This window comes from Prionailurus viverrinus, chromosome A3, assembly GCF_022837055.1.
Source record: "Prionailurus viverrinus isolate Anna chromosome A3, UM_Priviv_1.0, whole genome shotgun sequence".
In the NCBI taxonomy this organism is placed as follows: Eukaryota; Metazoa; Chordata; class Mammalia; order Carnivora; family Felidae; genus Prionailurus; species Prionailurus viverrinus.
Window position 1 is genome coordinate 105,515,922 of NC_062563.1, and position 1,153,433 is coordinate 106,669,354.

The following is a 1,153,433-nucleotide window of genomic DNA, read 5'->3' on the forward strand; positions in this document are numbered from 1 at the left end:
CTCCTGTCCACAACCCCAGTGGGGCCGAGGCCTGCAGGGAGGGAGGGGTTGAGTGAACAAATTTCCTGGGGTCACTGTTTTCTGCTCTGTTTTATCTTGGGCCCGAACTGGTACATGACCATGACCTCTTCAAGCTTATTTTCTCAACCATGAAACAGGAGAAATCCCTCTAACTGGGTCTTGTGAGGATGAAATGACTCGGTAACTATAAGGGCCTTGGCAAGTGCCACAGGATGATGATTGAAGAAGTCCTTTGAATTCTCCCCTTAACCCTAGCCCTAAAGGGAACTGGCCACAGGACACAATAAGGTGTATCTTCTCATGGGGTACCTGGGTGGCTTAGTCGGTTAAGCATCCGACTTCGGTTCAGGTCATGATCCCATAGCTCATGGGCTTGAGCCCTGCATCAGGCTCTGTGCTGACAGCTCAGAGTCTGGAGCCTGCTTTGGATTCCATTGTGTCCCTCTCTCTCTGACCCTCCCCTGCTGCTTGCACTGTCTCTTGAAAATAAATTAAAAAAATTTTTAAAAACCAAAACAATGTGTATCTTCTCTAGAGATGGTACCCATCTGGGGTCCCCAGGGGCAGGAGGGTCTCACGTGGTATGCATCACAGGGTGCATCTGGAACCAGATCATAGGTGATGGCCACTGGCACCAGCATAGCATCTGGGACAACGCCCAGCTGGACAGCCTCCACCACCAGTCCCAGCCAGGTTTGGCCCAGGGCTGACAGCCGAGGCCCCAGGACCCCAGGAGGCTCTTCCAGGAATATAAGCAAGGGCTGCTTGCTGACCAACAGCTGCTCTATAGCCTGGAAGAGAATTAGGGGAGGCAGATATCAAGGCCAGTGCAGCAACAAGTCCCTGTACTCTGGGCTGGCCCCACTGGAACCACTGGGGGCACTTACGGCATGGACCACGGCCCTTGCAAGGACTCCCTCAGAGCTGTCCAAGGTGAGGTTGGCCTCTGGGGGCAGGAAAAGGCCCCCAAGCTTCTTTAGCAGAGCTCTGTGGGGCACAAGGCAAAGCTTGATGAGAGAAGGGGCTCAGGAGATGGGACCAAGGCAGGATAAGCTAGTGAGAGCTTTGGCCCACCACGGCCAGCCTGGATCCTGCCTGAATATCCTGAAGCCAGGCATGGCCTTAGGGCTAACCCTCCATCTGAGCCCCACTGGCGGAGATGGCAGACTTGGGAACAGAGAGACAATGAAGAAGGCTTCTGGGCAGCTGCAACACCCCCATACACATCCCCACACACCCCTGCCCTGGGCTGGGGACTTCTGCCTTGTATGTCTAGGGGCACAAAGCTTTTACCTGAGGGTGGGAGAGCAGGTGCGGGGGTCCCAAGCCACACGGAGCACACCCAGGCCTTGGGAGAGCAGCACAAAGGGCAGCAGGATCCCATCCAGGAGGGACTTGTGGGTAGAGAGGAGGACAAGCGGCAAGCCCTGCTTGGGGACAGCCAGAGAGAAGTGCCAATCTGCCCCCACCCTGAAGATGCAGGAAGCTGAAACCCAGCACCTCCGGACCCAGGGCAGCCCCAGAGGGAGGGAGGGTTCAGCTGAGCAGTTCTTCCTCTGAGCACATTTCCCAAAAGTAGAGGAGCTCTGTCAACAACTTTTAAGGTAATGCACTGACATAATGGTTAAGACCATGATGAAAAGACGTTAGAGGAAGCCCCGTGGGAGCAAGACCGTGAGACACGAAGAGAAGGTCGTCAAAGAGCAGTGGATTTTTCCCACCAGCTGATGGGGCTGGTCCCAACTTGGGGCTTGGCTAGCCTCTGCTCCTCTGTTCCCCGCCATCCCCATCCCAATGGAGGGCGGGCCTTACCGCCTGGGCGGCCTGGTGGACCATCTTCATCTGGCCCTTGTGGAGCTGCACGTTCAGGAAGACACATTTCAGGAACCGCAGCAGCGCCCAGCTAAATAGCCTGGAGAGGGACAGCCAGTCTGAGGTTGTGTCTGGGCCCCACAGGCCCTCAGAACGCTGCCCAGCACTCCTCTAAGGCAAGTACACTATTACTGTCCCCACTTTATGGAAGAAGGAAGTGAGCCTTGAGGAGGTTACAGAAGCTGAACAGTAGAGAAAGCTAAGTGGTGGTGCAGAGGCTGGAAGGCAGGCCTGACACCAAACTCCACGCCTGTGAGGTGCTGTTACTTTCCCAAGACTCCATGGTGCAACTGCCTCAAATCAGCTTCAGGGCATCTCCTGCCTCCATTTACCCCAAAGGAAATTAGAGTACCAAGACCCTCTCTAGGCATAACCTAGCCTGGTCTTTGAAAACTGCTGGGAAAGGTGAAATATAAAGGAAGGAGTTAGTGATACAAAAAGGGGAGAACTGAAAGGGCCAAGTCCCTGAGGCAGCATTCCCCAGAGGCCCAGTGGGGGGACTGGTGGGGAACAAGGACAGCAGCGTAGATGCAAGCAGCACAGAGACGTGGTGGACAGGCAGCATGCCCTCATCCAGTGGCTTCTATTTCTCTATGAAGCAGAAGATGGGGGCATCAGCTGACAGTGGGTAAACCTGAGGAGCAGTCTGGATCAGTCTGGGCGAATGCTATGTGCCTCTTTGAGAATCTCATAAAGGAAACAGAAAAGGCAGGTACAGAAAAGACAGGTAGCTGAGTCCAAACAGAACCAAGTGACTCCTTCACCAGGACATTATCACCATGAATTCCAATGCTCTGGAACTGAAGCAAGTCTAGGAGGGAAAAAAAGACAAGAGAGGGGCTGATGACTGGTATAAAGATGGTCAGGTCAAGGGACTAGAAGTCTCAGCAAAGTCAAACAACTGTCACATGGAAGGCTGGTCAAAGTTACTGACAACCTCTACTTCCTGTCCTAACCAAGCAGTTGACCACTGAGCACTTTCAAGACAGCTAAGCACCACGCACAGCCCTGTGCCTTCTTTCCCTCGGTGACTCATTCATCTCTCAGCTTTAAACATCATCCGTATGCTAAAGCTTTGCAAATCTATGCTCCTGGCCCCAATCTCTTCTGAGCTCCAGACTAAGCAACTACCTCTTCAGTGTCTCCAACAAGTCAGGTATCTGAAACTCTTTATGTCCAAAACATCCTTTGTGGGCCAAACTCACTCCTCCCCAAGCCTGTCCCCTCCATCCACAACACCAGGTGCTCTGCCAAAAACCTGGCTGTCCCGTGATTGAGATCTCTTCTCCTCATTGCCCCCACCCTCAATCCATCAGGGAGACCTGTTAATTTCACACTGGTCTCTCAATCCATTTTTCCAACCCCTATTGTCACCACCCCATGCCCCATGGATGGCACCTCACCTGGACTAACAAAGCTTCCCAAATAGTCTTCTGTTCTCTACTCTTGATTCCAATTAATCTTGTCAGTTCCTGCCTAAAACCTTTCCATTGGTTTTCACTGCACTTAAAAATCAAATTGAAACAACTTGAATGGCCCTGCATATCTTGTCCCTTCTCTCAATTTCGTCTCCAACGGCTCTCTCTCTCCCTCACTCACCAGCTTCCAACCCCATCAGCTTCTTGAGCAAACCTGGCCCTTTCCTATGGCCACAGCTCATGCTATTCCCTCCAGGACTGTTCCCTCCATCCTTGCCCCCTCGACGTTGGCTCCTTTCCCCTTTTTGTCCCTGGCTTACAAGTCTCTTTCTCCCCTGCAGGTATTCTCAATCCTAGCCCTTGTTTTGTCCTTGCAGCCATGTGTTACTCTGTCCCAAGCGTCCCTCCACTCTCCAGGAACAGTGCCCTGCATCTCAGAAGAGCTCAGACCTGTGTTACAGGAGTGTGGGAGAGAGCATGGGAGCCTGTAAGATGGAGGAAACCAACCACCTCACCTCCTCCACAGGAACCTGATCTGGGGAGAGAAAGAAGAACAGAAAAGGAGCTGAAGTCTGGACCACAACCAAGGCTTCCTGGGGTGACCCCCAACCCCCTATCCTCAGGACAGAGAGACAACGCCAGGCCAGCAATGGTAAGAACCCGGGCTGGAAGCTGACTCAGGTCAAAGCCTCACCCCATACCTGACTGGCCTCACCAAGGAGCCAGCTGTCCTCAAAAGGTCTCACAGCGTCTTCAGGCATTCCCTCAGGCTCTCTGGTAAACACACCATCCAACTTCCCGGGAGGGGAGTCTAGTCTTTCCCCAAACTTAACCAACACTCACTTTCCAGAAGGGCAGAGGCCCCAGCCCAGAAAAAAATGCCCCTCAGCACAGAGTTACCTGAGTAGGAAGGGGCAGGGTGGAGCCTGGATATGGCCCAGGATGCGCTGTACCTCTTTCTTCACAAGGCCTGACACCTGGCCTTCTCCAGCCCCTCCTGGGTCCCTCCCTGAGATGACATTCTGCACCCTGTGGTGTGAGGAGGAGTGGTGTTAGGCTGGGGCAAGACTAAGATCTCTCAGGTAACTTCCCTCAGCACCACAGCATGCCGACGAGCACAGATTCCAGTATTTATCCTACATCTTTAAGGAAGGGCGCCAGGCAAAGCTAATGCTCTAGAAGCCAGCCCTCTCAACCACCCCTGCCTAGAGCATTTGTCATCCCTTCAAGGGTCTCAGAAGTGCCATCCAGACCCCAGTCCATGCCTCCTCACCCAGTTCTTTCCATGATCTTCTCTGGGGCATCCCGACAAGGTGGTATGTGTTGCTCCAGTGACCACAGAAAACAGCAGAGCCTCCGAACCAGCCAGCCCCGAAACCTGAGCACAGCCCCCAGAGCAGGGGGAAGATGTTTCAGAGGGCCCACGCTGCACTAGGGTCTACAGAGCATGCTCCATCAGAAAGGGATCACACCTGAGTCCCACGGCCTGAGAACACCTGAGCTTGGCTTATGATGGAGCAGGAAGAAGCAGCACCTGCCCCTCTGTGCCCCCATCCCTCCCCTCTCCCTGCTAAGTGGGGTACGGGTTTAGGGCCTGACACACTGTGGGCAATCCATAAATGCTCACAGAACAATCTGCAGGAGAGTTCCAAGCTGCCTCTCCCCACCTGCGGGTATGGAACAGAGGACGGGGGCCCTTCTTTTTCCACCAAAGGGAAAAACACCGCAAAGCAGGGCCCCAGCAGCCCTGCACCCAAGGGCCCTGCCCACCACCCTCCACCCATCCCCCAGCTCTAGACTACCTGGTGTTCTCCTCCTTCACCAGAATCACGTCGCAGAAGCCTAGATCCATTATGCTTCTGTGAAAGAGGGACTCCTGCACGAGAGGGGCCAGGGACAGCATGTCCTTGGGGGTCGGTGGGGGGGGGCCTTCACAAACCAACAAAGGAAAGCTCCTGCTCTATCTTCTGTAGTCTCTGCCTGATGAACTATTGAGTATACCAGGAGACAATTACACCACAGTATTTCATTTCTCATCTGGAGACTTCCTCAGGAAGAAGAGTTCCATGGTCAAAACAGAAGTGTTGCACTCTCTACAGAATCAGCCTCTTGGAGTGTAGCATATAAAGTCTCTGAGAAGTTCTCTTATCAACGTCAGAGAACATGTAGCCTGGATCTCTGCCAGGACCCTGGGGCTCATCAGCACCAGCACATGGCATGGACACAAGGTCTTCAAGCATGTGTTGCATGTTATGTGACTTTAGTGTCCCCAGAACAGTAAGACTCACGCAGGCATGGCCAGACCCCAGCCCTCTGGCCACACCCTAGCTCCTCTCTCTGCACTTCTCCACCCAACTCTCCCAGGCCTGGAAGCCAGCCCCAGGCTGACAATACAACCAACACGGGTGCATCCATCCCCTGGAGAGAAGAGCAGAGGCATGGGCAGGAGAGGGCTGAACTCAGAAAGACATAAAGGAAGCTGCTTCCCAAAGCCATGGCATCCAAGCTTCCTGGATGGGGCCCAGCCCCAACATCACTCACCCAGCTCTTAGGAGTGCAGGTCTGGCAGCAGCGACCCACAAAGGGGCGATATTTCCCCAGGAATGGGGTAACAGCCTCCAGTTTCATCCCAAAGCCTGAGGACCACAAGCTGGTCTGGAAAAGGGCCACAGGAAGAAATGAGAGGTCTCAAAGTCCTTAGCAGGGGGAAGGAAGTTCCAGAAGTGAGGGGACATGGGAGGGGAGGGGAGAGGACAGAGGGTACTGGGGGAATGGGAAGGGCCACACTACCTCCCGGCTGTTCTGGGTGTTCCTCTGCTTGGTCTGGAGTCTGGCTTCCAACATGGTATCCATTGGGGGCCTATAAAATCTGGGAACTAGCCACTTCTGCGCCTCTCTCTCCCCCCACAGGAACCTTACCTGGGGAGAGGAAGAAGGATGGAGGGGAAACTGTAGTTTGGGCCACAACCAGAAGTTCCTGGAGTGACTGTTCCTCAGCCCCCACCTCCAGAACGGACGGACAATACCTGGACCAGGAGGAGTGAGAAGCTGGGATGGAAGATGGAGGGAGACTGGCTCAGATCAAAGCCCCACCCTATACCTGACAAGTCCTACAAAGGAAGCCAGCTGGCCTCAAAAGATACCACAACATCCAGATCAGGGGCTCCCTCAGGCTAACATGAAAGGGATCGGCTGCCTTGCCATCAACGGCCACCCTGCCATCTCGTAGTACAGACGGGGTGACAATGGAAACTGAGACCCCTTCTGTGCACAGGGAAAGAAGGCTGGATTGGCAGGAAGGAGGCATCCGACTGCTAAAGAGGAACAGGACCATCATCACAAGGCTACCAGGTGCTGCTCAGCTGCTCTTCCCTTTGCACCAGAAGACAGAAATTTATCCATCCAATCATGGGTACTAGGTGGGGGACAGTTGGGGGCCAGAACACAGACCTGTTCCCAAAGAATGCTCATCTGGTTGGGAGCAAGACAGACTTTTCCATAGTGGATCCCCTCGTAATAGTACTCTCCACAAACGCCCCCACCTGGTATCTCCTCAGCACCCTCTTTCCCACCATAATACTCCCCTGAACTAACAAACATCTTTCTTCCCCAAAACGACTCTGAACTCCTCCGGGCCTAGAAACTGGACGCTAAAAACCCCTCTGACCAGATTTCTCACAATGTCGCTGATGGGTAGGCTGAGCCAATTATTTACGTACCCCATCACACAATGAACAGAATAACCATGCGGAAGCACCTTCTCCCTTCCCTGTCATCCCACCAAATTCTGTCCATGGCTCTCCATCCTTGATGCCTCTGGATCACCCTCTAATTGTTGCCTCTGTTCATTGATTCCCCCAGCCCAAGCTTGCTGGGCAAGAAGCCTCCTGCAGGGCCAAGGTTTCACTTCCCCACATCATCTGAAAGTCTCCTGGGGGCAACAGCTGCACAGAGGAGGGACCCAGGAAGTGCTGGATGGCAGACTGGAACTTCCTCTCCCAGAATTCCCCTGGGTCTCTCCTCTTCCCACTTAGCACAATTTAGAACCATGAAGCCAAGAGGCAGGAGGATGGAAATTCCTTCAGTGCACAAGCTCTGGTAGACTCCCTCCAAATGTACTTCCTACTTTGAAAAACGTTCTCACAGCCCCATTCACAGACACTTGGCACAGGGAGCTCCCAAGCCAAGGCTGCAATGTGAGGAGTTCTGCCTACTCTGCAAGGAGGATGTCTTCTCCCCAGCCTCAGACCACCCCCACTCTTAAAATCTAGCCCCATTAGATCCGTGCCAACCCTAAAGGGGCAGCGTAAAACACGGGCAAGGGGTAACTCCCATTCACCCCGAGTCAACTACTCAGCTCATTAAGATCCAGAGGTCAGTTCTGGGGTAGATCTTTCTAGTGCTCAAGTCCCCAAAATAGGGGCTTCTGTCACTCTGTAGCTCCTGCCTGGACATCTATAGCAGAGGTGGCAAACTGGCATCCCAAGGGCCAAATGTAGTTCATATACGTATTTTACATTGGCCACATAATGTTCTAAAACTTGATTAATTAACTTCAACGTTTAAAGCTAGTGAGCTTGCTCTATTAAAAACAACAGGTTTCCAACTACTGCTGTTATATTAAAAAAAAAAACCACTCCCCGACCTGAGAGTGGGCGTCTCTGGCTTGTACCCCAGACGGCCTGGGCTGGCTGGAGCCCGGAAGCACTGCCTTACCATTTGCCACATCAATCACACCTGATACCCAGCCCGTGTGCACAGCTGAGTTTGCAGCCCCTGGTCAAGGGATAACATCCAAACCCGCTCTCCTGTGTGGAATGTCTGTTCCCCACAAAGAGCCGCAGCTTGAACATGGCATGCCCAGGGAACGGAGGGAGGAGCGGGCTCGGAACTCGGGCCTCTCACCAGACCCCTCGCAAAGCGTTCCCCGAGCTGTCCCAAGATAAAGAAAAAGCGACTGCGCCAGTGGCGGGGTCGAACGTCTGACCTGGACGCGTCTAGGCTGCCGGGAAGCCACAGGACTCATCTGCGCGGCAGGCCCTGCAAAGTCCGCACTCCGTCCAACCCTCGCCAACCCCCCCCAGAAAAGTCGCCCGAGCCGAGCTGGCTCCCAAGATGGGAAGGCCCCGGAACTATCCTAGACCTGGTCTGACCTGCCCCAGCGCGGGAGCAAACCCACGGTTCTCACCTCACACCCGCCGCGAACTCCCGCCAAAACAGCAACCCGTGAAGACGCCGGAAGGCAAGGGCTGGCGGCCTCTGCGTAGCCGGCTAAAAGGGAGCCCTGTTCACCAATTGGAACGCGCACCAGGCTCGGAGGCCCGCCCCCGCGGCGCCCCGCCACGCCCCGCCACGCCCCACGTCACGCCGCGCCACGCGACGCCGCGTCACGCCACGCCCCACGCCACGCCACGCGTGCGCTGCTCGGCCACGTGATCCTTCCTGGGGGCAGGGGCCGAGCTGACTGTAGGCGGGGCGGCTGCGTTCTGATGGCCTGGAAGTCGCGTGCAGGGCACAGGCTCCTGGGGGCACCCCTGTTTTTGTGCTGCGCCCGGTTCGCCCTTCCAGGCAGGTCCTGTGGGGACGTGGAGACCCCTGGAGACGTCCTTGAGACTCGAGGATACCCGAAGGTTGAACAAGGACTCCAGGGCAGCCAGTTTCTAATAAATGAGTTTCTCTCCCGGGGTATATATGGCCTCCCAAGCTGGAGTTCAGCATCTAGCAAAATTCCAAGTTGGGAACGTTTAGAAAAGAGAATCACCAGAAGCCAGTTATGGATCATGGAAAAACAAGTCAGTCCTCCCCAGTGTCATTTCCCTCCTTGGTTAGAACTCTAGACCATAGTCAGGGACGAGCTGCAGTCACCAGCTACCTGGGTTTCAGGTGGTCCTGTGACCCGTTTATTTATTCGTGCGGTTATTGGATTGATACCCAACTCATGTCTCGGCCCTAAGCTTCAGGTGAATGAAGACTGCATTAACTCATTCACCTTTTGACTGTCCCCAACACACATCAGGGGACCCGCAAGTAGCAGGCAAACCATATAGAATAAATGCGGGAAGGAACAATGACGGCTGTGTTCCCCCACTGCTCCCCTGTAATGAACGCACTTGATGCACACGAGAAACCCAGTTTCAGAATATTGTTGTCACAGCATGAGCAAAACCACATGGAGGCCTGGCTGTGAGAGAGAGAAAAGGTGGTTCACATCCCTTCCTCCTCGACTCACTGCCCTTGATGTGACTGCCCCCAACCTACCCCTCCAGGGTGTAGCCATCTCTCTGCCTCCTTTGTGCCACTTTGCGTAATATCTACCCAGGCTGTATGTTTGTGTCCATTGACTTTAACCCGGGTTTGCGGTGCCCTTTCGGCACTTGCAAAATCCATGTTTTCCATGGTACCTTTCTTTTCTGGGTGCACTGGCCACAACTAGATCCTGCGATCCTGAGGCTGAAACAAAACAAAAACAAAACCACCCTTATTTAGAAGTTGTGGGTTGACTCCTAAGAGAACAGATTTGAGTTTACCTGACACCCCCTTTGTTCTGGGAACACTATCTGTATAGGCCGTTGAATTTCACAGTTATCTGAGGTAGGTTCCCACCTCTCCTCCTGAGGGAGATTCAATGTTGAGACGTAGCCCCAAGCATTCCTAAGATGCCTCAGACTGGAGAGTTGCCCGGATTGTGACAGCAGAAACCAAGTCTGTCAGTGAGCAGAGTTATGTTCTCAGTCATGTTGCTTCTTTGGGGGAAAAAATGTGTTTTCCTTTTGTTGTCTGCTGTAATTTGGACATTTGAAAAGAAACCTCACCTCTCAGACGTGGATCTGAGTCGGGGAATTGAAGATTCAAGAAGGTGCAGAAAATGTGGAGCTGCCATGCAGCCAGACCTGCAGGCCAGCTGCTGCGGAGAATGACTGTGACTGACCTGACCTTGGGAGAAACAGAGCAGCTCATTTGGGCTTGGACCCACCCAACCTGGACGGCAACTCAGGAGCCCCAGACAGAGAAAGACACTCACCAGGGGGTGTCAGAGAAAGAGTCCCTTTCTCAGATTACCACCTCCCTTTCCAGGTCTAGGGGCTCAGCCCAGTTACCTTCGGAGGTAACCATTGGGTTGTGCTCTGTGTTGCACTTCCCTTCCACTGTTCCAGAACCTTCCATAAAGTCTTGTTAAATTTTGCAATAAACTGCACAGTTGAGAATGGAGGAGTGGAATCCGGGTGCTGGAGGCTGGAAAGTGGGAAGACGAAAGCTGCAAAGAGATGCTCGCCATCTCACTCCCTGGCCGAGGTTGGCAGATCTGTGGAAGAACACTTGAGCCAAGAAGCTGGGGTGGGGGATGGGGAATGAGGAGTGGGAATATGAAGTCCTTGTATAATAATTGGAATTCGGGGTTCTAGGAATGTCAGAAACAGTGTGAAAAGTTAAAGGCTGGATGGCCCGAAGAAGGAGGGTGTTTTGTGTTACAGGGCTCGGCCCTTCACCCCAACATCTTTATCCACGACTTGAATATTGACCCAGAAGGTGGGTTTAGCATTCTAGAAGATGCCATGAAACAATAAGGAATAAAAGGTATTTGCTGGCAGAATTAGGGTTCAAAGAGATTCTGCGAAATGGGAAATTAGAACCAAAACCAGCCTCGACCTAAAAGTGGTGATCCTGAGGAATGACAGTCGAGCGGAGTGGGCATAAAGCTGGACTTGTTGTTGTGGTCTCTGTCCAGGGGCACTCTTTTCCTCTCCACCGATCATAACTCAAATAAACCCAAGCCAAAAGATAATGGGTTGGCTCACATAACTAGAAAGTGTAGGTGTGCTAACTTCAGGCATAACTGGATCCAGGGATCAAACGACGTTGTCAGTCTCTGATTCTCTCCTGTGTGTCTACACTACTTGTCTCTAATTGGTTTTATTCTTCTTGACACTTCTCTCCTATACCAAGATGATTGCCAGCAACCTGAGACCCATCTGCTTTAGCAACCTTAGAAAGAAATGTCTGTCCCCCAACATCCATATGAAAACCCCGGGGAAGACTCTGATTGGTCCTGCTAGGATCGTCTGCCCACCCTCTGCCCAATCACTGTGTCTAGGGAGTATGGTGCCATATTGGTTCCGCCCAGACCACTGCCCTCTCTCCCTAACTATGCAAAATGAGAGGGGAACACCTTGATTGACCACCACAACAGGAATGGGATGTGGAGAGGTTGATTCCCTCACGGAAGGGGTGCTGGCTGAAAAAGCAACATGCCCGTCATGGTTTCTGCTGCTGACTTATTACCAACGCTAGGCTGGGACCATTTGTTTGGTCTCTGCTACGTCCCAGGGCCAGCACTATGGACTCTTGATAAATGTTTGTTGAGTGATGAGTGAACTTTCTTCTCTGTGGACCTTAGTTCTCTTCTTCTATTGAATAAAGATAATAATCTGTCTACTTACTTCGCATGGTTAGAATGTGGCTCAGGAAGACTGTGGAGGGGATGGGTTTGGAAAAGCATGATCAATCCTCCAAACAACATTGATGATGGTGAACCAGCCAGTGCCACCATGTGATGCTGGCCAGGAGGGTTGGACAACCCTGGGGAAAGCCAGGAATCGTTCTGTTGTTCTGTGATCCCCTTGCCCCTTGCTCTCACTTCAGGGGAATCCAACCCTTCTGGGTGGGAAGCTCAACTTCCCACTATATGCTTTTTATCCATCATACTTGGATTTCGTCTACCCAGAAAACATAGGTTCTATAACAGGATGTTTCCCTTCCTATTGCCCAACTTGCCTGGGATCGGAGGAAGTGGTGCTGAGTAACATTCTAGAGCCACTCTTTCTTCCTTTTTGGAGATCAACTCCTAGCATTGATTTAGCAAACTCCATCCATTGCCTGCTAATTGTTAGGTGGGAGCCAAGTGTGGGTGTAGACACTCCCCAAGTAGAGTCATCTCATGCTCTTGGGAGGGGTGGTCTAATATACGACGATGTTACCTCTCCCTAAATTAATCTGTAACATCGCTGTAATCCCAATAAAAATTCCAGCTATGAAAGCTTACTCTGAAATGTGTGAGGAGGAATAAATTTCTACAGATGCCTACATAAAAGGGGAATGGACAGGAATCTCTCTCTCCCAAATATTTAGGCATACTACAATGACGTTGTTTAAAAACAAACAAAAGAACAGTCTGATGTTAGTGAAAGAACAGACAACCCATGGGGACATGGTGGAGAGTTTAGAAATGGATCCCTAGTTCTAAGGAAGCTTAATACACAATAAAAGGTGCATCAAAGCCTGCTGGTCTTACTGGGAAAATTCTGACTCACTTTATAGGGAAAAATGATGTTATCCCATTACAAGGAGAGTGCTCAGATGGTCAAAGAGTCCATGTGAATGGCCGAATGATAACATTGATAGGAAAAAAAAAAAAAACACATGGAGGGGAATATCTATGAAACCCAGAGCGAGGAAAGGATTTAATAGACAAAATTTCAAAGCACAATCCATAAAGCAAAAAAAAAAGGGGGGGGGGGGGGAAGAGGGGTACTTTACTATATCATAATGAAAGATATCTGTCCCAAATGACACATGACAAAATGAGAGAAGATATGTGCAAAGTCTAAAATTTACAAGATTAGTACAGCCTTAGTGTACAAGGAACTCCTGCAAATCAGCAAGAAAAATGAATGAACAAAGGATATGAGCAGGCACTTGTGGGAAGAGGAAGCCCCCCCAAAATCTAAGAAACCTATGTGGATATGGTCAAAATCACTAGCAGTGAAATTCAGATGATAACAATAAGACATCCAAACAGACTTTTCCCTAAAGAAGACATACAAATGGCCAAGAAGCACATGAAAAGATGCTCAACATTGCTAATCATTAGGGAAATGCAAATCAAAACCACAATGAGATGCCACCTTGCACCCATTAGGATGGCTACTAAGAAAACAGAAAACAACAAGTGTTGGTGAGGATATGGAGAAATTGGAACGCTTTGCAGCTGTTGGTAGGAGGATAAAATGGAAACATGGGTAAACAGTGTAAAATAGGAAAAACGATGCGGTAGTTCCTCAAGAAATTAAGACTAGAACTTCCGTGTGATCCAACAATCCTTTTTTTTTTTTTAACGTTTATTTATTTTGAGAGAGAGAGAGCAGAGGAGGGGCAGAGAGAGAGGGAGAGAGAGAATCCCAAGCAGGTGCAATGCTCTCAGTGCAGAGCCTGGCACGGGGCTCGATCCCACAAACTGGGAGATCACGACCTGAGCCAAAACCAAGAGTTGGAAGCTTGACCATCTGAGCTACCCAGGAGCTCCAAGATGTGGCAATTCTAATTCTGGGTACATACCCTAGAGAATTGAAAGCAGAATCTCCAAGAGATATTTGTGCACACATGTTCATAAGCAGCATTATTCACAGTAGCCAAACAAATGGAAGCAACCCAAGTGTCCATCAACAGATGAATAAACAAGCTGTGGTACATACATACGATGGAATATCATTCAGCCTTAAGAAGGAAGGAATTTCTGACACATGCTACAACACGGATGAACCTCGAGGCTGAGTGAAATAAGCCAGGCAGAAAGAGACTGGCGTAAGTGTATGATTCCACTTATATGAGGTACCTAGAGCATTCAAATGCATAGAGATAGAAAGCAGAATGGTGGTTGCCAGGGGCAGAGGCAAGAAGGAAATAGTAACTCGGTGTTTAATGGGTACAGAGTTTCTGTTTTACAAGATGAAAAGCATTCCTGAGATGGACGGTGGTGACAGCTACACAGCGGTGTGAATGCAATTAACAACGCTGAGCTGTATACTTAAAGTGGTTAAGATGGAAAGATTAATGATGTGGATTCTTCACCATAATTTACAAACCACCACCACCCAAAATATCATGCTACACCTACGTGGTAGGCAGAATTCTAGGATGAGCCCCACTGCCCCAGCCCTGTATAATTCTCTGCCCTTGACTACAGGCAGAACTTATAAGCTTGCCTCTAACCCGTGAAATGTAACAAAGGTGATGGGATGTCAACCCCTGATTAGGTTATGGATTATGGAAAAGGTGAAGAGAATTTGCTGATGTAATGAAAGCCCCTGGTCAGTTGACTTTAATTTACTCAGAAGGGAGATTAGCCTAGGTGAGTCAAACCTAATCATGCAAGTTGTTTTTTAAAAAGGATGTAGAGGGGTGCTGGGTGGCTCAGTTGGTTAAGCATCTGACTCTTTTTTTTTTATTTTTTTTTTAACGTTTATTTCTTTTTGAGACAGAGAGAGACAGAGCATGAATGGGGAAGGGTCAGAGAGAGAGGGAGACACAGAATCTGAAACAGGCTCCAGGCTCTGAGCAGTCAGCACAGAGCCCGATGCGGGGCTTGAACCCACAGACCGCGAGATCATGACCTGAGCCGAAGTCAGACGCTTAACCGACTGAGCCACCCAGGCGCCCCAGCATCTGACTCTTGATATCAGCTCAGGTTGTGATCTCGAGGTCATAGGATCGAGCCCCCAGGTGGGCTTTGGTGTTGTGGAGCCTGCTTGGGATTCTCTCTCTCTCTCTCTCTCTCTGCCCTCCCCCCACTCTCCCTCATTCTCTTTCTCTTTCTCAAAATAAATATTTTTTTTTTTAAAAGGATATAGAGATCAGAGACTCTCCTGCTGACCCCGAAAGAAGCAAGCCACCTTGAGTTCTACAACCACAAGGAGATGAGTTCTGCCAACAGCTTGAGGCAGCTTGGAGGCAGTTCTCTGTCTCTTTGAGCCGCCGATGAGAATGCAGCCTGCCCAATACCTTGATTGCGGGCCGAGCAGGACACCCGGCTGAGCCAGACCCAGACTCCTGGTCCACAGAAAATAGGAGGTAAAAAAACGCATATTATTCCAAGCCACGCCGTTTGTGGTAACTTGCTGCACAGCAGCAGAGAACTAAGGCAATCTTGCAGACAGGCCAGACTTAGCTGAATAAAGCCCAGTGTCACTGTCAGGTGGAAATGTGGGGATGTCGGCGAGGGTATTGTGGTGGAGGACAGACCAGGGCAGCCGTGGTGGAGATACTGCTGTGAAGAGCACACAGCCCTACAACCCCGTGACTCCATTCCCAGGTAGAGATGCAAAAGAAGTGGGCGCAGCTCCATAGGACGTGTACAGCATGATGTTCTGGGGACAAGGGTTGTCAGAGAGAACCTAGGCGTCCATCCCGGGGAGAGTGGGAAGAAACATGGGAATGGCTCACGCCGCGAATTATGCAGCAGGCAGGAGAGGTTAAATGCACGCATAGCAACGTGGATGGGCCTTAATGCTGAGTGTAAAATGTGAGAAATGACACCAGAACCAAAACACTACCATTTGCAGCAAAAAGGGAAAAAAAAAAAAAAACCCATAAAGACACCTTGCAAAAGCACCTACAAGGGGGTGGAGGAACGAGTTCCATTAGCACGTTGCCTCTGCGGAGGAAGGGAATGGAAGTGGGGCAGAGATAAAAGAGAAGAAGGAAAACAAGAGAGGCGTTTTGTATTGACCAAAGATGATAACGCACCCGGGAACTTAACTCCACTTGAGAGTACAATGAACTGTACCTGAGGCCCCGCAGCAGCTGAGGCGTCAGTAAGGTCCACTCCCGCAGAAGGGGACAGCTGGGCAGGGAGAGAAAGGACAGGGGATGCTAATGAAGTGAGACGTTAATTCTGCCCCAGAGGGAGTCCTGCCTTTATATATGTAACGACTTGTAATGGGAATGACAGAGAGCCTAAAACTGTTCAATTTTGTTACTTTATTTATTTTTAATAGAGGGAATTTCGTGGCTGAAATGACCTAGAGGTAGGTTTCAGGTATAGACGGATTCGGGAACTGAGATAATGTCATCAGGATGTCCCCGGGTGCTCTTCCAATCGGCTTGCCTCTGGGTTGTCTTCCTTCTTAGGCTGACCCCATTGGATGACAAAGATGGTCCCTAGCAATGCCAGCTGTACAGTCTCCAGCCAACGAACCCAGAAGTGTGGGCGTCCCTCGTCCAGAGGTTCCCACAAAAGTCCCACAACTAACCCTGAGTCACGGAGTCACATGCCCACACCTGAACCAATCCCCAGGGCTCTGATGGCCACGCCGGGGTGGCATAATCACCTGGGACCGTTTGGGAATCCTGATAGAGAGAATGGCCCAAGCAAGAGCTTAGAAACATGAAGACGGAACAGCAGAATATGAGGTTCCTTGCTGCCTGGCTCAGGCCTGGCCGTCCCAGGGAGGCAGGCACCATTAGAGTCTCTGAGCAGAAGGATCAGATCTGCAATTTGCAGACCACTTGGCAGCTAGCGGTGGGTGGCCTGGGGGGGACCGGGCGACATTCAGGCCCTCTCGCATTTCCTCTGACAAAGAAAATGCCTCCAGAAGTGCCCCCCTCTAAGCCATTCTCCCTGCCAGAGTCTCTTTTCCCAGAAAGCAAAGAGGCCAGCAGGCTCAGAGTGTTTTCAACATAAATGGTTGGGGGAGGGCCCTCTTGGGGTCCTGGGTCATTGCAAGAGAGCTCATATGGAAGCAAATCTATATAATCAGTTGCCAGAAAAGTACTTAACTGGCCTGTATTCATCCTGCACCAGGAGAGCTGCAGAGACAGAATGGTCCCAATCCCTCAACAAAAACCCATTCTGGGCGAGCCCCAGGGTCTGGGGATTCTCCAGCACTTAACCACCAGCCTTTCTGCCCCACCCGGCCCACGAGCACCTGGTGGGTGGCTGCTGCATTCTCTCTTGAGGGCACTGGGGGCAATGCTGGGCTGCGCTGGGCAGGGCTATGGCGGGGGGAGGCATGGGGATCTGAAGACCTTTCTTTATGTGGCCCCCACAACACCTCCCCTCAAGCCACATCTCCCGCTGCCTGGGGTTTTGAACGCAGTTCTCAGGCTTTTTCATGGCTGTAGTGGGCAGCATGTTGCCTAATGAACAGCCAGCTACAAGAGGCTGAGCTCCAACTGTGGGCAAAGAACAGGTAGCACTGCTTTCCCCCAGGATGGGGAGGCTTGGTGCGGGTCTGCACCTGCCTCTGGAGCAGGAAATGCAACAGAGAGAGATGTACAGATTGATTAGAGTGCTTTCAGCTGAAAGAAATAGAAGGCCCAACTCAAAGGGCTTCAACATGAAAAGAGAGGTCTCCTGCACGAGGAAGCTCCGAGGGAGGACAGCTCAGGGCTGGTTAGTTCAGTGCTACAGTGACATCACTAGAGACCCAGGGCTTTGGATGCAGAGCATCAGAAGCTCCAGGAGGAATGAGATCAGCTGAAAAAAAAAATGGGTTTGATCTTATAGACAGCTTCCCGTGCTGTCGTCAATGGGCCAGCTCTGCTCTTGGGGCAGCTTCTCTCATGATCACAGCATGGCTGCCACAGCTCCAGGCATCGCATCCAGACATGACTGCACACAGCAGAGAGGCCACCTCTTCCTGGTTTACTCTTCTTCTTCTTCTTCTTCTTCTTCTTCTTCTTCTTTTTTTCTTCTCCTGGTTACATCTTGTTAAGAGTAAGGGAACTTTTCCCAGAATCCCCCTAGCAGCTTCTGTGTCTTATCTCACTGGCCAGAATTTCATCACGCACTCATTCTTGGCCAGTCTCTAGCAGAGGGCACTGGCTTACAGGGTGTGGACTACCCCAACAGTACCGGATTCTGACCCTCCAGCAGCATCTGTGACACCGAGACGCAGAGGTTCTTCCCTTCACAAGTCAGTGGAGAGGGGTTTGGGGTTCTAGCCCTGTTTTCTTCACCAATCAATGTCTGATCCTGGACAAGTGGGATCCCCTTGTCAGTCACCCACGTGGCAGGCATTCGCAACTTGCAAACACACCCCTGATTGGGCTGGGTGGCAATGCGCCCAGCCAGAGGAGAGATCACGACTGTGTAAGCAGTTGTGACAGTACCTCTGCCCTTTGTTAAATACGTGCCTGGGCAGCCTCCACTGCAACGAGGTGTAACCATGTGACCCGTTCCCCGGCGATGACACAGAAGGGGGACCCGGCTGCGGTATTTCTGGAAAAGATGGGGAAGGCCCTCACCTCTTTTCTTTCCCCTGCCTTTCTCCCTTCTTCCCAGTTTTGTTCACCGGTAAGCGAGGACGTGATTTTTGGAGCCGTGGCAGCCATTTTGCAATGAGGGAAATGCCAAGAAAATCTCAGACCTGCTAACCTCACATTGTCACGTTACTGGGCTGTGAGACAATCCTAAAACCACATGGATTTGTTACGTGGGTAAAATAAACTCCCATTCAACTAGGCCTCCATTGGTTGAGTCCTCTTTACCGGTAGCCAAAATACCTTAACTGACACGGAGCTCAGTTTCTTTACTAATAAAATGAAACGACTGACTCCCGTGGTGGCCATCTTCCTTTGGGTTCTCCTCTTTGATGAAGGAATCCTCCTAGAATTTCCCCTTTAGAGCACCAAGGAAGGCCAAGTTCCTGCCGATCTTCCGTCTGTCGTTGCAAACCTGATAGTGCCAAATGATGACAATAGAGAGTCCCTGAAGCCCTTTCCTTTCCTGCCGGGAAACTCCATCCGTGACCAAAAGGACACGGGTGAGAATCAGTCACAGGCTCATATAACAAAACCACAGAAGCCTGACAATAGCATCTTAAGCAAAAAGCTTTGGGGTTTTTTTTTTTTACCTCAAGTAATAAGAAGTCCAGAGGCCAGGAGGCCACTGGGGTTTGGGTGAGGTTATCAGGGACCGGGGTCCTTTCAGCTTCCTACCTTGTCATCCTCGGCAAGTGCCTTTGTCTTCATGGTCACAAGACGCCCGTTGCCTTTTCAGGCAGAACTTCATGGTCCAGAGAGGAATAAGGGGAAAGGGAAAGGCCAAAGGGAAGAGTCACCGAGTCTCACAAGAAATCCCTACTCAGAGGCCACCTGTCATTGGTCATTTGGGTTGTGTAACCATCCCTGGCTTTGAGGGAGAAGAAGAGGAGAATGGCTATTGGGTAGACAACTAACCACATGGGCCACCAGGTTTGGGGTCAGAAGAGCTGGGGTACAGTCCCACTACTTGCTGCTGCCTCTGTGACCCTGGCAGTTGGGTGACAGTCTTGAGTCTCAGGAGCCTCATCTGTCTGGCATCCGCACGAGGGTCCCCAAAAGGCTGGGGTGCTAGGTTGGGGACCCAGGGTTGGTGTGGGAATGGGAAGGGTGGCTTACTCGGGCTCTTTTGATTTTAAGTGATAGAAACTCACTCAACTTCTCTACAGAGAAAAAAAGAGGTGGGTGGGGATTTATTCTGAGGATGAGTGGCACATCTCAGACCCGCTGGGCCAGGGGAGCGGTCAGACCTCAGGCGGGACTGGACCACAAGCTGGAGAGCCCTTAGAGACAGGAGCCACCGCCCTCTCTGGCTCTCCTGGCCTCGGGCTTGCCTCCAAGCCCTCCTTGGCTTTTTCGCCCATGCCGTCTGCACCTTCTATCCCTCTGGACAGAGAGGCTTCCTCAGCCTACAGCTCCCACGTTCCCCTGGACAATGGACTGCCGGCGTGTCTGCATTCTTACTGCGGATTTGTGGGAGAGAAGGTCTGATGGTCCAGCTCATACTTGCATCCACCTCTTATCCCATCGGTCCAGCCGTAGGATTAGCTGAGGCTGACTAGCACACCCGAGACAAAGCACTGCCCACCAGGGGAGGGGTGACGCAGAGGCAGGAGAGTCCTCCTCGGGGTTACGGGAGGCAGGGTCCCGTGGGAAGGATGGCTGGTTGAAGGCCCACTTTATGCATTTTTTTTTTTTTTGAGAGCGTGCAGGGGAGGGGGAGAAAAGAGAGAGACAGAGAGAGGATTCAAAGCAGGCTCTGCCCTGACAGCGGAGAGCCCAACGCGGGGCTCCATCTCAGGAACTGAAGCGCGAGATCGTGACCTGAGCTGAAGTCGCTTTACCACTTGAGCCACCCAGGTGCCCCCGGACTTCACGTGTTCTTATGTGTCCAAAGCTTCATTCACTTCAGTCACGTCGGATGCTCCCTCTCCCCTCACCCCCTCTTCAAGATGGAATCCGTTTCCTTGGGACCATATGATCCCCAAACAGCTCCCAGGAGACCGTGGGGGAGGGAAACGGGGGAAATGAAACATGTCCCCACATCAGTCACCTCCAAGACCTTGCCAGTTTGAACAGGATAAGAAAGCAGATGGGAGGCGGAAGAATGAACCTGGATGAATGCACGTCCTGATCCCTGGAAACAGTTACACGGCACAGGTTATACGGTAAGGCGGAATTCTGGCTGCAGACGGAATGAAGAATACCGGGCAGCTGCCCTTAAAATAAGGAGATGACCCCGATTATCCAGGTGGGCCCAACGTCATCACAAGAGTCCTTTAAACATGGAGAGGGAGGCAGAAGAGACGTGATCTGAGACTCGAGCAGCAGTTGCTGGCTTTGGAGATGGAAAGGGGCCACAAGCCAAAGAGTGCGGGCAGCTCGCAGAAGCTGGAAGAGGCGGAAAATAAATTGTCCTGTAGAGCCTGGAGAAAGGAACACAGCCCTGGAGCCATCCTGATTTTAACCCAGCGATGCCTGGGTCAGGGTTCTGACTTCCAGAATTATGAGATAGTAAATTTGTATTGTGTTAAGCCACTGAGTTGGTGGTAAGTGCTTACCCTGCAGCAATGGGAAGTTAATACACAGCATTTCAAGAGCAGCCTTCCACATGGTGGGAGTGATGGAGAGGCATCCGGGGCGGGCGCTGCAAAACAGAAATAAAATATTAAAAATTTCTGCATTTCTACATTTCTAGCAGCCACATATGACACATAAGAAGAACAGGGGCACCTGGGTGGCTCAATGGGTTAAGCATCTGACTTTAGCTCAGGTCACGATCTCACAGTTCACCAGTTTGAGCCCCATGTGGGGCTCTGTGCTGACAGCTCAGAGCCTGGAGCCTGCTTCATGGATTCTGCGTCTCCCTCTCTCTCTGCCCCTCCCCTGCTCCTGCTCTCTCTCTCTCTCTCTCTCTCTCTCTCTCTCAAAAATAAATAAACATTAAAAAAAATTTTTTTAAGGGGCACCTGGGTCACTCAGTCGGTTATGCATCCGACTTCGGCTCAGGTCATGATCTCGCAGTCCGTGAGTTCGAGCCCCGCGTCGGGCTCTATGCTGACAGCTCAGAGCCTGGAGCCTGCTTCAGATTCTGTGTCTCCCTCTCTCTGCCCCTTCCCCGCTCGTGCTCTGTCTCTCTCTCTCTCAAAAATAAATAAACATTAAAAAAAAATTTTTTTTAATTTTTTTAAAGAACAGGCAAAATCAGTTTCAATAATGTTTTAAAGCAACGTGTTCTGAATACTGTCATTTCAACATATAATCGACACAAATAAATGAGACATTTATGGTATTAATTAGATAATCTATGTGTTAGATATTATTAATGAGATGTTCCACATTCTGTTTTCATCCTGTCTTCAGAATCCCGTGTGCATTTTACACTCACAGGACATCTCAATTTTTCCGGCCACACTTCAAGTGCTCATGAGCCACACATGGCCAGTGGCTACTGTGGTGGACTGCATAGTGGCCATACCTCTGATTGCTCGAGTGGCAACAGCTAGCAGTAGCCTGGACAGGGATTCATTTGTGAGAGACACAAGGGAAGCTGCCAACCCCTGCTGATCTGCGGCTCTGGGTAAGACATCTGAGAGCCAAGTTCTTTCCTAATCAGGATCCTCAGTGAACGTGGGGGCACCCCGATTGGGTTTGTGCATCTGAGAGTCCAGAGGGGTCAGTGGGCTCAATCATGGTGGACAGGAAGGCCCCAGAGAAGACAGGCGTGGCTACCGGCTTGGGGGAAACGACAGCTCCTTGGATCGAGGGTGGAGAGTCCCACGGGAACACGCACAGGCTAAGAAGGAAATTTTAAAAGCCTGTGCCTGGAACATTCTGCCTCTAAAGAATCAGGTGAGCTCGGAGCAGGGAGCCAACTACAGAGAGAGTGTGAGACGGCTTCATATTTGGAAAGTAGACAGAAACCGTTGCTTGGGCTTTGGATGCGGAGCATCAGAAACTCCAGGAGGAATGAGATCAGCTGAAAAAAAAAAAAATGGGTTTGATCTTATAGACCAAACAGGAACAGTGGGGAACAGGCCAAAACCAGAGTGGAGAACAGAAAGCCGCCTCCATGGCTGTAACTCTGTTCCTCGTCTTTGGGGGAAGGTGGGACCAGCCTGGGAACAGGCTGAAGGTGATGTCGGTGGTAGCCTTAAGGGGTGGCCAGGAGAGGGAGGAAAGCTTAGCTGCAGAAGAAGAGCAGAGGCAGGGCCTGGGGCAGGGGGCCACGCTGTGGACAGGTCACAGGAGTCACTTATAGCCCTGGGGCCTGAAAGAACCAAGGGAAGTCGGCTGGGGCCAGCAGCTCTGGACCGACTGGCCCAGCCAGCCCTCCCCAGGCGTGAATGATGGTAGCAGCCTTCAGCCCCTCTCCCCACACTGCAGACAGAAGAGAGCTGGAGAAGCCAGAAAGGGGGGGGGGGGAGCTGACCTGGCGTCCCCCCTCCCCAGGAGGGTGTAGCCCAGGCCTCCAGCATCCCATGGAGCTCAACCGTTAAAATCTGCTCAGCACTTAAAAGTTCCAGCCACCAGTTGGGGCCAAAAAACGTCCTTGGTCTTTGACCTTGGCCTGTGGCAACATTGCCGTTTTCTACAGGGGGTATGGGACCTAGGAGCTGAGAATACCCTTCAGCCAACTTACACATCATCTCCCTTACTCTCACCATAGTTATTCGAGGTGGGGATCATTCTTGCCCATTTCATGCCTGAGAAAACAGAGCCTCGGAGAGGTGGGGGGTGACTCCGTGGAATAGTCAGGACAGGGCTTGGTTTGCTGTTGTAACCAACATCTTTGAAATCTCATACCAACACAATAGTTCATTCTGGCTCCCACTATATGTCTCTAGGGGGCTGGCAGGAGCATCGTCTCCGCACAGGTCACTCAGGGATTCAGGCTGATTGAGGCTCTGCTCTCTGGAACAGTGGCCTTCCCAAACCCCCTGGCAGGGGAGGATACAGCTGGAGGCTTGCACACTGGCTCTTCTATGCTTTGGTGTGGCCCTGCCTACCTAGAAAGGAGCAGGGAAGTCTGAGAGAGCAGCGAGGATGTCCAATGAGGCACACGCAGTCAGGAAATGAGAGCAAGTTTTTAACTCAGGACTGTCTGATGTCACAGTCCTTGCTCTCTAGTCTATATTATACAGCTTTGCCCCCAATGACTTTGAATGCTTGTTGTGAGCTGTACGGCAATGCGCAAGTTCAAGGGATGTCAACACCATGACTCCCCGATAGTTTCATAAATCTCCTCCTCAGCGCCTCCCCAGGGAGAGAGGGCTCTGCAAACCAAGGGCCCTCTCCGGCCAGGAGGCAATCGGGCACTACCCCTGCCCTCTGGGCCTCTCCCCTGCATTCCAGCCTGCACACTATGTCCCTGTTTAGTCCAGTGCCCTCAGGTTCCTAAGCTGGAAGATTCCTTTTCATTCTTGTGGAACCTGGAGCCCCAGTTCTCCTCCACCGCTAGTGCCTGCCCCAATCCTTGCTACACCCGCCCTGCTAATCTGTTAATTATCCACTGCTAGCGGTGAAGCCTGTTAATTGAAAACTCAGCCCCCTCCTTTAATTGCCTGCCTGCCTTCTGGCTGTTTTGGTTTCCTCTCCATTCTCTGTAAGCTGTTGGGCCTTTGGTTCTCTGCCTTTGAGTTCTGGATTTCTTCCTGGCCATTTGTTACCGCCTTTTACAGAGCTGATCGCTGGGGCTGCTGAGACCCTGGTGTGAGAATGAGGGAGTCGCACCCACTCCTTCTTGATCTACTGTGGGGGGCAGGAAGGCAGATAAAGCAGTTTGCCCCAGGCACTAATGGAGAGGTACTGGGCCAGTGGGAGGACTCACAGGGGAAGCAGATTTTAACTTAAACGAAATGCCAAACTCCCCATCTTTGCAGAGCTGGCCAGAGGAGCTGGCTGCCTGGGAGGGTTGTCAGGGGCCTCAAAGCGGGCTGTGCAGGTGCCTGGAAGGTTCCCACTCTGAGTCTCCCCCTCACCCCCACACCCACTGCCTAGAGGGTTTTCTGACCTTCAGTCCTTTGAATCTGGCCCCTGGCCTCATCCACCCCTTCTCTCCCTGGCACATCACCAGATTGGCCAGGCACAGATAGAATTTGCAAGCGTCAACAATCTGATGAGTGAAAAAAAGCGAAGTTCAGAAAAATGGGGATAATATGATCCCATTTTTCTAATAAAACCGAGTGGGGTAAATATACATATATATATATGTTTGTAACACATTTTTTTTTTAATTTTTTTTAACGTTTATTTATTTTTGAGACAGAGAGAGACAGAGCATGAACGGGGGAGGGTCAGAGAGAGGGAGACACAGAATCTGAAACAGGCTCCAGGCTCTGAGCTGTCAGCACAGAGCCCGACGCGGGGCTCGAACTCACGGACTGCAAGATCATGACCTGAGCCGAGGTCGGCCGCTTAACCGACTGAGCCACCCAGGCGCCCCTGTAACACATTTTTTTAAAGTTCTAGTAAAATGCCCACCAAATTGATGAGCGGTAATTTTTGGAGGGTGGGTTGGGAGAAGGAGAGGTGAAGACTAACATTTTTATTGTTACCGTTTGAATTATTTCACCAAGAAAGGGAGCACGTGAACATTTGTCCTCAATGGCTATGACCTTGGACAAACCACTTGACCACCATGAGCCCCAGCGACCTCATCCGTAAAAGGGAGACTTGTCTTCAAATCCTCTTTCACTCTGTATTAGGGCTCTTGGTTGGAAGCAACCTAAACCAACCCAAGCTTGTATAATAAAAAGGGGAAGCCTTTCGGGGTGCCTGGATGGCTCTAAGTTAAGCATCCAATGCTTGATTTCGGCTCAGGTCATGATCTCACGGTTTGTGAGTTCAAGCCCCGTGTCAGGCTCCACGCACAGGCTCCACAGCATGGAACCTGCTTGGGATTCTCTCCCTCTCTCTCTGTCCCTCCTTGGTTTGTGCTCTCTCTCTCTCTCTCCCAATAAATAAATAAGCTTTTAAAAAAGGTGTGGGGAGAAGCCTTTCATAAAAGGACACAGGGATTTTTATGCATCCAGATGTTAGGCAAGAAGAATAATGCTAGGGATATCTCTCCATCTCTCCTTACCCGTGTTCCTGTTTTCTTCTCTCTCTTTAAAGAATGATTTCTCTGCTTCCACATCCCCATGGAAAAAAAACCAAAGCAATAAGGTTTACATATCATGGGTCTAGCCCACTAGAAAGGCCTAGGTCCTAATTCTAAAGTCTTAGGCAAGGTTCTTATTGGCCAACTTGGTGACTATCAGTCAGGACAGGTTCGGGTATGCTGTGGTAACAAACAGCCCCCAAATCTCAATGGCTTTAAAGCAGTACAATGTCTTACACATGCAACATGTCCACCGTGGATATCGTCACTCAATGACCCAGTATGATGGAGGCTGCATCTCAACAGGTGCATCCAGGACCTCACAAACACGGAAAGAGATGGGGGAGACTAACATGGGCTCTTAAAGCTTCCTCCTGGAAGTCACACGCACATCGCTTCCTGTGACGTTTGGTTGGTCAGAGCAATCAGATGCCGCAGGCCTGAACTGCAGTGGACGGAGAAGTCAACCACTATGAGCCTGGAATCGAAGAAACAGCCCCACTGACTACCAGAATGACCACTCTCCTTTCACTGGCCCATCCCTACAGGAAGTCCCACTATGCTAATAAAATGCTGCCAGCAAAGGAGGCGGAGATTCTTGGGGAGGCTTCAGTTTCCTGCCATTGTTAGCTTGCTCCTTTTCTGTGGTGTAAAACCAAAGACAAAAACACATCAAGGCTGGGAGCTAGAAGTCCGAAAGATTGCTGGAGACTCCCTGTGAATCCCAGGGTTGCCAAGGCCCCCACTCCCCACACTTCGGAACTTGGGGTCCCAGGAGGACAGCCTTCTCCTCAACCCAACCTTTTCCCCCTTCCAACATGAAAGACAATACTTCTGAAGGTCGAGTCTGGGGAGGGGGTGGGGGATGGGAGGGAACCTCTGAAAAATTCTACCTAAGGATCCACAACATAAGCTCCTTGCTCTGGTGGTCCCTCGCCGTCTTCATCTTCAGAAACCATGTGGACATTAAGGAGTGGGTGCCAGGCAGAGGTGAGCTTCAGGGTTCAGAGGCCTGGGTTCAAGCCCTGGCTCTATCACTAACTGGCTCTCTGACCTGGGCAAGTCAGTTAATACCCTGGAGCCTCAGTTTCCTCATCTGTAAGCTGAGTTAATTACAAGGTCTGGCTGCCCGATGGTCCTTCTGGGTTCTGGTGAGGACCGGCTGCTATGATGGGTGTCACGGCTCCTTGCAAGGGGTGATGCCCGGGCAAATATAAAAGGTTATCTTTGTCGTCATGGCCTGCCTGGGATCCTCACGAGGGACCGGCCCTGCCCTGCCTCACGCCTGCCCCTGGGAATGGCCCACCTTCTCTCGTGCCTCCCCACCCAGCCATGAAACAGTCACTCTGCCAGCTCTGGAGAAGAACTCATCTCTGAGATTTTAGACAGAATAATTTCTTCTCCCTCTCACGCCTGCCTGTCCGGGAAAATCACACAACCCACACGCTCCCCCCCCCCCCCACCGTGTGCACCCACACGCTCCCAAAGCCATTGTTTTCCTCATCAGCCAGCAAAAAGCTTCCCATCTCTGCGAAGCCGAGTGAGGCATGGGAAGAGGAGGGGAGGCTGAGGAAAGAGGGCTGGCACCCCTACCTAGAGGGGCTCCTAGCACCTGGCCAAGGGCTGACCTCAGGAGGCAGGGACCGGGCTCCTTCCAGGCTCCCACCCGTCTGGTTCCGGCCACGAAGCTAGCTCTGGATCAGGTCAGTCACCCTGCGAGGCCCACCCTGCTGAGGCCTTGACCCAAGCCACTGCAGAAACCACACAGGGCAGGAGTGAGTGTCAGTGCCCTGGCGTCAACGGCTGTTGACCCACCCGGGGAGCGTGGGTCACGCAGCCAGTTAGTGACAGGCAGGATGAGAAGTCCCATGCTCTTTCTGTACTCTTTCCCAGACCTTCTTGCCACCGGAGGCCTGGAAGCCAGAAGAGCCTGGGAGGAGTTTCAAGGAGAGCCAAGGGACACTGGGAGCCCCAACTCCTCCCTCCCCGTGCTGGGGGCACCCAGGTCTCTGCCACCCAGCACTGCGGGGTTGGTTCCGCCAGCTCTTGGAAACAGCAGCCCCTTTTCCCAGCACACCATTCATCACGAGGACCAGGCTCCATCAGGCATAAAGCCTGCAAGGTCCCCATCAAGTGCAGGCATCCAAGGAGCAGGCCGGCTTCACCAACTGTGACTGAGTCTCTTCGGGACTGGACAGGTACGCCTGGAGAGGGGCACACCCTGGCCACCCTCCCCTCCAGTAGAAGGCAGGTTCTAGATCAGGGTCCAGAAGGGGCTGATGTGGACCCTTCCCCCTCTTCCATCCAGGACCCTGGGTCTGGGGACTGATGATGGATTAAGGGAGCTCAGGGAGCAAGGAAGTGCGAGGCAGACGGAGCATTTGGGGGGAGACTGGAGATAGCGGACCCTTTCTCTACAGTAATGCCGACCTTTGCTCAAAACCTGTTTCCACGCCTCCTGTTTCTCCCCAGACACGGCCTTCCACCAAAGGGCCTTGAGGAGGGAAGCCAGAAATAGCTGAGGCACCAGGGTCTGCCCCTTCTTGCAGCTCCCAGGTGGATACTGCTCCCCTCTCAGAGACGGGGGTGGGTTCTCCAGGACGGGAGGGAGCTGATCCCACAGAAGGAAGGCGGTCTGAGAGAGGAAGTGGCCTTCCCAGGCTCCCAGAGCAGGGTTCCTGGCCCCGGGAACTGGGGGACACGCCCCATCTCTGCTGTTCCCACAGTCACCTCCTTCTGACCCCTCCACAAACTCCCTTGTCACTGCACCTGGCCCCACAGCCCATCAGGAGCCAGGGAGAGCACCTCTCCAGGCACCAAAGGGTTTTGTGGACGGCACTGAGAGACAAAGCTTAGGGCCATCCTGGGGACTGATCATCATCCAGTCCCACCATAACCAGGGCCATAAATATGCCATGTTCCTTGACCCGGTAATCCCACTGTTTGGAATTCCTCCCAAAGACATAATTGCAAGGGGAAAATAGCTATATGTGCACGGCTGTTTATAGCAACATTATTTATAATAGTACAAAACTGGAATCAGCCAAAAGGCTCTGCAAGTTGTGGAGCGGATGGATGACGTGTCAATAAGGCAGAATATTTATGACGCGGCCAGGAAAAATGGCAACCTTGGAAAATTCTTCGTGAAATAATGTTAAGGGAAAAGAGAACAAAAACGTGTACACGTTTATTCAGTCGGCAAATGGTAACTGAGTACTGGGTCTAGGCCAGGCTAGTACTGCTCTAGGCACTGGAGAGACTGCCATGCGTGGGACCAAGCCCTTACCCTCCTGGAAGGAACATTCCAGAAGTGATGCATATGGTAAACAAGGAATCATAACATCATCAGTTAAGTGCCTCCCTAAGACAGGCAGTGAACAGAGAGACTCTCCCAACCCCCACTCCCCTGCCCTAGCTGCTCTCTGATGCTCACTGTGGGGTCCATCTTGTCTGGGCAAGTGGGTCACCAGAACGTGGCCCAGCAGAGGACCACGGACTCCCAAGGGAAAAGCCTTTCATCAGCCAAGGGCTACACCCCGGAGTGAGGAAGACAGGGCCACCGTGCGACAATAACATACCAGACCAAGGGCAATGGAAACAACCAGCCTGAAGGGTCTTCAGGAGGGAAACCTGGCAGGGCACTTTTGGAAAGCCCATGAACGCTTGGGTTTGCGGGCGAGCCAGGGGGAGAAGCAGCCCCCCAGAGTGTGAGCTAGGTTGTCTACTAACCTGGCAAGTAGGGGCTCAGGATTGACTGTGCCTTGGGGACTAGGGGTCCAACCTGTCCTAGCAGGACCAGATCTATATGTGGGATGTGTCCCAGGGTGGCCCGTGGAGGTAAGCAGGTAGGAAGGAGGGGTCCAAGTGTAATCTAGAGGTGGGCCGGCCCCAGTCCTGCCCACTCTGTGAAGCCCACTCCATTCAGATGCAGAATCCTCCCTCACTAGGTCCTTCTGCATGGGGGCAAGAGATTCACAGAGCAGTGGGGCTTGGAGGGATGGAGAAGCCGGGTTTCCAAGAACAGGAGGCCTTTTCCATTTTCCCAGAGCCTGGAGGGATCTTCCTAGGGTGGGGCAGAGCCCAGGCATGGAATTGCGGGGCACCCCCACCAAGTCCAGGGTCCAAGTAGACTGCTGGCTGTGGTCAGGGCTGGGGAACACTCTCTGTCATCACTCTCCTAGCCCAAGCAGAAGCTAAGAGACTCCCAGCTCGGGGCCCGTGGGAGGCACCAGGCAAACAGAGGAGTCGCAAGCTAAACATGCTATTAGCAGCGACGGAGAAGTGACAATTATCTGCACAGCTGTCAGCAGCATCTCTCTGCCCCCTCGAACCTGCACTCGGGGAGGGGCCACCTCTCATCTGCCTTCCCAGAGATCCCAACCCAGGAGAGAAAGGTGAGGAGGAGGGCATTCTGGGCCACCATTCCCTCGTGCTATGCCCGGGCCTTTCCCTGGGGATCTGGCCTTTCATCTGGTGACAGGGGACAGAATGGCAAGGTCCATCTCTCCACCTGTTCCCCTAGAGCTGGGCCTTTGTTTCTCCAACTGCGAGCCGGCGGTGAAAGTAACACCGCCTCACGGGGTTGTTGGGAGGGTCCAATGAGATATTTTGTGTAAAAGCACCTTGCAAATGCTAGAGGGCCACGGGGTCACTGTTGTTACAATTCTTCCATCCCAAAGATCTAATCTCCAGGGGTTCTCATTGTCTATTTCACTCACATGGAATCAAAATGAGGCCTAGGAAGCGCAAGCAATGTGACCAAAGTCACACAGCTACAAACGGAAATAGGTGTCAGTTTCAACGTTGGAACCCGGAGGAAGCTCAAAGAACATCTACCCCCATTCTGTTAAAGGGGACCTGAGGTCCAGAAAAGTGACCACAGAGCAGAATGGAGGGCGGACAGCACTGAAGGCCAGCCCTGCCAGTTCCCGCCCGGTGCCTTCTCTGGCTTTGTCCCCAGCCGGGGCGGCTGGCCAGAGCAGCTGAGGAATGAACCAACCGTGGAGAATTGAAGCTCAACCCCAGCGGCCCTACTGGAGCTTGTGCCTCTCAGAGGGGCCCTCTTGGAGACGCAGTGCCATCACCTAGAGGAGTACACGCCTAGTGTTGGGCCTGTGGGCTCCACGGCCAGCTAATGAGAGTTGGGCCTTGACTGGAGGGGTAAGGAGCCTGTCCAGGTACCACAGCCGGTCACACTTTCTGAAAGCTCACTCTGTCAGCTCTTGGGAACTGAACACCTTCCCCCAACACTGCCCCTCCAACGGGGTCAGTCTCCACATCTGACAGAAGAGCGCCCTGCAGGGGGTAGGCTGGGAGGTGAGAGGCAGGGTGAGAGGCAGGGTGTGCTTGGGGCCCTGCCCACCTGCCCGCCCCCACCTCCAGTCAGCCTCAGGAAAGCGTTCAGGGGAAGAGCGGACTGGGGAGGCGGGGATGATGTGTCCCACTTGTGTGGGAGAGATGGTGAGGGGGGATGGGGGTGACTCACAGGACAGTGGGGGACATGACGTGTATCAAGGAACCAAATGGAAGAGAAGGGAGGTGGCAGCTCAGGGATGGTCGAGGAGGGGGTGCGTGGCGAAGGAACTCATTCCCAGAAGCCACTTGGCCACCTCGCAGGACTTTAAAAGGCGACGGCTCATGCCCCTTGGGATTCATTTCGGCTCTGAGTAACAGCGTGTGAACAAGAGGGAAGTTTATTTCTCTCTCACACCTGCCTGTGGGGAGCCTGGAGCCAACCTAATGGCACTGCTCTGTGAGGGAGGGGGGACCTCTAGCCCACCCACAGCCCTCTCACCCCCAGGCAGCACGTACAGAAGCCTTGCCTTTCTTCCCTCTGCTTACGCTCAGCTGTGTGCCAGGGCTCTCTGGGCCTCAGCTGCCTGGTCTGGAAAGAAGGCAGAATGCCAGTGCCTCTGCCATCGGGGAGCACTCAGGGAAGACTCTGCCCCCGGCCGCACTGTCCCCCCGACTGACCCACCCTCAGCCCGGGCCTCTGCGGCCACAACCATGACAGGCGTCATTGGCAGAGTGAGGGCTCTAAGAGGAAGTACTGGGAGCATCCAGAGACATCAGCGGAGATCATCTTGGGTGGCCCCTTCTTAGAGCCTCCTCCCCAGCAAGACGCCCTGGGCCCTTGGCCTTTCTGGACAGGCCTCCCACTGTGGCCTGAGTGTCTCTGCCTTGCTACTGGTGTTCACATTGTGAAACAGAGGAGGGTGATGCTTAATCCAAAGGAGCAAAGCTCTAATGGAGAGATTTCAGCCTTGAGGGGGAAGAGTTTGGCATGGTGTCCCCCACTCCGCCATGTGTCCTGAGCCTGTCCTGAGCTCCGGGTTCCCTGACTTTTCCACTGCCATCTGCACATTCCCCACAGAGACAGCCAGCCTTCAGGGAACCCTTGAGCAAGTTAGATCGCTGCTCTTCGGGGTGACCCCGTGCCAATTACCCTTCCTTCCTCCCTCTAGGGGATAATGTGAGAACTGGTGTGTGTGTGTGTGTGTGTGTGTGTGTGTGTGTATGTGTATGTGTGTGTGAAGGGACCTGGGGGGGAGTCTGCTGAGACTTCTGGGGAAACTCCCCATTTGCTGTCTTTGGATGTGTGAGGACATGTTGTCTAAGCAGTGGCAGCCATCTTGTGACCATGAGGAAATAAGCCCAAAGCGGGAAAAATGGTCCTTGACTACATCATTGAGCTGCTAAATTAGCCAGCCCTGGCAACGCCCTGCCTCTATTTGTTATGTGACATAATAAAAGCATCACGTGCATTATGGGCAAACTCCTTCAGTTGCAGCCAAAAGTATCTAACACAAAGGCCAAACACTATCTGGTGCCCACCTGCCTTTTCAGCCTCATCTTCCACCACAACCCTTCTAATGCATCTCTAGGTGAAACATGTTTTGCTTTCTTTGTTTTGCCTGCTGCCGATGGGCCTCCTCTGGTCTCTTCTAATTGGTGAACTCTTAGCCATCCCTCAAAGCCCAGATCAAAAACTCCCTCTTCTGCAAACTTCTAAGCTCCCCCAGGCAGAACTCAAGGCCCTGTTTGGTTACTTCAAATGCCTTCACGGTAGAATTCCCAGATAATTCTCTGTCCACTCGTCAGCTGCTCACCCCAATGCACTGTGAGCTCCTCGATGTTAAAGACCCCTTCTTCTTTATCAGAGTCTCCCCTAGCACTGCACCTGGCATGCTACAGGTTCTTAGTAAATGCTGAATGCTGAATAAATAAAAACCCTCCCTCCTCCAGCCCTCAACTCTCCTGATGTTCTTGTCCAGCTGGGCAGGAAGGTGGTATACCTCTCACTCCCCAGGGAAAAGAATGCCAAGGTCGCCAGACTGGTTGACGCAAAGTGAGGACTCCAAGCTGGGTTTCCTGGCTCCTGTCCAGGGCTCTTTCCAGAACTGAGTGGGGGAAACTGGGTGTGTTTCAGAGCTGGCATGACAGCTGTCCAAATTGACGTGACAGTGAGGGAGGCAGGAGCTGGGGGAGCAGAGGGAGCTGTCAGGTGCTGAACAATGCCGCCCCGCCAGCCACCGAAGAGCAGAGGGGGGTGGGGAGGGGGAAGGGAGTTTGGTGCCGGGAAGGGGCTTGGGACCTCTTCTCCCAAGCACACCCACTCCCCCAGCCCATGCTGAGTCAAGCCTCTCACCAGGCAAAGGTGTGGACCCTGCAGCCGGTGGGCTCAGGGTCAGCCAGGGCCCCTTTGGGAACTCAACGAGAGTGGCTTGGAGGGGCTTTGGAGACTGGAATGGTGCTTTGCCCGTGTGGGGAGGGAGCAGGGTCCAGTGGCAAGAGCACCAGCCATTTCTGGGGATGTGGACAAGGCTCCTGGGGCCGGCCCTGCTCCCCTGAAGCTAATGGCAGGATTGGATATATGCTGTGACTTCTGAGCCCCCCTCCTAGAGGCCCACGGAGCTGGGTTCCTGAGCGCCGAGCTGCCCTGGCCACAGCACACAGACACTCTGGTCCTAGCTCCTGCCTGAGTCCAGCCAGTGTGGCCTCTGCAGGCCTTCCTTCAGCTGCAGACCAAATCTGCCTTCCTGAGACCTGAGCCTCCCAGGCAGGGTGGCAGTGGAGGAGGGTTGTGTGTGGGGGGGGGGGGGGGGTGCAGTGCTCAGGAGCTGCAGCCAAGAGTTTTATTTTTTATTTATTTACTAGGTTTTCAAGATTTTTTTAAGTTGCTCAAGAACATCTTTTTGTAAGAAAAAAACCCAAAACCCCACACACTTGAATATTCTAGGCACTGCTAACGTGTCTTTTAACTACTTCCTGCTCCCCCAAACAAGTTTCTGTCCCTAGAGATAGTAACTTCAGCTGGTATTATTTTTTCATAAAAATACTCCATGCAAAAATATATACTTGCTCATGGTAAACAGGTACCAAATGTCTACGATGAAACGTTTCCTTCTCCCCAGTAATCATTATTAACAATTTTGGGGGGGGTCTTCCTCTGAACCTTCTAAAATTCAAATACGGGAGTAAGATATTCATCGTTTTCTCACAAAATACATAGTCCTTGTTTTCTACACAAATGGGGTCGTGTTCTGTACGCGGTCCTGCTTCTCAGAGGCTTCTCCTTGCACACCCAGAAAGACCACGAAGGTGGCTGCTGGGGCGTCCCTTCTCCCAACTGCTGAGCTATGACTAACCCGGCCCAGTCCCTGCAGTGGACCCCTCCCTGGGGTCTGCAGAGCTGGAGGAGGAGTCCGGGTGCGCGTAGTGGGATGGCGAGCATCCACGAGGGGCACTCAGAGGGTCCCGGACCAGCTGCTGGTGACCTCAAGCCCGCCACCCACCTTGAGTTTCTCCACGGGAGGTCGGAGTGAGAGTGATGGAGTCAGTCCAGTCCCTTCCTGCCTCCCCAAGAATTAGCAGGGGGTCACATCTTCCCCGTGCCTCTCCAGGAGATGGCCCCAGTTCAGCAGCATGAGCTTGCTGAAGGTGTTTGATCTGCACCAGCAACCCCCGGCCGGGATCCCAGGCTGGGCACCACTGTGCCTGCTCTCTACTTGTCCGTTTCTTCTTTTTTTTTAATTTTTTTTTAAGTTTATCTTGAGAGGAGAGAGAGAGAGAGAGAGAGAGCAGGGGAGCAGCAGAGAGAGAGGGAGAGAGAGAGAATCCCGGGGCTCCATCCCAGGACCATGAGATCACGACCTGAGCCGGAACCAAGAGTCAGACGCTCAACCGACCGAGCCACCCGACGTCCTATTTGTCCATTTGTTCTAATACCGGGAGTCCTGAAACAATCCCACAGACTGGGAGGCTGTGTGGCCAGTGAGGCCCGGCAAAAGGCCCCACGCCTCACCACCACCCCCCCGCCCCCAGCCAAGGCAAAAGGAGGCCTCAGCCTAGCTTGGCTGTTACCCCATGTCTACCTCGACTGCTGCTGTACTCATTCAAAAAATAAACGCCCTCTCTGCCAAAACAAAGAAAAAAAGGGGGGAGGAACCCCAACAAAAAACTTAATATTCCTGAGATGTAGGTCTTCTCAAACAGGAGGCAGCTACTGCTAGAGCAGAGTTTGGGAGAGGCAGGGGTGGGCTCTCTCTCTTTTTTTTTTTTTTTCTTATTAATGCTTTCCATTTTTGCCCAGGAGGTGCGTCTTGTCAAAATACTTTCCTGGAATGTGATCTCCATGTGCCTGGCTGGTAATTAAAGTTGCTGTCCGCTAGTGTTTTCTTTGCTTATTTGCTGTGTTTGTTTGTAATGATTGCCAGGCGGGGGTGGACGGGGGCGGCGAGGGCGGTTAGTGACAGGATGTTACAATGGAGGTCGAGAGAGGGACATGTGCACAAGGTCAGGGGGAGCTGCCCCAGCAGCAGCTGGGGGCCAAAAGGGTCAACCAGCCAGGGGGTCAAATCCTCCCTGGGGCCAGCCATCTGCTACAAGAACCTGGATGAATACATTGGCCCAACTACGCATCAAGCGTGACGATACGCTGAAGACATTTGCAGACATGGCTGCCTCGTCGGCCCCTTTTCTCGGGGAATTTTGGGAAGAGATATTCCCTCAAAACCAGGCAGGAGCTCCAAGCAGCACTGACAAGGACTTACGTGGGCTTTTGGAGGCCTGAGGGCTCAACGCAACCTCCTCGCCTGAGCAAGAGGAAACAGGGCTCTGAACGATGATGTTAAGGAACTGTCCGGGTCCCTCGGCCAGGCCCAAGTCACTGCTTTCCCCTGTGGACAACGGAGCTGAGAAAATGGATCCAGTCATGCAAGGGCTCGGGGCCACTCCGGATCTGGCCGCGGCTCTTCAGTTGTCCACTCGCCGGGCCTGGCAGTCTGGAGCGCAGATTTAGGAGAAACCCCAAGGCTCCTGCAGGTTCAGCAGGAACAGGTGCGTGATGGGCCCAGGAGTGGTTACACGTGGCCCAGGATCCGCCAAGCCTAGTGCGAATGTGCTCCAAGGTCCAGTCCTGGCACGGGTTCGTTGCTTCTCTGATCAGACAGCAAGTCCTGCCAACAGGCCTCAGGCTCCCCGAGACCACTGTAGGAGGCCAGACGAAGAAGATCCGGTGGCCCCAGGGGTCTGCTCTTGAGCCTTTTGCCTGGAATCCCATTTCCTGGAGTAGAATCTGCAGCCTAAGGGGAGGGGCCAGGAACGCATGTCCTCCGGGCTCTCCCCCCACCCTCCCATCCCCTCCCCCTGATCCCTTGGGGAGTGGCATCGATGATTCTTTGTCAGTCTGCACTGGTGGCTCTCAGTGTTATGCCTCATTCCCTTAGTCTTAGTCCCATGAAGTCTCCTTTTATTATTACATAACTACTGCCATTTGACGGGCTTTGCTCTCTTTATTTTGGAAATAAACAGTTTTGAATCCTGAAAGCAAGGAAACAGGATGCTGAGTGGCCCGGCCGGGGTCTGCCAGATGGTAATAGGAATATAAACTGTCATTAACCGAGCACTTTGCTCCATATACACTGTCTCGCTTACTTTCACTCAGCGTGGTCTGCAAAGGCCCCCCGCTAGTCCCCCATTTTATGGTGAGGCTCAGAGGCATGAGGCCAAGTGCCCCAGTTCACCTGCTCCTATGTTACGAGCTGGGATTTGAAACCAGAATCTTCTGCCTCTGTGGCTTCTCAGCCTGTCCCTTCCTCAGTCTCCCAAGGGGACTCAGCGACACTGTGCTGGGCCATCCCACTGAGGTGATCAGAACGCATGACCTGGACCCTGACTGGAAGCAGACACTGTGCATTGGGGAGTGGGTGGACAAGAGGGACGAGACATGGTCCTCCCCACGGGGGGAGGGGGGGTTTGCCGGGAGCAAGGGAACCCCCCAGTGAAGCTGGAAATGGCCGTCCATCCTCGATGGTGAACCGCACCCTGCCATGGGGAGCCACGGGGAGCCACTTCAGTGATAGAAGCAGCGTGAGCCGAGGTGGAGGGGGCTCCCGGGCAAAGGCCCAGAGGTGCGGCAGGGGAGGGGAATTTGGGAACTGGTGAAGACGTTGGAGGTGGCTGTGAGGCCCCATGTTGGGGAGAAGCTGAGAGAGAAGAGCCCCTCTGGCGGTGGTCCCCTACTTCCCTCTGGGGCCCCTGAGTGGGGCTGTCTCCCCACCCCCACTCCCATCCGGGGAGAGCACTGCTGCTGTTTCCCAGGGAAACAGTCGGGGTTCTGGTGTGCAAAGAAGGCCCCTCCAGCCCCTTTCAAGAGGCAGCCTGGGGGAAGGGGGAAACTCAAGAGTCCATCCCGCCGAGCGACCTTCCTTCTGGAGACCCCCCCACACCCAAGGCTCTAATCTCCTTCCAAAGTGATAAGAGCCAAAGATAGTAGCAAAACCACTCTTGTAAAGTGAGTGCTAGAAGGGTGTAAGTGAAAAGGGCCAGGATGTCAGAGGTGAAGGGCTTCTGAGCTGTTCTCGCGTCCAGCCTTCATTTCACAGAGGAAGAAACAGGCCCGGGGAGGTCATATAATGTGCCCGAGATGAGCCAGCGACTTGGAGACAGAACCTTGCCGTCTCTCCTACACCATGCTGCCCGCAGACTGACAACTCTTTTCTCACCTCCTTTACCTGCCCCTGACCCCAGATATTTCTCCTCAACCTGCCATACTGGATGGGATCACATCATTAAGACAGTTTCCTGGAGGTGGTTAATCCGCATGCCCTTTTTAGGAAGGCTTTAAATGGGTATCAGTCACTCACACCTTAGTATGAACTAGTTTTCTCAGCTGCTTTCCCCAGAGCTAACAAAGCATGGGCATTGGTGGAAGGGGAATTTTTTTTTTTTAAAGGGCAGAGAAAGGGATAACTGGATTCTCTGGCTTTGTTCAGGGAAGACAAGCTTAAATGGGCCCCAGGCAGCTGTTCTAGTGCAAAGAGGAGGTCTGCTTTCAAGTCCAATTTCTCAGATTTATTCTAAGCCCCACGTCCTATCTCTGCAAAACAGCAGCAGTGAATTGACTGAATCAGAAGTCCCCTCCAGGCTGACAATCTAGTTTTCCCCACCACAAGGAGAGGGTCCCAGAAAGGGTGTGAGCAGTCTTCCAGCTCCCCAGCTTCCCTACCCCCACCCCACAACCCCACCCCAGGTCCCAGAACAGGAAGGCAGACTTCAGGACCTTTCATCTCATGGGCCAAGTCCTGTTGGGGCTCCCATGAAGGCAGGAAGATGGGCTCCAGCAGGAGTCAATCACAGAGGGAAATTCCTGCGTTGTCAGCACAGCGGGAAGCAGACTGAACCTCTCAGCCCATCTCTACCTTCAGCCTGTAACAGCCTCTTCCGGGGAGCAGGACCTGACTCCCTCCCTGACAAACATAAACATCCGTTCTATTTGTGAGTTTTCCACAGCTTACAGAGCTCCATATATCCATTATTTCTCTCTTTTCATGCTAACAGTACTTTATTGCGGTACAGTATAATCAACATACAATGTAGTGTGCAAATCTTGAGTATACAGCTCAATGAATCTCTGAAATGGGTACACTCCTGCAGCCATCACTTACATCAGGATAATAAATGAGTCTTGCAATGGTGTAATTTATTTACCCCTCTCAGTCCTTTGTGCTAGTGTTACCGTATATTTTACTTCTGCATTCTTATTATTTTTGCTTTAAATGGCCAAAAGCCTTTTTAAAAACGGGGGGGGGGGGACTGATATGTTATATTTGTCCACATGTTTACAATTTCTAGAGTCTCCATTTCTTTCTGGTAGTCTGGGCTTCTTTCCCTTGGCCCGAAGAACTTCCTTTAATATTTCTTGTAGTATAAGTCTCCTAGCAATGATTCTCCAAGCTTTTATTTGCATCTATGTTCGTGAAAGATATTGGTCCATAGTTTTCTTTTTCTGATTTTGGTGTTAGGGTGATGTTGGCTTCACAAAATGAGTCAGGAAGTATTCCCTCTGCTTCTATCCTCCGCAAGCAATTGTAGAAAATTAGTATAAATTCTTCCTTAAATGCTGGGTAGAATTCACCAGTGAACCCATCTGGGCCTGGTGCTTTCTGTTTTAGAAGGTTATTAGTTATTGACTCGATTTCTTTAATAGATATAGGCCTATTCAGATTGTCTATTTCCCCGTGCATGAGTTGGCAGGTTGTATCTTTCAAGGAATTGGTCCGTTTTGCGTAGATTATCAAGTTTGTGGGCATAGATCAGCTCATAATATTGCCTTATTATCATTTTAATAAAGGAGCTGGAGTGATGAACCCTCCTTCATTTCTGATATTAGTAATTTGTGTCCTCTTTCTTTTTTTCTTAGTTTGATTGGCTAAAGGCTTAGCAATTGTATTGATCTTTTCAAAGAACCCACTCTTGTTTTCATTGATGTTCTCTTCGGATTTCCTGTCAGGTTGCTAGCCTGAGGGGTTTATCTCATTGGTCTTTATCAAGAGTAGAGCAAGATGGCAGCTGGGTTAGTTTCAGGTCACTGAGGTTTTAATATTTCAAGGGTGAGTTCAGGTCCCACCCCCCTCCATCAGGGCTTTGGATCTAAGCACCGTGAGATATCGGTGTGTGTGTGTGTGTGTGTGTGTGTGTGTGTGTATACCTATGTTTCTTTTTTTTTAATGTTTATTTATTTATTTTGAGAGAGAGAGAGCACGAGCAGGGGTGGGACAGAGAGAGAGAGAGAGAGAGAGAGAGAACACCAAGCAGGCTTCATGCTCTCAGCACAGAGCCCAACATGGGGCTCAAACTCACGAACCAAGAGATCACAACCTGAGCTGAAATCAAGAGTCGACTGCTTAACCGAATGGGCCACCAAGGTGCCCCTCTATCTATGTTTCTATCTGCTTATCTATCTATCTAATCTATCATGTATCTCATACTTTCCAGACCTGGCCCCGGCTGATGCTTATTCGGCCAAAGCTCCCTGGAGAAAAACTGGCAGGCCAGCTCGCAGAGGATAGCTCTATCTTTGGGGGCTCCTCTAGACTCTAATATACCAGACAAGTTCACCTGGTTGTTGAAAGTTTGGACATTGTCTCCTTTCCCAGGAAAGTCCCTCCACCTGTCAGGCCTGCTCCTCCATTACCCAGTTTAGGCAACCCGCCCCCCCACCCCCACCCCCCCAGGCAGTATGAAAGCAACTGCCAATCTCTTCTCTCCTGAAAGGCTTTGCCCTCTCTGTAATTTAGTTCACTTGGACTGTGTGTGTGTGTGTGTGTGTGTGTGTGTGTCCACAGCTATCCTATGGCTTTAAAGGAAACATTTAAAAATTTTTGTCTGCTGTGCTCTTCAGTTTGGATAATTTATTTCAATCTGCCTTTGAGTTCCCTGATCCTTGTTGCTATGGCAGGAACAATGGTCTTTCACAACCTTCCATACCCTACCAGAGCTGTGCCTATTATCTCCTTCTAGCCTCCCATCAGCTCTGTGAATTGGTCAGGTCAGGGATTAGCATCATCCTCCCTGTTTCGCAGCTGAGGGCACAAAGGACTAGAAGGGTCTGTGAACGCTCAGAAGACATAATGAAGCCCTAACTGGAACCCCAGCTCCCCAGCCCAGTGCCCTTCCCCGCACGACTCTGCCATGGGGCTCCTGCTCACGTGATCAGGCTCCTTGTCAACCCCGCTTCACGTGGGCCATGAGGCACCGCACAGAGCTGGACCCTAGGGTTCAGGTCTCCCTGGCCCTGTTCAGTCCCTGTGTCCACTCCTTCTCTCAGAGTGGAGGGAAGCTCGAGCAACCCCAGCAAGGCTTGGGGGCCCTCCAGACTGAAGGAGCCTATAGGACACCCCACCCCACCCCCAAAGCCCTAGGGACGGGCTGCCTGTGCGCTCTGTACTTTTGCCCTATTCATGCTCCAAGACACATGCACAACTTGTCCTCTGGTTCCATCCAGACTCCAAACAGCCCTGCGTTTTCATCCCTAGCCACTTGAATGAAACCCTCTAAACCCAGTTTCCCAGGGCCAGTGGCTCAGCTAACAGCTAATATCACAAAGGCATCATTGTTGGACCAGGGAACCCTCTGGGTCCCTCTGCTATACCTTTCCTTCCAAGAAATATTAACAGCCCACAGAAAATGGCTCTGTTTACGACGTGTACAATTTTGACCTTAAGTGTCTTATTTAGTGCCTGCTGCATGCCAGGCTTTGGGCAAGAATGCCATAATCCTTCATCTTCATAGGCAATCTGGCCAAACCCTGCAAACATCTGAAATGCCTGCACACATTCTTTCTCCCTGTCCCAGTCCCCTGGCCCTGCTACCTTCAAGGGCTGCTTGCCCTCTGGGGCACTTGAGAGGCTGTCTTTCTGGATGCGCAGTCGCTTTCCCAACATTAATTATTGTCACGGTTCAGGCCTGCCCTCCCAAATCCCACCTCCCCCTCACAAATTTAGAAGTAAATGGTGCCTCGAGATGCTCCCTGATTTGCAGGGTGGTGGTGACTGACAGCCTTGAAATCCGGTGAATAATCTCATCTGCCAGGACCAGGTCATCATCCCCACCCCTTCCCTGGAGCATGCTGAAATAGATCCTTCGGGCAAGCCCGTTGGGCTCACAGCGGACCCCAGTATCAGACACCCGGGCCTGCCATAACTCTAATGGGCTCACATCGTGGGCAGAAGGCATGAGCAGGGTGAGTTCACCCTCCACTCTTTGGAGTAGAGAGGCCTGGATTTAGATCCTGGTCGCCCACTTATTGACTGAGCTTGGCCATTTGCTTTCCACCTATCTGGCCTCCAGTGAGGACAGGCCAGGGCACTGCATCAGGTGTACCAGTAACGAAGAGAATGCTCACTTCCAAGGCCCATGTCCTCTGCTGACCTCCGTCAAGTGTGGGCTGGCCCAAACACTGCTCTCAGTGGTGGGAAAGCTTTCCTACGACTCCACTGGAACAGCTTCCCCCCAAAACAACACAGGTCTGAGGTTCACAACCAATGCTCAAGGCCAGCAAAGGGCTCTTCTGAGTCTGTAGGAGGAAGCTTTGAACCCATGCAAATCTTGTTCAGATACCAGCTCTGCCGTTTATCCCCCCTGTGACCTCGGGCAGTTATTTAGCCTCCGTGGGACCCAGTTTCCTCATCTGAAAGAAGAATGATGACACCTGAGAGGAGATGGCTTGTGTACGACATACACCTAGCTCACAAACAGGTATTCAGTAATGTCCATTGTCTGCCTCCTTCCTTTCCCTCCCCTCCCCAGGTAGGAACTACAGAAACCTGCAGACCCGGCCAAGCACTCACTGTCTTGACTACGTGACCTTTGAAAAATCAGGGAGGCACGAGGGGATTTTGCACCCATTTTCAAAGAAGAGATTAAAAGACCCGCATATGGTTAAGCTTGAATTTTATCTCCAGCAAGATTCGCAAATTATTCAATGGCTTGATTCACGAGCACCGGGAAATGGCGTCTGCAGGCTCTTCTGGAAGGCAGCAATAGTCGCCGCTATGCAGGGCCCCGCCGCTGGCCATGCCAACCCAAACCCCTGCCCCTCTTTGGTACCTGACTGGCATTAGGAAGAAGATGTTAGAAGCATAGCATTTCTCGATTTGACAAACTGTCTCACGGTCCCCTTGGCGGCGATGGGCACAGGTTATAGCTCGGTGGTGCATTTACACAGATGAAGAAGCAACTGATTATTCACAGACTGGGCCTCTGAGACTTAGCCACGGGACTCTATCCTAGCCCAAGAGCTTGACAATGAGTTGGATGGACCACAGTATATCTATTAACCAACGCCGAGGTCACACCGGCTAGAAAGGATGGCGAGCTCGTTGAATGAGGATCTAGATTCAGAATTAACCCAGGACTGTGGAGCAGTGGGTGTACTCTTAGACATTGCTGGTGGGAGTGAAGAGAATACAGGCACTTTGGGGGAAAAAAATCTGTCAGTGTCTTATAAAATTAAATATACATCTACATATGAGCCAGTGATTCCAGTATTAAATATTTACCCAAGAGAAATGAAGACATATGTCCACACAAAGGCTCAAACACAAACGTTCTTAGCAGGTTTGTTCATAACAGCCAACGATTGTAAATGGCCTAGCTGTCCATCAGTAGGATGGAACCTAAACACAGTGTGGCATAGTCATACAACAGAACACTACCCCGCAACAAAAAGGAACAAGCCACAGACATACGCAGCAAGGTCAGTGACTCTCAAGAACGTGTTGCTGATAAAAAAAAAAAAGTCTGACACTCTAAGAGTCCACTTATCTGAGTTTCTAGAATAGGCAAAACCCATCGAAACAGTGCTTGCCTCTAGAGGGTTGAGATGGACGTTACCAGGGAAAGGCTTGAAAGAGCTTTCTGGGGTGACGGTAATGTTCTCTATCTTGAGAGCGATTGGGACTACACAGGTGTTCGTGTCGGTCAAAACCTGGGACTCGTACATTTCGTTGTATATATCAAAAACACGTAAATCGATATTGATCTCTAGTCAACGTATGCCCGCTGGAATATTGGGGGGAGCGGCAGGAGAAGAGTACTGATGTCTGCAACTTACTTTGGAAGTTACCAAAAGGTACGATGGATATCCAGGTGGGTAGATATGTGGTACAAGTTACTAAAATATAAATTACAGAATCAAGGTGGTGAGTACACAGGTGTTTACCATCTGATTCATTCAACGTTTCTACAGGTTTGAAAATTTCATAGTAAGATGTTCAAAAAAATTAACCCACCAGGATAGGGAGATGGCCGAGAATCAGTAGGGTGAATCGAATGCCAGTGAAGGACAATGGTCTCTTCAGCTAGAGGTGCTTCTCTGCTTGAGCGAGGAGTGAGCACGTCTCGGTTCGCCAGCTGTTTACATTCATATTCACGTTCAGCTCATAAGTTTGTTACGAGCACATGTGCTGCTCCTGTAAAAGACGCTGAATTAATAGATGGTTCCACAATCCCTGCTCATAGAGAGCATCCATACTGCTCACATCCCCTTGATGCTGGAGATCCTGTTGGGAGAGACATTAGCAAATGACTGTGTATCGATCAGGATATGCTGCATTTCACTGCAGTAACAAAAGATCCCCAAATCTCAATGGCTTCTCGCTCATGGTCCACGTTTGTGGTGGCTCTGACCCATGTCATCTTAGCTCTGGAACCCAAGCTAACAAAGTAGCCTTTATGTGGGAAATTCTATCTGGTGACAGAGGGAAAAGAGACAGAGCAAACCACAGACTGGCTCTTACAGCTTTGGCCTGAAAGGGACATGTGACATTTCTGCTCACAGATCATCGGCCTAAACAAGGAACATGGCTCCTCCTTGGTTCAGCTGGACGCGGATGCCCCGTTCTCCTGTGGGGAGAGGTACAGTAGACCATGGCCAATAGTGATTTGCTTTACTCTGAGGATTCCATCAGGATGTGTGAAGTCTGGGAAGGGTGAGAGGACTACGAGAGAAGAGGTTGGGGGATGACATGATGCTTTTCTTTAGACACTTTGAAGGACACAGGACGAGACTTGCTCTGCACCACTCCAGATGGCAGCCTAAGGACGTTTCCAATGGCTGGGAGTGACTGGTCACCACAGGAAGCACTTTCTTTTTCTTTTTTTCAAAGTTTATCCATTTATCTTGAGAGAGAGAGAATGCATGCGCGTGAGCGGGGGAGGCGCAGAGAGAGAGCAGGAGAAAAAGAGAGAATCCCGAGCAGGCTCCATGCTGTCAGTGCTGACACAGGGCTCGAACCCATGTACCATGAGATCATGACCTGAGCTGAAACCAAGAGCCCGACATTCAACCAACAGAGCCCCCCAGGTGCCCCAGGAAGCACTTGCTAACAAAGACCACCCAACAGTTGGGAGCAAGGAGGGCACAAATTACCTGGGCACCTCCGTGGGCCCTGCATGGTGCCCAGCACTTAAAGATATTGTATTCCATCCTCCCTATCCGCCTGAAAATACCCAGCCCAGCTGCCCACAAAGCAGTGAGCTCCTTGTCCTCAGAAGGATGTAAGCAGAGCCCGGGTGGCCATGTGACAGTGCCGTGGATGCAACCCCTGCACGGGAAAGGTGAGGTCAGACCGGAGTGTACCCACCCCCCACCAAAGTACCCTTGGGAGGGGGCACCTGGAAGGGCCTCTATGCTCTCTCTTGGCATCACCTGCCCCTCACAGGACTGCCAACTGGGCTGCTTCATAACCAGGGTTCCAAACAAGCATGCTTTCTGGGAGGGGACCACGAGGGCAGAAACCTCCAGCCTTGGGCAGCTGCCCAGGGCTCTGAGACCTGGAATGCTGGCCAGGACTATTACTGAGCACCTATGACCTTGGCAAGGGTCTAGCTGCAGGGGAGGGGGCACTGACCTAGCGCGCTTGCGAGTAACTCAAGCAGATGGGCCTGGCTTGCGTCTCCGGGTCTCTGAGTGCATCCGCCAGAGCCACATGGAAAGAGCGTTGGCCAGCTGTCCAGTGTGGCTCCCACGACATACTCAGGGCTACAAGCAGGCAGTTCCGGTGAGCCGCACTCCCACGGGGCACCCGCCGTATGCAAAGAGACCGGCTGCTCTCTCGCAGATGATTTGCTTCTCAAAAATATCAGGCCCATCTTGCCATTGTGATAACCCTTTTCATGAGGATAGTACTTTCCAGCTGAAGCCTCTGCGGGCTCCACCCCTGTGTCCTGGCCAGGGCGGGGATCCGGTCCCAGGCTCACACATGCCCCAGCACAGGTGCTAGTTTGGGAGGGCAGGCAAAAGAGAAGGACCTAGCCTGCAGCCCAGACGCTTGCCTGCCCCCCGGGAACACTCCGTTTGCCTCGCTGAAGTCGCTGAATTGGGCTGCAAGGCCAGCCCTTCACTCCACCTCCCACTCGAGCGGCACCTGACAGCTACAAAGTTCCTCCACCTCCAGGAGTGTACCTGACCTCACAACATCCCTGGAGAGGAGGGAAGCAGCCTGCCCAAGGTCACACCACTGGTAAAGGACAGGCAGAGGCGGGGACCCACGTCTCCAGCTTCTCAGAGCCCCGTGCACGACTGCCCTCCTTCTTACCCACCCGTGGGCCAGCTCCTGGGCTGTGTCTATGCGAGTAGGAAGCCCGCCCCTCCCGCCTCTTCCCCCAGCCCTGGCAGGGCCTCCACATCCTGGAGTCAACGCACAGTGAACTTCTGCCCTAGGGGTCCCTCCCGCTCAAGCCTGGTGCGGAGCCATTGGCCTCCAGGGTGGTGGATACCAGAGAGGCAGAATACAGGCCTGGCTCAGGGCTGGCCAGCCTCAGGCCAGGAACTGCAGAGCTGCTCACGTCCGCACATTTCTGAGCATCCACATCCCTTGGCTCGTTTCCAGGGCCCAAGACTCCCACCCCTCCACTGGGGACAGCCGCCTTCTGCACTCAGCCAGAGGTGGCCCAAGAATTCTGGCTGGCTCAGCCTCCTACTCCGACCTCGGCAGAGAGGCACGCGGAAGGCCATGCCTCCCTGGCCCTCCCGTCCCTGCTCTCTCCCAGGGCTGCACACAAGCCCCACCCCTCGCAACTGCTTCACACCCCCTGGGGCGGCTCACCCTCTCCCTCCAGCCACGATGCCCTTCCCCACTCTTCCCTCTTTCTTCCCAGGCGCGTGAGCCAAGGCACAGGCCTCCACTCAGGCCCTGTGAGGTGCCCCGGGCAGACTTATTTCAGTGTCCTTCCTCCCCCCCTGCGCCCTCTAGCCTCCCATGGATGTCCTTCAATACCCAGGTATCCTTAGAACTATCTAGTATGATTCATGGATGCCGGTGCTCTCAGTTCACAGAAGTGTTTTCACGGTATAGCCCCTGCCCATCACATACCTCTTTACTCAGCACCATATTCTTAGAATCTCCCGGGGATGATGTGTCACCTTGCTCGTGGCTCCTGACGGCCACGTGGCTCACACCTATCTGTCCTCCTGACGCTGGACCGCTGATTTAATCCTACACTACCCTGCCATAAACAACACTTCGAGAACCATCCTCGTGAAGGCTCCTGTAGACCTGCGTGGGAGCTTCCTGTGGGACGCCACAGAGTTACGCATACTTCGTATCCTAGGTGCTGTCGGATTGTTCCCGAGCCACAGGACTGTCCCCGCTCCACTAGCTGGCATGATGAGACGAGAGAGGACGTGCTCGTTTGGAAAAGTCTTTGCTTCCTGACAAGGCAGGAGCTGATGTTTGAAAGAAGGCAAGCTTAGGGTTCAGGGGACACGTGTCTCCAAAGAGAAGGTGAGGAAGGAGGGAGGAGGAAGGAAGAAGCTGCGTGGCGGGGGCGGGGGGGGGGGGGGAGGCCAAGTGAGGAGTCCCACGGGCAGATTCGGAGCTGTCTAAAATGTCACCTTAGAGCTACTCGCTCTGCGGGATATGGTGAGACCCCCCCCCCCCCCAGAACTACCAGCTGCTCCGAGGCATCTGCTCTCTTCCCACAATGCTTCATATGAGGGGGCTTCTGAGGGGCCCGAGGAGGGGAGCAGTGGTATGGAGCAGACACCAGTGTGGGGGTCAAACGGGGAAGAATAGAGCCCCGGTGGTAACAGACCTCCTGCTAGAGGGCTTCAGGCCCCCCCGCCCCCGGAGCACGGAGTTTGGGGTTCTTGGCCATCTCGTCTAGATCCCAAGGGCGGGGAGGTGCTCCTGACACCCGGAGGATGCCGCCTGGCAGGTGTGGACGTTGTTGAGGACGTCACTTCCCACACCGCAGAGCGTGGCCGCTGAGGACCCTGGGGGGAAACGCCCTCTGCACAGTTACCTGCGCTGCGTCTGAGCCTGACTATGGGCGGAGCTAATGAACTGGGTACATCCATCCGTCTGTAATCAGGTTTCCCACTGAGGCCGCCGTTATCACCGGAGGGGGGGGGGGGGGGGGGGCGCCTGGGTGGCCACCTCTCCCTGGGTTCCCGGGTCATCTTTTCACTTTCCTGATGGTGTTCTTGGAAGCATGGGGGTTTTTTGTTTTGTTTTGTTTTTTCGAAAAAGTCCAGTTTATCTGTTTTTTTTTTCCTTCGGTTGCTTGTACTCTCGGTGTCACATCTAAGAAGCCACTGCCCAGTCCCATGCCGTGAGATCATGTCTGTTTTCTTGAAACAGTTTTGTCGTTGAGCTCTTCCATTTAAATCTTTGCTCCATTTTGAATTAATTTTTGTATATGCTGTGACACAGAGATCAAAATTCTTTCTTTGCCTGCGGCCATCCAGTGTCCCAACACCATTTGGTGGAAAACCTATTCTTGCCCCTACTGGGTTCTCTTGGTACCATGGTCAAAAATCAATTGGATGTAGGAGCGCCTGGGTGACTCAGTCAGTTGAGCGTCTGACACTTGGTTTTGGCTCAGGTCATGATCTCACAGTTCGTGGGATCAAGCCCTGCATCAGGCAGTGTGGAGCCTGCTTGGGATTCTCTCTCTCTCAGCCTCTCTCTCTCTTTCACATACACACACACACACACACACACACACACAAATAAATAAATTGAAAAAAAGTAATTTGGATGTAAATGCGAGGGTTTATTTCTAGATTCTGAGTTCTGCTCCATTGATGGGAATGTAACCTTGTGCCAGTTCCACACAGTCTTTAGCTAAAGTAACTTGGTAGTAAGTTTTGAAGTCAAAAATTCTCTATCTTTGTTCTCTTCCAATATTGTGTTGGCTATTCTGGGTTCCTTACATTTCCGTTTGAATAGCAGGGTCAACTTTTCCATTCTTTTGAGAAGCCAGCTGGAATTTTGATAGAGATTACATTGAGTCTATAGTTCAGTTGGGGGAATATCGCCATATTAACCGTATCAAGTCTTCTGATCTATGGACATCTATTTTCATTTCTTTAGATCTGCTTTGCTTTCTTTCAACAGTGTTCTGTGGTTTCCAGAGTATGTTTTTCACTTCTTTTGTTACATTTGTTGGTCAGCGTTCTGTTCTTTGATACCATTGTAAATGGGATTTTTTTTTTTTTAATCTTACAATGAAGTCAGATTATTCATTGTGACTATATAAATACCCAAGGAGAGACCAATATCCTCTTTCCCTCCTGTGGTTTGGTCTCCCTCCTGTCTGGGCCATGGCCAGGGTGCATGCCACCCTGGGTTCCAGCGGCATCACCCAGTGTCACCAGGGTTTGGCACTGGCCTCTGTCCCCACCGGACCATGGCTCTTGGAGGGCCTCATTCTGGCACAGGGCCCGGTATCAGGGCATGTTCATCCTGGGAAATGAATGAATGAGTGAGTGAGTGAATGAGTGAACAGATGGACAAATTAATCCATACTGGGTGCTGGATCCTGCATGTTATGGGGCAGCTGCCCCCAGATCACTGGCCTGAGGTCCTCCAGGTGAGTCCCGGACTGGTCCTGTACCTTTCCCGGAGGCACTTCCGCCCCCTGCCCTCCACCCACACTCCAGGGAAATGGACCCAGGAGGGCGGCTGGCTTTCTAGCACTTCCCTGCAGGCTGCGAGGGAAAGGTTCATTGGAGGTGGAGCTTCGTGAGCGGAGAGGGAAGTGGGCCAGCACTGGGGAGCGGAAGCCCTCCCCCAAGGGCCAGGCAGGCTCCAGGCCACCAAACGGTTGAAACAACCCAAATGTTCATCCACTGATGGGCCGATAAACAAATTGTACATTTATGCCAGCAAGGATCATTTGGCCATAAAGAGAAATGAAGCACGGATACATCCGACAACAGGAGGAACCCTGAAAACGCTACGCTAAGTGAAAGACGCCGGTCATAAAAGGCCACATATTGTACAATTCCATCTACATGAAATCCCTAGAATGGGAACATCCATAGAGACGGAAAAGCGACCGGTGGTTGCCAGGAACTGGGGGTAGGAAGCAGAGCCAAAGGTTGAGAGGTGATGGATAAAGGGTACAGGGTTTCTTTTGGGGGGTGACGGAAATGTTCTAATGTTGATGGTGGTGATGGCTGCATAGCCCATGCATATACTGAAAGCCACTGAAGTGTGTAGTTTAAACGGGTGGATTGTATGGTACATTATAAAGTCTATCTCAACAAAGAGGAAGAATTGTGTATGAACTATATCTCAGTAAAGATTCGTTTTAGATCTCCTTGGAGGGGCACCCGCAGTAGCTCAGTCCCCTTTTCCAGGAGAGGAAGGGGCAGAGGGTTCTGGGTCTAGTCCCCAGCAGCACCACGGATGTGCCGGTCACCTTAACCAGGCCATCTCCCCTCTCTGGAGCTTGTCTCCTCATCTCCAGAATGGGGGGACCAGGTGACATCTGAGCGCCTTTTCACCCCTGATGTGCAATGACTCAAAATGTGGCAGCCCTTTGAGCCAGCAGCCCCAGTTCTGGAAATCTCGCCTGGAGAGCCATCCTCGGGCAGGAGAAAGCACTATTGCTCAAAAATGTTCCGGGCAGCATTCTCTGTAGAGCTGAAAAACCAGAAGCCACCTAAGCTCCCAACCACAATAGAACAGTTACATAAACAGCAGTTGTGCCATTTAAAACGGGGCCTAAAAATCCCAACAAACATGGGAAAGGCTGCTGCTGTGACATTTGGTGCAAAGCGGGGACAGGGCTGAGTGAGGACAGGAGGCCAGGACCACGTAAACGTTCCCAGAGTGCCACAGGGACAGACTGGAGCTGGCGCATCAGGGAGAAGCCGTGAGACAGAGCACGTGTCCCACTTCTACTGAGAAACCCACCAAACGTCACCACCACGGTGCCTGTGTGACCTACGAGGTGGAAATCAGTTTCTCCGTGTGTAGTGTGTGCTGCACAGGTGACCCGTAGGCTGCAGTTACCTCATGGGGCAGGCGGACCCGGTGACAAGGAAGCCAAGCGGCCACTCCCCAGGCTGCCTCGAAGTCGGGGTCCCTGATGGGCAGGGGTCCCCCGGGGGGCAGCTGCCAGGGACCGTGGGGAGGTCCAGGAGGAGCATCCTCACTCGGCTGGATTAGCCCCCCAGGAGAAACTGGGGCTCCCTCTGGGGGGAATCATTGCCTCGTGCCAAATTGGAAATGTCTTCTGGACAAAGACTTTGGTGGCTCATCCCACATCTTGCCCCTGTGCTCCGGCACTATCTAGGGCCAAAGCATCAGTGGAGGAGTGAGGAGGAAATCTGGGAGGGAGATGTCCCCTCATGGTCCAGCCCATGCCCCACTGCCCGAGGCAGGGCTCTTCTTCTCTGAAAGCTGGGGCAGTGGTGGCAGGGGCTGGCTGGGCCTCTCCTCTGGCCGCACCAGGTCTGGCCCAGCGAGCTCGGCACAGCTCCCCTCCCGTTCTTCCGTGGGCCCAGTGGGCCCAGGCTTTCCTCACCTCAGTGCCTTCCCACCCCCTCCTCCCCTGCCCCATGCTTCCTGTGGGTGGCTCCCTGCAGGCCTTCGGGGCCCTTACCCCCGCATCCATGTCACAGGGACAAAGGAGGCTGGCCACACCACCTTACCTGAGCCAAAGAAAAACCCACACTCCTGACCCCCTGCACCTGGGAGGAAGGAAAGAGGAGATGAGGAAGTCAGGGAGGATCCAGCAGCTGGCATGGTTGACCGGGCTCTGGTCAAACTCAGCTGTCCTCAACCACCTCTGGCCAGCGGCCGTCAGGGTCTGGGGCGTGGCTCTTGTCCCAGGTACAGGTCTCACCTGAGCTCTGGTTGGGGCCAGCCACCTGGGCAACTGCTGTCCTCAGGTCTCAGAGACAGAGCGAGCCAAGGCAAACAGAGGAACGTCAGGGGATAGGGCTCCTGGGAGTGGGGCCAAGGCAAGAGACAGGGCGTGCTCTGGGCCCAGGAACCGACCCCCAAAAGTCCTGGACGGGCTTTTTCATTTTCCGAAGCAGTTTGCCACTCGGGGCCTCGTTCACCTTCCAGACTCAGCCCCTGGCCTGAGAGACGGGCAGGACAAGCCCCATCTTACAAACAAAAAAGCCATTTGTGGGCCTGCTTTGTGACAGGCTCTGCACAGGCTGCTGGCATGCCCAGTCTGGAGATGGACAGACAGAGAGACAACCAAGAATGGTGCGGTGGGGAAGGAGGCCAGCAGAATGTGTCCTCGGGCTGGCTGCCAAGCCCAGGCATGAGAGCCATCATGACGGGGGCTCAGAAAGCCTCCCAGAGCAGCGAGGCCCGGAGTGGCGAAGGCTGGGGAGCAAAGGCCAACAGGAATGGCACGTGCAAAGGCTTAGTGATGATGTCAAGTGGCTTCAATTCCTGAGACCTTACTAAGTGCCCGCCGCTATCTCAGTGCCTAATTTTGCAGGGTAGGTATTCTTGTGTCATTTCACAGATGAGAAAACCGAGTGGTATGCTAATGGCCCGCCCACAGTTACTCCTCTAAGATTTTTGTACGTTAGGGTAGGTGAACTGCCATAACAAAGAACCCCCAAATCTCTGTGGCTTAGCACAAATTGATTCCTTGCTCACCTCACAGTCCTGTGTGAGTCAGGCACCCGCCTCCAAGCTGTGACTCAGAGACCCAGGCTCCGTTCATCCTCTGGGACCACTAGGTTTAGGCCATTGGCCTTTGAGGTTGCTGCGGGGTGGAAACTGAGCTGGCGACTGCACAGGGGAGACTTTTCTGGGCCAAGTAGAAGCGGCATGTGTCACTTCTGCCCCCTTCCCATTGGCCCTATCCATGCCTGGGTGAAAGGGGGTAGGAAATGTGGTCTATTGGGTGCTCAGGAAGAAGAGAAACCCAAGGACATCAGGGATACTGAACGACTGATCCCTGAGCAATTGACCCTCAACCTGTGTCCTTAGCCATAGTCTGCTGCCTCCCACACATTCTGGAAGAACTGGGCACCTTGGCTCCAAGGTAAGGAACTGGCATGGCTCAAATGCAAGGGTGGGGAAGCACTAGCCCTCAGAGGGCTGCAGGCCAAATGTGAAGGTCTATAGCACCAGCCACGGTGTCTGGACTTCGTCCCCAGGCAGCGAGGAGCCACTGACAGGCTTTAGGCAGGAAAGTGCCATGGGTAAGTCTGGGTTCTAAAGAGATAAGACTGCCTGGGGAGGGGGGGAGGGGCAGGGGTGGAAGGTAAAGGAAACCAGTCCAAGAAGTCATGTGAACGGCCCAGGATCCATGGTGACCCACAGTTGAGTCTCTGGACCCCCACTCCAGTGTTCATCCTCCTCTATCCCAGCCCATTCTGGAAGCCCGGCCACAGGATCTCTGCAGGAGCCCTAAGCAGGACACCCTAGCCCCACCCCAAAGGACAGCTAAGGGAAGGCTGCCCTTGCTCTGGGAGGGCGGACATGTGGCTGTAATTCTATTGTGAGTGTCTGGGAGCTGGCAAGGACAGAGGGACCGATAACCACGTTTTGTTCATTGCAGGCGCCCGCACATCACTCAGGCCCAGGGAGGAGCCATTAACCTAGATCGAGTGTGCCCTGCAGGGAAACCATCTCCCAGAAGCCTCATTAGGACAGGGCCTTGCAGCGAGACCCAAGGGGGTGGGTACGGTGGGGCCGCCGGGGAGGCTGGGGGTGTCCCTCCCCAGGAGGAAGCGTTGGTGGGGCAGGTAAATCATCGGGCCCTGGATCTTGGCTCTTCGTTGCCTGAGGAGGACAGGTGTTTCCAGCCCCTGTAAACCTCCTCAGACCCCTTCTTGTCCCTACGCAGCCTGGTGACAACACCTCGCCTTTTTTGTCCCCTCTAGACCCTCTCCTCTCCACAGCCCCCACCCCAGGGTTCTCACAGAGTGGTGGAAGGCCGCCTGCCCCAGACCACAGCTACTGGCTCTTCCCCTCCCTTGTCCTCACCCCCCCTCACGGCCTCCCAGCTAACCACAGTGGCGGCCATAACCACCATCCCGGTTCCCCAGTGCTGGCCACGGGCAGGCCTGTTCTCACACTCCACTCACGTCACCTCACCTCACCATGAATCGGCTTGTGAGCACCGTCCTCCCCAGATCCACAGACGACGGGCTGCTGCCCAGAGAGGGCAGGGAGCTTGCCGGAGGTCACACAGCAGTAGGGGCCAGAGCCAGAAGTGCTACGTTTACCCCCCTCCTGGCCCTCCCTGTCCCATCCGTCCTGTGGACGCAAGCTGCCCCTCAGATCTGGGAGGGTGACATCAGCTGATGGGTGGCCTTAGGGCTCCATCCCAGTGGACAGAAGCAAAGGGAAGGCAGGAATAACTTCAAGGAAAACAGCCCCTAAAGGAGCTGCACGCAGTGGGCAGTTCCCCATGGAGCCAAGGATGTTATTACCTCCACGCCCACATGCCTCCTGGGTGGCCCAGGAACACCGGGAAACCAGATGTGTGTCTTCCACTGGCAGAAGCAGCCAGCGAGGACCTCAGATGGGAAGCAGGGGAAGCTGGCAGTGAGAGGCTCACCTATAGATGGGCCCTGAGTGCCCTCTGTCCCTGGAAGGGTGGAAGGGTTGGCTGGGTGGGACTTCAGAAGAGGACACGAAAGAAGTATAAAAAGGCCAAAGGGAGGCCCAGTGCTGTCTTACGGTCTCTACTCACCTCAGCCGCTTGGTATAAGGCGGTCTCGTCTTCAGGCCTGAGCCCAAATGAAAATTCCTCATACTCGAATTCCTTCACCGACAGCTACAGTTGCCTGAAGTTATGGCTCACCACCTCCTCCGTATCTGAGCCTCGTCCCACCTCATCTCTGCCTTTAGCTGACGCACCCGGGGAACAGAGGTCCAGGGCAATTCTCTGGAAGATGTAACCCCATAGCACTTGCCTTGCCGGGACAGGCAGCCTTTGGAATCAGAGACCTGGGTGTCTTTCTGGCCCCCTTATTGGATGCGGCGTGCCCCTGGGCAGGTGGCTTCACCTCTCTGAACGTTAGCTTCCTGTAATGTAAATGGACCAACGTAGCCTATCTTGCACGGTTGTGGGGACCCCATGCCTCCAGTACAGACCACACCAGAGCTCATGGTCCTCGAGGGCCAACTCTGTCACCTCCCACTTCGATTGCCCGCGACCCTGGCAACCTCCAGGAACGGTCTGTCCGCTTTGCCATGGCCTCCAAGTCAACTTCTGGAAAGCTGAACTCATTGTTGGTTTCCACACCAGGTCCCCCACTTAAGTTCCACATTTCTGACCTGAGAATGGTGATCATCCTAGACACTGGGGCCAAAAGCTCTGAAATCATCTTTGACTCTGCCTTTTGGCTTAAATTCTTCTACCCATGGTCACCAAGCTTGGGTAAGAGTCCCTCACCCAAATTTGCCTTCACTCCAGTCGTCTATACTCAGACCAGGGTCGAGACTAAGAGCCTGTCCGCAGCAAGGGCCCTCTATATGAGCTATGGGGTGTGGGTGGGGAGGCAGAGGTGAGGCCCTACCCTCAGGGAGCATCCCATCAATGCAGGAGACTGGTTTGTCCAACCTTCCCCATGACAAAGAGGCACCAACAGCACCATCAACAAAGGCAGTCTGGGAAAGCTACAGGTGGCACTTGGATGGGGTATTAAAAGATACGGAGCACTGAAATCAGGGCAGAGGTGGGGAAGGGCGTTCCAGGCTAGGGAGCATAAACTGTCCATTCAATAATATTTTAAGTGCCTGTTGTGTGCAGGCACCTTATGTCCCATACCTAGGAGAGAAGACTCTGTTCTCATGGAGTTTACAAATTCAAACACAATTAAGTACTATGAGGAAAATAAAACACAGCATGTGGTGAAGAGTGGCAAAGGGAAGCCTCTCTAAGGAAACATTTCCAGAAGATCTTCATGATAAAAAGGAGGCACATAACACTGAAGGGAAGAACATTCTAGGCAAAGGGAACAGCAAGTGCAAAGAAGACAAGCCTGTCTTCTTCAGGGAACAAAAGTACCTTTTGTTTTTAATGTTTATTTATTTTTGAGACAGAGAGAGACAGAGCATGAGCGAGGAAGGGACAGAGAGAGAGGGAGACACAGAATCCGAAGCAGGCTCCAGGCTCTGAGCCGTCAGCACAGAGCCCGACACGGGGCTCGAACTCTTCAAACGCGAGATCATGACCTGAGCTGAAGTTGGACACTCAACCGACTGAGCCACCCAGGTGCCCCCCCTTTTATATATATATATATATATTTTTTTTTTAATGTTTATTTATTTTTGAGACAGAGACAGAGCATGAGTGAGGAAGGGACAGAGAGAAAGGGAGACGGAACAAAAGTACTTTTACAGGGACTCCTGGGTGGCTCAGCCGATTAAGCATCCGGCTCTCAATTTCAGCTCGAGTCATGATCTCACGGTTGGTAGGTTTGAGCCCCGCATCGGGCTCTGCACTGGCAGTGCGGAGCCTGCTTGGGATTCCCTCTCTCTCCCCCTCTTTGCTTATGTGCATGCACTTTCTCTCTCAAAATAAATAAATAAACTTAAAAAAAATACTTTTTCTAATCCAGACAGTGTGGTACTGACATAAGGATAGACACATAGACTAATGGGGTAGAACTGAGAGTCCAGAAATAAATCCATATGTCTGCAGCTAATTGATCTGCAACAAGGGTGCCAAGATTGTTCCATGAGAAAAGCATAATCTCTTTGACAAATGGTCCTGGGGATAACTAGGTATCCACCTGCCAAAGAACGAAGGTGGTCCCCTACCTCACAGCATACACAAAAATGAACTCGAAATATGTAAATGTAAGGGCTAACCTTATAAAACTCTTGGAAGAAAATATTCATGACCTTGGGTTTGGCAATGAATTCTTAGACACGACACCGAAGGCACAAGCAACAAAAGGAACACGTAGAGACAAACGGGGCTCCATCAAAAAATTTTAAAAACTTGTGTGCATCAAGAAAAGGAAAAGAAATGGTATCTGTAAACCAGATCCTTACAGATTTCAAAAGAATCTAGTTTCCAGAATATATAAAGAGCCCTTACAAATCAATAATACAAAGATAAATAGTCCAACTAAAAAAACGGGCAAGAGATCTGAATAGATATGTCTCCAAAAAAGATACATAAATGGCCAACGAGCACACGTAAAGATGTTCAGCATCCCTAATCATCAGGGAAATGCAAATCAAAACCACAACGAGACACCACTTCACACCCATTACAGTGGTCAGAATTTTTAAAACAAACAGTAAATGTCTTGTTGAGGATATGGAGGAACCGGAACTCTCACACACTGCCGGTAGGAATGTAGCATGGGGAAGCTGCTTTAGAGAACAGTTGGGCAGTCCCTCAAAAATAGAAACACAGAATTACCATACGAATCAGCAACTCCACTCCTAGATATATACCCAGGAGAACTGAAAACAGGTACACAAGTGTTCATAAGAGTACTATTCACAACAGTCTAAAGGTGGAAACAACCCAAAAGTCTATCGCCTGCCGAGTGATTAAAAAATGTGATATGCTCCACACCATTCTTTGTCAGGGAAATACAAGTCAAAATCATGAGCTACCACCTCACACCTGTCAGAGTGGCTAAAATTAACAACACAAGAAACAAAAGATGTGGGCGAGGATGTGGACAAAGGGGAACCCTCTTGCACAGCTGGTGGGAACGCAAACTGGTACAGTCGCTCTGGAGAAGAGTATGGAGGTTCCCCAAGAAACTAAAAATAGAACTACCCTACGATCCAGCAGTCGCATTATGAACTATTTACCCAAAAGATACAAAAATACAGGTTCGAGGGGGTACGTGCACCCCAATGTTTATAGCAGCATTGTCAACAATAGTCAAACTATGGAGAGAGCCCAAAGGTCCATCGACTGGTGACTGAATAAAGAAGATGTGGCGTGTGGGTGGGTGTGTACGCGATGGAATATTACTCAGCCATCAGAAAGAATGAAATCTTGCCATTTGCAATGAGGGTAGTGGAGCTGGAATGCATTATGCTAAGCGAATTAAGTCAATCAGAGAAAGACAGATGCCATATGACTTCACTCATATGTGGAATTTAAGAAACAAAGCAGACGAACCCAGGGGAAGGAAGGAGGCAAGAGAAGAGAGGGGGGAAAAAAAACCCAAGAGACTTAATGATAGAGAACAAACTGTGGGTTGACAGAGGGACGTGGGTGGGAGATGGGCTAGATGGGTGATGGGTACTAAGGAGGGCACTTGTGATGAGCACTGGGGGTTGTAGGTAAGTGATGAATCACTGCATCCTGCTCCTGAAACCAATATTGCACCGTGTGGTAACTAAAATTTAAATTTTAAAAAAAGGAAAAAAAGGGAGTATATCCATTCAACGGGATAACAATCAGCCATGAAAAGGAATGAGTTCTGATACCTGCTACAGTTAAGGATGAACCTGGAAAAACCACACTAAGCAAAAGATGCCAGATGCAAAGGGTCACATACTGTACGATTCCCTATACAAGAAATATCCAGAATAGGTAAATCCATGGAGACAGAAAGTAGACTCATGGTTGCTAGGGGTGGCAGGAGGCATGGTCACACAACACTGCCAATGTATTAAACGCCACTAAATCATACACTTTCAGATGGTTAATCTTATGTTATGTGAGTTTTATCTCAATAAAAAAATACATTTTCTGGGGCGCCTGGGTGGCTCAGTCGGTTGGGCGGCCGACTTCGGCTCAGGTCATGATCTCACGGTCCATGAGTTCGAGCCCCGCGTCGGGCTCTGTGCTGACAGCTCAGAGCCTGGAGCCTGTTTCAGATTCTGTGTCTCCCTCTCTCTGCCCCTCCCCCGTTCATGCTCTGTCTCTCTCTGTCTCAAAAATAAATAAACGTTGGGGCGCCTGGGTGGCACAGTCAGTTAAGCGTCCGACTTCAGCCAGGTCACGATCTCGCGGTCCGTGAGTTCGAGCCCCGCGTCGGGCTCTGGGCTGATGGCTCAGAGCCTGGAGCCTGTTTCCGATTCTGTGTCTCCCTCTCTCTCTGCCCCTTCCCCGTTCATGCTCTGTCTCTCTCTGTCCCAAAAATAAATAAACGTTGAAAAAAAAAATTAAAAATAAATTTAAAATAAATAAATAAATAAATAAACGTTAAAAAAATTTTTTTTAAAAAATACATTTTCTGACAAAATCCTTACAGAGTACATAAAGAACCCTTATAAATCGATAAGAAAAAGACAAACAACCCCGTTTTTTAAATGAGCAAAAAGACTTGAACACACTCTTCACCAAAGAAGATATCCAGGGGCGCCTGGGTGGCTCAGTCGGTTGAGCGTCCGATTTCAGCTCAGGTCCTGGTGTTGCAGTTCGGGAGTTCGAGCCCCGCATTGGTCTCGGTGCTGACAGCTCAGAGCCTGGAGCCTGCTTCGGATTCTGTATCTCTCTCTCTCTCTCTCTCTCTCTCTCTTTCTCCCCCTCCCCTGCTCATCCTCTGTCTCTCAAAAATAAATAAATGTTAAAAAAATTTTTTTTAAACAAAAGAAGATATCCAAATAGCCAACAAGCACCTGAAAAGATGCTCAACATCATTAGTCAATAGGAAAATGCAAATTAAAACCACAAGGAGATACTACTACACACCCAACAGACTGGCCAAACGCGCTGGCGAGGACTCGGGGCAGCAGGAACTCTCTTCCGCGGCTGAGAGAAGTGGAATTGGTATACCTACTAACGCTAAATCCTTGCCTATCTTATGACCCAGTAGTTCTACTCTTAGGTGTTCACCCAAAAGAAATGCGTCTTTTGTGTCCACCAAAAACATGTCCGTGAGCATCTATATTGGCTTTGTTCGTAGTCGCCAAAAACTGGGAACCATCCACATGTCCAGCGGCAGGGAATGAGTCAATAAACTGTAGTATTAGACCAACACTGAGACAGCCTGGACAGCCCGCCCAGATGTTATACTGATCAAGAGAAGCCGGACACAAAAGAATACGTGTTTTGGTTACATGTCTACGAAAGTTCCGGGAGGCAAAACTCATCTCTGGTGATGTAAAGCAGAATGCTGTTCTCTCCTGGGGACCGCTGACTGGGAAGGGGGGACAAGAGACTTTCTGGGGTAAAGGGAATGCTCTGTACCTTGCTCTGGGTGGTATATACATACACAGAAAGGGCCCTTGAGCTGTACCCATGGTCCTTCTGAGTGCAGAGTGGAGAGGGGTTTGCAGGGGGCTAGGTCGGCAGTGGGGGTCTTGCTGTGACTGTCACAGTCGCCCAGCAAGCATCTCCTTGACCTGGCTGGTCGGGCCTGAACTCAGGGAGGACTCAGTCTGGGCGTCAGGTAAGGAGGGTCTTGAGGAGGTTTTCTCCCACGCCACCCTGGCCTAAGTGACAAGACTCAGGCCGAGACAGGAGGAGGGACTCATTCTGCCCGACAGGAGTGGTGGCAGAGCGGGGCAGAAGCCAAGTCCTGGCCCCCTGGCCTGGTGCTCACTCACTCCAGGCAGCAAGTTGCTCTCACATGATGCTCTGTGAGAAGTAATGGCGTGTCCTTTGAAAGTCCTAAAAGGACACCTGGAAGTAGGGACACAGGAGGGCGGGAGAGGGTCATTCTAAGAACTGAAAAGTTCAGCAGCCAGATGGGAGTGAGTAAGGCATTTCCACCCATCCTCAGCCGGATGAATGGTTCGCAGGGGAGAAGGAACCCAGGTCAGGTGTTCAACACACGCCTGGCTCCGTGTAGGACCCAATGAACGGGGTGTCAGGACCGGTAGGAGTGAGCTCTGAGATGTCTGAAGAAGTTGGGGACGCCGTGGGGCCCACACTCCATCATAGAGGGGTTCCAGCTCAAGCTGAGGAAAGCTGGGGGACTTTGAGAATGAGCTAAGTCCCTTGGGGGCACAGAAAGACAGGGGGTCCGGGACTGCTGGGATGAGGCAGGCCTGGCCTCCGGGTAGTGCCGGCTTAGCACCAGTTCCGACCAGCTCCCAGACCTGTGGTTTCCAGCGGTGGGGGGGGGGGGGGGGGCACCTCTGAGGCCCCACCGCCACCAGGCCCTCCCTCATGGTTGGCAGCCAGAGACTCGCAGGCCGGGGAGTGAGAGGAAAGAGAAGGGAGGGCCGGGAGAAGGCAGAAGCACCTGGCGTTTTGGTCCCCACCCTCCCTCGAGGTCTCTTCCCCCCCATGAGGAAGAGGCTCTGTCCGGGAGTGAGTCTCCGCTGTTAAAAATAACCTGCCTTTCCATCATCCCGACAGCCGCACTCTGGGACAGCATGTTCCAAGGCCCAAGACGCTCTCTAGGGACCGGAACAACAGGGCAAGAAGGGCTGTGCCCAGGCCAGGAGAGCATGCAGACGCCGGCGCCTCACAGGCCTGATTCAGGCTCCCGGCCACATCAGTCTTCCTGCGCCTCAAGGTCCTGGGGTATTGGGTCCAGTGGGGAGAGCCCCGGGGGTGCCTGTGGGGTGCTGTGGTCACCTGGGAGGCCCACGGGACCTATAGGATTTGTGGGCCTCTCCTGGTCATCTAGAACTCCCTCCCCCCCTTGCATGGAACCCAGCAAAAAAGAGGGTGCTGCCTCTTCCTACACGGCTTCCTCCTCTGCTTCCCCAAAACATCCCTGGCTGGGCCCGGAGGGAACTTTACAGGGGCTCAGGGGGAGGGGGAGAGGAGGGACTTGTATGCATGTGAAGCCCATGTCCTTGTCCTGCTCCTCTGCGGCCCCCTCCCCATAGGAGAGGAAGAGGGTAGCAACAGCGCTTGGGGTTAAGAGCCCAGGCTCGGCACAAAGACCTGGGGTCAAGTGCCGGCACACCTCTGACTACAGAGTGACCTTGAGAAAGTTACTTAGCCTCTCTGTGCCCTGATTCCCTCATTGGTAAAATAGACCCTCACGGTCCCAACTTACAGGGTTGCCGTGAGGGCTAAATGTGTTCCACATGTTACTAAATGCACAGCACCTGACATGTAATGAACATAAATAGTGTTACTGGAGCACCATGGTGAAGAGCACTGCTATGGAAAGGAATTTCAAGTCTAGCCTCCTCCATTGGCCGGCTGTGCGGCCTTGAGCAACTTCCTCGACTCCTCTGATCTTTCACTTCCCGGCCTGTACAACAGAATAGGACCACTTACCTCCTGGAGCTGTTGCCAGGTTTCTTATACAGACATTCCTCCAATGGTGCTGAGCGTGTAGGGGGCACTCAGTAAGTGTGCAAGTCCCCAGTCAGGAGAGCATTTGAACTGGGGTTCCAGAGAGGGACAGTCCAAAGGCAGGGGTTGGTGGAGGTCAGGGAGGAGTAAGGGCAGCCCCTTTGGCCCACACTTTTCCAGAAGTAGCTGGAAGCCTTCTGGCCACACACCTTATAGGCTGGGGGGTTCTTGGGACATGCCTAACCTGGGCTCACCTATGCCCAGGTGACACAGCCCCATAGGCTTCCCGAGGCCCCTGCAGACCCATCCAGCAGGCCCCCTGTCCCCCTCTTCATGCTATCCCTGCTGCTCTCAAGGCGGGGGAGGAGAAGGAGGGAGAGAGACACACAGACAAGCAGAGAGAGGGAGACAGACGGAAACCAAGAAAGAATCTCAGGATCCGGGAAAAGGAAAGAGAAGGGGAGGAGGAAGGAGAGATGAGACCCACAGTCACAAAGTGAGACCAAAAACAAAAGTAACAGGAAAATTCTGGAAATTTTGAAAACAGGAGTGACCTCTCTGAAAGGACAAAATGGGAGGGAGGGAGAGAGGGGGACAGCTGGGGAACCCTGAGGTGGGTGGGTTGGGGGGGGGCTGCAGGGACGATGATGGAGCCCAGGGAGCTGGAGATAGCCTGACTCCCCTGCAAATAGGGCTTTTACCTAAGGATGGGTAATATGTTGTCATGACAACAGATGTAGCATTTAGGGTAATTACTGGTGAATAACAGAGAAGAGGTAGCAGTCCTAGCTGGTGCAGCAGCCCAGAGAGGGAGGGGGTGGTCTTGGAGGCAGCCTGGGCCCCCGTCTGCCCCTGCCCCAGGCCACACCCTTACCTCTCGGCCTAGCCAGGAACTTTCCAGTCCAAAAGTCTGCCCCGGAGCTGACCTTCTGAACGACACCCACGTCCCCAGGTTACCTAGTCCTCCCGGCAAACACAGGCACCGTCTCTGTGACAAGCATTTCAACGTAACTTTCCCCACGACCCTCTGGGTGAGGTACAGCAGGGACGCCATATTGCAGATGACAATACAAGACTCGGACAAGTTGAGAAACTTTTATGAGGTCACATAGCAAATAAGCCAGGATCGGAATGCAGCATTGCTCCTCCGCGCAGCCGCTCCCCAGATGATTCCTGGGACCAAGGCCGGTCCTAGGTCGGCCTAGAGACAGGCTATTCCAGAGCATCTCACCCTCCGGCATCTGCCGGAAAGGGTCAGAGACAGCGTTTGTGGGCGAGACGGGGAGGGGGCATTACAGAAAATGTTCAGAAAATGCTCTCTACAGACATTCCGTTTTGTCTTGAGATCCTTCTATCTTGTAGCTGAGAAAACAGGCTCACAGAGAAGGGACTTACTTGCCCAAGAACCCCTTTTGGTCGGGAACAGATGCCCTGTTAACGAGCAGCTATCCCCCCTGGGGCTGCTCCAGGCCTGATCAAGCTGGATACCCCAGGATTGCGAGAATTTCGGGAGCTTGTTTGCCCGGTGAGTGCAGGGCCTGGGCTCTGTGTGTCGTGCTCCTGAGCCTGGGGGCTTGGGGAAGCTCAGAGGCCAAGGCTCCCAGGAGGCTCCCTGTGGCCCACAGCAGCCCCCACCAGGAAGCCGTGATGTCCACAGCTGCACTTTCTGTTCGCGTCCTCTGGGCCATTAGCCTCAAGTCCAGAGAGCCTCCAGACAGATGTCTACCTCAGGGCTACAAGGCTGAGGGGGGGTGGGACATCCCAGCTCCCAGAGCAGGGGAGGGAGTGGCCTGGCCCTAGCCAGGCAATCGTAGGGCAGCAGGAAGCGCATGCTTGGCCTCGGCAGGAGGGCATGTTTGTTAGTGATCCCAGTCTCTGGGAGGATGAGGCTCTGGCCTTTCACATGCCTTCAGGGCTCCATGCGGTGGGCCCAGAGCCCTCCCTGGCTGGCGGCAGGGTGACAGCAGGGGCCCTCTTAACACCCCCAGGCCCATCCCAAGGGAGCCTCCTCAAGGATGAGACCCAGATCAGGGCTTCCCTAAAATAACCCCCAGAATCTAGAAAGGCTAGCCAGGACTGGAGCATGACCCAGCTGGGAGGGGAGAGGGCCAAGGGGCTCCCGGCTTCCAGAGGCTCTGGGCTGCCTGCCACTAGGGAGTGGGGCTGTTGAGGGGGAAGGAGGGTGTGCTTGCACGTGCATATGAGTGAGAGAGGGGAAGGGGGGCGCTCATGGGATGGAGCTGTGGTCGGTGAGGCAAGACTGAGGATTCTGAGCCCTTCTAGAGAATGTATGAACAGACCTGGAGAAACAAAGGAAGAAGAGGAGGAGGAGAAATGAAGGCGAGGGAATAAAGGGGGCTGACAGCCTTGCACAGGGGTCCCTCCTGCAAGCTGCTTGGCAACCCCGGACCCTTTCCAACAGCCCCGGGATGCAGGCCTGTCCCTGCAGCCGCAGGTGGCACAGGACCTGAGCCCAGCCCCCTCCTGAGGACCTCGCTGCCCTCTCAGGCTGCCCGGGCCGACCGTGACCACAGGGACACAGGTGAAGCAACAGGCATTCGGCAGAGCAAGAGTGGCCCTGCACGGAGGCTCAAGGACAGCCAAGGGGACCATGACCTCCGGGTGGTCAGGGTTCGCCGCAACAGGGGCTCTTTGGCGTGAGGAGAGGAAGGAGGGGAGAGGGCCCTCCACATTTACCCTGGCATCTGAAAAGCCCTCCCAGCCCCCGGAGCGCAGGGTGGAGGGGAAGACACACCATGCCCCCAAGGTGTCAGCAAGCCTGGCAGGGGGGCTAAGGTGGGGGCCGTGTAAACCCTGAAGAATTGTGGGGCAGCCGGTGTCATACCCACAGGGCTGTTACCACACCTGCAGAGCGGCCTTTTTCATCGCAGACCCTCACATCGCCCCTCATTCTAAGAGCCGTGTGGGTGTTGGTGCCCTATCTGGGCTGAAGCCCCCTGCAGAAGCCCTCCCCCCACCCCACACCGCCGCAAGGAGACCTGGGCTCGGCTGTGGCTCCAGGCAAAGCCACCCAAGTGACTGAGACAAGAGCCTAAGCTACCTGGGCCTGGTTTCTGCATCTGCAGAATGAAAGGGTAGAAATGAAATTGGATGCACAGGGTTTGATGCACTCAAAGGAATGCATGGGAAACGGGGTCCTCTGCATGTAGCCAGGAGTCTGGGGAGGCCCGCAGGTCCATGGAGGCCAGTGCCCCTCACCCAAACCCAGGGAGCAGCCAGCTGAGAGACTTCAGGCCAGAGAGAAGAAAATAAACAAAAAAGTTTGTTGGCCGCCTTCAGCTGTGACTGTCTCCTCCCCTTTGCCTCCTCCTCCTCCTGACACTCATCATTCTTCCCCACTTCCTGGAGCCAGGAGACCCTGACATCTCGACTTATTTTTAGTCAGCTGCCTCTGGAGCAGGGCTGCTGGCCCTGGGCCTCACCCCGCCCTGTCCCCTGCCCCTGGGGTGCATCCTAGGGCCAGAAGGCACCTCAGATCGTGAGCAAACCCACACCCAAGCCATAGCGAGGACAGTATTCTGCCCCCCTGCTCCCCCTTCCGTCCCCCTCCTGCCTGAGACGCCAGCCATCAGTCCTCAGCAGAGCGCAGCCCTCCCGCAGGCCTCCTTCCTGGCTTCCTGCCCTCACCAAGGTCCCCCGCCCCGCCTTCCCTCCTAGAATACTGAGTGTCCTCTTCTGTACTGCCTCCCTCTGTGCTCTGTAACCTTGGTGCCGGGGGCCTCTTCCTTGCCCACTGGGTCCCCCCAGGAGCCCCCCACCTCACCCCTAGGGTGCAGTGTGGTGTTGTCTCTCTCTTAGACACAGGTCCTCGAAATTACTCATCCTGGACCAGCTGTCCAGCCTGTGACTACAGCCAAGATGGGCATAGGGCAGAGGGTGGGGGGTGGAGGGCATCACTGGGGGCAGCCTCTACCCACCTCCACAGGCCCCAGAAGTTCCCCCCCCCGGGCCCCAGACTTGTTCAATCCACCCAGCCAAACCAAAGCTATGCTGTGGGGGGACTCACAGCCCCCCTGGGCCCCAAAAGTGGCTCAGCCAACAACGAACACCCGTTACTGTTCGAGACCATCCCTCGAGGCTCTCACCTCCCATCCTCCTGCCCACTCTTCCTCCCTCCCTGGAAGGAATTCTCATAAATATGGTTTTCTTCCCCTCACCACATTTCCGAGGATATTTTAATAACCTTGGAGACTGCGTTAAGGGCAACCGGCCAACCAGGCCAGTCCTTACATTTTCACTGTTTGTCGGGCACAGTCAGGCCTAGGATCCACGGCGGACGGGAGAGTTAACCATCGCAGCCCACAGGGAGCTTACATTCCAGTAGGGGACAATGACAAGGAGCAGACAGGTAAGTGAAATATCCAGGATGCTAGCTGGTCATAAGTGCTGAGGAAACTTCCAGCAGGAAAACGGGATACATGTTAGGAGGGGCCGGGGAAGGCTCAGCACACGGCCACACGGATGCACACTGGGGGATGGGGGCTGCAGGGTGGCCTCGTGCTCTGCAGGTGGAGGAAATCGGGCCCAAAGTCTGGAACACAGGGAGCAACACCATCCGCTCCAACCAGGTGATTGAACTCACAAGCAGCAGAATAGGCCATTCAACTGCATGGGCTGGGTGACTCTTGAACCATCCTTGCCTTCCTTTACACACTCTCGAGAGAATAAGACCTCCTAGTGCCCCTGCACCCCTTTCCCACTCTTCCTGCCCATCTCTGGCCCAGGCCAAGGTGTGCTGGCCCAAGAAGCCCCCACTCTCACCCAACCTCTGCCATGTTGCCTGGCCCCATTCCCTCTGCTGGCAACTGTGTTTCCACGTGCGGTCTTCTCAGTCTCTGGGGTTCTCCCGGGCCCGGACATTCGACCCCTGGGTCCTGCTGCGGCGGCGGCTGCAGAAATCCTAGAGGTCTCCAGAAACGGCCCTCCTTCCCCCCCTCAATGGCTCCCCTGCCATCAGGCCGGGCAGCCCTTTCCCCCACGCCTGCCCACAACAAGGGTTCTCCCCACCCTGAGGGGCAAACGGGTTTCATCTTGCACAGCAGCTGCTGCTGTTGGAGGATGCCTGGCTGGCACTGCCTGTGGGCTTGTCTCAGTGCATAGGGAGTTCTGGGTTCCAAAGCTGACGTCTGCCATGCACACAGCAGTAGAGGGGTAGGTATACACATGCTACATTTAACACATTCACCTGAGAACCTTCCTTTCCCAGCTACACCCTGGAAAGAGCTTGGCAGAAGCTCTTGGTGGGAGAGACTTTTGGAGCCCAGGGAAGGAAGGGGTGAGGGAAGGTGGAAAAAGCAGACTCCCTATGCCAGAGGGGGCCATCTTCCAGGGCACAGAGCCCACCCTCCTTCCATCAGGCTGCTGAGCAGTGACTCAGGGGGCACCGGGGACCAAGGGTTCTACTAGCTTACCTTGAAAAGGACCTGGACTTTGAGAGGAATAATCAGACTGGCCCTGCCACTCCCGGGCACTCTTTCAGGACCTTTTCTACACACGTCTACACACTCTCAGCACACCTCTCCAATCCTAATGTAGTTAACCTACCATTTGAAATGGGGGGAAACTGAGGCTCAGAGAGGTTTGGCGGTTTGCCTGAGGCCACGTGGCCCACAGGCAACAAAGCCAGGTTTGACGACAAAGTCAGTACCCTTTTCACGCTGCCAGTGGGATGATCCAACCGGTGCGCTCTCTCTACCTGTCCTCTCTCTGACCGGCCGCGTCTAGGCTCCCACACTCCTGGACAGGTCCCTGCCACCACCTCCTGGGATGTCCTGGTGCTTCGCCCGCACCTCAGGACAGTTCTCCCGCGCCTAGCTCAGCCAAGACCAGCATGGAACCTTCCAACAGAATTTCTCTAGGAAACTCTGGAAAACAAAACAAAACAGAACGATTAAGCCCCCACATCAGAGATTCATTCCCAGAGCACAGGGGCCCCAGCCTTAGGTGACTAAGGCCAACGCTGCCCCAGTTTCCTGGGAAAACGCACGCAATCAGCAATGTTGCCCGGTGCGCTCTGTGCCGGGCTGTGAGGGGAGCACAGGCACCCCCTCTGCCCTCAGCTTCCGTCGTCCGAAGGCGGAAGGCACACGCACCGCAGCTGGGGTTAACGTGGGCTTCCTCTCTCTGTGTCATTCTGGTCCTGACCCTATGGCAGCATGGTTTCTCCAGGAGCCCTTCTCCCAGGGGACCTCACCCACGTCCCTTCCCCTTCCCCACCTTTTTTTAATGTTTATTTATTTTTTTTTTTAAATTTTTTTTTTTCAACGTTTATTTATTTTTGGGACAGAGAGAGATAGAGCATGAACGGGGGAGGGGCAGAGAGAGAGAGGGAGACACAGAATCGGAAACAGGCTCCAGGCTCTGAGCCATCAGCCCAGAGCCTGACGCGGGGCTCGAACTCCCGGACCGCGAGATCGTGACCTGGCTGAAGTTGGACGCTTAACCGACTGCGCCACCCAGGCGCCCCAATGTTTATTTATTTTTGAGAGAAAGGGAGAACTGGGGGAGGGGCAGAGACAGAGACACAGAGAGAGAGAGAGAGAGAGGAAGAGAGAGAGAATCCCAAGCAGCCTCCATGCTGTCAGCACAGAGCCCAACCTGGGGCTCAATCCCATGAACTGAATGGTGAGACCATGACCTGAGCCGAAGTCAGACACTCAACTGACTGAGCCACCCAGGCGCCCCTCCCTGCCTTTCTTTAGACCCAACATAAAACAAGGGCTGGCCTCTGCCACGCCACAGGCGCGTGTCCACCCCCGTGCCACCAGCTCCCAGCCTGCCATGGAGGAATGAATGTCTTCCGAGGCGGCCCTTCTGAAGTTCACGCCGGTGAGATTTTGCTGGGACATAGGTGTCAAGGGCAGGACAGGGAGGTGGCTGACGTGTGTTACGTGAGCCTGGGGTAGGAAGGGGATGGAGGTCATAGGCGCCCCCAGAGGAGGAAGCCTGGTGGGCGGGAAGGGGGAGTTGCTTCCTAAAAATGGATAGGTAGAAAAAAGCAGGGGTGAAGTGGGGACAGGAAGCCACTGACTGGGCCCCTTTCTCTCCCTGCCCCTGCTCCGCGGTTCTTAGAGCAGAACCCAGGACATGACTTGAACATGCTCCAATCCGACTCCTTTATCTGACAACGAGGAATTTGAAGCCCAGAGAAGGGAAGGGATTTGCCCAAGGTCACCGAGCAATTTGATGGCCCTCCTGGGACCATGACCCAAGCCGCTGGACCCTGGCCAATGCTTCGGAAACAGCTGAGGGAATCCTTCCGGCAGTCACCAGTCTTGCACCCACCATAACTCCAGCTGCCAGGCCAGCATGGGATGGAGAGGCCATAGCCTGTCCAAATTTGTAGCCAGGACAGCAGTGTCACAGCGGCACCTGACCAAGAGCACCGGGGACCTAGTGGAGCCTGGGAGGGAGGGCTGGGTTTAACCCTTGCCCCGCCCCCCCCCCTTCAGTGTCCAGGGACCCCAGCAGCAGGCTCAGACAGCCTCCCGTGCTCCCTGTCTCCCAGCTGCAGCCAGCCTGGGGTGGGAACGGGGATGACAGGGACACCGGGACTCCACACTGCCACCCACACTACCATGGTCCTGCCCTCTTCCCTCCTAAAGCAGCCCAGGGCCCCACAGGAGCAGAGGTAGTGGCATTCCATCTGAGCCTTGGCTGCCCTCAGGTTGGAGGGCCCACCCCCAGCTCCAGAAGGGGCCTGCCCCCTCCCCAGGGAAATCAAAGATTAAGACCATTGCATCCTGGGGCTGGGGCCCAGCACCTCCCCCCCAGCCACCAGAGCGCCAGGGACCCCAGAGGGCTACAGCGGGGCCAGAAATAGCCCCAAACTGCCAGGGAGGCAGGCTCTTTTTTAGTCTCTAGTATGTTCTGGTCCCCTTGCAACCACAATGGTCCATGGAGCCTGCAGGTCCCATGAAGAGCCAGGACCGTCCCCAAGGGGGAGGCAGAAGTCAGAGGTTCAGCAGGAGGCAGAGGGGACACTCAGGGAAGGGGGAGAAGCCTCTGAGGACCCGGAAGTGGGAAGGGCCAGGAGAGGAGGGGAGAGAGGAAGGAAGGGGGGGTAAAATCCCAGGGGGAGGCGGTGGGTATTAAGGGGGGAGGGCACTCTTCCTTTTAAATCACTGCTAATCGATAGATGGCCACAAGGCCACGCCAAGGGCAGGAGCCTTTGGCCAAAGGCCAGGCGAGGGTGTGAGAAGATCAGAGCCGGCAAGCCCTGGGGAGGGTGCAAGCTGACATCCAGGCTCCTTCCAGCCCTGGCGTGCTGACAACAGCCGTCCCCACGCCGGACGGAAGGACGGACGGATGCAGGAGCACGAAGAATCCCAGAATCTAATTTTAGCTGAGTGCTCCCGCCTCTCCTGCTAACAACCGTGAGCAGAGCTTCCCACCCCTGCCCAGCTCCCGCTCTCACGGAGGTACCCGCAGGCAGGGAGATCACCCCCCACAAAGCCGTGAGGTCTCTGCTGGGGGGAGATCCTCCAGCCAGCACAGGGCAGGGGCTCTGCCCGGCTGGGAAGGCCCGAGGCCTGCTTCCCCACCCTCGGAATGTGGGTTTTCCAGAAGGCTGGGGGCAGGGCAGAGATGGAGCCTCCAGCTAGGTCAACCCATGGTTGACCATGGAGTCAACCCCTCGTGGGCAGGCAGGGACACTGAAGCCCCAAGAAGAACCAAGCCCTGCTTGGGCAGCCCGACAAATGCAGACAAAGGCAGACAAAGGCAGAGCACGACCCCGGCCTCCCCAGCAACCCCCGACCCAGTGCGACTCTCACGAAGTCCCACACCAGCCCTGCCGCGCACAGCGACCAGGCCCTCCAGGCAGAACGCCTGGCCAGCAGCGGGGAAGCAGAAGATCGCCGAGTACCAGCTTCACCTGGACAGAGGGCTCTTCGGGCCCAGGCAGCAGCAACCCCATCTGCAGGAGGTAGCTGAGCGAGGTCTCACATCCCGTTCTCGGCACCGCCCCCCACACACAGAAAAGGGAGGTCACGCGGAGGATGGGAGTTGCAGGGGCCTAATGACCTCACAAACTCCCTCCCCCTTGAGCTCCACCTTGAGTCTTGGAGGCAGGTCAGTCGGCCCTAGGGGCACAGGTGCCTTTTGAGCAGGCGGATTGGGGGGGTCCCTCCCGCAGCAATGTTCCAAAGAGGAATTTCCAGCGGCCCTGAATTTCTCAGCAGCTGGCCCGAGGCAGAGGCTGAGATTGAACTCCCTTTCAAGGGTATCCCCTGCGATCCAGGGACCCAGATTCTTACACGCTGAGTGAAACTGGAGGGGAGATGTCTTCCGCCGCTTCTTTAACGGCCTTCTCGGTTGGTCCCTCCCTCTGTCAAGGTCGTCCTAAGACAGAAGCTAGAAAGGTCCGCAGAAGGTAGACGCGCCCTGGCGAGACAGCTCACATCCACCTGGTGAACTGCCAAGCCTCCCTGCTGCCTTCTGTCCCCCACCCTCACCTCCAAGGTGTTTGGGGGATTATTCCTGGGCGGAGGCGTGCTATACCGCCCCCGCCCCCATCTCTGCTGCTCTGAGCCCACCTCCTCAACAAACTACCCCTCAGATGGGCTCCAGGTGAAATCAAACGTAGGTGCTGTTCATACAGAACAGCAGGAATGGGAGGGGGGCGGCGGTGAGAGGAAGAGAAGGCAGCCTGGGAGCCGGGGGTCCTGGGATCGAGCTCCAGCTGCACCACCTGTTAACTGTGCGACCCAGGACTCTGATCCTCAGACTCTGAGGATCTGAGAACTGCATAAAGTAGCGTGACGGGGATGAGCCTAGCCCTGGCCCTGGCACGCAGCCGGCTGTCAGGGGACGTTTCCTGAACCCGTGCTGTCATTCCTTGAGTCTAGATGCTATCCCTTCAGTATGAAGGCTTGGAACGGCAGGCACGGTGACAGGGCAGCCACGTCTGCCGCCACGTGGCTGTGGGCGGTGGCGGGCGGCGGGGGGGGGGGGGGGGGGGGGGGGTGGTCCAAGGCAAGCCATCGCTCCCTGGGCCTCAGTCATTTCTTTACTAAAATTCGGGGTTTAGACTGAGCTGTCAGGAACGGAAAACCTGTGAAACACATACCATCACTCACATAGTCCACAGCAGTGACAGGCACGAGCGGCCCATCCAGCCGCCTGCCGATTCCAGCCAGGTGCAGTTGCGGAATCCCCGAACGGCCAGCGCCACCGAGAGAGAGCGGGAACCACAACTCTTCCGCACCTGCATTTTAACGCTTTGTGGTTTCGGGGGGCCCAGCCGGGTGACCTGGGGCCTCAGTTTCCTCCTTGCTGAAAACGGCCACACCCAGCAAGGTTGGGAGAATGAAGATAACGTGTTCAAACCGGACTGCCAAAAGGCCAGCTCCAGAAGGGCTCATTTTCCGCCACCAGCGCCAGAGACTGGGCAGGGAGCTCTTCCCCCAGCCACGGGGGCCTGCCTCCCACAGACCCTCAGGTAAAACAGTGTGGCCCAGTGGAAAGAGCTTGCAACTGGTGACCTCTGTCAAGCCGTCACAGCTTTCTGAGCCTCTGTTTCCCCCGAGTAAAATAGGCAGATCCTTCTTTCACACAGTGGGCATAAGGATTAAACAAGGTAATCGGACGAAGTGCCAGAAAACTGATTGGCTCGGTCAATGGAAACAAATGAACTTCTTTAATCTAACCCCATCAAGCCTCCCGGCTTTGGCGCTGGAAACGCAGACGGGTAGGAATTGCCGGGAGCTCCTCCCGGGCGAGTGTGGCTTGTTTGTTTGTTTGTTTGTTTATTTATTTATTTTTAATGTTTATTTATTATTGAGAGACAGAGAGGGACAGAGCATGAGCAGGGGAGGGGCAGAGAGAGGGGAGACACAGAATCGGAAGCAGGCTCCAGGCTCTGAGCTGTCCGCACAGAGCCCGACGCGGGGCTCGAACCCACAAACCGCGAGATCATGACCTGAGCCGAAGTCCACGCTTAACCGACTGAGCCACCCAGGCGCCCCACCGAGTGTGGCTTTCTTACCAAGTCCTCGATGAAGCCCACTGTCCCTCCCCCACGTTCACCAGTGATGGTAGATACGTAGGAGTCTCCATCCGTTGCCCATGGCGGAAGCCATGGCCCCAGGAAAGTGTGAATCCTGTTTATGGGAGATGGCCACCCACCACCAGACCCTGGGGCCTCACTGCTCCTCCCTCTGCCCTTCCCTCCCAGCCCTCGCGCCTCCCTGGGTCCTGCCCCTGCCCCCAGCCTGCTGGCCTCCCTGGCCCTCAGAACCGGGCCAAGCTGATACGGGCCCCAGAGGCTGCCCTCACGGAGGTGGGATGGGATCCCCGACTCAACTCCTTACCCAACTCACATGGTGGCTCTGGGGCCTCAGAGGCCTCCTCTGGGAAATGGGATTGATAGGAGTGACGTCCACAGGTCCTCCAGCTCTGATATTCGTAACTGAATCTTAGCGTCAAAGAGCCTGGAGCAGAGCGGTTCTATTCCACTCTTGCCCTCGCCGAAGACAGCAGCTGAAAACATTCTGCAGAGTGACCGTCCTGCCTTCCTCCCCGTGTTCCTCCCGCCCCCCGTGGGTGCTGTCCAACTACCTCCTCTGGCCCCCAGCTGCTGCACCTGACCGCAAGGCGGGGCTGGCTTTAGACTGACTCTCAAACTGTCACAAATCCCCCAAACGCACCCTTGGCGCGTGCTGTCCTCTGCCCGAAACACCTTTCCTGTCTTGTTTCTTGGTGTACCCTTGCTCTTCCCCCAAGACCCAGCCCCAAGGCGCCCTCCTCCGGGAAGCCCTCCTTTTCTTCCCTTGCCAGGCAGCCAGTCTCAGGCTTCTCTGGCCACTCTCGTCCCACTGACTGGCAATGATAAGGGACGCGGAATGGACAAAGCAGACAGGCAGGTGGATAGGTACCAGGTACCTAGGGGAGGAAAGGGCAAATGGCCCTGGGAGGGAGACCATGCTTACAGATGCTATTCAAGTAGCTGAGAAATAATTACTCCTGGCAGCCCTTGGGCAACAAGGACACAGCTTGCTTATTACAAAATATCCTTTATTGATAAAATAGCTCAGACTTAAAAAAAAAAAAAAAATACCTGCATATCACAACAAGGGGGCCACAGGCAATAATTGCAGGAGTCTCCCGGGACACACGCAAGACCAGTCAGCAGATGTCACAAGTCAGCCACTCCCCTGGGCCCAGCCTCCCCAGCCTCACCCCAAGGCAAGGCCCTGGCCTCACAATGAGACTGTAAGAAGGAGCTAGACAGCCCCTCTCCCCAGAAAGGACTCTCTTTGGTCTCCTCCATTCTCTCCACCCCAGAAAGCTCTCCAAATCCGGCCGGGCCCCTCAGAGTGCCAACAGTGCCTTGGCTGCTCAGCCCTACCCCCCATGCTAGATGCCCGCTGGCTTAATGCTGAAGCCAGGAGCTCCTTGGAGAAGACTGGAAAACATCCTTCCAATGCTCCCAAGTCTTCTGGGTGCTAGGTCCTGGGGTTGGGGAGAGAACCAGGAGAGGAGAGGCCCCTGGAGCCTCATCAGTGGGGTGAAGCAACATGGCTGGGTCAGAGATGGCCAGCCGGCCCCCACCCAAGGTAGGATCAGTTACACATCACAGGGACCCACGTGGGGCTTGGAGAACCGCCTGGGCCCTCTGGTGGAAGGCTCCTGAAGGAGTCCACAGGGCCCTCACTCACCCGTTCCAGCCCCAGCGCCTGCCTGGGGGCCCTGTCACCCACCACAGACTCTCATCTCAGATTGTTCTGATGGGGTGGGTATTTTTAGCCATCTCGGGGAAACAATTTGCCTGCCTGATGACAAAAGACTTGTCCCCCGTTGGGGGGGGGGGGGCCAGGCCACCGAAAACCCTCTCGGTGTCGCGGGTGAAATGTCGAGGAGCTGTCATGCAGCATAATAACTAAACCCTTGCAGGCACAAGAACGTGTTCTCGAAGAAATCCTTTAACTGAAGTAGTTGGTTCTCTCTACCACTCCCCACTTCCAGTTTGGGGTAAGAACTCCTGCACCCCAGGCGCAGAACAAAAAGTCTACAGGAAGACAGGCGGTGGTAAACACAGAGAAAGGGGATTTTTATATCTCCAAATAATCATATTTTCTGGTTCTCTAGTGCGTTCCCCCACGGAGCTCAAAGCTTTCCGCAAAGCCTTTCATCTCCCTGCAGCAAGTAGGCGGCAAGCCATTGTCGCCAGGTTTTTGCAGGGGGTGAATGCTAGTGATCAGGGATCTCCCGTCGAGGCGGAGGCCAGACCTCCAGACCACCCCACCAAGGCGAGGCCTCTGCTGGCACACACCCGCCTGCCAGAGGGGTGCCAGGTAAGGAAAACGATTCCAGAGAAGGTTCTGGCCTTTAAAGGAGCTACAAATCTAAAGGTAGGGGGAAAGGGAAGAAGGACCAGAAACAGTGCCAGGCCGTTAACTCCCCACCCAGTGCCTGATGGGGACCATGGGCGCCCAACGTGGATCCCTCGTTTCTGCCTCTTCCTCCTCAGCAGCGGGTCCTCCTGGGAAAAGTGGAAGGCTGGCTTCCTGCTCTTTACCCGGGGAAGATGAGAAACAAAAATGCCACAAGCAAGTGACCAGCCAGGGAACAAAGGGTCCTTAAGGAAGGAAAGCCCACCCGTGGGCTTGCAGGGGTCTGGGGCATTGGGAGAGAAGTGCTCTATCTGGCCCAGCCTTGGCTATGTTCAGGAAGGTCCAAGCCTCATCCGTGGGCCTGTGTTCACGGGGGTAGAGAAGATGTCCCCCCCACAGCCAAGCCAGCAATCGGAGGCCTCAGCTGGACCCCTGTGAACAGCACCCCTGCCCCTGCCCCTCCCAGGGGGCTCCCAAGATGAAGCCTGCAGGACCCAGGCAGGGACCAGAAAGCCCCAGGGAGGTGGCCACATAAAATAGGGCAAGAATCAGAGTGGCCCTGGTGCCGCCTGGCACCGACCCCACACGGGTGGCGGGCAGGTGGCTCACCATGCCGTCTGGGTCCACTGGCGGCAAAGGATCCTTCGGAAGGCACGGCGAAAGTCCTGGTTAAAGATGGTATAGATGACGGGGTTCAGCGAGCTGTTGCAGTAGCCGATCCAGAAGAAGAACTGGAAGAGGCCATGGGGCACCTTGCAGTGCTGTGGGCAGATGGCACCCAGGCTGTAGCTGAAGAAGAAGGGGAACCAGCAGAGCACAAAAACGCCGATGACCACGGCCAGCACAAAGGTGAACCGCTTCTCCCGAGTCAGCTGCGCCCGCCGCCGCCACCACTGCCCGCTCGAGGTGCCCACGCCCCTGCCCAGGAGCACCTGGCCACGTAGTGTTGCCAGCACCCGGGACCCCTGTGGCTGCTGCAGGGGTGGGCTACAGGCGGAGGCAGGAGATGCCGGCAAGGCCTGAGGCTCACACTCTTCCTCCTCCTCCTCAGCGTCTTCCTCTGGAGATGCCCCACAAACACCTTCCTTCCGACCCTGGCCTGAGTTGGGAAGGGCCGGCCAGCTGGGTGGCAAGGCAGGGGTCGCAGGATCTTCAGGGGTCTCCCCCTCCTCCTTCGCCCCAGTCGGCTTGGAGTGACCATTGGCCTCTCCAGGAGCAGCCAGAGAGGCCAGGGTTGGCATTTTGGTTGAAGTTCCAGTAGGGACGGGGCGGGGCTGCTTAGACTCACCCTCCCTAGGGCGGCCCTTGGCCCTGGGACCTCTGCGGTGGCTGCGCTTGGCGATCAGGTAGATGCGCAGGTAGACCAGGATCATGATGAGGCAGGGTGCAAAGAAAGATCCGATGCTAGAGGCCAGGATGTACCAGGCCTCTTGGTTAAGTTTGCACTGCGGGCGCCCACGAGGCTGGGGCCCCTGGTCGCCCTTGTAGATAAGCGGCGGCAGGGAGATGACAGCTGCGATGAGCCACACGGTGAGGATGATGCACTTGATGCGGCGTGGGGTGCGCTTGGAGTTGTACTCCAGGGCCCGACTCACGGCCCAGTACCTGTCCAGGCTGATGGCGCACAGGTGCACGATGGACGAGGTACAGAAGAGCACGTCGAGCGCCAAGTACACCTCACACCACGTGCGCCGGAAGTACCAGTAGCCCAGCAGCTCGTTGGCCAGCGAGAAAGGGATGATGAGCGTGGCCACCAGGATGTCGGCGGCGGCCAGCGACACTAGGAACAGGTTCTGCGGGGCGCGCAGCGAGCGACTCGTCAACACAGCCAAGATGACCAGCGCGTTGCCAAAGATGGTGAAAAGGATGAGGAACGTGATGACCGCCGCGATGGCCGCGGTGGCCTGCACCGAGTAGGGCTCCTGGTGGTCCATGACGGGGCGGGACGCGGCCAGAGGGGTCGCTGCTCGCCCAGGGCGTGCTCAGCCGGAGACGGTACTGTCCTACGCAGCTCGTCTAGAAGGGGGGATCGACCCCCTGGCGGCGCACAAGGCGCTGGAGCCCCATGGCCAGGCCGAACCCGGCCAAGGAGATGGAGGGATGCCTGGGGCCAGCCACCGCCCTCCTACATCCTCTTCCACCGACACCCGGCGTCCCTGCCGTCCTCTCCGGAGAAGTTTTCCAAGTTGTCCCGCTGCCGTCCCCGCCCCGCCCGGGACCGGGGGAAAGTTGCGCCCTCCCGCTGTGAAGCTGCTGGACGCACGCCGGGACCCGGGACCCGGCAGGCCCGGCGTTGGGGGGAAGGGGGGCGCGCCACCGGTTCTCGGAGGAGGCGCAGCAGCCGAGGCGCCCGTTCCGCTCGCTGGCTCTGGCCGGGAGCCGCGCCTGCAAGCAGTCCGCCGCGGCAGGGGAATGGGAGGAGAGCGAGCGCGCCGGAGGAGGGAGGAGACGGGAGGCGGGAGTAGGAGGAGGGGAGGGAGGCGGGGCGGGCGGCGGACCACGGGTGGGTGGAAGGTGCGCCTGGCGGGAGGACCGGCCGGCAGCAGCCCGCCCTCCTCGAGGGCCTCCGCCCTGGCGCTCCTACCCCTTTTCCTCCTGGCCTCCGCGCCACGGAAGGCCAGAGATCCGCGTCTGGGGTCTTCGGGACTCCGGGAAGGACATTTGCAGAAGTGGAAGGATGGGTGCGCACGGGGCGCTGGGACCCGGGAGGGACCTCTCTTCCTGCAGACCGGGTCCGAGCACCAGGATCCAGGACGGTGGGCGCCAGCTGATCTCTCCCCGCGCCGCCCAGGAGCCCCAAGGAGAGAGGGTGGGTCGGTGGGTGGATTGGGGCCACCGGAATATAGTGAACCACCCCCTCCTACCCGGTGCCCGCGAAGGAAGCCGAGTAGGAGTTGGGGGAGCGGGAAGACTGCCCTGGAACCCCTTCCCCAAATGCTCTCTCTCCCGGAGCGGATTCCGTCGGGCTTGCGGAGCCCAGGGAGGCGCGCGTGGCAGGTTGCGAGCGCCCCCTGCCGCCGCCCGCGTGTGGCGATAGTCCGCGGCCAGCCGGGAGACCCGCGTCCTCGCCCCGTTCTGGGGGGCGCACGGAAAAGGCTCCCAAGGTCGGTGGGGCAAGCCAGTGCTCCAAGATTTAGGACTTCAGGGTTTCTGTTTCCCCGCAGCTGCCTCGGTTTCCTCCACTAAAGGCAAAGAGGTAAGAGGAAAACTGGCTTGGACTCCACTCTCAGCAGCAGCAATGGAGACTCAGGCAAGGGTGGGGTCTTCTTAACACGGCTCAGAGAAAAAGTAGGTGTCAGGGGAAGCTATGAAGGGAGAAGCATCTCTTTGTGTTTTGTCACTACCCCCCTCCATTTCTGCACCCCCCACATATCTGCTGCACACCCTCTTGGGGTGGCTGTGGAAGGAGCCCCGTCTGGCACCCTCACCCTACTCACTCTCCCTGTGGCCGCTGCCACCAGCGTCAGGCCGGGCAGCCTCAAGGGCACATTTTTTCACCGCTTCTGGAGCCCCTGACGCTATAACCCCAGGCTAGAGCCAGGCCCCATATTTATAGCCCACAGCTCTGCATGACATCCTCTGTATAAATAAGCATCGAGCCACTGCTGAAAGTGGGCCTCCTCCAGAGGACCAGGCCTTGAGACAGCACGCATACTGCACCTCCCTTCCTGACTGTCCCATCTTCTCGGGACCAGGGAATGGCCGCTCAGTGCCCACAGACAATATCTCACCCCTACCCAGGCTCACACGGCAGGGGGTGTTGGGGTTCCTCGTACAAGTCCGCCCCTGCCTCCTGCCATTCCACTCAGCTGTTTTCTTAGGTGGATCGCCCGACAGCCTGATGGTGGGACAGGGCAGCCAGCCTGTCTCACCTCCTCCAGAGACAGGTTTTTATGGACACATCCCTCCCAAGGTTTTTATGGACACATCCCTCCCACCGGCTGGGCTGGGCTGGGCTGGGCTGGATGGGCCTGGGCCCTGAGGTTGCCAGGGATGGAGAAGTCTCGGTAGCCCCTTCCCTGAGGGAGGACTGAGGGGTGGCCACCGGAACTTGGAAAGCAGCCACTTAGGTAGTTTCCTGCCTTGTCTCCGAGACTCCCTGTCCCAGGGGCGGAGGGGGCTGAGGAGTCTGAGCGTTCTGGTGGCCCATAGGGACATTAAGAGGGACCACTTTTTCATTCTCTCCAACCATACTCAGACTGGGGGGGGTGGGGGGGCGGGCACTGGGTATCTCCCAACACTGCAATCAGCATCAGCCCTTTGTCTCCTGGCCCAAGTTTTCCTTGAAAGGTGAGGCTGCCAGGACCCCGAAGGAGCTGAGGCCAGGGCTGCTCAGACTCTCTCCCCTGCTCCTTCCTCCCCCACTGGGTCTTCACTGAAGGGGCAGCTTCACTGAATGGGCACAAGCCTGGGGCGGGGAGCAGGGGAGGGGCTACGGCATCTGTGAGACACAGCCCCAGGGTCTGTGTCACCTGCTGCCACCTCCCAGATGTGCAGCTGGCTCTTGGGGCAGTGGTGACCATCCCATGACTTGATTCCCCCTCTTCTCTGCAGCTTCCACGTCCCCGGCATGCACCTTCCAGTACTGCCTGCTCTGCCCAGCCCCGCATGAATCAGAGCCTCGGGGCCTTAGCGGGGCTTTCCTTCAGCTCTTCCCCAACTGGATCTGACCACTTCCACCAGGGCTGGCAGGACTCAATCCCGGACCCAGCCAGGAGCACCCAGCCACCTGTGGTGGGAGAGGAAGGCCATGATGGGCACTGGCCTGCCCTCCTGGCCCCACCAGGCTACCTGTTGGTCCCTGGGCAAGCCCTGAGCTCCCACATCTCCAGTCCTTCCCAGGGGCTGGCACCCCCCCCCCCCCCCCCGCCGCCGACTCTCCAAGGTCTACTCATCTTTCACCCACTGCCCTCGCAGAGAGAAAGAGACACCTTGCTTTCCAAGTTCTTTGATGCTACACAGTACTGCTTTCATGCTCAGAGAGGTACTGAGGTGGGGGTGGATGGGTTTGCTGCATCGCGCACCCCTCCCCCACCGTCCGCTGGAGCACACATCCCTTCTCTGTCCCCAGTACCCGGCCAAGATTGCTGAATGACGAGGGGGAGTGGCAGCCTGGCGTCCACGGATGACCTCCACAGGAGCCTTTCTGAAGGTAGGGCCAAATGAAGGCATCCCTGAGGGGTGCCCTTGGGAAGAGGGGCCGGGGGTGGGGGGGGAAGTTGACCTCGCACCACCTTTTCCAAAGAAAAGAGGGACAGCTGTCCCATCCCTAACTGTGAGAGCACAGCAAGAGACGTGCCACCTTAGTTGATCGCACTGGAGCCACTTCTCCGGGTCCGAGAGAGGACACCGGCCCCAGATTCTCCTGTGCCAGGGTTCCTCAGGGACGACGCCCAGCTGGGCTTCGCACCCCAGCTTTATCCAGCAGCCGCAGGCTTTCAAATCCCCCGAACCCCCACCCTGTGTGACCCAACCCCTTGACCTTCCCAGGCCCTTGAGCCACGCCCTCTATAATGTAAGACCACCACCCTCTCCTCCATCACACCTCACCCGACAAAACCCCAACCCTGGTCAGACCTAAATCACCGCCCCCCCCCCCCCCCCCCAGCTCTTACCCGAACAGCTGCTCTTTCCGGTGCAAGACATTCATTGCATCCACTAGCCTCGCTTTAAAGTCAGGACCACAGATCTCCAGACTTCCCTAGCGTGCTCACCTTTCCCACTCTTCAGAATCCGCATCCCTCTCCTCCTCCTCCTCGCCCCGCACGCCCTCCCCCACTCCAAGCTGTGCCTTTGCCTCGGACTTAGAAGATGAAAGCCATTAGGCAGGAAGTCACCCCCACAAGCGCCTGCATCCGAGCTCCATCTCTGCTCCGAGGACAAGTCCTGCGTGTGTGTCCCGAACCCTCTCCTATCCCCCAGGACTCTGCTCCTGCAATTATCACCCTCCACGGTCACTCCTCCCCTGCCACAGGGCCAGGCCCTGCCCTGGAAAGCCCTCTATGTCCTCTGTAGCTGCTGGCTTCTCAAACTCTTTGCTGCACGGTCTCTAACCCCTCACATTCTCTCCTTGACCCTCCATGGGGCACCTGCACCCTGTCCTCGGCTGAATCTACTGCTGCTGGGTCATTCAGGACTCTTGCCCGAGTGTGTCCTCTTAATTTTCTCAGCAACATTTTAGACGACAGACTCTTGCCCCCCCCCCCCCCGGGGACACTGCAGGCCTGACTCCCTCCTTACCTCTCACCGCTTCCTTCTCAGCCCCCTCTTCTCCCCCAAAACTCCCAATCACCGATTCTCATGGAGAGTGGTTTTTGCCCCTTCTCCTCCAGGGACATTTGGCAATCTGGCACTTGAAGAGATTTCTCGATTGTCACAAGAGGAAGGGGGCCCTACTGGCATCTCGTGGGTAGTGGCCAAGGGCCCTGCTAAACACCTAACAACGTACAGGACGGCCCCCACGACAACTATGACACAAAACACTAGTAACGCGGAGACGGAGAGACCCTGGCCTGAATGTCGCAGCATCCCTGTTCAGTCCTGGGGTCCCTTTTCTTCTGGCCCCAAACTCCTCTTGGTAGTTTCCTCTAGCTCCACAGCTCCCACCTAGAGGCTGAGGACTCCCCAAACTACATCTCCAGCCCTGAACTCCAGGCTCATTCAGCCCGCACACTCTCTCCTCTCCTGAGGTCTCGGTGCTGTATGTGGGGCCCTCACGCCTGCGTCAGTCACAAGTGTGGTTGCCTCAACCTCCAAAACATACTCCAGAAGCATCCACTTCTGCCCATTTCCACAGTCCCCATTACTCTGGTTTGTACAACCGTAGTTAGTTGAGCAGCTTCCAACTGTTCTCCCTGCTTCCGGTCTATTTTCCACGGAGCATCCAGAGTGATTTTTTTTAAATCTTGGATCTTGCCCCTCCCCTTAGAACCCTCCAGTGGCTGCTCCCTGTTGCTCCTGGAATAAAACCATCCCTCACTCACCTTGCTCTGCCAACATCCCCCATCCCACCTCATTTCACCCCTCCCATCACACCTTCCTTCTTCGTGGCTCAGGGCCTTTGCACTGGCTATTTCTTTGGATTTTTTTTTTTATAAGATAGTCCCTCCTATCGTTTGGGTCCCAGTTGAAATACCAACCTAAAGGAATGCCCCCCCCATTTGCCAATCTTAATCACGGTCCTTATTTATCTAATCACGGCCCATCCCTCTCCCACCCCCCAAATAACCTCCACAAGAATAGAAACCCTGCCTTGCCCACCATGTTACTCCTGGTGCCTATAGCCGAGCCAGCCTGGCACGTAATACAACCGATTCTGTCCAATGAGTGAACAAATTGATGAGTGAGCCCACATAGTTCTGTGCCTGGGGATTGGGGAATAGGCCACAGACCAGGGTAACAGCCCAGGGCCCCGGCCACAGCACACCCCTCATGCCAGGGCTCCAGGGGCTGGACCCCAGGGGCAGGGTGGCACCTGTGGAACAGGCCTGGAGAAGGGGAGCTGTAGTGATAGGTGGCTCCATGGGGGAACGACAAGGGCAGCCTCATCCCTGATCACCCCCAAAGAAGAGGGCAAAACACTCTTGCCCTTGAGCTGCCGGGCTCAGCCAGCCCCACCCTCTGGAGAGCCCAAATTCTGAGACCGAAAGCCATATCCTAATGGAGGCTCATCACAGGCAGCCTCTAAGAACGGGGAGGGCCTCCTCGTGGTCACCAAGCACTTCACCTGCTCTGACGTAGGGTGACCACCGAGAATCCTCAGCCCAGAACCAGAGGCCTGGCTCCACTACTTAGACCCAGAGATGCTAAGGCGGCCACACTCATTTCTCTGACACCCTCGATCTTTGCTTGGGAATCTCCCAGGGGAGCTGTCACCCTGCAAGGAGCACATCACCCACTTTAAACTCAGACACTCCTCCCCTCGTGTCCGGGGGGCAAGCAGAGGGACAGCGTTTCCCCCACCCGACGGTCCTTCCCTAAGGCTAATCCCTGAGACCCTGCCCTGTTCAGTCTGAGAAAATCCCCGAACTCAAGACTGAAACCCAAGAGAGACTGAGGGCAGAGGCTCCAGGCTCCTGCAAGGATGCCCCCCCTACCCCGACTCGGCCCAGGAGGCTGGCAAAGGCCACGATCTCCCCCAAACTCAAGCACAGCAAGCCCCAGCCCTGTGCTGCTGACCCTCTGCTTCCCCGCTCTCCACCCCAGGAAAGTGGGTGTAACCACCTGAGGGCCCCTCCCAGGTCAGTCGGCAAGGTTAAATGCACTCAGGCACAGCCCAGTACCTAGCGCTTGGAGCAAGTACCCAATTTTATTTTTGCCTTCCCCCAAAACATGTGAGGAACTTGGCCCCACGGGGCCAGGGCACAGGCCCCTACTTCCCTCCAGGCAGGGCTTCCTGGGGCTTCTGACAGTTCATAAGTATAGTGCCACTCCAGCTCTGGGGGCGGGGGGGGGGGGGTGCTCCTGGCCTGTCAGCCCATGTGGAGACCTTATTCATTCCTGGAACAGCCCTCACACAGGAAGCAGGAGCCAGGAATAGGGCTTTGCTGAAGGAAGATAAGCAGGGTGACCAGCCCCCTCCCCTACAGCCCCTTCACACCTTCCAGGGCCTCCTTTGGCCAAGTCCCTGTGTGGAAGGGAAGGGTTCTTGGAAAGCAAAACAGGCTGGGAAGGAGCTTTGAGTCCTATGTTCAGGGGCCTCACATTCTTGCTGAGTTTCCCCATTGTGCAGTGTTAGAGGGTGCCTCCAACCCTTCCTCGTCGCCCCATGTGGCATCCCTGCTGCTAGAACCTTCCTGCACTGCAGGGGAGCAAGCTGAAAGTCTCCTGGGGAATAGGGCTGCAGGTTACAGCCGCAGGACAACATTCCTAGCGCCCAGACATCAGGGATGGGAGACTTCTCTCACGAGCCATGGGCTCCCCTGCAAGTCCTGGCCCAAGGGAGAGACAGAGGCAGTACCTTAGCATGCTGGGAAGGCTGTGACTCACCTACAGAATGATTCCCAGGGGACTTCAGGGCTGGAACCTGCCTCTGCCCCCCTTTCCAGACCCCTGGCCCTGGAGCCCTAGAGAAGGTCACCTCCCCTTCCCAGCAGCCTCCAGGACTAGGGCAGAAGTTGAAAGTAGGCAGAACCAGGCAGCTCTTGACTGGCCTGCCTTCCCCGGATAAACCTAGAAGTCCCTTAGAAGCCCCTAGTCCCTAGAAGCCCTTAGGAGAACATATAGAGAAGAAAGGGGCAGAGGGAGAGTCCCAGGCCTCACACAGGGTAGCCAGATTGGGGCTGGAAGACAGGGTACTAGACGGAGGGGCCCAGGGGCTACTCTAGACGGAGGGGCCCAGGGGCTACTCTAGACGGAGGGGCCCAGGGGCTACTCTAGACGGAGGGGCCCAGGGGCTACTCTAGACGGAGGGGCCCAGGGGCTACTCTAGACGGAGGGGCCCAGGGGCTACTCTAGACGGAGGGGCCCAGGGGCTACTCTAGACGGAGGGGCCCAGGGGCTACTCTAGACGGAGGGGCCCAGGGGCTACTCTAGACGGAGGGGCCCAGGGGCTACTCTAGACGGAGGGGCCCAGGGGCTACTCTAGACGGAGGGGCCCAGGGGCTACTCTAGACGGAGGGGCCCAGGGGCTACTCTAGACGGAGGGGCCCAGGGGCTACTCTAGACGGAGGGGCCCAGGGGCTACTCTAGACGGAGGGGCCCAGGGGCTACTCTAGACGGAGGGGCCCAGGGGCTACTCTAGACGGAGGGGCCCAGGGGCTACTCTAGACGGAGGGGCCCAGGGGCTACTCTAGACGGAGGGGCCCAGGGGCTACTCTAGACGGAGGGGCCCAGGGGCTACTCTAGACGGAGGGGCCCAGGGGCTACTCTAGACGGAGGGGCCCAGGGGCTACTCTAGACGGAGGGGCCCAGGGGCTACTCTAGACGGAGGGGCCCAGGGGCTACTCTAGACGGAGGGGCCCAGGGGCTACTCTAGACGGAGGGGCCCAGGGGCTACTCTAGACGGAGGGGCCCAGGGGCTACTCTAGACGGAGGGGCCCAGGGGCTACTCTAGACGGAGGGGCCCAGGGGCTACTCTAGACGGAGGGGCCCAGGGGCTACTCTAGACGGAGGGGCCCAGGGGCTACTCTAGACGGAGGGGCCCAGGGGCTACTCTAGACGGAGGGGCCCAGGGGCTACTCTAGACGGAGGGGCCCAGGGGCTACTCTAGACGGAGGGGCCCAGGGGCTACTCTAGACGGAGGGGCCCAGGGGCTACTCTAGACGGAGGGGCCCAGGGGCTACTCTAGACGGAGATGCCCTTCGCACTTGGGGACAGAAGCCACAGGCTCGACTTCTGCACATCCCCCTGAAAGGACTTTCAGGTACATGTGCTCCTGGGAGAGCTGCTCCCCAAAGCCTCCTGGATGGGTCCTGGCTGGTCTTCTGCTTCCGGAGAAGCAGTGAGTGGTACAGAGGGCACTTGGGCCAGCCAGGACCTCTCTAGAGCCAAACCAGGAATGTCTGCTCCAGGCCTGGAGTTTAGGGAGGAAGCTGGGGTCTGAAGCAGCCTTGCAGAGGCCCCCACACCCAACTTTCTCAGCGCAGGGAGCTTCCAGCTACGTGGGCTCTCTCCAGGCCCTGCAACAATGCGCTGGGCTCTGGCCTTGGAGCCACTGGGGTCGGGGCGCCCAGATTCTGCCGACAATGCCTTCAGAAGCTGCTGCAGGTATGGTCTAGAGGCAGGAGTAGGGCTCCTACCATCGCTGTGGGGCTGGAACCCTGAAGCAGGAAAGACAGGAGGTTACGGCCCGGAAACACAGCAGGAAAACGTGTGGCCCAGCTGTAGAGAGCCAGAGTGACCTTCAGTTTCGTTCATACGGATAGCTCAGCTCATCGGAGATAACCTGCCTCGCCCCTGCTTAACGCTTTCAAGACCCAAGTTCTCAACCCACACTTAAAGACAAGGACCACAGAACTCCTCAGTCACCACCACAAAGGCCCTCGGGCTCTCTTCCATGGTCTCCCACTCATACCCCCGAGCTGCTGCTGGTCAAGCCACCAGATAGCTGAGGGCGGAAAACACTGCAGCCCTCGCCATTCCGACACCTCCTGGGGTCCTCTGTACCGAGGGACACCCTGCTCTCACCACCCCATGTCTGAAGCCTCCTACAGAACTTTTCCTGCATTTGCAACCACCTGCCAAACCCAGAGCATCAGGAGGACATTACTGAGCCCTGTCGGGCCCATGTCCTTAGTGAGACAGGCCCTCCTTGCTCTTCCCTGCCTCTCCTGGACCACCGCTGCCACCCACTGCTTTGTAAACCTCTTCATCTTAAGCCCAAGTTATCTGGCCAGGCCCCTCCACCCTCTCAGTGCTGCCTCTCACCCATCACCCCTGCCCAGGCGCTGAAGGCTTCATGATGAGCCCACCCTTCCATCAACAGACCCCGACGGGGGGTGGGGGGGGTGGGGGGGGGGGCAGGGGGCGCCTGCGTGGCTCAGTCGGTTGAGCATCCGACCTCGGCCCAGGTCATGATCTCACAGTCTGTGGGTTCGAGCCCTGCATCAGGCTCTGTGCTGACAGCTTGCTCAGAGCCTGCAGCCTGCTTCAGATTCTGTGTCTCCTTCTCTCTCTCTCTCTCTCTGCCCCTCCCCCACTCATGCTCGGTCTCTCAAAAATAAATAAATGTTAAAAAAATTAAAAAAAAAAAAAGATACTGACTAAATCAGAGCTGATCGGCTTCAAACGGCGACTCTTCTCCCCTCTGGTCCCATTGATCTCACAGTTCATTCCCTGCTCCCCATCAGACCTGGTCAGTACCAGAAACCACCACTGCAGAAGTCTCGGTTCCTGGCAGCCCACGCCTATATTTCCAGCTCGCTTGTTTAAATATCACAACGATCTAGCCCCTCGAGCGCAGGGACTCTGAGGTCTTCCTGCTTACAAGCTCCTCACTTCCAGACCGTTCTCCTCATCTGACTTGGGCTCCACACGCTTCACTGCAATTATGCCTCAAGCACCGTCCCCTCTGTCACACCTGCCCACAAAACCCGAGTCCTGGAGAACCAAGTCACCAACCTATGCCATGCCTCCACCTGGCTGCCCCAGCACCACCCACAGCCCTGCAGGGTATCTCTAGCTGCTTTCTTCTCCCGCAGCCCAGTCGGCAACATCACACCCTTTCCCTTCACATCCACCCCCTTCTCCCCAGGCTCGAGGCTGGTGACTTCATGTCATTCTCTGTGACCAAAGCCCTCAGAAGTGCATGAATCTGCACCTCAAGACCCACATGCAAATTTAGGTCTGCACCGGTCTTCCTTCTCATTAGGACCAACGAAGCTCAGACATATCCTTGGAGACCTATCCACCAAGGGCATCTCCTACCCAAATGTTCTAGATATGCATCCTTCTGCCCTCTGAATCCAACCTTTCTCTTTCTCCATTGGGTTATTTCAGCATCCAAGCATGCTTGAATGTCTACCATCATGGTAAACCTTCCCTAGACCCACAGCCCCTTCCAGCCACTTCCCAATTTCATTTCTCCTAATAGTCCAACCTCAACAATAGTTACCCACAAAGCTCTTGCCACATTATCTATACTTATTAACTTCAAAAAGTATGCAATATTTGATATTATGTATGGGAAAGAATAGTCTAAGAAATGGTGCTAGAGGGGCACCTGGGTGGCTCAGTTGGTTAAGCATCCAACTTCAGCTCAGGTCATGATCTCATGATTTGTGAGTTTGAGTCCCACATTGGACTCTCCATTCTCAGCACAGAGCCTACTTCTGTCTCCTTCTTCCCCCCCCCCCCCCCCACCGACTTGTGCATGCTCTCTAAAAAATAAATAAATGACAAAAAAATAGTGCGAGAACTGGGTAGCAAAAGTCACATGCAAAAGATTTAGGATTAAATCTTCATGAACTTGGCTGAGGCAAAGACTACTCAGATAGGACACCAAAACCACAGTAAAAGAACAGGTAAATCGGACCCCATCAAAATTAAAAATGTTTGCATTCAAAGGACACCATCAACCTAGAGAATGTGAGGAAATATTTGCAAATGATAGGTCTGATAAGGGACATGTATCTAGAATGCACAAAGAACACTTTCAACTCAGCAATAGAAAGATAACTCAAATGAAGAACAGGTAAAAAGATCAAAACCCACTTCTTTGAAGATATACAGATGGCCAATCATCTGTATGCAGTGCAAATCAAAATGCCAATGAGCTGCCATTTCGTACCCACTGAGGATAGAAATAAAAGGATAGATAATAGCTAGTGTTGGCAAGGGCATGGAGAAGTTGGAACCTTCGTACGCTGCTTGTGAGAGTGAAAAATGATACAACCAATTCGGAAAACAATTTAGCAATTCAATCTGGAGTTACCCTAGGACCCAGCAATCTACTCGTAAGCATATACCCAAAGGAAAAAGACATAGGTTCACATAAGTTCCTGTAAACAAACATTCGTGGTAACGTGAATCATAATAGTCAGAAAGTTGAAGTAACCCAAACGTCCTTCAACTGATGAACGGACAAAACGTAGCTCATCCATCCAAGTTGGAGTATCATTTGACAATAATGAAGTGCTTCTATAGGTTGCAATATGGATGAGCTTTGAAAACATGAAGTAAAAGAAGCCAGTCACAAAAGATCACGTATCCTATAATTCCATTTACGTAAGATTTCCAGACTAGGCAACCCTAGAGAGAGCATAGAGCCATGGTTACCTCGGGGGGTGCTCACGTGCCACTTACTGGTTATGGGACATTGGCCAAGTCAATTAAACCCTCTAAAAAATAAAAAAGAATTAAAAAAAAAAAAAAAAAAGAAGTCAAACTGTTTACCAAAGTGGCTGTAGCAATTTATACTCCTGTCCACAGGGTATGGACAGGACATTACTCCATTTTCTAATTAGTATCAGGTATTATCAAGTTTTTAGATTTCTGCCAATTTAAGGGGTAAAAAGTGGTAACATTGTGGTCTTCGCTTGCCATTTCCTCAATTATGAATAAGGTTGATGGTCTTGTGTTTATTTCCCATTTGGTTTTTTCCCCCATTAGGTCTCTTGCCCTTTTTCCTGCTTTGTATTTTGCTCAGCATGTGTTTATCTATATTATTATATATTAATATGTAATATATATCATGTATTTTAGATACAGTTATGGGTTGCAAGAGTTCTGATTTGTAACTTGTATTTTCACTTCGTCTTGATTAGTTATTAGGTCATTACAGAAGTAGTAGTTATATAGTATATTAGAGTAGTTACTAATGTAGTTGGATTTATGAATCTTTGCAGTTTTATGGCTTGCTTTGTGTCTCATTTAAGAGCCTGGGGGGCTCAGTCAGGTAAGCGTCCAACTTCGACTCAGGTCATGATCTCACGGTTCGTGAGTTCAAGCCCCACGTCAGGCTCTGTGCTGACAGCTCAGAGCCTGGAGCCTGCTTCGGATTCTGTGTCTCCCTCTCTCTCTGTCCCTCCCCCACTTGCACTCGCCATCTCAAAAATAAATAAACATTAAAAAAAAAAGAAATTCTGTTTCTATACATCTACCTTTTAACATCCTTTTGCTTCCAATAATTGAATAGGTTTGGTTGCTTTCAATGTAGATAATCATCGTCTGTGAATAGTGACAGTTTTGCCTCCTTCCCAATACTCAGATTTTTAATTTTTTTTTTCTTGCCATACTACAATGGCTAAGACCTTCACTACAGTATGGAATAGATGGGACAACAGTGAAAAAAACTTGTTTTGGCCCGGAGTTTAGTGCTTTAACATTAAAAATGATTTTTGCTCTGGGTTTTTGGAAGATACTCATGTTAGGGTTAAGAGAGGGACCTCTATTCCTAAGGGTTCTTAATCCTACGTGATCATTTTCACATATTTTGTTTGACATGTCTTGTGGTAACCCCAGTGATTTTTGTCCTGCAGCCTCAGTCCCCCACTTCACCCTCATTGACACCACCTCAATATAGGATCCTTCCAATTTCTCGAGTCACTCACCTCTCCCACGGGGACTTTGGCCACTCGGGCTGCAGTCATAAAGCCTGAGGACCCGCGTGATGTCCGAGGTGCTCAGGTTCCATCGCTGGCCAATGTGGACACTGGGAGCCCAGAGCGGTGTGATGGTGGGCAGCCCACGCCGGCTGAAGGCAAGCCTGAAACCCAGTAGGTGGGGACCTGAATCCAGATCACAGCGGGGGCTGGCTGGGCAGTGTAGAAGGAAGGAACGAAGAAAAGGAAAGGGGGTCCTCACCTCCCATAGTGCATCACTGATGAGTAGTCATAGGGCACCAGCATGTTGCTGCTCCGAGATTTGATGAAGTTGATTTCAAAGCCTGGGAAAAACGGAAGCCAAAACCAACAAAACTTGGTGATAAGGGAAGAAGGCAGGGAAGGGAGGGGTGGGGTGATAGCGGCCTTCGAGGTACTTGTACCCTACCTGAGCTGACAGATCTAATACTACAGCCAGATGTGCCCCCCTCCCAGTACCAACCAGTCCCTGGTCCCCATCTCCTTGGTGCTTTCACTGCCAACTCCTGTCCTCCCCGCGATGGGTCCAGACCAGCACTAGCTGATGTGGAAGCACAGGGACCTCACAGCTTCCTAGAGCTCACTCTGCTTCTGTCCCCTGTCAAGCTCACCAGTGTGCATCTACCTTTACAGAACAGCTTCCGCTAAGTCATAATGCTACGCAGGGTCTCTGACGCCCCCTACCCGTGAGATAGAGTACCTACCCTTCAACCCAGCTTTAGAGACCCGCTCGCCATCACCTGCTGTTGGGCTCCCACTCCCCAGCAGGTCACCTTGTTCTTCCTGCCTCAGGCTAGCAGCACCCATCCCCCAGGTTCAAGTGAAACACTCCCCCACTGGCTAGAGCACCATTTCCCCCATCAGTTGGGTCCCCCAGGCCCGAGAGGGACAAGATCCCCTCCCCCAGCCGCTGTCCTGCCCTTCACAGTGAGCCTCTGAAAAAACAGCCATACCCTGGGTATTTGCTCTCCCAACACCCCCCAGGCCCCGCCAGCCTCTTCCACAACCTGCCATACCAGCCTCTAGAGTACACTTACCTCTTCCTTTTAAAAACCCTTAAGATATTAAACAGTTTTGAACTGGCAATATATTCATCTGGTTTAAAAGTCAAAAAAACAAAAGTGACACAAAAACAGATACTCAGATCAATGGAACAGAAGAGAGAACCCAGAAATGCACCCACAACATATGGCCAACTCATCTTTGACAAAGCAGGAAAGAATATCTAACAGAATAAAGACAGTCTCTTCAGCAAGTGGTGCTGGGAAAACTGGACGGCGACATGCAGAAGAATGAACCTGAACAACTTTCTTACACCATACGCAAAAATAAACTGAAAATGGATGAAAGACCTCAATGTAAGACAGGAAGCCATCAAAATCCTCGAGGAGAAAGCAGGCAAAAACCCCTTTGACCTCGGCCGCAGCAACTTCTTACTCAACACGTCTCCGGAGGCAAGGGAAACAAACAAAAATGAACTATTGGGACCTTGTCAGAATAAAAAGCTTCTGCACAGCAAAGGAAACAATCAGCAAAACTAAAAGGTAACTAATGGAATGGTAGAACATATTTGCAAACGACATATCAGATAAAGGGTTAGTATCCAAAATCTACAGAGAACTTATCAAACACCCCAAAAAACAGATAATCCAGTGAAGAAATGGGCAAAAGACATGAATGGACACTTCTCCAAAAAAGACATCCAGATGTTCGACACATGAAAAAATGCTCGACATCACTCATCAGGGAAATACAAATCAAAACCCCGATGAGATACCACTTCACACCTGTGAGAATGGCTAACATTAACAACTCGGGTGACAACAGATGTTGGCGAGGATGCAGAGAAAGAGGATCTCTTTTGCATTGTTGGTGGGAATGCAAGCTGATGCAGCCACTCTGGAAAACACTATGGTGATTCCTCAAAAAACTAAAACTAGAACTACCCTACGACCCAGCAATTGCACTACTAGGTATTTATCCAAGGGATACAGGTGTGCTGTTTCGAAGGGACATATGCACCCCAATGTCTATAGCAGCACTATCAACAATAGCCAAAGTATGGAAAGAGCCCAAATGTCCATCGATGGATGAATGGATAAAGATGTGGTGTATATATACAATGGAGTATTACTCAGCAATCACAAAGAAGGAAATCTTGACATTTGCAGCTACATGAATGGAACTGGAGGGTATTATGCTAAGCGAAATTAGTCAGAGAAAGACAAATATAATACTTCACTCATATGAGGACTCTAAGATACAAAACAGACGGACATAAGGGAAGGGGAGCAAAAATATAAAAAGAGGGAGGGGGACAAAACAGAAGAGACTCATAAATATGGAGAACAAACTGAGGGTTGCTGGAGGGGTTTTGGGAGGGGGGATGGGCTAAATGGGGAAGGAGCACTAAGGAATCTACTCCTGAAATCATTGTTGCACCATGTGCTACCTTGGATGTAAATTATAAAAAAATAAAATGGATTAAAAAAATAAAAGTCAAAAAAAGATGTTGAGCTATGTGATAAACCTCCCCCCCTCTATCTTCCTTCCAAGTTCCCAGCTCCCCACCCCCAATTACAGTTATTAGTTTGTATATCTTAGTTTGTTCTACACATATCAACTAATACTAATGTATTCTCCTTTTTCTTCATCCTTTAGAATTTTTTTTTATTAATTGGGGGGCGGGGGCGAGAGAGGAATCTTAACCAGGCTCCACGCTCAGCACGGAGTCCTATATGGGGCACAATCTTACAACCCTGGGATCATGACCTGAGCTGAAATCAAGAGTCGAATGCTCAACTGCCTGAGCTACCCAGGCACCCCTCATTTCTCTTCATTCTTAAACAATTTTTCCCCACTAGAGTACCTGGTGTCTTAACCTGTTTTATGGTTAAGAAAACCACTGTTGAGTTTATGAGTGTCGTTGGTTTTCTAATTCATTAATTTCTGTCTTTAATTTCATTCCCTCCTGCTTTCCTTTATTTTTTAAATTGGATTTAAAGGCTTAATTTTTTTTTTTAAATTTTTTTATATTTTTATTGATAAGAATTTAAGTCTACACAATTTCCCTGAACATTGCGTTAGCTGTGAATGATTAGTTCTAGTGTGTTACGATTTTTTTTTTTTTAAAGAACTCCTGCAATTTAACCTTGGAACTAAAAGAGGATTATTGTTGTTTTTTTAGACTTGAACTTCCAAGTATAAGAAGTTTTCAGTTTTGATTTGTTATTTTCTACTTTGCATGTTACGTCACCAACAAAACACTTAAATTAACTTTTTCAAATTTGATATTTTTCTATCATATGGTAAGTTTTCGCAAGTACTCCATGAGCCCTTGGAAGGATTATAGTCTCTGTTTTCAGGGTACAGTCACTATCATCACCCCCCCTTCCTTAGACAAAGCTCTGATCTCAAGCTTCATCCCTCCTCTCATTATCAGGTGCTACCCAAGTCTCCCCCAGAACACCCTTTCTCTGGGGCTCCATGAATGCGGATCTCTTGAGCAGCAGCCCCCTCCCTACTTCACCTGGTTCCCTCCACAACAGCGGAAGTGCTCATGCCACAAGTTCTCCACTTACAGGAAGCCTTTGAACCCTTCCCCTTTTATCCCCATTCCTCTAGACCAAACCCCTTATCCTGTATCTCCTCTGCTTCCCTCTTTCATGAAGGGATTGTCTCTACTCTTCTCGTTCCCTGAATCAGGCTGTCCCCCCAACAAGGGTGGGATCCCACCATTACTGGGGTCGGATGCCCAGCACTCAGCACCACGGCCAGCACACAGCTCCTGCTCACCAGCATCCGACACAGTGGCCCACTCCCAGACCAGCCTTGGCTTTGCCCCTGCCACCTGTCAGGACATGGCCCCCCCTGTGCTTCCTCTGTCCCGCAGGCCCATTGGTGCCCATCTCACAAGGGCGGAGCCTCCTGCATCTGGGACTTGGCACACACAGTCCACTTCTTCCAGGCCTTCGGTCTCGGCTCAGCCCCTGCAGCGGGCACACAAGCCCTGCCCCCGCCCCACACAGCAGCATCCGGCACATGAAGGACTGCTAGTTGAGTGCACCATGAACAAGGGTCAAAGGATACCACCAACTCCATCCCCAGGTACCAGGTTGTGTTCATGAGAAAAAAAAAAAAAAATGAGACACAAACATAGTGATTCCCTAACTCAGGCATGACTCTGGGTGGGCAGATGGAAGGCTCGGGGCCCAGAGCAGCAGTATCTGGACCACCTCCAGGTCTCAAAGAGAAGCAGGAGCCCCACCTTCCCAATGGTGGACAAGCAGGAGGTAGGAAAAATGGATAACCTCTTCTAAAGTGGCAGGCAACTCTTCAGGCCCTGGCCAGTGCCTGCTGCCCTCTCGCCCCAAGACCCCCAGGTCCAGCGTGGGCTGTGCACGATTTGGCTTACCTGGAAGGATCTCATTCCAGTTGACACGGATATAGTGGTCCCGGTCAGCCCGTGAGTGTTCATGCCAGAAGCCCAGTACGTGCATGAGCTCATGCAGCACAATGCCTGGGCCCTTCTGGAGACATGTAGGTGCCAGGGATACCACCTGCATCCCTCCGCTGCGTCCCACGCTGGAGAAACACCTGCAGGGCCAGGAGAGGACACTGGGTAGACACCAGCCCAGAGATCCAGAGCAGACCCAGGCCCCCTCCCCCTCCTCCCATGTCCTGGGATGAATGACCGTCAACGGGTAGTCTCCATCCTGGATTCTAGTCCCAGGTTTGCAATTCCCAAGTCCCTTCACCACTTGGGCATCCGTGAAATGGGTACACTGGAACTCATTACCAACCCGAGGTACAAGGAAGATGTAGACATGAATAGGAGCACAGATACCGGAAGCGGCTCATTGAATGAGCATCCCCATCCAGGGTCCCCAAGTCAAAGTTTTCACACATGATCTCAGGTCTCTAACAAGCTAGGAAATGGGTATTGCCGTTATCCCTGCTTCCACAGAGAAGGCAGGAGAGCCTCGCAAGATAAGGCACTTGCCTGGTGTTGGGTGGTTCCTACACTCTGAAACCCGGATCCAAGGCCGGGTGTCTCCCATGAAAGCTGTCCCCATTCACCAGACCGTGAAGTCTCCCCAGAGGAGGGTTTTGTAAGGGACGTCAAGCACCTGACTCCCCTCCTTCTCCACCTTCTGCCTTGGGTATTTGTAGGTCTAACTCCCACAGGGCCAACCACTCAAGGGGGAGGGGGTGGGCTTTGGATCTGGGAGACAGGCCCCCAAATAGGTTTTAGACAATGGCCTAGTTAAAGCCAGGCTGAAGGCAGAAGAAAGCCGAGGAACTCCCCCTGCACATGCGCGCTTATGCGTGGATACGCACGCCCCCAGGAGTACTTACCCAGACATGGGGACGATGGAAATGAAGTCTCTCTGGCCCTGGTAGGCAACAAACCTGATGCATGTGAAGCGTTCAAACTCGGCAAATGCCTTTAGGAAGATGTCGCGGCTGGCTTTATCTGGGGAGGCAACACCCCGGCTGAACCTCCCACCAAGACCCCAGAGCCCCTGTGACCTGTTGGGAGCCCGCCTGCAGGGTGAGCACAGAGCTTCAAATCCCTCTTCCAAAATGGAAGGGTAGGGATGCCTAGGTGGCTCAGTCGGTTAAGCGTCCGACTTCGGCTCAGGTCATGATCTCTCAGTTTGCAAGTTCGAGCCCTGCGTCGGGCTCTGTGCCGACAGCTCAGAGCCTGGAGCCTGCTTCGGATTCTGTCTTCCCCCTCTCGCTCTCTCTCTGCCCCTCCCCCGCATAAATTTATGTTTTCTCAAAAATAAAAATTAAGAAAAAAAAGGGGGTAGCCTGGGGCTCAGGGAGGAGGTAGAGAAAGCTGGGTCCCAGACAGGCCCCAGCTCTGTGACCTTAGGTAGGTCCCTGTCCTCTGGACTGGTCTTGAAATAGGTCAGATAGTCCTTGGCTGTCCCCCCCATCAGCTCTTCTGGGGTTTTGGCCCTCCCAGCTCAGGAGGCTCTCGGGAATAAAAGGGCTTCTTGTGGAAAGGCTCTTTGATGGTATCCGTGAGGAGAGGCAGAGGGAAGAAACCCAGAGAGGAGCCCAGGCTGCACGGGGAGGAAGGGGCCGGGGCCGGAGGGAGGCCCACGGCTCCCAGGACCCAGAGCGCGTGCTTACTCACCGTATCTGCTGGAGATCAGGAAGGGGACCTCCACGACCTCCCCGTTCTTGGGCCACTTGTTGCTGGTAGTTGAGAACAGCCGCAAGGGACTCTGAAGAGAGAGGGCACTTCAGGGACCCCTGGGGAGTCCTGGGGTAGGACTAGACCCCTGGGGTAGGACTAGCCTAGCATCTTGCCCCCAGTGGTGCCAAATCTCAGGCCATAAGAACCCTAAAGATGTGAGAAGCAGGACACAGGTCCAGGAGGGTGAGGAGGACATCAGAAACAGGACAGAGCGGTGGGAGATGTGGGGGCCTGCTAGGTGAGCCGTGGTGACCACCACCACCCTTTGCTCCACACAACAGAACTTGTTACCGATTGTATCCAACAGAAAAACAAAACTACTTGTTCCCGACGAGGCTGACGAGGCGTCCCAGCTCCCCAGGGGGGCCTAGTTCCAAAGAGCTCAAAGGCCCACCAGCAGCCCCATCCTTCCAGAAACAGCAGTCAGCCGAACGTCCCTGAATGTTAGGGCTCATGCTAAGGCAACACCCCTGGCCTCAGCAGCTCCTCTTTCCACTCTTCCAGCAACCAAAACCGTTGGAGGCACGGGCTTCACAGAAGCCCAGCGGGTCCTGCCCCACTGGCTACCACAGGCTTCCCTGGATTCCGCTCTTACCCCGGCCTCACTGAATAACCGGAAACAGGGGCCTCACCCCACCCCCAGGGCTCCCGCCCAGCCCCAGCCTTTGACTCTGCAGCCCAGCCTCACGCTGTGCCCTCAAGTGGGCAGTCACCAAACCCCAGAAGGGTCTTGCTGTCACCAGGTCGCGGTTCTGGTCTGGGCACCTCTGCCTCCCAGTCTCCTGAAAACATGGCTCTGTTCCCCTGAACACCGGGCATTCTTGGCTCCCTGGCAAAGTCACCCCAGTTCCCACCCAGCCTTCTCTCTTTCTGACTCCACCCCTCACTTCCCACGGGGATGGGGTCCCTGCCTTACCTCCCCAAACCGTGGCCACCACCCCGGTGTGCACGACCACCACCGCCCTACAGCCCCACCAGCCCCTCTGCCGATCTGTGCTCATCTTTTCCTTTATTCCAGTACTTTCTGAGCACCTCCCCTGGGCACAGTACCAAGCTGGATCTTGAGGGCTCAAATGCCCTCCTTCAGGAAGCCCTCCGAGGCCGATTGCTGTTACCACTATAGAAGTTACCCTCCCTTCTTTTCCCTTCAGTCTGGCTAATTATGGAAATTCACTGACTTTAGCAAGAAGGGGGGCGGGGGGAGGGGGTGGTCTATCAAGCTACGAGCGACAGAGACAGGTCCTTCACACGTCACACCCCCATGACACCAGAGGCTGGGCTCAAAGGCCTCCAACAACATCGTGAAGTTATTTACACAGATGTGTATGCTTGCTCACCGGCCGGAGGATGTCCCCTTCGAGGAGGAAGCTGCTCTCTGGGGTTTCCTCTGGGATGAGCCCTGGGAAGGAAGGGAAGGAGTGTGTGAGCCCATGCCCCCCAGAATCCAGACTCTAAGGACAGGCCCCAGAAGCAACCCCAAAGTCTGTCCTTCCTGACTCTGAAGCTGGAGCTTCCCTGGGCCCCCGAGGCTGTGTGGCCTCAGGCTAGTCACACAGCCCCTCTGAGTCTCCCCTCTACATAATATATATGGCCCCTCAGCCCAGTCACATCTCTCCCTTGTTCAAACACGCCCCAGAGCGCCTGCCACCCACACGCCTCCCTCTGCGTTTGAACCTCTCTGCTAATCAGAAGCAGACTTTTTCTCCAGCTGTCTCCTTCACCCCCCTCTCCAGCACAGGCCATACTCTAGGAACATGCCCTGGACCCCCCTGTCCTACCTCGTCCCCCCTCTAATGCCCGCCGATTGGTAGGATATTCAGGACCCTTGCGGGGACAAGTGAAATTGCAGCTCACGCCACCACAGAAGGGAGGGAAGTCTGGATCCGGTTGAGTCTGGCTCCCCCCGCCCCCCCCCCCATCTCAGCTAGTCTCTGCTTCTGTCTCCAGCCTCTGTTTCTGCCACAGCCCCGTGAGGAGTCTTAGAGGAGGCTCTGGCACCCTGGCGGTACCTTAGGTCGGGTTCCCTAGAAGCAGAGCCTGGGCTGGGGTGGCACCTTGCAAGCGATTTACTGAGGGGTGCTGGGGAACACCCCGACTCTGCCGGGGTGCAGCCCCAGTCTGATCCCACAGGAGCTCTGGACCCCAAATGGCACCACAGACTTGTTCCACTTTGAGGCAGGGGACGGACCCGTGGCCCAAAGGAGTCACGGCGGGCCGCCTTGGGCAGGGGAGGGAGTGGCTTCCCAAGCATCCCTGGCAGAGGGCCTTCAGCTGCGAGGCCTTAGCGGCCCACATTCCCGGCAGCTGGGGCTGGGGTGTGCTTCCGGGTAAAGGGCCTCTCGGATAGCAGTTGGGCTCCAGCAGCCTGAGCTGAGAGAATCCATGGCAGCTCAAAATCAATGCCAGGGAAGCCTCAGATGGGTTCTGGCTACCTCCAGACCGGTCACAGTTACCAAAAGGTCGCGCACTGCCCTGAGGCTCCGTAGCTCCGGGGCTCCAAGTCGGTTCAGACCACAGGGTAGCCGCCACGTCCGAGAGATCCCCATCCCTCCAAAGTCACCCCCCGCCCCCCCGACACTTCGGCTCCAACACCCGAATTCCAGTATTGCCCCCACCCCCGCAGCTTCATTCCAGGTTATCTATACATTCTCTTTAATTTTTTTTTTTAACGTTCATTTATTTTTGAGAGAGACACACACATACAGAGTACAAGTGGGGGACAGTCCGAGAAAGAGGGAGACACAGAACCTGAGGCAGGCTCCGTGCTGACACGGGGCTCAAACTCACGAACCACGAGATCATGACCTGAGCTGAAGTCGGATGCTTAACCAACTGAGCCACCCAGGCACCCCTAGACGTTCCCTTTCTTCAGCGGGGATCCCCAGACAGGAAGGCCATGGGCCTCATGCCTCTTTGTGTCTATAGCCCAGCTCATACCCTCACACCTGTAGCCTATCCTGCACCAGGTGGCTGACATCTTTTCGAACATCCGCTGATGACTTAGTTTAACACCAGCCGGAGCAACTGAAGACCCACGTTTTTATCGGGCCATTTTTAAAAACGTAGGCTTTCCTCCCTTCTTATGAAAGCAACAATCTCATGGAAAAGGTACAGAAATACAGACTTTTCAAGAGTTGCCCATAGACCGAGGAACTGCTACTCACCCAGAGCCCAGTAAGCTGGCACAGTTCCAGCTCGTTCTGCTCATCCGCGTGTTCTGCGTGGTTTTTACCACACTACGTGGACAATTTCGTAGCCCCTCCACCCCACAAGAAGACACAGCGCCGTCACCTTGGTTAATCGCAGGGATGTCCTTGTCCCAGGATGTCTGGGTCCCCTCGGGGTTCAGGCCCTCCGAGAAGCTGGTTCCACAGGCTTCTGAGCAGCTGGAGGCTGAGGGTGCTCCTAGGATCAAACCTGGCCCAGACGGGCACATACCCATGATGCCCGAAGTGCCCTCATTGGCGAGAGAGGACAACAGGGCCTGGGGGGTGGGGGCTGGGTAGTATCAGACCACAACAGCCAGGCCCTTCGCAAAGGCAGACCCCCAGAAAGTAGTCCTGGGAGACTGCCTGGCCTCCCTTCAGTCCAAGCTGATGGCAAGGCCTAGACGACTTGGAGGAAGGAGCTTCTTTAAGGGGACCAACACTGGGTTCCAAAAAGCAGCCCCAGGCTCTGAATAGCTGTGTATATGAGATAGGGGGAGGAAGCAAAAGAGAGAGGCGGGACCAGACCTCAGGCTCTAACACTGAGGGTGAGCCCGGGCTAGCTGCCCCCGCCCCATGCCTCCCTTCTCAGCCCAGGCCTCTGGAAATCAGACTCAGATGGAGCAAGCCTGGCATAACCAGCAAAACAGGGATGCCTGAGGGCCACACCTGCTACCTCCTGCCAGGCAGGCCCTCTGCTTTCACGATGTTCAGGATGCCTCCCCTTGGTGCCCCCTAGGAACTGATTTCTGGGAACATCCCTGGAGAGCCCATTTTCTGCGATCCCTGCAGGCTCCAGCCACACCCTTCTCGCCTCTACTCAGCACTCTGCAGGCTAGCAGCCCACTTACCTGGCAAAGAGACCAGACCCAGCACCCAAGGCCAGAGGCCTCCCATATTCATGCTATGGTGGCCCCCCGCAAGCCCTGCAGCAAGCGAGAGCACAACTCCCAGGCAAGGACAAGCCAGCCACTCCCACCCCCACTCCCACGCTTAAATAGCAGCGTCTCCAGCCCCCACCTGCAGCCTTGCCCCAACCAACTCCACCTGCTGCCCTACCCACACCTGTGTTCCCCACCCCCAGCCCAGGCCGAGCCTTCTGGACCCTAGTCAACCCTTCCCAGCCTGGCTGAAGAGGGCAAGAAGGCAAGAATCCAGGCACAAAGCGCCCTGCAGGGAGGGAGGGTCCCACTTGGGAGTGTGCCTCTTCTGAGGTCCCCTCCCACCACCAGGGGGCAGCGGAACACCACAGAAGGGTGCTGAGGTGGGCGCCCTGGCGTGGACCTCATCCTCCAATATGTGGAGACCCGTTCCTGCCCCCGCCCTGTGCTCAGACATGGGGAAAGCTGCCTGAGACCCTGAGGCACCACAGTCTATCTGTGGGAGGAGGGAAAGGGCACTAATTTTTATAAGCGGACAATCACAAGCGTAGGGATCAGGAAAAGTTTACACGCTGAACGCCCGGCGTAACCAGCACCCCAGAGAAGCCTGCCATGTGGAAAGGGGGATCTCTTGCATACCTGGACCCTCGCAGGGACACTACCCCTGTCATCCCCCACAACAGCCTTGCAAGACTGGCATTTATCCCCATTTCACAGATCCAGAAACTAAGGCTCCTTACCCATCTCCCTCCTCCTCTCTGCTCCTTGGCCTCTGAAGAAGCCCATTCTCAGAGCTTGGTCGCCAAGGGTCCCACCTGGATTTAAATCCTGGAGGTGAGGGATTTGGGGACCTCCCCAGCCAGTGCCCAGCGAAAAGAAGCAACAGAGACGAGGCAAGGTCACCAGCCGCCATCCACAAGTGCCTCTCCGCATCCTGCCGTGCCTAGAATCCAGCATTTCTCAAAAGACAGGAGTCAGAATCACAGGGAGAACAGACAGTTGCCCCTGGTGCCCGGACACAGTATTCATGTGTGTAAAAATGCAATGAGCTGGCCGCTTCGGATGAGTGCTTTGTAAAATAATCGTAATAATAATCGCCCTGCTTGGGTAGAGCAACAGATTCTCAGTTGAGAGATACAGTTTGACTTGAGGACATTACGCTAAGCAAAATAAGCCATTCACCGCAGGGAAAATATGGTGTGATTCCGCTTATGAAGTATACAGTCAGGTTCAGAGACAGAAAGAATGGTGGCTGCCAGGGCCTGGGGGAAAAGAGAAAATGGGGAGTGGTTGTTTAATGGCTACAGAGTTTCAGCTTTGCAAGATGGGAAAGTTCTGGAGACCTTGAATATGCTCAACATTACCGTACACTTAAAAATGGTAAAGATGGGGCGCCTGGGTGGCTCAGTCGGTTAAGCGGCCGACTTCGGCTCAGGTCATGATCTCGCGGTCCGTGAGTTCAAGCCCCGCGTCGGGCTCTGTGCTGACAGCTCGGAGCCTGGAGCCTGTTTCAGATTCTGTGTCTCCCTCTTTCTGACCCTCCCTCGTTCATGCTCTGTCTCTCTCTGTCTCAAAAATAAATAAACGTTAAAAAAAATTGTTTTTAAATAGTAAAGATGATACATTTTATGTTATACATGAATGTATAATCTCTCTGCAGGGGATACATTCCAAGACCCCCAGTGGGTGCCTGAAACAGTGGATAATACAAACCCCTATACATAGTATTTTTTCCTATACAAACATACCTATGATAAACCCTTAAATTACAAATTAGGCATAGTAGGGGCGCCTGGGTGGCTCAGTTGGTTAAGCGTCTGACTCTTGACCTCAGCTCGGGTCTTGATCTCAGGGTCGTTTCAGGCCCTGTGTTGGGCGCCATACTGGATATAGTGCCTAGGAAGGAAGGAAGGAAGGAAGGAAGGAAGGAAGGAAGGATGGAAGGAAGAAAGGAAGGAAGGAAGGAAGGATGGAAGGAAGAAACGAAGGAAGGAAGGAAGGAAGGAAGGAAGGATGGAAGGAAGGAAGGAAAAAAGGAAGGAGGAAGGAAGAGAGAGAGGAAGGAAGGAAGGAAGGAAGGAAACAAGTTAGGCACAGTAAGAGATTAACAACAACTAATAAACACTGTAATTATTTTTTAAGTCTATTTATTTATTTTAGAGAGAGAGAGTGAGGAAGGAGCAGAGAGAGAGAGGGAGAGAGAGAATCCCAAGCAGGCTCCACACCGTGATCGCAAAGCCCGACGTGGGGCTCGAACTCATGAACTGTGAGATCACAACAAAATCAAGAGTCGCACGCCTAACTGACTGAGCCGCCCAGGCGCCCCAACAACTCGTTGAGGCTGTAATTAAAGCTGTGTGAATTTGGTCTCTCTCAAAATGTCATGCTGCACTGCATTTGCCCTTCCTTGTGCCGATGGGAGATAAAATGCCTGCGTGGTGAGATGAGGTGAGGCGCACGGTGTCGGCGCTGTGACACAGTGTTAGGTAGTATTGACCTTCCAATGAGAGGTCAGGGAGAGGATCGCCTGCTTCCGGATTGCGGTTGACCAGAGGCAACTAAAACCACAGAAAGCAAAACCTCGGATGAGGAGGGACGACTGTATATCTGCAGTGTTCTGTTTTGTTTTGTTTTTACACTTATCTTTGAGAGGTGGTCGAGGGGAGGGGAGGAGACACAAAATCTGAAGCAGGCTCCTGGATCTGAGGCGTCAGCATGGAGTCCGATGCGGGGCTTGAACCCACAGGCCGTGAGATCATGACCCGAGCTGAAGTTGGGTGCTGAAGTTGGGTGCTTAACCAACTGAGCCAAGGCGCCCCCTCCCCCCACCCCCGTATATTTTTAACCACAATTTAAAAGTTTGAAAGAAAGAAAGAAAGAAAGAAAGAAAGAAAGAAAGAAAGAAAGAAGGAAGGAAGGAAAGGGTGCCTGGGTGGTTCTGTCGATTAAGCATCCGACTCTTGATTTCAGCTCAGGTCATGTTCCAGGTTTGTGGGACTGAGCCCCCCCGCATCAGGCTATGCGCTGAGCGTGAAGCCTGCTTAAGATTCTTTCTCTCTCTCTCTCCCCCCTCCCCGCCTCCCTCCCTCTGCCCGTCTCCCCTGCTCATGTTCTCTCTCTCTAATTAAAAAAATATATATATTTAAAAAATAAGAAGGAAGGAGGGGGAGAGACAGAAATGCCGTTTGTTTGGAAAACAAACTTAAAAACACAGGCAAGGGAGGCTGGATGGGGAGGGTAGATGGAGGGATGGGGTAGCGGTGAGGGTGGGGTGGGCAGCCACCAGTCCTGCTGTTTGTGAGATGTGACCGTGTGGTGGGAAGGCTCCCGTGACTCAGGGCCCCCCATGCTCTCCCCGCCCCCCAACCCCAAGCTGAGCGGCTGGTGGCAGGTCCAAACAGAAGCCCCACTCAGGACCTAAGGAAGCCCGGATAGTAAGCCCGGCTCTGCCCAGCTCTCACCCACCCCTAGACGGCCGAGGGAGCAAGGCGCTGGGGGCGGGCTGTTCGTCCTTCACCCGGCCTTGTAGAACGAGTGCCCACCTGTGCCAGACCCCGGGCACAGAGGGCAGAGCAGACCACAGGCCCTGCCCTCATGAGCATCCAGCCCAGCGGAGACGCCTACCTTCACACCCGCACGCCTGAAAACCTTCACCGACCATCCGCTAACATGTCCTGAGCACCTACTAGGTGCAGGTGCTGGGCTAAGCCCCTTAAACGGATTGACTTGTGTCATTCTCAAGACCACCCTAACTGCCAGGGGCTCATAATAAAACCCCACTTTACAGATAAGGGAACTGAAATACAGCGAGCAAAGCTGGCTCCCTAACCGTCAAACTACACCCCTCAGGTGCACCCTGCCAGGCGCTCAGAATTTCCTAAGGAAGAGCCAGCACTCCGCGGGGATGACCCTTGAGCTGAGTTTGGAAAGGCAGAATTAGATGACACTCCAAGGGGCCAGGAGCATCAGAGCGGAGGCTGAATGACACAGGGTGAGCTGTCCCAGAGCTGTCCTCAAGGGCCTCAGCACCCCTGCCCTCTGGCAAATCACAGTACCCGTTTCCAGCCACCCCAGCATGCACCCCTCCACTTCTGGCTTGGCCTGGGCCCACGACTCATGCCTCCCCAGACAGCGTAGTCTCAAACCAGGCAAGTAACCAATATTCGGTCAAGGCATGCTACTTGAGTGGGTGGAAAGAACAACCAAGCCCATGCCTGGTGACGTGTTCTCCACACCAGACCCCGGGCCACATGACTCCTGGGGACAAGAAGGAACTCTGGAACAGGGGCTTCCGGGAGCCCCGGCGCAAACGGGCAGTCCGAGGCTTGGGGGCCCGGCCCGGGGTGTGAGAGAAGAGGTGAGAGGCTGTGCTGCCCTCCTGTAGGGAAAAGGGGGCCCGGCCTAGCACACACTCGTGCGTACGGCCACGGGAAGAGCCACACGCGTGGGCACACACACAGATACGTTCAAGTACACACGGCATGCAGGTGTGTGCGAGCCGAGCACAGACACCCACACCCGTGGCAGCAGCCACATACATAGACCCGCACACGTACATATGCACCCACGTTCCAAAAAGGAAGTGGGGCCCGAGCCATGGACACATGGCCTTTTCCCCACAGGGTCCAAAGCCAGGAACAGGAATAAGGTTGGAGACAGCCTCCCTGAAACTGCCTCCTTCAGCTCTGGAGACAGAGCTGGGCCAGGACACCCACACGGGGGTTGGCGGAGGTGGGGGGGCAGGACCGAGGGGCTCCTCCTGCAGGTGAGGCCCCCCCACCAGCACCTTCTTCCTTCCACTTCTTGGATACCGCCGGCACGAGGAAAGGCGAGGTCTGATGAAACAGCGTTCGAGCATTTTCCCAGGCACTGACTTGAGACCGACGCTTGAGAAGTTGTTTTTTAAACAAAACAATATTTTATTGACGCATCCTCAATGTTCTGTATAAATATAAAGTGCTAAGTTTCCAACCCCCGCCCACAGGGCCGGGAGGAAGTGGGGGAGGGAGTGTTAAATGTCAGCTGAACACAAATAACTTTCCAGCGCCTGGCCAATACAGGCGTGAAACACTCACACACATACACACGTGCGCACACGCAAGCACAGAGGTCCGGACGCCACAGACGCGTCACTTCCCCGACACCCAGCTCCCCAGGAGCTCAGGGCTCAGACTCCAGGCCTGTAGTGGAACCCCCCCCCTCCCCGCCCCTGCAAGCGGGGCTCCTGATTGTCACAGCTTGTTCCCTCAGAGCTCTCGGGCTGCCAAGGGCTTCAACACGGTGGTGGGACCAGTGGGAATCCATGGGTGTAGAGTCCAGTCAGTTTCTGCCAGGAGACAGAGGGGCGAGGGGAAGCAGACACGCCCTCCATTCTGGTCCCCCGGGATGAGGGCCAGCCCTCAAACCTAGCAGAAGAGCACCAGGTGAGAAAGTCCAGCATTCCCACATTCCCAGCACCACCAGCTGGGGGCTTTTGGAATTCCAGGGAAGGGGCAGCTTGCCCTGAACGGAGGGACCCGGTGGCCCTGGGGGAGCCAGCAAGGTGCGGCCCTGCCTCAGTGACATAGCACCTGCGTCTCAAACTGTAGCAGCTGCCCCATGAAACTGAAGTTGGGGGAGATGACTCCCCGGCGTTGCTTAACAAAGTCGAAGGCCTCGTCCAGCCTCACGCGGCGGCTCTGGATCAGGTAAGCCAGGCAGATGGTGGCGGAGCGTGAGATGCCCGCCTGGCAGTGTACGAGTACCCGGCCTCCAGCGTTCTTCACCGAGTCTGCAAAGGAGATGGGGAAGGGGAGGAGGGTCAGACAAGAAGGCAGGCAGGGGAGCTGACAGGTGCCCCTTCAGGTCCCTGGGCCGAGGGCCCCCCTCTTACCAATGAAGCTTATGGCCTCCTGGAACCAGGCACTGATCTCCACCATCTGGTTGTCCTCCACCGGGATGCTCTTGTAGCGGAAAAGGCCCTCAAAGTGGTTGGGGCAGCTGGCGGAGACGTTGAGGACAGCTGTGATGCCACAAGCCTGCAGCCCCTGCAGGTCGGAGGAGTGGCTGCAGCTGCCCAGGAACAGGTAGGGTAAGATCTCCACGGGGCCGCCCTGCATGGGGAGGAGGAAGGGGGTGATGGTGAGGTCTTCCCGGCCCAGGCCTGGAGAGCCTGAACACCAGTGAGGGAAGACAGGGCAGGCTGGCCTGGACAAGAGGAGCCCTCAGCCTATCCTGACCAGGATCACACTCAAGAATACGAGGACACAAGGGGACACACACAAACACACACCTCCCCCATCAAGGCCCCGAATACACTTCAGGCACACAGATTCACGTGAGCAGCCCATATCATACACACATAGATGTGCTCCCGTTTGCTGCGGACCCACACACACACACACACACACACACACACACACACACACACACGAATGCGGACATGGAGAGACTCCTGGCATCCACAAGTGGCGGCCTCTTTCCCCAGAGGTGCCTATCGGGCAAATACGGAGGTGGCGGGGAGAGCAGTGCACGGAGCCCTGATCTCAACTCACCTGGTCGTAAAAGGGAGCCCTGGCGTCAGAACGGCTGTTCTCGGCCCCAACAGGCGACATGGCCGGGGCGGGGGACTCGGAGCACAGATCGGGGCAGCAGGCCTGGAAGCCGTCGAAGCCGCCTGCAGGGAGGGAGAGGGCCGGTTAGCGGGGTGGGCCCGGCGGGGGCGGCGGGCTGGGAGCGTGGGCCGGGAGGGGGCCGGCGCGGGCGGCGCTCACCTCGCAGGAAGCAGACGGCCGTGGGCCCCGCGCGGGTCTCGGGCAGCAGCGCGGAGAGCAGCGCGTGTGCCGGGCCGTCGCGCGGGAGCGCGGCCACCGAGGCGCTGCCCTCGTCCAGCACCACGGCCCGCGCCAGCTCCCCGCGGGCCAGGCGCGCCCGCAGCGCACGGTCGGGCAGCAGGCAGGCGAGGGCGGCGGCGGGCGGGCCCCGCGCTCGGCGCCGCAGCAGCGCGTTCCAGGGCACGGGCCGCGCGTGGCGCACGTGGTGCCGACAGAAGGCCAGGAAGGGGCGGCAGTCGAGCAGCAGCGTGCGCTCGGCCTCCCGCGGCTCCCGCAGCAGCGCGCCCAGCGCCGCGCAGTCCAGCTCGCGCGCCGCCTCCAGCCCCATAGCGACGGCCGTGGCTCTTCGGGCCCCTCTAAGCGCGCTTCCTCTTCTTGTAACCCGGAGCGCTCCCGGACTCTCACGGCCTCCGCGCTGCCCGAAAGGAGGGTTCTGGGCGCCCTGGGCGGCGCCCCGGCTTAAGTACCCCCTGGGCCGGCCTCCCGGGTCACCATACAAGGGCAGCAGGAAGGCGCCGGCGCCCGCCCCCGCGGCCCGCAGCTGGCGCGAGCTGGGCGGGCCCGGGGACGGGGCGGGCGGAGGGTGGGGGAGGAAGCCGGGACCAGCTGGGGAGGGAAGGCGTTTGCCAGGATCAGTGGGGCGCGAATGCCACCCGCCACTTCTGCGCCCTAGCCTGGAAGAACGCTCCCACCCCTTGAGCTGCTCCACACCGCTCAGTGCTTGGGAACTGGCTTCTCAGGTGCACATCCCCGTGCCCGGAGACTTCGGCGCAGGCCGTGCCCCTTGCCAAGCTTCCTCTGCCTTCTGCCTTTCTCTTCCAGAATCTTCCCTCTAGGAATTTGTTACCCAAAAAAATTGACATTGTGATGATTTTTACACTGAAGACTGGGAAGCCATGCTGAGATGGCCCTTTTCTAGTTAGAAATCTCGCACAGGAGAAACTTTATTTCCCCTTCTCCCTCCTCTCCTGCACTGCATGGCTGAGATCAGCACTCTGGGTCTTACAGCAGGTTAGTGGCCAGGCTAGCCCGGACCATTATCCTCTGGGCCCCAGACCCTGGACATGGGCATGAGAAGGACCCCTGGACCTTCCAGGGGAAAGGCAGGGGCCTATGATGAGTTTCCAGTTATGAGTGGGGCAAGGCTTCCCCTGGGGCCCAGGGAAACCCCAGGGGCCCAGGGCGAAGCACTTCCCCAAGTCACAGGCCTACTCGGAAGGGGAACTCTGGCTGACGTTGCTGGGCTCTCCCTGGGGCCTTGTGGGAATTTCAAGAGCCTCACCGAGGGGAAGAGGGAGAAGAACTACCAGAATCTGCCTCCTCCACCCCCTTACCACGCCCCCTGTCAACCCTTCCTAGGCTGTAGCAGGCCCCCTGGACAGCAGGGACCTTGGACTGGCACCAGAGCGAGACAGCGAGCATTGAGAATGGGGAGCTCAGCGACTACATCCCTCTGCCCGCCCCCACCCCAGCCACAAGCCCAGGGACCGGATGTGGTGAGGCCCAGGTGTGGAGGGGTGGGGGGGGAGGATCTCGCCCCCCTGGGTTGGGGGCAAGAAATTTTGGCCGCTGAACTCCAAAGCAGAGATGTTTAGGAGCTGCCCCCATTCCTGCCCCTAGCTGTGTGGGATTTCAGATCCCAACCCTTAGGCCCCCACTACTCAGTGCCCTGTGTAAGATCCTTCCAGCTCCCTTGCTGTTCCCTGTGTCCAGACTGTCTTGGAGGGCTGCAGCTAGGACCCGTGTCAACCCCCAAGCCCTCTACTTGGCTTATAAACTCTAAACTCCTCAAGATGGTGGGCCTCCGTGTCTATGGATGTCGGAGCATGGTCTGTATGCACAGTGTTTGAGACCGTTTGTAGCTTATGTGTGCTGTGGGGAAGAGAGGATCCAGGGAACAGAAGCCCCATGGACTCCAGAGATTCTTGGGGCCGAGTCACTCTCTCATGCCTCAGTGTCCCCATCTGTAAGATGGCAGCTCATAGTTCACCAGCTGTTCACCCACACCGGTTCCAAGGCTATGAGGTGACACCAGCGCCTGGGCCCCTGCAGTGTCCTGTCCCTCCCTACAGGCCAGTCTGGAGGCTGAGGCGGCAAAGCCCACAACAGAGCCGGGGTGTCTGGGCCACAGATCCCAGAGGCTGATATGGGGCCCTTATCCTTGGCATCAGCCTGGCAAATGACTTAATGGCTGATTCCAGGGGCAAATTACAGAGCATGCAAAAGAATAGTCAGGTCCAGTCTTGCTAACCCGTGGGGCTGGCGTCACCTGCCATGCTGGGAGCCACGGCCTTCCAGCTCCTTGGGGAGGAGGAGAGAGAACTGGCCCGCTGAGATCCTGGCTCAGGAGTGAAAATCAGCTCGATGGTAGGGGCTGCAGATCGCGGACTCCCATGCTGGGCTGTTGCCCTCCTTGGGAAAAACGGACTCGAAGTTCCACTCGGGAGTGGGAGTACATTATCAAAGGTTTGCTCTGGCGACACAGTCCCCGGGGCCCTGCCCAGCGCTCTGCCTGAGGTGGCTGCATACGTGTTGTCACCCCCCTCGAAGCCACCTGCTGTGGGGCTGTCCCTTTTGCAGCTCTGGAACACAGACTCGAGGAGGCCTGACTTACCACTGAAAGAGGAGCTTCTCTTTTGCCTCCTTCCCCCTCTTCCCAAACTGGGGTAACCCCCACCCCCAACAACAGGGTGAAAGCCCAAGGCCGGGGTAAGAAGAAAGGGAGAAGAAGACGCAAACCCACGTCCCACCCCCACTTCTGCTCTGACTAAAGATTCCAGACCTTTGGTGAGTCATGGCAGGGGATGTCTTCCCTCCTCTGCCACCTCCTGAAGGAACACCGTCCCCCCTGGCAGAGGGGAGGCAGGGCTCCGGGCACACACGGGTGAAGACAGTGTGAGGAGGGGTCTCAGTTCGACTGGATGCCCCCCAGGCTGCAGGTTCTGGAGGGCGGACCCCGCTCGTCACGAGACCGTAAGGGACAACAGCAGGGGCGTGCCATATCAGTTACAGAGCGGGCACTGTGAAGTAGGTTTGGGACCCACCTTCATTTTTTTTCTTTTTGATTAAAATATCTAATTGGAACAAATGATGACGCTGTGTTCTTCTTTGTAACCACCTGCTCGGACAGTGAAGTGTCATTCACCTCCTGCCTTTGGGATTCCTGGTCTTTCCCTGCCCGCCACCCCCCCCAGCACATCTACCCAGCCCCCACGCCAAATGGTTTCCTTTCTACAATCGCGAAGCTCGAAGCTCTGTGCTGATGTGGGCTTGTGTGTCGTATTCCTTCCTCCTCCTTCCAAACCTACACCCCAAGCCTGTGCCCCAGGGAGGAAGGAAGAAATGAATGGCATGGTTACCATCCTCTATGCCAGGGAGGCACGAAGGGGAGAGTGACGAGTGATGGGCACCCTCAGCCTCATCTGAGGAGTGAGTCAGGGTGACGTCAGGTTTCCTGTGCCAGGCCTCTGCCTAGGAGGCACGGCGGCCACCCCCACAGGCTCCTGCCAGGCGGGCATGGTGACTGCATGCTCTTCGAAGATGGCCCTGTCCAGCACCACGGGGAGCATCCAGGGGTCAGAAAGCCCGACTCGGAAGAGGGTCCCCCTGTGGCCGAAGGGGCTGGCGTCTGTCCCCACGCACGTTGTCACATGTACTTGTGGGCAGGAGCACAGTCAGGCAGTCTGCTGGGAAAGCTCTCCTCCCCACAATAGATATGTCGAGAAGAAAGTCTCCACTTGAAGCCGGTGTGGCTTTGACACCTCTCGAACATTAGCGCCTTCCCCAAGCGTCCGTATCCAGATCACTCTTTCCTCTGTGCATTGGCTCATTTACCGGCCCCTCACTCAAAAAATATATTTTGAGGACCCGTGATGTGTCAGGTACTTTTCTGGGTGCTGGGAATACAGCAGTAAATCACAAACCACTGCCCTCAGGGTGCTGACCTCATTGTTTCAATAATATTTGTTTTTGTGATTATGTCGTATTCATGGCAAGTGAGACTAGTTATCCACCTAGAGTAATGATATAGTTGGATGGTACAGATGGGACCCAAAGATGTTAAAGAGTGTGACGCAGGTGGGAGAGTCAGGACTCACTGTCCAGGAGAGAATCCCCACAGCCCCTTCCAGCTTCTGTGTGGTTCTGGGGTCTGGTTCTCCCTCCTGCCATGGTCCCCCATCAAGAGAGGAGCATGAGGCATGGCGGACGGAGGCGAGAGCAGGCCACAGCCATGACGAAGGGCATCTGGGAGACCCGGTCCCATTGCCAAAGCCAGAGCCAGCTCCCCTGGGCGAGAGCCATGCTCCACGGGCGTATCCATCAAAAGGACCCGGGCTGCACCCCTGGATGTGCCCGGGCTCGGGGCTAGGGGAGGCCCTCCTCCCTTGGCAGGCACCCACCCCCAGCACACGCTGGGCCCCCAGCACTTGCCTCTTGCAGCCGTGAAACGGTCCCTTCCCACCCTGTTGGCCAGATGTGCCCTTGGCTTAGGATGAAGTGGCCGAGAAGGGAAGAAGAGGTTGCTAAGGAAGAACTCAGTCACCAGTGGGAACGGTTAGGCAAGAGGCGAGGGATTCTCAGAAATGTGACCACACTGCGGTCTCAGGGTGCGTGGCTCTGTGATAAGAGGACTCCCAGGGCTGCCTCACGGCCAGGGCTGGGGGCAGTGTGAGGGGTGGCAAGGGGGCTTGGAGGCCCAGAGGAGCCAGAGACTGTTCCTTCCCACCTGTCACCCCTGACACCTTTACCACCACCAAAGACCAGGCTGCTCCACTCCCCTGAAGACGAGTGATGCCACCAGCAGCAGGGCAATGGCCCCAGCATGTATCAGTGAGCCCTGGGGGCTCTGGAGCCACGTTGCCTTGGCTCAAACACAGCTGGGCTGCTTCTTTGCTGTGTGGCCTTGGACAAGTCACTTAACCTCTCTGTGCCCTCATGAAACAAGAGCAGTTACTAGCACTGCGTTGGGGGGTCTCCTAGGCATTCCTGCATCTAAGCTTCAGGGCTTGGGGGCCGACCTCATTACCCAGGCTTTGCAGACAGGGAAACCCAGGCCCAGAGGGGTCAGGTGGTGGAACCAAGGCCACACGGCCCGTAAATGCGAAAACTGGGAAGCCTGGCTCTGTCCTAAAACCTGTACAGGAATGGTCACATTCAAACCTCAGACAAGCCTAAGAGGTAGGAACGACTGGTACTTCAAATACAAATGGGGGAACCCAGGCACCAAGAGGCTAACTAAGTTACCCAAGCTGTCGTAGCTTGGTAGATCGTAGAGCCAGAGTTTGAGCTCACAATTTTGTGTCCCTCCCTCCAGCCCTCGGAATCCAGATCCCCACCCCACCCACCCAGGTTCCTCTTATCTGCTCCTACTCTTGCCCAAAGCCCTCCTCTCGGCTGGGCTCTGGGCACACAGGCGGCCATCCAGGAGGACCTTGCTACTTGCAGGGCATCAGCGCTATCTCCTGGCTCGGCCACAAAGCCCTTGAGGATGCGGGGTGCACAGGGCCCCGGACAGCCCGATGCTCAGCTCACGGCCACAGCCCGACACACCTCTGTAGATATGTTAACGTGTCTCAGTGCTAGCCCTGAAACGGGAAGGTGATTACATAGGAAGTCGAAAATCCACACTGTTGAGCAGAGGTCAGTGTCAGGATGGGGCCCGCTAGGCCCCTCACTCCGACCTTCTCCCGGCTCCAGAGCAGAAGAGGAGCCCTCAGGTCCCCACCGCGGGGAATGGTTCCGGAGAGGAAACAGGCCGGCATATGAGTAGAGAAGTCCTCGGAACCCGTGCAGGGAGCCGCCGGGGGCCGCTGCAGTGGCTCAGGGGAACTGGTTGGACCTGGGGTGGTAAAGAAGACGGAGAATGTGTCCAGATCAGGTGTGGGGAGAACGAGCAGGGACTGTGGACAGAGCCACTGGAGGAGGGCTCCCGGGTTTGGGCTGAGCAGAGGGCTGGACAGCTGTCTAAGGGAAGGATGAGGCCAGGCCTTCCTCTCCTCCTTCCCGACCCCGAGCTCTGCCCGGGCACCTGCTCCCCCAGCCAGGGGACCCAGAAGCCAGCCAGGGGACGCCAGCTGCTGTGTGTGCTCACCACGTCCCGGGACTCGGTTTTACAGTTTGGAAGAGGGCCGCTTACTCAGCACGTGTGAAGGAGAAGGGCAGAGAAGGGAGGCCACCCATGCCACAGCCAGAGAGGAGCTGGGGGGCTGGAGGACAGAGGGTGCCCAGGAGTGCCCTGGCTCTGAGGCTGGCTGTAGCAGCACAGATGGCTTGGGGGTTGAGAGAGGAAGTGTCTGGAGAGGATTAGGCGGATCAGGGCCACAGATCGGATTATGCTGCCCTTGAAGAAAAGCTGAAGCCCTCACCGTTCACGGAGTCGCCCCTGGACCTCTAGAGAGGGCCATGCGCACGTGCGTGCACGTGCACACACCCACACACACGTGCATGCACAATCACACGCGCACATGTTCTTTGGAGGGGAGATCCCCCTGGGAGATCTCGAGGCTAAACAAGATGGCCCGCGTTAGTGTTGGACTCTGCAAATACAGTGGCAAAGACTCCCCTGGGTGTCAGGCCCTGTGCTGGGTGCCCCAGGGACACTTCACGATGAGCTGGGCTTTGCTGTCATCCCCAGTGACACAATTCCTTATAGCCCATCCACTACCCCAAGTCAGGGAGACGGCGATACAGGCAGAAATGTCCAAGGAGCCAGGCCTGGCTGTATTCTCGGCAGGTCCTTTTTTGAGCATCCCAACCAAGGTGCCCTGCTTCTTCCCGGGGGGGAAGCTGCTGTCCCGTCTCCCCAGCCTGACTCATGCATAGCAAGTACTGGGCAAGGAGTGCCGGCCTCAGTTTCCCCAGGGGCAGGGGCAGGCCTCCGATTTAGTCTGACACAGGAAAGGGCCCTGGAGGCTAGGCCAGGCGGGCCACCGGTAGTTTCGCAGCCCCACCTTCCTGGAGCCTTCGGTGGCCAGGTAGGCACAGATGCCCAGTGTTCCTGCCATCATGGGGCTGGCTGGCTGAGGCTGCAAGATCACGCCGGCCTGAGCGCAAAAGAGCAGGAGGTTGGAACGAGGCCATGGGCCCCAGGGTGCAGCCCCAAAGACAAGAGTCATTAGGCTAGAAATCCAGGCGGTTAGACCTCCCCACTGCTGGTCTGGGTACTAAGGGTGAGGAAGGGACACCAGAGACACAGGAGGGCCAGAGGGTGTGCTGTCCTTGCCCAGAACCCATAGGAGGACCCACGGGAGGGCAGGAGAGCAGTGCCCTGGGAGGTGTCTGGTGCAGCAGCTGGAAAGACCTACATCTGGGAGGCCACCTGCCCCCAACCCCCCGCCATTGCTGAAGCCACCGTCTCCAGGAAAACTTGCTAGGCCCTAGTACAGCCCCGAAGATTTCCCCTCAGGGGCCGGTGTCTCTGGGAGCCCTCCTCCATCCTGCCCTGCAGCCCCACACCATCCCAGGCCCGGCACAGCTGCTGCTCCAGGGACACTCCCCTGCACGGTGCCAGAGCGGTGGACTGTCCCCACCTGAGGGTCAGTTCCATCCCCAGCCTGAGGCTCCTGTCCATCAAGGCCAAAGGAGTGAGAGGAAGCCGGCACTCTGAGGTCAGAATTGCAGAACTGTCCCCCCCAATAGAGCAGGTGCCCCAGAGCCTGGGGACATCTTCCCATCTGGGGACTGAAGCCCCTGCTGAGGCAGGGGGGTGGCAGACGTGAACTAGACAGCTCCTTCCAGCACAGGATGCTCACCAGGTAGAACAAGATTTTTGGTTGCTTCCCCACACACCAGAATTTCAGTTCCCTGCACCCTTCCCCCACCAGGCCCCTCTGCCCAGGCCGCAGACTCTAGCCCAGAACGTCTATGGCTAAGGGGCCTGGCCATGGGTCTCCCCCCATGCCGCCAACCTTCCCCAGCTCCTGGGGACCGGGGCCTGCCTTCTGCTGCCCCACTGGAGACCCCAGACCCTGCGGGCTTGCTCAGCTCTGTTCCAGGAGCCCCAGGCATCTGGGTGGTGCCTCACACTGGCTGAGAGCAAGAAACACTCAGCAATGTTTTCAAACACTTTTTGTGGACCTACCAGATGCTAGGTACACTCTATGGCATTTCTCATTCTTCGCTTTATGTCACTTGAAGAGATAGGAATTACTGGGGTGCCTGGGTGGCTTAGTCGTTACACATCGGCCTTCACCTTAGGTAATGATCTCACAGTTCGTGAGCTGGAGCCCTGCTTCGGCTGAGCACAAGTCCTGGGTGAGCCCCACTTCTCTCTCTCTCTCAGCCCCTTGTGGGATTCTCTCTCTCTCTGCCCCTTGCTCACTTGCACCCTCTCTCTTTAAAAAAAGAAAAGAAAAGATAGGAATTCCCTTAACTTTGACAGGAATTACTTTTTCTCCCCACTTTGCAGATGAAAAAACTGAGGTTCAGAGATTTTCCCTAGTGGTTCAAGGTTGAGCTGCGATGTCAACCCTTCTGCTCCCCGTGAGGTCCCTGTGCTTGGTGCATTGCTCCTGCCTCTCCAACGACAGGAAGCAAGTCTAAGGTGGACCTGGGCCCCAAACCCCCCACCCACCCACAGTAGCTACAAATTAGAGGGACTGGATCCCATCTTCCAGGGGCTAGGGAACCTCACCACCTTGACTGAGAGATAAGCTCGCTTTGCCTCCACCTCCAGGAAGCCTCCCTGGCGGCCCTGAGGGAGCATCGACTGTCTCTCGACTCTCTCTCGGGAGCACCACAGCACTGTTGAGCCCTCAGGAGCTTGCAGCTGTACCGGAGCCTCTGTGCACTCAGCTGCCGCCTGCCCCTCTCAGATGCCACTCTGTCTCTCTGTCTCTCGGTGCCAAGCAAAGGACTGGAGTCAAGGAGGTGGGTGCAGAGCGCTCTCGTGCATCCTTTCTTCCTTTCCCTGCTTTGCCTCACCCAGGCCTCACCCCCGGGGAATTTCATTAGCTCTAATCTACAGGTGACAAAAGAGGTCCAGAGAGGACCTGGAAGTGAGACCTGCGAGGCCAGGTCCAGAGCAGGGGGCTGGTGGAGGGGAGGACCTGTCTCGTCTAAGCTCCTAGAGACGCACTCCCTTCCTTCCACCCCTTTACAAAACTCTCCTGCCCCTGGGCCAACCGCAGTTGCCCGACTGTCACAAGAGGCCCTGTGCCAGAGCCACGCTGAGCAAGGAGGCCGTGGGCAGCTGACAGCCGCGGTTCCTGTGGGGGAAGGGTCAGGGGCACATCACAGAGGAGCCACTGGGCTTGTCCTCGGTGGTCTCCCGTTTCCCCATCCAGAGCCTCAGGGCTGGAAGAGAAGTTCACTGCATCCTGGCCAGGGAGGGAATAAGTTGCTGGAGACTCTGGAGCCGTGGGGTGGCCACGTGGGTCTGGGGGACACGGGGCAAGGCAGTGTCCAGCAGCCTGAAATCTTTGAGGTGAGGCCAGGCTGGGCTCCCCCATGCCCCCACCCCGCAGGGGGCCAGGGCAGCTCCCCCAGACTGGTGCTATGCCGTGACCGATCTCGACGGGGGAAGGGTATGGGGGAAGAGACCCCACAGCCCCAGTCGAATAAGGGAAACAGAAACTGCTTGCATACCAACAAGGAGGCACCTTCCCCTTCCCAGTGAGCCCTGCTGGGCAGCCCCCTCATGCTGTGCTGTGGCTGGTGAGTCAGCCTCAGACGCCTCCCGAGGAAGGGCCCAGAGCACCGCCACCTTGCCTGCCTGCCTGGCTTGTTGTGGGAACTGAATCAGCCGCCTTCCGGAAAGGCATTTTGGAAACTATGAAGGGCTGTGCATGTGTAAATAATGTAAAGGATTATGAAACAATAGGCTCGTGACCCAGCGGCCAGACCTGGGCCCACACCTAACTGCAAGGAAGACCCATTATCCTCGGCAGCCACGTCCCCAGCTAAAATCCCAGGCTCCACCACGCCAAGCAAGCTTGTCAAAAAACAGATTCCGTTTAACACTCATTCAAGATAACGGGAAAGCGGCATTCTTAGCAGACGAGGAATAGAAAAAAATAGAAGCCTTCTTAAGTCCAGCGAACATCATACTTAATAGCGAAGCTTCCGGATCATTCTCCTAGGAGGAAGAACAAGACAAGCTAGCCCACTAGAACAGCTGCCGGACAGAGGCCTGTGGGTCCTGGTCTTTCAACGGGACAAGAAAGAGATGTAGGAGGAGAACCTAAACCATTGTTATTTGTAGGAAATATGACTCCCTGTCAGAAGAATCTAAGAGAATCATCTGACAAATCTTAGCACTATGAAGGGAAATCAGCAAGGTAACCAGATACAAGATCATCACACAATAATCCTTGCTTCCCTACACACACACACACACACACACACACCCCAATGGGAAATTATAATAAAATGTTGCCGTTCAAAATATTAACAAAAACTATAAGATAACCAAGAAACAAGCCTAACAGGAAGGTGCAAGACCCGTGTGAAGACAGCTGTAAAATTTGGTTGAAAGGACGTGGTAAAGCTAAGTATACAGAGAACTATGTCAGGCCCCAAAATAAGAATATTTCACATGAAGATGTGCGGTCCTACCTGGCTTGATCTATAAATGCATTACAACCCAATCAGAATCGTGAGATGTTCTCTTTTTTTTTAATGTGTTTTTTTTTTAATGTTTTTTTTCAACGTTTATTTATTTTTGGGACAGAGAGAGACAGAGCTTGAACGGGGGAGGGGCAGAGAGAGGGAGACACAGAATCGGAAACAGGCTCCAGGCTCTGAGCCATCAGCCCAGAGCCCGACGCGGGGCTCGAACTCACGGACCGCGAGATCGTGACCTGGCTGAAGTCGGACGCTTAACCGACTGCGCCACCCAGGCGCCCCTAATGTTTATTTATTTTTGACAGAGAGAGAGAGAGAGACAGAGCATGAGTGGGGGAGGGGCAGAGAGAGAGGGAGACACAGAACCCAAAGCAGGCTCCAGGCTCTGAGCTCTCAGCACAGAGCCCGATGAGGGGCTCGAACTCACAGACCGTGAGATCATGACCTGAGCCAAACTCGGACACTCAACCAACTGAGCCACCCGGGCGCCCCAAACAGTGAGATGTTCTAATGGGATCTGACAAAACTTTTTTTACATTCATGTGAAAAGAGAAAATATTACAAAAACAGCAAAGGAATTTTTGAAAATTAAGAACACACAGGGAGGACTTGTCCCACTTATTCTAAAAATAAACTCCTGGCTCCGTCAGTTAAGTGTCCGACTGCTGATTTTAGCTCAGGTCCTGATCTCACAGTTCGTGAATTCGAGCTCTGAGTCGGGCTCTGTGTGGACGGTGTGGAAACCTGCTTGGTATTCTCTCTTTCTCCCTCTCTTTCTCTGCCCCTCTCCTGTTCATGTTCTCTCTCTCTCTCTCTCTCTCTCTCTCTCTCAAAATAAATGAACTTTAAAAGAATAAGCCACAAAACTCTAGTGATTTTTTTTATAAACCATTCAAAAAATGTTTTTAATGATTATTTATTTTTGAGAGAGAGAGAGAGAGAGAGAGAGAGAGCACGAGCCGGGGAGGGGCAGAGAGAGAAGAAGACACAGAATCGGAAGCAGGCTCAGGCTCTGAGCTGTCAGCACAGAGCCCCATGCGGGGCTTGAACTCACGGACTGAGATCATGACCTGAGCCAAAGTCAGACGCTTAACCGACTGATCCACCCAGGTGCCCCAAAAGTCTGGTCATTTTTCAAGTGTGGTTCTGTCCCAGAAATAGGCAGATGGAACAATGGAACTGATTAGAAGGTCCAAAAGCCCACTTAGTGACACAGGCGTTATTTCAAACCAACAGAGCAAAGACTGGACCCTTCCACATACAACAATAGGACAGCTGGCTATCCACTCCTTCAAAATTTTTGATCCATATCTCAAATTCACAAAAACACGTTGCATGGAGAATAAATCACTTAAAATAAGACCAAAATGGGGCGCCTGGGTGGCGCAGTCGGTTAAGCGCCCGACTTCAGCCAGGTCACGATCTCGCGGTCCGGGAGTTCGAGCCCCGCGTCGGGCTCTGGGCTGATGGCTCAGAGCCTGGAGCCTGTTTCCGATTCTGTGTCTCCCTCTCTCTCTGCCCCTCCCCCGTTCATGCTCTGTCTCTCTCTGTCCCAAATAAATAAATAAACGTTGAAAAAAAAATTAAAAAAAAAATAAGACCAAAATATGCAAGTATTAGAGAAAATATCCACCAGAATACGTTGGAAGCTTTGGAGTTAAAAAGCCATAAGCAAAATGCACAACACAAAGCCACATGTGGAAGAATTGATACATTTGAACTCCTGTAAATTGGGTGTCAGGTGGCGGTCAGAGAAAAAAATAAACAGGGAGGAGAAAGGGAGTGTGGGGAAGGAAAGCTAGAATAAAAAAAAGTCAAAGAACACAATAGAAAAAGGGGCAAAGAAGAATTCACGTAGAATTCACAGGTCAAGAAATGCAAATGTCCAGGGCGCCTGGGTGGCTCAGTCAGTGGAGCATCCGACTTCGGCTCAGGTCATGATCTTGCAGTTCGTGAGTTCAAGCTCCACGTTGGGCTCTATGCTGACAGCTCGGAGCCTGGAGCCTGCTTCAGATTCTGTGTCTCCCTCTCTCTGCCCCTTTCCTGCTCATGCCCTGTCTCTCTCTGTCACTCAAAAAATGAATAAACGTTTAAAAAAAATTTTTTTTAATGCAAATATCCAACAAACATACTCTGCCCACAGGAACAATGTGATGGGGTTATTTGCTCAGTACTGGGAGGGTCAGGTAAATGAGTAACCCCACGCCCCTTTGGTGGGAGTATAAATTGGTATCATTGGCGGGGGTGGTACGTGCAATTCAGCAAGGCCTATCCAAATGTTGAAAGCACATGCCCTTTGACCCCACAACCCCTCTTGTGGGTATCACTCTGGAAAGAGACTTGTACAAAGATTTCCCATGCAGCATTGTCTGTATCGGGGGGAAATGGAATACACAATTTTTACAGTTCTACCAAGCATCTGTAAAAGAATCATGACGCAAATCTACACGCACTGATCTAGAACAAGCTGCAAGAGAATATGAAAAAGGAGAGCTGCCCATAAGGTCGTATGGTATGATACTATTTTTATAAAAAAGAGAAAGCTCTGTATTCTACATAAACGTAAATATGTATCAAGACACTCTAGGAGGGGGGCACCTGGGTGGCTGAGTCGTTAAGCGTCGACTTCCGCTCAGGTCATGATCTCGCAGTTCATGGGTTCGAGCCCCACATGGGGCTCTGTGCGGACAGCTCAGAGCCTAAAGCCTGCTTCTGACTCTGTGTCTCCCTCTCTCTCTGCCCCTCCTCTGCCATGCTCTGCCTCTCTCTCTCTCCCAAAAATAAATTAGAACATTAAAACAAAGAAAGTTTTTTGAAGACGCTTTAGGAGAAAAAGTCTGGTTACAAACCAAGGACAAGCACTGAAGCACCCAGAGGTGGCTGCTGGTGTGGCAAGAGCTGCGGGGGCCACACCGTGGCTGGGCCAGGCCAGGAAGCGAATGTCTAGGATTCTCCCACAAGTGAACTGTCAGGGGAAGGGGCCCTGAGGTCGGCTGCGGGGGCGTGTGGCAGGGGTTGCTCTGACAAGGAAAGAGAGTGCCAGTGTTAGTGTTGGTGGGAGGCCAGGCCGGAGGGGAGACCGAAGGCCCTGAGCAGGCCAAGGGGGTCGGCTCTGGCCGGGTGCGCAAAGAGAGGCCCCCCCGTGACACTGACGCACACGCCTTAGGCCAGGTGTGCCCCAGCACCCTGTGCTGGCTGACCCCGCCTGGGATGCCTTTACCCACCCCTCACAGGCCCCTCCTTCAAGAGTTCCCTTACGCCTCACTTCCTCCAGGAAGCCTTCCCAGATCCTCAGGCTGAACCAAGGGCCTCTCCGAGGGTCTCCCAGAGCCCAGGCTCACCACTGCACTCCACCCCTCCCAATACTCAGGCCTCCCTGATGTCAGGGAATGGGCCTTGGCAGTTTCACGTTGCCTGCTCTTAGCTCAGGCCTGGCCTGAGCAGGTCCTCCATCGGGGTCTATGGGATGGACAAGTGACATTTTCGCCCTGTTCTTCCTTCAGGTTTGGTTTCGCCCTTGGATACCAGGCCTCCCTGGGGTAGCTGGGGAGATTTAATCCCCATCTCTCCAGAAGGCACCGTTCCTGACCTCTCACCCAGGGGTCCGCTTCTGCCCTGGCTGGGAGCCAGGCGGGGCGGGGGAGGCCTGTCAGGGAGCAGGATGTGACAACTCCCACGCAGCCCAGGGTCTTTTTCCGTGGCTCAGAACACAGCGCACCAGGTGGCTGCCTTTGCTGGGAGCCACCTTGCTTCTCACGGCCCGGCCCCTCTCTGCTCACATCCTGTTTCCACCCCTCTGACACCCTGGGCCCCAAGCCTTGGGCCCCCACCCCCGCCTGCTGGGTTTTCACACGGCCTTTCCTGGGTGTTCTAGGAGCACAAGCCTCTTGCTTTCAACACCTGGGGGCTTGAAGGAATTTGCACTTGATTTTGCCCTCCTGAAGGAACAGTCTTAATGTGTCAAATGTCTCATGGGGCAGGCTCAGCTTAGAACAGCAGCACCAAGGTGGAGGGGAAGGAGCAAGGGTCAGGTCAGGTCAGGTCAGGTCAGGCAGGGTCAGGAAGCTGGGCTCCAAGTCTGTTTCTCTCACCAACACACTACATGACCTTGGGCGAGATCCTTAAATGACCTGAGCCTCAGTTTCCTTGGCTACCAAATGGGAATCCAAAGCGGGTGGCCTCACCGGTGAAAGCCAGCAACAAAGACACCAACCGCATACCATTGAGACCCCAAGTTCTACCTCCCCCAGGACAGGCGCCTCATCTGCCACACCCCACCCTGCACTCAGTTACCACACAACAGTTGCTATGTTCCCTAGTTGTCCCAGAAATCTACCCCACTATAGAAAACTGAGAACAAACAGAAAAGAAAGGAGAAGACCGTGAAGCATTGGCCATAACCCACCTTGGTTCATTTTTGGAGTCACTGGCTCCCTAGGTGTGAGACCTTTGCACTTGGTGAGAAAGGGCAGGGAGGGAAGTTCATTACTGAAAGCAAGGCCGTTAGCCCCACAAGGCCTGGCAGGGAGCCCCTCCTCTGGCAGCACAGAGAGACCTTGCCCCTCACCCCCCGCCCCCATCTTCCTCACCCGCTGGTCCCACCAGCCGGGCAGCCCTCCAAGGACCCCTGTAGCCTCCCCTTTCATCAACATCTCCCCTTCCGGGGCAAGTCCAGCAGTGGGGCTGTAAGCCAGGCAGGCGGAGGAGGAGGCCAGTCCTGACCGGGAACACAGCATCACACCCCCTATGGTGGACACCACCGGTGGTGGCTGGTCTCCAGACCTCCCCTACCCGATGCACGGAGTCCCGCCCTTTTCAGCCATCCGGCAGCAGGGCAGAGCCACGTGACCCACTCCAGCCAATGAAATGTCACTTCCGGCCTGGGGCGCTGAAAAGGCCTGTGGGCTTTTCCAGTCTTGCGCTCTCCCTCCGGCTTTCCAACGGGGAGGGCGTCCTGTTCTGCGGGCAGTGCAACAACACGAGGGAGGTCTGTGAGCCAGCCCCGAACCTTTGTTAACGTGTCCGGTGGTAGGCATGGTAGGGCAGCAGTGTACCGTAACCCAGCTCTCCGGCTTCGCGCGGCAGTCTGCCTTGGCTGGAAAGCCCCACGTTTGTTTCTGCTGGGACAAACCCACTCTCTGCGGCCCTGCCCCTCCGCCCCCCAGCTCCCATGTCGCATCTGTTAAACCCCTCTGCTTCCTGTCACCCACCACCGTCTGGGGCCTGAGCTTCTCCTCAGCCTCCAGACGATTAGTCATGTACATCCTGTTCGCCCTCCTCCTGGGGATCCTCGACAGTGAGGGGTTCTCTCCTATCTGGCCTGAGGGCCAGCACCTTGGAGACAGCCCCACATGGAAGGGCAGCTGTTACCGGCCCTAACTCTGACTGCCGCCATCAGTCTACCCTGGTCTGTGCAAACTCCAACAAGGGTGGAGGGGGTGGAGGAAACCCCTCCGATCACATTTGGGCACTGTTACTGACCACACAATTGGCTTCCTGGTCGTTTTTTCATTTATTATAACCTAAGCATGTCCCCATGTCTCAAGCACCTACCCCCAAGAACCAAAGACACTTGCTTCTGTCCACTGCACTTCCTGGCTTACTGTATCAACTCTTCCTGCCCCTGCCAAGTCCTGAACTCCCTTCCTTTTTTGTCCTTCCAAACCTGATGCCTGGGAAAAAAAACCTAATGGCTCAGTCCAGCTCTCAGCTTTGGTAGCTAGCTAACCGCTGCTGGAGAAAACCACCATAATGGGTCCTTCTCTGCTCCTCTCTCCCACTCGTGGGTCCCCTGATCCTTGTGCCCCTCTCCCACTCCTTGGCAGCCTAGCTTCTGTGCTAGCTATGCTTAGAACATAAAACTGGTAAACCAGATGGACAAAGCAAGGTTTGATCCCTACCTCACACCACCTACATAATGGAGTAGATATCTAAATATACAAAGTTAAACTATAAAGCTAAGCGATAAGCATGTGGGAGGGCATCTTTTTTACCTTGAGGGAATAAAGATTTTAAAAGCACAGATTATAATTGAAAAAGTGGGTTTGACTACATAAAAAGTAAAGACCTCAGCTCAATAAACAACATCAAAGATAGTACTAGATGAGTGATAAATTGGAAGAAAATGTTTGCGGGGCGCCTGGGTGGCTCAGTCGGTTAAGCATCCGACTTCGGCTCAGGTCATGATCTCGCGGTCCGTGAGTTTGAGCCCCACGTCGGGCTCTGTGCTGACCGCTCAGAGCCTGGAGCCTGTTTCGGATTCTGTGTCTCCCTCTCTCTCTGACCCTCCCCCGTTCGTGCTCTGTCTCGCTCTGTCTCAAAAATAAATAAACGTTTAAAAAAATTAAAAAAAAAAAGAAAATGTTTGCAGTGTCTAAAACTGACAACAGTTATTGCATATATATTATCTTTTGTTTCATAAATAAACTATTAAAAATCCTAATTCGGGGCGACTGGGTGGCTCAGTTGGTTAAGCATCTGACTTCGGCTCAGGTCATGATCTCACGGTCCATGAGTTCGAGCCCCACGTCGGGCTCTGTGCTGACAGCTCATAGCCTGAAGCCTGTTTTGGATTCTGCGTCTCCCTCTCTCTCTGACCCTCCCCCGTTCATGCTCTGTCTCTCCCTGTCTCAAAAATAAATAAACGTTAAAAAAATTTTTTTTAATCCTAATTCAGCATATACAAGGAAATTTTGCAAATCAAGAAGAAAAATAGAGAATTTATAGAGAAACGGAGATAGCCATAATAGGCAATCCATATAAGGGAAATCTGTTTAATAAGTATATAGAGAAATCTTAAACTCCCTAGCAATTAGATAATTCAAAAATTATGAGATATCCCTTTACACCATCCAGATTAACAAAATTAAAATTAAAAATCAGAGGTGCCTGGGTGGCTCAGTTGGTTGAACATCAACTCTTGATTTCAGCTCAGGTCATGGAATTGAGCCCCATGTCAGTCTCCACACTGAGCATGGAGCCTGCTTAAGACTCTCTCTCTCTCTCTCTCTGCTCCTTTTCCCTTGCTTGCACACACACGCACACACACACACACACACACACACACTCTCTCTCTCCCTCTCTCTCTCAAAAAATAAAATAGATAAAATAATTAAAAATAAATAAAACAGATAATACCAAGTGCTGGCAAAGATGTAGGGAAAGAAACATGGCAGTATTTAGTCAAAACAGTATACTTCATTGGCAAAATCTCTGTATCCTCACTCTTAAAGAAAGAAAAGCACAAAAGACAAAAACCAAAAAACCTTCCCTGTAAGAAGTGTGGGAAAGGGTAGAATAGGGCAAGGAGGGAAAAAGGGAAGAAGAGGAATGACACTCCCATTCTGCCTCATATGAAATACAAAATAATCTGCAGTGAGGAGATATATGTAATAATATAGAACAAGGAATAACTGGAAATATCCTCAACGTTAAATGTGAATCTTACCTCATACCATATATAAAAATTAACTTGCACAGATCATGAACCTAAATGTAAAACCTAAAATTATAACGTGTCTAGAAGAAAACATAGGAGAAAATCTTTGCATCCTTGAGTTGGGCAAAGATTTCTTAGAACACAAAAGCACAAAATATAAAAGAAAAAAATTGATAAGTTGGACTTCATCAAAATTATAAACATGTGCTCTTTGAAAGATACCATGAAAAAAAAAAGGCAAGCCACAGTGAGAACATATTCCCAACACATGTATCAGACAAAGTACTTGTACCTAAAATATACAAATATGCAACTCAACAATAAAATGATAAATAATCCAATTTTTAAATTTTTTTTTTCCAACGTTTTTATTTATTTTTGGGACAGAGAGAGACAGAGCATGAACGGGGGAGGGGCAGAGAGAGAGGGAGACACAGAATCGGAAACAGGCTCCAGGCTCCGAGCCATCAGCCCAGAGCCTGACGCGGGGCTCGAACTCCCGGACCGCGAGATCGTGACCTGGCTGAAGTCGGACGCTTAACCGACTGCGCCACCCAGGCGCCCCAATAATCCAATTTTTAAGTGAGCAAAGGTATTGAATAGACATTCTTCTAAAAAAAGATAAAAAATGGCCAATAAACACATGAAAAGATGCCCAAACCATTACTCATTGGGGAAGTGCAAATCAAAACCACAGTAAAATACCAGTTTCCATCCACTGAGATGGCTAGAATGAAAAAAAAAAAACAGTAACAAGTGTTGAAGACATGCAGAAATTGCAATCCTTGTAAGTTGCTAGTGCGAATGTAAAAATTGCAGCTGCTTTGGAAAACAGTGTGATAGTAACTCAAAAGGCTAAACAGAGTTATCATATGACCCATCAATTCCAGTCCTAGGTACACAATCAAGAGAATTATTTAAACATATGTCCCTACAAAAACTTAAACATGAATGTTCGTAATGGAATTATTCATAACAGCCAAAAAAGTAGAAAAAAACTCAAACGTTAAGCAAATGATAAATGGATAAACAAAATGTGGTATATCCATGCCGTGGAATAGTATTCAATCATATAAAGGAATGAAGTACTGATTACATGCTACGGCATGGGTGAACCTTGAAAACATTATGCTAAGTGAAGGAAGCCAGTCAAAAGGACCACAAATAGGGCACCTGAGTGGCTCAGTCAGTTAAGCGTCTGACTCTTGCTTTCAGCTCAGGTTATGATCTCGTGGTTCATGGGTTTGAGCCCCATGTGGGGCTCTGCGCTGACAGCATGGAGCCTGCTTGCAATTCTTTCTCCCCTTCTCTCTCTGCCCTTCCCCTACTCACTCTCTCTCTCTCTGTTCTCACTCAAATAAACTTAAAAAAAAAAAAAGACCACATACTGTATGGCTCCATTTACATAAAATGTTCCATAGGGACAAAAAATAGATTAGGGGTAGCCAGGGACTAGGGAGAGGGATGGGCGATTGCTGATGGGTCTGGGGATTCGGTGGGGTGGGCAATAAAAGTGCTTGGAATTAGACAGTGATAATGGTTGCACAACTTTGTGAGTATGTTAGAAACCACTGACTGTACTCTTTGATGGGGTGAATTTTATGGTGTATGAATTGTATGCAACTCAATATTTTAAAAGAGAAAAAAATAAGATTCTTACACTGTAAAAACTCTTACAGTGTAATAAGAACACAAACAACCTAATAAAATTGAACAAAAGATTTCAAATGACACTTCATAGAAGATTTATGAATGCCAATAAACACACAAAAATGCTAAACATCATTAGTCATTAAGGACATGCAAATTAAAAGGCTAATGAGCAAGAACATGGATAGACTTAGAGGGTATTATGCTAAGTAAGTCAGATAGAGAAAGACAAATATCGAATGATTTTTATATGTAGAATCTAAAAACCAGCACAAATGAACAAACAAAACAAAACAGGAACAGACTCATAGACACAGGAAACAAACTGGTAGTTACCAGAATGAGGAGGTGTGGAAAGCAGGCAAAATAGTGATGGGTATTAAAAGTTACAGACTTTCAGGGGCACCTGGGTGGCGCAGTCGGTTAAGCGTCTGACTTCAGCCAGGTCACGATCTCGCGGTCCGGGACTTCGAGCCCCGCGTCAGGCTCTGGGCTGATGGCTGGGAGCCTGGAGCCTGTTTCCGATTCTGTGTGTCCCTCTCTGCCCCTCCCCCGTTCATGCTCTGTCTCTCTCTGTCCCAAAAATAAATAAACGTTTAAAAAAAAATTTTTTTTTTAAAAAGTTACAGACTTTCAGTTATAAAATTAGTAAGTCATGGGGATATAACGTAGAGCATAGGGAATATTGTCAATAATATTGTGATAACTTTATGTGGTCGGTAGACTGACTGTGGGGATCATTCTATAACATATAAAAATCATCAAATCACTATGACCTACACCTGAAACTCACAGGATGTATGTCAATTATACTTCAATTTTCAAAAAGTACGAGAAGACGCCATAACATGTCTTGGCCGTAAGACGGAGCAACTGAAACTCTCATTCACTGCTGGTGGGAATGCAAAATGTCACCACCACTTTGGAACACAGTTTGGCAGTTATTTAAAAATATTTGAACGCACAGCTACCACATGACTCAGCCATTCCATCCTAGGTATTACTTAAAACACAAAAGCTGGGGCGCCTGGGTGGCTCAGTCGGTTAAGCGTCCGACTTCAGCTCAGGTCACGATCTCGCGGTCCGTGAGTTCGAGCCCCGCATCAGGCTCTGGGCTGATGGCTCGGAGCCTGGAGCCTGTTTCAGATTCTGTGTCTCCCTCTCTCTGCCCCTCCCCTGTTCATGCTCTGTCTCTCTCTGTCTCAAAAATAAATAAACTTTAAAAAAAAAACAAAAAAACAAAAGCAAACCTCAAAAACATAGTCACACAAAGGCTTGTACATAAATGTTTATAGCAGCCCTATTTGTAGTAACCCAGAACTGGGAACAATCCAAATGTCTCTCAACAGGTGAGTGAATTAACAAACTGTGGTATATCCATGCTGTGGAATAACAATTAGCAATATAAAGCGAGGAACTATTAAAAAATGCAATGTAGAGGGGCGCCTGGGTGATTAAGTCGGTTAAGCAACTGACTTCGGCTCAGGTCATGATCTCGCGGTTCATGGGTTCAAGCCCCGCCCTGGGCCCTGTGCTGACAGCGCAGAGCCAGGAGCCTGCTTCGGATTGTGTTTCCCGCTCTCTCTGCCCCTCCCCTGCTCGCTCTCTGTCTCTCTCTCTCAGAAATAAACATTTAAAAATGTTTTTAAAGATGCAATGTGGACCACTCAAGGATCATTATGCCGAATGAAAGAAGCCATGGGAAAAAAATAGGACATACCGTACGACACCATTTATATAAAATCCTAGAATATGTGAGCTATTTGATGGAGAAAGCAGATTAGTGGTTACCTGGGGACAGGGCTAGAGGCACAAAGGAATTTTATAAACGATGGAATGATGATGAAATATTCATTATTTTACTTGTGATGATGGGATCACAGGTACACACACACACACACACACACACACATCAAAATTGATTAGATCATGCATTTTAAATACATGCCATTAGGGGTGCCTGGGTGGCTCAGTCGGTTAAGCGTCCGACTTCGGCTCAGGTCATGATCTCGCGGTCCGTGAGTTCGAGCCCCGTGTCAGGCTCTGTGCTGACCGCTCAGAGCCTGGAGCCTATTCCGGATTCTGTGTCTCCCTCTCTCTGACCCTCCCCCATTCATGCTCTGTCTCTCTCTGTCTCAAGAATAAATAAACATTAAAAAAAAATTTTTTTTAAATACATGCCATTAACTGTACTTTGATTACACATCAACAAGTTAGGAGAATAAACTACATAAAGAAACAAAAACAAACCCAGGTAGATGTCAGATTGAAAACGCCCGTTAACCTTTTGCGCCCACCTGAAACCCCACTTCAACAACAATTAAAGGAAGCAAAATTTAAGGCAAACCCCACACAGTCAAGGAGAAAGAGGAACAACAGGAAAAATGTTTTGGGAACTGGAAAGCAGGTGCACGAAATGGTACATGGCTTAGGGGAAACAAAAAATTGAATTCCTAGTCAGTAGTGGGGACAAGTGACAAACCCACTTACACAGCAGAATCCGCGAAAGGCTCAGAATAAGTGGGACACCAAGCGGAGCAAAGCGAGGGCCTAGAATAAGAAGCAGCTGAAGGTCCGTGTGAAACACAGCCAGCCCACCCCACAATGAAGTTCATAGCCAGCTGCCGACACTCACAGGCTCACAGCCCCCCAGACTGAGTTTCTTTTTTTTTAAATTTTTTTTTCAACGTTTATTTATTTTTGGGACAGAGAGAGACAGAGCATGAACGGGGGAGGGGCAGAGAGAGAAGGAGACACAGAATCGGAAACAGGCTCCAGGCTCCGAGCCATCAGCCCAGAGCCTGACGCGGGGCTCGAACTCACGGACCGCGAGATCGTGACCTGGCTGAAGTCGGACGCTTAACCGACTGCGCCACCCAGGCGCCCCCAGACTGAGTTTCTTAATATGAACTCAAACCAATGGCTTTTAGCTACTCAAGGAATGCCTCTATTATTCAGGAGAAGAATGTAATAGGAAAAAGCAACTTAAACAAAAGTAAGTATGTAGGAAGAAGAAAATATTAATAAAAATGTTAATAATAAAAAAAAAGTCCTCAGGGGCACCTGGGTGGTTCAGTCAGTTGGGCACCTGACTTCGGCTCAGGTCATGATCTCGCAGTCTGTGAGTTCAAGCCCCACGTCACACTCTGTGCTGACGGCTCAGAGCCTGGAGCCTGCTTCAGATTCTGTCTCCGTCTCTCTCTGCCCCTCCCCCGCTCTCACTGCGTCTCTCTCAAAAATAAAATAAAAACATAAAAAATTAAAAAACATCCTCAGAGGGGGAAGATACCGCACCCATAAAACAAGGACAGTTACTACAAAAAATAAACATTCCAAACACAGATCTCTTGGGTAGTAAAAGAAAGCAGAAATTAAAAACTCAGTATCAGGAGCCCCTGGGTGGCTCAGTTGGTTAAGCGTCCGACTGTTGATTTCGGCTCAGGACATGATCTCACGTTTTGTGAGTTTGAGCCCCACTTCAGGCTCTGTGCCGACAACACAGAACCTGCTTAGGATTCTCTCTCTCCCTCTGTCTCTCTGCCCCTTCCCTGCTCACTTGCTCGCTCTCTCTCAAAATAAATAAATAAACTTAAAAAAAAAATTTTTTTAACCCTCAATATCGGGGTTGAAAGATAAAGACGCAGGAAACTTTCCGTAGGTAGAGCAAGAAGACAAATGGTTGAAAAGCAGGAGAAAGAAAGAGAAGAAAATGAGAGGACATGCAAGGTAGGTGGTTGGCCACTTGAAGAGCAGAAGGGCCAAAAGAGAGAAGAGGGAAAATAAAATAATTCAAAAAAAATTCTCCATAACTGAACGATGTGAATTTGCAAATGAGGGCCCAATGATAGCACAACAGATAAAAACAAGTCAGGGAATACGAGGAACAATCCGATCTCATACACTTGGAGGCTGGAGGCAGTGGGGAGGCTACATATCACAGATGAAAGGTCAGGAATCCAAACATCTGGAGACTTCGCCAAAATTCTAAAGGAAGACTATTGCCAACTGGTCTTTCTGTAGTCAGCTGAATTATCTAGCCCATGAGGATCTGAAAACTTTTATGTCTTCTGTACCCTCTCTCCTTTGACAAGCCTGGAGGAAATAAACTAAGACCAAGGTCAAAATGGGAGGCACATAACAGGGGATGGACATTCCCAAGCGGAAGGAGAAGGAGATCTCTGGGAGATCTCTCCTGCCCAGCCGTCTCCTGGGAGGAGAAGCCGTTAATACCTGCTCTGGCTGAATATCAAGAGACCACAGTCAGCAGAGGGGGGGCGGGGGTGTGAATTTGTGATCAAAACACAACAAACAAAGCAAATGAGAAACCAAGTACTCACTCCAGGCAAAACTAAAAAGGTGTGCAAGAAAGAAGTGGTCATAATGTCTTGTCGCCTGTGAATACCATTTCCATGCTCAGAACAACATAAATGCTATTTAATACTGTAGCTAGGGGCGCCTGGGTGGCTCAGCCAGTTTTGCGTCCGACATCGGCTCAGGTCAGGATCTCGCAGTTTTTGAGTTCCAGCCCCGCTTCGGGCTCTGTGCTGATGGCTCAGAGCCTGGAGCCTGCTTCGGATTCTGTGTCTCCCTCTCTCTCGGCCCCTTCCCTGCTCATGCTCTGTCTCTCTCTATCTCAAAAATAAATAATAATAAAAAAAAAAACACTGTAGCTAAAATTCGATATAACTTCTTTGGGAGATGAAGGGATGGGAAGGGTGGAGGAGGGAAAAGGAAGAGAGGAGTTTTCATATCATATAATGCCTAAAATGAAAAGTCGGCATGTAGTAATAATAGTACATTATTCAGAGACGTGGAGTAAACGCCAATATAATCCCTGTGACAGATGATACTGGCTGTCCTGGGAGGGGAAATGCTAGTGTAGAGGGTTTCACAACAAGCTTAATAAGAATTATGTGACCTTTTTTTTTTTTTAATAGAGAGAGGGAGAGGGAGAGAGAGAATCTCAGGCAGACTCCACGCCTAGCCCCAGTGCAGAGCCAACTCGGGGCTTGATCTCATCACCATGATATCGCAACCTGAGCCAAAATCGAGAGTCGGATGCTTAACTGACTGAGCTACCCAGCTGCCCCAAGAATTATGACTTTTTAAATTATGTGCACAAATGCTTAGATAAAACTAAAAGAAAGAAAGAAAGAAAGAAAGAAAGAAAGCCAAAAATGTTACATACAGATATAAGTATAGAAAAAAGAGAAAAAGACACTGGGGGCGTCTTGTTGGCTCAGTTGGTTAAGTGTCTGACTTCAGCTCAGGTCATGATCTCAGGGTTCATGAGTTCGAGCCCTATGTCGGGCTCTGTGCTGACAGCTCAGAGCCTAGAGCCTGCTTTGGATTCTGTGTCTCCCTCTCTCTGCCCCACCCCTACTCATGCTCTCTCTCTCTCTCTCTCTCAAAAATAAATAAACATTAAAAAAAAAAAAGACACTGATTCTCTGGGATATGAGGATTACAAATAATTTTTCTTTATAGTTTTGTGAGTAAAATAAATGTTTTAACTTTTTCACCGCACAATTATTACTTCAGGAAACAAAAGAATATGAAGGCAAAATCAAGAATTTTCTCACTGGTGAATCAGCACGACACTGGAGCGTAGGTTCCAGACTGTGGGCGGGTCTCGGGAATGGAGTTTCCACTTCATCCCCACACAGAGCTGACACTCCTTTGGTCCTCCATGTTGGACTGCTTAATTCTGTCTAGTTCAATGTCGACTCCCCAGCTGCTTCATAAATCATTTGAAAGTCATCAGGCACATAGTGGGTCTTCAATAATTCCTTGCTACATATCACCACACCGTGCCTTCTTTCGCAGGCACAGAAATACAGCAAACAAAGAATTATAACAGGATGAAACTAATACAACATTGTATGTTAACTCACTGTAATTAAAAGAAAAACTATTTTTTTTAAGTTTATTTATTTTTGAGAGAGAGAGAGAGAGAGAGCACAAGTTGGGGAGGGGCTGAGAGAGAGGAGACAGAGAATCTCAAGCAGGCTCTGCCCTGTCAGCGTGGAGCCCGATGCCGGGCTCCAACTCACAAACGGTGAGCTCATGACCTGAGCCAAAGTCAAGAGTTAGACACTTAACTGACTGAGCCACCCAGGTGCCTCTAACATAAAAACTTAAGGAAAGGAAAGGAAAGGAAAGGAAAGAAGGAAAGGAAAGAAAAGGGGCGCCTGGGTGGCTCAGTCAGTTAAGCATCTGACTCTTGATCTCAGCTCAGGTCATGAGCTCAAGGTTTGTGAGTTCAAGCCCTGCATTGGGTTCTGTGCTGACAGCAAGGAGCCTGCTTGGGATTCTGTCTCTCCTTCTCTTTGCCCCTCCCCTAGTGTGCTCTCTCTCTCTCTCTCAAAATAAATAAATACACTAAAAAGAAATTTTTTTTTAAAGAAAAGAAAAGAATTATAACAGGAAATGCAGGAATTATAACAGGAGGACGGGGTCCTCTGCTTAGCCCATCGGTTCTGGCTGGCGCCCGAGGTCAGCACCTAACTCCTTAGAGCGGGGACTGGACTGGTCACAGGCTGTCAGGGAAGAAGCAGCAAATCAAAGCCACTGCCTCTTTATCCCCACCTCTCTCTCTTTCCCTTGCACAAACCCTTGGTCACTAGGCAGGGAGCCTATGAATCTCCCACTGGCCCTCAGCCTCGTCTTCCCAACTTATTATATACACCCACACAGGTTGTGGTCATCCGACCTACTTCCTCTCTCATTTATTCATAGGTCTTGATGTCCATCAAAGCTTTGAGGGAGGGGGAGTGGTGCCCAAATAGACCCACACTGAACTGTTGGCTTTTATGAGATGTAAAATCCTTCCAGCAGCCAAGGGCAAACAGAGAAGAGGCTCCCAGCAGGTGGTGCAGCCCTGCCCCCTGCTGCTGCCACACTGAAGCTGCAGGACAGGTGACCCTGCCCAGGCTGGGAAGTCTTTCTGGACTCCATACAGGGCCATTTCTTTTGAAAAGTCATTCTTACGTTGAGTTCTCTGTAATTTACCCTTGTTAGAGATTAAATTGTTTCCCCTCAGAATTCATATGTTGAAGTCCTAGCCCCCAGACCACAGAATGTGACCTTATATTTGAAAACAGTGCCATTGCAGATGTAATTAATTAGGTTAAGAGGTGGTTACACTAGGGGCACCTGGCCGGCTTAGTCGGTACAGCACGTGACTCTAGATCTCAGGGTGGTGAGTTTGAGCCCCGTGTTGGGGGTAGAGTTTACTTAAAAAGAAAAAGAAAAAAAAAAAAGGTTGGGGCTCCTGGGTGGCTCAGTCAGTTAAACGTCCAACTTCGGGTCAGGTCATGATCTTGTGGTTCCTGAGTTCAAGCCCCACGTCAGGCTCTATGCTGTCAGCATGGAACCTGTTCTGGATCCTCTGTCTCCCTCTCCTTGCCCCTCCCCCTATTGTGTGTTCGTTCACGCTTGTGCTCTCTCTCTCTCTCTCCCTCAAAAATAATAAACATTTAAAAAAAATTTTTTTTAATGTTTATTATTTTTGAGGGAGAGAGAGAGAGAGAGAGAGAGAGAGACGGGACGTGAGTGAGGGAGGGGCAGAGAGAGAGGGACACACAGAATCTAAAGCAGGCTCCAGGCTCTGAGCTGTCAGCCCAGAGCCCAGTCCGGGTCTCGAACCCACGAGCTGTGAGATCATGACCTGAGCTGAAGTCGGACGCTTAACCAACTGAGCCACCCAGGGGTCCCCTCAATAAACATTTTTTTTAAACAAGTTAAAAAAAGAGATGAGGTTTTACTTGAACAGAGAGGGCCTCTAATCCGATATGACTGGTTGCTTGCAAAAAGGGAAATTTGGCGGCTCCAAGGAGCGACTACTCCTCAACAGCTGGGTGTGGTCTTTTGATGAAGTTCTGGCTACTGGTCTATAAGCAGAAATGGTGTGGCATTCTGGGAAGTGTCCTCAAGGGAAGGGACATTCTCTTTCCCCCTCCCCTCCTTCCCACCAGCAAAACACAGACATGGCGGCTGGTGGGAGAGCAGGCCCCACCCAGGCAGTGACTCAACAGGTAATGAGCAGACACAGTCCCGGTCCTCAGGGTGCTCACCTGCCGGGGAACAGAGTCAGGTCCAGTCCTGGGCGCCACATTTTAGGGAAAACAGTCACACAAATATAACACAATGCTTGGGTCTCACCCTCAGAGATTCAGATGTTAACAGTGTACCATTCTCATGTTGAAGGTGGGACAAGACAGCAGGACCCTGGGTCTGGAACTACCAGCCCTGGACTATGTTCACAAGAGAACGTTGTTAGTTTGGTTTCAGCCATATTGTGGGTTTCTGTCCCTGAAGGCTTAACATAATCCTAACGCACACACATAGCAGAGTCTTAAAATCACGAAAAAATGCATAAACCGTAAAAACATCAATATTAGTACTTTCAAACACCCACCCTACCTTTTTAGGGGTGGTCGGGCTCCTTGAAAGTGGATGCTAAAGTTAGGTCATTTCTTTTTTTTTTTCAACGTTTATTTATTTTTGGGACAGAGAGAGACAGAGCATGAACGGGGGAGGGGCAGAGAGAGAGGGAGACACAGAATCGGAAACAGGCTCCAGGCTCCGAGCCATCAGCCCAGAGCCCGACGCGGGGCTCGAACTCACGGACCTCGAGATCGTGACCTGGCTGAAGTCGGACGCTCAACCGACTGCGCCACCCAGGCGCCCCAAGTTAGGTCATTTCTAAGTTATCTGAAAAAAATTTTAAGTGCACTTGCGGAACAGAATCAACCATGAGGTTATTAAAAGTAACTGACAGTGTGTGGCCTGGGGTTTCTTTTGGAATGATGCTCTGCAAGTATCCACTGAGGTCTGTAGGAACAAATACATTGTACACTAAGATCACTTCCAGGGGCACCTGGCTGGCTCAGTCAGTGGAGCCTGCAACTCTTCATCCTGGGGTTGTGACTTCGAGCCCCAGAGCCCACGCTGGGTGTAGAGATCAGTTTACATATAAAATCTTTAAAAAAAAAAAAATCCCTTCCATCCACGTGCCGTAATTTTTAACTCTTTCAAGTTTATGAGAAATCAGAATTCTCAGATTTTATGAAGTGTACTTTCATTGTTAAAGGAAAATTTCCAGACTCCTGTGCTCCCATGCTGAGCACAGAGATTGGTTACTTTGGAACTATTTTTAGAAAATGCTACCCTAAGATGCCCCCAAGAATACCACCCCTATCCCTTTATTAACCCATATGTCATTGTAGTGGTATATATTGTTAAGTTTCCAAGATAGAAATTTCATTTATGCTTCTTTTTGAGAGAGGGTGCGAGAGACAGCATGCAAACACACACGCGGGGGAAGGGCAGAGAGAGAAAGAATCCCAAGCAGGTTCCACACTCAGTGCAGAGCCCAAGGCGGGGCTCAAACCCATGAAACGAGAGATCATGACCTGAGGCGAAATCAAGTCAGACACTCCAATATTTATGCTTCTGATACTCCCAGAAAGAGCATCACCAAACAATTAGCAACTGGATGGTGGAACCAGTGGGTAAGGGGGAGGCTTAAGCCATGTAAAAGTTAACAAGAGTGGATAAAAAGAAAGCCTACGATCCATGTTCCAAAAGAAGTCAGCCACCCTGGGAAGGAATCAAGCACGACAGTATTTATGAGAAAGTAAGTGTGAAGACATGCTGCTGGAGGGGTCTTTGGAGAGGTCAAAGCTAGGTCTGCATCCTGGCTCTGTCACTTCCGGTGTAACCTTGAGCAAGAAGATTCCTTAACCTCTGATGCCATTTCCTTGCTTATACAACAAGGATAGCTACATACTCACAGGGCTGTGGTAGGATTAGAGATCTTGCATGAATGCATGAAGCATGGTATCCGGCGCCGTGAGTGCTCAGTAATGGTGGCTATTATTAGCTGATCCCAAGCCCAACCTAAGCCAACAGTGTGACAAGACTGGTGACAAGTTAATGACACCTTTGCCTGGATTAGAAGTGTGCAGATCAAGGGAGATTGCAGCCTATTTTTAATCCTTCCGATTGCTTTAACATTCCATACTTACACCCTCAGCAATTCTGATGTAATTGGTCTGGGGTGAGATCCTGGCACGGGGTTTTCAAAGCTCGAGTTTGAGAACCACTGCACTACATCTGAAGCACCCAGAAAGCTACATTACAAAGGGCAGGCTACCGTTGACTTAGCTACTTGGCTACTGACTAACACAACACTCGATATTTAACTGGATCCTGGATTCGGAGGAGGTACTGTTAAGTCACTGGGGGGGCGGGGGGACAACTGGGGAAATTTTAATATGGAGTGAGTTATTAGATATTACATTCTCTGTGCTACTGGTTAGTGTGGTTACAAAGAACATCACTGTAAAAAAAAAAGCATACTCAAGTGTTTAGGGGTGAAATATGATGTTTGAAACTTATTTTCAAATGGTCATGAAAACTTCTACTCAGACTACCAGAACAAAATACCATAGACCGGGTAGCTTAAACAACAGAACTTTATTTCTTACAGTTATGCAGGTTAAAAGTCCAAGCTCAAGATGCTGGCCAATCCTGTTCCTGGTGAGAACACTCTCCCCTAGCTTTCCAGGCTACCTTGTTGTCTGCACAACGGTGGAAGGGGAGAACAAGCAAACCTTTGGGGTCTCTTCTCCTAAGGGGACAGATCCGTTCATGGAGGGTTCCACCCTCATGACCTCATCTCATTCAAATAACCTCCCAAAGGCCCCATTTCCAATACTATCACATTGGGCATAAGGACTTTCAGCATGTGAATTTTAGGGAGACAGTTCAGTCCACAGCAAAGTGTATTTATATATAAAGACAAAGCACACACCATAATAAGTTAACAACCAGCAAAGGTAGGGGGAGGGCATACAAAGTTTTATTATTTTTCAATTTTTCTTTTTTTTTAAATTTTTTTTTTTCCAACGTTTATTTATTTTTGGGACAGAGAGAGACAGAGCATGAACGGGGGAGGGGCAGAGAGAGAGGGAGACACAGAATCGGAAACAGGCTCCAGGCTCTGAGCCATCAGCCCAGAGCCCGACGCGGGGCTCGAACTCCCGGACCGCGAGATCGTGACCTGGCTGAAGTCGGACGCTTAACCGACTGCGCCACCCAGGCGCCCCATCAATTTTTCAAACATTTTCATCATAAAGAGTTGGAAGGATTTTTGAAGCTGCTAGCAACAGAAAACCTGGGGAAGGGTAAAGGTCACAGGAGCACTGTCTTCAAGAATGTGAAGTACTATCCCATGGAAATGTTTTCCTTGTGTTGTTCCAAAGACAGGGCTTGACCCCGATTCTGGTAGACGCTGAGGTGGCACATTTAGTCTCAACATAAAGGACTTCCTGAAAGCTAGAACTGTCCAACAATGGAAATGTTGCTTTCTGTAAGAACTCAAATGCTTCTCAGTGGAAGTGTTAATGCAGAATCTGGAGAACGATGTCAAGGATGCCACGTGTAGGGGCCTCTGCAGCAGGGCGGAGGCCAGAGTCACCAACTCTCCAAACTGATTATAAAAACACATGTGCACCCATAAGCATACAACACCTAACAAGTAGTCTACAAGCAGGGATGGCTTTCCAGTGATTATCTCCGAACAATTTGGAGAAAAGAGCCTTAATGGTTCAGGTGTACATTTGTGTTCACGTAGTGTTTCCCACAGGCAGAATCACACATAAACTCAAAGTTCACGTTACGCTCTTAAGTGTCTCCGATCTATCCATCGCCTTGCAACAAATTTACACTCTAGCAGAACTGCTTGTGTGACCCTACTTCCCACCAGGCCAAGTGGGGTTTGAACTCACCACCCTCCCTCTCCAGCCAAAGTCCCGGTCTGCCTCCCGCACTAGACCTGGCTTCCTCAAATCCTTTCCTCCTTTCCTTGCTCCCTCCCAAGTTTCACTGCCAGCAAAGCTCAAACACTGTTTCCTCAAGTTGATCCTTCCTTAAAAGCAAAGGAGATGGTGAGTAGATCAAGACAACAAAGTGGAAATAGGTGGTTTGTTTTCATTTGCCAAACTGGCTACCTGGAAAGGGCTCATAATCAAGGCAAGGTGGTTAGCTCTGTGTTAGCCCCTACCCAGACCACACCTTGCTGCTTCCATGTGCCAACCCTAAGTAGAAACACTCCAACTTTCTGATCAGGAAGAAACCATAAGCCCAATATACAAGATTTCCCACCACCACATGTCCAAAGACAAACACTCTTGTACCAATCTTTATGTATTTATTCACACATTTGATAAAAATGTCACAGTTAGAAGTGAAATCATTACAATGACATAAGTAACTGTACAGACTGACCCCAAGTATAGGGTCAAGTTGCCAAAAATAGGAACATGAGCAACACGTAGCTCCTTAACACCTGTGCACTCACACACTCTTGCCCACACCACCATCCATGCCCCAACAATCACAGGTGCTAAGTTCAGACATAGCCCAGGGAGCTTTTCCCTGGCTTCTGTGAAGTCCTGGGGATGAGAAGAGAGAAATGATCAGCGAAAAGAAGCTGGAGATACTCAACACATCTCTCTGTTCTGCCAATGACTCAGAGAAGGCAAGACATGAAACACGGGGGCAGTTATTTCCTTGGCACAAAACTTAACAGGCAACAAAAATGTCCAGAGGTTTGAGTCAATCTGAGGCTTAGATCCCCTTTTCAACAACACAAAAGGGTAGCCAAGTAGGAAAAAAGGGGAAAATCCAGCCGTTTAAATTCTACGGAAAAAAGAGAAGGGAGTATTTAAAACTTGATCCCTATTCTGTCAGATTGCAGCCGGACCATAAGCAAAATCAGCCAGGCCAAACTGATACCATCTGATTGTGACTTTACCCAAACAGTGTAGTTTGCTTTCGTTTTAACTCTGAAAAGAGGAGGAAAAACTTTGCAGAGGAACAAAAGGGTCACATAAACCACATCCCCATTATATCAGTATTTGGGGCAAGATTACATCTATTTCTTCACACAGCTTGTCTACAGCTCTGAGAGCTCCAAGGGAGTGGCCCAACCCCCATTCCTCTGCCTTTAGCCTTCCAAGATGGACAAGTCCTCAGCATCCAGTCAAACCTGAAGTGTGAAAAATAATGCCTGAATCAAAATGGTGTTTTCTATACAGTAGGACTATGGAGAAATCCTACTCAAGTTCCCAATTCCTACATTTTGACACAAAGGTTAAAAAAAAAAAAACAAAAAAAAAAAACCCAAACCTAAAGTGTGAGATTTTGAGCATCACCATTGACCCTATCAAAACACTGATGACACAGAAAGCTACCATCTGAAAGGATTCATTTCCCAGTGTTCTTGATAAACGGACTAAGGAAGGAGGCGATGATCCAAATTAATATAGGGCATGAATAGAGAAGAACTGGTCAATGCAAAGGAAACTGCTTTGGGGGATGGTGAGTCAATGGGGTGGTATTTGGGAGGCAGAAATTCCTTGGTACAAACTTGATGTCCCTAAAGATAGAAGCAGGGTGAGGACAAGGCACTTACACTGCCAAGCAATAGTTCACATCCATTCAACACTAGGACTGTTACCAAGAGCACTCCCAATGACCCCTCACTGAAGACTCAACCGGCCAACTGTACTTTCCAGCTGGACCTTCAGAACTGAAGGAAATCCCAAGCGCTGCAGAACCGATGGTGAGAACTGGAATGTTGGCAGAGGAAACTACTCAGGAAGCGAAAAGAAGTTGTCCCCTTCTGGCCTGAGGTGAGAGGTTTGTTCCAGATTAGCTCAATGAAATACTGAATTTCAAAATGCTTGGCCTGAGAATATGACAACGCCCTCATGGATGATTCCTCCTGTTTTGATAAAGAGCAATAAGGGCTCTGAATGAAATCGGACACCAGTTATTGAGTCATCCTGCACTGGTGGTTACAGCAGACGCTTTCTAATACATGTCCCCATTCTGTAGCAGATAAGGAACCGAGACAGGGCTAAAAGCAGCCTGTCCCTTCTTATCCCAAAACCCTTCAAGCGTACTCGATCCGGGCAGGGCCACAACTACCCTCATTCTTCCGCTCTGAAGACGGGGTGGTAGCCTTGGCTTCGCTACCCGTTTCCAGAGGCTTAGATGAGATATAGTCCTTTACTTTGATCTCCATGTTCTTGGCTTTCAGAGTGGCCATGTGCAGCTTCTCCAGGAAATCTGGCATGCCTGGTGGGAGAGAGGAAAATCTGGGTAGGCTGAAATACAAACCGACAATAGGCTCAAAATTAGAAGGCCCTATTTCTTTCATGGTAGGGAGCCAATTCCTTTCTTATAGAGATCACAGCCTAATCAACAACCTGTGAGTGACAGCTGCCTCCTAAAACGTATAGAGTGAAAACAATCCATGACTTCGGAGATCCTTTGGAAAGGGGTACTGATCAAGCCGCATAAGGCTTTTAAGTGATTAAAACACCGCTTATCAGTAGCATAGCCTAATTATCTGCCAATTTTATTTAGACAAATATCAAACAGAAACACCTAATCTCTCCATTCTCCCCCTGAGGTATTAGAAGCTGCCTACAGAGAAGCAAAAGAAAGAAAATCACATGAGGATGCTTTTTAAAACAAGGAATTGGAAGAAAAAGGTACAGTTACAGCTGTGATATGTAGCCTTTGTCAAGATACATGGTAGCCCCTTTCGCAAGGTTACTGTCCTATAACTACCACATTTTTTCCACCAGATTGTATGGCCTCCAACACTATCTAAAAAGAAAAAAATTGTTAACACATTAACATACACAGTCCATATTTAAGGAATAAAAGCTAAGCAACTGTTCTTAAAACTCCCTTCTGGGCACATGTTGCTTTCAGGGACTCCCTAACTCTCATCCCTCTGAACCCCAGCTGGAGGCTTCAATGTCTTCATAGTATTCAAGAATGGACCAGAAAAGATATTTAATTTCTCCAACAGTGCTCCCACGAGACAAGCACTAATCTTGCTTGCCATTAAGAGCTAGAGAAAAACAAAATGCTCAGCCCAGGTTCCAGGCCCTGTATACAAGTGCCCACTCACCACTGGAAACCATCCAACTAACGCAGTAGCGAGGAAACACAGTCTGGGGATTGTCACTGTAGGTCAACAAGTAGTCAAAGCCATTCTGAAAAAGAAGTACAGCAAAAATAATGATACCTGAATTACCCACCACAGCTTCCGTATCCAGTACCCCAGAATGATCATGATTGGACTCTGGGGCAGACAGTGTCATTTTTTACCCTGCGCAGAAAAGCGTTAATACTGAAGACCTCAGAGGTTGCCATTCGTAGAAGGGCCACCCTACAAGGTTGGCCCTTGGGTGGTGTCCGGGAACTCGGCTCCCGGAGTATTCCCAGTCAACAGTTAAGTGTAAGGGTGACTCCCTGTGTGTCTTGTCTGTTTGTGCAAACAATCATACAGTTTGCGCTAAACACCTGTTTTCCTTCTGGGGACATCTGGAATTTTGGTATGTGCTATGCAGAGGATCCCTATGTGACCAGCCCTGAATAAAAATCTTGGGTGCTGAGTCTCTAATGGGCTTCTCTGGGCAGAAACATCACATACCTGTTGCTATGTTTTTGTTGCTGGAAGAATGTGCTCTCCTTCACGGGAGACAGCAAGAGGAAGCCTCCACATGGATTCCTTCAGACTCTGCCTGTCTCTTCCCTTATGATCCAGCTGCGTATCCTTACTACATGACTATATAATGAATCTTAGTCATGAGTACAATTACATGCTGAGTCCTAGGAGTCCTTCCTGTGAATTTTGGGAGTGGTCTGGAAAATCCCAACACATATCCCAAAATGTTTAAAGGTCCTAATCTTTATCAAAATGATACAAATTCTGGGGCGCCTGGGTGGCTCAGTTGGTGAAGTGTCCGACTTTGGCTCAGGTCATAATCTCGTGGTTCATGGGTTCTAGCCCTGCATCGGGCTTTGTGCTGACAGCTCGGATGCTGGATCCTGCTTCGGAGTCCACGTCTCCCTCTCTCTGCCCCTCCCCCACTTGTGCTCTGTCTCTCTCTCAAGAATAAACATTAAAAAAAAACTCCCGGGGGTGCTTGGGGGGCTCAGTTGGTTAAGCATCCAATTTCGGCTCAGGTCGTGATCTCACAGTTTTCGAGCCCCGTATCAGGCTCTGTGCTGACAGCTCAGAGCCTGGAGCCTGCTTTGGATTCTGTGTCTCCTCTCTCTGCCCCTCGCCCACTTGTGCTCTGTCTCTCAAAAATAAATACATGTAAAAAATTTTTTTTTAATTTTTAAAAATTATTTTTAAAATGATATAAACTCTGCCACACTGCTGCTGCTGCTGCTGCTACTACTACCAGCAAACCTTTATAGACCACTTAATGGTGTGCCAGGAACTATTTCAACTTATAATGTAGATACTGTTACCCCATTTTATAGGGGGGGAAACTGAGCAAAAAGGAGCTTTGCCCAAGGTTACCCACATACTCAATGACAGCCAAGATGAACCCAGAATTCTGACTGCAGGGCCCTTGCACCCACCACTCTTTTTGGCTCAGCACTCTCATTGCCTAACTCCAGTGAAGGACAGGAAATTAAGGAGATTTACAAGTGTCCTGATCCTAGGAGAAGTAACCGATCATACTCCATCCAAAGGGGTAAGAGATAACCACTCTTATGTCGCACTTTTTTTTAATGTTTATTTTTTAGAGAAAGAGTACATGCATGAGCAGGAGAGGGGCAGAGAGAGAGGCACAGAGAGGATCTGAAGCAGGCTTTGTGCCGACAGCAGAGAGCCTGACATGGGACTCCAACTCAGGAACCGTAAGATCATGACCTGACCTGAAATCAAATGCTTAACCACTGAGCCACCCAGGTGCTCCTATGTCTATACTTTTTAAAGCAGAGTGGCCACAACTCCAGGTGGTAGAACTACAACTTTAAATTCCCATGGTTTTTTTTTTTTTTAAACCAATTTTTTAAAATGTTTATGTATTTATTTTTGAGAGAGAGAGCGAGCGAGCACAAGCAGGGGAGGCGAAGAGAGAGACGGAGACAAAGGATCCCAAGCAGGCTCTGCTCCAACAGCAGAGAGCCCGATGCAGGGCTTGAACTCACAAACCATGAAATCATGACCTGAGCCAAAGTGGGATGCTCAGCTGACTAAACCACCCAGGTGCCCCTAAATTCCCATGCTTTTACACCAAAGTTCTTTTTTTTCCTGAATGGACTGTTTAATCTTTTATTCGTTTACTCAATACATATTTGAATGTCTGCTGTGATTGGCACTGTGCTGGGTATGACAGAGCAAACAAAAATGTGCTAGTCCCTGCCCTCAGGAGCTTTCAATTAACAGGATAGATGCCGTAACAGAGATACAGATGAATACTATGGAAGTAAAGAGAAGGGAAAGGTAAAACCTGTACGGTAGAAACAGTAACAGTACCCACCACAAAGTTGGCTAGAAGACTAAATTAGTTAATATATATAAAAGACTTTATTCTTCCCATAAAACACTTGGGCTGAGAAGTCAAGAGACCCAAGTTCTCATCCACCACTACTTGTGTTTTAAAAGGAAACCAAAAACAATGATTACCCATAAGAAGAAGGAAGGAACTGGGTGGAAGGTACAGGGATATAAGCAAAATCACTCTAGTTATTGATAAATTTCACTTTGGAAAAACAAATTTTTTTCATAATTTAATAAAACAAAATTAAGTTTAAAAAGCAGTATCTAAAAATCAAAAGTAAAGTAGACAACAGGGAACCCAACTACAAACTGAGTCAGTAAGAAAAATCACAAAGAGAACACCTATTTCAAATAACTTTAAGTGTTTATTTTTGGGGGCGCCTGGGTGGCTCAGTCGGTTGAATGACTGACTTTGGGTCAGGTCATGATCTCACGGTTCATGGGTTCGAGCCCCGCGTCAGGCTCTGGGCTGACAGCTCAGAGCCTGGAGCCTACTTTGAATTCTGTGTGTGTGTCTCTCTCTCTGCCCCTCCCCCACTCATGCCCTCTCTCTGCCTCTCAAAAATAAAGAAACGTAATGAAAAACTTTTTTTTAATGTTTATTTTTTGAGAGAGAGAGTGGGGGAGGGGCAGAGGGAGAAAGGGACAGAGGATCCAAATCGGGCTCACACTGACAGCAGAGAGATGACATGGGCTCAAACCCACAAACCACAAGATCATGACCCAAGCCGAATTTGGATGCTTAGCTGACTGAGCCACCCAGGTGCCTCTCAAGTAACTTTAAAACTCAATTATTTTGTACCCTGTGTACATACCCTAAGGATAAAAAAATATATATATACAAATTTTAAATCATCACATTATTGGTGATCTTTGCGGTATTACTCTGAAGCTGTTGTGTATATTTCAGGTTAAAGCAAATGAGTAGTTATGTTTGGAGTGATAAGAACTGAATTTCTCATCACGGGAAAAGATGACAGATGTAAGACACAAAATAATAAACAACTCTCCAGTCTGAAATTTGAATTAAAAGTATTGGCATGTATTTAAGATTTATCTTTAAAACAAACAAGTAAAATTTATTACTTAGTTCTTTCTTCTGAAAAGACCTAAAAACAATGAGCAAACCAATAGCTATTACTCCTAGAAACCAAATTCTGGTTATTTATTTTTAAAGATTTTATTTTCAAGTAATCCCTATACCAAACCTGGGGCTTGAACTTACAACCCTGAGATCAAGAATCACATGCTCTACTGACTGAGCCAGTCATCACCCCCAAAGCCTGGTATTTAAACGACATTTTCTTAAAAGGAACCAGGACTCCCTAAAGAAATGCTAATTTCAGGTTTACAGCTAAACCTATACAAGATGAACCTAGGATATCTTGTAACAGCAGAAAACAAAAGAACCCCTGAGGTCAAGTCAAAAGGATTCAAGCCAGGAAGATGAGGCCCCTAATGGCCAAAATTGGGACAAATTTGAGTATCAATAATTGTAGGGGCACCTGGTGGCTCAGTCAGTTAAGCATCCAACTCTTGATTTCCACTCCAGTCATGATCTTGCAGTTCATGGGTTCAAGCCCTACACTGGGTTCTGTGCTAAGAGCTTGGAGCCTGCTTCGGACTCTCTCTCTCCCGCTCTCTGCCCCTCCCCCCTGCTCGACCTCTCTCTCAAAAATAAACAAACTGAAAAACAGAAAAAGAATAACTGCAATAGGTTAAAACTAACCAAACATGTTTAAAAACTGAAATAGCTACTACCCTCAAGACAAAAAGCTTCTACACAGCGAAGGAAACAATCAGCAAAACTAAAAGGTAAACAATGGAATGGGAGAAGATATTTGCAGATAACAGATCAGATAAACAGTTAGTATTCAAAATCTATAAAGAACTTCTCAAACTCAACACCCAAAAAGCAAATAATCCAGTGAAGAAATGGGCAAAAGACATGAATAGACGCTTCTCCAAAGAAGACATCCAGATGGCTAACAGACACATGAAAAAATGCTCAACATTACTCATCATCAGGAAAATACAAATCAAAACCACAATGAGATACCACCTCACACCATTTAGAATGGCTAAAATAATTCAGGCAACAACAGATGCTGGCAAGGATGTGGAGAAAGGGGAACCCTTTTGCACTGCGGGTAGGAATGCAAACTGATGTAGTTACTCTGGAAAAGTGTGGAGGGTCCTCAAAAAATTTAAAATAGAACTACCCTACAACCCAGCAATTGCACTACTAGGTATTTACCCAAAAGATATGGGAGTGCTGATTTGAAGGGGGGCTATGCACCCCAATGTTTATAGCAGCACTATTAACAATAGCCAAAGTATGGAAAGAGCTCAAACGTCCATCAACTAATGAATAAAGAAGCTATGATACACACACACACACACACAATGGAATATTACCTGGCAATCAAAAAGAATGAAATCTTGCCATTTGCTACAATGTGGATGGAACTGGAATGTATTATGCTGTTTGAAATAAATCAGGCAGAGAAAGCCAAATAGCCTAGGATTTTACTCATATGTGGAATTTAAGATACTAAACAGATGAACATAAGGCAAGAGAAGCAAAAATAATACAAAAACAGAGAGGGACACAAACCATAAGAGACTCTTAAATACAGAGAACAAACTGGGGGTTATTGGTGGGGTGCTAGGTGGGAGGTATGGGCTAAATGAGCAAGGGGCATTAAGGTGGACACTTGCTGGGATGCGCCCTGGGTGTTATATGTAAGTGATGAATCATTAACTTCTATTCCTGAAATCATTATTACACTATATGTTAACTAACTTGGATTTAAATTAAAAAAAAAACAAAAAAAAAACTAAAATAGCATTAGAAGAAGTCTTCTATCAGTTCTTCCACAGCAAAGACTAATGGTATTTGTCTATAACAAAAAAATAAAAACTTTACCTTTGGAGGATCCCTGGTTGAAAGGACCAATGCATTATTTTGAAACTCATAAATAAAGGAACAAATCAACCATTTCTCTTACTTCCCTTTCCTATGTGCACTATAGAAAACCAAACAGTTGGTGAGGAAAATTACCTTAATGTACTTCAATTAATAACTGGAAATAAATGAAGAAAAATAAAGGAATTACAAAACCAGCAATTTGTTATACCCCTAATGAAATAACGGATCTGAGCCATAATCACCAATCATTTCTAAATTCACAAAGAAAGAAACAGTCATCAACTGGCCTTCTGATACTGTGGTCTTGCCCAAAACAACCAACCAACCTGAATCTGTTCAAGCCTGAGGTTTGAACAGTAACTACCAATACCCAGGAAATACAGGCAGGGGACAGGGACAGAGGAACACATTAAATGATACTATGGAGATACAATCATCAAGATCCAGGACAAAAAAACACTGCTTCTTCAACAAATATAATTGCAAAACAGCAACAACAAGAAGAAACAAAAAAAACAAAAAAAAAAACAAAAAAAAAGAGGGGAAACATATGGACTTCAAAAGACTCAAGAGATAATATGAACAAATTTCAAATGTCTAGAGTCTGAATTATATTTTTTTTCCTTCAAGAATTTTATCTTTTGGGGGGAGCCTGGGTGGCTCAGTCGGTTGAGTGTCCGACTTCAGCTCAGGTCATGATCTCACAGTCTGTGAGTTCAAGCCCCACGTCAGGCTCTGTGCTGACAGCTCAGAGCCTGGAGCCTGCTTCTGATTCCATGTCTCCCTCTCTCTCTGCCCCCTGCCCTGCTCACACTCTGTCTCTCAAAAAGCGAATAAACATTAAAAAAAAAAAAAATTATCTTTTGGCACACCTGGGTGGCTCAAGCATCGACTCTTGATTTCAGCTCAGGTCATGATCTCACGGTTCATGAGTTCAAGCCCTGTGCCAGGCTCCACACTGACAGCAAAGAGCCTGCTTGGGATCCTCTCTGACCCTCCCAGCTCGTGCTCTCTCAAAATAAATAAGAAAAAAAAAAAAAAGATATTTACTTTTTTTTTTATTTTTTTTTTATTTTGAGAGAGATAGAGACAGAAACCAAAGACTCAACCAAAACTAAAACCAAGACTCAACACTTAACCAACCGAGCCACCACCCAGGTGCCCAAACTTTTTTTTTTTTTTTTTTTTTTTTTTAAAGCAGGCTCCATGCCCAGCACGGAGTCTGACGCAGGGCTTCATTTCACAACTGGGAGATCATGACCTGAGCCACAATCAAGAGTAAGACGCTTAACCAACTGAGTCCTGATTCAAATAAACCAACTACAAAAAAATTCATGGACCATCAGGAAAATATGAACACTAACTAGATTATTTGATATTAGGGATTATTATGACACTGAGGTTATATTTTCAAAAATGTTTTTTCTTTTTGAGATAAATACTGAAATATCTATAGAAGAATTCTTCTATGGGTTCTTCTATAGTAAAGCAAGAAACTGTTTCAAAATAATCAGGAGAGCAGGAAAAGGGACAAGAAAGGATATAGATAAGTTTGTCCATGAGTTGATCACTGTTGGAGCTGGGAATGGATACAGAAGGTTCATCAACATGATTCTTTCTACTTCTTTATCTTTTAATTAGGGAAAATTTGAAATGTATATAAAAGTAAAACAAATAAAACACCATACCTTGGCTCAAGGATCTATTTTCCATCTGCCAAGTCCAAATGCAGCTGCCTGGTTTTCAAGTATTCTATCTACATGGTCAATGTTAACTTATCACTCCTCCCTAATCTCAACTTTCCTTTCTAAGTGGTGAGTCTCTGAACCTATTCATGGCTCATTTTTGTCTTTGTCTTTGATAAATCATGTCGTTTCCGCCCCCAGGGCGCTTCCTGTTTTCCTCTATCCAGTCTGCCTTTTCAAGAGACCCCACTCAAATCTTACCTTTTTCATAAGAGCTTGCCACCAATATAGTGGAAGAATTATATAGATAATCTCTATTGTTCCCCCACCCCAACTGAAAGAAATTATTTACTGGGCCCCTGCTAGATACAACACACTTGGCTAGGTGCTAAACGATGCCTTGGCTATTTCATGGTCATGGTTTCTAAAGGTAGCGATGCTGGAACTCAAGTCAGTTTTTTCCCAATAGGAAATATATGGGGGGCAAGGTTAAAATTTTAAAGGAAAAGAGTGAGACCTAAGTCTGTCTCCCACATGGTCTCCAGCCTGACCCAGGCTCCCCTTCCTAAAGGCAACTAGCCATGGACACTAAGTAGCCTTACTACTTCTTTTCTATTTTCTAAAGTTCTAAAGGACTTTTTAACTACAACACATTGTAAATAAACTTTTTACACTGCAACCAGTTCTCTCTCAACCTCATACACACACATTCATACATCCTTATGTACCTAAACAAGTCTCATGAAATATGCTTACACTCAGATGATTTCTACTCCGTATATTTTTTCTTTTCTTTTTTTTTTAGCTGGTCATAATGCACTAAAGTAATTTTGTCTTCCACTAATGGGTAGCAATCTGTTTGAAAAATACTGTTCTAAAAATAGTATACAAATAAACACACAGATCTCCCAGTTAAAAAGAGTCAATCACCACATTAACTGAAGTGAACCACCATTTCTGTCATATTTAAAGTCCCACGTCAGGCAGTATAAATAGAACAACTTGTTGAAAACAAAACCATACTAACACACAGTTCATCCAGCTCAAAAATAAAAGTAATGGAAAGAAACAAAGCCTTTAATTGTAAAGTGAAATACAACTAAAACCAGCAACCACTGGAATCAATACGTAGCAAACTCAATAGATTTGACAAAAAAAAAAAAAAAAAAAAAAAAAAGCAATTCCCTACGTTGAAAAAAAAATTCTTCTCAAAGAAAGGTCACAGATTTTAAAGAAAGCTGAGAACATTATTTTAACCCTCTCATTTTACAGATAAGGAAACAGAAATCCAGAAAGGTTTCAAATGTTTTGCCCACTGTGGTGAAATTTTGATGGAAAAGATGCTCCTTCAGTTCCCAAAGAATGCCGCTAACAGGCCGTCGTCTTCTCCTGTCTCTCATACAAACAGGAATCGTGGGTCATCAGAACTTTGTCCTGGAGGATCTTCCAGGTGTTATCACCCTACAGCAATGGTTCTCAAACCAGTAGTATCACATCGGGACCTCTTAAAAATGAGAATTCTTGGGCCATACCCCAGCACTGTATGTTAACAAGCTCCAGTGGACTCTGATGCACGCCAAGTTTGAGAACCACTGCCCTTCCCAGTTCAGACAAAAGGCATTCCTTGAGAAAATTCCATAGCAGCTACACATCATCTCTCGGATGATGTAAAACTCACCTCATCAAATGACTTGTGGGGACGGATAACCATCTGGGATTCATACGATCTGACCCTTACAAATTCTGGAGACTCGGGAACACTAGGGTGCTCCACAGCACTGGTAAGGAGAAAAGTTAAGGAAACTCAGTAATATTTACATACAAAACAGCGTAAGAGCTAAAGTTAAGGGGAAAATCTAAAAAGCTGACTCTAATTTTTAAAATAAAACAGAGAGTCACCAAGATGAATGAATACAAACTAAGTTCTAAAAACAAAGTAAATTTCCTTGGTGATTCCTAGGCTTTGTAACCTTTGTGTTGAAGAAAAAAGCACTTATTTTTCTAATTATCAATATTAAGGTTAAAGAAATGGTTTAATGAAAAGCTTACATCCCTTCTATCTTCCTAGACTGTCACCAGTCAAAGCCCACTCATGTTCTAGCTGGGATGGATGGGGTCCTAGCAGCACCCCTATTAACAAGACCATGCAAACTCCCACCAGACATCTATGAAGGACACAGCTAAAGGATCTCAGGAGGAGCCACAAGCAACCACACATACCGTGACACCAACACCATCACGTTGTTTTCCTGATCCACGCTATACCGTCGAACATAAACATAATCCCGGGAATACATTGGATACTAAAGGAAAGAACAGGCAGAATTAGTGTTCTGCCTCACATGGATGTGATAAAAGTAAAAATACTAACGAAAATACTCACAGGAAAATGGGTTACCCAGTGAAGAACCTCAGAACCACTAACCACATCCCTCTCAATCACTTCCAGCTTGATTACCAGGGCATCCCACTTTTTTCTATACTCTGTATCCAGCTGTAGAAAGAGAAGAGACTGTCAAGACCTAAGAAATTCAAAACAAAGCTGCAGAAGACTTCTCCAGATGCTTGGACCTCTGACCCAAGGATCTTATTCTGAAATGGAAACCTGACCTAAAAGTGGCAAAGTATGAAAAACACAGCTGTGTTTATTTTAGACAAGTCTTTCAAAATCCTTTCTTATAGGCCAATAGCATTATCTTGAAAGTGAATCTTACTAAAGAAAGGCAAAGCACAGGGGCGCCTGGGGGGCTCAGTCAGTTAAGCAACCAACTCTTGATTTTGGCTCAGGTCATGATCTCATAGTTCATGGGGTCGAGCCCCATGTTAGGCTCTGCACTGACTGCATGGAGCCTATTTCGGATCCTCTCTCTGCCCCTCCCCGCTCGCTCTCTCCCTCTCTCAAAAATAAATATTTTTTTAAAAAGGCAAAGCAAAGGAAAATATAAGAAACAAATATTGTGATAGACATGTTTAGGGAAAATTTAATAGGTAGTGACATACAAATGTACAAGGGTAAAACAATTTTTTAAAGATTGAAACAGACAAAAAGCCCAAAAGTATGAGCAACACTTCACAAAAAGAAATGCAGGCAGTGTATTTTTAAATTTCTAGCATCACTTGTAACTAGGGAATTTCAAAATAAGACATATCATACACATCCAAACTCAACAAAAACTCCATATAAATTAACAAAATTCAGTGTTTGGGGGGAAGTGTGCACTTGCATATTATTAGTGAGTGTTATAATCATTAATTAGTTACTGAAAGCCTGATAAAACAGTGAAAAATCTAAGAAGGAAAAAAAAATTTTTTATACAACTCTAGGTGATCCCACCTCCCCTTTTCATACATTTCCACCCAAGGAAGAAAGGAGTCTTTGAATACTCTTCATCTTTCCTAAATAAATAGCTTCACTGTGGCAATATTCCACATTACTAAATCCTGATTGGATCTGCACTCAAGAAGAAAATGCTGGGGGCGCCTGGGTGGCGCAGTCGGTTAAGCGTCCGACTTCAGCCAGGTCACGATCTCGCGGTCCGTGGGTTCGAGCCCCGCGTCAGGCTCTGGGCTGATGGCTCAGAGCCTGGAGCCTGTTTCCGATTCTGTGTCTCCCTCTCTCTCTGCCCCTCCCCCGTTCATGCTCTGTCTCTCTCTGTCCCAAAAATAAATAAACGTTGAAAAAAAAAAAATTTAAAAAAAAAAAAAAAAAAAAAAAAAAAAAGAAGAAAATGCTGTAAAGAACATTATCGGGTCAATAGATAAAAACTGGAATACAAACAAGAGTAGAAGAGTTGCAAAAAAAAAAAAAAAAAGAGTATAAGAGCTGCATCAATGTTAAATTTAGAGACTTTCATAATGGCACCACAGTTAGGAGAATATGTCTAGTTTTAGGAAATACACACTGAAGGATTTCGGAATAAAGGGACACGTATGTAACTTACCCTTAAATTGTTTAGGAAAAAATAACTGTAACGCCTTATAAAATACTAAAAACATTCAATTACATTCCTCTAATTGACCTTCCCAACAGCCCTGTAAGAGGATAGAATCAGTCTCATCCCCTTGGACAAAGAGTAAGTCCAATGTCTACCTAGATGCTATTTGACAGGAGAAGATACAAAAATAGACAGATGTACTGAAGCCAATGTCTTCGGAGTTAAAGAAATTATTCATGTGGACAGTTTGCAGTGGATTTCCAGGCTTAGAACCTCCAAATCTGGGAAGAAAAATTTACTCACCTGAACGTTGAAGAACTGCCGGGGTGTCACATCTGTGTAGGTTCCAAAAACTAGAATGACACAACAAAGAATAAGGGATTAATGCCACATCCCCATCACTTGCCTTATTCCTATCACTTAACTGCATTCCAATTATAGAGTACAGACAGATCTTAAAGGCAGATTCAGGAGCACCTGGGTGGCTCAGTCAGTTAGGCGACTCTTAATTTCAGCTCAGGTCATGACTCCAGGGTTCCTGAGATGGAGCCCCACATGGGGCTCTGTGCTGACACAGCGGAGCCTGCTTGGGATTCTCTCACTCCCTCTCTGCCCCTCCCCCCCCCATAAATAAACATCAACAACAACAACAAAAAAACATTTGCTATAGAAAAATAAAAGGCAGATTCAAAAACTAGATTATCATATTGGGACAGAAAAGACAGACAAAGACAACCTACAGTAAAGTATAGCAATGAAGACACTGAGATACTTGTCATCTGGGGGAGGCAAAACAAAAACAAGAAACCATGGTAAATTTTCTGATCAAGAATCAGAAAAGAACAGTTTAGAGAGGATGAGGAACAAAAGTCCTGCACACCTGGGCAACCATGGAACACACAAGGCAGCCAAGCTGGGCTCACCTCTGTACTGGTAAAGGTGAGTGCCTGTAATAGGGCGCCGCCACAGCTTAAAGTGTTTCTTATCCATCACCATTTCCCATGGCTGCTCTTTGCCCCCTAAATCTTCATTCCCTTCTGTCTGGGATTTTGGTTCTGAAGGGTGGCGTTCAACTCCAGAGCGCTGAAACACATGTGACATTTCCTCCAACCGCTTCATCTCATCAATGGATCTGCAAAGAAAAACAAAAGGAATGGTGCAGGTGGTTGTAATTAACCTGTGAAATGAAATGTCCACACAATGACTTGCATAAGAAAGGTGTGGGTTTAAAGCAGTATAAAATGAATAAAAACCTGACTTCCTGAGTTTGAATCCCAGTCCAACATTCATTCACCAAAACATTAAATTACTTGACCAGTCTGTATTCTTAATCTGTAAAATGGGGATAATAACAGCACCTACCTCAAAGGGTTGATTATAAAAACTTATATAATTACATATTTTTCCTCCTCTTTTATTTTTTTTTTTAATTTTTTTTTTCCCAACGTTTATTTATTTTTGGGACAGAGAGAAACAGAGCATGAACGGGGGAGGGGCAGAGAGAGAGGGAGACACAGAATCGGAAACAGGCTCCAGGCTCTGAGCCATCAGCCCAGAGCCCGACGCGGGGCTCGAACTCACGGACCGCGAGATCGTGACCTGGCTGAAGTCGGACGCTTAACCGACTGCGCCACCCAGGCGCCCCTTTCCTCCTCTTTTAAAAATATAATTCACATTCCAGAAGAATCATCATTTTATAGCATATAATTCAACGTTTTTTAGTATAGTCACAAGGTTGTGTAACCATTACCACTAATTCCAAAACATTTTCATCATCCCCCCAAAAAACTATACCCATTGGCAGTCACTCACTCCCATAACCTCTCACAATCACTCATCTATTTTCCATCTCTATGAACTTGTCTATTTTGGACAATTAATATAAAGACTATACAATATATAGTCCCTTGTGTCTTGCTTTTTCCACTCAGCATATTTTCTTATGAATTTTTTAATGTTTATTTTTGACAGAGAGAGAGGGAGAGAAAGAGGGATGGAGGGGCAGAGAGAGAGGGGAAACACAAAATCTGAAGCAGGCTCCAGGCTCTGAGCTGTCAGCATGGAGCCCGATGTGGGGCTCAAACCCACAAACCACGAGATCATGACCTGAGCTCAAGTAGGATGCTTAACCGACTGAGCCACCCAGGCGCCCCTCCACTCAGCATAATTTCAAGGTTCATTCATGGTGTACTTAGTTCCCCTCTTTTTTGGCTGAATACTTCTATTTCATTGAATGATACATCACATTTTGTTTATCCATTCATCAGGTGATGGGCACTTAAGTAAATTTCTACTTTTTGGCTGTTATAAATAATAATGCTATAAACAGTTGGGTCCAAGTTTTCATGTAGACACAGTTCCACACAGCTTTCAGTTCTCTTGGGTAGATTCCTAGGATCGAATTTGCTGGGTCATGGCAACTCTATGTTTAACCTTTTGAGAAACTGCCCAATTATTTTCCAAAGCAGCTGCACCATTTTTATATTCATACCAACAATGTATGAGGGTTCCAACTGCTTCACATCCTTGCCAACACTTGTTATTGTCTATCTTCATGGTTCTAGCAATCCTAGTGGGTGTGAGAAGCGTATCTCATTATGGTCTTTGATTTATATTTCCCCAGGGCCTAATGATGCTAAGCATATTTTCAAGTGCTTATTGGCCATTTGCGTATCTTCTTTGGAGAAACAGCTATGGAACTCTTCGCCTATTTTTAAATGTTTGAGAGAAAGAGCACATATGCACCGCATGTGGGGGCGGGGCAGAGAGAGAGAGAGAGAGAGAGAGAGAGAAAGAGAAAGAGAGAGAGTGTCCCAAGCAGACTCCGTACTGTCAGCCCAAAGCCCTACATAGGACTTGATCTCAAGAACCCGGGGATCATGATGTGACCCGAAATCAAGAGTCGGACATTTGGGGGCACCTGGGTGACTCAGTTGGTTAAGCGTCTGACTTTGGCTCAGGTCATGATCTCATAGTTCCTGAGTTCAAGGCTGCTTCGGGCTCTGTGCTGACAGCTCAGAGCTGGAGCTTGTTTCAGATTCCATGTCTCCCTCCCCCGCTCGCACTCAGTCTCTCAAAAATAAACGTTAAAAAAAAAAAAAAAAAGTCAGACACTTAACCAACTGAGCCACCCAGGCGCCCCTTTGCCTATTTTTAAACTGTTATTTTATTGCATTTTTTTATTGTTGAAATGTAAGAGTTCTTCTATATACTCTCAATAACAGTCCCTTATCAGATATAATTTCTATTTTGTCCATTGCTTTGGGTTATCTTTTCAGTTTTTTGATAGTGACCTTTGATGCACAAAAGTTTTTAATTTTGATGAAATCCAATTCACCTATTTTTTCTTTGATTGCCTGTGTTTTTGGAGTTACAGCTAAGAAACCATTACTGCCTAATCCAAAGTCATAAGGACTCATGCCTATATTTTCCTCTAAGAGTTTTAGTATTAAAAAAAAAGTTTTAGTATTAGTTTACACTTTGATCCATTTTGAGTTAATTTTTGTGTATGGTATGAGTGAGGCAGGGGGTCTAAATTCATTATTTAGAATGTGCCTCTCCAGTTGTCCCAGACCCATCTGAAGACTATTCTTTCCTCACTGAATTGTCTGGTACTTTTTTTGAAAATCAACTGGCCATAAATGTAAGGGTTTATTTCTAAAACTCTCCATTTTATTCCAACAATTTATTTATCCATCCTTATGCCAGTACCATATATGTTTTTTAATATTTATTTATTTAAGAGAGAGGGTAAATGGGTTCGAGGCAAAGGGAAAAGGAGAGTGAGAGAGAGAATCCCAAGTGGCTCCGCACGCAGTGTGGAGCCCAACACGGCGCTCATTCCCACAACTGTGAGATGGTGATCTGAGCTGAAATCAAGAGTCCAATGTTTTGTTTTAATTTTTTTTTTAACATTTATTCATTTTTGAGACGGAGACAGAGTGCGAGTGGGGGAGGGGCAGAGAGAGTGGGAGAATCCAAAGCGGGCTCCAGGCTCTGAGCTGTCAGCACAGGGCCCGACACGGGGTTCAAACTCACAAACTGTGAGATCCTGACCTGAGCCGAAGTCGGACACTTAACCAACTGAGCCACCCAGGCGCCCCGAGAGTCCAACGTTTAGCTGACTAAGCCACCCAAGCACCCCCCATATCATCTTAATTACTATAGCTTGGTAATAAGTTTTCAAATCAGGAAGAGAGAGTCCTCCAACTTTGTCCTCCTTTTTCAAAACTGTTTTGACCATTCTGGGTCTTTTTCATTTCCATATGAGTATCAGGATCAGCTTGTCAAATTGCACAAAATAGTGTACTAATTAAGACTTTGATGAGGATTGTATTGAATTTATAGATCAGTTTGACTAGTACTGCTATCTTCACAATCATCTTCGATTCCATGAACACAGCTTATCTGCCCATTTATATGTTTTAAAATTCTTGCAATGATCTTTCGCAATTAAAAAAAAATGTTGTTGAACAGTACAATGTTGAACAGAAGTGGTGAGAGCAGACGTACTTGTCTTATTCCTGATCTTAAGAGAAAACCTTTCAGTCCCTCACCATTAAACTATGCTGCTAGCTATGTCTTTTGTAGATGCCCTTAATCAAGTTGAGGAAGCCTTCTATTCCTAGTTGTTGAATGATTTTTTATCATGAGAGGAGGTTGGACTGTCAAAATGCTTTTCTGCCTGTACTGAGATGATCATGTGGTTTTTTAGCCTTTATTAATGTGATGTATTAAACTGATTTTTATTTGATGAACTAACCTTACTTTCCTGGAATAAAACCCACTACTTCATGTCCCTTTTTATATGTTGTTGGATTCAGTTTGTTAGTATTTTGTTCAGAACTACATGAAGCTTTAAAATATCCAAGATAATACCATATAACCTTCTATGTTCCATTATATATTATTTAGGAACATATGCCTATGTATAAAGACACAGATGGGAATGAAATACAACAAACTGAGATAGATAATCTGGAGGACAGGGGAGATTTCAACTGGACAGGAGTACAGAGAAGTCTTTAATGGCATCTTATTTTCTTTCTTAAATATAACTGTATTTGTAACATTCATGTTAAAGTCTTTTTATACATCTGAAACATTTTATAATAGTTTTTTAAAACATGGCTTATATTTTCGCCTTAACGTTTAAATAGCCCATGGAAAGAAAGATTGCTGGCTGTCTGCATCATATACAACTCTTCTGTTATTCAAGACTGAAGAAGACATCAACTACTGATAGACTGTCTGAAATGCCCACTCTTCTTCAACCTTCAAAAACACACACAGTTCAAGGTCAACTTCCAGGCAGAGTAACCATATTCTTTTACTTTTATTCCTCTACAGCCATATAGCATATTATAATTAATCTATCTTTATACATGCCTCCTCTTTACTAAACTATGAATTCCCCAATGTCCCCAAATCAGTCTTTCATGTCTGTGTTCCCAGCATCTAGAAGTACCTAGTAAACATCAAACACTCCAATGTTTACTGAATAAATGGAGTATATATGAAAGCAGGCCTCAATGATTCAAATACTTATTAAAAGATTATATTAACACATTACTTTAAAAGCCAAAAATTCAAAGTTATACTAGTGGCCCAAGATTAAAAGTTTAGAGCAACCCAAAGTGATGGTGACTGTAAACACCTGTGTTCCAGTCCTCACTCTGCCAACTATGTGATCTTATGCCAAGTCATTTTACCTGTAAATCCCTCCCTTTTTCTACCTGTAATGTTAGGACATTATTTCTTGAAGGTTTCTATTAGCTCTAAAATTCCATTTCTCTGGATTTTAAACTTTGGGCTTCGATGAGAATCCCAAAATAGGTGGGATATAGCCCTCTTTCAAGCCCTAGCAGTTGGAGTACAGCACCTAATTTAAAGGAGGTTAATTAGAGACTTCTGGTAGAGGATGTGAATCTTGAGGAAATAATACAAGGCATGGGATCTTTTGGAGATTATTCTCAGTGATCTTGAAGGAGTTGAGAGTCCAGCAGTGCAACCAACCTAGGGGAAACAAAATCAGCACTACTACCCTAAGGAGATTGATTATTCCTACGGCAAGCTTGGCTGTTCTCTTGGCCAACCTGTACTCTGGTCTTCTTGTCAATGCCCTGAGTGACCTAACATCTTTCTGGTTAATCCCTTTGGCTTAAGTTAACCAATATCACCTCTGTTTGCAACCAAGAACCCTAGCCAGTACAATTTATACTGATGTTCTGATGAAAAAAGTTTAACCATTTTTAAAAAGTTTTAATTTGAATTAAAAATTGCAAAACAGGATTCACTGCTACCACTACAAACACATACAGAAATAGGAAAGGAACTTTATACAGTAAGATCTTTCAGAGAAAAAAGCAAAAGCAAAACCAGAACCAGAATGGCTCAGAGAACAATTCAGGCATCACACAGCACCAATTATGACACTTTTCAGGACTAGTAAAGCATTCTTCAGTAAAAATTAAGCACCACCCTTGAATGTCATTCTTATCACATAATGAAGAAGGGGAGGAATGTCTTCTTAAAACTTCATCAGAGGCTCATAAAATTACATAGTAAGGTTTTAAGAAAATTATATGACTATAGGCAATACTTTTAATGGCCTTCTAAGGTGGTACAGAGCTTCTGACCCATTGCTTTATCAAACTCTCCTATATAATTAAAGGCCACTAGGTGACCTTGATTAAAATTATGAGACCAAGTCCCCAGAGGGGGAGAGAAATGTCTTGTGAAGGCCTGACATTCATACTTGAAATAGCACAATCTGAATGCTGGCACAAGACTGCGACATGAAAATGCAAATGATTCTTGTCCACAGATTCAACGATATGTGAAGGGTCTCAACTTCTTCTTTTTTTTTTTTTAATGTTTATTTATTTTTGAGAGAGAGAGGCAGACTGCAAGCAGAGGGAAGGGCAGAGAGAGAGGAAGACACAGAATCAGAAGCAGGCTACAGGCTCTGAGCCAGAGCTCGATGTGGGGCCCAAACCCACAAACTGTGAGATCATGACCTGAGCCAAAGTCAGTCGCTTAACGGACTGAGACACCTAGGCGCCCCTGAAGGGTCTCAACTTCTAAATGCTGACATGACAGACATCATTAGCAGCACACAGGTGTTCAAAGTCAGTCACTATCCTGTATGTGGAGGAAGGAAAACCTCTGGCCATACATCTCTTTAGCCTGCTGTGCCAAATCCTGTTCGGACAGGGTGAGTGCCTAAACCTTGTTATCTAAGAGACTTAAACAGGTAATAAGAAGAAAGGACAAAAGAGATTATTCCCAAAATAGTAACAGAACCAGCAGATTAGTAAAAGGATTAAGAAAAAGACAGCCAATGCTTACCTTTCTCCAAAACTAAAGTCATTTCAATATGGATTGAGAGGTATAGAAAGAAAATGAAGACATAAAACTATTAAAACAGAGTAAGTACAACCAGGTTTGGCCATGTAAGTCCTGCCCCAGTATAGGGTTTGATATAAGGGCCCAAAATGATTCAAATAAAGCCATCCCGAAATTAGCCATCCCGAAATCAGTAATTTCAGTAAAACAACTGCCTCAATTCACATAATCTCTTCCTTAAATTACAAATTACGGTCAAAGTTAGAACCTTTCAAGTACAACTGTTACGAGACAACACATCTACAAATAACAAAACATCAGCTAGCTCACTGCAATTCTGGGCCAACTGGTTAACGGTAAAATAATGAAGACAATGTAAAAAATTTCAAGTCAGGTTTAATGTAGTTCTGATGATCTAAGAAGGGTATGCCAGCAAAAAATCTTCAAGTGACAGTGGCAAAAAAGATGAAGGACCTTTCGTTGGTCATTTATCTAATTAATAATACACAAAACAATGTAACAGAAGTTACAATTATTCTAAATGCCCTGAGATACAAGCGGGAACCTAAACAATTTCTTTATGAAATTTTACTGGCACTTATTGACTCAAATTTCTGGAGCAATGGACTGTAACTTTTTTAACAGGAGGAGGGGTTAATAGAACATTTTCCCCTAGCCTTTCATATTTCTTAACTTCCTTCCTCCTTTTGTTCTTGTAATTTTTTTTTTAATGTTCCAAAGCAATAAAAAATTACTATTGTATTTTTCCATAAGATCTGTCCTGGGCTCACAGAATGCCAGCTAGTACCAAAAACAATGACTGAAAGTTATTTTGTTTGATTTGTTTAATTGAAGCCACTGGGTAAGAATACTAGGCCAAGCATTAAAAGACCTGATTTCTACACCTGGTGCCCATCAGTGTGCCAGAGTCACTTTGTACACGTTACTCCATTTCTCAAATTTTCTTGCTGTTGCTAAATAAATGAGATTCTATTTGTTAAGATGTTCTCAAGCATAGAAGAATTGAAAGCCAGGTTATTCCTTTTCATTCTGAACGGAGACTCAAGTAACATAAGAAAAAACACACGCCATGTTTAAAGCATACATTCAAAGAGTACCAGCACAAGTTGGTACAAAAACAGCACAGAAGAACCAAATGCTGTGATTTAGGGGCCATGGGACAATCATGCTCTTCTTCCATTAACAATGAAAAAAATGCACTTGTCCTGAGGCACATTCAACCGCGCTCCATTATGGAAGCCACCCAAAATCATTTCACTAGAACAAACAAAATCTCAGATGTTCCAAACTAGCTATAAGAACCTCAGCAGTGCCTCCTTTAAAGCAAATAAAATACTTAAACGACAAACAAAAAATGTTCACCTGAACCCAGAATATTTTATTAAATAAAATATATGACAAGATATTAGAAACATAAGAAACCTATAGAACCACCGTACAATCGGCATGTAGTTGAACAGCGTTACTATTCGTCTCCCTAGCAAGGTAACAAACGTTTTTTTTTAGTTCTCCAAATGGACACCTTCATCAAATTTTAGGTATATGACTGAATTCAAGCATGAACTAGAAAACAAATTGTTAAACGAAGGTCTTTACTAGAACAACTCTGGAGAATCAGAAAGGACCTTAAGTGTTCTGACTGGCCTTCATCTAAGCTTATGAAATTCGCGAGTGGGTTAACAGAGGGCAATACCTCTTCAGGAGCTGGATTAGAACCAAGAGTGTTTCAAATGCCCCCGGGTTTCACAGACAGCTCAAAGAGAAGGGAAATGGTACGAATACAGGGCCTGGCCATCAACTGGTCTCTTTCTGCTACAGTGGGTAGTGACTACGGACTCAAATGTTTACCACATGCATTTTTTATCTTGTTTTCCTCTCTAGCTCCTGCTAATGGGAGGCCTACTAAACAAAGGCTCCAGGACAGACTGTCCATAAAAACACACGAAATAAGCCAAAGAACGTCATCTACCACCCAGGCCCCCAATGCTATTCAATTCCCATCCCCAAACATCTCCCTCTCTTTTGCACCAGGTAGCCCCTTTTCTGGTTTTCTTGTCTTTCCTAAATAGATCCAACTGGGAATTTTCCTCTCAAACTTGACTACTGGGGAACATGGGTATTTCATCATCAAAAAGAAAACGAAAATTCAAACAGTTAATTGATAATTTCTTAATACAAAGGTTTTCCTCCCATAAGTCATTTTATTTCCCATACCTGAGACTGAGAAGTTGCACAAGAATACTAACAGAAACTAGGCAAGCAACCTATCATGCTTTGGTATCTTAACATTTTTGTGAATAAGATTAAGATTTTCAATTGCATTTATATCCTCAAGGTGGATATTTAGTAACTAGTAAGTTTTCTATATGTATATCATAGTAATGCAGGGATCAAAAACCATAGCCTAGGGCCAACCACCTAATTTTTTAAAGATTTACAGGGAAACAAAAATTTAGGGGGTGGAGGGAGAGAGGGGATATCTGTTAAAAGGAAAATACAGAGGGGCGCCTGCGTGGGTCAGTTGGTTAAGCATCTGGACTCTGATTTCGGCTCAGGTCATTATCTCACGGTTGTGGGCTCTGCGCTGACACTTCGGATCCTGCTTGGGATTCTCTCCCTCTCTCTCCCTTTTTCTGTTCCTCTCCCACTTATGCTCTCTCTCGAAATAAATAAACTTAAAAAAAAAAAGGTTACTAAAAAAAGAAAATACAAAGATACTGTAAAGCAAGAACGAAATCAAGGCTTCCCATGAAATTAGTTGAAAACTATAAGGATTAAGATTCAGAACCACAGATTAACAAATTCAACCAATGGTACTGCATTTTTCACCCAGAAATTTTGATGATGATGACAGCGTAACTTCAGAGTCTAATGAAACACTATTCCCTAAGTTGTAGTTAAAGCAGCAAAAAACTGGCCTAATTTTTGCAGGTTAAAATGGCTGGGCTACTGGTTTAAGAAGCCAAAAGCCTTTCCAGCCTCATAATTCTGTCACAGCAGCAAAAGAGCTCTCCTGGCATTTCTCACGAAATCCCATTTGGAATGCAGTAATTTTGTAAATTACACATACTTAGGTCAAATTTGAAGCCTGCGTTGAATTTGCACCTTTTTGGAAGAATTAAAGATTACGTGAACCAATGGGTTACATGCCTTCAAGACCTAATTTGTTTTTTACAACGTTATTTCTTCCGCGTGATGCTCCCTATTCAAAGTCTTCCCACCTACACCAATCTGCATTTCGTTATTTCTAGCCAGACAAATGAAATTAGCACAGAAAGACAATAAAAAAAACATGGTGTGCTAAAACAGGATCGAGTTACTGCATCGTCACTTCAAGTACCACCGGGTAAACCGGACACACTGACCGAAAAGGCAGGCCCCGAGGATCGACGTGCCGATCTCCCAATCTGACCCGCGCCAGCGAACCGGACCGAACGACCTCGTCTCCGGACTCACCTCTGCAACTCCTCCTCCTGGATCCTCTCCTCGTCCCACACGAACGCGCCAGCGAGCGCCGCCATCAAGGCAGAGGCATGGCCAGGGCGGCCGCGCAGCCGGCGCCAGAGGCGGCCGAGAAGGACGCGGCGCGAGGTCTCCGAGTAGAGGCGGCCGTACAGCTGCGCGATCTGCTGCGCGCGCCGCACACGCAGGCCCGTCACGAAGCGGCACTGATTGGCCAGCAGGGCTAGCAGGCCCCCGCCCCGCGCCCCCGCGCGTCCCGCCGCCGCCGCGCCCGCTAGCCAGGCGGCCAGGGCCCGCGGCCTCCGCAGGAACATGCCGCCGACGCGCGCCCCGCCCAGACCCTCTTGCCCCACCCCTCGGCGCCCGCTGCGCGCCCGGAGGCGAACTAGGCCTCCCTCTCAGGGCAAAAAGAACGGGTCCGGGAAGGCGCGGGCGGCCTGCCGCGAGTGCCCCTAATCGGTCGGCCCCGAGCTCGTCTCACGGTCTAACAGGCTTTTCATCTCTCTCTGCAGTAAACGTTGAGGAAGAGTCCCCTTTGCGGAGAGAGTCGGTCATGGCACAGTCGCGGGGGTGGCCCCGCAACCTCTGCAGGAGGCCTTCCTGGGCTCAGGCCGCGAACGCGGCAGGCCAACAGCCGATCAGCGTTGTTGGCTCCCTGCTTCCTTGGCGTCCTCAAGCCGGCACCGGGGCCCTGATGGGCAGCGCTCGGGAAGCAGCGAGGTGGGCGGCTCAGTCGCAGCAGCAGGTGAGGTCCCGGGCGTTCGGCGTCCGCCACATGCGCTGCTCGCCTGCAACCTACCCACTTCGTGGCCACCCGGCTCCTGATTGGGCGCGGTCCGGACTCGTCGGTGCTGATTGGCGCTGCCCAGTGCTCGTCAGCGCTCCTTCCCGCCCCTTCGTGGAGCGCGCCGGGCCCCTAGCTAGCAAGGTAGGTGGCGCGGCAGAGAGCGAGTCAAGGGCGCCTCGGAGAGTGACCCGTAGACCCCGCCGCCGCCGCCATATTCCGACCAAAAGACCCCACCCGGCGGGGGGGCGCGACCAGGTGTCAGTTAGAGTCCTGCGCAGTGCTCAATTGGTTTGAGAGGCGGGGGAGCGTCTCCTGTTTCACTACTTTGAATCTTGGGTGGAATGGGGTCTTGGTATTGCCTCTGCGGGACGCTGGGGGTGTGCAGGTTCGGGTGGGGAGAGGGCGGGACGGTGTAGACGCCTTTGGTGAATGGAGACCTTGCTGAGGCCTAGAAGCAGCTGCCATCAATACCTTCTTCGATCTCTCCGATCTCTCCAGAGGCTGGCCTCTCCCGGAAGCGCTTTTAATAACCAAAGGTACTGGGATGGTCTCCGAGGGTCGGAGTCGTAGCACTCATCTTCTCTCTGAACCCCACGTCGCTAGAGTGGGCCGATGTGGCATCCTTAGAGCCTAGGACACTTTCCAGAGAGCTACGTGGGCAGGTGGCCTGTCACAGTCTGGAAATTGAAAAACCTTTTGGTAAAAGGGCAGCAGATGCCCTAGTTCGCGTAGTAGCTGTCCCACTCTCTTTGACTCAAAGATGTTAGCGTGAGAAGGTAAACAGGTCTCCTAAAACCTACTTTGCACCACCCGTGAACACCCTGGCTAAACGATCTGGAAAGCCGTCAAATTACTAATCTGTACCGATCTCATTAATACAACTGTTGGATGTCCAGTAGGAAAACCTTACACTAAATTATTTCCTTTTTTTTTTTTTTTCTTACAGGTACCTTAGGGACGAGAAAAAATATGTAAAAGGACGTCTTGCTACAAAAGGGGTTGTGCTCATTCCAAGACAATGCATTTAGAAATTTTACTCTTACTGTAGCTATTTGAACCGTTGTAGAGATTAATAAAAAATGTTCCTCTAAAAAGAGAAAAAAAAATCAAACTTTACTGGAAGCTGAAGTTTAGATCTATCCTATCCAGACTGTCTGTTTTTACTCCGGGGATTGGTTATTGATATTTATTTTCCCCAGAAAGCAGGTAAGGAGAAATGGGTATATAACAGAAAATAGTATTTGAAACTTTGAGTCAGGATTTTCCCAGTGATGGCCAGGAGGGGGCTGTGTGGAGAGAGGTTGAACTCTCCTACTGTCTTGCTCCCTTGATTAAAAGCTTAGCACTTCTGCTTTTTTGGTTTTTTTTTTTTTTTCTTTTCTGTTTTTGTTTTGTTTATCAAAATGAGTTCTCAAGAACTTCAGCTGAGCCCCTCTAACCCTCAAATCTAGCCATTGTTCTCCATCGCTACTGCTTCTTCCTTCAGTACATAAACATAAGTCCATCTTCAAAAAAGCTTTGAGAAAAAGAGACCTTTAACTCATCCTCTTTTCAGAGACCACCTCTCTCCTTCCTTTCACAGCTGTGATTTTGTTTTTTAAAAGGATGGCATAGGGGCGCCTGGGTGGCGCAGTCGGTTAAGCGTCTGACTTCAGCCAGGTCACGATCTCGCGGTCCGTGAGTTCGAGCCCCGCGTCAGGCTCTGGGCTGATGGCTCAGAGCCTGGAGCCTGTTTCCGATTCTGGGTCTCCCTCTCTCTCTGCCCCTCCCCCGTTCATGCTCTGTCTCTCTCTGTCCCAAAAATAAATAAACGTTGAAAAAAAAAATTTAAAAGGATGGCATAAATATGCTTGCTGTCTCCATTTCTGTACCAACTTACCAATTCTTCCACTTTAGAATTTTATAGATCAATTTCTTCTACACCATTCTCTCTTCTACTTTTCTGTTGAGGCCCTAACAGTATTCTCTAGCCTGACCTCCCTTCCAATCCGTTATCCACAAACTTTTTGCTTGTGTATCCCCAGAACAAGTTGAAAAACTATTCCCTTTGTATACTTTTGTTGGCCCCAAATTCTTCATCATGAGCTATTCTTGTGTAAGTTAGGTTCTGCCCTTTAGACCTACTAAAACATAAATAGGCGCAGCAGTGATTCATAGCAGGACAGAAGTAGTACATCCAGAATTGGGTATGGACAGGATCAGGGGCACAAGTAAGCTCTACCAGCAGATGACCTAGACATTCATGTCACTTACCGTTTTTGCACCAGCGCCTCTGCCCTCAACTCATACCTATGGTTACATAGGAAGTGAGGTCCCTTTGATCAACTAACAAGGAGAAAAAGCAAAATTTAATTTGCTGATAGGTCTGAATGGTACGTGGATGCAAGTAGAAAATGAACTGTGTCTGTACTATAGCCCCACCCTGAGGTGATCCTGAAAGACAGTGGCCAGGAAAATTCTCCCAAAGGATAAATCCTCAGTGGTGCACCTGGCCATTCACTTTGTGTGGAAATGTAGCAGTAATTAAAATATATATGGACTCACAGCACTGGCAGTTGATTTGGCTGGTTGACTGGGGACCTGGGGACCTGGCAGGAGAAAGAAAGATGGACAAAAAGGGGCACCTGGGTGGCACAGTCAGCTGAGCATCCGATCATGATCTCACAGCTCATGAGTTTGAGCCCTGCATCAGGCTATGTGCTGACAGCTCAGAGTCTAGAGCCTGCCTCAGATTCTGTGTCGCCATCTTTTTCTACCCTCCCCCCCCCCCCACATGCGCTCACTTGCTCTCAAAAATAAGTGCACATGAAAAAAAAAACAGACAAGAAGGTCTGGGAGAAGGGTACCTGGGTGGCTCAGTCGATTACATGTCCGACTCTTGGTTTTTGTTCAGGTCATGATCTCACGATTTTGTGAGTCAAGCCCCGCATTGGGCCCTGCACTGGTAGCATGAAGCCTGCTTGGGATTCTCTGTCTCTGCTCTCTGCCCCTCCCCACTCATGCTGTCTTTGTCTCTGTCAAAAATAAACTTAAAAAAAACAAAAGGTCTGGGAGAGAGAGGAGTATATAGGTGGACTCTGAGTAGACAAGAAGTGTACAGATGCCCTGCAGAGAGTATCTACCCGGAAAGAGGCCCTAAAGAACAAGTAGGAAGAATAACTTACCAGTCGATGGCCCCCAGATGCTATCAGCCACCTCAGTACCAGCACAATGGGTATGTGAATGGAGCAGGAATGGGAGTAATACATGGATCCAAGAACATAGGCTCCACTCACAAAAGCTGAGGCCACTGTTGAATGCCCAAACTACCAGCAATTGAGCCAATGCTGAGCCCCCCAAATGGCAATATTCCTCAAGGAGAGCAACCAGGCTGGATGACAAGTTGACTGCGTTGGATACTCTCCATCCTGGAAAAGGCAACAATTTATTTTGACTGAAATTGCTACATTCTGGGTGTTTGCTTTTTTCTGCCTGCAGGGTCTCAGCCAGCACCAGTATCTTTTGAGTGTTACTGAATCTGACCTATTGACATAGGATCCCATATAACAGTGCATCAGACCAAAGGACCCATTGCACAGCAAAGGAGGCATGACCGTGGCACGTGACCATGGGATCCACTGGCCTTATCACATTCTATACCACCCAGATGCCAGCATGAACAGAAGGAGTAGACTGTAAAGGCATAGCTGAGGTCCCAGCACAGAGATGATACCAACTAAGGATAGGGTACCACCTTCCATGACACCATGTACACTCTGTCAACAGTCAGTATGATGCTATGTCCCAATAAGAACAGATAGGTCCAGAAGCAAGTGGTGGAAGTAGGAGTGGCTTCACGTACCATTAAGCCCAGTGATCCCATTGGGTATTTCTCACTGCACCTGTGAACTTTGAGGGTTTTGAGGCCCTGGTTCCCAAAATGGAAGTATTTTCATCAGGGGCTATAACAAAAATCCTATTGAACTTTAACCTTCAGGTGCCACCAGACACTTTGAGCTCCTTATGCCAAGGGACCAGCAGGCAAGGAGCAGGCGTCACCATCCTAGCAGCAGTAATTGACCCTGATTATCAGGAAGAGCCAGGGCTACAGTTACACAATGGGAGCAAAGAGGAAGATACTTTGTTAGCACCCAGACAGTCCAGCTGGCTGTGTCTTTGTTACACCATTGCTCAATGTTGAGAGTAAATAGAGAAGTGCAGCAACTATGGCCAGAAAAGAACACGGTGACTAGGCACTCAGCATAAGTGCTTCCTGAGGGTGAGAAGCATCGAAAATGCACAGAAGAGGAAGATGATGTTATCTAGTTGGGGCCTCAAGACCAGCTGTTGTGGGAAATGTGGCTTATCCCATGAGCCATCAGCTTCCTGCAGAAAAATCAAGCTGCTCCCAAAACTTATACAAAGAAGTGGATCTGAGTAGTAAACAGAAGGAATAGTGGACACCATGATGTGCCATTGCAGGTCCACCTTCATGACTGAAGAGCTGCTTGTTCCTAGGTACTTGGAGTGTTGTTGGCTGACAGCCCTCAGTTATCAGTCCTCTAGGAATTGCCCTCATGTGATGGAGCTTCCTCGCCCGAGGTAACACCTTCCTCTCTGGGGCATGCATCCAGTGACTTGCTGAAGCCAGCATATAAAGGCCTGGTCCCCCCACCCCAATTCAGGACAACTCAAAAGGCCATCATCCCAGCTTCAGAACTCTGTGGGGTCAGGCCTTTGTGGAGATGACTTTGCACCCCACTTTCTCCCTCTGACCAGGACTGCTTCCTTCCCTTCCTCCATAGGTGTTGAACCAGAGAACACCCCCAGTACCACATCACATGCTAATCTTTATCTCACAGTCTGCTGCCCAGGGAACCCAACTCTGTCCTCAAGATCAATAGTCTGTTTGTCCAGAGAACTGGTATTGGGAGTCGGCTCATGGACTCTCTTTGCCTAGAAAGTGCTAGGGGCCCTGAATACTCCCCTCTCCAGATGTCTTTCTCTGGTATCCCTTAGCAGATGCCCTTGCCCTCTGACCCATGCCTCCTTGTGGCAGGTTCCTTATGCAGGCTCCAGGTCCTAGACTAGACATAATCTCTCCCGGTTTGGGGATCTGGCAGTTAGGAAGCACCAACTTATTGGTTTAGCAGCATTTGTAAAAATCACTTCTCAGGCATTCCCCAGAGAGTTAAATGCGCCCACTCTAAATTAGTTAGGATTTGATGCCCATGCCTTGATCCCTTTTCCCCAGTACTTGGAAAGTAAGTTGTCTAAGACTGATGCAAACCCTGGGTTCCAACGGTCAGGCTAAGAGGCAGCAGTAATTGCCTTCTCCTTGCTTCAAAATGGTATGTAACCCAAAGCTCTATTCATCTATTATTTAGAACGGAAAGTATTTACAATATTTATCCACTTATTCATCCATCCGTATGTGAGATCTTTTCATAGCAGGCAGTTTCCCCTAATTCACAACCTAAAAACAATTCAGGAAAACATGTGTTCTTGTCATCAAGGATACAGCTTGAGCTGCCAGGCCAAAGCACTTCAGGTCAAGTCTTCCAGAACCAGATCAAAATCCCTTCAACAAAAGAGACATCCCGGTCCTTAAACAAGAGATTAGTAACAGCTTAGGGCTGCTTTGACCATCTTCACCACCTTTGGGGAGAAATTACCTGAGCCCATGAGAAGAACGGAGAGAGAGAGAGAGAAATAGTGTCTTGACATCATCATTTGAGTACTTGGATCCCGTCAAGTCACTGTTTCACTTATGCAAACCAATAAATTCCATTTAATTAAGATAGTTCTGTGTTAAGAGTTCTGTATCTTGGAGCTGTAAGTATTCTGACAAAACCTTTGCTTTCCAGGCCCTCACAGGCTGGGTCCCTCCACCTTATTACTCTCCTCCTGTGGGTTATCACCACTTCAAAACACTGACTCATTGCTCCCCCCCCACCAAAAGTCTGTCCCTTTCTTACCGTCACACCATTGATTACATTATTCTCATGAGAACCTGCCCATTCTTCAATGCCTGTATTAAGTCTCTCCTTCATGAAGCCTTCCGAGACCATTAGTCTCAAGGGGCATCAAACTGCTTTTGTCAGGTCTCTGCAGGTCTTGTAGATTTCCTCTTTCCTGACAGCTGGACTAGAAGGCCCTCAAGAACGAGGATTGTATGAATTCATATATTTGCATCCTTCACAAAGCACACTGTGTTCATTTGGTGAGTGAACACTGCATAAGAAAGCAAGTCTCCCTGCCCCTAAGTAATGTAAAAAAACAAGACATAAGGCCTGTGCAACCTAATAGTCTGTGTGTTCAAGTGAACATATGCACAAATTTCTCTCACCACTCTTACTAGAGCACAAAGAAGCAAACAGGTGGGAAAGCATGAATAAGGGACGGCCTTCCCTTTTGAAAACGAAACCCACCCACCACCCCAGTGTTATTCCACAAGGAACCTCTCTGCCAATAGTTGGGGCACCAGAAATCTGGGTGAGAGAACCCCAAGAGGAAGGTAACACCAAGGTGGAGGACCGAGTTACAGGGTCTTGTCAGACCTCGCCATTAAGGGAAGGTCCTTTACAAGGCTAGCTGCCATTTTTGCTACAGAGACCAAGAGAACTGGAAGCTTCCAAACAGGGCTGCCTGCAGGCCCGGTAACTCCAGCCCCATTCTCAGAGCCCTCCAAGCCCTTTTTTCTTTTTTTCTTTTTTTCAACGTTTATTTATTTTTGGGACAGAGAGAGACAGAGCATGAACGGGGGAGGGGCAGAGAGAGAGGGAGACACAGAATCGGAAACAGGCTCCAGGCTCTGAGCCATCAGCCCAGAGCCTGACGCGGGGCTCGAACTCACGGACCGCGAGATCATGACCTGGCTGAAGTCAGACGCTTAACCGACTGCGCCACCCAGGTGCCCCTCCAAGCCCTTAAGTAAGATGGAACCACAGATGTCTCTTTGAAAGTTTTACATCACCAAACTCTCCAGAGACATGGTTGTCCAAAGGGCTGAGGGGCCTCTATGTCTTCTTGAACTCATGTTACAAAGCCCCTCACCATTCACTGTGTTTTTTTTTTTTCCCCCCACTCAGCTGAGTGGGCAGACCAGGCCAACATAAATCTTTGAGCTTTAAGAAACCGCTGAAATCTCTTCTGAGGAAACTTCCCCTGCCCACAGCAGCAAAGCCAAGCGTTTTCCCCAAAGTGAGGAATTGTTACATTAATTCTCAAAGTGGGCACCTAATAGAGTGCCTTCACTTTAGGTACACCATTCAAAGAGTCATTTTCTCCATTCCACGTGCCTCCCAAACGTAACTAAAATGCCACTCCCAGAAAAAAATGCAGGGGAGATTTCGGGCTATTTGGAAACAAGGGCCAAAAAGTTTTTTAGTTCCTTTATCTCCCCACAGAACCTTGTGACCTATGAGTTTAGTGGCTGATGGTGTAGACATCTGTGGGTGAGATGTCAGCTGAAGATTCTCTAGTTATTTTAAGAAAACTGCTCTTCCCCAAGACCCAACCACCTCTTCCTCTGTTCTCCAAGGTTCTCTCCTTGCTTCCCTTCACATCCTGCATCTTCTCATCTGTGAGCCCTTCTAAGCCCACACTGCTGACTCTGCCTCCATGCCATGAGATTGCTCTCTTCCCCTTCCGCAAGCTTCCAGGCCCCCACACCACTTCCCATTTCCCACACCCTCAGGCTCTGACACTTAACAGGAGTTGGGCCTCCGTCACACTGTCACCAGTCATTAAAAGAAACCTGGATCCCTCCTGTCTCTTCTCAAAACCTTTCCAGGATTCCCCACTGCTTTTAGTGCCTTCAATGGGCCTCTCACCTTTCTAACCTCTTCTCTCACTACATCCGGGCCTCCAGTTGTGCTCCTGCTCGCCATTCCTTCAGTGGCAACTCCCCACACCCTACCTCCAAATTCTCACGGTAAGCCTGGTTCAAGCTGCCCTCCTCCGTGAAGCCTTTTGTAATCGCTCAAGTCATAACCAGCCTCCCCTCTTGAGACAGCACTTTCCCCAACTGTCCATTAGACCACTTACTTCACTGCCTGTTTGTGAACAAGACCATCTCCTCAACTAAGAATACAAAATTCTTGGAGACGGGGGCCACTGGTCATCTTGTTTCTTATGGTGCCTAAGGGCGCCTCATATACAACACGGGCCATTTGTAAAGATCTGAAATGAAAGGAGACAGAGCACATCCTAGCTTTCAGGAAAGATGTGTATTCTTCCAAAGGGAAAAAAAAAAAAAAAAAAAGAACACCTAAACAGGCTGCTCCTCAAAGGGAGCCCTAAACCCTTCTGCCATGATATACATTTGGCCTAGTGTGTTGTCGGCTGAACGAAGGGAAGATGGGTGGCCACGTGAGGCGTGGACACTAAAGGCAGGATCTTTCTACAAGTTACACTCCTGGAACTGTCTCCACTCGCATGCCTCTCCTTGTAAGTAAGTAATCATTCCCTGTGGTTTCAAAAGGAAGTGCAGCAACTTCTCCAAGTCCTAGCTCTAAAGAAGTCTATTCCTTTCCGCATCATGGCTGGGGTTCAGAAGCAGCTTTCTCTTCTGCAGCTAACCAACAGCTGCAGAGAAGAGCTCAGGGTCTGAAGACAGGGACCGGGCTGGAGGTGTCTATTGCTCCTACCCTTGGGACCCTGGTGTGGAAGGTCTCAGGATTGGGGGGGGGGGGGGGTCTTAGGGGTGAAAATGCCTTGCATGGAGTAAGCACATGCAAGTCCCTTCTTTTCTTTTTATTTGATTACACGCTTCATCAATTTCTCCTGCTTCTCTAAGAGGAAGGGAACAAACCAAATCAGGGAAACTGCAACAGAAAAATGACAGGGAGCCACTGGCATTTACATTCTTATTTGTAGTTTGTTTTGTTTTGCTTTTTAATTTTTTTTTTCTAGAAAAAAAAAAAAAAACACAACCAGGGGGATATATATGACAAACTATCAGTGTCAGGATGGCAGGGAAAAAGAGAAAGGCCAGAGGTATGGGGAACTAATAAAAAGTGGGTTCCAAATCACATGGAACGGTCCACAGGGTCATGTCTGGGTCCTCATGAGATGACTGGTCACTTTGGCATGCGTGTTTGGTGCCCGGTCTCTTGGTCTGCCTGCTTGGACACCCACGGTCTGAGAGAGCTGGCCACACCCTGGAGATCTGCCAAAGGCAAACTCGGACTTTACAGACAGACGTAAGACTTAATTTAGCTCCTTGGCTTTGTGCTCAGGTATCATACTGCGGTCTTTCTTGCCGAAAAGTCTGGAAGAGTGTGAGAGTCACCATGGGACACACGTTGGCACCACAGTGAACTCCAGGCAGCCGCTCACTCGTGCGCAGACATGGTCTTCACCTCCCACGCAGGCATCTGTCCAGATGTCCCCAGGACGACAGGCTGAAGAAGGACGAGACACAAGACAGTCCCTTTCTAGCCCCAACTCAACAGTGGTATCCATTCTCCGGTCTTGTTTGGTCTGTTGCCCGTGAAAGGAAATTGGGATCCAATCTGCTTTTCAGCTCGGCATTGGACACTGATTCCAAAGAAGCCCGGCCATCTGGATCCACGCTGAAGATCTCTCACGTTTCTCCCACTTGTGCCCCAGATCTCAGGGAAGAGTTTCCAGCCAGACCCAAAGCTATGTGTGGCAAACAGGATAGCCAGAGTGATGGCTGGGCAAGGAAGAGCCAGCGGCACACTCCTAGACCAGACAGAGTACATTCGAGAAGAGAAGAGGGGCATGCAGCAAGCCGTTGCCCCAATTCAGTCCAGGGGACACACTGAGCCTGAAGGACACAGCCAGGTCCGTTAGTCTGACAGGGTGGTGTTGACACCTCACGCGATGGGACCCCACTGGTGGCGGTTCCTATGTGGAGAGTGGCGGGTTTTCTGCCCTACTGTGGCCCCTGTTCCTGCACGGAGGCCAGGTTACATCTCAGTGCCACAGTCCTGAGGAGCACCACGCTGGCCGGCCAGCCAGGCCACAGTCCTCAGCCCCTCGGGGGCTGCCAGGGCTCTGGGTTCCACAGGAAGGGCCCAGGGAGCCGGGTCACTGCAGGGGAGGGAGCAAGGGAAGAGGCTGCATTCTGCTGGGAGAGGTTCAGGGAGGAACTACCTGGGAGGAGTGGTGGCCCCAAACACTGCGGAGCCGAAAGGAATGGGATACGTGTCTGAAAAAACGACAACAGTCTGGTCGCTAGTTTAAAAACAATATTGTTGCTGTTGGTTGGTTTTGCTTGATCCTTCTAAAACCACTCACGTTTTAAAAGGTGAAGGGGCTAGGGAGATTTGGCCCCCCTCACTCTGATCCTTTATGGGCACCAGGGGGGCCTCAGGCCCACGCCAGCTGCTGCTCTCTTTGCCTGGGCTCCAGTCACCCAAGCAAGGGCAGGGCGGGGAGAGCGCTGGCTCTGCTTCCCGACAGCAATTCCTTCTTCCCATAAAACCAGAACACACGTTATGGGAAGTCCAAAGACTAAAGTGCAGAGAATTCCGTGGAGTGGACAGCCCGGTACTGGGGCCCTCCAAGAAGGAATGGGGGGGTGGGGTCAGTCCAGGGTTACAACTGTGGGACAAACACGGACCGTTACGAAGTAAGCCTGCAGGGCATAGCCCCCTTTCCCTTTGCACCTGCTGACACTTCTATCTGGGACTGTCCACTGTCAGCAGCATCCCAAGGAAAGTCCCAGTTTCGAAGATACGGCCCATGAAGGGAGAAAAGTTGTATGACCATCCCTGGTTGGTAATGACTAGTGACCGCGAAGGGACAGGAAGGTGACAAAAGGGGAAACAGTGCATTATATAAAATCTGCGAATCCCAGGTTTCGAGAGCAGGGATACATGAACAACCTTAAAGGCAGAGTCTCTCCTGGGAAGGTTTGGTGAAATGGTCAGGATCCTACCAGTGAGGCCTGCTGGGGACAGGAGCTCCTCTGGGGGTGAGAAGCGCCGCAGAGTGGGGAGGGGCTGCTGTGGCAGAAAGCCCTCGGCCGGCATTAGGGTGTGTAGGCCGGGGGCGGCTGGAATTGGTTGATAACCTCATACTCTGCTGGGTAGGGCTCGTTCTCCTCCATCTCGGAGAGCAGCTCTAGGGCCTGCTCCTCCTCCTCTGTGGGGTAGTGGCGCAGGAGGTTGGCTGCTGTGGCCAGGATCGAGGCTCCACCGGCTCCTGCCACCAGGTAGAAACTAACAGCAAAGGTGACATAGACCTGGGAGCCATGGTACTTCTTATGTTGCTGCTGCTGGGCCAGGATGAGTTCAGAAGCCCAGTAGGAAAAGCCGATGACGGTGGCACACTGCAGGACTGGGGGACAGAGCGACAGCATGGGAATTAGTAGGCACCCTGCAGCCAGGATGCTCAAAGAACCAACTGCAGCCTCTCCGCCCAAACCTCATTTTCAGAGAACCTGCCCGGCTCCAGACACTGCCATGGGGAGCTCTCTTGGCCAGGAAAATTCTTGGGCTGGGGCTGGGCCCAGATGCCCGACCCCTTCTTGGCCAGTCAGTCTCTGCGTCTCAAGAATTTGGAATTGGGATATCAGGCTGCTATAAGTCACTGTGTGTTTGAAAGGGATAGACCAGCTCATGCAGTTTGGGGGTGGAATCGGCACCACCACAAGTCAAATCAACACAGCAGCCCAGTCATGAGGGAGGACAGAGGCTGCACCTAATAGAGAAAGGTGGCATGCAGGGAAGCAGGAAGAGAGAATGCGATGAGACCAGGTATTCCAGGGGAGATACAGTGAGACAACCCGGTTTCCTTCCCTGCTTGTGCCAGGCCCCGTGAACCCCAGCTGAGCTTCGACTCCAGTTCTTAGAGAGCACAGAGATTTCTTGTGGAATACGAACAATATTCCCTCTCCACAGCTGGGCCGAGTGGCTTTGTGGCCCTGGCAGGCATAAATGCGAATGAAAGAAACAAGCTGCTATTACAACTCCATGCTTTGTGAAAGGCTAAAGCTGAAATAAGAATCTGGAATGGTGTCTGCTCACAGAAGCCCCTAGGACCCCAACTGCAACTCCAGACGGGGTGCCTCCACCCTGTGGCAGTTCCTTCCCCACCGTGAGCAGGCCCAAGCGTACCTGTAAGGATGTGGGCGAAGGCATAGCGACGGGTGATCTTCAGAGCTGGATGCTTGGGCCCAAAGACATCTAGGAGGAACGCAGAGAGACTACACAGGATGCCCAGGAAGCAGAAGGCGGCGATGACCCGCAGGAGCAGTACTGTCTGGGGATTCATGCAGAAGTCTGTAGGGGAAGAACCAGATCTTCAGGGCCCCAAGAAACACCCTGGTGCAGAAAGCCTCCCGCTGGGAGGCGATTGTCCCCCTCTACCACAGTCCTGGGGAACCAGGGGAGTACTGGACCGAGCAGTCTTGGCTCCTGCTCCAGCTGGCCTCCACAGGAGATGGAACAGCAGACAGGAACCCTGGTCACTGCTCCCATGAGCCTCAGGTCCTTCTTCCCTTTCCAACAAAATCAGCCTGAGTGAAGGGCTCCACTTCCTCGTGCTTGCCACCCTCTGCTAACCATTTGTAAAGACCTTGACGATTAGCCTGACATGGTAACCCACTCTGCTGAAAGCGTGCTTTGGGCTGGCAGGAAAAGCCCACTGACTTCTGAGCTGGGACGGCCAAAGAGGCTAAGGCCAGAGGCCGATTAATGTTGACTGTCTATCTAGCCACTCATTCATTCCCTTGTTCAAAAAGAAGTTGAAGCAGTTTAGAAAAACAGAGAATTAAAAGAGTGCTAAATAAACCAGGAAAGATGGCAGACTAGTATGTCACATTTATTTTTGCTCCCTCCTTGCACGCTACTAAAACAAAAGAAAAAAAATTTAAGGCATAAACCCACACAAAGAGGAGAGGGGCAAAACAAAATTCTGGAAATTAAAAGGAGTTAGAACTACTCAGAATGGACTTAACGCACCAGATAAGCCCAAGTAGCCCACTAGATAAGCTTTTCCCAGATGGGGGAAAAGCTAAGAAGCAATTCGTTTACGCCACAAAAGCCTAACAGACTCAGAAACTGACAGCCCCCGACACCTTCTAAAATGAGGGCAAAGCCATTGAGGGGTGCATGCTCTACCCAAACGAGGGAGTGAACCAAGAAAAAGGAAGATGCTGAAACAAGAGCCCCAACACTCAGAGTCCCCAGGGTCATGGAGAAGGGAGGTCCCAGGATGACAACCATCACCAGACACAAACAGCAAACTTCTAGGACTTTAGAAACTTCTTTAAAAAAAAAAAATCATCTAGACAACACTGTTCCATTGTATATCTATGCAAACTACTAGAGCTCCCAGAATCACATAGAATAAAGGCCCATCCAAGAAGAAACCATTTTAGGCTTTGGTAGAAAGAAATGGGCCTTCACTAACTCTCCCCCTTCTATTCTAACCATGGGCAAATTCTTCTTTCATTTAGGCCATGGGTCACCAACTGATTTAGGGCAATTTGGAAAGGGCCGGCAGGACTTAGACTATAGGCTTCTTTCCTGAGTCTTGATCTGACGCTGAGGCTGACAGGCTGTGGGATGATGGTCATCAATCTAGTTCACATGAAAATCGCAAGGGTGCTGGCTCAGAGCATGTTCCCAGGCCCCAGAGATTCTGAGCTCTCAGCCTGAAGCAGGGCCTAGGGATCTGGATTTTAGCAAGCAGCCCAGGTAATTCCCAGGCAGGTGGGCCAGGCCTTACATTCCAAGAAAGACTGACCCCAGACCTATGACGGAAAGTGGACTGCTGAAGAATAGTCCAGGAACCTGGAGAGATGACCTGAACCCCACAAGGCAGGCTCAAACCAACAGACACTGGCATCACTGGATCTTGGGCAGAGGGTCTGGCCTCCCACCCTGAAGAACCAGACCAAGAGGCTCTGGGCCTTTGTGACAGCATGCATTCCCTGCCTCAGGCTCAGAATTCACCCGGCAGATGTTGGCTGAGCTCACACAGGACTCCTATGCCTCCATCTGGCTGCAGATCATTCATTAAGCCGCCCCAGAGCTATCTGCCGCTCTCTTGTCAGCTGACCATCTGTTTTGGGTCCAATCATCCAGCCTGGGAAACCGTCTGCTGCTAAGAGGCTTGCCCATGAGTGAGCTCTGCCAGCAACCAGGACCAGCCTTCGCTTAACCCAGCCCTGCATCGCCTAAGACAGCGCTATGGCCTGAAGGACTCTAGAAACCCACAGGCCTCACTGAAAGAAAAGCTCGTGGAGGCAGGAGGCTGTCTCCTGCCTTTGCTTGAATATTGTTAAAAGCTCTCTGAGACAGTTCTTCTTGGGCTCCACATGGCACATAGCAGGGACGGGACAGGACGGGACAAAAGTGTTCTTCTAGTGCTTCCAAGAATAACCTGAGAGCGGCGGGGTGTAAGGGCTGACATCACACTCTGCGCTGCAGCAGGCTGTGTTCTGATTTCAGCAGCATTACTTAATGTGGCCAGACACTCTGAGTGGTGCTTTAATTGTGGTTCTTAAAAATCAACTAGGGGCACCTGGGTGGCTCGGTTGATTAAGCATCTGACTTCTGCTCAGGTCACGATCTCATGGTTCCTGTGTTTGAGCCCCACATGGAGCTCCACACGGAGAGTATGGAGCCTGCTTGGGGTTCTCTCTCTCTCTCTCTCTCTCTCTCTCTCTCTCTCTCCCCCCCCCTCCCCCACTTGCACTTTCTATCAAAATAAATAAATAAATAAACAAACCAAATTTCGGAGTGCCTGGGTGGCTCAGTTGGTTGAACATCTGACTCTTGATCTAGGCTCAGGTCAAGGTCTTGAGGTTTCTGAGTTCAGGCCCCACATCAGGCTCTGTGCGAAAAGCACCCAGCCTGCCTGAGATTCTGTCTCCCTCTCTCTCTGCCCCTCCCCTACTCACACACACGCACGCACATGTGCACGCGTGCTCGCTCTCTCTCAAAAATAAACTTAAAAAAAAAAATCAACTACATTTTAACAATTAGTTTTAACTGAAAAAAGTAATACATCAGTGCTTCAGACACTTTCTTTGGCTGCATAGGGAGTACAGGATGTTCGTTTTATTACCATCCTTAAAAATGTACATTTATTATATATACTCCTATGTCTTATGTTTCATAATACACTTACTTCAATAATAACGAAGACTTGCACGTGATAAAAAGCTTCAGAGAGGACGTCCCTCCCCTTCCAAATGCCCAACTGCCCCACCCAAGAGACAAATATTATTGGTGGTTTCTTGTGTACCCCTCCAGGAATAGCCTGTATGCACAGATGGGTCATACATTATTTTAGTTGGGGCACCTGGCTGGCTTGATCAGTAGAGCATGTTACTCTTGATCTTGGGGTTGTGAATGCAAGCCCCACATTGGGTGTAGAGCCTACTTTAAAAAAAAAAAAAAAAGTGTTACTTTAGGTAAGCCTCACTCCACACTGGGGGACTCATCACACAGCTCAGATGAGGAATCGGAGGCTCCAGGAGGTCAAGGGACTTCCTCCAGGTCACACAGCAGAGTTAAGACTCCAAACCCGCATCAGCCTCCCTTGCATCATGAGGCTTGGAATCACAAAGCACCAGACTTAGCCGTTTCATTCTTTCCTAATGGAAGTAATCAATCAAATCCTAAAGAGCGGTATTTGAACGAAGGGTCAGAAGTTAATACGAATGCTGTCAGAGCCATCCTCAGAGCCAGTGGCTGCTGAGCTCACTAACGGAACAGCTGGAAGCATGAAAGCTCTTCTAGGCAAGAAAGGTTTGGGTCATTGAGCCATGAGAAGTGGGAATTACTGGGCAAAACCTGCTCGGTGTGGTCTGGGCTTCTGCAGCCATCGGTCTGGCTCTTGAAAGCAGTGGGGACGCCAGAAAGGCACCGAATCCTGGACCGACCACAGACTCTGTGTTACCTTGAGCAAGTCACTTAACTGCCCTGCTCTCTCATCTAGCAAATGAAAGCAGTACCACCTGCTCCCTCTATGAAGGGGTGTGCTGAAAGAGTCAACTCACACCGTGCCAGGAATGGGCCTGTACGGACTGCCGCTGGCCCACTCTCTCGGCACTGGGGCTGTTATGGCTGGGCCACAGCTGGGTCATCCCCGGCGTGCCTTTCCTCCTTCCACTGGTACGTCCTCCTCTGCACATGTCAGCCAGTGTGGGCCAGGGAAAGAGCCGACTAAAGCCAGACTGAGAATCTGCCCACAAGAGTGATAATGTGGTACAGAGAAAGAGCTTTTGACCCAAAATTCAAATGAGTTTTGTTTCAACATGACTGCCTGTGAGTAAACCCTCAGGCGTGGTGGGGAAGCGAAATATAAACTTCCCTTGTAGGAGCGCCTGGGTGGCTTAGTCGGTTGGGCGTCCGACTTTGGCTCAGGTCATGATCTCATGGTTTGTGGGTTCGAGCCCTGCGTTGGGCTCTGTGCTGACAGCTCAGAGCCTGGAGCCTGCTTTGGATTTGTGTATCTCCCTCGTTCTCTGCCCCTCCCCGGCTTGCACTCTGTGTGTGTCTCTCTCTCAAAAATAAATAAAGAAAGAAGTAAATAAACATTAAAAAGTGTTTTAAAAAATAAAATAAACTTCCCTTGGAGTGATGTTTACAGATACCCCAGGAGTCTGCCTCATATCCCAAGAAGTCTTTCATCAGAGAGTCTCCGAGCACACAGAAAAGCCAGGCAGAGTTATTGCAGACATGCTTAGAACTCAACTCAGACTCTCCCAGGGTCAGGATCTCAATGTCTGTTTCTCTCCAACCCTGCCAGACATCAGTATGGCAGGGAGGGCAACGAATATCCACTCCCTTGAGGGTTGCTAAAGGGAAAAAAAAAAATCCCCAAATGTTATGTATGTATTATTTTTTTTTAATTTTTTAACGTTTATTTATTTTTGAGAGAGAGAGAGAGACAGAGCATGAACGGGGGAGGGGCAGAGAGAGAGGGAGACACAGAACCGGAAGCAGGCTCCAGGCTCCGAGCCATCAGCCCAGAGCCCGATGCGGGGCTCGAACTCAAGGAACGTGAGATCGTGACCTGAGCTGAAGTCGGACGCTTAACCGACTGAGCCACCCAGGCGCCCCAAGTATTATTTTATTTGTGGAGAGAAATGGCATATGGGGCAGGGTCCTAATTTTAAATTCAAACCAGTGGTACAGTCTACTACACTCTAGTAAGTCAGAGAACACATCCTCTTCTCCAGTTGTGCTGTTTATTTTGGTAATTATTGCTGACTGTCCCCTCCAGTCACCAGGGAAGAAGGCAGCTGCTGTGTAATAGGATCCCAAGGAACTGACTTTGCCCAAGGTCACTGGTGAGTCACTGGGCTGGATTTGTTTTGAAGGCCCTGGCTCTTCCTGTCTACCTGCCCATTGCTCTCACCCCCTCCTCCTGCAGGCAGGAGGGCTAAAGTGGCTTCTGGACAGTTCCCTTCTTCTGTCTCATCCTCCATCCCTTCGCCCCTCACTGGAGTCCCAGCGAGTCAGAGGCACTTCCCCATTGCCCCATTCCTTCTCAGAGTTCATCTATCCCACCTGCACAGCTCACTGTGACTTTTTAGCTTCCAGACAGGCTTCTGACACAGGACTCCAACAGGGCCCTCTAGTGCCTGGCTGGGTATTACCACAGATACTAAAGGTTCTAGCTGAGCTGCCCCTGGGGACAGGCCCGGCAGGCATTGAAAGTGCCAGCTGCATTAGTCACCACTCAGCAGGCACACTGGCCCTCCCTGGAAGGGCCTTGATCTTCGTGGCTTGTTGTCAACTGTGATTCATTGACTTCAAATCCCAAACTTCCTCATTCTCCAAAGATGCTTCCTGAAGCTGTGAGCTGCCCTTTGCTGGCCACACTTGATAGCAGGGACCGGGGCTCAGAAGGAACAATTATCTGGGGCTCTGCTGCCTGGGGCCACTAGCAGTCTGAGCATATCTATGGACCTGGGCCCAGGGTGAAGAGCTGTGTGAGAAGCAGGCACCCCCTGGAGAGTGGAAGAATTCAGGACCAAATCTTTTGAGCCAGCCAGCATTTGCCAAAGCCTTCTGGGGCTCTGTGAGTGACAGCAAGAGGGTGAGTGGCTTTGCCTCAGGATCACCAACTTGAGCTGGAATGCTGAGGCCACGAGGGATAAGCAGCACAGCTTTGGCTGGGCTTGTGAGAAAAACTCTACTAGAATGGGGAGATAACAAGCCTTGGACAGCTCCAATAGAAGGAAAAAGAAACCTAGAGTGCGCAAAGTACGGTGCTAAGAGTGGAAGTCCACCACCACCTGAGCCTGAGACCTTTGTGAAGTGAGGTTAGGACGTTAGGACAGTACTTACCAAAGAAAGATATTCGGAAGAAACTAAAGGCAGACATGGAGTGCGCTTAGCACAACGCCTGGGACTCAAGAAGGGGGGCTGAGAAACAGGAAGGCACTGCTCCAAACAAAGCCTGCCGGCCCCATCTACTCCCCTTCACCTGCAGAGACCTGGTAGGGCCTGTTCTCCCTCTGGTAGCAACTATAGGCATCAGATCTGTGCCCCGCAGCTCTGCTCCCTCCGGAGATACGGAATATCCCAGGCTTTCATGCTAGGACGTGGGTTAGGCCCTAAGGATCAACATAATTGCACAGGAAAGCCCATGTCTAAAGGCCCACGGGGTACCAAAAACCCAACAGGTACAGAGAAAAGGAAGAAGAGAAGCCATCAGGGACCTCCTGATTCCTTGCCTTGTTCTCTGAGAGTTCATGAGGTACCACTGGCACCTTCCTTATTAATGGACGCCCACATGTTCCTAGCTTGCAATGGCCAACAAGGTGGCCACAGAAAAGTAGGTTGAAACTATCCATGGGGTAAGATCGCTAAATGCATGAGTAAATGTAATGTAAAGATTAAGGCAACGTGCTTTATAAAAGACCAAATCTGGCTTGAAAACTACTTAAAGAGGGTAAATATATACGTCAACAAAAGAGAACCTGCATCAAGAATTTGTTTTTATTTTTTAAATGCCTTTGACAAGGATGCATACCAACGTGGACCACTCATGAGATCATTCTCTATGACACGCAAGTAAAACAAAGGTGAAGAAACATAGGAGACAGCATCATTTTATACTGGACGCGATAGATGTCAGCAGCCTCAGCTCTGCCCCCAGTTGTGTGACCCTGGAGAGATCACTTCACTTCTCTCAGACACAGCTTGCTGGGCCTCTGAAATAAGGACATGGGACCAGAGTGCCTCTCCCTCCATCACACAGATTCTGTGAGCCTCTCCAGGAATGATTTGAAAGGGGGGAAGCACCATGAACTCTCTCCCAGTTTGCAGGGGGACAGGTTACACTGGAACAGCAGGTGATCAGTGGCAAAGATCTAGATGAAGTAATGGAAAGGCAGCAGCTGTGCTCCAAGGTAGGTAGTGTGCTGAGGGTAAAACCGTCCAGGCTCTACTCAAGCTGGATGGCTTTTCTGCCACCAGCTACACGCCAGAGAAAAAGCTGCACGTCACGAGGCCTCCATCATGTGTATAACGTGGGTCTCAGTGAGCCCAACCAGCAAATTTCATCACGGTGAAATGTAGAAGTAAACAAGAAACCCCCATCCTGTTCTCTACAAAACTATCCTAAAACATCGAAAACTCCAGAGAGATTCAAAACAGCAAGAGAGGGGCGCCTGGGTGGCGCAGTCGGTTAAGCGTCCGACTTCAGCCAGGTCACGATCTCGCGGTCCGGGAGTTCGAGCCCCGCGTCGGGCTCTGGGCTGATGGCTCGGAGCCTGGAGCCTGTTTCCGATTCTGTGTCTCCCTCTCTCTCTGCCCCTCCCCCGTTCATGCTCTGTCTCTCTCTGTCCCACAAATAATTAAACGTTGAAAAAAAAAAAAACAGCAAGAGAACTCTTAGAGAAAGACATTAGGCTCTAAGGATAGGGTTTTTCAGACTAGGCCTGCAGAAGTGGCATATAATCCAAAGCACAGGAGAGAATTTGACCTTTTCACTAAATCCCAGTGCCTGAATCCTTAAAGAGGCAAAGTGGAGATAGCTAATGCTTCCGATACATAGGGAAGTAAACATCTGGAATGCATCACAGATGGGGGTGGCCCAGGGAGAAAATATGAAGACCTTCATAAACGGTTCAAAAGACCTTGGAGGTAATGAACTGTGCTGTTACTAAGGGCTTTTGGGGATTCTCTGACCATTTTGGGGGTAGAAGCCAGGCAAGTGCAGTCCTGCTTCCCACCACACAGCCTTTACTTTCATTACTGGGAGACAGGGCTGGGCAGGATAACCTATGAGGCTCCCTGGGACAGCCCCCCACCCCCCCATGCCCACACCCACCTCCGGAAATTTTGGTCTCCCCTGTGCCCAAGTAAAGAGAACAGTCCCTTTCTCCTCTCCTGGCCACCGGGCTAGGAAGCATGATGAAGAACAAAGCAATCTTACTTCACTCGAGCCCACCCGCTTGTCAAGGTTCCAAGAGACAAATTCCGATTGTTTTACCGAGGGGGCAATGGAACTGACTTCTGGTTATCGAAAATGCCATAAACTCCCTTTTTCTCTAGCAAAAACCCAGTTGTGATAGAACTCTAAAATATCTATTGAAATCTGGCCACACTAAAAGTTCCTCTTCCTCCCTCCATCTGGCTGCCCCCAAAGAAACCTTCCTATATTCCGTAGGTTCCTCATAAAGGGGCAGCTAATTGTGATGCCTAGCACCCTTATCAGTTCTCGATATACAGCGCCCTTCCTTAGGCAGAATCCTAAAATAACAGCAGTCCAGATTAGCACGGCGTGAGAAGTAGGTGCCTGGCTGAATAACATCAGAATTAATGAGGGGCCAGACCCCAAACAGAGCCACCTGGTGGGCATGTACACCAGGCAAGAATGGGGGTGTTTTCTTAAAGCCAAGTGCCTGCCCCTGGCTATCTCTGCTCCAGCCCGCACCGCATTCTGTTCTCCACCAAGGAGGTCCCTATCGCTCAGAAAGAAGAGGGCCGGCGCGCAGCGCCCTCACCTTTCAGCAGGTCCGGGTGCACGTAGCCCAGCACGTCGGAGACCCCCAGCTCCTGACGAGAACAGGTGCCACCGTGGATGTGCAGCCAGGCAGGCTCCGCGAGGGCAGTGCACAGCGCCGTGATGGACAGGGCACCCGGCAGAGCCGAGGCCAGACTACGCTCCGGCTGCTTGGGCAGAGCGCTGCCTCCAGGGCTCCTCCGCCGGCGCCCGCCGGGCAGCCCTGCGCCTCCGGGGGCGTACATGCCCGGGACCGCCCGCCGTCGCTCCGCGGTCGCTGCTGTTCGCCGCGGACCTCCGCAGGGCGCGCTGAGCCTGCCTGTCCCGGGGAGGAGAGCAAGGCAGTGGGTTCACGGAAGGGGGGGCTGGCGCAGCGCTGTCAGGGCCCACACTCGAGAATAGGGGGTGGGACCTGGGGCCAAGCCTAGACAGGAGAGCTGCAGGGAGTCGGGGGGCGGGGACAGGGTCCTTGGAATGGGGCTGCGGAGGTGAGGAATAGGGACCCGGAGAGGGATGAGGGCCGGCCAGGTCTGGGCAGGCCAGAGTAGAGGCGCTAGTATCTGCTACTGATGAGAGAAAGATCCGGGGTCTCGGCCAGAGAGTGCCGAGGGGTCGAGGACCGGGCTGGGCCGCGGGGATCGGGGACCCGGGATCTGGAAACAGTCCTCTCGGGGTGCGACCTGTGGCCAGAAAGGAGCCTCCCCTACACCGACTCCTGTTCCTCACCGGTCAGCAGGCCTCAGGGCCGGTATGGCGCCGCTCAGTTCTGTCAGGGGCTCCGCAGCTGCCGGGGGCCGAGCGATCTCAGGCCCCAAACCCGCAACGCCCGGACCGACCCGGGCCCGATCCACTTCCGGCTTCCTCCACCTCTGCCTCCGCCTCCTCCGGCTCTCCGCCCCGTCCCCCGCGCGCGTCACAGCCCGGGCGCGCCGCCGGCTCCCTGCGCAGGGCCTCACGGGACTGGTAGTTCGAGACTGTCCCGCGGTGCTTTCCTCTTGGGGTGGGGGGAAATTGACTACAACTCCCAGAGGGCAGCACGGCCGCAGCAGCGGGCACTTCAGTTCCCAGGAAGACCCGGGCCTTCGGGCGGAAGTGGCGGGACCCGAAGGCCTTGGAAGGCCGGAGTGGGCGTCGCGGGGGTTTGCACCAACTGACTCGTAATCGGCGCTCCTGCATCTGCCCATCTCCTCCGCACCCTGCTCCGGGTCGTCATGAAGGACTCGCTGGTGCTGCTGGCCCGCGTCCCGGCACACCCGGACTCCCGCTGCTGGTTCTTGGCCTGGAACCCCGCGGGAACCTTGCTGGCGTCGTGCGGTGGTGACCGTAGAGTCCGCATTTGGGGAACAGAAGGTCTGTCCCGGCCTCGCTGCGCGACCCTTGCTGCCGTGGGTTCCGCGTGCGCGTAGTGTGGGTGCCGGGCTTAGGGAGTGCGCAGCCTTGGGGGCAAGCCGACCCTGAATGCGGTTACAGGCTAAAGAGGAGGAGGGAGAGGCCGCCTTCAAGTTGGCCACTCTGGGAAAGACTTTTTGGGCAAAGGAGTCGGCAAGTATTGGAAGCAAAGACGTCAGTAGGCTGGAACTGTCGAGGGGATTGTGATAATTGCTGAGGCCGGAAAGGGAGAAGAGAAGGGTGGTAGGAATGTATCGTGCAGAGTAATTTGCGACACAGGGGTGAAGTTTAAATTTTATCCTGAGAGCATTTGGGAGCCATTGACAGTTTTAAATCAGGAAGGTGACTCCTCAGGTTTGTTTTATAAGGATGCCTCCAAAGGAAGTAGAGGAAGTTACAGCTTTCTGAAAGCATGTTGTTAAATATGCCTGTTGAGCCCAGCATGGCTCCCGCACTAGCCCCTATTATCTAACGGCATTGATAGTGCTTCTGCACGTTCTAGTGCACCCAGCTCCAGAGACTGGCCTGTCCTCTGCTTTTAGGTGACAGCTGGATCTGCAAATCTGTCCTTTCCGAAGGCCACCAGCGCACTGTGCGGAAGGTGGCCTGGTCTCCCTGTGGCAATTACCTAGCCTCTGCCAGTTTCGATGCTACCACGTGCATTTGGAAAAAGAACCAGGATGACTTTGAGGTAACCAGGCTGGATGGGAGCAGGATTGTTGCCTTTTTGCTCCCTAGGGCTATTTCGGGAACCTGAGCCAACCTGGACTAGCTGGGCTATACCCATGTGAAGAACCCCAGGGGTCTCAGCTGTTTGATTCTTATCTCTCTTCCCTTTATCACAGTGTGTAACGACTCTGGAGGGCCATGAAAATGAGGTCAAGTCAGTGGCCTGGGCTCCTTCTGGCAACCTCCTTGCCACCTGCAGCCGAGATAAGAGTGTGTGGGTCTGGGAAGGTGAGTCTAGGTCCTTCCAGACGCAGTTGCAAGCCAGTGAACAGACTCTATATCCCTGACAGGGTCAGCTGGTGGGCTCCTTTTTTTTTCCCCTTCCCACAGTTGATGAAGAAGATGAGTATGAATGTGTCAGTGTCCTCAACTCTCATACACAGGATGTCAAGCATGTGGTTTGGCACCCAAGCCAAGAGGTAAGTGTGAGGTGAGCTGTCTCGTTGGGAAGAAATTTTGGTGTGGAGTGTTATGCCCAGCCTTCCTTTCCTCTTCAGCCTCAACCTGGCTTTTATGGGGGATCTCTATCTGTGGCTAAAAGTATTTTTAATCCCTTTATAGAGACAGATCCCTGGGACTGTCCTAGCTGGGAGAGATCTTGGAAATAGGCACTTCCTGAGCCACAGAGACAAGTGCTGTGTTCCCTCTCTCCCCCACACCCCCAGCTGTTAGCCTCTGCCAGCTATGATGACACAGTGAAGCTCTACCGGGAGGAAGAGGATGATTGGGTATGCTATGCCACCCTTGAAGGCCATGAATCCACGGTGTGGAGCTTAGCCTTTGACCCCAGTGGCCAGCGCCTGGCGTCTTGCAGTGATGACCGTACTGTGCGTATCTGGCGCCAGTATCTACCAAACAACGAGCAAGGTGAGGGGCCAGAGAGCTAAAGGAGACTCCTCTTTCGTGTGGTTTATAGTCTACTAAGGGTCTGAGACATATAGATGAGTCACAGCAAATTGGGGTAGAAAGGGCATGTGCCACGAGAGGGCTCCCAAGTGAGTACGGGCAGAATCAGGGAAGACTGTGGAAGAGGAGCCATTTCATCTGAATTTGAAAGTGTACAGGATTTTAACACGAGGAATTTAGCATGAGAATTCTGGGTGAATACAGAATAACATGAGCAAAGGCATTGAAGGCGTAAAAGCCTAGATTTATGTCAGGAACCCTGATTCCTTTAATTGGAGGATAGGGTGTAAAGGATTCTGGGAGAAATAAGGCGGGTTGGGTGGCTGGTTGGTGGCCTTAAAAGACAGGCCAACTAGTCAGACATAGTCTGTAGCAAAAAGTTTTTAAAAAACAGGACGTTTCCTTCTCAGCATTCTGGAAAAACCCCTGTCTGGCCACCGTATGTAAGGCAGATCAGTAAGGATGGGGACAGAGGAACGAAAATGAGGTCTCAGATTGAAGGTGGGGGTAAGGGAGGGCAGACTAGGATCTCCTCCCCTGAGATGCCCGGGACACAGACATGTCTTAGGCTCAAGAGAAGTCTGTTGTGCAGGGGTGGCATGCAGCGGCTCTGACCCCAGCTGGAAATGTATCTGCACTTTGTCAGGCTTCCACTCCAGGACCATTTACGACGTTGCTTGGTAAGACCTCCATCCCCACATCCGCCCATTTGGAGAGATTTTAGAGAAGTCAAGACCCCGTGCATCTCTCTACCACCTTTGAGAGTACATGGAAATGGAGAGCAGCCACTTTCATTTATTGAAATCGGGCAGACTATCTAGCTCAGAGCTGGCTGGCCTGAGGTTCACAGGAGCAGGGAACAGACTTACAAACCCAGGCCTGTACCTATGTTAACATCTAGGCTGTGAGGGCAGCACCAGCCTTGTGGTAGGGGTGGGTATGGGGGGTGGTCACGGCATCATACCGTCCAAAAATATTTATTCTTGAAATTGGGACTCATGGCTGGGGTTTTTATGGTTGGTAACACTGACTCTACCCTTATGGAGTCTAGAAAAGCCATACCATTCATCTAGGAGAGTCCGTCAGAGGGCCGTTCTGGCCATAACTATCTGTCTGTAGGAAAAAATCCTAAGCAATGAAAGAGTTGATGTGCATCTAAGCTTTATTTATATTAGCAAACGTTTGGGAATAACGAAAGTGACCTTAAATAAAGTATGGTGAAGTTCAGTGGCCTAGTACTGTTCAAAAAAATGGTTAAGAATAGCTCACGACAAGGGAAACTGCTTAGGCTAAGTGAAGAAAGTGCAGCTCAGAATCGTGGAGTTTTGGGGTTGACCGGGGAAACCCAACCTAGATGGCAGCACTTGAATTCAGGGGGGACAGATTTGTGGCTGTGGTTAGTTAGGGAAGCTTTTCAATAATAGGCATTTAGCTGAGGCCTGCAGTTTGGGAAGAGCTGGCCAAGGACTGTAGAACCAATCTCTTGTGCCTAATTTGCCAGGGTGGGGATGGAGGAGCCACTTGCATACTCACTGATGCACATGTTCCTCCCAGGTGTCAGCTGACAGGGGCCCTGGCCACAGCTTGTGGGGATGATGCCATCCGTGTGTTTGAGGAGGATCCCAGCTCAGATCCACAGCAGCCCACCTTCTCCCTGACAGCCCACTTGCCTCAGGCCCACTCCCAGGATGTCAATTGTGTGGCCTGGAACCCTAAGGAGCAGGGGCTCCTGGCCTCCTGCAGTGACGACGGGGAGGTGGCCTTCTGGAAGTATCAGCGACCAGAAGGCATCTGAGCTACCTTGACCTTGGAGAGCTACCTTGACCTTGGACAGAATCATGGCTTCCCAGAAAATGCCGTAAGACTTTCCCAGCCCCAAGAGGACCTAGAAAAGCATCCTTGACCTTCGCTTAACTTGGCTCTCTTCCATTCACACTTGGGTAGAAGTACAGAGTCAAAGAACTGCTCACTCTCCCCATCCTTTGACATGGGACCCTTGGTAAAGAACTACAGAACATCCGGTGCATTGTGGTCATGCCACAGATCTTGCTTGCTTGAGGGCAGTGTTAAGTTTTGGGGGATGAATATAGTATTTATAATCACCTTATTTCTATGTAGAAAGGATGCCTCTTAGGCCTTTCAGAAATTGGAAGCTTTGTAGAAATAGGTCATCTGAGTCCCAAGTCCAATTTTATAAGGACATTCACAATTTAAAAGAATTCCATGGTGAGTCCTTTTCTGAAATTGGTCCTGCCTTCCTGATTTCTGGGTAATCCTTACAGATAAGACGTTCAAATCAAGGTTGGAGGAAACTTTTTAACGTAGGCCGGTTTAGAGTAAGATACACTTCTGCTTTCCCTTAGAAACCCTCGTGTATCTTCTGTGCCATATGCTGTGGTGGCAACTGAAAATGCTGAAAAATAAACGAAGACATGAACACTAAAAGTTATTATTGGCTAGGCTGTACATTCTCAGTGGGGCTAAAAATTAGTTTCTGAAAATTTTAGCAAAAAAAATCTAAGAGACCGTTTGTGACTCTCTAAAGGGCCACCAGTTATTAAATGTTCATGGTGGGGGCAAGTAGGAAAAAGCTGGCTAATAAGGCTCATTAGAGGCATAATGAAAAAAGGTAGAGAATCACTCCATAGGCAATCAGTTCTTCAGTGTCACCCAAGTTGTCTTCTGCAAGTCACTTCCAAATGGGTTTTGACTTGAGGACCATCCTCAGAGCTATAGCCTTCGCCTGATTTTTTACACCACGAAAATTATGACCTTAGACTTTGAAAACACACCTGAGGCAACACCTAGCACAATAGCTCTCAGAGTGTGGTCCCAAGAGCCTTTCAGGAGATCTGAGAGGTCAGCTGTTGGCACCTTGGCAGGAATCAAGGCAGTGGCAGCCAATACCAGTGGTCATGGTCTTCAGTCGCCTTGCTCTCCTGGTAAAAAAAAATACTGGTAACCTCACTTAGAAATATCCTGGATAGAACCAGTAAAAAGTTTGTTAAATCTTGACCCCTAAGAATGAGCTAATATTCTGACAGTGGAAAGCATGATAAAGCCATTCTGTACACTGAAGGTGGTCTCGACAAAAAGTTGTACAGTTGAGTTACAAGCTGAATTAGGTCTTCATGGCATACCATTTTTACTTCAACTAGCAAATTGTTATTTAGAATTGGCTATTTGGCAGACATTTGCTGGGAAACAGATGGAATGAGACTTTCACTTCAAGGGAAACTGACAGTGTTGCCAGTGAAAAAATAGAGCTCTCAAGCAAAAATTAGACTTGTATTGCCACCATGAACTTGACATCTTCCCAACACTTAAGACTTTTCTGATGAGATTGGTGGTACTAACAGATGTGATTTGTATGATGAAATGGGTCATTTGGAAGATTTGCCTAAATCCATGAACCAACATTTTTCAAATGAGTAAGGCGTGATGTCACGAAATCATTCGTGGGTAAGAGATTCATTCAAAGCGGGTTTTAACAATAGAGGACAAAAAGTTTATTACCGATGAGGTTTCAGATTCCACATTGCCTTTAAAAAACTATCACTTGCCGGGGCGCCTGGGTGGCTCAGTCGGTTAAGCATCCGACTTCGGCTCAGGTCATGATCTCACGGTCTGTGAGTTCGAGCCCCGCGTCGGGCTCTGTGCTGACAGCTCAGAGCCTGGAGCTTGTTCCAGATTCTGTGTCTCCCTCTCTCTGACCCTCCCCTGTTCATGCTCTGTCTCCCTCTGTCTCAAAAATAAATAAAGGTTAAAAAAAAAAACTATCACTTGCAGAGTCTCGCCGTAGTATCTAGTAGCCAATCGCCTGAAAGGCTTGAAAAGCCCCTCCCTTTTCTGACTTTATGTCTGTATAAAATCAGCTTTACGTCATTTCGCTTCAACTCAAAACAATATACAAAATTGTAGAAACAGCTATGAGAATGTCTTCCATTAAACCAGACATTAAAGATCTGTAGGGGCGCCTCGGTGGCTGTCAGTTAAGCATCTGTCCAACTCTTGATTTTGGTTCAGGTCATGATTTCACAGTTCGTGGGATTGAGCACCCCCCACCCCCCACACACATTGCGCTCTGCACGGACACAGAGCCAGCTTGAGATTCCCTCTCTTCCTCTCTGTCCCTCTCCCACTTGCATTCTCTCAAAATAAAAAAAAATAAAAATAATTGTAGAAGTGTAAAATGCAGTCTTCTCCCTGGATTTGTTTTGGAAGGTATTTTTCATAAAAAATTACTTTTAAATGCATTAAGTTTTGTTTTAATCTTTAGTAAAGGTCGACAGATGATAACATTTCTTTGGGGTTCTTAATTTTTTGTAGTGTAAAAGGGGTCCTAAAGTCATATTATTTGAAAACTACTGGTTTAGAGAAACTGAAAATTATCTCTAATTTTATGCACATTTATTCCTAAAGAACGGAAGGCAAGAATTTGAAGAGGAAAATTTGTAAATCTAAGATCACAAAATTGCTTTACCAAGACTGGGCCCTACCGAGCTGGTGCATTTTAATCCCCTTTTTCTGCTACTGCCTCCTTAAGGGAGGGAAAACTGCAGATCGTGAGAGACTAACATTCAGTGTTAGTTCCCACAGTAGTGCTGATATCTGGGTAACAACTGAGGTAGTAGACAAGGGCATAAATCTGACCAAAGAGAAGCTATCTCACATTGATCCCTCCCTCACACTGACTAAAATGGCTGTGGGTGACAGCCCACCTAAGCAGTAGCCTTATCCTCTAGAGGTATTCATTATAAGCAAGTTCAATGGCTAAAAAAAAAAAACATCTTTTTGGCCAAGGGCCTTAGGTAGAAAAAGAAACATTTCTTTGGAAACACTGCAAAGACAAGTGGTTTCTCCAAGTTATTTTATTAGAATGTTTGACAAAAGGAACTACACAGAACATGGCTAAAAATGCTGTACAGTTACGGGACACCTGCAGACACTGGATCCCAAGTCTAGATGGCAAGGTAACAAGAGGGCAAAGTAGTGGAGGGGGGCCGGGACAGTACCTGCACTGACTGGCCAGACCTCACACGAACAGATCCGGTCCCCACAGGACTGTACATCTTCCTGATTCAGGTGCAACTCTTCTCTCCTCTTTGCAAGAGTTAAGTGCCTCTGGACTCAGTCTGAATCACTGTCTGTCTCCGCTTCTTTCACATCCACGCTGAATTTGTATTCCTGGTCACATCCCATGTAAGCGTCACTCATGAAATACAGAGTGTAGTTGTGGGCGCCAGTGGCTGGGGCCACAAAGTCAAGCTTCACCTACAGAGAGCAGAAGAAATCCAGGTGAGCATGAATGCAGTGGGGGAAGAATTCTCACCCTGACCCCAGCTCAGAACAAATGCCAGGGCCAGCACACACTCACCTTGGCCTTCTGCTGCAAGGTCAGCCTCTTGATGGAGATGAGGCTGTTGGACTTGGCATCGCCGATCACCACCCACCAGCCCTCTTCACGTTTCTGCAGGGACCAAAAGCCAAGAATTTCGACATGTAAAACTTGACGGCCATGAGACCATAGGAATGATTATAAAAGCAGGAAAAAAAAGCCCAGACAGAAAGCTTTCTAAAATTTCCTCAATTTGTTATAACTAAGATTTCAAAACTATCGAAAGGTATCTCAAATGAACTCCACTTTTAAGTAGCAAATGAACTCATTGTGGGTTCTGGCTCATTTCCTTATTTGTTCCAGAATGTCTTCTCCCATTCAGTCCTTGTCACTGAATCCAAGATTCCACTAATAGAGATCTAGCCTTTGTGGCCAGGCAGCTGAGTTCTCAGAGATCCTTTTTAAGTAAACACATATGCCAGATAAGCAAAACATGTTAACATGGAGATAAGCTGCCAACAGAGAGGATCCAAAGTAGGCCTTGCCTCTATCGAAAGCCTCTCTGCTGGCCATTCCTGTCAGAAAGCCCAGGTGTTCGTTTAAAGCACTTTCCCCAGAGCCTATTAAACAACTAGTTTGTAAAATAAAACATTACAACGTATCTGGTTTCTGCTTTCAGTCTTCAATTACTCTCTCATATAAGGAATCAGAGTTTTTTTTCTGGTGGTAAAGAACCAAGTAACTGGAAGCAGAGTGGGGGGTAGTGAGAGAGGAGAGAGAAGAAACACGGACTGGAAAAACCCAAGTATCCCAGAGCCTTTAAAAACAAATGCATCTTAACAGTCATAGAGAATGACAACATTATAGAAGTGATGTCTTTAACAATGATCAGTCACCTACTAAATTGTTTTTTTTTTTTTTAATTTTTTTTAATGTTTATTTAGTTTTTTGAGACAGAGAGAGACAGCATGAACGGGGGAGGGTCAGAGAGAGAGGGAGACACAGAATCTGAACAGGCTCCAGGCTCTGAGCTGTGGGCACAGAGCCCGACGCGGGGCTCGAACTCACAGACTGTGAGATCATGACCTGAGCCGAAGTCGGACGCTCAACCGACTGAGCCACCCAGGCGCCCCCTAAATTGTTTTAAAGCAAAAAACAATCAACAAAACCATCCATGGCCCCAAGATTAATTCTCAGCTTTGTGTCTTGTCATGACTCTAAATTTCCCTTCCCCAGTGACAATGCACCCTTGAACTCTGTACTCTAGCCAATGGCTAAGGCCTCCAGAAGACACCTCATACCACTACTTAAAAACGGAGTTGGAGATTCCTTTTGACCATTTAAAAATCTTAGTTATATCAAACTGTCTTTCACAGGGACATTTCAAAAAGCTTTCTATTGGGTTTTTGTTTTTGTCCAGCTATGAAAACACACCTGTGGAAAGAGAGGTGCTATCACAGGGCCCGTGACCTCCTCCTCTCGCTCCAGCTGCACCAGCACCACAACTGGCCCGCCACTGTGGGAGAAGAGCAGGGCAGCACATCAGCAACGTGGCAGTGGGGTCAGAGCGCACTGTCATGTTGTGCCCAGCAGGGACCCTGGGGCAGGGCACCTGGCTGACCATGGCTCACCTGCGGATGCTGTCCTTATCCACCACTTCATAAGACAGCTCAATGTTAGGGTAGCGGTTGCAGAAACGGGCCACGTCCGCGATCTGGCTGTCAGACAGCTGAAGCAACGCATTTCGTTCTTCATCTTCCATCTCCATGATGTCAAAAACACTCTCCACTCCCTGCAGTGCGTATTCAGAGGTCAGGGAAGGAGAACGCATACTAATGGCAAACGAAACCTGGCTCCAAACTGCTGGTTCAACTCCTATGCTATCAGATCATCTAAATACACGATTTCAGAAAGAACACAGCCCACAATTGTCCAATCGTCAGGCTCCCTAGTACCTCAATACGTAACACCCTCAGGGGAACCAGAACTGGAACCCCCCCTATACTGTGACTCCCCTCCCACAACCGCCACAAGTCCCCTCCTTCCCCTAGAAACTTGGCTCAGCCACCCAACAATCCGGGTCCAGACTCAGCTCACCTTGTCTGTACAACGTTTAATATGCTCTGAGGTGAAGTGTGGCAGCTGTTTCAGGTATGAGTCCTTGGACCACATGGCTTGGGTGACCATCTGGGCCAGCTCCATAGCTGCCAGAGCAGGGCTAAGCCACCCATTGCTGGAAAGGACATCCACACAGGCCTGGATGAGCCGGATTGCCTGAACCGAGACAGGAGTGCAGGACAAGGTAGGGTTGGAACCACTTCTTCACAGGCCACCACTGGCCCCTCCACTCCACACCCGCACCCGCACTATACCTTGCTAAGAATTTCCTCAGTATCCGACTGCAGCTCGGCACTCAGCTGCATGCGGGACAGGTGAGCTTGCAGAAGCAGGTTGGTCTTGACATGTGGGTCATTGAACTTAGGATTATTCAGCTTATGGGGGACCTTCTGAGCCAACTGGAGAGTGGAAGAAAAATAGCTGGTGATCAACAGGTGACCCTGCCTGAGAACAGCTCTCAGGCCCAAAGTACCACCTGCCCCAAGCTCACAACCCTTCAAAACAGAAGTGTGGGTGATGTGTTAGGATCTTCCTGTGGTGACAAGGACAACATGTGCTCTGGGCACACAGGCCAAGTTTCAACTCTAAAGATGTCCTCCTGAATCCAAGATGCCCTCACCTGCCGCAGGAGGTTATCTTCATGGTGCCGGATGGGAATGTTCTCGTACTCCGCCGCATTGGAGATGATTTCAATAAGCCCTCGCACCTTGGTCTTGGCATTCAGGGACATGCTGAAGAGCTCTGACAGCCAAAGAGGAGAAACGGGAGGAGTCAAACCCAAGTAGAAAAGGAGCAGGCAGGAGAGTTAACTGGGTTACTCCTCCCGACCCTATGATACATCCCTGGAATGTGCTTCCAGGACACTGGAAGCCCTGTGCTCTCATCCCAGTGGGCTGCAGACCCCTGCATAAAGCTTCTTTAGCTTGGGCTCCCCAGACACAGCCCCTGCCGGCCCCTCACCAATGGTGGTGTAGTTGATGTAATAGTAAGCAGCGATCATGCCCAGGTTCAGAGGTGCCACATCCATTTCATCCTCAATGCTGATGCACTTGGACTGCTCTAAGTCACTCAGGGTCTGCTCCACAAGCTCGGACAAGTGGTCAGACAGGTGACGGTGGGAGATCCCTGCAAAGGTGAGAGAGAAGTGGGGAGTCACAGGGAGACTGGCCGGCAAGGTCTATGAGCCACAAAAGGATACCGTGCTCCAAAGTCCACTGACCCTGCAGGTTGTAATAATTGGGGTTCTGTGTCATGCGGCGGTACAGAAAGGTCCAGGTGAGGTAGTCCACAGCATCCTGCTTGTTCTCAATGGTCTTGGTGACAATTTCAGCATTGAAATGGTCATGCATACAGTGGTCCAGGTGGGACTCTACTGGCAAGGGCTCATATAAGAACTTTTTGAAGAAATCCTACAGGTTGGAAAAGGACAGACAGTAATACTCAATGACAACATGGTTACAATGAAGGGCCAAGGGCAAATCAACAGGGAACGGCCCTTGTGTGACAGACATAGCTAATACAATAATGGAAGAAATCAGCTGCAGAGACAAGGTGAACTAGGTCTGGACCTGGAATGCTGGATGTGTGTGTCCGTTCCCACTGGCATCACTGGGTATTTTTATGGTGGGAACAGGGATACAGCAAGTCACACAGGCCTAACAGTACATGAGAAACCACCCAGAAGGTGAAAACCTTGACACATGGGAGTCCACAGCAGTAGCAAAAACAAAGGGCTACAAAATTCCACGTGGCTAAGAGGTTTATTACCAAAGCAATGTGGAAAATTAAAAAAAAAAAACAAATAAAAAACAGAAGTTGACAGAAAAACTGTAAACAATGAAAGGCATCTATTAAAGAATCTACTCTGAGGCCCAGGATCTCAAGAGGGTGCACAAGGCCAGGACTGACCTTTTTGGAGCCCTGGCACATGATAACACAGCGCCCCTCATCATCCTGCAAAGGGCGGTTGGCATGGCCCACCATCTGAAGCACGTCGTAGATAGGGTAATCCACATACCTGGTGACAGAGAGAAGAAGGCAGGTAAAAGGTCCATCACCACAGAGGCCATACTCAGGAGGCTAAGACTACCTCAGTGTCAAAGAATAAAATGTAAATATGGGACACAGTGGCAAATTACAGCAGACTTCTGTATTTACGGCTTCTTGTGCTCAGGTACTAGCTTCACTTGTTTAGAGATCATTACAGTTTTCAAGTTTAAGAGCTGGGACTCTGCTGCTCAGGGTCCTTGAACCAAAGCTACCAACCCATCGAGTGCCAAAAGCAAGTGACTCCCTGTTAAAGGATCAAATATGTAAGTCAAGCTCCCCAAAGAGGTGTATACTTCAAGAATTCTCAAGTCACCAGACTTAAATCCATACCTAGACGCAGTTTTAGGCATTAAAAATAAGCCCATAAATAACAGTCACTTAAAAAAAAGTCTACATTTTGAGAAAAAAATTAAGAGTTAAATCATTCAATTTTTTTCGGAGAAAAATGGATCCTTCTACATCTCGTCACCACAAAGGTATGTGACTTGGACCATATCACCTTCCCAGTCTATAAAATACACGAGTTAACTACCTAATCTCCAGCTCAAATTTCCTGGTTCTCTAACTTGCTGAAATGAGAGGAAGATCATAAAAGCAAATGTGAACCTAGGTCCTAAGACTAAAAGAACTCTCTGACACCTGGCTGTGGGGGAACCTCAGCGGACTGTTTAGTTCCCTAACACTTCTTTTTCGTAATAGCTAATTTCCAGATCTTCAGATGTTATGTTCATTTTAGGAGGAAGGTTCCCGTTAATGCACAGCACAGCTAGACTCACGCATGAATCTTGCCATTGTAGTACTGGGTGTCCATGATGATCACCAGGTGGGCGGCCACATTCATGCCCCAGCAGAGACTCCGGGAAGCTACCACCACCTGGATAGCCCCTGGATAGTAGAGAGAAGAAGACTGAGTGCAGGGCTCACTGGGAGCCTCCTTCTGTGCAGATAGGGGCTTATCCTGTGCTAAGCTTCAGAACTCAGAGCAAAGTGTGCTGGGAAATGAGCCCTAATAATGGCGAAGGGTTAACACAGTACTAGAAAAGGGAGCTCTATGCTGCTGTTGCCCTGCTTGGGGGCCTATCCTAGAGGAAACAAGGTAATCTTGGAACCGAATCCGAAGCCCAGAGAAAGCCAGGCTTCGCCATCTGCCTGACACACTGGCCTTGTTGACTGGAAAATGCTAACACCAACTCATTAATAGGCTGGCTCAGTACACGGCAGCAAAACTGAGCTGAGTGTACATCAAACCAAATAGATTCAAGGGCCAAAGAGTGCCAGTAAGTGGTTCTGGCAGGAGCAACTCCATTGCAGCTCCAACAAAGAACGTCAGAGTGACAATACTCTATGTGAAATGCCAGAGGTCAACAAGGGACAGTGGCACACAGGCCACCCAAGGGAGACTCTACCGTTTACTACATCTCTAAGGTCTAACAACCTTGGCGAATCTGGTACCCATAGAAAACCAGGTCTACTGGTCAAAGGTCTAGAAAACCAGGTTCTGAAGTAATACGACCGTATGTGCCTGTTTTCTCAGCTAGCCAGTAGGGATAATATCCTACCTATACCACAAGGTTACTGGGAAAATCAAATGAGATAATACGTAAAACAATCAGAAAAGTATTTTGAAGGTGGTTAAGTGTGCAGTAGGGAAGTATCACCCACATCCTAAAGTTTCGTTCCTACCACCTGTGACACTCCCAGATACAATCTCCCTCTAGGCCACATCACTTTTTTTCACCTGAGCTGAAGAGCTGTTCTACCAGGCGTCGCTCCATGGGGCTGAGCCCCTCGTGCAGGTAGCCCACTCCATTTAACAGTGTTTCCTTAAGCGTGCTGTCACTTAGTTTCTCCAGGTACGGGATCAGATCCTTCTCCGTGCAGTGCAAAAACCTAGGCAGCACGGGCACTGATTTAGCTCAGAGCAGTTCCAATCCCTTGCAAGACCCTTCCAACTGTGCGGTTGCCCAGCCCCTGGCCCCAATGGGGCTAACCCCCACCCTCATAAACAGAACACTCTTCAGGATCAGCCAACCTCACTGACCCAACTTCCCCCCCCTCCCCCGCCCCCGCCATCCCACCTCTGCCGCTGGATATCTGCTGCACATGTGGTGAGAATGTCAATTGCAGTGAGGCGGGTCTGCTTTCGAGACGGAACAAAAACAATGACAGGCTTCTTGGGAGAGTGTTTGGTGATAGCATGGTACACGGGCTTGGCCATGGAGAGCAGGCGAGTTTGTGTATGGCTAATGTTGAAGCCCTGGAGACCGAGGAAAACGAAAAGACAGAAGTTACAATACCTGGTACTTCAACAAGAGGCCACGCAGGAACGGGGAGAGCGGGCCCTACCTGGATGTGCAGCTCCAAGGGCACAGGGCGCACGTTAGGGTGGAAGTTGAAAGTCGAGGTGGCACTGCACCCCAGCCAGTGGGCCACATCCTTGGCATTCGAAAGCGAAGAGCTAAGTGCCACAATGCGAATGGGTCGCTCAATCTGGGAGGAGATGTAGCGCATCCGGGAGCAGATCACTTCTAAGACAGGCTGGGACAGAGGCGGGGAGTCACTAGGGGCCCAGGCTCTCTTTCCCCATCCTCCACCCTGACTTAGGCTTTCTGTCTAGTTCAACCACCTCAAAACCATCACCTAACTCTTCCTTCTAATTAAGGGCTCTCCAATCTTTGGTTCTACCTCCTCCATAGCAGCCAATCTTCACTAAACAATGCTATTTTCCAAGAGTACTACAAAAAAGGCTCACAACGTCCTTTTGGAATAGGGTGACAAGCAGAATCCTCCTGGGAGAAGCACCTAGTCTATGGCCTCAGACCCAAACCTAACTCCCCAAAGCTAAGGACATCAGCCAATCGCAGCCCCTCCAGTGTGCAAGGTTAAGCCATACCCCATTCTCGCCCCCGATAAGGTGGACTTCATCCACCACGAAGAGGTTGATGTTTTGGACATTCTTGCGCTGCTTCCACCGCCGAGAAAGAATGTCCCACTTCTCAGGGGTGCTGATGATGATATTGCCCTTGCCCAGAAGCTTCAGGTCTGTGCTAGTCTCCCCCGTCAGGAGCACCACCTTCTTGTTGAGCCTGTCCTGGAACTTCTCATACCAGTCCATGTAAACCTGGCACGCAGGGAGAGGAAGGGCAGCAAACATCAGGCCATGACAGGCATCGTTTCATTTGTAATGAAAATTGCCTGAGAAGCCAAATAGAGAGACCTGATGGTCTGTAGATCTCAAGCTACCTTATAATCCCACACTGACCTTTAAGAGTATTTTTCTTTAGGACACAAACTGGGGACATGAACAAAACAAAGCAAAGGGTCTCGCCCCAATTAACCCTGCAAATTTCAAGGGCTTAGAAAATCTTGATCGGGACTCAGATAAAAATAGCTTCCAGGAAAATTCACACGTGACACAGCAGCACGCCACATACCTGCTCTGCCAGAGCCTCCATGGGAGTGATATAGACACAGCGTCCCTCTGAGTTCTGCAGCAGCATCCGCAGGATGGCAAATTCCGCACAGATGGTCTTGCCGCTGCCCGTGGGGGCCCCCACGAACACATTGTCATCACTGTTGTAGACGGTGTTGAACACTGGAAGCCGGCAGAGCAGCAGTGGGAACATCAAAGAGAAAAGACACTCAGACCACTCCTCAGAACAGAGGACACCGGGAGAAACTCAGCCAGTCAACTGCCAAGTGCCGAAAACGAAGGGGGAGGCATTAGGGCCTCTAACTGCAGCCAGCCTACTACACTACACCTCTCCCCTCATGCTCTCCCTCTCACACACAAGCAACAGGCGAAGAGCCCAAGACCAAGAAGTCCAGTAGCAGGGAGATCTGCAAGATGGCAGAGAAAGTAGACCAAGTATCCGGTGCTTCTCTGCCAGTCTTCTCAGGGACCAGGATACGGAACAAAAAGGAACTGGCTACCATTCTCTGGCTACCCTCCGACACTCTCCTTGAAAGAAGGTAAAGCCTCAGTCCTGGCATCAAGACTGATTAAAGTCAGTTGGGGGGGCACCTGGGTTGTTCAGTCGGTTAAGTGTCCAACTTCGGCTCAGGTCATGATCTCACGGTTCGTGAGTTCAGGCCCCCGCATCAGGCTCTGGGCTGACAGCTCAGAGCCTGGAGTCTGCTTCATATTCTGCGTCTCCCTTTCTCTCTGTCCCTCCCCCGCTCAAGCTGTCTCTTAAAAATAAACATTAAAAAAAAAAAAAAAAAAAAGACTGGTTAAAGTCCAAGTTCTGTTTATTAAATGATTCAGTTGAGGTGCCTCTCTCTGCCTAGCTTCCTCATCTGTAAAGCAAGACACTAATAATAGTATCACAAGTAGTAAATCCCCCATAGGATCAGTGAGAGGAATAAAAGAGAAAATAACCAGATGTACTCAGCCAGAGTACTTAGGAAACAGGGCATGCCCTGTGAACATGCCTGTTATTTAAAACGACAGACAGGGGAGTGCCTGGGTGGCTCAGTCAGTTGAGCATTCGACTCTTTATCTCAGGTCATGATCTCTCAGTCTGTGGGTTCAAGCTCCATGTCAGGGTCTGCGCTGACAGTGCAGAGCCTAGTTAGGACTCTCTCACTCTCTCTCTCTCTCTCTCTCTCTCTCTCTCTCTCTCTCTCTCTCCCCCCTCTGCCCCTCCCCTGTGTGCGCTCTCCCAAAATAAAAATAAACTTAAATAATGCATTAAAAAAAAAATAAAGGGAAAGGAGGCTTCAGTCAACACTGCACATGCTGCACACACATGAGCAACAGGAGCACAGATCCAGCCTCCTGAGCCTGAGAAAGAACAATGCACCATAATACGACCTTGTTCTGACCCTCCTCAATGAGACAGGCAAATAAGCAAAGGAAATCTAAGAGTAACCAAGGACTGAGAAAGGAAGAAGTCCTAGTATGTTCCAACAGTTGCCACTGATGAGCTCCCACACCTACCTGAGCGTCCTACGTCCCTTCTTGCCACTGAATATATCTGTCTCTACGGAACCTTTAAGGTCCTCCAGAGGAATGAACCGTGTGGGGATGGAAACACCTACCTTGGGTCTGGATGGGGTTGAAGAAAGGAAATTTATCCTGGTAAAGGCTCTCAAAAGCACTGTTTCTCAGAGCAGACACAGGCAAAGGCTGCAGGTCCAGAAGCTCAGTTGGAGGTGGGTACTTCTCCGGTAGGATCAGGTGCCGGAAGGAGACAGGCAGCTGGGTCTCACAAGCTGCCAGAACAGAAACGGGAGAGGTCATAAGCACTCCTCTCTTTACCTAATGACCCCTCAGAGTCCCTCCATGCACACTGAAAACCCCAAAGCAGCAGCAGATAGTATCACTCTGACCCCACGAAGTCCAGTCCAGCACGAAGTGAAAGACACTCTTGATTCCCCCAGAAGACCTGTCCCTATGGGACCGTACAGAGACACACTCACAGAGCCAGCGGTCAGACACCACTCGGATGAAGTACTGAGGGGGCAGCGGTTCAAAGACAGGAACGAAAAACGTAATGAGGTGCTCATCCTGAGCATACTTGGCCTTGAGTAGAAAATACTCATGGTGGAGTATCACCTCACTGTCTACATCCTCCACCAGAATCCAGAATGCCTCTGACGAACCATGGACCTATCAACACAAGCACAAGTAAAAGGAACATGAGCCAGCGTGGACTTGCACCTCCAATCCAGCTCTCCTCAGGGGCATTCGCGAGTAGTCCCTCCGCCAAGCAAAGCCTCACCTTTTCATCCCACTGGAAATCCGGCGTGATGGTCAGCTCCACTTTTAGGGTGGAGCGTGTGATAGGTTGCAGGTGCACCGACAACTCCAACTTGGGGAAGAGGTGGACGTACTTGTGGATGGTCTTCCCCATTTTCGGCATGCGGATAAGCTCCCCTAGAAGGACAGGAGGGTACGGGGGCTGCAGCCCAGCCTTCCAAGCACAGCTGCAAACCGGGCCTTGAGGGCAAGTGGCAGAGTCCGCTCTGGCGGGCAGACTCCTCCTCCCTCCACTCTCAGTGCAGTCCAGAGGAGTCAAAGTCCCGAGACCAAGAACTAGCCACGTTACTTCAGCAGAATAGGAGAAGTGAACACAGGACAGTAGGGCACCAGGCCCCGGAGATAGAAAGCAAGAGGGCTTAGAAAGATTTCTGAGCAGTAAGGACAAGGAGGACAGCTCCCCACACACCTATCTCATTATGATTCAGGTCATACAGACGCTCGAAGGGGAAGTTTTTCTTCTCAATCTTCTTCACTACCTCTTCAGGGAGTTTCCGGAACTGGCGCAGAGGACACATGGACTGCCACCTAGCCAGGAAGGAAACATTAACTGTCAGTCCCCTGTGAAACAAACTGCCTTTGTCATGGCTTCCAATTAGCTGTGACCACACAAAACAGTCATTAAAGGAAGGCATCTGGAACTGTACCAGCAGTGAGACTTGAAAGCCATCACTCATCACCACTCTCCTCCCACCCCCAGGCTCCACCTCAAAGGGCCCTCCCTCTTCTCAACTTTTAGCCAAGTTCAAGTCCCATTTCATGAGTGAGGACCAGAGATAAGAGCACTCCCAGGCTTCCCCACGACATCCTCAGCCTGGGGACCTTAACTCATGGTGACCGGCTCCCAGCCCAGTAGGTCCTTACATGCGCTTGTCAATCATCTTGCAGAGGTTCAGTGTCTTGTCTGTAAGCTGCGCCCAACCTCGATTCAGGACAATTTCAAAGATGGCACGCATCAACCTGCCAGCCGACTAGGAAAGATAAAGCATTCCCTCTGTTAAGTCCCCACCATCCCCAACCTAATAAAGCCACTCGACACATGGCTTAATTACCTCAAGCTCTGACGCAGTCAGTCACACTACTCAAAAATAAAGTCCTCTGTAATTACTCCCCCACCCTTTTTAAAGACTTTTTTAAAGTTTATTTATTTATTTTGAGAAAGAGGGAGAGCAAGGGAGGGGCAGAGAGAGAGAAAGAATCCCCATCTGTACTGTCAGCACAGAGCCCAACACGGGGCTCAAACTCACGAACTCATGAGATCATGACCTAAGCCAAAATCAAGACTCAGATGCTTAACTGACTGGGCCACCCAGGCGCCCCTGCCTTTCCCCTTTTAGGTAGCAGATGTTTGCTAAATGCAGAATAGTTAGAAAAGGGCAGCTCGAGCTTACTGTACAACATCGATTTTAAAGTTCGGCTCATTTAGCACTCACGGTTCTAGCAAAAGCAAGGATGCCAATGACTTGCCCTCAAAGGTAAAGACGAAGCGTAGCTAGCTAATAGAACCTTTTGCCATTTCTGGATTTACACATGAGCCTAGCCATAGTGGAAAGTCACTCTCTGTAGAGAAGCAGACATTATGTCTTGTGGCTCTCCCTATGGAACCTGCCCAGCACTCTCTCTTAAGGCCCTACCTCTCCTCATGCTCAAGATCAGCGACACAGAGTGGCTATGCCATATCCACATAATCAACGAGCCAACTAGAACAAAACTTGGCCTTCTCCCCTCCTCACTAGCGTCAGCCCTGTTTTCTCCAAGACACACAACAGCACAAGGGACTGGAACTGTTTAGGCCTCTTCTCCTGGCAGCACAACTGCGCTCTCACCTGTGTAACATACACCATGTCTGCCATCAGCGCAAAGCCCTCCAATTTCAGCTGTGAGATGAAGGCTTGGAGAAGCACATTGATCTGGAAAAAAGCAAGGTCAGCAAGAAGATGGCCAGTCACTGAGGTGCAAGGTGAATCACACTTCTGCTCTGGGATCCATGGATCATGCCGAATCGGATCCACAGCTCCCGCTTTATAGGCATTAAATAACTGGTACTCCACATAAAGAACATGTGGAAAGGATGCAAAACCCAGGAAAACTGAGCAAGTCATCGAATATGAACGTAGATTCAAGGTTCACTTTTTACAAACCCATCCAATCCTTATGCCAAGCAGAGGAGTGAGCTCACCTTTGCGCTGGGTTCCTCAATGCTCTCCTTTACAGGGATGGGCACCCTCTCCAGCAATTTCTGCAGCTCCAGCTTCTCCTCCTGCCACAAGAAGGGAACCGGTCAAGGAAAAGCCAGGTGACTAAGGAGAGAACCCATCCAGTGACTCAGCAGTGAGTACCAACCACCCATCCCAACACGCTGTGTGGACTCACCTCTCTCACGGTGATGTTCTTGAACTCTGAAGACAACGAGAAGACTCTGAAAAGCTCAATTTCACTTAGGGTGGGCTTCAGCAGCTGGTTGTAGGTCTGTACTGTGTCATTGGTGATGTAGTAGTGGCTGGCTATACGACCCAGTTCTGTCACCTATGAAGGAGGAAGACTCAATCCAACGGCGATCGTTAACAAGTGGCAACCTCTCACTGTAGACAACAGGTACCCACTGGAGGAACTCACAGCAACAAGAGTTTCTGGCCCAAGCACATGAAGAAAGATGGCACAATAAACTGACCTATGGTGAATTGATGCCCATACAGACAAGACAGTTGAATGAGCTGCCTCGACTCAAGTGACAGAAGGCAGGCACCCTCAGGTTCTACTATACCCTTATAGAGGTTCCTAGATTCAAAGGGCACAGTCTAATCCCACCTGTTTTTCTACACAATGGGCAATTACACAGGCAGTGCTCAAATCAAGAAAACAATTTAAAAAATTGCCTGAGATCACCACTTTTACTGAGACCTGTGGCTCAATCCCTCAACCCACTCACCTGGAAGTTGCCTGTCTTCTTGTCATACTTGACCAGATTGTTCTTATCCAGCATCAAGGCAGCAGTATGAACCAGATCCAGTCGGCGCTGGTCCAGCAGGGGATCTCCCTTGAGGTCATCATGAGAGATGCCATAGAGGGTTGGGGATCGGAGCATTCGGATATACAGATAGGCATATCCAAGCCAGTTCACCGCATCCTACAAGAGAAAACTCGCTGGTCTGAGCATGGAGAAATTATGTCCAAATGAAAAGCTCCCAGAGATCACTTAGAAATTAATTCCAAGGACGCCTGAGTGACTCAGTCGGTTAAGTGTCTGACTCTTGATTTTGGCTCAGGTCATGATCTTACAGTTTGTGGGAAGGAGCCCTAAGTTGGGCTCCACGCTATCTCCACACAGTGCAGATTTTCTCTCTCCCTCTCTCTCGGCCCCTCCCCTGCTCGCATGCACATACTCTCTCAAAATATTTTTTAAAAAAAGAGAGAAATTAATTCCCAACTAGAAGAATGTATGTCTTCTGAAGGTTTCTAGTATCTTATTAGAACGACAGAATTCTTTCTGAGATCTTGGTAACAAGGGGAATTGTCAGCCACAGAGTTGACAAGCTTCAGAGAGACTGCTTACATTGAAGATGTGGGGCACAGGGTTGGAAGCCCCTACACGTTGGTGGTCCACAACACCACAATGGAGACCATCCCACCCTGGTATCTTGGCTTCTCTGGAGAAGGCAAGACGCGTGACGGGCAGAGCCCTTCCCTACCTTGGCATTCTGGACATTCCCCAGCACGATTTCCGCATTGAGCATGTCAGGCAACTTTGATACCATCTGGCTCTCGATAGGAAGTTGCTGATTGAGGAGGGACAGGTAGTACTGTAGCTCCCCATGAGACGTGATGAGTATGCCTTCGCCTTTGGTGTCATACTGGGGTCTTCCAGCACGTCCCAGCATCTAGGTCAGAAACAGGTTGCAAACCTTTTAAGAGAGTTATGGCCACAGAGCCTACGGTTTTGTTCCCAGACTTCTACTTTACAGAACCCCACCTTCCATCTGCCACCTTTTTGGCCTCTTTGCATAAATTTTATACACAGGATACCTTTCCCCACTGAAAATAACCTCAAAGGCTCTATACCTGCAGAATGTCCAGTGCCCCCAGTTCTGTCCACCGCCCCTTCTCTGGACTGTACACCTGGGTGCCTTTGATGATGACTGTATGTGCGGGGAGATTCACACCCCAAGCCAGAGTTGCTGTGGAAACTAAAACCTATAGAAGCAAAGCCAAGATAATAAAGAAAAGACGTTACCACCACAGGGTTAGTATCCCCAAGTTCTCTTAGAAACTGGCCTTAGAGCTTCTAGCAGGACTGAGGTGGGTCCCACACTTGTCAAGGTAACACTGGAATAAAGAGGAAAGGAGTCCCTTGGTTCCTTGTCTATTCAATAATTAACATTCCACAGTTCTCGAGATACTTAAGAGGTAAAACTGTAGACTAATATTAATCAACTTAAAGTTACCAGACAATTAACAATACACCCTGAGAGAGAGAACATACGAAGTCCTAACCTTACGACATCTGGAGTCACTGACACGCTTCCTTTGTTATGCTTCTCAAACGCTTTCCTAAAATCACTCATCTTCCCTGATGCAGTAGGTGAAGAGCTGGGAGAGGTGGCCGAAGTTCTATCTACCGTACCTCCCACAACCCTCTAACCTGGTTTACCATAAGGTACTGGGTGCAAACATGGCATCTGACACCTGAGGTCTTCTGATGCCTACACTTTGCCCACACTCACCTGAATGTGTTTATCAGCAAAAAGATCCTCTACCAGTGTCCGGTCAACTCTGGTCATGCCTGCATGATGAATAGCAAAGCCATATGGCAGAAGATCCTTCAGCTCCAGGTTCTGTGGAACAGAAAAAAAAACAGGTGAGGAGGTGAGCCTCGCTGTGGGAACTCCACAGAGACTAAGGAGATCTCTTCCCTCGAGACCCTGCCCCTTACCTATTCCACAGAACCAGACCCAGACAATCAACCTTCACCTGTGTGAAACAACAGCACCATGATGCAGTCGAGGACTGTCTGGACAACCTCGGATTGAACCAGTTACCAGGTAGGAAACAAGAGAACCGGGCCTGTCTCTCCTCACCTTGCACTGCTCAGCTTCCGTCCGAAGGACTTCTGTGGAGGCTGAGCCCTCTCTCAGAAACAGACCCAGAGTGTCCTTCTCTAGGCACATGTCCCGGATGGCCCTGGCCGTCTTCCCAGTCTCCTTCCGGGAGTGGACAAACACCAGCACCTAAGGAGAAACCACAGTTTGCCACAGTCAAGAGACGCAGCTACCACTGTCACTCCTCTGGCCCCATGGCGCCAGCACCAGGAAGCAGAGGCTACACTGTTATGAGGCCAGAAACCCCAAGAAGAGCAATGGCAGGAAGGTATACGGATTCAGAAGCACCTAAGACCCTGTGTGAATAGAGTACAAAGTACAGTGGCAGAGTCCTGTAGCTGGGAAACTAAGCTAACTCTTAGCATCCTATCTTTAAAAACACATGTAAGTAGAATATAGATGCAAATTCAGAACTCCCAGTAATAAATCTGTGTTCAGGCACCTGACAGGATTCTAAGTCACCTGAAGAATGTGCCTGCAAAGTAACAGCTCATATACTGTATTCAGTGATAGGCACTAGCCTTCGTAAAAGGACTTAGGAAGTCTCAGTATAGACTAGTACCATTTGGTAGGAAATAAAGTCCTCCAAGTATTTAGTGCCGAGAAAAGATTTGTCTTGGGGCGCCTAAGTGGCTTAGTCAGTTAAGCATCCAACTCAGTTTCATTTCAGCTCGGTCAAAAACTCAATTTTGTGAGTTCAAGCCCCATACTGGCAGCGCAGAGCCAGCTTGGGATCCTTTCTCTCTCCACTCTCTTAAAATAAACTCACTTAAAAAGAAAGAAAAGATTGGTCTCTTCATCTAGATTCATAGGCTTTTTTTAACAGATAAAAAAATATACACACCCTTCCACTTTCCCTTGGTTTTTGTCTTGGTTAACGTGACCAAATGGTGTTTAATTAAAAAAAAAAAGGATTTTCTAATAAAATGTCCTCTTTCACTAGTTTTTAGTTTTCAACTTTATTTTCACTGTAAGCCAGCCAAATCTTTTATGGAAGGACCCTTGATAATGTAGAGAGACAGACTGATTATCCACACCTGGGGATTTCTTTTTTCGGAGTTTTTAAATTACAAATTCAATTTCCTTAATGGCTATGAAACTATTCAGGTTATCTTCTTCATCAAGGCTGAGTTTTGGTAGTTAGTAATTTTTGAGGAACAGGCCCCTTATTTTTTCTAGGTTGTCAAATGTACATGTAAAGTTATTCATAACAATCCTTTATTATCCTTTCAATGGCTACAGGTTCTATGTTAATATCCAATTTCATTCCTAATACTGGTGATTTGTCTTGTGTCTTTTCTCTTTATAGAAGTCAAAAATGCAAAAGAACAGAGTTTAATAGGAAACCATAGATAGACCTGATTTTTTCCAGCATGTTCCATGATTTTCTCATAGACTATTTCATTCATGATCTGGAAACGCTTGATAGCTTTTTTCTCTGTGATACCCACATAAGTCTGTTCCAGAGGCACTGGGCGGAAGCTAGAAATTCAAATTAGATAAATGAGGTTTTTGGCACAAAATAGTGAGGAAACAGTTATTTTCAGTGGAAAGGACATTCTTTCCTGGATTCACACCACATCAAAACCCAAAATCCGTCTAATACCCAACCCAAAAGAGCTCCTTGAAAAAGGGGAAGGGCATCAGGAAGGTCACCCTAATCTTCTCCCAGTCTTTCTTGTACCTGTTGTCAAAGTAAAAGAGGCCCTTGGCAGGATCTACACGCAGAAAGGTAGCCACATCTTCATAGTTGGGGAGGGTGGCACTAAGACCGATGAGTCGGACATCCTCTTGGGTCATCTCAATGTTTCGGATGGCCCTGGCCACCAAAGCTTCCAAGACAGGACCTCTGTCATCATGGAGAAGATGGATCTCATCCTAAGGAATGAGGGGGTGGCCAATTACCTCTAGGGCTAGAAAAATGTAGTCCTCTTTCCTAACAGACCTATCCTGTAGTACATACCTACCATGCCAAATAAAGAAGAAAAGGGATCCCAAGCAAGAGAAACCCAAAGGGTGAGACAATACTCACTACGAAATACCCCAGAAAATAACATGCTCTGACCACCAAGCTGCTTTGCTAGTTTACTGAAACCTAATGCTTTATGGCAAGAAAATCTGATACTTCAGGTAAATGAGTTCATTATAACTTCACTCAAAGATTAATTTCTTTACTAAAAATGAAGCTTCTCAGCAAACTTTATTTGTATCAAATAAGGCTTCACCCCTGGGCAGTCATTCTTACTACTCTGTGCTTGCAAAAGATATGCATCAAATGATGAGTTCACATAGCCTAAGGCAGTGCTTCTTGAATGTCAGCATGTAGCAGAGAATCTTACTAAAATGTAGATTATGTTTCAGTAGATGTGGGATGAGGTCAGGGACTGCACTTCTAACAAGACTTTGAGTAGCACTAAAGCAGGGGCTGGCAAACTTCATAAAGGGCCAATCAGGATTTTAAGCTTGTGGGCCATACAGTCTCTGTTACAAACAGAGCTGACCCTTGTACAGTGCAGGGGTTATGGATGCTCCACACAGTTGAGAATCCACTTACAACTTTTGACTCCCCCAGAACTTAACTACTGAGAGCCTACTGTTTACCAGAAGCCTTACCAATAACATAAACAGTTGATTAACACATATCTTGTACATGTTTTCTATACTGTATTCTTACGATACTGTAAACTAAAGAAAATGTTATTAGAATCATAAAGAAAAAATACATTTATAGTCCAGTACTGTATTTACCGAAAAAAATCATCATAAAAGCGGACCTGCAGTTCAAGCCTGTGTTGTTCAAGAGCCAATTGTACTCAATTCTGTCACTGAAGCACAAAAGCAGCTGTAACAATATGTAAATAAATGGGTATGGCTGTACTCTGATAAAACAGAATCCAGTAGTCACAGCCTGCCAAGCCCTGCTCTAGAATGCTGAAAATCAACATGTGAGGTCTCCTTTCTGCTTTCCCAGACAACTTAAAGAAACTACAACCAGACTCAAGGTCATTCTTCTCTGGGTGCTCTCTGTACATTTGGAACACAATATCCTGATTCCTTCCTCATTCCCCTTGGGAATGGATTATTTATTTATAAAGCCCTCCTGGGAGGAGGACACAATTAGTTTGTCTGTTTACATTTATTCCAAAACATTTCGGACACAAAAAAACACATAAAGAACAACATGGCAAACACCATGCACCTCCTCAGAAATCTTTCACTTAGGGGCAGATTCTCATTTAACAGTAACAGCAGGGGCACCTGGGTGGCAGAGTCGGTTAAGCGTCCGACTTCAGCCAGGTCACGATCTCGCGATCCGGGAGTTCGAGCCCCGCATCGGGCTCTGGGCTGATAGCTCAGAGCCTGGAGCCTGTTTCCAATTCTGTGTCTCCCTCTCTCTCTGACCCTCCCCCGTTCATGCTCTGTCTCTCTCTGTCCCAAAAATAAATAAACGTTGAAAAAAAAATGTTTTTTTAAATAAATAAATAACAGTAACAGCAATACTAACAACAGCTGTCATTATAAAGGCTAGTGACTAGAGGAAAGCACTGAAGAAACAGCGTTAAAATTCAGCAAACCCTCCTCGACCAGGCCTGGTCTCTACGTGCTCAAGTACTCCCTGCTCACCAGAATGATGAGCCGCACGAGCTGTGTGTAGGTGCGCTCCCCACCCTTGCGGGTAATGATGTCCCACTTCTCGGGGGTGCAGACGATGATCTGAGTGGCGCTGATCTCCTCCTTGCACAGCTGGTGGTCGCCAGTCAGTTCTGCAACAGTGATGCCATAGGTCGCCAAGCGCTAGGTGGAGGAGAGGCACGTCAGGCAAGAATGCTTGAAGGGGGCCTTGCCACCACACTTTATCTGGGAAGTCTGAATGTAGGGTACTGGAAGGAGGTATCGACCCAACAGGGAAATATCATATGAACACAAACACGTATTTCTAAAATAAACCCAAGTTTACACTCAAGCAAATGAAGCAAAGAATTTCTGGGATGTCTGCACAAAGAGGAGGAAATGGAAACTTGTAGACAACAGGACCTGGAATAACACCGCTAGGTCTAATGTCAACCATATCCTATGAGCATTTCATAAATTCTTCAGTAATGTAAATGATAACAGCAGAAAACTGACTCAGAGACAATTAACAGAAAAATGCTAAATCCTCGCAAAAGTCCAAGACAGGCCCAGGTCGCTCTTGCTTCAGAAATACTCGGACCCTGGGTCAAGCTCCACCTTGAAGTGGAAGAAAAACACCATACAAGACATTCCAGAGATGCCCCAGTACAAGCAGTGATGCACTAGACCTGTTCCCAATACCTTTCTACCCCTTACCTTTCCGAAACTGCCCACCATCTCCTGCACCAGAGATCTCATAGGAGCAATGTAGATGATCTTGAAGTCATCCACGTTGATAGTGCCATCCATGTTAATGTGTTTCCCTATCTCTCGGAGCATACACATCAGGGCCACGTTGGTCTTACCCGCACCCTAAGACAGAGTCAAGGATGAGAAGGCCTGTTTACCTGTCCTCACTTCTACGGGCTTATCGGCAAAACAGACACCAGAGCACCTCCTAGGACATCTCTTCCATCAAAAAGAACTGGGAGAGGATTTGGGTGAAGATGAACCATCTTGCCACCAAAAACATACACCACTTCCCACAGGAACAAAGCAGCCAGGGCAGTGCTTACAGTAGGGGCGCACAGCAGCAGATTCTCATCTGTTTCCAGAGCAGCACGGTAGAGTTTACTCTGGATCCGATTCAGTGTTTTGAAGCCCTCAAATCCAGCCTGGGCATACTTCGGCAGCTTCTCCACTGGAAGCAGTTGCTAGAAGGAAGAAATGCCATGCATGTCACACACTGGCAGCACCCTTGAGCAGGCTGTTTTTGCGGGATGGCCAGGATTGTACTTCCTGGCGCCCTCCCTGAATAACTCTGCACTGAAGGCCAGATGAGAAATTCAATATTGTCCCCTGGACTCAAAATCAAAACGGGAAACTCTGAAGCAACTTCCATTTCTGGGATAAACTATCTATGACACAAGGCCACATTTTGGCCAGTGGGTTGAAATCCAAACTGGAAGGGGGATGAACTGAGCAGAAAACTGAGAAAAATAATTCACTCACTTCTTCTGAACCAAAGGGCTTGGGCTTCAGAGCAGGCACATGCACCTCTTCATAGCCCTTGCGCTGGCGACGGAAGGACCCATCAGGAAGCTGACAACGTTTATTGGCCATGAAGTGGCTCCCCTGGGTAAAAACCAGGTCCTCCAAGTCCAGAACCTGACGCGGAGCCAGTGCCTGGGAAGATGGGGGTAAAAAAACAAAAACAAAACACACAGTGAACAAAGTGAACAAATAAGTTTTCCATCCGGCATAGCCTTAGAAATGACCCGATACTTACCTCTCCACCCTGGTCCAGATCCATGGTTTCCAAGTCTGTGTCCATTCGGGACTGTCGTACTCGCTCTCTCCGAGACCTTTCCTCCTGTGACAGGGAAAGATGTAAAGTAACAATTATTCACCGTTGTAGGTTCTGGTCCCTTCCAACCCCTGCTTAGCGAAGCCTGACTCACAGGTGCTGACCAGTAAGTCTCCAAACAGAAAGATGGCCCTTTATGTTCAGACATTTGCCACAGGGACCACCAGAATGATGAAAGCAAACAGCTTTAAAGGGACAATGCACAGCGCAGGGATTTCAAAAGTAGACATTCAGCAATTCAGCATCAAGGGCTATCCCTAAAGGTAGAAGCGTGGGTTCTGTGTTCAGCCAACACATGTGTTCTGTCCCAGCATTTTCAGTAGATACCATGATTTATTGTGTAAACAACAAGTGAACCGTCCGTGGTGCTGGTGAAGACCACGGGAAGTCAACAGTCTCTTGACCACACCAATGTCAATGTGTAGATTTTAATCTACACCAGTGACAAACCTCAAAGAATTCAGAGAAATTACTTCTTCAATTCCCTTTTCTAATAGGAATTCAGCTCTACGCTACAATCTTCTAAATGAGGTCTCCTTTCCAAATCAAACAGTCTAGCTCCGGAATCAGACAGATAAACCAACCCGGCCCTTACCCGGATCAGATCCTCCTTCTCGGTCTCATGGAGCTGGTAGAGGAACTTGGAGAGCTCTGGATCAGCTTCCATCTTTCCCATGATCCTTTCCTTTTCCGCTTCACTCTGTGCACTGGCCAGTAAGGTGCAGTATAAAACTGCCAACAGCAAAAGGAAGAAAGGGAAGGTGAGAAGAAAGGGGTAAGGTAAAATCAACCTTCAACCTTGGGGGAGAAAGCAAACTAAATGAAAGAAGCACTGAAGCTACGAAAATTAACAAAGCCTCCATCACACATGCACACACACCACGTATATGCTCCAGAAGAGACCACTATATACTCACTCATCATCCTGTGCTGTCGCAACACTTTAATAAAATCAAAAGTGTTGAAACCAAGGAGCAGAACCAGCTGGTTCTCACATTCCCGATCATCACTGGCCGTCTGCAGAGAGAAGGTAACACCATGATTAAGGACGCAGCCATCTGCCTCCATCCACCGTCCCATCTGCTAAGATACATACAATGAACACAAAACAACGTCTTGGCTGTACCTTCAAAATCTCCAACACTTCATCTGCCTTCTTCTGTGACACAATGGCATCATCATAGAAGCGACTGAGCTGCCGCTGTAGCCAAAATGCATCAATATCCCGAGGATGCAAATCCTTCTTCTTAGAACTCATCAGTTCCCCCGACGCTACAAGCTACAAAGGTAACCAGGCACTTAGCTCACACCATGTCTGTCTGCACCAACGGCTTTCTCATCATCCTACAACAAAGTTCTACCTGCCACCCATAGCCTACGATCCTTTGAGGACTTTCCAGAAGGAAAAACAAACTCTGCTACATTGAGCTCAGGAGCATACCAAACTAAGATTTCACCAACACATGCCTTTGGAAAGGAGAATGAGTGACTGAAGTCTTAAGAAAATCAAGACACTGCATGTTTATTACGGCTCCTATAAAAGGGTAGCTTGGTAAGTAATATATAACAGGACCTACATATGAGAAACAAATGCTACACCCAGAAATCCCCTGACCTTGCAGCAATAGGCAAAAACAAACCGTACTTACATTAGCTGAAAGGGTGCAGCGCACCACGGCCTCATCCCCTTCCATGTCATCATCAGATGCCTCTTCTCGAACTTCCCCATACACATCTTCATCACCTTCCTACAGAAACAGCCCAACCCCAACTCATGATTTGGAAGTGACTCTGGCATCAGTACAGAACTTCTCCCCTGAATCACTTAAAATTGGATCCATGGTTGGAGCAATGGTTGGGGGAGGGGGGAGGTAACCAATAGCTTACTGGAGCCAGGGTCAGTCTTACTCCACAGTACATTTAATTGAATGACCTCATTACTCTTAAGTCCACTTGGCATGGATTCATTAGATGCTTCTACTCTCTCTTCTGCTTCTCCTCTTATTTTACTAAACTCCCTTAAATTTATTTTTTGCGAGACACAGAGGCAGAGAGAGGAAAAAAGAGAATCCCAAGCAGGCTCCACACCCACCAGTGAGAAGCCCAATGCAGGGCTCAAACTCACGAACCATGAGATCATGACCTGAGCCAAAGTCGGACGCTTAAATGACTGAGCCACCCAGGTGCCCCCAAGAAATTCTGATTAGGTGGTAAATCTCAGTGGCTGCTGCAATTGTTACTTTAACATGTACAAAATATGCCTGTGCTCTTGGGCAAAAGTGCATTCTTTTAAAACTGGCACAGGAGCACCAGGGTGGCTCAGTTGGTTGGGCGTCCAACTTCGGCTCAGGTCATGATCTCACAGCTCATGGATTCAGGCCCCATGTCAAGCTCTGTGCTGAGGCTCGAAGCCTGGAGCCTGCTTCAGATTCTGTGTCTCTCTCTTTCTCTGCCCCCCACCCCCATTCGTCTCTCTCTCTCTCTTAAAAATAAATAAGCATTAAAAAAAATTTTTTTTTTAATGGCAGGACACAGTACTGAAAATTGGAAAATTATCACAATAAATTAAAATGCATTAAAACATGGTGATGTATGCCCTCAATGGAGGTGCATGCTGTACTTTTTGTCTTTTTGCTAATCCACATAATTTACTTTAAATTATTATATGTTAAGGGCCACCTGGGTGGCTCAGTCAGTTGAGTGTCCGATTGCGGCTCAGGTCATGATCTCACAGTTTGTGAGTTCGAGCCCCGCGTCAGGCTCTATGCCGACAGCTCAGAGCCTGGAGCCTGCTTCGGATTCTGTGTCTCCCTCTCTCTCTCTCTCTGCCCCTCTCCCATTCACACCGTTTCTCTCTCTCAAAAATAAATAAACAGGGGCGCCTGGGTGGCTCAGTCGGTTAAGCGTCCGACTTCGGTTCAGGTCATGATCTCGCAGTTTGTGAGTTGAGCCCCACATCAGACTCTGTGCTGACAGCTCAGAGCCTGGAGCCTGCCTCCGATTCTGTGTCTCCCTCTCTCTCTGCCCCTCCCCTGCTCATGCTCTGTCTCTGTCTCAAAAATAAATAAAACGTTAAAAAAAATTTTATAAAACAAAAATTAAAAATTAAAAAACAAATTATTATATGCTTACATTTGTAAGTTCAAGTTTGCTTTACAAATCCCTAAAGACAACCGCAGCAAATTCTTAGCAACATAATATTTATGCCTGAGTTAGACACCCATAAAACAAACACCATAAAATTTATCTGGCTTCAGTTAGGAAGCTTCTTTACGCCAGAAGTGGTCCCCTCACCTTAACAATTTCAAAAAATAAAAACAGACTGCATCCATTTGCTTTATCACTCACCTCCTCATCAGACTCAAACTGAACATTCACACCATACGTCTCATCAATGTTGTCATCTGCAACGGTAAGAAGTAAGAAAAAGAATAGTGAATTAGTGTAATGAGGCACTTTGGAGCCAATTCCTCCCCAACTGCCTGCTAGTTCTGGATATGGCCCTGCATCGCCTGCTCAACCACCCGAACGTGCCACTCCTGCCCCCACACAGGCTCTGCCCAAGTTTTCCCCCAGGTTCTATACAAAAGGGTCTTAAGAGTAAGAAATGGCTGCTGTATCTAGGGATTCTGATTCACCAATCACAACTCTTCAAACATCACAACTCTTCAAACACCAAAGAGGTTACGAGAACTCACTGACACATGCAGAGGTTTTAATGACTAAGGCTAGAAAATCAAGTTTAGAAGTCAAAAGCAATCATTTAATAAGATAAGGACATAAAGAACTCAGTTACCCATATTCTGGATTTCCTTGTCTCCACCGTAGTCTGTGATCTTTTTGCCCAAGTTCACTAGCACATGGTATCTGGTATCATCTGTCTGACCCAACAGCAGGTCAATCTCCTTTCTCCTTTCCTTGTCCCGAAGCTTTTCATTCTTTAGAACAGCTAGAACTTCATCAGCTGCCCCACAAAGGATATCACGTGGCTAGAGGCAAAAAAAAAAAAAATTCAGAACAAGATCTAGAACATCACCGACCAGCTTCATGTGACAACAGGATGTGAACAGCCATGCCTCTTTAAACCTTGCCCACCAGATTGACTACTTTCATCACTACTGATAAAAAATGCCACAACCGAAGGAAGACTCATCTGTTTTTAAAAAGATTAGGTAGGTGGTCTTAAGAAGCAGGACCCAGGTTCCACAAGTCTGGCACATTTCTACAGATGGCAGAGGTGCTCCTCAATGCTCCTCTAGCCCACCAAACTTTTGGTAATTCTTTATCCTCACCAGAGCCTCTGAGATGCATAAAGACCCTTAAACTAATCACACATATATAATGCTCAAGAGCACAAATTTCAGATATAGAATATCCAGGCTCCTATGGTGGCCCTGCAAAAATACTACCTCTATCACGTAGGAAAATTACTTAACTATTCTTTGCCTCGTATCTCTCGCCTGTAAAATGAAAAATAAATATTAACAGGGCCTAGTCATAGAGCTGATGCCATAGAGGACTGAAAAAGAGAAAACACGTAAAGTGCTATTCCACACAAAGCCAAGTGCTCAGTAAGTATTAGCCACTTCCACAAACTGCTATCGTCCACAAAGAAAAATCCACAGTCAAGGTTCTTCTGATACTTCCCAGTTGCAATTCTCTCCCTCTCCAAAAACATGGTTTCACCCTCTGGCTTCCTCACCTGGTCCCCAAGGGCAGCTTGGATGAAGCTGAGTAGCACCTCATAGGTCTCCCGGGTCTCTTTAGTCTTGGGCTTATAGATGATGCCCACCATCTCATCGATGCCCTCCGAGAGCAGAGTATAACCCTTCATCTTGTTAATGTCATGTCGGTCCTCATCACGCTTTCTTCGCCTAATGAACACATGATATTGAAGAGGTAGAATCTCCCCACAAAGACAAAACTAAATCAAGCCTATCCTCCTCTCCTCAGCTTCATAGCACACAGGTAATGTTTAAAAATATGAATCTATACCTCAGCAAATGATTCCCACTTGGCCATGTTTATGCGGAAAAAGTAACAAGAAGGGAATCCTCTGTTATTCTCTCACTAAACACACTAAATGTTGCAATGAGACAGCCTCCTCACTCACTTGAAAAAGGACAACCCTTTTTGGGTTGTTGGCATAACACTACAATCGAATTTCAACTTGCCACACCTCAGACACATTTCTTTTTCTGGCCAGAGAAACTGAGGATCTAAAGGAATCTACTACCATTAATTCTCAACAAATTATAACAAATATGTAAAGGAAGCCATACTCTGCAAGGTAAAGAAACCATGATGTATTTATTCACTTCAAATGTAAATAATCAAGGGGTGCCTGGCTGGCTCAGTTGGTAGAGAGCATGCAACTCATGATCATGGGGTTGTGGGTTAGAGCCCCATGTTGGGTGTAAAGATTACTTAAAAATAAAATTGTTTTTTTAATTTTTTTTTTTTTTTAAAGAGAGCACACATGAGCAGGGGAGGGACAGAGAGAGAGAGAGAGAATCCCAAGCAGACTCCATGCCATCAGCATGGAGCCCAATGCGGGGCTCAAACTCACGAAACCTTGAGGTCATGACCTGAGCCGAAATCAAGAGTCAGAGGCTTAACTGACTGAGCCACCCAAGCACCCCAAAAATTAAATCTTAAAACAAACAAACAAACAAACATAACTAATCAAAACTGGGCCTCTGAATTACTGAGGTTTCATCATTGAAGAGGAAAAAGAGACAGAGATGATCAGAGATTTCAAAACACAAGGATGAGGGGCGCCTGGGCAGCTCAGTCGGTTGGGCGTCTGATTTTAGCTCAGGTCATGATCTTCCGGTTTGTGAGTTCGAGCCTTGTGTCTGGCTCTGTGCTGACAGCTCAGAGCCTGGAACCTGCCTCGGATTCTGTGTCTCCCTCTCTCTCTCTGCCCCTTACCTGCTCACTTTGTCTCTCTCTCTCTCCCTCTCTCTCAAAAATAAAAAAATAAACAAAAAAACCGTAAAGATGAGGTAAAGTTCAATGATTTTTAAGTTTTGAAATATATCCCCCAGGGTGCCCAGGTGACTCAGTGGGTGAATCACCCGACTTTGGCTCAGGCCATGATCTCGCAGTTTGTGAGTTTGAGCCCCACATTGGGCTCTATGCTATCAGTGTACAGCCCACTTCAGATCCTGTCTCCCATTCTCTCTGCTCTTCCCCTGCTTGCGCACACACATGCACATGCTCACTCTGTCTCTCTCTCTCTATATATATATCCCCTCAAAAGTTAAAAAAAAAAACAAAAAACAAAAAACAAAAACACACACAACAAAACCCAAAACGAAACAAAAAACCTGTCTTTCTTACTATGGATGCTTGAGCGTTAATCTATAACAACAAAAGTAGGAAGTGGTCAACAGCAAAAGAAAGAAGTAAGGGTGGGAAGTTCATAATGGAAGAAAAGGAGTTACTGAGACAGAGAACAGCAAGGGTCCTGAAAATATAGTGGAGAAAATTAAGATCCCTCTATGGACCAGAAACACATACGCTAGAAAAAGATCTAAAAGTTTTCTCACTTCAGGTATGCTTATTGAGGCCAAAGACCCTTTTAAGTCTCACATTCCATTTTTACCTTCACTGAGTTGTTTGATTGCCCCCGTGTCTCATCTTGCACCAAACATTTCAGCAAAAAAGTTGGTCAAATGCTCAAGCAAAGAGGGACTCTGGATCTGAAGAGAAATCATTTTCTCCCTGGTACTCACTTGGCTCTTCTTTCCTCCTGCATCTGTGGTTTGGTCCGTTGAGCTTTATCGCCCATCCGGGTGCCCTCCAGCTTCCCAACCAGGGACAGCACCTCTCCTGTGGGTTCATCCCGCCGGGTCCGGTCAATGAGCGAGCGGTCAGCTTGGAGGACAAGATTCGAGTTCTGAAAACATCAAAATACTATCAAAGCTCTGCCACCAGTAAGGCCACTTGTTGTATCACAGGAATACAATTTTGATGATATCAAAATTAGTAAGAACTGGAGCAACTGAGTGCCGACACGCACAGTGGGACTAAGAGGTTTTCCTTAAGACGAAAGAGCGCCATGTGACTGCGCGGGGGGAAAGAGCGATCAAATCAGTGGAACGACCCTTGTGCCTAACACTGCCCGTAATAATCCACCTCTGGGAAAAGCGTTGGGTTCGCTGGGTGGGGGAAATAAACGGGGGCGGGTATAGCGCTGAGGGGACAGGGAACAAACACTCCTAGCGGAATTCTTAGCCCATAACACCCGCCCTAGACCCTAGTGGGGCTATTCGTGTCATCCTGTACCCCCCACCTCAGCCCGGGTCTGATTTCCTCTCCGCTTTCGTGGTTCAACTGCAGGCCTTCTGACTTGCCTCCCGCTCCCCACTGGGCTCCCTAGCCCGGGCCCTCCCCCGAGCCCACACGCACCGCCTTGTACTCGTACTGCAGGCTACGGGCGGTCACATCCGCCATGGCCGCGGCTGCCGGGGGGTCTCAGGGCTCAGCTCCCCTCACCGCACTTAACGAAACGCAGTCGCTCTCCTCTCCCGCCCGGCCCCAGCGACGCAGGACTGACGCACAGAACAGGCACGGAGACGGGCTCCTTTCCGCTTCCGGGTCGCGCGCCGGAAGTATGGGTGGGGCGTGTCTCCGGAGAGAGTGTGTCGCTTACCCGCGCGGCTTTCTGGGCGTGGCCGGCGCAATCGGGGAGGCGAATCCCGGAACCCCTAGACTCCGGTTCCAGCCACCCCTTGGGACTTAAGACCCCCCACCCCCACCCCCCGTAGGCTTCCCGCCTCGGGCTGCGGCCTTCGGCCTCTTCACATCACCGCGAAACGTACGCCTGCCTAACCCAAGAATTTTCTACGCACTTCTTCCTGACTCTGGCCACTCTCTTGTAAGCTGTACTGGCAAGAAGGGCCTAATTAGCTCCTTTTCCGGTTGAGGAAACTGAAGCACCCAGCGAGCGGTTTAAGAGTGTGTGTGTGTGTGTGTGGCGTCTGGGTGTCTCAGTCGGTTAAGAGTCTGACTTCTGCTGAGGTCATGATCTCACAGCTCGTGAGTTCAAGCCCCGCGTCGGGCTCTGTGCTGACAGCTCAGAGCCTGGAGCCTGCTTCACATTCTGCGTCTCCCTCTCTCTCTGCTCCTCCCCTACTCACGCTCTGTCACTCAATAATAAACGTTTAAAAAAATTGTGTGTGCGCGCGTGTGAATTACTGGTATCTTCCCTTTGGGTTTCAATTACGTTTTTAACGATTGGAAGAATTGTCCCCCACCCATCCCACCTAAAACCCATGCTTGCCTACAAGACCCTCCTTCTGGATCTGCTGGGGCCTTCTATTTGCTCCTAAATGCTTGTCTCATTCTTTTGCAGAGCCCAAGGAACATTGTGAAGGTAGCTGCCCTTTTGGTAGGAACAGCTCCTTGAAGTCAGTGACTTAATTCCTTCCTCAAGGGCAAAGTTCCAGGGCCAGGAGGCACTCCTGCCTTCCTACCCACAATGAACCAGTTCTTGCCTGTGGAGTGGCAACTAATAACTGAATGGTTATCTCACTTAGAGTCTGTTTGCTTTTGAAAGAGAAATGAAAGGGAAGATGGGTATTAAGCAAAAGGCATTCATCCTCTGTAGCAGTCTCCTGGGCCAAATTTGCCCTGCAGGGGTATTTTGTTTGGCTCTCTGTTGGCTCCTTACTTAAAAATTGGGATAGTTCATGAAAAATCTGGGTTTTTAACATCTATGGAGAAATCAGAATACTGGCCACATGAGACCCACATTCCTACATGGCCTGCATGCCCATTGCTAGTCAGCAACTTGCTGTCCTTAGAGGATACGCATGCCCCCCACCCCCCTGCTCTGCATGTAGCTTGCAGCCCTGCCCACGTTTTTGTTTGTCTAACTTCCAGGGGACAGTCAAGTCCTTGCTGCAGCTCTGCTCCTCGGTGGCATTGTGACTTTGAGGCAGCTACCTGGTCTGTCTGGGTGAGCCTCATTTTGTCATCCTTAAAATTGAGGCAATTAAACTTTCCTCATATGAGTGTTGTGATTAAATCAGGTAGTGTGTTTAAAAGCACCAGTGAATGTATCAAGGTGAGGGCTTACTGAAGGTTATTTAAATCTGAATCCTAAAGACTGACTTTTGTTCTATGGCCACCCTGTGGGTCACCCACCTGACACAAAAGAAGCTGCTATTTCAAGGATTCTGCTTTGCATTTTTTAAGTTTTTATTTATTTTGAGAGACAGAGTGAGCAGGGGAGAGGCAGAGAGAGAGAAGGAGAGAGAGAATCCCAAGCAGGTTCCACACCATCCTCAAGAAGCCTGATGCGGGGCTTGAACTCATGAACCATGAGCCAAAACCAAGAGTTAGACGCTTAACGGACTGAGCCACCCAGGTGCCCCTCAGTGAAGGTGTCTGTCTGTTTGTTTTAACATTTATTTGAGTGTGTGTGTGTGTGTGTGTGTGTGTGTGTGTGTGAGTGAGGGAAGGGCAGAGAGAAAGAGAGACACAGAATCTGAAGCAAACTCCAGGCTCTGAGTTGTCAGCCCAGAGCCCAACGCAGGGCTCAAACTCACCTACTGCGAGATCATGACCTGAGCTGAAGTCAGACACTCAACCAGTTGAGCCACCCAGGCACCCCTCAGTGAAGGTGTTTTTTTAAAAAAAATTTTAACAGGATTATCCCCAGGAAGCTGAAGGACCCAGGAGCACCCTGACATGCACAGACCCTTGTGGGGGATGTTCGTTACCAAATTGGGCTCAGCTTTAACTGTCTTCCAGTCTATATGTGCCCCACCGTGCTGCCTCTCTGCAGAGATTCAGAATTCACTACTCCCTAGCGCCAGGCCTGGACACGGGGTTACCCAGGCTCCTGGGCCCTGCATTTCTGTACCTTAAGATCTGTTATTTCATTTAGTTAACCTCTCAAATATTACATGTGCGCTAAACTTTGTGAGCACTTTTAGGGACTCAGAGAAAAATGATGCACTTAGAACCTTTGAGAAGTTACATAGTCTTGCAGGACAAATGAAATGTACCAGTAACTGCAATTAAAAAGCCTAGCGTAAAGTACCAGAAAAGGAAAAGTCCATATGCCCCCATACCTCCTCACCTTTCCCCCTCGTAACTAAAGCCCCCTCAACACTGCCTCCTGGCCAACAGTCTCTCCTTTGCTCTCCTGCCCACTGCTCCCTTGCAGTGTATCCAATCAACTTCCATCTCAGAAGAAAAAAAGAAAAAAGAAAAAAAAAAAAAAAAAAAAGCTGACTGCAGTCAGTGTCACAAGGGGGCGTTGTGAGAAATCAGAGAAGTCCCTTCTGATCGGAGAGAATGAGCAGGAATTTGCAGCTGTAAAGGACGGCTAGGATTTCAGTAGCGGCAGGGAGTGGGGGAGATTTCAAGGGCATACAGAAGCAGCAAAAGTAGGAAGGTAGGAAGGCAGGGACATATTCTAGGAACTGTTAAGAACAATTCAGATGAATGAAGTCCAAATGTGAGGAACGAAACAGTGTAATAATTTGGATAGATATAATTCAGAATCTCTTGAAAAAAATAATGCCATTGTAAAGAGCTTTTTCTTTATTCTTGGAGACGATGGGAAGCCATACAGATTTCCGGTTTGGGAGGGTTATGTTTGTTTTTGCATCTGTATAGCAGGTGTTTGATTAGAGAGACTAACATTTAGATTAAGCAAAAAAAAAAAAAAAAGCAAAAAAACCCCTACCGTGTATCATGTGGCAAGCACTTATAAAGTGCCACTTTAGCATACGTGGTCTCATTTAATCCCCATACAGCCCTATTAGATATATTTATTTCCTCCATTTTACCAATGAAGAAATCGAGCCCCAGGGAAGATAACTGACTTGCCTGGCCTCACCTGCCTCAAAGCCAGCCTGTCTCATTCCAGACCCTCTGCACAGGGGCTTCCTCACAGAGCTGGGTATGAGGAAGGTCATTCTCACAGTACGAGGCAATGTGTAGGTGGGAGAGTGGGATGTAGGGGAGACCAGAGACAGGGAGTAGAGCTGGGAGGCCATTGAAGAAGGCAGAGCAAGAGGTTAGGTGTGCCTGATGGGGGTTCCACCAGCCGGGGTAATGAAATGTTAGAAATGCGAGTGAAATTCAAAGGCACTTGGTGATTGTCTTTGGTGTATCCAGGAGGCTGTTAGGTTGCCTGAACTCTTGGGTTGGGAAAGAGGAGTGCTGGGTTGCCCAAAAGCTCCCGGTAACTTGCGTATTAGGTAGCGAAATGCCTCCTGACCCAGGATTGAACATTCACATTATAGGGTTTGAGTGAGGCTAAAATTAAACGACTCCAGTAAACACAGTGTCCTATGTGGAGAAGGGATTCAGTAAATCCCATGTGCCTAGAACAGTAACCCAGTAACACACACTTTTGAACTACTCCATTCATTCACTTCTTCATTCAGCAAAATTTTATTGTGTCCTATGTGCCATTCACCACGCTAGGTTCCAGGGCCGTACCAGCAACAAGACAGATATTATATGCAGATGCACATAAGATTTAACCATGTAGTGACATAATTTATTTTCTAATTAATTTATCTGGTGTATGTTTCTCAACAGGATCAGCTGCCTTTCCAGGTCTTCACCTTAGGAAGCAATGCCCTGGCATTAACCAAGAGGCAGTTTGATGTGGTGATTAAAAGCATGGACTCTTGTGTCAGACTGCTGGGGTTCAAATCCCAGCATCCCCCCCTTACCAGCTGTGCAATCTTAGGCATCACTTGTGGAACGGAGATCGTCTTACCTACCGTAGGCTTGCTGGGCACCTAGAACTCCACCAGGAAGTAGAAAGGATCAAGTGTTGTCCACCATAGCTGCATTTCTCAAAAGCATTTATGAAGTACTTTGTGTTTGGAGGCAGTTTGTGACTCGAACACTGGCGGATGGTCTCATTTTTTTGTCATATCCTTGCTTTACTATAAATGGTCTTACCTGATGGCCCTGCCACACAGCAAACTTGGTTCCGAATGACTGTCGGCTCTTTCCTAGACTCTAGCCCCCCCACAAAGAAGATAACAGTTTGCCAGGATCAGGTGCATCCAGTAGCACGGTTGTAGGTTGGGTGGCTGTGCCAGAATGTTCTGTGTTTGGGGCCACATTGTCAGGCCAAGCGTGTGACCTCACCAGGTGACTTATTTGCAGGGCTTCCTGAGAACTCATGTGATGCGCAGGTTGCTTGTTCAGAAATGAAATGATGTCCTAACTATATATAAACACAGGCAGTCGTCATATGTCAAGGCGTGGCTCATACTGGTTCTGTGATGGATCCATTCCTAACGAGGCAGCTGGTGGCCTGCAGTTTTGAGGACTGGCTTCTGCCACAGATGGAGGACAGACTCGTGTAGCAAAGCTGACTCTCCTGCTTGTACTGGGCAGTACCTCGGCTAGGCTTTCCCTTCCCTACCATCCCATTCCCTCCAATTCCCATTGCAGAGCAGAAGTTTCTTTTAAAAGAAAGCACGGGGAGGCCTGGCTGGCTCAGTCAGAAGAGCATGCAGCTCTTGATCTCAGGGTTGTGAATCCAAGCCCCACGCTGGGTGTAGAGATTACTTACATAAACTTAAAAATGAATGAATGAAAAAAAATGAATGAATGAATGAATGAATGAGAGGGATAAAGGGAGACACAGAACATACCTGCACTGCGTGTTGCTGCATTCTTGCCCATCTTCCTCTCTGGGCCCTGATTTTCTTTCATCTTGGCAGCTCTAAGTCCGTGCCCATTCATCTCTCCAAGCCCCGGACTGCTGGTTGGGATGAAAGCCAGATCCCAAGCCCCAGTCACTTTTTCCTGAAGCACCGTGGCCTTCAGCACGGACGCAGTACTTGCCAGGCGCTTGTGACTGGGCCCAGGATGAGGAGGATCGCCAAGTGCAAGCTCTTCCCAGGGACAGACACCAGCAGCGGAGGGCAGGCTGAGTGAAGAAGGCTTGGAATGCTGATTCCTGCCAGAGACCCATGTGCCGAGGAGATGGGCAACGAAAGCATACCAGTGTGCCCCATCACACTGGTACCTCAGAAGCCGCTTGGGGCTCCTCTCCACGTGCTCCTCTCCCCCTCTCTCCACCAGAGGTAACCCCGTCCCTGACTTTTATATTAGCCATTCTCTTGCTTTTCTTCGTAGTCTTACTGGTTATGTAGGATCTCTCAACAACGTCTTGCTCAGTTTTAAGAAAATGAGTAGCAAACACCATACCCCACTGTGCAAAGAAAGGGCAATCTGGTCCCAATAGATGGAGGCATCAGAAGGTCAAAGCAGAATGTCTGCATCAGAGGCTGGCCTCGACTCCCCTGAGCATCTATGGGGCCACACCAGGCAGTGTGTGGGCGGGGCCACAAAGGAGGCCTGGAAGCACAGGGTTCAGGGCACTTGGGCACCTAGCAGGGTCTTGGTGTGGACCAGTATAGCTTCTTGGAAAGGGGTACGTGTGAGGGTTGTTCTGTTGTCTTTTAAACATCGCATGACCCATGGGGCGCCTGGGTGGCTCCGTCGGTTGGGCGACCGACTTTGGCTCAGGTCATGATCTCACCGTTCGTGAGTTCGAGCCCCGCGTCGGGCTCTGTGCTGACAGCTCAGAGCCTGGAGCCCGCTTCGGATTCTGTGTCTCCCTCTCTCTCTGCCCCTCCCCTGCTCATTCTCTGTCTCTCTCTGTCTGAAAAAAATAAAAATAAATTATAAAAAAAAAAAAGATTTCCTCTGTTCTTTCTGGGCCCCCGAATTGTCATACGTGGGACCTACCTGGTGACCCTCCCAAGTCCTCTCCATTCTTTTCCAGCCGTTGGCATTTTTACTCCAATTCGGGGACATTGCTTCTGTTTTATCCGTCAGTCTCAGTAGCACCTGCCACACCGCACACCCCTCGCTCCACATCCCTGCGTCCCTTGTCAGCCTGGAACACCTGGGGCAGGTCTCAACCCTTCAAGGCAGACGGCCGCCACCTCCTCCCTGGGCTTCACCTTCAGGGTCAGTTGAACATTCACCAGTATCTCACCGAAATAGGTGAACAAATATAAATAAAGCCTATTTCAAAGAGAAGCATGAAGGAAGGATTCCAGAATCCTTAGAGATGAGACCTACCCTGTGCCAGGTCTGAGGTAATCATCCTGATGAAGTCGGGGGGTCACAGTGGGGTGATCCGGAGCCGACGGCCAAGAAAGAATTCTCGAAGACATCCTTGGTGCAAAGAGGTGACTTTATTAAAGCACAGGGACAGGACCTATGGGCAGGAAGAGCTGCATGGGGTTGTGACGGATAACTCATTACATACCCTCAGGTTGGGAGGGGGTCAGGGATAGAGTAAGTCTCTAAGGTATTTGGGAAGCAAGGTTTCCAGGACCTTGAGGGGCTCGCTGTTGCTAGGGAAACACCATTTATTATTACCTTTTAGTAAAACCTCAGGCGTAAGACCCTTCAGATGTATATGGGGGGGCCATAAGCTTGGAGTATGATTGCCAGCATATATCTTGGGGCAGTTGAGATAAAGGAAGTAGACTTAACAGGATCCTCAAGGTTGGGATAATGTTAAGCCAAGGTTCTCTTTTGCCCCTAGCATAGTGTCCTCATCGAGGCAGCTGAGTTCCTAGAGGAGGTCAACCTGCTGGTCCCAAGGACTTGTCAATGGGCTACAGGCAGTAAGGGAATTTCATTTTACATTTGCCTTCATTTCCCACATCATCATGGCAAGCACTTAAACCCCTTTCCTTTGTTCTTGGGTAACCGGGCGTGTCCGAGGACTATCACACACATTCCACCTGTGACGGGGGTGCTGTTAGCTTGTATTTTGCCCTCAGCCTGCCCCCCACGCTCCCTCATCAATCCCTCAGCTCCAACCCACCCTCTATTCTGTGCCACTCTGCAAGCTCCATTTCTGCTTTGCGAGCCACTCCGAGCCAGGCTATGCCAACGGGAGGCACTTGAACGAGACTGCAGGGCTGGAGAAAAAAGGACTCACTCCTTCCTGTCCGCTTCCTGATCCTGTGAGCATCACCCAGCGGTGCTTCCTCATGTCAGTAGCGACCCACCGATCTTCCAGCACCCAGCACCAGCTTCGCCATGTCCCCCTTAGACACCATCGTTAGCCGGGCAGCACCCTTCCTCAGGGGCCAGTTTCTGCTCTGCAGAGCCCTCTTCGAAGTTTTCCTTTGGTCCTTTTGTCTTCCCAGCCCTGGGGCCGCTGGTTGCTTCTAGCAGTTGCTACTTTAGATGCCCTATATACCTAGCAAACAGGTCTTTATAGTAAGTTCTTTATTCATGTTCTAGGTTTCTGTCTCCTGACTAGATCCTGTTCCAACTCCCATCTTTATTTTACAGAAACTGTATTTTACAGGAGGTGACTGCAACCCAGAGGGACACTTTTAAGGCAATATCCTGAATTCAGTGTTCCTATTCATCTGTAAGAAGCGGGGATGGTTTCCCAAACGGGGCTTCCATTTTGGCAAAGGAGTAGTTCTCGCGTATTTTTGCCCAGGACACCCCCACTGGTGAGGCTGAGCATTTCAGCCTCGGTGGCTTCATCTGTCTTTTCCACACTGGCTGCATTTCCTCCTGCCACAGGGGGACTCTCCTCCATTGTTTTTGTGTCCTGATCGCACCTTCAGCAGGAAGAGGGAGGGCATTCTGATGTCTTAGTGTTTCCTTCCAGGGAATGGCCTCCTCCTCCTCCTCTGATTCTGCAGGATTTTTAATTCCTAAGGAACTGTGACCAGATCTCACTCTGGAAAACCCAGTTGTAAATGAACTCCACTCATCCTTATCCAGGAAAAACAATCTCTAATGTTAGGGAAACGATTTCTGTTATGAAAAAGTACTCTGCACTCGGACTCAGAAGATCTGGAACAGCTTGCTCCCAGAGCCTCCTGACAAGCAGGGAAAATTGGGAAACCGTTCTATTTCCTTCCTGGGGAAGTAAAAAAAAATATCTTGTTTAGCAGAGCTCCAGAAGGAAACTTTCCGTTCAGGCATCCCCAAAGGACAGAGGAAGTTTATCTTCATTGGAAATGCGACCACCCCCCCACCCCCCACCGCAGCTCCTCGTAATCTGAATTATTGCAGAGAGGGTGCAAGGACATCATAAGCAAGAAGAGACACTTAATCCAGAATGAACAGTGTTGAGATATCATCCCACTGAGAGAGGTACTACGTGGCCTATGACAGAGACACAAATGCAGCACTGTCCCATTTAACCTGACAAAGGTTTTTTTTCCCTCTGATTTGAGACTTTGTGCATATGGAAATCTTACAAAGATATGCAAATGAAATCGCCTTTTCCTTCAGATTTTTTTGTTTGTTTGTTTGTTTTGGGAGAGAGGCCCTATGAGTGAGGAAGGGGCAAGGAGAGAGGGAGACACAGAATCCAAAGCATCTCCAGGCTCCGAGCTGCCAGCACAGAGCCCAATGTGGGGCTTGAACCCATGAACCGCAAGACCATGACCTGAGCCAAAGTAGGACGCTGAGCCACCCAGGCACCCCATGTCATAAATCATTTTTATCAAAAAGAATAAAATGTGAACTCAGCACTGTTGGAAGAATCCGAGGCAGCTTGGTGACTGGAGCCCAGAGGAGCACTTTGCTTCTCTAGTCAGCTATGAGCAGTGCATGTGGTACACCTGATGTGCAGATGAACAAACACAGGCTCTTCCTTGCTTTACTGAACAGAATCATCCCTGGGAAACAGGACTAGAGAGGAGTGTACGGGCTTGGCTGGTTGCACTCCCAGAAGTAAGAGCAGAGCAGGAGAGGCAGCGCTCACCTGGCAGGGGAAAGGCGTGGGGGGCTTCAGCCCCAGCAGGACAGGGATCCTCACTCAGCATCACTGCCTTTTCCTCTAACGCATGTTCACAAGTCTACCCTCTCAATGTGGCAGAACAGGTAACATTTTTTGGACACGATTTGGGAAGCACGTTCTGGGGTGTGTTTTGTGTGGTTTTTGGCTTAGAAATAAGTTCTTTATTATCAAGAGCTATTGCCAATCAAATACCTCACTGCTTCTGATCTAACATCCAAGATCTCTATTTACCCAGTGAGTGGTGACAGGGTGCTCTGATAGACGGAGGACCTGCCAAGGAGAGAATTACTTGGATCAATGTCTACAGGCAGAGCCTGTGATCTGAGCAGCAGATAGTACCAGTGGCTAAGAACAGACTCTAAGAAGCACATTAGTTCAAGATCAGTCTCTGACAGCTGTCTGCCCTTAGGCAGGTTCCTTTACCTTCAAGTACCTATTTCTCCTCTGTAAGATGTGAGTGATGAAACTATGTTCCTCACAGAGATGCTAAGAAGGCTGAGTGAAGTAATCCACGGGAGGTAGCCGCTTAACAAAGGTTAGCAATTTTTACCACCATCACCCTCCAGCAGAATTCATAGGCCCAATGGACCCAATCTGGAAATCTGAACCTCCAGCCAGTGGTTTCTTTCTCCTCTACTGTTACAAGACCAATCTTCTCAGCCCTTAAGTGTTTCCTGCCTTTACTGACACACAGGTACCTCATCAAGCTAACAAGACTGCAACCCCCTTAAGGGAAAGCACCAGCTCTAAAACTTAACTAGAAGATAGTCAAATATTTTGTCAAGCATATGATTCAGAATGATTTTATTTAAGCAGACATAACATATATACATTTGTAAGTGCACAGACGATGTATTTTATGTACATGGCTTAGACAGCTGTTTAAAGACAACCAGTGCCTACTGGGAAATAATTTTCCAGAAAAGTGTGGAAAAAAACAAAGATCAACTGAGGAGGCAAAAACTAGACATGAATTCAAAACACGGATATAGGTTTTCATAATCAAGAACAGTGCCCTCACCATCTCCTCCCTGTGGTCACCACAGGGCAGGAAACTTTAATCAAAGAGCTTCAGGGTGCTGGTTCCCAGACCGTGAGGAAGAGAAGGGAAGAGCAACAGATAAAAAACCCGGCACTTTGGTAGTGGGCTACAGCCTTGCCACAGGCCTGCCGCACTTGCAGCACCCAGAGTGGGGACGTCCTGGTCACCGAAGAAGCGATGAGCCCCTTTCTGCCAACTCTTCTCGGGCAAACTCAATCCCCTTGCCTCACAAGAATGTCGGAAAGGTCCTCAGTTCCTTCCAGCTTTAGATTCTGAAGGAAGATCAAACACATGAACAGATTCTAATCAAGGTAACAGGGTGGTGACTACAAAGAATGAACTTAGTCCCATGATTGTAAGAAAATTATGTTATAGCAAATATCATTTGCATAATAAAGCTAATTGCAAATCCTTGCCAACTGCAGGGGGAAAAAAGGCAAAAAGAAAGACTTCCTGGTGCTGGTTCCTGCAACAACCTCTCTCTGTAACGGGCCCAAGAGCTAAGCTATTTGCTCTGGAAGGAACGAAAAGCGGATGGGAAGCCACCAGGAGACACAACACATGCTTGTTAACCCTGTCCATGTGTGGCCTTGTCCAGGCCCTCCCCCTCCCTGCCCCATAACCTCATCCCTGAGGACGGCCGTGACAGCCCCCTCGCTCCATCTGCTCAGGCCTTTCCCTACCTCTCAGCTCTTCTCCCACCTAACACCCCCACTCTCCCACCCCATGAATTCCCCACCAATCCCAGGCACTTGTTTCCTTTAGGACCAAACAATTGTCAGAGGCCTGTCTTGCCTAAGCTCACCATAAGCATACCTCCCCTCACTTGGCACTGGAGGCAGGCACGATGTGCTGGCACTCAGCAACCACACCACCCTTTCTGGTGCACCTTCCTGTACTGCTAACGATGGAAAGCTGAAATCATACCCCCCTGAAGTGTGACTTCTACGACTCAGGTTCCAGAAGCGGTTCAGGTTTGGCTAATCAGTCACACCATATTGGCACTCAGGCCCACAGAGGTAGAGGAGACCCAGCGTCCACCACTGCACCCCAAGCCCCGTCGCACTTCTCAGGGGAGCTCATTCCCAGAGTGGCTGATGAAGAGTCCAGATGGGAGTGAAAGACAGGGAGAAAGAAGGCCACAAGAGAGTCATGTTCTGGTATTAGGCGTTGTGAAATTTCTCTTGGTGGTTCTAAACTGAGTTACCACACACCCCTACAGACTATCATGGTAACTGACAGGGTCAATGTTACAGTCAAATCTTCTCAAACAGCCCAAAGCCAAGACCCAGCAATGGCCTCCCTCAGCGCTTAGCCCAAGGGTTTCTGGTCTGGTGCCATCTCCCCATCCTTTAAATGCTGAGCACTCTGGGCCCCTAAAGACACACTCGATCACAGCACAACAATCCCGGCCCTAGTGTTGGGGGAAGCAGCGCAGTGCTGGAGCCAGAGCATTATGTGCCTCAGTGAGGCCACAAAATCACCGATGCTTTTTAGCAGGGTTTCCTCGGCCCGGTCTATTTGGGAACCGAGTGTAGATCATACAGCCGCTCTCTCACTGGGAAGAGGCAGGCTTCTGCAGAGACACACAGCTCAGGGCACCACCGATTCTCAGACTGGCACAATTGAGTGAAATCAGTAACATTCTTCATTTGGACTCAAGATGAGGGTTTCTGAGCTTTGGAGGCACCCTGTGCTTTAGGAGCCTGTGTGTGCTAGGAGAACACACCCAGAGGGAGAGTTCACCAGCACCTACGTCCGTAAAGATGGTGTGAGGTTCCAGGCCTCCCCCAGAACAGCTTTACAGTCACACTTCTGAATGTCAGACAGATGGATGGCTTGTGTGCCCTCCTCTTCAGATGGGGAATCCTCCTCAGAGCCATTTGTGGATTTCTTGTCAGGATGATAATATCTTTTTGGTTTTTTTTTCCTCCTAGTTATTCTTTCTTCATGTAGTTTGCTTCTGACATTGGATAAGTTGGAACATGTCAAGAATCACACGGAGCCATTCTCACTGCCATCTCCCACAACCACGGATGGGGCTGTGTGTCCCCTAGCCTTGTCTTCAGGACTTCTGAACAGGGCACATGATCTCTCCAGTCAGCCACTGCTGCTTACTACCTTTCACCCAGCAGCCATGTGAGTTCAATGTTCCTGGGTCAACAATCAACCACGGTGGCTCTAATGTATAAGCTCTTCCCGTCAGAAGCTAAGCTGGGTTGCTCTGTTCATGCCTCAGTAGTGAACGCCCGGGCCCAACAGTCAGCACCGTAGGTGCACACGCGCAGCACCTATCCTGGCTCACTGGCTCTTCCACATCTCTTCCCCGCCCAGCCTCAAAACTAGCTTCTGCCAAATGGACACGTTCTTCTTCTTCAGTGAGGTCATGACCTTCGAAAGAGAAAAAGTGGTTGGTCCCTGACTCCCAGTGGGAGGTCCGCGTGGATAGGCTGAAGGCTATCCTACACGGGTCATCCTGCAAGGGAACCTCTCGCCTTCGGGCCCAGCAGTCGGTCCAAGCAAGCCCAGAGCCGCGAAACAGCCGATCATCATTGCGTCATTTTAATTACGAGGCCAGAGGTCAGGCACTGGCACACAGGAAATCCTGGGTGCTTCTGCAGCACCCCATTTTTGTTGGCATTCCAGTGCAATCTTATCAATCCTCTCAAACCACTCTTCAGTGTTCAGACAGGCGCCACACTCTCGGCTCTGGGGCAGGGTTCCGGTCTTGGAGGAGGTTAGAATCCACAGCTGTGGTGCACGGTAGCAGCGAGACATGCCCAGCCCTAGTGATGCTCTACTTCAAGAGCCAAAGTCTACGTGAGGGACCAGCTGCCTAAGGACACGAAAGGATACAAAGGGTACAAAGCCTCACGCAGTGCCACTTGTTGGGGCTTGTTGCTGGCTGCCTCACCGGGCTGCGTCCTGGGTAGCTGCCACCACACTCTTGGGAAGATGGGTCCCTGCCCGCTCTTCTGGTGACTGTGCCACAGCTGCTCAGTTCTGCTGGCTGCCGTGGCACACTGCGGAGCCTGGCATTGTTGGTGGTGCAGCCCTGCTGGCCATGGCCTCCATGTCTCACTATCCTCTCCCTGCATCAATTTTCCTTTCATCCTCACCTGGCCCTCCGTCCTCCACCACATCTCCATGTGTCTTGACTTTGGCACCGGCAGGATTTGCCCTTTAAAGCCTCCGACACCCAAAAATACAAAAGCACTTTATGTTTTAAAGTTGGGAACTGACAGATCACAATTCAGCACCTAAAAATTTCCCCAGTTGGGTCTTCCTCATTATTTTCATTGCTAATCACACCCAGTGGCCTTTTTCTAAGTTACTTCTAAGTGCATGGTTAATCCTCTGGGTTGGAAGTACTGCATAAGTCACTGTATTTAAGATGTCCTATGAGGTTGCCCGTGAGAGATCTAATTAAGAGCTCAAACAGGTTGCTATGAACAAAGAATACTCCCACGCTTACCAGATTTACCTACCTTTTCATTGGCTAAATGTAGGAGACAGGCAAAGGCCAGAGGTATAGAGAGGTTCTGAGCCATGAGGGGAGGCAAGCTATAAAACAAAGAGGCAAGTATTTAGCTGGGTCACTGCAGTTCTAGGAACAAAGGCTCTTTCATCAAGTATGAATACACATGTCCAGTGAACAAACTAAGAAGAAACAAAGAAATATTTCAGATGCATTTTATAAGCAGGTTCTTCTAGTTTCTCATTTGGAAATAAAATATCACTTGTCCCATTCCAGCCAATGGTGCAGAAAAATGCCTTTTTAAAAGTTGGTCTCTATTAACTCATTTCACAATGCAAAGAAGACACAGAAAAACTGCCCCAAGTATTAAAAGAGCAGAGCGTGTGCAAAGGGTCCGTCAGCCCTGCGGTCACTGGCACGCACCTCTTCTGCAGGTCCTTTGTGAGCCGGCTGAGCATCTTCTCATCAGCCACCTTTCCCATGTCCCCTTCTTTTCCAGTTTCACTGTGGTTTGTCTAACAGAAGAAGGATATTAACAACTCCGATATGTAGGACCAGTTCACTTTCGAGAAAGCAACATAAACCTAAAGATTGTATCTCCAAAAAGTCTACATCTGAATGAAACCACATTTTCTAAGTTACATCTTAAAGAAAAGGGACCCATAAGGGGACTCCATTCCTTAGCCCTGCACCAGGACACTGACTACCAAGTGATGGTAAATGTTGATGTCAATGTCAATGTAATCCCAGTAAAGGAAAAACTGCAAAAAGTCTTCTAGTTTTCTCTGAGGAAAAAAAATACAAACCAACAAAAGCCATGATCATTTATAGTTTCAACTGGCCTAACGCAGCCAAGGGCAGCACAGAATCCATAATCCATACGACAAGCAGTTATCAAAGGATGTCATGTCTCGTATTTGTGTTACAATAATTCAGAATGTGTACATGGTGGGTGGGATGGGGAGGCAGGACAGGATGGATGACAGTATACATAAAACAGTTATAGTTATCAGAAGTAGGTGTTCACTATACTATTCTCTCTCTACTAATATGTTTGAGTATTTTCGTGATAAAAGACTTTTTAAAAAAGAATAAATTCTTAGTTAACCATAATCCCTGGAGTAGAGGGTATTCTAAGTTGTTTAAATTCAAAGTTTGGGGTGCCTGAGTGGCGCAGTCAGTTGAGTGTCCAACTCAATTTTGGCTCAGGTCATGATCCCAGGGTTGTGGGATCAAGCGCCACATCGGGCTCTGTGCTGAGCATGGAGCCTGCTTAAGATATTCCCTCTCTCCCTCCCTCCCTCTCTCCTTCTCCCTCCTTCCCCCCACCCCCCGTCCCTGGTCACATGCTGTCTCTCTAAAAATAAAATAAATCTGGGGCGCCTGGGTGGCGCAGTCGGTTGAGCGTCCGACTTCAGCCAGGTCACGATCTCGCCATCTGTGAGTTCGAGCCCCGCGTCAGGCTCTGGGCTGATGGCTCGGAGCCTGGAGCCTGTTTCCGAGTCTGTGTCTCCCTCTCTCTCTGCCCCTCCCCCGTTCATGCTCTGTCTCTCTCTGTCCCAAAAATAAATAAAAACGTTGAAAAAAGAAAAATAAATAAAAATAAAATAAAATAAATCTTTAGGGGCTTCTGGGTGGCTCAATCAGTTAAGCATCCGACTTTGGCTCAGGTCATGATCTCTGTGAGTTCCAGCCCCGCAGCAGGCTCTGTGCTGACAGTTCACAGCCTGGAGCCTGCTTCTTGTGTGTGTCTCTCTCTGCCCCTTCCCAGCTTGTTCTCTGTCTCTCTCTTTCAAAAATAAATAAACGCTAAAAAAAAAACCAAAAAAAACCAAAAAAACAAACAAAAAAAAACTTTTAAAAAATAAACAAATCTTCAAAATAAATATATAAATAAACTCAAAGTTTACATAGAACCCCTTTGTTACTTTTTTTTTATTTTTAATTTTTTAAGATGTTTTATTATTTATTTTTGAGAGAGAGACAGAGACAGAGTGTGAGCGGGAGAGGGGCAGAGAAAGAGGGAGACACAGAATCCAAAGTAGGCTCTGGTCACTGAACTGTCATCACAGAGCCTGACGCGGGGCTCAAACTCATAAGCTGTGAGATCATAACCTGAGCCAAAGTCGGACACTTAACTGACTGAGCTACCCAGGCACCCCACCTCTTTTCTACTTTGTAAAAAGCGCATTTCCCTTACATTTGCATCCTATTCAGTTTTAGGCATATGATTGGAGCCTTAGCTGATATGTAGGACTACACAACTCAGCGTCCTCAGTCAAAGCCTGATTTTCACTTCTCAGCCAACAGGAGAAGGTATAGGAGAACGGGTTGGGTTTGGAAAGCTCAGAACATTGCCTGAGCATTAGCGGTCCAATAGAGAGGATGGAAGGATTCTGGTTAACTGAGAGTTCCATTTAGTTGGAAAGAGTCAGTCAAGGTTTCACCTTGTTCTGAAGGAGAAAGAGACAATTTGACAAAATTGTTTTTTACTATTTTCCTACTTTGATTATATTTCTCAAATTAAGAAGTATTAGATCAAAGGGCTTAAACATTTTATGGCATCTGAGATGTTAGAATTTGCTTTCCAAAAGGGTCATTTATCAACTTAAATTGCACCAGCAGTGAGTAAGTGCTCCAAGCTTTTCCTCAACTCTGTACTGAAAAAATTGTTTAACTGCTAAAGTTGCTATTTTAAAGGAGCCTAAAATGCTTTCATCTGTATTTTTTGATTACCAGCAAGGCTGAATAATGTCACGTGCACTAGTGTACCATCTGCATCGCCTTTCGTGTGACTTGCATGTTCATATACTTGGTTCATTTCTCTTTCAGAAGGTGTGAAGTTTCTTTGTATTTCTGAATGAATGCTTTCTGAATTCACGCCATTGATCTTAGAGCCTTAACCATGAGCTATTCCCCTCCCACATGCCGGGCACCTAGAGAGTAAGCAGAACATGTTACCTCCGCGTCTGCATGCTTGGAGAACTCTGTCAGCAAACTCCACATGCTTTGCTTCAATTTCTTCATGTCCATCTTTTTGGCAGTCTTGGCATAATGAATTTCAATTTTATTTACCTGCAATAGATATATAACCAAGTAAAACTAAGTAAAATAAAAAAAAAAACATTTACCATCAACCCATTGTAAAATCAAAAGTCTAGAGTTCAAATAAAGAATCTAGTTTGGTTTGGGGCGCCTGGGTGGCTCAGTCGGTTGGGCGACCGACTTCGGCTCAGGTCACGATCTCGCGGTCCGTGAGTTCGAGCCCCACGTCGGGCTCTGGGCTGACAGCTCAGAGCCTGGAGCCTGTTTCGGATTTTGTGTCTCCCTCTCTCTGACCCTCCCCCGTTCATGCTCTGTCTCTCTCTGTCCCAAAAATAAATAAACGTTAAAAAAAAAAAAAAAAATTAAAAAAAAAAAAAAAAAAGAATCTAGTTTGGTTTAATCCAAGGAGTTCTAGAACTTCCTTTGGATATACCAAAATAGAGTCCCTTCCTTTAATCTTATTTCTTGTTGATCAAGTATAATCTACATTAAGACTAACCTGGAAAGAGACATAGGTCAATCAAATATATATGAAATCACCAAGCCTGTCACTTGGTATGGGACAGATGCTTAATGCATGATAATTTAATACAAATTGAATCTGGCCAAGATTTTCCAGAGACAAATAGCTAGCCTCACGCAATCAGCACAGAAACCGATTTTCCCTGCCTGCAGCCTTCATTCACATACTTTACCACTTTGCTCCTAGTTATATGGTTTATCACAATCTCTGGAGAGATGACTAGTTCTACACATACTTAATTAGCATCAGCTCATTCCCAACACAGCCCTACTTAAGAGTCAGCCACTTAGAGAGCAACGACTTAAAATGGAGGGGAAAAAAAAAAATCAAGCCCAGACCAATATGACTCTCATATAGGAGGCAAATTAAACAGATCTCAGGCAAACAATATAATTCTCAGCTTTCACCTCTACCTTCTGAGGTTCAGCTACCAGATTCGACTCCCCATAAGTGGTGATGTCCAATCCTTGGACTTCAGGGATATCATCATTCTCTTGTGTTGTTTTAGGTGGATGGCAAGATGTAAGGTCAAAGGTCCCAACTGGTCCCACAAATAAATCATCCGACTCTTCATAATCACTGTCAGCAGCCTGGACAAGAAAACAGTTCTTCAAGTTTGGCAGAAGCTGAGAGGCTAAGTCTGAGACGCTTAGAAGTATCCTTGAAAAAGACTGTATTTACACATCAAGAGCAGAGCACCTGAGAGTTCATTGTGTGAGTCAAGCCTACGATGGACTTCTAGGTGCCTCTACTTATCTTCCTGTTATACATAAACCCTAAGAGGAAAGCTTCTGTTAACTAAGACTTCTAGAGCAAGTTAAAAGGAATTCAATAATCACAACTGCCAGTATCACCTTTGGCTTCAGGCCAACTTAAGATTTCATTTTATAGAAAGCATTCTTGAAACACTGGAGATCTGACCCACATCCCTCACCCAATGTGAGCACAAGAGTCGCCAGGGGTCTCCAGCCGGCCACAGGATTCCTGTCCGGGAGCCATGAAAAATTCATTCTTGGACCAAGGCTAGCAGGAATGGATCAGATCTCTGGGCTGGGACCCAGGACTTGTTTTTAGCAGTGATTCTTTTTTAGGGTGATTCTTAAACACCCGGAAAGTTTGAGAAGCACTCAAGAGGTCTGGATTTTCACTAAAATGTAACAACACAATTCTCCACGTAAGGTGGTAAGGTGAACAAACTATTCTGCAGTTCTTGTCCCTCTCCCTACAGGGACACAGATGAGGCTTAATATTTTCCCCCTTTCTGTTATTTACATTTGCTATCTCATTAGTGGACTCACAATAGGAATACTGAGATTATTTAGCCTAAACCTAGATCTAAATTTGGGGAGTAGCTTGTATAAGTTTGCAATGTAAGAACCAAAATCAGAGCTAGAAGCCTGGTCTCCTGAATCTACCCCATAGACTTTTTGCCTATCAGATCACACCATCTTCACATGTCTATGTGCTCTGTCTCCCTAGCCGAAATACTAGCTCCTCAGAGCAGGAAGAGTATTTTCCTTTGAAATCCCCAAATAGCCAAGATAAGTGCTTTGCACAGGCTAAAGATATTGACTGGTTTATTGGAGTATGATCATTCGTTTCCGCATGTAGGACTGGCGGCAAAGCAGGCCAAGGTGTTGGCTGTTTCCTCAGCTTTGCTCATTCCCTGATGCCTGGGGCAGGGCAGGCAGCCACAAACTCCCCACCTCATTTAGAATTTCCTGCAGCTTTCTACCATATAGGAAAGAAGGCTCTTCCGCTCAGAAGAGAGGACAGAGCTCTTCTCTCCTTTACCTGTAATCCAGGGCAAAAGTTGGAGGTGTCGTTAGGGTTGTTGTAATCATAGTCTCCAATTTCTTCATAATGTTCAGTTTCTGCCCTCTGGCCTTGGGCCATCTTAAGTAACTAGAATGAAGGAAAGAATAACAGTAGAAAGCAATTTCTAGGAAAGCATCTCTAAACTAAGATGGGCAATAACCTTAGTTCTTATGATCAATCTCCTAGAATTATAGAATTTTAGGGGTGCCTAGGTGGCTTAGCCAGTTAAGCGTCTGACTTCATCTCAGGTCATGATCTCACGGTTCGTGAGTTCGAGCCCCACGTCGGGCTCTGTGCTGACAGCCCAGAGCCTGGAACTTGCTTCAGATTCTGTGTCTCCCTCTCTCTCTGCCCCTTCCCTGCTCATACTCTGTCTCTCTCTGTCTCTCAACAATAAAAATGTAAAAAAAAAAAAAAAAAAAATATATATATATATATATATATATATAAAAATAGAATTATAGAATTTTAGAGTTCTAAGAGCCCTGAAAAGTCATCTTAATCCTGACAACTTCAACTGCACAGCTCCGTTCTAGAGCAAGCCCTGGGGTAGCAGGGCTTGGAGACTCCATCCAACCCAAATAAACCAGAGAGCTGGTGTGCAATTAGGTCTGTGCACAACTTTATTGGAAAGGGTTTCTTCATTAAAAACAAAACTGCCTAAAGCTATTTGAAAAGAAGTCAACTTGGTTGCCACTCGAGCAATTGAGAAAACCCATTCACAATTTTAATTCACAGGCAGCCTGTCTCATTTCTGGGACAATCATAAGAAGAAACATCCAGCTTTTTTCCCTGTTGTTACACACAGGGTCCTTGTTCTGCCTTCCAGAGAGAGCCTCAGAGAACAAGTCTGCCTCCTCCTTTGGGAATGCCTGTGACTACAGCCCTTCAGATATTTGCTGATCGTTAGACCAGTGATTTTTGCCTGAGGGGTTTCTCTGGGGAGAAGGACATGAGGCTGAAGGTATGTAGTTTACAAAGCATACTGAATATTTTAATACAACCCTATACCCAAAAGCAGCCAAAAAAAACCCTTCACAATGTTTTTATAATACAAATCCAAAAATGATATTCAACAATAGGCATTTATTGTCTACTTTCTTCCACTGTTCCTCCTATAACCCTATTTCTAAATCTCTCTCCATTTAGGATACTCTCCTCGAGGCACACTCTAAATTGTCCATAGTCTACAAAAAGTGTTTCAGGAAGGGAACATGACAGCGGTTGCTATTAGAATCCCCTTGCAAGATATTAAACTGGATGGGTGGTTGATCTGTATAGTCTCTAACCAAACAGTGCTTATTAATCCAGCATCTAATTTCCAGGGTTTCCAGAGCTTAACAGTCATTTTCCCAGTGTAGCTCTGCTGGGAAGGTCAGGGATCTCCAGCTCCTGCTGCCTGGCTGCCCTACCACACACAGTGAATTTGTTCCCATGGACAGTCAGAAGCAAAAGTTCTTTCTTCTATAAGAGACAATCATAAAACAAAAAACAAAAAACCACCCCCTGGAATGCAATGTCTCAATGACTTTGTTCTACCACCTTAACATCTGAATATGCAAATTCCCACCGAAGGCCACAATCTTCAAATGTTCACAATAAGGGCTTGAGGGAAAAGGGGGTGGCTTGTGGCCGCAGAGAGCAGCTCCAGGCTGGGCAAGGTTTGAGAAGGGTCCTACCATCCTGCTCTTCCGCCACAGGGTTCCACTTTCTGATCAGAACGAGGGGGCTAGCATCTTACCAATACTGACCATAGCCATACTTTCTTGTACTGCGGTTTTGTATCTCTTTCTGCAATTTTAAGAGTATTTCTATTAAATAAACAGTATTGATTAAAAAGGAAAATAAATTACTGTTGGTTTACAAAAAAACACAATGTGAGATATCAGTGATTTGGGGGAGCTGTATACATATCATTACGGTCTTGTACAGAAAGAGGCAAAATAAGGAAGAGGAAACTGAAGACAGTTTGTGTATATGATGCCACAAGACTAGAACCACCAGGAATGCAAATGAACGGGGTCTAGATAAATGAAACATAGCTTGAACCACTGACTGGTTACCCTGGCAACAGTGACACGCGCTTGCTACCAGCATCACCAGAAGAACCACAGGCAGATGAAGCGAACGGCGACTAGGTACAGCACCAAGTGGTCTGGAGTGCTCATCTTAACAGAGGAGCCAGGAAGGTTGCGCAGCACTGGAGAACTCCCTGAGGACTGCACAGTCAGACACTGGCACCTACATCACCCCTCATGTCACAGTCTACACCCCGTCCACACCCTGACCATGAGGAAGGCAACGTGGGCTGGGGACAGCATCTGCCTAGTGAATCCACCACCTCAACGAGAAAGTAGAGAATCAAGCAATAACTAACATCTTGTAAGAACCTCAACAAAAGATTGTTTATCGCCCTAGCATTTCAGCGTGTAGGGCTCAATGTCCATCCGGAGGTCTAACCAACTGATGTATTTCAAATCTTTGGTGTGTATCTATCCCATAAGCTTTCCCTTCAGCTCTGCTATACCCACTGCGTCTTCCAGTAACTGCCCTGGGCTAACACACATCTCTCCTCTCGCTCTCTCCTTTTCCTTAAAGGCACTGTCTGACAGTCACACTACCCATCATCCGATACCTCTGATGCTATCAGCAGGTTAGACAACAGCAGCAGCCTGAACGAACCAAGGAACAGTCTTATCCTGGTCTTACCCTGGTTCCTGGTTTGAGATGCAGCTGGACAAGATTATCAGTCTCATAGAGGAAATCCGTAGGAAGAGTGGTAGCTCTCCAATTCTGATTCTCCAAAGTGGATTTGGTCAGAATAGTAGCAGCCTATTAAAAAAAAAAAAAAAAAAAAGTTTTTAGGCATCTTTAATAAGAATGTTCAAAACATATATATATGTATTTTTTAAGGAGCTTGGAAAGGATTTGGGCAGCACTAGTCTACTGTCAGAATTCCCAGTTCCATGTGAAAGAGTGATTTTGCTAGACATTATTCATATTCTAAACCTGATTCTATCTGTCACTGAGTTCGGGGTTTTTTCTCAATTCCTCTAGAGACTGAGGGAGAATGAAACCATCTATTTACTCTAAAACTTATATTTGTAATTAATTGTTTAAAAAATCACATCTGTGGGGCATCTGGGTGGCTGTTGGTTAAGCGTCCAACTCTTGATTTCGGCTCAAGTCAGGATGTCGCCACTTGTGAGTGTGAGTGCTGCATTGGGCTTCATGCTGACAGCACAGAGCCTGCTTGGGATTCTCTCTCTCTCTCTCTCTCTCTCTCTCTCTGCCCTTCTCTTGCTCACATACACTCGTGCTCTCTCAAAATAATAAATAAACTTAAAACAAAAATCACATCTAGGGGTGCCTGGGTGGCTCAGTTGGTTGAGCATCTGACTTCGGCTCAGGCCATGATCTCACAGCCCATGAGTTCAAGCCCCACGTTGAGCTCCGTGGTGACAGTTTGGAGCTGGAGCCTGCTTTGGATTCTGTGTCTCCCTCTCTCTCTGCCCCTAACCCACTCGCGTTCTGTTTCTGTCTCTCTCAAAATAAATAAATACTAAAAAAAAAAAAAAAAAAAAAAAAATCACATCTGAAAAGAAAGAAGAGTAAAAAGCGTAATTTAAGAAAGCACATACGCTAGGGGCGCCTGGGTGGCTCAGTCGGTTAAGCGGCCGACTTTGGCTCAGGTCATGATCTCGCAGTCCGTAAGTTCAAGCCCCGTGTCAGACTCTGTGCTGACAGCTCAGAGCCTGGAGCCTGTTTCAGATTCTGTGTCTCCCTCTCTCTGACCCTCCCCTGTTCATGCTCTGTCTCTGTCTCAAAAATAAGTAAACGTTAAAAAAAAATTTTTTTTTAAATAAAAAAAAAAAAAAAAAGAAAGCACATATGCTAATAAATCTAGCACAAACCTTTGTTTTTCGAAAATGTATGTCAAAGTCAATATCATCATCAAAGTCAATTTCAAAATCTTTCTTTGTATTCTTCTTTTTGTTTTCTGATTTGGAGGCAGCATCATCTGCAGAAATGAACACAGACATCAATACTGTTCACCTCTGTGGACAATATTTACCCATTCTGCAAGATCCTTATCAATGGCAAAATACCAGTTTTATCTGAACAACATAATGGCATTAGGAAAGGCAAACCACATACCTATTTCATCAACTGGTAATTTGTGGTCTTGCTAACAAAACACAATAAAAAATATGCTGATTAATCCCTTCCATTCAAAGATAGAATGCAAAACATATAACGCTGGCAAGCCCTTCAGAGTTCTAGAGTCCTGCCTTGTAAGCTTGTGGTCATTCCCACATATGCTGGATGGTCACTGACACTATGTGTTCAAGTTCCATCTAGAAGTACATACGTTTGAGTCGGGGTCTAAAGCGCCAGTGATCCGGGCCAGCCCACATCGACATGGTACGGGGACTAAAATAGGAATATTCTCCAGGTTTCATGGACAGAAGGGGGCACATGGTCCTAATGTCTCCATCCCCAAGGGGAATCATTTCTTCCCTGTAACACACATGAAATCACATTTTTACATGTACAACCATGTACATGTCAATATATATAACACAATCATGCATTTACACGTAAAGCAGCATGTGAGGCAACTGAAGACTACCTACTCAGTTTTCACAGATGGGCAGGATTTCTAAGAGTTAGTTCAATATAAATACTTCATCGTTAAAAATCCTTTAGTTTTTACTTAGTCAAAGTGCTTTTGCTTCTCTTAATTTTATAACAATATGATCATAGCTATACAAAGAGGTTTTAAAGTGCTTCATAAAATGCAAGTTTACCCACTTGAGAGACAAGAAAAGTGGCAGAGAGAAAGTTGGACTGCACAGTTAATAAAATGCCAGAGCTGGGAGTTGGACACAATTCTCTGAATCAGCTTCAAGATCTTTCTATATGGAAGATTTCCCACCACACAAGATGATAATCTCTCATTCTTTCTTCACCATCCTTCCAAAAGTGAGGGCTCCAATAACACTAGTGTAATGTCTACCAAAAGTGAAAAGATGTTATTCTAATTTGTCCCCCAAATGATCGGGGTGGGGGAGGGGCACTTGTAATCCGTTAAGCCATTTTAGCTTTATTCTTTGCTGTGTGTGAAGTCTAACTGGCCAGTCCAGCATGGCAGTTTTGGGTTGATTTTTCAACCTTTCTACAAGGTATTAGAATGTGCGAGGTAGCTTTCTCCTAAAGGCCCCTGACACATCAGAAAGTATGTTAGCGCTGCTATACTGCCCTCTAAAGGTAAAGGTGACAAGGAAACTTCAGGCACCAAGGGGTTTTTCATCCATACTGTGCGATCCATATACACAAATCCTCTTTACATCAAACCTTATGGAATAAGGTTAAAAAGTTTTAACAGGGGACTTCACCTGTATCTACAGAATATTTATTTAAAAACTAGGAAACTGGATTTGTATAATTATTGTGCAATTAAAACCTAATTTTAAAAATAAGAATATGCTCAAAAAAATTCACATTTCCAGTCTGTAGAATGCCCATGTTACTGATAACAACTGTACTACATTGTGAGCTCCGGAGGGAGAAAGACGATGCCTTCAGTAGAATCTCTGCTCAATTCTCACAGATACTGTTCTGTTTTGGCAGTCATGCTGGGAATTTATTGGGAACTTATAGGCAAAGCTATAAAGAGCTTGGCCCCCATCTCCTGAGAATCTGTGGGCCAGGGCAGGGCTAAGGCCCTTGAGGCTTGAACTCTAGCCATTTTATCTTACGATACACAATACTATGTGGCAGGCACCCAACTGGTCCTAAGTCCCTGACTCAACAACCAACCTACTTCATGGTCTATCCAGTTTTCAAGGCCTACCCCCCACCCCCATCAAACTTCTCTAATCCCCTCTGGGGGAACTACTACTTCCTTTACCTGCTCCCCCACCACAGGGCTCCTCCTTCAATTCAACACCAGTTCAGCACATCACACTTTAACCCGCAGGGTAAAGGTCTCCTCCCAGTTGGTTTCTAGCGCATCACCCGGCACTTAGCAAAATGCTTCATTCTTACATGCGTGGAGCGGGCTGTGGTGGGCCCCGGACTATAGACTAGGTCTATAACCACAGCAAGCACCTGTACACAGAGAGATTGGCTAGAGCACACGTGGCCCACTGCTGCAGGAAGAGGGAATGCGCCCAAGATGCTGCTGGACATACAACACTTCTGTCAGTCCCGGCCTCGTTAACAGATGATGTGCACAGTTGTCCAAGTGTTGCCATCCAGGGACCAATAACATGGGGCATCCTACAGAACACTGGAATTTATAATTCAGCACTGCCATAACCCACCTTGAGCTAGAGTAGCCCTTAAAGACCTTTTAGTCCAGTACAGTGTCGTCATCACGGGTGCACAGCACAATCACCCAGGAAAAGTTTGGGAAACGTGACGAAGAGCCTGGCTTCAGGGACTCTCAGTGAAATGCTCTGGGGTGGAGCCTACTATCCAAAGTTCATTACATGCAGCCAGAATTGGCCAAAGGTGCTGAGTGATACCCAGCTCCATCCCAGTATTTAACTTCTCTGAGCCTGTTCCCCCATCTGTGAAGTGGGGATAATAGGACTTAATGATAAGGTTGTTGTAAGGCTTAAGAAATGACATTTTCTGCACTATGTAAATTATGTGAGCTAATGCAGGTAAGGCACCTGGCATGGGTCTGGCACAAAGCCAGAATAATATAGCACTCATGAGCTCAGACGTTATTATTATCTAGTCCAAACCCTTCATTTTATGGATGAGAACACAAGACCCTAAAAGGTGATGCCACTTGCCTCTGCCCCACATCTCACATCTATCAATGACAGAGTCAAGTCTGTGCAGTTTAAATATTGACTGAGCTCTCGGGAAAGAACAGCACCAGGCCAAGGATAGGGATTTCAAGACGGACAAAACCTTAGGCTAGAACCTAAGCCCCCTGGTCCTAATGCACTCAGTAGGATGGACTCTACGATTTCATTCTGTTTGAAACTGGAGAGAAATGGAGACGTTTATTCAAAATACCAAAATGGAAGTAACTAAAGCCCTTTGTTACCATCAATTCCTCAGATGCCAGGAAAAGTAACAGTTGTTCTCTGACATTTGAAAATGATATTAAAAGAGCTAATCCCACCAACCTGCCTACCATTTCTCACTTTGTAGAAGATAGGATGGGAACGGGGACAAGACTGCAAGTATAATAATAGTACAAATCAGGAGAAGAAAGGACGGTGCCAAAGGTCTTAGATGGTAGTTTTGCCTTGAGGTGCTAAATGTTTAGCCCATCACTATCTACTCCGATTTGAAGAGACATTATCAATCAAATCATTTCCCACATAAGCAGACAAATTATACAGAACAACTTCTAAGGTTTTACCCCATAGCAAACCAGCTTAGCTGTCCCCAGTCACAGGCACACAAAACTGCTGTAGGCACAGGGACTGTTCGTTTGTAGTCTTATGGAATCTCCCACATCCAAGCCTATTCATGACCTTTAGAGGCCCTTGGTACTACGTGATTATGATGCTTCCAAACCATATTCAAAATTAAAACAATACTAATCTCTTCAGTACGTATAAAAAGGCCCAGAAAGCTCTGATTTTCTTCTATGCCTACTAGAGTAATAAAAAATTTAAATTACTACAGGCTAATTCCTCCTGCCCAATATGCTCAGTTTTATTTGCTTATTTAGTTTCCCCTGCTTTGCTTATCCCTGGTCTGCCTATCTGGTAACTGAACACTGCCCAGCCCCCCTTCTTTGCTTGACCCTGAAGAGGCAGGGGCCACTGTTTCTGTAAGCAGCACATAAGCCTGTTTGTGTCTATAACTGACATGCAGTGATGTAGCCAAAAGCCAGACTATGCATCATGTGTAGAAAGCAAGCACACTCTGTGCTACCAAAACATGTAACAAGAGCCACCACTGAAGTAGCTCCTGTATCCAGGGTACTTTTTTCCAGCACTTTACATATTTTAGTTCTATCCTTACAAACTCCCACAGTGTCAGTTTTATAACCACTAAGTTGCTGAGCCAAATTCACAGGCAGGTGTGATTCCGTGAGTCAGAACGGCTCAGCCTGTGTGGACTACATGGCCAGCACGCCAGCCTAGCCAGTCTCAGAGATGAAATTCGACTGTCTCAGCAGGGAAAGAACAAATGGAAAACTCCACTGGGAACATCTGTGGCCCTGAGAGCCTTACGGGCAGCTATGAGTGTGGCAGGGTTCCTTCCAGCTCCTGAACTCAGCATTGTCCCCAGCCATGCTGTGCTCAGGCTCGTCGTTCGCATCAAAGTCGTCCTCCATGGGCCCATCAGGAAAATCCCCGCAGTCATCCTCCTCTACCTCGGCGTTGATGTCAAACACCTGTTCGTTTTTCTTGAACTTGTCTACCAGGGCAGACACGGACTGGAGAGGACAAAGAGAGGGTTCTCTAGTACTCCCCGTTCCCACGGCCACCCCAGCCACCGATGGAGGAACAGACTCCTTTCTCATCCCAAAATTCGAGCTTCTAGCCTCTCCTCCCACCTCCCCAGAGCCAACGTTCTCACGATAGTAAAGCGCTGAGGAAGTTTATATTGTGCAGCACAGGATGAAGCTGTATTGTCATCAGGCACATTTTGTAAAACATGAAACAGGAATCTGTATCCATTAACTACATGTTTAGAGAAAACTGTTTTCCATGGAGACCATTTATTCTGGAAGTGGTAGTATGTAGGCTAAAGGGGGCCATACTAAAAATATACAGAGGAAAGCTCTACACATGACAATTTCTCAGGAAACTCTGTGCCAAGGGACTCAACCCTGAAGAGCAGGAAATTCCTTGAGCCTGACAGCAGCCTGAGACCAGAGGACTGGAATTAACCATGTTAGAGGGTAAAGCTAATTAAAAAAATGCACACCCAGGAATGACAGGGCTGCCTCACCCTCCATTCCTAGCCCCCAGGTTTTAGTCCTTACAGAAGTGCCAAGGGAAATATTTTCTATACTCTTGGCCAAATAAAAATGATGCCACAGTTTTGGTTCTCACTGGGCAGGACTTGTCTTGGGCCATCTCACTGAAACCATGAGCAGTTGGACAAATGCCCAGAGCCCTTAGAAGTCTAAAAGTTGAACTCACCTCATTATGTGCCTCGCTGTCCCATTTAGTGAACTGGAACCCGGCCAGGGAAGGGCAGATCTGGCAATCTTCCACACACTGTTGCAAGGGCGCTGGAGAGAACAGAAGATGGCAAAGAGGGACGATGGCAAAGAATGTGGATGGAGCACACTCCTCCCTGCTCAGAACGACCAGAGCAGCACGATGGAGATGGGAGGCTCAGTTGCCTCTTGTTCTGTGGCAGAGGCTGGCTGGAGGCCAAGCTCCAGGTCACAGACTTCTGTCCAGGGAGAGGGTGGTGCTCCAAAGACATACCCACACTGGAAGCAGGCTCCACATTGGCATTCCAAGAATTACTGAAACATTAGGGCAGAAACCTGAAGCACAGACATTTGACTCTGAAATGGACTCTGTGCCCCTATGCTATAGCTGGGAAATAAAACCTTTCCTGAAAAGTGTACCAACTGGGTGGCTCAGTCAGTTGAGTGTCCAACTTCAGCACAGGCCATGACCTTGCAGCTCGGGAGTTTGAGCTCTATGTTGGGCTCTTTGCTGTCAGCACAGGGTCCACTTCCGATCTTCTGTCTCCCTCGCTCGCTCTGCCCCTCCCCTGCTTGTGCTCACTCTCTCTCTCTCTCTCAAAAAAAAAAAAAAAAAAAAAAAAAAGTGTACTAACTGCATAACCAATCATGCAATGCTACTTATTTTAGTCCCAAACTAAACTAGTTACCTCACAAGATTAAAGTCCCAGTTGGGAGCATAAACTTGGAAATAGATCATGAGCACAAAACAGCTGTACTTAGAAAACTTTAGATGAGAATCGGGGCGCCTGGGTGGCTCAGTCGGTTAAGTGTCTGACTCTTGATTTTGGCTCAGGTCATGATCTCACAGTTCATGAGATCAAGCCCTGCATCAGGCTCCACGCTGGGTGCGCAGCCTGCTTAAGTTTCTCTCCCTCTGCCCCTCCCCTGCTCACACATGTGCACGTGTGCACTCTCTCTCTCTCAAAGCAAAAAACAAAAATAAGAAAAAAAAAAACTTTATACAAGAATAGAAAGGATGAAAATGGGCACCGTAACATCTGTGTGGCCCTGGGGGCAGGGGGGTGGGGGGGAGGACCAATTTCATGCAACACATAAAAAAGACTGCACACAAGTGTAGCTACTACATTCCCGCACCTGCCATCCCCCCACTCACAGCTGTCACAATTTCTCAGAAGATTCAGAGAGGTATGGACGGTAGGATGGGAGGGGGGATAAAACCCTTTCCAAGCCAGTATTAGGAGTTAACAAAAGGACAGACCCATTCTCAGACCACCACAGTGGAGTCTGAAAATAATTCACAATGCCCTCTTCTCCTCAGGACCCCCTAAATTGGTAACAAAAGAACAAGGCCTCCCTGGCTCACCAAAAGCCTATTTTAAAGCTCCTTTCCCAAGTCCAAACTGTGACAGGCCAGGCTTAGCCCAGGGCTCTAAAACGTGACTGTGCAAGCTGGCTGCTGACAGGGGCACACGAGGGATGTGACACATATAGACCAGGTGGGCATCAGCTACTTACTACTCTTAGACTCCATGCTGCAGAGAGGAAGAGAAGTTAGTTTCTCCCAAAAGGATGCCTAATTTGGTATTCCAGAGGCACCTTCTGGTAATTTAGCCAAGCAACATAATGACAGGCTTATTATAGTCCAGGGCTGTACGGAAACTTTTCTGATGACTGAAATGCTCTGGTGAGATGCACTATGTGTACTCACCCTTTAAATCTGTCATTTCTACCCAACCTAAATCTGGCAACTCCAGGGGTTCTTCAGTGGAGAGAGTCTGGACATCGGAAGGAAACAGCAGCTCACTTCTGTAGTCATGGCAGTGGAGGGTCGAGAGAAATACCCCCGCTGTGCTGCACTCATCGAATGAGGCTGCTGTCTTCTGAAACATGGGATCGATCTGAACGTAAAAACAGAGGGAACCGAAGAATTATGGAATGCAGCCAAAGCAAATATAAAATCTCATTCACTGGACCCTGCTTATACACAACTGCATATGCTGGATTGAAGTATCTCTGCACATGATCCAAACAGGTCGAGGGCTTTCTGATAGGTAGAATCTCATCCTAGCAGATACCAATTGAAAAGGAAGCCTGGGGCGCCTGGGTGGCGCAGTCGGTTAAGCATCCGACTTCAGCCAGGTCACGATCTCCCGGTCCGGGAGTTTGAGCCCCGCATCAGGCTCTGGGCTGATGGCTCAGAGCCTGGAGCCTGTTTCCGATTCTGTGTCTCCCTCTCTCTCTGCCCCTCCCCCGTTCATGCTCTGTCTCTCTCTGTCCCAAAAATAAATAAAAAACGTTGGAAAAAAGAAAACCTGTATGAGGGATCTGTTCACAAGATCCCATTATTACTCTGAACAGAAATATTTTCACAGATTTGAAGGAACACACTAAGAGATTGAGGGGAAAGACAGGCAGAGTCAGCAGGACTAGATGGATGGGTAAAACATGGAAGAGGCTGTAAGGAAGGCTCCCAAGGTTGGGATAAGGAGTAGGAGTGGCACGGCCACATGACACCAGTCCCAAAGGCAGAACAGGGCACAGAGCACGAGAACAAGGACAGAGCAAGGCACACGCACGTGTGGCAAGAGGTTAGAAGTCACCTGATTGTACAGGTGGCCCTGCGACAGGAAACAGGTTGGGTACTGGATTCACAGGTTTTATGTCTCAGGATGTAGCTACTACGGAGAGAAGAGGCCTCAGGTGGGATGACAGATGTGACTCTCTGGCTCTTTCCTGGCCCCCTTAGCTCTTAGCCTGGCCCCACCAGAACCAAGACTCTCCTCTCACCTTCCCAATAAACCTGTCTCACCATCCTCCTAGCCCGAGTATCACATATATCACCTCCACATTCTTCCTGTCTCCCTACCACTCACCCAGTCACACAGCCTGGCAAGTTTTCCTCCCCGCACATCTCTACCATCTATCCCTTCCTTCTTCACCCCTATTGCCACCAATACAACCCACGCCTAAGTTAACCCTTGCCTCTGGTCTTTCTCATTTCCCATTCCAAAAATACTAGTGTTGCTATTCCCATTCCCTTCCTAAGATGCTACCCAGACCATTGGCTTCCCACCTGGAGCCCCACACCCTTTGAGGTCCTGTGTGGGTAGTTAATGAAACTCAGCATTTCAAAGAGTCAATGCAGAAACTGTAAATGCTAAAATAAAACTGAAAAACACTAGTTTTCCTCACTTTTGTCTAGAATTACATCATGCTAGTGTAGGAACAATGGTCTTGACTAACATCTTTGAGTAATTTGAGGGGAACATGAATTATTGCTAACTGCATAGTTTGGGTAGATAAAGCTTTTGTCTTTTATTTATGTATTTATTTATTTTTTAAGTAATCCCTACATCCACCATGGGGCTGAAACTCACAGCCCCAAGATCAAGAGTCACATGCTCTAAAGACTGAGATAGCCAGGTACCTTGGGTAGATCAACCTTTTGAAACAAGGGTCCACAGCAAGGAAAAGAGAGAATAAAAAGAGACCTTGGTAGACAACAAACTGCATGGTAAAGCCTAGGTGGTTTCAGCTGTGTGAGTAAATACTAGACAAACTCTAGTTTGGCTCTAGACAAACTTATAAACCACCCAGCTGCCTAGCTGCCTAGAATCACCTTCCTGGCAATCTCCATCTGAAAATACCTACCTTTCCTTTAAGGCCCAGTTTCAAATTTCACCTCTTCCATCAATTCTGACCTCCACCCACTCTGATTTCCTATACTATGTGCCTTGAACTTCCTTTCATTGTATCTATTTGTGCTCTCCTGGTTTAAAGAACTGGAGCATAATCAGGTTGGAATCTCTCATGACAGCAAACATTTTGCACACAGAGAGCTGTGTCCAAAACAGATCAGCTCATACACAAATAAGAGTTCTCAACTGGTCTAGACACACCCACAGAACATTTGCTTTCTCATCTCCATGCCATCTCCAAGAGAATGTGGGTTCAAGAAACCGCTGAAACTTCAAATTTTAGGTTTGTGACAATCTCTCCCTCTTGTTTATCTTCCAAATTGGGCTTTGGGCCATTACGGCAGATTACAGAGCAAAAAAAAATACTTTCTAGGATGGGGTACTTGGTGTTTCTTCAAGACTAATGATGGGGCTCCTGAGTGGCTCAGTCGGTTAGTCATCCAACTCAGCCTGGGTCATAATCCCACAGTTTGTGAGTTCGAGCCCCGCATTGGGCTCTCTCCTCTCAGCACAGAACCAGCTTCACATTCTTTCTCTCTCCTCTCTTTGCCTGTCCCCACCCTCAAAATAAATAAACTTTAAAAAAAAAAAAAAAAACCAACAACAAAAGACGAATGATTTCACTTGGCCTAGATGTAGCTGACCACCACAGGCTTAGAGGGAGCAGCACTGCTTGCTCTCTCATTCTCTCTTTAGAACAACGGGAAAGGGTAGTCAGTGCAAGCTTCCTCGGGCTCCCTGGAACTGGGTCTACCTGGTCAGAAAAAAGATGATTGGAAACAGAATTTTCTGTAAGAGCTGAAGTTGGATGTAAGAAGGGGGAAAATGGAGCACTGGGGAGGGGACAGGAAGGTGGGAAAGAATTATATGGCTTCTCTTCAGATGTATGCAACGTATTACTATGGATAAAAAGCAGTTTGCTAGGAACAGATTCACTACCACAAAACCCATATGTGGACGGGACTAATGTCACCTGTTCTCACAATTTAACAAAGTGAGATTCAGAGTCTTTTCCCAAACCACACAGCTAAGACAGTGGAACTAGGATCTGAACTTTACATCACCTGCCTAGAAATCTGGCACTACCCAAGGTCAATGCTGACACATCGATAAATACAACTCTCTCTCCCCAAAGCACCCGCCACCCTTGTTTTTCCCCCCTCCCTCTTTGGCCTTGGCCTCAGTGGATCCACCTTCCTCAGGCCCCATCCTGCCAATTCACACACAGTCCTCACACTAGCACAGGCTAGAGCCTCCAGGCAAGTCCAGAGAAGAACTGCCCCACCACTCAGAATAAGACTGGCAAGGCTCCTCTCTCCTAGCCCCCCGCATGCTCAGCCTCTACCACTACCATCTGCCATGAGGCCACCAGGACTAATTTCATTATTACCCTCTATTTAGTTTATTTATTAGTTACGTATAAAAGACCCAGGACCCCCCAGGACTCTACATTTCCCAGGCTCTATACAGCTGTGACATCTATACAGCTATACAGCATGTATACACCTATGCAGCTCTGACATCCCCTTTTTGGGCCCCACCCCCCTCTCTTAACAATTGATAATTTCTGCCAGGGCCCTCTAGACTCAGTCAGTCATCACCGAAATTCCCTACATTCCCCCACTTCTTTCTTCACCTACCAGCTGTAACTCATTCATTTTCAATGGGGGTGATATCATTCTAAAGGAAGTGAAAACTGGTTCTGGGAGAGGGTGAAAAAAAATCTGAGAAGTTATAATAACTTGTGGTTCTAAGCCTCAAACTTACCTGACAAAATCTTATTCCTTTATAATGCATTTCAGGGCAGGGGGTAGGAAGACAATATCTAAAAAGGCTCTGGAGGAGGAAGAGAATGACAAAACGCCGAGGGGCACTGCTCTAATGAAACCTGCTGTCTGCCCAAGGACACTGCTTCCCTGCAGGCTCACCAGTGCGGCTGCTTCCTCTTCCGCAGCTCTCCAACTGACTGCTGGCCTAGATGTGGGATAGGTGAAGTTCCTTGTTCCTCATCGCTGCTTCCAGATTATTCTCCTTCCCAAGTCCTAAAACCCTCAGCTTTGAACATAATATAGTCAGACCTCACCACCCTCTGCCCATATGTTTTTTAATCGCCTTCTAATCCCCAGGTCTACCCAATTCTTGGGAGATCTTAATATGCACTCTTGGCTCATTACTATTCTCCAATTTTACTGCTGTCATAGTTTTTGGTGGTTTCAATATCCATCTATGCATCCATCCATCCAGCACTCTGGCCTCTCAGTTCCTTGATATCCTCTCCTTCAATGGTCTTGAGCTTCATCCTGAAAACCCCAGGACTTCCAGAGATCCCAGCATGAACCCCACACCTCCTGTCTTTTACTCCCTTTCTTCTTCTCTGAATTGAATCCTAACCATGACTGCAGCCTCTCTGTTGCTCAACTCTAAGTGTCCCTGACAGTCACCTCACATCTTTCCAGCCACCACCTTCTTGTCTCTAACACCAAGAAGTCTTTGACCCACCAGGCCCTACAACCACTGATCATACGGCTTTATGCTGTCCCTCTTCTCCCCATCAAAGTTCCATAAACACCGATCGTAATCACCCCCTCACACATGATCTTCACTCCAGTGCTCCTTTCTAGCTGTGTCACATTGGTTCAGCTGAACACAATCCTGTATTAAATCCAGCTTTCTGCCCGCTTCACGCTCGCACCCACACAGCTAACCACTGTCGGAGAAACACACAAAGTCACGTTGACTGAACTTACTTTATATTCATCTGCCACGGCCTTCAAGTCAACCATGAGTATTGTCTGGCAAGCAAACTCTACTTCCCCGGTCCACTCGCTCACCCACCCTCCTACCTTTTTCTCTCCTCAAACCTTTACCTTTCCTCTTCCACACAGTCAGTTGATGGTCTGGCTTCCTATTTTCAATGGGGGGGGGGGAGGGGGGGGTGCTGGTGGGACACAACCAGAAGGGACTACCTGGAACACTCCCACACGTGCACACTTGCATGCCATCTCTCACCAGCCATGGGTGCTCCTTAGCCAAATTCTGTCGACACTGTCCATTCCCTTCCCTTCTCACGAGCTCAAAGACTCTACTTGAGCAAGTCTCCTCCATTCTCCACTAGACTGTTCCCATCAACAAGTAAACATGCTGTTAATTCTCCCATTAAAAAAAGCAAAAACCAAGAAAACCCTCTAGACCTTACTTTCTTCTCCACTTGCCACCCATTACTCTGTTCCAAATTATAGCAAAACTCTTCAAAAGAACAGCCTATAGGGGCGCCTGGGTGGCGCAGTCGGTTAAGCGTCCGACTTCAGCCAGGTCACAATCTCGCAGTCCGTGAGTTCCAGCCCCGCGTCGGGCTCTGGGCTGATGGCTCAGAGCCTGGAGCCTGTTTCCGATTCTGTGTCTCCCTCTCTCTCTGCCCCTCCCCTGTTCATGCTCTGTCTCTCTCTGTCCCAAAAATAAATAAACGTTGAAAAAAAAAAAATTAAAAAAAAAAAAAAAAAAAAGAACAGCCTATAGTGTCTTCATTCCTCTCTTGCCATTTGTTTGCCCCCATTTATTAAGAAAAATGTCAAGCCTACAAGAATGTTGAAATGGTAATAAGAACCTCTGTGTAACTTTTATGTAGATTCCCCATTGGGTAACATTTTGCATATCTGCTTTCTCTCCTTGCCACCCCCACCGAACCTTTTCGGAAGTAGATATTGTGACACTTTACCTCTCTGCCAGTTATTAAGGTATTGCTTCTCAGACCCAAACCAACTTTGTATTGTCCGCTCTGTGATGCTAGCTCTAGGACCACATTTGGGCTTTGCCAGCAGCTCCCTGTTCGGCTCCACCAGTAGGGGACACTAGAGGGAGCTTGCAAGGCTACAGAAGGGACTTGCTTCTTTCTGTAGGCTTCCTGTTGCTGTCACCCAGCAGGACTTCTTCACCCCAGATGCACCAGCTGAGTTCAATTTGCACTTTTACTCACACTCACAGAACCAGCCTCACTGTGTGCCCCTCACAGACACCAGCACCAACCAGAATGCCTTCCTCAGAGGTCTGGGTCCTGGGTCCCATAAGCCCCTCTTCCAAATTCAGGGACGCTGAGCCAAGCAGCACCCCTTCCTTGGTCTGAGTTTCAGCTCCATAGGCCCTTCCTTCTCCAAGAATACCAGTGGCCCCAGGTTGCCACTTTGGTAGAGCTGATCACTCCCTCCTCCCTGACACTTTCTCATTTGGGCGCCACACCCTCCTGGTCTTCCTCCTACCTACTGAATGTTTCTTCTTTGGCTCTTTGAATTCTTAAGATTGGGGTATCCCAGGGCTCAGTCCTCTTTCTACATATGCTCATTCTGGTGATCAATTCCAGTCTCTTGACCTTAACTGCCATTTACAAATGTCATGGAGGTAGGAGAATGTAATCTAGTCCACTGTTGGTGGCATAGTAGATTGGTACAACCCAATGGAAATTCTATGACTCAGAATTTTCTTAGAGATACATCCTCAGAAGAGCACAAATATGTACAAGAATGTTCACTGAGATACTGTTTTTAATAGCAAAATTTTTAAAAAGCTTGTACCAACACCTTTGCTTTAAATTAACTATGCTAAAGATAAATGAAGCCTCTGGCTGCCTATAAGCAGATTCCTTAGGATTTGCCAGATCGTAAGGCTGTTTACAGCAAGGACTCTGGAGCGAGGCCACTTAGTTTCAAATCCCAGCTTGCTTACTAGCTGTATCATTTTGGGCAAGTTACTTAACGCCCTGTACCTCAAGCGAGGTAACACAGCTCAGCTCACAGGCTTTGGGCAGTACAGGGTGCCCAGTAAATGCACACTAAAAGTTAGCCATCATTATCTTTGCTGAATGTACTAGGAAAGAAAATTAATGGTATGATCAATTAGAGTCCTTGGTAATTTGCCATCTCTTTCGACTCAATCATTCTGAAATATTGTGGGGAAAGCAGGGACTTATACCTGTCAGTCTTCACTATAAAGCTAAGGGATGATAATGCAGATGTCACTCATATATTTTACTCCCTTGAGGCCTAAGCAAACGCATACCGGGCAGGCTTGGCTCTGCCGAGTTTCAGCCACTGAGGCTCTGAATTAGTCAGAGACCACACTGCACACAGTTCCTCACCTCACACTTCCGATCTGCTTCAGAGACATTGAGGTTGCTTATATTCTGTTCGATGGTTTTGCAGGAGTGCTTCTTCTTTGGCTTTTGAGCCTTTTTGGTTGTTCCTGTCTCGGTAGCACTTCCATCTGAAAGAAGAAATAAGACTAGGTACTGCAAGGATTGCTCTGGAGCACGTAACTTAACTAATTAACTCATGTTCTTCAAACCTCTAAAGACCGATCATAATTGGAATGTGCCATTCTCTCAAAGCAACAGGCTCATCTAATCCGCAGCTTCAGCGATGCCTGGGTGGTTCAGTCAGTTAAGCATCTGACTTGGGCTCAGGTCATGATCTCATGGCTCGTGAGTTTGAGTCCCATGTCAGGCTCCATGCTGACAGCTCAGAGCCTGGAGCCCGCTTCGAATTCTGTCTCCCTCCCTCTCTACCCCTCCCCTGCTCATGCTCTGCCTCTCTCTCAAAAACTAATCCACAGCTTCGGGAGAAACCTTAAGTATTTGGCTTCTAATACAAGCCAATTTCTAAAGCTCCCCCCAAGTCAGAAGCTCCCCCACTTGGTGATGCTTACTCAATCTTGCCTAAATAAAAGCCAAAAGTTTTTTTTTTTATTTTTATTTTTTTCAAAGTTTATTCATTTTTGGGACAGAGAGAGACAGAGAATGAACGGGGGAGGGGCAGAGAGAGAGGGAGACACAGAATCGGAAACAGGCTCCAGGCTCCGAGCCATCAGCCCAGAGCCTGACGCGGGGCTCGAACTCACGGACCGCGAGATCGTGACCTGGCTGAAGTTGGACGCTTAACCGACTGCGCCACCCAGGTGCCCCAAGTTTTAATAAGGTTCTTCTCTTTTTTGAAGAAAAACAACTCTAGGGCTTAAGGATCTTCTCATATACAATTCTGAAAATGTTCATGTCTTCAGTCGAATGAGATTATTGATTTCCTACGACTTCATTCCAACATATTACTCAAATCACTACCTGCTACATCCTTAAGAAAGCCCCTTAAATCCAGATCCAAACCCACATACCTGCATCATGGTTCTCTACCTCTGGAGATGGCGCATCTTTGCCCAGCCCCCCGAGGACTCTGTATACATCGGCATGGACAGCGTCCACCCGCACAGCGTAGATCTTGGTGCTGGCATCCAGAGTGCCAGCGGCCACCTAGTCAAACAAGCAGAGCTATACTCACTGGAGGCATAAAAAGGAACTGCTGAACAAGCAAAAACACAGCAAGCTTTGTAAAATATTTACTTGCTCTTAAGAAAAAATGACAAAGATTACCCTAAGACTGACAGGGAATAAACAAAATATAACAGAAAGAGATCTCTATTTCATCAGTTTAGGAAAGAAAGTAAAGAAGCTAATAAAATGTCTTATACAAGGAAGGTTCTCATGTATTTGCAGAATTCAAGTACAGGGTTGTGCGAAATATCAGAAAGAATCATCATTAATTCACATCCAAGAGAAGGTGAACATCCTTCTTACTTTAAAGTTGGTCGGTTCGGTGTCTTTCTGTTTAAGAATCTCTGACATGAAATCAATCAAGTGCAAACCAAAAGCATTCTTGGTAGTAATTTTCTGAAAACAGAAAAACGTAGAAAGGTTTGTTATTTATAGCCTAGGCTCATGTAAATAATGCTACCCTAATAGAGGAAGCTACGCTTTTACAAAGTAACAGCCCACATCTCACCACAGGTATCAATTCCCACAAACACTTGATGACAGGGCTAAATCCATACACGTATCTCCCCATTCTCAAGGCCCAGAGAGTGACAGCACACTTCCTGAGTTTTCACTGTACGCAGACCCTGTTCTAAGCACTGCACACAAAGGGACTCGGTCACCCTCAGAACAACTCTAGGAGGCAGGTACTAGTCACATTCTCATTTTACAGCGGACAATGCAGCAGAGTGCTTAGGCGACTTGCCGATACTATACAGCTTGTGAATGGCAGGGGCTGGATTCCAACAGAGGCTAGCTCTAGAACTCACACTATTAACCCCTAAGCAATGCTGCCTCTCTAGATACACTGCAGGTGGCAGGCAACCTTATCAAAAAGAGCATCAAAGGCCCATAAAAACAGTAAAAGCATGCAGAAAATATTAGCATTAAGAAGAGTCGCTGGACAATGAAAGCACATAATTATCATCAATTGCGTGTTCTCCACAGAATCAAGGATAGATTTCCCTTGTGATCAAGTTGCAGTATCTTCACTGCTAATCCAGCAGATACTCACATTTTTCTTTTTTTTTAATAATTTTTTTAAAATTTATTTTGAGAAAGAGACAGCACAAGGGGAGGAGGGGCAGAGAGAGAGAGAGAGAGAGAGAGAGAGAGAGAGAGAGAGGGAGGGAGGGAGGGAGGGAGAATCCCAAGCAGGCTCCGTGCTGCCAGAGCAGAGTCTGACATAGGGCTCGAACTCATGAACCAGCAAGATCATGACCTGAGCCGAAACCAAGAGTCGGACACTCAACCAACTAAGCCACCCAGGCGCCCCAGATACTCACATTTTCAGTGGATAGTTTGATACAGGTGGAGTAATGTTCTGTAATCTGTGTATTTGTAAATTTAGGAATCGTGGCTGAAACATCAATATTCCTACACGAAAAACAAAAACAAAAAACTCTGGCAAGGATCCATGATACCGTAACTTTTCAAAATCTGGATCCAGAATCCCACATGGTATTGTGGAGATGCCAGACCCACGTAACCCACGTCAGAACAGCCACCCAATGGAGGCAGCCCCGAATGCACTCACCTGCTCGATGGGGAGGCTAGCAAATGAGGCGAGTCTGCGCTGAACTGCAGGTCCAGGACTCGGGAGCGCCTCCGCTGCAGTCGCTCCTTTTCGTCGTCATTCTGGGGAAAGTCTTCAAGGACGGGGGTGCCAGGAGTATTGAGAGGGGCCTTCCGAGGCAGGGGCATCGAGAACACCCGTTCTGAAGGTGAGGAGGTACTGTGGGGGTGTCCACGGATTTCTGAAGAAAAAGGTATTCATTGTGGCTGACGATGATGGAGCAAAACACTTGCTCAACAAACCTTCCACGGAACATTTCCTATTCTAAAGTGGACTTGGGGCCTCTCCTGGGGTGGAAGTTCACTGCACATTTGCCACCAAGATCTTTTCCAACTCGAATATTCCATGGCTAGAACCTCTATAGTTTACGTTTTTCTTGGCATGATGGCCTTCTGATGCTTCCTTGACAAATTAATGAGGTCTGAAAGGAGGTCAAATTCGAGAAGGGCTGAGAATCAATCAGTGGATTTAACCACCTGGAGGTTTATTGGTGACCTCGACAATAGCCGTTTTCCTAGGGTAGCAGCGGGAGGAGAAAGTCAAACAGGCATAGATTCCAGGGAAGATAGGAGAAGAGAAACTGGGAGACAGTAAATGGAGACAAGGTTTTCAAGGACTTATGTTGTAATAAGGAAGGACTAAAATGGGAGGGAAGCAGTTGAAAGGGAAGTGAGGTTGAGAAATTAATTTTAAGATGGGAAAACTCCAGCTTAGTAGAGAGAATGAAGCAAAGAAATTGTATTAGTTTCCTATTGCTGCTATTAACAAATTACTACAAACTTAGTGGTTTAAACCAATACAAACGTATTCTCTTGCAGTCCTGGAGTCAGAGTCTAAAATCAATGTGTTAGCAGGGCTGTGTTCTTTCTGGAGGCTTCAGGGAAGATTCTCCTTCCCTATCTTTTTCAACTTTTAGAGGCTGCCTACATTCGTCCCATCACTCCAACCTCTTGTTTCTGTCATCACATTGCCTTCTGACTGTGAACCTCCTGCATCCCTCTTATGAGGACCACTGAGATTACACTAGGCCCATCCAGATTATCTGGGATAATCTCCCCATCTCAAGACCCCTGACCTAATCATATCTGCAAAGTCCTTTTCAAATTATAATCTTGTGTGTGTGTGTGTGTGTGTGTGTGTGTATATATACATATATATATATATATATATATATATATATATATATACATATATAGTAGTCTCTACAACCAACATGGGGCTCCAATTCACAGCCCCAAATTCAAGAGTTGCATGCTCTTCCAACTGAGCCAGGCAGGTGCCCCAGCAAAGTCCGTTTTACCACATAAGGATACCATATTCAAAGGTTCCGGGTATCTGTGGGGGGGGGGGGGGGGGCACTATTCACAGCGATCATGCAGAATAAAGGGTAAAAGTCACTGAACAATGCATTCAAGGAACAATGCATTCAAGGAAGTAAGAGCATTGCTTTTCCTTACAGAAAGCCCATCCACAGCAAGAGAAAGGAAGCCAGACAACACAGACAGAGATACAGGTAAGGGAGCAAGCACAACGGTGCATTTGTGGATGTTCCTTTTGGACTGTTTTAATTTTCTTAGTAAAATAAGAAGCACATAAAAACCAAAACGCAGTAGCTAAGGGTGAGGGCCAGGGAGGAGGTACTGGAGATTTCAGGAGAGAAAGGAAGGCATGGAATAGCCATCTAGGAGAAGGAGAGTGGATGAACAAGGGAATACAGCATGACTGCTGGGCAGCTTTAGGGTCCTCTTGAGACCATCAAGTGAGCAGGGGCAAGGGGAGAGTAGGCAGAGTTGGAATTAATCAGGATTGTGATTTTATCAAGAAAGTATAGAGGCCAGAAGAGGGCAAAAGGCTAGAAGGGGTTAGAAGCGTATGAAACAGTGATTGACCAGGGAATGTAAGCTAAGTAAGGAGGGGAACAAGGACATGAGAGACATGAGGGACAGACAGTGAAAAGTAAAGAATATAGGGGCTCCTGGGTGACTCAGTCAGTTAAGCGTCCAACTTCAGCTCAGGTCATGATCTCGTGGTTCGTGGGTTCGAGCCCCGCATCGGGCTCTGTGCTGCCAGCTCGGAGCCTGGAGCCTACTTTGGATTCTGTGTCTCCCTCTCTCTCTCTCTCTCTGCCCCTCCCCTGCTCATGCTCTCTCTGTCTCAAAAAAAACCAAAAACAAACAAACAAAAAAAACCCAAACATTAAAAAAAAAAAAAAGTGATATACAATTAACACTAAGTGTTGCCCATGTAAGGGGAAGGGAACATAAGTGGCAAAGGGGGGGGTGGGCGCTAGGTGGCTCAGTCAGTTAAGCGTCCCACTCTTGATTTCAGCTCAGGTCATGATCTCACAGTTCCGTGAGTTACAGCCCTGAGTAAGGCTCTGCGCTGACAGCACAGAGACTGCTTGGGATTCTTCCTCTCTCTGCCCTTCCCCGGCTCACACTCTGTCTCTCCCAAAAGAAATAAACTTAAAAATAAAAACATTAATTGGGGCGCCTGGGTAGGCTCAGTTGGTTAAAGTGTCTGACTTCAGCTCAGGTCATGATCTCAACTGTTCGTGAGTTCAAGCCCCACATGGGGCTCTCTGCTGTCAGTGCGGAGCCCCTTCACATCCTCTCTCTCTCTCAAAAAAAACATTAATTTTTTCAAAAGTGATGCACAGGGATAAAGGGGAATAAATAAAATACAAGAAGAACTTCACATGTTCCCCTGATAGCTTCCCACAAGCTGAAGAGTATGTTTAACATGAACTCTGAGGTGAGGTCAAAACAAAGGAAGAAAGGCAAGAAAAGGAAGGAGGCAAGAGACATATTTAGGGAATGAATCAAGAGGACTTGTTACTATCTGGGTGAGGGCACTTCCAGAGAAGAAGGGGAGTTGGACCTTGAGACAAAAGACTTTAACAGAGATAGGAAGCACTGAAGGAGGAACCTAAGAGGGAAACTCAAGATGGGGATCAGAGGCACGCTTCAATTCTTGGAATACTCCTCAGATTTCTCTCGTTCAGATGATTACTGAGCTCAAAGACACTTTCTACATCTACTTCCTTACCTCCCATTCGTTTTTCAAACCTCTAGGTCTGGCTACCACCCCCACCACTTTATGAAAACTATCTTGTTACTATCACCTACAACTTCTGGCTACTCTTCAGGCTTCATCTCTCTGTAGGGTTTCAGCAGCATGTGAAACAGATGAAAACCCTTCAAGTGCTTCTTGAAACACTCCTGGTTTCTATGTCACCGCTCTCTTCTGACGGTTTTTCAAGCTCCCCCTTCTCTATCTAGCTTCTAAACGCTGGTCCTGAGTGTCTTTTCTTACAGGGTCTCCCTAGCGTTCTCACCTGTTCCCATGGTTTTATGATCTATATGATGATGATGTCCAAATTTGTTCCTGAGTCTGCGGGCCACTTCCCTGAGTGGCCCATATCACTCCCCGGAGTGTCCAACTCTTATCCCAATGTTTACTGACCCCTTCAACAGTCTCTCACGAGTCATTTACCACGTCCAAAACGTAACTCTAAATTTCCAAACCTTTTACCAAGACCTGCAAAGGCCCTGCCTACCTCAAGGGCCTCACTCACTGTTCAGGCATAATGTTGCTAGTCCTAGCGGAAGCCATTGCCCTTTTATCGCACCTGCTTCTTCTATCCAGAACCCGTTCCCCAGTCTCTGCTCTAAGACCTTCCTTGCATCCTCAAATGAAAGGGGCCCCTCCCCTTACTCTGCTATTCTCAATCACAGCACTCAGCCTCATGCGCAATTCTTTCGTTTGTTAACTGGCTCCCCAACTAGAATACAAGCTCCAAGAGGTTGGGATCTTATCTGTTTTGTTCTTTACTGTATCTCTGCACCTGACAGAGGGTTTGGCCCAAAGGGAGCGCTCAGCGCTTACTGAATGAATGCAAAAATACATGCACTCGTACGCGAAGCGTACGGCAGGCCCAGGGAAACCACCGTTTCAACGGAGAGACACCGCGCACGGCATAGAAGCCTACAGGAAAGGTCGCCCCACACCCAGCGACCGTACGGAGGAGTGGGGATCGGCCCACGCGCTCCGGACGCCGACCGAAGCCGCGTCCTGATTGGCGGGGCACACCCCTCCCCCACTCTTCCTTCCCGCCTCTTCCTCTCGGCGCCTGCCTCTCCCTCCACCAGCAGAGCCCAAGACCAACAACTAGGCCGAGAATATCCGCACCTCCCGCTCAGTCCGCCCGCCGACCCTGCCCGCCCGGGGCACCGCTTCACGCCGACCCCTTCCAGCGGCACCCCGCACCCGCTCAACCTCACCTGGGCAGGGAGGCCCCATCTCGCTCTCCCTGTCTGGAGCTGGTTTTAAATCGCGCGCCGAGACGCTTTAACGGCGTAACGGCCGCGGTGACGTTTGCCGTGGGCGGGGCCAGAAGCGGGCCTGCGCAGGCCGCCGCATCCTCCGCCCGTAAAGGGGGTGTGCCGGGCTGTGCGCTAGTGTGCTGCTTGGAATGGCTGGTTTCCTGCTCGGTTCCTGTGAGCGCACTGTAGAGGGTCCATGGACTCCCTGAAATAGCATGAAAACTCCCTCTTTTCGAGCTTAGACGCGGAACTGGGCACGAGCCCACTAGCTGGGCTCCAGCGCGGAGCAGGACGGGCGAAGACACTGCTTTCACGCAATTCACTTTCTAACGATGGGGGCAGATTACTAGGAAACAAGGTTAATTTCTCATAGTGACCTGTATTATGAGGGCAGCAAAACACTAAGGAGGTAGAAAGCGATGGATGGGGTATGGGACAGAGGTGAGAAGGAGACAACAACACAATGGACGGATCGGGCAGGCGAAGGACAGGTACGAAATGTCGTATATACAGTTTTGAATGAAGGCCATCATTTTTACTCACATTCTTGTGAAAAGCTTAATGGATATCTACACCTCCCCCCCCCCCCCAACACACACTCCTACCCCTGCCACACTAAAGAAAAGGTTAAGGTCAGAAATGAGATGGGTATAATTGGCACCTATCCGTTCTTCATCTGATCCCAAGAATCGTATTATGGGAGGAAAGGCCAGGGCAATTTCCCCAAATATCTCTAGAATATCCTATAATTTCTTTTTTGTTTTTTATTTATTTTGAGAGAGAGAAGGAGAATCCCAAACAGGATCTGCACTGTCAACACGGAGCCGGACCTGGGGCTTAATCCCATGAGCTCTGAGGTCATGACCTGAGCCAAAATCAAGAGCCTAACTGGCCGAGCCACTCAGGCACCACTCTGCCCCCATTATTTCTTACAACACACATCTGGCATTTTATGCAGTGTTTCCCCTCAAGGGTGTTATTGGTATTCAGGGTGAAACAATTCTTGACACGTGGGACTCTGTAGGACTGTTCAGCAACCTCCACACCATTTGTCCGCTGAATGCCATCAGTGCCCCTCCGTCATTAAAAGTACTACCCTTTGTTGAAAACCTCTTCATAAGCCTATTTGCTTTTGCACAAACAGTGACCACCTTCAAATCTTTAGCGCAAGGCAGTGTGGAATAGAGAGGAGAATGCAGGTTTACAGTGTCTTTCAGCGAATGATTCTACCAGCCACCCAGGGACCCAAATCAGCACCCAGGAGCCATCCTGGATGCCTTACTCTCTATACACAATCTATTGTTGAACTCTTTTTACTTCCTAAAAAGCTCTTCAGCCCTGCGTCTCTTTTTCATCCATATTACTTTCTTGCTGGTCTGCAGCAGCCCCACACCTGCTTGGACACCCTCCTCATTACACCCAGGGTGGTGGTTGCTAAGTACCTGTTGCTAAGTACCAACCTGTCACTTCCCAAAGTCTGAAACCATTCAAAAGTTCCATTGCTCTGGGAACTTCTAAAGTGGTCTAGAAGGCCCTACAGGGTCTGGTCCCTGCAGCCTCTCCAGCTTCATCTTGCACCTTGCCTCCGCTTACTTCCTGCCCTCCAGACACTTGGACCTTCCATCAGACTCTCCCTCATCATGCCCATTCCCACAAGGCCTCTGCACGTGCCATGTGCACATGTCCTCCACATAGGATCTCAACCCCATCTTCACCCAGTTGGCACCTGTCAAGTTTCCGCTCACATCACTGCCTCAGGGAAGCCTTCCTTGATACGCTCAAGTGTCCTTACTGGAAGTTTTAGTGGAACTTGTCACCTTTGAAATTTCACATCCGCTGGTGTGACTGTTTCATGTCTATCTCCTCCACAGGTTGTCAGTTCCATGAGGATGAAGCCATTGTTTTCCCAGGGCCCGGTGCTAGCCCCGGACACAGCAAGTGCTTGAATATGTATTGAATGTGTGAAGTGGGAAGACAAGCTTAAATCCTCGGTTGGGCATGTGAACCTCTCCGGGCCTCATTTTCTTCTGTTTATAAAACATTGAAGATAATACCCCTTCACTGGACTGCTTGGGGCTCCCTTTGCTGGGAGGGAGAGCCAGCTCCACCCCCTGCAGGCGGGTCATTCACCTCCGGATCTGAATGCCGTCTTTGTTTCTCGAGGGGTTAGTTGGGTGGAGAGTGCCAGAAGATTGAATGATTTATCAGTGGTTTGAGTGGTATGCAAAACTCAATTGCTCTGCACACACCCCAAGTAGTGCCTCCCGCCCCCACTCCTGGTCTGCCAGAAAAGCAGTACTGGGGCCATTCCCCTTCCCCATTTCACTCCTTACCAAGATCTACTTCCCCGAAATGAATGGCAAAAACCTTTAGGTGAGGAACGATACTGTTATCGGTTGGCGACCTGAACAATCTTTCGGCTTCAAATTGGCCCTGACCTTCCATCCTGCAGCTGGCTTGTATCATCATGTAGTTCATGATATAAACAAGTCACTGGGGCTCAACAGGCATGTAGTGCAAATGGCTTTACATTCATTTTGGCCTCTGAGCAAATGCCTTTAATTTTTGTATGTGATACGAAACTCCTGACCTAAAGACTGGGCTAAGGACCAACAATTTCTGTCTTCTAGAATTTCTAAACAACATACCACCCTTTATCTTAATGTAGTGCTTTTAGCTTTTCAAAGCATGTTAACTCCTACATCTTGATATTCCCAAGACCATGCTGGAAGGTTGCTAGGACATGCACTTTCCTCCAGGCTCTGCCTTTTACTAGCTATGTGACCTTGGGGAAGTTGTGTACCATTTCTTTTTCTTTTTTAAATTTATTTTGAGAGAGACAGAGACAGCGCGAGTTGGGGAGGGACAGAGAGAGAATCCCAAGCAAGCTCCCCACTCTCAGCACAGAGCCCAATGCAGAGTTCAAACCCAGGAACTGTGAGATCATGACCTGAACCGAAACCAAGAGTCGGACGCTTAACCGACTGAGCCACCCAGGCGCCCCAGTGTGTACCATTTCTGTGAAATGGAAGGGATAAAGCCCTCACTTCATGGTGTTGTAGTGTGAGGACTAAATGAGTTACCTCACTTAGAGGTAACTTAGCATTAAGAACAGTGCCTGGACCATTGGCAATGCTCAATGAACGTTAAGTATAACCATTACTAGAACTCCTGTTGTATCCTGGGTGCCGGCCAGGAATTGTTTTAGAATAAAGCTCAGCTTCCTAAATTATCTAGAGAAGTTTCCCCTTTCATTGTAAGAGTATTCCCAGAGCACAACAGCTCTGTTCTTTCCATTACTACTTGTTTTTTCTATACTCGTTCTTAACACCCTCTGCCCCACCCAAGCTTCGCTGACTGTTCCCTTTGTTGTCTTCTGTTCGCTCCTGTTTTCTTACCTCTTACTAGACTGGAAACCACAGAGCTCTAGAACATCATACTTTCAACTTGACAGATTTGTGCCTCCTACAGCTTCTGCATGTTGTTTGTAGTCTTTTAAATTGGCTGATATTCTGGTTTGGGCACCATGAAAATGAATAACATTCTGAATTATTCTTTCCTGGCTACTGGCCATGCCACTGGGAAACCTCAGGGCAGACTGGTTCAAGGTGCATTGAGAAATAGCAGGATGTGCTGGATGAAGCTATCAGGAGAACATGAACATCTTGGGAACAGGCATGTGAGAATACTGGTCTTCTGTGTGTGTTATTATGTAGATTCCAACTGACACACAAAATAACTTCCTTTATTGATTCAGAACTAAAACATCAACAAATTGTTTTCTAAACAAAAAGAATATGGATGTTTCTAAAACATCAAAATCCCAACGAGCATGGAACCAACCATCACTGCATCTTAGCTTGAAAGCAGTACCTGGCAGGTGTCAGCAGATAACATGGGAGCACAGCCATTAATGTGTGGTAGGAGCCTCAAATATTGACTCGCATCAGCTTCTGGGACATAAATTTGTAATTTAATTTTGCCATGGGAGGGGTGTGGATACAGCAAAAGCCCACAAGGCCAGCATCTAAACCCCCCTGTGATCGAGTTAAATGTGAGGCCAGGTTCTCCTCCCCAGATCTTCCTGGTATGCAGGGAAGGAACAGCATTGTTATTTCCAAAACAACCACACCCACAACTACAGTCACTTTTCTTAAGCCTCCTCATCAGGATGCCCAGGTTTTTGAAAGAAGGGAAAAATCCACCAATTGTATCTTCAGAATCACGACTTTGTTGGAGCTGGACTGCTCCACGGTCCCTTCCTGTCCGACCCTGGCAACGGGCCTGGATTGTGATGATCCTGCTTTGCAAAACCGCAAACATAGTTCAAAAAACTCCCTTTGTCATCTTTGAAAAGAGAATACAAAGGCATTAACAGACTGAGAAAAAGCACGGCTACACATGGGAGTTAAACCTTTTCATTTGACCAAACAAATGGCTCCCTTTAGAAACACTAATTGTTCATCTCAGAGCCACCCGCCCCCCACCCCGCCAAAAAAAAAAAAAAAAGACTGTCCTCTGTAAGGGTTTCATAACATTGGTTCCAGGCTTGAGAAGCTTGTTAGATGCTGGCTATGTCATTAATTTTAGTAAATACACTAAATTTACTAAATTTACACAATTATGAAATAGATCACCTTTGACTTAATATTTGTGAATCAGTGCTAATGAATTCTTTGGCTAGTAGTGGGAGTTTTCTTTCAGATTCATAAAAACAGCTGTATTATATTCTACTTCATATATTATATGAAAATAGGGCTAAATTAAGAAAAAGGAAAACAAACATCTTGGTTATATCTTCAAATAGAGAAGGTCGGAAAAATTAGATCCTAACATACGAGCAATTGCCTTCACAGGTATTTAGGATAAAATGATGCGCTGTCAGCTTGGATGTGAATTAAACTAACAGTTCAACCAGGAAACCAGGTTGCAAGGAATGTTGCTGGGAGTCATTCACAAAAAGGAATAAGCTGCGACGGAGGTATTCTCTGGTTCTCTTTCACTTCCAGTGTTGATACAAAACACAACTTCACAGGCCGCCTCTGGATTTCAACTCTAGCTGCAAGATCCTCCTATAACACCCGTTTCCCTGGGCCCTCTTTGGGTCATGCTAAAAGGCAGGAGAAGAAAACCTCAGAAGACACACTGTAGATCAGACCCTACAGGTTGGACCCCATCCTTATGAGCACTTCGGGTACCCCGTAAAGTGTCTTCATCTATCATAGCCCCCCCCCACTGGCAAGGTAAACATCACACATACCACTGACGTGTCCTGAAAAATAAACTCTTTGGCAGCCTGAGGAATCAGAAACACCTTCTCCCCTTTTTTAATGGCCTTTACATTAATGTGCCCCAGCCAATGGGGCACAGGGCAGCGTTTTCACTTGGGTCAGAAGGTTGTGGAATTCTTCCACTGCCTGTGAGTGTGCCATGGGGTTTAGCACTAGGTGTTGGAAGAGATTCACAGGCTCGGCATTCCGAAATGTCTTAGGGATCGGGATGGTCAGGGGCAGGAAGGTGTTACCAATGAGGAAATGATGGAGGGACCGTTGCTGGAGGCCACGGCCCAAGAACCAGAGGATGTCCTGGAGCCGCTGGGAGAGCATGCTGTGCTGCCAGTCTGTTAGGGGCAGCCGCAGCAACAGGTGCATGAGGGCCGTTTTGAAGTGGTAAGAGGTGAGGATAGGACGAGATGCTCCCCGGGGTAAGCTCTGAAGGTCCCGGAGACTTAAAATGATCTGGAGGCACTTGAGGTGGCAGGTGTTCTCCGGAGCAAAACGCCCTACCAGCTTCAGGAACAAGTGTTCACAGGCTGCAGAGGACTCAGGCCAGTCCACACTGGTGAGCTGTTCCTGGTCAGGAGCCTGACTCACCAAGTAGACCAACGTGTCTTCCCGTTGCACCCCCAGAACCAAGTGGATCGAGAGAAAGCGGCCTGAGCGGTAGTCCAGCCTGAGCTTGCAGGAGGTGGTAGACGGTGGGAGGCTGAGCTTAAAGTCATACTTGTGGGCCACAAGGGCCCAGGCATTGCCCATCATGTTCCGGAACCACTGTACTGTCTTGCACACGTCCAGGTGGGAGCCAGTGCAGAGAGCCACCTTGATGGTGCTGCTACACTTGCTTAGGAGAGCCGAGCGATCCCTGTGGTGGTGCACCAGGCACAGCACGTCCCCCAGAATCTTCTCACGCTTGCACACACATTCCGACTCCACCAGCACAGAGCCACAGCGGCGGCCTAGGGTCGGATCCCTCATCTCCAGCACAAACATAGTGCCCTGCGGAGGGACAATGGGCACCAGGATATCAAATTCCTGCGTCTCGTGAAGGGTTCCCCATTTCTCAAAGGCAGCCCCGATGCCCAGGCAGTCCTCCAGCTGTGGGTGAGCCTCCCGGCGGCTGAGCACCCGACAGGCCTCAATGAGGTCATCCACAAAGCTCTCTACGAATTCGCAGGTGCAGGACAGATCACGGGTGACATTCTGGACGTAGTGTTTGTAAAAGGATTCCAGGGCCTCCCTCGAGGGGAAGTCAGTAAGCCAGTTATAGGAGGTGACGGGCACAACACGGACTTCCTCCTCCTCCTCATCGCTGCTGGAATCAAAGGCCGGCTCATGCTGCATGTTCTGTCGCAGGAGCTCAAAGACGAGAAAAAGGCAGAAGAGGCCAGCATTCCACAGGTTTCCCAGCAGCCAGCCCAGTGGCCCCTCCTGGCCATCAGCCTGGAATGGCCACCCCATGTCTTGCTTCCCCAACACTAACTGGTCACTGGATGTGTCTCCTCTCCAGAAGTTCTCTGCCTTCTGCTTCTGCTCAGCTGCCCGCTTTCTCTCTTCAAACTCTAGCTCCAACTGGCGCATCTCCTCACTCATCCGCTTCTCCAGCTGCCGACTTCTGGCTAGTGTGTCCAGGTCCATCCGGTCGCTGACCATCAAGGGGTGGTGAACAACATACATCACTGCCAGGAACAGAAGGCTTATCACAGCCATGGAGGCCTCTGCATCTGGAGAAGTTAGGAGGGTGGGAGTCAGTGGTGATCTTCGGGGTTCATCTGCTCTCCAGTGCGTACTCCCCAGAGCCCTGGAACCCCAAATCCTGGAAGGTACTCAGGACAAACAGAAAGCTCACAGAGCTGGGCATGGACAGAGCAAGGGTCTGCCCAGGAGGTGGTCTGGGAGAAATGGGATCAGCAAGATGTGCCACTCAGTCTTTCTGCTTTCCTTCCACATGGTGTGGGTGGTATTTAGGCTTCCAGAGTATGGACCCAGGACTGTTTTCATTCCTGTGTAGAATAGGGAGGGGGACCCTTGTGGTAGGGTGGCCTCACCCGACTCATCAGTCCACCGTGGGCACCAGGAAGGCACCGTGCCCTGCTGATCCCAGAGGGCCTTCCACTGGCAGAAAGTACGGATCTTCCTGGGCAACACCTTTCCTCTTGCCAGGCAGCCAACCCCAGGCCCCCAGCTGTAGCATCCCACTTCTGTGACTTCACAATCCTCATTCTGCTCACCCTGTGTCATCAGACCACTCAGCCTCTCCTCCCTCGTGCCCAGTGGGGCAACTGCCAGTGGGCACCAGGGAGGCACAGTCCTGCCATCCTCCTCTCCACTGATTCCTGCTGTGCTCTCTCTCTGAGGTCCTAAGGCTTATTATGCTGCATGCCCCTTCTTCGATGGGCCAGACGCAGAGGCAGGGAAGGCTCCACCTCTCAGCCTAGGAAAGTTCATGAAGAACCAGCTGCCCAAAGCCACTTGACAGTCAGCAGTCATCGGATCCTCTGCCTCCCCACCCACCACGAGGCCGGAAGCTTCTTGCATTCACCCCCACAAATTACTGGGCTTACCGAGATTACGAGATTACGAAGGACTATGCCGTGTGGGCGCTGAAGCCAGGTGGAGGGACTCTCCTCCCTTTGGAACTTGGCCTTGCTTAGTCTCACTGCCCGCTCCAGGAGCTCTGTTAAAATTTACAACGTACGGGGCTGGGCTATGGTTCAAAGCAGGGTGCCCCCTCCCATTCATAACTTCCCCAAATTCCACGCCCAGAGATCTCTATTCCCACCCGCCTACCCTTCTGGGGGTTTCTCCCAGGACTTGGGGCCAGGTTACTCACCGTCGGTGTTAGCGGGAACACGGTCTTAAAGAGACAGTGCGGCCTGACCGCCCCCGCCTTTTTCCCGGCGGGGTGGGAGCTCCGTGTGCCTCGCCGGGGCCGCCCGGGGGAGTAGCCCCTCTCTCCTCTCCCGGGGAACGCACCATCTTGTCCGAGGGCCCGATTGCCAGTGCGCGGCCCGCCTGGGAGACCCCACCGCGCCGGGCACCGCTCCGTGGGCGCGGGCCCCGCACCGCGGATCCCGCCGTCCAGGCTCCGCCCCTCCCAAGCTCCTCCTACCCCAACCCCACCGCCCAGCGCGCAGCGGGAGCGCCGCCCTGGGGCCCCGGTGGCCCTGATCGTGTACGCGCGCCTTCCGTCCGCCGCTCCGACTCCCGCAGGGTCTTGTGCAGAGCGGAGGCGTTGCGGTCTCGGACTCACAGCCGAGGGGCGCGCACGCCCCTGGGGGTGGTGCCAGGGGCAACTGCAGTGCCGGTTGCCGGCTTCACGCAGCTCGGTTCGCCGAGGATATACTCACTGGGAATTTGGAACGCAGCGTACATGTACAGCGAAGAGGATCGTGGCATGACTAGGAATTGACGGGTGGGGGGGACAGTGCGCGTCATTCCCTCTTCGGGTTCGTCCTGCGCAAAACTGCACAGGAGCTGAGGTGTGTCGACAAGGTCCATAAGGTGCCTCTCACCCCCAGCCCACGCCCAGGCTCAGGTGTCTTTCCCCACCTCCTTTCTCCTATGGAGGTGGTTGTCATTAAAGGACCAGACAGAACGCAAAGACCTGGCTTGAGGCCTTACTTGTCACTCACTACGTAGGAGTAAGAATCCTAAACCTCCGGGGTAGCTCTGTTGATGAGATGGCGTATAAAGGAAAACTTCATGAAGTGTGGAAACTGGACAAGATTTATAATACACTAAGATATCCCAACAGAAGGGATTTCCCAGAGAGGCTGAAGAACCCCCAGCCTTCCTGTCCTGCGTCAGCTAACCAAGGAGAAAAGGAAGTGGTATCTTTCCATGCTTATTAACCAAAGTCCTTCTTCCGGAAGACAGTCAAGTTTCAGGCCTCCTTATCCAGTGGCAATGTAGAAGTGGCCCCAAACAACTTGGACAGTGCTTCCAAAAACACTTATTTCCCTGTGGAGGAGGAAAGACTGTCTTCTGGCTGACCATGACTGAAGTTCCAAAGTTAATTTTTATGAACTTGAGGGCTATTACCAGTAAGCATTAGTGCTATCAGGCAGTGACAATGAAATTTTCTATTATTTTTTTATGACAACGTTGGGATGAAAAAAATACATTTCAGGGTGTGCGAAACAATGGTGTTTAAAGCCACATGTTTAAAAATGTGTCATGATCAAATAAGGGTTTGTTTCAAAAGTGATTGGCATGTCAGAAGACATTTGCTCGTTCGTGCTCATGAAGTTGGTTGCTATAGCAGATAAACTCCAAGCTGGAGAAATATTCATCCATGTAAATATCACACTTAACGCAGCAAGAAGCCCTCTAGCAGTGAACATTTCTTGGCCTGTTTTTGGTGATTTTTCTTCTTCAGCATAATGGGAAGTGATTGCTGGCTTAGTGGGATTATCGAGTCACTTGGACACCTTGGCATTGATGCTAATTGGTGATTGTACACAAATGACATGAGGAAACTGGCACTGGCCACTCATTTTAACAATTGAATTCCCCTGTGGTGGGATTGACCCTTGTCAAGGAAGGAAACATGGTAGTTTCCCCTCCAAATAGTTTTATTTTTATCATTGGAAAATAAGACCTAGAACGTAAGTACCTTCATAACCTATGTACGATTCTGCCTCTTGGCCTGCAAAACCTAAAGTGTGTTTGAGACTATTAGTGTTTTTTGGGGCACCTGGCTGGCTCAGTTGGAGAAGTATGTGACTCTTGATCTCAGGGTCATGAGTTCGAGCCCCACATTGGGTGCAGGGATAACTTAAATAAACAAAAGTAAAAATAAAGACTATTAGTGTTTTGGTGAGAAGAGTTGCTCAAAGAATTGAGAATGTGGGTAGAAACATCAATAATCAATTTAGGGGCTCCTGGGTGGTTCAGTCAGTTAAGCGTCCAACTCGTGATCTCAGCTCAGGTCTTGATCCCAGGGTCATGAGTTTGAGCCCCGTGTTGGGCTCTGTGCTGGGCATGAAGCCTACTTTATTTTTTATTTATTTTTTTTTAATTTTTTTTCAATGTTTATTTATTTTTTTGGGACAGAGAGAGACGAGCATGAACGGGGGAGGGGCAGAGAGAGAGAGGGAGACACAGAATCGGAAACAGGCTCCAGGCTCTGAGCCATCAGCCCAGAGCCTGACGCGGGGCTCGAAGTCCCGGACTGCGAGATCGTGACCTGGCTGAAGTCAGACGCTTAACCGACTGCGCCACCCAGGCGCCCCTGAAGCCTACTTTAAAAAAAAAAAAAAAAAGAAATCAATTTAAAAAACAGGTCACATGATTCGGAGTGATTTTTGGTGCTGGGCATGAAGCCTACTTTAAAAAAAAAAGAAATCAATTTAAAAACAGGTCACATGATTCTGAGTGATTTTTCTTTGGCTTGATGAATCGGCAAATGTTACTAATACCGCTCAGTTATTGCTGTTTTTTGTTGTTGTTGTTGTTTGTTTGTTTTTGAGAGAGAGAGAGAGAATCCCAGCAGGGGCAGTCCCAAGATGGGCAGAGAGAGAAGTGGGGCTTAGCTGAAACGGGGCTCATGTTTTACCTGAAGGCGGACTCGTGTTCACCAGATGCAGGGCTTGAACTCACAAACCATGAGATCATGACTTGAACAGAAGTCAGATGCTCAACAGCTGAGGCACCCAGGCGCCTGAGTTGCTGCTGTTTATTCAGGAAGCCAATGCAGAGTTTGCAATTACTGAAGAATTAGACTTTATGAATAGTCTGCATGGGACAACTACAGGCAGGAATATTTATTTAAAAAAATTTTTTTAATCTGTATTTATTTTTGAGAGAGAGAGAGGAGAGACAGAGTGCGACTGGGGGAGGAATGGAGAAAGAGGGAGACACAGGATCTGGAGCAGGCTCCAGGCTCTGAGCTGTCAGCACAGAGCCCGATGTGGGGCTCAAACTCATGAACTGTGAGATCAGGACCTGAGCTGAAGTTGGACGCTTAACCAACTGAGCCACCCAGGTGCCCCAAGAATATTTCAAAGCTGAGAAAACACTAATTCAGTACAACCTGACGTGGAATCTGTTAATATATGTTACAACCGATGGTAATAAAAAAACATGCAACAGAAAAAGGCTTCGATAGGCAAATTTACAAAGCTTGTGAAAATGTCAGGTGTTTGAAGCCTATGGTTATTCGTCATATTATTCATTGGCAGGTACTTTGTGGAAAATATTTGAATCTGTCATGTATTTGTGAACCACTAGTGTCAATGGTAAACTTTGTTCATTCTCATGAACTTAAATATCGTCAGTTCTGGGAAGTTCCATCAGAAATAGATACTGAGTATCTTGACTTGCCCTACCATCATTATCAGTTTACAATCTTTTCGAGCTTGGGGATGAGATTAAAATTTTTCTAAACAAGGGGCACCTGGGTGGCTCAGTCGGCTTAAGCATCCGACTTTGGCTCAGGTCATGATCTCACAGTTGGTGGGTTCAAGCCCTGCATCAGGCTCCCCGCTGACAGTGCAGAGCCTGCTTAGGATTCTCTTTCTCCCTCTCTCTCTGCCTCTGCCCCTCCCCCACTCATGTTTTTTTTTTTTCCTCTCTCTCTCTCTCAAAATAAACTTAAAAAAATGTAAAACACATTTTTTTCTAAACAAGAACTGCCCTCAGCTAGTCTTACCAAACACTGAACGACTTTGGAAATGAGCTTTTTGTTGTAGATTTGAGACTGTTTCTTAATGAAGTCAACATAAATTTACAAGTCAAAATGGCATTTACATGTGAAATTTATTCTCGGACCAAATCATTTTAACAAACAGTCACAAGTAATACCAAGCTGCTTTTTACACTTCCAGCGCTGTCAAAAGATTAAACAAGAAGCAAGATGTCCATTCCTACCTAAATTTGTAGCAGATATATTTTCTGAGCTCAAACTACAGTTCCAGCAGAGTTAGTCAGACATCAGTGCAAGTGGAAAGAATACTTCTATATTTCAAAATCCATTTAACTTTGCAATTGAGGATCTTCCACACAATCTTCAATTAGAAGTCATTAATCTGGGGGGCACCTGGGTGGCTTAGTCGGTTAAGCTTCCAACTTCAGCTCAGGTCATGATCTTGCCATTCGTGAGTTCAACCCCGCCTCCGGCTCTGTGCTGACAGCTCAGAGCCTGGAGCCTGCTTCAGATTCTGTGTCTCCCTCTCTCTCTGCTCTTCACCCACTCACACACTGTCTCTCTCTCTCAAAAATAAGTAAACATTAAAAAAAATTTTTTTAAAGAAGTGATTAACTGGGGGGTGCCTGGGTGGCTCAGTGGTTAAGTGTCTGATTCTTGATCTTGGCTCAGGTCATGATCTCACAGTTCATGAGACTGAGCCCCGGATCCAGCTTTGCACTAACTGGAGACTGCTTGGGATTCTCACTCTCCCTCCTTCCCTCTTTCTCTCTTCCCTACCCCACTCATGCTCTCTCTCTCTCTCTCTCTCAAAATAAATAAACATTTAAGAAAAAGAATTGATTTGGGGCGCCTGGGTGGCGCAGTCGGTTGAGCGTCCGACTTCAGCCAGGTCACGATCTCGCCGTCTGTGAGTTCGAGCCCCGCGTCAGGCTCTGGGCTGATGGCTCAGAGCCTGGAGCCTGTTTCTGATTCTGTGTCTCCCTCTCTCTCTGCCCCTCCCCCGTTCATGCTCTGTCTCTCTCTGTCCCAAAAATAAATAAAAAACGTTGAAAAAAAATTAAAAAAAAAAAAAAAAGAAAAAGAATTGATTAATCTGTAGTGTAATGACATACTAAAAAGGCAAGTAAGAATCTAATATAAGAATGAATACTTTCAATTTAATATGAATACATTCATATTAATTCATAATATGAATATGTTTATGAATATGTTCAAATTAATATTTAATATGTTGTGGATTAATATATCAATTTTTGTTAGTAACTATTGAAAAACATTTTCAAAGAGGCAATATGTAATATCTCATTACATATCAGCATTAACAGATGAACATTTGCAATCAATGTGGATGATAGGAAACATACACTTTGAGCCCTAATTAAGTGACATGTTATTTCCAAAAAATAAAGGAATTCCATTCTTTTCATTAGTAGCCCCACATTACAAAAAAAAAATGCACTTAACAATTATTATTGTACTTTGAATTTTGTCAATAGAATTTTGTGGAAATGTATTTTCTCTCTTGTTATGTAAACGCCTACATAACATCCATGATTCTGCCTCTTGGCTGGTAAACACTAAAACATTTACTATCTAGATGGCCATTTACAGAAAAAGTCAAGTGTCCTTTACTCTTTTTTTTTTTAATTAAAAAAAAAAATTTTTTTTAACGTTTATTTATTTTTGAGACAGAGAGAGACAGAGCATGAACAGGGGAGGGTCAGAGAGAGAGAGAGAGACACAGAATCTGAAACAGGCTCCAGGCTCTGAGCTGTCAGCACAGAGCCCGACGCGGGGCTCGAACTCACGGACCGCGAGATCATGACCTGAGCTGAAGTCGGCCGCTTAACCGACCGAGCCACCCAGGCGCCCCCTTTACTCTTTTTTTTTAATGTTTATTGATTCATTTTGAGAGAGAGCGCACGAGCAGAGTGCAAGCAGGGGAGGGGCAGAGAGGGAGAGAGAGAATCCCAAGCAGGCTCCATGCTGTCAGCACAGAGCCTAATATGGGGCTCAAACCCACTACCTTGAGATCAAAACCTGAGCTGGAACCAAGAGTCGTGTGCTCTACCAACTGAGCCACCCAGGTACCCCTGTCCTTTGCTTTTAAGTAGCAAAATGTGCACATTTCCCCAAAAATTCATTTTTAAAGTTTTGTCTTTTTGTAAAAATGACACATGTTCATTGTAAACATGCATATTCTATAGGAGGAATAGGAAAAGAAGCTACTCTCATCCCACACTACTCAGAGATAAGTGTTACAGATTTGGGGAGTACCTTCTAGGCACGATTTGTGCCAGTATTTCCAAAAATTTGCCCCTTGAAACACTAGTGGCTCAAGTTGACCCTCATCAAAAAGATTTGTATGATGTTTCTTAGTATCATTTTAAAAACTCATAAACACACAAAAAAATTGTGAAAAATTTGGAAAATACAGAAAAGTTAAAAAAAAAAAAAACCAACATTAAAATAAAATCACCCTGAGCCTGGGTGGCTCAGTCGGTTAAGCATCTGACTTTGGCTCAGGTCACGATCTCAAGGTCAGTGAGTTCCAGCCTTGCATCGGGCTCTGTGCTGACAGCTCAGAGCCTGGAGCCTGCTTCGGATTCTTTGTCTCCCTCTCTCTCTGCCCCATCCCCGCTTGTGCTCTGTCTCTCTCTGGCTCTCAAAAATGAATAAATGTTAAAAAAAATTTTTTTTTTTAATCACCCTTCATCCTTTGGTATCAGTTAGGATCCCCAGCAGGATTTGATTGCATACTTATGCTGGGTAATTGAGGGGGGTTTAATCAGGGAACAAGAGTTTCAGGGTTTGGGGAAAACTGCAAAGGATGATTATGGTTCCTGGAGCCAGTCCAACAGGGAGCCTCTCTCTGGGTAAGGGTGACGCAGAGGGGGAGTGATTTGTTACCAAAACTTAAGAGGGTAACTATGTGGAGAGGATGTCTGATAAGAAAATGTGGTCTTCAGTTGAGAGGATGAAGTCAACCCTGTGGGGCACCACAGGAAGAGAGCTGAGTTCTCTCAAAACTCATTTCCTGCTGATGCCTCCCGTTGGCCAAAACCAATTGAACAGGGGAACAAGGGAGCCTTTTGATTCAATCCTTCTGGGTCAGTGCATGCCCTGGGGCACAGAGCAGGAATGAGAAAGAGGGGGGTCTGCAGGAGCAAAGAGAGAATATACACAATGTCACAGTCAAAGGTACCCAAACCCAATGAGCACCAGTCAGTGAGCTCAAACTCAGAGGTGAAGCTGCCTTAGCTACATACAAACACATTTGAATCCCACATTTAGATCCACTGCGCTGTTCTCTAAAAAGAAACAGAATTCCTTCGAGGGGGATGACACAACATGTCAAGACATCCAAAAAGTTAGGTGAGCCTATAACATCTTGCTGAGGTTAGAAAATGAGAAGCCCAGGGGCGCCTGGGTGGCTCAGTCGATTAAGCATCTGACTTTGGCTCAGGTCATGATCTCACGGTTTGTGAGTTCGAGCCCCGCGTCGGGCTCTGTGCTGACAGCTCAGAGCCTGGAACCTGCTTCTGATTCTGTGTCTCCCTCTCTCTCTGTCCCTCCCCTGCTCATGCTCTGTCTCTGTCTCAGAAATAAATATTAAAAAACAAGAAACTGAGAAGCCCATTCAGACCTGTCTCAGGTGATGTTAGAAAAGGTATGAAGAGGCCACACAGAGAGAACTCCCACTGCTAGTGTGAATGGCAGATGACACATGAAAAAAATGTTAATTATTGGCATAACTTGAGCCATGGATCTGGGAAAATACTTTTTTTTTTTTCAACGTTTATTTATTTTTGGGACAGAGAGAGACAGAGCATGAACGGGGGAGGGGCAGAGAGAGAGGGAGACACAGAATCGGAAACAGGCTCCAGGCTCCGAGCCATCAGCCTAGAGCCCGATGCGGGGCTCGAACTCACGGACCGCGAGATCGTGACCTGGCTGAAGTCGGACGCTTAACCGACTGCGCCACCCAGGTGCCCCGGGAAAATACTTTTTAAGTGATATAAAGTTTTTGGAAAAGATTGTTGTGATGCACCCATGTGTTTTCAATATTTTTACCAAAATTAAATCACTATATAAGTCTTAGACTCATGTTTTGGTCATTACACAATAAACCTATAAAAATTTAGGAATATACTGTATGTATAAAAAATAGAATGTGTAAGTCCACATTAAAGTGGGAAATAGACAAGGGGCGCCTGGGTGGCTCAGTCAGTTGAGCATCTGACTTTGGCCCAGGTCATGATCTCACATTCATGGGTCTGAGCCCAGCAATGTGCTCTGTGCTGACAGCTCGGAGCCTAGAGCCTGCTTCAGATTCTCTGTCTCCCTCTCTCTCTGCCCTTCCCCTACTCATTCTCTGTCTCTCTCTCTCTTAAAAATAAACATTAAGGGGCGCCTGGGTGGCGCAGTCGGTTAAGCGTCCGACTTCAGCCAGGTCACGATCTCGCGGTCCGTGAGTTCGAGCCCCGCATCAGGCTCTGGGATGATGGCTCGGAGCCTGGAGCCTGTTTCCGATTCTGTGTCTCCCTCTCTCTCTGCCCCTCCCCCATTCATGCTCTGTCTCTCTCTGTCCCAAAAATAAATAAAAACGTTGAAAAAAAAATTAAAAAAAAAAATAAACATTAAAAAAAATTTTTTTTTTTATAAAATGGGAAATAGACCATTGTCTGGTAAGTGAACAAAAAAGCAGGTTACAAAAGCATGCTATGGTTTAATCCCTTGCGTGTGTATTACATGCCTAAGAAAAAGTTTCAAAGGGTGGATTCCAAAATAACTTACAGTGATCCTCTGAGGATGGAGAAATTGATTACAAGTGACTTTTACCTCTCTCTATGCCTTTTTTGAACTATATAACAACGAACAGATAGTATTTTCACATTGTAAAAATTCCGTTCAGACAGTGCCCAGTTAATGAATGAATGGGATCTGTGCTCAAAGATCTAGCGTGTCTTAGTTGAATAGAGCTCAACTTGGAGTTTCTAAAGAAGCAGGCGCTCCCACGCTGGCGTGTTTAACCCAGGGATCCGATTTGTGCTCCGGCGGCGTCCTCGCGGTTCCGGAGACCCGGCAAGGGGCTTCCTCCGCCCGGTCAATTCACTGGGCGCCACGAGCGCCCTCCCCCAAACCGGGACAGCGCCGCAGCCACTGTAACTGTCCCCGCAGCCGCCTTGGCGCAGCCATGCTCCCGCCGCCTTTCCGCCCTCTCCAGGCTCTCAGCCCCACCCCCTGCCCCATCCAATCCCCCGCGACACATCGGTTAGAGCGAGCGACTTTGGGGGTCACAATGACGCGGGCGCATGGTTGCCAGACCCTGGAGAGCCTATGAACGAGGATCTGGGCCAGCACTTCGCTCCATGTCACATGCAGATGGGTGATAAGCGGGTAGATGCCATAGATGGAGACAAGGTATATTAGTTTCCTGGGGCTGCCACACATTTTTGGTGGCTTAATACAATAATACAATAAAAAAAATGATCCACTCTGGGGCACCTGGGTGGCTCAGTCGGTTACAACTTCGGCTCAGGTCATGATCTCACCGTTCCTGAGTCTGAGCCCCACACTGGGCTCAGCCCTGACAGCCTCCCTGAGCCTGCTTGGGATTCTGCCTCCCTCTCTCCCTGCCCATCCCCTCTTGCTCTCTCTCTTTTTCAAACATAAATGAACATTGGAAAAAAAAAATTATCCACTCACAGTTCTGGAGGCCAGAAGTCCAAACTGAAGGCACTGGCAGGGCCATGCTTCCTCTGAAGGGTCTAGAGAAGAAGCCTTCCTTGCCTCGGGGTTTCTTACTTTGTAGTGGGATCATTCTGATCTGCAACTCCACCTTCATATCTCCTTCCGTGTGCCCTTCTCTGTCTCCTACAAGGAGGGTGTCTTTGGATATAGGCACCAACCTAATGCAGTATGGTCTCATTTTTGTCTTTACCTTAATCACACCTGCAAAGATCCTATTTTCAAATAAGGTCTCATTCCTAGGTTCCGGGTGGACGTGAATCTTCTGGGCGGTGGGGACACTATTTAACTCAGTACAGACATGTACTATCTGTATAGGTCTACACAGATAGATGGATTAAAAGGCAGACCCCGGATGGGGGTGGTATGAGAGGCTGAATTGTGTCCCCCTAAAACTCTGTGTTGAAGACCTAACCCTCAGTATCTCAGAATGCAACTCTATTTGGAAATAGGATCTTTGCAGATCGACGATCATGTTAAGATGAGGTCATCAGGGTAGGTCCTAATCCAGTATGACTGGTGTCTTTATAAAAAGGGGACCACCTCACACCCTTAGGATGGCTACCATAAGAAGCGAGAGAGAGAGAGAGAGAGAGAGAGAGAGAGAATTACAAGTGTTGGTGAGGATGTGGAGAAACTGGAACCCCTCTACGCTGTTGGCAAGAATGTAAAAGGGTGCAACCACCGTGGAAAGCGATGGAAGTTCCTCAAAAAAATTAAAAATAGGACAACCAGATGGTCCAGCAATTCCACTTCCGGGTCGGTACCCCAAAGAAGCGAACGCAAGGTCTTGAAGGGATATTTGTATATCCATGGTCATTATAGCATCGTTCTCAATAGCCAAAGGGCAGAAGCAACCCATGTGTCCATATGGAACAGTCATACAAAATTATCTTGACCCAGAGTGGAGGGCTGAGAGATCCGTGGGCAAGCCCTGGCTCTGCCACCTGATTGTTCTGTAACGTGGGCAAGTCACTTCCTGTCACTCTGGTCCTGGGCTCCTGATGTGTCAACACTGGGCCTGAATGGACCTCTTCCAGCTGGCATAGTTTTCATCTATTGAAAACAATGGCCCCAGTGTACCAGCCAGGCAAGCGCATGCCTTTCGTGCCTCAGACTCATTCAGCCTCAAGAACTGCGGGGGCCAGTTCCCCCAGGGTGGGTCGGGGACACTGATGTCAGATCTGTGATGTCAGCACCACACACTGGCTAAAAGGACCCATGCCCCCAGTCTCTCTCAAGTTGTAACCAAATGGTTGCCTGAAAATACACCAGAGGCTGAGATGAGGGTCCCTTCTCTGCTTTCCTACATATGATGCAATCAACCTTGTGCCTGGCACCCACCAAGCAGGCCTTGCCCTCACCCCATCTGCCTCCCAGAGCACATGCGTTCCTCCTCACTCAGCCAACCCAGAGTCCCTGAGGCTCCTAGCTAGGCTGGAACTGGCCTCAATTTGGCCTCCCAGAGTACGGCCTCCTCCTGCTCTGTCTTCCTCTTGTTCTCAAGGATGGCCCCGCTTGTCAGAGCCCTCCTCTCCCTGGTTCCCAATCTGCCATTCTGCCCTGGACTGTGGACTGATGCCTGACTTGGCCCTGAATGTTAACACATGGCATTTGCAAGGACATTCCCTTACACCTAGGCACTAGCTAGATTCTAATTTCTCTCTACAAAGGGTATCTGCAAAAAAAAATTTTTTCCCATCTTGGGTTATTTCCTTGAAAAAAAAATATATATCTGGTTGGTGACATTTTCTCAGACTCTAAAATTGTAACACACATGTTATAGTAATTATATGAATCTTTATGGGACCACAGGAAGTGAATACTAAGGTTGGGCTGTCCTGGCAAATCCAGGTGAATGGTCAACGGGACTATGATCTCAACAGTGGAATTCCTTGCTGATCCCCAAACCCTGGACTTTGCCCCATCCCCTATTCACTTACTTCCCAAAAACTCCCTCTCCTGTCTCTGGGTCTAAGTGTCTCCTCGGTGAGTGTCTCCCAGCACCCAGCCCTTGAAACAAGCAGGTGTCACATTTTAGGGAATGAATCGATGGCTTTGGACAACCACTCTCCCCAATCCAGTCAGTGTCCCTTTCTTGTCTTTTTTACCCCATCAGACACTCCACTCCAGCGAGGCCTTTGGCTTCTGTCCTCAAAGTGCATTGTTATAGCACTCCTTGCTATGAAGGAGACACAAATTATCTGAGTTGGGAAAGAAAGAGGAGAGGGGGAAGAGGGACATAGAAAGGTTAGAGGCTAGGGTGAGTCCTGATGGAGGGGCCCATCATTGCTCTGCCTAAAACCCCCAGAGGGGGCCAAAGGGGAAAAAAATCATTTCCCCCCTACCCTTCTAAGTTCTCTGTGCGGGACCTTGTAATAAGATTAACAAGAGAAAGAATTACATAATTGTATTCACATGCATACTTCATGTATGCATTAGGAGACACCTAGGAAAAAATGAGTAACTCTCCAAGATGGCTTAGAACTCAGGCTTAGGGGCACCTGGGTGGCTCAGTCAGTTGAGCATCCAACTCTTAATTTCAGTTCGGGTCATGATCTTATAGTTCATGGGATCGAGCCCCACATCAGGCTCTGCAAGCTCTCTCTCTCTCACTCTCTGTTCCTCCCCCACTCACTCACTCTCTTAAAAATAAACATTAAAAAAAGAACAACAACTCAGGCTTAAATACCACTTATCAGACAAAAGAAAGAAGGGTGTGGGGGAGGCCAGTTATGAGAGATGACCAGGAAAAGTACAGAAAACAAGAGTGAGGTTTGTTCTGCATTTAAGTGCCTTCTTCATTAGTAAGAGTTTATTTTAATTAAAAGCAACTTTTAAAATTTTTATTCATTTTTGAGAGGGGAGAGGGGCAGAGAAAGGGGGGGGGGGACACAGAATCTGAAGCAGGCTCTGGGCTCCAAGCTGTCAGCACAGAGGCCAACGTGGGGCTCAAACCCATGAACCGTGAGATCATGACCTGAGCTGAAGTCGGACACTTAACTGAGCCACCCAGCCTCCTCAAAAGTATATTTTAAAGTCATTCTTCTCTTCCTGGTTCAGAGAGGGAGACGCCTTTATAAGTGGAGTTTTCTTTTATAAATATAGATTTCTCTTACAAAAGGGAAACTTCTACTCTATTTTCAGAGCTTCTCCTTTGCCTGCTACTTCTCAAAATTATCAGCTCAAAATTTTCCTAATGCCAAAGATATCCTAACGTATATTTTTGGGTGGTACTTTCTGGTCTTCTATGGAGTGAAGGGGATCCTGATAGTTTGAACATAAGAGAGATGGAGAGGGGCTGCACAAGATCTCTGCTGTGTGTAAAGAGACCTGGGGACTGCTCCAGCAAGCTTCCACGGGGCCTCAAAGGAGTGGAAGTGGCAGAGGGCATGCAAAAAGGTAGACCTCTGGAGCCCAGAGCTGTACTCGGGACCTGCATGAGCCAGCAGATGGGAGCAGAGGGCCAAGGAGTGAGTTTCTTCCAAGAACTTGGGTGCAGCCTTGGAGAAAGGGGTTGTGGGAAGTATAATAAAAAACAAAATCTTCTTCCAACCCAGAACACCTCTCCACAAAGGTATTAGGACAAAAAACAAAAACAAAAACAAAAACAAAACCAACCAGTTTTGTTATTAAATAAGCATTAAATCAGTGAAGGAAATCAGAATGTCACCCCAAAACATACTTTTAACATAAAAATTATGTTGAGCTGAAGGCAATTAAGAAGCAAAAAATGCAGTAAAATCTCTCTCTACACTTCCCCCTTTCTGACTAAAGGCAGGACATAAACTCCCCCCTTACTGAGGACAGACTTATCAGCCCAGAGACAGCACCAGAGGAACCTGCAAGCACACCTCACTTCATGAGTTTCCTCCTGTACATTTACCTTCCTACAGTTTGCTGCCCTTGGAAGCTTAAAAATGCTTTCCTTTGGGGGCGATTGGGTGGCTTAGCTGGTTAAGCATCTGACTCTTGATTTCAGCTCAAGTCATGATCTCACAGTTCATGAAATCAAGCCCCCATGTCAGGCTCTGCACTGACAGTGGAGATCCTGCTGGGTATTCTCTCTCTCTCTCTGCTTCTCTCTGTCTCTGAAAATAAAACAAAAACCTGCTTTCCTTTGTCCTGTCATTTCTCCACAAATTGATTGTTCTTTATTGAAGGTGCTTCATAAGCTAGAGTTCTAAGCCGCCACTTCGAGTTACTCTTTGTGTAGGTTTCTTCAACTATACAAATTAAGAAATTTTTTGTTTTGTTAGCGTCCCATTTGAAAAATCCAAGATGGGTAGAAGTAAAATTTTGCCTGCCCTACCCCAGAATGTGCACTACCTCCCTTGACGTTTGAATTTTTTTTTTTAATTTTTTTTTCAACGTTTATTTTTATTTTTGGGACAGAGAGAGACAGAGCATGAACGGGGGAGGGGCAGAGAGAGAGGGAGACACAGAATCCGAAACAGGCTCCAGGCTCTGAGCCATCAGCCCAGAGCCCGACGCGGGGCTCGAACTCACGGACCGCAAGATCGTGACCTGGCTGAAGTCGGATGCTTAACCGACTGCGCCACCCAGGCGCCCCTGAATTTTTTTTTTTAAAGTAGGCTCCATGCCCAGGGTAGGGCTTCAACTAGACAACTGCCCCGCACTCCCACCCCCCAATCAAGAATGCCAGTCAGGTGTCCCAATGTTTGCATTTCATAAAGATAGCTCCCAGGCCCCTGATGAAACATTCCTGAGCTGTGAGACTGGCCAGAGTGCTAGTGGCTTGGTCATTATAAAGATTTACGTACAGGGGTGCCTGGGTGGCTCATTCAGTTCAGTGTCCACCTTTGGCTCAGGTCATGATCTTGTGGTTCATGAGTTCAAGCCCAGCATCAGGCTCTCTGCTGTCAGCACAGAGCCCGCTTCAGATCCTCTGTACCCCCCCCCCCAACCCTGCTCTCTGCCCCTCCCCTGCTCATGCTCTCTCTCTCAAAAATAAACATTAAAAAAAAAGATTTACGTACACTGAAGAGGACAGAAAAAGACATTCTGAAAAGAAAGGTAGTGGGAGAAGTCTCTCATCAACAAGGAGAATTAAGCCTCTTATTTGTAATTTGTGTCTGGCCTTATGGGGTCCTGACTGAGCCAACCGACACTTGCCTGGGCTTGTCCTGAATTGACCAGGGTAATTTCTGCCACACAATGGGATGGAAACTTAAGCCAGGAATTCAATGTAAGTGGAGACATTTTTTTAAAGTGGATTTTATTTTTGCACCTCTGAATTCCTGCTGTACACCATTTAAAGCATTTGAAGCTAAATGAGGTTTAATTCTCACAAAAGTACATGGCTTCTGACTGGGAAGAGGTATGGGAGTACCTCTCAGGGAGATAAGTAGACACCTGCCTTCGCTCGGACACCTGGGCAGAGGACACGGCACAGCAAGTGGCAGTCACATTCCTGTCCCTGCAAACACCCGCCAGTCACACCTTGGGCAGGAGCCCTGCCTAATACCTTGGCTCCCACTGCCTCTTGGCTAAAGTCCAGGTGCCCACCCTGACTCAGGCCCCGGCGATGTATCCTAGTCCATCCTGACCCCTGGGCCACTCTGAGTTCCTTTTGGTTCCTTGAGAGCACCAGGCTGTTCCCTGTGGTGAAATCCTGCTTACCCACCAGGTGCAGCTGGAAGGACGTGGCCTCTGGGGGCCTTCTGTGACTCTCCCAGGACTGGGTTAGGTGCCCCCATCATGTGCCATCCCTCCCATTACCCCCTGAGAGAAGCTCTTTCTTTCCATCTCTGCTGCCTAACAAAATAGGCACCAATTAGAGCTGAACGGATGGATGGTGGGCAGGCGGGTGGCCAGGGCCTCTCTCACCCAGGGCAGCCCACACCTGGTCGTCTCTCATGCCCAGTAGCGTGCAGTGAGGTCTACCTGATGAGCAGGAGGGGCTAGGCAGGGTCCGGGAGCTGATCTGTGTATGTTGCATCCAGCACACTCTGCTTGGCCTCCTGGGCCAGTGCATTCTGCTTCCTGCCTGTCAGATGCAGAGCTGCTTCTTGGCTCATGTGGTGAAAAGGATGGATGGACAGACAAAAGGACAGAGGGACAAGTTGGGGGGGGTATGCATCAGGGCCACAACCTCCATCCCGGGGGCTCCCTGTATCTTTCTGCTCTTCTTATCTGCCCTGGCAGGGATGGTCAGGCCAGGCCAGTGACCGGAAGGGTGACTAGGAGAGTGCTTGACTCACCCTGGGCCTATCCAGCATGACAGAGCCCAGAACCTGGGCACAATTAAAAAAAAAAAAAATTTTTTAACATTTATTCATTTTTGAGAGGCAGAGCACAAACGGGGGAGGGGCAGAGAGAGAGGGAGACACAGAATCCGAAGCAGGCTCCAGGCTGCTGCGCTCCCTCCATTAATTACTTGTGGAGACACTGTTGTATTAGGCAGGACTTACTGTAGACAACTTGAGTTCGTCTCAGTAGGTGAAGGGGTAAGTAAGGCAGGGCTTACTCCATTAATTTTGACTAAAATGGTCCCTTTTGGATAGAATTAGCACTCTATAGGGAAGGAGAAACTTTTCCTTTTACACTCTTAGGTTCTGTACCCAAGCCCTGCAAATTAAACCAACAAAAGACAGATTAGTAGGAGAAAAGGTATATAAGTTTTATTGTATGTGCATGGGAGCTTCACAGAAAAGAAGTGAAAAACCCAAAGAAGCTGTTAGATTCTGGCACTTGATATACTATTTTAAAAAAGGGATAAGTTATGGGAAAGAGACAAGACAAAGGAAAGGGGGGATGGCTCCTAGGGGCTGTAAATTGTGGGGAAGTGACTAGGAAATAATTGTGGGCAGATCAGGGTTGTTTAGGAAGATCTGTTCTGCAGACTCCTCTCTGCAACCTCCAGTCTTGTTATGGGAGAGGGAACACTTTTACAAATGGAAATTTACGTTCTGCGTTTTGGCAGAAAGGGTTAGAGCAGAGAGTTCTTTTTTTTAATGTTTATTTATTTTTGAGACAGAGAGAGACAGAGCATGAGCAGGGAAGGGGCAGAGAGAGAGGGAGACACAGAATCGGAAGCAGGCTCCAGGCTCTGAGCTGTCAGCACAGAGCCCGATGCCGGGCTCGAACTCACGAACTGTGAGATCGTGACCTGAGCTGAAGTCGGACGCTCAACCGACGGAGCCACCCAGGCGCCCCTAGAGCAGAGAGTTCTACCTGTGTCCACTGTTTCTCAACTGCCTTCAGCTCTAAATAATCCTTATGCCAAACTGGCATATTTTGGGGTGGCATATTCTGGACCCCTTCAACCGCATTAGCTGAACAGAGCATCGCAAACCTACCTACTTTTGGCACTCTGTTTTTACATGGTATAGAGAAGCTAAGTACATTCAGGTCTGTTAACAAGCATGAAAAACTGTACTATAAGCAAACACGTTTCTTTTCTTTTTTTTTTTTTAATTTTTTTTTTCAACGTTTATTTATTTTTCGGACAGAGAGAGGCAGAGCATGAACAGGGGAGGGGCAGAGAGAGAGGGAGACACAGAATCGGAAACAGGCTCCAGGCTCCGAGCCATCAGCCCAGAGCCTGACGCGGGGCTCGAACTCCCGGACCGCGAGATCGTGACCTGAGCTGAAGTCGGACGCTTAACCGACTGCGCCACCCAGGCGCCCCTAAGCAAACACGTTTCTGTTCATAAAATTTGCTAGTCTACTCATACAGAATGCTGGCATGTGACAGTTCACTACTGTCTACTATTTTCTCTGTAAAGGAAAGGCTACAAACAGTTAAAAATCATAACTAGTATATATAGTTAAAACTACTAGAAATAATAAGGATGAAGAAAAAAGACCGCGCGTGAAGAGTATGCAAGAAAAGTAGGACATATTTATCGATAAGGAAAGGTATGAAGTATGAAGGATGTGTTTTTGTTCTGGGAAAAAGAGAGGCATTTTCTTTTCAAATAGAATGACTGGTTGCTCCAGAACGAAAAGAGGAAAATGTAGAAAAATAGACAAACACTTGAATGAATATAGGAAAACTGTAAAAGGTTTGCAGAAAATAGACCTTATCTCACGTAGTCAAGCTGAATAAGACTTGAATGGATTTGTTTCAAGGTCTTAAAAAAAAAAAAAAAAAAAGAGCCTTAACCACAAAAATACACTGGTGCAAATACATTTGGTTTTCTCTCTGTTAGAATGACGATGTTTCCTTAGAACATCATTCTGCTCTTAAGAGATTGTAAAAGCTTTCTTCTTAACCTTTTGAGTCATCTGCCTAGGACACCAAGATCTTAATCAGAATAATTTCAGGTGCTTTACGCTAACCTTTATCATATCTTTGACTAACCAAGAAGAACCAAGACTTCTCACATCGAAAAGGGCTAACGTGTTTTACATTTTTGACAATTTCATCTTCCCCAAATCAAGTCCTAAATGAAGTTTGTTTGACCTCAGACTAACTTTGGCATTTCCTAGAGAGTTCCTGGAAAATCTCAAAGGCTCTGTTCTTTCACTTTGTAGACAAACAGATGCTCGAGTAATTAGGTTTCTTTGATTTGTTACATTGCATAAAAGGGCGTTGTCAAATAGAAGTTTTAACCTTCCTAGATTTGCTTGGGTAAATATTAACGTAAATATTTTGGAAATTGTATAACATTTACAAAAATTTGTCAATACCTTTGCTAACCATGGTATGGCCTAATATAATGCCATTAGTCCAAATCCTGGTTATTTTTGTTATGTGTCACAGATGCAATGGCATGTTCTTATCAAATGAACTCTCATGATCTTTAGAAGTCAACAGGTTCATTGAACTCCTAACCCAGGGTCAAATGGAACAAGAATTGATTACATGGGGGGCACCTGGGTGGCTCAGTCGGTTAAGCATCGGACTCTTTTTTTTTTTTCCTTAAGGTTATTTATTTATTTATTTATTTTGAGAGAGAAGAAAGAGAGAAGGGGAAGCCCAAGCAGGGCTCTGTGCTGTCAGGGCGGAGCCCGATCTCACGAGCTGTGAGATCATGACCTGAGCCGGATGCTTAACCATCTGAGCCACTCAGGTGCCCCAAACATTTGACTTTTGATCTCAGCTCAGGTCTTGATCTCAGGGTCATGAGTTCAAGCCCCAAATTGGGCTCTTCGCTGGGTGTGAAGGCTACTTACAAAAAATAAATTGATTAAATGGAACTGAGTCAACAGATTAAAGGATGATTATGGCTATTTTTTAGAACACTGCTAATGCTTTAATGTTCTCTTTTCCAGACATAAGGAATCCCTTTCACTTAAACTGTCTATAACTTATACTAGTTAAGTAGATTACACTTTTGTGAGAGAAAGCACTTACCTTTTCTCCCTCTCTGATCCCTTGAGAATTTGGAAACTCTTATTGAATATTCTTATTTCTATGGCAATATAATTACTTGAATAAGTTCAATAAGAACCTGTTCTTGTAACAGGAAATAATTGGTTAGATTTGGATAACATTAAATATCAAAGGTTTTGAGAGACTGTCATATTTCAGAATGATGCAGAGAATCAGATAGGTAGGACCATACGGTTCTAAGAAGCCAGGTTTAACTTTATAGAGCCAATGCTTACAAGGTGTTCTGGGAAAAATCATCCTGATACCTGGCTTACAGGGTTCCCAGTCTTCAGGTGAGTAAGGAAGGTCACTTCTTGGCAGGCCCAGGAACCTTGGGTTATTTGGGGGATTTCAGAAGAGAGGGATTCATCCAAATAGGTACCACACGTGAATGCTTCTGGAGAATTCCTGATTTGGCTTCCTAGCCTTGAGAGAATTTTTTTTTAATTGTTTTTTCAACGTTTATTTATTTTTGGGACAGAGAGAGACAGAGCATGAACGGGGGAGGGGCAGAGAGAGAGGGAGACACAGAATCGGAAACAGGCTCCAGGCTCTGAGCCATCAGCCCAGAGCCTGACGCGGGGCTCGAACTCCCGGACCGCGAGATCGTGACCTGGCTGAAGTTGGACGCTTAACCGACTGTGCCACCCAGGCGCCCCGAGAGAATTTTAAAAGCCTAATCTAAGACTTCCTTATAAAGAGTTCCATCAAAGTGAACTCAAAACGGCCCATATGGTCAATTACCATTCTTGCTGCACTTCTGTGAATAATCAGGCCAAATCCAGGTTTATTTTGTAAACGAGAACCAAAAGCAGGTGACTGTAGAGAAAATTTTTGTTCTAACGGAAAACCAGAGCGCACCCTTGTGGGTTCCGTCTTGCACATTTTGCCACTCCTTATCAAAACTTCAGTTCTTCTAAGTTTCCCCCAATATCTAGCTACAAGTCTCCAAACTAATGCTTCCAAATTTTCTCCCATTCCCCTGACTTGGCATCACTGAAAGCTAAACCTGCCTTCTTCCAGAAGCCTGCAAGCTAAAGGTGGGGAATTTGACATAAACGTCAAAGAAATCACCATTGTGCCTGCTGCTGAGAAACTTCACCAGATCACCCCGTACCATCACCAAAGACATTCAAACTGAAGATCAGGGAATTTCTTGGATTGCCAGTCCTGTCCTCAAGCCCAACATCTGGAAAATCTCAACTGGCAGATCTCTGGACTCAGAAACTGGGTTTCCAACCATTAACTTTTTTTCCTTTTATTTTTATAGAAATTCCTCTCAGTAAATGCCTGAATGCACAACCCATCCAGCACATACCCTCTACCCCTAACTCCAAATAGATGGTACAGCCGATCCTTAATGAGCAAAAGGCAACCAAGTGAGAACACGGGCTTCTTTTCAGAGGAAAGAAGAATGTCACTCCTTTCCTTGGACAAGAGGGGGATTGATAAAGAGTCTCTCTCTGACCAAATTTGAATCAGGCTCCTCTGAGCTCTTTCCAACAAGGCCTTGACTTTTGGACTTCCGTGTTCATCTTTGCATTGTCTAATTTCATAAGCACTCTCCTAAGTCCGTTTAGCCAGAATCTCCAGCTTCCGTGTCTGGTCCATCTCAATAGCTGATCAGGTTTCTCAGCCTCCACCACCCCCAGATGATGTCTGATTATCTTGGCCTGCTGCCTTCAGCAAGAGTCCTGTTAGGTAGGTCAGCCAGGATCCCACTGACCCCTGCTGTTTCCTCTTAGTTATTTTCCATCCCCTGATCCCTACCCCGCTCCTTGGCTATAAATTCCCCTTTGCCCATGCTGCATTCAGAGTTGAATCCATTCTGTCTCCCCCAGTGCAAGACCCCATTACAGTGGTCCTGATACCCATTGCTCTGGTCCCCTCCCTTGAGTAAAGCTGGACTTACTGGTCTTTAACAAGTGTCATGAAGAATCTTCTCTTTAGCACACTCCGCCTTCCCTCTGAGGGAGAGAGCCTAGCCCCTATGGCTCTTCCTCCTCCATTCCTGGGAAGGACGTAGGTGCCCCTGCCTGAGGAATATGCTCCTGATCATCTCCTACTCAGGGTTCCCCTGTCTGCTATCTTATTCCCAGTGTGGATCCCTAGGGCTCCTTCTAGAGACACACCCAGTGTTTGGGCTCTGGCCCCAGGACATTGTGTCTCTCTGTGCCCTGGCCACATTTCTTTAGGCCCTGGGCCCCTCAGTCGGCTGTCCCCACGTGCTACATGCAGCCCCTGCCAGAGGCTGCTGTCTAGCACTGGCTGAGAGCCTGGCAGGACTGAGCACACCAGAGCCCAGGGGCTCAGAGACACTGGCCCGGCTTGACAGATGTCCATACTCTCAAGTCCTATCTCCTGTCCCTGAGTCCCTTCGGGCGGGTTAGAGCCGGCTGCTAGGTCCAGGTCATTGCTTGGTGTCTCCTGGGGCACTTGCCCTGGGGGCTTCTCCTATTTGCCCTGAGACTGCTTCCCTGGGAGTGGTCCCAGGCCTTCTGGAGGGTGAGAGTCATAGGTATGCCCTCCCCTCACTGACAGCAGTGAAGGCAGACCAGGGGCCATGTGTATACTTTTGTTGGTCATCCCATCTGCCTGTGGGAGGGGCATGTAGGCAGGGAGACAGGCTCCCTGGGGCAGGTGAGGGGCATCTGACTTCACATCTCCTGGTCTTTGCCCTCATGGACAAGTGGCCCGGAATGGGGATACGGTTGGCACTGCTCATAGAGTCTGACCAGGCCTGGAGCTGAAAGCGGGAGGCTCATGCTTGTGGCCTTTCTCACCCTGCAGGGTTGATGGACACTGACCAACTGATCCCCACAGAAAGATCAGTGCCTCTGCAGCCTCTTGATGTTGCAGGACCACTCTGGGTACATCCTCATGACCTCATGGCCATCAAGAGGCCCAGCTCACAGGGACAGATGGCCACCTCACCTACTGTAGGAAGTCGGAGGCCTGGCAGCCCACGACAGAATGGCTTCTGGCCTCTGTCTGCCAAGTGATGGCCGCCCAGGTCAAGCCCTGAGGTCAGCAAAGGGACACCAGGGCTGCCCTCCACACCACCCCCAGCAGGTTGGCCGACACTCTACAAAAGTCGCTGGCTTTCCCTCCCGCCCCGGCCGATGGGCTCAGTATTCACTTTCCTCCATCTTGGTGACCAAAGGCCCCCTACTGGCATCTTGTTCAAGAAGTGTCCTAGCTTTTGAGATGCTCTGTTCCTGGTGCAGGCCCACCCCAGATGTGCAGGGACACTCCAAGTTCCTTGTCTGGCTGGAAGGCTAAGGGGAAAAAACGGGAATCTGTTCTCTTTGGGGGACGTGCTTGTGGCCTCGGCACCTGCTGAGTGTTCAGAACTTTCTCTTTGTTACCCTTCATTAATCCTTCCCTCAGTCCTCCCCAGCGCCAGACAACAGGGAAGGAAACCTATTCCAACTCTAAGCCAGAGGCCTTAAATTCCAATGCAGGGAAAACAGCTAAGCATTAGTGAATGTCACAGCCTCAGGGAATACACTTGGACCTCTTGTTTTCTCACTTTGGATAGACACAAGGATATCTTGCTCTCTCGGCCCTGGGCTCTTCCTTCATGTTGTGCAAGGACAGAAAGCATGGCCTCCCGCTCCATGGCTGGTTCCTGGGAAGAACATCCAAGGTGTTTGCTCAAAGGCTGCAAACTAGCAACCCCCCAGATTCTGGCCCACGGGCATGGTTTAATAGGTCTGCACTAGCCCAAGCAGTAAATAAGTTTGCCATTAAAAAACTGGAAGGTTTCCCATATAAACCTGGATTTTCAGCTCTTAAAAAAAAAAACAAAAAACTTGGCAACATTGGGCCTTGATTCTGGCAACAAGTGTGTGGAGCTGAGTCATGACTGCTCCCCGTCTCCCCATGGTCCCCACCAAGCCTGGCTACCTACTTGGCATCACTGTCATCCTCGGATGCATCGCCCACCTGGTCCTTGTGGTATCTGAGTTTGCTGCGGCATCTGGGGCCCAGGTTGGGGCAACGGCATCCAAGGTCCTCGCGGAGGCATCTCCCTAGCGGGGGCTCTAGAGCCCCATGGCTGCTCGGTCAGGTGGCCCAGCACCGATGCCCTGCTCTGGCCACAAGGTGGCAGTGCAGCGCGTGGAAAGCATGCTGGCTTGCGGCACGAGACCAAGTGTTCTCCACCTCTGTCCCCGGCTGGAGGCTGCCCTGGTCAGGCCTAGGTTGCAGCTTCCCCTCAGGTGAGGAATCTATTGCTGGATTTTTAAAAAACAGCTCCGAGGTACTTAATATGCGACTCACTGCATATATTCAAATTGTACCATTTGCCAAATTTTGATACACACCTGTGAAACTTACTGCAATCACGATCATAAACACAGCCATTACTGCCCGAAGTTTCCTCCTGCTCCTCCTCATCCCTCACAGGCTCATTTGAATTTTCTAGAAATTTGGGTCTGTCTGCTTTCACTCACCATAAAGATTTTGAGATGCATCCATGTTGCTTTTATAATAGCCCATTCGATGTTACTGCAGTAACACTCTGACTTCCTACAGTAGGTGAGGTGGCCCTCTGTCACTGCCAGTGTTACTGCCTCCCGTGCATGGAGACACTGTCTTTGTCTACCTGGTCACTTGTTGGTGGGCTTTTTTATTCTCAGTGTGGGGCAATGACAAATAAACCTGCTATGAACATTCACGCGCAAGTCGTTGTGGGGGCACCTGCTCCCCTTCTCTCGAGTAAAGAGCCGGGAGCGGAGGCACGGCCTTATGGTAGGTGTACATCTGACTTTTAAAGAAAACGCCAGGGGCGCCTGGGTGGCTCAGTCAGTTGAGCGTCCGACTTCGGCTCAGGTCAAGATCTCGCGGTCCCTGAGTTCGAGCCCCGCGCTGGGCTCTGGGCTGACGGCTCAGAGCCTGGAGCCTGCTTCCGGTTCTGTGACTCCCTCTCTCTCTGACCCTCCCCTGTTCATGCTCTGTCTCAAAAATAAATAAACATTAAAAAAAAAAAATTAAAAAAAAAAACAAAACGCCAAGCTGGTTCTGGTTCAAGGTGATGAGGTAGGAAGATCCTGAACTCGTCTCCCACGGACACACTGAATCTACAGCTACCCATGGAACAGTTTCCTCTGAAAGAAACCCCAATCTAGGTGAGTAATTCCTATATATCAGAAGAATGAGGGGCACGTGGCTTAGTCAGATAACTCTTGATATCAGGATTGTGAGTTCAAGCCCCACACTGGGTGTAGAGATTTTTTTTTTTTTTAATGTTTATCTCTTAGAGAGAGAGAGAGAGAGAGAGAGACAGAGTTTGAGAGGGGGAGGCAAGGGGGGGCGGGGACACTGAATCGGAAGCAGGCTCCAGGCTCCGAGCTGTCAACACAGAGCCCGATGCGGGGTTCAAACTCACAGACTATGAGATCATGACCTGAGCTGAAGTCAGACACTTAATGGACTGAGCCACCCAGGTGCCCCTAGAGATTACTTAAAAAAAAAATAAAATAAAATCTGTTTTAAAAAATGAGAAAAAACACTTATGGGTAGGAGACGCTGAGACATAGATCTCGCTATAAACCCCACCCCCCAGGGTGACAACCCATAAGCAGGAGGGAACTCTAAACCCATAGTTCCCTGAGTGAAGGATTTGAGTCCGACATCTGGCACCCCAACTTTTAAGACCTACACCTGAGAGATGAGCCTCCAAAACCATCTAGCTCTGAAAGCCAATGGGGTTTACGTCCCTGAGGCCCACAAGGCCTTGGCAAACAAGCAACAGTTCTTATGGGGCCGGGGGATCGTGTGGACTCACCTGGCTGCCCTCAGGGCCAGCAGAGACATAGCCAACTGAAAAGCGACCAGTCTTTCTGTGAAAAAGGCCTCCAGCTTTGGCCCGAGGGGCAGGCATCTAACTTAACACACGTCTAGGGCCTACTGAATTAAGCCCCAAGATGGAGGCCAGCAGGGGTCATCTGTGTGGTCCACCTTCTCCCTCACTCCAGGTCAGCAGGGTCTCCAGAAAAGGAGCTTGAACCCTAGTCTGGCACCCTGGTTTTCCCGGTTACCACCCTTGCCCGCCTATCTCTGGTGGCCAGCAGGTCTTGTGCTCCCAGGTCCCCCCAGGGCCGTCACCAACGGAGTAGGAGTTCTTACCCAGCCACTACCCGCAACACAAGGCAGGGAGGTACAGCCTGAGGCGTCCGTCCCCACATGAAAGAGGCCTATTAGCTTATCTTCACAGCTGCAGCCGAGGGGCAGGCTTTTAATTAAACACTCATCTAAGGGCCTCTGGTAATTTCTCTCCAGAAACCTCAGAGGGCAGGTGCTAGCTTTGTGCTCTCCCTCTGCCTCGCTCCTCTCCACACGCGGCCAGTGTCTCCCCAAAAGGAGCTTGCGAACAAATCTTCTGCCCCAGTTTTTGTGGCTGCTGCTCAGGAGACACCCTTTGATCCCCTGGCTCTGGTGGCCAGCACGGCTTCCATTCATGGGTCCCCTAAGACTATAACAAATGGTCTTCACCTGGGAATTTGAGAAGATAGGAGCACCCCCGTGTTCATAGCAGCATTACTTACAATAGGCAAGACACAGAAGCAACCTAAGTATCCATCAATGGATGGATGGATGGATAGAGAAATGTGGTGTATGTCTACAATGGCATATTATTCAGCCATAAGAAAGAAAGAAATCCTGCCATTTGTGAGGACGTGGATGGAACTTGAGGGCATAATGCTAAGTGAACACGAGGCTGTGAGCACAGTACGCACTCAAGGAATGAAATCAGAATCACAGAAAGCACACGCCTCCCTTGAGCCTCTGGGGAAAGTTCTTAAGCAGTACCTGGGAGGCTCGTGAGTACCCCACTGATCCACGGGTGTTCCTGGTGACATCGCCAGGAGACAGGCCCTGGGCTGTCATGTTCTAGGAGGAGCTTGCTGAGGAGGAGTGCCACCATGAAAGGACCAACCGTCGTCCGACCCTGTGGTTAAGGCAGAGTGGCAGAGGGAGCCCAGTGTAAGAAAGGAAAATGCCATGCCCTGTCTGCCTCTTACCCAGGGGCTCATACTTCTCCCTTAGACTGCTTTAGGACCTCTGCCTTGACTCCCACCAGGAGCTGAGGCATTGGCGGTGGCTGCTCACCAGGGACACCAAAGGGAGCCAAGAATGAGAGGAGATGGGGTTTCACTTCTGCCCAAGCCTCCTGCTCAGCTCCCTTGAGTGGCAAATGCACTCCTCTCGGGGGCAAGCACCCACCCTTGGAGGTACGCACTGAAATGCTGGTGGCTGTGGGAGAGAACAGTCTCTCTGTGAAGGAGAAGGCTGTGCTGCTATCTGCCAGCTTCCCCCCGCCCCTTAACTGCGCAGACAGGGCGCTGGTCACACATTTAGTTTACCTGGGGCAGGTTTCTACGTGCAGGTTTGTTGTGTCAGGGAGGACCCCAGAGGTTCCCGGTAACATTGCACATCTTTAGCTATTGGTGAATTTGGAACTGTGACAACAAACAGAAAAGGAAGTGACACCTTTTTTTTTTAATGTTTATTTTTGAGAGAGAGAGCGCGCGCGCACATGCACACACACACACACACACCCACACACACACGAGCGGAGAAGAAGCAGAGAGAGAGGGAGACACAGAATCCGAAGCTGGCTCCAGGATCTGAGCTGTTAACAGACTGAGCCATCCAGAGGCCCCGGAAGGAACACTTTCTTATCCACTTGATAAGATTATTTTTACTTAGATTTCAAAGCAGGTGAGGACATTATGAAAATAGACAATTAGAGGTCTCACTCACTTGTGGACATAGACAGTAAGTCCTAACAATAAGTCCTTGAATAAAAGATAATAATCTGTTATCCAAGATTCTGAAATCTAAAAAGCTCTGAAACCAAAAGATTTTCTGTAAGTCATTTGGAGGCAGAACCTGAAGTGAAGTCCTTATTTATCCCACTTAATATTCACAGGTTTGTGGCAGGAGTTTTATCATGTTTGATTACAAAGCTCTTTCCCTGGATTTGGTGGGATGCAATTCTCACCAAATAGTGAATGGGTACATTCACTATTTTCCCTTTCTCAAATCCAAAAATTTCCAAATTCCAAAACACATCTTTACAAATTTTCAGAGTAGGAACTATGGGTCTATATTAGCAATCTGAATCTTATCTAGAAATCCTATGCAGAAAAAGCTTGGTTTGTGAGCATAATTCATCCTGGAAACATGCTTGTAATCCAAAGCCATTGTATATTAAAGCAAATTTCCTCCTAAGAAATAATGACAGATGATTCATTCCACAACCCAAAAGTATTCATATAAAAATGATTATAATACCGCAATATAATACAAAATAATAAAGAAAATACAAAATATAAAGAAAAACAAACAAATTAACCTGCCACTTACCTTTGAAAGCTTTTGTGGCTGGGAGACAAAAGAGAGGAGGGTTTTCGTGTAGGACAACTTTCACTAACACTAACAGAATCACTGCTGTCTCTTGGCTAATGGAATCTTTTTCTGCATGGGGGCCATTGTATACGCTTGCACGGATGTTGACGACAATACAGTATGAATACTCTCTTGTCATCTACTGTATTTAATGTGACTGGCAATAAGGCAGCAGAGGAAAGGGCCTATATCTGCAGGCGGCCTGACCTAGAATGAAGCATGGCATTGCTAAGCTTACTCTTGGATGGAAAAGCAAAGGCCTGTCCAGAGGTGCTTTGAAGTGACAAAAAATACACTGGTGCCAGCTGTGGGCACCTTCCAATGTTCTGAAAAATCACTGGTTTCTGCCAAACACTGTGGCCTGAGACCAAGCATATCAGCATGGGAGACAATCATCCACAATCCCGCAGAGAGAGAGACAGAGCGAGAGCAAGAGAGAGAGAGAGAGACAGAGAGAGAGGGAAACCATTGGCTCAGTTGTGATCATGTGATGTTCGACATTACATATTGCTTGTATTGCTAGACATCACTCATTTAACAGGTTAAAATTTGTTGGAAATGTTTGCTTGTCTTGCAGAACACTCGCTGAACAAGTTACTCGTAATCCAAGGTTTTACTGTAAATATATATTGCTATGTTCACCGTGTCCTGTGGAGGAGGCATTATCTCTACCCCCTTTATGAGATGAGGAAACTGTGGTGCAAAGAAGTGAGGTTTTCACCTGTTTTGTCATCTGTGAAAAGGAGCTGCTGATAGGTCCTCCTTTAGAATGTTGGTGTGAGTGGCAAATACGTAAGTTCCTGTGAAGTGCTTAGAGCTGCTAGCGGGCTGGGATTGATTTGAAGCATGCTTCTGCAACGCGCTTTTTCCGATCAACATTGTATTTTGGAGATCTGTCTGGGTGACGCTCATAGCCCTCGCTCATCCGTTGTGTGAGCACTTTGATTTCAACCGTTCTCCTGTTGATGGACACTGTGCTAGTTGGGTCCTTCCAGAAGCAGATGCCAAGAGACAATCACACATACAAGGCATTTATGGGGGGGGGGGGTGGTTACGTCCTGTGGAGGATAAAGGGGGACAAATGCAGAAAGAGGTGAGAGCGTTCAGATGTGATGTCAGGTGATGCCTGACACCTGTGGAGGGAGAAGGGAAGGAAGGAAGGTTGGAGGGGAAGAGCTGGGTCTGTGGGACAGCCCCCAGGAAGACTGGCTGGGCTGATGAGGCAATCATTGAGTGAACGGCACCATCACAGGAACCTCCACGCTACAGGGGTGGGCCTACCCTGGAGCTCCGCCATGTTAGTCAAAGGCCGGGAGCAGCCATGGGAAGCTGGGCTCTTGGTCCCTCACGGTCCCCATAGCAGAGGTCTGGGCAGGGCGTTTCTGTGGCAGCCATAGGCATTTGGGTCGTTTCACATTTATCCCAATGGGTTTTACCTATGGTGGTGACTGGGCCCACCCTGCTGAGGTGACCACATCCACTGGGAGCTGTCAGAATCAGATTTGTGGGCCTCATAAACTCACTGAGGTGAAAAGGCTTGCCTCAGGCCTCTCCAGGGTCAGTCCCCAATTCATCCCCCTAAGAGGACACATACTGTCTTGACATGTCCTTGTGGCTGGGAGAACACCTACTTGCTACACAGGTATGGGACCCTTGGGTCCCGTTCCTCACAAACATCAAAAAAGGATTCTACCTTAGGGTAACCCAAGGGTCTTTGTCCCCTTCCAGCCAAGGGTCGTGTCCTCTTCAGTGTCCATTTGGGGAAGGAAAAGGACAGTGTATTTTTTCCAGTATAGTATTTAGGTTCTTTCTTTTAGGAAGCTCGGGGCTCTTGGGGTAGTCCACCCCAGGACCACACACACTTTGAGGGGACAAGTGAAGAACTGAATGTATTTGATCCTCTTTTCAGCCAGCAGGACCCAGGAGGAGCACAGGGAGAGGGGAGAGGTCCTGGAGAGGAAGCCAGAAAGATGGTTTGGGCCCGGAAGGAAGATTGGTAAGCTGACCAATCTCCATCACTGTTTGTGTCCAAATTGACCCTTTGTTTTTGTTGGGAACTTTGGGGGGATGGGGAGGGGTGGTATCTCCCAGGTGATCTGTATTCGTGTCAAACCATAAATGACACAGCACGAGGCAGTGGCTGGGATCCAGGGGTTCGGGGTCTAGTCCTGACAACACTATGGACTGCTGAGTGGCCTTGGGCAAGTTGGACACAATGTCTAGGCCTCAGCTTTCCTGGCTGTAAAACGGAAATATTGCCATCTGCTGTGACCCACCTACTTCACGCAGACCAGAGGATCCCAGAGTCATCTAGGACTAGTCATCTAGTCACCTACCTCCTCCTCCTTCAAAGGAAGGCATGGGGGGGGGGAGTAGGACAGCTGGCAGACAGGACACTGATCTGGTGCAGGTCCACAGTGGGATGGACCCTGCCACTAGGCTCGGGAATTTTCCTCTGCCACCCTCCCCAGCCTTTGCTTGTGGACTTCTTCCAAGTGGAATTTCCTGAATAGCTTATCGGCAGGCAGGAGACCTCTGCACGCAGAGCAGGGGGTGGGGGATCCAGGGGATTAAGTAGGCTGTGTGTGTGTGTGTGTGTGTGTGTGTGTGTGTGTGTTGGACAGGGGACACAATGGACCTGGTCCCTAGGGGAGGGCTTGTTATTCCCCAGACTGAAGTCACACATTCCTTATCTGGAGTCAGGAGCCTTATCTGGAAGTCACCTGAACAAGGGAGTTTTTCTCCAGTCTCCAGGAAAACCCCATTGAAGCCCCATCGCAGGTCCCCGCACCCAGCCCGAGCTGGCTTTATGTTTATCGCAAACATTGATAATCCTTGGTTTGCACTTTCACTTTCCTTTCACTCTATATATTATCCTCGTGATGATGATTCATTATATACTCACTCTCTTTGCTTTGATCCAGTAGCGTCCTATCACTAAAAACTATAAATCTCGAACTTCCAGGAAAGTGAAACTTAGAAGCAGGCTGTTTCTCTCCTAAGTTTGTTTGTTTGTTTGTTTGTTTGTTTGTTTGTTTATAGAACTTGAGCAGGAGAGAGAAGAAGAGGGAGAGAGAAAGAGAGTCCCAAGCAGACTCCAAGCTCAGTGTAAAGGCCAACGTGGGGCTTGATCCCGTGACCCTGGGATCGTGACCTGAGCCCAAATCAAGAGTCGGATGCTCCACCAACTGAGCCACCCAGGTACCCCTCCCCTAAGTACCTTATAAGCAGAGCATTTTTTGGCTGTGGTGGGACAGGCCCAGTGACCTGTGGCCTCTACAGATTAGCTTCCCTGGGGTCAGCTCGGGCAGCAAGGGCTGCCCTCAGCCACCCACGGCCATCGGAGCACTCCATGGTCAGTTCCAGCCACCTTCCCCTTCCGGCTCCCTCTGCTTTGGCCAGTGTGACCTCCTCATTGTTCCTCTGACACAGCCTGCACTTTTCCACCTTGCCATGAGCTGTGCTCACCCTGTGGACCACCTGAATTTCTCCTCCTGTCCCCAAATAGCCATTTGCCCTGTAAGTACAGTTCAAGTGTCGTTTCCTCTTTGAAGCGTTTCCTGCTCCCAGGGTAATATTGCCTTCCTCTTCTTCTCCCACTTGCACTTCATTATTCATCTGTTTTAGTGTCTATTTGGGTGTGGGGTGGGGTTTTTTGGGGGGGGGCATCACTTAAAAAAATTTTTTTTTTTAAATTTTTTTTTTCAACGTTTATTTATTTTGGGACAGAGAGAGACAGAGCATGAACAGGGGAGGGGCAGAGAGAGAGGGAGACACAGAATCAGAAACAGGCTCCAGGCTCTGAGCCATCAGCCCAGAGCCCGACGCGGGGCTCGAAATCACGGACCGCGAGATCGTGACCTGGCTGAAGTCGGACACTTAACCGACTGCGCCACCCAGGCGCCCCCCCAAAAAATTTTTTTTTAATGTTTATTTTTTTGAGAGACAGAGAGTAAGTGGACAGGGGCAGAGAGAGAGGGAGACACAGAATCCAAAGCAGGCTCCAGGCTCTGAGCAGTCACCCCAGGGCCCGACACGGGGCTTGAATCATAAACTGTGAGATCATGACCTGAGCTGAAGTCGGACGCTTAACCCACTGAGCCACCCAGGTGCCCCAATTTTTTTGCAACATTTTTACGCTGAGGTATAATCCACATTCCATGCTATCCACACCTCTAAAGTGGGCAGCTCAGCTCAGTGGTTGTTAGTATATTCACAAAGGAGTGCAACCACCAGGACAATCAATTTTAGAACATTTTCCTCACCCCAAAAAGAAACCTTGTACCCCTTAGTTGTCACTCCCCATTCCTCCCTGTCCCCAGCCATGGCACCTGCTAATTTACTTTCTGTCTTTGTGGATTTGCCTATTCTGTCACACAATATGTGGCCTTTATGAGTGGCTTCCTGCTCTTAGTATGCTTTCAAGATTCATCATGTAGCATGCATCAGCATTTTATCTCTCTTTTTTTTTTTTTTAAGTTTTTTTATTTTGAGAGAGAGAGAGAGAATGCACAGGTGGGGTACAAGCAGAGAAAGAGGAGGAGAGACAATCCCAAGCAGGCTCTGCCTTTTCAGCCCAGAGCCCAACACAGGGCTTGAACCCACGAACCATGAGAACATAACCTGAGCCAAAGTTGGACGCTTAAGTGGAGGAGGCACCCAGGCGCCCCATCACTTCAGCCCTTTTTTATGGTGAAAAACTATCCCGTTGTATAGATATACCACATTTTGTTTACCCATTCATCAGCTGATGGACATTTGGGTTGTTTTCCACTTTGGGGCTACTATGAATAATCCTGCTATCAACATTTGTATCCAAGTTTTTGTGTGGACATATGATTTCAATTCTCTGGGGTGTACACCTACGAGTGAAATTGCTGAGTCGTATAACTATGTTTAACTTTTTGAGGAACTACCAGATTATTTACCAAAGCAACTATTTTTGTTTTTTTAACTGATAGGGAAACTCATTCTCATTGTTAAAAAAAAAAAAAAAAAAAGCTTCATATTGCAGTTAAATTAAAATTTTTCTCAGTCAAGTTTCCACTACCCCACTCCTTTCCTCAGGGTTACCTCTCTTATCCTTCTAGATCCTTTACTATGAATTTACTAATACACACACACACTTGATATATTTTTACATACATTAAACTGACTATATGTCACATTCCGTATGTCAGAAGTATCATGATAACTTGTCCTTTGTAACCATGGTACGATGTTCCCCAAGTCGATAAACCCTAATTAATATGAGCTCACCCACACACTCCTCCATTTGTTTTAATCCACTGACTTTCCATCTCACCAGTGTGAGTGATATTCTAGAATAAATAAAACTGGGGCAATAGGTTATGAATACTTTAAATTTCAGTAGACGATGTCACAAATTTTTTTGTTCAATTTCCATTCTGTTGGCATTTTGTTGCTGCCTTCATTTGCATTTCCCAGACCCTGGTGAACAAGATCGTCTATTGCATGTTCATCGGACGCTTGGATTGATTTCCCTGTATGTGACCTTAGGTACTTGCATGGAGAGCCATTTGTGATTTTCTTATAGATTGTAGGAGTGAATGCTGTATATATTTGGATATCAATCCATTCTGTTATATATGCTAAAATACCCTATTTCCTGATGGTTAACTTGCTTTCAGTTGTATTTATGGTATCTTTTGGCAAAGGAGAGCTTTTTAACAATCTGTATGTAATCAAACTTGCCAGTCTCCCCTTCATTGCCTTGGTTTTTTTTGTATCTTGTTTTAAAAGGCCACCACTGCTCTGAGGTCAAATATTTTCTCATGTTGTTCTTTAAAATACCTTGTGCACATCAAATGTGGTAAACATGCACGAGCACATAACATGATGGCAAAAAAATCAAGCTACCAATAAAATAAAATAAATTATGTCAAAAGACATATGTGAGACATTTGCTCAGCAAATGATATAAAAATAAATTACTTCAGATTTAAATATTGTCTATTAAATGGTAAAGTCATGTGCTGTGATTCTGCAAAGATATAAACTCCAAGGAAACACAAATTGCAGTAACAAATAAAGCCCATGATTTCAGTGGTTTGGCACAACGGAGGTTCCGTTTTCATCCACATTACGGTCCAATGCCGTGGTTCCTGGTTAGCTCGCCTTCTGTCTTATGTTTTGACCGTTCCCTAGAATCTCAAGTGTCCTCTGCACGCAAGAAGTACATTGGGGGAGCCTCAGACCAGATATAGCACCTACTGTGCTCTCTCACATTCCTTCGGTGAAGGTTCAGAATGTAGTCCCAGCCTGGGCAGCTGCTTCCCGGCAACAACCTTGTACTTGTACTTGCTTTGAGTCTTGCCAAAAACCCGTGGATTATGGGTCCAAGGGAGCTCGGTGCTCATGGGCATCAGGGAAGCTCTATTTGAATGGAGCAGCTGAGAATGACCACCAGGCATATTGTGCGTATCTCCTATGCTACTGCATGCTCCTTTGTGCTCTTAGACTTCACTGCGTTTGTATTCTTCCCTTATTCTTTCTTCCTTTCTCATGTTCCAAGATTCCTTCTTCTATAATTACTGATTTTTCTGTTTGGGGAACTTCCTTTTGTCATTCCTTTAGGTTTGCTGGTAACGAATTCTCTTAGTTTTCCTTCATCTGAGAAGATCTTGATTTCCTCTTCATTCCTGAAGGATCATTTCTCTGGACATAAAATTCTGAAATGATAGTTTTTCCCCCTGCCCTTGAAAAATGTGACACTTCCTTGTGGCCCCCATGGTTTCTGATGAGAAATCTATTGTCATTACAATTGCTTTTCCCCTAAATGTAAGGTACTATTTTTACTGGCTGACATTAATACCATATAAATACTTGTTACATGGGAATGCAAACTGGTGCAGCCACTCTGGAAAACAGTAAGGAATTTCCTCAAAAAACTAAAAATAGAACTACCTTACGACCCAGCAATTGCACTACTAGGCATTTATCCACGGGATACAGGTGTGCTGTTTCTTTTTTTTTTTTTTTTAACGTTTATTTATTTTTGAGACAGAGAGACACAGCATGAACGGGGGAGGGGCAGAGAGAGAGGTAGACACAGAATCGGAAGCAGGCTCCAGGCTCTGAGCCATCAGCCCAGAGCCCGACGCGGGGCTTGAACTCACGGACCGCAAGATCGTGACCTGAGCTGAAGTCGGACACTTAACCGACTGAGCCACCCAGGCGCCCCAGGTGTGCTGTTTCTAAGGGACACATGCACCCCCATGTTTATAGCAGCACTATCGACAATAGCCAAAGTATGGAAAGAGCCCAAATGTCCATCGATGGATGAATGCATAAAGAAGATGTGGTACATATATACAATGGAGTATTACTCGGCAATCAAAAAGAATGAAATCTTGCCATTTTGCAATTACATGGATGGAACTAGGGAATATTGTGCTAAGCGAAATTAGTCAGAGAAGGACAAATATCATATGACTTCACTCATATAAGATACAAAACAGATGAACATAAGTGAAGGGAAGCAAAAATAATATAAAAACAGGGAACGGGACAAAATATAAGAGATTCTTAAATATAGAGAACAAACAGAGGGTTGCTGGAGGGGTTGTGGGGCGGGGGGATGGGCTAAGGGGGGGTAAGGGGCATTAAGGAATCTACTCCTGAAATCATTGTTGCACTGTATGCTAACTTGGATGTAAATTTTTAAAATTAATTAATTAATTAATTAAAAAGAATTTCTATTTGGTTGGGTTTTTAAAAATTTTTTTATTACATTTATTTATTTTTGAGAGACAAAGTGAGACAGAGGGTGAGCGGGGGAGGGGCAGAGAGAGACGAGACACAGAATCTGGAACAGGCTCCAGGCTCTGAGCAAGCGGTCAGCACAGAGCCTGACGCGGGGTTCAAACCCATGAACAGTGAGATCATGACCTGAGCCGAAACCAGACACTTAACCGACTGAGCCACCCAGGCGCCCATGGTTGTTTTTTATAATTTCTATCTCCCTACTGAGGTTCTCTACCTGGTGAGACACTGATAGCACACTTTCCTTTAATTCTTTGGACAGTTTCCTTTAATACTTTGAACAGATTTATTTATGTATGTATGTATGTATGTATGTATTTTAACATTTTATTTATTTTTGAGACAGAGACAGAGCATGAACGGGGGAGGGGCAGAGAGAGAGGGAGACACAGAATTGGAAGCAGGCTCCAGGCTCTGAGCCATCAGCCCAGAGCCCGACGCGGGGCTCGAACTCACGGACCGCGAGATCGTGACCTGAGCTGAAGTCGGACGCTTAACCGACTGAGCCACCCAGGCGCCCCTTTCTGAACAGATTTATAATAGCTCATGTGAGTCTCTGTCTAATACAGGTGGCCAACAGACACATGATAAGATGCTCAACATCACTCATCATAAGGGGAATGCAAATCAAACCTATCATGAGATATTACCTCACACCTGTCAGAATGGCTAAAATCAAAACCATAAGAAACAACAAGTATTGGCAAGGATGTGGAGAAACAGGAACTCTTGTGCAGTGTTGGAGTGGGGAGTGCAAACTGGCACAGCCACTGCCATTGTGGGGCAGTAATGAAGATTCCTCAAAAAATTAAAAAGAGAACTACAGGGGCGCCTGGGTGGCTCAGTCGGTTAAGCGGCCGACTTTGGCTCAGGTCACGATCTCGCGGTCCGTGAGTTCGAGCCCTGCGTCGGGCTCTGTCCTGACAGCTCAGAGCCTGGAGCCTGTTTCAGATTCTGTGTCTCCCTCTCTCTGACCCTCCCCCATTCATGGTCTGTCTCTCTCTCTGTCTCAAAAATAAATAAACGTTAAAAAAAATTAAAAAAAAAAAAAGAGAACTACACCACAATCCAGCAATCACACTACTGAATATTTAACCAAGGAATACAAAAACACTGAATTCAAAAGGATATAGGCAACCCTATGTTTGTCACAGCAATATTTATAATAGGCAAATTATGGAAACAGCCCAAGTGTCCATTGATAGATGACCGGATAAAGAAGATGTGGTTTACATATACAATGGAATATTGTTCAGCCATAAAAAAGGATGAAGTCTTCCCATTTGCAATGACACAGATGCAGCTGGAGAGTATAATGCTAAGGGAAAAAAGTCAGGGAAAGACAAATACTATATGATTTCACTCATATGTGGAATTTAATCAACAAAGGAAAAACGAGGGCGAGAAAGACAAAGCGAGAAACAGACTCTTAACTACAGAGAACAAACAAACTGGTTACCAGAGGAGAGGTGGGTAGGGGGATGGCTGAAACAGGCGAAGGGGTGAAGAGCACATTTATCATGATGAGCACTGAGTAACGTATAGAATTGGTGAATCACTATATTGTACACCTGAAACAAATATAACACTGTGTGTTAAAAAAAAAGAAAGAAAGAAAGAAGAAAAAAAAGACAAAAATTAAACTAAGAAAAATAAATAAAATCTTTGTCTAGGAAGTTCAACATCTAGCCTTCTTCAGGGGCAGTTTCTAGTGACTGATTTTTTTCCTGTGTATGGGCCATACTTTCCTGTTTCTTTTCAGCTTATATATAGATAGAGAGAGAGAGATTTATTTTTCCTTTTGAAAACCAGATCCTCCTAGGGGCGCCTGGGTGGCTCAGTCGGTTAAGCGGCCAACTGCGGCTCAGGTCATGATCTCACGGTCCGTGAGTTCGAGCCCCGTGTCGGGCTCTGTGCTGACCACTCAGAGCCTGGAGCCTGTTTCGGATTCTGTGTCTCCCTCTTTCTCTGACCCTCCCCTGTTCATGCTCTCTCTCTGTCTCAAAAACAAATAAATGTTAAAAAAAATTTTTTTTTAAATTTATTTTGAAAACCAGATCCTCTAGATAATATCATCTGGCAACTCTGAATATGACACCACCACCACCACCACCCCTGCCGGGGTTCATTGCTACTGTTGTTTGTGTATCCATTTGTTTAATGACTTTCTGGGACTAGTTCTGTAAGGTCTTTTTTTTTTTTTTAATGTGTATTTATTTTTGAGACAGAATGAAACAGAGCATGAGTTGGGGTAGGGGCAGAGCGAGAGGGAGACACGGAATCTGAAGCAGGCTCCTGGCTCTGAGCTGTCATCACAGAGCCTGACGCGGGGCTTGAACCCACCAACCGTGAGATCGTGACCTGAGCCGAAGCCGGATGCTTAACCGACTGAGCCACCCCGGTGCTCCTGTAAGGTCTATATTTCTTGTAGCATGCAGCCACTGATGTCTCCACTCAGTTAGCTTAATAGTCAGCTAATGACTGGACAGAGATTCCCTTAAATGCCTTGAGCTATAAATCTTCCGCTCTTTGCCAAGGAGCTCTGTGGGTTGAGGCATGCCTTCAATGCTCAGGCAATTTACAACTCTGTCTTAGTGTTTACTTTCTGCTTGCACAGCACCTCAAGGGAAGCCAGAAGTGAGAGACTGGGGCCCTCTCAGGCCTTACCGGACCATGCACGCAGTCGTTCAGATCCCCAGAAATATACCAGAGTTTTTCAAAGTCCCCTGTGAACATCTATCTTCTCAGGTCTTCCTTTTAAATTTTTGGCCGGGCTCATGTTTGCCCCAACTGGTATCTCAGTCTTAGGTAGCTGTGATGTTAAGCAACTGAAGCTGATTATATTTGACAAATGCCCTGGGAATAGGGGTTTTCCTGAGTAGAGAGCTCCAAGTTGGATTAAGTAATGACAACACGCCATAAATGAAGCTTTTCCAATGAATTGCCATTCAGGTCAAATAGTGATGATGCTTGGGTGATAGAACTTTCTTGAGATGTTCCTAACCCAATCTGTCCCCTTAAGAGCTTCCAGGCTGCTGGTTTTTAAGGCTACTATGGAGCTGGGACTAGAGGGATGGCAGTAGGCCAAGTCAATACCCCACAAACCCCACTGTTCTTACCAAACCTGAGCAGTTTCTCTTGGATAACCCCCTCATCAGATTGTTGTTAGGCTTTGGTGAATAGCTAGAGTTCTAGAAAAAGTTGATTTTTTACAATCTTGCCAATATTTTTGTTGCTTTTATGGAGGAATGGATTTACAGAATTCCTTACTCCACCATTGCAGAAGTCTCCCTGCTCCGGTTACAGATCCGTTCTAAGACCAGGCTCGCTTAGGGGTTAACTACGAAGAAGGTATTCCCTGGAAATACGATTAAAGTAATGCCCCTGCCTTGGAGGTGTCTGGGTTTAACAACAAAAGGACACTTAAAAAGATGAAAAAAAGGATCTACAGGAATCATTCCAAAATAACCGGGGTGACATGGGGGCCCTTGGTAAAACTCAGTAGGCTATCAGGACTCACACCCAGATCCCTGACGCCTCGCCCACTGACCTCTTGGCTGCTTCTCCTGGGAGATGCCTTTTCCAGGAGAAGGGAGATGCTGTATTTTGAGTATTTCATCTAAGGTACAAGTTTCATACTCACTATTCTCAGACATGCCAGCAAACACAATGATCTTATTTCCACTTTACAGATGAAGAAACTGAGGCTCGCAGAAATCAAGGCACATGACCAAAATCAGACCACTCACGAGTGGTGGAGAGGGGATCCGACTCCAGAGTGTGAGCTACACCCTTCTCACCAAACCCAACGCACTGACCCACTGGCTGGCAATGGTGTGGGTAGGGAGGCGGTTGATGAAGCATCATTACAAGTCTGGGCACAATAGTCGGACCTGCCTTTTTAGTCCTCTCTCTTGGGAGATAGGACTCGATACCACTGGTCACGATACAAGAACAGCAGCAAAGTATCAGGTATGGCTTGCCCCCGCCACAAGCACCTGCTAAGGTGGGCTCTTGGGTCAACTCCTCCCTTCGTTCAGGAGTCAGAGCCTCCTGGAAGTCCCCCCAAAATCAAGGGTGGCAGGGGCAAAGCCCGGCTGTGACTTCAGGCCTGGGAGTGTAGGACCGTCCCCTTCACGTGCTCAGCAGAATAAAGTCCACAGACCTGAATGCCCAAGCCCCACCCAGTCCACCGCAAGCGTAGGGTGTATCCGGAGAGGACAGAGGGTTCCCCAATGCCCTAGGATCCCGACAGGCCACAGCTCCATCCACTCCCCCTGACTGTGGCAAAGAGGACATATTCATTGCAAATCATTCCCAAAAGACAAACTTTATTTTGACACCTCAGAATTTGGCAAGGAAAAAGGCATAGCAACGACAGTATAGTCTCATGTGCGGAAACCTCTTCAGAAACGCGATCTCACTGGAACCTCACAATCACCCTGCAAGGCAGGCAAGCAGGTCTCTCCTATCCACTTTATGGAGGATTTGTCAGGGGTCACCCAGCGTCCACACAGGACTGTAAACATTCCACCCAGATGCCTCTGTGTGTCTGGTCCAGGCTCCTCAATACCCAGGGGTGGGCTGGGATTTCACCAGATACATGCAGTTACCTGAACTTCCCCAGCTATGAAACTAGGGATCAGGCTGTCTCATCTCTATATAAAGGCCCTTCTCATGGATGTGACCTACGCGTACCACGATTGCTAGGTCTATGGTGGCTGGACCAGGTGGCCAGCCAAAAGCCTCGGCAAGCCCTGCGCACAAATGAACTTGGAGCCAAGCAGCGGGGGACCAGAAGCCTGCTGGCCCACTGCTGAGCCACTTTCTACAGGAACCCCACTAGGAAGGGAGTTCTGGTGTGGGCAGAAAAAGGGGCTCCTCCTTGCTCCACGGACCCCAACCTGTTGGGGAGGGGGAAAGAGCCTCCCTGCCCCCATCTCTTGTTGATGACCAGCTTTTCTGACTCTTCTCCAGAACGGAGGTGGGGCTGCACCTCCTCCCTCTGGCTCAGAGCTAGATTCAATTTGCTACCTGCTTCAGGAGGCCCTCCCCAGTCCTCAGAATGGGAGGGCCCCACGCTGGGACCACCGCCTTGATCTCCCAGCGACATACAGGGCATTTGGCCAAGTCCCTGAAGACCCGCAAGGCACAGTAGCTGCAGAAGTGTGTGTGGCCGCAGGGAACCAGGCAGGTGTTGGCAGCGTGGTGGAAACAGATGGCACATTCCTCTCCTGCTGTGGCTGGGAAAGGGGACAACACGAGTTGGGGCACATGGGGGCAAAGCGCGGGCAGCCTACTCATGCTATAACCACAGGACAGAGAACCACGCAGGCCTATTTTGACCATTAATGAGAAAATGCTCACAACATAACCAAATGAAAAGAAATGGGAAGAAAACCATACTGCACATACATATATATCATAAAATTCCAACGTGGAAAAAAAAGGAAAACGGCACAATTCCTCATAGATATAGGACTACAAAATAGTAGGAGGAAATCCCCCTAAGAGGCAGTGGTTATTATTATTTTTTTTTTTACTTCCTTATGTATCCTCTAATATTTATTTTCTTTCCGTTTGGCCAAACTTTTATTACGAACATGGACTGCTTTTTCAAGCGGGGACAAAACAACGTTATTTGTTCACGAATGTGCTCTTGTAACTTGAAAAGTTAGCCAATGTTCTAGAAGGCAAAGCTATTAAATTGCTTTTAGGTTTCTAGCAGGCAGAGCCAAAGCTTTTGGCCTAAAGCCCGTGGGAGACTTCGTGGGACTCCGAAGGATTTTAGCCAGTTCCCAGAGCTGGGGCCTCCCTGGGGTGGGGGTGGGGCCTCTGGTGCTAGAGTCCTGGGGAGCCTGTCCCTGGCTCGCTGGGCTCGGGGAAGCCACTCACCTTCCGGCTGCAGAGACTCATCGATGAGGGCCCGTGGCACGGTTGAGGGGAAGGCACTGGCTGTGGGATCTGAGGGAGAGAGGGAAACTCAGGACCCAGGAAAGCAAAGCCCAGGTGCTTCCACCCTACCAGGCCCTTGAAAGAGTTCCACCTGCTTGCTTGCAGTGCTGGAGCTCCCCGCTGATCTTATGGCCCCAGCCACCCCTTCCCCAGTTCACCCCAGCAGAGAATTTGTGAAGCTGTCGACGCCTTTTCCTAAAACCACCCTTCCTTTAAACATCTCCCCTTTGCCCAGGCGCCGCTGCCTGACTGGAGACCCTTAGCGTTACCCACCTTCCTAAACCCGGATGTGCATTAAAATCCCCCAGGAGGTGGGGAAAACAGGTGCTTGACTCTACACCAGACCTACCCAATCGGGCGTCCCAGGGGCGAGACTTCAGCCGCTGTGACAAGGGATTTTATAACCGGGAGGGGTGGGGGAAGAGGAAATGGACTGCTTGTGTAGGCCGGTGGACAACCAGCACAGGAATGCCAGTATTTCTTTCTATAGACGTTTCCTGTATCCACTCTCCCTCAAGTCCACTCTCCTTTCAGGTGGCTAGAGGGATGGTTACGGTTGACTGGACGGCTCACTCTGCCCCCACCGGCAGTCTTCCTGTGCACCTCTAACCAGTTACACTTCTGTTCCCTTTGCTTGCCACCCTTGACTCCCCTGAACTCCTACTAAGGCAGCAAAACCCAGCCCCCGACCTCTCCTTTTGTGAAACAGCCCTTTGACAGATGTTTGGAGTGCTAGTCATAGCTTCTTCGCATTCCCTAGGGACAAGGCTGCCCTCCCTTTGACTGGGGTCTTGTCCATCTGGCGTCTCCAGTGACGTAAAACTGACCGTATAGGAAAAGATGAAAGGCTCTCCCCACGGCTCTGGATGGGGACGCAGTACCACCCGAGCCACCCGAGGGGCGGTGCCCGGGTCCTCGCGGATTGTCTCACCCAGTAACTTGATGGCCTTGGTGGTCCCGTACACGTCCATCACGGCCCAGAGGGGGGCGCCCATGAGCACGCCCTTGCGCAGCAGCAGCCGGGGGCCCGAGTTGACCCTGACGAAGAGCCGGCCCCTGCGGTTCACCCAGAAGCAGACCACGTCCCCCGCCAGCGCGCAGCCCTCGGGCAGCATGGCCGCCCATGTCGGGCTCTGCAGCTCCAGGTCCGGGCACACGAAGGGTGGCAGGCTGGGCGCGGACACCCGCGCGGGGTCCAGGCGCGTGAAGCCCACGCGGAGCCCGCCGCACCAGCCGCCCTCGTGCCACACCACGCGGACCGCCACCCGCTCCCCGGGAAGCACCGGCCGCTGGCTGAACACGATGCCGTCGTGGAACGTGGCGTTCCTGCGCGCAGTGCACCGCTGGGCGTCTAGACGCACCTGCGCGCCCTTGGCCTCAGGGTGGAAGCGCAGTGTCTCCCGGGGCGCCTTGGTGTCTGCGGAGATGGGGGGGGGGGGGGGGTGGGGGGGGTGGGAGGATGGTGACGTCAGTGTGGTCTGGTTCCGGACTCATTTGTTCCCCAGAGCTATCTCCGCCCCCCACCCCCGCATCTCCCCGGGGCCATTGCCCCTGCCCTCCCAGGGAGCTCCCAGAGACCTGATGAGAGCCTGGTGAGGAACACACTTTGCATGTCTGGGATCTGAATTCCCACTGTGAATTCCCCCACCTCGGTTCCCCTCCTGGAGGGATGTTGTAAAATCACGCCTACATGTACCGGCTCTAAATACCTAGTCACAGTTATTGGCATTAAATAGAAAGAGCAGGTGTTACAAATAGTATACATAATATGATCCAGGTTTTGTTCGACACATATGTTTTATATACACACATATATTCTCCCTGTATCTAGAAACAACCTGAGAGGAGATGGGTCTGCTAATGGTGCTCCGCTCTGGCAGATGGGTCCTGGTATTGCAGCTGTTTTCCTCTCTGTTTGTCTGACTTTATGATTGTCCCACAGAAAACCTGCATCATTTGTGAAGGCCATGGCCCCCAGTGAGGGTGACTTCCTTTTCCTAGGAGAGAAAGGGGTCCAACAGCTCCCCCACAGAGCCAGGTGGGGCGGCACAGGCTAGAGAGGGAGTCCCAGGTTGTGGCGGGGGCGGGGTGTCAGAATGGTGGGCTGGGCCAGCCAAGGCCCAGGGCTGAGCTTTGAAATCCGGGGACTTCCCGACCCCACTCCACTTGGCAGTCGGGAGGGGAAGTTCCCTACTGGGCAGCCTTTCCTCTCAAGCCTCAGGCCTGAGCCTGGAGGAAGCTGGTGAGCTTCCTGAGCCAGAACTGCTCTCCTCCCTTACGCCCCTCTTGTCCTGTTCTTTCTTGGTTAGAGGAGGGAAGCTGAAAATAGCGAATTCAATCAGCAGGAGCCTGGGTGGCTAAGTCGGTTGAGCATCGGCTCAGGGCATGATCTCACAGTTTGTGAGTTTGAGCCCCACATTCGGCTCTGTGCTGATAGCTCGGATCCTGGAGCCTGCTTCAGATTCTCTGTCTCCCTCTCTCGCTGCCCCTCCTCTGCTTATGCTCTGTCTCTGTCTCTCTCTCAAAAATAAATAAACACTAAAAAAAAAAAAAAAAAAAAGGGGGGAATTCAATCCGGACTTGAGCCTGAACCCAACCCAAAAGAGCAAGGCCCCTCCCCTCCCAGATCTCATCAGCTTCTCCAGCTCTGCTCCTCTGATTACTCACAAGCCTGCAAGATTCCAACGGGTCACAAGGTGCAACACTCAATCTGGTCTGGCACAAGGGACACCCTTGAGGTCATAGTCAATCTGTTCCCGATGGATTCAGGCCAGAGGCAAGCATATCGTGGTTCCATGGTTCCCCTCGCTGAGGCATTAGGAACAAGCACTCACTCTGGCCTTGGGGACCTCTGAACCCGCTCACAGGGTCCTGCTATCCAAGCTCACCCCTCCCTCACCCACATCCCCTGCATGTCACCCCTTCCTGGAATACCCTAATCTCTCCCTCCCTTCCTGATAGCCTGCCCAGATGCCTTTCCCTGGAGGCTATGCACAAGCAAAGGGGAGTCCCCAAGTAGGCACGGACGGTGGGTGACCAGGAGTCAGAGCCGAGGGCCCTGACATCGGATGGACTTGTCTTTGGGCCTACTGCAGAGTCACTGCAGGAGCTCTGAGGAGGGCAGCCATGTCTGATACCCAGATTCTAGTCCCCGCTCTGTTGGTCACCTATGCAGGTCACTGCCCCACTGGGTATAGGTCTCCTTATCCACCAATGGGATCGATATGCATGGTCAGCCAAGACCTGCAGTCTCCAGGTACCTGCCTGGAGATCCTGAGTATGAGGAGCTGACTGCCCCCCTGGGTAGGCATCGTGACTTTTGCATGCCTCCCCTCCCCCCACCGCTCCCACCATACCCCCCAGGTAGATTCAAAGAAAATCTTGGCAGTAAGTCTCTTGGAATCTAAGTAACTGAGGGTCAGCCCCGTGCTCAGCAAGGACCTCCCCAGATCTCTATCACCTTCTTCATCACCACCCCTCCAGTCACCAAGCCTCTTGGGTGCCAGGCACCTGTTAACCCTTACAGCTTCTTTCACTCCTCCCACAACCTGCAGGGAAGCACCCAGAGGGAACTGAGTTGGGGTGGCTCTGCACATCTTCACAGCCAGGAGTGGAGGAGGTGGGGCCCCACTCCTGCCCCCCACACTCCTTGCTGCCTCCTCCATGGCACCACCATGACCTGGAATCCAGACACAGTTGCCACAGCAGCAGCAGCAGCAACAGAAGCTTGGCCCCCACCGTCCTTACCACCTCCCTGCCCCCCAAGCTCGGGGCAGTACCTGCTGCTGGTGTGTGAGCCTTTGGTGCCCTTAGGGAGCCAAGGGCTGAGACTCCAGGCTCTCTGCCTGGGAGGGAGCAGAGTTCTTAGATGCAGTCTGGATCTCTGGCAGTAAAAGCAGATTCTCTCTCTCCTGCCCCTGCACACCAAGGGAACGCTGTGGTCTCCGGTGAGACTCTCAGAGAACTACTGTGCCTGGCAACCTTTTGGTCTGTGCTTCTGACAGCCCTATAAGCTGTCAGGCAAGGTGAATCGCATTGGCCCCAGCCTGCAGATGAAGAAACTGAGGCCCTAGGGAAAACTGACTCGCCCAAGGTTCCACAGCCTCCCCTCTGCCTCTTGGATCCCTTGCAGACCAAACTTAGGGCTCCCACTTACCAGCCTGGGAGGAGAGCTGGGCCCCCATCAGCCTGGGATCCTCGGGCACGGATACCTGGATCTGGAAGGAATTGTCTGGAGAAGGCCAGTAGACAGGTTTCCAAAGGCTCAGCAGGTCCCTTCGTTATGGGTCAGGATCATGTTACATAGTTGATGATTAATTAGATGTTGCTGTCACGGGTTATGATATCCAGGGAATTTCCTGATGATTGCCTCTGGCTCACCACAGAACCGCTGCAGCTGGCTGACCTAAAAGGAAGCAGCGACTGGGGAGGTGGCCCGGGCAGGATTTAGGATAGACTGCTCCCTTACTTCTGACCAGTCGTTCTCCGCCAGGCTGTGCATTATCATGGCTTGAGGCACATTTAGAAGTACTCACGCGCAAACTGATCCCAGTGGCACAGGGTGGGGCCCAGCATCAAAAACACCCTGGATGATTCTAATGTACAGTCAAGGTGGAGATTCACTGCTACAGAGCCCGGCACACACACAAGGTGCTTAATCGATGTTGCTGAAGTGGATTGAATGGAATTGGCTGCATCCCAGGACCTGTGAAGTTGCCCCAGCCCTAGGTCTCAGGCAGAGAGGAGAGGGGTGAGTCAGACCGAACGGGAGAGGTGTTGATTGCTTCCCCAACCTTGCTGGAATCAGAATTCCACTTTCCACAATCCACTACAAAATGCATATAGTCCCACAGGAGAGGTCACGCCAGAGGCCTGGCTCCCAGTGTGTTAGCTGTGGCAAAGAAGTCAAAGATCTGGGATCCCTGGCTGGCTCAGTCGGTAGAGCAAGTGACTCCTGATCAGGGTGGTGAGTTCAAGCCCCATATTGGGCATGGAGTCTATTTAAAAAAAAGCAAAAAAAAGTCAGAGATCTTCTGCCCCCTCCATTCCTATAGGGAAACTGAGGCTGGTAGAGGGAAAATGGCTTGTTCTAACCTGGTGCTTCTCACATTGCAACAGGCACATGAACCTCCTGGAGATCATATTAAAATGCTGATTGGTTCAGAAGGTCTGGGGCTATGACTGAAATTTTACTTTTCTAACAAGGTGGTTCTGTGGAACCCACTTTAGGTGGCAAGGCTCTGGGTTAGTTTGGAGACTTATGAGTATCCTGGCCCTCCACCTCTAGGCTAGGACCTTCCCCAAGACCCCAGATCAAGGTCATGATCAGTGACTACTCTGAACTCAGCTATGAGGATAGATATCCCCATGCCTGTCCCAGGAGGAGCTGGGGACGGTGGTGCAGGTGACTGGGCTGGGGAGATTGTGGAAAAGGATGAAAGCGGGGCGCCTGGGTGGCTCAGTCGGTTGGACATCTGACTTCGGCTCAGGTCATGATCTCACAGCTCGTGAGTTCAAGCCCTGCGTTGGGCTCTGTGCTGACAGCTCAGAGCCTGGAGCCTGCTTCAGATTCTGTGTCTCCCTCTCTCTCTGCCCCTCCCCCACTCATGCTCTGTCTCTCTCTGTCTCAAAAATAAATAAACATTAAAAAAATAAATAAAAATAAAAAGAATAATTAAAAAAAAAAGAGGGGCGCCTGGGTGGCTCAGTCGGTTGAGCGTCTGGCTTCGGCTCAGGTCATGATCTCACAGCTTGTGAGTTCGAGCCCTGTGTCGGGCTCTGTGCTGACAGCTCAGAGCCAGGAGCCTGCTTCCGATTCTGTGTCTCCCTCTCTCTTTGCCCCAACCCACTCGCATTCTGTCTCTGTCTCTCTCAAAAATAAATAAACATTAAAAAAAATTAAAAAAAAAAAAAAGAAAGAAAAGGATGAAAGGTCTGGAGACCCAGGTTCTGCCTCCTGTGTTTTCTTCCCCTCCCCTGCCCTTCCTGGGCCCTGGTGTCCCCATGTGTAAAGCAGGAAGCCAAGGTGAGCTGGTCTATGGGCCCTTCTAGCACAGACATGCTGTGACTTTAGTCTCAGCAATGGAGAGGTGACAGCGGTCTGGCCCCAGTTCACCTCAGAAGATCTGCCTGGACCCTGGACCTTCTCTTGCATACCACACCCCAGGCCAGGCTCCCTCAGTTTCCCCCTCTATAAGCAGTGTTCTAAAGGCCAAAGGCAAACTGGTCAAGAGCAATCACAGTGAGTCCAAGGTTGGTTCCAGCTGGTCCAGTCTGAGGCAAGGGCCCCACGCTTTATGGTCCTGCGGGCCCAACCTGAGGCATCCAGGCTTAGGGCATCCCTTATCTCTTTTCAGTGCTGGGGCCCAGAGTTCCCTCCCCTCTCTCCGTGCCCTGGCTCCAGGCGTATCACTGGCTGCCTGGGGTGGTGACCAGATCGCTGGAGCCCAGAGCACCTTGTTGATAAGCCACATTCTTACAAAAGATGTGATTATGGAAGCTTATCAGGGAAATCAGGTCCTGAGCCTCAGGCCTGGTGGAAAATTAGCCGGCAAGTCGTAGACCTCAGAGTACCGATGCCGACAGGCTGAGGTGGTGTGGTTCCATCTTCAGGACCGTGGTGGGAGTAGGCCTTTCTGGGAACTGCAATCCCACCTCAGGCCTTGACACCCGGGGCGCGGGGGTGCCCAAGCAGCACCTCCATCACCCACGCCCATGTTTGTTCACTTAACGAACACCGCTGTTCTAAGCCCAGTACTGTATTAACTTGATAACCCTCGTGGCAACTTCTCAAAAATACCTATTTATTGTAATCATTCCCATTTTGCAAACTGGGAGAACAAGGCACAAATCCGCGAAGCAAATTGTTTACAGTCACAAGGCAGTGCCTCGGCCTTGGCCCTCTGGCTGGAGAGCAGGTGCCTTGACCACTGTGCTACTGTCACCGAACCAAGCCCATAAAAGCTGACAGAGCTTTTGCGGTGAAGAAAGATAGGCTATTTATTGGTGTGGCGCCGGCCGGGATAATGGGAGGGGGTGGGGTGGGGTGGCTGGCGCTCCCAGTCCCGAGCTCCCGATGGCTTACAAGCAGGGGGTTTTAAAGGATGAAAATCCAGGGTAAGGGTGTCAGGACCTTGGATCATGGCGAATGATTAGGGATGAGGTTGGCTATAATATTTCCTCTCTTGATCGTCTGGCATCTCCCGGACTAATGGCGGTAAGGCGATGGTTCCGCTTCGGGGGCCTGGAATTGGGACACATTCTCAGCAGATGGCAGACTGTTGTCCTCTCTAGAGCACAAGGGCAGAAATTCTCCATCCTGTGACTGTCACTAAGCTGCAAACGAGTATGGTTATTTTTTCTTGCCAACATGGCACATTATGTTTGGTATCTCAGAACGGCATCCCACAGGCTTTTCGGGAGGCAACTTTTTCTTGTTTCTCTGCAGATGTATAAAACAGTAACGGGGCTCTGGTCGGAGGCAGCTAGGAGCCTGTATGTCTGACTCGTGGGGTCTGTGGGGGCTTGCATCAGTGGTTTCACTATGCCCCTTCCATGCCTCCTCACTTACGCCACTGAGCAGCTTTCGGAGCGTTTATTGACCCTCCCTGTTCAACTGTGCTGACACACAGTAGGAGCTTTGTGGATTGTTGCTAACGGGTTGCCTGAGTGTGAGGCAGAGGCCGCCTCAAGATGATGGAGACAGCACCCTCCCCTCCCCTCCAGGCCACCTCCACGGCAAGGCAAGACTGCTGTGTACCTTTGCTCCAAGGGAGTGACTAGCCCTCTGGAGGAGGGCGGCCTCCGGACAGTCATTGAAGCGTCCCCTGGTGGCTGTAGTCAGTACTGCAGGATGTGCTGAGGCCCTCAAAGCTAGGAGGGCCAGGGAGGTCGGAGGGTGGAGCTTCTGAGGCCTCTGCGCCTCCTCTCCCGATCCCGAAGCTCCTCAGAGTCCCTCCGTCCCTCCCCAGGCTTCCCTCACTGGCAGTCAACCCTTAGTTTGCCCAGGGACCCATCATTTCAAAGGGCTTTCACAGAAGTCATTTCCTAAGTTGCCTCAAGCGCTCTGAGAAGCTGCTGGAAAACTGTTTCAATCCCCACCATACAGCTGAGGAAGCCTAGCACTTGCCTAGGGCTCATGACAACTGTGGTGGAACAGAAACGGAAAGCCAATGGCAGCCCAGCCCTTGTGTCTCCCACCACGGGCGCCCTGGGACCCCTACCTTACGACCCCTGCCTGTGTTCAGCTGCTCCCCACTGGGCCAAAATCCGGGAGGGCAAGGGGCTGCCATGCCTGGAAACCAGCCCCTGGAACAATCGGGGCTGGGTGCGCAGTAGGTGGTCAGCAAGGATTTGTCGATGCCAAACAGTGCAGCCTGGCAGTTTCTTCTAAAATTGCTGGTCCGCCTACCCAAGGACCCAGAGATGCCGCCCGTAGGTGAGTATCCAATGTACTTGGGTGCAGGTGTCCACGAAGACTGGTACATGAATCCTCAGAGCAGCGTGATTCATGACAGCCCCCGACTAGAAACCCATCAGTAATCTGTCTCAGGGGCTGCTCCCTGGGGAACCCAACCTCCCCCACCCACCAACAAGAGAGCGGAAAAATATTACCATGCAGTCATACCATGGAAGACTCGTGGCCACAAAAACGAACAAATTACTGTTATCCACAGCATGGTTAAACCTCGCTGATGTGACGCTGACCTCAGAGAAGATCCAGAAAGCCCCCACCGCATGCCTCCATTTATATGAAGTTCAAAAACTGGCTAAAGGAATGTATGGTGTTAGGAATCAGGATAGTGCTCACCTTTGGGACTAATGACTGAGAAGGGGCACAAGGGAGCCTCTGGGGTGCTGGAACTATCTTCTATCTTGTTTGGGTGATGTGTATACATGTGGAAAAATTCATCCAGGTGGATGCTCAACTTGCATGTTAATTGTACCTTAATTAAATATTGGTTAAATTCCCTTCCAGACCTAAAACTCGTATTCTGAGTGAGCTGATAAATGATGGATTATCCACACTCCCTTGGAAAATCTGCCCGAGGAGCCAGAGTGCTTGGCTAGCACTGCCGCCTGGTGGAGAGAAACGGAACTGACTGTGGGTCTGATAACCCTGGAGGGAAATGGTTGGGGACCACGCAGGCTCCCACCTGCATCCTTGGGTACTGGTTCTCCTTCCGTCCACTTGATTCCTGCCGATGAGCCATCTAACAACTCTGTTGGGGGGCTACCATATCCTTTGGGTTAATAGCTGGACCCCCACTCTGGGCCTTGGGGGCCAGAAGTCAGGAGACAGAGGCTAGGGTGTGCCGGTAAAGTAGTCAGCCCCTAGTTAGATCTGTGCCATTACATTACTTCCATCCTGCTGCCCTGTCCAGATATTCCTGGGCCCTGATTCTGCCGTGGGCCTCCACGGGCCCTGGGACCCCTGGCTCCTGCCCTACCAGCATCAGAGCACCCTCCATGGTGTTAGTGTGGAGCCTTTCAGCAAGGGGACCCAGAGGAGGCAGATACTGCTAGGGGGCCTACTGGCTGCTCAGAGGTAAGAGAAAGGGGAAGGGGAGGGGCTTAAGTTTGGTTTCCTGTCTTCCTTCTCCCTGTGTCCCCCTCTTCCCACAGCCATCTGTCAGAATGTCTGTCCTGGGAATCTGTGGCAGCTGCCTTGAAGATGTTGTGGGGGGGGGGGAGGGGGTGTTCAACAAAAATTTATTGATTACCTCCTATGTGCCAAGCACTGTACTAATTTCTGGGTAAGCAGAGATTGAAGAAAACCCAATTTCTTGTCCCCTGGTCAATTCAAGTAGCCCTGGTACTTAGGTAAGTGCTATAAGAAAACCAAACCGAGGGGGTGCCTGGGTGACTCAGTTGGTTAGGCATCCAACTTCGGCTTAGGTCATGATCTCATGGGTTTGTGAGTTCAAGCCCTCCTTCGGGCTCTGTGCTGATAGCTCAGAGCCTGGAGCCTGCTTCAGATTTTGCGTCTCCCTCTCTCTCTGCCCTCCCCCCACTTGTGCTCGCTCTCTCACTTTCTCTCTCTCAAAAATAAATCAACATTAACAAAAAAATTAAAAAAAAAAAAAAAAAGACCAAACTGAGGACTGGGAAAACCATGGCTACAGTAGGGGGTTGTCATGCCCAGAGAATGGATGAAGGTTTTGTGGAGTAATAGCTATTAAAATCGATACCTAAAACATGATTAGGCCTTCAACAGCAAGAAAGGAAAGAAAGGCATCCCGGGGAAGGAGGAACCGCATATGCAAAGGCATATAGAAATGTAATTGGCATATTGCCATCTGGCTGTATCAATCAAGATCAGGATTTACTTGTACATAACAGAATATCCAAAAGAATAGTGGCGGGGCGCCGGGGTGGCTCAGTTGGTTGGGCGGCCAACTTCGGCTCAGGTCATGATCTCGCAGTCTGTGAGTTCGAGCCCCGCGTCGGGCTCTGTGCTGACAGCTTGGAGCCTGAAGCCTGTTTCAGATTCTGTGTCTCCCTCTCTCTGACCCTCCCCCGTTCATGCTCTGTCTCTCTCTGTCTCAAAAATAAATAAACATTAAAAAAAAAAAACAATTCAAAAGAATAGTGGCTTAGAGGAGATCTGTTCATTTCTTTTTCACATAAAATTAGTTGAAAGGAGGCAGTCTAGGGTAACCATGACAGCTCTATGGCTGTAAGGAGCCCAGGTTCTCTCTAGTTTTCTGCTCCACCATTCTAGCACTGGCCTCCATACTCAAGAGCACTTTAGGGACCAAAAGGGCTACTGGAGCTCCAGCCAGCACATCAGCATTCCAGGCGGCAGGAAGGAGAAAGACCCAAAAAGGCATTCCTCTCAGCTAAGTTAACTCCCTATAAGCCAATTTACTGCAAGGCATACGTAACATTTTCATTAACATCTCATTGGCCTGAATTTTGTCGTGTGGCCACAACTAGCTGTAAGGGAAGCTGAGAAATGGTGGCTTTATTGGGGGAGCTGCTAAAAATCAGGGTTCTCTTGTGAACGAAGAAGGAGAAAACGCGCATTAGGTAGGCAGCAAGCCCTGTCTAGCTCAGTGGTAGAACACTGGTCCTCCAGAGTGTGGACAGAGGAGGCAGCAAGGAACTAGATCACAGGGGCCACTCTAAGGAGGGCTTGGACTTGACTCTGTAGAAAATAGGGAATTACTGAAGGATTCTGAGCAGGAGCCTTGGGTCAGGGGGCTTGGAACAATCTGCTTTGGGGAAGGATCCATCAGGCAGAACATAGCAGGGTGAGTGCAGATGCAGTGTCAGGAGTGATGAGTTGGGGCACGAGGAGGAGGCAATGCAGGGCTGAAGCGGACACAATAGGAGAGCTGAAGTCAAGCCCGGGTGACAGTGGGAGGTGATACCAGGTACCAGGGGAGGGGCACATACCTGCTGACAGCAAACCTGGGAGGAATACAAGTCTGGGAAGAGATCTTGGTCTGAGGTGGCTACAAGCCATCAAGTCAGAGGGCTCAATGGCACCTGAGAATCCAAACAGAAGCTTCGGCTAGAGGACAGCGCTGGGCATATAGATCTGGGAGTCAGGAGTCACAGTGAGGGGTGAAGTCAGTAGGCAAGGGTGTCCTGCTGTTGAACTAGAGGAATGTGATGGAGCCTCCAGAATTACTAAGGGAAGGAGGACAATGGAGCGGGCAAGTGCATAAGCTCTGGAGCCAGGCAGGGCAGGGTTCGAGTTCTGACTTCACCACTTAACAGCCAGAACCCTTAGGCCAGCTGATGGCCCTAAGCCTTAACCTTCTCATCTGCAAAAGGGAACAAAGGAGGGCGGCCTCCAGACAGTCATTGAAGCGTCCCCTGGTGGCTGTAGTCAGTACTGCAGGATGTGCTGAGGCCCTCAAAGCTAGGAGGGCCAGGGAGGTCGGAGGGTGGAACTTCTGAGGCCTCTGCGCCTCCTCTCCTCAGAGTCCCTCCGTCCCTCCTCAGGCTTCCCTCACTGGCAGTCAACCCTCAGTTTGCCCAGGGACCCATCATTTCAAAAGGCTTTTACAGAAGTCATTTCCTAAGTTGCCTCAAGCGCTCTGAGAAGCTGCTGCAAAATTGTTTCAATCCCCACCATACAGCTGAGAAAGCCTAGCACTTGCCTAGGGCTCATGACAACTGTGGTGGAACAGAAACGGAAAGCCAATGGCAGCCCAGCCCCTTGTGTCTCCCACCACGGGCGCCCTGGGACCCCTACCTTGAGGGCTGATAGGATTGAATGGATAAGTGTTTTGCAAAGGGAACTGCACTCATTAGTAAACACCAGTCCTTACCATAAAAGGGGCAGCGTTCCTCTTATTGGAGGGGACATCAGTGCCTTTCTTGGGGCCATAGGTGTGCCCTGTAGTCTTCCTGCTGGACGATGGGTCCCCTGGAGCACTTTGTGGGCTCACTGGGGAGTGAATCACGGGCACTGTGCATCTCCAGGGCCCCGAGGACCTCTGACCCAGTATGGCCAGGGTAGCCCCTGGCTCAATCAAATCTCTGGACAAGAACACCAGCAGCCCAAGCTAGTAGATTGGGAGAGGAGTTATGATTTTGCTCGGAGGCAGTCTAGCAGGAGGGCGAGGCCAGCCATAGACTCCACAGAGATGATTTTAAGTAGACCCAGCTCGGTTTTGGAAACTAAGGAAGACAACAGTTGCCGGGGCAGAGGGAAAGAGTCCAGCCAGCCATCAGGAGCGGACAAGTGGCACGTCCTCTGCACGAGCCCAGCCATGCAGGATGGGCAAGCAATATCCAGCCAGGGGGAAAGGCCCAGCTTGGAGTCTGGGAAGACACTCCCACCTCAGCCCAGAAACCTGGCTCATCTACTTTGCATCCAGAAGGACAGTCTAGCCCTTATCCCTAGAATGATCCCAGACAGAATTTTGGGGAAGCCAGCATGACAGGGACAAGCCCGGGAATAAGGGCTCTCCAGGACATGGAGAGCATCATGGAGAGGGGCATCAGAGACATGGGAGGTCCCAGAAGCATGGCATCCCAGAAACTAAGAATGGGCCAAACAGGAGGAGTGGGAGGTGGCCAGGTACTGCGTGGGATGAGAGCTGGGAAGAGGCCGTTGGGTTTTTCCAGGAGGAGGTCAGTGGTTGGAGGGGTGGTGGCAAAAGCCAGGGGGCAGCTCCTGGGGAAGTGAAGGTTGTATGAGCGACAGGACCCTATAGGCAGTGAGTATAGCTGCAGGTGACAGAGGTTCGAAGTGGCTCAGCATAGAGGTTCATTTCCTTCAAAGTACAAGTTTGGGGGTGGGGGCTCCACTCCGCAAAGCCAGCACGGGCCAGGGCACTCCAACTCTTGCTTACCCTCGCTAGGGTACTGGCGTCCTCTCTGTGGTCCAGAATGCTTGCCCCACAGCATCGTGCCGCCAGCAGGAGGAAGGGGGGGCCAAGGCAGCACATGGCGTGCCCCCTTCCCTTCAAGGGCACAGCCAGGAGGGTTCCCGGGACCCCTCAATTCAGCTGGAATCCCATTGGCCAAAGCTTAGTCACTTGGCCACACCCAGTGACAAGGACTAGGAAATGTCGCCTTTATTCTGGACAGTCCTCTGCTCAGCTAGAAACTGGGGCATGCCGTTGCTATGAGAAGGAGAGAATGGCTATAGGAGGAAAAGCGAGCAGTCACAGGGTGCAGGGAAAGAGGGAGGGGGTGGCAGCCAGAGGGCAGCGGGTGAAGGAAGGAAAGCTTTGAGCATGAAAAGGCCAGCACACGGGGGCAGGGCCACGTGTGTGCACCCTGCGGGAGCCTGGCCTGAGTGCCATGACGCCTGTACCCCATTGTGGAGGCGCTGCAGGTGGGTGGGGAGGGGAGCTATTGTTGCTGAGAACTGGCTAGGAAGACAAATCACCGACCTTTCCAGCAGAATTTTTCAAGATTCCCTGGAGGTCCTTCTGGCCCCAAACCAAAGCCAAAATAGCATAGAGAGAAAGAAAATATTTTCTTTCCACTCCTTTGAGCTTCTGGCCATTGTCACTGGGTCCAGTGCGGGGGCTACAGGCACAATCCTTGGGGGAGGAGTGACCACCCTCCCAGACCCCTCCGCCGTGGCAGAGCCGACACTACGAATATATGGCCAGAGCGGGCTCCAGACTATTCTGTCCCTCTAGGGGCCTCTCCTCTCTCCAGGTGAGCTTTAGGAAGCAGGATAAGAACAGACCCATCGCCTACGAATGAAGGGGATAGCAATAGGGTTGTCTCTGTCCTCACTGGGCTGTGCATCTATTGCCTTCTGCTGCCTCTCTCTGCTCCTCATTGTGTGTAGACAATATACGTCGGAGGGAAGGAAGACGGGGTCTTTGAATTCCGTCTCAGTAGGACGAAGTTGTCCGGAGGGTTGATTTCCCCCTGGGTCTTTTGGCAACGGGATGCAGGCGTGTGCTTCGGGCACCATGTTGTGAGTTTGCAAACGGTTTGCCCCTGTATGCTTCATTCTCTCCTTTTGTGAGGGGACACGTGTCTCATCCTTGGTGTGTGCCTTCACCGGGGACTTCATTAGCTCGATTCTTTCAGTCAGACAGTTGGCAAACATTCCCTGGGGCTCGTGTCAGCTAAGTACCACAGACTAGCTTTGTGTGGTGGCAGCCCAGAGTCAGGTCTCTGTCACCCACGGGCTCTGGGACTTGGGCATGTTACAGATGGGGAAACTGAGGCTCAAGGTTGCGTAGCTAGTATAGGTTAAACCAAGATTGATTCCAAAGTTCTTCATTCTTTTACTCATTCTAATGTTATTTATTTTTAAGAGAGATCGGGGCGGGGGGGGGGGAGGAGAGGGAGAGAGGGAAAGGGAAAGCAGGACCCGGGAAAGGGCGGAAAGAGAAAGAGGGAGAGAATCTCAAGCAGGTTCTGCACCACCAGCGCAGAGCCCGATGCGGGGCTCGAACTCACAAAACCGTGAGATCACGCCCTGAGCCGAAACCAAGATTCTGACGCTTAACCGACTGAGCCGCCCAGGCGCCCCCATTCTTTTACTAATTCTAAAACAAAGATAACTGGCTCCTGAGTGAAAGCACTAAAGGCATTTGAAAAGTGTGCAAAAGGTACTTACACATAGTTGGCAGCGTATGTTGTTTAAAACCCCATTTCCTTATTCTCAGGTGTGTTCCGGATAGATGAGGTGGCCAAACCCGGGGCTTCTGGATAAGTGAGCAGGTGCCTCTCTGGGTGAAATTGCACACGGGCCATGTGTCTGCGGGAGCCACACTGAGAGCAGGGCCCATGAGTGAGCTTCCAGCCCCCTTGCACAGTGGGGTGAGCCCTTCTTAGAGCTGAAATAACAGGCCTTAGCTGAGCCTTCTTTTTCAGGTCCAGAAGGGAGACCCCTGCCTCCCCTCAAAGTCTCCGGGAAGAGGTCAGCAGAGGCCCCCATGTTTCTTTAGGCTCCTCTTGGCCCTGTTTCTTCCTTCTGCTGAATTCTCCTTTCCTGTGGATGTTTTCTTCCCTGCAGGCAGCACACCCCGAGATGGGCTCTTCCTTGGTTTTACGCAACTACCACGGGCACAGGCACTGGTGTAGACCCCTGCTGCACGAGAGGAGGGAGGATTCACAGCAGCTGAACACAGAGAACAAAGTTAAATGAAGCTTCACCGCTATTTTCACGGGTCCCGGGATGTCTCCACCGCCAGGATTTCTTGCTGTTTGTTCTTTAGGAGCCAAGGCCCTTCCCTTATCCCCCCAGGTCCTGTGATCTTCCCGTGTCTCAGAACCAGCTGTCACCTCCTTACCCTCCAACTCCTGTTTATTTCCTATGCAGAGATGTTCAGCTCCCCACCCGCAACCCATGCTGTCTCCAGGCCTCACTTTGCAGGTCCCAAGACTCCCCGAGGTATTCTGCTGGCCATCCAGACCATCGCTTGCAGATTCTGGCAACATCCTGGACTCAACCGACACTGACACCCCTCCCCTTGAAAACACTGAGAAATGTAGAGTAAAATATTAACTGAAAGGTAATAGAACCGCAGTGGAACTTTGAAGAAAGGGTGGGGAAATGCCCAGGTGTCTGGTGGGCAGAACGAATCTGTAGTCAGAGTTGAACTCTGACCCTGGATACGTGGGCCCTAATGACAGGGGCCAGAAGAATCAATGCCCTCCACGGGTCAAGGGGCGTGGCCTTAAGAAAACGTGGAACAGAGACCCCTGTATAAGCTAGAACACCGGAAGGGCTGCCCCTCAGGAAAGAGTCTACCCACCAACCTAGAGAACTGACAGTGAATCTCGTCTTGGCTTAGGGCTCTGGGAGAAAAGATTCCCAGGAAAAACCAAAACTTAAAACCTGAACTGTTTGTCCAGGTAGCATCTAAATGTATGCTGTCCACGGGGCAAAGAATTCCCAAGTTCTGTGCCATTTAATTTCTTGTGAAAATTTAACACAAAAATATTCCCTGTGGGGCGCCTGGGTGGCTCAGTCAGTTAAACGTCCGGCTCTTGATCTCAGCTCAGGTCTTGGTCTCAGGGTCATGAGTTCGAGTCCTGCGTTGGACTCTGAGCGGGGCGTGAAGCCTGCTTAAAAAACAATAAAAAGGGGCACCTGGGTGGCTAGGTTGGTTAAGCATCCGACTCCTGATATTGGCTAGGGTCGTGATCTTGCAGTTGTGGGACTGAGCCCCGTGTTGGGCTCTGTGCTAAGTGTGGAGCCTGCTTGGGATTCTCTCTCTCCCCGTGCTCTCTCTCTCTGTCTCAAAAATAAATAAATAGGGGCGCCTGGGTGGCTTGGTCGGTTAAGCGTCCGACTTTGGCTCAGGTCATGATCTCACAGTTCGTGAGTTCGAGCCCCGCGTCGGGCTCTGTGCTGACAGCTCAGAGCCTGGAGCCTGTTTCGGATTCTGTGACTCCCTCTCCCTCTGCCCCTCCGCTGTTCGTGTTCTGTCTCTCTCTGTCTCAAAGATAAATAAACGTTAAAAAAAAAATTAAAAAAAAAAAAGAAAAAAAAAAACTTAAATTAAAAAAAAAATCTCCTGATGAGCCCTTGAGGCCATTGTAGAAGTAAATACCAAACAGATCTCTGAGGCCCATTTTTCCAACTCAGGACACACGACTCCCACAGAACAAACAGCCTCACTGAAGGTGAGCTCACAAACACCAGGGACAAATCACATGAAGAAACCATCTACTGTGAAGGAGGGTCAGCAAGTATAATAAATAGAAAAGTCATTATCTCCAAGGATTTGGGATGATAGAACAAGCTGAAAAAGATATCAAATCAGTATGTTAAACTAATTAAAAATATAAAGGAAGGAATAAAAAGGATAGTGAAAGAACAGCATACTTTGGAAAAAGAACAGATTGAATGGATGAAACTTTGCTCGAATGGAAAAAAGATACAGACCTTCAGACTGAAAAGGCACACTGGATCCTGGGTAGGATAAATAAAAATAAATCCACATGTAGACACGGCAGAGCACCAAAGATAATCTTAAAAGCAATCAGAGAGGAAACACGGCTTACTTGAAAAGGACCAATAATTACACTGATTGCAGACAACTTATCCACAGTAATAGAGGCCATGAGATAATCCGTGTATAAATCTAAACAGTCATTGATTTTAACATTGCTATGTTTATTGCAGCATTATTTACATTAGCCAAATGATGGAAGCAGCCCAAGTGTCCATCTATAGATGAATGGATAAGGAAGATGTGGTATTTATAGCCAATGGAATATTACTCAGCCATAAAAAGAATTAAATTTCACCATTTGCAACAACATGGATGGTTCTAGAGGGTGTAACGCTAAGCGAAATAAGTCAGCCAGAGAAAGACAAATACCATATGATTGCATTCACGTGTGGAATTTAAGAAACGAAACAAAGGAAAAAAAAAAAGAGACAAACAAAAAAACAGACTTTTTTTCCCCAAAAAAGTAGACTCTTAACTGTAGAGAACAAACGGGGGGTTACCAGAGGAGAGGTAGGTAGGGAGACAGGGGAAATAGGTGAAGGGGTTAAGAGGACACTTATCACGATGAGCAGTGAGCAATGTGTAGAATTGTTGAATCACTGTATTGTACACCTGACCCTAAAATAGCACTGTATGTTATGCTGGAATTAATATTTTTAAAATTAAAAATACAACAAAAATGTCACTGATTTATACCACCACCAACAATAATAAATAATTTGAGATGTTAAAAATAAGATGAAATAAAATATTAGATAACAATGCATGGAAAATGAGAGGTGGGTAATTGGAGTTGAAGCCTTTTTTTTTTAATTTTTAAAAAATGCTTATTTATTTTTGACAGAGAGAGAGAGACAGAGCATGAGCAGGGAGGGGCAGACACAGAATCCCAAGCAGGCTCCGAGCCTTTAGCACGGGGCTGGACGCGGGGCTCGAACTCACAGACCACAAGATCATGACCTGAGCGAAAGTCAGACGCTCAACCGACTGAGCCACCCAGGCGCCCCTGGAATTGAAGCTTTTAAGATCCTTGGCATTGTTATGGGAAGAGCATAAAGATACTGATTAATTTCATCCCTTGTTAAGTCAGATGTGCATAATAGAGATGTAAATTGACCACTTAAAAGAATAAAAACCCAGTATGCAATATCCAAACCAGTAGAGGGAAAAGGGATGAGCATGAAGAAAATTTGAAAATTTAATCAATCTAACAGAAGGTAGCAAAAGGAGAACAGAAGTAAAGCAAGAACATGGTAAATATAAGATAAATAAAAGAACAAGTTATGAAATATATCAATAATAACAAGATATGTAAAAGGACTAAAGTTGCCACTTACATAGCAGAAATTCTTGGACTATATTTTTACAGCTCTAGCTATATGCTGTTTATAGGACATATATCTAAAACATAATGATACAGAAATATTGGAAGTATTTTTGTACTAAGCAGATACGAATCAAAAGAATGATAAATGTAGCAATATTAATAGTAGACAAAAGTCACTAATAGGGAAAAAGGAGTCACTATACAATGATGAAAAGAATAAGTCACCAGTAGACTAAATCCTGAACCTGACTACACCTAATGTCTTCAGAACATACACAACAAAATGGGGTACCTGGGTGGCTCAGTTGGTTAAGTAGTTAAGTGGCTCAGGTCATGATCTCACGGTTCATGAGCCCCCATCGGACTCTGTGCTGACAGCTCAGCCTGGAGCCTGCTTTGGATTCTGTGTCTCCCTCTCTCTCTGTCCTTCCCCCACTCACACTCTGTCTCTCTCTCAAAAATAAATAAAAAAAAAAAAATTAGAATATACATTACAAAATATTTACAAAATTACAAGGAAACACTGGCAAAGCCACAATCATAGTGGCAGATTTTATTTTATTTATTATTATTTTTTTTTTTATGGTGCAACTTAATAAGTTTTTATAAGTAGCATGGGGACAGGACTCCTGGGCAGAAAGAGCTGTAATTTTTGCTGTGTGAGTCTGGTGGTTATATACTTATTTTTTTTCCTAAATATAATTTATTGTCAAGTTAGCTAACTGTGTTTATAGTATAGTCTTAGCTTCAGGAGTAGATTCCCATGATATATCACTTGCATACAACACCCAGTGCTCATCCCAACAAGTGCCCTCCTCAATGCCCATCACCCATTTTCCCCTCCCCCCCCACACACCCCCCTCCCGCCATCAGCCTTCAGTTTGTTTTCTGCATTTAAGAGTCTTTTATTGGGGGTGCCTAGGTGGCTCAGTTGGTTAAGCGACTGACTTTGGCTCAGGTCATGATCTTGCAGTTGTGGGTTCAAGCCCTGAGTTGGGCTCTGTGCTGACAGCTCAGAGCCTGGAGCCTCCTTCTGAATCTATGACTCTCTTTTTCTCTCTCTCTCTCAAAAATAAATAAACATTAAAAAAAAAAACAAACCACAAAACCCTTGGATGTTTGAAATACTAAAAAAAAAAAAAAAAAAGAAGAAAGTCTCTTATGGTTTGCCTCCCTCTCTGTTTAAGATTATTTTTTTCCTCACAGTGGCAGATCTTATTTATTTTTTTATTTAAAAAAAGTTTATTTATTTATTTTGAGAGAGAGAGAGAGCGAGCAGGGGAGGAGCAGAGAGCGAGGGAGACAGAATAGTGGCAGATTTTAAACAAAGTGCTATCGACCCCAGGTCTCCCATGCCCAAATCAGAGAAGCTTTAAGATTACAGTCTTTCTGGGGGCGCCTGGGTGGCTCAGTCGGTTGGGCGTCCGACTTCGGCTCAGGTCACGATCTCGCGGTCCGTGAGTTCGAGCCCCGCGTCGGGCTCTGGGCTGATGGCTCAGAGCCTGGAGCCTGCTTCCCATTCTGTGTCTCCCTCTCTCTCTGCCCCTCCCCTGTTCATGCTCTGTCTCTCTCTATCTCAAAAATAAACAAAACGTTAAAAAAAAAAAAAAAGATTACAGTCTTTCCTTTAACACAATCTAACTCTAGACATAATTCCTTCAACCGCCAGCATCTGTAAACTGAAGGAAGCGGTACATATTTTCCTCACCCTGTGTGAATAACTGCACACTTACTAGGCAGCAGAAATGTACATAGCCAGATGTTTTTATTCAAATAGTCATTTTTTTTCCCTCTTGCCACAAATGCGTGGACCTCAAGGGGCAGCAGTTGTTCCAGAATGTCCTTTAAACCTAGAGGAGCCCTTATTTTGGGGAGCCTGGGTGGCTCTGTCGGTTAAGCGTCTGACTTCGGCTCAGGTCATGATCTCGCGGTTTGCGAGTTCGAGCCGCTTGTGGGGCTCTGTGCTAACGGCTCAGAGCCTGGAGCCTGCTTCGGATTCTGTGTCTCCCTCTCCCTCTGCCCCTCCCCTGCTCATGCTCTGACTCTCTCTGACTTTCAATAATAAATAAACATTAAAAAAAATTTTTTTAACATAGAGGAGCACCTATTTTGCACTTAGGGTAGCTGTGCTCCTTAAGACACCGGGTTGCAGGGGTGCCTGGGTGGCTTAGTCGGGTGAGTGCCCGACTCTCGATTTCGACTCAAGTCAGGATCTCATCATGATTCTTGAGATGAAGCCACTGGGCTCTGCACTTTAGCGCGGAGCCTGCTTGGGATTCTCTCTCTCCCTCTCTTTCTACCTCTCTCTCTCTCTCTCTCTCTCTCTCAAAATAAACTTTAAAGAAACCCTTCATATTAAAAAAAAAAAAAGACACTAGGCTACAGTAATCTGAGTTTTTGTAAATTAAATCCTATTCCCCAGCACATAGATGGTTAGAGGTATATTGCATATTCACATATTATAAATGAGCAAAAGTGAGTACTTTAAAAAAACCTTCAATGTTATCTTATTCGACCTCTGGTTTACAGATAAGCAAATGAGACAGAGCAAAGGAGTTTCCCAGGGCCCTATAGCCAGTGTGGGGACGGAGGGGCGCCAGCACCTGCCTTCTGACTTCAGAATTGCATTGAATTTCATGTCACAAAAACCCAAGGATGGTGGCTTAACCACATGGGGGCTCATCTTGTTCAAAGGACAAGAAGCCCTGGAGTGGGAAGTCCAGTCTGTACAGCTGCTCAAGCAAATCATCAAGGATCCAGCACCCTTTCAGCCTCCTGTTCTGCTTCCTTGGCAAGTAACTTTCTTCCTTATGGTTTCAAGATAGCTGCCTTACCCCGCTGCACCTTCCAAGCAGGAAGAAAAAGGAAGTGACAAAGAGGAAGGGACAGAGACTAGAAGAGGAAAGTCAAACCCTCCTAGAAACCCCCAGCTGACTTCTTACATCTCATTGACCAGCACTAGGTCTCGAGGCCACCTCTAGCTGCAAGGGATGCTGGGAATTTATTTACTTATTTAATTTTGCCAGCTCCCCCCAAATCAGGGTTCCGCCATGTACTCCATTAACATTTGTTAATTGCCTACTGTTTCTAGGACTATAGCTCAAGCCCTCACCTCACCTCCAGCTACTCCAGGTACCTCCAGATTAGGACTTTTTTTCTCACTCGCATTGTCCTCACTGCATCATATTGTAGCTATCCTCAACTTGGCCCTGGAAACTAAATTGTCAGCTTTTTGAAATCAGGGACTACAGTCAGTATGAAAATGACCTCCTGGAGGAAAGCACTTGTGGTCTGCTGGGCCATACATACACAAAGTGGGATTTTTATTGTCGATATCGATATCAATACGTTTTGCACAATCCACCCCCCCTCCCCATAGTGGCTCTGTCTTTGCACACGTATGTGTTCAGCACATGGTTCCTCTATTGTTTAATACACCACATGGGCATTTCCCCTCCCTCCTCCTCCACCCCTCCAGTTTCTGCTGGGTGTGCAAGAGCTCAAGAATCATGGCCAGCCTCTAGGTATCCAGGGATGCCGTCTCCAGGGGAGAAAAGCAGCCCAAGCGGAGTGAGACTCCCCCCCCCCCCCCACCCCACGTCAGCACTTCCTGATGTCCACCACAGGCCCCAGTCCCAGCCTGGCAGGCCTCTGTATGAAGCCCGGGGATACGGGGTGTGCTATGGGAAGGGAGAGGGTGAAGTGGAGAGGCTACAGGACAGACTAAGCCGAGGGGCGACGGAAGCAGGACCAAGCACAGATGAGGACTAGAGAAGGCCTTTGTCCCCCCAGAAACCAAAGCCTACATTGCCCCCTCCTGGGGCTGGTGGTAAGGCCCCGCCCACCCCTGGGCCAGATGCAATTCTGTCCAGCCCTGAGAAGACAGCAGGATGCAGGTTGTAAGGCTAGTGAGCCACACAAGGCTGATTTTTCACACATTGATCTCACTGTCTTCACATCCGGACTAAGGTGTTTCCATTTTACAGATAAGAAGAGTGAGGCCCAGAGGCTAAGTAGCACGCTAGGGGCCCGCACAGTAAGTGGCAGGACTGGAAGCTGATTTGACTCGGAGCCCTGAAGATGGGCGCTGTGCCTCCAGCTTAAGGCACATCCCTGAGGTGGCAGGTGGCTGAGGCAGCAGGGGTCAGACCAGAGGGAAGAGGCCACCCTCCTGTCTATGGCTCCCTCCTGCCCCTCCACAGCCAGCAAGAGCAATTAATTCTATGGAGCGCTGGCTCCCGTGGGCTCCCCACTCCAGGGCAGGATCCTCAACTCCTCCATCTGGGGGCCATCAGAGAAAGCTCCCCAGAATGCAGCAGACTGAGAACTGCAGCCCCCCTCTCCCTCCCAGTCCCCCTGCGCTTGCTGGGAATCTGGAGCCTGCCCAGCTCTCTCTCTCCAGACCAGGGTGCCCCTCATCCCCAGGCCCTCCTGCCTTCTCGGTGGCCCCAGAGGCTCCCCCTTCCCTGTCTCTTTCCCCGCCAGTCCTCTGGCATGGTGGTTGCTCCTGAGTTGTGTGCAGGGAGGCTGACACGGTGGGGGAGGGGGGCGTGGATAGAATGCCAGGAAGCCTGAGCCCAAGCTCTATCCTTCATCTGCTGACCCCTTCCCAGAGGAGGCGTGACAAATTCAAATGAAGACAGCGTTTAGGCTCCCGACCAAGAGTCCTCGGGTCCTTGCAGGCAGCCCTGACTGCACAGACTTTTATGAGAAAGCAAATCATAAGAAGACCATCTCCTTGGGAGGACTTCGTGGGGACAGAAACTGCACATTGGTGCCAATTCTGGATGATCTCCATGTCAACATGGACAGAATGTACGACGGCATCCAATGCTAAATCCCAGCAAAGAGCCTCAGTCAACGGTGTGGTTCCTCCGATTGCAATGACAACAACACAGATAGTGGCTCCATTTCTAGAGCACACACGGCTCCTCTTTCTAGTGCCTGTCATGACCTAGAGAGGTATTGCTGTATGTATTTTACAGATAAGGAAACTGAGGTTACTGAGGTTAGGTAACTTGACCAAGGTCACATATTTAGAAAGTGGTGGAACTTTTCAAAATACTAAGTTGGGGAAATGCTCGCCATTTGTACAGAAGTTTTCGATAAAGCATAAGAACGCAGGTTTCCAGTTAACCCTCAGTTACCCAGAAAAGTCAATTCCCCAGAATGCCCCTACATATGTGTGCACGTTGTGCCTGCCAGCCCTTGGGTATTTTGATTAACAGAGCTCTTCACAGGGGCGCCTGGGTGGCTCAGTCGTTTGAATGTCCGACTTCGGCTCAGGTCATGATCTCGTGGCTTGTGAGTTCGGGCCCCGCGTCAGGTTCTGTGCCGACAGCTCAGAGCCTGGAGCCTGCTTCGGATTCTCTGTCTCCCTCTCTCTCCTCCCCTCCCTCTCCCTCCCTCTCTTTCTCTCTCAAAAATCAAAAAACATTAAAAAAAAAGAAAAAAACCAGCAAACAGAGCTCTTGATAAACAGGCCAGACCTGTTTATCAAACCAGTAACTGTATTCTTGTATCCTTGGAGACCCCCCCCAAGAAAAAGCAAAACATACTCCTTTGAGAGCAACCTCAGGGAAGGGGCCGGGTAGGAAGCATCCATCACCAATGGAGGCACAGGCATCCATTCGGGTCCCCTCTCCAACCCCTGACTCTCAAGAGCAGCTGACCCAGGGTTGACAGGCCACCTCCTTGTACTCGATGCAACGCTGAGGGAAAAGCAGGAGACTGGCAGGCACAGAATAGCGCTCAGCCACCAATCTGCAGCGTGGCGTTGAGCAAGTAGCTTCCTTTCTCTGGAGCTTTGTTTTTTTCACTTGTAAAATCAGGAGTCAGCAAACTTTTGTTTAAGGTCTCAGTCACGTATATATTTTTTTAGTTTTTTTTTTTTTTTAATTTAATTAATCTCTACACCCAACGTGGGGTTCAAACTCACCACCCCTGAGATCAAGAGCCCCGGGCTCTTCCAAATGAGGTGCCCCACATATTCTTTTTTTTTTTTTTAAGGATTTTTTTTTTTTTTAGTTTATTTATTGATTTTGAGAGAGAGACAGAGACAGTGAATGGGGGAGGGTCAGAGAGAGAAAGGGAGAGAGAGAATCCCAAGCAGGCTCCTTGCTGTCAGCACAGAGCCTGATGCAAGGCTCGAACTCATGAACCATGAGATCACGACCTGAGCTGAAACCAAGAGTCGGACCTTTAACCCACTGAGCCACCCAGGAGCTCACACATTCATTTTGTTTTGTTTTGTTTTTTTGTTTTGTTTTGTTTTATACAACCCTTCAGGGGCACTGGGGTGGCACAGTCCGTTGAGCATCTGACTTTTGATTGCGGCTCAGGTCATGATCTCATGGTTCGTGAGTTCAAGCCCCACATCGGGCTCTGGGCTGATGGTGTGGAGCCTGCTTGGGATTCTGTCTCTCCTTCTGTCTGCCTCTCCTCCACTTGTGCGCTCTCACTCTCTTTTTGCTCCCACCTTTCTCCCAGGAGCCAGGGTCTCCCTTCAGCCCTCAGAGTTAATAGTCACCCCCCTGCTCTAAGCCATTTATAATACGAACATATTTCAAGTCAGTGTTAGCGGCCACTCCAAGCCCCTAGAGTGGCCCCCTCCTTGGTGCCTTCCCCCTCCTCCGGACCTCCCTGGAACTTAGCAACTACAGGGGGATAATGCCAGGTGTTCTGGCACCAGTGGCCCAGCCCTGCCAGCCCCAACCAGCCCTGCCAATGGGCGTGTGTGTCTGTGCACCTGTGTGCTCCTCACTTGGTCAGCTGACCCCACATGTCCCTGACCTTGGCCATGTTCTGTGCTCGTCCTTGCGTGGTGTACATCAGCCAGGCCCTCCATGCCACTGCCGTCTCGTGTCTGTAGGCTCATCTGCTCGAGCAGCTGTGTTCCTGGCCCTTCCTGGGAGCTCCCGATGGTCCTGCTTACAGGGCGAATTTTGTGCTGAGGTGGTGAGCTGGGCTGAGGGGGCAGTGCAGCAGGCCCAGGCCAGGTGTTCTCGGTGGCCAGGAAGATGAACCATCAGCATCTCGTTTCCACACCTGTCCTAAGGTCAGAATGAACTTGAATCCAGCAAGGGCCCTGAACTAGAGAGTTTCTGTGACTGCAAAGGCTGGGCAGTTGAGTCGGGGTCCAGAGGGGTCAGAATCCACAAGCTGGATGAAGACAGCCCCCTAGGCACCCTGGCAGTCCAACCTGAAAAAAATGATGAACTACTACATATGAATCAGTGTTTCTCTCCCAGTTAATGACAATTCAAAAAAAAAAAAATATTGTTAATTTGGGCCTCACTGTGTCCACTAGGATGCTGGCCAGAGGGCTAGCACTGCTGACCTAAGGGGCCTGGAAGTGACATTGAGTGTAGGGGGCTGTGTCAAGGATGTTTAACCTACTTGAGTGATTCTTTTCAAATTGGTTTTAAGCTGGTCTCTACGGTGGGAAGACAGGCCTATTGGAAGAGGGGGTAGAGGCCCCCAGGAGTGAAACTTCCAGGGAAAATTCTGAAGAGCTTCATACCTCTATCCTCAGGAGGGTGTACAGGCATTTGCAAACTGCTGGCGAGGGAACAGCAGAGGGAACAGAGGATGCAAACACACAGAAGCATGAGGGACTTGTTGAATGACCTGAGAAGGATGGGCTCAGGGCAGGGCTTACTGGGGTGGGTAGATGGAGTTCTCCTTCATCTCTGCCAGAGCACCCCAATCATCTGGGCCTCAAGGAGGATCCCCAGAAGGCCCCAGACGCCCAACAGAGCCTATGGGACTGGAGGAAGCTCCATTTCCCCAACCAGCCCTTTCTGCCCTGAGCCCTTCCTGGCCCCTTTTCTGGGGAAAAGAACTATGTGGGGGCACGGGGCTTTCAGCGAAGCCCGAGGGGCCAGCGAGGCTCGGGCCCCGGAGCTCCCTGCCTGGCAGTAATTTGGGTCCCTGGGAAATATTGGCGGCCTTGGCTAACCGAATTATTCTTTCGGTTTGAACCAGCTCCCCCTTTTGACTCAGATCCGGCTGGGCAAGGAAAGCGCTTTCCGAAACTCCCGCCCCGTCCTGCCAGCCCAGACGGAGGGGGCGGGGGGCGCAGCCCCGCGGCTCCGAGTTGGGCTCCCGCCCCCAGTTGGGGGCCTGGGGTCCGCCCCGCCCCCACACCCAGGCCGCGCCCTCTGCCCCCCTCCCCTGCGCCGCCCTACCCCCTACGACTGGCCCCTCCTCCCCTGGGCGCCCGCTGGGGCACCGGAGGACGGGGGCGCGAGCCTGGTTCACCAAGCACGTGCTTAAGGCACCAAAATAGAAAAAGAAAATACTTGGAAAGAATTTGATATTTCCAAACGAGCGTCGAAATCGCCTTACGGGAAAAGTCGGTCTTGTGGGACTTCTTTACACCAACGTAACCGTTCAGAGTTGTTTTTCTTTCAAATTACGCCACGGGGTGGGCATCCTGATCTTTTTCAGGGTTTAATGTCTACCCCCGCCCCGTCCCCAGGGGCCCTCAGGCCTCGGGGCCTCTCCAGCAGCACCCCATGTCAAATATTTTCAAGTCCGCGGGTCAAATCCCTGGGGCCACAGGGCTGCCCAGCTGTTATTTTGCAGAATTTCTCTCGCGGCTGCCCACTAGCAGTTCTGCTTATTGCTCCTGCCACTGACTCACAAGTGGAGGAGGGGATTTCTGAGCTGTTTCAAAACTTAACCAGAATAGTAGGGGGTTCATGCAGCCCTTGTTTATTTTTTTCAGAAAAGCCCCCAGAGCCAACAAAATATGACACATAACAACAGAAGGGAAGGTGGGGTGGGCAGGGGCCTTCCAGGACCAAATGGCCTGCCTGCTTGTTAGAGCTAGACCTGGAGCCCAGGCTTCCTGTCTTTCTTCCCGGAGGCCTGGCTCATGCCACGCCTGCTGCTTTGCTCTGGGCTACGGAGAAGAGCTGGCATTTATGGAGACCTTCCTCCTGCCGTGCACGGTTCGAAGCTCCTTATAAGAAATAGCTCATCTAGAAGCTGTGCTGCCGTAGTTGCACTAGAAGGTGTGAGAGCTATTATTGTGCCATGCCCCTTTTACAGATGAGAAAACTGAGGGTGAAGAACTTCATTGACTTATGGAGAAAGATCCTGCTCAGCCACAGCAAGCCCCACGCTCACCAGAGTGGGGCTCCTGGGTGTCTGGAACTTCCCTATCGCAGAGGCCAGTGGGTTAGGAGCTTGGGGACTCTGAGATCCTGTAGGGACGTCCAGGATCCTGGATCCTGAGTGGCATCTAGGGCCCGAGATCTTGCTCACTGTCACCACCGAGGGTCCACCAGCAACAGGGATCCCCAGCGTAGGGGCTCGCATCTAAGCCGCCAGCCTGGGGCCAGAAGGATGGAGAGACCACCAGACCTGCAGAGTTACCCAGCCCTGGAACTCCAGGAAGAAGGGAATGTGTGTGACCTCAAGGTCAAAATATAGAGTATCTGCCCTTAAAAACTAGGAAGTGCTACCCTGGGGAAGGCCTAGATGGTACGTATGGTACGTGGTGATGGGGGAGGGTGGTAGGACGAGGTGGAAATGGACATCCTGCCCTTTCTCCCTTCCTTCCCTTCCTTCAGCCCCCTTCTGTGGATCTTCATTATGCACCAGCTATGTGCCCACCCTCAATGGCCTCTCACTTGCTCCTCTTCCTTCCCAATTCCCTTTTTCACCAACGGAGATCTCCTGAGCCAGTGTGGGACCTCAGACAAGTCCCTTCCATCTCTGAACATCAGTCTTTCTGGAGGAGCAGTGGCCTGGGCGCTGTGGCCCTGCCAGCAGCATGGTGCAGGCCGATGGGAAGAACCATTCTTAACCGGGGGATAGAGCCTCAGTGGATGCTGGACAGTCACACAATGACATGGGACTGACCACAAGAGCACCAGTGTGGCAAATGTCACAGCAGAGGTATATGATGGGAGCACCGGGACCCAGAGGGGATGTGGATTCCTGCTTCATGTGGAGCCTTGAAAGATGAGCAGAGGTTCCTGGGTGTGCATGGCGGGACCTACTGAGCCAGGGAAGGGCCCTCAGACACAGAGAGAACAGCAAGCACAAACACTTGGGGTCAGGAACAGAGCATACAGCACCGGAATACAGTCCTCTGGCTGTACTGCAACATTGGTCAGGGATGGGTGAATGTCAAGCTGCCACCATGCCCAAGAGCTGGGTGTACTGCAGGCCCAACACCCAGAGGAGCCACCTACGTGCAGCCTTGTGTCTTCAGCTGTGGCTAGTACCAGTAGTCGGGTCTGGAAGAGCCTGCTGAGGCCAAGGCAGGGAAGGAAGTCAGTTGCAACAGCAAAATCCCACAAGGCCAGCCCCATGGCTGAAGAAACCAAGGTACAGATGGACAGCTAGGGAGAGGCAGGAGGGCTGGACAACCATCTTTCCCTTCCAGAGGCCAAGGTAGGCCAACTTGGTGCCCCAGATGTGAAGAAGGAAGCCCCAGGGGTGTGGGCTCTAGTACAGGTGAGGGTGTACATATGTGTATGTGTTCCTATGTGTGAGTTAGGGGCTCCTCTGCATGCAGGATGCGTGTGCAAATGCACAGGTTTGTACACATGCTCTTGGGTACACAGAAGCAGGAAGGATGTACGGTGGGTGTAGGGAGAATTTGAGCTTCTGGTTGGCAGAGTGGGAAGGAAGGAGGGCCTGAGGTATAGGCAGGACCATATGGATCTGAGTTCCCCTTTGGTTCTCCCTGCCAGGCACTGCTTCAAACATTGTTGGGATGTCAGGAAGGGAGGACAGGCCTCACCAGTGGCATTTGCAGGGCAGGTAATACTGAGATGATGAATGCAGAGGCCTGGCCTTCAGGCATGGGATTAGATGTGAGGAGAGGCATAGAGAGAGCAGGAAACTTCTAACGGACATGAGTTCTGGGAGCCAGTGGGTCCCAGACAACTCCAAGCCTGGAAACTTTAGTTTTGACATTAGCAAGGTCCCATGCATTCCTTTGGGAATGCAGGAACTAAAGCAGCCTCTCCCACTCCTCCCAAAAGCCCAGGCTTGAAGTACTCAAGGGGTTGATGGAGCCTGCTCAGGTTGGTAATGACTCACTTACCTTGCCCATAATTCCTCCTGGCATCCTGGCTAGACCCTAAGACCCCACCAGAGACTTCAAGACTTTGAAGCTACTACCTGAAAACTCAGAAAACTTGACCAGGTAGGAAGTCTCAGGGCCCAGCCCAGATCACCAAGAACAAGGCTTGGGGGTGGGATGGGGGGAATTCAACCTAGGTCTCCCCTGGGGGGCACACAGGGCAGGGCTGTGCAGAAGGGCCTTTGGGGAAGATGCCTGTTGTGCTAAGAGGTAGTTGGGATTGGGGGGGAGGGGGTGGTTGGAGGCTATTTAAGTATTTACTTCTTTACTTTCTTCCACAGGCTCAGAAGCACACTGAATTTGCCCTGTCCAGAGGCTGTTTTCACAGACCACCACCAACACAACAGAATGATCATTCGTTGAAGGACTATTTTATTTCCACCCTCATGTTAATCTTGCAAGGTAAGTATTGCTAACCCTGTTTACATGTGGGGAAATTGAAGATTAAAGACAGTGAGTAAGTTGTGTAGCTCACCTGCAAAAGGGGGCACCAGGATGGCAAAACAGTCTGCCTGGCTTCAGAGCCTGGGTGGTTCCTGTTCCAGTAGCCTGGCTGAGACTGAATGCAGCCTCCTGGGAACTTGTGAACGTGTCTGTGCATCCCCTTGTCCTTTGGTTGAATGAATGAGTGAATGAATAAATAATAAAATACATACATAATAAAAGGGCTTAACTTACTGCCAAGAGTGAATGTGTGTAAGGAGCTTAGAGCTGGGCCTGGCCTGCCTCATACTTTCAGTCACTCTAAGCTTCAATTATTCTATGCTGCCTTGGGGGCCAGCTCGGAAAGCCAGTGGGCAGTCTCTGGGCCCCAGCAGCCTTACCTGGTAAGGATCCAGGTTAGGGCCACCGTGAGTGGGAGGATACCTGTGTCTGGCTCACAGCTGGCACGGAGTCTGGCACTCACCTCATGTTGTTGGCCCTGGAGGGGTCTCAGACAACAGGCTCTAGATGTGAAGAGGCAGCTTCTTGATCAGCTATCTCTCCCCAATTCATCATAATCCTGCCCTCAGGACTCCAGAAGCTACGCTGGTGGTCATCGCCACGCCCACGACTTTGCTGCAAGTTTAAGGGAACTCTCAGGAGATCGGGGACCCCCATTTTCCTCGCTCCGTATCCCCAAGTCAGTCCCAACCCTTCATTCCGACAGTAGGCCTGCAGCTGCCGGGATATGAATTCTGGAATCCGGGAGGAAGCGGGAGGCACTAAAGAAAAGAGAGCTCCTCTGGCCTAGTCCCCCCACCATTCACCTTGCAGGGCTGCCCCAACGAGGGACACCGATTCTTCCGACAGGGGGCAGCTCCAAACTTTCCCCGAAGCCCTTACCAACGTAGTAAACTGAGGCCTGGCGGGACGCGAACCCCCCCCCCTCCCACCCGCCGCCTTCCCCTCCTTCGCCCCCTAACCGCCCGCCCCCCCCTTCACCCCCCACCCATAACTGACTGGCTGCCCGAGCCCAGGGTCCAGCTGTCAAGGCCCTGGCATCCAGCCCCTCCCCGGGGCAGGGCAGAGCAGCAGAGGCGCGCCAGCCGCGCCCCCTCCTGGCTGGGCTCCCGGCCGGGCCTCGGGAGCCTGCCTCTCCCCCTCTGATGTAAACTGATATTTTAATTCTCTTACAAGGAATGGTGTTTAGAGAAATGACTTAACCGGATTACTCATCGTCTATAATGACTTGGCCTGGCTCCGAGGCTATTCCTAGACATGACGCTTGAGGCTTTGATTCTTTCTTTCTTTGCTTGTGCTACTTTTTTTTTTTTTTTTTTTTAATACCAAGAAATTACAGCCTTGTGCTCGCGGCGGCCCCACCCCTACACGCCCCACGCACAGCATCCTGGGAGACGTAGTTCTCTCCTAGCCCGTCTGCCGGGCCGCGCCCCAGCTTTCCGTGTCTTGGCCGGGGGCAGGCGTGCGGCGGCGTCCGTCCTGGGAACCTGCCTGTGATAGGGAACCCTACAGGAGAAACCCCTGTTGCGCGGCAACTGGGCAAGTCACTTAACCCGCATGTGCCTTGGTTTACTCTTCTGTCAAATGGGAGACAGTAGTAAACCATCGTGTCGAAGAGACAACTGAAATCTTATTTTAAGTAAAAGGGCTGGCTGCACAGACCCCACGTTTTAAGAAGTCTTTGTCCTGTACGTATGTACTGACCTCCAGTCTACTTACTACTTTGTATCACAAAGTGACACAAAGAACCAGGCTTCAGTTATTCGCGTCCCTGGGACTTAACCGGGACCTAGCGCACAGTGGGCCTTTCTTTACTCCTTACTGTTGGCAGATGACCCTCTGAACTTGTCCAGCACTTACTCTCTGCTCCTCAGCGCCCTCAACTGTCATAAGCGGCTAAATACAATGTCCACATCACAGGGTCGAGATGATACTAAATGACATAATTGACCTAAGATGCCTGGTATATCGTCTGATAAACATGGTCCAAGGCATTGCACCCTCCTAGGGCCAGGGTGTGGCTCAGTAACCGTGTGAAGAAGAAATTCTCTGCAGTCTATGAGGTTGGCAAGGCTACATCTTCTGATCCAAAAGATGAGGCTTTTGTTCTAGTTGTGGCTAGGCCCTGAGGGCCTAGCCCAGTGCTGGCACATAGTAGGACTAACAACAAATGTTGGATAAATGAGACAGTACCCCTACTTTGTGGATGAGGAACCTGAGGATCCAACAGGTCAAGTGACTTGGTCAAGGCCACATAGCTGAGCTGTCTGACTAGGGATGGAAACCCCAATTTTTTCTCTTCGTCATTCCCCTCCCCCATACACAGGGGAATTGGCTTTCACCCTTCAGGCTCAGGAAGGGCAGAATCTCAGGTTTCCACCCAGCTAGGACCATGGTGGGGTGGAGGAGCTCCCAGCCCAAGGCCTGGCCCAACAAAGGAAGTTGGTCCAGATTCAGCGAGGGCAGGGCTAAGGGGTGGGGGTGGGGTTAGAGGGAACAAGCAGTTGGGTGTAGACAGGGCTTCCAGTGTGGACAGAGCTTGGGGAAGCTAGTTTTCACGTGCCCTGGGGGAAAGTGACCAAAACTCTTCCAGCTGGAAGTTGGGCCCTGGGCGAACTCAATCTTGGCTGGATCCCTGCCCCAGCACCACACCTCCTCACTCCCTCACCCCCAGCAGGTCCCCAAAGGCTGAAAGCTATTCTTGGCTTTTTCTAAAAGAGGCATTTGAAGCCATGAGCCAATTTTTTCCATTCCTGAGCTTGGGTATCATCTATTTCGGGCGTTTGTTGTTTTCCATGCGTCGCAATGCCACTGTGAAGCCGGCCTTTCCTGGACAGCTAGCACGAGGGAGCAAGGCAGGAGCAAGGCGGGGCCAGCGGTTAAAAATACTTCCCGCTTCATTTCTCCTTTGAAAACAAAGCCCTGGGGGCCTTTTGCAACTGCTGAGCCTGGGAACCGAGCTTCCCAGGGCAAAAACTGGCTGTGTGTTGTTTCCTGAGTGAGCTGGATGGGCTTGTGTGGGTCCCAGAAGAAGCAACACTGACTTGCTGTGTGATCTTCTGCAACACACTTAACGTCTCTGGGCCTAGTAGCCTCCTTTCTAAAATGAGGCCAGGTGGACACATCTTGAATGGTCTCTCCAGCTCTGTGAGCTCCTAGAGAAGAACCACCCCCAGGGCCAGATTTTCTTCCTAGAACTGGGCCAGCAAGGGGTGCTGGGACACGGAGGTCGCAGTTAGGAGAAGGCAGCTTTTAGCTTTAGCTCAGGCTCTGGGAAGGCTTTGTGAGCTTCTGAGCCCTGAAGTGTTCTAAGGTGGTCCTGAATGTTCTCAGAGGATTCATGTAATCGAAAAAAGATGAAAGGCCATTAAAGAGGGAGTTATTTAAAGATACTGTGGTAGAGCCACACCAAGGCATGCAGCCCAGGAGTTATGAGACAAGCAGGTCTGTGTTCTGACATGGAGGGATCTCCAAAATCTATTGTTGGACAAAAAAGCAAGAACGGAACAATTAGAAATGTATCATTTGGGGTCTCTGGGTGGCTGGTTAAGCAATTGACTGTCGACTTCGGCTCAGGTCATGATCCTACAGTCCTGGGATCTTGGGAACGAGCCCCAAATCAGGCTTTCTGTGGGTTGTGGAACCTGCTTGGGATTCTCTCTCTCCCTCTGCCTCTCCCCTGCTCGCACACTGTCTCTCTCTTTCTCTCTCTCTCTCTCTCTCAAAAAAAAAAAAAAAGTTTTATTTGTTTAAAAACACATAAAACAAAGCTAAATAATTATTTATACCATGGATACATATATTTATGAACATGCATAGGGCACGTTCTGGAAGATTTTACCCTATCTGATAATAGTCCTTATCTCTGGGGCAAGGAGGGCACTGAATTTGGAGTGGTGTCAGAGAGTGCTGATTTGTTTGTAATGTTTTCCAGGAAGAATGCATTTACTAGTGGGGTTTATGTGTTTGCTTGTTTGTTTTTATTGAGACACACCGAAAGACACCAAGACATTGAGGGGCGAGGCGACTCCTCTCAGGCTGTCTTAGGCCGGGACCCCATGGACACAGGGTGAAGGGGCAGAGTGGCTGTGGGCAAGAGGTGGAGGTGTGTGAGATAGAGGCTTGAGCAATGGAAGTGTTTATGCTTTTAGGGAGGCAAATGGAGATGTTGTTCCCCTGCAAGATTTATTGGCCATTGTAAATTACGTTCTATTGCAAACAGTTAGTTGCCTCAGGAGGCAATTAAATTTAGATCATATTGTTCTCAGGTTGGCACAGGCAGGTGTTGACTTGCTGAGGCTTTGCACAACAGCCCCTGTCTGTAAGTGTGCATCGGCCTGGATGGCAGAATAACCCTATTCCCTGGGGGGATAAGCTGCTACTTTGTAAGGTAGTGAGTTCTTTGTCAGAGGGGCTAATCAATTCAGGAGGGAGGATCTGGCCTAGACTGTGACCCTGAGGGGAGCACGCAGGCTTCTGAACGGAAGCTCAGGCAATCAATCCTGATAGAATGGGTGAAAGTGGGACTAGAAAGGCCATTAAACTTCCTGATGGCATCCCATTGCAGGGCCACCACAGCCTCAGCTGTCCTGGAGAGTTTGTAAACTGGTAAGTGGGGCACATCATTACCATCACCATGATAACGACTGTTGTGGGCAGTTACTAAATACTGTCGGTGATGTGTCTGTTACCAACTCTCCAGGTGCTGGCTCTTAAGAACCAACCCACCATGAGGGAGAAGAGGGGGCTCACAGTGTTATCTGTGCTGGACTGAGCCTGCAGGAGATCTTGCCGCCAACCTGCAGCCCTGGTCCATTTGGGTAGGGGAGCAGTAATGGGTACCAAAAAGTTTGGTGGGTGCCTGGGTACGAGGGCTCCTCAACCACCTGTATTTCAAGTCTACACCTCACTCCTGGATTCCAGGACTCCGTTGAAGCTACTGGTGGGCATCTTGCTGGCCCACTACTTCCTCACCAGCGCTGTGTCTTTCCCTTCCGCTCTCTCCTCAGGCTGTTGTCCCTGATTCTGTTAACAGCACTGCTGAGAAATGGCTGAGGTGACTGATTAAGGAGGCGTGTTCTGGAGCCCCAGTGCCTGGGTTTCACTCAGCCTCTGCCATTTGCCAGTTGTATCACTTGAGGCGAGTAACCTCCTAGAGCCTCAGTTTTACCCTATAAAATGGGGACAGCGATTTGATGGGAAATATCTAGAGTTGTTGTACTAAAATAATCAACAGAAGAAACTGTGAGTGCCTACTATGTGTTAGGAACAGGGTTCAAGTCCTAGCTAGCCAAATGTTGAAACCTCAACCTCTTTTTTCAAACTGCCATAAAATATACATAATATAAAATTTACCATTGTAACCATTTTGAAGTGTGCATTTCAGCTGCGTTAAGGTTATTCAGGTTGTTGTGCATAGATCACCACCATCCTTTGCTCCTTTTTTCATCTTGCAAAAGGAAAACTCTGTACTTACTAAACACCAATTCCCCTTTCCTCCCTTCCCCCAGCCCTTGGCAACCACCGTTCTACTATTTCTCTATGAATTGGACTCTAAGTACCTCGTATAAGTGGAATATACTGTATTTCTCCTTACGTGACTGGCATATTTCACTGAGCATAATGTCTTTGAGATTCATCCATGTAGCATGTGTCAGAATTTCCTTTCTTTTTAAGGCTGAATGATGATACTCCATTATATGGACACACCACAGTTTATCCATTCATCTGTCCGTGGACACTGGCTTGTTCCCACCTTTTGGCTGTTGTGGATGATGCTGTGAGACGTTGGGCTCTCAAAGGTGAGCCTCGGTTTCCTCTTCTGTGCTGCGCACCTGGGCAAGTTACTCCTCCCTGCGGTGGAAGCTGCCTCGGCGGGCTCAGCAGCTCCTCGGGTGCCCATTCCACTCTAGCCTCACCCTCAGCTCCCCAAGCAGGGGTCATGCTCCCTTGTTGGAATGCTTTAGTAGCTGCCAGTCCCTGGCCTTGTGACATCTGCAGACATTGCCCCAAGAGTTTCTGGGACCCCACAGAATTTTGACCAAAGGACTTGCTAGTTTGGTCTGGGGTCCTTGTTTAGCTAACACCAACCGCCTCTACTTCTATGTTAGGCGGGGTGGGAGTTGGAAAATACCCAGGACTCAGTTCAAGTCAAAGTCAGATGCACTTTGCTCAACCCACTCAGCCCCAGGGTCCCGTTGACGAGCAACGAGGAATTTTCCAAGGTTAGTTTTGTCCCTAGAGGCACAGGCAGCAGCGATTCCTGCGTGTCCTGCCTATCTCAGGTACCTCGGTCTCTGAGCCTGGGGAGAGGGAAAAGCGCACTACAACTCCCAGAGGTCCTCGGGCTCAGGGGGCGGCCCCGACCCCCGCGCGGAAGAATTGGACCCACCAACCGGAGCCCAGAGCGGGGCGGGGGCGGTGCCCGGGAGGGGCGGGGCGGGGCTGTGGGGAGGAGGCAGGCTTGCTGCGCCAAGGGCCAGTTGCGCGGAGAGCGCGGGGTTGGAGAGCCGCGCGTGCGGAGGGCCTCGGGCGGGCGCCGAGGGACCTCTCCGGGCCATGGGTAAGCAGCTCCTTGGCCTGTCCCGGGACGGGGCTGGCGGCCTCGTGGGGAGGGCGAGGTTGCCCTGCCAGGTGCCCTCCGGGCCCTCGTGGCCATCCGGGCCCCCAGGAGGGGCGGAGCGGGGCCGGGGGTGGACTCCGGGGCGAAGGCGCGGGCACCCTAGCTCCGCTGGGGCGCCAGCGCCCTCCACCCTACGCGGGAGGGGTGAGGCTGGGTGTCGGCGCTCACTCTTCGAAAAAAGGAGAGACAAAAAGTTTTGGCGGCCAGGGGCTTCCCGGACGTTTATCTCGAAACTCTTTTCGTCGTCTCTTGGCTGAAATTTACCAAGTCCTGTACGGTTCTGTCATCCCACTTCCTGCTGTGGTTTCAATCTCGAGCTGGTCTCAGCTAATTTGTTGTGACAGGCTGTCCGCAGCAGTTTCTCTGCCTCCCAGCCCCCATTTGCCCCCCCCCCCCGCCCCGCCCCGTCACATCCCCGCGGTTCTCAGAACCCGCCGGCGCCGCCGAGAAGAGGCACCGGGGTCCCTGGGCGCGCGCGGGGCGCTTTCCACTGCGGCCGCCGTTTCCTGAAAGTGACTCTGCGCGGGTTTTGAAGAACTTGCTCAATGCACTTTGAAGAATCAACTGTTCCTCTTTCAGCAAAGGGGTGTTCTGATCCTTCGGCGGTTACCGGCTTCCCGCCCCCTACCCTTTCTCTTTCTCTTTTCTCTTCCCTTTTTCTCTTTTCTTCTCTGTTCTCTCATTCTTGTCTCCTGTCCACCTTCCTCTGCCCTCCCCCACCCGCCCGGGAGGAAAGAGCTATATCTTCCCTCTTTGCTATCGTCCTCTTTCTTGTGTCTTCTCTTTCCTCGGGTCTCCTGAAGGGACTAGGTGGCGGCCCCGGGAGTGATGGGGCGGGGGTGGGGTGGGGGCGGGGGTGGGGGGGAGCGAGAGAGTTGAAGCGCAGGCTGCGACCGTGCAAGGAGAGATGTTTGCCTTCGCGCTCAGCCGGAGCTGCGGAGTTTGGTGCATCTCGGTCCCTTCGCAGAGTGTCCGGGGGCGCCTTCAGGTGGGGTTCAGCCCCGCTGAAGTGGGTGGGGGGTGGCGGGGCTCTCTAAGCGCCGGACTCTGAGGGTTCAGGGTGCAAGTCCGGGGGCACTGTGCTGGCCGGGTCCAGCGTCCCTTTGTTTTCGGCCGGTCAGCTGTCAGGGAGGGGTCCGCGGGGCCGAGGGGATGATAACAGGTGCTTCTCGCCCCCCGCCGGAGCACCACTGTTGAGGGAGTCAGCGTCTCTGTGCCTACATGCCCCCTGGGGCAAAGGAGGGGTAGGAGATAGTGACTAGAGAGTCTAGCGCCCAGAGTAGAGTTCCATACTCCGCCGGAGCCCTGGGGACCCGCCTGGGGCGTGTGGAACATAGAGTGGCAGAGGTAGAAAGGACCTCAGGGGATCAGTCCCTCTTCCTTTGATTTACAGGTGGAGAAACTGAGGCTTAGAGTGAGGTCTGGCAGTGAGAGGGAGGCAGACCTCCCAAGACCTCTCCCCTCCCCCTTGCCCTCCTGTTACCTGATGGTAGGCCAGGGACTGCCCATACTCCCTCTTAGCCCCCTGGGGTCTCTACCAGGAGGGTGGAAACGCTGAAAGGCTATGGAGTGCCCCCTGGCAGGAGTTAGGCAGCCTTCCTCATGTCCTGGCTGTGTCTCTACTCGTGGGTCATGTCTTGGACAAGTCACTGAACCCAGTTTCTCCCTAGGTGGAATGGGAACACAAACTTAAAGTTCATGGGGACCTAGGAGACAGTCCTTACATGGAGCTGTTACTGTTATCAAATACCACCCAGACTTGGAGGGGGGGGGGGGGACAGTGGGTATTCAGCCTATCCTGGCATAGGGTCTTTTAGGACATACCAGAGCTGACTAAAGGGGGACAAGAGTCCTAGTGCGGTTAGGAGATGGTAGTCTCACATTTGGAGCCCCCATGCCACCTACCTTTCTATATTTCTCTCAAGACTGTCGTCTTGGCCCCAGCTGCTCTCAAACCCCGTTTTCCGGTGCCCCAGCTGAGACACTGAGGCAGGGCTGGGGCAGAAGCTGCACCCTTCGGGGGTCCCTTGTCCGGCTCATGCGTCCTCAGCCCTTGGCAGTCCTCCCTCCCCAAACTGCCCACTGGAGAAAGCTCCGCACCGACACTGCCAGGCAGCCGGCTCCTGGGCCACAGAGTGGACTGGCGGCCTCAAAGGCTGTCTTTGTTTCAGCTCCGGCTCAAACTAAGAGAAACTTAAGCCAACAACCTCAGGCGAGGTGGGGCTAGGCGAGGTGGGGCGGTTTCTGCTGGTTGTTATTGGGCTGCTGTTACCATTATTGTCGTAATTGACGCAATTGATGCAGTGCTCCCAGTGGGTGACTTTTCATGAAAGGAAGTGTTGCTTCCTTCCCATCACACCAAGGGTGAATGGGGCGGGGCGGGGCAGGGCAAAAGAAAGAGAGAGCAGAGGAGAGGAGAGAGATATAAGTGGTGCGGTCTGGCACTGGGTCTCTGACGGGCTCTATGGCTTTGAACTAGTCACAGCCCAAGCCCCTCTCTGGGGTATCAAGAGCATCTGAGATCACGTGGTCTTACTGCATCCATGTGGTTGTTTATGGAGCACTTGTTCCAGGCCTCACGCTGCTCTGGACAGTGAGATACAGTGGGGAGTGAGCAGCACAGGCAGACCTCGGATCCCACTGAGGGGTGTGGGTACACACACACACTTGGCTGTGGTTTGTGTCGGAAGCCTTGTTTCTTTGTCCTGCTTAGAACATCGGGCCCATGGGGGTCTAGCACACCCACCCATGAAAGGGATACCGTAGTACAGAAGCAGTGGCTGACTTGATAAAAGATGCAGCTCTGTGGAGCAGAGCCCCTTCCCACTCTTACCTGATTTCAGCTTGTCAGCAGAAGCCAGACTTTTTAGCAGATTAATAGGAGTGGTGTGATGGGAGATTGCTTCTTTCAGGGAGAGAAGCAAGCTTGCACCCTTTGAGCAGATAAGGAGCTTGGCGTCTCCCTGTTTCCATTAAAAAGTCCAGCTCTCAGAGCTCAGTTTTGGGACGGTCAGACTGCTCTGGTTCTGAATCCCAGCTTTGCCACTAGTAAGCTGGGTGACTTCAGGCAAGTGATGAACCTCTCGGATCCTCATGTATTGTATCTGTAAAAGGGGGGAGATAGAACCCACTGGGTGGCTGGGAAGATTCAGTGAAGCGGTGTACAAAAATGCCTAGTCCACGGCCCGGCAGAGCACTGAGCTGAGTTGGTGGAGTGTATGATTTGGAAAGGGAAGTAAGGAATCGCTTGAGAACGAGTAGACTCCAGGGAGCGTCCTCTTTTGGAGTTAGTGACTGAAACTAACCTCTTCACTGCTGTGGTTTCAGGAGCTGGGGTTTAAGCTTGGACTTTAACACAAACCATGGAGTTAAACAGATCAGATTCCTAATACCAGAAGGGCTTTGGGCAGCACGCCACCCCCAAGCACCCTGCCACCCCTGTTCACTCCCCAGTGAGGCACGGAGCCACAAGGGCCCAAGGGCTCAACTCCTGGCCCAACCAGCAGCCTCCTGTTCTCTTCCCAACAGTGAGAGGAGGAAACAACAGAGACTGTGGAGCCAAGTCCTGCTGTAGATTATCAAAGCTTTTCTCACAGTTATCTAGCTGCCCAAAACACAAGGAGTAAGCTCAACAGAAAGCACACAGGGCCTTTAAGAAGGAACGTCTGAGGACAGCAAAGGGAGACCTGAATCTGGGGAGACATATGGTCCTGAAAAAAGGAAGGTGCCATATCAGAAAGGTGTTCTCTTGGGGCGCCTGGGTGGTGCAGTCGGTTAAGCATCCGACTTCAGCCAGGTCACGATCTCGCGGTCCGTGAGTTCGAGCCCCGTGTCGGGCTCTGGGCTGATGGCTCAGAGCCTGGAGCCTGTTTCCGATTCTGTGTCTCCCTCTCTCTCTGCCCCTCCCCCGTTCATGCTCTGTCTCTCTCTGTCCCAAAAAATAAATAAACGTTGAAAAAAAAAAATTAAAAAAAAAAAAAGAAAGGTGTTCTCTTTCTTCAAAGTAATTTCTAAGTTTAAATGCAATTCAACCAAAACCCCAGTGGTTTTTTTTTTTTTTAAGGGAATGTGACAAATTATCCTGAAGTTCACATAATTATTTAAAAAGAGTAATGATGGGGGACTTGCCCTCTGGATAGTCAGTTTTACAGTTAAAACAGCATGCATGAGTACTGGCATTCCACAGTGAAGGAAACAGTAGAAAATTCCAGAAACGGTTTCAGGTGTGTTCCTTTCGTTGTTATTTGTTTTGAGAGAGAGAGAGAGAGAGAGAGAGAGAGAGAGAGAGAGAGAGCTTGAGCACACAAATCAGGGAGAGGCAGAGAGAGAGGGAGAGGGAATCCCAAGCAGGCTCTGTACTGTCAGCACAGAGCCCGATGTGGGGCTGGATCTCATGAACGGTGAGATCGTGACCTGAGCCAAAATCAAGAGTCTGACCGCTTAACTGACTGAACCACCCTGGCGCCCCTCCTATAAATTCCTTATAAACCTTTAGATTACGGGGAGAGTAGCATTTCAAATCACTGGGGGAAGGGCATCACTCAGTCAATATTGGGACACGTAACCGTTGGGGGGAAATGTGATTAGATCCCCATCTCATACCTTATAGATTCCAGCTGTGTTCACAGTAAACAATGAAATCATCATCATCATTATTGTCATTATTGCTTCCTGGATGGAAAAAGCCATGTCTGAACGACATTCCTTAGACCGGCAGTGGTTTTCTTCTTGCAAGTTGCATCCACCTTCCCGTTCCAGTGGGGCATCTGAGGCTTTGTGGCGATAGCAGGACAGTAACTCAGAGGTTGCTGGGCAGCAGCAGTCACTCAGGAGCAGGTGGGACTCTTCTGCCTCTGCAGGCTGGATGTGGTTGGGAGACTGGGATGGCCGGTCCCCGAGCCTCTTTCCTCCCCTGCAGAGCCGGGAGAGCAGCCCAGCCCTTCCTCAGAGCACTGGAAGGTATGGGAGCTGGGAACCTGGCAGGCAGGGGAACCCGCCTGTCACCTGTGGCAGGGGTTTCACACTTAGTTTTCCTAGCAGAACCCTCTTCCAAATGAAGATGATCTAGAACCCTGGGGTTCCATGACTTGGGGTAGCCAGGGACAGGACAGAGGGCACCCTGGAGAAGGAGGGAGAGGACTGTCCTCTCCCTCAGCTGAGGCTGTGGAAGTGGGGCCCAGAAGGCCCTGCCAGGCAGAGAGCATGCTAGCCTGGTTGGGAGAGAGTGGAGGCTGAGTTCATTTGGGGACTCAGCTGGACACAGAGATAAAGAGAGTGTTTCCCTTTGTGGCTCTAGGCAAGAGCTCTAATCCTTTTCCTGTCTGGGGTTAAACGGCTCAGATTGGTGACCTCCTTTCCAGGTAACTTGAGTGCCTGGCTCCAGGAGATTTTCCCCTCAGCGTGGCCCAGGCAGAGCTTACCAACTCTGGAACCAAGCAGAAGGGATAGAGGTCCTCTGGCCCAGTGGCTCTCAAATTGGCTGCCCCCTTTAAGATCTCTTGGGGAGCTTTAAACTGATGCCCCTGCAGAACCTTAAATCAGACTGGGGGTGGGGGCACAGTCACCAATGTCTTTAAAACGCTCCCTGGTGATTCTAATGGGTACTGATCCTACCACTTTATTTTTCTGCAGCTGAGGGCAGCCACTTATGAGGGTCACATACCAAGTTTGTAGGAAGGCTCCAGTGAGAAGCCCCAGGATCACCACATGTAGGGACTCAGGGTGGAGAGAGTCCTTTGATGCTGAGAAGCTGAGCAAGCAGGAAAGAAGGCAGAGAGGGTGTGAAGACAGGTGGAGAGGGGCGCCTGGGTGGCTCAGTTGGTTAAGGGCCCGACTTCGGCTCAGGTCACGATCTTGCGGTCTGTGAGTTCGAGCCCTGCATCGGGGCTCCGTTGACAGCTTGGAGCCTGGAGCCTACTTCAAATTCTGTGTCTCCCTCTCTCTCTGCCCCTTCCCCATTCGCACTCTGTCTCTGTCTTTCAAAAATGAATAAATGTTAAAAAGAAAAAAGGACAGGTGGAGAGGGCAGGAGGGCAGGGAGAAGAGCTGGGGGAAGTGGCTGTGCCCGTGACCTGGTGGACTTTAGGAATTCAGGAAGAGTGGCCAAGGGACTCCAGGGTCTTTCCCATTTCACAGAAGGGAAGACTGAGGCATAGAGTCATCAAGAACTTGGTTGGAAAGGCATCAGTTGGGGAGGTGGGGGCAGGTCAGTTGTTAACACCTGGTTATTTCTGGATATTGACCATGTCTTGATTGGTCAGAAGCCAGCCTGAGAAGAAGGCCTGAGTGCCTTTCTCTTTGACAAGCCTTAGGATTGGTTTCTCTTCCAGGCTTATTTGGACTTCTCATCAAGGCTTTTTAAATGCTGGTGATGACAACAGCAACCACGATGGTGGCAAGGCCAGGCCACTTGGATTGGTGGTCACACAGACCTTACTTTGAACCCTGGTCTCCCAGGGAGACAAGCAACTTAGCTTCTCTGGCTTCAGTTTCCCCTCTTTAAAAGGAGATCCCTGGGGCGCCTGGGTGGCTCAGTCGGTTAAGCGGCTGACTTCGGCTCAGGTCATGATCTCGCAGTCCGTGAGTTCGAGCCCCGCGTCGGGCTCTGTGCTGACAGCTCAGAGCCTGGAGCCTGTTTCGGATTCTGTGTCTCTCTCTCTGACCCTCCCCTGTTCATGCTCTGTCTCTCTCTGCCTCAAAAATAAATAAACGTTAAAAAAAAATTAAAACAAATAAAATAAAAGGAGATCCCTCCTGGAGGCCCCTCCGTGGCTCAGTCAGTTAAGCATCCAACTTCTGCTCAGGTCATGATCTTCGTTCACGAGTTTGAGCCCCGCATTGGGCTCTGTGCCAACAGCCTAGAGCCTGCTTTGGATTCTATGTCTCCCTGTCTCTGCCCTTCCTCTGTTCACACACACTCTCTCTCTCTCTCAAAAATAAATAAAAACATTAAAAAGAAATTAAAAAAAAAACTAAACGAGATCCCTCCTGAGGGCACCTGGGTGGCTCAGTCAGTTAAGTGCCTGACTCTTGATTTGGGCTCAGGTCGTGGTCTCACAGTGGTGAGATCAAGCCCCATGTCGGGATTCTCTCTCTCTTCCCCCTTCTCTGCCCCTTCCCCGCTCACGTGTGTGCATGCACACCGTCTCTCTGTCTCTCAAAATAAACGCTTTTTAAAAAAATGAGCTCCCTTCTGGGACTAAATAAGAGAACACACGTGGAAGAGCCAGGGACCCGTGCGGCACAAGCGAGTAGTTGCAAGCAGGGTGAAGCTTCCATGAGCGACCACCGAAGGGCACACCATCCCGTGGCCAAAGGTTCTGGCCTCGTGGGCCATGCTGGTGTGCGTTTGTTGTTGTCACGGCGATTCTTTTTCTCTCCAGGACAGAAAGGGGAGCTCGTAGGTGCCCAGTGGTAAGGATTTCCTGAGCTGGAGCAAACCAGGAAAATGGGAGCGTTCATACTAGGTTAACAAAAAGGAAGAGAAGGTTAGAAAGAAGGGGAGATCCAAAGCCCGGGGCTCCTGGTCTGGGGTGCACTGCCAGCTTGTCCGAGGGCTAGAGGCGGTTTCCAGTGTTTTTTGCAGGGACACGGGTGTTGTGCCCTTGCAGTTATCAGCTTGTGGCTGCCCTTGGTAAAGTCGAGCGCCTCCTGCCCTCCATGCATGTTGTTGTGAGACACGCTCCTTCTCACTGAAACCCGGCGCCTACTGTGTGGCTTCGCTGAGCCGTCAGGAAGCCACATGAGCAGTGGGCAATTCAGTCCGGATGGCTGTGAGTGGCCGAGGGTGCCCAGCGGAGCAAGATGGTTGTGCTAGGCTGGGGGCTGGGAAGGGCCACCCACAAGAAGTGGCTTGTCAGGTGAGACCCTTGCAGGTGACAGGAGCAAGTGGCCTAATGAGGGACAGTTAGCCCTCTGCCGGTGCTCATAGAAAGGTCAGATGTTTCATAAACAGGAGCTCCTAGCCTTCTCGATTATTCCTGGAGGACCGAAGCACCCGCTGTGGTGCTCTTGGGCTCACAAACATGGGAACCTCTGCAGCTTTCCCAGTTGGGCTGAGGTGCTGTGAAAACGCTCTGCCTGAATGTGGGGCAGGTTTTGGAGACAGGGTTTCCCTGAGCACCATGGCCCGACCTTACTCTCCTCTGACGTGACCCCAGGGTGGTTTAAATTTTCTTTCAAAGGATGTGGGGAGCTGGCTGGAACAGAGGAAGGAACAGCAGCAGGTGTGGGGCTCAGTCGGAGGTGAGCCTGGCAGAGAGGAGGGAGAGCAGAGTTGGCCAACCGGGGTGAGCCCACAGGTGTGTGTAAAGGGCCAGCCTGTGTGCAGCCAGGGACCAGGAGGCAGGGGACACTTTGCCGAAGGAAGGGGAGGACTCGCTCCACACCTGGTGGGTTCAGATGGGGGATGGGAGGACCTGCCATCTCTCCCAGAGGACCTCTCCTCGCTGCCTGTTCTTCTTGCCTGTGTCTCAAGTGCTCTCTCTCCCCCCTCCCCCACCCCTTCCCCTTCCCGTCTTTGCAGCACCTCCTGTCAAAGGGAAAAGGAAACAGTCAGAGGAGGGTGATCCCCTAGACCCATCTGTGTCCCCTCAACGCGATGGTGAACAGAGCAGGAGCCAGAGCCCCATCCATCTGGAGGTGAGTTGGGCGACCCCTGGGGGCCTCTTCCCTGCCCCTCCCCCCCTCACCTGTGCACAGCCTCCCAGGTGAACTTCGGGACTCCCCAAGCGTTCAGGAGGATGTGTTCCCCACGCTCCAGTCTGCTGAGCCGGGCCCAGCCCTCAGGTGTGGGGAGCTGGGAGCCAGGGACAGGAAGATCCTCCCGTGACCCATGGCAGGGGTTTCAGACTTAGTTTTCCTAGCAGAACCCTCTTATCAAATGAAGATCTGCCTGGAGCCCCGATGAATGAAACCGATAAAAGCACTGTTTTAAGATGTAAAACCACGTGTACATCTGTGCATCCCTCCAAGTTTACAGCGTGGGTATTAGAGTCCCTCAGCGAGATCACTAAGGCCATTTCGGTGAGCAGGGTCTGAGAGGGAGCCGTGGGCGACCCAGTGGAGCATTGGCCTGAACGTCCATTCGTCTTGGCCGTTTGCTTTGGTGGCACAGCCTGGAGTAAAAACCTGATTCACGTAGAAGAGTAGTTGCAAATGGTAACGGTTTTTCACAGCTTGCGCGGAAGAGCTGCCGAGGGAGTGCCTTCATTCTGAGGCCTGCACAAGACCAGCTGCCTTGGTCTCCAGTGCGTCACAGTTTCATAGGTGACGCGTGAGTTTGCGTGCCATTCGTTGTCGGAGGTCTTCGTTCAGTGTCAGAAACACTGAAACGGTACTTGAATAGAATGTTTTGGGAATGCACAGCTGTCTGTACTGTTCTAGGCCCTCATGGTTTACATCCTTCTGGTGTTTGGGGCCTTTCCATCCAGGACCTGGGAGCTGTCTGCTCTCCAAGCCCTGAGCCCCAGCTCAACCATACCCCACTGCCCTGAGCCACCAGCCAAATGAATACCATCAGCAGACACTGCCCCTCTGGAAGCAGGAACCGAACGTCCTGACAGAAGTGTGTCAGGAACCCAGCCTAAATTCAGCACGCAGACTGGCAGCTCAGAGAGGCAGGCCACCACAGCAATGGCTCAGTGGACACAGGACCGCGCAGTGCCAGAAAACACCAAGCACCTTTGCTCCTTCGGCTTGGGGACTCTGAGCCTGCCACCAGGAGCTCACAGTCTGGTAGAGGAGCTGAGACACAGATAGAACAAATCCAGAGCAAGATAGAGAAGTGCTCTGTGCCTGGAGAGAGGCCTGGGGAGCTGCAGGGCTGCTCCTATGGCTGTCTCTGGAGCTGGGCCTCTGGGGACCCTGACTTGGGGTCCTGGGTACTAACAGCTGACAACTGCGTCTTTCTGATGCCAAGAGACAGATCACTCCAGCCCAGAGCCGTAAGCTGGATGCTGGGAGCCTGCTCCCTCCTACGGGAGCCTGCGGTTGGGGACCACATGTTTCATTCCTCCCCAGCAGCCAGTGGCTCCGCCTGTCCCCAGCCACCCACCAACTGGGGGCTCATCCCATTGCCTCCTGTTCTTTCCCCAGGACTCCCCCGAGGCAGGCGGGGAGCGGGAGGAGGACCAGGAGCGGGAGGAGGAGCAGGCCTTCCTGGTCAGCCTCTACAAGTTCATGAAGGAGCGACACACGCCCATCGAGAGGGTGCCCCATCTCGGCTTCAAGCAGAGTGCGTCCCTGGGGTGCAGGCAGGGAGGGGGAGCCTGGCAGGGGATCCCATCCAGATAGGGTGTCAGGGCAGGCACCTCCACTCTGGACACCCCTGGGTGATGCCAGCCCACAGAAAGGGCACCCCCCTCCAGGCACAGGGCTGCAGTGGGTGGGGCCGGATCTCTGTCCTCCTTGGCCACTGGACTGCCAGTGCACAGGGCCTAGTCCACCCATCCATTGCAGTGGCCCTGTCTGGGTGTGTGCTGGTTCTGTGCCTGCCTGACAGGTCCACGGGAATGGGCTGCTGGTTGTGCCCTCCCCCTACAGAGGCTGACAGGGGCCCTGCCCTCTCTTTTCTCCAGTTAACCTGTGGAAGATCTACAAAGCAGTGGAGAAGCTGGGGGCCTATGAGATGGTAAGGAGGCACCTCTGGGTCCTTGCCATGCTGCATCTCCCAGGCCTTCCCCACTGCACCCTGTGGGGTCTGGGGAGGAAGGGCCCTGTCCCCACCTCCAGATAGGAGGCAGAGGCAGGGTCCCAAATCCCGCCCCTTCCCTAGCTCTCCTGCATGCTATGTGCTGTGGGGGAAGAGGGCCTGCCTTGCCGGCTTGTACTTTGCTGCTCAAAGCAAGTTTTCCTGTCTTCCCATCTGTTCTGTCTTCCTCGTGCTCCCTTTGCCTGGAAAGCTGCTGGGGCCAGCAGCCGGGCAGTGGCCCCTGGGAGGGAGGGCTGGCTAGCGGCCAGGCGATCCCCTTCCCAACTCCCCGCCGCCACTGCTGGGGGAGAAGCAGCTGCAAAACTGCAGTCCCTGTCCCTGTCCAGTGGGGACCTGGAGCTTCCAGGACTCCACCAGCAGGGGAGGGTGTGCCGGTCGTGCCCTCATGAGGTGCCCTTGCAGGTGACTGGCCGCCGCCTCTGGAAGAACGTGTACGACGAGCTGGGGGGCAGCCCGGGCAGCACCAGCGCGGCCACGTGCACACGCCGCCACTACGAGAGGTACGGGGGCCCGGGCCCGGGTGAGACTGCCTGCAGGACACCTCGGCCCTCACCTCGGGGCGGGGCGGGGCAGAGCAGGACCTGGGGGCAGGGGGCGGGGGGGGGGGGGGGGCGAGCAGGACGTCCACACCTCCCACTGGACGTACAAGCCTGAGCTGCCTGCACCGCATTCATCACCGCCCAGGCCCAGCTCAGCCACACCAAGCGCCTCCTGGGCCAGATGAGGGAGAGAGGTGGGAGGTGTGGCACGTGCCTGCCAGGCTGGCCTCCTGGTGGACACGCTGTGCTCCTGCTCAGGCTGGTGCTCCCATACGTGCGGCACCTGAAGGGGGAGGACGACAAGCCACTGCCCCCTTCCAAGCCCAGGAAGCAATACAAGATGGCCAAGGAGCCCCGCGGGGATGACGGGGCCCCTGAGAAGCCGAAGAAGGCCAAGGAGGAGAAGCGGTTAGACCAAGTAAGCTCTGAGCCTGCCTGGGCCACTAGCTGACCCCAGGCCTCCCTGTCCCCTGGTCCCCTGCCAAACACCTCCCTCTTACCACCCACGTCATGGCTGCAGAGCACCTTGCCCAGGATAGCCAGAACCTACTCTGACGGTAGATCCGTGGGGGGCTCCAGGGTCATGGTTGTGCCCGTTCAAATGAGAGGCCCTGTGGGGTCTGAACTCCAGCCCGCACCTCATTCACCAGGCCCTGTGTCCTGATACCATGCTGTGCCCGTTCAGAGGACAGGAGACCGTTTGAAAAATTTTCACAAAGGTGCTGAAAGAGTGAACAGAGGCTCTTGGGACCCCTCTGTGACTCTGCTCCATAGGGCCCCCAGGTCAGGGTATGTGGCTCACACCCAGCCCTGAGGCATGAACTTTTCTCATTCCAGATGATGCCAGGAAAGACCAAGACAGATGCTGCCACAGACCTGGCACAGCTTCCTAGCCAGGAGCCCCCCAGGGATGGCACAGAACAGCCAGGCCCAGCCCTGGGCACCTCTCTGCCCTTCGTGGGTGCCAGCAGCTGCCCTGAGGCCTACAAGCGGCTCCTGTCCAGCTTCTACTGCAAAGGAACGCATGGCATCATGTCACCACTGGCCAAAAAGAAGCTCCTGGCCCAGGTGAGCAAGGCGGAGGCCTTGCAGTGCCAGGAGGAGGGCTGTCGCCACGGGGCAAGCAGCCCTAATGGGGACCCCCAGGCATCCCCAGCTGTTCACCTCTCCGAAAGTCCTCAGAGCCCAGGAAAGCCAGCTGAGAACTCCAGGCACCGGCTGACCCCTCAGGAGGGTTTACAGGCACCTGGTGGCAGCCTCAGGGAGGAGGCTCTGGCCGGTCCTCGCCTGCCAGCGCCCATCTTCACTGGCTGTTTCCATGCGTACCCCACCGAGGTGCTGAAGCCCGTCAGCCAGCACCCCCGGGACTTCTTCCCCAGCCTTAAAGATGGGGCGCTATTAGGGCCCCCTGGCAAAGAGGAGGGCCTGCTGGTCAAAGAGCCCCAGTTGGTGTGGGGCGGGGATGCCAACCGCCCGTCTGCATTCCATAAAGGCAGCTCGAGAAAGGGCAGCCCCTACCCCAAGCCCAAAGCCTGCTGGGTGTCCCCCATGGCCAAGGTCTCTGCCGAGAGCCCTGCACCCCCACCTACCTTCCCTAGCATCCCAGGCCTGAGCAACAAGCGCAGCCTGGAAGAAGAGGGCTTTGCCCCTGGTGGCAAAAAACTGCGGGCAGTGTCTCCCTTTCTTAAGGAGGTGGACGCCAAGGAGTGTGGGGCCAAATCCGTGGGGTCCGGCTTGGCCGTGTCCTGCCTGCTGGGCCCAGCGCTGGGGCCCACCCTCCCCGAGGCCTACAGGGGCACCATGCTGCGTTGCCCGCTGAACTTTGCCGGCACCCCGGACCACTTAAAGGGCCAAGCCACACTCCCCTTCAGCCCCCTGGTCATCCCTACCTTCCCGGCCCACTTCCTAGCCACTACAGCGCCCTCCCCCATGGCCACCGGTCTGATGCACTTCCCCCCGGCATCCTTCGACAGTGCCCTTCGCCACAGACTTTGCCCAGCCTCGTCTGCATGGCACGTGCCACCTGCCACAACCTATGCAGCACCCCACTTCTTCCACCTCAACACCAAGCTTTAGGTCTGAGCCCACGGGGCTGTGCCGTGCTGTGCAGGGTCTGAAGTGGCCTGAGATGGGGAGGCACTGCCGGGGGTCTGGGCTGGAGCCTCTTCCCCGGGAGAGCTTGGCTGTGCCCAATGCAGGAACGTGCCCCCTGTCTGGGCAGCCTGGCACAGAGAGGGAGGCAGCGGGAAAACTGGGTTTGTCTCAAGGAAGCAGCCCAAGCCTGTGGGGCCGTGGGAGAAGACGGTGCTGGGCTGGCAGCTCCCAGCTAGGTCCCCAGAGCAGAAGCCAGGAACGTGGTGAAGGGCCAAGGAGCTGGGTAGCAGTTTGAGGTATGCAGGCTGCCCATGGAAAATCCAATAAAAGACCAATGCGAATCCACCCAGCCCTGAGGTGTGCATGGTTTGGACCTTCACAGGGGCAGGTGAGGCTGGGGCGTGTTCGTGGGTGGAGACGTTGGTGACAGGGCTGGGGGAGCCAAGGAGAGAGACCTACCTTGCATCCACTCAGATCCAAAATGCCTCCACCCCTGCCGAAGGGCAGGGGGTCAAGTCTCCTGTTCATAATTCAGCAGGCTGCAACATTCGTCCTGTGCTTTCTGTCCACTTTCATAGTAGAGTCTCAGGGCAACTGCCTGTCAGGTGGGGGTCTGAGGCTCTGAGAGGGCTGGTGACTTGCCCTGGTTCCCCCAGGTAGTGATTGAGCAGAGCTAGCCACTTGGGTGTGATTCGAGTACTCAGAGCTAAACCACAGGACCCCAAACCATGAACAGCAGGAAGAGCCCTGGGGGCCAAGGGTGTGAGCAGGGAATCTGATCGGTCTGTCCTGGTGGTGGACTTACAGAGCCTGCTGCTCAATCCTCCCAGTGAGCCCCCTCACCTGCCCAGGGGTGGCCCAGGAGGTTCCCGATTTGGGTAGGCACCTAGAGGGGAAGGGGAGTGAAGGGGGCAGAATCTTGGCCTGGGCATCTGTGTTCATTAGATACGGTTGTTCTGGGGGCTCAGACCCTGCAGCCTAAACAACCTCCTTGCTAAAGGCTCAGTTTGGGGAGCTGTCTCAGTAGGAGGGAGGGCAGGAGGGCCCCTTTCAGAGGCTTCCCGCTCCTCCCCAGGCTGCCTGGCCTCAGAGGCCGGCACAGTAACCTGCTGAGCTTCATGCGTTCCTGCAAAGGCAGTGCTGCTCCAGAATGCAGGGATGGTAGGGGTGGGGGCCAGGCCCCCAACTTCCAGCCTCCAGCCTCAGATTGGTCAACGGGGGCCTTTGACCTGCGCGGTTGGAACTTCCCTGCCTTCTGGGATACTCATGACCTGAGGTCATGGGAGGGGCAATCTAGCGTGACGACCCCGCCCCCACCCCCACACTTAGTTAACAGATGTGTAGGCTGAGGCCCCCCCATGGGTTCTGTTTGCCCAGTGCCACCGCTGAGTATGACAGAACCCAGACTGGGGCACACACAGCATTTCTGACACCAGGGGGTGGGCTACCAGGGCTGAAGCATCCCATCCAGCCTTGCCTCCAGCTTCCACCCCTGGAAGCTTCCTGTGGAGGGGGAGCTCAGATGGGCACAGGCCAGAGAGCTGCCCTCCTAGGGGTGGGGTAGCCAGAGGGTGGTAGTCACCGCTCCTGGCTCTGCTGGGGGTCCCTCGATTCCCCACCTCCTTCCTGGGCGATGGCCAGATACCAGCCTGAGTAGCGGCATGACCTCCAGTCCCGAGCCCCCTGTTCCCACATGCTGCCCATCTCTCTAGGCTCCTGGAATCTCTGGTGAACAAAGAGGGGCGGGAGGGCTGAATTCTGCCACCCTCCCTGCGAGTGCCCTGGGTGCTGGGCCACAGGCCACGGGGTCAGATCCCCTAGGTAAGGGGGAGGCGAGGGCCACCTATTGTGTGCAGGGTCCTGCCTGAGTTGGGGCACGGCCACTGAGGTCCTTGTTATCTGCAAAGCCACAGTGCCCCCCGTTCTGGCACAGAGGTGGGAGGTGCGCACCAGGCAGAACTTGGGCACAGGATGTTCAGAGCTGTGATGGTGGTGCCCTCTGCAGGCTGTTTGGGGGACTACGCCTTGTGGAGAGGCTGCGACCTGAAGTTGGCTCCTGAGAAGGAGGTTGTGGCCCTTGCTTGGGGGTCAGCAAATACCCAGGGCTCAATGTGGGCATGCTTGCTGGGAAACTTCTGCGCCCTGCATTTCCAGTGTGCCGCTTTACATGATTTTTCTCACTTGCCCCTCATGATTCTGGGGAAGGTACTGTCCTGATTTACAAATGAGGAAACAGCTCCGAGAGCTCTATTAGGTTCAGACGCTGCTGACAGGCAAGCCTGACTCACTGGAAGGACATCCTGCACGTGCTTCCTGGGCACCGCCACCCTACGTGCACAGGTGTGCTCCAGGTCCTGCTGTTTTCACCCTATTCCTTTGCATTCCTCCTGTGTCCTGACAGCCCTTACCTCTGCCCTGGGGACCCACAGGCCAGCAGGACTGGCCAGAATCTACCGTTGGGGCATAAGCCATGTCTCAGGACCATTTTAAAGACCACTTTCAAACCGTCTGTGGCATTCAAGCTGTTGAGGGTGGCAGTGAGGGCTTGCTGCGTGGCGATGAGTGGAGGCAACTCGGGAAGGAACATCCCTTTTCCTGGTGACCGTTGAAGCAGAAGGCCGTGTGTCAGGCATTCGACAGACAGTGAGCTTCCATTCCTAGCGGGTTCCAGGCACTGGTTTAGGTGTTGGGATGGACACATCAGTGGACAAAACACTCAAGCCCCCGCCCTCATGGAGAGGACATTCTATAGGCGAAGAGGGGGCAGAAAATAAGTGAATCAAATACAGAGCATGTCAGGAGGAGTTAAGCCCCAGGGAGAAAAATAGGGCTGGGGAGGGGAGTGTGCAGTTTGTTTTTGCGGTAAAGTGTAACTTAGCCTAACATTTACCTCATTCTGCCCATTATTAAGTGTGCGTTTGAGTGCACAGTGTACAATGTTGGGCTGCCATCACCACCATCCATGTCTAGGTTAAACAGGGTGGCCAGGAGTTCTCAGTAGAAGGTGGCATCTGAGCAGTGGCTGGAGGTGATAGGGGGAGCCGTGTGGCTCCTGAGGAGGGCAGAGGGAAGGGGGTGGGGACGAAAGCCCTGGGCAGGAGTGGGCACGTGCGTGAGGAACTAGAAGTCCTATGGAGTTGGAAGAGAGTGAGCTGGGGAAGAAACAGGGTTCCACAGATGGCTGAAGCTGGATGTGTAGAGCCTTCTGGGTTCCAGTGTGAGCCAGAGCAGAGGAGGGTCATGGTCTCCAGCTCTCACAAGAGGCTTGTGGTTTCTGGGTGGGACCAGGTGCTGGGGGGTGGGGGTGGCAGGAGCCCATCTACAGAGACACAGGCAGCAGGCTTGGGCGCACGTCCCCAGCGGGTGGGGGCTGTGCACACCTCTGGTGAGTGCTTTTGTTCTCCTAGGGAGCATGCAGGGAGGGGGGGCAGAATGGAGGTCTGAGGAGGGAGAAGGGCAACTAGAGATCTCCAAGAGAGGGGGCAAGGCTATACAGAGCAGGGTGCGGGGGCTTCTGGAAAGCCCCAAGTTCCCACCCCAAGAGGCTAGTGGCGGGAGTTTCCATGGGACTAGCAGCGGTGAGGTGGTCTCCCTGCCACTTGGGCCAGCTGGATGCAGAGCCAGGACTTGCAGAGGGGGCACTAGGTGCCACATGAGTGGGAGCTGCACCCGGAGCCGGCCGAGCAAGGGCGACCATGATGGGGGGCGGCAGAGGGGAGGCTGGGAGGATGCAGTGAAGGACCCAGGACGGGTGGGACCAAGGGATGGTAGGTCCTGGTGGCTTCAGAGGAAGGATGAGGAGATGAATGTGCTGAGGGAGGGCGAGGAGGCCCGGGTACAGGAAGCTCTGAAATCAGCACAATAGCATAGCAGTGGTTTGGGGCAAGGCCTACCTCTGAGTCTTTGAGGATCAAGAATGGAGGATGGGGAGGAGGGTGTACAGCAAGGACCCTTGTCAGGGTCTCCTGGCATGACCTTCAAAGGGGGGAGCACGGGGTCTGGAAGCAGGGCTTTGCTCAGCCACCTTCAGGGGTGTGTGAAGTGTCCCACACTGGAGGCGCGGCAGGGGAGCATCTAGAGGTGGGCACAGCGTTGGCTGGCAGAGGAAGCCCCACGGGTAAGAGATTTCCATTTAAACTCAAGACCAGAGCATGCAGAGAGTGGCCTGAAGATGTGTTTGGTTTGTTCGAGCCGATGTGATATAAAAAAGGTTTTTGTAACTAGCTGCCAGCGTTTAAAAATCAAGAGATTTCCCATAAAAGTTTGGATATCGGGCTTCTCTTTAAAAATCAGAACCTCTGGCCACATGAGACCACTTCCTGGAGCTCAGTAAGCGCTGCTGCCCCTGGGACAGGGATTCCTGCCCATTCAGTACAGTCTCCCCGACGCCCCTTGTCCTTAACCCCAAGGGACCCAGCTCCAGCCAGGCCACCTGGTCTCTCCTCTGTTCAAGCCCAAGTCCTGCTGTTGCGCGGCCACTAGGGGGCAGCTTTTGTTCTTTGTTGTCCACAAGATCAGTTTCCTAAGCAAGAGTGTCACTGCTGGGAAACTCAACAGGGCTTCCAGACCAGAGGGCAGAGCAGAGTCTGGTTGTTGCCAAGTCGTCTGTGCAGTGTCCCCTGGTGTACAGGGACAGGGGCAGGCAGTGGTGGGCTGGCCAGCGCATGGGCATGGGTCCCTATCCTGCCCGAATCCTGATGAATCAAAAGCCTTTGCCCCTCCCTGGGCCACATGTGTGTCTGTGAAAGGAGTATGGTCACTTCTAGGTTCTGCCTGTGACCCAGAATAAGATGCAGATAGTCTCGCGGTCCGTGAGTTCGAGCCCTGCGTCGGGCTCTGGGCTGATGGCTCAGAGCCTGGAGCCTGTTTCCGATTCTGTGTCTCCCTCTCCCTCTGCCCCTCCCCCGTTCATGCTCTGTCTCTCTCTGTCCCAAAAATGAATAAACGTTGAAAAAAAAAATTAAAAAAAAAAAAAAAAGAAAAGAAGATGCAGATAGGCTCTAGTGACTGATGAAGGACAGGTGACCTCTCCCCCCCAACCCCCCCAAATCCTGGTCCTGGAGGACCTTCCCAGCTTCTCTGGGTCCCTGGCCACTCCCGGAAAGCCACTTCTCATCTGTGCACAGCAAGTGGCAGCCACTGCCCAGCCTGTTTGTGAGGCCCCCACAGGGAGGGGAGGGGCTGCCGGAGGGAACAGGGAGAAGGGGCTCCAGGCAGGGGTCTTAGAAGGACGGCTGCACCACTACCACCACCCCCGCCAGGCTTCCAGCTGTCTTCAGGGTTCCTGCTTGACCTTGTCACCCCTCCCTTGAGGGAGCAACGGGGAAAAGATCAAAAAGCTGGAAACCAGAACACGGGCCATGAGATGACTCCCCCGCAGATTCAGTGAGGGTTCTTAGGCCCTTTACTTGCAAGCACAGCAAGGAACTCTCACCCAGGCAGGAAAGAGCCTGCGGGGCTCAGAGACCCCAGGGAGAACAGAACAACCACACACAGGGACCGTAGCCATGCATCTCTGGGGCACTGCCATCCGGGAGCTGGGGCCGCCTCCTTCTGGCTCATCTCTTCCCAACGATGCCACGCTGGTAGCTTGAACTAGGCCACAGTGAGAGCGTTCACACCCCCCAGGAACCAGCGTAGGTACGAGTCAGAGCATCCCCCTTCCTTGTTGCTCCGTGCCCCCCAAGCTTGGGGCTCCAGCATTTAACGGCACACGACCACCATCAGTGGCTAGGCCTCCTGGTGGGCCTTAGCTCAAGGATAAATTTTGAGGAGAGAGGATCTGGTCTTATGTCCTGTGCTCACCTGTGTTCCTGAGGCACCAGCCTGTCATTTCAGAAGTGTATCCTCCAGGTAGACCAGAACAGTAGCAGCCACTGGTGACGTCAGGGGAATACACTCCCCCTGGGCTTCCTTTTCCCCGTCTATAATATGGAAGTGAGTAATTTCTACCTCGAGAGTTGTGGGCAGTTAGCGAAAGTGCTTTGTAAACTAAAGTTCTGGATGCATGTGAATCATCACCTCCTTCTCTGCAGTTCTGTCTGGCCCAGCCTGACCACCCCCTGCCTGCCCTGTATCTCAGGGCTTTTTTTTTTTTTTTAAATAATTTATCGTCAAGTTAGCTAACATACAGTGTATACAGTGTAGTCTTGGCTTCAGGAGCAGATTCCTGTGATTCATGACTTACATACAACACCCAGTGCTCATCCCAACAAATGCCCTCCTCAATGCCCGTCATATCGCTCATCGTCAGGGAAACACAAATCAAAACCACACTGAGATACCACCTCACACTGGTCAGAGTGGCTAAAATGAACAAATCAGGAAACTACAGATGCTGGCGAGGATGTGGAGAAACAAGAATCCTCTTGCACTGTTGGTGGGAATGCAAACTGGTGCAGCCGCTCTGGAAAACAGTGTGGAGGTTCCTCAAAAATTTAAAATAAGAGCTTCCCTATGACTCAGCAATAGCACTACTAGGAATTTATCCAAAGGATACATGAGTGCTGATCATAGGGGCACATGTACCTCAGGGCTTTTGAAATTTGGGCTTATTGCCGACTGCTCTCCTGCCTGGCTTCTGACTTAGAGCCATCCTGACCTTTGTGTCTCGTCTGGGTCTGGGACAAGAATGGTGAATCTGGGGTGCCTGGTTGGCTCAGTCGGTTAAGCATCCAACTCTTGACTTTGGCTCAGGTCATGATCTCAAAGTTCATGGGATTGAGCTCTGAGTGGGGCTCCACACTGACAGCATGGAGCCTGCTTGGGATTCTCTCTCACTCTCTCTCTGACCCTCTCCCCACTCAAAATGAATAAACATTGGGAAAAAATGATAAATCTGCTTCACCCCAGGTACCAACTCTCATTGTTCCTGGTTGCCTGCAGTTTTGGGTTGACTCAGTCTGAGAGTGATGCATTGATTAGTAATGTCTGCCAAGGACCTGGGAAGTGGAAGATACTTACCTGCCACAGAGTTGCCGTCCTCATCTCTCTCTCTCTCTCTCTCTCTCTCTCTCTCTCTCTCTCTCTCTCTTCATGCATGATCATGGGCCAACTTAGTGCCACGTCTCAGCTGCAGGTCCTGTGCTCACGAGCGAGGGTTGTGGGACAGAAGAGCTTGGGCCAGGGATCCTAATCCTAGAAGCCTGAGTTGGACATCACTTGCTTGGGTAGTAATCAGGGAGGCAACTTCTTAGGAGAAATCCAGATAGGTTACTCCCTCCCCTCCCAAAAGAGGTCTCCCCCCCCCCCCCCCCCCGCCCCATCCCCATGAGCTGTGTGGAGAGAGGTAATTGATGATGAAATCCAAGAGTAGAGTAGAACAATTTTAGTGTCATTGTGGAGTGACTGCAGTGCTTTGGAGGTTTGTGGCAGAAATTAGTAGATGATCCATTAAAAGAATTCCAAATTCCAACTCTGGTCGGCTCACCTCTTCCATAAACTTGGCCCATGGCCCTCTGCCCTCAGGTTAAACCCCAAATGTCTTAGTTTAGAAGGCTCTTCCCTCAGTCTCCTGGCTCCATGGTCCTCCCGGCCTCTGTCTGGGTTAAGCCCTGAGCTACTACCTCAGCTCTGGAAGCACAGAAAACATCTACCTGAAAAACTTTTCTCTGCTGCTCCTGCTACTCCAGCCTCACCCAGAAGTTTTCCTCCCAGAGCCTTACTGGGTTAGGTGCCCATCCCCTGTGCCCCCATAGCACCTAGTACTGCTCACATACTGCCACTGCTGGACCTATTAGAGTCTGCACCCTCCTGCCACACCATAGGCTCCCTGAGGGAAGTCCGCGTTTCCCCCCCATCACCACCAATCCCCAGTTCTACCTAGCCCATAGGACAGGTGTCCTGGTCCCACCCTATTTTTTAGCCCAATTATTCTCAGAAACACTCCCCTTCAGAGTGTTCCCCAGCTGCCTCTGAGTGGTTCCCAAACGACTTGCTCAGGAGTCATCCCCAGGTTATTTCTAGAGAACTCTTCCTCACTCCATCAGCCTGAAATGCTGGTGGCCCTGGAGAGGAGCAGCTCTTCCCAAGTGACCTCAGCCAATTCCTTGCCTGGCTTTGGAGAAGGGGTAGAACCCATCCTTGACTATTGCTTCAGAAATATGGGCCAAGCCCCTTCTCATCCCCCCTACATACACATACACACACACAGACACACAGACACACAGACACAGACACACACACACACACACACACACACACACACACACACACACGACTAGGCAAGAATAGTAGCAAGATTTCATTAAACTTTCAGGAAAAACAGCAGGGAGGCACAACCCATAACTGCTTCCTGAAATTGCTACTCAACCTAACCCAGATGGTGCCACACCCAGTTCCAAAGTTACCCTTAATAGGAACCTTATGAGGATATCTATCCAGTACTTTTTTTTTGAAGTTTTTTTAGTGTTTAGTTCTGAGAGAGAGACAGAGTGTGAGTGGGGGAGGCACAGAGAAAGAGAGGGAGACACAGAATCTGAAACAGGGTCCAGGCTCTGAGCTGTCAGCACAGAGCCCAACGTAGGGCTAGAACTCAGGAACGGTGAGATCATGACCTAGGCTGAAGTTGGATGCTTAACTGACTGAACTACCCAGGTGCCCCAGCTCTTTTTTTTTTTTTTAATGTTTATTTTTGAGACAGCACATGTGTGAAAGTGGGGGAGGGGCATAGAGAGAGAGGGAGACATAGAATCTGAAACAGTTTCCAGGCTCTGAGCTGTCAGCACAGAGCCCGATGTGGGGTTTGAACTCTCAAACCGCGAGATCATGACCTGAACTGAAGTCGGACGCTTAACTGACTAAGCCACCCAGGCTCCCCTATCTATCCATTACTCTTCACATTTCATCATAAGGGATTCACCCATAAAAGATCATCAATTACCACAGCATTTTGCCTACTATAACCATCCCATTTACTTCTAGGCTTGTAATACACACTCCAACCCCTAGAGGCACACTTACCAGCAACAAAAAGGAACTTTCCACCCACTCACCCCCACCTCCACTGGGAACCTGCAATACCAGTGAGGTAAGTCTCAACATCTCCCTCCTTGAAAATTCCAGCTCCTGGCCTGGGCCTATATGTCAGGAGCCAGATCTCCAGCCACTCTCTGCAGCCCCAGGCAGCGCCATACCTTGGTCATTAGCCAGACTCACTTCCTGCCTCAGGGAAAGGAGGACGGGTTTGTCGGTCTTCACCCACTTTTGAGGCTCTTCTCTCTAAATCCTCATATCCAGTCCCAGAATCAACCTCTGCTCCTGGACCAGTGGTTAAAACTTTTGAAACTGGGAGGTGCAGGGATTTTGGGTCAGGGATAATGGAATAAAAGAAGCCAGAGAGAGATTTGGAGGCGCTCCTGGCCACACTGAAGCCTTCTGCATTCCTCCACTTTACATTTGCTGGCAGGATTTACCCCCTTCTGTTCACCTTCAGTTCCTTTATTCTATCCCTTGAGGGACTCCACAAGGGAACTGCTATGATCTGAACGTTGAAAACCTAATGTCCCATGTGATGGGTATTAATAGATGGGGCCTTTGGGAGGCGATTAGGTCATGTGTGCAGAGCCCCTGCAAATGGCATTCGTGCCCTCATAAAAGAGGCCCGAGAAAGTTCCCTTGCTCCTTCCCCTTTGTGAGGGACAGTGAAAAGCCAGCCTAGAAAGCAGGCTCTCACCAAACACTGCATTTGCTGGCACTTTAATCTTGGATTTCTCAGCCTCCAGAACTATGAGAAATAAATTTCCATTGTTTATAAGGCACCTGGTTTGTGGTATTTTGTTCGAGTAGCTGAAACAGACTAAGACAAAACCTAGGAGGAAACTGTTGCTGTGTGCATGAACGTGTATACATATGTGTAAGGTGCATATGGGTATACATGTAGGGAAGTACACATGTGTGTGTAACTATCATAGCAAAGAAAATATTACCCATTTCCCCATGTCCCTTCTCATCACATCCCCATACTTCCCAAACCAGAACTTGGGACATGTGGTTTGACAGAAATTTTCTTTTTTTATAATGTTTGTTTATTTTTGAGGGAGAGTGCACATGCACAAGGGAGCATGGGGGAGGAGTGGAGAGAGGGGGAGACAGAATTCTAAGCAGGCTCCACACTGTCAGTGTAGAGCCCGACGTGGGGCTTGAACTCACAAACCATGAGATCGTGACCTGAGCTGAAATCAAGAGTCTGATGCTTACCGATCTGAGCCACCCAGGCACTCCTAGTTCTAGGAATTTATTATAGAAAATGATTGGAGATATTTGGCAATAAAGAAGAAAGGGCTCGTAAATGACAATCATACCTCTGGTGAGAAGACCGTCTGCATCTGTGGCATTGAAATTATGAATAGGAAGACTATGTAGCAAAATAGAAAAATATATATATATGTGCATATTATTACTATCATTTATTTTATTATTTTTTAAATGTTTATTTATTTATTTTGAGAGAGCATGTACTCTCAAGCAGGAGGGGAGCAGAGAGGGAGACAGAGAATCTCAAGCATGCTCCATGCACAGTGCAGAGTCTGACTTGGGGCTCGATCGCATGATCAACTGACAGAGCCACCCAGGCGCCCCAATTACTATATTGTTTAAATGAGTACTTAGTGGCACTCTTGGAATATAGGCAACAGGAATCATTTTGGTGATTTAAGGAATGTCTGAAAAGGAGACGGTGGCTCACAAACTTGAAGGACTAGAAGACGTTCAGGACCTGGAAAGTGTGGGCCGGATCAGTGCATGGAGGCCTGGAGGCAGAGACCCGCTGAGTCTCCTGGGGGCGGTGGGAGGAGGTGGCCAGACTGAATCTGTTCCTGTGTTACTGGGCTCACGATTAAATGCTTGGTCAGAAGCATGCCTACACAAAGTGCAGCAGACTCTGTCAGTTAACCACCTAACACCATCCCCTATTTGCTCTTGCTAACAGAATTCCAACTAGGTCCAGGGCATCATCCCAGGATTCACGGGACATGATTAATGTAAGCCAGTCAGAACAATGCTGTTCCCCACGTCCCTAGCTTCCTGGTAGCTGGGAGCCATCACCCAGCTCTGACCACTGAGATTTGGTAGGGTCTAAATTGTATTCCCACCAAATTTATGTTAAAGCTCTAAGTCCTGGGGCACCTGGGTGGCTCAGTTAGTTAAGCGTCCGACTTCAGCTCAGGTCACAATCTCGCAGTCCGTGAGTTCGAGCCCCGCGTTGGGCTCTGGGCTGATGGCTCAGAGCCTGGAGCCTGCTTCCGATTCTGTGTCTCCCTCTCTCTCTGCCCCTCTCCCGTTCATGCTCTGTCTCTCTCTGTCTCAAAAATAAATAAACGTTAAAAAAAATAAAAAAAAAAAAAAGCTCTAAGTCCTAATATGACTGTGTTTGAGGATAGGGCCTTTAGGGAGGTCATTAAGGTTAAATGAGGTCATAAGGGTGGGGCACTAACCCAATATGACTGGTATCCTTATAAGAAGAGACATAAGAGAGCTCCAACTGCCCCCTGCCCCGCTCCTGCCCCCAAGGACCAAGTGAGGATTTAGCAAGAAAGCAGGCATCTGTACTACAGGAGGAGAGGCTTCATCAGAAACCAACCCTATTAGACCTTGATCTTGGACTTTGTTGATAGCATCTGTGTGGTTGTAATAGACAGCCCATGGTGATCTCCAGAATGGTCCAACAATATCTACTCCCCTTCCAGGGCCAGGCCATATCTAATTGGACTAATGGAGCTGAGTCAGGGTCATGGCTATGCTCCATGGAGACCCTGCATGTCCTGGGGCATCCCAAATCTTTCTTGGAGCTTGGGGGAATTCCCAGAATCCTCCCCATAAATCCCTCTTTGAGTATAAACCAGCCAGAAGCATTTCTGCTACTTGCCACTTGAACACCACCAGCCATCCAGGTCTCCTTTATGGTGAATGTCCAGGGGCTCTAGCCATGGGTCCCGGCAGCCCCACATCAGTGGAGTTGGGCTGAGCCTTGTCCCCCTGCCGAGTCAGTAATGACCGAGAAGACTCCCTGGGGCTTGTGCTGAGCTCGGCCACCTAACAGCCCTCTGTGGCCAAGACAAGGATATTGGTCTTTGGTGGCCCAAACTGCTTCTCCATCACTTTTGCCAAAGCACACCCCTGGGGGCAAGGAACTTCTGGTCCCCTAGTATCCTGGGCTTCCAGTTCACAAGTAAGTGAAGGACTCTGTCCAGACAGTAAGTCAGGCCTCTCTGGTTTGTAATAATGGGAGGAAGACGTGCCAGACAGTGGAGAATCTGAACCACTCCAGAGTTTTCAGTAAACATTGCTCAGTGTTCAGCTACATTTGAGAACTGGGAGCAAGAAGAGCCCTGACTATTCTTTTCTAGGAAAAACCTAGTCATGAGTTGTATGCAAACAATGCCTAGAGTTTATAAGGCAGTCCTTGCAGCTTCTTTGCCCCACTGTTGGGCCTTGTCAGACCGGTGCTTGTACAGAAAGCAAAGGAAAGCTAAATCAGACACCGTGGAATTTGGAGTCTAAATCAGAGAGAGAAAGAGGGAAGAGACAGGGCAATGGGAAGGGAGTGGGGAGTGGGGAAGTAGATAGGAAGGCAGACTTCTAGTGACCTTCAGGAGGGATGAGGGAAGGTGCTGATAAATGATATAATGGTTTGTAGAGGTCTGGTCCTTGTTGGTGAAAGACAACAAAGCATCTAGTTTGCTACTCTTCTGTTTTGTGTATTTTGAACTCAAATCAATTTAAGAATCGGTAAGCAATGAGAAGAGAACGGCGCAGTGATAGGAAATGTTCAAAAACTGAGTTTTGTTTTTCTCTGTGTATTTCTTCTCTTGTTTTGTTTTAGACAGAGTGTGTGAGCAGGAGAGAGGGGCAGAGGGAGAAGAGAGGGAACCTTAAGCAGGCTCCACACATTAGCACGGAGCCCAACGTGGGGCTCAATCCCACAACCCTAGGATCATGACAAAGCCGAAATCAAGAGTTGGAGGCCCAACCAACTGAGCCACCCAGGTGCCCCTTTTCTGTGTATTCTTGACCCATGGCTAAAATTTTGGAACTGAAGCTATAATCCCTATTTGTATGTTTGTGTCTGAGTGTGTAGTATTTTCTTACCTTCAGATTATCAAATTAGTTAAATCACAAATCTCTTACAGGACCTCTATTCTGATTGAGACTTATTTATCTTAGAGATGGAGGCTTATATAAACTGAATATTCCTAAAATTCCTCCAACTTAAGGAAATTGAACTTCTAATACTTTCAACAAGCGGGGGTGGGAGGGAGAGAGAGGAGGAGGAATACACATTATGTTTAAAACAACTCAAATGTTTTTTAAGAATTCAACATCACGGGGCACCTGGGTGGCTCAGTTGGTTGAGCATCAGACTCTTGATTTCAGCTCAGGTCATGGTCTCACCCTTTGTGGGTTCCAGCCTGGCATGAGGTTCCCCCCTGATCGTGCAAGTGCATGCCAGTGCGGGGGCCTGCTTGGGATTCTGTGTCTTCCTTTTTCTGCCACCCCCCCCACTTATGCGCCCACATACTCTCTCAAAATAAACTTTAAAAGAAAAAAAAAAGAATTAACTATCACATAATTTATATATATTTTTTGCAAGTGACACTAATATTATTTTAACAAAAACAGCTATGTCTTCTCTGAATTGTCAGCATTAAGCTTGGAGCAGGATTTGTGGTGGAGCTGCCTTAGGCGGTCTCTGCAAATGGGTCCTTAGCATCCCGTGCCTGCCACCGTGATCTTGATCGAGCGCCAAGGCCCTCGAGGGGTGGCATGGGAGGTTTCCACTAGCCCACAAGCGACAGCATGGCAGCCATCCCCTCCAGCGGTTTGCTCATGGCCACCCACGACTATTACCGCTGCCTGGGTTCCACTGCCAGTAACAGCTCCTGTGGAGGTGCAGAGTATCCTGGGGAAGCCATCCCTCACCACCCCGGTCCCTCCAAGGCCGGCCCAGGTCACTGGATGGCAAGTTTCTTTTTTGGGAAGTCCATCCTCCCGTTCATGGCAACACGCTCAGAATCTCCCCAGGCCTCCAGTGACTTGATCGCCTGTGACTTGACTCTGGAAGCCATGAGGAAGCAGCAGCCTGGTGGCCAGTCTGGCAAAGCGAACACCGAACACCCGTCCCCAGTCCTGAGAGGCCACTGGCCCTCTTCAGGAGGCGCTAGGCTCATCAGAGCCCCTCCTGTCCCCTCCTCTCTCCACGTAGACTAGGCAGGCTGCAGCAAGTGGAAACAGTTGGGTTCTTTTAGATCAAAATAACAAAACACCAAAAAGGAAGAGAATCCCACTCTTTACTATCCAAGCCACACACAAGCCTTCCTGACACCCTGTAATCGTGTGCCTTGCACCAGGTGGGAAACAAACTCCAAGCGGTCACTTAAAAAAAAAAAAAAAAAAGTATAATATAAGCTTACATTTTATTCTATTTAGGTGTGTTCTTCCTAAACTCCTACAGATTTAGTGATCAAATAAGCTAGCAGTGCTTTTATTTAATGTTTAAGAATATGAAACAGGGGCGCCTGGGTGGCGCAGTCGGTTAAGCGTCCGACTTCAGCCAGGTCACGATCTCGCGGTCCGGGAGTTCGAGCCCCGCGTCAGGCTCTGGGCTGATGGCTCAGAGCCTGGAGCCTGTTTCCGATTCTGCGTCTCCCTCTCTCTCTGCCCCTCCCCCGTTCATGCTCTGTCTCTCTCTGTCCCAAAAATAAATAAACGTTGAAAAAAAAAATTAAAAAAAAAAAAAGAATATGAAACATTTATGGGGCACCGGGATGGCGTAGTCGGTTAAGCATCTGACTTCAGGTCAGGTCATGATCTCACGGGTTTTGAGTTCAAGGTTTTTGAGCTCTGTGCTGACAGCTCATAGCCTGCAGCCTGCTGCAGATTCTGTCTCTGTCTCTCTCTCAAATATGAAAAGATAAGAAAGAAAGAAAGAAAGAAAGAAAGAAAGAAAGAAAGAAAGAAAGAAAGAAAAATAAAATTATGTTTAATCAAATTGAATCATTATTCTGATAACCTTTCAAGAGTAATTATATTTTGTTGTGTGTCAACTAGAAGATAGTGTCTGATAACTTTAGGTAACCTAAAAATCTTAGATTGCGCCTGCGTGGCGCAGTCGGTTAAGCGTCCGACTTCAGCCAGGTCACGATCTAGCGGTCCGTGAGTTCGAGCCCCACTTCAGGCTCTGGGCTGATGGCTCAGAGCCTGGAGCCTGTTTCCGATTCTGTGTCTCCCTCTCCCTCTGCCCCTCCCCCGTTCATGCTCTGTCTCTCTCTGTCCCAAAAATAAATAAACGTTGAAAAAAAATTAAAAAAAAAATCTTAGATTGATTCTAAATTGGGTTTGATAATGGATATTCATTTAATTCCTAAATAATTATTTAGTAAAATAAAATACTGAAACATTATTTCAAGCATAAGTTTTAGTTTATGTATTTTTGCCTCTTTATATGGTACTGAAGGATGGATATATATATATATATATATATATATATATATATATGTAGGTCTATTAATAAACATGTTCATTTTTGCCACCTTGAGAAGTTGCAATATAATGGGTGTGTATGGATATAGAAAGTCGTACTTTTGCAGAAAGAAATTTACATGAGTTTGGGTCAAAGCTGGCTAAGCACTGATTGGTTTTTTGACATGATATTCAAAAAAAGCTTTAGAATCAAATTATTATACTGATCCAAAATCAGAATTTGGCTTTCTCTGTTAAAATGACAAAATTTTCTTGGATTATCAGTCTCCTGTTAATAAGGACTTGGTTAAAAGTTTTCTTTATCTTCTAGTTATCTGCTTCGAGGGCAAAGATTCTGTGTCTTAAAAGAATAAATTCTTGGGGCACCTGGGTGGCTCAGTTGGTTGAGCATCTGACTTCGGCTCAGGTCATGATGTCGTGGCTCCTGAGTTTGAGCCCCGTGTCGGGCTATGTGCCGATGGCTCGGGGCCTGGAGCCTGCTTCAGATTCTGTGTCTCCCTCTCTCTCTGCCCCTCCCCTGCTTGCACTCTGTCTCTCTCTCTCAAAAATAAATAAACATTAAAAAAAAATTATGCTTTAGGTTGACTATATCATGTCCTTAATTATTTAAGAGAATAAAGTCTCACTTTTGAAAGAGCAAAGGTTCTTTACGATGTTTCCTTTAAAAATTGTTTTACTATTATTTAAAAACATTTTTAATGTTTATTTATTTTTGAGAGAGAGAGAGAAAGAGCAAGCAGGGGAGGGGCAGAGAGAGAGGGAGACACAATCCGAGGCAGGCTCCAGGCTCTGAGCTGTCAGCCCAGAGCCCAATGCAGGTCTTGAACCCATGAACCATGAGATCACGACCTGACCTGAAGTCGGATGTTTAAACAACTGAGCCACCCAGGTCCCCATGTTTTACTATTATTTTAGTTAATTGTGGGAGTCAAGGGGCACCTGGCTGGCTCAGTTGGAAAAGCATGCAACTCTTGATCTCAGGGTCATGAGTTCAAAGCCCATGTTGGGTGTAGAGATGACTAAAAATAAAAAAATAAACAAACTTAAAAAAATATATATGGTAGGGGCACCTGGGTGGCTCACTCCATTGGGTGTCTGGCTTCGGCCCAGGTCATGATCTCACAGTTCGTGATTTCGAGTCCTGTGCTGACAGCAGAAAGCCCACTTTGGATCCTCTGTCTCTCTCTCTCTCTCTCTGCTCCTTCCCTGCTCACTCTCTCAAAAATAATAAAAAAAAAAAAATATGGTATCCAAATATTGTTTTACAGTAATCCATAATCCTACCTTAAGTGCTCAAAACTCCTGACGGAAGCTTTTGATATTTTGTCCTCCTCAAATCCTCTCTTAAATGCATATAAATAAGTGAAAGAAGCCAATCTGAAAAGGCTACATACTGTATGTTTCCAACTAAATGACATTCTAGAAAAGGCCAACTATGGAGACAGTAAAAAGATCAGTGGTTGCCCCAGGGTTTGGTGGGGGGGGGGGGGGGGGGAGGCAGGGAGGGTGGTGTGGGTAGAGGTGGAGAGTGGGGGAGCAATAGGCAGAGCACAGAAGAATTTTAGGGCAGTGAAAATACTCTGTGATACCATAATAATGGATACATGTCATTTATTTTATAAATAAAATCTTTATTAAAAAAATCAAATTCTGAAGATTATCTTTCACACCTAAAACTGTCTTTGAGATTTCCCAGAGGGTCTCCAGAAAATCATTTAGGATTTTTTTTTTTTTAATTTTTGTTGTTGTTTATTTATTTTTGAGAGAGACAGAATGTAAGTGGGTTGGGGCAGAGAGAGAGGGAGGCACAGAATCCGAAGCAGGTTCCAGGCTGTGAGCTGTCAGCACAGAGCCTGATGTGGGGCTCGAACTCATGAACCATGAGATCATGACCTGAGCCGAAGTCAGACACTCAACCGATTGAGCCACCCAGGCACCCCAAGGATTCTTCAAGTTTGTAAAAAGAGAGGTATTACAATTAGGCTTATCTGATACATTACTATTAATGAGTAGCACAGAAAGGTTTGTTAAATGAAGAGATGCCTTCATTCAGGTAAAATGTTATTAACATAAGATTTTCATAAATTGTATGCTGTACAGGAAGTTCTAGAGAACTGTCAGTGCCCTAGCTGTCTATGACAGGTTTCCATTTATCAGAGTCCTAATGCTGCTTTGCCTGATATTAGACAAAAACAGGTTAGTGTTATTAATCATAATTTGTTAGTTTTTATTTTTATTTTTGTTATTTTTTATTTTTTAATGTTTATTTTTGACAGAGAGAGAGAGAGAGACAGAGCATGAGCGGGGGAGGGGCAGAGAGAGAGGGAGACACAGAATCCCAAGCAGGCTCCAGGCTCCGAGCTGTCGGCACAGAGCCCGACGCGGGTCTTGAACCCACAGACCACGAGATCATGGCCTGAGCCGAAGTCGGCCGCTCAACCGACAGCAATCCAGGTGCCCCAATTTGTTAGTTTTTAAATTGTTAACTTGGTTGCAACTTTACTTCTTTGATTCAAATCTAGTACCTTGTAGGCCAGTGTTTTTTGCTTTTTAAGTTTTATTTGTTTATTTTGAAAGAGAGAGAGCACAAGCTGGGAAGGGACAGAGTGGGAGAGAGAGGATCCCAAGCAGGCTCTGTGCTAGTGCAGAGCTTGACACAGGCCTCGAACCCACGAACCATGAGATCATGACCTGAGCTGAAATCAAGAGTCAGATGCTTAACTGACTGAGCCACCCAAGTGCCCCAGGCCAGGGGTTTTTAAAAAAATTTTTTATGTTTATTTATTTTTGACAGAGAGAAAGACAGAGCGCCAGCAGGGGAGGGGCAGAGATAGAGGGAGACACAGAATCTGAAGCAGGCTCTGGGGTCCAAGCCGTCAGCACAGAGCCTAATGCGGGGCTTGAACCCATGAACAGCAAGATCATGACCTGAGCCAAAGTCACAGGCTTAACCGACTGAGCCACCCACGCGCCCCAGGCCAGTGGTTTTTGATTAGAGATTCACATTGCTTATCGTGGGGTTTTATTAATACATAGGCATTTATGACCTAATCCAAATTTACAGAGTCTCTTTCCTTGATATTCTTAACATATTCTTGGTGTCAAAGGAAAGATCAAATCCAGATTTAGTAAGGAGAGATTTTATCTGAAGGATTACTACAAGGGCGGCAGTGGAGGGGGGACACTTGCAAGGAGGGGTGAGGGCCGGCATATGTGACTACTGCAACAGGGAGCACCCTAAGACCTGCATGTGTCATGTTGAGTTGGGCAAAAAGAGCTTTTCTTTTATAGAAAAGAATGAGTGTCAGGAAGTGAGATGAAAGGCATGATAGGATAGTAAGTCAGAGTGTTTTACCCTGAGGCCAGCCTATTTCACCCTGGGGCCAGGGTTTGTGTGCTCGCTCAGGCTGAAGGTGGGCCAAAGTTCAGGGGCCTATGGGAAGGAAAGAATCTTAACCAAAGTTTGGTTAAAAAGCATATTGTTGCCATTAATCAGTGGGGGACAAAACAATTCAGCTAATCCTTCATGAGGCAAAGCTCAATGAACTCCAAAAAAGATAAACTCAAAGAGACCCACCTGCACTGACACATATTAGAAGCAAACTTTCAAAAGACAAAGGACAAAGAGAGCATTTAAAAAGCAGTAACAGGGGCGCCTGGGTGGCTCAGTCGGTTAAGCGTCCGACTTCGGCTCAGGTCATGATCTCGCGGTCCGTGCGTTCGAGCCCCGCGTCGGGCTCTGTGCTGACAGCTCAGAGCCTGGAGCCTGTTTCCGATTCTGTGTCTCCCTCTCTCTGGCCCTCCCCCGTTCATTCTCTGTCTCTGTCTCAAAAATGAATAAACATTAAAATAAATAAATAAATAAATAAATAATAAAAAGCAGTAACAGAGGAGTGAATCATCACAAGCAAGGGGGCTCATTAAAATAATAAGCAGATTTCCCATCAAAAACTTTGGAGGCCAGAAGGCAGTGGACCAATATATTCAAAGTACTAAAAGAAAAATCTGCCAATCAAGAACCTTGTGTGTGGCAACTTGTCCTTCAAAAGTGAGGAAGAAATCAAGAAATTTCCAGTGAAGCAAAAATTGAAAGGGAGTTTGTAACCACAAGACCTGCCCACCAAGACATGATGAAGGGAGTTTCACAAGTTGAAATCACAGGACACTAAACAGTAAGTTGAAGCCACATGTAGAAGTAAAGATTTCAATAAAGGTAAATACATAGGTATGTATTAAATGTAGTGTTATTGTAACAGTGGTTTGTAACTGTACTTTTGTTTGCCTTCTACATGATTTAAAAGACTAATACATTGAAAGAAAAACAATGATTAGTATAAAAGCTAATACTATAACTTTGGGTTCTAACTCCAAATCTTTTTTTCTACATAATTTAATGCATTTAAAAGAATCATTAATTTATGGTTTTGGGCACACAATGTATAAAAATGTAATTCTGGGGGCGCCTGGGTGGCGCAGTCGGTTAAGCGTCCGACTTCAGCCAGGTCGCGATCTCGCGGTCCGGGAGTTCGAGCCCCGCGTCGGGCTCTGGGCTGATGGCTCGGAGCCTGGAGCCTGTTTCCGATTCTGTGTCTCCCTCTCTCTCTGTCCCTCCCCCGTTCATGCTCTGTCTCTCTCTGTCCCAAATATGAAATAAAAAAAAAAATTAAAAAAATGTAATTCTGTGATATCAACAACCAAAAGGGGTAGGGATAGAGCTATAAAGGAAGAGAGTTTTTGGTACGTTATTGAAGTTAAGCTGGTTTAAATTCAAATTAGAGTTGTAACTTTAGCATGTTAAGTGCAATCCCCATGGTAACCACAAAGAAAATAACTATAGAATATACACAAAAGGAATTTAAACCCTTCACTACCAAAAAATTAACAAAAGACAAAAAATGACAGTAATGTAGGAATGAGAAACATAAAAAGCTATAGTGCATATAGCAAACAAATAGCACAATGACAGAAGTAAGTCCCCCCTTATCAGTAATTGCTTTAAATGTAAATGGATTAAACTCATCAATTAAAAGACAGAGATTGGCAGAATGGATAAAAACATATGATCCAACTATGTGCTATGTACAAGAGACTCACTTGAGATCCAAAGTCACAAGCAGGTTGAAAGTGGAAGAATGGGAAAAGATATTTCATGCAAATAGTAACCAAAAGAGAGGGCTATATTAATACCAGACAAAATAGCTTTTAAATCAAAAAATACAAAGAAGGATACTATATATTGACAAAAGGTTCTATACAGCAAGATGATAAAACAATTACAATCATACATGCACTTAATGACAGACCATCACAATATATAAAGCACAACTGGACAGAATTGAAGGGTGAGAAAGACAGTTCCACAGCCATAAAGTCTTCAGTACCCCACTCTCAATAATGGGTAGAACAACCACACAGAAATAAGTAAGGAAACAGAACTCACCACAATAAACCAACTAGGTCTAGCTGACACGTACAGAACACTCCACTCAACAACAACAGAAAACACGTTCTTCTCAAGTACATGGAACATTTTCCAAGATTAGAGCATATGTTAGGCCGTAGATTGTCTCAACAGACTTAAAAAGACAGAAATCATAAAAAGTATATTTATCTACAACAAGATGAAGTTAGAAATCAATAACAGGGGCACTTGAGCTGCTCAGTCGGTTAAGCATCCGACTCTTGATTTTGGCTCAGGTCATGGTCACAGGGTCGTGAGATTGAGCCCCGTGTTGGGCTCCACACTGAATCTCCTGCTTGAGATTCTCTCTCTCTTTCCCTCTGCCCCTCCCCTGCTTGCTCATTCTCTGTCAGAAAGAAAGAAAGAAAGAAAGAAAGAAAGAAAGAAAGAAAGAAAAAGAAAGAAGGAAAAAAGGAAAAGAAAAAAGGAAAGAAAAAAAACCCCACTAGGGACAATGAATCACAAACAGCCAAGTAGCCTGTTAAGCTGTAGCCAATCAAATAATTAAAAAATAAATAACAAAAGCAAAACTGGAAAATTCATGAAACTGTGGAAATTAAATACAGTTTTAAGCAGCCAATGGATCAAAGAAGAAATCATAAGATAAATAAGAAAATACTTAGAGATGAATGAAAATGAAAACAATTAAAAGGAAAAATACAACTACCATAAGATCCAGTAATTCCACTTCTGGATATTTATCTGAAGAAAACAAAATCACTATCTCAAAAAAAAATATCTGCACCCCTATGTTCACTGCAGCACGATTTACAATATCCAAGTCATGGAAACAACTGAAGTCTCTACTGAGAGCTGAATGGATAAAGAAAACGCGGGGTGTGAACACACAGGCACATACAGGAATATTATTTAGCCATAAAAAAGAAGGACATGTTGCCATTTGTGAGAACATGGATGGACCCTGAGGGCATTACGCTAACTGAAAGAAGTCAGACAGACTTTGAAATTTACCAAGAGAGTAAGTCTTAAAAGTTCCCATAAAGAAACAAACAAACAAACAAACAAACTTGTAACTATGTGTGGTGTTGGCTATTAACTGAACTTATTGTGGTAATCATTTTGATATTGTATATATGAAATGATTGTGTTGTACATCTAAAACGAATACAGTGTTATATTATGTCTCAATTAAAAAAAAAAAAAAAAAAGAAAGAAAAAGAAAACTTTGCAAAGGAAACAAAACACCTAGCCTCTCTCTCTCTGACCCCAGGGTCTGTGAAAGCCCGGTGGAGATCCCAGGCTGCATTTCTTCTAGCCGTAACAAAGCAGGTCCCCCCGTCTCACACAAGGCCTGCTACAACAGAAGACTGAAATAAACCCTAGAGCTTCATAGAGAATATACCCAAGACCTCTCGGTTTCAATCAAAACCACTCAACGAACATACCATGAACCAGGAAAATCTCAGCTGGAGTGAGAAAAGACAAAGGACTGTTAACACTGCGATGCCACAGATAATTAGAATTGTCTAACGAGGATTTTAAGGCAGTCAGCATAAAAATACTGCAGTGAGCAATTGTGAACACACTTGAGACAAATGAAAAAAGAAACTTCTCAGGGCTACTGTGCTCCATCTTGAGGGGTCCCCCTGCTCCCAACAAACCTTCCCTGACCACTAGTCCTGCCTTACTGAGCCCTCTATCCCAGAATTCCTGCAAGAATAGACACAGCCTTGGGGCGCCTGGGTGGCGCAGTCGGTTAAGCGTCCGACTTCAGCCAGGTCACGATCTCGCGGTCCGGGAGTTCGAGCCCCGCGTCAGGCTCTGGGCTGATGGCTCAGAGCCTGGAGCCTGTTTCTGATTCTGTGTCTCCCTCTCTCTCTGCCCCTCCCCTGTTCATGCTCTGTCTCTCTCTGTCCCAAAAATAAATAAACATTGAAAAAAAAATTAAAAAAAAAAAGAATAGACACAGCCTTAATTACCAGGCTTCTGGTCTCTGGTAACCTTGTACGTGTCAGTCTTGCTTCTGTCGTGAAACCCTGGAAAGAAACTCGGTGTCCCTCTCTCTCTTTTTATTTTTTTTTTTTTTTATTTTTTTTTAAATTTTTTTTTTCAACGTTTATTTATTTTTGGGACAGAGAGAGACAGAGCATGAACGGGGGAGGGGCAGAGAGAGAGGGAGACACAGAATCGGAAACAGGCTCCAGGCTCCAAGCCATCAGCCCAGAGCCTGACGCGGGGCTCAAACTCACAGACTGCGAGATCGTGACCTGGCTGAAGTCGGACGCTTAACCGACTGCGCCACCCAGGCGCCCCCACCTCTCTCTCTTTTTAAAAAATCTCTCACAAATCTCGGCAAAGAATAGGTGCACTTCACAGACAGGGGCTGAAGGGGTCCTTGAGTGAACCTACAGTGGCTTCTAGCACAGCACCTGACACAGAGTCTACACTGCAGTCAAACAGGTTTCAAGCAATAAAATGCACAACAGGGAATCATTTCTACAAAGCAGGTTTCGGCATTCAGGAAACAGTGGAGAATGCCAGGCATTTGGATCAGGCTCCCTGTCCCTTTAACAAAACTCAGACATTTCTCTTCTACTTACAGGCCTGAGAAGAAGGTGCTGGACTTCCATCTGTGTAACGTGCAGCTCCTGGGTCCATGTCACCTGCTCGGTAGCCTTCCTCTCACACGGGGGCCCAGCACACAGCCCCACAACCCAGCACTGGGCACAGCAGTGCAGGAGTGGTTGATGGGGAAGGTTTCTCCTCATACCTCCAGGCCCAGGGGACATAGGGGTCAACGGCCACCTCCTGGAGTGACCTAGCTTCATGTCCTCAGGATGTGGCTTATGAGACAGTAGAGGAAAATGCAGACCCTAGGGAAAGGCCTCTGAGAGTCTCAGTGTGGCTGGGGGCAAATCAGCCTAACCAGCCTGGCCTGTGAGCTACGCAGGGGGCCAGGGAACCCAAGACAAGGGGCACCTGATGCTGAGCGCTGGGGCGAGCGCGCACTGAGCCTTCCGGCTGAGCCACCATCCCAGCAAAGGACAGCATAAAACCAGGCATAATCTCCAGAGATTTATTGGAAACACGATACAAACTGATCAGTAGACGGCATCTACTTACAGACAGACAGTCCACACTGCAATATCACGCTCCGAATGAATTATCCTGGGGAAACACTCATGACCACTGATGCATGGTCCAGGCTAGTGTCCTCTGGCAGGGCAAATCAGAAATTGGGGACAGAGGGAATGGAGGGGAGGGATGGACAGAAAACTAGGACATGGCTTTCCTGAGGGGAGTGGTGAGGTGGGATTGCTAAATGCGTAAATTCCCCCAAAGGAAAACAGGGACAGCCGTTAAGAATAAAGGCTTTCCCCCCTCCCTTCCAAAAGCATTCTCCTCTCTAGGTGAGTGAGAGTCTATGAACCCCCCACAGGGGCAGCTCCTCTGTCTACCCTCACCGGGGTCTTAGGATAGCGTGGGGACATAAACACCAGGCTGGACATGACACACGGCAGACGGAGGCCACACACGTCCCAGCCTGCTTGCCCTCAGACCCTCTCCTCTACCTCCCCCGCTCTGCTCTGAGTGGTGGGCCTGACCACTGCAGCGAGCTTCTCCTGGGACCCCAGGCCATCTGGCTTCCAGTGGGGTTTAACTAACGAGAGGTACCTGAAGAAACTACAGAGCACGAGGAAAGCAGAAGCCAGCCTATTTGTCCCCCACACCTGGGGAGCAGGGACCTTTCCGGCAGGGACCATGCCTCCCCATGGCCCCAGCTCCCACGAGATCGGCCTCTGTGGGCCCCAGTTCCTCCCAGTGGCTCTAGTCCCCGTGCTCTGGTAACATAGCCTCTCCCCATGTCCCACCAGCTTCGGGTGGTGGCAGTTTCCTGCTGTCGTTCTCCACCTCTGGGCTGCCCCTCATTCTCCTGTTCGGCCTCTCCGCTCTTCTTGTTTCTGTGTTCAACAGTTCTCTGGATTAAAGCTCCTCTGTTTTAAATACTTGGAGTGGCTTCTCTTTCCCCGGTTGGACGCTGACTGATAGAAACGGGGCCGTGGGCAAGGTACAGCTGTGAGAGGCGGGCTGAAAAGCAGTCTGTCCCCCTCTTTGACACCATCTCTAGGAGTGGGCAGGTGGTGATGGCAGAGGGGGAAGATGGCTTGTGAACTTCTGTGTCTTCAACCAAGGGAACACAGATCAGGCTCAGCACAGCGAGTGCCACTGGGCACGTCTGCTGTGGCCGTGCAGACGGATCCTGCATGTCCACCCCACAAGCTCACTGCACAATGGTGACACTCAGGCCCCAGGAACGGGGTGGCTGGGAAACCCTCTCAGCACCAACTGCTCAGAACGGCCAAGGCAAAGGTTAGAGGCTCCTGGGTGTCGTTCCTCCAGTCCCTGGAGTGTTCAATCAGAATGCTGGGAATTTTCCAGAGATGAAATGGGAACGTAAGATCTTTGTCAACAGCCTCTTTGTAGGAGGATGGGGCTGCAGAACCTGGAGTTCTTACTACAAGGTGAAGAGCTTTCTTGGTACATGTGGCTCAATGCAAACTGCATGTGTCCCAGAGCTAAATGGGAGCTACATCTGGGGTGGGTGGGCTTCTCTGTTCTCCTTTCAGACCAGGCTTGGCCCCCAACTCCAAATCTCCTGGGCCTGGGTGAGGAGGGACTCTCCCAACAGGCAGAGAGAAGGAAGCTGGCAGCAGAGTCAGGGGCAGCAGACTTCTTTAATCAACAGTCACATATCACATGGGTCAGGAGAGGTGCGCATAAGGGCGAGGGAGCCATTGCACCTTCTGTGTCCATGTCTGACAATAAATCCAGGGCGGGACACAAGACAGCCTTCCCATGTCTTTCTTTAGAGAGAACACACCATGTGGCATGGGAGGCAGAGTGCCAGTTGCCTCTTCTCCCAGGGCTTTTTGGAGGGGGCTTCTCTGCAGGGAACCCTGAGGGCGATGCCTATCACCTCCGCCCTGCTCCCTGGACACCTCTGACACAGGCCTTCCATCGGGGCCCCAAGCCACAACCCAAAACAGCTCCAAGGGTTGGTAGTGGTGAGAACATCCCCAGGCCACCCTTGCAAAAGCCAAAGGTGAGAAGCAGCTCCTTAGAAGAGAAGCCATGCTGGCTGCAGAACTGGAGGGAAAAGGCAGCTCGATCTCTTGGCATCGCCTTCAGCCGTCATCCACCGTGTTCTCTTTGCTGAGCTGAACCCAGCCTCTGAGGATCTGGATGTCTACAGTGTCATCATTTTAGCGATACTGCACTCTGCTTGGGAGGTCAGGGCGGGGGGGGGGGGGGTGGAGGTAGGGGGGGGAGTGTCAACTCAATTGTAGTCATTCTGTCCTGCAACCACCTGGCTGTCTGGCCATTTATCCAGCTGCAGACCCCAGGGACAGCTGGAAGGCCAGACTCCAGTTTTCCTTCACGGTGCCGTGAGCCTGTGCCCTGCAGCCTGTCCCTGAAATGGAGGACAGGGGAGTGGCCAGACTCATGTGCCTGGGGGGGTGTGGAGCACTAAGCTATTCCTGCCCCTGCAGCTGTGTGCACAGAGCCGCAGAATGGCCAGCCTGCCGTGCCAGCGAGGGCTGGTGCTGAGGGCAGACAGGAAGAGCCCAAGCCAGCGAAAACCGGGTCACAGGCACGTCTCCCGGGGCCTAGGCACATGTGTTCACAGAACTGTCTGGGCCAGAAAGGTGGGGGGCTCGTGGTCATACATACACACTCACCTGCACACACAGATCTCTCACTTCACCCTCGTAGGCCAAACAGATTCCGTCTGCTTAAAACAAACCTGGGTGATTTGTGACTCGTGGAAGGACCAACCTGGCTGCAAGTCCTTGGCGGCTGGCTGGGCTGTAAGGGAACAGGGCAGTACACGAATGGCTTGTCACAGTGATATACACGCTCGACTCCGTTTAAACACCTGCTCTTGCTGGAGCTGAGACCAGGGAGAACCAAGCAGGACACCAGCCTCTCTCTGACAATAGAACACATGATATGAAGAGCTCACAGGCTTACCAAAAACGATTTTCTTATTTTTCTGTCAGAATCTCATAATTCTGTACCTAGGAAGGGTGGAGGAGGGGGAGCCGAATATAGAATGCAGGGGTGGGAGCAAAATTTCCCCGTTAAAAAATATAAAGATGAAGCCTATTGAGAGAAAGCCAAGTGACAGTAACAGCAAGGATGGGGGATATCATGAACGGCATAAACACTGGCACATTTCTTAAGAAAAATCCATTCAGAAAGATGCCATGTCCCTCCTGTACACCATCGTGGTGCCTACAACAGGGCTGAGCAGACACATGCAGGGCAGCCGCAGATCTGAGCTCTCAGCAGCCCCGCTGCCCGAGGAGCCGCTGGGCCTAGGAGCAGAGGGCTAGAGAAGGAGGAGGTGCAGGGGCTCCCTCGTCCCCTCAATTTTCAGGCAGGTCCCGTCGTGGGACAGTGAGGTCTCTGAGAGGAAAGCGAGGTGACACGGATTCACACATGGAGATGCAGCTTTGGGGACGTGCACTCCCACAGTTTCTTCCCCTGCCCCACCGAGTCTCCAGGGGGCACATGTGTCTGTCTCCCACTGAGATGTACTGGAAATGGGGCTGCCTCCTTCCCAGGCACGACTGTGAACATCAGCAGGACAGTGTAGCGAGTCTTGGCTTATAGGATGAAACAGGGATAGCTCAGTCCGACACGCAGCATGTGAATTCTGGGGAAGGAGAGAGACAGGGTCAAAGTTAAAAGAGTTCTGATGGAGGAGGCCAGGCACGAGCAAGGACAGAATCAGCCTTCCCACCAACAGTGTCACAGACTTCAAGGAAAGGCGGTCTGGCATTAATTCAAATAAAAGCTCACAGGGTAGTTTAAGGCTGGAGGGAAGTCTAATTGAGGCCAAGAAAATATGTGAATGACACTGAAGTATCTTAAAAGCTGGGTTTTGGATGGGCGGGTTTGATGGTCACGGCCAAGGCATACAGCATACCAGGCAGGTGCTGATGGGCTTATCAAACCGACATCGTGGAACGTCTCTGAGCAGATACTGAGGAGTGGGGAGCACAATTAGCCTGGAGGAGACACAGTGTGATCTGAAGTCACCATAATTCATCACGGTGATGTGGGCACTCAGAGGCTAGGAACACATTTTCCTACAGGAGGGGAGTGAACCTTAAACACCCACAGTGTCATAGTGGCCCCTCCTTCCCACCCCCTCTGCTTCCCTCCAAAACCTTCAACTCTCCTTCCCAGGGTGGGTTATCTAGAGACTCTCAACAGAAACAAGTAAACGAAAAACAGAAGTGGCCTGCAAACCACATCGTCATCGTCTGGTATCACTCACAAGGTTGTGAAACCTTTTGCTTGGTTATTAGGAAAGTGGCTGGGAGGGCAGTGGGGGTTGTTTGCTGAGATGGGATCAGGTGCCCCAGCCAAGGAAGTGCTCAGACATGCTCTCCCATCACATGCCACTCTGCAACCAGGAGAGGACAAGGGACGCTCACCTTCACAGCCTCCCGCCATCCTGAGGAAGGTCTGCAGGATGGAGCAGAGCTGCGCCTTCACTTCATGAGCCTTTCTAGAATAGGGGAGATATATGTACACAGCCTGGTAGTTGATAGGGCTTGGCAAATATGTGTTAAATAAAAACCCAGATAATTGAGTTTAGGACTCAGGCTAACATTCACTTTATTGAACTTACTATGGGATATATAACTGCATGATTTAACTTTCATCAGAACCTTGTGAGCATCAGAAAGGGTGGGAACTTGCTCGAGGTCATACAGTGAGTAAGTTGAGGATTTGAACCCAGATCTTCTTAACACAGGTCAAGATTTCCCTACTACACCAAGCTGCCCCATTTTCCATCCATCCCAGTAAGAGCATACTGTCCTCTTCAGTGTCTAAGTGAAGGGTTATGTATGTGTCAGAGCCTCTGATATTTCTTAGAAATCTCTCTCTCTCTCTCTCTCTCTCTCTTTCTCTCTCTCTCTCTCTTTTTGCAGGGGGTGAGGGGGGGTGCTCTGTCATTCATTTTTTGGTCCAGCCCCTGTGGAATTAAGCCATCTGCAAGAAGAGCCACTTGTAATAGTTTCCCAAGTTTTTGACCTGCCTTGGTGAACTGTGCTTTCTTTTATTTGTGCCAAACTTACCTGCTTCAGTTTCAAAAGCAACCCTCTGGCATCTAGGTTCACACCTGGCTTCTTCACGCTGGCCGTGGTTTTGAGATATGTCACCTCTCTGCATTCCTGGCTGAAGAATCCCAGTGCTTACCATCTGCCCTTGCAAGGCTATCACTTCACTGCCCCGCGCTTAGAGCTTCCTCAGTCCCACTGCATTTCCTTGAAGCAAGGAACAAGAGCCATATGCGGGGCCCAGACACAGAGGCCCCAGCACAGCACAGAGCTCCAGGACAAAATGGACACTCCTTCTCAGGTCTCCTTCCTAGATGATATAGCCCAAATCATTTCCCCTTTTTGCTTATAAATACATTCTCAAAAGCATTAATCTACATTTGCTACTTCTGTCTATACTAACCCTGATTCATAAGCACTTTTTTTTTTTTTTACAAACATTTCCCTCTCGGTTTAAACTATTCAGAAGTACTTCATGTCCACGGACTTGGAGATTCTACACTCTAACCAATGCAATGAAAGCAACCCTCTTGAAGGTTTCCAGCTGCTGGATTCTGAGTTCATTTCCATCCCTTCTGTAACCCAGAGGAGAAGCCACCATCAGAACTTTGGAGGCTGGAAAGCAGATATATGAGTGATAACAGATTATGCACTCAAGAAAGCCAAACCTGAAGCTGGCAGTGTGGAAAGCCAAGAACCCGATTTGTCTGAAGGGCCCTCAAGTGGCTCAGGAATTAACACTAGAGACCTCTGGCAGTGAGGGAGAGATATTGAAGCAGGGAGATTAGTTGAAGGCTGTTTGAGAAGCAGCTGGACCCCGAGAAGCCCTCCTGACTCCATACCCCTACGCAACTGCCTGCCTCCCACAAGTCTGAGTGTGTATCCTCTGAAGAGGACCCGACAGAGGGTCTCAGTCCTAGGGGACACTAGGCAACAAGCACAGTTGAGGGCAGGGCTGGCTACTCCAAACCTGAGGAATCAAGTGAACATACGCCTACTGGTGGTGAGACCTCCAGCCTTCTTCCCATTTAGCTCCCAGAAAGCATGCAGCTAAACCTTCAACTTTGGGGGGAGAGACTGTTCTATGGTATGGCATTTGTGTCCCCACAAAATTCCTATCTTGAAATCCTAATGCCCAATGTGATGGTATTGGGATGGGTAACCTTCGGGAAGTGCTCAGAGGGCGTAATCCTCATGGGTGGGATTAAGGCTCTTATAAAAGAGACCCCACAGAGCTCCCTAGCCCCCTCTACCATGTGAGGACACAGAGAGGAGTCAGCAGTCTGATACCTAGAAAAGGGCTTTCACCAGAACTCAACCGTGTCAGCACCCTGATCTTGGACTTCCCAGCCTCTAGAACTGTGAGAACTAAATTTATGTTATTTAAAGGTGATCCATCCACAGTATTTTGTTATAGCAGCCCAAATGGACTAAGATAGATAGGAAGAATCTTCTCTGGGAAATGTGACCAGTCTATGAGACCAGCCTATGAGATGCTGGCATTTGAGTCACCGAACAAACGGTCCAGCCTGATCATCATACTGGGAAGTGTACTACAATCTCCCCCCATAAGCAGAGCACAGAGCTTTCAGTCTGATTCTATTTCCCTACTCTTAAACATTCGTAGACAACCACAGGTCACCAGGGAAAAACCTGCAACATAAACGTCAGAGGCCAAAACAAAGAACAAAGAGAAGAATTAAAATTGGAAGAAACAGACTATTCATGGAGAAGAAAACTTAAAAAACAGAAAATGCTATAAATATCCTCAGAGGAGTAAAAAAAAATACAGTATCCATGAAACACAAACAGTATGCTATCAAAAAAATAAACAAGCAAACAAACATGAGAGAGCCAAGGGGAGCTGGCAGGGAACCTACAGAAAGATTGAAGAATTCTGCATTCTATAATGGTGGGCTAATTTGTATTAGATTAACCCTCCAGCCAATACTAGTAACAAACTTTGGATAAAATATTAAAAAAAAAAAAACTCCTTGAAGATTCTGGAGAGCAACCAAAAATCAGGCAAAAACTGGAGGGCATATGATCCTTGAAAAAAAAAAAGTGAGATTAGGGGAGATCCACCCTTAACTGGCTTTTCCTTTGTGGGCACGTTTTCCAGTACAAAAGGGAAATGGCTCAAGCAGAAAACTGCAATCTAAGTGGGCTGAACAATCAGGGAGAGTTCAGAGTTTGAGGCTGCCAATACAGCTGGAAATACAGGAGGAGGTCTGGAAAGGAAGAGGACAGGGAAAAGGGAAGCTGCCATATCTACATACAAATCCCCCTCAAATCATTGGCTGATTCTGGAACTATGCAATTATGAGGTGGGACCCTAAGAAGCCCAGATGGAAACATCAGCTGGAAGGCTAACAAAGGCTGAGCAGCAACCTCAGCAGCTGTCTAGTACTGGGAAGACAGAGTTTGGAGTTCAAGTTCTGACAAGTGGGAAGGGCTGTGCAAACAACTTGGTCTTTCCGTTGAAATCTCACGGAACTCAGAGCAAAACTGAAATAGACCAGACCTATTAAAGCTTTAAACCAAGCCTGCATAAAACCAGAAGAGACTCTTGGATACTGACAACAAACTGAGGGTTGATGGGGGGTGGGGAAGAGGGGAAAGTGGGTGATGGGCATTGAGGAGGGCATTTTTTGGGATGAGCACTGGGTGTTGTATGGAAACAAATTTGACAATTATATTTTAAAAAATAATAATAATATAAACAAACAAACAAACCAGACTGCATAGAATCAAAGTGACCTGCCAATTTAATTGCTTGCTAGAACAAAACGCAACACTCTGCAGTGGAAAATAACAGAATCCGGAGTCTCTAAAACTTATCATCCACACTGACCAGTATTCATTAAAAACTAATAGCCTGATCAACCCACCAAAAGAAAATACAGTTAGTAGAAAATGACTAATGAATGATTCAGATGTTAGAATTAGCAGATATGGATATAAAATATTCACTATAGGGGCACTTGGGTGGCTCAGTCAGTTAAGCATCTGACTCTGGATTTCAGCTCAGTTCATGATCTCACAGTTTAAGAGTTTGAGCCCCGCCTCAGGCTCTGAGCTGACAGGGAGGAGATCCTCTCTCCCTTTCTGCCCTTCCCCTGCTCTCTCTTTCTCTCAAAATACATTTTTAAAACTTAAAAAAAAAACAAAACATAAAAAAACAGATGATTGTTGGGCACTTGGGTGGCTCATTTGGCTAAGTGTCCAGCTTCCACTCAGGTCATAATCTCATGGTTTGTGAGTTCGAGCCCCACATCAGGCTCTGTGCAGACAGCTCAGAGCCTGAAGCCTGCTTTGGATTCTGTGTCTCCCTCTCCTTCTGCCCACCCCTGCTCACACTCTTTCTCTCTCTCAAAAATAAATAGATATTAAAACAAAATTTAATAGATAATTATTTAAAACCATAAAAAAAGAAAATATTCTCTATAAGTTTGTTAAAGAATCTATAGGGACACCTGGGTGGCTTGGTTGGTAAAGTGTCTGGATCTTAGTTTTGGTTCAGGTCATAATCTCATGGTGGGTTTGAGCCTCTCATTGAGCTCTGTGCTGATAGCACGGAGCCTGCTTGGGATTCTCTCTCTCCCTCTCTCTCTCTCTAGTTTGTGTGTGCACACACTCTCTCTCAAAATAAATAAATAAATAATATTTAGCCAAAAACAAAGAGAAAAATAATCTATATAAAAAAAAGATGAATGTACAGCAACATGCAGAATGAACCTGGACCAATTTCTTACACCATACACAAAAATAAACTCAAATGGATGAAAGACCTAAATGTGAGACAGGAAGCCATCAAAATCCTCAAGGAGAAAGCAGGCAAACCCCTCTTTGACCTTGGCCACAGCAACTTCTTACTCAACACGTCTCCGGAGGCAAGGGAAACAAAAGCAAAAATGAACTACTGGGACTTCATCAAAATAAAAAGCTTCTGCACAGCGAAGGAAACAATCGGCAAAACTAAAAGGCAACCAACTGAATGGGAGAAGATATTTGCAAACGACATATCAGATAAAGGGTTAGTATCCAAAATCTATAAAGAACTTATCAAACTCAACACCCAAAAAACAAACCAGTGAATGAGTGGGCAAAAGACATGAATAGACATTTCTCCAAAGAAGACATCCAGATGGCCAACCGACACATGAAAAAATGCTCAACATCACTCATCATCATGGAAATACAAATCAAAACCACAATGAGAACCACCTTACACCTGTCACAATGGCTAACATTAACAACTCAGGCAACAACAGATGTTGGTGAGGATGCGGGAAAAGAGGATCTCTTTTGCATTGTTGGTGGGAATGCAAGCTGGTGCAGCCACTCTGGAAAACAGTATGGAGGGTCCTCAAAAAACTAAAAATAGAACTACCCTAGACCCAGCAATGGCACTACTAAGTATTTATCCAAGGGATACAGGTGTGCTGTTTCGAAGGGACACATGCACCCCCATGTTTGTAGCAGCACTATCAACAATAGCCAAAGTATGGAAAGAGCCCAAATGTCCATTGATGGATGAATGGATAAAGAAGATGCACACACACACACACACACACACTGGAGTATTACTCAGCAATCAAAAAGAATGAAATCTTGCCATTTGCAACTACATGGATGGAACTAGAGGGTATTATGCTAAGCGAAATTAGTCAGAGAAAGACAAATATCATATGACTTCACTCATATGAGAACCTTAAGACACAGAACAGATGAATATAAGGGAAGGGAAGCAAAAATAATATAAAAACAGGGAGGGGCACAAAACATAAGAGACTCTTAAATATGGAGAACAAACAGAGGGTTACTGGAGGGGTTATGGGAGGGGGGATGGGCTAAATGGGTAAGGGGCATTAAGGAATCTACTCCTGAAATCATTGTTGCACTATATGCTAACTAATTTGTATGTAAATTTAAAAAATTAGGGGCGCCTGGGTGGCGCAGTCGGTTAAGCATCCGACTTCAGCCAGGTCACGATCTCGCGGTCCGTGAGTTCGAGCCCCGCGTCGGGCTCTGGGCTGATGGTTCAGAGCCTGGAGCCTGTTTCCGATTCTGTGTCTCCCTCTCTCTCTGCCCCTCCCCTGTTCATGCTCTGTCTCTCTCTGTCCCAAAAATGAATAAATGTTGAAAAAAAACATTAAAAAAAAAATTAAATTAAAATAAATAAATAAATGAATAAATAAACGTTAAAAAAAAGATGAACGTAATGGGTAACAAGATGGTGTATTTTAGGAGAAATATAAAAAAACTAAAAGGAAATTCTAAAACTGAAAAATACAAAATCTGAAACGAATAATTTGTTAGATGGGATAATAGCAGATCCAATACTGTAGAAGAGGGACGTGTGCTTGGCTCAGTCAGTTGAGTATATGACTTGATCTCTGGGTCATGAATTCCAGCTGCATGTTGGGTATAGAGTTTACTTTAAAAAAAATACTGCAGGGGCACCTGGGTGGCTCAGTCGGTTAAGCGTCTGACTTCAGCTCAGGTCATGATCTTGCGGTTTGTGAGTTTGAACCCGCGTCGGGCTCCGTGCTGACAGCTCAGAGCCTGGAGCCTGTGTCAGATTCTGTGTCTGCCCCTCCCCTGCTCCTGCTCTGACTCTCTCTGTCTTTGAATAATAATTAAACATTAAAAAATTAAAAAAAAATACTGCAGAAGAATCAATGAATTTGAAGATCTCTAAAAAAAAAAATTACTGAAACTGACAAACAGTACATACTATATGACTCCATTTATATAAAATTCTAAAAAATACAGTCTGTGGTGACAAAAAGTGGATCAGTGGTCACCTGAGATGATGTGGGGAGATGGGGTGGGTGGGAGAGTAGATTATAAAGGGGTACAAAAAAGTTGTTGAGGGTGATGGATAAGTTTATTAAGTATATAATGGATGGATAAGGGATTGTGGTATTTCCTGGGGTATACATACGTTAAACTTAACAAGTTGTACATTTATTGTTATTCATTTAAAAAAGAAGTTTTTTTTAACGTTTATTTATTTTTGAGGCAGAGAGAGACAGAGCATGAATGGGGGGAGGGTCAGAGAGAGAGGGAGACACAGAATCGGAAGCAGGCTCCAGGCTCCAAGCTGTCAGCACAGAGCCTGACGCGGGGCTCGAACTCGTGAACCACAAGATCATGACCCGAGCCGAAGTCGGACACTTGAGCCGAGTCGAAGTGGACGACTGAGCCACCCAGGGGCCCCGTTATTTATTTTTTTAAAGTTTGTTTATTTATCTTGAGAGAGAGAGTGTGTGCAAGCAGGGGAGGAGCAAAGAGAGAAGGAGAGAGAGAGACTCCCAAGTGGACTCCATGCTGACACTATGGCTGTCAGTGGGGCTCAGTCTCACAAACATGAGATCAGGCTCTGAGCTGAAATCAAGAGTTGGATGCTTAATCGACTAAGTCACATAGGCACCCCTCAAGTTGTATATTTTAAATATGTGTAGTTGAGGGGCGCCTAGCTGGCTCAGTCAATTAAGTGTCCCACTCTTGATTTCAGCTCGGGTCATGATCCCAGGATTGTGGGATACAACCCTGCACTGGGCTCTGTGCTAAGCGTGGAGCCTGTTTAAGATTTTTTTTTTTTTCTCTCTCTCTCTCTCCCTCTGCCCCTCTCCCTACTCATGCTCTCTCTTTAAAAAAAAAAAATGTATATAACATAAATATGTACATATATACATACATATATATGTATATCTATAAGAATATATATAAGGATCATTTCACAGTGATAAAAAGGTACAAAAGACCTAAAAATTCTAATTATACATATCATCAATAACAGAATTTCAAAATACTAAGGCAAAAATTGACAGAATAAAGGGAGAAATAGACAAATCTGGTTGGAATGTAAATTTGAGAAAGTCTCCCAGGAAATAGAGCAAAAAGACACAGAAAAAGGAAACTGGAGAGACAAAAGAAAATCGGAGGACCAGTATAGGTCTAATGTGCAACATCTTGACCCTTTCTTCTGCTGACTTTACAGTTCCAGATACCTTAAATGTGGTCAGCCTTGTTTCCCCAGAACTCACTCTTGGCCTTGCTCCCCGGCTGCCCTGGAAAGGGGCTCCTTGTTGTCACTCAGCGAAGCTGCAGTTAGACTGTCATGGAAACAGTCTTCTCAGATTATCTTCTTCAGGCACCTCCGTTTAACAAAGTTGCCTTCAAGCTTGCTCCTCAGTTTTACATTAATTGCTTTTCATATTCATTTATATGTAAATAATTGTTGATAAAAATAAATATTTGGTTGAGGGAGAAAAATGCATAAATTATAACTCAGATGTTTTCTGAGCTTAAAGAGTACTCAGTCATCTGGAAGGGAAAACAGGAAACAGGAAAAGAAAATAATAAAGAGCAAGGTTGGGACGCTTAAAATGAACCCAGGGGCTGTGACAAATCCTTCCATTTCCATGGCCCTGGGGGGCCCCCCCGCAGATTCAGAACACTCCTCACTTCCATCCTGGGACCCAAAGAGAATGCTCAGGAGGATACCTAAATCAGTTGATTTCAGGAGTTGATCTTTACTTCCTCGGGGTATCAAGATCTAATACTGATGTCCTAATGCCTTTCTCAGACATCTGTGTCTGCTCTTTTGATGGATGGGTCACACTTACTCTAAGGAAGAGTTGTTTCTCAGGGACCTAATCCCCTTCTTCTGCTGTCTCCCTCACTTTCCTTTCCCAAGCATCTACCTTTCCCCACAAAAAAACCAGGACTTAGCTCTCAAGGCAGGGGTTCCCTTTCTTTCTCAGAGATTCATCCTCTACATGTCACTGAGAATGGGAATACACTGGGATAGGTTGGTTAAAAAGGTTTCCTGTTGGGGTGCCTGGGTGGCTCAGTCGGTTAAGCGTCCGACTTCGGCTCAGGTCATGATCTCACGGTTCGTCAGTTTGAGCCCCACGTCGGGCTCTGTGCTGACAGCTCAGAGCCTGGAGGCTGCTTCAGATTCTGTGTCTCCCTCTCTCTCTGACCCTCCCCCATTCATGCTCTGTCTCTGTCTCAAAAATAAATAAACATTAAAAAAAAAAAAAAAAAAAAGGTTTCCTGTAATGACCCTTGCAGGCAAACAGAGATTGACTGAGGAGGCCAGAGCTGCCCCTGAGAGCTGAGGACCCTTGAGTAACTACCATGGACTTCTGCCACTCTTCTAAGATCTCCATATTGCTGAGAGGGTATCAAGTATAGACCTCCGACAGGCTCACACACTAGTATTTCCCTCAGGAATAGGATAAAAGTATTCTCTGGAAGAAACTGGTATTAGTAAACTCAGGAATGGTCCCAGGGGTGGCCGATTTGACATCCTTCCAGAATATTCCAAAACACCAAGTTGTTAATTACTCATGCCTAATGTACTTGGGTCTTTCTCTACAATGCCACCCTATGGCATCCACTCCCCTCAGATAATGCTTCCATGTCCCGAAACTCTCTAGATATATTAGGTACTCTGCTATAATTACTTGACATTCAATAAACCCTGGGGCCATAATGATCCATTGGAAAATACCGAAAAAAAAAAAGTCAAAGTCACTTTTATCTATTAAACCAGGTTGTAACATTACATCCTGAGACAAGGAGATCAGAGGCAAATCCAGGGGCACTTGATGTTCTTCCATAAACACTATTTTGGAAGATAAAAAAAACCATGAAGTCTCTTGAAATGATATAAAAATGTTGACAGAAGGCGGCCTGGGCCCAAGTGTGCCTAGGAATGCCATCAGCTGTTGCTGGCAGTCTATTTTTGTTGGGATTTGTGAAGACAGCAGAAGCATTCCCAGAGCGCTCTCCCTGCTCTCACTGGTACAGTGGACCTCCCACCCCCCATTTCCCGGAGTTGGGATGCAAACAGCTGGAGCTGTTGAATCACTGAGTCAGAAACAAGTCATCCAAAGGACAGTCTTCACACCCTAGATCATAATATTGTACTTAGAGGCATCCACATTGGATACCCTCTTCATAGGGGACTTAGAGAAATGATATTACTCAATGTGGAAAACAAATAAGGAAAAAAAACCTGGATCTGAGCTGTATTCACAGACCCCAGGGGAAATAAGCCAGAAGAGAGCAGATTAAAAAGGAGTTTATTGTACCATTCATCAATTTCCTTGGCTCAGATGCCCTGACTCCGTCCCACTGATAACTCACCTCTCTCCTGAGCCTATTGGCTTTGGTATACCCGACACACTGAATCCGGCTTCAGTAGTACCCCTGGGACAAAAGCTGTATCATCTCAGAAAAAGATGACAAGAGCACACCTCCAATTGATGTCCCCTCGGTCATATCACTACAAAACAGAAGTTGTTCTCTAGGGTCCCCATTTGATAAAGACAGAGACATAGCAGCCACACGCCTGTCCCTGTGCAGCAGAATAAAAGATCTGCTCCCTGGGGCGGGGAGGGCCAGGGCATCTTCTTAGGGGTCAGGAGAGAGGGGTCAGCCCCTCTCTCTCCTCCCTGGAGTGTTTTCTGACTCAGCCCTCATTCTGAAAAAGATTCCACTGTCTCAGGATGGTGATATTCCATCCCCTCTGCTGTAGGGTCTCTAACTGCAGGAGCCTACACGAGGCTAAATGAGCCCTCTTTATCAATCTGATTTCCTGTCTTTAATACTCCTTTAAATAGCTTAATCAAAGGCAATTTCTCTTTATAGATACTGGGCCCTTCTAACGTGCAAATATACTTTGGAACACACCCATTTACTTCCAAGCAAACCCATGAGTCATTTTTTGGAAATCCTATGTTTATGTCAGAAATAAATGTAAATAAATGTGTTGACATTTTATTTATATACAATCCACATATGACTACAAAAGCTTTGGTTGATATCTTAACAATTTTCAAAATAGCTCTTCTAAAAAGGGTGGGGGGATAGAATCTGAGCACTTAATGAATACCTACCATGAGTCAGAGTCAATGTTGGGTGTACCCTATAATTTAATTTAAACACATTTCACCTTTAGGTGATTCTGTGAATTTTCTCTTGTTTCTTTTTTCTCCCCTCTCTCTGACACTAATATAGTTCCTATGCCCTACATTTCAGAAAATGTAGGGGGTATGTTATGGGCAGAAAAGCCTCACAGAGGCAGGAGATGGAGGGATAGCTTTGATCAGACAATCATGGCTTATACCTCACAGTCTACGTACAGAAAAACACCTACTATGTTCCTCTCTATATTCACAAACACACACCCATCTCCAACATGCAGAAAACATAAACATCTCCCAGGTACATGTTGCACTGAGCACACAAATCCTGGTCCTTATACACCAAGTGGAAACAACCCCAGACTGGAGTTAAAATCTCATCTCTGCTACTTGTTAGCAGTGTGGCTTTAGCGAAATCCCTCAACCTCTTTGAGCCTGGGGTTTTTCATTATTAAAATGCATGTTATAACAACTATCTCATAAAGAGTTTGGAAGATCAGGGGCACCTGGGTGGCTCAATCGGTTAAGCATCTGACTTCGGCTCAGGTCACGATCTCGCGGTCCGTGAGTTCGAGCCCCGTGCCTGGCTCTGTGCTGACAGCTCAGAGCCTGGAGTCTGCTTCAGATTCTGTGTCTCCCTCTGTCTGCCCCTCCGCCGCTTGCACTCTGTCTCTCACATTGTCTCAAAAATAAATAAACATTAGGGGCGCCTGGGTGGCGCAGTCGGTTAAGCGTCCGACTTCAGCCAGGTCACGATCTCGCGGTCCGGGAGTTCGAGCCCCGCGTCAGGCTCTGGGCTGATGGCTCAGAGCCTGGAGCCTGTTTCCGATTTTGTGTCTCCCTCTCTCTCTGCCCCTCCCCCGTTCATGCTCTGTCTCTCTCTGTCCCAAAAATAAATAAACGTTGAAAAAAAAAATTAAAAAAAAAATAAATAAACATTAAAAAATAATCTTTAAAAAAAAGAGTTTGGCAGATCAAGTGGTATAAGGTAGACGCAATATCTTTAATCATTATCACTACCCCATTAAGGCAAATGAAATTTGTACTTTACAGAGGAGAAAACAGGTTTCAAGAATCTGTGTGATTCACCCAAGGCCACACAGGAAGTAATCAGAGAAGTGAGCAGTTAATCCTAGATGGTTCCAAACACTTAGAGGTACGTTTTCCCCCATGGCACAGAGAAATCCCATCTGCCCTGTTGCCCTCTCTTTTGGGCTCTCACACATGGAAAGGCTTTTTCCAGTAATTGCTCTTCTCTCCCCACTGATCTCAGGGCTTTCTCTAGTCACAGCTACGTGGAATTAACCAAGTCAGCCAAATGTGGTAGGTACTTGGCTCGCTGGCAATAAAAAGGTCACCAAAGCACCTGCAAGTCAGCAAAGGAGATAGGATTTGGAAAGCATGTGATGGCAGGCGGCACATTACTGGCCCACCGCCTGACGGGAAAGACTGGAGTATAGCGGACAGTGGTAAGGAGCCGTGTAAGTCTATGTTTTGAAATTTCACTCTCCCTGCCATTACTGACCCCAAATAATGAGGCTTCTTACGTATGCAGATTCTGTTTTCACCCTTGGAGTTTAAGTTCCAGTAGGGGAGTCACAGAGGGCTGGGTGTGGCCCAGTGCCAAGGGTTAAGCTTAACAGAAGACACAGAGGTCTGATTTCCAACCATCGGTGCCTTTAAGAGGCCGGGGCCAGATGAAAGACAGTGACTTTCAGGAAGATGATAAGAAGCTGCCCATTATTTAAAAAATTTTTAAAATCTTTGTTTAACATTTATTCATTTTTGAGAGACAGAGACAGAGCACAAGCAGGGGTGGGGCAGAGAGAGAGGGAGACACAGAATCTGAAGCAGGCTCCAGGCTCTGAGCTGTCGGCACAGAGCCCAACAATCATGGCCTGAGCTGAATTTGGACGCTTAACTAAGCCACCCAGGCACACCCCCACCTTTTTTTTTTTTTAATGTCAGGTAAAATCCTTCCTACCAGCAGGAATCCAGAGCCTCTTTATCCATCATCATGAACTTCCAGCTGAAGGTGGAGGGTGAATAAAGGGGGGCAAGCCCCTGAGAAGGGGACAGGAAGCCCTAACGCTGAGATATCTGGATATTTCAGTACAGTCAGGTTTTGTTTCCAGTTAAATTAGTTCTGTCCACCAACATCCTGTTTGGTGTGCTCATCTGTCTGGCATGCTGGTAATTAAGTAGCAATGCTAACAGATTTTATTATTGGATCACAGGGCGAGGCTTTTCCATGAGTTTGTATCCATCAATTCCAGCAAGTGATGGTAAGGACTATCTCATGAAAACTCACTATTGGCCTAATTTTTTTTTTTCCCTAGTACTTTGAGTTCACTTTGGAAGCTCAGGTTAGTCTGGATCCTATGTCCCAAGGAAGTAAGAAATAGACCCCTTTATCCCAAGGAAAAGCTTCACTGGGAGTACAAAAATGGGGACATTTTCTACAATGTGTGTTTCCCTTACACTTGTCTCTCAGCTCCACACCCATCCATTTAAATTCAGCTTAGTGACGCTGGGCCTGGGACTCTGCAAATACTTCTCCTTCGCCATCCGGCTCCCTGATACACCAGTAGGGGGTGCTAGAGGGAGGCTGTAAGGCTGGCAGCCACAGAAGGCACTTGCCTGGTCCTGCTCCCGCCTCACCGCCCCTCCCCCCCCGTAGCAGGTGCAGTTTGCTCCGTTCCCAGCTTTGCTTCACGCTCCCAGAACCAGCCTCATCACACTTGAGAGATGCCAGCACCCACAGAGCAGCGCCTTTCCTCGGGGCCTCAGTTCCAGCTCCTCGGGCCTCCTCGAGCCTCTAGCATGTGATAACCGCAACTGCTTGCTTTTGCTCTCCCAGCCCTAGGGATGGCGGCTGCTTCCTGTGCCCCTCACCATGTTCCGTCACCTATTCTGTCCTCCAAGACCTGCAATATTGACTTCTTACGTTAAGTTAGCAAGAACGACTTCTGCGTTTTCTACTTTGCTGACAAATGTTTGAGAGCCACAACTTCTTTTATAGCCGTGGTTAAGAGCAAACTCTGAAATCTGCCACACCTGAATAGGAATCCCAATCCATTTATGCAGTGCCTGGTAACTTTGGAAAATTTAATTTACCTCTCTCTAGGTCTCATTTTTCTCAGTCACTTTCACTTATTCAATCAACATTGATTAAACACCTACTAAGTTCCAGGCATTGTGCTAGGCAGGAGAAATACAATGTTATGCAAAACAGTTAAATGCCCTGACCCCGTAGAACCTTCTGTCACGTGAATCAAATGAGATAACACAGGTAAGGCACATGTCATCCAGCCTTCCTCTCCATAGCATGCCGGGAGAGCAAAGACAAAAGGGTCTGGAAGGATAAAGGTGTCTCAACAGCTAGGTCTTTCCAGAAAACGAGGTGAGTGTCTTTCCCTAAACAAGGTTGAAGGTCTCCAAAAACATAACACCAGGGATTCATTGTACGTCCTGTCCATTCCTCCTGCTCGGAGCAGAGAAGCAATGACCTTGCAGCAGCAATCTTCAGAAGGAAATGGGGCAAACAGGCGTAGAGAGGGAACACTATGAGGTGGCATTTTTTAGAAATTCTAAAGATATAGGTAGCTGTGATACAAGGAAAGAGCAACGTGAATTGCAATGCGGGGCTAGGACTGGGGCCCAGTGTGAGTGTGACCATTGGGCCCAAGTGGAAAAAGAGAGTAGAGAGCTGTTATTCCAACTGTAGTCACTACAAGAGTCTTCTTACCAGAAAGTGTAGATGTACATGCATGTGCATGTATCAAATGAATTGGAACTTAATTTCTGCTTTCTGCAACAGGACTATACACCTAGAGAGGCCAGAGAGGTCATGAGGTGGAAAAGAAAGATCCCTGATTCCATGTAAACCTGAATCCAAAAGCCCCAGGCTGTGGGCAAGCAAAAGCTGGAAAGAAATCCAATCTCCACATTTGGACACAACCCGTCCTTAGTCTTCTGCTATCCAGATACGAGGCGTATTGTGGCAAAAATGGTCAGTGTCCTTGTTAGCGAAGAAGTATCCTGCAAGACCACTGTGTAGCTAAGTTCTTGAAAGTCATATCTATAACATATTGATATCCTATAAATGCAAACTAAACTCTTCACCCTCAATTTTTTATTCATTTTGACATCACTGGGACCACGGAAAGTCATACTGAAGGAAAACAACCACAGGAAACGATTACTAGAAGGTCTATTCCACATCCCTGCTCTAGGGCCTCATTATAAATAATTTACTGTCATTGAAGGAATTTAGAAGCCCTGAAGACATGAAAAGCCTGGAGAGAGTTTTACTCGTAAATAAATACCAACATTTCAACAATCAAGACAGCTTCAAATTCCAGGACTGTTGAAATGAACAGTATATACTGCCTGCATGATTTATTATGCTTGTGCTGATGGTCCAAATGGGGAGGATAATTCAATTCCACCTGAAGAGTCATTATAGGGCCAAGCCCCAAGAGAAGTACTTTGGATAAGAGGTGATATTTCTCAGCTTTTCCATTTCGAACAAATTATTATTTCTGTATTTGAGACATCACCCAGGCAATCTCCTTCATGACTTGTAGCACTCTTGAGCAATTAAAAAAAATTTTGTAAGGTAAAAGAAGTAGGGGACAAATGCCAAATGCAAAATGATCCGCAGAATGCCGAAGAACCCTCCCCCCAGAGAGCACGGCTGCCTCAGACATAAGGTGAAATCGTCTCTTCTGCTCAAGAAAACATAAATGAGCAGTGAGTATGCATCCCAGCAAGAACATTATCGCCTAGCAGAGGCAACCTGATAAATACAGACTTCCTCTCCAAACAAGTCTCCTCACAGGGAATGTGAGCAAAGGGCCCCTTCTGAGGTGAATATCACTTGGCAAAATGTCCTCACCGTGGCACGCGGCAGCCTTCCCTCTTCTCCCCTTACCACACATTCAGTTCAATTAGAGGGTAGAAGAACCTGTTTGCTACACGTCTTGCATTTGTCACGGGACATGCTGAGAGCCGACAAGGGCAGAGAGGCCCTGGCCTATCAGACCAGCGCCCCCCCAGGATTCCTGGGCTTACATACCATCCAGGCCATTGTGATGACTGTAGTTCCTTTTCCCCAAAATGCTCAGAGACGTGTGATTTGGGGTGGTTAGCATCCGCTTGGTAGTGGGGGTTTGCAGGCTTGGTGTAGATCGAATGACATTAGGTTTCTTCGAAGGATGGATCTCTGGCAGGGGGAGAAAAGGTTTCTCAACTCAGAGCATGGTATTAAAAATCTCTGTGTGCACTTACATTGCCTAATAGGCACACATCTTACTTCTTAATGAGCTGAGAGTCAGTTCCTTATGAGCCAGCCTGTTTTCCCAAGGACCTCCATAATGATTCAGCTTCAAGTGCTGTTACCATGGCTTTCCTTATCAAAAGTGAGCCGCCTCTTCCTCTGCTAGCTGGAGCTCTGAGCTTCATGTTGGGAGTACAAGCAACAACGACAACAACAAAAACCACCAACAGAAAGCCACTGCCACTTCAGAAGGTCACTGAAACACAGATTTACTAAGGGAATAAGGCAGCCAACTCTTCAAGGTTTTAGAAATGTAAACATTATCTGGAGAAGTAGCCTGAGAGAGAAAACTAACTCTGCTCCATCAAAACAAAAACATAGCATGCAGCATGTCTGGGGTGTGAGAGATTTCTGAAAAACAAGATTCCTCATCTGGCTCTGCAACCAGGGTTTAGGACCAGGGTTAATCACGGCCAGTCCAGAACATGTGGATACAGCTGAAACCTGACACCAAACTCCAAATTCTACAGTCAAGACGTAGTGGAAGAAAAGCTTTGATGGAGGATATATCACACAACGATAACGTGCATATGGCATACTGTGTTTACATCAAGTATGTTGTTGTCGGCCACATAGCCCAGAATTACTTGCGTATTTCGGATAGAGCAGGAGGACAGAAATTGCAGCCTATAGGAACTGGATTTGAGGATCTCAGTCTGTTACTGATATGGACCACCTCTTGTCCAAAGCTAAACCCGCTTACTGATTCTGAGTCACCAGGTGTGCACAAGCCACCCTGTCTTCCCAGGGGAGGGCCAGGATATCAGCCTCATTTCCTGAAACTCAGGAAAACGGTTAGGATTGTTAGAAGTACTATATCTTGGTCTGGTCAAAACTCTACACTCGCCCAAATTAGGGAACAGATCAAGGGCTAACCAAAATGGAGTGCTGATTTTTTTTCACCGTGGCATTGAAGGCTTGCCAACCTTTTCATTACAACCTCCACGCTACACTCCTTCCAGACCAGACAACTTGCCTTTGGACTCACTGAACCCTTTATTTATGAAGTTCCCTTGGCCTCAGAAAGGAAAATAAAATTTTTTTTTCCTATTGTTCTACCTATTTAAATACTACTTTATCATTCGAGGCTGAGATCAAATACTGCTTTCTCCACGTAGGCTGCCGGAACTCTCATCATCAGAAGTCACTCCTTCTTCTAACTGTCCAATGAATATTGCCTGTAATTCCTGTATAGGAGCTAATCATTTGCTTAATTGTCCTTACCTGTGTGCTTTCCCTACTAAACTAAGATTTTGGAGGGCAGAGTCTTACTCATCTTGGTGTTCCCCCAAATCAATTAGCATAGTGTCTTGTACGTAGTAAAAACTCAGAAATACGTTAGGTAGGGATGTGTTTCAGCTAGTAAGAAGAGGACGGCTTTGGGCTTATGTAGTAGGCACAAAGACCAGTTTGCCCATAGGAGGAACACACAATTACCCGTGGAAAAACTAATATGCAATGTTAGCTGCATGTTAGAAATATGCAAATATTAGAAATAATTCTATTTCTTATGACCAGAGACTTTTCCTTGCATGGTGGGAGAAGGGGCTTCTAGGCTTACGTCCTGCAAGGGAATACAGACAGCAACCTTCAAGGACTTGATCACCATGACTAGGTCCTGCCTATGATAACCAGGTGATGTTTTTGGGGGCCATCAAAGCAACTCTTTAGGCTCTGAGAAATAAAACAAGAAATAAGGTGACCAAGTAAAATCAAAGAGGGAGCTGTGAGCTTCTGACTTTTGGATGTGCTGATGAGGACGAGATAATATACCAAGTTCAAGGCTACACTTTGAATTTTAAAGGCGTGTCTAGAGTCTGAACACTTCATAACCGTGTATCTTTCTGACAGAGCAATAAGGTTCAATGCAACTCTGAGTACCTCTTTCACTTTTACTGAGAAAATAAAAAAAAGCAAGAATATTAGAAGCACAAAAACATGCCATTATAGCTCCTACGTATACCAGGAACCATTTTAGGAACCATTATTTTGTAAATTACCTTAACACTCGCAAAAAACAAAAAGAGGGCGACTGCCTACTGATTTTTACAAATACTATTCTTAATTGTGCTATTTCAACATGTATATGGAACCATCACCTTTGGCAACTTCCAAGTTAAATAAGATGATAAAAACCAGAAAGCAATACAAATGTTTCCCTTTCAAAGTAACTTTAATTGGTACATTAAAACCATAAATATTTTTTAAAGGTGGGTTAAAACCACTTTTATCTCATTAAAAAAAATAAGCCAAGTGGAAGGATTTAAATCAAAACATTAAGAATATTCATCCTCTAAAAATTTAGTGATTCTTATTTTCCTCTTTTTGCTTTATCTGTATTTATATCCATAAATATACATTACATTTTTATTTAATGATGTTTTGGGGGAAACAGTAAACATATCCATAACTGTGTGCATATGCTGTGTATATGTTTTGGTAATACAAAGAAAAGTTTCTAAAACAAAATAAATGGACTATATATAGGAAAGTATCCAATTTCAGCTACTTGAAAGGCTTGGATTTAGTTTACGTGCGTCAATTTAGAGTAGCCAAATACTGAGAAGATACCGAAATTGTTGTTTGAAATTTCCCCTCTGTTAGAAAATACCCACCTAAGTACCCAATGATACATGCCAAAGGTTTCCTAGTGCTTTTGCTTTTCAGTGGGCTTCCAGATAGTTCGGCATGTCTGTCTGCATCTGAGGAGAGAAGGAAACACGGAGACAACCAATGAGGCTGATTTCGCTACCTATACTACACACACTGCAGAAAGAAAAAAAAAAAAGGTGCAAGTGGACGACGATGCAAAATATCCACCAGATTCCTGCATAGTTTCCTTTGGGTTTGAGAAAACTGTTTCTAGTTCTGGTTCCCAATTACTGAATGAAGGATTTACCTGGAGAACCCTCACTTTAAAGCCTCACAGGAGTATAGCTAACACACATCTTACACAGGTGCTTGGTTTCTGTGTGGGCCTATCGGCAAAATAGTAAAAATATGCTTCCTTTCTAGCCATGGCATTGCTTCGATACAGTAGAAAAACTTCTGTGCAGTATGATGTGAAACCAGTCCTCATGTAAGATGAATCTGGCATAGAAAACAAAAACGACAGCTGACAGAGGCAACACACTTGGCCATCCTTGACCTATGGGAGTGAGGCTCCGCTGAGAAGTCTTCATCTCTCTTGATTAAACTCAAGTCCATTAGATAAGAGCCTCACGCGGGTAAAAGTAGGTCACTGGCTTTATTGCTGGTTTTCTTATCCTTCATATCCTACTGTGATGTCACTAGTGCTGAGATTCAAAAGGCTCCCTGTATGTAGACAGAGTATGTCATCCATTAGTCAGAACATTACGATACTGAGAATGGATATTAGCATTCATAAAAGTTCACATCACGTTCCTCATACCCTACCAGAAGACATTTCTGACGGAGAAAAATAAAGCATACAACACAAACACTCTCTGTGTTGTAATTAGCCGTCATTAGGGTGGCAGAGTAGATGTGGAACATGACTGCTCTCACACCAAAGAGTTAAGTTACGAAAATACAATTTGAAGGGACCAAAAAAAAAAAAAAAGGGGGGGTATTAAAATGTTTTTTAAATTTGCAGGTATTGTCATAAAGCTTAACAAGGTAGTTTTAGCAGATATTATTTTGCTACGTTTATGCTTTTTCCCCACCTTCAAATACTTGACAAAAATGTTCTGTAGGTTTTCTGTGGCTGAGACCACATTTTTAGGCGTACCTACAGAAAATTGCTTTTGACATCCATAGGAATATTCTGCACTATTAGTGTTAAAATGTGCAATTCAATCTGGAATCTCAAATCATTTAAAATTAAAAATTAACTTTTTCATAAGCTCTAGCCGTCTCACCAAGGAAACTACAATTTTTTTTAATGTTTTTTTATTTATTTTTGATAGAGCATGAGCGGGGGAAGGACAGAGAGAGAAGGGGACAGAGGATCTGAAGTGGGCTCCATGCCGACAGCAGAGTCCAATGCAGGGCTTGAACTCAAGAACTGTGAGATCATGACCTGGGCCAAAGCTGGACACTTAACTGACTGAGCTACACAGGTGCCCCACCAAGGAAACTATTTTAACTATTAAACAGAAAGAGGTGGGAAAATAGTATTAAAAAAAAAAAACCATTTATAATAAACAAAGCACATATTGCAGACAGCCTCAAGTAATAGGAATCTGAATATGTATCCCAAGCACTGGCTAATTATTATACAACCATGGATAACTATAAATGATCCAATTTCTTTTCTGGCTCAGTGGATTTCCTTTGGAAGGAAAATTATTAAGATACGAAAATTTTCACCTGTTGTTGAACAGTAGTGAAAATATAAGAAGAAATTCTAAGCATATTTTGGAAGAGTAATCTAAATAAACATTAAAAAGCAGCATGGGGGTTGCCTGGGTGGCTCAGTCGGTTAAGCATTGGACTCTTGATTTTGGCTCAGGTCATGGTCTCATGGTTCATAGGATCAAGCTTTATTTCAGGCTTTGTGCTGAGTGTGGAGCCTGCTTAAGAATCTCTCCTCCTCTCTCTCTCTGCCCCTCCCCCCTCCCCCAAATAAATAAACATTAAAAAAAAAAAAACAGGTAGCACAAACCCTGCAGGGATCAAATACCTGCCAAATCACTAGTATTTAATACTAAATAATTCCTTCGTAATATTGCTAATTCACGCAAATTTCAAGTTAGCCTTGGGATGAGGACAAGAGAAAATTTTATTTTTTTTTATGAAGGAAAGAAAGCTTGAATGAATCAGCCTGGTACTTCCTCTGTGTTTTGGACAAAGGCAATTGTTGTATTACCAGTAATATGACTAACTTCACACTTTGTTCCCATGGATAAGGCCCAAAGGAAAACTGCCAATGTGGCTGCAGCTTCTGGACTCCCAAAGGACTATCACCTTGACAAGAATCAACAGAATGGACAGCCTATCAAAGGGGTCACCAGCACAGTACTAAAGATATTTCATTTGAAATTAAACTAATCTGCTTTTAATTTCTCATTAAATCAGTAGGATTAATGATGTGATGTGCCAAGTGACAATTTACAGAGCACCTGAGTGGGGGATCAAAGCTCTTTAGAAGGATCGCTAATCGCCAGTATGTTTTAAAAGAAAGTAGTTGGTGGCAAGAATTCTCAGTCTCAACGATGAGGAAATCAGGATCAAAAGTGCTAAAACTAGCTAGTTACTGTTTGATGTCACAACTGCACGCATTCAGTGATACACTTTGAATATGCATGGGAAAAATACCTTCTGCCCCAAGGGAATGATCATAAACATAGGATTATCGGGTCCACACGTGAGTTGGTTAAACAGAATCTTGGTCTGCACTCAAGAGCAGGCCGGTGGTGCCACTTGTCAGTTGGTCCTGGCTCTCAAATTATTCACCTAACTCTACTGAAACACAGAGCATTCATTAGGATGCGTTAAAAGTGCACAGATAAAACAAGCCGCCTGAGAGATGCCCAAAGAACCCAGAAGGAATAAAAATTTGCCCAGAAAGAGGGAGAACATGGGCTCCTCATTCAAATCACTTGGTTGCACACAGACACATTTCTTTGGCTTCCTAGAGTTGCATCTCCTTGAGGTAAACCTAGAAAAACACTATTGCTTTTATTGCAACTCATGGTCATTTTTCTAAAATGTTTTGGAAATGTGTGTGTGTGTGTGTGTGTGTGTGTGTGTGTGTGTGTGTGTGAGAGATGGTTGGGGGAGGGAATAAAATAGAAAAACTACAAAAAGTACACACTGAATTAAACTTCACAAAAACATCTCACATGGGCTTCCAAGACTGCTGTCAAAATAAAACCACTCATAGAATTTTCTTAAAGGAATTGTAAAAGCATTTCTATTTTTATGTATTTATAAGAAAGCTTCCTGCCCAGCGTGGAGCCCAACATGGGGCTTGAACTCATGACCCAGAGACCAAGACCTGAGCTGAGATCAAGAGTCTGACACTCAACGAACTGAGCAACCTAGGCAACCCTGCAAAGGCATTTCTTTCCTTTTTTCTTCCTTCCTTCCTTCCTTCCTTCCTTCCTTCCTTCCTTCCTTCCTTTTTTCTTTCTCTTTCTTTCTTCCTTCTCTCTCTCTCTCTTTCTTTCTTTCTCTTTTTCTTTCTTTCCTTTCTTTTTCTTTCTTTCTTAACGTTTATTTATTTTCGAGACAGTGAGCAAGCAGGGAGAAGTGGAGAGAGAAGGAGAAAGAATTCCAAGCAGGCCTCGCACTGTCAGCGCAGAGTCCTACGTGGGGTTCAAACCACAAACTGTGAGATCATGACCTGAGCTGAAATCAAGAGTCAGATGCTTAACCAAATGAGCCACCCAGGCATTTTGTAAAGAAGACGTAAAACCTAGGTGCCATTAAAAGAAATGATAAATTCAACTATGTTTAAAAAAAAAAAAAATCTGCTTGACAAATTCATCATAAACAAAGTCAAAGGCAAAATGGAGGAAAATATTTGCACCATTTATCACAGATCAAGAGCTAACTTCCTTAAAATATAAAAGTTCTCACAAGTCAGTAAGACTTCTAATAGAAAACAGGCCAGGGGCAAAAACAGTTGACAGAAAAGGAAATACAAATGGTTTTCAAATATATGCAAATATTTCTAGCTCATTCAAAATGAGAAATGCAAACTAATATAACTTACGTGTCACCTGTCAACTAGTCAAGGGTTTCAAATATGAATAACACTGATGGCAAGGTTCTAGAGAAACAGGCATTCTCTGCACATCGTGGGTGGGAGCTCAAATCATAGTTTTTCTAAAGGTTACTGGGTAGTGACTATTAAAATCTCAAATGCATGTTCTTTGACCCAGATGTTCTACTCTTAGAGGTCTGTCCTGTAACCTACATGCACATTTCACACATTAGTATGAAATGCTATCTGCATAAGGATATTTGTTGCAACATTACATAACAGAAAATAAATGGAAATAACCTAAAAATCTGTTTAACAGAAAACTGGTTAAAATAAACATACAACAGATTATGTTTATTGAGTGTTGACCCTTGATTTTGGCTCAGGTCACAATCCCAGGGTCATGGGATCAAGTCCCGTGTAGGGCTCTGTGCTGAGCATGGAGCCTGCCTGAGATTCTCTCTCTACCCACCCCTCCCTCTTCCCCTCTCCCCTGCTTGCTGTAGCTGGTTGTTTTCTTTTTTAATGTTTATTTTTGAGATGGGGGAGTGGAGAGGCAGAGACAGAGGGAGACAGAGGATCTGAAATGGGCTCTGCGCTGACAGCAGAGAGCCCGATGTGGGGCTCAAACTCCTGATGAACGGTGAGATCATGCCTTGAGCCGAAGCTGGATGCTTAACTGACTGAGCCATCCAGGAACCCCTCATGTTTAAATTTTTAAACATAAAAAAATTTATTTTTAATTTAAAAATAAAATTAAAAAAAGCCAGGTGCAGAACAATGTGGACATTAACATCTGTATTAAAACACAAAAAGAATACACCTCCTTAGACTGGTATAGATACACAGAATATCTCTGGATACTTTACATGCTATGACAACATTTACACTCTGAAGGTGGTAGAAACGGGAATGACAGTAAGATTTGTAACCACTTTTGTATCTTTAGAAAAATTTAAAGTATCCATTCAGAAATAAATTTTTATTACAAATAAACTACCCCAAATACCAAAACTATTCTCTCCTAATATTGGAATTTGAAAATTTCACACAACTGTATATAAAACTTTTGCTGAAAAATCCCTAGGGAAAAAAACTCATAAAATATATATTAAATGCTTCTGAATACAGGCCCTTGGGATACTTCCAAAGTTGAATTAGCATCTTCAAACATAAAAAAGTGGCTCCAGGGGTCTCTCGAGGAGCGTCATACTAGGGAATGATGGTCATTCAAGTCACAAACCAGTGAGTCACCCACGCAAGCTACCAAGGTGGCAGGTCAACTGCTTGGATCCACTTCCCTTGGCACTTAAGCTTTATCTATGGAATGCTGCTCATAGAAACCTCAGCTTCTGAGGATCCTGAATCTCAAGTAGTAACCCTGTGCTCATCAGGTGTTGGGTGATTTTATAAATCTTTGATAAAATCATCGGGGAGCTCAGTGGTAATGTCTGATGGCAAGAACAAAGGAGGAACACCATTATCACACTGTGGCTTTCTTACTGGGTGGGGTGGGGTGTCAAGGGGGAGAAGAGACAGGCTGTCTGAAACTTGGCAACCCATGCTGTTGGTCTGCAAATCTTGTCAAGGACACAATACTTCTCTTTCTGCAATGTTTTGGTTTTTGGTCTACCAGTCCATGTTTAATAGAACTATCTATGTGGTAGAACTGGCTGAGGCATTGTGTATTAACGTTAGTAATAAGTAATGGTAAATGTTAGTAAGTACTAAGTCATGGACTTATTACATATTTACATATAAAGGTGTATCATTGGGGCACCTGGGTGGCTCAGTTGGTTAAGTGTCCGACTTTGGCTCAGGTCATGATCTCGTGGCTCGTGAGTTCGAGCCCCAAGTTGCGCTCTGTGCTGACAACTCAGAACCTGGAGTCTGCTTCGGATTCTGTCACTCTCTCTGCCCCTCCCTCCACTCACGTGGTCTCTCTCCTTCTCAAATGTATATATTAAAAAAAAATTTTAAGTGTATTATTAAACAAATAGATATTTGGGGAATTTGGTTTTTTAAAAAAATCACCTTCTGGGGTGCCTGGATGGCTCAGTTGGTTGAGCATCCAATTTTGTTCATGATCTCATAGTTCATGAGTTCCAACCCCACATCAGGCTCTGCGATGATAGTGCGGAGCTTGCTTGGGATTCTCTCTCTGCCCCTCCCCTGCTTACTCTCTGTCTTTCAAAATAAATAAACTTAAAAAATAAAAATAAAAAATCACCCTCTCTCTATAGATCTCATATGTATATATTTTTAAACATGTTGATCATACTATATACTTAAGTTTTTAAAATTGTTTTTTAAAATAGGAAATGTACTCCCAGGGCTCAAAGGTGAAAACGTATAAAAGGATAAACAGGAGGAAGTCTCCTTTCCACACCGTTGCCTTAGCCTCCCAGTTTCCCTTCCCACAGATACTATTACTTCTTACATTTTCTCTGTGATACTTTATGATATACAAAGATTCCCTTTTTTACTGTTTTAATAGTTTTCTTAATGAAAATAAAGGCCAGAGGGTGCTATTTTAATAATAATAAAAAAACAAACAAACAAACAAACAAACAAAAAAACCCAACCAAAAACATTTTCTCTAAAAGGATCAACTTGTTAAGCACCAAGTTACGATTATGATCTGCACCATCTGAGAATTTAGCTCATTAGCTCTTCACTTCACTCTTATGCAGTCTGTCACCCCATGAACTCTGGCTAGGACACTGGCTGTGATGGGGTTGCCAAAGCCAGAAGCCATGGGAAGGGTCAGCTTGTACAGTGCTTAGAACTCTCAAGTTCCCAGGGAAAACGATTTACCTTCGAAATATTATGAAGAATTATTCTAAAATGCATCAACGAGAGCTCTTGATCCATCAATATCTATAGAATTACAGACTTTCATCTGATCTGAAAGTACATCCATACTGCATCATAGGGATTCTTAACTTTTTTTGAGGAGGGATGGGGGGGTCACCATTGCCCTTGAGAAACCAAGGAAAGCTTACTAAAAACATAAATACACCTATACATTCCCACTGGACCAAAGACATGGTTGCCTCCAGACATCAGGTTATTAACATCTCATCTTCTCTGTAACAAGCCAAGATCAAGGACCTGCTGAGGAGGTTTTATCAAGGTACATATAAGAAGGGAGAAGATGGTGTAAGAATCAATTAGACGCTAGAAGAGTTCATTAGTTGCCTGTCTGAAAAAAAAAAAAAAAATGGATGGCTGCTAAAACTTTGTAATTTTAAATTTCAAGGTAAAATTATTCTGAAAATCTGATCCTATACATAACTTGACCAATGAAGCAAAATACACAATAAAATATGCTCCTTGAATCTCATCACAAAATGACTCTGTTATTTTATTATTATTATAGCTATATGTTTATAGAAATAAAACACATGTAATTTAACCTTGGACCCCCTCCCCCCAACTTTTTTTAGCAGCATGGCCTTTCAATTGAGGATACATAAAATGAGGTAACAGAAAAATATATTTCACTGAAGAATAATCAAAATAAAGGAAACCTGCAAATTTACTGAGAGACTAATGGAAGAGCAATGGGAAATAGAAGCGTCCTCAGCTGCCAATTTAGTTGATGATGAATTCTCTTCCATTCATTGGAACAAACAGGATTTTGGATCCTGGCCAATTTTAATGGAAGAATTTCATTCATTTCTTCTCATGTTTTATTATCCTGTTTGGTTAAGAAATTATACAAATGTGTTTTAAATCAGCTAACCAGTTTAGATACATGTAAATATTTTCCAGTTTCTTAAGATGGGTAGGAAAGTGATAAGAGCATAAATCCACGGATTCAGAAATGTTAGCATGAAATTTCCTATCAGCCTAAGTTCCAAATATACATGAGTCTAATGTAGCTAAATTTCCCTCCATGGGACTCAAGAGAGTACTACCATTTTCCACTCTCTTTACACAGCACTTTTCTTCTCCTTGTAAAGCTTTTACCTGTAAGTTGTAAAGCCTTTCAACCATTCTGCTGAAAATCACCTTTAGGAACAAAAAATGATTTTCAATCATCACTCCTTAAATGGATATCCTCTTTAAATCAAAGTGGAACATCTCATAATAAATTTCTTTTCTCACAAAGAAAAAGCATCTACTCAATGTTTATAAGATTTCCTCTCTGTTAAGCCAGACAACAAGTTTTCTCATCCTTCAGGGGAAGAAGTTGCATGGTCTAACATGTCCGCCAGGCATGTGACTAAATGTAGCAAGGCTAGAATCAGAGCCTAACACGCAAATTATGGACACATTTTAGGGGTACATTGTAATAACAGAACCACCCACAATTCACTGATATATATATAAAACCTTTGTTATAAGCAAAAAAATGAAACATAAGCAAGACTGAACATGTTGGAAATGAGAGTAACAGTCATGGAAATGTTACACGGTAATATATGTATGATTATGAAATGGAAACCAAATTGGACGAATAGAAAGAATGCTCAGCCACAAATATGGTCACTAGCCTATAAAAACTAAATACAAATGTTCAGAAAATGCACCCACAGACACTCAAGTTCATTTACAATTTGTTAAATCTTCAAAGAATTGTAGTGTTTGTAATGAAGCTTTGTGAATTTCCATAATACTGTAGAACTGTAAAAGGTTCATGGAAAAATGAGAGGTTTACAAAGACAGGCAATTTCTAATTAGCGTAAATTGGCAAATTTTATTCAAACCTAACGAAGCCAGGTAAGACTGGACTGCATGTCTCAACCCTGGAGTTGCGCTGTGACGCCATCCTTAGGGATTACGTGGCGACACTACCTTATAGGTGAAAGCGTCTCTTCAGTAAGGGTTCTTAGGCACTTCCATCACAAAACCTCACTGGGCAAGGGCACCTCCCACCAATTCTCTGCCGGGCACTATTCTCTCTGCAGAGGGACTGCAAGAGATTTCAGTGTCTCCTTTTCAGGTTGGCATGATACAAATGGCAGCAGACAAAAACAATGTTAAAAAAATAAACCAAATAAAAGGCTGTACACAAGAACTTATGTTTATTGCAAACAAACAAACAAACGAACAAAAAAAAAAAAAACAAAAAAGAGAGATAGAGAAGGAGAGAAAATGGTCAGAAGCACGACACATAAGGTTAAGAATTTAAAAGCATCTTACATTCTGCCCTAATGGCAGCATAATTAATAGGAACAAACGGCCGTCTTGCTGCCTGCCGCAGCCGAAGGGTATTTTTGCAGACCTGACGAGCAAATTTTGTGAAATATGTAGTGTGAAGGAAGAAAGCTTGGCGGGTCTTCACTGCAGACTTGGGGCTCCCAGTGTTTCGAACTGGCATCCCCTGCATGGCCTGGCGAGACACATGACTCCTGACACGAGGGTCCTGCAAAATCAGACACCAATAGACATGTGAAAACCAGAATGCTATTTGCATCAGGCTCAAAAGAAAAGGCAATTTTAAATTTTTCCACTGAACTTAATACTGTACCCCCACAGGAGAGAATTTAAAAGTATGCACTTTTGGGAAGAGGGCCGGGGAGGTGGGAGGGTGTGTGATCGTATTTTTGTTTTTTAAGTTTTTATTTTAAACACACAGTGTTACATTAGTTTCAGGTGTACAACAGAGTGATTCCACACTTCCATACATCACCCTGTGCTCATCACAAATGCACTCTTTCCAGTATTTCTGTCTTTAAATGGACCTTAACAATCCAAAATCACATTCGCAACAGTAAAAGTTGCCAAAGGTGTTAATTAAATTATCTTATTTTTTTAATAGTGAAGGAGTCCTGAAATCCTGTTAGCCCTTAAAGAGAAGTCTCCCTCTGAAAGATATGGGTCTATAGACGTAGACATTGCCTGGTATCTGCAACCTACAAGAATTTTACCAAAATTGTATTTCAACTCAAGATTGAGTCCATACCACTTCCTCGTCCCTCTATGATAGCCCAGGGCAGAAAAAAGGTTCAATTTGTATTTATTACTTTATGTAGTAAGGCACAGTTTCAACAGTATTCAAAGGTTGCAAACTGTTTTCAAAAAAGCACTTAAAACATTAAATTTGCAAGCTTTCTACTTACGCTAACACCTCCCACACACATTGTTCTTTTGTCTGAGTAATCACACAAGACCAATATTTTGAATACCTGAAAAAATTTGGTATGTCCCTGCCTCTCTCTCCACGCCCACCTTAAATCTTGTGGTGCTATGTTTAGTTATAAAAAACAGCTTTGTTTGTTTTTAAGTGATCCTATACTGCACTTCTGTTTCCAAGGAGTGACCTAGCCGTTGAAATGACATTTGTCAACATAAAAGACTATTGCTCATATACCTCTGTAGTTGGGCTGGGAGATAACTTCTCTTCTTCTGACTGGGTGGGCATTTTCAGGCCTCCATATTTTTTCCAATAGAGCCAACAGGTTGCACACAATCTACACTGCATATTAGGTGGGCCCCAAGAATACCACTGATGAGACTGTGTAGCTAGAGGAAAAATAGAAAAAACAAAGAATGCTATATAATTTGTAACATTAATACACCTACCATCAAATATTTTAAAAAAGATTCCAAAGCCATATTTAGCTTACAATGTTATTTTTCTTTCCCCAGTCCACCCAAACATAAAAGTCTAATACACACATGTAGTTTTCAAGATTCAGAATTCATTAAACCTTTTATTTCTATATATATGTGTGTCTGTGGCTCCTGTTAAAAGAGGCTATTAGATGAAGTATCCTATATAATATGCTGTGCTATCACTGAGGGAGTTTTGTTGATTAAAAATACTCTCTACTGTGTACATTTCTGGAAATGAGTTACCAGAAAGATCATTATTATTAGATTAATGTTTAAAGTCTAAATCTAGGTTTCCAAATTGATGGTTCAGAAACTACCTCAGAGTTTAAGGTGCTCAGAGGGGCCCCAGTGATTAGGGCAGGAATCTGTCAGAAATGGGTATGGGGGGCAACTGGGTGGCTCAGTTGGTTAAGGTCCAACTCTTGATTTTGGCTCAGGTCATGGTTTCACAGTTCATGAGATGGAGCTCACAGCATGGAGCCTACTGGGATTATCTCTCTCCCTTCTCTCTCTCTCTCTCTCTCTCTCTCTCTCACTCTCTCTCAAACTTAAAAAAAGAATGAAATAAGTATCTGTTTTCCATTTCATTATTTTAATCAATGAGCCAAATAATTATTTTAATATTTCTCCCTTTCAAAACAGAATACCTTTCAAAACTGTAAGTCCAGATCAAGTGAGCATAGCAGCTGAGATCACAGAATGCTTAAGACCTAATAACTCTGCTGATTTATCACTTAGCTAAACACTGCAAGCCTGTGTCAGTTTTGTTATGCAGTTTGAATTACTGCCACATGACATTTAAAGTATTCTATTCTCACAATGGATGAGAAGTTTAAGACAGAAAACACTGACAATGAAACATTAAGTTAATGAGGTACATAAAAATTATTATAATTCTGTAAGTTTGCCTTGGAATACTCTTCCTCTTGTAAGTTATCTTCATCAGGTCAAAATGTTCCAATAGCATATCAAGGTGTCAAATAACACTTCACAAGTCAATATCAAAAAGATAAAATATACTGACCATTATAATCAAACTGCTTCTTAGTTGTTGTTTTTTTAAAATTTTTATTTCGGAGAGAGAGAGAGAGTGCAAGTGGGGGAGAGGGAGGGAGGGGAGAAAGAGACAGGGAGAGAGGAGGAAGAGAAGAGAGACAGAGAGAGAGAGAATATCTCAAGCAGGCTCTACACTCAGCACAGAGCCTGACATGAGGCTTGATCCCATGATCCTGGAATCATGACCTGAGCCTAAAATCAAAAGTCAGACACTCAACCAACTAAGCCACCAAAGGTGCCCCAAAGTCCTTCTTAGTTTATTGAGAATAATACTGTATATATCACGTGTTATTTCTCGTGGACTCCTTGAAGATAGCAGCTCCAAAACCTTCCCTTTTATAATTTAAAACATTTAAGTCAAATAAGTTGATTTTTATTAACACGAATTTTAAGAATCCTAAATATTAGGCATGGACCTATTTTGGATTCTGAATATGAAATTTCACTCATATTTAAAGATACATTTTTACTCATGTCATGTCATTTTAATGTTTATCAACAAACATCTTTCCCCTTGCATAATTAACTCAAATTAAAAAGTGACAAAAAGAAAACACCATATAAAGATAAATCTTACATGTATAAGATACATTTTATGATAAATATTACTTAAGGAGTCTATAAAATATTAGAAAATAAAAATTGCTTATTTTTCATACATGCATAAAAATGACAGAATAATTATTTTAAGGGGTATGTGAGACTACATGAGTCTAAAAGGGGTAAGACAGATTAGGGGTGCCTGGGTGGCTCAGTCGGTTGAGCGGCCGACTTCAGCTCAGGTCATGATCTCGCGGTTCACAAGGTTCACAAGTTCAAGCCCTGCGTCGGGCTCTGTGCTGACAGCTCAGAGCCTGGAGCCTGCTTCAGATTCTGTGTGTCCGTCTCTCTCTCTCTCTCTGCCCCTCCCCTGCTCATGTTCTGTCTCTCTCTTTGTCAAAAAAAAAAAAAAAAAAAAAGATAGATTAAGCCCCAATTTGTTTGTAGGATTTTTATTTTCATTTAACTATACATAAACTTCAATATCTAAGAGTTTCCAATTCAAAGGCATCCATGATGCAACACATAGAAAATTTTGACCAGAAGAATCTAATATTCCCAAAACAATTCCCTTTTGTGCTTCCGTGGTACAGAGAAATGGTTAGGCATGTACCATTTCTATGAAGTTGGCAATTTGACTCACACTTTCCTTGGTTTCAGGTAAGATAATTATATGACCTAGTTTTAAAAGTCTTTTCTAGACTTTGAAATCTTAAAAAATAAATAAATAGAAGCATTTTTCTAATGCTGAAGCATGGTGTGGAATATGGAGCAGAGGCACAAGTGTTCTTCATTCCTACGTCCTTAGGGCAGTAAGCTATGTTTATCCTTCCAAAGAGCTGCTGAGAGACAAAGACTGGACACCAAGTAGCCTTTCAATAAAATTAGTTTCTTTCCCTTCCAGGCCACTTTGATTGTAAGGAAATATAGATTATGTCACTAATGTCCATTAAAAGATTATGTGGTTGTTTGAGATTTTATTTTATTTTGTAAATTTTATTTATTTTGAGAGAGTGAGAGAGAGAGAGAGAGAGAATGCTCACGTGCTTAGGGGAGAGGCAGAGAGAAAGAAGGGAATCCCAAGCAGGCTCCGCACTGTCAGAGCAGAAGAGCCTGACTCGAGGGTCCATCTCACGAACAGATCATGACCTGAACTGAAATCAAGAGTCAGACACCCAACCAACTGAGACATCCAGGCGCTTCAAGATTTTAAATAATGTAAAAATATAAAAAGTGAGGGGTGCCTGGCTGGCTCAGTTGGTACAGCATGAGACTCTTTACCTCAGGGCTGTGAGTATGAACTCCATGTTGGGTGTAGAGATTACTTAAAAAAATAAAATCTTAAAACACACACACAGTAAACCAAAAAAAACCAACCAAACAAACAAACAAACAAACAAAAAACCAAAAACGCAAGATAAAAAAACCCAAAAGTGTACCAATTACTTCATCTCACCAAACCAATTTAACACCCGGGTCAAATATAACGTCTGTCAGTGTCTGACAGGTTTGGACATGGATAAATACCAATAAATACACTGGGGCCCTGAAAGCAAAAGCAAACACCCTAGAACAGCATCTCCCAAACCAATGTATTCTGAGGGAACCTGGTCTGAGGATTAGAAATAGCAGTTTATCCACACACAGGTCTTTCTGACAGGATTTTCTGGAGCCTTTAATTTGTCAAAGTGTACTAAGAAACTCCAAAATTGGATTTGCTCTATTCTGTGGGACTGTGGCTTGCACAAAGCTAATAACCACTCTGCGGCTTAGCAAACACGGCTGCGGAATACTCAACCAACACGGGACTCCACAGGAGCAAAGCAAAGGAAACTCAATAGCGAAATACAGTGTTCAGGCGGACGGGCATGTATTCGTTCCGCTGCTCCCTGAGCAGCACTGTGAAAGGACACCCCCCACCCCTCAGTGCCATCGCAAATGTGCCTCAAAGGAGAGAAGAAAGGCCTGCTGAAGAACTCTTACCGTAGCAGCTCTCACAGGCTCGCCCTAGGAGGGGGTTCTGTGGCTGGAATGTGGTCCCCACGGCTCCATTCACGGCACCAGGTTTGCCATTGCTGGCGGATATTTGGTTGGGATTTGGTTTGCTGCTTTCAATGAAATATAAAGGGAGGTGATAAAAATGACTTGTATAACAAGGCAAAAGTCTCTGTATCTCATCGTCGACTTAACTACATATAAACATCTGAAGGTTTAGTAAATAAGAAATAAGCTGGTAAAAATAAGGTGTTAAAATGAACTCAAACCATTCATCTTTGCAAAACAAGGCCCTGTAAAAACCAATCTCTTATGCCTGATAGAAAATAAATAGGGCCATTGGCTCTTCTCCATCCAAATACAATTTCCTTAGAACACCTTCTGCTGCTTTTAAAAGATACAAGTTCCTAAGCTTTATTACTTATCATGAAGTCTCCTGAGAATAAAAGATAATTTTTGGGGTCAAATAAATGAAGCCAAAGCAGAGTGTTGTGTTTAGAGAAAACCACTGTGCCATCCCTGCTGCAGGTGTGAAAGCTGCAGACTCTGTGCGTTGTTGGCTCTTGATTGGAAGCTGTTGGCATTTCAGGAGATTTAACCGGTTATGATAATAATCTCTACTGCTACATTTCAATTTTTATGAGGAAGACTACAATAGCACTTTAAATTAGGAAAGCCAACAAAATTTGAGTTTTTCCTTTTAAGAAAAAAATTTTAGGAAGAGGAAAAAGGAAACACCTATCAAGTATCTACATGTAAATTTCCCAGGCCATCCTTCCTTAGAAATAGGTAGCCCAGATTACCTTGTACTTACTGTGCAAACACAGCTAACTTTTCCCCGTGTAGGGTAAGCTAATTCCCCTGCTTATAAAGCCGGGCCTAAGAATACAACACAGGTGCACATGACATGTTCTCAATAAACTCCTAATTCATTAAACATATTCAGTGCCTAGTAAACAAAAGTGCCTGACCTCAAGGAGCTTTCATTCTAGAGGAGCTTCCACTTCTATTTACTAGACAGAAGATCAGCAAAATAAAGTGGCCAACTATTTGTCAGCAATGAATGCTGAGTGACTAAATGCAGATTATAGTCTATGTCCCCACAGCTACTGAAATAATGAGAGTTCACAATTAACAACACACTTGGAGTTTCAACACAGAATTGGCTCAGGAGTTTCCTCTTTGCTGTTCTGTTTCTTCAATTCCATTTACCAGTGAAAGCCTATTGTATAAACTTGGCCTGATGGCAAATTACGATTTCTTTCTGGCATTGGTACTGTAACTCTTAGGTGACACCCCTCCGCCACCCCAGAAGAAATCATTTAACTCCGTGTGCACTGAGGTCCTTATTCTGTAACAGGGCTATTATTTACACTTCTAACCTGTGCCAGCAATGTGTTTTCAAGACAATTCGTTTTTTAAAACATATTTTAATCAAGACAGAATGCATTTTTCTTCTTAAAGTTTGCAGCTGAAAACATACACAACTAAAAGTGGTGATTTATAATGACTAAGATTTCTAAGCGTGTGTAATAATATTCAATTTTTTAAAATCTACCATATACAGATAGAAGTGATGGCCCCTTAAATCAAATGACTGGTATCAGAAGGCTTCCCCCCAAATACGAAAATTTCTGACATTTAAACCCGGGCTAAATATATGTGTTAAAAAAGAGCTAATACAAATTCACAATTGAGCTGCCTTAAGCAAACACAATTTTAGTTGTTCAATTGAATTTTAAATGTTATTTGACTGAATAAATCACTGATCTTCATTGTAACTGTAAAAGGAGAACAAGTGTGCAAAGACTCAATGAGCATAGACGTGTGAATCACTTAAAATTAGTTCTGCAAATTCAAGTACCTACAGGTTAATTCTCAGGTGACCAACGAGGTCAATGCGACCATTTGAATAAACTTACTCTAAGACAAACATACCAAAAAAGTTTTTAAAGCTGCATTATATGAAACTGCCCTTTAATCTAATACCCAAACCTCTCTTCCCTCATCTGTACTCCAGATTCTACCCCTAGTGCCCTCCTGAGAATTTTGTACATTCAATTCTCTTTCCTGGACCCTACTCATGGTCATGTAAACCTATTTCTCCTACTTCAAAAACTCCCGGGGCACCTGGGTGGCTAAGTTGGTTAAGCATCCAACTTCAGCTCAGGTCATGATCTCGCGGTTCATGAGTTCAAGCCCTGTGTCGGGCTCTGGGCTGACAACTCAGAGCCTGGAGCCTGCTTTGGATTCTGTGCCTCCCTCTCTCTCTGCCCCTCCCTGCCCCCCTTGCTCTCTCTCAAAAATAAACATTAAAAAAACAAAACAACCAAAAAAACCTCTGTTACTCTTTTCCAACCAGCCCCTCAAAGAGCTCTCTCAACTGACCTTTCCAGCCGGTTTCGTTGAGTGCTGCTAGTCCTGTCTGCAGTTCCTTAGTTCATATGCAGTCTTCACCATTACATTATAGATGACCAGTGACCTACCTCCATGTTGCTAAATTCCCAGGCTATTTTTCATCAACATCTGACATAATTAATTAATCTCTTTCCCTCCTTGAAATACACTCCTCTCTCAGCTTTTGTGATAATGCACACACCTTGCTGTCCTACTTTATTGAAATTCTGGATTTCCTCAAGCTTGGTCCAAGACCCTTTTGTCTTATTCTTCCTCCGAATAAAGCTCATCCATGGTTTCAAACACAATATTATATGCTGATGGAGCTCAAATTTCTATCTCTAGCGCAAAACTCTCCCCCGAGCTTAAGACCAATATATCCGACATCATATTCAACACCTCCTTTTGGGATAGAGCAAATTCAGAATGACCTAACTTGCTTCTCTGCCAGCGTCTTAGCTTGGTGACGAGCACAGTAACCCACCTTGTTGTGCTGGCCAGAAATCTGGGACTCTAGCTTGGTATTTCCCCTCTGCCCCTCCATACAAGTCAATCACCTCCAAGTGGTGGACCATTTGCAGGGCCACAACCCCAGGTCAAGCTACTGTCATCTTTCTTCTCTAAGAACTTCAAAATTGGTCTCCTTACATCCATTATTACTCCCCTTCCCCAAACCGTTTTCCAAAATATAGCCAGTGATCTTAAAGTACAAATTTGGTCATGACACTTTCCTGTTTAAAATCCATTTCCACTGTTCATCAGATGGGTAAACCCTGGCCCCTGCCGACCATACCTGCCTCCCATACCTCACCAGTCTCTTTATAAAAGCTATACTGCCTTTCTCTTGGCTCCTAAACTATGTTCTGCCCCTTCCAATCTCAGGATCCCCTTGACCTGGAAAGCCTGTACCAACTGGTTAATTCTTCTTCCTCCTCCAGAGTTCATTCAAACTCACTTCCACAAGGAATCTTTCCTGTCAGCATCAACAGAGTCTGGTCCCCTGCTGTAAATTCTCATAAAAGCTATTCTATTCTTCTCCATTACAGTACTTGTCACACTAGGCAACTGTTTGGCATCTGTCTTCCCCACACTAGAATGAAGCCTGTCTTCTTAACCTTTGTATCTCTAGTACTGAACAAAGTGCTCTGCATATAGGAGCCTGCCAGGCTCAAAAGAATGATAGCATAACGTAATTCTCAATCTATTACTTGTTTCAAAATACTCGATTTCACAGTTAATTGTGAAATTCGTCAAAGGACTCAGATTCTTATCCAACTCACCGTAACTTCATACCTTCTATTTAGATAAAGATTTATGTAACTTTTTTTCAAGTTATGACTAGGAACTCTCTTGATCTTCAAAAACCATTCACTTAGATCAAGTTGGCACTGTAAATATTTTAAGTTCCGTGGGTATTACAATTTATGTCAAACCACTGAACGCTGCCACTGAAGCACGAAAGCAGACATAAACAACACATAAATGAATGAGTATGGGTGTGTTCCAACCACACTTTCTTTACAAAAACAGGCGTCGGGTCAGATATGGCCTGCAGACTAGAGCGTGCTGGCCTTTGACTTAAATTGAGACTCCGACAAAGTCAATGCAAAACATAACAGAAACAATTATCTGGGTTAGTAGGTGAAAACTGGCTAAACGTACTTTTCCTTTGCTGTGACAGCACCACAACGCACAAGAAAGCTGCCACGCTGGTCTCTGAAAATCTGACACATGAATCATAACACTGTTCTCTTTGGGGAGTTGCCCTTTTGCGAATTACTCAAATAAAATATCCTAAGACACTGGAAACTACTGCAGAAGGGACGTTACCTCTCTGAATAAAAATTACGAATCCTGTCAATTACATGTTATCTGCCTTGAGATAAAAAAAAAATCATTAAAAAAAATCACAATTCATGGTCTATGAGGCCTCATATATATATATATAAATATAAATATGTATTAATATGTCAAAATTCAATAAACAAAATGCTATGTATAAAACAACTACACTAAACACAGAGTGAGAAAAATCTTGGAGCAGTAGATAGCACTTTCAGAAAATTTCATTTTAAACCCCAAAGAACCTAGTATAGCACTAGGTGCTCGATAAACCAAATTTTCCTGAACAAATGAACAACAAACTCTAAAGATCTCAAAAAAAAAAAAAAAAAAAATTAACAATTCATTTAAAATGTAGCAAATGAAAAGCAAACTGGCATTCATTTTGATATGATAGGGATTTCTAAGCCCCCAAAATAATGATGATAGAACACCAGCCATGTGAGACAGCTGACATCTATTCATTACTCATCCAACAAAGTATGGTTCTTACTACTTTCTCTAACCCTTCTCCCAAGCAAACAATATAAAATCCTCCACCAAATCAACAACCTCAAAAAGGCAATGTGAACTACCCATCCCCCAAAACTCCGTTCCATAACATAGTTTCAAAAGCTGCTTAGCTTTCAGAAACACATTTGTTTCAAGTAATAGAGTTTCACAGGTTAGTTTTCTGATGCTTTCCCTGCAACGTTCCTAGAAGTATACTGTGGGTATTTTATTTTCCCTTTAGTCCTTTTGTCTCCTTGGGGTTTTACCCATCAGCCAATTTTCTTTCTAAAAAAAAGAAAAAATCACTGTCGTGGTATAATGGAAAGCAAGTCTCATGCTTTGTAGTGGAAGAAAATAAGATACACAAAGAAATCCGAATTTAGCTGAAACTGACCACAATTACATATTTTGTTTTGATAGAATTAATACCATGACAAATATTTAAAAAGATTTCCATTACTTACTAAGTTGGGATATACACTTGTTTCAGTTTACTCTCAGCTTCTGCTGCCTTTAGACGTTTCTAATTCAAAAGACAGATAAAATATTTTACGTACAAGGCTAATAATTATTGCCACTTCATTGTCTTAGAAAATTCACATGAAAATGAAATATTCAAACACCATTCGCACAAATTGCCATTTTAAGAAGGGCCTTTCCCTTCCTGTGCACATTAAACTGCAGTGTTCTGTAAGACAACTGACTAGATTCTGAGGTACAGACTGCAAGTATTAATAACATTTGAGACATAGGTTTTAAAAATAAAGCTGTAAACAAGTGAAGTTTCCACTGCTCCCTGAGTGAGTAAACAGGGCTCACAAGTAACCATTTTTACTTTTCAAATTTAGTTTTTACTTTCTTTACAGCCCTTCTGGGAGAAACACACACACTCTGCTTAAAAAAAAATTTTTTTTTGAAAAATGATTAGTTTCCAAGGTCCATGCAAAAGAAAGAGACAACTCTCCCAAGTACAATTAAATAAACATTTATCCTCAAATGTTAAGAGATACACAATAAACTTTAAAGCTGGCTGAACTCACATCAGATTTTAAAAGCCAAATGTAGGTAAAGGAATAGGGGAAAGATTACGTAATCATTTCCAGAAAATGATCAACATAGTAAATGAATATAAGCAAGGAAGGAAAAAAAATACATGTTGTAGATATCCAAAAAGAAGACAAAACAGAATGTAAGGCATTCATCCACTTTCTCAATGAGGAGAAAAAAAAAAACCATTTAAGGTGACAACTTAAAATTTTTAGAGACAGAGTAGAAATTTTTGGAAATAATTTAATTCAAAAACCACTTTTCAACCACTCATGATGCCATCATCTCCACCACCTTTAAGGGACTTTTTTTGCCCTGAAAAATTCAAGTTTCCAGAGCACATGGTCTTCACTTCTACCTATGTTGTTTAAAATAAGCACTTTTGTATTATGATGTTGACACCAGAAATTTTTCAATAAGCCATGGGTATCTCTTCATTATTCATGACCTTGACAACTCGCTATGGTCATTTAGTATCCAACACTTGTCACTGTGTGATCACATACTTAGGGAAAATGATGTCTGTGTTAAATATATTTGTTCCTTTCTTTACCACCTCTAACCTATGACTAGAAGAATCTAAAAGTAAGTATTGACTGAAGTCACTAAGGAAAATGTACCTTTCCCCCAAAGTAATAGTACTCAAAATAAGTAATTTAGAGATTTACCTCAACTTGGAACATTAAGGAAAGACTCAAATTAAAAGATTCCTTGCTTTTAGAAATAATTTTGGAGAAAAACTTATGCACACTACCAGACCATCAAACCATTAAGACTAACAGTTAAGGTCAAAGATGTATATATGACACAAATGTCAACTAAGGAGGTTTTCAGAAGATCTTTTAAAATATCTCAAACTGGGAGCGCCTGGGTGGCTCAGTCGGTTAAGCGTCCGACTTCAGCTCAGGTCATGATCTCACAGTGAGTTCGAGCCCCGCATCAGGCTCTGGCTGACCGCTCAGAGCCTGGAGCCCGCTTCAGATTCTGTGTCTCCTCCTCTCTCTGCCCTTCCCCAGCTCATGCTCTGTCTCTCTCTGTCTCAAAAAGAAATAAAAACACACACACAAAAAATTTTTTAAATATATCAAACTATATGGTTGATGGCTTTGGTCTGAATTTCTAAGACTTCATAAAATGACCTCACATCTTAGGCCATTCCTATCAACTATACTCAGAAAGAGACAAAGCACCAGGCAACTACAAGGATAATACTGCCTCTCTAGTGGTTATCTCCCCTTGTCATCCTTCCAAAATATTTATCATAGTGACTTTGAAGTCAGAAAATACTAGAACTAAAATCTTAAAACAACATCTTAAGGATGTTAAAAACAGTATAGAACAGAGAAAGCCAACAAATTTAAAATTAAGAGTATTGCTAAGAAATACTAAGATATAAAAAGAAAGCTCACTTTAATGCAATAGTATTGGTAGCAGTATGAAGAAAATTACCTGCTGCACATATCGGTCAGTAGTTTTCCACATGTAATAATATTCAATGATGCTAGTCAATGATTTCCAAGGGAGCTGAAAAAATATTTAACATGATAATGAAAACAAGGCATTACTGTAGGAACGGCTTTCTTTTTTAAGTCACGTTTTAAAAAATAATGAGGCAAACATCCACACGGAAGATTCACTCTAGGAGAAGTATTTGAGAAAACTAAAGTTAATTCTTAGCAAAGTATACTCCAAACAAGTTACATTCAGTCAGAAACTCTAAAACAACACAGTCTATTTCTCAGCTCCCATTTTGTTACAGATGATAAACATTATGACTGATAATATTTCAGGACCTATTCAGGAAAGTTATTCTCGGGCTACAGGTGGCACTGAAGTAGTACAATGTTTAGAAATGACATTTAAATAGATTTAGCCCAAGTTACTTTAACTTCCAAAGATGCCAGCTACAACTGGGTGTCGTTTGGTCTCTGCAGTAACCGTTCTCATCTTTTCCAAAACTGCTTTATTTTCACCTATTTTGTTATAAATAAAATAAAACCTAAGCCTCTGAAAGAGTACACAGTTGAGTGTAGTCTTGCATTTGAAAAACAGGAAGCTTACCCTTTGCTATTTTCCATAATTATTCACAACTGGCCAAATGAGCGCCCACTAAGGAGACCCACAACCAAAGAATATATTCAGGAATATGTCAGTATATTTCCTCTGTAAAGGGAAATCTGTCAGTCATCCCAGATGCACATGGGAATAGATCAAACCTTCAAGCGAATGACTGTCAACGGTCACAGTTTGTAGCGGTTGCATCAGAGTCTACGGATAGGTGACTCAGCACTCTCTCTGACTTCTAGCTAACTTGCCCTAATGCACCATCGGGGTTAGAGAATCAAAACAGTACTTCCCAGACCCCACTGCAGCTAGAGGTCTGCTTGAAATCCATGTGTACAATTCCACACTATTCTTTAATCACCTCAACATTTCACTCACCTGTTTGCTATGAAAAGAAAACAGATGGGAGTTTTGAGAAAGGAAATTATTTTAAGCTTAACTGGGTAGCAACTCCAGCAGCAGTTACAAATGTGGTCTCTTTAAAGGACCAAATCAGCACAGCCACTGGCATGTGCGTTGCAGCTAAAGCAAACAGTTTTCTACAACCCAACAAGCAATCTAATGGGAGTTGAAAGTGTCTGAGGGATGGGGTAAGGGGCCCATGGCAAGACCTCACATGGCAAGACCTCACATGGCAAGACCTCACAAGGCAAGACCTCAGAGGACAGTCACGGGCACAGTCCCCTAGGGCTTCAAGCAAGCTAAGACATCTTCATCTGCTAACTATTCTTCACCTGAGAAACACCCCTGGCGTTCATTTATTTACCTGGAAGCCTGAGAAAAGGAAACCAAGTGACTATGTAACCTGAGCTTCATCATCAGCCAGATTTTATCTGAGCCATCAAGTCCTAATCAGCTGTGCTCAGCACCACCACTCTCTTATCAAGAAGTATAGTCCTGAAGGCACAAATGACATGTCCCAGTGTGTCTACTCCTGTTGCAGTATCATTTCTCCCTCAACCCTCATGGCTCCACAGAAGTTCCCTATGACCTGTCAAGTGAGAAGGAAAAAAATCTGAATGTGGCAGATGGCTTTGCATGATATACTGGCATGAGCCAGAATTCTGCTGCAGCATTTTGGCCCCGAGCAGGGGTGGCTCTAAAGCACAGTGAAGAAGAAAGATCCTTTAAAAGGGCAGGGCATTAGAGTCACCATCTGGTTTCCTAGTCTGAGTTGAAGGAAAGCTGGCCAGAGGTACTAATCCATACCCACTCAGGGAGAGTGGTTATCTACCTGTCACAATGATCAGGCAGGGACTTGAAAGGAAGCAGATTAGAAAGTTGGTAACAATGAGGCTTAGGAAAGAGGTTTGTGGGACAGACACTTCTTGATGGGCCTAAGTGTGAGGATCTTTATATCCCCATGTTTATCAAAGGCTCCTTCTGGAGAGGAGGGTCTCTTATATCAAGAGGGCAAGATGATCTCTAGGGTTATCAGCCAGCCTCTTTCCCTAGCCACAACAATGATTGTTCAAAGGACACATCACCAAATGGACACAGAGGCAAGCAGATTACATATGGGTACCCCCACATGGACATCCTCTCACCAAATCTGATCTGATTACTCCAGGTGTCCAACCTGCAAGGAACAATGCACACTGGGCTTCCAACATGGCACTATTCCTGGTAACATGCCAGTTACATTAGTCTCTCAGCATCCTGGAATGAACAGACATCTTGTTCTTGTTGAATAGACAATTATTCTAAATATGATTTGCCTTTTCTGCCTGTAATGCATTGGCTAGCAATACCTACCACAGACTAATGAATGACTTATTCTCACAAAACAGCTTCTAACTCAGGGCTCAGAACCCTCAGGAATAAAGGTTTGGGTTATGCTACCAAGTTGAGAACTCTGGTCATCAAAGGTACTAAGGAGAGAACATTGGGGGAATTTGATTTTGAATGCCAATGAAGGCCTCAGGATGAGTTTCAGAAAAGAGAAAGGAAGACTAAAGAAGCTATCTATATTTCCTTCCCTGTTTATCATAATTATTTTCCTTCAGCCGCCCAATTCCTTCTTTTTTTTTTTTAAGAGAGTGAACGAGTTGGGGATGAGGGGCAGAGGGACGAAGAGAGAGGGAGAGGGAGGGAGAATCCCAAGCAGGCCCTAAGCTAGATAATGTCATTCCCACCTTAAAAATGAGAAGAAAACACCCAGATAACCTACAAAACCATACCGATTCTTGAGCTAATGTTACAAGACAATCAACTGAACTGGATTCCAAAGTCACTCAGTACTCAAAGACTAGACTCATGAGCTACTTTTACTTTGGCAAAGCACCAATAAATAAATAAATAAATAAATAAATAAATATAACAAATAAAAACAAAGTAAGAAGAAAACAGCCAAAAATTTACCAAATTATTAAAGGTCAACAGTGAGCTAGGACAACTGTTGTAGCATCTATGGGATCTCTAGACACTAGGGGAATCCATCCACATTTGCCACGGGTCTCCATCAGGTGTTCATCAGAAAGATCTGGGCCAGAGCAGGAAACCTGAGAAAGCCCCTGTTGGTGGTGATGTAATTTGCACTTGATCTTAGCTAAAAGGCCGAGAAGTGGTGGTGGTGATGTAATCTGAATCTACACAAATAAATGAAGAGGAGCAGAAGTGATAACATTTTTAAAAATAAATAACAATACATAAATAAACATGGGGGAAAATATTTTTAAAAATCTCTTTAAAAAGATCACTGTCTAAAGCCAAAAAAGTTATAATTCACTGTGGGATTTAGAACATAGCCAGAATTATATATGACAAAAAAAGCACAAGAATGGGAGGGAGGAACTGGAAATATATTGTCACATGGTTCTTCTTCTTCTTTTTTGTTTTAAGTAAGCTCTACACCCAATATGGGTCTTGGGGCTTGAACTCACGACCTAGAGATTAAGAGTCACATGCCCTATGGATGGAACCAACCAGGCATCCCAATCACAGGGTTCTTATAATCTATGTGACCTAAGTGAGTTTGATTGAAGATAGACTGTAGGACATTAAAGATGTATACTGTAAACCACTACAAAAATAAAAGTTTAATTGGTAGGTCACTAGTAGAAATAAAACTAGAATAAAAAAATTAATTTAAGGGGCACCTGGGTGGCTCAGTGGGTTAGGCATCCAACTTCACCTTAGGTCACGATCTCACAGTTAGTGGGTTCTAGCCCTGTGTCAGGCTCTGTGCTGACAGCTCAGAGCCTGGAGTCTGGTTCGAATTCTGTGTCTCTCTCTCTATTTCTGTCCTTCCCCCAACTTTGTTCTGTCTCTCAAAAACAAACATAAAAGAATTTTTTTTTAATTAATTTTAAAAAGGGGAAAAGAACAAAGAACAATGGGACAAATGGAAAATTAATGGGAAGATGACTGGTTTAAACCAAACTTGTAATATTGATAATTACATTAAAGGTAAATGGTCTAAACAATCCAAGTAAAAGGTAAAGACTGTTAGACTTTAAAAAGACTGTAAAAAAAAAAAAAAGATCCTATTGTATTCAGTCTACAAAAAGCCCACTTCGAACATAAGTAAGACACAAATAAAGTGATGGAAACAAGATATACCATGTAATCAATAGAATAAAGCTGGAGTGGTTATATTAACAGACCTCACCATAAGGAATATTACCATGGATAAAGAGGCATGATGTAAAGACAAAAGGGTCAATTCATTATGAAAACATAACAGGCCTAAATGTATGTACCTAATAACAGAGATTCAACATAATTAAAGCAAAAACCTATTGTAACTGAAAAGAAAAACAGAAAAATTCACAATCATAGCTAGAGGCTTTCAATACTACTCTCTCAACAGAACAGGTAGACAGAAAATCAGTAAGGCTCCAGAAGACTTGAACACCATCAATAAATCTGACCTAAGTAGCATTTATAGAACATTCCACCAAATAGCAAAATCTCTCTTCTTTTCAAGAGCACATGGAACATTCACCATAGTAAGACCATATACAGGATGAGAATCACATCTCAAAAATGTAAAATTTGATTTTTTTTACAAAGTTTACAAACTTTTTTTTACAAAGTTTTCTGATCACAACAGAATTAAACTAGACTTCAGTAACAAAAATATGTGAAAAAGATGCAAATACGTGGAACTTACCTCTAAATAATCCATGAGCCAAAGAAGAAAATCAGAAAGAAAAACAAAAAATACTGATGCAATGAAAATGAAAACACAACTTATCAAAACATGGAGACGGGCCCTGTAGTAGTTGCACCTGCTGATGTTGAGACAGAAGCACTGAAGAAACCCTCCCACATTCCAGGCCCCACATTAAGCATAGGTAAGAATTTGATGTCTGTGAATGTTCAGATCACCTCCTATTTATTGCTTCAGTGAGGGGAGGAACCTGCCCCTCAAAACAGTATCAGACGGCCAGGATGTACAACACACGACACTGAAGACAAAACAGAGGAGTCTGACTGGTTTATTAGTCACAGATACTCACAGCCCAGGGGAAGATGACACCATGTAGGGCCACAGCGAGTCACTAGGGGCTGTGGAAGTGAGGTTCTGTGTAACAAGAGGGTGAGGTGTGCTCTGGTTCTGGAAAGAGTTCCCAGGGGAAGATGTGACTGGCCTGTCTCAGTAATTCTGCAGGCTAGCAGGGAAGTGAAACCCATGAGGTTGAAGGCTGCGGGGGAGCTAGAACTGGGCAGGTGGGGAGTCTTTCCTGCTGGTGAAGGATATATTTGGCAAAAGGAGTGGAACTCACAGTGAAGTTTTTGTGGCCCAGTGAGGCTCAAAGATATCAAGGCAGCACATGAAATTTTTGGTTAGGCCTTCCAATACAGCGGTACCCTGAAGGTAAACAGAACAACCACCAAATCCAAACCTGGTCCAACTACAGATTAGATTAATATATTAAAGGATTGGGTTAAAAAGGTAAGACAGCACACATGAATAGATAGGGATTTAAACAGAGAAAAGCATAAAAAAGAAAACAAATGTTAGCAAAATATGCTAACATATTTGAAGAATTCCTTTAAGAAGTTTATCAGTATACTGGACATGGCAGAGAAAATTAGTGCACTGAAAAATAGATCAATCTAAATTATAAACTATACAAACTAATACACAAACAGTAAACCTTAGTTCTCAGAAATTCATTAAAATAATTACAAAGAAAAATATACCCAGGTGCATTGTAGTAATAAAACTGCTATTAAACAAACAAACAAACAAACAAACAAAACCCAAAACTGAAGGTAAAGACAAAATCTTGAGCACAAAGAAAAAGAAACATTCACATACATAAGAACTTCTCATCAGAAACTATGTAAGCCAGATAGAGATACACCTTTAGAGCACTGAAAGAGAAAAAGAAAAAAAATGAATTCTACAAAGAATACCATTTTTGGGGTGCCTGGGTGGCTCAGTCGGTTAAGCATTCGACTTTGGCTCAGGTCATGATTTCACAGTTTTTGAGTTTGAGCCCCATGTCGGGCTCCGCTGATAGCTCAGAGCCTGGAGCCTGCTTTGGATTCTGTGTCTCCCTCTCTCTCTCTGCCCCTCTCCTGCTCACACTCAGTCTCTCTCTCTCTCTCTCTCTCTCTCAAAAATAAACAAACATAAAAAAAAGAGAGAAAGTAACATTTTTGTTAAAGAGGACAGGAAGACAATTTTAAGATAAGGCTAAAATCACTGTCAGCTAAGTACACTCTCAACAAATGATTACAAGAAAAGTTTCAACCTTAAAAAGATACTAGGAAAAGACAAAGCACTTCAGCACAAAGCAAGCTGAAGAAAGGAAATGACAAACATAAAAGCGGAAGTTAATGAAACAAACAAACAACAACAAAAATCAAGCAAGCAAAAAACTGGTTCTTTGCAAAGGTCAAAAACATCGATTAAGTCCTTGCTGGACTGATGAGGAAAACTACCAGTATCAGGAATGTGAGGGGGCATCACTACAGATCCATCCCACAGATCTTCGAAGGATAATATGAAATTATGAACCACTTTAGAACAATAACCACTTTATAACATTTTATGACAGGAGATATCTGTCTTTGTATCCCACAGCTATGGACAATGAAAACAGCCCTGGGAGGATCAGAGTCAAGTAAGAAGCTATGGCAACACAGTGGCGCAAAAGATGAAGAATAACCACACAAAAAGGATCACCAGGGAGGTAGGCTTAGCTGAGACACCTGGAACCGGCTAAGAACAAAGAAGAAGGGTAAAGGCTATCAGTGTAAGTGGGTGCCAGTGTGGTCCGCAGTGGCCCGCTCTGCAGAGGAGCCTGGCAGCCACTGCCACTGAGGATCTCGAGGACCTCAACAGCCTTCATGACAGCTGCAGACTCCCTGCCATGTGCACAGCTGAGGACTCTGTAGTATTTGTTGGCGTGGACTCCAGCAGCCTACTCTGCAGAGGAAACTGACGGCTTCTGCCACTGAGGTAACCAACAGATACTGACCTCCTAGGGAGGGAGATGCTGCTGTGTCCCCACCCCAGGAACAGGGCTGCCAGCTCCCATCTCCAACCCTGTGCATATCTGGGACCCCAGAACTCTGGCCACTCCACATGCACCCACACTTCAGACCTTGGTTCCATGGTGGTTCTGCATGTGTTCACCTCTCGGTCACTGACACTGCAGGCTAGCCAGCACACCAGACCCCAGGCTGCTGTCACTCTGGGAGCATACATGCTCCGCTCCTGGTTCTGACCCAAGCTGATCCAGGCACCACTGCCATGGCAAAGGTATCCAATGCCAAGAGGGATCCCTTCAGCAATGACACACCCCATGGGGGAGAAAGAGATCAGGAGATCCCCAGCAGCCTTCACTGCCACTGCAGACACCCAGAGAATGGGTCGTTGAGGACCCCCGAAATCTTAACTGACAACTGACCTCAGCAGATGGAACTGAATGTACACTATGCTGATGGGCCTTCCCAAGAGCTGGAACCATCATACACAAGCTTCCCACACCCTTGTATCCAGGGCAGGCAAAGGTCTCTCCCTCCCCACTAAAACCAGTCCGTAAAGTCTGGTAGAGGTGACTGATCAATCAAATGCACAAACATCAGCACAAAGCTATAAGAAATATGAAGGAAGCATGACATCACCAAAGAAACAGTAATTTTCCAGCAACTGACCCCAAAGAAATGGAGAGCTATGATTTCCTGATAATAATTTCAAAATCATGGTTTTAAGGAAGCTCAGTGAGCTACAGGAAAATACAGACAGAACTGAAATCAGGAGATAGACCCCAATACCAGGAAAACAATACACGAAATAAGTTCAACAGAGAGAAAGAAATCCTAAAACAAACAAACACAAGTTCTAAAGCTGAAGAATACAATGAGAAATGTAATATGGAACATCAATAATGAACATCTGTGAACTCAAAAACAGGTCATTAGAAATTATCCAGTCAGAGTGAAAAGAAGAAAAATGAAGGAAAAAGAGTATATCTAGTCAGTAGAAGGAAGGAAACAATAAAGGTCAAAGCAGAAATAAATGAAGTATAAACTAGAAAAACAAAAGATCAATGAAACTAAGAGTTCCTTTTTTGGAAAGATAAAACCAAACTGACAAACTTTAACGAGTCTAAAAAAAAGAGAGAGAAGACTGAAATAAATAAGATCAGAAAGGAGAATCAGAGGAGACGTTACACCTGATACTGCAGAAATAAGAAGGAATATAAGAGACTGCTATTCACAATTATACACCAACGAACTGGATAATCTAGAAAGGATAATTGTCCTAGGAAGTTATCAATGGACTTCTCAAATAGAAATTTCCCCATTTCAAAGAGATTAAAAGCTTAATTAAAGAGAGCAATTCCATACATACAAGGAAAAAAGGAAGTACATAAAAGTAGACAAGATTATCTAGTATTTAAAATGCAAGTAAGAAACTATGTATCATTAAGAGGAGTCAAGGACGGAAACCCCATAAAGCAAATTTTCCATACTGCTTGCTACAGGTTGTTTCCATATTAAAGGGCCACATCAAACTCAGGCTCAACAATTAGTAAGATAACTAGAAAAATATAGAAGGTCCAAAGGAGAGCAACAAACTTAAAGCAGACCTCAGAAATATTTTGTGCAAATGGTCAGAAAAGCCATCCATATTTTAAACTTGGAACTCAGAGCCTCCTGATCCCAGGTCTTATAATTGCTTCCCAGAACAAATGTCAATTTCTCTCTCTGTAAGACTAGCCTTCATTCTATGTTGAGCAGATAAACATTACTACGTTGCAAGCTTGCTAAATGAATACTTTAAGGTTTACCAGCTTTTTAACAAAGATAAAATATTCCCATCCAACATTTTATGTGCAGTTTTCTACTTACAAAGTCTTGACGTATGTCATTGAAGTCTTTGCCATATTTTTCCAGTGCCTCTTCAAATAAACTAGCTTCAGAAGCTGACCACTCTTCCATTTCATCTCTGCATAAAACAGGCCCTCCAAGTGGTACTAAGACACTAATTGCACTGCTTAAATCATAGCTGTGCCTATACAATGTATCCATAGCATGAAACTAAAGAAAACAAACAAAATGGAGAGAAAAGATCAGTCAGAAATGCAAACTTGCCAGATTATTTAAGAACACGAATACTAAAATGCATGATGCACTGAATTAACACTAATTTTTAAGTATATTTTTTAAATATAAGTATATTTATAAGTATATTTAAGTATAAGTATATTTATAAGTATATTTAAGTATATTTTTTAAGTAACAAAGTTTTATTTTTTAATAAGGTTTTTTTTTTTTTAGGTTTTTTAGGTTTATTTTTTAAGTAACAAAATTAAGAAAAAATTTAAAAAACAGATTACCTATTTAAAATGTCATTTACTGATTTAAGAAAATGTTGATTTATAAGGTGTGTATTTAAAAAACTGCATTCAGGGGCGCCTGGGTGGCGCAGTCGGTTAAGCGTCCGACTTTGGCTCAGGTCACGATCTCGCGGTCCGGGAGTTCGAGCCCCGCGTCAGGCTCTGGGCTGATGGCTTGGAGCCTGGAGCCTGTTTCCGATTCTGTGTCTCCCTCTCTCTCTGCCCCTCCCCCCTTCATGCTCTGTCTCTCTCTGTCCCAAAAATAAATAACGTTGGAAAAAAAAAATTAAAAAAAAAAATAAATAAAAAACTGCATTCATTTGTTACAGTAACCTAACCATGAAAATCCAGGGCCTCCAGGCACAGGTACTAACTGGGAAGCCAGTAAGTTTCACCATCCTTTCAGTTAAAAGTGCCAGAATCACTTCACCTATTATACAGGGTTGTCACAGCCTTCCTTGACAAGGGAATAATAGATTATATACCAGACAGAGAAAAAATATTCCCAGGTTGGATTAAGACAATGATGCCCTAAGAACGAGAGTTACAGAAAACAATGGAATTGAGAATCAGGGTGACAAAACAGAACTACACATCCATGTTACACGAACAAAACAAAACACATATCCATGTAAAAACAGTAACTGGTTGAGATCTTCTAAGACCAAGAACAGATGACTAGGCTTGCTTGAATCAGCTAGGCTGGCATGGGTTTCCTACATATTTCAGGAGAGAATGATATAAAGAGTAATTTGAAACGAGGAAAAGATAGATTAGGATAATATACCTGTTTTTTTGCAAAAGTACCTTGGGTCTGGCTTATTTAAAACACATTCTTCTTCCCATCAGAAGCTGTGAAGAAACTTAGGTTCCAAAACTTTAAAGTTTGAAAAACCTGTGATGGTATTTCTACTGGAGAACCAGAAATTCATTCATAACATATACGCACATTTGTATATGTGGAAGGAAAAGTGCGGAACAGGGTGACTGGCTCTGCTGTGTCTGGATAAGCATGTAGGTGTGGCCCAGAATTGGTCGGCAAGGTGACCAAATCCTTACCAAGTGAGGACTAGTTCTATTTAAACTTTCTAACATATGGGGGCACCTGGGTGGCTCAGTCGGTTGAGCGTCCGACTTTGGCTCAGGTCATGATCTCACTGTTCGTGAGTTCAAGCCCCACATCTGGCTCTGCGCTGACAGCTCAGAGACTGCAGCCTGCTTCGGAGTCCGTGTCTCCCCCTCTCTCTGCCCCTTACGCCCACTCACGCTCTCTCTCTCTCTTTCTCTCTCAAAACTAAACATTAAAAAAAAAAATTTTTTTTAACTTTCTACCATATGAAAGCCAAGTCCCGCACCTTGTACACAGTATCTACTGATATTAAAATTTTCATAAATGGGGATAGTATCACATCCATGTGGCAACATGTCTCTTAAAATTTAGCTGGTGAGTTCCCTACTACTCATACAGGAGTATAAAATAAACTCAAATATCAACAAACACCTGTTAAAGAGAAAAAATCATTGGCTACAGTATGCATTAAAAAGACCCATTTATACTGTGATACATTAAGACACTGAATATGAATTTGTTGACAGAACTAAAGGTGGGATTCAGGACATAAAGACATGTTTAAGGTAACTAACTGCTTTAATAAGGATTAACATCTCTCTTAAATAAATCACTGGATTCTACAAAACAAAAGCAAGCAGGAATCTCATTATCTTTTCCTTAGTCATAATCACAGCTAGGACCACTGATCACGTATAGTCTTTTGCTGTATGTGTCACAATCATGGAATAACTTCAATTTTTAAGTGAATTTCTTCTCACCTTTCCACAACAACGGTTACAAAAATGTTAGAATTTTTGATCTTTGGATCTTTACTCTTTGCCTGTGCTCTGCAAACTTCATAATCAACGAAACCCCACTTTTCTAGCTAAACTTCTCACTTGACAGACTCATCAGTTTCACTGTACTGTGCACTGTTAAACAAGTTTACATCATTCCTGAAATTATTTAGTTCCTAGATAACTGATCTACAAAAATGAAAGCGAAGTTCAATAGCATGCAGGGATCCCTTCAATTACTAATATATTACTATAAACAGTTATTTTTGAAACTAAATTTACAATGGATAACAAAACTGAAGGTTAAATGGTATTCAAAATCAATAATTACACAAATTAACTTTGCTGCTGACATTCCTCAAGAGGTAGTAGTTCTTATAATTAACAGGTGCTCTGAAACCCAAAGTCACAAGACTAAATGAGTGTTTCTCAGCTGATATTATAGCAGCCACTCAAAGCATAAAAGGATCTTCGGTCTTTTGTTCACGCGAGGTGATGAAAAGGCTTCTCTTACAGGCACTTTTACAAATGACGATAGGCTATTATAGGGTTTCAAAGAACCAAAGTAACATCACAGGCGTTATAAGTGATTATGACCCAAATCTGAAGCGAACAGATTGTTTTAATGGTTCTGTTCCTCACGGAGCGTGTGTTACTGGACACCGAAGTCAGCAATGGCTTTCGGAAGACTAACCCCTGCACTGTCACAAATCAAGTGGAAAGAATGGGTCCAACTTATAGGCGACTGGAGGCTATGAAACCCCCAGAGTCCACTGGGGCTATGAAACGCAGCCCAGAGGAGAGCGCTGTCATGATCAGTATGTGTAGAAAAAAATCTACATCCCATCAGACGTATGCACTATGGAATTCCCAGGGAATAATTTTATTTAAATTGGTGACCAAATTCACAAAGGAAACCAGAGGACCACATTATGGGCTACAAGTCCATATTAACTCCATCTTTCTGACACACATAGGAGGCTCCTTCTGAATGGACTTTTATGGAGTTCAACATCACGCTAAAAAGCTGTAAGCGAAACACAGAATCTACCTTCTATAACATAACAGACAACATCAAGTGAAGACTCTCATAAACAGGCTAACACAAGACATAGGAGTCTGACATCTGACTTACGGTTTATCAGTAAGATAACAACAATTCCAAGAGCTAGACATGTAAGAGAACACACTGGAAGATTCCATTTATATGAACTTTGAGAAAAGTAACAATCAGTGGTGAGAGAAGTCAGAATAATGATTCCCTCAGAAGGAGGGGGCGATCATTGACTGGGAAGAGGCATGAGGGAATCTTTTGGGATTCTGGTAAAGTTCTTTACCTAGATCTGGGTGGTCGATTACATGAATGTATACATATACACAAGTTTGCAAACGATGCACCTGAGTGTACTGAATACACTTTACTGTGTATACGCCTCAATTTAAAGTAACACAAAGAATTTAAGGAGTAAATGTAAAACAACAGAAAGTCTTCCCTCCAGATAAATACTTTACAAAGATACCATGTTTTCAATAGAGATACAGATACACACAAGATCCATTCAAATCTAAATTTAAAAAATCATAAGAACTCAGCACAAGCTGTTCTCTCTGCCAAATAGTGGTGAAGGTGTTGTCATATTTCATCTCATTCATAACAGATGGAGATGACAAACAGAAGTATTTTCGGAGAAAGACTGACAATGAAAGCTTGGCAGTGAAATTCTCATCCTTCGCTCATTAAGTACGATCACACAACGGTAGACTGGATTATTATTCAGCAAATATTCACTCCCTCCCCTGGGCCTTCACAGAAGAGGAGTCTTCCACTCCACTGATGTGGAGCCTGGCCACGTGACCTGACTGGCAGATAAGATGTTCAAGATACTTGACAGAACAGAGCCCTGGCATGTGTTTGCATATCTAGGTTTGCCCTCTTGAGCTACTGGCTTTTGTCACCCGAGGAGGAGATACACATGGAGCAGATCTGGACTCACACTGTAGTTTGGCACCTAAATTGGCCCAGTCTAGTTCAGCAGAATCCTAGACAATCTGCAAAGGAGTATATAAGAAATTAATGCTTGTTGTTATAAGCCACTGAAATACTAGGCAGTGTAACAGATACTGTGTTTTTCCTTTTGAGAGTAAAGAACTTACTCACTCCGTGCTAGATGTGCTATCAGCAGACACCCTCAGCTGTCACCTTTGGAATGATTTCAATTCAAGAAAGAATCATCACCCAAGATCATGCCCTTTTCCTGGCACAGCCTTTATCCGATGATGGAGGAGTATACAGGCTCAGCCTGTCACCCGGATTTGGGACAACTCTTCGAAGTGTCCCGTGGAGTCGGCGGAGGCTTCAGGTATCATAGCCCACTTTCTTCCCCTGTTCAATCCTGCCTCCATCCCTCCTCTTCCACGGTTTTTTTTTTTTCTTAAATTTTTTAATGTTTATTTTTGAGAGAGAGAGAGAGAGAGACAGACAGACAGACAGAGAAAGGACGAACAGGGGAGGGGCAGAGGGAGAGGGAGACACAGAATCTGAAGCAGGCTCTAGGCTCTGAGCTGTCAGCACAGAGTCCGACGTGGGGCTCAAACTCACGAAACAGGAGATCATGACCTGAGCCAAAATTGGACGCTTAATCAACTGAGCCACCAGGCACCCCCCACAGGTTTTGATTCCTAATAAATTTCCTACATACAAATCTCTATCTTAGCCTGTTTCTCAGAAACCCAGCATGTAACATGTAGCATTATTTTGACAACAGCTAACTGATATACATACATATTCAATCCTAACTATTGATTTGGTCAGAATGTTACAAAAACTTTGCATGTGTACCTCCAGCACAAATTATAGCATTCAGAACACTAAATCTATTCAAAATTAATGAGCATATGGTTTTTCCCAAGCAGAAGGTGAATATAAACTCTCAGGAGTAAACCACAAACCATGATCAAAGCAAAACATTTTATATATATGTAAAAGAGAAGTATGCCATACATTCTCAAGTTTTGCTTCAATGCACAGTATTCAAAACAAAATCCCTCATTCATCATCAAATTTGTTAGGACTTAGTTGTCATTCACTCAAATCAATCTCCAAGACACCCTGAGTCATGTCCTCATGTGTATTCAGACCTTTTGATTATCACAGGAAAGCTACAGGGCTAGTAAGCCACTGTAACCCCATGGCCCTAAATGTCCTTTGCATGAGCAGAACTGAAAATTCTTCCCCCCTGGCTCTGATTCTAGACACAAACCAAATACAGTAAAACCTTGGATTGTGAGTAACTGGTTCTACGCGTGTTCTGCAGGACAAGAAAACATTTCTAATAAATTTTAACTTGATCAATGAACATTGTCTTGCAAAATGAGTAGTACATGATGCTGAACGTCACACGATCACAACTGAGCCAATGGTTCTTTCTTCCCTCTCTCTCGCGCGCGCTGTCTCTCTCGCGCTGTCTCTCTCTCTGCAGGATTGTGGACGATTGTCTCCCATGCTTGGATGCTTGGTCTCAGGCCACAGTGTTTGGCAGAAACCAGTGATTTTTCAGAACATTGGAAGGTGCCCACAGCTGGCACCAGTGTATTTTTTGTCACTTCAAAGCACCTATGGACAGTCCTTTGCTTTTCCATCCAAGACTAAGCTTAGCAATGCCATGCTTCATTCTAGGTCAGGCCGCCTGCAGATATAGGCCCTTTCCTCTGCTGCCTTATTGCCAGTCACATTAAATACAGTAGATGACAAGAGAGTATTATGTACTGCAGTCAACATCTGTTAGTGATAGTGAAAGTCGTCCTACACAATAACTTCCCCTCTCGTCTTCCTCACACCAGCCACGAAGGTTTTCAAAGGTAAGTATAGGCTAATTTGTTTATTCTTCTTTATATTTTATCTTTTCTTTATAATTTTGTAATGATTACAGCAGTGTAATCATTTTTATATGAATATTTTGGGGTTGTGGAATGAATCATCTGAGTTTCCATTATTTCTTATAGGGAAATTCATTTTGATATACAAGTGCTTTGGATTACAAGCCTGTTTCTGGAATGAATTATGCTCACAAACCAAGGGTTTACTGTAAAACAACTATGTGAGGACACTGAAAAACAACCAATGCAAGCAAGGGGAGACTAAAATAATTCAGGAAGAATATGTATGACACGTGAGCTTCCACAATGACTTAACCTTTACCTTTATGGCATTTTCTAGACAGAACAGACAAAAACAGAAAGCTTCCTTTGCATTAGGCCATGGTGAAAGTAAGACCCATGGAGCAAAATGCTGGGGAGGATTATATTGCAGGCCCTAAAGGAAATCACAATATAGTAAAAGAACTGGCCTATGTTTCTCTGACCACAACCCCCAAGGCAATTAAGATAAACTTATGAACCTCCTTTCCTTGGAAATTAACTCACAAGTAAATGCAAAATTATAAAGTAAATTAGGAAATACTTAGAACCAAATGATAATGAAAATACTACATATCAAACTTTAGGACATACAGAGGTACATTTATAATCGTAAATATTGATGATGGAAAACTAGACAAAGTTGATGGGCTAAAAAATCAGTCTTAAAAAGCTGGAATGGGAGGGGTGCCTGAGAGGCTCAGTTGGTTAAGCGTCTCACTCTTAATTTTGGCTCAGGTCATGATCTCAGAGTCGGGAGACTGAACCCCACGTCAAGCTCCCAACTGGGCATGGAACCTGCTTAAGATTCATATTCTCGGGGCGCCTGGGTGGCGCAGTCGGTTAAGCGTCCGACTTCAGCCAGGTCACGATCTCACGGTCCGTGAGTTCGAGCCCCGCGTCAGGCTCTGGGCTGATGGCTCAGAGCCTGGTGCCTGTTTCCGATTCTGTGTCTCCTTCTCTCTCTGCCCCTCCCCTGTTCATGCTCTGTCTCTCTCTGTCCCAAAAATAAATAAACGTTGAAAAAAAAAATTTTATATAAAAAAAAAGATTCATATTCTCTCATTCTGTCTCTCTCCCATACACACAACGCCCCCTGCCCCCCGTGCAAAAAAAAAGAAAAAAAAAAAAGCTGGAACAGGAATATCAGAGTAAAGCCTAAGATAAGTAGAAGGAGGAAAATAAACAGGAAAAAAAAAAAAAAACTAAATAGAAAACATGTAATAATAAAAAAAAACATACAGGGGCACCTGGGTGGCTCAGTCGGTTGAGTGTCCGACTTCGGCTCAGGTCATGATCTCACAGTTCGTGGGTTCGAGCCCCGCGTCGGGCTCTGTGCTGACAGATCGGAGCCTGGAGCCTGCTTTGGATTCTATGCCTCCCTTTCTCTCTGCCCCAACCCACTTGCATTCTGTCTCTGTCTCTCTCAAAAATAAATAAACATTAAAAAAAATTTTTTTTTTAAAAAGGGGAGCCTGAGTGGCTCAGTCGGTTCAGAGTCTGACTTCGGCTCAGGTCATGATCTCGTGGTCTGTGAGTTTGAGCCCCGTGTCAGGCTCTGTGCTAACAGCTCAGAGCCTGGAGTCTGCTTCAGATTCTGTGGCTCCCTCTCTCTCTGCCCCTCCCCCGCTCATGCTCTGTCTCTCTCTCTCTCTCTCTCTCTCTCTCTCTCTCTCTCTCTGCCAAAAATAAACATTAAAAAAATGTTTTTTAATTAAAAAAAACATACAAAAAAATCAACTCAATTAAAATCTCACTCTTTTAGATAATAAAAAAGAAAAGAAAAATCTGGCAAAACTGTCAAAAAAAATGGGAAATGACATACATAAACAATAACAATGAAAAGCTACTTATAACTGGAGACTTACCAATTTATTCTAGTTAAAGAATACTCCGAAAACTTATGTTGATAAATTTGAAAAGTTAGGGTGAAATGGAAATTCTCCTGACTTAACTGACCAAAATGGACTTAAGTAAAATAAAAACTTATTTTAATTATAAATCAAATTATAACCACAACCCAAACTAAGGGATGTTCTACAAAATAAATGGCCTGTACTTTGAAAATGCCACGTCATGAAAGACAGAAAGAATGAGGAACTGTTCTGGACTGAAAGAAATTAAAATGATATAACTAAATGCAATAAATGATTTTCAAGGGGATCTTAAAGCAGAAAAAAATTTTTTTCTTTTGTTATAATGAACATAACTGGAACAACTAGAAAATCTCACTAAAGCCTCTAGATTAGATAACAGTGCTACAGTAACATTCATTTCCTGCCTCAGTGATATACTTAGAAGGAAGAAAAATTTCATGTTTCATATGATTTACTGCAGTGGTAGTCTTATTAGTTTTAATTCTAATTTATAGCCTTGAGAACATGGACAGTACTCTTAAATTTTAAGAAATCGTGTTTTAAAAAAATTACATGAATTCTCAGTTCATCAATTTTACACTCATTTTGAAGACTAGATTTCTAACGTAAGCCGATAAACCTAAAATTTTAATCTGAAGATTTATATATTCTGCAGACTACAATTCCTTTAAATGCTGTAATGACCATGAATTGCAATCTATCCTCAAATTCCCAGTACCCTCAATGCCCTAAATGAAATACGTAATTTCAACAGGACTCACAAAGGAAGAGAATGAAATGCAGGATTAATGGCTAGCAATTTTACAAAGAGTTAATATCTGAAGAATAAAATTACTGTTGGTTAAGTCAACTTTCTATTTTCAAGAAAATAAGTTACTTACTTTTTCTAAGTTTTTCTTGAAAAAATTTTTATCGTAAAAATTATAGCTTGTTTTAAGGGGAAGATCTTTATTATTTTTTTAAAGTTTATTTTTTATTTTTTTATTTTTTTATTTTTTTTGGGACAGAGAGAGACAGAGCATGAACGGGGGAGGGGCAGAGAGAGAGGGAGACACAGAATCGGAAACAGGCTCCAGGCTCCGAGCCATCAGCCCAGAGCCTGACGCGGGGCTCGAACTCACGGACGGCGAGATCGTGACCTGGCTGAAGTCGGACGCTTAACCGACTGCGCCACCCAGGCGCCCCTTAAAGTTTATTTTTGAGAGAAAAAGAGACAGAGCACAAGCAGGGGAAGGGGCAGAGAGAGAGAAGGAGACACAGAATCTTAAGCAGACTCCAGGCCTGCATCAGCCCAAAGCCTGACGTGGGACTTGAACTTGAACCAGGAGATCATGACCTGAGCCGAAGTTGGACGCTTAACCGACTGAGCCACCGAGGCACCCTTAAGGGGAAGATCTTTATATCATATAATTCTTCATATCAAATTCTATATTCTTGGGACAGGTACATCTGCAATTTGTAGTTATGCCTGTATACCCTCTTCTTGTCAACAGATAACCCCCTGAAGCAGTACAGATAGGTTTCATAGTATTATTCCCATTGTGGATGAGGAAACTCAGGCACGGGGAGGCTACATAACTTGTAGAAGATGAAATGGATCATAAGCTATAGGTCCAGGGGGAAAAAAAAACCCAGAGAATCATAAAAGTATATCCACTTGTACACCCATGTTCATAGCAGTATTATTCATAATAGCCAAAACGTAGAAGGAACCTAAGTTTCTACTGAATAAACACAATGTGGTATATGCGTACGATAAAATACTACGCAGCCTTGAAAAGGAAGGAAACGATGACACATAGGACAATATGGATGAACCTGAAGACATTATGCTAAGTGAAATCAGCACGTCACAGAAGGGCGAATACCGTGTGGTCCCCCTCCAATGAAGTACCCAGAGTAGTCAAAATCACAGCAACAGAAATCAGAATGGTGGTTGCTAAGGGCTGGGGAATAGGGAGTTGTTATTTAATGAGTACAGAGTTTCAGTTGGGGAAGACGAAAACATCCTGGTGATGGCTGCACAAGAGTGTGAATACTTAATGCGAGAGAACAATACGCTTAAAAATGGCTAAAATGGCAAACTTTTATGTTGTGTATATTTTACCACAGTTTTTAAACAAGTATGTCCAGTGCCAGAAACTTTCTATAACTCCTGGTCTTTAGACCGTGTGTGTTCAGCTCTGGTGACACAATGAAATTATTTTCAAATATATATCACTCGTAGTGATGAGATGCATTCAAAAAAGACCTATTAACATGCTAGATAACATTTTAATAGAAATAACATACTCCAATGACCTATTTTAATAAGAACCTATTGTCTTATGTCCCAGAGAGAGAAACTAATTTATTCATCCTCAGATATTTACTGAACACCTAGTAAATATATCCCAGGAACTATGCTTGGTACTGGGAATTCAACAGTGAGGAAAAACAGGTATGGTCACTATATTGATGAATACTACAAGCTGATATGTAGGGAAGGGGAAGAAGAGAGAGATACATGTTAATGAAATAATCACAAAAACAAGTGTTTAATTACAAATAATTAACATGGAGGAATGTTGTTGTGTCTCTCTCCATGAGCACACCACAAGAGTAACCTGCCCTAGACGGATAGATTAGACACAATTTGAAAACAGATTAAGAGTCAATTAGGTGGTGGGGCACCTGGGTGGCTCAGTTGTTTAAGTGGCCAACTCTTGGTTTTGGATCAGGTCACGATCTCACCTTTTGTGGGTTCGAGCCCAGCACTGGGCTCTACACTGTCAGGGCAGGGCCTGCTCAGGATTCTCTCTCTCCCTCTCTCTCTGCCCCTCCCCCACTAGTTAGTTCTCTCTCTCTCTCTTTCTCTCTCTCTCTCTCTTTCAAAATAAATAAATAAATTTGGGGAGCCTAGGTGGCTCAGTTGGTTAAACGTCCAACTTCCACTCAGGTCATGATTTTGTGGTCCATGAGTTCAAATGCCACATCAGGCTCTGTGCTGACAGCTCAGAGCCTGGAGCCTCTTCAGATTCTGTGTCTCCCTCTTTCTCTGCCCCTCCCCTGCTCACAGTCTGTCTCTGTCTCTCTCTCAAAAGTAAACAAACATTTTTTTAAAAACCCTTAAAAATAAATAAATAAATAAATAAATAAATAAATAAATAAATAAATAACAGTTAATTACATGGGGCTATGAGAGCATCCAAGCAAAGGGAACTAAAGTTGCAAAGGTCCTGTGGCAGGAGACAGACCACAGAATCAAAGGAAGGCTGGCTGGAGCCCAGAAGACATAGAGGAAAGGCTGGGGTACAGGACAGGACAGACTGGCCGGGCAAACCCCCACAACTTTTTTTGACTCTTTTAAGGATCTGGGTTTTTATCCTGAAAGCAATTAGAGGCCAGTAAAAGGATGTAAGATAGGAGACAGCAAAATAAAAATTGCATTTTAAAAAGATCAGATAGAATTAGAGATATCCCAGAATGCAGTCTTCTCCCTAGGAAATCAACACAGCCTGACCTTTCTCAGAACCAGACTCAGCATCAAAAATCCTGTTTCTAGTACTGAGTCTGTCAGAAATTAAATATGAATCTTTATAGAAGTTACTTCACCATTATCTCTAATATGATCTATACTGGAAGATTTTTGAGGCCCCAAACAACACAAAAAGCTCTTTTTCTTAGATCTTTTCCTCCAACTTGCTTTAGTCCTCAGAATTCAAGGAAAAGAGAAATCTAGCACTTCTTTAATTACCTGTTTTCCGAGACCGAGGCTATGCTCTGGCGATAGCTCCCTACCAATGCACATGGCACCCTCTGCCCCGTAACAGGCCTGGCCCTCCGCCAACTACCTACAGACCACTTCGGGGTTTACTGTGTTCTAAAGGATTTTGTTTCCACAACGGGGCGAAGGGAGGTCAATGTAGGTTGTAAACTGATTGTTTTTTTCTTTGCCTATTGTACAAAGGACACTTTACATCTTAATGAAATGAGGGTGAAATCTAGGAAGCCTCCATGACAACTTAAGTGTTGTAACAATTATAAATCTTATCATGTTTCTTAGACTAGCACTGTTTGAAATTCAGTCTAGCTATGATTGTAACAGGTCTCAAAATAAGGAAGTCAGACCTAGCAATCTGCAGGCATCTTAATTACCTGCTCCCCAAACATTACTGGTGATTTGACAAGTAGCATGCGGAGTCTAGGATAAACAGATGCTTCAGATTAAGAATGCTGACAGTCAGCTGCAGTCCCTTACAGGAAAAGCCACAGTGAAAATCACCTAGGACAGACCACTGGAGTTCCCACAGTTCTGTAACCGTGCCCTCTCTGCAGTAAGAAGTCTTCAGAGAAAGTCTGGTCACCTGATGGAGAAAGGTACTAACCACATCTGTATAGGTCTGAAAACACTGAAAGAAAAATAAGAACCTAACTCTCCAAATTCAACTGAATGATGAATCTAATTTTCATTTATTTTTTTAAATCCAATTTTCATTTCATGGTACAAAACAACTTACCAGCTTCTCATATGATCTTTTTTGGAAAACAATCTGCAAAACTTACATTATCAATGTACAAGTAATCAACTTTTAACCACTCCCATTCATTTCCATACAGGTGCCCCAGGATTTTACTTGTTAACATCAAAGAGGAAGGCATGAAGCTACCAGGCAAAGAGGACTAAAGGTGCAGGACATGGCATCTGAAATCACAAAGTGCATCAATTTCCTCTTGCTTTTGTGACTTCTGAAAGTTATCAATTTCATGGCACTGAAAGTAATCTAGACACAAGAGCAACATATAGAAAGAGTCCAAGTACAGCTGAACCTAGCGTCCGTTAGAGCAGGAAACCAAAGCATTTCAATGTTGCAGACAGAAGACCAGATCTTCAGCACTGCCTAATCCGATGCAAACAATAACAATGATTTTTAAACCCAAGCCATTTTAAGGAGAGTGAAACAAAAAAGATGTAATCTGGGAGAGAGAATCTCAGGTAGGAGTCAAGAACAGATCCAAATCCTGTCTCTGAAACTGAAACCAGCTGTACAAACATGACAAACACAATTCCCTGAGCCTCTGAGTACACTTCTGCTTTAAAAAGTAACAATTACAGGGGTGGCTGGGTGGCTCAGTTGGTTAAGTGTCTGACTCTGGATTTCAGCTCAGGTCTGATACCAGGGTTGTGGGATTGAGCCCCACATCACATCAGGCTCCACGCTAAGCACAGAGCCTGCTTAATATTCTCTTTCTCCCTCTGCCTCTCTCGCCCACTCCCGCACTCTTTCTCTCTCTAAAATAAAAAGAAGCAACAATTATAGTAGTAAACAATTTAAGATGGTAGATATAACACAAAGTGTCTTCCTAAGTGCTGAATACTAAAAGAAAAAAAAAACAGAAGAAATGCAAACATTGGAGGGTGTGAAAGCATCCAGCCAGAAGGAACATGTAGGCAAGTGCTGCAAAAGATAAACACAAAATGATGTTTAAACTAATTAAAGTACATAGGTTGTGTTCTCTTTAAAATGCTTCTTTTATAACCCGCCTTCACTGACAGAAATAAATACCGAATCTTTAAAAACTCTGCCCTCTTAGGGGGCACCTGGGTGGCTCAGCTGGTTAAGTATTTGACTTTGGCTCAGGTCATGATCTCACAGCTCAGGAGTTTGAGCCCCACATCGGGCTTTGTGCTGACAGCTCAGAGCCTGGAGCCTGCTTCGGATCCTGTCTCCCTCTTTCTCTCTCTGCTCCTCCTGAGCTCGTGCTCAGTCTCTCAAAAATAAACAAACATTTAAAATAAAATAAAGACTCTGCCTTCTTCCAAAAGAAATTCACCCGCTGTCCCACCAGTCACCACCAGTGGGAAGCAGAGAGTTGCTGCAGCCCGAGGCTCACATACCTGCTCTTCACCTGTTCACACCTATCTTCAGGCAAATCAGCCCCAACTATCACAGAGCTCTGTACCATCTCAGGAACAGGTTCTCCCTTGTCACTCCTCAGAGGGTGGAGGGAATCTGCTGCACTACAACAGGGTGAGCATCCCCAGTTATAATCTGGGAAGCATTATCTCAGAAGATGAGTGTTAAACCATAAGAGAGTAGCTATGTAAGTAACAGTATATCTATACAAGGCACAATCACACAACATTAAAAAAAAAAAATTCCAGATTCTCATGATGATATGAAAAAGTATTTATTTTATATTGTTAGGGAATATGTGGTGGGGGAGGCAAAGTACAAAACTCTGATTTAAATGACTTCCACTATGTGTTAAAAAAAAGTTCACATGGGGGCACCTGGGTGGCTCGGCCAGTTGAGCATCCAACTTTGGCTCAGGTCATGATGTCAAGATTCGTGAGTTCGAGCCCCATGTTGGGCTCTGTGCTGACAGTTTGGAGCCTGGAGCCTGCTTCAAATTCTGTGTCTCCCTGTCTCTCTGCCCCTTCCCCACTCGTGCTCTCTCTCTCTCTCTCTCACTCAAGAATAAACATTAAAAAAAAAGAAAAAGAAAAAAAACGTTCATGTGGGGCTTATCAGCTTTTGTATAATGTGGTACTTGTGCAGGGACAGATCAACAAAACAGAGGAGAAGAGATAACAAATCCAGAAGCAAGCCTAAGCATATCTAAAACCTTGAAAAAAGAGGAAGGAAGGATTACAAAATCACGAGGACAACAAATTCAATAAAAGGTATTGAGATGACTATTTTCCATATGGAAAAAAAGACTCCTATACCTCATTCAAGTCTCAAAAATAGACTCCAGATAGATTTATAATCACGAATATGAATACTATTTTTAAACTGTTAGAAAAAAACAATGACACAAGTGAAGAATGGACAAAGGATATGAATCTAAAATACAAAGAAAAACCACGAAGAGTCAATAAACAAGAAAACCTGCTTAACCTTATTAAGAAATACAAATTAAAATGAGGGAAGCATCAGGTTAGTAAAAATCTTAGTCTGAAAATACCCAATGTTGAAGCCAATGTAAGAAAATGGATGAGGACAAGAAAACACTCATTGACTGCTTGTGGGATTATAAATGTCTACCAGGGCACCTGGGTGGCTCAGTCGGTTGTGTCTGACTGTTGATTTCGGCTCAGGTCATGATCTCACGGTTTGTGAGATCGAGCCCTGCATAGGGTTCTGCCTTAACAGGGCAGAGCCTGCTTGGGATTCTCTCTCTCCCTTCTCTCTGCCCCTCTCCATCACATGCTAGTGCGCGCGCGCACACACACTCTGTCTCTCTCAAAATAAACACACATTTTAAAAATAAATACATAAATTTATTTTTGCCTTGTGTAGAATAAGTTGGCTGTGTTTGGGCAAATCCAAAGTGATCAGTGCCCTATGAATCACTATGAATAACTATTCCCATTCTAGTTATGCCAGAGAGTTCACATACACACTCACAAAGGGTATGTGTTGGGATTTTCAATGCAGCATTATGGGTAGTAGCAAATGAAAAATGTTTTGAAGGAGTCCAGATGTTCATCGGAAAGAGAATACATAAGTAATGTGGTGTAGTATTCCATGAAGGAGTACTACAAATACTACCCAGTGGTTAAAATGAGTGAACTAGGGGTAAAAAAAAAAAAAAAATTAGGGGCACCTGGGTGGTTCAGTCGGTTAAGAGTCTGACTTCGGCCCAGGCCATGATCTCACAGTTCATGAGTTCAAGCCCCGAGTCAGGCTCTGTGCTGCCAGCTCAGAGCCTGGAGCCTGCTTTGGATTCTGTGTCTCCCTCACTCTCTCTGCCCCTCCCCAGCTCATACTCGTACTCTGTCTCTGTCAAAAATAAATAAACTTAAATAAAATAAAATAAAATAAAATAAAATAAAATAGAGTGAACTAGGTATGTGTTTATTAACATGGCTAGAGAGCAGTAAGAGGCAAAGAGCAAAATGTCACAGAGTAAATTGAAACCCATGCAAAACAAACTTTATGTTGTTTTCAGACACACCAATACATAGTGGAACCAGAAAAACTAGAGACACAGCAAATCTGTTATAGTGGCTGCCGCTTGACAGGAGGCAAGGGTGATGGGCATTAGAGGTACAGATAGAGGATGCAGAATAGGACTAGGGAGAGAGTATGAGAAATTATAATTGTTGAGATTTTTTTTAATCCAAAGAACGAAAACACTAACATTTGTTTGGGGTGGCTCAATACATTATCCTCCGTACTGTTCTGTAATTTGCGGGTATTACTGTTCATAATACACGAAGAGTGGCTGAAAGGAAATATTACGAAATGGTAAGAATATTTCCCTCTGGATAATGAGTACAAGACTTTTTTTTTTTTTGCCTGCTGCTGTACTAAATTTTGCAATTTTTCATAATAAGCATACACTAATTTTATAATTGGGAGAAAAATCTTGAACGTAGAAAAATATACAAGTGGTGATTAGATTCCACATTACTTTGGTTCGCATAAATATCTGTTGACAGGATTTTGAAGGTTTTTACAAATGTGACACTTGTACTCTCACATCTTTGGTAAAGTACAACCTCTAAACAACCAAAATATAAACCTATTTTGAAACCCTGAAACTTCTATAGAAAACATTAATGTACCAATGGAGAACAGAACTTGCTTCTATGAACAACATTCTAGTCTCGAAGAAAGCATAAAGAGAGGTGCTCCATGATGGCTACAGACTGTTCATGCTTTCACCATTATCTATACTGTAAGAAAGCACTGTAAGAAACAAATTTGATGTGAATTCTGCAGGAGTTTTTACATTACTGCAGTATTTCGTTGAAAGCATTTCAAACTGGAACATAATGAGAAAGTAGTAAACCCTCTCACTGTATTCCATTCCATCAGAAAACAAAATTGAGGGGCACCTGGGTGGCTCAGTCAGTTGGGTGTCAACTTCAGCTCAGGTCATGATCTCACAGTTTGTGAGTTGGAGCCCCACATGGGTCTCTCTGTGCCGACAGCCTGGAGCCTGCTTCTGATTCAGAATCTCTCTCTCTGCCTCTCCCTTGCTCACACTCTGTCTGTCTGTCTCTCTCTCAAAAATAAACATTAAAAAATTTTAAAAAAGGGAGCGCCTGGGTGGCTCAGTCGGTTAAGCCTCCGAATTCAGCTCAGGTCATGATCTCGCGGTCCATGAGTTCGAGCCCCGCGTCGGGCTCTGTGCTGACCATTCAGAGCCTGGAGCCTGTTTCGGATTCTGTGTCTCCCTCTCGCTGACCCTCCCCCATTCATGCTCTGTCTCTGTCTCAAAAATAAATAAACGTTAAAAAAAAATTAAAAACAACAACAACAAAATTGAGACTTTTAGGAGTGGACTTGAGGAAACCTGTCATGAGGTACTGAGGGCCGGTATCCTAAGTAACAAGATTTGGATTAGCATTGAAGAACCTGAGACAGAAAAGAGTGGTCAGATTTTGGATATATTTTGGGGAGAGAAATTCCAGTACTTTTTGATCCATTTTATTTGGCAGTGATTATGGCCTGAAGAGGTGAAAGGAAAACATGATTGGAAAATGTATTTCTTTATACTATAAAACTCTGATAAATTTAACAGGAAAAAAATTATTGCTCACGTTTTTCTGCATACTCTGGGCAAGACTGCATTTGTAGTCATCATCAACAGAGCATAGTAATGACTTCTTTTTTTTTAGTTTATTTGTAACATTTATTCATTTTTTGACAGAGGGAGACAGAGCGTGAGTGAGGGAGGGACAGAGAGACAGAGGGAGACACAGAATCTGAAGCAGGCTCCAGGCTCTGAGCTGTCAGCACAGAGCCCGACACGGGTCTCAAACTCATGAACTGCGAGATCATGACCTGAGCTGAAGTTGGACACTTAACTGATTGAGCCACCCAAGTGCCCCCTTTTTTGGTTTATTTTGAGACAGAGTGAGAGAGTAAGAGAGAGAGAGAGCGAGAGAGCGCAAGCGGGGGAGGGGTGAACAAGAGACTGGATGTGAGCTCAAACTCACAAACCATGAGATCATGACCTAACCCAAAATCAAGAGTCAGACATTCAACTGACTAAGCCACGCAGGAACCCCCACAGTAATGACTTTAAAGAGAATACCTAGATGGGAATGCAAGCTGGTGCAGCCACTCTGGAAAATAGTATGGAGGTTCCTCAAAATACTAAACACAGAACTACCCTACGACCCAGCAATTGCACTACTAGGCATTTATCCAAGGGATACAGATGTGTTGTTTTGAAGGGACACATGCACCCCCATGTTTATAGCAGCACTATCAACAACAGCCAAAGTACGGAAAGAGCCCAAGTGTCCGTCGATGGATGAATGGATAAAGATGTGGTATATATATTCAATGGAGTATCACTCGGCAATCAAAAAGAATGAAATCTTGCCATTTGCAACTACGTGGATGGAACTGGAGGGTATTATGCTAAGTGAAATTAGTCAGAGAAAAACAAAAATCATGACTTCACTCCTATGAGGACTTTAAGAGACAAAACAGAGGAACATAAGGGAAGGGAAACAAAAATAATATACAAACAGGGAGGGGGACAAAACAGAAGAGACTCATAAATATGGAGAACAAACTGAGGGTTACGGGAGGGGTTGTGGGAGGGGGGATGGGCTAAATGGGGAAGGAGCACTAAGGACTCTACTCCTGAAATCATTGTTGCACTATATGCTAATTTGGAAGTAAATTTTTAAAAGTAAAAAATTAAATTAAAAAAAAAAGAGAGAATACCTGGAAACTAGTACTCAAAAGAGACAGGATGGATAACATAGTGTCATGAGTTATGGTGTATCCAGCATTAAATAAGTAGCTGCAGAGGCAAGAAGATCTACATTATTTATAATAAAGCAGCCGTGAAGAGATATGGTATTATGAAAAAAAAAAAAAAAAAAAAACAAACTGAAACTTTTATTACGTGTAATGGATATCGTCAAATAACCTCACCAAAACTCAGTTTTCTCATCTGTAAAATGAGCACGTTATCATGCTTGTCTCAAAAGGCTGTGGCAATCATATACAGAAAGTAACTTCAATCGGCAAACATCTGGGGCGCCTGGGTGGCTCAGTCGGTTAAGCATCCGACTTGGGTTCAGGTGATGATCTCGTGGTTCATGGGTTTGAGCCCCACACTGGGCTCTCTGCTGTCAGCACACAGCCTGCTTTGGGTCTTCTGTCCCCTTCTCTTTCTGCCCCTCTCCCACTCATACTTCCTCTCAAAAATAAACGTTTAGAGAAAAAAAAGAGTTCCTTCTCACATTAAAAACTGTAAAGCATTATATTTGATACATAACGATTTAAGTACATAGATAGAATACGAGGAAAAAAGCATACAAGTGAAACGAGATGGGTCAGAATGTTTTCCCCAGAATATTTTTTTATTGTTTCACACCTATTCCATCAGCAGCCATTCATATTCGTCGCAGCTCACAAACATAAGCGGTGACTTAGGATGAGACACTCTACCCCCAGTTAACCAATCAGCCAAGTCAAATCAACCTAGCAGTCAGCAGGGCTAAGAGCCAGAAAGCTCTTTCAACAGAAAGCTCTCCCATCCATAACACTGCTATACTGGCTTTAAAATTAAAGTAGCAGAGGGAATAATAACCCCTAAATTTCAAAAAGCATCTTACCAGGGTGATGTCTCGAGAAGCTGCAGCTGCGCTCATATGCAAACTAGGCTGCCTCACAGAACTGCTGCAATCAAGGGCTCGAGCAAACGTCCCAACAGCACTGAATAATCCACAAGAACAAAGAAGAAAAATTAAGGCAACATTATTTTTTTATACTTAAAAAAACACATTTGGGTAGTGCGTGAAAATTGTAAAAGTCAGTGCTAAGGATCCAGGGGCTGCGAGCTGAGGTCTGAGTGTGAGTCTCAGCCTTGTCTGCAATAGGCGTGTGGCGCCTTGGGCGAGATGCCTCAGTTTCTTCCTGTGTAGAGAACAGTGGTGGCCAAGAGGCGCACTCCGTTTGTCTCTGCTACAGTTCTTTTTTGGGGTGGGGGGTGGGGGTGGGGGAGCTCGTTTCCTTCTTGCTCTTGGTGTGGTCATTTAGGGAGGATCCCCCGGAGGGGACTGCACTAGGCAATCTGCCTCGGGGACTTAAGAGAGAGGGGACAGCACACTACGAAACCAAACCTCTTAAGCATCTAGCAGTCTCAGAAAGTCGTCATTCCTGAGTGTACTGGCCTCCAAGAGAGGCGGTAATCCCCTAATCAGGCAGTGGGGAATTATTTCCCATGTCCTTTTATGGTTGGGGCTCATCTTGGTCAAGACTTTTCTTTACACAGGAAAACAGGTAAATTTACAAAGGTAAATAACAAATATAGCTGTCAGGTGGGTATGTGCTATGGAGAAGAAGAAGAAGAAGAAGAAGAAAAAGAAAAGTCAAACAAGTTCTTAGATATTTGAGAATCAAATATCCAATGAAAAGTATTTTCTTTAAGATTTAAGCATTGACAAGCGAATTAACTATATATGGGTCATTATAATGAAATTGAGAAAAAGTGATTTGTGTGCCATAAAGAAGGGAAAGATCTATCATGAAATGCCATGGAGCAACCAATTTGGTATTCAACTGTGCTCAAAAAATGAGACGTAAGTGAGCTGCAGAGTTTGACTATTACTGCAAAACAAGTTCTGACCACTTTTTTTTAGCCTAAATTGTGAAATCCCAGGAACATTTTTACCTTGAAATGAGGGATCATCAATTGTAGCAATTCTTCCTATAAATAGGGCTCAAGATGTAATAGATTTCCACTTAAAAAACAAAACAATTACCACTTTTTTTCACTTAATGATTTAGAAGGCCTTCCCATAAAGCATGAAATAAACATTTAGACCTGCTGCTTGTTGTATTTTATTTTATTATTATTTTAATTTCTTCTCTCCCTTTGCTGTGTTTTAAGCATGTTAGCTGAGGAAAATTTTTTAATGTTCTGATTAACATAGAACACACATGCATAAAAACACACATTGCACAGCTATGCAGTAACTGCAAAGCGAAGCCATCCATGTCACTAACACCCAGCTCAGGGTACAGCAACCGCACCCCAGTAGACTCCTCCTGCTCCTTCCCAATCTGTAATCTCTCCTTCGTTCCAAAAGAGAACCACCATCATGGATTCTAACATCATGGGTTAGTTTTGCTCATTTGAAAACTTAACAGAAGCACATACTATGTACTCTTTTCACATGCAGGTTCTTCTGTTCAAAATTATGTCTGTGGGCTCACCCACGCTACTGGTTATAGAGGCGTTCATTCATTTTCCTTGCTATGGAGCATTCCTTTCTATGATGCCCCCTCCCCCTCTGTTGTTGATGGACATCAATGCCCAGTTTGGGGCTACTCTGGGTAGTGCCATGAATGCCATCTGTATATGCAACTTTTGGTGCACAGGTGTATGTATGCAATTCTGCTGAGTATACAGTCAGGAGTGAAACTCAAAGGATGTGTAGGTCAGATGAGAGCAAAGTGGTTACACCAACTTACACTCGCACCACCACAATAGCAGGGTGCTGGTTGCTCTACCTCTTTACCGATGTTTGGCACTTTCAAATTTTCACCATTCTGGTGGAATGTGCAATGGTATTTGATTATGGTCTTAATTTGTATTTTAGATCATTTAAAAAAAAAAAAAACAAAAACAAAAATTGAGGGGGTGCCTGGGTGGCTCAATTGGTTGAACATCGGACTTTTGATTTCAGCTCAGGTCATGATCTCAGAGTCCTGGGATCAAGCCCCACATCGGGCTCTGTGCTGAGCATCCAGCCAGCTTAAGATTCTCTCTCTCTAGGGGCACCGGGGTGGCTTAGTCAGTTGAGTGGCTGCTTCAGCTCAGGTCATGACCTTGTGGCACATGAATTTGAGCCCCGCATCAGGCTCTGTGCTGACAGCTCAGAGTCTGGATCCTGCTTCAGATTCTGTGTCTCCCTCTCTCTCTCTGCCCTTCCCCGACTCCACTCTCTGTTTCTCTCTCTCTCAAAAATGAATAAATGTTAAAAAAAAAAAAATTAAAGATTCTCTTTCTCTAAAAAAAGAAAAAAAAAATGAAAAAGGCACCAGGTGCATCTCCTTGGTGTCTTTCATGCTGGCTTGAAGGAAAAAGGAAAAAACAAAGAAAACCAAATTTGAAACTGCAATGTCTACTAAATAATCCCAGATCTGGGTAACCTGCCTGGAGTCTAGGCCAGCGGCTCCACCAAGGATCCATTTCCACTCTCAAATCTTCAATCTCCTCGATCTACTGACTGGCTTCCCCAGCAATGTACATCAGGTCTCCATCCGAGCACCAGTGGCTAGGTGTCTGAGTGCTGGAGTCCAAACGCCTGGCTGCTGACATGACGTGTGACTTCCATGGTGCCAGGCACCATGAACAGTGCTGTCACGTCAACTGTGCTGTCATGTCAGGGTGCGGTGAGACCCTTTTATCCTTTTGGTCATGAAGAAAGTTCAACAGAAAATTAGAGAACATAATGAAGACCCTTGTAATCACATCTGTATCTACGGGTTCTAATATTTTGCCAGACTTGATTCATTGTTTAAGGAAATAAATATTAGAAATGTTGTTAGAGCCTCCTATACACATCTCCCACATCATACATACACATGACATACATATTCATCTATATGGCCATTAATGAAAACATGGTTTGTTCATGGTATAACTTTTTAAGTGATCATACTGTGTGTATCCTCACTCAACATTAGTTTTGAGATTTATCTCTTGATATATATCCCTCGAATTCATTCATTTTCATTACTGAATATACTTCAATTCACTTACCAAGTGCTTGTTGACATATTCTTAGGTTTTTTTTCCCCCAATTTTCCACTATTTACACTGCTATGATACACTCACTTACTTGCTGCTTTGCAGTAACTCCGCCATGAATATCATTTACTTTTATAATTGAAACAATAAAAATACATTTTTGTCCCATTCATTTTCTCAAAGGGTGTGTGGTGGGTCAAGTGCAGGAGAGCCAGCCAGTCAGGCAGCCAGGCTTAAGGCTCTCAAAGAAAGTTATATGCTTAGCAACAGGCCCTCCTCATACGTGGGTGCAGTAAGAGGAAGGCAAGATGCACATTATGGACACCTGAACAATCCCCATCTAGCGTGAAAGAGATAACTGCTTTTTTTTTTTTTTTGAGACAGAGACAGAGCATGAACGGGGGAGGGGCAGAGAGAGAGGGAGACACAGAATCGGAAACAGGCTCCAGGCTCTGAGCCATCAGCCCAGAGCCTGACGCGGGGCTCGAACTCCCGGACCGCGAGATCGTGACCTGGCTGAAGTCGGACGCTTAACCGACTGCGCCACCCAGGCGCCCCAAGAGATAACTGCTCTAATTAAAGATATGGGGATTCAGGTGATGAATTTCATCTTCATACTGTTCTGTAGTGCCCAAAGTTTTACCAGAAGAAATTATTATTTTCTTAATCGGTAAATTAATAAATATATTTTCAAACAAAAACTAACAATCATACTTAGGAAGTGGTATGATATATATTTCGGCTTTCTTACTTAACTAGAAAAAGAATACATCCAATGGAAAAGGTAGAATACAAAGAAAGAAACATACATACACCTATAAATTCTTACAAAAAGAAATTTCTTGGAGTTGGGGGTGGTACAGTTGGTTTAAATGCCCAACTCTTGATCTCAGCTTAGGTCATGATCTCACAGTTCGTGAGTTTGAGCCTCGCATCGGGCTGTGTGCTGACCCTGCTTAGATTCTCTCTCTCTCTCTCTCCCTCTTTTTCTCTCTCTGCCACACCCCCGTTTGTGCGCACGTGCTGTCAAGTAAAATGAACAAACTTAAAAAAAAGAAAGATGTTTAAAAAAAGAAATTTCTTGACTCAACAGTGCCATACTTACCGTGCTACAACTAAAAACTGGTCAATCTGTCGATCTGTAAGTGGGCTATTTGGATCCCAGACTTTAACTTCCAATTTGGACTGTTCCCTCTCATCGGATTCTCCTGTCCGAGAACAAAGGAAATGGAGTCTTGTTACTTAACAAGGCAACCGTTGCATTCCGTCGAGGACTGTGGGCACTACCGCGTTCAAAATTTGGTACATTCTTTCAGCAGATGGACAACATTTTGTAAAGTGAACACTGATAATAATACAACGAAACCAACCACAGCAGATCTTCATTTAGTTAGCAACATGTATTTCCTGAGTGCTTGCATGTGTGAGGCACTAAGCCTCATGCTGAGGGATATAAAAACAAAACAAAAAGCACGCCTGCTATGAGACGCTTTCACCGGTAAAACTAACACATAAGTAACTATGATACAAACGAAAAGAAACGTGTCATAAGGACATACAGAAAAGGCTGCAAAATTCTGACAATGAGAGGAATCACTTCAGACAAGCTAGGGAATGATGTCATAAAGGGTGTGGTATTTCTGCTAAGAACTGAAGGCTCTGATTGCACCAGCAGGGAGAAGGACTTAAAGTAAGAAATAAGAATGTGAGCAAAGTCATGTGGCGTTAAGATGTGACAGAAAAACAGCTCATTTTGTCACGAGCACATTAAAGGGAATGGGAGTAGATAACTAAAAGAAGGTTACGAACATAGTACTGAAGATTCTACACAGATTTTCCTTCGAGGCAATGAAAAGCACCAGCCTTTTCAGTAGGAGAGTGGCAAGACCAGAAGGAAACTTCATACCTCACACTTAGCAATGGTATGTGATGAAGACAAAATGTAGTGCTGACGCTGATGACAGAGAGCAAAGACAGGAGACACGTGTAGCAGGTAAATTTCAAGTCTTGAGAACTGCATGCACAGCGTCGGCATTAACAGAAAGCAGGAATGCTAGCAGGGCTGAGGAAAGGACTGACAGTAACGCAGGATGCTTGCTTTATTTTAGGAATCTCTCACAAGGAGATAGAACTGTCAGGCGGGACTCAATGTCAAGACAAAGGATAGTAACGGAAAAGAGATGTGGGAGGCAACTGGAAGTCCGATTTACAGCTACGGGTTTCTTATTAGGCTGGGGACTGATTTTGGCTTTGTTTAGCTTTTGATTTATGAGGCAGAATGCCTTGCACTGACTGATACACTCTGAAGCTAAACATCCCTGGTGACAATCCTAGGCTATGAGCCTCTAATGTGCTCAGTCCTAGCATAGGAGCAAGCAGGAATCAGAGGCTCAACAGGAGAAAGGGGGTGGAGGAGGGTGGCAGGGACCCAGCCTTTCCACCTGCAGTCTCCTAAGTCAGCCACTGCAGTCAGGGTGGGGCTTGCCCTGCCTTGTTCAAAGGCAGGTAACCACAGAGCCAATCTCCACCCCCAACATAAAGAAGCACAAGCAGAGCAGAGCGAGTACTAGATCTAAAGTGTTTGAAAGGACTTTGGTTTTCATTGTTTGTTGCTTACAATTCTCAGCAACCTAAGCCAAGACATTCAACATCACCTCCCAGTTAAAAGCCAAAAGATTTGCCAACTGTATGAAACTTGAGAGTAGAATCACACAATTACACTTCCCTGTAATTTTCAAAAAATAAAACTTAAGATAAATAATAACAGTACGAAAGATAATAATGGTAAATAACACAGGATGATTAAATGATGATGGTATCCAGTATTAAGTCCCTGTCACATTATATACCCCAGAATGTAATGATAAAACTGGTATTTACGTTTCAAATATAAGTTAATTAAGTTGACACATTTCAATCCCATCCATACATTCTACAGCTTATAGCAGAAAGAGAATTCTGTGTAAGAATTCTAAACAGGGGCACCTGGTGGCTCAGTCAGTTAAGTGTCTAGACAACTTTGGTTCAGGTCTTGATCTCACGGTTTGTGGGTTCGAGCCCCATATTGGGCTCTGCGCTAACAGCTCAGAGCCTGGAGCCTGCTTCAGATTCTGTGTCTCCCTCATTCTCTCTCTGCTCCTCCTCTGCTTGTGCTGTCTCTCAAAAATAAACAAACATTAACAAAAATATAGCAGCAACAATGACAACAAAATAATAAATACAGAAATGTTCCTGGGGTGCCTGGGTGGCTCAGTCAGTTAAGTGCCTGACTTCGGCTCAGGTCACGATCTCACAGTTCGTGAGTTCAAGCCCTGCATCGGGCTCTGTGCAGATAGCTCAGAGCCTGGAGCCTGCTTCAGATTCTGTGTCTCCCTCTCTCTGCCCCTCCCCCTCTCGTGCTCTGTTTCTCTCTCTCAAAAATAAAGATTTAAAAAAATTAAAAAAGAAATGTTCCTGGGGTGCCTGGGTGGCTCAGTGGGCTAAGCATCCAACTTTGGCTCAGGTCATGATCTCATGGTCCATGAGTTCTAGCCCCACGTCGGGCTCTGTGCTGACAGCTCACAGCCTGGAGCCGGCTTCGGATTCTGTGTCTCCCTCTCTCTCTCCCCCTCCCCCACTCACGCTCTCTCTTTTTGTCTCAAAAATAAACATCAAAAAAGTAAAAAAAAATTTTTTTAATGAAATTTTCCATATCTTGGGGTGCCTGGGTGGCTCAGTTGGTTAAGTGTCCAACTCTTGATTCTGGCTCAGGTCATGATATCACAGTTGTGAGATTGAGCCCTGCATCAGATTCTGTGCAGTAATCTTTGGAATGGTCTTGGTGACTGTGGTATGAGCCAGAGATGGGACCAAGACTACCGGTCATGTTCATGCTAGTCATTGCAATAATCTCACCTCACTCTTTCATTTATGATTATCCAGGCAATCAGTCCAGTCCCAGTCTCATCCCACACCAGCTTACGTACATCTTCCTAATCTCTGAATTCTTAAAAAATGTATTTACCAACTAATTACACGGATGTATATATAGCACCTTATTTTTGCTTCATAAATTTTTCATAATTTTGAAAAAAATGTCGATTTAGCAATGATTTTAAATGTGGTATCCCTAATCCTCCAGCTACCTCAAATTTTAAGGTTTCTATTAAATATGGATGAAAGAAGAAAAGAAACAAAAAAAAAGAAAAAGAAAAAAGAAAATTTGGACAAAGTACTTCTTCAGAATAATCACCTAAAAGTACATAATAGAGTTCAAAGACTCTGAAGAACTAAAGCTATATGGAAATCATCTTATAGGCTCTTTCCTGGATAATTGGAAATATTCTTTGTTCTAAACACAATTCATTTTCTTTGCACCAATCATCAGAGTACAATACTTGTCATGCTATTATTAAATTCAGAAACACACAAAGATGCCATTAGTCACCATTTTTATTCAATATTGTTCTCAAAGTTCTGGCCAATGTTTTACGTTATCAATCAAAGGAATGATGAGTTACTAGAGACAAATACTGTACATCATTTACGTGTGGGATCTAAAAAAGCAATACTCATAAAAACCAGAGAGTGGAACAGTGGTTACCAGGGGCTGGAGTGTAGGGAAATTGAAAAGGGAAAGATGTTGTTTTGGGATACAAATTCCAACTACTAGAAAAGTAAGTCCTGGAGATCCAATGCATAGCATAGTGACTATAGTCAATAATACTATAAACTTCAACGTTGGTAAGAGACTAGATCTTAATTGTTCCTGCAACAAAAAAGAAAGGATAATTGTATGATGTGATAGCGTTGTTAGCTAAGCTATAGGTAGTAATCGCATTGCAATATATAAAGTCAGCAAATCAACACTCTGTACACAAACTTACACAATGTTATGTGTCAGTTATATCTCAAGAAAAATATCTTATAAAAAATAAGTAACTAGAAAATATCTATATAAAAGTAACTAGAATGGCACAATAACAATAGAACATAAAAAATCCAGTGCCATTCCAAAGAAAATATAATGTAAAAAAAAATTATGTTTTTGTTGCTGTAATAGAAAATATAACACTACGAAACAAAACTGGAGTTATGTTTATATAAAACAAAACTTTTAAAGAAACTTTTAAAGAAGATAACTTGATTAAAAAAGAGGAAAGATTTAAAATCCTAAGGATATCATTTTTGTACAAGTATACCAACAGGCTAAATTTCACAAAATTTACTTTGAAAGCCAATAAAATAATTTGAATAGTAACCACCACAAATCCAAGAATAATAATAAAAGAATTAACTAGGGGCACCCAGGTGGCTTAGTCAGTTAAGCATCCAACTCTTAATTTTGGCTCAGGTCATGATCTCATGGTTCGTGAGTGAGTTCGAACTCCACACTGGGCTCTGTGCTGACAGCAGGGAGCCTGCTTGGGATTCGCTCTCTCCTTCCTTCTCTGCCCCTCCTCCTCTCGTGCTTTTCTCTCTCTCAGGATAAATAAACTAACAAAAAAAATTAACTAAATTGGATGGGACTATAATATATAGCAATAGTAAATAAATAATTTACTGGCACAAAAATAAACAAAAGCATAGATGTAGACTAGATCACATAACAATTTATACTTCAAAATTAAGTATTACCTTTTTTAAGTTTATTCGTTTAGAGAGCAAGTGGGGGAGGGGCAGGGAGCGCGAGGGAAAGAGAATTCCAAGAGAATTCCACTATTAGTGCAGAGTCCAAGGTGGGGCTTGAACACATGAACCATGCGATGATGACCTGAGTCAAAGCTGGACACATAACCAGACATTGTCTAACGTCCTCTGCCCCAGGTGAGAATTACTGTTCTACACGGTTGCAATTAACACCTGCTTACAACCAATGGGTGGTGTTTGTAAGTTAGGTAACATCCACCACATTTGTTGCAAAGTATATTCTGCAAAATTACACACTAAAAAAAATAGGGCTGTGGAAAATAAAACTTTGAAAACCTATTAAACTCGGTGAGCAGAGCATTAAAAAGAAGTAATAATCATAATAAAACTACTAGCACAGTTACATCCCCACTGACATTTGCAACAAAAACAATGGTTGGTTGACTCTTTTATCTCCTTAAATCCTGGACTCATACCTCCTCCAGTGAGATGTAAGTCGTATACAGCTTCTACATAATTAAAAAAACAAAAAACAGGGTACAGGTTTGTTTGTTTTTTTTAAACAATAGGGGGAAAATATCGTCAAAGCCCCCTTCATCTGTAACTCTTAAGCTTCCACACACAGTTTTATCATAGTGGAAAGTGCCACAGATTTTGAAGGTGCTAAACCAGCCTTTACAGGCACTAGAGGAAAGCACTTCTTGCAGAATTTGCATCTTTTTTTTTCTCTTAAACTGTCTTCATCTGTGAGAATACCTGCTTCCTTGACTGCTGAGAAAAGTCTCATATAAATTGACCCACTTCCACGCCGTACTGACATTTCCCTATTTATCAACTGCATCTGAATTAATTGCAGCAGAAGAGATTATACGAATTTAATTCTTATAACTCTCAAAGACAGACATGTCTTGAAATGCCCAAATATCAACAAGAGTTATTTAACTGGTGGCAGGAGACAGTGGTGGCCAGGGGAGAAGCAACTGTGGCAGTGAACATGAGTGTCGGGCACTTTGCTAAATGCTTTACAGGTCACTTCCTCGGATCATCACAACACTGTGATGTGTGCACATACATATTTTTCTCTTTTCAAAGAAGAGGAAATGGGGGTGCCTGGGTGGCTCAGTGGGTTGGATGTCCGGCTTCGGCTAAGCTCATGATCTCGCGGTTTCTGAGTTCAAGTCCCATGTTGGGCTCTGTAATGACACCTGAGAGCCTGGAGCCTGCTTGGGATTCTGTGTCTCCCTCTCTCTCTCTGCCCCTCCCCACTCCTGCTCTGTCTCTCTCTCTCTCTCTCTCTCTCTCACTCTCTCTAAAATAAACAAAGAAACATAAGCAAATAAATAAATAAATAAATAAATAAATAGGAGGAAATGGGAACTTAGAGGGGTTAGTTTTCCCAAGGTGACTCAGCTAAACATATTATTGCCAGGTTTTGCACAAACCTACAAACCCACAGTCATTTTAGTTTATTAATTTAATGTTACTATAATACTTTTTTGCAGTTACAAATTTTAATGAATATGTAAAAAGATTTTGTTGAAATTTTCAGTATCACAGTGAAATAATAATTCAAAACTTCCCACGTTATGACATCTTTTTCAATGGGAAATTCTCCAGGTGGTTATTTCAAACGCAACAGAAGATTTAAAATCTCAAAGAAACCTTTATCTTCCCTTGCAAACTACATACTGGTCTTTCCAGATCTCAAGAGTTTGTTAGATGGTGGGTAGCCATAAGCGAATTTTTAAATTCTGAAACTACAAAAAGATTTATTCACTAGCAAGACAAATGCCACAACAACGTCTTAGAATCCCAAGACACATTCACAAACAAAGCAAGCCTGTTATGTATTCTGGCATGGTGTTGATGCTGCCCCCTACTGGGGGTATTAATTCAGGTTCTATATCCCATGCCACCAATGCAAATTGAAATATGGCCACTGGTCAAAATGTACCCACTCAAGAGTATCAAAAGGGTTAGTAAACACAGACTCTGGCAACTCCTAAACATCTGTTGAGTATGGTATTTTCCCTGCATTTAATTTCCCTGCAAACAGGGATTTTAAATACTAAACAGTTTTAAATACTAAAACAGTGTTTAATTTCCCTGCAAACAGGTACTAGCTACATATATGATGGTAATGTCATATTTTCCTTTTTTTAAGTTTTTATTTATTTTTGAGAGAGAGAGAAAGAGAGAGAGAGAGAGAGAGAGAGAGAGCTCGAGTAGAAAGGCAGAGAGAAAAAGGGAGACACAGAATCTAAAACAGGCCCCAGGCTCTGAGCTGTCAGGACAGAGCCCAATGTGGGGCTCGAACCTGTGAACTGCGAGATCATGACCTGAGCCCAAGTTGGTGCTTAACCGACTGAGCCACCCAGGAGCCCTTACAAGAACTATAACTGTTGGTATACCCATTTGTCACCCTATACCCTCTCTTCCCTGAAAATATATTACTTACAAAAAAGGAAGCTCTTTATATCTTGCATCTAGTTAGTTGCCTGATTACAAGTGAAATGAAACATCTTGGATATGCTAAATGCTTTAGGCTCAAATAAGAATCCAACGTGACTTCTTCATTTATGATGAAAAATGTGTTGTTTTTCTTTGTTACAGATGAATACTTACAGCTAACAAATTATAAACTTAAAAATAAACTTAATGAGAAATATATAGAATCTATATGACTAAAACTATATTGAGAAAAAACATTAACATAGGGAAAGGGAAAGAGAGAGAGAGAGAGAGAGAGAGAGAGAGAGAGAGAGAGAAGTGAACCATAAGAGACTCTTAACTCTAGAGAAGAAACTGAGGGTTGATGGACAAGGTGGGTGGGAGACAGGCTAAATGGTGATGGGTATTAAAGAGGGCACTTTTTGTGATGAATACTGGGTGTTATATGTAAGTGATGAATCACTGAATTCTACAACTGAACCCAATTTTACCATATATGTTAAATAACTTGAAACGAGAAAGAAAAAAAAAAAAAGAAAAACAAAACCACAAGACCCAAAAGTAGCCTTGAAGAAAGAAAAAAAGACATCCCTTATTTCTAATTAAGACTTTTCAAAACCATCAAAAGTCTGTTCCCTCTAAATTAACTGAAACTCCAATAGACATACTTAAGAAAGATTCAAGCTGATAATAAAATTCATTTGGAAAAATAAGAGGAGAATTAGCCTCACCAGATATTACCACACACTACAAAGTCACTATAATTAAAACAGTGAGTTATTGGAGCATTAACAGGCAAACAGACCAGTGGGACAGAATAAAAATCTCAGAAACAGACCCATGTAGACACAGAGAAACAGACTCAATATTATGAAATGACCAGTCGCCTCCCAAAGGAATAAATAATATTAATACAATTTCAATCCAAATTCTAATGAATTCTGGAGGGAAGAATTTGACAAACTGATGAAAAACTTCAACAGTCAGGGGGGAAAAAAATCTCTGAGATGAGACACCTCCCCACACTGACACACACACAGAGGATATTTGAAAGAACAATGAAGGGAAACTTGTTCTATAATAAGAGATAGATAAACTTGGATCTATCATCTATTACACAATGAAACATTGAATACAATTTCATGGATCTATACATACAGTAGCTATATAACAAACTGGAGAACATGTTAAATTAATAACAGTGTTTAACAATGGGCAAAGAGGGATGATCTAAGGGACTACTTTTTGTTTTCAGTTACTTGGACTTTCACTTTCACTTTGCAAATTATTGCACAATTTGCAATAAAGTAATTTTAAAATCTAAAAACTGGGAAAAAGGAAAGAAAATACAGTGGAGCCCTCATTGTTATACTATGTTGCAAAGGGACTTTGTCAAAGACACCTCTAACTGTGTGGTTTATCTGGCGATTCTGACTATATGATGAAGAGACAGGACTCAGAAAGAAGCACTGAACAGCAGCCTTCAGCATGTAATTCTCTCAATCCTGAGAGTTACTGGGGTAGCTCAAGAGATTCAATGGGGATTTCTCTCTCACCTCATCCCTAATAGCCAGGCTTTTCTTGTTTTATTTACGGTCATATTGTAGGGTGTTTCATCTGGACAAAGGATTCCATTACCTAAATAAAGTTTGTAACCACCCACCCAAAAGACTGCCAGGAGAAACACTATATTAAAGGCAATTAAGAATTGTTGATGGGGGCGCCTGGGTGGTGCAGTCGGTTAAGCGTCCGACTTCAGCCAGGTCACGATCTCGTGGTCCGTGAGTTTGAGCCCCACGTCGGGCTCTGGGCTGATGGCTCAGAGCTTGGAGCCTGTTTCCGATTCTGTGTCTCCCTCTCTCTCTGCCCCTCCCCCGTTCATGCTCTGTCTCTCTCTGTCCCAAAAATAAATAAACGTTGAAAAAAAAAAAATTAAAAAAAAAAAAAAAAAAGAATTGTTGATGAGGGGTGCCTGGGTGGCTCACTTAAGCCTAGGAGTCGACTCTTGATTTCAGTTCAAGTAATGATCTCAAGTTCTGAGATGGAGCCTGGTGTCGGGCTCCATGCTGAGCATGGAATCTGCTTGGAATTCTCTCTCTCTCTCTCTCTCTCTCTCTCTCTCTCCCTCCCTCCCTCCCTCCCCCACTCACTCTCTCTCATGTGTACATGCTCTCTCCCTCTCTAAATAAGTATATAAACATTTAAAAAATCTATTAAATAAAAGATCCGTTATATAAATGAACATTTAGTCACATTTTTTAAACATAAAGTCTGCCTTTGTCAGAGAGCTGGTACAACTCTTCAAATGCTACAAGCTGTTAAGAATCATTCCTCTTACAAATAAGAACTTCAAGTCTGGTTTGAGAAGAACCATAGAATAAATTATTGCATTTTATGTATCATTTTGTTTCCTAATTTTTTTTTTTTTTTTTTTTAAATATTCTAATCTAGGTAGAGACTCCTGGGTGGCTAGTCGGTTGAGTGTCTGACTCTTGATTTCAGCTCAGGTCATGATCCCAGGGTCATAGGATCAAGCCCTGCATGGGGCTCCGTGTTGAGCATGAAGCCTGATTAAATTCATTCTCTTTCTCTCTCTTTCTCTCTCTCCCTCCCTCCCTCCCTCCCACCCCCCCCCCCCCCCCCCCGCCCGGCTCATGCTCTTTCTTAAAAAAAAAAAAAAAAAAAAAAAAAAAAAATGCTTGGGAATGCAAGCTGGTGCAGCCACTCTGGGAAAACAGTATGGAGGTTCCTCAAAAAACTAAAAATAGAACTACCCTACGACCCAGCAATTGAACTACTAGGCATTTATCCAAGGGATATAGGTGTGCTGTTTCGAAGGGACACATGCACCCCCATGTTTATAGCAGCACTATCAACAATAGCCAAAGTATGGAAAGAGCCCAAATGTCCATCGATGGATGAATGGATAAAGAAGAGGTGTGGTGTGTGTGTGTGTGTGTGTGTATGTGTGTGTGTGTGTGTATATGTGTGTGTGTGTACATATGTGTATACACACACACACACACACACACACACACACACACACAATGGAGTATTACTTGGCAATCAAAAAGAAGGAAATCTTGCCATTTGCAACTACGTGGATGGAACTGGAGGGTATTATGCTAAGTGAAATTAGTCAGAGAAAGACAAAAATCATATGACTTCACTCCTATGAGGACTTTAAAGACAAAACAGGTGAACATAAGGGAAGGGAAACAAAAATAATATACAAACAGGGAGGGGGATAAAACAGAAGAGACTCATAAATATGGAGAATAAACTGAGGGTTGCTGGAGGGGTTGTGGGAGGGGGGATGGGCTAAATGGGTAAGGAGCACTAAGGAATCTACTCCTGAAATCATTGTTACACTATATGCTAACTAATTTGGATGTAAATTTAAAAAAATTTAAATAAAAATTTAAAAAATGCTAATCTAAGTAGATATGCTTTCCAAGTAACATCACACTAACCAGACTTTATGCCTTTCAGGGGTAAATACCATATTTAAATAGTTTTCTGGATAACAGGAACTTGTGAGTTTCCATGATCTGATTCTTCTGCCCACTATTACTTGAAACATCCCAACTTCATGACTTGGTTCAGCATTTATCTCTCCACGAGCAATACACAATTTCTAGGCTCTCTATACATCAGGGCGTATGCTCAGTGCTCAAGGGAGAACCACACAATCAATACCCGAGTGTTGATTTTAAAATTTCTGAAGTCAAATAATAAAAAATAGTATAAAAGATAACATGAACGACTGATCTCCACAGTTCAAAGATGGGAGGGACTGGGGTTCAGGAAGGAGTGACAAAGGCTGCTGAGGGGATGCGGAACTTGGGCTGGAGGCCTATGCACACATGAGCACTAAGGACCTTCCTGGCTTTTGGCCTGTGCACGGATGGACTTGCCGAATTGGAACATACGCCTTTGTCCAAAACTCACAGAACTGCTCACTAAAAATGGTGGGGTGTACTATGTATAAATCATACCTTAATTAAAACAAGGGAAAAACCCACCACCTGTCAATGACTACCTGGAAGACAATTAGGCATTCTGTATAAAATTTCAGACATACATGCCCTAAGACTCAGCAATTCTACTTTATTTGCCAGTTATATCCAGAGCACAAAATTATCCAATGTACTCATTACAGCACTGTTTATTAATTTTAAACATCAAGGTTTTGGCGGGGGGAATAAAATGTTTAGTGAACAATTAGGTACAGAGATATAAGTCTAACATCAAACATTAAGGACTAAAGATGTAAAAATTCCTTCTGGAAGATAAACTGATTTGCACAGATGAGAACATCAATGAATGCAATCTCTCAACCTATAATAAACTGATTCACTACTCTCAATCTGTTCAAAATCATTTCCAAACACAGGTGAGTACAGACATGGCGTTCTGTTCTTCAAGCTTAATCTTTATTGACTGACTTTTCCTGGCACTTAAGTTCAGGAAAACACAGATGACTGCAGCCTGGCATTATTCACAGCCACCACGGACACCAACGTGTACAATTCTCACACTCTATCTTGAGTATCTATTGATTTAACTCTTCTGCATACATTTTCTTAGAAGTGTGACAAGGTAAAGAGAGAGAAGAACATATGGAAGAACTCCTATGTTTTTATAAAAGTTTAGATCGGGGTGCCTGGGTGGTTCAGCCTGGTAAGTGTCCAACTTCAGCTGAGGTCATGATCTCACCGTTCGAGAGTTCAAGCCCCGCATCGGGCTCACTGCTATCAGTGCAGGGCCCACTTCAGATCCTCTGTCCCTCCCTCTCTCTGGCCCTCCTCTACTCGCACTACTGCTCTCTCTCAAAAATAAACATTTAAAAAAAAGTTTGTTTTAGTAATGTCTACACCCACCATGGGGCTTGAACTCACGACCCCGAGATCAATAGTCATATGCTCCTCCGACTGAGCCAGCCAGGCACCCCTGGCAGTACTTGTATGTTTTAATAATCAGGGGGCAAAAACAAAAAGTGAAGGCCTTTTGGTGAGTAACGCAAATCGTAAAGACCTTAAAGGAAAAGACTAAGAAATCCCAAACTTTTGTATGATAAAAAACAAAATATATTTAAATTTAAAGTCACTATTAAAAATTTTTAATCAAATAATTAGGTCTGTGGGGGAGAGGTTTATAATCCTTGTAGACAAAGTAAATACTTCTCTGTGTTTGCTTACCTTTAGTAGTCAAGTAATTCTTGCCAATACATAAAAAGATAAACAACCAAGTAGAAAAAGCACAAGATGGGGCACCTGGGTGGCTCAGTCCATTTGGTGTCCGACTCTTGATTTCAGCTTGGGTCATGATCTCACGGTTGTGGGACTGAGCACCGTATTGGGCTCCGTGATCAACTTGGAGCCTGGTTAAGATTTTCTCTCCCCCTCTCCCTCTGTCCTTCTCCGGCTTGAATGTGTGTTCTCTCCCTCTCCCTCTCTCTCTCTAAAAAAGAGTGTGCCTGGGTGGCTCAGTCAGTGGGGCATCCGGATCTTGATTTTGGTTCACGTCATGATCTCATAGCCGTGTGATCGAGCCCTGAGCCAGGCTCTGTGCTGACAGCACCGAGTCTGCTTGGGATTCTCTCTTTAGTCTTTCTGCCCTTCCCTGCTCTCATGTGAGCGCTCTCTCAAAATAAATAAACTTTACAATTTAAGAAAAAAAAAAGAGAGAGAGAGAGAAAGAAAGAAAGGGGTGCCTGGGTGGCTCAGTCGGCTAGACATCCAACTTCAGCTCAGGTCATGATCTCATGGTCTGTGAGTTCGAGCCCCGTGGGCTCCGTGCTGACAGCTCGGAGCTCGGAGTCTGGAACCTGCTTCAGAGTGTGTGTGTGTGTGTGTGTGTGTGTGTGTGTATGTCTCTCTGTCCCTCCCCCACTCATGCTCTGTCTCTCAAAAATAAATAAACATTAAAAAAATTAAAAAAAGAAAAAAGAAAAAGCCCAAGAAATTTAAAGGCTAAAAATAACTAGGGCAAGCATAATTTCAATTTTAAAACAAAACAAAACAAAAAACTCTAAGACAATTACATATCAAAATGTGGCTAAAAAATGGAGGGTGAAAAAATTCCTCATAATCAGTGTTGGTGAAAGCACCTGGTTCTTTCATACTATAGTAACAGTCGTTTTGAAGAGCAAAGGAGCATTTTCAATATGTAAAATGTATATACCATTTTACTTTCAAGAAGTTATGCTTGAAAAAAATATATAGGTATAGCTTTTCTAGCAGTATCAATTTGTAACATCGAAAACATAAATGCCTAAAAGTCTACCAATAGGGGGCTGGAAGAGGGAATTATAGTACATCCACGCAAATTTAAGACCTGCACAGTTAGTGAAAAGAATAAAGGTCACTGTACTCATAGGGAAAAGTACTAAAGTTACGCGGTTAACTGAAGAAAGCAGTTGCAGAGTAACATATGCAACACGGCACTGCATGTGGACCCTTCTTGGACGGAGGGTAAGCCAGCGTGAACCAAATAAACACACCCGAAACGACCATAGTGATTAAATATGGGTTTGGAATGAAGGAGAGCAGATGGTGTTCATTTCCTACATTATACATTTCTGTGTTTCATTTTTTAATGTTAAGAATGTTTACTTTTGAAATCAGAAAATAAAGGTTTTGAGTGTACAGTTTTAACAGGAGAAAGAAAAATTTGTCTTGTTAGGAAGATATTTTTGAAATGCAAAGCTCTGAATCTCTCCAGTACATAACTACCCAGATTAGCCCAAATCCCCACCAAAACATAACTGTTCACTAGATTCCAGGCACCTCAGTTAGATGATTTAGGAGCATTCAGGATTTCAAGGCATGTACATATCACATGAAGACACAAGTTCAACGATACGAACATTCTAGAAGTTGCATTTAAAAGGAAAACACAGCCAGAAAACTCACAAAAATGTAAAATAAAAATCAAACAATTGATCAAATAAATTATTTTCTGTTGTTATTTGTTGTATTTCTACAAGGGGAAGAACTTGTAACTTTTAAACTTTAGCCCAAAAGACGTTTCTCCCGTATGTGGAAAAGAATATTTGAGTTTCAAGATATATTTGTTTTCATAGGACTTGAAACCCAAAGGAAAACATACCTTCTAAGAGCATTTCTGGAATGTCTGCTTGATATCTAGGTCCCACTCTGATTTCACCTTTGTCAGCTAATAGTGTTTTCACTGAAGGGTCGTAGACCAATGAGTAGAAAAAGGTATCCTGAGAAAAAATGACAGAAAATATCTAGGTAAGCTCAACTCCTTCTACTTTTTATAAAGTAATGAGGCCAATGTCATGATAATGAAATCATAAAACTTCAGAGAGTATATAAAATTTCCTTTTGGTGAATAAATTCATGAATCTTGAAGAAGAGAACAATGTTAGGGTCATCATGTAAAACAGTGTAAAATTAAATCAAGCAAAAAACAAACAGCATTCAATAAAGGTAGATTATAAAGTTTTGTTGTTTTAGTCTAAAAGAAAACAAATGAACTGCTCTAAAACAGATTCTGAGCTAGCAAAGCTAAGCTCTAAGTCAAAGGTAAGACACCTGAATCAAGCAATCATTTAAATCTCTAAAGCCCACACCAAACAACGAGGACACAAGGCGCCCTTACTTCTGGAGTGTCCACCCACATTTCATCAACATACTCAAATGGATACACATTTCACATTAAAGTTTAGAAGAGCTGAGCTTACATACAGTTTCCTAATTAAAATGTCACATTGTATTATTTCACGGAGCATCTATTAATTCCAACTCTGCAGTTCTCCTTTGAATCCTGAAACATTCATATTTATATATAAATAGGCATATAAATGTAACTACCTACCACCACGGGCACACCCACCAACTTTCCAAGGTTCTTTAAAACGCAAAAAAGCCCTAGTTACTGAGTCTAATGGATAAAATGACCAGGCCACCAGGCCTTTGCTGAATTCTGCATCACTACTGGAGGTCTTAAAAGGTCTTGTCCCTGCTTCCTGCTATGATTCTGAGGGTTATCTACTATACAACTCTCTGCATTATATGCTGGAGGGGTCTGCTCCTACCATCAGCACTTTACCAAGACCGTGCCGAGCAAGCTACAAATAAGAGATAATCTACCAGATTGTAAAGCTTTCTCCTTACAGACTGTGATAAAGGGAAAGGAGAAAAACAGACAAGGCGATACCATCCATTCAGAATTCTTCTGCATGGGTCACGGTCAGAAGAAAAGACTAAAGAATCAAATACAACAATATGACAATTTATGCATATAAAAAAAAGTCTACCTGGGGAAAAGAAAAAAAAAATCTGCAGAATACATAAACCAACCTGCTCAATAGGCTGATGGAGGGAGATCAATATGTAATCAGAATTGTTTGTTTTGTAAGACAGGAGCAACAAAGAATGTTACTAGGGTGACTGACGCTGCTGCCATTGGCACAGTATGGGCCTTCAAAGTACACATACTTCTGGTCACTTTTATTGTGTAAAACATGTTAGTATAGTATTCTAGAAAAATGGGATTTTGCCATACTATACAGCAGAATAAAATGAAATTATTACTTAGGGCCACAAAAGTTGCTTAAGACTCCTTAAATTTACATGTGCCAATATGGGAAATCGCTTAAAATGTAAAAGGTAATGTTAATTTTTCTAAAAGGAAAACATTGTGATTAGAAAGTTGTCCTTTAAGGGGTGCCTGGGTGGCTCAGTTGGTTAAGCATTGACTTTTGATCTCAGCTCAGGTCTTGATCTCAGGTTCCTGAGTTCAGCAAAGATACCACGTTTTTAAAAAAATTACACTGTCTTAACAGCCAAATACACCAGTAAAATAGACTGAAACATACTCATGTTTCCTCCTTTTATTCCTGCTCTATGAACTAATGGTAACATCTGAGCATTCTCTTTATCCATATTATTTTCCACATGTTGACTGACAACAAACACTATTACCTTCTTTTCTAAATTTCACAAGAGTAAGTTATAAAGACTATCAACCTTTTTTCTGCCTTGAACATTTACCTCCTCTTAGTTTTCTCTGTTCAATTTTCTAACGTACAGTAGTTCCACATGTCTGCATCAATCCTTTCAGGGACAACACTTTTAAGTATAATAAAAATTTTTGGGGGGGGGGGCGCCTGGGTGGCTCAGTCGGTTAAGCATTCGACTTTGGCTCAGGTCATGATCTCACAGTCCGTGGGTTCGAGCCCCGCGTCGGGCTCTGTGCTGACAGCTCAGAGCCTGGAGCCTGCTTCTGATTCTGTGTCTCCCTCTCTCTCTGCCCCTTCCCCGCTCATGCTCTGTCTCTCAAAAATAAATATTGAAAAAACATTAAAAAAAAATTTTTTTTTAATATACCCCTTTAATTCTTTAAACGCACGCACACACATACATACATACATACATACATACATACATACATACATACATAAAGATTTGGGAAAACAAAAACATCATGCAACTATAAAGGTTAAATCTTAAAATGTCAACAGTAAAAATTTTCTCATTGTGGAATATTCTGTTTACAGGAATTTCCTCCTTCTAATGAAGTATATGCTCTCACCCAACTTGTGAAAATATGTTTAAAATGTTTCTTGTTGAAGTTCACAGAAGGAAACACTTGTAGTTGACAAAGTTTATTGAGATTCTAGGAAAGAAAGCAGACCACCAGTGCTAGGATCTCATCTGGAAAAAGCCTAAAATAAAAACTCTTTATTTAAACAACAACAAAAACAAAAAACAGGGAGGAGGATTGAGTACACAAAAGTCACTTATTTCATAAAGCCAAAAATATTTCTACTGCTACCAACTACATCATCATACCTTATAAAGTCTTTCATTACCAGCTTAAAAAGACGGCACAGAAGTTTTTGCCAACTCTTCTCTCAGTTAACCAGAAAAATAAAATTATCCAAAAGTATTCTGGTCATTACACTTTTATATAATGCTGCTCTCCCGGTGCAATAGTTTGGTACAAGAAGAAATACATTTAAAGGTATGGGCTTCATGTGAAATCAAGGGGGAAAAAAAACATAAATAAGTGCAATTGTGAATTACCTCTTTATCAAGATATGACAATACTGACTCTGTCTCATTCAGAAGGGCAACACTGCATTTTCCCCTGTTGAAAAAGGGAAAAAGTGAATGAATGTCAGAAAGGCCACCTCACCTTCACATCGATGACATATACAAAGTCAGGAATATTCAGAATGTAAAGTTACTATTAAGAAACTAGATAGCAGTTACAAATATACGTAAATGTGTACACTTAGACTCGCTTTACAATCCTGGTGTTGTAGAACATAAAAAATAAGACTGTTTTTGTAGGCATTTACTGCGAGGCTAACCTGTGGAAGGAACTGTTGTTAGGCAGTAAATTTTATGACATAAAACACTTCACGGGTATTTTCTAATTATTACAGAAAAAAAAAAGGAGTACAATGAAACCTTCGTATTAAAAGTGAGTTTCTGAATCTATAAAAAGTTAATATGAGGTGATTTTATACAAGGAGTCTTTAGACAAAGACTTCACCGTGCAAACCAGTACCTAAATAATCTTCGGATTTTTTTTTAAGTAGCCACTGCATATGAGGACCTAAAAATAATATACATTCATCAGGATTAACTAGCTTGCCTTTATTGACCTTGCTCTAAAACCTAGTTAAAATTTAAATACACTGCTATAAAGTAGGGGGCAAAATAAAGATCTACAGATTCAAAGACCTTGAAGTCTGATGGCATTTACCTTTGATCACAGCCCTTGGTGTGAGTTTGAAAACGAATGTCTATTAAAAAAACAAAAAACAGTCTTGTCCAGACTTGAGAAAAACTGAAGTTATCCAAGTAGAGGCATTTATTACAAATACGTTTTCAATTATCCTCACTATCTTGAAAAATTCTGTAGACCTACAAATTTAACAGGAGAAATTTGGTAGACAATTCAAGTTACAGATAATTGGTTAGGACTCACAAAATATTGTTTAAATGCCATAATGTTATTTGATTTTGTAAACAAAAGTCACTTCTTGCTCCCCACAAAATAACAAGCAAAACCAAATCGTCACATATACATTGAATGGGAGGCTAAAAGAGCAGGCTGTTGGAACACCAGAGTGAAAAACAATTCAAAGGAAAAGATTACCAAAAGCAAAATAAAATGTAAAAAACACTAACACAAAGGTCAAAAATTACAGTTTACCGAACATTTTCCAAATGTATATTCCTTAAATTTAAAAAAGTTTAACCCTCATAAAAACATCTTTTTCTGGTAATCATCTATAGTTAATATAACTTCAAAAGACTTCTGAGAACATGTGTTATTTCCATATTATCTTCTCAAATCTCTAACTTAGTTAGCGAGAGTTATAAGGGTTTTTGGTTTTTCTAGTATATTTTATTCATGCAAATTACTGAAGCAGAAAAATTAACATTACTTCGGAGCATATAACAACACTCACAGTCAACAATTACCTGACATGCTCGTGGAAAGGACAGAATAACGAGCAGGGAAATTGCTCCGCTGAGGTTTGCACATCTACAGCTGTCACAGAAGAGCTTCTGTGACCTGTGTGTGTGCTCCTAACACATGCAATGTGCATAAGTGGGTTTCCAAAAATAGGTTTCGTCTAGGTTTTTTTGTTGCCTCTGCAACAGCTGACAAAGCAATATTTCTAACATTTAATACTTAATTACCGAGAAGAAATAAAATCTTGTTTTTTAAAGGTCTCTAAAGCCACTTTTTTTTTTTTAAGTGCAGAGGAGCAAAAGCTGAATGTCATCTTAATAGATACCACTTTCTTCAACAGTCACTTGAATTTCAAGGGTTAACAGACACTGAGAATTTACACAAACAATACAGCCTACTTAAGAGTTTCTTCCATACTGTCTGAAATGACAAAAGCATTTAAACTGAATCATCAAACCACTATTTTCATATTTATATTAGGAGATAAGAAAACACTGGTTATGTACTCTTTTAGAGATACAACAGGACTGCAAAATCACGAGGATACCCAGCCAACCTAAAATACAAGTTATTTGGGTTAATGTAGCTTTTATGCAAAGATGAAAAAAATAATGCATGATTTTTCATCTGTAAGTTTTCTTTACCGCAGCTATGTATTTTTCTCCCAAATTAAAAATGAAAATCTGAGGGGCACCCGGGTGGCTCAGTGGGTTAAGCATCTGACTTCGGCTCAGGTCATGATCTCGTAGTTCATGAGTTTGAGACCCACCTCAGGCTCTGTGCCAACAGCTCAGAGCCCGGAGCCTTCTTTATGAGTCTGTGGGTCTCCCTCGCTCTCTGCCCCTCCCCTGCTCATGCTCAGTCTCTTTCTCTCAAAAATAAAAAAACATTAAAAAATTTTTTAAAAGGAAAATGAAAATCTGATACTTAAAATATTCAAATACATATACTCACAGCTAACAAAGCAGGAAGTTGAGTCAGAATTATTTTATGAAGTAAATATGAATATGTAATTAACAGATGTACTACCACGCCAAGAGTTGTTGATAAAGGTAGCTTAAAAAGAGATGTAAAGAGCTGGCTTCCTTTATGCTGAACAAATCTTGGCTCACAGAAAAAGAAATAGGATGAATTTTAAGCTAACCCCAAACTAAAGGAACTATTATCAAACGGTGAATATAGATAACCCAACTGATTTATGCTGAATCTCAAGCAATGACCCTAATTGTGCTCTTCCACCATACTTTAGTCCGTAAAGAACAAAGATACCCAAACATGACGATATAAACATAAAACACATCAAAGACCTTAATACGAAGAAAAATCACTCCAGGCCTGTATAATTATTTATGTTGCTTTTCTACAAGCAACTATATACAGTAACACAGAATTTTTCACTGAAAAAGGTTTTAAAAACATACTCTGTTTGCTTCAGAAACTGGGCAGGGTGTTGGGACAGAGAGACATGTGAATAAATAACTATGACACAACGCAATCCTGTGTTTAATGGCAGGTTCTGATCAGCCTATCTGCTTAACAGGATGTTCAGTATACTCCCACAGATTCAAAAACCACATGCAAAAGGCGCACCCAGGTTACAGATTTATTTAAAGATGCTACCTATCTGTATACATGAAAGAAGAAGTTTAAATTAGCATCCATTTCCCCAGTGCCTAAAGACTTTCGGTTCCATACCACTCCAGCTTGTAGAATAATAGTGCAGGACCACCAGGGTCCCTGCTTAGGAAAATGAAAATTTCTTAGTGTCACACCAGATTTATTGAAGCCGAACATCTTGGGGAGGGATCGAGAAATCCTCGTGGTTAGGAAGAATCACCAGGTGATCCTTAGTCAGATTTACTGAATCCAAAGATCTCAGGGAGGGATCAAGGAATCTACATGGAAAAACAAGCATCACCCGGTGATTGTTAGGCATAATGAACTTGAAAAACCCCTACTACAGATGCAGAGTCTGACTAAACTTTCCTTGTTCAATGAAAGACAATAGTTTTTCATGATAGAAAGGCATTTTCTCAATGGCCTTATGAGTCTTACAGTTGTTCTGGATTCTGAACATTTTCTCATATTGAAAACAATGCTAAGTTCTGTGATTGGAAATTCAGCGAACAGACAGTTTTAAACAGTATTTAATCCAAATTTTTAAAAAATGAAGTTCAAAGATCCAAAATGCTTTCAGAAAATATTTCACAACAGCAATACTGTAAAATAGGACAAAAGGAGATTCAAAATTCTGAATGAAAGGACTCCCAAATCAAAATTTAATGCCTAAAAAAATCAGCAGCTAAGTGTAGAAAACATTTTCAAGATAAGCAAGGACTAAGAATTTTTTACATTTTAGAAGACTAATTGAAAGGAAAGGCAAAAGGGGCACCCGGCTGTCTCAGTCAGTAGAGCATGTGATTCTTGGTATCAGAGTCATGAGTTCGAGTCCCACATTGGGTATATATCTTACTAAAAAAATAAAGAAGAAGAAAAACAAAGGCAGAACAATTATTAAGTCCAAGGAAAACAAAAGGCTGTACAAGAAAGAATATGTGGGGAATCCTTACATGTTCGTAAAATACAAAGACTGATTATTAACTTAAAGAAAAATTGTGATATATTGGAAACATGACGGAAAGGAAATAGAGAAGAGAAAGCAGAAATTTCTACAATTGAAAAAGTAAGAGTAAGCAGTGTAAGAGAGGTATAAATGCAGGAAAATGACTATGCTGGGGGGACTCTGCTTATGGCTGCTTTGGATATTATTACACAGCTATATACATATGTTTGATTTTTAAAAATACAATTTAGGGGCACCTGGATGCTCATTCAGTAAAGCGTCCGACTTTGGCTCAGGTAATGATCTCGAGGTTCGTGGGCTCCAGCCCTGTGTCAGGCACACTGCTGTTGGTGTAGAGCCTGCTTTGGATCCCCTGTCCACCCCCCCAACCCCCCCACCCCCGCACCGTCCCGGTCTCTCTCTGCCCCACCCCTGCTTGCACTCTCTCTCTCAAAAATGCATAAACATTTAAAAAACTCTAACATAAATCTTAAAAAAAAAAATACTATTTAAATTTAAAGTAACAGGGGGGATCCTAATTAAATGAAGTGCATAAATTTATATAAATAATATATATACCAAGGAAGCAAAGATTATTTACCATGACTCTATATTAGGTTTTCTAAACCTTGGCACTATTTTTTTTTAATGTTTATTTATTTGTTTTGAGAGAGAGAGAGAGAGAGAGAGAGAGAGCGAGCATGCACACACAGGGGAGGAGCAGAGAACCCCAAGCAGGGAGCCAGACCCATGAGACCATGACCTGAGCTGCAAAGAGTCAGATGCTTAACCAAAAGAGCCACGCAGGTGTCCCTCGACCTTGGCATTACTAACACGTGAAGCCAGGTAATTCTTTGCTGTGGGGGGCTGTCCCATGCACGTACGGTGTTAGCAGCATCACTGGCCTCTGCCAACTGGATAACAGTAGCTCCCCCACATGTAGCTGAGACAACCAAATCTTCCCAGACTTTAATGAATGGTCCCCAGGAGACAAAACTGTCCCTTGTTGAGAATCACTGGTCTGCATTATAGAACTGATGAACCATGGGCTAACTATATCTTAATAACAAACACATAAGGACTGTGTCATAGAAGTGATATAAATGAAAGAATATGATTTTATGGATCTTTAGACTATAAAAAGAAGGACAAAAACAGAGAAAGAAATCTGGAATCCTTCAAATACTTCTATTTAAAGATACATTTTCTAATACTTCTTTAACAGATGTTAAGAAATAAAAACTAAAGAAGGCCAAAAACAAAAACAAAGATGATTCTGCAAAGACAAGTGACACATAGTGTTTTGAAAAACTCATTCTATTCTGTCTGTGGTACGTAGAGAATGCCAAAGCAACAAAGCGTTGGCATGATTCTGGAGATTTGATAACAAATATAAAACAAACTACAAAAAAGGAATTCAAGGGTGAAAAACTCCTTCTCTTGGTGCCACTTTTCCCTTTTATAGCTAGGACAAAGTGGAATGTCCAAAAGAAGGCAGTAGTTATTAGGAAGATCCTCTTCCCTGGGACAGGATGACAAACTTTTGATTACCAAGGCCCTTCCACAACCATGCAGGATAACACGTAGAATATATGCTTTTCGGCACTGGGACTCTGGTCGGAGAAAGAAACACTTCAACCCACAGAGGATAAAATGATCCTTTCAAAGTAAAGATTTTCCCATACAAAGACAACATTCAAGAGAAAGTGTGCTAAACACATGGGCTTTAAAATGTTAAACTGTGGGGGTGCCTGGGTGGCTCCGTCGGTTAAGCGTCCGACTTCGGCTCAGGTCATGATCTTGCGGTTTGTGAGTTCGAGCCCCGCGTCAGGCTCTGTGCTGACAGGTCAGAGACTGGAGCCTGCTTCCGATTCTCTGTCTCCCTCTCTCTCTGCCCCTCCCCTGTTCATGCTCTGTCTCTCTCTGTCTCAAAAATAAACGTTAGGGGCGCCTGGGTGGCGCAGTCGGTTAAGCGTCCGACTTCAGCCAGGTCACGATCTCGCGGTCTGTGAGTTCGAGCCCCGCGTCGGGCTCTGGGCTGATGGCTCGGAGCCTGGAGCCTGTTTCCAATTCTGTGTCTCCCTCTCTCTCTGCCTCTCCCCCGTTCATGCTCTGTCTCTCTCTGTCCCAAAAATAAATAAACATTGAAAAAAAAAAAAAAAAAAAAAAACGTTAAAAAATTTTTTTTAAACTTTTTTTTTTTTTAATTTTTTTTTTTCAACGTTTATTTATTTTGGGGACAGAGAGAGACAGAGCATGAACGGGCAAGCGGCAGAGAGAGAGGGAGACACAGAATCGGAAACAGGCTCCAGGCTCTGAGCCATCAACCCAGAGCCTGACGCGGGGCTCGAACTCACGGACCGTGAGATCGTGACCTGGCTGAAGTCGGACGCTTAACCGACTGCGCCACCCAGGCGCCCCTAAAAAATTTTTTTTAAATAAATAAATAAATAAATAAAAATAAAATAAAATGTTAAACTGTGGGGCGACTTAGCCGGTGAAGCTTCTGACTTCCGCTCAGGTCCGGCGTTGGGCTCTGTGCTGACAGCTCAGAGCCTGGAGCCTGCTTCGGATTCCGTGTCTTCCTCTCTCTCTGCCCCTCCACCTCCCCACCCACCTCCTCAATAAATACACATTAAAAAGAATGTTAAACTGTAATACGATTTTTCTCTTCACTGTATTTTTTTTCTCACATCCTTCCACTAAGCAATCCTATGAGTTTACGCACACTAATTAACTTCCTTAATGTTAGTTTCTTAAGCAACACTACTTGTACTCTTCAACAGTATCATTTTCGCTAATTCAAATTGTTTACAAATAGCAATAAAATTGCAAAAAATCTAACATCTTAAAATACTGGCATAATAAAATGTACAGGAAGAAAACTGCCTTATTAGAAATTTTTTTAGATTCCGAATGAGTTAACATTAACAGCTAAACTGAAAAGAGTCTGTTAATTCAAGTGGAGTGCTATTTCATTATATAATTAAAAGTTAGCAGGTACTTGGGTGGCTCAGTTGTTAAGCATCTGACTTCGGCTGAGGTCATGATCTCACAGTTCGCGAGCTCAAGTCCCACAGAGAGTAAGCTGGAGCCCGCTTCGGGTAAAAAACGAGACCCACTTCTCTCTCCTCTCTTCCCCTGCCCCTCCATCACTTGCACCCTCTCTGTCAAAATAAATAAATAAATAAATAAAAAGAAATTAAAAATAAAAGTTGGCATTACTATTTTTCAATAAACCTAAGTCTTTTAAAAATTGTTTTCTCGGGGTGCCTGGGTGGCTCAGTTAAGCATCCTACTCAAGTCAAGTTCTCGCAGTTGGTGCTCGTGAATTTAAGTGACTAAATTTAAGGCTCTCTGCAGTCAGCTTCAGATCCTCTGTGAACCTCTCTCTCTGCCCCTCCCCTGTTTGCGCTATCTCAAAAACAAATAAACATTTAAAAATAATTGTTTTCTCAAGTTGCCTGGCTGGTTTAGTCAGTAAAGCATGTGGGATCATGAGTTCAAACCCACATCAGGTGTAGAGCTTACTTAAAAAAATTTGCGGGGGGGGGGGGGGGGGGGGGAGGAGCCTGGGTGGCTCAGTTGATTAAGCATCACATTTCTGATGAGGTCATGATTCACAGTTCATGAATTCAAGCCCTGACTCGGGCTCTGTGCTGACAACTCAGAGCCTGGAGCCTGCTTCATATTCTGTGTCTCCTTATCTCTCAAAAATAAATTAACACTGAAAAAAAGATTTTTTTTTTAATTTGAAAGAGAGAATGAGCAACAGAGGGACAGAGCGAGAGGGGGAGAGAGAATCCCAAGCAGGCTCCAGGCTCAGTGCAGAACCCAACACGGGGCTTAAACCTGTGACCCTGGGTTCATGGCCTGAGCTGACATCAAAAGTTGGACACTCAACCAACTGAGCCACACAGTCGCCCCCACAAAAAATTTTTGTTTTCTGGGAATATGACAAAAAAGGCCTCAAGAGACCTAAATTTACGAATTACAAATCCTTTTACTTGAATCTCCCTGTTTTGATCAACACAGAAATATGAATGAATACAAAATCCAGAAAATATAATTAGGAGATTTTCATCTATTTTACTTGATATGACTTATTTTGTACATCTTCACCCAATCACGCACATGTGAAGGGACCTATGCCAAAGTTTATTCTTTGCAGTATTATTTTATTTATTTTTTTTATACTTTTTTTTTAATATATGAAATTTATTGTCAAATTGGTTTCCATACAACCAACACCCAGTGCTCATCCCAAAAGGTGCCCTCCTCAATACCCATCACCCACCCACCCCTCCCTCCCTCCCCCCATCAACCCTCAGTTTGTTCTCAGTTTTTAAGAGTCTCTTATGCTTTGGCTCTCTCCCACTCTAACCTCTTTTTTTTTTTTTTCCTTCCCCTCCCCCATGGGTCCCTGTTAAGTTTCTCAGGATCCACATAAGAGTGAAAACATATGATATCTGTCTTTCTCTGTATGGCTTATTTCACTTAGCATCACACTCTCCAGTTCCATCCACGTTGCTACAAAAGGCCATATTTCATTTTTTCTCATTGCCACGTAGTATTCCATGCAGTATTATTTTAACAGCAAAAAGCTAAAATGAACCAAGTATCTATTAATTAGGATTAAATAAATTAGACATATGAAACAACTATAGAAAAGATGAAGCAGATCCTTATTATCTGATATGGAATTATGCCCAAGATATTTCATTTAAAAAGCACAATGTATAGGGCACCTGGGTGGCTTAGTCGTTAAGCATCTGACTTAAGCTCAGGTCATGATCTCTCCGTTTGTGAGTTCGAGTCCAACATTGGGGCAAGAGCCCCGCTTCGGGTAAGCTTGAGGCCCGAATCCAGTGAGCATGAGACCCGTTTCAAGTGAGCCCTACTTCTCTCTCTATCCCTCTGCCCCTCACTCAGTTGCAAGCCTCTCTCTCTCTCTCTCTCTCCCTCTGAAAAAAAAAGCACAATGTAGAAAGCAAGATGGAGTCACTCAAGATAAACAGTGACTTATGTCAAGCAGTGACACAAGCAGCCAAGGGTGTTACAGCTAAGACCAGATATCACTGAAACCACCACAGGCTGATGGCATCTAAAACTGATAACCAGAGCAAAGCCAAGAGAGTCTGGAAGAACTAAGAGCTGATAACAAGAAGAAACCTGCAAAGGCCCAAGACTGACTAAACTGTGTTTTCCTAATGTTTATTTATTATATTTTAGAGAGAGAGCAAGTGGAGGAGGGGCACCGAGGGAGACAGAGGATCCCAAGCAGGCTCTCTGCTATCAGCCAGATGTGGGGGCTCGAACTCCTGATCTGCGAAATCATGACCTGAGCTGAAGTCAGAGGCTTAATGGACTGAACCACCCAGGTGCCCAACTAAAACTCTTTAAAAAGGAAGGACTTCGCAGCAAGCTGTCAGACTCTCCAGATGCTGAGCCTTCCATGATCTGACCACATTAAAAAGGCAACTCCCGAAGGCTATGCCTGACTGATCTGTGACCATAACAGAGATGCTCCACTGGTTGAATGAACATAATACACAGTAAGCACCAAGAGCTGACCTGGATGGGACTGAGGCCTGATCTCAACTACACACTCACAGACTGACTTTGCATTTGGTTCGTTATCTTCTTCTTTTTTTTTTTTTTAAATTTTTTTTTTTCAACGTTTATTTATTTTTGGGACAGAGAGAGACAGAGCATGAACGGGGGAGGGGCAGAAAGAGAGGGAGACACAGAATCGGAAACAGACTCCAGGCTCTGAGCCATCAGCCCAGAGCCCGACACGGGGCTCGAACTCGTGGACCGCGAGATCGTGACCTGGCCGAAGTCGGACGCTTAACCGACTGCGCCACCCAGGCGCCCCATGTTCGTTAACTTCTTATCCCTAACTGTATCTTGCTTGCTGTGTGACTTCGTATTGTGCTTTGCTCTGTGTGCCCTGTACTAAGGCAAGTTGAACACATAGTGAAATGTCACTGAGTTTGGAATCCTAAACCTGCTTTACAATTGTGTTTACCTTGCCGTGACTGAATAAAGCTGCACTATGGAAAGACACGACTCATACAGGAGTCATTACAACATGCTCACAACATAGAATAGCATCACAATTTATTCCATGATTTACTACAGACACAAACATACACACTTCTTTGCTTCTATATGCATGAATTGTTTCTGGAAGCATATGTAAGATTCTAGAAACAGTGATGGGCCAGGGGACTGTATAGGAGTGAGACACTTTATTGTGTATCCCAGATTTTGATTTTGAACCATGTCAATATATCACATATCCCTCCTCAATGTTTAAACTTTGAATATATTTTTTATTATTTAAAAAAAATTAACATTTATTTTTGAAAGACAGAGACAGAGCACTAAGTAGGAGAGGGGCAGAGAGAGGGAGACACAGAATCTGCAGCAGGCTCCAGGCTCTGAGCTATCAGCAGAGAGCCTGATGCGGGGCTTGAACCCACAAACGTGAAATCATGACCTGAGATGAAGTTGGACACATAACTAAGTCACCCAGACGTCCCTCGTTATGATTTTTTAAATGCGTATTTTGAGAGAAAGAGAGAGAGAGAGAGAGAGAGAGAGAGAGAGAGAGAGAGAGAGAGAGAGTCCCAAGCAGGCTCCATGCTCAGCACAGAGCCTGACATACGGCTCAATCTCACGACCATGAGATCATGACCTGAGCCAAAATCAACAGTCTGCTGTCTGTCTGACTGAGCCACCCAGGTGCCCCACGTTTTTCATTACGATTAAGTGTATGCTTTAATCTCCATCACATATTTCCCTCATTCTCCTACCCACCTCTCCTATGGTACCCATCAGTTTGTTATCTATAGTTAAGAGTCTGTTTGTCGGTTTCTCTCTCTCTCTCTTTTTTTTTTTTTTGCTTGTTTTGTTCCTTAAATTCCACCTATGAGTGAGATCATGTATGGTATTTGTCTTTCTCTGACTGACTTATTTCATTTAGCATTATATTCTCTAGCTCTATCCATGTTGCTGCAAATGGCAAGGTTTCGTTCTTTTTTATGGCTGATTCATATTCGTGTGTGTGTGTGTGTGTGTGTGTGTGACATCTTTTTTATCCATTCATCTATCAGTGGACACTTGAGATGCTTCCAGTTTGGTTATTGTAAATAATGCTGTGGTGCGTCTAAGTGGCTCAGTCAGTTGAGTGTCCGTCCAACTCTGATTTCAGCTAAGGTTGTGCAATCAAGCCCCATATCATGCACCACACTGAGCAGGGAGCCTGCTTAATATTCTCTCTCTCCCTCTGCCCTTCTCCCCCACTCTCTCTCTTTCTAAAATAATAACAACAATAATAATGCTGCAATAAACAAAGGAGTGCACATATCCCTTTGAATTAGGTGGGTTGTTTTTTTTTTTTTGGATTTTTGGGGAAATGCCCAGTAGTGAGATTACTAGATCATAGTGTAATTCTATTTTTAATTGTTTGAGAAATTTCCATACCGTTTTCCAGAGTTGGTGCACCAGTTTGCATTCCCACCAACAGTGCAAGAGAACTCCTTTGTCTCCACATCCTCACCTACACTTGTTCATTCTTGAGTTTTTGATTTTAGCCACTCTGACAGGTGTGAGGTGTTATCTCATTGTAGTTCCAATTTTCATTTCCCTGATGATGAGTGATGTTGAGCATCTTTTCATGTGTCTGTTGACCATCTATATGCCTTCTTTGGAGAAATGTCTCCTCAGATCTTCTGCTCATTTTTTAATGTGCATTACCTGTTTTTTGGGTGTTGAGCTGTATAAGTTATTTATATATTTTAGATCCTAACCCTTTATCAGATATGCCATTTGCAAATATCCTCTCCCATTCAGTAAGCTGCCTTTTGGTTTTGTTGATTTTTTCCTTCACTGTACAGAAGCTTTTTATTTTGATGTAGCCCTATAGTTTATTTTTGCCTTGTATTACCCTTCCCTCAAGAGACATATCTAGAAACATGTTGTACAGCTGATGACAGAGAAATTACTGCCTATGCTCTCTTCAAGGATTTTTATGGTTTCTGGTCTCACATTCAGGTCTCTAATCCATTTTGAGTTTATTTTTGTGTATGGAGAAAGAACGTGGCCCAGTTTCATTCTTTTGCACATAGTTAGCTGCCCAATTTTCCCAACAGCATTTGTTGAACAGATTGTCTTTTTCCCATTGTATATTCACTCCTCCTTTGTCAAAGATTAATTGGCCATATAACTGTGGGTTTATTTCTGGGTTTTCTATTCTGTTCCACTGATCTTTGTGTCTATCTTTTTATGCCAGTACCATACTGTTTTAAGTATGACCACTTTGTAATATAACTTGAAGCCTGGAATTATGATACCTCCAGTTTTGTTATTCTTTTTTAAGACTGCTTTGCCTATTAGAAGTCTTTTGTGGTTCCATACAAATTTTAGGATTGTGTGTTCTAGTTCTGTGAAAAATATTGTTGGTATTTTAATAGAGACTGCATCAAATCTGTACACTGCTTTGGGTAGTACAGACATTTTAACAATATTTGTTCTTCCGACCAATGTTTACATCTTCAAAAGGAGGGGGCTGATCAATTTTCTTGTGATCCCGAGAACAACCACAAAAAAAATCTGCTCTATTATCCATTACCTTTGGATACCAGGTTACTCCCAGCACTCCTTCAAACCATATATGGATATACTATCCCCAACCATACCAATTCCTAAACCCATCTACTCCCATAAACTCTAATCTATTAACTATAGCTTTGCACTCCTGGAATACTCTTTTGTTTAAAAAACAACTCTGGGGGCGCCTGGGTGGCGCAGTCGGTTAAGCGTCCGACTTCAGCTCAGGTCATGATCTCGCGGTCCATGAGTTCGAGCCCCGCGTCGGGCTCTGTGCTGACAGCTCAGAGCCTGGAGCCTGCTTCGGATTCTGTGTCTCCCTCTCTCTCTCTGACCCTCCCCCATTCATGCTCTGTCTCTCTCTGTCTCAAAAATAAATAAACGTTGGGGCACCTGGGTGGCTCGGTCGGTTAAGCGTCCGACTTTGGCTCAGGTCATGATCTCACGGTCCGTGAGTTCGAGCCCCATGTCGGGCTCTGTGCTGACCGCTCAGAGCCTGGAGCCTGTTTCAGATTCTGTGTCTCCCTCTTTCTCTGCCCCTCCCCTGTTCATGCTCTGTCTCTCTCTGTGTCAAAAATAAATAAACGTTAAAAAAAATTTTTTTTTAAATAAACGTTACAAAAATTTTTTTAATAAATAAATAAAAATAAAAACAACTCTGCTTATAGATAGGCAATTATTGTTCATTTATTAGTCTCTGATATGTATAACCACCTAAAAGAAAAATTCTACCTTCAAACACTATTTGTTCTAGGTAAAACATGAATCAAAAAAAAAAATAAAATAAAATAAAATTCCAGCTTCCGAAAGTGGATGGGGCACCTGGGTGGCTCAGTCAGTTGAGCACCCAGCTTCACCTCAGGTCATGATCCTGCGGTTCGGGAGTTTGAGCCTCTCATCAGGCTCGCTGCTGTCAGCACAGAACCTGCTTTGGATCCTCTGTCCCCTTCTCTCTGACCCTCCCATGCTTGTGCTTGCTCTCGCTCTCTCTCAAAAATAAATAAACCTTAAAAAAAATTGGATGGAAAGGTCTTTTTCAATGGTGAATAAACTTATCAGAGTCACACTGCATTTCCCAGTTTGATAACTCCATTTCACAAATAGACACAAAGGCACAAATCCCAGTACTATAAAGTGTTATTTATTTAGTGACCTAATTGAGAAAAGTTTAACAGCATTCTTTTTTTGTAAAAGTTTACTTATTTATTTTGAGTAGGGGGGCAGAGACTCCCAAGCAGGCTCCATGCTCAGTGTGGGTGGGACATGGGTGGGACTCGATCCCAAGACCCTGAGATCTTGACCTGAGCCAATATCAAGAGTTGATATCAAGAGTCAGACGCTCAACTGACTGAGCCACCCAGGCACCCCAACATTCTAACGGGGAAGAAAGGTAGTATTTTTAGAGTCTCAACAGAATAATAATGAATTAAATGACAGGCAAAGCCCATCCATTCATAGGAAAAATGGACATTTGGGCTCTTTCCATAGTTTGAGCCTCTGAAATTAAAAAAACATTTTTTATGTTTATTTTTGAGAGAGAGAGAGAGAGAGAGAGAGAATGAGTGAGAGAGGAGAGACAGAGAGAGGGGGAGACACAGGATCCAAAGCAGGCTCCAGGCTCTGAGCTATCAGCACAGAACCCGACACAGGGCTCCAACTCACAGACTGCGAGATCATGACCTGAGCTGAAGTTGGCGTTCAACCAACCAAGACACCCAGGAGCCCCAAGCCTCTGAAATTTTAAAATATAGTTGGCAATATTAAAATGTCAGATGTGCTAGGAGATGAAAATCAAAGATTTAGCTTAGAACCAAAAACAGAAAATATGAGAAAAGACAGTAAACCAAGAACTCCAGGAGAGCTAACACATACGCAATGTAAGTACCAGAAAGAAAAAAAGTTTTGAAAGAAATGTTAGGAAAACAATTCCCAGGGGTACCTGGGTGGCTCAGTCAGTTTAGTAGCCAACTCGTGATTTTGGCTCAGGTCATGAGCTCACTGTTCATGAGACTGAGTTCCAAGTCGGGCTCTGCTGATGGCACAGAGCCTGCTTAGGTTTCTCCCTCCTCCTCTCTCTGCCCCTTCCCTGTTTGCGTTCTCTTTCTCTATCTCTCTCTCAAAATAAATAAACATTAAAAAAAAAATAGAGATTTCCCAGCTATGAAGGAAGACCAGTATCTTCCAATTAAAATGGTCTACCAAATATCCTCAATACTGAGGCATCACTGAAACTTCTGGATACAAAGAGAGAATTATATTTTTCATCTATTGGTAAGAGAATTCAAAGAAGATTTAAGAGAAGGGAAAAAATAGGTAATATGCAAAGTTTGGATATAAAACTACTGTTCGGTGACAACAGACATTTGAGGACAGTAGGGTAATTCCTTCAAAGTTTTGATGGAAAATAAATTTCAACCCCAAATTCAATACCAAACCAATTATGCATCATGTGTATAGAACCACATCTCTATATCTAGTTATCAATTCACAAGAAATATGAGGGAGAATGGAACATGGTAAAGAACAAAATGGGGATATAGTCAGCAAATCCAAATGGTAAGAAACAAAACCCTTATTTGGTCACAAAAACAGCAAGGGCAGGGGCACCTGGGTGGCCCAGTCAGTTGAGCCTCCAACCGACTCTTGATTTTGGCTTGGGTCATGATCTCGTGGTGGTGAGATTGAGCTCCAAGTAGGGCTCCCCACTGGGCGTGGAGCCTGGTTAAGATTCTCTCTCTCCCTCTGTCCCTCCCCTGCTTGGAGAGTGAGGATGCTCTCTTTCTCTCTCAAAAAATTAAAGATATAAAATCTAAAAAAAAAAAAAAAAAAAGTAGAGAAAGAAAGAAAAACAGAAGCCTTCGTTTATTTTCCCCTGTAATCACCCAAATGACTTGGCACCATTTCCTGAAAAGACTTCTCGTTGCAGTGGTTCCTTCATCAAATATCAAGTTGTATTATATATGTGGGTCTGTTCTGGCTTTTCCATTCTGTTCCACTTATTTCTCAATCCACTTATTAATACCATCTTGCTTTAATTACTGTAACTATATAAATGTCTTAATATCGATTGATATAAATCTCTAACAGTTTTTGTTCAAGACTGACTTTGTCAATGGTTCTCAAACCTTCTGATCTCAAGATCACTTTACGTTACTAAAAATCATTGAGGACCTCAAAGAACATTTGCCTCTGTGAGTTACATCAATCAATATTTACCATGTTAGAAATTCAAAGTGAGAAAAATTTAACATTTACTCATTTATTTAAAATAAAAATGAACATTAGCAAATACTTGTTATGAACAACGACTGTCTTTTCCAAAACAAAAAACTTTTCACAAGAACAGTGGCACTCTTTTCATTTTTGCCTATCTCTTCAATGTGTTGCTTAACAGACAGCTAGATTTTCAGGTTTATTTCATTTTCAAAAGGCACCCATCAACCACTTGTGTCTAAATAACCACAGTTTGTCTTTCAGTGGTTACTGCAAGTAATAACGGCGCTCTAGGAAAAAGCAGGTAGTTTGGCTTACATTTCAAAGACTGTCATGAGATTTTTTTTTTTCTCAAGATAACTATCACACTTTCAAACATGACAGAAGTGATTTACATGTATTTCCCATTTCATGAGGCAGAATGTTAAAGAGACATTTAATGGTAGTTAAACCACTGAAACAGTGATGGTTACACAGCATCGTCACTATACTGAATGGCAGTGAACTAGATCCTCTACACTGCACAATGGTTAATCTGATGTGTTAATTTTTCAGTTTTGTTTTAGGACATGAGGGATTCAGATTTATTAAAATAATAAATTGTACCATTTTGTCAAGAGCATTCTTTTTATTGTTGTTTAAATGTTTACTTATCTTGAGAGAGAGAGAGAGAGAGAGCGCACAAGTGGGGGAGGAACATAGAGAGAGGGAGAGAGAGAGCCCCAAGTAGGTTCCACACTGTCAGCCCAGAGCCCAACACAGAGCTCAATCCCATGAACTGTGAGATCATGACCTGGACTGAAATCAAGAGTTGGAAGCTTAACTGACTGAGCCACCCAGGCGCCCCTTGTCAAGAACATTCTTAAGTGGAACTTGTCATTTTGGTTATTGTTTGTTTCATTGCAAATTCACAGAGGTGAAGAATACAGCGATGACTCTAGCACAATTTAGTGCCACTGGTGTGATTCACACTAAGTTTGCCCACCACTGCTTTTGCAAGACTAAAACAGTATAAAGGTGAATAACATGGGGCGCCTGGGTGGCGCAGTCGGTTAAGCATCCGACTTCAGCCAGGTCACGATCTCGCGGTCCGGGAGTTCGAGCCCCGCGTCGGGCTCTGGGCTGATGGCTCAGAGCCTGGAGCCTGTTTCCCATTCTGTGTCTCCCTCTCTCTCTGCCCCTCCCCCGTTCATGCTCTGTCTCTCTCTGTCCCAAAAATAAATAAACGTTGAAAAAAAAAAAAAAGACTAAAACAGTATAAAGGTGAATAACATGGGGCGCCTGGGTGGCGCAGTCGGTTAAGCGTCCGACTTCAGCCAGGTCACGATCTCGCGGTCCGTGAGTTCGAGCCCCGCGTCGGGCTCTGGGCTGATGGCTCAGAGCCTGGAGCCTGTTTCCGATTCTGTGTCTCCCTCTCTCTCTGCCCCTCCCCCGTTCATGCTCTGTCTCTCTCTGTCCCAAAAATAAATAAACGTTGAAAAAAAAATTAAAAAAAAAAAAGGTGAATAACATCTTACTATTGTTATAAAATAGTTTTGATTTCACAAAACCCCTGAAAGGGTCTAAGGGACACTCAGGAGTCCACAAACCATGATTTGAAAACACTTTGTTTTCACTATTCTTGGTTCTTTCCATTCTCATAAATTCTGGAATCAATTTCTCAATTCTCAATTTACACACACACACACAACACACTTGCTGAGCCTTTCCTTGGAACAGCACTGAATCTTTAGATCAATTTGGGGAAAACTGACATATTTACTTAAGTGCATTTACTTAAGTCAAATTCCTTCAGCAACCCTTTGTAGTTTCCATGGTGAGTTTTTATAGATCTTTCCCCTTTTCTTATACATCTTTCTTTAGATTTATTCTACGTGTTCAATGCTTTTCGATGAAATTGTAAATGGTATCTTCTAAAACTTAGTTTTCTAACTGACCCCTCTTCACACCATATACAAAAAACAGACTTAAATACAAAAAGTGAGGTACTGGCTGGCTCAGTCAGAGGAGCATATGACTCTTGATCTCTGGGTCACGAGCTCAAGCCCCATGTTAGGTACAGAACTTACTTAAAAAAAAATAGTTAGGGGTCCCTGGGTGGCTCAGTCAGTTAGGCATCCAACTTCAGCTCAGGTCATGATCTCGCGGTTCGTGAATTCAGGAGCCCTGCATTGGACTCTGTGCTGACAGCTCAGAGCCTGGAGCCTGCTTCAGATTCTGTGTCTCCCTCTCTCTTTGCCCCTCCCCTGCTCGCTCTCCCTCTCTCTTTCTCGCTCTCGCTCTTGCTTTCTATCTAAAATGTATAAACATTAAAAAAAATTTTTTTTATGGTTAAAAAAATACAAAAGGTGAAACAGCAAAACTTCAGGAAAACAGGCGAGTACCTTCATGATCACAGGAAATCTTTTGCCTGCGGTAACACTTCGACTTGTTTTTGAATGAGCACTCTTCCTGAGTGACAAAGTATTCTTACTCTAGTTTTATTCTGCTCCTTCACGTATATCAAACTTCTCAGGCATGTCTGTCAGCTTCTCAAGAATGGAATTTTTCCAGCCTTTATTTAACTATCCTCCCCTCCTCCTGCTGTTCCATTGTTCCTTTCCAACCACATTTCTCAAATATTTAAAAACAAACCAACCAACCTAGAAAGAGCAAAGATGACACCAGTGCCGCTGAAGAATAAGCACAAGCTGATGAGAGAGGAAGCTACACACAAGTAACGCGGCGCCTCTGCCGTTCCATGTCCGTTCCAGCAACCCGCAGCCAAAATGCAATGGCTACACGGAAGATTAGAAAAGAAAAACGCACTAAGGATACACCAAAATGTCGGTGCTGCTGAATGGAGAACTACAGGCGTGTGTGTTTGTGAGTGTATGATAGAGGCAGTGTGTATCTTTTTCTGTATTTGACATTTCAACAATAAGTTATAATTCTTTCATTATCAGAAAATAAACAACAAAAGGGTTTTTTAAATTTTTAATATGCAGTAATGTTGAAGGAATTACAAAATGGGAATATTCATAATATACTGTGGTGGGAATATAAACTGACAATAATTTTTTTTTAATTTTTTAAATGTTTCTTTTTGAGAGAGAGAGACCAGAGCGTGAGCAGGGGAGGGGCAGAAAGAGAGGGAGATACAGAATCAAGAGTAGGTTCCAGGCTCTGGGTGGACAGCACAGAGCCAAAGCCAAAGTCAGATACTTAACTGACTGAGCCACCCAGGCACCCCTAAACTGACAGTAATTCATTCTTTCCTTCCTTCCTTCCCTCCTTCCTTCCTTCCTTCCTTCCTTCCTTCCTTCCTTCCTTCCTCCTTCCTTTCCTTCCTTCCTTCCTTCCTTCCTTCCTTCCTTCCTTCTTTCTCTCTCTTTCTTTTTCTTTCTTTCTTTCTTTCTTTCTTTCTTTCTTAAACATTTATTTATTTTTGAGACAGAGAGAGACAGAGCATGAATGGGGGAGGGTCAGAAAGAGAGGGAGACACAGAATCCGAAACAGGCTCCAGGCTCTGAGCTGTCAGCACAGAGCCCAACGCGGGGCTCGAACTCACGGACCACGAGATCATGACCTGAGCCGAAGTCAGATGCTCAACCGACTGAGCCACCCAGGTGCCCCAAACTGACAGTAATTCTTGAAGAAAACAGCATTTTGCAAGAAAATATTTGAAAAAATATACCCCTAAATTAGAAACAGGTCTGCTGGGGGCACCTGGGTGGCTTAGTCGATTGAGCGTCTGACTTTGGCTCAGGTCATGATCTCACGGTTCATGAGTTCAGTCCCCACGATGGGCTCACTAATGTCATCCTGTAGGCGCAGAGCCTGCTTCAGATACTCTGTCCCTTTTTCTCTCTGCCCCTCTCCCACTTACGCTCGCTCTCAAAAAAGAAATAAAATATAAAAAAAAAAAAAAAGAAAGAAAGAAACAAACAGTACGTATAGTTAATGATACTAATTTACTACTACTGGAGAAGGGAAGATAAAGAGGAGTACTCTCAGTGGATTTCCATCTACTCTGTCTTCATCAGAACCAGCCATGTTGAAGATGAATGCAAAATGGCCATTTTCCCTCTCTAATGCCCAATTTCGCAAAGTTTAAAATAAACTTCTACCCATTATATGTCTAATGTGTTTTCACATTTCAGAAAAAATGGAAACGTAGAAAACCATAAAGAAGAAAGTTGCTTGCATTTTCTGATATTAAAACAAATCTGAAATCTCTCAAATACCAAATTCCTATTTACATTCATGATGTAGATACATGCTTGCTAAATGAAAATGATCTCATTTATTCATAAAGTAAAAATCACTGACTAAACAAAATAAAACAATTCTTCAATAATCATATCAGTATATATCTCTCCACAAACTTGCATCGAGAACTCTGGTTAAATAAAATCCAAAAAGTAGAACTGTTAGGTCAAAGGATATGTACACATTACAATCTGGTGTTTCCGATTATACTAACACTCAAATACAGGAGAGTTATTTATCTGTTTCCCTACCCTCACAAACAATGCACATTGAGACAAGAACTATGGTCTTCCATGCCTCAAATTTTAACTCTTGTTCGCTAGAAACTTCCATTCTCCCTTTCTCATGGCTGCTATGTACGGCTCAGAAATTCACTTTATTCAGTGACAGTATATACACAAAAACAATTTCCTATCCCCCTCTGCCTAGTCCTCCTGGTAAAAGCTTGATGTTGACTCTGAGTACCTCACCCTCCCTGAGAGTCCTGAGCAACCTGTGATTCCAGACATCCAATCTTTAATTCTTGTGAAAGGAGAGAGGCACGCAATCTAAAATGTCATTTATGATCAGTAATAATTAAGAAGACATTATTCTATTATCCGTTGATGATTTTCATTTCCTCAAAGATAACAAAGTTAAATGACAACTATGCAAGCTTCAAATTCTGACTGGCTATTTTGTGCTGTGCTGTGTTCTGCAGTAGGCAGGAAAAAGATAAAGATACCGACCTTCAAGAATCTAACACTCTGGGGCGCCTGGGTGGCTCAGTTGGTTAAGCATCCGACTCGATTTCAGCTCAGGTCATGATCTCATGATTCATGAGATCGAGCCATGTGTTGGGCTGCTTGCGTTTCTCTCTCTCCCTCTCTCAAATAAACTTTCAAAAAACAAAAAAGGAATCTTACACTCTAAGACAATGTCTAGACAAACCTAGACAATCTAGACAAATTATACCTAAGCCATAAGATTTTTATCAGCTGCTCAAGATACTTTTTCAATTGAATTAAGAAAGCTCCTTGTTTTGGACGTGAGGAGACCATGCAGAAGCAACAGGGTACCACATAAACCATGAAAAGTTTATTACACATTGTGGCTACAGCCAGTCTTCCACAGAGCAATAATGGTGATTATGATGGTGGTGATGTTTATATTCTGGAATCCTAACCTAAAATTTGTTTAAAAGGATAAGAATATAAGGCTTTCTCCAAAGTACCCTGCCATTAAAGGACTGCTTGAACACTATGTGCACCTATGTCTTTCAGACTTATCCTACAGCTGACATCACATTTAGGTTCTGGAATAGGTTCTCTGGACTTCTTAAAAAGCATAGTCAAGGGTTAAGCAATGAGGTAGACAGGATCCTTACCACAGATGCTCAGAAAGAGGGCCAGGTCTGCAACACGGATATAATGGTTTACCTACCACCACTTACTTTTCATAACAAGACAGACTTAAAGAACGAATCATCAGGTCCAAAAGCCCTTACTACAGGAAAAATTTGAGGCCAATAATCAACAGGTATCTAAGAAAATGCTTTTAAGACACAATGAAGCGTAACTTCAAAGGCTGTGATCCAGATCCCAAGGTTGGCAAACAGGTAAGGACTGGCTCTTTTTACATGACTGACGACCTGCACCAGAGGCTTGGAAGAGACATTAACCATTACATGTACGATACTGTAATTAGCTTATAAAAGGCCAAGCTCTTTGTGTTCAAGATGTGGAAAAACTGACACTGGAACACATATAAGACACATCCATGACTGAGGCACCCAATCAAGTAAGTAGTTCCTACTTGCCACCACATATCTAGCATTGTAGCATCATCTTTTAGTGTAATAGTACAGTCTATATGCTTAACTTAGTTTTTAGTTTAGTTCTGTCCATTTGACCTGAATGTATAAATAGAAAACTTATGTGAAAAAATAAAATATCAAAGAACCTACCTATCCAACAGGTAACTCAACAGCTTTGTTTTGAATCTCTGATGCTTTTCTAACACTTACAGTCATATATACATCGTAAGCTGTCTATCTGCAGCCAGGTGGTCTGGTTCAATTTCTCAATCTGCCATTTAAACCTGTGACACTGACAAGTTACTTTATCTTTTTGTGCTTCAGTCTCATCTGTAAAATGGGGATAATAACAGAACCTACTTTATAAAGTGATTGTGGGGATTAAATAAAGTACATATAAAACAACTGGAACAATATCTGTCACAAAGGTTCAATGAATGTTAGAATTTTTGAAAGCCAAGTTCAATAAATACAGTCTATCTGTGAGACTGAATACAGTATTATATACCCATAACAGGTCTAGCAGCTGCATAACAATTTTACAGTGCTTTAGAGTGTCTGTAGCGTATAAGCTATTACTAATGACTTAAGGCACCGTGCATGAAACATGCTGCCTCGCTCCTTACCAACACCACCTCCCAAAGAAGTGTTCCAAAGACACTTTCATTGTTCAAGTCCTATCTAGCTCACAAACACAAGGTGAATCACCAAGTGTCCAGAATTGTCCCAGTCCTGGTTTACTCTCTCTCTGCCAGCGGAATCAGAAGGAACAAAGAGTGGTCTCCATACCACTTTGAAAAGCTTATACTATCCAGTGAGTATTGTTGCTCACACACCACAAAGGCATTCAAGAATGTTTTCTCCTACATTCCATGTGGCACTGAGGAAATTCTGGGCACTTGATAATGTCCCTGGAGAATAAAAAGCCAGTATTCACCGAATTACCGCTCTTTGCTGCCAAAGAACAATGGGACTTGAGTCATTTTCTCCTGTTATAGCAGAAATAGATAGGGCATGACTTCAACATTAGCAAAATGTGAAGATCACTCCAATGTGTACTTGTTCCATGCATCAGCCTGTGGGCTGGTCAGCGTGGCTCCAGGCTTTGGCCGGAGACTATCCCTAACCCCTACCACTTCAGCTGTTAGAAAATGAGAGCAGATGAGAAACAGATGAGAAAGAGTGGCTCTGAACTATTCCCTCTCAACTTGGAAAAAATAAAAAAATAAAGCCTCAAATGTTTAATAATTCAAAACAAATTACTGGTAAATGCACCCAGTAAACCCCTTGAATTTCAAAGACGGGGGACCTCACCTTATTTATCAAGCACTCAGTAAGGGCCTTATTCTAGAATATATTCAGGAAATATGTTCAACAGGGACTGAATGAATGATCATGTATTCTACATAATTTCTATGCTCAACACACGGGTGTCTTGCTAATTATATTCCAATATACTCACTTAGTTCTATGGATGACAAAAAACACATTACTAGTTTTTCCATTCCAAGCAATCTGTTAAAGGAAACATTACTTATAAACAGATTCTAAGCTATCAGGACGGTAAATTAAAAATGTACTTTCGTGTTTTGGGTACATTTTTAAAACCATTTGTCAGATTCTCATTCTGGCAGGATTCTTATGACTAGCCACATTACTTCTTGAGCTTAAAATGAATCTGTAGATTCTAGTTTCTTCCAATTAAGTAATAAATGCATATGGCTCTCGAACATTATTAGTCATATATGTCTTTAAGAAAATTATGAAATATGTTTTCATGTTCCATCTGGACAAAAATAACTTACTTTCCTACTTCTTAAAATACCCCACTGGTAGGTAAAATGACTGTTTCCATATTACCTGGCCAGATCCAGATTATTTTTTCCAGCAAAGGACCTAGTCACACAGAATACACTAACTCTAGCCAATCTAAATACAGTGTCCCCTAAAAAACCTAATAAAGCAATGCTGTGATGTTAACTACTAAGATCAAGTTATTTCTGAAAAGATTTAGAGCACGAGGAATTCCAGTATCTGTCATACATTTTCTGCTTTAGAAAATCTGTGTCCGTTTCTGAAAAGGGAAATATGCACTTACGTCCTGGGAGCTGGGTGTGTGTCTGTGTGTGTGATACGAGGACCAAATCACAGCTTACGTCTCCAAATCTGTCTTAGCCTAAAAAAGACAGATTCAGTACCCACACTGGGGGTTAAAGAAGAGGGGCCAATTTTTGAAATAAAGACTTAATACCCTGAAATTCCTTATATAAACAGTTGTTAAGACAATCATGACTGGTAGAGAGGTGAATTAAAGAAGCAAAGATTGTGAACAAAAGTTGAAGAAATTTCTTTAACACGAAGGGGACAAAAACCCTGCAGCCCCTCACATGCACCACCCCTGCACACAGCCACACACACTTGTTCCCTCTGAGTGAAACACACCCCACAGTCTCTCCAAGGTTGACTAAATGCCAAGTTTACCTGACCTTGAGGGTCAGTAATTGTACATCTTCTGAGTGCAAACATTTTGTTAGACATCCGAGATGTTTATGCTTGAATTTTACCACTTCCAGCGTATCATAAAAGATGCCACCATTCCATCTACAGCCCCCAAAACGACAAACCAGGGACAAAATGTTTTCACTTTTGCTTACCGTCAATGCATAGAGAGGATGCAAGTAAGTAATAAAAAACAGAAACTTTTTCATCCCAGAGTCCCTCAATAGAAAATACAGTCTACAAAACCAAGAGTCACCTGCCTGGGAACCAGATCTTGTGTTTCAGTTCTGGAATTCTAATGACTGACTCCATAATGTTCTAGAAATCTGGTGAAGACCAGAATTTCCTAAAATACTGTTTGCTGGATACTGTTCTGTAGGATGCTAACGGATACTCAAATAAATTGGGAAAGTCTGGATTAAAATAAAGCTAAAATGGTTACTTTACTTGAAAACACTCACAGGGCTTTAATATGGTAGTAACACTATAAATTTCCAAGATAAAATTCCATTATGAGACCTAGAATAAACTAATTTGAGCAAGATCATGAAAGAGTTTGGAAATGCTTCAAAGAAGGCTGTTTTGTATTTTTTCTGTCACATTATTGAATACTTCATATCAACTTCTAAGAAGTTCTTACCTGATATGTGTTGCAGGCAGAGATTCATACTGGCGAGACAAAAAGAGCTCTCTATGTTTCAACTGATGTTTCTGTTTATCAGTCAAGTCCGCCTCAATTGTTGTTTCAGATTCTTCCTCAATTTCTTCTACACAAATAAAATTCAAAGAATGCATTATTACAAAGCACATTATCTATCTGGAAATTAAGACAGACCAACCTTTCATTCAATATTTTCTTCAAACCAACTGATTTTATTATTTTTTATTTTAAATTTACATATTTAATTTGTTATTTGAGTTACAACCATAAAATAACATTAACCAGGCCACAAACAAAGATGAAGAATTCCAATTTTAAAATGGCAGATGGGGGCACCTGGGTGACTCAATCAGTTAAGTGTCTGACTTTGGTTCAGGTCATGATCTTGCAATCCCTGAGCTTGAGCCCCGTGTTGGGTTCTGTGCTGACAGCTCAGAGCCTGGAGCCTGCTTTGGATTCTGTGTCTCCGTCTCCCGCCCCCCCCCCCTCTCTGCCCCTCCCCCAATCATGCTCGCAGGCTCATGCGCTCTTTCTCTCTCTCAAAAATAAACATTAAAATATTAAAATAAAATACAATTAAGATGTACCAATATTTCAATGACAGTAAAAATGGAAGCAATAACGACAAAAACTTTTGACTAAAAAAAGTTTTAGAAGATGGAAGGCAGATAAAAACAAAAGAAAACAAAACAGAAAGTATACGCTTAGCCAAGAGAAGGAAGTGACAATCTATGTATGTATAGACAGATGCAAGGAAGAGGCAAGCGCAAAGCTTGAGTGCCTTAACCCTCAAGATACCAAAAAGTACAGTGAGAAAGGAGGAGGCGAGAGACAAAGCCAGGAGGAAAGGTTGAAAGTCCATCTACAACACTGTAACTAAATCCCAGAATACTCTATTTTAAAAAGAGAACAATCAGAAAACAAGAAATAAGATAATACTTTTTAATTTGATAACACAAACAAAAAAGCTATTAGAAGGATTATAAGGTACTAATTAGGAAATCTCCCAGAAATTTCAACACTAAGACATAGAGATAAATATGTGACAACCAACAGATTTTAAAAAATTAAAAGATACTTTATAAAGTCCAACATCCCAGGAATAAAAGTTCCAGACAGAAACAATAGAGAAAACACATTTCATTATCTCTTTTGGTGGGGAGAGGGAGTGGAGGAAGACTTATCAAAGAAATGATTCAAGAACATTTCCCCTTACTGAGGAAGAGGACCATCCAAACTGAATTTCTGGCACACTTAATTTATTTAAGTGCTAACATGAGATCACGAACGCTTACAGAAAAGAAACATAGGTCACATGCAAAGAAACTAGAATCAGTGTGGAATTATACATGAATAGTAATACTATTCCATCCTAAGATGCTAAAGCAATGCTATCCAAGAGGGAAAACGACAGGCAACCTAGAACCATACTTGATTTTTTGTTTTGTTTCTAATTTGAGAAAGAGAAAGTGCACACATGAGCAGGGGATAGGAGCAGCGGGGCAGAGGGAGAGAGAATCCCAAGCAGGTTCCAAACTCAGCACAGAGACCAACATGGGGCTCAGCTCTGGGATCATGACGTGAGCTGAAATCAAGAGTCGGACACTCAACCGACTAAGCTACCTAGACGCTGTGCTTGTAAACTGTAAATTATTTATCAGTCTGGAAACAGAGTAAGAACAACCTTTCTTTCATTCAACCAAGATTTATTAAGTGCCCAAACAGGCACTAGTTGAAGTGTTGGAAACAAGCCGTGAGCAGAAGTTATTGAGAAGCAGCGTTGGAAGCAAGGGACAGGAGACAGCAAAGTTTTACATAAGTTTAAAAAAAACTGTATTTAGGGGCGCCTGGGTGACTCAGTCAAGCATCCAACTTTGACTCAGGTCATAATTTCATGGCTCGTGAATTCGAGCCCCAAGTCAGGCTCTGTGCTGACAGCTCAGAGCCTGGAGCCTGCTTCAGATTCTGTGTCTCCCTGTCTCTCTGCCCCTTCTCCACTTGCTCTTGGTCTCTCTCTCTCTCAAAAATGAACATTTAAAAACTAATATTAGCGGCATCTGGGTGGCTCAGTTGGTTAAGCTTCCGACTTTGGCTCAGGTCACGATCTCACGGTTAGTAAGTCTGAGCCCCAAGTCGGGCCTTGCACTGACAGCTCAGAGCCTTGAGCCTATTTCAGATTCTGTGTCTCCCTCTCTGTCTGCCCCCTCCCCCGCTCACACTTGGTCTCTCTCTGTCTCTCAAAAATAAATAAATGTCAAAAAAAATTTTTTTAATTACAATAGTAATAAAAATTTAAAAGCTGAATTTACTAATCTTATTAAAGGGGTGTCTGGGTGACTCAGTCGGTTAGGTGTCTGACTTCAGCTTGGGTCATAATCTCACAGTTTCTAAGTTCGAGCCCCATGTCGGGGTCTGCACTGACAGCTCAGAGACTAGGGCCTGCTTTGGATTCTGTGTCTCCCTCTCTCTCTCTCTCTCTCTCTCTGCCCCTCCTCTGCTGCCCCTCTTCCATTCACACTCGCTCTCTCTAAAATAAACATTAAAAACAAAATCTTTTTAAAGAAAAAAAATGACCAATGTCATTTACAGATATAATTTAAAATAATTTTAGATACAAAAATTTCTTAATATAAAAGCTCTCAGGGCTCACAGATCCTCTGCAGTCTTACTTGGACCAGACTGTGTGGGAACATCAGGGGCACTGAGGACTCAGCCAATGATACTACTGGAAGGGGGTGGAGGTGGGGATGGGGGTTGCTCTTCATGCAGGAAGAGTTTAAGTTTAGGACTCAGAGACTTTAATTTTGGGACACTGATAGGCAACACACACACACAGAGACACAGAGAAATATATACACGTGTGTTATATTTCTCCCTATTCTTCTAAGTTCCTATTTGGGGACCCAGAACCACAAAAGGGATTTTACCACACATAATTCTCTAGTTATAGCAGAGCTTTTGAACTGCATAAGGATAATGAATGGGCTAAACATCAGATCTTTTCTACAGTGCTTTCAAATTTTTAAAACTCTTTAATTGAAAATGAACCTGAAAAACTGACTTAGAGAAAGATTCACCTAGCTCCAAAAAAAGACTAAAATGATTTAAAATTCTTTGAATATTCTTTTTAATGAACTACTCAAACAGAAACACAGCCCTAAAAGAGCCATTTACTTGCATAGGCATTTCACCAGTGGAATCAATGAAGTTACTGCTGCATTAGCAATATCAGCACCAGCAAATATCACGTATCAAATTATACCCTTTACTTAATTAGGATTTGATAAATTGTTGTTCTGTAAAACACAAGCTAACTGAATTCTAATGTGTACCCTGTACAGCTAAAACCACAACAAACTTTACCAATAAGAGCAGCAAATCTTATTCCCTTATACAACCTCTGACTGCAGAGTGAAAAGGCCTAGAATCTCTTACGTGCAACCACAACAAAAACCGAAATCACAACAGTACCTAAAAGTCACCTTTCAAAATGTACTAGTTAAACTTCATTTACATATTTTTATAAATTTACATTGGCTTCTGAATAGGAATGATTCTCAAGCCATTAAATCCTAAAAACATTAAATGGTCATAATGGCAAAACCGGCATTTAGGCAATGAAAAATTTAAAAAGACCTAATATAATTATCATCAGAAATTGAGTACATGGTAATATATTCTTAATTTGTCTTAAACCGTTTTACCAAGCTGATGAAACATCAAATTTGCTACCTTCTAACAGTTATTGACGTATAAGTCCCATACTCTATACAGTGATAAGAGATTGATGCCAAATTAGTTACTATACTTTCTTTACAGCTGGAAAACTTTCCATACAGTTTATTAGTAATAAGGCACTGACTGGAAGCATAGAGGGGAGAAAGAGTAGAGAAGGAAACTGAACAATGGGGATTGTATAAAATTTTAAGGAGCAATATAAATATCACTATACTTAATACTGGTATCTTCTGGGACACCTGGGTGGTACGGTCGGTTAAGCGTCCAGCTCTTGATTTGGGCTCAGGTCATGATCTCATGGTTTTTGAGTCCTGTGTCAGGCTCCATGCTGACAGCACAGAGCCTGCTTGGGATTCTCTCTCTCTCTCTCTCTCTCTCTCTCTCTCTCTCTCTCATTCTCTCTCTCTCTCTGACCCTCTCCCCCTCTCGCGCCCGCTTGCTCTCTTCTCTCTCAAAATAAATAAACAAACTTAAAAAAATACTAATATCTTCTGTTTTAGTAGTATGGGCCACATAATACACAACCCACCAAGGCTCTTACAAATTTCAAAGTTTTAGACTGCAGGATGAGAAAGAAGCCATGGCCAAAAATCTCAGCAAGGCTAATTACACATGCAGGCTGAGAGGGGATGGGACAAAGTGAGTACAAACACTGTCCAAGAAGTGGGGATCAGAGAGCAAATCAAACTAGCCAAATACTCCAGAATATCAGAACATCCAGCTATGGGATTTGGGAGATCAGTCTTTTCAGCAGTAGGTTACAATCAGGAACTTGGGCAAAGCTCTAAAGAATGGGCATGTGACATACACAAGACCAGAGCCAGCCACTGATGAATTTAGGTATCTGAACAAGGGACAGAAGGGAAGGAGGGAGCAGTCATTACTGATTCTAGGTACTTCTGGACTTGAAACTGGGTGTTCTTCAGAATAGACTGGCATTCTAATAATTCCTACCAGTTAGTTGGGAGGTGTGGAGGGGGAAGTAGACAGGAGGAGAGCCCTCCACAGACTTTTCCCAAGCTTCCTTAGGTCTCTATTTTAATGGAATATCAGCCCACAATGATAAGATGTTACTGGTACAGACCGTACAGAAAAGCAGGTGGTTAAAAATTTGTCTGTAGATGCATTTAACAAGTATCCAAATGTTTGAAGGCATATTATTGGGACTGAAAATAGCTCAGTATTGATGTAACTCAAGTTTGCCTAGTAAGAAAAAAAGTTCTGAAAAAAGGAATAAGCAAGTTGAATAAAATTAGAAGGATTTTGTGACAATTGAGATTTCAGGAAACTATCTGAAGGGAAGAAAAACAGTTTGACAGTTTAGAGACAAATATTCAGTAAAGAAAAATCAGTTATATTTCCATCATTAGCAAGTAAAGAAAAATCAGTTATATTTCCATCATTAGCAATGAAAAATCCAAAACTGAAATTAAGAAAACAATTTCGGGGCGCCTGGGTGGCTCAGTCGGTTAAGCGGCCGACTTCGGCTCAGGTCATGATCTCGCAGTCCGGGAGTTCGAGCCCCACGTCAGGCTCTGTGCTGACAGCTCAGAGCCTGGAGCCTGTTTCAGATTCTGTGTTTCCCTCTCTCTGACCCTCCCCCGTTCATGCTGTCTCTCCCTGTCTCAAAAATAAATAAATGTTAAAAAAAATTTTTTTTTAAAAAGAAAACAATTTCGGGGCGCCTGGGTGGCGCAGTCGGTTAAGCGTCCGACTTCAGCCAGGTCATGATCTCGCGGTCCAGGAGTTCGAGCCCCGCGTCAGGCTCTGGGCTGATGGCTCGGAGCCTGGAGCCTGTTTCCGATTCTGTGTCTCCCTCTCTCTCTGCCCCTCCCCTGTTCATGCTCTGTCTCTCTCTGTCCCAAAAATAAATAAACTTTGAAAAAAAAAATTAAAAAAAAAAAAAAAAGAAAAGAAAACAATTTCATTTACAATGGCACAATAGGAAAAAAATACTTAGAAAAATAACAAAGGACAAAACTTGCATACTAAAAACTACAAAACACTGTTGAAATAAATCAATCAATAAATGGAAAGACTACGTTCACAGACTGAATGACTTCCTATGGTTAAATTGCAATTCTCCCTAAACTGATCTACAGATTCAATGCAACCTCTACCAAAATTTCAGCGGTCTTTTCACAAAAATTGACCAACAAACCCTAAAATTCATTCGGACATATAAGTGACCCATAACAGCCAAAATAATTTTGAAAAAGAATTTAAAAGGACTCTCACACACCTCCATATTTCAAAGCTACAGCAAGACCGTGTGGTATTAGCATAAGGACAGGCATATACATCAGAGGAAGAGAGTCTAGAAATAAGCTCATACATTTATGGTTAATTGATTTTGGACAAATGTATCAAGACAACTCATTCACGGGACGCCTGGGTGGCTCAGTCAGTGTCCGATTTCAGCTTAGGTTCCTGAGATCGAGCCCCACAACAGCTCTGCTCTGACAGTGTGGAGTGGAGCCTACTTGGGATTCTCTCTCTCTCTCTCTCTCTCTCTCTCTCTCTTGCTCTCTCTCCCCCTCCCCCTCATCTCTCTCAAAATAAATAAACATTTTTTTTTTAAAAAGACAATTTGTTGGGGGAAAATATCTTTTTTCTACAAATGACACAATTTTTTCCTACAAATATGGTTATGAAGAATCAAGAAAGAATGAAGTTTCACTCTCACACCATATACAAAAATGAATGCAAAATGAATCAACCTCCTAAATTTAAGAGCTAAAATTATAATACTCTTAGATAAAATACAGGTATAGACCTTCATGACTTTAGACTAGGTAATGGTTTCTTTACTATGGCACCCTAAAGCATAAGCAACCAAAAAATATTTATGAATGGAATATTAAAATTTTTGTACTTAAAAGGACACTATCAAGAAACTAGAGATGGGGCGCCTGGCTGGCTCAATCAGTAGAGCATGTGACTCAATCTTGGGGTTGTAAGTTCAAGCCCCATGTTGGGCACAAAGCTTACTTACAAAAAAGAAAATAAAGTAGAAACAATCTACACCACAGAATGGGAGAAAATATTTGCATACATGTTTCTGGTAAGAATTTAGTATCCAGAATATATAAAGAATTCTTACAACACTTAAAAAAAAAAAAAAACCCATTAAATAGTGGGCAGAGGATTTCAACAGACATTTGTCCAAGAGATATACAAATGGCCCATAAGTAAATGAAAAGATGTTCAACATCATTAGTCACTAGGGAAATGCAAATCAAAATATACGGAGGTATTTCAAACCAACTAGGATGACTACAATCAAAAAGATATAACAAGCATTGGCAAGAATGTGGAAAATTGGAATCTTTGTACATTATTGGTGAGAATGTAAAATGGTGCAGCTGCATTGTTAAACAGTTTGGCAGTTCTTCAGACTGCTAAACATAGTTACCATAAACCAAGTATTACTCAGCCATAAAAAGGAATGAAGTGCTGATGATTTATTCTACAACATAGATGAACTTTGAGACATTATACTAAATGAAACATTATGAAAGTGAAAGACACAAAGGGCCATATACTATATGATTCCATTTATATGAAAAGTCCAGAATGAGCAAATCCAGAGACAGGAGGTAAATGAGTAGTTGCTAGGGATTGGGTGGAGGGGAAATGGGGGAGAGACTGATAACAGGGATGGGTTTCTTTTCGGAGTGATAAAAATGTCCTGGAATTAAATAATGGTTATGGTTGCACAAATTTGTGACTATACTAAAAGTTACCAAATCGTATACATTTTTTATTTAAAAAAAAAATTTTTTTTAACATTTATTTATTTTTGAGACAGAGAGAGAGCATGAACAGGGGAGGGTCAGAGAGAGGGAGACACAGAATCTGCAACAGGCTCCAGGCTCTGAGCTGTCAGCACAGAGCCCGACGCGGGGCTCGAACTCACGGACCGTGAGATCATGACCTGAGCCGAAGTCGACCGCTTAACCGACTGAACCACCCAGGCGCCCCATTTTTTAAAAGACGAATTATAGGAGATATGAACTTATCCAAAAGCAAAAGAGCTAAACTTGAGAAAAAAGTCAAATAAAATGCAAAAGGTCAGCGGAGCCACCATCCTCCAGGAATGCATCAGAAGGACCAGCACAAAGGGAATGAGGCAGCACCTGCTGTATGTTCCCTAGGCCTTTAGAAAACATGGAGCTGTTCCTGTGGCCACATCCATGCTCATCTACAAGAAAGGTGATGTTGCAGACATCAAGGGAAGGGGCACTGTTCAAAAAGCAGTGCCCCACAAGTATTACCGTGGCAAAACTGGAAGAGTCTACAGTGTTGCCAGCATGCTGTTGGCACTGTTGTAAATCGGCAAGTTTGGGGCAAGATTCTTGCCAAGTGAATTAGTGAACGTATTGAGCATAGTAATAAGCACTCTAAGAGTAGAGACAGCTTCCTGAACCGTGTGAAGGAAAATGATCAGAAAAAGGAGGACGCCAAAGACAAAGGTACTTGATTCAACTGAAGCCCCAGCCTGCCCCACCCGGAGAAGCGCACTTTGTCAGAACCTGTGGAAAGAGCCTGAGCTGCTGGAACCCATTACCTATGAATTCATGGCATGATAGTTACTTAAAAAAAAAGGGAGAGAAAGAGAGAGAGAGAGAGACCTCTGGACTGTAAAAACATACACAAACACACAATGCAAAAAAGGCCAAAAGAATAAATTTCAGTACACTCATGTAATGAAATTCTATTCAGTAGCTAAAAATGCATGAATGATTCCAAGTACGAACATGCATGGATCTCAAAAACTTGATGTTGAGCAAAAAAGCAATCTGTAGAAGGATACATATGTACAATAACATTTATTTTTTTAATGTAAAAACAGTGCTCTATAAAAATACACATATGTATAGCAAAAATATAAAAACATGAATGGAAAAAACACACCAAGTTAAGACATCAATTCACCTATAGAGAAACTAGGAACGGAATGGGGTTGGGAAGGCATACACATGACACTATAAGAATCTGAAGCAAATCTGTGAAAATATTAAGAGAACACAAACCTGGCTGGTAGATTCATAATTAACACTACATTATTGCCTCTTTTCTGCTTCCTAAAAATACTTTGAAATAAAAAGTAACAGGACCCAATAGAAGGGTATCAGTCCTTTCCCTGTACCAAAACTCTAATCCAGGTTAAGCTCTATTTTTTTTCCTTCATGGCAATAACATCTATAGTTGATAATCATGTCTTTCTTTTTTTAATGTTTATTTATTTTTGAGAGAGAGAGCGCGCGCGCACAAGCAGGAGAGGGGCAGAGAGAGAGGGGGGGAGATACAGAATCTGAAGCACACTCCAGGCTCTGAGCTGTCAGCACAGAGCCCAACTCAGGGTTCGAACTCATGAACCATGAGATCGTGACCTGAGCCAAAGTCCAACGCTTAACCAACGGAGTCACCCAGGTGCCCTGATAATAATTTCTTTAACCTATATCTTTGTTTTCTTCATCTCTTTCTATCACCTTGCAAAAATGTAAATTTCAACTGGCATTAACCAATTTCTGAAATATATGCAAATAAATATACATATTTATAAATATTAAATATACAAATAAATTTTGGTTTTGAAAATTAAAAAAGGAAGAGAGCAAAATAGAAAAGTAGGACGGCTTGGGAGATCAAAATCAGGCAGGAACTAAGAGTCCAATGCTTTTGTAAAGAAATGCTCAGTCAGTTAAGCATCCAGCTTCAGCTCAGGTCATGATCTTGCAGTTCTGGAGTTAGAGCCCTGCGTTGGACTCTGTGCTGACAGCTCTGAGCCTGGAGCCTGCTTTGGATTCTGTGCCTCCCCCTCTCTCTGCTCCTCCCCTGTTCGTGCTGTTTGTCTCTCTCTCTCTCTCTCTCTCTCTCTCAAAAATAAATAAACATTAAATTTTTTTTTTTTATTTTAATGCATGAGGGGCCCCTGGGTAGCTCAGTTGGTTAGGTGTCTGACTCTGGATTTTGGCTCAGGTCATGCTCTCACAGTTTGTCAGGCTCTGTGCTGACAGTGTGGAGCCTGCTTGAGATCCTCTCTCTCTCTCTCTCTCTCTCTCTCTCTCTCTCTCTCTCTCCCTCTCCTGTTTGCTCTTTCTCTCTCAAAAGAAACTTAAAAAAAGAAAGGAAGGAAGGAAGGAAGGAAGGAAGGAAGGAAGGAAGGAAGGAAGAAAGAAAGAAAGAAAGAAAGAAAGAAAGAAAGAAAGAAACACATGATATAAACAAGAGAGAATACTGGAGTAGATGAAAAGTTACCAGAAGTAAGAAGATCAAATGTAAAGTTGGAAGAAGTCTCTGAGATATGGTACCTGATCTATTCAGACTTTCGCCAATCTCCATGCAGCAGAATCCCCTGCTCTTTGCCACAAAGCAGAACCCACATGAGCTTACGTACTTGTGACAGAATGTCTTGCACTACAATCCATCTGATTTACAGTCCCTTGAGAACAAAGCTGGGCCATTTATCTTTGTATTCATGCTCTTTTACTCATGGGGATTCGAGAAATGTTTACAAGAGACTGGGTAAGAATTATCAGGTAACACAAGTCAGTGGCTGCAAGGACAGATGCACAAAGTTAAGACATAAACACTACACAGAGGGGGCGCCTGGGTGGCTCAGTTGGTTAAGCGTCCGACTTCAGCTCAGGTCACGATCTCACGGTCCGTGAGTTCGAGCCCCACATCAGGCTCTGGGCTGATGGCTCAGAGCCTGGAGCCTGCTTCCGATTCTGTGTCTCCCTCTCTCTCTGCCCCTCCCCAGTTCATGCTCTGTCTCTCTCTGTCCCCCAAAAAATAAATAAACGTTAAAAAAAAATTTAAAAAAAAAACACTACACAGAGTAACTACCAAAAAGTTACTGTTCAAGGGGCTCCACTTTTCACAATTCTTTCAAGATCTAACAAGGTGGATGGGAGATCAGGCTTCAGAGTCACACTTGAATCCAAAGTCTAGTACCCAATGCTCCCAGTTATGTGACCTTGGGCAAGTTATTTACTCTTTGTAATCCTCAGTTTCTTTATCTGTAAAATGTGTACATAATTCTTCCTCCCTCATAAGGTTACTGTAAGTATTGAGATAATGCACATAAATTGCTTAGCACAATGTCTAACACAGAATTAGATTTTAAAAACTGCTATTACTATATATTTTTTGTTATTACTATTTTTTGTTTGTTTTTTATTTTTTGTTTTTTTGGAGAGAGAGAGGCAGAGGGAAAGGGAGGAGAGAATCTTAAGCAGGCTCCATACCCAGCATGAAGCCTGACACAGGGCTTGATCTAATGACTGTGAGATCACGACCTGAGCCAAAATCAAGAGCTGGAGGCTTGACCACTAAGCCAGCCAGGCACTCTGCTAGTACTATTTCTGTTTTTTGGGTTTTTTCAGTTTTTTTTAATGTTTACTTATTTTTGAAAGATAGAGAAAGAGAGAGAGAGAGAGCAGGGTAGGGGCAGATAGAGAGGGAGACACAGAATCCCAAGCCGCCTCCAGGCTCTGAGCTGTCAGCACAGAGCCTGATGCAGGGCTCAAACTCACCAACTATGAGATCATGACCTGAGCTGAAGTTGGATGCTTAACCAACTGAGCCACTTAGGCACCCCTGCTATTACTATTTCTTAAATGACATTTAATATGATCTTTGACATCTGGAAAACAATTCCTATATTCTAAAATAAGGATCTTGGGGCACATGAGTAGCTCAGTTGGTTGGGCATCCGACTTTAGCTCAGGTCATAATCATAGTTCATGGGCATGAGGCCTGCTCTGGATCCTCTGTCCCTATTTCCCCCTGCCCCTTCCCCACTTGTTCTCTCTCTCTCAAAATAAAAAAATAAGCTTTAAAAAATAGGGGCGCCTGGGTGGCGCAGTCGGCTAAGCGTCTGACTTCAGCCAGGTCACGATCTCGCGGTCCGTGAGTTCGAGCCCCGCGTCGGGCTCTGGGCTGATGGCTCGGAGCCTGGAGCCTGTTTCCGATTCTGTGTCTCCCTCTCTCTCTGCCCCTCCCCCGTTCATGCTCTGTCTCTCTCTGTCCCAAAAATAAATAAACGTTGAAAAAAAAAAAAATTAAAAAAATAAATAAATAAAAAATAAATAATTACCAAAAAAATGGCTCTTCATTAAGAAGGCAAGTCATATTAAAATAAAAACAAATTAAAAATCTGTTTTCACTTTTTTTGAAAAAGATTTTATTTGTAGGTAATCTCTACTGTTTTTAAGCTTTTAAGTCTCAGAACTACTTATATCTTAAACCCTAAGACCTCAAAGAGCGTTTGTTTAATGTGTTATATCTACCAATACTGTATTAGAAATTAAAATGAGGAAATTTTTTTTTTCCTGAGGGAGACAGAGACAGGGAGAATGCCTGCGCAAGAGGAGGGGAGGTGCAGAGAGAGTGGGGGTCAGAGGATCCAAAGTGGGCTCTGCGCTGACTGCAGCAAGCCCAATGTGGGGCTCAAACTCACAAACCATGAGATCATGACTAAGCCGAAGTCAGACGCTTAATCAATTGCGCTACCCAGGCACCCCTAAAATGAAGAAATTTTTAAAACACAAGAAATTACAAGCACACAGTCCACATTATCATGAGAGTGATGATGCCATTGCATGTCATATAGTCTCTGGAAAAACTCAGCTACGTACTCATGAGAGAATTAGTGGAACAATTAAATGACAACTTAGAGTTATTATGAAAATTGTTCTGTCCTCCAGACCACCCTGAAAGATATTCAGGAATGACTGATCTCTGCAAAAGAATTACTAACTGAAGTCTAACCTGAAAAGAAAAATAAAAACTGCCTGAAGCAAGACTTTTTTACTTTATTGAATTTAAGAAACCTGCTACAAATTTTATCTTCACATTGTATGATATAATGACTCATAAGTTGTTCTACAGCAAGTTAGGATCCCATCAGAAATTTAAGCTATTTCTGCTTTACATTTATTTATTCAAAGAACACTGCATCTGGCAAAGGCTGCCCAATCTTATAATATATTCAAAGTCCATCTGGAATTTTATACAGCCTTAACATGCCACCATGCATTTTCCCACTTGCTATCAATTTTTAAATTTAAGTAACAAAACAAAAGGATTAGAAGTAACCAAATTTTCCAGCATTACCAGACCACCATCCTCCCCAAATCATTACGGACACAGAAGCCATCATCTTCCTACGACGCAACTCACCTTTCTCCTCTGTTTTGATTAAAAGAACGAAAAACAAAACACAAAACCTCCAGTCACTTTCAATCACCAATGGAATCAAAACTAAACTTTCATGGCTGAGAAATTTCCCAATGATCAGTCCTGCCATATGTTGGACCTACTCCCCTCCCAACCCTACCCTTTTCCTGGGAAAGAAAGGAAAGGAAAGGAAAGGAAAGGAAAGGAAAGGAAAGGAAAGGAGGAAGGAAGGAAGGAAGGAAGGAAGGAAGGAAGGAAGGAGAAAGAAAGAAAGAAAGAAAAAAAGAAAGAAAGAAAGAAAGAAAGAAAAAGAAAGAAAGAAAGAAAAGAAAGAAAGAAAATTTATTGATGTGCCTACCAATGTGTTCTGAGGATAGCTGTGAGGAAGACATAAAAGTCCTGCCCTGATAGGGGGCACCTCTAGGCCTCAGTTGGTTGAGTGTCCAACTCTTAATTTTGGCTCAGGTCATGATCTCATGGCTCCAGAGTTCAAGCCCCATGTAGGGCTCTGAGCTGACAGTGAGAAGCCTGCTTGGGATTCTCTATCTCCTTCTCTCTCTGACCCTCCCCCACTCGTGCTCTCTCTTCTCTCTCTCTCTCAAAATAAATAAATATACTTATATAAAAAAAAAAAAAAGTCCTTCCCTGATAGATAATAGTTGACCCAGGATCACAGATAAAAATTTATTATCTCAAGTGTGGTATTATAAACTTCTGTAGGGTGCTCCAGAAGTAGGACAGAGGAAACTAATGTAACCTGAGGGGCCAGCAGAGCCTTCTGTGAAGAAGCATAGCTTAAGTGAGACCTGAAGGAAAAGGAGGGGGCTGGGGTGGGTGGGTCCCCATCATTTTTAAACTAGAGAACGCAAGACTGCACAAGGCTGGCCCAGGCCTTATCTGTACTTGAACTTGGCTAGACCATGAGAATTTCCTTCTTCGACTACCTTCACATCGTGTTGACTAAATCAGTGGAGAGCCTCATTTAGGGTGACTGGAACTGTCCTGGTTTTAAAACTGAAAGTTCTCTGTTCAGAGAACCCGTCAGGATGGTTGGTCACCCTAGCTCTCATTTTATTCAACCTGAGTATGGCCCTTTGGCCTAATGAAAGAAAACTTACCGTCTCATAATGGTGAAAATTTAAAAGACTAAAAATACCAGATCTCATTAAGAACATAAACCACCTGGAATTCCCATACATTAACAAACAAAGTAAAAGCTGGCCGGACCACTGTGAGAAATTTTTTGGCAATATCTACTGAAGTAAATCTACACCCAACCCATAAACCAACAATTCCACTTCTAGGTATTTACCCAAGAGTAATGAGAGTTTAAATACACCAGAAGACTTGTACAAGCTGTTCCTAGCAGCTTTGTCATAGGAGCCAAAAACTGGAAACCACTCAGATGTCCATCAACAGAAGAAGGAATACTACTGGGCCAGAGAAAGGAACAAGTGATAATAAGCAAGAGCACCAATGGATCCCACAAGCAGGGAGCTGAGGGAAAAAGTGAGGTAAAAAAGGGCAAATACTGTAGGTATTCCATCTGGATGAAGTTAAAAACTTGGCAAAGCAGATGGTGGGTAGACATCTGAACAGTGATTACCTGTGGGAGGCAGAGGGCAGTAAGGACCAGGAATGGGCATAAGGAATCCAATAGGGTATTAGAAAGATTCTCTATCTTGAGCTGAGTAGTAGTAATAGGAAGGTTTTGTGTTTTGTTTTTTTTAATGTGTATTTATTTTTGAAAGAGAGAAAGAGAGACAGAGTGCATGCACAAATCGGGGAGGGGCAGAGAGAGAGGGAGACAGAGGATCCGAAGTGGGCTCCATGCTGACAGCAGAGAGCCCGGTGTAGGGCTCCAAATTCCAAATGGTGAGACTGTGACCCGAGCCAAAGTCAGACACTTAACCAACTGAGCCACCCAGCCACACCCAGAGCTGAGTACGTTTTATGTGTACATAAAAATGTACACGTTTAGAAAATTTACTGACCTGCACACTTCACCCATTCCATTGTATTTTATATCTTGACTTAAAACAATTTTTTTAAAGAACTAGGACTTATGCTTCTGGACAAATGAATTAACAGGGACCAGATCTACCCTCCTGTCAGAAACAACCAAAACAATTCAAAATTAATAAACAATTTAAACAGCAGACAGCAGACAAAATACAGGAAACATCAGTTTTCTTAACACTGGACCACTGGGCATCAGGTGATGAAGAAGAGTAATTCTTGAGAGACAGGAAGCAAACAAGAGATGAGCCCCTAACATTACTTAACTGCCTTGAGAGATTTCCTGGCAACAACAGAAGGAGAAGAAACTGAGGCAAAGCCTGGCAGAGTCCCAGAGTTAGGGAGACAAAGCTGAGCAACCAGGGAGATCAAAGCAACTAGAGAGCAAGAGACAGAGTACCAAAGAACAAAGAAAACTTGACACTGGAGGGGGTGATCCTCGATCTCAATACCAATCAAAGCACATGAAGAAACTACCAGAAGCCAAGGAAAGAATCACTGGAAAAGAATCAGAAGGAACAGTGCCCAGTGATCACACGGGGCCACGAACAGATTTGTTCCCAAACAGCTACACTGGAAAAACTCGTAATTCACAGCGTATTGGGTAGAGTACACAGAAAAGTCTTGCCTAAGTAATGGGGAACAATTAAGCCCTAGATTGAGCTCTGACTGCTCCATGTTCATTTAACAAAGATATGAAAGTCATAAACACAATAACCAAAAGGATCAAACTGTTTCCAAGTAACCTGAGTGCATCCCAGAGCAAAACTCAGTAAGATTTACAGGAGTAGGAAAATATCCAGGACGCAGAAAAGTAAAATTTACCATGTCTACCACACACCTAATAGAAGGCCTAAATTCAAGACTGCCCATACCAACTGTATGAAGACACCAAAACTCTCTTATGCTACCTATGGGAATATAAAATGGTACAATCACGCTGGCAAACAGTTCACGGTTTCTTAAAAAGCTAAAAATACCCCTATCACATGGATAAAGCCATTCTACTCCAAGAGAATGTATGTCTGTAGAAAAACTTGTAAACAAATAACCACAGCAACTGTATCTGTAGTAGCCCAAAACTGGAAACAAGTGAAATGTCCAATAACAGATGAGTGAATAAATAAGTGGTGGTACATCCACACAATGGACTGCTACTCAACAATAAAAAGGAACAAATCGTCAGTGCTGACAGACATACTGTGTTCATGGATTAGAAGACCTAACATTGTTAAGATGTCAATTCCCCTCAAATTGAGTAATGGATTTAACACAATCCCAATCAAAATCCCAGCAGGCTTTCTCTACAAGTTGACAAGCTGATACTAAAATTCAGATGAAAATGCAAACGATCTAGAATATAGCCAGCCAAAAGAACTCTGAAAATGAGAAATCAAAGTGGGAGGGCTAACATTACTTGATTTCAAGTATTAAAAAGCTACCATAATCAAAAGCAGGTTACTGGCAAGAAGAGCAACAAATGGATCAGTGGAACAGAACGGGAAAGCCAGAAACAGAGCCACACATATGCGACCAACTGATTTGACAAAGGCACAAAAGCAGTGCAAACGGAGAAAGTGCAAACCTTTCCCACAGACGGTGCTGGAGCAACCGGATATGCACACGCCCCTCGTCCCACAAAGAAAGGAACTTAGGTATGGATAACTCGCACTACATATAAAAATTAATTGAAAGTGGGTCGTAACTTAAATGTTAAATCTAAAACTATAAAACTTCTACAATACAGGAGAAGACTAAATGACAGCAAAGCATGAAAGTAAAATTGATTCATACTTTCTGGAAGGCTCTTTGGGAACATGTATTACTAAAAACCTTAAAAACTGTATACACAGGCTCTCTGAATCATACAAAAAGAAAAAAAAAAGACAATCCCCCAAAAAAGGTACATTTATTTACTAGGACAGTCACTGAAGCGTTTTTTCGATTCCTTTTTCTCTGTAAACTACTAAACAATCAAAAATAATTCTACAATGGTACACTCTATTTACAGCTGTGAATTATGTGACATATGAATTACCAATATAAGAAAGATGAGCCATCCCATACTATAAAATATAACCTTTTTTCAAAGCTTTAAGCCATATGGAAACCAAGGACCAGAAAATTTATAGTCTACCATGGACAAAATGGAAACAAGAATCAATCACAGAGTAGAGGATTACAACAACATTTCTTGCAGACATTTTCTGCAGTTTATTTCCCTCTGGGAGCCTTTCACTAATGAGCTTCATAATTTCTCAAAATTTCTTGTAATCCTGTCATCCTTTCCTATCCTATTTATAGTCATTTATATGAAAAGATATACAGTCATAAGCAAGTTTTTTAAGTCTTTTCAAATAAGGGGAAATAAAGAAAACATTTCCCCAACTATACAGAGTACTGAGTAATCTGAAAACCACCTCAACAAAGGAAATGGACTTGCTACTTAAACTAGAAAAACACAACAAAGGAGTCAACCATATTACACCTGAAAGGCAAAAAAAATTATATAAAAACCGGAAATAACATCTTTTATTTTTGCTATCTCTAGAGATGTCTTTCCAGTATCCTAACCTTTAATAATTTTTTGACCAGGTTGAAATTAATTCCTGCCAGGAAGCATAGTTTCACCCACATGCATTTCCAATACTCTTAAATGTAAAAGCAAGTTCGGCCAACCAGCTATTTTTACAACCTTGCCACAAAGACTCACAAGTCCCCACAGAATGAAAATATTCATGCAGCTTTAAAGACTAATGTCAAGAGTGGGAAAAAACACAAGACAAAGCAAGAGATCGTGGAAAAAAAATTGTGCTAAAAAGAATGAATTTATAAAAAATCTTTATTTATGCAACGAAGCTACATAGAACCAAGATATTGTATCAGATGGTGTCCAAAGCTATACTTTATTCCAAGATCTATAAATACTGGCCAACAGAAAGGTTTAATTTGGCTGTGAAGAAATGTAATTTTTCCACTAAACTATGGGCAGTGGGGAGAGGAGATCATGCTCATAAAGTGGTATGATTGGAAAAGTAACCCTTTAATCGAGGTAAGAACTCTAAACTATTCTTATTTAACCTAAGATACAGTTTACCCTCTATCTTTCACTCAAGGGAATTAAAAAAAAATTCAAGAGTTGATCTGATATGCAGTATCAAACACAGTACACGGAAAACACAAAATAAATAAGCTTCTTTCAACATCATATAGCAACCTAGCCCTTAGCAGTTCAAGGTCTTCCACCAGTGAAATATAATACATCCTTTGGAAGTTTAAAACATTAATGCAAATTCCAACGTGGGTTGAAAACAATTGTTGATTAGAGTAAACACATAATGGTATTTCATCATTGTATTTCTATATCAGAATGAGAGCTCATCACATAACATTTCTATTCTACCAAGAATGATTTTATTCCCCATTCTTTTTTACTAGTTTAAGGACAAAAGTAGGGCAGAAGAAAGTCTTTTCCCTAAAAACACTTGAAAATACGCATTCTTGGAATTTAAGTACTTCTGCCTTTCCCTCCTCCAAAAAAGACTCAAACTACAAAAACAAGTTTACATCTAAGAAATGTTAAAATTTAATAAATACTAACAGGGGCACCTGGCTGGCTCAGTCAGCAAAGCATATGGCTCTTAATCTTGGGGTTGTGAGTTCAAGCCCCACGCTGGGTGTAGAGATTATTTAAGTAAGTAAACTTTTAAAAAATACTGATAATGTTATGCCAAGGGAATTTACGAAGGGCCTTTTAAAGGGTGCAGCATTGAGCCTGGGTGGCTCAGTTGGTTGAGCTTCTGACCTCAGCTCAGGTCATGATCTCACGGTCTCTGAGTTCGACCGCTGCATTGGGCTCTGTGCTGACAGCTCAGAGCCTGGAGCCTGCTTTGCATTCTGTGTCTCCCTCTCTCTCTGACCCTCCCCCATTCATGCTCTGTCTCTCTCTGTCTCAAAAATAAAATAAAACATTAAAAAAAATTTTTAAAGGGTGCAGCACAGGACCTGGGACAATTATTCTGAGCATCAGTTTAGAAGGTGTGTAGAGGGGTAGCTCTCTGAGGGAAAGAGGGCACCCGGAGGGCTTCTGAATGACCACAACTTCCCCGTAACTGTAAGCATCTTCATTAGGAAATATGTAAGACATTGTTGCTGTATTCTAACCTCTGCCAATAAGTGCTGTACGTATTAAGTAAAATACCTCTTCCAGCTAACTCATACCTCTTTACCCTGCCCTTGCCCACTTGTGGATGGTGATGGTGGTGGGGGGTCGATGGTGGTGATGGAGCCACTGATGGTGGGGGAACAGCAACATGCTCCAGGAAAGATACACGGTGAGGACTCACTGTCCCATACAAGGGAGAAGCCCTAGGCAATGGTAACAACCAGTCTTGTGGGGTTGTGCTTCCCAAACGTGCAAGGGGCACACTGCTGCTCTTCACTGTACACCCACCCACACACTTCTATTCGTCTTATACTTTTTATGACATAAAGGGACCTGTGCACTATAGCCCTGAAAGGGGAAATGTTAAGTATGAAAAGAGAAAATGTTTTAAGGCCACCAGCTCTCTGTAATGCCTTAAAGTGTTGTTTATTAAACACATAGAATAAAGCCAAGAATGCTTCTTATATCTTGGGTGAAAAAAACAAGGTAACAGAGGAAAAGAATAGAGACTATCTGGACTCTAGGTCTAGGATCTGTGTTGTGCCACGATGCCTACTTGGCTCGTAAGGGAAGGAATATGGCCCCTGAAAGCCTTAACAATAAATGGGTGAAGGCAGAAGCTGCCATCAAAGATGCCTCTCACCTCAGCTCGGCAACAGAACTGGCCAGATCCAAGAGGATTTTCCTAAGTATTCTCTCCGCTTCTCTGCAAGAAGACTTTCCCATCTATACCGTCCCATTCTTAACCAAAATTGTCATGATACAATTCTCTTTACTCTTTTGTAAAATGTATAGGTGACCAGGGTACTCAGTCTTGTGAATGACCATTTCCTAAAAGCATGTGGTATCACTTTAGAAACCCCCCCAACAGGGGTCAGGTGTCCTTCCCAGGTATTTCACCTCTGCCACAGCACTTACTACACCGTGTTACAACACCACGTGCCTGCGACCCCAGGACAAAAGGCTTTCAGAGCACAGAGTAGCGTCTGGTCACTGTTAACATACCTAGCACCAAGAACAGACACTTGCTCATCCAGAGATGCTCAGTGGATTATTTACTGAAGGAGTAAGAACAAGATATTGGAAGGAGCATGGCCCACTAAAAAGAAATGGATTTGGGATTTCCAATTCTAGTTCTAGAATGTCACTCACTTGCTTGATGTATAATCCTGAATAAGGTATACCAAACACGGCCAATAATAATTCTTATCTACCACCATCACGATCATCTATCAAAATGCCACCACAGTAAATATTTGGATTTTCTCAACTTCATTCCTTCCCTTTGGAGAGATCTGAAAGCTTAAAACGAATTCCTAGTTTCCCACACACAAAAAGTTGTGCAAGGAACTGGCATAAAAGGTATTGAGAGGCTATGAGCCCAATGAGGCTGGGGTCACCTTCCTGAGACCCTTAGCAGTTAGCCAGGAGCGGCTGAAAAAGTGAAGCTTTGATGCAGCAACGTCCATTCTCAGGTGTCATGAAAGGAGTGAGCGTCAACAGCTTCTGGATATGACCTCTACAATCTTGGACTGAGGCTTCAGGTGACCACTGCCAACTTCCACTTTCCTGGCTCTGCAGGACAACTGAAAAAGCATGCTGCCAGCTTAGCTGCAGGGAAAGCTTCAGAGGGAGCAGCTTCCCATATGGGTCAGTTCTCTGAACTGTTACGGGAGTCCTCCTGGGGCCGAGCCTAGGATACGACCTTCAGTCTTTCCATTATTTCATAAGCACCTAATTCCCAGTAATAGATCATATGTAGGCTGGTTTCTGTTTCTCTCAAATGGTTCCGACTGATATAAAAAGCACTGTTTTGGGGCGCCTGGGTGGCGCAGTCGGTTAAGCGTCCGACTTCAGCCAGGTCACGATCTCACGGTCCGGGAGTTCGAGCCCCGCGTCGGGCTCTGGGCTGATGGCTCGGAGCCTGGAGCCTGTTTCCGATTCTGTGTCTCCCTCTCTCTCTGCCCCTCCCCCGTTCATGCTCTGTCTCTCTCTGTCCCAAAAATAAAATAAACGTTGAAAAAAAAATTTAAAAAAAAAAAAAAAAAAAAAAAAAAAAAAGCACTGTTTTCTGCATACCTCATGATTTACCAGGTACTTTATTCATTGTATTCCACATAACTCTCAAGACAAGGAGGGTAGGTAACAAGGTAGAAAGTATTAGTAAGCCCCTTGTAAAGAGGAAGACACTAAGGCTCAAAATGATTGATTAATCTGCCCAAGGCACATGGCAAAATTAACATTAATATCCATGTCTGGCTCAAAAACTTGTTTTTCTACACAGCCAAATTGGACAAACATAAAATGGGGTATAGCCATATTTACCTTCTCCAAAGTAAATTTAAAAAAAGAGATAGATAAAACAGAAAAGCAGCAATCAGAGGACAGAATATTGGTCTGTCTAGGTAACCTTGGGTCAAGGACTTAGCCACAAAGTACAGTTTGAACAGATTACGTATAATAAGATCCTTCCAGGTCTAAAATTCTATAGTTTGAAATGCAAAATGAAAACATACTTTGAGCAATTCTAAATACAGGCTATACGCGCACGCGCGCGTACACACACACACAGGTAAAAGCACTAATAGAAACACAGGTGGCAATAGGAAGCTACAGAATTCAGTGTGTTATTACTATACCTCAATGCTCAATGAAACAATTTAAAAAGTAATCTGTGGAAAATTTTAGATTAGCTACTGACTACAAAAATTATTTTCATTCAATTAGTCATATGAAAATACAAAACAGGAGTCTACAAATTAAGTTGAAGCTAACACAAACCTTTAAAGAAGCTTAACAAAATCTAATTATTGGAATGCCTCACTTAATAGTCAATAAACAATGTGACATCAATTTTAAAGTATTAATAAAGTACTAGCTTTGTTTAGGGGCAGCTGGGTGGCTCAGTCAGTTGAGCATCCAACTCCTGATTTTAGCTCAGATCATAATCTCACGGTTGGCAAGTTCAAGCCCCGAGTCAGGCCCCACGATGGGTAAGGAGCCTGTCTGGGACTCTCTCTCTCTCTCTGCCCCTTCCCTGCTTGTAATTGAGTGCGCACTCCCTCTCTCTCAAAATAAATAAATAAACTTTTTTTTTTTTTAAAGGGAAGTTTAAAAAGATAATAGCAGCCATTGACATTCAAAGTAACGGATCAATAAGAAAATGTGTACCATAAAACATAATTAACTTGTCAAATAAGAAGCCTCGGTAATATTTACAGTTGACAATAATCTGGTTAATGAGACACAAACTTGCCATAACTGCTAATTATAAAATGTCATTCCCCAAAATAAAAACATTTTAAACAGCAAGAGAAAAATGTCCTTATAAATGAACATTTATTACTTTTAATGCTGCAACAAAAAATAGATTTTTGTGCCAACTCCAATCAACTGGTAGTAGCTGCTTGGAAAGGACTGAGAAGGGTCTCCAGGGGCAGAGTTAGGGCTCGGTGTCTCAGATTTGCCATATTTGGCCCTGGACTCCGAAAAGGAGAATGTCAGGCTGACATCAACGTACGTACACACGTAACAGACTAGACTAAGAAGCAACAGACCTATGCGCCATACTCTCATAATGTCAAACTTCCTAAGAAAATACAACAGACATCTAGAATTCGAATATGTTTAGCCTTATCCCTGCTAATAAAATTTGTGGTCAAAGTACAAAAACTGGAATGAAGAAAAAGTTCTTCAAATGCCAGGGTAATTTCTTTTTTAATGTTTATTTTTGAGAGAGAGAGAGAGAGAGAGAGAGAGAGAGAGAGAGAGAGAACATGGGGGAGGGGCAGAGAAAGAGGGAGACACAGAATCCGAAGCAGGCTCCAGGTTCAGAGCTTGTCAGCCCAGAGCCTAATGTGGGGCTAGAACCCATGAACCATGAGATCGTGACCGGAGCCAAAGTCAAACGCTTATCCGACTGAGCCCCCAGGTACCCCATCTTTTTTTTTCTTTTCCTTAAGTTTATCTACTTTGAGAGAGGGTGTGATAGGTGTCGGGGAGGGACAGAGAGGGAAACAGAGGGAATCCCAAGCAGGCTCTGCACTGCCAGCACAGAACCCACTAACCTGAGATCATGACCTGAACCAAAGTAGGACACTCAACCAACTGAGCCACCCAGGCACCCAGCCAGGGTAACTTTCTATTGTATTTTCCCTTCTCTCTTTAGTATTCCTCTTCCGAGCACAGCTGGCTCTTGAACATCATGGGCTTGATGTGCAGGGGTCCACTTATAAGTGGATTTGTTTCAATAAAAACAGCATATAAATGTATTTTCTGTTCCTTATGATACACTTAATACATTTTTTTTCTCTAGCTTACTTTATCGTAAGGAGACAACATACAATACGGATAGCATACAAAATGTTAATTGCCTGTTTATGTTATCAGTAAACCTTCCAGTCAACAATAGGCTATTAGTAGTTGAGTTTTTGGAGAGTCAAAAGTTATACACGGACATTTTACTGTGCAGGGGATTGGCACCCCACACCCCTGCACAACTCAAGGGTCAACTCTACTACAAGTTCGACAAATGGGCTGAACGAATCACAAAATAGACACAGCTGCTGATGAAATAAGTCACCAAAGTATTATATCACAGAATTCTCCAAATAAGCCACACAAAAGGGCTAAGAAATAAAAGAATGACACCAAGTGAACAGAAATCACCAACTTCTGTTAGTAGGAACTCCATAAAGAGAACAGAGAGAACAGAAGGACAACACTGGGACACCTGGGTGGCTTAGTCGGTTAAGTGTCCGACTTTGACTCTGGTCATGATCGCATGGTTCGTGAGTTCAAGCACCGCATCAGACTCTCTGCTGACAGCGCAGAGCCTGCTTCAGATCCTCTGTCTCCCTCTCTCTCTGCCCCTACCCTGCTTGCGCTCTCTCTCTCAAAAATAAAAATTTTAAGGGGCGCCTGGGTGGCTCAGTCGGTTAAGCATCTGAGTTCGGCTCAGGTCATGATCTCATGGTTCATGAGTTCAAGCCCCACATCGGGCTCTGTGCTGACAGCTCAGAGACTGGAGCCTGCTTCAGATTCTGTCTCTCTCTGCCCCTTCCCCACTCATGCTCTTTCTCAAATATAAATAAAACATTAAAAAAAATTAAAAAAAAAATAAAAATTTTAAAAATAATAAAATTACTAAAATAAATAAAGAACCACACAGAAACAGTAATCTTAGACGAAAACACTCCTGAGCTGAAAACAAAATAAAGGTCCTCCCTCACTTCAACATATTTACCAAAAATAAACAAAATGGTTACTGAAATAAGTCCAACATGTAGACGTAGTCTGGTAAAATTTCAGAACACCAATTCTAAAGGAGAAAAGCTTCCAGAGGACAAAACATGTTACCTACAAAAGAGTGAGAATCAGACTGACATCAGACTTCTTATCAACAACACTGAATTCCAGAAGACAATGAGGCAATTGCTCCAAAGTTCTGAGAGGAAACTATTTTGAACCTAGAAATCTATAAAAAGCCAAACTAGCATTCAAGTGTGATGGTAAAATAGAGACATTTTAAGGCAGGCAAAGATTTAGAAAGTTCACCACCCACAGACGCTTGCTGAAAAAAACTTTGATAGCGACACATTTCAGCAAAGCAAAACACAAATGTAATTCAAAAATAAAGATAACTTGGATACAAGAAACGGTAGCAAGAGAACAAATGAGTAAAACGAAGATATAAACCTTAAAAAGCAGCTATGTAATGTAAGACGGACTTATATGTAATAAGTACTGAGAACAGTGTCTGGTACGATGTGCTGTTATTAAGTCATCACTACTTAACTCAAAAATTCCAGAACAAAATGCTGTATAATGTCAACATTGGAAGGTAGAGGACAGGGAAGACAATGTACGCTCAGTTTTTCCTTATTCTAAGGGGAGAATAACTGGTGGGAAAATATAGGGTTAACCGCGTCCGTTTAAACGTAAGGTATATTTTTTCCTTTATTGACTTAAAAGATTTTCCCATTACAAATTATTTTAACAAAACTTAATAGAAAACAGGCAAAAGGTTTAAACAGAAAAGGAAATATAAGGTGGCCTCTATAAAAAAGCCACGCTATTGTAAGAAATGTAAAATAAAACTATACCAAGGTATCATTTTTTTTTACCTATTAGATTAGTAAGGATCAAAAGCCTGATAGTAGGAGCGCCTGGATGGCTCAGTCGGTTGGGCGTACGACTCTTGGTTTCGGCTCAGGTCATGATCTCACAGTTCGTGTTTGAGCCCCACATTGGGCTCTGTGCTGACAGTGCGGAGCCTGCTTGGGATTCTATCTCTCCCTCTCTCTCTGCCCCTCCTCCCCCCCCCCCCCCCCCGCCAAAAGTAAATAAATAAACTTAAAAAAAAGGCCTGATAGTAAACGTATTGGAAAGGGATTAGGCACTCATTCACTGATGGTAGGTATAAACTGGTACCTTATCTGAGGCAGGCAATTTGGCAATGTTTATCAAAATTACAATGTACAACCTTGAGACCCCACAATTGTGATTCTAGGAATCTATCCTAAATATAGATACTCTGTTCATACATGCACTAAATGATATGCACTCTGCAGAATTGTGGAACAGTTAAAGGATGATAAACCCAGTCCTCCACCAGTATATAGGGGTCAAATTATAGTACAAACTGTGGAATACAATGCAGTCAGTAAAAGAAAGTAATAATATGGAAGGATCTCCAAGATAAATGAGAAAAAAAGCAAGGGCCAGGAAAAGTAATACAGTGCATCAGAAGTCTTCAAAAGGTGAACTTGAACCCCTCTGTGAGTACATGAAGACATTCCATGGGACACAGCAACACAGGTTTAAGGAAGCTGATTTTTTTTTTAAGTGATGAAGACTTTTTTTAAGTTTATTTATTTTGAGAAAGAACGTGTGCATGAGCAGGGGAGGGGCAGAGACAGAGTTAGAGAATCCCAAGCAGACTCCCCACAGTCAGCACACATCCCAACACAGGGATCCAACCCATGAACTATGAGATCATGACCCGAACCAAAATCAAGAGTCAGTTAGATACTTAACCAACTCTACCCATGCAACCTGACTGATATTTTTAATAAGCTATAGGCCCAATGTGGGGCTTGAACTCATGACCCTGAGATCAAGAGTCACATGCTCTACCAACTGAGCCAACCAGGCACCCCCCTAAAGAGATCAATTTTTATTTTTATTTTTAGGAGATCAATTTTCATTTACTTTTTAAAATGTTTATTGATTTTGAGAGAGAGCGGGCCTGCATGCATGCAAGCAGGGGGAGGATCAGAGAGACAGCACAAGAGAGGATCCCAAGCAGTCGCCACACTGTCAGTGCAGAGCCTGACAAAGGGCTCAGTCTCACAAAAAACTGACTGAGCCACCCAGGCGCCTCCAGGAGACCAATTTTTAGATCAACTTCCTCAGATACTAGTTCCTGTTCTGCCTGAGAACTAGCACAAGGTAGAGGCATCTGGCTGACCCTTCTTTTCTCATTTCCACGACCCTCTTATCTCTCTACCACCTTCAACCTTACAGTGAAACACAACCCTGGAGAGTAAAAACCAAACAAACACACAATATAATCTCTAAGAAGCCACTTTAACCAAAACATCAGAAACATACACAGTGGGTTTTGTGTCTTATACATATTTCAGTTACAAAAGAAGTGTGGTATTAGCATTGGGGTATTTGGGTATTGGGATGTTATGGATTCAGAAATATTTAAGACTGTGGCATTTCATGTCTCCCTACCAAATTGATAATGAACAATTTCCATTTAAAGACTTCACTTTTGGGGGCGCCTGAGTGGCTTGGTCAGTTAAGCATCTGACTCTTGATTTCTCCACACTGGGTATGGAGCCTGCTTGAGATTCTCTCTCTCCCTCTGTCCCTCCCCAACTGAATGGTGGTCAAAAAATACCATCACCCTAGGGCACCTAGGTGCTTCAGTAGGTTAAGCATCCAACTCTTGATCTCAGCTCAGGTTATAATCTCATGGCCATTAGCTCGAGCTCTGCATCGGGTTCTGCACTGACATCGTGGAGCCTGCTTGGAATTATCTCTTGCTCTCTTGCTCTCTCTCTCTCTCTCTCTGCCCTTCCCACTCTAGTGCTCTCTCTCAAAATAAATACACTTCAAAAAGATGGGGTGCCTAGGTGGCTCAGTCGGTTAAGCATCTAACTTTGGCTCAGGTCATAACCTCACAGTTTGTGGGTTTGAGCCCCGCACTGGGCTCTGTGCTGACAGCTCAGAGCCTAAAGCCTGCTTCGGATTCTGTGTGTCCCCCTCTCTCTGGCTTTCTCCCGCTCACACTCTGTCTCTCTCTCTCTCTCTCTCTCTCTCTCAAAAATAAACATTAAAAAAAATTTTTTTTTTTAAATTTTTTTTTTCAACATTTATTTATTTTTGGGACAGAGAGAGACAGAGCATGAACGGGGGAAGGGCAGAGAGAGAGGGAGACACAGAATCGGAAACAGGCTCCAGGCTCCGAGCCATCAGCCCAGAGCCTGATGCGGGGCTCGAACTCACGGACCGCGAGATCGTGACCTGGCTGAAGTCGGATGCTTAACCGACTGCGCCACCCAGGCGCCCCAAAAAAAATTTTTTTAAATAACATGTCCACTATACTTCACTACAAAATAATTTTTTAAGACATTAAAAAAAAAAAAAAATCACACCTGAGAAAACAGTCCCAAGAAAACAAAACAAAACAAAAAAACAGGTGCCAAGCTAGCTCAGTCAGTAGAGCATCGACTCTTAATCCCAGGGTCTCTTAATCCCACGGTTCTGAGTTCAAGCCCCATGTTGGTTATAGAGCCTATTTAAAAACGAACAAAAAAGAAAAGAAAGTAAAGAAGAAAACAAGGAGTGTAAAAACTAACAAGACCATCACAGCAAGACTCCAAGCATTGTCAAAAGTCTGTCTTAGAAATCAGAAGGAAATGGCTGCCTTGGATATGCATAGCACTCACTAAAACCGCAAAAAAGAGACTCCAAAAAAGTCAGTGTGATTTAGCTGCCTAGTCTGTCAATGAAGACTGGCTTGACCATTAAGGTTTACTGGTGATCATTTTCCAGGATTGAATAAATGAAATCTGTAGTTCCAACAATCTGATGAAAATATATTTAATAAATATCAATTTACATATATTTAAATATATTTTAAGTATATACATAAAATTCATAATCTTCCCAGACATAAATTTAAATGTAAAGGTTTATTTATTTATTATTGGTTTTTTTTAATGTTTATTTATTTATTTTTGAGAGAGAGCACATGAGTAGGGGAGGGGCAGAGAGGGAGAGAGAGAATCCCAAGCAATCCATGCTGTCATCACAGAGCCCAACATGGGGCTCGATTTCACAAACTCCAGGATCATGATCTGAGCCGAAATCAAGAGTCAAGACACTTAACCAACTGAGCCACCCAGGGACCCCTAAAATGTAAATGTGTATTTAAATGAACATTATTTCAACTTCCTCCAACATTTCTGAATATATTAGTTTAAATAAGGTCCTGGGGGGCCTGGGTGGGCAGCTAAGGTCTGACTTCAGCTCAGTTCATGATCTCACCGTCCTTAAGTTTGAGCCTCTCACTGGGTTTTGTGCTGACAGCTCAGAGCCTGAAGCTTGCTTCGGATTCTGTGTCTCCCTCTCTCTCTGCCCCTCCCCTGCTGGCTCTCTAGCTCTTAAAAATAAACATTTTTTAAAAACTTAAATGAGGTCCCTATGATGGTTAATTTTGTGTCTCAAATTGGCTAGGCTAACCACTGCTCTCATTCGAAATATAATCTAGGTGTTGCTCCCAAAATATTTGGTAGATGTGATTAACATCAGCTGAATCTAAGCAAAAGAAGAGTGTCCTCAATAATCTGGGTGGGCCTCATCTAAACAGGTGAAAGTCCTCATGAGCAAAACTGTATTGCTCTGAGGAAGAGATTCCACCAACCAGCCTACCAGTCAAGATTTCCAGCCTCTACAATCATATAAGCCAATTACTTGCAATAAATCTATTTATGATTTACATAACCAGGTGGAAATTATATAGGTGTGTGTAAGTACACAGGAGGTATGTATGCGTGTGTGTGTGTATGTGTATATGTATACGTATAAAATCTACAACTGGTTCTGTTTCTCTGTATATATACGTATAAAACCTACAACTGATACAATTTCCAATAGATAAAAGAGTAAGAAGTACAATTAACAGTCATTTGTTAGGTGGTGTTGGTGTTACTGTGCTTCTCAGAAAATGAGACCACGAAGGACTCTAATTACTGGTTAATAAACCTCTTCCAAATCTGGTGGTTTCAAATTCTCTTCTTTCAGCAAAACTGAAGGAGGACCTAATTGAATTGTCAGCTACTAAACCATTATTAAAAATCACTTTTGATGAAAGTCTGCTATATGATTTTTCACATATAACTCAGAAGAACCAAGAAAGAGACACTTGCAAGCTCTGAGGGCAGAGATTTCTGTTGCTTTGTTCACTGCTTATCCCTGGAGCTTAGAAGGGTCCAGAACATAGTAGGAGCTCAAAGTACATTCGAAAAATGAATAAATGAGCAAAACTCCACCATTCTCATCTAATAACTTACATGAAAACATTTTGTCAAAAGCTACATCTATAAACCCAAAAATCACAAAGAGAAAATGCCAAACCCTGTCTCATTCTAGCAATGAGTTACATTTACACAAGCATTCATTAACTAATTGGGAGTGAGAGGAAACCCCATCTATCTTGTTAAGAGATGATTTCTGGTAAAAATGTATTTTTATGTGTAATAATTATCATATTTTTAATAATACTAGTACTATAATAAATCCAAAAGAAATTTTTAAGACTCTGAGCCTTATGAATGCAGGAAATATAAATGTTTTTAATTTTTATTTATACATTTTGTTGCAGAGAAGGATATGACGATGAATAAAACTTTCATGCATAAAATACATCAGGCTAAAATTCTGTGGAGAAAACAAAATGGAAAGGAGCTCAAGGAAAAAAAAGGATCACATAAAATTTCAAACTGTTAGAACTGGTTCTCCCTATTTTTAACCTGTGATGGTGGGCAAATTTTTACATTCTTTCTTTTCCACTGGAATACTTTATTTATTGTTTATTTTTTTTTTAGAGTAAGTGAGTGAGACAGAGAGAGAGAGAGACAGGGAGGGGCAGAGAAGGATCCAAAACAGGCTCTACACTGACAGCACAGAGCTCAATGTGGGGCTCACGCTCAGGAACCGCAAGATCATGACCTTAGCAGAAGTCAGTCGCTTAACTAACTGAGCCACCCAGGTGCCCCTCCACCAGAATACTTTAACGTGTGATATAACAATTTATTTTTAAACATCACTGTTTACAACATACGAAATATTACATCTTTGCGACTATTTTAATTTAAGTAAGCTCTACACCCATCATGGGGCTTGAACTCACAACCCTGAAATCAAGAGTCACATGCTCTACTGAGCCACTGAGCCAGCCAGGCACCTCCACAACTATTTTAAGCTTTAGATATCAACTTTGTATTTTTTTCATTTTTTTTTTTATTTGAATAACATTGGCACACAATGGTACATTAGTTTCAGGTGTACAATACAGTGATTTGACAAGTTTTACATTAGGCTGTGTTCACCACAAATGTAGTTATCATCCATCACCATACAACCAATTACAATATCACTGACTATATTCCTTCTGCTGTCTTTTATTCCCATGATGTATTCATTCCATAACTGGAAGCCTGCATCTCCCACTCCCCTTCACTAATTTTATTCATCTCTCCACCCCCACCCACTTCTGACAACCATCAGTTTTTTCCTCTATATTTATAGCTCTGGTTCTGCTTTTTGTTTGTTTATTCCTTTGTTTTTAAGATTCCCATATGAGTGAAATCACATGGTATTTGTCTTTAACATTTCACTTAGCATAATACTCACTAGCTCCATCCATGTCGTCACAAATGGCATGATCTCATCCTTTTTTAAGGCTGCATAATATTCCTACATGTGCACGTGTGTGGGGGGTGTGGGTGTGCGCACACATGTGTTGTGTGTTATGTGTGTACATCTTCCTTATCCATCCATCATTGGGATACTGGGTTACTTCCGTATCTTGGCTATCATAAATAATGCTGCAATAAACATTGGGGTGCATATATCTTTTTGAATTAGTGTTTTTGCTTTCCTTGGGGAAGAGGGCAGTATTACTGGATTATATGGTATTTCTATTTTTAAATTTTTAAGGAATCTCCATACTGTTTTTCACAGTGGCTATACCACTTTACATTCCCACCAACAGTATACAACAATTATATGTCAACTTTACAGGGACACCTGCATGACTCTGTCAGTTGGGCATCCAACTCTTGATTTTGGCTCGGGCACGATCTCACAGTTTGTGAGTTCGAGCCCATCAGGCTCTGCGCTGCAGAGACTGCGTGGGACTCTCACTCTCTCTCTCTCCTTCTGTTCCTCTTTCTCTACCTCTCTCTCTCAAAATAAATAAACTTAAAAAACAGATGTCAACTTTACAGTGTATAGGAGAGTAAAGGTTTTTTTAAATAATTAAGGGAGGGGCGCCTGGGTGGCTTGGTCGGTTAAGCGTCTGACTTCGGCTCAGGTCATGATCTCACGGTCCGTGAGTTCGAGCCCCGTGTCAGGCTCTGTGCTGACAGCTCAGAGCCTGGAGCCTGTTTCAGATTCTGTGTCTCCCTCTCTCTCTACCCCTCCCCTGTTCATGCTCTGTCTCTCTCTGTCTCAAAAATAAATAAACGTTAAAAAAATTTTTGTTTTTTATAAATAATTAAGGGAAATAATTTTGAGAGCAAAAAACATAAAAACCACTATACTGTGCCATCGTTTTTGTTTAAAAAAAAAAAAAAGGTTGGGAAAATGCATGTATACACATATATACTATTTCCTTCTACATACATTGACTTTCCTCTAGAAAAGACACCGGAAACTAGTAACAGTGATGATCTGTGGGGGAGATTTAGGGCTTTGGAGACTTGATGTGGGGAGTTTTTACACTATACTTTGGTACCCTTTAAATGTTAGCCCATATTCAAATATTACCTTTCAAAAAAAAATTTTTAACAAGTAAAATAAATAAAATGTGAAGAAACAAAAAAAATGTGAAGGCAAGTATTACAAGACTACAAATAGGATGAATGCTTTCCTAAAAAGAAGAAAATCTGATAAAACCAATACAAGGAAAGGAAGGAGGGAGAAAACACACACAGGAGTTAAAATAAAATATGATTAAATACAAAAGAATTAAATATCCTTACTGAAGTTAGAGACCCTCGGAATGGGTTTAAGGAGACCAAAAAATGAAAACAAAATTAATCCAGCTGTAAGTGGATTAAAGAGATATGACACTCCAGATTAAAAATAAAAGGATTTGGGGCGCCTGGGTGGCTCAGTTGGTTAAGGGTTCGACTTCAGCTCAGGTCACGATCTCACAGTCCGTGAGTTTGAGCCCCACGTCGGGCTCTGGGCTGATGGCTCAGAGCCTGGAGCCTGCTTCTAATTCTGTGTCTCCCTCTCTCTCTGCCCCTCCCCCGTTCATGCTCTGTCTCTCTCTGTCTCAAAAATAAATAAACATTAAAAAATAATAATAATAAAAAAAAAGGATTAAAAAATGTATAAACTAGGGTGGCTCAGTCAGTTAAGTGTTGGACTCTTGACTTCAGCTCAGGTCATGATCTCAAATTTGTGGGATTGAGCCTCCCATCAGGTTCCGTGCTGACAGTGTGGAGTCACTTGGGACTCTCTGTCCCTCTCTGCAGGGCTCGAACCCCACAAACCACCAGATCATGACCTGAGCCTAAGTCAGATGCTCAACCAACTGAGCCACCCAGGCGCCCTGGGTAGGCATAGAGATTACTTTAAAAAATAATAAATTACCTCAATTTTTTTTAAAAAAGGACTTACTATAAAACACGAAAGAAAACAAACAAATCTGACTTTTTCCCTCTCCATTCTTTGTTTTCTTCCCAGCGTATGATAGCATCACTTTGCCAAGGTCCATATAAAGTTCTATTAGGATTTTGACTGGAATTTCATCAATCTTATAGATATATTTGGGAAAAATTTAAACATTTACAACATTGAATACTATTTTCAATAACAAGCTACTGAATTTACAACTTCTACATTTTCCCGTTTCATTAATTGTTGCTTTTATATTTAATAATTCCTTCCCTCTTTTGGATTTATTTTCTTTTTCTCTTCTATCTCAATGCCTGGCTTTAATAATTACTTCCAGTCCTTTTTTTCAAGGTGTGCTTTCAGTCTTCAAATTTTCTTTTTCTTTCTTTCTTTCTTTCTTTCTTTCTTTCTTTCTTTCTTTTTTTCAATTTATTAATTTTGAGAAACAGAGTGAGCAGAGGAGGGAGAGAGGGATGGGGAGAGGCAGAGAGAGACAGAGACAGAGACAGAGACAGAGAGACAGAGAGAGAGAGAGAGAGAGAGAGAGAGAGAAAATCCCAAGTAGGCTCCATACTGTCAGCACAGAGCTGGAAGCAGGGCTCGATCCCACAAACCATGGAATCATGACCAAAGCCAGAATCAGGGTCAGACCGTTAACCAAGTGAGTCACCCAGGCACCCCTGATGTATTTAAATTTTCTTTGGAGTGTCACTCTGGCCTCATCCTACAGGTTTTTAAGATATAGTACTTTCATTGTCATTCATCTTGGAATCACTTGCTACTGAAGATTTTATTTCTCCTTTAGCACAAAAGTTGGCTATAAGCATGTTTTTTAAATTTCTAAATTGGATACTCACATGGCTTGTTATCCTTTTATTGTTGTTTACTTCATAGCCTTGTAGACAGAATGTTACTTGTGCATTCCTATTTTTGGTATTTGTTAAAAGGTTTTCTTTGGGCCTAATTTATAGATGAATGTTATAACAGTCTGTCTTTTAACAGGAGAATTTATCCCACTCACATTTTTTGTCATTTGATATGTGTGGCCTCATTTTGGCCATCTTGTATTTATTTACCTTATTGTTCTTTATCCATCTTCTCTTGAGTTGGGGCCTATTTGGGACCATTTTAAACTCATCTATTAATCTAGTAACACAAGTGAAGTAAAATCAATGTATTTTTCCATTGGTTATCCTTAAATCAAGATATAGTGAATATAGTAATCTATTATTCAACATAACTGAGGGGCACCTAGGTGGCTCAGTTGGTTGGTTAAGCGTCGGACTTTGGCTCATGTCATGATCTTGTGTCTTGGCTCATGGGTGCAAGCCCCATGTTGGGCTTTGCACTGACAGCGTGGAGCCTGCTTTGGATTCTGTGTCTGCCCCTCTCTCTGCTCTTCCCCTGCTCCTGGTGTGCTCCCTCTCATCTCTCTCTCAAAAATAAACATTAAAGGGGCGCCTGGGTGGCTCAGTTGGTTAGGCGTCCAACTTCAGCTCAGGTCATGATCTCATGGTTTGTGAGTTCGAGCCCCATGTTGGGCTCTGTGCTGATGGCTCAGAGCCTGGAGCCTGCTTTGGATTCTGTGTCTCCCTCTCTCTCTGCTCCTAACCCGCTCATGCTCTGTCTCTCTCTCAAAAATAAACAAACATTTAAATAAACAAACAAACAAACAAACATTAAAGAAAAGAAAGAAAGAAAAAGAAACGGGGCAACTGGACGGCTCAGTCAGTTAAGCATTCGGACTGCAGCTCAGGTCATGATCTTGCAGTTCTTGAGTTTGAGCCCCACATCGGGGTCTGCACTGACAGCGGGGATCCTCTCTCCCTCTCTCTCTCTCTGCCCCTCCCCAACTTGCGCACGCATGCACACTTTCTCTTTCTCTCAAAATAACTAAACTTAGGGATGCTTGGGTGGCTCAGTGGGTTAAGCATCTGACTTCAGCTCAGGTCAGGATCTCACACAGTCTGTGAGTTCAAGCCCCACATCAGGCTCTGTGGTGACAGATGAGCCTGGAGCCTGCTTTGGATTCTGTGTCTCCCTTCATCTCCCTCTTCGGATTCTGTGTCTCCCCCTCCCCCACTCACAACCCCCCCCCCCCAAAATAAACATAGAAAAATTAAAAATAAACCTTAAAAAAAGAAATATAACCGAATACCTATTATCTTCCCCTTCCCTCAGAAAAGACTTGTATTTCCCTACTCTATTTATGCTTTTAAAGTATACTTATTTATTTTGAGAGAGTGAGCATGCAAGCAGGGGGACAGAGAGAGAGGGGGCAGAGACAGGGGTGGGGAGACACAGACTGCCAAGCAGGCTCCACACTGTCAGCGTGGAGCCAGATGTGGTGCTCAAACTCACAAGCTGTGAGATCATGACCTGAGCCGAAATCAAGAGTCAGATGCCCAACCGACTGAACCACCCAGGCGCCCCCTCCTGTTTTTTTTTTTTTAATGTTTATTTATCTTGAGAGAGAGTGTGCAAGCAGGGGAGGGGATGAGAGAGAGGGAGAGAATCCCAAGCAGACTCCACATTGTCAGTGCAAAGCTTAATGTGGGGCTCAAACTAATGAACCATGAGATCGTGACCTGAGCCAAAACCAAGAATCAAGACTCAACTGACTGAGCCACCCATGCGGCTGCACCCAACTGCTCTGTGTCTAATGATCTGATAAATACAAACTTTTATTCCTAAATTAGATATTTGTATACTAAAAAATACCTTTATTGGATCACTCATACTGTTATTGAATTCTCAACTTTAAATAATTTGCTCTTCTATTAAGAAATATAATCCTCGGGGCGCCTGGGTGGCGCAGTCGGTTAAGCGTCCGACTTCAGCCAGGTCACGATCTCGCGGTCCGGGAGTTCGAGCCCCGCGTCGGGCTCTGGGCTGATGGCTCAGAGCCTGGAGCCTGTTTCCGATTCTGTGTCTCCCTCTCTCTCTGCCCCTCCCCCGTTCAAGCTCTGTCTCTCTCTGTCCCAAAAATAAATAAACGTTGAAAAAAAAAAATTAAAAAAAAAAAAAAAAGAAATATAATCCTCATTCTTTTATTGGTAACTTTCTTTTTTTTAATATTTATTTTGAAAGTGCATGCACACATATGCGCAAGTGTAGGAAAGGGGCAGAGAGAAAGAAAGAATCCCAAGCAGGTTCCGTACTGTGAGAGCAGAACCCAACGTGGGACTTGATCTCCCAAACCACGAGATCATGACCTGAGCCAAAATCAAAAGATTGGCCGTTTGGCAACGAAGGTTGGGCACCTTTTTTTAACTTTTTCTTAAACTTTACAGGATCCTCAGTTTTTCTTTGGTGTTCTGAAATGAAGTATCTGCAACTTTTTTTTTTCATTCAATCTAAAGACTGTCCTTTAATTCTGGGGAAATGTAATTCTTTTTAGTAATTTCTCCTTTTCATTTATTTTCTTTCCTTTCATTTATTTTGATTTTTAATGTTTATTATTTATGTAGAAAGAGAGAGAGTGTGCATGCAAGAAGAGGGGCAGAGAGAGAGGAGAGAGAGAAGAGAGAGAACCCCAAGCAGGCTCTGTGCTATCAGCACGGAGACTGACGTGGGGCTCAATCCCAGAAACCGTGAGATCATAACCTGACGGACCTCAAGAGTCCGATGCTCAACAGACTAAGCTGCTCAGGTGCCCCCTTTCATTTATTCTCATTATTTAAATCCATCAGTGTCTTTACCATTCAGTCCTTCTAGTTATTCTTTTATTTCAACAGGCATTTTTAACTTCCCCAAAACATGTGCTTATTCTGATTCTTCATTTATAACTGTATGTGTTACGTAGGATCAACACTTATACACATAAACATATATGTATGTAGAAATTCACACATGAGGGGCGCCTGGGTGGCGCAGTTGGTTAAGCGTCCGACTTCAGCCAGGTCACGATCTCGCGGTCCGGGAGTTCGAGCCCCGCGTCGGGCTCTGGGCTGATGGCTCAGAGCCTGGAGCCTGTTTCGGATTCTGTGTCTCCCTCTCTCTCTGCCCCTCCCCCGTTCATGCTCTGTCTCTCTCTGTCCCAAAAATAAATAAAACGTTGAAAAAAAAATTTTTTTTTTAAAAATTCACACATGAATATCTATAAATTTCGCCTTTTCACAAATGTTTCAAACCTGGGGTTAAAACTTATGTATTCATATCATTATTAGTTCAACTATATATTGTGCCATCTGTCTATGTTGACATGTGTGTGTTTTCATTTGAATGGCTGAAGGGATTCCAGAATATGTGCAGTAAACAAAGTTTGTTTAGTTTAGTACCCTATTGCTGGACACTTAGGTATCTCTCACTTTTTGCTACTACAAAGGCACATTTCCTTGAGTACTTGCCTATGATTAGTATCCAGTAATGGAAATACTGAGTTTTAATTTTGCTAGGTATTCCCAAATTCTCCCTTAAATTCCAGGTCAAGGCAGTATCAATCTTAGCATAGTATAAATAATTTTAACTTTTTTATTACTTGAAACTTTAATCTCTAATTTTCGGGAATTAAGGAAAAATTAAGTATTTTTTAAAAAAAAATTTTTTTTAACGTTTTTTTATTTATTTTTGAGACAGGGAGAGACAGAGCATGAATGGGGGAGGGTCAGAGGGAGAGGGAGACACAGAATCTGAAACAGGATCCAGGTTCTGAGCAGTCAGCACAGAGCCCCACGTGGGGCTCGAACTGACGGACAGTAAGATCGTGACCTGAGCCCAAGTCAGACGCTTAACCGACTGAGCCACCCAGGCGCCCCATTAAGTATTTTTTTTAAGTAAGCTATATGCCCATCATGAGGCCTGAACTCACAACCCCTACAGGGTATAATACTGAGTGAGAGATAAATACAGTACGATTTCACTCATATGTGGAATCTAAAAAACAAAACAAATAAATGAACAAACAAAAAAACAAACTCATAAATGCCAAGAACTGGTGGGTTGCCAGTAGGGGAAGAAGGGCAAAATAGGTGAAGGGGATTAAGAGGTACAATTCTCCAGTTATAAAATTAAAAAGCCATGAGGCTGAAAAGTACAGCATAGCGCATATAGTCAGTAATACTGTAACAGTGTTGTATGATGACAGATAGGAGCCACACTTATCAAGGAAAGCATAGCACGATGCTATATAATAGAACTGTCAAATCACTATGTTGTACATCTGAAACTATTACAACAAGAACGTTAGACACCTGATAGATACGCAGTATATAGCAAAAGGCAGTCCAGTACCAGAGCACTGATTTACACGATTTTCAATGTCCCTCTGAACGTTTATATAGGTGAAAGACATGACTCTGTTACTGGAAACTAGGGCGAACTCCAGTTTATGGATGAGAAAGAAGTATTTTGGATGCAGTTTTAATATAACTGGATTTTCCAGGAATGCAGTCATCATATAAAAACAGAGACGATTTTGTGGTGTTCAGAACTTACCAAGAGCACCATTCTGAAAAGTCTCCAGAGTTCCTAATATAACATTTCAGTCTAATTTATAACTGCTGCATTGCTAGCAATACCATGCATGCATGCAGACATTTCATAATTCCACGGTCTTCCACTACAGTCATGCCCCACTATTTACACAGACTGAAATACAGTACGTATGATCTTATTACATTACATATTCCATTATTATAGTCTATTATTTTACGTTTTTTACTTTATATATCAGTTAGAACATAATATTGTTCGTTTTGTTTACATTATAAGTTATACTATCGATGGATTTCACGTCAGAATAATAAAGAGGGTATTTTTCCCGACTTGTGCTCACTGTGGCCAAAAATTAAGAGGAAAATATTCAGTGTAAGTCAATGTATCAAAAGAAAACAAGGTTTACTCAAAGAAAACTAATAGTTCATTAAATATTTTTAGTAAACAGTCATAAACTTTGATATTGACCTTAAACTGTCATCGAAATTACACAAAAAAAGAAAATCTATTATGATCCTGTTCCAGTTAACTATTGCGGAGTTACGAATCACCCTAAAACTTGATGGCACAAGACAACGACTATTATATTTTGCGCACAAGTTCAGTGGGTAAGGAATTCGGACACAGCACAACAGTCTTGCTTTTGCTTCACAATGACCAGGGCCTGAACAGGAACTCAAATGGGTGAGGCCAGATCAACTGGCTCCTTCAGCCACATGTCTACCACCTGGGCTCTCAGCTAGGGCTGTCAACCATGGCATCTATCCATAGCCTCTCCATGTGGCTTGGCCTTCTCACAGTATGGTGGCTGACTTCCCAACAGGAGTATCCTGAGAGCAAACATTCCAAGGGAACCAGGCAGAAGCTGCATGGCCTTTTATGACTTAACTTAGCCTTGGGAGTCACATAGCATTACTTCCACCACACTGTCACACCACACAATGACAGAGACCCCATCTAACAATGGAAGGAATGTCAAAGAATTTGGGGACCACATTTGAAAACCCTCACAGATTCTTTTCAGCCAACCAAGATGCTAAAACAAAATGACTGATAGTCTGGCTGTTCAGATCTATTCCCCTCGCTGCTGAGTTTAAAGCCACAAATATTTATATCAACAAATGTAACGAATAAGACACATGAAGCCTCAAAAAATGATCAAGACCAGGTTCCCAACAGTAAAGAACTTAACACTGAGCACTCAGAAGGTACAAACTGTGTGCTAAGACCAGGAAAGAAAGCTGGAAAGGACAATGCAGCTATATTCAAAACAATCGGTTTCAGTATTTTAACGATCAGTTGTGATTACTGGTTACAAATCTTTTAAAAAGAGGTGCAATTCTTTTTATAAAATCCTACTTAAGTCCAAAATACCTATAAAATATAATAAACATTCTATATCTTTTTAATAATTATAAATCATGTATTATGAGAATCTTTAAAAAAAATTAAGTTCCCAATATGCCCTTTGACACCAAAACATTTTATGAGAACATGACTCAGACCGGGATGAGATAAGAACTGGGTATAGAAGTCACGTCACCTTTTACCTGTAACAAATCTATAACCTTATCGATTAATAAGATTACCACATCCTGAAATATCTCATTATTTAAAATTTTAAGAATAATGTCAAGGGGCACCTGGCTGGCTCAGTCGGAAGAATATGTGACTCTTGGTCTCAGGGTCACAGTTCAAACCCCACAGTGGGTATAGAGATTACTAAAAGAAATAATAGTAATAAACCTAAAAGAAAAAAAAGAATGTCAAAAAAAGAAAAAGAATGTCAACACTACTTTCTAATTCTACTCAAAACAGTAACACAAAAATGCCAAGAATTATTAACAACATGGTAACAATATGAACATGACTTAAGGTAGGTAGGATCAGCCTCTTTCCAGTTCTCTCCAAGAGCTAATCCTGGTTTTATAATTTTGAGTTGGAATAAATATAAATTCCCATCTTCTTTCCTTTTCTGCCTTCACAGAGCTCCAAGTGTATGCTTATTGTAGTGGAAACACAGGAGTAAACAGAATGAGCATTCATCAGAAAATAACTATTTTCACTCACTTCCCTGTGTCCCAACTTCAGCCCACACTAAGTGACATAACAATGGAAAAGCTGGGAAGAAAATTCTAAGGAAGGAAGAGAGCAGAGCAGTAAGTACAGTAAACACTTTACCTTCTGCCAAACAGTTTAAATAAAAAGAAAGGTGACATAAAATTTAACTTTCTAAAGCTTTGCATTTTAAGAATCACAATATAGGGGTCGGCGGCAAGATGGCGGCTTAGGAGGACGCTGGGCTCACCGCACGTCCTGCTGATCACTTAGATTCCATCTACATCTGCCTAAATAACCCAGAAAACCGCCAGAGGATTAGCAGAACGGAGTCGCCGGAGCCAAACGCAGACGAGAGGCCCACGGAAGAGGGTAGGAAGGGCAGCGAGGCGGTGCGCGCTCCACGGACTGGCGGGAGGGAGCCGGGGCGGAGGGGCGGCTCGCCGGCCAAGCACAGCCACCGAGTCTGGCTTGCAAAAGCGGAGGGGCCTGACGGACTGTGTTCCCACAACAAACGCGACTTAGCGTCTGGGAGGTCATAAGTTAACAGCTCTGCTCGGAAAGCGGGAAGGCTGGAGGACAAAGGGAGGGAGAGCTGCTGAGCCCCCTGACAACAGAGCTCAGTTTGGTGGGGAACAAAGGCGCTCGCCAGCGCCATCTCCCCCGCCCATCCCCCAGCCGAAATCCCAAAGAGAACCTGTTCCTGCCCAGGAACTTGCTCGCTCCGCGCAAACACCCAACTCTGCGCTTCGGCGGAGCCAAACCTCCGGCAGCGGATCTGACTCCCTCCCGCTGCCACAGGGCCCCTCCTGAAGTGGATCACCTAAGGAGAAGCGATCTAAGCCTGCCCCTCCTGCCCCCGAGCACCTTGCCTACCCACCCCAGCTAATACGCCAGATCCCCAGCATCACAAGCCTGGCACGGTGCAAGTAGCCCAGACGAGCCACACCACCCCACAGTGAATCCCGCCCCTAGGAGAGGGGAAGAGAAGGCACACACCAGTCTGACCGTGGCCCCAGCGGTGGGCTGGGGACAGACATCAGGTCTGACTGCGGCCCCGCCCACCAACTCCAGTTATACACTACAGCACAGGGGAAGTGCCCTGCAGGTCCGCACCACTCCAGGGACTATCCAAAATGACCAAGCGGAAGAACTCCCCTCAGAAGAATCTCCAGGAAATAACAACAGCTAATGAGCTGATCAAAAAGGATTTAAATAATATAACAGAAAGTGAATTTAGAATAATAGTCATAAAATTAATCGCTGGGCTTGAAAACAGTATACAGGACAGCAGAGAATCTCTTGCTACAGAGATCAAGGGACTAAGGAACAGTCACGAGGAGCTGAAAAACGCTTTAAACGAAATGCATAACAAAATGGAAACCACCACAGCTCGGCTTGAAGAGGCAGAGGAGAGAATAGGTGAACTAGAAGATAAAGTTATGGAAAAAGAGGAAGCTGAGAAAAAGAGAGATAAAAAAATCCAGGAGTATGAGGGGAAAATTAGAGAATTAAGTGATACACTAAAAAGAAATAATATACGCATAATTGGTATCCCAGAGGAGGAAGAGAGAGGGAAAGGTGCTGAAGGGGTACTTGAAGAAATAATAGCTGAGAACTTCCCTGAACTGGGGAAGGAAAAAGGCATTGAAATCCAAGAGGCACAGAGAACTCCCTTCAGACGTAACTTGAATCGATCTTCTGCACAACATATCATAGTGAAACTGGCAAAATACAAGGATAAAGAGAAAATTCTGAAAGCAGCAAGGGGTAAACGTGCCCTCACATATAAAGGGAGACCTATAAGACTCGTGACTGATCTCTCTTTTGAAACTTGGCAGGCCAGAAAGAATTGGCACGAGATTTTCAGGGTGCTAGACAGAAAAAATATGCAGCCGAGAATCCTTTATCCAGCAAGTCTGTCATTTAGAATAGAAGGAGAGATAAAGGTCTTCCCAAATAAACAAAAACTGAAGGAATTTGTCACCACTAAACCAGCCCTACAAGAGATCCTAAGGGGGACCCTGTGAGACAAAGTCCCAGAGACATCACTACAAGCATAAAACATACAGACATCACAATGACTCTAAACCCATATCTTTCTATAATAACACTGAATGTAAATGGATTAAATGCGCCAACCAAAAGACATAGGGTATCAGAATGGATAAAAAAACAAGACCCATCTATTTGCTGTCTACAAGAGACTCATTTTAGACCTGAGGACACCTTTAGATTGAGAGTGAGGGGATGGAGAACTATTTATCATGCGACTGGAAGCCAAAAGAAAGCTGGAGTAGCCATACTTATATCAGACAAACTAGACTTTAAATTAAAGGCTGTAACAAGAGATGAAGAAGGACATTATATAATAGTTACAGGGTCTATCCATCAGGAAGAGCTAACAATTATAAATGTCTATGCACCGAATACCGGAGCCCCCAAATATATAAAACAATTACTCATAAACATAAGCAACCTTATTGATAAGAATGTGGTAATTGCAGGGGACTTTAATACACCACTTACAGAAATGGATAGATCATCTAGACACACGGTCAATAAAGAAACAAGGGCCCTGAATGAGACATTGGATCAGATGGACTTGACAGATATATTTAGAACTCTGCATCCCAAAGCAACAGAATATACTTTCTTCTCGAGTGCACATGGAACATTCTCCAAGATAGATCATATACTGGGTCACAAAACAGCCCTTCATAAGTTTACAAGAATTGAAATTATACCATGCTTACTTTCAGACCACAATGCTATGAAGCTTGAAATCAACCACAGAAAAAAGTCTGGAAAACCTCCAAAAGCATGGAGGTTAAAGAACACCCTACTAACGAATGAGTGGGTCAACCAGGCAATTAGAGAAGAAATTAAAAAATATATGGAAACAAATGAAAATGAAAATACAACAATCCAAACGCTTTGGGACGCAGCAAAGGCAGTCCTGAGAGGAAAATACATTGCAATCCAGGCCTATCTCAAGAAACAAGAAAAATCCCAAATACAAAATCTAACAGCACACCTAAAGGAACTAGAAGCAGAACAGCAAAGGCAGCCTAAGCCCAGCAGAAGAAGAGAAATAATAAAGATCAGGGCAGAAATAAACAATATAGAAACTAAAAAAACTGTAGAGCAGATCAATGAAACCAAGAGTTGGTTTTTTGAAAAAATAAACAAAATTGACAAACCTCTAGCCAGGCTTCTCAAAAAGAAAAGGGAGATGACCCAAATAGATAAAATCATGAATGAAAATGGAATTATTACAACCAATCCCTCAGAGATACAAACAATTATCAGGGAATACTATGAAAAATTATATGCCAACAAACTGGACAACCTGGAAGAAATGGACAAATTCCTGAACACCCACACTCTTCCAAAACTCAATCAGGAGGAAATAGAAAGCTTGAACAGACCCATAACCAGCGAAGAAATTGAATCGGTTATCAAAAATCTCCCAACAAATAAGAGTCCAGGACCAGATGGCTTCCCAGGGGAGTTCTACCAGACGTTTAAAGCAGAGATAATACCTATCCTTCTCAAGCTATTCCAAGAAATAGAAAGAGAAGGAAAACTTCCAGACTCATTCTATGAAGCCAGTATTACTTTGATTCCTAAACCAGACAGAGACCCAGTAAAAAAAGAGAACTACAGGCCAATATCCCTGATGAATATGGATGCAAAAATTCTCAATAAGGTACTAGCAAATCGAATTCAACGGCATATAAAAAGAATTATTCACCATGATCAAGTGGGATTCATTCCTGGGATGCAGGGCTGGTTCAACATTCGCAAATCAATCAACGTGATACATCACATTAACAAAAAAAAAGAGAAGAACCATATGATCCTGTCAATCGATGCAGAAAAGGCCTTCGACAAAATCCAGCACCCTTTCTTAATAAAAACCCTTGAGAAAGTCGGGATAGAAGGAACATACTTAAAGATCATAAAAGCCATTTATGAAAAGCCCACAGCTAACATCATCCTCAACGGGGAAAAACTGAGAGCTTTTTCCCTGAGATCAGGAACACGACAAGGATGCCCACTCTCACCGCTGCTGTTTAACATAGTGCTGGAAGTTCTAGCATCAGCAATCAGACAACAAAAGGAAATCAAAGGCATCAAAATTGGCAAAGATGAAGTCAAGCTTTCGCTTTTTGCAGATGACATGATATTATACACGGAAAATCCGATAGACTCCACCAAAAGTCTGCTAGAACTGATACAGGAATTCAGCAAAGTTGCAGGATACAAAATCAATGTACAGAAATCAGTTGCATTCTTATACACTAACAATGAAGCAACAGAAAGACAAATAAAGAAACTGATCCCATTCACAATTGCACCAAGAAGCATAAAATACCTAGGAATAAATCTAACCAAAGATGTAAAGGATCTGTATGCTGACAACTATAGAAAGCTTATGAAGGAAATTGAAGAAGATTTAAAGAAATGGAAAGACATTCCCTGCTCATGGATTGGAAAAATAAATATTGTCAAAATGTCAATCCTACCCAAAGCTATCTACACATTCAATGCAATCCCAATCAAAATTGCACCAGCATTCTTCTTGAAACTAGAACAAGCAATCCTAAAATTCATATGGAACCACAAAAGGCCCCGAATAGCCAAAGGAATTTTGAAGAAGAAGACCAAAGCAGGAGGCATCACAATCCCAGACTTTAGCCTCTACTACAAAGCTGTCATCATCAAGACAGCATGGTATTGGCACCAAAACAGACACATAGACCAATGGAATAGAATAGAAACCCCAGAACTAGACCCACAAACGTATGGCCAACTCATCTTTGACAAAGCAGGAAAGAACATCCAATGGAAAAAAGACAGCCTCTTTAACAAATGGTGCTGGGAGAACTGGACAGCAACATGCAGAAGGTTGAAACTAGACCACTTTCTCACACCATTCACAAAAATAAACTCAAAATGGATAAAGGACCTAAATGTGAGACAGGAAACCATCAAAACCTTAGAGGAGAAAGCAGGAAAAGACCTCTCTGACCTCAGCCGTAGCAATCTCTTACTCGACACATCCCCAAAGGCAAGGGAATTAAAAGCAAAAGTGAATTACTGGGACCTTATGAAGATAAAAAGCTTCTGCACAGCCAAGGAAACAACCAACAAAACTAAAAGGCAACCAACGGAATGGGAAAAGATATTCGCAAATGACATATCAGACAAAGGGCTAGTATCCAAAATCTATAAAGAGCTCACCAAACTCCACACCCGAAAAACAAATAACCCAGTGAAGAAATGGGCAGAAAACATGAATAGACACTTCTCTAAAGAAGACATCCGGATGGCCAACAGGCACATGAAAAGATGTTCAGCGTCGCTCCTTATCAGGGAAATACAAATCAAAACCACACTCAGGTATCACCTCACGCCAGTCAGAGTGGCCAAAATGAACAAATCCGGAGACTATAGATGCTGGAGAGGATGTGGAGAAACGGGAACCCTCTTGCACTGTTGGTGGGAATGCAAATTGGTGCAGCCGCTCTGGAAAGCAGTGTGGAGGTTCCTCAGAAAATTAAAAATAGACCTACCCTATGACCCAGCAATAGCACTGCTAGGAATTTATCCAAGGGATACAGGAGCGCTGATGCATAGGGCCACGTGTACCCCAATGTTCATAGCAGCACTCTCAACAATAGCCAAATTATGGAAAGAGCCTAAATGTCCATCAACTGATGAATGGATAAAGAAATTGTGGTTTATATACACAATGGAATATTACGTGGCAATGAGAAAAAATGAAATATGGCCTTTCGTAGCAACGTGGATGGAACTGGAGAGTGTGATGCTAAGTGAAATAAGCCATACAGAGAAAGACAGATACCATATGGTTTCACTCTTATGTGGATCCTGAGAAACTTCACAGGAACCCATGGGGGAGGGGAAGGAAAAAAAAAAAAAAAGAGGTTAGAATGGGAGAGAGCCAAAGCATAAGAGACTTAAAAACTGAGAACAAACTGAGGGTTGATGGGGGGTGGGAGGGAGGAGAGGGTGGGTGATGGGTATTGAGGAGGGCACCTTTTGGGATGAGCACTGGGTGTTGTATGGAAACCAATTTGTCAATAAATTTCATAAAAAAAAAAAATAATAAAATAAAAAAAAAAAAAAAAAAAAAAAAGAATCACAATATAAAAGTATACGATATGTTGGGGCACTGGGGTGGCTCAGTGGGTTGAACGTCTGACTTCAGCTCAGGTCATGATCTCAAGGTTTGTGAGCTGAGCCCCACCTCGGGTTCACTGCTGTCAGCACAAAACCTGCTTCAGATCCTCGGTCCCCCTCTCTCTCTGGCCCTCTCCTGCTCATGCTCTCTCTCTCAAAAATAAATAAAACGTTAAAAAAAAAAAAAAACAACTAACACTTTAAAAAAGAAGTATACAATACGTCAAAAAAAAAATCTAAAACTATAACGAATATAAAGCTATATAAAATATAAAAAAGTTATCAAGAATACCAATGAATTTCATATTTGAAAATTCCAACAGTCCTAAGAACCGTGTCCATCTGAAACTATTTTTTAAAAACAAAATTCCTTTTCTAATAGAAATGCTTTTTAAAGTATGTACTCTGGCTTTTAGTGAAATTACCTTAGGAAAGAATTAGTAATAAGACTACAGTCTGACTTCTTTTCATCCTTATAAATATACTATCATCAAATATCCAATCTGTTAAAAGTACATGGTCATCTAGATATAGCACCGCCCTCTCTCAAAGAGTCTCTCCCTTAATGCTCAGACTATGGTCACTAAGACCATTTCCCAGTAAAAGGAACCAGGGCTCCAGAGATGAGGTCCGGGGCAAGAAATTTAAAAGAGGAGCCTGGAACATCTTGTCATATCAAAAAAGCAAGTAACATAACAAAGACTACAAAGATCATTTCAAAATGATCCAAGAACCATTCTCTTTGCAGGATACCAGGAATCACCTCATTATTTTTGAAAACTGGTAATAACTGAAAAAAGGAAAAAGCACATCAAGACTTTAATTCAACCTGCCTTTCCTAGAAGATCTGAACCTGAAGATTAACATGATAGCTGACACAGGGAAAATTCTCTTCACAGTAATAGTCTATGCCAATAAATTAGGGAATAAGGGGGCACCTGGGTGGCTCAGTCAGTTAAGCAACCAACTCTTGATTTTGGCTCAGGTCATGATCTCATGGTTCGTGGGATCAAGCCCTGCATCAGGCTCTGCGCTGACAGCATGGAGCCTGCTTGGGATTCTGTCTCTCTCTGTACTCTTTCTCAAAATAAATTATAAACAAACAAACAAACAAATAAATAAATAAAAATGAGGGGATGATAGAATTACGATAGAAAGCATAATTTTCACAACTTTAATGAATTAATCTAGGCAAACATCAATCAACGATTAACATTACAAAAAGATACCTTAAAAATTCTGAGCCTGATAGGCTCAGTCAATACAGCATGTGACTCCTGATCTCAGAGTTCTGAATTCAAGCCCCATGCTAGTTGAAGAAATTACAAAAAAATAATTCTTTAAAAAAAAATTCTATTTTTATTTTTCGCTTTAAAAGGCATTAGTAGGAAATTTTGCAAAACCTAAGTCTACAGATTAGAGTATTATCATGCTTGGTTAGGTAAGAAAATCTGCTTGTTTTTAAAAGATATACACTGAAGTATCTTTAGGAATTAGGGGAAATATGTCTTCAACTTAAATGGCTCAAAAAAAACTAATACGTATATAGATATAATAGAGCAAAGAGTAAAATGTTAACATTTTGGGAATCTGGGTGGAGAATATATGGGATTTCTTGGTAATGTTTTTAATAATTTTTCTCTAAAAGTTATTTCAAAGTAAAGTGTTAAAAAAAATGAGACACAGGAAACAATACATTATGGACATCATGAGAGAAGTACACAAATACTACCTCACGAAGTAATCTGGCATCCCTTACCCCATTTCCCCTCCAAAATAACCATGTGGATTTAGATCCTCTAGAATCTGGACCTAACCATCTGTCTACAGAAAAAATGTGGTAAAGGACACAACAGAGATGCAATAAACAAACTCCAGACCAAAGGAAATTCCTGTGTAGGTGAACAACCTGCTATCTTCAACAGAACGATGAAGGATAGAGGGAAAATATATGAATGAATATCTACACAAAAATTTGTATATGAATGTTCACAATAGCATTATTCAAAATAACCAGAAAGTGAAACAATCCAAATTGTCCTTCCACTGAAGAGTAAACAAAATGTATATCCACCCAATGAAATACCATTCAGCTATAAAAAAAAAAAAAAAAAAAAAAAAAAAAAAAAAAAAAATGAAAAAAAAGGGGTTGCCTGGGTGGCTCAGCCAGTTAAGCATCCAACTTCAGTTCAGGTCATGATTTCATGACTTCATGGATCCCACTTCAGATCCTCTGTCTCCCTCTGTCTCCGCCCCTCTCCCACTCAAGCTCAAGTGTGCATGTGTTCTCTCTCTGTCTCTCTCTCAAAAATAAATATTTATAGGGGCACCTGGGTGGCTCAGTTGGTTGAGCGTCTGACTTCAGCCCAGGTCATGATCTTGTGGTTCCTGAGTTCAAGCCCCACATCGGGTTCACTGCTGTCAGCTATCAGAGCTGAGCCTGCTTTGGAATCTCTGTGCCCCTCTCTGCCCCTCCCCTGCTTGCACTCTCAAGGAAGGAAGGAAGGAAGGAAGGAAGGAAGGAAGGAAGGAAGGAAGGAAGAAAGAAAGAAAGAAAAAGAAAGGAAGGAAGGAAGGAAGGAAGGAAGGAATCAATAGATAGGAATTCAGGCAGTAACATGGAAAAAACTTGAAAACATTATGCTAAATTTTAAAAAGCCAGACAAGAAGACACATTATTAGAGGCACCTGAAGGTTCTTGATCTTGAGGTCCTGAGTTCAAACCCCTGGTAGAGTGTAGAGCTTACTAAAAAACAACAACAACAACAACAACAAACACCTACCCACACACATATTATATGATTCCATCAAAGGAAATGTCCAGAAAAGGCCAATCTATAGAGATAGAAAGTGGATCAATGGCTGCCAGAGGCTGAAGGGGGAATGGGAAGTAACTGATTTCCTTTGGGGATGATGAAAACATTCTGAAATTAGACCGCAGTAATAGTTTCAGCTTTGTGAATATACTAAAAGCCACTCAATTGCTCACTTCAAAAGAACAGATTTTATGCTATGTGAATTATGTATCAATTTAAAATAATGAATGAAGAGGGGCGCCTGCGTAGCTCAGTGGGTTAAGCTTCTGACTTTGGCTCAGGTCATGGATCTCATAGTTCCTGAGTTCGAGCCCCGCTTCGTGCTCTGTGCTGACAGCCTGGAGCCTGGAGCCTGCTTCAGATTCTGTGTCTCCCTCTCTCTCTGCCCCTCCCCTGCTCATGCTCTGTCTCTCTCTCTTTCAAAAACAAATAAACATTTAAAAGAAATGTTTTTTAAATAATGAAGAAAAGAAATTATAAAAGAAAAATGTGAAAACTAACTAGATATTTCATGAGCATGTTTACAGAATCCCAAATGATCAAAGAATGCTAAAATGAGTAGGCTAAAGATTAAGAACACGGTATTCACATAGTTGCTAATAATCTCCCCCCAAATAACTTACTAAATACAAAGGGACACCACCTTGAGCAAGTCATCAAACCAAACACAATCAATATTAGGACAAACCCAATTATGTGTCTCCTACTATAAGGCATGGAGAGGGATACAGTAAGACTTCCATGGCATCCCTACAAAAATTACATAGCCTGCAAAAACAAGAAAATACCCTAAATCTAATCATGAGGAAACATTAGACAAACACAAATTGAGCCATGTTCTACAAAATAACGGGCCTGTTTTCTTGAAAAATGTTAAGGTCAAAAAACACAAAAAAAAAGACTGAGGAACTAGCTCCATATCAAGGAGACAGGACAACAAAATACAATGTGTGAGTCTGGGTTTTATTCTAAACTAAGAAAAATAGGGACACCTGGGTGGCTCAGCTGGTTAAGCGTCTGACTCTTGCTTTCAGCTCAGGTCATGATCTCACAGTCTGTGGGCTCCACGATGACAGTGCAGAGCCTGCCTGGGATTCTCTCTCTGCTCCTCCCCTGCTTAGGCACACATTTTCTCTCAAACTAAATAAATAAACATTTAAAATAATAATGATCTCATGGTTCATGAGTTCAAGCCCCACATCGGGCTCTCCACTGGTGGGGCAGAGCCTACTTGGGATTCTCTCTCTCTCTCTCTCTCTCTCTCTCTCTCTGCCCCTTCCCCACTTGTGCTCTCTCTCTCAAAATAAATAAATAAAATTTATAAATAAATATAAATAAACTAAGGAAAAACATACACAGCTATAAAGAACACCATTAGTACATAAAATTTGATTAAGGACTACGAATAATGGTTTTGTGTGAATATTAGGTTTCCTGAATTGTTTACTATACTGTGGTTATGTAAAATAATTTCCTTGCATTTAGGAAAAACACACTGATGTCTCCAACTTACTCTCAAATGATTCAGTTTATACATATAATAAGAATAATAAAGTCAATAGGGCAAAATGTTAATTGCTCAATCTGGGTAGAGGCCATATGGGAGTTCCTTGTATGTTCTTGGTACTTTCTGTAAGTTTGAATGAGGCCATATCTTTTAGAAATACATACTGAAGTATTTACAGATGAAATGGTAAGATTTCTCTCATGAGCTTCAAAATAAGGGGCAAGTAGGGGTACAGATGAATTAATTGGTCATTGATTGATAACTGTTAAAGCAAAGTAATGGAAACATCAGGTGGATTACACACTTCTCTGTACTTTTGTATATTTGAAATTTTCTGTAATAAAAAGTTTTAAAGGAGTCAAAAATGGAAAAGTTTTTTTAAACGGAGAAACTGAGGCTCAGGAAATTTAAGCCCAATTTTGAAATCTTTCAAATACATGATACTCTCTCCATTAATCCTCCTATAAAACCTCTTTATACAGCAAGAACTATTCAAGCAGTTTTATTCTCCCCACCTGAAATTTTGGTCAATAACAACAGAAATACAAGATACTTCTGACTCCACCATACCTAAGCATATAGCTACCTCTGAGAATAAACTCAATAGATAATAGAAGAAACAAGCAAATGTAGATAGAAGTAATCCGCCCAATGATCTACAAATTGCTCAGAAGGTAGAAAAATCAACTGAGGAGCACCTGGGTGGCTTAGCCGGTTGAGTAGATGACTTTGGCTTAGGTCATGATCTCACAGTTGGGGAGTTTGAGCCCCACATCGGGCTCACTGCTGTCAGTGCAGAGCCTACTTCTGATCCTCTGTCTCTTTCCCCCTCCCCAGCTCACGTTCTCTCTCAAAAATAAATAAGACATTTAAAAAAAGAAAAAGAAAAACCAACTGACATTTTTTTTTTTATGTTTACTTATTGTTGAGGTGGGGAGAGGAAGGAGGGGCAGAGAGAGAGGAAAACAGAGGATGCAAAACAGGTTCTGCACTGAGAGTGGAGAAAGCCCGATGTGGGGCTTGAACTCACAAACCGTGAGATCATGACCTGACCCAAAGCTGGACGCTTAACCTGCTGAGCCACCCAGGCGCCCCCTCTCTAAATCTCTTTTTCTTTTTTTTCTAAATCTCTTAAATTTGATTTCTAAGGGTCAATACCAAGGGCCTATTCAATTCTGATTTTCTACATCTACATGCCTAAAATAGCACAAAATGTGGCCATGCTGAGAACAGTCAGCAGACAGGGCGCCTGGGTGTCTCACTCATTTAAATGCCCGACTCTTGGTTTTGACTCAGGTCATGATCTTGCAGTTGGTAAGATCGAGCCCTGAGTCAGACTCTATACTGACAACAAATAGCCTGCTCAGGACTCTATCTCTCCCACTCTCTCGGCCCCTCCCCTGCTCATTCTCTCTCTCTCAAAATAAATAAGCATTTTAAAAAATAATAACAAGTAGTACTTTGGTCTCATACAGGAAGGACAAACAGGAATGCCCTGAATCTGTCAAAATATAATTTGTAATTATAGAACAACTCATATCATAATAAACACTTTTTATACAATAAACAGAAATCTAAAAACACTATGAACTACACCAGAAAATATAGTAGGAATTTAACTTATGAGACAATCTTCCAGGTTAAACCAGCAACACAGTGGGTAAATAATTATCACACAGGCACAGAATAAACCTGTGTATACAATAGCCTCTCCTATCCCATTACCGCAACACTCCAAAAGCTTCAGGATCCCCAAGACCAGAGTATTACAGATCACAGTGTCAAACTGAAAAACACACAGACATATGGTCCTAGTCTCTCTCATATATTTTGTAGGGCAAAAATTACTTTCAAAATTAAGTATTGTACTGGGGCGCCTGGGTGCCTCAGTCGGTTAAACGTCCGACTCCTGGTTTTGGCTCAGGTCATGATCTCACAGTTCCTTGAGTTTGAGCCCGCGCTGACAGTGCAGAGCCTGCTTGAGATTCTCACTCTCCTTCTCTCTGCCCCTCCTGCATGCTGTCTCTCTCTCTCAAAATAAATAAATAAACTTAAAAATAAAGTCCTATACTTATGTTTCACATATGTCTTCTTTCTTAAAATTTGAGCCACTTTTTTTATCATTGTGTTTATTGTTTTAAAAAATTAAAGGGGTAGGAGTGCCTGGGTGGCTCAGCTGGTTGAGCGTCTGACTTCAGCTCAGGTCATGATCTCAACGGCTTGTGAGCTCTGAGCCTCGCATCGGGCTCTGTGCTGACAGCTTGGAGCCTGGAACCTGCTTCAGATTCTGTGTTTCCCTCTCTCTGCCCCTCCCCCCACCCATGCTCTGTCTCTGTCTCAAAAATAAATAAACATTGGGGCGCCTGGGTGGCTCAGTCGGTTAAGCGTCCGACTTCGGCTCAGGTCATGATCTCACGGTCCGTGAGTTCGAGCCCCACGTCAGGCTCTGTGCTGGCAGCTCAGAGCCTGGAGCCTGCTTCAGATTCTGTGTCTCCCTCTCTCTCTGGCCCTCCCCCATTCATGCTCTGTCTCTCTCTGTCTCAAAAATAAATAAACATTAAAAAAAAAAAAAATTTTTTTTTTAATAAACATTAAAAAAAAATTTTTTTTTAATTTTTTTTTTCAACGTTTTTTATTTATTTTGGGGACAGAGAGAGACAGAGCATGAAAGGGGGAGGGGCAGAGAGAGAGGGAGACACAGAATCGGAAACAGGCTCCAGGCTCTGAGCCATCAGCCCAGAGCCCGACGTGGGGCTCGAACTCACGGACCGTGAGATCATGACCTGGCTGAAGTCGGACGCTTAACTGACTGCGCCACCCAGGTGCCCCCCAAAAATTTTTTTTTAATTAAAGGGGTAGAGCACCTGGCTAATTCAGTCGGTAGAGCACGTGACTCCTGATCTTGGGGTTGTGTTCAAGCCCCAAGTTGGGTACAGCGATGATTTAATAATAAAATGTTTTTAAAAAATTAAAAAATAAGTTAAAAAGATTAAAAATAATAAAAAACAACAGGAACTGAAATACATCAAAGCTGTTGATCACGGTAGAAAACCATAAAGATTAATCTGGGGCGCCTGGGTGGCTCAGTCGGTTGAGCCGCCGACTTCGGCTCAGGTCGTGATTTCGCGGTCCGTGAGTTCGAGCCCCGCGTCGGGCTCTGTGCTGACAGCTCGGAGCCTGGAGCCTGTTTCAGATTCTGTGTCTCCCTCTCTCTCTGACCCTCCCCTGTTCATGCCCTGTCTCTCTCTGTCTCAAAAATAAATAAACGTTAAAAAAAAAAAAAATTAAGATTAATCTACAAAGAAGGGCTCAGAGTTGCGAATTACAGAAGATCACAATATCTAAATACCACTTTGCACTTCTTTCTCTGGCAAACCTTTTTTCATACATACCTAATATACTGTACATATAATAACTACTCAGAATTTTTTAAAATGTAAATATTACCCAATTGTTTCAGAGGGGAAAAAAATGTCCTCCAAAATACCAATGAAGTATAAATTTCCTCATACCCAAACCCTTTCAAAACCACCAATAAAAACTGAGGATGGCACAATACTATGCTGATTGTATGCAAAAACCTACTTGCAGAGTTGTTTCAGTGTATTGAGTAATAAGCATATGATGCAATCTAAGAAAATATATACTGGGGCGCCTGGGTGGCTCAGTCGGTTAAGCGGCCGACTTCGGCTCGGGTCGTGATCTCGCGGTCCGTGAGTTCGAGTCCCGCGTCGGGCTCTGTGCTGACAGCTCGGAGCCTAGAGCCTGTTTCGGATTCTGTGTCTCCCTCTCTCTGACCCTCCCTCGCTCATGCTCTGTCTCTCTCTGTCTCAAAAATAAATAAACGTTAAAAAAAAAAAAAGAAAAGAAAATATATACTAAAACCAAGTACCACTGAAAAAATTACTCCCATCTAAACTAAGAGGAAGACAAATGGAAAGGCAAAAAAGTACAGGTAACAAAAAGTATTTTTCCTCCTATCATGGAAAACAAAAAACTTCAAACATTTTTTAATTAAAACAAGACAATTAACTTACTAGCATGCTTGTCTGCAAGCATTATAAGCGTGTTGGAAATATCTCGCCGTCTATAAAAGCACACTACTTTTGCTTCCACGTTGCCCGTCGCAGTCTAAGAGAGAAGAAAAATAAAAGTTATCTGTACCGAAGAATAGACTCAAATAGTTTACAAAACAAAACTAAATACAACACAATTACAAGATCAATCTCATTTACACTGTGCCAACCACAACTGCAGGATAATCAGAGAGCTGAAAAAATTCAAATGAGGATGTGCAGCATTTGCAAAGGTTCCAAGTTAAACTGAAATGTCAAAATTAAATAACTTACTAGTATCAATTAATCTTAAGTGATCACACCCCTTTAACGACTAAAGCCAGATGCTTAAATCTCCTTACCCCTGAGAAACTAATCCCCCAAATTTTCAGAGCCACAAGGTAACTTACTTAAGACAGCAAAACATATCCCACTCCCAGAAGCAGAGGCTAAAAGTAAAATCATCCAGTCCTCTCCAGAACACCCCCATGTTTCATGATGGTGAAGCCCTGTAGGTTCGGGCAGCCGTCAGACAGAATGGAGCAGAAGACCTGGAAAAGCATTCTCCAGCCCTGGTTAAGTCTATGAATCTGTAATAGTTGATCTTCTCAGCAGTACTTAGTTTACCTTCACATATGAAAGTATTAAAATCTCTGAGTTATGAACGCTGAAGTTCTTATTTATTTTTGACTACAGTCTAGAATACAACCAATATTCAGTTAGGTTGTAATTTGCTGCAGCTGGGGCCCAGGTTCCTACTCTCCTCCTATTCCTTATGAATTCTGAGAACTTTCAAGGTCAGTCATTCATTACAAAGTTCCTTGTAAAAACACATAGATTACAGTAAAATGCTATTGTGATTTCCAATTTCAAACAAATATGAGAACAAATTTTCAGAATTTCTCTGGGCTTACAGATATATTCAGACATAAAGAAATAAGAATATACTTATGCTACAGTAAATTTGTCAATTTTATGAAGTTCAGCAGCAGTATTTTAGAGTGAGAAATAGTCATGGAGAAATATTGCCCTTTGAATTGAAATCATATTAAATCCTAACCAAAGTGCTTCTATATTTCACAATATTGTGATCAAATACATCCTCCAGAAGTAATGATCCAGCAATCTAATAAATGAACAGGTCAATACCTCTTGTAAATAAAATCTATCAATGACTACAATTATAAGCTCTTTATCAGTTTTGTTTTAAGACAAAAGCACATTCAAAACCCAAAGCAAGTGTCTAATGGCATATTTTTTCTGCCTTTCTAGTGAGTTCCTCCACTAGGAATACTCTACAAAAACGAATTCAAAACTGCTTGGGGTGGAGGGGCACAGTTCAAAATAAACAGTTTTGGGGCACCTGAGTGGCTCAGGCAGTTAAGGACCTGACTTTGGCTCAGGTCATGATCTAACAATCTGTGAGTTCCAGCCCTACATTGCATTGAGCTCTCTATTAGGGCAGAGCCCACTTCAGATCCTCTTGTCTCCCTTGCTCTCTGCCCCTCCCTGACGCATTCTTTTTTCTCTCTCTCAAATATAATAAAAAACAAACATTTCGGGGCGCCTGGGTGGCTCAGTCGGTTAAGCGTCTGACTTGAGCTCAGGTAATGATCTCACAGTTTGTGAGTTCGAGGCCCACATCAGGCTCTGTGCTGACAGCTCATGGAGCCTGATTACTTGTGCTGTGTCTGTCTCTCAAAAATAAATAAAAATGTAAAAAAAAAAAAAAATTTTTTTTTAAAAACATTTAGGGGTGCCCGGGTGACTCAGTCGGTTGAGCGTCCAACTTTGGCTCAGGTCACGACCTCACAGTCCATGGGTTCCAGCCCACATCAGGCTCTGTGCTGACAGCTCAGCCTGGAGCCTGCTTGAGATTCCGTATCTCCCTCTCCCTCTGCCCTTCTGCCACTTGTGTTCTCTCTCTCACACACACAGAAATAAATAAATAAACTTAAAAAAATAAAATTTTTAAAATAAACGTTTTTTAAAAATTAAAAAAATAAAGTCTCTTCTGAACCATGTACACACTTGGCCATTAGGTACTTTGCCACTACAGTGTTCCTCTTCCCCTCCACAAATACACACACAAAACACACACACACACACACACACACACACACACACACACAACCTCCAGCATTCCTCTAAAGTTGAGCTACTCAAAACATGGTCCAAGACCCAGTCTACAACTGTTGCTGTGTAATGAAATGAGAACTGAGAGTGAGAGTGTGTATTAGAGCATCTGATAGTTAATTTTAATCTGTTGAACCTACTAATGAAAAATGAAGGCTTGTGGTTTTATAAGTTTATTTTAAACTTCATTATTCTATTATTTATTTTCATTTTATAAAAGCAGTCTGAGATAGTGAACATTCTTTTAATGTTTATTTATTTTGAGAGAGACAGACAGACAGAGTGCGAGCAGGGGAGGGGCAGAGAGAGAGGGAAACACAGAATCCGAAGAAGGCTCCAGGCTCTGAGCTGTCAGCACACAGCCCAACTTGGGGCTTGAACTCACAAACCGTGAGATCACGACCTGAGCCGAAGTCGGATGCTTAACCAACTGAGCCACCCAGGTGCCCCAGATAGTGAACATTCTTAAAAGTCTTTCACCACAAGGTGCCTGGGGGATTCAATCAGTTGGGCATCCAACTTTTGATCTCTGCTCAGGTCATGATCTCTCGTTTCATGGAATGGATCCCCGTGTCGGGCTTGGTGCTGAGAGTGCAGAGCCTGATTGGATTCTCATTCTCCCTCTCTGTCTGCCTCTCTCTCTCCCTCTCAAGATAGATAAATAGGGGCGCCTGGGTGGCGCAGTCGGTTAAGCGTCCGACTTCAGCCAGGTCACGATCTCGCAGTCCGTGAGTTCGAGCCCCGCGTCGGGCTCTGGGCTGATGGCTCAGAGCCTGGAGCCTGTTTCCGATTCTGTGTCTCCCTCTCTCTCTGCCCCTCCCCCGTTCATGCTCTGTCTCTCTCTGTCCCAAAAATAAATAAACGTTGAAAAAAAAATTAAAAAAAAAAAAAGATAGATAAATAAACGTTAAAAAAAAAAAAAATCTTTCACTACAAATAGTTCTCCAAGCACTGCTCTAAAAACCTAGGTTAGGAGTGCCTGGCTGGCTCAGTCAGTAGAGCATCTATCTGACTCTTGATCTGAGGGCTGTGAGTTCGAGCTCCACATTGAGTGTAGAGATTACTTTTAAAAAGTGAAAAAAAATTTGGTATATATAAAAGTCTGGCTATTCTTTCAACTCACCACATTTCTTTTGAGACCTTCCTCTGTGCCCAAGCACTGAGCTAAGCTCCATGGATACATAGTGCCCACCCTCACGAAGCCTCCACTCTAGCAAGGATGTCTATTCACATCGTCTCCTTTCCAACCCTCCAAAGCCCAGTTGGAATCATGTCCCTCACCTGATTAGAAACCTTCACCAATTCCCCGCAACTAAAGCATAAATGTAAAATGTGCCTGACAATATTGCCACTCATATTTTCCTTTACAACTTCCTTTCCCCTCCAGACTCTACTTCTCTCACTCGTGGAAGCAGGAAGAGCAACCCACGGGGGGAAGGCAGAGGAAAGGGGGTAGAGTCCTAGGAAAGAAGGAAAGGAGTCCAACAGGTGAAGCATGGAAAGCTGAGTGTCCAAGAAAAAAGAAGGACCAGGGAAAACCACATAGGTGGGAAAAGCAGGGACATGTGTAAAGAAGAACCCACAGTGGATGTCAACTTTTCTTCTGTATTCTTTTCTCCATGTGCATTGCAGCCTCTTAAATCCCGTTCCGTCAAGCATGTTTACTGAAATATCCTCTAGCAATAAGGGGCTTTTCTTAAGCTCTAGAATCATTTTAGTCATACTCATGTCTGTTTCTATCCCAGACTTAGAAAGTACATTATTAAACACACACACACACACACACACTTTACATTTCAAAACGTCTGTGGTTTGCTCAAACTAAAGAACAAGTGAAAAGGTGCTTTCCCAATTTCTTTCCTTTTTCCCAAGAGATCTAAAATGGTAGGAGAGGTCTCAACCTGGGTTTCACAAAAGGGCTTTGAGGGACTCTCCTGAAATTATGTGCAAATGTAGTTGGAGGCAGAGGGTGTCATCAGATTCTCAAAGAAATTAGTGATTCCCCTCTCCCCCGCCCGAAAAAAAAAACCATGAGACTAGCAACAGTAAAATGAATCTCAGAGCAAGTCATAGGGTTAATAAAATATACAGAATATGAATATACACACAAATAATACAGCATACACACCAAAAGAATTTTAGTAGCAAATAACAAATTTTTCCACAAGTTTAACTTCCCAAACTTCCTGACACTACACTATTATGTGCACACAGCTTTCTCTCAACATGAATGCAGATGCAATCTTTTTTTAAAAATTTTTTTAATTTGAGAGAGAGAGTAAATGCCAGAGTAGGGGAGAGGAACAGAGGGACAGAGAGAATCTTAAACAGGCTCCATGCTCAGCACAAAGCCCAATGCAGGACTCAATCCTACGACCCTGGGTTCATGACTTGAGCTGAAATCAAGACTTGGCCACTCAACCAACTGAGCTCCCCCAGCCACCCCCCCACTGCCCCGCCACCCTGGAGGCCAGCAAATGCCATCTTTAGAAGTAGGAGCAACATCCAACCTAGATAATGACTAAATAAAATATACTGAAAGTTGTTTCTATTTTAATCTTATATTCACCCTCCAAAAGATTATCTTCACAAGGGGCACCTGGCTGGCTCAGTTGGTTAAGTGTCTGACTTCGGCTCAGGTCATGATCTCTCGGTTTGAGGGTTTGAGCCCTGTGTTGGCCTCTATGTTGACAGCTCAGAACCTGGAGCCTGCTTCAGATTCTGTGTCTCCTTCTCTCTCTGTCCCTCCCTCACTTGCACTGTCTCTCTCTCTCTCTCTCTCTCTCAAAAAAAAACACCAAAAAAGATTTTTTTTAATAATAAAATAAAATTAAATTAAATTAAATTAAATTAAATTAAACACACACACACACACACACATACACACACACACACACACACACACACACACACACACACATATTCTATTCAGAAGATAATTAATAGGGGGGCGCCTGGTTGGCTCAGTCGGTTGAGCGTCCGACTTCAGCTCAGGTCATGATCCCGCAGTGTGAGTTCAAGCCCCGCATCGGGCTCGGTGCAGACAGCCCAGAGCCTGCAGCCTGCTTTGGATTCTATGTCTCCCTCTCTCTCTGCCCCTCCCCCACTCATGTTCTGTCTCTCTCTGTCTGTCAAAAATAAAAGTAAACATTAAAAAAATTTTAAAAAGGGGCGCCTGGGTGGCTCAGTCGGTTAAGCGGCCGACTTCGGCTCAGGTCATGATCTCGCAGTCCGTGAGTTCGATCCCCGCGTCGGGCTCTGTGCTGACAGCTCAGAGCCTGGAGCCTGTTTCAGATTCTCGGATTCTGTGTCTCCCTCTCTCTGACTCCCCTGTTCATGCTCTGTCTCTCTCTGTCTCAAAGATAAATAAAAGGTTAAAAAAAAAAATAAAAAAAAAAAAAAGAAGAAGATAATTACTAGAGATGCCTGGCTGGTACAATTAGAAGAAATGCAATTCTTTTTTTTTTTTTAATGTTTATTTATTTTTGAGACAGAGAGAGACAGAGCATGAGCAGGGGAGGAGCAGAGAGAGAGGGAGACACAGAATCTGAAACAGGCTCCAGGGTCCGAGCCGTCAGCACAGAGCCCAACGCGGGGCTCGAACTCACGAACTGTGAGATCATGACCTGAGCCAAAGTCGGACGCTTAACCGACTGAGCCACCCAGGCGCCCCGAAGAAATGCAATTCTTGATCTCAGGGTCATAAACTCAAGCCCCATGTTAGGTGTAGAAATTAAATAAATAAAAACTTTAAAGAAAAAAAGAAAGGACATTAACCTATTTTAGTAACTATCTTCTTAAAATTTATTTATTTTTGTTTTATTTTTTTATTAAAAAAATATTTTTAAGTTTATTTATTTGGAGGGAGAGAGAAAGAGAGAACAAGCGGATGAGGGGCAGAGAGAGGGAGAGAGAATCCCAAGCAGGCTCCATGCCACCAACGAAGAGCCCAATGTAGGGCTGGAACTTAAACTGTGAGATCATGACCTGAGCCGAGATCGAGTCAGACACTTAACTGACTGTGCCACCCAGGCGCCCCAAATTTTATTTATTTTTAGTAATTTCTACACCCAACATGGGGCTTGCACTCATGACCCTGAGACCAAGAGTCGCATGTTCCACTGACTGAGGCAAGCCAGGCACTCCTAGGTAAAGTCCTTTCTTATCCTGGCTTATCAATTGGAACATATCAAGTACTCTTAAATTCATTACTGGGATTTTTCATCATGTTAATTTTCCCCACTTTGCCAATTTGACCTATGCTACTCTCAGGGCCTGTATCTGGAACATTTGTGTGGGCTCTCTCCCATGGCTACCTTTCTCATCCTTTAGGACTCAACTTCAGTGTCCTTAAAATTCTTTCCCCTTCTGGGGCACCTGGGTAGCTCTGTAGGTTAATCATCCAACTCTTGGTTTAAGCTCAGGTCATGATCTCATGGTTTGCTTCGTGAGTTCAAACCCTTTGTTGGGCTCTGCGTGGACAGTGCAGAGCCTGCTTGGGATTCTCTGTCTCTCTTACGCTCTCACTTTCTCTTGCTCTCTCTCAAAAATAAATAAATAAACTTCAATGAAAAAAAAATCCTTTGCCCTTCTATCCAAAAGGAGTGACCCCTGTTATTCTCTATGTTAAGATCCTTGTTTATTTCCTTCTTAAAAGTTAACATCATTTTCACTATTTTTTTTAAATTATTTTTTTTAACGTTTATTTATTTTTGAGACAGAGAGAGACAGAGCATGAACGGGGGAGGGGCAGAGAGCGAGGGAGACACAGAATCGGAAGCAGGCTCCAGGCTCTGAGCCATCAGCCCAGAGCCCGACGCGGGGCTCGAACTCACGACCGTGAGATCGTGACCTGAGCTGAAGTCGGACGCTTAACCGACTGAGCCACCCAGGCGCCCCATTTTTTTTTTTTTTTTTTTTATGTCTGGTAACTTGTCTTTCATGTGTCTCCCTCATGAGACTATGACGAGGGGCAGAAAATAGGTCCATATTGTTCACTGTTGTGTATCAGCTAGACAAGTGCCTGGTACACAACAAGTACTCAATAAATATTTGTTTAATGAATTCTTTAAAATGAGAAATCTTGGGGCAACTGGGTGGCTCAGTTGGTTGAGCGCCCAACTTCAACTCAGGTCATGATCTCAGTTTGTGGGTTCGAGCCCCACATTGGGCTCACTGCTGTCAGCCCAAAGCCCACTTGGGATCCCCTGTCTCTCCCCTCCTCTGCCCCTCCTCCGCTTGCACTCTCTCAAAAGTAAATAAAACATTTTTTTTAAATAAATGAGATACCCTTTCCATATCCCTTCAAAAATAAAGGCTCTATGTAAATATTCACTATTTAATACTAGTCAATCTCACTTATTTACCAATAATCCATCTATTTAAATTGCCACTGTCTGAAATTACAAACTGTAGTCTCTCACAGTTCAGTCATCCCCAGCCTCCCAAAAACCAATATTATAATAAGGACTCTCTGCTGAAAGCAGAGGACCAGGAAGAAGTTATAGATGGGAAGACAAGGGTACTTTCTTTTTTTTTTTAATTTTTTTTTTAATGTTTTTACTTATTTTTGAGACAGAGAGAGACAGAGCGTGAGCAGGGGAGGGGCAGAGAGAGAGGGAGACACAGAATCCGAATCAGGGTCCAGGCTCTGAGCTGTCAGCACAGAGCCCGACGCAGGGCTCGAACTCACAGACCAGGAGATCATGACCTAAGCTGAAGTCGGATGCTTAACCGACTGAGCCACCCAGGCGTTCCTCTTTTTTTTTTTTTTTTTTTTAAAGTAGGCTTCATGCCAGCGCAGAGCCCGAAGTAAGGCTTGAACTCACGACCCTCAGATCAAGACTTGAGCTAAGATCAAGAGTCAGAGGCTTACCAGACTAAGCCGAGGCGCCACTGTTTTTCAAATATAATTTTTTATTATTATTACTATTTTAAGTAGGCTCCACACCCAGCATGGAGCCCAACACAGGGCTTGAATTCACAACCCTGAGATCAAGACCTGAGCTGAGATCAGGAGTCGGATGCTCAACCGACTAAGCCACTCAGGTGCCCTGAGGGATACTTTTGAAGTGAACAGTGTTATGACGACAAAGGAGTGTGAAATGAGCCAAGTTCAAGCTAGAGGGTGCAATCCAGTCTTATTACCACTGCATACCTCTAAACAACACTCCATGATGCATCTACCTTAAAGGTTTAAGGTTATTTTGAGGCTCAGAAAAAGTAACAAACGTGAATCCCCAAGATTATACGCTTCCAGAACACCATGTCCTGATGGTTGCAAATTTAGTACAGCTGCAATTTCCTTCTAATTGTGGGATACTTTGGCTGATGATTGTCTCACTACCGGACCTATTTTTGTGCACCCCTGAATTCCTAAAAGCGCATATCTAAAAATGCCTGGCAGGTAGCAGGTCCTCAGAAATATCTGTAAAACGAACAAATCAAAATAATTTGTAAACAGTAAAAGCTGTGTGCAAGCATTAACATCAGACATTGGAGAAATTCATTAATTCAACAAATAATCACTGAATGTCTTAACTATGTACCAATCGCTTTATTCTAAGGCACTTGGGATGCATTAGTGAACAGAAAAGATCACTACACACATAGAGCTTACATTCTAGTCTGAGAAAACAGGCAATGAAAATAAACACAATAATTAAGTATACTTGAAGGTGATAAATGATATGGAAAAAAGAGCAAGGCAGAGCAGGTACAGGGGATTAGAAATGACTCGGTGGTCCTAACATGGGTGCACATGAAAACAGCCAAGAATCTACTGTGCTGGCAGCCATATGAGCAAGGCAGAGACCCTGAAAGTGGAGGTCAGAGGGGTAGGGAGTAGCCAAAGAATACCAGTCTCACAGGCCAACATTTCTCTTTTGTATCCTAATTAATTTTCTACATAAACTGATAAACAGCTTCAAGTTGCCTACACCTTTACATCAATAACGTAAAAAAGGTTAAAATGACACCCCAACAGTTCCCACCCACAGACTGATCTAATCCTGAGACCATTCTCTTCATTTGGCGGTAGTGGTCTCAAAATACGACAAAAGTTTTACAAATGCAAGGTCCACGGGGTATCTCCAGAAGCAAACCAAGATCTCGGGGCTCATAAACCAGAAATGCCCTAAACCACACCCCACTTCCTGGGGCTCAGAACTGGACCAGCCTCCAGATGGTACTTTGGGGGAAAGGTTTCAGCTAGATAGTCCCAACATTTTAACACTATGAATTCTCATAAGCTGTACAAATAAGCTTCACAGTTGGTTTGGAGGAAAACAGAGCATCATTAGTAATCTATGGTTCATATAGTTTATGACTGTTTTCATAAGCCACCATTGCATTCATATGCAAACAGTCACAATGCTTCTGATGTCCTGGACACCAGCGACCAGGGACAAACCTTAATATAAAAGTTTTATTTACCTAAGACCTAAAGTAGGAAGCTACTTTGCATTATACCAAAACTGTATTCTTATTAGTTGGTCTAGTCCAGAATTTTACAAATTCCCTTCAATATTAGATTTCATAGCTTCCTCCTTCTAAAGATGGAAGAGGAAAATCATGATCCACTAAAAAGGGAGAAATACAATTATGACTCTAAATATAAAAAGGGACTGAATTACAGGAGTGACCTGCTCTGAGAAGCTCCGAGCAATGTGAAGAAATACGCAGATGTTAAATACTCAGTAAATTTAATATCACAGGTAATTATAAAAAGTAAAAGAATATTCAGAATCCTGCCTAACTCTCTAATCTGCAATCTCTACTTTCAAAGACTCTAGGACTGAAAGTAAAATCACCTCTTATGCCCTTTACCTAATTACCCTTCAATGGAAAACAATTATTTTTTAATATTAGAATCAAGAAAGCTCAGTGTATACCTTGTTGAGTTCTTCTATCCTTCTGATTAGGTATGGGTTACTGGAGGAATTCTCAAAGTAGACATAATCTGTAATTAAAGGAAGTAAAGAGCTTAATCTTTTCAACAGAAAGTTCACATTTGTCAATCTATGACTTTCTATATTAGGCAAATTCACTTTCAAAATGAAGTGCAGACTTCGTTCCCTGATAAAAGCAAATTTAGTAATACAAGTTTAATATATTTTCTCATATGCCTACTATTCATTCACAGACCCTTATTTTCCTCTAATATTTTCATTTCAATTCATGTTTTATCAAGTTCTCCTAAACTTTCACACCACCCATCACTAAATAATAAACAAACAGACCCCTCTTATCATTAAGTAGTCAGAGCTGACTAAACATGTCTTTTATGCTGTAACTGCTCCCACATCTTTTCCCTCAATCCAATTTACCCTGGAGTATGCTTCTCACATAAAACTATTGACCTAAGACAAATTTAGAGCATCTTGAAAAGCTTAGCAGCCCAAAGTACATTTCAATCACTAAAAAAAACAAAGCGAAACAAAACAAAAACCAATCAAGTGAGCTGAGCAGGTAAGAGGAAGCACACTGACAAACTTTTCCACAGGTCTGAGATGATGGGGGGGTAGAGGGGTGTACAGACATGAAAGGGGGTTCGCTTTCTGACAGAGCTCTCTAGAGATGATATCAGGCTTTTAAAAAACTCTTTACCATATTTAACCCAGATCCATGCAGGGTTGTGTTGTAAAGAAATCACAACCGGCTTTCAATAAAAAGGATAAAAATTTTCAAGTGTGGCTTTTCCTCTCATCTAATAGGCTCACTGGAAACTTCCCACTGTGTGTTTATTTGAAAGGTTGGGCTGCGTTGTTATTGTCTATCTCAGTGGCTCTTTCCCGTCTCTCTTCTGCAAAGTGGCCTCATTTGGCCAGGCCATTCCCACCACCATCCATCAGGAGCTCACTAATGAGCAGAGAAGAGCGAGTCTCACACACAAACACGCCACTTATCTGAATTATTATTTTACCAAGAAAGAGGGAGGAGGGCGTCGTGAGTAGGGAGAAAGTTTGTTTGACCTTATTTCTCTCTCCTGCAGAAGGCTGGGAAGGAGGCAGACACCAGAGCAAACGTCCAGGCGGAGCTCAACTCCCCACCTCTGGCTGCGGTGCCCTGGCCCCACTGTGTCCCATCTTGGGGGGCTGGGCAAGAAACGGGAGGGGAGTGAGGAAGGAGAGGTGCAGGGCCCCGTCCCCACAAACAGGCCCCTGGCTGTGCCCCTGGCTGAACCCCCATCGCCCCCACCCCCACCCCACACTCCCACTAAAGGGGAGAAGGAGTAGAGGAGGGGGGATGTCCCCCCATCCTCTCCAACCCCCACAGCCTGGAAGCCACGCGGGGAAAGACCACCCTATCAGGGGGTTCGACGGCCCATACCCAATGCGGGTGTCCTGGAGGGGGGCGTCTGAGGATTCACACCCCCAAGTACAGGCCTGGCCCTAGAAAACTGAGCGGGGGTGGGAGCGAGGGGCAGGGTGGGCGCCGGCCCCCAGCCGGCCACAGTCGAGGGAGGGGTGGGTGGCGGGGGTGGGAAACCCCGGCCCCTTCGGCGGGCCCCGGCGCCCCCCGCTCCCTGCGCCCTCGGCCGGGTCGCCCGCGGCTCCCAGCCGTTAGGGTGAACTCGCCCCGATCCCCCACTCCCGAGCCCGCCCCCAGACGGGCCGGGTCGGGCCGAGCTTTCCTACCTCCGACCCGGTACATGTTGGCCGCCATGTCCGCCCGCCCGCCCGCGGAGCCCGAGCCGAGCCCCGCCCGCCGCCGCCGCCGCAGCCGCCGCCGCCGCCTCAGCCTCGGCCGCCGCCGCCGCCGCCGCCGCCTCGCCACGGGGGGGAGGGGAGGGAGGGACCGAGGGGAGGGGGAAGTGAAGGGGAGGGGACGCCACGGGGTGGGGGCAGGTTACCGCCCCCAGCGACGGGCTTGCAAGGCCGAGTGGGCCGGGCCGGGGGAGGTCGCTGCGGGGCCAGCAAGGACTTGGGGCGGGCGGTAGCTTGGGGGCCCTTGCTGGAAGTGGAGTACCCTAGGGCAAGGGTCGTGGCCTAAGCAGAGGCCTGTACTCGCAAAGGCGGACCTGGGGCTATTAGAGAATTGGGGCGTGGGCAGGGGCTCAGGCTCTCCCGAGCCGGTACCGCCTCAGCCAGTGTACCCTGTCACCTGGCCACCTCCAGACAGGTCTTCCTCCCTGCTCCGTCCCTGGGAGACCCCTGTATGCGAGACCTCTAGCACGTGGGCGCCAGCCTCAGGGCAAACACTTGGGTACAACTAAGTGCACGCCGCAGAGCACCTTCCTCGTGGTGACGTTAATGCAGTGGTCCTGGGTCATGCACACCTTGGGGCCAGGAGGACTCCAGGTGCTTCCAGCATCCTCAGGGAAAGCCCCAACTGGGGACAAGTGTAGAAAAAACTGACGCCCTCCCAAGTTTACCCCAACTGCATTGGTAGGTCTGTCAGCGTTCACCCCAAAACCGGGTTGAACAGAACCCACTCCCCCCCACGTGGAGGCCTCACCTCTAGACAGGCCCTACACACTGTGCTGCCCTGCCAGGAAAAGAGGCCCTTAGAGAAGGGAGTGGGGGGTTCTTTTTGCCCATAGGGGAACAGGACCCTACCTTTCACCACCAACCACAAAGGAGGAGATAGTTTTAGTCACCTTGCCACTGATGCACTGTTAACTAGTTATGTGTCTAAAGCTTTTAAATCATTATTATTTTCCCATGCTAATTCTCTAGGCAATTCCTGTGTCCTCAGCCTTAATTCCCTCACAGGAAACTAACAAAAAACAAATAGAGTTGAATCTTCGCTGGGGCAATCCCCCAAATGAACGCAAACATCTTTTCTTTAAAACGCCAATCCATTCCAAACTGCTCCCAGGCATTGTCATATAATCAGCATAAAGATGATCCCTCCCCTTCCTGGGCTGTTTGGAGTTTCTGGTGATTTACAGCTACATGTTGGTGACTCTGGGTGTGGGGTCTGTGCAGGGATGGGAAGTGTCCTAAGAAAAGATTGTGTTTTGTTTGTATGGTGATGGCATTTGTGATGGTCCGTTATCACAAATTACTAAAGTGAAAAAAATAATTTTCTACATAGCTGAGGCAAAGTAAAAAATAAAAATAAAGCACCTTTGCCTGAATCACCTTGATTATGTGTGACCCAAGTTTCTTCAGATATAAAATGGGAACATTAATTCCATTTCACAGGTGAGTTGAGAATCAGTTGTGATGATACATGAAAATGCTTTATAAATCATTCAGCACAGAGCACTATGTAAATAACAGGTGTCTGTTGCTTTTTATTAACTCCATAATGTTTCAGATTCCCAAGGGTTTTATACCATGGGTACAATGTGAGCCTGTGTCAGCTCTTCTGACCCAGAGAAAAAAGCAGAAGTGTTCTGTTATGCACACTGAATAGTTGTTGTTTATCATAATCCTTTTACTGGACATCCCACGGAAAACATATTGTGACATATCTGACATCACTGTCTCCATTTCTGTGCTGACACATAAATAGGTTGAATAATTCACCTGGAGTCATCCAGTAAACTGGTAGCAGTATTGAGATTATAATTCAGCCCTTTCCTCTGGCCTACAATTCTCTAAACCAGAAGCCTTTTTCCAAGTGAAAAGGCTACCTGAAAACCACAAACTACAAAGGAACAGATCACAAGCTTTAAAGCTTTTGACCATTCCATCATTTTTAAATAAATGAGCACTTTTTCCCCCTTCAAAATATTTCTGTATTTCTGTTAGTTCCGTACTGCTCTCTCATTTCCCCAACTTTGTGCACCTTAGCAAGTATTTGTGGTGACTGTACTAACCATACTTAATGGGCAAAAGGTGCCAAGAAAACTTCCTCCATCCATACCCACCTCCTCTCCTTAGGAACAGTCTTATCCAGAAGTCCCCCATTGAAAGGTTTCAGAGACGGGGGGGGGGGGGGGGGGGGGGGGGGCAGGAAGTACGATGGTGCCAGAACCCAGGGCCTTTTCCTTCCTCTAGATTTTGTATATTCAACCTCTTCCACCTCCAGCTCCTGGGCTGGTGTCTTCTACATGGTACATGCTCCATATCTGAAAGCATAAATACCAATGATGGGCTTAGTATAGAGAACTAGGTACTGATTTGAATGCGAGGATTTTGTCTATGAAACTTACATACCTCCTAATATCAAAGAGGTACTGCCATAATGGAGTTTCGCAAATGTTTGGAGATTAAAAGAAACTCTCAAAGCAGAGAAAGGGTGGAAAAGCCTTTACCTTCAAAGGAAGCAAAGGTACCTCTACCTCCGGAGGCTGTGTGGTTCAGATCACCACAAACTTGTCATCAACCAGCCCAAACTTCACTCCTAGTTTGGCTATTTAGCTGTAAGACCTTGAGCAAGATACTTATCCTCACCGAGCCTCAAGTTCTTCAAAATACGATTAGGGATTGATACCTATAGCAAAGTCTTGTGCTTAAAACAATACATAAAGTGTTTGGCACATGTTAAGAGTTTCCTATATATTAGGTCCTTTCTCTCTATGCCAGCCACCCTCACCACTAAGGAAGAGGTGTCTCTCAGACCTTGCCAGAAATCCCCTGGCAAATCCAACCTTCTGTGGGAAAAATTTCCTGGCATGGCTATTGTGATTAAAGAATCATTGTAAGGGCGGGGGGGGGGGGGGGGGGGGGGGGCGGGGGGGGTGCTAGGTGGCTCAGATAGTAAGCATCTGACTCTGGATTTTGGTTCAGGTCATGATCTCATGGTGAGCAGGGAGCCTGCTTGAGATTCTCTCTCTCTCTCTCTCTCTCTCTCTCTCTCTCCCCCCTCTCTCTCTCTCTCTCAAAATAAATAAATAAACATTGGAAAAAAAAGAGAGAGAATCATGGTAAGAAATTGTCTAAAGGCCCATTGTGTTCCTGTGTCAGTTTCTAGCATCCCACCACTTAGCTGAAGAGAAATGGATGCTCAAGAAAGCAGTAAATGGGGACACCTGGGTGACTCAGTCAGTTGCGTGTCCGACTATTGATTTCAACTTAGGTCATGATCCCAGGGTCATGGGATCAAGCCTCAGGACAGGCTCCAAGCTGAATATGGAGCCTGCTTAAGATTCTCTTTTTCTCTTTTTCTCTCCCTCGGCCCCTCTGCCCCTTTCATAAGAAAGGAGGGAAGGAAGAAGTAAATGAGACAGAGTTGATTTTTGTCTCAATCTGAGGATAGAGTTTTCATACAGGTTCTACAGAGCTGGCCAGAGACTAGAAGCTTCGTGATATTGAATTCAGGAAAGGAACTTGGGTAGGAGGGAGGTGTCTAGAATCTAATTAATCTGAAATTAGATGCCAGGTTTTGGATAAAGGATTATATCTTATTGTTTGTGTTTTCTATGATTTGTTTCTCTCTCTGTCTTTTTTTCTTTTCTTTCACTAACTTGTTTTGTTATTTAGTAAAATTCTTTTGGAAAAAGGCCAGCCTGTCTCAGCTATTCTAAGGAGGTCCTAGGTTTTAAAGGCACATGTGCTGTATCCTAGGAGAAAGCTAAGCATATAACAGCAAGAATCAAAGCGGGGAGCCCCTGAGGGAAAGGAAATGAGAGTCAGGAGTTTTGTAGCTTCTAGAGTCAAGGAGCATCGCCTTTCATCCATCCCTTTGCTGAAAACATGAAGCTCAGGGCTAATCTCAGAAGGTCTTGGTTTTTGGAAATGTGCATTTTAGGAGTCCATGGTTTTCTCATGCCCTCCAAGGGGATCTGGCTCAGCCATTGGGTTGCATCCACAGGAGGTTCCTACTCTAGAGGCAGCATTGCTTCCAGGTAGCAGAAAAGGGACCAGAAATCACAATGGGGACAAGCATGAGCCCCCGGATGGTTGAACTAATTGATCTTAAAGCTTCCCTTTTTTAGCTGGCATAATGCTATAAATTTGGATGGGGAGATGGCTGGGCAGTACAGGGTGTGGAGTTAGGAAAACGAATTATAAGGGGAAATGGGAATGTCTAAGGGATTTAACAGGGAGTGTTTATAGGAATGACACAGGCTGCAGTAAAGAGGATTCGACAAGATGGAAGGGTCTAGGCAGGAGACCAGTTGGTAGGTTGGTGAGGAAACATGGTGAGGTTGGTAGGTTGGTGAGAAGGGATGATGGCTTGACCTAGGGTAGAGGGAGGGGGAAGGGAGAAAAGTAGAGGGATTTGAGAAAGATTTAGGAGGTAGGGGTTATGGGATCTGATGACTTTGGAGAGGTAGAGTATGAGTAACTGGGTGGGAAGAGGTATGATGCAGTGAGTTTAAAACACTAGAGTAGGGGGGCACCTGGCTGACTCAGTAGGAAGAGCATGCAACTCTTGATCTCAGGGTCATGAGTTCAAGCCTTACATTGGGTGTAGAGATTACTAAAAAATAAATGAACTTTAAACTTTTTTAAAAGGTTTATTTTTAAGAGAGAGAGAGAGAGAGAAAGAGGGAGGGCACGAGTGGGGGAGGGGCAGAGAGAGACCAACAGACAGACAAAGGATCGGAAGTGGGCTGTGTGTGACAGCAGCAAGCCGGATGTGGGGTTCCAACTCATGAACCATGAGATCATGACCCGAGCCAAAGTCAGATGCTCAACTGACTGAGCCACCCAGGCGCCCCTAAATAAATAAACTGTTAAAAATTAATTAATTAATTTAAAAAAATACTGTAGGGTAGGCAATATGGGGGAGGAGGGATAGTTGACAGGTTTAATGTTAAACAAATTGTTTTGGAATCCAGGTAGATGTTTCCTCTTTAGGAAAGAGGTGGACAAATAGGCCTAGAGCTTAAAAGGGAGATCTGCAGTGAAAATACCCTCCTCTGTGTCACCATCTACACAGAGCCTGCCTGTCTTGTCTAAGGAGTAAACCAAACCCTGGCCCCAGGGGAAGAAGCAGGTTCCCTGAGTCCTTCAGCTTGGGAAAAAAAACAGGTTTAGCAGGTCCGGGTTCAGGAGATCAGAGTCCAGTCCAAATGTGCAAACAGGCAGGGCATGGGCAGACAGCCACACAAGTCGCTGACCAAGACAGACAGTGAAGATGAAGGGGGAATGCCCAGGGCTGACCATCTCACAAGGGTCAGTGAGCAAAATTCTCAGACTGAGATAGAGAGTTCCACTCCCAGCTCTGGAAAAGCAGCCAGGGTTGGGGAGAAGGAAGGAGGAAAGCCAGAAAGAAGAGGAGAAGGGGAGGGATCCAGTCTGAAAAAGCAAACCTGACTACTTTCTACCTTACCTTCTTGCCTCTAAGATCCTATGGTGGGTTGAATGGGAGTCTCCCAAAAGATACGGCTTGTGAATGGGATCTTATTTAGATAAAGGGTATTTTCAGATGAAATTAAGTTAAGGATCTGGAGATGAAATCATCCTGGATTAGAATGGGCCCTAAATCCAATCACAAGTGTTCTTATGGGAGACGGGAGACACAAAGTGAAGAGGAGAAGTCCATGTGAAGGTGGAGGTGGTGACTGGAGTTACTCAATCGTAAGCCAAGGAATACCAAAGACTGCCAGCAACCACCAGATACTGGAGAAGAACTATGGAATGAATTCTCCCTCAGAGCCCTCAGAAGGAATCAACCCAGAGTGTCTGGGTGGCTCAGTCAGTTAAGTGTCCGACTCTTGATTTTGACTCTTGATTTCTACTCAGGTCATGATCTCATGGTTTTTGAGTTCAAGCCCTGCATTGGGTTCTGCACGGACAGCAAGGAGCCTGCTTGGGATTCTCTCGCCCTCCCTCTCTCTGCCCCTCCTCTGCTCATTCTCTCTGTCTCTCTCTCTTGCTCTCAAAACAAAATAAACTTTTTTTTTTTTTTTTTTTTTTTTTTTTTAAAGAAGGAATCAACCCCGCTGACATGTTGATTCCTGGGTTCTGGCTACCAGAACTGTGGTGAAAATATGTTTCTGTTGTTTGAAGAAACCCAGTTTGTGGTAATTTGTACAGCAGATCCAGAAAACTAATACAGGTGGTATCCACAACTCAATTTTAAGTAAATATAGATTCATCCAGAAAACACTGAACACTACATGCAGAGACAAAGGGATGCAGAAGAAAAGAGGGACACAGAAAGAAAGGAATCCAATACCACTTTATCTAAGTCCTATTCAAACCAAAGATGGCAAAAATTTTGTACCAAATTATATAGGACGACACTTAATCATGTAGGCTGTTGTTCCCTCTTACCCCAGTACTATAATAGCTTTTTTAAAAAAAATGTTTCTTGGGGTGCCTGGGTGGCTCAGTCGGTTGAGCATCCGACTTCAGCTCAGGTCACGATCTCACAGTCCGTGAGTTCGAGCCCCGCGTCGGGCTCTGGGCTGATGGCTCAGAGCCTGGAGCCTGCTTCCGATTCTGTGTCTCCCTCTCTCTCTGCCCCTCCCCTGTTCATGCTCTGTTTCTGTCTCAAAAATAAAAAATAAACGTTAAAAAAAATGTTTCTTTATTCATTTTTGAGAGAGAGTAAGAGCACAAGCAGGGGAGGGGCAGAGAGAGAGGGAGACACAGAATCCAAAGCAGGCTCCAGGCTCTGAGCTGTCAGCACAAAGCCCGGCGTAGGACTCAAACCCACAAACCGTGAGATCATGACCTGAGCCAAAGTCGGATGCTCAAGTGAGTGAGCCACCCAGGCGCCCCTGTTATAGCTTTTCATTGCCATTTACCTATTCTTTCAGATGAACTGTGTCTTCGTGGTAAGATCAGTGAATCCCATAGGTATAGGCCACTTACTGCATTTTTTTATCTTAAAAAATGTTTCTTGGTTGTAAGTGATGCTGGGCGTGATAACATGGTCTGAAATAAAGCCTTTTGAAAGTTAAGAAAAAAAAACAAATCAAAAAGATCACTCGAGCTGCAGTGCAGAGGATAGACTGTGGGGAATGGAAACAGGGAGACTAGTTAGAAGGCTAACATAGTTCAAGGAGGAAGAAGGTGACAAACGTTTGGAATAGAATTGTAGCTGTCATGGCCCAAGGAGTTGTTTTTTTTGTTTGTTTTGTTTTGTTTTGTTTTTTGTGGGAGATACATTTTTAAGGCAGAGCCAACAGTTCTTGCTGAAGGATTGGATGTAGGAGATGAGAGGACAAAATCATAGATGTTAGTACTTCCAAATGCTTATAGATATCTGTTCAGAGGTGTTAAACAGACAAGCAGATGTGGGCTCCGGAGCTCAGCACAGAGACACAGGCTAAAAATGCAAATCTGTTTAAGCAGTCCATGAGGCTGGGGACTGGTCAGTTCAGCTGAGAGAGAGTGTAGATGGGGGAGGCAGGCAGAAGCCTACACCCTGGGGCAAGCCAGCATTTTGCTAGCAGGTTCTGTACCCCAGCTGCACCAGAGGAACTACTTATCATACCGGTCCCACCCCCCAGAGATCCCGATTTAATTAGTGCAGAGTGGACCCTCATTTTCAGCTGAAAGAAAAAAAAAATTCTCAGGTTATTCTGAAATACAGTCAAGACTGAGACCTACTCATGTAGTGATCAGGAAGAGGAGAGGCACAGAGGAGGACTGAGGGAGCAGTGAGGTAGGCGGGAGAAAAGCCAGAGGAGTACGGGGTCCCAGAAACCAAGTGAATAAGGGAGGGGCTCAGCTGTGACAAATCAGAGCAACAGATCATCGACCCCTGGATCTGACAAGGTGCTGGTCATCAGAGACCAACTCCTCTGCCAACATCTTTCCTTTGGTGGCTCCTGACTCTCCAGATACCTAGGCAGCTCAAAATGGATTAGTAGAGTTTGGCCCTAGAGATTCTACAGAGTGGATGACTCCAAGGACAGAGAGTAGGGCTTCTGAACTCCCCAGACTGAGGGATGAAGACTAGAGTTTGCTCTTTTCATCAGCTCCTTTTATGTTTATCTGTGGTTTATAGCAGCTGCCCTTTCTGAAAGAGACTGAGGGGGAAAAATATATATTAAAAAAAATAAAATAAAAGAGACTGAGGGAAGTTTATTTGCACTCTTGATTTCAAAAAGCACAGACTCTGTGGAAGGGCTCAAAGCTATACTTTGAACTCCTGGATAAATAAATCGTTGTTTATGTTTCCTTTTATCTCTGCGAAGTTTTGGAGGAAAAAAGCCCAAGTATTACAGAGCTGTCCCAAGGAGCTTCTTTTACAAAGCCAAAGCCAGGACCATATCATTAATGGCAACTAACACAGTGCTCCCCATCTAATTGCATAGACAGAGCACTGAGGGGTTAGCTCCAAAAAGAGGGCACCTGGAGGCAGTTTAATCTTTTTGAGGTTTTGGCAAAGGACACCCAGGACTTGTCCAGCCAAATCCCACCATTGGTTCCTTTCTGTACGAGGACAAAAAGTGTGCATCTCCTGAAGTCCTAACTTTCCCCCCAGGCTCCTGGTATAATGGGGTGAAATTTAGACTGTGTTCTTGGAATAGAAGGCAGAACCCATGTTACAAGCCAGAATTCTGGAGGTGAAAGGAGGATGGAAGGTTCCAGTATTTCATGGAGTCTCCTTAATACCTCTGCCCTTGAACTCAACTGCCTCCTTTTATTTGGTATCCTGATTCTCTGCTCTATATTCACACAGGATTGAGGTTGGACCTGTTCTAAGTGGCCCTGACGTCTCTCCAACAGGTTGAAGCAACCTTAAAGGTGGAGTCCAAACACTCTGTGGCATCGGTGTTCCTGCCTCTTCCTGCTTCTCTCACTCTCCCCACCAGCGAGACCCCTGTACCCCCTCATGGCCTCTCAGATCTGCCCTGCGATGGGGAAGCACAATGACTCCATCCAGGAGTAGCTTCGAGGAGAAGCCTTTAGGCTCAAGATGGACTTCTCTGTTCTGGTCCAACTTCTCCCAAAGCGACTGCAGCAGAGGGCAGGCCCTGAGACTTGAGGGATGGCATGACTCCCAGCCAGTGGCATGTTCCTGGGATCAGATGCATTATTTATGATGCTGGTGTCAGCATGGCTCCCAGGCACCAGGGGAAATGGAAAAGGCACTTGGGCCTGGGCTGATTAAACTAAATATTTAAACAGGAATCAGGAATTGAGGCAAAATTCATTTTTCTTCAGTAAGGCAGAGAGCACCACAAATGACTTCAAGGCTGGGGACTTAGTAAACACCATGCTGATCATCAGGGAAGACTGGAGGCCTCTGGTCCTCCACAGTCAGCTCCCTGTTCCCTCTCTGGGGCAGATCTCAAGGGTTTGCAGGGGACTTGGGAGTCAGAGTAGGGGAGGAGAGATGAAGGAATCGGGGAATGGTTTGAGACATTGTGGGAATGAGATTAGGAAACACCAGGACAAAAGTCAGACTGCGTTCATGCCTCCAGCTGCTGCTTCTTTCTCCAGAGACTTCCATTTCCTTGTCTCCCAAGATCTGTTCCATTGCATTTGCTCACATTATCACATTTATCTTTTGATTAGTCCGAAGGAGGGTGGTGGGGTGTCAGGCAATCATGGACCAACACTCTTCTCTTAATTCTTCTTCTTTTAAAAAATTTCTTTTAATGTTTATTTATTCTTGAGAGAGAGAGAGACAGAGCATGAGTGGGGGGGGGGGGGGGCAGAGAGAGAGAGGGAGACACAGAATCCGAAGCAGGCTCCAGGCTCTGAGCTGTTAGCGCAGAGCCCGACATGGGGATCGAACTCACAGACCACGAGATCATGACCTGAGCTGAAGTCGGACGCTTAACCGACTGAGCCACCCAGGCGCCCCTTCTCTTAATTCTTCTCATCTCACCAGAGACAGGTCCCAGTCAGGAAGCCGACCTCCATCCACTTGCACACTAACATACTGGAGACTGTGCACAGACAGCCCACATGGGGTCTGGGCCCTCCATTTACAACATCCAGAAACCTCCAGATTTGAGCAAAGATGAGATTTGAAAAGGAAATTTCCTGGTGGAAAGAAGCCCTTGTCATTTGGTTTGGCTCTTCCCGCTGTGTTTTTTCCCTCCCTGTGGGGTCCATCACTTGTATTTCCACACCAGTCACCATCCCTGGCCCCCAGGGATGTGATTTTCTCAGTCCCAGCATGAACATGCTCCCTTCGCCTGTCCTCTTATTACAGCTGAGACAGGTTGACATTTTCAAAATTAACTTTTGTAAGAACTTAGGAAAGAAAGGGAAATAATTGCAGAAAATACAAATGAGTAAGTTCAATTCAATTCAACGTTTATTGAGAGTCTTGTGCTTAGCCAATATGCTGTACTCTGAGTTACCTTGATGGTTAAAATAGTGTTCTGGTTCTCAAGGAGTTCACTGCCCAATAGAAGAGGTAGTCATGAATATATGGTGAGGTATAATCTAATAAGATAAGGGCCATGTTAGCCCAGAATTGGGAGCAATTAATATGGTCTGCTGTAGGGGTAGGGCTTCCAGAGAAGGCTTTAAGAGAAGGTAATATTTGGGGTACCTGGGTGGCTCAGTCTGGTAAGCATCCGACTTCAGCTCAGGTTATGATCTAGCGGTTCATAGGTTTGAGCCCCGTGTCGGGCTCTGTGCTGACAGCTCTCGTAGCCTGGAGCCTGTTTTGTATTCTGTCTCCCGCTCTCTCTCTCTGCCCTTCCCCCACTAGTGCTCTGTCTCCTCCTCCCTCCTGTCAAAAATAAACATTAAAAAAATAGAGAGAGAAGGTAATGGACCTTCAATTAAAATGAGGATTTTGCCTGGTAAAGAGTCAGAAAGGACATTGCAGTCAAAGGAAGCAGCATACAGAAAGTACACACAATGAGGGGTGCCTGGGTGGCTCAGTGGGTTAAGCATTCGACTTTGGCTCAGGTCATGATCTGTGCTGACAGCTCAGAGCCTGGAGACTGCTTCCAATTCTGTGTCTCCCTGTCTCTCTGCCCCTCCCCTGTTCACACTCTGTCTCTCAATGATAAATAAAAACGTTAAAAAAAAAATTTAAAGAAAGTACACACATGGCATATAAGAACCAACTGCAAAGTTGGTTCAAGGCCAGATGGCTGAAGAGCTTGACTTGATCATATGGTGCCTATAGGCACTGGGGAGCTAACATGATTATGTTTGTGTTTAAGTAAGAAGTATAGTAGTGGCTAAAATTTAATAAACTGGCATTTTGATTTATGCCACAGTCTCCTGTGAGTTAAGCATAAATATATTAAGTTTCTAGACCTGCAGAACTGACAATTGAGCGTGGGCTAAAGTATCATCACCCCATGAAACGGCCAGGCTCCCCAGAAGACTTACTTTTTCTTTAAAGTTTATTTATTTTGAGAGAGAGAGAGCACAAGTGAGGGAAGAGGCAGAAAGAGAGAGAGAGAGAGAGAGAGAGGGAGAGAGAGAGAGAATCTCAAGAAGGCTCCACACTCAGCACAGAGTCTGTTTATTGTTGAGACAGAGAGAGACAGAGCATGAACGGGGGAGGAGCAGAGAGAGAGGGAGACACAGAATCGGAAACAGGCTCCAGGCTCCGAGCCATCAGCCCAGAGCCCGACGCGGGGCTCGAACTCACGGTCCGCGAGATCGTGACCTGAGCTGAAGTCGGACGCTCAACCGACTGAGCCACCCAGGCGCCCCTCAGCACAGAGTCTGAATGTGGGGCTCGTACTCACCAACCATAGGATCATGACCTGAGCAGAAATCAAGAGTCGGATGCTTAACCGACTGAGCCATCCAGCCGCCCCATCGGAAACATTTTTTAATTAAGAGAAAATAAAAAAAAAAATGACATAGACACAAAATGATAGAGTAGAACTTTCTGAAGTCAAGTTTATCAGTCCAGAAATTATCACTTCTCTTGGCTGTTAGGACTGCACCCCTTTCCCTTACACTCATCCAGGTGCCAATCAGCTGCTTGGCACAGAGGTGGGGGAAGACACTGAGGCAGAGGGGAAAGACAGAACGCCTCCCCACCCTTCTAGTGCACCCCAGATGTCTGTTCCTCTCTGGGATATAGCCTTATTCCATCCCTGAGTTCATGACACAGTCTTCTTAATAATACATTTTTTTCCCTTAAACTAACTTTGTTAGCTTATATAAACCAAAAACAAAACAAAACAAAACAACAAAAAAACCCAAAAAACAAAAAACAAACGAAACAAAACACAAAACTTAAGTAATATAGCTAAGAAGATATCAGATCACAAATGCCTGTGGACTCCAGGCTGAGATGAAACTTTTGTGTGGAGACCACAGGGAGCCTCTGAAAGGTCTTAGGCAAGGATGTGACAAGCATCTTAGAAATAACTCTCCAAGGGGCGCCTGGGTGGCGCAGTCGGTTAAGCGTCCGACTTCAGCCAGGTCACCATCTCGCGGTCCGTGAGTTCGAGCCCCGCGTCGGGCTCTGGGCTGATGGCTCAGAGCCTGGAGCCTGTTTCCGATTCTGTGTCTCCCTCTCTCTCTGCCCCTCCCCTGTTCATGCTCTGTCTCTCTCTGTCCCAAAAAGAAATAAACGTTGAAAAAAAAAAAAAATAATATGTCTCCAGAGCAGCAAGGAGGACAAATCCGAGAAGGGCAAGATTAATGCAAGTAAGATAGGGAAGCTGAAGGGACTCCATCTTTAGAAAGGCTCTGTCTCTGTTGCTTTTCTGCTAGCCCCCATTTACTCACGTTCTATATTTCACCTTGCATCTGAATAAACCAAAGAAGCTATGTTCCTGCTCCAAGGGGGAGACAAGAAAGTTGATCATTCTCTGAGTTTCATCCTAGGCCCCCAAATACCTGACAACGTCTAAAAAGAACTGGATCCCCAACACGTTCCAGGACATTAGCCTCGAACAAACCCCAGTCGACACTGGCATCAATACCCCCTACCTTTGGTAATTCATGAAATAACACCAATTGTTCGTTTGACGGCCATTTTTGATTGAACTCTGCCCTGGATTCCTGAAGGAACACATACCGTGGACCCCTTTCCAGTATAAACCCCTTAACCCCAAGTGACGATGAGACTCCCTCTCCTCTCCTCTCCTTTCCTTTTGGAGTCTCTCAGACACTCTGTCTGCTATGCTCTATTACTCACCCTCTTCAATAAACTTTGCTTTTACTTCTTCCTGGCTCAGGTTTGATTTCTATCCTGTGCTAAACCAAAGACCCTTTTGGCTGGTCCTGTGGGGGGCCCCTCTCGATCTCTGGACCTGGCCTGCCTAAGCTCAGTTACAGAAAGCATTTTTAATAGTCCAGTTTTTGCAGAAAGCTTTTTAAAAAAAGATTTTATTGTGTTTTATTTTGAGGGGAGGGAAGGGCAGAGAGAGAGGGAGAGAGAATCCCAAGCAAGCTCCACGCCCGGTGCAGAGCCCAATACCGGGCTTGATTTCATGACTGTGAGATCATGACCTGAGCCCACATCATGCCCTGAGCCAAAATCAAGAGTCGGATGCCAAACGGACTGAGCCACCCAGGTGCCCCAGGGTTTTATCTTTAAGTAATCTGTACATCCAATGGGGGGCTGAACTCACAAACCCAAGAACAAGAGTCCCATGCTCTACTGAGCCAGCCAGGCGTCCCACAGAAAGCTTTTTCAGTAGTCTAAGTGAGAGATGGTTTTAAGACCACCTTCTTCATATTCTGTTCTTAACTCGCAGATTGACTTAGATTCACTTGCATTCTGAATTATTCATTAATTACCCAAGAGAGAGAAGTAAGGAATAACTGAATCCCTACAATGGCTACAAGATTCTACCCCTCTGATTTATACCTCTATCCTTTCTTCTCTACTATGGTCTTTTGCCTATCAGCTCCCTAGAGCTCAGCCACACTGGTCTCCTGGTTATTCCCTGGCTATACCAGACACTCACCAGTCTCAGGGCCTTTGTAATTCTGCTTAGCCCCCAAACTTCCTCCCTCACCTGCTAACATCTTAACTCAAACACTACTTTCTTATTACCACCTTCTCAGCCATACTATTTAAAATTGTACCCAATTCTACCCAACTCCCCAGCACTCCATATTGCTTCCTCCTGCTTTATTGTTATCTGACATTCCACATATTTCACTTATTATCTGTTCCTTCCACTAAAAATGTCATCCCTTTGAGGATAGGTATGTTTCTCTGTCCGTTTTATCCACAGATATCTCCTCAAGGCCCAAAATAGCACTTGGCAGGCAGAAGATAATCTAGAAATACTTACTGATTTAATGAGTGAACCGAACTTGAAGCTGTATTGGAGAAAGTCCTTCCCATCCACTATGCTAACAAGGTATTGTGTGCATAAAAAAAGTAATCTTCAGTATCTCTGTAACTTAGATTCCTTAGCACAATATTCAAGGCTAGTCCTTTAAAATCTGTCCCTGGGAAAGGGCTAGTATCCAAAATCTATAAAGAGCTCACCAAACTCCACACCCGAAAAACAAATAACCCAGTGAAGAAATGGGCAGAAAACATGAATAGACACTTCTCTAAAGAAGACATCTGGATGGCCAACAGGCACATGAAAAGATGCTCAACGTCGCTCCTCATCAGGGAAATACAAATCAAAACCACACTCAGATATCACCTCACACCAGTCGGAGTGGCCAAAATGAAGAAATCAGGAGACTATAGATGCTGGCGAGGATGTGGAGAAACGGGAACCCTCTTGCACTGTTGGTGGGAATGCAAACTGGTGCAGCCACTCTGGAAAGCAGTGTGGAGGTTCCTCAAAAAAATAAAAATAGACCTACCCTATGACCCAGCAATAGCACTGCTAGGAATTTACCCAAGGGATACAGGAGTACTGATGCATAGGGGCACTTGTACCCCAATGTTTATAGCAGCACTCTCAACAATAGCCAAATCATGGAAAGAGCCTAAATGTCCATCAACTGATGAATGGATAAAGAAATTGTGGTTTATATACACAATGGAGTACTACGTGGCAATGAGAAAGAATGAAATAGGCCCTTTGTAGCAACGTGGATGGAACTGGAGAGTATTATGCTAAGTGAAATAAGGCATACAGTGAGGGACAGATACCGTATGTTTTCACTCTTATGTGGATCCTGAGAAACCTGGAGGAAACCCATGGGGGAGGGGAAGGAAAAAAAAAAAAGAGGTTAGAGTGGGAGAGAGCCAAAGCATAAGAGACTCTTAAAAACTGAGAACAAACTGAGGGTTGATGGGGGGGTGGGTGGGAGGGAGTGGAGGGTGGGGGGTGGGTATTGAGGAGGGCACCTTTTGGGATGAGCAGTGGGTGTTGTATGGAAACCAATTTGACAATAAATTTCATATATTGAAAATAAATAAATGATAAATAAATAAATAAATAAATAAATAAATAAATAAATAAATAAATTTGTCCCTGGGGTGCCTCGCCGGCTCAGCCAGTAGAGCACATGACTCTTGATCTTGAGTCTGTGAGTTCAAGTCCCACACTGGGTGTAGAGATTACTTAAAAATTAGGCTTTTTTTATTTTTTAAAAATGTTTTATCTTTTCAAGAGAGACAGCGTGAGCAGAAGAGGGGCAGAGAAGGGGGGAACAGAGGATCTGAAGTGGGCTTTGTGCTGACAGCAGCAAGCCCACGTGGGGCTCAAACTCACACACCCTTGAGCTGAAGTCGGACGCCCAACCACCTGAGCCACCAGGTGCCCACCAAATTAAATCTTTTTTGAAAAAAAAAAAATCTTTAAAAATAAATACGTTAATTAATTTAGAAATCTGTCCCCAATTTTCCCTTCCCAATCTCCTGTCTCACGCCTTCTTCACGTACCCGACCCAACAGCACCTTGAGCAGGGTACGGACTTGACTCAGCCTTGACCTCCCACATCTACATTCTCAGAACCTGGCCTTCCCTCCCTCCTGCTCCACTAGACTAAACTCTCAGTTTATACAAAAACTCCTCCCCAGGGCACAAACCCCTCACCGAACTATTGTAACACCACAGTTGTTTGGGCCTGTCCCTCCACCGTTTCAAAGGGCTCCAAACCTGGCTGATCATCAGGACCGCAGGCCAATTTGTTTTCTCGTTGGTTTTCTTTTTTTTACTAGACTCCCAGACCCCACCCTAGACCTGTAACATCTCTTTTTGGAAAAAAGATGATCAAAATCTGGTTGCCAGGTTGGACTGGAGGCAGTGGCCACCCCTAGACTTGATTATACACATTTTGCTACAAAAACCCATAGAGGTCCAGGGAAATGCAGGGTCTTGCTTCAGGTTTCACAAAGCCAAGTAGGAGAGAGGAAGACATCCTAATTCAGGGCCCAGGACTGCCAGCATCCCACACAGACTTCTCACCCAGTGTGGGACCAGGCCACACCCTCCACTAATCTCCTGGCTGCCTTTGTTTGAGTGGAGCCACTTCATTAGCATGTAACAATGGAGACATCCAAGGTGCCCTCCTGTTTTCCATTTACGATTTAAGTGCTGGCAATCACCAGGCGCCTCCATTGTCATTGCTATTAGCTGAACTTAATGGTCTTTTCTTAAAAGTATAAGGTCCTCCCTATCTCCCTCCCTCCCCCCATCAGGTTATTTGCAGAAAAATTCTGGAATCCGCCAATCACCTTTTCAGGAATGGCTCAGGGAAGCTTCATTTAAGTAGTACCATTATCATTGTGATTAGCGTGATCCTGAGCCCTTCCTTCATTTCTTGGAATTTTTCTTGGGAGGGAGATTCAGGATACTCTGCTTAAAAGAATTTCAATAAATAGAATTTTGGGTTGGAAGTCTTCCCAACTGCCGTGAGACTGTAAAAACAGGGGTCTCAGGTCAGAAGTCCTGGTCTGGAATCTCAACTCCACCCCTCACTGACTTGGGGGGCTGAAACCTCCGGGCTTCGATCTTCACATCCATAAGCTATTTGCTCTTGTATCCCAAACTTCTGACGATCCTAATGCAGTCTATTGAAAATGGGTTGTAAACTTTAAACCCTCTCAAAAACCTGCCATGCACCAGACACAAAGCTTTGCACGTTTTCTCTAATGAGTTAGGCATTCTGTTCTAATTTTCCGCATAGGAAATCAGATTCCTCCTTGACATCCCTCCCTGTGTGCACACGTCCCCACCTCCCCATTATTAACTCCCAACACCTGGAGTCTATCTGGGAAACTCCAGCCCTTCCCTCCATCCCAGAAGCATGACCTTCATTGCCCGGGTAGTTCCCCCAGAGCATTTCTCTCCTGAATTACTAACAAAGCCTTGCATTTTCTTAGGTTCTTTCTGTCCTCCAGAGGGATCTCTTTGTCCTGCAAATCTCTCGAGCCACTCCCCTAACATGCTCCACTGCTCCCCCCACAGTTTGGCTGAGCTCGAACCACCATCCCCGACCTCCCTCCCCTGACTGTACTTGCTCTGCTACCCCACACTGAGAAGCTAAACACAGCCCGAGCTACCCCTGTGTTCCTTCATCTCCTAGCCTTTGTATTAGCTGATTCTCACCCCTTTGACTCTACCTGGCAACTCCTACTGGCAGCTAGAAGCACCTCTTCCCCAAGCACATAGGCTGATGGATGTTCCTCTGTGTTCCCTTGGCACTGGGCCGCATAGCTCCATTACTGCACATTACATTTCCGTTCATGGCGCTGGAATGTACATTCTGGCCTCTAGGTCGGCAAACACTTGCATGGCGAAGAGTGAGAAATTGACATTAAGGTGGCGGAAGGAGGGGATGAGGTTGTAATGCCTGGTGCGTAATGGCAGATGAAGCTGGACAAGAAAAACTAGAAAATTAAGAGTCTTGATGGCTAAGAAACTTTGGGTTTTACCCTGTAGGTGATCAGGGAGTTTCTATGCAGAGAGTGACAGTGGATTTATGTTTTTAATGAGATATAGTCTGATTCTACTGTGGAAAATGAACTGGAGGGCAGAGAACAAGTAAGGAGGTTAGGGTGGAGGCCATTGCAACAGTCCAGAAAAGTGCTTCACCAAAGAAGGCAGTTGTGGGGGTGGAGATAGGAGACAGAAGGAGAGGATACAGGGAAGCTTGGCAGTAGAGGGAAATGCCATCAAGTGTTTGTTTGGTTATGTGGTAAACACGGATTTGTAGGGGAAGATAGTTTTGATTTGGTCATGATAAATTTGGACTATTTATAGCAATATCCAGCTTGGTTGGAAATATATCTAGAGCTGAATGTAAAGCAGGGCTATGATAAAGATTTATGAGTCTTTTCTTTACAGGTGACAGTTAAAACCACAGAAGTGGAGAGGATCGCTGAGGGGAAAATTGTAGAATGAACTAAGAATCTAGCACTTTTTCATATGTGTCTCTTGTTATAATGTCACAAATCCATAAATCAAGTGACATTAGTTAATCCACTTGAGAATTCACTTGAGGATAACTCTTCTGGGATTAAAAATCTTGATGGTCACATGACCAGACTGTTTTCCACAGCTGTTATCACATGGACCTGGGGTAATAGAGGCCTCTATTCTGTGAGACCGGAACAAACCATTGTGTTAATCAAAGGATGGAATGTTCAAGGTCAGATACTAGTTGGTTGTCAACTACCAGCCATTGCCAAGGAGCCAGGCAAGAAATGGACCAGGTGGTCTTTGGTGTTCTGTACCATCCTCTTCACATTTGAGGATCTGTAACAGAAAGCTCTCAGGAAAGGGGCGCCTGGGTGGCTCAGTCGGTTAAGCGGCCGACTTCGGCTCAGGTCATGATCTCGCGGTCTGTGAGTTTGAGCCCCGAATCAGGCTCTGTGCTGACAGCTCAGAGCCTGGAGCCTGTTTCAGATTCTGTGTTTCCCTCTCTCTCTGGCCCTCCCCCGTTCATGCTCTGTCTCTCTCTGTCTCAAAAATAAATAAAACGTTAAAAAAAATTTTTTTTAAATAAAAAAAAAAGCTCTCAGGAAAATTGTAACAACATAAGCCCATGGCCTATATTTTCTTTTTTTTCTTGTAAGTGTTTATTTTATTTTGGGGTGCCTGGGTGGCTCAGTCGGTTGAGTGCCGACTTTGGCTCAGGTCATGATCTCAAGGTTCATGGGTTCGAGCCCCGCATTGGGCTCTGTGCTGACAGCTCAGAGCCTGGAGCCTGTTTTGGGTTTTGTCTGTCTGTCTGTCTCTGTCTGTCTGCCCCTCCCCCCTCCCCCGCACTCTTTCTCACTCTCTCAAAAATAAACATAAAAATTTTTAATGTTTATTTATTTTTGAGCGACAGAGAGAGCACGTGGCATGGGATGGGTAGAGAGGGAGAGAAAGAATCCTGAGCAGGCTCCCGGCTGAGCGCAGAGCTCAATTTCAACGCTGGGCTTGAACTCGTGACCGAGAGATCATGACCTGAGCTGAAATCAAGAATCAGACGCGTAACTGACTGAGCCACCCAGATGCCCCAACCTACATTTTCTGAGAACTCACCCACACTCCCACCCCCTGCACAGAGCAGGGGATCAGGGTCATGTCTGTCATTGACAGGGGAACAAGGGAAAGACCCCTGACTCAGGGGAGTCAGTTACTCAAGAATGTGAGAGTATGACAAGTACTCTCGTGAGTCTCTGTACTTGATCTAGGAGTACATACGTTTTGGAATTTTGGCAGGGGGAGGTCAGCTATCTTTTCTGTGAGCACAGAGGAAGTTCATCTGCAGAGAAAGCAGAATAAAGCAGGGAACATCAATGTAACCCCTAAAAGAGAGAGATAGACAGAGACAGGGAAAATATGCTAAAAAAAAAAAAAAAATGGAGAAAATGGCTGCCTTGGCTCCTCACAGCCCTCCATTTCCAGATTTCCCTCCCAAGGCCCTTGGTTTTTTTGGACCCATGGCTTCTGTCTTCATTTTTGCCTAAGCCGATCTGAGCGGGCTGCTGTGATTTACAACCACGGAGCAATCGACAGTAGCCATCCAGGTAGGGGCCTCAACGGGAGAAGTGGTTAGAATAGGTATTACGGAGAAGACTTGGAGAATACCTAAATCCTATCAAGAGGCTGAAGTATATCCTTAGGACTGAAACGGATTTGGTGAAAGCTATAAACCAATCAACTGTTACTTTGACTGAAAAAAGGATACTGCAGGGTACAGGAGTGTAGTACAAAATGGGTGCTTTGCAGTGTTTATTGAATGGCTAAAACTAAAAGGCAAATATCAAATGGCGGGGTGATTCACAATAAAGGGGAAATACTTGTTCTACTCACATCATTTTCACTTCTCATTTTAACGAAAGTTCTACGAGGCTAACGCCCACTATTGGCTGTCATGGGCATTATTTTGTCTGTGTACAGCTGGGCCCTTTTATTTCCTTCACCCCACTCAACCCCTGTGAGTGGACAGGACGTGTGATGCACGCTGGACCATCCAGAGTCCTTCTCTGGCATTTTGAAATTTCCAGCCAGAGAGTAAGGAAGGCGCAGCTCCTTTCTAGTGGTAGATGTGAGGCTCGGAGGCTGATTTGGTTGACAAATTCCCAGCTGAGCCCAACAAAGCCACTGATCGGCATACCTGTGCCATGCTCAAACGTGAGGTATGAGGGAACCACTGTCCTAATCACCCAATTTGCCAATGAGGCAGGATTGCCGTAGAGATGGTCTACAGCCTGCCTCTGTGTGCATAGACTTGATTGGCTGTATGCCCTCTCCATCTTCGTGAGGCAGAAGGGGAGATCTTTGGAGGGTCAATGCTCTATACCCTATCTTTTATCTACATGGTCATGCTGAAAGCTGCAGGACAATTCTGTGAATCCTTTCAGAATGATGCAGATCATCAACAGGTACAAATGTGTTACTCCAGTATTCATTTTCCTCTTCTTAGTGACACAACAATGATTTTACTCAAGGCAGTAACTCATCTTTCTCAAAGGCATTTCTTGGGGAGCCCGGGTGGCTCAGTCAGTTAAGTGTCCGACTTCGGCTCAGGTCATGGATCTCTCAGTTTGTGAGTTCGACCCCTATGTTGGGCTCTGGGCTGACACCTCAGAGCCTAGAGCCTGCTTCAGATTCTTTGTCTCCCTCTCTCTGCTCTCCCTCCCTTGCTCTCTTTCTCTCTCTCTCTCAAAAATAAACATTAAAAATTTTTTTTTTAAAAAGGCATTTCCCGGGGCGCCTGGGTGGCTCGGTCGGTTAAGCGTCCGATTTCGGCTCAGGTCATGATCTCACGGTCCGTGGGTTCGAGCTCCGTGTCAGGCTCTGTGCTGACCGCTAGGAGCCTGGAGCCTGTTTCAGATTCTGTGTCTCCCTCTCTCTCTGACCCTCCCCCGTTCATGCTCTGTCTCTCTCTGTCTCAAAAATAAATAAATGTTTAAAAAAATATAAAAATAAAAAATAAAAATAAATAAAAAATAAAAAAGGCATTTCCCAGTGTCTCTTGAAGTTGGTGTACTATGTGACCAAGTCTGACCAATGAAATGCAGGTAGAAGCATTATAGGGTACTTTGGGGGAATTCCCTAAAAAGAAAGAAAAGATCTTAGTCCCTCCCTTTTCACTTTTCTTCTGCCTGGAACGTGAATTCTAATAGACCTCTTGAACCATGAGACAATAAGTCAAGGATAGCTCCATTGTTATTCAGGACCTGAATGCCTTTTTTCCTTTTTTTTTTTTAATGTTTATTTATTGGCGCGCCTGGGTGGCTAGGTGGGTTAAGCGTCTGACTTCGGCTCAGGTCATGATCTCGCGGTCCGTGAGTTCGAGCCCCACGTCGGGCTCTGTGCTGACGGCTCAGAGCCTGAAGCCTGTTTCAGATTCTGTGTCTCCCTCTCTCTCTGCCCCTCCCCTGTTCATGCTCTGTCTCTCTCTGTCTCAAAAATTATTTATTTTGAGAGAAGGGGCACAGAGCGGGAGGGAGAGAGAATCCTAAGCAGGCTCCGAGCTGCCAGTGCAGTGCAGAATCTGATGCAGGGCTCAAACCCACGAACAGTAAGATCATGATCTGAGCCGAAACCAAGAGGTGGCCACTTAACTGACTGAGCCACCCAGGTGCCCGAGGACCTCAGTTCCTGGGGCCTATCTTGCTGCCCCATCTAGCTTATTGCCTCACGGTCCAAGATAGCTGTTAGAAATCCATGCAATGCTTCTCACTAAGTTCTGTTGCATATAACAGACTAACTCCCCCCAAAAAGTAGCAAAACAAGACAGAAGTTTTTATCTCTCAAAAATTTTTTTTCCTCGGTGCCTGGCTGACTCAGTCAGAAGAGCATGTGACTCTTGATCTAGGGATTGTGAGTTTGAGCCTCATGTTGGGTGTAGAGATTACTTAAATAAACTTAACAAAAATTTTTTTCGTTAAGAGAGAAATAAAGTCCTGTCTTATTTATACAACCGTTATTTGGGGTTTTGTCTATTACAAGCAACTGAACTTAATCATCCATCAAGTAACCTAGAGTGGGCACTGGAGTATATTGGAGGAGTCAGTGATGGGGCCAGTTCCAGGCTCACTGCGAGTGAGGGTACTGTCCCATGGGAATCTGCACCCCACCTTCAGAATCTTCACAAAATTGTCAGGGCCTTCCACCAAGCAAACTAGGTAGAGAGATTCCATCTGAGCTACTTCTGAGAGAAAGGCTGAAAGGGTGTTACTCTAAACGTTGCCTCCCCGTTGAGCATAAGACTTCAGGTTCCATCTGGAATGGTCCCTGCTTCTTTGTTTCCTCACCCTCTCTCGAGGGCCTAGAATCTAGACCGCCACTATCCATATCCATAAGCCATATATGCAATTTAAAAATTTCTAGTAGCGACATTAAAAAAAAGTAGGTTTGCTGAGGTAGCTCAGTTGGTTAAGCGTCCGACTTCAGCTCAGGTCATGATCTCGCAGTTCCTGGGTTCGAGCCTTGCATCGGGCTCTGTGCTGACAGCTCAGAGCCTGGAGCCTGTTTTGGATTCTGTGTGTGTGTGTCTCTCTCTCTCTCTGCCCCTCTGCTGCTCATGCTATCTCTCTCTCTCAAAAATAAATAAACATTTTAAAAAACATTAAAAAAAAAAGTTAAAAGAGGGGCACTTGGGTGGCTTAGTTGGTTAAGCATCCGACTTTGGCTCAGGTCATGATCTCATGGTTTGTGAGTTTGAGCCCCGCATCAGTCTCTGTGCTGACAGTGCAGACCCTGCTTCGGATCCTCTGTCTGCCCCTCTCTCTTCCCCTTCCCCGCTCACAATCTCTCCCTCTCAAAAATAAATAAACGTTAAGAAAAAGCAAAAAGAGATAGGTAAAGTTTATTCATTTGTTTTGAAAGAGAAAGAGAGAGAGAGAAAAGAGCTTGAGTGGGGGAGGGGCAGAAAGCGGGAAAGAAAGAGAGATTCCCAAGGAGGCTCTGCGCTGAAAGATCACAGCCTGAGCCAAAGTCAGCACTTAACCAACTGAGCCACACAGGCACGCCTGGTAAAGTTTATTTTAATAACACAGCTTACTTAAGCCAGAATATGCAAAATACTATCAATTTCAACATAATCAAGGTAATCAGTATAAACAGAATCATTATAAACTATATCGGATCATATGTAATCAATAGAAAAATTATTAACAAAATGTTTTACATTTGGGATGCCTAGCTGATTTAGCCAGTAGACCATGCGACTCTTTCTTTTAACGTTCATTTATTTTGAGAGAGAGCATACGCCAGCAGGGGAGGGGCAGAGAGAGAGGGGGAGAGACAGAGTCCTAAGCAGGCTCGGGGTGAAGCCTGATGCAGGCAGGGCTCAATCTCATGAACTGAGAGATCATGACCTGAGCCTAAATCAAGAGTCAGGTGCTTAACCAACTGAGCCACCCAGCTGCCCCAAGTATGTGACTCTTGAGCTCGAGCTTATGAGCTCGAGCTCTACATTGGGTATAGAGTTTACTTAAAAAAAAAAAAAAAAAAAAAAAGATATTTAATGTCTTTTTTTGTTCCAAGTCTTTGAAATCCAGTGTACATTTTACACTTACAATGCATCTCAATTTGGGCTGGCTACATTCAAGTGTTCAATAGTACCACGTGGTTGTAATTTGCCTCTGTTTATAATCTCATGGTGAGGTTTTTGCCTCTCTGCCTGACTCTTTTGGATTGATGCATGAAAAAAAAATTTTTTTTAAATGTTTAGTTTTGAGAGAGAGAGAGAGAGGACACATACACAGAGAGTGAGCGGGGGAGGGGCAGAGAGAGAGGGAGACGGAATCTGAAGCAGGCTCCAGGCTCTGAGCTGTCAGCACAGAGCCTGAGGCAGGGCCCTAACTCACAAACTGTGAGATCATGACCTGAACCAAAGTCGGGCACCTAACTGACTGAGCCACCCAGGTGCCCTGATGCTTTTTTTTTTTTTTTTTTTTTTTTTTTTTTTTTGCAGTGTTCTTGGATCTTTTAGATCTTCTTTGCCTCTTGGTCCATATATATAGTCATGGACCAGCCCCATCTCCATTCCGTGCCTCACCTGGACGACCTGATGTCTAAAAGGGAAGTTCCTCTGGTGCTTTTCAGTTATATGGCTGATCCTTCACACTGGCAGTCTCACACCATTGCTACCCAAATGCCAAGAGTTAAGATCTAGCAAAGGAAACAGAAAGCTCGGGAGGCAGAATCACCTGATGAGTGAGGTTATTCTTGATGTTAATCACTTGGGAAACTGGCAAGTCCTCAGATTGGAAATCAAAACTGGGACACAGGGTAAGGTCAGGTGCAGAAGGGCTTTCTCTCTTGGCTCTCAGTTGTCCAATGGATATATGAGGTCATCATATTGCTCTTGGCACCTAAGGACAGGCAAGGACCTGGAGTAGGAGGGATCAAGGCCAGGGCTGGTGCAGTTGTATGAATTCCTGTGGATAGAACTGTGATTTTCAAACAGCGCTCTCTGAAGCTCCTCGTTTGTGGAGATCCTCTGGGGGCTACGTGGAATAGGATGTGAAGGGAGTGAAGGGGATGCCTAGCGGATAGAACTCTATGCTCTCCAAGCCCTCCCTCAACCTGAGCAGGGCTTCTTTGATCTACTCAGACATTAAGGTTTTGCATAGTAATTTATTTTTTAAACGCCTCCACTACTTAAAAGGAAAAAGCCCCAAAACCTGAAATTGACCAAGATAGGAACAAAACAAAACAAACAAACAAACAAAAACCCTGATGCTCAGAGAGGGTAGGTGATTTTCCTAAGATTACACAGCTAGTCAGTGGTAAAGCCAGAATTCAAAGGTCCAGGTCTATCTCATAAACCTAAGCTCCTTTTACAAGAGACATAGGTAATTTCCTTGGCTCACTACAAAGATATGTGGTGCTTAGAGAGTCCAGAAACCAAGGAGAGATCTCATGGTAGAATGAAGCTTTCACATGTAGTGGTAGGATCTGGGCGTAATGAACTCCCGCTGAGAATGTCCCCTAACAAGCAAAGGAGAGGAAATCTTAGGGCTCTGCAGAAGAATTTTGAAATTTTTATTTTATTTTTAAATGTTTATTCATTTTATTTTTATTTTTTATTTATTTTTTTAAACATTTTATTTATTATTATTGAGAGAGACAGAGCGTGAGCAGGGGAGGGGCAGAGAGAGAGAGGGAGACACAGAATCGGAAGCAGGCTCCAGGCTCCGAGCTGTCAGCACAGAGCCCGATGCTGGGCTCGAATTCTCAAACTGCGAGATCATGACCTGAGCCGAAGTCAGACGCTTAACCGACTGAGCCACAGGGAGAGAGAGAAAGCGAGAGAGAGAGAGAGAGAGAGAGAGAGAGCGAGCGCACGCGCGCGCGAGCGGGGGAGGGGCAAAGATAGAGAGGGAGACAGAGGATTCAAAGCAGGCTCTATGCTAACAGCAGAAAACCCAATGCAGGGCTTGAACTCACAAACTGCGAGATCATGTCAGATGCTCAAATGACTGAGCCACCCAGGTGCAACATTTTTACTTATTAAAAAGCAGTATTTTAGGGGGTGTCTGGACGGCTCAGTTGGTTAAGCACCCAACTTCGGCTCAGGTCATGATCTCGCGGTTCCTGAGTTCGAGCCCTGCGTCGGGATCTGTGTTGACAGCTCAGAGCCTGGAGCCTGCTTCAGATTCTGTGTTTCTCTCTCTGCCCCTCCCCTACTCTCTCTCTCTCTCTAAATAAACATTAAAAAAAAAAAACAGTATTTTTTTTTATGAAGAAGAAAAAGTATTTGAAATATGTCAGAAGACTGAAGTTTGAGTCAACATGCCTTCCCTAGGCTCTTCAAACTTGCATTATCTTTGTCTATTTGTAATATCTGGAGGTCAAGACTTGTGCCTTAAGGGACTCATAGCTGCATATGAGCATATTCTCAGGGCCACATCCAGCTGAGTCGGTTGAGCATCAGACACCTGATTTCGGTTCAGGTCATGATCTCAAGGTCATGGGATTGAGCCCCTCATTGGGCTCAGACAGCTGCACTGAGCATGGAGCCTGCTTGGGATTGTCTCTCTCCCTTTCTCTCTGCCCCTCCCCTGCTCACACCCGCACTCTCTCTCTTTCTCTCTCAAAATAAAACATAAAAAAAAAAAAAAAAAGAAAGAAAGAAAGGAAGGGAGAAAGGGAGGGAGAGAGAGAGGGGAGGGAAGAAAGGGAGTGACTAACATGAGACAAAGCCATGCAGGCCTCCTTAGTATTCCTGCAACACACTCAGCATGTTGCTGCCTCAGGGCCTTTGCACTCCTCTCTCTTTCCCTCTCCTCCAAAAGCCTCACACCTAACCCCCTTCCTTCACTGAGGTTTCTGCTGAATGGAGAGGGTTTCCTTGACTACCTTATCTAAAAGCCTTAACCCTGCTTTTTCTTCATAGCATTAATCAGCACCTGGCATATACTTACTTAAAAAAATATATATCATTAAACTTTATTTCGCAGTTTTGAGGAGTATTGGTAAGGTACTTTATAGAATGTTTATATTTACTTTTTTTGTATCATCTCCATTTCTCCATTAGAACATAGGCTCCCAAACTACAGAGAGTTTTGTTCATTGTTGTATTCTCAGAAAATACAACAATGCCAGGCACATAGGGATTTCTCAATAAATGTTGAATGGAAGAATAACAAAATAAATCATGGCCCAGACATAGGGGGAGGGGGGGCTCAGAAACACAGGCCATCTTCTAGAGGGCCCAGAGATGAGGGTGAATGCAGCTGCCCTCCGGGTGCCTGTCATTTGTCTGGGTTCACATGGCAGAGCACAGCGAGTGTTGGCAGGGCCAATAGAAGTTCCAAGGAATGCATTAATCATCTTGGCAGGACCCTGGAGGCCTAGGGAAGTGTGGGACATAGGCCGAGCCATGAATCTTGGTCTCACCCATGGTTTCTTTTTTTAAAGTAAGCTCTGTGCTCAATGTGGGGCTTGAACTCACAACCCCAAGATCAAGAGTCACATGCTTTACCAGCTGAGCCAGTCAGGTGCCCCAAGATTTTTTTTTTTTTTGTAATCCAAGCACCTGCAATCATTTATTTAATCAATGCAGTTTTAATGGGTCCCACAATTAGTATAACCAAGTGCCTGTTGGTTCACCTTCAACAAGACTTAACCATGGTCACCTTGGCTAGAGTCGGCAGGCTGAAGAGGTACTTCAGGATGGCCACCTCTGGCCATACCACAGCGTCCCTGTTTCTGAAGAGGTGATTATATTAGTCGTGGGGAGAGAGGGTGTCTAAGTTACTGTTCCAAAGAGAATCCCAAAATTCAGTGACTTTAAGAACAAAGAAGCTGATTTCTCTTTCGCATAACATCTGAGATGAGTGTCTAGGTCAGGAGGTAACTTTGCCTCCTGAGGTTATTTAGAGGCCAGGTTCCTTCCTATGGTTCCTCCATCTGCTAGGGTCTCATCTCCCTGGTTGAAGCTGGTCCATTGCTTTGTCCAGATTCCAGCAGTGGGGAGGTAGCAGGAGACCCTGTGTCCACCCACATTTAGAACTTTGAGGCCAAGTTCAAGAAATGTAGATTGAACTATAAGTCCTTTTAGGATAATGACTGATTAAAAATTCATCTTTATGGGGCGCCTGGCTGGCTCAGTCAGTTAAGCGTCCGACTTCAGCTCAGGTCATGATCTCTCAGTCCGTGAGTTCGAGCCCTGTGTCGGGCTCTGTGCTGTCAGTTCAGAGCCTGGAGCTTGCTTCGGATTCTGTGTCTCCTTCTCTCTCCACCCCTCCCCCACTCACGCTCTGTCTCTATCAAAAAATGAATAAGAGTTAAAAAAAATTTTTTTTTTAATTCGTCTTTATGGAGCGCCTGGCTGGCTCAGTCGGTACAGCATGTGAGTTGATCTCAGGGTTGTGAGTTTGAGCTCTATGTTGGGTATGGAGATTACATAAAAATAAAATCTTTAAAAAATTTCATCTTTGCATCTTAAATTCCCAGAATCTAGCACAGTAACTACACATAGATGTTGCTAATAAATATACGTTGAAGTTTGTGTTAGTTAAGTTTCTTTTAGTTGCAAGAAAATATTATTGAGAGGTGAGTGGAAAGCTTCTCTGGGTGACTCCTAGAATTGACAAAAAGGAGCTCAGTACAAAGTCTCAGAAAGAACAGGAAATGGCACAGCTACAGGGGCCTCGGCAGCTGGCTCATGGACATTTTCTGTAGGGCAATATTCTGGATTCAGCTCCCAACACTGAGGCTTGTTATTGATTCATTGAATGCTCCAGATCCACCAGCAAGAGAATGTGGCTGTCCCAGGCTGGGCCAGCTGTCATTCCCTCTCAGTCAGCCCTAGCCAGGAGCTGGGAGGAAAAACACAGACAAGAACCCTGGTCACCAGCCTGAGAACATTTCCAGAGAAGGGAAAATTGTCCCATGAATTATTATCCAAATGCCTGACCACACCCTAGTTCAGGAAGCCTCACAAGCTTCAGTTTGTTAGGTGGGGATACAGCAGCCAAAGAATAGGACATGCTATTCAAAGTAGCCGAGCCTTGGAGGTGGTTTTGAAAATGTGTAGAGCTTGGAACACATACTAGGCAGTGGTAATCTTGGCAGGGTCCCAGTTTGTTACTTTCATGCTTTGCAAATTTTCCAGGAGACTCTGGCAGGTACCTTGAGGGTCTGATGACCTCCCACCATAAGCGTGGGTCTACGTGTTTCAGGGGGACATGGATCTTCTGCCTTCTTCTGCCTGTGCTTGGACCTGAGGGATGAATGGAAGCTCAGTCTAATCTCTGTTCTACCATTAAGACTATACCTTGGCTTCTTGCTCTTCCCTGAGCCTTCTAGAAGCACGGGGCCTCCAGTTCTGCTAAGCAGTTGGCTTATGTGTCTTATTCCAGAGGGGCTGACCACTGGAATAACATTATTCCAGAGCAAGCCCCATACCAAGAGCCACAAGTCATCTGCCCCAACCTTCCTGGAGACGCCACTGTGCCCTGACTATACGCTTCCCACAAATTCGAGACACAGATATCTTATATTCTGCCGGGAGTAACCTCATGATCCTACAGCATGTCGAAGTTAGGAAGGGAGCATGTTGTTAACTATCTCTCAGTCTCCCCAGTCGGGTTTAAAATTAGGAAGACTGCTCAGTCAGCCTCTATCACACAGCTGGAAAGATTAGTAAATTATCTATTTGCATGAGGAACTTGGACAGCTTGGCTCAGCTGCCTTAGAAGGAATCAGATACAATTATCTGGCAACTAGCCAGCCTAGATTAGCCAGTCTGACAAAAGGCTTCCCAAACTGGCTTGAATTAATGAAAAGGAAAGTGTTCTGCCTACATTTTTAATTTAATTTTATATTTTAGTATTTATTTTTGAGAGAGAGACAGAGTGCGTGTGTGTGCATGCGAGCAGGGGAGGGGCAGAGAGCGAGGTCTACAGATGATCTGAAGCGGGCACTGTGCTGACAGCAGAAAGCCTGACGGAGGGGCTCAAACTCACAAACAGCGATATCATGACCCGAGCTGAAGTTGGGCTTAACCGACTGAGTCACCCAAGCGCCCCTTATTTTAAGTAATCTCTATACCCATCATGGGGCTCAAACTCACAACCCCAAGATCAAGAGTTGCATGTTCTTCCGAATAAGCCATCCAGGCACCCCAGGTTCTGCCTACTCTTGGGTGCCACTCATTCCTTTTGAACTCTCATTCATGGCCCTGCATAATGATACCTGGTTTCTAAGTGTGACGTTGGGCTCACCCAGTCTGAGTTACCCATGAAGGTGGTACAAGGGTTTGAGAGGTATACTGGTTATCTATTGCTGTATGACAAATTACCCCAAAACGTAGCAGTATAAAACAACATTTATTATCTCAGTTTCTGTTGTCAGGCATCTGGCCACAGCTTATCTGGGTGTCTCTGGTTCAGGATCTCTCACAAGATTGCAGTCAGTTTGCTGGCTGAGGCAGCAGTCATCACAAGGCTCAACTAGGGTAGGATCGGCCTCCAAGTTCACTCCTGTGGCTGTTGGTAGGCCTTGGGTCCTCTCTATTTGTTGACCAGGCACATCGTCTCCTTGCCATATGGGCCTCTCTGTAGAGCAGCTCACAACATGGCAGCTGGCTTCCCTCCTCAGAGTGAGCAAATGAGAGAGAACGAGAGAGAACACCCAAGATGGAAGCTGCAGTCTTATTGTAAACTAATCTTGAAAATATCATTGTATCACCTTTGCTGTGTTTTATTGATTAGAAGTGAGTTACTAGGTCCAGTCCGTACTCTAGAGGAGGAGACTATCCAAGAAATCACTGGGGGTCATCTTACAGGCTGCCTACCACAGAAGTGTCAAAGACGGAACGCCAATAGAGGTTTGTCAGTTCTAGGAGATGTCAGGACAAAGGAGTGAGGTATTTATCAAAGTCAAGGACTTGAGGTTGGAGCTAGGAAGCTGGGACATTAGGATAGAAAGGCCAAGCAGAAGAAGAGCCAGTTTGGGAAAGGTTTTGGGGAAGAAGACCAGAGATAATGTGTCATTCTCATCACCTCATTTCAAGGGGTACTTACTATTCACAAGGTATCATTGGTGATGTTGACCATTTTGTTCAAATTGTTCTAGCTTTCACCATTGGAAGCCCTTCTCGTTGACTTGTCTGTTGCTTTGACATACTGCCATCATTGCGGTGTTTTTGAGTTCCTTTTTTGGAGAGTAGCATTAGAAACCAAGATCTGGGGGTGCCTGGGTGGCTCAGTCAGTTAAGTGTCCGACTTCGGCTCAGGTCATGATCTCGCGGTCTGTGAGTTTGAGCCCCGCATCGGGCTCTGTGCTGACAGCTCAGAGCCCGGAGCCTATTTCAGATTCTGTGTCTCCCTCTCTCTCTGACCCTCCCCCGTTCATGCTCTGTCTCTCCCTGTCTCAAAAATAAATAAACGTTAAAAAAAAAAAAAATTAAAAAAAAAAAAAAAAAAGAAACCAAGATCTGAGTGCTGAGTACGTTCAACTCAACTGTATTTTCAAACTTTATTTCCTCACCTAAGATAAAATGTGCTATACTTTTTCAAAGGCTTACTTTTGTTTCCATTATGGGTTCTTAATTTCTTTGTATACTTTGTGGGCTTTTTTCCGGGGGTGGGGAGGAGCAGGAGAATCTTAAGCAGGCTCCATGCCCATTGTGGAGCCCAATGTGGGGCTTGATCTCATGACTGTGAGATCATGACCTGAGCCAAAATCAAGAGTTGGATGCTTAACCAACTGAGCCACCCAGGCACCCCTCTTTGTACACTTTGATATGCATTCTCTCTTCTGCTTTCTCTCTACATTAAAAGGTGCTTAAATGGACTTTGGCTGGACTGATGTCCGTGGGTTGTCACCACTAGATTTCTCAGTCACATTTACCGTTTCATGTCTAGACTTAAGCTCCCATAGTCATTTCTCTCCTTCTGAATGTAAGGGTATTGATTGCCATTTTGCAAAATAAAACTATAACATTTGCTTTGAGTTTGTAAGCCTATAAAAATTGGAATTCTGGGGGCACCTGGGTGGCTCAGTCACTTGAGTGCCTGACTTCGGTTCAGGTCATGATGTCACGGTTTGTGAGTTTGAGCCCCGCGTCGGGCTCTGTGCTGACAGCTCAAAGCCTGGAGCCTGCTTTGGATTCTGTGTCTCCCTCTTTGCCCCTCCCCTGCTCATGCTCTGTCTCTGTCTCTCAAAAATGAATAAACGTTTAAAAAATAAGTAAAGTAGGATAATTAGAATTTTGTAAACCCATTGGTGGGGAAGGAGAAAGGCAGTCAGCTGGACACCCAGGGACCTGGTTGAGTTGGGATCCTAAACCAGGGTCCACTGAGTTTCATGAAGATGTGTCCTTTTTTTTTTTTTTTTTTTTTTGCTTAATAAAAAGCCTGGATCAAAGGAAAAGGGAGCAATATTTATGGTGTTTTTAAAATTTATCTCTGTGGCTATTGCCCTGAAACCCAAATCCCTTTCCCTTCGGTTTAATAAACACAAACTCAACTTTTACAGAAAGAGCTTTTAAAATAAACACACACACACACATACGCACACAAATAAAAACATGAAAGTATAGATTTTGTACAAACAGCATAAAAATGGTGAGCTAGCAGCACAGTTTTCTTGTCCTGAGATAACCATGATCTTCCCAACTTTCCTGATTACAGGCCTGGGATTCTTCGAGCCCTCATTTCTATCTCTCAACCTGAGGGGGAGGAGGAGGGCCAGTATTGCTGGTCTGATGGGAGTCTGAGATCTTTCCCTGGCCTTCCTGAGAATGAGCTTCCATTTGCCTGTCAGACCAGCCTGGGATGCCTGGTGACCTGTGTGCTTCTCTGGCCTTCTGAGTCTCCTTGATTCCCAGCTTATTGATTCCAGGTCTCATTGCCTGGACTTCAAATCAGCTGGGCCTAACTTTCCAAATGTCTTTCCAGCAGGTCTTGATAGGTCTTGTTATACTCTTCCATGGAGCTATGTCCTGTGATAGCTTTAAGTGTAGTGTTCCCATTGACAATGTGGTCTCTGGAGGCCACTTCCTTGGTAACTTAGAACCCATCCCTTTTCCTGGGTGTGGTCACTGGTCTTTTCTTTCTAGGCCTCCTCGTGGCCTTCAGGCAGGTTCTTCTTTTCGCTCCTGAAATGTTCAGTTCCAAGGATATGTGTGAAACTGAGAAGATTGACCCACTGACGCTCAATGATGGCAAGTATTCCAAGTTGTTCTCATTTTGTGCCTTAAAGTCCTTCTGACCCTAATTGGTTTTTGCAATATGAATCACTATAGTTCAACATCTAAAAAATACCCGAAACGTCCAACAAGGCACTTGCTAAGGCAGAGATAAAATGGGCTGCCCCCTGAAGGGGTAACCGGAGATGCCAGCCTCTCCTATGTGCCTAGTTGATTATTTAGCAGGTTAGAAGTGAGGACAAGAGTGAACATTCCTCTAGAGGATCCCATGGTGACGGACTCAAATGAAGTGGCAGGGTTACTTGTATACCTTGCATTTTCACAGTTTGGGAGAATAGATTGAGTGGCACCATTCAAAATGGTTTCCAAAAGGGTCCTATAAGTGAGGGGATGTCTTAGCAATGTTTAATCTATACGGTATATAAATATCACTCTTGACTTGGTCACTAGGGGGAAATCACAGCGAACTATAAATGGAAAGTCCTGACTAATGCTGATTCAATGGGAGTTATATTCACAATTTCTCCCTTTCCGTGAAGTATCTGTTGCTACTGAGATAGCCCACTGGTATAGTCATTGAGCGTTTGCTGCTGATCCCTTGACACCATCTAAGTTAAATACAGACTACATCGAGAGAAGAGAATGCCTTGGCATCGGCAAAGGGAACTTGGTAAGCCTATTTTCTTCTTTCTTTGGAGATTTACACTGACATTTACTCTAATTGTTCTTGCAGTTTCATCCATCACAATAGAAGCTAGTGAAAGGGTATAAAAAGCTTCTCGGTGTTCCTTTGCTACAAAGATTTTTTATTTGTGATTAGTTTCCTCTGGAAAGGAAAAAATCCTCCTTGGAAGCCCGACGGTACTAACAAATGTTAAGCCGAGGGCAAGGTCCCTCTCAGGCATAGGAAGGTCCTATCTGAAGATAGGATCTGATGCCACTTAGCCACGTGGCATTACAGCCAGCACTCAGTTGAGCATTTTTTGCTGAGCCATTGGCTCTGTTCTCCGACCTAGGCCTTAGCGAGGCTTATACCGACGTAATTGCATCTGCTCCAGACCTCCTTTAAAAACTGTAAATCTTCCAGATTGCTGCATTTCTCAGCTTTCCACTAAAAGCATACTTTTTGCTAACCCGTTGGACATGTATCTCAGGGAAAACAGAGGCTGGGGTTTTGCCGTAGAAGGGTATGGGATCACACAAACCGGAGCTGGATGATTTTATCTCCGGTTAAGAACTGGAGAAAAACAGTCTGTATTTTAAATCCTGTACCTTAGCGAAAAATGCAGTCGCTGTTGAAGAGTGTATCAATTATTAAGTGTGGAGCCAATGCTATTTTGGTTGCATCTACGAGAAGATCATTTCCAGGAATACCATAAGCTTCGTTTCAGTCAACTCCAGCCCCAATCTTTCCTCTGAGGCAGAAATAATAGCAGTGGGCATTGGTGGGGGTGGGGAGGAGGGCTGGGATTGTGGGGCAGGGAAACAAGATTGTTACAGGGACAGAAGGGTAAGAACAGCAGGTGTTTTTCAAAGCAGACTCCTAAACTAGTTAATTTTGGTTCATTAATGTTGATAAAGGCAGCTCTCTTCTTTGCAGAATGGATAGAACGCAGCAGGGAACTTTCATTCATTTTGAAAATGTCTTTGATTTTTCTTGTGTGTAGAATCCTTTCTTGGGCTGTTTGAATATGCCCTGTGATGTGGTAAGGGGCAAAGTGGGGGAATCCCTCTCTCTCTGCTTGGCTCTCCCACTTCCTTCCTGTCTGGGCTCAAAGCCTGCTTTGCTGGAAAGCTTCTCCTGCTGATCTGGAACACCCAATCAGCCAGTAGGGTCTCTGAGATGTCAGTCTACCATCAGGGCAAGAGCCTTTTAGATTACTTTCCATATTTTCTATAGTTCCTGAGCCAAGATACACAGAACCTCCTGGATCCACATCCAACCCTTTCTGGACAGTTTTATTTATTTTTTTGGTAATAATTTTGAAGTGTTTAATTCAGTCATGGCCAGTTTTTTTCCCTTGAAGCCTCTAGTCTGCTTCCACAATATGTCCTTCCTCCAAGGACAGGTACAGGTGGATGACGGGACCCAGACACGAATAGAAACTGATTCCAAGAATTTTTCTAATGAAAGCATTTGCTAGGTAAGGACTTCAGGGTTGGGGCCTGACCCAGGGTTGGGGCCTGCTAAATGAGTAGAGCTTCTGCAGTGCTTTTAATGCTAGGAAGCTGGCATACGCTGTAGGTCTGGGGGAAAACAGTGCCAAGATCTTCTCTGCCAGTATGCCAATCATTTAACGAAACTGAAGTGGCTTTTCAGAAAGAACTTGTTTTTTTCAAGTTGGTCATTTCTAACTTCACTATTATGTATACACTGACACCGCCAGTTCAGCACGCAGAGAACATTATTATTATTACCATTATTTTATTTTTTATTATTATTTTTTTTCAACGTTTATTTATTTTTGGGACAGAGAGAGACAGAGCATGAACGGGGGAGGGGCAGAGAGAGAGGGAGACACAGAATCAGAAACAAGCTCCAGGCTCTGAGCCATCAGCCCAGAGCCCGACGCGGGGCTCGAACTCCCGGACCGCGAGATCGTGACCTGGCTGAAGTCGGACGCTTAACCGACTGCGCCACCCAGGCGCCCCAATTATTACCATTATTTTAAAGTACCATTTTAAAGTAGCCTCCATGCCGATTATGGAGCCCAGGGTGGGGCTTGATCGAGACCTAAGCTGGGATCAAGAGTCAGGTGCTTAACTGACTGAGCTACCCAGGCGCCCACAGAGAACATTATTTTAAGCATTCCTGTTTTGATTTAGAACATTATTTTAATCAAAAACAATAGTCATTTATTCCCTCATTCAACATACAGTTATTGCGCTTCAGCAAGGAGCCCGGTGCTGTTCTAGGAGCGGCTCTAGGACGTTGCTGTGAACCAGTCCCCAGGCCCGTTCTCGAAGGGAGTGAGCAGAGTCTGATGGGGGAGACAGATGATAAACAAGTAACAGGTGGATGAACAAGATGATTCTCTTTAAAATCGTGATAAGGGGATAAAAAAAATAGGCTCATACACTAGCATGGGTGTTCGGGGAAGGCCTCTCCCAAGAAGTGACCTTTGAACTGAGACTTGAGAAACAAGGAGGCAGCCACATAATGCTGTGGGTCAGAGTGTTCCAGGCAGAGGGAGCAGTGGGTGCCTGGTCCCAGATGTAACTGAGCAGAGCAGGATACACCAAGAACTGGGCCAAGGGAAAAGAGAATTCGGTAGGAGGACATGTGCTGAGAATTTTTCTTTTTTGAACTTTTTTTTTTTTTTAAACTGAAAACATAATCTTTGAACTCAGTTAAAAGAAAAAAACACACAGAAGGTTTACAACCAATAAAAGTAGGTCTCATATTTACTCTAACCTTCCCAGTCCCTTGACTAGGAAACAATTACCCGTAACTGTATTTTATGTATCCTTTCAGAAGCCTTATCATATATTCATATCCTTGTATTTGTTTTTAAATGTTTATTTATTTTTGAGACAGAGAGAGACACACAGCATGGATGGGGGAGGGTCAGAGAGAGAGGGAGACACAGAATCCGAAACAGGCTCCAGGCTCTGAGCTGTCAGCACAGAGCCTGACGTGGGGCTCGAACTCATGGACTGCGAGATCGTGACCTGAGCTGAAGTCGGACGCTTAACCGACTGAGCCACCCAGGCGCCCCACCATGTATTTTTAAAAATTTAAGGGGCGCCTGGGTGGCGCAGTCGGTTAAGCGTCCGACTTCAGCCAGGTCACGATCTCGCGGTCCGTGAGTTCAAGCCCCGTGTCGGGCTCTGGGCTGATGGCTCAGAGCCTGGAGCCTGTTTCCGATTCTGTGTCTCCCTCTCTCTCTGCCCCTCCCCCGTTCATGCTCTGTCTCTCTCTGTCCCAAAAAAAAATAAATAAACGTTGAAAAAAAAATAAAATAAAAATTTATTTTTTATTTGAGAGAGAGAGAGAGCATGAGCAGAGCATGGGGGCAGAGGGAGAAAGAGAGAGAGAATCCCAAGCAAGCTCCATGTTCAGTGTGGAGGCTGATGTGGGTCTCAATTCCATGACCCCTGAGGTCATGACCTGAGCTGAAATCAAGAGTTGGATGCTCAACCAACTGAGACACCCAGGCACCCCAACATATCCGTGTACCTTTAATATAAAGAAGGCATAATTTAACCCATAGCACAGGACTTAGCACAGTTCCCTAATTATGGACATTTAGGTACTTTCTAGACTTTTGCTATTGAAAACAGTGCAATGATCCTTAAATGTACATCTCTATGAAATATGTGAATTTACTTGTAGGATAAATTCCTAGCGTTAAAATTGCTGGACCATTAGGTGTGTGCATTTAAAATTTTAATAGGCATTGTCGAATGTGTGTTCAGCTTTTTTATACTCTAGAGAAATTAGAGGGACTCTTCATTATAGACATCATGAAGAGGTACATTCTGATCTGGTGTGAAGGAATAATTGTCAACATTCATACATAAGCTTAAATGAAGCTCGGGGCGCCTGGGTGGCTCAGTTGGTTGAGCGTCCGACTTCGGCTTAGGTCATGATCTTGGAGTTTGTGAGTTCGAGCCCTACATTGGGCTCTGTGCTGACAGCTCAGAGCCTGGAGCCTGCTTCAGATTCTGTGTCTCCCTCTCTCTCCGCCCTACCCCTGCTTCTGCTCTGTCTCTGTCTTTCAAGAATGAATAAACATAAAAAAAAAATTAAAAAAAAATGAAGCTCAAGGTTTAAAATTTTTATTTTTATTTTTGTATTATGGACAATTTGAAATAAATACAAATGGGGAGAGATTAATATCATGAACTCTATCACTCAGCTTCAACAATTATCAACTCATGGTTAATCTTGTTTCATCTATGTCCTCAATCCACTTGCTCTTGCTTATTTTCTTAAAAAAAATTTAATGTTTATTTATTTTTGAGAGACAGAGCACAAGCTGGGAAGGGGCAGAGAGAGGGGGAGACATGGAATCCTAAGAAGGCTCCAGGCTGTGAGCCATCTGCACGGAGCCCGATGTGGGGCTTGAACTCATGAACCACGAGATCATGACTTGAGCTGGTCAGATGCTTAACCAACTGAGCCACCTAGGCGCCCCCCCCCTTGATTATTTTGAAGCAAATATCAGACATTATATCCTCTCCTGCTTAAATATCTCAGGATCTGAAGGTGACTCTTTGAAGATTAGCTATCTTGTAGAATGACCCCCTTCGAGATTTGTCAGATTCTTGTCTCTGGATCAACCAAAATCGTTCCTCCCTCCCCAGGGGTATTTGATGCTTGGTAGAGAGGGGAGTCAGTGGTGAGATAACATGGTAGGCAGGAGACCCTGCATGGACTTTGGGATTCCGTACTGGGGCTAGTGCTTCCTAGCAGCTGTGGGTCCTTAAGCAAGTCCAACCTCTTGAAGCCTCATTTCCTTATCTGGAAAGTGAGGGTTAGAGGAAGAGGTTTTTGTGGAAAGCTGAGCTTGTGGTGCCACACAGTAAGGGCTCTCAGTTACGGTAAGCAGCAAGGGGCAAGGAGTGGTAGTGGGGAGAAGGGGCCATTATACCACCATCCAACATAACAGCGTAGGAATGAGGGTTGGGTGAAGATAAAGGAGAAGGGCCATTCTGTAAAAGGCACCAACAATGTTTTTGCTGTTAATGCTGAAGGGTAGCAGAATATGCCACTCTAAAATATGCCACTTTGGCATAAGGATCACTTTGAGCTAAAAGCACTTACAAAAACATTAGGTACAAGAAGGGTGCTCTGATCTTCCCCCTTTTCTTTCTAAAAGCAGATGAAACCCCCATGTGGAAGATGTCTTCCCTATACTAGGAGTTAAGAACCATTTTTATCATCAAGGATGAGAGAAGTTGAAGCGGAGAGAGTTCTGTACAAGCAGACTTTGTCAAAACAATTTGTCTTCCTTTAGCCTCCCCATATATTTTAGTTACTTTTCCGTAACTGCCTTTCTTTGTTCAACCGATATAAAAGCATTTAAGTGGGGCACCTGGGTGATTAAGTCAGTTAAGTATTCAACTCTTGATTTCTGCTCAGGTCATGATTTCGTGGTCATGAGATCGAGCCCTGCGTTGGGTTTCACGCATTGGCATCTGCTTAAGATTCTCTTTCCCTCAAAAAAAAAAAAAAAAAAAAAAAAGCATTTAGGTTCTGCTACTTCCTTGGGTCTTCATTTTCTTTTTTAAGTTTTTTTAAACATTTATTTATTTTTGAGAGACAGAGCAAGAGCAGGAGCAGGGGAGGGGCAGAGAGAGAGAGGGAGACACAGAATCTGAAGAAGGCTCCAGGCTCTGAGCTGTCAGCACAGAGCCCGATGCGGGGCTTGAACTCACGAACCATGGGATCATGACCTGAGCCAAAGTTGGACGCTTAACCAAGTGAGCCACCCAGGTGCCCCGGGTCTTTGTTTTCTTACGAGGGCTCCTAGGTCACATAAAACTTAAATTTGTATGCTTTTCTCTATTAATTTGTCCTATATCAGCTTAATTCTTAGGCCCAGTCAAAAACCCTAAAATGCTGGAGGTAAAATTATGCCTCCCCTTATAATGATTACACAGTGATCTTCTCAAAGCTGGAGATTTAAGGAAGATAGTGTTCCTTTATGCTTTAAGAGCATAAAATGTCCTGGAGCAGAGAATAAGGCAGGACACTGGTGAGGGTGAAAATCCCTCTGGTGGCTTCTCACCACAGGGTTTAAGAACAGGGTTAAGAACAGGGTTTGTGTCAGGGAGCCTGGGTGGCTCAGTCAGCTGAGTGTCCAGCTTCGGTTCAGGTTGTGATTTCATGATTCATGGGTTCAAGCCTGCATTGGGCTCTGTGCTGATGGCTCACAGCCTGGAGCCTGCTTCGGAGTCTGTCTCCCTCTCTCTCTCCCCTTCCCCTACTCATGCTCTGTCTCTCTCAAAAATAAATAAACATTAAAAAAAAAAAAAAAAGAACGGGGTTCAGGTGGTGAGACGGTTTTGAGGGCAACTTATTAAAAATTGCAGTTTTATCTTCTACTTGGGTAACTGTGCACAGTAGGTGAAGTCATTAGAGTCTTTCTTTTATATAAAATTAAAGACATTGGAAGGCTATGTTTCCGTTCAAAAAACTGACTTTTTAAAAAAAAATTTTTTTTACATTTATTTATTTTTGAGAGACAGAGAGACAGAGCACAAGTGGGGAGGGGTAGAGAGAAAAGGAGACAGAATCTGAAGCAGGCTCCAGGCTCTGAGCTGTCAGCACAGAGCCCAACCCCACGCGGGGCTCAAACTCACAAACCATAAGATCATGACCTGAGCCGAAGTTGGACGCTCAACCAACTGAGCCACCCAGGTGCCCCAAAAAACTGACCTTTTAAAGCATCCACTGATTCTGCAGATGCTGAGAAATAAGCTGGTGTAACCATAAACACTTGGAAATAAGAAATAACAGCAGAGTGAGAGCTTTTCAAAGCAGTCAATAAGTAAGCAGCAAAGACCGATAGTGCCCACAGGGTATTTCAAGTTATAAAGCTTTGGGGCAGGGTGTTCAGAGTCCCGGAGCACAACTAGTTGTGCAATGCTAAGTGACAGAGGAATGTGTGTTCCACTCAGACTCAGCAGTATGAGGGGCAGTACGTTTCACTGAATTTTTGATGTTTTAGGTTACTATTGTGATAGGTCACATTTTTTTTAAATAAAATTTTTTACATGTTTATTTATTATTGAGAGACAGAGACACAGAACGTGAGCAGGGGAGAGGTTAGAAGAGAGAGGGAGACACAGAATCTGAAGCAGGCTCCAGGCTCTGAGCCGTCAGCACAGAGCCCAACGCGGGGCTCAAACTCATAAACCGCGAGATCATGACCTGAGCTGAAGTCGGACGCTTATCCGACTGAGTCACCCAGGCGCCCCTGCTTGGTCACATTTTTAGATGAATCCATTTGTCTTTATTTAGAACACAGGAATAAGAGTGTGCATGGCTTGACTGGGCTAGTGGAAGCATACACAAAGTGAATTTTCTAGTATCATGCCCTGAGCTGTAGGACACCCCCATATGATCTCTTAATCCTCACGTCACCCTATGATAAAGCTACCATTCTCTCCATTCTATGGATGACAAAACCGAGGCTCAAAGAATTTGTTCCAGATCATTTAGCAAATAAATTGTGCAGCCAGAATTTCAATCTAGGGAGGGCTTTAATAACCAGTTCAGACTCGTTATTAGACAACTTGTAATTCCACAGATCTATAGTCCTTTAAGGTTCTGAACTGGGGAATGGCTTGATCAAAATGAACAGAAAGAGCTGTCTGGTGGCATAATACAGGATTCACAGAGGAAGGAAAGAACTGGAGCATGGAGAGATCAGACGGAAGGTTGTGGCAGGAAGACAGGCCCTGGAGATCGAGTGACCAGAGTTTGGAGCTAGAAAACTCGGTTCCAGCCTGGGCTCTACCATAATGCTGCTATGGGGAACCTTAGGCAAGTTACAGCCACATCTCTGACATCTTGTTACTCCTCCCTAAATAATGGGTTGATAAATTGAGACGAGACAATCTCTTGGTTCTTTCAAACTCTAAAATTCTGCCTGGTGCCTTTAAATTTTAATGCATTCTAAAGATTTATATTATGAAAGCCCTAAATATCATCCAGAATCCCGAAAAGAATTTAGATGAAATGATTCTCAAAGTAGTCTTTTGAAAGTACAAAGGAATAGAATTTTTAGTAATTCTAAGAACATAGTTTTTAAGAATATTTTCTAAATTGGATTATATTGAGACAAGCCCATCATTTCTGCATCTTACTGTTTTGTTTAAGAACGTGATTTGAGGGGGGAGAAAAAGAACATGATTTGGGTATTGCTGCGGCAGCAGTGGTTGATGATATTAAAATCAAATAAACATATTACTCTTGAAACAAATGAAATTATTTAAACCTACCTCTCTAAGAAATTTTATGAAAATATACCTAGGAGGCACAAATTATATTATCATCAAATTAATTTGTTTTCTAAGCTCAAATTTAATTTAAAATGTGATATTTCTCCAACTGGTTCAGTCAACAGACTTTAAAGGGATTTTAGATAGCGAACACAGGAAATAGATATAGTAACGTTGGAGAAAATAATCAACAAAATAGTTGTTCTGTTGCTGTGATGCTTCTAGAAGGTATTTTCAACAACTCCCTGAGGAATTGGCTTTTGCTGGAATGAAGCCAGGTTCTTCTCTCTGCTCACATCTGCAAACTTTTCTCCATTCTCATATCCTATAACAAACCATTTCCAAGCCTTGCTGAGTCCTTGGTCTCAGTGTTTTTCAGAACTGACACTGCCTCCAAAAAGAAAAAAAAAAAAAAAAAAAAAAAACGGAAAAGAAAAGAAAGAACTGGCTTTTCCTCATCTACAAAGATTTGGGTTGGGGTTCCCATTCCTGGGTGGCAGAAATGGTCTTCTTAGAATAAATTGAAGGGCAAAAGAACCTTCCTGAATGAAGCTTTCATCAAGCCATTTTTGTTATTAAAACATTCAGGCATCCCATTACTTCGAGTTTGAAATCTAAATTCTGCAGTTGAGATCCCCTTCCTTTTAGCCAAGCAAATGCATTAGCTTTCTTTACAGATTTTAATCCTTTACATCTGAGATTCTATTTGGAATGCTTTTCTGCTCTTTCTCTCTGCCAGCACAAGACCACCACCTCTTGAAACCATCTATCTTGAAACTCATTTCCTTCAGGATGTTTTCCTGGTTTAGTAGCTACTTTGCAAACAAACAACTCTTGTTTTTGAGCCTTTAATCACATTAAGTGCTTTTAAGATAAATTATCCAAGTCAAGGGATAAACAACATATAGAGATTTCCATTCTTTAAGAAACCACCCAGAGGGATTTTACTTTGTGAGGAGGGATATAGGCACTTGAATTTGTAGGTGTCTTGCTTTTAAGCTGAATCCACACTAGAATCAGGGCAAAATGACTCTTTATGGTGACCTCTAGTGGGCACGGGACAATCCTACAAAATTATGAAAAGTGAAGGGCAAAGTAAAACCCTTCCCAGTAACCAGCTGGGTTACTCGGCGGTCACAAGACCGCATCCCACCCCACCCCACCCCTACCCCACCCTTATTTTCAATTCCAGCATTTGTTTTGCATTGAACAGTTTGCCTTACAACTCACCTGTTTCGCCTCTGGCGGGCACCGCGCGGGCTGGGCTACCGGTGTCGGATGTCGCGTGAATTGCAGGTAGCAGTTTAAAATAATCCCTGCCAAGTGGAACCCACTCCCTGCGCTTCGACCAGAAGGCAGGGCAGTTCGCTCTGAGGAGCCTTAAAGGGCACTTCAAGCTCCAAGAGCCAGTGCTGCAGCCGGCTCGGGGGTGCACAGGGGAAATCAAGACATTATGAAAAGGAGGGCGCAGATGAAGGCTACGGGAAAATTGTGTTCTTGCCAGTGGCAGAGCGATTCTCCTGACTTTCACCCCACTCTACAGAAAGCGTCCTGGGTGGGTGGGGGGGAGGGTGTCCCGGAGAGGTACACGTAGGCGCCCTTTTAGGACCCGCGCCCCACAACGCTGGGGGTGGGGCCCCTCCCTTCCGCGGGAGGACAGGCGGGAGGGCGACAACGAGCCTGGGTGCTGGGGTGTGTGGTCGCCTTTAGCGCGGTATGTGGGTCTCCGTGCCGCCAGAGGAAAAGCAAGTCGTCAAGAAAAGCAATTGCTGGGGTGCCTTCTTTGAGAAATCCCTTGGGGCGCTCTCAGAAACTGCGCTGGGTTCCGGATAGTTTCTGGAAAAAGCTCTCCAAACGCCGTCTGCCCCCGCTCCTCAAATCCTGCACCCCAGTCCTCACCCCTCCTTACCCTCCTGCCGCCTCCATTTGGCGGGGGGTGGGGGGGAGCGGTTAAAAGGGGGCCGCCCAAGTCATCCCGATGGCCCCGGGTGGCACGCGGGAGCAGGCACCCCGGCCGCGGGGCTTGACCGCCCCCACCCCCGGGGCTCCCCGTTGCTCCCTTCCCCGCCCCGCGGACCACTCCTGGCCGCAGCGGGCGGGAGCGGAGGGGGAGGACGGCGTCACGAGGCGGGGAGCCCGAGGTCCAGGGCGGGGCGCCGGGGAATCCCAGCCGAGCGGGCCCGGGAGGTGCGGGCGCGGGTGGGCAGAGGAGGGCGGCGCGTGGAGGGAGGTGAGCCGAGCTGAGCCGGGAGGCGAGGAGGGGGAACCGCGAGGAGGCCCCGCCCCCGCCTCGCGGAGCCGGCTCTCCGCCGCCTCCGAACCCGCTCACTTTGCCTCTCGCCTCTGGACGGCGGCGGGGCGGTTGCCGGAACCGCGGCCAGAGGGAGCGCCGGGGACCGTGAGCCATCCCGCACCGGTGCCTCCGCCCGCCGCCCGCGCCCCTCACGGGGGGCACAGCGCCGCCGCTTTGAAAGGACACCCCGGCCTCGCAGGGGGGCACCCCCCCCTCCCAGGCGCTGACAGTCTCATTCCCAGCCAACGGGGCGCAGCGCTGACGCCTGAGGGGACTCCCCGGCCACCTGCAGGTACCGCCGCGCCGAGGGAGCGTCGCTAGCAGCAACGCCTGGCCGCGGAGGAGGCTAGAGCCGAGGGGTCTCCGGGTCGGCGAAGGGCAGGAGCGGAGCCCGCAGCGAGAGCCGGCCGGCCAGCCCGCGGGCCCCGACGGCGCGCTCCCCCGTCGGCCAACGGCAGGCAGGCCCTGCGCGGCGACCGGGGGGGCGGAGGCGGCGGCGGCCTCGGGCCTCGGGGCCTCGGGGCGGCCAGCCATGACCTTCGGGCGCAGCGGGGCGGCCTCGGTGGTGCTGAACGTGGGCGGCGCCCGGTACTCGCTGTCCCGGGAGCTGCTGAAGGACTTCCCGCTGCGCCGCGTGAGCCGGCTGCACGGCTGCCGCTCTGAGCGCGACGTGCTGGAGGTGTGCGACGACTACGACCGCGAGCGCAACGAGTACTTCTTCGACCGGCACTCGGAGGCCTTCGGCTTCATCCTGCTCTACGTGCGCGGCCACGGAAAGCTGCGCTTCGCGCCGCGGATGTGCGAGCTCTCATTTTACAACGAGATGATCTACTGGGGCCTGGAGGGCGCGCATCTAGAGTACTGCTGCCAGCGCCGCCTCGACGACCGCATGTCCGACACCTACACCTTCTACTCGGCGGACGAGCCTGGCGCCCTGGGCCGCGACGAGGTGCGACCGGGCGGTGCCGAGGCGGCCCCCTCCAGGCGCTGGCTCGAGCGCATGCGGCGGACCTTCGAGGAGCCCACGTCGTCTCTGGCCGCGCAGATCCTGGCCAGCGTGTCGGTAGTGTTCGTGATCGTGTCCATGGTGGTGCTGTGCGCCAGCACCCTGCCCGACTGGCGCGCCGCGGCGGCCGATAACCGCAGCCTGGATGACCGGAGCAGGTACTCCGCCGGCCCTGGGAGGGAGCCCTCCGGGTAGGACGCACTGCTTCTCTGCCCGTCCCGTCCGTCCTGTCGCGTCTGTCCGTCCCGTCCGTCGGTCCCGTCTCCGTCCTATTTGCCTCCGGGCTGCAGAGCCAGGCCAGGTTCCCGGCCCAGCGGGGCCCCAGGCGGGGCCAGCCAGGGGATGGGTTTGTCCTCACTTCCCACTCCCTATTTACCTGGGACCAAGCGGCTCTGGTCCTTACACTAGACTCCCCCCCCCCCTTTTTTTTTTTTTTAAATCTTTTAACATGTATTTACCCTTGAAAGACAGAGTGAGAGAGGGGGAGAGGCAGAGAAAGGGAGACACAGAATTTGAAGCAGCCTCTAGGCTGTCAGCACAGAGCCCGACGTGGGGCTCGAACTCACAAACGGGGAAATCATGACCCGAGCTGAGGTTGGATGCTTAATCGACTGAGCCACCTTGCGCCCCTAGACTACCTTCTTGAGGGCGAGTCGCCAGGCATGGGGAAGGGCAGGTAGAGATAAACAAGCCTCCCATCTTTTAGTTTACTTTTGAGCAAATAGCAACTAATTAGATTTCTTTAAACTTTTATTGTTAGCATTACAATTTAACCTTGGGCTAAGAGCAGTTTGAATTATTTGCCAATTTTTGGTGGTTGAAAAGATGAAGTATTGTTATGGTGAAATGTGGTTTACTATGCACTGGCCACACATTCTAAACACTCTACATAATATGTATTTTAATGGAATTGTATTATCAAAGAGATTAACGACAAAAGACTCTAAATAATGGATGTCTGCCCTTTTCTCTCTTCTTTTCCTACAAAGTATGTAGTTAGCAAAGCACCTGTTCACTGCTTGATACCAAAGATACACACTGTGGCTTTCAGAAGGGTCTTCAGTGTGGGGAGGGAAAAAATCACTACCTTGGAAAAGAAGAAACATTTAAACTGCCCCAAATCCAGAAACATTATTGGACTAGTTAATCTTTCTTTTTTTTTCCACTTTATTGGGATAAAAGGAAAATATTTTAATCTTTCCTTAGGTCATGTTTACCTTTCAATAGAGATAACACACTTCTGTTTTTAGAGCTAGTGAGTTCATTTTGCATATTTGGTTGGAGGAATAAACAGTAAAGTTGGCTTTGAAGGGAAACAGTCTCTTGGCACAAACACAAGATTGTAGATTCTGTTTTACCTTTGACACTGTTTTAAGATGCCTCGTCCATTCATATTTATTTCCTTATTTCCTTATTTTTCTCCTTCCATTCATTTTTAAAATTAGGTTGTGCCTGATAATCTTTTCCTGATAGAGATGTGCATGTTTCCGGTGGTATTATATGCCTTGATGTTACAGTGCATTAGTTCCACATAATAGTCTTCCTTTGGAGAGTGAAGATTGTTTTTTAATGTAAGAGGTAAATAAAATTGCCCAGTACCACAGAGTCCATTACCGATATAGTGATATCTTGGCATGAAATCCAAGATACATGCTTTAAAAGGAAATTCATTAGTAGACTAATTGTGTGTAATGTATTAGGTTCTGAGTTTTTGATTTACAGATAAGAATTACTTATTTGGTACTCATCAGTACAATGAAATTAATTTATATACCTAAATACATAAATGCCCTTGATTCTTTTAGGAAACCATAGGACAGTGAGCCTTGAAATGATTCACTAGTAATTGTGGAATTCTAAGGTTAGTGAAAGTTCAAGCTACATTAGCAAAGGAAACAGGAGAATTGAGTTAGACTTCCTGAGTCTGCAAAAGAAGTGAAGGAAGAAGAGGAATTCTTGATTTGTGTATATGTATTTTACGTATGTGTATAATTATTCAAGTCAGAACTGTTTCCTAGATACCCAGATATTTCAGGCAAAAGCATGTTTTTTCTTGGCTTAATGGCCCAGTTTTAAGCTTCACACTCCAAGTGTAGGTATGAAAATCAACCTCTGTAATCCCAAACAGGTAAGCTGAAGGACGAGTGAGCAGCTGAGGAGGCTGGAAGTCACAGAGGGAGCCTCCCATAGGCCTCCTCCAACTGACAGGGCCTCTACGCTGGTGCTTTGACAATAGTTTCTCAAACCCTGCTTGCTTGTGTTTGCCGAAATTAGACTTTTTAAAACATCATTCTGATCATCTGACCATATTTGGCACCTACCAAATAAAGCCAAAACATTTTTCTTGTCCTTCGAAGCTCTTTATGGGTTACCCACAATCTGCCTTTCTTGACTTATCCTGTCGTCATTTGCAAGCATCTTTTTTGAGTATGTGCTGTTTAAGGCACTGTTCGTACTCCAAATATTGTAACTTTTTTCCTGGTTGTTTTCTAAAGAAAAGGTGTCAAATTGGTGATGTCGGAATGAGAGGCACAATTGATTAACAATTGAGTTGTTCTGGGATACAGTCTGGCCTTCAAAGTGGAAGGGGATGGAAACAAGTCATCTTTGGAAGGTTGCAGAGGTTGTGCACTGCCCAACAGTGGTGGGGGGGTGGTTGTCATTTATAAAAACTGTATTCACAACCTTTACAACCAGGTATGCTCCACCTGAGAACATAATAAGGAGAATTTTCCAGGTAAAGAGAACGGCAGGGGCATAGGCATGAAATTTGCATATTATGTTTAGGGAGTGTGAGTCCAATGATTGAGTGAGAGGTGGAGGCACAGCAGATGTTAGAAAGCCTCAAAGGAGAAGGATAATGATTTTATTTCGTAGGCAGTAGTTAGCTGTTGGCAGGTTTGGGGTAAGTAGGTTATGTATATTAAATCATGGGGGTCATGAGTTGTGCACTGCGAACTGGGGATGGGGAAGATTGGAAACAGGAGGATGAGTTTGGAGATCTTTGCAGAGGGAAGGATTGCTCTGAGGTGGTAAGAATGGAGAAGAAATGATCTCTCTGGAAAATATTAGAAAGACTCATAATTAATCCAGGGCATTGGAAAGATACAGGCATCAGGGACTGAGTACTTGGACTTCCAGGAGCTAGGAGTACTCCTTGTCACTTGCCGGCTCCATTTGTCCATACTGGCCTGCTCACTTGTTCCTGAACCCACCCGAATGTTCCTTACTGTGCAGTCCCTTGCCTGTCGAAATTGAATCATCCATCAAGCCCAACTTAGATTCTTTTTTGAAGCCTTTCCTGCCTACCTGAATAGATGTGATGTTTTCTTTTGAATTTCTTGAGGGATTTCTTATTTGTACTGCTTATTTGCCATCTATAACGTCCTTCCTAGCATGGTAGTTATTTTTTCATATAAACATGTCCTCGTTTCTAAACTAGATGAGAGGAAAAGGCCTAGAAGGCAGCTAAATTCTATACTATTTATTATGACAGCATCTTTTAGAAAAATTATTTTGGCACAATAAATGTCTACTGTTTATATTATAATTCAAAATACAGCCTTCCAGGATGATATCTTCTGTTGCATAGTTTGAAGAGCTGTGTGGGGTAAGGCTGTGGGCTTCAGCTGGTGGAACTCTTAGTTGAGGAGGACAGGATCTTGTGCTAAGAATGAGAAAAAAAGTCTGTTAAATCAAGGAATGATTGTTTATCAAGTAGTGATTTTGCAAAAGGAATAAATATAAGCATAGGATTTCTTTTTATTCATCTTTGAAATATTAGAATAGCATACAATCTCAGGTTTGGAAGAAATGTTGAGAGGTCTTCCAAATCAATAATTTGAAAGTTTTTTCTGTATGAATATGATCTTTTTTTTTTAAAGGTTTATTTGTCTTGAGACAGAGAGAGAGAGAGAATCCCAAGCAGGCTCTGCACTGTCAGCACAAAGCCCGACATGGGGCTTAAACTCATGAATCGTGAGATCATGACCTAAGCTGAAATCAAGAGTCCACGCTTAACTGACTGAGCCACCTAGATACCCCATGAATATGTTCCTTTTAAATTGATTTGTTCTAGATGATTAATAATCATATAAATAATGGTCTAAAGTCCAGACGCTATAAAAGCAAGCCTTTCTCCATCTCCTGGGCATTTACTTCTTTTCCCTAGATGTAACCAAAGTTACTTGATTTTGTGTGTCATTTTAGAGACATTTTATGTACTTACAAACATATCATATATATTTACAAACAACACAACAAAAACAGTACAAGAATACTTTTCTGAAACTTCCTTTTCAAACTAACCAACATGTCTTGGAGATTGTTCTGTATAAGTCTATAAAGAGCTACCCAGTTATTTTATGCAGCTGTATAATATTCCACTGTATGAATGTCTCATAATTTTTGGACATTTATGTTGTCTCATCTATAGAGAATGCTGCAATGAATATCCTTGTACATGTACATTAGTTTGCTTTTATCCATAGGATAAACTCCTGAAAGTTAAGACATAGGGTCAAAGGGCATGTGCATTTGTAATTTGCATAGGTAATTCCAAAGTGCTCTTCAAAAAGATGATACCGTTTTATACTCCTGCCTGCAATGTGTGGGAAAATATGCTTTTTCTTTCTGTTTTTTTATTTTTTATTTTTAAAGTTTATTTTATTTTGAGAGAGAGAGTGCATGTGTATGAGCGGAGGAGGGGCAGAGACAGAATCTCAAGCAGGCTCACACTGTCAGCTCAGAGCCTAACATGGGGCTCTAACTCACGAACCCCCAGGTCGTGACCTGAGCAAAGATCAAGAGTCAGACACTCAAATGACTGAGCCAGCCAGGCACCTGACCCACTCTTTTAAAACCACTCATGGGGCACCTGGGTGGCTTAAGGGTCCTACTTCAGCTCAGGTTATGATCTTGCAGTTCCTGGGTTCGAGCCCTGCGTTGGGCTCTGTGCTGACAGCTCAGAGCCTGGAGGCTGCCTCGAATTCAGTGCCCCCCCCCCACCTCTTCCCCTGCTTGTGCTCTGTCACTCACAAAAATAAAAAGATAAATAAAATCACTCAGCATGGCTGCCTGTGTCATAAAAAGATACTCTATGCTAGTCAGAACTTTGAGGAAAAGGTCACATATAAAGTTCTTCTCACCTTTACTTTTTGGTCCCCTTTGCCTCTGAACTTATGTCCCCTCAGCCAATCTCAGCTGTTGCGTTGTCTTTTGAATTTTAAATCTCTTTATGGTGCAAAGTCTTGCTGTAATTTTAATCTGTCCTTCAGAAATTATTTCTAAAAGTTGCTTCATGGTGGAATTTTGATCTTTAATTTGTATTGCTTTGTGGTGTGGTAGTGAGAATCTGAGGAGATGTAAAGATGTTCAAGTTTTTTTTGCAGTGTTATTTTTAACCCAAGTTTTAAAAATGAAATACATAATCAAAATGAAACACCAAGTGATGGAAATTTAAAAATCAATTGTATTATTTCTATTGCCTATTAGGTCAATATTGTATAAATTCAGTAGGTTTTTAAGTACTTTAAAAATAAGAAGCAATATTTGAAACTGAAGGTGAAAGTCTCAGTGCTTTTACTTTGCAGATAAGGTGGATATTTTCAGAAGCCGGTAATTAATAGATCTCTGATAGGATTGAACATAACCCTGAATCTCAGTTAAATTTTGTTCTTGCACAGTGGACTGTTTCTTTTAATATATGTACAGGGTTTTTCTATCTGCTGCCAGTTTTAGAATGCAGTGGAAACTTTCTTTTATCAATACTCTTTTTTTAATCAAGGTGCTTTTTTTCTCCCTTAGTAAGCAAATTAATTTTCAATGTTGTTCTTTTTATTTTATTTTTTTTTTAAGTGAAAAGTTTGCTCACTGGAATGAAGTATGGTTGGTTCTAAGTGTTGTGGAGTGAAGCGTAAACATGCCCCTCTCTCCTCAATCCCATTACCCAGTTTCTCGGTATTCTTTCCTGAAATGCCCATATACATGTAGGTACATGCGCGTGTGCGCACACACACACGTGTGTATAAATTATACGTACATATTTTTTAAAATTTATAACTGGGATCATTCTATAATGTTGTTTAACAATTTGCTTTTTTGTCTGCACATCTTGGAACTCTTTCCTTATCAGTTGATAGAAATCTTCCTCGTTCTTTTGAAAACCTGTAGAATGTTCCATTGTATGGCTGGACCACAGTTCAGTGGCCAAGATTCTGTCCTGTCAGTAATAGTGATGGCTGTCATAGTTAAATTTATTTCATAGTTCGTATATGCTAGCTGCTTGTTAAGTTTTTACATGTATTTTGTCATCTAAGTCTCCTGTAACAATCCTGTGAAGTGGCACCGTTACTATCTTCATCTTATGAGTGAGATTTAGAGAGGTGAAGCGGCACGTAAGCTCACAGAGTGGGTAAGTGGTGACCCGGCATTTGATTCCCATGTCCCTGCTCCATACTACTGTGGAATGTTTGGTTTTGACTCCAGTTTTTCAAAAATGCAAATGGTGGTAAAGAACAGTCTTTTTCATGTATCTTTTTTGCAAATTGGTGTGAGTATATATGTTAGATAAATTCTGAAGTGGAAATCGCTGGATCAAGAGGATTGTGTTTAAATTTTTTTTTTGTTAATATTTTTATTTATTTTTGAGACAGAGACAGAGCATGAGCAGGGGAGGGGCAGAGAGAGGGGGAGACACAGAATCCGAAGCAGGCTCCAGGCTCTGAGCTGTCAGCACAGAGCCTGACATGGGACTAGAACCCATGGACTGTGAGATCATGACCTGAGCCGAAGTCGGATGCTCAACCGACTGAGCCACCCAGGCGCCCCGAGGATTGTATTTTAAAAAAAGTTTTTTTGTCAGGGCGCCTGGGTGGCTCAGTCAGTTAAGTGTCCGACTTCAGTTCAGGTCATGATCTCATGGTACGCAAGGTCAAGCCCCGTGTTGGGCTCTATGCTGACAGCTCAGAGCCTGGAGCCTGCTTCAGATTCTGTCTCCCTCTGTCTCTGTTCCTCCCCTGCTCGCGCTCTGTCTCTCTCTCTCTCTCAAAAATAAATAAAGATTAAAAAAAAAATTTTTTTTTTTGAAATTTTGTCAGCTATTACCAAATTTCCCCTAAACTGAGTGCAATTTAGCACTACTCTTTATTAATGATAGTGACTGTTACAATACGAATGCAGTTAATAATGAATAGAATGCTAATGTTAATAAAATTTTAATAGAAAACATTTGGAAATAATCACCTTAAAAAAATAAAACAGCTTTAAAGGGGAGCCTGAGTGACTCAATTGGTTAAACATCTGACTTTGGCTCAGGTCATGAGCTCAGTTCCTAAGTTCAAGCCCCACATTGGGCTGTCTGCTCCTCTCAGCACAGAGCCCGCTTTGGATCCTCTGTCCCCCTCTTTCTTTGCCCCTCCCCAGCTTGTTCTTTCTCTCTCTCAAAATAAATAAATAAACTTAAAAAAAAAAGAATGTCTTAAAAAATATGTAACAGTTTTTTTTTCTTAGTTTTTTTAAAAATGTTTTTATTTATTTATTTTTTTTTTGAGACAGAGAGAGAGAATGAGCAGGGAAGGGGCAGAGAGAGAGGGAGACACAGAATCCAAAGCAGGCTCCATGTTCTGAGCTGTCAGCACAGAGCCTGACGTGGGGCTCGAGCTCATGGACTGTGAGATCATGACCTGAGCCGAAGTTGGATGCTTAACTGACTGAGCCACGCAAGAGCCCCAAATATGTAACTGCTTTATTGAGATATAACTCACATACTGTAGAACTCACCTTTAAAGTGCACAATTCATGGGGCGCCTGGGTGGCTCAGTCGGTTAAGCGGCTGACTTCGGCTCAGGTCATGATCTCAAGGTTCATGGGTTCAAGCCCTGCACCAGGCTTTATGCTGACAGCTCAGACCCTGGAGCCTGAGTCTCCCTCTGCCCCTCCCTCACTCATGCTCTGTTTCTCTCTCTCTCTCTTTCCATCTCTCTCTCTCTCTCTCTCTCTCTCTCTCTCTCTCTCTGTTTGCCTCTCTCTCAAAAATGAATTAAAAAAAAATTTAAAAATATACAATTCAGGAGTGCCCAGCTGGTTCACTCTGTTGAGCAGAAGACTCTTGATCCTGAGAAGACTCATGAGTTGAAACCCCACACTGGGCGTGGAGCCTACTTAAAAAAAAATTAAAGCACACAATTCAGTGAATTTTACTATATTCGCCGAGTTGTACAAGTATCGATCATCATCCATTCTACTTGAAGCATTATGTTTTGGTGATGTGTTTGAAGGAGTATTAAAATGTGTTAGAAAGCTGGAACCCATGAATGGCTAAGAAAGGGACCCAGGCATTTTGACTGAGCAGATGAATCAGATGAAGCAATAGGCAAAACATTTGTGTTTGAATTCATTCATTCATTCATGAACGGGTGGGTTCGTTGGAGTGTTTGGAAGAGTTATATGTATTTGAGTGATTTTCTCTGCCTGCTAGTAGCAAGGACTCCTCAGCTTTTCCTCTACTGGCGAAGGGAAGTGTGTAATTGAGGCAATCATCTGACTTTCTCAGGCCAAAAAAATGTCAAAAGGAAAAGGCGATGGTGTTAAGAATTCAGGACTCCCGAGTCGGGAGGCCTCCCTGGAGTTAAGTCATTACCCTGCTCTGGGCCTTTACCCTCCTCAGTTAAGTGGGGATTTTACACAGAAGGGTCAATGAGAGAATGAAGACTGAGCCCTCAGCAGGAAACTGAACTCCTTGGCTTGTTACCTTTCCTTGTATTGGGCCTCTTCCCGCTGTCTCTCTTTTCTTGAGTTGCTTGTGAAAGTCTTACCTCCCTTTTCGTCTACGAGTTCTTCGAGAACAGAAATTTCTTTCTTCACAACATGTAGTTCAATACCTTGCACATGGGCAGTCCTTCAGTGTGTATTTTATATACGTGTGAAAGAAACATGCAGGTACAACAGTGTTTTCATTTTTTAAAAGATTTTTATTTTGTCTTCTTTATTTATGTTTAAAATGTTTATTTATTTTGAGAGAGAGAGAGAGAGAGAGAGACCAAGAGTGTGTGTGAGCAAGAGAGGGATAGAGAAGGGGAGGGAGGGAGAGACAGAGAGAGAGAGAGAGAGAAAGAGAGAGAGAGAGAGAGAGAGAGAGAGAGAGAGAGAGAGAGAGAATCTTAAGCAGGTGCCATGCTTAGTGTCGAGCCAAACACGGGACTTGATCCCATAAATTGCGAGATCATGACCTGAGCCAAAATCAAGAGTTGGATGCTTAACCAACTGAGCCACCCAGGTGCCCCTAAATATTTTATTAAGTATAATCTCTGCACCCACTATGGGGCTTGAGCTTGCAATCCTGAGATCAAGATCTGCATGCTCCAGCAACTGAGCCAGCCAGGTGCCCCACATTTTCATTTTTGATACGAGAGTGTGTGTTTTTATAAGTTGCCTTCAACCTATGAGTAGGTTATATTTTAAGGACTTACTGGCAAATGGGTTTTATGGCTTTCCATTCATTTATTCATGAAGTTCGACAAACATTTATTGAACAACTCCTATATGTCTGGGACTGTTCTGGGGCTGGAGATATAGCAGTGAACAAATTAAAAAAAAAACAAAACAACCAGAGTCCTTGCCCTCAAGAACCATCTGTTCTAATAAATAAATATATAATGATAGTGATAGATGCTATGAAGAAACAAAGCAGAATTAAGGGATTTGTAGAGTGTGGACCATAGTCAGGAAAGGTCTCTCTAATCAGGCGGTGGATGTCTGAACAAGGACCGGGAGGGATGCAGGTGGCAGCCGTGAAGGTATCTGGCCAAGAGAGTTCCAGGCAGAGAGCATGTAAGCACAGATTTGAGGGGGTTGTGCCCTTGGTCTGTTGGAGGAACAGCAAGGAAGCAGAGAGGTAGGGGTGACCAGGGTCTCTGCTGTCCCCCACACATTCGGTTGCAGGACTGGTGGTCTGGAACAAGGGTGGGCAGACTGCGGCCTGCAGACAACTTAGGCCCGTTGCCTGTTTTTGTCCAGCAGAGGGGTAGGGGTTGGGAATTGGGGGTGATGGTGACAGTAACAGTGGGGGAATGGAGTTCTTATAGAGCTGTATGGGTGCACCAGCTAAAGGGATTTACTTTTGATAGTCCTCATTTTTAATGTTTTGTCTATTTTTGAGAGAGAGAGAGGCCAAGAGAGAGGGAGACACAGAATCCGAAGCAGGCTCCAGGCTCCGAGCTGTCGGCACAGAGCCCGACGCGGGGCTCGAACTCACAAACCGTGAGATCGTGACCTGAGCGGAAGTCTGATGTTTAACCGACTGAGCCACACAGGCGCCCCGATAGTCCTCATTTTTAAAAGAGAAAATAAAATGGTAAGGGCTTTGGATTTGTATTGGAATGTGGGTTTTGAGCAGAAGACATAACTTGATTGAATTGAAAAAAATTTTAAAATAATCTCTGCACCCAACAGGGGGCTCAAACTCATGACCCAGAGGTCAAAAGTTCGATGGTCTATGGACTGAGCCAGCCAGGTGCCCCTGATTTAATTTAAAATTTTAAGAGATGACTCTGGCCCCCGTATGGAGGGCAGACTCTAGGGGGCACGGGTGGAGCCAGTGAGGCCAGTTAGGACCCCCATTTCACCTAATACTCAAAGGGCTGCCTAGAGCCCTGGGTCCAGGCTGCTAGCTGCCGTGTTGATCTGAGTTGCCGTGGCAGGGTTTCCTTTTTCGTTTTCTGGGTAAAACTGTTGTCGTAATTGGTCAGGTTTGTCTCTGACATCATTGCATGACCAGGGCCCTGCTGTTCCCCCCCACACTCTGTTGCAGGACTGGTGATCTGGAGCAAGGGTGGGCAGACTGTGGCCTGCAGACAACTGGGGCCCGCTGCCTGTTTCTGTACAGCCCCTGAGCTAAATGGTTTTTACACTTTTAAAATGGTGAGGAAAAAAAAAATCAAAAGAAGACTGTTTTATGACTCATGCAAATTATCTGACATTCAGATTTCAGCGTCCATAAATACAGTTTTATTGGGGCACAGCCATGCTCATTTGTTTACATGTTGTCTATGGCAGCTTCCTGCTACTTGGGTGGAGTTGAACACTTGAACATTTGCAACAGAGGCTAGCTGGCTTGCAAAGCCTGAAACGTTGACTCGCTGGCTCTTTACAGAAAAAGCTTGTCAACCCTGGGTCTAGAATGGTCTTGTCGTAGGTTTCAGCCTGTCCGGCTGTGTGTCCTCGGGCACATTCCTTCTCGAAGCCTCGGTGTTCTCATTTGTAAAGTAAGCATAGCGGTAGAGGGTTGAGGGTGGGTTACTAACTGCTGTCTTCTAACCAGCTTTATGCCAGATGCTGCCCTTGGATCTCACTGAGGCCCACCCTGACTCACAGATTGTTCTGTTTTCCCAAGATACTTCCCCTAACCAGAGCTCATTATTCGATCCTAAGAGTTCTGGTACAGTAGGGACTTTTATTAGCATTTTCGGTTGGGGTGGGAAATCCAGTATTTATAAGTTAGGGACTGTCTGTATTAATTTCAGATCACAGATTTAGACTTACCAATTTACTCTGAACTGGTGAATGTGAGAGGTAGTTGGGGAAAGGATGGATGATCAGAACTGGGATTTACCAGGTAGGGTCCTAGTAAATCAGGGACTGCATTTTTATGGGAAATAAAATGGGAAGTACATATCAAAAAAGGAAGGTGTCCTGGGACGCCTGGGTGGCTCAGTCGGTTGAGCGTCTGACTTTCGATTTCAGCTCAGGTCATGATCCCAGGGTCATGGGATCGAGCCCTAAGTCCAGGTCTGCTCTGAGTGTGGAGCCTGCTTAAGATATTCTCTCTCTCTCTCTCTCTCTCTCTCTCTCTCTCTCTCTCTCTCTCCCCCTTTGTCCCTCTCCCCAGCTCTCTCTCTCTCTCTCCTCTAAAATAAAAACAAAAAAACAAAACAAAAAAGGAAGGGAGTCCTGTTTATTAATATATGGTGTAACTCAGTTGGCCTTGAGACATAACCAAGATAGCCCTTGCCATCCAGTAGCTTCCTGTGTAGGGAGGGGAGGAACCAGAGTCACTGATGGCGAGAAGGTGAGGTGGTCCTGCTGTAGAAGGGAACACAGGCGCAGGAGCAGAACTAATGCTCCCTGGGGTGTCACTTCTGGTGTAGTGTCATTTAAGTCTTCCTGGCATTCCTGGAATGCCGGGCACAAGAGCTCCGGGGAAGGGACGGCAGCACCAGATGGTGTTAGTAGCTGTTGTGTTCTCCACCACCGTGTACTCGTGGTTAGAAAAAGGTGTCACAAGGAATGCCCTTGGCAATGTAGTCGAAATTACTGCTTTTATTACACCTGACCCTTAAGTATGTATTTTAACATCTACGTGATGAAACGTGAAGTTGCAGCGGGCACTTCTGCTGCATACTGAAATCCTGTGGCTGTCTCGAGGGAAAGAACTTGTACAGTTGGATGAGTTGCAAGCTACACCAGCACCTGTTTTCACGAAACATTGTTATTTGCAAGAATGACTGACAAACTGTGGTATTCAGACTTGAATACCTTAGCAGACATTTTCTCATAAATGAACAAGGTGAGTCTGTCACTTCAAGGACAACGATGGCCAGCGTTTGTTGCCAGTGATAAAATGAGAGCTCCCTGGGGCGCCTGGGTGGCTCAGTCGGTTAAGCGTCCGACTTCGGCTCAGGTCATGATCTCGCGGTCCGTGAGTTCGAGCCCCGCGTCGGGGTCTGTGCTGACAGCTCAGAGCCAGGAGCCTGTTTCAAATTCTTTGTCTCCCTCTCTCTCTGACCCTCCCCCGTTCATGCTCTGTCTCTCTCTGTCTCAAAAATAAACGTTAAAAAAAAAAATTTATAAAAAAAATGAGAGCTCCCAAGTAAAAATTAGACACTTGGAAAACTTGAACCAGCCACTGTGCACTTGCCAGCTTCCCAATACTTAACTTTTCTGATGAGATTGGTAGTGATATTAATAAGTGTGACTTTTAAAATATTATAGCACGAAATGTGTTAACATTTGGAAGATGTGCATAACTCAGGAACCAATACATCCTAAATGACCCAACACCTGATGTTACAATACCATGCAAAAGATCCACCCCGAGTGACCGGGAACTCTAATGGGTTTTATGGTAACTGAACATCAAAAGTTCAGTGACAAGATTTGCTTCCACATGGTAGCTAACCTTTAAGAAACTACCACTTTTTGGGGCGCCTGGGTGGCTCAATCGGTTGGGCATCTGACTCTTGATTTTGGCTCAGGTCACGATCTCAGAGTCAGTCACGGGATCAAGCCCTGCATCAGGCTGTGTGCTGAGCCTGCTTAAGATTCTCTCTCCATCTCCCTCTGGCTTTCCCTTGCTGGTGCATGTGCTTTCTCTCTAAATAAATAAAACAACATAGTATGATATACTGAATGCAGGAACAGATATGAAAAATTCAGTTGTTATATATATATTTCAATTTTCTATCTCTCCCTCCTTCTGTCTCCTTCCCTCCTTCCCTCTCTCCCTTCCTTTTTCTCTCTTTTTGTCTTAGAATTCAAAAGTGGAGAGGGTTGTCATAGGGAAATGCATTTACACATCATTTGAACTGAAAAAAAGAAATCTGTCTGTTCCTTAAGAAAGTACATCTGATTTGAATGATTGGTTTCACAGTGAGGATTGACTTTGCAGATTCAGTTACATGGCAAGCATGTTCCAAAAGCTGAATAAGTGTGCAGTTGCAAGGTTTTGATGAAAACATACTTAAAGCACATAGTAAGATATAAATATTTCATTTGAAATGATGTATTGACAGGGTGCCTGTCTGGCTTTTGGAAGAGCGTGCAACTTTTGATCTAGGGGTTGGGAGTTTGAGCCCCATGTTGGACTCAGAACAAATAAACTTTTATAATAAAAAAACAAATGAACTTTAAAATAAAATGTTGTATTGTCAAAGATGTATTGAAGTATTTTAATATCTCAACCCTCTGTAATATTGATCAGATTTAGAACTGGTGCCTTAAAGCAGAGGAGTGACTGGTGTATCTGGCAGCCGCTGAATGCATCTTGGTCTAAATGTTTCTTTTTTTTTTTTTTTTTCAATATATGAAATTTATTGTCAAATTGGTTTCCATACAACACCCAGTGCTCATCCCAAAAGGTGCCCTCCTCAATACTCATCACCCACCCTCCCCTCTAAATGTTTCTTTTAATGCAGTACCTCCCAGGAAGTGTGAAAGTGAGTGATTCTAATGAGGTGCAATGAATCCTTTTGCAAATTAGGTGATGGTCAATTTTGCTTTCAGCAAATTTGAAGAACATAATTGACTTTACGGTAGATTATTAAAAACAATTTTTTCCAATTTTTAATTTTATAAATATCAAGCCTATAGGAAAGTTGCAAGAATAATACAAAGAACAGCCTCTCTGTATCTGTAATTATTCTACTTGGCTGGAAAATTTGCGAGTTGGTTGCAAACATCTTGACACTTCATCCCTAAATACTTACGCACATACCTTCTAAAAACAAGGACATTTTCCCATCTAACAAAACAATGATCACAATCAGGATAAGAGACAGAGCAGGGCTCCATCCCACCACCCTGGGATCATGAGCTGATTCGAAATCAAGAGTCGGATGGATGTTCAACCAACTGAGCTACCCAGGTGCCCCTGGATATTATTTAACAGTGATGATTTTGGAGACTCTAGGTCAGTTGTTTTATAGAGGTCCCTGAATTTGAATTTGTCTGATGCTTTCTTAATTATATTCAAGTCACAACTTCTCGATAGAAATACTACATAGATGTATAAAGAATTTTTTAAAAAGATTTCATTTTTGTCATGTTTATTTTGGGAGGGGAAGGGCAGAAAGAGAGACAATCTGAAGTAGGCTCCACACTGTCAGCCCAGAGCCCACCTCAGGGCTCAAACTCACAAACCATGAGATCATGATCTGAGCTGAAATCAAGAGTTGGACACCTAACTGACTGAGCCACCCAGGTGGCCCTAAAGATTTCATTTTTAAGTAATCTCTATACCCAGTGTGGGGCTTGAACTCACAACCTTGAGATCTAGAGTCGCATGCTCTTCTGACGGAGCCAGCCAGGTGCCCCTGTGAAAAGAATTATTGATGATAGATGATAATGGATCAGAATGTGGTGGTTTTTTTTTTGCATATACTTGGAAGGAGGTAAAAGCATAACATTCCTATAATACCACTTCTTCCATTTTCCTCTACTTGTTTAAGTAAATAAGGATTCTCAGCCATTTTATGTGTAAAAACAAAAATAGGATTAGAAATGATGCTGATCTATGTCATTCTACCAATTGGAGGAAATACTCCTGTATTAATTTGAATTAAAATATCCAACTGCTGGGGCGCCTGGGTGGCTCAGTCGGTTAAGCATCTGACTTTGGCTCAGGTCATGGTCTTGTGGCTTGTGAGTTCAAGTCCTGTGTCCAACTCTGTGCTGACAGCTCAGAGCCTGGAGCCTGCTTCAGATTCTATCTCCCTCTCTCTCTGTCCCTCCCCCACTTATGCTCTGTCTCTCTCAGAAAATGAATAAACATTAAAAAAAAAAAATGCAAATGCTAAAAGCACATAAACTAATTGAAAAAGAAAGAAACCTATCAATTTCATTAAAAGATGCAGTTCAAATAAAATTTTACTTTATGCTTAATTAATTACATGTTGAATTTTGTAATGATAACAAATTTAACACAGATTACAGGAAATTATAGATTCAATGAAAATTAAGATATAAGCATTTAGGTGTATAATAGTATGTTTAAATTTTTTCAAGCATTAGAAATATATCACATCAGAGCAAAATTATGTGAGAGACGTGGAATGGAAATACAAGTTTATTATTTTTTTTTAATGTTTATTTTTGAGGGACAGAGACAGAGCATGAGTGGGGGAGGGAAAAAGAGAGAGGGAAACACAGAATCTGAAGGAGGCTTCAGGTTCCGAGCTGTCAGCACACAGCCCGATGTTAGGCTTGAACTCACAAGCCGTGAGATCATGACCTGAGCCAAAGTTGGACATTTAACTGACTGAGCCACCCAGGCGCCCCGGAAATAGAAGTTTTATGAGAAAAAGTAACAGTGTAAAATTTCTGTTAAAGGAGGGTTTGTTGGTGTATTTTTTAAATGAAAGTTGATGGGTTGTATCAAAACACTACAGTATTTGGACTCATTAGATAATTTTTTTAAAGTATATTTATTTATTTTGAGCGACATAGAGAGTATATGGGAGCAGCAGCAGAGAGAGAGAGAGAGAGAGAGAGAGAGAGAGAGAGAAAGAGAGAATCCCAAGCAGGCTCCTTGTTGACATTGCAGACGCGGGGCTTGAACCCACAAACTGCGAGATCATGCCATGCCCTAAGCCAAAATTAAGAGTTGGACGCTTAACCGACTGAGCCACCCAGGTGCCCCTAGATAATTTTCAAAGATTTTTTTTTTTTAATGTTTTACTTACTTTTGACAGAGAGACAGAGAGAGAGAGAGAGAGACAGAGCATGAGTGGGGGAGGGGCAGAGAGAGAGGGAGACACAGAATCTGAAGCAGGCTCCAGGCTCCGAGCTGTCAGCACAGAGCCTGACGTGGGGCTTGAACTCACGTTAATGAGATCATGACCTGAGCTGAAGTCGGGCGCTCAACCGACTGAGCCACCCAGGGGCCCCCCTAGATAATTTTTAAAAATGAAGTAACATTTTATTTTTAAAAAATCAATATTTGCAACCTGCCAGAATTTACATGCTTTGCAACTATACTAACTTAATAAAAATTGTTGGGTCAAAATAAAATCGTCCTAGGGAGATCCATAGTTTTTCTAAACTGTTTCAAGAGTCACATGAGCAAAAGGTTTGGGGACCAGTCTGCTCAAGGGAGTGAGGAGGGAGGTGAGAGCTGCCGGGATGGTTTTGGAGGATCACATTGCTGCCGGTCAGTAAGTCAGGAGAGCGCCATGAGGTGTCAGGAGATGAGGGTGGTCACAGACGGGGCGTCAGGTTGGGCAGCAGTTCCCGGAGTGACACGTTAAGTTCCCGGAGTGTTTACCTTTATAAGGGGACAGGATGCCAAAGAAGCATTTAAACCCTTACATAACAATACTGAAATACAGCATTGGAAGACAGCATTAAGCTTTTGGATTTTATAAAATGCCTCTTCATCGAACATTGGCCACCCTTGGATTCATTTACTAATGATGTGCGTTAATTTATAATCCCCAAGGATATGGTTGTGTGATATGATGTGACACGTTCTGTAGAGAAACAAACCTTTCCTTCTTTGTGTCACGTTAAGGGAAACTTCGCAGTCTGGGCTAGTTGGCGCATCATCTCGTGAGCACCTTTGCGCGTGTGCAGGGTGGGAGTAGGTGAAATAAATATTCCAGAGCTCCCCACTATCTGCCCAGCCACACCGACGACGCACTCTGAGGTTGTTGGTATGTCGGGTCATAGGTCGTAGGTTAGGCCATAGGGCAGTCGAATAACCGACTGTAGGTCACAGGAATGTGAAGGCATTGGGGATCACCTGGGTCAGGTTCCAGAGCTCACGTGCTTCGCCCGAACTCTTGCTTTCTGTGCCACGGCAGCTCTGCTTTGGGGCAGGTAGACGATGCGTGGAGACCTTTGGCTTGTCTCAGGAACCTCATTAAGGACCGTGTTGAATTTAATTGATAGTTATTTTTATGTATGTCGTTTTAAGTAAATGAAAGTAATTTTTCAGTCTCTAGAAAGATAAAACTTGTCTTACTAGCTAACAACAGTACAATATACAATGGGCTTTGAAGCAAATTGTGCTTTTTCTTTTTTTCTCAATTAATCTGTGTAATTTATTTAAATGTTGCTTTTTTTAAATTTTTTTAACGTTTATTTATTTATTTATTTATTTATTTATATATTTTTTAACGTTTATTTATTTTTGAGACAGAGAGAGACAGAGCATGAACGGGGGAAGGTCAGAGAGAGAGGGAGACACAGAATCAGCAGCAGGCTCCAGGCTCTGAGCCATCATCAGCCCAGAGCCCGACGCGGGGCTTGAACTCACGGACCTCGAGATCATGACCTGAGCCGAAGTCGGACGCTTAACCGACTGAGCCACCCAGGCACCCCTAAATGTTGTTGCTTTAAAGAGCATTTGCTGTAATGGTCTGAGGAATTTTTTTTTTTTTTTTTTTTTAAGATAAGAGACTATGGGAAATACACCAAAACTTAAGCATTAAAAAAATGTAGAATTCCTTATGCCAATCGAAATGTATTTTCCTGGACCACAACTACCACAGAATCCCAAGCAGGCTCCAGGCTCTGAGCTATCAGTACAGAGCCCAATGCAGGGATCGAACTCACGAACCCCAGGATCATGTGCTGAGCTGAAGTCAGACGTGTAACTGACTGAGCCACCCAGGCGCCCCTGCAGCTTGCCTTTTTAGCTCAACTTTATATGTTTTTGAGATTTGTGTATATTGATATCTATAGCTGTAGCCCTTTCATTTTAACTGTAATGTGGTAAGCATTGATTTATTTGTTCTTCCTGCAGTGGAAATTTTGCTTTTACTGTAGTGCTGCAATGAATAGTATTGTTTATGTCTCGGTGCACATATAGGAGAATTGCTGTAATGTATCTATCTAGGACTGGAGTTGCTATATTGTAAGATATGCACATCTCCCCTAGATGTTGCTAATAGCTCTCCAGAGTAGTTGCACTGATTTATTTTCCTACTGGTTGGGAATGAGAGTCTTTTTTGCTCAGTCCTTGCTGTATCCACATGTTACCAGATGTCAGACTTTAAAACTTTCGCTAATCTAATTGGTATGAAATAATATCTCACATTTTATTCTTTTTAAAGCAATTTTATTGCGCTATAATTTACATAAAATGAAGTGCATCCCTTTTTAAGTATATAGTTTGATATTTGACAAATGTGTGTATCCGTGTGCTTACCATCCTAATCAGAATACAAACATTTTTTCACCCTAAAAAGTTGTCTTATTGCCTTAGGCAGCTACTGATTTTCGTCACTGTATGTACTTAGAAATGAAAAAAATATTTTTTTAAATTTAATGTTTATTTTGAGAGAGAGAGAGAGCGACAAGAGTGTGAGCAGGGGAGGACAGAGAGAGAGGGAGACACAGAATCCGAAGTAGGCTCCAGGCTCTGAGCTGTCAGCACAGAGCCCAACGTGGGGCTTGAACTCACAGCTGTGAGATCATGACCTGAGCTGAAGTTGGACATTCAACTGACTGAGCCACCCAGGCTCAGTACTTAGAAATATTTTTTTAAAGTTCATTTGTTTATAATCTCTACATCCAATGTGGGGCTCGAACCTATGACCATGAGATCAAGAGTCGCCATGCTCCATGGACTGAGCCAGCCAGGGATCCCTGTACTTAGAATTTAATATGACTAGAGTTATACAGGTTGTACTCTTTTGTGTCTGGCTTCTTTTCATCAGCATAATGTTTTTTGTGTTTTTTAAAGTTTATTTATTTAAATAATCTTTCTACCCAGTGTGGGGCTCGAACTCACGACCCCTGAACTCAAGAGTCACAAGCTCTTCTGACTGACCTAGTAAGGCGGCCCATCGTTATAATGTTTTTAAACATTCATCCATGTGTTATTTATATCAGTAGTTTGTTACTTAAAAAAAAATTGTAGATGTAATTCACATAAAACTCACCATTTTCTTCAAGTGTATAATTTGATGGTTTTTATTATAGTCACTGTATTGTGTAACCATCACCACTGTTCCAGAACATTTCATCACCCCAGAAAGAAACCTCCGATCTGATAGCAGTCACTCTTCATTCCCCTCTCCTCCTATCCCCTGACAGCCATTAATCTACTTTTGTCTCTATGGATTTGCCTGTTCTGGACATATATAAATGCAGTAATACGATAATGGAGTCTTTTGTGTCTGGCTTCTTTCACTTAGCATAATGTTTTCAAGGTTCATCAATGTGTATGTAGCATGAATCAGCACCTCATTCCTCTTTATGGCTGAGTAAGAGTCTGTTGTATGGTTATGCCCCATTTTGTTTATCCATTCATCAGTTGATGAGCATGTGGGTTGTTTCCACTCTTTTATGAATAATGCTGCTATGAGCATTCGTATATTGCAAGTTTTTGTGTCAACACATGTTTTCATTTCTTTGGGGTAGATATCTAGGAATGGAATTGCTGGTCATATGGTAATTCTGGGTAATTTTTTGAGGAAAGATCATTCTTTTTTGTAGTATTCCATTGTATGAATATACCACATTTTGTTTATCGGTTCCTCACTTAATAGGCATTTGCACTATTTCTTGTTTTTATTTTTTATTTTTTTTAAGATTTAATTTTTTTTTTTTAATGTTTATTTATTTTTGAGACAGAGAGAGACAGAGCATGAACGGGGGAGGGGCAGGGAGAGGGGGAGACACAGAGTCCGAAACAGGCTCCAGGCTCTGAGCAGTCAGCACAGAGCCCGACGCGGGGCTCGAACTCACGGACCGCGAGATTGTGACCTGAGCCGAAGTCGGCTGCTTAACCGACTGAGCCACCCATGCGCCCTAAGATTTAATTTTTAAGTAATCTCTATACCCAACGTGGGCTCAAACTCATAAGCCCAAGGCCCCGGGTCCCACACTTCACCCACTGAGCCAGCCAGGCACTCCTGCTTCCTCTTTTTTTTTTTCCTCCAATGTTTATTTTTGAGAGGGAGAGAGAGAGAGAGAGAGTGCGCGAGCAAGCTCGGGGGAAGGGCAGAGAGAATGAGGGAGAGAGGATCTGAAGTGGGCTCTGTGCTGATGGCAGAGAGCCTGATGCGGGCCCAAACTCACAAACTGCAAGATCATGACCTGAGCCGAAGTCGGATGCTTAACCGACTGAGCCACCCAGGCGCCCCACTTCTTCTTTTCAGTAATAAATAAATCTGTTATGGACACTCTTGTACAAGAATTTTTATGGACATATTTTTTTTTTCCTCTTGGACAAATACCTAGGAGTGAACTGTTGGATCATGGAGTAGAATGTATATTTAACTTTCAAGATACTGACAAACTGTTTTCTAAAGTGGTTGTACTATTTTATACTCCCACCAACAGTGTATGAGAGTTCCAGTTGCTTTGTGTCCTCACTAACGCTAGGTCTTGTCAGTCTCTAATTTTGGCTGTTCTAGTGGGAGTGTATGGCATGTCATTGTGGTTAATTTGCATTTTCCTGATTACTAGTGAAGTTGAACATCTTTTCATATTATTTTTTGCCATATGCATTTCCTCTTTGTGAATTGTATGTTCATATCCTATGCTTTTTTTTCTATTAAATTTTTTTTTTAGTTTATTTATTTATTTTGAGAGAGAAAGAGAGAGAGCCAGGGAGGGGTAGAAAGAAAGGGAGAGAGAGAATCCTAAGCAGGTCCCATGCTGTCAGCCTGGAGCCCCACCTGGGGCTTGAACCCACGAACCACGAGATCATGACCTGAGCCAAAATCAAGGGTCAGACTTAACCAACTGAACCACCCAGGTGCCCCTATTTCTATTTTTTTCTTTTTCTTTTTAATTTTTAAAATTTATTTTTATTTATTTATTTGTTGAGAGAGAGAGAGAGAGAGAGAGACAGAGAGAGAAAGCATGAGCAGGGGAGGGGCAAAGACAGAGGGAGACACAGGATTCGTAACAGGCTCCAGGCTCTGAGCTGTCAGCACAGAGCCCGATGTGGGACTCAAACCTACAAACTGCGAGATCATGACCTGAGCCGAAGTTGGATGCTCAACCGGCTGAGCCACCCAGGTGCCCCATTTCTATTTTTTTCTTAATGATTAATTATACATCCTGGGTACTGATTTCTGTCAATTATGTAAATTGCAAATATTTTCTTCCTGACTGTGGCTTGCCTTTGACTTTATAGTGTTTTTTTGGTGTACAGAAGCTATACAGTTTAGCATAGACAAATTTATCAGTATAGTCCTTTATGGTTTGCGTGTTTTATTATTATTAAGAAAACATCTCCTATCTTTAACATTATAAGGATTCTTATATATTTTTAAATATTTTCCTAAAATTGAAAAAATATTTAGAAAATTTATGTAACTTTTATTTTTTGAATTTGGCCTTTAATCTACCTAAAATTATTTACAGTGTGAGAGATCTAATTTTTTTTCTTTTTCTTTTCTTTTTTTTTTTTTTTTTAAATGTTTATTGATTTTGGGGCGGGGGGTGGGGTGGCAGAGAGAAGGGAAGGGAGAGAGAATCCCAAGCAGGTTACACCTGAGCCTGACACAGGGCTCGATCTCATGACTATGAGATCATGACCTGAACAGAAATCAAGAGTCAGATGCTTAACTGACTGAGCCACCCAGGCACCCCTAATTTGTTTTTTTCATGTGGATAACAGTTTCCTCAGCACTGTAGAATAGTCCAGTATTTACCCCACTGATGTGGAGAGCCTTGTCTGCCATGGATCCCATCTCTGTGAGTATGTGGACTTCTGGGTTCACCCTTCTCCCCATTGCTTTTTGTTGCCTTTTTTTTTCCTTGGTGAGTCTTACTAGGGGCAAGATATCATTAATCTTTTCATGGAAACAGCTTTTGGTTTTGTTCTTCTCTTTTTTGTATCTTTGTGTCCTTTTTATATTTGTGTTTTTTGATCTTTATTACTTTCCTGACTCTTTCTTTTCCCTTCTGCCCTCTAGTAGTTCTGATTCCGAGTCATACAAAATTTGCTTTAATGAAAACTCATTTCAGGAAATCATTAACTCATTGATTGTGTCATGTGTTTTAGTCCATCAGAAGTCTATCTAGGGCATGGGGGCCATGGCCACACTGTTTCCCAGACTGGACGTGCCATGCTGTACCACCATCCACGAAGTATAAGAGTTTCAGTTATTTCATATCCTTGCCAGTGTTTGGTGTTACCAATCTTGGGTGAATAGTAATATCTCATTGTGGTTTTAATTTTCATTTCCCTGATGATGAGAATGTTGATCATGTTTTTCATGTATTTATTGGCCATTTATATTATGTGAAGTGTTCAAATACTGAGCATATTTTTTTAAATTGGGCTTTTGGTCTTTATTACTGAATTACAGGAGCTCTTTATGCATCCTGGATACCAGTCCTTTGTCAGATAAATGTTTTGCATATGTTTTCCTCTAGTGACTGGCTTGCCTACTCAGTTTCTTAATGGTGTCTTTTGTTGTACATACAGTAGTCCCTCTCCCAACTGCAGTTTTGCTTCCCGCAGTTTCTGTTACCCACAGTCAACCACGGTCCAGAAGTAGATGAGCCTCCTTCTGACATCAGAAGGTCAGTAGTGGCCTAACGCTATGTCACAGTGCCCACATCATGCATCTCATTTCATCTCATCACGTGAGGCTTATCATCTCGTATCATCCCGAGAAGGATGCGTACAGTGCAGTAAAACATTTTGAGAGAGAAAGGGGGAGAGAAACCGCAATTACATAACTTGTATCACAGTATATTATAAAAATTGTTTGATTTTATAATTAGTTACTGTTGTTCATCTCTAATTGTGCCTAATTGGTAAATTAAACTTTATCAGTGGTACGTATGTATAAGAAAAAACATATATAGGATTGGGTACTATCTGTGGTTTCAGGTATCTACTGGGGTCGGTCTGGAATGTATCCCCCATGGATAAGGGAGGACTAAGGTACCAAAGTTTAATTGTGATGAAATCTAACTTACCAATATTTTCTTTTATGATAAGTACTTTGTCCTGTATACAAAAGTTGTACGCAAATCACAAAGATGATTCCTGCATTTTTCTTCTAAAATTTTTATGATTTTAGCTTTTATACTCCATCTAATATATTATCTTTATTTTTTTTTAATTTTTATTTATTTAGTAAATAGTAAATTTAGTAAATTTAAGTAATCTCTATACCCAACATGGTGAGAGAGTGAAAGAGAGAGAGAGCATGGGAGAGGCAGGCAGAGAGAGAGAGGGAGTGAAAGAATCCCAAGCAGGCTCTACCCTGTCAGCGTGGAGCCCGATGTGGGGCTCGAACTCATGAACCATGAGATCATGACCTGAGCTGAGATCAAGAGTTGATCACTTAACCGACTGAGCCACCCAGGCACCCCCTGTTTGTTCCTTTAAATCAACACAACAAACACAACAATGCACTCACTAATGAAATTTATTATACCATTTATTCAAACATTATCGAATACCTCATGATTAGGCACTAAAGTGATTTTTAAAAAGACAGACACCCCCCCCCCCCCAATCCCTCCTAGCTGGGGAAACAGATAAATACACAATCATGTCACAGTGTGGTATGTGCTATGCTAGAGGTAAACACTGACTGTTTCAGGGGCATAGGAGAAACCCAGCCATGCTTAGAACCTAAGGTGAGGCTTTCCAAGGGTGGTGATACTTGAGCTTAGATTCGAAAGTCTGGTTGCTGTTAGCCAGGATGGGGGGGGGTTAGATGTGCAAAGGAAGAGGTATGAGAATGTTTCACATTGCCTGGAACAGATGGTGCAAGGCGGTGAGTGACATGATCTGGAGCCTTGTATGGTGTGATCATGTATTCAGCTTCTATCTGATGATAGTTGGGAGTCAGTAACTCATTACTGGGAGTTGAACATTGCTGCTTTTAGTGCTGCAAATGTTTTGTATCCTTGACTGTAGAATAAGACAGTTAACTTGTTTCAGTAAGACCTAACTTCTGCATATTTTAATAGCCCTATGATTGATTAAATCTTTTGTGTGTATGTTGTTGGAAGTTTTGTGGGAAAAGTATCATTTATGTCCTGATGTTTGCACATGGGAACCTGGTACACAGTAATTAAGCAAAAATAACTCAACCTAAGTTCTGGACTTACTGTTTACCTGTGGTTAGAAAATAGCAAATAAAGGAGAGCCTGGATGGCTTAGTTGGTTAAGTGTCTGACTCTTTTTTTTTTTAATTATTTTTGAGAGAGAGAGACAGGGTGAGGAGGAGAGAGGGAGACACAGAATCTGAAGTAGGCTCCACACTCTGAGCTGTTAGCACAGAGCCCGATGCAAGGTTCGAACTCATGAACTGCAAGATCGTGACCTGAGCTAAAGCCAGAGGCCTAACTGATTGAGCCACCCAGGCTCCCCAAGTGTCTTTCTGTTGATTTTGGTTCAGGTCGTGATCTCTCAGTTTGTGGGATCGAGCCCCATGTGGGGCTCTGTGCAGACAGCACAGAGCCTCTTTGGGATTCTCTTTCTCTCTCTGCCCCTCCACTACTTATGAGTACACACATGCACACACACGCTTTCTCTCCTTTCTCAAATAAACTTAAAAAAATAGCAAATAATGATATTAACATGAAATTCCTCACTTTTGAAAATGTCGTTCTTTTGAAATTAATTTTGAGTGGCCTTGCAGGCAAAAACATTTTTGACATCAAAATGATAAAATGCCATTACAGAAAAGAAATGACATCCATTTTTATGAGATGATCTTGTCTGAAGAGGAGGATGGTCTCCTGATGTCACTTCCTGTTTCTTAATTCTTTTACTAATGAATTGCCAATTAAATAAAAAGGGACTAGAACCCATCTAGAGAGTTACATATGGAATGGGAACAGAACAGATTGATTTTCTTACAGTATTTAGATGGATTTGTGTTGTTTGAGGCGGTAGTGAAGGTGCTGGGAGAGATCACTATGCCTGCAGATGAAGGGGGTCCACCTGATGTGGACAGTCAGGTGGCCTGGAAGGGCAGGTGCTGATCAGTTTGGATTTCTATTGCTCTTATCTCTTGGAAGTTTTTTATTTATTTTTTAATTTTATTTTTAATTAAAAAAATTTTTTTTTAACATTTATTCATTTTTGAGAGACAGAGAGAGACAGAGCAGGGAAGGGGCAGAGAGAGGGAGACACAGAATCTGAAACAGGCTCCAGGCTCAGAGCTTTCAGCACAGAGCCTGACACGGGGCTCGAACTCACGAACTGCAAGATCCTGACCTGAGTTGAAGTCGGACGCTCAACCGACTGAGCCACCAGGCGCCCCCTTGGAAGTTTCTTAGTAGTGAGACTTGTAACCACAGATTGTGGGTCTCTGTACTTGTAATTGTATGTCCACTGAACATGGTAATCTTCTAAAAGCATATTCCTTAGCAGTTGATGAAGAGAAGCCAGCCCAATGGTCCTGACTCGGAGAGCCTCGGCTCAGACCAAAATGCAGATGGTTTCTTCACAGTCACAACAGAACTGAGGTCCTTAATTAGAGGGTAATGAACATGAACACTGAAGAAAGTGTTGATGCAATTCTTTACATAATTTCACTCCGAAAAGATGATTTCTGTCTTTCCATCTGTTAGGAAAATGAAGAGAATGGTTCAGAGTGGCCATCTCTTATAGTGAGATTTTTCAGTTTAGGGACAGCCTGGTTCCTCTGCCTCATACATCTCTCCAGGAGGTTTGGGACAGTGATGAATGTCTGTCGAGTGCTGGGCATCTGCTCACATCCTTGTAGCCCGATTCTCTGCCCCTCACTGCCAGCCAGTGGCAGGGTCTTGCTGAAGGCTTCTGGCATCTATCTCCTATCATTTCATTTCATTTCATTCCATTTCACTCCTGTCATCTACTAGTTTGGGCCTTCCATGTGTCTTGCCTGTGTCATAGCCTCCTGACTATTTGCATACTCCAGCCATCCCATAAACTCCTGCCTGATGCATATTCCCACAGCCTGCTAGGCCACTTCCCAGCTCATGGTTCTGGCACCATGCCCAGCACATAGTAACCTCTTAAGAAATGCTTATCGAATGAATGAATCCACCTGTTGCCAAATCTTTAATGGGTTCCCTTTGCCTTTAAAGCTGTAACTTGAGGAGGACCTGGGTGGCTCAGTAGGTTAAGTGTCCAACTTTCAGCTCAGGGCATGATTTCTCAGCTCATGAGTTTGAGCTCTGCGTTGGGCTCTGTGTTGTCAACTCAGAGTCTGTGTTGGATCCTCTGTCTGCCCCTCCCCTGCTCATGCGCTTGCTCTCTCTCTCAAAAAAAAAAAAAAAGGCTGTAACTTGTCTATCATAAGCCATCAGCTTCACTGTAAGGCTTCTGTGTACACACCCAGCCATAATTCCCACGTTCATCACCCTGCCCTTCCCACTACACATCTCACTTTGCAACCAGGCGAGGCTCCTGTTCTCTGAGTGCCATGGTGCTTTTCTGATTCTGTGCTTTTTCTGACTTGGCTTGGGTGGCTCAGTTGATTAAGCATCCAACTTATTGACCTTGGCTCTTGGATCACGGTTCATGAGTTTGAGCCCTGTGTCAGGCTCTTTGCTGGCAATGCGGAGCCTGCTTGGGATTGTGTCTCTCCCTCTCTCTGCCCCTCCCCATCTCGTGCTTGCTCTCTCTCTCAAAATAAATAAATAGGGGCCCCTGGGTGGCTCAGTTGGTTAAGTGTCCACCTCTTTGTTTCAGCTTAGGTCATGAACTCATGTTTCATGGGTTTGAGCCTTCTGCACTGATGGTGCGGGGCCTGCTTGGGATTCCCTCTCCCTCTCTCTCTGCCCCTCCCCTGATCACGCCCTCAAAAATAAGTAAACATTGGGGCACCTGGGTGGCTCAGTGGGTTAAGCATCAGACTCTTGATCTCAGCTCAGGTCATGATCTCATGGTTGCATGAGTTCGAGCCCCGCATCAGGCTCTGAATACTGACTGCATGGACAGAATCTGCTTGAGATTCTCTCTCTCTCCCTGTCTCTGCCCTTGCCCTCTCCCCTGAGCTCTCCCTGTCTCTCTCAAAATAAATAAATGAACTTAAAAAAAAATAAAAGATAAACATTGAAAAAAATTAAATAAAAACTTTTTAAAAATCACATGGTTAGTACTTGAATACATTCCAGTTGTGAAAAATTCAACTATTCATGGATGTTTATGGTGAAAAATGGATTCCTACCCTTACAATCCTCTACTTGCCAATTTCCCTCTTCCTCTTGGGATCACCACTGTTAATAATATGATCCCTTGGCTGCTTTCCTGGGTACATATGTACCTATAACATGACATGGTGTATTTAATGCACCAACCTCATAGTCACTTTAATAAATGGTGCCCATGATCACTGCCATCACATAAACTTCAGGCTCCAATTTACCTTTCCATCTTCTTAAATGTAGCTGCTTTTACGTCTGTAGGTTTACCCAGTACTTTCCTGCCTTTGCTTGTGCTGGTCTTTCCATGACAAATTAAATTGCCACTTTTTCAAAGAAGCCTTCCATAGTCCCCTAGGTGAAGGAAAACTTACCTTCTTCTGCTGAACTTCATGTAGTTGATTACAGCATTTACCACTTTCTACATTTTATATTTGAGTTTATATGGGTAAGGTTGTTGGAGATAGCATGTCTTACCTTTTTACTAAATTAAAAAAAATTTTGGGGCGCCTGGGTGGCGCAGTCGGTTAAGCGTCCGACTTCAGCCAGGTCACGATCTCGCGGTCCGGGAGTTCGAGCCCCGCGTCGGGCTCTGGGCTGATGACTCAGAGCCTGGAGCTTGTTTCCGATTCTGTGTCTCCCTCTCTCTCTGCCCCTCCCCCGTTCATGCTCTGTCTCTCTCTGTCCCAAAAATAAATAAATGTTGAAAAAAAAAAATTTAAAAAAAAAAATAAAAAAAAAATTTTTTTAGACTAAGTTATAGTCTTTCTTTTTCTTCTCCTCCTCCTTCTCGGGTTTACCAGTTTATTGAAGGATGTGATAAAGGATACAAATCAACAGCTAGATGAAGAAATACATAGGGCAATATATGGAGAAAGGGCCAAATCTCCACGTGTTCACAAACTCAGAAGCTCAAAGCTTGAAATTGTATCTTTTTCTAAAAAATGATCTCCGTGCCCAGCATGGGGCTCAAACTCATGATCCTGCGGTCAAGAGTCAGATGCTGTATGTACTGAGCCAGCCAAGCGTCCCCAAACTTGTATCTTTTTTAAAAAAACTTTTTATTTTGAAATAACTTCGGACTCAGAAGAGGTTGCGGAAATAGCATAGAAAGTTCTAGTGTACCCTTCATTGAGCTTTCTCCAGTTAACATCTTATATAACTATAGTTCTATCTGTAATTCCTCTTTCTAGACCTCTCTGTGGCTCTATAGAGTCTGGCATACAGTAGACACTCATAAGTCTTATTGCATGATGAATGAATTAATGTGCTCATGGACTTAGAATCACAGCCAAGTAATAGATTGTCATCCCAGCCTTACTACAGGACGTTGGATTGCCCTGGCTTGTACGGACCTGTCTCAGGAGACTCAGATCGAGGCCTTGGACATTCCCTGACTCTCTTCATGAACATTTGTTTGACCCACCAGGCAGGGAGGACAAGAAAGGGTTCTGAGATACATGCCCACACCTGGGATTTATTTCAAAATAATACTTGCCGAGGGACGTGGATGCGGGTGTGTGTATGGAAGAATTAGCTATGAGCTGATGGTTGATGGGACTGGGTACGGGGGGGTTCATAACACCATTCTGTCTTCATTTGTCTGTTGAATGGGTCTCGATTTCCTCATCTCGAAAGTTAGCCCCCTCGGCCCCCCTACACACACCGCCACATTGCCAAAGCATCATAACCATTTCTTCCTTAGGTTTTAGAATCCATCTCTACTAAGTCACACTAGCAGGACAGAGTTCCTAGCAAGATACTCAGGTTCTACTACAGTGCACTTAATTCATGTATTTGGGTTGAACATGGGACTGATTATTATGCCTGACGAAGAAGGTCAGGGTTATTTGTCAATTGCCTGTGATTTTCACAGAAACACACTCTGATGTTTGATGGATTTATATATGGCGAATAGCCCCTTGTCCTGGCAGAGCAGGTACTGTGACCCTTGGATGTATAGTCAAGAATTTGGTTGTTCCTTTGTAGAAGATCACTCATCCCTATTTGTAAAGAGAAAATGTGGATCTGGTGCCCGTGTTGTTAAAATAGAGGACAGAGAAGTGACAGAGGAGAAACTATGCTGTGCAGTTAGGAGGTAGGGCCCCATTTTACTCAGGCAAGGGAGAGAAGTGCATGCTCCTGTCTACTAAGTGGGGAGTAAAGGAGCACGGGCAGCCCAGTGCCTGTGGTCATAGGGAGAAGACGTCCAGCAGCATAATAGCAGCTTCTTTAAACCTCCAGTGAGAGAGCCCAGTCCTGCATAGCCAATCCTCAACTCCCAGGGCCTTTCTATTTATCACTATTCCATATCCTGCCACATATTCTAAAGAAATCGCCATCCAAACACAGGCATGAGTAAGCACAGTAATATCAACGGAGGAACATAAAGTAACAAGTATACATTGATTACAGCAATAAGGAAATACATAGATCCCAGCCAGGACTCAACGTAGTACACAACCAATGAGTATATATTACTTAAACAATTTTTTTCCCCAACATTTATTTATTTTTGAGAGAGAATGAGCATGAGCAGGCGAGGGGCAGAGAGAGAGGGGGACAGAGGGTCCGAAGCCAGCTCTGTGCTGACAGCAGCAAGTCTGATGTGGGGCTTGAACTCACAGTGAGATCATGACCTGAGCTGAAGTCGGACGCTTAACCAACTGAGCCACCTAGTTATTATTATAATAATTATTACTAATATTATATATATATATGTGTGTGTGTGTGTGTGTGTGTGTGTGTGTATATATATATATATAGAGAGAGAGAGAGAGAGAGAGAGAGAGAGAAAGAGAGGGAGTGTGTGGGCAGGGGAGGGGGCAGAGGGAAGGAATTTCAAGCAGGGTCCATGCTCAATGTGGAGCCTGATGCAGGGCTCCAGCCCACCACCCTGTGATCATGACTTGAGCCAAAATCAAGAATCAGATGCTCAACCGACTGAGCCACCCAGGTGGTCTATGAATATATATTATTAATCTACCATTTATTAGCTGTGTGGCATGAACAAATGACTTCTCTTCAGTTTCCTCATTTGTAAGTGGTGAAAATAGCAAAACTTACTGCATTTAGTTGTTGTGGATTAATTAGTACATGTATATTTAGAGAAAGATGCTTGGTACTTGAGTGGGCCCGTAATCTGTTTTTATTTATTCTCATTGATCTAGATTGGAAGATAAAAAGATATGAATGGTATGGATTTTTTTTGGTATGGATTTTTTTAAAGGTAATTAAAGTGCACAAGAAAAATCAAGATTTGTTTTTAAAATTCTGGTATTTTTCCCATTTAACTTATTGTTGTGGGGAAAACTCTTGTAGGGATATAAAAGACATTCTAGGTAATGTGGTGAACATTGATGTGCAGTTTGTTGGAAATTTTTATTACACCATGTATTATTACCCTCTGTGTGCCTGTTAGAAATGTGATTGGAAATGCATTATACATTTAAGTCTGAAAGCTTGGGGTAGGAAGGGTGTGCCCTTTGTGGTGCTCCTGGGGTTGTGCTGGCTGGTTCAAGCTGCTGACAACTCTGTCATGGTGATTGCTCTTCTATTTGGGCATGCTTTTTACTTTTTCTTAAAAAAAAAAAAAGTGTTTTTAAATTGGAAAAATAATATGTGCACACAGTCAAGCATTTAACAGTACAAAAGGGATTGAAAGTAAAAAAGTGGGTTTCCATCCTGCATCAGGTTCCCAGGCTCTCTTCCTAGAGGCAGCAACTGGTGTTACCAGTTTCTTGAAGTAGCCTTCCAGAACATGCATGCCTGCATACACATACATTCACACAATTATAGCATGATTATGTACTGTTCTACATCTATACATCTTGAAGAATGTTTCACATCAAAGCTCAGTAATGCACCTTATTCCTTTTCATGCCTACACAGTATAAAGTCCTAAAGTTGCCGATAACTGGGGTGCCTGGGTGACTCAGTCATTTGAGTGTTGGACTGTGCTGACAGCTCGGAGCCTGGAGCCTGCTTCAGATTCTGTGTCTCCCTCTCTCCCTGCCCCTCTCTCGCTCGCACTCTGTCTGTCTCTCTCTCTCAAAAAGAAATATTAAAAAAAAATTTTTTTTAATAAATTGAACCCTTAAAATCCTATTCCAGTTTAAAGATAATTTGAAGTTATTATGTCAGAAATATACCTGCACCCCCGTGTTTGTTGCAGCATTATTTACAACAGCCAAGACTTGGAAACAATGTGTGTCCATTGACAGATGAACGAATGAAGAAAATGTGGCATATATAATGGAATATTATTCGTCCATAAAAAAGAAGGAAGTCGGGGCGCCTGGGTGGCGCAGTCGGTTAAGCGGCCGACTTCGGCCAGGTCACGATCTCGCGGTCCGTGAGTTCGAGCCCCACGTTGGGCTCTGGGCTGATGGCTCAGAGCCTGGAGCCTGTTTCTGATTCTGTGTCTCCCTCTCTCTCTGCCCCTCCCCCGTTCATGCTCTGTCTCTCTCTGTCCCAAAAATAAATAAACGTTGAAAAAAAAAAATTAAAAAAGAAGGAAGTCTTGCCGTTTGTGACAACATGAATGGACCTTGAGGGCATTTTGCTAAGTGAAATAGGTCAGACAAAGAAAGATAAATACTGTATATCTTGGGACACCTGGGTGGCTCAATCGGTTAAGTGTCTAACTCTCGGTTAGCGCTCAGGTCATGATCTTGCGGTTTGTGGGTGGGAGCCCTGGGTCCACCTGCACGCTGACGGTGAGGAGCCTGCTGGGGATTCTCTCTTGCTCTCTCTCTCTCTGACTCTCCCATGCTCGTGTTCTCTCTCAAAATAAATAAGTAAACTTAAAAAAAAAAAACTCTATAATCTTATCTATGGAATCCCAAAAGGCCAAACTTTATAGATAGAACAGTTTGATGGTTGCCAGAGGAGGGGCGTGGGGGTAGGAGAAATGTGGGTGAACGTGTCAAAAGGTACAAACTTACAGTTACATGATCAGTAGTTCTGGGGATGTAACGTACAGCATGGTGACTATAATCAACGGTACTGTGTTACTGCAGTACCGATAAGTTGCAAAGAGAGTAGATCTTAAAAGTTCTCATCTTAAAAAATACCTGTAACTGTGAGGTGATGGATGTTAATTAAACTTACTGTGGCAATCATTTCGCAGTATATACATAGAGCAAATTGTTGTGTTGTACACTTAAAACTAATGCAATGTTATATATCAATCATGTCTCAGTAAAACTGGAAAGAAATAGAATAGAAAACATTTTTAAAAGATAATTTAATAGGAAAAAGAGTTATTGGGATTTGAATTAATACAACATTTTCTTATGTTGTATTATACATTGTGATATTGTTCTTATTTTTAGTATAGCTTTGTTATAATTACATATGTATAGATGTGCATATGCATATAAGTGTATAAAATATATAATGTGTGTAATAACTATTTCAGATGGTTCTCTGTTCTCTTGTATGTTCTCTTGTATGTTTGTATAGTTCATTTAGCTTTATCAAGTCAACTATCCAGTAAAAACATTCAGTCATTGGCTGTTCATATATTTTACTTTTCTCTTTTTTTGTTTTCAAATTTTTTAATGTTTATTTATTTTTGAGAGAGGGAGAGAGACAGACAGAGTGTGAGTGGGGGAGGGGCAGAGAGAGAGAGACAGAATCTGAAGCAGGCTCCAGGCTCTGAGCTGTCAGCACAGAGCCTGACACAGGACCTGAACTGATGGACCGTGAGATCATGACCTGAGCCAAAGTCGGACACTTAACTGACTGAGCCACTCACGTGCCTTTATACTTTTCTTTTCTTTTTCTATTTTATTTTAATTTTTTTAATGTCTGTTCATTTTTGAGAGACAGAGACAGAGCACGAGCAGGGGAGGGGCAGAGAGAGAAGGAGACACAGAATCCGAAGCAGGCTCCAGGCTCTGAGCTGTTAGCACAGAGCCCAACATGTGGCTTGAACTCATGAACCGTGAGATCATGACCTGAGCCGAAGTCGGATGCTTAACCAACTGAGCCGCCGAGGTGCCCCTATTTTCTTAATTGTCCCTGTGGTATTGAATTTGAATCAGGTTCTTCTTGGTGCACATCACAAGAGCAATCACCTTAAATCCTTTTGCGGTAAAGCAGAATAAGTTACCTAGTTAATTAATGACAGGGCCAGCACCATTTTCCCCCCATTTGCCAGCATGGCTCAGTGGTCTGAGGCTCTGGCTCCAGTCTCTGGTAGGTTTGAATCCCACCGCTGCCTTTTTTTTTTTTTTTTTTTTAATTTTGGTTAAAAAAAAAACCGTAAAATTTACCATTTTAATCATTTTTATATGTACATTTCAGTAGTGTTAGGTATATTCATGTTGTTGTGAAATAGATCTCCAGAACATTTTCATCCTGCAAATCTGAAACTCTGTGCCTATGGAACAATAATTCCTCTTTCTCCTGTCCCCCTAGCCCCTGATAACCACAGTTCTACTTTCTGTTCCTATGAGGTTGACTACTTTAGATATCATAAAAGGGAAATCATACAGCGTTTGTCTTTTTGTGGCTGAATTATTTCACGTAGTATAATGTCCTCAAGGTTTATCCATCTTGTAGCATGTGACAGGTTTCCTTCCTTGGCAAGGCTGAATAACTCTCCATTGTATGTATACACCACATTTTGTTTATCCATTCATTGTTTTTATTTTTTATAAATTTTTATTTCTTTAACATTTATTCATTATTGAGAGACAGAGAGACACAGAGCGTGAGCAGGGGAGGGGTAGAGAGAGAAGAGACACAGAATCTGAAGCAGGCTCCAGGCTCTGAGTTGTCAGCACAGAGCCCGATGCGGGGCTCAAGCTCACAAACTGTGAGATCATGACCTGAGCCGAAGTCGGTTGCTTAACCAACTGAGCAACCTGGGCGCCCCTATCCATTCATTTTTTTTTTTTTTTTTTTTAGTGTTTATTTTTATTTTTGACAGAGACAGAGAATGAGCGGGGGAGGGGCAGAGAGAAAGGGAGACACAGAATCCAATGCGGGCTCTGTGCTGCTAGTGCAGAGAGGGCTTGAACTCAGTGAACCTCAAGATCATGACCTGTGCTGAAGTCAGACACTTAACCGACTGAGCCACCCAGACACTCCATGTCCTTTGCTAATTTTTTAATGAGGTAATTTGATTTTTGTTGTTGAGTTGTAGGAATTCTTCGTATATCCTGGATTTTGACCCTTTATCAGATATATAATTTGGAAATAACGTCCCCCATTCTGTAGTTTGCCTTTTCACTCTGCTCACAGACGGTGTCTTCTGATGCACAGAAGTGTTTAAGTTTGATATCTTCCCATTTGTCTTTTGGTGTCTCTGCTCTTGGTGTCATATGCAAAAAAATCATTGGCCAAGTCCAATGTCATGAAGTTATTTCCCTATGTTTTCTTTTAGGAGTTTCATAGTTTGAGGTCTATAGTCCATTTGTGAGTTCATTTTTGTGTATGGTATAATACAAGGGTCCAATTGAATGGATGTTTTTGATGGTGTGCTTCAATTATCCCTTAAGGGTCCAGAAGAACCAGAAGGCTTCTTGTGCCTGTGGAGTGGCCATCCCAGGCTCTTGAGTTCGATCAAAGTTATTTACGTCATACTGGACAAACATCTGTTGAGTACATGCTAAGTGTCTGATGGGTCTGGGAAATAAGAGAAGGAGATAACAAAAACAGTAAAATAACAACTAGAATAAAGATAATAAAATAATAAAAAATTCACATCTCTGGGGTGATGTGAATGCTCTGCATCTCTATAGGAGTTTAGATTATAGAGGCTATGCATTTGTCAAAACTCCGTGAATGTACACTTAGGGTTTATGCATTTCATTGCATGTGAAGTTTACATAAAAAAAAGAAACAAATATTGAACTCTAGTTGATGATAAGCACTTTGAAGTTTTTAGAGGCAAGTGCATTTCCCTCTTTAAAAAAAAGAAAAAAGATATTTTCATCCTGCAAATCTGGAACTCTGTGCCTATGGTGGCGCCTGGATGGCTCAGTTGGTTGAGCGTCCAACTTCGGGTCGCGTCATGATCTCACCGTTCTTGGGTTCGAGCCCAGTGTCAGGGTCTGTGCTGACGGCTCAGAGCCCGGAGCCTGCTTTAGATTCTGTCTCTGTCTCTGTCTCTTTCTCTATCCCTCCCCTGCTTATGTGCTCTCTCTCTCCCTCTCTCCCTCTCTCAAAAATAAGCAAACATTTAAAAATCAATCAAAATACAAAAAGTAATAGATGCGTAGAGAGGTTAATAGGTGATAAGCAAGTATATTTAAAGTGAATTTGCTCCCTGCTTGACATGCTTCATAGTAAAATGTTGACGAAAGAAGATGAGCAGGTGGTACGCAGAGACTTACCTTTACCCCACAGAGCATAGTTAATGGCCACATGGGTTTTGTCAGGGTGGGAGGGTGAGCGGTAGAACTGGTTAGTACTGAAAGCATCTGCTCCCTTTTGGAACCTCTGGACAGATGTGCCTGCTATCACGGGGGATCAGTTGAATGACTGATGCTAGCCAGCAATTGGCTGTGGTGCTCCAGTACCTACAGGAAGGAATATGTTTTACGTTGTAACTTAAGGTACAATTATATGTAACCAAAGCAAACATTTCATAGAACTATACTTTGCACTCTGATGTTTGCTATTCAATTTCTGGAAGAAAAAAAAAAAAAAAAGGCCAGTTTTGATCCATGAACGGGTTAAGAACTGACAGTTTGAAAAATGCTCTAACACATAAACCATGGAGACCGAAAGATTGACACACATCATTTCACGTTCACAGCGAACGTTGACATCAAAATCGTTAGCACCTTTAAATGTTTCTTAGAGCTTCAAAGCCCAGGGGATCTGGGTCTCCTTACACATGCCACTATAATCTCAGTTGTGTGACCTTGGGAAAGATGTTTAAATTTTCAGGCTCAGTTTCATCACCTGGAAAATGGAGATATTAGGGGAAATGCACACTTCATAGCCCTCTAGAAAAGGATTCAATGAGGTGATGTCTGTAAAGTGCTTAGCACAGTGCCCAGCGTTGAAAGGCTCCAACAGGTGGTGAATATTTTTATTAGCCATGAATTCACGAACTTCTGTGTTTGGGCCTCAAAAGAAATCAAAAGGGGCTTCAGTGGAATATGGTGTCCCTCGGTGTCTTCTTTAGTTCTTTTTTCCCGTTTGTTTTTTATAGAAGTAACCTTTTGGAAGTACCCACTTGTTGGCTGTAGCTAGCACTCAGTAAAACAGTACTCCGTTTTCCAGCAGTTGGTGGTGGTGGCTTTGGCGAGAATGCCATTTGGAAACATGGGGAGTTTTGGCAGGCTTTGTCGTGTTTGTTGTTGGAGACTGCCTTGGCATAGTCCTGGGTGAAGGAGGGATGCCTGGGGTTTCTCACTGATTCATCCCTTTGGCAGAGAATTCTGGATAAACTGCATCTGATTTGGGGGGGTGGGCAGGAAGAGCCCAGAGGGCCTCATTACAAAGGAGTTTACCTCTTTGAAATTCCCTTACCGACAGTTTATTCTACACCATTTCGATTTCCTCCTTTTTAATCCGAACAACTTTGGCTCCTGGTGGAAATAATTAGAACACGTGCTGGTATTTTTGGCACAATTGGCATTTTTGCTTTTCTTAATTTAGTGGAATGTGAGGGTTTTCTTGCTGGGAGGGCCCTTGCAAGACCACTGTGAGTCTGCCGCTTGATAGGCCCCTTCGGCAGGCCTTTGGCAACAGGTGGGGCACTCCTGGTCCTGTGTGGCTAGAGGAGAGACACAGTACTTTAGCTGTAGGACTGGGGCGTTTTAACCACAGCCAACCTGAGAAAATGATCGCTATCACCACTGTGTGCTGCTGCAGTCTCTCTTTTAAAAAAAAAAAAAATTTTTTTTTTTAATGTTTATTTATTTTTGACAGAGACAGAATGCGAGTGGGTTAGAGGCAGAGAGAGAGGGAGACACAGAAGCAAAAGCGGACTCTAGGCTCTGACCTGTCAGCACAGAGCCCGACGCGGGGCTCGAACTCACAAAACCGTGAGATCACGACCTGAGCCAAGGTCAGACGCTCAACCGACTGAGCCACCCAGGCGCCCCTGCAGTCTCTTTTGAGTATGCATCTTCCTACTTACTGTATTTACCAGCTTATTACCTAGAATAGCAGCCAATTTACAATCTCAGTGGCTTAACACAACCAAGATTTATTTGTTGCTCACATATCATATCCAATCACAGTCAGGGTGGAGAATGTCTGTCTTTCTCTATACAGACACTCAGGGGCTTGGGCTGACAGGGGCCCCAACCATCTTGTAGCCATTTAGGGGGACTCATGACTTCCAGGTTGCCATGGAAGGGAAGAGAATCAGCATTTACTCTTCAGTGTTTTTGCCTAGAAGTGATAGAGTCATTTTGCTCATAGTTCATTGGTCCATACTGGTCGTATGACTCTGCCTAACTGCAGGGGGACTGGAAATATGGGGGAACCTATGGAATATTCGATGAGCATTACCAAGGAGAGGTGATATGTGGTATTATGTGTGTTAAAACTATATATTGAGGGGCACCTGGGTGGCTAAGTCGGTTGAGCATCTGACTTTGGCTCAGGTCATGATCTCACAGTTCGTGAGTTCAAGCCCCGCGTTGGACTCACTGCTGTCAGCCTGTCAGAGCAGAGCAGGCTTTGGATCCTCTGTCTCCCTCTCTCTGCCTGCCCCTCCCCCACTTTCACTCTCCCCAAAATAAATGAATATTAAAAAAGAAACTACATATTGAAAAAATGCAGCTTCCGGTTTTCTAGATCTGCCAAGTTTCATTTAATCTCCCAATTTTCTAAGCCTCCAGGTTCAAAGAGGCCACCATGGCAGGAGCTTTTACTGATGGCCTGGTAGGGACAGGGAAGCTGCTGCCAGTTGCAGAGTTATGGGATTCATGAGCAGAGCAGCAGATAATATACAACAGGGAAATGGCGGGGGCAACTGTGACTTCTGCTGACTTGGTGTGGTTACTTTGTGTGGTAGGCTGAAAAATCCTCCCCCCTTTCTTTACCCCATAGATAGCAGGTCCTGATCCCTGGAGCCAGTGGGTGTTACCTATATGGCATCAGGGGTTTCGCAGTTTGATTAGATTAAGGATCTTGAGTTGGGGGTTATCCTGGATTAGCCCAGTGGGCCCTGAATGCTGTCACATGTATCCTCATGAGAAGGGAGCGGAGGGATTTGACACTCTGACAGAAGAGGAGGAGGCAGTGGACCATGGAGGCAGAGACTAGAGTGACATGGCTACAAGCCAAGGAATGCCCACAGCCATCAGAAGCTGGAAGAGGCAAGGAGTGGATTCTCCTCTAGAGCCTCCAAAGGGATTGTGGCCCAGTAACTGGGGGATGGGGCAAGAGTGAAAATTTTCTTTCCATACTCTCTTTTTTCTTTCTTTCTTTCTTTTTTTTTTTTTTAATGTTTATTCATTTTTGAGAGAGAGAGAGAGAGAGCACGCACGAGTTGGGAGGGGGAGAGATAATCCTAAACAGGCTTTGTGCTTGTCAGTGCAGAGCCTTACATGGGCCTGGAACCCACGAACCATGAGATCATGACCTGAACCAAAGTCCAGAGTCAGTCACTCAACCGACTGAGCTACCCAGGCGCCCCTCCTTACTCTCTTTTCTCCTCTTTTAAATTTAAACCATGTGAATCTACTACCTATTCAAAAGAAAGCAAATAAAATTAACCTTTACAGTTCTGCCAACCCTACAGGAGGGGACCATGGTTCATTTTATTGTGATCTTGTGGAATGCACAACTTGTGATCTGTGGAATGCACTTGTCATTCTTTTCAGAATGTTGCCCCCTGGGCCCTCCCATCCCACCTACTCCAATTTCTTCGCTCTCTCTTCTGGTGTTCGGGGGGTGAGTCAGTGGCAGGAAAGAATTATGTGGAGAAAAATAAATGATGCTGTAATAATTACAACTTTTGCTTAGAGTTTCAAAAGGTAATTTGATTAAAAATTACCTCAGAATTACCTCCCTTTCTGGATCAAGGCTTCCAAAACTGTGTGCTGAGATTTAATTTCCTCAGCCTTGAGGAGTGCAGGCGAGGGCCAGGGTAGCCAGAGCCCATCCCCCCCCCCCCCCCCCCCCCCGGCTGGTGGCTTCTACTTCGAGAATACTGCCCGTTGCTGACAGTGTGCTATGTAAATATTATTATTTTCAATGTGCGCAGTGATGTGGAAAGGTTGGTAAATACTGCTCTAGGTAAACTGTGGCCTTATATTTTAGAATACGTGTTGCATAAAACCAGCTATGGAAAACAAACAAACTTGCTGGATCTTTGGGGAAAATTTAGTGATCGTTTTGCTCCAGTGCAGGAGTCCTTAGCCTTTTTTCCACCACGACCCTTGTGATGAGGATGGTCATGACCCGGTGGCCATCCTGGTGAGGGCACTGGCACTTTTGCATAGCCCAAAAAGCTGGCTTGGCTTCAGTGTTTCCCACACAAGCTCATAGGAAATGAAAGTAGAGTAACATTTTAGGAAATGATCTTGAGCTCACTCTTATTTACCAAGAAATGAATTGATGAAAACTTGGATATGTCCACCATCTGTAGGAACAAAGGCATTCTGACCCACATCATAAGTGACGTCACAGTTGGGAACAACTGTCCTCACAGCATAAGTAACATTTCATATTGTGGCTAGCTGCATATAAGGTAATTTTAAAACAACAAATAAGAGATCAAGTTTTTTAAAGAATTGGTGACAAGCAAAAAAAAAAAAAAAAAAGAAAAATAGTGGTACCACATGCAGTATATAAATAGAAACTTTATCAAGTTCAATTTTCATTTGAATTATATTTGTTGTTCTGTTGTGTCCTGGTGGGTCTGATGATGTTGGTAATGCTGTCTGTTCTTTATGTTTTCTGGAAAAAGTAACTGAATTAGTATGTCAATGTAGTATTATCTGAAGATATCTAAGAGCTGTTAAAATGCTTAAAAATAAAATGATCAATTCTCCCTTTGTTCTCTTGACAGGATAATTGAAGCTATCTGCATAGGTTGGTTCACTGCAGAGTGCATCGTGAGGTTCATCGTCTCCAAAAACAAGTGTGAGTTTGTCAAGAGACCCCTGAACATCATTGATTTACTGGCAATCACTCCGTATTACATCTCCGTGTTAATGACAGTATTTACGGGCGAGAACTCTCAACTCCAGAGGGCTGGAGTCACCTTGAGGGTGCTTAGAATGATGAGGATTTTTTGGGTGATTAAGCTTGCCCGTCACTTCATTGGTCTCCAGACACTTGGTTTGACTCTCAAACGATGTTATCGAGAGATGGTTATGTTACTTGTCTTCATTTGTGTTGCCATGGCAATCTTTAGTGCACTTTCTCAGCTTCTTGAACATGGGTTGGACCTGGAAACATCCAACAAGGACTTCGCCAGCATCCCTGCTGCCTGCTGGTGGGTGATTATCTCTATGACTACAGTTGGCTATGGAGATATGTATCCTATCACCATGCCCGGAAGAATTCTTGGAGGAGTTTGTGTTGTCAGTGGGATTGTTCTCTTGGCATTACCTATCACTTTTATCTACCATAGCTTCGTGCAGTGTTACCATGAGCTCAAGTTTAGATCAGCTAGATATAGTAGAAGCCTCTCTGCTGAGTTCCTAAATTAATGCATTGCAAATCAATTCTTGCACACACTTCGTTTGATAGAAAGAGTTGACTCTCCTTCCTAGTCATCATGTGCTTCTTGCTGGGTGAGTGCTGCAGTGGTACTACCGTCCTGTTGGTAGGGTAAAAATTACCCTTCCCAGCTGAAGGGATGAAAAAATGTACTGATAATGGAGTAAGTAGGATTGAGACCGTGAAGGGAAAACAATGACTCCTAGAATAAATTTTAGGACCTTATTTTATTTATGCCTGTCTTCTTCTTGCCTTGAACAATTACACTTTTTGTGTTTGTTTTAAAGTATAGTATTTGAACGTTTTAAAGCCAAAAGGTACCATTTTCCAAATGTTTTCCCATCTTATGAAATTCAGAAGAAGCTTGGAAGTTACAGTGTTTTTTTTGTTGGAGAGTAACATTTTTATTTCTAAATGTTTTATAATCTCTCATATCAATGTCAGAAGTATCCTGGAAACATATGTCACATGCAGGAACTGTTTAACAAATACTTTAAAAATTTGGCCAAATTTTAAACTGTATAATGGAGCTAGATATGAGCAAGGATAGTATTTGAAAAACTTTCCTAGCATATTTCTCAATTCCCTGATTTATTTTTGTTTCTATTATTCACCTTATCATACAGCTTTGCGGAAGCTTGAGCATGTTTTCTTTTTTCCGTTTTGGATTTTTTTTATCTTTTTACTGAAGTGACTCAACAGAGTATTTCAGAATGAGGGGAGCTTGTATTGTTTTAGCATTTTATTGGAGTTCATTTTACTTGAATTCATTCACTGCTGTTACTAGGTGATAATTGTCCTAACATTCAGATGTCCAAACAAGAATATTTCCAACATAGGAATGATAATAGAAATAGTTTGATATTACAACCCATATTTATCTACTTCTGCTCTTAATTTTTTTCCGTGGGTTTAATAAGACTTAGCAGATGAAAGGATGTTTATGTAGCCTTTTTATACCAAAGTCATATTTAGATGTTGTCACGGGATTATCATAAAAAGAGAAATTAAATATTTCCTTACTCTTGGTTGCTATGTAGCTAAGCCAGTTTTAAGCCAGCTAAAAGCAGTGAATACATAATTGTTTGATCTGAGCTTCACCATGTTGAATTGCAGCTACACCAAAACTTCTTGTAACAATATTGAATAATATGCCACATTAATCTGGGTAGATTATTAGGATTAGATAATATAAAACTGTTGACTGTTTAGTGCTAAAATTTAGCAATATGAATTAAGATTTTGCTTTGTTAACCAGTTGCCGTAAAGAAGTTAATATATAAACACAAAAAATTAAAGTCATAGATTCACAAATAATTTAATGTTATAGACTGCAATTTAGTGGGAGTGGAGAGGGTGGGTGGAGAGGAGATGGGGCCTGGATATATTTCTTACAGAACAGAAGTGTTCATTAAAAGACTATTAGCTATCATCTAGTTCAAACGTCAACTAGCACAAGTAGACAACCAGGGCAAGAGAGGATATGACTGTGGAGGAATGAGGGCCCAAACCTGGATGTCTAAAAACCTACTTAGCCCAGCAGCTTATTCTTAACACATGTTTAGGGTTTGAGAAAAGCCTCAAGAAGCCACACTTCTTTGCCATTGCCGTTGCTGGGGTAATAATAGCAAAACCATTCCTTTTCCCTAATTTCTGAGTTTATGTGACATTTTGGCCATGAAAAGAATCTCACCCCATCTTTTTTACCATTGCACACTGGTATGCTGCTTATTATATACTCAAATTCTGTTATTTACTTCTACTTATTGTATTTTAATATATTTGAAATAAATGGCATGGATTTATTTTTTCTTACCTATTTTGATTAAGGCCTTGTGGTTCATGCGAATAATATGCAGATGAAAGCATCCCCATATTACTAATAAAAATATGGCAGCCATCCATTTTGCTGGCACTGGGAAGCCTTCATGGAAGTATGTCTTATGTCCCCAAATAAATTATAATTATCTTGAGGGCTGGGGCCCTCTTTCCGGCACACACCTTCATAGCCCCACAGCGTCTGTGACAGATTTGGGCACATGCTATCGTTGACTGATTTGGGGGGAGAGATTTCTGTGTGAAGAGGCAAGGAGAAGCCCACACCCACAAGTGCACATGTAGAGCCGCATGTGTAACACACACACAGACTTTGAGGCTGCCCTTAAGGAACAAGAAATCTCCTGTTGGTGGTGACAGACCAAGGACGTCTAGTGCCTAATCCAGCTACCCATTTACTAAGAATGGTGATAAGAAATTATAGAATACTTCATGAGTTAAGAGACTATATCATGGACATTGTAATTTTTGAGGAACAGAGGCGTTTTTCTTGAAACTTTTCCCTGAAATGTTACTGCTTTTAAAAAAGTCATTCAGTAGGACGATTTTTTAGTTGTGCATTTGGACATTTCTCATAACTCCATCGTCACAGCACAGATACTTTCATTAGGATCTGTGTTAATACCAGTAAGTCAGATGTTATCCTAAATTATTAGAATGCTCAGTGAGGAAAGAGGAAACCCGAATGTTGGTTCTGGTTTTACCACATGTGAGATTGTAACTTAATCTTAGGTATATCTTGTTTTGTATCCTCTAAGATGGTGGGTTTTTTTCCAGATTAAAGATACAAATTACAGAATGCCTTTAAAAGCGAACATACTCTTAACAATCCAAGACCTTATTTATCTTTTTCTTTTATGGCTCTTTTGTACTGTGGGTTGCTGGTTGAAACTGGCATTTGCATTTGCTTGGCTCTTGGTTTTCGCAGTTACTTGTCACCACACATTTGTAAGTTCTTCCTTTCTTAAAAAATGTAGAAATAGTTCTTTCACAGTGGCTGTCAGTAAGTCAAAGTAGTATTCTGTTTTTAAGTTTGGGTCCAGATGTCTTCCTTAGGTCTCCTGTGACCTGGGAGGTGGGGAAGATGGGGTTACATTGGATATTGGTGTTGGAAGGATTTCCTTTGTTGGCTTGATATTTTCTAAAAGCAGCTTATTTTTCCTCTTTGTTATAGAAATGAAAAATAAAAAACTGAAACCTCCTAGTTGTGCTTCACTATTAAGCTTCTGTAACCCCAAACTTCATACATAGCTTCACAAAATATTTCCAGAGCTCTCTGATCCTACATAAATGTACATTCACTTATAGTATGCAACATACAGTCCAAACAAATATGGTGTAAATATTTCATAGCGTGACAGTAAATTAGAACTAAAGGGCCCTAGGGGTCAGTTAAGCATCCGACTTCAGCTCAGGTCATGATCTCATGGTTTGTGGGTTTGAACCCCACATCAGGCTCTGTGCTGACAGCTCGGAGCCTGGAGCCTGCTTCGGATTCTAAGTCTCTGTCTCTCTCTGCCCCTCCCCCGCTCATGCTCTGTCTCTCTCTCAAAAATAAATAAACATTAAAAAAAAAAAAAAAAGAACTAAAGAGCCCTAGAGACCTTCTGGTCTACCATGTCCCCTTCCTTTGCCCTTTATCTTGTCCAAATGTCAGCGGCCAAGGAACTGTGCTCCCAGTGGCTTATGAGTTAGCTGTCATCCTGATTTACCTGGGACTTTCTTCGTTTTACCACTGAAGGCCCCCCCATCCGGGGAGATCCTTTGATCTCAGTAGAGATGGTCACCTGGGAGAGTTGGTCACCCTAGTATCAGGTCAGGCCCCCGAAACCTGATTTTCAGATTTTTAGTTCAGTAGTCTTTGGACATACTTCTATTTTATAACATCAGAAAGCATGAAGGATTTCTTTTTAAATATTTTCTTTGGGGCCTTGAAGCCCCTTCTTATAGGTCAAATAAAGAGCAAATGTTGCTTGTAGACACCCTAGATGCCAGGAAGGATGGCTTGGGACAAGTGTATCGGGAACTCAGACTTTCAGTAGAGTTTTTAAGTTTATTTATTTATTTTGAGAGAGAGCGAGAGAGCGAGCACTGGCGTGCAGGGGAGGGGCAGAGCCCCTCACAGACTGAGCCACCCAGGCGCCCTCCAGTAAGTACTTAAAGTTTGGGCCATTAGTGTCAATTTAATTGTCAGTTTATTGTTTTAGTGAATTGAACTTGATAATCTGCATTTATGCTATAATTTAAGCAAATTGATTAAAGTAGCTTTGGTGAGAATCCTTTGATTTAACACTATACCAAGCATAGTGAAAACATAAATGACATTTAGTGAATGAAAGCCTGAGGGAATAAATATTTGGATTTCACCTACCAGAACTAAGTAATGCGATGTCATTTATATCTGAAGAAGTGATCTTGCTTTATTTATGCAACATTGTATTAACACTGAAACTAAAATTTCACACAATTTTGTATTAGGTAGTTTCCCCTCCCCTTAGACTTTAATTATTTCATTTTTTTAAAAGTTTATTTATTTTGAGAGGGGCAGAGAGAGAAAGAGAGGGCCTGCGAGCAGGGGCGGGCAGAGAGAGGGGGACCGAAGATCTGAAGCGAACTTCGCACTGATCGCAGAGAACCTGGTGTGGGGCTTGAACTCAGGAACCAAGACATCGTGACCTGAGTCGAAGTGGGATGCTTGACCGACTGAGCCACCCGGGCGCCCCAAGGTGATTTGTTTTTAAAGAAAGAACACATAAGTAATGACAGGTGTTTTTGTTGTATTAATATACAATGAATGGTTCAATTTACATATTTTTTAGCTGTGTGCTACAAGCTTGATCTGACAGCTCTGGTGGGTTTCCGCGTTTTCCTTCTCTGCCATACAGAAGGCAGGAGAAGTCCACGTTTTTAGTGGAGAATAGTATTCGAGTTACAAATCCTGAACTGTGATACAAGCAGGGTGTGTGTGTGGCCATAGCTATACGTGCATTTATTTTGTTTTATTGTTTTAGCCATAGCGAATCTTTTATATGAAACACTTGGAGGTAAAAATGCAAAATCATGAAATTGATGTAAGGTTTGTAAGTTTCAAGTGAAAGGTTTTTGTTCATAGGACAGAATTGGAAAGTTTAGATTTTTTGCTTTGAGATAAACTGCCTAGCTTCTTGTCTGTATTTTTATTCAATTTTTCTTATCATATGGAAGTTTACTATTATAAACCACTATTTACTATTATAAATAGTAGAAATCATAGATGTAAAATTAGAATAATGGGTCATGGTCCCTTTCTTGATAAGATTTGTCTTATAATGATTTAAGGGAAATCACATTTTATTAACTTTCCCAATTAACTCAATTTAAAAAGATCAGGTGGAAGTTGAGCAACATATATGTTTGTCTTTTTCTTAAGTAATTTTTAAATTTTTTACTACAGTTTTTTTTTTCCCATTTTATTTATTTTAGAGAGAGAGCATGACCGGGGGAGAGGGGCAGAGGGAGAGAGAGAGAATCCCAAGTGGGCTCCATGCTTAGCACGGAGCCTGACGTGGGGCTCCATCCCACAACCCTGGGATCATGACCTGAGCCAAAATCAAGAGTCAGACACTCAACAGACTGAGCCACCCAGGTGCCCCTTATACATTTAAAAAATTTATGCACCTTTGTATGCTGCAGTGCAAGGCAGAGGTAGGAGGACTGTAGCATGCAAGAAATAATTAGGTGCATCACACTTTTTGTAATAAATAAGTTTCCAAACATTTGTATGGAAAAAAAGGTTGGTAAACTTCATCATATTTCATATACACAATAATGGATGTGTACAGGAACTCAATTAGGGAATCCTTCCTGTGAGTCAAACTTCTTTTGTGTTATTATCCCCTAGCATATGTTTTTTAGGTTTGACTTTTCATGTATGTAATAATGAGGTCTTATGAGATGGGCATACCTGTATAGGAATCAGAATCAGATTAAATTGGGGCACCAGGATGGCTCAGTCGGTTAAGCGCCTGCCTTCGGGCTCAGGTCATGATCTCATGGTTTGTGAGCCTGGAGCCTGCTTCAGATTCTGACTAAGCCAGCCAGGCACCCCTCATTGTGATTTTGATTTGCATTTCCCTAATGACTAATGATATTGAGCATATTTTCATTTACTTATAATGATTTATGTACCTTTGGGAGAAATGTCTATTCAAATAATTTTCCCATTTAAAAAATGGGTTGTCTTTTTATTGTTGAATGATAAGACTTCTTTACATATTCTAGATACCAGATCCTTAACAGATACATGATTTACAAATCTTTTCTCTCAGTTTGAGGGTTGTCTTTTCACTTGCTTAAGGGTATCATTTGTAGCATGCAATTTTTTTTTAATTTTCTTTATTTTAAATTTTCTTTTTAGTTTTTTAAAATGTACATCCAAATTAGTTAGCATATAGTGAAACAATGATTTCAGGAGTAGATTCCTTAATGCCCCTTACCCATTTAGCCCACCCCCCCTCCCACAACCCCTCCAGCAACCCTCAGTTTGTTCTCCATATTTATGAGTCTCTTCTGTTTTGTCCCCCTCCCTGTTTGTATATTATTTTTGTTTCCCTTCCCTTATGTTCATCTGTTTTGTCTCTTAAAGTCCTCATAGGAGTGAAGTCATATGATTTTTGTCTTTCTCTGACTGACTAATTTCACTTAGTATAATATCTTCCAGTTCCATCCACGTAGTTGCAAATGGCAAGATTTCATTCTTTTTGATTGCCGAGTAATACTCCATTGTGTATATATACCACATCTTCTTTATCCATTCATCCAAAGATGGACATTTGGGCTCTTTTCATACTTTGGCTATTGTCGACAGTGCTGCTATAAACATGGGGGTGCATGTGTACCTTTGAAACATGGGGGTGCATGTGTCCCTTCGAAACAGCACACCTGTATCCCTTGGATAAATGCCTAGTAGTGCAATTGCTGGGTCGTAGGGTAGTTCTATTTTCAGTTTTTTGAGGAACCTCCATACTGTTTTCCAGAGTGGCTGCACCAGCTTGCGTTGCCACCAACAGTGCAAAAGAGATCCTCTTTCTCTGCATCCTCGCCAACATCTGCTGTTGCCTGATTTGTTAATGTTAGCCATTCTGACAGGTGTAAGGTGGTATCTCATCATGGTTTTGATTTGTATTTCCCTGATGATGAGTGATGTTGAGCATTTTTTCATGTGTCTGTTAGCCATCTGGATGTCTTCTTTGGAGAAGTGTCTATTCATGTCTTTTGCCCATTTCTTCACTGGATTATTTGTTTTTGGGGTGTTGAGTTTAATAAGTTCTTTATAGATTTTGGATACTAACCCTTTATCTGCTATGTCGTTGCGTGCAAATTTTTTTAAGTTTATTTATTTATTTTGAGAGAGAAAGACAGTGGGAGAAGCAGGGAGAGAGAGAGAGAGAGAGAGAGAGAGAGAGAGAGAGAGAGAGAAAATCCTAAGCAGGCTCCACACCAGCAGCACAGAGCCTGACATGGGACTCAAACTCACAAACCGTGAGATCATGACCCAAGCTGAAACCAAGAGTTGGTTAACTAACTGAGCCACCCAGGCGCACCTTGTAGCAAAGAAGTTTTAATTTTCGACGTAATCCAGTTTATCTTTTTTGTCTCTTCTGCTTTTGGTGTTGTATCTAAGAAACTCAAGGTCATGAAGATTTACTCCTATGTTTCCTTCTAAAAATTTTATAGTTCTAGGTCTTACTTTCAGGGATCTGATCCATTTTGAGTTAATTTTTGTATATGGTATGAGGTAGGGGTCCAACTTCATTTTTTCGAGGTGGTATCCTGTTTGTTGTTCCTCTACCATTGAAAACACTCTTTTTTCCACCATTGAGTGGTATTGGCATAATTGTCAAAACCAGATTGCCATAGATGTATGTGTTTATTTCTCCTGAACACTCAGTTCTCTTCCATTGATCTATATGTCTGTTATTCCAGAACCACAGAGAAGACTTTGGAGTAAGTTTGGAAATCAGGAAGTGTGAGTTCTTCTTTTACAGGATTGTTACGGATCTCTTGCATTTCCATATGAATTTAGTATCAGCTTGTCCACTTCTGCAAAAAAAGGCAGTTGGAAATTTGATAGAGAATTGCATTGAATTCTGATTGAGAATGTAGATCAATCAGAGTAGTACTGCCCTCTTAACAATATTGAGCCTTCCAATCCATGAACACAGTATGTCTTTCCATTTACTTAAGTCTTGTTTAATTTCCTTCAGTGTTCTATAGATTACAGTACAGAAGACTTGCACTTCTTTGGTTTAATTTATTCTTAGTATTTATTCTTTTTGATGCTATTGTTAATGCAGTTGCTTTCTTAATTTCATTTTCAGATTATTCATTGCTAGTGTATAGAAACACAACTGATTTTTCTATCTTGACCTTGTGTCCTGGAACCTTGCTGAGCTTTAATAGTTCTAATAGTTTTTTGAGGATTCTTCACAGGTTTTTACATATCATCTGCAAAGAGAGATAATTTTACTTCTTCCTTCCTTTTATCTCTTTGTCTTACTGAATTATCCCAGCTAGAACTTCGCTAGAAGTCTCAAATAGATGTGGTGAGAGTGGATATCCTTGTCTTATTCCTGATCTTAGGGAGAAAACTTCCAGTCTTTCACCATTAGGTATGATGTTCGCTACGGGTTTTTCATAGATGCTCTTGAACGGGTTGAGAAACCTTTCCTGTATTTCTAGTTTGTTCAGTGCTTTATCATGAAAGGTTTTTGGATTGTAGAAATGTGTTTTAATGAAGAGATGGGTAGATTTTATTGTGAGTTGAGTTGTACTGTCAGTGTCAGGAAATACGTTTTGTTGAAGTGGGTTTCCAACTCTCTACAAGATAACTAATCGGGTTGAAGCCGTAGAATTGCTTGTTGATGCTTTTTACGGTTCATCAATTGATGTACACTTAATGGTTTCTAAGACTATTAAACCGATTCTCTTCATTACCTCAAGTTAATTTGAGTTTGTGTTCACTTGCCTAAAGATACAGAGACGCACAGACACAAGAAAGATCATGTGTTCCTGTTGGTTGGGTTTTTTAAATGCCTTTTTATTACCTGACCTTGTGCTTCTCATACTCAGATAGTCCAGGAATGGTGGCAGGATGCCAGGGGGTGGAGAGAGGCGGGCTCCATCCCCATGAACAGTCCTTGCTGTTGCGTGCAGTTCTCTTCCGCCTGTCTTGGGGGTACCTTGGTAGAAAAGCTCAAGAAGCAGGGAGCCTCTCTGCACTCCCGGGGACTGGATTTCCTAGCGTGTGTTAAGTCCACATCCTTTCATAGTACTTACAGGAAGTGCAAGAATCACTGAATTACTGGGACGGGGAGGGGGTCATCTCCAAAACAAGACTTGATAGTTAATTAACCTGTGGCATTGCTGTAGGAAAGTTATTTATTTATTTATTTAAATCCTTTGTGTGCACGTAGTAGGAGGGTTTGCCTAACAAGTATCACTGCTGTGCTGGGCCGTGCGGGGCCCACAGAGGTGACTGTCAGCTGGCCTCACCCTGGCAGGTACCCTTTGAAAAACCCATTCCGTTCTGTGCAAAAGATTCATTTTGTTATTGGTTTAACCTGAGGGTCCTTTTCACAAATGCTAAGCCCAGATTTTTTTAAACGTAATCCCTCACCGTGAATATAATCATTGTGAAATTCCTCTAGGAAATTATGTCAGTAAAATAATTGAAGGAAAGCTCAATACTATCCGTAAACAACGCTTCCCCAAATGGTTTGGAAGATCACTTACAAGGTCGCGTTTTGCAGTCTGACTAACTTTTAATGGGTAGAGCTCCACTGGCATTTTTTTTGACGAGTCATATTGCTAATGTGGTATTTGACTGAATACTTAACAGCTGTCTACTTTTGTACATATGCCCCAAAGGCCTTTGGTTACTGACTACAGTTTTAATAAATCTCATGAGTATGCTGGGTGAATGTTAATAATCTTCAGTACAAATGTGGACATCAGACCCGATGGAGTTACGATCCAGGATTTTGGACACCCTACTTTTGTAGTGTTATTTACTAAAAATGTTTAGGAAAAAAAGTTTCAAAGAGAGGTGTTCTTTGCTACAAATGTATTCAGTACTATTCATAGCAACCATTCTTAGGAATAGAATTCCCAATTGCTAGTCACTGAATACTTTAATAATGACTATCGTTCCTTATATTTACAGGGTAATGAGAATTATGGCAGCTTTTTCATAAAATGTAATGTACTAATGTCTTAACCATTCTTTTATTTTTACTTACTACTTTTATTAACTATTCTGAAAGTAAATCTCTGACCCTAGTTGGTCATCCTAAAAAACAAAATTTGCTGGGGCACCTGGGTGGCTCAGTTGGTTAGGCATCCGGCTTCGGCTCAGGTCATGATCTCACTGTTCGTGAGTTCGAGCCCCACATCAGGCTCTGTGCTGACAGCTCAGAGCCTGGAGCCTGCTTCAGATTCTGTGTGTGTCTCTCTCTCTGCCCCTCCCCTGCTCACATTCTCTCTCTCTCTCAGTAATAAACGTTAAAAAAAAATTGAGAGAAAAAAAGTGTAACTAGCAGTAACTCAAAAATACATTAGTCTCACTGTATTTATGGGTTCACGTTTCACAGGAAACCTGTGAGCAACGGAAGTAATGGGTGTTTGTTGTAAAAGACTGAGCAGCAGCTGCCTGAGTCTGGCGGTTCTGATTTCTCTTCTGCCGCTTGGAGATGGCATCCCTCAGCAACGCACCCCTTCCGGTGTTGTCTTCACCTGGCACACACTGGTTGATTCTTCTTTCTCGGTTCAAATTCCAGAATAGCATTACCATCACTAAGGAATGGGAGTGGTTTTCTAAGCCAGGCCTCCAGGCTCCGGGAGAGCCATCTTTCTGAGGCGGGGATATTGCTGTGGGCAGGGCAGTTTCTCTTGAGGAGGAGATGTTGAAAGTGCCATAATTGTTCTGCTGGGAGATTGCGCAGAACGCCAACCCAGGCCACCATGTTTAGGGCATTTTGCCGATTGGACGTGACAAACAGGTAGTAGTAGCAAGTACTTAGTGATTGGCCTTGTCTGGTGTAGTCAGAGTAGAAAACTGATCTTACCCAGAGTTGAAGTTGTTGTTGCGATTAGCCACGGTTACAAGAGTAAGTCATTCTGTGGGCAGAAGCTGTGGCTGATTTGTGGCTGTCTCTAGAAGTCCCGAGTGTTTGAAGTCAGTGGCATGTGTGGTTAATTACTAAATAAGCAGATTTCTAGATGCCTTCAAATGAAGGAACACTTAACCTTTACACTTGGAGCTGCTTTCCTTTGCCCTCTACTATTAACCAATGTCAGGACATTTTTACAAAGGAGAAATCTGAGTTTGGTGCCAATGAGAACTTGAGGGTGCTTTGTGCCTGTCCCTCTAGGAATCAGCCGGAGACCCCCACAACCAGCTGGTGCCTGATACCACTGTGGAAGTGGGATTTAGGTTGTGGATCCTCCGGTTACTCTGTGTATGTCTGTCCTAATGGAAACTTCCGTTCATCCGTCCACAGTCTTAAACTCTTTTTGTTCATATGCCAAAAAAGCTTTAAAAATTTATTTACGTAATTCTGTACGCCCATTATGGGGCTTGAACCCATGACCCCAAGATCAAGAGTCACATGCTCTTCTGGCTGAGCCAGCCAGGAGTCCCCTCCAAATCTGGGATATTATTCAGCTTTTTTGTTACTATTATCTATTCATTTACATAGTCTAATTTTTTGAGTCCCTCTTTGTTTCCCTTATTTTGATCTAATTTGGCAATTTAAGAAGCATTTCCTGTTGAACTTCCCCCTTAGAACAGTGTTTTTCTAGAGTACCTGATTAAATTAATAGGTGAAAATAATTAGAATTTTTTTTTTCTCTTAATATCACTGGGAGTTTGGCAAAGGAAACAGGCGCAGTAATGATCAAACTTAAAATAATTTACGCTGTCATTAGTTTAACTTTGTATTTAGACACAATGAATACTATCTACTTTCATTTCACGGAAAACATTTTTAACGTGAGTACTGTTAGTAATCAGATTTCTTCACTGAATGTCATTGCATCAGACTATTCAGTAACTAAAAATACGTGGAGACTATACGTTTTTGAACAAGCAGAAATCTAGGGTACATTTTTTTCCACTTTACGTAGTATCCCTCACTTTTCACTTTTGGGCCCCAAACTAATGGCTTACATGTTAGTGTACTGAATGGCTTATGACTTAGATTTATATTATCTTTCACTGTATACAGCCATTGACTGGAAATATCCAAAGGTAAAACTGTTATGCCATTTCTAACTTGAAAGTAAAGAATATATCTACTTTTGTAAAGGTCACAGAATGTAGATTTTTTAAATATATTATACATACCGAGTTATAAATGCTATTCTATTTAAATTACTTAAGTAAAGGTATATATATGTCTGTTTTGCACTAAATAGTACCTTATACATTCAACCATTTTTATATCGCAGTAGTTCAGGCTTATGTTAAAAAATGATAGGAAAAGTTTTTCTTGGATGTATTTTAAAATTTGCTTTTTGCTTAAGTTTAATTTTGCTCAATAAGCTCATCATCTCACCATCCCACATGAGACCAAGTCCTCTCTTTAGTTCAGAATAGCTTAAATTTTGGTGCACATTTTTGCTATTTTCAGAAACCAAGTTGAAGTAGCCTTATATCAAAGGTAGCCTTATGTGGAGAGCCTTATTGCAAAGATTTTAGAGTATTTAATTTCTAGTATTTTTTCTAGAATTCAGAATCTTGGGTATTTCTGGACATACAAGAACTTTGAAAAGAGTTCCGTATTTCGTTATGGGTAAAATATGTTAAGTACATTGAGAATGTCTTTTACACTTTCTGACATTTGTATTTATGTTAATTAAGTAAAGTTATACCTCAGTTTTTCGTTGAATTTTGTACTGTCATATGATAAAGTTCACCAGTGGATAAATTGCTGTGTATGTGTGTGATAAAGATACTTGCCTTAAAATAGAGCACTTCTGTTTTGCAAACAGCTGTGGTCGAATTGTCTTTCCAGTTACTCATCTTTCTGTGCACCTGGTGACTGCAGGCCTGATAAAGTCCATGGAGGTAAGAAAGAAGATGAACATCTTTTCATTGTCAGCAATCTAAACCTAGATTAAAAAGCATTTTGACATGTCAAGATTTTTATGGGAAAAATTAATGTGTGTGTGTGTGGGGGGGGGGTAGCATTCACTGCTAAAGATAGCAAGTGGTTGAATAGATTACATATGTATTGGTTTTAACCATTATTTCTTACTGACCTTATTCTCAATGGGAATAGTGATTCAAATGTTTGTATGGCCAGCTCTATTACTTCCACTGTGTATTCATAACTAGTGCTAATTGTCATTATTATTGGCCATTGCATAAATCATGGAGGAATCAGATGTACTGTATCAAACAAGAGGGAAGGTAATTTGGATAGTAAAGACTGTATTATATATAGTTTTGGATTTCAGGTAATCATTTTATTATTTGGTAGCTCTCTTAGGAATGATGGTTTAAATGGACATAGTTTCTATCTAATAAAACGATTGCTAAAATCAGCTCAATTTATGTGGCACAATTTTGTTGTTTTCTACTTTAATATGGGATTAGTAAAATGTGCAACCATATGGGTCATAGCTTTTCTTACTCGGCTGTGCAACTTATGTATTTATGTTAGATCTTTTAGAGTACCTGAAATGTGCATCAAATATTTAATTAATTAATGGTTGAAGCTTTTTAGCATCTTTAATCCTTAAGGAAGTATTTTATAAAAAAAATTAGCTTTGTTACGATATCATTATGTTGTATGTACATCTGAAAATAATCTGTACAGCCTGAACATTGAAATAGTTAATAAATTTTGACTTTGAGAACCACCCACCGCTGCTAAGTACATGTCACTGTCTGTCGAGTTGACTTCAGTAACTAGTGTAATTCATTCTTGGTGGACTATCTCCCTTTTGTTCCGAACCAAAACTTCACTTTGCAATAAACGAATGGTGGTTGAAGCACAAAAGATGTCTCCTGGCTGTGACAGTGTCTCTGACGGTCACGTGGCTTTGAATCAATCCTTTGATCTTTCTCTGACCTGCTTTCACATTTTCTTTTTCTCCCTTTTAACAACTCCTCTTCTCTGTGCTGAGAACACGAATCATCTACGTGAGGTAAGTTCCCAGGCTGTGATGACAGGTGCCCATAGGCACGTAGTATGTGTGGAGCTGAATCAGAAATTTTGGAGTTTGTACCTTCTAGATGCTACGCTTGTTTGTAGTATCTTCTCAGTGACACAAATGCCTGCCAGACCCTTTCAGTTTTCTTAGTGAAAAGGCTGCACGACCCTCCCCCCCCCCCCCCGCCTTTATCCCTCATGTCTCTCTCTTCTGCATGATCCCTGCCCACACACCCACCCCCCACTCCCCTGACTGCCTGGAGAAAGGGAGTTTAGATTAGACACTCTTGTACTCCAGCAGCCCCTTGATTTGATGGTACGTCAGCCCCACTGCCAGAAGCCCCTTGCTCTGAGGCGGCCAACAGCATGGCAGAGTCCTCAGCAGAGGCCAGCGATGGCTCAGGCAGGCATTTCCTGAGAGCAGAGGCTCTGCTTGTCCTGATTGTCTCAGCAGGCCTTGGAAATGGGCTTGATTGTGGAAAGCACCCCTCCAGGAGTAGATGCAGGGACTGCTGAGGACAGAGAAGTAGGTACCTTCCTGGATAGCTGTCGAGTTCAGGCTCAACACGTTCCCCCCAGGGTCCCTGCTGACTGAGGTGGGAAAACAGTCTAGTCGGCCCAAGCGCTGAGGTGGGGTTTTCGTTTATTGCTATTAAAGTTATTGTTTCAGGAGCTGGGCATAAAGCTACAAAAACAGTGGGGACCGCAAGGAATTTGTGATAATTGCATTTAAGATAGGAATCCATTCGTCAGGTAACACTTATGTGCTGTTAATCAGAATGATGGCTTCTAAGCCACAGGGTTTGCTTCTCAACTGAGTTTTTCTTTATGTTTTATTTTTGGAACTAATCAGGTTTTTGTTTTCTTTTAGGGAAAAACAATAGCAAATGTCAGACTGAACATTGTATGGTTGGATTATTTTTCACGTATTTAAAAGAATTACCAGCCAGTGTGCATGGTTGAAATTTTTGGTGGCTGAGAAGATAATTAATGTTTTGGTTAAGAAAAGGGGGGGGGGATTTTTGGAAGGACCCCCCCCCCCACCTCCTTAGTGTCTTGAGTTGACAAGGCAAGAGAGATATCCCTCAGAAGCTCCATCATCTCCATCGTGTATAACTCTTAGGTGGGTTCTGTGAATGTACCTCTCTGCTTGTGTTCGGCTGCGAATACAGCAAGGTTCTGACGGATATTTGGCCAAAAATGGGTTTTGGCACTCAGCTAGTAGAGCAATGTAACCTTTTCAAGGCCAAGGAATTTGTGTGTGTGTGGGTGGTCCTTCTGTGTGCTGAAAATGTTGAAATAAGTGTTTCTACGCTGCTCAGTTCTGAAGAATTTGTGGTGCTTGAGGCAGGGGTCTTAAGGAGCCAGAGGCATCTGAGGAGAAAGGAACTTGACTGCTTAGGCAGCGAATTCTTTTTATTGGAGCTATGTAGGAGAGATTGGACACATCTTAAAAATTAACTGATTTTCAAAAATGTGTGAACCTAGTGGGGCGCCTGGGTGGCTCAGTCGGTTAAGCGGCCGACTTCGGCTCAGGTCATGATCTCGTGGTTCGTGAGTTCGAGCCGCGCGTCGGGCTCTGTGCTGATGGCTCAGAGCCTGGAGCCTGCTTTGGATTCTGTGTCTCCCTCCCTCTCTGACCCTCCCCTGCTCATGCTTTGTCTCTCTCTGTCTCAAAAATAAATAAGACGTTAAAACAAAAATTTTTTAAAAGTGTGAGAGAGTAGTATAATACACACACTAGAAAACGTAGGAAACCAGAAGAGAAAAAAAAATAACTACATACTTCCCCATCAGTGTTACAAGTTACTGCCCTCACCTGGCTTTATGTATACCTTTTATTGCCTCATTTCTGTCTGTGGTGGGCCCTACGCATGCGTGTGGAAGACACGCTTCCTATTCTTGATGAACTCCCAGTGGATAAAGAGACCAGTAAGAAAACATGAAAGGGCGTTAGGGGCAAAATTTATGAAATGACTGCTGTGGATCCCGGAAGACAGTCACCTCATTCAGCTCAGGAGTCAAGGAAGGCTTCCTGGAGGAAGTGATTCTGAAATTCAGTTCAGGGAGACAGTCTCTTAAGGATTTGCAACATGTGCAGGGTTCAGCATGCAGCAGGAGAACGTGACTTATTCTGGCAACTGCACTTGGCCGGCAAGTGCACAGAGAAGAGTGTTGGGGGATGGGGTGCTAGTGGGTGGGCAGAGGCCAGATTAGGCAAGGCCACATGTGCCAGCCAAGGAGATGGGCTTGACCCTGCAGGGAAGGAGCCACCAAAGGACATAAACCAGGAGAATGGCATGGCAAGGTTTGTCCTTAGGGAGGATCACTCTTTTTCAAGATTGTTTTTGTTGTTGTTGTTGTTGTTGTTGTGTTTTGTTTTGAGAGAGAGAGAGAGAGAGAGAGAGAGAGCGCACACATGTGCAAGTGAGCACAAGTGGGGGAAGGGCAAAGGCAGAAGGAGAGAGAATCTTAAGCCGGCTCCACACCCAGCCCAGGGGCCCACCTGGGGCTTGATCCCACGACTGTGAGATCATGACCTGGGTGGAAATCAAGAGTCAGATACTTAACGGACTGAGCCTCCCAGGCGCACCAAGGAAGGGTCACTCTTTGAGCTAAGTCAAGGGTGGAGTGGGACCAACTCATCACCCAGATAGGAAGAAGTGAGATAAGAGAGGATCCAGAAGCAGAGACAAGAGACAGGGAGAGAGTGGGAGTTAACTCCATTTTGGACGTTAAATCTGAGGAGTCTGGGCAGCATCCAAATGCTAGTGACTCTGCCTGAAGCCCTGGGGAGAGGTCTAATCTAGAGTCATCCAAGCGGTCAGGATTTGGGAATCCTTGGCACATAGATGAAAATAGAAGCTAGTCTGGAATAGGATAAGAAAGAAATTCCTCTGAAAGGGAGTATTGAGGGAATAGAGGAGGCAACCTGCATTCACCTCCAGGAGACTAGCAAATGAGGCCAGAGGAGGAGGGGAGGGTGAGGGGCCCTGCAATGTCGAGTGCCTCCCAACAGTCAGGAGAGCACAAGACTGGGAAGCGATCATTGGACTCAGCCACTGGGAGCTCTAGTTACATTTCGGCTGAAATTAAACCTAGCTCTTCGAAGGCTGACTCTTCACCCTGGACGGACTGCCCCGTGGAAGAGAGGGAATCTGTGGTCAAAACTGACCAGCAGCCTGGGTTCGTGTGAGTGGTGCTGGCCTGGCAGCCCGGTCGGGATTTGGCCCCGAGCACCACCGTTGGCTCGCTGTGAGTAGCTGCTTCTACCGTGGCAGCTGTGTCCCACTGGCCCAGAACGTGAAACCGAGAGCAGAAAGTTCAGGTCACGTTGCATACAAGGTGGAGGTAGCTGAGCGTCACTCCAGGCCGTCCGGCCGCCTGGCAGATCTTTGATTCCAGGTTGCCATTTGCTGGAGTGTAACCTCTTCCAAGGATGTTAAGAAGCAGGGTTGGAACATCATTCTCAAGCACCTGGGAGATGCGGAGGAGAGCTCCCTGGGGCCTGCCAGGAACAGCGTTCCACAGTGTGAACAGCTGGAATCCCAGTAGCTTTTTCAGTTAAAAACCAGGAGCAGTTACACAAGGTAGCGTTTTTACTGCAAATGATGTAGCTGAAATGAAGTGTATTCTTAATCACATTTAGGCTCACGGAATATGATACTGTAATGAGCTTCAGCTTTGTCCAAAAAGGACTGTTATTACTAATAATCATTAATCATTATGGCCCATAAAATCTGGTACGGAAGAATAGGAGAATTAAAGGAGAAAAAAAAGTGACAGTATCATGTGGAAGAGTGTCATTTAGTCATTTACAGCTTCCTGCAGGGTAGTTTTAATTTTTAATTAATGTTCGTCATTTATGGAAGTTCTGTTGCTGGCCCACTAGTGGAGGCACCCTGAGCTTTGACTAATAATTTTTTAAAGGATTTTCTATTTTTTTAATGTTTATTTTTGAGAGAGAGAGACAGAGAGAGACAGAGAGAGACAGAGAGAGGGAGACAGAGGATCTGAAGCAGGCTCCGAGATGTGAACATAGAGACTGATATAGGGCTCAAACCCACGAACCCATGAGATTATGACCTGAGCCGAAATCAGGGGCTGGCCACTCAACCGACTGAGCCACCCAGGCACCCCTTTTACAAATAATTTTTAAAAACACATTTGCAGGGAAACCTGACTGGCTCAGTTGGTAGAGCACATGACTCGATCTCAGGTTTGTAAGTTCAAGCCCCACGTTGAGTATAGAGTTTATTTAAAAACAAAACAAAACAGGGGCACCTGGGTGGCTCAGTTGGTTGGGCATCCAACTTGGGCTCAGGTCGTGATCTTGTGGTTCATGAGTTCAAGCCCTGCATCGGGCTCTGTGCTGACAGCTCAGAGCCCGGAGCCTGCCTTGGAATCTGTGACTCCCACTCTCTCTCTGTCCCCTCCCCAGCTCATGCTCTGTCTCTGTCTCTCAAAAAATAAATAAGTGTTAAAAAAAGTTAATAAAAACAAAACCAAACCATATTTTCAGTGACTCATTATGTCTCTTGTTTGTCCCGCTTCTCATCAAAAGGAAACATTTATTTTTAAAACTCTTTATTAGTTTTTTAAGTTGCATAAAAATTAAAACAAATTTAAATAATATAAGAATATATAGAATGAAGACTAAAAGTTTTCTCCATTCTAAGTTGAACCCAACAGGAGTGCTTGGGTGGCTCAGTCAGTTGAGCATCCGACTTTGGCTAACAGTTCATGAGTTCAAGCCCCGTGTCAGTCTCTGTGCTGACAGCTCAGAGCCTGGAGCCTGCTTTGGATTCTGTCTCTCTCTCTCTCTGCCCCTCCCCCGCTTGTGCTCTGTCTCTTTCTCTCTCTCTAAAATAAATAGACATTAAAAATTTTTTAAAAAATAAATAAATTGACACCCACTGGTAGTGTTTCTTGTGTAATATTTTAGACCTTTTTCTATAATAGCATGTATGTATTTAGCTACTATTAAATTAAGAATGCATAGTAACAGTAGCCAGAAAGGTAGAAATAACTCATGTCCATTAACAGATGAATGGACAGACGAGATGTTGGGGGTACACACATGCATACACGCACACACACATGCACACACACAAAGGAACAATACTCAGCCTTAGAAACGAATGAGTTTCTCATACATGCTCCTACATGGATAAACTTTGAAAACATTATACTAAGTTAATAAGCCAGACACAAAAGGACAAATAATGTAGGGTTCCACTTATGTGAGGTAGCTAGAATATACAAGTTTGTAGAGACGAAAAGCAGAATAGAGGATTGCCAGGAGCTTGGGGTGGAAGGACTGAAAAATTGTTGAATGGGTATAGAGTTTCTGTTTGGAATGATGAAAATATCTGGAAATGGCAGCGATGGTTGCCATTCAGAGCATTTTGAATGTACTTAATGCCACTGAATTATACACTTGAAATGGTTAAAATGGCAAATTTTATGTATATTTTACCGTGATAAAAAAAGAAAAGCACAGTGGGTATGTAATTTTCACATTTACTCTAAACACTTAGAAACGATATAAAATATGTGATAAAAATATTTTTAAAATGTATTTACACTTGACAGCTTGAAGTTTGTATCAGTCACCTTGGACGAAGCTATGCAGTGCTAACCAGCAACCCCCCTAAATCTTCATTTCTTACAAGCAGAAAAGTTTATTTTTTGCTCACATTACATGTCTTTCACAGATTGGCTGTGATTCTGGCCGTATCCTTTTCATTCCAGGAGCCAGGGTGAAGAAGCTGCCTTCATCTTGAGATGTTGCTATTCTTGTGCCAGAGGGAAAAAGAGAAGATGGTGAAGCATGCAGGATCTTAGGATTTCTAGTTGGAAGTGGCACGCTTCATTTTCATTCACATCTCGTTGATAGCGCTAATGACTTGCCCCTTTTCTTTCTTTCTTTCTTTCTTTCTTTCTTTCTTTCTTTCTTTCTTCCTTCCTTCCTTCCTTCCTTCCTTCTTTCTTTCTTTCTTTCTTTCTTTCTTTCTTTCTTTCTTTCTTTCTTTCTTTCTTTTTGAGGGAGAGAGACAATCTTAAGCAGGCTCCCCGCGCAGTGCAGGGCCCGACATGGGGCTCCATCCCATGGCTCCGGGATCATGACGCCAGCTAAAATCAAATCAAGAGTCAGATGCTTAACCAACTGAGCTACCCAGGCACCCTTTTTTACTTGATCCTTTTTTAACACCAAAAACCACTTCCAGATGAATTGAAAATCTGAGCATGAAAACAAAACTTGAAAACTGTTAAAAGTATTTTCAATGTTGCAAAATTAAAAAAAAAATTTAGTGTTTTAAATGTTTATTTACTTATTTTGAGAGTGAGAGAGCACGGGGAGGGGTAGAGAGACAGGGAGAGAGAGAAAATCCCAAGCAGGCTATGCGCTGTCAGCATGGAGCCCTATGGGGGACTCGAACTCACAAACCATGAGTTCGTGATCTGAGCTGAGATCAAGAGCTGGACGCTTAATTGACTGAGCCACCCAGGCACCCCTATTTTTTATTTGTATTTTTAAAAATTTATTTCTTTATTTTGAAAGAGAGAGAGAGAGAGAGAGAGAGAGTATGAGCCGGGGAGGGGCAGAGAGGGAGAGAGAGAATTCCAAGCAGGCTCTGTGCTGTCAGTGCAGAGCCAAATTCATGAACCGTGAGATGACCTGAGCCGAAATCAAGGGTTGGACGCTTAACCCACTGAGCCACCCAGATGCCCCATTGCTCCAACCTCTCTTTAATGGGGCACCTGGGTGGCTCAGTGGGTTAAGCGATGGACTCTTGATTTGGGCTCAGGGAATGGTTTCACGGTTTGTGAGTTCGAGCCCCACATCGGGCTCCGTGCTAACAGGGCGGACCTGCTTGGGATTCTCTCTCTCCCTCTCTCTGTGCCCCTCCCCCACTCGTTTTCTCTGTCTCTCTCAAAAATAAATAAACTTAAAAATAAAAAAAAATTTTCAATGGCGTAATCTTTTCCTACTCCTAGATTTAAAACTCTGGCAAGTCTGAGACTTTTCCATTCATTCTTAGATAGCATTCTTAGAGTCACTTTAATGCATAAGCCTATTCTCGGTTTATAAATATTACCCATTCAAGATCTTAAAACTTTGAACTTGGGGCGCCTGGCTGGCTCAATTGGTGGAGCGTGCAACTCTTGACCTCAGGGCTGATCACACGTCCTGTGTGGAGATTGCTTAAAAATAAAATCTTTAAAACAAAAAACAAAAAACTTTGAACTTGATTTAATGTAGCAAGTTTTTCTTCCCTGCAACTTAGAGCTGCTTTGAGTGGGCAGCCTGAAGTGAGAAAGAAGGGGGCAGTTAGTGTTTTTGCTAGGTCATTGTCTTGGGCTCTCTCCAGACCCCACACCCTAGCCTTGGTTCTTATCTTTCCATGGCCCAGGGGTAGAAGGGAAGGAATGAGCAGGGCTCCCTCATAACATGGCTTTGAGCTATGGGTTTGGCAGAGATTAAAGCATTTTTTTTTTTTCTCTCTCTTGGGGACACTTTCATGGCCCTTTTAAGAGATTCTCTTAGGGTCCTCTTTCCTGCAGGTCCCTCCACCCTCGCAGATGTGTTCTGTGGTGAGTGGCTGCTGTGTCTCCTTCTAGCCCCCTAGGAACAGGATTCATCTCTAGCTTCTTGCTGCTGGGTCCCCTTTGCTTCTTCAAGCAGCCCCACTGGACAGGACCACAGCCTCATTGGACAGGACCATTGCCAGCCCTCTCCACACTGCCCTCATTTTATTCATGGAAACACTCCTGCATCCTTTTTCTTGATGAACTCAGAATAGGCAGCCAAAGCAGCAGCAGTCTCTTGGCTCTCCCATCTAAGCAATCCGTTCTCATGCCTGCTCTCTGGGTTTCCTGGACAAGAGTCTGATGCTGATCCACAGAGACCTCCAACTATAGGAACACACACGGCGAGCTCCATGAGTGGTGTTGCAGTGATATGTCCATTCTCTCTAGGATTGAGGCAAAGTAGGAAGCAACCCTGTGCCTCCTGCTGAGATGGGCCAGCAACTATTCATTCTAGGGCAAAAAGCCTCTGAAGAAATCTCTTCAGAAATTTCTCTCTCCACACTCTGACTCTTCTATTATTTTTTACTGTTTATTTATTTTTGAGACAGAGAGTGAGGGACAGAGAGGAAAGAGACAGAATCCCAAGCAGGCTCTGCACTCAGCACAGAACCCAATGCCAGTCTCGAACTCACAAACGGTGAGATCAAGGGGCGCCTGGGTGGCTCAGTCGGCTTCGACTCAGGTCAGGATCTTGCGGTCCGTGAGTTTGAGCCCGCGTCGGGCTCTGGGCTGATGGCTCGGAGCCTGGAGCCTGCTTCCGATTCTGTGTCTCCCTCTCTCTCTGCCCCTCCCCCATTCATGCTCTGTCTCTCTCTGTCTCAAAAATAAATAAACGTTAAAAAAAAAATTAAAAAAACAAAAAATGGTGAGATCAAGACCTGAGCCGGAATCAAGAGTTGTACGCTTAACCAACTGAGCCCCCCAGCTGCCCCCATTATTCTTGACTTGGCTAAGGACTCTAGTTTTCTGAAATTTCCTTTGTAAATTCTGCATATGGAGAGCAAGCCACATGCCCACTTGGTATTTTGGTATAGAACATATCAGTACCTCTGAGTGAAGATTAGAATTGAAGCAGGAAGAGCCCTCTTTTAACATCCTGTGACACAGAGAACTAGAATAGAGAACTTCTACAAATCAAAAAGAAAGCGCCAACCCAGAATTTTTAAAAATGGGCAAAGGATATGAACAGGCAAGTCAGAAAGCTGAACCTTGTAGAGCAATGAACATTGAAAAGATGCTGAGGCTGAGGCATTTCCCATCCTGCTCCCAGAAGGCCAGGCAGCCGTTGTCTCTCTTCTTTGGGGCAGTGTTGTTCATGGTGCCATCTGTCAGAAATTCTTTTCCCATTTCTCCTGGGAGCTCTGGGATCCTGATGCAAGCAGAACTCCTGTTGGCCCTGAGTCCCTAGAATGAGCCCCCTGTGCTGCCCCCAGGACACCATGGGAAGCTTTCCCCCTCCATCTTCCATCTCTGTGTGCCTGTCTGTAGCTCGTTGGCATCTTGTGGATCCCCTCACTTGCAGAGAGGAAGGGGTAAACCTTCTCCTTTTGTAAATTGTGTTCTTCCAAGGCCATTTCAGAATTAATAATCAGGTTACATGTGTCATAGATACCCAGAGCTTTAAATTGTAATGGGGTTTCTTTTGGAAGCAGCTGCTACATTTCTTGGACTCTTCCTGCGTTTTTTTTTTTTTTTTAGGTCTCTAAAGGACTGGCTTCTTTAGAGGATTTTTGTTTATTTCATTTGGAAGGTCATAATCATTATCGAAACCTTTCCAAGTCTTTCGTAATGTCGTGTGTCTCAAAAACTCATGGTAGGACTTCGGTGTGTCCTGGGTGTTGGAACCAGATCCCGATTCCCAGGGCTTTTCCTGGAGGGGCCAACTTCTCACCTCTGGCCTGAACAAAATGAGGGCCGCCCACCAAAATGATGGAGGCAGCTGTGGCAAGAAGCCCTGGTCTCAGAGTCCAACTCCAAAGCGTTGTTACCTTGCCTCGATTTTAAAGACGCATCTGCCGGTTGGAGCTGTCATGAGAATTACATGACGGAATGAATATGTGTGAGGGTGAGTGTAGGGGCTCACAAATGCAAGCTCTTCTAGTACAGAGCACGGCCAGCTGCGGCTTCTTAGAAGTCGATTCTCTTTACTTCTAATTCACTTTTTTTTTTTTTTTTGCTCATAACTAAAATACTTTTCTAGAAAAAAAAAAAAGTCGATTCTCTTTTTTTCCCATCATTAAATGAGTTCAGATGCATGAGAGTATTGAGAACACAAGCAAGGAGAAGGAGAGCAACCATGTAACTCTGTGTCCCATGCCCTTGTAGTCATTATTCCATGCCAAGGCTAGGACTATTTTTTCACACTGTTGTAAACATGTGGAACATAAGATGTTGAGTATTACATTTATACTTAATATCACAAGACTTTCTCACATTATTTCAGTCTTTGTAAACCTAGGGGTTTTTCTCTTTACCAGTAAATTTTTTGGTTATGAAACCATGATTCCAAAGCTGAAACTATATAATCGGTGTGTGAGTGCTGACCCCTTTCCTCCCCTGCCCCGTTGCCTGCTTCTAACCATTTTATTTGTTGATGATTTGCTTTCCAGTGTTTTGTTTTGTTTCTTTTTTTTTTTTTAGTGTTTATTTTTGAGAGACAGAGAGCCAGAGCACGAGCAGGGGAGGGGCAGAGAGTGAGGAAGACACAGAATCCGAAGCAGGCTCCAGGCTCTGAGCTGTCAGCACAGAGCCGATTTTGGGCTCGAACTCACAGACCATGATATCATGACCTGACCGAAGTCAGACGCTCAACTGAATGAGCCACCCAGGTGCGCTCCAGTGCTTATATAATTAGTATTTTCCCTTCCTTCCCATGTGAAAAGTAGCACACTATAGTTTTTTCATTAAACAGTATATCCTGAAGACCATTCCATGTCAATAGTTAGAGTTTTTCCTCATTGCTTTTTATGGCAATGTGTGGCTATATTTTAGCTCGTTCAACCAGTTTTCTAAACAATGGACATTTAAGTCCTTTTCAGTTTTATACCATTACAAACAAAGCCATGGGTGCCTGGGTGGCTCAGTCAGTTAAGCGTCGTTCATTTTTTTTTTTTTTTTAATTTTTGTAATGCTTATTTTATTTTTGAGAGAGACAATATGAGTGGGGTAGGGGCAGAGAGAAAGGGAGACACAGAATCTGAAGCAATCCAAAAAGTAAGGACATTCTCCAAAATAAACTTCATCACATACCTTTCAATAATAAACAGTACTTTTTTAAAAGTAGACTAATTTCCTAGTTTCTTTTTTTTCTTTTCTTCTTCTCTTTCTTTTCTTTTTTTCTTTTTTTTTTTTTTTCTTTTGACTGGGAAAATAACTTTATTTCCTTTGGGGGTGTGGGCAGACTTCTAGTCTCGGAACTTATTGGAATTGTTCCTTGGTGCCAGTGGCCTTCGTGACTTTGAGTACATTGAAGCACACAGTCTTGATCAAGGGCCAGCACTTGCCCACTGTGACAGTGTCGCCAATCTGGGCATCCCTGAAACGGGGACAGGTCCACGGACATGTTCTTATGGTGTTTCTCAAAGTGGTTATACTTTCAGATGTGGTGGAGGTGACAGTGGTCTTCTGCATCTTTGTTTTGGTCATCACACCAGACAGAATCTGCCCTTGGATGGAGACGTCAGTAAAGGGGCATTTTTGGTTGATATTAGGTGCCCTCAATGGCCTCCTTGGGCATCTTGAAGCCCAGACCAATGTTTCTGTAGTATCACAGGAACTTCTCCAGCCAGTTTCTCCTAGCAGGACCCTCGTCTTATTTTGAAAGATGGTTGGCTGCTTTTGGTAGGTACACTCAGTCTGAATGTCCGCCATCTTCCCGGCCACCTGGAAGAAGGAAGGTCCCTAGTTTCTGACACCTAGTGTTTATTCAAATTTCCTTGGTTGTTCCAAAAATATCTTTTACAATTTGTTTTTTAAACCAGGAGCCATGGGGCGCCTGGGTGGCGCAGTCGGTTAAGCGTCCGACTTCAGCCAGGTCACGATCTCTCGGTCTGTGAGTTCGAGCCCCGCGTCGGGCTCTGGGCTGATGGCTCAGAGCCTGGAGCCTGTTTCCGACTCTGTGTCTCCCTCTCTCTCTGCCACTCCCCCGTTCATGCTCTGTCTCTCTCTGTCCCAAAAATAAATAAACGTTGAAAAAAAAAAATTAAAAAAAAAAAAACCAGGAGCCAATCAAATACCACAGACTGCATTTGGTTGTTATATCTTTTTTATTTAAAGCGGGTTCCCCCTCATACCCCTTTTTGTCATCAAACTGACTCCAAGAGACTTGGCCAATTGTCTTCTGATGTGTCCCACATCCTTGATTTGTCTGATTGTTTATTCATGATGTCATTGACCTTGTTTCTTTATGCCATGTTTTTTTGTCTTTTTTTTTTTTTTTTAAGTTTTGTTCATTCCAGGTAGTTTCTGTTGGGTTTTTTGATCTCTTTCCCAAGAGGCTGATCCTAGACTGATTGGAATCTCTGCCAATTGTGGATTGTTTACCTTGTGGGTCTTGTCCTTATCGGCTGGGTCCTATCGATGTCTCCCTGATGTCAGGAAGTCTCATTCCCTGAGAAGATGCATCCAGCCAGTTTCCTGCTTGGAGAGTATACACCTGGGAGCCAGTGGGAGAAGGAGTTTGGGCTTTCAATATTCAACACTTAAACATCCTCCAATTACCCTGTGTTCCAGCTGAAAACTTGGGTCATGTTTCTCAGACCTGAGACCCTCTCTTGTCTCCAGATAATAGACCTCAAGTTTCTAGCTGGGGTAGGGGGGAGACCACCACCCAGGAGAGGGGATCTGGGGGTCTAAATGCTTTTTTTTTTTTAAATGATCTCTAGGGGCACTTGGGTGGCTCAGTCAGTTAAGCGTCCGACTTCAGCTGAGGTTGTGATCTCATGGCTTGTGGATTCGAGCACTGCGGCGGGCTCTGTGCTGACAGTTCAGAACCTGGAGCCTGCTTCAGATTCTGTGTCTCCCTCTCCCTCTCTGCCCTTCCCCTGCTCGCACTCTGTCTCTCTCTTTCCTTCTTAAAAATAAATAAACATTAAAATTTAAAAAAACAAAAAAACAAAAAAACAACTAATCTCTACATCCAACATGGGGCTGGAACTCACGACCCTGAGATCAAGAGTCATATGCTCTACCAACTGAGCCAGCCCGGTATCCCTCCAACTGTTTCTGAAACAGCCTTTTCACCAATCCTGCTTTGGGCTCCACCTTCACCATCATTACCCATGGTACCTGTTGGCCAATCCCTGAGCCTTTGGGGGTGGGCTGTAAAAGGGACTCCTGTTTGTTTTGTTTGTGTGTGTGTTTGTTTCCTACCTGTTGGCTTCTATTTCAGCTTTCTCAGAAATGCCTAAATCATTCGGCACTTCCCCATCTGCTTTTTGGCTTCCAAAATATTGTTGTTGCCATCCCCTCTTCTGTCTCTTCATGGCCCTTGCGGGTTTGCATCCTTTCCAAATCCCTTTACTGATGCTTTGGAGGAGTAAGAGGAGGGGGCAGGAGAAATACATGGATCTACCCACCAGCTTATCCAGTCTTTGGTTTCGAGAAATGCTTGATTGGTTTGATGAGCGTTTTGGTTGTAGAAGACCCCTGGGTATTCAGATCTAGGTGAGGGCAGCACAAAGAGGAAGCTGAATTGCCCAGCATTGCACCGAGGAGGAGGATTTTGAGAGAACTCTGCAATGACTGGAGCTCCAGCAGTTATCTTGTGTTATGAAGTAACCTTGAAGAGGGAACAGAAAGAGAGGAGTCTGGCTCTAATAATACCATGAAGTTCCCATACCAGTTCTGCACTATTTATGTCTAGACTTTTTTTTCCCTTTTTTTTTTTTTTTAAACACACAGAAGAAAATTCTTTGGGGTTTTCCCCCCCTCTGTTTTATCGTTATAATCACTATCACATGCCAAGTACTGCTCTAAGTGCTTGGCTTATATACTAATTTTTATACCAACTTATGAAGTCAGTACTATTACTGTCCCTGTTTGACACATGAGCAGTGAAGCACGACGTGGTTACCTAACTTGCCTGAAGTGACGTAGCTAGTGAAAGCTAGTAAACTAGGCGGTTTGGGCTTGTAAGCACCGGTCTGTTACCTCAGCATGGCCAAACCCAGTCCTCACCAACATGGCTGTGCAGTGCAATCCCAGAACCTGCCACCCACCACAGTCGTGCGGTATTGGTGACTTTTCAGAATCCCTGGTGAATGATTTATAAGATACCAGGCAGTAAGCACACTCCCACCCACCCCTGGACCCCCAAGAGTCCCCTGTCCCCTGACACTGAAGGGAATGAAGGGGATTTCAGAGCTACAGGTTGTGAGCGGCTGTGGTGCAGGCAAAGGTCTGAGAAGCAGGGGGGAAGGACCCAGTGACGTGGCAGAGCAGGGTGCGGGCAGCAGGCAGCAGCACGGACAAAGAGCAAATGGCAGACAAGGCCCCTTTCCCCAAACGCATTTCCAACATTTCGAACCATTTTCTCAGGACGGATTCCCAGGCATGGGCTTTTGTACATCTTGACTTCATTTGAATAGAACTGGCGAAAGAATCCTTTCGCCAATTTCAGATGCTTGGCTCATTAGGAACAAAGAGATCCCCCTAGATTCTGCTATATCCCCGGTCGGTAAAATTAGAGGCCAAATTTTAAGATACTAATAAGAGCGCTTGGCACCATGAAATCGTCTTTATTGATTGAATTAATCAAAGACACGAGACATAAAGTGTTAAAAAGAGAGATGAGGGTGCCTGGATAGCTCGGTCAGTTAAGCATCCAACTCTTGATTTTGGCTCAGGTCTAGATCCCAGGGAAGCCTTACGTCCGGCTCCAAGCTGGGCATGGAGCCTGCTTAAGATTCTCTCTCTCTCTCTCTCTCTCTCTCTCTCTCTCTCTCCCTCTCTCTCCCCCTCTGCTTCTCTCTTGATCATGTTCTAGATAGGTAGGTAGGTAGATAGATAAGAGAAATGAATGTGTCTGGATGTTAACTCCTTTGATTAATGAGGTCTGGAGGTGCAGCCTGAAGGAAGCTATAAGCAAGAAATTTGGCTGTTCCTTTTATTGCCTGAGCTCTCCACAACTTGCAATACTTAGGGACATCAATTCCAGTCCTTGGTCCCCAAGGTGATTTTAAACAAGCCAACCTCAAGCACACCTTTGCACGCTAGAAGGTGCTTGAGACTTTGAGCTCATGCTGGTTAGCTGTGATTTGTGGGGGCTGTGAGTCCGTTTGCCCTTGGTCCTCAGGCAGCTCTCAGGGGCTTGCCTCCTGGTCACAGAAGTAAGGACAGTCGAGGAGGGTGGTCCTTGGGGGACTCCATGAGGAGGCTACGGGATCAATAATACCATCTTAGAGATGTATTTCTGCTCTGATTTTTCTCTCTCATTCTTAATTAAGACACGCAATATAATGAGGCACGTGGGTCCTGCATTTGGAATGCAAATCTGGCCTGCAGAACCACATCCTGGCAGAGTTGCCTGGGAGGAGACAGTTGTAGCAGCTCTCACCAGTAGAGTCCTTCTAGAAGATTCCCCAGGAGAACCACAAACTTGGTCCCATATTACTTCCCCTCTGAATAGGGCCGGTGGCGATGGCCTGGGGGAAATCCTAAGCTGAGGCTAGACTGCCTGAAGAAACAAATAGTTGTCCCCACCGTCACTTGCTGGAAGTGTCCAAATTGGACTCTCAGAGAAAATGAGAGAAAATGAAAATATAAGCAAATCAATCATGGTTTCAGATAGATGTGGAGCTTGGGAGATATGTCCTATGAATGTTGGCCTGAGAATTGTTCTAATGGCTCACTAAATATTTGTTAAGTTTTTGAATCACCTAAGAGAAACAGTCTCTCTAAGGAAAGAACAAAGACTTTCAAATAGACAGTGCTGAGAAAGGCACAGAGCTGCTCCACGGGATCAAAACGGCCTTATTCAGGGTAGTTTGATAAACAACCCAGCAGCCTTTTCTCAGCTTTCATTTTCTCCCTTCTGATCATTCCTATATTTTATGACTTCTAGTTCCTCCATTCACTGTTACCTCTGGGGATAGGGTCATGGAGCCATCAGGGATACATTCAGGAACAGAATATTAAAGGTGCCATCCTTGTTCTGCATTAAAAAGAGAACATCACAGAGCCACGGAAAATGAAGCAAATCATTCACCTAGGTCGGCTGGGAATAGATCATTCCCCAGGCTCTGCACCCACCATTCGTAAACGAATCCAAATCTTTTCTGCAGAAGCTTAAAAGATTTTATTCCTAATCCGTCCCCCCGCCCCCCGCCCTAGAGCTTTGGAAATATGGCTCTGTAATTTAATGATTACAGGAGATGAGCAAAAGAATGAACTAAATAAGATAGCATCAACTTGCCTTGTAATGAGGAGCCAAATTTTCCAAATATAGAGCAAAATCCAAATGTGATGCTGTTGTTTATGATTCCTGCCTAACAGTGACATGAGAGACCCTGTGGGAACACATGCATGACCTTTCCCACACAAAGAGCCTTCCCCTTGGCATTTTACAGAGTTTGGGGAGATAAACCATAATGGTCAATTTCTCTAAATCACTCTCACTGCCTTGTATCGCAGTAACTTTGCTGATGCAACAAGCATAGGCTGGAACAAGACATACCCTGAAGCAATGAACAATAATTACTAGTTAGCATTAGACACAGCAGGCCCCCAAAACACCAGGGGATTTTCCTGTAGCTGATAAAAAGTAAGAGTTAAAAAGTGTACATCGTCTTTACCTGCTCATCTGTCCATGGACACTTGGGCTGCTTCCATAATTTGGCCATTGTAAATAATGCTGCGTGATGCCACACAATACACAATGCAGTATGACAAACAAACAAACAAAACCCCACAACGTGGTGTCCTGGGTTAAATCCTGGGAGAGTAGGAGGACCTTAGCAGAAAAGCTGGTGAAGTGAGAACTAAGTCTGCAGTTGAGTGAACAGTAATGTATTAGTGTTAATTTCTCAGATTTGACAGATGCACCATGGTTTGGTAATATGTTATTTAGCCCTAGGAGAAACTGGGTAATAGGCATATAGGAACTCTGTTCTCTGTACTGTCATTGCAACTTTTCTGTAGGTAGAAATTTATCCCCAAATAAAAAGTTAATGTTGAAAAAAGTGAGGCTACATTTTCATTTGCTACTGGTGGGAGTATAAATGAGCGCAGATGTTCTGACACTGCTCATCAAAGGTTTCAGAGGGGGACCTGGGTGGCTCAGTCGGTTGAGCATCTGACTCTTGGTTTCAGCTCAGGTCACGATCTCACGGTTTTGTGAGTTCGAGCCTTGCGTCGGGCTCTGCGCTGGCAGCTGGGAGCCTGCTTGAGATTCTCCCTCTCCCTCTCTCTCTGCCCTTTCCCCGCTCATGCTGTCTCTGTCTCTATCAAAATAAATAAATAAACTTTAAAATTTTTAATTAAAAAAAAAAAAGTCTTTAGAAGTGCCCAGGCCCATTGACCTATACCTGCACTCTCAGTAATCTGTCCTAAGGAAGCAGTCAAGGCTGTTCATCCCAGCACTCTCTGTAATGGGGAAAGTTGGCTGCAAACTAAAAGGCTAAAATTGGGACCATAGGAACAATAATGCGGCCATACCGAGGAATAGGCGGGTTACTAAAATCAATGTGGGGAAAGTAAATTTGATGATGTGGAAAGACTGTCACCATATACTGTTGAGTGAAAATAGCCAGCCACAAACTATTCCTCATGGTGTCATGTTTTTCTCTCTCTCTTAATCCGTGCACTTAGGAGAATAGTAGGAGATACACCTACTAAGGATACACCTCTAAGGATAAAGAGTGGTTTTCTCCAGGCAAGTGAGATTGTGGGTGCTATGGCCTGAATTGTGTCTCCTTTAATTCATATGTTGCAGCTCTAGACTCCCAACGTGACTGACTGTATTTGGAGATAGGGCCTGTCTGGAGGCAATTAGGGTTAAATGAAGTCATAAGGGAGGGGTCCTAATTCTCTATAGAATTAGGCCTTATAGGAAGAAGAGAGATGTCTCTCTCTGGGCACTGGCATGTGCATCAGGTGAAAACGAAGCTAGAAGGCAGCTGTCTGCAAGCCAAGAAGAAGGGTCTCCCCAGAACCTGACCACACCGACACCCTGATCTCAGACCTTCAGCCCCCAGAACTGTGAGAAAGTAAATGTCTGTTGTTAAAGGCACCCGGTCTGTGGTATTTTGTTATGGCGGCCTGAGCTGACTAAGACAGTGGATATACTCGGTTTTCTTGGTTTTGCTCTCTGCTCTTCTGTAGTGAATACGAATTGCTTTATTATCTGGAGGACAAAGAATGTGAAAATTGTGTTTTGTTTACTATTGACCGAAGGAAACACAACTGCCTGAGTCTCCTTCAGGAATAGTCTTTGCAGTCATTCCTCGTGGAGTCAACCTGCAGTCATGCCCTACTCTTGATCTTGGGGTTGTCAATTGGAGCCCCACTTTGGGTGTAGAGAGTACTTAAAAATAAAATCTTAAAAAAAAAAAAATAAGGGGCGCCTGGGCGGCTCAGTCAGTTAAGGGTCCCGACTTCAGCTCGGGTCAGAATCTCACAGTTCGTGACTTTGAGCCCCGCATCAGGCTCGCTGCTCTCAGCACAGATCCCGCTTCAGATCCTCTGTCACCCACCCTCCCACCTGCTCCTCCTCTGCTCACGTACTCTCTCTCAAAAATAAACCTTCAAAAATAAATAAATAAAACGCCTATCTGTATATATTAACTCATTTGACTACCATAGAGGTAAGCAAGCAGGTAATATCACACCCCATGGGTGAAGTTCGGGGAGGTTACTTGACTTGACAAGGTCACATGCCTAGTGGAGCTGGAGCCAGGATCAGGACCTGGGCCTCTTGACTCCCAAGACCAGTGCCCATCTCTGCTACCAGTTACTGCCGTTCCAGCTCTTTCTTTTGTGGCAGTCCTGGGCCATCTCCTGTGTAGGATTCAGAGAGCTGACTCAGTCCCCCAGAGTCCCACCCCGGGCAAATTCTGGTCCTCATAAATTTCATACTGGAGACAGAAAGACATTACATTCTTCTACTTCCGTGCCAATCATGACCTATTTCTGGAAACTCAAAGGCTGTGCCAGCTTTGATGGAGGTTCAAGCAAGCAGCCTTGATTTACCCTGTGCATCTACCTGGCTGCAAGGTGAAGCCTGGACGCTAGGCTCCAGAAGCAAGGTGGTGTTTTCTGAAAGTGACCCTGCCTGAGCTGGAAATGTCAGGACCTGTCAGTGTTGGGATCTAGCTTCAGATGTCTTTATGTATTTGTTCCACATCGGCCAGTAGTAGGAGCTTGGATAAATATCTTTATGTTCTCTTGGAGATTCTGTAGTTTTTGTATTAGTGAATGAATGCATTAGTGAATGGCAGATATAGGAACTTTTGTAAAAATAGTTATTTTTAAAGTGTATATATTTTGAGAGAGACAGAGATAGCACAAGTGAGGGAACAGCAGAGAGAGAGAGAGGATGGAGAGAGAGAGAATCCTAAGCAGGCTGCATTCTGTCAGCACAGAGCCCAACTCGGGGCTTGAACCCACAAAGCTGGGAGATCATGACTTGAGCTGAAACCAAGAGTTTGAGGCTTAACTGACTGAGCCACCCAGGTGCCCCAGATGTTTATTTATTTTTGAAAGAGAGAGAGAGAGAGAGAGCGTGGGGAAGGGGCACAGAGGGAGGAGAGAGAGGATCTGAAGCAGGTTCCATGCTGACAGCAGAGAGCCTGACTGAGGGCTCTAACTCATGAACTGGTGGATCATGACCCGAGCTGAAGTCGGATGCTTAATGGACTGAGCCACCCAGGTGCCCCTATTTTCTAGATTCTTAATGTTCAGAGAATCAAATAAAAACTTAGGTGACTAAATGACAGAACCAGTAAGGGTTTGTATTGGCATGGGGATTACTACTGCTCTCTTTGACTATGGAAGTTAAAAAATCAGTGTACTTATAAAGTAGGGAAATAAAACCACTGTCCTCTATGTACATTCAGTGGACATACCTGTGCTTGAAATGTGCAGGGCATTGCACTTGGCTTATAGGAAATGCAAAGCCGAACCCAAAAATAATACCTACTCTCAAGACATGAGGAGTCCACTGGGGGAGATAGACACGTAAACACACTGTTACCCAAGGCAGTCAGGTTTCAATCTGGAGAGTGGTTGGAAATGCGAGGGACATTATTTTAACTGTCACAAACGCTGGGGATCATCTCTTGGCACAGGGCTTGGGCAGGTCCAGGGATACTGAACATCCTGCAGTCTTGGGAAGTGTTCCGTGCAACACAAACTTGTCTGGCTCAAAATGTTGAGTGTCTTAAAGGAGGATCTGGTGCAGGGAAAACACAGGGCTGGGTGGAGAGGCTGGAGCTTCCAGGGAGACGACACGGAGCTGATGTCTACAGGTGTGTGTGGGGGGCTGTTTTGACAGGCACAGATGGCACCGGGATATCATAGATGGAGGGGGCAAGGTGAGCCGACACCAGACGTGAGAACACACAGGGCACAGTCTCAGGATGACCGGTAATTCAAGGTTTGGGGAGTAGAGAGAAGACTGGAACCATATAATAGGTCTCGAAGTGCGATGCTAAGAAGTTTGGACTCTGTTTCCCGATTGGTGGGTAGGCCCCGGAAGGAAGTTCATACACAGGACACAGAGCAAAGCTGCTTCGGCAAACCTGCTTCGGAAGGATGAATCTGGGAACAGTGTACGGGATGGGCCGGACCGACCTGCTCCACCACTTGTGGAGTCTGCTGCTCACTCTACTTCACCTCTCTTAGCCTCGGATTTCCCATCCACAGAATATCTAGCACACAAGTTGTTTTAAGGTTTAAGGGAGACCTTATGTAAGGTGCCCAGCACACGTTGGTAGCGGCGGTCATTATCGTTTGTGGCTTCAGGCTTATTGGTTTCTGCGTCCACCACTACCAGTTGCTGAGCCCTAAAGCTGCCCGTAGATACAGGTAAATTGCTGCGGTTTGGTAAAAAGGTGTGTTAGCCACTGGTGAAAGGGATGGTTCTGGTCTTTCCCCCTTGACCTTCCTCCCACGGGGGAAATAGGGGAGACAGAGCTGCAGCCCATAGCCATGCCCCTGTTCCTAAATGGGCTGTCCCTAAATCATGAAGATGCTCTTGGAGTGGTTCAGGACCTCAGAGGTCAACTTACATCCCCGAGTGAAATTCAGACGGGGGGCGGGACTGACCTGCTGTCACGCAGCAGAGCAGTGTGATCAGAGTTGGGACCCACCCAGGTGTCAGAGCCCCCAGCACTTGCACTGTCGCTGGTGGGGTGAGGAGAGAGCTGGTGGCCGGGTGGTGGCCCTCTCCCTGCCTTACTCCTTATGCCTGGAAGGTGAGAGGTCCTCAGCAGGAGGAGGGGGACGCTTCAGTCACAGGGAGCACGAGTATCAGACAGAGGCCCTCCCTTTTAAACTCTCCGTGGCTGCCCAATATGGGCAGAGTGCAGACTCAGATTCTTCAGCATGGCCTCCACGCCCCCCTAGTGGCCTGTCCTGCAGACACAGCCCATCTCTCTGCTCCTCTGCACGCCCCTGCTGGCTTTCCTCGAAACCTTCCTGCCCTCTGCGGACACTAGCACTTTTCTGCCTTATGTCCCCGCGTCATTCTCTCTTCCTACAGAAATCCTGTGTATCTCAGTCCAGCTCAGCCTCCTGGAAGCCTTCCCCCGTCCCCGCTTTGGGAAGGGCTCCCTCTGCTGCCTCCGAGCACTTGGCCACAGCCTGACCTGGCCAGCCTCGTGTCACAGTGCATTGACTAGCACCTGCCGTTTGTCTCTGGGGCTCTCTGCTCCTCAAGAGTGAGGACTGGTCTTTGCTCAGCATCCCAAAGGCAGCGCTTGTTCATGCTCGCATTCTCCGGGCCCACCTCAGTGCCTTGCAGGTCTTTGCCAATGATTAATACTTCTTCACTGGGATTACATTTTTCTCTCCTCCACTGTAGGACACGCAGTAACTGGCCAACAAATCAAACCTTTGTGCGATTTGAGGACTGAATAAGGAAAGACTAGCACTGGGGAGGCATTTATTCCCCCAATTATTTACAAGAAATACCAGAGGCCTGAAGTTATAAACATCAGCTGGCAGCCCAGCTGATGACCCACGTGTCCCAGCTTCCTAGAGTGGCAGGGGGGTGGCCTTGCTGATGACCACACTCCAGAGACAGGCAAAGCTGGCACCCTGCAGAGCTGGGGGGCAGGGGGACAGGATGGAGGAAAGGAGGCTTGGGGAAGCACTGGCTGCTGTATTTTTGGAAAAAAGAAGCCAGCATATTTCAGCTTGGGCTTTGCAACACCCTCTTCTAACATTTTCTCTCATAAAAGCCAGTAATAGAATCATTAATGCTGCTTTTTAAAATTTAGACAGTTCCTTTCACCTGAGCAATTCTGAGGCTTGAGGACCAGTAATCTGATGGCTTGGGAGGTTACTCTAATAACTTTATTTTTGCAAAGTGAAAGAAAACGGCCTGGTTGTTGTTATTAAACCAGTAGGTGTTTTGTAGATAATTACACAGTAGGCTCAGAGTCAAACCAGAGCTCCAGCTCCAGTTCCCAGTTAGAGCAAACCCCCACGCCTGCTCTGGTCTGGAGGTCTAAAAGCTGTTGACCAGATCTTCAAGAAGCAAATAACATCGTGGTGTGCCTTGTGCCAAACTCTCAGGCCTTTGTCCTTCCCCGAGACTGTCCCCTGAGAGTCCCTGAGGAGGAATGGTTTAGGAGGGTGGCTGACTGACCCACAGTGGAACTCTGTGAGTGGTCCTTACCCAAGGTGTCAGGCCTGCAAACACTTTGGGTGCTGTTTCCATCCGCAGCCCTTTACTGGTTCCCCTTGAACCACCAAGGTGGCGGGCCAGGATTCTGGGTTTATGAAACTAAGAGGAGTTACCCAAAGCTCAGTCATTTTAGGCTCCATTTATCTGACCAACTGGCTCTTCACTGGCTCTTTCACTGGGGAAAAGAAACAAGCTGAGGTCATCAGACACTGGCATAAGTCACCAAGAGGTGACTAGAGGCCGGAGAAGGGGCTTGAGGTCGGGGAGGGATTTTGGAGAGGGGGAGGGACTTCCAGCCTTGGTTTCTCTAAGGACAAACCTGTTAAAGTTGACCTTTAAACACAGCCACCTGATTTCCAGGCCAAACTGGCTTCTCCCTTGCAAAGCTTGCCATGGACTGTGCAGCTGCGTCCCTCAAGGCTGTTGGAAAAAAGTCATCTGTTCTAAAAAAAATAATAGTAATCCTGTTTTGAAGCCTCCAGTACATCCCACCACGCAGAGCGAGTGTCGTAGAAGAAACACGGGTCTTTGGGCTCTGTTTCAGGCCATTAACTTAATGGCCCTGGCGCTTGGAAGGTCTGCTGAGGATAAGAGTTACCCTGTACAGAAACATTCATCTGGCTGTGAACACGTGCTCCTGCTCTGAGTAATGGTCATTTGAAGTAACCTGTGTGTTTTCTCCCTTCTGATTGTTGTGAACATTATTTAGGCTCCTTTGGAAAAGCGGTAACAGCCCCGAGAAGCTCGAAGAACGACAGATTTTTCCTTTCCTCCCAATCAGATGGGGTATGAGAATCATTTTGCACAAGTTGAGGACTGGTACCCAGCCATCGCTGCTGAGAAGATAATTAGGAGATAATGTCAGTGGCAGAGACGGTTGTCAGAGCAGAGTGGTCTCCTGCCGCTCTCTGAGTGCTGAGTATGGATGTGGGGAGGGCAGGGGGAGCAAAATCCTCAGTGGAAATAAATGTGGAGGAAAAGCCGACGATTCCTTTGCTGCTAAAGGAGGTGATCGTCTTGCGGCAAAATAGTCTGCCGACGGCACACCCCACCAAGTGCCCGCGTCGTCCCCCGCTCCCCGAACTCCCTTACATAGACGTGGGCAGAGGCGGGTGTCACCAGCTATTACAACGCACAGCTGAGATAAGGAGGCAGCTAATTGAATTTAATTCACTGAGGAGGCAACCAATTTTGTGCCGAAGCTTAACTTCTGGATGGTAAATATTTTGCACTTGGTGCTCATCTCCTGAACACTGAATGGCAATTGTTTTTGCGAGACAGATTGTTCAGTCAAAGGGCAGAATGGTGGGCAGTCAGGGAGCGTCTGGCAGGGGACCCCAGGCCTGGCCTTTAGCCCGCGTTAGTGGGTTGGCCTATTCTCCCCGTTGCCAGGGCCTGCTGCCTGAGGGACACGTGCACAACAGGGACCAGGGTCTGTGAGGCAGCCTTTGTGATGAGGCCCTAGATCCAAATTTAGATTTGCCGAAGTAAACAAAAATGCAACCCTCCCACTCCACTGTATGTGACAGATAGTAGGACATTTGGAATGTGTGTGTGTTTGAGCAGTGCTTACTTATGGAAAAACTGTTCCTTGAGGTTTTGGATAGTATGCGATACAATGTCTTTCTTTCTTTCTTTCTTTCTTTCTCTCAGTTTATTTATTTTTGAGAGAGAGAGACGGAGAGACAGAGACAGAGACAGAATCTGAAGCAGGCTCCAGGCTCTGAGCCGTCAGCACAGAGCCCTACCCGGGGCTTGAACCCACGAACTGTGAGATCATGACCTGAGCCGAAGTTGGACGCTTAACTGACTGAGCCACCCAGGTGCCCCAATACCATGCATTTCTAAACTTTGTCTGCCACTATCGGTGTGGTCACCAGTTGGCTGTGTCGCTAGTGTTTCTCCCGGGTGGAGATTGTTTCCTCTCCCCTTTTCTGTTTCCTTCCCACCCTTGTTTGTTTTATTTCAGAGCGGACTTGGGATAGCATCTCAGGTATCACACATTTTCCTCCACATTTTCTCTGATTGAATACTCTGCACAGTGCTTGGCCCATCATGGATACTCAACAAGAATTCGCGGGATGAATAAGTGAAAAAGCCAAAACCAAAACCAAAACCTGTTCTATGTTTTTCTTTCTTTCTTCAAGGAACTAGACAGGAGACGTGGCTTCAGTGACTTTGAGTTGTGATGGTTATTGTGTGATCCATGAAACCCTTATCTACCAAACTTGCAGAGTCTCAGGGAGGGTTGTTATTCTTCGTTTGCACCTGGGAGCAGCTGTCTTGTCATGGACCCCAAGGGGTGGCGTTCCACTGCCAAAGAGCCTGGCAGTTCACTTGAGCTCCTCATACTCAGAGGGGTCCTGTCACTTATGACAACTAGTTTGATGGCGTTTTTCTTCATGGCTCACACTCAAGAACCAAGGAATGAATGCAGATACTCACACAGACCAGTCCCAGTGTGGGATAGTCACTGTCTGAAACCAGTCAGATAGGGGTGCCTGGGTGGCTCAGTCGGTTAAACATCTGACTTCGGCTCAGGTCATGATCTCACAGCTCGTGAGTTCGAGCCCTGCCTCAGGCTCTGTGCTGACAGCTCAGAGACTGGAGCCTGCTTCGGATTCTGTGTCTCCTTCTCTCTCTGCCTCTCCCCGACTTGCACGCTGTCTCTCAAAAATGAATAAATGTTGGGGCGCCTGGGTGGCGCAGTCGGTTAAGCGTCCGACTTCAGCCAGGTCACGATCTCGCGGTCCGTGAGTTCGAGCCCCGCGTCAGGCTCTGGGCTGATGGCTCAGAGCCTGGAGCCTGTTTCCGATTCTGTGTCTCCCTCTCTCTCTGCCCCTCCCCCGTTCATGCTCTGTCTCTCTCTGTCCCAAAAGTAAATAAATGTTGAAAAAAAAAAAATTTAAAAATGAATAAATGTTAAAAAAAATTTTTTTTTGAAAACAGATAAAACAAAATTAATTATAGCAAGAAAATAAAAGAAACAAAGTTCATTCTGTTAGAATGAAACTCAATGAATTTATAATTTCTCAGATATTTTCCTTTGAGAAGAACCATTTATCAGAGATGGACTCTGATGAATCAAGGCTGGAAAGTGATAACTACGTAGTGATTGTGGCCCAACCAGGGATTGGGAGAAAGAGGAGAATTTAGTTGAGCAAAATCAGAAATTCCAGCGGGATGTTTTCTGTACATCAATCAGACTGGGAGAATCGAGGTGGCAGCTGCCTTGGGGGCTGAAAACCAGTCATTCTCAAGGGGTCCAACACGGACTTTAAGGGGTAGAGAATGTATATTTCCTGCAATTATTTATATTTTTTACAAAATGGAAATATTCCTCTTTTTTTTTAATAAAACTTTATAAAGTGTAGTTATTTTTTTTTTTAACTTTTTTCCATTTATTTATTTTTTGAGGGACGTAGAGAGACAGAGCACAAGTTGGGGAGGGGCAGAGAGAGAAGGAGACACAGAATCCGAAGCAGGCTCCAGGCTCTGAGCTGTCAGCACAGAACCCGATGCGGGGCTCGAACTCACAAACTGTGAGATCATGACCTGAGCCGAAGTCAGACGCTTAACTGACTGGGCCACCCAGGCGCCCCTAAAATGTAGTTATTTATTTATTTACTTATTTAAGATTTTAACTTTTAGGTAATCTCTGTATCCAATGTGGGGCTTGAACCCACCACCCTAAGATCAAGAGTCACATGCTTCACCGACTGAGCCAGCCAGGCACCCCATAAAATCTTTAAACGTTATAAAAGTAAATAAAATTGGAGGTGTATATCCATGTAATCTTACCTTGTAAGACCACTTTGAGTGGATGCTGGTTGGTCCTGCCATATTCCATTGGGGGTCCCCTCAGTTCACCTGAAAACAGGTCTCATATTCACAACCCAAGCAAGGGGCGATGAATGTCTCTGTAGATCCATCTGTGTGGAGTAATTCTTTTTTTTTTTTTAATGTGTATTATTTTTGAGAGAGAGAGAGAGCACGAGTGGGGAAGAGGCAGAGAGAGAGAGGGAGACACAGAATCCAAAGCAGGCTCCAGGCTTTGAGCTGTCAGCTCAGAGTGTGACCCGGGGCTCGAACCCATGAACCGTGAGATCATGAGCTGAGCCGAAGTTGACTACTTAACCGACTGAACCACCCAGGCGCCCCTGTGTGGGGTAATTCTGAGGGCCCTCAGGAGGTGGAGCCCTGGGTACCCCCAGAGCACATCAACACACACCCTTGGTCCAATCTCATTACTCTCTCTGTACTTCCTAAGGCCTTCTCTCAAATAACGTGCTTGCACTCAAATGTTTGCCTCATGGTGTGCTTGGGGAGCCCTACTGCATTCATAACCACCTCCTAGGTTTACACGGCCATGGCTTAGGGCACTCCTGCCTTTCTGCCTCATTTTTTTTCCTCTCCTACCCAAGGCTCCCTGCCCCTCATCTCTCTTCCTTCTGCTGCTCAGCAATCTGGTCCAGAGCCCATCTCTCTGTGCATGGAGTCACATTCGCACCCAGCATGTTTGCTTGTTTATTTTGGTAACATAAGTATATTGTAGAGCCACACCTTAATTTACAGCTCAGTTTGTACACATTCAATCATCATTTGCTCAAGCACACATGTCGATCTTCATCGTATCAAGCACAGGGCAGACCAGAGGAATAGGTCTTGTGTCTATCCTCAAAGCAGGGGAGTAGGAAGACAGAGACAGACATTTATGAAATAGGTACAGTATAGTATGCCAAGTGCTATTATAGACATTGGGGTGGAGAGTTGGAGTTAGGAATTTAGAATGCAATAGAAACAATGTAATGCTTGTTGGTTTCCGGGCAGATATAATAGGTTGAATAAAGACACCCCAAAGATGTCCAAATCCAGATCCCCAGAACCTGTGAATATATTACTTTACATGGTAAAAGAGACCTCATACATAATTAAATCACACAATTAGAGAAGGGGAGATTAACTTGGTTTATCCAAGTGGGCCCAACATAATCACAAGAGTCCTTGTAAGAGTAGAAATGTCAGACTCAGAGAGAGAAAGATTTAAAGCTTGTTACACTGCTATCTTTTAAGACAGAGGAAGGGGCCGTGAGCCAAAGAATGAAGGCATCCTCGAGAAATCTGGAAAAGGAATCATCCCTGCCAACAGCATGATGTTAGTCCAGTGGAACTGATTTTGGACTTCTGGCCCCCAGAATTATGAGTAAATTTGTATTGCTTTAAGCCACTAAATATATGGTAATTTGTTATAGCACTAATAGGAAACTATTAGTTTCCTAACTATAGGAAACTAACTAGTTTAACTATTAGTTAAACTATTAGTTTAACCTGCAGCAGGTTAACTGTCACCAGATAAAATAAAAACACCCAGCTAAATTTGAATTTCAGATAATGAATAGGTTTTTTTTTTAAGGACTTTTCTTTGTTTAATGTTCACTCGTTTGGGAGAGAGAGAGAGAGAGAGAGAGAGAGAGAGAGAGAGAGAGAAAGTGGGGAAGGGGCAGAGAGAGAGGGAGACACAGAATCCCAAGCAGGCTCTAGGCTCTGAGCTGTCAGCACAGAGCCTAATGCAGGGCTTGAACTCATGAACTGCGAGATCATGACCTGAACCGAAGTCAGACACTTAAGCAACTGAGCCATCCAGGCGCCCCATGACTTTCTTTTTTTTTAATATTTTATTTATTTATTTATTTATTTATTTTTATTATTATTTTTAATGTTTATTTATTTTTGAGACAGAGAGAGACAGAGCATGAATGGGGGAGGGTCAGAGAGAGAGGGAGACACAGAATCTGAAGCAGGCTCCAGGCTCTGAGCTGTCAGCACAGAGCCCGACGCGGGGCTCGAACTCACGGACCGTGAGATCATGACCTGAGCCGAAGTCGGACACTCAACCGACTGAGCCACCCAGGCACCCCAACAATGAATAGTTTTTTTCAATACAATTTTTAATATTTTTTTTGGTGTAAGTACGTCCCATGCAATATTTGGGATGTACTTTTACTGAAAAATTATTTGTTATTTATCTGAACTTCAAATTTAACAGTGTGTTTCATATTACTATTTGTTAAACCTGACCACCCCACCAGTAGCTGAATTGGGGGGTGGCCCCATTGAGGGTAGATCTAGGTGTGCAGGCCTTCTGGGACCCACCATCAGGTTCCCGACCCCTTGGAAAACTGAGCCCTCCTTATCCTCAACTACCTCCAGTGTCCTGGTCCTCTAAGCCCAGCCACAAGCCAGTCCTGAGGATGAAGCAAGGGAGGTCTGGATGCTAAGCAAGGCCCCCCAGAGCTGTGGCAAATTCTGGATCTTCCCGCAGCAGCCCTGGGGAGAAGACACTGCCTGCCATAGGAGGCCCATAGCGCTCCCAGCAGAGTGCTGGGACTAGACTGGTTTGTGACTTTCACAATCTGCTGGCCGAATGAATACATCATTGAGAAGCCAGCAAATCTGTGAGGAGAAATGGTCATAATCATCTTTGTGGTTTAAGAAATACAAATTTAAACAAGAAAACATTTTTGCCTATCAAATTAGCTAAAATTTGAAAGATAGTAAGGGCAGCTGACTTTATGGGTGCTTAGGTTATGCCGGGCACTTTGGGAGGGATTCCCTGATGTAGCACCCACAGCAACCTTTGCTGCTGGTTCTGTCATTCCCATTCCTGATAGGGACTGAGGCTTAGTGACGCTAAGCAGGTGGCGTAGCCATGAGGCGGGAGCAGGGCTGAGGCCCCACACCCTACCCTGCACCCTTCTCACACACCCTGGGGTAGAGGGGCTGGAGAAATGGCTGCAGCCTTTCGGTAAGGTAAGTCAACAATACCTAACAAAATTGAGATGCATACCCTCATCAACCCAGAGTTGCTCATCAATAGGGGCCTATTAAAATAAATTATGTCACATTCATGCAAATGAGGTGTATTGGGAAGGGTGAGTATGTGCGTGCATGCACACATGCATGTGTGTGTATGTAAAGAGAGGCCATGACGACATAAGAGCATCGTTGAGAAAATAGAAAGTTGTGGAACAGGATTCCATGTTATTTTGGTAAAGTGTCCACATATAAGTATCTATACTATTTTAGCTATACTTTCTACTTATATTTATATTATCTATACATTTATATCTCTATATCTAATCACAAAATCTGTAATGAACATGTTTTATTTTTGAAGTCCAAACATTACCATATTTGAGTCTCTCTGAACTTCTGCTCATTCTTCAGAGTCCTTGTCCCACCGCACAGCCCTGGTTCAGTTTGCCTCAGGGCCTGGAACGCTGCTGTCCCCAGGACCTAGAGTGCTGTCTGCCTTCCTCCCCCATGATACCCATTGAATTGTCCTTTTCCTTCAAGATTGGCTCACTATCCACCCACCACTGCTGTCTCTCCTCCCCGTGAGGTTCCCAAATTTGCAGGTTCTGGGCAATCTTGTCTCAAAAGCATCTAGATCACATCCACAGGCACAATTTTGCACTTTTGTAAAGCCCTCTGTGGTACCCTCGCTGTGTCTTGTGTAAGCATTAACAGACTGCAAATATCTTGAAAGCAGGTGTAGATCCACTCCTGTGGACTTCCCTTCAGCTTTCTAGCAAACCCCAGGGCAGGTGCTGGCCATTGCTGAACAGAGAGGCAGAAACATAGTCAAGAGCTACTTCTACTGTGCCCTTGCCAGATAGGATGCAAAAGAGCAGTAGAAAGGTTTCCCTGTAAACATTTATGGTTTGCATCCCCTGGTCTGTATTCCCTGAATCTATTAACCTATGAAGTTAAAAATAATTTTACAAAAGCAACACATTGTAGAAATATTGAAAAATACAGAAAAAAACATTAAAAAATGAAAGTAAAACACTTTTAATTCTACCCCCTTATCTTCCCTTTTGATGAAACATATAAAGTAAAATAGGAATAGAAAAGATCCTCTTGCTGTCCCAGAGTTAAACCCTGTGCATTAATGACTGGGCACAAAGCAGGCTAGACTTTCATTTCTATGCATACACTAAATGTAATATCTCTCCGTATTAATAGCTGTCTATCATCATCATCTTGGTAGAAACAGAAGCTTATATTCTCATATTCTCAATAGTTCGTGTGTCCAGAGCCCAAGGAGTTTCTACCATGCTCTCTCCTTTGTATCTGCTGTCAAAAAACTCCATGAAGTATGAAAAGATGCTCAGGGGGTGCCTGGGTGGCTCAGTCAGTTAAGCATCTGACTCTTGATTTTGGCTCAGGTCATGATCTTGCAGCTCGTGAGATCGAACCCTGTGTTGGGGTCTGCACTGACAGCGTTGAACCTAGTTGGGATCCTCGGTCTTCCACTCACTCTCTGCCCCTCCCCTGCTCTCACATCCGTGTTCTCTCTCTCTCTCTCTCTCTCTCTCTCTCTCAAAATAATAAACATTATTTTAAAGTTAAAAAAAAAAGAAAAGGAAAGATGCTCAACATCACTAGTCATTAGAAGAGTGCAAGTCAAAACCATGGGGTACCACTTCATTCTGATTAGGTTGGCTATTTAAAAAAAAACGAGGAAGGGGCGCCTGGGTGGCTCAGCTGGTTAAGCATCTAACTTCAGCTCAGGTCATGATCTCACAGTTTGTGAGTTCGAGCCCTGCATCGGGCTCTGTGCTGACAGCCTGGAGCCTACTTTGGATTCTGTGTCTCCCTCTCTCTCTGCTCCTCCCCTGCTCATGCTCTGTCTCTCTCTCTCCTTCAAAAATGAATAAAAACATTAAAAAAAATAAAAACCCCCAAAAATAACAAGTGCTGGCGAGGATGTGGAGAAATTGAAACCCTGTACATTGCGAGTGGGAATGTAAAACAGTGCAGTCACTGTGGAAAGGGGTATGATGATTCGTCAAAATATTATACAGAATTACATGTGATCCAACAATTCCACTTATGGGTACACACCCCAAAGAAGTGAAAGCAGGAACTCAAACAGATATTTGTGCACTCGTGTTCACAGCAGCATTATTCACAGTAATCAAGAGATGGAAGCAACCTAAGTGTCCATTGAAAGATGAATGGACAAACTGAATGTGGTATGCACATATGATGGAATATTCTGCAGCCTTAAAAAGGAAGGACGTTTTGAGACATGTTACACATGGATGTGCCTTGAAGGCATAATGCTAAGTGAATTAAGCCAGTCACAAAGGACAAACATTGTGTAATTCTTCTTATATGAGGTTCCTGGAGAAGTCAAATTCAGAAACAAAGTAGAATGGTGGTTCCAAGGACTGGGCTGGGGGCTTGGGGGAATAGGGAGTTAGTGTTTAAGGAGTACAGAATTTCAGTTGGGAAAGATGAAAAAGTCCTGGAGATGGATGGTAGTGATGTTTGCACAACAATGTAAGTACTTAATGCCACAGAACTGTGCACTTAAAAATAGTTAAAACAGTACATTTTCTGTTTTTTTTAATTTAAATTTAAATTTTTTAAAAGTTTATTTATTTTGAGGAAGAGAGAGAAAAAGAGAGAGAGAGAGTGAGCGGGGGGGGGAGGGGCAGAGAGAGAGGGAGAGACAGAATCCCAAGCAGGCTCCCTATTGGCAGTGCAGAGTCTGAGGCGGCGGGGCTCGATCTCACGAACCGCGAGATCATGACCTGAACCGAAATCAAGTCAGATGCTCAACTGACTGAGCTACCCAGGCGCCCCTAAGTTTTATGTTCTGTATATTTTACCACACACACACACACACACACACACACACACACAATGGCTTTGTGAAGGAGTCAAGGGTGGTGTTCTGTCCCACAAAGTGTGTTCTAGTAATAAAGCCTACTGTTTTTGAGTCTTCAGTATGTGCCAGGCAGTAAACAATTGATATGCATTATTTTATTTCCTTCTTTCAACTACCCTAAGGTAGGTACTACATTGTGCAGAGCAGAAAAGTGAGGCATGAAGAAGTTTAGGTGATTTGCCCACAGTCTCCAGGAATAGTTAGGACTGGAACTTGGGGTGGTTGGCTTCAGAGCCCGATCTTTAGCCTCATGCTGTACCCTCTTTCTGGTAAAAGACAAATCCATTGGCCAAGTAGGCCACAACTCTCGGTAAGGGGCTAAAGGCAGGTTCTGAAACGGTGAGCACCAGCGGAGTCTTGCATTCACGGGACGTGGATAAATCCCGTGCATTTTGACCAGTTCTGCCTTCCTGAGCCCTTCAAAGGGAATTTTTAGGCAGAGATGACAGAGGTTCCCTGTACTTTTCACAGCACACTATATCACTACAGCTGCCGTCACTTCTCCCCTGTGGCCTCCCTCCCTTCTCTTAGAATCCACTGCCTTTTTGACATGAAAAATGTACTATAATGAGTCTACTGGCTAATTAATTAAAAGGGAAAAAAAAATCCCAATCTTCAAATATGAAATGATTAATTACATAAGCATTAACGCCTCTGCACCCTCAGAACGGCACGTCTTTAATTTAAAACTTTTCCAGCACATTATTTTCTGCCGACGTGCGTGTTTTCTGCCCGTACAAGGCCGGCTTCTCGTACACCCCAGTCCATTTCACAGCAAATGGCCCCAAATGGTGTTTATCCCGTTCATTAGGAGACTGTATCAATTAAGCAGGCCTGGCTGAGCTGCCTGTCCAGGCCTGCACCCCCTGGGCCCGAGTGCCTGCGTTCACACCCACAAGCCGGCTGGGACACCCCAGGCCCCTCCCCACTGTGGAGGGGCCACCTCACCGCTTAGGGGCCCTGATGCTTTTCACAAGATCAGGGCAGAGCTCTGAGATCAGGAAGTGTTGTTGTGTAATGCTTAGACTTCATGGATTTTAAAAAGTGTATTGTCTAGCTCAGACACCTGACTCCAAGCTGCTGGCTTCCTGAATCTTTTAGTTTTTTTGTGTGTTTTGTTTTGTTTATTTTGAGAGAGGGAGAGAGAGAGAGAGAGAGAAAGAGCGTGAGTGGGGGAAGAGCAGAGAGAGGGAGAGAGAATCCCAAGCAGGCCCTGCACCACCAGTGCAGAGCCCGATGCAGGGCTCAAACTCAAAAACCGTGAGATCACGACCTGAGCCAAAATCAAGAGTCAGATGCTTCACCGGCTGAGCCACCCAGGTGCCCCCAGTTTTTCGTTTTTAACCAGAAGAACCTTACCCCGCTCTTCTTCCCCTGCTTCCCACCCCGCACTGCTTGAGAGGTCTTTGTTCACCTTACTCAGGCCCCCTCTGCTTGACCTTTGTCCCTTGCAGGAAGTGAGGTCAGGGCTTCAAGGCCTGCTCCACAGGAGCTGCTGGGGTCTTAGGCCTGGGTGGGCAGCAGGGAGGCCTGTGTACTGCCCCTTCCCTTGTACCTGTTGTCTGTGGGCCGAGACCACTTTTCAGGGGATTCGCCTAGGCCCAAGAGTGGCGCTCGAATCTGCTGGCACGAGCTGGTTGCTGACCAATCAGCACGTGAAACATTTCTCAGAGGAACAAGGTGCCACTTTACAAGCGGAAGTGTTGAAACGCACTGAATTACTGGACGGAGTGGTTGTCTACATCAGGGCGGCAATAGAAGAACTTGTCTATACGTCTGGCTGTAATAATCATAATCTGACGGGAGAAGCCTACAGAGGCAGAGCTCTACGTGGCTCCAAGGTGGAGATACTAATGGAGGACACATGCTGAGAATGACACTTCCACTTTCCAGAAGCATAAAATGGTATTTTTTTCCCATAGAAATTGTGAAAAAGAGAAGCTATTATGATTCAACATTTAGACAGGCATTAAAGCACTTTGGGTCTGAATTGAAATTATTACTATTTTTTTTTACTCCTGTGGCCTGAATTCATTAGCAGATGAGTGGGATTTCCTACTTTTGGGATTTGAACAAACAGGAAGGTTGTTCTAAGTGTCTCCTTTCTCTTTCCCACTTTTTTTTTTTTAATGTTTATTTATTTTTGAGAGAGAGACAGAGAGATACAGAGTGTGAATCGGGGAGGGGCAGAAAGAGAGGGAGGCACAGAATCCGAAGCAGGCTCCGGGCTGTGAGCTGTCAGCACAGAACCCGACGCGGGGCTCGAACCCACGAACCTGGAGATCATGCCCTGAGCCGAAGTCAGACGCTTAGCCAACTGAGCCACGCAGGTGCCGCTCTTTCTCACTTTGATCCCCTTAAATCTGAGCTGTCCAATATCGCAGCCATCAGCTGTATGTTATCCAAAGAAATATTAAAATAATGTAAAGTTACAAATTAAATTCATCAGCTCTGCCAGCCACATTTCAAGTGATCGACAGCCACACGTGGCTGGCACAGACCTACAATATTACCCTCACCACAGAATGTTCTATTGTACTGCTAATCTACCTTTATTTTCAAAGCTAACTGTGCATTTTGGGGTAGTAGTTATTAAACAGCATTTTTTGTAGCCTATATGTAATTTAATTAACAAGTCACTGAAACACTTAGTAGTTTTCCCCCCCTAAATCGCATCTTCCCAAGACCCCACCACACACAGTGACCCTACTGACTCAGTGCTCCAGCTACAAGGCTCCATGAAGTTGTTTCTTATGTGGTCCTCCTTAGAAACGAAAAGTTCTCCATAATTTTCTAAATCATAGGTCTGCAAGCCCAGGAGAGGGGTATAAACGTCTGATGGCAACAGACCAGCATCCTCAGCCAACTGCCTGACTGTGTCAAGGCCATTGCTGCTGTCCCCTTGCCAGCTGCCTCAGGGACCACCTCAGATCCTAATTGGCCTGACTCCACCCATTCCCCTGACATCCTCTTATTGGCCCGACAGTGTCAATGTGGCAAAAACATGGCCTGAGGCCATAAGGACAAAACTGCCTTTGTGCCTATGAGGTGCTGCTAGATGGCAGTGGGCCTCCGGTGGTGGCCATCCACTCAGGTTACACATGGCTCTATCAGGGGAATTTAATGGAAAGTGATTTCTTCGCTACAGTATTTGCCATTGGTGTAAAAGTAGGTTTGGTCTTTTTTGCCTCGTTTTTAATTCTGAAGCATAGAACCCTTACGGAGAGTACTTATTCTTGCATCATTTAACTTAGAATCCTAACGTGCCGCTCGCCCCGACGCTTGCAGGATAAATGGCACTTTTACAACCCACCGGAAATTAAGCGCTGTTTGACTGGCAGCATTACAGCTCTCTTGGAAAAGCCTGTGGCCACCGCTCTCAGTTCTTGAATGTGATCAGCCCCCAGCCCTCCCAGAGCTTGCAGGAAGTCGGGCCCCTGGCCTGGTTAGTATCCCTGCCGCGAAACCTTGTCCTGGACACTAAACGTTATTGGCTGGACAGGTTTTCAGATCCAAGGGCAGGTACCTGTGTGGAGCCTCATCAGGCCCTCCTAGGGAGGGAATGATGTGGGGACCCGTGGCACTCCAGAGCCACTCCTAGACCTTCTCCAAGGCTGGCCCTGGGATTGCTGCCTGCCTTGTCCATTTCTGGGCCGGGGAGGCTTCCCTGTACCTGTTTGTGTCGTGGGTAGAATCTGAAAGGCCCTCCTGTGGATGAAAACCCTCTGCAAATGAAGTCTCATCAGCCTATTGAAAAGCAGTAATACTCCATTGTTTCTGAAAGAATCCTTGCAATTAGAGGAGGCAGAGGAGAAATTATTCCAGAACTAAGTTATTAGATCCATTCCATGGAATATTTTTTAAAAACCAAACTCGTTTTCCCGAGAGAAGATTTAATGCAATCGCTCTCTCGTTTAAAACACCTGATGTCACCACTCTGCCTCTAGCAGCAGGCTGGCTCCCGAAAACAAGGGGATATTGCTGTGATGAGAACATGGCCGGGGGTGTGTGCCAGGCAGGACAACGCCAAGAAGCCAAAAACAACAAAAGGAAAAATGATGAAGTGAGATCCACCCAGATGGTAAACACAGCACCAGAGCTCAACAAACACACACACGGCCCTCCTATGGTGGGAGGAAGCGGGGTAGCAGCCGGGCAGGTCAGTCTAGAGATGAACAGAAACTGCGGGGGGTCCGGGAAGAGTGGGCACTAACTGGGGTGATCACCACGGTAAGTCCGGGAGCCCCCGTTTGGTTGGATCTCTGCCCCAGCCAAGGCTGGGGGATGGGTGTATCAGAGAAAAGGGTTAACAGGATCTGGCAAAAGCCATCCTGTCTGTCCCGTTGCTGCTGCGAACTATCAGCAATGGTAATAGCAGCTACAGTTTCACCGGTGCTTACTATATTCTAGGCACTCAGTCCTCACAGAGTAGATACTGTCCCCATTTTATAGACAAAGTAAGTGACAGACAGTGAAGTTAAGTGAAAAATTCTGTGGCAGGTACACAAACCACTAATGAAACCCTGGTGAGACTTAGCATCACAGAAATTTCAATTCACTGGGTTAACAGGGTCCTCGTGGCACACGACGGAGCAAGAAAGGTGCTTCTCATGATTTGGTAGCAGTTGTTACGAGCTTTTTAACCTATATACTGTGTTCAAATTCAGTAGTTACCTGTGTTATTCATATTAGTCATTTATTTTGATTAAGGAAAAGGAATTGGTTTAGAGAGACACTTAATGTAATCTATTCTTAAAATTGTGGAGATTTTTGTAATGCTCTCAATGTTTCTTTTTAGTGGGTGTGGGAGAGCTGGGGACAGGAAGGAAGGTGGGGTGTTAGAAGGCAAACATAGAAAAGATTCTTCATAAAAAAAGAAAACACGTCTAGAAATGATTGCTCCATAAACAAAACATGAGTGCACACAGTAATTTCATGTTCTTGTTCCACCCACTCAGTTGTTCTTAATGACTCAAGAACAGAACTGCCTGGGCAGATTTACAGGCTCTGCGTTCCTGACATCTGTGCCGAAACAAGGCTACGGTTGTGTGTTCGCAGGGCGCTCACTTCTGCTCGGGGGAGAAAACACAAACACCTTGATTTGAATTTTACCTTTACCATGATTTACATGAATAGAGATGCAGTTGTTCTCCACTCTGGATCCATGGACTGTTAGAAGAATTGGTGCCAGGAAAGAGGACAGGATACCCTTGAGCTTGGGAGTTGAATGGGATGTGATGATCATGCCATCATGTGCTAAGAACCACGTCTTCTCCAGCTCTCCTCACTGTTAGAAAGCCAGGCTTCCACCTAAGTCTCTAGCTGGAAATCTTTGGGTTGTTTGGGTCGGTGCTTTGGCAAATTCTTCTTCTAGGTCAGAGTCAGTGGAGGGCAGGGTTGTGGCTGGGGGTTATAGGCCCAGGGCAAGTGGTGCTTGACTTGGGCTTCCCGAGTTTCTTAGCTGTGATTTGGGGAATGTCATACTCTCTCCCCTTCTTTCAAGGGGGAGAACTGCCTTCCATTAGACACTTTTCCCAGATGTATAACTTCCTCCTCCCCTTCCCCCCCCTCTCTACCCCCATGGCCTTGCTTCCCAGACTGTAATAGTGATAGTCAGAGCCTGACCATTTCTTGGAAGAAGACCTCCAGGCTAACCTCTCTGTGCCTCCACCCCAAGTCAGCCATCTAGAATCACCTGGCATCCTGTGCCCATGTACTAGTGAACACAGGCTGGTACCTTTGCTACTGGATAACATGATAATCCTATGATATATATCCTTCATTTCATCTCTGAGACATGAGTGGGGAAGTCACTTTCCCAAGGTAACTAAACTTGTCAGTGGAAAGAACTGGGATTGAGCCCTAGGCTGGTCTTATGTTCTGGCCAAATGTTCTAGCCAAGTACCTGTCACCCTCTTCTAGAAGGTGATCTGAAGTTAGACCTGTGACTCTGTTTCTGTGTAGCAGAAACTAGAGAGATGTCACATCTCTACCGTTTAAGAATCTAAGGCGGAAGGAGAGGCAAGTAAAATTATGGATTTGGCATTTGAAAATGATGTGAGTTTTTATTTTCATGCTATTATTTTAGTGGGATACTCCTCTCTTTGGCCTTCGAGATTTCAAGATAGATTCCACATCTTTGGGGGCTGTTTTCATGCTGGGTTCTACCTGACAGTTCTGATCTGTTGTCCCACAGCCTTACCTAATATTTACCACTCTTGGGGAAAGGAGAAAGGAAGAGGGAAATGCTACAGGGAGATTGGGTGGCGTTTGAGGAAATGGAAAGATTTTTAGGTTACAATTTTAATTGAAACCAGCTAACTTCCTACAAGCACAAAATCCAATGGACTTAAAATTCTAATGCTTTATATATCATGCTAAATTAATTTTTGGTTCATATCAGTGACTAGGTTCAGTTTTATAATTTTTGCTCAATAATATTTTCCATAGAGACGTCTATATATTTACATATTTTCTCTTAATTTTTTTCACACCATCTTATTTAATTGTTGCAGTCACCCTGTTAAGTTGAAATTTTTATTCTGTGGCCGAGAATGGTTGAGGAACTAGGATACGTAAGTCCAGTGCAGAGCTGACACCTGGACATACTAACTTTTATTGGCTACGGAGCACCCATGTTTTGATATTGGTTAAAGTTACATAGGTTTTTCTAAAGACAGAAATTTCTACTACCTGAAAAGAAAATGATCCATCAACACTTACCTTCTTGAAACCCAGTTTTTTCATTTCTCTTTTCTTTCTTTTTTTTTTTTTTAAATTTTTTTTTTTCAACGTTTATTTATTTTTGGGACAGAGAGAGACAGAGCATGAACGGGGGAGGGGCCGAGAGAGAGGGAGACACATAATCGGAAACAGGCTCCAGGCTCTGAGCCATCAGCCCAGAGCCCGACACGGGGCTCAAACTCACGGACCGCGAGATCGTGACCTGGCTGAAGTCGGACGCTTAACCGACTGCGCCACCCAGGCACCCCTCATTTCTCTTTTCACTTGATCATCAGTTTCCATGGCCATCAGAATGCTCATGTAAATAACTACCCAGGATGGTCACTCATTTCTCACAGCAATGTGTGGAGGTGATGTTTGTTCTTTTGTTAGTTCGTTCGTTCGTTCATTCATTCATTTCTCCAACAGCCCCGTGAAGAACCACTATAATTAAACCTAAGGGGCAGAAGGACCCTCAGGTGACCTTTCCTGTGGCTTAATACTTGGAGACTGTCACTCAGTAGGCTTCTCACATCTATGCAAGGGATGATAAAAGAATATTATAGGGGTGCCTGGGTGGCTCAATCGGTTAAGCATCTGACTCTGGCTCAGATCACGATCTCAAGGTTGGTGAGTTCGAGCCTTGCATCAGGCTCTGTGCTGACAGCTCAGAGCCTGGAGCCTGCCTCTGATTCTGTGTCTCCCTCTCTCCCTCTGCCCCTCCCCCACCTGCACTCTGTGTCTCTCTCTCTCTCTCTCAAAAGTAAATAAAAACATTAAGTTTAAGGAAAAAAAGAATATTCTAAATTAATTGGTGGTTTGGGGTATAAGTACACAGAAACATACGAAAATTCTAATTTTTATGCCTTTTGGGGACTTTGTATTATTTGTCTGTGTGTATATGGACTTACAAAAAGGTTACTAAGGCTCGTTGTAAAATATTGCAACGCTGCAGGCATACAGGACACAGAGTGAGAATCTCCAGGAGTTAGGAATCACCCTCTGACCCCCACTGGAGAAGACCCCTTCTTTCATTCTCTGTACAAGACATTATGTGATATATGCTAAATTTGAATAGATGATGTTAATGTAAAGTTGCATGAATCTTATTTTGGATTTCCACTTTTTTTCTATGCATAATTAAGTATATTTAAAATGATTTAAAATAAATTATGAGTCATACCTCAGCCTTTCTTAACGAGAGAGATGAAATGTGATGTGTCAAAATTGAGTTAAATCCATAATCTCTGCGGATGTGCTTTTGACTTGCACATAACGAGAAGCAGGCAGACGAAAGTGAGGTGGCTTCACACACCATATTGACATTCAACAACGAGAAGGTCAGAGCAGGGAGTTGATGTCAATATGTTCATCCTCTATTGCAATAAAGCTGTCCCAGCAACTGCAACCCCAACTGCCTTTTCCCCTCCTACGGGTGAGAAATGTGCCATGCAGACCCTTACTTCCTCCTGTGAAATTACAATGCTTTAACACAGGTTTCATTGTTTTCCGATAATATCGATATAATCTAGATTTCAGGTTTCAAAGACAAACTTAAACTCACACACCCCATAGGGCTTTGTTTGACAAAAAGACTACGAGATGGCAGCTGAGATGGCTATTCTGCCACATGAAAATTACCAAATAATTGCACGGCAGGTGTCATCGTTCTGAAAATCATAAAATGTGTGTAGCTCTCTCTTTTGTTTTCCAGTGTTTTACGGGGGATGCTTTTCTTGGGGACATCACTAGCTGTTTTGAACGTTGGGAAAATGTCTTTCCTCTGCCTTCTTTTTTGCCAAAGAGAGGATAGACAGAAGCCACAATAAAAAACACATGACACTATTATAGTCCATTTCCCACCGGGGAAACTGCATTAGAATGGGCGAAATGCACAGGCACAGACATGCCTCCCCAGCTTAGAAAGTTACTCAGTTGGTAGTTTTGGCAGCAGAAGAACCATAAAAGTGGGGAAAGCGGGGCTTCCTGGAGGCCTGCATGCCCGAGACGCCTTCCCCAGGGTAAATCAGCCCAGAACAAACGCTCATTACTCAGACATCTGTTCCCCACTGGTGACACCGAGGCCAGGTGATATATGAACCCTTCTGAAGACAGGGAAAGATCGAAGAAATCGGAGAGAGGAGCCCACAATGACCTCCCTCAACTACCACAGGGTCTGCATGCTTTACAACTTGGCCCGACCCACCAAGCGTCCATTTTTAAAAAGTCACTTCTGGGAAAAGCGGAGAATTTAAAAAAAATTAAGAACTATTTCACATGGAGGCAGTTTCTATTTATATCCAGCACAAACCAATTTAAAATTTATACTGGTCTTCCATCCACTGTCCAGTGTTTTCACAGAGCAGCCTGCCAGAGGCCATTAGTGCACCGTCCTCACAAATGGAGAAGCGGCAGTGGTCTGATTCCCCCAGAGCCAGACTGGCGTTTGAACTTGCCCGCTTGCACGCTCTCCTAGATCGCCTGATGATTGACAAGTCCGTCTGCACGGTGAATTGTGGTCACTTCCCCTCAGAATAGGATCCAGCGAACAACCTGAAGGGATCACGATATAAAGAAAGATCATGCTTTGATGTTGGGTGGGATATGCAAATAAGAATGAGAATAGCTGGCTTTAGTGCTGTCAGAGTGCTGTGTTTTATTTGAGAAATGAGACAAAATCTTCCTATGATCAGCCACTCCATGTGACATCCCAACCCACACTCTGCTACTGACATTTTACCTCCCACTGAACAGCCCGGCTGTTGTAACATTTTCAGGATTCTTAATTTATGTCTTGCAGGATCTAAAATCAGATGGCAGGAACTTTAAGAAAATAACCAGTGTTGACAGGCACCTTTATACTTCAAGAAGCTGGTACACCTGAGTGCTACTAAGAGTTGGGGAATGTTTTCTACTTGTTTCTTGAATATATGTCCAGAAGACAGTAGAACGGAAACAAAGAGCTGTCCTAAATCATTTAATTTTCTCTTTTCAATCCATACTCTGTGAAACACCTTTCCTTCCACCTGGTATTTTTTAACAAGCTTATGCCCCTTTCTTACTATGAGTCATTCCAGCATTTAAAAAATTAATTGATTAATTACATTAATCAAGAAAAGACTTCTACATATCATCAAGAACTGTGGCAAAATAAAATGAGTGAAAGGTAAGATCAGCAAGTTAACGTTTGTGTAAGCTTTGTAACTTACTGACCTGTTGGGGCGCCTGGGTGGCTCAGTCGGTTGGGCGTCCGACTTCGGCTCAGGTCATGATCTCACGGTCCGTGAGTTCGAGCCCCGCGTCGGGCTCTGTGCTGTCAGTTCAGAGCCTGGAGCCTGCTTCGGATTCCGTCTCCCTCTCTCTCTGCCCTTCCCCCACTCACGCTCTGTCTCTATCAAAAAAAAAAAATGAAGAAATGTTAAAAAAATTTATAACTTACTGAACTGTTGATTCTCAGAACACTAGTGAGGGGAAAATATGGTGATGATGATGATGATGATTCCTACCTTACAGAAGAGGCAAGGGAAGCTGAGAAAATGGAAATGACTAGTTGCAAACCACTCAGCCTTGAAGAAATTGCAACTGCAACTCAAACCCAAGTTGCATGTTCTTTCCATGATACCACACTGTTGCTTTGTAAAAGCAGCGACTTTGGATGAGCTGATCATATGAATGTGCCTGAAACCTTTGCTCTTAAGAGCACTGGCAGTGCTGAACACTTGGGGTTCTCGGGCTTATACCTGGCAAAGTCAGGATGCTGGTATATACCCTAGATCTGGAGCACTCAGCCTTCATCCTCTTCAGAATGGATTTATGTCTATTCTCTCTCTTTTTTTTTTTTTCAACGTTTATTTATTTTTGGGACAGAGAGAGACAGAGCATGAACGGGGGAGGGGCAGAGAGAGAGGGAGACACAGAATCCGAAACAGGCTCCAGGCTCTGAGCCATCAGCCCAGAGCCCGACGCGGGGCTCGAACTCCCGGACCGCGAGATCGTGACCTGGCCGAAGTCGGACGCTTAACCGACTGCGCCACCCAGGCGCCCCAAGATTTATGTCTATTCTCTATCACGTAGTGCTTCAGAGTACGGGTTTTGAGCCAGATGACTAGGTCTGCTACTAACTAGTAGCTGACCTGGGCAAGCCACTTAACTTTTCTGGGCCTTTTCCTGTATTATAAGATGAGGATGATAATAGCACTTGCCTCATAGGATTGTTGTAAAGATTAAATGAGTTTATTTGTGGAAAATGCTATATAAAGGTTAGTATCATCTATCAGTTTTCTACATGCTTTCATAAATGCATTATAATATGCTTGTGAAAACCTGCAGTTAGACGATAAAGAAAAGCCTTGCTCTATCCCTGGAGGTAGGAAACTAGTATACTCCTTTCATACAGTACCTTGCACATAGCAGAGGCTTAAAAGACATATTTTTTGAGTATAGTTGACACAATATTACATTAATTTCAGGTGTACAACATCGTGATTGGACAAGTTAACATATTATGCTATGTTTACTGCAGGTGTAGCCACTCCCTGTTCCAAAAGATCACTATTACAATATCATTGCTCTATTCCTTCTGCTATGCCTTTTATTCCTGTGACTTATTCCTTCTGTAACTGGAGGCCTGTATCTCCCACTCCCCTTCACCCATTTAGCCCAACCTCCCACCCCTCTCCCCTCCGGGTATTTATTTATAGGTCTGCTTCTGCTTTCTATTTGCTTATTCGAAATTTTTTACATTCTACTTATGAGTGAAATCATATAGTATTTGTCTTTTCCAGCCTGACTTATTTCACTAAGCACAATACCTTCTAGATCCATCAATGTTGTCACAAATGGCAAGATCTTTCTTTTTTATGGTTGTGTAATATTCCATTATAATCTATCTATCTACACACACACATTCCTTATTAATTTGTCTATTGATGGACACATAGGTTGCTTCCATATTTTGCCTATTGTAAATAATGCTGCAATAAACGGGGCTGCATACGTATCTTTTCAAATTAGTGTTTTCATTTTCTTTGGGTAAATACTAGTGGAATTATTCAATCATATGGTATTTCCATTTTTAATTTAAAAATATCTTATATTGAACTAAAGTGAATACTACTGGAACTTAAAATGGTAGTCCTAGATCTTCCAAGTTCAAGGTCCAAAATTTTCTTTTCTTTTTTAAAATTTATTTATTTATTTATTTAATTTTGAGAGAGAGAGAGAGAGAGGGAGAGAGAGAGAGACTGCAAGTGGGTGGGGGGGCAGAGAGATAGAGAGGGAGGGAGAGAGAATCCCAAGCAGCCTCGGCGTTGTCAGCACACAGCTGCTTGGGCGGCTCCATCCCGGAACCATGAGATCATGACCTGAGCTGAAATCAAGACTTGGAGGCTTAACTGACTGAGCCACCAGATGCCCCTCAAGGATTTTTCAAATATTTTCAAGTATTTTTAGTCTACTTTCCCTCTACTCCCCACCTCATTCATCTCAAAGGGCAGAGGCCTGAAAAAGGATGAATAACCAACCAATTCCCATAAAACTCAAGTAAGAGTAAAAACTAGTTCTGAGAAACTTTGCAAAATATACATCCTGGTGCTTGAAGTTTAGGTCACTAGGTATTTCTTCTGCACAAAGCACAAGAGGTTATCTTTATATTATTGGGGCGAAACCCCTAACAGCCAGCCTTCTGTACTAAAAAGCTTTCAGCAAAAGATTCCACATTTTCTTATTTGCTCCCCCACTCCCAGGCTGCCGGAGAAGCCCGGCGGACGGGTTCATACTCCGACTGAGTGAGAGCTGGGCGCTTCACCAGGTGACCAAAGGAAGGAAGGAAAGAAATAAGACTGAGCAAATTAAGTTTGGTAAAGGAAGAGAAGCCTTCAAACCAAGAACCAAGTGGCAGCCCCTCAACACTAGCTCTCCCCGCCCCTCCCACCCAAACCCCGCCCAACCCCGCCCAGGGCCCGCCCCACCCCGCCCAGGGCCCGCCCCACTCAACTCCGCCCAGGGCCTGCCCACTCAACCCGGGCGAGTCCCGTAGCCTCCATCCTGGTTTCGTGGGGCGCTTGCGCATTTTTAAGGCGTCTTGGCACTGCCCGAATCTAAATGTGGGTAAGGGGCAGGGAACTTCGTGGTTTCTACAGATACCCCTCCGGCGGCTTTCTGCACTCTCCAAGAGCTTGTTTTTTTGTTTTTTTTGTTTTTGCCTTTCTTGGTCATGAGACTCCGGCTTCTTCTTCCCTGATATACTGAAGAGGGCATGTTATAAATTAGGCGATATCCGGGCAGCCCGTCTCCTGGCGCAGGGTCCTTGGGCTGAAGCTTAAGGCGTACGGCAGGGAAGGCAGGGTCCTTCTCTGAGGCAGTCGCGCAGGCACCGGCTGCGGGAAGCCGGTTACCAGGCGTCATGTATTACAAGTTTAGTGGCTTCACGCAGAAGTTGACTGGAACATGGGCTTCCGACGCTTACAGCCCTCAGGTACAGGTAGCTCCAGGCCCTCTCTGACAGAAGTGGCTGCCCGAGCCTCTGTGCCAGGCAGTCGTGGCGCCGGAACCGGGTGGGGTTTCTGCCTGCGGTTCGGTTTAGCTCGGCACCACCCCTCCCGGCGCCTCTCAACATCTTGCGGCGGCCATAAAGTCTCCTAATTCTGTAGCTGCTTCCCCGTCGGGGCTGGCCCGGGGCGGAAGTTGGGCCTGGCACTCAGCTGGGGTCAAGGTGACCTCCGAGGTCGCTGCTTCTGGGTCTTCGGGGTGGCTTGTGGGGTCGGCGTGGCCCAGAATGCGACCCCGAAGTTCGGCTTTGTCCTTTTTAAGGAGGTCTCGCTTTTGGTCTCCTCGGTGCTCCATTGCTTACCCCACCCCGTGTAGCCCAAAAGCTTCATCAAAGCATGAGATTGGAGGGCTGGGATGACAGCACCGAGGGAAGCCATAGGGGCAGGAGAGGCTGTAGGATCAGAATTAAGAGACCTAATGGGTTCTTTCAAATGTCCAGGTGAGCGTGGGCAGTTACGTGTAACGACCTTAACGTTTCTCAACGGTGAAATGGTTGATGGCCGTTATTTGAGTCTAAAAAGTATTCTAATTTTATTCAGATTTTGCCAGTTGGAGTTTGTCTCAGTGGTAGACTTTTTTTTTTTTTTTTTTTAAGTTTACTTATTTGAGAGAGAGCGCGGGCAGAGAGCCAGAGGGAGAGAGAATCCCAAGTAGGCTCCATACCATCAGCACAGAGCCCAAATGGGGGCTCCAGTTCACAAGTGTGAGATACCACCTGGGCTGAAATCAAGAGCTGAACCGACTGAACCACCCAGGTCCCCCTTCGGTTGTAGACTCTTAATATGAGCTAACATCGTGGCTTTGATGCCTTGATTTTATGGCCTTTCCCAGGATTACTTTATCGTGAGTTTAGTTTCATCTAGGGCAGCTTTCCTACAGGTTAAGTGAAATGACTGGCAGTCTTTGGCAGGTGGTTGGTACTTGATAAGTGGTAGCTATTCTCCAGAAGTTGAGTGTTAGATACCGTCATATTCCTTATCCTCATGGAGTAGTGTGGGAACGGTTTGTGAAATACGCAGTTGGAAAACTGGACTGGAATAGTAAGGATCCTAGGTGGGGTGTAAAGAATGCTCTATTATGTTACTTCCTCCTTTTTCTGGGGGACACAGCGGCTTGTCTAAGTGGGGAAGGTGTTTAAGAGTAATTTCAGTCTAAGATTGGACGTGCTGTTAATGTTAACTAGGATAGAGAGGGAAGAAAGGGCAAGTTTTGGGGGGAGTGTGGGGTTCGGGAGGAAGGGTCCAGGTTTATAAATGTTGACCATTTGATGATGTCATGTTTGGTACCAGCTGGATTTATGAATATGAAGTTTAATAGAGCTGGGTGTCTTCAGCCCATAATTGGTAGAATCTGTGGTGGGGAGGGGATCATCCAGGGAGCATATAAGGAAGAAAGGTGGGAAGATGATTAGGCTACAGAAACGTGAAGCGGAGGGTAGAGGAGGAAGATTTATCAAAAGAACAAACCAGGTGGGGCGCCTGCGTGGCTCAGTCGGTTGAGTGTCCGACTTCGGCTCAGATCATAGTCTTGAGGTTCAAGAGCTCAAGCCCAGCATTGGGCTCTGTGCTGACAGCTGGGAGCCTGGAGCCTGCTTCAGATTCTGTCTCCCTCTCTCTCTGCCCCTCCGCTGCTCGTGCTCTCTTTCTAAAAAATAAACATTTTGAAAAAAACAAACCAAGATTAGAAGGGAAATCATCCTGGTGGTGTCACTGACTGCCAAATTGGGTCAAAGAAAGATCAAGGGAGGTCAAAGAAGGAATTATCCATAGGGATTTATTTATTTTGTAGATTACAGGGGGAATAGCCATTTCTATCATATTTGTTTCAAAAGACGTAGTTTTCATGCACTGATCTTAAATGTTACAGTGTAATGAGTTTTGACAAATGCATACACTGTAACCTCCAGCCCTGTTAACATATAGGACATTCCATCACCCCTAGGAAGTTCCCTTCCCTATTCAGACTTTTATAAATAGTTTTGCATGTTTCTGGATTTCAGGGAAGTGGAACCACATGCTACTCTTTTATAAGGTTTTTTTGTCCTTCCATACTTTTTTTTGGTTTATTTTTGAGAGAGTGATAAAGTACGAGCAGGGGAGGGGCAGAGAGAGGGAGACTGAGAATCCAAGCAGGTTCCAGGCTCTGAGCTGTCAGCACAGAGCCCGATGTAGGGCTTGAACTCATGATGCGAGACCATGACCTGAGCCGAAGTTGGATGCTTAACCAACAGTCACCCAGGTGCCCCAGCATATATTGAAATTAGCTCTCAGAGATTACCCTGAGATTAGCAGAGATTTTTACCCTGAAATGCATGTGGTACAGATAGGGCCTTCAGATTTTTAGCACCTCTTAAATTGTGTTTCTCTTGAGAATTTAAACTTCTTAGTTACTTAAGGATTTCCTTTTTTTCCCCCTGGATCTGTTTTTATTTATTTATTTTTAGAGCGTGAGTAAGTGGAGGAGAGGGGCAGAAGGAGAGAGTGAGAGAGAATGTCCCAAGCAGGCTTCATGCTTCTTAGTCACTTAAGGATTTCCTTTTTTTTTTAAATCAGTTTTTTAAATTTTTTATTTGTTTTTATTAAAAATTTTTTTTTGATGTTTATTTTCGACAGAGTGCGAACAGGGGAGGGGTGGAGAAAGAGGGAGACAGAATCTGAAGATGAGCTGTCAGCACAGAGCCATTGATGCGGGAGCTCGAACTCAAGAATTGTGAGATCATGACCTGAGCCGAAGTTGGACACTCAACTGACTGAGCCACCCAGGCGCCCCTATTGATTGATTGAAGAGAGCGCGGGCAAGGGCGGGGAGAAGGTGGAGAGAGAGGGAGAGAGAAAATACCCCAAGCAGGCTCCACGCTATTTGCGGAGCCCTATGCGGGCTTATCCCAGGTTTCTGGGAACATGACCTGAGCCGAAATGAAGAGCTCTTTGACTGAACCACCCAGGTGCCCAAGGATTTCTTAAGCCATGTTGAAAGAAGTGATACTGTGTAGACTTTATGGATTTCAGAGTGCTTGTGACAGGCACACACCCCACCCCCACCCCCAAACCAGGTGTTCTGGCTTTGGTAATTAGGAGTACTTTAGTTTTTCCTTTCCTGGAAATGTTAACAATGTAAAATGTATATGTTTGTAACTCTCAGTATTACCTAAAGTGAATAAGCTAACATGCATTGAATAACGTGGTATAGAAAGGCTAGTTTGCTACAATGGTACAGGTAGATCAATTTGATAAGTAATTGTATTTTCCAGTGGTTGATAGAAAAGTATTTTCCTTTTTGTGTCCTATGTCAAAATAAATTGAGGCTACTAAACGCGGACAGATGCTCAACATCATTAGTCATTAGGGAAATGCAAATCAAAACTACAGTGAGATACCACTTCACACCTGCTAAAATCAGAAGACAGACAACAGGTGTTAGTGAGAACGGCGAAACAGGACCCCTACCCCTACCGTATTGCTGGTGGGAATGTAAAATGATTCAGCGGTAGCAGGATTCTCCCACAGGGGTGGTGACACCAAGGCTTTTCTTTCCAGGAAGCAACTTTATTCTTGCCGACACTGCTCAGTTGGGTTTGTACTCAAAGCACTGAGCCCTGAATGCCACGTGGCGTAGTTTTTTAAGACGTTTTTTACTTCTTTGTCTCCCATATATGGTAACACACAAACATGTAGTTTAAGTGGTCTCCTGTTAACAAGGTTGTGAGGGATGTTGTCATTTATGCGTATAGGTCAGGTTGCCTTGAGGTTTTTTTCTTTCCTTAGGGAGGGGACCCTACCACACAGCCACTTTGGAAATAGTCCAGTAGTTTCTTAAAAAGTGAACATTTTGGGGTGCCTGGGTGGTTCATTCATTTAAGTGTCCGACTTTGGCTCAGGTCATGATCTTGCAGTCCATGGGTTCAAGCCCCGTGTCGGGCTCTGTGCTGACAACTCAGCCTGGAGCCTGCTTCAGATTCTATGTCTCTCTCTCTCTCTTTCTCTCTCTGCCCCTCCTCCGCTTGTGTGCACACTCACTCTCTCTCAAAAATAAATAAACGTTAAAAATTAAAAAGAAAAAAGAAACGTGTTTACCTTATGACCCAACAGTTCTTCTAATTAAGAAGGCAGGATGATCTTCTAGGTAAAGGGACTTGTGGGAGTGATGGGGTGGGGCTGCTGCAGGGGAATCACTGAGTAGTAAGTTTAGCTGTGGTAGGTGGAGATAGGTCATGAAGGGTCTAGGATGGTAGGACTTAATTTTGTGAGAAACAAATAGGAATTTGCAAAGCAACTTGATGCAGAAAGTTGTGGTAGAGTCTTATCCAGAGGTTGGAACAAGGACATACTTCTTACCTTTAGTTGCATGAAGGTTTATGATGGAGGAACAAGTATCATAACCAGAGCTGTGCTTCGAAAAGTTAGTCTACTGGGAGAGACCAGTGCCAGGGATGCCTCTTATACCCATAGAATAGTTCAGGGTCTTCTGAGTGGGAAAAGGAGAAACAGACGTCTGGGACATAAGGACTTAGTGACTGATAAGGGAGATTGTGGAAATGAGAAAGGAGGACTCTGAGATGACAGTAATGAGAGGAGGGTGGTGCTGTCCTTAAAACCAGGGGGCTCCTGAATAGATTTGTGAGAAACTGGGTGAATTTAGGACTTGCAGAGTGTGACGTGTCTGGGAAACATGGAGGTGGTGATATCTAGCTGGCAGTTAGGAACAACTTGAGTCACTGCAGATTGAAACTTGATTCTAGTCCTAAATCAGAGTGCAAGAGGTTTTTGGTTTCTATCAGTTAAAAAAAATTTTTTTTTAAATATTTGTTTTTGAGAGAAAGAGAGAGCACGAGCAGGAGAGGAGCAGAAAGAGAGGGAGACAGAGTCCGAAACAGGGTCCAGGCTCTGAGCTGTCATTACAGAGCCCGACACGGGGCTCAAACTCAGACTGTGAGATCATGACTTGAGCTGAAGTCAGACGCTTAGCTGACTGAGCCACCCAGGTGCCCCTAAAAATTAAAAAAAAAAAAAAAAAATTGGGTAATTCTCTTATTTCTTTTCTTTCTCAAACCTAAAAGGTAGAGCAAAAGGGAAACTTGGGCCAGTCAACTTCAGGGGGAAAAAATCAAGCGTACGTCTCTAAAAATTTGGAGCAAGTAGTAGGGGCCCTTGGATGCCTCGTTTGGTGGAGCTGGCTCTCTTGGATCTTGGGGTTGTGAGTTTCAGTCTGTTGAGTGTAGAGATTACTTAAAAATAAAATCTTAAAAAAAATTATTTTGGAGCAATTAGACTAAGAAGAATTCAACTGCTAAATGGTTGTGGTTGAATGGTTTTAACTGTAGGGGTAGTGATTGTGTAAATAGCTAAGAGATTTGCTATTAAAAAGCAAAACCGGGGCGCCTGGGCGGCTCAGTCAGTTGAGTGTCCGACTTAGGCTTGGGTCATGATCTCATGGTTCGTGAGTTCGAGCCCCGCGTCGGGCTCTGTGCTGACAGCTCAGAGCCTGGAACCTGCTTCGGATTCTGTGTCTCCCTCTCTTTGCCCATCCTGTGCTTGTGCTCTCTCTCTCTCTCTCTCTCTCCAAAAATAAACATTAAAAAAAAAATAAAAAAAAACCCAGCAAAACCTGTGATTTCCATTTGGTCTACAGTCCACTATTTTAAGAACAGCATTCATTCACTAGTTTTCTTCTTCGTGGGAGGTATGGGAGGCTCTGCCATCAAGTGCTGATTTGGTTTACATGACTTTGGTTCTGAAATACTCAAGTCTACATTGTTGTGAAGCTATAGCTTATTTATACTTGCAACAGATATTTATTGAATGTGCTTTTTGCTTTTTTAAGTCTAGGAAAGTAAGAGCAGTGAACAAAACCTGCCCTCATGGGGCTTCCATTGCAGTCGGGGAGACACCGTAAATGAAGTAAAATGCAATATGCTAGGTGCTGATAAGTGCTGTGGAGAAAGAGGGTAAGTGGGAGGACATGCAGTTTAAAAGGGTGGTGAGGGAATGTCTCACTGAGAAGGTGACACATGGACAAAGACCTGAAGGAGGTGAGGGTGCCAGCCACGTGGATACCTAGAGAAGAGCATTGTAGGTAGAGGGAACAATGCCTGATGCCTGGGAGATTTAAGGGGCTTGTCTAGTGGGCTGGGGTGGGGAGAGGGGATGATGTTGGTGGCGGGGTGGTAGGGTTTGAAGGGTGCATCTCACGTGGCCCTGGAAGCCATTGTAGTAATTTTGGGTTTAGCTCAGTGAGATAGGACGCTTTGGGAGAGGTTTGAGCTGAGTAGTGATCTCTCCAATCACTGGTTGCTGCATTAAGAGTAGAATGCAGGGTAGCAAGTGTGGAAATGGAAGGAGGGTGAGCAGTTAAGAAGGTGTCATAAAGATCCAGGGGTTTGGGGGCACCTGGGTAGCTCAGTTGGTTGAGGCTTGACACCGGCTCAGGTCATAATCTCCCTCTTTCTCTGCTCCTCCTTTGATCTTGTTCTCTGTAAACTTAAAAAAAAAAAAAAAAAAAAAAAAAAAAAATCCAGGGGCTTGGACCAGAGTATGCATTGGTGGAGATGGGTGAGACGTGGTCAGATTCTGAATAGATTTTGAAGGTAGAGCTATAAGGATTTACAGTGTGTGTGCAGAATTAAGAATGATTCCAAGGATTTGGGCCAGAAAACCTGTAACTATGCTGTTGTCAGTTTTCAGATGGGGAGGTTCATAATTCTATATTGGGACAGCTGCAACCCTGGAAGAGGCATGCATGAAGGGATTTACTTTCCTGTAAATACAGCTTCTTGGTTAATTAAGTCCACTCTTGAGAACCCCAGTGTCGGTCTTGTCTAGCTGCCTTGAAACATTGGAAACATTGACTGCTTTTAAGTTGTTAGGAGGTTTAATGACCGATAGATGAATATCCATTCCTTTTATTGGTGGGGCCAGGACAGTTGAATTATTGATTGTATGGTATAATAAAATTGTGTAGGTTTGAATCCCATCTTCCTAATGGAATCTCTGAGCTTTGTTTTAATCATCTGTAACTTGGGCTGATAATACCTTATTTACAGGGTTGATGTGAAGAATATTCGTGAAGGTTTTGTAGGATTCTGAGGATGTAGAATTTTATGATGTTAAAATATGCATATGAAGAAAGATTGGAGGAGAATATACAATTCATAATGGTTGATGGGATAAGGTAATGGGATTATAGGTAATTTTAAAATTCTATATTCCAAACTTTTACAGTATTCTAAATGGAAATACGGAATTACTTAAAACCATTCAGATGGTTGATACTCCTGTTTTCAGATATTGTTCAACAGCTGCTGTAGTTCTGAATCACTTGATGGGTGAACAAACACTGAGCAATTAGGTATAATCCTTTCTAAAAATGCTCCACATTAGTCCTGTCAAAACAAGAATTTAATTTCAAACCATTTTTGGAGATGCTTGGTATAAAGGATTTTTCAATTTTTGCATTCAAGGAGAAATCCTTAGAGGAGAAAATACAGAGCTCACATGTTAAAATTTTCAGTTCAAAGAGCGATCCTTTTTTGCCTTCTTATCTCAGTCGTTAGGGCCTCTCTTCCCATCTCTGAATCCTTGTGAGTCTGAGTGTATTATATTACTAAATTTAGACTAGTGGCTTACTCACCAAACTTTACATGAATTATTGCTTTTAAGCAGTAGTTGAGAGGGGCAGTGGGGGCAGGTAGTGGAATACTTAAAAACCCAAGTCTCTCAGAGGCGCCTGGGTGGCTCAGTTGGTTAAGCATCTAACTTCAACTCAGGTCATGATCTCACAGTTCATGAGTTCGAGCCCCACATTAGGCTCTGTGCTGACAGCTGAGAGCCTGGAGCCTGCTTTTGAATCTGTGACTGACTGACTCTCTCTCTCTCTCTCTGCCCCTCCTCCACTCACACACGCACGCATGTGTGCGTGCTCGCTCACACACTCTCTCTCTCTCTCTCTCAATAAATAAATAAATGTTAAAAAAGAAAATTAAAAAGCAGAAAACAAACCAAGTCTCTGGACTTTAGAGAGGCCTGAATTTTGGCACTAAACTCCATCTTTTTTGCAACATGCTCTTAGGCAAGTTACCCTCTCTGATGTAGTTTTCTCCTCTATAAAATAGAAACAGTAACATCTTGGTAGGTTTGCTGGCAGGATTAAATGAGATGATGCTGTGAAATGCTTGACAGGATGCTGGGTGTATAACAAGGGCTCAGTAGATAATTAGTGGCTGTTATTCCATAACATTAATGTCCATAATGGCAGAGATCGTATCTGTCTTCTTCATCGTATATTTTCACTAAGTGTTCAGTAATATGTGCTGAGTGAGTGAATGCAGTGCAGATAATTCCCATTTGTGTGACTATGTCAAAGAAATAGAAACCAAGTTTACTTTTGGAGGGGGGAGTTTAATTGAAGTGTAGTTGATTTACAATATTAGTTTTAGGTGTATACAACGTAGTGATTTCACAATTATATACATTACAAAATGCTCACTACAGTAAGCGTACTTACTATCTGTCACCTTACAAAGCGATTACGGCATTATTGACTATACTGTACTTTTCATCTTCCTGGCATGTATTTTATAACTGGATATTTGTACCTCTTTATTTCCTTCACCTCTTTTTATTCTCTTGATCCCCCTCCCCTCTGGCAACCACCAGTTTGTTCTTTGTATTTGTGGGTCTGTGTATATTTTTTGTTTATTTTTTAGATTCCACACTTAAGTAGAATAATAATGGTATTTGTTTTTTTCTGCCTGACTTATTTCACTTAGAGTACCCTCATTCCTATCCAGGTTGTTGGCCAATGGCAAGATCTCGTTTTTATGGCTGAATATTATTCCACATCTTTATCCATTCATCTATTAGTGGACACTTAAGTTGTTTTTGTATTTTGGCTATTGTAAATAATACTGCAGTAAACATAAGGGTGCACTTATCTTTTAGAACTGACATTTTTGTTTTCTTCGAGTAAATACCCAGAAGCAGAATTACTGGTTTGTATGGTATTTGTATTTTTAATTTTTTGAGGAACCTGCGGATTACTGTTTTCCATAATGGGTGTACCAGTCTGTATTTCCATCAACAGTGGATGAGATTTGTTTTTTCTTTACATCCTTGCCAGCACTTGGTGTTTCTTGTCTTTTTGATACTTGCCATTCTAAGTGGTGTGAGGTGATACCTCACTGTGGTTTTGATTTGTATTTCCCTGATAATTAGTGATATTGAACAACTTTTTATGTGTCTGTTGGCCGTCTGTAAGTCGTCTTTGGAAAACGTGTGTTCCAGGTCTTCTGTACGTTTTTTTGGTGTTGAGTTGTATAAGTTCTTTATGTATTTTAGATATTAACCCCTTATTGGATGTATCATTTGCACAGATCTTCTCCCATTCAGTAGGTTGCCTTTTTGTTTTGTTGGTTTCCTTCACTGTGCAAAAAGTTTTTAGTTTGACGTAGTCCCAATTTATTTTTGCTTTTTTTTTAAATGTTTATTTATTTTTGACATAGAGACACACACACATAGAGCATGAGCGGGAGAGGGGCAGAGAGGGAGGGAGACACAGAATCCGAAGCAGGCTCCAGGCTCTGAGCTGTCAGCACAGAGCCCGATGTGGGGCTCGAACTCACAGACCGTGAGATCATGACCTGAGCCAAAGTTGGATGCTCAACTGACTGAGCCACCCAGGCGCCCCTAAAGATTGGTGCCACATCTGTCAGGCAGTGTTGACAGACTTATCAAAAATGATATTTCCACTCTGCTTAATAGTTCTCTGCTTCTTTCTGTCTCATGGTGGTTCCTCAAGGGCTTTGACAATCAGCAGAGGCAAGAAGGTCCCACTTTAATCTGGGTTTATCTATTTGGAATGGTGAGTTTCGCTGTAATCCCTAGATCCTTCCAATCACCAGTTGCCTTGGCTATGTCATCACCCACCTTTTTTGGAGTCAGACTCAGGCAGCTGATTTTGTGGGTCAGGGCAGACATGCCATCAACTTTCCCACCGGTGCACCTCCATATATGACTTTGATCTCATTAGGGTTGAACTTAGGTGGCCTGGTGAAGGTGGCCGGATGAACCCAGATTTGGGATGACCAAAAACAGTTGCACCTTCACCTTCTCCACCAAAAGTCAAAAGCTTTTTTTTTTTTTTTTTTTTTTTTTTTAAAGTAAACTCTAGGGGCACCTGGGTGGCTCAGTTGGTTAAGTGTCCAGCTTCAGCTCAGGTCATGATCTCACAGTTCATGGGTTTGAGCTGCACATCGTGCTCTGTGCTGACAGCTCAGAGCCCAGAGTTTGCTTTGGGTTCTGTGTCTCCCTCTCTCTTTGCCCCTCCCCTGCTCGTGCTCTGTCTCTCTCTGAAAAATAAACATTAAAAAAATAAATACAATAAAATAAAGTAAGCTCTACGCCCAGTGTAGGGCTTGAACTCATGACCCTAGAATCTAGAGTCACATGCTGTGCCACTGAGCCAGTCAGGTGCCCCCAGTTTCATTCTTTTGCATGTAGCTGTCCAGTTTTAATAACACTACTAATGAAGAGACTGCCATTTCCCCATTGTATATTTTTGTCTCCTTTGTTGTAGGGTTGACCATATAAGTGTCAGTGTTGTATTTCTGGGCTCTGTATTCTGTTCTGTTGATCTGTGTTTTAGTGCCAGTACCATACTGTTTTGATTACTGTAGCTTTTAGTATATCTTGAAATTTGCGATTGTGATAACTTTAGCTTTGTTCTTTCTCAAGATTGCTTTGGCTATTTGGGATCTTTTGTGATTCCGTACAAATTTTAGGGTTATTCTAGGTCTGTGAAAAATCTTATTGGTATTTTGATAGGGATTGCATTGAATATGTAGGTTGCTTTGGGTTATGTGGGCATTGTAACAGTATGAATTCTTCCAATTAATGAGCCTGGTATATTTTTTCATTTATGTGTGTCTTCAATTTCTTTCATTACTGTCTTAATAGTTTTTGAAGTGCAGGTCTTTCACCTCCTTGGTTAAATTTATTCCTTAGATATTTTATTCTTTTTGATGCAGTTGTAATTGGGATTGTTTCCTTAATCTCTCTGCTTCTTCATTGTTAGTAGATATCAAAATGCCACAGGTTTCTTTAATTTTGTATCTTGCAACTTTACATGTATTGTAATAGTTTTTTGGTTGAGCCTTTAGGGTTTTCTTTTCCTTTTTATTTTTCTTTTTTAATTTTTTTATTTTTTAGACAGAGAACATGAACAGGAGAGAGGGACAGAGGGAGAGAATCTTAAGCAGGGCTCAATCTCACACCCTGGGATCATGACTTGAGCTGAAATCGTGAGTCAGACACTCAGCTGACTGAGCCATCCAGGTGCCCCTAGGGTTTTTCTTATGTCAGCTGCAAATAGTGAAAGTTTTTACTTTTCTCTTACCAATTAGGATATGTTTTATTTCTTTTTCTTGTTTGATTACTGTGGCTACGACTTCCAATACTGTGTTGAATAAAAGTGAAAATGGACATCCTTGTCTTGTTCCTGATCTTAGAGAAAAAGCTTTCACTTTTCATCATTGAGTATGATGTTAGCTGTGGATTTGTTATATATGGTCTTTATTATGTTGAGGTACGTTCCCTCTAAACCCACTTTGTTGAGAGTTTTTATCATGAATGGGTACGATGTTTTTTCTCATCTGTTGAGGTGATAATGTGATTTTTATCCTTCATTTTGTTAATGTTGTGTATCACTTTGATTTGTGGATATGAAACCAGTCTTGCATCCTGGAGTAAATCCCACTTGATCGTGGTGAATGATCTTTTTAATGTATTGTTGAATTTAGTTTGCTAATTTTGTTGAGTATTTTTTGCATCTGTATTCATCAGAGATACTGGACTGTTAGATATATCTATATATATCTATATCTATATACATAAAATTTGTATTGTCTTTGGTTTTGTTATCAGGGTAATGCTCGCTTTGTAGAATGAATTTGGAAGAGTTTTTTGGAATCATTTGAGAAAGATAAGTGTTAACTCTCTTTTTTCTTACTATTTTTTTATTTAAAAAAAATTTTAACATTTATTTTTAAGAGACAGTGACAGAGGCATAGAGAGAGGGAGAAATAGAATCTGAAACAGGATCCAGGCTCTGAGCTGTCAGCATAGAGCCTGACATGGGGTTTGAACTCGTGCATCGCAAGACCATGACCTGAGTTAAAGTCAGATGCTTCACTGAGCCACCCAGGTGCCCCTCTTATTATTTTTTTTAATGTTTATTTTATTTTTGAGAGAGAGAGAAACAGAGTGTGAGCAGGGGAGGGGCAGAGAGAGAGAGGGAGACACAGAATCTGAAGCAGGCTGCAGGCTCTGAGCTGTCAGCACAGAACCTGATGTAGGGCTCGAACTCACGAACTGAGAGATCATGACCTGAGCCAAAGTCGGATGCTTAACCGACTGAGCCACCCAGAAGCCCCTTAACTCTTCTTTAAATATTTAGTAGAATTTGCTTGTGAAGCATGTGGTCCTGGGCTTTTCTTTCTTGGGAGGTTTTTTTTTTTTTTTTTTTTTTTTTTATTACAGATTCACTTTCACTGCTAATAATTGGTCTGCTTAGGTTTTCTATTTCTTCCTGATTGAGTCTTCGAAGAATTGCATGTTTGTAGGAATTTATCCATTTCTTCTAAGTTGTCCAACTCAACTTGTTGGCATATAATTTTCATAATAGTCTCTTACAATCCTTTGTATTTCTGTGGTGTCAGTTGTAACTTCTATTTGTGGTTTTGTTTGAGGTCTCTTTTTCTCGGTAAGTCTGGCTAAAGGTTTATCAATTTTGTTTATCTTTTTGCAGAACTAGCTCTTAGTTTCATTGATCTTTTTTTAGTCCCCATTTCACTTATTTCTACTATTAGTCTGTGTTTAACTTCGTTCTACTATAATTGTTATTTTCTTCTTTCTACTAACTTTGGTCTTTGTTCTTTTTCTGGTTCCTTTAGGTGTAAAGTTAAGATTGAGATTATTTCTTGTTTCTTGAAGTGGACCTTCATTGCTATAAACTTCCCTCTTAGAACTGCTTTTGTTGTATCCCAGAGATTTTGAACATTGTTTCCATTTTCATTTCTCCATGGATTTTTAAATTTCCCTTTTGATTTCTTCTTTGACCCATGGGTTGTTTAGGAGCATGTTGTTTAGCCTCCATGTGTTTTTGTTTTTTTCCATTTTTTTCCCTGTAATTGATTTCTGGTTTCATACTGTTGTAATTGGAGAAGATGCTCTGTCTTATTAAATTAATTGAGACTTGTTTTGTGGCCTAATATGTAATCTGTCCTGGAGAATGTTCCACGTACACTTGAAAAGAATGTATATTCTGCTGTTTTGGGATGGAATATTCTATATATATCTGCTAGGTCTGTCTGGTTTAATGTTGTTCAAAGCCATATTGATTTTTATGTCTGGATGCTTTATCCATTGATGTAAGTGGGTTGTTAAAGTCCCCTGCTGTTATTGTGTTACTGTCAATTTCTCCCTTTGTGCCTATTACTATTTGCTCTGTATATGGTGCCCCTGTGTTGGGTGCATGGATAGATATTTACAGTTGTTATATCGTCTTGTTGGATTAATCCCTTTATATAATGCCCTTCTTTGTCTCTTATTAGAATTTTTGTTCTAAAATTTTTTTAATGTTAATTTATTTTTGAGAGAGCTCTCACATGGGTGGGGAAGGGGCAGAGAGAGAGGGAGACACAGAATCTGAAGCAGGCTCCAGGTTCTGAGCTGTCAGCACAAACACCAATGTGAGGCTTGAATTCACTAACTACACGATCTTAGCCTGAGCTCAAGTTAGACAGTTAACCACCTGAGCCACCCAGGTGCCCCTTTACTGTCTTTGTTTTAAATTCTACTTTGTCTGACGTTAAGTTTGCTATCCCAGCTTTCTTTTTGCTTCCACTTATGTGGGGAATATATATATTTTTTATGTCCCTTAACTTTCAGTTTGTATGTGTCTTTAGGACTGAAAGAGCCTCTGGTAGGCAGCATATAGATGGGTCTTGTTTTTTATTCATTGAGTCACCTTGTCTTTTGATTGGAGTATTTAGACCATTTACATTTAAAGTAATAATTGACAGGTTTATGCTTATTGCTGTTGTGTCAATTGTGTTCTTATTGTTTTTGTAGGTTTTGTTTCTTCTACTTGCTTCTCTTGTAATTGATGACTTTAGTGTTTTACTTGGATTCCTTTCTTTTTATTCTTTGTGGATTTTTATAGGTGTATGGTTAGCATGAGGTTCATATATAACATCCTAAGTATATAGCAGTCTATATACTGCTATAAGTTGATGGTTGCTTAAGTTCAAACACGTTCTAAAAGCACTACATAATAAACCCTCCCCCATGTTTTATGTGTATAATGTCATATTTTACATCTTTTTATTTTGTGACTATCAGTGAATTAAAAAAATTTTTCTTTAATGCTTATTTTTGAGATAGAGACAGAGTGTGAGCAGGGGAGGGGCAGAGAGGGAGAGGGAGACACAGAATCTGAAGCAGGCTCCAGGCTCTGAGCTGTCAGCACAGAGCCTGACGTGGGGCTCGAACCCATGAACGGTGAGATTGAGCTGAACCCATGACCTGAGCTGAAGTCGGATGCTTAACTGACTGAGCCACACAGGCACCCCAACGAATTTTTTATTAATATTTATTTTGAGAGAGAACACAAGCAGGAGGAGGAGAGGGGCAGAGAGAGGTAGAGAGAGAATCCCAAGCAGCCTTCATGCTGTCAGCGTAGAGCCTGACATGGGGCTTGATTCCACGAGTTGTGAGATCATGACCCGAGCCAAAATCAAGAGTTGGACACTTAACCCGCTGAGCCCCTCAGGCACCCCTCAGCAAATTTTTTAGATGTAATTGATTTTACTACTCTTGTCTTTGAACTTTCATACCAGTTTTGTAAGTGATTGATTTACTACCTTTATTATGTTTGTTTTTACCAGTGAAGTTTTTTTCCTTTCATAATTTTCTTTTAGTTATGGCCTTTTCTTTTCCACTTAAAGTCCCTTTAACATTTCTTCTAAGGTTAGTTAAGTGGTGATGAACTTCTTTAACTTTTGTCTGGGAAATTCTTATTTGTCCTTCAGTTCTGAATGATAATCTGGTCAGGTAGAGCATTCTTGGTTATAGGGTTTTTCCTTTCATTCAATGCTTTGCATATATTGTGCCACTCCCTTCTGGTCTGCACTGATTTTGCTGGAAAATCACCTGATAGCCTTTATGGGGTTTTCTTTGTACATAATTAGTTGCTTATCTCTTGCTCCTTTTTTTTTTTTTTTTTTTTTTTTTTTATTTATTTTTGGGACAGAGAGAGACAGAGCATGAGCGAGGGAGGGGCAGAGAGAGAGGGAAACACAGAATCGGAAACAGGCTCCAGGCTCTGAGCCATCAGCCCAGAGCCCGACGCGGGGCTCGAACTCACAGACCGCGAGATCGTGACCTGGCTGAAGTCGGACGCTTAACCGACTGCGCCACCCAGGCGCCCCTATCTCTTGCTCCTTTTAAGATTCTGTCTTTAATTTTTGACATTTTGTTGTTATTGTGTCTTGGTACGGACCTTCCTGGGTTCATCTTGTTTGGGACTTTCTCTGCTTCCTGAACCTAGATGTCTGCTTTTCCCAGGTTAGAGAAGTTTTCAGCTGTTATTTCTTTAAATAACTTTTCTGCCCCTTTCTCTCTTTTCCTTCCAGGACCCCTATAATGTGAATAGTAGTACAGTTGACATTATCATATGGGTCCCTTTAACCTATCCACATTTTTTTCTTTTATTTTTTAATGTTTTTATTTTTGAGAGAGAGAGTGTGAGCGGGGGAGGGGAAGGGGCAGAGAAAGAGAGAGAGAGAGAGAGAGAGAGAGAGAGAGAGAGAAACACAGAATCCGAAGCAGGCTCCAGGCTGAGCTGTCAGCATAGAGCCAGATGTTGGACTTGAACTCGTGAACCATGAGATCATGACCTGAGCTGAAGTCAGGTGCTCAACCTACTGAGCCACCCAGGTGCCCCATCCTCATTTTTTCTTATTCTTTCGTTTTGCCGTTCAGCTTGGGTGCTTTCTGTTACTTTGTCTTCCAGATTGTTGATCTGTTTATCTGTATCTTCTAATCTGCTGATTCCTTCTAGTGGTTTTTCATTTCAGTTACTGTATTTTTCAACACTGATTGGTTCTTTCCTAGTTCTTCTTTGAGTTCTCTTAAACTCTTCCTCAATTCTGGTGAGCATCTTTATGACCATTGCTTTGAACTCTTTATCAGGTAGATTGCTTATCTCCATTTTTTTGGGTTCTTTTTCTGAAGTTTTGTTCTTTTCTTTGGAATGTATTCTTTTTTCTCATTTTGTTTGACACTCTATGTTTGTTTCTATGAATTAGGTGAAACAGTTACCTTCTCCAGTCTTAAAGGGGTAGCTTTGTGTAGGAATGTGCCTTGTATAGACTGTGTGTGCCTGGTGGCTTTGTTTGGCTAGAGCTGTAGTGGGCATGGGCTGAGGGCACATTCACAGGGCACATTCCCTGTGGGATGGTGGGAGCTGGGGTGCGTTCAGACCAGGTGGTTCAGGAGTGCTTGGTTCCAGTGCTGCCCTACTGGGACAGCAGGAGCTGGGTTGTCCTCAGGCTCTCCACCTTGGGCCTCTCCCTAGTGGGATGGCTGAAAGAGCCTCTGGTAGGGCAGGTATGGGTTGGGGTGCTCTGCATAGGAAGTACCCTGGCTGGCTGGAGCTGAAGCAGATGCAGGCCCAGGTGTCCCAGGGTGCTTCTTGCCTGGGCCACCTTGGTGAGATAGCTGTAGTTGGTGCAGGCTGGGGTAGCACCTTGGTGGGACCGTTGGAAGTGAGGCAGGTGCATGTGGTGGGGGACACCTGCAGCTGGTGTGTGGGCTAGGGCCTGGGGCTAGAGGGTACAGGCTGGCTAGAGTGCCTGCTCCCATCTGCACTATCAAGGTAGAGGGGGGAACATAATGGTGCTTGCTAGCACCTTCTAACCAAAGAGAGTTCTAACAGTTCCCCTACCATTTAGTAGTTGCTCTAGGGTTAATAAATGGGTTTCCTTCACTTACAGTCTATTTACTGTTTATACTGTTGTGTGTGTGCGGTTTTTGTTTTTTGTTTTTTTGTGTTTTTTTTGCCATGGCTCAGGTTGGGTGAATCTGTGCAGGCCTATCTGTGCTATCCCTCCCTACTTCAGTTCCTCCTATCAGGGTGGGATTCCTGTTGTTACATTTCTATTGTTAACACCCCCCCTTCCCCCCATCTCTGTCTCCAGCTGTTCTCTGTGTGGTCACGCTATCCTTTGTTGTGTGGAAGCTGTTGAATCAGCCTTCAGTTCTTATTCAGGAGGAATTGCTCTCTATGTAGGTGTAGATCTGGTGTGTTCCTGGGAGGAGGTGAGTTCAGCGTCTTTCTATGCTGCCGTCTAGGACCGAAACCCAAGTTTGCTTTAATACTTTTTTGTTGCCCTGTTGATCCTAATGCTTACCTGGTAGGAGTATCATTGAGGCTTTCAATAATATGATCTTTAGGTCTTGTCAGTTATAGGTAAATTTATATTTCTTTGAAGAGATCAAGAACCAGGGGTCTGACAACTATGTTAATTTGAGCAAAGGGTTTTTTTTCCTCCTTCATCTGTAAAATAGAAGAGGGTGGGCTTGAACTCTGCTTCCTAACTTTAAGTTTTTATTTTTTGTAGTTAGAATTTAATATAAAAGGATGTGTTTTATTGGTTTGTAACTCTAGCTCCTGTCTTAATGTGCAGGTTATTTTGGAGAACCATCTTTATCTGTATTTGCCACTGTAGATTTACTCCATCAGATAGAAAACCAGAGTTTCCCTTGGGTTCCTTTTTTTTTTTTTTAATAGCTTTATTGAAATATAATTCACATACCATACATTCACTCATTTAAAGTGTACAACTCAGTGTTTTAGTGTAACCATGTGCAACCATTACCGCATTAATTTTAGAGCATTTTCATGCCCTTGAGAAGAAACCTACAACCTGCAGTTATCACCCCCCTATTGCTTATTCCCCAGCCCTAAGCAGCTGCTTATCTACTTTCCGTTTTTCTAGGTTTTCTTGCTTTGGACTTTCATATGAATGGGATCATATAATCTGTGGTCTTTTGACTAGCTTCTTTTACTTGGCATAGCCTGTAACAGTACTTTGTTTTTCTTCCCCTTTAAGTTCTTTTTAAGCCTGTGGGTCCTTCTATCCATATGGCTCTGGGAGTTGCTAATAGCAAACCTGTGTTAACTCCCAAGTCTCCTTCTGTTTATATTTATTGACTGTAAATATTCAATGTTAAGCACATATTTATTATCTCATGCTGTTTTTTCAGTGGTAGATACTATTACTTTTGTATACATGTCACAGATGAGGACATTGAAGTTTCCTTAAGTTTTATTATTTGTTTTTTAACTTACGGGTTTATTAATGCCGGAAATTTCAATTGCTCTAATTTTTTTGTTTTCTGGTCCTGAAAGACAAGTCTCTTACCATTGCAGGCTCTTCCAGATTGGGCTTTTTCTTTACAGTGTGTCTGGAAAGTTTCTGAAGTCTACTCTGGGGTTAGAGATCCTGTGTTAGTACATCAGCTCACCCAGGGGGAGAAAAGGGACAGCCAGTTCCCTTTTGAAATGTAGCCAAAAGTTCATACAGGTTAAAAATGTTTTATTGAGGGGCACCTGGGTGGCAGAGTCAGTTAAGCATCTGACTTCAGCTCAGGTTATGATCTCACCGTTCATGAGTTTCAGCCCTACATTGGGCTCTGTGCTGACAGCTCAGAGCCTGGAGCCAGCTTTGGGTTCTGTGTCTCCTTCCCTCTGCCCCTCCCCCATTCATTTTCTCTCTCTCTCTCTCTCTCTCTCTCTCGCTCGCTCGCTCACTCTCGCTCTCAAAAATAAAAATCTTAAAAATGTTTTATTGATTTGATAGGAAGGTAGACATAATAGGTTTTCTGGAAGCTCAGATTGGGCTTTTGTGATTGTTTGCTTCTCTCTCCCTCACCTCAAACCCCCATCTTAATGGCAGGGAATTCTTGATGGGGTTTGCTGTGGGAAAGTGTTTTGTTAAAAGTTTAAGGACTTTAAATCTTAAAATTAAAGGCCTTGTAATGCAAACTTGGAGAGCCTTTCCTTCCCTCTTGTGTGGTTGAATGACTGCCTCCATGATTCCAGATAGCCTGCTTGTTGAAGGTTGTTCATATGCCCAGACATGCTTTCAACTTGACATTTTCCTTTTTCTTACAGGGATTAAGGCCTGTGGTTTCCACAGAAGCACCGCCTATCATATTTGCCACACCCACCAAACTGAGTTCTGATTTTACTGCATATGATTATGCTGGGAAAAACAAAGTTCCTGAGCTGCAGAAGCTTTTCCAGGTGAGAGAAAACACTAGAGGAGACACTAGAGAATGACTTGTTATTTTGGCAATGAGTTTTCTTCTAATTGTTTTTGCTTGCTTGATATTAAAATTCACTGAGCTGTTAGAAGAGGCTCTCTTGGGTTTGCTGATCAACAGAGAGCAGCCAGAATTGGATTTCAGAATATTATTAATGTTAATCTACATACAGATAATTGAGAGGTCAGTGGCCCGGCTGCATCTCTGGTGCTGTGGGAGCGAGTGTTTGTTATTGCTGTTGCTAGAAGGTAGCTTCCCATATCCTCAGAAATATGTGCAGATTCAGGACTGGCTTGGGGACTTTTGGTCAGGTTAATCCCTTTTTTTTTTTTAGGTTAATCCCTTTTTAATCTGATAAATAAGACTTGATTGGGCATTTGGAGTCTTGAGTTATAGTGGGGGAGGGAGTTTGGAGACTGCGCAAAATAATGGATTAAACATTTTATGGAGACTCTCTTTTTTAAAGGTTTTGTTATCTTTTTAAGTAGGCTCCAGGTCCAGGGTTTGAACTCACAACCCTGAGATTAAGAGTTACGTGCTCTACCAGCTGAGCCAGCCAGGTGCCCCTAGAGTCTTTTTCTTTTTAAACAAGGGTTTACCAGCTTAATGGAAAGAAACTGAATACAACATGGACTTGAGCCTACTAACTGACCTGGTGTGCTCAGACATCACTGACTAATGATCAGAAGTCAAACTAAATGTGGAGCATGTCTTGTGCCTGCAGTCATTTAGCTGTGGGTTACTTTTGCCTTTAAAAGAAGTTCACCAGTGCGACTGGCCTAGTTAAGCAATATATGATAAATTCCTTAGAAACTTGAAATTTGTTGCATGCAGGTTCCCGAGGCCCCATTTTGGAGAATGACTTTGGCCTTCCAAGCTTTAGTTGCGTATTTAAGAAAACGTACACCACTGTTGAGTCAGGATTGTAAGGGATTGGGGGTTTTTCCCCTGCAGTGTGTTGATGGCTTAGTTATGAAGACCTATTAGCCTAAACTGTAAAGTCTTCTTATTAACCATGTCCTTGATAATCCTTGCTTTCCAGAAGTCCGACGGTGTGCCCATCCACCTAAAACGAGGCCTGCCTGACCAAATGTTGTACCGGACCACCATGGCGCTGACAGTGGGAGGGACCATCTACTGCCTGATTGCTCTCTACATGGCTTCGCAGCCCAAAAACAAATGAGTTAGGCTGCAGAGGACTGGTTTGCTTTTTGGCATAAACCCTTTGAATTTTCATTTTTCATTGTTGTGTAAACATTTTCTTTTTTACTTGAATGGTTTACTTAACATTTTCCCAGAAAAATAGATATTAAGGCCATATTTTGGTTTGTTTATGAAATGCACATGGTCCATCAGAGCTCATTGGATAGTTAAGACTATTGTTTAAAGAAATGCTGCTGCTCTTTGAGCTCCTGATTTCCCTGGAGGTTCTGGATGAAGGTTGCACACAGGCTCATTAACAGCACTCTGTGTGGAGATCCTTAGGGACTTATGGTGGTGTTTTTGAGCATGGGGTGCAGAAGCCTTTCTGGATTTGGATGTGACTGAGGAAGGAAGACAGAAGCCGAGGCCAGGAGCATGAAACAGGAGTTTGAGTTAGTAGACACCTTAGGGATTTTTCCTTCTTGTGACAAGATGTTAAGAAATATTACTTGTTGCCTGCCTCTATTCATCGGGCAGTTTGTTTCCAAGGGTTATTTGCCTCATCTCCGATCACTAGTGAAATTTTATGTGTAATTGTTATGTATTTATTCCACCTTGGGAACAGAGAACACCTGTTTAGTGTTGCACTTTAGAGCAGTGTGTTTTATTAATGCAGCTGTGACACAGATTCTCCTTTACCTTTTCAAAATGTTATGGCTTTAAATTGTGATTTATTTTGAATGTGGAATAAATACATGAATGAAAAATATAAATTTTGAAGTCCTTTTGAATGACCTTTCAGAATACTTTCAGAAAACCAGAGGCATCTTAAACCTGAGTCTAATTTCTTTCTTTTTAATTGGGCACCAGATAATCTTTACAAAGTAGTTCCTCAAAGTTAAGTAATAGGCCAATGGCATATTGATGATTACCATATGGTTCCTTGTAAGAAACCAGCTTGCCCCTTCGTGAAATGTGCCTGTAATACACAGTTCTTTAGACATTAATTTCCTGTGCTGTCACAATTGGTAGATTTCACATACCCTATATTAGTGCTGAGAAAAGGTGGGATTTTATTTTATAGAAAGTGGTAGTCTGTATCTTGCCATAGCAAAGAAGAGTGACCTTTTACTAAGGATAAAATAAACACTAGCATCCTCACTGGCTAGGAAGCCCTTATTTGCCTATACACATCTAAACTGTATTATTCTCTGGTATTTCCCCCAAGTTTTTAGTTTGAAAACTTTCAGACTACAGGAAGATTATAAGAATAGTATGATATACACAGTATATCCTTCACTTAGCAATAATTGCCACCTTTGCCTTTTCTTGCTCTCTGACAAATGGCGGGCACACAATGAATGTACGTAAACACATTTGTTTTTTGCTGAATCATTTAAGATTAAGCCATGCAATTGTAATAGTTCAGCCATAATTCCTTTAGGCAGTGTCTCCTAAGAATAAGGACATTCTCCTTCATGATCATAACATAGTTGCCACACTCAGATTAACATTGATAAAAATACTATTTAATATATATTCTATATTTAATTTTCCCAGGTATCACAATGATGTATCCTTTATAGTTGTGTTTTTAAAAATAACAACTTTATTGGGATATAATTCACATACCATACAATTCACCTATTTTTTTGTTTGTTTATTTCTGAGAGAGGGAAAGCTTGAGCAGTGGAGGGGCAGAGAGAGAGGGAGACACAGAATCTGAAACAGGCTCCAGGCTCTGAGCTGTTAGCACAGAGCCTGATGTGGGGCTCTAATCCACGAACCATGAGATCATGACCTGAGCCGAAGTCGGATGCTCAACCGACTGAGCCACCCAGGCGCCCCCAATTTACCTATTTAAAGTGTACAATTCAGGGGTGCCGGGGTGGCTCAGTTGGTTGTCTTTTTTTTTTTTTAATGTTGACTTATTTTTGAGAGGGAGGGAGGGAGGGATAGGGAGAGAGAAGCAGGCTTCAGGCTCTGAGCTGTCAGCACAGAGCCCAACATGGGGTTTGAACCCATAAACAGTGAGGTCATGACCTGAGTGGAAGTTGGATGCTCAACCGACTGAGCCACCCAGACTCCCCAAGAGTCCCACTCTTGATTTCATCTTAGGTCATGATCCCAGGGTCTTAGGGATTGAGCCCCCTTTGGGGCACGCTGAGCGTGGAGCCTGCTTAGGTTTCTCTCTTTCCCCCCCCCACTTCTGCCCCTCCCCCTCTGCTTCTGCACACACACACTTGCTCTCTCAAAAACATTTAAAGTGTACAGTTGAGTGGTTTTTATCATCTACAGAGTTGTGCAACCATCACCACAATCAATTTTAAAATATTTTCATTACCCTAAGAGGAAGCTCTCTGCCTGTGCCTGTTAGCAGTTGTTCATCTTCCCCACCTCACCTCCTAGCCTTAGGGAACCACTGATCTCTATTTTCTGTCTCTATAGATTATTTTTTTCTGGGTATTTCATGTAAATATCTTTTTTTTTTTTTTTTTTTTTTTTTTTTTTTTTTTTTTTTGAGAGATCCAGTGCACAAGAGGGGCAGAGAGAGAGAATCCCAAGCAGGCTCCATACTGTCAGCATCAAGCCTGATGTGGGGCTAAATCTCACAAACCTGTGAAGTAATGACCTGAGCAGAAATCAACAGTCAGACACTTAACCAACTGGGCCGCCCGGGTGCCCCGTAAATATCATTTAACGTGTGATCTTCTGTGACTGGTTTCTCTCATTGTAATGATTTTGAGGTTCATCTATGTTGTGGCATGTGTCAAAACTTCATTCCTTTTCGTGGCTGAATAATGTTTCATTGTATAGACACCCCACATTTTGTTTATCTGTTCATCAGTTGATGGATTTGGGTTATTTCCACTTTTGACTACTATGAATATGCTTAGATGGAAGTTGATATACAGGTTTTTGAACAGGCCTATGTTTTCATTTCTCTTGGGTACATGCCTAGGATATACCTAGGAGTGGTATTGCTGGGTCATATGGTAACTCCGTGTTTATTTTTTGAAGAATTGCCAGACTTCCTAAATCAGCTTTCTCATTTTACATTTCTTCCAGCAGTGCTAGTTGACTTTTGTTTTTAGTTTCAGGATCCATTCAAGGATCACACATTGTCTTTAATTGTCATGTCCCTTTAGTCTTTTTGATCCACAGTAGTCCCCAGTGCCCTTCATCAAAGAGTTTGAAGAGTTCAGGGCAGTGTTTTGCAGAACATCCTTCAACTTGGATTTGTCTTACTTTATGATTGGGTTGAAGTTAAAACATTTTTGTCAGGAATTCTTCATATACGATGTATTCTTACTATATCAAGTGGCACTTGATACCAGTTTGTCCCATTATTGGCAATTTGAAGTTAGGATAACTTAATTCGGCTGTTGTCAGATTTCTCCCTTATAAGATACTCTTTCCCTTTGTAACTAGTAAGTAATCTATGGGGTGGTAGTTGAGACTGGGAATATCCTGTCCTCGGCAGTGTTGTACCCAGTATAGTAGTCCTTGGTGATTCTTGACTGAATCGTTTATTCCTTAAGGTGGTTGTAAAAAAGTGATTCTGTAGTCTGTCATTCCTTCTACACTGTTGACATTTTCCTGTGAAGCTGGGTTACCCTCACTCCTTTAAGAAGCTTTAGTGTAATTTCCTCATTCACTATAATAACCATCCCTGTCATTAATCATTCCAATGCTTAAATTCAGCCCAGACTTTGCTTCTGTGTCCTTTTGACATGTCCCATCCGTGTTTGTGTGTTTTCTGTACGTTCTGACGCACAAGATGCTTTCTATGCTTACCTTGTTTTTTTCTCTACCCTAGTTTCCTCTGTTTACTTTCAGATATGTTCTATTTTTTTTTTTTAATTTTTTTTTCAACGTTTTTTTATTTATTTTTGGGACAGAGAGAAACAGAGCATGAACGGGGGAGGGGCAGAGAGAGAGGGAGACACAGCATCGGAAACAGGCTCCAGGCTCCGAGCCATCAGCCCAGAGCCTGACGCGGGGCTCGAACTCCCGGACCGCGAGATCGTGACCTGGCTGAAGTCGGACGCTTAACCGACTGCGCCACCCAGGCGCCCCAGATATGTTCTATTTTTATATATGGAGGCATTTTCCTTCTCTGCCTGTTTTATTTTTGCCTAAATGGTACTATACATTTCTACTAGTCAGTCATAGTCTGGAACTTGTTCTCTGCCTCATTTTTCTGAATTATATTCTATTTTATGAACACACCATAGTTTATTTAGCTAGTCTCCTTTTGATGGGTATTTAGTCTTAAGTTTTTTGCTTTTATAAACACTGCCTTAATATATAACCTTTCCATCTCATTTTATATATTGTTGAATGTATTTGTAGGATAATTTCTAAAAGTGAGACTGTAAGGCAAAGGGGATGTGTGTTTCCAATTTTGATAGCTACTCCTTAGTAACAGAATAGTGCTGGTTTTTGTTCCTGTTTAGCTGTGATGAGGGTGCCTGTTCCTCCTCCCTTTTGCCAGCAAAATGCTGTATCAAATTTTGTCTTTGCCATCTTGGTAAGTGGTAATGTTTCTTTGGTTTACATTGTCTTTCTATTATAATGAGTGATGTTGAGTATCTTTCTTTTATTTAAAATTTATTTTTAATTTTTAAAATCCTTTTTTTTTTTAAGGTTATTTATTTTGAGAGAGAAATCAGGGGAGGGGCGGAGAGAGGAGTGAGAGAATCCTAAGCAGGCTCCTTGCTGTCCACACAGAGCCCGATGTGGGGCTTGAACTCACAAACCATGAGATCATGACCTGAGCCGCAATCAAGGGTCAGATACTTAACCAACTGAGCCACCCAGGTGCCCCTTATTTTTAAGTAATGTCTATACACAACGTGGGGCTTGAACTACCAATCTGAGATCAAGAGTTGCATGCTCCACAGCTGAGCCAGCCAGGTGCCCCTAAAATCCTTTCATTTTTCAAGTTGTTTTATTTCTTTTTTTTGGTTAACTATCTTTTCGGATACTTTGCCCACATATGTCCAGGTGCTCTTTGATAATGCTGTAAATGTCATTGGTCCATGTGGCTGACTTCTCTGGAACAGACTCTGTTGACTTCTGTGTGAGCCAAACCTCTTCTGATCATCAGTCCCAGAAATTTATTAAAACCAGCCGGTGCAGAAAGAGGGATTTTCTAGAACCCCAGTGGAGCTGGGCCTCACAAAGACTTGCTTTTGGGATCACGGTGCGTGATGTTTCTGTCACTGTTGCCTGTGTAGCTTTTTCTTTCTCTGTTTCTTGTTTGTTGTACATGGTAGGAAATGTCTAGTTGTCCAGTCACTGGAAACCAGCCTCAAGTTTCAGTAGAGAGAATATCTTTGGCTCCTTCTGGAGCCTCCCAGGGTGGGGACAGGGGTGGGATGGGTCATTCGCCTTTTCTGCCATTGGCAGCTGTCACTTGCATAAGCTTCAATTGGGAATCCTGACCTCTGTGTGGTACCAGGGTGCAGGGGGTGCTGTGCTGGCTCAGGAGGTGCTGGATGCGTGGACTGAGGACAGATGCTGCTTTTGCTCAGGGTCTGGAGTCCGTTAGAACTGCTTTCCAAGGGAGTTGCTACAAAAACTAATGGAAAGGGCCAGCAGAGTGTCTGGGAATGGCGTTTTTCTCTTTTTCTCTGAGTTCTGACAAAGCCCTCCTGGGACATCATGCCTTCCCTTGTCCTGACCTTGGCCATGACCTTGAGCTTTGTCATGGTCTCATGGGTGGACCTCAGGGCCAAAGCGATGGCGCTTCACACGTCCCAACACATACACACTGGCCGGATTTGCCAAGCGTAAATAGCGCATTCCAGTGGAAGTGCCGGCCCAGGCTGCGGGACGTGCTGGCGCCCCCTCCTGGTCGGCAGCGGGAAGGCCTGGGAAGGCCGACCCGGAGAGCTCGAGGCTGGGGCTGGGCTGCAGCGCCGGCTGCCGGCTTAGAGGGGGTTCCTGAGGGCCCGTCACGCGCTTCAGCCGCCCCGGGAGCGGGGAGATGTGGGAGCAGGGCAGGTAGGCAGGAGTAGAGCGGGGCTTGGGCAGGGGTCCGCCGTCCGCAGCATCTGTGGGGAAAAGCTGAGGAAGGAGGCAGCTTGGTCGCTCGGCTCAGCGCAAGCCCCTCTCCTCAGGCGCTGGCAGAGGTTACGGAATTGCCTTGCCACCAGAGAGGGTGGGCAAGAAGATGGCGTTCCAGAACCCGTTACCACCTGCCAGGCTCCAGGCCCGTCTCCTGCTCCCCCACAGCTCCCCTGCTCAGGCCACAGAACCTCCGTGTTAGACAGCAGATTAATTTGAAAATTGAGTTGCAGCTGGATGAGTTGATGTCAACTTCAAAGTTCAGTGGTGTTTAATTAAAGCCATCCAGAGACGAAACCCGCTCCCAGGAAATTATTCTGACCGAATAATTAAAGAGAATAAAGGTTAGATTTGTATTTCTGGCTGAGTCTGTGTTGCATTCGGCATCTCCAAAACATGAATTCCATTAACCTTTCGTGAACCAACATTAAATTGCTTTCAATTAGTTGTCATTCTAATTAAAGTAGAGTCGCACAGAAGAGCCTTTGTTTATGCTCGGTGTCTGTTCCCTTTTCTCCTCTGGAATTACGTCCTCTTGAAGAAACGGTCATTTGGAAAATTGTTTGTAACTTTGTGTCTGCCCGTCCCTCCTTCAGTCAGGACCTATTCATTGAACGTCTGGAAGAATCGGGGAGGCGGGCCATGGCCGCAGGCTGGGGTAAGTCTTCACTGCTGTGGCTGGTTGAGGTGACTTGCAGACGTGTGTCCCGTGGCTTCGGGAGACCAGGTTGAGGAATGGTTAAGTAGTCTGCCCAGCCTGGGTAGTCGGTCTGCCCAGGAGGGCTTGTGGGTTGGGAGGGGCGTGCGCTTGCTGCCATTAAACACAGAAGGGGTGGGGGGTAGGGGGGGAGGCGCCTGGGCGGCTCCGTTGATTAGGTGTGTCTGACTCTTGATTTTGGCCCAGGTTGTGATCCCACAGTTTGTGAGATTGAGCCCCGCGTCCGGCTCTGCGCTGACGGTGTGCAGCCTGCTTGGGATTCTGTCTCTCTCTCTCTCCCTCCCTCCCTCTCTCTCTCTGTTTCTCCCCTGCTCACTGTCTGTCTCAAAAATAAAGAAAAACAGGGCGGGGTGCCTGGCTGGCTCCATTGGTAGAGCGAGTTGACCCTTCATCTTGGGGTTGTGAGTTCGAATCCCACGTTGGGTGTGGAGATTACTTGAAAAATAAAATCTTAAAACAGAAGAGGCAGCTTGACTCTACTTGCGAAGACAGTCATACCTCAGGCTTTGTCCCCAAGAGCCGCTCAGGCCTGGGGTTTCTTAGTGCTACTGGTCACCCCCCCTCCCCCCGGCTTCTGAGCTGGCTCTGCGAATCTTGTTCTTTTCTTTTCTGGTTCCCTTGCTCCCTGGGCTGTCTCTGGCTCTTCACGAGTTTTATGTGTTTTTTTTTTTTAACGTTTATTTATTAGTGAGAGACAGAGAGACACAGAGCGTGAGCAGGGGAGGAGTAGAAAGAGGGGGAGACACAGAATCCGAAGCAGGCTCCAGGCTCTGAGCTGTCAGCACAGAGCCCGACGCGGGGCTCGAACTCAACGGACCCGGAGATCTTGACCTGAGCCGAAGTCGGACATTTAACCGACTGAGCCACCCAGGCGCCCCACGAGTTTTATGTTCTGAACCTTACGGGCCATCAGGTGCCCTGTTGTCCTTTCCCACAAGACTTTGCCGTGAGCAGGTCTGGGCTTCTTTGAGGATAGATCAGACACCCTGCTCCCCTGTCAGCCCGATCTTTACCATCACTAACCCTCAGCACAGACTGTTCCTTCTCTAATGGCTGTGTGCCAGATTCTGTGTGGGGCAGGAGAGACCAGAGAGGGGTGACCCTGTCTCTGGTCTCCAGAGTTCACGGAATGATGAGCACAAGCAACGTGCGACAGAACATCTGGAGGCGGAGTCAGGGCGCAGGGCGCGGGGAGGAGCAGCGGGGACGGAGGGGCCACCGTGTGAATTGCGTAGTGCATTGCAGGTGGGGAAGGACGTTGGCCTGAGGGACGAGCACGTGCTGATGTGTGAGAGCGTCTTGCATGTGCGTGACGAGGTGGGGAGACAGGAATGTTAGAATCCGTGACTGAAGAGGGAGGCTCGGGCCAGCTCATGAACGACCCTGGCGTGCGTGTGTGGGTGCGTGTATGTGTGCGTGTGAGAGCGAGAGAAAGGTTCCATTGATGACTAGGCTTGACTTCTGGGCGGGTGGAGGTACAAGATGGCGGGTAAACAGCAAGGCATGTTTTGTTAGGGAAAAATGGATGGTCTGTGAGGCCTCTAGGCAAAGAATTCCGATAGGCAGTTGGGTCTGGAGATAGAAATTGGAGAGTGAGGGGCGCCTGGGTGTCTCGGCTAAGTGGCCGACTTGCGCTCGGGTCATGATCTCCTGGGTTCGAGCCCCATGTCGGGCTCTGTGCTGACGACTCGGAGCCTGGAGCCTGCTTTGGATTCTGTGTCTCCCTCTCTGCCCCTCCTCAGCTCGTGCTTGCTCTCTGGCTCTCAAAAAATGAATGAAAATGTTAAAATTCAAAAGAGAAGAAAAGAAATTGGAGAGAGCGGGATTCAGGGGCAGTGGTGTAAGTGAGGAGCCAGAATGGGGGAAACAGCACTATTTCCGGAGTGGGTGGGGAGGAGAGGGGCTTGTGGTGGCTTGAGGGGCATAGGGGGAGCATGGACACGTTATATGGAAGAAGCCAGACACAGAACATAGCATGTGATCCCACGTATATAAATGTCAAAACCAGGTGAAACTAACCCGTGGTGATAAAGGTCAGCCTTGTGAAGAACATTCCGTGTCTTCATGTGGGTGATTACACGTATGTGCGCATATAGACCGATACGCTAAGATCTGGGCGCCCTACTGTAAGTTACGCCTAAACAACAGTCTTACCAAAAAAAAAAAAAAAAAGGATGGAAGTGTAGGGAAGGAAAAATAATTTTCTTTCCCCTCTTCTGACTTCTTGGCCGAGACCCCTGTCATAAAAGATTAACAAGAGAAAAGAGTTTAATAACATGTTTACCTCGTGTGTACATCATGGGAGATGCCCGGGGGCAGTGACTCATCCCCTGAGGTGCCTTAGAGCTCGGGCTTCAATAGCTCTCGGGAGGGAAAGGGGAAGGCAGGCCTCGGAGGGGGAAGAAGACGGTTTTTGCGGAAGGTGAAAGGGCCCTTGGAAGAACAGCTTGTGACAAAGCTTGTGAGCATGTGGCGCCCCGCTTCTGGTCTCCTCTCCTGTGGTAATGGATGAAGACCCTCCCAGGGGGGGGATCTGTGACAGTCGAGTTCCTTTGGGAGCATCTGTCTTGAGGCAGGAAGGGGGTTCAGAGAAAGGCTCTCCCTGCATCTGCTGGTTTCCAAGTGCCTCCAGCCCGAAGGCATCACTCTACCAGAGTGGCATATTTTTGGGTGGCGGGTTTTCTGCTACACTTCGGAAGGAAGATGGAAGGAAGGGAGGAAGGAGGGAGGAAGACGGAGGGAAGAAGGAAGCCCTGGAGCCTGTGGTGTCGGGAGAGGGTGGATATTCAAGGAAGAATGAGGGCCGGTGTCGCTCACGCCGAGAGGTGCGGCCACGGGCTGGCTCTGTAGGGCGGCGTGCGCGTGACCGTGTCCTTGGAAGCCTCCCTGCCACCCCTCCCGTGTTCACTAGCGTGTGTTCCTCGCGCTGTCGAATGGGGGGCATAGAACAGACCCTGACATGGAATCCGAGCAGGGAGGGGGCACGATCCTCAGGTCACAGCCGTACCCGAGGAGTCTCCCGTGCTCTTGTCCGTGGCTCCCACCAGTGCGAACGGCCACGTCTGTGGCTCCCTGCGTGCCCTCCCCGCCGATACCCTGTGTTTAAATTTGATAACGTTTAATTTAAAAAGGTGATTAATGACTGTAATTTAATTTAAAAGAACTGTCTTCTATTTTAATGTGTGGGTTTCCCATAGAAACCACTTCAGCTTCGGCGGCCCTCCATGGCGGCTTTATTAAGGGAGCCATCTGCAGGCTTTCCTGGCTTTCCTGACAATCTGTCGTGCTGTTCCCCGCTTCCAGTGCAAACACTGTTCATTGTGTGGGAGGCTCCAGCCGGCCGTCGGGAGGGGACAGCCTTCCCTCCCCGCTCGAGTAGCACAGCTGGGCTCTTTCTCTCCTGTTCTGTGGATGCTGGCCCTTCACCGGGCAGGTAGGGGCAGAGCCCGAAGCTCGCCGGATGGGCCTCCCCCGTGCCTCGGATGCTGTGCGTGGGTCTGGCCCTCAGCGATGGCACCTAAACTTACCTAAGCCCACAGTGAAAAATGGCTTTCTCATCTCAGCTTTGTTTTCTCTGTCAGATTCCTCACTTGCCCAGAGGCAGGGCCGACCCGTGGTGCCACGAGAACCGGATTGGATCTTCCCAATGCTCCAGGGTCCTGTGAGGGCTGAGTCTTAACACAGTTCCTCCAGGAGGGAGGGGACTCTTGGCTCAGCCCCGAATTAATTCATCTTCTAAATGGAAATGTCAAAGCCTGGCAAACATTCCTGCTAATGATTCTGGTGAGGGGGTATTCACGGGCGGCGAACAGTAGGCCACGTGAAAATGGATTTTGCCCGGGAAGCCGGGCTCTGTCTCTCTCAAGGGAGAAACCCTGATAACCTAATCTCAATTCTGCAGCGGTTTCTGGAGGGCCGCCTAAGGAGTGGAATTTTTTTTTCTTGTCATTTCATTAGTTCTGAATAAGGGAAGGTGATTCAGCTCCGGGCCCCGAGGGCAGGAAGCAGCAGCAGGGTCGCTTCAGGAGAGGGTTTCCGAGAAAGGGAGTTTCCAGATCCGAAGAAGTCCGTGAGAAACCAGGAGGGAGGGGTACCGAGTGGCCCAGCCAAGCAGGAGGACACCAGAGGGCCATCTTCCCTCTGTGCCTGTCATCCGAGGGGTGCACCGCCTGGTGGATCCCCAGCGCCCCCAGGTCGCCTCTTGCCCCCTCCCCCCCACTCCATGGCAGATGCCGTCTCCACCTTGCCTGGGACGAGCTAGGAATTCTCCCACAGACCCTGGGAGCCAAGCGCCCCTGACAAGCAGCCTGTCCCCTGGCAATTACTAACCAGTTGTCTGTAGTTTGGTCATTTCAAGAATGTTAGGGACATGGAAATACAGTTGATAAGCTTTCAAGATTGGTTTTTTCACTATGAATAATGAATACTCTTAGGCTTCTTCTAAATTTTCATGTATCAATGGTTCTTTTATTTATTAAGTAGTCAATTTAGAGGAAATGCATGTGTGTGGGGGGAGGGGCAGAGGGAGAGAATCCCAAGGAGGCTCCGCCCTTGCCAGTACCGAGTCCGAGACTCACAAACTGAGATGGTGACCTGAGCCGAAATCAAGAGTCAGGTGTTTAACCGCCTGAGCTATCCAGGTGCCCCAACATCATTTTTTATTAAACATAAAAATTTCACCTTTTGGCTGTTGTTAGAGAATTTAAGCAATGGGTGGGTGGTTGCAGTAAATGACCAACCCAAAGATTCCTTGGTGAAGGATACTCGTCACGTTTCAGATCATATACTGTTTATAGCATGCAGTTAAGTTTTCTAACTTGGGGGGAAGCCGACTTGGCTATATACGAATCCTCAACTATCCCACCTTTCTTGGTTACGTGCGCCGTGAGAGCAGGGCCGGGTCAGTCTGGCCATCGGATTCCCTGCTGATCCTGGCACAGCTCCTTGCACGAGGCAGGTGGTGACCAACACCTGGTGCGTGGATGACTCCTTCGGATGTGGTGCCACACACACGTCCCAGGTAGCCCACTGGCTACCACTTGGAAGGTGCTGGCGGCAGAGGACGTTTTTATCGCAGGGAGACGAGTCTATAGAATCAAGAGGACCCGCCTTGTCCAGACCCCCGACTCAGGTTAACTGAACTAGTGTTCGGCAGTTGACATGGTAAGAGAATGCCGGCTTCTGGTTTCCCTGCTCCCAACCAGGTTTCCAAGTCAGCCCAGCCCGGTGTTGGCTAACTGGGCATCACTGTGCGAGGCAGGCTCCGAGGACCTTTCCCGAGCGCTGTGGCCCGGTGGCTGTGTGAACATCCAGAATGAAGCGGGATGATCAGGTATGAAGGTTTGGCTTTTTACTGAAAGGTTATTTTTCCCACCTGGGACCATTTCTTCTGGTACCCTCTGTGTGTGCCGTTCCTGTTGTGAGATCTGGGGAAAGTAAACTGTGCCAGGAGTTGAAATCTGCCTCTGGAGCCGGTTTTGTGTCATCCCACTAAGATGTTTAGCCATCAGCACCGTGATTATGCGTATTCATCTCTGTGTCGATGGGCGGCTCCCTAGGAAGATCTATTTTCAGGACCACATGTTTACATTGCTGAGGGACAGGAGGTGCAAGATCAAAGCCCCGTGGCCCAGCAGGGCCTGCCGTGGGGTGGGGAATGGGGACAGAGTGGAGAATGCACTTGGCTAATGACAGAAGTTGCTACGCTCCTTTTTGGGTGTAATGGAAATTGCCCAAAGGTTGGAAAATGAGGGAGCAGCGTCGCCACACAAACAGGTTTAAACTGAACACTAGGGACGGAGGACACACGTGCCTGACTCTGGCCAAAGGCGGCAGGAAGAGCAGGCAGTTACCGGCTGCAGGTGCAGCTGCAGGATGGTGTAAGGGCCTGGAAGCTTCTCTGCCCTGCGCTCTGGTTATAGGGGCGGCGGGAGAGGGCACCTGTGCATGAGAAGGGTCCCTTCACCTTTGTGACTCTCTTCGCAGCCCTGTGCTGTCTTCTCCGGGTCTGATTGCTTCCTGTGGTTTTTCCTTCTGCTGCTCGAAATGCTTGCTATTCGTTTAACCTAGTTCATCCTTTGTATTAACGGTGACTAAATGGTCACTCTGGAGGCCGGAGGACCTGGCTTCCAGCCTTGGCTCAGCCACCTGCTAGTAGTGTGACCTGACTTCTCTGTTCCTCAAGTTGCCTTGTGTGTAGAATGGAGAGAATGGAGTTTAGGATTGTTGGAAGAACTGAATGAGTTAACACACGGAAAGCACGTGTCATCTGAGGTGCCAGCTGTTACCGTGGAACAGCAATTAGGTATGTGGCGGGACCGGATTTTAGCCACGGAGCATTTGTTTTTTGTTTTTGCCCGTTTCCTGTTTTCGTCCTCTGAGATACAGAAGTAGCACCAGTAAGTTTTTTCTGCCATATTTCAGGATTGGTTAAAAACCACCACCACAAAAACGTGTTGGGTTCAGTAAGCCACGGTCTCCCGAGGATGTCACCCAGGGATGCGGAAGTGAAACAAGCTGACGTTTCCAGAGACGGTGAGACTTTTTTCCGTTTGGGATTCTCTTTATTCTTTTGCCTTCTTTATATCAGAGCATTAAGGGTTATCGTAGGGATTTAGTAACGCACGTAGAGTAGAAATTCAGGTTTTCTTTGGAATAGGTGAACCGGTTAGCACAGAAAGTGTAACATTATGTATGACCCCGTGAAGAGAGCAGGAGCTGCCTCTTTCCAAAGAGTTACATCTGTGTTTTTGGGGAAAATGCCTGAGACCTTTCTGTGGTCCTCGAGGACTCCAGTCCTGGGCGTCCCAGGCGGCTTCTCCAGCAGGGACAGGCTTCCGTGCTGGCGACAGACGGGCAGCCTGCGGGCAGCGGCTTCCCCCACTCACTCCCGCAGCCAAGTCGGAGACGGACACAGGCTCCCTGTTTCCCTAGCCCCTTGGCCGATTCTCCCAAGATTTACCCTCCTTCTCTCCTCCTCCCTCCCTGTTCCTAAAGCATGTCTGTCTCCTAGTTTGAATAGCAGAGGCGCAAGATTTGAGGTTACAAAACATGAAGTCCTGGCCGGTATCGAAGTCTGGGAACACGGGCCACTTCCCAGTCTCCCAGCTCTTCTCCTCGCCCGCAGGGAACACTCCCGGCACATGAGGGCCAGGGTGATGGGACCTCGCTGGGCCACACAGGTGCCCCGCCGGCAGCTCTCCTTGCCCCAAGTCCTACTTGTCTGCTCTTCAGGCCTGTCAAGAACAGAAACATGTTCTTGAACTCTGTTTCAGTGCCAGCTCTAAGCTGGAAACCTAATTCCTTCTAGAAGTTATACCAACACCTCAGTGTGCTCAGAATCAAATGCATCATTTCCCCCTTTGGGATCCCCTTATGTTATTGAGAGGAAAAAATCACATTGTTCAGTGAGTTTGCTCAGATGTGTCAGCCCTTCTGTCTCTGAATCGGTAAGTAATCCCTACCCCACGGTAGCCCCTCAGGGGTTCGTGTCTGTGGGCGGTTGCGAACACAAGATTCAGGGTCAGCGCGGATGAATGAGGGAACGATGAAAACCCCATCATCTCCGTGCCTTTAAAATGGAGGACGGTATGGAATGCTCCCGATCTGACTTTTCAGAGAGAAAAAGTCGTAGCAGCCGCCGTATGGTTGTGGCATACAGAGGCTCTGGGTCCCTGCACAACACAGGAGGGCCGGTGACAGCCGGGGCCGCGGCGCCCTCCCGAGCGCGAGGCCTTCACAAGGGCTGAAGCGGGGCGGCGGTGATGGGAGTCCATCCGGCAGGTAGCCAGGATCACCAGGGTTATCCGGTGTTAAACGTGAGAAAGCGTAGTCGTGAAATAAATGAAAATGAAGCTACTCGCCTGTTAAGTGGGAGCATAAATGAGAAGTAATTTCCTCTAACATAACGAGATGGGAGTTCGTTCCCACCAGGATGGTTGTGTCCACAAGCGGTGGTCAGCTGACGGCTGGACAGCGTGCAGACGAGCAGCACAAGCAAAGGAAGAGTCAAGACACAGGAAACATTTTGATTATTTTATTTCATAATCTTCAAAATCTTCTGCCATGAGACAGGAATGCATGATAGAAATGGCTCAACATCTTCACATGAAACACTTGGATTCATTTTCATTCACAAGTTTTTCTAAAAACATCTACAATTTCATAATCCCACCCACCTGCAACCATTATCACAGATTTAATTGACCATTAAACAGTAGTTGCCAGCAAGAGAGCTGGAACGCTTCTGCGCATTAGTAGTGTCTTTTGAAACTACCACCCAAGAGTATCACCGTCATAAATCTCATTGTACACAGCAACCGCAACGGTGACTGGTGTCCCAGGCACACTCCCTGCTGATCGGAGAGAGCTGTATCTCCCAGGTAAAGAAATGCTTTTTCTTCTAGAACTACTTGTTCATCTCAGTATTTTTCTTGCAGGGAAGGAGCACATGCTGATCTTGATGATTCAGTTACGCTAATAGGCAAGTATATATGCCTGGCATTTATTGATGCTCTCTGATAATTATGTACAGAACATACTGAAAAGTGGATTGCTTGGAATCTAGGTCTCTTCTTTTGAAGAGAACTCCTTTGAGGTTTTTTTTTTTGAACTGTAAACAAAAGGAAAGAGATATACGTGGACATATACCTATACACATAGAGATATACACTGAGTATTTTCAATGTGGTGTATATCTTCTATAGATACACACAGAGTGTCTACACTCACCCCTTCACACATACCCACACCCTTACATACAGCATGTGAATATAAATGTTGTGAGTGTCCTTGGGAGTTCACTGGAGTTTGTATATTAATTACCAAATGGTGATGAAATACCTGATTTGTATTACTCCTGAGAAGATACTAGAAGGGAATGACAGTTCTGATGCACTTTGGAATGGCACAATCACGTAAACACTTGCATACTTATACTTAAGACTTCTGAACTCATTCAAAGTTTCTAAACATGGTCTAACAACAACAACAAAAAACCAACAAAAAACAAAAGAACAATTCAGCAAGTTAAAAAATAAATCAAAACAGTATTTTATAATCAATGTATAAACAAATATATAGGAAATGCGTATTTGTCAGTAATTATTTTTATAGTAGGAAACATGTACTTAAGAAAAACATAGTTATCTGACAAAACTTAAAAACAAAACAAAACTCCCCTACTATCCAATGCATAACACACGCGTTGCCCATGACAGCAGAGGGCAGCCGCGTCAGAACTGCAAGGCCTCGCAGCAACTCTACCAGACAAAAATGAGCATATGTAGCAAGTCTGTTAAGTATGCAATTTATAAAAAATGACTGTGTTAGTATTTCTATAAAAAAGAATTTGTAATTTGCTGAGTGTCTTATCCCTCAATGTAATCTGTATAAAAGTTACAATAAAACCAATGAATTTCAAGCACCGATTCAAACTTACTGTATTTGTATTTCTCCTGTTATGAAAGAGACAAATTATGAGGAAGGCTAAGTTCAAATTAGCCAAGTAATTATTACAGTTTTATAGGCATGCGGTTTTTTCTTCCATTCATGTGGATGCCAAACATTACAAAATGTTTCGGCCAGTAAAGGAATCCTTGGAGGAACCCATTATTTCTGAGAATTAATGGTTTAATATACATTAAAAGCTCTTTAACAAACCACTGCTTTCTTAGTTTTCAGATACAACAGGTCTGCATACAAGAAATCAAGGGACTGTTCCTCATCACGACTTAGAAAGGCAGCATCTGGACGCCTACCGCTAGTGGAAGCAAACGGCGCTAGGACTCAAGGCAACACCATCGCTTGTGGCAAGACTGAAGTTTTTAACTAAAAAATTTCCACTAGACAATTGGGGTGGGAGGATAGCTCAGTAAGAGAGCGTTTTTTTCTTCCTGATTTCTTTTTCTGCATCAGGGAAAAAAAAGTAGCACAGTCTGAGCCAGCAGATGAGTAACAGTGTTTGTGATGCCTCTGGTTGTTCCTGAAGAAGACTTGTTCAGATAACAAGGGGTTGATTTCAAATCCATACAACTGCTGTTTTTGTTTCCAGTATTTACATCACACCACTTACATACATGGTCATTTCTGAGACATTAATGTTTCAGTCTCTCTTGCTATTAAGAGTTTGGTTAATTTTCAACACACACCAAACAACCGTCATGGTCGGCTGCATTTGAGACTGAAGGTAAGACCACTGAAAACAGATCGTGTGGAAACGCAAATCGCAATCAATAGTGATCTGCGTCGCTTCCCAGCCTGTTATCTGAACTCTGTCACAAGATCACATGCAGCTGAAGGAGGAGAGAGAATCGCGCTGAAGCCCTGGTGTTAAGACAGGGGTGGGGAGCCTTGCCGGTCCTCGGTAAGAACAGATTCACTCTGCTCCTTGCTTATCTCACTGGATGGCTCCTCAAAAATAGGCTCACCGAGGTCCTCGCTGCCCCCTTCACTCTGTTCCTCGATGTGGTCTTCGCTGGGCTCCATGGTCTGTTCCAGGCTGTTCTCCAGAAGTGTGGGAGAATTGCTTATTCTACTTTCGTCTTCGGCTGCCTCATTTAAGGGCTGGGAAGGAGGCGGTGTGGGAGTATCAGACTGCATGACACTTTCAATGGAAGAGATGGGGGCTTTGGTTAGAGTACCATCGGCTACGATCTCATTTTGAGGCAAAGATAACTTTTCTACAAGTTTCCACTGGATGATGCTCATGTCTTTTCCACCAGTTGAAATCAGGTGACTGTCACTGTGTGTAAAACTGACATTGGTGACATGGCTGCTGTGGGCGCTGTACTTGTGACTGGGAGCCTGTGTGAAACAAATCAGACCAGAAAATTAGCCTCATTCTTTACATGCCTCCTCACAGCAATGAAAGTGACTAGGTAAGGGAAGTAATTCAGTTTCTGAAACAGTAATTCAGACCAGAGCCACAGTCATCAAATCTGAGGAACAGAACTAGCAGCAATTTCCTTTCAATACCTACTTATACGGGAGAAAGAAAACAGAATAATTGGACACACATCCATACCGTCAGACCATGTATTTTAAAAAATAACGAACAGTCTGTCTCTTCTGGATATCAGTTTGGTATACTTACCAGACATTAGCAATTATTCTGCTGAGATGGCTAAGGGAGAACTTACTAGGCGGGCAGGACTGTAGTTGATTTAGAAAAATGGCCCCATTGGTCTTATGTATTTATTTTTAATATTTTTTTATTGGAGAGGGGCAGAGGGAGAGAGAAATATCTTAAGCAGGGTCCATGCTCAGCATGGAGCCCAACACAGGGCTCGATCCCATTACCCTGGGATTGTGACCTGAGCCAAAATCATGAGCTGGGATGTTCAACCGACTAAGCCACCCAGGCACCCTGACCCCGTAGCTTTATAATGGTGATCATATGTGTAACAAAGTATGTTAGGTTTAGGAGACATTAAACCTGTTAAAAAATTATTTAAAAAGCAGATGATAAACAATAATAAAACACCAGCTTGACCTTAAAAGGAGCAGGGCCTGCCTGGACACTTACAAGGGGCACTGTTGTCCCTCTGTGCACCTCAGCAGCACGGGTAGTAATGAGTAACTCTGCACATATCTTCTCATCACTGACACAAAATTAGCCCGCAACAAAAGGCCCTACAACACTAGTTTTCATTATATTGATTTTTACCTTTGCTTTGGAGCAGGGATATTGAAACAGATGGACTTTGCAGAAGTCGTCAGCAACAGCGATCACCTTCCTATTGTGGGATCGCACCAGCGCATTGATATCTGTCCCATCGGATCCTTCTGGCCAGACACCTTTGATACGGAAACACAGTGGTGGAGGAAAATTAGTCTAAAATATAACTGATACTACATAGGCTTATTTAATTTTAGAATCTTACTTTCATCTGTGTTCAAACTCTTAGCTGCTAACATTTTCCTTACAAATTTCTTAGTAGTGCAATACCTCTTTTAAAGGATGAAGTTTTACCCGAAATCTAATAATAAAATTAAACCAAAAATAGCCTCAAGATGGAAAATTTAAAGACACAAGAGTACTCACTAGTAACCAGCAGGTGGCACTCATTTGTTTTAGTTTAACTCCCCTCTGCAAATAAGCTCTTCCTTTCTAAAGTTTCTAGTTGGAGGGGAAATTCTCAGTAGTGTGGTGAGGTACGGAAAGAAAGCCATAGCATTAGTTCTTCCAAGGAGACTCTGGGGAAACTGTGTAAAATGCACACACTCCTCTGCTGTTCCCTTCAGGTGGATACTTGAAGAGAACCTCGAAGATTCTTAATAGAAATGCATAGGCCATCTACAAGTCTACCATGCTGCCCCACAGAATTTTCCTATAACTATGATTTATGTCCAGAGACATTACAAATTTAATTATTCTGAATCATTATGAGGCACTGGTGATCATGTCAATGTAATTAGCACAAAACTCTATTAGACTAGATGGAACTTATGGAATGTATAAGGGCTGAGATGCTGGCCTCCTATGGTTCAGTGCTATTCTAAAGAACAAATAAGTTTTCGGTAAATTTGCTGAGTCAAAACACTTTATTTAAAAAAAAAAGTTTTTTAATGTTTATTTTTGAGACAGAGACAGAGCATGAGCGGAGGAGGGGCAGAGTGAGAGGGAGACACAGAATCCAAAGCAGGCTCCAGGCTCTGAGCTGTCAGCACAGAGCCCGACATGGGGCTCGAACTCACAAGCCGTGAGATCATGACCTGAGCCACCCAGGTGCCCCTAAAACACTTCTTAACTGACACCTCTTACTAAGTAAATGAGTATTGTTTCATTAAAATAACAAGGTACGGGGGCGCCTGAGTGCCTCAGTCAGTTAAGTGACCGACTTCAGCTCGGGTCATGGTCTCTCAGCTCGTGAGTTTGAGCCCCGCGTTGGGCTCTGTGCTGACAGCTCAGGGTCTGGAGCCTGCTTCAGATTCTGTGACTCTGTCTCTTCCCCTGCCCCACTTGTGCTCTGTCTCTCTCAAAAATAAATGAACATTAAAAAAAAATTTTTTTAAATAACTAGGTAAATTACCAGCCATTGGCTACTGCTTCAGTTTCACCCAGAGTAATGAAACTATGTGGACTAGTCCGGATTATTTTTTAAATTTCTTGCTAGTCTAGGCACTCTCCTCCATCTCTATAGCAGTTGTGTTTACTTTTTTGAGAGAGAGCACGCAAGTGGAGGGACCAGGGGGGTGGGGGTGGGGGAAGAATCCCAAGCAGGCTCCATGCCCAGCTCGGAGACTGACATGGGGCTTGATCTCATGACCCTGGGATCATGACCTGAGCTGAAATTGAGAGGCGGATGCTTAACCAACTGAGCCACCTGGGTGCCCCTGCACTCCAAATTTTATCTTTAAATAATATCTACTAAAAATGCCTTTATACTTCAAATGGTGGGGGGACACCTGGACATTCATATGCCAAAGAGTAAGAACTGCTAACAAGGATGTGGGGAAACAGAACCCTCGTACATCACTGGTGGGAATGTAAATGGTGCAGCCGCTTCAGGAAAACAGTCTGGCATTCTCCAAGAGGTTAAACACAAGGTTACCATTTGACCCTTGAATCCCACTCTTAGATATATACTCCAGGGAAACGAAGACATGCAGATACGAAAGCTTGCACATGCTTGTTTGCAGCAGCATTGTTTATAACAGCTGAAAAGCAGAAACAACTCAAGAGTCCATCAACTGATAAATGGACAAGCAAAATGTGCATGCATATTGCATGCAACGGGATATTGTTCAGCCATAAAACAAAGTGCTCATACAGGTTACAATGTGGATGAAACCTGAAAACGGTCTATAGCAAAGAAACCTGTTTCAATGCGTCACACATCGTGTGACTGCATTTATACGAATTACTGAATAGGCAGAGGTCATTAGAGAAAAAGCAGATGAGTGGCTGCTGGGGGCAGAGGAAGGGGGAGAGGTGGGGAGTGACTGCCAATGGGTAGAGGGTTTCTTTTTGGGGTGAGGAAAATGTTCTACAAGCAGACAGTGCTGATGACCACACAACTCTGAATATCCTAAAACCACTGTACTGTATACTTTAAATAGATGAATTATGTAGCATGTGAATCATAGCTCAATAAAGCTATTTTAAAAATTTACAAATTTAAAAAATTCAGTTTTTACTTGGAGGAAAAACATGGGAAGACAATCTGTGCTATTATTGTAAATTTTTTTTCCTTTTAATTGTCTTTCATATTTATTGAGGACCAAAAGTCTGCTGGACTCTGCAGAGAACACACTTCACAACGGTTCAATCCTAATACACTTAATTTCTCTGAGTCTGGCATCAGTAGCGACAGCACTGAAGAACATATGCAGACTACTTTTCACTTAGCAATTTAACCAAGTAAGTATTATACATAAAAACCCCACAAACTACCTTTTCCTCATGAGGTGTCATGTTCTTACCAAAGACTTGAAAGCCTAGGACGCAGGTATATGTCGTCCAATCGATGTCCTTACAATCTGATCGATTCCTGATTAGTTTGCAGCCACTTGGAATGTCCCCTTTAAATTTAGAAACAGGAAGTATAATCATAGTGCCTGTGTACAAATGTATTTGAAAGTGCATCTTGATTCAAACTAGCCACGTTTACTTGTATTTATAATCCACACACTGAAAAACATTAAGACACATTTAAAAAGGAAAAGAAAGTGCTCACTTTACCGTTCATAGAACCACAAACTTGTTCCCCACTAAAATTGTTCTTGCTTCTTTAAGAAGCGTAAATGCCTATCCATTTATACTCCTTCCTGTCTCCAGGAAAAGTTGTTAAATACAAAACTGTATGAGAGCAGCAATCTCCCTGAGTAATTTCTTAAGACTACATATCTACATATTTAAATTAATTCATTACTTTCTGGGAGAAGTGAACCACATTTGAGAGTCTCATTCCTTAGCTCAGAGTAACATGTGCTTTGTCAAATCAGAGAGGCCAGCACGCACTCTCTGCACAGCCTGTTCATCTGTGCCCGACAGACCCATCTCAGCCATAGCTAGTCGTTCATACTTACAGTACAATATCTCATAGTCTCCTGAGTTAGACATTATATATTTATTGTCTGGGGACCAGTCAAGGTGTGTGATATAGCTGGAATGTCCCTAGAGAAAAACAGAGTGACGATTAGGAAAGCATTCAGTGTTTTGAATAAGTCGTTTAATAGTTAGCCAATACTTTCTCTGCGTAGCCATTCATCTGGAATTCCTAAAGTACAGAGAGGAGTATCAGAGCCTCTAGAACTGAACAGGGCTCACAACAGGTCTTTAGTTCTTTCTCACCATCTCTCACTGGCAACTGAAGAGGCAGGTATTTAAGAGTCTCATGCTCTACTGACTGAGCTAGCCGGGCGCCCCAAGAGGCAGGTATTTAAAGATGCCAGTGATACATGAAGAGTTGTGGCGGAACTCTGGAAGACAGAGATCTCACCACAGTGGAAACATGTGGAAACACTTGGAACTTGGGAATATGCTGTTGGCCTTTCCACGCAGATAGCAGCCACAAGCACCGACTACTTGTGTCAGACTTCCAAGAATGAGGAGTCTCTTAAACTTGTGCCTTAAAGGATACTTCACAGATAACCATATCCTCAGGCCTTATTTCAAGTCACTGGTGATCCCTTTAGAGGGACTTCATTTATGAGAATGAAGTAATGGTTCCAGGAGCTGCTGCTTAGTATCCACGGTACACCTCAGAGGCTGGGGAATATGGCACACGTATATGGGCGTATGGAGGGTTCCTAGAAAAACTCTCAAAGAGTATTTCTGGGGAAAACTCACCCAACATGTACTCCTTCAGAACAAGTGGATCCAATCTAACTCCTTAAGCAGTGATTTTTTTTTTTTTTTAATTTATTCATTCTGAGAAAGTGAGCTTGGGGAGAGGGGCAGAGAGAGGAGAGAAAAGATCCCAAGCAAGCTCTGTACTGTGCTGTCAGCACAGAGTGTGATGTGGGGCTCGAACCCCTGAACCATGAGATCGTGACCTGAGCCAGAATCAAGAGTCAGATGCTTAACTGACCGAGCCACCCAGGTGCCCCAAGACTGTGATCTTTTTCTGCTCTGGTTTTACTAACACTGTGGGAATTAAGACAAAAAAACTACTAAATGCTGTATTTTGTTAGCTTCCTATGTAAGCATCTGATGATTTCTAAGATAAATCACACACAGGTCTTAACGGTTTGCCAAAGTCAATGGAGACTCAAAAGCACTTTTATCTCCTACCATCTATGGTAAAACATATTTAATTTCTTTTTTTTTTTTAATTTTTTTTTTCAATGTCTATTTATTTTTGGGACAGAGAGAGACAGAGCATGAACGGGGGAGGGGCAGAGAGAGAGGGAGACACAGAATCGGAAAGAGGCTCCAGGCTCTGAGCCATCAGCCCAGAGCCTGACGCGGGGCTCGAACTCACGGACCGCGAGATCATGACCTGGCTGAAGTCAGACGCTTAACCGACTGCGCCACCCAGGCGCCCCTATTTAATTTCTATTGTACTTTTTGAATTACTAGCTTTCTGCATCCATGATTTTATTTTTTAAGTTAAAAAATCCAAAATAACTTAGGCACAGCTTTTAATGTTTCACACAAAACATTCTAATTTACTCCATTATCCTTCTGAAGTCTAACGACACCTGCCTGGAGCTAAGATCTCCTTCACAGTGCTGTATGGCAAGTATACATATTTATACATTTAAATGAATTTAAATTATGGGAATTTGAGAACTGTGAAGCTCCTGAACTCACCAGAGACGAGGAGGTATACTGGAAAACAGGTTTGGAATCACTCGCTAGGTACAACGGAGATCTACCAACTTAACAAGAAATCAATTTTCACGGGGCGCCTGGGTGGCGCAGTCGGTTAAGCGTCCGACTTCAGCCAGGTCACGATCTCGCGGTCCGTGAGTTCGAGCCCCGCGTCGGGCTCTGGGCTGATGGCTCGGAGCCTGGAGCCTGTTTCCGATTCTGTGTCTCCCTCTCTCTCTGCCCCTCCCCCGTTCATGCTCTGTCTCTCTCTGTCCCAAAAATAAATAAACGTTGGAAAAAAAAAAAAAAAAAAATTAAAAAAAAAAAAAGAAATCAATTTTCAGAGCCCGAAAGACCCATGTGGTTACTGGATATTTTCTGAATATGGCAGAAGGATGGGGTTCACACAAATCCTCTTCCTGGCGCACACGAGTCTGATGGCGCTGGGCTCTGGTGTCAGGAGAAGCCATGCTTCTCAGATAAGAAAACTACGCGAAGGACCGATCTCACTAGATTACCCAGGCAAAGTGCAGTCCCCCAAGAAGCATTCACATTAACGTAGAAGTGTTTAAAAATATCATCTGGATCTCTGTGAAAATGCTTTAATAACATTATTTAGAAGAGCATCAAAAGCTTATATGTAGGGGAGCCTGGGTGGCTCAGTTGGGTGAGGGTCCAACTTCGACTCAGGTCATGATCTCACAATCTGTGGGTTCAAGCTCCATGTCAGGTTTTGTGATGGCAGTGCAGAGCCTGCTTCAGATTCTCCGTCTCCCTCTCTCTCTGCCCCCCGCCCCCACCACTTGCGCTCACATGCTCTAACATAAAAAAAAAGAAAAAAGCATTGTATGTATACATAATATTCAAGTAGCTCCATCTGTACTGGACACATATTTAGAAGGTCAGTATAAAGTATTCTCAGTACTCCATCTGTACTGGACACATAACATATTCAGAAGGTCAGTATAAAGTATAAAGACTCCTGAGTAGCAAAAGTACCCAAATAAAGGAAAGACCCTGGGGAAGTTATCAATTCATACCAGAAAAACAAAGTGAGTATTTTCTCCCTCATATGGATTCCAATAAATAAGCAAAGAAAAGATTAAATGCAACTGTTTGGCATCTGTAATGTTACCTTCCCATACATCACCTCAGAGTGTCCTTGCCCCACCCAACTCATAGGCCATGGAAGGTACAGGCACAGCTTGGGGGAGGGTAGCTTCAAATACCACCCCAAGGGTGCACACACAGTTGGGAGCAAATCTAGTACACCTGTGGGGTGCCTGGGAGGCTCAGCTGGTTCAGCGTCTAACTCTGCACTGGAGTCTGCATGGAGCCTGCTTAGGAAGATCCCTCCTCCCCTACTCGCTCTCAAAAAAATAATTTTTTTTTTCTTTTACTATACCTCCTTGAAAAGAAACAGTAAAGTATTTTCTAAGCCGGAATTTTCATTACTGCTATTAAATAATCACAGTAATAATCACAAGTGATGGAACCCAAGACGACTACTCTGAAAAAAATCAGAGATATTTTAGCTACATCTTTGTCAACTAGAAGACCATCTACATCAGTGGCTTGCAACCCTGGCTATATATTAAAAATTATATGGGGAGTTTTAATTTTTTTTATTTAAAAAAAAAATTTTTTTTTTCAACATTTTATTTATTTTTGGGACAGAGAGAGACACAGCATGAACAGGGGAGGGGCAGAGAGAGAGGGAGACACAGAATCTGAAACAGGCTCCAGGCTCTGAGCCATCAGCCCAGAGCCTCACGCGGGGCTCGAACTCACAGACCGCGAGATCGTGACCTGGCTGAAGTCGGACGCTTAACCGACTGCACCACCCAGGCGCCCCATATGGGGAGTTTTTAAAAAAAGTTCCAAGGCCTAGAGTTAGGGATCTCACCTTTTCCTTGTAAGTAGGTACCAGACATGACTCCCCCTTACCATCTAGAGCAGTGCTAACGGAACTTTCTGTAGTAATGAAAATGTACGGACATACACGGTCCAGTGCAGCAGCAACTAGCCACCTGTGGCTTCTGAGTACTTGAAATATGCCTAGTGCTCCCAGGGAACTGAATTGTATTTAATTTCATGAATGGAAAGTTGTAGTTAGTAGCTGTGATATTGGATAATGCAGAGAACAGTCCATTCTTACCCTACTGATATGAAATATCTCTTATCATCTAATAAATTTCGATATAAACAGATACCTGTTTCTGAACTTTCTTTTCTGTTCCATTAGTCTGCCTATCTCCAGTCAACTGTAATAGTTTTGTGGTATGTGGAAAATTTCAGATGGACTTTAAAAACATTTTATCATAAATAACATGTTGAAAATTTAAATAAGGGGGTGCCTGAGTGGCTCAGTTAAGTGTCTGACTCTTGATTTGGGCTCAGGTCAAGATCTCACAGTTCAGGAGTTTGAGCCCCATGTCAGGCTCTGCACTAAGAGTGTGGAACCTGTTTGGGATTCTCCCCCTCCCCCTCTCTCTGCCCTTCCCCAGCTTGTGCTTTCTCTCTCTCAAAATAAACAAACAAACTTAAAAAAATATTTAGGACTGCATTAAATTTAGACAATAATTTGTAGAGAACAGCTATTTTTATCAAATCTTTTGATCCAGAAACATGTTGTAACTATTTTTTCAGCCATGTTTCCTGTGCTTTACTTTGCTAGGTTTATTCTCAAAGCATCTACAGTTCTGGTTGCTATTGCAAACAGGATTTTTCCCCCATCAAAGTTCTGATGTGCTTTTGCTGGTTTGAGGGAAAATTATTATTACTATTTTAGTTTTATTTATTTAATTAGTCTCTACACCCCATATAGGGATTGAGCTCAAAGACCCCGAGATCAATAGTTGCATGCTCTTCTGACTGAGTCAGCCAGGAGCCCTGAGAGAAAGTTATTCTTTATAGAATAGGCTGTTAGCTCCTATACAATCCAATTCTGCCACCCTTTTGTTAAGAGCCCACCTAAAACACTGGATTTCCCAATTTCTTTTGCAGCTAGAGGTGGTGCAGAAATCACTGAGTGGGGCTTCTAGGGAAACCTTAAGAGAACTGATTTAGGAGGAGCAGTGTCTTTTCCCCTTGCTCTGATCCTCTCCTCCTGGAACTAGATCTGATGACTGGAGAATGACAGAATACAAAGAAAGGAAGATCCTATGTTCCTGATGACTTTTGTTTAAATGGTAACACATCCCTCATTTTTTTTTTACTGCAATATATCCTGTTACACGAACACTGAATCCTAATCCCATACTGGATTAGTTTCTTGGAGATTTTTTTTTTTTAATGTTTATTTATTTAGAGAGGGAGAGAGTATGAGTGGGGGAGGGGCAGAGAGAGGGGAGGGGTGACAGACAGAAATCCAAGCAGGGTCCGCGCTGTCAGCATAGAGCACGATGTGTGGCTTGATCTCATGAACCATGAGATCATGACCTGAGCCGAAATCAACAGGACGCTTAACCAACTGAGCCACCCAGGTGCCCCGTTTTCTTGGAGATTTCTAAGCAGACTGTTAAAGACTCTTTTATGCTTCTCTTTTTGATGTATATTTTCAATTACCAAAATCCTGGCAAAAAGGACCTTACTTTTACCAGCATTTCTTTCCTATCAGGACAGACTTTGTAATAGTACACCATTGCACCTTCAATATATTACATTTTCTACGCTAAGGTCTCAGAATGTGTTAAATCCTTTTACCGAGAATTGGAGTCAAAGACAACGCCAGTGTGCTGGCACTCAGGGGCAGAATAAAAGCATCTTAATCCTTGGGGGCCTGGGTGGCTCAGTTGGTTAAGTGCCCGTCTTTGGCTCAGGTCATGATCTTGCGATTCATGATTGCGAGCCCCATGTCAGGCTCTCTACTGTCAATGCAGAGCCTGCTTCAGATCCTCTGTCTCCCTCACTCTGCTCCTTCTCCAGCCTCTCTCTCTCAAATAGAAATAAACATAAATAAAATTTAGAAAATTTTCAAAAAAAGAAAAAAAAAGGCATCATAAAAAAAAGCATCCCACTGCAAACAGAGTAGAAACTTTAGGTTGGTCAGAACACTTAAACTCTTTCAAGGAAAATACACAATTATCTACAATTAGAAAACTATTTTTGAACTTTCATAGATTCATATTAAATACTGAAAGACACCCTTATGTAACACCCGGGGTTGTCTCATCTAGTTACTGAGAACAATGCTGCTGCTGATGGCACCCAACACTGAGCAGAGAACATTCTATGCACAGGGCATACACGGTCAACTCTCAATCTTCCAGGAGCCTGCAGGAGGACGCCCACTTAGCAGATGAGCAAGTCCAGGAGGCAAAGAGAGGTTACATAACTTTTCTGAAGTCACTATTATAAAAAAGAATTGGTGGAGCCAGAGTTTAAGCCCAGGTCAGAGACGTCTGGACCAAATGAAACACAGCATTTAAATCATGCTTATCTTTTACTCATTTCTCTAACAGTGAAGATGAGCAGAAAGTAATTTAAAAGTAGCATTTCAGAAAAAGAATTTATAAGTAAGGACTTTTTCAGTACATTTTCAAAATAGCACAGGAAAAGCTGAGGTAAAGAAACATTGTATGGAAAGCAACAAAACTATAAAACCTCACAATCCTCAAAGGTATTTCAGATAACCAACCAGCAGTCTTCAAATTCTTCTAAGCTGTAAAATCAAGAGAAGCCCCATATACAAAGCAAAGAAAATCAGATCCATACTAGCCCGGCCCAGCCCCACCCCCAAACCCTGCGGCTTTGCAGAAGTTAAAAAGAGCTTCTGAATCCAAAGCCTTTTTATAAACTTTTCCATAGCAGCAGTTATAAAATCAAACTGCTTATACAGTGAATATATGATATAACCATGAACCCCTGAATCCCACAGGTTAGTCAGACCACTTTTTCTAGTCTGTATTAAACACTAAGAAGATGGATGCTTTCACGGGAAGTAAAGAAAGACAAAAGGTCATTCTAAATTATATGATCTGAGTGAGAGGCACAAAATGCCACAGATCTGGTCAAGTAGGCCCAGGGTGTGTGCTAGAGGGGATGATGTGGAGAACCCAAGGGCAGCAGGAAGATGGTGCGCTCCCAGGGGCAAACGCAGGAAGTGTGATGGCAGACAGGCCACAGAAGAGAAAATGAAAGGCTGCCACACAGAAACAGTATGGAGGGATGACTCTATTCCTTTTTTTTTTTTTTTTAATGTTTATTTTTGAAAGAGCAGGGAAGAGAGCAAGCGTGGGGAAGAGGCAGAGAGAGGGGGGACAGAGGATCCGAAGTGGGCCCTACGCTGACAGCAGAGAGCCCGGTGTGGGGCTTGAACCGTGAGATCAAGACCTGAGCCAAAGTGGGACGCTTAACTGACTGAACCACCCTGGAGCCCCAGGATGACTCCATTCTATGTCTCTTCCTCTCTATCCCTCAGCCAGCCCAGAGAGGTCAGGCTCATGGAGAGAAGATCATTTCTTGGAAGATCACTAGGGTTCCTTCAAAGAGAAGTTCTAGGACCACATGTGTAGAAACAAACTTGAGGTGTTTGAGGGGGAATATCTGCTACATAACAAACAGCATGTAAATTTCAATGAAATGGAAGAATAAATTTTGTGTGTTTATGGAAACTACAGTGGGAATTAAATTTTAGAACTGACATCAAATAAGTCAAGGCAGAAAAGAGCAAAGAAACAAGAGCCCTAATAGGTCCAAGGCCAGCAAGTCTAGAGTACAACCTGACCACGCGTATGAATCTGTCCACAGCAAGTGCTGTGCAGGTGGTGGCGGCAGGGTGGTCAGCACGTAAACAGAGCCGCAGAGGCAAATGTGGACAGTACCACCTAAGGTCTAGGGTAGAGGGACCTGAACCAGGACCACTTCCAGGGGAAGCTACTGACCTACTGGGGATCGAGGTGCCAGGCTTGCTCACTTCCTCATGATACTCTGGTTACACATGCAATTTTTGTCTAAAGGGAAGTACTGGCTGGAGGATGTGCATGTCCTGTTCCCTTGGCATTTATAGATCTTATTTTAAATGAATAAACTAGCATTCTGATTATGAGTTGGTTTCCTGAGGCCTGCTTATGGAGAGGAAAGCTGGTTGGCCAGAGGAAACTAGGATTCAGTCCCTTATCAGTTATAGCTCTAGTAAATTGGTATTTTACACAGGAGAACCTGTGTGATATAAGTCCATGTCTCTAAAAGGGTCTTGTTTTGTTTTTTTAGCTTATTACAGTGAGCAAGGCCTTGGCCTGTCACAACCTTGTCAAGCAAGCCACCGATGAGGGACTCACACATCATCAGTTAGCTGCCTTCTACTGAGACATGCTCCTTGGTGTTCTTGGTACCAGTCATCTTCTCATCTGACATTTCCACAAAAAGTGATGCCATCAAGAGGGACAGGCTCCAACTGCTTGCTTAATTCATTAGAGAGACATTCTCGAAAAATTCTAAATAAATAGGCTTCTGCAGCTATGCTGGTTACTTAAAATATTGACTAGTAATAGGAAAATATTGGAATTGAAATAGAAAATAGCATTTGTATCTGCAACCGTGAATAGTTCCTAATCTTCACAACAATCCTATATAGTAGGAACTATTAAAATGTCCAATTTTAAGATAATAAAATCAAGATTTAAAGAAGTTAACTAACTGGCCTAAAGTCAAATCTATTACCGGCAAAACCAGCATTAGCTCAGTTCTGTCTGTCCTCTACCCTAACAGACCCCAGATAAAAGCGGTCAACATGAAACTGTAACACCAGCTGGTGGAAGCAGACAGCAAGGAGAAGTGACAGCTGGAAGCAAAGTACAAAACACAAGATAATTAGAAAAGCAGAATAGCTGAGCCTCTCATTACAGGCTCAAACAGCACTATCAACTTTAACAGTTCCGAAGGAGATCTCAAAATAATATTTTCAAATGCTTTCAAGATAAAAGCTGCTTAACTGGAGAAGGCTAAGTCTCATGCAATTGAGACATTTCTCAACACTCTCAAGGTCATTCTCAGGACAATGAGACAAATACTGAAAAACCCGAGGCATTATCATTACAGTGGAAAGTCTGCCGTACGAAGAGAAGGGGGCTCCGGCCCCAAGTTTGCCACCATGTCAAGATGCAACCAAGGCCAAGTCCTTTATCTTTTCTGAAACTCAGTCTCTTTATCAGTAAAATGAGGGCTGAGCCAAGTGTGTGCTACAAGGCTCCCTGGAAAATTTTATGATTCCACCATTAAATTATAATTGATATACTCTGTTTACTAAGACATGGACTTTTTTAAAAGGTTGAGGTAAAAAATAATTAAAAACTTGGTGCCTGGTGGGGTAAACCTCAGTAACCAAAAATTCCTTTCAGCGGAGCATTTCACTTACTCATGTGGTGCAGAGGCATTACTGTACTATTCCACATCACGAAGATAATAAATCAATTAAAAGAGATTTCAATAGATTACTGGGTAATGATTCATAATTGTTGTCAAGGCAAAAAAAATAATTGTGGATAAATTCTAAAACTTTGAGGTTGCTTGTAGACTGTTTATAGGCTGGTTTTAGGTGCACATACACAAAATAAATAAACAAGCCTCTTCTCTGACTAGTAAATGGGTTTTGCTCATGTACATGCTTCTAAAAACAAATTCTTTTATTTCTCTCCCTAAAACTATTTTGGATCTGTGCTGCCACTAATCACTAATTCATCAGTTTTCTAGCCCTAATTTCCTAACACACACACCATGCTACCTCATTTTCTATAAAAATAATAGTTACCACATACTGAGTAACCTATTATTTGCCAAGCACTATTTGAAATACTTCATATGTATTAACTTATTTTAATCCAGTGAAGTAGAAAACTGCTATTATCCTCATTTTTATAGATGAGAAAATTGAAACAGAAGGTTTAAGTAACTTGCCCAAGGTCACACTAGCTTGTAAGTGGTGAAATAAGAATTCAAATTCAGGTAGTCTGATCCCAAACATGTGCCCTTGACACTATAGTATACTACCTGCCTTTCTTATCCTGCCCTCAGCTCAAATGTATACTTTTTGAAGAAACAAAAATCTCATATTCCTGGTGTCCAGAACATTTCTTAAATTAGCAGAACACTGTCAATAAGGTAAGTACTCAGTATGTCCACAGAATTAAATCGAATCTTTACCTTACAATGATAACCTACTCAATCAGGACAACAAATTGAAGGAAATATGTTTCTGTTAACTCTCTTAATAAATTACTTTTAGTGGTAAGAGAGGTGACACAGGAAACTGCAGGGTGTTGGGGGTGGGCAAGAATGTGCGACACCGGGATTAAAAGTGAGATTACCCTTTCATTTCTGACTTACTCCATTTTCAAGAAGTGTTATTATTCTAAGGGTTTCCTATGGACACAGCTATGGTTTAAGAAATTGCCTTAAATCGAGTCAAAAAGAAGTATTAAACTCCCATCAAAAGGAGAAACTTTTTTTTTTTTTTTTGAGATGGGCGGTGGGGAGGGCTGGGAGAGAGAGAGAGAGAGAGAGAGAGAAATTGAACATGCGAGCAAAGGAGGGGGCAGAGGGAGAGGGGGAGAATCTTAAGCATGTTCCATGCTCAGCACAGAGCCCAACACGGAGCTCGATCTCATTACTGAGATCATGACCTGAGATGAAATCAAGAGTTGGATGCTTAACAGACTGAGCCACCCAGGAACCCCAAAAGAAGTATTTCTAAAGCACACAGGGAACTGCAGTATTTTGCTGTCAAGTAATCTTCATTTTCACAGAGTGAGATTAAAGTTTAAAGAAGTGAAAGACAGAAAATAATGGAAACATCAATGTAAACATTTAACTTTTTAACAGAAGTAAAATTTTCCAGCTTAATTTATTTTACTTCAACCACTTACAGTGCACTTTCCATATCTGCTATATTTTCTTCCATTTTCTGAGACTACATAGAGGTAAATGAAGTTGTCATGAGATCCTACAGCCAGGAGGGTGCCATCTAGAATGAGACAGGAAAAAGTGTTAACTAGAGAAATGTACTGATGGATTCATTTGCTGCTAACTTTATTGGACCTGTATTAAATGCTATTTTACAAATATTGCTAAATCTCATGAATTTAGCTGGTATTTGGTATTTGATGAATAAATCCTTCCATCACTAAGCGCACTTGAACAACAGTCATTTTTTCAGAGAACTCACAGGCCTTGGACCCTAGCCTCATCTTCTTCTAGGTAGCTACAACATGGCCCCAGGAAGGTTAACCTGTCTTATGGATCTAGGTACCCAGTACTCACAAGCCAAGGGTAAAATTGCTCATTTCAGTGGAGCATACATGACTTCTCTAACTATAGTCTCTTGGGAATGGACTATATTCTCTTCTTTCATGGTCTCTTCTATTGTTCTTACCACTTAACAGATGGTCAATAAAGTCTAACTGACCTTTGGATTTTTAACTACTACACTTGCAGTAATTTGTTAGTAGAGACTAAAAAACCAAACAGAATACCTTTTCTGCCTTAAGATAACTTGCCAGGCTTATAGCTTGAAGCAAATACTTTTCCTTCCACGTTCAACTCAGAGAACAGTATTCTGTGGTTCCTTTGAAACAACTTAGAAGCAATCAAAAAAATCCTTTGGATCCCACACTGATCCAACAACTACTGGAATAGATTTTCAAATATAAGCAAAAGTCACTCACACTAACTCCAGGGAAGAATATAAATCAAAACTATATTGATAATGGGGAAAAGGAATTGGACTACTGTGAGAACATAATTAACATTTTGAATAAGGTGTAAAGAATTATTCAAATAAGGCTAAATGAATTTATCAAATTCTTATAATGAGCTGAGTATTTTATCTAAGTAACAAAACCAATCATTACTATGTAGCCAGTAATAATGTAACTAGATTTTAAAGAACCTGAATAGGTTCTATCACAGTGTATTTTGAACATTACTATAATTTCTATTTTCTTACATATAAAAAAGGTTGCTAAACAGATGTAACAGTCAGTCTAATACCTATCCAAAATTCTAAGTATGTGTGTAATTCCCCTAAAATGGGATTTGACTGTACTATATTCTGCTTTCAATTGCAAAAGCAGTTGTAACAGTTTGTTCTAAATTTGCTTGATGATTTATAATGTTGTTTAACTTTAGAAGTTCTTTTGCAGTCTCCTGCAGAATTTAATCTGATACTGGGGGAAACATATTCAATACTTAACAAGTCTAGAGAGTAGGAAAAGAATAGTTAGTTTTATTGGAAGTGAAAAAATACACTTTCAGAGAAATGCTGTGAATGCCAGGATGGGGGTCAATCTGCCTACCTACTGAGTAGCGCATCACAGAGAGCTGTTCATTCCCATCTGTGTGGATAGAAACTAGATCTCTGGTTTCTGCATCCAGAACAAACCACCTATTAAGAAGTAAAAATCAAAATTTTCTTCAGATGTCAGCACTTAAAGAAAAACAATTGCTTTTTTCCCTTTTAAAAAACTTTAACGAATTTTAACAATGCCCTGAAGTATGACATGATGACATGTGTCCTTCTAATGAAGGATGAACTCATTTGCAGAGTGTTGCTAAATACAATATAAATATGTGGGCCTAGGCATGTTCTCACTTCTATTTAGGTATTCATTGAATGCCAACTGTGTCTCTTTGCTAGGCACCATCTAAACACAAAGTTAAGATGACAGGATTAATTTTTTCAAGATTATACTCGAGATGGGGAAGAAGAAAAGAGCCAATTGAAACAAAGAACAATTAAGTGCCAATCTCAGTGATGGTGACCATATACAACAGAGGAACTCATAGAATGGAAGTGAATGATAGAGGACACAGAAAAACCTTTAGGAAGGATGTAGGATTGGTTGAGCTGAATGCTGCGGGAAAGAGGTACAGGCAGTTCAAGCAGGAAGAGTGACAGCTGCACAGCTATGGAGATGGGAAGGAGCACAGACAGTATGAAGGTGGGAGGGGAAGGCAGAGGGCCATTCATTTGGTGTGATTTCAAATGAATCACCAGGGGGCGCTCTGCCCTTCCAATACCTCCATACATGCACACAGCTCAATTCTTTCAAAAATAGTTTTTCATTCACATTTACAGGAAAAGTCAAAATGTAAAAGCTTTTCGGAGGTTAAATAATGACTTAAATTCCACTATATAATAAATGACTTATCAAACCTTTCTATAAGAGCACTTGAAGGAGGGGGATGTGTTTCAGAAAAGCATGGCAAGATATGAGGTATAAAGCAAAGACTGGGAACTAAGGACAGACAACTAGAGACTGGGTAAGTGAGAGGAGGGCAGGGTACAGACAGCACACACAGCTAGTTGGAGGAATTTAGAGTTGGGCATTGCCTGGCTCATATCAGTCACTAAATACATATATGGAAAATGAATAAACAAGTATAACATAACTCTTGAACATGATAAAAGCCAAGTTTTAGCAAGGAAAAAAGCAACAAGTTTTGTTTTTAAGATGGAAAAATTCACCACTAAAATCAGCCAATATAGAAATCATAATGACAGTTCCTTACAATTTTGAAGTCTTAAAACTAAAACCTGGAAAGAGACCACTTCCCCTTCAGATAAAAGAAATACATTTTTTTTTAATATGAAATTTATTGTCAAATTGGTTTCTATACAACACCCAGGGCTCATCCCAACAGGTGCCCTCCTCAATGCCCATCACCCACCCCCCATCAACGCTCAGTTTATTCTCAGTTTTTAAGTGTCTCTTATGGTTTGACTCTCTCCCTCTCTAATTTTGAGTGCGTTTGAGTAGCTTGTGAACTAAGGGTGCAAGCTTCTAGGTAGCTAGCCTCATTTATAAGTTCTGTCTGCTACATGGATAAGAGAAATAGCTTCTATTTATGAATACTTATGGCCAAAATTAGGAAACTGACTCTGAAGCTCTATGCTGCAAGTTTGCTGATCATTTCCATTTCAAAAGGTGTGTAACTTTACTGCAACTAGACAGTACCCACAGATTATAGGTTTCTTCTGAGAATGTAATTCATTAATCAATTTTTTAAAAAGACTGATTTAGTTATTGAGAGAGAGAGAGAGAAAGAAAGAGCATGCTTACGCACAAGCAGGAGAGGGGCATAGAGAGAGAGAGAGAGGGAGAGAGAGAGAATCCCAAGCAGGCTCCACACTGTCAGCAAGGAAGGAGCCCAATGTGGGACTTGAACTCACGAACCATGAGATCATGGCCTGAGCTGAAATCAAGAGTAGGATGTTTAACTGACTGAGCCACCCAGGCGCCCCGTCATTAATCAATTTTTATAGCTACCACCGTGAAACTCATCTGAGCCAAGAAATGCCAAAGGTGAAGCCAAGTGAATTGCCTTTTCAGAGTAAGGGCACAAAATATTCCAACTCAGACCGAACAGACAGACCTAAAGAACAATGAGATGACAACACCACACTGTAGGTATCAAGTTTCAAGTTTTTAATGAGTTTATGGAAACTTTATTATACTTTCTCAGGCATTTGAAAAATTGCCATTCTTTATTTGGAGAGCCCCAACTACTGTTTTAAGACTGTTTCCAAGTCAGTTTAATCTTCCTAGGAAAACTGCAAATAATTTTCTCTTTTTGGAATTCCCTTAAAAGATAGTGAAAACAAAACAAAACAAAAACAAAAACCCAGAATGTCTGTTGGTGTAAGATGCAGAAACCTAAAGCTCTGCGTTGTTTACTGATTAGAGATGGTAGCGATCCAAAATAAAATAAAAACCCTGCCTACGTTTTCTATTTCTTTGATTATATACCAAAAGTTAATTAATCTGCTTTAGGCAAGTAATTCAACAACTTTGCTATAGAAAGAATCCAACTTCCAATAGGACCTTAGCAATAATTTTAAAGCTCTTACCCTTTCCATTACATGAATTATGTTCTAGCTTTCAGAAAAGACTTTTGGGCCCAGGACCTCTGTTTCTAATAAATGTACACAGAAGACGATAAATTCTATAGCAAAGAGAATTTTCAAGAAATATTTACGTTTTCACTGTGCTGAACTGTATGTATTTTTATTCCAGTACGGAATATATACACTGGAACCAAGCTTCTGCTTTAAGATAATTTGGAATCATTATTGGGACTTTTACGTCCTGTAGGACCTAATGGATCCTTCTAAATGTATCACAGACTGGAAATCTTTGGTCATACACTTAATCTGACTTGTGGTCAAGTACCAAAATGTAGTACCATCATTTATCTTTTTAAAAAGATACTATATTGATGTCTTTAGTGGCAAGAAAAGAATCGATTTTAGAGATGGACAGTATCGTATTTTAAAATCCCTAAATGAATATATACGTTCCTAATAGGAGTTAAAAAAATATTCATGCTCATATAAAGTGTGTCCTCTGGGTGGCAGGTTTGTAACCCACCCCCCCCCCCATGCCCTGCGCTGTCCCCCTCCTTCTTTATGATCTTCTACTTATAAGAATAGGAATATGGCTTTTATAATCAGAAAAATGTAAAGCTACAAAACAGGAGGAAGAGAAACCCAATTCAACCTTCTTATTTTACAAATAAAAAACAATGACATGCTCTGATTTCAAAACATCTGACCAGTTATCAACCAACAGTCAGGTGACAGAGCCTCTGACCCTTGGGCTTTTCACTAATATCACACAAGGGAAGGAGATGATTCATGGAAAGTGCTCTATGTCTTTGAGATACACTAACATTCAGAGATCCAGAGAAAAAAGGAGTTAGCAAAAGAGGCAGAACAGTTTATAATCTAATTGAGGAGACAGAATGAGTTCATAAAGTGGTAAATATTTGGAAGTAACACGAACTATACAAGTTATAAGGTTTATGAAGTCTCAGAGCAGGGTGTAGTCACTGTGGAGATGGGTGGTCTAGGATTTCATTGTACCAAATGTGGCAAGAAACAGACAGGTGGAGAGCACTAGACAAGAAACTACAAAAAGGGCTGGCATGTTTATAAAGGACAACAACTTGACCATGCTGGCTAGAGTGCTGTGGGAAAGATTTTTAATGAGCTTTCAAGGCCAGGCTAACAAGCTTAGGGGCTCCTGGGTGGCTCAGTCAGTTGAATGCCCGACTTCAGCTCAGGTCATGATCTCATGGTCTGTGGGTTCGAGCCCCACGTCAGGCTCTGTGCTGACAGCTCAGAGCCTGGAGCTGCTTCAGATTCTGTGTCTCCCTCTCTCTCTGCCCCTCCCCCACTCATTCTCTCTGTCTCTCTCTCTCTCTCTGTCCCTTTCCCACTCATATTATCTCTCTCTCTCTCATTCTCTTCTATTCTCTCTCTCAAAAATAAATATTAAAAAAAATTTTTTTGGGGCGCCTGGGTGGCGCAGTCGGTTAAGCGTCCGACTTCAGCCAGGTCACGATCTCGCGGTCCGTGGGTTCGAGCCCCGCGTCAGGCTCTGGGCTGATGGCTCAGAGCCTGGAGCCTGTTTCCGATTCTGTGTCTCCCTCTCTCTCTGCCCCTCCCCCGTTCATGCTCTGTCTCTCTCTGTCCCAAAAATAAATAAAAAACGTTGAAAAAAAAAAAAAAAGTTAAAAAAAAAATTTTTTTTAAAGGCCAGGCTAACAAGTTTGGATTCCACTGTTTAGGTATCAAGAAGAACTTAGTTATTAGCTACAATGCTAGCTTGCCAAAGTTATAGTCACCATCAAATTTGAGGAGCTGAGCCAGATCACTTAAGTCTCTCCAGGTCAAAGGTTTTATGATTCCAGGTCAACTAAATTCTTTACCCGCCTAGTAACCAGGCTCACTTTCCCAGCTTGCTTCCTTGTCAAAGCTGTCACTATCACTGTAGACCAGAAGAAATTCTGGCATCTTCTCTGAAGTCATTTCTCTGAGTCTGTCCACTCTCCTTTCCATCCGTATATGTTATACATTACTATGTATAGTACATTACTATGTATAGAACATACTTGTTCTATATACTGACTCAATTTTGTGGATTCCTTTCTTTGAAACAATTTTCAACTTTAATCCTTGCTTTTTATTCTCCTTATAATCACTTCAGGTCTACTGATTTCTCTAATTCTGTGGGTCTCACCTCCATTTACCAGCCTATAAAATGACTATGGCAAAAACTCACTCTTTAAATACTGTATGTTGGTTTGGAAATAGAACCCAAGACCAGAGTAAAGTTCTGTGAAAGTTACTTGGAGAATTCTGAGTTGACATAGACCTGACATCCTGATGGGATGGTATCTGTGGTTCCTCTGAGGTCCAGAGGTGATATAAAGATTAAGTGCCTTTGAAAAACTGGTTTCAAAAAACAGGAAGGGGAAGGATAGTCAACTGGGGTCTTGGAAAAATCAAGCAGAATGTATTTTTACCAATAATTTAGAGATTATAAACTTCCAAATTCATAATAGTTCAGGTTTACATTTATTGTTAGTTCTGTGAAAAACTTTAAATCCCATCAAGAAACCCAAATTTTAGGGGTGCCTGGGTGGCTCAGTCAGTTAAATGACCTATTCTTGGTTTGGGCTCAGGTCACGATCTCACAGGTTTGGGAGATTGAGCCCCATGTCGGGCTCTGCACTGACAGCTTGAAGCCTGCTTGGGATTCTCTCTCTTCCTCTCTTGCTGGTCCTGCCCTGCTCATGTGTGCTTTCTGGCTCTCTCTCTCAAAAAATAAATGAACTTAAAAAAACTAAAAGAAGAAACCCAAATTTAAAAAAATGAGAAAATGAGACAGTGTGGTAAATACACAGTGGAGTATTCAACTGCCATAAAGAATGAGACCTTACCATCTGCAACAACACGGAAGGACCTAGAGGACATAACATTGAGTGAATTAAGTCAATCAATGAAAGACAAATACCATATGAATTCACTCATGTTGAATTTAAGAAATGAAGCAAACGGGCAAAGGGAAAAATGAGAGGGGCAAAGCAAAAAACAGACTCTTAACTACAGAGAGCAAACTGATGGTTACCAGAGGGGAGGTGGGTGAGGGGGTGGGTGAAGGGGTGGGTGAAATAGGTGATGGGGATTAGAGTGCACTTGTTGTGATGAGCACTGGGTGTTGCTTGGAAGTGTTGAATCACTACATACGTTGTACACCTGAAACTAAATGTTTTTTTAAATTTTTATTTTATTTTTTTGAGGGAGAAAGAGAGCATGAGCAGGAGAGGGGTAGAGAGGGAGGAGACACAGAATCGAAGCAGGCTTCAGGCTCTGAGCTATTCAAGCACGTGGGGCTTGAACTCACGAACTGCGAGACGATGACCTGAGCTGAAGTCGGGCACTTAACCGACTGAGCCACCCAGGCGCCCCCACCTGAAACTAATACTACACTGTATATTACCTAACTGGAATTTAAAATAAAAACAAACATTTTTGGAAGAAACTGAAGATCTCCATAAATGGAAAAACATCTGTTCATGAATTAAAAGACTTAGTATTGTTAAGATATTGACATTCCCCAAACTGACCTACTGAAAAAAAATTCCTATCAAAATGCCAGCTAGCTTCTTTGTAGAAATGGATAAAACTGATCTTAAAATCCATGTGGAAATTCAAAGGATCCTGAATAGCCAAAACAACCTCAAGAAAACAAAACAAAAACGCAAAAAACCACCCCCCCCCAAAGTTGGAAGTTGGAGGACTCACATTTCCTAACTTCAAAATTTACTACAAAGCTACAATAATCAAGGCTGTGGTACTGCCACAAGGATGGACATATAGACCAATGGAATAGTATTCGGAATCCAGATGGAAACAAATACATTTATTCAACTGACTTTCGACAAGGGCATCGATACCATTCAGTGGGGAAATGTTGCTGTAACAACTGGATACCCACATGCAATAGAATGAAGGTGGAGATCTGCCTTACACCACACGTGAAGATTAACTCAAGATGAATCAAGAGACCTAAAGGTAAGAGCTAAAACTATAAAGTTCCTAGGATAAAACAATGGAGTAAATCCTTATGACAAAGAAACAAGAGAAAGAATAGATGAATTGGACTATATAAAACTTTAAAAATTTGTGTCATAAATGTTACCATCAAGAAAGTAAAAAGACAATCCTTGGAACAAGAGCAAATATTTGCAAATCATATATCTGATAAGGTACTAAATCCAGAATATATGAAGGATCCTTACAACTCAACAATAGAAAGACAAACCAATTCAAAGATGGGCACAGGATGTGAATAGACATTTCTCTAAAGAGGCTATACAAGTCAAAACCATAACAAAAAAGCATTTCACATCCACTATGATGGCTATAATCAAAATACAATGACAAAAGCTGGAGGACATGTGGGGAAACTGGATCCCTCATACTTTGCTGGTGGAATTGTAAAATGACGTAGCTACTGTGGAAAACAAGTTGGTTGTTCATCAAAATGTTAAACACAGAGTTATCACATGGCCCAGCAACTCTACTGCTTACTATATGCTCAAGAGAGTTGAAAACATATGTCCACACAGAAACTTGTATATGAACGTTTATAGCAGCAGTATTCATACTAGCCAAAGAGTGGAAATAAGTTAAATATCTACCAACTACCTGATGAAGGTATATCCTACAACAGAATATTACTTGGCCACAAATAATATAATAATACTTTAAATGGGTGACTTTTATGATATATGAGTTATATATACCTCAATAAAGCTGTTAAAAAGGATCCTTATTATGTGAGGATTAGCACATTAAGGAAGAACTATGTCCCCTTAGGGGTATGCACTTTTGTTTCCCTTAGAAATTGTAACAGTAATACATTATTTAAAAAATTTTTGTTTAATGTTTTATTTTTGAGAGAGAGAGAGAGAGCAAGTGGGGGGAGGGCATAGAGAGAGGGAGACACAGAATCCGAAGCAGGCTCCAGGCTCTGAGCTGTCTGCACAGAGCCTGCCGTGGGGCTCAAACTCATGAACTGTGAGACCATGACCTGAGACTAAGTGGGATGCTTAACCGAATGAGCCACCCAGGCACCCCAGTTATATACATTGCTTTAAATCATAATTTTATTTATCACTATAATAATTTATCTACACTTGTGCTTACTTCTTGATTCCAAGAAGTAGATTTCTAGATTTGGACACGAAAAGATCTTTAAAGATTTTGCTAGTCACCTTCTCTGGATCATACACGTGTTGCATTATATTTAAAAAAAAAAAAAAATTCCTTGCCCTAAGTGTATGACTTTTTTTTTTTTTTTTTTTTTCAGGCTGAGGGGTCAGTGATCATAATCTGATCTGGCTACACTGAGGAATTTTCAGTTTAGACACTAGAGCCAGGTATTCACAGACCCAGGTAAAAAATAAAAATAAAAGAGAAAGTTCTCCAGGAATCAACAGAATCTAACTAGATGCGAAACCAAAGACAGGAATAACATACAGAATGAACATGCATAATGACATTTCTCTTAGATTCTAAATAATCTCCAGTTTTTATTTAGTTATCCCATCACTCTCATTTATAAGGTGTTTTCTACTCACACCTCCAAGAGGAAATGATTGACTTTAGTTTATGTCACTTAAATTAAGTGAGTGACTTTTCATTTTAAGCTGGTTAATGACGACTTTGCAGCTATATAAATCTTAGAAAGTAACTTTAGTGTATTTAAATCAGATTAGTTTTTCCTTAAAAATTGGGGCTCTGTATATATTGCGCGTGCACGTGCACACACACACACACACACACACACACACACACACCCGGCTCCATTCATTGAATGAAGTGCTGTGTCTCAATGACTCAAATCCCTTTACCCCTTGCACTCTATTCAGTGTTTAATTTCTTTGTATAAATAGTAAATGTTTCTAAAATCTGTCAGCCAGTGATTTAACCTTCAAAGGTAAACTTTCCTTACAATACTTCTAAGTAACGCTACAAACACCATAAGCATGTGTCAAGGAGCACTGATGGAGTAGTGGAAAGAGATCAGCTTTGGAACCATATAGAACCTGAGTTCAAATCCTAGCTCAATTTCAAGTGATAAGCTCTATGGGTCTTGGTTTCCTGTCTGTGCAATGGAGATACTAATAAATATTTTGTTGCACTCTTGTGAAAATATAAAGAAATATATAAAAATAATTTAGTACAAGGTCTTAGCTTCAGCATTTGTTGACATTCGTTCAGCTGCCCAAAAAAACTGAAGTGAACTCCTTTGTGGTTTTCTGAAAACGAGTTTAATACTTTCTAGCTCAGGTTGTTTCTTATGTGCCTAAGACTTTTTTGTAAAACAAAAAATAATTTCCGTCAAATCCTACAAAGTGACCTACCATATACCTAAGTTGAAGTAATAATCTAATACCAACATGCATTTTGGAGAAATCTGAGATAGTAAAGCTGTCTATATTTGCAAGTTTCACTTAATCTCCCTCCCTAGCACCCTAATTCTAAAATACAATTATTTCAGAATCAGTCAAATAGCATCTCTATTACATATCCATGTTTCACAGTTTATCATTGGAGATCTGTTTTTCCATGATTCTGAAAGATTTATAGTGCTGTAAAGGAGAAGAAACTTGAATGTTTTGACTTTCTAGAGGTGTTAATTTGTATCCAACAACCAAAGGGGGAAAACTTGCTATAAAAAAAAAAAACAAAACTCCAGATGACTAACTTTAGAATTAAATGAACTGGCTGATTTGAAATGTTTATCATATAAACAAAAGTGTTTGTATAAGTGTGTTCAAGATAGTTTCACTTCATCAGAAATCAGCATTCCACATTTCCTATCGGTTTAACTTTGGAAATTTACTTCATTATTTTTCTTCTGCCTTTTTAATAAAGAAATTAAGTTAGTTGTGATGAGGGCTTCTTACTAGCAGAGGCAATAAAAAGGACTCAAGAATATACAGATAATAAATATATGTTACTTATTAAGGTTATTAATGACAGGTACTATGTAAGGTCTGTAAAGACAAGTAATTAGTAACAATTTCAGGAAATAAACCTTTATTATCTATCTGTGTAACATTAAAAAAAGACAGGATGGGGGCGCCTGGGTGGCTCAGTCGGTTGGGCTTCCGACTTCAGCTCGGGTCACGATCTCGCAGTCCGTGAGTTCGAGCCCCGCATCGGGCTCTGGGCTGATGGCTCGGAGCCTGGAGCCTGTTTCCGATTCTGTGTCTCCCTCTCTCTCTGCCCCTCCCCCGTTCATGCTCTGTCTCTCTCTGTCTCAAAAATGAATAAACGTTAAAAAAAAAATAAAAAAAATAAAAGACAGGATGACAAAAGCTATAGAGCAATTTATAAAAGCTCAATTGGGTTATTTCAGTTTCAAATCTCTTTCCTTAAAAAAAAAAATGAGTAAAGGGGTGCCTGGGTGGCTCAGTCGGTTAAGCATCCAACTTAGGCTCAGGTCATTATCTCAGTTTGTGAGTTTGAGCCCCTCGTCAGGCTCTGACAGCTCAGAGCCTGGACCCTGCTTTGGATTATGTGTCTCCCTCTCTCTGCTCCTACCCCACTTGCATTTTCTCTCTCTCTCAAAAATAAATAAACCAAAAAAAAAAAGAGATGACAAATTTTCTGACACCATAAAAAGTTCCACCAAGGAGAGTCAAGTCAGCAGAATTACCACTTTCTCAATGAAGCCTATCCTAACCACTCTATCATTTTGCACTGCACCCTCTCCCAATCCCTCTTAATATACTCAGTGCCCCACCCCTACCTTCATGGCTTTTAACATTTTCTAACTTAATTCGTTATAATATTTATTTTTTATTCTGCCTCCACCCACACATAGTAAAACATGGGCTCCAAAGGGGCAGGGATTTTTGTTTTGCACACTGAAGTAGTCTGAATGCCCACAGGAGTGTCCAACAAATGGTAGGTGCTCAAGAAATAATTACGGAATGATTGAGGATACATAGCAGGTAAGAGCAACACGCGTATTCATATGCCACTTAAGAGATTAATTCCCTAGATCAGATTGAGAACATTCCTGAATAAGTTAATCATCCCACCACTTCAGATTACTCAGCTCACATTTCCCTTCAAGACCCTACCTGCCTGAGTGCGTTCCTATGGCCACCACTGTGCCACTTGGATGAAAATCTGCACAGTGTCCTGGTTCCTAGAAGAGAGACAGACAGCTGTTGGGGAGTACATGAGAAAGTCCCTCTAGATCTATGGGATAGTGGCAAAGACATCTGAAAATAACTGGTTTCATACAATCACAGAATTCCGATCAACTTTATTGTAGCCAATGAAAAATATCACATGGATATGAGGTAAAAGAATTTCAGAGCAGGAAGGGTATGTGGGCAAAGTGGTGAGGGAAAAGGACAGCCAGCTTGTGGCTAGGCAGTGTAACAATAAGGATAATAACAACAAACATGTATACAGTTCCTTAGTCTGCGAAGAACGTGTATACACACTTAGGCTAGAAAAGGTGGATGTCTGGGTGGGGTAGGGAGAAAATACAGTGAGAGATCAACTCAAAAAGCAGAAAGTAGAGTCTGTTAGTGAGCAGTGCTTACATAGAATCCAACTGCAACACCACCAGAGGCCCAAACATTTCTGTGACAATTAATGCTCCATAAATATGTGAAATTTTTTTGACTTTTTTTCTGAAACTGACAGAAAAATTGAGCTTTTGCCCTAATTTGCTTCTTTAAAGTGGGTTCACATTACACTTTCATCCTTATTTCATCCCCTTTACTAAACTGTATAAATATACTTGGTTTTAACCAATGCTGAGTCCTTTTTCCTTTGCTGCTCCCAACTGCCGTTTGGGGAGTTTCTGTGGGGAGATTATAACACATTTTGTTTTACTCACATCTACAAGCCTGGTCCATTCCAGCCTGTGTTCTACTGAGTTCCACATGCACACCTGTCTGTCCTGAGCACATGTCAAGAGCAAATCTTTAAAGGGATGTGTGGCAAGACCCCAAAGCTCATCTGTATGACCCTGAAAATGAAATACACCCACTGTTATAAGAAACAAAGGGTATCATCAAAAATATTCAGTTAATGATTAAAATCATACATCAGGGCACCTGGGTGGCTCTGTTGGTTGAACATCCAACTTCGGCTCAAGTCATGATCTCATGGTTAGTGAGTTTGAGCCCCACATCGGGCTCTCTGCTGCCAGCGTGGAGCCTGCTTCAGATCCTCTGTCCCCCACCCTCTGCCCTCTTCCCGCCCCCTGCTGCTCATGAATGCGCTCTCTCTAAAATAAACATTTAGAAGAATTGGTTACAATCATACATCTTACCTGTACTTCTATTTGGAAGCCATCATTAAATGTTCCCCGTAAAACGAAGTTTCGTGATGTGCCTACTAAAAATTGATCTGCCTTTCCTTCTGCTACAGCTCTGATTGTTCCATACTGATCAGGAACCTAAAAGATAAATTTGTAAAGTCACCATAGATAATAACATGCATTAATTACTACCTGAAGACTGCATTTATAGCTGTAAGCAATTATGGGGTAATAAATGACAACATTCCAAAACTGAAAGTCATATGGTGATATTATACTAATAAGTTTATTTGTTCAATTACATTTTATTACACAGAAGTTATCATGCATTATTATCAACATTCTTTGCTTTAGTCAATTTTTAAAAAAAATATTTACTTTGAGAGGCAGAGAAAACGTGCACATGAGCATACGGGTTGGGGAGGGGTAGAGAGAGAGTGTGAGAGAGAACTCCAAGCAGGCTCTGCAATGTCAGTGAAGATTCCGACACAGGGCTCAATCCCACGATCATGACCTGAGCCGAAATCAAGAGTTGGACACTTAACTGAGCCACCGAGGCGCCCCTGCTTTAGTCAATTTTTATATTTATATTTTATATGATCTCAAGAGTTAAGGGCTAGAAGTAGGGGAAAAAGGAAAAAGTTCTATTAGACCACATGAAAAGTGTGGTCTGGTGTTGTTATTTACCAGTTATGTTATTTTGGGTACATCATTTAGCCTAAGATGAATTTCTTTATCTGTAATATGGGGAAATAATAATATATGCCCTACCTATTCTTAATTGTTGTAAGAATAAAAATGTAAGAATAGCTCATGTGAAATTTCTTTGTTAACTAAAAAGCAATATATTGTGAAGTGTTATAACTGTCCTTACAGGACTCCTTGGGAGATCAATCTCATATGTGTTACATGGTATATACTCTCAGTGAATGGTGTATTAATAATAAGCCCAAGGAATGACCCTGAAATAATACAATTCTTTATAAAGGAGGACACGAATAGTTGAATTCTAACGGTAATCCAAACTGATGGCGAGGGGAAGAATGAACTAGATGGTATAGCTTTTGATTACAAAGAATGTAAGTTATCTGTGAAAAAAAAAAAGAAAGAAATAGTAAAGGAAGTGACATTTCCCTGGTGAACTTAAGGTTGAGATAAAGGGAACCTTTCGACTTATCTTCTTGGAAATAAAACCAAGAGCAGTATTATCAGGATCCTCTTTTTTAGAAAACATTTTGTCTGGAAAACATGTTACATGTTGAAAACACTGAGCCTAAATTAAAAATTTAAATCACAAAAAAATAGAACACTAAACTGAGTGAAATTTGCCCTTGCTTTGAGAATCACTGACCTATAAAATACTATTCTTAACCATTTCACATCCAGAGACAGACCTCAATTTAATTAGCAAACTTTCACTGAGCACATAATATCTGTGGATACACTTAGTCCATGATATGAAGCAGACACAAACTTAGGTAACTAGCAATTATCATTAAGCCCGCTGTTTAAAATTACTTCCAATTTGTTTTAAATGTTTTATTTTATTTTTGAGATACAGAGAGAGGGAGGTGCAGAGAGAGAAGGGGACAGAGGATCTGAAGTGGGCTCTGTGCCAATAGCAGTGAGACCAATGTGGGACTTGAACTCATGAATTGTGAGATCATGACCTGAGCCAAAGTCAGACGCTTAACCGACTGAGCCACCAGGGCGCCCCTAAAGATTACTTTCAAGTTTTAAAATCAAACTGCTTATTTTGTATGCCTTGGAACTGGATAGTTTATTAGATGAATGTCTGAATTTTAAATATGCATGGTTATATTTTTGGATCACTATAAACTAATCTCAGAAATAAACAACTAGTTATTCTGACCAATATATTGTTTTTACTTTTTCAAATTATTAATGAATGGTCCTTTTTCCTTCTTCCTTTTTTTTTTTTTTTTTTAAGACAATGAAATGACAAGAATGTGTACCATTTTCCCAGGAAAGTGTGTTATCTTAATGTGGGATGAAAGACATGCATTTAGAGGGCTTAATATTTTAAAATGTTCATGTTTCATTTTCATTCTTACCTCTATTTCTCTTTCAGGATTCAGATCATGATCCCACAGAATTATTTTTCGGTCTTTCCCTCCTCCAGTTAATAACATTCCATTTCTCATCTGACAAAGTGTGAACACACTCCCATCATGAGCTTTGATTTGTTTGCTGATCTGATAAACACCTAGTAAGATGAGAGTAAAAAAAAAAAAAAAACCACTAATGATACATTTTCCATCAGAATTTAGTGTCTTTTTGGAAGAAAACTTTATAGAGTGAATAATCAAAAGTTCCTACTTTTGCATTTATGTCAGTATTTAGTTACTCTGAAAACATTTCAAAATAATTCTTACAAAAAGATAAGCTAAAGTAGTGATAACTCTACAGACAACACAGGATATCTTAGCCTCAGAACTTACTATGTCTTATAATCATTCTGTATGGTAGTTACGGTATTACTCTTCTGATTTTAGAGCTGAGGACACCACATAGCTAGTGACAAAGCTGTGACAAGTACTCCAGTCTTTACTCACCGTTCCTTTAACTTTCCCCAAAAGTCTTCATTTCCTGCTGAGGTAACAGCCATAACATTTAACAACCACTGTTGATGTGGAAGCCTTCTGCTCTGCCTTTACTTTACTTGCTATGAAATGGAGGACTGAGAAAGATACTGGGGCAGAAGTGGGCACTGGCAGCCTAGAGCTGTGGCTTTTGATCAACTAAAGAAGTATTTTTAATATATATTTTTAAGTTTATTTTGAGAGAGACAGAGAGAGAGAGAATGAGAGAGCGAGCATGAGAAGGGAAGGGGCAGAGGGAGAGAGAAAATCCCAAGCAAACTCCACACTGTCAGTGCAGAGTCTGATGCAGGGGTTCCAACCCATGAACTATGAGATCATGACTTGCACGGAAATCAAGAATTGGATGCTCAACCAACTGAGCCACCCAGGTGCCCCGAGGAGTATTTAAAAAATTTTTTTAAAAAATTTTACAGAGAGAATGAGAGCACACATCAGGGAAAAGGGGCAGAGGGAGAGAATCTTAAGCAGGCTCAACACTCACACAGAGCCTGATGTGGGGCTTGATCCCACAACCCTGGAATCATGACCTGAGCTGAAATCAAGAGTTGGATGCTCAACGGGCTGAGCCATCCAGGTGCCCTCAACTAGAGAAGCATTTTAAAAACCGGTCCAGTTGTATTAATATGATGGCTGAATGATAGCCCAGCTTTCTCGTATCTCTACGGAACTTTACATATACCCAGGGAGGGAGAGGGCAGGTCCATAAAAAAATATTTAAGTAAAGTCCATGTGGAGATTAACAAACAAATTATGTACATACATACAACTGGCCCCTGAATAACAAAGGATTTAGGTGTGCCAACCCCTTGTGCAGTTCAAAATCTTGTGTATAGATTTTGGCCTTCCAAAAACTTAACTAATAGCCTATTGCTGACCAGAAACCTTGCTGATGATACTAACAGTCGATTAACATGTATTTTGCATGCTGTATAAATTACATACTGTACTCTTCCAATAAAGTAAGCTAGAAAAAATATTAAAGCCATAAGAAAATACATTTATAGTACTGTACTGTAAAAATGTGTAGGGGCGCCTGGGTGGCTCAGTAGCTTAAGCATCCAACTCTTGATTTAGATTCAGGTCATGATCTGACAGTTTGTGGGATCCAGCCCCGGGTTGGGCTCTGCACTGACGGCATGCAGCCTGCTTGGGATTTTCTTTCACCCTCTCTCTCGCCACCCCCCAACCCCCACCCCCAAGGGCTCTCTTTCTCTCAAAATAAACTTTAAAAGAAAAAAAAAAATACCAGGGCGCCTGGGTGGCTCAGTCAGTTGAGTGTCCAACTTCGGCTCAGGTCAAGATCTCACAGCTCCTGAGTTCAAGCCCCACGTTGGGCTCTGTGCTGATAGCTCAGAGCCTGGAGCCTACTTCAGATTCTAGGTCTCTCTCACTTCCCCTCCCCTGCTCATGCTCTGTCTCTCAAAAATAAACATTAAAAAAAAAAAAATCTGCACATAAGTGGACCCATGCAATTCAAAACCCATGTTGTTCAAGGGTCAATTATGTATGTATGTATTATATATATGTAATTACACATATATATGTATATAATACATATATGTAATATATATGTAATTACATATACAATTATATATGTGTAATATATGTGTGTGTATATATATATACACACACATATATATCAGATCCTTTTTAAATTAATTAATTAAATTTTAAATAGGCTCCATGCCTACCATGGGGCTTGAACCCATGAACCCGAGATCAAGAGTGTCATGCTCCACCTAGTGAGCTAGCCTGGTGCCCCTCAGATCCTCTTTCTTAAGGGTGAGGGTAAGATTTTAGTATTCAAACTATAACCAGTTCATTTCTTGAGACCTTCTCTTTGGTATTCATGATATGTTAACTCAGAGAAGCTCTTTATCTGGCTAGTGAGGCTAGGAGAGCAAGAGTAAAGCTCTTAGGAAGATATCTTGTAGAATTAGTAAGTAGGTTACAAATGGGAAGGTAGAGCCTTGTTTAAATATGGCCCAAATCAGTCAACAGATCTTAAATCGCTTGGAAAAATGAAAAAAATTACAAGTTTAAAAATTATTCAGTGGGGGCGCCTGGGTGGCTCAGTTGGTTAAGTGTCCGACTTCAGCTCAGGTCATGATCTCACGGTCTGTGAGTTCGAGCCCCGCGTTGGGCTCTGTGCTGACAGCTCAGAGCCTGGAGCCTGTTTCAGATTCTGTGTGTCCCTCTCTCTCTCTCTGACCCTCCCCCATTCATGCTCTATCTCGCTCTGTCTCAAAAATTAATAAAAAACGTTAAGAAATTAAAAAAAAATTATTCAGTGGGAGAAATGGGTGAAGGTGGTTAAAAGGTACAAACTTCCAGTTAGAAGATAAAGAAGTTCTTGAAAGTTAACACACAGCATGGTGACTACAGTTAAGAATACTGTATTGTATATTTGAAAGTTAAGAGAGTAGATTTTTTTTTTTTAAGTTTATTTTGAGAGAGAGAGAGAGAAGGGGGTGGGGAGGAGCAGAGTGAAAGAGAGAATCCCATGCAGGCTCTCTACACTGTAAGTGCAGAGCCCAATGCAGGGCTTGAACTTACGAACGGCGAGATCATGACCTGAGCTGAAATCAAGAGTCGAACGCCTAAACAAGTGAGTCACCCAAGCACCCCTAAGAGAGTAGATCTTAAAAGCTCTCATCAAAAGAGAAAAATCTGTAACTATGTGAGGTGCTGGACGTAAACAAAACTTACTGTGATAGTCACTTTGCAATATAAACATGTATCAAATCAAATCATTGTTATATATCTTAAATGTATACAAAATCATATCCCAATTATACCTCAATAAAACTGAAAAAAATTGTTCATTTTCTAAATTGTTCAACTGAAAAATGGATAAACACAATATGTACATTTATAATGTAATATTATTCAGCCACAAAAAGAATGAGGTATTGATATGTGCCACAACAGAGATGAATCTTGAAAACATTAAGGTTCTAATAAAAGAAGCCAGTCACAAAGGACCATATACTGTATGACTCCATTTATGTGAAGTGTCCAAAGGAGGCAAATCCCTAGAGACCAAAAGCTGACGAATGGTTGCTACAGGCTGCCGGGAGGGAGAAATAGCAAATGACTGCTAATGGACCCAGTGTTTGTTTTTGGGGTGATGAAATGTTCTGAAATTAGATAGTGGTGATGGTTGTATGACTCCATGAGTGTACTAAAAATCAAGTGTACATTTTAAAAGGGTGAGTTTTATGGTATGTGAACTTAATAAATCTCAATAAAGCTGTCATTGAGATTGTTCATTTTTACATATCTATTTGAGCTGCCACTGTATTTAAGAAATTAACTGAAATTTGTAGGGCTTTGGTATCCTTTAAAAAAATGTTGCAGCTGGCTCTAAAAATTGCTCAGTGTGAGGATGCTAGTGGTACAGATACTTAATAGAAAAGTGTATTTGGCAGGGAGCAAGGAAATGTCTTCCCTGATTTGGAGTAGAGCTTGCTTGAATCAGCAGAGCTGGGGGCAGAACTCCAACAAACTTTTATTCATGTCAACTGCCTCAGTGCACATCAACATTCATCACCTAAAAATACTTTAAACACTGAACACTACAACTGTGTCCAGCAGGATAGCCAGCCAATTATTTATCATGGCTCTGATGTGACCAAGAAAGAAAGGACATCTGAGAGATGTAAATTTTTTGAGTATTGTTGGATTTGGGCATTAAGACAAAAAAGGGCTTATTTTCTCATGCATGGTCAAATAACAAGAGTAGTCTGAAAGTACCATGGTACCATGCAAGAAATTACAAAAAAACACAGAGATGTGGAATTTCATGGATCTCCATCAGAATGTAGAAATATGCAATACAGTTTTTTTTTAATTCAGTCTTCCATACTTCCAAACACCACATAAACCTCATTAAACACTTAAGATCTTCCTAGAATGATGGAATGTTAGAAAACAGAAAATAAACCTGAGGAACAAATGCTTCATCAAGAATAAAAATATCTAAGTAGCATAAACTCCATGAAATTTTCACTTTCTACCTCCTACCCCAGGAGAGTTATTTCCTGAGAAGGACCTAATATTAGCTGAGCTAAAGTTTCTGTGTTTCAAATTTATACAAATTACCAAAGCTCCCTTTAGACAGTATTTACTGAGAAAACAAATTTTCAGTCAGGGCGCCTGGGTGGCTCAGTCAGTTGAGCGTCTGACTCTTGATTTCGGCTCAGGCCATGATCTCATGGTCAGTGAGAATGAACCCTGCATCAGGCTCTGCATTCACAGGGCAGAGCCTGCCTGGGATTCTCTTTCTCCCTCTCTCTCTGCCCCTCCCCTGTGCACTCTCTCTCTCTCTTTCTCTTTCTCTTTCTCTCTCTCTCTCTCTCACACACACACACACACACACACACTCTCTGTCTCTAAATAAATAAATAATAAACATTAAAAAAAAAGGCCCAAATTATCAAAGATTTCTTTCTCATGGGCCTGTATTTCTGACATTCCAATTTAAGCCAAATAATTTTTGAAATACCTACCAAGAAAAATAATTATCCTTGAATTTAAAAACCTACTGTACCTTCAGGTATTTAATTTCAAATCTCCCCTTTCTTGTCATCTCTAACAGAAACAAAGTTTCTTTAAAAAGCAGTTTACCTTGACTGCCAAATATGGATAGTCTCAAGGGCTTTCTGTGCCTGTTTAAGAACTATGGAATCAAATGTTAGGGAGACTTTGAAACTTATGTTATATTCTTAGCAACTGGGCAAATATGTCCATGTTGATAATTTGGAGCATGTAAAATGGTGTTTCTTAAAGAAATCCGGCAAAGATTTAAGAAAAATGGACATTTTAATGACCTTGTAGATAGTCTCAACTTCCCCTCCCCCCACTTAAAACTTATGAATTATTTCATAGAAGAAAAATCTGAACTTTTTCATATACGTTGGAAATAACAATTACTTTGTACCCAACATGAGAAATATACCCATGTTTCTGTTGTTGTACCCAACAACAGAAAATAACGAAATAGCCTAAGTGGTGATCAGCACTTAGGTGATCAGCGTACACACACATACACATATACAATGGAATAAAAAAAGAAGATAATCCTGCCATTTGTAACAACATGGATGAACCCTGAGGGCATTATGCTTAGTGAAATTAGACACAGAAAGACAAATACTGTATGATTTCACTTACAAATAAAATCTAAAAAAATGAACTAACAGAAACAGGTGGTGGCGGGGGAAATGGGTGACAATGGTCAAAAGGTGGAAATATCTAGTTATTAGATAAATTCTGGGGATGTAATATACAGCATGGTGACTATAATTAACAATACTATATTGCACATTTGAAAGCTGCTGAGAGTAGATCTTAAAAGTTCTCATCACAAGAAAAAAAACTGCGAAGCGATGGATATTAACTAAACATTTATGGTAATCATTTGGCATATACATTATGCTGTACACTTTAAACAATGCAATGTTATATGTCAATTATAGCTCAATAAAATCAGGAAAAAAATAGAAAATTCTAATTACTTTGAAGATTTCTGTTAATTTAAGGTAAGGAAAAAATGGTTTGGAAGCAAGAAGAAAATATACAAAGAGCTTATGAAGTATAAATACAGTTTTGGTTTGTTTGCTATTAGTAGAGTAAAAAATTAGCTATGGAATTATACTTCCACCATCCAAAATAAAGGGATGAATGTCCCTTTATCAGACACGTTACCATAGTACACTCAGATCTGGTTGAAAAGACTGCCACGGATGCAGAAACGTCATATTAGGGAATATGCAAAATGGATCAATCTACTGAAATTTTTGGCAAGAATTTAAAAATGGAAACTTTGAGTGTTCATTGCACTCATCAAATCCTTCCTAGCCATACTTACAGAACTGAAACCCTCAAATGTAAAGGAAGGAACAAAATTCTCAACAAGTTTGCCCATAACGGGATCAGTCATATGGCAGAGGACAACATAGTCCATTTTATATGCCCAGCAATTTACAAAGATTAGATTTCCTGTTTCCTGTATGTTCACATGCAGATTTTTGGAAAAAAGCCCAAGCCACAAATTTTTTAGACAAAAACCAAAATAAAAACAACCTATCCCTGCCTCCCACTTCAACACACATTAAGGCTAATGAAGGGTACATTTATACCCAAATTCTGCTTAGTGTCAGAGGATAACATGTCACTGTTTTGGTAGACACTGCTGTTCCTTGCATTTCTAATACTGAACAAACGTGCCCAGGAAAAAGAAATCAGAGATAAGTGGGAAAGGTAGTTGATTAATATCACTGTTCTTTTTTTTTCTTTAAAGTTTGCGAGAGAGAGCATGCTTGCGCACACGTGAGCAGGGTAGGGGCAGAGAGAGAGAATCCCAAGCAGACTCTGTGCTGTCAGTGCGAAGCTGGTCGCAGGGCTTGAACTCAACCCTGAGATCATGACCTGAGCCAAAATCAAGAGTTGGGCACTTAACCTATGGAAACCTCCCAGGTGCCCCCGCCTACCATTCTTTTTTCTTAAGAATCCGTAATCCACTGCTATCCTTATTGTGAGTTTTGAACCTGGATTGGACAAAACAAGCTAAAGAATGCATGGCCAATGATTGAGATCTGGATCACTGGTAGTAAAATTTAAGGATTGACAACTATCCAAGTCACCTGCCAAACTTAGAAATTCAGTTGAATGAATATGGAGAACACTACTGTAGTACATCTCCAAAAAAATATAGTTTAAAATCTGCGCAATCATAGAAATCTGCAGTGCTATAGTCAAATTCCCCATTTCCATGAAAATAGTGCTTTCATCTGTACCACTCAACTTTTATTCCTACACTAACACCCAAAGGTAAGAGTAAAGTCATTTCCTTAATAAAATGTTTAACAAATACTTTTCAAACAGCTAGTAACAGCTGCCAGACATTATCTGAATCCTGGGAAAGTCAGACTTATTAGGGAAGACAGACATGTAAATTAGGACTTTCCTTCTGAGCAGAGGAACAAGGATCCCCTTATTCCTACGTTATTTGTGGTGATTTCCATGGTCTGATGCAGAGACTCCAGAGAGACAAAGGGAAGTTGTTTCAGCGTGTTTAAGGTGAGGGGGATGAATAAGAGAAACCAGGGCATGCTGCTCTCCCAATCCCCAGGGGAAATGTCTCAGGCACCCCAAGTTGGTTCCCTGTCAACCCCTACCTCTCTTCTTGTGGATTCTCAGACTCTGATTGGTATAGCTAGTTTTCTTTCTGCGGTTACCACCTGTTACTGCTAATAAATAATCTCTCTCTGCTCCCAGCCCACTGATTTTAGAACAACATGTCTAATTTTTCTTATAAACTTCTACTCTGAAGGAAGCATGATAGTCTGGATATTTTTTTAGCTTTTTCTTAATAGTAAAAAAAAAAAGGGGGGGGGGTGTTGAAAAAGGTTATTTTCAATGTTGCTCTTGTAATTTTTTTCACCTACCAGAGAAAAGGGCAAAGTGGACCTACGTGTTTGGGTACAAATGGGGCTTAAAAATTTATCTTTATTTCTGAGAAAAATCAATTTGAGGTAAAGCTAAAGAAATGCCAAAGCCCATTATGGGGGCTGGGAAGAGGGGCTGTAGTGAGAAAAAGAAGGGGACCAAACTGTGAGTTTATTCTCCCCCCCTCCATCTTATAATATGGCCATGCATATTAAAAAAATTTTTTTTTAAAACATTTATATTTATTTTTGAGAGACAAAGAGAGAGCATGAGCAGGGGGAGGGGCAGAGAGAGAGGGAGATGCAGAATCCGAAGCAGGCTCCAGGCTCTGAGCTGTGGGCACAGAGCCTGATGTGGGGCTTGAACTCACAAACTGCGAGATCATGACCTGAGCCGAAGTCAGACGCTTAACCAACTGAGCCACCCAGGTGTCCCTGTTTCTTTCTTTTTTTATTATGGTATTTTTAATTTTTTTTTCAAGTTTTTAAAAAAATTTATTAGTTTTTAAAATTTACATTCAAGTAGTTATCATATAGTGTAACAATGATTTCAGGAGTAGATCCCTTAATGCTCCTTACCCATTTAGCCCATTCCTCCTCCCACAACTCCACCACTAACCCTGTTTGTTCTCCATATTTAAGAGTGTCTTATGTTTTGCCCCCATTTTTACATTATTTTTGCTTCCCTTCCCTTATGTTCATCTGTCTTGTATCTTAAAGTCCTCATATAAGTGAAGTCATATGATATTTGTCTTTCTCTAATTTCACTTAGCATAGTACCATCTAGTTCTATCCAGGTAGTTGCAAATGGCAAGATTTCATTCTTTTTGATTAACATGGCCATCCACACTACCCTCACAGGACCCAGCGCAAGGGAGACTGAACCCTCTAGTCTGTTGCTATGTTGAGAAAAGCAGAGGAGAAAGGTAGGAAATGTGCCACAAATGTAGTAATTGGGACAATCATTCTTTATTACTACACTATAAAGAGCTGTTAGTCATGAGCTGTTAAGATCTTTGGAAACAGCCTTTCAAGAGTTGATAAGGATAGTTTTAATCACTAATTGTTTAGAAAATAATATCTCTAAGTTCACAGGGTTTTGGTTTTGTTATTATTTGTTATAGTAAATCTACTATCCACAGAAAAGGTTTTAGCTGGATCTCAATTCCAACAAGTAGAACTCTGAAGTAATGGAGTCTGACTATGTGATACTTTACATGACATTACTATTGTTCTTTTTGTATCCATTAAGAACAGAAACTTCAGGGGTGCCTGGATGGCTCAGCTGGTTAAGTGTCCGACTCTTGGTTCTGACTCAGGTCATGACCTTGTGGCTTCATGGGACTGGGCATGTACTGACAATGTAGGGCCTGCTTGGGATACTCTCTCTCTCCCCTTCTCTCTGCCTCTCCTCTGCTCACACTGTCCCTTTAAAAACATCAAGTCTTTAACAAAGTCACCTTTACTGAGAGCAATGTCATCCTGCATGACCCCCCTCACCCCCCATTTACCCACATAGAGAATATCTCAGCTTCTAAAGGTCCAGTCTCAGAATGAATGGAAGCTCTTGCTCTTTTTCAAGGATAATTCTTCCTCCTATACCTAATCCAGGTATTCTCCTGTCTCTAAGAGTTTTAGTTTCCTCCTTGTCACTGGCAATTCCCATTTTACTTCAGGTTTTAGGCACCCTTCAAAAGACTACTGAATGACTCTAGTAACTCTCTACTCCCCATTCCATTTTCACCTTGGATTCTCAAAATTCTCCATTTTCAAACTGGCCATTCTATACTTAGCTGTTTTGGAGCCTTAATCTAAGTTCTGTTGATACTGTAAACCACTAATGGTTGTTTCTTAGTTTTGATTCTTGATAGCACTGATACTCCTAGAAACTCCTCCCTTCTTTGGGGGCACTAAATAAACAGTTCTATCTTGTTAACTTTTTCTTTTTTTAATTTTTTTTTAACATTTATTTATTTTTGAGAGACAGAGAGAGACATAGCACAAGTTGGGGAGGGGCAGAGAGAGGAGACACAGAATCTGAAGCAGGCCCCAAGCTCCAAGCCATCAGCACAAAACCCGATGCCAGGGATCAAACCCACAAACTGTGAGATAATGACCTGAGCCGAAGTCGGATGCTTAACTGACTGAGCCACCCACGTGCCCCAACTTTTTTCTTTTTACATCTTATTTCTCACCAGGGTCTTTTCTGGTATCTAACTGGGGGATAAAGACCATCAGCCTCACAACTCGTCTTTCATGGTCAACTCAACCAGTTTTAAGGATTCTTTTTTGGTTACAAAAAAATCTGTATCTTAATCCTTACTTAAATTTTTAATTACTTAGACTGTATTAATTAAACTGATAGTAGGAATTATAAAACACTACTCTTTTTTAAAATCAAATTTCCTTCGGGGTGCCTGGGTGGCTCAGTCAGTTGAGCATCCAACTTCGGCTCAGGTCATGATCACGGTTTGTGAGTTTAAGCCCCACGTTGGGCTCTGTGCTGACACCTGGGAGCCTGGAGCCTGCTATGGAATCTGTGTCTCCCTCTCTCTCTGCCCCACCCCCACTTGTGCTGTGTCTTTCTCTGTCTCTCAAAAATAAGTAAATGTAAAAAAAAACAATTAAAAAAATCAAATTTCCCTCAAGTTGGCTATTTCTCATCTTTGTTAACACTTGTACACGACAAATTTATTCACATTATCCTGGATGCCTCACATTCATATCCATCTTTCTGCCTCTGCTTGCACTGTTTCCCTAAACTGGGATCAATGTTCCATATCTTTTGAAGTTTTGTATCATTATGGCTTAACTTAAATACCATTTCTTCTGTGAAGCCTTCACAAAACACTAAAGATCAGGATGATTTCTCTCTCAATCTTTGTACTCTTTAAATTAGCATATATCTTTATCGTCTCTAATTACTTTGTATTAACCTCCTAGAAGGAAAGGTTCAATATAGTCAAACGTAGGTTATATATGGTCATGAATAGCTGTGTAAACAATTTAACTTTAAAAAACAGATCATGAAAAACGTTAAAAACAAAATGCATGTTGATAACTCTCCTGGTCTGAGTAAGAGCCGGCCTACAACAGCAAGATGTACACATTAAAAGTGAGGACTTCAGTGTGAGAATACTGTACCTTTAGGCCCTTTCCCTGGTGTCGGTTCTACAGTAGTTTTGCTCCATATAAGTATGACTCCACCTGAGTCACCAGTAAGAACATCTCCGTTTCCCAAGAATGCTAAACACTGCACAAATTTTGGTTTTTCATATTTCTACAATGAAACAATGAGAATTTTCAGTTTTTCCTTTGGCATGATGACTATGTTTACTAAACAATAAAAATTAAAAGTTTTATAATGAAGTTTTAACATTCTGATCCTTACCCCAAAAATTCCCTGTTTTCTTGTTAGTGAATTACCACTCCAGGTCCAGAAAAAAATATGAGATTTACCACATGTTATGATGGTATTTGCATCTGTTGGATGGAATTCCACAGCCAAAACAACTTCATTTGTTGTCTGTGGATAAGAAATAAAGCTTTAGATGAAGTGTATATCCTTATCTCCAGCAAGTACCAATTATAGCTACTGACAATTGAAGACTAGGAAACATTTTGAGATAATGCCTTTTCTATTAAGATCAATTTTCCTGAAAAATTTTAATAGATTTTTAGAATAATGATTTAAATTTGATGTCCTCACACTAGTGTATCATCTTTTATGCTATTTATATATAATAACTCTGCATTAGGAAGACATATGAATTAGTTTTAGATTATTTTAATTTCCTGCACATTCAGGGAAAAGTATAATAATAGTAGCAAATCAAGAGCCATGTACATTCTATCTTAAAGACAGATTGCCATTCTGATTAAAAAAAAAAGTCTTATCTTTCTTTGTACTATTATTATTGACCATTCAAGAAAATATTACTGATTTAGAGATTTGTCATGAGGTTGAAGGCTTAAAAAGTAGACACAGAATAGTCACTACAGATTCCTATAGAAATGAAAAAACAAAAAAGAAAGAATTTTTATGCTCTTTCTAGAAAGGACAAGATTTAAAAGAACTGGAGTGAAAAAGGAAGAAAACAGGCATGAAGAGTCACAAAGGAATTACAAATGTAGTGTTTTCATAAAATTACTGAATTGAGGATACTTAAAAAATTGTTTTTAATGTTAATTTTTGAGAGAGAGAACAAGTGAGCAAGTGTGGGGGAGGGGCAGAGAGAGAGCGAGCGAGAGAGAGAGAGAGAGAGAGAGAGAGAGAGAGGGAAACAGAAGATCTGAAGCAGGCTCTGTGCTGACAGCAGAGAGATGTGGGGCTCGAACCCACAAACCATGAGACCATGATCTGAGCTGAAGTTGGACGCTTAACCGACTGGGCCACCCAGGCGCCCAGAGGTTTTATATATATGTATTTTTTTTTTCCTTTTTTTTTTAAATTTTTTTTTTTTTTCAACGTTTATTTATTTTTGGGACAGAGAGAGATAGAGCATGAACGGGGGAGGGGCAGAGAGAGAGGGAGACACAGGATCGGAAACAGGCTCCAGGCTCTGAGCCATCAGCCCAGAGCCCGATGCGGGGCTCGAACTCACGGACCGCGAGATCGTGACCTGGCTGAAGTCGGACGCTTAACCGACTGCGCCACCCAGGCGCCCCTCCTTTTTTAAATTAAAAAAAAAAATTTTTTTTTTCAACGTTTATTTATTTTTGGGACAGAGAGAGACAGAGCATGAACGGGGGAGGGGCAGAGAGAGAGGGAGACACAGAATCGGAAACAGGCTCCAGGCTCTGAGCCATCAGCCCAGAGCCTGACGCGGGGCTCGAACTCCCGGACCGCGAGATCGTGACCTGGCTGAAGTCGGACGCTTAACCGACTGCGCCACCCAGGCGCCCCGCTTTTTTAAATGTTTTTACTTAGTTTTTTGAGAGGGAGTGTGAGCAGGGGAGGAGCAGAGAGAGAGAGGGAGACACAGATCCTGAAGTAGGCTCTAGGCTCTGAGCTGTCAGCACAGAGCCCGACACAGGGCTCAAACCCACAAACAGATTATGACCTGAGCTGAAGTCAGGTGCTCAACTGACTTAGCCACCCAGGCGCCCCTGCATTTTAATAATTAAACAGCCCTTAGTTTTCACTTGGATAAAATAAAAACTACTTGACAGTTGAATCTCATGCCAAATGGATTAACTGACGGTTATAAAGCTAACTACAAATATTTCCAGTATACAAACCCATAATGCTAGTGGTAAGATATCAAGACATGATTTGAAATAATCTATGAAATTAAATCACTTTGGGTATGAGTGTAGAATAGAATATTTTACTTGGATTTTTATTGTTGTATATTATACATATATATATATGTATATATATATATATTACATTGTTTTCCAAAATGGCTGTGTCAATTTCTATGTCCAACATACAGGAGTGTATGCGAGTTCCGGTTACTTTACACCCTCATCAACTTTAGTTATTTTTGTCCACTCTCATCCCTTCATATTTCCACATACACTTAGCTTGTCGCATCCATGAAAATCATGCTGAGATTTTGACTATGTTGAAAGTACAGATCAGGGGCACCTGGGTGGCTCAGTCGGCTAAGGGTCTGACTTCGGCTCAGGTCATGATCTCACAGCTCATGAGTTCGAGCCCCGTGTCGGGCCCTGTGCTGACAGCTCAGAGCCTGGAGTCTGCTTCGGATTCTGTGTTTCCCTCTCTCTCTGCCCCACCCCTGCTTGAGCTGTTTCTGTCTCTCAAAAAATGAATAAATGTTAAAAAAATGTTAAAATGTTTAAAAAATTAAAAAAAGAGAAAGTACAGATCAGAAATAAATTTTTAAAAAGTACAGATCAATATGCAGAGAAGTAACAATTTGTATATCCACGATTATTGTATATTCTATCCACGATAATTGTATATTCCTCCATTTATTTAGGTCTTCCTTAGTTTCTGTCAATAAGGTTTTGAAGTTGCCTTATTGAATTTCAAACTTCTATAAATTAACTAGGTATGTACCAGTTCCCAAATTTTTGTGACTTAACAAAAATAGAGCTTACCTACAGTGGAAGAGAATAAGGTCAACACACAGGGGAAAGAGGAGAGACAAGAGAGTCAGTGATCCGGTCCCTGAATCAAGTCATTCCTGAGATAAAATTCCCCTCTGACTTTTATTAGAGGTTTTCTTTTTCTCCCTAAACATGAATAAATTCTCTTTAAGTTATCTTTAGTTGTTTTTCAGTCACTTGCACTGAAAAGAGCTGTAATACAGACATCTGGGACAGACCTTAGGGAACTTCAGTGTGAGAAGCAAGGGGAAAAGAGTTTCTAGCTTGCACAAGTAGCTGGAATGTGGTGTTAATCACAGAGAGGCGAAAACTGTTTGGGGTCTAAGGGGGATGACTGGTGCACATTGGGACATGTTGATTTTGACTTGCAGGACAGGACACTCAAATAAATGAGAGAGATCTGGGCTACAGTTAACTGATCGGGGACACAGTAGACAGTAACTAAGGCCATGAGAGAATACATGATACCAGTGGAGGACACAGGATATAACTCTGAAGAATACCAACATTTAAGGTCTTGGAAAGGAGAACACAGAGTGGCCAGTAGGAGGAAAACCACAAGACATCATCTGATAGCCTTTACTACAAAGGATCAAACGCACACATTTTACTTCGGTATAACATCCTTATGTTTCAATGTTAAATTACTCTAAATGATGGCTGAAAGACAATCTATATCTTCATTTATGTTTTTCAAAGTTTGAGGTTTCTGGACATGTTATATTCTTTTCAATTAAAATCAAATCGACTCTATTTTTTTCAAAAGATTAACTCATACTATTTAAAAGAATCTCTTTTTGGCCAACAAGCTGAAAGCTTTAACTTATACTAAACAAAACTGCTGAGAGAGAGAGTGCTCAACTAAAAAGGAATGTGATGTTATTTAAGAGTACAGCAAATATGTCATAGGCTTTTTTTAGTCATCCTGTCACTCTGAATCCCTCTGAAAGCCTGTCAGAAGGAGGCCATTTCGACCCATATTTGCAGCATTAACCTTATATTCTTCTCTTACAAGTTATAGCCAGATCCACACAAAGGGATCAACCCTATTCTATAGCAATTATAAATACTATAGCAGTTTATGTAATAATCCCATACATGTATTAAAACCAAAAAACTTATCCTTACATATGCTTTTCGGTTATGTCAGTTATATTCCAAAGGATGAATTTTTCCTTTAGATTTTTAATGCTTTAAAGATTGAATAAATGACAAATTTTGTTAAAGAGAAACCAGATAGTGTAATCAGAGTTAATTTTGAGATTAGACATCCATCTACTTTGGCATTTCAGTAGCACAATATGCCTGAAGTATCACTGAAATTTGGTTGAGTTCAAGCCCTGCGTTGGGCTCTGCGCTGTCATGGCAGAGCCTGCTTTAGATTCTCTCTCTCCCTCTCTCTCTGCCCCTCCCCTGGTCTTTCTTTCTTTCTCTCAAAATAAAGAATACTGGGGTGCCTGGGTGGCTCAGTTGGTTGAGCATCCAACTATTGATTTTGGCTCAGGTCATGATCTCACCGTTTGTGGGATCGAGCCCCACGTCGGGCTCTGCACTGACAGCATGGAGCCTACTTGGGATTCTCTCTCACCCTCTCTCTCTGCTCCTCCCCTGCTTGAGCACTCCCTCTCTCTAAATAAATAAATAAATAAACAAACATTAAAGAAAAAAGAATACTTTAAGAACTGATCTCAGAATCTATAGATAACTATCACAGAAAGTATAAATAGGTGTTGTTAAAAAAAAAAAAGAATACTTTAAGAATGGTATTCCTAATACCATAAAATGACGACAAATCAATAAATCTAATGAATATGGCCAACTGGTATGCTCTTGCAACTTAAGGATATGCAGTATACATCCAAGGATCTGAAAAAAAATAATGTATTCTAAAAAATAATACTCAATTAAAATTTATTTTGATTTACCTTTATTTCTGCTCCCTTTGATTTTTTCTGCCAATCCCAAACAGTAAGCATATGCTCATTGGAGTCATCAATAACACATAAATGAACACCTGAATCCTAAAGAAAAGTCAATTCAAGGCATTTAAAACTTTTCAGATAAGGGTGACTTTCTAAGAAGAAATACCGTATTATTAAAACTGGCAACATTAATATAATCCCAAACCCTTTAAACTTGAAAAGGATATAAACTTGAAATAAAATGATTATACTATTTACTGACTGTATTTTCTTCAGAAATATAATGAAGATTCTTTTTAAAAATACTTCCTGTTTTTAATCTTGTTTCCAAGGTTAACTTCCACTTACTATTATATAGTGTATAGTAATATACACTATATAATATTATATAGTGTATAGTAATACACTATACTTGTATTATTCAAACAGCAATTTAGCTTTCCATGATATACCTGACTTACATTAACACAGATAAACAGGATAAATAAAATGTAAATAACTTCTTTTCTAGGAGAACTGGCCAGCTTTCATGTCTGTAAATTTTCTAAATAAAATAAGATTTCCATGATTCAAGCTGAAGCAAAAGCATATCTTACTGCTTATTTCAACTGGACCATGCTATACACATATTCCTCTAACAATTTCCTGCTATTACACTGGAATCCTAGTTCAAAACAGAACAAAAGTATAATTAAGTATAACAACCTGTATCCCATTTAAACCAGAGTACTTTAGTACCTAGGTTAAAATGCTGGCCACTGCTAAGCAACAGCTAACAATTCACTTTCTATGAACACAGACACAGACACAAAATTGAGCTTGACTTCTTTACTGCAGCTTGCTTACTTCCTTAAAAATTGTTACTTACTGCTTTTGAAAAATCCAGGCATCCTACTCCACGCTCAAAGGTCCCAAGTCCAATAATTTGCAGAGTGGATAAACTAACTGAATCCCACACTCTGACATGGGGTTGCAGAGGCTGCAAAAACAAGGGGAAAAATACAATAGCAAGACTAACTGGTATTCAGGTGGATGCAAGTAAACACTACCATCACACAGAACTGCATTCCATCTTTCAAAAGCAGTGGGTCTGGATAAACATCTAATATAAAATAGCTACTACATTTAGACATGACCCTAAAGAATCTTGAGCAGATATTTTCTTCTCATACCATGAAAACAAGAAAATAACAACAGTGATAACAGTAGCAGCAAATGATTTAGTATTTACTATGTCATACACTATTCTAAGTACATCGCATGTATTGATTCATTTAATCCCATAAACTATGTACTATTATAATTACCATTTAACCAGATGAGGAAACTTAGATTTGAATAACTTGCCCAAAGTTATACAGCTATTAGAAGGTGGAGTTAGGAGTCTAACCAAGGCAAATTTGCTCTGGATACTCTGCTTTTAACATTACCTTCATTTCTAGGAAAATAATACTTTTTTCTGTAAGTGTCCAATACATTGCTAACCAAACAGTTCTTAAATAGAATTTGGAACTGGAAGGGGCCTTAGAAGTCATCCATTATAACCATTCTGACTCCTTTTCTTTAAATAAACTGAAGCCAGGGAATGTCATGGGTACAGTCATACACATGTTAATCAATCATCAATAATATTCATTGCTGATCCTTACAAATAAGGGATTTGTTATATAAGCCAATTCAATAATACTGAATAGGAACTGACATTTTTAAAGTGTTATCAGTTCTAGTCATATATAAAGTCAAGAGGTCCATCAACATAGTGAAAATGTGGCACCTTCTGGCAAACACGGATAAGTTATGCTATGTTAAAAAAAAAAAAAAATCAACAAGCTTACAAGTCCTCCCAATTTTACAAGTAAATAGTTTCCTTAGGGAGAACACTTATTTTTAGAGAAAAATATTTAAGTAGTATGATTCTGTTTTTTGGAATCTTCTTACATTCTACTATTTTTTCCCTGCTTATACTAGAAATCCCTTAGCTGCCAAATTTTAAAAGAATGAAATAAATGAGCTGCGGTTAAAATTCCTATTAACTCCATTCTAATGACAATGTCACTGATACAGCATGCAGAACCCTATGCCACTCACCCTTCCATCTTTATCCACTCCAGCAATCTGTCCAGTTGCGATCCTAATTTTGTCAGGATGTATAGCAAGGCTAAAAAGCAGTATTAACAACAGTTTTAAATATGGGAAACATTTCAAGTAGCTGAAAGTATGCCTTAGTATCAACATTTATCAATTTTCAAACATTTTTAATCATTAAAAAAATTCTCATTGTGACCTGTTTTCTTTAGCAAATCAAATAAACATCAATCATCTAGAAGATGTTTTATCCTAAGTTTTCGGCTGCACTTTTTCCTTCTTTGTTAAATTAAACAAATTAATGGAGCCCTAAATTTGAAGAAAACACATATTCACAATTACAGGGTAAGTTAAAATGTCTTCATCTATTCCAGCTCCTTTCTAGTCCTGCACATAGGCGCGCATACTCAGACGGTTTTATTACGGGGAAGGTGCAGTCGTGCACTGTGCAAACTCTGTGTCAACATCAGCATATTCCTTTTGTGACATCATCCGTATGCATCTTATTAACAGCTCTTCTACCATTTCTACTTTTCTACAAAGGAACACAATGAACATCTTCACATAGTACCTCCAACCTTTTAATTAGCTCTTAATGCTGAACCCTTAGGTCAGATTTGGGGCATGAAAATTTTAAGACTGAAAACTGTGTAGCATACATGCCCACATACCTCATGATCAACATACGAGTGACTAGCAAAGTTTTTTTTTTTTTTAAAGATGTCTTCCTGTCCATATTTAGACTCCTTTCTATATCTTGCAACCAAAGGGTAAGCTTATTAAGAATGTAAATTTTTTGCTCTTGTTATGTACTGCTCATTCCTTTCCAGAAGAGTAGTATCAATTAAAATTGTCTTAAGAAAAGATTCCACTACCGCTTCCCCATATTAAAGTGCTTTTTAAAATATATCTACACAATACCCATAATATCCTTAAGATCTGAGCTCTCCAGAAGAAATCATTTCTGAAAAACCCAAATTATAAAGAAATGCAAAAATGACAAAGAAAAACACAAGTATTAAATGATACCAACCATTTCACACAGTCTGTGTGACCCAGGTAGTGTCGCTGAGTTCTCTCCTCATAATTAAACAGTACTACTACTGATGCTATGAAATACACTATTTCTCCGGTAGGAAGAAGGTAAACATTAGCACGGCAGTCCTTTCCTCGGTAACCATATCTTAAACAGCAGTCAAGGTTTTTAATAAATGTTATTTTTAAGGTGTAAACTAAAGTTTTTCATGGATCCCTAAGGGAATCAGGAAAGTATAAAGAAAACCAGAATGCATCATCAGAACTAAGAAACTCAAGTCCTGCCCTAACCAGGGTGCAACCCTGAGTTTTTAATGTGCACAAAACTTAGTTCCCTCATTCCGCAAATACATACTGAGTTCCTAACGTGTGGCAGGCACAGAGCAGAACATACGCTTCTGAACAAAATGAATGGACACCTGTGTCCCTGGAGCTTAGCTCTGGCAACGATGACAAAAACAAACACTAAATATATCATTAGAAATTGTGGAAAGACAAGGGAAAAAATAGTGGTCGTTTCCTTGAGAATACCTATTTTCACAATTAAACTAAACAAGGAACACCTAATTTAAATGGAGAGAAAGTGAAGAGAGGGATCAAAAGAAGGGTGGAGAAAATGACATTTATGCTTGACTGAAATAATGAGTGAGACAGGAGTACTTGGGTGGCTCAGTTGGTTAAGTGTCCAACTCTTCATTTCGGCTCAGATCATGATCTCATGGTTTGTGAGTTCAAGCCCTGCATCAAACTCTGTGCTGATAGCACTGAGCCTGCTTGGGATTCTGTCTCCCTCTCTCTCTCTGCCCTGCTTGCTATGTCTGTATGTCTGTCTGTCTGTCTCTCAAAATAAGTAAAAATAAACTAAAAGAAAAATGAGTAAGACAGCCAGGCACAGTTTGGTAGTGTTTATTAAAAAGTCGCAGAGGGCTCACTTCGGCAGCACATATATTAAAAAGTTGTACAGATGATGCCTGGGTGGCTCAGTCGGTTAAGTATCCGACTTCAGCTCAGGTCATGATCTCATGGTTCGTGGGTTCAAGTCCCGCATCGGGCTCTGTGCAGACAGCTCAGAGCCTGGAACCTGCTTCAGATTCTGTGTCTCCCTCTCTCTCTGCCTCTCTCCCATTTGCACTCTGTCTCTCTCTCAAAAATAAACAAACATTAAAAAAAAAAAAAGTTGTACAGAATTACGGGATTGGTGAGTTTTCCAAAGCTAATTTGTGTGGAAAGGAGGGAATGAATCAAAGGGCAGGGGAAGTGGGTACAGAATGGAGGCAAAAAGTTGAGTTCAAACTACTGACTCCATTCTGCTTCGTGGACTTTCTCAAAGGTTCTGAGAGAAAAATTTCTAAGTGAAATTAAGAGAGCTCTTTTATATAGTCATTTTTTACCAAGTCTGGCTGACAGGTTAATTCTGGAATTAGAATCACCTTGTTAATTTGATGTCTTTATATAAAATAATTTACATTATTTCACAGGTTACAAAATGCTTAACTGATGTTTTCTTATTTAATTCTTACAAAAGCTCAGTGAAATAGGAGTTATTAACTTGTAAGTGAAGTAAGGTTCACTGGGGGTGGTGGGGCTGATTCTTCTAATTCCATTCCAATGTCTTCTCTACCACATCGCAAATACCTACCATGATGTTCACAGAACACTGTTTGCCCTATCCAAAATTATAATTTGGGTGGTTTTAAATTGCTATTGGCAAAATAGACATAATATGTGGAGGATGAGAGGTAACATTTTTTTACTTTCTCAAGTGGTTGCTATACTCATCACACTTTTCTTGTATAAAGAGAATTTTTTTAATAGTTTAATTATTCGAGAGAGCAGGTGTGCGTGCTTGTGAACACGAGCGGAGGAGCTGCAGGGAGAGAGTGAGAACCCAAGCAGATGCTGCGCTGTCAGTGCAGAGCCTGATGCAGGGTTAATCTCACAAATGATGAGATCAACACCTGAGCTGAAATCAAGAGTTGAACGCTCAATCAAGTAAGTCACTGGGGCCCCCGTCGTACAACAACAATTTTGACAGTGGTTAGGTAAACTAATTTTTCTTAAACTGAAGACAAAGTGAACACATTTGCTGTCACGGTAGAGGATACACCCACTCCAGTTTCAGCTTCTCAGGAGGCAGTTCTGTTCTGATGTCGTCATAGTTTTCAACATCAGAAGGAATGAACATTGTAATTGGCCGACCACGCATAAACATTTTAACATATTCTCCTTCTGTTGAAACATAAGACAAAAAAATTAAGTCAGTTTTGAGAATAAGCAGAGAAAAGTGGATTTTTAAGGTGATATAGTAAGAGCAAGACAAAAATAGCTAGTACAGAGTTTTATTCTTATACGTAATCATTTTTATATAAAGACTTTGTCTAAAACATTGTAGGGAAAAAATACCGGTCGTTTCCTTAAGTGAGAATACCTATTTTCACAATTAAACTAAACAAGGAGGTCAGGAAGGTTGAGGTAGAAAAATGCAAAAAAAAAAAAAAATTATGATGGAAGTTTTTCTGACAGTTGAAAAGAAGAAAAAGATTATCAGGGCAGATGACAACCGTATCTACCACACTACCTGATCAACCTACTGATTTTTAATGACATACAAAAAACATGGCCTGAGAATATACCATAATGAGAGGAGTCACACAGCCTCCTAAGTCAGGATACAGAGAGAAGACAAGAGCTCTGCTATTCACAGTGAGTACAGCTGGAAAGAAGACCAACTTCCCTCACTGCAGGACTGTGCCTACAATCAAGGCTGGGCCTAAACAATTAAATTCAATTACAATATGCTAACATTTTTAAATTCAATTACAATACGCTAACATTTTTAAAAGACAGTGCTACGAAACAGTTTTCTAATTAGCAGTATAGGTTCTAAAACATCTTTACATAGACCAAATAGTTGTTTATGAGATCTGCAACAATCTAAAACGAAAAATGTTAGACAAGTCTAGAATCAAATCATATTTGTTGTGAATCTTTTACAAAAGGAAACAAAACTTCACTAAACAGATGAGTTTGTTCCTTAAAAACAATGAACACCCCTGCTTGGCCCAGCATTCCAATGACCTACATCTAGGTAAGTTTAATAAATGTTGACAATGATTGTGAAATGGCTACAAGAGAACCTGAATGGGAAGATGAAAGTAAGGGATTCAGTATAAAAGCCTAGGAAATGTCTAGCACCTACCAACTTGTTTGGCTTGCTATGAAAAAACAGCATTAGAAACAGACTGCACATGTGGTCATCAACCTGAGGCTGATACAACTCTAGGACCTCTAATAATGACCTAAGCTACTAAGTAGAAGAGTACATAATAATTCAATAGTTTATATGATGCAAACCATAGAAGAAGGAAAGATAAATTACTTGATGAACGTCTGCAAGTATTTCTTCAGAGTCAGATTAAACAACTGTGTTATGGGTGAGAAGTTCAAGTTATTTTTATTATTATTACTCACTTGTGCTTGGCCGCATGGATTGATCTAAGAACAGGCTAAGACCTCCCACGCCACAGTTTTCACACCACATGATGTAGGTCTTTATTACTTCTGAATCTAAGAGTGGGCTCTGCTTCCTGATGATTTTTAGCACAGCTGGACTCTGATGAGAACTAAATGATTACCAGCTGCAACTATTTCTCTTCTGCAATCGTATTTATGTGTCTCCTTGTCCTTTTTTGTATAGTTTATTTTCTTATAGGTATCAATTTGTTATATAATTTTCCCTCAAAGTTTTTTTTTTTTTTTTTTTTTTTAAGAATATAAATTCTTAGAGGTAGATATCCTGTCCCTTGGAATTTCCCCTAGGATCTTTGATCAGGGGTATATATCATAAATGCTTTCTTTTTTTTTTTTTATTTTTTTATTTTTTTTTAAATTTTTTTTTTTTTTCAACGTTTATTTATTTTTGGGACAGAGAGAGACAGAGCATGAACGGGGGAGGGGCAGAGAGAGAGGGAGACACAGAATCGGAAACAGGCTCCAGGCTCTGAGCCATCAGCCCAGAGCCTGACGCGGGGCTCGAACTCACGGACCGCGAGATCGTGACCTGGCTGAAGTCGGACGCTTAACCAACTGCGCCACCCAGGCGCCCCCATAAATGCTTTCTGAATGAAAAAACAAAACAATTAGTAGATGCTTCTATCACCACCTAGAAGAGATCCCATGTCCAGGGAAGGGAATGGGTTAGGGATAATAGTATCAAAGAAAATAAAAGCTCTCTTTTGCGAAGAGAGAAAGCTAAGAATACCATATTGATTCTTCTGTCAGTTATTATTTATCAATTATTCCTTTAGCAGCACAAACAACTAAGTAAAAGCAAAGGAACTATCTAGTGCTTGTCAACTTTTCTAATATAAAAATGGCAATACACGTCGGGATGAAAGTGCTTTCCCTTTCTGGAAATTGGCAGTATATATGTTGGAGGCCAAGTATGTCATCTAGGAACCATAAACAATTCCTGAGACACAATACATTATAGTGGAAAGAACATGAGCTCTGGAAAAAGGCTGATTGAGATCTGTGTTCCAGCTTTACCACTTCCTAGTTGCGTGACTTCGGCCTCATTTTCTTTCCTTTTTTTTTTAAAGTTTTTTTTTTCTTAACGTTTATTTATTATTGAGAGACAGAGACAGAGCATAAGCATGGGAGGGGCAGAGAGAGGAGGAGACACAGAATCTGAAGCAGGCTCTAGGCTCTGAGCTGTCAGCACAGAGCCCAAAGCAGGACTCGAACTTACAGACCGTGAGATCATGACCTGAGCAAAGTCGGACACTTAACTAACTGAGCCACCCAGGTGCCCCTGGCCTCATTTTCTTATTATATAAAATGATACTATGATTTACCACCTGTGATTATGATCAATTAAATAAGACTTCACACTGTAAAGGATAATATGAGGTCCTCAACAAATATTTATTCCCTTCCCTTTGAGAAGGATTTGAGACCATTCTGAATACTGTCTAGGAACTGCTTATATGATTTAACACACTGGAATATCTCTTCATAAGCCTTAAAATGACTGTCCACAGAATAGTATGTATAGGCAAATAAGCTAGAATTCTGATTCTATCATGTACCTTTTTGTAATGTTTATTTTGAGAGAGAGAGAGAGAGAGAGAGAGAGAGAGAGAGAGAGAGAGAGAAAATGAACGAATATGAGCAGGGGAGGGGCAAAGAAGAGAGGGTGAGAGAATCTCAAGCAGACTCCATACTCAGTGTAGAGTCCAATGTGGGGTTCGAACTCACAACCTCAAGATCATGACCTGAGCTGAAATCTAGAGTCAGATGCTTAAATGAGTCACTCAGATGCCCCTGCTACTGGAACATTTTAAATTACCTATGTGTTATACATTATGTTTCTATTGGATAGTACTTTTCAGACAGTAGTAAGGTCCTCAGGTTGGTCCACAGAAGTCCAAGTACCTGACAATACAGCTTACTTATAATCCAAATAATAGAAGCTTGAGCTCTGGATCCCAAAAGTAGGAAATCAGAGCGTACAAAAGAAGAGGAAGATGTTTCTGCTCTCCTATCTTTGGGAAGAGTGAATGCTAGGCAGAAATTTGAAACACTGGATGTTAACACTTCCTTTCTTTGTCCTTCTCACTGCTGGCACTTCCCCTTCTGTCTGCTTAAGTCTTGTTAATTTAATCTTCTACTTTAGCATCTCCCCTAGGCTAGCCTATCCTGCAGCTGTCCTATCTTGCAAAGTGCTCCAAATTGCAAAATGATCTTAATCCAAACTTTTTGGGATAGTTATCTGAGGTGTTCTGAAAAAGCAGTATTGCTGAAATGATTCATACAGATACAAATAACTGGTTATTAAAGTTACTTATATATTAAATAAACCCTACCACCAACATGGGGCTTGAACTCAAGACCTCAAGATCGAAAGAGTTGCATGCTCTACCAAATGAGCTAGCCAGGTGCCCCAAAGTTACTCATTTATTTAAAACATACTTATTAAAATTTATTAACCTTTCATAGACTAATAGTAAAAGGCAAAAGTGAACAAGGAAGTTAGTAGTGGCATACTCTGCTCCTCGTTCAGTTCCCCTAAGTGCTTTTTTTCCTACAGCTTGCTCTCTTTTTGGACTTAGAGATTAAAAAAAAAAAAAAAAAGAACAACACAAAGGCTTTCAAAGGCAACAGCAGAGCTTCAGGCTTTGGACAATGACTGTACTTACTTGTATAATGAGTACTGCCTACAGAAAGCCTCTGAACATCTAGAATGCTTACAGTTTAACACATCTTTCTCCCCAAAGTTTCCATTTTAGAAATCCACTTTTATTTGTATTTTATTATTTTTTTAATAGTTTACTTATTTAGAGAGAGAGAGAGAGAGAGAGAGAGCATGAGCTGAGGAGGGGCATAGAGAGAGGGAGGAAGAGAATCCCAAGCAGGCTCTGAGCTGTCAGTGCAGAGCCCAACATGGGGCTCAAACTCCTGAACCGTGAGATCATGACCTGAGCTGAAATCAAAAGTCAGATGCTCAACTGATTGAGCCACCCAGGCACCCCTCACTTTTATTTGTATTTTACTATCTTTAGAACCAAAGAGCCCCCCCTACTAACCCAAATCTGGAATTTGAAATTCATATTTAACTATAATGTAGGAGAGTGTGATGCTAATTTCAGCAAACAGAAAATTGGAAAATCTTTACTTAGTTTGAGCTTTTTCTGTAGAACAGTTGTATTCCCCAAAACCATAAAGCTCCAGAACAGGTGGGTAAACAAGAGGCTAGAAATACTGACTATACTTTTATAGTAGAAAGTGACAAAGAGCATTTTGGGTAGGCTAAAATCTTTCCTTAAAAAGAATTATTCTCTAGAGATATCAAGTCCTAGTTAATTATTCAGTTACACTATAGTAATAACTTAATATTTTAAAATTCCAATGAAACAGTGTGATCTTTAAAACTCTTTGGACTTTGATGGGGCGCCTGGGTGGCACAGTCGGTTAAGCGTCCGACTTCAGCCAGGTCACGATCTCGCGGTCCGTGAGTTCGAGCCCCGCGTCGGGCTCTGGGCTGATGGCTCAGAGCCTGGAGCCTGTTTCCGATTCTGTGTCTCCCTCTCTCTCTGCCCTTCCCCCGTTGATGCTCTGTCTCTCTCTGTCCCAAAAATAAAAATAAACGTTGAAAAAAAATTAAAAAAAAAAAAATAATAAAACTCTTTGGACTTTGAATAGGGAACTTGATTTGTACAATAAAGTCTAAACCTTTTCAAAGGTTTAGCTGTCAAAATAGATAAAATTAGATTCCTGAATAAAAAAGGGGGATGTGGATTTAGAAGGATATCATGTAACCCTCCTATTTCGCAGATTTAAAAATTCTTAGTTGGGGTGCTTGCCAAGTATTATGTATTACTGTATTATGTGTTATGTTTTACTTGCTAGGACAAGAACTCAGATTTGAAAAATGTGACCAAGTAGTAAAATGTTACCTTAATTTTCTTTGTTCAGACTTACTGGCTAGTAAATTTTATGGAATTATTTTTTTTCTTTTTTTTAGTTTTTAACGTTTATTTATTTTTGAGACAGAGAGAGACAGAGCATGAATGGGGGAGGGTCAGAGAGAGAGAGGGAGACACAGAATCTGAAACAGGCCCTGGGCTCTGAGCTGTCAGCACAGAGCCCGACGCGGGGCTCGAACTCAGACTGTGAGATCATGACCCGAGCTGAAGTCGGATGCTCACCCGACTGAGCCACCCAGGCGCCCCTGGAATTTTTTTTTTTTTTTTTTTAATTTTTTTTTTTCAACGTTTATTTATTTTTGGGACAGAGAGAGACAGAGCATGAACGGGGGAGGGGCAGAGAGAGAGGGAGACACAGAATCGGAAACAGGCTCCAGGCTCTGAGCCATCAGCCCAGAGCCTGACGCGGGGCTCGAACTCCCGGACCGCGAGATCGTGACCTGGCTGAAGTCGGACGCTTAACCGACTGCGCCACCCAGGCGCCCCTTCCCTGGAATTTTTAATGACATGGAGGTAGCAAGGTGAAGTGAGGGTGCACAATGAAAATATAGAAGAAGTGAACCCAGCCTTTTAGGAGCTTACAACAGAGACATAACCAAGTCTTATTTAACTGTGAATCAACTCATACACTAATTACAGTAATAAGCCCACTTGTAGTTAGTTTCTTGAATCTAAACCTCCTTTAATCAGATTTCTCTTTGATATTTTGTTTCCAACTGTGATTGTCATTAAAATCACTTCAAGATAATCAGATATGGGTGTTTGCTTAAGCATTTTGGATCATTTTTCACTATCTGAAAAAGGCATTCTTTGGCAAAAGATGGGAAAGAAGTCTAGTTCAACAATATAGGACACATAAAACTTCCAAAAGACTTGTTGCTGTATTGCTGAAAACTTTTTTTTTAATGTTTATTTTTGAGAGTGCACCAGCGAGCACGTGTGGGGGAGGGGCAGAGGATCTGAAGCCGGCTCTGTGCTGAAAGCAGAGAGACTGATGCGGGGCTCGATCTCACAAACCGTGAGAGTTGGGCACTTAACGGACTAAGCCACCAAGGCACCCTGAAAGCTTTTCTGAACTAAGCAAAATAGGACTGTATTTTAAAAAACTCCCTCAAATCTCTCATTTATATCCTTAGGAAGTTATTTTAAGCATGAAATTAAGGTTTTTTTCATTTTATCTGAATATACCAAGTTAGAATTTTTTTAAAAATAAGAAATTCAGAAAAAATAAGATATTCAAAAGAGAAACTTCAGATATCAAAATATTTACCCCTCTAACTCCTTTTCAATTAACCATAGCAGGAAGCGAACCAGGAGGCCCCAAGGAAACAATAAAAACCTGTATATGAAATTCTACTTAAACAGAATTAAGGAGAGGTTTCAACTTTACCTTTAATGTTCTATTTCTTTAAAAAACAACCTGAGATGGGGCACCTGGGGAGCTCAGTTGGTTAAGTAACAGACTCCTGATTTCAGCTCAAGTCATGATCTCCTGGCTGTCAGGCTCTGCACTGTCAGCAAGGAGCCTGCTTGGGATTCTCCAGGTGACCCTACCTTGCTAGTGTGTGTGCTCTCTCTCTCTCAAAATAAACAAATATTGAAACAAACAAACAAATAAATAATACCTGAATCAAAGCAAAATAAAGACTTAAGAAATCTGAGTCCTTTGTATACGGATGCTTGCTATAGTATTTGTATGTATTTTTAGAAAGATTAAAATATTTCACCATCTTAAAAAAGTTTTAAAAGCTTTATTAAAGGAAACAGTCAACAGAATATTTCTGGTAAAACTGTTCTGTGGAGAACCAATTAGAAGTACAGTTCAGGAACATGGCATGTGATTTGCTACGATTCTTCCTGCAATCTCAGTATGTGTCACAGATAAATTATCTCTCTTGCTTGCTAAGCCTAATCACAAGTTTCAGAATTCTTTTCAAAGTGCTTCAGGAAAACAGTAACAAGTGAGAGAGTAAGAAACACATATAGAGCTTAACTGCCATTTCTCGACAGAATGGATTTCTAACCATGCTATTTCACCGACATGCTTGAAGAATGGAGACTTTTCTGGTTAACTGCATTTTCTAGTCTAGACTTTTATTTATTCATTCATCCATTCATCCATTCATCTATTCATCTATTCATCTATTTATCTATTTATTTATTTATTTATTTATTCTAACATTATCTTTGAGAGAGAGAGAGTGGGGGTGGGGGGGGAGGGAGGAACAGAAAGAGAGCGAGACACAGAATCCAAAGCAGGCTCCAGGCTCTGAGCTGTCACCACAGAGCCTAACACTGTGCTTAAACCTAGGAACCATGCATGAGATTGACCTGAGCTGAAGTCGGACACTTAGCTGACTGACGCCACCCAGGCGTCCCTAGTTTAGACTCTTTAAAAAGCTTATGCCTGGGGGTTGTGAAAATACAATATGGATGAAAAGTCTTTAACCAGAATAAAATAAATATGCACAAGACTGTTATGTTCTGTTACGAAAAGTCTTATTCTCCATTTCCAAAAGTGGCAGGTTGGGATGTTTTTCTCAGCTGAAAATAAGGAAAGAGGATGTCAAGAACAAATATTCTTTTTTATAATTATTTTTTTTAATGTTTGTTTATTTTTGAGAGAGAAAGAGAGACAGAGCATGAGCGGGGAGGGGCAGAGAGAGAGGGAGACACAGAATCTGAAGCAGGCTCCAGGCTCTGAGCTGTCAGCACAGAGCCCGACACGAGGCTCGAACTCACAGAGTGTGAGATCATGACCTGAGCCAAAGTCGGTCGCTTAACCGGCTAAGCCACCCAGTTCTTAAAAGTTGGGATTGTTTAGGGGTGCCTGGGTGGCTCAGTTGGTTAAGTGTCCGACTTCGGCTCAGGTCATGATCTCGCGGTTTGTGAGTTCGAGCCCCGTGTCAGGCTCTGTGATGACAGCTCGGAGCCTGGAGCTTGATTCAGATTCTGTGTCTCCTCTCTCTGTCCCCCCGCCCCCCACCCGACTCGTGGTCGGTCTTTATCAAAAAATAAATAAATGTAAGAAAAAAAAAAGTTGGGATTGTTTATATTAAAAATAATAACTGGACAGTCTTTAAACATTTTAATCTAGAAGACTGTTAACAACAACATCAAGAAATAAGATCTCTGCTTCACAAGACTCAAGGAATCTTTAACAAAGAAAAGGTTCTCCTGTCTGGTTTCCTTTTAAAATATCGAGAATACCTGGAAAAATCTCAGACCTAGGGTTCCAAGTAATGTTTATGCTGCCTACTTAAAATAAGCCAGTATCTAAATTTCAGAAGTGAGTATATTTTTTGGAAATGCAATGTTTGGTTTCCTGCCCTCTGTGCCTATTTACATTGGAACAGACTTAAAGCTAGCACTCTTCTTCCCAAATTCTGGAATTGCAAAGTTTTGGATACCACCTTAACAAGGATAAATTCTATCTGTGGCTCAACCAAGGGCTTTTGGCTTATTGGGTTTGTTTCAAATGGCACACCCTCTCAGCAGGTGACAATACACTCCCTCCCTCTCAATAGGTAACATAAGACAGTGTCAGCCGAACACTGCTATCCTATATATTCGTATAGATAAATTTTAGCTGTTCTTTCAGACACAATGCTCAGTTTACACAGGTGTGATAAGGTTTTAGGACAGACCATGCCCAGAACCAACAAGTCAGAAAACAACACATGGCATGAACAAAAGCACCTACACTGAAACTCTTTAAAGGGTAGATTGAAAGCAAGTTAGTTAAGGTTGGGGGCGGGGAGCTGTCCTCCATTTTCTGTTTGTTGCAAGAAAGAGCTTTAAAAAGTTATTAAAGAAGACTGTTAGCAACATCTAGTCTAAGCCTTACTATATGTGAGGAAACTGAGGTCCAAGACATAGGAAAACTTTATTATCAGATGAATAATGTTTCGCTTCTTTCCATAATTTCCTTTGGCAAATTCCTAACTCACATTCATAATTTCAGTCATTTAGTATATGGATTCTTTAACTTAAAAAAAATTTTTTTTAATGTTTATTTTTTAGAGAGAGAGACAAGAGTGTGAGTGGGGGAGGGAAGAAGAAAGAGGGGGACACAGAATCCCAGGCAGGCCCCAGGCTCTGCGCTGTCAGTATAGAGCTTGACATGAGGCTCAAACCCGTGAACCATGAGATCATGACCTGAGCTGAAGTTGGGTGCTCAACCAACTGAGCCACCCAGGCCCTCCAATTCTTTAACCTTTTTTATGGTGCAGGTCATTTCACCCCTAACCAGGACTCATGTTTAATATTCTTGCACTTTTTCTGCTATAACACTTCCCTTTCTAAGTGAGGTGCCTAATGAAGCTTTTGCTACCTATCTGCTCATTACATATCTCAGTATGTATTACCTCCTGACACGTTATTTTTTTCTTATCGTGTAGAATGTAAGTGCCACAGAGCACAGAAACTGTAACTGCTGTATCCCCAAGTGCCTAAGGATAGGATCTGTCAAAATAAGCACTCAATAAATATTTGTCAAATGAGTGAATGTTTAAAATGTATATCTGATAAAGAATAAAGAAATGTATCAGAACTATAATAGCTGTTAAAATGATAAGATTACTCCATTTTCCTTCCTTTTCCCAATTTTGTAAATGAGTTTATTATTTTCAGATTATCTGAATAACTGTTTTTGCTACACCAAATTATTGAAGGGTTTTAGATACATATTTCAAAATGACTTTTAAATTTTTTTTTTTTCAACGTTTATTCATTTCTGCGACAGAGAGAGACAGAGCATGAACGGGGGAGGGGCAGAGAGAGAGAGGGAGACACAGAATCGGAAACAGGCTCCAGGCTCTGAGCCATCAGCCCAGAGCCTGACGCGGGGCTCGAACTCCCGGACCGCGAGATCGTGACCTGGCTGAAGTCGGACACCCAACCGACTGCGCCACCCAGGCGCCCCTCAAAATGACTTTTAAAGTAGTTTTCATCTGCAGTCATTTTTAGACAGATAACTAGCAAGAAATAGTTACTTTTCAATTCTCTAAGATATTGTAATAACTGTTCTCCCATCTAAACACACCTGTAATCAGGACCCTACTGCATCGATTTGGTAGTTAAGCAAGAATGAATCTAAGCTTAGAGCAGTGAGGCAGCACTATGAAAGGAAGTAAGACTGTGATGTGGTGACTGATAAGTTCCCTTTTCCTCAATTAAGCAGATATCTCCCCAGTAAGTGGATCTGAGTCATTCAAGTTCTCAACATGATCAGACTTAACTATGTGCTAATTCTAAACAGCATTAAGTTATGTGGTATCTTGGCCTTATGAAGACTTAATTCACTTCAAATAGATTTGGACTCCAGTCCCCCAAAATAATTTCCATCCAAGTAATTGGAGTTTCCCCAGAAAATAGTGGTAGAAAAAATATTCATCACTTCTGCCCCAGTCACTCATTTATTTAACAATATTTATGGAGCTCCAGGTACTAGGCTAGTCACTGAGAATCTCTAAATAATTTATAAAAGGTGTTTATAGCCCCCTAGGTTAGCTCAAAAGACTTTCTCATCAATAACTTATCGAATGAATGGCACTGTATTAGAACCTATCTGCTATACCTAACGACGAATAACCCTATAGGAAAACTTAGTCACGGTCTAACTTGATGTGCTAAGTCTGTGGAGCAGAATCCAACAGAACTAGTGAGAAAAGTGACTTACATTTCAGGGATTTGAGTGAATGAACTGAGTAAGAGCCTCTTTTTGGTGGTATAACCTATCCTACCTCCCACAACTAGCCTCAGACTGTCCTGGGTACAACCCATTCCATTCCATCTCCTACTCCTTTCAACTACAGTTCTCTTCCTTCTGCCTGAGTTCTGATCGAAATATGCAGTTTAATAGCTCTTCTCGTACTCTACTATGGCTGAAGGACACAGGTCTTTCAGGTCAAGCTTTTCTCTGCTACCACTCACCTAATGTACCAAATGTAAATTGTCTTCTTCCCAAATCAAAGCAGATGGCTTGGAGCAAGTCACACTTGTCATTGTCAAAACATAGCTAAAGAAATTAATAAATCACATTTTTAAAAGATTGTCCAAAAATGATAGGTATTTTGGATTAATACCTAAAGTACAAGAAAATGTGCTGTAAAATATGCCATGCAAAATGAATGCAAACTTTAAAAATATACCTACAGCTTATATCAAATGAAGATAATCTATTTAATGGTTATCTTTTCATCTCACTACACATATTTATTTAAGTGCAAGATTTAAACTGTCAGACTCATTCATATATATATATATAACTGAAATTTACCTGGTACTATGTGCCAGATACTACACTTTACCTTTAATGTTTGTATGAACTCTTTGAAGGTTTATTATGGTCTCAACAAGAAGAAAACAAAGACTTACGAAGGCAAAAAAATGTGCTCAAGGTCACATGTGAAACCAGTCTCTGGACTACAAAATACACGTTTTAACATTGATACTACATTGCTAGCTACGCATCTCTACAAGTAAATTGTCTTACAGAAACTGAATTCCAAAACTTTTATTCTTTTCCACACCTCTCCTTCTTCTCCTCCTCCTCAAATGTTCATTTTAGTAGATACCCCTTACCTAGTTGCTCAAGCTAGCCTTCATAGATTCCCATTGTTCCTTACCTCCTATACCCTACCTATCTTACCTCTTAAACCATCTAGATTCCATCTACTTCTTTCTATAGGCTCTGTCTCAATCACAGTCAGGCCTCAACTACCTCACAGGCTGCAGCACAAAAGTTCTCTATGAAGGGACACTCCAGTGATAGAGTCTATATCCAGACAAAACATAACTGATTGAAGTGGAAAAGTAATAAACTCAAATTCCAAAAATAAGGCTAAATGCAAGAAACGCTTGACATTAATAAATTCCAACATCTGGGACAATCTTTTTGAGCTAAAATTCTTGTAACAGAATTTATTTTTCTATCTCCTTTTCTAGCTTTTCATTCCATCCTTCTTCCTAGACACTGGCTAAAACCCTGCTTAGTGATGCTTCTGTGGCAAAATCCTTCCCTTCCCTCTTAAGTATATTTATTTGCCTGCTTACCTGAATGGCTTTGAAAATTGTCACCAACACAAACCAATCACCTATATACTAATCTTATGTTCTTTTTTCCTTCCAAAGAACATTCTACAACATAAGAAAATGGCAGGCAGCTCTAGGAGGATTGTATAAAATCTGAGCTTTTTAGCAAAACATTGTAATGATAGCGCCTTTTTACAGTTACAATGTTTTCTGTTTTTAAAGCACTTTCATATACATTATTTCATTCTTCAGCAGTCATGTTAAGTAAGCCTTATAGGTATTATCTTCAGATCAGAAAACTACACAGAGACATTGTCATTTTGTCTAGATCACAAGGCTATTATGCAGAAGAGCCAAGACCAAATTCTAAAGAGAGACTCTCCACTCACAGCTCTTTCCACTAGTTATCACTACCTCTATTTTTAAAAAAATGTTTGATATATAGTAAGAATTGTCTTTATAAATTAAATTTCACTTTTTCCTTAAAGTATTTCAACCATTACTTAAGCTATACTTATTTCTAAAGAGGAAGAAAGTATGACCTAACATAGAATAATGACAGCAAAAATCAACTTCATTTAGACTTTCTATGATCCAAAGAAGATTACAAATAAACATTTCTTTTCTGATCCAAAGAAGATTACAAATAAACATTTCTTTTCTGATTAAAATCAAAAACAGGAAAAATCCATAGCAATCAAGTTAATCTCTAACAAAAATTTTAACCACCTTGTATCTGGTTAATGCAATAGCCCAGAAAATAAAGATAACTATGACACATAGAAATGAGCTGTAAAAAGCATGCACAGAAAGAACATGCTTTCATTTAGAACAGCATGCTTCAATTAAATTTGCAGGCAATCTAAGGAGAATGTAAAACCGATGTAACAGAACTTACCTACTTTGCAATTAAATTGAATACACATTTACGGAAAGTCTGCTCTCCTTTTTTGGTCAGAACAAGCCAACAACAGCAAGTAGCCAGAAATTACAATTAATATAAAAGAGAAATTCAAAAGGAAATGGATTTTCTAGACTCATTATATATTCAGTCTTAGCTTCAAGAAATGAGTGAGTATTTGCAATGAGGCTGGCAAGACAGGAAATTGAGTTAAAACTGATCAATCTTTTAAATGGCTTTTCTAAGTACAACTTTTATTTTTTTAAAAAAAGGGGAAAATTCTCTTTAGTATTTTATGCCTCTTTGTAATGATGTGCTTATTTCTACTGTTGACCTTGAATCTTCAGAGCTCCCAGAAATAAGATGGATTTTTGGAAAAGCAGTTGGATTCACTAGTCCCAATTACGTACTTCTGTCATTAAGAGGAAAGTCAGAGAGTATAAATAATGAAAAGCCAAATAAGAGATCCAGGAAGAAATTAACTTAGGAGGCGACCAACTGTGTAGCTTATTCTTACCTTGGTTGCTTTTTTCACGGGTTGACATTTTTGCTGGTTGAGACAAAAATGACATATCTTACAATAAAAACTGGGCATTTTCTTAAATGACTATAATAAACGTACTTCTCTTTGATTATTATGAGCTGATAAGGTACACTGAATGAAAATAAGTCAATACTCTTAATAATTAGCAAAAACTTAACTGGTGTAGAAAAGCAAGAGAAATACTTTCTTTGAAAAGGATTTTTAATTTACCTTGGTTGATGATGACATCTTTATGCCTACAAAAAAAGAAGACAATCAAAGGACATTTATGTTATAATTTTACTTGGCTTACCATTAGAATCACCTAAAGAAATTGTTAAAAGTTTCAATGCTCAGGCCACACCCAAGATAAATCTTTAGAAATGAAATTCAGACAACATTATTTTAACAAGTCTGTCATTGGTCTCAACTATTAATATATATACTGTTTTATAAGATAATGAATATTCCATAAGATCATCTAAACAGTGAAAGTATAGAAAGAACTTCAAAAAATATTCAAATCTTAGGGGATTAGAGAGATTAATTATTTGAGTAGGGAACACAAACAGGAAGATATAGCTGTCTTTCTTTTTTGGAAACACTTAAAAGAAAAAAATACACTTAAAAGAAAAAAAGATACACATTATAATAGAGATTTTTAAAAAATGATCCCAAAACAGACATATAATTGGACATGCGAGCATGACAGTCACATAATTAATTTTCAGATAACTGAGAAAGTATAATACTTACTTATCTGTATTTTTTATAACTTTTGATATTAATTTTGATGTTGAAACTGCTCTCAATAATTTATTACGACTCTCATCTGAATTTTCCCATGAATTATGTGACTTTTCAGTTGTCAGTGGTCGTTTTATGCTGGAAGAAACATATTAATTTCTTAGAGAAAAATTCTTTGAGTAGCAATGACATGTAATTGACAGCTTAAACAGAACATAAAAGCAGCAATTAACATTTCCTTAAAGCTAATCCAGAAAAGAGAAGGAAGGATTAGTTGAAAGGTTCCGCCTGGATGAGTGCAGGAGTTAAACAAGGCATTTACCAAGTCTGTTTATAATTCTCGCTAGAACAAGTATTACTTGATTAAAAAATCAATCTGTACTTTTTTTTGAATAGGAAAAAAACCTATATGCTTAAATCCCTGAGTAAAATATTTCTCATAATTTGTGAAACTGTGTGAGTTTGTGAAAATAACCTGTACTTTTTCTTTTTTTAAATTTTTTTTTTTTAACGTTTATTTATTTTTGAGACAAAGAGAGACAGAGCATGAACAGGGGAGGGGCAGAGAGAGAGGGAGGCACAGAATCGGAAGCAGGCTCCAGGCTCTGAGCCATCAGCCCAGAGCCCGACGAGGGGCTCAAACTCACGGACCGTGAGATCGTGACCTGAGCCGAAGTTGGATGCTTAACCAACTGAGCCACCCAGGCGCCCCTAACCTGTACTTTTTCAAAGTCATTACAAGGCTGCTGTTTTCATCTTTTATATCATTGTGTAATTCATTATATATGGTACAAATGACAATTTGTAAGTAAAATGTAGGACTAAAGGTAAAACTCTTGTGACATCCTTTATAGACAATGATCAGAAATAAACATGACTTGGGGTGCCTGGGTGGCGCAGTCGGTTAAGCGTCTGACTTCAGCCAGGTCACGATCTCGCGGTCCGTGAGTTCGAGCCCCGCGTCGGGCTCTGGGCTGATGGCTCAGAGCCTGGAGCCTGCTTCCGATTCTGTGTCTCCCTCTCTCTCTGCCCCTCCCCCGTTCATGCTCTGTCTCTCTCTGTCCCAAAAATAAATAAACGTTGAAAAAAAAAATTAAAAAAAAAAAGAAATAAACATGACTTAACACAAAAAATGTATCATCAACACTGATTCCATGTATTTATAAATGAAATTTTTGAATTATAAATGATATTTTGGTTGCATTGCTAACTATCCTACCACTCATCCAGTCTCCAATACTTCTGGCGATAGTATATCCAAAGAGCAATTTAGAATGGCAAGCACATTTCCACGAGACCTAAGAAGCTGAAAAAAAGATCTGGGACAAAGAAGATACCAAGTCAAATCAGAACCTTAAAGAGATTGATTATAAAAAAGCCACCTTTAATCACACACAATCCAAAGTCATGTAACATTAATAAACTATATCCAAGAAGAACTCCACATCACACCAGGCAAAAAAATTACAAACCATTTAGATAGCAAAAGAATCTGCGTGAGACACACAGACAAAGCAGTTTTTAAAAGTTAAACATGCATCAATCAAATGAAGACTGTTTTGTTTTCCCAAATTTCCATTAGGGATTTGAGACAGAATTATTAAACTGAGCAGATAAAAATACATTATAAATCTTTTAGGAATGGTTGTCATTGATCTTACTAAAATATTTTCCTCGCTAGTTCTGGGAATGGTGTAATATTTTCCTAAGATTTCCAAGCAGAAGTATGATGATAAAATATATCTATACCTAATCATAAAGCTTGAACCTGCATTTCTAAAACAGGCAAACTTCATTAAGTTGGTCTAAATATTTGATTACAAGGCAGCTGTAGCACTAAACTCCCAGCATGCAGGTTTAGATCCCCAATTTAGGCTCACACACATTGTTAGAATGTTTCTCCCTTCTCCCCCTCTCATAACTTTAAAATATTAATTATTACAGACACAGAGAGAAGCCCTCAAGCAAGCCTTTAGCATAGAAAAGACCAGATGAAATGATTTCTCTACTCAAGCAAGAACTTATCCTCCCAAAACCCAAAACTGAAACTGAGATGCAGTCAAAATGAAGAGCCATTTGCTGAGAAGGGCCCTTGCAAGTTCAAGGTTGTAATGATGCCAAAATATGATGAGGATAATTACATGGCAATTTTCTGCCATGGTTATAAATTTATGCATAGTTTATATAAATTTTTAACATTTTTTAATTTTATTATAAAAATATTGTTTGGTTTCAGAGTAAGTTATTGTGGCCTTCCTTTCATCAAATTGTTTATAACTTAGAGATTTTTTTTTTCCAGTTTTAACTGAGAAATTTTGACCTTAAATCTTCACTCCCCAATAAGCTAAAATACAGATTTTAACAACAAAGAAGGGGCGGGGGGGGGGGGGGGGACGGGGAGCCACTAGGCTTTTCTATTGGAATCCATGGATAGCCAACATTTCTCAAGTCACAGAATTCAGGTATCATTACAACCATTCCCTAGCTCTGTACTCGGGGACAGTTAAAACCTTTTGGTGGGAGTAGAATTCTTGCTTTCTTGAGTTTGTCTGTGTATTTGGAGAGGCTGTGAAGAGGGCTGGGGAGAAGGTGATGCTCGAATTTGTGGACTTTGATCATTAGAATGAGATTCCTCTTTTTTTTCTCTCTGTCCTTGTGGTTTTTCTTTCTTTTTTTCTGTACCACTGTAAAATAAAGTATAACATGGAACAACACATATTTAAACAAATAGAAGATATATCAAGCGATGGAAAAAGTGGTTATTATATAATTCAAAATGCTAAATCATACAGCTAATACAATTTACACTCCTTTCATATAATGATGAAAATATTTCCTTGAAAGTTCTGGAAGCTATTAAAAATCTTCAGTGAAGAATTTATAAGAAAATCTTATGAAGATTGTCCCTTGAGACCAAAATAGCCCAATGCATTTTGCCATCTTGGAAGATTTGGGGAAGAGCAGCAGCTCTCTTAGCTGACTTCAACTTACCCAAATCAGAGCATCAGTGACACTTTCCATTTTGTCTGTAAAACATACTGAATGATGTGCAAGACACTTTAAATGCTATGTTTAGTAGATTATGTTCTAATTCCCATTTCTTCTGTGTATTTCTCCTCCTGCTTAGTTGAGTTTTGAATTTACCAGTTGATCCCCCCACGAATCCAGAGCCTGGTTATGCCAGTTGAACTTGTTATTTTAATTATGTAAATTAATTACATACAAAGAAAACTGACAAGATATACATAGAAAAGAAAACTGTAATTTCCACAAAAACGAAGTTGAATGCTCTGGAAAGACTCCATAGAAATCAGTTAGTAAAAGAAACTGCTATTAAATTTTATGTAGGTGAGAAAATTAAAAAAAGGTTGAGGAAAAAATCGTAAGGTGGGGGGAGCACCTGGGTGGCTCAGTCGGTTAAGCTGTTAAGTGTACAACTTCGGCTCAGGTCATGATCTCATGGTTCATAGGTTAGATTCCCGTGTCAGGCTCTGTGCTGACAGCTCGGAGCCTGGAGCCTGCTTTGTTTGGATTCTGTGTCTCCCTCTCTCTCTGCCCCTCCCCCACTCGCAGGGTGGCTCTCTCTCAAAAAATTTAACATTAAAAAAAAAAAAAAAAAAGACAGGTTGTTTTGCAGGACTTTTAAATTTCTTACTGTCTTAAAATTGAAACTAACAATTACAAAAAATAATTTATGGGTGTATTTTATGCAAGATAGTCAACAAGGAATCTAATCAGACACGCAATTAGAAAGAGGGTGGGAGGCTCAGCCTTTCATAAAAAAATTGACAAATATATGTCAATATATTTACAGTTAAAATATTTAAGATATTTATGTATAAATTCTTGTGTTTCTGCACTTTGACTCTTGATTAATGAAGCACACTCCATTTCTAATCATTGGATAAGAGTCCTTATATTGCACATTTTTGACAATATTACAAACCAGATGGAATCAAGATCTGAATTCCATGGTTAAAAAGGTAGAAAACCATCAACTATCTACAGTTCTTAATCAAAAGACAGTTTAGAATTTGACTATAAGGTGCATAAATCCACAAGGAGGTACGTTTAAGAATATATTAAACAAATGTATATAACATATACAATTTATTACAGAGTAATAGTTAAAAATGTTAAAATACAATTTTAAAATGACATTTAATTTGATTTAGTTTTGATACCTTCTGACCGCAGACTGGCCCCCAACTTTCTACTTCATGTTCAGTTTTTAAAAGTTTGGGCTGAGAAATACAGTTCTACATCAAAAATATCAGAGTAACTTTGAAATTTAAAACTGATTTAGAAATTCTTTCTTGTTGGTCTTCAAACATTCAAATCCTGAATGTACAGGACACTAGTCTTACGTGGGCCCAATACAACCTAAAAGAGATTTTCCTCCTGAGTATTTAAAAGCAAAATACAGAGCCTCTGCACCATAAAGTGACAAACTCGGCTAGTCTTAAGATTACCGAGTTACTATTGTGCATAGTACTGATCACTGTGCAGGACCAGTTACATAAGAAAACGGGCTGAATCCAAACCACTACTAAAAACAAGGAAGTTTATTAAAAATATTAAAATTTCCACTATGCATTTATAACTTGTCCTTTTCTCCTAAAAGGGAAGCATAGATAATACATTTTGGCATGTCTGGAGGAGAAAGTCTGGATTCCAAAATGACAATGACTTCAAAGACTGAATTCTACAAGGGGCTTTTAAAAGGCCTAAAAGATCAGGGCCCCTGGCTGGCTCAGTCAGTGCAGCATGCAACTCTTGATCGAGTTTCAAACCTCACATTGGGTACAGAGATTACTTAAAAATAAAAAATATTTAATAAATAAGTAAATAAATAACCTAAAGATCTTGTTATTTCTTTACTATTCCTGTAGCCAAATGTTTGGTTAGCATCTATAAATCCACACTGATGAGTAACTTGTCACTGGCATTAGTTCATTAAGGCAACCATTATCTATCAGTACATTTTAAATATTATTCCATTACTTAAGGTTTTTCCTTAGTTATTCCTTGAAGAGAACAGTTGTAAGATTATGTAGTTGATCTCTTATGGTCTCTCCAAACTCTGTGTGGGATAATCTGCTAGGAATTACACAAAAGTGCAAAAATTCTGTAAGCAATTTTATTGAAACAACAGATTAATTCATTGATGAAAAGAACATATAGAATGTAAATCTGTAGTTCACTGAAACTTTTTTGCAATATTTCCACTGCCCTTCTACCTACCATCCCCTAACACAGACACACACACACACACACACAACATAGTACTATACAGTATATATACTATTTGTACATAATACAAAGTATTATGTCTTTTTTTTATAGCATGGTTAAAGAATAAAAGTTATAATAGTGTTCAACCTCCCACAAATGTATATATACGGAAGATTCTATTTCTCCTTTAAAAACTGCTGTATAGGGGCGCCTCAGTGCCCCTGGGTGGCTCAGTCGGTTGAGCATCTGACTTCAGCCCAGGTCATGATCTCGCAGTCCGTGGGTTCGAGCCCTGCATCGGGCTCTGTGCTGACAGCTCGGAGTCCGGAGCCTGTTTCAGATTCTGTGTCTCCCTCTCTCTCTGACCCTGCCCTGTTCATGCTCTGTCTCTCTCTGTCTCAAAAATAAATAAACATTAAAAAAAAAAAATTAAAAAAAAAAATAATAAAAAAATAAAAACTGCTGTATCAAATGTATTCCTTATATAAGCACAGAAAATGTGCTTATATAATTAAATATAGTGATGCTTATCTCATCAACAAATGCTTGTTAAAAAGAAACAAAACCACAGGCGCCTGGATGGCTCAGCTGGTTAGGCATCTGATTCTTGATTTCAGCTCAGGTCACAATCTCATGGTTCCTGAGTTCCAGGGAGCCTGTTTGTGATTCTCTCTCTGCCCCTCCCGCCCCCCTCCCACTAGCATGTGTGTGTGTGCGTGTGTGCATGTGCATGTGCGTGCATGCTTGCACACTCTCTCTCTCTTTCTCAAAATAAATAAATTAAAAAAAAATAAAAAGAAACAAACCAAACCAGGAAATGAAAACACTTTCTTTAGTAGGAACCAAAAGTTACCTCACACAACTCGATAGGTTACATGAATGTAAACTAACTGGGTGGGATGGGTGGGTGTCTACATTCAGAGTTAAAGAATTCAAAGGACATGCTCACTTTAATTCCATACAGTCCTATTTCATTTTTTTTTCAAAAGTAGAATTATCACATTCAGACAATTTTGCAGTGGTAGCTTTTCTTTCCCTTACAAATGGATACCTTTTAGCAGCAGATGAAAGAGTTTCTTTCCTTGCAATTGCGACAGAGCTGGTGTGGCTTGGCTTTCTGTTTGCACCACTCCCGTTGGTTATACAGGACATAGAAATAGCTTCTCGAAGGCCTGGCTGGCCTAAAAGTGGTTAAGAAAAAATTTACATTAAACTTCAAAATATTTCTCAAAAACTGGGAACTTAAAAATTAAGTCCATTAAAATGTGTTTAGAACTAAGTAAGCAGACTGCTTCCTCTGGTAAGCAGAATACAGTATTTTTGTCTCAAAACTTAATCTCATCAAATGGATCTATAAAAAGGCCATGCTAAATTGCTACAATGTAGCTAGACTTATTCTCTAGCTAAATAGTTTGCACCCCACACACAGCAGCTTTAAAAAACATGATTCAAAGTTGTGCTTCAGGTAAACCACAAATCTCCACACCATTGATTTTCAGAAATCACTCAGGTTCTACTGAAATCAAATTATTCAGAAATTCTAGAACCATAAATGTTAAGTCTTACAATGTTATTCCATATAAATAAAGCATAAATGTATAAAGCAACCTCTGCTTTCTTAATTTATATTGTAGAAGGATTGGAATAAATATGTGATGAGTATGATCGCTTCTCGGCCTTTTGGCTACGATCAAGTGTAATATGTGATGAGTATGGGTAAACAGGAGACCTATTTCCTAGAAAAAGTTTCAAATATAATAATGTACAGTAACCCCCAAATTATGCTAATATCACTGGTCATCAAATCTACCACTAGTCTGCCAAACTGGCGACTTCTTGTTGATTTGACCGTTATTTTTTTTGATTGTGGCAAAATATAACAAAATTTACCATTTTAAGCATTTAAAAAAAGGTACAATTCAGTGGCATTTAGCATATTTACTACACTGTGCAATCATATTCAATTCCAGAACATTTTGATCACCCCAAACAGAAACCCTGTACTCACTGAGCATTCACTTCCCATTCCTTTCTTCCTCCCCTCAGCCCATGTCAAAGGTTAATTTGCATCATCTCTTTGTATCTGCCTCTTCTGAATATTTCATATACATGGAACCATACAATATGTGCTCTTTTGTGTCTGGCTTATTTTACTTAGCACAGTGTGTTCAAGGTTCATCCATGTGGCAGCATGTATGAGTACTTTATTATTTTTTATGGATGCGTAATACTCCATCGTATGAATATACCACGTCTTGTTTATCCATTCATCTGTTGATGGATAATTGGGTAGTTTCAATCTTTAGGCTAATGTGAATTGTATTGCCATAAACCTTTTTATACAAGTTTTCATTTGAACATCTATTTTCAATTCTTTGGGGTATATAACTTAGGAGTAGAACTGCTGGGTCACATGGTTATTTTAACTTAATGAGGAACTAATAAGACAGCAGATGCACAATTTTACAATCCCACCATCAATGTATTATTTCAATGAATTATTTCACCACATCCTTGCTAACGCTTATTTTCAGTTTTTTTTTTTAAATTATAGCCATCTCAGTTAATATTAAGTGCTATTTCACTGTGGTTTTGATTTACATTTCTCTAATGATAAGAATATCTTCAGCTTGTTGGCCATTTGTGTTTCTTTAGAGAAATATCTATTCAAGTCCTTTGCCCATTTTTCAACAGAACAATATTATGTAAATTGTTCATAATGCACTCTTACAATCCTTTTATTTCTGAAAGGTTCCCACTTTCATTTCTGATTTTAGCAATTTTTTGGGTGGGGGAGGGTCAGAGAAAGAGGGAAAGAGAGAATTCTAAGCAGGCTCTATACTCAGCACAGAGCCTGACATGGGGCTTGATCTCAAAAAACCTGTGAAATCATGACCGGAGCTGAAATCAAGAGTGGAATGCTTAACTGGTGGAAGCGCCCAGGTGCCCCTCTGATTTCAGCAATTTTTTTTTTTTAATGTTTATTTATTTTTGAGAGAAAGAAAGAGAAAGAGAGAGAGAGAGAGACAGAGACAGAGACAGACTCGGGGAGAGGCAGAGAGAGGGAGGGAGACACAAAATCTGAAGCAGGCTCCAGGCTTTGAGCTGTCAGCACAGAGCCTGATGCGGGGCTCAAACCACGAATCGGACTGTGAGATCATGACATGAGCTAAAGTCAGACACTTAACCAACTGAGTCATCCAAGTACCCCAAATTTAGCAATTTAAAGCTTCCCCTTTTTTTTTCAGTCTACCTAAAATCTTGCCAAGTTTGTTGATCTTTTAAAACACCAACTTTTGGGGTGCCTGGGTGGCGCAGTTGGTTGAGCGTCCGACTTCAGCCAGGTCACGATCTTGCGGTCCGTGAGTTCGAGCCCCGCGTCGGGCTCTGGGCTGATGGCTCAGAGCCTGGAGCCTGTTTCTGATTCTGTGTGTGTCTCTCTCTCTGCCCCTCCCCCGTTCATGCTCTGTCTCTCTCTGTCCCAAAAATAAATAAACGTTGAAAAAAAAATAAAAAAAAAAATAAAACACCAACTTTTGGTTGCATTGGTTCGTTGTTTTTCTGTTCTCTATTTCATTTATCTTTAACCTTTATTATTTCTTTCCCTTTGCTAGTGTTGGGTTTGGTGTTTTTCTGTTTCCTTAAAATTAGGTTACTAAATTGAAATCTTTTTTTTTTAATGTTTTATTTATTTTTGAGAGAGAAAGACACAGAGTGTGAACAGAGGAGGGGCAAAGGGAGAGGGAGACACAGAATCCAAAGCGGGCTCCAGGCTCTGAGCTGTCAGCACAGAGCCCAACGTGGGGCTTGAACTCACGAATGGTGAGATCAGACCTGAGCCGAAGTTGGACACTTAACTGACTGAGCCACCCAGGTGCCCCAAATTGAAATCTTTTTTAACACAGGCATTTACAACTACAAATTTTCCTCTGAGCACTGCTTTTGCTATATCAACAGCTGGTTTTGAAATGCAGTAAAACCTTGGTTTGTGAGCATAATTCATTCTGGAAACATGCTTGTAATCCAAAGCACTTGTATATCAAAGCAAATTTCCCCAAAGAAATAATGGAAACTGAGATGATTTGTTCAACAACCCCAAAATATTCATTTAAAAATGGTAACACAGTAATATAATACAAAATAATAACTACAAAATATGAAGAAGAATAAACAAATTAACCTGCACTTACCTTTGAAAATCTTCATGGCTGGTGTGAGGGAGACAAGAGAGAGAAGGGTTATTGTGTAGGATGACTTTCACTCTCACCAATGTAACCAGTGCTATCTCTTGGCTCAATAGAACCTTTTTCTACATGGGGGCCATTGTATATGCTCGTACGGATGCTGACTACAGTATTAACAAAACTCTTGTCATACATTGTGTTTAATGTAACTGGCAATAAAGCAGGAGAGGAAAAGGGTCTATATCTGCAGGCAGCCTGACCTAGAATGAAGCAAAGCATTCCTGAGCTTACTCTTGTATGGAAAAGCAAAGGATTGTCCATAGGCACATTGAAGGGACAAAAACTACACTGGTGCCAGTTGTGGGCACCTTCCAATAGTCTGAAAAATCACTGATTTCTGAGAAAACACCACAGCCTGAGACCAGGCATGGGACACAATCACCCACAACCCCACAGAGAGAGAGAGAGAGAGAGAGAGAGAGAGAGAGAGAGAGAGAGAGCGAGCGCGTGAGCGTGTGTGCCATTGGCTCAGTTGTGATCATGTGGTATTCGGTGTCACGTACTACCTGTACTGCAGGACGTGACTCATTTTTCAAGGTAAAATTTATTAGAAATGTTTACTCATCTGGGGCGCCTGGGTGGCTCAGTCCGACTTCGGCTCAGGTCATGATCTCACAGCTCGTGAGTTCGGAGCCCCGTGTTGGGCTCTGTGCTGACAGCTCGGAGCCTGGAGCCTGCTTCAGATTCTGTGTCTCCCTTTCTCTCTGCCCCTAACCCACTCATATCCTATCTCTGTCTCTCTCAAAGGTAAATAAACGTTACAACAAATTTTTTTTTTAATAAAAAAAATAAAGACAGAAAGAAATGTTTACTCATCTTGCGCAACACTCGTAGAACAACTTACTCGCAATGCAAGGTTTAGTGTTTAATTTTTTGTTTTCCCATTAACCACAACACACACACACACACACACACACACACACACACACACACACACACACAGAGTCTGCAATCTACTTTCTATGCTCTCTTTCAATGTCCCAAACCTTGTCTCAAAAAGGAGATTATGGGAATGCAAGCTGGTGCAGCCATTCTGGAAAACAGTATGGAGGTTCCTCCAAAAACTAAAAATAGAACTACCCTATGACCCAACAATTGCTCTACTAGGCATTTATCCACGGGATACAGGTGTGCTGTTTCGAAGGGACACATGCACCCCCATGATTATAGCAGCACTATCAACAATAGCCAAAGTATGGAAAGAGCCCAAATGTCCATCAATGGATGAATGGATAAAGAAAATGTGGTATATACATACAATGGAGTATTACTCGGTAATCAAAAAGAATGAAATCTTGCCATTTGCAACTACATGGATGGAACTGGAGGGTATTATGCTAAGTGAAATTAGTCAGAGAAAGACAAAAATCATATGACTTCACTCCTATGAGGACTTTAAGAGACAAAACAGATGAACATAAGGGAAGGGAAACAAAAATAATATAAAAACAGGGAGGGGGACAACACAGAAGAGACTCATAAATATGGAGAACAAATTGAGGGTTACTGGAGGGGGTGTGGGAGGGGGGATGGGCTAAATGGGTAAGGGGCACTAAGGAATCTACTCCTGAAATCACTATTGCACTATATGCTAACTAATTTGGATGTAAATTTAAAAAAAATAAACAAAATTAAAAAATAAATAAATAAAGGGGTTCTGGGGATGATAAAATGATATGTAAATGTGATTTCATGTTGCTCATTTATGAAAATTTTTCAAAAGTTAACAGCACAAATCAAAGTTTGATTATTGTTGACACCAAAAAAACAACAAAAGAAATCAGGAGATCAACCACACCCATTAGGTGATTACACTATAGCTATTACATCAAAAACAAAAAAACGCAAGTGTTGCAAAGAATGTGAAGAAACTGGAATCCTTGTGTATTTCTGGTAGGAATGCAACTCAACCTTCTGCAATCTATCATCTAACCACTTCACAGAAATTTTTCTTGCCAATATCACCAACGGTTCTTTGTCACTAAATTCAAAGGATGCTTTCCAGTCCTTATCTTGCTTAGCTTTCCCTCACCAACTAATACTGCTGACCATTCAGGCAAGGACGGTATTCAGGCAGGAACAATGTCCTTAGTTTCTAGGACACTGCCTTTGCCTGAATTTTGTCTTAGCTCTCTGACCATTTTTTCTCACTCTCGTTTGCTGGATCTTCTTTTCCTGCTTACATTTTACTACCACCACTCATGGTATAAACCAGAAAACAGGAAATTAGCTTTGATTCTTCCATTTCCATACAGCCAACAATTAATAGGTGACTAAGTCCTTTGCTGCTTCTACAACTTCTTTTTGTTTTATTTTTCCCTGGTTTTAATTGAGACATAACTGGTATACAGTAAGTTGTACAAGTATAAAGTGTACAATTTACTAAGTTTTGACATACATATACGTCTGTGAAACAATCACCACAATCAACACAGTGAACATAGCCATCATCCTCAAAAGTGTCCTTGTGTCCTATAATCCACCTCTCCCTCCCTCAACTTTGGACTCCAAGCAACCACCACTCTACTTCCTAATCACTACAGGTTAGTTCACATTTTCTAGCATTTTATATAAATGGAATAATACAATGTATATCTTTCTTGCCTGATGTTTTAAATTCAGCATAATTATGCTAAGTTTCATCTGAGCTGATAAGTGTATCAACAGATTATTCCTTTTTATAACCCAATACTATTCCATTACATGGATATATCACAATACTTTTATTCATTTACCTGTAGACAGTGGGGTTGTTTTCATATTTTTGTATTACAAATAAAGCTACAAAGAACATAAGTGTACAAGTCTTTGTGGGATACATGCTTTCATTTCTTAAAGGTAAATACCTGGGTTGTATGGTACCTGATTATTTAGCTTTTTAAGAAACTGCCAAATTGTTTTCCAAAGTGGTTGCACCATTTTACATTCCTACCTGCACTGTATAAAAGTTCCAGTTGTTCTGCATCCTTGCAAATACTTGGAACGACCAGTCTTTTTCATTTTAGCCACCTTGCTGAGCATGTAGTGGCATCTCACTGTGGTTTTCATCTGCATTTCCTTAATGTCTAAAAGTACTGAGTTATCTTTTTATGTGCTTGACATCCATATATCTTTGTTAGTCATGTGTACGTTTATATATTTTGCCTATTTTTTAAATGGGCTGTCTTCTAGATAAAAGTTTTTTGAGAGATATGTGTTGAAACTATTTTTTCCCGGTTTGTAGCTTGCCTTTTTATTTTCAAAAATCTTTGGAAGAACAAGATTTTTAAATTTTGATGCTCAATTAATGGCTTTATCCCTTATTATTTATACTTGTTTGTGTCCTATTTATGACATTCTTTCCAAACCCAAGGTCATTAAAGGTTCCCCCTGTATTTTCTTACAGAAATTTTATGGATTTAGCTCTTATGCTGAGGTCTATGATCCATTTTGTTCATTTTTGTGTGGTGTGAGATAACAGTCAAGGCGCGTTTGTTTTTTTGTTTTGTTTTGGCTTATGACCAAAATCTTGAATTCAATTTTTCCTCCTATCCTTTCTTACACCTAATCTTTAACATTTGTTCTGCTACTTGGAATGTTCTTCACCTGGAAGGCTCATCCTCGCCTTTTAAATTTCAGCTGAACAGCACTTCGTCAAAGACGGCTTTTATGATCATCTTACTCTCTTACTACCCCCTTTTATTTCCTTTGCAGTCCTTATCCCCATTTATGAGTATTTGTAACTCTATTTGGAAACCTTACTTGTTTTGTGCTTCTTGTATGTATCCCTGTGATTTATACTGTGCTTGGCACACAGAAAACACCTGATCAGTATCTGAAGACTAAATGAATGCAACTTCACCACGACTGCCTCAAATTTCTGTTCTGGATTATGTTCAGTTTTAGCTCTATTCTCCCTACTTGCTATATTACCCTTCTCTTAAGGCATTGTCAACACTGCATCAGAATCCTCTTTCTGAAACATGCTGTATGTCTTTGAATTTGATATGCCATCAATAGTAACATGCACCATCATCTCGAATGCCCTATAAGGATGTGCTGCTTGTGAGAACTGTAGGCACAATCAATTTTAAGAAACAGGTGCTGTAATTTCAGAGATGTTAAAATGCAAGAAATATAGGGATTTCAGAATTAATGAATTTCTGTAAATCAACCTGTCGCTCCTCAGTTTAAAATCCCTAAATGGTTCTCCAGTGCCCTCCGGATAAGAACTAAATTCCTCAGAAAGGCATAAGAAAACCTTTCTAACAGTCTAAGGGCCCTATCTAACAGTCTAGGTTCATTTCTTAACACTCCCAACCTCACACCTCATGCTTCAGTTTCCTCTGAATTCCTTAACTAAGTACTTTTACTCCTTTGTGCTTTTGCGCCTGGATTGTCCTTTCTGGCATATGCTAGTCATCCCTGCTTGCCTAAATTAACACATATTCATCATCCATCTACCCATGGGTTTACAAAAGACTTAAAAGCCTTGTTTTACAAAAGAGTAAAAGGCAGTTACTGGCATCAAGGAGTTCAACATCTTGCAAGAGAATCACACTGGCAATGAAAATATGTGGTAAGTACAGTAACAGTGATATGAACAGAGTATGAACAAGTACAAAGGACAGACACATAACTCTATAAAGATGATTAGGAGCACAGAACTCAAAAAAGATTTCCTACAAGAAATGCAGAACAAAGTGTTAAGCCAAGTAAAAGATAGGTGATAAGATACTTGGAGCTTACTCTAGTATGTGCAAAGAAACAGACTATAATAGCAAAGTGGGGTGTGTGTGAGTGCATGGAAGAGAGGAGGCAGACAAAAAGCTCTTTGTGTGGTGAGAATGTGAAACAAGAGACAGCAGAGTCCAGATGGGAGAGGTAAACAGCAGTTAGATTATGGAGACTCTATCTACAGAGGATAGAGATCACTAAAAGGGTTTGAGCTGGAAAAAAGGAGTTAGTTCAATTTACATTTTATAGAAAACCCTCTAGTGGCTACGTGAAGAGCAGATTTTAGGGCAGTGGTCCAAGCATAGATGATGGAGATATGAAATAAGAGCCTGGTAGCATGAATGCAGGGGAGGAGTCAGTTTTAAGAAGTGTTTAGAAGACTTAAAGAATAAGGAGTTCAATTTGGGGACATTGTACATTTACGAATTCTGAAGGACACACAAACAGAACAATCTAGTAAGATAGACAATTCTGAAGTGCTGAAGCCTAGATCTGGGAACAATTTGGGAACTGGTACTAATAAGTGGCTATTAAAATCATGAAGGTAGATGAGTGCTGATGTCACCTCCTGCAAGGAACCTTCAACTCTGGTTTGAGTTAATTAAGTATTTATCCTAGGTGCTCCCACAGCACCCTGAATTTACCTTTTTAATACAAATTACCTATAATTTTGTAATACTGACCTATCTGTCTTCTCAGTTTACCTGAGGTCCTTTGGGGGCAAAGTCCGTGTTTTTTATTTCTTTAATCTCCACCACCTAAAACAGTGCCTCGTTCACTGAAAAGATGAAGGAAACAGACACTGTCAATACAGTAAATGGTGTGGAGTAATATTAATTATCAAGTGCTTGCCAGGTGCTAGGCATTGTCCTAGGTACTTCATAAGTGGTATATCCTTTAACCTTACCCATAATCCCGAAAGGGATTTATTATTATCATCCCAATTTTACTGATGAAGAAATTGGAGAGATTATTAACATGCTCAAGGTTCTATTGCGGTAAGCAGTGAAATCAACATTTGAGTCCAGGCAGAAGGAGTAGTTAACTAAGGAGAAAGAAATAATTCTGCCTAACGTAGAGTGACATTTTAAGCAGTGCCAGGATAACACACAGAAACTTACCAGAGGCAGTAGGGGGAAAGGAAATTCTAAGCAGACAATAGTACTAAATCATCAAGGACCCCAGATACTAATGTAAACAGCAAGAGGGGCGCCTGGGTGTCTCAGTAGGTTAAGCATCCAACTTCAGCTTAGGTCATGATCTCACAGTTTGTGGGTTCAAGCCCCACATCGGGTTCTCTGCTATCAGTACAGAGCCTGCTTCAGATCCTCTGTTCCCCTCTCTCTGCCCTTCCACTGCTAGTGTTTTCTCTCGCAAGAATAAACATTAAAAATAATATAAATAAATAAATAGCAAGAAAAGGCCAAAAGAAGGTTTTCATGGTCGCCTTTAATCCTACAGTTTAATTTGAAATAGCTCTTGGTACTGGGAATCCTTAGCATTTGGATGAAAGAGTAAATCATCTCCCAAGGTAGAGGCAATGCATTAAGTAAAGCAAAGGGAGGAAACAAAAAGGAACTGTGGGTGAATGCTTGTTTTTCAGTTGAGAAGTCTAAAGTGTATTCTTTGAAATTCAGAATATTAGGAACTTAACTGGAAGAAAGGAACATAAAAATGATTATTGAAGTTACACAGATCCATGACTGGAATGCACCATTAGTGCTGTGTGTGTGTGTGTGTGTGTGTGTGTGTGTGCATATATGTATATATGTGTATGCACACACACACATCCCTCTCCTCTATGGCTTAGACATTATAAAGTCTGAGCCATGATCTCAAAGATTAGCCTACAGGACTGGAAGCAGCAGGAACCTCTCCTTTTTTACAAAAGTATAAGTAGTTCTATTTCTGAGCAGGAACCTGGCTGAAATAGACATTTAGGCTATAAGTCTATAAACCAGGAAGGTATTTAGTTTTAATTAGAGTAGAAACCATCATTAATGCCAGCTGAAGGCCAACAATAATTTTTATACTTTATGATGACATAAGAATACTAACCATATGTTTTATATTCCTTGATGACAGACCCAAGCATAGGACCTTTCTGATAACTTAGCCTGACAGTTCCTAAATACTAATGACTGTACTATACTCTAGACTCACACAGTAAAGTTATCACTAGAAACTGTTCCATATTCAAAATCACAAAATCTAAAATCCTGGCTACCCTAATCCCCAATATTCTCTTAATCCTGGATCTATCCCAATCCCCTCTCTAAACCAGTTTTTTTTTTTTTAACCACAACTTCCTGCTTCTAAAACTTTCTACTCTCCACCTTCAATTTAACAAGTACTTACTGAGTCATCCCAAGGCTAGCTGTTGGTAACAAACTGTCCCTGCCTTCAAATAGATTATAATCTAGGAGGAACATCAAATATACATACCAAAGCAGACTTTTAAAACTTTTTAAATGATTCCAAGAAGAGACAAAGAAATGGAAATATTGTCAGGAAATAGTCTGAACCTTAAAAGATGGAAAAATATGGCGGGCACCTGGATGGCTCAGTTGGTTAAGTGTCCAAACTGTTGATTTCAACTCAAGTCATGATTTCTCGGTACATGGAATTGAGCCCTTTGTTGGGCTCTGCGCTGACAGGGCAGAGCCTGTTTGGGATTCTCTCTCAAAATAAATAAACATTAAAAAAAAAAAAAAAGATGGGAAAATTTTTGATCAGAAGAGGGATAAAGATGATCCATGGAGGAAGAACTCTAGCTGACACTCAAAATTTTTTATTTATCTCAGATTCTCTATCATATGCCCCACAGCTCCAACAGCAGACCTCTTCCACTCTCTTTATATTTTCAAGCTCCTTTCCTTTTGTCTCACAGGAAGGTGTACTTCAGTCCTTTCAACTCCTAATGGCCACTAGTTTTTTTAAAGTATATTTTGAGTTGAAATGACCAAAGATAGATGTGACTTTCATATAGAAATGGAACTCTAGATTTCTGGAAACGGTAATTGTTGCCTGGTCTGAGGCAATATCTACTCATATACTTCTATATGCAAAGTGCATCTTAGAAGTCTTTGATCTGTTGTCAAATAATAAAACACTTCCATCTACCACAATCACCAGTCACTTTGGCCCAAGGGCCCACCAAGGAAATTCACTTTCCAACCAGATTAGTATAATTTACTTATCAACATCGTTTACAGCAAACTTATGACAATTTCTGTCTTTTCCCAAATGTTATCTGGAGTAAGAGGCAATGATACAGACCTGTGCCTGTACGTTATCCCAGTTTCTATACAATTAGGATTGTTTTTTTTAAGAAAACAGATACTCTTTACATTTCAATTTTGCCTCTGGGCTCTCTCATTTCTCAAATGTCATCTGCAATGCTTGATACTTTTGGTTTACCAGCAGTTTCCTGGTGTAAAATGACTGATTCTCATCTTCAGATAAATTTGACTCCTTTGCTTATATACCATTGTATACTAACAGCTTGTCTTCACATAATGCCACTGGACTGTATTCTCAAATTACATTCATTTGGTCACCCTGAGAGGTCTTAATGGGTTTCCCGGGCACCAGCTGTGACATAATTTGTCTTCCTGGCAGCTAATCTTGCCAAAGTGTTCCCTGGGCCTTCCCGTTTGTTCCAAAATACAGGTAATTTTTTTTTTTCCTTTTGGCAGGAACTCCGTTACAACTGCTACATATATTATGAACATATGCCGTCAAAAGGAAAAAATTCTCCAACAGAAGAGAAGGTATATGAGAAACTTAAATGACTGGCTACCTTAAAAACTACTGGGGGGTGGAGGGGACGCCTGGGTGGCTCAGTCGGTTAAGCGTCAGACTTTGGGTCAGGTCATGATCTCTTGGTTTGTGAGTTTGAGCCCCGCATCAGGCTCTGTGCTGACGGCTCAGAGCCTGGCGCCTGCTTCAGATTCTGTGTCTCCCCATCTCCTGGCCCCTCCCATGCTCATGTTCTGTCTCTGTCTCTCAATAATAAATAAACGTTAAAAAAAAATTAAAAAAAAAAAAAAACTACTGGGAAAATTTCTACCTTAGTTAAGTGTCGAGCATAATATACCAAAGAAAAAAATGGGGCTTAGCTTTTAATACCGCTGGCACATGAGAAGGAATAAACTAACAGAAGAGTACTAAAAATACTGAAATGACTAGTTAGGTGTGCTTCTGACTTAGACATCTACTGAATGGTAATATTACTACAAAGTGACACAGTAGAATGTCATTAAACCAGCAGCATACGCAACATTTAGTTTTAGTCACACCTAAAGCTATGTCCCCCCTGTATCACCACCATCTAGCAAAATTAGTTGAATTTATCAATAAGGAAGTTAGCCTATACTTTTAACCACAGTTTCATAAAGAGCTTTCACACTTATTTATCCAACAGGGGGTTAGCCTTCTTCTAAAGAAAAATCCTCTAAAAAAGTGTAGCTATCTAAGCAAATGATAGTGAGTATTCTCCTATCAGTAATTTATGTGAAAGTGAATACAATAAATTCTAATTTCACAGAGGACTAAAAAACAATTCACATAGAAGATAAAATTTTCCACAGTATCAGAAATTACTTTTTCAATAAAGAAAAAATATACAAGGGGCCCCTGGGTGGTTCAGTGGGTTAAGTGTCGGACTTCAGCTCAGGTCATGATCTCATGGTTCGTTGAGTTCGAGCCCCACGTCAGGTCCATGCTGACATCTCAGAGCCTAGAACCTGCTTTGTATTCTGTGTCTCCCTCTCTCTGTCCCTCCCCTGCTTGGGCTCTGTCTCTCTCTCTCTCAAAAATAAACAAACATTAAAAAAAAATTAAAAATATATACAAAATTCCCACAAAATAATTTTATTTTTTAAAAAGAGCATTTTATGAAAAACTTCATTTATTATAAAATACTTTGCTTAAAATGATCATTACAAATATTCATAATATAAATCCTGTTTAATATCAAAACTGACAGTTGATCTTTATTAGGCTATATACAAACGTCAATAGTGAAGAATCACCTAATATTTTCCCAATAATTTCTATTGTATATTATAAACTCCACGATAAAGCTGTTTAGAATTTCCAATAATAAATTTAAAACCTTTAAATACATATTTCTCTAAGTATCAATATTGGCAAACAAAAATTAGTCAAGCAAATTTTTCCACTAAAAGGAACCAGAGTAATTCTTAACAATGAATTATGCTCATCTCTAAAATAATATCTCCCCAAATTGTTATATAATCAACTCCCCCTTTAATCTATTTTATAGACAGCATTTCAAAGCCTGCATCTAACTAAGTAACTTAAAGAATAATCACTAGTAGGCTACCTGGGTGGCTCAGGTGGTTGAGTTCTGACTTCGGTTCAGGTCATGATCTCACGGCTCGTGGTTCGAGCCTTGCGTTGGGCTTTGTGCTGACAGCTCAGAGCCTGGAGCCTACTTTGGATTCTGTGTCTCCCTCTCTCTCTGCCCCTCCCCCATTCACACTCTGTATCTCTCTCTCAAAAATAAACATAAAAATTTTTTAAAAAGTCAAAAAAAAGAAAAAAAGAATAATCACTAGTGGACCCCATTTCAGAATGTAACCATGTTGGCACATTGTAAGAAGAGCAGTCATAGTAAGCTTATAAAGTACAATTAGTGGAAAGGAGCTCCCTATCTAATTAATAAGGTTATTAATAAGGATTAGGAGTTGATAGTACGTGGGGGAAAAAAAGTTCCAATGTAGCAGCTGCAGATGGCTCTGTAACTCCAGAACTAGGTTAAGTCGTCACTAAAGAGCGTTAAATAAATCTGATCCTAAATTCACTTCAGAGAAAAAAGGAATTATGAGTAAGGACAACTAAACAAAGACTAGAAAGAGTAACTTACAGAAAGTATGTCCCTGGAGAATAGGAACTTCAGCTATTTAATTTTATTTGTATTTTATGACATTGGAACAGGTAAGTACGAAGTAACTGACGAATCATACAAAATTTACCACTGTCTATCAAATTTTTAAAAAGCAGTCTTTAAATTTCTCTATAAATGGGTGCCTGGGTGGCTCAGTTGGTTGAGCGTCCGACTTCAGCTCAGGTCATGATCTCACACTCCGTGAGTTTGAGCCCGCGTTGGGCTCTGGGCTGACAGCTCAGAGCCTGGAGTCCACTTCAGATTCTGTGTCTCCCCCTCTCTCTGCCCCTCCCCTGCTCATGCTCTGTCTCTCTCTGTCTCAAAAATAAATAAAAAACATTAAAAAAATTTTTTTTTAATTTCTCCATAAATATTTTTTACTCAAATATCTTGGGAAATAAAAAAATCAGAAAAAAGTGTTTAAATTTTTCTCAACACAAAATTATAACGTACTGTTGTTTTAGCATAATAAAAAAATTCTCAATGTTTTTTAACTAGTATGACCTATTTAAAATAAGCTTTCTTTTTTAAAAAAATCTTTTTAACGTTTATTTATTTTTGAAAGAGAGAGTGAGTGAGCTGGAGAGGGGCAGAGCGAGGGAGACACAGAATCTGAAGCAGGCTCCAGGCTGTGAGCTGTCAGCACAGAGCACCTGGGGCTCAAACTCAGGAACCATGAGATCATGACCTGAGCAGAAGTTAGACGCCAAACCGACTGAGCCACCCAGGCGCCCCTGAAACAAACTTTCAAAAATATTGTGGATAATAACCAAACACTGTACCATTTTCTCTTTCAGAATTTAAAATATTTATACAGTCAGAAGCTGAGGTTACATGTCAATTATAAATGGTAAGTGTGTTCTTTCTCTACACCAAGTTCACCTTCCCTTTAAAGCCCACACACACTAACTGATCTGGCTCCTCATTCTACTCTAACAACTCCAGAATCCTCTTATTAAAATCAATTTATAACCAAATAAAGTTCTTCCTGGCTTGATTTTGGCAGTCCTCAAAGCTGGTTCTCAAAAAAATTTAAGGACTGCAATATAACATTATTAGCCAAAGTGGTTTCTATGAAATCTTTTGCCAAACTTTCCAGTCCCTTATCCCTTGTCACTGACACATTTATCTTACTAACCACTAATGGAGCAGATCAACCCAGCCACCTGTCTAAGTCTCCACTATTAACTACCTAGGCCTAGAGTGTTTGAAGGTGGGAAGTATAAGAATGGGAATCACATTGTGTGTGTGTGTGTGTGTACACACACACACACACACACACATATACATATATATATATCACATCTTCTTTACCCATTCATTTATTAAAATACAACATAGGGAAGGGAATATAGTCATTAATACTGTAATAATGTAAGGTATGATAATGTATGGGAACTATCATGGAGACCACTGACTAAACAGAATTGTTGAATCATGATACTGTACACTTGAAACTAATGTAACACTGTATGTTAACTATACACTTCAATAATAAAAATTAAAAATAACTTAAAAAAAAAAAAAAGAACGGGAACCACACAATCAGAATGCACCACTTCAATGTTTTCAAGGTGACTCAGCACTTCCTTCGTATGTCTATGGTCTCCTATTGCTAGTCGTTCCAATTACCCCTTTTTTCACCGGTAGAACTGTCTTACCTTCTTAGAGAGCATCACTGTCTCCTGAGGAAAAGTGATAAGGAATCGAAGTTCCAGCCCTGACAACTGTGAATATTTAGTGACCCCCACATAGTTTTAGCTCTTTTCAGTCTATCCCAGAAGAAGGAGTCTTCTAAGACCAATAGTTTCTTACCTGTGCTACAGTTCTTGTCCAAACTCTCAGGAAACCTGCCTCATCAATTCCCACCCCCTATTCATGTTGGCATTAATATCTTCGTCCATGCTGTCTTTTGTCCTCAACTTATCTTTATCCTCAAGTCTGTAACATCTTAAACAATAAAAATTAAATTAAAGCTGACCTTCAATTTAACATCTTCCTCTAGTTACTACCATCTTTCTTCCCTCAGGCCTATTTTTTGAAGAGTGACTCTAGTTGCTACTCCCAATTCCACAATTCTCGTCGACTGTAATTTGATTTGCAATCCTACCACTCCACTACAATTGCTTGTGGAGGTTTCTAGTAACCTCATAAATGCCAAATCCAAGGGTCACCTCTCAGTCTTTGTTTTATTCAATCTCTTTGTAGCATCTGGCAACATGAATCACTTTTTCTTTGCTGAAATACTAGAGCTCCCAAGAGAACTATCCTGAGCCTCGTTCTCATTTTACATCCTCTTTCTATGGCTCCAACTATTATCCATAAGCTGAATATTCCCAAATTCTTCCTGCTAGCCAAGATTAACATGAACACTAGACCTATAATTCAGCTATCTATGTGTCTACCTCCACACCATATAACTTCAAACTCAACATTCAGAAACTGAATTCGTAAATATCCTCACTTTGCCCATTGCCAAAATGGGGGATAGTTATGCCTATGTCCACCTACTCTACCAAAAAAATCGTAAGATATATGAAATAATAGATTCAGTTGCTTAACATAAAAGAATTTAAAATTCTTTCTAGGTGGTTGGAGGAAGGGAAAGGCCACACAAGATCTGCTCCAAACTCAGAATAATAGCATTCTAATGACTGTTTCTCTCAACCTGTGAAAACCCTTAATATCTATAAGTTAAAATTAACACGGTACTGGGGTTGGTAATAAGTTTCAGAGCTTAAATTCTTCAGAACTTTTCTCACTAATGACCACAGAAGGCTTAGAATAAGGTTGTTTGAACTATGACTTTTATCATTTCTGTAATGGTAAGAGGACTGACTCAAAAAGTACATGGGTGCCTATCTACTATGTTCAAGATACAATGCTAATTAGTTACTATGGGAGACACAAAAAGAAGATTCAATTCCTGCCCTCAGTAAATTTGTTATCTAGTTGGAAAATACTAAATTCACACAAATACTATGACATAAAAGCTGTATGTACAATCAGTGGTATTACAAAAATATTCCTACTTAAAATAATAAATAGTAAACTTTCAGAATTTCTTGGGAATGAAAAAAAAAAAGGCAATGTAACAAACTATAGTTACAACTAATCCAAAAGACAAACTATAGTTTTATATTCTTGGTTTAATGTCACTGATAAAATACACAAGTTTTACACATTATTGCAAAGTAAGCTGCAAAAAGCAAGACTTTTCCTACTTTAACAATTACCTTTACTTGGAACTGATTTTTTCACTGAGGCTACATGATCTTCGGAGATTGCAAGACGCCTCAAAACATCAGCCAAAGCTGCCTTTAGCACAGTGATTTCATCTTCTTGTTGTTGAACTCGTAACTCAAGAGCTGAGAGGCGATCTTGAACGTCGGAAGTACTTGCAGCAGAAATACTATCATCTATAAAATGAAGAAGATGGGTTTGTTTTTTTTTTTTAAGTAAACTGTTCAAGAAAGAATCTAACAACAAATAAAGAGATCTATTCAGGGGTGCCTGGGTGGCTCAGACGGTTGAGCTTCTGACTCTTGATTTTGGCTTAGGTCATGATCTCACAGTCATGGGTACAAGCCCTGAATTGGGCTCTGTGCTGACAGCATGGAGCCTGCTTGGGATTCTCTCTCTCAAAATAAACAAACAAACATTTAAAAAAACAAAAAAACAAAAAAGATTCTCCCTTTCCCCATCTCTCCCCACCCTCCCACCTCTGCTCACACTCACTCTCATGCTCTTAAAAAACAACAAACAAACAAAAAAAGGAACATAAAGAAGATCTATTCAGGTAAGTCTTTTAAAAGATGACAAAAATTGGGGGGAAAAAACAAACCCATCATTTTTACACAGATTAACTTCTGTAAATATTTTCCATAGCTATTTGAATGAATTAAAAATAGTAAAAGTTAATATATCTGACATAAAACTACAATTATGAAAATTTTCCCCATGATCAAATTTTCCCCATTATTACATTATAACCTTAACTAGTTTTTTCATCAAAATTTTCTCTAAATAGATCACTTTGGAGACTTCTGGAAACTTGCAAGACAGTCACCTATCCAAAGTATCCTTTAAACTATCACATCATTATCCTACTTCTCTATGAAAATAAAAAAGGAGTACAAATCACTTCACAGTTTTGCTTTATGTATAAGACTGCGAACCACTCACCTTCAGCATCAATGATCAGAAAGCACTCTTTATTTCTGTCTTTACTATTATACTCCCCAAATGCCACAAGATATTGCTATATATTCTTGTTTTTTCTTACCCGAGTCCCAACTCTTGAAAAAGAAGTGTGGTTTCTATAAAGCACACAGCTAATACTTATTTGTTAGGTATATAACAACAACAACAACAACAACAACAAAAAGACTAAAATAAAGTTTAACTATAACATAGCAATTACAAACTACTTCCAAAGCTATGTAACTTTAGAGCACACTGTTAACAGTTGGTCAGTCAGAACCCAAACATATAGAAAGATCAATAGCTGTTGGCTAATGCACTATAAGCATGAAAATTCAGATTCTTACAAGAAGTATGGTTTGGACCAGAGTTTTATAAACCGGGTCAGTTATTCACACAATAAAGGCACAGTGTGCCATTTTTCTCCTACTGAATGTGTTATCCATCTTCTTAAAAAGACAATTTAACTCAAAGTTTGAGTTAAAACAATTCAGCATTTAAAAAGCAAGGCTATCACCACTTTGTTATGGAGCCGTAAACAATATTTATGTTTAAGATCACATATGCCAACAGACCTCTCAGGTATATATATGTACTCTCTTCTTTTTTTTTTTTTTTTTTAATTTTTTAAACGTTATTTTTGTGAAAGAGAGAGAGACAGAGCGCAAGAAGGAAGAAGGGGAGGGACAAAGAGAGAGGGAGACACAGAATCAGATGCAGGCTCCAGGCTCTGAGCTATCAGCAGAGAGGCCGACATGGGGCTCGAACCCATGAATGGTGAGATCATAACTTGAGTCGAAGTCAGATGCTTAACGGACTAAACCACCCAGGCACCCCATACTCTCTTCTGCTTTTAGAGGTATTTCATGCACAATCTTTGAGAAGTACCAGTATAGAATGAAAATTTATTTTCAATTTAGACTTTAATAATGATTAGTTGTATAATCTTAGGCAAATTCTCTGAACCTCAATTTCTTCATCTTTAAACAGGTTATGAGGAAGGTGCCTAAACATGTTTGATACCCAACAAATGTTAGGATACAACAGAAAAGTACAATAGTTGTAATTTGAGTGCTTTGGGTGCATTTGTTACATAAAAGGAGTTCTGTCAAACTGAGATGCTTAAGAAAAGGACTAGTAAGAACAATTCAGTCTCTCACTTTAGAAATTTTAATATTTGAGGCCTCTTTCATTTCCACAGTGGCCCAGCTGAATTCTAGCTGACCCACACACTTCGTGCATTCTATTATGTCACTATGATTTTTGTCTGCCCAGAATGCCTTCCTATTTTCCTTCTTCTGGTTGGAAGAAAAGCACCTCTTCTCTTTTGTGGAACTCTACCATTTTCTGATGTCCCATTAGGGCTGTTAATCAATGATGCCTCATTCTCCCCTCTACCACCCTGCACTATTAATAGGTTAACCATACAAAATGGCCTTTCAAGTTGGTAAAAAATATTTACTGGCAATTTCATATGGTTTAATCTACTACTACTTACAGGAGTGGTTGTGAGATGTGGGCTAGGCCAAATGGAATCCTCCCAAGTTTCCCAGAGACAGAGCTGTAGTCCATCCTTCTTCCTGGTTTGCTAACTAAGGACACAGACCTAGGGCCATTAGTGACAGAGAGTCTTAACCGCCCTGAGATACAGTTCTAGTCTCTGAAATCCAGGACCTTCCATTCTCAGAGTTGCTCTAATATTCCTCCCAGCTAATTATATCTACTAATAAATTCCCTTTTTGCAAGCCATTTCTTGTAAGCCAAAGGTCCTGACGAAGACAGTAAATAATATGGATGTGCCATTCTACACTGTTCTCAATTTATGAAGGATGAGTTATATAATTAAATTGCAATCACAAACAACATATTTATGTGATTTTTATAAATACATAATCTTAATTATTTGGGGAAGGCAGCAGAGCCTGGTGGAAAGACTATCAGACTATAAGGTCAAGGTTATACAGCATTTTACTACTGACATGGTACTAGTTTTCATTTTTGTCAAATCATTTAACTTTTCTAGACTTTTTTTTCTTAGTAACTGAGGTTTTTATTATGTGAAACGTGAAATGAAGGGTGGTTCAGCTTGTAAAAATCCTACCATGACCTGCTAGATACTGTGATAAGACACAAGGACAATTTTTCAAAGGGCATAACAAATACAAGGTTAACTATTAACAATGTCCTGCGTTTATATTGTACCTTTCATATTATTACCTTATCCCCCTCCTCACACTATCTATATTTGGTATTTGAGGAAACAGCTCAAGAAGTTAAATAGCCTTGCCCAAGGTCACCAAATCAGTCTTGATACCTGAGACTCAAACACAGGATTCTTGGCTCACAATTTAAGTGCCCCTTTAGTGTATTTCATGTTACATTCTTAACAATAATCACAGGAGGACCAAAAAAATGTATTTTTTTTCCCCCCACAAAGCTACTAAAGAGTTATAACTACTGAGTGATATAATCATGTTTTTGTTTGAAAAAGGTAATTTTGGGGGCGCCTGGGCGGCTCAGTCAGTTAAGCATCCAACTCTTGATTTCCGCTCAGTTCATGATCTTGTGGTTTTTGAGTTTGAGCCCTGTGTCAGGCTCTGTACTGACAGCTCAGAGCCTGGAGCCTGCTTTGGATTCTGTGTCGTTCTCTCTCTCTGACCCTCCCCCGTTCACACTTGGTGTCTCTCTCTCTCTCTCTCTCTCTCTCTCTCTCTCAGAAATAAACATTAAAAAAATTAAAAATACATAAATAAAACAAAGCTTCATATTTATATATGTATATATTGTACACATAGAAAAAAGTCTAGAGGGATACACATCAAACTGGTGACTGGGTTATTTCTGATTAGGAGAATGAGATTGGAAAGAGAGGAGTAAAAAGTAATTTTTGCTTTTCAGTGTATTTCTATATTACCTGAAATTCACCATAAAAATGTATAATATGTTAATCTTTTTTTAAGTTTACTTATTTTGAGGCAGGAAGGGTTGTTGTCTTTAACACAGCCTCTTTTCTAGCCTTTGTAATCAATGAGTAAAAATTTGCATTAATTGCCTTATATTCTAGCATGTTTTTTAAAAAATTTTTTTTAACATTTATTTATTTTTGAGAGAGAGAGAGAGAGAGAGAGAGAGAGAGAGCGAGCGAGCAAGCATAAACGGGGGAGGGGCAGAGAGGGAGACACAGAATCGGAAGCAGGCTCCAGGCTCTGAGCCATCAGCCCAGAGCCCGATGCGGGGCTCGAACTCACGGACCGCGAGATCGTGACCTGAGCTGAAGCTGGACGCTTAACTGACTGAGCCACCCAGGTGCCCCTTCTAGCAGGCTTTTTAATAAAATTGGAATACTGTGCATGGAACAAACTTGCTTTAAGAAATCAAGCTCCAGAAGCAATGCATTTTAGCTTAAGATTAAGTAACATATAGGGGTGCCTGGGTGCCTCAGTCGGTTAAGCGTCCGACTCTCAATTTCAGCTCAGGTCATGATCTCAGTTTGAGACCCACGTGGGGCTCTGTGCTGACAGCGCAGAGCCTGCTTGGGATTCTCTCTCTGCCCCACTTGCTTTCTTTCTCTCTCTCTCTCTCTCTCTCTCTCTCTCTCTCTCTCTCCCTCTCCCTCTCCCTCTCCCTCTCCCTCTCTCCTACCGTTTTACAGATAAATAAACTAAGACTCTAGGTACTCAAGTGAATTACTCTTGGTCAAACAGCAAACTGGGGTTAGAATTGCTCCCTGAGATGACTCTAAAAAATCCATCGCTCTTCTCTATTTTGAAAACTTTGTTCTTATTTTTTTCTCTCATGATCTAATGCACCACACTCTCTCTCCTTCACAAGACATATCTGTTCAGTAAATAGAATATGTCTACTTTCTGGGAGCTTTTTACACTTCCTTTTCCTAATGTAAGTATACATTAGCTCCTTTTCCTTATACCACAATAAGCTCCCATTTCTTTGCTCCTTTTCAAGATAGTTTCTAGCCTTAAAAGTTACTACAAATGAATCCTCAAGGGTTGTTAAACTCATTGGGTTGAGGGAGGTGAATGGAGAGAGAACGGAGGTCCATAAACCTCTTATCTATCAGTCTACTCTTATTTGTTGGCATAAGTCTCTTTTACTAGTGGTGTAAGCAAATTTATATGTAACTAGTAGACTTCAATATTCAATATTATAGTGTTAAAACTACAATGATAGCTGTTCATTATGCTTTTACTACAATGAATCAGTTAATTTGGCTTCTGAGTTATTCAGAAATACATTACCTTTGCAGAGATAAACATATTCTATTCTAAATATCCAAAAGTTGGCAATCCAGCAACACATCAGAATGAGACATGCCTATATATTCTAGTACCTTTTCAACGCTAATGATTTTGTGTAAATCTTTCTAAAGTAAAATACTTTCTTGCCTTCTTGACTAAGACATACAATTCTAATTTAGCCACTTCTCGATGGCTCAATCTTCATTGAGAATACTAATTACTTTGTGCTACAAGTACTGTGACAGAATGATGCACTAGAGGCTATTATATTTCTAATTAAATAACTCAAAGTATTACATTTTCAAATTTCTGATCTTTCTTGATACCTTTTCTGCTTCACTATTTGCAGTTAGGATTAACTATGGCTGTCTATAGCAACATTCTTTCCCAATCTAACTTCCTAAATTATGGGATACTGGATAACCAAGCTTTTGTTTATAAGAAAATAATCTTTGAAATTAGAACTTCTTTTATTTAAAAAATCATATTAGAATGTATATTATATACACATGCATTATATATATGATTTATACAATCTAAACAGAAAGGGAGGAAAAAAAAAGCAGCCTTGGACCTAATATTAGTGTCACTGGAGGCCCAGAGGAAGAGAAAAAGATTCTAGCTGATAAAAATATGTAAATAATGACTAAATTTCCCAAGTTAAATTAAAATTTACAAAATTCATTAAAATTAAGTATATAATGAAGTTATTATCTCCACCACACACAAAAATAAAATCCAAGTAAATTAAAGGATTAAAGATAAAATTATAAAACCTTTAGTAAGTAAGAGAGAATATCTTCATATTTTGGAAGTGAAGGAGAGGTTCCTAAATGAGACACAGAAAGCACTACCCATAAAAGTAAAGACTGATACTTATCTACATTAGAATTCAGAATGTATGCACACTAAAAGACACGATAAAGAGAAAAAGCAATTTACAAACTGGGAGAAGATAGTTTTAACACCTATAACTGGTAATGAATTACTATCCTGAATAAAGAATTCCTGCAAACTGGTAACAGAAAAATTGGTAAAAATCTCGACTAAGCATCACAAAAAGGAACAAATGGCCAATGAACATATGAAATGAGGCTCAAGCACCTCATTAATAATTTTGGAAAGCAGGGGCACCTGGGTGGCTCAATTGGTTAAGTGTCCAAAATCAGCTCAGGTCATGATCTCACAGTTTGTGAGTTCAAGCCCTGCATCGGGCTCTGTGCTGACAGCTCAGAGCGTGGAGCCTGCTTCAGATTCTGTCTGTCTGTCTGTCTGTCTGTCTGTCTCTCTCTCTGCCCCTCCCCCACTCACACTGTTTTTTCTCTCTCTCTCAAAAATAAGCATTTAAAATAATAAAAATAAATAATAATTTTGGAAAGGAAAATTAAAACCATATAAAATACTATTTTATACTCACCAAACTGGCAAAACATTCAAAGTGTGACAATATCAAGTGTTCCCAGGGATACAGAGTAATGTGAACTCTCCTACATTATTGCTAGGAGATATAAACTGTTTCAATGACTTTGTGGGGAGGAGGGGGGGAACCCAACCATGGCATCATCTGGTAAAACTGAAGATGCACACATCTTATGACTCAGCAAGTTCACTTCTAGGTGTATATACCCTATCCTACAGCAGGACTGGCAAGCGTTTTCTGTTAAAGAGCTAGATAAATATTTTAGCTTTGCAGACCATAGAGCCCCTGTAGCAATTCCTCAGATCTGCCTTTATAATACAAAAAACAGCTATATATAAATATGTAAATGATTGGGTATGGCTATGTTCCAATAAAACTTTACAAAACAGGTTATCTACCAGGTATTCCCAGTCTCTGCTCTTGCACACATATACCAAGAGGCATGTTCAAGAATGTTCACAACAGCATAGTTCAAAATAGAAACACTGGAAAAAAAATCTAAATGTTCATCAACTGTAAAATGGGTAAATATACTGTGATACAAACATTCAACAGAATAATACCGAGTGGTAATGCAACATCATGTATGAGTCCAAGGAATATACTGATAAGCATAAAAAGCAAGTCAGATAAACTTTATAAAAATTCAAAAAACACAAAAATAAGTAACATATTATTTAGAATAAAACTATAAAGAGAATAATATACACAAAATTTGTGACAATAGTTACTTCTGGTGACAGAGGGCAAGGGCTAGTATAGGGAGGCATCCACAGATAACATAACATCTGTATCGTTAAAAAAAAAAAAAGAATTTTGGAGATGAGTAAATTATAGTTGGTTTTCTCATTTTATTTTTTGGAGAACCATCTTTGCACATTAAATTTTCCAAAACAGATAAAAAGTGGAATTGTACTTCCAAAAAACTCTGAGGTTTTATGTCATAAAAACAACTAAATAAGATGGTTTTTATGACAGTTTGAGGCTAATGGTAGGACCCTTAATTATTACCTATAAATCTCTGGGGGAAAAAATAGTTCATTTCAGAGAAGTATATTATTCAGTACACAATACCATTCAAAGAACAAATATTAAAAAATGTTTTTAAATGGTCTATGATCTCCCCTTGTTAAAAACACTTATGTTAAGGCACTGGCAGGATTTACTGGGTAGAAAGACAATGCAAATTGGAAGATTAGAGGAGCTAGTAAGGATGAAGAAACATGAGAAAATAGTAACAATACCATGCATTGTTTACAGCTGAAAAAAATATGGCACTAGCTTAAAGGACTATAAATAGGCAACTGATTAAATGGTTGCACTATGGTATACTATGTACTCTTAAAAAGGATGATGTATATTTATAATCATAAGCAAGTTTATTAAGAGTGACCACATACTATGAAATAAAAAATATATAGACAAAAAATTTGCAAGGCAACAATTACCGTGTATTTTGTGTAGAACTGTGTATCTACAGGTATACATGTACATACAGATATAGAGACACTAGAGGTAGGTCTCAGAGAAGTGGGATTTCTGAGGATTTTTGCTGCCTTATACTCTTTTAAATGAATTTTCTGTGCACATGTGCGTGCACGCACACACACACACACACACACACACACACAATTCTGTGTAAATAAAATTTAAATTATTTTCTCAGAAAAAAAAGCAAAGCTAATTTAGGCTGTGATGTAGAATTTTCAATGCAAATTTGGTTAATTTATAGATTTTTATGCTTTATAAGAACAGAACCCCCTCATGAGAAGTTTCATGGGGCTGGGAAGAGGATCTGGAAGAAACAATTTTGGCCAATGAAAGCATTTCTGTAAAAAGTATGAATATAAATGAGACTCAAAAAGAATATTCTCAGGCTAAGAAGAGACACAAAAATCAATACAATACATTCAAAGGAAGAGCTGGTCTTTAAAAATTATTTGTTTATAACATAAAACGCAATTACAAATGATTTGCCACGTTAGTAAATTCATATCAGAAGGAATTTACAAACTTAAATGATTTTTTTGTTTTGTTCTAAATTGGAATTGGTTGTCTTCAAATATTGCATAAAGAGAGAAATACTTAAGGACTATATCAAGAAGTAATGCACTATGTGTTCTACAACAGCTAAAATTTATTTGTGGAAATAAACCAAAGAAAATACATTCTAAAAACACAGCCGCTCATAGGAAGATATGTTTATACTTATGCAGGAATTAAGGTTTCCTATTTATCATAATATTCTATTTCAAAAGCCACATTTTTCTCTCAAAGTTTTAATTAAGTAAGGCATTTAAATTGCTAAAACCTTGGATATTTTATTTTGCTAGTAAATGACAATATCAATTACCTCCAGTTAGCAATATGATTCTATGAAAGTAAGACTGGCTTCTGTCTTCAATGAAATAACACAAATAATGTTGCTTATTTTCCATTTTTAAAACTAAGTGTTTTTCCTTGTAATACAGTCTTACTAAAAATTCATCTACTAGCATAAAAGAGAAACTGTGTTAAGTAAAAAAACAAAAGAAAAACAAAGCAAAACACACACACACACACACACACACACACACACACACACACCCCGAAAAATATTTTTGCTACAGTACTCTGAGCATGGTGGCTGGTCCCAGGGACAGACTTTACTTCTTTACTTATTCTATCACCAGGATTAATTCACAATTAAAATGGCTCCCCCCCCAACTCTTACTTAATTTAACAAAAAAAGAATTAAAAACAGATAATTCTGCTTTTGATGAAATTTTCTGGTTAGACTTCATAGAAGCAAACATCAAGCTTAATTACATAATTTATGATTTGCTATTATTTTAGAGAGGCATTTTTGAATTATTTTCCATTAAAAGCTGCTGTTTTAATTTTTTCCCTCAAGAATAGTGTAATGGCCATCCTTTGTGGGGGGCAGGGCAAGAACAAGTTGAGCAAAGCCCACTCTGCCCTCACAAAAGGATTATATTTATTTACATAGTGGGTTCAGTCTTAAATACTTTGTAAAAGTATGTAAGCAAATATTTATGCCATTACTGACACATATATTTAAAGAGAGGAGGGGGGTGGGGGGGGGTGGAGAACGGATCTAGGTTCACTCCCAGTCCTCAGACTTCTTTTGTCATGAGTAAAGTCTGTGAGACAGGTTTTGAATTCGCGGGAAAGGAAAGATACGTTACCAGTGCAGAAGTTCGTAAGTGTAGAGGAAACACACACTGAAGCGAGACCAGGCAAGCTGTCTTCCATTCTTGCCACCTACGTTACAAGCAATATAAACCAGTTCTGTCTACGTTTCCTGCTGCCTTCCCAGATAGTTCCAGAGCAAATCCCAGCTCTCTAAATCTCACGACATACTTTACATTCTGAGGAAATCCTCCCGGTCCAGATGGCCTACCACAAAGCACTTCTATGTTGGCACAAATAAAAATTTCTTAAGATAGCTCTTCTCTTGTCCCTTTGCTCTCTGAAGTAAAGTTTTCTACTTATTTATAAAGAGAGACAAAGACACTGAAGGAGAGAGAGCAAACAGAGCATGCAGCCAAAAGGGGGTAAAGATACAGACAAAAAACTTTGGCTGCTTTGGGGAGTGGCTAAACTCCAGGCATAGGCAGAAACACATGAATTAATACACCACATGAATGAATATTCATTACAATAATTTGGTTGTCCTCAGACTTTTCTGATCTTCTTTTAATTGATTAAGCATAAGGTGCAACTGCTTCAAATACAAAACTCAGTTTTTGCCTTTTGAAACTGAAACACAAAATATACTCAACAGTTTCTATAAGTAACACAGTTAAAGCCCCCAAAGTATTTTCCTCTACTAGGAAATAAAAAAACTAAGAATGTGTGTGCAAAGTGGCAAATCTCATTTCCTTTTTTCCTTTTTGTTTTGAATAAAATAAAATCCACCGTTACTTTAAAGAAACTAAAAGAATTATCACTTTTCAATCATTTTTGAAATTTTAGTGTTAAAACTAACATGGCTGATTCATTATAAGCATTATACTTAAGTGAGATGAATGTACAATGAGAACAGTCATTTTTCTTAATTCACTTAATTTCCCAAATTACTGTAAAATAGTACAACTGCACGAGTAATAAACAATTTTTAATGCTTATTTATTTTGAGACAGAGCGAGCAAGCAAGCGAGCATGAGCAGAGGAGGGGCAGAGGACAGAGAATCCCAAGCAGACTGTGAGCTGTGAGCACCTTGATCCCACAAACTGGGAGATCATGACCTGAGCCCAATCAAGAGTCTACAATGCACTGAACTGTGACCATGAGGTAGTGAAGATGGAAGGGGGAAATAAATGGGTGAGGGGTGGAGACAATGTTGTGGAAGGATGATGATGGGGTTTTTGCTCCAGATAGAAGGGCAATATATTTTCAGGGTTTGGGGAAAAAAATCAACAACAGAGTGATGTGTACTAATATGAAAGGACATACAGGAAAACTCCAGTTAAAGAAGATGTGAAGGGCTAAAATAGAAAATACAGCCCAGGGGATCCTGGCTGGCTCAGTCAGAAGACCATGGGACTCTTGATCTTGGGGTTGTGAGTTCCAGCCCCACACGCGGTGTAGAGATTACTTAAATAAATAAAACTTAAAAAGAAAGGAAGAAAGAAAATACAGCCCAAAGAATGAGCCTTGAAAAGGGAGACTGTTTTATCTAAGAAGAAAGAGGATGAAAGCAGGCACAGATGTTTGTTTTTATACCAAAATTTTTAATCTGTAAAGTAGGAGACAAGGTTGCCTGCTAAAAAGAGCTGGTTAAAGAGCTACAGCTGAGTGTGGAATGTCTATACCATCTGACACATCATATTGCAGGATATTGTTAATTATCTTTTAATAAAGTTACATTCTAAATTCCTAACTAGATTGCAAAGTCCTCTAGGGGAGAAGCTATTTCGTTTTATTTTCCTCTACACCTGGAAAACACCATTAGCACTGGTAACTCTCCAAACACTGGTTGATTTATTGTGGACACACTGTAGAATCAACAGCAAAGACAGGACTGAACAAGGGGCGAGATAGAGACCCCTTTTACCTTAGTGACATGCAGAGTACTGGGGTCGCTTTAGAAGAACAGAACCCCCACATGAAAAGTTTCATGGGGCTGGGGAAAGGATCTGGAAGAAACAATTTTAGCCGATGACTGATAGAAAAGACAGGTTATCTCTCATTGCCCTAAATATTTCTTCCTTTTTTGGCTTCTTCTTTCTCTGAATATCCCCTTTTCCTCTTTTGTTCCTGGACTTTGAGATTCTGTCTCTCCCTGCCTTTCTTCCCCTTCTTCCCCTCTCTCTGTCACAATATGCCCATTAAGTATATTTTTGTTATTGCTGTCACAGTTTTAGAGATTTAGCCCAATCAAGAGGTTAGATATTTTTGCACTAAAAGGCCTCAACCCAGGACTACAGACAACTTATTTCACTAATTTTTTTGTTATGAGTAAATAAGCTAAAATGCCTATATCTCTCCATTAAAACAAACAACCCACCTCTTCCCCTTACTGATTCCTTAGACAAACTCAATGCTTTCTTTATGTATTTAGTCCTAAACTTACTCATTCACATTTTCTCTCTGCCTCTTCTCCCTGCCCCCCCACCCCTCCTGGTGAATCATCAGTCCTTGGCAGAAAATATAGTACCTATCTTGCTTTAAGAAAAATATTCTACCATGTATGTTTTTATTAACAAAATTGTTCTTAGAATATAAAGTTCATGTGTAACCAAAATTTTATTTAGTATATATACAGTGGTTAAGAATATAGTGCTGAATTTAGACTACCTGGATTCAAAAACTGGCTCACCATTTACTAATTGTATAACTCTGGTCAAGTTTCTTAACTTCTCCACACCTCTGTTTCTTCATCTTTAAAATGAGTCTAAGAGTACCTAACATATAAAATCAAAGAGAATTTAATTAGATAAAAATCATTAAAAGACACTTAAAAATGACAGCAAAATAGTGAAAGTCTTATGAATGTTAGCTATTACTAAAATAATTACTAAGATTCTAAAATAAAGGCCTGGTAAACCCACACCTAAATTGACTAAATTCTCAATGTTCAGTAAGATCTGCAGGGTCAGGCACCTAAGCAGTAAAGATTTACTGGAACAGTCTCTGAAAAGTCAGCAGAAAGAGATGCTACATTATTTTACTAATTACTTATTCACCAAATTCCATTTCATCATCAGAATGTTAAACTGGGGGATGCCTGGGTGGCTTAGTCGGTTAAGTGTCCAACTTTGACTCGGGTCATTTGGTTCGGGAGTTCAAGCCCCACATCAGGCTCTCAGCTGTCAGTGTGGAACCTGCTTTGGGCTCTCTGTTTCCCTCTCTCTCTGCCCCTGCCCCACTCTGTCTCTCAAAAATAAACAAACACTTAAAAAAAAAAAAAGCTAAATTGGAATTAGCAGATTAACATTTAATGAACTTCTAATTATACGCCATTCATTGGATAAGATAGTCTCCAAACCTAAAAAGCATGGATGAGTGGGGGAGAAAGAAATGTAAACAAAGTGTAATACAACACTTGCCCTGATAGATTTATACAGAAAATAGTGAGACTCAAAAAAGAAAATCAGTCGATTTTTAATGGGAGGGAAAAATGAAAGTTTGGTCTCTGGAACAAGTTATTTAAATAAAATATTGATGAGAATTTTCAGAAAAATTTAGAAAAGCAATGCAACTGGAGAGCTATGTAAACCTATAAAACATCAGGCAAAAATATAACTTTTTTTAAAGCATTTTTTAAAGTTTATTTATTTTGAGAGAAAGAGAGAAAGAAAGACATCCCAAGCAGGCGTCACACTGTCAGCACAGAACCCAAAGTGGAGCTCAATCTCACGAACCTTGAGATCACGACCTGAGCTGGTTAGATGCTTGACCAACTGAGTCAACCAGGTGCCCCTCCCCAAATAGAACTTCTAAATAATAAGTTTACAGATATAACCCAAACAATACGATTCTAAGTACTAAATATTAAAATGTTATATAAGCTGTAAGTATACACTTTTGTCTATTTTAAAAACAAGTAGCATTATTGCTTTAAAAAATAACACAGATTTTTAGATTTCTGAAAAATACTTATTCATCCTAAATTTTATTGAGTGACTAGTTTCTCAGGCACCTATGTTAACTCCTAAGGACCCAAATTCAAATTCAGTTCTTCCTACTTCAAAAAGGAAAAAAAAATTTAAAGGCACAATTTGGAAAAAAATATTTGGAATCATACAAGAAGTATGTAAATATATCAATAAGAAAAGACGTCGACCTGATCAAAAAATGTAAAAGAGATGAATAGGTAAACTTCTGTTTATATGGAAGGTGGGAAGATGGATCATCCTTACTAGTAATTAGGAACATACAAATTAAAATCACAGGCTACTATTTCATATCCATTAAATAAACAAAAGTTGTAAATTCTGGCAACACTAAATGTTGGCATCAGAACTTCCATATGTTTTGAAGAGAAGTGTGCATTAAAAAACTACACTGAAGGAATAATCCAGCCAAGATTCACTAAATATTAAGATCTACTTACTGAGCAATCCAGCAACACTAGTCTCAAAAATAGGTCAAGGACTTGAATAGACATTTCTCCAAAGAAGATACACGAACTGCCAGTAAGTACATGAAAGTACTTTCTCCACAAGTGGAGAAAGAATCCTCGTGCGTTGCTGGTGGAAATGCAAAATTATGTAGCCACTGCATAATACGTCCTGGTGGTTCCTCATAAAGTTAAACATGTGATCCAGCAATTCCACTTACAGGAATTGAAAGCAGGGACTCAAACATATACTTGTACCCCAGTGTTTAACAGTAACATCATTCACAACAGTGAACAGGTGGAAACCACCCAAATGTCTATCCACAGATGAATGGACAAAATGTGTATATACATACAATGGAGTATGATCCAACCTTAAAAAATAAAATGCGGACACATGCTACAATATGGGTGAGTCTTGAAAATATTATGCTAAATAAAATAAACCAGATACAATGCTGGTGAGAATGTAAATGGTACAACCACTTTGGAAAATATTCTGGCAGTTCTTCAAAAAGTTAAACATAGATTACTATAAGACCCAGCAATTCTCTCCTAGGTATACACCTACGAGAAATGAAAACACGTCTACGTAAAAACTTACACATGAATGTTCACAGCAGCATTATGTATGAGAGTCAAAAAGCAGAATAACCCAAATGTGCATCAAATAATGGATATCATTCATGTGGTATATCCAAACAATGGATTATTCAACTATAGAAAGGAATGGGTACTGATACATATTACAATATGGATGCATCAGGAAAACATGCTAAGTTAAAGAAAGATGCCAGTCACAAAGGCGACTTATTATGTGATTCCATTTATAGGAGATGTCCACAAGGGGCAAATGTGTAACAGAAAGTAGATTAGTGGTTACCTAGGGTCTGCAGAAGGAATGGAGAGCAACTGCTAAAGAATACAGAATTTCTTCTCTGGGTGTTGAGAGTAGTCTAGAACTGATAGTGGTACAAGTTACACAACCCTATGAATATACTAAAAACAACTGAATTGAGTATTTAAAATGTGTGAACTGTATGGTATATGAATTATATCTCAAACAAGCTGTTGCCAAAACAACAGCAAACTCCTCATTTAATAAGCAACAAAAACTTTCATAATTTAAAATGTAAATTCACTTAGAAGTCTTAAGTAGAATTTAAATTTTCCCAAAAGTATAAATGATGGCAGAAGACAACTGGGGCATAACTGTGTATCTGAAAAGGGCAGATCACCTAAAAGAATAACCTAAATAAGGGTACAAATGAGGGAGAAGAGAAAAGGTGGAGTTGTAAGGACAATTTCACCTTTTTCATAATGTAGCCTAGAGCCAGCATTGCTTAATAAACTATTAATCTGTATTTACTCAATTGTCCAAAGAATAAAAATGTAATGACCTTTGTAACCAAAGATCTTATTTACTGTATCTAGATGTGTTTTAGGATTTTTTCACATACTGTGAGAGATATGGGCTAAGTAGGACCAAATCTCTCACATAGTACTCTTGTAATAGGAATAGGTGCAGACTTAAAAAAAAAAAAAATGGTTACTTCCTATAAGCAAGGAGAGGAAAGATAATTGGCTAGAGTAAAATCTGCAGTTGTGACTGCTGGCATTTAAGATCTGTTCAAAAGCAAAAAGAAAACAAATTGTTGAGATGATTAAACTTTACACTGCTGAAAGCATGTCTTTACAATTACAAATGACTTAGCCTCTTCAGTCAGCAGGACAGAAAATTAAAAACAATTTTTACTGTTCCTATGGGCTAAATAAAAATATGAGAGCAAACAGTAGCTAGGATGTTAGGACACAGGCAGTGGTACTGGTACATTTGTGAACTGCTACAAACTTTCTTAAAAGTAATCTGGTAATAGCTATTTAAAATTACACACACACTCTTTGATCCAACAATGTATGTAGTAAGGAGAGAAGGGACTATATAAACAAGACTTAAAGGTCTATCAAAATGAGAACAGGTGAACGAAATGGCTCCTAAATATGAAATATTATACACTATTAAAAGAATGTATCATATGTCTATCAATGTGGTGTGAAGGTTATCCATGGGAGATACATTAAGTGAAAAAAGCTAGTTGCCAGTAAGCAACAGATAATGCACAGCCATTGTACACACAGTGTTATTTTATGTCCTGTTTTTGAAACAAACAACAAAACCTGTTCATGTAGAACAGGGGTCAGCAAACTTTTTCTGTAAAGGACCAAAGAGTAAATATTTTAGGCTTTGCAATGTCAAAAGAACTCTGTCCCAACTATTGCACTCTATTGTAGCAACATGTCTACAAACGAGCTTGGCTATGTTCCAATAAAACTTAATAGACACTGAAGTTAGAATCTCATATAACTTTCATGGGTCATGAAGTATTCTTTTGATTTTTTTCAACCATTTAAAAATATAAAAACACACTCTTGGCTCACAGGATGTACAGATACAGTGGATTTGGCACAAGGGCCATATTTTGTCTACCTCTACCACAGAAGGATACAAACTAAACTATTAACAAGGGTTATCTTGTACAAAGTTTGATTTGTTAAAATGTGCAAGTACATATTTATAATTTACAAATACATAATTTTTAAAGTATCTCTTCTAAGACAGGAATCAGTTTTACTGACAAAGTAAATTTTATTAATAAGGCTGAGACTGGCCTCCATAATCAGAATTGGCAGTGTATTAATTTTATGACTTTATTTCTCCATGGCTACAGAAAGAGAATAAGAAGGAGACAATAAGCAAAATAACTTTAAACTTTTGTTTAGTGCCAAATTAGAGAACCCGGCATTTTATTGTCCTTCTTGCTGCACAATCTTTGCTTATGTATAGTGAAGGTTCTCAAGCTGGTAGATATGATACAGAAAAGACTACTCAGACTTCTAGGTGAGGGCAGATAGGTTTACATTTTCAGAAAACCTCTCCTATTTCCACATAAAGAATATTTTTTATAAAATCACCAACACATTGTATCCCAAGGATTTGATATTGTTGAATAAGGAACTGAGAGACAGGAAAAAAAGTTATTTTCTAAGCTTTTACCATATGTCCAACACTTTATTAGGTATATGGTAGGATATAAAAGTGATGTAGGTTAAGATGTGGTCCTCTCAAAGAACTTTCAAAGATGCAAAAATCCTAAAAAAGAATTAGCAAACCAAAAGCAGTAACATATAAAAAAGATAATAAATCACAACCAAGTTGACTTTATTGAAGAAACTTACATTAACAGAAAAAAAAATCATTAATTTCAAACAAAAGGCATTTCATGAAATTTAAAATCCGTCAAAACAAAAACATTAAATACTATGAATAGAAGGGAACATCCTTAGTCTGATAACAAAGGCATTATAGCAGATCACATTTTCTGCATTTCTCTCTTGCACTAGCTGGATACATGCATACATAAACATAGATGTGTTCTTATACTATGACGGACAGACATTCCTTTCAGCAAAAAGCAGGGTCTGTGCTCCCTTTCTCTTGCATCTGGCTGGGGGCTTGTGACTGCTCCAATCAGAGTATAGCAAAAGTAATGCTTATATGACTTCTGAGACTAGGCTGTAAAAAGGATACAGCTTCTTTTCTCTTGTTTGGGAATGTTTGCTTTAGGAGAAACCAACCACCATGCTGTGAAGCAGCTCACACTAGGCCACATGGCGGAGACCACCTCTCCACAGGTGGAGAGGAAAGGAGGCTCCCTGCAAAGAGCCAGCATCAACAATCAGACATATGAGTAAATGAGTCTTCAGATGGTTCCTCTCTCCCTCTGCCTTTGCATCTTGCAGCCAAGGCTTCAGACAACACAGAATAGAGATAAGCCTTCCATGGTGTGCCCTACTTAAATTCCTAATCCACAAAAACAATGATCATAATAAATGGTTGCTCTATGCTATTAAAAATTTTTTTAATGTTTATTTTTTGAGAGAGTGCAAGCGGGGGAGGGGCAGAGAGAGGGGACACAACAGTAGCAAGCCCTCTGTGGGGCTCAACCAACCCAGCCACCCATACACCCCATAGGCCATTAAAATTTTCTTAAATGAGGGGTGCCTGGGTGGCTCCGTTGGTTGAGTGTAGGACTTCAGCTCAGGTCATGATCTCGTGGTTTCTGGGTTTGAGCCCCATGTCAGGCTCCATGCTGACAGTGCAGTGTCTGCTTGGAATTCTCTTTTGCTCTCTCTTCTTCTCTCTCTGCCCCTCTCCCCACCTGTGCTTTCTCTCTCAAAATATACTTAAAACTTCTTTTCTTAAATGTGTGTTTATCTATTTGGGGGGGGGGGGGGGGGAGAGGGAGACAGAGTATCCCAAGCAGGTTCTGTGCTATCAGCACAGAGCCCAATGTGGGGCTACATCTCATGAACCTTGAGATCATGACCTGAGTCGAAATCAAGAGTCGGATGCTTAACCAACTAAGCCACCCAGGCACCCCATATGCCATTAAATTTTTAATTGATTATGCAGCCATAGTAAGTGCAACAGGCAAACAACAAAAATTAAAAAATGACACCATCATATTTAATGTTGGAAATACTGAAAGCTTTCCTTTTGAGATAGGGAAAATAAACAAGGATACCTACTCTCACCACTTCTCTTTTATACTGCAGTCCTACTCAGTTCAGTAAGACAAGAGAAATAAATTAGACATTAGAAAAGAATAAAACTATCATTCACAGACAACATGATTATGTATATAAAAATACCAAAAATATATAGACAGCTGATTAGAATTAATAGTGAGCTTAGCAAGGTTGATGGATACAGGTCAATACACAAAATCAACTATATTACTCTATCCTAGAAACAAACAGAAAAACAGTGGCTTTAAAGAATATCATTTATAGGAATACTAAAAAAATACCTAGTAATAAAAATAATAAAATGACGTTCAAGACTTCTGCACATAAAACTAGTAAATGTTGTTGAGAGAAATTAAATACCTAAATAATTGGATAAATATACCAAATTCATGGATTGAAGACTCAATGAAAACATGCCACTTTTACCCTGATTTGGAAATTTAATGCAGTATGGAAAAAATTTCAACACTTTGTGTGTGTTCATGCACGCATGTGTTCCTGTGGATGGAATTTGGTAAGCTTATTCTGAAGTTTACACAGAGAAGCAAAAAGTCAAGAATAAGTAAAACCCTCATGAACAAAAGGAAAAATGTAGGTGCACTTGCTCTACTACATAGCAAGACTTATTATGAAACTACAGTAATTAAGACAAAGGTAGACAAATAAACCCATAGAACTGAAAAGAGACTCCAAAATTAAGCACACTCATATACAGACCAAAGGCAGTACTTTGGAGAGCTGGGGAAACAAGATCCATGCCAATAAATAATGCTGGGTCAGGTGGATCTGCATATGGGGGAGGGGAGGGAGTAAAACTTGACCCTTACCTCAGAGCATATACAAAAGTCAATTCCAGATCTAACTGTGAAAGACAAAACAATAAAGCTTTCAGAAGACGGTTAAACAGATACGGAAATCACTATTGATAAGGGAAAAGATTAATATCGGGACCAACCTTAAAACTGAGAATGTCCATTATAAAAAGACACTATTAAAAGTGAAAGGGCACGCCAGAATAGGAGAAAGCAGTTGGAACATAACTGACAAAGGGCTCATATCCTAAATATACCGAGAATACTTATAAATCAACCAGAAAAAGACAGTTGTCCGATACAAAAATGAATAAAAGAGTTGAACAGGAACTTTAAAAAAGAGGACATCCAATTGGCCAATAAATATGTGAAAAGATGCTCAACCTTATTGGTATTCAAGAAAACGCAATTTGAAACCATAATAAAATACCACTACACACTCATTGGGTAGCTTAAATTAAAAAGACTAACAATACCTAGTGTTGGTGAAGATGTAGAGCAACGCAAACTCTTAGAACTGCTGATGGAACTATATACTAGTACAGCCAGTATGGAAAACTATTTGGCATCACTATTAAAGTGGGATAAACACATTCCCTACAACTCAGCATTCCAATCCTAGGATTATACTCAACAGAAATATGTGTACCAAAAAATATGTACAGGAATCAGAGCAGTATTATCTGTAACAGTCAGACACTGGAAACAAATCAAATCCATCAATATTAGGACAGACAAATAAACTGTGGCATATTCATATAACACAGTATCATTCAGCAAGGATGCTGAACGAACCACAGCTACACAACATGAATGACTCTCAAACAGTACTGAGCAAAAGAAACCAAACACAAAAGAGTGTATGTTTTAAGATTCCACTTACATAAACCAGGTAAAACTACACAATATTGTCAAAAATTAAGACAGCAGTTATTTTTGGAGATATTGGGGGGGGTAATAATTGGGAGAAGAGGAAAGGTGTAGGGTCTTCTGGGGTATTGGGTATGCTCTCTTTCTTTTTACCTGGATAATGATTACATGTATTAAGTGTCAATAAAAGGTTTTTAAATGTGGAGCCCACACCCTCAATATATGTAAATTCTTTACACATGTATTACTCTAATATGTTATGAACATTATAAAACATGTAAAAAATAGAAATCTAGAAAGTATGGATAAAAATAAGCATCTTAGATGTCCTGCTAATTACAGCATCAGTTTCATACTTTCATTAGAGTTTGGTGTATGTATGTGTGCTGGAAAATAGCATTTTTATTTCTTTCAAGTGAAGGAAGTATTTTAATCTTGATGTTATAACTTTTTATTACTTTCACAAACATTGCCTTATTTTCCCAGTTGGACTTAATCACCAAGATGCTTATAATATTTAAATTTTATGCAGGCCTAGAGTGGTGAATATTAAGACCTGACAAACTACTTTTTGCTTTTTCTATCATTAGCTAATATTTTAAGGCACAATATATATATTTAGGGAAAGAATCAAACATATTTCAAACAAGTCACCTGAGTAATTTTGACTTTGGAGAGATGACTTCTTATCAAACCTGACTGGATCACTAATTTTAAACCTATAATGTGTCTGAAAAACAACTTGAACAAAAATATAAAACGGTCTGTGCCATTTTCTTCTTCTCCTCTGCTTATTGACATCTCTTAAATCTCTCGTTTCTTCAAAGAAATCTTTTTTAAGACACTTATCTATTTTATGAGAATCAGACAATACATAAACATACTTAACAAACTACAAGTAAATGGCAATATGATGCAACACACGGAGAGCGAATGGGAGAGAGCTCCACTGTAAATTCCTGCGTGGGACTCCCACTCCTCCTTAGGTGACAGAGGACAAACTGACAGACTGACGAAGCATGTGAATCGTTCTATCAGATATTGGTATGGCTTAATTTCTTCCCTCTATCTTAGGTCTAAAAGTAAATACAAAAATTCTAATATTTTTTTTCCCCGCATCAGCAATAAATCATTTTACACACTTCACTCTGAAGAATACTGTCTTGGAGGGCAGCCAGGGAGTGGCCAGATCAAATTTGCAATTTAAGCAGCTCATCCCCTGGTGGTTACATGGAGGATGGATTTAAGGCAAAGAAACTGCTTGAGAGAGATAAGACTAGAAGGAAGCAACAGATAAGAAGTTGTGAGACCTGTTCAGGTTAGAGGTAATGGTAGCGTAAACAAGGCAGTGGCAACATAAATATGGCAAACTATGTATTTGATACGGACAACTGATACTTTTTCAGTTATATGGGTGATATGTGCATTATATGTAAATAAGGTCATTTTTATAGAACTCTGATGATTTGAATGATCTAGAACATACAGTATGAGTGAAAATAAAATGACTATTCAAAAGAAGCTTCAAAACATATTTTCATGACATCCCTCACCACCCCCCCCCCCCCCCCCCGCCCACATACACACAAACTGCCACCTCTAAACTCTTCTTATAATAGAAATTACGAAGCAGGCTATCCCTGGCCACAAAGAAGTTTAAAATGCTCCTGTACCAAAACAAAGCAAAAATCCAAACACATAAACACAGATTTGATTTTTTTAAAAACTTTATGTTACATGAAATCTGTTATTTTTTAATTTGGGAAAACTAAAAGAAAAATCAAAGATAAAAACTAAAGCAAGTTAGGGATGCGTGGGTGGCTCAGTTGGTTAAGTGTCTGACTTCATTCAGGTCATGATATCACTGCTCGTGAGTTTGAGTCCCATTTCGGCTCTCTGCTGTCAGCACAGAGCGCACTGTGGATCCTCCGTCACACTCCCCCCCCCCCCAATCCTCCCCCCCTCCCCTGCTCTCTCTCTAAACTAAATAAAAACATTTAAAAAAATTATTAAAAAAAAAAAAACTAAGTTAAAGATTTGCAGGACTTGGAAATTTATAAAGGAGGCCTTTTGAAAAGCTTTTCATCTATTTCCTCTTGAAAATGGTCTCTTCAACAAATGGGGTTGCTGCTGTAATTAATCAATTCAAGATCTACAACTAAACTTCTTGGCTTCAGAATTCACCTAATTCACTGTGAGTTCCTTATTGACAAGAGCCATCACTGTTTAAATGATGTCACTGATCATTTAAACGTTGTGTCTCAGGTAATTTTTAGGAAAATACATACAAACATTACCCAATTGCATTATACCTATATTAAAGGTTTTTTGTTTTTTTTTTTTTTTTTTTTTAAGTTTTCATTGACTGAAAAAAACAAAGGCAAAACCATTACCATTCTACTGGTTGAAATCCAAAACTCAAATATTCTTATTGTCAAAGTAAAGCATCCTCAAAATTTAAAAGAGCACCCATGTACTTCTAGTATGGAGTTTTATTGTGCTATTTAGACAGGAAACAAGTGTGAGAGGCTGACACCAAGTAAATATGATATGGCAAACTTAAATCTCCTTTCCCGTACGCTTCTATTCTCTTCAGATCAACTCAGGAGGATCCACATAAATGAGAGATACAAGTAGTAATTCTTAAGTGTAGAATACATGGGATATCCTAAAGCCCACTCTGCAAGAGGATGATACAATCTGGATCTCCCCAGATCTGGCTCAAACCTATAAAATCATCCCAGGATCAACTTAACATTCTAGGAATTTTCCAAAAATCGGATGAATAGAGCCCAGATCAAATTCCTCACGTCTTCCCCAAAGTAAATCTACATTTTCAAAAGTCAGATCAAGCCCATATCATTTTTTCTGCATTCATTTTGCTATAATATTTGTTGATAGAGCTGATACTTGGACATATGCTCCCACCAATGTAGCAATCAAGCAATGTAGTTCAAGTTACCTAACTGCTCATTAAGACCATGAATATATGCACACACAAACATGACCAAATGTCCAGAAGCGTATTTTAAGAATCCCCAGAGTGCATCTTTTTTCATGGGCAGAAAGCTCTGTTTAGGTCTGTATTATGTAAATAACTTAATTCAAGCACAGTAAAGCCTAAAAGATAAATGTTAGGTTTCAGGTATCTAAAGTTACTATATGAAAAATAGTAACCATCTGTTTCCACAGAGGCCAAACAAGATGAAATATACTCACTACATAACATGAAGAATGTAGGCTAGATGGGATTTTTTTTTTCTACAATAAAGGTTAATTCTAGGAAGAATGAATCTTGACAATCAAGAACTGCTTTCTCTGAAAAATCTATTAATAAAACAAGAGACTCAACTAACTGCCTTGATGGATTAAGTATAATTCTCTATCACTGTAGAAGGACTCAAAAACTATCTTCTGTAAGACTCTGTATCCCTACAATTAGAGAATTCAATTTGTTTGACCAGCTAATTATGCTCCAGCTAAGAGAAAAATTTGCAACCACCACTTATGTAAGTATACATTATATTAGCAAGTGGTAGTGCACTGGCTACTGCTTTTTAGAATCCAAAGGAGTTACACAGCAAAGAGGAATAAAAATCAGAGTAAATATATAACACACATATCTAGTCTTTCTACCTGACATCAAAGGTTTCTAGTATGCTTAAACTTGTAGGTAAACTTTAAATAGGAAGTTTACTCAACTCAACTCTGAGAATATCTGTCAAAATACTGGTAAAAAATGAAAATTTACTTAACAAAAGTGTTTCATCACAATTGAATGTAACTTTTCCCCAAACTTCCTAATCTGTTCCTGATACAGAACTAAAGTCAATCTTTATTCCTTCCAACTTCTTTCTCTGCAGTTTTAACTCTTAAGGTTGTGTGAATCAGAGGGATGGGGTAATGAACTTTACATATAACCAATTTCAGGCAATAAGCAATAACATGTGACTGGGTTCAATAGCTTTCCTCAATTGGGAAGCAACTTACTTGCCCATGGTTAAAAACAGTGGTCCTGTCATTCAATCAAATATCAAATACTCATTAATTATCAGGCTATTATATAATAATCTGAACACTTCACATGTTTAAAAAAAGATTTTTAAACTATATATACTAGCAATTATTGCAAAAATATATGAAATAAAAAAATAACAGGAAATATGTTAATAGTTGTGCTTATGCTGGGTTGTGGATGACTGTTTTTAGAATTACCAAAAAAAAAAAAAATTCTCTTTTTCCTCTGAAGATCTTAGTGAGACTACTAGGAGTAAGAGTTGTGAAAACTGGGGCACCTGGGTGGTTCAGTCAGTTGGGCATCTGACTTTGGCTCAGGTCATAATCTCGCAGTCCGTGAGTTCGAGTCCCACATGGGGCTCTGTGCTGACAGCTCAGAGCCTGGAGCCTGCTTCGGATTCTGTGTCTCCCTCTCTCTCTGCCCCTAGCCCACTCATACTCTGTCTCTCTCAAAAATAAATAAATATTAAAGAAAAGGCTGGGGGAGGGGGTGGCGCCTGCGTGGCTCAGTTGGTAAAGCGTCCAACTTAGGCTCAGGTCATGATCTCACAGTTCATGGGTTCAAGCCCTGCGTTGGGCTCTTTGCTGACAGCTTGGAGCCTGGAGCCTACTTCAGATTCTGTGTCTTCCTCGCTCTCTGCCCCTCCCCTGCTCACATTCTGTCTCTCTCTCTCAAAAATAAACCATTAAAAAATATTTAAAAAGGAAGAGTTGTGAAAAACTAAACCAAAGTGTGACTGGATAGGTGACATTATATAAAGCAGGTTGAAAAGGTCCACACAGGGAAGTTCTCAGATAAGATATGCTAATAGGAATTCTTTACATTTTCTGACTATCCTTTAAGGTAAAAGGATCAGAAAGAAAATTAATTTAAATCTGTATCTGATTACCTGCAACTTACTTTTAAGTTTATCAGAAAATAAGACATTGATGATGGATAAACATGGGAAAACCCAATTATAGCAAAATGTTAATTACAGAATCTAAGTGGTGGATAAATATGTGTTCACCGTAAATTCTTTCTTCTTTTCTTTTCTTTTTTTTTTTTTTTAAATTTTTTTTTTCAACGTTTATTTATTTTTGGGACAGAGAGAGACAGAGCATGAACGGGGGAGGGGCAGAGAGAGAGGGAGACACAGAATCGGAAACAGGCTCCAGGCTCTGAGCCATCAGCCCAGAGCCTGACGCGGGGCTCGAACTCACTGACCGCGAGATCGTGACCTGGCTGAAGTCGGACGCTTAACCGACTGCGCCACCCAGGCGCCCCTCTTTCTTCTTTTCTGTATATTAAATGTTTTTCATAATAAAACAGAAAAACTATCTGAGGTAGACACTTCTACGGGAAAACATAAATTGCAGAGTACTCTGGAAGTTTTGTAGGGAAATAAGAATATTATAATAGCGGAGTTTTATGAAAATCAGCTTGAATATATTTCAATACCATTCTGTTAAAAAAAATTTAATTTTTATATATACTATTTGAAGTTACAGATTCTTAGATCATGTAGCATGGCGAGTCTCCAAAGTTGACTCCCCTCCTCCTGCAGTAATCATGCCCTTGGGGAGCCCTGTCCTTTGAATTTGGGCTGGCTCTGTGACTTGCTTTTGACCAAGAGCAGCTGCATAACTTCCAAGACTAAATATTAAGTCTTGCAGATTCTAAAATTCTGGTGGTTTCTTTCTTTAAAAGTACTGAGATGCCATTTAATAAGTCTGATGACTCTAAACCACCATGCTGGAGAGGCCACCTATAGGTGCTTAGTTTGACAATCCTAGCTAAGCCCAGCCTGCCAGCCATCCAGACATGTACCAGACATGTAAATAAAACTGTCTGACCTTCCAGTTGAGTATCACCAAGTGACCTCAATGGAGAAGAACTGCCTGATTAAGCTCTGCCCAAATTTCTGACCCACATTAATGTGAAATATAACATGATTGTTGTTTTAAGCCACTAAATTTTAAGGATTTTTTAAAAACCAGAATAGATAAATAAGGCACCTTAAACAATAATTATTTAGTCCAAGTCCTTCATTTTATAAACTGATCCATTCTCAATGAACTGAAAAATAAAAAAGAACTCTAAACTCTGGCTTAGGAGGAAAGGTTAAAAAGATAAAAGAAAAGGCTAAATAGGAATTATCTCTGCCTAGCTATTCAAATACACAAACTCCAGTGTATATTAAAAACTCAGCTAAGCAACAATACACATTATATCAAACACCCATTAAAGTTTAAGACCATTTCTTAAAGCATTACTGTTTTAAATTTTGTGTGATATTTATAGAAGTGTTAGATATAATTTTTGCTATTTAAATTCATACTGAATCTATTGCCTGACATTGTTAACGATCTGCAACTCCCTCCTAAGTTGTTGCCTTATTAAAGAGTTAGTAGAGAATGAACTGAATCTAAATGAGAAAATGTTATAAGCCTCTAAAGTTTGGTTTTCATTTACTTGGTGGGAAAATTTTTAGGGATCACAAACTTGGGTATTACCTATCACTTAACACAATACTTGATACAGGCAAAAAACCAAAGTTCTAGGACTACACACACAATAGACACATGGTGTGTGGGATCAAGCCTCACATCAGGATCCATGCTAACAGCATGGAGCCTGCTTGGGATTCTCTGCCCTACCACCCCCCCACCCCCCGCTTTCCGCCTCATCCCCTGCTTGTACCCTCTCTCAAAATAAATAAACTTTTTAAAAAGTTTACATTAAGATGGGAGAAGGAAAATAAGATTTTAATATTTTTACACCTGAAGAAGAGGTATTCCACCACTTTAGTCATGGTATTTTCCAATATGCTCATTTGTTTGCACAACCATGACACGAAATGATACAATTTATAGAAGGTGGCTTGAAGATCACATAAGCCAAATGAGAATGCAGAAAGTGACTTCCAAGGTCACATAAGACAAGGCAGCACCAGGACTAGAAAAGAGCTCCAAACTCCTATTCTAGTGCTTTACTACTACATAATACTATCAACTCCTCTTTCTCTAGTAGCTACTTTTAAAGTTATCTTGCAGATACACTGTCCTATTCCCAAACCCTGAACAGTATAGTGGTATGATGTTGCCCGAAAAGAAACACTTGAAAATTGTTATGAAGACACAGAAATGAATGAAAAAATAATCTGTCTTACTATGGTATATACAAATACAGTAAATGTATCTGTCAACTTCATATCACTATATCTGTTACTGTTTAGAAAAAAAGTTCTAATGGAAAGAAAGTTAAGATGAAACTTTACCAGTGACTTATTAGGGAGGAGATATTAGGGAGGAGATCTAAAAATGCCCCCCCCCCAATAGTCTCAAACATTTATAAAATATTCTGATTTCTTGTAATAAAACATACATAGCATAAATATACAGTAAATATTTTAATATATACTGCAGAGTCTATTTTTTAATATATTTCCCTTCCTTCTCTTTAAAATGCTGGAAGTAGTTATATAAAAATTATAAATGGTTATTGAAAGGTAAATTTGGAAATATAGTATTTAATTCATTAAAAGTGACTTTAAATATATACTACTTCAATTTTCAAACACCATATATTACTCTGTAAACAAAATATGCAATAAATTAAAATTTTTTCATTAAGAAATTAAAACCACAATAAAACATTACAATCTTAATAGATGATCAAAAAAGCCCCAAAGTAGTCAAGTACCATGATAACTAAGGAAAGCCATTATGTATGTTTACATACCATTTTTAAGTGGGTTACTGTATGTCTGGGAAGAAAATAATTACTGTTTGCTGCCAGTCTGTTTATATCACCCACCAGGGGAAAGGGTAAGTCTTACCCTAGTCAGAACACTGGCAACACATTACTAAGGTATTAGGAACAAAGTTATACAACTTTAAGTTCATTGTTTCAATGAGAAACTTCCTTGGAAAGATAAAGATTTCAATGTCTCTAATAACATTTAACTTGAATAGCCAAGTCCTTTAATAATTAGAACTAACCCCTTTAGGCATGTCATACATAAAGCAATGACTTTCAACTTTGTTACAAAAGACAAAGGGAATTTATCCATTGGTTCAGATATTTTCAAATTACTCCAGTATATAACAGTGTAAGATTCTATCCAAGCCAATTTCCTCACTGTTCTGCAGATAATGCTGACTTTGTTGCCTGAAATGACTTCACCCACCTTTAGGACCCCACCATAGGTCTCACCTCCAGAAAGTTCTTCCTTTCATTCAACAATGAACCTTTTCTTCCTTAACTCTTGTAAGCCTCACCTCTCTCATTTAGTACTTAATATCTAGCGGTATATTATGGGCTTTTTTCAACCGTTCTTACACACTGTTAACCAAATACAACTGTACGTCTCTTCATGATAGATGATATTTCATACTCTTCAATCTCCCACAGTACCTACTATGGTAGGTACACCAAGCACATTATAGACATCCTAATAAGTGTTGAGTATGAAAAAATAGTTGTACTGTAGTTGTGGGGAAAAAGCAGCACTGCTCTAATGTATGAAGTATATGAGAGTATGAAAGACAGAGTTTTACATGGCCTTCTTTTAATTACTTCAGGGAGAAAGTCTGTTTTTTAATACCTAACACCATCCCAATATTTAAACATAATTCAATTTCAAGATAAATTTAAGAATTTTCCTTAATATAATTTTCTATCTGTTGAGGGATACAAAATTTTATTTTAAAATAAGCTTATCTAGGGGCGCCTGGGTGGCGCAGTCGGTTAAGCGTCCGACTTCAGCCAGGTCACGATCTCGCGGTCCGTGAGTTCGAGCCCTGCGTCAGGCTCTGGGCTGACGGCTCAGAGCCTGGAGCCTGTTTCCGATTCTGTGTCTCCCTCTCTCTCTGCCCCTCCCCCGTTCATGCTCTGTCTCTCTCTGTCCCAAAAATAAATAAACGTTGAAAAAAAAATTTTAAAAAAATAAAAAATAAAATAAAATAAGCTTATCGAAATCTAGGTCATTTTATAGTGTAGAGAGAAAAGACATTCTCAAAAAAAAATAAAATAAAATGATGGGGGTATGTCAAAAGGACAAAAGAGCCACTTAAAAGAGCTCTCAATGGCCAAAGTTGAAATAATCTAAGCAACAAAATTAAGTAGTAATGGACTACAACCCAAAGTATAAAATACCCAGGAGTCCATACCGATATAAATGACTAACTATACTAAGTTACGCAGGAGAAAGGACAAATCTCCTAGACAGAAGAATTCCAAATAAATTATGCAGATACACTGCCTTCAAGGAGGTAGAGCATAATTACTCCCCATTCCTTAAGTGTGGGTTGTACATATGACTTCCTTCCGAAGAGTACAGTATGGAAGGGTGGAAAGGAATAATTTTACAGCAGAGATCTGACAAGCACTACCTGAGCCAGGTGACTGGGGTCAATATCAGGTTATAAATTACATTACTACTATGTACACATGTTCCCACATATATATATATGCAGCCATGTATGATATTATGAAAATGGTACTTACATCTTTGTGGTCTTCCTCTCCCAACCTATAACCCTGGTCTAATCATGAGAAACAGCAGACAAATTCTAGTACAAGGACATCCCATAATATACCTAACCAATACTCCCCAAAACTGTCAAGGTCATCAAAAACAAGGAAAAACTGAGAAACTGTCACAGCCAAGAAAAGCCTACGTAGACATGATAAATGGGTGTGATGTAGAATAGAAAAAGAACATTAGATTAAAAACTAAAGAAACCTGATGGGCTTTAGTTAGTAATAATGTATCAATACTGATTTGTTCCTTGTAACAACTGTTACAACTGTTACTAATATAAAATGTTGATAACAGGAAAAGCTGTGGGGAGAGTGGGGAAATGTGGAAACTCTTGTACTGTTCTATTTTTCTGTAAATTTAAAACTATTCTAATAGTCTACCAATTTAAAAAGGTCATTCTAAATAAGATTATTAAGTAAAATAGTACCAGTTGTGGAAGAATAGGAAAAATCATGAAGGTAGTACTCAAATGACTAAAGTCTGGAAAATGAACACTTACAAGGAAACATTTTGGAAAACACAAGGTTTTCACAAAGTCTCATCATACTAGTTACAGCATTTCCTCATCCATAAAATGGAAAGAATATACCTACACCACAAGACTGTTGTGAGGATTAAATCAGATCATGAATAACTGCTTTATAAATTGTATAGCTCTGTACAAATGTAAATCCTTTTTTTTTTTTTTTTAATTTTTCTTTTTCAACGTTTATTCATTTTTGGGACAGAGAGAGACAGAGCATGAACGGGGGAGGGGCAGAGAGAGAGGGAGACACAGAATCGGAAACAGGCTCCAGGCCCTGAGCCATCAGCCCAGAGCCTGACGCGGGGCTCGAACTCACTGACCGAGAGATCGTGACCTGAGCTGAAGTCGGACGCTTAACCGACTGCGCCACCCAGGCGCCCCTGTAAATCCTTTTAAAAAGGAATATAACACATACTTTTGGAAAAAAAGATGGATGTTGAAGGAAAGTTAAAGCACTATTCTGCTTTGTGGTATTTGTGTAAAAAAAAGCCACATAAAAACTAAGCATAAGTGTCTAAAATTACTTCATGTTTTTAGCTATGTAGTCTTGAGTTGCCAAATAACTGCTTTTAATATTTTAGTGGTTATATTTTTATTATTGTAATTTCTCACCTTTACAATCAAATCATAATAAAGATGTATTTTAAGTACTTAAAAAAAGGAGTAAGACCGAACTCTAGTGCCTAGGAACAGACACTTAGGAGATAAAACCATAAGGAAAAAAAGGAAGCGATTACAGTAGTTTCCACCTTATCCCCAGTTTTGCTTTCTGCGGTTTCAGTTACCGCAGTCAAATATTGTCTGAAATATTTAATGGAAAATTCCAGAAATAAACAATTCATAAGTTTTAAATTATGCGCCATTCTGAGTAGCCTGATGAAAAATCAGGCCTTCCTACTTTGACCAGCCGGGAATGAGAATCATCCCTTTGACCAGCATATCCATGCTGTATATGGTACCCACCTATTAGTCACGTATAGTAAGTATGTATACACTAGAAAAAACATAGTATATATGTGTTTTGGTACTGTTCGTGGTTTCAGAAATCCCCAGGGGTGCTTAGAACCTATCCCCTGCAGATAAAGAAGGACTACAGTACTACAAAGTCAGAGTCGAGAGATAATTTTGGAGGTAACAAACTGTGATCGGGGTGGGCATTAGGAAGGAGCTTCTGGTGTGGCTGACAGAATTCTATTTCTTGTTCTGGACTGAGGTTACAAGGGCGTTCACTTCATAATAATTTACTATGTGTAAATTTGTGTGTTTTTTCTGAATCTGTTTTAGTTTTATAATAAAAAGGCAAAAAAAAAAAAAGAGAGAGAAAGGAAATTCCAAAATAAATAGTGTGAAAAGAACATTTAACAATCTAAATACAAAATCTTAGAGAAATCTTAGTTCTTTTATTATAAAAACCAGTACCTCAAAAAATTCTGGTTCTAAATGATGTGAGACAAAACTACCTAAGTTTCGAAACAGGTATGAAAATGAATGTTTATCTCAAAATCTGAATCTCCACTCTATAATTTACCAACCTTATATTCTTAAATCACTAACTCTCTACTCAGAAGATAAAATAAGACCTCCCTCCCAGGGTGAAAGGGAAGAATAAATGGAATAAATACAAACATGGGTTGAAAACCAAAATGTTAGACAAATGTAATTTGTATCTGTCCACTGAAGAAGAGATGAACCAGAAATCTGTATTGCCATCACAAAGCAGGCTCCTGCATATTGTTCTCTGACTTCAGAAGGTGTCAAAGCTCATTTCCAAATACTGCCATTTTCAGAGGACTCTCCATTACAAGTCAGTACTGCAACATTTTGAGAGAGCACATGAACGGGGGAGGAGCAGATAAGTGAGGGAGAGACAGAATCTTCAGCAGGCTCCAAGCCCAGGGTGGATCTCACAACCCTGATATCATGACCCGAGCCGAAATTAAGAGTCAAACACTTAACCAACTGAGCTATCCAGACACCCCTGTAGTGCAACATTTAAGTTAGGGAAAAGCTTCCTACAGATAAGATAATACATGATTGTCTAACACATAGAACAACTGGAAAACTAATGAGTCATCAGGAAAGCAAAGGTGAATTCACATTTTATTTATATTATGCCAAACGTAGAGAAGTCATGTCAACTTCAACCAACCAGAACTGAGCCAGTAACCAGAAAATAACTACAAAAAAAAAAAAAAAAAAAGCTTTTAACAGTCAGAACTTAAACCATAAAGTTAGAAGTACTAAGTACAAAAATCACTTGTTTTCAGGAAGTTTCCCCTGGCTCTTGATTAGAATTGTGAATAAACCCAAGTAATCTGGTTTTCCAATTTGCAGAAAATGAAAGGCAATAAATTAAAAAGTGATTCAGGTGAAGCTAAGGTAAGCAAGAACAACTCATCAATAAGAAAACAACTATTTTTAAAAAGACAAAAAGTCAAAGAGCATAGGGTTCAAGATCATTCATTGTAGAGGCAAACAACCCGAAGACATTTCAATCACCTTAAAATTATTTATGTGAGGGGCACCTGAGCAACTCAGTTGGTTAAGCGTCTGACTCTTGATTTTGGCTCAAGTCATAATGTCATGGTTCGTGAGATCGAGCCTTGCCTTGGGCTCTGCACTGGCAGCGAGGAGCCTGTTTAGGATTCATTATCTCTCTCTCTGCCCCTCCTCTGCTCCCTCTCTCCCTCTCTCTCAAAATAAATAAACGTTAAAAAAATTTTTTTAATTACTTATACGAAAACTAGGTATACCTGATATTATTTTATTACCATATATTTGGAGGTTGTACTGTATACATATATATATAGTTACATATAGTACTTATAAAAGTTTTGGTCATGTTTGAATACTACTTATATAAAACTATACATGATATTATCAGATAGAGGAAGTGTTATATATCTGACTCCAAAAGTTATTTCATTTTAGAATGTGATCAGTAATCATGCTGACATATTTATACATTTTTACATAACTATATTGAAAAACGGTAATGAATATATTGCTAACGTGTATTGAACATTTATTCAGTGCTACATACACTTAAACTCACTTAAACTTCACAAATTTAGAAATATTAGATAAAACTATATGAAACTACCAACACACAACTGTTTTTGACCTACAAAAAAGGTATTTAAATCATCTGCAGATAATTATAGATGGAGAAATTAACCAAAGAGAAGTTGGTTACATAACCAATAAACGGAAGGTTCAGAATTTGAACCCAGGCCTTTTTCCCCCCCCCCTTAAATTCCTGGAAGTAGGAATAGCCTCCCCAACCCCCACCCCCCCATCCAGTCCTCTTAATGATTTTGCCATTTAGTACCACGTAATAAATTCCTTTCTGTTCAAACTAGCTAGAAAAGATTCTGGGTTTCTGCAACTAAATGTGATACATAATTGTTCTAACTATTTTTCCCAAACATAATTCATTAACTAATCCATCCTCTTCCCATTAATTTGAAATGTGACCTTCATCACATGCCAAATACTTTATATATTTAAGTCTGTTCTTTTAAAAATATTTTCCCTGTTTATTCAACTGCCAACACCAAACTTTTTTGATTACTATAACTTTATAGTAATCGTTAGTATGTGTTTGGGTAAATGCCCAGGCCTGTCTCGATCACAGTTCTGTTCAAATTCACCAGTTGACTATTATAATTCACTGTGAGGATTCAAATTTCATTATTTGCTAAATTAAACAGAAGTTGATATCCCTCGAGTTAATGCAGGTAATGCCCTCAAATGTTTCTTATATTAAATAGCTCCACCATAGAAGAGCCCTTAGGCTCTGTTAAGAAAAAAACCACTTTATCCAAATGATCAAAGAAAACATGACAAATAATATAACAAATACCTAGCATGTGTCCCTCATATGATGCACTCTAAGGACACAATATCACTCAGTATACATGCCAAAAACACATATCCTAAATCTAATCATGATGAAGTATCAGATAAACCCAACTGACAGACATCCTACAAAATAAATGGCTGGTAATCTTCAAAAATGATAATGTCATAAGAAGAAGGAAAAAAAAGACTCAGGAATGGTTCAGTTCCAGATTAAAGAAAGTGAGAAGAATAAAGAAACATAAAAATTATAATTTAATGTTTATTTTTGAGAGAGAGAGAGGGAGCACATGTGTACCCGCTGTGGGGGGAGGGGCAGAGACAGGGAAACAGGATCCAAAGCAGGCTCTGCACTGACAGCAGAGAGCCTGAGGTACAGCTCCAACTCACAAACTGTGAGATCATGACCTGAGCCTAACTGACTGAGCCACCTAGGCGCCCCAAGAAACATAAAAATTTAAATACAATGAATGGTCCTGGATTGGAACAGGAAAAAAAAAAAAAAAAAGTCACACGGAACAAACTGGTGATAATATCCACAGATTCAAAAATATTACTGCACAAATGTTTATTTCCTGATCCTGATCACTGTTCTGTAGTTGTGTAAGTGAATACCCTTATAATTAAGAAATGTTCGGGGCACCTGGGTGTCTCAGTCCGTTAAGCGTCGGACTTCGGCTCAGGTCACGATCTCACGGTCCGTGAGTTCGAGCCCCGCGTCAGGCTCTGTGTTGACTGCTCAGAGCCTGGAGTCTGTTTCCGATTCTGTGTCTCCCTCTCTCTCTGCCCCTCCCCTGTTCATATTCTGTCTCTCTGTGTCTCAAAAATAAATAAACGTTAAAAAAATTTTTTTTAAAAGAAATGTTCATTGAAGTGTTTAGGGATAAAGGGACATTATATTTGCAACTTACTATCAAATGGTTCAGTAGGAAAAAGATGTGCATAGAGAAAGAATGGTAAAGCATACATGGCACAATGTTAACAACTGTGAATCTGACTGAAGAATATTCAGTTCTTTTCCATATATTTGACATTGCTGCAAAATAAAAGTTAAAGAGAAAAAGAGAAATAATGCATTTTAGAAAAAATTCTCATACACACAAACATGGAATTCATGAAGTTTTTACTTTTCTCCCAAGTTACCAAAAACAAGTACAAGATATGGTCTCTATTCTCTAGGAGTTTCCATTTAGCTGGAGTGACAAAAGCAAATATCCAATTTTTAATAAGGAACATCATAAAGCAGGAAAAGAGTAGTTATCAAATGAGTGACAGAAGCAACAAAGTGCTAGGAATTTAGAGGAAAAAAAGATCACAATGGACAAGAATGGTCCCACTGAAAGAAAAGACATTAGATTCAGGTCTTGAAGTCTAAGTAAAACCTGCCTAGACAGAAAAGAGAAAGAACATTCCAAAGTAGAATATCTGTAGATAAATGAACGAGTATAGAGATTGACTACACAGTCTGTTAACACGGGAGAATGAAAGTCAGGGCCAGAAAGGAAGGCTGGAGCCGAATCATGGAGAGCTTTGAATCCTACCCTAAAGAAAATTACATTTCATACTACAGGCAATAGCCAACCACTAAATGATTCTGACATATTATTATTAATACAAATAATTTCTACATTTCTGTCTACAATCTGATTCACTCAACTTAACAATTCCTAAAAAGAACCTTTCCTTTTGTGCTAATGAAACTTTTGCTTCCTCCATTTGAATGCCGGCTCATTCAGGGCTTACCAAACACAATTTAATACCAAACATTTATTAAATGCTTATTTGGGGTCAGGCAAGCCAGGGAAGCTGACTCAGCCCCAACCATACAGTCCCTATAAAGGACTATTTAATTCAACACCACTGACATCTATAACTGGTTCTGGTCAAACAGAAATTAATTTAGTTTTATTTAGTATATATCTTTTCCTTATGAAATATTAAAATGTAAATATTTGCTCATAAACCTCATTATGTATATGGACAGATTTTTATTTTATTAGTGCTGATCTGTCAACACTAAAGTTTTCATAAAGCATTTTAATTCAGAATCACGTATCAGTGATCACATCTGGAAGTATTTTTTGTTGCACATAAGCCAAAGTTACACTGAATTCATACTACAGGGTCAAGTTTATAAATGACAAATTGTAATCTAAGATGCCAATTTTGTAAATTCTGCATGAATCATCTTTTTTGAGAACCCTTCATTATATTTCCAACACCCTTTCCCTCAGAAGAATCAAATTACCTCAGCACCTAATACAGCAAAAGAAAAGGCCTAGAATCAAAGTAGTTTTTTTGATTATAGAACACAAAATAGCAATTTAATGGGAATGACTAAGAGTTGAATATTTATGATTTCTAAAAGCATAGGGTGTGGTAATAGGAAGAATTATAATATTAAAAGCTCTCATAATCTTAGCATTTCATGACTATCTGCCTAAAAGAACATTTACCTAGATTCATTGCTAACTTGTACCTGTACCTAACAAAACTAGATTACTGTAAAGGATCGTTAGAAGAATTCTCCATTTCTGTTATCCTTGGTGGGGAAAAGAACAATTATAGCAAGCCATTCAGCAGGAGTCAGCAAACTACTGCCCAGATGCCAATTCCAGTCCCACCACCTGTTTTTGTAGGACCAAAAAAACAAGAATTATTTTTTACATTTTTAAATAGCTGAAAAGCAAATTCAAAGGAGTATTTCAGGACACATGAAAATTATATAAAACCGTGTCCATACATGAAGTTTTATCAGAACACTGCCCCTCCCATTCTTCTAAGTATTGTGTAGCTGCTTTATTAAAACAAGAGTTGAGTAATTCTTCCAGAGACCATTTGGCCCACAAAGCCTAAAATATTTACTATCTGGCCATTTACAGAAAAGGTTTGCCAGTACCTGCCATGCAGCACAGTAGATAAGAAATTAAGCCTTAGGCACTGAAATCAGAGTTAGATTCAAGATCTATATGTGCCACTAGTTACATAGCTTGTCCAGTCATTAAATGGCTTCAAAAGTCAGATTTCTAATTTTTTAAAAGACCGACAATAATAGTATCTACCTCAGAAGACTGCTTACAAGCATTGAAAAGGATAAACACATGTGAAGTGCTTAGCACTATACCTAATATATAGTAAACATAAATATTAGATGATGTTCTTACGTTTTTATTATTATCACCATCACCAAATTGTAGGGGAATCTTTCCTTATCAAACTGTTGGGGTCCAGGCCTTCTTCTTACTACATACGCAGCATAAAAGTACAGCACTTATCCTTGTTTTAATTTTTTCCCTCCTTAGCTCCAGGAAATAAAAGTCACACCAAAACATGCAGAAAAGACCTTTATAAAATACAGGGTGGTGGGGCGTCTGGGTGGCGCAGTCGGTTAAGCGTCCGACTTCAGCCAGGTCACGATCTCACGGTCCGTGGGTTCGAGCCCTGCGTCGGGCTCTGGGCTGATGGCTCAGAGCCTGGAGCCTGCTTCCGATTCTGTGTCTCCCTCTCTCTCTGCCCCTCCCCCATTCATGCTCTGTCTCTCTCTGTCCCAAAAATAAATAAATGTTGAAAAAAAAAAAAAAAGAATACAGGTATTCTTCACTTAAAAGGAAATTTACATGGACTTCAAATTTTAAACTAAGTCATAAACCTAAAGACCCTGGTCTTCCAAACTTAGGAATTTAGGGAAGCACTACATACCACTGCCATGTTGCTGTTGCAGTCAATAATTAGAGGATGCAATGCACTTCCTTCATCTGGACCATCCCTAGGGAAACACACCAGGCAATCCATGGAGAAAAGGGGTGGCAAAGACCTGGACTAAAAGACTACACAGTGGTAGTTTGTGGGTGGGCCACCATTTCCTGCCTGTTTCCCCTACACTTCCTTGCAAAGCACTGGAAATTTCAGTCTTTTGCTTTATATGCTATTTTCTCCCACAAAAGACTGAATAACAGACATGCCAATATTATTATATGAGTGTCTGCAAAAACACTAAAAATGCCAAAAAAAAGATTTAAAATGATCCTTTAGGTATGAACTTAGAAATGCTGTGATATTTAGAGCCAAACTGATGAACTTGAGGATTACTGTCTCCACAAAGAAAGTCTGAGTCTGAATTAGAGCCACAATTTCTGAAACTACCTTTTCAACTAATAGAATTCAAGCAAAAAATATGACCAGCAAATAAGAATACGTATTTGAATAAACAAATTAAATTTGCCTTGACAACCACAAATTAACACTTATCCACATAAGCATTTACACTGATTTCACAAAAGATTACCATTTCTAGCTAAGTGTATAGCAAAGGTCATAAGCAGTTACCTTTGAAATACTTACTTCCCTACTCATGTCTACACAGTACTAATATTTCTATTCTAAATACTGGCAACCGTATTTTTCCCAGCCATTGTTCATCCTATTAAGAAATGATACCCTATCAAAATTGTTTGAGACTGGCACAAAAGGTGTTCTATGTAATAGTTATCACCATTTTATAGAAAATGGCCTCCTTCCATGCTTCCACAACAACACAGATGACTTTTGTTTCCCTAACACATTCACCATGTGACTAGTCAATGACAGACCTTGGATTCCCATAAGCTTGGTTCGTCCTCTTTCCCACCCCTCCTCTCTCCTGAAAGGTTACCTTCCTTTCCGATGCTTTTCACTATGTCCTTTGCAATGCTGCTTTTCTTTTATAAACAAACTCTGCTAGACGCCTTACAGGACCTCACTCTACTTATCTTTCTCTATACCTCTCATACAACAGACTAGGAGATACCAGCATTTTATCTTTTTCCTGTTGTGGCACACATATGATTACTCTGAAAGTCTCCTGTTACAACTTTCCTCCTTTACTTGTAATTAGGCTCTATCTAACTAACTTTCATTACTATCATCCACCAACTTCCCCGTCACTCCCCAACTTACAAAGAATTTTAATGTCTGTTTTACTACACCTCCCTTGCCTTTTTGGTCATCAACAATCTGAGTGACTTTCACATCCATATGAACGACCTATAGCTGCTCTCCTCCTTAAAGAGAAGATTACCCAACTACAACGGTCTTCATATCCAATATACTCAAATAATCTACTTCCGTGACGACTCTGGACCTTACCATCCAAAACAGTTAAACATCTGAAATCTTAAAATTCATTACTGTGGCCTATAACCACCAGTTCTTATCCTTCAGCTCTTTCACTTTTTTTTAACCTCATGGAACTTTGGTGTTATGCTCCTCCATTTTCTCCCTACCTATAAGCTTTCTCTTGGCTTCAATCCTTTCCCTATCCAGCCCAGGCACCCAGGATACATCCTTTCAACCACTCTCACCACATTACCTTCAGCTTTTGGTCCCTAGGTCTTTTCACACTATTCTCCTAAGTTTTGTCCTTCCATTACTAGCATACTGCAGAGAGAGTAGGCATGGGGGGTACACCTCACAGAGGTCACCACAAAATCCACAGCCACCAAACTCATCTGAGTCTCTACATTTCCCAAGTAAACTCCTCATTAACCTCAGTAAGTATTTCAGATCTTCACAATTCCCTTCTAGCTTTCAACTCCACCACTTCTCGTACTTTAGGAATGTGTCCTCACTTCGGGCACCTGGGTAGCTCAGTCGGTTGAGCGTCCAACTCTTGATTTCAGCTCAGGTCATGATCCCAGGGTCATGGGATCAAGCCCTGCATCAGGCTCCATGCTGAGCGTGGGGTCTGCTTAAGACTCTCTCTTTCTCCCTCTGCCCCTCTCCCCTGCTCATATGCTTCCTCTCTCTCTCTCAAAAGAAGAAAGAAGAAAAAGTTAAAAATTAAAAAAAAAAGTGCCCTTATCTCCTCTTTCAAAAAGAAAATAGTAGACTTCAGGAACAATACTCTCAATATAGCATCCTTACATCCTTTTCTCCAAACTCAATGAAACAGTCATTTCCTTGGTTAAATACTAATCCTCTCCCAGTGCTCTGTAGTACACTCCTACTACTATCTTGTAGGGACCTTATGTCCATTAAATACATGTCCTGTCTGTCTCACATCTAACCTATCTACTGGTTATTTGCTCTCAGCATATAAATATATGCACATCTCTATCAACTTAAAGAATTCATGCCCAATTTTAAGTCAGACCCCTCCACGAGCTCCCAGAAGAAAGCTCTGGTAGGAGTAAGCTACAGTTGTTGTTTTGACATTTTCATTTTCCATTCACCACCTACCTTGTAGCAAAATGGTCTCTATAATTCCACTGAAGTCACTAATAGCCTAATTTAATCCTCACACCAACCCTATACACTAGACAAAAGCTTTATCCTCATTTTACAAATGAGGCACAGAACATCAAATAACCTGAGGACATAAACTAGTAATTGTGAGAGCCAGGATTTATACTCAGGCACTGTGACTCTCTCTAGAGCCCAGATTCTTAACCACTATCCTAATATAAGTACATATAACATATATTCAAATTATAAGAACATACATTATTCCTCTAATTCAATCTTACAAATCTTGGGTAGAAGGGGTAGAGGGGGGGTCGGGAATAAGCACATCTTGAATTATTTCCAGAAATGTAATGTTGTTGATAACTAAAAACACACTTAATGGCTTAAATGACATTTATTCACCATTCTGATATATTTTCACTGGATTCTTCTACAGTGCCAGGAAATTATTACTTACAAATCTTTGTTTTTTAAGGTAAAATATATTTCCTAGATACTAAAATTACTTATTGAAAAGACCTACAATTTGTATTGAATTTACACTATACACCTTCCTTTCTAAAGTCTGTTTTTAATTTACTGCTGGGAATTTTCATTAAAAAAAGACATTATTTTGTTAAGTAGATGTCTTAAATATATCTTTGCAAACAGAACACTGGCAAAAGAGGACTTATTATTTTATTGCCTATGTTTATCTCTTTTGGGTTTTCTTCACCATAAATCATTTTTCTATTAATAAGTTACAAAGACCCAATTTACTTTCTTAAGCCAACATTTACTTAGATTCTTGTAGCATGGCTGCTTTACATTCTTGCACAGCTCTTTTCTAGAATTATTCTACAGCCTACAAGAACAGTGTATATAATAAGTGAAATTTATTTTTTTTTAAGTAGACAGGCACTCTTACACTAATCTCTATAAAAAATGGGACTTCCCTTCTCTTTCCCACAGGGCCAGTTACAGAAAACTTTTCCAGTTTCTCTGTACTCCACAAACTTATGCTTCTTCTTGGGGAGGAGAGGAGTAGGAGCTTCTAATTTGACGGGTTAAGAATCCAAATTCTTCTTTGGACCAAATTTTTAACAAGGAATGCAGTTACTGCATAGAAAATAGTCTTCTTTCCCTTTCTCACTCTTGTTCTTCCTCAGGCTTTCAGGTAGGCTGATAACCTGGTGTGTAAAGCAGGCCTGTAATCCTCCAGCCAGCTGCCAGGTAAATGTATGCACAATAAGCACAGCAGACTGAACTCTCCCCACAGGCAAGTCCCATATTCTAGGATTTGTTAGAGACAGCAGCCAACTCCCAACCAGTCCAGAGATCTATGCTATGTTCTCAAACACCAGCATTATCAGAAAGCCTAAATTTTAGAAAGGGACAGGGGTATGTGCCTTAATGCTGTGTCCCTTACTTATCTCTTAGCACCTGGAGAGAGGAGAGCTAAATGATTGGCACCCCTAACCTAAATGTTTACCATAAGCTAGTGTCAGCACTACAACAACTTACACTGAATTAAGTGCTAAATACTCTGTTATATACCCTTTTAATCCTGATCATGCAATGTAAATATTTTTATCCAAATTTACTAATTAGAAAACTAAGACTAATTAGCTTGTCCAAGCTTCCAAAGCTAGCAAATTTTGTAAGTAAGGTTCAATCTCAAATCTGATTCCAAAATTCTCAATTACAATACTCAACTTAATGAAAATAAAATATTCCATCTAAATGTAGTCAAAGTATGGTATGAAATATCACCAATATCTAAACAGTCTTCAAAGACACATTTGTCTGCCACAAAAGAGGAATAACCTATCCTATAAAATCTGGTTAATGAAATACTAGGTTCCATAGAGAATTCAGTTACTGAAAAATAATTAACTTTAATAACACTTGGTGCAATAAAGATTGAGGGAAAAAAATCTACAATGACCTAATGCTCCATTTCCGTCCAGGCTTCCTGTAGTAAATGTATGATGTTGCAATAAAGCTCTTTGAAAAATGAATCATCTTGAACCAAACATAATCAACAAGATAATGATTAACCAAAGGCTGGCACAAATTCTACCAGAGTAATATAATGCAAACTCAGCCTCTTAAAAGATAACTCATGTTTAATGCTGGTATCTCAAAAATGTAAGCCAATGATTAGGTCTATGTAATATATCTATATACTAACGCAAATCTATGTAGATCTACATTTAAATTTTTCCTGTCTTAAATTTTTATAATTATCATAATTTACTCACAAAACCTAACAAATGGGCTTTATGGTGTCATAGCTACATTGCCCACTCTGCACAAAACTCCAGAAAATTATTTCCTAATGTTTACTACAATGAATATATTTCTGCTTATTTTAGGAAGTCATAAAAACTGGGCATGACACATTAGGCACCTATATTACTATGAACACTGTATCCTTTAAAAAATGTAACAATGTACTGTCTTTCACACAAAATTAAATTGATGAATTATCACGTCCCATATGCTCTATGTTTTATTTGGTAGCACAATGGAGTTATCCTATGCCCTTTTACTTGAGAACAATACAAATCTACTAAGTAGATAACACAGGTTAGAAAAAACTGGGTAAATTAACTGGATGGCCACAAAACAAGGCTAAGTTAGCTGGATCCTGAACCTGTAATTCTGACCTCAGAAGCACAGTTTCTATAACCAATGAGCTAGCCAACCATGTAACTACTTGGAGAACTAATTATTTTATAATGTAATATTCAAAACTTAATTGGGAAGTAAAGCAAAGTCTTTAACAAACACTGCTGCTTGTTAAGAAAAAAAAAAAAAAAAAAAAAAAGAGGGGCGCCTGGGTGGCTCAGTCGGTTAAGCGGCCGACTTCGGCTCAGGTCATGATCTCACGGTCCATGAGTTCGAGCCCCGAGTTGGGCTCTGTGCTGACAGCTCGGAGCCTGGAGCTTCAGATTCTGTGTCTCCCTCTCTCTGACCCTCCCCCATTCATGCTCTGTCTCTGTCTTAAAAATAAATAAACGTTAAAAAAAAAAAAAAAAAAAAAAGAACTTTAACCCTTATCTCATACCACATACAGAAATTAATTTGAAACAGTATAAAGTAAAAGCACTAGCCACAGGAAACAAAAGATAAATTAGACTTAATAAAAATTTTTGAATTAGTATTAATCAAAAGACAGCATTAAGAAAATAACTGGGCAAGCTGCAACCTGGAGGAAAATATTAATGGCACATATAGCTGCCAAAGGATTTATATTCACAGTACATAAGTTCAACAAATCAACAATAAAAATATAAATAATCCAATAAAAAATTTTTAGTGAAAAATAACTGAAAAAATACAAATATATTTATATTTTGTATTTAAAAGGACTTGATTTTCTTCACCAGATACTATAAGATATTGCAGTTTTAAATAAACCATTCACATTAGAAAAGTCTATGATAACCATCTTTATGTGTGTATTTATGTAGAGTATTAAAAAAAGATATTATAAACATTATTTAAAATGAGCACATAAATTGCCTTGAAAATGGTAACAGGGACATTCCAAAACCATTTGATGATAAAGATCAACACATTAAAAAGAAGAATGCATAGGGGAGCCTGGCTGGCTCAGCTGGTGGAGCATGCAACCCTTGATCTCAGGAGTTGTAAGTTCAAGCTCCATGGTAGGTGTACAGATTACTTAAAAATAAAATCTTAAAAAAAAAAAAAAAATGCAAAGGGCCCCTGAGTGGCTCAGTTGGTTAAGTGACCAACTGATTTCAGCTGAGGTCATTATCTCACAGTTCATGAGATCCAGCTCCAAGTCGGGCTCTGCACTTCTTTGCCAACAGCTGACAGTGTGGAGCCTCCTTGGAATTCTCATTCTCTCTCTGTCTGCTCCTTTCTCTTTCTCAAATAAACATTAAAAAAAAAAAATGCATATAATGACCCTTAACAGATAAACAACAAGCGTGAAAAAACGAAAAACAGTGTATATCAACAACGACCCTTTAAGAAATGTCAGAGATGTGGGGTGTGTGGGGTGGCTCCATTAGTTAAGCATCCAACTTCAGCACAGACCATGATCTCACAGTTTATGAGTTTGAGCCCCAGGTCAGACTGGCTGCTGTCAGAATGGAGTCTGCTTCGGTTCCTCTGTCTCCCTCTCTCTCTGCCCCTCCCCTGCTCTCGCTCTCTCTCTCTCAAAAACAAAAACCTCAAAATGGCAATCACCTTTGCCGAAGAGAAGAGAAGAGAAGAGAAGAGAAGAGAAGAGAAGAGAAGAGAAAAGAAAAGAAAAGAAAAGAAAAGAAAAGAAAAGAAAAGAAAAGAAAAGAAAAGAATCTCAGAGATGAGGGGCATCTGGGTGGTTTAGTTGGTTAAGCACTTGATTTCAGCTCAGGTCATGATCTCCTGGTTCCTAGGTTCAAGACCCGAATAGAGTTTGGTGCTAACATCACACGGCCTGGTTGGGATATATTCATTCTCATTCATTCATTCTCTCTCTCTCTCTCCCTCCCTCCCTCCCTCCCGCTCATATTCTCTCTCTCTCTCTCTCTCTCTCTCTCAAAATAAATAAATACCCCCCCCCAAAAAAGTCAGAGATGAAAGAACTTAAAAGAAATTAAATCATTTTAGTCTTTATGATAGCATTAGATTGGATTTGGCCCTAAGAAATAAAATTGCAACACCAATTTCTTTCCTAAGAAATGTTTCCACTCAGTCTAAACAATTACACAACAGATATAACTCCAAATACTTTTCCTCCTTTTATTCTTCATCCCCAAAACTTTTAGAAGTTTTTCCTTCAGCAGAGTAAATTGCATGCACACTATGTAGTATTTACTATGAAGCATGCTGTGATATAGCTAAAGACTAATGTTTAGCTAATGAATCCAACCAGCCAAACGTGTCAATTCCCACAGCTTCCCAGCCATACCCTCCACCATCTCAAAGCTTACAAAGCAATTGTTGGTTTCACCTATCACTTCTCTAGATTAGCAAAATCCTGAATGCTTTCTATTCATGTACCAAGAATCTCAAGGTCTCCAGATAAGGACTAGAGAAAACTAAAAACAATGATAGTGGAATCAATTATTCTGAAAACTCTGAGACAACAGCAACTGCTTTCTAGGCTTTTGAATTCTAGTGGAAGCCAATTATTCTAGCAACACACACTCATTTTAATATGCAAAGTTTTGAAATGACCTTCCCGTATTTCTCATCCAGGCTTTCATGTTATAAAAGTGACAGGAGAGGACCAAGATCTTTGTCATAAAAGCACATTAGTGTTTGAGGGACTGGAAGTGGTCAGGAAACAATGCAAAGAGCACAGACTTTTTAGAAGAAAAGAGTAACTTCCACTGAGGTATAAGATCTAGACTCTTGAGGAGGAGACGCTCAAAAGTAGGGACTTTTAAAATTCAATTTGAGATGATGATAAAGCAAGGGGCAATGAAAATTAGAGTGAAGAAAAGAGAAGTGAAGGTGATACAAATAGGTAAATAAAAAGAATATAAAATTAAATCCATAAATTAAACAATGATTGTAAACAGACTTGATGTGGTATTGCTTGTCCAACTCGTAACTCCCCCAAGTGGCCATGTGTTCTACCCTTTCCCTTCATTTGAGAAACTACTCAATCCCCCTATTATTCTAAACATTGGTCTCAACTGAAAACTGTTATCTTCCTACTTGATGACCTTGACCTTTCCATACACAATGATTAGCTGTGGGCTTGAAAACTGGATGTAGGGGTGCCTAGATGGCTCAGTCGGTTAAGCGTCCAGGCCTTGATTTCAGCTCAGGTCATGATCTCCCAGGTTGTGAGATCGAGCCCTGCATCAGTCTCTGAGCTGACCATGAGGAGCCTGCTTGGGATTCTCTCTCCATCTCTCTCTCTGCCCCTCCTCAGCTCTCACTCAAAAATAAGCAAACATTTTTTAAAAAGTTGGATGTAAGCAGGACCAAAATCCTTTCTTTGGATTTTTTTCAAGCTAGTGCCAAGAAAAGGAAACTGAGAAGGTTGTTCCAGAACTACTGGGATGACTCCTGACTCTGGAAAAGGCTTATTTCAAAGAACAAAGCCAATGTGTACAGAGAAATGGAAGAGAAAATCCTAATGTTAATGTATATCTGTCCTCAATTATGTACACAGTTACTGTTAAGAAATAATGAATATAAAGCCACTTTGTAAACTCTTTATCAGGGTTTATTCAGATTTGACAAATGTAATCATTTTAGTTTTTAATAAACTTAAATTGTGCATATGTATACACATATCAAGTACAAAACAAATGCATAGTAAGTTTGGGGGTTGGCAGACGATGGGTGGACAGCCAAATCTCATCTATTTTTGTAGGGCCTGTGCACTAAGAATTGTTTTGTTGTTGTTGTTTTTAATTTTGTTTTAATTTTTTTTTAATGTTCATTTTTATTTTTGAGAGAGAGAGACGGAGCATAAGTGGGACAGGGGCAGAGAGAGACATACACAAAATCTGAAGCAGGCTCCAGGCTCTGAGCTGTCAACACAGAGCCTGATGTGGGGCTCCAAACTCATGAACCATGAGATCATGACCTGGGCTGAAACCAGACACTTAACCAACTGAGCGACCTAGGCACCCCTTTACATTTTTTAAGGTTTGGGGGTAAAAAATCAACAACAGAATATTTTGCAGTATGTGAAAATTAAATGAAATCCAAGTTTCATTGTCCATGAAGTTTTATCAAAACACAAACACACCCATTTGTTAGACTGTCCATGGATGCTTTCATGCTACAACAGAATTAAGTAGTTGCCTTTAGGGAAATTTTGCCAACTCCTATACAACATGGTAAACACAGACACTAAAACCCTTAAAATGCTTGTTAGGAAGGTAGGATCGTAAGTAATCTCATATTGCCTCTACCTTTCCAGGCTGATATGTGATATTACTTTCTATAAAAAACTTTAAATTTAAAAAAAAAAAAAAAACCAACCTGGAAAAGGGCTGTAATAGCTTCTGATTTCCCTTCCTCCATTGTATAGTTCTTTCAGTTCATCTAAGTCTTTCCCACACCAAGTAAACAGCACCACCAAATAGACCAGGCTAACAAACTAGGAGTTAGTTATCCATGACTCATTCCTTCTCTTCATCCCTTACCATCCACCCACCAGCACACCCATAGGCTCTTGAAAATATATTCCAAATGCTACCACTTCTTTCACCACTACCACCCAAACCCCAGTTGTCACCATCTTTCACCAGCACTCCTTCAAGAACCTCCTACCTAAGACCTGAGGTTGTAGGGGTATGAGCGGGGAGGGACTCAAGGAGTAAGGTTTGGCAACAGAAGAAAATATAAACAACTCACACACAAACAGTCTAAAATTTAAGTTTTATTATCCTTGTTCTCATTTTGGGAAGAATATCTCAAATCTTAAAACAGTTCTTCACCATCACCCCACCCCCCATTTATTTATTTACTTATAGGACTTATTTAGGACTATATCCTCTATGCTGTACCTTTCATCCCTGTGACTTATTCATTCTGTAACAGGAACAGTTCTTTAAAAAAAATTTTTTTTAATGTTTATTTATTTTTGAGAGAGACAGAGACAGAGACAAAGCACGAGCAGGGGAGGGGCAGAGAGAGAGGGAGACACAGAATCCGAAGCAGGCTCCAGGCTCTGAGCTGTCAGCACAGAGCCCCACGCGGGTCTTGAACTCACAAACCTTGGAGATTGTGACCTGAGCCGAAGTCAGACTCTTAACCGACTGAGCCACCCAGGCACCCCCGGAAGAGTTCTCTTAAAAGGAATCTTTCAGCTTTCATTTAACAAATCCTGTTGCTTCTTTCCTGTGTTTCTGAATTTAAAATGAAAAAATAAATATTCCAGTTGTAAAACACAACACTGAAAAAAAATAAAGCCCAATTTTGACTTCTTAATGTATCTTGTGACCAAGAAAATGTATTAAATGTTCTTTTATAGCTCTATACTTCCATTTTAAAAATTTATTGATTGAATTTTTCATAAAATACTCATTCTCCAATATTCAACATAAAAGAACATAAGCAAGTGAAAACAGTATGGTGTACTGGAAAGCATACTGGATTTCTGAAGGCGTAACACTTGTTTCACTGTACTAATTACATGATCTCAAACTAGCCCTCTTAAATCTTATAGCTTCCTCATTTGTAAAATAAAGATACTAATGCCTACTCTTCATATTCTTGAAATTTTAAAAAGTAAACTCTAAAATATAAATATAAAATGTTAACAACAATCATTGAAATATATCCTTTTCTGTCAGTCTACAAAGTTTCAATTTCCTCTACATTATTTTTCAAATGTAAAAAAGAATTTTATTGAAATATTTACCATATAGTTATATTAACCAAGACAGTGTGGTATTTGCTTAATGATAAACATAGCAATCTATGGAACAGAACAGAGAGTCCAGAAATAGAGTGACACAAGTGGACAAAGGCTAATCTTCTCAATAAACGGTGCTGGAACAAAGGAGTATCAATGTGCAAATCTTACTTCATACTATACACAAAAATTAATTCTAAAGGGATCACAGACCTAAAAATAAGAGCTTAAATGATAAACTTTAAGAAGAAAATAACAGGAGAAAAACTGACATAAGAAATATGTATTTGTTTGATTTCTGCCTACAGTTCCTGGCACAGAACTCCTAAAATCTTTGGGATTTTCTGAGTAATAGGGGTGAGAGGAACTGAGTTTATGCTAACGAGGTAACTTTTAGAGAAGGGGGCTGGTTACCAGAGGAATCAACCAGGTAATCAGAGAGTTGGAACTTGCAGCCCCTCCCCCTAAACCTCTGGAGAGGGGAGAAGGACTGGAGATTGAGTTCAGTCACCTACGGTCAATGATTTAATCAACTGTGCCTATATAATAAATCTCCTCAAGAACTCTAAATGATGTTCAGAGAGCTTCTAGTTGATGAACACATCAAATTGCTGGGAGGGTGACACCCTCAGAGGGGCAAGGAAGCTCCACTCCTCTTCCCACATGCCTTATCTGATACATCTCTTCCATTTGAATATTTCTGAGGTGTAGCTGTGTAATAAACCAATAATAGTAAATAAGGTGTTTTCCTGAGTTCTGTGGGCCAATCTAGCAAACTGTCAAACCCAAGGAGGGGGCCACAGGAATTACCCACTTATAACTGGTCAGTCAGAAGTATTTGAGACCCGGGGTACCTGCATGGCTCAGTCAGTTAAGCGTCCAACTTTTGATTTTGGCTCAGGTCATGAGCTCATGGTCCTGAGATCAAGCTCTGTATTGGGCTCAGCATGGAGTGAGGAACCTGCCTGGCATTCTCTCTCCCTCTCTCTCTGACACTCTTCCCACTTATGCATGCATGCTCGCTCTCTCTCTCTCTCTCTCTCTCAAAATAAATAAACAAACTTTAAAAAGAAGTACTTGAGGCCCAAACTTGTAACTGGCATCTGAAGTGGGAGGTAATCTTGTGGGACTGAAGCCTTAACCTGTAGGATCTGCACTAACTCTAGGTAGTGTCAGAATTTCCTGGTGTGGAAAACCCATACATCTAGTGTCAGAAGTGTTCTGAGTAGAGGAATCAGTTTTCTTTTAGAATCTTTGTGATCTCGGATTAACCAAAATTCTGAAATAAGACAAAAAATACATACTATAAAAGGAAAAAAACAATGAAATGAACATCAAAATAAATTGCTAAGCTGGATTTTATCAAAATAACCGTTCACTCTTCAAAAGACACTGTTAAGTAAATGAAAAGTTTAGCCACAATCTGGAAGAAAATATCAGCAGAGACCATCCAATTTTTAAAAAATGAGGACCATATGGTGCACCTGGGTGGCTTAGTTGGTTAAGCATCTGCTTTAGGAATAAGGTCATGGTCTCACAGTTTGTGAGTTTGAGTCCTGCATCAGGCTCTCTGTTGTCAGCACAGAGCCCGCTTCATATCCTCTATCCCCCTCTCTCTCTGCCCCTCCCCTGCTCACTGTTTCTCAATCTTAAAAATAAATAAATAACTTGGGGCGCCTGGGTGGCTCAGCTGGTTGGGCATCCGACTTCAGCTCAGGTCATGATCACGAATTTGAGCCCCCACATGGGGCTCTGTGTTGACAACTCAGAGCCTGGACCTGCTTTGGATTCTGTATCTCTCTCCCTCTCTGCCCCTCCCTTGCACGTGTTCTGTCTCTCTCTCAAGAATAAACATTAAAAAATAATAATAAATAAATAAACTTTAAAAAAATGAACACCATACATACAAATCCATAGAGGTGGAAAGTAGATTAGTGGTTGCAGGGGCTATGGGGACACACATATTCAAATGTTCATACCAACTTTATTCATAATAGCCCAAAACTGTAACAACTGAAATGTCCATCATCTGGTGAATGGAGAAACTAATTGGTGGTATATTCATATAATAAAGTGTTACTCAGCAATAAAAAGGAACAAACTACTAAACACACAACATGGATGAATCTCAAAAGCATTATGCTAGGTGAAAAGCACAAAAGACCAGACTGTAAGGTCACAGCTATATGAAATTATAAAAAAAATTAAATATAGCAATAGAAAGTAGATCAGTGGTTGCCAGTAACTGGAGGTAGAAGGCACCACTGCAAAGAAATATGAGAAAACGTTCTGGGGTAATGGAAATGTTCTGTATCTTTTTAAAAAAATGTTTATTTCTTTAAAAAAAAATTTTTTTAAACGTTTCTTTATTATTGAGAGACAGAGAGACACAGAGCATGAGCAGGGGAGGGGCTGAGAGATGGAGAGAGACAGAACCCAAAGCAGGCTCCAGGCTCTGAGCTGTCAGCACAGAGCCTGACGCGGAGCTTGAACTCACAAACCGCAAGATCATGACCTGAGCCGAAGTCGGACGCTTAACCAACTGAGCCATCCAGGCGCCCCCAAAAAATGTTTATTTCTAAGAGACACTGTGCATGCAAATGCAGGACAGGAGCGGGGGGAGAGTGCCAAGCAGGCTCCACACTGTCAGGGAAGAGGCCAATGTGGGGCTCGATTCCACAAACCGTGGGGCCATGACCTGAGCCACATTCAAGAGTTGGGTGCTTGACCAACTGAACCACCCAAGTGCCCCAGCAATGTTCTATATCTTGACTGTTACAATGGATACACAACTATACAAATTTTTCAAGGCATAATTACTGTGCACTTAAAATTAGCACAGTTTATTGCAGGTAAAGCATAATTCAATAAAGCTGATTTTTAAAAAATGAAATCTCAAAACTACCCTTTATTCTTTTTCATTAAAATCAAGATATGATAATGAGGTATTCTGTAATGTTTCAAAACAAATGACTGTGAGAATCTGCTATCAAGAATGTATCTTAGAGTCGCCTGGCTGGCTCAGGTGGTAGAGCATGTGCCTCCTGACCTCTGGGTTGTGAGTTCAAGTTCCACAATCGGTGTAGAGATTGCTTTAAAAAATGTATTTTATTTGATAACAAAAATGCCAAATTACCAAAGGAACAGAGTACGCTTAGTTTTGAAGAAGTACAATACTTTGACAAAATAACAGACTGGCTTATCTAGGATTACACAAAATGTCACTGATAAGAGGTAGGAAGAGATTAATAAGCAGGGTAAGAAGACAATTCTCAACACCTTGCTCTAAAGACATTTTCTCATACAACTCATAGGAATGTATCTTTTTCTTATCTGTTGGTTTTCAAATTCCCTCATTTTCCTAGGGTGTATGGTTAAGTCTGTCAATATCTTATGGCAAAAAAAGGGATATTGAAAGTATCCACAGAAGATTCCCCCCAAAAAGGTAGTAGAGTAAGGGTTGAAGATGAAAAGTTAAGTTGGAGCCAGGTGGCAGGGAAGGTTGGAGACCCAGCTAAAAGTTTATCTCATAGAAATTGGAAATGATAAAAAGTTTTTAAGCTGGGTAATAACAAAATGTTGATATACTGAAAGAATAATCTGGTGGCCATATGCAGGGTAAATCAGAGTATGAAAAGATCAAAAGCTAAAACATTCATTTGTAGACATCAAAACAATTGCCTAAAGTGGATCAGAACATTTAAAACCACATCAGTGGTTTTCAAACTACCGAAATGACTTCTTTGTTGTTGTCATGACAGAGTCATATCCCTGTGAGTTCTGTCCAAAAAACATCTAATATCATCTTATAGGTGCTACTACCAAACAACTGTTCAGAGCACAGCAAACAGCCCAAACTGCTCTAAGTACCAAAGTAGGTGTTAAAGTCCGGAAAGAAAGAGGGCCAGAAGGTGAAAGAGGTGACCTCATCCTGATCACACAACCCACTGTTTGCCTCCACCATCACCACCACCCACAAACAGCTGTCTGGAGAGCTCTGCTGCATCCTGGGAATTCTCCTGAGTAAATACATATGAGTCCTGAATCTAGGCTGATAAACAGACAAACCTATAGTAATTAACCTGGTAAAAAACTACGTAAGATTTTAAAGAAATACAATCAAAATTCTTCCACAAGAAAAAATGTTATAACTGAAAGAAATACATGTCCAAATACTAAAAAATACTATAGTAAACAATAAAATTTTAAATATGAATGATGAAAAAAGACTAAGAATCTGAGAATTAACATCTAAAAAAGTATATATGTAAAATAAATAAATAAAAATAAAAAAGTATGTATGTTCCAAATCCCTATCATAAGATCAGATGCCGAGGTATGATAACAAAGTAGCCTCAGTACAGTTGTCAATGTTTTACCTGATTTGTATCCCCACGATTACTTTTCTCTAAGCTTATCTGACACAACCAAACCTCACACAGGTTCTATCATTATCTATTCTATGAAAAAAGGATAGTATGTTTATAATTGACAATGCAGACATCAATGTTTATACAGGATCATTGACGTCCTACTGTAAATAATTTAATGAAAATTGTTTATCGTCTATCTCCCTTCACTATAATATAAGCTTCAATACAACAGGGGTTTTTGTTTCTTTTGTTCACTGACATATTCCCAGTATGAAAACAATTCCTGGTGTGTAGCAGTTGCTGAATAAATATTTGCTGATCTATTAGATTTTCATTTTGGGAGCTTTCAGTCACCAAAAAGCTTTCACAAATATTACTATAATCATCATCCCCATGTAAAGGTTGCAATAACAGGTTCAGTTTTGTTCGATTTACTTAAAAGTCACACATAAGGTTTTTTATTTTTTGAGGGTATTTTTTAAAGTTTAAATTAAGATGTTTGTGTCCTTTAGAAAGTTATTAATTTATGTAAAGTGTCTGACATAGTTCCTAAATCACAGCTGAATAAATGTTAGTGTCTTTGCCTTGCTACCCTCTTTGAAAAAGTTATTCAACTGAACCAAATTTCTTGAAATGTAGTCTATAGAGTATAGCATCAATGACTGTTTCCTAAAGGAAGTATACTGAAGACTGTAGACTTAACTAACAATCACAGGACTCATACTCCAACAAAGACACAGAAAAACACAGGGTGCCTGGGTGTCTCAGTTGGTTAAACGACCGACTTTGACTCAGGTTATCATCTTGAGGTTCATGGGTCTGAGCCCTGTGAGGGCACTGTCAGCACGGAGCCTGCTTAAGATTCTCTCTCTCTCTGCACCTCCCCCACTTGTGCTTTCTCTCTATAAATAAATGTTTTAAATGTTTTAAAAAAAATTTTTAAGAAGACAGAAAAGGCAAGTATCTTAGAAAACTACTTACACAGGTGACAGAGAGAGAATATAAGTCACAGAATTCACTGCTTTAAATTAGGATGATAACCAGGAGAACACAGTTGATAACGGTGGCATAGGTTGAAAATTGCAACCAAAGTGGTCTCTATTGGTAGGTAGCCTGTCATTTTCTCAGGTATATGGGAGGAGGACAAAAGAAAAAAAAAAAAAAAAGTAAATATCATTCCTTTAAGCGATTTCCAAGAGCTGGAGTGCTACTATGTCCTGACCTCTATTTTTCTGCTTACACCCTAAACAAAGACATGCTTCTAAACACAAAACAAAACGAAACGAAACAAAACAATAAAAAGGCTGGATGGTGGAGGCTTAAAGGAGCCCTCCATGTTTCCAAAGCTTCCTATACTTCATCATCACAGTTCTTACTACTTTGTATTTTAAAAGCCTACGTTATAAGCTCCATAGGGCTCTGTTTATATCTGGAAGAGTGCTGAGCACATACCAAGCATTCAATAAATATTTCCTGAATAAATATGGCCTGAATCCCCAACAGAATTAAAAGCTTCATGAGAGCAGGGATTTCAAGTGTCTCATTCACCAATTTTCCAATGCACTTAGCCCAGAGTGTGATCCAAAGAAGCTAATCAAATTCTATTTACTTAATGAATATGTTTATGACCAGAAAACAAAAAATAAAATAAAATAAAAAAGTAGTCTACATGAGACACAAACCCACATACTGAGCCATTATAGTATGCACTAGTGAACCAAAATGAAGAGTTTCACAGTGTGTGTTTCAGCATGCATATAATCATTGAATCTTATTCACAAAAATTTCAGGAAGTCAAATATTAATTACTTTCCCAATCATCTTGCTTTACTCTAAACTTTGCTCCCCAGTACTTTATTGCAAATAATCCACAAACTAGATCCTAAAATTTCAGAAATGGTTGTTTATGTCAAAAACATATCCACACTAATTATAACTGGAGAGACTAAAGAAATAAAATGAATGCCAAGAGGTACTCAAAGCAGTCAAAGAAAATCAAAGGCTATGCCTCAACTAAACTGAAAACAGGATATCCTTCAAAGTTAAAAAAAAAAACAACAAAAACCTACTCACTCACCAACAGGATTCAGTTATGACACTTTTCTGGAACAAATGGCTCAAAGAAAACTGCAAACAAATTTTGTCATTTGCTCTAATATGTCACTTACACATCAGCATTCCACTATCACTTAAAGATCAGCAAAAGGTAGTGATATCGAGACCAGCATGCAAGAGTAGAAGATGGTTTAAGGAAAAACGTAAGATATCAACACTAAACAGTTTTGGTTTTTTTGTTTTTTTGTTTTTTTGTTTTTTTTTTCAACGTTTATTTATTTTTGGGACAGAGAGAGACAGAGCATGAACGGGGGAGGGGCAGAGAGAGAGGGAGACACAGAATCAGAAACAGGCTCCAGGCTCTGAGCCATCAGCCCAGAGCCTGACGCGGGGCTCGATCCCATGGACCGCGAGATCATGACCTGGCTGAAGTCGGACGCTTAACCGACTGCGCCACCCAGGCGCCCCTAAACAGTTTTGTTTTAAAAAGGGAAGTCATCTCAACTTTAGGAAGTCATCAATTTTGGAAAGTCAGAAAAAATACATTCTCTGGAAAAAAATTAAAAAGGAAAAAGAAGTGCATTCTCATGGAATATGACAAAAATAATACAGCATAATTTGACTCCATAGTACACTAATATCTCACCGAGCCAGAGATTTATCTTAGAAAAAAAAAAAAGAAAATATTAACAAAAGAAAATACTGGAAGTATAAACAGTCTACAATTCAAAACATATATATACAGGGGCACCTGGGTGGCTCAGTCGATTAAGTGGCCGACTTCGGCTCAGGTCATGATCTTGTGGTTCATGTGTTTGAGCCCTGCATAGGGCTCTGTGCTGACAGCTGAGAGCCAGGAGCCTGCTTCAGATTCTGTGTCTACCTCTCTGTCTGCCCCTCCCCCACTCATTCATTTTTCTCTCTCTCCCTCTCTCTCTCTCTCTCAAAAACAAACATTAAAAAAAAATTTTTAACATATATGTATACTTATCTGAACCCTATTTTTTAAATATACCTATATATATAAAATCAAGTTTGTGAACTAAAAACTTCATGCATTTTATTAAGGTCCTCATTCAGAAGTCTATTATTTTCCTCTGAAAAACATGTGGTATCCTGTTATTCAAATAACACCAACATTAGCAATATTTATTAAGTATGATCTTATCCCTGTAGGTGCTATACCATGCAATTTCAGTAGGCATAGGCCTTGATCTTTAGATTCCTCTTTTTTTAAGATTCAAAACAATCCTTACACATAAGTCAAACCAGCTTTGTTATCTGGCTTCCTAGACCACAGCAAATTTAAAATTGGGAATCAAAAGAAAGGCTAGACTGGAAACAGTAACCAATCCGGTAACAATGAGCACCTCTAGAGCCTAGAGTACCATTTCGTGTCCAAAGGAATGATGTTTAGAGAAATAGCTGACTGCAGAAATTGGAGCAAGAAGTATAAAAGAAAGTTTGAACACGGTCACATCAGAAAGCAAGGAAACCAGCAAAGACCACTAGAATTAGGACTCAGGAGTCGATCTAAAGATGCTTCTACAGGTCAATCATGGGAAAATCTGAGCATAAAAAAAAGATTAATGGCAACATGCTGAAACACATAAAATATGTAAAAATCCATAACTTTCAATTTAAATATACAGAACACAAAGAAACATGCTGAAAAAACATCAAACGATATACAATCAGCACTTATATTAAACTCTACAGAACAAAAGGTCTAGTTTAACAAATTGCAAAGGAAAGAGAAAAAGGAAAGGGAAATACATATTAAAAGACTTAAGAACCACAGCAACCAAATGCAATATATGGATCTTGTTTAAATCCTGATTTAAAAAAACCACTGTAAAATGACACTTCTGAGACAATCAGGATATGTGACTGGATATCTGATATTAAGAAATTACTGTCAAATTTAAGGTCCAATAATGAAAGAAGAGTCACAAACTAAATATTTTGGGTGAGATTTCATAATAATACAATAAAGCACATTGATGCTAGCTGATAAGCAACAGCAAAGACAGTTATAGTTATGTAGAGTCATTTAGGATATGGAACAAACAGTGCTACACAAAAGCTCTTGAAGGCACCGCTGTGTTACAGCAAAGAACCATGACTGACGCTCATAATAACCACCATCAGTCATCAAGAATAAGTTAAATTATGCTCTAGACACACAGCTTAAGGAGATCAGATGTCCAAATAATGAATACAATGCATTAAAGTTTATATTTATACCTGCTGAGAAGGAAAGATTGATCACAATTTTGTAAAGGAAAAAAACATGGTTGATTTTGTTGCTTAAATATATTTTCTTTCACCCAACCCCCCTAACATACACAGCACCTAACAGTACTTTGCTCCAAGATAATTGCTGACTGTTGAAACACAGTAATAGTAATACTACAGAATAGTAATGAATATAATCCTGACTTCCCACTAACAAATATCTTCAAATTAATTTACATTAATGACCTAGTCTATGGTTTGACACAATTTTTAGGTGTAAAATAAAACACTATGCAGTTACAAATTATTAAAAAACATAAAAAATGTTAGCTAACTAAAGACTCAATTCAAACTCTCATCTGAACCCTATTTAAAATTATATAAAATAGATATGCATGTTGTTATGGGTTGAATTTTATGTCCACATCATCTCATTATGTCAAAAAGCAAGAAAGTCCTCAAAAGAATGATGGGAACATATCAAAAGAATGCAGAAGCTAGCATGAATGGGCATCCACTAGCCATAATGGGGCCAATGTGAGCATCAAAATAAATAATGGATTAGAACCCATTGAAAAAAATAGGATACCTGAGTCCATACAGAGATAAATAAACCAATAAACTGAAAGTCCAATGAGGAACAGAATATTTACAAAGTTTCAAAGCACCTCCTACAAAATACTTACTAATAACAACAAAAAAAATTTAAGTACTTTTACAGTGCAGAAGCCAGGTAGAGACAACACCTTAATCAAATGATCAAAGTGGCCATCAGTAATAGTACATTTCAAAGATATGCACCACGTGACAGGATGCAATGAAACAAAATACAGTTTTTCACCTTTGTGGCATTTGTGCCAAGGATACAGGACTTGAATTGAATCAGGAGGAAACGTCAAATTAAGGAACATTCTACAAAACAACGGGCCTGTAATCTTATAAAGTATCAAGATCATAAAACCCAAGAAAAGACTAGACAACTAGAAGACTAAAGAGACATGACAACTAAATGCAATATTTGATTCTGAACTGGATCTTTTTGCTATAAAAGACATTATTAAGACAATTAGCAAAATTTGAATGGGTCTGAGGATTAGATAGTAGTAATGTATCCATATTAATTTCCTACTTTTCTTAGCTGTAGAATGGTTATGTAGGAGAATGACTTTGTTTATAGGATGTATATAAAGTTATATATAAAAATTTTTTTTTAATGTTTATTCATTTTTGAGAGAGTGAGACAGCGTGCGCGAGTGGGGGAAGGGCAGAGAGAGAGAGAGAGAGAGAGAGAGAGAGAGAGGGAGAGGGAGAGGGAGAGAGGGAGACACAGAATCTGAAGTAGGCTGCAGGCTCCGCGCTGTCAGCACAGAGCCCGACATGGGGGCTCGAACCCACAATCTATGAAATCATGACCTGAACTGAAGTCAGACACTCAACCAACCCAGGTGCCCCTAAAGTTATATATAATTAAGTGCAACAACTAAATTCTCAAAATGTTATGAGCATGAAGACCGACACCCCCACCACCTCTTGGGCTAGAGTAATGTTGCAAATACATGCCTACAGAGGTCAGGCAATAAAGTAAATACCTGAAACAAGCTAGGTGTAAGGTAAGGACTGAGGCTGCTTATCTGACATACCACTTCGTGCATATATAGATCATGTGGAATGCAAGCCCACAGGGGCAAGATCATTCCATTTTTTCAAGAGAAACCAGAGACCCAGATTTTTATGTGAAATTTCCCAATTTTTAAAACACTCAAAAGTGCCAAACAAAACATGTCTGTCGGCTAAATTTGAACCACAGCTGCCTCAGGCCCAAAGGCATGTTTCTCAAACTGAGACCTAGGGATAAAAGGAAACCACATGATATACATGGAACATATTCTTACAGCCAGTTTTATCCCATGAGTTTGCCTGGAATTTTCAGAGAGAGGAGACATTTCTATATTTTTAAAATGCTGTATTATGGAATTTAATGCAAAGTTCATATGATTTTTTAGTAATTTCAAACTTACAGAAAAGCTGTAAGAACAAGAATAACACAAAAAATAGCCATACAGCTTTTACCAATTTCACCTATTGTTAACATTTTACTCATCTTTATTTGCACATGAGCCTCCTCCCTCCTTGCATATACATATACGTGATTATGCACATGCATTACAAATACAGATATACATATAAAAAACACACATACATATTACGTAACTTTTTCTGAACCATTTGAGAATAACTTACATACACCATGGCTCTTTATCCTTAAAAACTTCTGTGTTTCCTAAGGAAAAAAAAAAAAAAATACTCCCTTCCATAACCTTAGGATAGTGAAAACCTTCAGTAAAGGTTTTTATCTAATCTGCCATCTGCAGTCCAATTTTATCTTATCTACCATCCATAGTCCAATTTTGCCAAATGATCCAATGATACCCTTTATAGCATTTTCCCTTCTACTGTAAGATCCAGTCTAGGATCACATATTGCAATAGCTGTCATGTCTCTCCACTCTCCTTTAATCTGAACATTCCACAGCCTTTCTTTGTATAATTAAAAAAACAAACAAAAAAAAAACCCACAAAACCAGTCTTTCCACCATTTAAAAAAAATAGGATGCTTTCCAATTCAGAGTTCACTCAAGATTAGATTCAGGTTATCCATTCGTGGATGGAGAACTACATAAATGATTTGTTCTCAGGACATTATATTCAGAGGCACACGATGTCCACTAGTGCTATTCATTTTGATCACATGCTTAAGGTAGTGTCTGATTTCACCACAGTATAGAGTTACTATTTTTCCCCCTTTGAAATTAAAGAGCAATATATGGGGAGATATTTAAGACTATGCAAAACAACCTGCTCCTCATCAAATATCGCCTTAGATTTAGTTATCTATCAATGATTGGCTATACTCCCAGATCCCTCAGGTGTAGTGCTCACTTCCTCTACTTTAGGAGCATCAGTACAATGGTTTAAGTGCAAGACTAGAATATTAGGCCGAGCTTCTAGGAAAAAAATGTATTTGAGCCATGCCTTAAAGACCGAATATACATTTTTTTTTCTTGAGAGAGAGAGAGAGAGAGAGAGAGAGAGAGAAGTGAGCTGGGGAGAGGGGCAGAGAAAGAGGACGAGAGAGAGAGAGAGAGAGAGAGACAGACAGACAGACAGACAGAGAAGGAGAGAGAATCTTAAGGCAGGCTCCACGCTCACTCCCTGCAGAGCCTGACATGGGGCTCAATCCCACAACCCTGGGATCATGACCTGAGCTAAAATCAAGAGTCAGACACTCAACTGACTGAGCCGCCTAGGCACACCCTGCCACCAAAGACTGGATAGATTTCGAATATCTACTGAGGTGGAGAACCAGTCAAGACACAAACAACTTCATCAGGAAAGCTAAAAAAACACAACATGGTGAATCCTTCTGCAAAGTAAAAAATATACCCTAGCCTAACAGTTTTATAAAACCATATTTCTACACACTGAGTTTGCCTGAATTACACTGATTCTAGAACTACAGATATATTTTACTGCTATTGATACTAACTATATTCCAATCATTATATTCAGATCCTAAAAACTTTTGGAAAACAGAGCACACAGTTCATTACAAACACTTCTGATGTTCATCCAACTTTTCATATGGATGTCAACCTTCTCACCTAGTCTCTCAAAGATCAGGATCAGCCACTAAAAGTATATATTTCATCTGACTGTGACCCATAGTAAGAAATAAATTTTACACTGCAACCTACGGCAAACATACACAACCGAAATTAAAAGCTTCTTGAAGCAATATCATGTGAAGCATTGATATCTTATAATCTTTTTTTTTTCCTCCTCCTCCTTCTTTTTCTTCTCAATGTTGGTCTTGATCCCAAATAAATTTCTAAGTCCATAATTATAAGTCATGCACAAGACCTACATTTGAAAAACACTACCCTAGCGGTGCCTGGCTGATTCAGTGGGTTAAGCGGCTGAGGCTCAGGTCATGATCTTGCAGTTTGTGAGTTCAAGGCTGGTGTCGGGGCTCTGTGCTGACAGCTCAGCTTCAGATTCTGTGTGTGTGTGTGTGTGTCTCTCTCTCTGCCCCCCCCCCCACGCTCTCTCTCTCTCTCAAAAAATAAACAAATATTAAAAAAAAATTTTTTTTTTAAAGAAAGAAAAACGCTACCCTAGAACCTGGCATGGAGTTCTTTACCAGATTAGACTCCCAACAAAGTCTGGGACAAAGTTTTCACTCACTTCAAGTGAAACAAGAAAAATAAGAACATAATGAGTGATTTTTTAAAGGACTCTATTCTGAGATTGTATATAATTTTTTTATCTTCTTTTTTTTTTTTTTTTAATTTTTTTTCTCAACGTTTATTTATTTTTGGGACAGAGAGAGACAGAGCATGAACGGGGGAGGGGCAGAGAGAGAGGGAGACACAGAATCCGAAACAGGTTCCAGGCTCCGGAGCCATCAGCCCAGAGCCTGACGTGGGGCTCGAACTCACGGACCGCGAGATCGTGACCTGGCTGAAGTCGGACGCTTAACCGACTGCGCCACCCAGGCGCCCTAATTTTTTTATCTTCAAAAGCTCTTTCTTTCATGAAACAATGGTGAAAGTGAAGGTTGTAAGTTGTCCATTATATACTGGTCCCCTAATTTTTTCCCCACATTTTGCTGGATCATAAAATCTCCAATGTTGTGCTGTGAGCTTTCAAAGACACACAAGAGTGTTAGTCTTCAACGGGTTTATAATTTGGCTGGAGAAACTAATAATAATTCTAAGACTCGTCATAATTATTTCTACCTTATAAGAAACATCCCGTGATAAGTGCCCTAAGAATGCTCTTAGGATAAAAGTTCAGTACTTTGGGCTGGGAATGAATGAAAAGGAACAAACAAGGAAAGGCATTTAGAAAGGTAACAGTATTTGAGTTGGGGCTTGAAGGGTACTGAGAAATAGTCACAGGGATGAAAAAGCACCAAAATTTGGGGAACAAGACACAGGTCATCTTTGGCCAGAGCTTAAGACTGTACAAGGAGATAATGGAGGACCTAGAGAACAAGGCTAACTTGTTTGAATTCGCTCATCAGGGCAATGAAGCGGAGAGAGTGAATGGCACAATCATAGCATTGCCTTAGGAATATTAACCTGAAGCCCCCCTCCTCCGACCCCATATAAAATAAACTGGACAAGGTGGAAATTCTTTAGGCTATGCAATAATCCAAACATGGAATAATTAAGTATTTGAACTGTAGCTGGGGAAAAGGAAAGTAAGGGATGAGAAAAGGGGACAAGAATTGAAAAGTCCCAGAAGACATTTTAATGTGGCAGGCAAAAATGGCATGGGATCAAACATGGTTCTGATATTTCAAGGCTGGATGATACAGACAATGGATAATAAGGAAAAGAAGCTGATTTAGGGAAGAGGAGTTCAGATTCAGGATATGTTAGATGCAGGAGTAGGTTATAAAGAGTTAGTAGTAGGGTACAGAAAAGAATATTGAACTCCATCAGAAAAATCAGAGTTCAGGGCACTTGGGTGGCTCAGTCAGTTAAGTGTCCCATTCTTGGTTTAGGTTCAGATCATAATCTCACAGTTTGTGAGTTTGAGCCCTGAGATTGGCTCCATGCTGCGAGTGTGGAGCCTGATTGGGATTCTCTCTCCGGCTCTCTACCCTCCCCCACTTGCACTTTCTCTCAAAATAAACTTTAAAAAAAAGAAAAAGAAAAATCGGAGTTCAAGTGGAAAAAAATGGTCAGTATCCAAAAAAAGCAAAAAAACAAAAACACAACAAAACTGGATCTACAGTATGATTTTAACTGTGTAAAAAATTAGGCATAGAGGGGTGCCTGGGTGGCTCAGTCAGTTAAGCGTCCGACTTCAGTTCAGGTCACGATCCTGCGGTCCGTAAGTCCAAGCCCCACACTGGCTCTGTGCTGACAGCCCAGATCCTAGAGCCTGCTTCGGATTCTGTGTCTCCCTCTCTCTCTGACCCTCCTTGCTCGCTCTTGCTCTCTGTCTCTCAAAAATAAATAAACATTAAAAAAAAAATTAGGCATAGAAAAAGACTAAAAACAAGTATATCAACATGTTAACATCGGCTGCATACAGATGAGCTAAAGGAAAGATCATTTATTTTTCTTTCTTCTTTGTATTGTGTTATACTGGATATAAAGTCAACAAATTAGCCACCCCCCCCAAAAAAAGTAAGAAAGGAAAAAGAAACACCTGGATTCAAATAGTCTCTTTTTTAAAAAATCACAAACTCTCTGAACCTGTTTCCTCATCTATAAAAGGAGAATAATTTCTTCTCTCCCAAGATTAGTGTGAAGATTAAGTGAGATAAAGTACTTGTAAATTATAAAGCAATATGCAATGTTAAGACATTATAATAGTCTGAGAGAGCTAAAACTACAGGACAAGAGATCATACACAGATACAGAAATAAACTCCAGATTTGAGAATCTTCCATACTGAGGTTATAGCTGAAGTGGATTACTTCCTTAGACTTATTAAAAGTCTTAGAACCTACCCATTTCAAAATAAAAATGTTCTCAAATTTCTTAGGAATACTGAAGTTTTACATGCTATAGAAATAGACTCATCGGGGCGCCTGGGTGGCGCAGTCGGTTAAGCGTCTGACTTCAGCCAGGTCACGATCTCGCGGTCCGGGAGTTCGAGCCCCGCGTCAGGCTCTGGGCTGATGGCTCAGAGCCTGGAGCCTGTTTCTGATTCTGTGTCTCCCTCTCTCTCTGCCCCTCCCCCATTCATGCTCTGTCTCTCTCTGTCCCAAAAATAAATAAACGTTGGAAAAAAAAAAAAATTAAAAAAAAAAAAAAGAAATAGACTCATAGACATAAAATTAAGACAATACTTTTCCTACATGTTACTCAAACATAAGGTGGAAAAGACCTAGTAATTTCACTCCCTGTATTTGGAGAGCTAAATAAATTATTTCATTGTCTTAAAAAACCAGGCTCTATAGAGGTACATTCAGCAATCTCCACATGTTCTGTCTCGGAAGTTACATGCTTTATACATAGCACAGCATTCTAAATGGTGTTTCTCCTCTCTAGTCCCATTTCTGGTCCTTCCTCATGCTTAAACATCTCTGGGTATCTATTTAAAACCAGAGAGTAAACTCCTAAAGGACAAGAAGCATGTCTTATATTTGTCCTTCCCATAAGAACAACCAAGTACAGTACTGGTCACAAAACAGGTACTAACCCACATGCATACTAAGAAATACTCTAAGCTCATGTCACAGATGTTGTAGTAACCATGTAAGAGTTACTATTCATTTCTTATATAACTTAAGCCTATTTTAAGCCCTTCAAGAGACAACTAATAAATAAAAAGTTCCCCAAGTAATATTGTATGAGAAACATTTTTATGTGAATAAACAGTGCTTAAGACTAGATTAATACTTAAAAATCACATACTGCATCGTTTCTTTAAGAGTATATATGAGATGAAAATAGTTCTAATATTGTGATGTTAAGATTGTTTTCTTAAAATATTTAATAAATGGAAGCACACTGCTATTGTTTGTTCATATACCCTGTACCAAAATGTAACATTTCTTACAGATACTAACCCTACAATTTCATTTACTGACATTTTTATTTTTAAAAACTTTTGAGTTTTGTTTTTTAACCTTTGGAGCAGAAAGTTAAAACTGATATGGTTAACTACAGGCTTTTTTTTTTTTTTTTTTTAAAGTATAAGCACTGACAAACCCCTAGGCTAATTCCAAGATAAAAGTCTTAAAATTAAGGGGCGCCTGGGTGGCGCAGTCGGTTAAGCATCCGACTTCAGCCAGGTCACGATCTCGCGGTCCGTGAGTTTGAGCCCCACGTCAGGCTCTGGGCTGATGGCTCAGAGCCTGGAGCCTCTTTCCGATTCTGTGTCTCCCTCTCTCTCTGCCCCTCCCCCGTTCATGCTCTGTCTCTCTCTGTCCCAAAAATAAATAAAAACGTTGAAAAAAAAAAAAAGTCTTAAAATTAAAACCTTTTTGGGGTGCCTGAGTGTTTCAGTTGGTTCAACATACGACTTCGGCTCAGGTCATGATCTCACGGTTCGTGGGTTCAAGCCCCACGTTGGGCTCTGTGCTGACGGCTGAGAGCCTGGAACCTGCTTCGGATTCTGTGTCTCCCTCTCTTTCTGCCCCTCCCCTGTTCATGTTCTGTCTCTCTCTCAAAAATGAATTAAATATTTAAAAAAAATACCTTTGTTATGAAAAAGAGATGCTAAAAAAGACTAAGGATGAAATGCACCTAAGTAAGTCTGGGCGCGGGGTGGGAGGGTTAAGTGGGTGTGTGTGTGTAGTAATTTGAAGGCAGGATATCAAGATAGATTGTTCAGGGTACTTCCCCCCCACCCTAATTTTTTTTTTAAATTGTTTCCAAAGTAGCTGCCTTTTTAAATTACCATAGTCTGTGAACTAAAAGATTCTATGCCTAAGGGAAATTCCAGAGTACAAGCACCTGCCAGCCAAACTGCCTAAAATTCAGCGGCGGCAGAGATTAAAAGCATCCTTTACTTTTTATGTAAAACAAAAAGTAATACAACAGTATATAATTTCAATGAGACACATATAACATAACCAATCCCCTAACACTGCTCTCAACAATTTCAAAAACCACTACACAGTTTTAATTGCCATTGTACATCTTATAAAATGCATATAATAGTGTTTTCCTTATCTAAACACTCAACCATTATGGGTACAGTTTGAATTTTAAGATTTCCACTTTACAAATGGATCTTATTATTCAGCAGAAGACTCCCTTAAATAATCAGCTTCTCTGGAATCATTCTGTTTATAAAGCACCTAACTTTTCTGCTTATATAAGTGTAGTTTTCTCACATTTTTTTTTTCAAGAACCCATCTGGTATACAAAAGGAGATATACGTGTATACCTCCTTGAGAATAAATAAATGCTTTCAATACTTGTGGCCCCAGAGGAACTTCACATGTTTTGAATTGTTTAGTTTAAAAAAAAAAAAAAAAAAGTTTTAAACAACTTCTAGAATACAAGTGCTTGCCTTTACATTCATGGCTCTCTTAATGATAAAATAAAGATCAATGTAAGCTCTAGACTAAATGAACTGCAGGGAACAGAAACAAGCAATTTGGCAAGAGCTAAGCAAAGCTCTGTTTAAAGACTACCAGTAAAATATACCAGCATTACCCCTCCCCCACCCCTCATCCCTTAGAGGTTTCGATTAAGATGGGGCCTAGTTTTACTCTTACAAGGGGGACAGAAAGAGAAAGCACAGAGCTCCTGTTGAAAACTAGCTTCATCAGGAGCAGCTTCAGAAATACTTCCAGGAACCATTTCTTTCCTTCTCTGTTGACAGAGGTTCCTCTCTTTAGAGAGAGGCATCTCCCCTGCAGCTGATCAACACCGTATCTAAAGAAAAGTCTCATCCACTCAAGGACGGCATCAAATGAATACAAAAAATATCTACCGTTGGGGTCCGCTATAAAACTCTTTATGAAAAGTGAAGCCCCAACAACGGTTCATCTTCATAGTCCAATCTCTCATATCAGTTGCCCCATGAATTGGATAAGAAGGGATAAAGTTATTTAACAAGGCGTATCTACTGTTTCAAAATAAACTTAAGTGCCCCCAATTGGTAAGAAAGACTCCCTCAAAACACTTAGTGAAAATGAAGCCTTGGCAAGCCTTCCACAAGTCCTTGGAATCAAAAAGAAAAGAAATAAAAGCGGATTTCTACTGAGTAGTCACCCACCATTCCTAAAAGCTGAGGAGCCGACAATGCAGCGATATCTCAGTCCCACAACATCTCCCACTATGCTCAATTTTTGCCCTAGTATACGGTCACTTCTTTGTGAACATATAGGACAAGTCTTTCAGTCATGATTAGCGAATAAATGCACCCATGAGGCTTAAAAAAAAAAAAAATTAAAAAGCAGTGAAAAATTGATGCCTCTTTAAAAGGAGTCAAGAATGAAACAACCTCACTATGTAAGGAATTATAAGACATCAAAGGTTAGATAATGGGCAACAGGTGCCTTTGGGAGGAAAGAGAAACACTCAGTTGTCTCCTATTTTAGGATTTCCACTCTCACAGCACTCTAGTGTGTGTTTTTCTTTTCTTCCCATAGAGGGCCAGGGCCAAAATTAGGGTTTTTACTATTTAATACCAGTAATGGGTCCAATGCTCTTCGACTAACTTTTTTACTTTAGATTTAAAAAATTCATCTAATCCCAACATGGCTGAATAAAGTATGGCCTATGGCCAGATCATGCACTGATCCATGAACACTCACCAACCAGGGATTTATTATCAAGAAATGCAAAAGAAAGGCTTCTGAAGACAAACTACCTCCACATAAAACACTGAAAATATAAATCCAGCAGCAGGTATCACATAACTGCAGAATCAGCCAAAGCAGAAACTGTTTCTCTCACCATCCTAACAGTTGAGCTCAATCTTTACAGTAACCAGATTCCAATGGCCTCAAAGAATAGTAATTCCAGACACAGATTATAGGGCAGTTGAGTACCAGCCTCTAGTTCTGATTCCCTTAGTTACAAAATTTACTACCTTTATTCTGGTGAAAGGGAACACTGGAAGGATACTGCAGCCTACTTAATAACCTCTTCCATTCCACAAAGACAACATATTCCAAAAATGGAGAATCCTTTCTTTCCCTGACAGAGGCCCCCTTTCCTATGGATTCACTGGGCAGGATTACTTCTCCCCAGCATGCTCGCAGAGCCAGAAAATACTTCTGCTTTCACTCTTCTTTTAAAGAGGGTCCCCCAACACAGATGCACCTCTTCCTTTCCTGTATTAAGCAAATGATGCTTCAGTGCTTCTAGTTCTCTCCACCACTGCAAAATGTTCAGAGAAGTGGAAGGAGAGAAGGGAAGTTGTCAGACACCGAAAGATACTTAAAAGCAGCCTCCAAATTTAAAGTGAAGACTGAGGGGGGGTGCCCTCTTCCTGAAGAGGGAATGGGGGTCCGTACCCTAAAAAGGGACCCTCTGCGTGGGTGAGGGGTGCCTCCACTCTGAAAGAGAGTTCAGTATGTGGAAAGGGGGGAGGAATGTTGTGCCCTGAAGCGAGGTCAGGGTTTCAGAAAGGGGTGCTCCAACCCTGAAGATGGGTCTGTGGGGGGAGCCGTGAGTGTATGGGAGGGGTGTACCAGTTACTGGGGGGGGGGGGGAGCCTCTCTGAGAGAGGGGGTTTCCACTTTGGGGAAGGAGGGCCCTGCACTGAAGGGGACGCTGGGAGGAAGGGAGGGTCTCGCTGGGGAGGGCTGGGCATGGGGGAGGGGAGGGGTTCTGAATCCACCAGAGCCAGTAGAGGGGCGGCAGCCTCGAGGGGAACATGTGCAGTGGAACTACTACCATCCCCAGGGGCAGGGTGGAGAGCAGGGCCTGGGCTGTGTTTGGACAGAACAAGGCTCCCACCCTGCGCAGAAGCCGGAGGAGTCCCCAGCCGTACTCACCGAGGCTGCCGGCGAAACCGTCCATCTTGCGGGGAAAGCGCCGGGCTCGGGGCTCAGCGGGGCGGGCACTTCATTCAGCGGACCGACAGACTGGCCAACGCTGAGCCTGACCCGCTCACTCTCTAGGTCGCCCGGCTCGACTCCTAGCCCCCGCCTCAGTCGTCCGTCGGTCCGTCCGCCCCGGGACAGTCAGCCGCGGCCGCCCGGGCCACTTCTCCGTCAGGTTGAGATCCGCACCGCTCCGCCGCCTGCCCGGCCTCCCTCCCAGGCAGCAGCCGTGAACGCCGCGCCGCGCCCCGCCCCCGCGCCCGCGCGCAGCGGTAGCTCCGCCCCCGCGCACGCCGTCACGCTTCCGACTCCGCCTCCCACGTGACAACACGGAGGCGGGGGCTTGTCGACCCTTCCCTCTCACCTTGCTTCGGCCTCGGGTTCCTGCCTCCTGGAGCCGGAATAGTGGCTGCGCTTGCGCAGTGGTCCTGCCGAGGGCGTAGGACTTGGGTCTTGAAGCTGGTTACGAATAGGTGGAGATAAGGGGTGGCCTCAGGCCTGAGATTCTCAGGAGCATCGAGGGACTCTCTCTCGTAGCCCCCAGGGAGCCTGCGGAGTACCCCTGGAGCCCAAGTCTAGAACCCCTTGGACAAAAGATGGTCACCCCGTGGGTCCTACGAGGACACCAAGGAGGCAACCAAGATGCGGGAGGATTCCCTTCCTCGGGTTCTCCCTCTGTCCCAGTAGGGGATATATGGGGCAAGTGTCCCTAACTCAAGGCCACCACCAATGCTAGGGCTCAAGACAAACTGGAGACAAGGAATGTTAGTGCTGGACAAGACCCTTGCCTCCTTTTCAGGGAGGACACTGAGCCTTAGAAAGGACGTGATCTGCCCAAGGTCATGGAGCCTGGTCGAAGCAGAGCTAGAACTCAGACTTCCTTACTTCCCCTGATGTTCTTTGCACCAGAGTTGCAAAGCAACCCCTTACAGGGCATAACATAGGACTGCCTACTAATGAACGCTAACAAAGGGTTTTAGTAAAGTAAGCCTGAGTTCTCAGCCCAATTCCATGAGACTCAGTAGGTGAGCGTCAAGTCTCTAAACTTATTTGGGATTCACTTTATTCATTTGCAAAGGGAAGGACTGGACTTGTAACCAAATGATGTACACAACCTTCATCGTCCTTCTGTCTCCTCTGCTCACCCTGTTCTTCATCCTTCTAAAGACCTTCCAGTGGTTTCCAAAGTTCCTCTTAGGACTTGGTTGTGTGGATCAGAGTAATAAAGAGAACTGTGAGGTGCTCATCAACTAAATTAATGTATACAGTAATTAAGAGCTGAGATAGAGAGGGAGGAATTAGAGTCATTCTAGACAGGTTGCGGGTGAAAGGGACAGCCTGAAGAAGGGAGATGAGAAAAAGGAGGTTAGCAACTACCATAATGAGAGGGACTTAGAATTAGATGGTTAAAAGGATTGTTAAACATTTTGTTTCTGTATTGCAGCATACTTCTCCCCCCAGCCCTCGGGGGTGCCTCTTTCAAAATCCCCCCTAAAAATCCTCCCTAAATTACTTTTCATGTCCCTTTTGGATATCAGACCTGTATGTCTTCTGAATATCATACCACGTAGAGACAGGCCATTAGGCAGCCAAGATTAGTTGAGGTTACAGACTAAATGGTACCCAGAGTTTCCTCCTGTTTCAAAATTAAATTATTTACCTACTATGGGCATATTTATATCTGTAAGTTCCTATTAAGCCTAACCACTTAATGTTTGAGAAGCCCCAGTTCTGACAGCTGGTCTTCTGTGTCCACAAGCTACACTCTCTGCCTTAGGTCAATTAAAAGAATAAGAACTTCCAGTGATATACTAGTATACAGATATATATTTTTTAATTCAGAGAAGGAGTCACCTTTTGTGCAGCCTGAAGCTTTTACTATTGGTGGGGCCATTCTAAAAAAAAAATATATATATATATATATATACACATATATATATTCATATATATGTATACATAAATGTATAAAATTAGGTTAAATGGAGTATTTATTTAGAGAAAAATCACAACAGATTACACATTTTAAGAAGCCTACAAATACTACAAATCTTACAAAATCAAGAAATATAACATTTAATTGCTGGACGTTAACTCCAATTTGTTTTTTACTAAATTTCTCGGTTGCATACTCTGATTATTTCTTCATATGACAACGATTCTTTTTTCTTAATAGATATCTTTTACGGGGATCCTGCTATATAACAGGTTTTATATCCAGATGTTTTATACACCTAACCCTATTCCAGTGTTACACCAGGTCCATGAGATCAGTGTTATGAACATGACAGTTCTTTTTAAATAACTTTTTAAGAGAGGATAAAAAAGATAATTTAGTTTTTCCTCTAGCATGGTTTGTCAAAGTTGTCTTATTATTGGGATGTAGTTGGAATGCATAAAAAACCACTTTGCACACATAGTACAGGTTGTTTCTAGTATTGATGCAGGAATTCTGATGAATTCTATTTCATGCAATTCCCATTTTAAAAAATAAAATAAGTAGGGGTGCCTGGGGGCTCAGTCAGTTGAGCGTCTGACTTTGGCTCAGGTCATGATCTCACAGTTTGTAAGTTCGAGCCCCGTATCGGACTTGCTGCTGTCGGCACAGAACCTGCTTTGGATCCTTTGTCCCCCTCTCTCTCTCTCTGCCCCTCTCCCACTCATTCCCTCTGTCTCTGTCTCTCTCTCAAAGATGAATAAATATTTAAAAAATAATAATTTAAAAGAAAAAAGAAAATAAATAAAATGTATGGTGAATTTTAAATTATGCATACTGTATGATTGAGTATATATTCCTGACTGAACTTCTATTTTATTTGACATCAATGAGAACCAAATATATATCATGTATATAATGATTAGAAGAATATCCCCTGGGCTAACTTCTGGCTTTTTATGTTTCAAACCTTATTTCTCCCACAAGACCCACACACTTTCAGTGCTAGTCATATGTTCATAGTATATTATGATCCCTAGTCCTACCACCTCCATGACAGGATGCTGGGCAAATCAGTGCCATGGCCCATAGGAATATTCCTGGAATCTATTGCTAAACAAAGGCAGCCAGCAATAATTTAATTAAATGTGACCGTAACCCACGTAAGTATGTCTCATTAAGCCTGACATTAAATGTATCCTCAACTCGGCTTTCTCTTAGCCATATACCGAAACTATCCGAGGCCACTCCAACACCACCTGACATAAAGGGAAATGTGACAAAGGAGAGATTGTAGTGGAAAGACACTTTCCCAGGGCCTTGGAAAAGCCTTGGGAGAGACCTCTAGAGCTTAAGTTTCGTTAACTTCATGATAAATCAGCCTCTGTTTCAGTTACCTTTATTTTTACAAAATTAGCCCATGCTCATCCTAACTAGTGAAGCAACCCCCCCAAATATATATATATTTATATTTATATATATATTTTATATATATATTATATGTATACATATATATATATAATATATAAATATATATATAAGGGCAAAGACAGGAAAAATGAAATAAATGCTCATTCAGAAAAAGGACAACTGGGAGGAGAAATATAGTGACCATTTGTCTACAGTAATTCCAGATTTCTGGGATAAGCATGATGCTTACATAACCAGAATGCTGGGATAAGCATTATGAAGGGTAAGGCAAGTTCCTCACTTAAATCTTACTCTTCTTTCCAAGGAATTTCCTTGTTCGTTATACTCCATGGCCTCTGGCTTTGCTATTCTGTGAGAGGGTGTTGAGGAACACACCTTCCTCACAGGCTGTTCGGCTCACTTCTTCCTGGTGCAAATATGAGATCCAAAGGTTATTTCCGACTCAAATAATCAAAGGATTTCTTTGAGAACATGATTCCCTCAAAAACTTGGTAGGCTTCTGATCTGTTTTCTTCCAGTCAGCAACATGTGCCAATAACCACACCCATACTTCTTTTCTACACATAATTCTCAAGTATGATTTATGTTTTTCCTTTCCTTTCCCAGTTCCTCTCTCTCTCTGATCTGATTTAATGGGGGTGGGGGCTAATTCAAGCCATTAGACTTGGATGAGAAGACCACACTCTTTTTTTTTTTTTTTTTTTTAATGCTTACTTATTTTTGAGAGAGGGAGAGAGACAGAGACAGAGCACGGGCAGGGAAGGGACAGAGAGAGAGGGAGACACAGAATCCAAAGCAAACTCCGGGCTCTGAGCTGTCAGCACAGAGCCTGACATGGGGCTCGAACCCACAAACCATGAGATCATGACCTGAGCCAAAGTTAGACGCTTAACAGACTGAGCCACCCAGGCACTTGAGAAGACCATGCTCTTAATCAAACCATTGCTGTAGACTGGATCTAAATGGACCTTTGCTGCTCAAAGGTTTTTAACATTTTGTTTCTTATCTGGGTATCTAGAAGTAGTCAGCTTTCTAATCTTCTAGCTTCCAAATTTCTGAACTTCTCTAAGTCTCTTTTATTTCCGTTTCCAAATCAGCCAATTCTTGCTTGAGTTTTTCTCTTTCTTGTGATACTTCACTAACGATAGCAAATAGTAGCCAACACACATTACTACTCTAGCTCTTTCCAAAAATCTTCCTCTAGAGCTATAGGCTTACTAGGCAAGTAGTGTGCTACCTTCTGAGCTGCACAGGCAACAGTTGTAGCAAATCTTTTGCCATGACATAACAAAGTTGTCAGGTAATTCTACCTCCACTAGTTGTTTACACACCATCTCCAAGCTAATTATGAATTCCAGGTCACATGTTTGAGTTATTTTTTTTTCCTTCGGCATCATTCAACTTCAAGGTTTCTTTTTCTGTGTGAGTCAGGATAAGCTAACTGCTATTACAAACAATCCCCAAATTTCTGTTAGCTTAATATAATCAAATGTTTTCACTCTTATCACTATCCAATGCAGACCATCGGGGGACTCTGCTCCATGAAGTCACTCAAGGACCCAGGCTTCTATCTTGGACTGTACTTTTTCCAGCTAGTGAATGGGAGTAGTAGTGGAACAACATAGAGGATCAATCAGGAAGCTTGGAAGCCCTGGAAGTATGCTTGTCACTTTTACCCACACTCCACGGGCCACATCTTAGGTGCATGAGCACACTTAACTGCAAGGGAGGCTGGGAAGTACAGCCTAACTTTGTAAGCAGAAGGAAAAGAGAAACATTCTGGTGACAGCTAGCCAAAGAGTTCCTGCCATACTTATCTTCATAGCTCTTATCAGAGTTATACTTTTTCATTTACTTCCATGATTATTCAATAAATGCCTCACCCATTATATTATATAGCACAGGGAGAGGTTTTTTTTTTTTTACGTTTATTTATTTTTGATAGAGACAGACAGAGCACAAGTGGGGGAAGGACAGAGAGAGAAGGAGACACAGAATCCATAGCAGGCTCCAGCTCTGAGGTGTCAGCACAGAGCCCGATGCGGGGCTCAAACCCACAAACCGCGAGATTATGACCTGAGCCAAAGTCGGATGCTTAACCGAATGAGCCACCCAGGCGCCCCAGGAGAGCTTTTAGAATATAGGAGAGGTAGTGCATCCCCGTGGTGATGAGTACAGATTCTGGAATCATACTACTTAGACTAAAATCCCAATGCTACCACTTGGTAGGTATGCAACACTCTCTCTGTGCCTCAGTTTTTTCATCTGTGAAATGAAGATGATACCATTTCTAATTCTTAGAGTCATTGAGAAGATACAATTATATAATACATGTAAAGCGCTTAGCACAGGGCCCACTATGTTGTAAGTACATGGTATTAGCTGCTGTTATTATTATAAGTGGGCTTGTGTTGTGTCTGTTTTTGCTTAAACTGTTATACTCAGGGCCTATTACAGAGAAGCTGGTCAATAAATATTTATTAATATTGGACAAACATAGAAGAACTCTGAAAACTAGTCAATCTGAATACATTATTTCAACAACCAATGCCCAACTGTTTTAAAGCAGCCAGTATTAATTTTTCTGTTTTATATTTATCAAATTAGATCTGACAAACTCTGCCATAATAAAATGGAAGATTGAACGTAAATCCTTCAAAATGAAAATGTAGCTGGACATTATCATCAAACACACACGACAACCCAAATATACTATATAATTACCAATTACTGGATAGGCATTTAGATTCTTCAAAGGATTTATCTTCAGATTATTTTCTTTTTTTAAATTTATTTATTTTTGAGACACACACACACACACACACACACACACACAGAGCAGGGGAGGGGCAGAAAGAGAGTGACAGAGGATCTTAAGTGGGCTCCACACTGACAGCAGAGAGCCCCATGTGGGGCTCAGACTCATGAACCGTGAGATCATGACCTGAGCCTAAGTTGGATGCTTAACCGCCTGAGCCACCCAGGTGCTCCTTTAGATTATTTCCAGTACAGAACTCCCCTCCCCCTCACTTTCAGCCCCTCAAGTGCAATTTAATTCAGGCAAATGTAAAATATACGCCATTTTTCAGGAGGCCAATTATTGCAAAAGGCCAACTATAGCTATATCAAATAATACAAGTTTAAAACATTCTCTTCATACATAGAAGCTTGACTCTGCATAGTTACCTTCCCCTCTATGTCAAAAAGAATTTATGGCTGAAGCAGTTTCACAATACTTTTAAAGACATACAACACCTATTGTCAAAGATTTGAAGAAAAATGAAAGATTTACATATTGATTTGTTTGTTTTGCTCTAATTAGCCAGATGACCTTGAAAGGTAACTATAAACTCTCTTGGCTTCTTGACTTTTGTTTTCTGTGTCAGTCTAAGAATACATTGTTTGAGGTCCCCTGTGTCGTTGGTGTGGATCCAACAGCTCTCCAAGGAGTCGCATTGCACAGGGGTTGAGTTGACTGTTCCTGTGACTGTAAACCCCTAAGACCACACTTGAGGGTTTACATAGGGTTTTCTGTTTGTGCCTTGGGTTTTTCACTCCACTTTGTTTTGGTACCTTAACTCCATTTACAGCCAAATCAGTTTCATGATGTTTATAAAACTTTTTCTGATACCAAATGGAGGAAAGGAATGGAGGGAAAAATATTTTTACAAAGTAATAACATTTAAAACTGAGCAGTTTAAATGTTGCTGTTCTTACCTATCTGTTCTTGTTCAAAAGTGGGACATTCCCAGGAAGAGGAAGGTTCTACTTGATTCCTTAAGTGGCCAAAAGCCCCAGCCCAGAATACACCTCCTACGCCCGAATTCTTGCAATATTATTTCCCAGTTGGTTGAGGCCAAGGCAAAAAGACATCCTTTTAATGGTTGGACAGGATCAGGTACTTAAATGATTTCATGTCAGTGTTTTCTTTATTGTTTTACAGTAAAACAACCTTTAGGGGAAAAAAAGTGTCAGTCAAGAATAATGAAGTGTTTTTTGTGTTGTTTTTAGTTTTTAAAAGTATGTTGGGTTTTCCACTCCATTTATTTCATTGTCTTGATGTTATTTTATTTTATTATTTTTATTTTATTTTATTTTTTTAATGTTTATTTATTTTTGAGAGAGAGCGCACAAGCTGGGGAGGGACAAAGAGAGAAGGAGACACAGAATCTGAAGCAGGCTCCAGGCTCTGAGTTGTCAGCACCCCCAACGGGGGGGCTTGAAGCCATGAACCATGAGATCATGACCTGAGCCAAAGCTGGAAGCTTAAATGGCTGAGCCACCCTGGCACCCCTATTTTATTATTAAAATTTTTTTTCCTGTTTATTTATTTTGAGAGAGAGAGAGAGGGAGACAGAGCACGAGCAGGGGAGGGGCAGAGACAGAGGAAGAGAGGAAGAGAATCCCAAGCAGGCTCTGCACTGTCAGTGCTCGTTCCTGCAAACCACAAGATCACAGCCTGAGCTGAAATCAAGAGCCGGGCATTTAACCAACTGAGCCACCCAGGCGCCCCTTGTTGTCCTAATGTTATTTTAAAGACTAAACCCAATAGTCAAGGAATTGTATAGATTGCCCACATGAACATAAGTATTATAGAGAAAAAAAAAAAACTTAAAAGTTTTCCTTTTGGAAAAAAGAGCGAGCTTCTATGTTTAACATAAGCAGCGTGTGAAAGAGTTCTAAAATCTCTAAGAGGCTAAATGGCAGTGTTGTTCGGGTTCTAACCATAAAGCATGCCCAGGGATAACTTTAAGATTATTGCAAGGGAAAAAAACAAAGAGTGTTGGAGGAGATACCCCAAATTGTTAAAAAGTAATTGCCTCTAGGAAATAACACTGGGTGGGGGAAGGCAAAGGCAGAGAGAGATACAAGGGATTTGACTTCTATATTATTTTAATAATATCCTAAATGCGTTCATTTTTACAAATCATTAAAGATGCAAAAACAAAAAGAAAATATGTTGCAGCGCATATTAATTCACACATTCACCCGCAAACTGTATCTGCAGAGACTGGTTTAAAATATCATGCTTATTAAATAACTGTTTTACTAACCTTGGCATGATTGCTATCTTTCACCTAAGACTTTCCAGACTTACTGACCTCAGAAGAGAATCAAGCAATTAGCAGTCCTGTAAATTCTTGGCAAGAGCTTATGTGAATGAAATCTATCCTGCGGGGATCGCCAAACTTGCCTCACTGAGGGGGTTTGCTGTGTGGATACAAGAGTGAGTGAACGGACGTGGACACACGTTAATGTTGATTGCTCTGATGGTGCCATTCACAACTGGCAGAGAGAAGAGACCCAGCCTGGGCTGTGGAGTTAAATTTTCCTGGTGCCAACCGAGCATTTATATCATAAAGTGGGGCTTAAAACTTTTTGAGATTGTAGAACCAGCTTCAAAATTTCTATGTGCTAGGGCTTCACCACATTTCTCGGATGTTGGGCAAACCTTAGACATGACAACCAATAATTTTCATCTGTCCACCAAAACTGTACACTTTTTCCCCCACAAGGAATTCATAGCAGCCTCTCACAAAATTGAAATTCTGCAGGGAAATACTTTAAAAGAGCAATGTTATAGTGGAAAGCAGCCAATTGGGGAAATTCAACTCTCAAAATTAATAACACAGGAAGTTCTCTACTTGCAAGTAAAATATTTCCAAAAGGTCATTTGTAAGTCAGCTGTTTGAAATCAGGAACAATGCTATAAATGATGGTTAGATTGCCAGCCCCCAAAACATGTAGAATACTGATCCCAACCTGCCTGCATTAAAACCACATTGATGGCAACTGACTTAAGGTTTTGAATCAGACAGGTCTGTAATTGAATATTGCCCAGCAAAAGCATCTGTGAGTTGATGTTGCAACCTAGATGCAAATTATTAACAACACCATTCTGACTTTCAAAGAGCTTTTGAATGCCCTAGGAGATATGTTTTATTACCCTCACTTTTCAGACCAAAAAAAGGAGCCTCAGGAGTATACAATTAGAATAGGGGAAAATCAGGGTTTGAACCCATGTCAATCTGCATCTGAAGGTCAAGCATTTTCACCACCCCAGTTGCCTCGTGGTCTCCTTGGGATTCTTGTTGTGAAGATCCTTGGATGTCAGGCTGAGACATCTATCAACAATGTAGTTTTAGCAGCAAGCGATATGATCAAAGTGTTGTCACAGAAAAATTAACCTGTGGGTGGATAAATTGGAGGAGGCATTGAAAGTGGGGCATGCAATTAGGAGGCTGTTGCAGTGGAGAGGTAGCTGCAGAAAGGTCCAAGAAGAAAAGAGTGTGAAGGAAAACAACAAATGAATGCACAATAAACAAAACCCTTACAGACCTGGATGACTGCCTCGGAAGCTGAGGGAGAGGTGGAGTAAAGGAGATTACTGAGGTGCAGTTCCTAGTGATGGATAGAATGATGTCAGCATTAAATGCAAGTGGCAACTTAAAGAAATGAGGTGATTCTAAAAAATAAAAAATGATTGTTAATTGCATTTTTTTCTTGGCCTGCGTCAGAATCCCTTTCCTTTTATGGGAGGCTGAAGAGAATTAGAGGTCATTTTTGGCATGACTTAGACCAACTAGAAGCCCAAGCTCGGCTTTTTAACTTGGGGGGAATAATACAAAAACTAGCAGTTAGGCACCACACTGAAAGTTAGGTTGAGAAATCGAAGTCCAGCCCTGATCGTGGGGGAGGCAGGGGAAACGGGGGGACAGCCAGCTCCAAGGTAGCATCCTCAACAGACTCCTCCTGTGGGGTGAATTTGGCAGTGCTCTCTGTGCCCTAGACTGTCTGGGTTCCTGCCCGTTTTCCATGCTTGGTCCTCTGGCTTCCCTGTTGGCCTAGTGAGCCACCTGATATCCTCCCAGTGAATTCATTTTCTGTGTGACTTAGCCAAAGTGGGTTTCTGTTGTTTGCAGTTGAGAACCCTGAGTGGTACAAACATTGCCTTTACTTTTAAACATACTGTGCTAGCATCATGCCCACACCCCCAGATGGAAGCCTCCAGCACACGGCTCAAAATGTGCGGTTAGAGTTAAGGAGATGGCTGGGTCTGGGAATATAGATTCAGGATATTTCTAAAGAGAGCCAAAGATTTAAGCCATGAGGAATCATCAAGGGAAAATATCTGAGAGAGAGAGAAAATGAAATAAGCAGAGTGTAGGATTGAGGGACCACCAAAATTTACTTAGGAGGCAAGAGAAGGAATCTGAGAAAAAAACAGTAACAGTTGTAGGAAACAAATTAAAAATAGTGCCATATCACAGAACCCAAAGGAGCCAAGGCTTAAAAAAAATGATGGGAATCAGGCGGTACTAAATACTACAGAGTCCAAGGAAGATGAGAACTGAGAAAGGGTCATTGGTTATAGTGATTAGAAGGTCACTGGTCTTTAGAGAGCTGTTTCATCATGGTGGTGGGAAAAGATATCAGGTTGTAGGGGGGTGAAGTGAAGACTGACAGGGTAGTGTGAAAGCAGAAGGAGAAAATAGAGGCTATAGTTTAAAGAAGTTTGGGGTACCTGGGGGGGCTTCATCCGTTGAGCATCCGACTTCGGCTCAGGTCATGATCTCAAGGTTCATGAGTTCAAACCCTGCATCGGGCTCTCTGCTGTCAGCGCAGAGCCCACTTTGGATCAACTGTCCTCCCCTCTTTCTGCCCCAGCCCAGTGCGCTCTCTCTCTCAAAAATAAATGAAATGTTTAAAGCAGTTTGGCAGGATTTTGTCTGTCTTCTTCACCGCTGTTATTCCCAGTTCCTAGAAAGGTACTGTGGCAAGTGCTCAATAAATATTTGTTCGGTGAAAAAAGAAGAGCAAAAGCAGAAAATTAACTTGAACTGAAGAATGGCCAAGGGGCCCCTTTGTAGCATTGCGGGTACCTGAGCTTGCTTGCAAGCCAGGGTTATCAAGTCCTCCCTCCCCCTTCCTCCTTCAGCCGGAGAACCTGATTTCCTAGACTCTCCACTAGTTACCTATTAGCTGCTCCTTCCCCACCCCACACCACTATCCCCAGTACTCCACTACTCAGTGTCTTTGTATGATAAGCTAATATACTTACCATTCCTTACAAAACAATTTCCCATCCACATTAATTTACTATTGTCCTCAGAAAACACTATTTCTTTGACTGATGTCCCACTGAGGTAAGTCTACTATTCTTTATCCATATTTATTCCCATACCACAGTAGAACCTCAAGAGGCTGTTACAATGACCTGATAAAACTAAATCTGGGGGCGCCTGGGTGGCTCAGTCGGTTGAGCGTCCGACTTCGGTTCGGGTCATGATCTCACCATTTGTTGAGTTCCAGCCCCGCGTTGGGCTCTGTGCTGACAGCTCAGAGCCCGGAGCCTGCTTCAGATTCTGTGCCCAGCCCACCCCCCCCCCTCCACCCCATCCCACTCGCATTTTGTGTCTGTCTCTCTCAAAAATAAATAAACATTAAAAAAAAAAAAACCCAACTAAGTCTGAGTAACTAGAAACTTAATTTCAGGTATACCATCAGATGAGACCACAATTGCATATTTTTACATATTCACTACTCTTTAAAACCCCAAAATTTAAACCCAGGACCAAATGACCAAGTAAAATATCAAAACGTTGTAAACAAATCTTATAAAAGCATAAAGGTAAAAAGGCCTCTGATTTAAAACTGTGATTTAAAATAAAATAAATCTTTAATTTTTAATTTTTATTTTATTTTTTATTTTTTTTTAATTTTTTTTTTTAACGTTTATTTATTTTTGGGACAGAGAGAGACAGAGCATGAACGGGGGAGGGGCAGAGAGAGAGGGAGACACAGAATCGGAAACAGGCTCCAGGCTCTGAGCCACCAGCCCAGAGCCTGACGCGGGGCTCGAACTCACGGACCGCGAGATCGTGACCTGGCTGAAGTCGGACGCTTAACCGACTGCGCCACCCAGGCGCCCCTTAATTTTTATTTTAAATTATTCTCTCTCCAAATGTCAGAAGTCTATGAGTAAAGAACAGGTACTTTAAAAATAAATTGTATGGGTGCCTGGCTGGCTCAGTCAGTGGAGCCTGCAACTCTTGATCTCAGGGTTGTAAGTTCAAGCCCCATGTTGGGTGTACAGATTACCTTAAAAAAATAAAATCTTTTTTTTTGTTTTTGAGAGAGAGAGAGAGAGAGCACCGGCAAGTAGGGGAGAGAGACAGAGGGAGAGAGAGAGAATCCCAAGCAGGCTCCACACTCAGAGTGGAGCCTGATGTGGGGCTCAGTCTCATGACCCTGTGATCATGACCTGAGCTGAAATCAAGAGTGAGACGCTCAACTGACTGAGCTACCCCAGGCACATCCCAAAAATAAAATCTTAAAACATAAAAAAAAAAAATTTTGAAAAAAATACATTGTAACTAGAAGTGTAAGAAGTCTAAGTGGTTCTTAAATACAATGAAACACTTGGACTATAATAAGAAGATTAAAGACCTGGAGGTTTCCCGCCCCTAGATTATGGTCCTTCATGGATATAATTAAAGTACATCAAGGTTTTCCAATGCATTTGAGAAGCAGTTTCCTTTTTGCCTACAGACTTAAGGGAGGCGGTCTTTGAGTGCCTATTATAGGTCCATCAGAGGAGTAAACAGATTGGTATTACTGCACTAATTTGCCTTTAGGCAGTCAGAAATTATTTTTAGAGAAAGACAGGAAGAAATATAATATGAATAATTTGCTTTTGATCATGTACCCTTTAGTTTCGTTTCTTGACAATTTTATGTGCGTGTACATGCAAACAGAATGCATGTGTGTGCAGGTATGTGTGCCTCTGTGTAGGTAGTCAAGAAGCTTTTTGTATCTTTCTTCACTCTCCTCCTAGTCTAAAGCTTGGCTTTGCCTCACTGGGTGCTTGATCAAGGTGTGAATGGTCTGTAAGAGCAGAGCATTTCCAGTTGCATAGGCCAATGATGGTCATCATCAATGTCCGCCCAGCACACAATCCATGGCATAAGATGGGCCACTCTCACACCAAAGCAAGAAGCTGTTCTTGTGGGAGAGCCCCTGAGGAGCTTACCAGGGCCAGGGGCGTGGGAAAAGCATCTTCTCGTCAGTGTGGAGCAATTGCCAGTCTCAGTCATCCAGGATTTTGCACAGAACCAGGCTCACCAAGTTGACCTAACTGCAGTTCAAGAAATGTAGGCACAACTAAGGACAGGAGCAAACATTGCACAAAGAAATACAAATCACCAATAATTCTATATAAGAACAAGAACATTTGAAAAGTACAAATGAAAGGGATACCATTTGGCAGAAATCACATTGGGAAAAAAGGTTTTTTTTAAGTTTATTTATTTATTTTGAGAGAGAGAGGGAGAGCATGCATGTGCACAAGCCGGGGAAGGGCAGAGAGAGAGAGAGAGAGAGAGAGAATCCCAAGCAGGCTCCACACTATCAGTGCAGAGCCTGATGCGGGACTTGAACCCACAAACCATGAGATCGTGACCTGAGCTGAAATCAAGAGTTGGATGCTTAACCAACTGAGCCACCCAGGCATCCCCAATTTTTTTTTTCTAATACTATTTAGTGTAGATGAAGAGGCAGGTAAACAGGTAGTCTTATATACTGTTAGTAGTTGTATAAAATTGTCAACAGTTTTGGAAAGCATGTAGTAGCATTTATCGAAAGCCCTAAAATGTGATTACCTTTAACTCAGCAACTTCCCTTTGAAGTATTAGTCCAAAGGAAATTATCAGAGCTATGTACGAGGAGGTATCTACCAAGAAGTCTCCTCACAATTTTATTTTTGAATGCTGCAAAATCAAAAACAACCTACAACGAGAAAAGAGGAGATTACAAAATAATACTAATACTGTATGATCTCAGGATCATAAAAGAGATGATTATATGTATATAGATGTATGGACAAAAGGTTGAAAAAATATCTCCAAGAATGTTAACAGTGGTGGGGCATCTGAATCACTCAGTCAGTTAAGTGTTCAACTCTTGATTTCAGCTCAGGTCATGATCTCACGGTTCAGGGGATCAAGCTCCACGTTGGGCTCTGCACTGACAGCACAGAGACTTCTTGGGATTCTCTCTCTCCCTCTCTCTCTCGCTGCTCTTCCCCTGCTCATGGGTGCATCCTTACTCTCTCTCTCTCAAAAATAAATAAATAGGAGCACCTGGATGGCTCAGTCGGTTGAGCGTCTGACTTCAGCTCAGGTCATGATCTCGCGGTTTGTGAGTTCGAGCCCCGCATCGGGCTCTGTGCTGACAGCTCAGAGCCTGGAGCCTGCCTCAGATTCTGTGTCTCGCTCTCTCTCTGCCCCTCCCCTGCTCATGCTCTGTCTCTCTCTGTCTCAAAAATAAATTAAAAAACAGGGGCGCCTGGGTGGCGCAGTCGGTTAAGCGTCCGACTTCAGCCAGGTCACGATCTCGCGGTCCGTGAGTTCGAGCCCCGCGTCGGGCTCTGGGCTGATGGCTCAGAGCCTGGAGCCTGTTTCCGATTCTGTGTCTCCCTCTCTCTCTGCCCCTCCCCCGTTCATGCTCTGTCTCTCTCTGTCCCAAAAATAAATAAACGTTGAAAAAAAAAATTAAAAAAAAAAATTAAAAAACATTTAAGAAAATAAATAAATAAACATTAAAAAAAAAGAATGTTAACTGTTACTCTCTGAGTTCTGGGATTATGAGTGATTTTTATTTTATTCTTTGTACTTTTTTCTATCTCTATAACGCATGTGATTACTTTGGCAGTCAGCAGCAGTGTTGTTAAAAACAAATAAAAGGAAATGTCCAGCACTATCCCAGGTTCTTTTATGATTTAATTATAATTCAGGAGACACAGGGGCACCTGGGTGGCTCAATGAAATGTCCAACTTTGGCTCAGGTCATGATCTCACTGTTAGTGAGTTCAAGCCCTGAATCAGGCTCTGCACTGTTGGTGTGGAGCCTGCTTGGGATTCTCTCTCTGCCCTCTCTCTCTCTTTGTCCCTACGCTGCTTGAGTACTCTCTTTCTCAAAAATAAAATAAAACATAAAAAAAAAACCAATTCAGGAGATACAACTAAACTTCTTGCTTAGTTTTCATATCTGCTCAGTGGAGGAATTGTAATGTCAAGTGTTTAAAGTGCAGAACAAGAGTTCTAGTTACTTCCAAAGAACTACTTCCCATGAATTGAGGAAGTCAGAGAAATTGAACAGCTTGCATAGATGTCTTCCTTGATCTACACTTCCTTATTTGGGAGCAGGGTCAGCAACAGGGTAGATGTTTCCCAGTGGACTGCTCTCTACACATTCCTGCCTACCTGGGGTGCTAGGAACCTTCAGCTGCTCATAGTGACCCTTGAATTGAGGGGTGCACTTAAGGAAGAGACAGGAGAGAGCTGGTGGGAACACATCATTTGTAATGTTTCTCTCAAAGCAATGACATCAAATCCTTCCTGAAACTCTTCATGTTCTCATGGACAACATTAGAGATGGCAATCTGGTCCTGTAAGTGATCTCCACGCCCAGTCACATTTTCCCACCAATCTTCCCCACAATGATATTTAAAGTCTTGGTCACTATGAGTATATTATGTAAGACCAAGTAGGCATTTACCTAGAGCCACCTATAGAGGTAAACTTGAGAGAATTGGAGACAAGATTTTCCCTCCATCATGCCACCAGAAGATGGATTATTTCACATTGCCTTCAAAGTATAAAGGAGAGAATTAAGAAGTTCCCTTGAAGGGAAGCTAGTGAGTTCTCTCTGTAGGGAATATTGATGTTTCCTCAGCCAACCTTGCTAAAGAAAGACTATCATGAAGGTAAAGAAAGACAATTCTTTTGACATGGACATTGAGACATATTTTCTTGGTGAAATGCCTTGGTAACAAGCAAATGCCTTCTTGTGTTTGTCATGTTCACCATCTTTAAATGAGCACAGCTAAACCCCCGAATGTGCAAGTTACTCTACAAACATGTAGTGAAATGGACATTCATATAATTCTGGAACTATGGGGGCATGGTGGTTATGGAGTCCTTCTGGGTATGATCTTTCCAGTGGGCAATTTGTCAGTTTCTATTAAAAACCTAAAACTGTTTGTACCATTTGCCACAGAAAATACAGTTCTGAGAACTTACCTGAGAAATAATCTTTTAATGTGCAAAAAAGACTACATAAGAATGTTTGCTGCAGTATTATTTACAAAAGTGAAAAACTAAAAGAAGTCCAATAATTGGAATTAGTTAAATAAATCACAGCATAATCACACCATAGGGTACTAGGAGGCCATTATTTGTTATATTCTTATTAGGTACTTGAATAATATTTAGGGATACTAAGAAAGATTCATGATACGAAGTGGGAAAAGTATACACTATAAACCCAACATAGATACATATTGTATACACACAACACACGTTTATTATATATATACATACAGAGAGAGAGACAGAGAGACAGAGATTCTCCAGATTTCCCAATTTTACTAGTTTACCTTCTTTTCACATATCATAATTCTACTCTCCATCTTCTGGGACTGCAGGAAGTCCAATCCTCTCTCCAGGTATTTCTGAGAACCTCCGGCAAGCGTTTACATATTCCACAATCTATGTGGGTTTCCACTGGTCACCTGCTCTCCAATCACCCCTGGATATCTCATAATGGCTTTTCCAGCTGGCTGTCACGCTCTAATCTACCTTACCATGAAATGGGAAAATCTTTCTATTTCCCAAGACACAGCTAACATAAGGCTGCAATTTCAACAAACTTTGTAAAGTCTTGAGGATTACATAAGGGAATTACAGTGCAGAAAAAAATAAAACTTAAAGGTGGATATCAGGTATCATTGCTTCTAAAGTTTCCCTGCACAGCCCTTTCCAGGGGCTCCCTCTGAGCAGTCCCTCCCTTTAGCTCTCAGCCTGCCACTGTGGCATTGGAACGTGCCCCACCCTCCTGGATGGGGCTCTCATCTGGTAACCTTGACCCAAGTCCTGGGGCCCCAACTTCTTATTTCTGACCATCAACAGAGGAAATGAGATATTGCAATAATCTGGACAGAGGTCTACCTGCCCCCAATAAAAAGTGACTCTGTGTTATTAAACAGAAGCCTCAGCATCTCCATCTAAAACATCTGCATTTGCATTACTCCACTGGGAACAACCAGTTGCCACTTCTTCTGGAACCATAAGAACATAAAAACAGGTGTCACTAAAGACAAAGTCCATTTTCCATCCTTAGCACATTTAAGAAAAAATTTTATGGGGCACCTGGGTGGCTCAGTCGGTTAGGCGTCCGACTTCAACTCAGGTCATGATCTCATGGTTCGTGAGTTCGAGCCCCGTGTCGGACTCTGGGCTGATGGCTCGGAGCCTGGAGCCTTCCTCCAATTCTGTGTCTCCCTCTCTCTCTGCCCCTCCCCCGTTCATGCTCTGTCTCTCTCTGTCTCAAAAATAAATAAATGTTAAAAAAAATTTTTTAAATAAAAAAAAAAGAAAAAATTTTAGAAATCTAGAATGCAGTTTCAGATGCATAATAACCAATGAACAGTAAACAAGTTCTCACTGTGTGTCAGGTACCACCCCAAGCACTAAGCATATATGAATTCCTTAATCTTCCTGAGACTCCTCTATGGCAAGTGCCATCGTTAATATCCCCACGTGGATGGAGACATTAAGACAGAGAGCAGTTAAAAAATTTGCCCCAAGTCCCAGAGCCAGAAAGTGGTGAAGCAAGACTATAGTTAGGGAGGCTCATTCTAGAGATTTAGCCACTTTCACCTACTATATTGTATTACCTCACAGGGCCGGGGGAAGGGAAGACATGAAAAGTAAAGGAAGAAAGAAAATGGTGACTTGATTTTTTCCCCCCCAAATTGTCTGAAAGGAACTTTACTTTTAGAATTCGGAACTAGAATGTATCTGTATCATTTATTTCCGTATCCATATCCATCTCCATATGTGTATCTATGCATGTGTTGGGGACAGAAACAAAAAGCCACTGTAGGCATTGCAACTTCATCTCCATAGTTCACACTGACCCCTCCTACTTGGCCATTGTGGTAGACATGCTCAGTTGACTGAACTCGTAGGAGACTACCAACACTCTTTTCTTACCTACAGATTTGAAATTGGAATTGAGAGTCAGCCAGTCGATCTGGGATAGTCTCTTATACAGAGGACATATATAGTCAGAATAAGTTAACTGCTATGACAAACAATCTCCAAATTTCAGGAGCTTTAGTTTGTTTCTCTGCAATATCACAGTTTCAATGTAGGTAGATGGAGATGGGGAAATGGCATGCTCCACAAATTTTATGAAGCACACAGGCTCCTTCCATCTAGTGGCTCATCTATTCTCTAAGGCTTTAGTCACAGGAAGAGGGAGGGGGGTATAGAGTAGGGTTTTTTAGTTGGTCAGGCCTGGAAAACTCACTTCTGCCCCCATTCCAAAGGCCATAACTCATCACATGATCCCATCTAAGTGCAAAGAATACTGGGAAATGTAGTCCAGTTGTATGCCCAGAAAGAAAACCTAGGTGATCGTCGAGTTAGTCTCTGTCATGACATACAAGTTTTGAACTACAGAATTCATAGTCTGTCTGCTATATGCATGAAAAAGCTAAGAAAGCTGATTTGTAGAGAGACAAGAATGAAGCAAATGTCCACAGGGAAGAAGATGACAGTGAGGGGGAGAGAGAGAAAGAGAGAGAGAGGGAATTATATGGGTTTCTGGCTTTCTACCTTGTGACACTCCTTTTTTTGTTTCACTTTATTCTGTTTTTGTATATATATAATCTTTGTACTAATAGTTTTATTAAGATAGAATTCACAACTCATAAAATTAAGTCTTAAATTATACAATTGGGTGGCTTTTAGTATACTCAGAGTACTGCAACCATCATCACTATCTAATTCCAGAACTTTTTTATCCCCTACAAAAGAAACTTTAGGCGTGCCTGACTTGGTCATTTGGTGGAGCATGCAACTCTTGATCTCGGGGTCATGGGTTTGAGCCCCACGCTGGGTACAGAGACTATTTAAAAACAAAATCTTGGGGCACCTGGGTGGCTGAGTTGGTTGAGCGTTCGACTTCAGCTCAGGTCATGATCTTGTGGTTCATGGGTTCAAGCCCCACGTTAGGCTCTGTGCTGACAGCTCAGAGCCTGGAGCCTGCTTCAGATTCTGTGTCTCTCTCCCTGCCTCTCCCTCCCCCACTTGTGCTCTGTCTCTCTCTCTCTCTCTCTCAAAAATGAATAAACATTAAAATTTTTTTAATTAAAAAAATAAAAATAAAATAAAATCTTAAAAAAAAAAAAAAAGAAACTCCAGGCCCATTAGCATTCCCCACTCTGCCCAGCCCCTAGAAACCACTATACTACTTTCCATCTATGGATTTGCCTATTCTAGCCATTTACTATAAATGGAATCATACAGTATGTGACCTTTTGTGTCTAGCTTCTTTCACTTATTCAGGGTTCAGCCATGTTGTATGTATCAAACTTCACTGTTTTTTATGACTAAATAACATTCCATTGCAGGGATGTATCAATTTATTTATCCATTCATCATTTAGCGGGTATTTAAGCTTCTTCCCACTTTTTGCCTATTATGAATAATGCTGCTATAAACATTGGTGTACAAATTTTTGTGTGCACATACCTTTCCATAGAAGGGGAATTGCTGGGTCATATGGTAACAGCCCTATGGATTAACACTTTGAGGAACTGACACTAGTTTTTAAAAATTCTGGCTGCCCTTGAACTCCTTAAGCGTCCTTCACACGAATACATGAATTCTTTTTTTCTTCTTCATCTTTAATCAACTTGAGTTAGTTGCAGTTAATATTATTTGCAACCTCAAGAGCCTTATACTCCTGTTGCTTCTGGTTTAAACTTTTCCTGATTCCTCATCCCCTTTATTTTGGCTCTCTTTTTGCCTGCCTTTTGGATAATGCTTTAGTTTAGTTTTTTTTGGCTACAAGTATCAGGCACTCATTCCAGTTAGCTCAAGTATAAGAATGTTAAGAAAAATACATGATAAGATAATGGGAGTTTTCAGATACCCAAGATCAGGAACCATGATGGGCTGGCTTGAGAGAAACTAGTGGTAAAAGCTAGTGCTCAATTTCAAGTGGCAGTACAGACTTCACCCATAGAATATAAGTGTTCACAGCATTTAATAACTAGAAATATAGTTCAACCATACTCCTTTCTAACTAACTGGTAGTATCTGTCTTTGCTTTCATGCCACCTCTCTGAGAAAGGGACTGATTCTCCCAGCATCTCTCACTCTCTCTTTTTTTAAAGTTTATTTATTTATTTGGAGAGAGAGACAGCCGGGGAGGGGCGGAGAGCGTGGGAGAGAGAGAGAGAGAGAGAGAGAGAGAGAGAGAGAGAGAGAGAATCCCAAGCAGACTCCACACCGTCAGTGCAGAGCCTGATGTGGGGCTTGAACTCATGACCTATAAGATTGTGACCTGAGCCAAAATCAAGAGTCTGGATGCTCAACCAACCGAACCACCCTAGCGTCCCAACCCAGTGTCTCTTTTCATACCAGTTACAGGTCAAGGAAATCTAGCCAATCTATGGATGGACTGTCCTTGAATCAGGTGCCTACTTCTTGTCCAATCAGCCATGAGAACAGACTGCTGGATCACATGTATAGAACATGACTGTTAGGCCTACCTTTTTTTTTTTTTTTTTTTTCTTAGCAGGGACTAGGGGCTAGGGCAGTTTCCACTAGATGATACCGGTGTGGGAGGGCACGGTGATTGATTGATCTTTTTATGTGTGGTTGGTATTTTTAATGAAAAATGGATCACTTCTTTTCCAATAAACTTCTACCTTTGGTCTTAGCAATTCTGCCAGGATACAGTTCTTTGTATCTAATGTCCAGCTTTATGCATTGTGATTAAGGGTAAGATGAGTCCATGGACCCATCCCAAGACTCAGGTCCTCCCTGTGGAAGGACTTGGATTAGGCATGGGTGATAGAGACATCCTGTCCTCTTGACTGATGTGAAGACTAAAGGGGTAGAAAGGAGTCCCTGAGAAGCCCCTATTTCCTGTTCCCATTAGAGCTTCCCCCATTCTCTATCTTCCACCCTATTTCCTAAAATGGTATGGGCCAGAGCCACAGCCAAGGCTCAAAGAGTATAGCGAGTTGTCCGCAATTGTCAGGTCGACACTCAACATGTCACAGCTGGAACAGAACAGGAAGCTCCTTGAGTCAAAACTTAAGCATTGGGATGGGTAGAAATCTGGCCTTAACTACTTTCTTTCTATAAGGACAGAATCTGGAGATAGAAGTTTATTTATGAAAGGAAAATGCAGGTTTTAGTATGTTAGAATGAGCGATAACTTCTGAAATGAAAACTTAAACTCTTATCAGTAAAACAGGAACTTTCTAGAATATAAATTACAAGTGTATGTATACATACTTCTTCCTTAACAAAGCAAAAAATTTAAAAACCTATTCAGTTTTAGGAAGTCTTCCATTTAAAAAGATATACTGATTTCTAAAGAGGGTAGGCCCATAGTCTGTCCTAATTTTATTTATTGTTCCTTGTCTGTATTTTTTTTAATATGCTTCCATGGGTTTGCCAGATTGTCTGGACATGCACCAAAAGAAATATCTTACCCATATCTTTAAGGAAAAAGGCATTTAGTATACACATATCTAAAAGCTAAAGTAGCTTGAGGGTGGGGGTGGGGGCAGGGATGGAGGACACAGGAGGCAGGGTTTCATTTTTTTACTAGCAAGCTTTTGACCAGACTTTCTGAACCTCAGCATGTTAGGAATTTGGGTTGGCCAGGTCAGTTGTGAAAGACTCATATGCTGCAGGAATCGGAAAAAGAAAAGATTATTTGCATGAGGTTTGCACTACCTAATTGGATACGTACTGTTCCGTAACAGGGCATAACACAAACATGTTTGTTTATTTTAAGGCCATCTGCTGACTTGCATTGTGAGTTTGCTCAGCAGGCCAGCGTGGCACAGAGAGGCAGAGTCGAGAGCTCCTACCTGGGGCCTCTAAAGGCAAGTGCTGGTATCATCCCTTGAAGGGCTTTCTCAACACTGGATGGTTATTGTCAGAACAATCCTTAGTAAGGCTGGCTCTTGGTAGTTTAAGAACTCTCCTTGATGTAGCAATCATGTTGCCCTTTTAGAGCACTTGTATATTCCTAAGTATATTCCAAAGAGGTCGAGTTCCCATTCACAATATGGCCGTAAAATGTGACAAGATGAGGCTCAGGGTCTTATTGAAGTGATGCCATGGATTTTAGAACAAAGAAGAGAGGTGTAGAGTGTGGACAGAGAGGTCAAGAGTATGGACTTGGGAGCCAGCCAGCCTGGGTTGGAATCCTATCCCTTCTTTTCCTACTCCTGGTCTTGGGTAAGTTACTTAACCTCTCTGCGCCTTGATTTCCCAATCTGTAATATGGGGGTTAGTTAGCCCCTACTTTAGTTGCATCATAATGAGTATTAAATGAGTTAACATTTGGAAGGTGATTAGGGCATTGTGTAACAGGTAGTAAGTGCTATACATGTTTGGTAAGTAGAAGTCAAATATACTGATGGCTGGTGAAGCTTGTGTTGATTAGCACCAGAACTGTCTATCCTCAGATGAGAAAAGACTGCATGCTAGAAGCAACCCAAATTAGGACACATATAAATAAGTTACAGTGTGGTTGTACCATGAAACAACATACTAGCCGTTTTTAAAATGAAGTATATCTCTATACACTGCTGCGGAATAATCCTTAAGAGGTATTGTTAAGGGACAGAGAAGTCCCCATACAACACATGTGGGAATAATTATGAGATTTAGCACTTACTGAAGATTTTCTATGCATCAAACACTGTTTTAAAAGCTTTGTATGTATTAACTCATCTCATTTCTGTGCAAGGAAGGTACTGGCTTTTCCCCCATTGTGGAGATGATGAGATAACGGAGTCTCAGAGAGGCTATGTAATTTGTCTAAGATCACCCAGCGAGTAGATAGATGAACTGGGATTTGAATTCAGATGGTCTTGTTCCAGAATCCATTTATTAATCACCATGTTAAACTACTCTTCCAATGGCATATGCATGCAAATAAAACTATATACATATAAAGATAAATACATATGAAAAACAAAACAAAACAAGGCCTGGAAGTGTAGACACTAACCATAAACTCCTAAGGAGAGGAGTAGGGTTGAATGGGGTCAGAGGGAAGCAGATGCGAAGGAGAAGGGGGACTTTCACTTCTTATGACATACACTTGTATTTTATTTGAATTTTTTAATGTAGTTAAAATGTGAATTCATATACTGCTTTTGGACTTAAAAATACTTATTAAAATAAATGAATTAATTTTTTTTTAATTTTTTTTTCAACGTTTATTTATTTTTGGGACAGAGAGAGACAGAGCATGAACGGGGGAGGGGCAGAGAGAGAGGGAGACACAGAATCGGAAATAGGCTCCAGGCTCTGAGCCATCAGCCCAGAGCCCGACGCGGGGCTTGAACTCATGGATCGCGAGATCATGACCTGGCTGAAGTCAGACGCTTAACCGACTGCGCCACCCAGGTGCCCCGAATTAATTTTATTTAACAAACAATTATGAAGGACTTTATACCAGGCAGTGCTCTTAGTGCTTTACAAATTGAATAACTTAGTTCTTAAAAATCTCCATTTTGCAGATGAGGAAACCTAGGTACTTCTCACACAGTGAGTAAGAGGCCAAGTTGGGATTTGAACCCATGGAGTCTGGCTACAGATTCTGTACTCTTAGTCACTCTACTAGATATGTATACATGTGCGAGCTGAGCCCTGAACCAATGCTTCTTTGCACATTTTCAAATGCTAGGCAGGCTACTACCCACTCTATGTCATGAGGAACACCTTTAGTCAGGTGGTCAGACTGCAATCACACAAACAGGGCCTTGGATTCCATTGCTACTAGTTACTGGCTTTGTGACCTTGGGCTACTTACTTAACAATGTTGATCTCAGTATCTTCAACTGTAAGATGGAGATAATAATAGTCACTATCTCATAAGGTAAAAAAACATTAACATATATAAAGTGCTTAGTGCAGAATCTGGCACACGACAAGAAATAACTCAATGTTAATTGTTGCCATTATAATTATTAGTTTGTTATCTTACTATCTCTTTCCCAAGGAGGCTTTTTCTCCCATCTGTACTTGGGACACAAAGGCCCATACCTTTGATCCAGCCCTTATACGTACGGCAAGGGGTTTACCCACTGATGTGCTTGCAAAAAAGTACACCCAGGTATATGTATACAGATGTTCACTTAGGTGTGGTTTGTTTAAGCATCAGCTGGAACCACCTAAACATTCATCATTAGGAAACGTTAAATACATTTTGCTATATCCAAATAAGGAACAATATTTGGGGACCCTAGGTAGGCCCAGTGAACAGCAGCCTTCTTCCCTGCTTGGGTTCTGAACAAATTGAGAAATAAAACAAAGGACCTGAAGATGAAGGCCTAACTATCTCTGATAAAAGGCAAAGTGGGATGTAGGACCATATGTAATCTCACATTAAGTGGCAGATGTTTCATACCATTGAAACCCAGAGTTGAGCAGCCATTCACCCAGTTCTGCCTACTTCTACAGGAGCCAAAGGCACACTCTTTACAGGTAACTCAGTGCTCAGAAGAAAGGGCAGAGTTGAACCTAACATGTCTAGGTTATTCTTCCAAACTTATGAGTCAGATAAGTCACTCTGGTCTCAGGGAGTAGAAGAACTAAAGGGACAGAAAGGGGGCAGGAATTATATTGAGTGCCCCTCATTTGGAAGGCACATTCTTTTTGTTTATGTTTATGTTTATTTTATGTTTCTTTATTTTTGAGAGAGAGAGAGAGAGAAAGAGAGAAAGACTGTGAGTGAGGGAGGGCTAGCGAGAGAGGGAGACACAGAATCCAAAGCAGGTGTCAGGGTCTGAGCTGTCAGCACAGAGGGGTTCGAACCTACGAACCGTGAGATCATGACCTGAGCTGAAGTCGGACGCTTAACTGACTGAGCCACCCGGGCGCCATTGGAAGGCACATTATAACAAAGACTCTGCAGACATTAAAAGAAGGGAGTAGATCTGCAGTGCACATGTGGAAAGAGCTCTCAGGCAGCTTTTAGCTGGAAAAAGCAAAATGCAGAATAAGTATAGTAAGACCTCTTTTATGTAAAATTTTATTAAAAGGCATACATAAATATGGAGTAACAAGAATAACAAAAAATAGTATAGTTCTATTTGGGGGGAGGGACTTGGGCAGAATAGGGAGTTTTTATTCTTCCTTTTATACCTTTTAATTATTTTATTTTTTATTAAACAATTTTTTTTAATTTGGAAGGTTTTTTTTTTAAGTTTTTTATTAGTTATTTTGAGAGAGACAGAGACAGTGCAAGTGGGGAAGGGCAGAAAGAGGAGACAGAGAATCCCAAGCAGTCTCCACACTGTCAGGATGGAGCCCAAAGCAGGGCTCGAATCCACAAAACCGTGAGATCATGACCTGAGCTGAATCCAAAAGTCAGATGATTAACCGACTGAGCCACCCAGGTACCCCTTCCTTTTATACCTTTTAAAAACTGTTTTAATTTTCTGCTCACGCATTTATGACTTTTGAATATTTTTAATGTTTATTTATTCTTGAGAGAGAGACAGACAGACAGAGGATGAGTGGGGGAGAGGCAGAGTGAGAGAGGGACACAGAATCTGAAGCGGGTTCCAGGCTTTGAGCTGTCAGCACAGAGCCCTACGTGGGGCTCGAACTCACCAGGCATGAAATCATGACCTGAGCCGAAGTCCGTCGCTTAACCAACCGAGCCACTCAGGTGCCCCGCATTTATGACTTTTATTATATTTTTTAAGCTATTTTTTTTGACATTTATTTATTTTTGAGAAACAAGAGTGAGACAAAGCGTGAGTGGGGGAGGGGCAGAGAGAGAAGAAGACACAGAGTCTGAAGCAGGCTCCAGGCTCTGAGCAAGCGGTCAGCATACAGCCTGATACAGGGCTCGAACCCACAAGCTGTGAGATCGTGACCTGAGCCGAAGTTGGATGCTCAACCGACTGAGCCACCCAGGCGCCCCTATTATTATTATTTTTTAATGCTATTGGGGTTGTCTGGACTGCGGGATTCATGGCCATTATTGTTTTCATCTTTATACTACCCTGCAAAAATAAGTTATCATGCATATTATTTAAAAAAATAAAAACAAGGGGCACTTGGGTGGCTCGGTGGGTTAAGCATCCGACTTCAGCGTAGGTCATGATCTCACAGTTCGTGGGTTTGAGCCCTGTGTTGGGCACTGTGCTGACAGCTAGGAGCCTGGAGCCTTTTTTGGATTCTGTGTCTCCCTCTCTCTCCGCCTCTCCCCTGCTTGCACTCTGTGTGTGTGTGTGTGTGTGTATCTCAAAAATAAATAAACATTAAAAAATAATAAAAATAATAAAAAATACAAACAATAAAAACAAGACAGCATAAAAAAAGTGCCTTCTAACTTCAGGAGTCCTAATGAACTATAATCAGAGAGACGCCAGACTAGTCAAAATTGGAAGAAAGAGCTATAATCACAGGAAAAAAACCTCTCTCCACAACTTGAAGTATCCCAGAAAAAGCAGCAGTAATGACAGCAGGCTGACTTCAGGAAAAGCAGAGACAAGAGGAGTTGTGGCAGGGCCTGCAGGGGCCAGCACGGGCGATAATGTAAAATTATGTTGGAAAACAAAAACTGCCACGAGGACCCAGGGACCCCAAGAAAGAGAGAGACAGAAACCGCCACGTAGGGCCCGGGGACCCCAAGAAAGAAACCAAAGGGGCTGAGGTGTAAAATAAACCAGAAGGGACTTAGGGTAAGTGCTAAGTGGCTTATGACTCAGGGTCTGACGGCCCTCAGGACTTGAGTGGCCTTGGAGAAACCGGGTCATAGTTGTATAACCAAGGCACCGTGCCTGAGAAACACCATGGATGGTTGACTTTCTTGCTGCAGCCTCAGGTAATCGAAATGAGGTCAGTGTGACAGACCCACAGCCGGGCCAGGTAGGCGCCTCAATCAAGTATTTCATCTCTCCCTCTGCCTGCCAAAGCGCTGGCAGAGAGGAGCATCATTACAGGAAGGCATGCATGTGGCCTAATTACTTGTCACAGTCCTCTGTCCCCTAGACTAGGCCCTGTGAGAGAATTCCAAGGAATTGACTTTCATGGGGACGAAATACAGTAATTCATGTTGCAATCCTGCACAAGTCACTGAACAGATACGTTAAGACCCAAATTCCTTACAGCAGCTTTGATTTACCACACCCTTCACGTTCCAAGCAGAGCTCTGAGTGCGGCTGCCCACGTGAAGCCATTTCTCGCTGTTCTCTGGCAGTTAAATGCTCAAGAAGAAAGATGTTTCTTCAACTTCCTTTGGTTCTCACAAAACGAAAGCAGCCGTTACATAACCAAGCCCGTGAAAGGCTCCATGGGTTAAGAAGTCCCCGACGTTTTTCCCTGCCTTCGGTGATTTTCTCTGTTTAAAGTATTCAGAAACAGTGAAAGTTCACGAAGAAAAAACATCTCCAGCAAGAAGATGAGTGAGAGTTAGTCAGCACCAAAACTCACTCATATGTCCATGAGGTTGTAACTTAATCTTGACAACATAGTCTTTCCTGGAAGAGATTCGAACAGCAATTTATCATTTTATAATTTGTGGTTTAAATGTGAGCTATAAACCAAGCAGATGTATTGGTTTGAGGCACTTTTGATTCCTTTTAAATCCCCAGGAGGCAGGAAGCCGGCTTCAAACTTGAGGCCCCAGGCTCTTGGGCTTTCACAGAGAGAGAGCAAAGGACAAGGTTTCTGTATTCACTCTCTTTCCTTAGGAAATGTATGGAATGCACGCCTTTGTTTGTTTTAGACTGGGGTTGGGGGGAGGAGCACTTTGATAGCTGGAGCCATGAGCTGGCCCCCTCATATCTTTGGAGGGTGAGTTTTCATATGTTCCAGGGTCCCCTGGGAATGAGAAGCTGGAAGCCTGAGAGGGGGGAAATGGGTGGAGAAAGGGGAAGCAAGGGGGAAGGGAGGAGTGCCGGAGATAACTGCTGACTTCACACTTCTCCACCGGGGCCTGCCCTGCCTACCTCTGTTGACATCAAAGCCCTTTGCGTCTGCTCAGTCAGCCCTGCTGGCCGCCAGTGGGAGAGAAGGAATTGGCTGTGAGCCCTAGAACAAAATTAAGAACAAAATTTCTGAAATTCACTTTGCCTTCAAAAAAAAAAAAAAAAAGAGATTTTCAGCTCTGGGTGGTAGTTGTGGGGTCGCCCCACCCTGGGATTCAAAGCATCCACCAGGGACAGAAGGCAGCTTTTACAGAGTTGTCTCCAGAAACTTGAGCGGCTTCCCAAGGTGTCTCACTGGTTCTACAGCAGTGTTGGCTGTCTGTGGGCCCATGGGTGTGGCTTTCGAAATCATGTTGGGGCGCCTGGATTTGGGAAGACATGCCTTCTCTCCTCTCCTCGGAGCAACGTACTGCATCAGATTTTTGCTGGCAGCTGAGTTCCTGTGTCTGTTGCCATTCTTTCTCCTCCCTGCTCCCCGTGCTGGGATTTACTTGTTTTCCTTCCCCTCTGTCTTTTCCCTGCAGTCCTCTTGCCCGTTCCCCAGAAAGAAGCAGAGCTACGAAGGTGGCCATCCTGTCTGCTGTCACCGATGACTTACCATTCTAATCCTAGGTTGGAAAGCATCACAGCACCCTCACGGCGCAAGAACAGTGGTCACAGATCCCACAGGTTAAAACCCAGCTCTACAACAGAGCTTTAGAAGGTATATATGCGTGCATGATATTTCACGATTCTCTCTGCCGCTAGCGCCAGACGGTATTGGAAGTGTTAGCTTTAACCATCTTCTACTGTTCAAGGTGAATTTAAAGATGAGCATGGCCTAGAAAGTGGGTGCCGTGGAAGTCCAGCTCCAGTAGCAAACCTGAGCACTGCACGCGGTTGAGAAGGTTCTGGTTGCAGATCACAGTTACAGATGGAAGGATGCCTGTGCTCTTCCTCTTCTAACTTTATCACTGCTGGCCCTAGGTCCTGGCTCGAGAAAGTTCTTAGAGGAGTCTGACCTAGGCTTTTCTGGCACACGGTCACACTGCAGGCTGTCTGTGCCTGCTGTGTCCAGCTTTGTGATTGGACGGAAGGGCATATTGAAAAAGAACACGTGATACTTGTCCTTAAGGGAAATCACAGAGAGGTCACATTTTGAGATAGGAAATTGGTGAACGAGATAGTCCAAACTCTCTATTTTAAAACCAGGGACTTTTAAACTGGGAAATGAAAGCTTAGACCAAGTTAGTTAAGAGATTTACCTAAGATAAGGCTGCATTGGTTAAGGCCACAAACAAGAATTAGAATCGGAGACAGTTTGTAGCAAATGCATCCTGTGGATCCAAATCTAGATTTAAGCGCCACTTAAAACCAGCATACTACAACAGGCGTCCTGAAGTTCTTTATATGGTTAAGGTAGCTGACGGGGAAACCTGCCCTCAGTTTTCTAGATTCAAACTTAACTCTACCCGCCCCCACCCCCACCCCCATTCCGCCAGTTCTGGGGTTTCAACCAAGTACTGTCAACACATTTGAAATTGATTCAAAATTCTTTTTGGAGAGCCATGTCAGTTCAGCTTGCAGGCACTGTTGGGGCCCCCTTCCAAGAAGAAACAGGCTGGACATTCTCTCTGGGCTAGACCCAAGTCAGGCTTGCCTGCCTGGGAGTGTGTCATCTCTCTGTCTTTGACAGTCTGATGGCTGAAGGTCCGGGCTCCTGCTCTTCAGTCAACACAACCAAATATCTGCAGTGTTGGCTTGACTCACATGCCTGAATCTTCAGCTCTCACAGAGTTGAGACAAATTCTTTTTTTAAAGAGACATTAAGGATATATTAAGCTTCTCTTCCCTGAATTCTCTTCCCCAGACTTCCCTCATCACCCTTTTGCTACTATTTATTTCTCGGTATCCAGTATGACCTAGGTACTAGGGAAAACAAGGCAGACGTGGCCCATACCCTCACAGGATTTTTAAGTGCCACGGGTAATCACTGTAAAACCAACTTCGGTTGAAAAATAACACATGATGGACAGCCCACAGCCTTCTGTCTCTTTAATCCTGCATCCACCCCACCTGACAAAGTGAGGGATCTAATATTCACGTTCTTCAGAGTTCTGCTGGCTCACTTCCCAGCTGCGGTCAAATTCTCTGCATGCTTATTCCTCCTTTTCTGGATTACTTGTGGAATTGCCAGGAGGGCAGAGACATGAAGAATGCAGGCAGTGAGAAAAAAAAAAAAAAAAAAAAGCATCTGCAAACGATTGACTGAACCCAGTTGTAGTTGGACAGAGTCAGGGCTCTCAGTTGCAAGCAACAGAGACCAACACTGACTGATCTAAGCGGAAGAGGAATTCGTTGGAAGGCTATGGAGTAACTCACAGAATCACAGAGAAGGCCGGAGAAACAGGCTCAGAAAACACAGGGACCGGGACCTCAGGGACACATCCCAGGTCACAGGCACAGTCGCAGCACAAAAAGATGAGGATACCCACTGTGGCTGCTGCCTGGTGATTCACCACGGCTCAGGCTGCTCTCACCTTCAGCCCTGGACACTGGATACTACCATGAGCACCATTGCCCTGGGAGCCTCGATATTTTTGTTGCCCTGCAGCCTCCCTGGGAAGGATTCTCCCTGTCCCTGTTTGCTGGTTCCATCAGAAGCAGGTGCATCTTATTGGCCAGGTCCCGCCTTGTGTCCATGTCCTAGCTGCAAAGGAGACTGGAGAAGAGAGCATCTGGCCCTTGGGGCTCTTAGGGTACCAAGATTCACAAGGTGATAAATGTCCTAAGCTTGGGAGAGGAGTTCAGACGCTGGGTAGCGAAAAATGACCCCACTAGCCCCCCTTCCTCTAATCCCAAGTGAAAGGGAGGGATCAATATTGCTGGCCTCCCAGAGAGTTGGTAATGAATCCAGTATACACATTCCAGCACTAAGGGCAGTATCCATTGACCTGAGAGGCAGGCCACGTAGGAGGGAGCAAAGCCAGCACAACCAGTTGATCTCCTGTCAGGGAAGGAGGAAATGACTTCTCCCAGGCTGTCTCTCTCCCTTCAGCTTTAGTGGGGAGAGGAGAGGGAGTGGAGGGGAGGCTTCCTGCTGGCTCCAGCAGCTCTCCACCTGCACCTAGATTAGCTCTGTCTACCCTAGCTATCCTGTTTGTGCCAGTAGGAAGGAAATTGCAGCTGCCACCATCTAAGAACAAAAGATCAGGGGCACCTGGGGGGCTCAGTTGGTTGAGCGTCTGACTTCGGCTCAGCTCAGGATCTCATGGTTTGCGGGTTCGAGCCTGGAGACTGCTTCGGATTCTGTGTCTTCCATCCCTGTCTCTGGCCCTCCCCAGCTGGTGCTCACACTCTCTCTTTCAAAAATAAATAAACATTAAAAAAAAAAAATTAAAAGCAAAAGACCAAAGCCTGTGTCAAGAAGAGTTTTACCTGTGGCTTTGACTTCTCATCCCAGACCTGTTATTTAGTCTTTTGATAATCTGTGGATCTTGACATACGGTGATTCATTTTGGTTTTGTCACCGTTAGCCACCAGGCGCAGGAACTGGTGCATCTGAGATGGGGACGGGTAGGTAGGGAGGGGGGACATGTGTGCTAATCAGCAAGCCTTCAAAGCTCCAGGCCACAGTTTCCTCTCCCTGATGTTGTGCAGCCCAGGGCGGAGGGAGCTTAATCTATGGTTTATTTATTGTTTGTTTTAGTCTCCCACCCTTTAGGGAGTTGGTTAAAAAAAAAAAAAAAAGCCCCAAATAAAACCAAAAAAAGGAAACTCTTTTTTTGAGTCATCTAATTATTTGTTCCCTGCCTTTAAAAGAGAGGGAAATGAATCCCCAAATGTAGCAGTCATTAAAGGATGATATGCGTGGTCAGGCAGGGTCTCAAAGCCATTTCCAGGATCCTGCCCTGGGGTGGGCCCATGGTGACACACTGTTTTCCTTTATCCTTTTCCTGGGGATGTGGCTGGGAAGTACCTTCTGGGCAGGGTGGGTAATTCCAACTGTGTGATTCTAGTTTGCAGGGAGTAAGGTCTTGTGGGAAGGCCTCTTTTCCTCTACCCCTTACGATAAGCCTAGTTTCTACAGCATCCCTACCTTTTCCTTAAGGCTGTCAGAAGCTACTAGGGGAGCCACACGTAAAAACTTCATAAAAGCTCTGGGCAATTGAAAACTTCCCAGTGCCCCTTTATTAATCAGATCACTGGAAACCAATACATTTACAATCTGTTAGCTTAGGTCCTTGTAAAAACGCTTTCACTGAGCCAAGGTTCAATAGCATAGTCCTAAATTTCTTACAAAGTGAACATAAGAGATAGGGGAAAAAACAAAAAAAAAGCTCAAGGGAAGACATTATCCATTATGTTTCTCAGAATCTGTCTTTTAAAGATCCATGTAATAAATTTAAAATTTAGCCTGAGGAAAAACATTATGTTTCCTCATGAGCTGATATTGCTTCCTTTTTTTCAGAAAATAAGAGTGATGTAACCAATTGTGTTTCCCTTTTTGCTTTGACTGTCAGGGAGTCCAGACTTCAATTTAATATCCATTTACAAAATTATCTTATCTCCGGTTCCTGTTCTTCTCTTTCCTCTCTGTGGTTTCTCATCTCCCATTTTATCTTTACTTTAACTGCCTCACCTATTTGTGCATTTGATTTCAGCTACATCAGAGTTTTTAAAGCAGGCAAAGTATAACAAACAGCAAAGTCAACCAACAAATCAGTAACATGATCAAAGTCACCCAGAACTTGATCTCACTTTTCTGATGTCCCCAGGCTAGTTGGAGAGACTAACTCACAGGCTCCAACACATGCAACTATTATGGGAATATGTTCAAGTATTAAATTAGAAGAATAAAGGTTTCAGGGATTGAGGAGACACATCAGTGAAGACTGGAGCAGTCGAGAAAGGCATCCTGAAGGAGGCAATAATTATTGTAAGCATTGAAGGCTTGGATTCATTTCATTGGACCTGCTGTATGATTTGGTTGGACTATAGGAGGCATTGGTGCAAGTACCTGGGACTTTGTCTGGGGGGCACTTTGAACTTCTCTGAGTGACCAGTGCATTGCTTTCTAGGGAGAAACTATGTGAAGGTAATGGGGTCAATGCTCAGTAAAAGGGTGAAATGGGTGGGACTGGTCTGGGTGCTATTGGCATTTTAGATGGGACACTTCTTCATTGGAATTGCCTGCTGCAGTATGTTTGGCATCCTGGTTCACACCCATTACATGCCAGTAGCCATCCCCAGTTTTGGGGACAGCCCCAAATGTCTGCGCACTTTCCCTACGCCTCCTGGAGGGCAGTAACCACCCACGTGAGACCTACCACTCCCTCAGATACCCAAGAGTCTCCTCTTTTTAGCCTGCCATCCTCAGCTAGGCTTTCCAGATTTGTAAATGAAATAGAGAACTCCCAGTTAAATTTGAATTTCAGATAAATAACAAAATAAGTTTTTAGCATACGTATGTCTCAAATATTGCATTATTTGTCACTTATCTGAGATTCAAAAAAATTTTTAAGTTTATTTATTTTGAGAGAGAGAGAGAAAGAGGCAGAGAGTGAGGGAGAGAGAATATCTCTTACACCGTGACCTCGTGACCTGATGGAAACCAAGAGTCAGACACTCAACTGACTGAACCACCCAGGCACCCCTGAAATTCAAATTTAACTGAAGGTCCTTATTTTATCTGGAAGCCCTACTTACAGTGTATCACCACCACACACAAACCTGCCTCTGGAAAATTCTAACTGGGTTGATCAGTGCTCTGTGTGCTGAACCATCCCCTTCTTCTTCCCTGTGAGACCCATCTGTTCTGCATTCCAGTTCCTCATGTTCATTCTCTGTTCTAATCTCAGGGGACAAATCAGATTTGTCCACTTTTAATCAGATGAACCAATTCTTAATATGTAGACTAGTTATCCCAACCACATGACATCTTTTAAAAAAAATTACATACACATTTTTATTAAACGAAAAAAATCTATGGAGCAAAAATGTATTTGGAATCAGTTATGATATACACATCATTCAAAATTACATCCCGTATTTTTTGCAACCAGATAACATCACAGCCTGGTTAAAGTACACACCAGACTCCAGAAGGCCCTCAACATGAATGGTGGTGGGGAGGACAGATGGGGAGGTAAGAACCACTCTTAGGGCTTACAACTGATGCCACAGGACCCTAAAATTTCGGTGACTCCCAACTTTGCCTGCGCCATGGAGAGCTTTAAACACGGCTGATGTCTGGTCCTACCCTCAGAGACTCTGAGTGAATTATTCCAGGGTGGAGCTTGGGCAGAGGCATTTTTTAAAACCCCCCTCACTTCCCATGGTTCTAACGTGCAGCCAAGGTTGAGAATCATTTGTCCACTTTCTGAAAAAAGAGAGAGGAAAGCGCAAGACAGGGGATGAGAGGGAAAGAGAGAATGAGAACTGGTTTCAGGTGCTCTGCTTGGCATTGGTCACTGAGGGGATTTAGAAGAGTCAAGAGCCAAACATATTCCACTCAAGCCAGGGGGAAAAAAGTTCAAGAAAATAATATACTCCGAATGTGTTCCATTTCGAGCAAAACAGATGTGAAAAAGAACTTTTGAAGAACCCAGAGAATGCTCCATTTTGTGCCAGACACTGTCCTTAGAGATGTCCCAGTTTACAAAAAGGCAAAAAAAAAAAAAAAAAAAAAAAAAAAAAGTCCCCTAGAGAGAGTCCCCTTTTTCTTTGCTACCCAGTGGTTTGACCAATACTAGCATCAGGTTTAGAACCCAGGCTGCTCACATGCATGCCCTTGCTGGGGTTGGATAAGGAGCAAGCTTCTGACGTCACCATTGGGCACCTCAGAGAGAGAGGCTCCCCTCTCGGTTCTGGTGGGCTGTGAGCCCAGGGTGTCTGTCAGTCCCTGTGTTATCGCACACGCTGGCCTCGCCTTTAACAAGTAGGTCAGCACAGACATGGCTCCGGCCTCCACCAAGAGGTGCTTGCCGCTGGCAGGAAGCTGCTTCTGCAGAATTAAAAACCATCAGAGTTGATCAAAGGAAGTGCAGGGTAGGCTGGCGGGCGGGCCAGATCCTAATCTCTGCTTGCTGGCCTCACACATCACTGCACATGAGTCACCCCGCTGAGCTCAGCGGACATGCTGTTTGGATTAGGCTTTTATAGGCAAGGTTTGCCAAGCTCGCCTTTGCCGGCTCGGCTTGCTGCACAGAACAGCCGAGAGGTGAAGAAGGAAGGTGGGGATGTGGGTTAGATGTGGCTGCCCGGGTGCCAGGGAGGAGGCGGTTGGCTCCCCAGGTACCCATGATTGTGGCACCAGGGAGGGGTTGTGACGCCTCAGCCCACCTTCCCGGCTCGGCATGCCGAACCCCGTCATGAGCAACAGAGCCCACACCAGGCCCACACATCCTTCCTCTCTTGCCAACTCTCCAATTAAGATGTCCCATTACAGGACACACATTTTGCCTTCACTCAATCATTTGCCTCTCAACGAGCAGGAATTCCTTTTCTCAAAAGCAGGCAAACACTTCACCACTCAGGCATCTTGCTCAAAAGCAGTGGAGTCCAGCAAAAAAGGGAGGGAAGTCAGAAAATAAAAATTCCTAAATTAAGAGCCAACCCATAAAAGCAGGGCTTCCCCTGGTGCCTGGCCGGTGTGACATCACCATGAATTACTCAATGAAAATGGTGTCAGAGTAGCAGCTCGATTATATGTGGAAAATATCCTCAAGAAACAGAATTCTGCAGGAACGAAGTAGGGGTAGGAAAATCCCACCCTGCACTTAGGTCTTCTTAAGGCGCCTCTACCAGGCTGATTTCCCTGGGCTGAGAGCATGGGGAGATTCTCTTCGGAGCAGCACCTGGCAGGATCTGGGTGCTCGGGAGCTGTGGAAGATATAACCCAGTGGTTTGCTTTGCTTCCTTCTGTGGAAGCAATGGTAGGAACAAGACCAAAATCCTTTGTTTCAGATTCTGCCAAGTTTTGCTTCTGTGCATGGTAACTTGGGAAGAGGCAGCCCCCGTTATTTTGGAAGCCAAGGATTTTTGGCTTGTAGTCTCTGCTGGGATTCTCTTTAGAGTATTTTAGACTCTCATTTATTAAAGGCATCTAAATGGAGGTGGAAGTCCTTGACACTTTGAAAATAAATGTTGCCACCAATCCCTACACCACTGTGGACTCTAAACCACAAATTTTCAAACTTACCATTGTTCACTTGGCTGTAATTTTTTTTTTATTTTTTTTTATTTTAAGTTTATTTATTTTTGGGACAGAGAGAGACAGAGCATGAACAGGGGAGGGGCAGAGAGAGAGGGAGACACAGAACCGGAAACAGGCTCCAGGCTCCGAGCCATCAGCCCAGAGCCTGACGTGGGGCTCGAACTCACGGACTGCGAGATCGTGACCTGGCTGAAGTCGGACGCTTAACCGACTGCGCCACCCAGGCGCCCCGACTTGGCTGTAATTTAAAGAGTAGTTCTTGTTCCTGGCTTCAGGTTTCTTCTAGTCTACTTTTCATTCTCAGAGTGATCAAATTTGCCCAAGAATCCTGTCTTTCCTTTCCTCTATTATCTTTACTTTTTATTTTAATTTTTTAAAATGTTTTTATTTATTTTCGAAGGAGAGAGAGAGAGAGCATGAGCGGGGGAGCAGAGAGAGAGGGAGACACAGAATCCGAAGCAGGATCCAGGCTCCGAGCTGCCAGCACAGAGCCCCATGCGGGGCTCGAACTCACGAACTGTGAGATCATGACCTGAGCCGAAGTCAGACGCTTAACCGATTGAGCCACCCAGGTGCCCCTACTTTTTATTTTATTTTTTAAAAAATGTTTATTTAGTTTTGAGAGAGAGAGAGACAGAGCGTGAGCTGGGGAAAGGGAGAGAGAGAGGGAGACACAGAATCCAAAATAGGCTCCAGGCTCTGAGCTGTCAGCACAGAGCCTGACATGGGGCTCGAACTTGGAATGGTGAGATCATGACCTAGGTCGAAGTTGGACGCTTAACTGACTGAGCCACCCAGGCACCCCTATTTACTTATTGTCTAGTGTTTATTTTTGAGAGAGAATGAGAGAGAGAGAGAGACAGAGAGAGACAGAGCATGAGCGGGGTAGGGGCAGAGAGAGGGAGACCCAGAATCTGAAGCAGGCTCTGGGCTCCAAGCTATCAGCACAGAGCCCAATGCAGGGCTCGAACCCACGAACCACGAGATCATGACCTGAGCCAAAGTTGGATGCTTAATTGACTGAGCCATCCAGGCACCACTACTATCTTCACTTTAAAGTTTTCCACTTTAATGGAAAGGTACCACCTTGGGTAGCCTTCCAGTTATTAAAGCACCGTGCAGCAATATAACACAGTTATTGGGGTCTGCTGGCCAGAAAGCCTACATGCATTTGAGCCCTGGCTCTGCCACCAACTAGCAGAGTGACCTTAGAGCAATTTTCTTAACCCCTTGTGATCTCAATTTCCTCATCTGTAAAATATGGGTAGGTGAGGTGACTCATCGGTGAGGACTAATGAGCTAATGCAACCTAGTAAAGTCCCCGGCACCAAGTAAACACATAATAATATATTATTATTTATATTACAATAATTACTCTGCAACCAGCGCTATATAGCTAATGACGGTAAGCTTAATTGGAATCAACAGCTTACAATTCTTCCTTCTGCAATTCTCAATGCCCAGAGAGTTAATATTTGCTTTAATCGAAAGTATTTGCTTGATGATGCCTGTGTATTATTTGTTTTAAAAAGACCATAAGAGAGCAGGGGAGGATCCTTTTAAGCAACCAAAAGTATGTACTTACCCTTGGGGGTTCCTTCTATAACTGGAAGAGGAAAAGTCTTATAACTCTTCAGGGTTTGCTGTGGATGGGGGCCAGAGTGTGCAGATTCACTTTCTAGTAGAGTCTGTTAGTAGACACAGCCCTGGGTAGGAATTTTGTGTGGCTCGATGTATCAAAAAAGCACATCTACAAGCTTCTACCAGTTCTCTGGGTAGCAGGGCATGATGGTAGCCATTGGAGGCCTTTCTGTTTAGAAAGGCACAGGGATGGTATATTTCTGGTGCACAAGTAGGCCCTAGACACAGTCTATAGGAAGAGGCTGAGAACTGGCACTGCTCTGTGTAACAGAAAGTAAAGACCTATCTCTATTAGTTGGGCAGAATATGTTACCTTTAGGAAGACAGCCTCCTTAATGTGGATTTAGACTGAGACTGTCGGTTTATCTTTGGTGTGTATGTGTGATCGAAGAGTACTCGCAGGAGATCAGAAGACCAGCGGAAGAATGACGAGGGGTATCTTAACTTTGTGTTGACAGAGGGACCCCGAAGAGAACAAGAACTGGGGAAATGAAGCCTTCCGTGGATTATTCTGGGAATCATCCAGCTACATGGCATGATCCTTCATGGAGTAACTCAGACTTTGAGAAATATATTGTTGTGGGTTATTTGTATCTTACAGATGATCCTATTTGGGGTACGGGGTAAGGGCTGGGTAGACCTTGTTGGGTGGGAATATTATGAAAGGGAAGTTGCATTAAAATGTAAGCCCTGTGATAGCTTGTATTATATTCTGTCCTAGAACAGTTCATGGGACATAGTAGGTACTCAGTAAATGTTTGCCGATTGAATGAATTTCATCATGGAGAAGAGAATGGTGGGCTTACAGAGGAAAAGAGGAAAAAGAGGATGGGCCCTGGACTGGTCAGCAGTGCAAGGAGATAGGGGATGACCATGAAGGGACCTTGTTAAAGTCCCTTTTTTTTTTTTTTTCTTCCATTGGGCTCTGAGAACAATCACATGTAATATCCAGCTTTTCCCCCCTTGTACTTATCTCCAAACTTACAATGAAGTGGTTTCTATACATGTATTAGAGGTAGAGAATCAAGGGCAAGATAACAAAGGCAAGTGTGGTTTGCCTGCAGCATCCCTTGCACAGTTTTCTGTTGCTGGTGTAATAAATTACCACGAACTTAATGGCTTAAAAATCCCACAAATTTATGATCTTACAGGTCTGGAGGTCAGAAGACCTAAAGTCAAGGTGTTGGTAGGGCTGTGTTCCTTTTTGAGACTCTAAGCTAGAATCTGTTTTCTTACCCTTTTCAGCTTCTAAAGATTGCCCGCGTCCCTCACCCCTTCCTTGCTTCCCTCTGACCTCTGCTTCCATCCCCACATCTCCTTCTCTGACTCTTCCTCTCCTGCCTTCTTCTCTCCCTTATAAGGACCCTTGTGATTGCACCGTGTTCACCAATATAATCTTCCCATCTCAAAGTCCTTAACTTAATCACATCTGCAAAGTCCTTTGCCACGTAAGGTAATGCATTCACAGGTTCCAGGATACGGGAGTTCTTCGGGGCCATTATTTTGTCTACTGTATCCCTGAGGCCACTGTCGGTGTCACATTGAGGGAGAAGGGCAGCAGCCTCAGAGCATAGGCCAGGACCCCCACTGAAAGGAGCAAAGACCCTGGCTGAGCAGGTGAAAGCAGAGGAACAGGCTGAAGCCTGGACTGGCTTTGGAGTTGAGACACCAACTCCCCTTCTGCAAATATACTGGAAGGGAAGCGATTCTTGGTAACAAGGGCAGAAAGACAGATTCAGACAGCACTCAGGTTACAGCTCTTTTCCAGTTTGAGGGTTAAGAATTTGAGACAATTTGTAAGGTGCAGTGCCTGGTTTCTAGCAGGTGTGCAAATCAGTAAGAGCCATCTGTTATTAATACCAGAAGGAGAGGGGTCAGGGGACTTCCAGAGCCCCAGGTGCCTGGGGAGGAAGGTCTATGTCCATGATCACGGGGAAACAGGAAGAAGACCTATCAGGAGGGAATAAGGTATGAGGCAGGTGTGCAGACGTAGAGTTTCAACTGCTCTTTATCTTAACTTCTTCCCACACAAGCTAGGAGGAAGCATCTGGCCAGTTCTTTAATGAAACTTGGAACTCACTGCTATAGTCAAGAAGGAAATATTTTTGTGGTTTTTCTGTGGGGGAAGAAAGTAATAAATCTTTCTGTTGTTGAAGGAACACCTTTCAGTGGTGTAGTTCTGAGAGGGATATATTATTCTTAAAGTGTACGTGCTTGAAAGTTTGTTAGAGTCAGGCCATTGGGAAGCTTCACGCAGACTCTGAAGGGCAGGGACAAAGTATGAGCTGGTGGTCACAAGCTCTATAGAAGACAGCCACAAGGAATACAGATTTAAGAAATAGACATTCCTATTAGAACAGCTAGGGTTTTAGGGGGAGTTTAACTCTGTAAAGCTCATCTGTATCTCCCCACGGATTTCCTATGGGGTTCCTCTTCAGCAATGGAATGTTCACGATCAGTGCCGCTCTGATGAATTGGGTGTGGTGGCAGAAGGGGATGAGACTGGGGACCCCTGGCTGGCTCAGTGGGAGGAGCATGTGACTCTTGATCTCGAGGTTGTGAGTTCAAGCACCATGTTGGGTGTAGAGATCACGGCCAACAAAAAAATTAAAAAAAAAAAAAAAAAAGAAGAAGACAAGATCTTGTTCTTGGGGAGACTGTTCATTCAACACAGATATGTTGAGCTCTTGTTGTACACATGGCACTGTCCCAGGTTGAGGAGACATGGTAGTGGTTAAAATAGACCACAAATAATCAATATGTATCAGGTTGTGATAAGGGGAAACAAGGCAGAATGAAGGGGTTGCGAGTGGCAGTGGATGCGTGTTATCTGATATAGGTTGTAGGGAAGGCCTCTCTGATAATGGGGGCTTGTGCAGAGACCTGAAAGAGGTGCAGGTGGCAAAGGGGCAAGTCACATAGACATCTGAAGCGTGGCCCAGAAGGAGGAACATTTACCAAACCATGTGAGAACAACTCAGTTTCTAGTGGGCACTATAAACAGCGCCGGCTTGTCCCCCTCCTTCGGGATCCCCCTCCCCCACAGCTGCAGCTCCTGGTGGTTCCTCGGTATCACTTGCCCCAATCTTCACCCACAGCTGCCCGGACCTGAAAAGGGCATCCTGCCCAAACTGGGACAATCAGAGCCTGAGACGGATGCTGTGGTAGCCAATCTCGTATAAAGTGATGAGAGCCGGAGGAGGGCAATAACAAGGGGGAACTCAGCAGTGTGCTGCCTGCCTGTGCTGGCTGACCTGGGGTTTTGAGTATAGGAGACTTCAATTAGCAGTATGGGATTAGCAAACAGCAAATAGCCGTGTGGGATCTTCATGACTGAGAGTGGGTTTATCAGTCTTTGAGCCAAAGACCGCCTCCCCCCCCAACCATGTCTACGCCTAGGCAGTCCCAACTTTTCCTGAGGTAAGCCAACCCAATGTAGCTACTCTGCCTAAACCTCCTGAGTATAGACATATAGATTAGATGCAGGACTGCAAAGGAACAGAATATAGTTAACAGAAATACTTATACTGAGATGGCTTTTGCGTGAAGCAACATTTCCCCTGTATTCCCGATGCATACATGAGAAGTAGAAATGTAATGTGGATTTTTCATAACTGTTTTGCTCTTTTTTAAGTTTATTTATTTTTGAGAGAGAGACAGACAAACAGAGCACAAGCAGGGGAGGGGCAGAGAGAGAGGGAGACACAGAATCTGAAGCAGGCTCCAGGCTCTGAGCTGTCAGCACAGAGCCCAATGCGGGGCTTGAACTTCGAGATCATAACCTGAGCCGAAGTTGGATGCTTAACTGACTGAGCCACCCAGGCACCCCTGTTTTGCTCTTTTCTAAGGTGTTACCTTTTCAAAAAGCCTGGGCGTTTCTATCCTGACAATGTCAATTCAAATGGTAGGTGTAAGGCAGTTAAAAAAAAAAAAAAAAAAAAAAAGGCCAGTTTTCAAATGAGGAAGCAATGCCCTTCTAATACCCTGAATATCCAGGGGGGATGGAGCAAGTCAGGCTCTGACAAGCCTCTTGTTCCAAGTTTTGCCATCTCCTGGACTACAGCCTCTCCACAACTCACCCTGAGCTGGCTGAGCAGTTTTCTTCATGAGTAAAATGCAAATAGCAATGTTCTTCAGGCCAGGGCATTTGTTTCTCCTGAGGAGTTCGTGAATTTCCAAGGTGTTTCTCTGCTGAGCTGAGATTTCACGAAATAAACTGTCAAGAATCTTACTGTAGCATCTTGCACCAAATACTAAATGCCTAACAAATATCAGTAGTTACGAAATAAATACCAGTGCATATAGAGGTCATGTCATAAATCAAAGTCCTTGTTAGAAATGTATGTTGAAGTATTTACGACACTGTGTCTGGCATTTGCTTTTAAAAATTCTTGTAGAGGGGCGCCTGGGTGGCTCAGCTGGTTAAGCATCTGACTTTGGCTCAGGTCATGATCTCATGGTTCGTGGGTTTGAGCCCTGCGTCGGGCTCTGTGCTGACAGCTAGGAGCCTGGAGCCTGCTTCTGATTCTGTGTCTCCCTCTCTCTCTGCCCCTCCCCTGCTCACGCTCTGTCTCTCTCTGTCTTTCAAAAATAAATAAATGTAAAAAAAAAAAAATTAAAAAAAATTCTTGTAAAAAAAGAAGAAAAATGTGCATATTTGTGGGGGTATAGGAGTGGGGTGGGGTGACAGATGAAGCAAGATTGGCACATATGGAGATTTTTCAAGCTGGGTGGTGGGGACATGGGAGTTTATTATTCCATTCCCTTTTGCTTTGTGCGTGTCTGAAAGTTTTCATGATTAAAAAGTTAAAAAAGGAAAAAAAAAGATGTCACTGTCTGACCCACTGTTTCCCCTCTTGACCATGTTGTTACATAATATCAGCAGGGGTCCTAGTGTGGGGAATTTGATTATGGGAGTTTTCACAGCATGACTTCAACAAAGAGAAAAAATGTGATGGATTATTTCTGGAGAGTGGAGCAGTCAGGGTTTCCAAGAAAAGTGATGTTGAAATGAATAACGAGGATTCTCTGCTCTGTGATGCAGGCTGCCGGGCTCCAGTCAAACATTCTGGGAAATTGTTGAAGGCGATGGTGTGGCCCCTGCAGCCCCGCACTTCCTTGTGCAACGGAGGCAAGATCCCCGTAGTGCATGAAGTTTCGGTTAGTCCCTCATTGGGATTTACTCATACTTTATACCCAGGGCTGTAGCTGGGACCATGTGGTAGCTGCAGGTCAGTCCTCTACCCTGGCTCTCTGAGCTTCGGTGTCTTCCAGGGGTGATGTAGAGGGAGGTGTGTGCGGTGCAATAGGCAGCTTGCAGCCAGTGTCCAGAATTCTCGTAGACATTCCCACTAAGCCCAGAAAGGACTGGAATGCAACTCGGGGAAGTTCTCTCCTCTCGTCCTGTCACTGGGCCTGGAGGGTGGGGTGGAAATCAGCTTTTGGGCAACCACACCCAGCTCCCTATCCACTCTGGCCAGAGACTTCACATCTTCAACAGCTGCTGTCTGTGTTTGGCTTTCAACTCGGCTGCCTCGACCCAGCTCCCAGAGACCAGTTTGCAGGGCACAACTGTGACACTGGCGTTCCAATCATATCTGATCCACACCCCTTCCCCAATGCTCTCCTGCCACACACATTGTGTGCCTTCATTTCATTTCTAAGGCAGGGTTTATCTCAGGAGGTGCATCTTTGATTTGCCCCATGGTTTTGTTGTGGAGTTTCTTAAGACTTATTCCAAAGCTTGTCACTTAAAATGTGGGAGGAGAGGCGCCTGGGTGTCTCAGTTGGTTGAGTCTCTGACTTTGGCTCAGGCCGTGATCTTGCAGTTTGTGAGTTTAAGCCCTGCATGGGGCTCACTGCTGTCAGTGCAGAGCCTGCTTTGGATCCTCTGTCCCTCTCTCTGCCACTCCCCTGCTCACACTCTCTCTCAAAAATAAATAAACATTTTTAAAAATTGTGGGAAGAATTGGTTCATTTTTTTTTAAAGTGGCCTTCAGTGGAATAAAGAATAAACTAATGGACATACATTCATCTTGTATTACTTGGACCACTCTTTGGGATAAGACTGCCGTAAGTGATGCTTTAGGAAGTATCATGGACCTTCTATGTCATAATTAATTTTATAAATCAAGATATGGCATGGGCTATGAACTTTGTGGTACTGTCTTTTTTTTAAGGGCTTATCACCCCTTAAAATCATTCAACTCCTTTCATATAGCAATAGCAGGCCTAGAAACTTCTACAAAGGAAATAATTAAAAAGAAGAAGGGAGGATGGGGCACCTGGGTGGCTCAGTCGGTTAAGCGACTGACTCTTGATTTCAGTTCAGATCATGATCTCACAGTTCATAGGTTCAAGCCCCATGTCAGGCTCTCTGCTGATGGCACAGAACTTGCTTGGGATCCTCTCTCTTCTCTCTCTTCGTCTCTCCCCCTGCTCATGCACTCTCTCTTTCTTTCAAAATAAATAAACATTAAAAAAAACCTAAAAAATTTTAAAACAAAGAAAGGAAATTTTTATATATACTTAGGTTTTTATGCGATAATCACTTATAATGGTGAAAACTGGAAACAAGTTGATGTATAGCAGCAGGGGAATGGTTAAGCAAATTATGGTATGCCTACGGAAAACCATGCAGCCACACAAAATGATAATTAGAAAGACTATACAAGGACAATGAAAAATGTTGGTTAAGTGATGTTAAACAAGAAAGTAGAACACAGAAATTATATGAACTTTATATTATAATGTAAAATACTTCTGTATCTGAACAAAGACTGGAAGGAAATTTGGGAGAAGAGAAAGTGGTTAAGTGGTGGAAAAATGAGTGATGTTTTTCTTTTTAAATACCTTTAGTGTTGTAGACTTGTTTTGGTAACAAATAATCTTAAAAAAAAAAAATACCCAAGCTCCCTAACTTGTTGTGGTTGTCTTTCACTTTGGGTAATAACTGAGAAAACATTCAGAACATAGAGGAAGTCACATTAGCAACTACCACATCTTGAGTTCAGATTGTGACTTACTGATAATGACAGGAGTCAGGTAAGGGGATCTGAAGGTAACAGATACAAAAAATAGGTCCAAGAAGGCAGTTTTGGGTAAAGGATTTGCATAGTTGAATATTTTATGAGAAGGAACAAACTCACATTGATTCATCAGTCTCTACTGAAGTTGACATACCTATGAAAGAGAAAGAGAGAGAGAGAGAGCAAGTACGCATCAAAGAGGCATCTCATTAGTCTTTCTCTTCATCTCTCTGGAATGCACCCTCTAAAACATTAATGTTTGTTTGTTTGTTTGTCTGTTTGTTTTTGACTGATCTTTTCCCTGGAGGTAGCCAAGAAATTTACCTGGAGGAATGATTCAAATCATTCCTGATTTTAAATATTAATCCTTGGCCAACATAATTAATCATAGTGTAACAGCACTTGGAAGCACTCAAACAAAACAGCCTTTACACATAGGAGATGCATCCACTCCAAACTGCTCTTCCCTCATAATGTTGCCCCAAACTTGTGTGGGTGGCTTGGGGCAAAAGCTGGTCCCTGGCTGTCAATGTCATGTATTAATGGAGTGAAGCAGGCTGAGAGTCTGCAGCCTGAGGAGGTTTTTGGAGAAGAGCCTGTATGTCAGGGTTAATTACAGCCTGGTTTAAATCTTAGCTTGTGGATGGACCATGAAAAAGGCAGATTGATGACTACTGTGTGGTCAGATGACCCTAGATACTTTTATCTTTCAAGAGGAAAAAGAAAAACCTTAGAATCATCTCCAGGGCACAGACACTGTGGTAGGTCCAGTGCAAATTATAAGCTTTGGGTTAGACGTGGCTCCTGCCCACAACCTAGAAGAGTGTATTAGAGGGACAGAATCAAAATACAAATAGAATTCAAGTCAATAAACATGCCTCACAGAATAAAATACAAGTAGCTCAAAGCAATCAACTTTGAGTTAGGAAACCTGTGTTTAAATCCCAGTTAGGCTCTCTGATTAACTGTGTCATCCTGGACAAGTGTCTGAAACTTAATTTCATTTTCAAAATGGGAATGAATAATGCCTATCTCAAAGGTATTAAGTAAGATAATGCATTGGAGAATCTGTTAAATCCATAATGTGGACTGCATAAGTCAGTGGTTCTCAAAGTTGGCTGCACACTGGAATCACTCAGAAGTTAAAAAAAAAAAAATACTGATGCCTGAATCACACTCTCAGAGATTCTGAATTAATTGGTATCAAATGTGGATTTGGTAGTGAGATGTTTAGAAGTGTAGAGGAGAAAGAAACAAACCCACAATTATAATTGAACGTTTTAATACCCTTGTCTCAATAATTGATAGGAAATCAGTAAGGATATAAGAGACTTGAGCAATACCATAAACCAAACTGACTTACTTGACATTTTAAGAACACTTCGCTTAACAACATCAGAATACACATTCTCTTCAAGCGCACACAGAAAACTTTTCTAGATCATATTCTAGGCTGTAAGATAAGTCTTAAGAAATTTTAAAATAGGGGCGCCTGGGTGGCTCAGTCGGTTGAGCATCTGACTTCAGCTCAGGTCATGATCTCACAGCTTGTGAGTTCGAGCCCCGCATCAGGCTCTGGGCTGATGGCTCAGAGCCTGGAGCCTGCTTCCAATTCTGTGTCTCCCTCTCTCTCTGCCCCTCCCCCGCTCGCACTCTGTATCTCTCTCTCTCTCAAAAATAAACAAACATTAAAATAATAAGGAAATTTAAAATATTCAAATCAGACAAAGTGTGTTCTTTGACCACAGTGGAATTAAGCTAGATAGTAAAAACAAAAAGATATCTGAGAAATATCCAAGTATTTATAAATTTAGAAGTTTACATAATTCTAAATAACCCATGGATCAAAGAAGAAATCAAAAAGGAAATTAGGAGATATCTGCAACTAAAGGAAAACACATGTCAAAATGTGTAAGATTTAGCCTAAACATGTATTTACAGGAAAATTTATCACACTATATACACTTATATTAGCAAAGAAGGAAGGTCTCAAACCAATGATCTGAGATTCTACCCTCAGCAACTAGAAAAAGAACAAATTAAATCTAAACTAAGCAGAAGAATGTAAATAATAAACATGAAGAAGTCAGAGAATTAGAACAGAGAAAAACAATAGAGAAAAATCAATGAAACCCAAAGCTGTTTCTTTGAGAAGATCAATCAAATTGATAGACCTGCAGCCAGACACATTAGGAAGAGAAAGGATAGAAATTACTTGTATTAGGACTGAGAGAGGTGATATCATTACAGACTCTACAGATATTAAAAGTATTATAAGAGAATATTAAGAACAACTTCATGCCAATAAACTTTATCAACTTAGAGAAGACGGAAAAATTCTTTGGGAAATGCAAATTACCACAGCTTTTTCATGAAAAAATAGATAACCTGGATAGTTCTACATCTACCAGATAAATTGTATTAGTAGTTAAAAATCTCCCCACATAGAGAATTTCAGTTCTAGATAGTGAATTCTATCAAATATTTAAGGAAGAAATAATACTGATTCTACACACAAACACTTAACGGAAATATATCCCATCTCATTCTAGGAGACCCAGCATTACTCCGATACCAAAACCAAACAAAAACATTATAAAAGAAAACTAGAAAGCAATATTCCTCATTAGTACAGATGCAAAAATTCTTAAAAAAAATTTTTTTTTTATTTTTTAAGTAATCTCTTCCCCCAGTGTGAGGCTCAGACTCATGACCCCAAGATGAAGAGTCACATGCTCTATTAACTGAGCCAGCCAGGTGCCCCCAGATGCAAAAATTCTTAAGCAAATTTTATCAGATAGAATCTAACCATATACTAAAAAGAATAATTGGGGGGGGGTTACCCCAGGAATGCAAGTTTGGTTTGATATTTTAAAATCGGGGCGCCTGGGTGGCGCAGTCGGTTAAGCGTCCGACTTCAGCCAGGTCACGATCTCGCGGTCCGTGAGTTCGAGCCCCGCGTCAGGCTCTGGGCTGATGGCTCAGAGCCTGGAGCCTGTTTCCGATTCTGTGTCTCCCTCTCTCTCTGCCCCTCCCCCGTTCATGCTCTGTCTCTCTCTGTCCCAAAAATAAATAAAACGTTGAAAAAAAAAAAATTTTTAAAATCAATTTAATTCACTATATTAACATATGAATATCTTATATTTGTATATAATTAAAAGAAAAACCATGTGAGTATTCTAATAGAACCAGAAAAAGGATTTGACAGAATCTAAGATCCATTTCTGATTAAAAAAAAAAAAAGCAACTCTCAACAAAAAGGGGAACTTCTTAACTCAGGAAAGGGCCTCCATGAAAAACATAAAGCTAACATCATGTTAACATTAATGGGAAAGACTGGTTGCTTTTCCTCTAAAACAGGAACAAAGCAAGCTTGTCCATTGTCATTACTTCTATTCAACATTGTACTTCTTCTAGCTAGTGCAATAAGACAAGATAAAAAATAAAAGGAATCCAGATTAGACAAGAAGAAGTAAACTGTCTTTATTCTCAGATCACATAATTATCTATGTAGAAAATTCTATGGAATCAACAAAATAGCTACAGAACTAATAAGTGAGTTTAGTGAGCCTGCAGGATACAAGATCAATACTAAAAATCAACTGTGTTTCTAAATAGTTTAAGAACCCATGAGAAATTGAAATTATATAAATATTAGTGTTCATAAGAACATAAAAAATCAAATACTTGGAAACAAACCTCACGAAAGGAGTGCAAAACCTGTACACTGAAAAAACATTGCTAAGAGAAGTAAAAGAAGACTAAATATATGGACAGATTTATTGTGTTCATGGATTTTAAGAGTCAATATTGCTAAGGTGTCAGTTCTCCTCAAAGAGGCCTATAGATTCAATGCAATCTCAGTCAAAACCTTATTAGGCTTTTTAAACACAGAAATTGATAAACTTATTCTAAAATTATTTTCCTTTGAAGAAGAATAGAGTTAGATTTCAAGACTAATAACAAAGCTACAGTAATAAAGACAATGTGATATTAGTATGAAGATAGATCAATGGGACAGAATAGAGAATTTACAGTAGACCCATAAGTATGTAGTCAATTGACTTTCAACAAAGATGCAAAGGCAATTCAGTAGAGAAAGACCAATCTTTTCAATAAATGGTGCTGTAGCTATTGCATATCCATAAGCAAAAAAGTGAAAAATCATTCCAAACCTAGCATCACATATAAAAATGAACTCAAAGTAGATCATGGACCTAATATAAAATCTAAATTATAAAACTTCTGGAAAAAATATAGCACAAAATCTTTGTGATCTTGGGTTAGGTAAAAATTGCTCAGCTATATCACCAAAAGCACAATCCATGAGAGAAAGTTAATAAATTGGACTTCATCAAAATTAAGAACTTCTCTTTGAAAGACATTGTTAAGGGAACAAAAGGATTGGGAGAAAATATCTGTGAATTATATATCTGACAAAGGACTTATATACAAATTATATAAAGGGCTCTGAAAACTCAACAGTTAAGAAAATAAAACAAAATGTAATATTAAAAATGAGGAAAAGATTTGAAAGACTCCACCAAAGAAGAAATAGGGATGACAAATACACACATGAAAAGATTCTCATCATCAGTAGTCATTGGAAGTGTAAGCTAATACCATAATGGAGATACTATTAACTAATACCATAATGGAGATACCATTACACATCTATTAAAATGGCCAAAAATAAAAAATACTGACCATACCAACTGTTGGAGAGAGGATGTGGAATAACTGGAATTCTTATACATTTCTAGTGGACAAGTAAAATGGTACAACCACATTGAGAAACAGTTTGGCAGCTTATTTTATTTTATTATTTATTTATTTATTTATTTATTTATTTATTTATTTATTTATTTTAGAGAGGGAGTGTATGTGAGCTGGGGAGAGGGGCAGAGGGAGAGGAAGAGAGAGAGAATCTCAAGCAGGCTCCACACTCAGTGTAGAGCCCACTGTGGGGCTTGATCCCATGTCCCTGGGATCATGATGTGAGCCAAAATCAAGAGTGGGACACTGAACCAACTGAGCCACTCAGATGCCCTAGCAGCTTCTTTTAATGTTAAATATATGCTTGCCACACCCACTTCTAGGCATTTACCTAAAGAAGTAAAATCTTGGGGTGCCTGGGTGACTTAGTCGGTTGAGCATCTGACTTCAGCTTAGGTCATGATCTCAGGGTTTGTGGGTTCAAGCCCCATGTCAGGCTCTGTGCTGACAGCTCAGAGCCTGGACCCTGCTTCAGATTCTGTTTCCCTCTCTCTCTGCCCCTCCCCTGCTCGAGCTCTGTCTCTCTCTGTCTCTCAAAAATAAATTTTAAAAATGTTAAACATTTTTTTAAGGAAGTAAAAACTTAAATACTCATACCTGTACATGAAAGCTTACAGCAGTGTCATTCATGATTGTCTAAAGTTGGAAACAACCCAAACGTCCTTCAGTGGTGAATGGTTAGACAATCTGTGGTACATCCATGCAACGGAATATTACTCAGAAATAAAAAGGTCAACTATTGAAACACACAACTACATGGATGAATCTCAGAATAATTATGCCGCATGAAAGAAGTCAAACCCAAAAACAAAACAAAACAAAACACCTCAAAAGGCAGGGTTCCATTTATGTAAAATTCTAGAAAATGCAAACTCTGATATAGTGGCAGAAAAGTAAGTTGTTGCAGGATGGGGGGAGGGATTATCAAGGGGCACAAGTAATTTTGGGGGTGATTGGCTTGCTTGTGGTGACAGCTTCACAGGTATATAACATATATCAAAATTTACCCAATTATACACTTTATGTGCAGATTATTATATGTTATTTAAACCTCAAGAAAGCTGCTTAAAAAAATATAATCCAGGTGACTTATGTACAGCTAAGTTTGAGGACCATTGGAACACATATACAACTATCCTAAGTCTTCAGCCTTTGGCTTAGAGGTTGGGCTACCATTAGCCCGCAGAGAGTTTTCTGTTTTCCAGATTCCAGCCAGTTACAAATCTGAAAACCATAGGATAGCTACAGAATGAGCATACAAATCATCACATAGATTCATTTTAGTAGTTCCAGAGCCTTCAGCTTAAGCTACAAGGAAGTACTAGATAAAAATTACTAATCTGAAATGAAATATAGCAAGATACTCAAGCCTTTAAACTTCCAGGGCTATAAATCACCCATAGCGCAGAGACGATTTTGGAACTGGTAATTTGATGAAATTGCTCCTCCCATCTCTCACAGACTCAGCTACTGAACTACCCTTACTTTATTAGAGGTTGTTATTTGAACCCATTCCATTTTCTGCTTCTCTTTCCTTTGACCCAATCTGCAGGGCTTCCAAGAATAGGTACTTGAATGTACTGAAGAAGTTGCTTTGTTATGCTATGCAAGACTTCCTTAAATGAGTATATTTCCCCTTCCTCTCGATGACTCAAATAGAACAAACTATATAAAGGACCTGAAATTGGCTGAATGAGACTAGTCTATCTGCTGTGCCCAGTTTGCTCAGAGGCAGCAAAATGACTTACTGTAACATATTTTGACCTTCAACGTGCATATGAATCACCTGGGGGCCTGTCAAAATGCAGATTCTGAGTCAGTAAGATTGGGGTTGGACCCAAGATTCTGCATTTCTAACCAGCTTCTCCCTGGGAAGGCCAATGCTGCTAGTTGGGTTGGAAGACAAATGACCTTTCAAAGTCTTTTCATCCCTGGTACACTATGGAGCAATAATGATCCTAATAGGGAAGAGGTCATTCAAGTCAGAAGGAGGAACAAAGTATTAGCATTGCCTTTGATGACGCTCATCCAGTTATGAAACCCCTGCATTAAATGTTTATACATCCAGTAAGAGTAAGAATGCATTTGTTGTGATTAGCTCAGAAGGTTTACAAAATGCTGTTGATTGAATTTTCTTACCTTTTCCTGCAACGGATTACAGTAGATAGAATGAATGGTTTTTGTAGGTTATAGTTAGTTAACCCAAGATAAGCCACTTTATCATTTCTGCATCGAATCACCTCTTGTGTGTGCTCCCCTCCCCCGCTTCTTACAAAGGATACATAATAGGGAGGTATGAAACTTGAACGTTTAGTATACTACACAGCTGATGTTTTTAGTTCTTATGACAAATGGGCTGGTTTCGCTCTTAGATAGTGAGAGGATTATATTGCATGTCCTGAATTTTCCTCTTTTGGAGGCAAAGACAGTTCTGGTAACAGCAGCAGTTGCTTCTAATGATTTAGAGTTATAGCAAAATCCGTTGGAAAGAATTGCAGGACAGTTTTGAGGCATGGTCATGAATCTTCCTAGGGAAGCTGGCTGCAGCCCTTGGGTGGGTCTTTCTCACCCACTACTTACTTTCTTCCCCCTCTGCTTTGTACATCAAATTGCATGATTTTTTTCCAAAGCAAATTCTTGATTTTTGGAAAGGAACAGAGTAGTTTAGTTTTGCCTAAAACTGACACATTTAAACAAACACATCTCAAATATATGCGAACTTGCAATTTAAACAAAGTGTCCTTGATGTGCTTAAAATCAGGCCAGTCTATATTTTCATGAAAATTCTTATTATGGGTAATTTTCCATCTCAGTTTACCTTGCTATTTAAATGAGTTCATCGTGATTTTCAATGAAAAAAAAAAAACTGAGAAAAATGCATCCATAAAAGCTGAGAGTAAATCCATATTCATAGCTCTGTATTCCTTGTCCAGGATTCCTTATTAACTGATTACAAGAGCAATTTTCTGTCTTTCAAGTCCGTTTCTGCAGAAGAATTTGAATCACCACTGGAATGAATGTGGTAAGGGGAGTAGTTCTGTCAACAATATGTGACACGAGGGAGGGAGGAGAGAAGCGGGGCTGTCTGGACGATGGTTTTGGATGGGGTTTGGGATTTTTTGTTGTTGCCAGAAAACTCAAAGTTCAAAGAGAGTAGAAAAGCATATTGATTAGCTCTGGACTGGTCAAAGACTAGATTTATATCTGAGTTTAACTAATGTTTTACACATGGTCTCCTTTGTGTTTAAAAGATGTTGTACCCGGGTTATTTAAAGACTAGGGCCAGCTGAAAGCAATTCCTCTTCTTGTCTTCTCTCCTCCAAATCATGATCATTTAATAGGCAGTTAAATATTAAGTCCCTAGAAACAAAAGAAAGTGGGACCGGCCCAAATGACCTGTGATCGTTGAAGTCTCCATTGGTGCCACAAGATGTCCATGGCATATTTTTCTCCCCAAACCCCCTGTCCCAGAGGCCATGTTCATGGAGATATCTGGTTCAAGCTGACCCACTTCCCTCTGTGCCAATTCATCTTCCTTTTCCCAGTTTATCAAAGAGATTTGAATCTTCTGATGACAAATTTCAGCCCCAATCAGTTAATTTTCATTAAAAAATTATGTTGCTAACATTATTGAGGTTATTATGCTAAGCACTTTGCATACATGAAGTATTTAATTCTCACAATACCCATTCTACAGATGAGAAACCTGAGGCTCAGGCAGGTTACCCAATTTGTTCAAGTCCTCAAGGCCAGAATCCAAAAGACAGAAAACTTAACCCCAGAACATGTGCTCTTAACCACTGTGCTATCCTGCTTCCCTCATCTGCAGATTCCTTCAGGACCCGGGAACTGAAGGAGTTTGGGAAAGGGACAGGGATGAAACCGCTTTAAAACTTCATAGTCGTCCATCCATTCAACAGTAGCCTGTTCCTGCTCAACTCTTCCAGAAGTAGACTTTTTAATTTTTTTAATCTTTATTTATTTTTGAGGGGGGGGAGAGAGAGAGAGAGAGAAAGAGAGAGATCATAAGTGGGGGAGGGGCAGAGAGAGAGAGAGAGAGAGAGAGAGAGCGCATCCCAAGCAGACTCTGTGCTGTCAGCCTAGAGCCTGACTTGGGGCTTGAGCTCATGAACCTTGAGATCATGACCTGAGCCAAAATCAAGAGTCAGGCGCTTAACTGACTAAGCCACCCAGAGACCCCCAGAAGTATACTTTCAATTAAAGGTCACAGTGTCACTCCAGAGCAGACACCTTTCCCTGGTAAGTGACCTCCTAACTAATTCCCTCCACACTGGGTAAGTCTCCTGCAGCTATGTTTCTATTTTATTTTATGTTATTTTATTTATTTTATTTTATTTTATTTTATTTTATTTTATTTTATTTTTTAAAGTTTATTTATTATTGAGAGACAAAGAGACAGAGCACGAGCATGGGAGGGGCAGAGAGAGGGGCATAGAATCTGAAGCAGGCTCTAGGCTCTGAGCTGTCAGCACAGAGTCCGACGTGGGGCTCGAACTCACAAACTGCGAGATCATGACCTGAGCCGAAGTCGAACGCATAACCGACTGAGCCACCCAGGCGCCCCATCTATGTTTCTATTTTAAAACCTGTCCCCCGAGTCAGAGTGATGAGTCCCAAGCTGGGTCAACAAGATTCCTTCCATTGGAAATCTGAAACTGGGAAGGAGGGAGAATTAGTTTCCTATGGGTCTGGAACCACTATATGCAAAGCTAGTGTAACATGCAAACTCAGGAAAGCCATTTTCTTCCACAAATGAGAGAGAGGAGAGAGGAGGGAAGGAGCGGGAGAAGAGGAGAGGAGAGAGGAGAGAGATAGAATATAAAGAACATGAAGCAGACACACAGAGAAGCTGAGACCAGATAGGGAACTTTTTGCTAGCTTTCCAGTACTCAGATCCAATTCTTTTTTTTTTTTTTTTTTTTTTTTTTTTTTTGTGAGATCCAATTCTTAATGAAGCATCCCGATTTCCCTAAGAATACTTCCCTTTTACTTAAGCTGGTCCAAGTTGGTTTCTGTCCCTGGTAATCAAAATCCTGATTAATATTTACTCAAACTCCTATAAGATCCAGGGATTCTGACACTTCTGTATCACCCCAGAGTCCAACAAAAGACTGTGCATACAATTAATGTTTCGTTCTCCATTCTTTGCCCCATTGTACTTCAACCCTCTCCACTTGTCTTGAATCTTTTTTTTTTTATTTTTTTTAAATTTTTTTTTTTTTTTCAACGTTTATTTATTTTTGGGACAGAGAGAGACAGAGCATGATCGGGGAGGGGCAGAGAGAGAGGGAGACACAGAATCGGAAACAGGCTCCAGGCTCTGAGCCATCAGCCCAGAGCCCGACGCGGGGCTCGAACTCCCGGACCGCGAGATCGTGACCTGGCTGAAGTCGGACGCTTAACCGACTGCGCCACCCAGGCGCCCCTTGAATCTTAATTCAATTATCTAATTGTATTGTCTGAATCCAGGCTCTTTTCTCTCTGTTTACCTTACATTCTACCGTGTGATCAATCTTCCAAAATTTGTTTTCCCCCATGTATTGCTTTCCAGCTCAAAAATCTCCAGGGGCTCACTAGCCCCTAATTGTGCTTCGTGAAACACCAGAGATGTTCCATGATAAAAACAGTTCTGTGGCTAAAGACTCTTGGGATATCTGATTTCCCTCTCTCGACTTTGACACATACATAAGCATATTAAAGGCTTTGAGAAGCCCTGCTTATAAATCATCTACACCACCACCAAAAAAACGAAAACAAAACCAAAAACATAACTCAGCTTGAATTGGTTTGATTTAATGTTTCCTTTCTTGCTGTAATACTGATGGTACAAGGGGAAATATCTACGGACTCTTTTTGGCTGTCTGCTTATGTCCCCCATATATGAATTATCTGATTTGATTGGTCATTTCTCCCTCAGCTGCAGCCAGATGCGCCCATGCTTTGCCCCCTCTGTGCCTCTGGCACAGTGTCCCCTCTGTGTGGAATGCTCCTCGCTCACTCCACCTCCAAGCTTCATCTCGATGGAGTTTTCTCAAATCACCCAATTCCACATTGTGCCCATACTTTCCTCACCTCTGAAGGGCCTTGTGATTTGAACCAGTTAGCATTTAGTCGTACAACTCTTTCGAATTATATATTTATCAACCCAAGAAGCCTACAAGTTTCTCAAAGGCAGAGATGACATCTTTTCTTCTATAATATCCAGCTCAGGACTAGCACAAAAAGAAATATATATATTTGTCCTTACTGAAAAAAAAATATATATATATATTTGTCCTTACTGAAAAATATTGCAGTTTATGTGAATGACATCAATGGTTGCAGGTATAGGTGCGTTTATAAAACCATTTAACTCATGGCATTCAGCGTACCACTAAATGGCAATCATTTTTTAAAAAGATTTTATATTTTTATATATATATATATTTTTTTCCAACGTTTATTTATTTTTGGGACAGAGAGAGACAGAGCATGAACGGGGGGAGGGGCAGAGAGAGAGGGAGACACAGAATCGGAAACAGGCTCCAGGCTCCAGGCTCCGAGCAATCAGCCCAGAGCCTGACGCGGGGCTCGAACTCACGGACCACGAGATCGTGACCTGGCTGAAGTCGGACGCTTAACCGACTGCGCCACCCAGGCGCCCCAAAAAGATTTTATTTTTAAGTAATCTCTACACCCAATGTGGGGCTCAAACCCACAACCGCAAGATCAAGAGTCACATGCTCTACACAGTGAGCCAACCAGGCACCCCTACATGGCAATAATTTTAACACTAATTGTTATTTTAAGGAGAAGACCAGCAAAACTTATTTTTTTGAACAAAAACAATGATTCATCTGATAAAGATGTATTGATATAAATATAAAATAAAACATGTTTTATATAAAAATAAAATAGATATAATATGAAAATACTAGTATATTCCAGTTCCATTCATTGCCTTGCAACAAATTATAACCTTAGAATAAATTTTAGATTGGAACTATAGATGGTTGGATTTGGGTAGTCCTCTGATTTTACAGATGAGGAAACAAAGATTAAGAATTGGGGCTCAATCATGCAGCAAGGCTTGGAGAAGCAGGAACCAGATTGGGGTGGAGGGCGGCTCCTGGTTTGGAGCCCAGGGCTTGTTCCCACTGTTGTGCACTGTCCAGAATGCCAAGTGTAGATTTTGAGAAGGGCAGTTAAGACACGTACTGGGAATAATGACGAAGAGGATAGGTATTTCGGTGTCTGTACCATTAGGGAAAGAGGGAGGCATGAGCCTGCAGAAAAGTATTTAAGGAGAGCTAGGACCAGGAAAACTGTAGGACACCAAGCCAACTCCCTTGCCTAGGACTCTTGTGAAAGGTAGCCTTTTCCAATGTAAAGGTCTGTGTGACATAGGTACTACTTTAGAACTTGAATTTCATCTTTCTGTGAAGGATATGCCTAACATTTGTTAGTGTGTACTCTGTACTTTGCTAGGTACTTTGTTCATGCCTTCTCCTTTGATTCTCACTCCATCCTGTGAGGCAACAATTCTCCATCTAAGAATATTCTAGAAAAATGAAGGAACTTACCCTTGGTTGCTTTCCAGGTAAGGGGTTTGTCCCTAGAACTTTTGCTTTTTTAAATTTTATTTTTAATTTTTTAAAATTTACATCCAAATTAGTTAGCATATAGTGCAACAATGATTTCAGGAGTAGATTCCTTAGTGCCCCTTACCCATTTAGCCCATCCCACCTCCCACAACCCTTCCAGCAACCCTCAGTTTGTTATCCATATTTATGAGTCTCTTCTGTGTTGTCCCTCTCCCTGGTTTTATGTTATTTTTGCTTCCCTTCCCTTATGTTCATCTGTTTTATCTCATAAAGTCCTCATAGGAGTGAAGTCGTATGATTTTTGTCTTTCTCTGACTGACTAATTTCACTTAGCATAATACCCTCTAGTTCCATCCACATAGTTGCAAATGGCAAGATTTCATTCTTTTTGATTGCCGAGTAATACTCCATTGTATATATATATGTATATATATACCACATCCTCTTTATCCATTCATCCATCGATGGACATTTGGGCTCTTTCCATACTTTGGCTATCGTTGATAGTGCTGCTATAAACATGGGGTGCATGTGTCCCTTTGAAACAGCATACCTGTATCCCTTGGATAAATGCCTAGTAGTGCAATTGCTGGGTCATAGGGTAGTTCTATGTTTAGTTTTTTGAGGAACCTCCATACTGTTTTCCAGAGTGGCTGCACCAGCTTGCATTCTCAAAAAAGAAATATTTTTAAGAATGATGCACTGAATGTTTTAGGCTAACTCCCTGACAGAGTGACTAACATTTTTTTCTCCATCTGCTCAAGAACAGCAAGGATGGTAAGGATGTTCAAAACCTAATGCCAGGCTTTCTCCAAAGAACACAAGGATGGCTGATTCGTTATGAAGAGTTACATCTGCCATAGCAAGGTTCTCTTAGGTATAGGATTTTATTTCATTTTTTTAAATGTTTATTTATTTTTGAGAGGCAGAGGAGAAATGTGAGTGGGGCAAGAGCAGAGAGAGAGATGGAGAGAGAGAATCCCAACCAGGCTCCTTGATGTCAACACAGAGCTCGACCCAGAGTTCGAACTCACAAACCTTGAGATCATGACCTGAGCCGAAATCAAGAGGTGGATGCTCAACCAACTGGGCCACCCAGGCGCTACCTTGGCATAGTATTTTAAAGGGATCCTTATTTGCTTGTAAGGGATGGATGTCAGCATGCTTGAAAACAGGGGTTGTACAAGATAACCCTGTCACAGTTAAGATTCCATGCTCAGAAACAGCCTAAATGCTCTTCCATATAAAACTGGTTAAATCTATAGAGCAGAAAACCATAAATAGCTTTAACAAATCATATTGTCGAAGAATATTTAATGACTTGGGAAGATTTTTATGATATATTGTCAAGTGAGAAAAATTTCCAAAAAAGCATTATTCTATTTTTTTATAATTTGATTAAAAAATAATACTTATACATTGAAACAGCATTGGAAAGGTGAACTAACATGTTATCATCGGTTATATCTGGGTGGTGAGATCACAAGTATTGTTTTTTTAAATCCCTTTCTATATTTTCCTGGTTTTCTACATTGAATATATATTACTTTCGTAATCAGAAAAAAAATCATCCAAAATACAATTCCATGGTTTCTTTCTTTCCCCAGAATTTGCTTTCACATTAAATATTTCAAGCCAGGTCCAGAAGTCCAGAGAATCCTTTCTATTTTGACTTTGTGCCTTAACCCCTTGTTGGGTGTGGTCAGCTTTCTTTTTTTTTTTTTAATTTTTTTTCAATGTTTATTTATTTCTGAGACAAAGAGAGAGAGCATGAGTCAGGGAGGGGCAGAGAGAGAGGGAGACACAGAATCAGAAGCAGGCTCCAGGCTCTGACCTGTCAGCACAGAGTCTGATACGGGGCTCGAACCCACAGATCGCGAGATCATGACCTGAGCTGAAGTTGAACGTTTAACTGACTGAGCCATCCAGGCGCCCCTCAGCTTTCTTTTTTGACTTTGCATTGGGCTAATATAGGAATGTCTCAGAATTCACTGATACCTCAGGCACTGTTTGGGGTCAGCATCCAAGATGAATATAAGGAGCAGATACTGTCCCCAGACATATTCTGACTTCTCTTATTCCTTTCTCCCCGTCTCACTCTCTTTTCTCCTAGAAATAAAATGCTGATGGATACGGATGTTTAAACCACCTCCCCGGGGGCTAAAAAGAGACACGGAAGAGAAGCATAGGATCACACATTATCTCCACAAGAGTATAGCTTTATCTACTGCCTAAGATTCCAGTTCAGCTGCTCTGTTTCTGTGCTGATCAGAATAATAACCAGAAAGGGGGAAGACTTGGAAGGAGCCAGAGCAAGCCAGAAATGATTATGTTGGAAATGGAGAAAAGAAAAAGGTCAGGGAGGCAGGGAAAGTGCAAAAGAATCAAGAGCTCTGTGTGTGTGTGTGTGTGTGTGTGTGTGTGTGTGTGTGTGTGTGTGATGGAAGCGTAGAGGGTGGGGGAGGGGTATGAGCCGAGAGTGAAGAGGACAAAACAGGGCAGCTGTGAATGGAAAAAAGAGAGGCTACCTTGTATACTGAGAATATACTTAACTGCTTTGACTTTCTCTAATGAGATTGGGTAAATATTTAGACTGACTTAAATTGCATTTCTCTACAGGAGTGCAGTTTCTTCTCCTGTGTTTTTGTGCTTCCTCTGAACAACACAGGGTTCCTTATTGTACTTGGGTTACACAAACACGAATGTCTTCCCCATGAATGGAAGAATTCTATGGAGAAAATGACACAGGCTTACCCTATTTCAATGCCTATTGGCCACTCTCTTAGCACTAGGTAGCCTCCAACAACACACATATATTCTACATGATGAAAGGTGCAGCCGAGCAAGCCCCTGTTTGGGAAAGGCACTGCGTGCCTTTGAGTGCCTCCTGTGCATTGGGGTCTTGTTATTATGTCTGGTCAAGAGCCATCTTCTGGAGCTTCTGCCCAAAGTCTTTTGGAAACTAAGGGATGCTTGGGTGTTGTTTAGGTATGTTTTGAGGCGAAGTCTCAAGGAAATTCTATTTCTCTTTAGGACAGGTAAAGCCTCCTGCCCCTGCCCCTACTCTGGCCTCAAGCCGCTGGGGCAGCAACATGGCTGATGCTCCAGTGTCTGTAATCAAAATGCCTGGAGGACCTCAGAAGACACATTTAACTTAGTTTATCCTGAGTTCACAGACTCCTTGCATAACACTGGCATCTTTTGAGAAAGGATATGTTGGCAGTTAGCCTCGAGGCTGCAATCCCTGAGGGAAAGGAAGGCATGGCCTCCAGAAGGCCTCTGTTAACAGTGGACATGGTGGGGGGCCAGACATGCAGAACTGTTAACCCGTCTGCATCCAATGATTGCAGAATTCTGATGAAATGGGCCCGGACACTGCACGAAACATCTGGTACTGCAATATCCTCTACTGAGAAGGCATTTAGGAGAACAGGAGAAGAGAGAGAAGTTTCTTTTCCAAAGACCTCACTCCTAGGATCCTCTGTTTTTACCTTTATTCCATCTGATGCCTCTGTGTCAAATTGTGTAAATGGCTCCTGTAAGGCTGGGAAAGCAGCTAAAAAGCAACTGTCCATGGATAGTAACTGGGTAAGTCAGTGTCATTGGCCTAGGCCTGTACTTACTCTATACATGCTAAGTAAATAAAGTCACTTTATTATCTACCATGTGGGAGATCTCATATCTCTCTCTCTCTCTTTCTCTGCCTCTGTAATGATAAGCATGCAGTTTGGTTGTTCATTTCAACTGGACCTGACTTTGCTCTTAATCATGCATTGATAGGTTCAATTGCTCTTGCTAGTTCCATTCTCTTTTTTTGCTCTTGGCCTAGCCATTTCTGATGGCCAAGAAAATCAGTTCATCTCTGTTTGGATTCTTTTCATTCATTCATTCATTCAAAAAAATATATATATATATAGTCTCCCTATCATACGTCAGGCACTGTTCTAAGCATTTGGGATATATTTGTAAACAAAATAGACAAAGATTCCTGTGTGGTGGGGGAGGGAGATATAAATTACACAGTATGTTAGAAGGTAATAAGTGCCATGGGGACAAAAACCCAATGTTGTGTAGGTTAAGTGATCCGGAGTGTTGGGATACAGGGGAATGGGCAAGTTTCAGTATTAAACATGGTAGTTAGGGTACCTCATTGGAAAGGTAAGATATAAAGATTGAAGGAATGAGAAAGTTCATCAGGTAGATTTCTGGGGCAAGGGTGTTCAGGTAGAGGGTAGAGCTAGAGCTAGAGCTAGAGCAGAGACCTCAGTGTGGTAACATGAGTTACCCAGTGTGTTGAGACACAGGAAGAGCAAGGAGGCTGGACTCCCAGGATGAGTGAAGGTGAGAGTATCAGGAGAGAAAGATGGAGAGGTAAGGGGTGAGTGGGTTAGGTAGATAATGCAAGACCCTCCTGGCTGTTGCAGAAACTTCGGTTTTTACACTGAGAGAAATGGGGAGTCACTGAAGAGTTACTCTAAAGAAATGGAGGGGGTGGCTACTGAAGGGTTTTGATTAGAGAAGTGCTATGATCTAAGGTATATTTTAAAGGGATCAGTCTGGGATGCCCGAGTGGCTCAGTTGGCTAAGCATTCAACTCTTGACTTTGGCTCAGGTCCTGATCTCACCGTTAGTAGTTCAGGCCCCCGTATCAGGCTCTGTGCTGAAAGCACAGAGCCTGCTTGGAATTCTTTCTCTCCCTCTCTCTGCCCCTCCCCTGCTTGTGTTCTCATGAGCGCTCACTCTCACTCTCTCTCTCTCAAAAATAAATAAATAAATGTAAAACAAAATTAAAGGGGTCCATCTGGCTTCCACGTTGAAGATAATTGTATATACAGGGACATTGACAGGAGGCTCCAGTAGTAATCCAGGTGACAGATAATGGTGACTTGGACTAATTTGGCAGCAGGTGGTGAGATGTAGTTGGATTCGGATATACTTTGAAGATAATGAATTCCTATCACATCTGATGTGTGTGTAATAGGAAGTCAAGAGTGACTCGGTTTTGGGTCTGAGAACCTGTAAGAATAGAGTTACCATCAATTGTGATGGGAAAGGCTGCAGACAGATCACGTTTGGGGAAGTGTCTCATGAGTTCCATTTTGGACATCTTGAGTTTGGAGATATGGAGCAGACAGTTGGAAATGTGGGTCTGGACTTCAGAGGGGAGGTCTCAGCTGGAGATATAAATGTGTGTCATGGGCGTTTTGATAGTATTTAAAACTACATATCTGTATGAGATCAAAAGAGGTGGATAAAGAAGAATAGAAAGCTGAGGTCTGAGCCCTGGGTACTTCCCCATTTAGAGGTCAGGCAAAAGAGGTAGAACCAGAAAAAGAGATCGAGAAGGGAGGAGTAGTAAGGTAGGAAGAAAACCAAGAGAGTGTGATGTCCTGGAAGCCCAGTGAAGAAAGTGCATCAAGGAGGAGAATGTAGCAAACTTTACTGGATGCTATTAATGGATAAAATGAGAACTGAGAATTGGCGACTGGATTTACTAACACGGAAGTCATGGTGACTTTGACAAGAACAATCTCTGTGGAGTGGTGGGGACATGAGCCTGATTTGGGGCTGGTTTAAGACAGGGATAGAGGAGAGGAGTTTGACAAGTAGATCATTCTTTGAGGAGTTTCATCTAAGGGGAGGCAAACAAATGGGACAGAGGCTGCCAAGGGAAATACGGCCATTAAAAGATGTTGTTTTTTAAGATGGGAGGAACAATAGTATGCTTGTGTGCTGATGGAAATGGTCCAATAGAGAGTGACAATTTGGTTAAGAGAGAAAAAGAAGAGTTGCTGAAGTAATGTCCTTGAGTAAGTGAGATACAATGGTGGGAATCTGCAGAGTTCTCTTCTGGTTACTTGTATTTTTCCAGTGGAAAAAAGAATCTAATTAGCAGCTGAGAGTGGGGATGGGAAGGACATGTTAAGGGTTTGAGAAAAGAAGGTGTAGAACTGTCATCTAGGAGTATAAGTGAGTGAATGGATCAGGGAAATATAAGTATGACCACTGGGCAGCATTAAGGACCCAATGGAGTTCCATCAGCATGGATTTAAAGTGAAATCAAGCTGTGTAGCCATGTATTTTTCTCTAGCCATGTTTAGCTGCAGGTGTGGGGGTGTGGAGTAGTCAAAATTTGATTTCACTAGGTCTACTGTCATGCCAGGTGAGCATGACAAAGAAGCAAAGAATTGAGAGTGTATAGAAGGGGGTGGGGGTATAGTTATAATGACTGACCAGAAATTTACATTAGGTTAGGAGGGGAGTAAAAACATCAAAGGCATGGACCACAGTGAAGGCTGGTGGGCTCAACAGACTTGAGATTCTGGTGGGGTCAAAGGATGGTTGGGATCAGCAAGAAAGACAGGAGGTTGGGGTCAGAGAGTGGGGTGCGTGAAATTGAGATTATGGAGGTGTTGCAGTTATGGATAATCATAACTCTGGGTTTAACGGAGGGAAAAATTATTGGAGAGAGGAGTTGAACAAACTGAGTGGCCTGAGTACTGGAAGGGTCATCTGTATCTACAGCAATTGCCAATAGTTAAGGTGGTATTGGAGGGGCGCCTGGGTGGCTCAGTCGGTTAAGCGTCTGATTTCAGTTCAAGTCATGATCTCACAGTTTGTGAGGTTGAGCCCCACATCGGGCTCTGTGCTGATCGTTCACAGCCTGGGGCCTGCTTCAGATTCTGTGTCTTCTTCTCTCTCTGCCCCTCCCCTGCTCATGCTCTGTCTCTCAAAAATAAATAAACATTAAAAAAAAAAAAAAAGATGCTATTGGAAAGAGTGACAGTGAACCGGGATCTAGAATAATTGAACAATAACCCCTGGGGAGCAAGAGAAGACAGTCGTGATTCATATTGTCTGATGACGTGAAATTCAATGTGAGGTGCAAGGGTTTACAGAGAAGGGAAAGAATACTCCTAAAAGTGACAATGAGGACCAAGCGGGACACCCATCTCACCTCCAGGCCTAGGATGAGGGCTGTGACAGAAAGATCAGGCCTCGCTTGGGAAGGCTGCCAGGCAGCAGGGAGCTCAGGGGAGACCCAGGTGTCCTGTAGGGAAAGAAGCAATGAGAATGATTAGAGAATAGGTTGAGCACAAGGGAGATTTTGCTAGCCATTGATCATAAAATCTAGAGGCCACAGAGAAGAGTTTTGGGTGTTAGGGAGGGTGAGAGAAGGCCACAGAATTGGGGAAAGACAGGGCCTGGTGGGGATCAGAGGTCAGGAAGCAAGGGGGGAAGGGGACTTGGGAGCGAGGGAGATTTAAGAACTGACATAAACAGGGACAAGGAAACAGTGAGGTTAGTCCCATTGGATACAAAGTAGATGACGGTAGCAAGACTGAGTGTTGGGGTTCAGGAGGGATTTCTGGGGCTCCTGATGATGGGGGAAGGTTAAGGAAGCTCTCTGAACAGAGTGTGCCCCTGTCCCAGCCTGGCAAGTTCTCCACCCCCACTCTGTAATTTTTCACCTTTTCCAAATGCTGCACCCAGCAGTTACGACAATTCTGACTGCCATGTTGTCCACTGGTTTTGAAAGAAGTCAGATTTTCCTGTCTCTGGTTACTGAACTTCCTGTTTCTCTAAAAGCCCTAAAAGCACTTCATCACATCCACCCCTCTCCCTGTCCAAGAGTACATGGCCAGGGCTCTGCTGACACCTGTCACATGGGCTATTGCCAGAAAAAGTATGAGTTCAAACAGTCATAGACATGCAACCCTCCCAGATGGGCATTTGGGGAAGGATGAGGCAGCCCCGAGGTCTATCAGTCCACCTAAAGGCTATGTCATCCATTCCCACATCTCCATACAAAACCTCTTTCCCTCTCTGTCTGCACAATAAACTGCTTTGGCAGGAAGAGCTTCCAAATTCAGGGAAGATGGTTTTCCCTCATGTGGTCCACGTTTCAGAGAACACATCTGCTCACCATCTTGGTGAATGAGATCGTGCTTCAGTCCCTGGCTGCCCAGGCCCCAGTTAATCACTTGGTCCCTGTCTTCATTCAGCTCCTCTTCTGGGCTTAGCTCTATCCTGGTCACAAGCCAGACCCATTCCTTTGGGCTCGCTCACAGCCTGAGTCGGCGGCCCTCTAATCATCTCCAGGGTTTGCTTCTGGATGTTACCCAAGGCACTTACAGAAGGAGGATTGGGGAAGGCAGCCCAGGATGCTAAAAAAAGCTTGGTGTTCGCTGAGTTAGAAGAAAGGATGAGCTCCTGAGAAATAGGTGATGTTTCTTTTGCACATCCATGACAGCTGTTTGAACAATTTCTCATCTTATGGTCTTCTAGGACCCTAGAAATCTTCTCTGCTCTGCTCTGGGAGGGCCTGACACCTTGTCTGGGGAAGCCCCACTTTCTCTCCTACCCTCACCTTAATTTGCCACAATGAATCTCCCTAATACTTTAAGTATGGTAAAATGTCCATACTGGTATGTGACCAACGAGGTTCAATAGTTACCTCTTTAGTGAATATTTGCATTTTAGTGAAGGAGATGAGGGTCGGCAAATTCAAACCCCAATGGGCCAGGCTGTAGCGGGGAAGACAGGATAGGACAGCCCTGAAGGTGGGAGAAGTCAGAGTCCATGTCAGTGTAGGGAGAGATTTGGGGGAGAAGCTGAAAAAAAATCTAGATATTTCTGAGCAACCTTCCAATTTTAAATGTTTGGTAGTTAACTTAAATAAAAATACTAGGATGGGGCAGCTGGGTGGCTCCATTGGTTGAGTGTCCAACTCTTGGTTTCATGAGTTTGAGCCCAGAGTTGGGCTCTGTGCTGGCAGTTTGGAGCCTGTTTGGGATTCTCTCTCTCTCTCTCTCTCTCTCTCTCTCTCTCTCTCTTTCTCTCTCTGCCCTTCCCCCACTCATGCTGTCTCTGTCTCTCTCAAATAAAAGAAAAAATCTATGAAAGTCAGACAAAATATGTCTTGGGCCAGTGGTCCAAAGTGAGTTACCAGTGACCTATATAAATTTAAACACACATCTGATTCTTTAACGGTTGATTTTTAGTAAAAAGGCCACTTGGGCCTCCATGTGGTCCTGAAATCACACAAGAAGGGCTGGTCCAGGGCTGACCCTGACCTTGGTGACTTATATCCAGTCCATTTAGAATCTTATTTCTATGGACAGTTTGTTCCTCCATTCACTGGGGTCTTGGAGTTGGTCCCCTGAGGCCACTCAGTTTAATGAGGTTGCACTCAGATCTGCTAGGTGCAGGTGAGTGTTGCAGGAATGTCTTCTTTGTTGTTAAAGGCAGTTAAAGACTGCGGTGGAGTTGTTTCCATTGATGGTCAGAAAGGCCATCAGAATTGATTATCCCCCAGCAGAAGTTCAAGTCATGACCAGTGGAGTCAGATCCCTGAGTTCAAACCTCTCTTCTGCCAGCTGGGTACCGGCTTCCTCATCTGTAAAATGCAGAATGAATAGTGACTTCTAAGTAGGATTTCTTGTTGAGATAGAGCTGGCAAAGCTTCCTTAGCATAGGGATTAAAGAGTATGCTCCCACATTGGAAGAGGAATTGTGACTACATTTTTAGAAGGATTACCTACTGTGTTCTAATGCGGCGATTTATTTACAGTTATTTTTACAGCCGTATTTAAAACCTGATAGTTCAGATCCATTTCACGCATCATCTTCAAACCTGCCTTGCTCTTGCTAACCTCTCTCCAAGCCATCAGGTGTCTGAATTTCCGGGGGACATTTTTGGTGTCTGAGTCCCTGAGCCTTAGGTGTGAGAACTCTAATAACCTCTTCTCCAGTGAAGTCTCTTGCTATCCAACAGACTCTGCTTCAGCGAGCTGCACCCCACCAAGTCCCAGGCCCAGGAGACTGGCTTAGAAAGTCCCACTAAGCTCTTGGGAACCAGCCTGCTCGGAAAAGAATTCCCATTTCCAGTGGGACTTTATCCCCTCTTTGCTTCCTCTTTCCCCTCTTTTAAATCTACTCTGCTTCCAGCCTGTCCCCCCTCACCGCCAACAAAAAGTGCTACCAAAAATTTAGAATCGAGTTGTAAATTGTTAAATCTGATTCAGGTGGTTGCCTTCCAGCCAAAGGCACCATCTGGTCTATCTTGAAAGAGGAGTCAGACTTTCTTGAAGCCTGGTCCCAGCATGGGGTTCTTGTGAGAAGCCTTCCACAAATACCAGAGGAGGGAGGAAGTGTCTAGGATTGGGAATTAGGGAGAGGTATCCTGGGTAGAGGGAAAACCCTTAGGTTGGGCAGTCATGGGGTCTCAGAGAGGGGAACCAATCAGGCTTCTGATACACATGCAGTCTGCCCTTCCCACCTCCGGGAGACCCGCCTACAGCGCCCCAGTGGCCCTGAAGTGCCAGGCTTAGAGAGGGGTGCGTGGCAAGGGGCTGCCCAAGAGCTCACTCTCCCGGCTGGACTAGGATATTTATAGCACCTGTGTTTCTGGGCCCGTCTCTACCTGGATTTATGCGGTCTGTGGCTGTAGCGTTTGTGAGGAATGAGGGGCGCACATCTTGCTGCAAGGGCTGTTCTTGGCCTTGGGACTCTGGCTGGAACGAAAGTTACAAAATCAAAACAAGGGGCCATCTGGGGGAACACCGAGACAGAGTGGCTCTTTCGTGCTGCGTCTGCAAAGCGGTCGGGCTGTCAGGCCTGGTGAAACCCGGGGCTTTCCGACCCACCTAGCGTTATATTTATGGCAGCTGTGGGCGTGGGTGAGGCAGGTGTGGGCGGCCGGGGAAGCGGATCCCACCCTCCCAGTTGCTTGAGGCTGTTCCTCCAAAGGGTTAAAGCCTGAAAGAACGTTCTCTCTCTGGGGATCTGCACTTTGAAAGAGGAGCCTGGAGAACACGTGGTGGCCCATCCTCTGTTCCAGAACAGCAAAACTAGAGTCCAAGTCTGAAGACCCATCATCCAGGCCCGCACCTTCAACTTTCCCTAATCAGTATGTGTCTGGCTGCTCTCAGACTATAAGGACATAATTAAAACAAACAAACAAACAAACAAACAAACAAACACAAAAAACAAAAAACTGAATAGCCGTCCTTTAAGCTTTTCAAGAACCAGAGGGCAAATAATCCATAGGAAGACTGCTTTGGGACCTTCAGGCATTCTGTACATGCACGAGGGAGCAGTCTTGAGCAGGCTGGGCTGGCAGGCAGCCATCCACATGCCTACCTGTAAAGCCAGCCCTGACTGCTCCTTCTGCAAACTAGGCTGGAATTAGAGGCCACAGGCAGGATGAGTAGGAAGATCTAGGAAAGCTAAGGGCAGTAGCGATACCCAGAGAAACAAAAACCTCGTTGACGTTTGTCCTGCAAGTTACTTTCCTCACTTAACGTAAAGGCAGCACAAATGAGGAAGCACTATTGTTAGGGTCACCATTTCACAGATGGAAAAACCGAGGCTTAGAAAGGCTAACGGACTTGCCCGAAGGTGACGCAGCAAGTGCCAACTTCAGTTTCAAACTCAGATTCTGGGGACTCCAGAGGGCCGGCGGCGGGCTGGGAGGGGGCGCAGCGGGGAAACACAGAAGGGGAGAGAGCGGCCCCGCGGGGCGGGGAGAGGAGAGGAGAGGAACGGAACCGGGGGCGTCGCGCAGGCCCGGGCTGTTGGAACGGCTGGTTTGGTGGCCCGGGACAGGGGCGGCTGGCCGGGAATCCTGAGCGGGACAGCGGGGCCCGGGCAGCTGCCAGACGCGGCTGGTGACTGGCCCGCGCCGCCCGGCCCCAACCTCCCGGGCGCGCTGCGGTCGGGCAGCGAGCAGGCCACATACCGCGCGGCGCAGAGGAAATGGCTGGAATTCCTCCCGCGGCGCCTCGCTCGGGCCTGGGGCGGGCGGGGCGGGGCGGGGAGGGCGCCCGAGGGAGCGTGCGCAGGCGCTGCGGGGCGCAGGCAGGGGGCGGTTCGGCTCCCAGCCCCCGCACCGGCGGGGGCCCCTCCCCCGGGAGCGTCCCCGGAGCTCGTGAAGGGGCAGGGGCTTGCTCCCCCAGAGACTCCCCGGGCCAGCCCAGCCTCCTGCCTCCTCGACCTGTCGGTGGCTCAGGTTGTCTGGGTAGGCCCTGTGGGGAGTGGTACTGCACCCCTGCTGATCGGCCATCGGGCCCCCAGCCTCTGGGGTGGCGCGCAACACAGCACACAGCTCGCACACGACGTGTGGGCCCCTGCGGAGGGGGGTGCTGAAGCTCTGCGCAGTGAGACCTCTGCACGTCCCAGCCTACCCTGTTTTTCAGAAAGCCCTGGCCTGATAATCTGCAAATGTTCTAGGCCTGGCCTTCGGCGGCTTGCTGCGGAGGCCTCTCTTTACCACAGGCCTTGGGAGCGAGGCAGGAGTTGGCTTGGAAGGAGAGGCTGATCCCGCAGGAGAATGCAGGAGTCTGGGTGCTCTAGTATGAGGGCTGGGGGAGGAGTGCAGGGTGGTAGAGACAGCCTGAGCGGTGAATTGGCCTGAGTAATGAGGCTGCTTTTCAGAGTGTGGAGGCATGAGGGGATAGAAAACCTTCTTGGGGTCAGCCTAGCCTGGGAAAGCTCCCGTTCCACCCCTGGACAAGGCCACAACATAACTAGGGGGAGGGGAAGATTTGCATGGAGGACCATGGTTTGGGGCCCAGGTTAACCTCTGCTAGGAGGGTAGCCCCTGGGGGCTTGAACAGGGGCTGGTTGACTCAGGATCTGTCCAGTCAAGAATAGCATTTGGGGGCGCCTTGGGTGGCTCAGTCTGTTGAGCATCCGACTTCGGCTCAGGTCATGATCTCACCGGGTCGTGATCTCACACGGCTTTGCTCTGACGGTGGGAGCCAGCTTGGATTCTCTCCCTCTCTCTCTTGCCCCGCCCCTATTTGCGCACATGCGTGCTCTCTATTATTCAATGAGTAATAATTAAAAAAAAGAGGGGGCTCAGCATCCAGCTCTTGATTTCAGCTCAGAGCATGATCTCACAGTGAGTTTCAACCCCTCATCAGGCTCTGTGCTGACCGTGTGGAGCCTGCTTGGGATTCTGTCTCCCTCTCTGCCCCTCCCTCGCTTTATGCATGTTCTCTCTTTCTCAAAATAAATAAACTTTAAAAAAGTAGAAGAACTTTTGAAGAGCTTCTGGCCCTTTAGTGGAAACTCATTATGGAGGACTTCTGTATTTATAGCCAGCAGACTGTTTCATCACCCTGAGGCTACTCTCTTCCTTTCTCTGGCTGGTGAGTCCCACCTGGGCTTTCAGCTCCCATACTCTCTCCGTGAATACTTCCTTGACCCTCCACTGTATTCTATTCCCCCAGATTGCTTCCACTGCATACATAATTTCATCTCTCACACAGGCTTGTGGATAATTTGTTTATAAATGTATCTCCCCAGTTAGATAACACCTCCACAAGGTCAATGACTGATTGAATCTTAGTATTTTTGTGGACTTCACTGTCTAGTGTGGTGCTTGCCTTATAGTAAAGACACTATTTAAATGTTTGTTGAATGAATGAATGAATGAATGGGAGAAAGAGGAAGGAATTGGGTACGCATAGTACAAACAGAAGCAGAGATCAAAGAAAAGCGGGCCCGATGAGGATTCTGCTAGAAAGCTCTAATCTTTGCTTCCTGCATATGGAGAGAATACTATCTAGGTCCTGTTCTGTCCTCTCTCACCTGCACCCCTCAGGTGTGCCCAGTCCAGAGGGCCTGACACCATTACTTATCCCAAATCTCTCTGACCTTCATACTGTGATCCTAACCTTTATCCTAATGCCCAGTCTCACTCTCTTACCCTGGCTTTAGCCTCTGGGTTTGGCTTTGTCCAGATGTGCCTGTTTCCATCTCCTACCCTTCTCCATCTCCCCATCCAGTACTTCTCATGCTGGCCCTCCTCATTTCTCTGCCCAGGGCCCAGGAGGGTCTGATTCCACATAAAGTGGTACTGTCCGCCTTTTCAAAGGTTTGGAGCACAGAAGGTGGTGCCCTGGCCCAAGGCTGGGAGCAGGGATTGGTGGTGACTTTGCTTGCCTCGGGAGTGGAATGGCTTCAAGTGTGGAAGCAGGACAGTGACAGAGTTCCCCAGACTGACCCACATCACTTCTGAGTCCAAGTTACCAGCTTAATTTCTACCCTCTCCAAGGGGCTTCTGAGAAGCCAGACCGAGATCTGGGGAGGGACTCTTCTGCAAGGTCCTGGAAGGAAGTAGGAGCCAGAGGTGGGCCTGTCCTAATGCTCCTGCCCCTCTTCAGGCATGTGTGGTGGGTGGCACTGTAACTGGGGAGGAGAAGGGGATGAGGTATCATTTCCAAGGCCACCCCTGGACACTCACCCATGAGGAGCAGGCCCAGGAAGCCTTGGCAGACCCTTAATATAGACACAGGCAGACAGAAACACAGACAGCTCACAATGACAGTATCAATTCTGGGAATTTTGGAAGTCAAAACCCCTACATTTTTCACAAGAAAAAGGAACAGATTTTGGCATCTTTGCTCCAGAAACAGGAACTGACCAAGACAGTGACCTCTGATAATCACTTCTCATCTCAGTGCTTAGAAGGTTCCCTAAGCCCATCTGTTTTCTCCCCAGAGTTCTGTGGACCAGGAATCCCCGGGTTTTATGGGACAGTACGGGAGGAAGGCAAAGGAAAGGGAGATAGGCATGATGGAGGGAAGAAGGGAAGATATTTATTTATTTGTATTTATATTTATTCATTTTTGAGAGAGAGAGAGAGAGGAAGGGGAGGGGCAGAGAGAGAAGAGCGTGGTGAATCCAAACCCAGCTCCGCGCTGACAGCAGCGAGCCTGATGTGGGGCTCGAACTCATGAACCGTGAGATCATAACCTGAACTGAAGTCAGATGTTCATTTGATAGAGCCACCCAGGTGTCCCGAAGGGGAGATATTTTTGAAGTGGTGTGCCTTTGAGGAAGCCAGGAGCCTGATAGAGATGGGGTTGGGGCCGGAAAGCACCTCATAGGTGCTCAGTGTTTTTTCATCTCCTCATGGACAGAGCATCCATATTGTGTGTCCCTTAGAGCTCATGGTTCTTTGGACCTGTATTCTCACAGCACTGAAGTATAGCAAACACCCTTAGCTGTATTACCTCCTCTGCATTGATTGAGGACCTACTACATGTCAAACAAGTTGCTGGGTACTGAGGGACTAAGAGACAGCTTTTTCCATTGCAGAACCTAGAGCTGAGTAGAAGGAGTTGGCATTCAAATAAGAGAGCACTAAGAGAATGAAGCTGACAATAACCATTGCCAAGAGAGAAGGGAGAGGCCGCATCAGGTTGGGGTGGAGTACGAAAAACCTTAAGAAGAAGTTGGCATTTGAGAGCATTTGAGTGGCCTTGAAAGGAAAACGGGCATTAGCCATGCAGAGGTGGGGAAGGAGTTCCTTCCAGGGCAGGAAGGAAGTGCATCAGCAAAGGCACAGGGGAGGTCAGGTGCTAGTGCATCCGAGGCACTGAGAGCATAGGGCAAAAGTGGGTACAGAGGAGTATTAGAAGAAATGGCTGGAGTAGGAGGTGGGGTCCACTTTGTAGAGGGTCCTGAATGCCAGACTGAGGTCCATGAGATTTCTCAGAGGACCATGAGGAGGACTTGACCGGCAATGGCGTGCCATCATTCTGCTGGCAGCTCAGAAAGAAGTGAGGTGGTGGGAAGGGCTGGGGAGAGAAGGGGAAGCAGCCAGACCCCGGGCGTGGATAACTCAACCAGACCACTAAAGTGTTTTCTATTCCCAGCTCCTCATCTGTGCAGCTGACCTGAAATTGGTTCCATTGAGTAGATCTTTGCTGGGGACGGGTTTGCGCTATAAAAGTCGGAGCCTCAGTTCTCCTATGAGAGCAAACTGACTATTGAAGGTGGCTTCTCTGTTCCTGTGTGAAAAGGCCAGAGTGGTAATCACTGTGGACAATCAGAGGCTTCCTCCTTGTGGACAGGCCAGTGAGCAGTGCCTGTGCTAACATGGGGAAGGGTGAGATGCTGGGGGTAGCCCAGATCTGGGGGAGAGACAGTCTTCTGAAGCAGCTGGGTTGGAGAAGGGTCTGGAAGGAGGTACTAGGGGCCAGAGGGCACTGGGTGGTGGTCTCTGGGCCAAAAGTTCTCTGAATAGACCCAGCTGGTCCCCCTGCTGGGTCTGGGGCTCTATCCTTCACAGAACACTTCTCACATGGGGTGAGAAGGAACTTTCTCAGCAATAGGCAGAGAGAATTGTATTGGTCGTGTATTTTTAAAAACGTTTTTAATCTATTTTTGAGAGAAAGAGAGAGAGAGAGCCAGAGAGAGGGGGGGACAGAGGGTCCAAGATAAGCTCTACACCAATAGCAGAGAGCCTGATACGGGGCTTGAACTCATGAACCATGAGATCATGACCTGAGCTGACCTTCTCTCCTTTCCCTGGCTCCCCCAACCCACCCCTCACCATCTCCTACTTCTCCCTTGGAGCGTGTTAGCATTTCATCAATTCATTCTATGCATATTTATGATTTCAACCTGCCAGGTTCTGTACTAGACATGGGAACACAATGGTGAACAATGCTAATGATGGAAACAGATAAAGGCCCTAGAAGGGCCTGGAGATCTCTCCATGGCCTGATGAGGTCTGAGATGCTACTTGGCTGGAAGAGGCAGAACTGTCCTTGCCAGTTATGATTTTGTGGCGCCATCTGCTGGTCACATGTAGACACGTAGACAGGGTTAGGTGTAAATCTCCCCCCGAAGAAATAGACTATTAAAATAAAGAGGGTATTGAGGAGGGCGCTTTTTAGGATGAGCACTGGGTGTTGTATGGAAACCAATTTGACAATAAATTTCATATATTGAAAAAAAAAATAAAATAAAGAACGTAACACAGCTACGTACATACCTAAAACATACACGTGTTCACAAACAAATATACATATAAACAAGACACGTAGTCGCAGGTAGAAATTCAGTATCTAGCACAGGTCTTTGCTTTTGGAGTCCAATAAGTACGGTTGACCCTTCAACACTACGGTGGGGTGGGGGGAGTCAGGGTTAGGGGTTCCTACCTGTGCAGTTGAAAAATCTGCAGATTACCTCTGACTCCCCCAAATCTTACCTTACTAATAGCCTACTGTTGACTGGAAGCTTTACCATTAACATGAATGGTCGATGAACACATATTTTGTATATGTGTACATATTATATTCTTACAATAAAGTAAGCTAGAGAAAGAAAATTTTATTAAGAAAATCAGAGAAGAGGGGCGCCTGGGTGGCGCAGTCGGTTAAGCGTCCGACTTCAGCCAGGTCACGATCTCGCGGTCCGTGAGTTCGAGCCCCGCGTCGGGCTCTGGGCTGATGGCTCAGAGCCTGGAGCCTGTTTCCAATTCTGTGTCTCCCTCTCTCTGCCCCTCCCCCGTTCATACTCTGTTTCTCTCTGTCCCAAAAATAAATAAACGTTGAAAAAAAAATTTAAAAAAAAACCAGAGAAGAGGAACACACGGGTGGCTCAATCAGTTAAGCGTCCCACTCTTTTTTTTTTTTTAAGTTTATTTATTTACTTCGAGAGACAGTGAGTGAGCAGAGAATGGGCAGAGAGAGAGAAGGAGAGAGAGAATCCCAGGCAGGCTCCGCACTGCCAGTGTAGAGCCCCTTTTGGGACTGGAACTCACGAACCCTGACATCATGACCTGAGCTGAAATCAAGAGTCGGACGCTTAACCAACTGAGCGACCCAGGCACCCCAAGTGTCCTACTCTTGATTTCAGCTCAGGTCATGATCTCACAGAGGGGAAATCAAGTCCCCTGTGGGGCTCTCTGCTGTGTAGAGCCTGCTTAAGATTCTCTCTCTCTCTCTCTCTCTCTCTCTCTCTCTTTCTCTCCCTCTGCCCCTTTACTCTGCTTGTACTCTGTCTTTCAAAAAAAAAAAAAAAAAGAAGAAGAAGAGAAAATACACTTACAGTACTGTACTATAATTTAAAATTTTTTAAATGTTTTATTTATTTTTGAGAGAGAGACAGAGCATGAGTGTGGGAGGGGCAAAGAGGGAGACACACACAGACACAGAATCCGAAGCAGGCTCTAGGCTCTGAGCTGTCAGCACAGAGCCTGATGTGGGGCTTGAACTTACGGACCGCAAGATCATGACCTGAGCTGAAGTCAGTCGCTCAACTGACTGAGCCACTCAGACACACAGTACTGTACTGTATTTAAAAAAATTGTTTTAAATGTCTATTTATTTTTGAGAAAGAGGAGGGCGAGAGAGAGAGACAGAGAGAAGGAAACACAGAATCCAAATGCAGGCTCCAGGCTCTGAGCTGTCAGCACAGAGCCTGACGTGGGGCTTGGACTCACGAGCTGTGAGATCATGATCTGAGCCGAAGTTGGACACTTAACCGACTGAGCCACCCAGGCATCCCAGTACTGTACTGTATTTATAGCAAAAAAATCCACCTGTAAGTGGACCCTCACAGTTCAAACCTGTGCTGTTCAAGGATCAACAGTATTTGCTAGTCTACAAAATAAAATCCAAATTCTTCAGCTAAGCTTTCTTTCAGGCTTATTCTTTGCTCCCCTTTCTTGCCAATTGGCTGAATGCTCCATCATCACTTGCCTCCTACCTATATTCCTTCCCTGCCCCCTCTTGTTAATTCGTTAAGGCCAAGGTCAAATGCCATCTTCCCCCCTTACCTTTCTAGCTAAGATGATGACTTTCTCAGACAAACTGAGAAACTGATCCCATTCACAATTGCACTAAGAAGCATAAAGTACCTAGGAATAAATCTAACCAAATATGTACAAGATCTGTATGCTGAAAACTATAGAAAGCTTATGAAGGAAATTGAAGAAGATACAAAGAAATGGAAAAACATTCTGTGCTCATGGGTTGGAAGAATAAATATTGTTAAAATGTCAATACTACCCAAAGCTATCTACACATTCAGTGCACTCCCAATCAAAATTGCACCAGCATTCTTCTCGAAGCTAGAACAAGCAATCCTAAAATTCATATGGAACCACAAAAGGCCCCGAATAGCCAAAGGAATTTTGAAGAAGAAGACCAAAGCAGGAGGCATCACAATCCCAGACTTTAGCCTCTACTACAAAGCTGTCATCATCAAGACAGCATGGTATTGGCACAAAAACAGACACATAGACCAATGGAATAGAATAGAAACCCCAGAACTAGACCCACAAAAGTATGGCCAACTCATCTTTGACAAAGCAGGAAAGAATATCCAATGGAAAAAAGACAGTCTCTTTAACAAATGGTGCTGGGAGAACTGGACAGCAGCATGCAGAAGAATGAAACTAGACCACTTTCTTACACCATTCACAAAAATAAACTCAAAATGGATAAAGGATCTGAATGTGAGACAGGAAACCATCAAAACCCTAGAGGAGAAAGCAGGAAAAGACCTCTCTGACCTCAGCCGCAGCAATTTCTTACTTGACACATCCCCAAAGGCAAGGGAATTAAAAGCAAAAATGAACTATTGGGACCTCATGAAGATAAAAAGCTTCTGCACAGCCAAGGAAACAATCAACAAAACTATAAGGCAACCAACGGAATGGGAAAAGATATTTGCAAATGACATATCGGACAAAGGGCTAGTATCCAAAATCTATAAAGAGCTCACCAAACTCCACACCCAAAAAACAAATAATCCAGTGAAGAAATGGGCAGAAAACATGAATAGACACTTCTCTAAAGAAGACATCCAGATGGCCAACAGGCACATGAAAAGATGCTCAACGTCGCTCCTCATCAGGGAAATACAAATCAAAACCACACTCAGGTATCACCTCACGCCAGTCAGAGTGGCCAAAATGAACAAATCAGGAGACTATAGATGCTGGCGAGGATGTGGAGAAACGGGAACCCTCTTGCACTGTTGGTGGGAATGCAAATTGGTGCAGCCACTCTGGAAAACAGTGTGGAGGTTCCTCAAAAAATTAAAAATAGACCTACTCTATGACCCAGCAATAGCACTGCTAGGAATTTACCCAAGGGATACAGGAGTACTGATGCATAGGGGCACTTGTACCCCAATGTTTATAGCAGCACTCTCAACAATAGCCAAATAGTGGAAAGAGCCTAAATGTCCATCAACTGATGAATGGATAAAGAAATTGTGGTTTATACACAAATGGAGTACTACGTGGCAATGAGAAAGAATGAAATATGGCCCTTTGTAGCAACGTGGATGGAACTGGGGAGTGTGATGCTAAGTGAAATAAACCATACAGAGAAAGACAGATACCATATGTTTTCACTCTTATGTGGATCCTGAGAAACTTAACAGAAACCCATGGGGGAGGGGAAGGAAAAAAAAAAGAGGTTAGAGTGGGAGAGAGCCAAAGCATAAGAGCATAAGCATAAGCAAAGCATAAGAGACTCTTAAAAACTGAGAACAAACTGAGGGTTGATGGGGGGTGGGAGGGAGGGAAGGATAGGTGATGGGCATTGAAGAGGGCATCTTTTGGGATGAGCACTGGGTGTTGTATGGAAACCAATTTGACAATAAATTTCATATATTAAAAAAAAGATAATGACTTTCTCTTCTGAATTTCCATAACTTTATAATATTTATCATTTCACTGACTTGCGTTTTAGCTATGAGGACATGTGTTTTCTCCTTTTCTACTCTGTAAACTCCTCCAGGGTACTTGACTTGTGCTTGACTCATGTTTGTGTTCTCCCATAGTGCCCGGCACATTGCTTTGCACAAAGCTGGGGCTCAGTAAGTGTTTGCTGAGTGAATGAGTGACACAGTCACAGACACAGAGGAAAACAAAGGTAGTACACAGAAATGCAGCTCTATTCACATAAATTTCTTTATCCTTGCAAAAATGATACACATTTACATGAAAACACAGATATGTGAGTAGACATGCTGTTTACTTTAAGCCCTTTGTTATTTCTGCTGTCTTCATTCTAATCCAGATCTCCATCCCACCATCCCACTGACTGACAGCAACATATTCTTCCCTTTCTTTCTTTCTTTCTTTCTTTTCTTTCTTTTTCTCCCTTCCTTTTTTAAGAGAGAGAGAGGGCACAAGTGAGCAAGGGAGAGAAAGAGAGAATCACAGGAGGGGCAAGAGAGAGACAGACAGAGAAGTGGGGGTCACCTGTAGTTGGGCTCAAACTCACGAACTGTGAGATCATGACCTGAGCCTAAGTCAGATGCTTAATGACTGAGCCATCCAGGAGCCCTGACAGCAATAAACTCTTAACTCCTCTCCATTTCTAGTTCTTTCCTTTCCACTTTTCCATGGTCCTCAAGCTGTACTTTCCTAAAACCCCTCTTTGATGATATTATTCTTTAGCTCAAGAACTCCAGCAGTTCCTGTTGCCTAGCATGATAAAATCTGGAAAAAAACTCAGTTCTTTCTTTTCTGCTCTCTCTTCAGGTAAGGGAGTCAGTTATAACCAGCGAGAAAAGAGTGGAAGTGGTTTCTGGGACAGTTTGTCATTACCTATTAAAAGAGAGAATTGTAGTTGGTGCCACTTGTCCTCCTTCCTTACTGCTTTGAATGTGGTTACAAAGGAGCTGCAGCAGCCACTTTGCAACCATGAGGAAAAAAAAAAAAAAAAAACCAAACAAGCTGTTGCTCCTGACCCCACTGAGTAGGTGAACAAATGCTACTGTTTCTAGATTCCTTGTTTATATGAAGAAAACAAAACAAAACAAAACACCCATTTGTTTAAGCCACTGCAAGTCATGTTTTTTGTTATTCTCATCTGGATGTAATCCTAATTCATGATTTTTAAATATCCCCCTTCCTTCAATACCCACAGGATAAAGTTGGATTTCCTTAACCTGGTAGTTTTAATTTTTAAATTTTTAAAAATTTTTAAATTTTTAAAAATTTATTTTTTAAGTAATCTCTGTGCCCAACATAGGGCTCGAACTCATGATCCCAAGATCCAGAGTTACATATTCTTCCAAGTGAGCCAGTCAGGTGCCCCAACCTGGTATTTTTTTTTTTAATGTTTATTTATTTTTAAGAAAGAGAGATGGAGAGAGAGAGAGAGAGAGAGAGAGAGAGAGAGAGACAGCACAAGCGGGGGATGGGCAGAGAGAGGGAGACACAGAATCAGGCTCCAGGCTCTGAGCTGTTAGCACAGAGCTGGACGTGGGGCTGGAACCCACAAACTGCGAGATCATGGCCTGAGCCAAGGTCAGACGCTTCACCAACTGAGCCAGGATGAGAAAAAGCAGACATAGGATGAGCAAAGGAAAGAGCTTTCCAGGCAAAAGGAGTAGCGTCCACAAAGGTCCTGAGGCAGAGTACTCATGATCTGGCTCCATTCTACTCATCCAGCCAGAACTTCCAGTATTTCCAATATTCTTTCCATGGCTACACACTAGCCTAAGCCTCTAGCCTCTCTTGTCTGGTCAATTTCAGTAACTTCCCAATTCATCTCTTTGCTCCTGCTATTCATTTCCCCTAATCCATTCTCCTCACTGCAGCCAGAGATCTTTTTAAAATAATTCAAATCAAATGTCTTTTCTATGCTTAAATCCCTTCAGTGGTTTTTTATTACTCTTTGACTCAAGCCCAAACTCTTCAATAAAACCCAAACTTCTACAAGGATCTGCAGGGTGCAGATCAGTGGTCCTTGACCCCAGACTCACATTAGAATTACCTAGGCAAAAATGAACTATTGGGCCCTCATCAAAATTAAAAGCTTCTGCACAGTGAAGGAAACAATCAGCAAAACTAAAAAGCAACCAACGGAATGGAAGAAGATATTTACAAATGACATATCAGATAAAGGGTTAGTATCCAAAATCTATAAAGAACTTATCAAACTCAACACCCAAAAAGCAAATAATCCAGTGAAGAAATGGGCAAAAGACATGAATAGACACTTCTCCAAAGAAGACATCCAGATGGCTAACAGACACATGAAAAAATGCTCAACATCACTCATCATCAGGGAAATGCAAATCAAAACCACAGTGAGATACCACCTCACACCTGTCAGAATGGCTAACATTAACAACTCAGGTAACAACAGATGTTGGCAAGGATGCGGAGACAGAGGATCTCTTTTGCACTGCTGGTAGGAATGAAAAATGGTGCAGCCACTCTGGAAAACAGTATGGAGGTTCCTCAAAAAACTAAAACTAGAACTACCCTACGACCCAGCAATTGCACTACTAGGCATGTGTCAAGGGATACAGGAGTGCTGTTTTGAAGGGATACATGCACCCCCATGTTTATAGCAGCACTATCAACAATAGACAAAGTATGGAAAGAGCCCAAATGTCCATCGATGAATGAATGGTTAAAGAAGATGTGGTATATATATATACATAATGGAGTATTACTCAGCAACCAAAAAGAATGAAATCTTGACATTTCCAACTACGTGGATGGAACTGGAGGGTGTTATGCTAAGTGAAATTAGTCAGTCAAAAATCATATGACTTCACTCCTATGAGGACTTTAAGAGATAAAACAGATGAACATAAGGGAAGGGAAACAAAAATAATATAAAAACAGGGAGGGGGACAAAACAGAAGAGACTCTTAAATATAGAGAACAAACAGAGGGTTACTGGAGGGGTTGTGGGAGGGGGGATGGGCTAAATGGGTAAGGGGCACGAAGGAATCTACTCCTGAAATCATTGTTGCACTATATGCTAACTAACTTGGATGTAAATTAAAAAAAAATTACTTAGGATTATTATATTATTTTTTTTAATTTATTTATTTTTTTCAACGTTTATTTATTTTTGGGACAGAGAGAGACAGAGCATGAACAGGGGAGGGGCAGAGAGAGAGGGAGACACAGAATCGGAAACAGGCTCCAGGCTCTGAGCCATCAGCCCAAAGCCCGATGCGGGGCTCGAACTCACGGACCGCGAGATCGTGACCTGGCTGAAGTCGGACGCTCAACCGACTGCGCCACCCAGGCGCCCCAGGATTATTATTTTAATTTAATTTAATTTAATTTAATTTAATTTAATTTTATTTTATTTTATTTTAGAATTACCTAGGAATATTTTCAAAATGATCAGTGGTTGGGGTGCCTTGGTGGCTCAGTCAGTTAAGCATCTGACTCTTGTTTTTGGCTCAGGTGGTGATCTTGTGGCTCGTGAGATTGAGCCCCGCATTGGGTTTTGTGCTGATGGCACAGGGCCTGCGTGGAATTTTGTCTCCCTTTCTCTCTGTCCCTCCTCTGCTTTCTCTCTATCTCTCAAAATAAATAAAGATAAGCTTAAAAATAAAAATGATCAGTGGCTGAGCTCCACTTTTACACATTCTGATCTAATATGTATGGGATGGGGTCTGGGGCACAGACATTTTTACAAATTCCTAAGTAGATGCAGAGGATACGGTCAGGGTTTAGAACCTCTGATTTTGACCTTGACTATTTGTCCACCCTCACCTAGCGCCAGACACACATATGGCTCCCTCTGCTTTAACTGTGTTGGTCTTTTTTTAATTCTTCCAACAAGCCAAACTCTTTTTGGCTTCAGGACTTTTGTGGATGCTGTTCCCTCTGCCCGGAAAGCTCTTTCTCTTGCTCATCCTATGTCTGCTTGGTTTTTCCATCCTTCAGGCTCAATCTAAATATATCCTGTTCAGAGAGGCCTCCCTTAACCATTTCATTTAAAATTGTCACCCTTGTCATTTTCTTGTTGTAATTTCTTGCTTCCTTTTTTAAAATTTCTTTTTTTAATGTTTATTTTTTTGAGAGAGAGACAGAGTGTGAGCAGGGGAGGGACAGAGAGAGAGGGAGACACAGAATCCAAAAAGGCTTCAGGCTCTGCACTGTCAGCACAGAGCCCAATGTGGGGCTCGAACCCACAAACTGTGATATCGTGACCTGAGCCAAAGTCAGATGCTTAACTGACTGAGCCACACAGGCACCCCAGCATTTAGATTATTTTTTAGTACTCAACTATCTGCCCCCACCCCGAGTCTCACTAGTCTTCAAAGAAAGAACAAAATTCAGCCACTTAACAATGTAACATTCACATTGTGCAGGAGGATCCAAAAAAATTTACTAGCGTACTAAGAGGAAGGAAAATATTACCATTACCTGAGAGAAAATTAATGATTATCATACAAGGACTTTAAAAGAGCTATTATAAACATGTTCAGGGATTTAAAGGAAAACAAGAACATAATGAGAAGAGAAATATAAAATCTAAAAATGAACCAAAGTATCAAATTTTCTAGAACTTAAGAATATAATATCCAGAGTGAAAAATGCACTAAATGGGCCCAACAGCACATAGATTAGAAGTTGCAGAAGAAAGTATCTATGAATGTGCAAACACGGCAACTCTCCCAGATGAAGCCCCCAGAAACCCATTGCCCTGTGGGATAATATCAGCATTCTAATACATATGTGATTAGAGTTCCAGAAGGCGAGAAAAGAGTGAATGTGTCAGAAACATACTGGGAAAAGGTCTGAAAAATGTCCACATTTGATGGAAGCTAAAAACTAAAATATCCAAGAATCTCAATGAACAACCAACCTGGATAAATATGAAGAAAACCATACCAAGATGCCTCATATCATTGCTACAATATAATCATGAAAAGAAAAATCAGAAAAGCTGACAGAAGAAAAAGGCATATTACATATAGAAACCAAAGGTAGGAATGAACACTAACTTCTCATCAGAAACAGTGAAAGCCAGAAGAGAGAAGAATGATGTTTTTAAAGTTCTATCAGAAAAAAAAAAAAAATCAACCTAGAATTCCATACCCAGCAAAAAATATCCTCCAAAGTGAAAAGATCATTCAAAATCCTTCAAACGAATTGAAAATAAAGGAATCCCCCCCCAAAACCCCAAACTTGAGAGAACTCAACACTGGCATAATTCACTACATGAAATGTTAAAGGAAATCCTTCAAATTGAAGGAAAATGATAACAGATGGAAACTTTAACACAGAGGGATGAATGATCAAAGCTGACAAAAGAAGAAATAAAAACACGAATAGCTCTATATCTATGAAAGAAACTGCACTTATAATTTAAAAATTCTTTCCACAAAGAATACCCCCACACCAGGTTTTTCTGGTGAACAGGTAAAGAAAAAAATAATACCGATGTATCACAGACATTTTCAGAAAACAGGAGAGAAAACATGTGTCAACTCATTTTATGAGATTAAAGAAGAGGTTGACAAATATTTTAGACTGTTTTAGGCTACTGCTCTTTGTCCTCTGTGTCCTTCTCCTCCCTCCTCTCTTCCTTTTTCATAATCCTTTACAATTGTAAAAGCCATTCTTAGTTTACAGTCTATAAAAAAACCTGGCAAGGGTCAGACTAGTCCTGTGGGCCCCAGTCTGCCACCCACTGGGCTAAACCACTAGTAAACTACACAGATTTTACTAAGGACTTTGGTAAGGTGGTAGAGAAGAGAGGTATATCTCACACCAAACAGCAACAACCTAGTAAATACTCCCATCAGACACTTAATGTCCAAATATTTTGGGGTTTTCTAGGTATCTTTTCGTTATTCATTTCTAGTTTAACTTCAGTTTGGCCAGAGAACATGCTTTGTGTAATTTCAAGTCTCTAAAATTTTTGAGGTTTGTTTTATGTCCCTCTGATGGTCTATCTTAGTCAATGATTCATGCACACTTGAAAGGAATGTGGATTTTGCTGTTGTTGGGTGGAGTGTTCTATAAATTCAGTTAGATCAAGTTCGTTGATAGTGATGTTTAGATTGTTTATATCCTTACTGATTTTCTGTCTACTTGTTTTATAACTTAATTACAGTCTCCAACTGTATGGATTAATCTATTTCTCCTTCCAGTTCTATCAGTTTTTGCCTCATGTATTTGGAAGCCCTGTTGTTAGGTGCCTACAAATTTAAGATTATTATGCCTTCTTGGTGAACTGACCCCTTAATCATTAAATAAAATCCTTCTTTATCTTTGGTAATATTTGTTGTATTAAAGTTGACTTTGCCTGATGCTAACCTAGCCACCATACTTTTTTGGATGAGTGTTTACACAGTATAACTTTCACTATCTTTTTACTTTTAACCTATGTATATCTTTATATTAAAATGGGTTTCTTGTAGGCAACATATAGTTAGATCTTGCTATTTTATCCCACATGACAGTCACTGTCTTTTAATCTGATTGTTTATACCATTTAGACCATTCACATGGATTTAAATTTAACATTGTGCCAGTTGTTTTCTGTTTGTTTTGTCTCTTCCTTTTTGATTTTTTTTCTTTTTTTCTGCCTGGTTTGGACTAAGAGTTTGTTACCATTTGATTTTGTCTCCATCATTGTTATCAATCATACCTTTAAAAATTTCATGTTGCCCACTGGTTTAAATTGCGTGTATTTAATGAATCACAATTTCAGGTTGTCCTAAGATTTAAAGTAAACATATTTAATTACTCACAGTCTATCTCCACGTGATATCATATAGTTACATCTATCGTGTAAGAACCTTACGTTGGTCTAATCCCTATGCTTTCCTTCCGACTTCTAAGCTACTGTCATTCATTTCACTTTTATGCTATAAGCCCGCAACATTTTTTACTGCTATTCTGGCTTAGACAGTCATTTATCTTTTTTTTTTTTTAACGTTTATTTATTTTTGAGACAGAGAGAGACACAGCATGAACGGGGGAGGGGCAGAGAGAGAGAGACACACAGAATTGGAAGCAGGCTCCAGGCTCTGAGCCATCAGCCCAGAGCCCGACGCGGGGCTCAAACTCACGGACCGTGAGATCGTGACCTGAGCTGAAGTCGGACGCTTAACCGACTCAGCCACCCAGGCGCCCCGACAGTCATTTATCTTTTAGAGTAATTAGAAATTTAGGAAAATCTTTTGTCTTTACTTTGATTTTAACTTTTTCTGGAGATCTAATTTCTGTTTGATACCATAATCGTTTTCCCTGGAGAACTTGCTTTAACATTTCACATAAGCGAGACCTACTTATATTTTATTCTCTTAGGTAGTGTTTGAAAAAATTTTTATTACTCTTTCATTTTGGAAAAATGTTCCACTGTGTATGAAACTCTGGGATGACTTTTTTTTTCTTTCAGCATTTTAAATACGTCAGTCCTTTCTCTTCCAGCTTTCATGATCTCCGATGAGAGGGCTACTGCAATTCTTATCTTTGTTCCTCTTCTTACAAAGCTGCCTCTCCTTAGTGGCTCTTCCTTGCAGTCTCTGCCTTCCCTCCACTTCCCTGAGCAATTGTGCTCTGGCCCCCAAAATGCACACCCTGCCAGTTAAACAAAAGTCTGTCTCCTTAGAGCAAACTTGAACACCCATTCTTTGTCACTTGAGCATCTGTTGTTGCCCATAGTGGCCTGACTCCTGCCACCCTTGCCTATATCTTCATTCAAACATCTTCTAGAATATTCTTTCTGACCATATTTAGTACACTCCCTGAGAGGAGTTCTGAGAAATGCAGTTTTTTCCATTCTGTTACACACGTATGTGATGTAGACCCAGTGATGAGATCTGAAGGTTCATTGCCCAGCATACAAGATGGTTTGATATAGTTTTTGCCTTCTCTTTTCGTCCTTCAAGTGTTTTCCTGTCAAGGATTCAATTTTTAAGGTTTATTTATTTATTTTGAGAGAGAGAGAGAGAGAGAGAGAGAGAGCATGTGCAAGCAGGGGAGGGGCAGAGAGAGAGAGGGAGAGAGAGAATCCCAAGAAGACTCCATGCTGTCAGCACAGAGCTTGTGACAATGCAGGGCTCGATCCCACAAATTATGAGATCATGACCTGAGCCAAAATCAAGAGTTGGATGCTCAACCAACTGAGCCACCCAGGTGCCCTGTTTTTAGTTGTTTTTATTAGAGAAAGAGCTCTGAGTCTGTGTGTGGTTCAACCTGGCAGAGTTATTTTATTAATTCATCCATCTTTCTTTTAGTCTGATTTATCTTGTTTTATTTATTAGTATTAATAATTTAAGATCCTTTCCACTTACCTACCCTACCTATTTACAGTAAGTATCCCCTGAGAGACTGAATCTATATCCTTGTGGTAAGAATTACAGGACATGTGGATGGAGTACTGTGGGCTTCCTGGGAGAACAGTGAGGAAAAATTTGGAATCAACTGTCAGGACCAAACTGAATGAAAAACGTAGGGGATGAGGCTGTGGGCAGTCTCTCTTTCTGTCTTGGTACTGATCGCTCCTGGGGGTGGGGTGCTAACGGACCTTGAGTCTGGGAAGGATTTAGATGTGGGGTACAAATTCAGAGAGCTACTCCAGAAGGGAGCTATAAGGTGGCATTAGAGGGTAGTATTCTATGTCCTTCAACTTTGCCCTGGGGGAACATTTTTAAAGTTATTGAACAGAAGGGTCTATAGTGAAATGGAAAGAACCAGGCCACCCTTTGGAAAATTAACACAAAGAGCCAAGCACACTGAGGGAGACTTTTCTCCACCTCGGCAAGAACTGCAGCATCAGAACAGTGCTATCTTGGGTCCCCCCGGCTCCAGCAGAGAGTGCTATTGTGGGAGCAGGAGGAAATCTTTCATTACTTGTGAGCTGTCTACTGGGGAACAGCGTTCTGATGCTCAGAGGTACTCCAGTGTCCTTAGCAGAACACCCTGGCCATCACAGCTTCAGTATTTCCATATAGAATGGTTTAGGGGCTAGAGTGGGGAGTTGCAGAGGGACATAAGGCTGGGTTGGCTTAGCAAATGCACTGTGTGCTCGGCTGGCGTGCTTATATGAGATAGTTTCGTGGGCACTCCCACTTTCCTTCACCCAACTGCAATAATGAAAATAAAACACGCTACACGGAAATGCAAAAAGACAAGTACAAACCTATATAAGTATTGTTATTAACTCAATTTATAGGGCGGCTGTGTTCCTGTGAACCAATCCTTTCAATATGTTCAACTCTCTCTTAACATTTCATATGCACAGTGCCTTGGGAGGTAGCAAAGAGAAAATCATTACCCCAGTTCCTAGCTGGGGATGAGGAACTCCATGGTGAAAGCTGTGTAATTAAAGAATCTAAGCTCCCTTAGGGGAGCTGCCTAGCTTCTCTGTTGCCGATTCTCTAGTGTCTATAGCAGTACTTAGCGCAAGTACGGGTGCAGCAAATATTTCTTGAATGAGCAAAGCTGTAGTGATTCACGCTCTAAAGCAACTAATCCTCTATGTTGCAGATGAAGTTCCATTTTCTCTGTCTTGGTTTTAATGTTGGACTTTGAAAAAAGTCTGGACCCCTGTAACGTGAGCCAAGGGATGTTGGTTTTAGGGGGAAAGATAGAGGAGAGGAAGGGGAGGAAGAGGGTAAGTGCAGAAGAATGCACTCACCTGTTAAGGAAAAGTCATAGAAATAAGTTATGTATCCCCAACAGCCCTGCCAGCACCCACTTTCCAGAAAAGGTCAATCCAATTTCACCAAAAAATAGGCAGCATCTTTGCTCTATGTAATGGTGAGAGAGTCTCAATTAAGACCCCCGCCCCCCATCCTATTTCTGTACCTGTTTTGGTCAAAGTTCCAAGTGAAACCTCAAATGATGAGAAATTTTCATATGGAAACCATAACATCAGGGATGTTTGTGTATTCCCCCTTTCCCTGGACTAGTTGCTTCCCAGGATGAAGAATTGAGTTCAAAGTTAAGGAGAAGTGGGGCTGAGCCCAGCCTGAGGCAGGCCGGTCTGGGTGACCATGAATGCGAAAAAGCTTCAGACTTGATGGAGGCTCACTGGACTGATGAAGGCACAATCCAGCACAGGGCCTGCATGATCTCTGATTTCTAGTCTCTTCTTGCTCTATTTCGGAGGCAGAGTGGAAAGCTGAGACTGATTTCTGTCTGGCTGGGGCTGGGCTGCAAGCTGAGGGACAGCTGCCTTAGGCCGTGAGGTTGAACTAGGCAGGATGCTGGCCTCTTCTCAGTGTATTTCTCCCTTTTGGCCACCAGATGGCGATACCTCCCTCCAAACAGAACCAGAGTCGCCGGATTCTTGACACAAAATTGTTACTTCTGAGGACGTACAGCTGCCCTGAAGAATTTGGGGAGGGGGGCTTGGCCACCCTGACTACTACAGAGTTGTTTGTCCAATCAACATTTACTGAGAAGTTGCTATGTGTCCAGCCCTGGGCTACGTGTGCCAGTGGGGTGGAGGGAGGGGGTACAAGAAGTGGAGAGCCCACAAGGCTTCTCCTTCCGTGGCTCTTAACAGCCTAGTAAGGGAGGCAGGAATTCAGCAAATAATTACAAAACAACGAACTCATTTCAACTCTGGCAAGTGTTATAAATGATAAATATAAGGTGTTATTGAGAGCATATTCAGAGGAAGAATTTGATCCCATTTGGGCCGTCAGGAAAGCCTGCTCTGTTAATGAACCACTGTGTATCCTTACACACCCCTTCACATACCCTGACACAGGGACTATCACACACTCCATTTTATTCCCATTTTACCGTTTATGGATCCCCCAAAGCATGTCTTCGTACAATCCCATCATGGACTCCACTGCAATTCCAGACGCCATTTACCCGCTACACCTTCCTCACGTAACCTTGAACAAATCCCTTCACACTTCCTTCCCAGCCTCGACCATGACCCTGTTGTACATCCCACCACTCGCCCCTTTGGAATACTTCATTTCAAACCCCCAAAAGACCCTGGTCTTACTCATCTTTGCCTCCCACAGTACTAGACGGGTAATATGTTCTTGGAAATACTTGGCAAGCCAAAGACCAGATGGCTTGATACCCTATATCACATACTCTATCACAGGCTTGTCATGGCTCTTGTCACAGAGTCAGGGTCTCAGCCCCCAGACTGGAAAGGCTCAGGCCTCTGTTGCCTTCTTCCTTTAGGAGGGGGCTGAGAAGGAAGGTGTTCATCTCTGGATGCTTCCTTGTCCCCCTCAAGTCACATCAGGCCAGACGGGCCCCCTCCCTCCATAAGGAAGGTACTGTTGAGCACAGGCTGGGTCCTGCAGTCTGACTTGGTCTTTGGCACCCACACCCACTAATGGTCACCCTTTTACCTCCTCCTCAGAGCACACCGGGCTCCTGATTATGGGTCTGCCGACTATGTTCCCAATCTGAGGCTTCCCTTTCCCTCCTTCTCTAAAGGTCCAGAGAGCACAGAAGGGAGCATCTGGGGGGCTGAAAGTGGTCTCGGGGAACCATCCAGTTCAGCCCCCTCCTCCCCCCCAAGCTCCCTCTCCTTTCCCTGCCCCTTCCTGTTTATCTAGTCTTTCTTTTGGGAATGTAAACACACGGTTGCCTTACTTAATGAGTGAGAGCTGTGAGAAGACAGAAAGACAAAGTCTAAATGTCATGTAGCAAGTGAGGAAACCAAGGTCCAGAGAGCAGAAGTCATTTGCCCACAGTGGTCAGGGCAGTGGTCGGGGCACAGCCAGATCCCCCACACTGCATGCAGTGTCCTTCTAGAGACGACCACCCCTTAAGCAGCGTCTTTGTGTGCATTAGCTGAGAAATGCTACTTCCGTTGGGAAGGCACGTCCGAAGCAAACCACTCTAGAGATTGCATTTCAAGATTGATAGACATGGCTTTTGCATTATCTGCTGTTTCAGATTAGCTATGCTGTGGCTTCGTTCTTTAGTGCTGATATTGGGGGTGGGAGGACTAGAGAGTGGGGGCTGGGGAGCCAATGTTGAGTCCCTCTCGCAGGCCTCAGGCTCCAGCCTGCAAGACAAGGCCCGAGAAGGACAGGGTGATCCATCCTATATTTTCAGTCCGTCAGGAGATTTCATTGTTTAAACAAACATTTCAGCGAAGCCATCCAGCTGGGCAGTGATTTATGGCTCTGGCTGCAGTTTTTCCCCAACAAAGATAAACAATCGTACAACTCTTGGGACCGGAGCTGGGACTCCTGGTTCTAATAACTTGGAGCTGGCCGGACCACGCCAGCCATCGCCTGGTCTGGGGTTTGGTTAGGATCTGTTCACACTGGTCCTGCGGCTAAGCCACAAACCTTGGGGGACCATGTTGTGTTTGGAAGCTAGACCCATTGCCTACAGGGCAGGAGAGAGTGGCAGGCAGGAGAGAAATGGCTCAGGGTTGAGGCTTCAGGCCCATCCCCCTCTTCCAGGAGGGCAGCCGCGTTCTGCATTCTGCACAGTGGATATTTGGTGGTTTTGGTCAATAGCGTCTGTTCTTCCTTCTTTTGGTAACATTATGTCAGTTTCCTTTTGCGGAACTGTTTCTGGATGTATACCACGCCCATGTGCTCATAGAATCCATTCAACCCTCGGCACTGAGAGTGGGTATGTGGTCAGGCCCTGCCTATCAGGGTGATACATTGCCGTGGCCATAGTGATTGGCTCTATATGGACATCTAACCCACTAAAAAAAAAAAGCAAGGCAATGAGACCTCTGCTGGGGTTGCTAGGAAGGAGGCAGATACCTTTTTTCTTTGGACTTGAATTTGAGATGAGGTGCAAGTACCAGAGGCCAATAGAGCTGTTGCTACCATCTTGCCTCCACAGGGGACAGCCTCTCTGATAACAGAGCCAGTATGCAGGAAGTGAGGCTAAGAGGGGAGAGCGAGGAGAGAGACCTGCTTCTCCACCCCAGGAGCCCCTTTCTTGTTTAACGGTATCCTTTCACTTGTAACTGAAAGATTAACCCATACCCATCGTCTGATTAACCCATACCCATCATCTGATTAACCAATACCTAGCATCATGAGACCAGCTAGGGAAGGCAGCTCCAGCAGCCTCCAGCCCAGCTGCTAGGATGTGATGGTTTAGCCAGAGAATAGTAACTCCTTGGTCACCACTCCACCACCGCCACTGCCCCCCCACTCCGTCAATCTGATTACTTGTGTCTACAATTTATTTCAACAAAAGGTTAAGGAAATGGGCGGATGCAGGGATGAAGCTCCCATTTCCCCTGGAGTTCTTGGTTTATTTAGGACAGATTGAGATGTGTGTCTCAGGAAAAGAACAAACAAAGTGCCTTTGACTGTGCAAAGGAAGAAAAGCTCGCATCTGATAATTGGGGACCGGTGGAGACTGTGTGGGGAAAAGGTGTTTGGGATGAGTTTTGAAAGATGAGGAGAATTTAGGTAGGCAGAGATGGGCAGAAGGCTTTACAAAGAGGAAATAATGTGATGAAAATCAGGGAGGGGGGAAAGACTATTAGGGGAACATCAAAAAGTGGAGTTGGACTGGAAGGTAGGAGACATTCAGGGGAATTAGCAGCTGGCAAAGTAAATTGTTAATCTAGACAGATGCCTCTAATGAGAATCTTGTTTTTAGTTCATATGGTGATGGCGAGTTACTTAGCACTGTTGAGCAGGGCTGTGCCCTGGTTGGACTTTCTCTTGACTATAGATGGGAGAGGGAGAGACTAAATGTGGAAAAGCCACTGAGGAACTATTAGGAGATCACCTTGACTCATTCATAGGACAAGGAGAGAGTGAGGGAGGAAAGGCAGGGAGTGAAAACAGGAAGTTGTTCTAGTTGCTATTTCATTCTTACTCTAAGAAGTGTGAGATTCTTGGAGCACAGCTTAAAGCCCAAAGTCATTAAAGGGAAGGTTGACATTTAACTACATAAAACTTTAAAATTTCAAAAATGCCATAGAATCAAGACGAGGAAAAACTGGGAAAAAATATTTGCCACACATGACACAGGGTTAATCTCCTAAATATATATAAAGATCTTCTATATTTCAGAAATAAAAAAAAATTACAAAAAATGGAAAAATGTACAAAGGACATCAATAGACATGTCATAGGAAAAAACAGCAGTCATTAAACATATGAAAGTATAATAAGGATAAATAACACATACATAGAGTTTTATATTCACTTATACATTTTATTTTCAAAATAACTATATGAAAAATGTATTATTATCATGATACCCTTTTATTTTTTTGATGAGAAACCAAAAAGATAGGTTAAGCAAATTACCAAAGTCACCCAATTGATAAATGACTGGGTTGGGATTTGAACCCAAGGAATCAAGGACCAGATTTTGTCTTCTCAAGCTTTATGTTACCCCTCTTGCTCAATAGCACCTATCCTAAAAGAAATTCAAATTAAAAATATATCAAAACATCATTCTTTGTGCCAGACTGACAAAGATAAAAAAGTTTGGTGGATGATTGGGAAAACTGGGAGGAAACCAACACTTTCGCGTTTTGTTGGTAGAAGTGTGAACAGGAACAATCATTTTGGAGGCAATTTGACAATATGTGTGAAAGTTTTAAACACACATTTGCTTTGACCTAGAAATTGCATTTCTAGCGTTCTTCTAACAGATGTACAAAGGGAAACACACAGAGATATTTACTGTACCATGTTCATAACAACAAAAGACTGGAAACAAGCTAAATATCCATTAATAGAGAATTTGGCGCATGGGTCATGGTACCTCCATAAAGCTGATAAGAATAATAAGTCCTATCTATATGTACATTATGGAACCCTCTCTAAGATATATTCAATGAAAAAGGCAAGGAGGAGAACAAGGTGTGGAGTATGCCACACAGCATACGCATCTCCATTTATGCTCACCGAGGAACAGTGTTGGCCTCTGGGGAAGGGAGCTGGGTGTCTCGGATAGGGATAAGAGGGAGCAAGTTTTTTCATTATACATGTTTTGGTATTGTTGAAAAACATTTCTTAACATGTTCAGGGATCATCTTTTCAAAGATGAAAATTTACAATGAAATGTAGTACTGCATGGAACAAAAACCACAAGGGAGGATGTGATTTCCATTTCACTCATTGTCCAGCTTGTCACCTGCCTTGTTCCAATAGGAAGGAAAAGTGGGCTGTGCTGTAGGGTTGCACACAGAACTGAAGGACGGGGAGCCAGGGCTCGGGAGTTTGGTGATCTTTACCAGGAAAAAGATATCTTTCCAGATGGGCATTATTTTAAGATAGGAAACGTGTAAATTCTCTCTCTCTCCTTTTTTAAAAAAATATTTTTTTATGTTTATTTATTTTTGAGAGTGAGAGAGACAGAGCACAAGCAGGGGAGGGGCAGAGAGAGAGGGAGACACAGAATCCAAAGCAGACTCCAAGCTCTGAGCTGTCAGCACAGAGCCCGACGTGGGGCTCGAACCCACAGACCACGAGATCATGACCTGACCCTAAGTCGGACGCTCAACCGACTGAGCCACCCAGGCACCCCCCTCTCTCTCCTTTTTTAATGTTCCATATATCAGAATTTATCGCCTTTCTTCTTTAAAAAAAAACACAAAAAGAATTAAAGTCCCTTTTGAAAAATTCCAATCTATTCCAGATGAACTTAGGAGAAAATGATTTTGCTCATGCCTAGGCAGAGTGGTGCAGCCATAGTGGGAACCAGAGAGACTCTGGGCCCAGGGGTTGGCAAGCACCCATAAGCCACTCCTTTCTCACCTCCCAGAGTGGTTCTTCACAAGCCTTCTTTGTGCACCCTTCACAAGGTGCTCTGTCTTCAAGGTGGCCAGTTTGATACTTTACAGGGGGCTTATGGAGGCTCTGAGCTGGGTTGAAGCAAGTGGATGGGGTAAGAGACACGGAGGAGACTTTAGTGTGGGATGTAGGGACTTTTGGGATTTTACAGAAAGGGGGAGGAGAAAGAGAAGAAGGCCCAAGTCGCTGAAGCCCAGAAAGCAAAAACAGTACAAAAACAAGGCTAGGAGGGTGCATTTTATAAGCAACGCTGCAAAGAACATCTTTGTAGACTTCTTGGTGCACTTGTTCAATTCTTTCTTTAGAATAAAGTTGTAGGGAAAAAAAAGAATAAAGTTGTAGAAGTGGACCATCTGGGTCAAAGTTTATGTGTATGTGAAATTTCAATTCACATCAACAAGTTGCACTCCAGTAAGATTTTTATCAATCTCACCCAGGCAGTGTATGAGTTTCCTTCTGTCCCTACACCTTTTGTCAATCATTTTGGAGAGATTTTGAAGCAGAAGGATGAGAATTTGATGGAGTCAATATCAGACATTCATTCTTCTTCTCAATAAGATAAGAGACAAGGTCCTGGCCCGAGCTCAGAAGGAGGGGTTCAGGGGTAAGACTGGGGCTCAAGGAGAGTGGAGGAAGTGAGAAGGATCAACGTGAGATGGCTCAGAGCAACTGTTGGGGGAAAAATTTTAATTTTTTTGTTTTTAATTTTTTTAATGTTCATTGTGTGTGTGTGTGAGATAGAGCATGAGCCGGGGAGGCGCAGAAAGTGAGGGAGACGCAGAATCTGAAGCAGGTTCCAGGCTCTGAGCTGTCAGCACAGAGCCTGTTGCGGGGCTCGATCCCGTGAACCGTGAGATCATGACCTGAGCCGCAGTTGGACGCCTAACCGACTGAGCCACTCAGGTGCCCCTGTTTTTAATTTTAAAAAGAGAATTGGGTGGACAATTCAATTTAACTCTAAAAACATTAATTTAGGGTCTACTAGGTGTGCCAACTACAAGGCACGCAAAAATGAGTAGGGCTTGGGTCCCCATCCCAAGATGCTCCTGTCCGAGAGCAGGTATCGACCCGTTAGTCGAGAATCACAATGCAGCATGAAAATGGGCTGATAGAAGCAAAGGATGCAGATGTAACACCGAAGAAAGAGTAACCGCTCTAGGAGGTGGAGCCATGCTCTGAGGGAATGCTTAGCAGGGAGGCCAGGTCTGAGTCCAAGTTTTAAGGGTGGGTGAAAATCCTTACTTAGATGCCTGCCACCTAGCATGTGCTCAATCCCCTCCATGTGTGTTGTAATTGAGGTAGGTTAGTTTAACCCTCTTCCAGCTCGTGAGCGGTGAGGGAGGTTTTGAGCTGCTTCATTGGGGGCTTGTAGGGGGGTGGAGATGGTAGTGGAAGGTGAGGCCCTGACTTCCCTCTCTTGAAGATTCAGGTGTCCTGGGACAAGGTGGGGCTGGGGGCAGTAATCTGGATGTGGAGAGATCACAGTATGGACCTCGGTACCGGATGCCGTGGAAAGAATAGCCATCGGTGGGCCCATCAGGAAAGACAGCCATGGGGTCCCTGGTGCTGGTGATGGCCAGTGCCCAGGGTTCTGGGGCCAGCAGTGTCCCTTACAGAGACCCTTTGCTGACATGGTCTTCATCTGGTCTGCGTGGCCAGGGGTTTACCGGCCTCTCTGTTCTCATTACCTTCCCTCCTTCTCCTCCCCTCGCTGTCTCAGAGGAATCTTCACTGTTTATTTTTGGGGAGTGTAGAGGAAGGGTGGAGAGGAGCCCTGCTCTCATTCAAGATGTTTCTCCTAAATAGTTTCATCTTGCCCAGGCTTCAAAGCTTGTATTTTTCCTTTTCTCCCTATCACATCCTTGCTTGAGGCAGAAGCGGTCCAGCCGCTTCATTGTGAATTGGGGTGAGGCAGTAGGGAGTTTCTGAGAGGAAAAGAATTGGTCATTATCTCCAGAATATTTCCTGCTGCGTTTTAGTAGGTGGTCCTGAGGCCACCACACACCTGGTAGCCCGGGATGCTACCTGCAAGTAAAGTAGTAAATGACAATTACCTGGGGACCCATCTTGCAACCAAGACCTCCAAAGTGGCAATTTATATTAGCAAAATGAAAATAGACATCACGCTGTGTGGACTAAGCATGGCCTGGGTTCCACTGCAAGCTTTCGTTTTCCCAAGGAGCAGTGGTGGGCCTTGGGAGACTCGGCTTAGGACCCCACTGTGGTTACACGCCCCGGCCTCAGTGCCTTGGGTCTTGGTCACTTGGTTTTGCCTGCGCTGTCTGCCCCCTTCAGGGAGGGATGAATCTGGGGGGAGTTGGTGTCATAAGAAGCAGGACCATGTCATCAGGAGCATCATAGGGAAGGAGTGTCATGTTAGCCTGGGATCCCAGACCTCACCCATTTTGTCCAGTTGACATAGAGGAAACCCCATCCCCGGCCAAACTGCAACTTGTGTCAGCCTCGGTCCACCTGCTGACTTGTTTTCCTCCTTGGGCTGCTGTCCCTGAAGGGATTTCAGGGGAGAGGACAGTATGACCCACAGCTGGGGGAGGCACTCACAGGGCACAGAGAGGAACTCACGGGAGGCAGAGCGCGAGGAGAGGGAGAATAAGGGCTGTGAAAAGCCGCTGAGCAGAGAGGGGGGCTGATGAAAATTACAAAGTCTGATAATCTTCCACCTTCACAACTCTTCATCTGAAGCATGAAATTTAATCAGATGTTTAAAGATCCTGAAGAAACAAATGAACAAACACAAGAGCAGAAAATGGCGTCTGGGGGCAGGTGCAGCATCTGTATTATTATTACAGTGAAGACAGATATCGGAGCTGGCTGTGAGATCGGTTTTGGAAATCCTGTTCTGTTGCTATGGGTAAACAAGCCCTGGGGAAAAATTGCTTTTCATTTCCTGAGATAGGAAGGGTAGGAACGGGGTGGGAGGAAGTGGTCATGAATCTCTGGAGACAGCCGTATCCGCGCCCTCATCAGCCAGGGAGAAGTCAGGTTGAAACCAGATGGCAAATATTTCAACACAAAGGACATCCGCCAGTGAGAGGGCATGTCCTGGGTCACGGGGTCCACCTGTCTGGTGCCAACATGCCAGTGGTCAAGGATGGCCACTGAACTCCTACTGTGTGCTCAGTCTGTACTGTTGTGGCACACAACATAGGTCGTTCACATTGTATTCCAAATGAATGCCATTTCCTGGAGCAGGTCCCAGTTATTGTTGTATGACAAATCGCCATAAAACTTAGCTTTTAGAAGCAACACTTTACGATTATTTTTCACGTTTTTGTGAGTTGGCTAAGGCTCCGTTGGGTGGTTCTCATTGGGGTTTCTCATATGGTTTCAGTCAGATGTCTCTGGCACTGTAGTGCGTCAGTGAGGCTGAGTGATCCAGATGGTTCACTCAGTTGACACTGTTGACAATGGCTGTCCACTTGGGGTTCAGCCAGGGGCCGTTGACTTACGCGTGGCTTCTCCATGTGACTTGGGTGTCTCATAGTTTGATGGCTACTGAGAGGGAGTGTCCGAAAAGCAAATGTTTGAGGGGCCCCAGCAGAATTTGCCAGGCTTCTTATGACCTCGTCTTGAAAGTTTAAGAATGTCATTTCCACTGTCAAGTCCAGGTTCAAGGGAAAGGAATTAGACTCCACCGTTAAATGTGAGGATGGCACGTGGGCATAGGAAGGTAAGGAATCGATGGTGGGATGTTTGGAGACAAGCTACTGCTCATGCCACGGAAGACCACTCAGAAGAGTCCTGTGCTTGGTTTAATTATCTGTCATCGTCATTTTGAAATTTTTAGTGATTTGTAACAAGGAGCCCCTATTTTTATTTATTGCTTTATTTATTTATTTATTTATTTATTTATTTATTTTTGCACATATATATCAATTTGCATTTTTAATTTTTTTTAACGTTTTATTTATTTTTGAGACAGGGAGAGACAGAGCATGAACAGGGGAGGGTCAGAGAGAGGGAGACACAGAATCTGAAACAGGCTCCAGGCTCTGAGCTGTCAGCACAGAGCCCGACGTGGGGCTCGAACTCACGGACAGCGAGATCATGACCTGAGCCGAACTCGGCCGCTTAACCAACTGAGCCACACAGGCGCCCCCAATTTGCATTTTTATATACCAGCAAGGAACAATCCAAAAATAAAGTGAAGAAAAACAATTCTCTTCGTAATAGCATCAAATAGAATAAAATACTTAAGAATAAACTTAACAAAAACCTTTTTTTTAATTTTCTTAAAATTTTTTCTAATGTTTATTTATTTTTGAGAGACACACAGAGAGAGAGAGAGAGAGAGCATGGATTGGGGAGGGGCAGAGAGAGAGGGAGACAGAATCTGAAGCAGGTTTCAGGCTCTGAGCTGTCAGCACAGAGCCCAACGCGGGGCTCAAACTCATGAACTGTGAGATCATGACCTGAGCCGAAGTTGGACGCTTAATCGACTGAGCCACCCAGGCGCCCCTAATTTTCTTTTTTTTAAGTTTTTTTCAATTTATTTATTTTGAGAGAGAGAGAGAGAGAGAGAGAGAGAGAGAGATTGAGCAGGGGAGAGGCAGATTGACAATCCCAAGCAGGTTCTATGCTATCTGTCAGTGTGGAGCCTGATGCAGGGCTTGACGCAGGAACTGAGAATATGACCTGAGCCGAAACCAAGTTGGACACTCAACAGACTGAGCCATCCAGGCACCCCAGGAGCCTCCTATTTTCATTTTGCAGCAGGCCTTGCAAATTAGGTAGCTGGTCCCGTCTAGGACCCATTGTGAAGTATTTGTGCCGTGTGGTGAGGGGTGGGGCTTGTGCTGGGCTCTGTGCCTATGGAGAACTTAGAAGTGGGGACACAAGACTTATGGAAAACACTGAAGCTAGTAAATGACAATGTCTCAGCAGAAGTTACGCTGTGATTGCCAAGGAGGGCCAAGGTGGGGTGGAGAGGATCCTTCCATTTTGCATGTTGGCTTGGGCTCACGCTCAGACTCTCAACCCATGTTGGGCAAAGCCTTCCTTCTCTCCCTGGAATTTTAGAAATGTCCTCTTACTCTCCCCACCCTACCTCTTCTCTTACCCTGATTCTTAGAACCTTTGTGCTGAAGGTCTTGTAGGGAGGGGCTATCCACATGAGGACTGGCTCCTAGGGTGGGGGTAGAGGGGAAGGGGAGACTCAGAGGCACATGAGCCTAATGCCCAGCTCAGGCTGAAGATCTTGAATGAGTCACTGGAAGATGCCTGAAGGTAGCTGGGCCAAATGTGGTCAGGGTTTCTGGGAGGAGATGGAAGGATAGGAGGAGGGGGCTCACTGGTCTCCCTTAGGAAGCATGCTGAGTTCTCTGGTGCCCTGGACAATGCCTCCCTCAGGCAGATGCCTCACTATTTGGCAAGGCACAGGGCATGCCTTTTTTCCAGGGTAGGAAATGGCTCAAAGCACCCCCCTTGTGCATAGACTGAGCCCAGCCCCTAATTAGAGCACAAAGCCAGACAGCCCCTGAGGGAGGGCACCACCTCTTTACAAACAATGCCCAGTTTCCTTCAGGGATATTTTCCTGCTGTGATGAATGTGCAAAATAACCTTCTGTTTGTGCATGTTAACAGGGCATCAGAAGTCGATGACCCATTTCTATCTTTGTGAGGCTGAGAGGTCTAAGGATGGTGCTGCTTCTTGGGAAGGTGGTGATAGTATTTCCCCAAAACAGAGACACTTACAGCTGGCCCATCCAAGGCCTAGTGGGCCGTTGTTCTTGGCTGGTGCTGGTCAATTGCCTGTTCACTCTCACATTGGTTCCTTGACCTTGGTGGGCCATTCCATAAGAACTGCATTTCCCAGTCTCTTTGCCTTTTGGCTTCCAGGTAAGTCCATTCAATGAGGGGGGCAGCGTGGCCTGGCAGAAGATTAGAAGACGGTAGGAGGGGGAAAGGTGGGGTATTTCTTTCTGCTTCCTTTGGTGTCTTTGGCAGAATGTAAATCAATCTTTGCATGGCTCCAGCTCACATCAATGACCCTTCTTTCTGTGGTTGCAGTTCCCTCCCGACAGCCTTGGCTTTGACCCTGGTAACCCCACTTTCTCACTTTGCTTTCTCCCTCTGGCCCCAGAGCAGAAGTGGGTTCTTGCTGTTGCTCCTGTCTGGATTGTCTTATCATTCCTATGTGGCTTCTTAGCTCTTTATCCCCAGTGTAACCTCTTTTCTCTATTACGTTTCCTCTGACTGATATCACTGGTCATCTGCCTTTTATGTACCCGGGAAGTCCCAGAGGTGAGGAAGGGTCCTGTGACCTGGCTCCGGGTGGAGTCTGCAGAGCTTAGCTCCAGGTGGAACCAAATGTTATGCATACAGGCAACTGTATTCTAAACCTGAGAGCAAACTGAGAAGGAGTTGGCCTGCTCCCACCGAGTTCAGGTCACTAGCACTCCTTGGACCACCTTGCTAAGGAAGAAGAGGCCCAGCCATGGCAGGTAAAGGGATAGTATGGCTGATGTACACAGAGGCTGGGATGGGGGTGGGGATGCTCTAGTGACTGCTTTCTGCCCTCATGAGGCCCTCTGATGGGGTGCTCACTTTCATTGTTTGTGCTTTCATGCTTTGGAAGCTAGCAACTAAGGGTACGTGTGTGGGTTGAGAAGCAGTATGAATGTGTGTGTGTGTGTGTGTGTGTGTGTGTGTCTGTGTCTGTGTCTGTGTGTGTCTGTGTGTAAGGCTTAGGGGTTAATGTGGATGTGCAGTGTGAATTATACTGGCTTGCAAAGATGAATATGGATTAGGTTCCCATATCTGCAAGGATTATAGGTCTAGCGTAGGTGAACCTCAAGCGTGGCTCCCAAGGTCACTTGGTCTCCAAGACCAAGTCTTAAGCGTCATTGGTAAGACATGGGTCCAGAACAGAGTTTATGAAACTGTTGTTAGCTGGGCCTAAGAAAGAGACACATGGGAGCCGAACCCAAGGCAGGGGTTATGGGGACCTTCACCTTCCTTGCTTTGTTGGGGTCTAGCTTCCTCCAGATGTATTTACTACTACAGGTCCCTCCACTGGGCCTACAGCAGAGACCTATGGCCAAGTCACTTGCCAGATGGCAGTCAGGGGAGCTGTTAGTCCCTGATGGGCTGGGCTTTTCATTAAAAAAAAACCTGACCCTATCTATTTTGGTTCTTCCTTATCAGCAAGTAGGATCTGGGGGAGAAAAAATAGGCAAAGGGGTAAGAATCAGGAAAACCGGTGTAGTACCTGGACAGAGGAAGAGAGAGAGAGAAGTTACACCATGATGACCTTCAGCTTCTCTCTCCTGCACCTTCATCATGGGAACAGCACAGTCTCAGGCCTGCCCTGATTGCTTTGCTGATTATCCCGGCCTGGGCCCAGGGGTCAGGAGTCAGGCTAGACCACAGTAGAACCTACTCCACTCAGTCTTTCTCCCCTTCTCCAGGCCGGAGGCCAAGTTCTAACAATGCCACTCCCTCTCCCCACCCCCGCCCCACCTTTTTTTTTTTCTCAGCCCGAAGCCTTGTCTTGCTAATCTGTCCATCCTTCTAGGCCCAGGGCCCTGCTTTGTTCACTCTGGCCTTTTCCCTCACTAGAATCAGCCTTTGGTGGGTCCTGGAATCTGCTGACAGACCTTCCTGATGCTGCGTGCCTGCTTAGGTTTCGGAACACCCCTCTGGAATTGCCCATTGCTGTGGCCCATCTGCTGGTAGGGACACCCTGTTACCAAATGCTGGAAGATCTGCCATCCCCTCCCCAGCCGCTGACTGGTGCTGAGCGGCCACCTGTTGTCTGTTTCCACACCCTTGCACACTGCATTCTGCCTGTCACTCTGGACGTCTGCCCAGCAGCTGCAGCTGAGGCTGTCCTGCCAGCACCTTCCCCAGCCCGATGGGTGGTCCTGTCCAGTCCTGGCCCTCCCAGTCTGCCTCATCTGCTACATGCACTGAGCCACATCTGGCTGAATATATTGCTGGAGTAGCCTGGATGGGCCTGGATACACTGACCCCCGGAAAGATGGGCATTGTCCCTCAGGACCTCTTGGAGAGGGTCAGGTCTGGAACCCAATAGCACAAGACAATAATGATGATAACCGCTAATGTTTACTGAGGACTTACGAAGTGACAGGCTCAATGATTTACCAACTTCATGAATGCCTCACAACTACCCTGTAAAATAAGTATTATTTTATTCCCTTTTCACAATGAAGAAACCAATGCTACATGATATAGATGATTCCATGTTAAGGTCCCACAGGGCATGATTTATGGAGCTAGGATTATGCACTTCTGCTTTTTGGTCCTGCTTTCTGGGCACGAGGAAGACAGAAGAAGAAGAGAAGGTATTTGTAGCCTTTAGGTTACTAAGGCCCAAGAAAGCAGAAGGGAGGAGGATAGACTGGACAGGTCTATCCGTAGGACAGGATGGACAAATGAGTAGACTCTCCTTCCTTGTCCAGATAACCGTGGCACAAGCTGATGTGGGATCAGGAACTTTCCTTCAAAGGGTAGAGATTGTGGGTAATTGCTTGCCACGTCTTTGGAAGACTTTGGCCCCCAGTGGGAAAAACCCGTATTTGCGCTGGCTTCTGCCACCAGTTTCTTGTATTGGGAACACAAGATCCCATGAGTCCTACTGGACTCTGCAAACTGTGGTGGAGATTGGCAACAGGGTTACAGCTGCAAAATGGATCAGGCTTTGTGGGGTCCCCAGGTTAGTCTTGGGGTCCTACCATCATCACAATTGCCAACTCATTCAAAAGGAAATTCTGCCTTTTGGTTTTGCCAAAGAGGGAGATGTTTCAAAGGGGACTCTGTGGTGAGGAGTCCCATTCTGAGGGTGCCGTGAGGGCCAGTGGAGCCCAGGCATGATCTGAGTGACACAGGTGAGCCTCACATGGTGGGGCCACGTGTGCCACTGCCTCCGCTCTGGAACCTGCAGGGTCCTCCATGCCTGGAATAGTCTGGATCTGCTGACTTGGCAAAATGGAGGTGGGGCTTGGTCCACATCTGGAGGGGAGAGGGAAGGAGCCCCCAGTTACTGGGCCATGGAGAGGCTTGCCAGCTTTGCCCACAGCCCTGGGCTTCCCTTTCTTTCCCCTCAACCACAAGAACAGTGTAATTCTCCTCACGTTAAAAGTAAACATCTGGCAGCATCTGCAGCGCTCAAAATAAACCAAGAACTAATAGGAGGCGTTTGCAACCACAACAGGTCCTGGATAGGGAAGGAAGGGATGGTTCACTATGTAAAAGCCAGAGCTGGCTATTTACGGAGCTTCAACTCATTTGTTTCTTGACCGGTGGTTAATGAGTTGATCAGTCAGTGCACAAGCTCCTAGAAGGTCCTGCCGGTGTAGTTTGTTTGCTGTGGCTCCCAAGGCAGCAAGGACATCACATTAAAACCTCGTGAGGCCAGATGGTCCAAGGTGTAGTAAAGGCTGGGAATGATGGTTTCCTGAAGCGTTAGCTGCCCCTTGCTGCAAGTCCAGGGTCAAATATCCAAGGACCTGTGAATAGTGGGAAAATAGTGGCGCAACCCTGTGGTCACTGCAGGAAACAGGGCTATTTTGCAGAAATGGAGCTCGCCTGGGCCCCTTTATGAGCAGTCAGAAGCAGATGCCAGTGTGGAAGCAGGTAGGACCCCTCCATGGTCAGCTGTGGTGCCAAGAGGAGCTCCCAGGATTGAGAGGGAGGGGGAAGCAGAGGGAGTGGAGACAGAGCAGAAGAGGGGGCTACATCTTGGGTCAACCCTCTGAAGCCGGTAACTGGTATTGGGGCAGCGGTATTGGAAGAAACAGCAATAAACACACTGACTGCTCGAGTCTGATCGATAAGCTGGAAACAGCCTGGGCCTGGCTGGCACCATCTGACAGCTGTGAGGGGCTCAGGGATGAAATCGGGCATCAAATCCACTCCTCACGGCACACTGAGTATAAGCGACAGACGGAAAAACAGATTAATATTAAAAATGTCACCAGCTTTCATGGTTGGGCGAGAGAAACACTTCCAACTAGGGACAGATTTGCAAGACTTCATAATCCTGAGGACTAATATCCTTCATCACCCTCATCAAACAGCCAGAAGTGGTGCAGGGCTCACTGAAGAAGAAAGAGTGAGCGGGAGAACATGGGGAAGGTTGGGATGCCTAAATGCTTGGAAATGAGGCAGTTGGCTATAACTTCAGAAATGGGTTTTATACTGGAGGTCACAAACTGGCTGCCAGCTGGCTGAATCCAGCTTGTAGACATGAACTAGGTGGCCCACAAATGTCTTTATTTTTGAGTTTGAACTAGAGGCCAAAATACACAAATCACGAGAATCACACACACACACACACACACACACACACACACACACACACACACAACTCTGATTCTCTTGAAATACCTATGGGCTCAGGCCTGAGTTCTCCAGATGGCATCAGGCACCACAGGCCTCCTTCCTGCTGGCTTCTACAGTCATTTGTGATTCTAACTCCTGTATTAAGCCATCAAGTACTTTTTATGGATCAGGGGGTTAGCAGAGCTGACTTTCCAAAAGTCCAAGTTAAATGAAGCTTATATAACAAAATGGGAGAGAGCTTTTGGTCTTCCTTTCGGTGACAAGATCGAGCTACTCCTTTAATTGATTGAAACAATCATCTAATCCAAATCATTTTTTATTAAACAACGACATGCAAGAGAAGTTTATTAAAAAAATGCTGTTTAGTTTGTCACCCTTACAAAATTTTTAGCTGTGTGTATTTCTTCCAGTCTTTTCACATGATTTTTTACACAGTTGCATACGTGGGTTAGCACCTGCTTTTCGCACCGAACACTGTAATGTACATATTTTATCACATTGCTATATAATCCTCATTTTCTGTTATTCTACATAATGTTTCAAGGAACATCTGCATGTATTTGGGTCTTTTTTTTTTTTTTTTGTATTTTGAAGTATTTGCTCAGAATATATTTTCAGAAGTAGCATAAGTGGGTTATATAATAACTTGCATATTAAAGAGTTAACCTGTAAATTCCTATCCCCAAAGTACCCTGTATAAATCTCTTCATCTCAGCAAATTGTTGGAGAGGCTGTAGGAAAAAAAAAGTCATTTCAGCATATGTGATAGGATTGTGGGTAATTTAAAAAAAAAATTCAGCATGTGAAGTCCATTCCGGGAATAGCACTATCTTGAGACCCAAGTCAAATAGTACTAAATGTACTAAGCAGAGGCCTATGTTTAAAGAAGAAACTCATTTGCTCTCAATAACTGCAAAATTCCGCATAGCTCAATGAGGGAGTCAGAATACTCCACAGAGAGAGCATCAAAGTCTGGTTCAAAAAGATATGGGAGGCCAAGATACAAGACAAACTGTCTTTCCCCATTAAAGCATCTTTGTGCCCTAAGTACAATAGTCATTTCTTAGAACAAGGGCTGCTTTTAAAATTTTTTATTGATGGGAGAAAAAAAAATGACTAAACAAGACCAGAGCATTTAAAGGTATTTTATACCCTATAAACAACCTAAAGAGGGGCGTAAACAAGGTGATATGTCATAAAATGAAATGTGATACAGATAATCTTACCACTATCTTCTGTATGGGTTCAGATGACTAACAGTGCCTGAAATCTCCAAGTAATGGAAAGGAAGCACACTGTGTATTTTATTTTCATTTTGCTTACACATCTTTCCCCAAATAAATGAGGGGATTGACGTCATGGGAGGGGAGGACAAAATGAGAGCCTTTTCTAGAGATGGACCTCCTTGCCGAAGAACCGAAGGGTGCCAGAGGGGCTTCTGGGAAATGGCCCACAAGTTGTGTTTCCATGCCGGGCATGTCGGCAGCACCTCTCAGGGCAGGATTACAGAGCACTTGAGCGAACTCCACCTCCTGTGGAAAGGCAGCCTGACTTTGGTGAGGAGAAATCGTGCCTCCCTAATCTACTAGAGCTCTTTGAAGGGCCAAATAAGTGCATGGATAAGGAGGGAAACAGTAGACACACTCTATTTACACTTTTAAGGAGCTTCTGACGGGCTCCATACCAAAGCCTGTTGAGTCGCCATGGGAATGGGGGGAATGTCTGGTGACAATAGGGAACCGGCTTAGAGATAAGAAATACGGAGTAACGGAGTAACGATAAATAGGCCTTTCTTTGGATGGAAACGTGTTGACAGTGAGGCTCCTGGTGGGGAATTGAGGCTCCTGAGGGAGATGAGGTTAACTTGGCTCTTAGTGATTTGAGATGTGACCACCAGCCCTCTGCTTTCACAAGCGACATGTGGAAATTGGTTTCATTGCCCTGTAGTCACAGCTCGTATATTACTGTGGTGAATTTGTGACATCTCTAGTGATGTTTTGGTGACATCTCTAGTGACACTGTGGGCCCTGAAAGGCAGGGGCATGTCTGATATTTCAGTATTCACTATGATGATTAGCACTTAAATATTCTGTGGCTTGAGCAGTTGAGAGAGGAGTGAGTGTACATTGAAATTGCCTGGCTCGTCTTCCATGTGGGGAGATGTCAACCAAAAACTGTAAGCTGCAGGGAGACACGGGACACTCGTGCATAGTCTGATGTTCACCGTGGGCAAGGGTCGGTTGGGTAAATAAAGCATTAAGTGAAAAATAATTCAAATTGCACTGTAACTGTTTTTACTCTAAATGGCACAGAGAGTCCATGTAAATGTGTGTTGAATTATGCATCAGTTTAGAGAATAATAGTAAAAATTGTGCTTTTGAGGATGACAGATTTAAAGCTCTCAGTGACAGCCCAAGAAAGGGTTTTGGGTCACTACAATCCAGGGCTTCTTAACCTAGTTTTCATCATTGCCCTCTCCCTTGCCAAGTACTCTTATGGATACTTAAAAAAAATTTTTTTTAATGTTTATTTTTGAGAGAAAGACAAGAAGAGACAGAGCATGAGTGGGGGAGGGGCAGAGAGGGAGAGACAGAGACACAGAATCCAAAGCAGGCGCCAGGCTCTGGCTGTCAGCACAGAGCCCGTTGCGAGGCTCGAACTCACGAACCGTGAGATCATGACCTAAGCTGAAGTCAGATGCTTAACCCACTGAGCCACCCAGGTGCTCCTCTTTATGGATACTTTTATCCCAATTGCACCACCCCCATGGGATTTTAATAGCATAGTGTATATCTGGGAGGGCCACCAGTCACTGGGATATCTGAGATTTTTTTTCATGTTCCAAGAGCCAAGTCTTGTCTCCTTGGGGATGATCACAGCCCTCAGGACAATGCACGCTCTCGAGGACTCCCTGACAATTACAGACCTCATACCAAGGTCCCTCTGGCTTCAGGTGGGTTTGACCGATGGAGAGCATCACAGGAGATGGGGATTTAGAGGGGGCGGGGAGGAGGGTAACAAGAGCGTACCTGGTCTTCTGGCTCCCTCCTTGTGAGGTCACCCTGCCTGGCCATGTCCTTTGGTCACTTGACTCCTTCCAGGTTCTCCTCTGAGGTCTGGTAGCAGATTATACTCCCTTCCCTTGGGTAGAGTTGGTAACACCTCTACTGCTATTAGCCCCAGCTTACAGCCCTATCCCTTAGGGTTCCCCTGTACCCATACATTTGTCACTATATCTTATGTTCAGTGTGTTCTCCATTTCCTGTTGGGACCCTGAATGACAGAGGGGGGAGGTCTTGTCACTACATCTCAGGAGAAACACTCTGGAGCTGAAAGGAGACCAGCAGAGGGTAGGTGAGTGATTGGGGGTGAGGGACTACATAGGATGGGGGGAAAAGGACAAGGCATCACAGTCTTAAAAAAGGAGGCTGAGATGGGTCTTGTTCTGATTTATGGAATGGGGTGGGAGAATGAACTCCTTGTACATGGTCGTTAAGGATCCTCTAGAACTTAAGAGGTAATTTTCAGAAATATCGTGGTCTGTCCCCTTCACATAGATGGGACTTAGGTAGCACTTTCTCCACCTGATGGTGCAGTATTGGCCTGGATTCACAAAGAAGTGAACAGGGGAAATAAAAGTCCCTGTGACCGACCACAAAGGGGTCCTTAAAAAAGGTCAGGTTCTTTGGGGGCATCCTCACCCTTTGGGGATGAGCCAGAGAGGCAGACCCGGTCTCCTTAAGTTGCCTTTTGGGCTTTCTGTCAAAGGCAGTCGTGGGTCTGGGAACCCTTCCCAGTGGAAGTGCAGGTCTGAGTGCATCAATGATCTGGGTTCAGGGGGACGCTGTGCTCCCCCGTGAGACAGAGGGTGGGGGGGAAAGAATACGGGCTTTCGGAGGCTTGCATCCTGGGTCTTCATCTGGGCCACCACCCGTTTCAGAGTTGCCATGGGGATTAAATGAGAAAGCGCATATAAGGCAGCCTGGCCCTCTTCCTAGCAGACTGAATAGTCTCATGCTCTGAGCCTACCAAGTCTTTTGCTGGCTCTGCCCCTTGGAACAGAGAGCAACCAGGCTTTACATGCTTTGGGCTCCAGAAGCCAAAGAGTGAAAGCAAGAAGCCGTTGTCATGGACGGCGAGCGGGTGGGCACATTATCCTGAGGCCTCCTAATCCCATTTTCTGCTTTCATGTTAATCCTTTTCCTCCTGTCTGCCACACACTCAACTCCCAGGGCACTGACCCGGAGAGCCCGGCTCCACCTCCTCCAGGCGATGGCAGGGTTCCCTGTTAGGGGTGCTGGAGGTGGGGTGTGGGGAGAGTCTGGCTGTGCCTTGGTCCTCCCCTGTCCACCTGGATACTCTTCCAGGCCAGGTCATTGATGAATGCTGAGGGCTCAGCTCTCTCAGAGCAGTGACAGGTCAGTTAGTATTTCCTAAACACTTAACTGCTGACACTGGCTAAGACCCTCATTTGCATAATTTCATTCAGTCCCTATAACACTCCTGTGAAGCAGATATTATTGATCTGAAATTTGTAGGTGAGGAGATGGGAGGCTCAGGGAGTTGTCACAGCCCAGATCACACAAAGAGCAAAACACAGAACTGGCCAACATTCCTCCAGAGCCTCTCGGGGGACCAGTGGCAACGTGACCCCTCTCATGTTGCTTCCTACTTCCCCAGCCCTGGAAAGGACCCACCTCTGGCTTCCCTACTCTGGGACTGCCACCTGCAGCTTTGGTTGGGTGAATGTATTTCTTCCGTGAATGAGGCCTGGGTATCTTTGGCCGCGCAGCGGAGTGGAAAGAACATAGACTTTGGGGAGAGGGGGTGTGGTTCTGGCTTCCACAGGAAGGGGACAAGATGTACCCAGGAACTGAACGTTTTCCAGGGAGACAGGTGGCTACATGTGAGTGGCCATCTGTGGGGGAGGGATGATTTTGCCTCAGGCTTTTTACTCCCTGTCCTCTTCCTTTCAGGGCACTCTATCACCTCTCCATTCCCAGCTGCAAATGCCCTTTGCTCTGCTCTGCAGGACTGAGCCTGGCCATTTTTGCCCCAGATATCTAGGTTCTGAGGCAAGGTTCGCTCACTGGGGAAGAAGCAATCCACCATCCCCTCAGCCGCCTGTGCCCCACTCTTTCTAAAACAGTTTAATGTGCTCTGGATCTCCAACTGGAATGATAATCGTACCCTGCTGAGGATAGGCCTGCCCTTCTCCCCCAGCCACCTCTAGAAACTTCTAGAGTCTAGAAGGCAGTTCTCGGTTCATCTTCAGCCTGCTCTTTCTCACTGAGCCACACAGTTCCCTGTGGGCCTCTCTGCTGACTGTAATCAAGGTCTTTGCTTCTCTCTGGACTGCACAGAACCTGCAGATTTTCCTGTTCCAGCCCCATGACACCTGCTTGGTCCCAGCTTAGCGACGTGGTTTCTTTTGTCCTCAGAGCTCCATGCACTGGTTGGCAGCTGGAGAATCACAGAGAAAGTGTAAATCTAACACTGGATGGCAGGGGCAGGCTAGATGTGTTGTAGCACATGAGTTCCGTTGAGGAAAGGGGTGTGGAGACTGAGGAAAGCTGAGGTCCTTCGTGGAAGGGTAGGGCCTGAGGGCGGCAAGCACGGCTGGGACCTGGCTTGGTTGAGACATGGTGTGAGATACTGTGGTGGCTCTGACCCTCCCCGCAATCACCAACTCCAGCTAGACAGAGACAAGATGTGGCTCGTGTGGCTTAGGCATGGTGGTAGTGAGGTGCAACCCTGAGGGTCTGTGCAGCATCCACGGTTAGGATTCTAGAACTAACACGGACTCCTCAATCCCCTAGAACTATACAGGGACGTCTTGTCTGAGAACTTACAACAATGACATCTGTTGAAGAGAAATTGGGTTCTGAGTTAAAGTTTGGTCATTCTTTTCAAAACCCTCAAAGGTTTGTGGGCTTTGAAAATATTCTAGAAGCAGAACGGTGTGTAGGAGGAAAGGTGCAGGATTTCAAGTTAGAAAATACGTATCTCTGCTGGGCTCCCTGTGGCCTCCGTGTGATCTTGAGCACTTAGGCCCTCATTTTCCCTCTGGGCTTCCACCGCTTGAGTCTTCCCCTCCTAGACCCTCCGGCCTAAAACCCAGGAAGAGGGGGCTAGTCTTTCCATAGACCTTCCTTTCTTCCCACTTTCCATATATTTCATGCTTGGGGAAAGGCTCTGAAAAAAAAAATTGCCCATTAGCTTGCGGTGGGCGGTGGGGAGGATGATGAGGCCAAACCTTGTATGGGGCAAAGGTGACCTGACGGCAGGTTGCTTGGGAGTCCCCTGACGTGGCTGACATCACGCCATTAGGACATCAGTCCTCTGGGTAAAAGCTTTGCATGGAAGAAGCCGGTGTGTATTAAAGCGTGAACCTCCCTGTGGGAAGAAGTCCCTCATGTCTTTTATCCGGACATGGATATGGAGGGCCAAGGAGGGAGGTGGGCACCACGGGAGAGGGACCTGAAAACACGTTTTGCCAATTGCAGTGTTTGCCACAAAGATTTCACTCCTCCGGAGGTCATCCCCCATGACCTCCTGCCCCCATTTCCCCCAAACACCAAAGACGTTAAGTGAGAATGAGTAAGTCAGCCCAAGAAACTGGCTTGGGAAGAATCCTTGCCAGGAGACGTCATTTATTAATTGACTGATTTTTTTCCTTTTTCTTTCCTTCTTTTTTTTTCTTTTTTTTACAAAAATAAACATTTTAACGAACAAGAAATACAAAAGCTTCTGGATATACAAACTCCAGGAGGGGGGAGAGGCTGGTTTTGGCTGCTTGGCGGCTTTCACTGAAAGCAAATGAGGCAGAAAGGCCCCGGCCCCACCCCCACCCCAGGTCCTGGCTCAAACCGCAACCTGCTCCTTGACCCCGTGTCTTGGCTCATACCATGTGTGTGCTCCTCTGTCCCCGCCCCTGCGCTGGCCTGCGGGTGCCCCCGGTAGAGTGGCCGGAGGCGGCCTCCCCAGGTACGGAGTTTCCCACATCCCAGAGCATCGCCATCCGGAGCTCGGCTGAGAGAACACCCCCTGACCGATTGTCCCCACGCAGCCCCTGCCAGATTGCGGCGGGCAGCAGCAGCAGCAGCAGCAGCAGCAGCAGCAGCAGCAGCAGGGGCTCTGGCTACATTCTCACACCATGAACACAGTGATGGGGCTGCCCACAGAACTGTCCCAGCGAGGGGCAGAGGCCCCCACGGGGACACCAGCCTGAGCCTCGCTGGCAGCCCAGAGGGTTGCAGAGCCGGTCAGCCCCCTGTGATTCCTGGCCTGGGGCCAGCAGTCCCATACCTAGACCGGTAAACTCACATTTTAACATTTGGCATTATTGCACGTTGTCCTGGTCGCCTCACTGGGGGGTGTCAGCCTCGTCTGCAGGGCTTTGCAGGTGACATATGAAAGTCACTCCCTCCCTCCACAGGCGAGCCCAGCTGGCGGGGCTGCTCTGCCGCCAGCTGGGCCCTCAGGTCAGCGAGGCCCTCACATATGTGGTCTTGTTGGGATCGGGGACCACGTGGCTCCATCCTGTCTTGAAAAATACCAGCTGCCGACCTGGGGGCAGAGGTGAGACGTAACAGGACTGTTTCTCTCCCTGGAGGCGGGGCCAGTCTCCCTAATGTGACTGCCCAGAGGACACATATACTTGTCCCTCATCATCTCGGCCTTCTCGTCTTCTCATCAAACCTGGCTTCTGATGGGGGACCGCTACCTGTCAGTTTCTTCCAGGGAGCTCCAGTCACCTCCCTCCGGGTGTCCTTTCCCACTGGCTCACCTGTCCAGGTGGTCTGGTTGGTGACCACAAAGGCCTGGCACTGGGCATGGCTCTCACAGACGTCCACGGCCTCAGCCACGTTGAACACTGAAAGGAGACAGCTTCCGTGGTGATAGGAGGGCCAGCAGCGGTAGTCTTCCTGGGGGATGGTGCTGCCTGGGAGGCGCTGGTACTCTGTGGGTTGGGGACAGAGCTCAGATGAGAACTCTGTGTCTCTAGGCATGAGGGCACTGGGGCCGTTTTATGAACAGGGCTAAGACTCATTTCCTAACGGAAAGCTGAAAGCTGAAATCTAGCCCTAGCGTGGAGATGATGAAGGCAGCTACCACTGGGGGACTGGGCTGACCACCCAGTAAAGGCAAAGGTGAGATTCAGTTTCTGGGAGACACACAGCTCCCAAATCTAAGAGTGCGCAGTGGGTTCAGACAGCACATGATGGCGGGCACATCGTGGGATAAACACACACAGAGCTGGAGATCAGGACATTTTAGACATTTAGAGCCAAGCTTCTCAAACTTCAGTGTGCCTGTGAATCTCCAGTAAATCTGGTTAAAGTGCAGATCCCGACTGAGAAGGTCTGGAGCGAGGCTTAGGATTGGGCACTTCTAACCAGCTTCTGGTGCTGCTGGTCTGCAGACGGCACTTTGGAGTAGTGAGAGTTTAGAGCACCCCTTGGTCCTACTTCCTCCTGGCTTTGGGCAGAGAGGTTAGGCAAGCTCCTGAGGGAGGGGACAGTTAGAGGTTTCTGAGCTTAAGGGGAGGTTTCTGAGCTTAAGGGGAATGCAAATGAACGTGGAACACAGCAATGACAACTTCAGTGCCTGGGAGGGGGCTGGAGGAAAAATCTTCCCATTAGCGGAAAGAGCCCCCAAATGCTCTGAGAGCTCCTCAATCAGGAAGCTGCTTAGTTGCAGGCCGCCTGTTCACCTGAGTCCTTTCTGCTGCTAGGGGAGCCTCAGCTCTGCACTGATAATGCAGAGGCCCTGGGCCTCTGGCCACCCTGCCCTCCTGCCTCCTTCTTCTCCCAGGGACTAGACCAAAGTCCAGGGCTGGCTGTGATTTATAGCCCCATAAACGGCGTCCTCAGGGACAGAGCCAGCCATTGTTCACCTCGTTAAACTTTATTTACAGGGCTAACGAGGGCTCCCCCACCCCTAAGACTGGCCAGAGCTCCTTGAATACAGAGGCTGCCCACTCCTGGCCCCCCTGCCAACCATGATAAACCCCAGGGCCTCAGCGGAGGGACTATAGCAGTAGCTAGAATTCTCCGCCCGGAATTCTTGGGCTTCTTGACTCGTTTTGCTAAGGAGCCCCAACCACCTCCAGCCACCTTTCTCACCCCCAGAAGGGTAGAGGAAGGAAAGAGAAGCAAACATATATTGTATTCCAGCTGTGTTATAGGAACCAGGTTAATTGCTTGCACACACTTCCCCTGGCATTTATTCCCCAGAAGTAGTTTGTGAGGCACGTAATAAACCCAATTCACAGATGAGCAAAGTGGGCTCGAGGTGTAGGTAATCTGCTCAAAGTCACACAGTCAGTACATAGTGGGGTCTGGAGCCACCCGGAGAAGGGGTATCGGGGCCCACCTCCCCAGGTCAAGGCAGAATGACCACTCAGCCAGAGAGGACACCTCCAAGTAAAGGCTAAACAGTCAGTGGTCTCCCCAAGTGTGCCTTAGAAGGATGAGCCGCTTAGCCCAGTGAGGGCGACCACTCACCCTCCCACCTGTTCCCCACCTTCCCAGCCCCTGGAGCCCTGTTGGAGCCACTCACCCGCTCTGCCGCCTGCCGTGGCATTCTGCAGGTACTGCCCGCTCTGGTATAGGTGTAGCACTTTCTCCAGCTGGGCCAGAGTCTCGTCTACTCCCCAGGTGAGCTCTCCTGCAGAGTGCAGTGTGGCTATGAGAGGGTATATGGGCTTCCACTCCTCCCTGAGGTGGCAACCAGCTGCCTTTCCCTCTCTCATATGTGCTGTCCTGGGTCATTCTTGTCTCCATGCCTGCTGGGGGAGGGGGAGGGTGATGGGACGCGGAAGGGCCCTGGAGAGCTCACCTGTGGCATTGACAATGCTGTCCAGCAGAGGTCGTAGTGAGGGTGGGGCACTGTGGGGCAGGAGGTATGTGAAGAAAAACCTGGGACAGAGAGAAACAAGGGGCTCAGTGGTCCAGCCTTGGAGGAGGCATCTTTCCTCTGCCCAAACTTGGGACAGAACCCTAATCGGGCCGGGGAGCCTGATCCCTCAGGCCTAGGCATAACCCCAGAGTCTACCAAGGAGTCTGCTCGGACTCAGGGTAGGGATCTGGGCATATGCTAAGGCCAAAATTTGACTTTACATGAAACTGAAAGCTGAGGTCTGTTTCTCTCATCCATCCCCAGGACTTCGCCACCACCCAGTCCCATCTTACCCCGTGAGCTGATCGCTGTCAGAGCAGCCCCATAGCTGGGGCCCAGTGAGGAGCTTCCAGAGGTGAAGGACCAGGGGAGAAAGGGGGAACATCGATCCCACCAGCCCTAGACTCCACTGTGACACTATTTTAAGAAGTCTCCAGCTGCCATCCCCCAACCCAGATTCTCCTTGGAGCTATTTTTAGCGTCATCATCAGGAGCCTGAATGTTCCCTTCTTGAGTGGGTGGAAGACTTTCCCCGCCGCTGCTGCTCTGTTGGTCAAGGCCGAGCCTCCCCCCCCTGGCTGGCCTCCTGGAGCCCACGCTGGCTCTCCCCTCGCCACGCCCTCCGGGGCCTACTCTCCCTCCCTGGCCTTCCTGAGTGGGAAGTGGAGGTCACCTGTAGGCATTGTAGAGGTTGCGCTTCTCATTCATGCCCTCGCACCAGCCCTGGGCTGAGCAGGGCAGGGTGAAGTTCCTGGCTGGAAACTCCAGTATGCAGTCTGTGCTGCTTGTACATGGTGTCTCCTCCACGCGTGCGTCGTCCAGATCCGTTACCTTCAGCTCCCCATCCACCAGCACAAACTGTCGGGGGCGGAAGTCCAGCAGAGTGACGGAGCCCAGCGGGGAGTGGGCCAGGTGGTGGAGGAGGCGGCCCAGGCTCAGGCAGATCTGAGGGGTAGACACAAGGCTGCTCACCGCGTCTCTCCTGGGAAAGCGCCTGGGGGGCTCCAGGGCTCACCCCTTTGGGGTTCTGGACTTAGCTTGGGGTGGAGGGGTTGGCTTTTCTCTTAAAGGCCCCAGTGCTTACTAAGGGCTGAGGGTCAGAGCCCTAATAGAGCAAGCCAGTGATTTTTCTATTAATCCAGGCTGGCCTGACCCTGACCATGGGCGGCACATAAGCTTGTGGGTAACGGATCTCCTCCCTGAAGCTGCATCTTGAATGTGGTTTTAGTTCAGTGTGTGGAAACAGAGGGAGGGTCAAGCTGACCTTAAGGTCTTTTCTAGTCCTTTGCAGCCAGGCTACGTGTGTGTGTGTGTGTGTGTGTGTGTGTGTGTGTGTGTGTGTGTAAGGGGGCAGGAGTACAAAAACGTCAGGATCTTCTAGGTCTTGCTTCTTTTTTTAACCCTTTGGCTGATGGCCGAGTCAGCTTTGCTCCAACTTTCCCTCCTTTTAGATGGAGGAGGAGTCAAGCTGCTCTGGAGGGCTGGCCTTCTAAGGGAAAACCATCCCAGCGAGGAACCCAGGGCCCGGCCCTCCTCCCTGCTTACTCGGAAACGGTCCTCCCAGGAAGTCTGCAGCAGCTGGATCATCTCCACAGGGGCACCCAGCTCCGTGATGGTAGTCAGGGTGTCTGGGATGTCCTCGCTGTCCTGGTAGCAGTAGCCATAGAGCTAGGGGAGGTCCAGGGCAGGTCATTAGGTCACAGGGTCGGGGTGGGGACAGAGAAGGGCTGGGCTGTCAGATGCCCCCTCCCTGTGCACTACCGACCCCCTACCCCCATCCCTAGGCTGTTGTTGCAGCTCAGGCCAGAAGAGACCAGCATCGACAGCATTGCCTGAGAAGTCTGCCCTCTGTCCCTGCAGCCAGAGTTCCTGCTGATTACATCAGCCTCTTACCTCCCGCCTCCCAGGTAAATGGGCAGGTCTGGACACCATGTGTCAACCATGTGCCAGGCACTGTGCTAAATGTTTTACATGCGTAACTCGATTCTTATAATAACTTTACATAGACATAGTAGGTACTATTATTAGTCTCCAATTTACAGGTGAGGAAACCAACTCAGAGAGGTTAAGTTCCTTGCATAACATCACACAGCTGATAAATGCAGGAGCTAGGATTCAAATTTACGTCACTCGAATTCTAAGAATATCATCCGTTAATCAACAAGCCAGCAAATTGGTATTATACCTCTGCCTCTGCTCCAATCCTTCTCTATTCTTTATCATTTCTATTTGGGGGCAGCTTCATTCTTTTCTCAGCTCTGGTCTTGTGGGAGGTAAAACAAGCTCCCTCGGGATTGGGAACAAGCAGTAGGTAAGAACAAAGTGTCCAAGGGGCACATCCTTGGCGTGTTTTTCATATGTTGGTGGTGAGGGGGAGGCGGTGGTCACACCCACCAATGGGAAGAGTAGTAAGGCAAGGTTTCTGGGGAAGATCAGTTCTTTGGGGGCATGCTCACAAGGGCCTGCCCACTCCGTAGGGCCTGAGGCTGGGCTTGGTACAGCTCAGCTCAGGGACTTGTGGGAAGCACAGCCTGACTTTGTCATTAACACCTAAACCAGCATCCACAGAGAGCCTTGCTTCCTTCAGCCTCTGCCACCACACTGCACATCAGTTAGGGGTCAGCTGCTGCTCAAAACAACCAGCACCCTGTGGGGTAGGAACACAAAGGCCGAGTTGTCCAGGCCGCAGCAGGCAGAGGGGAGAGCTGCACAATGTGGGGATTGAGGGGGGAGCGCGGCACAGGGGGATCCAAGCACGGGCTAGATGTCCCTACATACCATACCATCACCCTTCTTACCATCATTCACACCCCGCCCAGATCTACTCCAGGCCCTCACATGCCCCCTTCGGTCCCAGGAGTGCCCTTTCAGCACCCCCTTCCTGAAGCCAGCGGCCCCAGTCCTGCTGGCATGAGAGAGAAGGCACGACTCAGCGTCCGCCATTAGCTCACCAGGGTGGTGAACTGGGGGATCAGGGGACAGTCCCAGCCACCCTCTTCTTCCCTCTCTGTCTGCTCCCCCACCTCGCACCAGCCCAGGGAGGCCCCAGATCCTGGTGGGGCGGGGTGGGGGGAGGAAGGTAAGGGGAGCAGCCCTGGGGCCTGGTTCTCATTTTCTTGCCCAGAGTCTGAGCCTTTGTGGGAAACTTCTGAAGGGTATTAAACACCCGGAGGTCGTTAAATGCGCTGTTAACGAGGTATTAATCAACACCCCTCAGGAAAAAATAAAAAGACACCATTAACCCCCCCAGGAAGCGTGAGGCTGAGCATTTCAGGCACATCTTTTGTTCGTTTGGGAGAAGAAATATACCCTAGCAGGGCCAGATTCTGGGCCCAAGAACGCCTGGGGCCCCATCTGAGGCCTGAGCTCCTGGGACTACAGGAGTTTGGGGGGAGGGAAGACCCTTGCGCCCTTTGACCCTGGGCTATAGAGGCATCTATCACGTGAGGAGTGTGTGTGTGTGTGTGTGTGTGTGTGTGTGTGTGTGTGTGTGTGTGAAGGGTGACGGAAGAAAGAGAGAGCTCACCCAGGCAGTCCCCAGAGACCAGAGAGAGTGCTGGGAGGTGCACGTGGGACATGTTACTATTTTCTATTAGAACCCACAGAACCAACTTTGGGGTTGCCAGAGAGGGGGAAGGGGCTTCGGGTGGCCTGGGGGAGCCGGAATTGTCAGAAACATTCTTTGGCTCCTCCCCAGGGCATCTATCAAACGATTTTGAAATTTTAAATGATTAAGAGGTATTAAAACATTATTTCTAGTTCCCTGCGCACCGTCACTGAAGCCTCCTGAGCAAGAAGACCCCACAGCAGGCTTCCCTGGCACCAGAGGTAACACGCTGCTGAGGAAGCCAGAAGGAGCCTGGCTGGGGGTCGGGGGGATCAATGGAAATCACTCCCAAAGCAGTTCCTAAACTCACACCAAAGAAGTCTTTCCTTGCTGGAATGGCAGCTTTTTACCTTTCCCCAGATGGAAAGGATTGGGACCCTTCCCACCATATAACCCTTATGCCCCAGGGTGACTAACACCAGTCTCTGACCCTGGAAAAGTCACACAGCCAACCTCAGACAGCCCAGTCTTGGTCTAGTGAGGGGATGGGTGAAAACTATTCGGCTGTTTCATATAATTTCATTTTGACGCCTTCGGAATTGGGCAGGGGGCCGGACACTAAGCTGAGGAGCACTCTGTGATGTGTGGGGGGCAGTTGGCTAGATGCTGGTCAGGAAGCTTGGCTGGGGTTAGTGAGGGAGGGAGAAATTCCGTAAGAGACAGGGAAGCGCAGTAAACCTCAAACCTGTCCTAAGGGAGGGGCGTCTTGAGTCAATTAACTAACACTTAATGTCCTGCTTCTCCACTGCTTCAGAATCAGACTGACACCCCAGGGTTGCCAAAAAGTTCCCAAGAGCCCCTGGGAAGCGAAGAGAACAAGATCCTCCCAGTTAGAACGGCCACGTAACCAGCCGTTTGCTCCCCGGAGCTCCAGGCACAGTGTCAGCTGTGCAACCAGGCATAACTACCCACAACTGTTGGCTCTGCCTGACCTCCTGCAGCCGGTTCAGGGCCTAGGACCTGGTCACAAGTGTCTGACCAGAGTTCGGGTAGCCTGGGGAGACCTGGAGCCAGCGGGAATATAAATAGCTCTCTGGCCTCTCTCTCTCATTCTGGAATACCCACCCAGGCCTGGGGTCCATCTCCCTCCTCGCCAAAGGAGGGAAGGACTCCTGGATTTCTGGTCAGTTCTGCTGGGTGCAGAAAGGTTAATCTGAGTGGGCTAGGAGGTGGAAGGTGCGGGCAAGGTTCCTCTGCTGGGGAGTCTGCACACACCCTCTGTTCCGCGGGCCAAGACCAGTCAGGGATTCCCCTCTCAGTCTGCTCAGACATGTGCAAAGGGAACAGTTTGTCTAATCCTAGGGCCGACTCAAGGACATAGAGCTGGGGGAGAGGAGGAAGTGGGTGCGTTAGGGCAGTGCTGGGGCTGTGAGAGGCCCACGCTCTTAGTCTCGGCTGGAGGGGACAAGGGGTGGGGGTGTCTCATCTTTCCCCTCTGTCCCCCAGGGAACAGGAGAGACAGAGTCCCATTTAGCAGGAACCTGGGCATCTGGCTTTTTCAGTCTTCCAGCTACTGACCACATCTACTCTGATAATGTGACCCTGAGACCCTCAGGCCTGTAGTTTGTCCCCTGAGCACTGAGCTAAGACCCTAAGGCTTCCTCAAGGATTCAAGGGCTGACTTTAAGGCCTGGAGAATGGCAGGGTCACTTCTGGGAAGGGCTCTGCATTTTCTGGCCTACTACCCAATTCCCTCCAGTCCTTCTAGTGGCTTCTGGGTGGGGTGAGGGGTGGGGATAGTCTCTGGGAATCAAGCCTGACACAGGGTCTCTTTCTAGCCATTCCCAAACCCATTGCCGTCCCGTCCCATTTTCAAAGTCAGACGAGTCACTGGAAGTTGAGAGAAGAGGGGTTCAGATTCCATCAGGAAAGGGGGCCCTATCATTGCAGTTGGAATCCTGACTCAGGGATGACCTCTGCTCTGTGTCTTGGCTTTTGCAGTCATTTCCCTGGCACTCAACGCCCTAGCTCCAGCCCGAAGCAGGGTCCTAAGTCCTAACAGACCGGCACCCCTACCTCTAGTTTTGGGACCCTCTGTCCTGGCCTCTGTCTTCAAAGGATATGGTGTGGAAGCTGAGAAACCCAGGAGTCCCTCCTTAAAGAGACACCCACTCAGGAGTGAGAGGCAGGGTAGTGTGGTGGGAAGCAGCCACGGGGGGGGGGGGGGGTTGTGCACCCAGCTTAACGTGGACACAGTCACTGGGGCTCCGTTTCTTTACCTAGAAGACCAAGGGTTCTCTTCCAGCCAGAGTGACCGGGCTTGGGCACGTCCAGCCAGCACCCTCACCCCCTGACCACCACCCCCCCCCCGCGTCGTACCTGCAGCACGTTGGGGTGCCGCAGCCGCTCCAGCAGCACCATCTCCTTGAGCAGCTTGTGGGCCGCCAGCCGATAGCAGCCCCTCCGTGCCCCGAACTCGCGCACGCAGCTGCCCAGATCGTGGCCGCTGAAGTCCACCGCCTTGAGCGCCACCGCGGCGCCGCCGGGCAGGCGGACCCGGTACACGGCCTTGGTGTAGCCTGAGCCCACGTACTGTGCGCCGGACACGTTGCGGAGCGCGGCGCAGCCCAGGCGCGGGCCCGAGCCGGAGGAGCCCGGGCCGGGAGCCGGGGGCCAGCCCGGGGCGCCGTCGGGCAGGGGCCGGGCCCGCGGGGGCCGGGGACGCTGCAGGCCCGGCCCGCCCGGAGCCAGGTCCATCAGGCGCCGCCGCTCCGGCCGGCCGGCCCCGGGCCCCGGGCCCCCGCGGGAATAGCGCTGCACCTCCTCGTAGCGCGCTCGGATCTGCCGGGCCAGTTCCCCGCGGCCCCCGCGACGGCCCGGGCCCGGGGCTGGCGACGGCCCGGGGGACTGGCCTGGCCGCGGAGGCTCCGACCCCGGTGCGAAGAGCACGTTGAGGACGGAGCCCAGCAGGAAGGAGGCGCAGAAACCCGCGGCTACCGCCGCCCGCCGGCGCCGCATCGCTCCCCTCCCCCCCGGCCGGCCGGCCCCGCGCGGCTCCCCGGCCCCGGCCCCGGGAGGCTCAGGCTCCGAGGCGGCTCCGCTCTGCGTCCCGCCGGCCCCCTGCCCAGTCCGCGCGCATGGCCCCGGCGGCCCCGACCCCGGCCCCTCGCGGGCCGCACATCGGCCTGACACTTGCCTCCCTCCCGCCCTGCCCCCGCCGCTTATAAGGCCCGGAGCCGCCCCCGCCCCCGCCTCCTCCGCCTCCGCCTCCCAGCTCCCGGCCCGAGCCCGTCCTCGGCGCCGCCCCCTCCGGCCGCCCGGCCCGGCCTTCCCCGCTGACTGACAGCGGGACCTCCTCCCGCGGCCGTCCAGGCCTGGGAAGCGGCGCGGAGGCGGCTCCGGCCCTGCCCAGCCCGCGGGCCCCCGAGCTCGGGCCGCGAGAGGGGGAGGGGGCAGCGGCGGCCCCGCGACGCGCGGGAGCTCCGGGCCCCGCGCAAGGGCGGATAACGGGGCCGGGCTGCCGGATAACGGGACCAGGAGGCGGATAACGGAGCTGGCCGGGCGGGGTGGGGGAGAAGATAAAGGGGTGAAGCCGGAGGGTAATGGGCTGGGCGGGGGGGGGGGGGGGGAGCTGGCGGGCGGCGAGCAGCTGGCTCTGGGGTGGTGGGGGTCCGCGTGGTTTCAGAGCTCCCTCCCGGGACCCAGGGCCTCCCGCGGGTGGGGCTGGGGATGGCGGCTCCTCGCCTAATCTCGGATCTCTGGGCGAAGGGGGTGGGGGTGTGGAGAGGTGGACGCAGAGAGGCTGGCACCTGCGAGTCTGCGTGGGACGGGAACTCTGGGATCAGAGGAACAATCATGAGATGTTCGAAGATGCCCTACTCAACCTCCACCCCTAAGTCTGGTTTCTCATTTTCCTCGTCCCTGCAGCCCCCAATCGAAACCCTCTCCCCGGGATCCCCGCAGTCAGACACGGTCATCAGCGGATCCAGAACCATATGCATGCTAGTAGCTTGTGCAAAGAATGCGTTTGTACCCACGGACGTGCGTGTTCCAGGTTGTCTGTGGACTGTGTGCACTGGTGTCTCTGAAGGGGCCACTGTGTCCGGGGAAAGGAAAGGAGTGTGTGCTCTGTGTGTAGGTTGGTGCTGACTCTGCCAGAACTTCTGGTCCCTCCTCCTCCCTCCCTGATTGCATCATTAGTGCTAATTGAGGGGCTTTCACACGCCAGTGCATTAGCTGTTTGGAGTGAGCTCCCCCCTCCTGGGAGAGATAAGCCGCTGCCCCTCCCCATCCCAGCCTTCCACATCCCCACAGCCCTGGAACTGTCCACCCAGAACCTCTCACCTTCCTGGGCACCTTCCTGCCTCCCTCTGGTTCTGGACTGGTTAATCTCTTTCTTCCCTGGCAGTGTCAGAAATTGGCTGGAGAGGAGTCAGGGAGGTGTCAGAAGGACACCTCTCTGAGGGGGTGTCCAGGAGGGGAGATTTTCCTGCAGGGGGGCTGAAGAGGTCTGACATTCCTGCAGAATGCAGTCACTGTGATGAGAGAGGGACAGAAATCTCTGCCTGATTCTTTTGGACTTGGAAGGGCAGAGGAGAGGACTGAGTCTTTGATCTCCAGCCTGTGATCCCACTGAGGTAGGGGCATCTATCCCTGACTCCTGGGGGTCCCCCGAGTCTCGAAAGTGGGGGCCCAGTCTAACTTAGCAAGCATGGGAAAGGCAGAGTGAGAACAGCCACGATTCTCCTGAGAACTTTGGGTTTGGTGAGTTCCGTCTGGTCCTGTTTAGCTGCTCTGATCTGCCCTGTGCTGGCCCACGGCTGCTGGGTGTGGGGGGAACACTCTGCGCAGATGCCCTCCCCAGCCCTCACACCAGATGTCTTTGTTCTAATTAACTGTGCTGGGAAAACCAACCTGGGTTTGTAAACAGAGCTACTGGCTAAAGTCAACAGGGAGCAGCAGCAAACAGCAAACATTCTCCTCACACAGCCTCAATCCAACCCAGCCCCCCCCCTGGGGAAGAGGAGAGGCTTGCAGATCATGAGGCCCCCTAGTCCACTGCTGAGTCAGGGAAAGCTTATCTGCCTCGGTGACCCCAATATGGCCGTTCCCTTCCTGGTTCCAGGGGTTCCTCTGCTGGTGAGGACTGGGGATTCTGGGAGGAAACAGAGTTGCCACCCAATTTAGGCTGCGTCCCACTTCCGGCAATCTCCTCTCTCCCCAGCCAGACTCTGCATCCAGAAGCAAGCCCTGGGGGGTGGGGGGGGGGGGTGGATGTTCCTTAAAGACCTTTCTTTGGGGCCTTCTCTGCACTAGGGTCTCAGAGAAGCCTCTGAGCTGGGACTTGGCATTGTGAGTCTATAACTTAGAGTTGGTGAATATAACGCGAACATTGTTAAGTTTGTTACACATCAAGTAGGTATTATAATAACATGTTCTGAAATTAGATAATTATTCCTATGATATCTTTGCCAAGCTGCAGTGTTTCTATTTATGGTTTGAAAGTTCGGTGCACACAGGGGCCTGAGAAATAGGCACAAACGTACATACAACACACATGTGTAAGCCCACAGAGCGGTAGCTTCGCACACAGGAACAAAGGCATTTCAGCTCTCTCCTCACACCCACTCTGTCTCCCTCACCGGCCCGCAGACACACAGACATATACAGTCTTTGATGCAAATAGGTTTTTGGCCTCTGAAAAAAAGGGACTGCGCTTTTGGACAGATCAGAGTTTCTGAATTGGCAGTTCTTGAGTTCTTAACCAAATTTTGCTTGTTTGCTCTTTTTTTTTTTTTTTTTTTTGCCACCCAGGGAGAGGAGTCCTCCTTTCAAAGAACTGAAAAAGACACAAAATACTCCTTCAAGCTCAGGATCTATAGTCTGCCCACCCACCGTGTGCCAGAGAGCTGGCAGGACCAGTTTCCTCCTCAGGCCAGTGTCCAGCTCTGAACCTTGAGTACCGACCGTCTTCACAGAGCCTTCCTCTCGCTGTCCCTCACGGCCACAGCAGCCCTCAGACCAGAGTGTCTGCGAGTGTAAAGGCTCAGTGCTGCAGACACACCACCTTTTCCTGCTCCTCCCTCTGCCTGCCACACCCCTACCCAACCCAGAGGCTTCCTTGGATAGCAATCCTTGGGAAGAAGGCAGATGGCTCAGACTCCGAAATGCTAGATTTCTTTGGAAATGTCTTTTATTTATTTTTTCTTAACGTTTATTTATTACTGAGAGACAGAGAGAGACAGAGCATGAGCATGGGAGGGGCAGAGAGAGGAGGAGACACAGAATCTGAAGCAGGCTTCAGGCTCTGAGCTGTCAGCACAGAGCCCGGCGCGAGGCTTGAACTCAGAAACCATGAGATCATGACCTGAGCCAAAGTCAGACGCTCAACTGACTGAGCCACCCAGACACCCCTGGAAATGTCTTCTAGACACCTCGTTTCTGCATGTTTTGTCCGGTGGTCCTAGGCTGCCAGGACTGTAATAGCAACCCCTCAGCAGCTCTTTATTGACTCCCTTTTTCCTCCAGCCCAGGCCTTAAACACGTCTTTTGGAGTATTACTCTTCTGTTCGAAAACTTGGAGGATAAACTGAACTGGGCCTTCGGGCCTCCTTGAGCTGCCCCAGCCCTCCACCTAGTCCTGTTTGTCCCTTTTCATTTCCCTGCACGGAGCCAGACTTCCCCTGCCTGGTGCCTGCACTGTGCCCTGACTTGCAGCCATCATTTTTTGCCCTCCCAGTTCCTCCTCCTTGAAATGCTCTCTTCTAGCTGGTTCTTCTAGGTCTCACAGAAAGTAGTGTGTTACAACGCTTCTCCCAACCGGGGTCCCCTGGGTCCCTGGGATTTTGAAGGTAAATTCTCAGATTACTGCGGATGTATTTCCTTCAAAAGGAAATGTACACAATACATTTCCCTGGTCTCGGAAACCTCAATGTAGAGCTTGGGACTTGGAGTCAGAGAAATCAGGGTTCACATCTGATTAGCTGAGTTACTTTGGGCGAGGTGGTTAACCTCTCTGTGTACTTAGTTTTCCCATTCAAATGTGGAAGAAAATAATACCTACCACATGAAGTTGGGAGGGGGGGGGTGTAATGCGAAGAGAAGTAGAGGGCTCGGCACAGGGTAAGCCCTTAGTATGTGTAATCTATTTCTAGAATTCATAGTAGTATCAAGCAAATATCTGTGACAATGTGTAGGATGGCTTGGTTGGCTGTAACTCGGCCTAGAGGCAGAAATGACTGCTGCCATCCTGGTTTTCATTGGTGAAATCTCTCAGCCTTTTGGGCTTTCACTGTCCCTGGCATTTTCTCTTTTTCCCAAATCAGCAAACCAGTAGTGGGTTGACCCGAAGGGGCCTCACTACCTCCCACACCCCACGGTGAGCTGTGGAGGGAAGACTGTGAATCAGGGCCTGACTCCTATTGCCAAAGTGACTGAGAGCAGGAGGGGCCTCGGATCTATCCTCCCTGGGGCAAGAAGCTGTGGGATTTCAGATGGGGTGGATTCAGATGGAGGGGGGAGGGAAAGAGGTGGAGCCAGGCAGCCTGCTCTCCCACCCCCACTTCCCTCAGGTAGGAAGTGAAGCTGACGTTTCCAAAATATAAAAAACAGATGATGAAGGTCAGGTTTCCTACACACTGGAGAGCGGGAGCCCCAAGGCAGAGTCCCCAAGAAGTGATCTGAGACAGAGATGGGGGCAGAGGGAGAAAGAGAGAAGAGACAAGATAGACAAAGATGCAGAGACAGGGAGACAGAGACAAAAGCCCTGAATCCTGAGAAGAGTAGTCAGACAAAGAGAAAGCTGTGACCCAGGGGAGATTGTTCCACTTGTTTCTGGAAAAGAGCTTAGTTCCTCTGTGTGGGTCCCAAGATGCAAATGTGAGCCATTTTGGCTCCATGACCCTGTGACAGGGTGAGGCCCTCCAGGACCCTTGCAACCAAAAGGGTTTATAGGCTCGCAGAGCTCTCACTGCCTGGGCTGGTCTCTCTGTGTGTCTGTGTGTCTGGGTCTGTGGTCCAGAGTGTCCTTCTCAGTCTCCCTCCCTGGGCAAGGCTCTCTCTTTCTCCCTCCTCCCTCCTGCTCAGCCTCACTCACCAGCCCAGAGAGATGTTCTAAGACAGCTTCTCTCTCTCTCCCTTTCCTGGGTGGCTGAGATGTGTGTCGTCCTACATTGTTTCCTTTCATTGGAGTTGCTGGTGGGTAGAGGTGGGGGGAAGACAGAGAAGGCCAAGAGCTCCCTGTTTAGAGCCATTACCAGGGGGTAGAATAAGGGGGCTGCTGGTGTTCCTTCGACCCAGCCAAGAACTGAGACTGTGAGAGCTGAACCCCAGGGCTCCTGTTCCTGTGGCAGATAGAGAGGCTAGTAGATGGATGGAGAGTTGGTCATTGGATCACTGGGTGATGGATAGACTCTGGTGGCAGGGGGTGGAAAAAGGAGACCTTTGCCTTTGTCCAGAGGCCTTTGCATGGGAGAGCGATTGGAATGGAACATAGGGACTGGGTGATTGGATCTAACACGTTACACCTTCTCTGACCAGGCCAAATGTACCCTGAGTCGATGGGGCAACTTTCCTTCTAGGCTGTTGTCAAATAGAAAGAACCAGTTCTTCCCAAGCAACCTTGGGGTTGTGGTTTGGAAAGTGGAGAGAAAAGGCGAAGAAAGAGGAGCCGTTGTGTTTGTGCATCTGGTTCTGGACCTCTAGAGGGCTGAAAATCCTCTGCCTCTTCCCTGGCTGCCCCAGAAGGCTGGCCTGGACCGAGGCCCAGGAGGAAGTCTGCTCCTTGAAGTTAAGGAGATCTTGGCCCTACTTGTGCCCTCAGGAGTTTATGGTGTAATTGGGAAGATCACCCCAAACCATCAGAAGCTAATGCAAAGGAGACCGCGGAGGGTCTGGGGTGGGCAGGCAGGAAAGAACTGACCCTATCTGGAACCCTGATGGAGAACGGTCTAGCCTTTTGACACATACTGTGAGGTCAGTATTATTACACCTGTTTTATACATGAGGGAAATGAGTCTCGTGAGATTGAGGATTCTGTCGAACGTCTCACAAATCTTGTGGCAGAGCAGACCACCATGAGATGAGGAAGCAGCGACTCAGGCCCTGATTTAGGTTTTCTCTCAGCTCTTTGTCAGTTTGGGAAAAGAAGATTCCAGTCCAAAAGGAGATGGAGAGAGGCAAATAAATGCCACCAGTGGGAACCAAGATGGAAGTACGTTAAGTTAAGGTGTTTTGTCTCCAAGCAACAGAGCTTGATGGTAAAGTTGTATTATTTTGTCGTTCTTATTAATACTAATGATAGAGCACACTTATTCAATGCCTTTCATCATGATTTGATCCACTTAATACCTCTAGGAAATAAATACTGTTATTATCTCCAATTTTCAAGATGAGAAGATTGACATACTGAGAGGTTAGGTGACTAGTGGCCGAGCTGGGATTTGGACACAGATGCCTTTGCCTGCAGAGTTTGTTCTCTTCCAGGTTCTCTCCTGCTGCCTGTAATTTAGTTCACGGGGTGGGCCAGGCCGGGCTGGTTTCAGCTGTAAAAATCCCCAGGTCCATCTTTCCCAGCCCAGCATTGCTATCTGAAGTCAAAGATGGCTGTCTGATGATATTTGAGTCTTTAAAGGACAGAGGTAGGCCCTGTGGGGCAGGGGACAGTGGGGAGAGAAGGAGGGAGATGTAGAAAGAGGTACACTGAAGAGACCTCCCCGCTCCCCCATAGGGAAACCCACAGACTCAGGAGTAGAGACTAAACCCCCATGATGTGTTTTTCAGAGACCCAACAGGACCCTGTAAATCATTTCCCTCCTTCCCCTTCCCTGCAGGGGGGAGGGAACAAATCAGGAGTGATGTTTCACAAAGGGTTAACGAGACTCTGGGAGTCTGTATGGAATTAAAATAATTGTTTGAGAAATCCCAAAAAAAGCATAAAAAAAGGAAGTAAAAATTATACAAAATCCCTCCATTAAAGGAGATTATGTATCATAAGATGTGAAAGCACCTTGGCTGCCCCTCCAACCCCACTTGCTGAGGTTAGTCACCACTAGGAAGGATGTAGTGAGTAAAAACTTCCCAAGATGCCCCATGCACCCATCATCTCCCCCACCCCCATGAGCTTCCCTTGGTGACTCACTGCTGTACCCCAGGCTCCAAAGACACCCCACAGTCTGTCAATGCTTCTAAACTCAAATTCAAGTCCTGTGCTTTACAAAAAAAAAAGTTTCTTGGATTTGCTCCTTTATTTTCCTCACTGCCTTCCTCTACAGTCCAGGCTCTTCCTCTCACATCTGGTCTGTTGATTGGGTCCCCTCAAAGTTCCCCTCCCACCTCAAAGCATGTATGGGCACCAGATTCATCTGCCAAGAACACTGTTTCCAACACATCATTTTCCTGTTCTAAAATCTTTGATGACTCCCCATCATTTGGAGGATAATTTAGCTTGGCATGTAAAGTCAGTTGCAACTGACTTTTTCTATTCTTGTACCTGCAAATACTTCCTGACTCCATGTGCAGCCTGGCTGGCTGCTTCGCCAATCTTAGGGAACACTCTGCTTCTCCTGCCTGAGAACACCCTGTCCCCACCTGTCCGAAGCTTGCCCGTCCTTCAAGGCCCAGCTCAAGGCTTTCTTTTTCCAGCAAGCCTTCCCTGATTGTTTTAGTTCACATTTACTGATCCTTCCCCAAATCCCTGAACACAAGGTAGCTATAGCTTGTGGTTTAGCATACCCTGGTTGGAAAGAGACCTTGGGTGTCACCAAAGAATAGTAGTTCCCAGCCTGGAGCCAAAAGATCTCCCAGAGTCTATAAATGTATTGGGGAATGGGGAGCTATTGTGAGTATTTCAGAAAGCCTCTAGGAAATTATACATATTTCATGATAAATGTACCCTGTCAAAGGAAACATTGAATTTCTTCACTTGTGGCCAGAATTGTATCATGCATTGGGCTTCTTGTCCTGATGAATGACATTGGCTATGTTTATTAAGAAAAATGCTTAGGGACACCTGGGTGTCTCAGTCATTTAGGCATCTGATTCTGGCTCAGGTCATGATCCCATGGTTCATGAGTTCGAGCCCTGCATTGGGCTCTATCCTGACAGCTTGGAGCCTGGAGCCTGCTTCAGATTCTGTATCTCCCTCTCTCTCTGCCCTCCCCTGCTTGTGCTCTGTCTGTATGTCTGTCTCTCTCTCAAAAATAAACATTACACAAATTAAAAAAAGAATAGGGTGACTGGGTGCCTCAGTTGGTTAGGCATCTGACTCTTGATATTGGGTCGGGTCATGACCTCATGGCTGGTGGGTTCAAGCCCTGCGCCAGGCTCTGCGCTGACAGTGCAAAGCCTGCTTGGGATTCTCTCTCTCCCTCTGCCCCACCTGCTTGCACTCACTCTCGGTCTCTCTCTTAAGGTAAATGAATAAACTTTAACAAAAAATTTTAAAAATGGAGGAAAATTGTGTTATGTAAATGTATCGTGGTAGGTAGTCTCTAAAACATCTGGGGTTTGTGGGCCAGCAAGATGAATAAAAGGGATCCTTGATGGTGAAAAAGTTGAAGTCGTACATGCTGCCCAGTCTCCTGACCAAAGGACGACTCCTCCCTGACATTTGAACAGCCAATCACTCCCCACTTTTGTGATTGACAAGGTCACTTTCTTACAGGGGGCCAAGACATTATTTGATTGTAGTAGATCGAAACCATCTTCCTCAGGACAGCTTTTCAAGTATTTAAATATAACTTAAAACCTCCGTTGGCTTCCAGTTCCCTGTAGGTCAAGGACAGACTTTCATCTGTGCTCTTGAGGCCCCACATCCTAGAGCCTTGTCTACTCCACTTCTGCCGTAACTGTGCCCTGTCTCTCGAACTCTGCTCAGGACCTGCTGACCCTCCCTTGCTTCTCCTTTCACTTACTGTTCCTCTGTTTGGAACACTCTTGTCTCCCCTCTTTACCTAGTGACTCCACTCATCCTTAGAGCTCAGCTAAGTCACCTCCCCAAGGAAGCCTTTCCTGATCACCCCCAGGATGGGTGCTTGTAGCCCTTTGTACGTATCCATTGAAGCACTCACTGTGGTGATAATTTCTCTCAATGACACAAATGAGTCTGTCTATTCTGGACTGTAGAGTCCATGAAAGCAGGGCCTTGTTTGATTTCTGCTCCCAGTATATCCCCATCACCTAGCGTGGTGCCATGCTAGGCCTACAGGCAATTCATTAAATATTGACTAATACTGTTAGTTTCTATTTCATGAGTCTGTTAGAAACAGGAAATGTGTGAGGTGCTTGGGTGGCTCAGTTGGTTAAGTGTCTGACTTTGGCCTAGGTCATGATCTCGCCATTCCCGAGTTCGAGCCCTGTGTCCAGCTCTGTGCTGACAGCTCAGAGCCTGGAGCTTGTTTCGGATTCTGTGTCTCCCTCTCTTTCGCTCTCTCTGCCCCTCCCCCACTCACGCTCTGTCTCTCTCTCTCTCTCTCTCTCTCTCTCAAAAGTAATTATAAATACTAAAAAAAAAGAAACAATGTGTGCAAAAGCACCATGTAAGCTATAAATCAGGGCCTATAATAATTTTAGGAGTGATGACTATTACTGTTTCCTCAGTTACATTTTGATCTCCTAGATGGGAGCAGATATATACCCCCCCTCCATACCTTCCTTCCCCTGGGCACCTCCTGGCTTGGCAATGAATGACCTACTGTACAGACTCAGCTGTCCCCCCCCCCCCCTTTCGGTTTTAATTGCAAATAATCTGACTAAATGCAGTTCCCTCTAAAGATTCAATCGTATCCTTCCTCTCATTCCTTTCTCCCCTTCCGTCATCCATTTATTGATCACCTATTCTGTGCTTCACACCAAACAAATAACCAGGGACACAAAGATGAATGATGGACTCTGTTCTGACATATTCTTACGTTAGAGGGTCTCCTGATTCTCTCCCCAGAGCACGCTCCTTTGATTACTTGGTTGATAATGCTCCTCTCACACTAGGGCCCCAGGATCTTTGCACTTGCTGTTCCCTCTGGCCGGAAAGCTCTATCTCTCAGACCTTTCTGTGGGTTGGCTCCTTCTCCATATATTCAAGTCTTGGCTCAGATGTCATATCACAGGCCTCCTCTGACCACTGTCTAGCAAATCACCCTGTTTTGTCCTCAGAGCCCTTCTTGTCTGAAATTATCTCGATATGTCCGGTATATTTTTTTGTTATCAGTCTCCCCTCATTAGAATGTAAGCACTATGAGAGCAGGGGCTTCGTTTTGTTCACTGCTGCACGCTACTGTTTCCAAGTAGTGGCAGCATATAGTAGGTACTCAGTAAATAATTGTGGAAGGACTGAGCATGTTGTTCCTCAGATCTTCTGTCAACTGAAGCCAAGCTCCTCCCTTCCTATGGTTTGGACAACATACATCTAGTAATGTGCTTGTTCTGATTTTTTTTTTTTTCAGGGTTATCAGCCTTGTGCCAGAGACTAAATAACAAATATCTCCTCATTGACAGAAAAAAAAAATGCTCTCCTTTTGTTTTTTTAATTTTTTTTTTAACCTTTATTTATTTTTGAGACAGAGAGAGACAGAGCATGAATGGGGGAGGGTCAGAGAGAGAGGGAGACACAGAATCCGAAACAGGCTCCAGGCTCTGAGCTGTCAGCACAGAGCCTGACGCGGGGCTTGAATTCACGAGCCGTGAGATCATGACCTGATCTGAAGTCGGACGCTTAACTGACTGAGCCACCCAGGCGCCCCAAGCTCTCCTTTTGTTTTAACCAAACCCAACCTCTTTATCATACGCCTGGCTTTCTGCTTTGTGCAACTGTGACCATAACTACTCCCCAGAATTTACCTGCCTCATGTCTCATTCCCTCAGGGCTCTGCTTTGTGACTTTTAAGGTGACAATCAGTTAATCCAATAACAGAATCCTGCTAATGTGCTAACGGGAGAGGGTGAAAAAAAGGCTCCCAGCTCCCTCCCTTCTGACTCAGGTAACATCTGTACATTTAACAAGGCCCTTCTGGAGACAATTAAATAAATGCTTTATTGAAACAATAAAATTAATAGGGGTCTCATGGAACTCAATGAAAGGTTTTTAAAAATTAACTTCATTGTTTTTTAAGCTTCAAATTAAGCTTTGCTAGGCAAGGGGTGGGGCAGGACCAAATTACATTAAAGCAGGTCCCTGCCCACAGGACCACCCTTGCGGGATTGAGGTCCCAGGTCTGAGCTTTCCCGGGGGAAGGGCCGTTGCTGCCATTCTGGGGTGCTGTCTTCAATGGGCTCCCACAGTAAGAGGTTTTTCTAAATCGTAGGTCTGGTTCTGTTGCTGGGAGTCTGCGACCTTACAGATTGATTAATTCCATGAGATTTGGGTGCCCTAGTTCAGGTATCCCAGCAAAGGAAACGTCATGATGACATTCGTCATGTTGAACGAATGAAACAATGCACACTGGGGACACTCACTCTGACACGAAGTGTGTGGGACATGTGTCTGTTCCTGCATTTCTCTGCATCCAGGCCCGCCCACCCTACCATATTGCCCCACAACCCCTGGCTGGCCTTGTAACCTGTGATCACGTATTTCTCCCTAGGAACCATTTTCAGCCTCAAGAAAAGCCTAAGAAGTCAGAGTTTGTCAAATCAGAACCTGAGGCCAAAGTTTTCGGAAAATCCGTGGGTGGTTCTGCTGGGGGGCGGGGGCCGGGGAGCGGGTGTGACGTGGGACCAGGGGACTTCCTCATGAAGGATTGCCCGGCTTGGAGGGTCACGGGACCCTGGATGGGGAAATTCTTGTGAAAGATACGGTTCTCTGTCCAGGCGGATAGAGCTGGCATAAGACTGTCTTCAGGACTCCTCATTATTCCTATCAAGGTAGCACATTGATTCAAACCATCTGTGGGCTTGTGAGGTCTGATTAGACTTGGCGTTTCCAACCCTGGGCTCCCGACTTACGCCCTATGTGAGTGTGAAGAGCAGGCTGGAGGTGCTGTTGAAGTCCGGGGTGGACCCTGTCTCTGAGCCCCAGACTCTTTGCCCCCAGTGACTCGGGGCACCTGCAGCTCGAGGCCCCACCCCTCTCCTGGACTGCCAGCAGGCACCGGGAGGGGTCCTGAGCTGAAAGTCAGAAGGCTTCTTCATCTAGCCCTGCCCTTAACTAGTTACGTGACTTAGAGCAAGTTGTTTAGCCTTTCCGTACCTCAGTTTTTTTCATCTGCAAAATGGGGATAATGATACCTGCGGTGGTTGTTTTGAGGATGAAATGAGGTACAAATGTGAATCACTTTGAAGGGCACTGAGAAAAGACTGTACAAAAGTTGTTATTTCATTAATGGTGTCCCCATTGTCAGGGGACAGGGCTCTCTTGCCCTGGAGCTGCTACCGGGTTCAGGACATCTCTGAGCTCCGGAAGGGAGCATAAAGCTTTGGGGGGGTTTGTTTATTAACTCCTCTGGCCCCACACTTCCCCTAGAGGGCTTCTGTCCTCTTACCCCTTCACCACCCTCCTAGTCTCCCAGACTGGAGATCTTAGAGGTGTCTTTGACTCATCCCACTCCTTTATCCTCTTATATCTATTCTGTCAACACATCCTTTTCTTCCTTTGAAATCTATCCCAGACTCACCTTTTCTTTCCTGATCCCACTGCCATCACCTTAGTCTAAGCCATCATTACCTGGGTTTCCTCGGGAGCTCCCCAACTCGTTTCCCTCCTTTGCTGTCCTTCCCCTTCATGCCTTCTTGCACAGGGCTGCCAGATTAATCTTCCCAAGGGCCACTTTGTATCAGGTCACCCCCCTGCCCAAGGAAGCTCGATGGCTCCCTGATTATCTCATCAAGGCCATTCTCCCTGTGGAGAATGTCTTCCACCCCTCTGTTACATCTGCTCTATGCACCTGATTTCCCACAGCCCCCTGCATGTGCCCCCCTATACAACCAGACTTATTCCTTCCTGTCCTCCAAAGAAGCCAGCCCAGCTTCTGCTTCTATGTCTCCGCACGGGTCCATTTACCCTGCTTGGAGTGGGAATCTCTTCTCCTGTAGCCTCCCTCTCCTTCTCGCTGTCAATTCTCTCCATTCTGTAGCATCCAGCTCAAGTCCCTAGCCACCAACCCCCTCCAGACATTTCTTTTTTTAAAAAATATTTTAACGTTTCTTTAATTTGAGAGAGACAGTGTCAGGGGAGGGGCAGAGCGAGAGAGAGAAGAGAGAGAGAATTCTAAGCAGGCTCTGCGTTGTCGACACAGAGCCCAATGCCGGGCTTGATTCCACAAACCGTGGGATCAGGACCTGAGCCGAAACCAAGAGTCAGACGCTTAACCGATTGAGCCACCCAGGTGCCCCCCCCCCAACCCCCGCCAGACGTTTCTTAGGAGGGTGTCTCATGGGACTATCTCTCCGTTCCATGTATCCTGAATTCTTTTTGCATATACTTGGCAGTACTGATTTAGTACCAATTATCTTTTATTTCTTGTCCCCCTGCCCTGCCTCCCCTACCTAGATTTTAAACTCTTTGAGGGCTGGGACCCTGTCTTGTATGTTTCCCATAACATCTAATCAAAGGCTGGAGGCCCTATGAAATCTTGGTCGATTGTGTGGACAAAGAGGTCTGCTTCAGTGCATGGGGGCTGAGCGTGGAGATTCTCTATTCTAAATAGAGATTTTCTGTCCCCTCTGCTACCCCCCCCCCTGCTCTTCAGAGCTCCCCCTCCAACGTCTTCATCCATCAGTAATAAAGCAGGAACAATAGGGGGTTTCTTTCTAATTAAAGGGAGCAGTTAGTGTTTCCACTTCAAAGCTCTGGGAGAGAAGACTTTTGTTCCTCAGGCCTGGGAGCTCTGGGAGCCCGGGTTGGGTGGGGAAGTGGAGCTCCAGGCCCAGCCAAGCATTAAGCTCGTGAACCTGAGATCTCCCCGTTTGCAGGCAGAGAAGCTCAAATTTAAAACAACAACGTAATTTAGTAACTTCGGCTCTGATAAAACAGTTGGGGGAATTTCTTCTCTCCTAGCGTCTGAAGCCAATGTTATTACAGGTGTGTGTGCTTGTCTCTCCCACACCCTACCCGGCCCCTGTCGCCCCGCCACACACAGCACACACATGTGCCACCCCACACACTCACACGTATGTGGGACTCACAGAGCATACATGGAGCTTGCCTAGTGGGTACATCTCCTCACCCCCGTTCCCGGGACATTTCAGCCTGTGCTATCCTGTCGAATGTATTATGTCTCCACCTCTAAATGCTGGGCCACAAGGCGCTCTGGCTAGAGAACCATCCATATCTATTTAGCTGCAAGTCAGCTAGGCAGAGAGGTATTCTCCCCTGACGCACACCTCCTTCCAACATACACGGGTCACAGACTGATTCTCTACATTAGGCCCAGACTGAGTCCCGCCCTGATAATAAAGTGGCCCGTGCCTCAGACCACGAACTGAGACCCCAAAGTGGCCACTGTTTGGGTGTTTGGCCCAACAAAAAGCATGATTGAGTCTTTGGTCTAACAAATAGTCTCACAAATTTGATCCATTGATGAGGGAGGTGAGAAGAGAGAGCTTGTGGCCCAATTCCACTGTTTTCCACTCTGCAAAGCCCACATCACCCATCCATTCATCGTGTATTGATCATCTATTCTTTGCAGTAGAGTGGTAAGCAAGTCTATATATGGGCCCTGTCCTCGAACATCTCTATTTTAGATTAATAGCATGGGTTTTTGCATTTCATGATCCTGTGTTTAAGTTCCCCCTCCTTGATTTACTAGCTGGGTCACTTTAGACAAGTTACTTAACCTTTCTAAATCTCAACTTGCTTATAGGTAAATTGGAGATAATAATAATAATGACCTCTAGGGAACGTTAAAAGGATTAAAGGAGGTCATGTGTCAAGTGCTAACACAGTGCCTGGCACATAGAATATGCTCAATAAATAACGATCACTCGTTTGCTTATTACTCGTTCGGGTGGGGATACAGACGTATATACCTAAAATTACAAAACAGCGTAAGATCTGTCCTGGTTACATGTACCAGGCGAAGGGGGAGCCCAGAGGAAACCCTGAGTCTTCTGGGGGATGTCAGGGAATGCTTTTGTGGGGTGGAATTTGGGGCTAGGGATGGAGGCAGCCCTTGGATAGAGGCTAGAGGGAGTAGGGGCTTGCTTGGATGACTGGGCCTGGTGGATCCACGAGGAGGAAATAACATGCACCTTCCACGGGGGTGAAGAATGGCATCCCTGTGCAGACTATGCTGGTATATTTTGGCCACCACAGAGAGGTACTAGTCCCATGACTCCCTTAATCAACACCTGCCACTAAACTGATGAAGGAGAACACTTGAAGCATCTGGGAGGGTCTCAAAGGGCGTTTGATGACGATGGCGGATGGTAATGGCAACACAGTGCTGTGATTTCAGGAGAGCAATGACGTGATTTAGAAATGGACGGCTGAGGCCTTCTGGTTGCCCACCGTCCTTCTCTTCTGACCTGGTCTTCTCATCTTCTTTTCTTTCCTGATCCCACTCCCCATCCCCCACCCACTTCCCCCACACTCTTTTGTCTCTGTGGAGCACAGAGAGACAGACACCCTTGTCCTGCCTGCTGGCCTCCTTCATCCCCCCCCCCCCCAAAGCCACTTTGTCTGAGGTCCGGTCTGGCTGGGCCGAGGGGGCCTGTTTCCGCACACATGATGCCGTGATTCCGCCAGCGTGGGGCATGACTGCCCGGCTGCGGCCTTGCTTGCTTCCCTGATTATTTCTCCTTAATTGAGCGTAAAGAATGTGAGGAATGTGGAGTAGACCGCATGAGGAGGGCTGCTGCAGCCCCCTTGGGGATCTGGGATTCTGAGCTCTGGATGGGAGAACTACAGAGGGCTGCTGAACCCCACAAAGTGTGTCGTTCCTGGGCCCCCCACCCTTCCCCATGGTGGCCAGTCCACTTCTCCAACCTCTGATCGGTTTCCTCTCTGCTCTGGGGTTTTCTTCTTCCTTCTCGCTGCACAAAGAATTTCATTTCTTTATAAAACCGGCTACGATCGCCTCTCTTCCCAGGAGTCCGCCTTGACTTAAACCCATGCGACGTTGGCAATCCTTATCCATCTGTAATTCCGGGTAGAACTCTGGAAGCTGTTCACTCTCCTCCGATGGAAGAGGGAGGGGCAATGGTTCTGGCCCCTCGTTGGCCTTGCTTGGCTGCTGGGAACCCTGTGTCCAGGCTGTGGGAAGATCTCAGTCGATGTGTGATGTCCTGCCGCTTAACCTGCCAGGAAGGCAGCCAGGTGAGTGACAGCTGGAGCATTTCCTCTGCCACTTTTCCCTGCCCATTCAGTCTGGCTTCCTGTCTTCCCTGGCGGAGTGTGACATGGAGGAGAAAGCACAGGTTGAAGACTCCGCCTGGGTTGTGTTCTGGTCTTGTCCTGGGGTCTGTTGGCCGTGTGACCTCAGGTGAAGTTCTGACGTTATCCTCTCTGAGGCTGTTGCCTTCTGTTTTAAAAGGATGGTGGTATTTCCACACTTGCAGCGTTGTAAAGATGAAATGAGACGTGCTGGAGCATGTGAAGCACATAGTAGGTGCTCAGGAGGTATTAGTTTGGCTCTTTGGAGGAAACTGGAAGAAGTCTTTTTTCTAAAAGAGACGTAGTTTCCTGTGGTGAATGCAGCAGGCCATCCCTAGAGATCATCAAAGGGACAGAGTGACCCTGGGAAACCTGGTCCTAGGACTTCCACCCAGAAAAGTGCCATGGTCAGGGGACTTGGCAATCCTGACTCTGTGGCTCAGGCTGTCTTCCTCCACCTCCCCTCCCCAGGAGGCCGGAGCAGAGACGATGTTGATTCTGCATTGGGTGGGGTTCAGGGTATATTTAAAGACAAACTTCCTGCCCAGGAGAGAAGTTCTGTGTTGTGATAGCTAATCTTCCCAGAGTAGTTGAGTGTGGGCTGATCGCCTTATTTTCACAAATAGGAGCGGGGTTGGGTCTGGCTGGGACGCAGGCTAAACTCACGCAGAGGTAGAGGCTGGGCAAGGTGGTCCTCCATGGCCTGTTCTCACTTAGGCTCTCCTGCCCGCCTTCAGCCTCCCACCCCCTCTGCTCACTGGCAGGCCGCTGCCTGGGGTGCTCTGAGAGCGCCAAGGCTGAGAATGCACCGATTATATTCTGCAACTTCTGGAAAGTTCCTGCTGTTAGCGATCTGCAAACCTCCCGAGATGAAAATTCAGAACAAAGTGGGAAGTAAATGGGCCTCATGAGTGATGGTGTAGGAAGCTTTGTCATTGGGGGTGTTTATGTGCAGAGGCCCCCGAGCAGGGCCATGGACCCCTTCATCTTTATGGAGCCCGGAATGCTGGGTATTAGCGGGGCTTTAGGACAGAGGCTGACCTGCGGGGCTGACACTGACATTTCCCTCTGTTTCCCGGAGCCAGAGACACGTTGCTGCCCTCCCTGCTATGGCAGGAGATGCCCAAGGAGAACCGTAGGGCCACCAGCGGAGAAGGGTCCCAATGATGAAGCTGATTCTGTGGCTGGAGGCCCCAGGGAAGAGAGGCAGCAGGGGTTGGCAGAGAGTGTAACGAGTCTTGGGTGGACGAAGGTGGAGTATTCCTTTGTAGGAATCTAGTTTCCCCGGGACCAGGCTGAGCCTTTTCACCAAGTCAGACGCTAGACCTCTCTCCTCCTCAGAGCTGCACCGCTCCTGGAGCCTAGAATGCACAGAATTGTGCACTGTCCCCTCCTCCCACCCCTGCCCCCATCCCCGTCCCCATCTGGGTCTACATTCCTATTCACAGCCACAGCAGCCCTGGCAGCAGCCATGGCTGAGCACATCTGGGGCTCTGATGGCCACATCTGCATCCGCCCCTCTCAGAGCTGGTTATTTCTATTCTGACTTTTATCTGCATCTGTGGAATCTGGAGGGGATCTGTGGATGGTGGGTTCCTAGCCCCAGATGCTGTCAGTTTCTAGGGGAGGGCTGGGGAGGGACCCCATGTCACCAGGCCCAGGGGAGGTGCTCTGATGGGCTTCAGTGGAAGGCGTTGGCTCCCACCTCTCTGAAGTCATGGATTCCTGGCTCTTGGGTTCCAGGCAGAGAAAGTTGGGAGTGATCCCGCCGGAGCCTCACACCTCACTCCCCAAGCCCTCTCCCTTCCCTTGTTCTACTCTATCTATGCCTTTTGCCCCTTCTCCTCCCCCAGCTAATATACTTACTGTTGCTACTGGTTCCAGGCTCTGGCTCCCAAATGACAGATGGGATGGTGGCAGAAGAGAAAGAACACTCTTGTTGCACATGAGAGGGAGCTAAATGTGGGGTGTGGAAGGAGGGAGACCAAGATGGAACTGGGTGTATGTGGCTTTGAACCATCTCAGGGGTCCCAGGACTGGTTTGGAAAGGCTCCAGGTAATGTCAACATGGAATACTAGGGGCAAGGCTCTTGTAGCCAACACGTTCTGTGTTTATAGGCCAGGAGGATCCATGAGAGGGCTTCTGGCTTTTAAGCCAGAGCACCTTGGACGATATACAGGCTGGGCATCCCAGCTGGCCTCCGATCAGGCTTCGTGTCCAGAGTTCCTGGTTGGGTTGCCTTTTCAAGACTGTCGGAGAGTGGTGGGGGTGGGGGTGTATGGCATACTGGGCATTTCTTGATGTAGTCCTTCATGGTTGGACAGACACTCTGCTCATAAGAAGTCCGACACAAATCCTGACTCAGGAAGCGATAGAGGACTCCAGAGAGCTGATACCTTTCCTTTGGACTGGCCCAGACCTGCTGGCCTGGGAACTTTGCAGGTCAGTGTCCTCTGAGTGAGGTCCTCTAGGATGAGGGAGGTGGGCCCCCTCCGGTCTCCCTCACTGGCCTAGAGAAAATGTGGGATTTGATGCAGAGAAAAGGAACCGGAGAGGTCTTGAATGGGACTGTATATCAGTGTATGAACAAGCCCATCTATGAGTGTGCATGTGTGTGTGTGTGTGTGTGTGTGTGTGTTCGACAAACCACTTCCATTTAGAAGGTTGTCATCCCTGTCTTGATTGAGGGTTCCCCTCACTGTGTTCTAGAAGGCTCTGGGACCTTGTGACTTAGAATGGCATTTTGCCTGGCACATTCCCCAGGATGTATCAGAGTATCAGTTGAGCCCAAGTTAAGATTTGACTGATCAGGAAGTGCACCCCCAAAGTGGTGGGGTGGGGGCCGTGGTGAGGGAATCCTCAGTGATTTTGCTGGGAGTTAACCAGGTGTGGGGTTGTTCTCCTGGATCAGACCCTTCCCAGCCCTGCTATGATTCTTCTGTCACTCTGCCATGGGTTTCTAGGCTCTGTGACTTCAGAGCCAACTCAATATCTGAGCAGAGACCCTCATTTGAATCTTATCTGGTAGAGCAGATCTGGTTTGGATCTTATCTGGTTTGGATTCTAGAGCAGCCAAAGTGTTCCCCGTGCAGACCGAGGACATCCCTGTTAAGGCTCCAAAGTCACCCTGTGAAATGTTCCTGATGGGAGCAGTGATTCCACCAGTCCCAAATGTGACCGGTGACACTTTACCAGGTAACTAGTCTGATCTTTCTGAGCCTCAATGTTCTTATCTGTAAAATGGTAGTAATAGTAATACCTAACTCATAGGGTTGGTATTAATTAAATACAGCGATACAGAGAAAGAGACTATTACAGTGCCTAACACCTCATAAATGCTTAATGCATGCTAACTCTTGCTGTTTGTTAATTCCCACCCCACCACAGACACCTCTGTGTGAGTCAGGCATTTGATTTCCATAGATCAGGGTGAGAGTGTGGAGTTGGGGCTACAGTAAGGTTTTGGATGAGGATGCAGGTATGGGATTGAATTTAGTGATTTTTGAACAGTGTTTGGGTTGAGGTTTGGGGTCCCTGTTAGGGATGGGTGTTAGGATTAAGTTTGGGATTAGGACAACATTTGGGATGGAGGTCCCAGGAAAATTTGGGTTAGGGACAGAGTTGCCCTTAAGGGAAGACTTTTTATCAAGAATAGAACGACTACATCCCAGCATAGACGCAGGAGACACACAGGGGCTTTGCAAGTCCGGCCTCCTGGTGGGGGGGAGGGGGACTGCCCTGGCCTGCACAAGCCCAGAACTTTTCTTAGGATGACATCTTCCCTCTCAAGGCTCTGTGGGGTGCACAAGGTCAGGGCCTTTTGGGGAGCCCTAGGGGGGTCAAGGCTGGAGAGAATGTAGGGAACTCACTGTACCTTCCTTGCTTAGTTCCAGCCCTCCAACACAGTAAGCTCAGCGCTCCCAGCTCGTGGGCCCTCCCACCCCTTGCCACTCCCCACATTTTCACCTGATTCCAGGGTTCTCTGGCCCCAGCAATCTTGCATATCTCCCACCCCAACCCCCACCTTCCTCCAGCCTCCACCTCTTGGGGGAGGTAGGACACAAAGGCTGGATCTTTCCACCAGCCCCATCCTCCTCCCTTGCCTTTCTCCCTCCCGGGGCTGGCAGAGGCCAAAGAAAACAGAGCGCTGCCCCAGCTCACGGCTCACTCTCTCCCTCACTTCCTGCTCCGGGAAGATGGTTTACTCCCTCCCCCGCCCTGGCTCGGGACCTGGCCTTGGTGTCAAGTTTCCACAGAGCTTCCAGAATCGGAGGCCCTGCCTGGGCTTCAGCTGGACCCCTCACCTCTCTCCGTGTCACCTCTTGGGCGTCTTTTCTCCCTGGACCCAGCCAGGGCTCTGTGCCCCAATCTCCCGGTAGTGAAATTTTGTTTTTCAGGGGGCGTAAGAAACCAGTGGAAGGAAGGTTTTCTTGGGAGTAGGGGGCATGTAGGATGAGGGTGGGATGGAGGGGGACAGATAGCTGCTGTGCAGAATGGAACTCTGTGGGATGGGTGAGGGAGCCGTGTGGACACAGGGTCTGAACACACTTCCTTTCAGGCCTGCTGACCCAGTGGAAAACGCTCCTCTTACAGCCTACTATGAATGATGTCCCTGGAACTGTGCACCAACGTGGCCCCGGCCACTGGGCAGCCTTGATAATCTTCCTCAGGGCAGGCTTCAGTGGGCTGAACAACCGCAGGCTCATTTGTGGCCAGCTCAAGAGACGTATCCCCCCTCAGAACTTCCTGATTTCCAGATCCCCATTCAATCCAGTTTCAAGTCTAGCCACCCTCCCCCCCCCCCCCAAATTCCCTCCGGGGTTCTCAGCCTCCTTTCCTCTGCTCTGGATAGAGCTTTGCCAAAGAGCCCCTCAGCTTCTGAGGGGACTCTGGGGGTTCTGAAGCCCCGGACCTCTGTCTACTCTGTAGACCCACCCTCTCTCTCCAACCGCAGGCCTCTCTTCTGGCCCAAACTGTCCTTCCCCGCTTCTTTTCCACTTGCTCTCCCCAGCTTCCCAGCCCAGAACTTGGGTTCCCTTCAAATGACTCCTCAGCTGACTCGGACAAAAGTTAAGCCTATGGGCTCTGGTGTCTGGCTCCCTGGGTTTGAATACTCATTGCAGCTGGGAAACCTTGGGCAAGACACTGGACGCCTTACGTGTGAAGTAGAGATAATAACTGTATCTAATGCACAGGACTGTTATGAGGATTAAGCAACGTAATGCGGTGACGCATGTAAAGGACTTAGTGTCGTGCCTGGTGCAGAGCACACATCTGACAGGTGACAGCTATTAATATGATTACCACATCTTACGATCACTCATCTGCACCTGAAGGAATATCCCAGCGAGGCTACTGAGGGATGGTAGGAGAATGAGGGCATTACTCCCCACAGGACTGGTTGGCAGAAATCCTGGTCTGTCCGTCTCCCGCTGCGTAATACCCATCCTGGCGTTTAACCTGAGGTTAGGTCTTGCTTCCTTCCACCTCCCTCCTCCCCTCCCTCTTTGTTTTCTGCACTCGACACTTGTCAAGAACCTACTCTGGCCCGATTCTTTGCGAGGCACTGAGGATACCGTCACAGAAAAAGCTCCACAGCCTGAAGTCTGGTCGTGGAGATGGGGGAGACAAGCATGTAAACCAGCAAAGGCAGTGCTGTATCTTAGGTGCCGTGATGTTCAGATATAGTGGAGCATAAAAGGGCTGAACTGGTAAGCCTTCAAAGCTGAGGGGTCCGGAGAGGTTTTCAGGCAGTGGGGATACTTGAGCAATGACAGTGAGGTGAAGAATGCCACATTTTATTGGGAATATCTTCCCCAGTTTGGAGCTGAGGACTAGAAGCTGAATATGTACTCTGCAGAGAATATCCTTCCTCTGAAGGATGCTAGAACAGCAAGCCTTACTTGCTTCTTTTAGACTTCATCTAGGAAAGCCCTTCTTCTCTTATCTGAGTGGCTTATCTGCCTCTTCTCCTTCAGGTATTTACTCAGTTGCCACCTTCCCAGGGAGGCCATCCCTGAGTAGCCTATTCTGAATGACAACCTGCACCCCCCTCCACAGCCCTACTCCCCCCACATCCTTCAACTTCCTTTATTTTCCTCCATAGCACTTACTGTATCTAACATTCCATATATTTTGTTCATTCGTTTCTTTTTGTTGGTCTACTACTACCAAAAGGTAAGCTCCGTGAAGACAGGGATTTTTGTCCGTGTTATTCACTCCTGTATCCCTAGTGCTTGAACAGCTTGGCACACAGTAGGGGCTCAAGAAATGCTTGTCAGAGAGGTACCCATCCCCTGACTTATGCCGGAGACATATTTGGTCATCTCTAAAATGGGCCAGGTATGGCACTGGTGAGCTGTAGCTAATGATCCCCAAATGTCGATTCACAGACAGGCTAGCTACATCAAAATCATTTGAGGGTACTTGTTACATATACAGATTCTGGAATCACACTCACACCTAATGAATTAGAATCTCCACAGTTGGATGCCGCATTTTAGCAAGGGTGCTTCGTGCTTTGATGTGCACCACGGTTGGAAATCACGGCTAGACAATCTGGAAAACGGAATGTGCTTCCTTCATCAATAAGAGAATCAGGAAGGAACACAGAGAGACCAGTCCAGAGGCTATTGTTATAATCTAACTCATAGGCAAAGGTGGCTTTGGTTCAGGTTGAGGCAGCTGAGATGGAGAGAAGTGGATGGATTCAGGGGATGTTCAGGAGCTGAAATCTTGAGATAAATTGCATATGGCAGACGAGGAGAGGAGGTGTCAAGAATGGATTCTAGGTTCCAGGCCTGTCCAGATACGTAGATGGAGGTGCTGTTATTCAGATGAGGGACCCTGGAAGAAGGCCTAGTGTGGGAGGTAAGATTATGAGTTTAGTCTTAGATACATTGAATGTAAGGTGCTTTTGGCAACCGGAGGGGAAATGTCAAGTCAATAGTTACATGCCCAGGCCAGGAGGTTTCCAAAGCCAGTCATCTGAAAACATCATGTTCAAAATGGGAGTTGTTGACTTTAAGCTAAGCAAGAAGACTGAGATCAAAGGAGTGAACATGGGCTACCTCAGCATGTTTATCTGTCATGTTTAAAAAATACGCAAACATATACAGTTTCCATTGTGAGAGGCAAATAAAGTAATGGAACCTAAAATAAAATTACATGTGCCCTAAACTTAATTATGCTTTAAAAAAAAAAAAAAAAAGAAAGCAGGAACTATACAACTGTAAAATGCATGGGTAGTTGTTATTGAAAGATTTAAATCTTGCTGACACCAATATGAAATGATGGGTTGTGATTCATAGGGAAGGTAATGTGATTTCTGCACATGGGCTCTGACCTTGGGCGCCCCAGCCGGAGTTTGGAGAGTGGTTCTAATTGAATCAACACTGGGCTGGGTGGGGGTGGGGTGGAGATATAATGTCTGCCAGGACTGTGGGAAGAACAATCTCAGTGCACTTTAAACAGAAGGAAAAAAATGGGCCAGCAGACAAGAGGTCGTTCACGGAGAAAGAGGGGTTTGGAAAAGCAAGACGTGTCAAGCTTCTCCAGCCTGGCCCATGGGAGATACACATAGAATGTAAAGAGCAGAGCAGCCTTGTGACCAGAGAATGTCCATTATTTTGGGGGTGAGGGGTGTTTCACTGATATCTTCTGAGTGAAGGGGAACTATTGCCTCAACTGCCCTTTGTTCTGATTCTGGGCCCTCCAAGCAGCCTCCTGGGGATTAATTTGACTTAATAGAGAACACTTCCTAAGCACTCAGAGAACAATAACAGAGAACGTTCCTGTGAGCCCTTATATGCATTATCTCATTTAATGTTTCCAACAACTAATGATGCAAGTAACTGTTATTATCTGGGCATTACAGATGATAGAATGAGGCCACAGAATTAATGCACTGGCCCAATGTCACATAGGTAGTGACAGCCAGGCTTTGCTCCCGGGAAGCTGGGATCTCTCCCAGATGCCTTCCTCTTAGCCACTTCCTTGCACTTGCACACCCACGTGGTGGTGTGGGATGGGGGGTTAAGTCTTCTGGTCCCTGATGAGGGTGTGAGGCATCAATCCCAAGTTCATCTTATAGATTGAAACTCTTGGTTTTATAGCTGCTTGTGTGAATTTTGCTGATCTGCATCTGCTGTTGGGAGACTGACAGAAGACCATCTGACTTCTGGCCTGAAGGGTGGGGGCCGGAAGCGGAACATGGCCCCTCAACCTAATTGCTGCTCCTGGCTGTGGGTCCAGCACCTCGTGCATGGATGGCACTTGAGAATCTTTTCCTGTAGGACCAAATGAAGTGAAGGGGTCACCTGGGGGCCTCCGAGGGGTCTCCTGGCTATCCCCTGCTAATGGCCCCCAAGTAAAAAGATGGCACTGGTTTTTGACAGATTTTAGCAAATTTTCAATATTCAGAAATGTTTTTGTCCTGCCAGTTGCAAACTCAGACTGCCTAAGTGAACATTTGTTAACAAAACTCCAAACTTGTGTTATAAACATAGTTATGGAAGGAAAGAAATATCTACTCCCAGATGTAAATTGAACCAAAGTGTACCAGGGCTTTTACTGTAATCACTTTTGGAGAGAAAAATTTCCAAAAGGTTGTTTCCCCCCTTCAGAAAGGTTCAAATGGAAGGAAACTAGACGTTTTACAAACTTGAAGTCTCGAATGGCTGCAAATGTCTGTAATTCGGAGTCATTTTTTGGAGGCTATATTTCTATATTGCCCACTGGAATGATAACAAACTCGTGGAAAGGAAAGGTTTCCAGCTCAATGGCTTCAAAATGTCCTGTGAGCACTCAGATGATGCCTGAAAGGCAGGCTTAAAGGGATCCAACTCCAAGCCAACAGGGCCATTTACTATTTTAATGCTATTATTATTATTTCAATCTTTAATTTTGAAATCATTATAGATTCACGGGAAGTTGCAGAAAAATATCCAAGGGCTCATGTACTTTTTACCCAGTTTCCCTCAATGGTAACATCTTGGATATTATTATTATTATTTAAAAAAATTTTAATGTTTATTTTTGACAGAGAGAGAGAGAGAGAGAGAGGCAGGGTGTGAGCGGGGGAAAGGCAGAGAGAGAAGGAGATACAGAATCTGAAGCGGGCTCCAGGTTCTGAGCTGTCAGCACAGAGCCTGACGTGGGACTCGAACTCATGAACCACGAGATCATGACCTGAGCCGAAGTCGGACACTTAACCGACTGAGCCACCCAGGTGCCCCTTGGATATTTTTAATTAAATAAAGAAAATTAAAAAGTAGCTCAGGCCCTTCCAATGGCAAGCACTCAGAAGACTGAATTTACACTTAAACACACCGTTGATTTAAACGAGGGGAAAATATCTTTTTGCCTAATAAATTGAAGAAGTTTAAAATGTATTTGAAAATGTTCTTTCTTTCTTTTTTTTTTTTTTTTTTTTTGAAATGTTGAAGTTGGCCCACAGTCATAGGTAATCGGACAATCAGGTTCCTCCTGCTCATAGCCTGGTGTCATCTGGGCGCATGAGTCCAGCCTTATCTTCAAATACTCCTCGTTGTTTTCAGTATTCTCAGTGCAGCCCTTTAGCAATTAAAAATGTCAGCCCCTGTAATGGAAAGTTAGTTAAAAACAAATCTGGAGTAGCCATTACAATTTCAGTGATAGTGTAGGGCCAAATGAGTTCTCAGGCATTTTCAGTAATATAAATACCTTCATTTATGGCAACTGAGAACTTTGTGGGGGAATTCATGGCAAGGGAAATTACTAATTTACTACATTTATATATGTCACTCTCTCCCCCTCTTCTCATGATTGCAATAGAAGAGAGGGAAATTGTTTCAGCTATCAAGTCACATTTGTGTCTCCTAATTTGGGGGGGCGGAAATGACGAGCATTTGCCAATGGAAAGAGTCTGCCCAGTCCTTGTTTTGTGTGAGGGACATTTCATGCAAAACTTTTCTGTTATCAGGCTCTTGCGTCCGCCTCTCTCAAACAATAATTTACTAACGTGAATCTCTACACTTTTCTTCAAACTGTAAATGGTTCTAAGAGAAGATTCAAGGGAATGTCTGTAGAATTCACCCATGTATTTGTTCCAAGTGATGTTTTAAATGATTATTTCTCTAGGACTCCTACTGGAGGTGAAAATATCACACAAACCGATTGTGATGCTTTCGCACCAGAGAAATCTTCACCATCCTTGTTTAACGAAATTCATCCGTAATGAAACATAACCTTACTTTTTAGAGTTTTTTGGAGAGCCTGACCTTTAAAAGCCACTCAATCATAAGACATTTAAAACTATAAGTGATTGAAAACTACTTAAATGGCGAGAAGAGGTAGACTAGGACATGTTTGTACCAAAGAATATTATACAGCAATGTGAATGAATGAACTGCCATCAGGTACCTGGAAAAAAATAAGTGACTCACACACACATAACAGTGAGCAAAAAGGCCAGACAGCACAAAGGATGTTTGATTCCGTTTATATAAAGTTTTAAAATAGGTAAAACTAACCAGTGATGTTGGAAGTTAGCCTTTGGGGGATGGGGTGGGGTATGTATTCCAAAGGCACAGCAGAAGGGTTTCTGGGATGCTGGGAACATTTTGTTTCTTGATGTTGTTTACCTGGGTGTGTTTGATTTGTGAAAATTCATCATGCTCATCACACTACGTACTTAACAAAGTTTGCACTTTCACTATGTAAGTTATACTTCCATAAAGCATTAGAAAAAAAGCCAGTAAGTGCAATGGGATTATGGGAGAGACTGGGTCGCTGGCAGGCATCCCAGCATGCTTCACTGCAGACATGATGGCGGCCTCTATTCAATTCTGTCTCAGACAGGGTGGCGGATGGTGGGGAGGTGGGGCGGGCTCCATGGAGACAGCATAGACTCTAATTATACTTTTCCTTTTAGGAAAAGGAATTTTTTTTTTTCCAAAAGAGGGACTTTAAATGATAGTTGGTGGAAGAACCTCCTTTATGTCATCTACTCTTGGAATACTTTTCCTACTGACAGATCCCACACACAACTCCCCCATGCTGCCTGACAGAGAGCGGTGATAGCACCCACCAGGCTCACAGAACCACAGAACTGGCTTTAAACCTCATCTCTGCTTCTCACCTGCTTTGCCACCCTGGACACCGATCTGTTCTCGAAGCCTTAATATCCACCTAATGGGTTGACACTGAGAATTAAATGAGGCTTCCCAAGGGACATATGTCTGTTACAATGCCCGACATGTGGCAGACATTTGAGAAATTGTTCCTTACTTACACTGTCTCTAATTTTTACTCTGCACAATAGGTATTATTTTTATCTTACAAATGAGGAAACCCAGCTTGCATGTAGCAGGATCCCACCCAATGAGTGGCAGAGTAGGATTTGGACCCTGACCACCAGCCCTGAGCCGAAGTGCCTAAACTCTCTGCCATGCTGCCTGGAACCCTGTGCCTGCAGCTGGCCATGCTGCTGTGGTTCCAGGACTCCTGGAGATGAGCTCCCGGACCTCTGACTATTTCATTTTCCTGGCTCCCGTGGCTGCAGCTTCTGGAAACCCGTCTCTCTTCTCTTTCACCTTCTTCCCTAAATGACAACTTCTCTCCTCCCCTCCTGCTGTCTCTGGAGCCCCAGATTATAGAGCTCCACAGAACAATCTTTGCCCTTTCCTGGGCTAGCCCTGATTTGCCTTCCAGGCTAGCAGTGTCCAGCTTGGGGGGCTCCTGCCCACACCAGGCTTCCTACATCTGAAATTGGCCCAAGGAACCCAAGAAGACGGTCCAAGCCATAGGAATACTAGTGTTGCTGGGCAGGACTCGCTCTACAATTTGCAGAGCTGAGTGCAAAATCAACATCCAGAGCTCCTTGTTTAAAAAAAAAAAAAAATCAAAACATTAAGAATTTCAAGACAGTGATACCAAGGCATTAAACTAAGCATGGGACCTTGGCCCTGTCCCCTTGAATGCTACCTTATGATTCTGCTAAGTGGAGTCCTGAGATTTGTGGCCTTAGACATGGGTCCAGACCCCAGGATCCAAGCTTGTTGGATTCCCTGGTCTCCTCAGAAGGGACAGGATTGTCAGTGAGGTCAGTGGCCTGTGTGTACTCAGGACCTGGGCAGAAAGACTGTGGTGACTTGAAGACTTACAGCCCCAGTGATCCAGGGCTCTGAAGTGACACCAACCTCAGGGGTTAGGTCTCTGTTGTGTGGCCTCAGGCTCTAGGATTGTGGCCTGGCAGATAGGTCGGTGTGCGGTAGGGGGTAGAGGGATGAGGTAGGATGGTGGTGGGGAGATGAAGGACCTGTGGAATAGCTTCGAAGGCCAAAGGAAAGGGGCGCCTGGGTGACTCAGTCCGTTAAGCATCCGGCTCTTGGTTTCAGCTCAGGTCATGATCTCATGGTTCATGGGTTTGAGCCCCGAGTCAGGCAAGTTCTACACTGACAGCTTGGAGTCTGCTTGGGATTCTCTCTCCCTCTCTCCCTGCCACTCCCTGGATCTCTCTCTCTCTCTCTCAAAATAAATAAATAAGCTTAAAAAAAAAAAAAAAAAAGAAGGCCAAAAGAAAGGGATGAGGGGATGCTTGAGATCTGGACCTTGGAGGGAAGTGGGAGATACAGCCTCTACGGTTCAAATAGCTCGGGCCAGGACTTCAGGAAGCTGGTACGGTGCCTAGGACTCTGAGCCTGCAGTGGCCAGAGGCTTCCAGGGCTCCAGAGAGTACATCCTAGTCTCTGAGGAAGGAGCTTAGAGTCATGCCAGCCCAGGAGCACCCCACTGCTTTGGGCTATGAGTGAAGCGGATGACTGTTCTCTCTTCTTCAGTAGAGGCTTCTATGTGCCTCGTGTCCCAGGCCAACCCTTCCGCGTGTATGCCACCTCTTGCACTCCCCCCACCCCCGCCCCCCATCATGCTACCCCTTCCTCCAGACTCTTTCCTTAGCACGCATTCGGGTAAGAAGAGCGCAGGTTTTGGCATTAGAGAGTTCTGGGCTCCGATTCTGACTTGGCTATTTACTAGGTGTGTGACCCCAGCCAAGAAACTCAACCTTTTTGAGTCTTGGTTTCCCCATTTATAAAAAAGAATAATGAAGGTGCCTGTCTCATAAACTACATAGGAGGATTAAATGGAAAAATATGGTCAGGATGCTGGCCACATCGCGAGTGCTCAATAAAATGATAACTGTTCGTCGTAGTGGCATAAGAAGAATAAGGTCATTAATGTGAACAGGCAATGTGGTATATGGAGATAATTTCTGTTCCAGAATGTGAGTGTAAGACTCAAAGTGGTGTCTGTGGTGTAGAAGCTCCCAGAATGGTGTCTGGTGTCTAGTAGGGTCAAAAAACCCCTGTAAACTGTTTGTTCATCTTCTCTCCAACTTTCCCTTGGGTTCCATCCAGCACTTGGGGCCTCCTTAGATCCAGTCTTAACGTCCCTTAGACAGCCTATGCCACATGACTCTGGCTGGGCGAGCAGCCATGAAGAGAGGGTCTTGAGTGTGCAGAGGGGAGGGAGAAGGGCACCTGGAGGGAAGGCCTTGGGCAGACCCAGTGAGAGGGGCAGCCTCACTGGTTATTCTGCCCACAGGTCCCTGCCTCTGGGCACACACCCCAGTGTCTCTGTCTGCCACTCAGCCAAGGCTGGTTTAAACACCTGTGCCTCCATCACGCCAAAAGAGGCCCCTGTCTCTCCACTCCTTGGCCAACAATTCAGTCCCGAGCAGGTGGCCCCACTGCCCTGATCTTCCTTACCCTCTTGTCTCCACAACATGCCCTCCCCCCTCTCCTCTCTTGACTCCTTCCGGCCTTCATCTATTTCCACCCCTATCCAGCCCCCAACCTGACCCATCTCATGAGATTCTAATCCAAAACCAACCACCCCCACCTCCTGCCTAGCATTTCTGCCATCCCTCCCTGTCTGCTTACTCCCCCAGCGCTCTGGGGAGGGTCCATGTACCTTCTGGGATCTCTAGAGGACATGCCTGTCAGCCTCTGACTGGAGAAATGGTTGCCAGCCATTCCATTCTGGTGAAAGCAGATGCCCCAGAGCAGAGTGTGGACCCTTCCCCTTGCCCTCAGTTTCTGAGGTGCCCCGCAGTGCCCTCCAGTCTGCCCTCCTCCATCCCCACTGAGGGCCACCGGCTCCTGGGTACAGTGAGTCAGGCCTCGTCTCCACTGTTGTTTATGTAATCCTTCCCTGCAGTAACAAGGTGTTTACTGTTGCACAAACACATTTTGGTTTAACGGCTGATAGTAAAACTGTCTGATAAAGTTTGATTTAGCGAAAGAAAGCAAAATAAATCTGGGGGCACAGAGAGCCTCTGGGAAGAGAGACTTCTAGGGCTTTAGAGAAGGGGCAAGACAGCAAGGGCTGGGGCGGGGGTGGGTCAGCTGCACTCCCCTGGTCATTCTTTCTGCCTGTCTCCTGAGAGAACCACCAGCAGCTCCTCTGTAGGAAGCTGAATTCCAGATAAGGTTGTAAGCTCCTGGACTTGGCATTTCCCTGCCATAGCACACGCTCTGGCTTCCTCCATTGTCTGCTCTCATGAATCATCTCCATCCTTCAACGTCTGTGTAATTTGTTCCTCCCTGGGGCGGGCGGGGGGGGGGGGTGCTCCCCTGATTGCTGTGGCTCAGATCAAGCTGGTAATGTGGTCTGAGAGAAGGAAACTTAAGCTAGGAGACCTGAGGACCAGATCTAGCTCTGGGACTTACAGGCAGTATGGCCTCAGGCAACTCATGTTGCCTATAAGGATCTCAGTTCACTCAGCTGCAGAGGGGCACGAGTGGGATAAAATACACAAAGTGCTTGGTTCTTGGTAGAGCCCTCCCCATGTTTAGGACACTCCTATCTTATTCTCTGAAATCTCACGAGGTACGCACCGACTGTGTACTCACTGGTACTCGGCTCACAAAGCAAGGCAGGGTGAACATCTGTTCTTTTTTTTTTTTTTTGAATCTTTTTAATCTTTATTTATTTTTGAGAGAGAGGCAGACCAAGCATGAGCCAGGGAGGGGCAGAGAGAGAGGAGACTCAGAATCCGAAGCAGGGTCCAGGCTCTGAGCTGTCAGCAGAGAGTCTGATGTGGGGCTCGAACTCATGGACTGTGAGATCATGACCTGAGCTGAAGTCTGACGCCCAACCGACTAAGCCCCAGACACCCCAGCATCTGTTCTTATATGTGATATTTCCATAGCCTGTTGCCAGTTCCCCCCTCCCGTGTGTCTCCTATGCCTGATTTGTCAGTATGGTGCCAGAGCGAGGCAACTGGTACCCATGAAAGATTTTTTTAAACTTAAAAAAATGTTTATTTATTTTGAGAGAGAGAGCGAGCGAGCGGGGGAAGAGTGGGGTGGAGAAAGAGAATCCCAAGCAGACTCCTTGTTGTCAGTGCAGAGTCCAGTGTGGGGTTCAAACTCACAAACCATGAGATCATGACCCGAGTTGAAATCAAAGGTAGGACGCTCAACCAACTGAGCCACCCAAGTGCCCTGATTGTTTAAATTTTTGTTGCTGTGTATTACTTCGTTATGTGAATATACTACAATTACTTATCTATTCGATGGTTGAGGGGTCTTTGGGTAGTTTCCAGTTGTTGTATGCTATGGATAGTGACTCTATGAGCACTATTGTGTGTGTATTTTGGAGAATGCATTTCTGTTGGATATGTACCTAGGATGGAGTTTTTGAGCAAAGGGTTTATACATGCCCAAGGAGCAGCTTTAGAAGATATTGTTGACTAGCTTTCCAAAGAGGATATGCCAAGTTGTGTTCCATCCAACATTTGGCTTCTCTTTTTCACTTTAGCCACACTAGTGGGTGTAATAGTAGTAACTCAAATCGATGTTCCCCTTTGTATTTCTGATTCCTGAAGAAGTCGGAGCACATTTTCATATGGTTGTTGGCCATTTGTATAGCCTCTTTTGTGAAGAGCTTGTTCAAGTCTTTTGCCCATATTTCTATTGAGCGGTTTGTCTTTTTCTTACTGGTTTGTAGAGGTTCTTTATATATTCTGGATCTGAGTCTTTTGTCATATATTTATTCTGCAAAAATCTTTTCTCACATCGCGGATTGCCTCTCAGTCTCTTGATTGTGTCTTTTAAAATAACAGAAATGCTTCCTTTTAGCAGAATCCAATTTAAGTTTCCAGGACATATGCTTTGACTGAATTCAGCTTCTATCTTCCTGGCCAACTCCATTCTCCCCTTCTGAGCCAGTCTGTTTTCTACGTTCTGTCCTGTATTTTGGAGAAAGTAAAAAGATGGTTTTCGGGGCGCCTGGGTGGCTCAGTTGGTTGGGCGGCCGACTTCGGCTCAGGTCATGATCTCGCGGTCCGTGAGTTCGAGCCCCGCATCGGGCTCTGTGCTGACAGCTCAGAGCCTGGAGCCTGTTTCAGATTCTGTGTCTCCCTCTCACTGACCCTTCCCTGTTCATGCTCTGTCTCTCCCTGTCTCAAAAATAAATAAAAAATGTTAAAAAAAATTTAAAAAAAAAAAGATGGTTTTCAAGGAAAACCCCATGGCTGAGGCCCATACTGTTCACCTGGAAGCCTTTTCCAGTTCGAAGTGTTGCCTGAGCATCTGTGGTTCCTATGCCTGGAGACCTCCCACCCCTTCCCCCTTTTCCAGGAATCCAGGTCAGTTTTGTGGACTAATCTCCCTCCTTCCACTTAAGATCCGATTAGTCCACTCAAGAGAACCTAAAAGGCCAACAAGCAAATGAAGGGTTGCTCGAACTCATTTATAATCAGAGAAAGGCGCATTAAAGAAATAATGAGATATAAACTTTATAGCTATCGGGCTGGTGGAAATTGGAAGGCTGGATGACACCAAGTGCTGGGAGGGGTATGAGGTACAAGAACGTGCGTGCCATGCTGGTAGGAGTGTATCAGGACAGCCGCGGGCGCTACTGAATGAAGATGTTTCTACCCTACGTGCCAGCAGTCCACTCACACAGGCCCAGGCGGGGTGTGGCAGGGACGTGCGCGACAGTATTGCCGTGGTGGGGGTCATCCTCGCGGTGGTGGATAATAAGAGGTGGTAGCTACACGCCGTGGAGTATTACCTCGCAGTGAGAAGCAAGGGGTTAGATGTACGCTCACTAACATGCATGGATCTTTAAACAGTGCTGAGTGGATGAGTAAAAGGCAGAGGGAGCTGTACAACATTTGCGTTAGGTGGAGAAGACTGAACGCCCCAAAAGAAAGCTAAGCATTTTGCAAAGGCACGAACCAAGAGATCCATATACACCAAATGCCTTAACGTGGCTCCCTGCGGGGGGATGGGAATGAGGCATAAGGATAAAAGAGGATTTTTAAAAAGCTCAGCTACCTCAACCTCCTTTGGCTTAATGCATCTTCCGGCTCCATCTTGAAAAATCCCTTTCTCTGTCATGTCTTCTGGTTCCCTTCCCCAAGACCTCAGTGTTCACCTGTCAGTCTCCCTTCAGATCAGCCGCCTTCAGGCCGTGTCTGAACAACACAAATTGACATTTAGAAAAATCTTCTATCTGTGGTCACCCTGAGTGCGTACTCACCACACTGCAGTGGCCAACACAGAGCCCCACAGGACTGGGGAGAGTGGAGAGCCAGAGGCCTTGAGGGGGACCCGGTGCTATTATTCATGGTGTCTGGCACCCAGAAGCGGCTCAGTCAATGTCTTTTTTATGAGCCAGAGAAATTCTGCGCTGGCTCTGCTCTGTTAAGGCAGATGCCTTAACCTCTCTGAGCTTCGATTTCCATCTCTGTCAACATGGAGATAATAATTTTAATGCCTTTTTCACAGGGTTATCGTGAAGGTTAGATGAGATCACTGCTTTGGAAAGCACTTGGTTAACTGTAAACAGTTAGCCAGTGCCATGGAAGAAGTGTAGAGAAGTGAATGTAGGAGGGTCAAATCCTAGTACTCCCACGTATTAGCTGCAGGACCTTGAATAATGCAGCATCCTCTGGCCTCAGGTTTTACGTTCTGTAAAATGAAAAACAATAATGTCAACCTTGTGGAGTTGTTAGGAGGACTAATGACAATATGTATTTAGGAGACAGTAGTAGGTGGTTAGAAAATGGGAGAACTGGGGGCGCCTGGGTGGCTCAGTCACTTAAGCATCTGACTCTTGATTTCAGCTCAGGTCATGATCTCATGGTTCAGTTCGTGGGCTAAAGCCCGGTGTTGGGCTCTGAGATGACAGCACAGAACCTGCTTGGGATTCTCTCTCCCCCCCTCTCTCTGCCCCTTCTCCGTGCTTGCACACACACACTCTCTCAAAACAAATAAACTTAAAGAACATGGGAGAACTATCTCATTCACTCATTTATTCAGTGAGTCTTTATCGAATGCCTATAAAATGTTCCAGGCAGGGTTCTAGACACTGGGAATGAAGGGGCAAATGGAACAGACAACAATTCCAAAAATCCCTGCCTTTGGTCTAGGGGAGAGAGGGGTCGAACAAGAAATAAAATTAGTAAGATGTAGTATGCTAGATGATGGCAAAGACTATGGCAAAAATTCGGCAGGAAGAGGGTGGGTAGGAAGCTCTGGGGGTGGGGTGGAAGAGATTTCCTTTTTAAGCAGATTAGTCAAGAAAGGCCTAGCTGAGAAGGTGATGTTTGAACAAAGACTCTAAGGAGGAGGGAGGGTAAGCCCTGGGGAAGTGCAAAGGCCCTGAAGTGGATGCATATCTGGTGCGTTCAAGTCACAACAAGGAGGCCAGGGTGACTGGGATGAGCTCAGAGAGCTAAAGGCCGCAGTGGGGCTGATGGTGTAGAAGCCCCACGTAAAGATTGCAGTAAATTACGCCTGGCTGCACAGGATTATCTCAGGGAGGAGCCAAGATTGAAGGACGTGTGATTTTCAGGTGTGGAGGAGGAGCCAAGGTAGGTGTATTAGTCATTTAAGGCGCCTAACAAATTAGCCCAAACTTAGCAGCTTAAAACAATAGTCATTTATTATTGCTTAGTTTCTGTGGGCCAAGGATTCAGGTGCAGCTGAGGGTGTCTCAGATGGCTGCCATCAAGGTGACCGGGGCCATAGTCTCAAGACTCGACTGGGAGAGGGTCTGCCTCTAACCTCACTCTTGCGGCTGCTGGCAAGGTTCAGTTCCTCTCTGGCTGCTGGTAAGAGGTCTCTCTCAGTGCTTTGCCATGTGGGCCCCCTCCTAGCCCAGCTCACACCATGACAGCTGGCTTCCTTCAGAGTAAATGAGCCCAAGAAGGAAGCCACCGTCTTTTAATAACATAATCTTGGAAGGGACATCTCATTATCTCGGCTTCATTCTGCTTGCTAGAGACAAGTCACTAAATCCGGTCCTTGCTCGCTTGAAGAGGAGATTACACATGAATACCAGGGTGGGGGAATCAACTGAGCTATAAGAAGGGGGGCTACCTACCACAGGGGAGTTCTGATGTTCGGGTGCAGTGGAATTGCCAAAGACAAGCATCCATCCAAGGATGGATGAGAAATTTTTTGTCTAGATGCAGCAGGGACATTTGAGACTTACTTTGTCAGTGCAATCCAGTTGTACTTTCTAACAAGGATTAGGAGTAATTGGATAGCTAGGAATCTATCTATCTATCTATCTATCTATCATCTATCTATCTATGGTGCTAAGTGTTCCCCGCTAACTGGGCTAATTAGGTCCTCTGGCTGCTCATTCTGGGGCCAGGTTTCAACTTGCAGGGAAAAGGCATTATTTGTGAGTGTGTGCACATGCATATCGATGGCCGTGCTCGTTTTCTGTGGTGTCTGCCTCCCGGGTCCTACCCTTCCTTCGGCCTGGAGACCCCTGGGTTCACCTTTCCTCCGCTCCCCCCTCTGCACTTTGACGGGAGGTCACGTGTGAGGAAACAAGCCCCACGTGGTTTTAATCATTTTGCTATAAAAGCTGAGCTGCTCTCCGCTTTGATCCAAGCTGAGCTGCTGGAGGAAGGGCTGGGGGCCGGGCTGGCCTGTCCGCGGAGCACTCCGCACACGGCTCCCACATCAGACGGCAGCCGTAAAATGGAGCACAGCTCATTAATTCTCCCTCTTAACCAGGGCACCTGACAAGAAGTGACTTTGAAAACCCGGAGGACGGATGGGCGGGCGGGTGGGCGGCTCTCCGACTATGCAAGGAACATCTGTTTCCAGGTCCCTGGCTGTTAAATTGACATCTTTTTATTTGAAACGTTTCTTTTATTTCCCAACTTCCTGCAATTGGCAAGGTCTCTGTGCCAGGCAGTAGACTGTCGTGGCTTTGTGGGCCATATGAACTGAGTGGCTTCACTGTCCTGAACGGCAGGCCTGTAAGTGCCAAAATGGGCAGCCTGGCACTCTGTCAATTATTAAACCTATGTTTGTGCAGAGAACATCAAACCCCATAAAAAACCAAAATGGCCTTGAAATTGAAAACCCTGTGAACGTCTGTGAGCCTCCATATGAGAAATATTAGTGTTTCAGAACTAGAAAATTCACTGGGAGCCTGGCATTTTCCATCAAGAATCTTCTCTCCTTGGGACCCAGCAATCAAGTGTACTTAAGAAGAGTGATCCGACCCCCGTGCCTTCAGCCTTCATCCTGGATGCTGAGATAACTATTGGTGACTAAAGTCCTGGGTTCGAGCTTTAACCTCCTCCTGACAAAGGTCACTAGCAAAGGCTGGGTTGACCCTTCTCTAGGTGACAGCTCAGGGCTCTTGGGATGGGGATTGGAAGTGGTGAGTAGATGGTCCTATTTCTTTCTATTTTGTCCTGGGGGCCTTTGGATCATCTTATATTCCTGGCAGTGCGATCCGCATGCTTTATCCTTCGTCCTTCAGGATCCACCGTGGGCCAGGTGGATCACTGTCAGCAGGACAGACGGTAGTCTGTCATCTGAGAAATAATGGCAGCGCTGAGTCCCAAGGGATCATCCAGGAATACCCTGTGGCATGCACAAATGTGTGTGAGTATGTGACGTAAGTCTGATTGGTGGTGCACCTGTGTGAGAGCATTGGTCCCATGATGTCTCTGTGTCTCTGCAGCAAGTGCCCAAGAAGTCAGTAGATGAGCGCATAACCTCTTTGTCAGAACGTCTTTGTCTCTGGGTTAAGGTACCTGAAGAGCTGACGGGTGAAGTGACAGTGTGCCTTTGTGAGTTGTGCGTGAGGATGACGATTTCTTCATTTTCATGTGTCCCGAAAGCAGCAGAGATAATCCTTACTGGTTCTGCTTTACTGGTGATTGTAACACTCATGCTCCTTAGTTTCCAAGACGTTGGGCGTCCCCGTCCTTCACTCTTTGAGGGTTGCAGGCTTTTAGGGTGGCAGGCTCTCGAGTGAGACTGCCTGGTGTTGAATCCTGGCTCCACCTTTTTCTAACAACATGAACTTGGACAACCTCTTTTTTTTTTTTACGATTTTATTTATTTTTAAGTACTCTCTACACTCAAGAGAGTTCAAGGCTTGAACTCACAGCCTTGAGATCAAGAGTTGCATGTTCTACTGACTGAGCCAGCCAGGCGCCCCTCCCTCGGACAGCCTCTGTATACCTCAGTTTCCTTATCTGTAAAAGGAGAGTAAAATAGTACCAAATTGCAGAATCCATGAGATAATTCATGGAAAGCAATTTGAAATTCCCTCCTTTGGTTAAATGTCACCAGCACCACCCCCTGTCCCTGCCATCACTTTCACCTCTCAGACGCTGTACTGTCCTTATGCCTTGATAGTCCATTCTCCCCCATCTCCCTTCATCATGTTATCAACCCCCATCAACTTAGGTGCCCCAGTCCCTTTGCCACTGCTTTCGCATGCCACCAGCTGAGTTTCCAGAAGGGCAAAACTGGTAGGGCATGACCCAACCAATATGGGCCACTTGGGTGGCAGAGCCAGAGAATAGATGCTCTGTGATTTCTCAACTACTTGGGTGGAGAACAAGGTGAGTGAAGCAGGTGAGTGAAGGTAGGAAGGGAGCCCGCCCCACGGGTCCCTGCAGCGCATGCCTCCTTCTCCCCTCTCTTCTTTCCCCTTCAGGCTTGGCTTGGGGTGAGGAGGGTAGACCTACAGCAAGGCCATGGCTGCCATCTGCTTACTACGAGTTTGGGAGTATCCAAGAAACACAGTCAATGTCCTGGTCAATTTTGGCTTTTCTATTCCAATTTGAATATATTAAAATGCAACTTTCCAGCTGTGCAAATCCCCAGGCCATTGAAATAAAAGGTTTTTAACTTTAACCATTAAAGATTTAACTAGCCAATAAATCTAAGTATGTGGGGGGTTGTTACCAAACGTTTATTACATTGCTCTTGCTTTTAACTTCAGAGCAAATGCCAAGTGTGGACTTCCATGAAAAAGGCATTCCCTTATGGTCAAAACTGATATCAGCCCCTGGATGAAAAAGCAATAGACCACTGTCTCCAGAAGGGTCCGCTCACTTTCCCCTCAAATCCCTTTAGGAGTTAAAATGGCTCTATCAACTTTACAAACCAATTTGCTTGCTGCAAAAAAGGCCTATAATAGCCTCTTGTTGCCACAGTCAGAACATGACTGACTAAATTAATCCAAAATTCTACTTCAGTTTGAGCATCTTGGCGCCAACTTTTCCAGAACCAGATTTTATAAAGGCACAAAGGGGATATAGCTTTAGTGAAGAAAATCACAAGATCTTTCTCTTTTAGTATCTTCTGGGTGAGAAGGGTAATCAGTGCCTTGGATCATAGTGCTTAGTTTTGCCATTTTCACCTTGAAGACAAGCAAGAGACCAGCCCGGTAGTGAAATACGACTTTTAATTTACACAAATGTAAACGTATAGAATTCAACCATCGTATTCACCCTGGACTTAAAAAATGAATAGAAGCCAGATAAATCTTGGCCATTAAAAAAAAAAAAAAAAAAGAAAGAAAGAAAGAAAGAAAAAACAAAAAAAGATCTGACATACAAGTTGAGTTATACCAGCCATCAAGGGGACAGAGCCACATTCCAGATGTGCTATTTTCCTGCCCATTGACAGTTCTCCAACCCACCCCAGCAATAAAAAAGTCCTGAAGTGGATTTTTTAATCTGGCTTAGATTCTGTTTTGCCCGAGAGGCCTGCTGGGTGGCTCCTCTGGGTTTTCTTTCTCGCAGAACAAACCAGTGAGCCCTATTTGTGGGAAATACGCAGTGAATTCTGGCCTTTGCTCATGAAACTTCCCTCTGGAGCATTTTTCACATCTAAATAGGAGGCGCATAAAGTTGATAAGCAGTCGTATTTTTTTTTTAAGTGATTGTACTTTTAGCCTGAAGAGTTGCAGCTCAAGATTTTGAGCTCCATGAGAACGTATCCTCTGCTCCCTAAATTATAAGCCAGAGTAGAATGACAGTGATGAAGCGTGTGCTTCCCTCATCCAGCTCAAATCGTGGGGGACACTTAGATTTGCCTTTCGACTGGCAACCCATTCACATCTCCTTGACTTCAGCTGAGGAAGGGACATTGGCTGATTCGAAGGGTGATCTCCCCTTCATCTAGCCCCTCCATTGCAACTGCTGAGAAGGAGGCACGGATCCCAGGGACCTAGGGTGCAGGAGCATTTCCCCCTGGAGGACCGTAGCCATGCCCTCTGGTGTGGGTGTGGTAGGGAAGGGCTAAGCGTGATACTTTTAAAGCCTACTCGATGGTTCGATGGTTCGGGAGGTGGAAGCATTCGAGAAATTCTTTCCAAACCAAACCAGAATAGAAGCGAAACACTTCTATTTACAAGTGTAAATAGCGGATTTGCTGGGAATCTCCTTGAGTCCGGGAGGCAAATCCAGAAACTCCAAAGACCCGTTTCACCCTCAGAAATCGTAAGAGCTGATGCCATCCCTCAGAAAGCTGGGGAGGATCATCAGCTCATGTGGCAAATGCAGAGTGGCTCACACCAGCCTCTCCCTGGGGCACTTCCAAATCAACTTTGCTGGTCCTTCTCTGATTTTGAAATTCCAACCTGTTGAACCTAGAAGAGACAGAAAAAGCAAGAGAGAAACTTCTCAGCTGTTCCTAGGAACTTTTGCTGTCTGAATGAGAGGTCACTTTGGGAGGGAAATTTTTGATTTGGATCCCTAGTACCTGTGCAGCTGTACATGGTAGGCTTGTTCTGGGGCATACTGCTGGTACGCTTGGAAGAGAGGCACCTGTACTTCTTTCCAGAAGGATTACAGTTGCTTCGAAGACGGTCATTTCACCCATTCATTGATCCATTCGTGTGTTAGCTCATTCATTCATTCTATGAATGTTGCTGGATGCCTTCTGTGCGTTTCTCTGCCAAGCATTTGATTCAGGGCTACGGGCAGAGCAGGACCCAATGCCTGAGTAGACAGTCAGCCAGAGTCCTCTGGGGTAAGGTAAGTGACCCTTGACTCTGTCTCTAGTGGTTACTGAGTGGGACCCTCACTGAGTGGCAAAAATAGGAGAGTCTTGCACACATTAGAGGTGGGATCAGTTTTTAAAGGTGGCTTTTGTTGTCTCCCTAGAGCTATTTCTGATCTCTGCTCCACCCATGATTCCCAGCTTCATAGTCTCCTCCACATTCAATTCCTGTTTCTAGAAAAGGCAGATCCTGTTGACTTTCCTTCCCGGCCAGGCCACCTTCCTCACCGTTTTCTCCTCCCAGTGCCCTCCCACTCACTATCCCAACTTGGGTATCAAAACTGATCCCTCCTATGTCCCTCTCAATCCCTCTGCTCCCACCTTCTCCAGAGCCTCTCTGTACCATGAAGTTCCTGTCTCCTGCATCTGTCCGTTCAGTCTCTCCTTTCTGTGAGGACTTCCAAGGCTCTTCCACGAGTGGGAGGCTTTCCCCTCCCAGATTCTTCATGGGCTGCCACCTTGGACCTGAGGGAGGGGACAGATGCCATCTGCCCTGGCAGGGGTCATTCCCCCTCCTGCCAAGGCATTGCCCCAAACATGTTTCCTGACTTCTTCTTTTTCCCTTTTCCTTTCTGAAAATAGCCATTTAAAAAGGTTGAAGTGGGCTTCATGAGGTTTAAGGGGTTTATTAGTTTTAAAAACCATGGTCCCTGTTTGGAGGGAGGGGAAACAGCCGCCTTCTTTTCACATTACGTCAATCCACAGGCGTCTGTAATTTACATTTTTTTAACTCAAATGTTCAGAAATAATGGAAAGGCTGCTTGAAAAAAGCAGATGAAATAAAAACTGGGGGAAATGTGTATTATACAAAAACCAGACCTGTGAGCCTGAGGCGAGACACCCCGATGACCTGGGGAGCTGATTAATGAGGCAGACCAAAGGAAGCCCAGGTGAGTGTAGATGCCATGATTTCTCCACAGTCACTGACGCCCTTGTGCTGGCATTTCATTTCCCACGCACGACTTCACGGATGGTTTTCATTCGGAAATTTTAGAACCACTGATGTTTCTCCCCTAGGAGAAAGGAATCCTGGGCTGTGGAAGTTGGGCAGGTTGGGGAGCATGGAGGAAAAGAGTTGGGGGCGAGGAGAATGGAACCCACCCAGGGCATGCCTCTGTGTCTCCTGGTTCTCAAAGGCGATCCTTTCTGACCCAGCCTCACCCTATGAGGTCTCATCTCGACTCCGTCTCTCCTCCTCGTTCTCTGAGAAAAGAGAGATGATGAACAGATGGTAAGACTACGGGAAGAGGTATTAAAGTTTCGTTTTCTGACGATCTTCAGTATAATTACTTCATTAAGATAAAAAAAAAACCTAACTCCTAGTTACAACTCAAATGTCTGTTGACAAAATAACTTCATCTATTTCTGCATACCGTTTTTGCTAGATTTCTGTCCCTGAATGCTATTTCATGAACGTTCCTTTGACAAATATTTTAAGGGCATATCATGTGCCAAGGATGGTTTTGGGATTTGGGGACCCAAATCAATATGGTCTTTGCTGCCTACTTAGGTGAGGGTGCGGGTTGGACAAAACCATCAGTGTGGGGTGATGGGGTCTCTGATAGAAGTAGCAGGTGTTACAAGTAGATCCTGTGGGAATGGGGGGGGAGGGCTGAGGGTAGGGAGCTTCCTGGGAGAAGTGACTTTGGGGGTCTGGGAGAAGGTCTTAGCCAGGTGAAGAGGCTCCAGGGGGGATTCTAGGCAGAGAGGAGACCGTGTACCTGAGCCCAGAGGCAGGGGCTATTGCGCATCAAATTCTCTTGAGCTCTGGGACAGTGATTGGCAGGAGAGGTCCAGTGGAGTGGGGGGGGGGGGTGGAGTGGGCAGCAGGGATCCAAGCATACGGGCTCTTTCTGAGGAGCTTTGACTTCATTCTGTGGGTAATGGGAAGCCTTTGAAGGGTTTAAGCAGGAGAGTTTACATCTCTTCGAATCACTTCCACTCCATGATGGAAGTGGCCTTAGAAATCCTTCAGATCCAGCCCCCTTTTTGTAGGGGGTGAAGCTGAGACCCAGGAGGAAACGCTGTTGTCCTTCTTACTACCGTTGTCACCAGCTGGTGTTTATTGAGAGCCGATAGACAGCAGCCCTGTCTCTGCCTCTGCTTCCTCTTGCTCAAAACAATGCTCTGGGGAGACTACTGAGACTATCCCCATTTTACAGAGGAGGAAACTGAGGCCCAGAAAGATGACATACTTTGCCTAAGGTCACTTGGCTGGCAAGTCCTGAAGCCAGTATTTGAACAAGGTCTGTCTGGCTTCACAATCTTAATTGTACATGCCACACAAGGTTCCATAATTCATAGCAGGGCTGGACTTTAAACGCAGGCTTTCTGATGTAAGTCTGTACTCAGGCACCAGCTGCATGTGGCATACAGCAGGTTCACCTGCTTTCTTAAGAGGTGGGCAGCAGACCTCACACCATTGGCCACGTTTCTGCTCACTGTGTGCCCTCCTTTATCATGGCGATGCCTCTGAATTTGCCACCTATATGTCCTATTCTTTATATATTCTCCTTATATATCTTTCAGAAAGCTTATAACACTGATACAGCCAATGTTAGTGTTCTGAGGAGGATGAGAACTGAAGTCAAGAAAGCTCAGGTGGGGAGTTCTGAGCGGCGGGTTAAAGGGCTTTGTGGATTCCCAATCTGTTGGCCTAAGGACACTGGCTGGGGCCGTTCCTGCCCCAGTAGCTGAGCTGGCCTGTCCCTTTTGACATCAGTAGTCCTCAGGACGAGGACCTCCCAGAGCCGGCCACTGTAGGGCCAGCTGTCCCTTGGGACTGGCACCTTTAGGTTTTTAGGGGGCTCGTGGCTGCTGGGCCTGGTGAAGTCCCAGCCACTTGTCATTGCTTCCCAGCTAATGACCTCCTGGCCTGGCCACATCTCAGCTAATTTCTGCAATTAGGGAAGCTTGTTTTCAGAGGCTGAAACAGGAACTTTTCTGAATTAGCTTTTATGGTTCAGAGCCTTTAATTTGAGATTTAAAAAACATCATAGCTCGCCAAAACCAAATAAACTGCAGCTAATGAAATTCGCAGAAGTTCTCAGAGAATGCTTCTTACTGGTGCTCCTGCATGATTTATTGACAGCCGGTTGTAAAAACAATCTTATTAAAGGTCATAATGTTGGGTAAAAAAAAAAAGGCCTTTAATTTATAGCATAATTAGGCTTCCTCCAATAGCTTTGCTTGCCACGCTGTCACTTAGGGCTCTGAGGAAGCACTTGGTGTTTTTCATTATATCACAGCAAAGGAGATCCATGCTCCTAGAGGGCCCACTGACTTTCTCTTTATGGCCCTTTTATTGCTGCTAAAATAGTCAAAACAGGGGGTTGATTAGAGCCGACTGATGCCTACTGATTATGGGAACACCTCTCGTTGGGGGGAAGGGAGAAAAGGTGGGAGGGGGCTCGGGACCTCAGGACATGCCTCCGACGGAAAGGGATGAACTGTGAAAGGAGTGTGAGCAGGCTTCCTGGCTCTTCCCCAGACGCTTGTGGATTGAAGGCTGACCCCAGGCAGGCGGGGCTGGGGTGATAAAAGGCAAGTGGAAGGTGCTAATACCTCGAGGAAGAGACAATCCCAGGGCAGGATGTGTATGGGAATAAGAACCTTAAAAATGCTAATGGCCCCAAGGTGGCGAGCAGGCTGGCGGTGGGTGGTGAAGGAGGCGGCACCAAGGAGCAAAGGTCATGCCTGACGCTGGCCCTGTAGAAGGCAAAAGGGAGATTCGGTATTTGTGGGGTGAGGAGGAGAGCGTGTCCTGGTTCCCCCCATCCTTGAGCCCCTCACCGAGGGGTGTTTGGAGCCTGCTCTCCAGGGTTGTGCTTGTGCGATGGGGGCCCCGGGAGGGGTGGGGGGAGTCCCAGGAAGGGGCACAGCATCAGGGATGTGTGATAATGGCCAAATCTGATCAGAGATGCCCTCTCCCCATCCCCCAAGTCCTCTCTCCTTCCCCAAACCTGAAGCTCTTTTTAGGAGCTCAGAGTTGCAGCTCTGACCACAGAAAGCGGCCACAGCCCTACCCCAGCCCACCTTCTCCCCCGCTCTGAGCCCTGATCCCCCACTGCCAGGCCAAGGTCCATATCCTGGACCTGCCTTAGCTCTGCAGGCTGTGTGTGTGTGTGTGTGTGTGTGTGTGTGTGTGTAGAACGGACTATCCTACTGCTAGTATGGTATGGCCATCATGATAGGGATAGGGATGGGAGCCTGTGCTGTTAGTTTGGTATCCAGTCCGGGCCCTGGTTGTGGTCTGTTGCTGACTGAGCAAGAGAAAGGGCAAGGTGACTGTGTGAGGCTTTGGTCTGCCTCTCCTGAGGCGCCTTTTCTGTCTGCTCTCCCAAATATTGCAGGACCCACCCTGCAGTGCTCCAGGACCCACCCTGTCCCGTCTCATCCTGTCCTGCCCCAGCTCTCTTCACTTCTGAGTTTCTCAGCCATTCAGGTTTATCCAGAGTCCTGCGTGCAACTGGTGAGTACATCCCTCTTTCCCGGCATTGGTCAACTTTCTGAGGGCCGAGGAACCCCATTTCTGGCTCCTTGAGGCCGAGGGTGGGACCTGTGGTGATGTCACCTGGAGGGGTGGCAGGAGCAGGGAAGGCTCGCCGGCTGGGTGCTGTCTGCCTGTGTCTACCCCAGATGGGGCACAGGGGAGAGCTGAGCTGGGAGACACTTGCTGTAGCACCTGCCAGTTTTCTGACGAGCTCCCTCGGATTTTGTTTTCCCAGCTGTAACTCCAGCCTGAGAGAGAGGGGGTGTCTAGGAGCGGGTCATGGCTCATGCAGTGAACACCGTCGACACCTACCATGTGCCAGGCACTGTGCAGGAAGGTGGGCTTTACCGGAGTGAACTTAGGAAGCATCCAGGCTGAGAGAGGTGGGTGAGTGACATTATATAATTAATTATATTAAATGCCACCTGCTGACTTTTCTCCAGGGGACAAGAGAGCACAAAAGAAGGAGCACGTGACTGCCTAGTGTGTGCTCATCAGTGACGGCATGTGTGAGAGTGTGTCCGAGGGCATGCGTGTGCGTGTGTAGTCTTTGAGCGTGTAAGTGTATGTCGCTGTGATGTGAGCGTGCAGGCGAGGACATCGGTGTGAGTGATTGTGTGCGTCCGCGAATGTATTTGCGAGGGTGCAGGCACCTGTGTGATGCTGTGGTGTGGGAGTATGGGAGTGGGTGCACACGGGGGTGTGTCAGTGATACACGGAGGAAGCTGGCCTGGGGACCATCGGTAGCCTTTGCAGGAGGTGGAAGTGCCCAGAGAAGGGGTGGTATGTGCCAGGCTGTAACCCCGGGGCCAGCACAGCGCCGCCACGCGGGAGACAACCAGCACGCATCCTCTGAACGGACCCCCACCTCCCTTCCAGTGCAGGGAATAGCATCTGCTCAGTCAGCCTCAGCTGTGCCTTGATTTCTGGTCAGGAGGTCTTGTCCTCTTGGACGAAGAAAGAGAGCAGAAGCTGTTTTCTTCTAGATGTTAGCAACTAAGCCTGGAAGGTAAGAGGACAAATTCTTGAAATGATGAAGTGCTAGTCACATTGCCCCTTTAAATGACCGTAACCCAAGTCAAGGGGTTGTAGTTAAAAAAATTTTTTTAACGTTTATTTATTTTTGAGACAGAGAGAGACAGAGCATGAATGGGGGAGGGGCAGAGAGAGAGGGAGACACAGAATCGGAAGCAGGCTCCGAGCCATCAGCCCAGAGCCCGACACGGGGCTGGAACCCACGGACCACGAGATAGTGACTTGAGCTGAAGTCGGACGCTTAACTGACTGAGCCACCCAGGCGCCCCTAGGGGTTGTAGTTAATTTTAATTCACTTCTAGAAACTTTTTTAGACTTGCTAAATATTCTCCAATTTTGTCGGGGGGAAGAAAGTGTGATTAAAAAAGGAATCTGGCTTTTCCATGCAAACTTGTGCTGTTAGGGTGTAAAACCTGCTTGGGTGGGGTACTGGCACCTGGATCCTGGAATTTCTCCAGACTGCCTCCCCCATCCCCCAACTGGCCTGCCCCAACCTGCAGTTTCTCTTTCTGGCCTTCCCCGCTCCAGCCATCCCGCCCCTGGGCTTTGTGTCTCAGCCTCAGTTATTTGTCTTATTTCCCTGATTGACAGCCCACTTTGGAATCACATTTCCAGACTGACCTCTGCCTTCTCCTACAGAACACAACTCTGGGACTTAGCTCGGGCCCGTGCTCTGAAACCCCACCTTCCCTGCCCCTCATTCAGGCTCTTAGCCTCTGGGCCATGGGCTGGGCACCCCTAACCAGCCTTCCAGGGTGGGGAGAAGGCCAGACACTAAGTCAGAACGAAACGTGCTGGGGTCTCTTTAAAAAAAATCTTGCTTCTCCTTTGGACTCTTCTACTTATCTCCTCTCTCCTTAGAAGCTGGCAGTTATTCAACATTTATAAATTGAAGATAATCCCATTTCCCGATGACTCCTGGCAGCCCAAGGTTTGGGATAGAAGAATTTTCATCCCAGTCTGCTGTTTGCAGAGGAAATAACTAAAATGCCTCTATTTCTCAGCTATGGATTTCTAAGGTCTGATTCTTTCCAAATAGATTTCTGGGCATTAAATCCTTTAATAATGGCAATAGTCTCCTATCAGGTTTTAAACCCGGAGGACAGTGGTTCAAGACACATTTCAAGTTACAAATTGTAGACAGCTGTCGGTCAAGGCCTCCAGATTGTGGAGCAGTGGTGATTTTCTCTCCAGAGACCCTTCCTTTGCTTTGACCTAGGGTGAGGTTGGAATTGGAGTCAAAGTTAGGGCTGAAGGCAGTACAGGATTGATTGGAGGTAAATGTATAGGTTATTTTGTTATTTTATTTGGCATTAGCATAGGGTTAGATGAGTACTGAGCTGGAATTCAGATGGTTGTGGAGTTAGCAAAGAGGATAAGGGTCTGAAAGGGTTTGGGTTAGGATGTGGTTTGCTGTTGGTATTTGGGATTAGGGCTGGGTCAGTTGCTTTGTTGAACTCTTGGAAGCTCATCGGTGGGGCTGAGGATTATGCCACACCTGAATTTCCATGCTCATTGGGACCAAACCCTTGGTCCTGCTATGAAATTTTGGGCTGAATAAGATAAGGCCTTCCCCACCAACCCCTCCCCCTGCCTAGAGTGTTTGGTGTTGAGAGATGTCACATATGAACTCCACAGTAGCCTCCACTGAAGCCTGGTAAAACCCAATGTTGGGGTGTATCTCTTTTGGCTCTTGTGAAGGCAGGAGGGCAGGTAGAGGCAGGGGGCCCTGATGTTTGTTTGTCTTCTTGTGTACCCCAGGCAGCTGGGGTAGGACCGTGGAACTCTGGCTTAGGACCTGAGGCACAGAGTCAGCTGGCTGAGTTCTAGGGGCCCCTGTGGCCAGAAACACATCCTACCTGCTCTGGCACCTGGTGTCCAGCTGACCAGTTTTCTCCCATTTTGATCACTTTGAAGAAGTACCTGGGAATGGCAATCATTTGGTTCTGTTCCTCTGCCCCCACAAGGCAATAAGCAGGCATCATTCTAGTGCCTTATGGGCTATTTATGTGAAAGGATACCAGGCAAACAGGTAAAGAGCCCACATGCCCCCACACACACTGCTGAGCCATCGGCAGACATCATCTGGGTCTGAATGCTGTCCCTTTTGTTTCTGCTCTTGCCGAGGCCACCATATCCCATATTCTAGCATGCTGACATGGCCCTAAAACCAACCACCACATGCCTCTACAGCTTTGTTCCTGCTGCTTATCGGCCTGGAATGCCCTCTTCCCCGCTCTTCTCTCCAGGTACCTAGAGAGTCCCCTCATCTTCCAAGATGCAACCCTTGTGACATTCTGTTGCACTTATGGGTTTATGGATTAAATACAGGAACAGTGTCTTATTCACAGTCTCCCCAGCACCTTGTCCAGGGGCTGGAAAAGAGTGGACACAAAATCAGTGCTTGTTGAAAGAATGAAGAGCAGGGAAGACCAGGCCATCAGGCTGATGAGTTATACTGTGGTTTTATTAAGACTTAGGCTATTTTATAGAGCACCCTCAACTCCTCCCTAGCTGAATTCCATCTGTCTTTTTCCTTCCTGGACACCATAACTTTATCTTTTTGAAAATATAAGCGTCACTTCCCTGAACTTCTCTCCATTGTGGTGGCTTAGAGATGATGCAAATCCTTTGACATTTGTCCCATTGAGAAATGGGGTCTCATCCCCCTCCCTTGAATCTGGGCTGGCTCTGGTGACTTGTTTGGCCAACAGCATGCATTGGGAGTCAATGTCTGGAATTTCCAAGGTAGGTCATAAATTACCCAAAGCTCCTATTTTGGTCTCTTGGGACACTCTCTCTGAGCCACCATGTAAAAAGTCCAGTCACTCTTAGAACATGCTGGTGAAGCCACTAGATCAATAGTCTCAGCTGAATCCAGTCCCAGCCAGCAAATAATCAGAAATGTGGGCAAAGCCATCTTGGACCCTTCAAACCAGACCAGACCATCTGTTGGCTGATGCCACTGAATGACCTCCATGAATACCTGCTATCCAGAACCACATGCAGCTTCCTGAACAGACCCGGGCTTACCTGCACTTGGGCCTGTGTATATGTTTTCCCTCCAGTGGGTCATCTCCTTCCCAGGTTTGCTCTGCTAACTGCTGCCTTGTTCTCAAGACTCCTCAACCATTACCTCCTCATGGAAATCACAATCTGGGTTGGGGCCCTTTTTCTGGGCTCCTGTAACCACCCCCCCCCCATGCCTCCCTCTCTGTGGCAGCACAGTCACAGTGCACTGTAACTGTGTACTTGTTTATTTTGCTTCTGGTTCCTGAGTTTTGCAGGAAAAAGTGTCTTTCATCCCCTCGGTTTCTTCATTTAGAAGTTTTTGATAAAATTTGTTGATTGAAAAGTTAATAATTCTAGCTTGATAATGCTTGCAAATTTAGTAAGCATGCCAGCAATATTCTCATGCACATCACTAATAAAAAGTTTGAACAAGGGCACCTGGCTGGCTCAGTTGGTGGAGCATGTGACTCTTGATCTTGGAGTGATGAGTTCGAGCCCTACACTGGGTGTAGAGATTATTTAAATAAATAAATCTTAAAAAATAAAAAAATAAATAAAAAGTTTTAACAGAGGGAAACAAGGGTGAATCCTGAAGCTGTTTATATCTTCAAACTATCCATACCATTTCTTCTTGTCTATAATAAGCAATTTCACCAAGAGCTTGAAGAAATATAGATAAATAATGTCAAATTCCTTCTCCTAATCTGGCAGGAGTGGAAAGTCTATGAAAAAGAGTGAAATATGGGCGTCTGGGTGGCTCAGTCAGTTGAGCATCTGACTCTTGATTTCTGCTCAGGTCATCATCCCAGGGTTGTGGGATCAAGCCCTGTGTCAGGCTCTGCGTGGAGCAGGAGCCTGCTTAGTTCTCTCTCTCTCCCTCTGTCCCTCTCCCCAGCTTGTGCTCTCTCTGTCTTCTCTAAAATAAAATTTTTAAAAAGAGTGAAATTAACTTAGCAGGACAGAGGAGCCTTAGGGAACCCACCCTGCTCCCAGAGATCCTGGCCTTCCTTTCCAAGAACCCCAACTGTTCTTTGAAAGACTGCCCATCTCCAGTCTGTCTCCCATGATTTTCCCATTACATTCAAGCCCTATTCATCATTTCTCAAAGAATGTCTGGGGATTTCCAAATCCAAAGGGATTCCTTTTGGTTTGAGTGTTATGCTCAGAAACTGTCCGTCCCTTCCCAGGAAGGGATACAAAGAGCTCATAAATCACACCCTGTTCCCATAGCCAAGCTCTGGGCATCTCTTGATACCTTCTGATGGAGAGAGAAGCATTTTGGAAAAAGCAATGTAAAGGGTGGGGGTGGGGGTGGGGCAGTGAGAATTTGAGGAAGGAACAGACCTTGAACAGACCCCTTTCCCCATGTCCTCAGTTTCCCCACCTGTGGTCGGAGGGGATTGGAAGAGTCCGAGTGTTAAGCAATTTTTCCCGAAAGAAAATCTTTGGTCAGTAGCTTTTAACCATTTTAGGGGTCACCAACTTCTCTGGGAACCTGATGGCACATGGAAACTTGCCCTGGAAATTTACACACACACACACACACACACACACACACACATACACATACACACATGTGCTCAAAGTCTGTGCCAGAATCTTGCCCAAGATGGATAATCTACAGTTACCAGTATTGACCTCTTCTGTTTTCAAAAGTCCTAACTGTATCTGCTCAGCTACAGAAATGCAGCATCTCTCCCAACCTGCATGATGCGCTGAAGTTACAGGACTATTTCATCCATAGGTTCTTGTGAGTCCCTGGATGTTACAGGTGAGCTGACAGACCTCCGTTTAGAGAAGCCTCAGACTTTCAGGACCTCTTCACGTAACTTCAGCTTTTAACTCAGTTTACAAATATTTATTCTTTCTTATTTGATAAATCTTGCCTAGAATATGAAAGTAAGTTTGGATTTGCCATACTCACTTCTCTTCCATGGCCATTGACATCACTGCTCTGCCCTAAGTATATCCTCAAGAGTGGGTCCACACCTTCCTTCCTCTTCTTGGTATAATTAAAGGGGCCCTTTGTGAGCTCCTAGGAATTTTTTTTCTTCCTTGTCTCAATACTTTCTGTGCTCTTGCCTTCCTAGAACTCTTCAAATTTGTCAGAGCTGCTTTCCTTCTAGAAACTGAGTCCACTGGAAAGCTGGTTGGCTGTGCATTTTTAGATCTCAGGGAAAGATGTGGTCCTTCTTGCTGGAGGCTGACCTTGAGGCGATTACCAGGAAGCTCAGAAGTTGAGCTCAGAGCCCCCTTCTTGTACAACTCCTTCCAGGGACCCAGGGGCGGGAACTCTACTAGTGCATCCATGGGATGATATGTTCCGGTAAAGTTACAAGCGTCGTGTATTTTAACCATGGTTGCTAAGAAGTCTGCCTCCTTCCGCTCTGATTGCCTTGCCTTCACATTTTTGCTTGTGTTGAATGGCCTTGGAGGGGTGAGAAGGTTTGTTGAGACCCAGCTAATGGGAAGCTGAGTCCAGCACGTGTTGAGTCTGGGTTTAGTGAGATGTGTGTATGAGGCTTCCAGTCACTTGCATGTGTAGTTAAATTATTGTCAGCCATCCGCAGGGGGAAGGGCTTCCGGAGGCTTCTCTGCAGCACACTGTGCTGACTTAACCGGCACCTTGAGGTGCATGGCTGGAGACCGTGAACGTGTCTTATGGCAGCCCCACAGGAAATGTTTGGGGAGTAGAGGAGAAACAAAGTTTGGAATGTATGGAACCTGTATTAGTTTTCTAGCTGCTCTAACAAAGGGCCTCACGCTGGATGGCTTGAAAGAGCAGAAATGTATTCTCTCAGCTCTGGGGGCCAGGGGGCTGACCGTCCCTCCAGATACTCTAGGGACGAATTCTTCTTGGACTTCTGTGTCTCTTTCAGCTCTTGGTGCTCCTTGGCGTGTGGCTGCGTCGCTCCATTTTCTGCCTCTCTCTTCACGTGGCCTCCTCTGTGTCCCTGCCTTTTCCTTTCCTGTTGCTATAAGGACACTTGTCATTGGATTTAGGGCTCATCAGGATAATCCAGGATGATCTCAAGATTTAAAAAAAATTTTTTTTTAAGTTTATTTATTTATTTATTTATTTATTTTTTATTTTTCAACGTTTATTTATTTTTGGGACAGAGAGAGACAGAGCATGAACGGAGGAGGGGCAGAGAGAGAGGGAGACACAGAATCGGAAGCAGGCTCCAGGCTCTGAGCCATCAGCCCAGAGCCTGACGCGGGGCTCGAACTCACGGACCGCAAGATCGTGACCTGGCTGAAGTCGGACGCTTAACCGACTGCGCCACCCAGGCGCCCCTATTTATTTATTTTGAGAGAGACAGAGGCAGTGCGAGTGGGGAGGAGGGGCCGAGAGAGATGGAGAGAGAGAGAGAGAGAGAGAGAGAGAATCCTAAACAGGCTCCACACACTGTCAGCACAGAGCTTGATGTGGGGCTCGAACCCATGAACCATGAGATCATGACCTGAACCGAAACCAAGAGTTGGAGGCTCAACCGACTGAGCCACACAGGCGCCCCTCAAGATCTTTAATTTAACACCTGCAAAGACATTTCCTTTAAACATATTTTTTTTTTCAACGTTTATTTATTTTTTGGGACAGAGAGAGACAGAGCATGAACGGGGGAGGGGCAGAGAGAGAGGGAGACAGAATCAGAAACAGGCTCCAGGCTCTGAGCCATCAGCCCAGAGCCCGACGCGGGGCTCGAACTCACAGACCGCGAGATCGTGACCTGGCTGAAGTCGGACGCCCAACCGACTGCGCCACCCAGGCGCCCCGACATTTCCTTTAAATAAGGTCAGATTCACAGGTTCAGGGGGTTAGCACAAGGACATATCTTTTTAGGAGTCACCAGGCAACTTGCTGCAGACCCAGAGGCTAGTCTAGCAAATAATTTTGCATTCTTCAGAAAGGTAAAGCTGTGAGAATTTGGTTCTCATCATCAGTGCCAAGTCACAGGGAAAATTCTCTCCTGCCAGGAATACACTCAATAGTAAATGCACCATACATTTTTCTTTTCTTTTTTCTGAGAAATGTGACTTAATCAGAATTCCTGTGTGTAGAGAGCACACATTTGCAGCAGTGCTCCAAATAGCTAGAATGCTCATCTGTAGAGTCGTAGGTTTGTGATTCTCATCACTGAATCATTATTTAAATGTCTTGTTTAATACTGACATCAGTGAGTTGCTACAACACTCATGATTAACCACTATAGTAAGAAAATCAACAACCTGGCTCATTGATACTATCAAATCAAAGGACGTTTAGAATGAGTCTCTGTATAAGAGAACTTGACATGCCGCGAAATACCATAGCTTCTAGACGAAAGGATCTTGATAGTGGTTTTCCCGAATATGACAATAATCCTAAAAATTTATGTGACATTACCAATATCGAGTTATGAAGCTGAATTTTTTTCTAAACCATCAATAATAAAAAACAAATTTTGATTAGCCATGCTGGGGGAAAGACTGAGTTACTTTTCTGTGCTCTCTATAGGAGATAATGCCACAAAACCTTTGATGTAAGAAGAAGCAATCAAAAAATACACACACACACACACACACACACACACACACACACACAAAACCTAAAATACTTTTCCTAAAAGTATTCTAGGGGTGTATCGAGCAATTAATTAATAAATGTATGTTATTTTTCTGGGTTTTGTGATTGTGGTGTTTATCAGCATAAAATTTTTTCAAAATTTTAGTGTGAATGATTTTCTCATTTTAAATAAACATACAGTTTTGTATCTAATTTGTAATCATAAATTTATAAATTTGCCTTCTTAAAGGGTCATGGCTCCTCAAGTTATACCAGTCTTAGGATCATGTCATGGAACCTGGTTCACCCCTTGGTTTGAGCCCTTCACTTTGAGTGTCTTGAGTAGCCTTTGTCTTTCCTTTTTTTAACGCTTATTTAGTTATTTTGAGAGGGTGAGAGATAGAGCATGAGCACCAGCGGGGTAGGGGCAGAGAGAGAGAGAGAGAGAGAAAGAGAGAGAGAGGGAAAGAGAGAATCCCAAGCAGACTCTGGGCCATCAGTGTGGAGCCCTACATGGGGCTTGATCCCACAAACTGTGAGATCATGACCTGAGCTGAAATTAAGAGTCCCATGCTTAACCGGCTGAGCCACCCAGGAGCCCAGGCCTTTGTCTTTCTTGTATCTCCTAGCTTGCCTTCTCCCCTGGCCCACATACTTGTTTAGATTACTCTCAACCCAAGGACACTTGTGTCTCTGTGGTTAGTCTTTCAGTGGCACTTCTGCCTCTTTCCTCTTGCTGCCAAGGAGATGGTTGATGACTCTGCTCTTGTATCCTCGATGCTGCTGCCACCATCTTTGCAGGGTCACCAACATCTCCTTACTGACTGCAGTATTCTGGAGCAGCTTGATCAGGTTCAGTGGCTTGACCAGCATGCAGTGGCTCCCCCCAGTCCTGGCAAGTGGTTCTGGAGTGCGCTTAGATCTCTTACATATACCTCAAGTAGTCTATGTTGAGCGTCATTTCCCCAAACCTCAGGTCCTAGTACGCAGGAGGGCCAGAGAAGGGGAGTGAGTAGGCATTGAATGCCAACTACGTTCTAGTCCCTCTGTTGGGTATTTTTATACATTTCATTTATTATCATATACCTTTACTTAATCCTTACAGCAACTGGAATTATAGATTATATCAATTGCACTCTTATAACCAATCAGAATGCAATCAGTTCGGAAATAGATGTTTAAGGAACTTGCTCAAGATTTCACTATTAAGTGGCACTAAAGCTGTATTTAGTCAAGGCTTGTCTGTTTCTATTTGAAGTCCACACTGTCTACTAAACTCTTCTGTTTCTGGATTACTGTGGAGCAGGGGGACACAATTATTTCTCATATAGAACTGAACTGAGAGGGTCTTCCTCTTGAAGTTCTGTCTTCCATGGACTGTGGTGATACTCCACTGTCCCGATTCTTCTCTGTCTCCTTTCCTGCTGCCCTCCCCAGCGTCTTACCCTTGAGTTCTGTCCTCACTCGTCTTCTCTCTGCTCTCTCTCTTGCCCATGTCATCTGGTCATGCAGCTGCAACAGTCACTTCTCGAGGACGACATCACATATAAAATTGTTAGTTCGTTGTCTGATCCCAGCCACGGTCTTGTTTCTAGTAGATTGCACCAGAAGAGGGTTCTGCTAGGATTTCTGTCTCAGTTAACCATCATCTTCTTCTTTCCTTTCCAAACCATCTTCTCTTGAGTTCCCATCTTCCTACTCACGTAAATTTTCACCCAGGGGAGGGCTGTCATCTTTGTCTTTTTCCTGTCCCTCACTCCTTTTAGTCTGTCCAACAAACATTATTATGTATTTCCTATGTACCCATCACCGCACTAGGTGCTAGAAATTCACTGGAAATTCACTTGTTCAAGATAGACAGAGCCCCTACCTCAGGGAGTATATGCTGTAGTCATAATTTGTTGATTCCAGCTTTCCTGTGTCCCAACCTTTGCCTTGTCATTGCCATTTTCCTACTTCAGGTCCTGGCTGGTCCAGCCCTGGACTATGGCCATTGCCTCTAGCCTGTTCTTACTGACTCTGGTCCCCATGCAGCCCCTACTCCCCCTGCTCTTTAAGGAATCCATAACAAATAACTTTATCCTCTGTGCTGAGAAGGGCTGAGCACATTTGTGTCTTTTATGGTTCCTTGGGAAATCTCTAGTCCCTGGATGAGACCTGGAACTCCTTCTGGCTTTGTCAGTAGCACATCCACTAGCCACTTCTGTGGATTATTTCTTCATCCATCTCATGGGGAGTCTGGTGAGCTTCAGTGCTCAAGGGTTACACTGGCCCTGTGCACTGGCTCATTCGAAAGGATCTTAAATAAATATCTTCCTCCAACCATCTCTCTCTAGCAGAATTCTCCCTATCCTTTGAGGCCTCGTTCAAGTGCCTGGCCCATTGTGAAGTCTTTCCAGATGAACTTCATGCCCAACCGAATGCCATTTTCTACTTGCAGAGCTTTCTCTTGGTGCCCCCTTTGGGGGGTGGGGCATGTACCGTGCTTTGCCTCGCAATGTAGAATTATGTCTTCCACAAGCTGGCAAACTTCTTGAGGGCAGGGGCTGCACTCTGCTTATTTTTAACCTTCTGGCTACGTAGCACATGACTTGCTCATAACAGCTGTTAAATAGATGTTGGCTGAATTAAATGTATTTTCAGTTGCTCTCCCTGTCTTTCCATTTTCTATCCTTGCCTCTACTCGCTCCTCGTTTTTCTTTTTTTTTTTTCTCTCTTTTTAAAAGTTTATTTATTTATTTTGAGAGAGGGAGGGAAAGAGGGAGAGAGAATCCCAAGCAGCGTCAAGAGAATCCACTGCACTGTCAGTGCGGAGCCTAGTGTGGGGCTCGATCCCATGAACTGTGAAGCCAGGACCTGAGCTGAAATCAAGAGTTGGATGCTTAACCAACTGAGCCACCCAGGCGCCCCTCTTTTTCTTTTTAAAGTAAACTCTGCATCCAATGTAGGGCTTGAACTCATGACCACAAGATCAAGGGCCGCCCACTCTATTGACTGAGCCAGGCAGGTGCTCCGGCGTCCTTCTTCTTGCTTTTGCCCTGGTGCCATTCTGCCTGTTTCTTCTCACATTCACAGAACACTGGCTCTAAGAGAAATTTTGATTCCAAGTCCAGTGTTTCCTATACTAGACTGATCATCGGAAATACCTGCTAGCTTTAAAACACCATTTTTATTTAAAAATTATATTGGGTATATCATATAAACAGTAAAGGGTACAAAGCTTAAGTGTGCAGCTGGATAAATTTTCGTACCCTTGTAGCTACCACCCATATCAGAATATGGAGCATCTCGAATATTCAGAATACATTTTCATGGATGCTCCAAGTTGAGATATACATATATATATATATATATATATATATATATATAAAGTCTTTTGTGTCTGCTTCCTTTATTTCAAAATTTTGTCTGTGAGATTCATGCATGCTGTTGTGTAGATCTGTAGTTTATTCTTTTTATTGTGGCATAGTATTCCATGGTACAAGTCTAGCACCATATATTTATCCATGCTACTGTATCGGTGGACATTGGGATCATTTCCAGTTTTTGACTCTTAGGAATAAAACTGCTATGAAAATTCTTGTACATTTTTGTGGTGGACATATGCTATATTATTCAGAGTTCTCTGGAGAAACAGAGCCAGTAGTGTGTGTGTGTGTGTGTGTGTGTGTGTGTGTAGAGAAGGAGAGACTTATTATAAGGAATCGTCTCACATGATTGTAGTTGACAAGTCCCAGGATCTGTGTTTTGCAAGCTGGAGACCCAGGAGAACCGAACCAATGGTGAGTTCAGAGACCAGAGGACTGAGAACCAGGAGAGCTGAATGCTGGCCGGCTCAAGACCCAGAAAGAACTGATGTTTCAGTTTGAATCCAGACGCCCCGAAGAATCGATGCCCTCTGGTTCAGTGCAGTCAGACAGGAGGGGTTCCTTGTTACTCAGCCTTTTTATTCTAGTCAGGTCTTCCGTTGATTGGCTGAGCCTCACCCATATCAGGGGAGGCAATCTGCTTTACTCAGCCTACTGATTCAAAAGTTAATCTGAGCCAGAAACACCCTCACAGACACACCCAGAAAAATATTTGACCAAATGTTTGGACATCCCATGGCCCGGTGAAGTTGACACCTAAAATAAGCCACTACATATGCACGCATTTTTGTGGGGGTGTACATATTCATAGAATCAGAATATGTTTAGCTTTAAGAGACAGTTTTCTGCTGCGATCGTACCAATTTACACTGTACCATTTTTTTTTTTTTTCCAGTAACAACTTCCCACGAGCAAGTTGTTAGTGTTCTACTTCCTCTACAATCTTACCAGCACTTGGTATGGTCAGACTTTTTCATTTTAGCCTTCACGGCAGTTGTGTAGTGATCTCAGTGATGTGCTGGAACCAGCCTGTGTGGCTTGTAAACATCCATTGTCTACATCGCTTCCTCATTATGCGATCGATCAGCGAAGTCACCTTGGCGGCTTAACGTCAGCCCTCATGGGAGTATTGACGCCAAAGAAAAGCTTTAATTCCTGGAAAGTTGCTTGTTGAATACCAGAGTGCTACTGGTGATCGTATGTCGCTGTGGTTTTAATTTACCTTTCCCTGATGAGTTATGAGTCAAGATTTTCATATGTATATGGTCATTCATTTATCTTCATTGGTGAAATGTCTGTGTCTTTTTTTACCTAAAAAAAAAAAATCGGTTGTTGATTTTTAATTGTTCTTGTTGATTTGTAGGACTTCTTCATATATGCTGGTCCTAGATCTTTGTAGAATATATATATTGAAAATATCTTCTCCCAGTCTGTTGGTTGACTTTTCATTCTCTTTTAATGAATGGACATTTATAGTTTAAGGGATGGTGTATCAGCTTCTCTTTCATGGATAGAGTTTTTTACGTTGTCTGTAAGAAATCCTTACCCCAGTCACTTTCTAAAAATACAGTTTTGGGGTTCAGTGAATTAGTTTTTTGAGCATGGGATGCAAGGATCTGTATATTTTAAAGCTCCCTTAAGTGCACATGGCTTTTAAACACATTAAGTTTTCTAACCTTATTTGCAATGAGTGAAATGCGAGGTATAACCACACCGTAATGCCATTTTTCTCATCTATCACATTAATGTAAATCAAAAAGTTGTATAACACACAGTGTTCGCCTAAGATGGGAGGCACTCTCATGCATTGTCGGCATCTGTGTAAATAAGAACAGCGTGTATAAAGAGCAGTTTAGCAATATCCATTGGAATCAAATGAATGCACATGCCCTTTGGTCTGCCTGTTGATTCTGCTTCTAGGAACATACCTTACTGGTACTCAGAAATGTGTACAAAGAAATAGGTTACGTGGATATTTGGTGCAGTGTTATTTGTAATAGGAAAAGACGGGAAATGACCTAAATACCCATCAAGAGCCATGCAATGGAATACTAACCAGTCAGTAAAAAGGAGATAGTTCTATATGTACAAAAGTAAATGGAGTGACTTACAAGCTATATAGTTAAATGTAAAAAGGACGTTTTAGAACAATGTGTTTCATTTCTTGCCGAGTGTTTGAAAACGGATAGTTTATAAGCATATGTATGTATAGGTGTGCGCCCATACCTATACATGCTAGTGTATTCAAATATATTTATTGAAGGAAACAAGAAATTCAGCTACAAAAATAAAAATTAAAACTCCTCTTCAAACATTAAAAAAAAATTCAGCCACAGTGGCAGGCACTGTGGGTGTTGAATCCAATATATACCTTTTCTGTGTATTGGCCTTTACAGACCGTGGGCATGTGTTACTTTTATATTTTTAGAGGCCCCTCCCCCCTTCCCCGATCCCGGCGATTTGGATGATCATCTTATCTCTCATGTAAGGAGACTGGGCCCAGGGAGTTTGGGTCCAAGCACGGATTGCTCAGAACTGCTTCCTGAGAGTCAGTCATGCCCCCACCCTCACTTCCCTCTCTTCCCACACAGCTTGGCCTCTGGCTCACAGAACCAGTCTGTCCTGCACCATTTCTGTCTTCTGCCCAGGACCCTACAGCAAGCCACGAGCCAGACGCCCCCTCTGAGGGTCTGGGTGGGAGGGAGAAGCAGCCCCACGTGCTGGCCACCCGTCCCTCCCGCTCTCCCCAAGGGTGATCTATGGCTTGTCAGAGGTGTGGGTTCTCGCCACTTGCTGAATAGAAAGCTTCTTTGTTCTTGGGAGTGAAAATAACCCTAAGATAAATGTTGGGGCTGGAAGAGCCCAGGGAATGTTAGGCTCCAGCTGCCCTAAGGCTCCTCCCTGGAGCAGAAGGTCTGAGGTTAGGGGAGACAGGAGTTGGTTCCGGAGGGAGTATCATGGCCAGGGTCCTCTGGGGATTGTGAGCAGTGGTGAAAGGTGGCCGGCCATGGGCTCTTCTCAGATTCAACCCAGCTCCCAAAACCTGCCTGAAAATTACTGCCATCGTGGGTAACCTCCTAACAACCCACAAAAACTTCCTACCCCTTGTCACTTGTTGATTATGACATGACCAATCTCCCCATAACTCTCTTATTCCTCCTCACCCGAAGGCTGTCCCCTGTGCCTGTACAAAAACTCCCCCTTATCTTCATAAACCTGTTTGTTTTCCCATCCCCTTGCCTTTCTACTTGCCCCTCCACAGAACTGGATGCTCTCTGGAGCCTGCATTTCGTTTCTCTGGCTGTTGTTGAGAAAAGGAGGGACCCAGCTCTGCACCTGGCCACTGCAAACCCCATAAAGTTCATGGTATGACTCTTCCATGGACCATAACCTCCTCCCATCCCTAATCTGGCCCAGGCAGGACTGAGTTGGAGGATGCTGGATCTGCCAGGAGAGGAGAAAGGGGAGGGGAGGATTGTTTCAGGCTGTTAATAGTCTCGAAATAAAGCCTGAAGACAAGATTGGAGTCTGTTTATTTTTCAGTCCCATTCCTAAGGTTCTAGAGAAAATATTTTTAACTTGGAACCTTGAGAGGTGGCCTAAGACCTTTCAAGCACCCCAGAGGGACAGAAACCCATGAGGGACAAGGGTGAGAATAGCATCAGAGTCCTCCAGGAAAGTCAAGGGCTGTGGTCCCCCTACCGAAACCCCAGTCCTGGCTCAGAAAAGTGGAATCTGGGCCGGGGTGGGGGCGGGGTGAGGGGGCTCCGAAGTTGCAGCCACAGAAAGGACTTTAGAGAACAACCTACAGCCCAGTTCCTCCCTTTTGATAAGCCTGGTTTGTCTGGCTGAGGCCTGAGGGGAAGGAGTGGGAGGGGCCAAGCAGTGGGACGGGCCAGGAGGAGAAAGAGGATGAAACCGAGGAAGCCAATAGGACACCATCAGTCCAACTCTATCTTCTGGGTGAGAAAATAGAGGCAGAGAGAAGCTTGGGACCACGTCTCCAAGACAGCGACGAAGCAGCCTCTCTCCTGGTGCCTATGCTTTTGTTTGTTCTTGCTGGCACCTTGCTGGGGTCTGATGGAGTGGGTGGCTTTGGGACTGTCCGGACCTTAAGGACAAGCAGCACAAGATGATAAGAGGAACCCTCCCCACAGTGGGGGCTGGCACCCTCGCTCTGGCCCAGTGTCCTACAAGGCCTCCTACACCAGTGCCTCCTGAAGGCAGAAAGTGTCTCCTTGGATCTCTTCTCCCCACCACCCCCAACACTTTATCAGCTTTGCCTCTCTCTGGCTCTGCTTGTCTGAATTAGATAAGTTTTGGATGAATCGTGGTTTGGGGTTTGTGGAAAAGAATGGAAGAGGAAAACAGATGGGGATGAGAATGCCCGTGTATCTAATCGTATAGGTCAGACCCTGGGGTAGGAGCCTATGTTCCTAGTTAGGGCTCATAACAGCTCTTTGGCGTAGATCTTCTTGCTTCGCTTTCAGCCAGTCTTCCTGAAGTTCAGTGACTTGCCCAAGGCCACAGGGATCGTAGCAGTGGGTGGGAGACCGTGAGGCCAGCTAGCTGTGTCTGGCTGTGGATGGATGACGCATTGCCATCAGGGCAATGCTGCCCTAATGTGTGCTGAATGCTTCCTGGCTCTGTGCATGAAGGCTGGGATTCAAGGAGAACTTCGGGCCTGAGGTCACTTCTGGGAAGGGTGTTAGAGGAGCACCCAGTTCTGGGGATGCAGCCTTAACAAGTCAATCAAAGCGTTCCTAGAAGCATCAGCCAAATTCCCCAGAGACTCTTGAGGGGTGGGCTGCCCCACCCTTGACCGCTGCAGCCTCCTCCCACATGCAATGACCCAGGCCAAGATTTCCCAGCTACTGCTGATGCCCTGGGCTGGCGAAGAGTTGGCTTTATGCTTAGTTGTTTAATAATCTGTGAAGAAATCAATACATTCCCACCTCTTTCCCTGGATTCAACCAGCATGGATTATAATCACATCTGTGCTATTTGCCCATGCTGAGCAGAGGCGTGGAGGTAGGCTGGGAGCTTCAAGTTAAACTTTTCTAGACTAATAAACTGTTTCTCCCATTACAACTTGACTGCCCTCGCCTTTCCTGGCCAGCCCCTCCAGGACTCCCCCTCATCCCCCCAGCTTTCTTTCTTTCACTGACGCTGACATCACACTCACATTTTCCAAAAATTCCCCAAATTACCCATAGTCTTCTTAGCTCCCGCTGTCGTCTGGAATTACACATCCCAGACTGCACCCTGTCAATCCCTCCACCCTCACCCCAGAGCATCAGGACTCGCCAGCACTGGGGAGTCCTGGGTCCCCTGGCTCAGCTCGGCCTGGCAGTGAAGCAGAATGGGGTCTGACCCAGTGAAGAGCTTTTCCCCTCACCAGGTCCAGTGGGATAAACAGACTACTGGGAGAAGCTGTGTGTGTGTGTGTGTGTGTGTGTGTGTGTATGAGGAGCTGGCTGGCTGGCTCTGAAAGGCCTTGTTATACGGGAATGGCCTTTCTGAAGCCCCGCTAGATGGGGTTGGAAGGCACATTGTTCAGTGGGAAAAACCTGGGGTTTGGAGTCAGAAGACCCAGCTTCCAGTTCTGATTCTGCTACTCAAGGGTTCTGTGCTCTTGCAATGGCCATGTAGCTTCCCGCCTCGGTGCTCTCCTTTATAAACTGGGGCTCTGTGTATTTTCCAAAAGGGCCATAGCAGTATTTCTAGTGCCACATGCTCTTCCACAACCTTACCACTTTCCATTAAGAGACAGGGTCTGTGTCCTTTTGCCTTGAACCTAGGCAGGTCTCTGGGGCCACCGCAACAAATAGGATGTCTCAGAAATGACACTGTGTGGCTTCCTAGGCTGGGTCATAAGAGGAATGTGGCTTCCACTGGCTGGCTCTTTCTCTCTCTGTCCATTTCTCTGTCTCTCTCTTTCTCGCATGGAGCTCGGCTGCCATGCCGTGAGGAAGCGCAGGCCACATGGAGAGAGGGCACTCGTCGATTCTGGCTGAGAGTCCTAGCCAAGGTGTCAGCCAACAGCACAGGCCGGACATGGGAGCGAGAGTGATTCCGACCCTCAGCCTTCAAGCTGCCCCACCCAGGTGGTAGTGAATGAAGTAGCAAGGAAGGGCTTCTCTGCTGAGCCCTGCCCACCTTGCAAATTTGCGAACAAAAATAACGCTATCGTTTTAAGTCACTCACCGAGTTTGAGGGTGGTTTGTCATACGGCACTGGATGTCTGCATGCAGGATCATAATGTAATGTGAGGCTTAGATGAAGAGATGCACTTGGCAGTGCCTTATGGAGCCCTGTATAAGTGTAGCACACTGTGTGCATCACTGCTGTCCAAGCACTGCCCTGTCTTGGATGTCAGTGTCTATAATGTGGCAAGAGCTGGGTTAGATGCTTCCGCATATCCCTTCCTGTAGTCCTTACAGCCACCTCGCCTCTCCAGACTAGCTCCGGCAGGTCTGAATTGGTCATTGTAACGGCTAAATTAGGCTGGCTTTATTATTTTCACCAATATGCAAACGGGCAAACAGAGACACAGCTAGTTTAAGTTCAAGAGGAACTGGAATTTGAACCCAGGTCTGGTTAACTGCCAGGTTGGTACTCCTGTTTCCCTAGGAGCTAGAGGTGGGCAGTCCCCTCAAGAAAATGGGGACATTAGGATATCTCAGCAGATCCTGACCTGGGAAAATCCTTCTGTTGGATTTATTTAAATTTTTTTAAATCTTAAAATTAAAAAAAATTTTTTTAAATGTTTTGTTTGTTTTTGAGAGACAGAGAGAGACAGCGCATGAGCGAGGGAGGGGCAGAGAGAGAGGGAGGCACTGAATCTGAAGCAGGCTCCAGGCTCTGAGCTGTCAGCACAGAGCCTGACACGGGGCTTGAACCCACAAATCGCGAGATCATGACCTGAGCTGAACTCGGAAGCTTAACGACTAAGCTACCCAGGGGCCCCATAATCTTAAAATTTTTTAAAAGTAATCTCTGCACCCAATGTGGGGCTTGAACTCATGACCCTGAGATCAAGAGTCACAGGCTCCACTGACTGAGCCAGCCAGGCGCCCCACTGCTGGCTTCATTTAATTTTATTTGCATTTCAACAAGCAGAGACTGAGCGCCTAAAATGGGACTGTGTGTTAGGTAAGACCTGGATGCACAAGACGCAGAACCCCTTATTGGGGAGCTCATAGTCTCTGGGGGAAACAGATACCTTGGGCAGGCTGCTCGCCACCTCTAAGCCTCAGTTATGCCATCTGTGAAATGGGGATAATTAGAGAACCCATCTCAGAGGGTTATTGTGAAAATTATACAGTATATAATTCTACTTAAAGCATCTTGTATGTAGAAAGTGCTCAACAAATATTAACTTTTATTAAGAAAATTTTGCAATATAATGAGATATATGACAAAATATGGGGGTGGGGACATAAAGCCTTATGGCAGGAGAGAGGAGTAAGTAAGTTCATCCTGGGGTTGGGGGTGGGAGGTGGTAGCAGAGAGGAGGTGACTTTTGGTCTGGGACTTCAAAGGCAAGTAGGAGGAGCAGATGGTCTATGGAAGGACAGTGTTTAGTGTCAGGGAGACAGAGCGGCCCCAGGTGGCTGGAGGACGGGGTCCTGACGGTGAAGGAGTGAAGGCAGGCTGGGAAGGAGTTTTCTATATTTGGTTGTAGCGTATTGTTGGCCAAGCAGGCCCCCAGACTTAGGCAAGAGTCTCCCCACCCAGGCTTAGAAGGTGAGGCTTTAATGTGCAAATGCCCAGGAGGAGGACCCCAGGCTCCAAGGCACAAAATCTTGGTATGAGAGTTGTGGTTTTGAAGGAGAAAAGAGTTGGGGGAGCACCCAGCCCTGAGGCAGAGGGCTCAGAAGAAGAGGTTGGTGTTTCCAAGAGATACTTTCCCCACTCTGAAAAATCTCAGGGCTTTTCCCCCGCTGAAAAATCTCAGGGCGGATCTCCACTAAGCCAGATCAAGAGAATCTGCTTTTGCCAACAAACCACCAAGCCCCCTTGCCCAGAAATGTCCCAGAAATGTCATCACAGATTACTGAACGGCTGCTTGGGGAATTTTGCCCCAGGTGGCCCAAGGCCTGAGGGTCAACAAAGGGCTTCTGAGCTGGTGCATCTGGCCCCAGGGAGAAGTCTCCATTGGAGCCTTGGGCAGGCTCTGGGCTCTGTGTGCCGAGAACAGCTGCTTTGGTTTAAATATTAATAATGCAAAATGAAATGTGTGGGGTGCCCAGCGCACCAGAGCCCAGCCAGTGTGCATTGCATCTAATGTCCTCTGCACTTGGGTTTGGAAAAATGTGGTCAGTGAATTTAATATACTTTTTGGCAAAGGGAAGACGACAGTTAACTTCTCTCCGGAGCCTCGCTAAAGTGGGTTTTCTCCCTGGAAAGTGGAGGAGGGAGAGTGGTTTTTCCCAGTATGCCAGCAGGCCTGCTGCCCGAATTCTGTCATAGCCCCTCTGCTCTGCCCACCTTGACACTCACAGGGGGCCCCGGGGGCCACAGAGCATCGCACTGAGGGGAATAGAAACACAGCCAGACTTGTTCAAGATCTGCTGGTGGCCTGGGTGGGGCCTAGTCCCCAGCTCCTGCTGGCTCGGTCTCCTCCCTCCAGGATGTTCTCTCCCCATTTCGTGCCCCCTTCTGGAATGATCCACCCTGATGTTCGTCAGAGGAGCTCACCATGGGCACGTTGGCCACGGGGTTCTCACAGGGCCCCTGAGGTTGACAACTCATCCAAGGGGTCCGAGGGCTGGACGTGGGCCCCTGAGAGCTATGCTTCTCTCAATCCCACTGCGGTTTTGAATCTGGGGGAGGTTCTGACCAGAGCGTTATGAAGATTTCCCCCTCCCCCTCCACTGCCTCCAACATCCCGGGCCCTGGCTTCTTTCTTGCCAAGTGCCACAGCTCTCAATTGGCTTCTTGAAAAGTTAATAAATGCTTGGTGACATCACAGCCCCAGAGCCAGGGAGCAAGAAAACGTCAGAGGCTGTTTCTGAGGAGAAGTCAGGGGCTCTGGGTTTGCCCAACAAAGGCGCCCTGTGCAAGCGTGGTCACGGTAACGGCCACTGCCACCACAGAACTGGAACAAAGCTGGCCAGGCTTCCCCCAGAAAGTCCGTCTCTGGTTTTACACAACCCGATAGTGTTCCCAGTTAGAGGCTTGAACATATCATCCAGCAGGGAGAGTCGGGCAGTCCTTGCCAGTGGCCTGGTTGTGGCCCACTCTGGGGGGCCTCCTATGCTGTTGGGGGAAACAGTCACCCCAGGGCCCCTCAGGGGGGTGCGGGGAGGAGGCTCCGGGCAGGAGTGAAATGGCCTTGCCTGGGAGAGGGTGGGAGCTGCACGTCACCAGGGCTCTGGGGCTCCAGCTGTGCCCCAGGCTCCAGCTCTACCCGCCTCCCCCACCCCACCCCAGTCCACCCTCCTTGGCCTCCGGCCCTTGGGGAAGCTGAGAGAAAGTCTCGCCTGTTCTGGATGCCGCAGGCAGGATCGGCCACAGTGATCTCCTTCATGTGTCCCCGCTGGCTGTAAGCGCTGTGTTTGGTTTGGCAAAACGGCTATTTAAATAGCAGTGAAATGTGTCACTGGAAAAAAATTAGCTCATGTTTCCTTTGCCATTTCTTCATGATTTCCATTAAAAGTGTAACCACGGGTAATAAATTAACAAGATCTGTAAAAGCGACCATAGGAAACCATGGATCCAGAATTCCTATAAACTTCTAACCCATGATGCTAAAAAGCGAGGCTACTTGGGGAAAGGGGAGCCGGATCGCCCATGTACTCCGGTTTTCTTTGTGTCTGATTCTTACCTCCCTCCCCTCAAAATGGGAAAGGAAGCCCTCTGCGTCTTACAGGGGTTGCTGTAGTTATCAGGGGTGAGAGTCTTTGCCTGGAAAACCCGGAGGCTTGGGGCACTGCTTGGCGCTTCCTGTTTCATTAAAAAACAAAAACAAAAACAAAAACAAACCCCAAGAAAAACAAAACTAAAACGTTACTTCTTTATCAAAGCACAATCTCCTTCCCCCAAACTATGCCTCACTCGGTCCTGACCACGGTCCGGTGGTTGAATTCTCAACCCCTGCTGAGAACTGGACCCTTTCCCACGGGTCCCGAATAGCTTGAGGTCCAGCTGTGGCTCAGTTTCACAGATAGGAACACTGAGGCCAAAGGAAGATATTTGTTTTGGGCGCAAAATGCAATAATCAGTGGATGGATGGGGGAGGCTTCTTTCTGATGGCTGCCACCTCTGACACACACCCACTCACACATTCGTACTCTCGCTCAGGCTCCGCACAATGCTTGTTTGTGCCGGGCTGGGGGTGGGGCAAAGGATCCCTGTAGGGTCCTGAAGGTGTCTCTGGAGACAGGGAGGTAAAAAAGCTCCTTCCAAGGCAGGTGGTTCTGGGGAACGTGTTTGGTTGGACACCCCAGGGCTATGGGGGGTGCCAAGGGAGGGCACCGGCTACGGTTCACCTGAGGGATGAGAGTGTGTTTAGTGCTACCAGCAGAGTCTGGGGAAGTGGGGGGCAGGACCGGGGAGCGTGTTCAGTGTCACACACAAGCCCAGGGGAATGGAAGACAAGACTGGGGGAGGGCGTTATGTGACACACAGAGTCAGGGTACAGAGGATGGAAGGAGGAAAGGCAAGTAGTAACCAGCGAATCTCCTTTTGTCTCTGGTCCTCTGAAGCCCTGTCCTTCCTCGATGATCCTTTCAGGAGTATCCCAAACCTCCTTACTTAAAAAAAAAAATTTTTTTAATAGTGATTTATTTTTTAAGAGAGGAAAGAGACAGAGTGCCAGCAGGGGAGGGGCAGAGAGAGAAGGAGACAGAATCCAAAGCAGGCTCCGGGCTCTGAGCTGTCAGCCCAGAACTCGACGTGGGGCTCGAACCCACGAACCGTGAGATCATGACGTGAGCTGAAGTCAGGAAGCTTCACCGACTGAGCCACCCAGGCGCCCCTCTCAGCCCCCCTTATTAGTCTAATGTGACTGTCCCTTGGTCTTCTGTTACATAGAAGATGGGGTGAGAAGGGGGAGTTTTGTGCCATTTCTAAGCCCCAGGGTACCCTCTGTCCCTAGAGTCCAACTCCCCTTGCACATTAGCCCCTGGGGGTAAGAAGGAAGCCATTTCTTGTTTCTTCAGGACAGTCCCTTTTCCTGGAAGGCAGTGGTATGGAATGTGGAGGTCCAGAAAACCCTTTGTCACGATGAAATGAAAGAGGGATGTGGCACCAGCTCTTTTCCCCACTGATCTGCCTTCAGACCCCTCTCCCTCGAACCCTCTTCCTGCACCCCAGCTCCCAAACCTTTCATCTTGTCCACACAGATGCTATCATCCATTTCTAGGGGTGTCTGGCTTTCTTTGCTCACTCCTGTCTGTGAGGCCCCTGACAAGGGCAGTGGTGCACAGCCCCTCCACCCCCATCTGGGCCCCGGACCCAGAGAGCCCTTCCCCTATAGCTCAAGGCTGGGGGTTCTGCCAAGGCACCTGCTGGAATGAAGGAGAAACATCTGCTTGTTTTATTTACATTTCATCCAGATGTTTGGGTGCCATGTAGACGCAGCCTGTGGGCCGTCTGAACGCTGCGGCTGGAAACCGAGCTTCCCTCTTTTGGAGCTGGGAGGCCGGGAGGGAGGGCCTTCCAGCTGAGGAGGGACGGGGCTGGATGGCAGACACTGCCTGGGGATGGGAGGAAGGCAGGAAGGCGAGACATGGAACTGGAGGCGGATCACGGCCCTGGCAACAACTGGAACAAGATTCCTCGTAAACATCGGATCTGTTTACAAAGCCACCAGTGTAGGCAAGCACTTGCCAAATCGTGAGTTTCAAAAATCGCCCTTTAGAGCGCTTCACACCACTTCCCAGATGCCGAGTGAGAGCCTACTGTGTGCTCGGTGAGCCCTGCCCACTCTCCCCACACCCGTGTCCCAGGCTGTGAAGCAAAGGCAAGCAGTGGTCCCAGAGGCTCCAGCCGAGAAGGCCAATTAACAATGCCGGGCGGTGAGCATAAATCACCAAGCTCCCCCTTTGCCTGGGCTCGGGCTGGAAAGTATCAGAACTGTGCAAATACTTGGGATGTTTCTCTTTATTAGTGATAAAATATTGGACGTCAGCGTGTGTCGTTTCATGCACTGCCTCCGACAGTCGGAGCGGTAATTGTGATGAATAGGGGTCCAGGGGCAGGGCTGCAGGCGTTTAAGAAGGCTCTGTGGATTGAAAATATTAGGATTGATTAAAGGTCAAATACTTTATAAATTTATCAGTGCTGGATACATTCTTCCGAGGTGGGGGCTACCCCCTTCCAGCCGGTTAGTGAAAAGAACTCAATATGGTCACATGCTCTCCCCTCCTTCCCTTTGTCCCTCCACATTTAACCTACAAAAGTGATGAAACAGCACACATTTTCCTGTAATTCGTGCTCTTCTGCCTCTCCTGCCAGGAGACGAGTTCAGCACAGACATCTGTGGGCAGGAGTCTGCCCATTTCTCACCAGAGAGAGAAAAGAGAAATTTCCCTGTGACTGGGGTGGAAGCTGGTCTCCAGCACCAGCCCTCAGCGGCCGAGCCTCCAGGGACTTGCTATCAGGAATTGCTGTTACCCACCCGAGGAGTCCTCAGGGCAAAAGGAGGGTCTCTTTGCTGATTCTGTCCTTTCCAGAAGTGTCTGATCTCCTTTTATTAGATAAAGAGATCTTTGTAACTCCGGAAGCTCTGAGTGAAACTCTGTTTAATCACGGCACCAGCCCTCCCCTGCATCCTTATAAGGTTTATTTATTGAACAAATACACGTTAAGGCGGGAGCCGCTGAAGTGCTGGGGATAAAGCAGGGGGACAGAATAGATGAAAAGCCCTGCCCCCAGGGAGCTCATATTCTAAGAGGGAGTGAGAAAGCATTAACTGCCCCCCCCAACTATAAATTATATAACATATTACATGATAATAAGGGCAAAGGAAAGGGGCGCCTGGGTGGCTCAGTCGTTTAAGCATCCCAACTTTGGCTCGGGTCATGATTTCACGGTTCGTGAGTTCGAGCCCCGTGTGGGGCTCTGTGCTGACAGCTCTGAGCCTGGAGCCTGCCTCGGATTCTGTGTCCCCCCCAACTCTGTCCCTCTCCTGCTCACACTCTGTCTCTCTCTCTCTCAAAAATAAATAAAGTTTAAAAAAGTTTAAAAAAAAATAAGGGCAAAGAAAAAAAAATAAAGTAGGGGAGGAAAGGGAGGAGGAGGAACAGGGGGAGGAGACGGACATTTTGGAACGGGTCAGGGACGGCCTCCTGAGCCCTGGAAGAGGTGAGCACATTTATTGGAGAGAAGAGCGTTTATCTGTAAATGTGTTTTAACGGTGCTAGTACAATTTTAGTACCGGCTGTCATCTATTCTTTCCTTTTGGACTTGGGTGTGGTATAAATAAAAACACGTACAGAAAATGCATGAGGTGGAACAGACCTGCTCAGAGAAGAGATTTCTAAGACCCCTAGACTAATGACTTGCATCTGAATTACCTGGGGGGCTTGGTGAAACGCAGATTGCTGGACCTCACCCTCAGTGTCCAAGTCAGTTGGGGTTGAAGAATTTGCAATTCTAGCAAGTTCCCAGGTACTGCTAATCGAGGGACCAACTTGGACAACCACCTGCTCTCCTTGATCAGGTGCGGCTTCCTGGAAAAGGTAAACTCGTAGAAAAGTGTAAGAAAAAGAACAGATGGTAAGTTTTCAATTTTACTCTTTAGAAACAAGAGCGGTGAAAATTAAATCAGCCAGTGGGCACAGATGGAGGGCCAAACTACAGATAGGCAGGGGAACGGCTCAGTTGGCTGAAGTTGAAATTGACACTTGCCTTCCTTCCCCCAGCATCCCAGACTGGGACAGAGGAGAGAACCAGCAGAGAGAGAAAAAGCATGTGTCTTGGGCAGGTGCGTCGGCCAGACTTGACAGCTCCAAGGCAGGAAGGGGAAAGTTACAGAAGTTTTCCTCTTTTCCTCCCTGACTCCCCCCACCTCGCCACTCCAGACTATGCTAAAGCTTATGAAACACTCACTGGAGGGACTGGCGGGGGGTGGGGTGGGGGGAGTGGGGGGGAGTGGGGGTGGGGGGAAGGGACATACACATCTCTAAAAGCAGTTTTTCCCAAAATATACTCTTGGTAACACTCCTATCAAGGGATGTTCATAGGTATTACCAAAAAGAGGATTCTTTTGTCAAATATATTTACAGCGCACTGTGTTAAACAAATTTCTTTATTGCCGGACTTCTCAGGGCCTTTAATATGCAGATGTGCATTGTTAATCTCACCAGAGGAAGGTTTAGTATTCAGTGTTTCTTAAACTTTTTTGATCACAGAATCTCCTTTACTTTTTCATGGAGAATCTTTCAGGACCAGTGTATAGTGGGATGTGTTTTGGAAAACACTGGCCCTTAGGACTAAATGGTCTCCTAACCCACACTGATGAGTGAAATGAAAAAACCCTCACACAGCCGGGAACTCAGAGGGTATCTCCAGCAGTCCTTTGTTCTCTTAAAGTCTTCTAGATTGGGTTAGAAGGATCTCCAGATGGATGTGCCCACGGTTCAATGCCCATCCTGAGATCCCCATGGTTCTTTGAGGCGAAAGCCTGGACTGCTGGTCTCCTAAACCTCGTATTTGATTTGACTAGGATTGGAAGACACCATCTCTCCCACAGAGCATCTTTCTCAAACACATTCCTGCCACACATAATGTGTAGAAGCATGTGCTGTGCTGGCTGGACTGACAGAATTGGTCACGGTGTCAGTGAATCCCAGTGCACTGAATCCCAGTGCGTGGTTTATGCCTATAGGCAGGGCCTGCAGAGCTGAGAAGGGGAGGGGCCCATGGCCCCAGCTGTGTCTGGAGAACAGCAGTCTTGATATTTACGACTATGATGGTCCTTCTCTAGTGGACCTGCTCTGGAACATAAATAAACTTAATAGGCTTCAAATAATTGTGACAACTGAGTTTAAACCCCAGGTCCAGGGCAATGGATGCCTCTCTCTCTCTCTCTTTCTCTCTCTCTCCCTCTCAACCAGGCCTGATTCTACAGACCCAATACTCAGTCCTGAGCACAGCAGCACCACTGACTTTGTGGGGTTTAGGGCATTGATGGGGAGGGAAGTGACCTTGAGAGTGAACCAGAGGAAGGAGGTGTATTCTTATAAATTGTCCCAGGCTGAGATGTGTTGCTGACCTTGTGCAGCCCCCAGCTTGATGGGGTGGATTCCAGATCATGCTCCTTGCATGGGGGGAAGGGCAAGCCATCCCTTGCCCCCTTTCCAGCCTTTCTCAGAAGCTGTAGCTGAGACATAGAAATATAAATCTGGTGGAAAGAACTGGCATATTTCGAACACTTTCTTTGTGTAAGACGTCATACCATCTCGTAAGAAAGAAAGACACCTACCTCTAACACGCAGCGAACTAGGGTAAAGCACCAGACTACAGAGTTATAAAGAAAATAAGGAGATAGCAGATGAGATGAATTCCTACCGAGCAGGGATGGGACTTTCCGGGAGAGAGACCTAAACAAAGGCACAGACGTGGGGGGGGGGGGGGGGGGGGGAGTACAGGAATGTTCAGAGAAGGTGCACAAGGGTGAGAGAGCAGCGAGCAGGAAAGCATGTTGGAGCGAGAACTTGGAGAACCTTTCCTGTCATACTAAGAGATTTCACCTTGTCAAATAAGCACTAGTAAGTCACATTTTATTTTAATGTTTTAAAGTCATACACATGTAGAGTAAAATCCTCAAACAATACAAACATATATTCAGTGAAATGTAAGTCTCCCTCCCATCCCCGATTGGCAGTCCCTCCATTGTCTTTCCGGAAGCTACCACGATTACGCTAGTATCTCGTGCATTCTTTCAGAGAAATTCCATGTCGTTGCGAACACGTATGTGAATCTGTCTTCCCGATGCTTTTTAAGTGCAAATATTCACGTGTATATACACTTACTTGTACCTTGCTGATTATACTTAACCATAGATCTTGGGAGAGTTTTAGGTGAAGCATACTGTGTCCCATAGTTTATTTAATAAGACTCTAACTGATGGACATTTGGTGTTTCCACTTCTTTTGCTACTTCAAACAACGATGCAGTGAATATCCTAGTATGTAAGTCACTTTGTACACGTGTCTGTAAATTCATAGACATGGAATTGCTTCCTCGAAGGCCATTTGTGTTTTTGATATTGATAGACTTCACATGGGAAAATTTAATGCGGGGGATGCCGGGACCAGATCTGTTTTAGGAAGATCCTTTTGGAGGTGCTAGGATGATGGGAAGGAGGGAGGAGACAAGTGTGGAGGGTGTTATGATTACACCAGGTGAAACATGATGAGGGCCAGAACAGAGTGCTGGCTGAGGAAAGGGAGGGAAGGGGGAGCGTGGAAAAGACACTAGTAACTGATTAGATGTGTCCATATGGGAGAGGAGAAATCAAAGGCAATCAGAGGCCCAGAGCCCCACATGGGGAAGGATTAACCAAGAGATAGAAGGAGTAGCTTTGATCAGATTCTTGAAAACCAGGAACGTGTCTGCATAGATAGGAAAGCAGAAAGCTAAGAAATCACCACCTTAGGCTTGGTAGGGCAGGACAAAGCATAAGACTCAAAAAAAAGCTAGAGGGTTGATCAGACTCAGTGCAGTTTCAGACAAGAAAGGGGGTGAGAGCACCGTCTTTGGAGTCTTTGGGTTTAGAGCAGCTTATGAACTGTATTAGTCAGTTTCAGCTTTCTGGTGGAAACAACCATTGCCAAATTTCAGGGTTTAACCCAATAGATTATTTCTAGCTCATATCGACATCCACTGCGGGAACAGTGTGAGGAAGGGGCTCTGCTCAAAGCAGTTATGGAGGATTCTACATTCTTCCATATTCAGATTCTATCCTCCTCTAGATGCTCAGCATCCTCCCCATTCAGCCCCTGAATAGGAAAAGAGACAATTGTGTGTAGGCACAACTGCCTATACGCAAGGTTTTATGGGCCAGAACTGGAAAGGACTTATGTCACTTCTACCTGCTTTCTATTGGTCAGAGCTAAGTCATATGGTTGCATCTAATTAATTGCAAGGGAGCCTGGAAACAGCATCTAGCTGTGTGCCCAGGAGGAAAAGGGAAGTGCTTGGTAAACGACTAGCCAACACTCTGCCCCCCAAACTGTGTGTCCTGGGCAAGTCATTTAACATCTCAGAGGCTCAGTTTTTACAACTGTAAAATGGGAGTCATCGCCTCCTAGGTAGGATCATTGTCAGCCTGACTTATGTAGATGAATAAATAACCACTCCTGTGAATACTTATACACATGCACAGTGTGGGCTTTTTGCTTGTGACCCTCTGAGCGCTGTCGTGGTGGTTTTCCTTGTCTTTCTCTGCCCACTCCAGGTCTACGCGGACGGAGGAAACCCCAGTCTGTCTCCGACTGACCCGGATCCTGCTGGCCCCAAAGTCGATTTATTTTCTTGAAATAAATCGTTTGGTTTGGCTGACTCCGTGGGTCGGATTCATGAGATTATTTCCAAATCTCTCTATGCCTGGTCCACGTAGACCTAGCCGCAACCTCTGCCAGACAGCTGCGCTCCTCGCACACGCGGGCTGAAGAATGATTCTTGTCCATTCTTTCATGTTATTCCCACACTTCAGAAGTCTGGAGGGAAGCTGAATGTTTGCTGTTCTGGGATCATTTGAAGCCGGGCATGCAAAGAGTTCCGAGTCACTTTCAAGTCTGCCCGTAGGAAATCTTTCTTGGCAAACAGACAGCTAGAATTAGTTATTAAAGGCATGTCAAATGAATAAAGACACCTCTGTGAGGGAAACCGCAAGAGCAGTTACTTTTTCTAATATGAATAGGAGGCTAATATCAAATCACCTTTAATTTTCCACTCTTTCTTTGCTGTTCCGATGGTGGGTCAAATCTAATAATACAGATACAACGGAAAAACCATTTCTGTTTTCATCTATCACCATGCATATGCCCACTGCAGATGTGTGTCTTAAAAACCAGGGTCTGGAATTTAAACCGGTACCTGCACACTGACAAGGCTGTTTCCTCCAGGAACGTTCTCTCAGATGCCATGCCTGTGATGCCCTCACAGGCCTGGGGAAGCCGACTCACGAAACGAAATAAATCCTGGTCTTGTCTATAAAGTGGTCTTGTCTCTGAAGCACGTATCCCACAGAACCCAGGCCACAACAGTTGCCAAAAGGCAAGGGTGGTCATGAAGACCCAGCCCTAAGGACCTGGGGAGAAAGAGGTGTGAAGGCATTTTGAAAACATGGGCCTGATTTCCAGATGTCAGTCACCGAAGGCCTGGTGAACTCTCATTCCCTAGATTTAGGGTCACTGGATAGATTTGCAAAGACAGGGGAGCTGATGACCAACAGGAAGTGCCATATCGTGGTTAAGAGGCTCTCAGGTCTGACACACCGTCTGGATTCAAACCTCAGCGCTGCTATGTTTTGTTATTGCAAGCAAACTGCTCCCTTTCTCTGCACCTCAGTTTCCTCACCTGTAGAATGGAGATAATGATACCTATCTCACATGGTGGTTGTGAGTAATGAGCTAATTCTTACAAAAGCCCTTAGAACAAATGTTTGACAGTGAGTAATTTCTCAATGACTGTTGACTATTATTGCTAATAATAATACTATTTTTGCAGTGGTATTAATTTTTTTTCAGTGGGGAAAGGGATCAACGGGTGATTTTATGTGTGTGTGGGTCCTGCACACCTGAACAATATAGACTCTATATGGAAGAGTTGGTTGGTTGAGAGAAAGCATTCTGGCACTGTAAGGTGTAACCACTTTGGAAGCTCTTGTGCTAAATACACACGATTTGAGCTCTTGTGGTCAAATGGTGATGCTGTCCCCACACAGATGCCCTCCTGTGCAGACAAGTCCATTCTCTGGATACAGAGATTTTCATCCAGGATCAAAAACACGGAAACCATTTAAAACTGACCAAGCTAACTCCAGCCTTCTGGAAATTAACCCCGTCAGCGGGGTGCTGTGGGACGAGGCCCCTTTGAAAGCTTTCTCATATGATGCATTTTGTGTGCCTAAGAGATTTGGGTGGCTTTTTCTTAAACTAACTCTAAAAGATCAAGGAGTCATTTTAAAACATTTACCCCTGGATCTAGGTGGAGGCCACCGCTGTGAACTTCCTGCCCCTCGTCCTTACCTTGTCATTGACACTAACAGTGGATCTTCAGCCAGTCTTGAACTGGGGCCATGTAACTGCTCTAGGGTGGCGAAAGATTCTCTCCTTGACCAAATGCTACTCAGCCTCCTTTGGAACTCTTCTTGACCAGGCCTTGACTTTTGGGGCTTCTGTGTTCGCCTCTCCAATTTTAGCAAGAATCCTGCTAAGTCAGTTCCATCAGAATCCCCCACTCTTGATATCTGATCACTCGGGATAATCTGACCTGGTGCCTCAGCCTCCACCAGCCCCCAGGGTGATGTCTGATCACCCAGACCTGCCCTCAGCAAGAATCCTGTCAGGTTGGTTTAGCCAGAATTCCCCTGACCCCTGAGGCTTCCTCTTTGTCATTTTCCATCCACTGACCCCCTACCCTGCTCCTTGGCTGTGTTTCCTTGCTGTATTCAGAGTTGAACACCATCTCTCTCCCCGACTACAAAACCCCATTGTAGCAGCCCTCTCTGAATGAACTGGACTTTACTGTCTTTAACTAGTGTCATGAATAACTTTTCTTTAACAGGGGCTTGAGGATTTACTCTGGGAGAGCTGAGATTGGCTGTATGTCACGGTACAAAATCCCTGGGGCAGTCAGTCAGGTGAGATCAGGGGAAGTGGCCAGGCAGTTCCAGAGAACTCTCTTAGCACTCTTTGTCTTTGTTATCTCCATGGTTGATATTTTTAGGCGCAATCACTAATTAACGGACCCATCAACAACACTGTGGCCTAAATTATCTGCATCATTTCCTTAATTGGGACTTCAGGATTAAAAGAGAAATTGAAAGAGAAAAAGTAACTTTTTTTGTTTCTTTGTTCTGTTTGTTTTGCTTTTGCTTGCTCATGCTCCCTCTTTGCTTCTAACAAGGGTGTAAGGTAGTTCATTTGTCCAGGTAGAACCCAAAGTGAAGATAAAAATGGAAAGCTTTACTCAGATATTGGGATATGGACATGCATTTCAGTGTTTGCCTTTATGAATCGAGGCAAGCTGTCGATCGACTGGATTTTTTCTTTTGCAACTAATTGTGGTGCTCCGGAAACACAGCCTAAGGCCTTCATTGAGAATGGAGCCTGTATGTGTAGGGTTGTGTATCTGTACGTAGAGAATGTGTGAGAGCACGGGCTGATGAAGCAGAAAAGTGAAATCACAGTGGTGCCCGACCGGCTGCCCCTTGCCAGGTGCTTTATTTCATTTACTCCTCGTAACAGAGGCAGGTATTATTATTATTATTTTTTTTAACATTTATTTTGAGAGAGAGAGAGAGAAACAGGCAGAGCCTGAGCAGGGATGGGGCAGAAGGAGAGGGGGACACAGAATCCGGAGCAGGCTCCAGGCTCTGAGCTGTCAGCACAGAACCCGATGCGAGGCTTGAACCCATGAACTGCGAGATCATGACCCAAGCCGAAGTTGGACGTTCAACCGACTGAGCCACCCAGGCGCCCCGAGGCAGGTATTATTACTGTTATCACATGTGTGGGGATGAGGCTGGGAAGGCGAGAGAGTCAGCCCAAGCCTCAGTACTGGGTAAGAGAAAGAATGGTGCAGGCAGAGCTCTTTTCCCTTGATGGGGGAGGAAAGGCAAGTGGAGAGCCTGGGGAGGGTGGGCGTATATCAGAGAGAAGGTGCCCCGGGCACAGGGTTTATACATCCTGCAAAACTACAGAATGAGGTCTGAGCCATGGTCTAACCTTGACCCCAGTGCCCCTAACTCTCAGGCACCTCAAAGCCAGCCAGCCTTCCTCTTGTTGCCTGATGGAGGCCTGCCCACCTTGATGCTGGAATCCGGGTCTTCTGCATCTGGAATGGGGCTGCCATGGTGTTGGTAGAGAGGTCCTGAGCAAGCAGGTCAGTCTGTGTCCTGAGCTGGGTCACCAGGGGGAGGGTGTCAGGGACAAGGGGTGAGCAGGGCAGGAGGGTCTGTTCTGCCTGGGGCTGACTGTGCCCAGTAGCTCTACAGCTGCCCCGTGCCCATCTGCCTCGCTTCCTGTGCATCCTCCAGGAAGACGGCAGCTCAGACCCTTGGCTGCAGCGATCCCCTCTCCTTTGCCTGTCAGTCACCAGGGCTCGGCAAGAGTCCTCCGGAGGTAGCAGTGACAACAATGACAATGCAGCTTTCATGTTCCTCAGAGGAGACCCTGTGGGAGGGAAGCCCCTTTCTTTCCCTCCAGCCCACATCCCCCTTCCCAGGGCCATACATTGTTGCCGGCTGCCTGGGAGGGGAGGCCTGGAAGCTTCCTCCTGCCAGCTACTTCCCGGGAATGGGAACCTCTGCAGAACCTTCCCGCCCCAGCACTCCTGAGCAAAGAGCCAAGGCAGGGTAAGCCTGTGCATAGAGGGCCTCAATTTCAGATCAGATTCACAAATTTAATTTCCTATTCCTTAATTTAATTCTGCATTTTAGTTTTGTTTTTATTATTTACATGGGTTCCCTTTAATGATTCCAAATTGCTGCTGCCCCTCTAGCAGTATTTTGTCGTAGGTTAACTTCTTGAAAACTGATCAGCGTTGGAGTTTATTCCGCGCTGGGTTTAGTTATTTTCTGAAACGAAGCACAATTAAATTAGAATAATGAACATGCTCTTTAGAGGATTAATTCATAATGAGCAGGCCATGTGCTACAGCTCACAGAAGAAAGGGCACGAGGACCGAAAGCTGTTTTTTCTGCCTAAATATGAAAAGTACATTCTGCAGAGCAGAACAAATCAGCTAATGACATCCAGAGCGCTGGCCAGCCCCAGAGCGGCACGGAGCTGGCATCTGGAGTTAGCGCGATCCCCACCAACACTGCTGCCTACCTTCCCTCCCCGAGAAGCCTGGCAGCTGGTGACTTTGCCTGGCTCCTGGCTCCTGGCTCCTGGCTCCGCAGCACAGCTTATAGAGGCCGCCGTGCACCCCCTCAGTTCTACCCCAGGAAGCCCCAAATTCTACAGCCTGTAGCTTCTCAAGCTTCATCCTCAGAACTTCCCAGAGCCCATTCATTCATTCAAGGAATGTTTTACTGAGCTCCTGCTATGTATCAGGCATCCATGGATACACCCTTGGGATACAGGTGGGAGTGTGGATGGTGAGTTGAGGAAGGGCAAGGCCAACAGGGCCTGAAAAGAGAAAGACTCAGGGCAGTGAGGGGGACAAGATCCTTCAGGGCCGGGGCGCCTGGGTGGCGCAGTCGGTTAAGCGTCCGACTTCAGCCAGGTCACGATCTCGCGGTCTGTGAGTTCGAGCCCCGCGTCGGGCTCTGGGCTGATGGCTCAGAGCCTGGAGCCTGTTTCCGATTCTGTGTCTCCCTCTCTCTCTGCCCCTCCCCCGTTCATGCTCTGTCTCTCTCTGTCCCAAAAATAAATAAACGTTGAAAAAAAAATTAAAAAAAAAAAAAAAAAAAGATCCTTCAGGGCCTTGGCTTCTTCTCTGAATGAATAGGTAGTCACGGCAGGGATTTGAGCAGAAGTAGTATATGGTCCAATTTACATAAAACGATCTCTGACTGCTGGCTGATAAAAGATTTTCTGGCCTGAGGTGGGTGAGGTGGATAGTAGCTGGCAGACCTGTCAGGAAGCTAACAGCTTAGGCCTCTAAAACTCTAGCCTCAGTTTCTCCAGACGCCCCCGAAGTGCCGAGCCCGGGCTTTACTGCCAGCCCTGGAGGTTTAGAGTCTGTGGAAACTCCTGCCTCCCCGAAGAAGTGGTTTTCAAGCAGCTGTGAGGCATGTTCAAGGGCATCATACCTCCCCGGCCCCAGAAGACCCCTCTACAGCCTCTCCCCAGCCCTCCCACTGATCCTTGGGTCAAAAAGCCCACAAGAAAGGGGACTTTTAGGCAGGAGACAGCCCTACCTTGTCCCTTTGGTTGTCTCAGGCTCCTCGGAGAGGGAGACACCCTCTCAGCCAGGTAACTGACAAAGTGACATCAGAAGGCCTCTACTGTGCAGCTGCCACAGGAACAGGGGACAGATCAAAGCAGGAGAGGACCCACATCTGCGGGAACCAAAGCAAGGAAGAAGTACAAACAAACCGAATGAATAAATAAGCAGATGAATGATTGATGGGGGAGGGGGGTGAAATGATGAATGAGTAAATGAATGATTGATGAACAGACAAGTGTATGGCCAGCTCCACCACTCTGCTCTTTTGCTGTGTTGTCTCCTGGGAACCGCAGAGTACAGATCCTCCCGTGGCCCTCGACCCTAGGATTCCCCACTGGAGTCGGGACCCCACTGCTTTTGACCCCAGAGGCGGAAGTAGCTTTGGCTTAGGAGTAGAGGCCTGTGGCTGCAGGGGTGGGCAGCCTGTAGGTTCTGAGCGAGGAGAGCTCTGAGGATCTCGGACAAGGGGAAGGTGGAGGGGGAAGAAGTTATTTTGAAATGTAGGTTTTATTATTTCAGCTATGGTGAGGCCGACAGATCAGCAGATGATTGCCATTGAAAAGACAGTTTGTTATACACGTGGATCCGAAGGGAAGGGGACCTGCCATGGCAGGGGCCACGCAAGGAAGCACGAGGGTTGGTCAGGAGGCAGAGGGAGTAAGGGGAAATGTGGTCAAGAGCCATCGTTGTGATTTCCACAGGAGGGAACAGGCAGGCAGGGTAAGCAGACTTAGGAATGGCTCCTTTGAATAATGTCAGCAGGTTCTGGGGCATAGGGGCCCTACCCAGTCCCTGGCCCTGGGAGATTGCGGGGCGGGGGGGGGGGGGGGATATTGGTTTGGAGTGTGAGAGCTCAAGAAAGGAGGTGGTTGGGGCTATGGGCTCGGGATTGGTTGGTTTGTGTATGAGCAGTGTGCTGGAAGGTGCGTTTTTTACTGTCTCTGGGAACGGTTAACCCTGGCAGGGGAGGTCTTTCCAGTGCCAGCAAGGCCACGTCAAAGCACCAGAAATACAGCAAATGAAAAGGCTTAATACGGGGGGAAGAGGACAGATTTGTTTTTTTCCTTTCCTAGTCCCACACCAGACTAGCATTCTGCAGATGCCGGGCCTTGGATTAGTCTCATTCTAGGGCCTGTGAGGCTAGAGAAGTCCATTTCAACTGAGCGTGTGACTGTATCAGCTCAACAGGCAGAAAGAGTTGAGTGACTGAGATTTCCAGAAACTTCTCTCAATGAGGCAGGCCAATGATAACTTCAGCTCAGGCCCAGAAATCTCCTCCCCTGCACTGGCATCAAGGACACTGGATGTGCCCCCACTTCCAGAAGGTTTTGTCTCCCCGTGTGGCGAGATCCTGCTGCCCTGAGGGCAGAAGGGCCCTATTCAAGGAAGCAGTGCGTGGAGACCCTGGGTCTTACAGGCCCGCTCAATTTTGGAGAAGGGACTTGCCCAGGGATTCCCATGGAATCTGGACTGTGGGTTTGGGGTCAAAAGACCACTCAAAAGAGTACAGGTGTATGCCCCACTTTATTTTCTGAACTTTAATAGATAGTCATAATAAAAATGACTCCCATTTATTGAAAGCTTACTAAGGGTTAGATCTCAGGCGAAAAGCTTTGTATTATGTCATTTAATTCTCTCATCAACCTCAGGATGTAAGTATGTTTACTCTCATTTTGCAGAGGAAACTGAGGCCTAGAGAAAGGCTAAAGAACTTGCTGGTAAGCGGGGAGCCAGAATTGCACCCAGATGGATCACGGCCACTGGGAATTGAAAACTGAAGAGTTGTTTCCTGGAGGCCCCTTCCAACAATCCTGCTGATCTTTCACTCCCCTGGCCCCCTGGTTCTTAACCCTTTAAGGGCTGCAGAGCCCTCTAAGCGCGTGAGGAGTGGAGAAAGTCGTCCTGCATTTTGCACAAGTATATTTGCCAGGCAATTTCAGGCGTCCACGGGCCCTCCTGAAGCTCAGGAACCCTGCTTTTGGCATTGGTTTGCTGCAGTGACTTTTTTTCCCCTCAAAACCCCCAGGGCATAGGGCAACCCTCAGGGCCCTGAAATCACCCCGGTGGGGAATGGAGGCAGGCAGGACAGGTTAATCAATGAAAGCCCCCTACACGCTCCTTCCATAATTGCATTCCTGCCTTCTCACCCTAACAGCCAGCACTTAGGGTAATTGCATTCCAATAAGGCTCCCAGGCCTCCGGGGCCTGCCCTGGAACCTGTTGACAAGCCATCTGCTTCCAGAGGGGTTCTGCAGACCAAGACAGCCTTTTAAAATTCTTCTCTGTTGTGTTTGCTACAAGAGAGACAAAGGACGCTGTAACAGATCTTGTCCAAATCCCACTTTCTTAACCCACCCACATCAGCCCTGGAGCCAAGGACGCTTCCTGTGTCCTGAGCTGTCTTGCAGATGTCAAAACAGCAGCACCTGTTCCTTCAAGTGGGTGACCTTTAGAGACACCTGGCTTTGAGGCAAGGTGGCCAGTACCAGAAGGCTGGGCAGAACCCGCCTGGGCTTGGGCCCTCCCTCGAGGCTGGCTATTGCGCTGGGCCCCTCCCCCAGCTTCACTCATTTATTCATAAGATTTACTGGAACCGCCCTCAAAGGGCTCCCGCTCTTTGCGAAGAAAACCCACGATACGAAGAAGTAGGAAAATCCCCCGAGAAACAGGGATGTTTCATGAATCCGGAGAGTCTTATTTCCAGAAATATAACTTCCTCGAAAGAAGGTCCATGCGTTCTCCAGGCACAATGAAGTCTATGCAATTAACAGAAAAAGTGCAGGGTTCAGGGTGATTTGAGTTTCACTGTTTCCCAAATAGAGACGACTCCTCTGCTCACCCCCACCAAAGGAATGAGGTATAAATGGAGAGGTCTGGTGTTTGTTATATGACTTACAGATGCCCCTTCCCCCACCACAGCCTCTGACGCTTCTTTCCTGTGAAGAAAACTCTCCTCTGGGGGCTCCTCTTCCCCGAGTTTGAGTCCCAAGAAGCCCCCGGCAAACCCGGCTCCCTTGTGCTACATCCTCAGGGCTGAGAGTTGATTCCCTCATCTCTGCTGAGGCCTTCAGGCTCTTGCTCGGGGGAAATGGATTGTTTCAGGAAGGAAACGTTGTTGCTGCAGGAGGGAGGGGAGACCCCAGTGTTCTTGGGTGGTTAATCCCCTCTCCAACATTATAATCCCTGCAGTTGACATGTGGTTTGGCAGAAGAGGGTCAACTCTTCAGTATGCTGGCCGGTGTTTGAATCCTGGTGCTGCCAGTCATGAGCTGTGTGACATTAAGCCAGTCATTTTACCACCGGGTATTTGTCTTCTCCTCTGGGGGTGGGGGTGGGGGGGGTGGGGGAGAGTAAGATTTACCTTCTAGGTTGAAATTGAAGAGGTAACATGCCACCTGTGCCTGGGTTTGATCCGTGATTTCCTTTCTTTGTCTCCCCACAGGAAGGCACAAACTTCTAAAGCATTCTGCAGATGTTAGAAGGTACTATTGGGTTGTTGTCTATCAATGCTCTTGGGCCAACCCTTTCTCCTACCCTTTACCCCCCACCCACCCCATTTCATTCTTCCTTTATCCTGATCTCTCCTTCCACCTAGAGCCTGAACTCTCAACTATTGCTTCAGGCTTTCCCCAGAGGATTTGGTTCTCGTGGACAGGCTTGGCATCCCCCCCTCCTCCCTCGCCCGTGGTTCACAGCAGAGGCCACTGTAGCATCACAAATGGGCACACCCATGGTCAGGCCGATGTGTCCATTCCTGCCTCTTCTGGCTTAACACCAGGGTCCTTATATTCAAGTCTATAGGTCTTCTACGCACACCTGCTATGGGTGGTGAGACTTTTCATGGCAGAGACTGGATCCTAAATGGGCAACCAGCCTCCTGGGGGTGAACAGGGGCTCGTAGGACCGTGTGATGCACACCCTCCTATTCAAGGCCGTGCCCACTCCCGTCACGTCACTGTGACCACCGTCCTTGCCAGTATCATCACCGTCATGCTCACCCTGGCCATGGGCACCCAGCACCCCAATCAGGACCATCTGAGCCTCAGGGAACTAACACCTTAAGACACAAAGAGCCTCAAAGAGGACCCCACACTCGGACCCACTATTTTTAGGTATGTTTTGCTTGCTTACAGGTTAAGTGTTTTAAATGGAATCTTGAAAATGCCAAGTTATTGGGGGGGGGGGGATGTGGGTAGGGAAAGGGTCAGAAGAGGCCAGGGGAGATTAGGGATTTAATTAAACTGCCTGTTTGGGTAAGGACTTTTAGGTGCAAAGCTGCTTTGCATGATAATGGCAGTTTATCTGAATTCCATTCTACAGAAGGAAGCTCTTTTACACTTAATTACTGTGGCCGGTAAACCTGGCTTCTCCTTAATGCCCCTCCCCAGGGTAAGCTGGACGCCTTCCCTCACAGCTTCAGCCCTGCTGGCCACTGCCAGGGACAGATCTCTCATCACGTGTCATCTGTCCCAGTGTGAGGCCTGTCCATGCACCTCGCAGTACCTAGGTGGGTGGAGGGCCTTTGGGATGACTCAGCAAAGTCAGGTCTGGTTCTGGGGTGACCCGCAAGCGTCCTCATAGGGCTCCACAGCCAGCCAGGGTGGCAGAGAATGGGTCTGGGATCAGACTGCTGGACCTGGGCCTGGGATTTCTGCTCCTAGAACCCCCGAACAACCACCTGGTACACTCCTCCTAAACAGCAACCCTAGGCTGGCAGATACGTGGTGGCTAAGAGTGCTGGGTCGGGCGGGGGTGGGCTGGGTCTGGACCAGAGGGAGACTCCCTAGCTAACTTGTCAGGGCAGCCGGAAGGTGGAGGGGCCACGTCTTAGCATTTGGGGGCGGTGGTCTCTTTCCAGTCTCTTTCAGTGAGCAGTCAGGACAAAGGGAGAGGAAGATGGAAAGGTTGGGGGGTGTGGGAGGGGAAGTCAGAGAGCCCTAATACTGAGAGCAGGAAGCCACAGGGAGATGGGCCCCAGCATTTAGAGACTCCAGACACTGGGGCAGGCTAGGGAAGGGTTAAGGGGTTTGGGAGCTCCTGTTTCCAATCACTTGTCAGCCAGCTCAGCTCTCATCCTTATCAGCAGGGATAGGGCCATCCAGGGAGAGGCTCCGGAGAGCTTTCCAAGCTCTTCCCAGACTCCAAGCTCTCGGCATTCTTACTACCTTCTAAGGGCTCCCCCCGCTCAGTCCAGGGGGAGCACAGTGGGTGGAGGCTGGGAACCCAAACACATTTAATGGAGTAGAGTGTGAGTTACTAAATACAGCGCTGGGGTGGCGGGGGGCTGCAGAATCTCAGCAGTAAACCTTCCCAGTCAAGCTGCCTCTCCCTTCCCCCCCCCCCCAACTTAAAGCCAGATTAGTGCAGGCTGTCTTTACTCCTATTTAACTCACCATTTGGCTAAAACCCTTCAGTGGTTTTCCCGTTTGCAGTTACCACTGACTCAGAAATCTCCATTGTATATTTATGGAGTGACTTATGGAATTTAAGTAGAGGAGCTCTCGTTTTGAGTAAAATTCATCTTGGCAGATTTGACCTCTGCTAGCCTTTGGAGAGGGGTACAGCTTTTCCTTGTTGCCATCTTAACTATTTACTAATTGTCCCCATTTCAGCCGTTAAAAAAATTGCACGAGCCTGATTTCTACATCTATCACTGAAGATATTGAAAGACGTTGCCTGAGAGAGGGCTGAGGGCAGAACCCTTGGTCACGCCGGGATAGATTGTCCTCTAGAACTGGACATCAACCCGTAGTCAGTAACCTTTGGGCGTGGCTATTAAACCAGCTACTAATATCCCATATTGTGCTTCTCTAATTTGTAATCCACCAATGCATCCAGAAGACTGCCATGAGAAAAGATGCGTGCCTTTCTGAAATCCAATGTACTTGGGCCCCCAAATTAGCCCGATTTGCCGTTCTAGCATCCCTGCTAATGAAGGAAGTCAGGTTTGTGTGATATTTTGCAGTAGGACAGGAGATATGTCGTGAATGCATCTGTAAGCGGCATACAGTTTCATAAGGAGCAAGAGTTGCTTGTCAGGAAGAACTGGTATGTGCTTCAGACACGCCAGGGAGCAGAGCCTGTAAAAGAGAACTGACCCAGGGAAGAAATGGGGGGGGGGGGGGTGGCGTCTAAAGGGAATTTGAGTTGATCACAAGCAGTGACTAGAGTAGCAGTTCCTGTGATTTGGGGGGTCCTGGACTGCAAGAATAGATCTTGGGCTAGAACCAATATTTCCCCCTGGAAAACTAGTCACAAAGGCCTTTGTTTTTCTGGATCTAGAAACTCCAGGAAGGTTCTGAACACCCCAGGCTGTTTGAGCCTCCATGGCTGCTACCAGTGCCGTTCCCTCTGGAATTCCTCTTCTGACGCCGCCTGGTGAACATCTACTCGTCCTTCATTTCCGCTGTAAGTCTTACGTCTTCTAACTAGCCTTGCCTGCCACCTCTTCACCTCTAATTCCAGACTTTCTAGGTAGAACTCACTACCTTTCCCACTGTGACCGTTTGTCCTCTGTCTAGATGTATTGTGCACAGTTAAGAACGCAGACTCTGAAGTCCAGTGGAGTCATACTTCAGTTCTGACGTGGCTTCTTATTTTCACCTCTCGAAGTCCCAGTTTCCTCATCTGTAATGTTGAGACAAGAATAAATACTCAGTAGGACTGGCATCCTCATGGCATCAGTAGATATTGAACACAAAGGACTGGATTAGGTATCTGTTGCTGCATAACAAATGATGCCAAATTTAGTGGCTTAAACCAACAGTAAACATTGTCTCTCGAGGTTTCTGTGGGTCAGGAATTTATGAATGGTTTAGCTGAGTGTGTCTGGCTGGAGGTTTTTTCATGAGGTTACGGTAATCTGAAGGCTTGTCTGAAACTGGGGGCTGTGCTTCTTGGATGGCTGAATCACACAGCTGTTGGCAAAAGGTCTCAGTCCCTCACTGGTTATTGGTGGGAGGCCTCGGTTCTTCTCCATGTGGACCTCACCATAGGGCTTCCTGAGTGTCTTCGCTACATGGAAGCTGGGGATCCTTAAGGAGACTGATTCAAGAGAGAGCAAGGTGGAAACTGCAATATCATTTATGGCCTAGCTTCAGAAGTCACACACCATTTTCCCCACAAATTCTATTAGTATCAGCCCTAAGCAATGTTGAAGGGGACTACATAAGTACATGAACACCACGAGGTGAGGATCATTGGGGAACATCTTGGAGGCTATTAGCCCAATGTTTATCAAAGGTGTATCCTATCCTGGGGCACCTGGGTGGCTCAGTCGGTTGTGTCCGACTCTTGGTTTCGGCTCCGGTCATGATCTCACAGCTCACGAGTTCGATCCCCGCATCAAGCTCTGTGCTGATAGCACAGAGCCTGCTTGGGATTCTCTACCTCCCTCTCTGTCTCTGCCCGCCCCCCTCTCAAAAATAAATGAAGAAACATTAAAAAAAAAGCATATCGTATCATAAGGTAGAAACAAACCAAGTGCCCACTGACAGATGAATGGATAAAGAAAATGTGGTGTATACAATAGAATAGTATTCAGCCTTAAGCTAAAAAAAAAAAAAAAAAAAAAAAAAAGGAAAATCTTGCTATTTGCAACAACATGGATGAGCCTGGAGGACACCATGCTAAGTGAAATAAGCCAGGCATAGACGAATATTGCACGATCTCACTTATACATAGAACCTAAAAAAGGAAAAAGTCAACTGCATAGTAACAAAGTAGAATGCTGGTTACCAGAGTCTGGAGGAGGGGGGTAGGGGAAAAGAGGGGATATTGATCAATGGGTACAACTTTCAGGTACAAGATGAATAAGTTCTGGAAACCTAATGTAGAGCACGGTGACTTATAGTTAATAATAATGCATTATATACTTGACATTTGCTAAGAGTAAATCTAAGTGTTCTCACTATGTACAAAAAAATGGTAACTATGGTAACTATGGGAGGTGATGGATATATTAACTAGTTTGTGGTAATCACCTCACAATGTATACATATGTCAAAACATCACATTGTACACTTTATTTTTTAATTAACTATTTTTAAAGTTTATTTTTTTTAAAGACTTAAAACATTTTTTTTTAGTGTTTATTTCTGAGGGAGACAGACAGAGCATGAGCGGGGGAGGGGCAGAGAGAGAGGGAGACACAGAATCGGAAGCAGGCTCCAGGCTCCAAGCTGTCAGCTTAGAGCAGGACATGGGGCTCAAACTCACCAACCGTGAGATCATGACCTGAGCCGAAGTCAGATGCTTAACCAAATGAGCCACCTAGGCACCCCAAGAAAGTTTATTTATTTTGAGAGGGAGGGAGCGTGCAAGCAAGCAGGGGAGGGGCAGAGAGAGCAGGAGAGAGAGAGAATCCCAAGCAGGATCTGCACTGTCAGGGCGGAGCCCAATGTGGGGCTCGAACTCACGTACCATGAGATTATGACCTCCGGACTAAGTCAGATGCTTAGCCAACTGAGTCACTCAGGTGTCCCCACATTGTATACTTTAAATATATTCAATTTTGGGGGCTCCTGGGTGGCTCAGTCAGTTGGGCGCCCGACTTCGGCTCAGGTCATGATCTCACAGTTTGTGAGTTCGAGCCCCGTGTCGGGCTCTTTGCTGACAGTTCGGAGCCTGGAGCCTGCTTTGGATTCTGTGTCTCCTTCTCTCTCTGCCCCTCCCCAACTTGTGCTGTGTGTCTCTATGTCTCTCAGAAAATAAATAAATGCAAAAAAAAAATTAAAAAATAAATATATTCAATTTTTACTTGTCAAAAAATAAACAATATTTTTAAAAGCCATATTAGAAGGGCTCAATAAATAGTAGCTGCTATTACTCACACTCTGTATTCTCTACTAGAAAGTTAACCCCTTGAGGATAGTGACTCTGTCTTGGCTATTTGTATCCCAAGTGCCTGTGTCAAGCATATTGGTAGGGACATACTAAATGTTGATGGAGAATACCTGAATAAAGCCTTGGAGAGGGTGAGTCTAGCGGCAAGTTCAGAGTGATTGGAAGTTACACCCGGATGTTAAATAGAATTCTGTAACTCAGTCGCGTATCTGGAATTACCAACCTGTATAGAATTAATAATAACTGATAGTTCCTTCCATTTTTTGCTGTTTGAGTACCAAAGACATTTGGTACTTAAACAGCAGGCAGGACAGGTGATACTCTTATGATTCCCTTTGGAAAAGACACTCCAAGCAGGAATTTGGTGTGGAGCAATGGTCCCAACCCCACTGATTTAAAGAGTGAACCTACTGCTGTTTAATTCCCCAGACTGAGTCACACATGGCAACCTCTTGATACATTTGTCATACTCAAATTCCTATCTTGATGACTCCTGTGTCCCTCTACCAGACTGAACAATCTCCCTTTCTAGAAGACTCTGATGCACATTTATTAGAGTTAATTAAAAGGTGCACAGAGAGTTTCATGTCAGAGACCTGCCTGGCTACTCCTGCCCTCTGGAGCAGGAGAGGATCTAACTCTACCAGGTAATCGATACTCTGGGCAATATTGAGTTTCCAGACATCCAGCTGAAATTGTAAGCCTTGCCCCTACTGCCTCGGCTTGAAAGTTCACTGATTGTCTCTTTCCCACAGACGGAGCCCTCTGTCCCTGCCGGTGCTATGCTTATTTGCCCATTTTCCCAACAAGAAGCCATTCCCATGGGGCTGCACCTTCAGGAGCTCAGAGACAATGACCTGTGAATGAGCAGGTGTCCTCTCAGAGATTTCCCATGTAGATCACATTCCAACTTGTCAGAGGTCCCATTTCTCCCCAGTTCCTTGAACTCTCAGACGAGTGGCTTTAACTGGTTCTTTCTCTCTTTCTTTTGGTTAAGGAGAGTATGGCAAGAAGAGGGAAAATGTGTTTCTATTGGAACGGAAAGAGCTTGGTTGCACTGATCAATATTTTGCCTTTTGGTAATAATAATAATAATAATAATAATAATAATAATAGATCAGGACATGAAAATTGTAGATGGGACATACCATGGAAGAGAGATGATATCTGAATTGTATCTTAAACCAAATCAGGTCACCATATAGGACTTTGAAAGGAAATTAAAAATGCTTATTGATTGAGATAAAAAAAAAATAACATACTTGAATCTGATATTATTTATCAAGACCCATTGTAATCCAAAGCAACTGGACTCTGGAATGTCCCCCCTTCTTGAGTGAGCTTCTTTTACAGTATTTATTTCACTTTCCATTAGTATTTAACGAGAAAGAACATTTTTGGTAGAGATAGCATTGGGAAACATGGCCAGTTCAAGAGCTGGGGACTTGTGTATCTGAGGAATTCTTTGGGTGTAGGATCAAGGCGATGTGACTCTGTTGGTTTTCAAATTCTCCCTCTGCATATCTGTGGAAAGAATTGTGTCATTCCTGGTAGAAAATCCAGCCAAAGTATTCCCTTGGAGATAAAAACACAAAATAAGAGTTAAGAAACATTTTTGGGGGGGAGTCAAAAGAATGTTAATGAGACAGTTGATACAAAGAAGTTGAAAATAAAATAAATACTTATGACCAGTTGACAAGTTTGAAAAAAAAAAAAAGAAAATATTGAGATTTCTGAGGGGAAGCAGGGATGGGGCAGAAAGAACTCAATAAGGGGACAATGTGGAACCAAACTGAGGAAGCAGGACTTTTTTAAAAATATATTTTTTAATGTTTTTATTTATTTTTGAGAGCGAGAGAGAGTGAGGGAGGGGCAGAGAGAGAGAAGGAGACACAGAGTCTGAAGCAGGCTCCAGGCTCTGAGCTGTCAGCACACAGCCTACCGCGAGACTCAGACTCATGAATGGTGAGATCGTGACCTGAGCCAGTCAGACGCTTAACCGACTGAGCCACCAAGGCACCCCAAGGAAGTAGGACTTTTAACCAATGATTATTAGAAAAACAACAAAACAGTTACTGATTGTTTCGAAGAACAAATTATGGTTCTAGGATAAGGGACACAAATCATTCAGTCTTGGGAAGACCATACGATGTTGGACAAGCCATGAGTTTTATGGATAGTATCTCATTTCCTGTGTGATTAAGAACACTGTTCTTTGGATCATTACATTCAGTTGACGATCATTTGTTGAGCACATACTATATGTCACATTGTTTGGCAAAGTCCTAAATATATTTTTTAAATCCTTATGACAACTCTATGATTGAATATAATTATTACCCTCATTTTATAGAGGAAACTGAGGTCCAAAGAAATCACCCACTTGCTGAGTGTCAAAGTTAGGAAGCAGTGGGACAAAGATTTAAACTTAGAACGTCCTGAAAACTACCATACAGAACTGCCCCTTGATAAGTACACAAGTAACCAACATGCAAGACAGAAAGTGAAAAGCACTCCATAGGTGATCGAAACAAGCTACAGTGAAGTTCTAACCTCAGGCAAAGGCAGGGAAGGGCTCCCTGGAGTACAGGTAGCATTTGAGTTGGGTCTTAAAATGTGGGCAGGATTTCCTTAAATGGGCGTAAAGGAAAGCATCTTTAAGATGAAAGAGGTAACATGAACCAGCATTCAGAACTGGAAAAGCCAAAGGTATGTTTGGAGAATTTTACAATTCCAGTTTTTTGGGGAAGCCATTCTCCATGGTGGCAGCATATTAGCTGGAGAGGGTTGGAAGTCGTCAGGGAGCAGAGTTTCTCACACCATCACGAGCACATGGGCAACCTGTGGGTCTGGTTAAATGCAGCTTCTGCTTTAGCAGCCTGTGATGCTGGCCCCCCCTGGGATGCCAAGGTGGCTGGGCTTGGACCACACTGAACATCTGGCCTCTTGAGGGCCTTGCTTTCCTGGCTTAGGGGTGTGGACTTGTTTGGCAAACCCACGACTGCACAGATGGATTCTGAGCGGGGAAATGAGGCTTTAGGAAGATGTTCCATGGTTCTGCAGAGTCCTCTGGGCTTTGGCTCCTTTAGCCCCTAACTTGTAACCCTCAAAACTCACCACCCCATTTCAGTCAGGGTTCAGGCAGGAAAAGAGAAATCACCCTAGTTAGTTTAATGGAGATAATTTCACCCTGGCTTCTGATTGTCACTGATTTGCCAGAACTGCTTAGAAACTGTTCCCCTCCCTCCTCCAGGACCGGCCCGAAGCAAAATCCTTCCTATTCTCTGTGGGTTCAAGAAGGAGATGAAATATTAGCTTGGTCTTGGGCCATTCTGTGGGCCCATCCAGGTAAAGGCTGGGCCCCGTCACCCAGCACACTCTGGATCGCTTTTCCACAATCAGCAGATCTGCTCAGGGAATGAAAAATGCTGCTAATATCGGCCTGAAAAAAACATCATCAGGAAATTAAGTCTGTGGCTTTAAAAAATCCCACACTGCTTTCTGGCGCTGCTGGCTCTCCTATCGGGATCTCTCCCTCTGCCTGGGGGCCTTCTTCCGGCCTCCTCCCCTCCCTATCTGGCCCTCCCACCCTTGTCTCCCTTCCCCCAGCCTCCTCTCCTTCCTTCTTTCTCATCCCACAGGACCTCTAGCCTCCTTCTTTCTTCTCACTGAGCTCCTCCTTTGTGGCTTCAGCCTGCCCTTCCTGTCTCTAGGCCTCCAGCTTTTCCTTAGCTCCAAGGAAGCATCTGTCTGTCTCCTTTTCACTTCCCATCAGGGAATCCTAAATGCTGAATAGGCCCTTCAGCCCGGGCCCTGAAGGGGACTTGGCTGGGGCACTGGGGAAGAGGGGAGGGGTGCGGGAACCTGCCAGGGCCATACAGAAGCCCATTGATAGGCAGCCCCTCAACACAGACAATCCAGTCCAGCCTCCATGGCTCCGGGTGGAAAAAGGTGTCCCTTGAGGTGGTGGCCAATATCCCGTACATCGTGAATGACCTCAGTGTCTCTGGCTGGTGGGGGGAACTTCACTCTGTATCCTCCAAATCCTTCAGGCCTATCAGCCCCACCATCCGTGTGAATATATTTGTCTTGAAAATAATTTGTCAGTACATCTCCATCAGCAGCGCTGATTTCATTAATTGGAAGAATTAGCTCTTTGTGGCCAATGGAAGAATATGGAGCCAAAACACACGAAACACTTTTCCCTAGTGACCCAGAGACCCCTGGACGAACTCCTGGGTGCCATGAAAAATGGATCATTTTGCAGAAAGAATATCATTGGATGTTTATTTAACATCACTCTGCACCCCCCACCCCCACCCCCAAAGACCTTCGAATCACTCTCACATCTGGCTTCTTTTCCCCCTTCACTTTTTTTGTGCAAAGCCAGGGCAGGGAGGAAACTTCATCAGTCTGAAAACATCCAGCAGCAAAGTGTAAATTAAATGCGCAGAGAGGCCAGGAGAGGGGAACTCTTACATCCTGGGGGTGGAGGATTAAAGAGACCATGTCTTCATTCCCACTCAGTATGGGCAGAGCTGTTTCTGGACTCTGTGTTTGCCACTAGGATCTGTGTGACCTTGGGTAAGGCATTTAACTCTTTCAAGCCTCAGTTTCCTTACTGGTAAAATGGGGAAACAAACACATACTCATAGGGCTGTTGGAGGGTTAAAGGAGATAATACGCATAGAGAATATGGCACATAGTAGACACTTGATTAATGGTTGCTACTATTATTGTTGCTGGAATCAAAATCAGAGTAGAATGCCCACTGTTCTCATACCTTAGAGACCCACCATTGCTGGCCCCATTCAGGGAGACAGATGGGCAAAAATATATCCAATGAGGGGAGACAGATGGACGAAAAGACTGATCAAGGGTATCGGATGGAATGACAGGCCAATAGGGTGATGGACAGATGGAACATCTCGTGGGGGATGCAGATTTATGGCAGCCCAAAGGAGACACTGAGAGATGGTGGTCCTGTGGGAAGGACAGATGGATGAGGGTCCAATGGGGGAGACAGAGAGATGACAGGCCAAAGTGGAAGACAGATGGATGGCAATTCCATAGTAGAATGGGGGAAGGGGTGGGCAACCTTATGACTAGGGAGAACAGATGGACTCATGCTGATGATGGGGCCCAGGCTTCCTGTTTAGTCTCTATTTCTCAGGCCAGGACATCCCTGAATTCACAAGAACCCCAGGGGCTCCGTGGGCATTTGAGAGGGGGGTGTCACATGACCTGGGAAGACTTTAAGCACCAGGGTCTGTTCGTTCCCACTCCCACAGCCCCTCCCTGGGTGGCCTCACAGATAAAGGCTCAGGCATGATGAGAAGGAGGAGGAGGAGGAGGAGGAAGAGGAGGAGGGAGAAAATATTTTGGAAGAAAAGGGAAGTAAAAACTGACTAAAACTTTTATTTATTTAAAATAAAGGTTGTTATGCTTGACTGTAAACATGCTGGCCCATCCCTCCCTCCCTCCTTCCCTCCCCTTCTTTCATGGCAGAGGGCTCGGACCACACAGCAAGCTGGGGGCAGGAGGCAGGGAGAAGACCACAGGGAGGGGTGGGACTAGGGTGCCCCAGGTGTTTGGAGGGGATAGGGACCTAGGAATTCAGTGCTCTGCTGAGCACAGCTGGGCTGGGCTGGTCCTAAACCTACTGGCCCTCAGCTCCTAATCCTCTGGCATATAAACCTGCAATAGTCCATATGGCCTTAACTCCGCAGGCACACACAAGTACGGTCAATGTAGGGATGAGGACGGCACAGATAGGCACACAGACCCTCACAGGTGCCTGCCTCTGTCTCTGTTTCTCTCCTTGTCGGAGACAGACAGCAGTCCTAGAAGAGGTGGGCAGAACTCCAGCTGTGAGTCACATTTTCTATTTGAGCTAAAAATCCTTATCTGCCTTTGTCTTCTTTCTTTCTTTCTTTCTTTCTTTTCTTTTCTTTTCTTTTCTTTTCTTTTCTTTTCTTTCTTTCTTTCTGGTTCCACCTGACTTCCTTTCGTTTCTTCAGTGACTGAGCCGTTTTGGGTGGCCTATAAGAACCTATGAGCTCCCCAGAGAAGGGAGACAGGTGTGGATGGATAGAGAAGAATCTGGACTAGAGACAGGTCTGGGGACCCTGTGCTGCAGGTCCTTTGTGAACACATTGCTGTGGCCATCATTGGTGGCCCAGCCAGATGGGGGAAGGACTGTGGTATGCAGGGTCAGGAGCAAATAGGCAGGAAATGTTTGTGATAAGAGGCTTCCTTCTTGCAAGCTCCGCTTATCCAGACCCAGCTGTGGAATAAGGGCAAGGAGCCGTCAGAGGCGGCTGCAAGAGCCAGCCTTTGGGACTGCTGGAAGAAGGGCTGCATTTGCTGGGGTTCCCCAGGGCCTGAAAAAAGGCAGCACTTGGGGATAAAAACGATCCTGGGAACCCAGCCAGGGCTGCCTTCTTTGGGGATCAGGAAGCTCAATCATACTTCATAAGTCCAAATCAATCCCTTAAGCAAAAGAAAAGAAAACAAAACCCCTGGGTTTTGTTAATCCAAGTTGCCCAGAAGGCAGGGCATGTCTAACTACTGCTGGCCCCAGGACATTTCATGCTTTGGGTTGGTCCCAGCTGGAGCCGTTCATTAATATTTACCAGTAAAAATGGAAAGTGGAAGAGTGCACCCACAAGGACCAACTTGGAAGCTGTGGGCGAGAATCCATTCCAAGGTAGTCTTCTGCTGGGATCGGTCTCAGGAATGTGCTCCCCGGGCTCCAACTGTCTCCTGTTTGTTCAAGGCCCCATCTGTGGTTGACTTGGACAGCTCACAAAAGAGCTGGAAGTGCTGGAAAGGAGCACCCCATGAGTGGGGGTGAGGCTTTGGGCCTCCTGCTATTGTACCAGTGCACCTTCTTAAGGATTAGCAGCTTCCATCTATCCCTGGGGGCCCTGCACTGTAAATGCCTGTGTAATGCTAATTTGTGGTTGGCAGGAGATTGATTGGGAAGAAGCTGAACAATGGCAAGAGGAGGCTGAGCTCCCTCCAACTTCTGGAGCCTTTGGGGGGTGTGTGTGTGTGTGTGTGTGTGTGTGTGTGTGTGTGTATCTACTAGCGGGAATGTAGCAACAAGGGCACAGAGAGGATGATTGAAGGAGCGATGGGGATTAAGTCACTGACAGCCAATTCAGGGAGGTCCTTTTTTGATGTAAGTGACATCCTATCCCTTTTGCTGTGTTCTGTTAGAAGCAAGCCTTCGGGTCCAGTCCACACTTAAGTGGAAGGACTTACGCAAGAGGCCAGAATCAATGAGAGCCATTTCAGAAGCTTGTTGGGACACTTAGTGCCGGGTACATAGTAAGTGCTCAGGAAAAGACGTTACCACGTCTAGTGATGTGGTCTGTGAAGTGGGCTACCTGGCCTTCAGTGGCCCAGGCCTCCGCTGTTCCATCATCATCCCTCTTGGAATGGCTGGGTTTTCTCTGGAGACTTTTCCTCTAGAACTGTGAGGGTTGTGACTGTCTCTCTGGGTGTGAGCTGGCAGACAGAGGATAGATGCTATCCCACACTCACACTGTCTTCCTAACAGCCTTTTTGTGACTGTGTGTGGTCTTACATTGTGGTCAGTGTACAGATATTTTAATTTCCTGCTCACCTGCTCAGTGGAGGATCTGATTTCTTCTTGCACGTATTTTTTTTTTTTTTTCTCCAGCAGCTTGTGGACAGGTATTTTTGTCTGACCATCTGGTAGCCATTCACCTTTATGATGGCTTGAGAAAGGAATTAATTTCACTTGTTTCTTTAGCCATATCTGCCTCCTTTGACAGCAAGTTACCTTTATCACCTCTTAAAATTCTTACCGTGTCGGTCCTTCTGGTACCTAGGGGGCTCTTTAGATCCCCTAACGTTGTGCAATTGTGTCTCCTTCTTTGGTTTAGCTTCTCACGCTTTTCTTTTCGTATCAAGGTTTTAAATGTCCTAGATATACTTCTAAGGCCGTCCTTCTCCCCAACCACCACCCACTGAGAGTGATGGATTCAGCTGGACTAGACCAGGCCAAGAGTAAGCAGAAAACAATCAACTGAAAGAGAAAATCTGACCCCTGCCCTGATTCAGTCAGGAGGCTGACTCCTGAGGTCTTTAGCCTCATTCTGGTGGGTAATTGGGGGAGGGCAGAATATGGAGAGATGGAGGAAATTCCTGAGCAAGAATGAGGTGGGTGGAACCTCTTCATGCCCTTCTGGATTTGTATCCCTACCTGTCTCAAGGGCCTACTATCTCCCCAGAGACCTCCTGAAGGTGGAGAAATCAAGGATTGGTATTCTGCTTGACAGATGGGACATTAAGGGCTTCTGTTTAACAGCCTCAGCTCAGCCTACCATGTTCTATTGTATTTTTGTTGGCAAGACAGTGGTTATACACAGGGCTATCTGGCCATAGGATATAAATACTTACGAGAAGTGTCATGCTATGCCTTCTCTGAAAATGGTGCTACGTGGAGGGGATGGCTAATGTCCTGGTCAGAATGAAGCCAACATCTGTCTTCTGGGATCTTAAAAGTCCTTCTAGGACCACTCACACTCTAGTTTCTAATTGGTTAATAGACATGGTTGCCATTTCTAGGACCTGTTGCTCTAGTGTAGTGGTCAAGAGTGTGCACTCTGGTCCATTGGGTCTTGATTTGAATCCCGTCATTTACTAGCTCTGTGACCTTAGCTATCTTTTCAAAGTCCCGGTTTTGACCTCTGTAAAATGGCATATGATGGTTTGATTCTCATAGGGCTGATATGAAGATAATGCAAAGTAATAAATGCAATAGTATGTATAACATAGAGTGCCTGGTACATAATAAGCTCTTAAAGTCTTTTTTTAGTTTTGCTATCTTGGCCCCCAGGACCTTCCAGCAGTTGAAGCCTCCATTTTCAGAGGTTATCATGCCTGTTATTCATCTTACCTGATGGGGACTGTCTTCTTTCTGCCCACCTCCCTTGTGTGTTGGGCATCTGATGACCCTTACATCAATCTCCCTCCTGGACATTCTGTCTCTGAGACCTTGACCCCCCTCTCCCTGCAACCCTACTCCATGCTCCTCTTAGCATGTGAATCAATCTCTAGGTCCTGTCAGCTTCTCACCGTGGAGTGTCCTCTTGGGGCTGAGTGACAGTCCGGCTGGGAGGTCTCCCTCTCTATCATTGATGACCTTATTGCCATTGAGAACCTTACTGAGGCACTGAGGAGAAATGTAACAAGTTCAGACAAGTTGTTATTTGTCATCCCTCTCACCCCCCTCCCCCCATTAATGGAATTTAACTCATTCCCTGAAACACAGAATTGAGTCAATACCCCTTTTGTCTACAGACATAGAGTGGACCTTTCACTTGGCTGGAAAGCTGCTAAAGAAAGTGCTGAGGAGGCCAGATGGGATGTCTTTGGTGGTTGGATCTCTCAGTGTGAGAGGAGGTGAGATGGAGGGGACAGGCAAGTGTCAGTGTGGTCCGGGGCTCCACGGTAACTCACCGCCACTTCAGGCCAGAAGCTTCTTCAATTTCTACAGGACAGCCTGGCAAAACAGGACCCCAAGAGCAGCTAGTGTCTCTCCTTTGGAAACTGGCACACTGATTTCCATAGCAACAGGACTCCCCCCACCCCCGCCCACACTCTGTCCTCTCTGAGCCCCATCTCACAAGGTTTTTGGCATGGATATCAAGGCTCAGGATGAGAGGATGAATCATCTGCATACTTTATCCAAAGGGAATTGGGCTTTCTAAGCCCAAAGCTCTCATGTGATGTAAATAGTGAAGCCGAAGGCTAGGATGTCAGGGTGTTAGGGATGTTGGCTATGCTTGGAAAGCAGGAATGCTGAGTCAGTTGATGGAGGCAGATTTTGATGAGTGTTGTGAATTACTGGTTTGGCATCGGACATGAAATGGCTGCGTACCAAATCATTGGCGGGGAGAAAAGGGCTGGCATCAGCAGGGTCCCCCACTGGCTTAGGTAGAGTGGTGGTGTTGTGAGCTCCTTCTCTGAGAAGGAGACCTGGATTGCTCATGTAGTCTTACAGAATCCTCCTGAGGACAGGGGAATTGATAAGCTGTCCCATAGAGGGAGAGGAGGGTCATTTTACTATCTCAATGACCTGTGGACAAAGCCTGTTTCTCAGTTAGGAAAATAGAAGTAAAGGGTCTGGGAGTGGGGAGGTGATCTTCAGGTTGGGGGGGGGTATGATTTCAATTGGGGTGAAGAAAAATTTACTTTCTGGTTATTCCAGAAGAGGACAAAACTGACTGGATGGTGGGTGATAGCTGCCCTTGTATGGAGGCTGGATGTAGAAGGAAAAGAACAGTGCTGGAGAGTTCTGTAAGCTGATTAGTTACGGGATGAGCTGAAATTTACTTTGGGAAGCTGGTGGTTGATATGGGTCTGGTTTTTACCTGAGTTGTTTCCCTGTCTTTAGGCATTTATAACAAACAAGGGGAGAAGGATAAACTGATCTCTGCAGTTTTTATACTGGAAAAGTCCTGTTAATCTCTTTGTGATTTGAGCAGGTGGGGGAGATTCCTAATTTCCATAATTATCTGTGCCTGGAGGTTTAGACAGGAAAGGATCATTGGTGTAGACTTGAAACATGGTGTCCATGAGTGGAGAGTGTACTCCAGGGGCCATGGAAAAAACTTCCTTCTGACAGCTGGAGACAGACTTCTGTGTGGGTGGGTGGGGACATAATCCCTTTTATCCTGGCTTTGGTTTGCTTAATTACCTCTTTAGCAGTGCTGTTCATGGCTGCAACAGGTGTCAGGCTTTGTAGGGCAGACGCTGAGATCTGGCCCAAATCTTTGGTCATTCCTGTAGGGCTGAAGGACCTGTAGGGCTGTAGGACCTGTAGGGCTGGACCTTCGATACCATGAGGTCTTGTCCCCCATTGCAGCCCCTTGTCCTGGGGATGAGAGATAAGGTATGTTGTTCGTTTCTGATAAAAGTCCAGAAACCAGTCAGGAAGGGCAGCCCCTCCTTCCAAATCCAAAGAAGAAGCTACAATGGAAAAAATGGGGTGGAAGGGAGGGCACAGAGGATGGAGACCAATGGCATATGTCACTGCCTTGGAAAATTGTCCTGGACATTTGCAAGTCACAGGAAGTTTGCAGAAAAAAAAAAAAAACAAAACCCAGCTGGATTCTTTTCAGTATCTTAGCCTGCGTATTATCTTGAGATAGTGTGTGTTACACTACACTTTGAGAGAGTGTAGAAATATGGGAAGTTATGATAGCGGCAGTTGGGATCCTGGGATTTTAGATTGCCCCTGACTGGTGGTGGTGGAAGCCTGGGGAAGTTGTTTCGGCTCCTGGGGTCTCCCCAGTTTTCTCCTCTATTGGTTGGGGTGGGGAGAGCTGGTGGGCAGGGATGAGGTGGTCTCCATTCTATGACTCACTGGCTGAGGACTGACCACGTCTCACACACACACAGCCAAAGATGTTGATTGCTCTCAGCAGGGTTACACTCTCCCCTCCCCTGCCTCCCCAGTGGGTTATCATGCTGACTCAACTAACACAACCCCCACCTGGACTCAGTCCAAACGCCAGATGTGCCCCCGATTAGTGTCGGTCTGGGGAATGTTTCCATGACTGAAAGGTCAATGTCAGCTGGAAGTGCCCAGTGTGGGTGTCTGCCCCCCACCCATGTCAGCTGGGAGAGCTGAAACTTCCATTATCTCACTGGCCAAGGAACTCAGCTGGGGCGGCATGGGGCCGGGAGCTGGCCAAGTTCAGGAGGGCCTTGTTTTACTTGCCTTCCTTCTTTGCTCTCAGTTGAAGGACAGAGTGTGATTTTCCACTTGGAAGAGACTCCAGGGGTGTGCAAAGAGGGAAGTCCTGCTGGTGTGTAACTGAAAACACTTTGTTCTCCTTTAGATCTGCAATGTGCTCGTGTCTCTTCTGATTTTCTTATGGCGGCCGTCACCTCCACTATGGAAAGAAAAATGAACGATAATGTTGTGATGGGCCGGGCTGCCATGTTTTACCCTATTTACAGGTCATTTTAAGCATTGCTTCTACACTTCAGACGGGCTTTCATGTTTAATTTCATTCGTGTAGGGCTATGCGAGGCTTTCCTCTAGGTAGCAATGAAAATTAAACACAATTGAGTTTGATGTGTACCTTATTGGTTCCAGACCCATTTCAGTAGAGTGTGACACTTCAGCGACCTGCAAATTCTACACATCAGAGTTCCTATTTTACACAAACGCCATATGCCCGAGACGTGGACTTGAGTCCCTCTCGGCAACATCCAATCCCAGTCAAGGACATAGACCCTGTCAGAGGATGAAAGGTCTTGATGAAGATGCATTGCAGATGATATTTATGGTCATCCCCCCTAGGAAAACAAAAATGATTCATGAAAAATTTCATGGAAGTCACACCAAAAAGAGAGTAACAATTTTCTCAATTCCACGCTGTGCTTTGGTTCTCTGTGGGCCACTCTTATTCCCACAAGTCACCACAGCTCACTCTAAAGGATGAGGCAGGACAGGGGAGAGGCTGTGCGGTAACCCGGCTTGGGAACTACCAAGTAATGAAAACTGCTCAGCACCTTTGATTGATTGCATCCGGTCAAAGCAGAGTTCCTCCTCTCCTTTTCGTGTTACCGTAAGGCCGAAGCGCACTCTTCCGAGGCCCCTGGTTCCTCCGGCAGAGGCATCTTTGTGCAAGACCCCCAGAGCAAGTGCCACAATGGGTGATAAAACAAGGCGGGTTGGCGGGCTCTGACCAGCCATTGGTTTCAAGGTACCGTGTCAATCATTTCTCTTTTGCAACTGAGCTGGGAATCGGACGCTTTATTTGGGCCGAAGTGGGAGAAAGGGAATTTTTACTAGAGGGCATGGCCTTCGAGGCAAGGGAAGAAAGTATCTTCTGCCAGCTGGGACAGGGAACAGAGGTGAGTCAGAACAGCTTGTGGAGAGTGGTATTTCCCTCTTGGGGTCACAGGGCCACTTGTAAAATGACGTCTAGATGTTGGTCCACATCCAAGGTTCTCAGCCTTGGCTGCACATCAGAATCACCTGGGAGGCTTTTACAATCCCGGGGTCCAGGTCCTGTCTCATAGCAATTACATCAGAATCCCTTGCAGTGGGACCCAGGCCAAGGTGGTTGTCAAGGTGCCCCAGATAACTTCAGTGTACAACCAGGCTTGAGGGCCATCTACCTAGGACTTTGCTAATCCAAGTATGGCCTGGGGACCAGCAGCATTGGTGTCACCCGAGACTTGTTAGACATGCAGAATCTCAGGTCCCACCCCAGGCCTGCTGAGTCAGCATCTGCATGTTAGCAAGGTCCCAGGGAGATCTGAAGTCTATTAAAGTGTGAGGAGCTGTAGTTCTCGAACTTGGCTGCACATTAAAATCACCCTGGGATCTTTAAAAAATCCCCGTGCCCAGGCTGCCCCTTGTACCAATTAAATCAGAAGGCCATCAGAGGGTGGGATGCAGGCATCAGTAGTTTTTTATTGGTTCTCAGGTGATTCCGACGTGCATGGGTTCCCAGCGCTGGCTACATATTAGAATCACCTGGGGAGCTTTTAAATATCCAGATACTTGAGCCCGATTTTCAGAAATTCTGATTTAATTGGTCCGGGAGAGGCTGCAAAAAGCTTCCTAGGTGATTCTAATATGCGGCCAATAAGAGCCTCTGTTCCAGAATGTTCTGCCAGCTTCACTGAAGGGCCTGCCAGGTAGAAAATCTTGCGACCAGTCAGTGGATCCAAGAGCAGTTGAAGGAAAAGAACAGCCAGACCATGTCTAGACTTATCTGATCTCAGGGCATTGATATTTGATCTTCCGTGTGACAACTACTATACTGATTTTATGAATTCAAATATTTGTATGGGGCTCCTTTAGTTTTCTAATAAAGTGTGTTTTGAAAAATTCAACCTCAATTCAGCCAAATTAAGGGACAAAAGCATTGGTCTACCTCTGGGCCGCCGGAGCTAGGAGCAACTGAGGTGGGTTGGGGGCAAGTGAGGTCAACATGGAGAACTAGACACAGCCCGGGCCCAGCTGAAGAATGAAGAAATACCCTTGGGGACAAGGAAGAGGTGAGCTGATTGTGATTTCTTGTCTCCATTTCCAACATGACTGTGGAGTCAGGTCGTTCTCTAGTAGGGTTGCTGGATTTAGCAAGTAAAAACAGGATGGCCAGTTAAATTTGAACTTCAGATAAACAATGATTTATTTGTTTATTTATTTATTATTTTTTTATGTTTATTTATTTTTGAGAGAGAGAGAGAGAGAGAGAGATCGTGAGGAGGGGAGGGGGCAGAGAGAGAGAGAAGAAGATACAGAATCCAAAGCAGGCTCCAGGCTCCTAGCTGCCAGCCCAGAGCCTGACGTGGGGCTTGAACCCCCCAACTGCGAGATCATGCCCTGAGCTGAAGTCAGACACTTAACTGACTGAGCCATCCAGGCGCCCCATATTTATTTATTTTTTTAAAGATGTGTTTATTTTTGAGAGAGAGAGAGAGCACACAAGCAAGAAGGGCAAAGGGGGTGGACAGAAGATCTGAAGCAGGCTCTGCACTGACAGCAGAGACCCTGATGCAGGGCTTGAGATCATGACCTGAGCTGATCACTCACTCAACCAACTGAGCCACGCAGGTGCCCTAAACAATGAATTATTTTTGAATATAAATATGTCCCATGCAATATTGACAATATTTGTACTAGAACATTATTTGTTGTTTATCTGAAATTCAGTTTTAATTGGGTATCATGTATTTTATCTGACTTGATAGACGATCCAGTGTTGGAAAATCTGCCCTGGTGAGGGGTTCTTGCCATCTGAGGTGATGTCCATGTGTGTTTGTTTGAACCCTGTCCCTAGGTCCACCCTCCTGGGTTTTACAGGGCCAGTTCAATGCCCCGAAGCTAGCACTGGCAGGCATGTGTGCGGACGACCTGGATCTGTGGACAGTGTCCTTGAACTTCACTTCTTTGTACTGCTTCTCTGCAGTTTTCAGTGTTGAGGTGGTTCCTGGGAGTTTCTCAGAGGTATATCCTCTTCTCCCAGTCACTTGCCCGAGTTAGGCTACAGATGCCAAAGAGAAAGCGGGTCAAAAGGCCTTTGGGGCTGGAGGTGAAGTGCGGAGTGAAGGTGACTCAGACCCACGCAGGGCGAGAGGGGTTGAAAAGGACAAACAGCACGCTTCACAATCCAGCCGTCGCTCGTCCCTGAAGCTGCTCTGCCACGTCTGAGCCCACTGTGGCTGGCTTTCAGCAGCGGCTGCTCCACTGAAACCCATTTAGAGTCCAAAGTACAGTTTTCTGTTCCATTCAGCTCTGAAACAACTCATCTCCGCTGGCTTCGGAGCATGTGGGGGCTTGGCTGGGGCTGAAAGAGGAACAGAGACTGGGAATGAGCCAGTTGCCAGCAAGAGACACACACAGGCGAGAGAAGTGCAGGATGAGAGAGAGAGCTGGAGGGAGAGAGGGGGAGAGAGATGGGGGAGAGAGTGGGGGAGGGGAGCAGGCTAGAGAGAGAGGAGAGGAAGGGATGTATGGAGGGACAGAAGTGGCTAGTTAGCTGGGGAAGGGCAGCAAGACGCAGGATGATGGGGAAGGGCACCCTCCGCGCATTCCGGTAGCCTGTTCCACCGCAGACCTAAACTGGTGTTGATCTCTTCCCTGAAGCAGGGTCTCTCAATTTGTTAGCTTGAGAGAGAAAAGCCCGGGAGGGCTCCTGCAGGTCTGGGCGCTCCAGAAGGTGGGTGCCCCTTTGTGAGGCTCACACGCTACTCAGACCCTGCATTGTTGAGGCTGGCAAGCTGACAGGCCCCCTAGGAATGCTCACGTAGGATAGCTACTGTTGGAAATCCTCTCCGTCTCCCTCCTTGACGCCACCTTCTTCCTAGAATAATAAATAACCGCAGTATAAGTGAAGGTCACAGACTTGGCTTTGTGTTTCTTCTGGGATTCAAGGCATGGGAATTCTGGGCTGGTCTTTGTCTCCTTCCTGATGGGCTGCAGTGTGAAGGGCTGGGCTTTCCAACATCTTCTCCCACTGGCACCGTAGACGTGGCATGGGGAAGGCTCTCCAGAGAAACCTCAGTAGCTAGTGGCAGATTAAAATGATAAATGCTTTTTTTTTTTTTTTTTTTTTTTTTTTTGCCTCCCTGGCCACTTGGTTGAGGACAGAACAGCCAGAGGCTCTGTGGAAGATTGGGAGAGAAGCCAAGGGAAGGGAGGGAAGGAGGAAGGAGCTGCCTCGGAACAGGACGGGTCTCCTCAGCTCACGCATGCAGGGACCTCTACTCACAGAGGATTGGTCCTAGTTCAGATTTGGCTGAGTGCTGGGCGTCTGAGCAAGGAGGAGGTTTCTGGATGAACTGTACTAACTGATAGGTGGAGCTGGACCGGGCCTTCCTGACTATTTGGGGTTGGGCTTATCAAATCTTGGCCGGTGTCTGGTCACTAACTCCAAGCCTGTTTTCCAGGACCAGAGTGCACTTTCCTTGGAGACTGAGCACCTGGCCACTGGAGGAAGAAGTGGCCTGCTCCTCTGGGCCAGCAGATCACTCTGAATCTAACTCAGAAACACAGACTGTTGGTAAAGTCCTATGTGTTCTGGACTGTGGGGCTGTGTGTCGGGTTCCAGGAGCCCTGGATGATGGGCTTGGATGACCACTGGGACCAGGCTCGCCTTCTTATCTCAGCTGTAGGGAGGAACAGTTTGTCCCAGGGGGTTCCTCTGGGGCTGGCAGTATACCACATTGAGGGGATGGGCTGGTCAGATCCCAGCTGGCCTCTCATTTGTTCATCTGTGACAGACCCAGGCATGGCCTGGAAGCTCCGACTCTGCCTGGTGGAGACATCAACGTGGAAAGTGCCAGGGCCCCGGGGGTGGGCGTGAGGGGATGCATGGGTGAATGTGTATGGGATTGTGATGTGCACTTCTTCCCGTGGAGCTGGGAGGCCCGAACCCCTAGCTAGTGTGTGTTTCCAGGGTCAGGTAGGGAGAGTTCGGAAGTAGGGGCATGGCTGGGACGACTGATAAAGGAGAAAGGGCCCAACTCCTGGTTAGGCCCTGTTCTTCTTCATCTCCTGGCCCCTCTCCTCTGCCCCTGGCACTTCTCGAGTTCTGGGACAAGGTCTAAATTGAGACGTTTGGGAGCTGCCAACCTTCCAGGTCCAGGGTGGTCACAGGACTCACTGGCTCCTCTCAGCTTGGCCCTCACCCTAATCCCCACGAGTGCCCGGTGCCAATATCTTGCTGCCCACTGAGGTCCTCTTTTCTTGTGCCCTTTGTAGGTGCTATTTGGAGCTGCTGAGGTGGGTCTGCATGTGTGCGCATGTGTGTGTATGTCTACACGTCCTCCTTGGGCATTTGGCTAATCGTTTACCGGCCTCGACCGAGGCACAGATTCCACAGTCCTTTCCAACCCTGGACTTAGTGGTTGGAGAAAGTGCCCGAGTGCAATTTATTAAACATCCTTCAGGCCGCTCCTTTGGAAAGTCTTCTCCTGGGACCTCAGCCCTGCGGCCCCCTTTCCTTTTGGCTCCAATGAGTGTGCCTGGCACAAGCCAACCAGGAGCTCTTCAGCCTCGGAGCAGTTTTGAACAGTTAATCTGTTACCTCCCAGAGCCCAGGGTTTGGAGTCAGCCTGACCCAGGTTCAACTTTTCACTCTCTTGCTTGCGAGCCGATAACCTTGAGCTCGTTAATGTCTTTGCGACTCAGTTTCCCCATCTGAAAAGAGGGATAAGGATGCCTCTGTCTCAGGATCACCGTGAGGTTCCTGCGAGTCATGCACACAAAACACCAGGCACAGGCCCGCGTTTCTGTTCTCTCCTCCTCTCTCCTCACAGTTGTGGGAACAGCGCTGGGCTTGTGGTCGGCACCCAGAAAAGTAGTAGTGACTGATTAATGATTATAGAGCCTGCAATTATTGGGATGAAGTCCCTAAACAGGGGAACAGCTCTAAGCAAACCCATTAATTAGGGGCCTGTTTGCAGTTCTTTTGTGCTGGCTTGTCGCGTGTTAGCTCAAGGAGGGCTGGGTCGCCCCCTCCCCCAGGGGTCATTGGGGGTGGGGGTGGGGTAATGACCAAGGGGAGGCTCTGGCCTGAGGTGTGCACTTCCCACCTACTTGTGACCTTCGCGCCCACCCTCCCCTCCCCCACCCAAGGGCTAGTGCCATAAACAAGTTACCAGGTGACGCCCAGCCCTAATAAAGAGGGCCACTGGCTTTAGGACCGCATTAAGCCTGAGCTAATGGACTTTGCCAGTGAGCAGGGACTCCCTGAGGCGCAGGAGGACTTCTGACCTGGACTGACCTCTCAGGCCAGGGGAGGATAGGTCCAGCAGCTACTTTTTGAGAAAAAGGACTTTTTTGTTTGTTTACTTTGTTTTTTAACGAAGAAGAAATGTCATGGAACATTATTACAACATCATTTTATAACTTACATGTTTACATTTCTCCAATGAACAAGCTTAAACCCCAAATGCAATACAACTGCTATGTCACCATAATTTCGGTGACAAAAATATCAATCATTGTGTCCCGCAGGTAGGCAGGTGGTAAGCTAAGCTAATGAGGTAGAAATCGGGAGTAGCATGATGGACGTCTGTCTGTCCTGGGTCAGCCCTCACCACACTCCAGGGGGAGGTCCTGTGGGGCAGCTCGGAGCCCTGGGGCCTGGCCAATGTGGGCCCTGTGGGCATCTCAGGGTTGGGCTCTGGTGACAGAGACTCAGAGATGATGTCATTCCGCTGGGAAACTAAGGCCCAGTCACAAGCCACAGAGGCAGGGCCAGCCTCCTTCCAGGGCAGTGTAACTCGTTTGCCAGTGTACGTTCGTGCTGTGCTGGCTCTGATACCCTGCGTGTCGTAGGGGCCAAGTGAATGCCCGAGAGTCATCTGCTGTGGGCACAGTCAACGTGCTTCCTTCACTTCTTGGAGGACCGCTGCTTTCCCCATTCGAGGGTAAGTACCATGAAAACAGAAATGATATTTGACTTTTCCCCTCCTGCATCCTCATTGTATAAGGGCTCCACAGATGACGTTGAAAGCACGTTGAGTCAAGAATCAAGTCTTCTGTGAGAAGTGCCCTGATTTCCACACAGAGGGAGTCAGACCCCTTTGTCTGGGCTTCTTTCTTCCATTTCAGACATAGCGTATGATGCTGTAATTATGTCTGTTTACTTGCCTTTGCTCTGCACGGGCTATGAGATTATCACTCAGTATCCCAGGTACCCGGCCTGGCAACTGGCACAACGAAGATGCCGACCAACATTCTTGGGCAGAACGGAGTGAACGGTTGTGTGAACGAGTTCACGGGGCAGACTGCCTGAGAGAGCCTCCCCACCAGCCACCCCAGGCCCAGCACGCTCGGAAGCTACGTGTCCTGATGAGTGTCTTCCTGCTTTAGGAATCGTTGTCTGTCTCTAGAAGCCTGTGTCCCCTTCTGGTATCAGGGCACACATGTGGTTGTTGGTGCATGTTGCTTAGTTAGAAACTTTTAAAACGGCATGAAATTGTTAGCACGTTGCTCCTGCCTGCCAAGCTATTCTCGAGACTCAAGCTTTGGTGGGTTGGGTTTTCTGTTTGTTTTTCTGTTTTCATGCAGTTTAGAAAAGTGGTCTGTGACAACCTTGGGGGAAATAAGTCTGCTTTGAGCTCTGCCAAGGAGAGGGCCAGCCTGAGATGAGGGCTGGGAGTCAGCGTGGAGAGGCTCTGGGAATCCTTGCTTGCGTGCCCTTTCCTTTCATTTGAGATGGGACACTGAGGCTGATTTGATGTGCGGGGAGAAGGGTGCCCAGAGGAGATAGGGTGGGCCTGGGGCTAGCCTCGTCTCTGAATGGGTCCTCACAGGGAGATGGGCGCAGACTAGTACAGCGCCTCTGGGCTCCAGAAGACACAGATATGCTCTCTCCAAATAGACGCCTGGGGGTGGGGGCTGTGAAGGAAGATGCCCCTTCCTGGTGCATTTGATTTCTATCTTTAGGTGTGGGCAGCACCAGAAATCAACTTTTCCCACATAGGCCCAATATGTCATTGCCTCCTCCCCACCATTGGTAGCTCTTGTCTCTTGGCAGATTTCCTTTCTGGAAACAATCTCATCTGGGGAAAAGCCTGGGCTGGTCTCTTTTCACCTGGGGTGGCAGCTGTTATCATCGCTGGGTATATAGACCTAGCCAACGCTGCTCCTGGATGGTCAGCCAAGGCATGGGCCGGCGGGAAAGGTGCAGCCGGCACCCCAGGCAGGAGCTGGTTTGCCTCTTGACAGTGGAGATGGGACTCAGAGGTTGTTCTTTGGTAAATGCCGATAGCAGCACCCATGTGCGCCCCTCCACCCCAAGCTCTGGGCACCATCTTTGGTGTTCTTTGCTTCATCTTTCACTGCTATTTAAAAATCTTTCCTTTCATTCATTTCCACAAGAGCGTGGCTTCCATGCCAGTTTCTAGTCTTTCCCCAGAGAATGGTTCTGGGCTGTACTGCTGGGTTCTGGGTCTTTGTGAGCAAGTCAAGATTTCTACTCGGGTCCCAGCATCCTGAACGAATCTCAGAGCGCATCCTAGAGGACCCCGCAGATGGGCATTCTGCCTTCTTACTGCCCAGGACTCGGAGGCCTTACTGCCCATTATCCCCTGCTATGGGCTGAATATTTGTGCACCCCTCCCCCAAAGCATTTATTGAAATCTAACCCTCTTGTGATGGTATTAAGAGGTGGGGCCTCTGGGAGGTGATTAGGTCAAGAAGACAGCCATCTAGGAACCAGAAAGTGGGCTCTCACCAGACACCAGATCTACTGAAGCCCTCATATTGGAATTCTAGCCTTCAGAATTGTTTTTCTTTTTACATTTATTTATTTATTTTGAGAGAGAGAGAGAGAGAGAGAGAGAGAGAGAGCGAGCGAGAGCATGTGTGCGTGTGCACATGCAAGCAGGGGAGGGAAAGAGAGGGGGGCAGAGAAAAAAAATCCCAAGCAAGCTCTGCACTGTCAGTGCGGAGACCGACGCGGGGCTCAAACCCACAAACTGTGACATCATGACTTGAGCCGAAACCAAGAGTGGGATGCTTAACCAACTGAGTCACCCAGGCACCTCTAGCCTTCGGAATTATGAGAAATGCATGTTTGTTTTTAAACCACATAGCCTGTGGTGTTTTTGTTGTAGCAGCCCAAGTGGAGTAAGACGCACCTCTAAAATCTAAGTTCTCTCGAAGAACCCTTGCTTATGTGGGATCTACAGCGTGCCAGGCACTGACTATGTGGCTCGGATACAATGCCTTGCCCAAACCATGTAAGCCATAAGTGACATGTCTGTCTGCTTTCAAAGCCCTTCCTCATTCCTCGGCATGAGGGGTTCAGGAACTCAGGAAGAGAAGGGAGTAGGGTGCTTTGGTTCTAGGTATGTTGCCCTGCCCCCAGCCTCTTACATCTGGTCTCATCTCATTCCCCAGCTCGAAGCCTATAGGAATGCCCATGCTATGAGCTAAATCAAAGCAAAATTTCCTTTGTCACCACCCCCCCCCCCCCCGGGTTTTAGTTAACTATATTAAAATGAGCCTTTAATTTAAAAAGGTAGAGGAAGGGGCGCCTGGGTGGCTCAGTCGGTTGAGCGTCCGACTTCGGCTCAGGTCATGATCTCGCGGTCCGTGAGTTCGAGCCCCATGTCAGGCTCTGTGCTGACAGCTCAGAGCCTTGAGCCTACTTCTGATTCTGTGCTCCCCCTCTCTCTCTGCCCCACCCCTGCTGTACTCTGTCTCTCTCTGTGTTTCAAAAATGAATAAACATTAAAAAAATTAAAAAAAAAAAAGGTAGAGGAAGGGAGAGAAGTACAAAAAGAAACCGTTGAAAGAATTTATAAATTTCAAATTCTTAATGTTTGGTAAGGCGTAAAGGCAGACGGTGCCGTATTTCCACCCGGCCACGTCGTGGGGATCTTCCAACATGGCTCCATGTTAGCTGTAGGAAATCCTTCCTCCCTCCCCCTTCTCTGTCCTCTTCTCACCTGGAAAGGGTTTGAGGCAAGTGTCCCAGTCATGCCCTTAACTTAGACTGGGGTTCCCGAACTGGAATTCATGGGGGAGCTTCTGGAGCCTGTGACTTTCCAGAAATTGAATGAAAAATGTGATTGTATTGTTGTCTGTGCTTTTCTTCTGGGGAGTGGGCTCACAGATGTAATCAGATTCACTGAGAATCGGTGACTTCAAATGGTCTAAGAAGCCCTGGGGGTGAACATGACACTTCCATGTGAGAAATGTATTGTAGAGCTAAACGCTGGGACACGTTTTGCTTGCTCTGAAGGAACTGGCGTGTTTTCTCATTCTGCAATCATTGTGCTATACATGACACCATTAAAGCGTTTCTAATTTGTTCCATTTTCATTTTATCGAAATGATTCCTACCTGGATCAAGTTAGTTTTGTGTACGTATTACAGGAAGAATTGGTTCACCAATCAGTTTCTTTTTTTTCCTCACTACGGAACAATCAGTTACTGTTCCTGCCATATGGGATTTCCTGTGGTGTCTATGATAATACAGTGAATGTAGAGGGACAGACAGAGGGAGAAGAGAGACACAATCTGAAAGGCATCTTTACTGAGAGTGAGTTCCAATGTCCTTGGGGGACAAATGGGGTCAAGCAGTGAGGTGGAAATATCCTGTTTCAGTGTTTCAGTGTCTTTGCCGGGTCCTGGGGTAGGAGGAAGCAAGCCCCTTAAAGAATGAAAAGAAACTGCCACCATCCCATGGGTAGGTGTGCCTTTACCGGGATGAACATAGTTGACAGGAAAATGCAGACATTCATGAACTTGAAAGACCCCTGTGAGCAGTCTCCTTCTTCTCATCACCCCCGTGAGACCCTAGAACAATGCATCATGAAATCATCCCTGTCTATCACATCCTGTAGACTGCCCTCCGTCATTGAGTGACTTAGAGCACTTAACTCTCCCTGTAGTACCAGGGTGGCTCCTGGCTTGGCTGGCAGAGACCCTTGGAGGAATTCCCTAGCTTTAGAAGCATCTGTGCCACTTAACCTTATGGGTTTATGACTTGAATAACTTATTTATTTGAATGACTACTGGGGGATAGTTGGTTTAAAAAAATAAGTGGTGTGGTAGAGTGGAAAGAACATGGAATTTGAAATCAGTCAATCTTTGTTCACATCCAAAAGGCTACGACCTTTGTTCAAAGACACTTTTAAACATTGTTCTTTATTCTTCCCCCAAGGGCAGGATACAAACAAGGGTATTTACTGGTGTGTTTTTCTCTCCATTTTGTCTGTAGCAGCTGTGGCAAGATAAACCTCGTGGAAAGGACACAGGGAGGCCACTGGACTTTTTTGTCCTAATCTAGGCATTAATCCTGTCTGTGCTAGGCTTATACTTGGTCTAGCCCAGCTCACCAAAATAAATGTTGGGCTAGGGGCTCAGCTAGTGTAAAGTTTTCCTAAGCCTAGTATGGTTGGTTTATAGGAAACATCCTTAAAAGACAGGTGATATTTGACCTTTGCTTTTTTCCCCTCTATCTTGCTAATACAGATGTGATGGCTGGAATGCTAGCAGCCACCCTTATAATATGAGGACATGAGAGACATACTATAGCATGGCAGAGTGATAAGCTAGATCCAGAGGATTTAGGAAGTGCCAAATACCCTTGGATCATCAGCTTCTAGCATTCTCTGTTTTTTTTTTTAATTAAAAATTTTTTTAATGTTTATTTACTTTTGAGAGAGAGCGAGAGAGACAGAGTGTGAGCGAATGGGGGAGGAGCAGAGAGAGAAGGCGACACAGAATCCGAAGCAGCCTCCAGCCAGCTGTCAGCCCAGAGCCCAACGTGGGGCTCGAACTCACAGACTGAGAGACCATGACCTGGGCTGAAGTTAGACGCTCGACCCACTGAGCCACCCAGGCGCCCCTACCATTCTTTTACCTCAGAAAGAAACTGTCTTGTTTAAGTCATAGTTATATTGGAGTTGTCTGTCACATAGGACGCAACCCTAACTAATCCAGTGGTCATACGTTTGATTTTTGGAGTCAGATAACCTGGGTTGAAATTTTATAAGCTTCAATGTGGGCAAATATCTTAATCCTTATCAGCTTCCGGTTTTCTTGCCTGTGAAGTGGGGACCATTATGGTACTTATCTGATAAGTTATAGGTGTTATAACTTATGATCTGTTGCAAGAATATGTTTCCTGCATACAGATCTGTTATAGGTATTAACATGATTTAATGTATATAAAGCGCATGATATGTGTTTCAGTATGCAATAAATATTTCTGTTATGTTGTTGTTACTCCTGTCATCATCATCGTTATCTTCATCACCACCACCACCACCATCATCATCATCCTGGGGCATCTGTAACCTTGTAGGATTTCCCAAGGGTACCTATGGAAGGCTAGGAGTCATGTGTTCAGGATCCTGGAGTCTATGTCTCTCCATCTCCTTCCGCCAGAAAAACAACTCATAAATTCTGGGAAGTCCCTTACCCTCTATGAATCACACTTCCCACGTCTGAAATGGGGCTAATAGTACTTTGTGGGCTTGTTGGGGAGATTGGATGAGCAAATATTTGAGAAGCAGCCAGCACTGTGCACAGATCATACATGCATGCCACAGGTGTTAGACCCGGTCTCTGTCCTATGGATACTTGCTTTCACACTGAAGAGATAAACCTGGGGCCTCCTCCTTTCATCCTCTCTGGCTCTACTCTTGGCCTGGGAAAATGGCAAGATGACACTGGCAACTCGGTGGCTGTAGTTGAATCCAGCTGGCGAAGGGCCAGCGGCCCAGCCAGGGCAAAGGTACGCTGTCCAATTGTGAAGACCAGGCCAGCGAGCCAGATGGGTGCGGGTGGCAGGAAGTCTCTCAGAGTCAGAAGTAGAGGCCAGGGGTATTGGGAGGCAGAGGGAATGTGGGCCAGGTTTAACTGCAGCGTTGGGGGCCTTAGTGAGAGGATGTGATACTACTTCATGGTTGTTATTATTTATTATTATTGTGATTTGCAGATCCAGCTCTGTAGTTCATGGAGGAGAGAGGCCATAGGCAGAATAGTGATTCTGTGAAGACAATAATACTCATCTTAAAAAGCTGTTTGCGAGGCTCTAACGAAACGGGATAATTGAAACAGTGTAGGCTGCTTTCCCTGACCCTGTCTTCTACTGACACAAAAAAAATCCTTCCCCCCTAATGAGTTTGCTGCATCTCATGGGGTCCCTGAATATCATCTGCAGGTGCCTGAG

The 1,153,433-nt window shown here is 45.0% G+C and overlaps 18 protein-coding genes, 2 long non-coding RNA genes, 1 other non-coding gene and 1 pseudogene across 61 annotated transcripts in view; 6 read left to right on the forward strand and 16 right to left on the reverse strand.

The window, feature by feature from the left end:
- GPAT2 (glycerol-3-phosphate acyltransferase 2, mitochondrial) overlaps positions 1-8,596 on the reverse strand; it is a 12,852-nt gene extending 4,256 nt beyond the window's left edge. For 3 of the 8 annotated variants that reach the window (XM_047853775.1, XM_047853771.1, XM_047853768.1), the window contains exons 1-11: positions 8,500-8,596; positions 6,102-6,230; positions 5,853-5,966; positions 5,114-5,187; positions 4,585-4,689; positions 4,212-4,340; positions 1,834-1,933; positions 1,315-1,451; positions 909-1,008; positions 600-812; positions 1-31 (exon numbers count right to left, since the gene is read on the reverse strand). The exon at positions 1-31 is cut by the window's left edge and continues 89 nt beyond it. In XM_047853775.1, the coding sequence (XP_047709731.1) occupies positions 1-31; positions 600-812; positions 909-1,008; positions 1,315-1,451; positions 1,834-1,933; positions 4,212-4,340; positions 4,585-4,689; positions 5,114-5,187; positions 5,853-5,966; positions 6,102-6,164 (1,066 nt within the window). In that variant the 5' untranslated portion in view covers positions 6,165-6,230; positions 8,500-8,596. The remainder of the gene's footprint in view (positions 32-599; positions 813-908; positions 1,009-1,314; positions 1,452-1,833; positions 1,934-4,211; positions 4,341-4,584; positions 4,690-5,113; positions 5,188-5,852; positions 5,967-6,101; positions 6,231-8,499) is intronic. The other 5 variants (XM_047853776.1, XM_047853769.1, XM_047853770.1 and 2 more) reach the window with 4 other exon arrangements.
- A 34,710-nt stretch (positions 8,597-43,306) lies between these two features.
- ADRA2B (adrenoceptor alpha 2B) lies at positions 43,307-77,395 on the reverse strand. Its single transcript, XM_047854665.1, has 3 exons — positions 75,609-77,395; positions 43,524-43,703; positions 43,307-43,405 (listed from the first exon to the last, which is right to left on the reverse strand). The coding sequence occupies exons 1-2, from the start codon at positions 76,931-76,933 to the stop codon at positions 43,667-43,669; spliced, it is 1,362 nt and encodes a 453-aa protein (XP_047710621.1). The 5' UTR covers positions 76,934-77,395; the 3' UTR covers positions 43,307-43,405; positions 43,524-43,666.
- Positions 77,396-85,072: 7,677 nt separating this feature from the next.
- Positions 85,073-100,339, reverse strand: ASTL (astacin like metalloendopeptidase). Its single transcript, XM_047853486.1, has 9 exons — positions 100,288-100,339; positions 99,522-99,647; positions 97,568-97,629; positions 96,168-96,258; positions 95,378-95,495; positions 94,434-94,615; positions 90,243-90,324; positions 89,990-90,144; positions 85,073-85,759 (listed from the first exon to the last, which is right to left on the reverse strand). Exons 1-9 carry the CDS (start codon positions 100,337-100,339, stop codon positions 85,359-85,361), a joined length of 1,269 nt encoding a protein of 422 aa, XP_047709442.1. The 3' UTR covers positions 85,073-85,358.
- A 4,873-nt stretch (positions 100,340-105,212) lies between these two features.
- On the reverse strand, positions 105,213-107,571 carry DUSP2 (dual specificity phosphatase 2). Its single transcript, XM_047851214.1, has 4 exons — positions 107,070-107,571; positions 106,851-106,972; positions 106,190-106,409; positions 105,213-106,087 (listed from the first exon to the last, which is right to left on the reverse strand). Exons 1-4 carry the CDS (start codon positions 107,455-107,457, stop codon positions 105,873-105,875), a joined length of 945 nt encoding a protein of 314 aa, XP_047707170.1. The 5' UTR covers positions 107,458-107,571; the 3' UTR covers positions 105,213-105,872.
- A 30,324-nt stretch (positions 107,572-137,895) lies between these two features.
- On the reverse strand, positions 137,896-164,413 carry STARD7 (StAR related lipid transfer domain containing 7). The gene is made up of 8 exons (XM_047852471.1): positions 163,552-164,413; positions 153,651-153,859; positions 153,031-153,080; positions 151,176-151,286; positions 151,013-151,095; positions 150,471-150,570; positions 141,779-141,863; positions 137,896-140,931 (listed from the first exon to the last, which is right to left on the reverse strand). Exons 1-8 carry the CDS (start codon positions 163,869-163,871, stop codon positions 140,747-140,749), a joined length of 1,143 nt encoding a protein of 380 aa, XP_047708427.1. The 5' UTR covers positions 163,872-164,413; the 3' UTR covers positions 137,896-140,746.
- Positions 164,414-173,184: 8,771 nt separating this feature from the next.
- TMEM127 (transmembrane protein 127) lies at positions 173,185-186,158 on the reverse strand. The gene is made up of 4 exons (XM_047852799.1): positions 186,002-186,158; positions 185,277-185,594; positions 176,416-176,580; positions 173,185-175,636 (listed from the first exon to the last, which is right to left on the reverse strand). The coding sequence occupies exons 2-4, from the start codon at positions 185,518-185,520 to the stop codon at positions 175,329-175,331; spliced, it is 717 nt and encodes a 238-aa protein (XP_047708755.1). The 5' UTR covers positions 185,521-185,594; positions 186,002-186,158; the 3' UTR covers positions 173,185-175,328.
- Positions 186,159-186,337: 179 nt separating this feature from the next.
- Positions 186,338-191,844, forward strand: CIAO1 (cytosolic iron-sulfur assembly component 1). The gene is made up of 7 exons (XM_047852798.1): positions 186,338-186,625; positions 187,207-187,355; positions 187,510-187,621; positions 187,724-187,812; positions 188,059-188,260; positions 188,892-188,979; positions 189,854-191,844. Exons 1-7 carry the CDS (start codon positions 186,487-186,489, stop codon positions 190,092-190,094), a joined length of 1,020 nt encoding a protein of 339 aa, XP_047708754.1. The 5' UTR covers positions 186,338-186,486; the 3' UTR covers positions 190,095-191,844.
- A 1,308-nt stretch (positions 191,845-193,152) lies between these two features.
- On the reverse strand, positions 193,153-221,718 carry SNRNP200 (small nuclear ribonucleoprotein U5 subunit 200). Its single transcript, XM_047853628.1, has 45 exons — positions 221,560-221,718; positions 220,884-221,047; positions 218,846-219,017; positions 217,940-218,132; positions 217,492-217,547; positions 215,793-215,891; positions 215,270-215,422; positions 215,061-215,160; positions 214,739-214,875; positions 214,066-214,149; positions 213,789-213,962; positions 213,353-213,490; positions 212,994-213,149; positions 212,289-212,459; positions 210,349-210,542; positions 210,023-210,146; positions 208,644-208,793; positions 208,290-208,400; positions 207,628-207,759; positions 207,258-207,446; positions 206,498-206,695; positions 205,942-206,094; positions 205,748-205,828; positions 205,395-205,478; positions 204,433-204,539; positions 203,978-204,096; positions 203,531-203,685; positions 203,229-203,418; positions 202,848-203,021; positions 201,239-201,399; positions 200,698-200,925; positions 200,151-200,342; positions 199,883-200,061; positions 199,543-199,694; positions 198,581-198,689; positions 197,664-197,772; positions 196,975-197,164; positions 196,716-196,880; positions 196,375-196,496; positions 196,010-196,153; positions 195,735-195,911; positions 195,269-195,429; positions 195,072-195,153; positions 193,677-193,769; positions 193,153-193,573 (listed from the first exon to the last, which is right to left on the reverse strand). Exons 1-45 carry the CDS (start codon positions 221,602-221,604, stop codon positions 193,430-193,432), a joined length of 6,411 nt encoding a protein of 2,136 aa, XP_047709584.1. The 5' UTR covers positions 221,605-221,718; the 3' UTR covers positions 193,153-193,429.
- Positions 221,719-231,718: 10,000 nt separating this feature from the next.
- NCAPH (non-SMC condensin I complex subunit H) lies at positions 231,719-273,899 on the reverse strand. 3 transcript variants are annotated; one of them, XM_047853155.1, is made up of 18 exons: positions 273,787-273,899; positions 261,583-261,802; positions 261,332-261,422; positions 260,310-260,402; positions 259,850-259,985; positions 258,825-258,949; positions 251,707-251,896; positions 249,976-250,067; positions 249,058-249,263; positions 245,217-245,365; positions 244,759-244,865; positions 243,554-243,676; positions 240,821-240,931; positions 239,440-239,616; positions 238,420-238,533; positions 235,882-235,973; positions 235,469-235,544; positions 231,719-232,252 (listed from the first exon to the last, which is right to left on the reverse strand). In XM_047853155.1, the coding sequence occupies exons 2-18, from the start codon at positions 261,747-261,749 to the stop codon at positions 232,193-232,195; spliced, it is 2,109 nt and encodes a 702-aa protein (XP_047709111.1). In that variant the 5' UTR covers positions 261,750-261,802; positions 273,787-273,899; the 3' UTR covers positions 231,719-232,192. The 3 variants fall into 3 exon arrangements, with proteins under 3 accessions (XP_047709111.1, XP_047709108.1, XP_047709109.1); XM_047853152.1 differs by lacking the exon at positions 273,787-273,899 and adding an exon at positions 265,905-266,017; XM_047853153.1 differs by lacking the exon at positions 273,787-273,899 and adding an exon at positions 264,959-265,574.
- On the forward strand, positions 266,351-267,999 carry LOC125162297 (uncharacterized). Its single transcript, XR_007150954.1, has 2 exons — positions 266,351-266,437; positions 267,818-267,999. It is a non-coding gene; the product is annotated as an uncharacterized LOC125162297 (long non-coding RNA).
- ITPRIPL1 (ITPRIP like 1) lies at positions 269,671-274,186 on the reverse strand. Of its 6 annotated transcripts, none has more exons than XR_007150953.1 (3): positions 273,271-273,780; positions 271,207-272,946; positions 269,671-270,293 (listed from the first exon to the last, which is right to left on the reverse strand). XR_007150953.1 is itself a non-coding variant. In XM_047853159.1 (3 exons), the coding sequence occupies exon 3, from the start codon at positions 272,930-272,932 to the stop codon at positions 271,289-271,291; it is 1,644 nt and encodes a 547-aa protein (XP_047709115.1). In that variant the 5' UTR covers positions 272,933-272,946; positions 273,787-273,899; positions 274,056-274,078; the 3' UTR covers positions 269,671-271,288. The 6 variants fall into 6 exon arrangements, 5 of the variants coding, with proteins under 5 accessions (XP_047709115.1, XP_047709116.1, XP_047709114.1 ...); XM_047853159.1 differs by lacking the exon at positions 273,271-273,780 and adding exons at positions 273,787-273,899; positions 274,056-274,078 and having other exon boundaries at positions 269,671-272,946; XM_047853160.1 differs by lacking the exon at positions 273,271-273,780 and adding an exon at positions 274,056-274,186 and having other exon boundaries at positions 269,671-272,946.
- A 39,347-nt stretch (positions 274,187-313,533) lies between these two features.
- On the reverse strand, positions 313,534-319,388 carry NEURL3 (neuralized E3 ubiquitin protein ligase 3). The gene is made up of 4 exons (XM_047853161.1): positions 319,283-319,388; positions 316,058-316,543; positions 315,067-315,135; positions 313,534-314,414 (listed from the first exon to the last, which is right to left on the reverse strand). The coding sequence occupies exons 1-4, from the start codon at positions 319,308-319,310 to the stop codon at positions 314,194-314,196; spliced, it is 804 nt and encodes a 267-aa protein (XP_047709117.1). The 5' UTR covers positions 319,311-319,388; the 3' UTR covers positions 313,534-314,193.
- Positions 319,389-351,859: 32,471 nt separating this feature from the next.
- Positions 351,860-365,714, forward strand: ARID5A (AT-rich interaction domain 5A). Of its 2 annotated transcripts, XM_047853946.1 has the most exons (7): positions 351,860-351,965; positions 360,550-360,665; positions 362,121-362,259; positions 362,603-362,655; positions 363,139-363,236; positions 363,534-363,693; positions 364,113-365,714. In XM_047853946.1, the coding sequence occupies exons 1-7, from the start codon at positions 351,962-351,964 to the stop codon at positions 365,349-365,351; spliced, it is 1,809 nt and encodes a 602-aa protein (XP_047709902.1). In that variant the 5' UTR covers positions 351,860-351,961; the 3' UTR covers positions 365,352-365,714. The 2 variants fall into 2 exon arrangements, with proteins under 2 accessions (XP_047709902.1, XP_047709903.1); XM_047853947.1 differs by lacking the exon at positions 362,121-362,259 and having other exon boundaries at positions 351,940-351,965.
- Positions 365,715-389,401: 23,687 nt separating this feature from the next.
- Positions 389,402-619,702, reverse strand: MTA3 (metastasis associated 1 family member 3). 7 transcript variants are annotated; one of them, XR_007150767.1, is made up of 18 exons: positions 575,572-575,633; positions 573,826-573,893; positions 563,780-563,873; positions 508,655-508,781; positions 483,670-483,733; positions 480,725-480,842; positions 466,638-466,740; positions 462,390-462,489; positions 442,684-442,872; positions 433,753-433,827; positions 431,721-431,779; positions 426,514-426,638; positions 422,690-422,841; positions 421,519-421,741; positions 412,310-412,396; positions 409,434-409,580; positions 393,777-393,850; positions 389,402-392,989 (listed from the first exon to the last, which is right to left on the reverse strand). XR_007150767.1 is itself a non-coding variant. In XM_047851953.1 (18 exons), exons 4-18 carry the CDS (start codon positions 563,799-563,801, stop codon positions 392,964-392,966), a joined length of 1,617 nt encoding a protein of 538 aa, XP_047707909.1. In that variant the 5' UTR covers positions 563,802-563,873; positions 573,826-573,893; positions 611,533-611,636; positions 618,841-619,702; the 3' UTR covers positions 389,402-392,963. The 7 variants fall into 7 exon arrangements, 6 of the variants coding, with proteins under 6 accessions (XP_047707909.1, XP_047707910.1, XP_047707908.1 ...); XM_047851953.1 differs by lacking the exons at positions 393,777-393,850; positions 575,572-575,633 and adding exons at positions 611,533-611,636; positions 618,841-619,702; XM_047851954.1 differs by lacking the exons at positions 393,777-393,850; positions 575,572-575,633 and adding an exon at positions 618,841-619,702.
- TRNAK-CUU (transfer RNA lysine (anticodon CUU)) lies at positions 534,869-534,941 on the reverse strand. Its single transcript has one exon. It is a non-coding gene; the product is annotated as a tRNA-Lys (tRNA).
- A 104-nt stretch (positions 619,703-619,806) lies between the features above and the next one.
- Positions 619,807-718,233, forward strand: KCNG3 (potassium voltage-gated channel modifier subfamily G member 3). Of its 10 annotated transcripts, none has more exons than XM_047851961.1 (4): positions 619,807-621,100; positions 661,741-662,169; positions 675,264-675,339; positions 677,301-677,440. In XM_047851961.1, the coding sequence occupies exons 1-4, from the start codon at positions 620,436-620,438 to the stop codon at positions 677,361-677,363; spliced, it is 1,233 nt and encodes a 410-aa protein (XP_047707917.1). In that variant the 5' UTR covers positions 619,807-620,435; the 3' UTR covers positions 677,364-677,440. The 10 variants fall into 10 exon arrangements, 9 of the variants coding, with proteins under 9 accessions (XP_047707917.1, XP_047707916.1, XP_047707920.1 ...); XM_047851960.1 differs by having other exon boundaries at positions 675,287-675,339; XM_047851964.1 differs by lacking the exon at positions 677,301-677,440 and adding an exon at positions 718,139-718,233 and having other exon boundaries at positions 619,809-621,100; positions 675,287-675,339.
- On the reverse strand, positions 687,443-687,895 carry LOC125161818 (40S ribosomal protein S11-like; annotated as a pseudogene).
- Positions 718,234-721,375: 3,142 nt separating the features above from the next.
- On the forward strand, positions 721,376-743,185 carry LOC125161820 (cytochrome c oxidase subunit 7A-related protein, mitochondrial). Its single transcript, XM_047851967.1, has 3 exons — positions 721,376-721,813; positions 741,118-741,249; positions 742,312-743,185. Exons 1-3 carry the CDS (start codon positions 721,742-721,744, stop codon positions 742,450-742,452), a joined length of 345 nt encoding a protein of 114 aa, XP_047707923.1. The 5' UTR covers positions 721,376-721,741; the 3' UTR covers positions 742,453-743,185.
- A 9,207-nt stretch (positions 743,186-752,392) lies between these two features.
- LOC125161821 (uncharacterized) lies at positions 752,393-757,904 on the forward strand. 2 transcript variants are annotated; one of them, XR_007150770.1, is made up of 3 exons: positions 752,393-755,509; positions 755,629-755,739; positions 757,644-757,904. It is a non-coding gene; the product is annotated as an uncharacterized LOC125161821 (long non-coding RNA). The 2 variants fall into 2 exon arrangements; XR_007150769.1 differs by having other exon boundaries at positions 752,393-755,739.
- Positions 757,226-918,753, reverse strand: EML4 (EMAP like 4). Of its 7 annotated transcripts, none has more exons than XM_047851946.1 (25): positions 918,459-918,753; positions 849,343-849,525; positions 835,423-835,440; positions 832,284-832,413; positions 828,508-828,681; positions 826,007-826,135; positions 825,482-825,507; positions 825,245-825,277; positions 811,410-811,533; positions 809,303-809,452; positions 808,273-808,342; positions 807,053-807,163; positions 806,188-806,283; positions 801,576-801,710; positions 801,329-801,464; positions 790,185-790,336; positions 788,122-788,247; positions 787,684-787,815; positions 786,911-786,978; positions 776,257-776,345; positions 774,829-774,926; positions 764,236-764,323; positions 763,630-763,728; positions 760,871-761,001; positions 757,226-760,008 (listed from the first exon to the last, which is right to left on the reverse strand). In XM_047851946.1, the coding sequence occupies exons 1-25, from the start codon at positions 918,481-918,483 to the stop codon at positions 759,535-759,537; spliced, it is 2,997 nt and encodes a 998-aa protein (XP_047707902.1). In that variant the 5' UTR covers positions 918,484-918,753; the 3' UTR covers positions 757,226-759,534. The 7 variants fall into 7 exon arrangements, with proteins under 7 accessions (XP_047707902.1, XP_047707899.1, XP_047707904.1 ...); XM_047851943.1 differs by lacking the exon at positions 918,459-918,753 and adding an exon at positions 859,174-859,303; XM_047851948.1 differs by lacking the exon at positions 918,459-918,753 and adding an exon at positions 840,897-840,970 and having other exon boundaries at positions 849,343-849,482.
- Positions 918,754-982,902: 64,149 nt separating this feature from the next.
- Positions 982,903-987,955, reverse strand: LOC125162393 (anther-specific proline-rich protein APG-like). Of its 2 annotated transcripts, none has more exons than XM_047853333.1 (3): positions 987,568-987,955; positions 986,597-986,687; positions 982,903-983,221 (listed from the first exon to the last, which is right to left on the reverse strand). In XM_047853333.1, exons 1-2 carry the CDS (start codon positions 987,909-987,911, stop codon positions 986,603-986,605), a joined length of 429 nt encoding a protein of 142 aa, XP_047709289.1. In that variant the 5' UTR covers positions 987,912-987,955; the 3' UTR covers positions 982,903-983,221; positions 986,597-986,602. The 2 variants fall into 2 exon arrangements, with proteins under 2 accessions (XP_047709289.1, XP_047709288.1); XM_047853332.1 differs by lacking the exon at positions 982,903-983,221 and adding an exon at positions 985,154-985,570.
- A 41,450-nt stretch (positions 987,956-1,029,405) lies between these two features.
- On the reverse strand, positions 1,029,406-1,039,401 carry PKDCC (protein kinase domain containing, cytoplasmic). 3 transcript variants are annotated; one of them, XM_047854307.1, is made up of 7 exons: positions 1,038,596-1,039,401; positions 1,034,215-1,034,337; positions 1,033,343-1,033,614; positions 1,032,610-1,032,689; positions 1,032,331-1,032,438; positions 1,030,556-1,030,729; positions 1,029,406-1,030,335 (listed from the first exon to the last, which is right to left on the reverse strand). In XM_047854307.1, the coding sequence occupies exons 1-7, from the start codon at positions 1,039,232-1,039,234 to the stop codon at positions 1,030,247-1,030,249; spliced, it is 1,485 nt and encodes a 494-aa protein (XP_047710263.1). In that variant the 5' UTR covers positions 1,039,235-1,039,401; the 3' UTR covers positions 1,029,406-1,030,246. The 3 variants fall into 3 exon arrangements, with proteins under 3 accessions (XP_047710263.1, XP_047710262.1, XP_047710264.1); XM_047854306.1 differs by having other exon boundaries at positions 1,029,406-1,030,729; XM_047854308.1 differs by lacking the exon at positions 1,034,215-1,034,337 and having other exon boundaries at positions 1,029,406-1,030,729.
- Positions 1,039,402-1,153,433: the final 114,032 nt, after the last annotated feature.

Coding starts and splice junctions, on each gene's coding strand:
- KCNG3 (XM_047851957.1), top strand. CDS start 620,436: ATGACCTTCGGGCGCAGCGGGGCGGCCTCGGTGGTGCTGAACGTGGGC. Junction 621,101..661,740: donor CCTGGGAGGGAGCCCTCCGG/GTAGGACGCACT, acceptor TTCTCTTGACAG/GATAATTGAAGCTATCTGCA.
- LOC125162393 (XM_047853333.1), bottom strand. CDS start 987,911: ATGTGGCCTGCTCGCTGCCCGACCGCAGCGCGCCCGGGAGGTTGGGGC. Junction 986,688..987,567: donor ACTTGCTGCGTCACCTTCGG/GCAAGTCCGTTA, acceptor CTTTCGTTCCAG/CCAGAGTCCCAAGGCCAAGA.
- SNRNP200 (XM_047853628.1), bottom strand. CDS start 221,604: ATGGCGGATGTGACCGCCCGTAGCCTGCAGTACGAGTACAAGGCG. Junction 210,147..210,348: donor CTCTTTTACTTTGACAACAG/GTACAAGAAAGA, acceptor TTGAATTTCTAG/CTTCCGCCCAGTGCCTCTGG. Junction 203,419..203,530: donor ATTTCCAGTGGGATGAAAAG/GTGAGGCTTTGC, acceptor TTGTGTTGATAG/GTCCATGGTTCGTCAGAGGC.
- TMEM127 (XM_047852799.1), bottom strand. CDS start 185,520: ATGTACGCCCCCGGAGGCGCAGGGCTGCCCGGCGGGCGCCGGCGGAGG. Junction 176,581..185,276: donor GCACCCGGACCTGCTGAAAG/GTGAGGGCGCTG, acceptor CTTCCCCTACAG/ACTTCTGCATGAATCCCCAG. Junction 175,637..176,415: donor CTTCGCCCACATCCTTACAG/GTACGCTTGGGC, acceptor TCTGTCCCCCAG/TCCTGCAGTGTGCCACCGTC.
- ARID5A (XM_047853946.1), top strand. Junction 360,666..362,120: donor AGAGCCCCATCCATCTGGAG/GTGAGTTGGGCG, acceptor TTCTTTCCCCAG/GACTCCCCCGAGGCAGGCGG. Junction 362,260..362,602: donor CCATCTCGGCTTCAAGCAGA/GTGCGTCCCTGG, acceptor TCTTTTCTCCAG/TTAACCTGTGGAAGATCTAC.
- CIAO1 (XM_047852798.1), top strand. CDS start 186,487: ATGAAGGACTCGCTGGTGCTGCTGGCCCGCGTCCCGGCACACCCGGAC. Junction 188,261..188,891: donor TCTACCAAACAACGAGCAAG/GTGAGGGGCCAG, acceptor TCTGTTGTGCAG/GGGTGGCATGCAGCGGCTCT. Junction 188,980..189,853: donor ACCATTTACGACGTTGCTTG/GTAAGACCTCCA, acceptor TGTTCCTCCCAG/GTGTCAGCTGACAGGGGCCC.
- MTA3 (XM_047851951.1), bottom strand. CDS start 575,599: ATGGCGGCCAACATGTACCGGGTCGGAG. Junction 483,734..508,654: donor CTGCCTGCAACACATATCAG/GTAAGAACTTCT, acceptor CTTTTTCAACAG/GGGAAAATGCAGTGTTGCCC. Junction 421,742..422,689: donor CTCCCAGCCCAACTACAGAG/GTATATGAGCAA, acceptor CTGATTTTGCAG/GACCCTCGTGTCAGGAGTCA.
- ITPRIPL1 (XM_047853156.1), bottom strand. CDS start 273,463: ATGACACAGGGTGAGCAGAATGAGGATTGTGAAGTCACAGAAGTGGGA. Junction 272,947..273,270: donor ACGGTGGACTGATGAGTCGG/GTGAGGCCACCC, acceptor TAACTTCTCCAG/ATGCAGAGGCCTCCATGGCT.
- ASTL (XM_047853486.1), bottom strand. CDS start 100,339: ATGAATATGGGAGGCCTCTGGCCTTGGGTGCTGGGTCTGGTCTCTTTG. Junction 97,630..99,521: donor CATCCCTGCGATTAACCAAG/GTGACGGCGCTG, acceptor CTTCCTTCCCAG/GGCTCATCCCAGAGGAAACC. Junction 94,616..95,377: donor TCCATCGTCCCCATGTCTGG/GTAAGTACTCCT, acceptor CTGGCCCTGCAG/GTGTTTCTCCAGCGTGGGAC.
- NCAPH (XM_047853152.1), bottom strand. Junction 259,986..260,309: donor CCGAACCGACCAACTTTAAA/GTAAGAAGGATG, acceptor TTGTTTGACTAG/GTGGCCGCTGGCACTCTGGA. Junction 245,366..249,057: donor TGCCACACTCATAGCTGCCC/GTAAGGCTCTCA, acceptor TGTGTGTTACAG/GGAAGAAATGATTCCCCTTG.
- ADRA2B (XM_047854665.1), bottom strand. CDS start 76,933: ATGGACCACCAGGAGCCCTACTCGGTGCAGGCCACCGCGGCCATCGCG. Junction 43,704..75,608: donor CAGTGGACCCAGACGGCATG/GTGAGCCACCTG, acceptor CGTCTTTTACAG/GAGCAGCACATGTGCTCGTA.
- STARD7 (XM_047852471.1), bottom strand. CDS start 163,871: ATGTTCCTGCGGAGGCCGCGGGCCCTGGCCGCCTGGCTAGCGGGCGCG. Junction 153,081..153,650: donor TCACCTTTACCAGTACAGAG/GTGAGCCCAGCT, acceptor GTGTCATTCTAG/TTTTTGGAACCTACACAGAT. Junction 150,571..151,012: donor GTGATGGTGTTGGTGTCACG/GTATGTGTGGTT, acceptor TCTCCTTACCAG/TGCTGTGGAGCACCCTAGTG.
- NEURL3 (XM_047853161.1), bottom strand. CDS start 319,310: ATGGGGGCCCAGCTCTCCTCCCAGGCTG. Junction 316,544..319,282: donor CCAGCTCTCCTCCCAGGCTG/GTAAGTGGGAGC, acceptor CCATCTCCGCAG/ACACCAAGGCGCCCCGGGAG. Junction 314,415..315,066: donor TGAGTCTCTGCAGCCGGAAG/GTGAGTGGCTTC, acceptor CCCCTTTCCCAG/CCACAGCAGGAGAGGAATGT.
- EML4 (XM_047851943.1), bottom strand. CDS start 859,240: ATGGAAGACAGCTTGCCTGGTCTCGCTTCAGTGTGTGTTTCCTCTACA. Junction 807,164..808,272: donor GAGTGGATAAAGATGGAAGG/GTGAGTGGCATA, acceptor TTGTTTTTGCAG/CCTCTGCAACCCCATGTCAG. Junction 806,284..807,052: donor GCCTGGATTTTTCAAAAGCA/GTAAGTAACAAT, acceptor ACTTTTCTTTAG/GATTCAGGTGTTCATTTATG.
- DUSP2 (XM_047851214.1), bottom strand. CDS start 107,457: ATGGGGCTGGAGGCGGCGCGCGAGCTGGACTGCGCGGCGCTGGGCGCG. Junction 106,973..107,069: donor GGCCGTCTGCTTCCTGCGAG/GTGAGCGCCGCC, acceptor CCCTCCCTGCAG/GCGGCTTCGACGGCTTCCAG. Junction 106,088..106,189: donor GGAGGCCATAAGCTTCATTG/GTAAGAGGGGGG, acceptor TCTCCTTTGCAG/ACTCGGTGAAGAACGCTGGA.
- PKDCC (XM_047854306.1), bottom strand. CDS start 1,039,234: ATGCGGCGCCGGCGGGCGGCGGTAGCCGCGGGTTTCTGCGCCTCCTTC. Junction 1,034,338..1,038,595: donor GGCACCCCAACGTGCTGCAG/GTACGACGCGGG, acceptor GACCTCCCCTAG/CTCTATGGCTACTGCTACCA. Junction 1,032,439..1,032,609: donor CAGCATTGTCAATGCCACAG/GTGAGCTCTCCA, acceptor TGCACTCTGCAG/GAGAGCTCACCTGGGGAGTA.
- LOC125161820 (XM_047851967.1), top strand. CDS start 721,742: ATGTATTACAAGTTTAGTGGCTTCACGCAGAAGTTGACTGGAACATGG. Junction 721,814..741,117: donor CCGACGCTTACAGCCCTCAG/GTACAGGTAGCT, acceptor TTTTTCTTACAG/GGATTAAGGCCTGTGGTTTC. Junction 741,250..742,311: donor AGCTGCAGAAGCTTTTCCAG/GTGAGAGAAAAC, acceptor CTTGCTTTCCAG/AAGTCCGACGGTGTGCCCAT.